Source organism: Thermobia domestica, chromosome 3 (genome assembly GCF_964235325.1).
Source record: "Thermobia domestica chromosome 3, izTheDome1.hap1.1, whole genome shotgun sequence".
Lineage (NCBI taxonomy): Eukaryota > Metazoa > Arthropoda > Insecta > Zygentoma > Lepismatidae > Thermobia > Thermobia domestica.
Window position 1 is genome coordinate 217,423,796 of NC_137456.1, and position 926,861 is coordinate 218,350,656.

The following is a 926,861-nucleotide window of genomic DNA, read 5'->3' on the forward strand; positions in this document are numbered from 1 at the left end:
AGATGATTACGGAGGGGTAGAAACATTTTAAAGTATGGGAAACAAACAATGGAAAAAAAGTCGAACCGCCCTGAACAGGGTTCGAACCATAAAACTCGCGATTACCAAGCAACGACTCTACAAACTCATCCACGGAGCCACACAGAACGAACGGCAGTCATGTCAGACAGAGAACGTTTGTTACTTACAAAACGTATATTTGTAAGCGGGAAAGCTAAGGAAATTCCCCGTCTCTAATTTTTCTTTCCCTGGCACTAACTTAATTACTGTTGTCCCAGCCTGGGAAGAACATTTTCCACCCTCTAGAAACTTTCCTAAAAATTTTCATACATTTATATATAGCAGCACAAAACATTTATCCATGGCTGTTCTGCACAATTATACTTACACAATACAATTACTTTCAATTCCAGTACCAAGTAAACAGAAATACTGGATATGGAATTCTATATCTCGCCAATAGTCTTGCATAAAACATCAAAATTCAGTTTTTCTGTTTGGAGCAGAGGGGACCATACACGCAAGTTGCGCCCATGAGATTTGTTTTGCGGAGGAGGGGACAGAAATTTATATTGAAAATGGCAAAATCGAAATTTAATTATACCATAATTTTATTTTTAAGAACGCCAAATGCGAAAGAGAACGAATGTATTCTCTCTGGCTTGAAAGAATAAAATTATGGCTGAAGGTGAAAGTGAACAGAGACTGATGATGTTTAGGAAGAATGCATGCTACCAAGCAGTTGCGTAGCCACGAGATCTGGAACTTCGGACATTTGCACAAGTTGTTAAAATAAGGCCCAAGGGTAGAAACATACCGAAGAAACCTCGCGATCAAGTTCGAGGTGTTACTCTCGATACTGCCACAAACACATGGATTCAAATGGGTATGCTCATGCGGAATATGTACGCTACATCGCGACCTAGAGGTCGACTGCGAGGGTGAATCAGTTGTCGCGTTGATAACCGACGATTTGTTTTTACATCGATGTTCAGCGGAAACATCGCTATGGCGCATGTTCTGTTTGGTTCTCCTTGAAGCGCTGCAAGGAATAAAGTCTTCATTTGTTTAAAATTTTGTCTGCAGAGGATTCTGTATGTCTATACTCGAGAGGTTTTGCTGCACTGTTAAATTTGATTATAAAAGACATTAATAAAACTAGTGAGGAATGTTCCAGCAATATGAGATAAGGAACACAAAAACATCATATTAGACAGGGACGTAGCCAGAGTTCTGAGTTTGGGGGGCCATATTTACAAATGCAATAACCCATATATATATATATAATATACTGTAGTGTACTCAGGATAATTCTCGGAAAATATCACTTGGAAAACACCAATAGATTGTCCTAACTTAAACTTTAACTACTCTTTCGGGGGTTAAAATGTGAACCTCACTTGCGAAATGCGATAATGAAACAATAATTTAAAAATTACGTATTAATGTTTACTTACGCAAGGACATTATAAAACGCAATACTTCATACAAATACTTTTTGATACATTTATACATACCTTTTGCGTTGTACTTTTATATACTTTGTAGCTTGAGAAAATAGTTAGAAATAATGTAGTAACAGACGTTCACTACCCAAAAAATGCGATGAGTTCTATGAGGCTACCTAAACTGAACACACAGGCTATCGAGACGTATATTTTAGTGTTTTTTTTCAAACATCCTGACTTCCTTTATATATTATACTGTAAACAATTACGGTCACATTTACTGACCGATTACCATCAATTTTGGCTGCCAACCGATTACCCTAAAATTTACAGTATTACTGTAAAATTTATGGTTATAGGCCACAAAAAGGTCGTATGTATGCCCTATTGCTATAACTTTAATACTAATACCGTAAACTTTAGGGCACTCCGTTAACAGCCAGAATTGATGGTAATCGATCAATAAATGTGACCGTAATTGTTTACAGTGTAGTACATTTTATTGTTTACAAAATCGTTAACGTCTTCCGTGCGTCTCAAACATAAATCAATCCGAGGCCTACAATTATTTGAACTTCCGTGAACATAAAAAAATCTAATCAACGAAGTACATATAATAAAATAATAATTGGTAAAATATTGGCCTAACATTACAACACTATTTTCTTTAATGCTGTTCTTGCATCATCTGACTACGTTTTGGCACACTGTATTTACAAATTACTTGCTGAACATAAACTGTGACGCCTATGCAACGACTTTGCGAATATATCAATAATTTTATCTTCTTCATGCTTAGAGGCTATCTCTTCTTCTATTTCAAGTGCGGCTAACGCTGATGTTCTATCCTGACCAGACTTACAACTAAGATATGATTTGAACCTTTTATGCACGCTCAAAGAACACTTACAAGAAGCTGATGACACAGGTAGCGTTAAGGCTATTTCCACCAAATTCGTAGTTGGAGGAAAATTGGCTAGGAAAGAGCAGCACACAGGTCCGAGATATTTGTAATTTCTTTCTCCTTCATAAGAGATTCTACATAATTTTTTTATAACAATGAATTCAAGTTCAGGAAAATCTATTTCGAATTGCGTAGCAGACTCTTCCGTTGCCTCCTTCATCGAGAACAGTTTTGATTTAGGATGACAGGCTTGAATGCCACGAATTACAGATATATATTTTCCTTACAGAATCGTCTGTCAAACTCGTTCGCAATGTTGTCAACCACTGGATATAGGAGTTCTGTACGAAAATTCGCTTCAGTATAACGCTGTGTTCTTTTCTTCGGAATACTACCCGAAACCAGAAAATCTTTTATACTATCATCTCGCTTTTCTCTACCCTTTGGTTGATTAAAACTTTCTATACCATTTTCTTTGACAAACTACTATGTTTCAGTGTAGTGACGCAATGAATTTTCCTCTGTTCTAAGTTCTTTTACCTGTCTCCTTTAGCCTAACAGGCATATCCGTGGGACGTAAAACTCAAAGATTTCAGTTCTTTTATGGCTTCAACAACCGAACAAATAAGTAGCTGGGCGTTTGCTAGGGTATATCTTCTCCTTGTAGAAAACAATTCAGGCTGCTAGTAATTCCCAAGATCTTACTAAAAACAATCAAGCATGAAACAGTTGCAAATGATTTCAGTTTGTTCGCAATACCGTCATCTTCAGTAGTCTTCTTAGCATCCTTTCCCTCTAATGCAAAGATTATAGTTTCATCATTCTTTTTTATAGCATTCAATGAATGAACATGTGAAGCGCAACGAATGTCTAAAAGATCAGATACTGGACTGCTCCGAACCTAACGCTGTCTGAGCCTGCTGTATTCGTCCATGAGCTTTTACGACGTAGAAATAATTATGCAGTCTGCAATAAATAAAAAAAATGTATTTACTTGTTCGAACGAACACATTTCTACAATAAATTTGCATTGCAATCGATATACAGTGCGAGGGGATGAGACTTTCGAAATTACTTTTGCACACCACCGATGTGGTCTCTCATAACGCTCGCCCCATCGTAAGCTTGCAAAGATTTTGAGTCCTTATTAACACCTACCGGTACAGAAGCCAAAGTTTCGGTAATTGTTTTCGATATGTATTCAGCATTTACCTCATGAAGTTTGACAAATTTCAAAAAGTGCTCTATGGGTTTAGAATTTTTTACATATCTCACATAAACACTAAGTTGTTCAGAAACATTAACATCTCGCGTTTCATAGCCATAACGCTGAATTTTCTAGCGGCACTTACAATGACATTGATGATTTCCTCACCGCAGCATAAGATAACTTCATTTTGAATTTCTGGGGATAAATAAGTGATATTCCCTGGCGCTGTATAATTCTTTAAAAAGGAATCTAAACGTCGTAACAACTGAAATGTTTGCAAAAAATTCCCTTTATTTAAACTGCTGTCATCTTCATCGTTGCCTCGGAAAGCCAATCCTTATCGACCCAAATGGATCACAATCACCACTTACGCTCTAAGCACTCTCGACGGGTTCTTATTTCTTCTCCAGATGTGTGGTTTTTGCAGATTCAGGACATCTCCTGTTTCTTTGGACCTCTGAAAGCAGTCATTGACATGAATGTTTTACTGTGAGATGCTAGCACCTTCCTTATCAACACTGTCCGAATGAATATTTTCCTAAGCAACAACACGCACCTTATCCGTTTCACTGAAGGTACTAACCAATTGCTTATCACTGTTTTCGTGTGAAATAAAATATCCAGATTTTATAAATCTCTCCATATTTAACTTAATTTCAATAACACATGCATAGCAAACTTAACAGTGCGTATTCCACATTCAGTAAGAAAATAGACTCCCGCTCAGCCACAGTTGCCAGCGCCAGAGTAAATCTACACTCAATACTTTCTTGTAAAACAATTAAAAGATAATATAAGATACTATGTTGCAAAACGCAGCAATGTGGGAGAAGTATTCTCCTAGCCTTTGAGTCGAATCAACTTCTCATTTTTTTTTCTTAGTCGGTTATACAAAGTGCAGCTTTCGTATAGCTTTTTAGCCTTAGTACTTCAAGGCGTCTATAAGGCTGGAAACGCCCTAAGGGCTGGAAGAACCTCGCAATGTTAACGAAGGTGACAGTGTAAAAGTTATTACCGTTCACTTTTAATGTTTAAGAAATACCTATAAATGGATTTTAAAAATTTTTTAGAAATATGAATAATTTCAGTTTACTATGGATAATTTTTTCATTTATTGTCGAATAAAAACAATCTAATATATAATTCTAAATAAATATTTGGGAAAGGGCAAGCCAACATTTGGGTAGGCCGGTGCCTCCCCGCCCCCCCCCTTAGCTACATACCTGATAATAGATACGTTTTAAATAGAGAATGGAAGAAAATAGCAACTGAAATGTCAATGCCGGGTAAGTTATTCATATTTATTTGATAAGTGCGGAGACGTAACTAAGAAAAACAAGTTTGTTAGCTCGTACGATACACCACAGACCCCTGGAGGAGTTTCATACACATTTATCATACGTATATATTACCAAGGAGAAATTTACTGATGTGGTAAAAGACTAAAAGAATCTTTGGGAGCAGGGGATAACCAGGGGAAGGGTTCGGGGTGTGTGGACCTCAAACTTTGTAAAAATATTTATAAGAATTGAGGTAAGGTTTTGTTGCACTTTCTGTCTTGAGAATAGTTCCGAGACAAATGGATTAAAAATCCACAAGTTCCGAGGGGGAACGTTTATAACAAATACCACAAAGTGCCCCAAATTTGTGTTGAGTTAATATGATAATCAATAGTAAGAATCTGTGAAGGAACAACACTTGAATAGCTTAGGCATGCCTACGGAATTAGCATAAATAGAGGGAAAAGTGGGACCATGGGTTCCCACTGCGGGGGTTGAAGTTGCCTCCATTCTGGATTTGCAAAATAATTTCGGTTCTTTCTAGATACGTGTCAAAACACATTAAATGTACTTAAATACTATAGTATTGAACGTATTCGCTGTAGTTATGCAATGTGCTTAAATAATAGCAGTTGTACATTAAGTATTGCGGGCCGCTATGGCACAATGATAAAGCAATCATCTCTTGTAAGTGGGGGTTTTTAGTTCGATCCCATCTCGCGCCAAGTGGTCTCTGTGGTAGACAAACACGGTGTGGTGGGTTTTCTTCGGGTTCTCCCGTTTCCTCTCACCCTTTTGATTCCATCATTTCATTATTTTCATCATCACTGTCTCTCTTAGCCTACTCGGCATAATCGTGGGACGTAAACCTGCAAGATTTCATTTTACATTAAGTATTATGTGATTCAAGGTCTGTGTATTCGCAACTTAGGTTACGTCACGTTTCTCAAAAAAGCACTTTCAGTGACCGTACTTCCTAATTCATGTCTCCATTGAATTTCATGAGAGAGAAATGTGCATCAGAGGAAAACCAAGTGAAATATCATCACTCAATTGCAAAAAGAATAAAATAATAGAAACTCAAACGTGAGACTGCTGCGTGGAAATCAAGGAGTTTTCCAATACGCCATTACGACACTCCGCGACACATTCAATTTATAATCGTTATAATTTGTTAAAAATATCGTACTACTTTCCCACAAACATAATCACATTACTTGTTGCCTCCAAATTGCATTCACGTGGAAACGTATACTATGTTTTTTCTCACGAACATGAACAATGTCAGAAACGATTAGAAAGAAACACAGGCCCACATCCAGAATCGAACCTAGCACCTTCGGAACTTAAGACAGCAACTCTAACCACACGACTACGAAACAACTACTTCGTAGCGTCCTTATTCAATTATTTCCAGGCACAAAATTATCTATTACACATAAACAGCGAGGGATCATTTTACAATCACCTTGTTAGCTGTTTTGTCATACTATACACGCATTCTGTTAGAATACTCTGAATTCTGCTGCGAGAGAAAAATACGAAACAGTAGTAAAGAAATAGAATTATCATTAATCACAATATACAAGTCACGATGAAGAAGCTTCGTAAGTTCACAATATAGCAACGAAGCTTCTCGCAACATAACACAACATGTATGTAGTGTAGTGATTAAACCACGTGACTCCTGTTCTGCGCACTCGGCTTCGAACTCACAGTAGTGTAGCTTGATTTTTTCCTCAACAAAAAGACATCATTCTTGAAAATAGCTGCAACGCAACGTAATGTAGAAATCCGTCAGTTCCATGCAGAAAAATAATGCAGGATTCAGAAGTGTTCTATTTAACAACGACAGTGAAAATGACATAAAATGACCAGAAGCAAACAGTACTTTCACGTCATTTATTTGTCCATGTTTTCTTTGTAGAAAAATTGTTGGACAGTTGGCTGTATACAATATTACCAACATAGTTTCAAATAATTTGATCAGTCCCTCATTGTAGTAAAGGGCCTAGCGGAATAAGCATGTGAAAACTGCCTCGCAGCATATCTGCACCAAATTTAGAGTATCGATTAACATTTATGAGAAACTCAGTTTTCAAAATTTTGAGCCCCCCAAGAGCTTTTGGAGGGGTGTTAGGAGGGGGGAGGAAAATTGAAATTATTTTTTTTCCTGGACGGCTCAACCGATTTTCATAAACAAATATGTTAGGTGTTCTCAACAAGAGAAAAGTCGGAAAATATTTTTTTTTTGAAATTTTTGGGGTTGAAAATTGAAGTCATTTTTTTTGAAATTTTCAAAAAAAAATAGTGGAAGACTAACTTGGACACCCACATTTTTGTCTTGAGAGGGTCCCTAACAACATATATGGTTTTCATTTTGTTTGCAAGTGTACCTCATAGTGAAAAAAGGTAAATGTATCGTGGCGGACATATCTGTGACCAGGTAATGGCGACTGCTTTGAAACAAATGCAGAGTATGAGAATTAAATCTGTCATATCTGTAGTTTCGTGTGAAGAAGAAACAAACTTGTGAACCAAAGGTTTAAGAACAACTCATATTATTAATATAAACTTTGCCGAAGATTATTAACTTATATCATAAAAGAAATACGAAAAACTTTTTGAAACGAAGAAAAATAACATACAACTTTACAAGCGGAGGCAAAGAAACCTAACGTAACCAGACTAAAGACAAATCATTTACACTGTAGTGATTGTTGTTCAGTGGTCAAGGCGCTTGACCAGTAATCTGGAGGTTTTTGCATCGAATCCACGTCGGGCAATTTTTTATTTACTTAAGGAATTTTGATGGTGATTGATCAGCGATGACACACCTTTTATAATATTCAGATATTTGAATACTCGGATATTTCAATATTTGAAAAATCAAATCTGCAGGAATAATAATAATAATTATCTCGTAAAAGATTAATATATATAACGACATATTAATTAACGATATATGATGGTTTCGTTTTAGGTTAAGGTATTCTGAATCTGCTGTTTCACTTTTGAATGGAATTACGTTTTTTGTGAAAACACGGTAATGAGCAATAGAAAATACAACTTTTTTTCGATTCGTATTGGTTTGGGTTAACAGCTTAAAAATCTTTATGTTTAATGTCCAACAATAATGCCTGTTTGGTTGAGGAATACTATAATTGAAACAAGTGAATTATAATGGACGATTTGGTGGAATGAGAAAGTGGGATTTTCCCGAGAAAACCCACGAGCACGATGTTGTCAGTCTCAAGCTTACTTGCCTTGGGAACGAACCAGGTAATTCACCCATCAGAAAGTTCAGTAGGCGAGGTCTCAGTTTCGATTCCCGGCGAGAGAGGCTTTGAAATATTAAATTTATCTCTGTTCGTCTCGCTGTCGTTCAAGGTTACTGGAAATAACTACACCTGTTCACGAAAAGGTGAAAACTTGTTCAGAAACTAAGTCCGAAAAGGTGAGCCTAGATCCGTCACAATTCCTGGAGATCTATACACAGGAAATTGCACGTTCCCACAGTTCTTTATATAGACTCTAGTTTGAAACCGTACTGTCATCCGAGCGATGTGAAAATATAAAAACAAAATCAAACTACTTATTTCTGAGATTAATATTGATTGCATACATCATGCACAGTTCCAATATGGAAAATCAACCATTATCTTATGTAGAAATTGCTGAAAACGACAGAAAATGGATATTTAAACCTCCAAGTAGGAACCTGTGCTGGAGCGATTCTATTATCAATATTATAACACAATCTCTTGTAAGTTGCGTCTAGTCAAGCGGTGGTTTAGTACTGCTACTGACATTTTTGAAACGAAGGGCGACGGTTCGAGCCTCCATGCGGAAAGTTAGTTTTTCTTCCTTTTTTTTAAATATATGAGAACATTTTATAAATTTCTTCTGTGAAGTGATTGGAAACACATTATCCAAAAACTGTCACTTTTCAAACTCCTGTCACATTTACTAGCCCACCATGTCCATAATTAATATACGAAAAACGCTAAAAATGAGAAATGCAAACACAGTTGAATACCTAAAACCGCACGTCCAAATTGAAAATTATATATTTCGGGGGGCTTTGCTAACTTCATTCTTGGAAATTGAACATTCTACAAGATATTTCATTCACTTTACAATATTTTATTTGAATAAACAAAATTTAGGGGGGATCAAACCCGGAAGTCCTCTAAAATACACCTATATATATGTGCTTGTATTTTTTTTGTATTACAAAAACTTAGGGTACCTCATAACCTGGATTCTTATAAAGCAATTTGAACAATTATTTAGAAAAATATGTACTGCTTGAATCGGATTAAATCTCAATGCCAGTAATCTGTAATATCTTGATATTTATTTATTTACATTGAAGGTGTACTTGTTTTATACTGTATAGTATGAATATTAGCTGCTACATAAACAATTATCTATAATTGAATTTAAGTATGAAATCGATATAGCTGTTATAAGAAGCAGCTTGTGAAAATGAAGTGTATAATAATGGTTGTATCTGAAGTTGATGTTGCGTAATGGAGTAATTGGTTACCCCTCTGGCTTTGGAATACTGGGCTCATCAAACTGTCCATCCTTAGAGATGCGCAGAGTCGAGTCGAGACACTGCTCTTCCAATAGGAAAGTATACATTTTTCGAGTCGAGACATCACTTTTACAGTATATTGTCGAGACGAGGCGGCCTCAAATCTTGTCTCGTGCGCATTCCTATCCATGCTACCTAGACAAAATTTTGGATGCGAATATTCAATTTCTTTTAACGATAATTGTAATCTACGATACAGATTGAAGTAAGATATTGGCTTGAACTGCTTTATTACCCAGTTAACCTTCGTATACTCCAATTATATGTAAGTTTGGCATAAATATTTATTATTAGAATGTAAACACTGAAGAATATATATTAACACACAATGAGGAAGAACTCAATGCTCGTAGTAATTAACAAATTGGTTGGAAGTTTATTTAAAATTAACTCTCTTGAAATCTAAATGATCATTATTAGAAAGAAAGCAAGAGAAACATTTTGTTAATTTGGACATATAAGAGATTGAGGAATGTGTATGTAACCGAACAGAATATATGAAACTAAATGGAATGTCATGAGGAACTGAATTTGAAAGAGGATAGGATGTGTAAATGAAAAATGAAAGAAAATAATGGTTAACAGCATCAGTCACTGCTTACAGCTGATGAGTGAAATCTACCCCCCTAATAAAGTTCAATAATTCTGATTCATAAGGGCGTCACATTTTCTTCGTTTCCTGACAAAATTGAAAAATGGATTTTGCATATTTTTCGTCTATATCCCTTCAATATAGTTAGCTAACAAACCAAGTACGATCGACTGACTAGACGTTACGTGAGTGAAATGTATATAGGAAGTTTCGATACAGCGTTCATCGAAGTGACGCAGACGTGGTTTTGAAGCTTCTGGTAGGTCCTATTTCGTAATGGTTTTTAGGTCAGTGAGATCTCTTTATACGTATGAGAAAGCTCTTTAACTCCATACTAAAGGCGTGTCGTTTGAATTATTCAAATCATCAGGTATTCATACAACCATGAGCCCAATTCGTGTTGCTTCACTGCTCACAAGTTTAACTTGAAATGAATTCTTACTTTTCCACGGAAACACAAGCTGTTTGAATGCTCATTTTATTATGGGTGAAATGTATAATTCTGCAAGTAATAAAAATTTTCATGACCATCTCCGAGATTCGATCCCTCGTTCTTTGGCTCAGTAGTTCGACACGTAGACAACTAGACTAATTGCCGTTGTGTAACAACTTGCAGGAAAATCGATTTGAACTGCACGAAGGAAATTGAGGGCATTGATTATAGCTGGATTGAGGCAATTACCATGTGCTCCCATGTATAATAAATTCGAAATACTTTATCCTTAAGTATTACAATGATGAATTGTTTCTACAGTACAGTTAATAACGGATCAACATATCTTATTACACTTAAAAGAGGAAAATACAGATTTACTGAATGTTTTCGATTGTGAACGTTGGATTGTGGCTTCGAACCTATCATTTTGGTTTACTGTTTCCCGAAGATACTCGAAGTTGAACTTAGGAAATGTTTGCCTCAAAAGACCAATATTACACAGTCCAAGTTCAAAAACTAGTTCTTATAGCAACTATAGTGATTTCCTAATTAAATTTTATTTAGGGTTACCCCGGGCCGTAAGCGTCGGTGGACCATCGATGGGTAACTAGCGATCTCTCGCCAAAAATTGATGGCCCCACTGCAACAATCTGCGGTGGCCCCACTGCAACGATCTGCGGTGGCCCCACTGCAACGATCTGCGGTGGCCCCACTTCCGTTTTAAATATTATACTACCAGTGGGCCACCGGTGGCAGAGATGCGACGAAATGCCAATAAATTACAAATTGATATGTTAAATAGCCTATATGCATGATTCATTTACATTGAGAGCACTTACAAACTATATATAAAGTTCTCCCGGAATGGAGTGAAACAGCAACCTTGTGATGTAGAAGCATGGGTTACTCTTGACCCCGGAGCTCACTTTAGGAACATTCGTCAGGAAAACAAATATATAATTATAAACGCATGTATATGACTGGTGATAAGTCGTTTCGGTCCCTTCGCCGATTCTTTGCGACGAATCGAAAGACGGACCGAAGTAATCACCGCTGCGTGGTGGTAACTGCAACACCCCTACTCTAAATGTCTGTTTCGACTCGACGAAAACCTGCCGCCAGGTACACACTAGTGCCAATCTCAATGCGTCACTATATCGATGATCGACATTTACCGGCAAGTGGGCCACTAGATATTGGCGACGTTAACGGCACGGGGTGAAGTTTCATCTCACAAACGTGAGATATTCTATTTTTGGCATAAATTTTTATTCTCCTCTGTTAGGATACGCATTTTAATAAAAGTGTCGTGACAACAAGCTAGTCCGCGCATGGCACCCTAAAATGTTCTAGAGGGACTGTCTTCATGGTTGCTATATATTATGTTTGGTATTTCTGTTTGTATACATTTCGGGAGTCAGAGGGAGGCCCACCCTGCCTCCTTCGGGTGCTTATGAGTCATAGGTAGGTGAAAGTGTTAACTAATAAAAATAATTTCAAACGGTTAAGCCATCTTTTGTTCTGATAGACGACGTCTTTTTCATTTATATCCTATGTAGATAGATACAGATTAATAGAATTATTACTGTCTTAATATTTATTTCATTTTTACCATATACTTTTCTAAACGTTTAAGTCCTTTAGGCTAAAGATGATTCATGCAAATAAATTCTAGTTCAAGTAAAATTTTAATGGACCCTTATCGGGAATTGAACCAGCGACTATAAGACCCAACGACGAACGCCTTGCAAAGTTGTATGTTATTTTCTTCCTATCAAAAATTCTCTCGTATTTCTTTTATGATGATATAAATTAATAATCTTCGGCAAAGTTTATATTAATAACATGAGTTGTTATTAAACCTTTGGTTCACAAGTTTTTTTCTTCTCCACACGAAACTACAGATATGAAAGATTTAATTCTCATACTCTGCATTTTTTTGCAGAAGTGTCCCTCACTGTACACTGTAGCCTTACAATATAATCGTGGGACATTAAACCTAAATAAAATATAAAATATATAATTAGATAATATTTTTCTCATTATATAAACATGAACTGTTAGTTGTCTCTCATCACAGGAATAAAACATTTAATCAAATATTTCTAACATTTCTTATATGTTTAGACTCCATATAAATAATGCGAACAGTTAATATTATCTATCAAAAGGGACGAAGTGGAACACGATAATAATGAAAATCATGTCTTCCAGTAGAATAAACATGTAGTGTGTAAGAAATCGGTAACAAGAGGCGGAAAAAATTAACCTTAATATTAAGGGTAAAGATGCCTAGGGTGTAATAGCAGAGATGTTTACCCACGCGGGGGCATCCTCACCCTCAAATTCCCTCGCCCAAAATTACGCTAGGGCGATGACAAGCTTCTATAGCGAGGGCGAGGACAAGCTTCTACAGCGAGGGCGAGGAGAAATTCCAAACGCGAGAGAGAGAGGGTACACGAGGGCGAGGGTCAAATGTCACTGCGAGGGCGAGGACAAGTTTCGGCAGCGATGGCGAGAGTGCGCGAGGGCGAGGAGAAATTTCCAACATGAGGACGAGGACCAACTGTCACTGTGAGGGTGGGCGAGGGTCAACTTCCTCTGCAATGGCGAGGGTTCGCAAGGGCGCGGAACAATTTCCTTCGCGAGAACGAGGGCACGCGGGGGAGAAGGACAAGCTTCCTTAACAACTATTTTGAATTTGCTGTTTAACCATTTTTGGAGGATTACGAGACAAGACTAGAATTTTTTCGAGTCTTGCGAATAACACTAGTTCACCCAAGCCTTAGGTGTCAAACACTATTTTAGCGCTCAAATCACAATATATTCCAATAATAAATATGATTTAAGTGTTCTTAGATGTTCTTATGGTGTAAATGTTCTTGCACCTCTCGTGACGCAGAAGGATTCTGAGAACTTCTAGATAAGGGAATATTTTTTGTACGTAAATTTACAGAACGAGACGAGAAGTGAGTCGTCGACAATTAAGACAATAAAGAAGTTTCCGAAAATTGAGACGAGACGAGACTTTTATAAAATTTACGAGACGATATGATAAGCCTTATGTCTCGTCTCGTCTCATGGGCAGCACTAGTTTGCACCGAAAGATGTCAAAGAAACTATTCAAGTTTCATCTGAACATATTCATCGTAATATTAAGCGTGGAGTAGTCAATGATTTGTTCCATTTTAGGATCTGGAGTAAGTTATACGATGATACGTGTAGTTTTCTTTGTTTAGGATGTATGTTAAGGAAAACAATTCAGCAAATAGGCTGGAAAATTGAGGATATGATCCTCGCGAGGGCTTCCTCACCTTCAAATAACCTCGCCCTCAATGATATGAGGGCGAGGGCGATGGGCAACTCCCTTCGCGAGGGTGAGGGTGAACGAGGTCGAGGGCCAATTGGCACTGCCAGGGCGAGGGTTCGCGTGGGCGAGAAGTTTCCAGTACGAGAGCGAGGGCAATGCACAACCATCCTTGCGAGGGCTAACTTCCACTGTGAGGGCGAGGGTGCGCGAGGGTGATGGACAACTCACTTCGCGAGGGCTAATTGTCACTGCGAGGGCGAAGGTGCGCGAGAGCGATGGACAATTTCCTTCGTGAGGGCAAGGGCCAACTGCCACTGTGAGGGGAGGGTGAGTGAGGTCTGAGCAAAATGAACATCTATGTGTAAAAGTCATGACATTTTTTGACTCATAAATAATTCCATGTTCCACCTACTACTTATTGTACTGATTTTTTCTTATTCTAGAGTATATTCCATCTGTTTTAGCGGATCATGATCAAGAGTGTATTTCAGGTCCGTTCACAATAGACGATGTCAAACTGTCAAATGATTATGCAAGCTTGGAAAATCCACAGGCATAGATTCTGTGCCATTTGAATCTTGTGTTATATTTATGGTTATTTTAGCTCCCTTCCTCGCTGTTCTTTTTAATGAATACCGCAGACATCTTGCTTTACGACAGTCTCTCAATACAAGCATTACCGTTCGAGCTCGTCCGTGGCTAAGCGGTTAGCGTACGCGTCTTTGGCGTGGGAGACCCGGGTTCGATTCCCGGCGGGAGCTCATGTGGTTCGGATTCCACGTTAATCAGTAGGTCCACGTCTCATATAGCCTCGCTGCTGAAAGGGACGCTAAACTAAAATCAAATCAAAAAATCAAACAAGCATTACCGTTGTGGTCCTCAAATATTCATTAACAGCTACTGTTACAAGTTTTCGGCCTATAAGTCTTTTGTGCACGGACTTAAAATTATTAACTAGTTGTCTCACGGTCAGAGTGAAAGCATATCTTGAAAAGAAAAGTTCTTACCCATATGATCTTGGACACAATAACCCTATTTATTAGACGTTGTCAAATCTCGGGGCCGCGGTGGCTCAGTAATAGAACGTTCACCTCTGCTGCACGGGGTCCCTAGTTCGATCCCAGCTCGTGCCAAGTGAACTTTTTGATGGATAAACACCGTGTGCGTGAGTTTCCTCGTAGTTCTACCTTTTCCTCCCACTTTTCATTCCATCATTTCATTCATTTCTCATCATCACCGTCTCCTTTAGCCTAGCCGGCATAATCGTGGGATGTAAAACTCAAAGATTTAATTTCATATCAAATCGCAGATATTTTATTTCTTTTCATGAATCTGTAGGAATTTTATCCACGAATTATTCCACGGCCTTTGACAGAATTAATCGCAATTATCTCTTCCAAGTTTTAACTAAATACGGAATGGGTAATATTTTCATTTCTCTTATTAAAGGGGCATATTCGAAACGAATTACAACGTTGAAGCTAAATGTTGGTTTAAGTGCTCCCATCTCAGTTTATAATGGTATTCTACAAGTGGACACAATGTTTAGTATTTTATTCACCTTATCTTTAGTATCAATTTTATATGCAGTTAGTAGCTAAATTATAAATAATAATATTACAACCTGTCATAAATTTAGTCACTATTTTTTGTATTAATTTTGTATTTTTACAGGAAGCGTGAAGGACTATATATATCTTCGCCAAATATAAGAGAAGGGATGAACGGCTCAGGTGATCGTATATTCAAACATAAAGTAAGCATGCGACATGTAGAAGTACAAGTTAATTTGCCTGTATCTGGAAGAAACTCTTTACGGACATTAACAGGAAAATCAACAATGGAAAATAGAGAGATTTGTCGCCAATGTTTTAAAAATCTTAATATTGGCTTAATGAAGAATGTATCCGATGGTATATATGGAAATCCGTATTTCGATTTGAGTGGTTTCTGTGAAGATTATCTTAGGCGTAAGGCTGATATGCAATGTGGAAAATGTTGTACCACACATGAGGATGATGAAATAAGCAAAAGGCTTGCCAGAACCCATTTAAAAGCAGCTCCAGAAGCTTGTGAAGTTAATTTGGGCAATAGTAGTAACGATGAATCTTCTATCATACAGAAACCTGGAGATCGTTTAATGGCTGGCCTTGAAAATGAGTGTAATTCCAGGAGCAACGGAGCGATACAAATTAGTTCCTTTCATTTCGAGTTTTCGAGGAATAAAGACAGCCAAAGCAAACCCTATAAGAAAGAACTTCACAGTGAAAAATCCCAAAGTGGGCATACCGAGAACACTAAAGAACGTGGAGGTTATAGTTCGGAGCACCACATAGTAAGGTAAGAAACTTTATTGAGAAAAAACGTGTTAATTCTATGTTTGGAAGGAAACATATTTCGTTTGATGTATTTGAGAGTAATGAGAATATTATCAGTTTCGTGGCGTGGAAAACCAGCGCCCGGGGCGAGAGTATACGACGGCGGGCCCGTACATAATGAGTGAAGTAGACAAACTAGCCGCGAAGCGCCACCATGGTTGGCGCGAATCGTAAGAAAATTTTCAAAAATAAACCCCCCCTTTTCCTTGAGTTTGAGCACTTTTTTATTACTTTTTTCTTTCCATTTTATATATGTGCACATGCATTTACCTAACATTAGTAACATTATAGGATCACTTCCTAACGCAGGAAGAGGATTTTAAGTACATACTAGTTTGTACTGATGTGTTCACAAAGCTAGTTATATACAAAATATTTTAAGTAATTCTTCCTATCTCTTTTCTTTTTCCCTCTTTCCTTTTCTCTCCCTAATTTTGCGCCTTCTTGCTTTGGTGCCCTGTGCCGTCACCCTGCTCTGCTCTCCGCCCATGGTATGGCACTGAATTCTGTTGTGTGTTAGACGCATTTTTATATTAGTCCTGGGGCTGACAATACTTCTGTATGCAAGTCCGTGTATGGAGGAAATTGTTACTGAAATATATTTTTGTATCCATAAGGAAGTAAAAAAAGTTGGGTGTTTGCCCCTAAACTCCACACTTTTTTACAATGGCGGCTTCAAAGTGGCGGGCATGGAAAATCACCTGTAAGAATTTTAACACTTTTGTAACTTGTTAATAAATAGAAATTGAAACACCGTTTTACGCCTGATGAAGGAAAATTGACATAAAATTATTTTTAACTAAAATTAGTTATGTGTGACCACCATGTTTAATAATGGCGCCCTAAATGGCAAAAAATACTGTTTTGTTAATGTATTTTTTGTGTTCAGCATCAAATAATATAACATGCTACCATGATGTTGAATATTTGTGAAGTATACAAAAGAGTTTACATTAAGAGCTTTCGAACGGTATCAGAATCATTGTTCTATCTTTTAAAATAACGAAAATATTCCACTTTCTATGGAGCAAAGCGCAGAGGCTTATGACCTGTCAATGGCTGTAATTGGCGCAGCACTCGAATGCCTTGAAAATTCCTTATGCATTTTCTTCTCATACGGGTATGTAAGTAAACGAACTTTGTAAGATATGTTTGTTCCTCTACTACTTTTTGTAATATAATAAAAATTATTATTATTATTATTATTATTATTATTATTATTATTATTATTATTATTATTATTATTATTATTATTATTATTATTAATATCATTTATTGATTAGTTTCCTTGCTGTTCATTTAGTCTCGAGCTAAAATATTACAATAGTATTAACTCGAAATAATTTAGGTATATGGATTTTTACAATCTATATGGATTTTCGTCTTTTGCAACACTTCTGCACTTACAGAACAAGCAGCACTCGATTTCTGACTTCCGACACAAACAGGCACACGTTGCACATTTTAGGGAATTACATGGTTAAATTAAATCCAGTGGGAAAACATTGAAGCGTTTTGTGGGCATATAATAACTCCATTGCTCTGTTCAAATCCATACCTTGAAGTGTCTAAATGTACCCAGTGTTCATCCAAACAGTGTATTTACATATGGGTGTGGAAAAAATGCTCTTTTCAAATGCTCAAGAGCGCTGTTGCTTGTAGGAGGGAGGTCCTGAAACGACATATTTTTTTCCCTGTGTACATTGGGCCACAGAAATTCTTGATGTACGAAGTCCGCGAGGTAGGCAACCCAACTAACGCCCGCTCCAAGATTAATTACGCCAGGTATAGTAGCTAGAACAGCAGCATGAAGTATGCCCCACCTGTTAAAAGAACAAATTTTAAAGAGTGTTTTTGTTCAGGAGTGAGGAGAAATGCTGGCTGACGAAATGACAAAAGGGAGTCTTTGGACACTTGTACTCACAGTAAACAGCACAATACCAGAAAAAAAATACAAACACCAGAGGCGCCGACGAGAGATAACATTAAGGGGATTTAAATAATCTTATAGTTAACTCAAATGAGGGATTATAAACAAGTTAACTTACTTCAAATGACTATACATATATGCGTATCAAATAATATACGGATAGATTATGCAGTGTATGTAGTAGGTTATTATTTTTAAGTAAACACAGTCTTGCGCTGAATTTTGAAACTATTGACAATAGTCCTACCTGCAAATCGAAATATAGATCGATCGTTCGGGGTAAGACCCCAGCCTCCAATGAAAATTTTGGGGGTCTAACAGGGCCTGAGCTCCTTGGTTCCGGCGTCACTGATTGATACATAATACGAAAGAACTGGTCCCATTTCATTATTCGTTAAATGACTTTTGAAAATGCTAAATATTGGTACTCATTATTTTATTTGTATATATTAGAAATGCAAAATTCGATAACTCACAAATGAGTTGGAGAACTTATCCGTCTTTAGGTTGCAAATATAACTGAAGGTTTCTAAGTTGTATAATATTTGTGAAAAGTTACACATTGAGACACAAGTAGAAAAGGGGAGAATATATTGTCAATTAACAACAATTTAAAAGTGCACGAAATTAATGGATAAAATCAAATATACAGTGCGCCCCACTAGCTTTCGGACCCGAAAAAAAACATAATTTCCGAACAAATGTACATAAGAAAATGAAATTCACATTACACGTACTTTTGTTTCATGCTAAACACGAGAAAGGGTTGAACAGAAGCGCACACGTCAGAACAAAGATGATAGGTGGCGCCAGGGGAAGTGCTGCTTGGCGTGGTGCGCGTGCTTTAGTGTGACTCGAGTAGCTGCATCGCGAGGATGGTTCTGTACACCGTACAGGAACGCGTGCTCATACTAAAAAATATTGGATATCGGGATTCGTATCAGATCGTTCAACGTGAATTTGGCCGTGAATTTGGATGCCGTAAAGGATCATCGAAATCATCAATACATCATTTGGTGAACAAATTCGTAACAACAGGAACGTTGCTTACGGGACATGGAGGCGCGCATCCATGGATGTTGTGGCGTGTCTTGGTAGCCACAAGAGGTGAAATTAATTGTGGACGAAGTTTGGAGAAGAAATGGTTGTATTCAAGCAGATTTCCTGGAAACCCTGCCAACGCCCATGAACGGGGGTGAAATGTAAAAACATAAAGAGGAAGAAATAGTTCTTTGTTTTGTTAAGAAAGACCTTTAAATAATGATGTTAATTTTCTTCTTCTAAATAATTGTGTAATTTTTTTGTTCTTTTTTTAGAAAAGAAAAGAGGAGAATTGAAATAATGAATATTTAAATGTTTAAAAAGAATAAAATTGAATGCTGTTTGTAATTTGTTCAGAGCGTAAGACAAAGAAAGAAAGAACGATTGTATGTATGACGTCAGCACTCAATGGAGTATCCGTGCGCTTCTGCCTTGTGACTGGAGGTCGTTTCGTTTAGCTTCAGTTGCAAGCCAGAATGGGAAAGAGATAGTTAGTGTGTCAAACGGAACCTGTGATTGATTCAACCGTGAACGTTCGTTGTCACTGTCTGGACTTAGGTTGCTGCCGAGTCGAGCTGAGAAGCGTTGATTTGATAGAGGAGGAATTCAAGGGCGATATCGGAGTTGTTATTATCGTAATCTGTGTGAGCTGTATAAAAGGACGAAACTTTCTTTGCTGCTGAGATGTTGTTAGTCTTCGTTCATGGAAGACTGTCTTTTCGAAGTACCCTTTAGTTGAATGTTACATTTGAAGCCAGAGAAAGGGAAACCATTGGGAGCTGATTACGGTAAGTGTAAAGTAGTAAAACCCGTAGAATATCCCTTTGTCCTTGTCCAATTCACGTTTGTGTGGTCGTCTGTTTGAATTCTCAGTTTGACATAATTTGCAGTCCGAGTTGTTCAGCGGTTTTCTCCTTTGAATGAAGTTTCAGCATATTTAACGCATTGATATTGAATGGCTATTTAGCGTCCCTATTTTGTACATTGATATTGAATGGCTATTTAGCGTCCCTATTTTGTACATTGATATTGAATGGCTATTTAGCGTCCCTATTTTGTACATTGATATTGAATTGCTATTTAACGTCCCTATTTTTTGCATTGAAATTGAATGGCTATTTAACGTCCCTATTTTGTGCATTGATATTGAATGGTTAGAATTTTGATCTCGTTATTCGTTGAATTGAATAATTGACTTAAAACTAGTATTTTAATCATAATAGTTAAAGATTAAAGAATCAATATTGATATTTTTGAAGCTTCTCTGACGTTGAATTTACTAAACGTGATTAAAATAAAAAATTACTTCTTACTTAATTTACTGAGTAATGTTGCATAGAATCTTGATTCTAAAGTAAACTTGGGTAACCATTGATTGCTGACTTTTGGTTGCTTCTGGTTATATTGGTTGATAAATTAAATTTGTGAAAGGGCAATTTGCAATTACTTGATTATTGTGTTTATAGTTGTTGAACTTAATTAATCAGAAGCATTGGGATGGGAAAATATTTAACTTATTGAACTTTTTAAAAAGAAATTTCAAGTTGCTTGTTGAATCTAGGATTTATATTCGTTAATTAAACTCAATATTATTATTGTTGGATTTCTATTTAAAGTTAATGAAAATAAATTTATACAATTGTATGTGTGAGCTTACATTTCTACTTTTTAACCGTAATGTCTGTTCTATGCTTAAATTATTAAGTGTTAATGAAATAGTTTCTGTTACGTTATCAGTTGAATTGATATCAATTGAGATAAAGGTAAGAGGTATAATTGCTATTTCTTTGGTACGTTTGACCCCTCAGAAAGCCGCCCGCTGTGTTGGATCTGAAATTCTTCAGTTTAAATTGTCCCATTTTAGATTGGTAAACAGTCGTAATATTGCGGATTCCAAATAGGTGTGGTAGCGTTGCATCAATGTCCGAGGAGACAGTACATAATGTGCATCAACATCTTTTGCAGTCCCCTAAGGAGAGCCTGCGTCGATTATCACAAGAGGTAGGGATGTCAAAGTCAACGTGTGGAAGGAGCTGCCAAAAGAGCCAAGCTGTTTCCATATCGCGTTACAGTCGTCCAGAAGTTGAAGGCTACAGATTAGGAAAAGCGCGTGATGTATTGTCGTTGGTTGTAAGCTTTTTTGCATGACAATCCAGAAATCCTAGACTATACTTGGTTCACAGATGAAGCTTGGTTCCATCTCTCCGGTTATGGGAACTCGCAGAATACTCTGGTGTGGGCCGCCGAAAATCCGCATATGTACCATGAGATTCCAGTTCATCCCTTGAAGGTGGGAGTTTGGTGTGCAATTTCCCGACGTCGTATCATTGGACCCATCTTCTTTGAAGATACTGTAAACACACAAGTTTACTTACACATCTTCAGTGTATTTGTGAATCAGCTGGACGATCAAGAACTGCGTCGCGGTTATTCCAACAAGACGGAGCAACATGCCATACTTCCCACGTGGCCATGGCAGAAATTGAGTCCTTTTTTGGTGACAGGATAATCTTCAAAGGATTGTGGCCGCCAAGATCCCTGGATTTGGCACCACCTGATTTCTTATGGGGTTTTCTTAAAGGTTGTGTCTACAGAAACAACCCACGATCACTGCAAAAGTTGCAAATCTACATTGAGAATACGATTCATGAGAACACACCGGAAACTCTACATCGGACTTTTCACAATATGGAACGCCGTGAACAAACATGTCTTGACGTCCAGGCAGGAAGGACACTTTCAGCACCTGCTGTGACGGTCACATACTCAGCGTGAAACAAGGTACCTGTATTGTGAATTTAGTTTTCCTTTGTATATTTGTTCGGAAATATAACTTTTTTTTTCGGATTCGATAGCTAGTAGGACGCACTGTAGAAACATTAACAGGATTAACTCTGTAACTCGTTTTCTTCATTTTTCTTCCTTTATTTTCAGCCTTACATAATCATTGAATTTCTCCACTGAAGATTATCTTTGTTTAGCAGCATTCAACTGAAGCACATGGAGTAAATAAAACATTTTAAAAAGTGTAAAGGGACCGGGGCCGAGAATGGAACCCGGACCAGGAATTTGGCAAATCACAACGCTAACCATTCACCTAAAGCGTTAAATACTCTAGGTCCCATAAATAAAGTCTTTTCTGTTCGCTCTAAACAGTAGCTTGTTTATAGTCAAATTGATTGGCAAAACAGGACTATGTACTTGAATACTCGCAGGGCATTATATCATTGTATTCACTAAATTATCTACATTACTTATTTTTTAAAATCAAAATACAGAACTCCTGTATCTTGAATCAACTACGGCGCGTATATAATCCCTTTAATTGCAAAACGTGAACGAGCTTTGTTAAAAATTTCAAATTTGGGTGATTGCATATTTTAGGTACTAAATGTAGAATTTCGAGTGAAAATGAATTTATTGTTTACAATAAATGAAATGATACGTTGCCCACAAGCAACCATGCTAATTTGAGGTATCTTTTATGCCGTATTTCATCACTCACAATTTGTGTATAATTTTTTTGCTGGGTATGATAAATCATGGAATTACAAATTATATATATATATATATATATATATATATATATATATATATATATATATATATATATATACTGTATATAAAGGATGTATCATTATTGCATGGCTAAAACCGACAAGGTGATTGAAAACATCCAAATAAGTGAAAATGTTCCTATAGACATGGGTCTGATGCTTCGTTTCTGATATACAGGGTGTTTTCACGTGTCGAGTCTACAATATTTCACTATGGGAAAGTAAATGAAAATGTTCAATATTACAAGATTAGTACAATCAAGTGGAATTATGCCTGTGCAAATATATTTATGCTAACATAAAGAATGAAACTAATCAACATTTGAGCTTATTAGGTTGACAATGTTAGCAACCTTGTACAAAGTGTTATGTATTCAAATAGCAGTAGACGTCAGTAGATGATTCTCGTTAAACGCGTATGCAAATTAGGGTAGGTTTGACAATAGGTCTATTGTTAAGAGGAATGTCATTAACCTTGACAATATTTGTATACAATAGATTTTTTATTTTATTGTATTATATTTTTTCGATTGTTTGTTTATATTATTTTGTATGTTAACAGGAATTGCGTTAACCTTGACCATATACTTGAACAATAGATGTTTTTGGAATTTCTAAGAAACGCTTATCTTGTTTGGGGGAGAGGTAGAACAGTGTTCTACTAGAACACTATTCTACTGTGTTCTACAGTTCTACAGTGTTCTACTGTATTCTACTAGAACACAGGTGTGCGTTAACATTTTTTCTATTGTATTCACGAATTGCGTTAACTTTGACCATATACTTGAACAATAGATGTTTTTGGAATTTTCTAAGAAAAGCTTATATTGTCTGGGGGAGAGGTAGAACACAGGTGTGCATTAAAATTTTTCTATTGTATTCTGGAATTGCGTCAACCTTGACCATATACTTAAACAATAGATGTTTTTGGAATTTCTATAAAAAGCTTATATTGTTTGGGGAGAGGAAGGACACAGGCGTGCATTAGAATTTTTCTATTGTATTCAGGAATATCTCTTAATCTTGAATAGTCACGTACGCATGAGAAAAAAATCCAAGATTTTTCTTTTAATGATCACGTGATATGGAGACTTGTTTGAACTTGTTGTTAGGACGCCATTTTGTTGTGACGTAAACGCTTAAATACAGAGTTTCAGGAGAGTGTTTTATGTATTACGCTATGTCTCTTGTACGAAAGTTAGTTTTTAGCGAACTTGATGACGAGGAGACGTTATCATCGCCTTTTGCGGGAACAAAGAAGTTAAAGACCGACAACAGGTCGGACTCCATTGAAGTAGTCTACATATCATCTTCGGATGATGAAATTTATTCATCATCGGATGAAGAAGGCGAATTGGAGGAACCAGAGACACCATCTCCAACGGTGTCGCCAACGCCACCTGCATCACCATCGCTGTTAAGCCGATCAAGTTCAAGGTTTTGGAGTTTAAACTTCATGTTCCAGTCAAAAAGTGGATCGTGATTGTGTAATTGATGCAATTCTGAATTGGGACACTGATAGAATATTAATTTGTGGTGGATAAGCAAAAGCACTTTCTAATCGAATGGGACATGACTTTGTTTTTGAGTCCAGAGGAACTAGAAGATCGGGCCTTGAAATCTCTGCTGGACATCGAAGTGGAGGACTTATTTTATGTATATGCAAGAACGCACATTATTGGCATATTTACGTAAGAACTCTTTTATGAAACCTTTTTTGATTTAAATGAAGAAAAGGACCCTAATTTTTTCAGTGAGTTAGTTAAAATTTTTGAAAGCAAAGATAAAAGGAAAGGCTTTGCAAAGTGATTGTGTGTATGTAAATAGCGAAAATACTGTGTGGAAACTGAAGTGACAGTGTTTGAAAAATACGTATTCTCATATCAGTGGTGGTGGTGATTATATTTGTGTATCTTGTAGTGACAATAATATTAGTTAACTCTGTGTTTTAAAAACTATAAATGTATACTTACGTTTAAATATTATTTGCTGTGAACAATGCACGTTGAATCTTCAACACCGGTGTTTGCTTCTTCATGATACTGGAACTTTCGCTGTACAGCATTTATCCAACGAAATAACTCTTATTGATTTATTTGAAGTGTTTGGAGAACATCATAGTGAAATCTCAAGTATAAACTTTATACGAAAATCGCGAGAATGTTTAAATAACATGGAATTTGTAGGACAAATAATTCCGTTTTTGTTGAATCGTAAACATGAAATTTCATCATGTGTTATTATCGACATACAAGGTTTTAAGATTTCAAATAATGAATTTATTATTCGTGAATTTTGTTTAATTGCATGTGGTGATACAGTAAAGTTTCATTGTTTAGTAAAATCTCCGATTAAATACAATCAATTATCTTTAGGATGTCAGCAACAAGGTGATTGGTTAACATCAAACTTACATGGACTAACTTGGAATAATAAAAACGGATATACTGTATCACATACACGTAACCTTGTATATCAATTATGTTTGCAAGATGCAACGTTTTATTGTAAAGGTGCAGAGAAATCCATTTGGATTAAGAAACTATTTTTGTTAATGTTATTGATCTTGAATCAAAGCAATGTCCACTATTAAATGAATTATGTGCAAATGTTATGAATGAATATTGTTCTTTTCATGAATAAAATATACAACTTGAGAAAAAATCAGGTTGTGCATATCGAAATGCACAACTTAATTTTTGGTGGTAGTTTCAACGATCAACAGCATTAGCTATTACGTTTTCAATGATGTAACTTTTCTATTTTCATGTTTGTGAAATGAAAAACATGAAGTAAAATTTGAAACTTTTATTTTAAAAAATCTTTTTTGATTTATATATTTATGTACATAATATATACAAACAATAAACTTGCTTCAGATAAATATTTTGTTTTCTTTTTAAAAATTTATTTACGTGGTTATATACAAATTTATCGTTCTTTTTTAATTTTGACTTATGAAATAAACTTAGTTTTTTCAAATGAATTATTGCGTACTATATGATACATGAAAAATAATACAAAATATCCACACAACACGGATTCTTCGTGTTTGTATGCTTGACTATTTACATAATAAACTTTAATATTTTTACATAAGAATAAATGAATTTCTTTTGGCACAGGCATTCGTAAACTATCGAAATAAAATCCTTTATGATTTTTGTTTATGTATAGTCCAATCGAATGACTTCCTGTGGAATCTGATGTATCAAGATTAATGATTAGTCCAACAGGAGTTTGCACTGTTTGTGGAATTGTATCAATGGAATAAATTCCATTCACATATGAACCAGTTTTTTTATCACTGAGAAGCACTTTTAAAATTTCATCTGTATACATGATTTATTTCTTTAACGGAGTAGGAACATATTTATCACTGGTATTGTTCACAAACAAAACATAGTCATACACATTTACATATTCACTGTATAATAAGGCTTCGTGCACACTGCACTTGTAATGTCCAAAGCGATGATTATAATGTGCACACTTTGACACAAAATCCTAGAGATGTGTACCGTGGACAGTCCAAATCCTCGAGATTAATAATATCACGTTGAAAAATTTCCTGCAGAAAGTTCTGACTAAAGTGTTTTGCCGAAAGTGTCAACAGATGAAATATTTGTACAATATTTGCGAAGAATTTCTTTAAGGTAAGAGTATTCGACATCTCCTTCATGCCATTGGATTCCATAAAAATTATCACACAAGCATTTGTTTTCCTCTATTATTGTTTCACACAGTTCAGTAGTAGCGCACGGAGGTTTAAATATCCAGCTTTGTATGGATGGTATATCTGGATTAGCTATTGCTAACTCTAACAATAAGTTCATCTTCGTCTCCCCCACGGTAAGCGAAGAAGTGAACAACAACCCTCATGCTACTCAACTGATTTAAATGTAAAATGAATTATCCCTATATACATTTCTATCTTTATTTGTATGAGTGAGTCAAATTTGGCATACACAATACAAGTGATTGGTTGTCTTAATGATTCTTTGAATGATACTTTTAAATTAACGGGAGTATCGCGCACATCCCATGTGGTATCATCCAGTGTAGCAGTAGGGAATAGAATAAATACATAAATAGTGTACCCATGTGGATATTCATCATAGGTAACAGTATGACCATCATCTTTATAAAATATTCTTGTACCGTTGAAGTCTGGTAACTTAGAACGTATAATTTATTTGAAAAATCAGGGGCGAGGGGGTTATTAGGAAATTATTTTGAACCAACTTGTAGTTTCAACTTGTTAACGTTAAAGTTCTGGAATTCTAAAGGATTAATTTCTGATTTCCCATTAAAGGCTGCGTTAGAGACAAATCCAATAACGATTGCTTTAGGTACAAAATACCAAGGAACAAATTATCAAAATTGTATGAATTTACTTGTTGAGGTATTGTATATGATCGAGCTTCAACTCTTGTAAGAGGTAATTTGGCCGTTTTATGCACGATACCTGAATTTATTTCCGTACCAACATGTGCACATGTGTCAACACGTCGTGCATACATCGTAACTTCTTGAAGCACTATTTTAGAAGATGTATTTGGAGCGTGCATTAAACAAAACATCTTATGTTCGGTGTAATTTAATGCGAAGACCAACTTTGTTTGGAAGCACACGACCTAAACTTCCAATATCAACATGAATACGTACGTACATTTCAAATGGTGCACTATTCTTAACAGAAGCAGCATGTTTATTAAATCCTGTATTTGTTTCATCTAATGTATTGTTTTGCGGTTTCTTTGTACCATAAAGATGTAAGATGTGTTTGCGAAGCATCGATGGAATAATTTAAGAAGCTTTCAATATATGAGCGATAAGGATAAGATCCAGATGATGAACTAGTTAATTTATCATTTAATGAAATGTCAACTTGACTAAATAATGTATGTAAAAATTTAGTTACTGGTGCAACTACATCGTTTGCATTTAAATTATTACCATTTGATTTTGTAATTTTACAACGTACATAAAGATAAAGATAAGCAGGATGAATAAATTCACCTGTTTCACCAGGAATAACAAATTCAATAGGTCCTTCTGAAGTTAGTGTAGAAATAGGACGATATTCCACATGAGAAGTTGCTTCAATAGCAGTTTGTTTCATTGGAACGGAAAATAAGTCAAATTCTGAAGTACAACACTCATGGCTATTTGAATTAAGTAAAGCCATTATGAAAATATATCTTTAGTCTTCCTTCTTTTTGTTTTACGTTTAACAGTACGAGGACGTTTACGTTTGTTGGTCCAATTCGTATTACAGGAACTTTACGTTTTCGTGGCCGTCTCTTACCGCTACCAGATAGTAACTGACCAACTTTATTAACAGCTTTTGTCCTTAATGTTTCACCAGCCTCTTTTACACGTGCGCGAACGGATTCTTTTATTGGACGATTTTCTAATACATCGCCTGCAACTTGTATACCTGTTTGTAATGCTTGCCGACCTAATGCTTTTGCACCTTGTTTATGAAACGGTAATGCAATACGTGCTAAACCCTTAAAGAAACTCCCGATACCGTGTCCACGTTGATAAACTGGTCCTGAAAAATAATTTATTCCACGACCACGTTGATAACATATTCGTCTAGATTTCATTTTTTTTATTTAGGAGCAGCGCGTTTAAAATGAAGTGTTACCGTCAATGTCCCGGAACGAAATGGCAAATTTTGCCCTGCATGGTCCTGTAGTAGTAATTCGATATTGTTAAAACAAAATTTTGAAACTGGTAAATAATGAATATCTTGAAATGTAATTGCTTGCACTTTTCCGTATTTCACATTGCAAATTGTTGCAATACGTAATAATGGTGCTTTGGTATCACCTAAATATTGATATTGGACAATATCACTATACATAAAAATTTGATGTGGATAACCAATATCAACGTACGATTGTTTAAACCCACGTTTATGTAAAACAACATCTTTATTTTCGGGAAATCCTCATTGTAAAGACAATTTGGTGACAATGTAAGTGATTTAACACGTTGATCACAATCTACGATAACTGTATTTGAGACATTAAATTTTATGAATTAGGAAATTTTATTTAATTCTTCGATTAAATGTTACGCAGTTGGATAATATCCCGGTGTAATTTTACTTTTCTGAGGTTCGCCATCTTTTAATGTAAACCAAACATTTTCACCATCGATAATATTATGACATGTTAGCGGAATGTGTATTTCACTTAAACCAACACATCAGATTCAGATAAGCGAATAGTATTATTTAATTGATTAATAAAATGTGATGGGAGTATTTTTGGATATACATCAGTACCAGCATTTGAAACGAGTGTAATGTAAAAACTATCATCAATACTATCAGAAATCATTTTTGCTTAAAGTGTAGTGTTTGAAGTTCCAAATTAAAATGGTAGTTTTTGCCCGTGTTCATCTTTTAAATTTACTTCTATCGTGTCAAAATACTTTTTCTCCACTTTAACATAGTGTTGTGTGTGAAATAGAAAACATTTGATGTGTTCATGCTCTTCATCATAAACATTAACTTTTCGAAGTAGTTCCAACGTCTTGTTTTACAACACAAACATTTACTTCTTTTGGAATATTATAATCTAAATTGCACGGGAATTTTCCACGTGGCAGTATTCTTTCTTGTGTTTGGTTTTAAATATACAACAGGAGAGAAATGTTCATTAATAAAAACATGTTGAATATTCATTAATAAAACCTAAAATGTGTAGCAATCCTTTTGTTATACGAATCATAGATTGATCGGATGATTTTAAAATATGTGCTATGAATACTTGATTTTTATTTTTATGGTGTCTTGTCATATGTACATTTTCAGGTATCATATCTAAAATACTTTTTACAGAAGAATAATTTCCTGGTATGGTATTAATTTCGTGACGTTCATGTTTACCATCAATTACAGTATTTGTGGTAATTTTTTCGTTTTCACCTACATTATAAAAACTCCACGAAATATTAATTTGTGTTAATGCAACACCCCATTCACCATCCCTTAAATCAATAGGTTGTGCAAGTTTTACTCTATACGATGCTGTTGTATTACCAAAAAGTTTACTACTTGCATTTGAAGGAAGAGTAACGTAAAAGTCATGTTTAAATGTTGAATTCATTTTGAAGACTGAACAGATTTCGCTTTAATCCATGAATTCATACTTGACGGATATCCTAACCACTTCACATAAATCCACCCCTTTTTCGTTTAAGTACTTTTTCAATTAAATAATTTGTATTTGAATTAATTATTACTTTTTGTAATTCTTGTGCATAAAATATTCCCTTAATTTCATCACCATTCCAATCTTTTAATTTATAAGCTACTGGATTTGATTTAATACATCGATCTACAACAAATATTTCTTGTGACAATTTTGGTAAATATCCTTTCTCTAACTTCGGTTTATATTTACTGACAGGTACATAATCACCCGGATGGAATTTACACGTTAATTTCTTTTTCCTGGTTGATGTTCCATATAATGTATTCCATACTTAATTAATGTTTGAATCATTTATTTCTGCGGGTGCCATTTTAATACTTCTGTGATAGGAATGATTATAGTTATGTATAATTTTATCGAGAACATCTATATAACGATAAGTATTTTCATGTAAAGTATCGATACAATCTTTTAATGTTCTTATAAAACGTTCTGCTAATGCACACTTAATTTCCGAATGCACACTATAATGATTAATTTCATTTTCTTGAAATAAACGTTTTACATGTTTATTATAAAACTCTCCACCTAAATCTGTACGTGAAACACGGGTAATTTTAACTGTTTAAAAATTTTTGTGATTGCTTTAACCATTTCAGAACTCTTTTTTGGTTTTAATGGAATGTAATACGCATACTCTGAGAAAATATCAATACAACATAAAATATATTTATAATTATTATACTTTGCAATATTTTGCATATCTGCTAAATCCATTTGTAATGTTTCATTCGGTTTACTAACGTAATATTTCTTTCGCTGGAAAACGTTTTGTGCTGGTGCATGCAATGTATACACATCTTGTGTTGCTAACCATTCTTTTATTTTCTTTTATTATAATTTAGTTTTACGGTGCAATGTTTTAATACTAGATAAAGAAGCAGGATTTGAATAATCATAATATATTTTTGATAACTGTCATTTTTTATTACATTTTATATTCTTTCCAACCTTTTAAAAAATCTGTTGTGAATTTTACTACTATCAACTTTAGGTGTACTCACAGAAGTAGAAATAAATTCTTTAGGAACATTAAGTTCTTCTAACAAAATTTTAAACTCTTAAATTCCTACTGGCTGTCTTGAATATTTTCGCATACGAACATCATTCACTAAATCTATAATATTTGAACCTGGAATTTGTTTTCCATGTATCTTTACTGTTCCTGATTGATCCCAATCTATTTTATTTGAATTTATTAATTGTTTCATTAATAGATCTGTTTTCCTTCGATGTGTTTTCGGTACTGATTGTAAAATGTCCAATACAACAGGTAAAATACAATTTCTTTGTTTCTTCAGATGATGATGATCCTTGATCTTCTTTTTCAACAATAGGTAATGTAACAGGTTTTTGTGTAGATGAATATTGTAAGTATTGATGTAATGCTTGCTGATACATTTTCCATTTTTCTTCAACACTAAGATCACGACGTTGCAAAATACTACTCACTTCATCTAATCGCGATTGATGTGTATCTATAGACTTAGCATTTGATTGAAATTGATGCATTGCATTCTCAGGAACTAAAATCATTTTACGTAAGCCTCACATGATTTTTTATCTTCCAAAAATACTACTTGCTACAGCTCCTAGAATTGGACCCTGTAACATGGGTAAGAACGCACCACCTTTTCGAAGTAATCTCTTCCTTTTCTCGTTTAATGCTGTACCTTGTTGATTAAGAATTCGCAAGATCTTTTTATGTCTACGTATGCTTCTGACGAGAATTTAAAGGAATGTTCCCTTTTATTGTATTTTTAGCAACTTGTGAAATGGTTCGTATTAAATCACCTGAAGCGTTTTTCAGACACAGAGCACGGAGTGTGCTAAAGTGTTGTTTCACCTTCAACATCTTGACACCAATTACACATAAACTATGATTTTCTCGTCTTTTACGTTTATGTACACGTACATTGTCTCATCGGGAAATATGGTTGTACGTATTCGTAATGCGTCATTTGTTTTCTGTGTTAAATAATAAGTATGAGGCGAACATGTTACTTCGTCAAATACATCAACGATGTGTTTACTTTGTCGTGACATGATTTCTCTAGCTAAATATTGAATTTGTAGTTTATCACGGGGATTTTTAAATACTATAATATAATGTGCATTTAAACTAATATCACGTGCATATTTTCCTTTTGGAAATACATTTTGTACTATAAATATTACAGTTAAATTTTTATGATATGCATATTTTGTAAATAAATTTGCAGCATCACCATTGGTTTCAGACATTAAATCATCTAATATTAATAATGAATTTTTTCAATGAAAAAAGTATTCATATCTGGAATTCCCGCTTTGAAACGAATATTTGCATGGAAATCTAAGTGTGGCATTACTGCACCATAACACCATACAATTTCACGAAATGTAGTAAACATGATCACGTTCATTAAGTAAAAGATTTACAAAACAAGTTTTACCAGCCCTTGAAGGACAAGCAATTAAAATGGTAGAGGGATGATTAAACTTAACATCACGTTATCAAATGTATGCATGGAATAGAAAGCTCACCTTTTTATACATTCACACACACACTCACACATTTAACGCGTATGCTATGCATACGATCCAATAAATTAAGAATAAATATTAAAGCTTGAAATGACTAGAATATTAAAATGACTAGAATATATAAATTACTAGAATATTAATATCATGACAGCAAAGCTGTTCTGAGCTTCAATATGAATTTTAACGACGAGTTTGCATAGCAATTATTTAACAACGAGCTTCAATATTAAGCGATCCGTCAAAGATATGCATTTGACATTCGTCGGTCAAACGTTAGGTCTCTTGGTAACCGTATGATATGGTCCTAGTCTTTTGTACGTCATGTAAAAGAATATCGTCTTCGTCATCAATACGTTTACGTTTTTTGTTAACCTTACGGTGTGTTTTGGTTTCAGGTCTTGAAAAGATTTGGAACCCACGTTTCCGGGTAATACTTGTAGGATTTTCTAATACTAAAGATTTAATTTCTTCTCTCACTAACGCATAGAAGCTCTCAAAATTAATTTTTTCAGAGGTTCTATGATTCAGTGTTATCCCCGGAATTTTGTAAATGTTCCGAAATTCCCCTGAGGCATTTCTAAGCCTCATACAATAATTTTTTGGGCCAAGGGCAATCAGAGTTATAAATTCCCACCCTTCATCTTTCATCTGTTAAATCCCCAAGATTATTACCCAACTGTAAAATGGGTTCCTCATCTTTCATTTGCAAAAACATAATACTATCCGTATCACAGTAAAGTACACATTCAGGTTCTACAGCAGTCAGGAGGCCATAAAGTTTAAGTCTGGCCCACGAAGTAATAAATGCGACCAAGACGACATTGGAAAATCCTAACGGGTGTTATCATTTTCCAAGTTCGTGTAGTTCATTAGTAAATGCCTATCACCGACTGAAATCAGGGAATGAACTTCATATCTTGCAAATGAAAGGTACCTAAGAAAATATTCTGAGTTGTTGAGGATTGTACACTTCATCCTGTCCGGGCGCTGACCCCATTTCCAATACAACGAATTAAGGTATAATTTCGCTGTAGTGCGCAATCCCGGGTTCTTCCTCATAATTTAATTTAATGCCTTCATGGGCATAATATTCATCGATGTATTTCTTTTTGTCTTCTTCACTTTTGCAAGAAGCAGTAAAACCTGAGGCTTCCTGCTGTATTTAAAGAAAGGAGTTCACGTAATTCCCGAACAGACCACCTGAATTCCCTTTTTCTGGATCCATGAGTTCGAACTCCCAAATTTCATAAATATCGATAATCTTATAACCTTTTTTAAGAGGAAGGTGTAGGTCTGGAGTACAAAATGTACTTGCGATCCATTCCATCATGTGTACATTCCCCTACATCATTCCCTCTTCTTCCATACATGCCCGACACAGTCCAAAAAGTAAAAGTAAGCGTCCACCTGCCACATATGGGAAATAGGAAAAAACAAATTTTTGGGAGGCATGATGGTACATTTCACTAGCCGATGAGTATTTTCCAGTTGTGGAAAATCCGGCCGTCTATGAATCTTAGGCATTCCCATCGTCATTGGTCTACGTGCCATTACAAAAGGATATAGAGATGTAATATCGAAATAACGAATTATCTCATCATCCTTGCAATTAACGTATGATCTGAAGACTTCAGTACGTCCACATTGATATGCTATTCATGGAAAAATCGGATCCGTTAGATGAGTACAATGTTCTTTAATGAACTTTTGTAAATCTTTATCAGTCTTCACCTTATTGTCCCAAGTACTTTCCCAGATCTCGGGTAACTTTACACCAAACGTTTTAATGTATTCTTGACGTCTCATGTTTTGTTCGTACCGTCTTGCATACGTATCTCAAGGATCCTGAGAACCGTGAATAATTTCATCGCATTTATTAGGAATACATGAAACACACCGGTGGAAATTGCAACCATAAAATTGATACGCTGTATTCGTACTTGGATCATATCCGTCAACCCTATATTTAGCAAAGGGTACGTCCGGACCAGTACCACAGAATCGGATATTTCTACCAAGTTGATGTTCAACATATTTTAACCACAAGAGTGCTTTTTGCACTTTGTCGTTCATTATGTTGAAATCCCTTTGGTGGAATTACAGCAATGGTATTCTCCGGTAAGTACAGGGTACGATACGTTTTCATACTTAACCCTACAACCGTGGAACAAGCAATAAAACATCGGAGACCGTTCATCTTCTCTTGTATGATGTTATTAAATTTGATGATACCTTCTCTAAGAATTCTAACGCCGTTTTCACAGTAAGCCAATATTTCCTTTTGGAGATCATACTCCTCGCCACTTGCGGCACGTTCTTGGTGCTAGGCGATTAGTTGTCTCTCTTCCGTGTTTCGGGAGTCAGGATCAAAATATTCAAGGGCGGGAACCGGAGCTATATATATTTGATTCTCTAAATTGTTAAATTAATATGGGAAATCTCCTTCAAATTTTCTGATAGACATAACGTTTTCGGAAGTTTACTTAGTTTGCATCCAAGGAAAAAATAAGGGTCACGGAAAAATATTTGCAATATTCATACAAAATATTTTTTGACCCTGTACCAGAACATCAGGAATAATATGTTGCTTCTCAATTAGATTTCTTAAGCAAAAGATACAATCAAACCGTCCAGAATTATGCGCTAAAATCACTGTGCGCTGAAACCCTAGACGCGCCATTAAAACATGTTCAATGAAGTCATCCATTGTTTTAAAAGAAAACGATCGATTTCCATTTTTATCACCCAAATTTGCAGGGATCATCCAAAGATTTACTCATACAGTGTGAAGATGTATGTCTGCTACAAAGCATGGCGACTTCATGTTTCCTCTCACCATTCTCATTTTTTGGCATTAACATCGTTTCTATATCATATGCAATGTATTATCTGTCAGGAAAGTAAATGTACATCTATTTTTCGAGTCTGGCATTCCTGCGCTCCATCCGTGGGGAGTATGAGAATTAAATCAATCAAATATTTACTGAGGGGCAAAAAGAAAAGTTTAATCTGAATTAGACATTGCAGAGGAGCACAAGCTGTGAATACGAATAGTGCATAGTGTAAATAAAGGACGACACCGAAAGAGAAAGCCAGAAACAACTGTTAAACTTAGAAAAAAAGAGTAAAAATTGTCGAAGTGGGAACAAAAAACACAAATACAAAAATACGCCGAAAACTAAACGTTCACCATGCCATGATCTTGGTGTAGTAGTTAAGGTGCTGGCTTACAAATGCAAAGTACGCAAGTTCGAATCCTCGGCAAGGACATTTTTAAAAAATTTTGTTAATAATACATACAGCTCATGAGAGATGGAAAAAGAGGTCGTATTTAGTTTTTCGTAGCAATTATTATTGGTAATGTTTAGTACTGATAATACTTTTTGTCTTTGGGTATTGCTTTTCTTCTTGTCTTCATTTCCAAAGAGAAGAATATCCGAACAAATGCCACCAAAATTCCTCTTATTTTGAATGTAAACGCCATTTGCAATTAGTGAAGAATAAAAATTGAACGTTCCGAAGTAGCTGCAAAAAGTAAAAGAAAAAACATGGAATTGGACGATACTCATGGTTACTAAAATACAATTTCAACATGCCTTACACCTCCCGACCACGTTTCTACGTTAGCAAGTAAGAGGCTTGTGTTTAGGTTAGGCTGGTCAATACGTTTTGCAAAGGGGCCCGGTTTAGCTCTGACGCACCATAGGTGCGAGAAAAGAGAAAAAAACTTTTTCTCTCTCCCTCTGTGTGTCTATTTATCTATCTATCTGTATATATATATATATATATATATATATATATATATATATATAACGCTATTTGTGAATGCCATAACCACCCTAATTTTCAGCGGATTGAGACAAAACTTGGCACAAACAATTATTGTTGAAATATCTTGATGAGTTCGTTAACCAGAATAATCAGGTGAAAATGTTCAAAATGGTGGCCCTTCAAACTCTTAAAAAGTTCCAAGGGAACCAAATTTCGCCCATAAATAAGTATTCAAAAGTTTGAATAAATTTTCCTCTTTTAGTGAAATATTTGTGTGCAGGGACTTATTGAAATATTGGGCCCGATTAATCGCCTAAAGAAGGTTCACGCCCTTTCGCTACGGTCAGGCTTTTTTTTGCAGGAGGATGTTATTTTCATATCGGAACAAGATGATTGTTAGTGATGATATGAAATTACACATTGAAAGTGAAGTAACTTGTGTAACGTGTTATTTGAAAGAATAATATAATAAATGTGCTTTCCTATAACACAGAGAACTGTAAATCATGTATTTCGAGTTCGGGAGCCTGAATGGCGAAAAGTGTTATTTGATTTGCTTTTTAGTAACACATTGCATTGTAAATAAAAGTAGGCAACATTAGTGGTAAGTAAAATAATAATAATAATAATAATAATAATAATAATAATAATAATAATAATAGGTGTTTGTGCCAAGGCAATATCTTCCTCAGTTCTACAAACTTAATGATTGTAACGCCATATCTCAATTACAAACAAAATATTAGCAATTTATATCGAGAGAACGTGAAACTGTAGAGCGACGGGACCAACGTTGGACAGTATGCACTCATAGTACCCAGAAAAGTAAGTGATTTCAATGCAAAATGAACGAAGAGTCATTGTCATGGGTAGTCATGGAGCCACGGCAGAGCCCTCTTTAGGCAAAATGTCGATAGCTTATATCGAGAAAACAGGAGGCGATAGCGGGATGGGACCAACGTTGGACACCGTGGACCCATAAAGCGCATCGAAAAAATTAGGGAGGCGGGCGCCAGCCAGCCTTACTTATTTCCACATAATAATATAAAATTATATTGTCGAAATACATACACGAGTTAGCTACTAATATTTTATATTATTATTATTATTATCTACAGCGTCTTTTCATTACGTGAGCATGTTCGACATGAAACAAAAGAGAAAATCCATCCTGTAGCGAAAAAAAACAATACTTTCTCTCAAATGGATAAAAAATCAAGCCGAGATTGATTCGAACTCGCATGGACGGCGCGAAAAGCCAGTGTTTTGTCCACTATTTTTTTAACTGATTCGCCGAACGCGTTTCAGTAACTTACTTATTGCTAATTTTACTTGCTTCACTCGTTTAACTTGCTTTTTCTAATAACTTGTAACGACAGGGATACGAACACAAACATCGAGAACAGTTAAAAATGATAGATGCTCTCCCGCCGAGAATCGAACCCGGGACTCCATACACCCAAGGCTCACGTGCTAGCCTCTAGACCAGCGGGGATGACAACGCTCACTCACTCCCTGTGTCGTTAGGGATTACGACCACTGTATTGCCAGCTATCACTTCTGTGGGTTGTATATTATGATCACATGTTTCTTCTTTGCTGGAAGAGTAAAACCTACATTATATGTAATACATGAGCTATTTAGACCTACATGCTCTTCATATAATGTAATAAAAGGGTCATGCTGTCGGATTTTAATACGGAAACTGCTGTCGGATTTTAATACATGACGTATTGCAGGATACAACATGCTTTGCACTACTTGTTTGTTTGTAGACAGCTACTAGCTTAGTGTTCTGAAAGGTTGTGTATAAACTAGGAATAGCCCGTTCCGGAATTATTAGTTTTCGGACTCCCGAAAGTAAAGCCGGACAAATTCCGGAATTCGGAAAATTCCAAATTTGTAATAATTTCGGAATTCGGAAAAATCCGGAATTTAGAAATTTCTGATTTCGTTAACATTCCGGAATTCGGAAAATCCGGATTTTTTCGAAATTCGGAGTTTTTCTCAAGTCCGGAATTTTCTAAATTCCGGATTCTTTCCGAGTTCCGAAATTCTTCTGAATTACGGAGTTTAACTGAATTCCATAATTTTGCGAAATCCGGAAAGTGAAAGTTCCGCTTCCGAAAAATGAATTTATTTTGGTTAATATGAATCGTGGCGGAAATAAGTCTTTGACCAGGTAATGGCGACTGCTTTGAAAGAAATGGGGAGTATGAGAATTCAATCTGTCATATTTGTAGTTTCGTATGGAGAAAAAACGAATTTGTGAACCAGTGGTTTAAGAAAAACTCAAGTTATTAATGTAAACTTTGCCGACTTCATAAAAGAAATACGAAAGACATTTTGAATCGAAAAATATAACATACAAGTTTGCAAGCGGAGACAAAGAAACCTAACGTAACCAGACTAAAGACGAATCGTTTACCGCGTAGCGATTGTGGTTCAGTGGTCAAGGTGCTTGTGCGAATGCACGTTGCAAATTTTTTTTACTTTAGGATTTTTGATGGCGATTGATCAGCGATAACATACGTTTTATTATATTCAGATATTTGAATACTCGGATGTTTCAATACTTGAACTATCAAATCTTCAGGAATAATAATTCTTATTATTATCTCGTAGAAGATTAAAAGCTAGAAGCTAAATTATCGGTCAGGTCATACCATTACAAGCAGAAACGTGACATTTGGAGAGAATATTTGGGTTTGGTTTAATGTTGCTCACGAGAAGAGGAGTTTCTCATCTCGTTTCTAAAAAATAAAATAACATGAGAATTAACATTTTACATTCGAGACGGGTCAGGGCTAAATTAAAATTTTCGTCTCTTTGGAGATGAGAATCGAGACGAGACGAAAAGTATCGTAAACATTTGCCGTCTTGTCTCGATTCTCGAAATAGTGTATATCCATTCTTTAAGTAACAATTGCTCTGTAGACTGAATCTCATAGGCTATTTCGTTACATTGTATTTCAGAGCTCATTGAATTATGCTCTGTGTAGGTATTTTTGTAGCAAAGCCTTTATATTTACCTCTGCATATTCTAAAAATTAGTTTATTATATGCCTTACTGTCGCGTGATATTCAGTTATATTTATTACAGTTATCTACATGAAACTTCAATGAAAGGTTCTAGTTTAAAATGTTGGTAGTTGCAGAGGTGTGTCTTGAAGGTACGGAACCCTTTCCCCGAAATCTCTACTTTTAAGTAAGTTTTGCCATATTTCAGGGCAAGTTTAAAACTTTTATTATTATTATTATTATTATTATTATTATTATTATTATTATTATTATTATTATTATTATTATTGTTATTATTATATCAACACCATGTATAATCTTTAAAAGATATACGGTTTGTATCTGAATAGTAAAAGCTAATTGACAGTCGATCTCGGTCGTCTGGAAGTCTTCAGGAGGCAAGGACATCGGTCACGTTCTAGGTTTGAGTTCCGAAGGGGCAAGTATTCGGGCTCGAGCGAAAAATTGTTAAAAGTTATAGGCTTCAGCCAAACATATTCAAAACAGCTGGGACCGGGTCTGGGCTTCTCAACGGCTCGAGCGGCTCGGCTTACAGCTCATTCAATATCGAACCGAATCGAGAAGTGAGCCGAGCCAACAGCTTACCGAACCGAGCCGATTAAGCCATCGGCTTAGTTGAGCTGAGTCGAAACGTGCTGATGAACTAGTTTCAACTTAGATGGCTCGAACCGGTTCACATGAGCCGAGTAGGTGACCCATCCCAACCGAGAAAGCTCGAGCCATCGGTTCAATTGAGCTGAGTCGATGGCTTGTTCCAACTAAGCCGGCTCGGGTCATCGGCTCATCCCAACCGAGCCGACTCGAGCTGTTCGCTCAGTTGATACGAGCCGAGCCGGTTAATATCACTACCCGAGTTGGTCTTCTCCTTGGGCTCAAGAATTCGACCGTGCAGGTCTCAGCCTTGATTTTAAGAACTACAGTATATACTTATATTGGTGATTACGACATTTGAGGCTGTCTCGTAATAATAGTAAAATAAATTAACTACGGCATGCACTTTGGTGGAAATATCATTACAATAAGATTATTGTTTCGTTCCAAACATGTTCATGTAATATTTGCACCAAAGTGCATGCCGTAGTTAATTTATTCGTTGATCTGGAGACAATTTAGTGCCCATTAATAAACTAAATAGCATACAATGGAATAAAATTACTGAAATGATATCGTATTATACAGTGATTTCGCCGTGCAAGTTCAATAGTATAATAATAATAATAATAATAATAATAATAATAATAATAATAATAATAATAATAAAACATTTTCATCGGTCGTGCGCGGAAAGTGAGAATTAAATCAATCACATGTGAAGTCAATGTAAGGAGAAAAGCCTAAACTGAATAAGACATTGAAGCGGGTCACAAGCTGGGAATAAGAATAGTGCATGGTGTTAATAAAGGACGACACCGACAGAGAAATCCAGAAACAATAGGTAAACGAAGAAAAAAAGAGTAGAAATTGTTGAAGTGGAAACAAAATACAAATACGAATAGGGATGAACAGGAGTCGAGCCAAAATTCGACTCGACTCGAGTTCAATCCGAGTCGAGTCAAAGGTATTTTTCTTGAGTTGAGTTCCAAGCCAAGGCGCTGTTTTCGAGGTCGAGTTTCGAGTTGAGTTTTATAATGGCTCTCTCGCTCGTTCAGCTCGTTTTAACCCGTTTTGAAATAATGGCCTGATTAGACTGGAAACCGAAAGCCATGAGAAATGTAGGCAGTAATGTGGAATACTTTGTGTTGCTCATGGCAAGGGTGCATCTCCTCTCGTAATTTTGGTGCATCTCGTGGGGCAATTTTAGTGTATCTCGTCTCGTCTAGATAACGAGAAGACAAGAATTTTTTTTACTATTATTACGAGACAGCCTCAAATGTCGTAATCACCAATATAAGTATATACTGTAGTTCTTAAAATCAAGGCTGAGATCTGCACGGTCGAATTCTTGAGCCCAAGCTGAAGACCCAACTCGGGTAGTGATATCAACCGGCTCGGCTCGTATCAACTGAGCGAAGTTGTTGTATTACTATACATCTGCTTCCGCCCCTGTCAAGTCTGGTCGATCTCGTTGACGCGACATATTTGCTTTTTATACCCCTTTCTTCGTTTACTGAACAAAACAGTAACTATTCTGAAATATATACTGCGCATGCCTCGTAGATAAATATATCTGATGCCAATAGTTTCCGTTTTGTCCAAGGAATGTTCTTTTTCTTATTCCCAGCATGACCCTTTTATTACATTATATGAAGAGCATGTAGGTCTAAATACCTCATGTATTACATATAATGTAGGTTTTACTCTTCCAGCAAAGAAACATGTGATCATAGTATACAACCCACAGAAGTGATAGCTGGTAATACAGTGGTCGTAATCCCTAATGACACAGGGAGAGAGCGGTGCCCTTCCCGCTGGTCTAGAGGCTATCACGTGCGCCTTTGGTGTATGGAGTCCCGGGTTCGATTCCCGGCAGGAGAGCATCTGTGATTTTTAACTGTTCTCGATGTTTCTGTGTTCGTGTCCCTGTCGTTATAAGTTATTAGAAAAAGCAAGTTAAACGAGTGAAGCAAGTAAAATTAGCAATAAGTAAGTAATTTAGATTCTAGCTTTTAATCTCCTACGAGATAATAATAATAATTATTATTACTATTATTATTCCTGAAGATTTGATAGTTCAAGTATTGAAACATCCGAGTATTCAAATATCTGAATATAATAAAACGTATGTTATCGCTGATCAATCGCCATCAAAAATCCTAAAGTAAAAAAAAAATTGCAACGTGCATTCGCACAAGCACCTTGACCACCGAACCACAATCGCTACGCGGTAAACGATTCGTCTTTAGTCTGGTTACGTTAGGTTTCTTTGTCTCCGCTTGCAAACTTGTATGTTATATTTTTCGATTCAAAATGTCTTTCGTATTTCTTTTATGAAGTCGGCAAAGTTTACATTAATAACTTGAGTTTTTCTTAAACCACTGGTTCACAAATTCGTTTTTTCTCCATACGAAACTACAAATATGACAGATTGAATTCTCATACTCCCCATTTCTTTCAAAGCAGTCGCCATTACCTGGTCAAAGACTTATTTCCGCCACGATTCATATTAACCAAAATAAATTCATTTTTCGGAAGCGGAACTTTCACTTTCCGGATTTCGCAAAATTATGGAATTCAGTTAAACTCCGTAATTCAGAAGAATTTCGGAACTCGGAAAGAATCCGGAATTTAGAAAATTCCGGACTTGAGAAAAACTCCGAATTTCGAAAAAATCCGGATTTTCCGAATTCCGGAATGTTAACGAAATCAGAAATTTCTAAATTCCGGATTTTTCCGAATTCCGAAATTATTACAAATTTGGAATTTTCCGAATTCCGGAATTTGTCCGGCTTTACTTTCGGGAGTCCGAAAACTAATAATTCCGGAACGGGCTATCTCTAGTTTATACACAACCTTTCAGAACACTAAGCTAGTAGCTGTCTACAAACAAAGAAGTAATGCAAAGCATGTTGTATCCTGCAATACGTCATGTATTAAAATCCGACAGCAGTTTCCGTATTAAAATCCGACAGCATGACCCTTTTATTACATTATATGAAGAGCATGTAGGTCTAAATAGCTCATGTATTACATATAATGTAGGTTTTACTCTTCCAGCAAAGAAGAAACATGTGATCATAGTATACAACTCACAGAAGTGATAGCTGGCAATACAGTGGTCGTAATCCCTAACGACACAGGAAGTGAGCGTTGTCATCCCCGCTGGTCTAGAGGCTAGCACGTGAGCCTTGGGTGTATGGAGTCCCGGGTTCGATTCTCGGCGGGAGAGCATCTCATTTTTAACTGTTCTCGATGTTTCTGTGTTCGTGTCCCTGTCGTTATAAGTTATTAGAAAAAGCAAGTTAAACGAGTGAAGCAAGTAAAATTAGCAATAAGTAAGTTACTGAAACACGTTCGGTGAGTCAGTTAAAAAAAAGTGGACAAAGCACTGGCTTTTCGCGCTGTCCATGCAAGTTCGAATCAATCTCGGCTTGATTTTTTATCCATTTGAGAGAAAATATTGCTTCTTCACGCTACAGGTAGTCCACTCTTTTCGTATTTTTCGCTGTCGTTCACAGTTAAAGTAACTGACTATTATTCTTTCTACTAATGATGGATCTTCTCTTTGGCTTCATGTCAAACACGCACACGTTATGAAAAGACGCTGTCGATAATAATAATAATAATAATAATAATAATAATAATAATAATAATAATAATAATAATAATAATAATATGAAATATTAGTAGCTAACTCGTGTGTGTATTTCGACAATATAATTTTATATTATGTGGAAATAAATAAGGCTGGCTGGCGTTCCCCCCGTAATTTTTTCGATGCGCTTTATGGGTCCACGGTGTCCAAAGTTGGTCCCATCCCAGTATCACCTCTCGATATAAGTTATTGACACTTTGCCTAAAAAGGGCTCTGCCGTGGCCCCATGAGTACCCATGACAATGACTCTTCGTTCATTTTGCATTGAAATCGCTTACTTTTCTGAGTACTATGAGTGCATACTGTCCAACGTTGCTCCCATCGCTCTACAGTTTCCCGTTCTCTCGATATAAATTGCTAATATTTTGTTTGTAAGGGAGATATGGCGTTACAATCATTACGTTTGAAGAAGAATTGATTAAGATATTACCTTGCCACAAACAACACCTATTATTATTATTATTATTATTATTATTATTTATATTATTATTATTATTATTATTATTTTGCTTGTCACTAATGTTGCCTACCTTTATTTGCAATGCAATGTGTTACTAAAAAGCAAATCAAATAACACTCCTCGCCATTCAGGCTCCCGAACTCGAAATACATGATTTACAGTTCTCTGTGTTAGAGGAATGCAGATTTATTATATTATTGTTTCAAATAACACGTTTCACAAGTTACTTCACTTTCAATGTGTAATTTCATATCACTAACAATCATCTTGTTCCGATAGGAAAATAACCCCCTCCTGCAAAAAAAAAAGCCTGACCGTAGCGAAAGGGCGTGAACCTTCTTTAGGCGATTAATTGGGCCCAATATTTCAATAAGTCCCTGCACACAAATATTTCAGTAAAAGAGGAAAATTTATTCAAACTTTCTGAATACCTATTTATGGGCGAAATTTGGTTCCTTTGGAACTTTTTAAGAGTTTGAAGGGCCGCCATTTTGAACATTTTCATCTGATTATTCTGGTTAACGAACTCATCAAGATATTTCAACAATTAATGTTTGTGCCAAGTTTCGTCTCAATCCGCTGAAAATTAGGGTGGTTATGGCATTCACAAATAGCGTTATATATATACAAATAGATAGATAAATAGACACACAGAGGGAGAGAGAAAAAGTGTTTTTCTCCCTTCTCGCACCTATGGTGCGTCAGAGCTAAACCGGGCCCCTTTGCAAAACTTATTGACCAGCCTAACCTAAACACAAACCTCTTACTTGCTAACGTAGAAACGTGATCGGGAGGTGTAAGGCATGTAGAAATTGTATTTTTAATAACCATGAGTATGGTCCACTTCCATGTTTTTCTTTTTACTTTTTGCAGCTACATCGGAACGTTCAATTTTTATTCACTAATTGCAAATGGCGTTTACATTCAAAATAAGAGGAATTTTGGTGGCATTTGTTCGGATATTCTTCTCTTTGGAAATGAAGACAAGAACAAAAGCAATACGCAAAGACAAAAAGTATTATCAGTACTAAACATTACCAATAATAATTGCTACGAAAAACTAAATATGACCTCTTTTACCATCTCTCATGAGCTGCATGTATTATTAAGAAAAAATTTTAAAAATGTCCTCTCTTAAGATTCGAACCGGCGACCTTTGCATTTATAAGCCAGCACCTTAACTACTACACCAAGATCATGGCATGGTGAACATTTAGTTGTCGGCGTATTTGTTGTATTTGTGTTTTATGTTCCCACTTCAACAATTTTTACTCTTTTTACTAAGTTTAACAGTTGTTTCGGGCTTTTTCGGTGTCGTCCTTTATTTACACTATGCACTATTCGTATTCACAGCTTGTGCCCCTCTGCAATGTCTTATTCAGATTAAGCTTTTCTTTCTGCCCCTCAGTAAACATTTGATTGATTTAATTCTCATACTCTCCGGATGGAGCGCAGGAATGCCAGACTCGAAAAATAGGTGTACATTTACTTTCCTGACAGATAATACATAAACCTTTTTATATGTGTAGGCTTCAATTTTTGCACAAAACATTGATGATTAGGTTCTACGTGAACCTTACACGTGGCACAAAAATGTTCACCACTTATGTTCAAATTTGGAAGTCTGCTGTCAGTCACGCGATAAATATCGTTTGAGATATTTGAGATTTTATTTGAGGTATTTAGATATTTGAGATAAAATGTGTTTGAGATAAATATCAAGGACAGCTGTTGGTGTTGCTTTGTTGATGTGAAATAACTGTCAGTGTTGCTAACATCCCATGATTTCTGAAAATATACAGTACCTGTTTTAAAAAAGAAAGCTGTTTCTTTCATCTAGAAATTTAGCTCGATGGACATGTTATTTACTTAGATTTTCTGTCTTCCAGTAAAAAAAGTAAAAAAAAAAGACTTCTCTATAATAAGGGGAGGAGGAAGGAGAGCTATAATTCTTCTTGTTCTTATTATTATTGTTTTTTTTCTTTCTTTTTTAATGGAGAAGGGCAGTTTTTCTTTTTTCAAAAAACCTATTAAAAATAAAATATAGAAAGGACAGAATTTTTTTCTTATTAAAAAACGAAAAGAAATAATAATAATAATCCTTGTTCTTGTTCTTCTTAAAAGTTTTCCTTTTTTCTTTTCTTTTTTTAAAGAAAGTTATATTTTTGCTATTGATATTTAAAAAAATTATCTTCTTAATAATATCTTTTTTCTTTTTTTCTTTCTTTTTTACCTTGAAAAAAAAGAAAAAGATATGAAAATTATTTTAAAAATATATACTAATAAGAAGGAGTTTTTTTCTTTTTTCTTTTTTTCATTTTTTTGGAAGAGGGGAAAAAAAGAATATTTTTCTCTTCTTGAGAGAGAGAAAAGATCCCAAGTTTTTCAACCATATATGATCCATGGCTTTGTGATAAGTAGAACTGACTAGAGGAACAAAGGTAAAGGTTGACGATTTCCATAAATTTCTTGTCTTAAGATGGCGGACAGTTTCCAACATTACGGTTAAAGTTCCCCTTTGGTTTCGTGTCTTATTAGTTATGATGATACCTATTTGACCTTCGCGGCTAAGTGGTAAGCGTACGCGCCTTTGGCGTGGGAGACTCAGGTTAGATTCCACGTTAATCAGTAAGTCCCGTGTCATAATTTCTCGCTTATGAAAGAAGTGTTAAACTCAAAATCTACGATGATGCCTATCGGTGCTTGCTGGTAGCAGTAAAGAAGCACGTGATATAGTTTACGAATATGGACATCGTGTAAGATACAACAGTGTGTGTGACAATCGAGGGTGGTTTCATGTATCTATTAGTGCAAGACTAAGGTTATAAAGAACGAGAAATTCTACATCAAGTATATCAAACTCGTGAAGAACGGGTTATTCTACGTCAGGTATATTAAATTACGTGACCATTCAGTTTACTGTGATTCATTCCAACTTATATCTGAAGCAAAGAATCATTGAACCGTATTCTGCAAATGCTTGCCTACGCCAACTCCGCAAATTTGCATCTAAGTGATTTGCATGTTTGGTAGTACGTAGCAGTGTGAAAATTGTTTTTCACTTTTGATAAAAAAAAAACCACTATCCAGATGCATTTAACCGACAATGATTTGACCTCTATTCTGGAAATTGTAAGTGCAAGTAGATGTCTTCAGATACTGAATGCTGGTTGCAGGTAAAAAAAATAAGTATTGTTGTGCAAAAATAGGTGTCCATCTACCCAAAGTGCAAAATCCTGGGGAATGAGGGATATTGTCCCCACTAAGATTTGTATAAGAAAATTTTCCTCATTAATAACTTGTTGACGGGCAAAAAGTCAAACTTCTGTTAGAAATTTGCAAATTACAGCAATTCATGTTATTAGCATACGTTTAATATGCATGAGTGACCTCGTGATTAACGACATACTTAATCTTACACAGTTTAACAAAAATGTTTTATTAAACTTTTATTGTATTTTTAACGTATCCTCCATAATTTCAAATCTGAAATTTAAGCGAATTCTTACATTCGATTCTTTCTGAATAGCAATGCTATTATAGAAATGGCTCCGTTCAATGCCCGTCATAAGCGGAATTTTTGAGAACGCTAAATCTTGTATACCTTTACATTTAAGAGTTTGTATACGGAATTCACACTTCTAACTTAAAGCGATCATCACATGCACCACTGAATAAAGAAGGGAAATATTGCAAGTATAGAAATGATTCCGTTCCTCCAATCAGGAGCAAAATTTTTGTAAACGCTAGAACACGTGTTTCCTTATTTTTTTAAGGTCTATACACCGCACTTCGTATCTCCATTTTAACAAATCATCACATTTGGCACTATCTGAGCGAAAAAATTGGATTTCGTGTATTATAGAAATTTACCGGTCCCTCCATCTTAAACAATGCCCTCCTCGCTGACTCAGTGGCTATACTGCGCCCATTTGGTGTATCTGGTCCCGGGCTGGATTTCCGATGGGAGATCATTGAACATATTAGGATAGTTTAGATTGCACCATAAACTACTGGTCCACGTCTCATAGCATCTCTAGAAAGAACTCTGAACCTCAACGATCAAACAAACTTGAGAGCAGAATTTTCTGAAACGCTGAAACACACATTTATTTCTAGTAAAGAGTTTATATGCCGAGTACCATCTCTCTCATTTCAGGAGTTCGTGAGATACACAATTCTTCATATAAAATTTATCCTTCTCCATATGTACGTGTTTTTCTTGTAATTCTTTCTCTCCTGTCACAAATATGCTCTGTTCAAATTTCGTTTCCTCGTATAATAGTATAGCATGGACAATGATGCGTTAATTACTTCTACTCTCCTATGTAATACATTAGTGTAATTAATTTCTTACATGTTACTTTGAAATTCAAAATCATTGTCATTGTCATCGTCGCTGATCTCATGTGTGAATTGAAGGTCATTCAAACCGTCCAGTTACCATCCTGATAACGAGCTTATATTTGCCAGAGGACATGACAACCGAGCCGAGGTTCAGTGTTGTAATGAACAGAATAAAGCCTCGTACCGAATATTCTCTCAGGCACGTGCTAGACGAAAACCTCGCAAATGTTATGGCTTAGACACACAATCAGTTCACTTACGCCTCTTCTGGTTCTTCTGCCTCTGCTTGACTTGTCAATATGCGCTTGGCCTGATCGAACGCTACATCGGAGGATGAATTGGTAGTTTTGGTGAAGAATAAATTATTGTAGCCAGGGAGATTATAATAGGCTGCTCCGATTATTATTTAGTTGTCGATAAATTCACACTTTTGGAACAGGTTATAAGCTTACTGTTTGTGTATCTGTGGATATGTCTCAGAAAGTAATATTTGGAGTTTTATTTAACACTGATACAATAAAAAAATGTTTCCATTATTATTTTGTGTGAGTGATGCATTGATCATGTATGTTGTAAAACCGTTATCAACCAGATTCTTCACCCGGGAATATTTCGCTAGAATTGCAAAAATTTACATTTTATGCAGGGTGATTTAGGATGGTATTGTGTTTTAACTCCAGTAAAGGACAAAACAATCCTGCAGATTTTAATTGAAATGAGACACTTTTCTATGACATGTTATAATGAAAATATTATGGACATTACTAAGCATTTTAAATCTCTTGCTTCTTTATCATCTTAATTCTAAATAATTCTTTTTATTAAAATTCCTAGAAAACAAATACATTATTTTTTTGTTATTCTAGTCACAATACGCATACTCGTACTTACGCTGATACCTGTAAAGGCTTTAGTAGCAGTACCAAGTCAGGAACATACGCTGCTCATCATAATTATGGAGGTGGAAGAAGCACTACTTTTACTAGCCAAGATCAAAACCCTTCCATGGATGTAAAAGACGCAGTTTATTCTGCAAGGTAAGTGGATAATAATTTTGTGATTTTCGAGTGTTCTAAACGGAAGTAATACTCCTCTTTGTATCGCTATTTAAAAAAATACGCGAAGTTTTTTGTATCCTGATAAAGTAAAAGAATGTTCTAGTCCGAGACGTCGTTACCTCGGTGTAAGAAGTATTAACTTCTGTTAGATTCATGATTGAAATGTTTAAATAATTGGAAATTTTTGGCAAACTAATCAATTTTCTCTTCGAGGATAAATGAATCACGGTCTCACCTTTAGTGGCATGTAGCACGTCTAGTTAGGGATAAGCAAGAGTGAGTTTTCTTTGAAACCCGTCTCGATTAGAAACAGACATCTTTGAGATCGACTCAAAGACTCGGCTTGAAAAATTTCCTCCAACTCTACTCGAGTTCGAGTCGAGCCAAAACGAACCAAATCCTGTGTGTAGTTTTATGTACTGTCTTCAAATATCCTACATAGAACATAATAATTATTATCAATTATATCTAATTATTATTATCATCCAAGATGGCGCCGACTGGGGACACGTGTGTATTCTGTCTCAAGCTAGTTTTGGTAAGCAGGTAATATTAAAATGCTGTTTATGTAAAAATAGATTTCACGTCAAGAATTGTTTAAAATTTGGACGCATTGATTATGAAATGTATTTGGTGAGTGGTATATCAACGTATAAGTGCCAAAATTGCATAAGGCAGCGTAATGATAATACAGCCATTACTTCCACAGGGACGAAGCATTAGATCTCGGAAAGGAGACCAAACTGTGAATTCTGATGCTGAATTAAGTGAAAATGAAGTCTTACAAGACAAATCAAATTTTTCTCAAGCAATAATGGACAGAATTGCTCTACATGCTGTGAGGAAGTGAAAAATATGTTTTGTCAGGTGCTAATTATGTTAAGTGATATCAGTGAAAAATATGCACTTAAGGTAGAAGTGATATCTTTTAAACAAGAAAGTATTAAGTTCAATGAACTAGTATCAACTAACAACAAAACGAAAACATTTGCTGAACTGATAAACAGCTCAAGACCCGATGTTCAAAACAATGTACAAGGCGATTCTGAAAACGTAAATATCAAGTTCAGAAAGGTGCCTTCTTTCACACTACAGCAGGAAACAAGTGGTAGTGAGTGGACGTTAGTAACCAAACGCCCAAGAAGAAATAACGCTGAAGTACAGACAGGAGTGAAACAAACGAATGAATGAAGCTTCGTTTCCGGAAACCGTAATACTCTTATACAAGAACAACACAGGCAAACTAAAGGTAAACAAAAAGGTTCTCGTACAGCAGCACTGTGTGTAACGAGACTTGACCGTTGTGTTTCTTCTGAGGATCTTATTGCATTTGTGAAGGACAGTGTGTGTTAAGAAATGTGATCAGTTAAGAGCTAAACATAGCAGTTATTCTTCGTTTTATGTTAGTGTAGAAGAAAGTGAATTCAATGCTATTAGTAACCCAAATGTATGGCCTGATGGTGTGCTATTTACTAGATTTGTTGGACGATTGAAAGACGAAGTTGTATGTGATGAGACTGAAACTGAACCGGCTGGAAAGAAGTAAACTATAATAAATTAGTATACAATAAAAATGGCGTACTTACAGCTATTCTATCGAAATGTGAACGGTTTAAATACAAAAGAAAAGGTATTTATAGATGAAATAAACTCATCTAATTATGGTTTCTATTGCGTAACTGAAACATGGTTAAAAGAAACAAACCAACATTTTCTACAGCTCTCAAAAAATTATGTCGTACGAAAAGATGGAAACTTGACATTAGTAAATAAAACAAAGTGTGGAGGCTGTATGGTCATAATAAAATACTCGTATGAAGTAATAAACCCTCCAGATGAAATACTTGATGTTATTATCATTAAAGTTTTAATCCGTGAAAATAAACCATTATTATTGTGCTTGAATTACTTCCCACCAGATTTACCGTTGACAAGTTTTACTAATTATTGTGACTGGCTATGTACGTTTTTACTCACAAAGCTATAATTTTATAATATTGGGTGATCTTAATGTAGGTGGAATAGATTGGGTAACCGGAATATAAATATAAGTAATTATTATATTAAGAAAAACGCTGAATAAATAGTTGAACTAAGTAATGTTCTTCAGTTAAATCAATTGAATAGATATGACCCCTTTAAGAAGGATAGAGTATTAGACCTACCGTTAACCAATATGGAAAATAATTTAATAATATTTGAAATTCCACCATTAACAAAAATTGATCATTTCCATCCACCTTTTCTATTTGAGTGGAAAATAAAAAATGATAATAATGACTTTGGGAACACCTGAAATCAATCCAGAATTTATGATTTTAAAAATGCTGATTTTTAGGTGTATATAATGGAATTAAGGAAATGGCTCGGATAGATACAAAAAGTAGTGATATTAATAAATTGACCAATATATTGTATAACAATATATATGATGTACTAGATAATTGTGTACCTAAGAAACCAATTAGCAATAGGCCTAAATACAAAGACCCCTGAATGAAGAAGCAACTGAAATAATTAATTAATAAGAAAACGAAATATTTCGTAAAAGCAAGACAAAGAATAATACATGGTATCAAATGTACTCCGATTTACGGAAAATTGTCAAAATGAAATACTTAGAGGCGAGAAAATCATATTATATGAGTCTAGAAAATAGTACTGTCAATAACAATATGTTTTTCCGGAAAATATTTAAGAATTCTGATGGGAAGGAAATAGCAACTGAAATGAAACATAATGGCAAATCAGTCATAGAATCAAATGGTGTTGTGGAATTATTTAAAAGATGTTTTAAGTGATATTTTTAATTTAGAATTAGGACATTACGCAGATAGCCAGGTTATGAACTCTGCATCGTTCATTAGCAACGATGATGTTATATATATACCGAATATCACTGAGTCTGATGTAATTCAAACATTTCAAGTGATTAAGGCGAGCACCCTGGTCCTGACAATATACCGTATTATATAATTAAAGCCTGTAGTGTCGAATTGTAATATAAGTTTAATTACATTGAAAACAGTTGCGGCTCGTTATGCAACCGGTGGTGCACGCGGAATAACTAAGTTTGGTTGTATATTCATCAGGATACCAAATGGTCAGTTTGCATTGAGTCTACTTGTAGATACACAACCCAATTTAGTTATGTAGTGTGCCTCACTGATTACATGCCAACGAGCCACCATTGTTGAAAATTAAGTCAGTAGATTCTTCATTGTAAATAGTCATAAAGGGAGTAAAAATTTTTAAAAATATGTATTACACCTACCTTCTGTAATACATGAAAATTTCATGGTCTTCAGAGTCGTCAGGAATTAACATATTTGAACAAATATTTCCCCGACAATTGAAAGAAAGTTTGGAACAAGTCAGTCCTGCCTTTCTATATTCACATTTGCTGTCAGTCTTTCTGCGTTCTGATCTTATATGTTCAAGATACAAGGTTCAGCAGATTGTCAGGAGCAGCTTTTAAGTTTATTGCACTGGAAGCAATTTACCTTCTATTAATTGTTACTGGAAACAATTTACCTTCTATTAATTGCCACCCCCATTTTGTTGGGTTCAAATCATTCCCCAATCATTGGTGTACTTGAAGGTAAACACATACACTGTGTTGAGAGGAAGCAGCACTTGTAAGAGGAAAATTTGCCAAATTGAATTTTGAGGATAGTTTTCTAGTCATTATCCTGTTGTAGGCTTATATCGAAGTTTGTCTAAAGAAATTTGATTGTGTTCTTCATACAATCACGTAACCAATCTTTCTCCTATTTTAATGACTGTTTGGGGATCTAAATTGGGTTGGTGGAAGACTGTGACCGCTTTAGATAGTTCTTGCTACTTCTGAAGAATTTTGATGGCAGCCTTTGTTGAAAATAGATTATGATGTGTTACACCCTGTGATAGCATGAAGACACCTTGTGAAAGATGTCTTTCAGTGACTCTAGTTTCCTTTGGATGTTGCCAATGTGGAAGCATTTCTGTTCAATTTTGTTTGTTTTCGGCCTCACAAAGTACACTGTAGTGTCTGGAATTGTTCGAGCAATAAAAATGGCCAATAAGTAAGTCAGTTCCTACTACTACAGCAACAAAAGTGTTTTATTTACTTAGATTAATAGCTGTGCTGATAATCAGAGTATCTGCATCTCCTTCAGCTTCGTACACTGTAATGCTTGAAGAGTTAAAGTGGGTTTGGAAGAAATCAATCAAACATCTTTTATTTTCAGAGTTCAGTAAAAAGGGTGTTTGCTCAGTAGTTACTTCATCAAATGCGATTGTAGAGACATATTTGACATTGCTCTTCTCTGTCGTTCAACATTTTTGGTGTTATTGCCTGTTGCATAGCTATCAAAAACTGCAGCTCTGCACAGTGAAATGTTTCTGTATATATCGTACATATTTTTCAGAAGTATTTGCATATGTGTTAATATCGGACAAACAACCGCATGAAGTAAGAAACCACCGTCTACAACGTAACTCAATTGTGATAGTTCTATAGATCCTACAATGTCCACAAGAACAGATTTTCTAGTTTTTCTAATTGAAATTTCATCAAACAAGGAGGAAGGATAAGGTGCTAGTTCATATTTTAAAAAAAATCATGCATCTATTCATATGATTGCAATACCGCAGCGATTCGGCTGAACAACTAAAGTGAGTTGATGCTAACAGCTTCCTTCCTAATATTAATTGTATTGCTTGTCGAAGACACACAACCTTCTCTTTTCTTTTTAGAACCACGCTACCAAAGGTTTTACCTACCATTCGAGTTAGTGATTTTGACCCTATCTGTTTCGCCCTATCACAGTTAACTTTCTTACCAGTTACTAAGCCAGTTGCAATGTTCAGAAGTATTTGCATATGTGTTAATATCGGACATATATTACTCTCTTCAAGGTCCCTAACTAAACTGCAAATCTGTTGATGGTGCTACATAAGTCAAAAAGTGCTTAGTGCTCTCAGTGCTCTTGCATATATAGTTCCATTTAACATGTGTACCACAGTATTTTGCGCATACAACAAGCCCCAAAGTTCTTCAATTGAAGTACCAAATAATATGTCCAACGACACCTAAGTGTGACATTAGAAGGTGAAATCCCCCAGTCTGACAATTGCTTTAGCTAAATCAGTATCTTGTTGAACAGATGTTTTATTTCCACTGCCTTCCAATACAGAAGCTGTTCAAAAGTAACGATAGAAGAATCCTATCCCGCTTTCTTGCTTTCGTTACAAGTAAATAGAAAGGAAGTGTAAATTGAAGAGAAATTTGATGATTTCCAGTTGAGAAAACGAACTGCAGTTATGCTGCTCATTTCAAACTGCCGGTGATCATAGTGATAGTGTGCATAAACCATTCCACACTGGCTTAGGTGAATATTTTATGAGATGCATGAGAAGTCAAACTTCATCTGTGAAAATTAGCGTATGGGAAATTTTGTACTATCATATTTTCTGCCGATATCAAACTCTTTGGAATGAAGAAAGTGGGAGGAAATGGGAGAACTTATCAAATATTTTCTTTTAAATTTTTTTTTAAAATTTTGCTAAATGAGCAAAAAAGTTTTATTTTAAAATTATTTTTTTCTTTTAAGTTACTGAACATATATAGGAATTTGCACTTTGTTAAAGAGAGAGAGGAAAAAAGAAAGAAAAGAAAAAGAAATAATAATAATAATAATGAGGAAACAAAATTATAAATTAGAAAACAATATTTTAATCTCTCTCTCTCTCTCTCTCTCATAATGTTCCAGGCTCAATAATAATCATAATAATAATAATAAATTTTTGAAAATTCACGAAAAGGGGAGGAATTGGGAGCATGTTCTTTCTTTCTTTCCTATTTTTAATTAATTTCAATCATTTTATAAAAATTTTTTTTAAATGAATCACTTTCCTTTTTAAGAGTGCGATTAAAAAAATAAGGGGATCAAGTTAATAATAATAATAATATTTCTTCCTTTCTCTCTCTTTTTTTCTTTTTTTGTTATTTTCATTTTTTGAATAATAATAATAATAATTAATAATAATATAATAATAATGTAAAAATAAAATTGTTCATAGACAAAGAAACAATTATTATTATTATTATTATTATTATTAAAAAAAGAAAGAAAACTCTCTCTCTCTCTCTCTCTCTCTTTCTCTCTCTACTTTTTCAAAAAAATAATTTAAAAAAAACTTTTTTAAATTCAAAAAAGATATTGAAATATTTGTTTTCAGAAAATTAAATAATAATAATAATAATAATAATAATAATATTTTTATTATTATTATTATTATTATTATTTTAAAATTTCAATTTTAGTTTTTAATTGAGAGAGAGAGAGGTGGAGAGAGAGAAAATGTTTTCTTTTTTTTTGTAGTCTTTCTTTCTTTTTTTTGTTTCCAGTCACAATTTTTTTATATATTTTATTTTTTTTTATTTTATTTATTTTATTTGATTTAACGGCATTTTCTTTCTTTTCTTTCTTTTTTTTATTTCAATATTTAAAAGTTCATTATTTGTTGGTTTTTTATAAAATTTTATATCCCTTCTGGCAAGAGCGGACACCATAACTGCTGAAGGCAGTGCAGCACAGTCTATACGTAAATCTTGTCTATTTATTTTAGGTGTGCATATTTTAATCCCACCCATACTGTGGAAAGTACCCTGACCGTCTAATGTTCTCGCTGCATTATCAAAAACAAACTGAATCAAATTTTGAGAATGATCGGTTTGGATTGGAATAATAGAACACATTCTAGAATATTCATATCTTCTTACTTCAGCGTAGATGGCTGATATTCTAAAACTATGCAAGTGTATCTATTTATATATTGACGAAATCCATAGTCTCGCAAACAGTAAACTCCAATTGCTAGATGGATTGGTGATATAAACGTACGAGGCCGACACATTGAAATAATTGAATGGAAGATCATGATATGCATCCGAGATAACATATTTTAATCACCTTTCTTACTTCTAGTTACATTTTCAAACAAAAAATTTAATAATTGTGGATCTTCGGGAGTAACTTTTTCCAATGAAGGAATTCCTTCTTTCTGGGCGAGGAGTGAGCGAGCGAGAGAAAGAGACCCAAGGCATCGCCACTTCCACATTACGAATGCATATATCAGGTATTGAATTGAAAATATATGTAAAGACTTTCTGCTGTGGCATGCTTCATAAGGACAGTTCTAGTCTGCTCACGTGACCTTTAGGGTTCAGAATTTCTTGCGAGCGTTCCAACATTGGATTCTCTGTTTATACCCTCTTTTTATGTCTTGGAAAATTTTTCAAAAACAAATGACATGCTGTAATATGAATGTTGAGAAGTAACCTTTATATGACAAATAGCTGCAAATAAATACACTACGTAATTTATTTATAGCTATTAAACGATTTTCTTAATTTATATTTAACGTTCTCATTTATAATACTGACGTGCTGTGAACAATTATCTTAGATGTTATATTTTAACCATAATAACTACTATGTTCTGCAATGACTATTATATATACATATATACAACTGATGTATTTTAATATAATTTTTATATATTTCATGCATTGCGGAAAGTAGAATTTCATGAAAAATCATTGACTCAGATGGGAATCGAACACAACCTTACGATTTGAAATCCAACGGCTTACCAAAAAGCTAACACAAGCACTCTTCGGAACATGCTTCTAGCGATGTATAGCAGCTGTAGATAATTATGACATTCATATCCACTGCAAACGCTGTTTTTGTTCTACTTTGACTTTTATTTTAGTACTCAGGCGAGACTTATGTTCTGTCTTAACTTTCAGCATTCTTTTACATATGGAAAGATTCGTCTACGTATCTAAATGTTCAATTACATATGGAGAGCTAAATGACAAACAAGCATGTGCTGACATTAATACAAAATTTCGAAATATTGTATCATTAAGTATTTCAATCAATGTTACTTTTTTAATACAATGGTAACAAGTCTTATTATACTTAAAAGATGAAAAACACATCTGCAAACTTTTTCCCCATTTGGAGATGGGGAGCTTGGAGGTTCGAAAGGTTCCATTGTACACCTTTTTTCGGAATATGCCCGGAGTTGGACTTAAAATTTTTTGCCTCGAAACAGCAATAAAGAATGCGCTCAACCTTTTTGAAACAAGGTGTACAATGGAGATAGGCCTATTTTTTTAATTTATGAATAAGAAATTCATGCTCTATGGAATGAAAAACTTTTGACTTATCTATATATATAGTGCCTACTTGTAACCTATTCCTAAGTCCTGAATGTGTAAAATCAGTGAAATCTATAAGATTTGTTACAATCGATTTTCCTTTATAAAATTCATGCTGAAATTCACTTAATTTGTTTTTATATTAAAATACAATTGTTTGTGTATAATTGTATGATTGAGTATAATTGTTTGTGTATTATAATTTAAAAAAATCTTGCAAAATGCATTGACTACTGTTATTGGCCTTCATTTCTCAGGGATGCATTAAATATATTTGTTAAAGCAGTTGACAATTCGATACTACAGGCTTTAATTATATAATAGGGTATATTGTCAGGACCAGGGTGCTCGCCTTAATCACTTGAATTGTTTGAATTACATCAGACTCAGTGATATTCGGTATATATATAACATCATCGTTGCTAATGAACGATGCAGAGTTCATAACCTGGCTATCTGCGTAATGTCCTTATTCTAAATTAAAAATATCACTTAAAACATCTTTTAAATAATTCCACAACACCATTTGATTCTATGACTGATTTGCCATTATGTTTCATTTCAGTTGCTATTTCCTTCCCATCAGAATTCTTAAATATTTTCCGGAAAAACATATTGTTATTGACAGTACTATTTTCTAGACTCATATAATATGATTTTCTCGCCTCTAAGTATTTCATTTTGACAATTTTCCGTAAATCGGAGTACATTTGATACCATGTATTATTCTTTGTCTTGCTTTTACGAAATATTTCGTTTTCTTATTAATTAATTATTTCAGTTGCTTCTTCATTCAGGGGTCTTTGTATTTAGGCCTATTGCTAATTGGTTTCTTAGGTACACAATTATCTAGTACATCATATATATTGTTATACAATATATTGGTCAATTTATTAATATCACTACTCTTTGTATCTATCCGAGCCATTTCCTTAAATCCATTATATACACCTAAAAAATCAGCATTTTTAAAATCATAAATTCTGGATTGATTTCAGGTGTTCCCAAAGTCATTATTATCATTTTTTATTTTCCACTCAAATAGAAAAGGTGGATGGAAATGATCAATTTTTGTTAATGGTGGAATTTCAAATATTATTAAATTATTTTCCATATTGGTTAGCGGTAGGTTTAATAATCTATCCTTCTTAAAGGGGTCATATCTATTCAATTGATTTAACTGAAGAACATTACTTAGTTCAACTATTTATTCAGCGTTTTTCTTAATATAATAATTACTTATATTTATATTCCGGTTACCCAATCCATTCCACCTACATTAAGATCACCCAATATTATAAAATTATAGCTTTGTGAGTAAAAACGTACATAGCCAGTCACAATAATTAGTAAAACTTGTCAACGGTAAATCTGGTGAGAAGTAATTCGAGCACAATAATAATGGTTTATTTTCACGGATTAAAACTTTAATGATAATAACATCAAATATTTCATCTGGAGGGTTTATTACTTCATACGAGTATTTTATTATGACCATACAGCCTCCACACTTTGTTTTATTTACTAATGTCAAGTTTTTATCTTTTCGTACGACATAATTTTTTGAGAGCTGTAGAAAATGTTGGTTTGTTTCTTTTAACCATGTTTCAGTTATGCAATAGAAACCATAATTAGATGAGTTTATTTCATCTATAAATAGCTTTTCTTGTGTATTTAAACCGTTCACATTTCGATAGAATAGCTGTAAGTACGCCATTTTTATTATATACTAATTTATTATAGTTTATATTTTATTATAGTTTACTTCTTTCCAGCCGGTTCAGTTTCAGTCTCATCACATACAACTTCGTCTTTCAATCGTCCAACAAATCTAGTAAATAGCACACCATCAGGCCATACATTTGGGTTACTAATAGCACTGAATTCACTTTCTTCTACACTAACATAAAACGAAGAATAACTGCTATGTTTAGCTCTTAACTGATCACATTTCTTAACACACACTGTCCTTCACAAATGCAATAAGATCCTCAGAAGAAACACAACGGTCAAGTCTCGTTACACACAGTGCTGCTGTACGAGAACCTTTTTGTTTACCTTTAGTTTGCCTGTGTTGTTCTTGTATAAGAGTATTACGGTTTTCCGGAAACGAAGCTTCATTCATTCGTTTGTTTCACTCCTGTCTGTACTTCAGCGTTATTTCTTCTTGGGCGTTTGGTTACTAACTTCCACTCACTCACTTCCACTCAGCTTTTGTTCTTTGGTTGTCAACGCTGGAGTCGGAAAGGATTTTTTTTAAACACTTCCGTTTACAGAAGGGGGTTAACGCGGGAGATGGGATACTGATTCTTAGGATTCTGAATCTATTTGAAAAAACACTCCTCTGTATCTATTACCGTTTACGTTCTATGTAAATCGATATTTAAATTGGAAGTATTAGTAAATTCAAAGCATTTCAATTTTGGAGGAGTGGTACGAGTAGAGATAGTATGTTTTCTTGAGACGTTAAATTGATTTTAAAATACCGTCTGTACTTGAACTATATATTACCGTTTCATTTCTATGGTGATAAACGCTGAAACTGGAAACGGTTGATTTCAGCCAAAGTAAACAGAGAAATCGAATGTATTTTTGGACGATAAATCGATTTTGAAAAAACACTTCACTATCTATTACGTTTTTCTCTGTGAAGATCTATTGAAACTGGATGTTCTAGAAAATTTCTATCATTTCTGCAACCAATAGCAGGCTATGGGTGTTGGTGGTATCTTTCCTTGACACTGAGTCCATATACAGAAAACTCCTTGTCAGTATCCATTACCGTTTTCGTTGTATGACGACCAACGTTAAAACCGGAAGTATTTGTAAATTTTTGTTACCACTTTCGGCCTTCGTACAGTAACACAGTTGGAGATGGTGTCTATTCTTCATTCGTCGAATCAGTTTCAATGTAGCTATCAATTATAGCTTTTGTTAAAAAGCTGTCAACGTTTAAACCGGAAAGGGCCCATTTCTACCATATCCATTTTCAGTTCAGGGTTAAGGGAGGAGATGAGACCTATTCTTGGGAGTGCACAATCGATTCGAAAAGAACAGCTTGACGATACCACTTACCGCTTTTACTTTATGTAAATCAATATCAAAACCGGAAAACTAGTAGTTTTCAACCCTTTCTGGTTTTCAAAGAATGTGACGGGTGCTGATAGTATATTCCCTTGAGATGCTGAATTGATTGCAAGAATCAAATTCTCGCTCTCTGTTACTGTTTCTGTTCTATGGCGATCAACATTGAAATTGGAAGTGGTTAATTTCTACAACTTCCAGTTCGAACAGAATGTTAACAAAGATAAAATCTATTCTTAGGACACTGAATCGATTGCAGGAAAATGCTTTTCGATATCTGTTACCATATTCGCTCTAGAGATGGAGTGGGTCAACAGGACGTGGCCCACTGCAACTGATACCCACCGTGACTTACTCTGACTCACCGAGCTACTCTGTTCAGTGCATTGTAGACAGCATCTTCTGAACACTGGTGAATTTGAGTCTGTTTTACTTTCAAGGCCTCCATTTTTCTTCGTTTTTCATTTGTTTCTATTTATTACGTGTCAAAAAAGAATTTCAGGCACTTTTGAATATTGATATTTGTATTTGTAGTAACAGCAATAGGTCAACTACTTGAGTCTCGAGGCACAGCGTGTGCGTTTTTAGAGGAGCTGACTACTGGGAAAAAATATTTTTAAATCTGTGATATATGAGTTATTACATAAAAATTGAATGTAACGATATGTGCGTGATCATCACGGCCAAATGGCAATGCCAAATGAAATTATTTTGGGAATATAGTTATTCCTCAATCTCAATTGGGATGTTATTATAAAACATATCCTAAGAGGGGTTATCTCAAGAACCGTTCAACTTAGGGAGCTAAAATTCAGTATATAACTGTTTATTAAAAATAAACAACGTGTCTCAGCACTTTTTAAATTCTCTTTTAACCCCTTCAGTGCGTAATTTTCAGATGCGAACCGCTGTAAAAAGTGTAGTTTTTTTTTGATAACTTTGGAATTTGTTACCTTTTAATAACTTTTGAACCTCTCAAGCAATGACAACGAAATTTTCGGCATTATGATCTTTGTTGCTTCTAATTAGCTACTATAACTTGTTATAGTCGTATTTATGGTTATCATCACCATCATAAGGTTAGGTTACACAAAATTTGGGAATGCCTCTAACAGATCAAGCTCAATTTTTGTGTGTGGTCTCTTGGGGTTCCTAGGTAAAAATGAATGTTATGAATTTATTACGGTAATAAAAATAAGCGTTATCATCACCATCATCATCATCATCATCATTGACACGCGTCTCCACATATATTCATGAAGTGAAACATCAATATTTTGAATGAATATAAATAGTATTTTCACATTTTGTTCTTTATGTGTTTTCTCTTTTTTTTTCTTGAAAGTACAAAGGTAGAATTGATTAACAACAAGTGTGATCAAAAAGTTCTGGGACTGATTTTTATGTGTCTTTTCTAGAATACACTTTTGTGTGAAAATCTCTGAAACATGGCACAATGCACAGTCCAACACCGCACTCTGTACATTGGTATCGTGACTCTTTTCTGACACCTTTGGAGTGATACACTTTACACTTTCTTGTAGGATGTTTCTTACGAAGTGTTTGCGGCACAAAATCGGGAAAGTGGCGTTCAGTAAGTCTCATCGGATTAGGCTCAGCACGTGGTCTTCCAGATTTCTTGGCTATGTTCTGTGAGGGGTATTTCCCTACAATTTTCTCTACAAGTTGGATCATAAACTGTAAATGTGTTATACGTCCCCCCATTTTTTTGTGAGCACAATGTGCATTGATAATGCCAGTGGCGTATTTACGATTTTGTTTCGGGAGGGGCTTTGCTAACTTTCGAGGGGTGCTTTGCCTGGAAATGTGAAAATTCTGCAAGATATTTCATTTACTTTACTGTACTAAGTAAGATTTCGGGGAGGGCTTAAGCCCGGAAGCCACCCCCCTAAATACGCCACTGGATAATGCATATATGCAATAGATGCAAGAACTGCTTCCTGTAGTATTTTTTCATCCGCTTCCTTTCAATAGGGTAGTTTGTCATAATTTGATCTGCTTTACTCAATCCCACCCATATATTTGTTGTAATATTCAACAACTGATGGAATAATTACTTCCTTATTTCTTCGTGTAGTCAGAGTTTCATCATCGTTGTGGCAAGTACTAAGGAGGCGAACCCCCGCTTGTCCTTCCACTTCATTATCATCATGATCCCATTTTCTTCAAACAATACTGCTCTCTCGCCTTTCTTGAGTTTCTTCTCGATTTTCTTCGGTATTTGCTTCCTTCCCTTTTTCACAGTTCCCACAAGGTCCGTTTTCTTCTCTTTCAAAAGCATTGCTAACTCTGGAGTTGTGTAGAAGTTATCTGTGTATATACAATGTCCTTTGTTCAATAAATTCTTACACAACGTTAGCACTGCTCGGGTAGCATGATAGTAATTACCAGGATCCAATTCGGTATCTTTCCCAGTGTAAATGATAATATTCCAAATATAGCCAGATGATTCACTGACGATGGTGTAACTCTTTAATTCCAAACCTTGCCCTTTTAATTGGAATATATTGTACCCACGAAAGGTGCCCTTTCCACAACAGAAGACTTTCGTCCACACTTAAGTCCTTCTCTGGTGTGTACACTGCCTTCAAACGAGAAACAATAATGTCAAAAACCGGTTTTATTTTCCACAATTTCTATCAATATCAGGTTTCTTAGAATTATCCACAAAATGCAAGAATTTGCTTATTAGAACAAACCTATTGAAACTCATTACATGCGCAAAGCCAGGTGTTTCAAGCAATATTTTCTTGCTATATTAGAGTTTGAGTACAAGCTTCCACACAATCGATTGCAAAATAAGAAACGCAATAAAACGCCATATCTCACTGCCATCCACTTGAGTCCACTCTTGCAATCAACTTCGTTTTTTCAGAGGACCAATATTTGCACTAAAAAACTGATTTGCATATCTATTTGTTTCTTCAACAATAAGATTAGTTAACTCGGGGGGTAAAAAGCATCAAAAAATGTAATGAATCGTCCTTGTTCTTCAGGTTCACATTGAATCCACTATGACCACTGAATACTTCAGGCTGTAATTGTAGTTGCCTTTTAGTCCAGCTAACACCGTGAAACGACGAAGCAATCACGTCATTATCACTAAAATCACCATCATCACTTTTCTCCGACTCCAAACCTGTTGATTCTAAATCGGTTTCAAAATCACTTACATCAGAATCACTAATTAATAACCATTCCTCGATGTCAGCATCGCTGAAATATCGTTTTGGAGCAATTACTGTGCTGTCTGCTCTCAAACAAAACAAAGAATGAAATCTGTATTTCACGAAGCACAAACTCTATTTTAATTTCTTTCGTTTTCCTCCTCTTCTTCTTTTAATTAAGCAACAATTGAAACCAGCTGAGCGCAAACTCGCTAAATATTGTCGGAATAACATTACTCATAGTATGGGCAAGTATATTCGCCATACGCAATACAACATAGCCAAAGCAAAATGAAAGCGTATATATACGCCATCCGCATAGCAGGTGCGTTTTGAAGACACAAGTTAACTCGTCACCCACACTGAAGGGGTTAATGGGGGGGGGGGCATTTCTTTATATATGAGAAATCGGTAGTGGGTTAAGTAACGATAATCGTAAACATCAATATTAGTTGAGAAATAAATTGAGAAACAATTATTAAGAAACAAAAACTACAGTGCTTCGCACTTTATATCCATTGCTTTCCATTATAACAATTGCTGAAGCTTGTGTTTATTGTGTAGTGGGTTCAGAGCACAAGGTAATCAAGCCATAAAGTTGGGAGAAAGTAGATATGAAATTTGTAATGTAAGCCTAATAACGGAAATTTTAAGCTTGTAGGATATGCTTAGTTATATGGAAAAAATTTACGCTGCTTTTTCCCTTTACGTTGGCCTACTTTATCTTGACTTGAGGCTTTCAAATTGCATCTTATTTTCCAGTGAAAAGTATCTGTAATTCAACTAGGAAATAATTATATCCTCCTGACCATTTTACAATTTAATATCGTAAAAATCAGATCCACCGTTATTTTAAGGGGGATCACCACCCGGTAGTCAGTACATATTTCAGCTCATTGCCTTAACTACTGCGCAATGAAACGTTACATATTATAAATATTGTACTATAAGATAGAGTAATGTTTCAGCCACAGCACAAGACACTGATTCATTCGGTTGTTTCTCCTGATATTGAAAAATGAAACAAATAAAAGAAAATATTTGAATCGTTTTACAATGAGCACACAAGGCGGCACTTGCTGTAAGATCTTACTAGAAGTGCGCAGTTTTACGAAATGTTATTTCTATGTGTAAAGTATTTTAAAGTAACAATCTTAATACGAAATAGATATATTGTTTGACCATTTTTCTTGTTATGTTTCATATTTTATTTAAATATTAATTTACATTTAAGGAAATAGAGTTTGAGACGAAACTTGCGCAGAACGCCATAATGCATTGTAGCCATATTTGTACGTTTACTGTAGTAGTCACAATAAGAAAATTCCTGGATTCCAGCGTTGCACTTCGAGAAGCGGAATTGCGGAAAGAGTCGAAAACTAATATCTCTAGTAAGTATCCAAGCAGAATTCCATGATTACTTCCTGTATTATCTGGCATCAGTAAACACTCGACACTATCTGGCAACGTCGCACTATTCAAGCATCGTTTAGCATAGCACTGGGAACACCTAGTGATCCACCTTAACAGAGCGGTGCTTGAATGTTTGGCCGTCGAAATTCAAACTCCGATTAGTCATAATTTCACAACCTTGTTTTATTACAAGTGTAAACTCACTAAAGTCAGTGGAGAGAAGGGCGTAGCTCATGGGTCAGAATTGATGACAATGTGAAACATCGACATTTTCTAAGGATGCAAAACTCAGAGGACACTGATGTTCTTAATTCTTCAAAATGAGTTGGTGGTTCGTAGAAGATACTGGTGTTTTTAATTCTTCAGTACAAATTATTGGCGTTCAAAGTTAAGGGTTATTCATCATTTTGAATTCGGAATTTCTCATTAACTGTCGGGGTTCAAAATGAAATATTGACATTTTGTGAGGGTGAAATCTCTTAGAGGACGCTGGTATACTTAATTCTTTAATACGAATTGGTGTCGTTCCAAGTTAATGATAATTCGACATTTTGAATTCGGAATTTCTCATTAATTGTGAGGGTACAAAATGAATTATCGACATTTTGTAAGAGTGCAAAACTCGTAGAAGACAGTGTTGTTTAATTCTTCAATACAAATAATTGTCCTTCAAAGTTAATGGTAATTCATTTTGAATTGGGAATTTTTCATTAACTGTCAGGGTTCAAAACGAAAAATCGACATTTTCTGAGGTTGCAAAACTCGTAGAAGGCGCTGTTGTTCTTAATTCTTCAGTACGAAATAGTGGCGTTCCAAGTTAATGGTAATTCAGCATTTTGAATTCGGAATTTCTGTTTAACTGTGAGGGTACAAAATGAAATATCAACATTTTCTAAGGGTGCAAAACTCTGAAATACCATTAACTTGGAACACCATTTTGAATTTTGAATTTCTCAGTAATGGTCGGGGTACAAAATGTTTTAATCAAGGCGCAAAACGGTGCAAAATCTGTGCAAAACGATGAGATATAAAGGAATGAATTTTGGGATGTTGGCGTTCCAAGTTAATGAACCTTTATAAATGTAGTTAGCATAAGTCTTTGGCTATGATAACTCTGGTTGTATCAAAATCAGAATTTACGATAGATAAATTTGGTGACAATTTTTCTGTGAATTCCGATTTTCCATGTAAATATTCAACATTTATAGGATTAAGATTATAATACAGATTTCTGTGCCATGCGATAATGGAACATGTTCAGATACCAAAAGGGTGTTATATGCTATCCTTTAACACATTGAGGGAGAGCAGTATAGATAATAACCACACAACGATAGACAATCGTACGTCAGGCACAAAGCGTTCGTTACGACCAGTGATTTATTTGAAAGGGGAAGCTAGGGAAATTCCCCGTCTCTAGTTTTTCTTTCCCTGGCATTAACTTAATTACTGTTGTCCCAGCCTGGAAATAATATATTCCACTTCTAGAAAATTTCCTAACAATTTTCATACATTTTTTAGCAACACAAAACATTTATTCATGGCTGTTCTGCATAATTATAATTACAGGAAACATTTCCAATTCTATGAATTCCCTTAGCAAGGAAACAGAAGTACTGAGTATGAAATTGTATATCTCGCGAATAGTTTTGCAGAAAATACCCAAACCAAATTTTCTATTGGTTTGGAACAGGGGAAACACACACTCGGGAGGGAGCAGCTTGCACCCATAAGATTTGTTTTCGGGATTAGAGGACATAAATTTACATTCAAATGACAAAATCACACGTTTAATTATACCACAATTTTACATTTAAGAGTGCCAAATGCGTAGAACGAATGCGTTCTTTTTGGCTACGAAGAATAAAATCATGGCTGAATGTGGAAGTGAACAGACTGATTATGATCAGGAAAAATGGATGCTACTAAGCAGTGGCGTAGCTAGGTGGTTTGGAACTCCCGACATTTCTAAAACTCCCTACATTTTTAACATAAGTCCTAAGATGGTGGTTTTATTCAAACTTTTTCCCGGGGAGGACCCCCGGGCAACCCCAAATGAACGTTTAACCAGCGACCCCCTGAAATCAAATCCTGGCTACGCCCCTGCTACCAAGCGATGTATTCTCTGTTACATAAGAAAATGCATGTTTTCCGCGGGATACTATCTTTTGCACCCTTACTATGAAAATAAAATCGGTACACATTCCTTGATATCACATCGCGATTTAATTGTTTTAAAATTTTTAAAGCTCAATCCCTAACCAAATCGATAACTGCATGATCTATATCTTTACAGTTCACACAAAACACTGTAGAAATATCGTAAAACTTAATAAAAGGGAAAAAATGTTTTTTCACAGTGAAGCTTATGGTTATTGCCATATATTTATAGCGTAGATGTCTTGTGTATCTTATTCCGTAGGTCAGTGGATCCGTGCAGAATTCCCGCGACCCGTGTTTGAATCTTTGCTCCCGTACTTTTTTATTTTTTCATTGATCAGGTAGGACTCCAGTAAAAACATATGGTTACAGTTTAACGTGATTCGATGTTCTGCAAGTATTTATTTATTTATTGTCAAGCGAAAAAATGAAGTAGAATTTTACAAGCGTAAAACTGTTCTAGATTTGACTGTTAATAAAAACCATGAATAACTTCATAGCTCAAAAATATATTGAATTCTCTTCAATTGTAGTCCATAATTAGCTATGGTCAGGGAAATGTATTTCAGCTGTTGAGTGTGTGATCAGCACATAGACTTCCATCATCCCTATTTTTGGAACTAAATATCACTAATTGTTTTTTCGTATATAAATAAAATTATCATCTTTTAGTTCTTAACAAAACAGATTATAGTTCAAACTGTCACTATGGTATTGCATTTCGTTATATAAAGTAATATATATATATATATATATATATATATATATATATATATACATATATATACTTCAAATGTCGAAGATAATATGACAAATGTTACGAACAATTTTATAGTAGAACTAAGCAATAGTTTATAATAAAATAAATTCCAATGAAATGCAATTTATTTGAAGTTAGCGAAAATATTGCCAGTAGATGCTGAAATACAAGTTTCTTGAACAGATACACTTCACCTTGAAATATACATCTTGAATTTGATTCTCGATAGAATCTTAAATATGTTAAGAACTTTAAAACTTGAAGAACGCAACACAAGTTTGAATCCCATGGTTATAATATTATTGTTACAAACTTACTAGCAATAGTGACTCATTGAGAGAATTCCTGCTTCCCGATCTCTTTATATAAAATCAACTAATCTAAAGCCGGATTTTTGATCAAAAGATATTTTCTCCTTTGGTATATTTCAGGGAGAACATGTAACGTCAACATTTTATTAGCAAATGTAGCAACTGATCAAATTAAATAATGCTAAATATAGCCTACTTTGTTTCCTAGAGGCTATGCTTGGTACAAGTTCATACATGAAATCTTTTTTTTTTTGTTTCTTTTGTTTATTAGGTTTCTGAATACTTCGGAAGATTTTAAGAGAATGCTTGTTTTTTGCTTGTCTTGTTTGTCCTGTTTGAACGAAAAAATGTTTATTTTGAAGTAAGTGGTTTGCAAAGCTCTTTCTAGAATGTCTGTTAGTAGTTGTAGTAGTTGATTTTAGCACCCCATTCAGCAGCGAGGCTATATGGGACATGGACTTACAGCTTAACGTGGGATCCGAAACCATAGGCTTCTATCCAGAATCGAACTCTGTTTTTAGAAAAAAGTATACGACAACAGTCAGTTCTTACCTGTTGGGGTTAGAACAGACTATTAGTATACTGTTATTTGGAAGCAGTGATGAAACTGGTTACGAATTTCATGATCTAGAACCACACTCGTGTCCCGGTATGACCGAAACAGACCTGGAGATGACGAAACAGCGGCATACACACGGTGAATTTGTATGATACTGTTAAACATTAAACATAATACATCATTTTTATATCAATTGTTAACTTAAATAAATTAACAAAAAGACAGTAACAATACTATTAATGTATATTTACATAGTATATAAATGAAACAAATACGTTGTCTATTATAACGAAAAATGGTTGAACCCTTTGAAGTGAATTTTCCCCGGAGAGTACTCCCTTAAGTAGTAACTAAATACACGGTTCTGATTGGTTGGTTTTATCCGTATCTTGCCAAGTAGCCTATGCGTCTGTATATAACAGAAATCAGACGCTTGTTACTGTCGGTCCTTGCAACCGTGCGCGCTAGCCTTGTAGGCTGGTAACAAGGACCGCTTTTGGCGTGGGTTCAAACCCGGCCCAAGGAAATTTATTAATTTTTTAGATTGTTTATAACACTTTTTCAATAAAATATGATGAAAAAAGTACTCTAAAAGGCGATTTACTTTTGTGCAGTCAAGTAGTAGTTGTAGTAGTACAGAAGCGATATTTCCATGAAATCATGAAAGTGAAAAAATTGGCTTCCAACCCTATTCAGAATATTGACACGTGTTAACCGAGTTGTTTGCTGCGCGACGTTATGCCTTCAGGCAAACTACTTTCGAGCGACTCCATGAAGAAAGAAAAAAAGGTATGCTTATTTCAAGGGGAGAACAAAATAAAATCTACCTGCTTTTTGACATTAAGTGTTTGAAACCAACTCTGTTATGAATATCCATTTTCTAATTTCCTTGGAAGGCTAAGGGGAAACGTTAATTCTCCTTTATAAGAAAGAAAAATATGTATCAAACAGATAACGAGAGAAAATTGCATATTTATGCCTTTTCGTTATTTGCTTTAAAATTGTTCAAAATATTTTTCCTAATTCCCATAATAAAATAAAGAAGTAATGGGAGTTGTTAATTTCCATAGAAAAAGAAGAAACATAATTATATTCACTAAACAAAAAGAATAAAATAAAATATATTCCGTCTGTCTTGGCAGTTCCAAATGCTTAGAACGTAAATGTTTGATTTTCTTGTTACTTCTGCATTAACATTTCATATTTTGAAAGTAATATTCATCTTGAACAAAATACTCTTCAGTAAACATAAACATTTTATAATTTTAAACCTAATAGCTTGTTCGCGCACCATTATTATGTATCACCGCATTGATTCGACGAGGCATGGAATCAATTAGTGATGAGCATAAGTCAGTTCTTCTACGGAAGCTTTCCCATACTTCTCGAACATGATTCTTCAGAGCTTCGACAGTTTTTCCCCGTCTCAGTTCCCAATTCTGCACAACTAATGCCCACATATTTTTTCGATGCGGTTAAGGTCCCTGGATTTACACGGTCAATCGTGCAAAGAAATGTCAGGAGGTCTCTGGAACCACTGTTTAGTTATTCTCGAAGTATGAACACTGCTGTTATCTTGGATGTAATTAATGACAGGCATTTCGTCTTCCGCATATATGGCTCTGACAGTTGGTAACATATTTCGTACTAATATTTCCACATATTCTCCCGAATCCATCCTAGGCGATATGTCTGCTAATTATCCAACTCCTGCTACTGATATCCAATCCCAGAAAGCAACGCTAATTCTTCCACTTCTTGCCCTCTTTAGATAGGTTCTGGTCAACAGTGCAATTGGGGCGTCACAGAGACAGTCTTCCGTCTTGGGCGGAGAAGAACACTTTCTCGTCTGCCCAAATCACGGTATCCCAGAACTTTCGTAGCTGGCAGATACTGCAACAAAAACGACATTCTTGAGGCGCGGTGTTTTAGAGTCAATTCTTCTTTTACGGCAGGAATTCAGTGAAAGATTCCCGCTTCATGTAATCATTTCCATAGTGTAATTGCTGATATGTTCAAATGCAGGTCTTGTCCAAGAGTAGAAGCAGGTTGAAAGGGCTTTTTCCGACTAGCAGAGACAAGTGCATTCTCTTCCTCTGCTATAGTTTTTCTACGTCTTCCTGATTTTGGGTGGTATTGTAGTCCTTCGCCCTCCTGTTTATATCGTCGGATCCAGTATTGAAAACACGCTTTGGTTCTGTTAACCGTAATAGCAATATACGAAGCACTACGACCCCATTCCCACGTGCCAACTATACGGCCTTTCGTTACTTTTGAAGTATAAGGTTTGGTATCCTATTAAGCTGTAGCTGACCTCTCTATTAACTCACAAAAATCCAATGCACAGACTAACACCCTTTACGGTAATGTCAGCAATTTGAATCAATTCATGTGACGTTACATTACTCTTATCTGTTCTTAGTGAATGTGTCAAGATTAATAGGATGGGGTTTGGTAGTGCACTAAAAGCTCTCTCGAACAAGTCAACAACATATCTCCAGTGGTCGAACTGGAAATAAATTACTAACTTTTTACTTGCATGCATAGACCTGTGTTAAGTATACTTCAACATAGTAGAGCTTACGTCTTATTGTAATTTCTTCTTACAGCTGGTATGATTTTTGGCCTCTTAATTTACTACTGGTATGCCGTACTGGCCCAACTTGATTATTGTATATCCTTGCTTCTGTAATGACTGCTGCAAAGGGACATCTTAATGTGCGTTGCTTGTTAACCTGTAGGTTCTATGTTTTTAACTGATTTGGAGTTTAGCTCTCCATTCAGAACTGGGTGCATGATATGTGGATCTACAGCTTAACGTGGGATCCGAACCATATAAGCTTTAACCAAGAATCGAACCCGGGTCTCGGGCGAAGGTGCACACCCTAACCTAACCATTTTATTTTATGTTCTCTGCTAACATGGCAAAATTTCAAACCAGTCTCCACTTCAAAATATCTTGTATAAGTTTTATTTATTTTGCTGTTATCACTAGCGTACTTAAGGCCTACAAAGTACTTTTTCTCTCCAGCAAGATGGTGTAGCAGTTAAAATTCCAGCCTAGTGGTAAGGATGTCCACACAGTGGATGATTTTATTTGTTTATACATAATTTGGACATTACTATTACCTGACCAGCGAACGAGTGCGGGTGGCCGGTTTTGGAACTAAAATACAAACAACGGTGTTTCTAACCGGATTACTTGTAATTAATCTAGCACAGTTATTTTTGTCCTGTCCGTACTAAACCACTTCACGCATATGTTCAAGTTAAGACACAAACAGTTTCAAAAGTTATAGAAGTTATTTTCAGAACATTTTAAGCGACTGTAAGAAGTTCATACACCTACCACATTAATTTGGGAATAACTTGCGAATAAACTAACCTCAGTGTTGTACAAAGAAATACTAAAAACTTCGTAGTATTAGAGTGTAATTAATTCCTACTTCTTCTATTAACAAAACCTCGAAGTTCATCTTTGTGAATCGATTATACTTTGGCAACTGCGCTTTCATTGTTTAAAGCAAGTTCTATTGTGTAGTTTTGGGATAAGACGTCTTTGAAATTGCGATCAAGTTGGACCATGTGATCTCCGATCAATTGTTTATGCAGTGTCTTGAATAACAAAATTCTTTTGCATTGAGATCATTTTCGGATGTGGTGCAAACGTCCGGTCAGTGAGAATCTGATAATTAAAGACCGGATGATTGGGCATTAAAAACCTGGGTAATAAGCAGGCAAATAGCACTAAAATAACTCAAAATAATGACGATAATAGCTTAATATAATTAAAAAATAAATCGAAGTCATAGATAATGTTCAAAGAATATAGAAACGTGCCTGTTTGCTAATAACTTTTACTGTATATGGAAAAACGAAGCTTGACATGTATTTCATGTATATTTGGTAAAGACATTCTATACAGCCAAGGGGCAGCTTTAGGATTCTAATTTTGGGTGGGTCCGCTCTGTCGCTTATGGATACATATACATTTGATTGATTAATTACAGTAGGAAATTACTTTTACAATTGTAGTTGATACTATTTGTTAAATAATTATCTACTATTAATATAACTAGTGGGAAATATATTTACTCTTTATTAGCATTTATACATTTTTCAAAACTTTTATATAGACCCCGTGTCTACTCGCCCTACCCGCTAAAGCCCCCTCTGTATACAATACTTTTTACACATAACAGTCCAAATTCTATACACTTTATCAGTACACACAGCAGTCCAAAGTTTTACAGTACTTTATCAGTAACATAGCAGTCGAAAGTTTTGCGACATCTTATTACTACAAACACCACTTACATTTCTCGAAAGTTGCAGAATCCTTTCGTGATGCTAAATTATATATTTCTTCCAATAAAGTCTTATTTCGAAGAAATCGCATAGAATAGGCAACATTAGGCACTAAAGCAATTATTTAGGCAGGAAGGGGTGAAATAGGCAAAATAAAATTAGCTTAATTTGAAACCATAACCCGATATAATCTTTAAAACGTATTTTTGATCATATCTTTAATATTAAAGAATAGGCATTTTGCCTAACATCTGGTCTCTACTGATAATCTTTCGCCGCCACACTAACTGCCTCCGAAGGAGACTTGGATCTGCCCCTGATTGAGATGATAGATAAAGCTAACTCTCTGATGTCTAACCTGCCATTATTTAGCATGGTTTGGTAATTTAAAAAATCCAGTATTTGTGCCATATTTTGAAAACTTTCTTTAAAAGAAATATATCTAGTGTTGCATTGGCAAAATGAGAGCGATTAAAGTTTAAAGTGTGGTGCCTAACAATTGAAGATTCCTTGTCCTTTCAAGAAATTGAACTCCATTAAAATTCAGAAAAAAATGAATTACGTTTTAAAAAAGAAATACAAAATACATTTTCAGGGTAACTCTTACAGACATTATGTTATTATAAAATTAATGCTACTTCTGAAACTGATTAGAGTGAATAGATATGTATTTGAATAACAAAACCACTTGCAAGTTTTTCAAAATATCAAGTTTGAAGAACGAAGTTTATTTTCTACTGTTACCTCATTGCTCAAAGATACCGGTGATGAAACAATTGGCCGGAAATCACGCGGCCGCTTCTTACATCAATTCATGAAGATGAATGCCAATGTTAGGTACCTAAGTTCAGTATTAGAAAAAAAAAAACCACCAACCAACCTCTTGCAACCATACGTAGCACATTTTAATACTTAGACTTGAAATAAAAATACAGCTGTTTAATGATTGCCTTTGTCTTTGAATTTTATATGTGGACAACAATGTTGGGCTTTTCAGATAGAGGGGCAGGATTTGTTAAACAAAACCGAACATTTGATATGTTTGAAATATATGCAACTTGTGCTTACGGGCTAAACTCGGTTCTCTGAAGTCAATCCACAAATGATTATTTATTACAGACACAATGATAACACTAGGCTCCCAAGTTTTAAAATTATACATTGTGTATGAAAACACACAGTAGAATGAATTCTTTGCCACCTGAGACCCAGAGTCTTAAAGAAATTCAGAGGGAGTTAAAGGGAATTTCTGTACTCATAAATAAAAGTTTTGAATTTTTTGTGTGTTGAGGCAATGATACTAACGCTTACATTACCCATATACGCTGATGTTTTATCAATAAATACTTCTATTCCACATTTACCAGAAAGCTGGATTACGGTAATAATCCAAGAAAGATTCAGTGTAATCAATTTCAAAAGTCAGTCCCGAAAGGCAAGCGAACCAATCCCATAGCCCTTTAAAAAATGAAGGAAAAATATCTTCTTCACCTCCTTTCCCCTCCAAAAATAAAATTAAATTTCTTAACGTCCGATGATTATTCATTTATTTATTGAAACAACACAACAGGTATTATACTCAATTACAGTGATCATCTTTCATGAAATAATATATTTACAATTTCCCTTTTAAACCTTGTGAGGCAATCAACATAAGCATCTATGTTATTTGTCATTTTTGTCTGTTGTAGGTTGCACTAATCCTCCATGTTGGCGACTTATTTAAGATATTCATCTTTGCTTTTGCACAATAAAAGGAGTTATAGTTTTCTGGACGTGTTTTTCTACCTGGAACGTTTATTTGAGAGCTTGAAAGCAATTCGTTGCAGTCTAGCTTATTATTAAGTACATAGTATAAATATAACGTTCATGTCGGATAACTAGTGATCTAAATAGAAAAAGACCGTTCGTATTTTTTCAGAAATGTGCGTTTTTTAAGAAAAAACATTGCTTTCCGTTTGTTTTCTAAATTTCGTTTTTTTCTAACAGTCATTTGTAATGTATCTTACGTCTATTTAAGTATGGAATATTTTTATGTACGTGTAAGTACCGTAAAATGCAACATAAATTAAACGCTAGATACTGATACGCTACAAATATTTTACAATTTATATGAATAGCATACCTACTAACAACTCGGGTTTCAGCAGTTTTCATCAATATTAACTAAGAAATAAAAGTAGAAATGAAATTTTGTTTTTTCGTGAAAACAGGCCTTTAATAAGTACGAAAATAATGTGACGAACAGTATAAAATTCAAATAACTTGTCTGAAGGTAAGAACTAATACTAATTTGCCTACTAGTATCTTTCTAACTGTCATATATAATTTGTCGACTAGATATATATGATATGTAGAGCCGGCTCTACCATATGTGCAACGTGTGCATTTGCATGGAGCGGCAAATTTGGAGGGTCCAGCAAAATCTGTCATAAGTATATTATTTAAATTAAATATTTCTTGTTGGAAAGAGATTTCATGATGATGGTAGTTACATTTACTAAGTTGAAATTCTATTTGAATACTACATTCATAAATTATGTTTAGGTCGCATTAGTTTGTCACATGAACAATGCTAAAGCAAATGGTCGAATAAATCAATAAGCACAAATTACTTGATTGTTGTCAAATGCACGAATTCAGTTCTCGAATAGCAGCGAATATCTGTTCCATTTAGTTAGTCATCACAGTTCTGATATGACAATTAGTCTTGTTTTTGTCACAAAGAAGTACCTTATTGAAGATATAAACAAGTTTTTAAAAAATGTTAACAGGTGTAGAAGAAAAATAAAAAATAAACATAAAATACATTTCTTCAGATCTTGTCAGACTGTGGCAACGCTGTTATATACCGTACGCAAGCAAACAAAATCTCAGATTTACGCCATACACTGGGGACAATATCAAAAAATGAAGGGTTTAGATTCAATAGGAATGGAGGGAAAAATTCTGAACACCGAACCTACGTGAATCATCCTGTATTTTTTTCGATAGATTGTGGTATACGCTAACATTGGCAAGTCTGGTGATGCCCCTAATTGTCACAAACATATCAGCTATATCTCGTTGGAAACCTTATGAGACACCCATTTCAACAGGGTAACTTTTGTGTCTCTCGGGCGAAACTGGTAAAAGAAGACGACGACGAAAGTCAAAATTTTTGCGAAACAATCTATTTTTCCAAATTTTGTCAGACTATGGCAACACTGGTATTTGTCGTACGCAAGGAAAAAAATTCTCACATTTACGCCATACATTGGGAACAATGATATAAAAAAATGACGGGTTTAGGTACAATAGGAATGGAGAAAAAAATTGGAACATCCAACCTACGTGAATCATCCTGTATTTTGCTCGAGAGATTGTGGTATACGCTAACATTGGCAGGCTTGGCCACACTCCTAGTTGTCACAAACATATCAGCTATACCTCGTTGGAAAGCGTATGGAACAAGTATTCCAACAAGGTAACTTTCGTGCCTTTCGAGCCAAACTAGTGAAAGAAAAAGAAGACGAAAATGAAAATTTTGGGGGGAAAATAAAGTTTTCCGAAATTTGTTGGACTATGGCAACCTGTGGTTTGTCGTATGTCAGAAAAATAATTCTCGCATTTATCCCCGTTATTGTGAACAATTGTGCAAAAAATAAACCGTGTAAGTGCAGTAGGAATGCAGAAAAATTCTATTTTACTAACGGCAGAGAATAAACTCGCATTGGTTCACCTAACATTGTTCGTCGAAAGATCATTGCTTTTCTTGGCTTTTCCTTCGGCAGGAAGATTTTGGAGTTGAAAGAAATGTATTGCATATTTACGACCCTTAGGTTCAACTGATAACTATAGCTGACCTTGACCAGGCTAAAAATAGAACGGTGCGTTCTGAGGTGATAACTTTTCCTTTCTCTCTCTCTCTCTCTCTCTCTCTCTCTGTGTGTGTGTATGTGTGTGTTTTTGTTCAATAAGTTACCTTGTTGGAATATCTATTCTATAAGCTTTCCAACGAGGTATAGCTGATGTTTTTGACAATTTGGAGCGTGTCCAAGTCTGCCAATGTTAGCTTATACCACAATCTCTCGAAAACATACATAATGATTCACGTAGGGTCGGCGTTCCGAATTTTTTTCTTCACTCCTATTCCGCCTAAACCCTTCATTTTCCTACATAGGTGTTCTCAATGTGTGGCGTAAATGTGAGAATTTTTTTCCTTGCGTACGACAAATACCAGTGTTGCCATAGTCGGACAAATTTGAAAAAAATGGATTTTTTCGCAAAAATGTTGACTTTCGTCTTCTTCTTTTACTAGTTTGGCCCGAGAGACACGAAAGTTACCCTGTTGAAATGGGTGTCTCATAAGGTTTCCAACGAGGTATGGCTGATATGTGTGTGACAATTAGGAGCGTGGCCAAGCCTGTCAGTGTTAGCGTATACTACAATCTCTCGAGCAAAATACAGGATGATTCACGTAGGTTGGATGTTCCGAATTTTTTTCTCCAGTCCTATTGTACCTAAACCCATCGTTTTTATATTATTGTTCCCAATGTCTGGTGTAAATGTGAGAATTTTTTTCCTTGCGTACGACAAATACCAGTGTTGCCATAGTCGGACAAATTTGGAAAAAATAGATTTTCTCGCAAAAATTTTGATTTTCGTCTTCTTTCACTAGTTTAGCCTGAGACACACAAAAGTTACATTGTTGGAATGGCTGGTCTATAAGGTTTTCAACGAGGTGTGATTTGTGAGTCTGTGATAATTAGGAAAGTCGCTAGGGCTGTCAACGTTAGAGTACATTACACTGGATATTGAATAATATACAGGATGTGTCACGTAGGTGTGGGGTTCCGAATTTCTTTTTCCATTCGTATTGAACCAACGGGTTTGATTTTTGTGGATCATTGTCCCAAATACCTGTCGTAAATGTGATTTTTTTTGCGTACGATGAATAACAATGTTGCCAGAGTTCCTCAAATTTGAAATATTTTTTTGTCTTTATAAGAAAATATACAATAAGAAAAAGGGTAAATTCAATACCCTTCCTATTCACCCCTCTCAAGCCCAAAAGTCATGGACTGGGTATGGCTAGTATGTTCATTTGTCTCTATGGATGCCATTTTTTATCCTTGTAGCTCCATCAGGGGGGTACCTCCCCTCAAATTCTGAAGGGAGAGAGGGGAAGCTACAAACACCCAATTTTGCCTCCTTTTCCTTCACAGCGGGACACACTTCATAAATGATATACACAGGATTAAAAAGTTCCATTCTTTCTGAAGAGATACATACCAAAATCATATCTCTAGGTTAATTAGGAGCTGAGCTAGAGAGGTTTGAATTGCTGGCTCAAAGGTTGAGCCGTTCGTCTTGAAAAGGTTAAGATATGTTCTTTCTGGGGAAAGGGGGTGGCGGCAAATTATGCCATTTCACGGGGCGAAAATTGCCTAGGGCCGGCCCTGATATATATATATATATATATATATATATATATATATATATATATATATATATATATATATATACAAGACATGAATATAGAATGACACAGTTTGAAGTAATGCAGGGTGTTTCAAAATTAATATTATGGTTTTGAAACTTTGTTGTGTCTATTACAATTAACTTGCAATCATTACTAGTATATCAAATGAAAGAGCAGCTCAAACAGTTTTGTACGGACGCATGCACATGCATTGTTTGTTTTGTCTGCCGTTAGAAATAGCAAGTAGCAAAGATGGAGACTAGAGAGCAGAAAGCTTTTTGTGTTTTAATAAATACTAAAATGTTGCTAAAATAGCTTCATGAGGTTAAAGATGCTTGCCAATTGTCACACTGTGGTACTAATTTATATTAAAAGGGCAATTAGAAGATAAACGTCTTCCATTTTGTAATATTTATTTGAACCATCACCTAAGATGTTGATATAAAAACAAATGATATATGCAGGATTATAATATATAACACAAGTAATGTAGTGGAAAGTAAAGCACCAAGGGGAAGTCCTTGGTTCCCTCGTGTGTGTCTCTTAATGTTTTGTGGTCCTTCCTTCACTGATATTAAGTCATGTAATATTCAGCTACACAAAGCATACTCACAAACGTCCTTCAATGGATGCCAGTCCTGGTAGCCACATTTTGGATTTTTCTGCGTTCTCAGTTCCTGTACGACGTGAATTCGATACAGCTAACTATACAATTGGCGGGTGTAGGTAGAATGATATTTTTTGCTTAAAACGCTAGTTTTTATATTGTCACAAAACTGTTTTGGAATTTAGAAAGGCACTGTTTGTAATTTTTTTATAATGAGAAAATATGTTTTTTTACTTTCTTCCAGAATAGTCACCTTGAAAGTGCTGTTTTCATTTTCTGTAGATAGATTAAATTGTTATTTTGTTCTTCACAAAGGAGACGTCAATGATTGTATGCACGTCTAATAATTTTTAAAACTTTTCATTGTTTAATGTTTTTGGGAACGTAATAATCCCTTTTTTAATAAGGTACAATGGTCAATTGTTCAAGAAAACCAGTGACATAGAATCCCTTAAAACTTTTCATTGTTTAAGACGTTTATAATCATGGGGCTGGTGCACGAAAGGAAGAAAAAACACTACTGGAAGGAGGCACTAGAAACCACACACACGATAAAAAAAATCACTAAAAACTACTGGGTCCGTGCAGATGTCTAGCGTGTTCCCAATGGCTATATCCGGGAAGGCTGGAACCCAGGAAATCCTGATCGTGGTGGCGCGGCACGTCGAGAGTCAAAGGCTATCTCCTGGAAGGCGTGATCCTTGAAGCAAAATGGTCAGCATCTTGTGGGCTGGAAGTCTCGAGAGCCATCATCCAGAAAAAAAAACTGCGACTTGGTAGGCATCATCCATGGAAACGGGTAGCAAGGTGATGGGTGTCCAAGGTGCGTTTGTGAAAATAGGCCGGGTGCGGAAAAGAAATTACTTGACGGGAGGCAGTGAATTGCTTGTTAAAGACCATTGTGAAAACGTTTAAGAAAGGAACGAAAAGAAAAAAAAGAAAAGGGAGAAGAGAAATTAGGAAGAAGAGTAATTTTATTGCAAAAGGAACGTACAAGGAACAAAAGGGAGTACGTAAAAATATGTATAATGGCGAACTGAAATGAAGAAGGCACCTGATCAATCTTAGGGAGATGCGGAGATTCCTGGGTGTTTGACGTTATTGGTATGAAAAAGAGGAAGATAGGATGGTTGAAGAGCAGCGGGTGGTGTGTAAGATAGGGTGTAAGTGTGGCGGGTAGGCGTTGGGTGGGTGAAGGAGCGACGAAATTTATGAGTTAAAAGAAACTTGTAAAAGAAGCCACCAATGATAAAGAAGACAAAGATGAGGGGAAGTGCAATATATAAAGATATAGGAAGAAAGTCGCCAGCTGCAACACCGGGTATAACCAGAAGATGATGCTAAAAGAAAAGAGAAAAAAATTGTAAGAGACGAGCCCCTTATGTTTTTTCCTTTTAATAATAATAATAATAATAATAATAATAATAATAATAATAATAATAATAATAATATCATTTTTACTACTACTGTATGTGGTGTGGACGGTAGTATGGTCGTTGATAGCGAAAGATTCCATTACAGTAGAGTATAGCAAGGAGAGTGAATTTGCCATTAAGTAGGACAAACAAATTACTAGTGAGACGTAGTTTATTCCTGGCCAAGGTACCGTAAATTGACCTGGAAGACGAATGATCCGGGAGAAACTGCATGAGGTTTGCCAGTTGTGAGCAAAAGGAGCTTGTGTGCCGGAGGTGAGAGAAGAAAATGGAGACGCGAGTGGCAATGGTAATTAATGTGTTCCGTCCGCGAATGTGTGGTGGTGGTTTTGTTTTATTATGATAATGAGAGGGTTTGTTAGTGTGTGGAACGAGGAATGAAAATGACGGAGGACAGAGTACGAGGTATGTACAAAAAATTTGTTTGATTTAGTAATTAGATTGCCCAATTTCTTTTTTTTTTAGGAAGAGATGCGGAAGGAGAGTTAACGTGAGTTAAGGGTAATTAGTTCGGGTGGCTGAGTTGCGGTAGGTGTTAAAGGTAACTGGTGTGTACGACGATGTAAAATATAGATGAAGAGGGTATTCATCATAGAGAGGGAAAACAGGATTAGAGAGAAGGAGATAGAGATTGTGGGATAGTCGTCCGTGGGAAGGCAGGAAAGCCAAGTTGACGGTTGAAAGGAAGAGTTGATTGCTGTGATTGGTGTTATGCGGTGGCTAAAATTAAGGGGAAAATTTTGAAGGGAGTTATAAGGAAGGATCCTATCAGCAGGTAAGAGGAGTAAATCGGAATTAATTATATGGATATGATGGACTAAATGGACAGGAATGATTGTGGTCGGAAGACAGAAATGAGAGCGGGGTATGAGTTCGATAGTTCCCGAATGGAGGCTTGTGTCACAGGATAAAGTAACACGGATATTTAAAGAATTATTAATGTATAACGTCGTGGCAGTGCCATTAAGGAAAAGATAATGAAGGTTGTTGGGTGGTCGGGTTAAAATAAATTGATAATTGTATACTTGGTTGATGGTAAACTGTTGTGTGAGGGTGCAGCTGTAAGAACAGGCGTTTTTTAGTAAGCCCGATATATGTTGATATTTCAAAGTGTGTAAACCAGAAGCTATTGTATGATTATAAATAGTAGAGATTTTGCACAAGAAATGTTTAGATGAAAAAGAACAAGATGTAAGGTCAGCCGGAGAAAAAGGGATTGCTTGCTTATCCATGAAGACAACAAAATTCGAAGGAAGCTGTAAATAGCAATTTTGTTGAGCTGACGCAACCGGATAGGGAACTAATTTAAATAAACGTGGTGGCGTATGAAGGGGAATAGCCGGGAGTTTTACGTGTAAAATGATATGATCGGGAAAGGAATAGCAAGTGGTAAGGGGTAGGGTGTAAATGATCGGTGCCGTCAAAACGGGATTGACGCGTAAATTTTTTGAAGCCAATTTGAGATTAAAATCATGTAAGTCAGAATGTAACTGATGAACTGGTATGATTTGAGGTGATAACCGGTTTTCCTTACATTGGTCAAAAATGTTAAAATTAATTAAGTAAAGTAACTGACGAATCATAAGGAGGATCGCGTTGTCCAATTTTAAATACATCTTAGAGAAAGCAACAAAAGAGGAGTGATCCGTGCGCATGGCTTAAAGTAGGCGTGTCTCATCGGCAATGAGCAGAAGCCGTTGTTTGCACATCTTTGAAGGAAGTAAATGTTTGTTCAGCAAGTGTTGCAACCTGATGAGAAAGATCAGAAAATTTAGAACTGCGAACAGATTCATGGTTTTCAAGCTCTTGTACGTGTATTTTTAGTTCTTCCGAATTAATTTTAGTTGAATGTATTTGGTCTTCAGTAGCAACTCCTGTGAGAAAGTTTAATGCTGATCCGATGAAGTTAGAAAGATCTCTTTAGGGTCTCGGACTCTTTGAAGAATAGGTTTCGTTAAAAAGAAACTTAACCAAGTATGTAGAAGTTTGAATGTCATTAGTCAGAGAATTTATTGAGGATAGATTTGAAAATTTGGTACACAACCGGTATGTATTAGCTTTGCATTCTATGGTTGAATTAATAGACTGAAAGGTAATTGTTGAAATGTTATAAATTAAAGGAAAGGTCTGGGAATAGGGGATCGCTTGGGGAAGGGAAGTATAGTCAATGCCATTAACAAACTGTACGCCTTGTGTCATGAACCTGGCTGAAGCTGGTACAAATAGGATGGAGAGAATAAACCTGAAAGAAGAGAGAAAGTGTGACGTAATTGTGATATAATGACTGGTTTGGTACATTTTTTTTATTATTTTTTTTGGCTCCGGCCCGTCTTTCAGATCCGGTATCTGAAAAATTAAACCAGAACGGGTTTTCATCATTGCCATTTTTTCTTTTCTTTATTCATTATCCATTATATTTGAGGAAAAGAGAAAAGGAAAAAGGGAAAAAGGAAAACAACCACAGCACACAACACAAAAAAACAACAAAAAACAATAATTTCCCTAAATGCTATATTCATTTAGCATGTCCCTTAACTGCCTACCTTAATTCCTAATTGTTTCGTATTCCTATCTTAATAGTTTATCAAAATTTATTAATGTTTATTATTTACTAAACTATCTTACCTAATTAAGCCTAGCCTAACATGACTGTTTATTGTCTAATGGTAAAGTGGGATGAACGCCATAGAGGAGAAAATGAGGAGATAGACCAATGGAGTTTAAGGGTGATTTATTCAGAGCCGCTGTGGCATTCGCAAGGAAGCGAGGCCAAAATTTCTGGTTGTCTTAGCACAGAAATTTGAGACTCGTTTGCAAGGAGCCTAATCTTTGTTTTCGACTGTGTCTAGAGAACGATGTTGATAGGGTAGGCCGTACTTAACTGTTATGTTAAGAGACTTGAAGTTTAACGATACTGTAGACCGGTGTGAACTGTGAAGATCTAAGTAGATTGTGCGAGGAGTATTATATGGAAGAATGATATGGTTTGTGATGAAATTGATGAAGTCGCTGTTTGGAGTTGTAATGGGATGAGTAATGGTGAATCCAGTACAGTGGTCCGCAGCTGCATAAAAGTATTGGAAACCTTCGGGATCGCTGGGTATTAGCTTGCCTGTTAGGTGCAAAAAAAGGTTTCAAATAGGCCTGAGGAAAACGCTGAATTGTTGGGTTATTAGGCATGTAATTGGCGCAGCTTTTACATGATTTAAGTTTCTGAGCTAACCATGATTTTAGGCGCGGAAAGAAGTACTTGTATCGCAACATCCAATACATCTTAGTAAAACCTATATGAGTCATTGAGTCATGATACTCATCGAATAAAGCTGGTTCAAGACTGTCGGGTACGCAGAGCAGTAATCGAGAGTTAAGTACTCGGTACAGTTTTTTGTAAAGTATGCCTTTCTGAATAACGTATTGTTTGATGAGATGTTGGAATGAAGGATCTGTCTCGTCTCGTTTGTTGAGAGTTTCGTTAATTTTGGAGAAGATTTTATCCTCATTCTGTAGGCGGGATAGGTCCAAGTTATCGATAGTTAGAAGTACAGAATCAGGCACAACTTCATTGTCCATGTCTATTGTGTCTTACGTAAGAGGAGCAGGATGCCTACTAAGGTAATCAGCTATGGGGTTCTGATGGCTTTTTGCATGTTTGATTGTAAAGTCAAATGTATTAATGTAGTAAAACCATCTCAAAATTTTTGAGGATGGAACAATTGTTTTCCGAACAGCAAGAAGAGAAATATTGTCAGTAACTAGGGTGAAATGGTAGCCTAACAAATATTTTTCTAATTTCCGGAGAGAAAAGTAGACTGGATATAATTCTTGATGGAATATTGGAAGGAGGGAAACGGTTTTGGGATGTCTTGAAGAGACATAGCAAACAGGTTGCACAACGTTAGTTGTGAGATCTTTCCGTAATAACACCGCCCCGACGCTTTCTCATGCGGCGTCTGTTATGAGAATGTGGTGTGTATTGCGGGTGGAATATAGAGCAAGTACGGGGGTGAGGTTAGAAGTTTTTCCATTGTTTCAAACGCTTGAACGCGCTCAGGAGTCCAGATGAGCTTTTTAGGATTGTTTGACAGCCTAATAAAGGGGTGCAAGAATGATGGAAAAAATTTTGGAAAAACGTCGTAAAAAATTGGCGCTGGCTAGCCAGGTTTTGAGACTTTTGACAGTGGCCGGTCTGGGTGCCTGAGCTAAAGCTGAAATCTTATCAGGGTCAGGTTGGAGAGTATGATTTTCAACGATTTGACCTAGACATTTAATTCTTTTTAAGCCAAAAACTGATTTCTTAATGTTAAAGAGAAGAGAGTGTTTAGCGGCCTGCTGAAAGAAAGCACGAAGCACCATCATTATACGATGAAATGAATCAGCTTGAACATATGTCATCTACGAATGATGTAATATTATTGGGAAATATGTCTATAGATGGTTTGAAGAGCCTGTTGAAGTAAAATGGAGGCATTTTTGAAACCCTGAGGCACAGATGTCAATTGATGGTGATTGAAGGGGAGAGAAAGACCCTTAATGGAGAATGCTGTGGCTGGTCTGTCTTTGGGATCTAGGTTCAACTGATTGAAAGAGGAGTGAAGGTCAAACAAGGTGAACCAAACAGTCAGAAAGACTCTAGAACGTCCTGTACACCTTCTAAAGGAGATGCTATTGTCTTGGAACGGGAATTAAGGCACCTGAGATCAAAAACGGCCCTTAGCTCAGTTTTGGAATTTGGTTTTATAAGAAATAATATGTTATTTCTATACTGAGAATTTGATTGTTCAAAATCCTTGATTAATGAGGCGCAAGACAAGTTCTCTTGCTCTTGGTCTAAGCCGGTGTGGAATCACAAATTGTGGGGACTGAAAAGGGAGGTCAGTTTCTAGGTCTAATGTGGCCGAAAAGGTAGGTATTGTTGTAAAGTCATTATCGTGACATTGAAAAAGAAAGGCATATTCAGAGAGCAGCGCCTTCATTTGAGCGGTTTGATGTTCGTCCATGTCAGGAGAAAAGTGAAATTGGTTAATGTCAATGAATGACCGATTTCTTTAAGGCGTTGTGCTTTCTGTCGTGAAGCGTCCTCGTCCGTGCGAAAATGAACCTGTGTGATGGTGTAAGCGTTAGTGTTTTGTTCCGAAGGTGAAAATATGGAACCAATAACAATGGGAGCATTGGCCTTTATAATCTGGGGACGAGACGAGACGTTTGCAAGTGGCAAAACAAGGTTATCTATGGTAACAACAGCATGCGTCATATAGCAGTTACTTAAGTTTCGTAAGATAAAAGTATGTAGCCGTAAGGATGTATTTGGAAAGTGACCGTTAACCTTGAGAGGAACTGCTTTAGCTGAACGGGGTGGTATGACAAGTCTCCTACGTGCTTGAAAAACAATGTGAGGAATGGGATGTTTTTTGAAGAAGTGAAATGTGTTTGTATTAACGCTGTGTATTAGATTATCGGCTGGAGGCATGCGACCTAGATGACGTAATGATAGGATGCCTTTGTCAAAATCAAGGGTTGCTTGATGGTCTTGAAGAAATATCCTGGAAAGGATAACAGGAAAGTTCTTGAAAGGAACCAAACGAAAAAGTACGGAGTGTTGATGACCATTAAAATTCAATTTGAGAATGGTCTTTCATCATCTCCGGTACATCTTTCCCGTGCTACCATTTAGAACCGTGTGAAGCTTAAAAGTGCGAACCGAAGGGTCCAGCTGGTCGGCTGGAAAGAGGCTGCCTTCGGCACCAGAATTGAGGCAAAAGAAAACATCCTTGTTCATGCAACGGGCTTTTACGTAAAGTAATTTGCCCTTGAAATGCAACGGTAATTGGAGGTAATCTGAGGAAGAGGGAGAGGAAGAAGGGGATGAGGAAGAATTAAGCGCGAGGAGACTGGTGCGCTCTGGCGCTAATTTGTGGCTTTTTTTGGTTTATTGGTACGAGAGTTTGTGGAGACAGGAGAAGGAGAGGGGTGGGAGGGTAGGTGGGTAGGGGTAGGATATTGAGAAAAGGGATGATAGAATGGATATGTGGGATGGGTATGGTTGGCTGTTGTGTAGTATAGACGTTTTGGGGTTGGGAAGATTGCTTAGTATTAAATGCTTATTGTTCTTGCCTTTACGAGAGCTGTTATTGTTATTTCGTGGAGTGTTACGGTTTGGGGGACTGAGGGACAGTTTGACAATGAGAGGAGGCAGTACATTGACAACAATGAGACGGGTGTGTGGAGCAATGAGTACAGGAGTTAGAAGAGGTCGGATTGGTGGAATGAGAATGCTGGAAACAAGAGGACGGCGGATGGGGTGAGAGGAATCGTGGAAAAAGAAGGGATTTATGGTTAGGAGAGGTGTTGTGATTGTGAGGACTAGGAGAACGAGAACGGGTAGGAGCGAAATGAACAGAGTTAGGTTGAGAATTTGAAAGGGTGTTGAGATGAAGCTGTAACTGCGAGACTGGATGAGTCAGTTCTTGAATGGCGCTAGAAGTTGGGACATCTGAAGTTTGGCGTGAAAAGGAAGAGTCCGTTTCTCGCTTTTGGGCCAAGAGCTGAGTGCGTTCTAAGGTTGTAACCTCATCAATAATTGTGGGATTGTCAGATATGATGCGAGTACCCAGTGGCGTATTTACGATTTTGTTTCGGGTGGGGCTTTGCTAACTTTCGGGGGGGGGGGGCTTTGCCTGGAAATGTGAAAATTCTGCAAGATATTTCATTTACTTTATTAAGTAATATTTCGGGGGGCTTAAGCCCGGAAGCCACCCCCCTAAATACGCCACTGCGAGTACCAAACCAACGTATGTTCTCGGGTATCATACTCGACACGCAGCCTGACTGAAAGATGCCTGACTGCGAGTCGTGAGCTTGACAAGAGAATGTGAGAAATGAAATGACCACAATGGAGTGAACAAAGCAAAAAGTGCCTTATGTGTGTGAAAAAAGGAGCACAAACACTAAGAACCACACGAGAGAGATTCATCTAGGGGAGCCATAAAATGTTGCTAAAATAGCTTCATGAGCTTAAAGAGGCTTGTGAATTGTCACGCTATGGTACTAGTTTATATTAAAAGGGCAATTAGAAGATAAATGTCTTCCATTTTGTAATATTTGTACCATCACCTAAGAAGATATTGATATAAAAACAAATGATATATGCAGGATAATAATATATAACACATGTAACATAGTGGAAACTAAAGCACCAAGGGGAAATCCTTGGTTGCCTCGTGTGTGTCTTTTAATGTTTTGTGGTCCTTCCTTCACTGATATTAAGTCATGTAATATTCAGCTACACAAAGCATACTCACAAACGTCCTTCAATGGATGCCAGTCCTGGTAGCCACATTTTGGATTTTTCTGCGTTCTCAGTTCCTGTACGACGGGAATTCGATACACCTAACTACACAATTGGCGAGTGTAGGTAGAATGATAATTTTTGCTTAAAACGCTAGTTTTTATATTGTCACAAAACTGTTTTGGAATTTGGAAAGGCACTGTCTGTGATTTTTTGATAATGAGGAAATATGTGTTTTTTTACTTCCATAATAGTCACCTTGAAAGTGCTGTTTTCATTTTCTGTAGATAGATTAAATTATTTTGTTCTTCACAAAGGAGACGTCACTGATTGTATGCACGTCTAATAATTTTTAAAACTTTTCATTGTTTAATGTTTTTTGGGAATATAATAATACTGAATCTGTACACTGAGAAAAATGTAGGTGGCGTACTTAAAAAGAAGATAGGTTACATGCGTAATTCCTGTAGTTTTTGGACTTAACGTACAGCAGACGTAGGCTATAACTCAAAACGCATGTTTTATAATACTTTGTGTATAAGTGTTCCATCTATACGTACGTTCCGTATGAAACAATGTAGGCGGCCAGGATCTCGCATACAAATGGATGTATATAACATAGCTGACGAAGGTAACATAAGTATATGCATGTGATATACAGAAAACTGTTAGATGCCAGACACCCTGCAACGGCATGAGTAACATCTAAGGGCATACGGATAACGTATGCTCCGTACAAATTTCTATAGTAAGCAAGAGGATACCGTATATTTGTACAACGGATATTTCTCTGTGTAGTTACAGTGCAACCGTCTGTGTGAAGAATATTAAGGAGACGCTTGCAACTACGTCCTTATGTTTGAAGTTGCTACAGTTCTAAGGCCTACAGACTACGGTTTACGTGCCAATTTCGCAAATGTAAAATTGCTGCAAAACAATGAAGATTTGCTGGATAGTGTCGTCTTCAGTGATAAATCGACATTTCACCTAAGAGCTAATGTGAACACTCATAATGTTCTCATCTGGCGGTAAGCAAATCCTCAGGAGATGGTACAGCTGAAACGAGACTACTCCTAAATTGAATGAGTTTTGTGCCATATGGCGGAAAGTTTATGGGCCTTTCTCGCCTATCGAATAGATGTGTGCGGTGTGACGAATGAATCTCACATCGAACACTTGTAGCTAAGACTGTTTGACGTGCTCTTTTACTTGATATATTGTTTATAATTGTACGTAAAATGTAATAAGTACTACGAAGACTTAAAACCCGGATATTCATTTTGAAACACGTTGCATTTGTCCCCAACAGTGGTGGCACTGAGATCTAAAAAGGAGAGAAAATTTTCCTTCTAAAGTTATTGTTTATAACAACGATATTATTATTTGTGGAGACTATAACTACTACAAGAACACGGGTTAGTAGTCAAAAAAATGTAATCAAATGTACACTCGTAACCCTTTCGGACCCAGGTGGCCAAAGTTGCACAACCGGGTGTGTCACTTTTTTTAATCCGCTCCTGGCTGGACACTAATTAAGATATCGGAATATTATTTTTGCCAAATATGATTGGATCATAGTTTAATGTACTAATTTCTTTTTCTGTTGGGTGTCGAAATTCCTTCCCAAATTTCATCCCACTCAAAAATTCGATAATTTTCGAATTTCCTTTACTTTTTTCCCTGTAGCTTCCTTCGCTGTAGAGAGACCTCCTTAAGACTTGCCACACAGATACCTCGGATGGATACCTAATTGACATCAATTGGACGGGCCTGCGCACAATGTTCCCAATTAGAGAAATTAAAAAAAACCTAAATTTGGGTAAAAAAATTCGAAATGTTTATAAATCCGTACCTATACATCCGAGTGCAAGTCAACTTACGCGAGTCGAACATTTGTCCTTACTGAACAAGCCCGGGTACAGATCGTTACAATGAGGTAGTTAGGGGGCGCACGAAAAATTCGTATTTGTTCTAACCCTTGATTTTTCTAGTTTTTCCCTACATTTCTGTTTACCGTGATATATATATTTAGTAATTAAAAGCTTTGTTCCTTAAATTTCCCCATGATACTTGTAGGATATATTAGTGGTGTACCAATGTTTAATTTAAGATTGTTTGCGTCTGTCTGGTGGCAGTGTTCCCAGCTACAAAAATTTTTAATTCCAGATTTTAGGGGGTAATTTTGAAAAAAATCCTTTTTTGTTTCTATTATTTCCCTCTTGTTGGCTACATTCAAACAAACGTACCAGTGTCTAAAAGCCTCATCCTTAGCCTACACAGCGCACCATAAGAAGTTTCACTACAATAATTAGGGGAAGTACAGTTGAGGTTTATAATAAACCATGTTCTGTAAATGGTAAGAAAATAGTGAATTTCTGAGGTAGAATGAGTTATTTTATTTTAATTTAATGCTTTGTTAGATATCGCCATGATACTTATAAGATATATTCTTGGGCTACCAAGGTTTATTTTCAAATAGTTTTCGTCTGTCTAATGGAAGTGTTTCCAGCCAAAACAATTCCCGATTTTAGGAGAAACAATCGGAAAATTTCTCTTTTCCCCTCTATTATTTCCCCTCTTGCTGGCTACATTGAAACAAACGTACCACTACCTGAAAGCTTACTCTTTAGCCTAGAGAACGCACCATAAAAAGTTTCAATAGGATTATTAGAGAAGCTATAGCCGCAGCATATCTGTTGATTTTTGCTTCTGAGGCGTAAAAAGTGTCAAAATTTCATGTGTATGATGATTGAGAATTTTTTCTTTCCCTTTTTGAATGGAAGCCAGCGACTTCAGGATTTCACTGTACCTTGTTAACACACCAAAGATTTTTTTAGGTGACTTGAACCCATATGACAGCAGTGGTGCTAAATACAAAAAAAAAAAAAAAAAAAAAAATTGAAATTGGGTTAGGGTTTTTTTTGTGAATTTTCACCCCTACATTTCCGTCAATAATTTCCCACTCGTTGGTAACACTACAATACAGCTTACACCAAAAAGTAGCCACATCCATTTTCTAAAAAAGCAAGGCCTTTACCATATCAATCGAATAAATGGTTTTTTCAGCAATAAGGCACTAACTGAAAATGTAGGACAACAACAAAAATGACCTGGGTCCGAAAGGAATAACCATACAATTTTGCTCGTATAGTTACAACGAAACGAACAATTTGTAAGTTATGAAGGTTTCGACTCAAGTTCTGTTGATTATTTCAATAATCTGCAACATAAATCAATAACTAATAGTTGCCAGAAAAAACAGATATTTGAGAAAAAGCATGAAAAGGAACGATGTTTTTTATTGAAAAAACTTAAGAGAAAAAAACGTTTTTTTACAACACTACAGATAACGTTCTTCTTTGTGGGTTAGAGTTTCAAAATTCGTATTTAATGAATTAAGAGTTTTCAGTTCTTGGGAAAATGTTTGTTTCCTTATATACAAGCTATCTAAGAAATTTGGACTGGATTGTTTCTATTTTTAGTGAGTTATTTTTTGTATCTGGGTTCCATACAAGCGTCGCGTATTCGAGTTTGGATCGAACGTAAGTTTGATACAATTTATGAAGTGTGGCAGGTTTACGAAACTCCTTACTAATTCTTAGAATAAACCCAAGATTTCTGTTCGCTTCATTTATTATGTTATCAATATGAGGTTCAAATGTAAATTTCGTATCATACATTACTCCTAAATCATTGACAGTACTTACAACGGGTAGTTGAGTCTCATTAATTAAATTGCACTGGTTTTTTACGTTTTGTAATACTCATGATTTTACATTTACTAATATTTACATTCAATAAATTGCTTTGACACCATTGTACCACTGAATTTATATCTCGCTGAAGTTGATTACAGTCATTTATGGAATTTATTCATCTAAAAAGTTTGAAATAATCGGGATACAACAATTTGTGGGAATACGTTATACATCTAGGAAGATCATTTATTATATATTACAAATAATAATGGACCCAAATTTGACTTTTGTGGAACACCAAATAGTTGCAAGTATTCGGTTGACTTGTATCCCTTATATACAACGAACTGCCTTCGGTCTCTCAAATACGACTCGAGCAGCCCAGTTAACTCTGCGGAGAAGTTAAATTGACGAAGTTTCTCTATTTGTACCTTGTTTTTTACTCTATCAAATGCTTTCGCAAAATCGGTGTAGATAATATCTACTTGACCACCTTGATCTAGGGTTCTTTGTTATAAAATTAAGAGTACTGAGATTTGTGACTGTTGATCTACCCTGGACGAAACCATGCTGGTGTTCTGAAATTGATAGTTTTATGCGATTTTCAATCCGTTTATAAAGAATAGATGCAAACACTTTAGCAAAAGTACTCAATATTGATACTAGCCTATAATTTTGAATATCTTTACCATTATTAGACTTACTAATGTGACAGACTTTTGTTATTTTCAGTTTACTGTGGAATTTACAAGTAGAAATAATTAGGTTGAATAAAATATAGAGTGGAACTAGAAAGTGTTCTTCACATCCCTTTATTATAAATCTGGAAAACCATCAGGTTCTATCCCCTATCCTTTCCTCATCAGTTTTCTTATTGCTTTTTTAAATTCAGTCATCTCAATTTTTAGAATCGGTCATTTGTCCAGTGTCTTATATGAGTTGTTACTATTACTGCTGCTATCCATGATATCTTCGGTATTATAGACTGACTGAAAATATGTAGCAAACGAATTTGCAATCTCGTCATTACTAACTAATTCTTGGCTATTGTATGTCAGCGTGTTACAATTAAGGTTTTGGGGCCTAGTTTTAACAAAAGTCCAGAGCCGAGAAGGATCAGTTTGTAACGTGTTTTCTGTATTCGCAACAAAGTTGCTATATGCTGTTCTAATTTCTTTTTTAAGTTCATTTCGTAACTTAATTTCTTGGAAGTTGTAAGCTATATTTGCCCTATTGTGCTTAATTGCCCTGTGGTGATGGGCTATTGTTTTTATTTTCCTAATTATATTCTTAGTAAACCAAAACGGGCACTTTACCTCTTTCTTGAGAGGAATGCATTTATCAAAAATATTACATATTGTATTATAAAATGATTGTGTAGCCGTATCAACCTCAGAATAACAGCTTATCAATGTCCAGTCAATATTTTGAAGTTCAAAATACAGTTGCCTGTAGTTAGCTTTTCTAAAATTATATGTGCTGGCATTTCTTTCTTTTTTTTTTATACCTAATAATTCGCTTAATTTTACTGTTATCGGTAATGCTGGGTGGTACACATCCTCCTTAACTAAAGGAAATATGTCCCTAGTGACTATTATGCTGTCTAAGTTCGAAAGTACTAAATCTAAAGTTTTTCCAAGATTATTCCTAACATTATTAAAAGATGCTATATTGTACAGCGACATAAATTTATTCAAGCATTGATATTTCCTGATGTATTCAGAAAATTAAAATCTGTGCCTGTGATTTCTGGTGAGATAAAGTCACCAATTAAGAGGATAGAGGATTATGCTCTTTATGCTACAGAAGAGACGATTAATGAAAGTGAAAGATTGTAAAATTAATTTTTGAGCTTTCACTTGGATTTCAATACAGAACCACGTAGAACAACCAACGAAGAGGACTTCCACAGTTCTCGGTTGGAAAGGTATCGGTTCTTCCTTGGCTAAAACTGGAGAAAATATTGTTTTCAACCGAGAAACACATTTTAAACAAACACAAGCATCGTGAGCCTTAACTTAATTTCAATTTACAGTTACAAGGTATTGCGCGCTCAATGCCATCAACTCTTAATTAGTCTTTTAGTCATTGGCATCGTTATTTCTGAGTTTTACAGGTTGCTCCTGTCTTATTGTGAAATCAAATAAAATCAAATCAAATAAATTTTTATAAAAAGTTGCTTATTACATGGTAGAAACTCACTTGTATGCTATATTTTTCTTAAATTGTTAATTTCTATGTATATGTCTTATCCACGATACATCTGCATTACGCACGAATAACCATTCCTGCATTCAATATCAACTATATAATTTATGGTGTTCTTTATTAAGCGAAACAGATTAGGCTACTTATAATATTAAACTGCAACTTTTAGAAATCGTTGGATACACTGCAGAGTGACGCTCTCCGCTCCCCTGTCCCACCGCGCTTACCAAGAAACTAATGTAAATACAACAGCAGCGCTCTCCTCGAAAAACTGCATTAATATCCTAGTCAAGTCATAGCGCCTATGGCCTTTAGTCCATGACGATGAGGACTGACGTCTCTCAGAGAGCATACACTTCTGGGGAGGGGGAAGGAAGAACGGAATGGGAAGGAAAGGAAGCGGCCTGGAATATGTATGTCAGATATCATCCCGGCATTTGCCTGGTAAGAATGAGATAAAGAGAAGAAAAGTCTCACTCAGAATGGCTGGCCTGAAGAAGCCGCTATACTTTTTCAACCGAGTTTCCCCATCGAACACATAGTGGATGATATATATCTTCTTTCGCAACGTTTTCAATCAACAGTGTGGTTGTAGCAGTTTATGAGATCTGATTCTTGATTATTTAATGTAAAATGAAGACATCTGGGGCATTCTCCAACCGAATTGTTAAAAAATATCGTTTATTGTGGGCATCATATATTCAACTACGAGATCTCTGTTATCCCTCTCTCTCTCTCTCTCTCTCTCTCTTTTTTTTTTTTTTTTTTTTACTACTACTACCATCGAGATTTAATCTCACTTATCAAGATTTTGTTGTCCAAACTCCCCTTCACAAACGGAAATAATGAAACTTGTTGAATTAACGCTTGAAACAGTATTGCTGAAAATTTCACAAGCAGCAATTACGTAATAGATAATAAGGATATTTAACCTATACACATAGTGATGCGCACGAGTCGAGACATGTCTCGAATCTCGATTCGAATTCGAGTCGAGATTCAAGGCGAGACTACAAAATTCGAGCCAAGTTCAGACTGCTTGCAAAAACCTCGACTCGACTCGAATGTCTCGAAAATCTTTCTGTGATTTTTAATATTATTTTGAAGAAAGTATTCACTTAGAGAGCCTTGAAACCAATTTCAGCATTTATTACATTAGAAAGGTACAGAACCCATAAACTTAATAGTTAATCTTTCTAGATTAAGATTTAATTTTCAGCTATTTATATATTCAGTTATTTAAAATGTTCAACACCATAATATCGGCAACTACGACTGAAATGAACACGTGACCAGCGCGACTGGACCGTGGCGCAGTGGCAGAGTGTAGCATTGTCTGATGAATCCCAATACCTTCTCCATGACGATGGTAGGGTACGAATCCGTCTTGTGCCAAGGCAATGTCTCCTTAACACCTGTACTGCGTGACGGAGACAAGCTGGTGGTGGCTTAATTATGCCCTGGGGAACATTCACGTGAGCATTCATGTGTTTAGTGGAGCTTGAGCAAGGCACCATGAACGCTGAGGCGTATCGCACCCTGCTTGCAGACTACGTACACTCCTTCATGACGACTGTATTTCCCAACATTAGTGGCAGTTTTTGACAAGATAATGCAGCATGTCACAGGACCAGGAGAGTGATGAAGTGGATCGAGGAACACAGGGGCGAGTTCCAAGTGATGTGCTGTCCTCCAGCTCGCCGGATCTGAACCCAGTCGAACACATCTGCGATGTGATTGAACGTGACGTCAGAGCACATAGCCCCCCTCCCCGGAATTAACGGGAATTAGATGACTTGTGTGTGCATATGTGGCGCCAACTATCCAGCGACCTACCAAGGATCATTGCGTCCATGCCAAGACGCATCGCCGTTGTTATCCGTGCCAAAAGTGGATATACTGACAATTAGGTAGGAAGTCATAATGTTTTGGCTGATGTGTACGTATAATTTTAACTCGTACGTTTTGTCTCGACTTGTATTTCAATCGTCTCGAATTCGAATCAAGAAAAACTGTCCAGTCGAGACAGGAGTCAAGACAAACATATTTCCGACTCGAAACATGAGTCGATACAACATTTTCTCGAGACGAGTATAGTCAGGCTTAAATCTTGACTCTACTCGACTTGCGTTCATCTTTATATACACAATTACGATAATAGAGATGCTACAACTATGATCTTTTAATTGAAATGTATGACAAGTAAACAACGCGCCATATTGAACTCGTACACATGCTATTTATCCTTGTGTGTGTGTATGTGTGTGTGTGTGTGTGTGCTATTGTATGCAGAAAGTAGTATTGGCGAGGAAACGAGACAAGGCGACCTCGTCCAGTAGAAATAGGTAAGCCTTTTTGAATACGAAGCTGAATGTTGACGGTTATTCACGAGACGAGAGAGCGAAATCTCATTCACGTGAACAACAGTAGAAATGTCCCGAAGCTTACGTCGTGACCGAGGGGAATTCTCTCGTAACTATATACTTAGCGTACTCATCTTCGGCACGAGAGATCTGGGATCGATTCCTGGTGGAAGCTTCTCTGGTTCGAATTCCACGTTAAGATGTAGGTCCACGTCTTAAACAGCCTCGGCGCTGAGCAAGAGACAACACCAAATCAACCCAGTAACCAACCAATTGAAATCAGACTTTCTCTATAATAATAATAGTGGCTTAATGATAGAGTTTTTACCCCTGATTTTAAAGTCATAGATTCGATTCCAGTCTATGACAAGAAATTTGTGTTGAACAGTATCATGTCCGGGGGTTTCTAAGAGTTCTTTTTTCCTTCCAATTCATTCATCAGTTTATTTCTTAATTCATTTTCTTGACTTTAGCTTTCAGGACATAATCGTGCAATGTTAAAGATTTTCGTTTCTTTTCATAGTATTAGGTCAATAATTGAGCCTTGAATTTCCAAAACCAGTCTTCACTCTTCACACCTAATTACTTGAGAGTAGATCAGGAGTATTTAGATATCTAAATTAATTATAATAAATACCCAGGCACTTGTAAACTACCATGTATAAATTATTTTTCTTGTTTTTGTCAAAAAAATTCAAGTATTGTTTTTCTTTGTCTGAAAGCACTAAGCCTAGTCTCGAAAAGAAGATTGCTTTTCAGCAGACACTACATTTGTTTCACAGGAGTCGCTTGCTCACAGACCTCACGTGAAAGTAGCAAGTCTCTCGGAGAAGTTAATTCACTTGAACAGGGTTGGAAATTTTTTCCCCTTTTACCCGGCTGACTTCTTTCGCGATGGTAGTACCAGTAGTAGTAGTAGTAGCAGCAGCAGCAGCAGCAGGAGGAGGAGGAGGCGGAGAAGGAAAAGTGTTATCAACGATTAAAAACATTAAAAAACTTTCCTCGGACCGGGCTTGAACCCACGTCAAAAGCGATTCTCGTTATCGGCCTGCAGCGCTAGCGCGCACGGCCACGAAGGCCGACGATAACAATCGTCTGATTTCTGTTATGCACCTAGGTATAGGCTGCGTGGCAAGATACGGATAACGCCAACCAATCAGAACCGTGTAATTATTACTTCCGGGAGTAATCTTCCCAGCAAATCCTTAAAAACCCAGTCCAAGGTAACTGTTAACTATATTAATAAAATTCATTTCAAACGGTCCAGCCATTTTTCGTTATGGTAGACAACGTATTTTTCACTTATATACTCTAGATATAGATTAATAATATTGCTACTGTTGTGTTATTTATTTATTTAAGTTATTTATTGATATAAAAATGAGGTGTTATGTTTAATGTTTAACAATACCTACCATTTTCTACGTTATCAAGTCAAGTAGAGAATTTTGTGTGTAATCAGTGGCGGATCTAGGCCAGGTCCGGGGAGCCTAGGCCCCGCAGGTTTTCACTGACAAAATAATTTAAGCTATTATTTATATATTTTTGAAAGTTTATATATATTCATCATAGACTAGATACTGGCTGGCCCCCAGTTTTTGCCTTCTACATCCACCACTATGTGTAACATGTGTATTACATTGAATTTAATGTGTCACGCAAGTAGTAAATTAGTAGTAAAAGCATAAATACTAGTTCCAGTTTTCAAGAGATTTTCTTTCAACTTACAAAACACTTACACCTGACTTTTGCATGTGCAGAATTTAACAAATTTTTCCATACACTTCTTAACATTCAAGTCCTTTTTGCTGAAGGAGACGGATGGTTAATGAAAGTAAATTCTAGTTAAAATAAAATATTAATTAATCCTTAACGGGAATCGAACACGAGACTACAAGAGGCAAAAACGCACGGGCTGGCCACTACACAAGCAGAAACCATATAAATTTTACTAACAGCTTCATACAAATTCGCCGTGTGTATAACGGCGTTTTGTGGTCTCCAGGTCTGTTCCGATCATACCGTTACACGAGTGTGATTGCCTCCAGGTAATCTCTGCTTCCAAATACCAGTATAATAATTGGGTCTGTTGTAACCCCAACGGGTAAGAACTGACTGTGGTCGTATATTTTTTTGTAAAAACGGAGTTCGATTCTGGATAGAAGCCTATGGTCTCGGATCCCACGTTAAGCTGTAAGTCCATGTCCCATATAGCCTCGCTGCTGAATAGGATGCTAAAATCAAATCAACTACTACAACTAATAACAGACATTCTAGAAAGAGCTCTGTAGTCCATTTTCTTCACAATATTTTTTCCTTTCAAACACTACAAATCTTCCGAAGTATTCATAAACCTAAGAAAACAAAGAAAAAAACTATTTGATGTATGAACTTCTACCAAACATAGGTTCTAGTAAGCAAAGTAGGCTACTTTTAGCACTATTCAGTTTGATCAGTTGCTACGTTTGCTAATAAAATGTTGAAGTTACAGGTTCTCCCTGAAATATACGCAAAGGAGAAAATATCTTTTGATCAAAAATCCGGCTTTAGATTGATTTATTTTATATAAAAAGATAGGGAAGCAGGAATTCTTTCAATGAGCCACTATCGCTAGTGAGTTTGTAACGACAATATTATAACCATGGGATTCAAACTTGTGTTGCGTTCTTCAATTTTTAAAGTTCTTAACATATTTCAGATTCTATCGAGAATCAAACTCAAGGTGTATGTTTCAAGGTGAAGTGTATCTGTTCAAGAAACTTGTATTTATCATCTACTGGCAATATTTTTGCTAACTTCAAATACCCTGCATTTCATTGGAGTTTATTTTATTGTAAACTATTGCTTAGTTGTATTATAAAAATGGTCGTAATATTTGTCATTATTTTCGACATTTTTCAGAATATATATTATTTTTTTTTATTTAACGACATGTAATGCCATAGTGACAGTTTGATGTATAATCTCTTTTGTTAAGGGCTAAAAGATGAGAATTTTGTGTATAAACGAAAAAACAATTAGTGATATTTAGTTCCAGAAATCGGGATGGTGGGAGTCAATGTGCTGATCAGATACACAACTGGTGAAATCCATTTCCCTGACCTTAGCTACTACTGAAGACAATTCAATTTATTTTTGAGCTATGAAGTTATTCATGGTTTTTATTAAGTCAAATCTAGAACAGTTTTACGCTTGTAAAATTCTACTTCATTTTTTTGCTTGACAATAAATAAATAAATACTTGCAGAATATCGAATCACACGTTAAACTGCAACCATATGTTTTTTTCTACTGAAGACTTACCTGATCAATGCAAAAATAAAAATAAAAAAGTACGGGGACAAAGATTCGAACACAGGTCGCGGGAATTCTGCAGGGATCCAATGAGCTACGGAATAAGATACGCTTTGAAAGACCATTTTTCCCTTTTATTTATTTTTCTATATTTCTATAGTGTTTTGTGTGAACTACAAAGAGACAGATCATGCAATTATCGATTTGGCTAGGGATTGAGCTTTAAAAACTTTTAAAACATTAAATTAAATCGCGATGTTGTATCAAATAATGTGTATCGATTTCATTCTCATAGTATTGGTTGAGAATATGAGTCAGAAAATCTAACCTTATGAAGATAAGGATTAACGCTTTCGATTATTTCGAAAGGTCCATCTGACGATTGGGAAATAACACAAGTACCTTCTGGCCTTTATAAAAATTAGTCTGCTGAGGTTTCAGATAGTAATATCTTTTCTGTTTGTTACAACTTGCAATTAGATTATCCTGTTGGGTTCCCCGTATCTTATTCAGGTTTTCTTTGTCGACGCATAACATCGGGATTGATGCTAACGGAATATCAGAAATGGTCCTAGGTTCGTAACCGTGCAAAAGGAAAGAACTTGAATATTTAGTTCCAGTCTGTACGAATGTATTGTAAATGTATACGGGATTAGTTTTGACCATTGATTTTGATTTTCTTGTACAAAATATTTAAGAGCGTTCTGCATGATTCTGTGGAGTGTCTCCACTACACCTAAAGTTTTGTGATCATATGCTAGACAAAATTTAACTTCAAAGTTGTAGATCTTTGCTAGGTTCTGCAGCCTCTTAGCATTATGTACAGGGTGTCTGTCCAAATACAAGTACGAAAAAGCTCCGTATTTAAGAATAATGTTATATATAAGAAATTGTTCGATTTCTTCTGCTGTAATGTCTATAATACTGGTCACACAGTATCGCGTGGACGTTTCAATGGCAACTACTGTGTGTTTGAAATTTCCTTGCCCGACTAGGATTTTTCCAATAGAATAATACTGCCAGGCAGTGGCAATATGTTTAGGTGGAAGATGAAGCAATTGGCCCGCCGGCTTAGCCGGTAACTTGTTAAGTCTTTGGCAGAGATTGCATGTCCTTATTCTATTTGCTATGTAGGCCTTCATATTAGGAAAATAATATTTTCTGAGTGACGACAGATATGTCTTAGTATACCCAGTAATCCGCTAAGAATATCTTACAGCGACTGAAGTTCCGGACTTTGTCCGGGTGGATGTCGATTGAAGCCAAACATTTAGCATCTATGAATAATTTAAGTTTTCTATTCAGTAAGAAATATCGAAATTTTTCGAGGAACATACATCAATGCATATATTTCTTCCTGCAATGTTGAGGTCTTTCTCTCGATCTTGGTAAAATGACGACTACTGTAGGAAACAACACGTTCCCGATTAGTTTTAGTGTTATAACATGCCATTATTCCACCTGCTGAGGAATGGAATGCGTCGCTATACGCTCGTATTTCCAATGTTGGATCAAATTAAACCAAGATGGAGCCTGAATAATATCCATCTTAACCTTTACAGGACGGACAGGGATTTGAAGAAAATCGTAGACCTTTACTTTGGCAGTCCTAGCACCCCTCCTAATTCTTCCATGGGTATGAATTATACCTTGTTGGAAAGCTTATGAAACAACGATTCTAGTAAGATAACCTTTGATGCTACCGTACCCAACCCATAGAGGAAGAAGAAGAAGAAAGAGAAAAAGAAAAAAAATATTTTTTTCGAAATTTGTGAGTCTGGCAACACTGTTTCTAGTCGTACGCTAGAAAAAATATTCTGACCTGTTGACCAGACATTGATAATAATTATACCAAAAAATGAAGGGCAAAGGCACAATAGCTAGGTAAAAAAAATCGGAAGATAGAATCTAGGTGAATCATCCTGTTCGTATATTCCCGAGAAATTTTCCTCTATCCTTACGTTGGCAGGCTTGGCGACGCCCCTAAATGTCACACATAAACAAACCATACCTTGTTGGAAACCTTATAGAACAGACATTTCAGCAAAGCAGCTTTCGTGTCTCTCGGACCAATCTAGTAAAAGAAGACGAAATTCATTTAAAAAAATACATTTCTTAAGATTTTGTCACACTGTGGCAACGCTGTTATATAGTGTACGCAAGCAAAAAAAAAATCTCAGATTTACACCAGATACTGGAGACAATGATATAAAAAAAATGAAGGGTTTAGGTTCAATAGGAATGGAGGGAAAATTCTGAACACCGAGCCTACGTGAATCATCCTGTATTTTTTCGATAGATTGTGGTATACGCTAACATTGGCAAGTCTGGTGATGCCCCTAATTGTCACAAGCATATCAGCTATACCTCGTTGGAAACCTTATGAGACACCCATTTCAACAGAGTAACTTTCGTGTCTCTCGGGCCAAACTAGTAAAAGAAGGAGAAGACGAAAGTCAAAATTTTTGCGAAAAAAATCTATTTTTTCCAAATTTGTCCGACTATGGCAACACTGGTATTTGTCGTACGCAAGGAAAAAAATTCTTACATTTACGCCAGACATTGGGAACAATGATATAAAAAATGAAGGGTTTAGGTACAGTAGGAATGGAGGAAAGAATTCGGAACCCCGAACCTACGTGAATCATCCTGTATTTTGTTCGAGAGATTTTGGTATACGCTAACATTGGCAGGCTTGGCCACGCTCCTAATTGTCACAAACATACGAGCTATACTTCGTTGGAATCCGTATAACACACACATTCCAACAAGGCAAGTTTCGTGTCTCGTGCTAAATTAGTAAAAGAAGAAGAAGACGAAAATCAAAATTTTGGTTGGAAAATCTATTTTTTAAAGATTTGTCGTACTATGGCAACGCTGTTATTTCTCGTACGCAAAAAAAAAATCTCACATTTACACCAGACATTGGGGACAATGATATAAAAAAATGAATGGTGTAGGTGCAATAGAAATGGAGAAAAAAAGTCGGGAGCACCGAATCTGCGTGGATCATCCTGTATTTTTTCGATAGATTGTGGTATACGCTAATATCGGCAGGGTTGGCCACGCTCCTAATTGTCACAAACATATCAGCTGTACCTCGTTGGAAAGCTTATGGAACAAACATTCCAACAAGGTAACTTTTGTGTCTGTCGGGCCAAACTAGTAAAAGAAAAAGAAGACAAAAATGAAAATTTTGGGTGGAAAATCAAGTTTTTCGAAATTTGTACGACTATGGCAACACTTTTTTTTGTCGTATGCAAGAAAAATAATTCTCACATTCACCCCCGTTATTGTGATTAATTGTGCAAAAAATAAACCGTGTAAGTGCAGTAGGAATGGACTCTTACTAACGGCAGAGAATAAACTCGCATTGGTTCACCTAACATTGTTCATCGCAAGATCATTGCTTTTCTTTCCTTTTGCTTCGTCAGGAAGATTTTTTTTTTAAAAACTAAATAACTTGTCAAAGGAGGGAGTTGAAAGAAATGCATATTTACGACCCTTAGGTTCAATTGATAGCTACAGCTGACTTTGACCAGGCTAAAAATAGAACGGTGTGTTCTGAGGTGATAACTGTTTTCCTTTCGCTCTCTCTCTCTTACTCTCTCTCTCTCTCTCTCTCTCTGTGTGTGTGTGTGTCTGTTCAATAAGTTATCTTGTTGGAATGTCTGTTCTATAAGCTTTCCAACGAGGTATAGCTGATATGTTTTTGACAATTAGGAGCGTGGCGAAGTCTGCCAATGTTAGCTTATACCACAATCTCTCGAAAACATACAGGATGATTGACGTAGGGTCGGCGTTCCGAATTTTTTCTTCACTTCTATTCCACCTAAACCCCTCATTTTTCTACATCGTTGTTTCCAATGTCTGGCGCAAATGTGAGAATTATTTTTTTTTTTTGCGTACGACAAATAACAGTGTTGCCATAGTCCGACAAATTTCGAAAAATTTAATTTCCCCCACAGATTTTGACTTTCATCTTCTTCTTTCACTGGTTTGGCCCGAGACACACAAAAGTTACCTTGTTGGAATGTTTGTTTCATAAGCTTTCCAACGAGGTATAGCTGATATATTTGTGACAATTAGGAGCGTGGCCAAGCCTGCCGATATTAGCGTATACCACAATCTATCGAAAACAATAGAGGATGATTCACGTAGGTTCGAGGTTCCTACAGAATTGCCGTGGTCCAGCCAATATATAGGTTTCCTTGGGTGGCGGTGGCGCAGCTGCTCCGTGGAAGGGGTTAGAAGCCATCGCCTGCAAGTGATTGTAGATCCATCTGGTGTGAAATCCTCTTGCCAAACAACGAGGTGGTGTTTGTAGAGACTGGCGTGCGGAATTATTTATACACTACATCACGTGGGACATTACAATATTTTCTCCAATACTACACTCACACGACATTTTTTTCAACTCAATAGGATTCTAGTGGAAGGACGGAATAGGATTGGCTATGAGTTATTTTCGACAAAACTGATTGCAAAATCATGTGATTCTGCAGGTGTTGATCGCTGTTCAGCGTGTCGTAGATGAAGAATAGACTAATTAGTATTCTCGTGCCGAAAACAACACACCAGACCATAAACTTTTCGCCGCAAACTATCCCTAACGTATCAGTTCAGAGTGAGTTACTGTTAGTACATACTCCACTAACCAGTGGCGTAGCAGCTGCCCCCGCAACCTTCGCAGTGCGGGGGGCCCCGAGGTATAGAGGGTCCCAAAGTCTTGCCATGAATAAAGATTTAAAGAAGTAGAACTTCAACCTTACTTCCACTAAATAATTCCACTTGGAAACATTTGTGTGTATTTGTGTGTACATCGTGATTTCCAAGCCACAAAGACTTCTCGGTTTCGAAAAAAAAAATCATCAACAAGTACGTTGAACTTTAGTTCAGTTTCGCAGCAGAAGAATGTTCTTTTGGTCCTTCCTCTTCAAGATTTTGGCCTTTGGAGCCCCCAACTGACTGTCGGTTCGCTTTATGTACACATGTATTGCTAGCAGGTTGCTAGGCTGGGAATTCAGATATGAGCAGTAAGTGCCCCCACCCCTTCAACTTAATGGTTGTCATTCGCGGGTCGCTAAGTTATTTTGAGGAGGGTCACCAGTGACAGGCAGAAGAAAACTAAAACCATTCTTCCGTGTCCCGCCTCCTCAGCTAAAACTAGCGAACAATACCTAGGATGAGTCAGAGAGTTTGAAAATGGAATGAAAAGGGGTAAAGGATAATGTTGACCATGTGACTTTTGTTTTAATCATAGGCTGTGATTTTCCCCTGTGTAGTGCCTCCCCCCGCCCAATTACTATGTCCAGTAAACGTGTGTATCCCAGCGGAGCGACAAAAAGGAAAAAAACGAAACAAAGGGATGTTTTTTTGAAAAGCATCCCGAAAATTTTTCAGTGATCAAAGAAAGTGAACAACGTATTTCACCAGAAACTTTGCAAGATGAAAAATCTGAGAGTGTTTCTGAATTTGAGGTGTCTGCAAATATGGAATGTGAACCCGTGGAAAGTGAGCATAGTGTTTCTTGCCCTTCGGATAACAAACATACCGAAATCAACACTAGTTCCCCTTCCCCTCCACTTCTCAAACTAATGTTGACCATACTGCTGAAGCATTAGATTTGTCTCATAAATATCCAACCGATCGAGGTAATTTTAATTTCGAAATCCCAGCAAACTTAAAAAAGTGCATTTTGAGTTATGGCCCCTGCAAACCATCCGGTCCTTTTATTAGAGACGAGAAAAATAGATGTTTCTCTTCCGAATATTATTTTCAAAATACGCAACATGGCAAAATCCCACGACTATGGTTATGTTATTCGGAAAAACTGAACCGCACATATTGTGAGTCCTGCTGGCTCTTTGCTGACAGGAAAGCAACTCACTTTCATTCAGCATGGATTGAAGGAATAAGTGACTGGCAAGGACTAGGGAAAAAAATTAAAGAGCACGAACGAGCTCAATATCATTTGCAAGCTTGTATTACTTACACGACATGGAAAAATAATAGTACTGTGAGAGACAGTTTAGTATCTGAAATGGAAGACGAGATAAATTATTTTCGAGAAATATTGAGGAGAATAATCGACGTCACACTCACTTTGGCAATGTGTAATATTGCCTTTAGGGGACATCGCGAAAAACTGGGTGAACCTAACACTGGTAATTTTCTTGCGCTAGTTGAACTTTTGAGTAAATACGACCCCATTTTGTCTCGATTAATAAATGATAAAACAAAGAGCAAAACTACATACTTAAGTTCCGAAATACAAAATGAAATTATTCAAATGTTGTCAACGCAAATAGAGAAACAAATAATCGCAGAAATACAGGACGCTTGTTTCTTTTCTTTGATTTTGGATACTACTCAAGATATTTCAAAACACGACCAATTAAGCTTCATTTTTCGATACGTCCTAATAAAGAAGGATGTAAACGACAGCCCCGTAGAACTCATTATACATGAAAGTTTCTTGGGATTTTTGAGGGTATTGGACGGAAGTGCACAAGGATTAGTAAATACAATTTTACAATTCATTGAAGAAAAGGGAATTTCAATAAGACAGTGCAGGGGACAGGGCTACGACGGGGCAAAAGTGATGAGCGGAGTGTATTCGGGAGTGCAAGAGCGCATCAAGAGACTTGAGCCCTCAGCCAGTTATGTACATTGTGCTGCTCACAACTTGAATCTAGTGCTAAGAGACGCAGCTAAAATTCCGCAGATAACGTTCTTTTATAATATTCTTGAAAAACTTTATGTATTTTTTAGTTCCAGTATTAAAAGATGGCAACTTCTAGAAACTAATAGTAAAGCCACGACTCTTAAAAGACTATGTCCATCAAGGTGGGGTTCAGCTTACGACGCGTTATTAGCTGTCCGTTTTCGTTATGGAGAAATTCTGAAGGCTTTAAGCAACATAATTGTGACATCAAACAAATCAGTACGAGTTTGTAATTCAAGTGGTAGTACAACATAAAGTTTTAGAAACTACGACCATCGTATCAAAAAAAATGCAGTCACCAAATGAAGATATACAAGCTGTAACAAAATTATTGGGTGAGGCAGTTATTTCACTTAAAGAATTAAGGAATTCTTTTGACGAAGTGAAGAAAGAGTCCAAAGAAATGGCACAAATGTGGGGGATCGAATGTCGTTTCACAAGTAAACGTCCAAGTAGAGCAAAAAAGTTTTTTTGACGAATTATGTGAGGATGAAAGACTAAATAATTCAGAAGAATATTTTAGAATTAATGTTTTCTATGGTTATTTGGATACTGTATTGAGTCAATTACAGACCAGGTTTGAAAGCATGATGAACATCACTGAAAAATTTGAGTGTTTGCAACCCAGTGTTCTCGTGAACAGTAGTGACAAGGAACTCTATTTAAAGGCGGAAAGACTTGTAGTGAGCTATCCGAATGATATTTCTTCAGAATTCCCTCATCAGTTACTTATGCCCCGTAGCGTACTTCGAAATGATATCAAATGCTTAAAAGTGGGAACAGTGAAAGATTTTGCGGAATTGGTCCTTATTAAAAATCATGTGATTATTTCCAGTATTCCTGAGGTCTCTGGGGCGTTGAAATTGTTTTTAACTCTTCCTGTGACAGTGGCTTCAGCAGAACGATCTTTTTCAAAACTAATTAAGAACCATGTGCGCAGTTCGATGATGCAGGAACGTTTGTCATCTCTTAGTATGATAAGCATCGAAGTTGAAAGAGCACGCAAGTTAAATCTGCATTCTTTAGTGGAAGATTTTGCTCGCAAGAATGCTGCACGAAAAAGACGTTTCAAAGTTCAAGATTAATTGTAAGTAGAAAGTGCATGTATTATTATTATTATTATTATTATTATTATTATTATTATTATTATTATTATTATTATTTATATTAAAAAAAAAACATCTAAACCTGTATATTACAGTCGTTTCAACAGTTTAACGTTTCATGGTCCATAGACCTCAAAACCATGGTCAGTTAAAACTGTTACACACTAAATTTGTTATAAATCACTTGAAAGCCGGCCTGATGAAGAGCCCGGATAACGAGCGAAAATCCCTCGAAAAATTACCCAAGTAATTATCCTTTTCATTCGGCAACCACTCTCTCCTTAGTTGTCAAACGGGTTGCATAACATGAGTTACACTCAATAACATCTTTCTCCTGTACAAATTTTACAATCTACCTCCCCTTGTAGGTTTGGCCGAAAGGCATTTTTATTATTGTCATCATAACTATCGGTTTTACAAATAGGGCCCGTGCTCTATACTTTGCGGGGGGGCCCCGCAAGTGTGCTACGCCACTGCCACTAACAATATATATATATATATATATATATATATATATATATAGTATGTAATATGTAAACGCACCCGAATTCGACATGCCTGTGTTTAAATGTGAAATAAGCGTAAGAGGTCATCCCTGCAATCGTGCCAATATTACGGGAGCGTCTTTTCTTGTGTCAAAACCGCGGTTACAGTAGATGAGTGATACGCATGCAGAAGAGAAGTACATTGTTATGTGTATAATACATTCTTCGAGAAAAAACACATAATCTTAAGGAAATCATAAGACGGCAAGTTATTTTCGTAAGACTTTTTATTAAAGTTAGGTTTGCTTCAAGCAAATAGTGGTACTTTAATGTTGTAAAGGAGTTTCAATCAGTGCGTTGTTTTCTTCTATGAACACAAAGGTTGTGATGTAGCATGAACGAGGGATTGTGGAAAGCACGAGCTTTTATTTGTAACGTTAACCAGATTTCCGCAATGGTGTCGAATTCATGCTCAGTGCAAATATAATGTTAACTGAATATCTAAACGTACAATATGTTCAAAGTCCGGTATTGTTGCATAAAGCTATTTGTTGCATAATTCTCCGATACTTGTAACCTCAGTTCGACATGGGATGTCGAAATCAGCTACCAGCATGTCGAATTTAGGATCATCGAAGTAACTACTCAGTTCAGAAAATTTAAGTTGTGTTCTTTTGCCCGTCTGATAATTTCTGAATAATAATAAAACAATATTTGAAGCTGAGAAGTGACTACTAATACTAATAATGCCTACATAATGTTTTACATCGATATAATTGAAGGTGACGAATTCAGGTACAGTAACTGTCGAAACCAGGTGAAGTGTGTCGAATTCGGGTAGCATTGGCGAGTTAGTTTCATAAATTTTAATACTAACATTTGAGCCTTGAGCTTCATTTTAGTATTAGAAGAGACGGTAGAGTTCAAGGAAAAAATAGACCAACACCGACAAATATTATGACCATGATAGGCGATTGATTTTTAAAACAGTCCTTTTTAAAACAGATAACGAAGAAAGCTGTATGGTATGATTCTATGTCGCAATCCGACCAAATATGCGTCAATCAAGTGTTAAGGTCAGAGGTCACGGTTAGGTCAAGGACACAGCTCACCTTGAGAACCCATTTGACATGATGAGGTACGGATATTGCGTTCTTTTCAATGTATTCAAATGAGTTCTCAAGATGATCTGTAACCTTGATCTGACCATGACCTCTGACCTTAACACTTGATTGACGCCTATTTTATCGGTCTGCGACATAGAATCATACCATACAGCTTTTTCTTTGTTATCACTTCGATTTACGTTTTTTTCAGGCTTTTTCAGAATTTGCCATTGCAGTCCCATAAGGAAAAAATAGAAATTTGACCTTTGACCCTATATATATATATCTTCAATCTTTAGTACAAGTGACATGCTTCTATGACGAAACAAAACTTATGTCCTTCGTCTAAAGTACACCAAATTGCTCAGGTTTACCTCATACCACTTTTGCTCAGTGAACAAATGAAATTGACACACGAATTAACCCTCTGTATATACAGGGTGTCTCAATTAACTTTGCAACCTGAAATATTTCCGAAATGACAAAAAACGTGACAGATTTAGTTACGTAAGAATGTGCAAATGTCAGACCCTATATAATTCTGTAAACAAGTGTCCCCATGGGTCATATAGGGCCCGAGGGGCCAATTTTAAAATTTCAAGTGAAAACCCCATATTTTTATTGCAGATTCTCATTCTGCGATAGCAACTAAGCAACCTTTACATGAAGCACTTTTTCGTTATTCTAATAGATGGCACGGTAATCGCAAAGAATAATTATCATCATACATACGTCTCGTAACTATGCGATCTCAGATATTTCCAAAATGACAAAAATGTTACAAATCTATTTAGGTAATAATGTACCCATGTCAGGGGCCTATAAAATGTAAACAAGTGCCTCAGGGGTTCCATCATAGGGCTGCAGGGATCAACTAGAAAATTTCAAACGAAAACTCCCTATTTTTATCGCGTTTTGATTCTGCGATCAAAACTAAGCGACATTTACATGAAACACACTTTCGTTATTCTAATAGATGGCGCTGTAATCGCAAAAAATGAAAACGTACGTATGTCCCGTAACTTTGCGACTTGAAATATTGCCGAAACGACCAAAAATGTGAGAAATCTAGTTACGTATGCATGCACGTACACTTGTCAAGGGCTTATAAAATTCTGTAAACAACAAGTACTCCCTAGGGTTCTAACATAAGGCCCCAGGGACCAACTTGAAAATTTCAAACGGAAACCCTTACTCTTATTGCAGATTCTGATTCTGGGATAAAAACTAAGCAATTTTTACATGAAGCACTGTTTCGTTATTCTAATAGATGGCGCTGTAATCGCAAAAAAATGAATATCGTACGTACGTCCCCTAACTTTGCGACCTGAAACATTTCCCAAATGACAAAAAATATGACAAGTCTAGTTACGTATGCACGTACACATGCTAGGGGCCTATAAAATTCTGTAAAGAAATGTCACCAGGGGCCCCCTCATAGATCCCCACGGACCAACTTGAAACTTTCAAACGGAAACCCCTATTTATATTGCAGATTCTGATTCTGCGGTGAAAACTAAGAAACTTTTTCGTGAAAGACTTTTTCGTTATCCTACTAGATGGTGCTGTAATCTTATATAAATAAATATAATCGTACGTACATCCCTTGTCTGGGACCTAAAATACAGGGTGTGCAATATAGAAGGCAACCCCGGAGTTTGGGATAGTAGAACTTTTGAACCTGATGTGATACACGAATATTGATTGTACCAAAACCACACAGTGTTGCCAGATGTAACCAAAGTTGTAGGTATTTTTTTTTTTTTTTTTGCAAAACATGTAAATTGACTCATAACTCAGGTATGGATGTTGTGTCGTTAATTTTCAGTTTGTTTAGTCTGAGTAGCTTGGAAACCATGGAGCAGAAAAAAACTTCATTTCCACCGATAACTAATCGGATGAGGCCTCTGTAAGGTGGAACGAGGGAAATCATATTTTCACAAATTAACACTCTGAATTGGCAACTTTGCTGATGTTTCAGTGCATTAAAAGGTGTGTTAAGGATCTGTCCACATTCTGCAATTCCTGAAAACAATGAAAAATCTACTTTGAAATTATCGTGATAAACTTTTTACTTACATGCACTCGGCAACACTGCTATTCATTTCTATAGGGTTATTTAAAGCAAGAGGTATACAAGAACAACTCTCGGACTATTCAAGACCTGGAAACGAACATTCGCAGTGCGATTGAGAACATTAACACTTCTAATCTTCGTAAAGTTGCTGCCAACCTTGTGAAACGTGTGAGCCAGTTTGAAACAATAGAGGACAAACCCAGCATCTGCTGGAGAGCTGGTCACCGATTTCTGATAGTAGCAGTGTTGTCCGGGTGCATGTAAATAAACGTTTTATCATGATAATTTCAAAGTTTCTTTTTCATTGTTTTTAAGAACTGCATAATGTAGACAGATCCATAACACACCTTTTGATGCACTGCAACAGCAAAGTTGCCAACTCAGTGTGTTAATTTATTAAAACTTCAGTTTCTTTAGTTCTTTCTTAGAGAGGCCTCATCAAATTCGTTACCGGTGGAAATAAAAAAATATGCTCCATTTTTCTGCTCCATAGTTTCCAAGCTATTCCAAGTAAACAAACTGAAAATTAACGACAGAACATTCATACGTATGAGTTATGAGTCAATTTACATATTCTAAAAAAAATATTTACACTTTCGGTTACATCTGTCAACACAGTATGGTTCCAAGTGTACTTCAATTGTTGCTTCCTAGTTTAAAAAGCTATGCATGAACAAGGGTTCATTTTGGTATAACCATTATTCGTGTATCACTTCAGGTTGAAAAGTTCTACTCTCCCAAACTCCAGGCTGCATTATATATTGGACACCCTGTATTTCCGAAATGACAAAAATGTGGCAAATCTGGAAAAGCATTAAGGTACCTATGTCAGGGGCGTATAAAATTCTGTAAACAACAAGTGCCCCCAGGAATCCCATCATAGGACCCGGGAGCCAACTAGAAAGTTTTAAATGGAAACCCCCTATTTTTATGGCAGATTCTGATTCTGTGATCGAAAGTAAACAACTTTTACTCGAAGCACTTTTTCGTTATTCTACTAGATGGAGCTGTAATAACAAAAAATAAAATGAATATCACGTTACCTAAAGCTGATGATAAACTAAATACCTCGAGAAATACACCTGCAATTTATGTACATGTCCAATCATTTTAAAAGATACATTCAACTAACATAAAATGAAGTTTCCTTCTTGCCAAAATTTCAAATAGAAATGATCAACATTAATGCAGATTCGGATACTGGGACTGAAAATTGACAACTTTTAGTTGATGTATTTTTTCGTTGTCCTAGATAATACATAATCGCAAAATAAAAATATCAATGAACGTCATCTGATAAATGAAAAGCTGGTTCATGAACCGGACATGTTGTGTGATGTTGGTGCTAAGACTTGCAAATAAATAATGTTAGAACACGTTTGTAGTAATATTCTTCAAGAACTGAGACATTTTCTGTGAGCCTGTGGACACTGTGAAAATTGATTAGCCCTATCTCTCGGTTGGGACAAGAAGTTTCAATTAATAATCGGACATAATGTCAAAAGAGAAGTAAGTTATTCAGTTTTGGCGTTTATGTAGATATCTATAATGTCGACTTGATCTGAATATAGACCATGTGATTTTACCTGAGAGGTAAAAGTGAAAGTGAACACATAATTTTGATCGGTGGATCTATTAAAGTTTAGGACATCATCATTTTCTTTTGTATGTTATGTATGTGCATAATTATGATTTGATTTGAAACTACATGTAATTCCATCTGAGAAGTGAAAGTATATATGAACACGTAAAGTTAACCGGTAGATCTAAGTGAGCAAATGTGCGCATAAATTTAGTGGAACAAATAACATTTGACCAGAAGACACATATGTGTCAGCCCTATGTCATGTTCTGTAAATACTTATAGTTGATTGTAAATTACGGTGCAGCAATGTAGAAGCCCCTTAGACATTGGTAGCAGTAAGCATTTTTACAGAGAACCTCTGAACACTCAAGTTGTATTTCAACTTGTTTTTATTCGAGCTCTCAAAGTACTAACACTCTCGATGATACTAGAATGGTTATCTGCTGAAATAAGGGTAATATTTAACGAAAAAATTCGTGTTTCACGCAATCTCATTTCGAGATTGTCGAGAGCATCGTAAGACGCGTCGAGGAAACTGTCACTATAAAGGATTGTAACATTCCACTTCGACCGAAATCGGCGACAAACAGATTGATGTGGCAATCATTTGTTGAAAATACTCAACTTAGCGTTCATAAAGCTGCTGAACAACATGTCTGCGTGAAGAATAAAGAAAATGAAGTTCCACCCGCACAAAGTTCATATGATACACCAGCTGAATGTGAAGATGTCTTTGATGGCCGTGTAGAATTTTGTAAACATATGATGAAATAAATCAACAATGATCCTACTTTTCTTACCAAGAATGTGTTCGCTGATTGAGGCATGTTCCACCTAACTGGTTACATTAACAGACATAATTGTAGGTTTTGATTTGACAGCAATCTCATTGATACTTTCAAACACATTCTACATCCTAAAAAGTTGAATATCTGGGCGGCAGCTTTAAATATACAGTAATTGGTCTCTTCGAAATCAAGTAGTTGCAGCAATAAGAGACAGTGCAGAAGAAAACTTTGCCCATAGGTGGTTTCAGCAACATGTGCAGGGCAGCAGAACGGTGTAAATATACGGCAATTTCTTAGCAAGAAATTCCCTAAATAACTAGTTAGCAGAAGAGGCTAGATTGGGTGGCCCACCTCGTTGTGTTCCCCTGATTTATCGCCACCAGACTACTTTTTCTGGGTTTGTCTAAAAATCTGAGTATACCAAACAATGCCAACCACTTTGGATAATGTTCCTCAAAGGGTTATTGATGAAGTTGTAGTTATTGAACTGGACGTTATCAGGAATTCAGTATTTGTGTTTTACCATCGGATTGCTTACTGTAAGACCTAGAAAGGTTTGCAGTTTGAGCACATAGTGTGAAACATCTGTTACACTTTGTTCATCTGCCAATTTTAGACAACCAAGTCGTGAGAGGCAAGAGGACTCATGATAATCAAGTTCTTTGAAAGAAAAAGAAAACGGGAAGACACTACGTGGCTGTTAAAGCTGATGGGTAGTTACGCAATCCGTAACTTGGGTAACAGTGAATCTAGATAGCAGGATACGAAGACAGGACAACATATTTTTATTCTCTACTTTCATGTAAAAGGGAATTTTCAACGAAGTTAGGGTTATATTAAATCCAAGTGTATCAGTCACCCCTCTCTAACAATTTTAACTGAACTTTGAGAATGCATTTAAGAACCAGATGGATCTCCTGACTCTGAGATGTAAAAAGGAGTGTACCAAGAATTAGACTATCGAACTGATGTTTGTTGAATTACAAACGGCACTCATCTCGAGCAACTTTGACAAGGAACATAACACTCATGTGTTTAGAAACAAAAAATAATTTCGCGCTTTCTCTCATTTAACATAAACAGCACGTCATTATGACTAAACACACGTGAGTTATTAACGTTTGAAATCGGGAAAATCAATTACAATAGCTGTGTATATCAATTAAGTTTCTTTGCGCTTTGTCCAGGTTTCTACATTTGTTCTGTAAAATCTCCTTTGTCATTTGTGCTTTAATGTACTAGTGTGGAATAATGATTTCACTTAATTTGTCCGCGTCACGTCATATTTAATGAACATATTGGTCTACTTCACCCTTACAATTCTAGGGAAGATGTTTCTTGTTGCAAAACAAGAACAATCTTCTTTGGGATTAGAGCACCATCTATAGTGCAGTAAATGAAGCTCAAATTTTAATGAAGAAAGGAACAGATCAGTAACAAGCTGAAAATTGCTACAGATGTTAGGAATGATGTTCTAAACAACATACTAAAAGTCCCCTCATATACGAGTTGACCTGCGCTCCATATTGGAAAATGGCGGCTTTAAGTGTCAAATGATCAATACCCAGATAAAAATAGCAATATCTTCGGTATGGTTGAACATAACAGATAAACTTAGTGTCGTTTTATAGAACAGATAACACAATATTTTTTAAAGAGATACAATTTTTCATAAAAACGCACACTTTTACAAATATTTAGCTCTAAATTCTAAAATTCCGAAAAACACCGTCAAACTGATTTACAATTTTATTGAACTTAGGAAGTAAATATTAACAGGTTACACTTGACAGATGTTGATAAAGATTATTTAAATTACATACTAAAATCCCACAATTTCTTTGTTCGCCATATTGGAAAAGGTAAAAATTTCCGAAGTAATTGAAAGATAATATTTTGTTAAGTGAAATACAAAATATGGACCGGGCTAGATGTTCGAGAAACTGTAAATGCAGTCGATCGGAAGTCAATTTGGATCAATGGTGGTGCAAGGGGGAAGCATTATGGCGTTTTTAAGGTTGTCCTTCGCCATCTTGGAATGAACTTGTTTATTTTAAATGGTAACATGGTCGTGTGACATATTGAACATCCTCATTCGAAGAAAAACCCAATGGTAAGGTTATTTTTCCAAAGCTTGCATCAGTCCTGAAGTTGTGAATAGATTTAGGATATGTTATATGTGAAATGCTGTGAAATGTGCTATGCAAAGTTTTGAATTGAATAAAGTAAAAATCAAGCTTTGTAACATCTCACATTAGAAATTCATTAATAACCAGGAAAAGAGAGCTAACACACAGGAGACAATTACAGTCACATGACATGTTCAACGTGTCCACCGTTCTGTTCTATTCATATCCTTAACTGTGAGACCCAGTGCTTGTGCATTCTGCGAAGCATACTTGGTGATATTTATTCACTGGCCGTAATGATTCTCCTTTTCAGGTAGCCAATGTCGATAATTTTACATTTTTAGACAACAGCTTTAAAGTGCCCCTAAAGATAGAAATCCAAAGGAGGTAGGTCGGTGTACCTTGCTGGCCACTCAACCAGTGCATGCCGACCTAACCAACAACCGGGAAAGTGTTGATTGGACCATCGAATACATTACGACCATAATGTAGCGGTGCAGATCTTGTTGCCCAATATTGACGAAATCACCCTTGCTCTTCCAACAAAAGCGGCATAACAGTGTTTTCAAGCATATTTCCATATTGTGCAGCATCCCAGATGCCATCAATGAAAACAGGTCCAGTAAGTTTTCTCCCCATCTTACACACCACACCATTACCTTACCTGCATCTTGCATCTTTGATGCATCTATCCACTTATGATTTGTATTAGCCCAGTATCGGACATTTAGGTTGTTAATCTAACCTGTTACATAGAGATTGGCATCATTACTAAAAACAATGCTATGAGGAAACAGTGGGTCACGAGCTATCTGGGCCAATGCCTCTCACAAAACTCCATTGGTCTGTCTAAATCATCCTCTGGCAGTTTTTGTTTCACTTTTAATTTTTAAGGGTGCCACTTTTCCCTTTTTAATATTCTTTGAACATTTTTGACACTAACATTATAATCACTTGATAGTCGTCGCACACTCTTCATAGGACTTTTCAACAGTACACCCCAACACAGTTCTGATGTGCTTGGATCAGTTGCATTTCGTGGTCGTCCTGATCGAGGTTAATCATCAAATTTCCCCTTGCCATGAATTTGAGGATTAGTTTTCGTACAGCACTGTTTATGACCGCCTCGCGATTAGGATGTCGCTCTTTGAAGACGGATGCTATTGCTGAACTGCATCATCCAGTCAAAAGGAAAATTTCGATTTTTCCCCTCGAGTTAACATCCTGTCCTACCTACAAGAAAAAGGAAAAAGAGACAGTCTTTTCCCGTCTATGCAATGTTCCACACATAAAATTTAAGTGATAACATTCTAGCTTAAATCAATGTACAACTTCAAAACCGTTGCGGATTTTGAAAAAAAGCTTTACCATAGAATTTCTCGGTATTGGGCAAATGTTCGGTACAGGACCAATACAAATTTTAATTAAATAGATGCATCAAAAATGCAAGATGCAGGTAAGGTAATGGTGTGGTGTGGAATATGGGGCGTAAATTTATTGGACCTGTTTTCATTGATGGCACCTGGGATGCTGCACAATATGAAGATATGCTTGAAAACACTGTTATACCACTTCTGTTGGAAGAGCAAGGGTGATTTCATCAATATTGGCAACAAGATCTGCACCGCCGCATTATGGTGGTAATGTAATCGATGGTCCAATGAACACTTTCCCGGTTGTTAGGTCGGCATGGACTAGTTGAGTGGGTAGCAAGGTCCCCCGACCTACCTCCTTTGGATTTCTATCTTTAGGGGCACTTTAAAGCTGTTGTCTAAAAATGTAAAATTATCGACATTGGCTACCTAAAAAGGAGAATCATTACTGTCTGTGAACAAATATCACCAAGTATGCTTCGCAGAGTGCATAAGCACTGTGTCTCAAAGTTAAGGATATGCATAGAACAGAACAGTGGGCATGCTGAACATGTCATGTGATTGTAATTGTCTCCTGTGTGTTAGCTCTCTTTTCCTGGTTATTAAAGAATATGTAATGTGAAATGTTACAAAGCTTGTTTTTTACTTTATCCTTCAATTCGAAACTTCGCACAGCACATTTTACAGCATTTCACATATAACATGCCCTAAAACTATTGACAACTTCAGAACTGATGCAAGTTTTGGAAATATAACCTTACCATTGGGTTTCTCTTCGAAAGAGAATGTTGTTTATTGTCACATGACCATGTTGTCATTTAAGATAAACAAGTTGATTCCAAGATGGCGGTCACCAAGATGGCGTAGGACAACCTTAAAAACGCCATAATGCTTCCTCCTTGCACCACCATTGATCCCAATTGACATTTAATCGACTGCACTTACAGTTTCTCAAACATTTAGACCGGTCCAAATTTTGTTTCACTTGAAAAAATATTAGCTTTCAATTATTTCGGAAATTTTGACATTTTCCAATATGGCGAACAAAGAAATTGTGGGATTTTAGTATGTTATTTTTATAATGTTTATCAACATGTCACATTTTATCTTCTTAATGTTTACTTCGTAAGTTCAATAAAATTGTAAATCAGTTTGACGGTAGTTTTCGGAAGTTTGGAATTTAGAGCTAAATTTTTGTAAAAGTGTGCGTTTTATAAAAATTATTTTTTAAAAAAATACTGTGTTATCTATGTTCTATAAAACGATACTAAGTTTATCTCTATTCTCAACCATAGTGAAGATATTGCTATTTTTATCTGGGTATTGTTCATTTGACACTTCCAGCCGTCATTTTCCTATTTAGCGGCAAAGGTCACCTGGGATTTCAGGCGAATTTTACTATGTTTAGAACATCATTCCCAACATCGGTACCAATTTTCAGCTTGTTACTAATTTGTTCGTTACTTTTTGCTAATTTGACTGCACTCCTACGCCAGAAACGAAAAGTACTTCAAATAAAATCGACCGCAAAATTCTGAAAAAAAAAAAATGGAATTTCCAATTAAAACTGTTCAGTTGACCCCTGAGGCCCTATGATGGGATCTCTAGGAGACTTGTTTACAGAATTTTATAGGACCCTGACATGTGTACGTGCATACGTAACTAGATTTGTCACATTTTTGTCGTTTGGGAAATATTTGAGGTCGCAAACTTAAGCAACGCACGTACGATGATCTTCTTTTACGATTACAGCGTCATCTATTACAATAACGAAAAAGTGCTTCATTTAAAAGTTGCTTAGTTTTTATCGCAAAATCAGAATCTGCAATATAAATAAGGGGTTTCTTTTTAAATTTTCAATCAGGTGCCTGGGGCCCTATGATGGGACCTCTAGGGGCACTTATTGTTTACAGAATTTTATAGGCGCCTGACATGTGTACATTCTTACGTAACTAGATTTGTTATATTTTATGTGATTTCGGAAATATTTGAGGTCGCAAAGTTAGGGGATTTACATCCACTTACACAAGTACCCGGACCCCTGTTATAATATCCATTACTTGGTGACTAGGTCATTTGCAGTTGTGAGAACGCCTAGGCAGATGCAACCCAACTTACACGTAACTTTTCTTGGCACTGACAGCAGTTCGTAGCCGTGATCCAGGTGTTTATGCAGGTAAATTTCTAAAGTATGTCACTAACGAAACAGTTCTCAATATTAAGATGAATCTCTATGGTTCGGATCGTCTTTTCCAAAGAAAACCATATATTAATCTCAATATTCCTGTGCTTGTAATGTATTATTTCTTCATATACTGTATGTTTAAAGAAATATAATACTGACCACACATTAATGAGGCAATGCTTGGAAGTAGCTGAAAATATCAAATTTAGAACAACTGCTGGACATGTTTGTAAATGATTGCCTCCATTGAGAGACCTTCAATTGTCCTTATTCCAACATCTTTCTAGAGAAGATCTTGCTTGTCACGCGGAGAGTATAGTGAAATTGAAACATTTGAAAAAAATTCAACCTGGCCCGGTTTTGTAACCCGGGTCCGCCGAATAGAAGTTCAATACGCTAATCACTTACTTACCGCGTTACCTCACTTTTTATCTAAACTATTAGCTAGTTAAAATCGTTGCATGTAAGATTATACAAAATACTAATGCTCGTGTAAAAAGACGTTCCTTATGAGTGTCACAATGGCTTACACGAGATTCGAAAACAAGTTATATAGACCATCGTGAATGAGGAAAGTATTACGAAACGTTCTTCAAGGTGAGGCAACTTCATCATTTTTAGCTGCTCCCGATTTACATTACTACTATTCTTCCTCATCCTAACATCTAATTTCCAAAGAAGAATAACCGGCTGTATTGAAGCCGATCCGAACACTTTCAGTATTCGCGCGCTACCCTAGCCAGCTGTTTGAAGTTGGTCATGTAGAATGTACAGAAAAATTTAAGCAAGAGAACAGAACCTAACTAACCCCTTTGGGGCTTCTAACACGTTCCTAGTACTACTGCTGTTATTATTATTATTATTATTATTATTATTATTCCTACAACTTTTATTATGGATCCGTATAGTAAAACTGCAAGCTTATTTTAATGAAAAATTACGAAAATTAAAAAAAAAGTAATCGGTAAATCACTTTTTTCAGTATTATTTTCAATCTTATTTTAATGACAAAACTATTACGAAAACTGAAAAAAGTAAAAAAAAGCATCCTTGGCCAGGGTTTGAATCCACGCCAAAAATGATTTTCATTACTAGGATGTTTTGCTAATCCGCTCGGCTACGAGGGCCGATTTACTTTGCGCTATATATCCTCTTGATATCCTATCTGCATCGGCCAATAAAATCACAGGACATCTGAAGTTCTGGGAATCCGTGAAAATGCAATCCGGCAGACATTTTCGCGAACACGTGTAGAAAAAGAAAGTTCTTATTTTATCCTCCGTAACTATTAGTTTATTGTTTTATCCTTGCATGAGGAATTAGTGGTAGATCGGCAAATTATGAAACTCGGTAGATTGGCAAATTATTAATCTCGAATGGCAGAGACACGGGTTCGAATCCTCTCGTGGGAGTCATTTTTCTTAATTGGAAGGTATTGTTTACGTGATTGATTTTGCAACTGTGTTATTCCTTTATTATTATTATTATTATTATTATTATTATTATTATTATTATTATTATTATTATTATTATTATTATTATTATTATTATAGCAATGTCGGGACTCGGCTACATATTTTATTTTTTGAATTTTCTGATTAGATTTCAACTCTCTTTGTGGAATAATCAACGCACTGCATTGTAGAGCGTTTGAGGGACCTAAACATATTATCCTGTTGCTTTTTATTTGTTTCCTAGCACGCTTTCCCAAGCCTGGATACAGCATTTCACCTTTCTGTATGTACGGGAAGTTCTCTAAACGTTTTGATAATCATAAGAGAGTAGGTGAATAAGTGATAAGATCAATGAACTTTCCGTATTAACATTTAAAGTTTCAGGCTGTCGGAAAAGTCATATTTCGGTAAAATGTGACAACTGATGATTTGTGGATATACTAGTTATTCGGATCATGCAATAGTTGTGTCATGAATAGTTAAGATGTTGAGCGCCTTGTGTATTAATATTGCTCCTTGTTTGATTTGGTTTTACAGATTTCACGAGAGATGGCGTGGGACAATAAAAATATACTCACTACCCACTGACCCACCACCCACCGTGACCCACTGACCCACCAGAAGACATCGTCATCAACTCCGACACATTATCCACGTCCTGTTCTCTCCCGACCAAAGAGTTTATATTTGTAATAAAGCCAGGTTGTCAATTTCTTCCTAACCGGAGTTGGAATTTCTACGGTCAATTGCTCAAGCATCGCACTGTTACAATACAGATAGATCTGACCTTTACGATATAAAATGGTAAAGTGTTTGTCAGTGGCAAAATTACGATGAATTTCAATTTAATTATCATATACTTTTCAGTGAAAAAATGATGAAATTTGAAAGTCCCAAATCAAGGTAAGTTAACCAACATACAGAAGTTTACATTACAAATTTGGCTACTTTTCTCACAAATTTGCTGATTCCCATGTGCTCTAAGCGCTCCATATAATAAACAAGCTTCGGCAATTATTATAAAGCGCATGGTAAGCATATATGGATATATGATGCGAAGCACTATATTTTTAGAGTTCCGATTTTAACGCCCCCTTCAGTAGCGAGGCTACATGAGACGTAGACCTACGGATTAACGTGAATCCGAACCACATGAGCGTTCGCCAGGAATCGGACCAGGCGGTATTTCTTTCTCAATTTATTTCTCAACTAATATCGACCCCTTTCGATTATTTTTACAAACTAACCCACTCTCTATTTACCATATGTAGAAAGTGCACCTCTCACCATAAAGGAGAGTGTTAAAAAATGCTAGGAGACGTATTATTCATTCTTAATAAAGAGTTATACTGGGTTTGAGTTCCGTAAGTTTAACGGCTTGTGAGATGCTCAATTTGTTTCGCAAATATTCAGATCCCCACTCTCCTTTAGGACAGTAGTTCTCAAACTTGTTGTTACTGTGACCCACATTAAATAATAAAACGTACTTTGTGGCTCACCTACTTTTATTCAAATACAATTGAGATTCTTTCTCATCTGTATCATGAAATTGTACGTTTGCCCAAAGACGGTTAAAGTGTTTCCATAGATAGATAACAGAGCTAGCAGTACTCCCGACGCAATACCCTATCTCATGAAAGATTTTGATTCACCCACCCTCTTTGCATCCTTACACACAGTCTCTACTACTGTACAATAGGGCCGAGCTCTGAGTAAATACTTCTTGTTCACATTATTAACAAATGCTTGATAATTTCAATTTTTGGACAGTACTTTACAACATGTTTCTCCATCAAAACACAATATTTATAATTAAAAGGAAATATTTCTCGCCACCCGCCAAAAAATAGTCCACGACCCACACTTCGGGAAATACTGCCGTAGGATATTATAATGAACGCAATATAGCATCACAGTTTGAATTAAGGCCTAACTATATACCAAAAGCCATTTTGTCTTCAATTTGTTCGTGACGATAAGGCATACATACTTATTCAATTTTTATATAATTTATTTATTACAGTGATTCAAAAGTGCATTTTTTCCAGTAGTTAGCTCCTTTAAAACTCACAGGCTGTGTGTCACGAAATCGAAGTAGTATTGTATGTCCTATTTGTATTATTACAATTACAAATATAAATATCCAAATATGTCTCAAGTTCTTTTTCACTTAGAGATACTCATCTGAGGTAAGTAAACAGAAACAAATGAAAAAGTGAAATGGAATCCTTGAAAGTAAAACGTAGACAAATTGACTAGTGTTCAGAAGCATATTTTCAAATCACACTCGACCTTACTCATAGGAGCTAAATACACGGTTATATTATGTTGGAGTTATCCGTTTCTCGCCACGTAACATAAATATACGAAAAATCAAATGTCTGTTACTGGCGGTTTTCGTAGGCGAGCGAACTAGCGCGATGCGCTAGTAATTAAAATATCTTTAGCTGTGGGTTCTAACCCGGGCAAAGGGAAGCTTTTTATATTTATATTTTAATTTTAAAATTTTCAAAAAGTTTTCTTTAAAATAAGATGAAAAAATTAGTCAAAAATGACTACGTTACGTGTGCAGTTTTGCTATACGAATCCACAGTATAAGTAGTAGTAGTAGTAGCAGGAGGAGGAGCGGGTTAGAAGCCCCGCAGGCTCGTTTAGTTCCTTCTTGACTGCAATGAGATAAATTTAAGCTCAACTGCTGCTTCATTTTTTTTCGATTCCAACAAAGTGACAATTTTCTTTTGTTACTACTATAATACACAATACATACACCAGGTATAGACAGTCCCAAGCTGCAATGAATCAGAAATGTGTTTTTAGTTTCTATGACTCGGGTCAAGGGTGAAAAAAATATGCTATTCAGAGGATGCTGTCTATAATGCAGTGAGATTGGGTCGGTTTGTCAGAGTGGGTCATAGTGAGTGGTAGGTTACGGTGGGAGGTGAATCACGGTGGGTCATGCTGTTGACCCACGACCGACTGACCCACTCAAAAAACTCGATCCATTTGACCCACTGATCCACTCCAACTGGATTCGACAACACAGATGGAAGACCAAAAATTGGATATTCACCATGTTTTGTTTTACTTGAGGAAAGGAAAGAACGTGCAAATAGTGTTTCTAATATTTACTGTCCTCAATGTTTCTGTGTTTTGTCCCTGTTCTTAAAGTGTTAGTGGAAAATTGTAAAAGTGAGTAAAACGCGTAAAAATAGGAATCGAGGTACTGAGGAAGGTTCGTGAAATTAGTTGATTGAAAAAAAATAACCCAGTGCCCTGAAACACCATATTCCAATCAATATAAGTATCTGTCCAATGCCGTGCCGTGAAATATCAGGGCCCGAGGCTAGAGCATACGGGCAGCGCCTCCGTACATATGAGTTGTCAATTTAAAGTTGACTTCTCTGGACTATTCTCTCTGCATAATACTTTACTATTTTATCATCACTAAAATCAGAAAGTTTCAGCATTATTACGCTGGAATCGTTAAAGTGTGTAATTACTGGAGCCCGGATGTCCATGCACAAACAAACCCCTAAATATGCATACAGATATGCACCAAAGTATATAAAATATTCATTAAATTATGCATTAAAAATTTAACATATGCACTGAAATATACAGCAAGAAAATAGAATATCAATTTCTTACAAAAGTATCTTATTAGAATGACCTCTGTTGCAATGAACTATGAATGTCTTTTTAGGTTTTCTTCTGTAAACCCTCTGCGTTTACCAGTGATAAACTTTTTGTAGATCGAAAACTTCCATTTTACATCAACAGAAGTCACTAGTGCATGTGAAAAACATCAACTGCCTTTCCCTATTAACGTTTTCATTACGGAGCCTTTTTAAAAAATGAACTCTGGGATAAGGCACCAATTTTGAACAAAATGTAGACTGGATCAGGCCCTAATTGGCTTAAACTCACGAAAGTAAGCATTTCACGGGGAACACATGGAAGTTTCGTAATTTGTGTGGTTGACGCAGATCGAATGTAATATAGGAGGTGGGGAGAAATAGAATATTTACAATTTTTCGAATAAAAATTTTGGGTTCTGCCCCCACTCTGTTATTTTACAAGTTTAAGATGCGCATAGAATGTACATTAAATTGTTCTTTGGAATGTTCTCAATAAAATTTAAATTAGTGGTGCCATAGGATAGACGCAGCGTGATTAGGAAATTCGTCAAAAGTATAATATGTATACGCCACTGATTAGGAATGAAAGGACAAAATGCAGAGCTATTTTCAAATCATCGTAGTAGACTCACTAAACTTGGAGCATTTTAGGGGAATACACGAAAGTTTCATAATTGATGTGGTTTACGCTCATCTAATGTAATGAAGAATTACGGGGCAGAGGTAAATAAAATTTTGATAATTTTTCTACTTAAAATTTTGGGATCCACTCTCTGCCGCTCTAGAAGTTTATGATGAGCATAAAATGTACATTAAAATATTTGATATATTCTCAATAAAATATAACAGCAGTGTTATTATAGGGTACACTAAGAGTAATCAGAAACTCTTCAAATTTATAATGTTACTATGTTACTAATGAGGAAAGAAAAAACGAAATGCAAACTTATTTTCAAATGGCTGTGGATCAGGCCCTAATAGGCGTATACTCACGAAAGTTGAAGCATTTTACGGGAAATATATGAAAATTTCATAATTAGTGTGGTTTACGCTCATCGAATATAAGCAAGGATTAGGGGTGGAAGAAAAGAGAATTTTTATAATTTTTCTAATAAAAAGTTTGGATTCTGCCCTTACTTTGCCATTTTGCAACTTGACGATGCGCATAAAATGTACATCAAAATGTTCTTTGCTACACTCTGAATAAAATATAACAGAGGTGTTAACATAGGATACACTAAGAGTAATTAGAAACTCAAATTTAGAATGTAGCTTCGCCACTGATTAGAAAAGTACAAAATGCAGGGTTATTTTCAAATGATCGTAGCTCAGGCTCTAATAGCAGTAGACTCACGAATGTTGAAGCATTTCACGGATAATATATATAAGTTTCATAATTAGTATGATTTACGTTCGATCACTATAATAACAAATTAGAGGGTGGGTAAAACTTTTTTTTTTGCAATTTTTCTAATAAAAATTTTGGGTTCCGCCTCTGCTGCCCTAAAAGTTGACGATGCGCATAAAATGCATATCATAATGTTCTTTCATACATTTTCAATAAAATACAAGAGCAGTGTTTACATAGGATAGACTAAGCGTAATGATAAACTCTTTAAAATTATAATGTATCTACGCTATTGATTAGAGAGTATGGACAAAATGCAGGTTTATTTTCAAATGATCGTAGCTCAGGCTCTAACAGCAGTAGACTCACGAACGTTGATGCATTTTACGGAGAATATATGAGTTTCATAATCAGTATGATTTTCGCTCGGCCACTGTAATAAAGGATTAGGAGTGGGGGAAATAATTTTTCTAATACATATTTTGAGTGCCGGCTTCCGTGTCCGTACTACTAGTTGTTGGTCAGACAACAGCTGTTGGTCTCAGACACAAGATGCCGGAATATTCCCTCTGAGAAAGTCTATCCTCTCAGAAATCCAGTGAGGTAGAGTTTACTGTGATACATCTATTAGTCAGTCCCGTATGTTTGCAAGATGGCTGTACATTTGGAGCAGCCCGAACTCCAGTGGAAATGCTCCAAGTAACATAGGTGGAAAGAGAAGAGTTGGATTTGAAAGGGGGAAGGGAAAGACGGAGGAGTAGATGAAGGTGAGGGAGGCCTTGGTGAACCTGATCTTTCATCAAAGCCATTAAAATTAACTTCGTATATGTCTAAGGAAGGCAGATCAGTCTGTTCTGCATCCCAGTTCGAAACTGTGTCTATTGCTTCCAACTCCTCTTGAATGTCTTGTGAACCTAAACGATCTCTCGACGTCATATCTAGTCTTGAACACAAGAAACACCAAAGTCTCTAACTAACTAACTCTGTGGCCTATGGAACCCGGAGGTTCATTGCTGCGTTCACAAAACAAGCAAAAACCACGAAAGGAAAGCTTCAAGTGTTACGGTCCGTAAAGATAAATTCTACTGTATATTAAAATGCATACAGGATAGAACGCGCTCACAACGCCCAGTTCAGACTGATGAACACACAAATGAAAAGAGGAACAACGATCTTTGCCTCTTATAAAACAAGGACTGTAGGAGCCCAAAAACTCAAAAACACTCTTCTTATCATTCTATCTACCACGTGCAGAAATAGTGCTTTCTTTGTCAGACAGGCCAACACCTCTCTCCCACCCACCCTCTATTTCTAATGATGCAACTGGCACCAAGATTGAAAGGGAAACGTCCCCTGATTGATTATTTATGTTTTTTTTAATAAGAATTAAATTCCTGTTTTATTAAATTTCTGAGAAGAAAACTACGCACTTTAAAATTTTAAATGGTTTTAAAGAGTGTATGGCAAATACAAATAGTCATGTTCGTACACTTTTAAAGCAAAATAATGCAATTTCTGTATTCAGCAGTTGGCTAGTATGTCTCCACAGTAAAATACATGCAAGTGCATTTATTTGATACCCAGAAAATTAAAGAAAAAACAATTAGGTTTAGTGGGGGGAAACTGCAAGGTATCTATAAATAGTTACTTCGTGTCCCAGCCTTATTTTACGGTATCTGAATATAGGTGCCTTCCATTTCAACTCAGGCAAAAAAATATAAAATTGTACCATCACCATCTCAGATATTGTTGAAACTTTTTTTTATAGCAACTAGACATGTTTTTAAGAGACCCATATTTTTTTGTTTTGTCGAAAAAAATTTTCCCGCCAAGTAATGGGTCATCAAAGACGGGGAGTACAATTTATGAATTGTAGAAGACATGGAAAATGGTCAACTTCGGAGCCTCACCATTCGGCTATGGAGACAGGTAGCGTTATAATTCTTGTTGTGGTATGTACACCTTGTCTCAAAAAGGTTGAGCGCATTCTTTATTGGTGTTTTGAGGCAAAAATTTTCTAAGTCCAGCTTCGGGTATCTTCGGGAAAAAGTAAGCCAGGTTCGAACCTCCAAGCTAGCCTTTGCAATCGGGAAAAAGTTTGCAGATGTGTTTTTCTTCTTTTAAATATAATAAGACTTGTTGCCAAGTGTTTAAAAAAGCAACATTGATTGAAATACTTAATGATACAATATTTCGAAACCTTTTATTAATGTGAGCACATGCTTGTTTGTCATTTAGCTTTCTATACGTAATGGAACATTTAAATACGTTAAAGAATCTTTCCATATGTAAAAGAATGCTCAAAGTTAAGAAATAGAACATAATTATCGCCTGAGTACTAAAATAAAAGTCAAAGTAGAACAGAAACAGCGTTTGTAATGGATGAATGTCATAATTATCTTGAGATCCGTTATACATCGCTAGAAGCTTAGTTCTAGAAGTCCTTGTGTTAGCTCATTGGTAAGCTGTCGGATTTCAAATCATAAGGTTGTGAGTTCGAATCCCATCTGGGTCAATACTTTTTTTAAAATTATATTTTCCGCAATGCATGAAAAATTATATAAAATAATTACATTAAAATACATAAGTTGTTTATATATAACATAATAATTGCAGAACATAGTAATTATTATGTTTAAAATATAACATCTGAGATAATTTTCACAGTAGGTCGGTATTATATATGAGGATGTAAATACAAGTTAAGAAACTCGTTCAATAGCAATAAATAAATCATGTAGTGTATTTATTTGCAGCTATTTGTCATATAGAGAGTAATTCTCAACATTCATAATATAGAATGTCATTTATGTTCTTGAAAAGTTATTCGATGTTATAAACAGAGGGTATAAACAGAGAATCCAAAGTCGGAACGCTCGCAAAAAAATTCATGAACCCCAAAGGTCACGTGAGCAGACTGGAATTGTCCTTATGAAGCATGCCACAGCAGAAAGTCTTTACATAGATTTTCAATTCAATTCCTGATATATGCTTTTGCAATGTGGAAGTGGTGATGCCTTGAGTCGCCCTCTCGCTCGCTCGCTCGCTCACTCTCTCTCTATTTATACAGAATATAAAAGTGGATTTATGTGTGTGTTTCAACATAATTCTGATATATCTAGAGCAATTTTAACTATATTTCTTACAGTCTGGAAAAGGAATACTGTCGGGATACATATCAAAAATGCTAGAAGCGGGACGATATTATTATTGAATCCATAGTTTCGTGGTCGCTTAGGTGAATAGCTCTACTTTCAATTTAAGTCCAATTAAGCTCCCATTAGCACCCAGGGTGGTTACGTAGCGACATAAAGATATCGAAATCAACCGATATTAGAATCGAATCGTAAGTTTTCAGCGGCGCTAACAGTGCAGCATTTCCCATTAGTCCACATTAGTCCCATTGCCTAGAGGGCAACATATTTGCAGAGTGCAAATTTTAAAACTTGAATAATATTTTAATTTTTTCCGTATGAAAAAGTTAAAAATCATGAGCAAATATACTATTTCACGAACAATCCTCTTTTACTATTCTAATATGTTTAATAATAGCGTAAGAAATGTAATAGTAATTCAGAACATGTTTCACAGTTGTTATTTTTTCTTACATAGTTGTAGCTGTAGCATGTAGTGAGTGGAATTTAACTGTAATAAATTCACTAATTAACCATATTCGAATTAAGTTTTATTTTTAAGTTCGGAATGAAGGGGCGGAGAAATATGGAGTTATTGGGGGCACCGAGCTTTTCTACATTTTACTTTCAAGATCTCCATTTTTCTTTTGTCATTTGTTCCTAATAAAAAAGTTCAGTCACTTTTGGATTGTCATAGGATAGTAGGAGTTGGATTTTGGGATGCAGCGTGTGAGATTCTAGAGGAGCTAACTGCTTGAAAATATATTTTTGAATCATCTGTAACATATGAAATAAGGATATGTATCATAAAAAATTGAAAGTAACTATGTCTGCCTAATCATCACGATCAAATTGCAAAGTCAAATGAATTGACGTTTGGTATATAATCAGGCTCCAATCCCAACTGGGAAGTTATCATACGCGTGTCACTTTCATTATAATACATATCCTTAGGGGGAGTAGAAGTCCGAATTTTTGCGAAAAATTTAGTATCTCACAAGCCGTTCAACTGAGAGCTGAAATTCAGCATATAACTCTTTATTAAAAATAGAGAATATGCCCTGGCAGTTTTTAAAATTGTCTTTTATGAGCGGGGGGACGGGGGTGCATTTTCTATATATTGGAAATTGGTAGTGGGTTGATTTGTAAAAATAATCGAAAACGATTGATATTAGTTGAGAAAAAAATTGAGTAATGCAAACTAAAGGTCTTTTTGAATTTTATACCCACTGCTTTCTATTTATAACTGCTGAAGCTGGTGTTTAATATATGGAGCGTTCCGAGCATAAGGCAATCAAGCCATAAAGTTAGAGAAAAATGGCCATAAAATTTGTATTCTAAACTTAATTACATGGGCATTTTCAATTAGTACGGCATGCTTAATTATATAGAAAATTAGTTTCTCTCTCTCTTTTTTTTTTTTTTTTTTTTTTTACGTTGGTCTACTTTTCCTTGATTCGAAACTTTTAAATTTCACCCTATTTTCTACTGAAATGTGTCTGTAAGGCAACAAAGAAATAATTACATATGATAAATTTAAATTCATTTTAATTCGGAAGATGAGAAACACTTTGCCATTATATATCGTAAAGGTCAGACCCACCAGTATTGTAACAAAGAGGTGCTTGAGCCAATGACGGTAGAAATTCAAACTCCGATAAGTGATAATTTCACAGTCTTGTTTTATTACAAGTGTAATCTCTTTAGTCAATGGAGAGGAGGACGTGGGTCATCGGTCAGAGTTGATGTCGATGGGTTTTGGTGGATCGGAGTTGGGTTTTGGTGGATCGGAGTTGGTCGCAATGGTTCAGAGTGGTTCATAGTTGGTGGTGGGTCAGGGTGGATCACGATGGTTGATGGGTCAGAGTGGGCCAATGGGTCATTTGGGTGGTGGGTCATGGGTCGTGGATCAAATTTTCATTGACCCACACCATCTCTGGTTAAAATTGTACTAAAGATAAGAGGCACCGAAGATGCATGTCGGCTATTATGCTCAAATTTTGCGCATGGATAGTACTCCACCAGAAAGCAATAAATCTGAAACGGTTCACGGTATGACCTCCTAGAACTCGAGATGTAGGGGTTTGTCTGATTGGCTAAATTAAGACGTCAATGATTTATCCTTCAACAACCAAGCTTTTTATGATCGTTTCCGTGGGGAAGTCAGAAGAACACGTGCCTAGTAATCGTAATATTGATAGTTCGCGTCCACCCCGGGGTATTTGTTTTGTGTTTTTTTGTTTCACCTAAATATAAACAAATCACACATATAGGCATTTTAACATATTTTGGGAGAGTAATTTTGTGGTTCGTTGGCGTTTCATCGCGTCTCTGCCGCTGGTAGTAAAGTTTTCAAAATGGAACTTGGGCCATCACGGATCGTCGCTGCGGGGCCACCAATTTCTGGCGAGAGGTTAATAGTTGACCATCTGTAGTCCACCGACGCTTACAGCTTAGGGTAATGAACGATGTCCTTGCCTTGTAGAGTTCATGACTACCGACGTCGGCAGGCAACTAGCTTTTAGTATTCCTTTACTAACCATCTATCGTTCATGTTTGTACACGGTGTTGTCATAATAATAATAATAATAATAATAATAATAATTATTATTATTATTATTATTATTTGTAGTAACAGTAGTATAATTGATGATAGAATAATTATTGTCTATGTATTGTCTAGGTAGGACTACACACAGGATTTGGCTCGTTTTGGTTCGACTTGACTCTAATCCGAGTCGAGTTGGAAGATATTTTTCGTGCCGAGTCCAAGAGTAGACCTCAAAGATATCTGTTTCGAGTCGAGTCGAGTTTCAAAGAAAAGTCGTTCGTGCCCATCCCTACTAATGAGAGCTTAATCGGAGTTAAGCGAAATTGAAAGTCTCACTATTTATCTAAGCGACCCCGAAAACTATGAATCTAATATCGATCATTTTCTAGCAATCTTTTATATGTATTCCCCTCCCATTCACCATAGGTAACCCGACAGCACTCTTTTTGAAACTATAAGAAATGTGTTTAAAATTACTTTCAGTCTATGTTCTTCCCTCAGAGTAAGCGACCATGTTTCGCAACCATACAGTACAACAGGCATGATTATCGTTTTGTATATTTTAAGCTTCAAATTTCTCGACAGAATTCGCGACGACAAGAGACTTTGAACCGAATAGTAACACGAATTCTACACCCTTTGAAAATGTTCAGTAGACTTATTTTTTATTGTTCTTTACAGTGTGTATAAAAAATAAAAGTATGCCTATCAGAACAAAATTAAAAATAATATTTAAAAATAATTTCTGGTATTAGATTCTAACTATATTTATCTCTTCCGCCTATCTTCGCGATCCCCTGGGGGCCGCGACTCCCAGGTTGAGAAACCCTGCTCTAGGCATACATGAGTTATATTGGAACATACATACATACACTTTTATATGTATAAATGCAGATAAGAGAGAGTTGAGAGAGAGCGATTAAGGAATTACCGCTCTCAATCTCTTCACTTTACTTTTGCGATTCGTGAATTTCTTACGTGACAGTTTGGGGCTAGCTAGTTTTTTGTCTTGAACCACGATCCGATTTTCGATATGCTCTACCTAAATGCTGTAATGCGAATATTGAGAAGTTATCTGCGATGAAAGTAGCTGCAAATAAATATATTACATAACTTATTTATTGCTATTACACGATTTTTTAAATTTGTATTCAATATTCACACATAACACGCCGACGTTCTGTGAATACCTCAGATGTTATATTTTAAAGATAAGAATTACTTATGTCGTGAAATGATATGAATATATATATTCAACTGATATATACAACTGATGATATGAATATATATATATTCAACTCATATATACAACTGATGATATGAAAATATATATACAACTGATGAATTGTAATGTAACTATTTTACATAATTTTCATGCATTGAGGAAAGTAGAATATCATAAAGGAATCTCACCTGAACGGGTATCGAACTCACGATTTAAACGCTCGGTGGTGTACCACTGAGCTAACATGACCGCTTTTCGGAAGCTGCTTCTGAAATATAACTGAGCTCATACGTAAATGCTCTTTTCCGTATGGAAATCACAATGACGAAACGAGAGTGTGAATACATAGTCTCGAAATATTGTATCATTAAGTATTTCAATCAATGTTACTTTTTTCTACACTTAATACCATTTCAACATGTCTTATTATATTTAACAGAAGGAAAAACATATCTGTACATCTTTTCCCGATTACTAAGGTTGGCTTTGGAGGTTCGAACCAGCAGCTTTATTTTACTGTTTTCGGAAGACACGTTTGGTAATCGCCCAATTCAACTCGAAGAGAATGGGATTTCCTTCCTAATTAGTTTCCCCTAATTAAAGGTTCGCCTAATTTTCAGGGTTTCTAATTTTAACCTACACTTCTAGCTTAAATCTATTTCAATTGCATCATTCATTTTTCCTGTATTTTTTTCATTCTTGCCTTCTTAAATCTACTTTTCCTAAAACAAAACTAATTACAAAATCATTCATATATTCATTTTCTTTTTCTTTTCTCCATAGTCTTCCCTAATTTTAATCTATTCATTACGTCACTAAATTAAACACTATATGTCTTAAAGACATAGTTCATTAACATAAATAGATAGTCAGATTTCTATAAACATTAAAATTATATTCGCTAACTATTCTTATTACCTACTTATTCCTATAGATATTCTAATAATATTACTAATCACCAACTAATAATCGTAATCAAAAATATGCACTATTATTATAACTTATATATATAATCCTCTAAATACTAATGATAATCCTATTTACAATATTCCACATTCTAATTATATTTACTTTAACAACCACGGTGTCCTTTCTTTGAATAATCCTGCAAAAGCGGCTAAATCCAGCAAGGATTTATCGCTTGCAACAACAATCTTAGATTGTTTCTCCAATTGACCCAATGTAGATACAAAATCTGATATCTTGATAGCCTGAGTGCAGTTATACTTAACTCTAAACCTATCCAGCCATCCGTTTACAACGTCTTGGCTCGCACCATTCGAAAATAATGCACATATCTTATATCTGATTTTGTCCTCTTTAACTGCGAAAAACACAGCATTTCTTATAAGAGTATTTGTCTCGGATATTCCTGACAAAATTGATAAATAGTGTCGTAGAAAACCTAACTCTACTAACTCTTCCATATCGAAATTTCTCTGAGTAAACTCAATCAGATAATAATACTTGTATGCATATCCTAGTACGTTACATCGAAATAGTTGTTCTTTCCTTTCATTGTAAGTTGGACAATATTCGGAGAAATGTTTTAATACACCTAAATCTAACCGGTAGTATCTAGATTTAGAAAATATTGAGACTGGTTTCCCATTGTCTCTCATTACCGGGTAGTGTACTCTATGGTTATTACTTAAAGAAAGCATATTGCTCTACCTTAAAAATAATCTAAATTCTACACTATTACTCTTTATTATTATAACTGGAATAACACATGCTCATTCCACTGTGATACTTTTCTGTGTTCGTCGCTGTACGCGTGGCCTTGATCCAGTCTATCCCATGTAAACGACTTCGCTTAGCTTCGTGGCTGCTCGGAACCATTCGGCTTTCAACGCTCTCAGTGGTCCGGCGCTTCTCACACACATCGGCTAAAGCGATGCTTGTCTTGTTCTGTCTATTCTTACACTCTAATTTTCCTTTACTTAATATTCCTTTAATAATAATTTCACTATAACAAATACTCCCTATAACCATGTATGATATTATTCTTACTAAAACTACACTAAAATATATATATATGCAATAAAAACAAACGATATTAAAATCTAAATATTATCGCTTTAAATACGTAATTATTTTCATCACGGATCGAACCTGAGTACCACAGGATCACGTTCTCACTCTTGTTAACGCTTTTACTCATGCTAAACTTTAGAACGGTTTATTCTTATCACTTAGTATCACTTGTTATCACTATTTCGTTACTCTGCGATAATTGATTATTCCATTTTATCTTTGTTAGCATGCTTAAAACGAAAGGGTGGGATTGGTGGGATTTTAATTTTTACTAACGCTTAAAATTACTATTTAAATTTACTATTGTGACATAATTTAGCGTACTTCACCATGAATGGGTGGGTTGGGAGGGAATTAAATTTTCTAAATCCACTGAGACCTTTACAAAGGCGTAAGCCACCAGCGTCTCCAACATGACAACCCAGTCACTCTGTGCCTGATTTGGGGATGCGATTAGAGTGAAACTGAGCGCCTTCCCACTCACCATCTAGAATGAGTGAGAATGATTTAATGTTCATTAGCGAGAGGTTAACTTAATTTCATATACCAACTGGGGATTATTCAGATAATAAAACATTCACTTCAAACAGTTAGCAACAATTATATTTCACATAGATAAAATTTATGACTGCAAGTGTTGTGATGTATTAATTACGGATAATCGGAATATTTGCCAGACGAGTACCGCTCTGATCGAGTATTGAGGCTTTGAGCCCTGAATAGGAGTTACACATACCTGATGGTTTCTGATGATGCTCCAATGATGACCTAGGTGATGGATGTAGTTCCTCCAAGTTGATACTCCCAATTAGTGGTTGATGTAGACGGGCATTGAGTTCGGTAGACTCCCAAATGCTAACGATGACTCGATGTTCTCCGTGGATAGGATAATGTATTCTAAGATGACTGGCCGTTGACTGTCATTTGACTGTCCCGCTGTCTTTGACTAAACACTCAAAGATTGATCATGTAGACTACTAAGGACTGATTCTCGCTGATCCTAAAGACTCTCGTTGACTGATCCACTACTGTCCAAGACTCCTCAAGACTCATCCAGACTCATCCTGAAGACCTCTCGTCTCCCAGTTTTGTTCAACCTGGTCCAACTCCTGTCGTCTGCTGGACGGCACGTGCGACCCCCTTTCACTTGGAAAAACAAATTCTTTCCATGTGTCAAGACTCAAAAACTGCAACTCTCGACACACTCTGATTTCTCGATTCTAAGCAATTTCCTCATATCCGTGAATGTGAAATGTTCACAAAAGCTTACAATCTCTATTTTCTTAATGTACAGTATTTGGCCTATGCAAGAATTGACGCATTGTCTGCATTGTCTTCCTGCATTGGCAGACTCTCGATGAAACATTTTATTTACATCATTATGCTGACTATTGGATAATAATATTCCACAGCTTGCATTATACTTAATTTGTAACAATTAATCACCTTAACCTTAATATTCTATAAAACGCAATCTTTGCAACATAAACATCGATTAAAATAAAATTAAAATTATACATAATTTTCGATTTGAAAAACGAACACTGCCACAACGTGTAAAGTCAGTATAACAATTCATTCTTTAAACAGCTTTTCGTATGTATTAATATTCCTTTATAAAAACTGTTTTTATTATTATTATTACGGCGCACCATTTTCAGATTTCTTTCGCGAGTCGTTGACCAAGTCGTTCGCCACCAGCGTTGCCAGACTCACAGCTCGGAATTATTCCAAAACCTGATCGAACTTATGCTAGATTCAGTCAAATTATGCTAGATCCTCATAATTACTAATTCAGGAGTTAAAAAAAAACGAAGTTGGGATACGATAACGTAACTTAAAATACACAGAGAGCAAGAATGCATGGATAGAACTCAATACTTCACGCACCCAAATTTTAACTCAACTAAATTACTGCAGTCGTTGCCAAACTCAATGGCGTATATATCGTATAAATGAATGCAAAGTTTTTGTTTACATATTTTGAAAGAAAATTACTTCGCAGCATAAGCTGAGTTGGGAATCGTCTGCTGGGGGAGGGGGCAGATTTTTGGTCGGTCTCGGAGCTGTCATTTCAGGAATAAATATGATCATGAAGTCAGAAGTAAAGATGGTGAAGTTGTAAAAAGTTGGGGGGAGAATGGCCCCCATAGCTCCGCCCATGCCTCGGAGTTAAAGGATTAGAAAACCCTGGGTGGAGCCACAAAAAAACAAAAAAAAAAAGCCGTTCCGAACTTACTTAGGAAAATAAGACTGCCTGTATGGTTTACCGAGTGTATGAATCAATGGAAGAGGATACATTTCTGCCGTTCTTTTTCTTCCCACGACCAACTTCTCCAGGTTTTACGGCTTTTTGATAACTTGCTGAAATTGTGCTAGATTTGGACAGGATGCTAAAAGCAAGATGCTAGGAGCTAGAGACATGCAAATTATGCTAGATCTAGCATCATTATGCTAGATCTGGCAACGCTGTTCCCCACAATAGGCGTGTCGTGCAAGTAACCAATCACACGTCAGGTACTAGCTTTTACCTATTGCTTTCTTCTCACAGCTCAGAACATTGGTAACTATGGATAGACGTACAGCAGTAATTACTTTATGGGAGTTGGAAGGTTATTCTGCAACTGCAGCTAGCAGGCGAGTAGATGTCCCGGCCTCTACAGGAAGGCAATGGATTCGGAAATATGGTGCTACAGGTCAGACTGGTAATTTACGATCTCCTGGTCGTCCGCATGTGTCAACCGAAGCCCAAGATGCGAGATTAGTAAACGAAGCCCGGTTAGACCCACTAAGGACGTCTAGACAGATAAGGGAAGCTTCTCTCTTTCCTGGTAGTAAGCATACAGCTTTGCGAAGGCTTCGTCATGCTGGGTTACGTGGCCGTGTTGCTGCCGTGAAGGAAAAACTCTCAGACGACCACAAAATTTACCGTCTCGCGTTTGCACAGGCGAATGTGGGTCTCAATTGGGAAAACGTAGTTTTCTCAGATGAATCCATATTCATAACATCAAAGGAGGGACGCCGTTTTGTGTATCGTCCGAGAGGCACCCGATATGACCATGGATATGTGGCTGCTTGCAATCGCAGTGGCCATGTATCTATTTTATGTTGGGGTTGGATTTCCAGTCGCGGAGCAGGACAGCTTCATAGAATTGAAGGACATCTGGACAATGCTCAGTACTTAGACATTATCAGTAATATCATGGTGCCATCCGTATGAGTATTTCAGCCTGATGGTCTAATTCAGTTCCAGCAATACCAGTCGCCAATACATAATTCCCGTGTGGTTCAGGAATGGTTCGCATGGCACCCTGAGATTGATTTAATCGACTGGCCGCCTCGTGGAGCAGACCTCAATCTCATGGAAAATATGTGAGCAGAAGTGAAGCGTACTCTAAGGGAAAGTTGGCCTGAGGCAGATCCACCAAGAACTCAGGATGACCTGTGGCATCTTGTTTCCGAAGCATGGCTGAAGGTAGGGGAAGGAGATAGATTTGTCACCCATGTAATAGATTCCATGCCCAGAAGAATGGAGCGTGTAATAAATTCAGAAGGGTCTTGGACACAATATTAATGTCCCCGCCTTAACTCCCGAAAACAGCCCTTTTCAGGGCTACCTAAACGCTTCTGAAAATATTTCTAGAAGTAAACCACTCCTTGTATCCGATTTCTGTGTAATCCTACTAACAAAAGAATGATAATTAGCTGTAGGCTTTGAACTCAAGACCTCTTCAGTGGCAAGTCCGTACTCTACCAGTGAGCTAACATGAACACGCAAACCTAACCTGAAGAAACACGACTTTCAATTTCTGGTATTCGATGACAATGATGCTCATATACTTTGCAAATGTTGTATTCAACTTGGGATATTCCGCAACACACACACACACACACATAAACAAAGCGAAAGAGAGAGAGAGAGAGAGAGAGAGAGAGAAAGAGATGAATACACAAAAGCATATTCAACGTATTCGAATGAGACTCTAAGTAACGACATTCCGTTCTAAAGAGAATTTGTGTTTCTTCCCGTGACGTTAAGAGGATCGGGAAAAGTTATGTGTCTTGAAGCAGGATACGACTTTGGATACTCTGTTTATACACTTTCTATATCCGTAGGAATATACTGTATTTCACGAATATAAATAACATACTGTAATGAGAATATTGAGAAGTTAAATCTGTATGACAAATAGCTGCAAATAAATACACTACATAACTTATTTATTGCTATTAAACGATTTTCCTAACTTGTATTTAACATTCTCATATATAATAACGACCTACTGTGAAAATTACCTCAGATGTTATATTTTAAACATAATAATTACTATGTTCTGCAATTATTATGTTATATATAAACAACTTATGTATTTTAATGTAATTATTTTATATAATTTTTCATGCATTGCGGAAAATATAATTTTAAAAAAAGTATTGACCCAGATGGGATTCGAACTCACAACTTTATGATTTGAAATCCGACAGCTTACCAATGAGCTAACACAAGGACTTCTAGAACTAAGCTTCTAGCGATGTATAACGGATCTCAAGATAATTATGACATTCATATCCATTACAAACGCTGTTTCTGTTCTACTTTGACTTTTATTTTAGTACTCAGGCGATAATTATGTTCTATTTCTTAACTTTGAGCATTCTTTTACATATGGAAAGATTCTTTAACGTATTTAAATGTTCCATTACGTATAGAAAGCTAAATGACAAACAAGCATGTTCTCACATTAATAAAAGGTTTCGAAATATTGTATCATTAAGTATTTCAATCAATGTTGCTTTTTTAAACACTTGGCAACAAGTCTTATTATATTTAAAAGAAGAAAAACACATCTGCAAACTTTTTCCCGATTGCAAAGGCTGGCTTGGAGGTTCGAACCTGGCTTACTTTTTCCCGAAGATACCCGAAGCTGAACTTAGAAAATTTTTGCCTCAAAACACCAATAAAGAATGCGCTCAACCTTTTTGAGACAAGGTGTACATAGGGATATAAATAAACTATATTTCATTATAGTTTGGTTTGCGCATGCGTATCTTTTTGTACATAAATTAACAAATGAACATCAATTTATGTGAAAAGTCGAAGTTTGCGAATTTTTTTCGAGCACTTCCGGTTCGAATTTTAAAATTCTCTTTTCGCGGTTGGCAAGACCTAGCTGCCCGCTTTCCGAAAAAAAAATTTGTATCGCTTCTGTGTGCAACCGTTTTGTCGCAAAAAATTCGAGAAATTGTAAAATTTTCAAAAATAGCCATATTTTGGTGCCATTTTCTCGAAAACACCATCTTTTAAAATTCTGATATTTTGTCAGAGTGTTCAACTTTACATGAATAATAAACACACCAAATACCATTCTCGACCAATGCTTCATGAATTAACTACAGCCTTTTAAAGTTAGTGAAGTTTCGTTAACTTTGATATCACAGTTAGCAACACTGGGAACAATAAAAGTGCAATGATTTGATGATGTTTGTGGTTCACATTCATTAAATGAAGAATAAAAGGTTTTCTTGACTGTTTTTTACATTATTTTGATCAAGAAGGCTCTCTGAAATAGTAAAATGAGCCTCTCCCTACTCCTCCGTTTTCTTAAACCGAAATAATCTGAGGTGGAAATTACGATTAAGATACGCACAAATTTCACTTTCACTTACTTAAAATGGTCTTCGGAAACAAAATTTCACTGATTTTATTACTATTATTATTTTAACGTGTATCAATCATTTGCTTGCTTGGTGTCTTCTTCGCTAATAGCATGTAACCGTGCAGGTGCTCCAATAGGTATTGGCTCACTCACAACTCGTCCAGGAGTGGATCTAGGGAGAAGAAACTTGATTTTATATGTAAATAAAACCGATCTCAGAGTTTGGAGCTCTTAAAAGTACCTCTAAGTAGCAGTATTACCCCCGCCCACTTCCAGAAGTCAGTCCTGGATCCGCCCCTGCGTAGCACATTGTCGATAGTCAGAAATGCTGAAGGTCCATGTAGAATCATAAACAACACTTCAACTTCACGTAAATCATGATTTATTCATAATAATTTTGCTACGCACCACTGGTTATCATACATATATATATGTAACAAAAGTTCCTTTTTGCAGATTTCTTAAATCTACACTTTGAATTGCAGAAGTTCGATTTTGGGAGAAGCTTGAAGTTAGTTCATGGTGACCCGTTACTACCATAAAAACTTCGCCATTTTCCGAAGGCCAAAAATGACTTTGTTGAATACCAGTTACCGGTCGCATACTTTCCCTTTTTTTTCTTTCTTCCGGAAGTCGTCGAATTCAGTTCCAGGCAACAAAACGAGAGTTTGTACTTGCACTATACTCACAAGTTCTTCTGCGAATTTAGTTGGGGCGCGGTGGCTCAGTGGTAGAGCGTTCACCTCCGGTTCTTGGGGTCCCTGGTTCGATCCCAGCTCGCGCCGTGTGGGCTTTGTGGTGAACAAACACCGTGCTCGTGGGTTTTCTCGGGGTTATCCCCTTTCCTCCCACTTTCTGCAATTCCACCATTCCATTCATTTCTCATAATCACCGTCTTCTTTAGCCTAACCGGCATATACGTGGGACGTAAAACTTAAAGGTTTCATTTCAATTTTTTTCTTCTGCGGTTTTAATTCTGTATATCTGTTTTTGCTTAAGGTTATGCCCCGTTGCCACATTCTTTACACCTCCCCCCTCAATACCGTCGCACAGACCCTTGCATGGCCAGTTTCACTGCAAAACCACTTCTTTATCGGACCTGTCTGCATCTCGAACATCTGAAAGCGATTTTTAAAGTGGGATGAAGCACCATCAGAAATCAGTGACACGGTTTGGGAAATTGTAGACACTTATTTTCTCGTATTCAAACCTTTTTTTATAAAATATATTTTTGCTTTTGTTCGAGTATTTTTAGAATCTTAGCTATGAGTACATGAGCCGAATCGTGTTTTATCGTCGTTTATTACAACAAAACTTTCAGTTGTTTCATATTCCGGTGATAACTCTGAATTTCACTTTGCAGAATAACAGTCCAGTTTTCAGCAAAGTCCAAATGAAGTAAAATAGAATTTGTATCTTGAAATTTTATACGGTGCTTTTCGGTAGCAATTAATTCTCTTTGGATTTTCTTGATGTAGTCATGAATTACAATTCTTACAGTTAAACCAGCAATGTACGATACGAAAACAGAAAGTGGCACAGTATTTTAACGAGATAATTGTTTTCCCATATGGCATACATAACACTTTCATTTTCATCAGGATCAATAATTAAAGACTCCACACTTATTTCTTCCATTCCAGGACATTCACCACATTCTTGAAGAAGACAGCTGTCATTTTCTACGGATCATACTACTAAAGGAAAAAGGTCACTCATGACAGCTTCAATACAGGCTGCATCTTTGATTTGTTGCAACGCAGTAGCAGCTAACTTAAAATTTGCACAACACACACACACACACACACACACTTTCTCGCAGGTTGCGCACTAACCCACTTTAGTCGAATACTAGAAAATTCCGAGTGACCAATGCTTATGTTGGGATTGTTCTGTTTAAAAAGTCAGTAAATTTCTTTGGAACGCGTAAGAAAACGTTTCGATTTTTTAAACTTTTTATCCTTTTTCGATCACTGTAATGACATCGCACTTAATTGAGACTTTGTCTGGAGTATTCCAAATCATCACTGAGGTAATAGTTCAGGCTTTTTGTAGATCATCAGAATTTATTGGATGGCCATTTCAAGTAAATTTAAAATTTGTGTGTTTCGTAATCGTAATTACCACCTCAGATTATTTCGGTTTAAGAAAACGGAGGAGTAGGGGGAGGCTCATTTTACTATTTCAGAGAGCCTTCTTGATCAAAATAATGAAAAAAAAAAACAGTCAAGAAAACCTTTTATTCTTCATTTAATGAATGTGAACCACAAACATCATCAAATCATTGCACTTTTATTGTTCCCAGTGTTGCTAACTGTGACATCAAAGTTAACGAAACTTCACTAACTTTAAAAGGCTGTAGTTAATTCATGAAGCATTGGTCGAGAATGGTATTTGGTGTGTTTATTATTCATGTAAAGTTGAACCATCTGACAAAATATCAGAATTTTAAAAGATGGTGTTTTCGAGAAAATGGCACCCAAAAATGGCGATTTTTGAAAATTTTACAATTTCTCGAATTTTTTGCGACAAAACGGTTGCACACAGAAGCGATACAAAATTTTTTCCGGAAAGCGGGTAGCTAGGTCTTACCAACCGTGAAAACAGAATTTTAAAATTCGAACCGGAAGTCCTCGAAAAAAATTCGCAAACTTCGACTTTTCAGATAAATTGATGTTCATTTGTTAATTTATGTACAAAAAGATACGCATGCGCAAACCAAACTATAATAAAATATAGTTTATTTATATCCCTATGTACATACCACAACAAGAATTATAACTCTACCTGTCTCCATAGCCGAATGGTGAGGCTCCGAAGTTGACCATTTTCCATGTCTTCTACAATTCATAAATTGTACTCCCCGTCTTTAATGGTTCATTACTTAGCGGGAAAATTTTTTTTGACAAAACAAAAAAATATGGATCTCTTAAAAACATGCCTAGTTGCTATAAAAAAGTTTCAACAATATCTGAGATGGTGATGGTACATGCTCTGCCTGAATTGAAATGGAAGGCACCTATAGTTACTTCGTATCCTAAAGGTTAAGTCCTCTTCCAATTCCATGTCTTAAGCATTAAGTACATTTGCAATTTCACACATTGTTTTGTATCCGGGATTTTTGTCTAATACTTGGTAAAAGTTTGTCTAACGCTATTTTCACAAAATTTTGAGTTTCACTGGGCAAGTGCGATAATTCGCGTAACAAGGAGAGTGAACGCTGCAAAGCATTGTTACGGGATTCCGTCTAGGGCTGTTCCGATAATCGAGTAATCGATAACAATTCGATAAAATTTCAAAACCGTTTCATCGATAAAGAATTTTAATTTTATCGAATTATCGAACTTTTGAGACTCCCGAAATGTTCGAGACTCTCGAAATGTTCGGGACTCTCGAAATGATCGAGACTCTCGAAATGTTCGAGACTCTCGAAATGTTTGAGACTCCCGAAATGTTTGAGACTCTCGAAATGTTCGAGGCACTCGAAATGTAAGAAACATTACACAACTTCGAGACACTCGAACTGTTCGAGAGTCTCGAATTGTTTTAAAGCAGCAAATACAGAAATATATCAATATGATCGCATTTGTCGAGTCGCTTGAATATTTTGAAAAGTTCGGGATTATCGGAGTGTTCGGAAGAAACAATGTATTCGAAGTTATCATAGTTTTATATAATATGTATTACATATATGCAGGGTGTTCATTTTAAAACTTGTCTCTTTAGCAATGAAGTGAAAGAAAAGTTTTTTCCCCACAGATCTGTACGACGTTTAAGCAGTCTGTCAGAAGAGAGAAAAAGGAAGAGAAAACATGCATCACCTAAATGGAATTGGAATCCAAGACACCATTAGTCTACTAATACGACTATTCACTTTGCCGATTGCGTCAATAACGGGACAGGCAGAAAAATAATTTTACATATGATTTCAAAGGGTTTGATTTAAAGTTCTGTATAGAGACAGCTACTGATATAGGTAGAGGTAAGGAAATTCCAGAAGGCTGAAGACTTAAAAAACTCCCGTATCGAAAATTTACTATCCGGCGCTCGGATGCCTTCGAGTATTTGAGATTCTCGTGAAACAATCATTGAGAATTTTGGGTACAAAGCCCTCTATTACAGGCCGTCCTGTCTGTCTGTTTGTATGTGGCATCCGACGATAACTTTGGGTTGCCATATTTTGAAATTAGAAGAGCGAGGGATTCTAAACCGTAAGTACTGATGTGAACTTGTGTATTACAAATACTGACGATCTTTTTGACAATTTTTTTTAGTGGTTTCTTTGTTAAGTGATACTTCCAATGTACTTTTCTAACAAAACTAAAGTAAAGCAAATTTAGTTTTTGCCTTTAATGTTTTATTAAGTACAACAAATGTGAGTCTCGAATTGTAAAGTAAGTATTACAGTAAGATATCTCTAATAAGGATATCTTTAAGACAAGTTTTTTTTTTTTTTTTTTTTTTTAAGCGATATATGGCAGATGCTCATACGGTTTTCTCTCTAAGAAATACAAAATAATTTCTAAACTTTTATCATAAGAAAGGTAAAACATATTTAGGAGTCTTGGTCCATCATAAAATTTCTAATCATTTTCAAAGATTGCTACTTAAAATCATACTAACATACGAAATTACCACAGTTTCACAATATATGAAATACAGTATAAACATTTTAAAAGAAAAAAAAACTAATAATGAATCTAATCTAAACAAAATGCTAGTTCAATTTGCAATCATTTCTGAATATATAAAGACTAGTTGAACATTTAGATTACGTAACAACATAGACTTGTTCAGTTGAACTGGACAGAATGTTATCAAAGAAATACGCACCCATGAGATCATATATTAGTATTCATGGGTTGAAACAAAATGTGTATGATTATGCCAAATGCTTTTATATTTTTCATTCCCTTTAACTTTTTTTTTAAAATCTCGATTGCATAATATCTTATCATAAAATTCTACGCATGATACGTCTTTTATATTGTACAAAACCAGTACCGGTAGTAATAATTTGGCAGTTTCTAAATTCATCTTGTGTCTGTCATCTGTCCATTCGCGATTGAGATTGACAAAGAAATCTAGCGGTTTACGTTGAATATAACAACACTTTATCAACAAAGTCGTCTAAGAATTTTCTCCAATCCAAAAAAGCGGGTGGTTTTACGTGATTAAGAGATGATTAAGCGGGAGACGAATATAAGACCTGAAAATCTGGTAGTATCCGCTAAAATCAGGTAATATGGCAACCCTGTGTCAGGAATCGCCTCCCAAACGTTGGCGGTGTTGTTTTGAAACACTCTGTATAAAATAATGCACCATGTTATTCTGAATTGATGCAAAACTCTTACGTTTTTAAAACCTACATTATTCGTCCTGGAAGCAATCTGCCTCCACCAAACGACGCTTCTGGATCCGTTAGTGTGTGGATTCATCATAATGTATATACAAACCGACTGTACAGATTATATGCTACATTGTATATTCACTGTCGAGGAAATAGATTTATTTCCGTTTTTCATCTTCATTAAACTTAGTGATGATTTTAAGGTTTCTTCCGGGTAGGCTTACCATACGTCTTAGATTCAAGCCTGGTCCGGAAAATTGTCTGGGACTAACTAATGCCCGAAATTTTAGAGAAAAAGGAAGACCGGGAAATTTCGCTGTGTTTGGTCAAGTGCTTGGCTTGCAATTCTGTCTTGTGCTGATATTTATGAAAAAATCAATAACGATGACGTGTTCTTCGCAAGAATACTTTACTCAGGAAAATAATTAAGACAATAATATAAAAATATATTTTAAATATAGAAAATGAGCATAAGCATTTTTGGAACTTAAGATTAAACTTTTCTTAACTTCTTAATAAACACACACCATTCTTAAAAATATCCAGAAATTATGATAATCCTGCTCCGGGGGATTTTGAATACACGGAGGGTGAATGTAGCAAAAATACTGGTAAGGCACGGTGAACATGATCAGAGATATTTGCGGGGGAATATTCCTCCTGAACAACCCCCTGAAATCACCACTGATTTGACTAACATGTATTTTACTGAAAGGCTAAAGGGGGAGTTTGCGCCCAAAGCATCAACATATCTGATTGCGGCAATGTGCGAACTAGTGGCCATTAACCCTTTCAAGTTTTTTGGTCGTTTTCGACCGATATTGTAGTGTTTTAAAGATTCGATTAGAGAATTAAGAATGTTATTTAGTTCCGTTTTTTTTAATAATTATTTTCCAAGAGAGGAGGCATTCAACAAAGCCTTGGAAGGGTCTATACGCTTCCGAACGTCAGAACGTAGGCGGGTATGACGTCATAAATTTACAAATTCCTTTTTTTTTTTTTTACTGAGGTCTAACTTTAACATTTTTTGTTGAGCTTTTCTTTAAACCTAAAATCCTAACATTTTCCATAAACAATCAGTGGACACATTAGTTTTTATGAGAATTTTTTCGGATCTCTTCGTCAACATAGAAGGGGGTTCAGAGGAACAAAAGGGTAAAAAAAGGGATATTTTTGACCAAAAATCCCACTTTCGCGATTTTTGCTACGCTCGGCTACATGATAGGGACATTTGAGTGTACTTTCTGAAAACCTACTCGATTCTGAAGAGAACAACGTATGAATCATCATCCTACGATAATTAGGGACGTGTCAGAAAATTTTTGAAGTTTGTATAGTATCCTTGGGAAATTTCGGAAATATTCGCAGAAGAGGAAAATATTTTCCCCGCCCTTATTATTGAAGATAGGAGATTGGTATTTAGCACAAGTAATTAGTACCATAAGTAATATTTTAAAAGTGATTTCCAGATCTCTATATTAACGCAGAGCCGCGCCAGAGGGCACCAAAACGGGGAAAAAGGGGTTTTTCTGCAGGAATCCCTATTTTCCTCACTTGTAACCTGCTAAGGAACATCCTAGGGACATGCGGGTGATATAATCTAAATGCCTACTCTATTCTAAAGAGAACGACGTATGTATCATGATCCTACGATAATTAGGGACGTGTCAGGAAATTTTTGAAATTTGTATAGTATCCTTGGAAAATTTCGGAAATGTTCGCAGAAGAGGAAAATATTCCCCCCCCCTTAGTATTGAAGATAGGAGATTGGCATTTGGTACAAGTAATTACTACCATAAGTAATATTTTTAAAGTTATTTCCAGATCTCTATGTTAACCTAGGGCCGCGCCAGAGAGCCCCAAAACGGGGAAAAAGGGATTTTTCTGCAAAAAGCACTATTTTCCTTACTTGTAACCTCCTTAGGAACGTCCTAGGGACATGAGGGTAATACAATCTGGACGCCTGCTCTATTCTAAAGAGAATGACGTATGAATCGTGATCCTACAAGAATTAGGGACGGGTCAAGAAATTTTTGAAATTTATATAGTATATTTGGGAAATTCCGGAAATATTCTCAGAAGAGGAAAATATTTTTCTCGTCCTTAGTATTGAAGATAGGAAATTGGTATTTGGCACAAGTAATTAGTACACTACGTAGTATTTTGGAAAGTTATTTCCAGATCTCTATGTTTACCCAGGGCCGCACCAGAGGGCCCCAAAACGGGAAAAAGGGATTTTTCAGCAAAAAATCCCTAATTTACTCAATTTTCCCCCCTTGGGAACGTCCGAGGGACATGAGGGCAATACAATCTGAACGCCCGCTCTATTCTGAAGAAAATGGTGTATGAATCGTGATCCTACGATAATTAAGGACGTGTCAAGAAATTTTTGAAATTCATATAGGGTATTCTGGGACATTCTGGGAATATTCGCGGAAGAGGAAAATATTTTTCCCGTCCTTAGTGTTAAAGATAGGAGATTGGTATTTGGCACAAGCAATTAGTACACTACGTAGTATTTTCGAAAGTGATTTCTGGATCTCTATGTTTACCCAGGGCCGCGCCAGAGGGCTCCGAACCGGGAAAAAGGTATTTTTTCAGCAAAAATCAGTATTTTCCTCAATGTTTCCTTCCTTAGTGATGTCCTAGGGACATTCGGGTGATACTGTCCGAAAGGCTACTCCATTTTGAACAAAAGGATGTATGAACCATAATTTTACGATCATTAGGGACGTGTCAGAATTCTTTTAAAATTTGTAGGGTGCATTTTAGGGAATTTTTGGGAGTTTTTTTATGCTCTCTCAACATGGGTAAAAAAATTTCCCGCCCTTACTATTCAAGACAGGAAATTCGAATTTGTCACAAGTAATTAGTACACAACGTAGTATTTTTCGTAGTTTGTGTGCAGACCCGGTAGAGCCTCAGGGGGCCCCAAACTTGAAGAAGTTTTTTTGGGCAAAAAATCCCGATTTTCCCTCAAATAATTCCCTTCTGGTACATCATAGGGACCTGCAAGTGGTACCGTTTGAAAGGCTGTTCCATTCTGAGACAAACGAGGTATGAACCATGATCCTAGAGTAAATAGGGATGACTGTCGCTGCTTATCTGAGACTCAAGAAAAACGCCGAAAAAGGCAAGAATTTAAAAGGGTTAACAGAAAGCAAACACGACAGAAGATAACACATTTGGCTTAGCTACAACATTTTAGCAACACCGTACGTGATTAATATGGTTGAGGTGTTGGGCGTATACTATATCGTATAAAGAGCAAATTACCCTATTTGTACGTTTAAGACAGTATGTCTGACAGCAAATAACAAACAAGAGATAAAATTCAGGAAAAAATTGAACTTCCTCTGTGTGTGTGTCGGACGAAAAAGGAATCCCTTTCTGTACGCTTTCCTTTCTCCTCACAAATACAACTTTGCAATAACTTATCAGATGAAAAAAAAAAAAGTTGTTTGACTAGTTTGGCTGCAAAGAATCATTGAAGAGGTGAAGAAACCGAATTGCCCATCACTACTTTTGATAATACCCGAAACTTCGATAATATTCGAAATTTCGATACTACCCGAAACTTCGATAATACTCGAAATGTCGATAATACCCGAAACTTCGATAATACTCGAAATGTCGATAATACGCGAAACTTCGATAATACTCGAAATGTCGATAATACCCGAAATTTCGATAATACCCGAAGCTTCGATAATACTCGAAATTTCGATAATACCCGAAACTTTGATAATACTCGAAATTTCGATAATACCCGAAACTTCGATAATTTCAAATACTGGAACGGTTTCGAGTAACCGATGACAATTCGATAAATTTTCACTCTCGAAGTTCGATAGGTCCTCAGCCTTATCGAACACTTCTAATTCCGTCTGTCTGGTAATTTCAGGTATTCTTAAGAAGTGGTTATGTTCTGAATGGCACTTGTTGAGAAACATTTTTGTGACACAACATCGGGAATTTAATGAGTTTACAACTGTCTTCACTTGATTTAAGTTATCTGCATAATACGACATAGTTTTTATAGGAACATTATTCTATACAACAGTTTACTCTACATGTGTGTTTACAAAATGATTCAGTTCAGTTTAAATATAACTTACTTTTTTGTGATATACTCTGAAGTATGCTCATATACAGAAAAAATCGGAAATATGCAGTATGCAGCAGAGTTAACAAAATATGCATGCACATCGAAATTCACTCAAAATATGCACTATATGCGCTACTACATGCTTTTCAAACGAATCCTTACAGGTACGTCGGAAAGAAAATTTATTTTCCATACGTCTCTGCCTGTTACTATAAGTATGCATTTTGCATATAAATCCGGGCTCTAGTAATTTCTGAATTCACTGCACATCTGTTTTTTTCCTTCTCCCATAATAGTGAAGTCTTAGAGTAGTGGCTTAACGTTGATTTCATAATGTTGGGGACGCGGGTTCGATTCCGCTTGTGGCAGTTAAGGAAATTTTTATAATTTGCAATAGGTGCCTTCCATTTCAGGCAAAAAAATATAAAATTGTACCATCATCATCTCAGATATTATTGAAACTTTTTTTAAATATTAACTAGACATGTTTTTAAGAGACCCATATTTTTTTGTTTTGTCGAAAAAAAATTTCCCGCCAAGTAATGGGCCATCAAAGACGGGGAGTACAATTTATGAATTGTAGAAGACATGGAAAATGGTCAAATTCGGGGGCTTACCATTCGGCTATGGAGACAAGTAGAGTTATAATTCTTGTTGTGGTATGTACATAGGGATATAAATAAAGTATATTTTATTATAGTTTGGTTTGCGCATGCGTATCTTTTTGTACATAAATTAACAAATGAGCGTCAATTTATCTGAAAAGTCAAAGTTTGCAAATTTTTTCGAGCACTTCCGGTTCGAATTTTAAAATTCTGTTTTCACGATTGGTAAGACCTGGTTACCCGCTTTGCGAAAAAAAAAATTGTATCGCTTCTGTGTGCAACCGTTTTGTCGCAGAAAATTCGAGAAATTGTAAAATTTTCAAAAATCGCCATTTTTGGGCGCCATTTTCTCGAAAACACCACCTTATAAAATTCTGAAATGTTGTCAGATGGTTCAACCTTACATGAATAATAAACACACCAAATACCATTCTCGACCAATGCTTCATGAATTAACTCCAGCCTTTTGAAGTTAGCGAAGTTTCGTTAACTTTGATGTCAGTTAGCAACACTGGGAACAATAAAAGTGCAATGATTTGATGATGTTTGTGGTTCACCTTCATTGAATGAAGAATAAAAGGTTTTCTTGACTGTTTATTATTATTATTATTATTATTATTATTATTATTATTATTATTATTATTATTATTATGATCAAGAAGGGTCTCTGAAATAGTAAAATGAGCCTCTCCCTACTCCTCTGTTTTCTTAAACCGAAATAATCTGAGGTGGAAATTACGATTACGAAACGCACAAATTTCAAGTTCACTTACTTAAAATGGTCTTCGGAAACAAAATTTCACTGATTTCTTTATTTTTTTTATTTTTTACATGGACCAATCATTTGTTTGTTTGGTGTTTTTTTCGCTAATAGCAAGTAACCGTGCATGTGCTCCAAAAAGTGTTGGGTCACTCATAACTTGTGCAGGAGTGGATCTAGGGGGAAGAAACTTTTTTATTTTATATATAAATAAAGCCGATCTCACAGTTTGGAGCTCTTAAAAGTAGGTCTAAGTAGCAGTAATACCCCCCCCCCTTCCAGAAGTCTCCCGGATCCGCTCCATCGTAGCACATTGTCGATAGTCAAATGCTGAAGGTCCCTGTGGAACCATAAACAGCACTTCAACTTCACGTAATTCATGATTTATTCATAATATTTCTGCTACGCACCACTAGTTATCGTACAATCATGTATGTAACAAAGGTTCCTTTTTGGAGATTTCTTAAATCTACACTTTGAATTGCAGAAGTTCGATTTTGGGGGAAGCATGAAGTTAGTTCATGGTGACCCGTTACTGCCATAACAAAAAAAAAAAAAAAAAAAAAAAAAAAAAACGCCATTTTCCGAAAGTTAAAGATGACTTCGTTGAATACCAGTTACCGGTCGCATACTTTCCCTTTTTTTTCTTTCTTCCGGAAGTCGTCGAATGCAGTTCCAGGGAACAAAACGAGAGTAATACGCGGAGTTTATACTTGCATTATACTCACGAATTCTTCTGCAGTTTTAGTTGAGGCGCGGTGGCTCTGTGGTAGAGCGTTCACCTCCGGTTCTTGGGGTCCCTGGTTCGATACCAGATCGCGCCGTGTGGGCTTTGTGGTGAACAAACACCGTGCTCGTGGGTTTTCTCGGGGTTATGCCCTTTCCTCCCACTTTCGGCATTCCACCATTTCATTCATTTGTCATAATCACTGTCTCCTTTAGCCTAATCGGCATATACATTGGACGTAAACTTAAAGATTTCATTTCATTTTTTCTTCTCCGGTTTTAATACTGTGTATCCGTATTTGCCTAAGGTTATGCCGCGTTGCCACATTCTTTACACCTCCCCCGCTCTCAATACCGTCGCACAGACCCTTGCATGGCCGGTTTCACTGCAAAACCACTGCTTTATCGGACCTGTCTGCATTTCGAACATCTGAAAGCGATTTTTAGAGTGGAGTGCAGAGTGCAGCACCATCAGAAATCACTGACACAGTTTGGGAAATTGCAGACACTTATTTTCTCGTATTCAAACCTTTTTCTATAAAATATATTTTCGCTTTTCTTCGAGTATTTTTAGAATCTTGTCTATGGCTATGAGTACATGAGTCAAATCGTGTGTTTAATCGTCCTTTATTACAACAAAACTGTCAGGTGTTTCATATTCCGGTGATAACACAGAATTTCACTTTGCAGAATAACAGTCCAGTTTTCAGCAAAGTCCGCATGAAGTAAAATAGAATTTATATCTTGAAATTTTATACGATGCTTTTCGGTAGCAATTAATTCTCTTTGGATTTTCTTGATGTAGTCATGAATTACAATTCTTACAGTTAAACCAGCAATGTACGATACGAGAACAGAAAGTGGCACAGTTTTTTAACGAGATTGTTTTCCCATATGGCATACGTAACACTTTCATTTTCATCAGGATCAATAATTAAAGAGTTCACACTTATTCCTTCCACTCCAATACATTGACCACATTCTTGAAGAAGACAGTTGTCATTTTCTACGGATCATACTACTAAAGGAAATAGGTCACTCATGACAGCTTCAATACAGCCTGCACCTTTGATTTGTAGCCACGCAGTAGCAGCTAACTTAAAACTTGCACAATATACACACATATATACACACTTCCCTCGCAGGTTGCGGACTGACCCACTTTAGTCGAATACTGTAAAATTCCAAGTGACTCATTTTTATGTTGGGATTGTTCTGTTTAAAAAGTCAGTAAATTTCTTTGGAACGCGTAAGAAAACGTTTCAATTTTTTTAACTTTTTGTCCTTTTTCGATCACTGTAATGACATCGCACTCAATTGAGACTTTGTCTGGAGCTTTCCAAATCATCACTGAGGTAATAGTTCAAACGTTTTGTAGATCATCAGAATTTATTGGATGGCCATTTCAAGTAAACTTAAAATTTGTGTTTCGTAATCGTAATTTCCACCTCAGATTATTTCGGTTTAAGAAAACGGAGAAGAAGGGGGAGGCGCATTTTACTATTTCAGAGTGCTTTCTTGATAATAATAATAATAATAAGAATAAGAATAAGAATAATAATAATAAACAGTCAAGGAAACCTTTTATTCTTCATTTAATGAATGTGAACCACAAACATCATCAAATCATTGCACTTTTATTGTTCTCAGTGTTGAACGAAACTTCGCTAACTTCAAAAGGCTGGAGTTAATTCATGAAGCATTGGTCGAAAATGGTATTTGGTGTGTTTATTATTCATGTAAAGTTGAACAATCTGACAAAATTTCAGAATTTTATAAGGTGGTGTTTTCGAGAAAATGGCGCCCAAAAATGGCGATTTTTGAAAATTTTACAATTTCTCAAATTTTTTTCGGAAAGCGGGTAATCAGGTCTTACCAACCGTGAAAACAGAATTTTAAAATTCGAACCGGAAGTGCTCGAAAAAAGTCGCAAACTTCGACTTTTCAGATAAATCGACGTTCATTCGTTAATTTATGTACAAAAAGATACGCATGCACAAACCGAACTACAGTAAAATATACTTTATTTATAACGCTATATACATACCACAGCAAGAATTATAACTCTACTTGTCTCCATAGCCGAATGGTGAGGCTCCGAAGTTGACCATTTTCCATGTCTTCTACAATTCGTAAACTGTGCTCCCCATCGTTGATGGCCCATTACTTGGCGGGAAATTTTTTTTCGACAAAACAAAAAATATGGGTCTCTTCAAAACATGTCTAGTTGCTATAAAAAAGTTTCAACAATATCTGAGATGGTGATGGTACATGCTCTGCCTGAATTGAAATGGAAGGCACCAATATTGATATTTCTTGTGTATTAACTTGAAAAATATTTCTGTGGGTCTAAGAATAGAGACTACTTCCTTCACAGGTGAAATGCCAACACAAAATGACGTCGTCCGTGTCAACCTTCATTCCCAACTGTCTGGGAAGTAACGTGTTTGGACAAGAATTGATGAACACATAAGGGCTAAATACGTCCTTAGTGTTGTAGTATGGGCCAAAAACCAGTTCCAAGGAATTGTTCCTAGCTGTGCACAAATGCAAATAGTGATCGAGCTTAAAACGCTAGTCGCGGAATGATCCTATTTAAGATGTCACCTCACCTTTCTACCTAGAAGAAGGGCGAAACAAAATGCATTACTGTTATAAGCTAACAAGTCTTTATATTCCATTTCTTGTTGTAATGAAATGATAACTATCTGTAAATCATAAACGTAATAATATTATTGCGTTCATGTGTAAACCTAAGAAACTTTCGACTTACTGTATATCTCTCCTGTACCTATGAATACCTTCGACTATGTTACTTTTTCTTTCCTTCTGTGGTAATAATAATAATAAAGAACCAACATAATTAAAATACCAATTACATACACATTATCTTCTCATTCAGAAGAATTAATAATTGCCACGACTGGATTTGAACCCAGGTAGGTGCAATGGGCGGTTCCTGCTTACATAATTATTTTTTTAAACGAATGGCTCCAACCGGAGTATTGTGCGCCACTCGCTCCTCATGTCCTTTCGAGGTATTCCTAGCACTACAGGGACACGAACATAGAAATACTGATGACAGCTAAAGTTCCGACCTTGCTCTTCGGAGGAATTCGAACCCCTATTGGATTTCACCTGATGATCAGAAGCCCAATGCCCGAGATCACTCGGCTAGTGCCACCGGCCCAATTTCCCACAAGTTTCTCATATGAATATAAGAAAATAAACTAGTAGTTATGGAACATAAACATAGAACACTGTATTTCTACACGTGCTTATACAATTCAAAGAGTGTGAAAATAATTTATGTCGTCTTTTCTTCTTTAAAAAATTAGAAGTTATGGAAAAGACAAAATGTAATGTAAATCGGGACCATCCCTGCAACCGATGACGTAGCCTCAACTTGAGGAACGTTTCGTGACATTTTCCTCATTGAGGAATATCTATATAACTTGTTTTTGAGTTAAACAAGGAAATCTCGATTAAGTAATAAGATACTCATTACTCACACAAGCATTAGTATCTTCTTTATATTTTTCCATGAAACGATTTTAAGTAGTTATTTGGGTGGAATGTTAAGTGGCGAGGTAGGTGAGTCGTTAGCGCATTGAACTACTATTCGGAAGACCCGGGTTCGAACCTTGACCAGGCTGAAACTTTCTCAAGTCTTTGTTTTAATTTCAACTTCAATGCATACTAAAGCATACTCAGTGTGACAAGCAAGATCTCAAGAAAGAAAAAGATATTGGAATAAAAAGCATTGAAGAGGTTCTGTCAATGGAGGCAGTGACTTACAAACTTATTTCCAGCAATTGTTCTAAGATTTGATATTCTACGTTCAACCATTTTGTTATTCATGTGTGATGACTGTTTATTTCTTTGATATACAGTATATAATGAAGTAATATATTACATACAGAGCAAAAGTGGGAGTAACATATAATGTTCATTGGACAACACGCTCTGAACCAGAGATTGATCTCACAAGGAAGGGTCACTCAGTGTCTCCGCTGAGATCCGAACGAGACAATTGTGTTTCCATTTGATATGTTATAACTAGATGAATTCCCAAGTTATACGTGCCACCGAGTGGAATATCGTGAGTTACAACATATTTTGTAATGTAAGAACTACCTGGCATAATAGTTTGAACCGAGTCATTTCTTCGGAAACGGTTGAGTAATTGGAAAAGTCGGCCAACACGTATCCCATCATTTTCAACGACAAACATTTTTGGGGTAAAAACTTTGTCCCAGGGTCCCAGACGAGGTCCAACTCAAAATTTTCAAATGGCAAGGGGGGTTAAGTGGCACATCATTTGAAAGCTGTTGTAAAATGAAAGAAAATGCAGCAATTCTCGACTCTCTACAACAACCCTGTGCAAAATGGCGATGTGTCAAAGTGTAAACGAAAACTTAATTGAAAAGTCCATGGTCACCCCTATAAATCGGAAACGGTAAGACAAATGTGAAAACAGGAAAGGATGTGTGGCATTATTTTCAAAGTACAACGATTAAAGTGAAAACGTCTTGTCCCAGGGTCCCCACATGGTCCCAGGTGGGGTCCAACTAAAAAGTTTCAAATGGCAAGAGAGGTAGGTCATCGTTTGAAAGCTGTTGTTAAGTGAAAGAAGACGGAGCGCATCTCGACTTTCTACGACAACCCTGTCCAAAATTGCGGTGGGTCAAAATGTAAACAAAAGCTTAATTGAAAATCTATTGCCACCTTGAATCCAAGAAGGCCGCTTCAAACCTATATCGAAAGGATAAGCGTACCAAACTGCTGAAGCTACGAAAACAAATTTGACATTAATGTTGATTAGTAAGTGACTAAAATATGCAAAATGTTCAAAAACGCAACATCCTGAGTTCAAAATGCCGCACTATGTATCGAACGCATATCCAGCTCACACCACTGGTGTTGGAGAAGCGAACGTTTATGGTTAATAGTAGATATCCACAAAATATCAAAGAGTATAATCTGTAATCCAATGTGGCTGCCAGCGTAAAAAATGAGTTTGTATATAAATATGTTATTTCTTGGAATACTGTGACCAGACCAACAAAGTTTGACGCAGCTAGATGTACTGAAATTACTTACACATGTTTGGTACTACTCGCCAATCTTGCAAATGATTTTTTTTTTTTTGTATATTTGGTATTGCTTGAAGTATTGCGATCAAACCAACGAATGACATACAAATGTAACCATCACGAATACGTTACAATAGAGCCCCCGACCTACTGGTGCACCAAGTTTTTTCTGTATGAACTACGTATGACAAAATTAGAAAAATACCCGAAGGTATTCAACTTTTGTTTAGCAGCATGAGTAGGAAATCAGAGTTGCGTGTTCATCGCATATTCGTTATACTCAAGTAAATAATGTCAGAGAACCGTGAGGAACGTGCATTAGGAACAAAATATATATGTGTTGTTACCGAATGAAATAATAGTTGAAGTGAATCGAAATTCAATTGTTCTTTAGTCTTCCTATTATTTCTAAATACATAATAGAGAAAAATAGAGATTTAGATTTCTGCTATGAATAACATAGGTTTGAAGCGGCCCTCTTGGATTCAAGGTGGCAATAGATTTTCAATTACGTTTTTGTTTACATTTTGACCCACCGCAATTTTGGACAGGGTTGTCGTAGAAAGTCGAGATGCGCTCCGTCTTCTTTCACTTAACAACAGCTTTCAAACGATGTCCTACCTCTCTTGCCATTTGAAACTTTTTAGTTGGACCCCACTTGGGAGCATGTGGGGACCCTGGGACAAGACGTTTTCACTTTAATCGTTGTACTTTGAAAATAATGCCACACATCCTTTCCTGTTTTCACATTTGTCTTACCGTTTCCGATTTATAGGGGTGACCATGGACTTTTCAATTGTTTTCGTTTACACTTTGACACATCGCCATTTTGCACAGGGTTGTTGTAGAGAGTCGAGACTTGCTGCATTTTCTTTCATTTTGCAACAGCTTTCAAATGATGTGCCACTTAACCCCCCTTGCCATTTGAAAATTTTGAGTTGGATCCCGTCTGGGACCCTGGGACAAAGTTTTTACCCCAAAAATGTTTGTCGTTGAAAATGATGGGATACGTGTTGGCCGAGTTTTCCACTTACTCAACCGTTTTCGAAGAAATGACTCGGTTCAAACTATTATGCCAGGTAAATTTTTTGTAGTTCTTACATTACCAAATATGTTGTAACTCACGATATTCCACTCGGTGGCACGTATAACTTGGGAATTCATCTAGTTATAACATATCAAATGGAAACACAATTGTCTCGTTCAGATCTCAGCGGAGCCACTGCGTCACCCTTCCTTGTCAGAATTGAGAAATGTTTCGTGCATTATCTACTCACAATTTTACTTGCATAAAGACTTGACTCATTGCTTCAAACTCCTGTCCGTGCCGAGAAACGTTACGTGTAAGCTGAGTTTTATCTGTCTAGGCGTTCTCATTGCAGCATCTGTCCAGGCGTTCTCATAACTGCAATGACCTGGACCCCAAGTAATGGAATTATAACAGGGGTCCAGGTACTTACGTAAGTGGCTTTATGTAGGGTGATATTCATTTTTTGGCGATTAGAGCGCCATCGGTTGGAATAACGAAAAAGTGCTTCAATTAAAAGATGCCTAGCTTTAATCGCAGAATCAGAATGTTTAATAAAAGTAGGGGTTCACGTTTGAAATTTTCAAGTTGGCCCCTGGGCCCTATGATGGTACTCATGGGGCACTTGTTTATTGAATTTTATAACCCTTTCGTGGGTACATTTTTGCGTATCTAGAGTTGTCATTCTCTGTTAGTTCGGAAATATTTGTGGTAGCAAAGTTAGGTGAGACACCCCATATATATATATATATATATATGTTACCGTCAGAACCCGAAATTAGGTAAAACTAGAATTTCCTAGTTAAAACTAGTTTTCTCAAAGCCGTTTCGAAAGAACTAGTATTAACTAGTCAATACTAGAATTTACTATGTTAGTTAGGTAATTCTGGAATTAACGAAAAAGACTATATAATGTGAATCATATACAGTTTTTACTAGTTAAAACTAGTTCTGACCAAAATGGATCAGTTAACAGTGTTTCTGCAAGTGCGGACTTGCTCCTACTGGGAAAGTATTGTTTTGTTTTCTCTCAGTTTGTTCGGAGCCTTTGTAAAGTGTGCAGGTGCGTCTCTCTTGTCGTGGCTACGCGTGTGTTAGTGTTTCGGGAAGTGTGAGGTGATTATTCGTTGTAATGAGTCAGTCCGATAAAGAAACAATTTTGAAGGAAAGATTCTTCAAAGAAATTATTCGTTTGGAAAATCAAAATGACAGTCACTATAATGCAATGACCAAGGACGTTTACAGTAAACTTTTAACTGAAGTTGAAGAGGCAAAATCTGCTGCAAAGAAAACACCTTTACAGTACAGACGTTTGAAACGGTTTAACGTTTTGGAAATTGGGGAAACAAAAAAACTGGTGTCAAATAGTGAGCCTGTGAAGTACTACTTACCTGCCGAGGAGATCTTTGATGTTATTGAAGCATCACATGTTGCTGTGGGACACGGAGGTCGAGATAGAATGAAAGCTGAAACTTCTAGGAAATATGCCAACGTTACGACTCAAATGATAAATATTTTTCTGTCAATGTGTGAAACATGTCAACGGAAGAAAAGTATGAAAAAGGAGGGGTTTTGTTTCTAAGCCAATACTTCACACAGAAATGAACAGTCAATGTCAAGTGGACCTGATAGACATGCAAGCACACCCTGATCGTAAGTGCAAGTTTATCATGGTATACCAGGATCATCTGACGAAGTTTGTCTTACTGCGAGCGCTGCAAACCAAAAGAGCTGAAGAAGTAGCCTACCAACTGACAGACATATTTTTGACATTTGGTGCCCCCTGCATTTTACATTCTGATAATGGCAGAGAGTTTGTTAATTCTGTCATCAAGGAACTAACGACACTCTGGCCTGAGTTAAAGTTAGTCAACGGAAAGCCCAGGCACAGCCAAAGCCAAGGGTCAGTAGAACGGGGAAATCAAGATATAGAAAATATGCTTGTCTCGTGGATGCATGATAATAAAACAACAAACTGGTCAAATGGTCTCCGCTTTGTTCAGTTTATGAAAAATCGAGCTTATCATTCCGGAATAAAACAGTCTCCATACCGTGCGATGTTCGGCATTGAACCAAGAGTAGGACTTACGACTTCAGCACTGTCATCAGATGTTCTCCAAAACATAAACGATGAGGACGACCTCGTGAGTATTATTGAGGACATGAATGAGCGCATCGCATGAATGAACGATGAAGACATGAATAGTGAACATGAAACATTTGATGAAGGAGAAAATGAGGCTGGTCCTAGTACGGTTGATATCACATCATCCAGGAAAGAATCACGTGAAAATTTGTCAAAGAAGGCCAAGGAAATGAAATGTATCTCTGATGCCACCCATCCACCTGTTGAAGTGGGAGATAATGTCATAATACCATTCCCGGATGTGGACAGAGCAAAGGCGGATTTTCGGAATGTCATTGGAGTTGTTCTAGAAAAAAATGAAGATCTGCACAAGATTGGAACCAAGGATGGAAAGCTGGATAAATTATATTGCAGGAAAGTTTACTGTCTTTTATGTGCTCCTTATTGATAGAATTTGTATTAACGTTCTAAACAAGCTAAGGAGCTTCGAACGACGGGACCTACAGGTTAAAGTGGGATCCGAACCATTGCTCGGGTTTGTATCCTAGGCGGAGGGCTCTCAGCGGGATTTAGAGCCCGCGACCACGCCCGCAGAAGGCCTTAAGCATTTTCATTTAAGGCCTTTAAGCATCTCTGGTACACGCCGGGATGGGGTACGAAATAGCATATGGGAAGGAAGTTGGTTAAGGCCTAGTTTTATAGGTACTATCACATTCTTTGATTGGTATGAGAGGGATAAAAGCTGGAAATCCTCAGTCAGGATGGTAGGCCGCTGGACGCGAACTTGCGACCTTCCGAATGCGAAGCCAGCACTTTACCAACTGATCTATGGCAGCTCGGTAATTAAGAGCTATATTGTATATGTTAACGCTGTTGATTAAGCTCCCCACCACTTTCTTTTCTTTCTTTCTCTCTTTTTCTTAAGATTGTGGGAAGTTGTAGGTCACTATCACAATTTTGGATAGCAAGCAAGATAGAATTTAATAAGTCTGTGATCTGAAAGGATTATCCCTCTAAATAACTTATTTTTTTGTTTAGATTTTTGAGTAGTCAGCGTGTGACATCATTATTCACAGCTATTCAAATTTCTATACAGAAAGTAAATTGTTTAAGCGCTGATCCTTTTAGATCATAGAATTACTTAAATTCTGTCTTGCTTGCTTTCCAAAATGGTGATAGTAACCTACAACTTCTCACAATCTTCAAAAAACGGAAAAATTAATGGGGAGGAGCTTGGTCAACACCCTTAACCATAGATGTTAGTGTTTTATACGTATCTGTAATATTATTATTAACCGAAATAATGATGGATTCTTCACATCATTTTATGTCAAAATAATTTTCTGTTATAATGTCCATTATGTTTTTCCGGAACCGATTTAATAATGTGTAATCCATCTGTTGTTGTCTGCTGTATACTCACCAGTAGATTGATAACATGTCACGAACTTGATCCCGGTAAAAGACTGTTGTTTAGCTTGTGAAACCGGTACTCGTGAAATGTGCTTTAGTGCATAGGCGTGCATAGGCGATTAACTACCGGTGTTTCTCTGAAATACTAATTATGACGAGTGTGGTAATTGTGCGTTAAAATACATTATTATTTTGTTTTGAGAAGTCATTATTATTTTTTATATAAGTGATTCAGGATTCCCACACCATGTGATTAAACAAAATGTGTCTGTTGTAGGTCTGAATTCGACATTTGCCACGAGCAGTTCCTAACACCAGTCGAAGTACCAGATACTGAAATTTCGTTGAGAACTGCAGCCAGGAAAGTAGCATTAACCCCACAAGGGTTCACATGTTGTGTGTGCAAGAAAGCATGTATTTCGAAAAGATGCTTGTGCAAGAAGAAAGGTTTTCTCTGCAACTCAAAATGCCATGATAGTTTACCTTGTGGTAAAAATAGAAACATTTAAGATGTTTTAGCAATAACAACGTTTTTCTTTGTATTTCATAATAAATATACAATATTACGTCAGTAGATTGGCTTTGGCACCACCGAATTGAATAAGTAGTAGTGCAATAGTAGTGTGTATTTTACCTTGTGCTAACATACAAAAGCATTTCAGATATTTCTGCAAAACGGAAGTCTTTTCTGTGTATTTCTTAATAAATAAGTGTTTCTATAGAATTGTATTTGAACGACAAGGATTCACATGTTATGCATGCAAGAGGGCTTAAATTTCGCAAGGTACTGCAAAAACAAAGGATTTCAATGATATTGTGAGTGCCATAATACTTTCTAGAAATATATAGAAACATTTATGATGTTTGTGCAAAAGAAAAGTTATTTCTAAGTGTCTTAATAAATACATTTCTTCAGGTTTCACTAGTAATATTGTATTTTAATGAAAATAAATAGTAAACTACGCATTCTTAATAAGCGTTGTCAATTTTACAATTCACTAGTTAATACTGAGTTAATACGAAAGGCTGACGAAACTAGTTTTAACTAGGGTATTCTGGTTTCAACAGATTTCGGGTTTTGACGGTAACACATTTCAGTTAATACTAGTTTTGACTAGTAATAACACGTTTTAACTAGAAGGAAAAATAGCAAAAACTAGAACTACCTAACTAACATCGTAAATTCTAGTATTGACTAGTTAATACTAGTTCTTTCGAAGCGGCTTTGAGAAAACTAGTTTTAACTAGGAAATTCTAGTTTTACCTAATTTCGGGTTCTGACGGTAACATATATATATATATATATATATATATATATATATATATATATATATATATATATATTTTCAGGGTCAGATCGAGGATTTTCTGAGGGGAGTGCACCACAACTGCCAAAATAACCAATCACGCTGAAACTTCAAAGTGGCATACAACAATACTCTTTATCCCTGAAAACGTAGATACATAGAACAGGGAAGGGGGAGTGTTTTAAAGAGGGTCGGAAGTGATATCGAGGAAAAAATGTTCTTCTCTTCTGGCTTCTTTTGTCCTCCGTACTTGAAACATGTTTTGTTGTTTTGCTTTGTGAATTTTTTTTTTTCGTTCAACCTTCAGAAAATCGACTTAAAGTACGGCATTTGGAATGCTCTGCTTTCTCTTAAGCTCCAGATGGAAAAATAATGGCAGGAAGTTTCGGAAAGTTGCTATTTTCACTGTTTCTTATTTTAGATAATTTGTATTTAAATGAAGGAGGTGCACATGGACCGGTGCACCCCTAAATCTGGCCATATATATATATATATATATATATATATATATATATATATATATATATATATATATATATACATACAAATGGTGATCAGAAAAATGGAAACAACTGAACAAAATTGCAACTTACCAGATTAATATGGTGTCGGGCTACCTTTCGCCTTCAGAACACCCTTGATGCGACGTGGGATGGAGGCATAGAGGTCGTGAATGGTAGCAAGTGGAATTTTACACTATTCCTCGTGCAGGGCATCGGCCAGTTCTGTGAGAGAGGATGGAGATGGAAATCCTCGCCGGAGTCGTGTTTCCAAGACGGACCACAGATGTTCAATTATATTAAGATATGGGGATTGGGTGGGCCAGGGGAGGTGTTGAACTTCATCCCGATGTTCCTCAGACCACGCTGCAACAACGCCAGCTTTGTGAATGGGTGCATTATCATCCTGGAAGATGGCGTCATTGTCCGGGAACAACATCCGGACCATAGGATACAAATGTTCTCCTAAAATTGCGACATAATCGTTGGCAGTGATTCGTCCGTTAAGTGTGACACAGGACCCAATGATAACCATGATATGGCGGCCCAGAGCGTCACCGAGCCACCGCCATATTTCACAGTTGGGCGGAGACACTGCAGATCATAAGCTTCTTTGGGCGTTCTCCACACATAAACATGGCCCGTGGTTGGGAATAGGGTGAAAAATGACTCATCCGACCAGATCACACGTTTCCAGTCCTCAATGGTTCAAGTTGCATGGTCGCGGCACCATTTGCGGCGTGCGAAAGCGTTATGGTCCCTGATGAGCGGTTTACGATGCAACACGACCCCGTAAGTTCATGTCATGTAATTTGCGGCGGACTGTGATTGTCGAAACAGGGTGGGGGAGGTGCTGATTGAGTTCCTCCGTCACTTGCTCCGCAGTGGCACGACGGTTCTGCGTGACAATGCGCTTTAATACCCGGCGTGACCTGTCACTCATGATTTTCTTCCGCCCACTGTTCCGCTTCCCCGATGTGGTTTTCCCGTGTGTTGTGTAGGCCGTTATCATCTTTAACACTGTCCCACGCGACACACCTAACACAGTAGCCACTTTCGTCACACTCACTCCAACACCGCGCACCAACAATTTGCCCTCTTTGAAAATCGGAGAGGTCTCCCATTTTACACTAGCTCCGTCTGCTGCAGCCACTGGACACTGCTGTTCCACTGCACCTGACGTAGTATGGAGACCGACCTAAGACACCACCACCAGCGGTCCTGCGCTGCGGGCGCCACACCACTGCCAACCCATACACCTGACGTGTTGCCAACTACAGGTGTTTCCATTTTTCTCATAACCATCTGTAACTTAAAATACTTCTTTGACATAAAATTATGACTTGTCAGAGAACATGTTCAAAAGGTGATTCGGGTTTGTTGGTAGTTCCTCTTTTCCCGATTCGGTAAACTGCATCTAATCGTGTGGATTGTCCTCTGCCAGGTGCAGGTGCATATGAATTTTATGTACATGCTACTTGTTAACGGGAATTATCCTACGTACGGATGTGAAACTTACTTCATATTCTTAATATACACGCAGTGTTTTACGTTGGGAGCTTTTGCTGAACAGTGCGAAGATGGCGACAGTAGTTGTACTTCTGTAGAGATTTTAAACTCCCACTTCGAGAATAATCGGACAGACCTCGCCACTTGAAATCTGTTCATGAGTTTAACACCATTGTGGGAAAGGAGCTTCGTGTGGAGATAATGCACAATGCACACTGCAGCTACTATACACAGACTAGAGTACATACAAATGAGCAACTTTCTATATGGGCTATTGAAATCAGTTTGGATCGTCTACACAGCGACAGAACCAATCAACGCTCTCGGTGAGCTGAATCTATATCGTCGTTTTTGGATGGCAGTGCCAACTTGACGTCATGAGTTGTCATAGTAACCGGCGGATTGTTTTTGTTTGCTTCGCATGTCGGTGTTAGATGTAGTGCAATAAGATCTGATAAGCTGATGTTCACTTTATCTTGCACTGTCTCTGAATTGGATGTCCCTTTCAAGTTTTTTTTATATTACTAGAGTTTCTTCCTTTTAGAAGAGTTCACTTTGAAAATATCTAAGTTCCGCGAAGTAAGTCAACAGAAAAACTGTTCCCGAAATGTAACTAACCGAACGAAAGAGTAATAGTTCGTAATAAAAATATGGATATTCCTTCTTGAAATGTGATCTGACAAATTCTTATCCAAACCTCAAAGAGTATATACGTAATTCTATGTACATTAATTGACTTCATACTTAATTATTAAATGTGTTTTTATAGCAGAAAGATTGTGTACTAAATATCAAAAATATCTCATGATTTTTCTTTCAAATTGCAATTAAAATATTTCGTCTGTGTTTTGTTGAGAATTTTTTTGAGAGGTGAATACTACCAAGGATTTTATAAAATAGAGGACCTGCCCTTACAACAAAATGTTGAAGCCATACGTCACAGTTTCGCCAGCCCTACTCTGCCCGCTCCGCCCAATAGGATCGCAATGTTTTAAGCCAACAATCATGGCGGAAACGAAAGTAGCCAATCTGACGACGGCAAAAACGAGAGTAGCCAACCAGACGTGCCGATGCTCGGTTTTTTGGCTTCATCGATTTAATAGGATGAAGACACATATGGGCAGATCCTCTACTTTTAACATCCTTGAATACTACTATCCAATATTACGCTTGTTTAACAAAATGGAAGAAAAATGAGAAGAAAAAATAACCTAGTATGTGGTTATTTCGAAATTTGCACGTCGGTGACGTCAGATCGAATCTTCCGTTGCGTCGTCGTGTGTTAAAGGCGCTACTGTCGCCAAGATTCCAGTTTTTCGCTGAGTTTGCGGTCTTTATATTCTAGTCTGCTAATATACGCGATTTTTACACATCAGAATATTCTTTACTCGTCTTCAGTCGTCAACGACGTCGTTGTCAGTGACATCTGCAGTCATAAAACTGCATAATTTATGAACGCTTAGTGATCGAACAAAATGGTCAACGGCACTGCATTCCTGTAAACAACCGCATATAAGCTATGTGCCGCATGCTGACCTTCCTATTTAAAACATTAAAGTGGAATTCTTGATGTCAGTCTCCAACATGCAGGCCCTAGTAATTACTAGTGTTTCTGAGATTACCAAGTACTGAAAACACTATGTATGGGAAATGCGTACGCCCAACCCAACAGCCTTTTTTGCTAGAACCCTCATATGACTTAAGCCATACACTACAACCCGCTTTTTATTTGAAGTTGCCGGTGGGAGAGTGGAGGTAATTTTTTTGAAAAGCAGTTTCTAAGCACACAAGGTGTGTTGAAACCCTTCAGCTTTACGGCAGATTACACCTTATAAAATTAAATGCAGCCAAGTTATTACTACAATGTTTTAATCCATATTACTTGTGATTGTAGAAGATAAGTGTTATTTTGTATCCAAGATACCTACCCATGGAAGTTGTAAAACAGGAACTAATAAGTTCTTTAAATACCAGTACCGTATTCTCATTTTGCAGAGGACTTGGAAGGTAGCTCCAATTCAGATTTAGTACGCAAATGCTTGAAATACCAATACATGTTAATTATGAAAATAATGCTTAATTGATTTGTACACATTGGCTACAATGATGGATTATATTACGTCAGCATGACATACAATACTTGATGAGAAAATGATGTTTCTGCGAAAGAAAAACAGAATTAACGTATAACGAAATATCTATTTTTCACAAACTAAGGGGAGAAAATTCAATGCATTGTGTTCGATACAAATATCTTCTTAGAGAATACTATTTTTATAAAAATGTGTAATGCATCATGTGCAACATTTATGTAAAGTATGTGCAGCTTACCATAATTTCTTGATACATATTTTTATTTTTTGACAATATAGACGTTGATTTTCCATCTACATGTAAACGTTGCTGTAGATTACGGTAGCCTTCGGTTCGACTTAAAATAAATCTATAAAGTAAAACTTATGCAAGAAGTACAAAGTAAACTATAAACAATATCCAAATTCTTTGTTTAACATGGAGTTCGATCCCAGGCCCCGCCAAGTGAACTTTGTGGTGGACAAACGCGTGTGTGGTTTTCCTCGGGGTCCTCCCGTTTCCTCCCACTTTCTTCATTCCATCTTTTAATTTATTTCTTATCATCACAGTCTCCTTTAACCTTGCCGGCATAAGCATGGGAAGTAAAACTCGAAAGATTTTGTTTAACATGAAAAGTTTGCGATTAACAGCAACCATCACTAGTCAAATTAACCCGCCGTAGCACTCCGCGGATAGAGAAATTTTAGTTTTCTTAAAACTGTTAAAGGATTTTGTTCTGTAAAATATACGTGGGCAATTGTCAAAAATATTGCAAAAGAAATATTAAACAGTTCAATATCTATTCAAAACAAGACACGCATTAAAATAAGATAAATAAATATTGCGGAGTGAGACCGCGGGCGTGCCTTGATGATACAATTGACCACGCGGGTTATGGAGTGTTAACCAGTGTGTTAATACAAAAGTAAAACGAAAATTATAAATTTAGTTAAACTGCTTTTTTTATTTCAAGTGTATGCCAAACGTATCAAAAAACAAGAATAAATGAATGTGATGCAATTCTGCCAACGCTGCATAAAATTGTTCTGACATGTAAGAATGTATGATGGTGATGTAATTCTTGTGTACAGTGTTGCCTTTTTTTTCTAAACACTTCAGATTCTTTGGAAACTATTTTCTTTTTGTAAATTGTTTTTACGGAACTATAAATTTCAGATATAGCTAATGTTTTTAAACTAGTGTTTTTTCAAACATTAGTTTCAAACTAAACTAATTGAATTCAAACTAATTCAAACTAATGTTTGTAAATAAATATTTTCAGTAAGTGCAAACAATATTCAAAAAAAACATTTAATCAATAATTTTTAAAAACATTTCAATAAGAGCAAACGTTTTCAGAGTTGAAAAGTTGTAAATAATGGTGTTGAAAATTTTTACAAACAATGCTTAAGAAATTTGAAACATTTTCAAAAACTAAAAGATTAAATTTAAATTTAAAAGTAATAAGTAAAAATTTTTCAGAAACGTTTCAATCGAAAAGAAGTTTCAAAACTGAAACATTGAATTAGAAATTTTTGAAAAGTTTTTATGAGTGCAGAATTATCTTTCTTGAAAAGTTTTAAACAACCATATTGAAACAAAAATGTAAGTTTTATTTTAAAAAGTGAGAAAAAAGCTTTTGGAAGTTGGTCTTAAACTTGTCACCAGTGACCTAGGTGTAAGTCGTAGAGTCATATTGTTGAAAAATTCTCAAAGTAAAATTTTAAGAAACCAGCAGAAAAATAAGAATTTTGAAATCTTTAAAGATTTAAAGATTTGAAAGTGATCAACCAGTCAGATTGCATCAAGAATAACTCCTATAATGAAATTATACTATGAATCGTATGTATAATACTGAGAGTAAAATGTTTTCCAATTTAAATTTTACAGAGTACTTTCTTTAACTAAGGCCCGGAATTAATGATGAAGTAAAAGCCCGAAAATGACTGGCAAATATGCAAATTGAACACCCAAAAATGATAGGTAAAATGACAATAAAATAAACAACCGATCACGAACTTTGGGGGAAAATAGATACTAAAATATGTAAAAGCTATAATAGGCTATAATTGGTTTTCCAATCGAATAAAATGTTTCATTTTGCACTTTGTACTTACCACTTAAAATTCTGGAAACTTGCGCAACCCGTGAAGGGACGACATTAACAATTCATTAGCCATTCTTCAGTAGTAACTATGAAGCAATAACTTAAAAACCACTATCACATTTTACTAACACGCGGTTTCATTAGCACAGACATTCAAAGCACAAGAAATACTAAAGTGAAGCCATTTTATACTACACTAGCAGTTTATTTTCACTTACGAAAAGTTTTTCATATTTTTGTCCTCTGAAATTATTAACATCTTTTTAAGATTTTCAAAGGAAAGACTTTGCCTTCTGTCAGGAAGAATTCGTTTTACATGTAAAAATGATCTTTTCATATCTACAAACGTCACTGGAGCATACTTCAAACATGTATTTTGGTAAGGATCCATGTCACTGTCAATTGTTCTATCAGCATCATTTCCATAGTGACATCGCTAGTGTTATGAAAGTGATGCTGATAGAACTATTGCTGATAGAAAAGCTGGAATGAGAAAGTGGGAGGAAACGGGAGGATCCCGAGGAAACGCACGCACGCACGCGTTTGTCCACCACAAAGTTCACTTGGCGGACTTACAACACGATCACACTTACACCGAATGTACTCGCCCTTGTCACCAGGTATAACATCAATCGTTGAGATTATCGTTGAAAAAAAAAGAACAGACTCGCCAGTTTTCTGAAAACTTCAAGTTTGGCAATAGGATCTGCTAACTTTGCAAAATGTGTTGCAATGAAATCTAATTCCTTTTTCAAGGAATCCTTCTTGAAAGCAAATTTGAAGCAACCTTAATTGAAGACTCATCATCCTCATAAAAAATATCAATGATTTTTTTGGTGGGTCCAAAATTGTTAGCGTAATAGAGAACAGCTGTAATCCATGTCCCCATGTCGTTAAGGGAAACGCACTTATTTGCGAGGGAGCTTTCAGAAATACCTTCTTCACATTTGACACAAGGTCAACGTCAGGAAAATGAGAAGGAACTTCCTTTGCAATTCGATGTAGCGCGTGTGCCAGCAGGTGACATGCAGCATACGTGGAAATAGAACCTTAAGGGTTTTTGCTGCACTTTTCATATATCCATCTCCGTCTGTGACAAAAAGGACCTTATAACATATTCTGACCACAGAGTACGCAGCGATTTTGTAAAAACTTGTACAATTGCTGTGCCATTTACTTTTTCCAGAACTTCTGGTGCGATTAAAAGTGTTTGTGTGCCTTCTTCCGCTCCCAAAGTTCCAATTACAACGTTAGCAATGGAACTTCCTAGAATATCGCAAGTTTCATCATTTGAAATCCATATATTTTTGTTAGCAGCAGTTTTACGGATGTCGTCTTTGGTTAGCTGGAACTTTTTGTTTTGTGTGTTTCTCGAGAAATTTTCTAAAGGAAACATTTTCTAACTTCCATAAAGGAATGTCCGCGTTAATTAGAGCTTCACACAGATCATTACCAAAACTGTTAGTACGCGAAGCGGGATTCGTGACTGTTCCAAGAAGATTTTGAACCTTTTCATCAGCTGATTTGCGTGTCCTTGCAGAATTGTTTTGCAGTGCTTATATGATGTTACAAAATAACGCTTTTCAACGGAAACCACAGTTCAACATAACTTACAAAACAGTACAGAACCGTCTGTTGAAAACACAGTACGCCCGAACTCACAAAATTTTCCAACTTCTGTTGCCTCGAAAGACCAACTTTCCGCATCTTGAATTACTGAAACGCACATAAATACCAGTTCTGTATCACACAGGCCTAAGATTCACAATAACTGCCCACCTGGCTACTTGTTGAAAGTAAGCATCTTCGTATGTCATTCCAAGATCCGAACACTGCTTCAAAATTCCAAGAACTGAATACGCACTAGCATTCCCGCCCCTCCACTTGTCACATTCCAACGGGAGTAGACCAGTTATTATCAGACACCGAGATCGCTTGGCCAGACAAGAGCGACTCATATCTGTGGTATGCTGCCATTCATGAGTAAATAAAGAGTAGTGGAAAAGAAAACCTGTGACAATAGCAACAAAGTTGTGAAATTGCACTTTTCCTGAAAATATCATGAAAATTGCAATAATGGTACTTATGGCATTTTGCCATTAATTCCGGGCTTGATTTATAACTTTCGAAAATTTTTAAACAAAGAGTTAAAAATGATCCAATCAGATTGCAACAAGAGTAACTTTGCACCAATGACCTTGCAGTGTAAGTCGTAACTATATTACTAGGGTTTAACAATTTTGAAATCGAAAAGTTAAGCACACGTTTTGAAAATTAAAAGTAAAAGATTTGAAAGTGAACAGCCGTTAGATTGCATCAAGGATAACTTGTTACCTATGACAAGCTATGAGTCCTAAGAAAAATTTAAAGTGTAAAATTGTAGTACTTATCAGATACTACAAATGCTTCAGTTTGCAAAGCTGAGTTACATTCTTTAGGAAAACATCAACAAGGAGAAATACTGTGAAAGAAAAGAATGTTTCATGATCAACCTTATAAAATTTCCAACTATTATATTAAGAAATAAACGATTCTCAATTAGTCATCTAAATTTATTGTCTTAGACTGAGTCATGACTAAAATCCTGAGGTTCTAAGTGTGAAATTGTTACTATATATCAATAAGTTTACATAAATACTTATAAGGTTTCAAATCGTAAAATTTTCCACCAACAATGTTAGAATATCCATCGTAATTACAATACTAAGGTTCAGAAATTTTCAGCTAAAAAACAGATTTGAACACTGATTGAAAAAAAAAATTAAACAAAACTTTTCAAAAAATTAAAGGAAAATGTGAAAGTGATCAGCAAATCATATTCCATCAGGAATAACTTTTCAACCAGTGACTTTGGACTGAGTCGTAAGTAAAGTTCAAAGTGTGAAAATGATGTTTACCATTACTAGGTTACAATAATTACCTTTTGGATTTCAAGCTCAAAATTTCGATCTAGAGGTAGGAATCAACTAATCAGATTTCAAGAAAAGTAACTTCCCCCCAACAACTTTACACCATGTTCTGTACTCATCCACATGATCATATGATATAATAAAATGTCCCATTATAGATTAGGTCAAGATCCTCCAAACTTAAATTTTGGAAATGTTTTACCCATGCAAAGAACAACGTAAATCATTCAACTTTATAAAAATATATAACAAGTCGAAAAAGTACCATTTTTTGGCAATTCCTAAATTTACACAATCAAAACAACGTTTTTAAGTTACTGTTGGAAGATTAGGAAGATTTATTAATTGCATTAATAAGTACGGGCTCATAGCAATATGAAAACTTAAATTAAAAGAAGGAGTGCATTTAGTGTGCATTAGTGTTCGTTTATGACTTGCAGGATTATGTTAAGTATACGTTTATATTGCGTAAATTTTATGAATGCCTTTATATTGATGTCATTTTCATTGGAAATCGTATTTGGAATTAAAGTATATGTCTAGTGGTATATTTTGATAATAATTTGTTTCCAGTATGGACATATAATTACACTAGCCTGCAATGGTTCTGTTTTCCAACATTTCATGATGGATTCCTATGTATCTTGGTGCGCTTAATCCAGAAATGACCTTAGTTTGTTTACCTCACGTCAGAATTGTTTGCAAATGGCAATGTAATAAATACAGTATATGTCAAAAAATATCACAAATATGCGACTTAATGACAAAATCGCTTGGTTATGTAAAACACGTGGAATTGTGGAAGAAAAAGAAGAAAATAGAATATAATATAACATAAAAGGAACTCACGAGTTGTCATTGTGTCCACGTATCTTTATACCAATCACGCTGTGTTTCTGGCTTTTCCGCGCGTGTTCATCTCGATGTGGGAACATCCAGCAACAGTCCGTCATCATTGTTATATTCCATAGTCCTTCGGAATGCTTTTCTATTCTTGGATGTCCTGATGGAATCACTCACCCATCTCTCCACTAACAGCACCCAGGTTCTTCGGGAAGAAGTCCAAGTGGAAATGTAAGAATCTTCAAACTCATGGAACCTAACTTTTCGTCCTTCTACAGCATAGTATGAATGATAGACTTGAAATTCGGATTCTTCTTCTTGCTCAGAAACTTGGTTGCTAACGTCTTTAAAGGCGACCCAGTCTTCTTTTTCAGCAACTCTATGTGTTGCTCAGAATGTCTATCTTTGCATAGTTCTCTAATGTCAAGACTCGTAAAGATATCCTTTTTAGTGTTGCAATTGATAAGGCTGGAATTTTGTTAGACATGTACTGGAAACATGTACACACCTGTTCACAAAAAGTAAAAAATGAGAATGTAAAAACAAAATCAAACTACTTATTTCTGAGATTAATATTGATTGCACACTTTATGCACAGTTCCAATATGCAAAAATCAATATCTTAATTAGAAATTACTGAAAAAGACCGAAAATGACTATTTAAAATTTCAAGTCTCAATCTGCGCTTGGAGCGATACAATTATCAATATTATAACGCATTTCCTTCTAAGTGCTTCCTTAGCCAAGCGGGTTTAGTAATGCTGATTGAAATTTCTGAAGCGAAGGGTGACGGTTCGAGCCTTCGTGCGGAAAGTTCGTTTTTATTACAGTGAAACCTCTACTAACGGATACCTCTATAAAGCGGACACCTCCCTTAACGGACATATTTTGTAATCCCCAAACATTGGAATAGGAAAAAACATTGGCAAACCTCTCTAAAGCGGACACTCTCTAGTACGGACACGGACAGTCTTTTCTGTCTTTTATAGGTATTATTTACCTCCGTATTACGGACACTTTCTCTAGAAATATGTTGAAAAGTGTAGTAAAAATACATTTTTAGTAATTCATACATTTGTCACCAAGGAAGTATTGTGACATTTTGCCCCCTCAACTGTCTGCTCAGCAACCCACACGAAGCGTCTCTGTTTAACAACACTCTTATGCCCTTTGCTTGCATCCCACCCTCACCCAAGCTGTTTTAGACACAAAAGTGATTGACAGTTGCCCGCCGTTAGGGATGACACGTTGCGCTATTGTCCCGTTGGAGTCTCTAACCAACTAGAAGACAAGTTTAGTAATTTTTGCTCTCAGGTATGTATATTGTCTCAGAAAGGACACTTCAGGACTGCAATTACCCCACAAATTAAAGCACCATACTGAAAACGAAGGAAATACTGATAAGTATAAAGTGCAGAGAACTATAACATGTTATTTTCATGTTGTGCCTCGAACATAGAGTATTGGATGACGGAGGATAATGCAGCTAATATTCGTAAATACGTGATTCATGCAAAAATATTTTTTCTAATTGTATATTACCTTCCTCACTAATTTACATAACAAAATACTGAAACCTCTTGAAGGCGGACACCTCTCTATGGCGGACAATTTTTGATTCCCCACGGCTGTCCGCTTTAGAGAGGTTTCACTGTACTTCCTTTTTTTCTTAAATATATGGGAACATTGTTATAAATTTCTACTTTGAAGTGCTTGGAAAAACAATCAGATGAAGTCACTTTTCAAATCTCTTATATTTACTATATATATATATTGTGTGTGTGTGTATGTGGTGTGTACTACAACTCTGTAACACTTTTTTTTCGTGAAAAATGCTGAACTACCAAAACGAGGTATTCCTTATCGCAGAAGATGAGTTTCTCCACTTAAGCCTACGACTAACAAAATCACCTACAGCCAAACAGCTGTAATTGATTCATTAGTCAAGGCTTATCGTGGTCAGAATGTTCGCGGGCAGCTTACTGCTCTTGTTGAATACGGTGGTATGAGTGTGAGACAAGCTACCGAACGTCTTGGTGTTCCCTGTTCTACAGCATGTACTTGGTGGATGAAATACTCAGAAACAGGTAACGTGTCTAGAAAACCTGGCACTGGCCTTCAAAGGATTTCAACCCCACAACAAGATCGAGCCCTAGTTGATGTAAGCCGTCACAATCGTTTCATGTCATCCCTGCAGTTAGTGATAGCGGCTCGTTTTCCTGGCTCCTTTTTCACGCTCGGCGACGCCTTAAAGATTTAGGGCTTCACGCATATCGAGCCGCATCTAAGGAGCAATTGACGGATAGTCATAAAGTTGATCGACTAACATTTGCTGAGGCAAATATTGGTCGTAAGTGTGATCATGTACTCTTCACAGACAAAAAGATATTCTCTTAAGCAAATGGTGGTTCTCGACTTGCGTATAGACCCACAGCAAAACGTTATGATCCACAGTAGATGCACAGAACGCATCGAATGGGGCATGTTACTGTTCACTGCTGGGGATGGCTGTGTAAGGATACAGTTGGTGGATTACACCGTATAGACTGTGAAGGCCGATTGAACAGCCAGAAGTATCTGGATATTGTGCAGTATGGCTTGCTCCCCGCTGCGAGAAATTTGAAGACGTCATTGTAGAAGTTCAACAAGATCATACCTCAATACATGATTCCCATCTAGTTAAAGCCTGGTTTCAAGAGGAACGGAATGTTGAGCCAGTCGATTGGGTTCCAAGAGGATCTGACTTGAACCCAATGGAAAATCTATGGGCTGAGGTTACAAGAACTCTACACGAAAATTTGCCTGATCCCTATTTTCTGACGCGTGGGAAGAAATAGCACAGATACATCAAAATGTCGCTAGCTTGGTTAACTCATTACCACGATTAAGATGCGTCATCGAAGCTAACGGCGATTATACGAGATACTAATACCTGAATAAAGATTTGTCTTCATACCCAGGTGACCTTCGAGCTCTTTCAAAGCTCACTAAGCTTTTCCATTTTTCCTTTAATATTGCTTTCATTGGGACGTTTGCTTTTCATCAGAATGTGCAATGTGTATTTATTTCTGCTCCTTTGTTGACCCTACACAGATAGTCCAGTGGTTAGCACGTGTGCCTTTGGTGTACGGAGTAGCGGGTTCTATTTCCGCTGGGAGAGGCTTGTGTTTTTACCTATTTGTAATAATTCTGTTAAATAATTCGTGCTCCTGTTAAAGAAGTACTGGTAAAATTATAAAACCGAGTAAAACGATTAAAAATAAAAAAAAATAGTTACGGAGGAACGTTCGGTAAGTCAGTTTTGTTTTAATATGTAATGCCTAGCGCGTTCGTTGTTGGGTCTTATAGTCGCAGATTCAATTCCCGTTAAAGGTGCATTAAAATTTTACTTGAACTAGAATTTATTTGCATGAATCACCCGTCTTTTTTAGTCCAAAGCACTTAAACGTTGAGAAAAGTATATGGTAAAAATGAAATAAATAATAAAATGGTAATAATGCTATTAATCTGTATCTATCTACATAGGATATAAATGAAAAAGACGTCGTCTATCATTACAAAATATGGCTTAACCGTTTGAAATGATTTTTATTAGTTAACACTTTCACCTACCTCTGGCTCATGGACATCCGAAGGGGGCAGGGTGGGCCGCCCTCTGACTCACGAAATGTATACAAACAAAAATACGAAACATAATGTATAGCAACATGAAGATTTTAGAACATTTTAGGGTGCCATGTGCGGACTGGCTTGTCACGCCATTTTTATTTAAATGCGTATCCTAACAGAGGAGAGTAGTTAGAATTTATGCCAAAAAATAGAATATCTCACATTTGTGAGATGAAACTTGACCCCGTGCCGTTAACGTCGCCAATATCTAGTGGCCCACTTGCCGGTAAATGTCGATTGTCGATATAGCGACTCATCGAAAGATTGCCGTGTGTCCCTGGCGGCAGGGTTTCGTCGAGTCGAAACAGACATCTAGAGTAGGGGTGTTGCAATTAACACCACGTAGCGGCGATGACTTCTTTTCGGACCGTCTTTCGATTCGTTGCGGAGAATCGGCGAAGGGACCGAGACGACTTATCGCCAGTCATGTGCATGCGTTTATTATTGTATATTTGTTTCTCCTGAGGAATGTTCCTAAAGTGACCTCCGGGGTCAAGAGTAACCCATGCGTCTACATCACAAGGTTGCTGTTTCGCGCCATTCCGGGAGAACTTTATATGTATTTTGTAAGTGCTTTTTAGACTCATCTAATTGTAAATGAATCATGCATATAGGATATTTAACATATTTAGGTGGAGTAATTTTGTAATTCATTGGCATTTCGGCTCATCTCTGCCACCGGTGGCTCACTGGAGGTATAATTTTCAAAACGGAAGTGGGGTCACCGCGGATCGTTGCCGTGGGGCCATCAATTTTTGGCGAGAGGTCGGTAGTTACCCATCGATGGTCCACCGACGCTTACGGCACGGGGTAACTCTAAATTAAATATAATTAGGAAATAACTAGTTTTTGAAGTTGGACTGTGTAATATTGATCTTTTGAGGCAAACATTTCCTAAGTTCAACTTCGAGTATCTTCGGGAAACTGTAAACCAAATATCACAGGTTCGAACCCAGAATCCAACGTTCACAATCGAAAACATTCTGTAAATCTGTATTTTCCTCTTTTGAGTGTAATAAGATACGTTGATCCGTTATTAATTGTACTCTAGAAACAATTCATCATTGTAATACTTAACGATAAAGTATTTCGAAATTATGTATGCATGGGAGCACATGGTAGTTGCCTCAATCCAGCTATAATCAGTGCCCTAAATTTCCTTCGTGCAGTTCAAACCGATTTTACTGCAAGCTATTACACAACGACAATTTTATCTAGTTGTCTACGTGTCGAACTGCTGAGTCAAAGGACGAGGGATCGAATCTCGGAGATGGACATGAACATTTTTATTACTTGTACAATTATATATTTCACCCATAATAAAATGAGCATTAAAATAGTTCGTGTTTCCGTGGAAAAGTAAGAATTTATTTCAAGTTAAACTTGTGAGCAGTGAAGCAAAACGAATTGGGATCATGGTTGTCCGAATACCTGACAATTTGAATAAATCATACGATGCCCCTTTAGTATGGAGTTAGAGCATTATGATACGTATAAAGAAATCTCACTGATCTAAAATCCATTACGAAATAGGGTCTACCAGAAGCTTCAACACCACGTCTGCGTCATTTCGGTGAAGGCTATATCGAAACTTCCTATATTAATTTTACTCACTTGACGTCTAGCCACTCGACCGCACTTGGTTTGTTAGCTAACTATACTGAAGGGGTATAGACGAAAGATATGCAAAATCCATTTTTCAATTTTCTCAGGAAACGAAGAAAATGTGTCGCCCCTATGTTTCAGAATTATTGAACTTTTTTGGGGGGTAGATTTCACTCATCTGCTGTAAGTAGTAACTACTGCTGTTAACCATTAGTTTCTTTAATTTTTCATTTACACCTCCTATCCTCTTTCAAGTTCGGTTCCACATGCCATTCCATTTAGTTTCATATATTCTGTTCGATTAAATACACATTCCTCAATCTCTTATAAAATGTCTAAATTAACAAAACCGTTCTCTTGCTTTCTTTCTAATAATACTGATTTAGATTTGAAGAGAGTTAATTTTAAATAAACTTGCAACCAATATGTTAATTACTACGAGCATTGAGTTCTTCTTCATTGTGTGTTAATATATATTCTTCAGTGTTTACATTCTAATAATAATAAATATTTATGCCACACTTAGATATAATTGCAGTATACGAAGGTTAATTGGGTAATAAAGCAGTTCAAGCCACTATCTTACTTCAATCTGTATCGTAGGTTACAATTATCGTTAAAAGATATTGAATATTCGCATACAAAATTGATTTTATCTAGGTAGGATGGATAGGGATGCGCACGAGACAAGATTTGAGGCTGTCTCGTCTCGACAATATGCTGCAAAAGTGATGTCTCGACACGAAAAATGTATATTTTTCTATTGGAAGAGATGTGTCTCGACTCGAATTTTGTCAGGATAATTCTGTCTCGACTCGACTGCGCATCCCTAAGGATGGACAGTTTGAAGAGCCCTGTATTCCGAAGCTGGAGTGGTAACCAATTACACCCACGCAACATTTATTTAGATACAACCATTATTATACACTTCATTTTCACAAGCTTCTTCTTATAATAATTATAGCGATTTCCTACTTAAATTCAATTATAGATAATTCTTATGTAGCAGCTAATATTCATGCTATACTGTATAAAACAAGTACACATTCAATGTAAATAAATAAAAATGTAAGATATTACAGATTACTAGCATTGCGATTTAATCCGATTTTAAGCAGTACATATTTTCTAAATAATTGTTCAAATTGCTTTGTAAGAATCCAGATTATGAGGTACCCTAAGGTTTTGTAATGCAAAAAAACACAAGTATATATATTCATGCTATACTGTATATATATATAATATACAGAGAGAGAGAGAGAGAGAGAGAGAGAGAGAGGTGTATTTTAGGGGACTTCCGGACTTGATCGCACTCCCCAAAAATTTTATGTTTATTCGAATAAAATATTGTAAAGTGAATGAAATACGGTATCTTGTAGAATGTCCACATTTCCATGAATGAAGTTAGCAAAGCACCCCGAAATATATACTGTATATATGAATAGGGATGGTATCGAGACGAGACGAGACTTTGTACAGTCTCGGTCTCGTCTCGGTTGATAAGTAACGGTCTCGGTCTCGTCTCGAGTAAAAAATCACCGTCTCGGTCTCGTCTCGGTCAACAGATGCTTGTATCGATCTCGGTCTCGGTCTCGAGTACCAAATCTCGGTCTCGTCTCGAAAGTCTCGAAAGTCTCGAAATAAATAGTGTGAAATTAAAATAGTGAAAGTATTATTCTCGTACAGTCTGTCGTTTCCACTTATTTTTTCCTTTCATTTTGACTTAGAATTATGGTATGATGTACCTCTTCATAGCTAATTTGCTAGTGCTAATGCTTTCCATGCGCGTATTCCAGGTTCAATGATCAGTGGGTATATCACCCTAAAACCCTAATAGAACCCATATTTCACTTTCAGCAATAGACTGTCTCATATAGCCTCAGAATTGCCTATACAATAAAACTATGTTAAATTAACTCCAGTACTATACAGTAGTTTATTTCCTTCCTTTGAATCAGAATTGTTCAATACCTCCTAGCGGATAATACAACACATAGCAGCACAAATGTATTTAATCGTACCGAAATTGAAACTTTACAATTTCTCATTATTCAATACATTCTGCTTTGACTGTCATTTTAAAAACAGAATATAACGTTCATTATCTTAACAAATAGGGTAAATTATTACTACAATATACGTATTTTGTTTGAAATTGATGAAATGCTTTATTACCGTTTCACATCGTGTTTAATTGACACGAATGTCCAGAACCTTGTGGTGGGAGCTACTACACTCAATCTTTGCTATGTGAGGTCTCGAGTTGGATCACAAAACAAGTTAGATTCAAAGTCCGATGTTTCGCATAGTTTGCGTCTCATTTTAAGTGCATTCTGTTCTTATACAAGTTCATAAGGTCGTAATGCATTATGTACGCACATATCCAGTGTCGTAACATAGATTAATCTTATTCCTGAGCTCTCAACGGTGCATGCAATCTTTATTCGAGAAAACTAATCTTGCGTTTATTACGTTGAAATTTTATATTGATTGAAAATTACTTGCGAAACATGGACATACATATTATATAAGTATATAGGTAATTCGAGTTATCTGTATCTATTTTTTCTCACTCGCCAGAAACAAGTGATTCTTAACTTTCTAGTTTTCTTTTGTATTAATTTTCGTAGTTTTGCTGCAACATGATGGATTGAATAGTCAAAAATACTTTTTTCGCTCTGTGATTTTCATTAAATTTTGGATCCATTTTTACCCTACCTTACCTAGTAAAAGTTATATATTTAGTCTTAGTTGAGGAACCGGTTTCTCGCTTCTGTAAAATTACGAAATTATGACTTGGTTTAGTTTACCACCGAGGACCAGATATAATAAAATCATCACCATCATCATAATCAACCATTATCAATCCATTGCTGGATGTAGGTCTTTCCAAGTCTTCTCCACAACTATCTAACTTGGGCAATTCTTTTCCAGGTTACTCCTCAGTGGCTCTTGACTTCGTCACACCTTCCTTTTGTTTCGTGGTATCCAGTCTAGAATTGTTTTCGTCCGTCGATCGTAATTTCTTCTTGCAATACGTCCAGCACACTTTCCAGCTCATATTAAATTATTTCATTATCACCATCAGTATTCATTTCTATATATTTGGGCTACAAATAGTTCGAATTCGCTACTTTCGGAGTACAGACACGCTACTTTTTAATCTGACAACACTGACTGAATGATTTAAATCAACACAATGTGAGGGCCCCCATTAGGTCTAGCGGCTAGAACTCTTGATTTCGGTTCAAGTGGTCCATAGTTCGATTTCCGGTAGTTGTAAAGTTGAACGACCGAAGTGGTTCGGATTCTACTATAATCATTAGCTCCACGTCTCCTTTAGCCGCCCTAGCATAACTGTGGGACGTTAAACTAAAACAAAACAAAACAAAACAAAAGTGAACATTGTGTATTACTAACTGTAAGTTCTTGAATAATTGCATATTCAATGATCAGTGGGTATATCACCCTAAAACCCTAATAGAACCCATATTTCACTTTCAGCAATAGACTGTCTCATATAGCCTCAGAATTGCCTATACAATAAAACTATGTTAAATTAACTCCAGTACTATACAGTAGTTTATTTCCTTCCTTTGAATCAGAATTGTTCAATACCTCCTAGCGGATAATACAACACATAGCAGCACAAATGTATTTAATCGTACCGAAATTGAAACTTTACAATTTCTCATTATTCAATACATTCTGCTTTGACTGTCATTTTAAAAACAGAATATAACGTTCATTATCTTAACAAATAGGGTAAATTATTACTACAATATACGTATTTTGTTTGAAATTGATGAAATGCTTTATTACCGTTTCACATCGTGTTTAATTGACACGAATGTCCAGAACCTTGTGGTGGGAGCTACTACACTCAATCTTTGCTATGTGAGGTCTCGAGTTGGATCACAAAACAAGTTAGATTCAAAGTCCGATGTTTCGCATAGTTTGCGTCTCATTTTAAGTGCATTCTGTTCTTATACAAGTTCATAAGGTCGTAATGCATTATGTACGCACATATCCAGTGTCGTAACATAGATTAATCTTATTCCTGAGCTCTCAACGGTGCATGCAATCTTTATTCGAGAAAACTAATCTTGCGTTTATTACGTTGAAATTTTATATTGATTGAAAATTACTTGCGAAACATGGACATACATATTATATAAGTATATAGGTAATTCGAGTTATCTGTATCTATTTTTTCTCACTCGCCAGAAACAAGTGATTCTTAACTTTCTAGTTTTCTTTTGTATTAATTTTCGTAGTTTTGCTGCAACATGATGGATTGAATAGTCAAAAATACTTTTTTCGCTCTGTGATTTTCATTAAATTTTGGATCCATTTTTACCCTACCTTACCTAGTAAAAGTTATATATTTAGTCTTAGTTGAGGAACCGGTTTCTCGCTTCTGTAAAATTACGAAATTATGACTTGGTTTAGTTTACCACCGAGGACCAGATATAATAAAATCATCACCATCATCATAATCAACCATTATCAATCCATTGCTGGATGTAGGTCTTTCCAAGTCTTCTCCACAACTATCTAACTTGGGCAATTCTTTTCCAGGTTACTCCTCAGTGGCTCTTGACTTCGTCACACCTTCCTTTTGTTTCGTGGTATCCAGTCTAGAATTGTTTTCGTCCGTCGATCGTAATTTCTTCTTGCAATACGTCCAGCACACTTTCCAGCTCATATTAAATTATTTCATTATCACCATCAGTATTCATTTCTATATATTTGGGCTACAAATAGTTCGAATTCGCTACTTTCGGAGTACAGACACGCTACTTTTTAATCTGACAACACTGACTGAATGATTTAAATCAACACAATGTGAGGGCCCCCATTAGGTCTAGCGGCTAGAACTCTTGATTTCGGTTCAAGTGGTCCATAGTTCGATTTCCGGTAGTTGTAAAGTTGAACGACCGAAGTGGTTCGGATTCTACTATAATCATTAGCTCCACGTCTCCTTTAGCCGCCCTAGCATAACTGTGGGACGTTAAACTAAAACAAAACAAAACAAAACAAAAGTGAACATTGTGTATTACTAACTGTAAGTTCTTGAATAATTGCATATAGCTATATGGTATGGATCGAGTTTGAGGTGGTCGGTGGTCAAGCTAAAGCAAGTGAAATGTAATTAGCGTGTAATTAGAACTTTTAAATAAGCACGGTCTTAACCTAAAGTGTAAAGGCTTAGGGGGAGCAACTAGTGTTACTGAAAATGTATCAATTACATTTAATTTCAGTTACAATTTGCATTTACATGTATTGCTGGAACGAAGATTTAAACATTAACATTATAAGTAGCCCAAAGACTATGAAAAACATCGTCTCTTGAAAGCATTCTTGTACCATAAAACAAATTACGAATAATTTTAAAATATTTCGCAGTTTATCTACGTTATTTGCACATATTTAGAATAATATTTAGCTATTTATTTAAGTGGGCAACACTGTTTAAAATAATGTAACTGCGACTTGTTGTAATTAAAAACACCAAAAACTGTTGTAATGTTATAGAAGCAAGCGAAAGCAATAATCATTATAAAAATTTAATACAAATACGTCATTTTAAGCAGTATAACAATCACTACCAATGTGTTTGGTATCTCTGAAACGATTTGAAATAACAATTGTTGTAAATGGCGTTATAAGCATTTAAGTCTTTTGGAAGCATCTGCATGATGAGACGTGATATGTCAACGCGTTTTCGAAGTAAAGTCTTTAGAAACATTTAAGTTTTCCGTTTCTGGTAACTTTGTTCCTTCATTCATTCGAAATATACAATATTATACCATAATCACAGTATTGGACGCTAAGGAACAGTTGATGCGCATTGTACCGTCCATGTCATTTGAGTTATTAGAGATTTCCAAGCTACATAAATAATGTATGGGTTATTGTGGTTTTGTTAAATAACTAAATTAGAAATATGTAATACTTTACGTAGCGCAATTTGAGAAAATACAACTTTATTTTGCTTTAGCAACATTGATTGTTTATCCAGTGATATTGCAGAGTATCAAGAAGAATTTCCCAACTTGGTACAAAATTTCAGCATTTTATATATATATATATATATATATATATATATATATATATATATATATATATATATATATATATATATATATATATATATATATATATATATATATATATATACAGGATGGCCCATTTTAATCTTTCCACAGAGATATCTCGAAAACGGTTGAACATAATGAACCGAACAAAAACTCAAATAGAAAATGCCATGGGGCACACCGAATGGTGTTGTCGCGACGCCTCCCGGGCCGCCTTTCATGGGGTACCAGGGCCAAACTTTAAAAATTTAAATGGTAACATGGGGCGAGTAATACCTCGTCCCATAGATCTTTAAAAAGTAAAAAGTGTTGTGGCAAAATATTTTTCACATCGGTCACCGTTTTCAAATTGGCCGCAAAGAATGGTGCCTGTATCAGATAAAACGTCCAGTACCACTAGACCCCAAATATGAAAATAGTTGGAGATAAATGAAGAGAATAAAACTCGTATAGGCAAGCACAGAGGGTACTTATCATTCCACGGCTCGAGTATAATGCAACGGAGAAAAAGATTATTAAAGTATAATTGACATGATGCAAAAGAGGAAATGATAGAAAATGATCTTTCCGATCTCTGTCCGTAAGTAGGTGAAGCGGGAATGAATGGTAAAATCTCATATGAGAACCTCACTTTTATTTCCAATAGATATGGTTTGCCTGAAACACTTGTGTGTACAAATGACTGATACTTTAATGAATAAAAATAAAGTGAAATAAAGTGAAATAAGGTGAATAAAAATAAGGTGAAATTCAAGTTTAACATTTTACCCGCCCCTTTGCCCCTGATAATTTAACGCATTGCGTGCAAGATTTTTGGGACATATCTGCATCAGTATGTACCTTTTCGTTACTAAGGATCACAACTGAAATTACCGTTGAAAATTATTCGGAATGTAACTGTGGACATCTCAGTGAAACTCATATTCCATCATATGCAAGAAGACATAGAAGGAAAAGAAGCGAACCAATATCATGCAGACGACTGTTGAACAAAACCAACGTTTGTAAACATTGTTCTAAAATTGCATTCTTCGACAAATTGGTTTCGCATTTCAGTTGATTCATTTTTGCATCAGACCATTCCCTGCAATCAAAATGGAAGGTACCATTTAACAAGAATTTTACATACTTTATCCCATTACAGAGAAATTTATCTTTTATAAAAACACATTTCAAATAACTTTGTTTCGTAGATATAATTTGCAAAAACTAAGGCTCTCATTTGCAATTTCACCGATCCTTCCCGCTTCACTCACGGAGCGAGGTTGGAGCGATAATTTTCTATTAGTTAGATTTCTTTCTTTCCATTATTACACTTTCACTCTAATAATCTTTTCGACTGTTGCAACATTCCCGAGCTATAGAATGATAAATACCCTCTGTGGTTTCCTACTCGAATATTTGTTCTGGTGTTTTCATATTAGTGATACTGGACGTTTTACCTGATGCAGGTACCATGTCTTGGTGGTCATTTTGAAAACGGTGACCCATATGAACAATCTTTTGCAACAGCACTATTTAGTTTTTAAAGATATGTCGAACGAGGTATCACTCACCCCATGTTTCCATTTACAATTTTGAAGTTGCGCCCTGGGCCCCCATGAAAGGTGGCCCTGGAAGTCTCCGCGACAATATCAATAGATGTGACACGTGACATTTTCTATTTGAGTTTTTGTTCGGTCCACTTATGTTCAACCGTTTTCATATTAGTGTTACTGCACGTTTTACTGTATCTGATAGAGGCAACATGTCTTGGCGGCCATTTTGAATACAGTGCCCGATATGAAAGATCTTTTGCCACAACGCTTTTTAGTTTTCCAAGATCTATCGAACGAGGTACCACTCCCCCATTGCTTCCATTTAAAATTAAAGTTGGGCCCCGGGAACCCATGCAGGGCAGACCTGGGTGGCACCGCGACCATATATATATATATATATATATATATATATATATATATATATATATATATATAGAGAGAGAGAGAGAGAGAGAGAGAGAGAGAGAGAGAGAATTCTATTTGCATCAGCAGTGGATTTTGTTTCGGGAGAGGCTTGAGGAACGAGTAAGAAACATTTGCGTTGTACGTGCAATGCAAAAAATTATCACAAATTTATTTCGGGAGGGGTTTGAGCCCGATAACCACCCCCTAAATACACCACTGTACATCAGTCAACCGTTCTCATATTATCTAACACAGCAACGAAACACATTTTGAGTGAAGGCAATTTTAATATTTATCAGTATCAATATTCGAGACGAGACCGAGACTTTCGAGACTGACCTAAGTCTCGTCTCGGTCTCGTCTCGATTTATAGAGGCCTATCTCGGTCTCGGTCTCGTCTCGGTATTTGAATGTCCGTCTCGGTCTCGGTCTCGTCTCGGTATATAAAAGTCCGTCTCGGTCTCGGTCTCGTCTCGATAATTCGGTCGGAGTCTCGATACCATCCCTATATGAATAATTTTCATTTTGGACGTGTGGTTTTAGGTATTCAACTGTGTTCACATTTATCATTTTAGCGTTTTCGTATATGAATTATGGGCATGGCGGGGTAATAAATGTGACAGGGATTTGAAAAGTGACAATTTGTCGGATAATGTGTTTCCAGTCACTTCACAGTAGAAACTTACATTTATAAAAAGTTCTCATATATTTAAAAAAAAGGAAGAACTTTAACTTTCCGCACGGAGGCTCGAATCATGGCCCTTCGTTTCAGAAATGTCAGTAGCATTACTAACCTGCTTGACCACATACGCATCTTACAAGAGATTGTGTTATAATATTGATTATAGAATCGCTCCAAGCACAGGTTCCTCTTGGAGGTTTGAATATCCTTTTTCTGTCGTTTTGAGCAATTTCTTCGTAAGATAATGGTTGATTTTGCATATTGGAACTGTGCATTAGGTGTGCAATCAATATTAATCTCAGAAATAAGTAGTTTGATTTTGTTTTTACATTTTCACATCGCTCGGATGACAGTACGATTTGCAGCTAGTGTCTATATGAAGAACGGCGGGAACATGCAATTCCCTGTGTCTAGATCTGCGGGAATTTTGACGGATCTAGGCTCACTTTTCCGAACTTTGTGAACGAGTTTCCAGCTTTTTGTGAGGAGATGTGTACCATCATTTGATAAGGATTTCACATATTGCTTCATCAAGCCTAATTTGATATGTAGAGGTGACAAGAAAAGTTTGATCGCCTCGACGAGAAGCTTTTTGAGTATATTTTTAACTTCAGGTTACAGTTACGCTCGTTATGGGTAGTCTTCCCGTTTGTAATGATTGTCCGTGTTAATATTCTCCCACTTACACAAAAAAGAATGACGTGATGGGATCAAACCACGGCCATTTTTGGATTAAGCGCACCAAGTTATATAAGAATCCATCATCCAATGCTGAAAAACATAATACAACCGAAATAATGGAGGCCTATGTTATTTATATACGAAAATGCTTATGTGTAGTTAGGGCTCTACCTACTACAGCACCTAAACAAATTTGATGCATGTAAGAGTTCCCATGTTCATTGAATAAAAATGAGACTCTATATTCATTCATGTAGTCACATATAACACTAAAACAATACGTTACAGAAAAAATTGTCATAAACTTAAGAAATTTTAACTTTTGACAATGTACCCATAGAAGGGAGCATCATGCATGAAACGAATTTATAGAAATATATATCATAGTCGTAGAAACTATTTACATTTTTTGGTTTGATGTTTTTTCAGAACTTAAGAGTGAACCAATGTGCACTTCCCCAAAATTTTAACAGATGTATCATGATATGTATGTCCTATTCAAAAAAAAAAAAAAAAAAAAAAAGTACTCATCCCCCTGTGATTATACATTTCAATAATACCTCATCTTAGTGAACTTCCGGATACCGCATTGAAAGTCTCATGTAATCCTTATTGAAATTTCCCGCCAAAATTTTAAGTGTAACATCTTTCATTTTCAAACCGTAGAATGATACAAGGTGAAACCCAAAAAGTTATATATTCACGTCCTATAGAACTTTTATCGATTTTTTGATATTTTCTACATTTAAGGGATGGATCAACAAATCCGTTCCCAAAAATTACTCGATCATGTAACCATATGTTGCAGTAAAACGTCATCTAATTAGTAAGAAGTTAAATTACCGACCACGTGATAAGGATATGATAATATGAATATTTTGACAGTTTTTTTAACCCACAATAGTGGACAAGCTGGGCCACCCGAATTTACAGACTTAAATATTCGATTCTTAGAAAACATTTATCAAATTATGTTTTTGATTGTTTCCTAAGTGTGGGCCGACACCCTTCCAATTTTAGGAAGGAAGCATCAATTTACGAGTTCCTATGAAAGAGAATTGACACCTGTACTCCACCACGTAGTCACATAACGTGTTGAAAGCTCTTCAAAGAAAATAATTTTTTGTCAGTAACCGACTACGTGGTGAATACATGGTAGTACTAATCTTTGCCAGTTATTTATACACAGAAAGGGATAAAGCAGGAGCACTTAAATTCACTGAGTTATATATTCGAGTTGTAGAAAACATTTTAATTTTTGACAGATCCCAAATTAAAGGGGTTAACTATTGTAACCCTCCCGAATTTTGAGAAGAGTGTGTCAATATATAGATGTTTAGGTGAGTAGATGAACTTTTGCATAGATGTTTATCTCGGACCTAGGAAGGGTATGAAAAGAGACTCTACGAGATTCAGATTATAAGGGGCGACAGATAAGCTTTAGACATTTCCCTTGTTCACCAGATCTCTGGAAGTTCCAGGATAAAATCGTGAAATTGTATGGAAATGTACATCGCTAACCGTTCTTATTGTAAAAACTATGGTGCTAGAGTATTCGGCACGTTTGTATAGAATGTGTTGATAACTTGCACCTTAGAGAAACGTTATGAAATACTTAAAGTATGAATGAGGGTTTAAGGCATAATGTTGTCTCTAGTTACCGTATTCTTACTTTTAACCCTCGGTTAGTAGCAACATTTAGATCCAAGGTTTTTGTCGCAATGTATCAGATTGATACATTCGCTTTTCCCTTAAATTTAATACTAGTAGTTATTTTTTATCATCTTTTTAAAAAAGAACATGAAAGCATTGGCTTATGCTATGGTGATTAATTACGTCGCATTGTGTTTTAAATGTTTTAATTTGAGGAAAAAAATAAATTTTGAAAACATTATGAAATCACAGTAGCTCAAGAAAAAAAATAGTCACGGAATAAGTCGCAAGGTATCAGACTGATACACAAACTTCTGGAAGCTTTCTTCTTTATATGCTTTTGTATCCAAAACACAAACATATTACATATTGCTTTTATTTATTCAAAATCTAAAGCACTAGACAACTAAAGCAAGATTATTATAACAACTCAATCCTCCGTGAATTATATTGCTAAGCACAAACACTGCTTAGGAACGTTGTAGTGCCCTAAACAAAATAAGTATAGGAGAGTATATAGAAAAAATGAACTTATATTAAGTCATTATACCCCTGATATCATGTTAGTTCGAATTCAAAAAAAAAAAAAAAAAAACAGAAATATAAACAATCACAAATCATATACTCGTCACTCGATTCAACTGCTATTGTTTCTAATCGAGGAAAGCAATCGGTGCACACGGGATCCATATGCTGGAGACAGATTGGTCGGCTGCATTTCTTGCATTTAGTTCTGGTCAATGTTTGTTTTTTGTTCTTCCTATATAAATCGCAGCTCGGTCGCTTTTCTGAACGTTTAGTTCCTTCACCAACCGATTCTTCATCTGCTCCATTTGCTGGTTGATACTTTTCCAGACTCGCTTGCAAAGCAGAAGGAATCCCTTGACTTAGAAGACTTCTCTTGCAGAGCTGCTCATACACAAGCTCATGACTTAGTTGTTTCAAGAAACGGCTCCTAGTAATTTTAGCTTGACCATTACCAAGAAAGATTATTTGTTAATTTATACCAGCTATATTCAGCATCGAGAAAAATACAGCACATGACCAGCGCTGTGTATTTCTGACTACATTGAACGAGGCACACATTTTGTCCAAAATGTCAACACCTGATTTCGTCTGATTATAAAAGGTAATCATTTCTGGCTTTGCGATCATCAAAATGCTGACTTGATACTACTAAAACATTTCGGTTTTTCTTCGGTACATAGGAAACGAGAGTAACATCATTCGAAAATGCAAACATGCTTGACTTTTCAGGCCTATACTTTAGATTCAAAAGTTCCAGTGGCAACTGTCTTTTATTTTTCTTTATGGTTCTCACATACGATAATTTCCGTACTTTCAAGTCAGCAGTTAGGTTCAAATCGGTAAACCAATTGTCCGCAGTTATATTTCGTCTTGTTCCAACTATGGGCTGCACTAATCTCTTGACAACATCAGCCGGCTTGTTACTAATGGAATAAGGTCCGTCAGGCATTTTTCCTGCATAAATTTCCATGTTGTAAGTATAATAAATTTTTGCATCAACCAATGCATAGATCTTAATTCCATACTTAGCAGGCTTTGCAGGGATGTACTGTTTGAAGCGGCAACGGCCGAGGAAAGCATCCAGCTTTTCATCTATAGTAACATTAGTGGACAAAGAATAGTTTTTTTTGGCAGTTTTCAACAAAACATGTAAACAGTCCCCGAATAGCAGCAATATTGTCCACGTGTTTTCTTTCGTCTCGTGTAGTACGGTCATCAAACCTGAGGCATCTGATCAGAAATCTAAATCTTCGGAGACTCATAACCTGTCTAAATATTTCCACACCATCCCCATAAGTTCCCCATAAATCATCCAGTTTCAGTCTATTTGCGTGCAAAGTTCCGGCGAAATAAAGAAGACCAATGAACCCCTTTACATCACACAAATCGGTATCACCTGCATCACGTTCCCTTTTGAATCTACCCCGCACGATATTTATGTATTGATTAGTATATCGAACGATGTATTCAAGCATTTCTTCAGTGAAAAAATTTTGCCAGCACTGTAATGGAGTCTTACTTTCTTTAGCAACACCAATCACACCGGGAAGCTTTACAACTATATTTTGGGGAGGCACTCGTCTATTCATTTGTCGCGGAACAATTTGCCACTTTGTAGTATTATCTCTACCAAGGTACACTAATTTCTCATTTGGGTCACGTTCTTCATTTGGTTCACTTTCTTCTTCAGTGCCACTCTCTTCTGTTTCAGAATCTGTTTCACTTATTTCTGGCGCACATTCTTCTGCATCAGTGTCGGCAACGTCACTAAAATCTTCGATTTCAGCTGGATGAATTGATCCATCATCATCAAACAATATTTTCGGAATTTCTTGAACATCAATCGAATCAGTGAGATTAAATACACGTTCACGTTCTGCCATAATATACAGGAGCAACTGTGAGCTTAAAACTTGAAATACTTGTCTAAGAATAAATGAAGAAAAATTGAGCTAACTGAAACATAAAATATCACTCTTATAACACGATTAGTCGCAACCGTTCTATCTGATACACAGCCGTAACTACAGCGCCATGTGTGAATGTCACCGTCAACTCTACTACTCATAGGTTTGTAGAGTGGAGCTTGAGAAATACACAGAATGGGCGCTGCGAGCGACATCGCAGTCAAAATTGTGCGTAGAAAAACGTTCAGCTGTATCAATCAGAACCCCATGCGACTAACCGAGTGTTAATCGTAAAATTCGAATACTTATTGCGCTTTCAGATTTCCTTTTCAAATGTTTCGTGGTGAATGTTACCATTATTGCAATCTTTGATGTATTCTCTCTATATATTTTGTTATTCCTTTAGCGTTTTCACTCCGTTTGAATTTTTTTGTGTGTGTGTGTGTGCATATGTGTGATTTTTACGAATTAATAAACTTAGCTTTTTTCGGTCATTTTATTTTAATTTTCTAGTAAAAACCATGTAGGCTATTAGCCGTATCGTGATTGGGACAACTGGCCTTGATGCTAATGTGTGCACTGAACATCGAATAAATAATAAGAAAACAGTAATTGAGGCAATTCAAATAGTAACATAAAAAGTAATAAACGTAAAACATTAAGCATAACAAAGAATCGAAGCACGTATATCTTTTGTTTTTGTATGCCCAGCATTCTGTTATAAGAAAAATAAGGAAGAAATTAGTGAAAGAAAACTTCAATGATTGTTATGGAAGAAAAAGAAAATAACTAATCATCTATTAGTTTTAGACGGTATTTCCCGAGAATCGAACCAAGAACCATACATTTTCTTTAGGATGCGTACTACCTTGATTTTCTGTGAAAATAAAGAAATATTAAGAGTATCAACTGATAATCTAACTCCTTGCTGTCGGTCCGGGATCTATGAACATCTTAGACTAGTTGCTTTCAGAATATTGCGAGGGAGAGACAAAGCGAAACGAAGAGAATACAAAACATTCTCTTACAATTGAGTTACAAAGAAGTTTCAAGTAAATTAGCAATTTTGACTACCAATATAATGAGTGTCAGGTAGGAGAGAGGGAGTATTAAGAAATTCAGAAAAAACAATATGAAAATATACTTGTTGGTTCTCTGGCAGGTGAAGTAAAACTCGAAGGTGGAGTCATCACTGCGATTTGGTTAATAAGCTAATATCAGGTCTTCACAACTGGAGAGTAGTCAACTGAATTTATTACTGGATCCGACACCTCTCATATGAAACGTGAGAATGCAGTCCGTATACCTTTGCTGTTTCCTTGTCTGGATAGTTTGTGTCTTGTCAGAAGAAAACAAGTTTTAGGCTCGTCTCAAATAATCCGAATTAGATTTTGGAAACAATCGTGAATTAATCCTTTCAGTTATCAGTTTGTTTTGTATTTAAGCTAGTCTAAAAATATTTATTTGAATTTACAAAATATAGACTTTAAATAATCATTAATTGCAATCTTATCGGGGTTTTAACTTATGCATGCTGCACTATATTACTAAAAAAGCAAGGTGAATAATTCAAAAAAGTAATACTCGCTAATGGATTTAGGTCAAACCTCCAATAACAAAAAAATAAAAATAAAATAATAAACAATTCGGGGGTTAACATGAACGGCCAGGAAGAGAGTTGAGAAATGTTATTTTTTTGAGTTAACGTTGAACAATCGTCAGAAAATCAAATTTTTCAGGTGTCTTCGTCGAACGGTTCCCAAAAACAGTTGTGCAGTTTTCTTCTCTCATTTTTCTGCAAAGCGTATATCGCATTATTTTGTATTCTTGACAACTGTGTTCGTATTAGGAATAAATTCAGTTTTATTCAGAAGAGGACAAATAAATAAAATAAATAATGTTGCTAATTGGATGCAATTCTTATTTCTCTATTGCCAAGCATGCGCGAAAATGATCCATAATGGACTGTTGAGAAGAAACACGAATTTGTAAAACAAGACTACCGATATTAATAATTTGGTGATTTAAATAATTTTCTTTGAAAGCATAATGTAGAATTTCAATGAATATGGTAAAATAACAACGAATTTTATATTACTTCATGTTCGTGCTGCTATTTGAACTTTCAGAAAATTAATGAAATCTATTTTTCAGTGATTGCAGTGTCTGTAGATTTTACAGCTTGCACAGTGTCTTGGATTATTCATTCCCAGTTATAGTGTTCTCCAAATTTAACTGTACAATTTTATTCATGTATAAAGTTGAGAATTCGGGAATATGGCTTTTTTCTTTACTTTTTCTTTATTTTCTCTCCTTTTTGAAAAACTCTACCTTGGTTTTATGCCAAATGCAAGTAAGTTCTTTATATATTGTAGATCACGTGACAGTGGACAAAACAGTGGTAGTCTATTATATTTTATTTTTTTTTCTAATTCATAAATGTTCTCCGTTTCAGTCTCGTCATTGTAAGTCGATGTTTGAACCATTATGAGAATTTGAAATATATTAAAATAGCTACCTGAATTTCTAATGCTTCTACAGGATGTCTATCGGTCACGGAAGTAATGAGTCACTAAATCAGAAAACGGTCATGACAGTCAAGGAAAAGTCACGAAATTTAGCTTTTGGGTCACAATTTTTTTATCTGTACAAATATAAGTAGAGACTGGCAAATTATGTTCTATAAAACGTCAAAATTTACCGCCAAAAATATGTATGGTGGGCTTTAGACGGTAGCAAGTCCCAACCAAAGCACGCTTCTGTTGCATGCTTGAAAATTCGGCATAATTCGTACCTAAATTTGCTCTTGAGATAGTCCTCCAGTTGACATCATTGAGCAGTGCCGATGCAAATCGCATATCATCGCCGAAACCACGTGCGCATCCAAACAGTTTATTCAACTGCCGCGAAAGTTGAAGCACTTCAAAAGGAGATTGAAAAAACTCAAGAAAGGATAAAATGATATTAACCAATTTAAAAAGAGAGAGATCCATCAGTACAACCAGTTGGCATCATTGAGCAGTGACGATGCATCGCCGAAACCACGTACGCATCCAAACAGTTTATTCAACTCCCGCAAAAAATTGAAGCACTTCAAAAGGAGATCGAAAAAGCTCAAGAAAGAATTAAATATTAACCAATTTAAAGAGATAGAATCCATCAGTACAACAGTTTACAATCAGTGAGACAGTTTTAAAGAATTGCTAACGATTTGTCAATACATGTACATCATTAGTATTTAGATATGTAATTTTTAAGATTAATAGATTTGTGAGTGTTTGCTAATGATTAGTTATCAAACGAAACACTATATACAGTGAATATATTGAAAGTAATGTGAGAAGACACCAAGTTTTTATTGCTCCTGGAAAAAGCCTTTGAAAGTACAGATAAGATAAAGATAAGTGCTAAATAATATAGGTATTGTTATTAGTACTTGAATGTTTCGAAATTTTATGATTTGATAAAGAAAAAGTCACGAAATTTCATTTTGGAAAAAAATGAAATGAAATCTTTGAGTTTTACGTCCCACGATTATGCCGGTTAGGCTAAAGGAAACGGTGATAATGAGTAATGAATGAAATGGTGGAATGAAGAAAGTGGGAGGAAACGGGAGAACCCCGAGAAAACCCACGCACATGGTGTTTGTCCACCACAAAGTTCACTTGGCGGGGGCTGGGATCGAACCCGGGACCCCAAGCACCAGAGGTGAACGCTCTACCGCTGAGCCACCGCGGCCCCTAATTTCATTTTGGAATTTTAGTAGACACCCTGTTCTATAATTTGCTGTGGATGGAATAAAATTTGTTTTCAATTTTTCATGACGTGTCATTTGTCGTGTTCCAATTTAAAATATGGTTTGATTCTGTGTCATTTTGTAGGTAGTATTCCGTATTTCATAATTAACATGTAATGGTAACTATCCAGATCGTTTGCTTCAAGTTTTCCATATTTTTCTGCCACGTATGTTGTGAATTAAGGACTGTATCGAAAAGTAACTATCAACATGTATGATTAACAGGAATAAAAATGGAAGATGTACAAAAAAAGACAATTTGTTACACTGCAATACTTGTTGAATACAGAGAATAAAGTATACATTTACAATTCCTGTCTGATGAATAAACGAAGCTTTCGTCGAACACCATCCAATAGTTTCTACACAGTATTGGCGGTGCATTTTCTCGTTGCGGCAGACCAATATTTTCTGAATTCAGCCATGTTCCTGGCAGCTTTACCACCATGTTTGACATTTTTCTTCACAAGTGCCCAATACCGTTCAATAGGTCGGAGCTGAGGTCAGTTTGGTGGGTTCACATGTTTTGCAACAAAGTCCACTTTGTGTTTAATGTACCAGTTTAACGTAGATTTAGCGTAGTGGGCCGTCGCCAAATCCGGCAAAAACAATGGGGGAACACTGTGCTTTTTATACAGAGGGAGCAATCTTTTCTGTAGACATTCCTTTTTATATATTTCGGCATTAATAGTTCACTGTATATGGAAAATTCCAGATCGTAAGCCGCACGAACAAATTCCTTCCCACACGAGCACTTTTGGTCCAAATTTGTCCACTGAAACACATTTGACGGAGTCATCCACATCTTCATCTTTGAATTTTGTATAATATTGAGCAGGGTTGATATGTTTAAAACAAAATGTTTAAAACAAGTGTTTAAAACATGTTTAAAACGGGGGCTGTTGTTTTATTCAGTTTGTTTTAAACGTTTTAAACAAATTGTTTTAAACGTGTTTTTTTTCGATGCTGGTTGGACATGTTTAAAACAACTAAAATATCATATTTAAGAAGCTAATTTAATTTTCTAACAAACAACCCATCCTCCGCAGGATTTGTGCATGGAGTAAATTACAAGCAGAGTTATATTCTTATTATAACAGCAATTACTGAACGAAATTCTGCACATCAGTGTGCGTATAACTAAACCAACAGAAATTCAAATGAAGTATTTGAACATTTCTTAATTACCAAGAATAACGGAGGTTAAACACACTATACACTATTCTAAGATCCAAATTCACAAATTCAAAACTTGGGTATTTTTTGATCACTATCATTTCCATAATAATAACAGTTCTCACGTCATAAGCCAGAAGAAATGCTCTGACAAATACAATACAACTCATAGGAAGGAGCAGTGACTAGCCTATAAGGAGCAAATGACATTTTAACTAAACAGTTTTCAAAATACATCTCTATCTGCAACATGGGTAGCTAATAATGATGTGTCTACGGCTTAACAACACAATTAACTCTAGACACCCGCCAGGAATTTTAACAAAATGGTAGACTCTCACGTTCGGGGCTCTGGTGACCCCCCTAATTATCACAGAGTCATGAGTTATACACCATTGGAAAGCTTATAGACCACAAATTCCAACGAAGTAACATTCGTGAAATTCCCGCCGTATTCGTATAAAAAGAACAGACATAAAAAATCATTAAAAATATGAAAATATTGACTTTGCGGGGCCCTGGCAACCCTTGCAGCCACCCTACGCTGACAAAATGATGCTAATGTGTAGGCCACATACTTGTGACAATAATATAAGAAATGGTAGCCATTGCTGCCATTGCGTAATGAATTCATTTTATGTAGGAAATATTTAAAAATATATATATACAGTGGCGAATCCAAGGGGAGGGCTATAGGGGCTATAGCCTCCCCTTGACGCTCAGGTATACACTGGATAAAATGGGCTTCAATCCTGCTTTACAGTGGATAAAACGGCAAAATATGGTTTAGCCCCTCCCTTGATCATATCCTGGATCCGCCCCTGTATATATATATATGCGCAGAAAAACATTCATTGAATTAGACATTCTCTCTCCTCCCCCACTATAGTACCATGTCCATATGCAAATTATTTTTGCTGCACACATCGTGTATACGAACAATAATTATGCTTCTGGACCACTTCAGTGAAATATATCTTGTGTTATATGGGACCGTCCCGAAAATAAATGTAAATTAACCAAATTTGACTCCCTCTTCCTCTATAAACAAATACACATATAGGTTACTATCATGTAGGGGACTTCTTCATTGCTTCACATACCAATTTTTATGCATGTACCACAAAGGGGGGGGGAATACCCGCCAAAACCTGATGAAAAAAATTGATGAAAAAAAACTTCACCCTCCCTCTCTCGGCCGTACATACGTACCCCCTATACATAAAATGCAACTGACGGAAAGCTTTATCCCTCAAAAATACTTTGGTACCAAATCATCTTTCTAGCTTAATTAAGAACTGAGCTATTGATGTTTGTTGTAAAAATAAATGTAATTTACGTCAAAAAACTTAAACTCCAAAAATTGGGTAACTTTGGCCCCTCCCTGCTCCCCCATATAAGCAAGAAGTACAAATACACGATATTACCATGTAGTGGCCTACTTCATTGCTTCACGTAACATTTTTTATGAATCTATCCCCCAAGAGGGGGAATGGCCCCCCAAAAACTGTTGAAAAAAAAAACAAACAAACAAACACGATATTTACCCTCCGCCCACATACATAAAATGCACACCAGCAAAGCTGCATCTTTCAGGAATAAATTGTTACCAAAACCATCTTCCAGGCTTAATTTGAGGTTTAAGACTGAGCCATTGAGGTTTAAAGCCCTGACACAGCAGTTGCGTCAATGCAGACGACCAGTAGAACGTAACACAAAGAAACTGAACTACATATTCTGTGAACGGAGATCGGGAAAATCCCGATTTCTTTCTCCGGAATTGAACATTTGGGCGGATCGAGATTAGGGAAGTTCCCGAAATTTGATCTAGCGGTTGAATATAGATGGCAAGCAGTACCTAATAGTAAACAAAATAAACATTTTAAACATGTTTTTTTTGTTTAAAACAAAGTACTTTGTTTTAAACGTTTAAAACGTTTTAAACAAAAAAACATGTTTTAAACATAAAAAACGTTTTTTTGTTCTTTTTTAAAAAAAACATGTTTTTTTCAACCCTGATATTGAGGGTCAGGAAGTGTTGTAAATTCCTCCTTCACGCAAATTTCATCGTCCATCAAAACACATTGTCCTTCCCTTCTCACAATTCGTTCATATAAGTTGCGAGCTCGTGATTGTGCCCTCAGTTTCTGCTTTGACGATTGTTCGGCTATTTTTTTGCTTTCTGTGGGTTTCCAAATTATTCCTGGTTTTAATTCTTTGAACCATTGCGATTGTAGTATCTGAATCGCGAACAGATAATGATGGATTTTGTTTGATTAACCTCACCACTTTCTGGTCCAGTTTTGGGTTACGTGCACCCTTTTTTCGCCCCGGTCTCGGCAAATCTGTAAAAGTAAAATGATTACCAAATTTTTCAATAATAGCTTTCACACTTGTATGATGCACTTTCACCTGTTTTGCTATCTGATTGTAGGTGACTCCTTTTTGGGAACACGATATGTGCACAATTTTGCACTTTACTTTCCTGGGAATTCGTCCCATAGCCTCTGCAACTCTTCACATGGCATTCAACACGCTACAGCAGCTAAGTATAACTTGCCAACTAACTCGCAGACTACGTGGACTCACTTTCAGCTGCCTGGCCCGTGCTACCAGCGCCACCAATGAGCATATCAGTTTTCTTGCTGGTTGCTGTATCTTGAACTTCTTACTTTTCTTGATGGCAGAGATGAAAGTATGACGCTCGTGAGGAAATAATTGAATTAAAGATTCGAAGATATTTCCACGTTCCATGGCCCCTACATGTTGGAAAACATATTTTTGGATGTCTGTTCGTCAGTCCGTCCGTTTGTCCCTATTCTAATTATGTTCACTCGCGTAAAGCCCGTACCATATATGCATCCGCACCAAATTTTAAAATTAATACTTTCATAAAATTGTCCAGTTTTATTTGGCGAATACGTCTCGAACGATTTTCTTTATATTTCATACATAACATATGTCAATAACAACCTCATACCGTTATATAATACTAATATTTGGTATTTAATGAACTCTTGTTATATTTTATGGTATATTTAACCAGTATTTCCCAATATGCGTATTCTTTTTAATTAGTTGGATTTGTTTTACAGGTGTCGGTTGTTTTACTTCTTAGGCAAGAAAGACGAAGACATGGGTAATTGTACGGTATATATTTCTCCTGAAAGAGTGTATTCTTTGATTGTTTATTCAGTTAATCCATGGAAGAAAATCTTAGAATGTGCTTTTCAAAAATTCGTGACTACTGTTCGTAAAAGAGGAAAGAATTGTATCTGTGTTAAATGCCTTCCAAAGCATCGAAACTTAGGTCTGGTCAGTATCCGCATGGAGATGGGAACGGAAGGAGATGCAGTCATATTAAAAGAAAAGCTACAAAGTTGTTTTATATGGTGAAACTTAATGTTCAAAGTTGTGTAGAGGTGAGAAATGTTACTTGTTACCTACAGTAAACTGAAAAATTATGTCGACTGTTTATGCCAGGAAGTTTGTTTTAACAGCTTCTATGATTCCCAATTTCAACTACAGAAGTTACGTTAGTGAAATGTATTAACGTTGTAGGAAATACCTAAGTTTCTACTCGTTTCATTTGCTTACTTATAGCTGGCATTTCTACCACTATACGGCGTTGTTGAGACTAGGAAGCGTAAATTTCAGAATAAAAGAATTGTAGAGGTTCGAATTTATTTCGTTGTCAATGGGCTAACCAGTAATTTTATATCGTGATATTCATATGTTCTTAGTATTTTCTGATTAATAATTAACGGTGTTGAATACCTGCGCTATCTTTCTTTTAGTAATTGATTTATATAATGAATTATTTTTCTTGTTCTTCGAAATGAAGTGACATTTTAACGGTTTGATTTTACTGATTTCGTCTTCAAATACTTTGAAATGTCGAATGCTTCGTGAAAATTCCTTATGTATATATAATTTTCATTTATACGATAGTTCCGGGTGACATGGCCATACACTGAAAATGGCCAATCGCACTCACTTGTGCAGCAGTAGCCCGATTAGAGTACAACATAGCTCGGTAAGGAAAGTTTTGATACCAGTTAGTTGTTGTACGCAAGCGGTGCTTTGTGCCTAAAAAAAATAGAAGTTTTCAGTGTTTTTTTTTTTTTCAAAGCTGTCAGTTATGTGGACTTGTCAGTTATTTTGTGGCTGGAGAGAGAAATAAGCAGAAGTGCGACGTTTTTGTGAGGGGATTATTTGAAATCTGTTGTTTCAAATAAGATACCCTATTATGTACTAAAACTTTTTCTAACTGTCTTGTACTTTCGTCACATATTATGAGAATTTGATCTCTACACTAAGGAAACAGAGGGCCTATAATTCTCCGGGAGAGCTTTCCAATGTCTTTTCAAAGCATACTTTGGCTACACTTTTGTATTTTCACTACATTTCTTATTATTTGTTTAATAGCGTGCTCTAAATATATTTACCGAAATGGAAAGACAATAATTCCGCAATATATATATATATATAATATGCAGAATGTAATCACATTGTGCTGAGTACTTGTACGAAGTTCGTTTATAATTGTGTTTGAAGGAGTTTCCTTTATAAGGAAATGCTTTGATTTCACTAAATAGAACAAATTGGGTGAAATACTACGATTAAATGACCTGTAACAAAACATTTTAATTTCGAAGGAAACGAAACTTGTAACATTAACTTGTACTCCTTCAGAAAAAGGAGAAACTGTAACACTCACCGTATGCTCCAATGCAGAAGGGACGTTTCTTCCACCAGTTTCCATCATGAATTAGAAAAACAAAAGCAAGAATTCGGGTATGGGGTGCCTCCAGGAGCAGTTGTCTACATGTCTGAGAGTTCAGCATACGTGAATGCAATTCTGTTCTTTGCGTGACTGAAAATGCATTTCACTTTTCGGAATCCAGAAGGGAAAGTAATTATTATATGGGTGTGTATCGTCTGCAACTCAGTAGAGATGCTGGAATTTGCAGAGATAACTGGAATCATATTCATTCGTCTGTCAAGCCAAGCAACACACTATCCTGAGCCTTTGGGCAGGACAGTTTGTGTGATTGAAGAGCTACTTTTATAGTACTGTAGTAATGTGTATGAAGAATCAACCTCGCCACAGAGAAACACGTTTGCAATTTTAGAGAGTTGCGAAATTCTTTTTTGGGGATACCCCTATAATCCCCAGAGCATTTCAAACTTTTTCTGGCTGCAAGTCCAGTTTCAAATGGATCTTGACTTCGGAAACTGTGCTAGATAAGCTCAATCGACCTGAAGACTAGCATGACGATCCCACTGAAAACTCCACTTTTGACGGTCCAATAAGTTATGAACTATAGCCGAATACATCTGGGCTTAAAATACAACAGACTCCTACCGGATTTTCGGAAGCGACTTTACCGGTACCATTTTTATTCAGTCTTCATGCAAGCAAAAGATCAAAACCTCATGCCGCTCTTTTAACTTCTCCAGTTATAAAGAAAGTAAAGATGAAGTCCGTAAGTGCTGCCAGTAAACGTGGACCTAGGTGCTGTCGTATTTCGAATCATCTGATTCTCAGAAAAAGATGTTTTATCCGTGCAGCAGCGCCAGCTCCGAGGAAAGTGTTGAATTCGATGATCAGTATAGTATAGTAATGAGTTTGTGGATCTTGTTCATGAATGTTTTTATTGTGGTAAACGCAGTTAAGAAAGGCTGATTGATTCAATGTCAATGTCAATGTGTTTGCTATAAACAGTGGTTTCAGGAAATCTGCAGCACATGCACTGACGTTCGTTTGTGTTGTGGGAAAGTGTTAAAAAGGAAAAGCTAAACGAATGCTTTGGTGAGAAAAGTATTTTTCTTTAAAACTTCTCTCTACATGATTCATTGTTGTTCATGTAGTCCTGAGCTTCGAGCAAAACTTTCTTCATAATATGATATATCTTTATAAATCTTAAACTTGTAAATATCCTTGTTTGTGGAAGTAGTACACCATATTATTGGTCTTTGTTTGAAAAGTAAATATCCATAAATGCAACTTCACCTATGGCCAACTGTACCGACGTCTTATGGCCATCTTACACGGGCATCCCGGAAGAGATGGCCAATGTGATATTTTTCAGAATTTGATACTTCTCCACGAGGTCGAATTCTTTTCATTACAAGCGCATATCATTATGAAAAGTATATCTTCAGAATTAATTAACTTTTTTGCCACGAAGTTCTTTAAAAATCCTTTATATTTTAACACTCTGAATGAAAAAAGAACTATGGCCATCTCATCCAGAACTACCCTAATAGTGAGATTTGATTTAAATAACTACTAAATGTACATAGAGTCCAAATTCATTTTGGAAAGGCAATAAAAATTTACTAGTGAGGAAACATTCAGGAAAGGAAACACTTGCTTAAAATTTCAGATGATTTCAAAGAAAACAGAAAAATATTCTCCATATAAATGAATAGGCTAAAAAATGAAAATGGCGTGGGTACTCACAAGTAAACCTTACGTTTGGGTGAATCGAGTTGCTGTCTGAGACATATATGAGAAAGTAGTACTAAATGTGGTCAGTATTTCAGTGAAGTTTTAGGTGCGAAGCTCCAGGGGTTTACGAGATATAGCTACCAGAACATCACATGGAAGTACAGAATAGTCTTCATACAGTTGGAGGTAAAAGCTCTGTAAGACCTCTTGTAACGACAAAAGATGAATCACAAATATATGGGTACATATTAGGACTAGGGAGAAGTCATATAGTAAGCGTATACCTGACGGCGGCCATCTTGAAATCCGCCATTTTGAATTAAGGTTAAGTTTTTAAAATAGGAATAGGGTCATGTGATACATGATTTAAGGCGCAAATTTAATCAGAAGAACATTGGTGACGTTAATTTTGATTTACGCGCAATTGGTAAAAAGTTACAGGGGAATTAAATATTGTTGCAGCATATGTATTAGTCCTTTACCCCACCTTGTAAATTTTGTGTTAATGATAATAATTAAATAAAAAGCAGATGGATAAATATTAGGTCTATGGTAAGAGTTGCCTTGATGGCGGCCATGTTCAAATCCGTCATTTTGAATCAGACAAAAGTTTTAAACAAAACGCATAACAGTGACACCTTATTAATAGCAAATTTTACCATAACTCCAACGGTATAACCATTTTTGCTTTATCATTAACTAGCATTTGTTATCGCATAAACAAGTTGCTAATTCAGGGAAAAATGACCAAAGTGGAATTGAGTCATAATTGAACTTGGGTCTTTCTTCCAGAAAAGTCCTCAATTAGTACAATCAATATGTAGTTCAGAAAAGAGTGCATGACTTGCACAAATGCTCTGCTCACAGTGAGCACACCTGACAAAGGCAATCGAGTTACACATGACACATTTGTCGTTAACAATTCCGTCAACGCAGTAGTCGTAAGGAGCGATCCATTTAATTTTGTGCTGGTTAATGATAAAGCAAAAATTGTTATACCGTTGGAGTTATGGTAAAATTTGCTATTAATAAGGTGTCACTGTTATGCGTTTTGTTTAAAACTTTTGTCTGATTCAAAATGACGGATTTGAACATGGCCGCCATCAAGGCAACTCTTACCATAGACCTAATATTTATCCATCTGCTTTTTATTTAATTATTATCATTAACACAAAATTTACAAGGTGGGGTAAAGGACTAATACATATGCTGCAACAATATTTAATTCCCCTGTAACTTTTTACCAATTGCGCGTAAATCAAAATTAACGTCACCATTGTTCTTCTGATTAAATTTGCGCCTTAAATCATGTATCACATGACCCTATTCCTATTTTAAAAACTTAACCTTAATTCAAAATGGCGGATTTCAAGATGGCCGCCGTCAGGTATACGCTTACTATATGACTTCTCCCTAGTCCTAATATGTACCCATATATTTGTGATTCATCTTTTGTCGTTACAAGAGGTCTTACAGAGCTTTTACCTCCAACTGTATGAAGACTATTCTGTACTTCCATGTGATGTTCTGGTAGCTATATCTCGTAAACCCCTGGAGCTTCGCACCTAAAACTTCACTGAAATACTGACCACATTTAGTACTACTTTCTCATATGTGTCCCAGTCAGCAACTCGATTCACCCAAACGTAAGGTTTACTTGTCAGAAAGAATAAATAGTGATAATTTCTTATTACACATTGATTTAATAAGAAATCAGCTAAATTCTAAGCAGCTTTTCATTTTCTGAACTGAAGTACCCTGAGATAACTTATTCAGAAAACTTTAAAAATAGCAAAGGGGACAGTAGAAAACGTACAGGTAGTACGTATGAAGAAATCAACTTTGTAATAAATTTTTACAAGCAAAACAAGAGAATTATCTAATCACCCATTTCTGATTTTTAGATTAGACTAAGATAAGCCATGAGTATTCTTATTAATAAGTCGCATAAGTTTAGTAATATTTTAGCTTGCATATATAATTGTATATTACATAATACTCAAAAAGTGATTTTGTTGAAATGGAAATTATTGGTTCATAGTGCAAGAATTTCAGTAGAGCTAATGATACAAGTTTTTTTTTTTATTTTCTCGTTGGTCTTACGATTCATAGTGTAAACATGAACCTGAAAAGTATGTATTTCCTTTTTCTGATTGTTCAATATGTAAACGTGATGATTTATTTTCTTAGGCACAATGCTATGCATGCAATGTTACGAACCAATTATGAGTTTAAACTTGTTCCGTAATATACAAAGTACTTTTATGTAAACATTTCTGTAACAGTTTGAGAAAAATAAACTGTTCCTGACATGCTGTCTTATTTTTTTCATTGCCCAATATAAATGAACTGTATATTAAAGCTACTTCAGATAACTCACAATGGTCAAGGAAGTCTCAACAGTATACCATTTATATGCTGTAAAAATGAGAAGAAACAATTGCATTCAAGACAATATTCGTCACAAAATACCTTTATGCCGATTGACGAGAGTTTTGAAGACGAATTATCGAACTGCCTTTTAGTAAATGAAATTTAATATGTAGTTCGACATCCCTCCACAGTAATACATGCTTAGCATTCATGTGTTAGGAAGTCGAGTACAATCTAACTTACATTTTGACGAAACCTCCTTGAGGAGCGAACAGTCATCGTTTGGGAGGAAGTGGGGCTGAGAGGGCAGCTTCACATACGATCCGTTCATTTCTCTGTTCTTTGCCTGTCGTTTCACATGCGAATACCGCTGCTGTGATGAGGGTGATTGATGATAGTCTGTGATGAGAATGATCATGGTGCACGTCCATCTCAGTGGGAGGAAGACCATCTTCTGCATGTGCTTTGTGCTTTGAGCTTTTGTTTCTTTCAGCTTTTAAAAAACGGTGAATGTGAAAACAATGTTGAAGCAAGCGTTAGCGAATCTTCTACTTTTCGATTTGATTGGCTTTTTTTCTGGCCATCTGTCAGTCTGTTCCACAACAACTCGTAAAACTTACCGGATCTTCTTGAAACTTGGTATGTTTGATATGTACCCTCATGTCCAAAATTATCGTCGCATGTCTATAAATATGTTTTTGTAGGAAAATAATTTCATAATGAATTCGCTCGTATTTCTTATAATATTAGTATGTGTATAATCGGCAAAAACATACAGTGTATGTGGCAAATTTCATGTCAAAACAGCAGTAAATATGAACAATAAAACGAAAACAAGACTTTCTTGTCATTTAACAACATTTTGTTTTACTCATTCTAATTTTTGTATTTATAATTCTTTTCCTATGGAATTTTCCACAAATATACATTTCCCGAATATACACATAGTATCAGTATTAAAAGTACCCTGGAAAATCATTATCAAATTATATTCTTACATGAAGACAGTTATAGATATGCGACAATCATTTTAGACATGAGTATATCTTGGTGCAGAGATAAGTTTAATGTTTGCAGTTGCAATCCATCAAGTATCAGAAGGTAAAAGGGGGTAAAATCCACTTCATATTGCAAATTAATGTATAGGACAATGATTTGACACACACACACACACACACACACACACACACACATATATATATATATATATATATATATATATATATATATATATATATATAATATGACGTTTCGAATATCCCCACAAATTGAGATTAAAGAATGAAGGTGCGAATTCACTTTCCCATTTCAAAGATACGTTCCAGGGTAAGTTTTGTTAAAAACAGTTTGATTTTGGCGTAATATGGGGCACATTTATTTGAGGCTTCTGAATTATCTCGTCTGCCGGGAGTTAAAGTCTGCAAAGTATAAAAAAGTGTCTATCTTTCGCCTCTTTCTAATTTTAAAGTTCCGCGATAATTTTTTTCTGAAATTCAACCCGCTTTGATACAATTTTATGTATATTTTCTTTGAGATTTCAGTAATCTTCAGTGCATGGGATAAAAATCAGTTGAAGAATAAGTGGTGATTCACACCACGCCATGCGGGATGGATTACTCTTTTCTCAGTTATAAAAAATGTTCCAGGGTAATTTCTGATTTTGGTGTAGTATAGTAAAATATGGAGGTAAAATTAGTAAGGAGTAAAGTACTTATAGTAGCCTCTAACCATGTGTATAGTTAGACGATTACTTTCAAGCGTCTGTTACCATCGTGGCCGAGTGTGTTAGCGCAATGAGCTAGTAATTATAATTGCTTTTGTTGTGGGTTCAAAATCGGGCCAAGGAAAGTTCTTCATTTATATTTTATTTTTAAAATTTCCAAAATTCTTTTTTGATTAAAATGAGATGTAAATAATACTACAAAAAGAGGGTTAGAAGCCCCGCAGTTGTTTTGTTCCACCTTGACTACCATGATATAAATTTAACCTCAACTGCTTCAATTTTGTCCTTCCTCAATTCCAACAAAGAGACAATATTATTTCTACTATAAAACACAATACATACACCAGGTTCGCACAATTCCAAGCTGCCACCACCAAAAACGTGTTTTCAGATTCTATGGCTATGGTCGAGTGTGAAAAAATATGCTGTTGAGAACATGCTGTCTACAATACAGTGAGAAAAGTGGGTCGGTGGGTCAGAGTGGGTCAAAGTGAGTGGTGGATTACGGTGGATATGTGTTGCAGTGGGTAATGGTGGGTGATGGGTCGGAATCGGCCATACTGTTGACACACGACCCACTGACCCACTCAGAAAACGACCCATTTGACCCACTGTCCCTCTCAGAAAACTCGTTCCATTTGACTCACCCCAACTCTGGATTTGACAGCACAGAAGATGGAAGACCAAAAATTGCATATTCACCATGTTTTATTGTTTTACTTCAGGCAAGGGAAGAACGCGCGAATAGAGTTTGTGATTTTGCCTCAATGTTTGTGTTTTTGTCCCTGTTCAGAGTTCGTGCAAAAACAGTAAAAGTGAGTAAAACGCGTAAAAATAGGAAACTGTATTGAGGAAGGTTCGTTAAATTAGTTAACTTTAAAAAAATAATCCAGTGCCGTGAAAGACCAGATTGCAATCAATATGGGTATCTGTCTAATGCCGTGCTGTGAAAAATGCCGTGCCTGAGGCGAGAGCATACGGCAGCGCCTCCATACATATGAGTTGCCAATTTTAAAGTTGGTTTCTCTGGACTATTCTTTCTGCGTAATACTTTACTATTTTATCATCACTAAAATCAGAAAGTTTCAGCATTATTACACTGGAATCGTTAAAGTGTGTAATTACTGGAACCCGGATTTCCATGCACAAACAAACCCCTAAATATGCATACAGATATGCACCAAAAGTATAAAATATTCACTAAAATATGCATTAAAAATTTAACATATGCACTGAAATATACAGCAAGAAAATATAATATCGGTTTCTCTGGGTGTAACAAGTAAAGGTTCTCTCTCAACAATCGGGGATCCGGAAACTGCGCATTAGATAGAGGAGGGCCATGAAGAAATTCTAGTGAAACATGCCGTGTCTACAGCAAAGGATAAATTCAATATGGCCGCCCGAAGATTATGCCAATCGACCTTTATAAGCAACCTCTCATCCACTTTCCATGGGCAGATCGACTTAGTGTTTTGCAGATTGATATATGTATGAACACTACACATATTAATTTGAAATTTCGCGGACGTTGGTGTGTTGAACCCATTATGTCCGATCAAAATGTGAATGTGTCGACTCATGTCTGGAAAACGAATTGTACGATGGAAGTACAGTATCACTAGACGTGTACGAAATCATTAAACGGTTCAAAATATCGCAATCTGAAAACAAATATGGCGGAACAAAATGTCAAACCAAACAGCTCGTACTACAAACACGAATTTCGGTGTAAAGGCCATTACCATTAGTAGATGACGAAAATAATACAAATGGATCACAATTTCTACATCGTGTATCCAATATAGGAGCGAAACACGCATATAAAATATACACTTTGCAGTTGAAATGGTTTCGCATGAAAATCATTAGAACAGATTTTGCAGGTGAAATGCCAGTAAGTTAAAAATGTTGTCAGTGCCTGTGTTATCTGTTTGAAGTGTTACACGCAAATATATGCTGTTCATTTGGGAAGGTCTAGAACGCACTAGCCACAAACGTCCTAGATAGAATACGTGTCATCAAAGTTTGCAAACCATATCATATATAACAGAAATCGTACTTGGCAACACTGGCACCGTGGCTACACAGGAAGCATTTTGGTTTACAATCCAACGGTTCTATGTTCGAACGCGGTGAACCTTTAGACAAAATTTCGTCTTTGCAGTACGCGCTGTTTGGTTTAGGATTTTAGGCGGCCACATTGACTTTACGATTGTGATATTTTGAACGGTTTAATGCTTTTAGTACACGTCTAGTAATACTGTATTTCCATAGTACAATTCGTTTTCCAGACACGAGTCGTTGATACATTCACATTTTGACCGGACATATTGGGTTCAATACGTCACGTCCGCGAAATTTCAAACCAATAGATGTGTAGTGTTCATAGATATATCAATCTGCAAAACATTAAGTCAATCTGCCCATGAGAAGTGGATGAGAGGTTGTTTGCAAAAGTCGATTGGCATGACTTTCGGGCGGCCATACTGAATTTATCCTCTGCTGTCGGCCCGGCATATTTCACCAGTATTCCTTCGTAGCCCTCCTTTATCTAAATATATGCACAGTTTCCGGATCCCCGATTATTGGGAGAGAATCTTTACTTGTAAGAATTGAAACGACTTCCCAGGTGAAATGCGAACACAAAATTACCTCATCCGCATTAACATTCATTCGTAACTGTTTGGAAAGTAAGGTATTTAGCTATAGTATTGATGAAATACATAAAGGCTAAACACGTCCTTACTGCTATAGTATGGGTGAAAAGAATTCCAAGGAATTGTTCCTAGCTGTGCACAAATTACAAATAGTGATCGAGTTTACAACGCTAGTCGCGGGAATGTTAAGATGTCATCTCACCTTTCTACCTAGAAGAAGGGCGAAACAAAATGCATTACTGTTATCAGCTAACAAGTCTTTATATTCCATTTCTTGTTTTAATGAAATGGTAACTCTATCTGTAAATCATAAACGTAATAATATTATTGCGTTCATGTGTAAACCTAACAAACATTTGACTTACTGTATATTTTTTCTGTTCCTATGAATTCCTTTGACTATCTTACTTTTTCCTTCTGTGCTAATAATAATAATAATAAAGGATTAATATAATTACAATACCAATTACATACATATTATCTTCCATAAAAATTAATAATTACCACGACGGGATTTGAACCAAGGTAGCTGCAATGCGAGTCTCCTGCTTTCACAATTTTTTAAAAAAACAAACCGTCCCAACCGGAGTATTGTTTGCCGCTGGCACCTCCTGTCCTTTGGACTTATTCCAAACGGTTTGGGTACAAAATCGCGCGGCCAGAACTTCGCGGCGAAAACCTCGCTGACAAAAATCTCGCCTGGCCAAAACCTCGCCGCCCAAAACCTCGTAGGGCCAAAATCTTGCCTTGCCAGAAGTTCGCGTCCCAAAACCTTGCGGTCCTGATCTTCGGACAAAGAATCTCGCCTGGGAAGAAATATCGTTAGTATAAAACCTCGTCACGGCATTGCTAGATATATTGTGGTGGATACATTAATAATTGGCAGGTCAGATAGTATAAGTGTATAAGGACATCGACTTAAGAATCTCTTGAATTGCTTAAAAACCAGACTTCCGTGTATAAGCACATTACTCTATAACTTCGCAACCAGGAAATATGTAAAACACTTGGTAAAACTTCAGAGTCAGGTATAAGGAAGTCTTGCTACAAGGAAGACAGTTGAATCACCTACGAGGTAATTGTAACGATAGGAATTTAAGGATTGCAAGAAATACGGAAGGTAGTTTTCGACCTGCATGTAGAGCTCGAGGAGAGCAGTCTCGACTAAACTCCCGTTTCGGAAAGATCCCGCGATTCGACATCCAAGTCTATATTCTTAGTGATTATAATCTGGACACTTCCATACCAAGACCAAAGTACTTCAACGGCAATCAGGTTAGTAGTTTCTCTTGAGATGTCTAAATTAAGCAATTAATAACGAAACCGAACGATCTTTAGCTTCAACTAAAGTCAGTTAAATTAACTTAAGTTTAAACTATAAATCCGATACTTTATGAATGAAATAGGAAGATAGATAGTAGCCACACTGCCCATGCAGAGCCCTAAGTTGTTTACTAATCTAATTGTCATGATAATCAAGAATAAATTATTTAATAATATATGTTAAGTGTATTTATTTAGCTGGTGGTCTGGTTCGCTATCATCGAATCCAGATTGACCGAATTACGGAAATATGTGCATCAAACGATTAATCACGATTATAAATCATTAACACCGAACCAGACACCGCATGGTGGCCAGTGAGTGTTTTTCTTTAAACAAGTTTAGGGCCAATGAGGTTCTTTTCTTTGAAGGTGGCAGAATGTGTTTAATTACAGTATAGTGGGTAGTAACCCTGCTTGTTAAGGGAGAGAACGGGGCTCTATTCCCTGTCAGAGACACATAATATAATGGCCAATATAAGTTTTAAAGGATTTTTGTAGTACGAAAAAGAAAAGTAATTTCACAAGTTAAAACTAGATAATCATACAATTTAATTTGGGCAAAAGCTACTTTCTATTTTTTTTTTAATTATAAGCAATTTTATTGACGGAAAGAATATAACTATAATGCTAAGGTACGCGACATTCATCATTATTACTTTACATGAAAGCACAACGTTTTACTCAGGTTAATCTGTGCGACATATTTATAAGTCAGCATTTGGCGTAGTTCAGCTTGTTAACAGGAAATGAAATGACCTTGCAGTTCGAATGCTACATGTTAACGTCCGTTTGTGACATCGCTTTTATTTGAAGAAAAAATGAAGAGAAAAGAATAACGATATATGTATTTTAGAAATTTTTGCGTAATTAAGAGTTAAAGTATAGCCAGGCCAAAATTATTTACACAGTACATTAAAAAAATATTAGTTATAATCTATGAGCAGCCTGAATTTAAGACAATTAGGGAACGAATTAGGTAATTTATTGGACGAAATTGGGCGACGTGCAACACCGGTCCTAGTTCGACAGCAGCGTCAACAACAACACGTGAGGTCACAAACTTCTGATAGAAACCCCTATAATTTAAGATCCAGAGCGCAACGAGGAGAGATGAGTTTTCTGAGTACAGACGATACCGACGATCAGATGAAATGTAGACGCCACCCGTCCGTTAGCAGCGATCAGGGACGTTCGTCATCCGACCAAGACAGTCCAGAGAGAGATTTTGAGCGGCGGCGCAGTATGCGACAACGTGACCCGCAGAATGAGAACAGACGACAGGATGACCCGCAGAATGAAAACAGACGACAGGACCAAGGAGCACAAAATGATGGCGAGAATGATGCAACAGGAGAAAATCAGCAGCGTGGAAGAGATCATAGTCCAAGGAGGGAGAATAGGACGACGGTAATTCACGTACACACCAATAATACACCTAAATTTGACATAAAACACGATTGTATTGAGAAGTTTTTCGTAACATTCGAGGATTTTATACGGGAAAACGATTATTCGGAACGCAAGGCTAAACACATGTTACCTGCCTGTTTTGTAGGTAAAGCGCAAGGTTGGGTAAAGAATTTAATTAAGCGCAATAACTTAAATGCATTACCGTATAAGGATTTTAAGAGAGAAATTATAAAGTTTTTTCTTGATCCTAAGACTAGTGCGGATCCGATTATCAAAATTACTAATAGGACACAGGGGAAACACGAAAGTGCGAAGTTTTACTTATATGACAAATTAGCGTTAATAGATAAATATGCCAGGCATATATCTCCCCAAACGGCAGTGTCAATGTTAGCATGTGGCTTAAGGGCCAAAATAGTAGAAAAGTTAGGGAATAAGAAGTTTAGGTCCCCAGAACAACGTATTGATGAGGTTACAGACATAAAGAACGCGCTTGTAAAGGTGAAGATGGCGAAAAAGATGGAGAAGAAGAGGTCAACTGTAAAGAATGACAAGAAAAACAATAGAAGAAAGATAATGAGGGATTCGTCAACATCAAGTTCGTCAGAGGACAGCTCTGAGGATGATGAAAGTACTAATAGAAACGAATCTACATTCAGTTCCACTACGGATTCTGAGTCGGAGACATCTGAGATTGAAAGGTGGAAACTTAAAATGAAGAAACAGAAGAAGCAAACAGGAAGAGACAAGTCCATGACCAGACCAACGACGAAGCCAGGGAAAGAGGACACCCCTAAGAAAAGGAACAAGAGGGATGAACTTCGTGACCTATCTAAGAAGCTAGAACAACTTACGTTGAGTATGTTACATGGTACTCAGGTGCCGAAAGAGGACATTTCCCGTCAAATTCATCAAGGTAACCAACCAGCATTCAGTGCGAGGGGACAACAGCAAAGATCTACCTTTCGAGGAAGAGGTGGAAATTTCAGAGGTCGTGGTGGTAATGCTAGTAGATTCGATGGCCAACAACAATTTCAGAACTCGACCCCGAGAGGAAGAGGAAATTTCGGTGGACGCAATAACGCTATGAGAAATTTTAACGGAAGAGGAAATTACAATAAGAACTGGAATGGAAGACAACCGTCTAATTGGAACAGAAGACCGAATAATTTTAATGGTAGGCAAGCATATGGTACAGGACAATTACAACAACAGACGCAGCGCATACCAAACTTTTACCCTCAACAACAACAACAGGCGTTACTTAACCCCAATGCTCCTAACTTTGTTCCGAATGTAGGGCAAGTATGTTCAAAATGTTTTATGCCTAATCATGTGGCGGAGAACTGTTTACAGCCAAATTTAAACTGAATAATACTGGATGTCGTGGCGGTGATCTTCCAGGTGGACAATATGTTAACCGCCATACTAATGGGAAACGAACACAGGTTCCTACATGTTCAGAGACAATACCAGAAGCACACAACCAAGTAAATAAGATAGGATTAGTCCAACAAAATAGTTAAAAATAGAATGGCGACAAATAGATATAAATTAAACAAACGAAAATAATTTCAAGTACCTATATATATCACAGGCAATATAGTTAGATTACAAGTTCAGATTGATACCTTAAATACTAATAGTATTTTAGACAGTGCGTCAACATTATCTTTAGTTGATAAGAAAATTTTGCCGAAGAATGTGGTATTAAGGCCTTTGGAAACTCAAATTAAAGGAATTGGAGATACAGTTCTTAACCTATCTAATGCTGTGAATTTAAAATTTAAAATTCGTTCAAATGAGTTTTATCACTGTTTTCGAGTAGTCGAAGGAGTCGGTTTTGACATGTTGGGTGTAGATTTTCTAATGGCGTCAAATGCGAATATAAATTTTCAAGATAAAATAGTACAATTAATGGTACAACCCAGGAGGTCCATCAAATTAGCACAACAAGAACGAACGCTACATTTAGTGTCTACAACGGTAGGAGAACATTTAAACATGAAGTTGGAGCCACAGCTACTAACACCTAGAAGAATTTGGATCCCACCAAGGTCGAAGATTTTAATCCCACTGAAACCAATGTACACCAGGGAAAATCAAGATCTCTTGTTGGAACCCGAAGATGACGTTTTGAAAAAGAAGGGTATAGAGATACCAGTGTGTTTAGTGTCTAGGAAGCACCCATGTGTGGAAATTGTGAATCCAACCCCTGAGAGTGTAAAATTAAAGAAAAATTTCAAGATTGGAGCTGTGCAATCCATTCACCTACAGGAGAAGAAAAAAGAAGAAGACCCCTCGAAGGAGTATTTGGAAGAAGACAGGAAATTATTTGACCCAAAAAGAATTAAAATTGGAAGTGTAGCCAAAAAGGAGATTAGAAAACAAATTTTGGATCTTTGTTATGAATATGCCAATGTTTTTAATTGGAATCCAGACAGAATTGGGACCATACCAAACTATGAACAAAATACCATTGCAGTCAGACGAACCTTTTTGTATACGTCAATACGCTATTCCGGAGGCTGCGAAACAACAAGTAACTGAACAGATTGAACAATTAAGACAGGGAGTACTAGAACCTTCCCAGAGTTTATATAACTCTCCAACGTTATTTTTGACGAAGGACAGTAATCAATGACGACTAGTTACGGATCTTCGTCGATTGAATGAACGCGTTATTTTTTCATCTATAAATCTGCAACCTATTCCTCAGATAGTAGCAACAGCATCCGGTCATAAATTCTATTCACAGTGTGACGTAAAATCTGCATATTTCCACGTGTCTCTTGCTAAAGAGTCTAGACCATGTACAGCATTCCACATTCCACACTTAGGATCATTTCAGTATTGCAAGATACTACAGGACTATCGACTCAGTCCTCAAATATATGCTAGATTGATGTTTGTAACTTTCCAGGGTATGTCAGAAGATGTAATGACTCACTATATGGACGATATATTGGCCTACACCGACGATCAACAAAGAATGGTGGAAGTTCTACGTGAAATTTTCCAGCGTTTACAGTGCATGAGAATTAGATTATCTTTAGACAAGTGTGCCTTCTTGCAGGTTACGCTATTTGTGACAGGATTAAGAAATCAGTGGAAGAATGTGCACCTCCAAACACCATTAAAAAGTTACGCTCATGGTTAGGATTGACTAGCTATTGTAGAAAATATGTAAAAGACTACGCGAAAATTGTGCAACCTTTCCAGCCATTGCTTAAGAGAGGAGCGAAATTTTTTTGGAATGATGAGAGACAACAGGCTTTTGAGACCCTGAAAATGGCAATAGCGAATGCACCAACACTAGCACCATACAACCCTGAAAAGCCATTGTTATTAGTGACCGACGGTTCAATGTCCGGAATAGGAGGAATTCTCTATATTGCAGAAGATGAGACATTGAAGGAGCTTAGTGTATTGTCATATTTTTCAAAAACATTAACAAAAGTAGAACGTAATCTTACTATTTTGGAAATTGAAGCGCTTAGTCTCATCTCTTATCTCAAAGCTTTTCGTTATCATCTTTTGGGTAGACATTTTTATGTAAAATTGGATAGCAGGGCGCTATTTTTCATTAAACAAGCGAAAAATTTAACAGCGAAACTAGCCAGGTGGAATATGTATATTTCAGAATATGAGTGTACTCCTATTGTAAAAAGTCATCAGAATGAAAGCGATTACCTATCCAGGGAAACAAGAACAAAACCCCACAAGGGAGATTTTAATGTAGGGAAAGATGACGATTACGACATGTGTTTATTTTCATTGGAACCAGAATTGGATTTGGCAACATTGCAAAAGGAGGACCCGTGGTGTGGACCCATATATAAGAAGCTTAAGGACCATCAAGACAATCCGGAAGAAGTTGAAATTACGAGGGAGTGCTTAACATATAAACTTGAAAATGGAATTTTGTGTAGGCAAGCGAAGTATGCAAATATCACGAAATTGTTAACATGCATACCAGAGAAACTATATCCAAAAGTTTTTCAATACTACCATGCAAACCCTGAATCTGGCGCGCACTTTTCGTTAACCAAGATCTATCAAAGAGTTGTTGCAAAAATATAATATTTTCCCAAGATGCGGAAGATATTAGCTAAAATGATTGGAAACTGTGAGGAATGTGCATTAAATAAGAAGGTACATAGAAAACCTAAGTTAATTCCAGGCGTTAGAGTATCTACAAATCCTTTTAGTCATATACATCTAGACGAGTTCGGACCACTAAAGACGGACCATAAATTTCGCCATGTGTTAGTTGTAGTAGATGTTGCAACGAGGTTCCTTATTCTTATACCTATTAAAGATATTACGGGTAACGAAATTGCTGAAGCACTTTACCAGCATGTAATTTTAAGATACGGCATATCGGATACGATTAACCTAGACCGCCTTCGTGGCCATACAAGTAAGATTTTAGAAGAATTGTCAAATCGTTTAGGGTTCAAATTGGTATTTGGCCCGACAGCTTACCACGAAAGTCAAAGCTTAGCAGAAAAATTTGCAAAAACTGCTCAGGATATAATGCGATGTTATTTGGATGATTAAGGCTCTAATTGGACTAAAATCCTTCCAACCATCGCCATGGCTATAAATTGTTCAAAATATTCACGAACAAAGTATTCAGCTTTTGAACTTCTTCATGGTTACGAGCCTAAACAGGCGCAGGATATTGAGTTTCACACTCGAATTGAATATCTTGAAAACGAAAGCCGTATTGAGCATATGAAAATAATCAGAGATCTTGTGAAGGGACAATTATTGAAAGATTTTGAAAAACGTAAAGCTAAACACGGGAAAGATCAACATGACCATATTAAAGTTGGGAGTATAGTAAGAATACTCGACGTTCACAGAAAGTTCAATCAACCCGACGTTTTTGCGCACAAGTACAATCAGAAGGCGAGAGTCTTGTCATTTAAGAATCCCAACGTTGTTGAAGTTGAATTTTTGGATGGCCAAAAGAAAGGGAAAACGACGTTCGACGAATCAAAGTAATGCCCAATGCTAATTAATTTTCTAAAAAGCTTGAAATTTTACAATTATTTCTATCCGCTGTTTGAGGCTGTGGACTTGGACTTCGCCAACCAAATGTAGGCTGCTTATGGCAATGGATCCGAAATAATTGCTGGCGACCGTACAAAAGTACGTAAAATTTCAACAATATGAAAAAAACCTCATAACTGGATTAATTATCAGATATTTAAGTATTAATAAATAGATAAGATAGTATACTACAATAGATAAGATTAGCAAATTAACGTACGAATACGAGCTTCGTACACTGATATAGACCTATATTTCGTTTCAGACTATGGCACGATTGATCCACATTATTATGCTAATTTGGATCTCAGCAATATACGCCGAGGATGACATACAAGTTCCTGATCTTATATTTGAAGAACTAGGAATTTCGATGTCGGAATGTGGACTAGTGGCTATGGCTAATGAATATTTGTACCAACCAATGGTAATACATATTGATTACTTTCATTCTAGTCTTCATTCAAATGCATGTGAAGTCCATGCGGACCATTACGCAACTTCAGGACTATATGAACAGGATAGACAACTAAGAACGGAAATAGAAGCGTCAATTCCCTGCCATTTAATAATAAATGCAGAGAATAATTATTGTCCGGCACGAACAAAGAGAAATATACTTTCAGTTATATTTTCAATAGGAGGAATTGCGTGGTCAGCTTATAATTCTTATGAAATTCATAAAATTAATGGTGTACTCGATCACTTAGCCAGTAATCAGAGACATTTAATTAATTTATCGCACGAAATGGTTTTAAAATTCAATCAACAAATTCAAATAACAAAGGGTATCGTTATGAAAGTTTTTTCGGCTTTACACACACTTAAGAACAAATTAACGCTAGACATGTGCAAAATGAAAGCTGAACTAATATCAATGTCAATGGATATAGTGCATAGTGTTCATAACTTACAAGTACGAGAATTGCTACACGCACTATTTAGAAACGAAATCAATAATCACATTTTATCAATAGGAGATGCCGAGAAATTAAAGAACCTGATCAGCTAAAAGAATCAGCATTTAAGCACGATCTTGGGTTACTATTTACAACTACTGAAGCGCATATAATTCAATATAATGCTAAGTTTGATTTATTGGCTGTAATTTTCAAAATTCCAATTCTTTCTGTTGAAAATTTGCATAAGTTATATTTTATTTCAAATTTAGGATTTCTTTCAAATAACAATTCTTAAATATACTATTCCACAACAAGTGTTTAGGTTTAATGACAAAATTTACGAACTAGTGGATTCCAAATGTCAATGGAAGTCAATGCTATTTCTATGTGATAATACTAAGCAAAATGATTATAAATTATCCCGATGTTTATCAGACATAATATCTAACAAAACTACTAATAGCTGCGAAATGTTGATATCTTTAACGAAAAATGAATTTATTTATGAATATACTGAGTCAGGTTTATTATATAGTTCACTCCAAACAGGAACTATTTTATTAAAGGGTGAGAAAAATAAATTACGCAAAACTAAGATTACTCCCGCCATGAATCGTTCACATTTCATCGCTTATCAAGACTTTACGACTATCATTACGGATTCAGTTCTATTACAATCAAGAAAGACGCTTAATATTCATTATAAGTTACTCACCGTTAACTTTACGATATTAAAAGAATCAATGCCAGATAATTTTACCCAGGATTTGGATAAATACGTATCTCAACTAGATGTTTTGAAGCTTAAGGATAGCAACGTATATCATATTTCTTCCCATAAACCATCAGTTATTGCACTAGTGGTACTAGTGTCTATACTACTGATATTAACACTTTTAGTGATATTCGCATGGTATCAAATACGTAAACTTTCTAAGCAAATTGCTCTGATACAAACTACACAAGCGTCTGACGTACAAGATAATTGAAAAAAAAAGCATGGCTTTAGTATATAATTACTATGCCTATTAGAGTTCATATATGTACGTCCTATACTAACAACCTTGTAACCATATAACTTAATTATTGAAATTATTTATTATCCGGATACGGTTAGACAGGCCTTCCACAATGATATACCTATTGGTGAAGGGGTATTTACATAAGGCAGACTTTGAACAGCCGAGTTTACTGCGGCTGTATAATATAACAGTATTAAAACAGGTCGACTTAAAACCCCATCTATTTTTTTTCAAAAGTATGCCTTAGGTAAATGCAGAACTAACATTGGGCTACTTGACTATCTTTCATACTCCTTTAGCTAGGAACGGAATCGACATAATCGGAATACGTCTATAATTAAACAAGAAACTGGTTACTTAAAGTACAACGTACACATATTTAACACGCCTCAATATTACCCAGTGCTACACGTCTTGCAGCATAAATAGATGTCACTTGATGAATCATGTTACTTACCTAGAAGAGAAAAAGAAAAGAATACATTATATTAGTACTTTTGTGGCTTAATAAATGGCTTATGTTAGTATAGAAAGACAGAAACTGTTAGTAAATAAGCTCTATACATTAAGCTATTTCAAAGAATTTATATTTATATATGTATAGGAGACTTCTAATGCCTTGCTTAAAGAACTAAGTATTGTTAAAAAAAAGAAAATTAAAAATGCAAGCAACAATGAATTTTGTACTTCATAGACAAGAAACGAATAGAGATAGAAGATGAATAATTAGAAGAAAATGCAATGTCCTCTGCATTCTGAGATTGAAAGTGAAAATGTTGTAAACAATTTTTCTTTCCTTCAAATCTCAGTTTGGCCTTGGAACCAGCCTTAATAAAATATATATTTAGAATTCAATAGACAACCTGATATAGGTGCGACCTATATTACAGATGTCATATCAAATCCCAAATACATATTCATTAATGGGGTCATTCCATTGCAGACCTACCTGTTGGAAGCCGGTTTTTCTGATGGAATTACGATCCATATACAACACTGAAACTTTACGCACGGGAGTCAAAGACTACCATAAGTGTTTAAGAATTCTTATTTGCATCTTGATCATTTATGAGCAGAGCTTGTAATATTCAGGATACACTTGAATTTTATACGAGATTATGATAAAATAGATGCTAAGACATTTTTATGGCTTTGTAAATTTATTTACATATTTACGTATAAAGCGAAGATATTAAGACACGATTTATTTTTTTCAGATATTATGAACAATTTCGAAACATCAGTGATTAGTTGTATAACTACGTTACTTTTTATTCTTTTTATTACGTCTATTTATATCATTTACAAGGCATGCAAGAAAAGTGAGAAAAACAAGCTCAGTAATAATCAGCGAGTTACAGCCGAAACACCCGAATATGAACTGTCTGCAATAACGACATCAAATAATGGCCAAAAAGTTCACAAAAGTACACAGACTGTTTCCAAAATTAACTCAAATACACAAGTGACAAGATCCTTAGCAACGAATGCGAACATCATTGGCATACGCCAAGATAGTGCAGGGAAGAAACGCGAGTGCGTACCAAAATCCATTAAGCGAGAAAAACATTCATTTGAAGCTCGCACGAATAATACTAAACATTTTCTCGACGATACCAATACATGCGAACAAATATGTCTCGATTTACGTATAGTCTAAATGAAAATAGGTTGTAAAGAGTCATTTAAAACATTTTTATGAAAAAGAAAGTAACTTTTAGTATTTATTGTATGACTAATAATGTTAATTAAACCAGTTAATATCTTTTGTAAATATACTATAATCGACATTTAACTTCTAGTGCAAGGGTGCAAGGGTAAATTATATAATGCACGGCGTATTTAGATACTTTAAATTTGTACGATATTGTTCATATATTTAATAGATTTAGAATGTATATTTAATAAATTTACTGATTATTACTGAATTTACTGAGTTTACTGACTGTTATTTTCCTATGGTATTTTAAATTATTAAAAGTTGAAGCTAATTATCATGGTTTTGTCTATGACATTTCAAGATATGCTACTAATACTGACCGTTAGTGTGTGTGGACGTTCTGTGTTTGTGTCAATGATTTTGAACTAGTTTTATTTCTATAAATGAACTATTATCATATTTATTATTAACCATACTAAGAAACTAAATCAAATAAGTGTATTTGAAGTGCGTATTCTACAGTGATTAATAAACTAAGTTGCATATACGGAATTCGACGCCATCTTGGCATATATACGCAGAGTCTTAACCAACGAACGTCGTCTGTGCTCTACATTACAGTTTTGTTCTTCGTTTTGAACACTATTAATGATGATTAACAATATGAAATTAATAAACTACACCACACTATTGCACAAACACTGTTTAAAAAAAACACAAACAACACGAATAACAACGATTCACGATCACTGTTCACGTCACAGGAACTATCCATCCTGTGTAGGGTTGCCAGTGCCATACAGACGAAAATCATAGTTGCAGAAATACTTTGAACAATGCAAATGTGCAACTTTAAAGAACAATATAAATACGCAATTTATGCCTAATGAATACATTTAAAAATTATCGAACCAGTGACTTTCTAGAAATAATAAAGTAATATTAGTGACATTTATTACCCGATAATATAAACTTATCATCTTAATTTTGGATAATTGTTTTTACGTCGATGGCACAGACCTATTATATCCTTCCAGAAGAAGAAGCCTATTTGAAATTGTGATGCACTTCCATTGATCACTCAAAGTCGCCTAACCATCCTTTTGAACACTTCAACACGGCAATAGGATTTAGACTATCTACCCGGAGTTTTATCAATTATTTCATGATCAATTTATGGAACTTCACTATATCCAAAACAAACTATGTCCATTCTTTTTGTGATTGCATTCAAGGGGGGCTCAACAAGGGAGTACCGCCCCTCATTATTCTTTCCGATACGACGTCCGGAAGCCATCCTTCATCAAACTGTGAGAAATCTTTCAGTGTTACGACTGCTAGTTTGTGTTAGTGCTGATTCAGTGTTTTTCTTTTCTTCTCAAAGTGTTCAATTACGGATGTGTACATCCTTAGTGATTCTCTACATCGAGTTATCGTTACGTAAGCAGTGAAGAGTGAATCTGATGAGGTGCATAAATTTCATTTTGTGTTTTAATAAAGTCGATACATATATATCGTTATCTACTCGCTTCACGAGTTCCCAGTACTTACTAAATATGCAAACGTAAGAAGTTTACAGTTGCGACCGACATCTGATTAAAAAAAAAAGTAATACTGCTTCGTTTAGATTTTTTTTTGTGTTCTTACTGACACACATTTTAGGTAGTCTTCATGGCTTACCTACATCATTATGATTTCAATGTTAACTTTTCCATATATTAAAAAAAAGACATAAAACTAGAAACACTTTAATAAAGAACTGAAAACTTTATTCATGATCAATAATTAACTTTACTATTATGGTTTCGTATACACATTGCATTTGTATTTTTTTGTATATTTTATTATGTTGTGATTAACTATTTCTGTTACAGGGTGATCCATAATTGTAATTCTATGTTTTGTAAATAAACCGGATTACCATCCGATTTATTTTCTAAAGGGCCGGCAGTGTGGTGGATACATAAATAATTGGCAGGTCAGATAGTATAAGTGTATAAGGACATCGACTTAAGAATCTCTTGAATTGCTTAAAAACCAGACTTCCGTGTATAAGCACATTACTCTATAAACTTCGCAACCAGGAAATATGTAAAACACTTGGTAAAACTTCAGAGTCAGGTATAAGGAAGTCTTGCTACAAGGAAGACAGTTGAATCACCTACAAGGTAATTGTAACAATAGGAATTTAAGGATTGCAAGAAATACGGAAGGTAGTTTTCGACCTGCATGTAGAGCTCGAGGAGAGCAGTCTCGACTAAACTCCCGTTTCGGAAAGATCCCGCGATTCGACATCCAAGTCTATATTCTTAGTGATTATAATCTGGACACTTCCATACCAAGACCAAAGTACTTCAACGGCAATCAGGTTAGTAGTTTCTCTTGAGATGTCTAAATTAAGCAATTAATAACGAAACCGAACGATCTTTAGCTTCAACTAAAGTCAGTTAAATTAACTTAAGTTTAAACTATAAATCCGATACTTTATGAATGAAATAGGAAGATAGATAGTAGCCACACTGCCCATGCAGAGCCCTAAGTTGTTTACTAATCTAATTGTCATGATAATCAAGAATAAATTATTTAATAATATATGTTAAGTGTATTTATTTAGCTGGTGGTCTGGTTCGCTATCATCGAATCCAGATTGACCGAATTACGGAAATATGTGCATCAAACGATTAATCACGATTATAAATCATTAACACCGAACCAGCACCACAATATATATATATTTTAATAACAGAATTGTATTAAAATAATGACAAGAAAATATTCTAACGCGTGCTTTGAAATTCAGTATATATAAAAATGAAAATGACAAATGCGTGTGACATCACACCTCTTTAGACACCCGAACGATCTTGATCAAATTTTCAACATAGATGAGGTTCGGGCCTGGGATGTCTTTTGTAATTTCATTTTGACGGCACAACGAAGAGAAGGGAGATATATAAAATTAAGTAAAACTTGGTAACTCTTGAACCACGAGACCAATCTCGATCGAATTTGGCACACAGATCAGATTACCGCCTGGCTGGGATGTTTTATATCTTTTCAGTTTGACGGGAATTCAGGGGGAAACGAGGAGACCAAAAAATTCATAAAAATGAAAGTGGCCGCTTTTGTAACTTAATAACTCTTGAACCACCCGGCCCGTTTCGATGAAATTTTCATCATAAATGGTGTTTGAGCCTAGGGTGGTTTTTATTTCATTTTGACGTAACCTTAAGAAATTCTAACAAAATCGAATAATGTTTATGAAAGTATGCAATAATATCTGAGTTTTTACGTCTCTCTATTATGTCCTATAGATTAAGGACACGTAGAAGATCACAATGAAGGACATGGAATGAAAGTGGGAGAAAATGGGAATACCCAGAGAAAGCCCGCGCACACGATGTTTTGTATATTATTATTATTATTATTATTATTATTTGTAATATGGAATTGCACATTAAAAAACTCATTGGGTAAACTTTAAGGAAAGGTTTCATTCCGCAAGTTTTTCCCAAGTGAGATTTTTGTTCGCGAGGTTTTGCCCACGCGAGATTTTGGCTCACGAGGTTTTGGGCGGCAAGGTTTTGGCCACGCGATATTTTGGGCGGAGAGGTTTTGGCCCAGGATATTTTGGGCGCCGATGTCTCAGCCGCAAGATTTTGTCCGTATCCCATTCCAAATACTACAGGGACACGAACACAGAAATACTGAGGACATTTAAAACTCCGACTTTGCTATTCGTAGGAATTCGAATCCCTAGTGGATTGCGCCTCATGATCAGAAGCCCAACGCCCGAGATCACTCGGCTAGTTCCACCGGCTCAATTTGCCACAAAATTCCTCATATGAATATAAGAAAAGAAACTAGTAGTTATGGAACATAAATATAGAACTGTCTATTTCTACACGTGCAAATGCAATTCAAAGAATGTGAAAATAATTTGTGCCGTCTTTTCTTCTTTGGAAAATATAAGTTATGGTAAAGACGAAATTAATGTAAATCGGGACCATCCCTGCAACCGATGACGTAGCATCAACTTGAAGAACGTTCCGTGATATTTTCCTCTTTGTGGAACGTCTATATAGCTTGCTTTTGAGCTAAACAAGGAAATCTCGGGGAAGTCATTAAGCCACTCACACAAGCATTAGTATCTTATTTTTCCATGAAACGATTTTAACTAGTTATTAGTTTTTGTGGATGGGTAAGTGGCGCGGTAGGTGAGTGGATAGGGGATTGAATTTCTATTCATTAGACCCGGGTTCGAATCCCAGTCAGGCTGAAACTTTTTCAAGTGTTTCTGTTTCAATTTCAATTTTAATGCATTCTCAGTGTGACAAGAAAGATTTCTTCCCTAGAAAGATGATGTTGGAATAAGGAGAATTGGAGGTCTGTCAATGGAGGCAGTGATTTATAAACTTGATTCTAGCAGTTGATCTAGATTTGATATTTAGTTTACTTTCAAGCATTTTCTGATTCATGTGTGATCAGTGTTTTTATTTCTTTGAATATGCAGCATATAATGAGATAATATATTATATACACAGGAAAATTGGGATTAACATATGGTGTTCATTTTACAACACGCTCTGATCCAGAGAGATTGATCTCAGAATGGAGAAATGTTTCTTGCGTCATCTACTCACAATTTTACTTGCATAAAGACTAGATTCAATGCTACCAACTGCTGTCAGTGCCGAGAAAAGTTAGGTGTAGGTTGGTTTGCATCTGTCTAGGCGTTCTTGCAACTTCAATGACCTGGACACGAAGTAATGGAATTATAACAGGGGTCCGGGTACTTATGTACTCGTAAGTGGTTATACCAAGTTCCACTATCATCAGTTTCGTCGATCATATTTTTATGAAATTTCTTCATACCCAAAGAAATTTGATGGGCAATAATTTGGGAACTAAACATCCGCACATATCTAGTACGTATATGTATTAAGCTCGACGAGGTCTACCCCAGACCAAATTTGATTAAGATCGAATGAGTATCATCGATAGCATACTTACCAGTGGCTACTATTGCTCCGTAGAAAGAGGGAACAACCTGTTTCTTTTATGTCTAAGTCAGGTTTACCTAATTTTCAGAATTTGAAAGAAAAGTAAATTTTACTTTCTTGGGAAGAAGTCAATTAGGTGTCTTACTGAAATCAGACATTTTTGTCGTCTGCACTGCAGTACAGACGTCTGAACTGCACTGCAGAAAGTTTCGGAAGATATGTAATGCTTTCGTATTTGGTTACAGTATTATAAATCTTATATTTCACTCTTGAATGGAATTTCGATTTCCCATTTTTTCTTTACATTTTCGTGATAACACATTAATGAGCAATAGAAAATATAACTTTTTGGGTTCGGTTTGGTTTCTGTTAAACATTTGAAAATGAAATGAAATGAAATCTTCGTTTAATGTCCCAGGATTATGCCAGTTAGGACGAGACCATGATTAGAAGCAGGTGAAATATGGTGGACTAACTAGTGGAATGAGGAAGTGGGAGGAAACAGGAGTGTCTCGAGAAAATTCATTAGTACTATGTTCTACACCTCACACTTACTTGCCTTGGGAATGAACCTTGGACCCCACCCAAAATATAATTCAGTGGTCGGGGTCCCGGTTTCGATTCACGGTGGAAGAGCTTTTGAAATTTTAAATGCCCTCGTATCTGCTCTTTCATTGGCCCGTTCAAACAGCCAATCAGAAGGGGGGAAATATATCTGAAAAGACCAATGGGAAAGCATAACATTCTACCAGAAAGAAACAACAAGGAGCAAACGAGCCCATCTCCCTCCTTGAATACATCAATTCACATACTTTTTTTTCTTTATTTATCAATAATATTCTTGTAGTCTATTAATGCTGATACCTTTGGTCCAATTCATTAAGTTTACACCCCCTTCCTTTTCTATCCACCAGGCCTCTTTCCACTTTCTCGGCCACAATATTTTTTTCCCGTTCCAACACAATAACTTCTTCCCAATTCACATCACTTCCTTTTTCTTTTACGTGTTTAAAGATTGCGTTAGTTTCTCTGCCATATTTCACATCACTTTTGTGTTTAATTCTTTCTGTCAATAATTTCCCCGTCTCCCCAATATATTTCATATGACAATCCTTACAATTTATACAATAAATGACACCTTTCTGCTCTTTTTCCCTTATTCCTTCCTTTGCTTTTGACCATGTCCAGCAACGTTCTGCTACCTTTTCTATACACCTTGACCCCTCGCTTTCTTAACATTTTTTTCTAAAATCTCACTATCTTCTTCTAACCCTACAATTCCTTTTCATTACCCCTCATTGTCCTCCCCACTTTTCTCTTTCCCAGAGACCACAGATGCTTTAGCGATATCCTTTTTACTGTAACCATTCTCATACAGCTGTTCTTTAAAGATTTCAACTTTCTATATATTTTTGTTACAAATTTTGGTAATTCTTTCTAACATATTTCTTGTGAAATTAACTTTCGTGCTTCTATCTATATTAATTTTCTTATTACAATAAATACCAGTATTACTTTGTTTTTGATACCATTGAGTCTTAATACTCCTCCTTGCTTACTCATTAAAATGTGAAGATAACATAATACACCTCCGTGCTGTCTCTGGTTCTAATTCTATTTCCTTCTCCTTATCTTCAATACTAGCAACGAACTCTTATAACTCTACTTTTGATCCTTCTCATATCCCAAAACAAGCAACGTATCTACATAAAAATCGAAACTTTTCTTTCCCCTCTTCTACCACCTCCTTCTCCCACACATTCATAATATCAGACAACACCAGACTTATCTTAGATCGTATACTTAAACCATCATTAATCCAATATATGTCATTCTTAACTTTACAGAAACCAAACTCCCCTATTAGATTGAGGACCTTCCTAACTATCTCCCATTTTCAGCCCTCAATACATTCTCCCCCCATAAGTCTCTTAATAGTATCAAGTATAGCACTTCTCTTTAGACTAGGGAACATGGCTTTAACATCTAAACTGAACAAAATACAATCATTGTTATTTTTTAGCATTACTGGTGTAGTTTGTTACTTCTCTATAGTTTTTAACTGCCAAAGTCTCTTGTCTGTCTCTCGCCCACTCTAACACTGGTTTCAATCCACTTTCTAACGTTTCCAAATTATTGTTGCTACAGTCCATAACTGGCCTAAGCTTTACTTCCTTTTTGTGTATTTTTGGAAAACCCTTTTACACCGTCACTCTTCCATCTTCATTCATCTATTTCTTAAGCCCCTTTTTACATTCTTTTAATACTTCTATAATTTCTTCTTTCTTCTTGCCAACTAATTCATTCTGTCCATCCACTAAATACTTCACCTTGTCCTCATACCACGTTTTATTCATTGTCACTATCGCCCCTCCTTTGTCAGCTCTGTCTACCACTATGTCTTTCTTTTTCCTTATGCTATCATATCCTTTCTTTTGTCAGGTTCGAAGATCTGTGGATTTTCTTCTTTACCAAAACCAATTCCTTCCTTCTTAACCTATCTCTGTCCTGTTCTTTAACCTCGTTCAACGCTTCTATAGAATGGACCATGACATTGACCCTCCTTGGTCCGTCTTTCACTTTAAGCTTACAACCCTATGAAAGTAAAGACTTCTCTTCTTCTGACACTTGCACTTTCCCTATCACCAGTACCCTTTCTTTGATCTCGCTTATATCCAACGGTATTAATTTCCTTTTAAGCCTTTGTTCTACTTTTCCACTAAAATTCATTTTGTTCTACTTTGCCACTAAAACACATTTCCCATTGTTTTAAATATTGTACTAACCAGTCTTTCAATAATAGATGCCAAATCTACACATTCTATTTCTAATTTTTGTGTGAAAATCTTACTCACGTTTACTCTCTTCTTCAAACCAGCTGTCAAGGTCTTCGCGTTCTCCATCTCTGTTCTCTTTATAGGTGTCATTAACCTCACTGACTGTCCTTTTATGTTATTCCTTTGGATTCTGAAACTGCTAGGTACTATTTTCTTCATTTTTGCAAAAAAAAACCACTTGCTGCTCCATCTTGATTTCTCCCCTTCTGTTCTTCCACTTCTCAACAGCCCTCTTCAGCTTCGGGTCCATATCAAACTTACACACTATCATAGTCATACGTCTTGCAAATAAAATCAGAAAAATAAAAACACTGCTGAAGAAGACTGCACTTATTTAATAAAAACACATTTACACGTGACGTTTCGATCTTCTAGCAAAAATTTTCATCAGATGTACACTGAGCGATACAAAAAACTACTTCGTCTCCCTATCTGCTCTCTCATTGGCCCGTTCAAACAGCCAATCAGAAGGGGGAAATCTATCTGAACTGACCAATGGGAAAACAGCATTCTACTATAAAGAAACAACAAGGAGCAAACGAGCCCATCTCCTTCCTTGAATACATCAATTCACATACATTTTTCTGTATTTATCAATAATATTCCTCCATTCTTTATTAATGTTGATACCTTTGGTCCAATTCATTAAATTTACACCCCCTTCCTTTTCTATCGACCAGGCTTCTTTTCCATTTTCTCGGCCACAATCTTTTTTCCCGTTCCAGCACAATAACTTCTTCCCAATTCACAACACTTCCTTTTTCTTTTACGTGTTTAAAAATTGCGTTAGTTTCTCTGCCATATTTCACATCACTTTTGTGTTTAATTCTTTCTGTCAATAATTTCCCCGTCTCCCCAATATATTTCATATGACAATCCTTACAATTTATACAATAAATGACACCTTTCTGCTCTTTTTCCCTTATTCCTTCCTTTGCTTTTGACCATGTCCAGCAACGTTCTGCTACCTTTTCTATACACCTTGACCCCTCGCTTTCTTAACATTTTTTTCTAAAATATCTCTATCTTCTTCTAACCCTACAATTCCTTTCCATTACCCCTCATTGTCCTCCCCACTTTTCCCTTTCCCAGAGACCACAGATGCTTTAACAATATCCCTTTTACTATAACCATTCTCATACAGCGGTTCTTTAAAGATTTCAACATTCTCTACATTTTTATTACAAATTGTGGTAATTCTTTGTAACATATTTCTTATGAAATTAACTTGTGCTTCGATCTATATTACTTTTCTTATTACAATAAATACCAGCATTACATTGTTTTTTGATAACATTGAGTCTTAATGCTCTTCCCTTCCTTACTCATTAAAATGTCAAGATAGCATAATACTCCTTCCTGACTTTTTCATCCAAGACGTTATCTTGACATTTTAATGAGTTAGGAGGGGAAAGGCATTAAGACTCAATGGTATCAAAAAGAATGTAATGTTGGTACTCATTAAAATCTCAAAATAACATATCACACCTCCCTGACATTCTTAAATGATCATTTACAATATTGATACTTGTAATGCATGACATGAAAAAAATTAAATTTCTATCGGTCTTAATAGTTGAAGCGACTTCCTTCACAGGGAAATACTAACATGACGTCACTTGTTTTCAACTTTGATTCGTACTGTCTGAGAACGTAACGTGTTTTGCAAACAATACATAAGGCTTATCCTTAAGGGCTAGTATGAGTCATAAATATGCCTAATCAAAAGGAAAAGTTATTGTTTTCTAGCAATTGTGAAATCGTTTCTAACTCTATCCACTATTACTACTACAGTTAGAAATAATATTTTTCGCTACTTCCAACACGTTCCATATATCCGTTCAACCAAAATTTGTAAATAGGAACTATTCTTTTTTATATTTGATTGTATATTTTGTTAAAATATCAATATAACGCATATATAATTCAAATTCTTTTACCCAAGGAAAATATGTCTCATCAAAAGGAAAAGTTATTGTTTTCTAGCAATTGTGAAATCGTTTCTAACTCTATCCACTATTACTACTACAGTTAGAAATAATATTTTTCGCTGCTTCCAACACGTTCCATATATCCGTTCAACCAAAATTTGTAAATAGGAACTATTCTTTTTTATATTTGATTGTATATTTTGTTAAAATATCAATATAACGCATATATAATTCAAATTCTTTTACCCAAGGAAAGGGTGTTGCTATATATCGTGATGAAGGCAAATCCTGATCAGTTTCTGTTAAAGCCTCCGAAGTTTCGATCATCTTATTGTCTTGGAGCTCACAACTTTCCCTCCTTTTTTCCTTCAGACACTAATCCTTCCAAGGTATCTTTTATAACGCAATTCATTCTCAGAAAGTGTCCAAACTAATTTCTTTTTCTTTATACTGTCATTTTCAGTATGCTTATTTGCCTTTATTTCAGTGTAATTTCACCCATCATTTGTCACTGATTTTTCTAATGATTTTAAACCGAGAAGCCTTATGTTTTTGTTTTAAACTAGAAGTAAACAAGCATGAAATATAGGCAGTAAACAGTAATTTTTATATCAAATCATTACATTTGCAAAAAAGATATGTAAGAAGTATTACACTTTTGATTATTTCATCATACCTTCATGTTAAAGAAATAAATAAAACATCTGAGATCGGGTTTCGAACTCTGTCTTCAAGTTTTGGTTTCAGTTGTTAACGAAGACTGAGCGCGCCTCAACACTTTTGGCTACTGGCGGCACATGTACGGATTGCAGCTAGTGTCTAAATAAAGAACGGAGGAAAAATGAAATTTCCTCTTTATATATCTGCGGGAATTGTGACGGATCTAGGCTTACTCGTTTGGACGTAGTCTCTGAAGAAGTTTTCAAGTTTATGTGAAGAGAAGTATTCCACAGACACGCAGCCCAAAAATGCCTTCGATCTTGTTGGAATTTTCTCGGAAGAAGTTTTCAAGTTTATTTGAACAGAAGTGTTCCACTGATACAGTCCGAAAATATTCTCGATCTTGTTGGAATAGGACGTTAATTTCATTACTTACGAGCAAGAATGATAATCACAAATATATCTCAAGGGGTACCGATGTGCTGAAAATCAACTCGCCAAATAATGCCGTGTCGATTGTGATAGAATGCTTACCTTTTGAGGGAAATGTATAAATTTTATCTCATGGAAAATTTTCTGCTCTTTAAAATTGGTCTAGTTTATGTTCTTTCTAAAATTAACCGTTCTTGTGAAATTAGCCGAAAATTTCATTAATATTTGGGATCACCCGCCATTTTACAAGATGGCGGGGTTAGCACAAGGCATGTCATACAGGACTTAGTATGTTGATTAGGACCGCTATTACAACAATCATGTGAAGAGAAAATTCATTACAAATCATGTCTACGAGAGGTACCTAATTCCACTGGTCTATAAATAGTTCATGACCTCCTAATCCTTCCTCGAGTCGAAAACTAAAACAAAAAACGACTTCGTTTGTAATTAGATCTATTAATATTACATCTGTTCAAACTTTGGCGACTAAGTGATTCTTTTCTATTCGAAAATCTGATGAGAAACAGGCACACACACAACTAATTTATATATGAAATAGTAGGGATATTATTATATAGTTTTTGTTCATTTAAAGAGAATCGATTTCCACGCTTCTGTTCGACATTCTCGTGTTTGTTTGAAAGTGTACAAATTCCAATCACATCGATTTTATAAACAATTCACAAGAAAACTTCACAATAAACAATTGACAAGAATCTGTAGTCAGAATCATCTTCCAATAAATATATATATTTTTTTTTGCAACGTTCGCATCACTCTCACTTGCAAATAACTGTTCAGGGTACAGGGAAAATATGTTTTAAAGCAGTTAACATTGAAAAAAAACTGCATTTTAGTATGTTCTTGAGGACTGATTTACTGGTACAATTGTTATGTATCAAGATGTGTATCTCGAATTTTCCTTTTTCCTTCTGTGTCGTGTCGTAATCACTTGGGCGTGGAAGGTCAAGCTATTTTTCAAGTGGTTTTCCCTAGACATGTTCTGCTTGGTCAGAAATGCAAGTAAATGTTCAAGCTAAACATCTTTTGGCTTACTACGCATATTGGTGTCATACTCTACAGTTCAACGACCATACATATTTTTTTTTCAAGATCGAAAGAACATTCTTTACATTTTTATCTTCGAAGGATTTGACAAGATATGAAGGTCCGGTATAACTACATCATAAGCCTTCCAAGTTGTCTACATTATTACTTTAGCAGGAAATTTAGATGTTGTGTCACTTCCACTTAAAGCGTGAAAAGCCAAAATTGCACATCACTTCTCATGTCCAAATGAATGTAACATCGCAGTGGCATTGTTGTAATACTTTTGTGTTCCACAACCGCACACACCCACGAATAATAATGCTACATGATTGACATTCACAGCCAGCAAAACTGTGGCTGTCTACAGTTAAATTTGTACATTTCTGTAGCCTTTTCAGGCGTGTAGGAACGGAATTGTTGATGGGAAGGGGGCGGAGTTAGAACGAGGTCTTCATAAATAATGTGCGTGTGTGTGGCTCATGACCATAAGAGGTTATAAGAGTCAGGCCTCCCATTCCCAAAGTTCTCATTATTGTAAGTAGGATAAATCCACCAACGAATTATTTAAGAACAAGACCTTATGTATATGTAACGAGAAATGTCATGTATAAATATATTGACCTGAGTTGATGGTGAAAGCAAATAATAGGTCTTTAATATATTGTAATGTGTTTAGAAAACCTGTTACCTAACTGTCAAAGTTAAGATTAGATTATCTAAGCAACTTACAGATCAATACTACAACACATTCAAGAAGTTGTACGCCTGTCATTCTTGCATTTTATTACAGAATTCAGAATATATATTATATGTACAGAGGTACGTACACGTTTATGGAAACGAAGTGGATGCTGTAATCTTATGGTAAGAAAACGAAGCAGAGTACTTAGAAGGCAGGCGTATGGAGAAAACGTTAACAGTGAAGTGCTCCGACCCTTAAGTGTCTCCAGAAGCCACTTCATTTTGGCAGAGATGTTTCAGCACTTTCCAACGATATACAGCAATAACGAAATGCGAAATAGTGTTTGGCGAAGGATTTCATCATTTCCAAGAAGGGAACTGCCAATGCAATCAAACGCAACAAACATGCTTGTCCAGAGAAGGTAGATACGCATACAGCGCCAAGGAGAAAACATTTCCGCCCCGAACAGACAATAGATGTTGTTAGACAAATGCAGCAGATCGTCATATAGGAAAATCCGTCGGCATAAAGAGCCATTGGGAGATCATTGTGGAGCTTGAAAACAACTGTGCATATGATATTCGCCCGGGAATTAGGGCTTAGTGTGAAGTTTAAGCTACGTGTTCACACACTCACAGCTATGTGTTCATACATACACATCCGTGATCACAGGGTGTATTGTAGATGGGATTCTAAACTTAATTTATCGAATGACAATGGAAATGTGTGGTAATCTTATACGAGACCTGGATCTATTTGTCAATTTCCTCGAGGGTTCGAGCACTGAACTCTCATCCAAAGCCTGCCATGGACCAGGCAATTTCAGTTCGCACTTCCAGTGAAAATTTCCCCGGAACTTCATAATGGTTGCCGGTTTATACCACAAAAGGAAACTTCCACTGCATCAAGTTGCACATAATGTGAAAATTAATGGATCATACTATCAGCAGCATGTTCTGGAGCCATTACACCGGCGGGATATTCCTTGTTTGAATGGTGTTGAGTTGTCAAAGGTCTCGAGTCGTCAAGGACAAACAGCGTCCAGCCATATGGCTCGAACAGCTGTGGCGTACATGGCCCGCCAAGCGCGTGACACTGGTATCCGTACCGTCCCATATTCCGATATTCTTGTCAAGCCCCTTGATGCTGCACCGATGGATTTTTGTCTCTTTGGGTTATTGAACCGAGCTGTTGTTTGCCGACTTCCGCACAGTGCAAGGATTACGGAAAGTTGACTAGATCAGATGTTTCTCAGTAGAATCCTCCTCCATTAGAAACTTCGGTGTAGGTTTATTGCCTATAAACAGGGTAGGCATATAGATCACAACCGCTGGTGGACACATGCCTTTAGGCACTAGCGTGAGTGTTCCAAAATAGTTTCCATAAACGTAGACCTATCTAAACTTATTTGTACAGCCCTTAATAGTCCTGATAGAGCTATATATTATACGTAAATATTTGTGTAGTTGTACCATTTCTGCTTGTGTATTACAGAGAACTTCATTTGTTTGTGCCCTTTAAACGCATATTAGAATGAGTAATGAAATAAATGATAAATAAATGGAATCCTTTAACTTCATCTCGCACACCTATGCCAGTCGAGCTAAATGAAATTGAATAACTATGGAATATAAGCTGGGATTAGGATATGGAAGGAAACAGGAGAACCCTAAGAAATCCTAGGATATGGAAAGAGATGTCTCGCTCATATCCGGAAAATCACTCACATCGATTTTCAATTTTTCCAAAACGCGCCTTACCGTGGGGAATTCTCGAACCGCATAAAAATCATGCACTTTTCGCCTAATTACCCCTTGCATAAAGTCATCCAATATATATTTTCCTGGCCTATCGGAACTTTTTCTTGGAGAAGAAACCTCCCCACTTTCGCGGTGTTCTTTTGTAACGCGTTTCACAGTTCGCTCACTAACACCAAGACATTCGGCCGTACGCGTCACTGGTTGAAATACACAATTGCTTACACCCTGCTCTCTCTCTGCATCAAAATAAGCTCGGGCTTTAATAATCATTGCATTCTCGGAACTTCGCAAATGATGCATGATAATAACATGTAATAAAACAAAACGAATCACTAACACTAATAGATGAATCAAACGATAGACACTTTTCAGTAACACCTCTCTCGCACTGCCCAGCTACCACGATTAAAACTCAGAGTTCGAATGCTGTGTATATACGTATTCAACGGGTTTGCATCACGTTGAGTCTGATCTTTGTATATATGCATACATATATATGCGACATTTAAAAAATAAAGGGAAAAAGAAATGTAGCCTTAGCAATCATGTGTTCACCCAGGTTCTACAATTAATTCCTCTGCCAAATATAACAGAGAAACAAGGGTCTTTTGTTTTCTTTCAACGACGTGTACGTGACGGGGGCTGGTTTTGCGTCTTATCATCTATTGTAAATCATGTCGCACTGATTACGTTTTCACCACTCTCCCTCGGTTCATAGACGTTTAAAACTTTCATACATCATATATGTTTATTGCAGTGAGACGGGCGAACGAGCGTTTGTATTTTTCCTGAGTAGCCTATTTCTCGTGCTTTTTTATTGAAAAAAATATCGAAATTTCTTCTACGGGCAGTGGTATTACAGAAAGAGAAAGAAGGGGTAAAATTTTGAGCAACAATGAAATTGCAGAACTGATTAATGACTGTCTCAGATGGTTATGAGCTATTATTCTCTGTTCAGTGGCGTATCCGGGAATGAACAAGATAGTAACTCTGTTGCAAGTGAACCTGAGGTTGCGCCGAAAAAAAAAACGCGTCGTTCCTATTCGAAGGCAGATTCTGATGTAGCTTGGAGCGATAAAATTTAAGTTAATGCAAAACAACTGTTAAATGGTGTCCCAGGAATTGATCAAAACGCTTACCTATCTACAGAGTATTTCCCCATATAAAGTGTTTCAGCTGTTTTTACTGATAAAGTTTTATAGTTGCAAAAGAAAAGAATCAATACGCAAAATATTACATTAAGAAAATGAAAAATTACTAAAACAAAAATCTTTGTTTTCTAAGTGAAAGCATATTACTTCAATTGAAAACAAGAAATTTTTTACACTAATTATTCACATGCACCTTGTACGGAAGCCAGCTTTACGCGATTTTTACAAATTAATTACGCAATAGCTATTAATATGTCTGTCAAATGGCGGAAGAAGCTGCTTTTTCTGCTGTTTGACTTATCAGTTGTCAATGTTCATACACTGTACAGGAAGAAAGGAGGAAAACATCACACCTGCTGCACTACGCAGGCATTGAAGTACAGGGACCATCCCAGTTTTCACCTGGTGGAAGGCTGGTAGCAAGGGACCATTACCCGTACAGAGTTCCCTTAATATCCTCAAATCCTAATAGAGCAGGAGAAAGGTGATGTAAAATGGTTAGAATCTTCAAGATAAATTGAAGTTAAAAAAAAAAAATACTAGCGTTTATTGTTTGATATATGAAGTTGGACTTCGCGTGGAAAAGTGCTTCGAAATGTACTGGGACTTTTAGAACTGAAAAGAGATTTTCTAAGAAGTGTAAGCTCAATATTACATGTCAACTAAGATTGTACCATATATAATTAGCTTTGTGAGTGTGTGTGTTTCTGTGTAAGTGTATTTCGTACTGTATGCAGTAAGTGAAAAAACTGACGACAAGTAACAAATTTTCGACGACGATCATATGCAATCCAAGTAAGATAAGCGGTTCGTTTTTTCTAATTTTAAACAATTGGTATGTTTACTGTGTATCCTGTTAATTTCTAAGAAATTGGTTAAAACTCTGTGGAGATATGAAATGTTTAAAAATACCTCTAAAATGTGCCGGACAGTGTGCGTGACAAGTTTAAATACCTGTTGGGCTGAGAGTAACGCGCCAGGAAAATGTGGCAACTATCCTTATAAATTGCGATAGCGAAGGGCGCAAAGCAGAGAAAATCATAATGTCATATCTGTCATTATTTATCTTTTAAAATAAATCAAAACAGTTTGGTTGAAAAAGGTACTTTAAGATCTTTCCATAAGTTTTCTCAGATTGATAATACACCGTAGCAATTCAGAGATAATGAAGTCTCACTTTTTAGTGAATATCAAGAAAATTACAAAGTGTTGTGTAATGAAGTTTTCAGAACTTACAGGTAATAGATGCACCTACATATCGTGCACAGGAAATTATTTCACGTTATCTCATTTCCGAGATATAGTCTTATAAACATTGGTTTACCAAAAAAGTACTATAAACGCACTCTTTCATTAATTTCTATTTTTTTTTTCTCGCTACACAGTACAAAGAAAATTGATGTGTGTGAACCTGGCAGAACCCATTTTCGGAAATTGAAAATAAAACATGTAGATCGTTTGTTCATCGTTTGTTCACGATTGTTCACATAAAATTTTCGTTTGTTCACAATTTATAAACAATTTATACGAAAAACAAAATGGGCGGTGCCAACTTCACGCAGCAGAACCCATTTTCAGAAATCGAAAATAAACCATGCAGATCGTTTGTTCATCGTTTGTTCACGATTGTTCACATAAAATTTTCGTTTGTTCACGATTTACAAACAATTTATACGAAAAACAAAATGGGCGGTGCCAACTTCACGCAGCAGAACCCATTTTCAGAAATCAAAAATAAACCATGCAGATCGTTTGTTCATCGTTTGTTCACGATTGTTCACATACAATTTTCGTTTGTTCACGATTTATAAACAATTTATACGAAAAACAAGATGGGCGGTGCCAACTTCACGTACCTGAAAATTATTGCAAATCGAAAATTAACCATGCAGATCGTTTGTTCATCGTTTGTTCACGATTGTTCACATAAAATTTTCGTTTGTTCACGATTTATAAACAATTTATACGAAAAACAAAATGGGCGGTGCCAACTTCACGCAGCAGAACCCATTTTCAGAAATCGGAAATAAACCATGTAGATCGTTTGTTCATCGTTTGTTCACGATTGTTCACATAAAATTTTCGATTGTTCACGATTTATAAACAATTTATACGAAAAACAAAATGGGCGGTGCCAACTTCACGTACCTGAAAATTAATGGAAATCGAAAATTAACCATGCAGATCGTTTGTTCACGATTATTCACATAAAATTTTCGTTTGTTCACGATTTATAAACAATTTATACGAAAAACAAAATGGGCGGTGCCAACTTCACGTACCTGAAAATTATCGGAAATCGAAAATTAACTATGCAGATCGTTTGTTCATCGTTTGTTCACGATTATTCACATAAAATTTTCGTTTGTTCACGATTTATAAACAATTTATACGAAAAACAAAATGGGCGGTGCCAACTTCACGTACCTGAAAATTATCGGAAATCGAAAATTAACTATGCAGATCGTTTGTTCATCGTTTGTTCACGATTGTTCACATAAAATTTTCGTTTGTTCATGATTTATAAACAATTTATACGAAAAACAAAATGGGCGGTGCCAACTTCACGCAGCAGAAACCATTTTCAGAAATCGAAAATAAACCATGCAGATCGTTTGTTCATCGTTTGTTCACGATTGTTCACATACAATTTTCGTTTGTTCACGATTTATAAACAATTTATACGAAAAACAAAATGGGCGGTGCCAACTTCACGTACCTGAAAATTATCGGAAATCGAAAATTAACTATGCAGATCGTTTGTTCATCGTTTGTTCACGATTGTTCACATAAAATTTTCGTTTGTTCATGATTTATAAACAATTTATACGAAAAACAAACTGGGCGGTGCCAACTTCACGCAGCAGAAACCATTTTCAGAAATCGAAAATAAACCATGCAGATCGTTTGTTCATCGTTTGTTCACGATTGTTCACATACAATTTTCGTTTGTTCACGATTTATAAACAATTTATACGAAAACACAAGATGGGCGGTGCCAACTTCACGTACCTGAAAATTATTGCAAATCGAAAATTAACCATGCAGATCGTTTGTTCATCGTTTGTCCACGATTGTTCACATAAAATTTTCGTTTGTTCACGATTTATAAACAATTTATACGAAAAACAAAATGGGCGGTGCCAACTTCACGCAGCAGAACCCATTTTCAGAAATCGGAAATAAACCATGTAGATCGTTTGTTCATCGTTTGTTCACGATTGTTCACATAAAATTTTCGTTTGTTCACGATTTATAAACAATTTATACGAAAAAAAATGGGCGGTGCCAACTTCACGTACCTGAAAATTAATGGAAATCGAAAATTAACCATGCAGATCGTTTGTTCATCGTTTGTTCACGATTATTCACATAAAATTTTCGTTTGTTCACGATTTATAAACAATTTATACGAAAAACAAAATGGGCGGTGCCAACTTCACGTACCTGAAAATTATCGGAAATCGAAAATTAACTATGCAGATCGTTTGTTCATCGTTTGTTCACGATTGTTCACATAAAATTTTCGTTTGTTCACGATTTATAAACAATTTATACGAAAAACAAAATGGGCTGTGCCAACTTCACGCAGCAGAACCCATTTTCAGAAATCGAAAATAAACCATGCAGATCGTTTGTTCATCGTTTGTTCACGATTGTTCACATAAAATTTTCGTTTGTTCACGATTTATAAACAATTTATACGAAAAACAAAATGGGCTGTGCCAACTTCACGCAGCAGAACCCATTTTCAGAAATCGAAAATAAACCATGCAGATCGTTTGTTCATCGTTTGTTCACGATTGTTCACATAAAATTTTCGTTTGTTCACGATTTATAAACAATTTATACGAAAAACAAACTGGGCGGTGCCAACTTCACGCAGCAGAACCCATTTTCAGAAATCGAAAATAAACCATGCAAATCGTTTGTTCATCGTTTGTTCACGATTGTGCACCTAAAATTTTCGTTTGTTCACGATTTATAAACAATTTATACGAAAAAAAAATGGGCGGTGCCAACTTCACGTACCTGAAAATTAATGGAAATCGAAAATTAACCATGCAGATCGTTTGTTCATCGTTTGTTCACGATTATTCACATAAAATTTTCGTTTGTTCACGATTTATAAACAATTTATACGAAAAACAAAATGGGCGGTGCCAACTTCACGTACCTGAAAATTATCGGAAATCGAAAATTAACTATGCAGATCGTTTGTTCATCGTTTGTTCACGATTGTTCACATAAAATTTTCGTTTGTTCCCGATTTATAAACAATTTATACGAAAAACAAAATGGGCGGTGCCAACTTCACGTACCTGAAAATTATCGGAAATCGAAAATTAACCATGCAGATCGTTTGTTCATCGTTTGTTCACGATTGTTCACATAAAATTTTCGTTTGTTCACGATTTATAAACAATTTATACGAAAAACAAAATGGGCGGTGCCAACTTCACGTACCTGAAAATTATCGGAAATCAAAAATTAACCATGCAGATCGTTTGTTCATCGTTTGTTCACGATTGTTCACATAAAATTTTCGTTTGTTCACGATTTATAAACAATTTATACGAAAAACAAAATGGGCGGTGCCAACTTCACGCAGCAGAACCCATTTTCAGAAATCGAAAATAAACCATGCAGATCGTTTGTTCATCGTTTGTTCACGATTGTTCACATAAAATTTTCGTTTGTTCACGATTTATAAACAATTTATACGAAAAACAAAATGGGCAGTGCCAACTTCACGCAGCAGAACCCATTTTCAGAAATCGAAAATAAACCATGCAGATCGTTTGTTCATCGTTTGTTCACGATTGTTCACATAAAATTTTCGTTTGTTCACGATTTATAAACATCTTATACGAAAAACAAAATGGGCGGTGCCAACTTCACGTACCTGAAAATTATCAGAAATCGAAATTTAACCATGCAGATCGTTTGTTCATTGTTTGTTCATGATTGTTCACAAAAAATTTTCGTTTGTTCACGATTTATAAACAATTTATACGGAAAACAAACTGGGCGGTGCCAACTTCACGCAGCAGAACCCATTTTCAGAAATCGAAAATAAACCATGCAGATCGTTTGTTCATCGTTTGTTCACGATTGTTCACATAAAATTTTCGTTTGTTCACGATTTATAAACAATTTATACGAAAAACAAAATGGGCGGTGCCAACTTCACGCAGCAGAACCCATTTTCAGAAATCGAAAATAAACCATGCAGATCGTTTGTTAATCGTTTGTTCACGATTGTTCACATAAAACTTTCGTTTGTTCACGATTTATAAACAATTTATACGAAAAACAAAATGGGCGGTGCCAACTTCACATACCTGAAAATTATTGGAAATCGAAAATTAATCATGCAGATCGTTTGTTCATCGTTTGTTCACGATTGTTCACATAAAATTTTCGTTTGTTCACGATTTATAAACATCTTATACGAAAAACAAAATGGGCGGTGCCAACTTCACGTACCTGAAAATTATCAGAAATCGAAATTTAACCATGCAGATCGTTTGTTCATCGTTTGTTCACGATTGTTCACATAAAATTTTCGTTTGTTCACGATTTATAAACAATTTATACGAAAATCAAAATGGGCAGTGCCAACTTCACGTACCTGAAAATTATTGGAAATCGAAAATAAACCATGTAGATCGCTTGTTTATCGTTTGTTCACGATTGTTAATTTAAAGTTATTTTGTTTGTAGAGAAATTTTCTATGAGCGAAATTCACTGAGCAAACTTTACGTACGGGGTATAGGCATAGTTGTTTGTTTTCGAAGCAGGTCCGGAACTAGAGGGAGGGCTAGGAGGAGCCTTGCCAAGACCTAAACTTTTCGTCACAAATTCTTAGTTTGCTGAGTGAATTTCGATCATAGAAAACTTCTCTACCAGCAAAAGAACTTTATGTTAACAATCGTGAACAAACGATAAACAAGCGATCTACATGGTTCCGAATTTTGAACATTTTGAATTTCCGAAAATGCGTGTTTCCTGGCTCACGCTTATGTCGTTTTTTGTCTTTTTTATCCCTTTCAGCATCGAGGCTATATGAGACATGGATCTACAGCTTATTGTCGGATCCCAACCACATAAGCTCCCGCCGGCAATCGAACCCGGGTCTCCCAGGCCAAAGTCGCATATACTAACCGAATAGCCACGAGGAGCTCCAGAGAAAGGCGAATGTGTATTGTATTGAATTGTCAATAATACTCAAATATAATCTTGTTCACTTTCTGTTACTGCGGAGCTCCCTCGTGGCTAAGCGGTAAGCGTACGTGCCTTTTGCATGGGAGACCCGTGTTCGATTTCCGGCGATAGCTCATGTAGTTCGGATCCCACGTAAAGCCACAGGTCCAAATCTCACGTAGTCTCGCTGCTGAAAAGGATGCTGAACTCAAATCAAATTAAAATAATTTTTAGGGGATACTCATATATTTTCATTATTGCTATTATTATTTCGAATATAACTTCCAGTAGACGCGCGTAGCGTAGCCACTAATGCTCTCGTCTTCGATGCGTGCGGTCCCGGGTTTGATTCCTGGTGAGGCACTCGGTAGAAAAAGCTTTTCCAGGCCAGCAATCCACAATGAGGGTTTCGTGGGTTTTCCTCATTCACACCAGGCAAACACCGGGGTAGTCCTAACTTACAGATTTATTTCTTCCTTCCCTTTCTCCGGATAGTGTGCTCGTCGAGGGACGTCATCCTTCTTACGTAATGAGCTAAATGGCCAAAGCCCAGAAATCTAAATCCTACATCCCTAAATATAACTTCCCTTTTCCACTTCGAAATTCAATGAGAAGTTAGTTATCTTACAGTGCAATTAGAATTCTAACCGAATTCTTGCACAAAGAACGTAAGAATCTGCACTGGGTAATATTTTCCTTCTTTTTTTGTGTTACATTGTTTTTTTGTATGTATTGTCATCGGTGATTTCAAATTTGAAATCCGTTTTCCTGTAATGCTACAGTTTTCATGCAATTTCAAACTTGTAATCTTTCCGGAGAAACTTTGGCATGTTGCGTAAATGTTTTTACCTCTGTGTCAGTAGTTTATCAATTTGTACTGTAATCTGAAGTAATCCTGTCATTGCTCTCAACAGCCCAAACCAACAACTACTAGTAGTAGTACTATAATAATAATAATAATAATAATAATAATAATAATAATAATAATAATAATAATAATAATAATATCAACAATGGTTAAAGTAATTTATTGACGTTAACTAGGAAGAATAATCTTTTAAGACGTGCCTGAAGTTGGCCCCCTCACTTCTCCCAAATTACACCAAACCTCGGACATCGTTAGTGCATCGTTAGTGCACTAAGAACTAACGTTAGTGCTATCGATTTTACGAGTTATTGAAGATTTTTTGCGAGGCCTAACTTCATATTAAATTATTCTCCCGCCCATCGTTATGAAGACAGATTTTCAACAAACTTATCACACCGTTAGTGCATAATTAGTACACTAAAACGCACTAAGAACTAACGTTAATGTTACCATATTTTGGGATTTATTTGAGATTTTTGATGGAGGTCAACTTCAGAAATATTAAATTCCATACAAATTGATGTAGAAACATGGGGTTAATGGCAACTGTTAGACCATCGTTAGTACACTTAAACGCACTAAACACTGTTAGTGTTACCACATTTTGGATTTTTTGCAAGATTTTTGGTGGGGCACACCTTCAGAATTATCAATTCCATACAAACTGTTAGTGTTTTCTAGAAGCACTAACAGTAAGAATGCACTAACGAATTGCACTAATTTTCTCGTTATCGCTTGAAGTGGGACAAGTTCAAGCTGACCACCAAAAATATTTTACTTGTAGCACCTACACTAATGAAGCACTAACGTTAGGGGTTGGTGCACAAAGAAGCACTAACGATTGCACCAGAAGAGATCATTATTGCCTTGAATTTTGCGAAAATTTGATGGAGTGAAAAATTCTCCATAAATTTCTTATGTGAGTTTCGTGACATGTAATTCGTCATAACTACACTAATAGTGAAGCATTAACGAACTTTAGTGTTTTCTAGGAGCACTATTTCCTTTAGTACTTAAAGTTGGAGCCAAGTTCACGCTGGCCCCCAAAGGTTTTCTAACTGTAGCACTTACACCCATCAAGTACTAGTGTTAGGTGTTGGCGCAGTAAGAAGCACTAAGGATGCACTAACGAATGGCACTAAGTTTTTCGTTAGTGCTTGAAGTAGCTGGGGCAGCGTAAACTTGGCCTCCCAAAAGGTTTCTATTTATAGCACGTACACTAATGAAGAACTAATTTTAGTCGTTGATGCACTAAGAAGCACTAATGATTCACTAACGATTGACATTAAATTATCGTTAGTGCATCATGTGGGGGCCAAGTTCGTGGACGTCGTTAGTGCTTCATTAGTGTAGGTGCTACCAGTGAAAATATTTTGTGGGAACAAGTTCACGCTGGCCCAGCCACTTAAAGCACTAACGAAAAAATTAGTGCCATTCGTTAATGCATCGTTAGTGCTCCTAGATATCACTAGCAGTTTTGATAGTGCTTCACTATTAATGGAGTTATGGCCAATTACATATTATGAAACTCACAAAAGAAATTTATGGAATATTTTTCATTGCGTCAAATTTCCGCCAAATTCAAAAGCACTAATGATCTCTTCTAGTGCAATCGTTAGTGCATCGTTAGTACTTCTTTGTGCACCAACTCCTAACGTTAGTGCTTTATTAGTGTAGGTGCTACAAGGAAAATATCTTTGGTGGTCAGCGTGAACCCGATCCCCACTTCAAGCATTCACGAAAAAATTAATGCTATTAAAGAGTTCTGAGTAGCACTCAAAGAGTTCTAGAGTTCTTGCTAGGTTAGACCAATAGTTCTGGGTAAATAAAGATTTTATAGCGATTTTAAAGTTTCGGAGATAACTTCACGCAACACCAAAAATCTTAAAATGTCTATATTTTTTTAGAGTTCTGAGAAGCACTCAAAGAGTTCTAGAGTTCCTGCTAGGTTAGACCAATAGTTCTGGGTAAATAAAGATTTTATAGCGATTTTAATGTTTCGCTGCTAACTTCACGCAAAACCGAAAATCTTAAAATGTCTATATAAGAGAGTATAATAAGTTAACGGACTGATTTCATTTTGTTAGAATAAAAAATATTTAAATTTTCACTGGGCTTAATTCAACCATTCTTCAGTGTAGTATGTAAACATATTTTTAGATAACACTACTTGCATTTAATATGCGATAATTTTGTATAAAAATAATAATTGTACCTTTTACTAGAATGAGGTAATTTCTAAGGCGGATCTATGTGGACCACTTGATGGTCACCTTAAGCTACTACTTCCGCTACATATACAATTTCAGCTGAAAACAATTTATTTTATTATATTGTCAATGTAAATTTCATTTTTTTTCTATATAAAAGGAATAAACAATAAACGGAAACAATAAATATAGGATTTTTATGGTATTTGCTGCAGAGTTCTTGTTGACATTATAATTTTAAAAAAGTAATTTTGTCGCCCGACTTTTTGTTAACAATGTCAACAACAATCCTTGTGTTTAACAAACAGGTCACAAAATATACGATAATGCCCATTAGTCAATACTTGAAGATTATGCTGTTTTCTATCCGAGAATGGTTAACTTTTTATTTTATAGCAACTTAAATCAACAACTGAGGAGCTTGTTTCTAAAATGTACTATATCACAGTTAGGAATTTTTAAAGGAAATAGAAAAAAACAATTATGATCGTTAAATTTTGCTGTAGAATGGTGATTCAGTTTCATGTAGGTAGAATATTTTACAATTTATTTTTATGATACATAATACGGTGAATACATGTAATTAGTAATTTTTAATAAAATATTTAAAATTTTAGAAATTATGGATATGGTACCTTCTGGTTTTATATGTGGATGTAGTACATTTTGGTACTGTATATTTTGGTGCTGGGTAAGAGTTCCGAGTAGCACTCGTAAAGTTCTACAGGGTTCTGTTGGTAGAATGGTTAAATATTTATTTCTAACAATTTAAATTAACAATTTATGCGCCACTCGCGAACAGACTCTGAACAAGGTGATAGAACTCTTTTAATTCGCAATGAAATAGAGTTCCGATGAGATTTCTGACTAGCACTACTCAAGCTCTATTAAAATATTCTATAAAAATTTAGATTAACAATTTATGGGACGCTCGCAAGATGACTGTGAGCAAGGTGTTAGAACTCTTTTATTTCGTGATGAAATAGAGTTCTGATAAGAGTTTTGAGTAGCACTTGTCGATTCCGATGTTTTGGGTAACATTGTTTAAATTTTATTAGGCATGTGTTATATACTTGTTAATGATTTGCACCGAATGCATGTGTGGTCAGTAGATTATGACGAAACATTTATTTCCCATTTATTCCCTTATTTTGCGAGAATTGTTCTAAATTTTCATGAGAAACTTTAGAACTCTTCAAGTGCTACTGACAATTCTAAATACATAAAGACATTTTAAGATTTTCGGTTTCGAATTAAGTTATCAACGACAATTTAAAATCGCTATACAATCTTTATTTACCCAGAACTATTCGTCTAACCTAGCTAGAACTCTAGAACTCTTTGAGTACTACTCAGAACTCTAAAAAATATAGACATTTTAAGATTTTTGGTGTTACGTGAAGTTAGGAGCGAAATTTTAAAATCGCTATAAAATCTTTATTTACCCAGAACTATTGGTCTAACCTAGCAAGAACTCTAGAATTCTTTGAGTGCTACTCAGAACTCTAAAAAATATATAGACATTTTAAGATTTTTGGTGTTGCGTGAAGTTAGCACCGAAACTTTAAAATCGCTATAAAATCTTTATTTACCCAGAACTATTCGTCTAACCTAGCTAGAACTCTAGAACTCTTTGAGTACTACTCAGAACTCTAAAAAATATAGACATTTTAAGATTTTTGGTGTTACGTGAAGTTAGGAGCGAAATTTTAAAATCGCTATAAAATCTTTATTTGCCCAGAACTATTGGTCTAACCTAGCTAGAACTCTAGAACTCTTTGAGTGCTACTCAGAACTCTAAAAAATATATAGACATTTTAAGATTTTTGGTGTTGCGTGAAGTTAGCACCGAAACTTTAAAATCGCTATAAAATCTTTATTTACCCAGAACTATTGGTCCAACCTAGCAAGAACTCTAGAACTCTTTGAGTGCTACACAGAACTTTAAAAAATGTCGATTTATTAAACTTTTGATCGTTAACTTCACGGAGGTCAACTACCTGCACGTTCTTTTACCTTATCAAATTCATCTCATATTTGCCAGATGGGGATTGTTGTGTCTATTTTCTCAAATAAATTTTAACAGGACTAAATGATGAAATAAAATATATGGATTCACAAAAACTAAGAAAGTTCTTTAATTTTTGCTTCTTAAAGATGATTCGTCTGTATACGTTCTTAACACACTCTTTTTCCAGTATTCCAATTGGATCACGGCTTCTTCAACTAAACTCACATGCATAACTAAGCCCGATGTCTTCTGCTACATATGTGGCTGTACCAAACTTCCCGCCAAACGGGAATATAACATCGTTTGTCAAGGTTTATATATAAAAATAATTTCAAATTATCCTGGAGACTTTATTTGCAACATCCACTATATTTCTAGGTACGTGAAGGTGTTACTATCAATTCTCTTTTTGGTATAAATTGTTTATAAATCGTGAACAAACGAAACTTTTGTGTGAACAATCGTGAACAAACGATGAAAAAACGATCTGCATGGTATATTTTTGATTTCTGAAAATGAGTTCTGCTGCGTGAAGTTGGCACCGCCCATTTTGTTTTCGTATAAATTGTTTATAAATCGTGAACAAACGAAAATTTTATGTGAACAATCGTGAACAAACGATGAACAAACGATCTGCATGGTTTATTTTCGATTTCTGAAAATGGGTTCTGCTGCGTGAAGTTGGCACCGCCCATTTTGTTTTTCGTATAAATTCTTTATAAATAGTAAACAAACGAAAATTTTATGTTAACAATCGTGAACAAACGATGAACAAACGATCTGCATGGTTTATTTTCGATTTCTGAAAATGGGTTCTGCTGCGTGAAGTTGGCACCACCCAGTTTGTTTTTCGTATAAATTGTTTATAAATCGTGAACAAACGAAAATTTTATGTGAACAATCGTGAACAAACGATGAACAAACGATCTGCATGGTTAATTTTCGATTTCCGATAATTTTCAGGTACGTGAAGTTGGCACCGCCCATTTTGTTTTCCGTATAAATTGTTTATAAATCGTGAACAAACGAAAATTTTATGTGAACAATCGTGAACAAACGATCAACAAACGATCTGCATGGTTTATTTTCGATTTCTGAAAATGGGTTCTGCTGCGTGAAGTTGGCACCGCCCATTTTGTTTTTCGTATAAATTGTTTGTAAATCGTGAACAAACGAAAATTTTATGTGAACAATCGTGAACAAACGATCAACAAACGATCTGCATGGTTTATTTTCGATTTCTGAAAATGGGTTCTGCTGCGTGAAGTTGGCACCGCCCATTTTGTTTTTCGTATAAATTGTTTATAAATCGTGAACAAACGAAAATTTTTATGTGAACAATCGTGAACAAACGATGAACAAACGATCTGCATGGTTAATTTTTGATTTCCGATAATTTTCAGGTACGTGAAGTTGGCACCGCCCATTTTGTTTTTCGTATAAATTGTTTATAAATCGTGAACAAACGAAAATTTTATGTGAACAATCGTGAACAAACGATGAACAAATGACCTGCATGGTTTATTTTCGATTTCTGATAATTTTCAGGTACGTGAAGTTAGCACCGCCCATTTTGTTTTTCGTATAAATTGTTTATAAATCGTGAACAAACGAAAATTTTATGTGAACAATCGTGAACAAACGATGAACAAACGATCTGCATGGTTTATTTTCGATTTCTGAAAATGGGTTCTGCTGCGTGAAGTTGGCACCGCCCATTTTGTTTTTCGTATAAATTGTTTATAAATCGTGAACAAACGAAAATTTTATGTGAACAATCGTGAACAAACGATGAACAAACGAACTGTATGGTTAATTTTTGATTTCCGATAATTTTCAGGTACGTGAAGTTGGCACCGCCCATTTTGTTTTTCGTATAAATTGTTTATAAATCGTGAACAAACGAAAATTTTATGTGAACAATCGTGAACAAACGATGAACAAACGATCTGCATGGTTAATTTTCGATTTCCGATAATTTTCAGGTACGTGAAGTTGGCACCGCCCATTTTGTTTTTCGTATACATTGTTTATAAATCGTGAACAAACGAAAATTTTATGTGAACAATCGTGAACAAACGATGAACAAACGATCTGCATGGTTAGTTTTCGATTTCCGATCATTTTCAGGTACGTGAAGTTGGCACCGACCATTTTGTTTTTCGTATAAATTGTTTATAAATCGTGAACAAACGAAAATTTTATGTGAACAATCGTGAACAAACGATGAACAAACGACCTGCATGGTTTATTTTCGATTTCTGATAATTTTCAGGTACGTGAAGTTGGCACCGCCCATTTTGTTTTTCGTGTAAATTGTTTATAAATCGTGAACAAACGAAAATTTTATGTGAACAATCGTGAACAAACGATGAACAAACGATCTGTATGGTTTATTTTCGATTTCTGAAAATGGGTTCTGCTGCGTGAAGTTGGCACCGCCCATTTTGTTTTTCGTATAAATTGTTTATAAATCGTGAACAAACGAAAATTTTATGTGAACAATCGTGAACAAACGATGAACAAACGATCTGCATGGTTAATTTTCGATTTCCGATAATTTTCAGGTACGTGAAGTTGGCACCGCCCATTTTGTTTTTCGTATAAATTGTTTATAAATCGTGAACAAACGAAAATTGTATGTGAACAATCGTGAACAAACGATCAACAAACGATCTGCATGGTTTATTTTCGATTTCTGAAAATGGGTTCTGCTGCGTGAAGTTGGCACCGCCCATTTTGTTTTTCGTATAAATTGTTTATAAATCGTGAACAAACGAAAATTTTATGTGAACAATCGTGAACAAACGATGAACAAACGATCTGCAAGGTTTATTTTCGATTTCTGAAAATGGGTTCTGCTGCGTGAAGTTGGCACCGCCCACTTTGTTTTTCGTATAAATTGTTTATAAATCGTGAACAAACGAACATTTTATGTGAACAATCGTGAACAAACGATGAACAAACGATCTGCATGGTTTATTTTCGATTTCTGAAAATGGGTTCTGCTGCGTGAAGTTGGCACCGCCCATTTTGTTTTTCGTATAAATTGTTTATAAATCGTGAACAAACGAAAATTTTATGTGAACAATCGTGAACAAACGATGAACAAACGATCTGCATGGTTAATTTTCGATTTCCAATAATTTTCAGGTACGTGAAGTTGGCACTGCCCATTTTGATTTTCGTATAAATTGTTTATAAATCGTGAACAAACGAAAATTTTATGTGAACAATCGTGAACAAACGATGAACAAACGATCTGCATGGTTAATTTTCGATTTCTGAAAATGGGTTCTGCTGCGTGAAGTTGGCACCGCCCATTTTGTTTTTCGTATAAATTGTTTGTAAATCGTGAACAAACGAAAATTTTATGTGAACAATCGTGAACAAACGATGAACATACGATCTGCATGGTTAATTTTCGATTTCCGATAATTTTCAGGTACGTGAAGTTGGCACCGCCCATTTTGTTTTTCGTATAAATTGTTTATAAATCGTGAACAAACGAAAATTTTATGTGAACAATCGTGAACAAACGATGAACAAACGATCTGCATGGTTTATTTTCGATTTCTGAAAATGGGTTCTGCTGCGTGAAGTTGGCACCGCCCATTTTGTTTTTCGTATAAATTGTTTGTAAATCGTGAACAAACGAAAATTTTATGTGAACAATCGTGAACAAACGATGAACAAACGATCTGCATGGTTTATTTTCGATTTCTGAAAATGGGTTCTGCTGCGTGAAGTTGGCACCGCCCATTTTGTTTTTCGTATAAATTGTTTATAAATTGTGAACAAACGAAAATTTTATGTGAACAATCGTGAACAAACGATGAACAAACGATCTAGATGTTTTATTTTCAATTTCCGAAAATGGGTTCTGCCAGGTTCACACACATAGAAAATTGTTACGCTTTAAGTGTTGAAAAGATATCCCAACAATTCCAACGAGATACGACAATGCAATATAAGTTTTGAGTGAACGTCAGGGGAGTACCGCGAAGTCAGGGGCCTATCTTTATGAAATGGATATTAGACAAAACAGATTCCTAATTAGTTATATTTCACTTTCTCTTGTGAATGAATATATGAATGAATAAATGTTTATTTCCAGAAAATGGTCAGTATTTGCTTTCATGAGTTACTTAAACTCAAATTTTGGGTAGTCAAAAATTTACAGTAGGCAGTTTATATTATATCTACTTATTTATAAATGTTGCAGTATGTAAATCTATAAGAGTAGTAAAGCTATGAGAAAACCATCTTATTCGTATTAAACTGACGAAATCTAATATTGTAAGATCAAAGGTGGATTCTGAGGGAAGAACGCATTGAAGTTTCTGAAACATTCTTGAAATGAAGAGTCGTTAGATTTTCACGTCTTGAAACTTTTTAAGACAATATTTTTACCAATAAATTTTACGGCTAAATAACGATGTAGGAATAAGTGGAGTATGTTTTTATGAATCGGAAAATATTCATGACTTTTAATAAATTGAAATTTTGAATAATAGAATGGGATATTTATACTCTACGAACTCGATGTATGTTCTCTGCACTTTACACACACACACACACACAGACAGACAGAGAGAGAGAGAGAGAGAGAGAGAGGAGTTAGATTGAGTTGATTTTGAGTTTATCGTCCCTTTCAGCAGCGAGACTATATAAGACGGGACCAACTGATTAACGTGGAATCCGAACTACATGAGCTACCGCTGGAAATCAAAGCCAAGTCTTGCATGCCAAAGGCGTGTATGCTAACCGCTTAGCAACGAAGGAGCTCGCAGAGGAAGAGAGAGAGAGAGAAACACTGTGTAAAATTTTACTTCCCAACTTGAAATATTAGAAAATTTTCCAGTTTCCGAAAGCTAATTGGAAAATGATAATTGTTGCTGACTAACTTTCCTCTACAGAAATTCAATTATGTAGCTCTATGTGCAGTTAAATAGAGTGAAAAATTTTCCACCTAACATCACTATACATAATATCCAAAATTCTCCGGATTATGAAAAGTTTTTTCCAGTTGTTTTTACATCGTGATGAAAATTTTCCGATCTATGAACATTTCTTTCACTTGTTTCTACAGAGCAATAAAACTTTCCTATTCACAAAAAGTTGTGTTCCTTTTTCTTCAAAATGATGGAACTTCTCCGACATAAGAAGTTATTCAATTTTTCCGTATAAGAGAAAATATTTCGATTCATGAAAAATTGTTTCACTTGTTCCTACATAATCCTGAAAATTGACTGAGCCATGAAAGTTTCCAGATTCTTTAAACGATCTTTCACTGATTAACATTTCTATACATGAGTTCAACCAATTTCATGATTGCTGGGGAATTGTTACTTGATTACTGATATCTTTTTAGAACGGAAAATTTTCCGGAAAAATATAGCGGAAAATTTTCCACCTCATTACTAGCCATACCTGAAACGTTGGATCGTCCAGAGTGCAAAAACAGTAAAATCTTCAGTAACATGACAGGCAAGATTCACTAAGAACTTCCATCGTCATTTTAATAGTGGAACAAATAATACGAATGCAGAATTCAGCGCCCATCATGAACAAACAAAACCTTTTGGAATTATGTTGCCTTCTCCGACAAAAGCCTATTTCGTCAGTTCTCTGATAGCGGTGGATAATGTATGTAGAATGAATTAATAGGTGACAAGTCATCCCTTGCCCTCCTAGGAATGGTTTCAGTGTCTTACCCCAGACAGTATATTTTTCAGATGGTGATTTATACGTATACTAAATTCGTTTTGCTGCATCGTACGGTGCACTGTACTTTTCTTGTGAGTAAAAAATTTCTAAACATGTATATTACAATAACAATGAATTTTGATTTACCACCTGATTGCCGTCGTTGTGCAAAACTTCATCATGATATGACATGGGGAAATGGGTTAAATTAAGATTGTAAGATTTAATGTCAAAGTTGTAACATCACAAGTTAAAGAAACGCATATAATAACAAGTATCATATTTGAAAATAATTTCGGCTTTTACGCCCTGCGACTTCATTTAATTCAAAATCTAACTTCTGGAATGCTCAGTATGAACGTAGCTAAAATAAAAAATAAAAATGGTGGGGATTCGAACCGAACGTAGAACCTTCCACGTAGACGTTCTTTACACTTACACTAACTACTCATTTAACACATAATGACTTAAACGCTCAATGTTTTAAAATTATATTTTCGCATCCAAGTGACACACCCCATCAGGATCGTGCCGCCCAATCGGACAATTTGACATGCCGACCAGATGCCGCGGTCGGATTGCCGGCGCCGGACACCGGCGTCTTTCCACGCAACGTTCGACCGCGACGAATAGTTGCCTTGCCGAGCAGTCGGCAAACAGCCGGAAATGAGCATTAAAGGCGTTGGCGCCGCCATCGAAAATAGGCCGGCATAAGGAGTCGGCAGAGGATCGCAGAGACGCTTCTCCGACTGTTTTACCGACTCTGACGGTCGGCAAAGCAGGGGTGGATAACTTAACGTAACTGTAACGTAACGAAAATAGTTCTCTGTAACAAAATTATTGGTTATTTAATGTAGGTAGGTACAAGGTATACCACCAATTTTTGTTACGACACCGTAACGTTATTCGAGCATGTAACGTTATTGTACCGTAACTAATTGAAGGAACAAATCTGTTTCGGGTATTCCTTTCACGCTTGGTGGGAGAAAATCAACAACTGGTACCAGCTGAATGAGATTCTTTCCTCTGCGGGTATCTAATGGAACGAAAATGTGTGGAACAGAAGCTATTTCGTTACAAATACTATTTGCCACATGAGTAACACAGTTGACCAGACAGGTTTGGTAAAGGTATTGTGTTCATCAGTTACAGATCTTATCAGATCTTTGGAGAGTTCCTCGGACATGGTATCTATTGTATTGTTCTTCAGAGGGTCAGATTGAATTTCGTTCTTCAGGTGGTGAAGCAGAATGAATATTTCACTTTCATATGTTGTTATTGCAAATATGAAGTAGAGACAGGGAGAAAAAAGAGATCGATTTCTGTGAATATCATAGGAGGAAGTCAGTCACATACAAGGAAAAAGGCAGGTGGAAGGGGATAGCAGGGTCAGGGGGAAGCACAGAGTGAGACAAAAGTAGCAAAGGGGAGGGAAAATAGACAATCTCTTTCATTCTTCATCTTGCTTTGTTTTCATAGCGCTCTTCGCTGTTCACAACAAGAGTAGGATTAATTTATGTAAGAACTGTTCCATGAATGGTGGGCGCAAGCCTGTGAAAATCATATTATTATTATTATTAAAACAAAGCCCACAAAATAGCTAGGAAATTGTGTGATGCATGGCCACGTCATTGGCTATCAATCTGCATTATTTTTGGAATATTTCACCGTTGTTTGCTGATTCTTAATCCAGGCACATCCCCAATTTGTTCACTATATTGAATCAAACTATATTATTATTATTATTATTATTATTATTATTATTATTATTATTATTATTATTATGTCTAGAGAGCATAGCCTAGTGGCTAGCGTTCTTCTTTCGCAAAAGGGAGATCCTGGGTTCAAAGCATGTGGCCTGCTACCCTGACCGGTTTTACCAGCTTTTTTCGTTGTTCCACAAAGTGAATGTCGGGATGTTATCTTTAAGCATAAATCCTGCCTAATTTTCTCCTTTCCTTTTTTCATTATTGATGTTAAAATATTCTGTTGTAAATTGGCCTTAGAAGCTGCATTTTAAATATTTTACATAAATAAATGAATGTTTAGAGCACGCCAGGCATGCGCCCAGATTTGTTTCTTTTTTTTTTTTGTTTTTTTTGTTTGGAGGGATCCGAAGATTTTTGCAGGTCTAATACGTATATGTAATATTTAACCTGTGTTATTCAACACCCGAAAAGACGACAAGTAATTGTTAATTAGTGCCTCTTATTAAACATGATAGAGCTAAAGATATTAAAATTTTTAGGCTATGTCAATCATTTCGATGACAAAGAAGTATACTTATAGTAAGCAAGTTCACAAATATTCGTCGACTTGCGAAGTTTTGTGGGGAGGAATCTGAATCCTGTGGATCCCCACATAGGCCTTGGTTTCAATTCCCAGTGGGAGCTAAAGTACTTTTCCGGCGTTGGTTCAGTATCTTGAGACAATGGAAAAGCTTACGGTAGACTAGCGGAGTCCGGTTACGTGTTATGTGCCTTCCTTTTACTTAAGGAATAATGCTGTTGTTTGAGGTTGCAATTCATCAAGTATAAAAGGGGGAAGGGAGTTAGTAAAATCAATCTCATGTTGGAAGTTTACACATGCAGGCCACATGGAAGACAATATTTCAATATACACTATGTAAAATATTTATAAGTCAAAACTTGGTGTATATTTTCGGGTCGCGGGCATAAGCTCACCGGCATTAAGCTCACCTATGTTAATGCAAAAGCGGACAAAAGCTCCCCGGACATAAGCTCACCACTAATAATATATTTGTATTATAAGATAATTTACGAAATAAAGAATACAATAATAATAAGTAATTACATTTATAGATTAACTAATTTAATTGCAAAGGAAAATAAACATGAATAAAATAAATAAGCAACGGAAAAATGACAGACGGAAAATATGACAGAAATGAAACTAGACTTTGAATATTAATATGAAGTAGATTTTTAATATTAAAATATAAACTGAAAACAGATCTGGACAAACAAAAGAATACTACTTCCTCTTACTGAAGAAAGCAATCCAACTCCCTCCCCTGTGCTGATACTTTCGTGCAGGAAATTTTGCAGCACACAAATATCGGTAAACGAAACTTTCCACTTTCTTGCCGTTGAACGATCCGCAGTGATAATTCTCCTCGACACAGAAAGACATGATCTATCAACTCCACCATAAAGCATTATAATATCAGCACCTTCTGCAGGTGGGTGGTGGTATTGGAAAATATGTTCCTGAAGTGATCACAATCCAACTACTGTCCTGACCGTTTTCGATTGTTGTCTAAAGTCCTGATTGTTTACAATTGCAGATCTATTTTTCACAATCTAATGCAGGAAAATTTCTCGGTTATTCCATACACACAAAGAATGACATGCGTTTTAACGGCGATATTAGCCGATGTGACTTATGTAGCCATTAATCCAACTTTTTCTACTTGCTGATTGTGTGGAACCTCAAACAATAGTGTCATGATCTGTATCAAATTCGTTTACAATTTTAGGAATGCTTTTCCGAAGATCTGCTTTCACAGTCATCCTAAGGAGCTCATCAGAACATGTTGTTGGTCGGTGGACGCGGGATTTAGTTTTCAATGTTTTCACTGGCACGAAAGTTTACAAACCAATACCATATAGTGTGTTCATTCACCACTTCTGGAGCAAATGCACTTTGTATTCCGCGGCTAGATGTGAAGAATATTTTAACTTGAACTCTTGAACAAAATACCAATCGCATTTATGCGTTCTGCATGATGTATTTTCACACGATCCTGTTCAACGACAAAGGACCGCGTGGCTCAGTGATACAGCATTCACTTTTGGGCGTGGGCGAAGGTAACATGAAGTTATACGAGAATGACAACGCATTTTGGGAGTATTCGGGAACTGTGTCGGACATCTTAGCTCTTGTAGACTGGGCTCCTTTGTTGCTAATCGCCTATTTCAGCGTTCTTTATAACTCGCACACAGTGACACGCTAACGGGGTCCAACAGGTATATTTGTACACTTTCTCAATAAAACTATATTTGTTCAACATGGAAATGATTGATATAGCACAAAAATTTGATTTTACACTTCATCTGTACTCTTTCTCTTATAAGAGGCCGCAGTGGTTCAGTTGCAGAGCGTTCACTTCTGGTGCATGGGGCCCTGGTTCGATTTCCGCTCACGCTAAGTGAACTTTGTGGTGGACAAACACCGTGTACGTGGGTTTTCTCGGGGTTCTCCCGTTTCCTCCCACTTTCTTCATTCCACCATTTCATTCATTTCTCACCATCATCACCGGATCTTTTAGCCTAGCCAGTATGGCCGTGGGAGGTAAAACTGAAAGATTTCATTTCATTTCTTTTTCTTCTTCTTCTTCTTCTTCTTCTTCTTTATTATTATTATTATTATTATTATTATTATTATTATTATTATTATTATTATTATTATTATTATTATTATTATTTGCTTGTTTGTTCGAAAGCAGTGTTCCCAGAGCTACACTGACATCCTTCCGGTGTAGCACCGAGACTACAGGAGATGCAGACCAACAGTCTAAGGTAGGATCTAAACCATCGTAATGCCTTCAACCTCTTCCACCAAAAATCGTCCCGGGACCACGTCCATCAAAGGAGCGGGCTCTAGGTTTTAGACCAGCAGGAAGAGCATAGGCGTTACTAAAGAGGAACTACTCCCAACTAGCAACTGCTCGTTACTCCAAAGAAGAAGAGCTAGTATTATTATTATTATTATTACAAATTGATTACTACTACTACTACTACTACTACTACTACTACTACTACTACTACTACTACTACTACTACTACTACTACTACTACTACTACTACTACTACTACTACTACTACTACTACTACTACTACTACTACTACTACTACTACTACTAATAATAATAATAATAATAATAATAATAATAATAATAATGTACAGGTGTCATAAAGGTTAGTGGTAGCCCAAGCCATCAAACCAGTATACGGCACTGTTATATATTAGTTTTCCTAATTCATAATCCTTTGTTCAGACGCGCTACTCCGCTTGACTTAGTCAAGCTTAGACAGTACTGAATGGGCAGAGTGGTAAATAATCTGTGCTCTACTCGTAAATCATTTCTAAAACTAGTTTACGTATGATGTCCAGTTTGACTTATTTCATTTTTTAAAAGAAAATACAGGTTAGGGCTACTCAACAAAGAAAAAAAGTTCATAAAACAAAGTAGGTTTCTGTAGTGCAATATTTTCACAATTAATATTGAAACCCCAAAAGGTAGTAGATTTCTTTTACTTCCGATTTTAGTAGAGGGATTAGAATACAGACGAAATGTATATTTTTTTGGGACGCTTAACTGATTGCAGAAAACAGCTTCTTGTTATCTATTATAGATTTATTCTATAACTCTCAACGTTAAAACAGGAAGTTTCTGATTTTCGACCCCTTCCGGTTTGAATAGAGGCCCAAGACAGAAGATGGCAGCTATTTTTAGAACGCTGAATAGAATGCACAGACAAAACCGCTTCTTACTGTTACAACTCCTGTTCTATGGATATGACTATCGAAACCGGAAGTGGTTCATTCCTACGACTTCCGGTTTCAATTGAAGATCAATAGAGGACATGAAAGGTATTCTTGCAGTTGCGTAGCGAGAAACTCATCAAGGTGGCGTTCACACATAAGCATTTCATATATATATATATATATATACCGGGACCCCCCCAAAGCTCATGTGGGCCCCCTTATTGTATTTAAGAAGATATACTATTTGGAATAATTTGAATGCAATTTGTTTTAAAATCCTCATATATGCCTTCTTCATCTAAATGAGGCCCCCCATTTTACAGAGAAATCGGCGCCCTTGTATACAGGCGCGGATCCGAGGGAAGGCTATAGGAGCTATAGTCCCCCCTTAACGATCAGGTATATACTGGTTAAAATGGGCTTCAATTCTGCTTTACACTGGATAAAGCTGCAAGCTATGATTTAGCCCCTCCCTTGTTCATATCCTGGAACCGCCACTGTATCTATCTATCTATCTATCTATCTATCTATCTATCTATATATATATATATATATATATATATATATATATATACAGGGCCGGATTTAGGGACTGCAAAGGTGCACTTCCCCCCTTTGTTGTAAATATACACTATCTAAAATGAGAAGGAGCAGTGAAAATAGCAACACATTCCAAAACTTTTTGCCATCATGTATCTGTTTGGGGCTTAAAAGAAAGCAGAGCTTTGCAAAAGCATGATTTTCTGAAGGTTGAAGGAAAAGAATTCACCAAGCAAAATAATATAACTTTTGTCAAGCAAGTAAGAAAACATAAGGCAAGAGGAGAGAAGGACATTTTTGTCCTGCATTCCACTTGCGTCCCTGTTTAAAATATTTTGGCCAGTAGTTACTGAAAAAGACGATACAACGTACAAGACAAGTCGAGTCGAGACTGTCGGCGACCGAGGCCAGACATAATATATAATGATCTTTATTCCTTAAGCGATACTTGGAAACCAAATTTGATTTAAATCTGACCAATAGTTACCGAGAAATAAAGTACAACATACAAACAGAGCCGAACCGAGCCTGTCCTTTGCCGAGTCGGCCACCAAGTATAGAGATGTTTATTCTTTGGATAATGGGCTATCTGCACACCAAATTTCGATTATATTTGGCCAGTAATTACGGAGAAATAAAATAGAACATACAAGGCAAGCCGAGCCGAGCCTATCGCCGACCAAGCTCGGCCATCACATGTAGTGATCTTTATTCCTTAGATGATTGGGTACTTGTACATCTAATTTGGTTTAAATTTAGCTGGTACTTACCGAGGAATAAAGTACTACATACACACATACTTAATTACATCTGGAGTAAAACTACAAGCTCCCTTATGCTTACTAAGGAAACTAAAAAGAAAAGTTCTAACATTACAAATGGAACATACTTCATGTAAGCAGAATCCACTTTCAACATTACAACACTAATGGGGAGAGCTTGAGACGGGTGAGCCCCCCTGACTACGCCACTGCACTTTGGAGACACTTGAAAACTATCCGAATGGAGAAAACTGCTTTCATCTACCGCTCTTGCTCTATGTAGACCAATATTTATTGAAACGAGAAATTATAGTTGAATGAACCACTTCCGGTTTTATTAGAGAGTTAATAATAGAGATTAAATATGTTCTTACGAAACTGAAACCCAGATCTTAATACGTATTACGTTTTTTGATCTATGATGATCAATGATCAAACCGGAAATGGTTTATTTAAACCACTTTCGGTTTGAGAAGACTATTTTAATAACAAACTCACTTCCTAATTCTTGACTCTTTGTATTTTTACCAAATTTGGTGATGATCCATGAAATACTTTATTTATTTATTTATTTTTGTTACACACTAACACACGCGAATATGGTAAATATTTAATGGAGTTTTGATAAACCAAACTCTAGTTATTCAAAAAAAAAAAAAAGAAAAAAACTTACAACGAAAACTTGATTTTTGCCATCCCTGCACACAATTAATCCGTTCTAACCACAGAAACATCGCACTGTGTGCGGTTTTGTGATAAATATTATAAAATGAAAAGAAATCTATCCTTCCAGAAAACAAAAGAAATAGGCAAATATATAAGAAACTTTTAGACTTTTTTTGGTTGTACATTTGTGAGTGGAAGAGATTAAAGCTACTGCTTCGAAGGAGAATCAATCCGTTTCAACCAACAAAAGATGTAGAAAAGCAATTGGAAAGACATTCCATACTGAGGTTTCAAAAATCATTATCTTTGTTCTACGAAGTATTTTGTTGACACGTGAATCATACCAACTTACGCCGAAAAAGCACATTCTGATAGTTGTGTAGTAAAGTTGTGGGAAATCAGTGGGAAGTGGGAGTGGAAAGGGAGACTGCTCAAGGCATAAATGATTATGAAACTGGAGGGGTAGACACGGGTTTCACTTTTCAAATTGTCATAATACATCCCTCCTCAGCATTTGTTCTTCAAAGAATGTCATCCATAGTAATTCATGAGGTTTGCAAGTGGTCTTTTGACTCTTTACCTGCAGTAACTCAATACGGAAGAATGCATTACAATTAATACAAGTAATTAGGTGCAAAATTGTGACAGTCATCTGAATTGTATTACTCTTTGGCAACAAAATTACCAGTTCCTAAATGCAGTATTTTCTAAGATATTTATGAATTAAATTTTACATGTTATCTTATGAAGATTCTGAAGCCTCTGATGATGGGAAGACATCCCCTTAAGCTGTAGGTCATGTCTGACAGTGGCGTAGTCAGGGAGGATCACCCGGCTCAAGCCCCCCCCCCCATTAATATTGCGATGTTGAAAGTGGATTCCGCTTACATATAGCATGCTCTATTTGTGATCCTGATGTTAGGACTTTTCTTTTTAGTTCCCGGCGTAAGCTGACCGGATGTTGTACTTTTACTCCAGATGTACTGTAATTATGTGTGTGTGTATGTAGTACTTTATTCCTCGGTAACTATCAGCTAAATTTAAACCAAACTTGATGCGAAAATACCGAATCATCTAAGGAATAAACATCACTACATGTGATGGCCGAGCTCGGCAGGCGATAGGCTCGGCTCGGCTTGCCTTGTATGTTCTATTTTATTTCTCCGTAACTACTGGCTGAATATAATCGAAATATGGTGCGCAGATAGCCCATTGTCCAAAGAATAAAGATCGCTATACTTTACAAAGCGACAGGGGAAAGGACAGGTTTGCCTTTACAACAACAAAAGAACTACGAATATATTTAGTTTGATGGAAGGTGAAGGGGCTGAAGTATAATCTTGGCTGTGAGAATGTGTTCATTTGGCCCTGTACATTGTCAGTTATTCGCTTCAAACGCCATATTTCTTACCTTTTCATGCCGGCATATGTAATGACTTCTATATATTGATTTGCTATATATTACAGGCACGCCACGAAACCTCAAGTCTGAATCCAGCAACAAGATCATATAGTTTTTTCTTTTTTCTTTTCTTTCTTTCTTTTTCTTTTTTTCTTTTTTTTGCAAGATATAATTTATGCAAATGTCTATCGCCAAACTGAAATATTCAGTCATCATTGGCGATCTGGCGATCGAAAATTCCAACCTGACGACCAATTTGGTACATGGTTTTGTTTTATATTACTTAGGCACCAGACAAGGGTTGGAAAAAATAGTTTTATTTTTAAAAAAAAGAACAAAACATGTGTTTAAAACATAAAAAAAGATGTTCAAAACGTTTTAAACATGTTTTAAAACACAGACGAAAAAAAAAAAAAAAACATGTCAAACATTTTGAACAGTTTAAAACACGATTTTTAACATGTTTCAAAATCATATAATAACTTATTTCTTAGGACTTTTTGCTCTTTACTAGCAACCGACCTTTTCATTTATTTTATCCTGATTAATAACACTGTGCTGGGTACAGAATTCAGTATAGATTAGTAATTCTCAACTTATTTCATATTCCATCCCCTTTTTATTACACCCTCTTGCCAGTGATTCTCATAAGTACTTTGTTTGTTGTAATTAGCTTTTTAGGTAGATTTTAAAATCTACCTACTGTGGAGATTTCACACAATCTATCAACATGCATGGTGAAACAAAAGTCCTCTCCACCCTTGTGCGTTGAGAACGGATTGAGGGAGAATGATGAAACTTTTAAGTGGTCTGACACATCAGATAGTGCTATCAAGCATCATAGCTGCCATCTTTGATTGTAATTCAAAATTTCAAATACAAATGGAGTCATGTTACGTGTTTTAAGGCTAGAACTTTACCAGAAATACGCTTGTGCGGTTACTTTAGCCTTAAAACAAGTCATTTCGGAGTTACTGCTTCCGAAAATTTCCTAATTATGCTCTTAGGGGCTAAGATCGCGTTTCATGGAAGCGGGTGTGATTTTTAATTGTAAAAATTTGATTACTATTTCAGAACACTCATACTAATAAAATTATCTTAAAATAATAAATTTTCGAAAAGTAATGATAGTTTGAAGCACACTTCATGTTGTGCTAACTTTAGAATATTTTCTGCAAGCCTATGTAATTGGTTGTTTTTTAAGTCAATAATTCATTGAAGAAAAGTAATATTTGAGGCGTTCAGAGCACTGTGGATCCAAGTCCATTTTCAATAAGGTTCAGGTTTGCTCAGCAAATGAATTCTATTTCCAAACGTAATATTTTCGCAGTCAAGAGTCCGCAATAAGTATAACTAAAACCACGTTAAAGGCCGTGGGATAGTTTCATATGACAGCCGCTAGATAGGGGCGTCAATGGGGCAGGAGGGCATCCGCCCCCACCCCACCCTGAATTTCAGACTTTGGGGGCAGTAAGGCAGTTTTGAAAACCTTTCGATAAGCAAGATCCAACAAAATAAGTTTGAGGTCCTTACACCGAATAAATAAGGAGGAAATACAGATGATCGAAACTGAAAATGAAATGAAATCTTTGAGTTTTACGTCCCACGGATATGCCGGTGAGGCTAAAGGAGACGGTGATAATGAGAGATGAGTAAAATGGTGGAATGAAGAAAGTGGGAGGAAACGGGAGTACCCCGAGAAAACCCACGAGCACGGTGTTTGTCCACCACAAGGTTCACTTGGCGGGGGCTGGGATCGAACCCGGGACCCCAAGCACCAGAGGTGAACGCTCTACCACTGAGACACCGTGCCCCCCTATGATCGAAACTGGTAAGTTGTTCCAAATGATGTCGTTTTTTTCTTCCCGTAAAACTAATGTTAAGCGATTCCAAGTTGTACGGAGACTGACAAGGTACATTCGCGAAGTGTCCCCTCGGGATTCGTGTAACATTGATTCAAATGCAAAGTTCTCCGTGGCCCAATGTGTATTGTACTAATTTAAGCGGCCCATACCGGTAATTTCCATATTTATGGGCCTTCATATATCCGGAATTCAATCATACACTACTATAACACTCGGACACAAAGTTGCTTTTAGTTTCTTTAGATTTCACTGGACATAAATATGGGCATATGCAGAACAAATTGAATCAAGTACTCCTTCTCTGACATATGTTACCCACCTTGGCTGCCATCTTGGATTTAACTTTCGGTTTTTCAAATGGCAATAGGTTCAAATAATACATCAAATTAATGTAAACTTTTCTCGGAATTTCATTGGTGTACTGAGTTTTATCGTAGCTTGTATATACCATTAAATGTCAAGCACTTCATATTGAACCAAATAGAAAGTTGTGCAGGGCCCCGTCTGTATATGCAATCTTTTATGTGTTATCGTTGATGAAATATTCTCTGAACTTATATACATGCAGACACACAGATGTCAATACGGAAATGGTAGGTCTTCACCCAAATCTGGCCGTATCTGGATCTACATTAGGCATTTTGACAGTAATACAATACTTCCTTATTATAGTATAACATGGAAGTAATAACAATCACTCATGGAAACGTAATAAGATTATGACACCTATGTTGTAAGGAGTTTACCAGTTAGAAATTGTTTTGATTTGTCAACATCAAAAACGTAAGCGTAACTGATATTAACCTGCAATGTCTATTCGCAAAGTGGCTGGAGGGAATGAACATGTAATACCTTCCAAATGGTACAAGCTACGGTAAAATACATTACACCAGTGAATGTAAACGTAAATGTCCGATGTAACACTTGCACCTATTTCCATTTGAAAAACCAAAAGTAAAATCTAATATGGCGAATCTAAGATGGCGGCCGGGATAGGTAACATGTGTCAGAAGCAGTATTTGATCCAATTTGTTTTTCATATGCCCATATTCATGTCCAGTGAGTAACATCTAAAGAAACTAAAATGAATTTTGTGTCCGAGCGTTTAGGTAGTGTATGATAGAATTCCGGATATATGAAGGCTCATAAATATGCCAATTACCGGCATGGGCAGCTAAATTTAATACAATACACATTAGACAGCAGAGAACTTTGTATTTAAATCAATTTTACACGAATCTCGAGGGGACACTTCACGAATGTACCTGGTGAAAACCAACATGTAGGCTACTATATCAACGAATTCCTGCGATATATTAATTTCAGAACCGCAATTTAGAACCGCAAGAACCCTATGTTTGTTTTCTGAATACAACATGAAAAATTTGCTTCCATGATAATTCTTTTATTTACTTTTTAATATCAGTTCTACAAGTAGTACAACCTTCAACTATGACATTTTCTCGCAAGTTAACTTATAAGCATTTAAACAATACAATGAACATTAAAAATCAAAGGGAGAAAATGAGACAAAATAAACTGTAGATTACCATATTGCCACGAGAAGTCAAAACATTCACATGAGAGGAAAATAGTCTTCTGAATGGGTAGCACTTTTTGACAATTTTCTTTCTCTGTAGATTTTTTTTTTTTTTTTTTTTTACAAAAATAAGATAAAATAGAAATATGTTTAAAGGTGCACGTGCATCCCCTTCCTTGTAAATATACACCACCTAAAGTGAGAAGCTAGGAGTGAAAATAGCAACACTTTCCGAAATTTTCCTCTGTCATGTTTCGATTTGGGCTTAAATCAAAGGGAAGTTTTGCAAAATCGATAGTTTAAGTCAATATTCTAAAAGTTCAACAAAAGGATTCACCGAGAACAGATACTTAGGATATCCAGGGCATTTCCTCATTCACACCACAGGTGCCTAAAGGCATTTTAAAAAATCCAATTCAATTCAAATGTAGGCCTACTGGTAGTTATTGGTGCACCCCTCAGAAGATCCTTTCTACCAAATCTTGTGTGTTGGTCCCTCTTGATGAGTTTCTCGCTACGCCACTGATGTCTGATATGTATTTGATTTATAAACTAAATTGCTTGCAAGCAAATGAAATGTCCTTTCTGCTTCCCTGGGGGCCAGTATATGTGTAACTTTGGTGTATGTAGCTCCGGGTTCGATCCTTGTTGGGAAGTGAGCTCGAGTTTCAACTACATTGGTCAGTGTAAGACTGTTGTAAAATAAACATATATGGTGACTACCGGCAGTGAACTCCTTCATGCCTAAGCGCTTAGCGTACGCGCCTTTCGCCTGGAAGACCCGGGTTCGATTCCCGGCGTGAGCACATGTGGTTTCGATTCCATGTTAATCAGTAGGTCCCGTCTCATAAAGCCTCGCTGCCGAAAAGGACGTTAAACTCCAAATCAACTCAACTATCCGCAGTGTCATCACAAGAAGTAAAAATCTTATCAATAAGCTTACATTAAAAACTTTACTCTTTGATAATTTCTCTTTTTCCTCTTTTTAAATACAGAGCAATCAAAGTAATGCTATTCTCAAAGGACATGTGCCTGAGGGCCTAAGGTGTTTACTGAATCTTAAGTATGAGGAAAAAGAAAACAGACTGAAAAACGTGGAATTTATTTACTAGTATAATGGAGATTCTTTTAAAGCCAACCTTAGACTCCCTGTCGCCAAGGATGTTTAAACGTTACTCAAGCGTAACTCCAAGACCATCAGAATTGAAGAAGATGAAATACAGGTACAAAAGGTAACCGATAAAGAAAAGAGAAACATAGAAATGGTACTCATCATAACAAAAATATGTCTACTTACACAAAAATGTTCTGCAGAATTTCAATACGTTTCATATCGCTAAAATCAAGGAACAAAACACTTTGGGTTCGAGAGAGAACTGGTATTCAGTGGAACCAGTTTTATCTTAACAATCTCAAGCAGGTACAACATACGTGGGTATTTCGAGTAACGCTAATCCCTTGGTGACCGTAACTACAATACCAAAATGCAGAATGTTCCATTGAGTAACGTTACTCAGCGTAACATAATTCAGAGTGTACCATTTTAAAAGTTACACTGACCAATAACGTTATTAACTAGGTGCAGAAATGGGTTACAAAATAGTAACCGCAACAGATAACAAATTGTAAATATTGCACATTTCGTTAAGTTATCCACCCTTGCGGCAAAGGGCATTTTATTTTACGATTTTCGATCGCTTGCCGCCTTGTCAAAAGGTCGGCAACTTGGGAAAGTAGATCGTCGGGCCGCCGCGGACGGGTGCTGGCTGCCATTGGGCCTGCCATCGTCGACGGCGGCAATCCCTTTTTCCGACGAGACTTCCTGATGGAGGACTTTTGCGCATTTCCATTGTTTTTAACTTTCTAATTTCTAAAGTTTAACATGTTTACGATGATTTATTTCCTTTTCCCTCAGAGCTTCGCAAAAGATATTTTATGTCTTAGTATTCTGCACTACATTATCACACGCTTCTATCAAATATAACTCAACACAGTAGTAGCAAACTTTTACTGGCTTAAAATGTGTTCGTGAACCAAGAGAATTTGATGTAGCAAAGAGAATTTCATGTAGCTAAAGGAAAAGTATATGAATGTCTGCGTAGAGTTCTCCGTGGTTGAATGGATAGACTCATGGTTCGATAGCTAAGAGTTTTGTGGTGTGAAACCCGTTTCAAAAGCTGATTTTTTTAAATTCTTTATTTCGGAGATCTTAAGATCTTTCTCTCCCTTTGCAATCATCTTATGCTTTACAAAGAGTTCTCCAACTTAATTTGACAATTCTCTGATGTGATCCTTGCAGTTCGGAAACTTTCTTTCTCCTGTTTCACAAGATTATAAGTTTCCTCATAATATGGATATTATCCGATCGTTTTTCTATTCTAAACTTTCATATGTAGATCACCCCTTGGTCTCCATATTTGAATATCTTTCTCTCATTCTCTGTTGTTATGCTCTGCACCGCTCTTTATTTTGGCATATCTGACTTTTTATTTATATTACTACACACTTGCCTTCGTTGTCAACCTATAGGTAACCTCAGACCACTGAATTATATTTAGCCCTAAAATTACTGAGTCGCCACCACGTTTATGCAAAACGTGGAAAAATCCGATTTAGATCCAGATTCTTGATTTCGGAAGTAAGTGAAACCATGAAGATTTATTTGCTCACATTGCACGGTGCGAGATGAAAAAGAAACCGTGACTCACTGAATGAATGTATGAAATCTCTTCAAGCAAATTTCGGATTTTCATAACATAATTTAAATAAATACCAAATAATTTGAAGACAAACAAATAATAATACTGTTCTGAAGTAGTTTGTTTATAGAATATCTGCAAATTAACCAGTACACATAACAATACAGAGATTGACTCCACATTGATATAGTTGTACATAAATTAAGGAATTTACATGTGTATATAAGTGTTTCTATCTTCCGATTCCACTATATTGAATCAGATTGATATGCATGAGATTATATTTATCTTCATAAGGAACAGATTATAAATAGGAGTTCAAGTAGTTAATATTGGGCATGCCACTCATGACAACTTTCTTCATCATGACCACCTTAAAATGGGTTGGTTCCTGTCGCTGAAATTAATGAGCTATAGAATCTTCGCGTAAGCATTACCCATGGTCAGAGTTTATCTTATTACAACACTGAATTTATTCTTTATACAGTCAGCATTATTCAGAACTCATAAATTCAACAAAGGCAAACATACATTAAATATAAATTCTACTATATACTAAACACATTATTTAAAATTTCCGTAAATACATTTATCTTCTTTAATATTCCTTTATAATTATATCTCTTATCTCTTTAAATATAGCCTTTGTATATAGCATAATTGTTTTGGCATTGCTGTAACTATACGAGGTCTAACTTCATGTTTCAATGACTAACTTTATTGAATAACTCTGGTTTTATCCCATGGCATAGACTACGTTTAATGCTGCGCTGATTCATATTACAGGTATCAGTTATATAATTATCTGGTCAGTGACATAGTGGACGTTATGATTACTATAAAATCATGCCAATGCAATAACTCATCTCAAATGCTATTTGTTCCCGAAGATATTCTAGTTTACAAAAGTCTTAAGCCAAATTACTAGAATTTTGATTATATGCTTACTGATTACACAGGAATTTTCATTAGAATATGTTTTAAGGTGAAGTGGCGGTATGGAAGAATAAGGGCCAAAGCCCCAGAAGAAAGTATTTAATTATTCATGTTTATTAGTTTACTACCACCGTTAGAAATATCCTTAATACGTTCAAAACTTATATAATTACGGATTAATATATAACTTTTACCAGATAACGATTCGCACACATTAATAAGTTCTAAAATTATTATTTTCGTTTAATTCGCAGTTGAAAGAATTAACTGATTCACAATTACAATCACAGATCACATAGCCTAACGGCAAGATCGGTAACTACATGGAAAAACAAGTGTATCAAGTTTGTCGCGCTTGCAGCGACATCTACTCTCGCTGGCAGGATAATGTAACTACTCACCAGCAGTGTAACTATCTATCTAAAGAATTCACCAATATGAGCAGTAGATCCATAGGCATATATTAGTTACCAACTTTAGCAGTATATCCATACAGCACCTTGACGGTAGTTTATAAATAATATTTGCCATTAAATTCAAAATGCAAATATGATGTCCTTCTAGTAGTCCTAATTTCCTATCTTTATTCATCCGATTATTTTAGTCGAAGGTCATATTAATAAGAGTTGAAATGTGGTTATTGTGTACCGTATTCGTATAATTTTATCTATTTAGAAATTGGAGACACTCTTTTTTCACTCTACGCTTTAAGTACGAATTCAATAAAATTCAAAGAGAAAAAAATGCTAGACTTGTCTGGCAATCGAACCTTTCCTCTACTCTTATAATGCTGGTGAGCTATCATACAATTCCAGTTCCTCCCCCATTGGCTCTGCGCTGTCCTGAACATTGAATTAGGGTTAATCTGAACAGTACACTGTTACAGTAAGCTATAGATCGGGATACGCCCTCTTGTACTCTCACATTTTCATTGTTCTAATTTTATGGATTTCGTACCTACAAAAGATACAGTGAAAGAAAAATCAAACCTTTTCCCCCAATTTTTTAATAAATAAAGTTATACATATGCGCAATAAACACACTTAAAATATAATACTAACACGCTTTCGATCGGAATCATATAGTAAAGCTAAAAATTTCCAAATTAAGGCTGCTAGAAGGTAATTATAGCTATTTAACTTTAATTAATGTTAGGTAACTATTAATGCTATAGTTCTAAATATACATGTATTAAAATTTCATTTAAAATTATCTTATATCTTGTTTGAGTGCATTGTATTGCTCTTCTTGCGGATAATACAGGTGTCTTTACCAGCGGCGCAAATATGCCTTCAATATTGGGGTGGGTGGGACGGGAAAGGCCGTTCCCATATTTCTTTCTAAGCGATGTTCAAAATATGAAGTTGAAAAACAATGCTGTGGAGGATCAGGGGAGCAGAGCTGTCTTCAACATTGGGAGGCCGGCAGATTTGAGGCTTATTCTGGGGGGACATCAATTTCATTGCACTTTCCTTTGTGGCAAATGGCCACAAATAATCACATTTCTCACCGAAAAACGCATTCAAAACAGACTATTGGGGACAGTCCCCCCTCAGTTCCAAGATTGGAGGGGACAAGTCCCCCTCGCCCCACCGGGTTTTGCGCCAGTGGTCGTTGCATTCCCAGCTAGCAGGACTGTTTATTTACTTTAAATTTCTCTGTTTTCTTAAAAAGTAATCGTTGTAGATTCTTTTTTATCCTCTCTCCCTAAGTGAGAAATCAATAAATTTCCTAACAAAGCTTGGTAAAACATGTTAATTGTGTTGAAAACCTTACCGGGAAGCGTGATGGTAAAGCGTTCACGTCTAGCGCATGGGTCTCTGGTTCGATTCCAGTTCGCGCCAAGTTAACTTTGTGGTGGGCAAACACCGCGTGCATGAATGTTCTCAGGGATCTCCCGTTTCCTCACCATTATCACCCATGTCATCATGATTGCATGCCTTGGCGCACAGTGGATGATTAAAAAAAAAAAAAACTTACCTGAATTTCAGTCACCTAAAACAGTCACTCCCTTCTTGCTGTTCCATAACTAAAAGGTTGACATTTCTGCCAGAATAAATTAAGATAACATTAAACTTGCGAAAATCTACATAGATGTAATAGTTACTTTTGCGTTGCTTTGGAATCCGCAAATTCTGTGAACATTATCACGCAATGAAGCTCCTGAGGCCGTAGTATTTGTATAACGGAAGTAAATCTTGATTAGGAGAAATTGACGATTGTAAATAAGAATCATAATTACTGCAGTTCCTTTTATTTAACATTAGTACTGTGCACTTATTACATAATAACAATGCAACTTAAAAGAGCAGTCTTAATTTTACTATTTCCGCCTTATTCTTTCTTTTATTTTTCATTCTTCAATTTACAGATACAAAAACTTTATAATATTGTCTACGTTTTCCACGACATCCAGTTAAGTACTGATAATTTCAAAGTGGAAATAAGATTCCAATACAAATACAAATCCCATTAAATAGGATACAAATCTGTACATTCCACAAACAAATGTGTATACTCAAATATTTATAAGACGTATAGAGTACAAAATACTATACACTTTTTAACACAGTAAACGATAGAAAATCATGGAAATAAACATGAAGAAGAGCAAATCATCAATTTCCGTTAGAGGCAACTGTTAACAAAAATGTATAAACCAATAATTACTTTTTGTTCTCAATTTTTTGTATAAGGACGAGTCATAAGTCTAGCAATATTCTGGTACACAGTCAGATTAACATTCAAAGTAGGCCTATAGCTCCTCGAGTTAACTATCTGGAGCTACCTTCTTAATAATTCCTGGTTTCCACGTCGATAGCCCGGAACAGCTAAATAAGAATATCATTCATATGAGGTAAAGCCCATTACGCTTAGTTTTGTGAGCAGTAACAAACAGAATACATGCACCTATCCACACAAACTTGTATAATGGTAGAAATAGTCTTGTAATCTAACGATAAATGATTAATATTTGTTATAGATATGAAACATAAAACAAATAATATTAATTTTTGTCAATAATGACCGCTTCTGTCCTACAGACCGTATAGATGCTCACGTTTTCTATTTATGATTAAGGGACTGTGAAGTAGGTGGAGACAACTGATTTCCTTCTATCTCACACATAGCGTAGTTGAATCGGAAACACTGGTTCAAATCCTGAAGAGTGTAGTGACTGCGAGCATTAATACTGACGTTCACATTGTTGTCACTATATGTGATACAAGGACGTGAAGACTTAAAAGCTTCTAGGAGTAACAACAGAACAGTTATGGTTCTTCTTTCCTTCACGTGAGGGAGAACCAAAAAATATTTATGCCTCATCACATTCTCTCAAATGCAGAAATAAGAGCTATGACGTTTATTCCACCCAATTAATGTTCAGGTTTCTGTATAAGCTTAATGTTTCTGTTCACTTCTGATACCTGTCAAAATAAAGAGCTAATAAAAATAAGTGAGATAACAAAGAGATAAAAAAGAGAATGAGATATATATGTATTTAAATTACTTCGTGGGATTCGATTATGGCAACCTGTCTTATTTCTAATATCATTATAATCTTGAAATATAAGATTAGTCAATATTCCCTAGCACACACAAAGTAACTCTATTCGAGATTATGAGGGTGTTCAACCACTTTTGACTTATTCTATTGAACTTAGTATTGACAGAAAGTAATTAAGGACATTCATATCTACTTATGTATGTTATGAGGCGCGTCTCTTAATTATCCATATAGCCCAAACACATCTGTTATAGACTTTAATAACTAGTTCAAAGTGAACATACATCTGGTGTTGGAAGGTTCAAGTATCAGCAATTCTCTCATTATCTCATTCAAATTACACTGGTTGGCATAAAAATCCTCCCACGAGGGTGAAAGGGTGTACCGGATAGATTTCGACGCTGATTACGAATATCTCATCGAGAAAGATCCAGCACGTAAGGTTTTTTTTTTTTTGGCGGGGTGCTGTTTCCATAATTGACAGAAAAATCGTATTTTTCGTATTTAATATGTGTTTTCCGTGTTTGGAGTGCATAATTCTGAATTTTTACGAGGGTGAAAGGGTGTATCGGATAGATTTCGAGAAGCTGATTACGAATATTTCATCGAGAAAGTTTCTGCACGTAAGGTTTTTTTTTGGCGGGGTGCTGTTTCCATAATTGACAGAAAAATCGTATTTTTCGTATTTAATATGTGTTTTCCGTGTTTGGAGTGCATAATTCTGAATTTTTATCTTAATCCAAGAACTGTTACTAAGCTATATCCCAGGAACATTCTTTCTCTAGCTCACGACCCCCCGGAAATGTACCCCCTCCCCTTGGGTTGCAAAGATTTATTGTTCCACACTGCATACACTAAAACCTAGGCGTTATTGACGGAGAAAGGTTTCGTAATCAACTTGCAATCATTCGTCGGCTCCCTTTTGTCTAGACGACAGACAGATTGTTGAAAAAAAAGCGCCAAGACACACCACGTTGTCACGTGAAACAAATATTTCAGTTTCGAGTTGATCTTCGTGTTAGGAGGTGGTGTTACGCTGTGTCTGTGTATACCGTAGGTGAAAAATATTTCTGCGTGAAATATTGTACGTTTGTGTTTAACGAACATGCCGAGAACTTGCAACAATTCGACAGATTCATTCTGCTACATATGTGAGGAAGTGATTTTCAAGGGACAAAATAGGCCCTTGCCACCGTTCCTGAAGGCAGCTTACCATTCAGATTCGGGTGTAAAATCGGCGATCAGGATCGCGTTTGGGCTCCGAAACAAAGTTGTAACTCGTGTGCGCGTACTCTCACAGGATGGTTGAAAGGTACACACAAATCGATGCCGTTCGCCGTACCTATGGTTTGGCGCGAGCCCCGTGATCATGTTTCAGACTGTTACTTCTGCCTGATTAATATAAAAGGTTTCTCGAAAAACATTAAGCATAAAATACAGTATCCTAACTGGGATTCCGTGAGGAGACCTGTGAAACATGATGTTTGTCTGCCTGTACCCGTACCACCAGAGTCATACACCCTGTGCAGTGTTTCATCCGATGAAGAACCTGTTGTTTGTGAGGATGTTGCACAATCTTCGAGTACACAGTCAGATCCCAATTACGCTTCACTGCCTGACACTAATGAACCACATGTGATAAGCCAGTAAGATCAGAATGGTCTGATCAGAGACTTAAACCTTCTCAAGGCTAAGGCTCTGTTGCTTGCATCACGACTTCAACAATGGAATCTACTAAACCAAGGTGTGAATATATCGATGTATAGGAAAAGAGAGGTGAGCCTAGTTCCCAATTTTACAAAGGATGGTGATTTAGTGTTTACATTCCATCGCTTATGGGACTGAAGTTGAACCACAACACTGAATACTGGAGGATATTCGTAGATTCCTCTAGGATAAGTATCAAGGCAGTGTTACTACACAATGGCAATGAAAAATCAGCTATCCCTATTTCTCATGCTGTACATATGAAAGAAACATACGAGAACATGCGAAACCTATTGCAGAAAATAAAGTACGAACAGTTCCAGTGATCTGTATGCTGACCTTAAGGTTATTGCCATCCTCACCGGTTTACAAGGAGGTTGCACAACGCACTGCTGCTTCTTGTGTCATTGGGATAGTCGAGCCAAAGATCAGTACGCCATCACAAAATGGCCGCCAAGGAAGCAACTGGCCCCAAGGGAGATGAACGTGGCTAATGAACGTCTTGTGGATCCGGAGCAAATATTCTTACCACCCCTTCATATCAAATTAGGGCTCATGAAGGTCTTCGTCAAGGCCCTGAACCGGGATGATGAAGCATTTAATCATCTCAGAAAGCTATTCACAAGGCTCAGCGAGGCCAAGGTGAAAGAAGGTGTTTTTACGGGACATCAAATCAGAGACGTTTTTAAGGATACTACATTTTCTTCTAAGCTTAATGAAGTGGAAAGTGAGGCTTGGGAGGCCTTTCGAGAAGTGTGTAGTAACTTTCTAGGGAATCATAAGTCACCTGATTACAAAGACATTGCGGGTGGTTAATTACTTCATTTCGTAACATGGGATGTAATATGTCCCTAAAATTACACTTCCTGCATTGCCACCTGTACTTCTTCCCTGAAATGTACAGCTTAGGGGAGGTCTCTGACGAACACGGGGAAAGGTTTCACCAGCAAATAGCTACCATGGAGAGGCGCTACAATGGTAAATGGAGTGTGAATATGTTTGCAGACTTCTTTTGGAATGTGACATGCGAGACACCCTGTAGTAATTACAAGAGGAGTAGGAAAATAAGTGATATATAAGTGTTAAACTTTAACTTTTTATGCAATTTTATCTGCATAATTTATATTGATATTTAAATTATAACGTGCAAATTATTATGGGTGGAGAATAGCATCTTTGGGCGGATATTAAAACCCCTCTCCTCTCTGAAAACTGGTACGTCCTGGAGAAAAACGGTTACAGATTCGAATTCAGGAGCTCGAAACCTATAGGAATAACCTATTTTCGTTCGTGGGAGCGAAAGAAGTTTCATTTTGCCGACCAGTGTTATCGGACCGATTAACCAGCGGTCAACATATAGTAGCCAAAACGTTGTAAGATATTAGAGTACGTTTGTTTTATCTTTTCACACTTCCCGCCAGTGCATTTGGTTTTCCTTTAAAGTATTTTCTGCTAGCACTCACGTGAACGTTTTAATTGAATAGACGTCTTATTGCTTTTGTCATGTACGTGACGTTAGTTGTAAGTCAGCTCATCAAATGAGGTCATTGTTATTTGGCGGGTATTTGAAGTGTTCAGTTGCCACACGCGAATAGGTGTGTTACAGTGATTTGTAAGTTGTGTCGCGTTTTGCTGTGCTTCCTAGCGTATTGTAACTGTTAACTTAACCGTGGCGTGGAAACAATGCGTTTGCGAACAGATCCATCCGTTAGGCGGGAAGCGTCCCAAGATAAAACAAATGTACTCTAAAGCAATTCCATAGGAGGTGGCCACATCAGTCATACAGACTTAACTTGTCTTCGCCTAACTTCTACATATTTGATCCAATGGAGGAAATCTTATTGGACAGAAGAGCCCTCTACCAACAGGAATAACGGGTAAAAGTCTCGGCTCATCTCGATAATAAGCGTATTTTATTAGAATTCTTCGGAAGAGTTAACTTGAAAATCTAGAATTATAAGGAAATTTCAGGGACTGATAAAGAAAAATCATGTGCTTCCAGAATACAGAAGCTTATAATCAGGTGGCAAATATCTGCTGCCGCAGCAGAAGACTAAATAGAAAATAGCACATTAAACTTCAGTCCATACTCTACAATTATCAAAATTCAATAAGTCACATCAGAACTGAAATAGTGATATATGGGTGTATTGTACCATGTCAAAGACAATGGTAATTATATTCTGTACTTACAGCCAGTAGTGTGTAGTTTGATATATGTTGGAATTATTTATCCTTTTCAGCACCAAAGCTATATGAGGCGTAGACAATACAGTGGAACGTGAAAACCGAACCACCATAATGTGTTAAAGTTTCAAACCTTTTCTATGGGAATAGAACACAGTACTCATCACGTTATCGAATAGACCAACAGGCAAGCCAATTTCAACTCTAGATTTCAACACTTGTTGAAAGAAATGAATTGCGAGTAAGTGAACGAAATCTAGCGACGAAGGTAACAGTGTTTATCGAAATCGTTTTAAATACTAACATTTAATTCCAGACGCAAGAAAAAGGGTAATTGGTAACTTCCCATTGCAAATAATCCAGTTTTCAATATTTAGTTTTGGTGGATAATTATGTGCCAACAAAACAAAACAAAAGGAACATATGGGACGAGGATAGGAACTGAAAATAGTATCCATCTTATCGTGCCGGTGCGATAACTAATTCACTACTCAACTAGTTCTGGATCATAAACACATAAACTTTTAAATATCACTTTCACCGTAACAGTAAATCGCAGACCATAGTCCGAGTCTGGACTTCGTTCCCCTACTTTCGAAATTCCATTCAATTCGCAACAAATAAGGATAATGTAACGAAAATTCTATTGCTCCCTCCTTTCTGATAAATCACAGTACATCCCGTTGGATAATGAACCAAAGACTTCAATGTACTTCACTTAAAACTGATTTGAAGAACGAGATTAAAAACATAATATGTTTCTATCCTCATTGCCAAAAGTGCTTTTACATCGCCGTGGCGAGTATGTGACCGCGCAGTACTCTAAGGGATGCTAGCATAAGAATCTGTGATTAATTTTGAAGAGTTTTTATTTTGACTAAGGAAATAACTTAGGTATAGGGAGTAAAGACACAGATTTGAAGCATCAGTGCACTGTCATCTCTGGAAAGATTTGTATTCTCAGTTTTTCAATTTATTGCCTTATATGTTAAGTTAAACACCACAACATCTGTCACTGATAGCGTAGATCGTCTTACTTTTTAAAATTGCCTCTGTAGCCTATTTGTCCACACATTAGTCTCTAGACATGATGTAGATAGAAGGGAAAGAAAGAGATACATCGTAAGATTTATGTAATTCACTAATAGACTATAGGAACCGACTGAGCTAATTACTGCTACTAGTGCTTTTAACTCTTTAGGAATTTACTACGACATGTTCGCAGGACACTTTTCTAAGTCCCAAATCTGTGCGTGAATTATTTCATTTGCCTCACTGTAATTATTTGAGAAAGGAAACTGATTACGCAGAACGTGAATATGTTTTGCTGTCATTAAACTTTTGGCCGTAATAAATGTAAATAAGGTTCTTATTATTATAAAAAAGGCAGAAGTATTTATTCCGTCTATAGAACAATATAATACAGTAACTAAACTACATCATAATCACTAACGCCAACAGGACTTTTTTCCAACTGGGAGGGGGGGGGCAAAAGACCGATATAGAGTTTTTCTTTTTATTCTCTATATATATTAAGTTGAAAGTCATAACATTTATCATTGATAGCGTATATCGTCTTTCCTCGCTATAGCCTATTAGTCAGAACATTCATTTCCAGATGTCAAGAGAAGAGAAAGAAAGAGATATGAACAGTGGCGTAACTAATTTTACTTCGTCCTGGATCGATCGATCATCGACTTACTCATACCCGCCCCTGCACTGAGCATTTCATCTGCTGCGTTATACATACGGTTCCATGTCAGAAGGGCCATACAAAAGGGCAAAGACAGAAAGCCCCGAGTCAAAACGGACTCAGGACAAAAGGGTCTCCGCAACAAAAGGGCAGGAATCAAAAGGGCCCGAATCGAAACGACCCCTTGGCAATGTATACACTTCTCCCAGTGCTCCTGCCATTGTTAGAATTACTTCCGGAACTCATTTTTTTGGAATGTTGAGCAACCGTGCCGTCGCATTGCGCATGATGCCTTCTTTTGACTCATCAAAAGGGCTGGGTTAATCGGTCCCGCGACAAAATGGCCCGAGTCAGAAGGGACCTGCCACAAACGAGCCCGGGTCAAAACAGGCCCCGCTGCAAAAAGACCCGAGTCAAAAAAGACCGGGTCAAAAGGTCTCCGCAACAAAATGGCCTAAGTCAAAATGGCCCGAATCAAAACGCCTCTCATAAAAAGGGCTCGGGTCAAGAGGATCCCATGACAAAAGAACCTGAGTCAAAAGGCCCTGCGTCAAACGCGTCCGAGTCAGAAAGAAATCCCGCTACAAAAGTGTCCGAATCAAACGGACCTGCGTCAAAAGGTCTCTGCAACAAAAGGGCCCAAGTCAAAAGGCCCGAATCAAAAATCCTCTCATCACAAGGGCTCGGGTCAAAAGATCTCCGCAACAAAAAGGCCCGAGAATCGCTTGTTAACACAACGCAAATATTTGCGATTTAGGTGGCGATAATAAACATAACAATTATATTGACTGTCTGCATTTTTGCGTTACGTTAATATACTCAGAATTTTTGCGAAGTTTGGTACGGAATGACAACCAACGTCAGTAACAGAGGCGACTCTTGAGGGAACTGACGTTGGTAAAAATTAACATTTGTGAATGCAATCCACCAGTAGTTAACTGCGCAAAGGTATGATGTAATTTCATTTACGGTGGAAAACATTAATGATCTCAAAACAAAAGTTGAAACAAAACAGATCAACCACTTTTTATTCATTGTTATGCATATTTTTATGATTATACTTATTATCATATTACTTTTATTATTAGTATCATCATTAATAATAATAATACACAAGGTCAGTGGTAACCCATGCCTTCAAACCAGTATATGCCACTGATTGAAACTATGAACTCTACATTAACATCGGTCGTCTATCGATCATTTTATGTTACTCCCTCCCACTCTCCCAAGGTGTGGAAAGGTGTTCCCCTTACCCCAAAGCATGGAAAGCAAACAATATTTTCGCAAACATAGCCAGGGGCAGAGAGGGAGTGACACAGAACGCACACTGCTCGCTGTATAGCTGCAAGAGATCCATAGGTAATTATAGTTGCCCTCTTGTTACAAGACGTTCAGTCAAGGAGCACCTATCAAGATCAGTTCCGGTAGTAGAACACACGGTTGGCTGTTAGAAAACAAGTGTAGCATGCAACTAGTATCTTCTGTTTATTTTTCACGAATATTTTTCACCTTCATGCGTACAGGTCACGTATTAGATTTAATTGACATGCTGTGTATAGTATATATTCCGTAATAAGATATGAGTACAGAAAAGGAAAAAGCATGTAAATATATTTGTTTTCCTTATCCTATTAGCCAGTGGAAGTTTGTATGGTTGTTTCAACATTCTTCTTGTAGTTTGCTTAGGATTCACTTCCTCTTTTTAGTTGAGCTTTTGGTTATAAATACCACGCGACAAGTCGTGATTCTTATGATAGTGGCGTATTTTCGCCTGGATAAATTACGGAAATAATAAATAATGTAGACTCCAATGCTTTTGAAACGGACGATAAATGTAGTTTGTAGAAAGAATATAGTATCAATTTGTGTGACACGCATACCTCTTTTTATTTAAAAATATTGTGTGGTATACAATATGCTGAATTCAAGATGGCTGCCATGATGTACACTATACCATTTAACGCAGTTTCTACACCAATGCCAAATTGTAACATTTGCTTTTCCTCCGTCTGTTCGTCTCTTTGTTACTGCCCCATATGATACATTTTTTCTATTAGATATATATGTTAAACATAGCACATTCTGTCGCAAACAGACGATGTGTCAAAAATGAGTTCACATTCTCATTTGTGGGAATGTTCAAGCCTAAGCTGAAGTGTAAAATCATAACCTTTTACATTTAAAACAATATTGTGTGATATGCAATATGGCGGAATTCAAGATGCCTTCCATGGTGACTACACTCCAAATTAATGCAGCTTTTGCAATAATACCAATTGTATGTAACATTTATTTTTCCTCCGTCCACACATGGCGTTGTTATTGTTCTGTCCCAATACTTTTCACTAACCCTGTATATAGATCCACATATGTCTTCCCACAGCAAAATTAATCTAATCTTTTGCACAGAATATTTTTATACTATAAATTTGATCCGGGGGTAAAAATGGAATTTTAGAACTAAGTGGAAAGTCAACAATAGATAAAGTTTGATTGGCCTATGTCACGAGAAAACCAACTCCGAAATACGGGAGTGCAAGCAAACTTTTTTGGAGAATTACTTAAGCGCTGGCGATTGTTGCAGAACAATCCACAAGCAAACAAAACTAATATCACCATTTAAATTTCCTATTTGTTACTAGTAATATTTTTTCTTCTTTTTACAAACACTTCAACTTACTAAAAGGACACTATTCCCTTGTTCATGCCTGATCTCCACTCTTGCTTTGATCTCAAGCTTTTTACCCGTGGAACCGTATTTACCGGGCCCTTTTGACCAGGGGCCTTTCTGATGCGGGGCTCTTTTGACTCTGGCCTTTTTGTCGCGGGACCCTTTCGACCAGGGCCCAATTGACGCATGATCGTTCTTACTCGTGCCCTTTGGCAGCGGGGCCCCTTTTGACCCAGGCTCGTTTGACGCAGTTCCGTTTTGACCCGGGCCCTTTCGTCGCAGAGACCTTTTTACCTGGGTCCTTTCGACGCGGGGCTGGTTTCACTCGCACCCTTTTGTAGCAGGTCCCCTTTTGACACGGGCCCTTTTGACGCAGGGCCCTTTTGAATCGGACTCTTTTGTCGTGGAACTCTTTGGACCCGGGTCCTTTTGATGAGGGACGTTTTGATTTGGAAACTTTTGACTCGGCCCTTTTGTTGCGGAGATCTTTTGAAAAGGGCACTAAAGACGCGGGGCCATTTAACTCGGGCCCTTTTGTAGTTGGGCCCCTTTTAACCGGGCCCGTTTAACGCAGTTCCGTTTTCACTAGGGCCCATTTGTCGCGGAACAATTTTGATTCGGGGCCTTTTGATGAGTGGAGCAGTGTAAAGTAAAATATTTTTAAAAAATTGATATTTGCATGATATACCGTTATCACTACAATCGACAATTGGTACTTCAGTACAAAGAGAGTGTTACACAAACGTGCAGTCTTAAGATACTTTTTAACATGTATATGAATTGTCCAACTCGAAATTGATTAGGCCTATCCTGAATTTACTTGTCCCTTTCTCAAACCAAAGTCCGTGGGGGGGACTCTCATAATTTGTACATGAGAGATACTGGCGACCATCATTTTTGGATTGGCGAGAGCGTCTGATTTTGAAATTATGCACCCTGGGTTAGTACATATGTTTTTATATTTGATGAATAATATTTACTATGTTATTTCGTTGGTTGGATCAGAGCATAATGCTCCTTTCAGCATCTTTCAGCATCTATTCAATATGAGATATGCACTTCTGCTTAACATGGAATTAGAACTACATGAGCACACCGGGAATTGAACCCGGGTCTCCCGTCTTGAAGTTGTGTACGCGCTTGACAATAAAAGAATACGGGTATACAGGTACGTATCAATTGAATGGAACACCTGAAAAAGTGACTTACTAGATTACTATAGGGCTGCACTACTTTTCGCCCTTAGAACAGCTTTGATGCGACTTAATGGAGTCATAGATGAGGTGATTAACAGGAGTGGAGTACTGCATCATTCTGCGTGTAGTTCTGTCTATGTCGAATTCGTGTCTGGAAAACAGGTATAAGTCCATTATTCGGCGGGCCAGGGGTAGTGTTCAATTTCATCTACATGTTCCTCAAATCACGATACAACTGCTTTAGCTGTATGAATGAGCGCATTATCGTCCTGGAATATGTCATAATTGACCGGAAACACCATCCCACGCATAGGATACAAACTGTCCCCTAAAATCGGATCATAATTACAGCAAAGGCGAGACCGGTAAGCGTCAACATAGAACCCCATGAAAGCCAAGATATTGCCTCCCATATGGTCACAAAGTGTCCACCATGTTTCATGGTTGGGTGGAGACACTGCATATCATACGCTTCTCTGGGTGTCTGACCACATAAACACGGTCGTGATTTGAAATATAATGAACGAAGACTCATCCAACAATATCACACATTTCCAGACATCAGCAGTAAATGTTGCATATTCGCGTCAACATAGGCGTCGTGCTAAAGCTTTATGGTCCCTTATCAACAGTTTCAGTTGTGCAACCAACACCGTATGTCCCTATCATGCAATTCGGGGCGGAATGATTTCGACATAGGCTGTGAAAACTGGTGCTCACAGCCTTGGGCCACTTTCATCACAGTCGCAGTTCTAAGTTTAATGTTCGGCAGTGCCTGTAACAGGAGGCTTCATTCCAATGTTCTTTTTCGCTAACGTGTTTTTGCCGTGAGTTTTGAAATGAAATGAAATGAAATCTTTAAGTTTTACGTCCCATGGTTATGCCGGTTAGGCTAAAGGAGACGGTGAATGAAATGGTGGAATGAAGAAAGTGGGAGGAAACGGGAGAACCCCGAGAAAACCCACGCAGACGGTGTTTGTCCACCACAAAGTTCACTTGGCAGGAGGAGGGTTTGAACCCGGGACTCCAAGCACTGCCGTGAGTTTTGTTGGTAGTAATAATCTTAGGCACTGACCCGCACAATACACTCAACACACATAGCACTTTCGTCACACCAAAAATTTGGACTCTTTGGAAAAAAGAGGCTACCTATTTTACACTATCAAATGTCTGTTCAGATCGCTGCAGACTACTATTCTATTGCTCTTCATATATAGTTTCCCCTAACACATCACCAGCATCTTGAAGCCTCTTCTATCAGTAAACAGAAAACTGTCTTGCATTTATTTGTTGAAGTTTCAGTTCTTTTTCTAGCACTAAAATTATATCAGACGTGAATTGATAGTTCTTGAATCCGAACAAACAGGAATCTGACCCAGAACTGCTAGCGGTGCAATAAAAATGCGTTTGCTAGCTACTACTCCAGCTCGTGAGCTGAAGATCTATTTTAGTTTAATGTTGCATAATTAACCATCAAGGATAAAAGAGACGGTGGATGATAGTGGAATGACAAAACGGGAAATCACCGAGAAAAGACATAAGCATGATCATGCTTATGTCATGCAAAGTCCACTACAAAGTCCATTTGGCTCGGCTGGATCAAGCCAAATACCCCATGCGCCACAGGTGAGAGATCTACTACTGAACCACCCATGTCCCGAAAAAAGTTATTGTATATGATATTACAGAATCACATTTTAACATTACCGTCGCAAAGAAATTTTCACAAAATGAATTTAAACCAAAAATACCCACACGGACTCATGTGGATTTTGTTTTCCAAAGCCTGATGAATACTGTGTTTTTTAAAAACAAAATTCGTTTCAAATTAATTAAGTAGTAGTTATATTTTTTTCATTAAGTTGCTTGAACGAGTGGATTGTTTCCGTGAACTAGCTAGAAACATGCAAAGCGATCCCTAACGAATAACACGAAGACTTAGGACTCCTAAGTCAGAGGACGTGCGTTATTTACACTAAATTTTGTTTAAAATACATACGTTTATCTAACCTAATTTGTAAGCATGTTCTATCTGTACTTGTTTTTGCACACTTTTTTTTTTCAAATCAACTTTTTGCATTTCACGTAACCTCCAATAGTACCAAGCTAATGAAACAATTCTCTCACTTCTTGACAGTACTGTCATATAACCATTATTGGTACCGGTATTATATTCCATGTGGTCTTTCAGTTCTATGTCACACTTTAAGATAAATAACGCTCAAACAGAGAGAAACAGAACGCATTCTGTCATAGGGAATGACTTTTGATTGCTGAAATTCTTCGGTTCCCTTTTACGCATATGTCATACCTGTAAGGTAAATTATATATAAGGAGTGTTCAAAAAGAAATGAGCCGAAGGCTGTAATGTTCACACCGGTGATAGAATGATAATATTGTTGCGTGTATAAAAAATAGGTGTTCCGACAAGAGAGCGGAAGTTCACAACCCGCGGGTAGAATCACGTGTGCAAGCCATGCAGCGACGGAAATACGCTAGTTGTCGCCCGGGGCAAGAACTCGCCTTAGATCCTCCCTGACCAATCAAACCAAACCACTGCCCCAAATATTTGCCCAATTTGGCGACCTCCCAATCCGACGAACGGGGCATATTATATATTACCTCTAAATAGTATATTACCTCTAACTTCCTCTACCTCTACCTTCTATATGCTAATTTGCAACACTCCAGCAGTACGACTGCTTCTAGACAATATGAGTCATTTTGCCCAGAAAATGTATTTGCAGCAATAGTAATTGTGCTCCTAATTCAAACTTGCCGTTATAAAATGCAACTTCTCAAGGTACTAACAGTACAGTTTAATCAAACGCAGGGTATATATGTAATTACTTTTTATATGCCTTCTTCACTGGACAAATGGCTCACATGCACACCTTTAGTGCACATGTTCCTCGGTTCGACTTGTGGTAAAAGTACATTAAATGAGTTGAGTTGATTTTCTGCTTAACGTCCCTTGCAGCAGCGAGGCTACATGAGACGTTGACATATTGATTAATGTAGATGCATATAGATTAATGTCGATTCAAACCCCATTAGCTCCCGCCGAAAATCTAATCCTAGTCTTCCAGGAAATACATTGAAATATAAACGCATTACGATGGTTCAAATTTCACCTTAAGTTGAAGGTTTGAATCTCATATAGTTTCAGTACTGAAAGGGACACTAAAGTCTAATTCAACTAAACGAAAATTTTAGATTGGTTCACCTATTCTTAATCTGTACATGAAGGTGTAACAGGACTCATTTTGTAGTGCCACAGCTTTTTTGGTTAAATTTACACTTATGTTTCACTCTGCTCTTATACAAACATATTAAGTATTGCTAAATTTATGTATATATAACGAAAAAAAGTTCAGTCAGTCCTATATACGTGTATCTTTGCTACTCAATTACTTTGTTAAACACACAGAACCTAATTTCTATATGCTATATGTCTATATGACAAAATTTGAATTTTAGATAAAAGTTAGTAAAACTATTATTTGTGAATATTGATATTCGAACACTGAAACTTTTAACTATTTACCCTATAATGTTATAATATAATGTAACAAACCTATTTTCTGGAATACTAAAACATGTAGCAGCAATTCTTTCCAATCGGTAATGACACAGCCGCAATGAAGTCATCCATACTGCTTTAAAGAACGTCATACACATATTACAACAACGGCAACATATTATAAAATAAGCGGATATTTAATTATGATTCGAAAGAAATTGTAAACACGTTGAAACAAGACGGCTCAACATATACAAATATAGTTATAAGATTTGTAAATTACTTCTCACCAAAAGTTGTATCTTGGAATCGGTTCTTATCAGAAAAAGATGGACACATTCTTAAACAAGTGAGTATTAGCACGCGAGACGGAGCGACACTATCGACAATCGCTCTCGCTCTCGCAGTGAAAGTTATGAACTAAAACAGTGTACTTCCGGATTCCATTTGACTGACTCGGGACAATTCTTCTTTCTAATAAAAAATTTCTTCTTCCTCTGATATTTAATAAATTAAATTTAGTTTTCAAAGATTAATTTCGGATACCGACCAATAAGTAGGTTGACATATAACAAATAAAATCATTAACATGTATTGACAATGTAATTATATGATATTGTTACATATTACAAATAAAATCTACATAATAGACAAACACGAATAGAAACAAGAAAAGCAAAAGATACAAACAAGAATAATTGTGAGGCATAACACTGTCAATGTCGTCTACTATGAACTCATGCCTTGGGATCAGACTTTCGACTCTTGAAACCATGTAAGCGCTCTAGCAGTATGCTATCATAAATCTATAGATTTGTTGCTGAAAGGAGTGTCATTTTAGATTTTGTTGGGGAGGGGGAATTATCGGCCGACCTAAGAGTTTTACTTTTTATATCACCATTTTACAATGCATTTGATCAAATAATACGAGTTTATCACACTCAAGGGAGGAGAAATTCAACTCTCCTTTTCTGTGCAAATGACGCACCTGGAACATTTGCATGCAATTACTGGGAAACAACATGAAATTAATCATTGAATAAAGTTCATTTCTGTCAGTAGTTTTTAGAGTTCTGTGGCTACGTTACACACTTTGGAAATCACAAAACGTACTCCCATGATAGACGATTTCTATAGATTTCACAATGAGTATCTTCCTAGCTTGATGTGATATGAGGGGAGTAGATGCAAAAGTGGCAATCTCCAATTTTTTGAGAAATTGAGTTAGAGATGGGACTGTATTGTTTTAAGTGTCCCCGACGAAGCGGTTAAGTCTGTTTGGATCAAAACCTACATCCTCCCAGTAAAATCTGAAGGCGAATATCATGTGACGCATCCCTATTAGTCGCAGAAACATAGTTTTTAACTCGTTGGTTTTGTTATGAAGCAGAGTTTCCAAATGTAGCATTCAAATTTCCCTTTTATGTACAAGAAGCGGGAAAATCCCGCCCAAATCGAAAAAGAGTTTTTTTTTTTTTGCAGGAGAAAATTGACCTTTTGTTCTAAATTTCCCACCTCAGGGACATTTATAGACATAGAAATGGTACCGTTGGAAACTTACTCCTATTTGGAACAAAGCGAGATACAAATCATAATCCTAGAGTAAATAGAAATGTGCCAGGAAGTTTTCCAACGTTTGAATTTTTGCTTTATTTACACATTTTTAGTCAATGAGTTTAGTAAAGTATCTACAGTATTATCACTATGTATTCTAAAATCATGCATCGTACCTCGTTCTCTTCGGCATAAATCGGCTTTTCGAATGGTATAACGTTCATGTCCCTATCATGCACCTGAGGTTAACAAAGTCCCCCAAAATGGAAATGTTTGTGAAAGAATCTCCACGTTCATTTCAAAATTTGCTATCTCCAATTTTGGAACAGTAATTACACAAAATGAGGGACTTTCTCTGGAGAAATTTTATGTTCAACTCTCTAATATTGCTACGATTTACTATGCCAAAAAATCTGTACGTTAAAATCTTGTGGGGTTCAGGGGATATCAATTAATCGCTCGTCCTGAAAAATTCGGTCGAATGGAGATTGCCACTTTTGCATCTACACCCGTTATATGTAGTCTTTGAAGAAGGAAAAGCATGCAAATAAAGGCGTTTATGAAGCTATGGGAACATGTTGTGACAATTGTTTTATTCAAACTCTACGAAGGCATTTCAAAACAAACGAATGAAAGAGGCTTTTATAAGTATAAAGCTTGTCAAGAAGGTTCCTGTTTTCTTCGTCTGGATGGAAAGGCTATATTAAGTCATACAGACTACTTGAGGTAAGGAGAGGAGTTGGAGTGGATACCAGAAGTAACTAGTCAATCGAGATGTGTGTTTCTGAATGTATAAGCACATGGCGAATGTTTGTTAGTAATTTGGATTTAAACTTTTTGTAACATATAACTCAAACTATAACGACAACTTTCTATAACTCAAACTGTACAACGAAAAGGCATAAACAACGTTTACTTTCTAGCGTGAGAATGCGTTAACAATATTTTTTAAATTTATTTGTTTAAGGAAAGATTATGCACTGACACATTAGCTAAAAAATCCGTAAAGTTTACGTCTATTCACAATAATCCTGACTAAATCAAAATAAATCTCATGTTCCTCATTGTGGCCAAGCATGTAAAGCGCATGGTCCTGGTTTCGATTCGCCTTTGGAGTTCATGTTACAATGAGGATCCATAAATAGAGTTACATTTCGCCTACTATGTTCAAAAAATGGCGCCTATACTGTAACTCACAATTTCCCGCATTTATTTCATTTTCCTTACATTTATGGATACAATTTTGTTATTAGTAAGTGGAGATAATGATATTAACCGAAATATATAATAAAATAATAAAAATTTAAACAAAAAGTTACGCTCAGTGTTTTGTTTCCTGGCAATCATGCTTTCGTGAGATTTTTGCAGTAGCAAGTCACGATTGCGAAAGGAAATTGACAATTGGGAGTAAAGGAGCTGAAGCAAGGAACTAGAAATTGAGTAAAGTATTGAATTTATTGATTTAAAGCTAGTGTCTAGATTGTCTACCAAATATAGTATGTAATAAATATACTTGAAGTTGTACTCTTGTCTTGAGGTTGGAAGTGACACTCTCCGTGGCCACAAAATACTCCAAAAACCTAAAACAGATTATAAACCTACAAGAGTCTGTTTTTAGGTGAGTAGAGTGGCGAACTAGAAGTTCTTACACTATCTTGACACCAGATGGAATTCCATCCCATCTTTTTTACAAAACCTTAGAAGAAATGTATAATCTTCATGTTAATAAGAAAGAAAAATATAATAACTTCTTCATATTTTCCTTTAATCAAGGTATTTAGTCAGGATTAAAGTACTATTGATAACAGCAGTTGTTTTCAATTTATGGTGTCTTTTTACTCCTCCTCTTCCCGTTCTTGCACAGGAGACCAACTTACTACGGGTTTGTGTGAATCAGGAAGAGAAAAAAAACATACGCAACATACAGCCCTTCCAAACCTTATTGTCATGAAAAAAGGGAAAGCTGATGTTAAATTATTCTTCTGCTTTTTAGAATATTGAAAGTTCTATGGTTTGGTAAGAGTCATACCCACAAGTACAAAAACTGCGATCATACCCGTAAGTCCGTGTAAGGAATAAAGAATTTTTTTTTGAACACAAATAAATTATGCAGATCTTGGTGCGTGAAACACGAGTGCGAACGTGTGTATGAACGATGATCATACCATTGGTCTAAAATATACTGTAGGATGAATAATTGATATTAAAACGATATAGTGTAAGCATCGACTTGACAAAAGTGCTCTCCTTTTCGAGTTTAAGGGCAAATCGTGTAACGATTTGGCATCCGATACTTTTTGAATTTATACCCATGACTGTTCACAAAAATGCCGGATGCCAGAAAAAAATAGTTCACAGGAGGTGACGGAGAGAAAGCCGAAATTTTAGCAGTTTCTATTATTCACTATATTTCCGTAATCATTGGAGCTAGCGCATCCAAACTTTTTCATTTTGTTTGTCTAATTGTCTTCTACAATTTAATTCTGGTGCATTTTGAGCTAAATATAATGGTTTTCTTGTTATTTTTATTTTTACTCAATATTGGTTGTGCGTGATGTCAGTTTTTTAGCCGCAGATTCTATACAAGATCGAAATTGGAAGTGTTTCCTCTAAAACTTTTCGTCATTTTATGATCTTTCAAAAAATGTACACTTATATTACTGTAGGACTAATGACGCCTGAGTTATAAGCGACTTAATTCTGTCGTGTGCGAAATTGATCACGGCGTTGCCCAACATTTACCTTTCCACAAACGGTACATATTAGAGGCTGGTAATGGTTAATATATATATAATATTGTCTGACTGCAAGTACAAAGGGTGTTCAAAAAGTTTTGCACACAGGTCTCTATTTTTTTTATTTGTTACAGGAGGAGAATGAATTTTTTTGTGAACATACTTGGAGCATTAAGCTATACACTGAGCCTACTCAATGTAGCCTCCATCAGCTGTGACGCATCTGGTCGAACGTTCTTTCATGATGTAAATGGACTTTGGTAAAATTCTGGGGATTTTCTTTTACACCATTCCTTGAAACAGGAAATAAGGCCTTTCTCACTATCAAATGTTTTACCGCGCAGGTGGGCCTTCAGCGACCAAAGAGGAAAGATCAGACGGAGCCAAGTCCGGAATGTAGGGAGGATGAGGAACAATTTTCCAACCCATTTTCGTGAGTTTTTCCTGCGTTACAAGGGCTGTATGGGAATTGGCATTGTCATGGTGTAGTCTGATGAGTTTACCCTGAAGCTGTGGTCTGTGGGTCTTGATGGCACGTCCCAGTTTGTCCAATGACAAACAGTAACGGTCCTTGTTAATTATGGAGTTTGTCCTTGGATGATTTGATTAATGGTCTCCTTATTCACATCACTCACTACTGCCGATGCTGTACCGCATCGTGGATTGTCCAGTAGAGAGACATCACCTTTAAACCTTTGCAACCACCGCTGGATACTGCTGCGATCCAATGTGTCCTCCCCATAAACAAGGAGCAACTTTCTGTGAATCGATGTGGCAGAGTCATCGCTGGTCTTGAAGAGGAACTCTATCACCAACCGTTGTCGCAACCTGACATCTACTTTACGGTCCATTATGGATCACCTGTAAATAAAAGAAAATACTTTTATATACCAACTTATAGATAAATGTTCCAAGTATGTTCACAAAAAAAATCATTATCCTGCAACAAATAAAACATTAGAGACCACTGTGCAAACCGCTTTGAACACTCTTTTGTATAGAATCTTGATGATGAAGTCTGTCTATAACCTAATTTAAAATATTCAGTTTAATATCAATTGAGGGTTTTTTCGGAAAATAACTCTTGTGAAAACAAACTTGTTATGAAGAATAAAAAGAGAGCTTTCTCTAGTACACAGTGTGAGAAACTCTCCAAATCTGTTTCTTTATACGTGTCTCTGATACCTTCTAAAACATGCAGCTTTCTATTCATTTCTCTGAAAAAAATCTTGTTTCGACAAGGGGTGTTTTTGGTACAAGCCCCTCGATTTATGTACTACGATGATACTGAGTGAAATAGAGCAGGAGCCAGATTTCAGAATTTCCTTCAAGAGAGAATCATGAACAATTTGCCATCCACTTTATATATATATTACCAACTTTACCGCTTAATACTTACTGTAACTAAGGAAAAGAAATAAGATATGGCTAACACATTTTATAAATGACCAGTTTTTAAACTGTAAAATCTTATTTACAGAAGAAGCACTTGCGTATTAATTGTGCTCAGGTGCTATAATGCAATATATGATAACAAGGGTAATAGAAGGAAATCATATACTTAAGAAATCTCTACACAAGATAACAAATTATTGATTTCTAGAATTAGTTCTCAATAATGTTATGCCACTCTTATATCCTAAAAAAGATAAAGACATTTGTGATATCTTTAATGCATCATTAAATCTTCATCACTGTTCATTAACTGATGTCGAATTTTTATACTCGTTCGGACAACTACACATTTGATTTCACAAGAACCCGCTATTTTTACATTTGCATGTCAAACTTACACACTCAGGTTTCTGACACCTGCATATGGTAATCTCCTTACAAGCCTAGGGAATATATTTAAGTGTTTTCAAAACTGGTGTCAGAATTAGGTCCTCCAAATACCATGCGGAGTCCCCTGGCCTTGGTAGATAGATCTTACACTTACCAGCGTTTCTCAGATTACTGCTTGGTAATGAGATCTCTTTGTATGTTGTTTTAGAGCATCACTAGTTGGAGGTAATTTCTCGAGCCTGCATTTTCTTTAAAGTAGGAGTCTAGCTCCAGAGATCATCACATTAACCTTGAGGAGTTTTGTGAAAAACAGTTCTGCAGAGTCAATAGCGTTTGCTGATAAAGGAATCTGTCGTAGGGAAAATAAGAGGTCACAGTTCTCTGAGTAAATAGACCATAAGTAGATAATGCATTGTGTGAATTCTCACCTTCAGTACTCTTGGTTGTTGTTTCCGATAGTTCTAAAGATCACAAGACTGTTAAGTCAAACTTCAATGTTTAAAATCTTGAAGGGAAGCATGAAGAAGCAGATTCTAGAATGATACTTCATACTGTGAATCACAACTCAGAAAGAGTTGCTGTGATGGGTAGAGACAACAATGTATTCCTGCTGTTGATACACCATTATGACAAAATTTATTGTAAAGAATTTTACATGATGGCGTGATTTCAAAGACAAAAAGGTTTATTCCAGTTCATTACCTTTGCCACCAGTTATCTGAGAATGAGAAGAGAGGTAATGGCTTATCACTAGAGCCCGGATTTCCATGAACAAAACCCAAAATATGCATGCAAATATGCACGAAAAATATCAAAAATATGCACTAAAATATACATTTAGAAATTTTAGCACATACACCGAAGTATACACTAAGAAAATAAAATGTCAGTTCCTCACAAAAATATCTTATTGATCCCTGTTGCAATGAACTATTAACATTTTCCTTACGTTTTCTTCTATCAACCCTCTACGTTTGTCAGTAAGAAACATTTTGTAGATCGAAAAGTTTCTTTCTGCATCAGTAGATGTCCCTGATGCATGTGAAAAACTCCAAATGTCTTCCTGTGTTAACGTTCTCTTCCAATTCCATGTTTTCATCATTAAGTACATTTGCAATTGCACAGATTGTTTTGTACCCGGGATTTTTGCCTAATACTTTGCAAAGTTTATCTGGCGCTATTTTTGCAAGACCGTGAGTTCTTTCACTGAACAAAGCCTGCTATAATTTTCCCATCAAGGAGAGTAAATGTTGCAAAGCATTCTTACGGGATTCCAACTGTCTGTTAATTTGAGGTATTGTCAAGAAATGGTTGTGTATGTACTTAATTTTGTTCTCAATAACACTTGTAGAGAAACATTTTTGAGACACACAAATAGCAGCTGCATCATCGGGACTTTGTGAGTCTACAACTGTCTTCACTTGATTTAAGTTACCTGCAGAATACTGGACAGCTTCTAGCCACGAGCTCCGCTGGTTGAGAAGATACTGGAAAATTTTTCGCAACTTCGCGAAAAATACGTAAGCGCGATGGAACTTTCACAAATATTTTCTTCACATTTGAAACAAGCGCGTCTACTGCTAGATATTAGCATCTGCTTGTTTTTGCTATGCGTTGAAGACCGTGCGCAGGACAAGTCAGATGGACTAATTTAGGATAGGATACAACACTGTTTTTTTTATTATTCTATACATTTTATTCTACATCTGCGTTTACAAAGTGAGTCGGTTCACTTTAAATATAACCTAACCTATTTTCTTGTAATTTACTCTCAAATATGCTAGTATGCAGCAATAAACGGAAATATGCAGTATCCTGCAAAGGTTACGAAATATGCATACACATCGAAATTCACTCAAAATATGCACCTATATGCACCAACAAATGTGTCACAAAGCAATCCTTGCAAGTTCGTCGGAAAAAAGAAACAATTTTCCATACGTTTCTACATGTTGCTATAAACATAAATTTTGCATATAAATCCGGGCTATACTTATCACGCTAAACGTAGATGCGGCATAACCTCATATCCAGTTGGAACATCAAAGATCAACAATTGTTTACTTACTCATATCAGAAAAAACTGACTTTTTATTTTCCTTATTACAGATTTCTTTATCAGCTAGCGCTATTGAATCTAAAAAAAACTTTTTCATAAAACTCATCAAAGGTTAATGTGAATATCTGTGATTAAGGACAGTGACGAAACACTCGAAGACGCACTACTTGCCGAAGGACCAACACATGTACAAAATGAAGATCTTCATTAAGCAATTGAAGCAAAACAGTGGCCAGACATGTGAGGAACTCGGACTACAGGTCAGTGTGAGTGGAGAAACCGTTCGGTACCACCTCAGTCAACTTGGTAAACACTACAAGTTGGGTCGATGGGTCCCACATGATTTGACACCGGGTCAGAAGGCAACGCAAGCAGACACCTGTGTTTCTTTGCTGTTTTGTCTGAGAAATGAGCCATTTCTGGACAGGGTGTTCATATGTGATGAGAAGTGGGTCCTGTACGAAACTTCACGGTGCCATCATCATTGGTTAGCATCCAATGAACCGATTCCAAAACAGCGGAAACCAGAAGTGCATCAGAAGAAGGTCCTCCTGTGTGTTTCGTGGATTGCTCGCGGCATCGTGCGTTAGGAAATGCTACCAGCTGATCAGAGCATCAATGCAACTGTGTACTGTCAGCAGTTGACCGTCTTCAAGCAAAACTCAAAACTCTGGAGTCAGCACTTCTGAATCGCAAAGGGGTCCTCCTGTTAGACGACAAACCCTACGTGGCCAAGATGACCCGCACATCATTCTACGCCTGGGATGGAAAGCACTATTGCATCGGTCATACTCCCCGGACATTGCACCCTCCGATTATCACCTGCTCCATTCCTTGGACAATCAGCTTAGAGGACGACAGTTCAAATCCGTAGTAGAGGTGCAAATGCACTTGGTACCATCTTCACTTCACAGCCCACCTAGTTCTTCAGTGATGCAATCCATGGCCTTCCAAAACGTTGGCAGAAGGTCTTCCAGGTACGTCTTAGATGACATACCGATGTTTGAAAGTGATGGGTGAAAAAGCGACAGAACATTCTTGGTTATCTTTATATAAGAGTGGCATAACATTATTGAGAAGTAATTCTAGAAATGAAATAATTTGTTATCTTGTGTAGAGATTTCTTAAGTACATGGTTTAATTCTGTTACGTTTCTTATTATAGATTTGTTGTATTATAGCAACTGTACGCAATGCTAATAATGGGAAGTGCTTCTTCTATAAATAAGATTTTACAGTTTAAAAACTGGTCATTTAGAAAATGTGTTGGGCACATCTTGTTTTGTTTCTTTCCTTACCGTTATAGTAAGTATTGACAGGTAAGGATGGTAATTTATATATATATATATATATATATAGGATGGCAAATTCTTCATGATTCTCTCTTGAAGGCAATTTTGAAATCTGGCTCCTGCTCTTATTTTACTCAGTATCATTGTAGTACATAAATCGAAGGGCTTGTAACGAAAACGACCCTTGTCGAAACAAGTTTTCTTCAGACAAATGAATAGCAAGTTGCATATTTGTGCATGTTTTAGAAGGTATCAAGAGACACGTATAAAGAAACAGATTTGAAGAGTATCTTATACTGTGTACTAGACAAAGCTCTCTTTTTATTCTTCAGAGGAAGTTCGTCTTTTCACAAGGGTTATTTTCCGAAACGCCACTCAATTAATATAAAAACTGGATATTTTTAATTAGATTATAGACAGACTTAATCATCAGGATTCTATACTTGCAGGCAGACAAGATTATATATATATATTAAACATCAGCTTCTAATATCTATGGTTTGTGGAAAGGTAAGTCTTGAGCCGCGCCGTGATCAATTTCGCACACGACAGATTATATTAGGGGAGCTTGCGAGGAGTGTCCTGCACTTTGTGTTAAAAAGGTGCCACTCGGATATGTTGTTCCCCTGATCCAACTAAGCAGGAATTGAAATGGCCCCACTCCGACAGGTGGCCAGAATCCAATATGGCGGCTATCAGAGATGGCCGCCTCTGCGAATTCTAGTGTTGGTTTTAGAGACCTGTATCTCCGTAACTAATAGTCCAATCTTCACAATTCAAATCTAAACGACGTAGAAGATAACAGGGTCTAATAAATTAGCAAACGTTTTTACCTAACACTGAAACTAACACCTACAAAAATTATTTAATTTAGAACTTTGCATTTCTTATGATGGAGTTTACTCATATTTTTTTTTTAATAACAAGTAAATGGCTGGGATTATCGATAAAGATGTCCTATAACTTTTTAAAGAGTGTTAAATGATCTTTCGTTTGGTGTACAGTTCATTCAGATTGGTTAATAAACAATGAAGTTATGACAATTTAAAGATTCACGTTGAGTCGATTGATTTTATCAAATTTCGAACGAGAGCTCATTTACCGTAATAAAACATCACTGATGGATGCTGCATCGTACGAAACAAATCATTCTCTTGTGATGTGTTCTTCACAAGTCTCATTTTCACCAGAGCACAAGGCAGCCTGACCCAGCCCGGTTATATGAATCCAATATGGCGGACATTAATTATGATCCATAAAGATAACTGTTTTTCGAAATATTGATTGAAGCATCTAGATTTATAAACAAGTACGAGAAAGTAATAACAAACTTTTTTCTCTCCCTCATCCTTTTGCCCCACAGAGTAAGTATGGGAAGGAATGAACTCCAAATTATGTTTCGAAATACATCAAAAGAATCGGATAGAACTGAGTGTTTAAAGAATTCGAGTAATAACAACAGCACTATTCTCGAAGTATTTCTATTGAATGTAACAATGACGTAAATTCCGTGTAACGTTTCGGCAGGAATACAGGGTTTGTATGATAAGTAATGAGACCAGGTCTGGAAACATTGTTTTATTGATCTGATCTGTACAGGGACTTAAAAGCTTTCGAAGTACTCTCCTCTTGCGTCGATGCACTTCTGCAATCGATGTTTCCACGCTGCAAACGCCCCCTGGAAGTCAGCAGCCGGCATGTCCTTTAGAAATGTGGTCACGGCTGCTTGGATGGCTGTGACGTCTGCAAAACGGGTTCCTTTCAAGCGTGGCTTCAGCTTCGGGAAGAGGAAGAAGTCGGCCGGGCTCACATCTGGGCTGTAGGGTGGTTGTGGAAGGACTTCCACCCCAATCCGGGTCAAAAAGGAGGTCACTAAGAAGGCGGTGTGGGCAGGGGCATTGTCGTGATGCAACTTCCACCGGCTAGCGATCGCCGGTCTTTTCCGCTTGACGCTCCTGTGCAGTCTCTCAAGGACTTGTTTGTAGAAGGCGGCGTTGACGGCTTGTCCTTGGGGTACAAACTCCTTGTGGACCACCCCCACATTGTCAAAAAAAACAATCAACATTGTTTTCACCTTTGACTTCGACATTCTGGCCTTCTTGGGGCGCGGGGACGCAGGAGTGTGCCACTCCGCGCTTTGACGTTTCGTTTCAGGGTCGTACTGGAACACCCACGACTCGTCACCTGTTATGACGTCATCTTCAAAGTTAGGGTCACTGTTCATGAGGTTCAACAGTTCCTGACAACAATCAACACGTCGTTGCTTTTGTTCTTCAGTCAACACTCGCGGCACCAGTTTCGCACAGATTTTTCTCATTCCCAATTGTTCCGTCACAATCTTGTGCACTGTTGTGTGGTTCATATCGAGTTCATCAGCAATCAATCTCAACGATAATCGACGGTCTGAGTTCAGGAGATCCCTCACTTTTGCCACAGTTTCGTCCGTAGTCACTGTTGTCGGGCGTCCAGCCCTCTCCAGATCCTCAACGCTTTCCCGGCCGTTCCGGAACGCACTGTGCCAACGAAACACCTGGGCTTTGGATAGGGCTTCCTCTTTGTAGGCCTCCGTGATGAGAGAAAGCGTCTGAGTAGCCGTTTTCCCCAGGCGAACGCAAAATTTGATCGCATAACGCTGTTCGATGGAACCCTCCATGTTTGTTGATTTTCCGCCGTGACAAGAATGTTCACAAGGGCTTTGTCCAAGGCTTGTCCGCGCTCCACTAAGGCTCGGAGCCAACTGACGCGCGGTGCGTTGCTTTGCTCGGACCCCCCCCTACATCCTCCATCACCGACAAACCCGCTCCAGCGAGACGCGCGCCGCGGCGCGGCGAGTCTCATTACTTATCATACAGACCTTGTAGTTCGGAATCTCAGAAAAAGACGAAGTTTGAGGTGCCTACGGAATTCTTGTGTTACCAAGAAGTCGCCGATTAGCCTATTGTTTTGTCTCGATGAGTGGACTAACATCTGCGGCTGGTAATATATTATGCAAAATTAAACGTTGGACATAAAGATTCCTTTTCAGTGCACCAGTCATTGAAAGATTGTCCTGATGAAGAATTTTGATATGCATCACGCAGCAAATGATGTAAAACTGTAATGGTAATCTGATGTGCAAAACGAGCGTTTGTAATCTGAGTTATTTTCATTAAACTGTCAGCGGTTCCTGGTTTTGCTTCATCTGACTTGCATACAATTTCTACCCAATCACTTCCATCTAACCATTTGCCTAAAGACGCAGGAAGGCATATTCGATGTCTAACCCTCCCAGCATCAGAATTTGATGATGTTCTTGATATAACTCTGGCCAATTCCATTGAATTCGTTTTTCCAAGGCAAATAGTGGTTGATCCATTACAAGAACTGGAATTTTATCCTTTTTTTGAGTTAGTAAGTTCTCGTACAACATTCATTCTGTGTCATATCATAGCAACAGATTTAGTCTTCTTTAAACATCGGAAGAAGGCAGCATATACTTGGCATTCCTGCAGAGTTTTCAGTTTTGGAGGCATGATGTACAGACCAAGTACAAGTAGTGTCATTTTTAAGCATGCTTGAAGCCGACACCACTCGTTTTTTCTACGAAAAGTCCATTTCATGGCAGAACTTTCTCTTCAAACTACGGGTTCTGTTTAGGTAAAACTGGTTCCTTATTAGTGATATAAGCAGGAGATACTAGAGGTACTAGGACGATATACAAGTGCCTAGTGAATTCAATTCATTTATGAGAGATTTTTTTTTTACGAGTTTTAGCATAAACGGCCTGTTCAACAGAAAGAGAGAGAGATTGCGTTTATGCCTTGGTGCTTCTGTTTCAATATCGCCTGCTTTCTGATGGAAATTATAAAATATAAGTTGACTAATATTTGAAATTAGTTGACTTGCGTTGCTATGAGGGGTGACAGATGAACTAAAGTAACATATTAACAGCAGCTATTAGTGAAGGAGGAACAGAATCTTCCTGGCAGTGATTCTCAAATTTTTCTGCAATATGACTCTTGTGGTTTGCCATATCCTTTCGAAGCATCTTAACAGCACGACTTAGTGCCATAGCATCTTCATCAATGTCTTTCTTCAGCTTCCTTATCATGTCTGATCCTTCTGAAGGTAAACATATTCTCTGCCAGACATATGAGCTGTTAGGTCTGGCCTGTGACGAAGAATCCTTTCACGAAATCTTGTACTATGAATTTCTATTTCTTCTGATTCAGGCTTCTTCATAATCGTCATTAACGTGTTTTGTACAGTTTAAGAAGATCGCTCATTTTGAAAACAAGTCTTTTGGAATCGCTTTCTCGAATAGATTTGATAATATATGAAAGTACATCGGCAAAAGCTAAACTTTCACATAATGTCCGATCGTTCTCTAGTTCGTCTTATCTGTGTTTTCTTTCTGCATTATTATAAAAGTTAAATAAGCAGTTTGCGTGATACTTTGCCTCTTGAGCAATCAAATCCCCGGCACTACAAATTCCTATAATTCTTTCATCGCCTAACTTTTCAGCGCACTCTGCGACACGAACAGAAGTTCTCTTTGTGGCAACTAAGCACAATTTTCTCACAGGTTTAGCACCATGCTCACAGAAGAAACAGATTTCATCTTTCAGTGATTTATTCTCGGACTTACGAGTTCTTTTCTTTAAGGAAGCTGACTACTCTTTGTTCTCCGTGGATGATAAAATCTTGTGCTCAAGTCTGTCTAATTTGTCCTTACTGAAATGTTTATAACAATTTTTGTGATATTTTGCCTGGAATTTCTCGAAAATGTTTACCACATCATCACAACTTGTGGATTCCGTTATCAGAGGGCGCAAATAAGTTGGTAAGGTAGTTATTTTGAAAAGTTTTCCAGATTCCTACCTAAGGTAGAATATGCTGAGTTTCATCTGCTTGAATACTTATTGTCTTTGGGAACTACAAGAGACTTGGTATCACCTTTTGATAGAGTATGCACTTATTCCAATCTATTACAGAGCTCACCTCCATTGAAGTATCTCCAACAAGTTTGACCTTTCTCGAGGAAGTTACCATTAAACATGATCAATTTAGACCCATTTGATTTGAAACTATTTATCTTACATAGTCAATAAATTAATTTACAGTGCTTTAATTACAATAATTGCGATATTTTATATCTACATAGAAAAGTGCATTTTGGACCAATGCTTAATCTAGTGGCTTGCGCGCTTGCCTTCTGTGGTCGTAATTCCGGGTTCGATTTCTAGTAGGGGTAGAGTTGAACGAAAGTGGTTCAACTATAGTTGGATTCCATTATAATCAGTAGGTACACGTGATCTTTAGCCACCAAGGTGTAAACGTGGGACGTTAAACCCAAGCAAACAAAAAGTGCATTTAGTATTATTAAAATTAATATTAAATCACTAGTTTATCAAAAAATTTGGCACAATACTTACATTAGAAAACTAAACTGAAAGCGTTACTAAAAGTGCATAAAGACTGTCGAAGATTAACAAGTATATAAGGATTACGATAAATATAATGTTTTCATGAATATATAAATAACTTTTCTCATATAACCTAATGTGAGGGACAATTCCGATCGGGAATCGAGCTTGAACCATCTGGTAGCCGGCCAGGTATTGTACCACTTAGACTACCGAGATCGTACACAATTTTTCTGCTGATGTTGATTCCTCTGGCTACCTCTTATAAGAAAATGGTTTCAAATTCCACGATTTGCAGAATAGATTCTACGATTTAAATTTCATTCTTGTAGTGAAGTGCTTTCGCTTTCAATAAATGAGTTGGTTTGGGAAACGCCGGGTTCGATCTCCAGTCAGTCTATGTATTATCCGATGACGTTTTCAATCACCAAGCATCAAGATATCATACAAAGTAAAAGAAATCTTAATTACCGGTACATTAGATAATAACAATGTGTATTATATACAGTGATAAAATTTCCTAAATAACCATTCTCTTAGAACTGGAATAGGTAGGAAGAGCTTTACTTCTTACATCTTTCTACTGATCAAATGCAGTTTCAACACACTCACTATCGTCAAATAAGTTAATTTGACTGCAGCCGTAGATGTGAGTCCACTCATCGGGACAAAACAACAGGCTAATCGGCGACTTCTTGGTAACACAAGAATTATGATAGGCACCTCAAACTTCGTCTTTTTGTGTGATTCCAAACTATTCCTGCCGAAACGTTACACGGAATTTACGTCATTGTTACATTCAATAGAAATACTTCGAGAATAGGCTGTTGTTATTACTCCAATTTTTTAAACACTCAGTTCTATCCGATTCTTTTGATGTATTTCGAAACATAATTTGGAGTTCATTCCTTCCCATACTTACTCTGTGGGGCAAAAGGATGGGGGAGAGAAAAACATTTGTTATTACTTTGTCGTCTTTGTTAATAAATCTAGATGCTTCAATCAATATTTCGAAAAACAGTTATCTTTATGGATCATAATTAATGTCCGCCATATTGGATTCATATAACCGGGCTGGGTCAGGCTGCCTTGTGCTCTGGTGAAAATGAGACTTGTGAAGAACACATCACAAGAGAATGATTTGTTTCGTACGATGCAGCATCCATCAGTGATGTTTTATTACGGTAAATGAGCTCTCGTTCGAAATTTGATAAAATCAATCGACTCAACGTGAATCTTTAAATTGTCATAACTTCATTGTTTATTAACCAATCTGAATGAACTGTACACCAAACAAAAGATCATTTAACACTCTTTAAAAAGTTATAGGACATCTTTATCGATAATCCCAGCCGTTTACTTGTTATTTAAAAAAAAAAAATATATATATGAGTAAACTCTATCATAAGAAATGCAAAGTTCCAAATTAAATAATTTCTGTAGGTGTTAGTTTCAGTGTTAGGTAAAAACGTTTGCTAATTTATTAGACCCTGTTATCTTCTACGTCGTTTAGATTTGAATTGTGAAGATTGGACTATTAGTTAAGGAGATATAGGTCTCTAAAACCAACACTATGAATTCGCAGAGGCGGCCATCTTTGATAGCCGCCATATTGGCTTCTGGCCACCTGTCGAAGTGGGGCCACTTCGATTTCTGCTTAATTGGATCAGGGGAACAACATATCCGAGTGACACCGTTTTACACAAAGTTCAGTGTTTAGCCATTTTTTTGCCTGAAGCTCCCCTACTAATTAAAGTCGCTTATAACTCGGGCATTATTAGTCCTACTGTAATATAAGTAAACATTTTTAGAAATATTATAAAATGACGAAAAACTTTTAGAGGAAACATTTTTCGAATTTCGATCTTGTAAAGAATCTGTGCTAATAGAAACTGACATCACGCACAACCAAAACTGAGTAAAAGTAAAAGTAACAAGAAAACCATTATATTTAGCTCAAAATGCACTAGAATTAAATTGTAGAAGACAGTTACAGAAACAAAATGAAAACAAGTTTAGATGCGCTAGCTCCAATGATTACGGAGATATAGTGAGTAATAGACACGGCTAAAATTTCGGCTTTCTCCTCCTCCCCTTCCCTTCCCGTGAGGTGTTTTTTTCTCGCATTTCTCATTTTTATGATCAGTGATGGGTATATATTCAAAAAATATCGGATGCCAAATTGTTACATGATTTTCCCTTAGAACTCAGTTTTTAAGCCCCGATGCCTAGACTAATACAACAGGCATTTTTTTCTAGCATGACAACACATCGAACATAATTTATTAAATTTTTTGAATGACAGATTATCATGTCACGGGTCGGTGTAGGTCTGTTCATTTTCACATGCGGGGCCGCGGTAGCTCAGTTGTAGAGCGTTCACCTCTAGTGCATGGAGTCCTTGGTTCGATCCCAGATCGTACCTAGTAAAACTGTGGTGGACAAAGACAGTGTACTTGGGTTTCGTCGGAGTTCTCTCGTTTCGTCCCTCTTTCTCTATTCCACTCTTTTCGTTTTTTCTCTTTGTTACCGTCTCCGTAAGCCTAACTGGCATAATCGTGTGACGTAAAACTCAAAGACTTCATTTCATTTTCACATTCGAGCGACAAAAGAAGATACTGCGGTGATAGTGATAAAAATATAATTCTAGATTTCAATAAATTTACTTTCCATGGCCCCAGTGGCGGCGGTTCGACGTTAAAAGTGAGGGGGCAAGACATGATCTGAATATTTGTATATAAATATTACTTTTCCTGGTTGTTTCTAACATTTTGTTTGACGAAAGGTTGTATAACTAATAGGATACTATATTTTCAGTTAAAATACCGTATATCGTATATAATAGTTTATTAAGTAAATTGAGAAGAACAACGCAAGTAGATACTAGCCCTTTGTACTCTTAAACAACGAAAGTGTAAGAAGAGATTTGATTCCTTGCTCATGAACATCTTAAAATTCTGTCTGGAAAATTGTGTGATCAGATTATTTAATAAATTTGCAAAACAAATAAATAGAAAGGATAATATTAATCATAGTAATGAATAATGATGCTTGTTTTGCAAAAGTTATATTGAAACTGAGGATTAATGAAAAACTTAATATTTAATTCCAAACATGATATTAAATGTATGTTATTACTCTTAGAAAATGAAAGACAGTAAATACTACAAGCATATGCTACGACATTTAAAGAAATATTTGCTTTTGCAACTTCTTGAAATATGTTCGTTGCCATTAGGTGCAGATTTCACTTTCTTGGAACACATCAAAACACAACAATACTTACAATCCACACTTCAGTTATACAAAATAAACTTAAAACCTAGAATTATGTTCAATTTACTAAATTTTATTGTATATACACTCGTACATCCTTAAACACAACACTTCACTCGTATATTACACTACAAAACAATGGAAAAGGTAGAAGTTGTTTCTTATCACGCTCTTTTTAATCGATATTCCTTACTTTAAAAAGAAGAAAAGACATTTTAGGAACTGTCAAATTTTGTGCAATTAAAGAATAACTTGTGAAATAGGCCCTACTTTTTTGCATAATGTTCTTTCGATTAGCTTCAAAGCGGCTCACTAACATATCGAGCCCTTGTAAGAAGAAATGAAAGTATGCTGAAATTGTGCTCCAATAGGTTATTTTTTGGGGTTATTTTCTGTGGCGATTAAAACGCAATTACTGTAGCTTTCTTTACTCCACGGGAAGACAACCAATACGTATTCACGCAACAGCAAATATTATATGGCAGCATTTTTTCCTATTAATCAGTAACACATACAAAATCGTTACATTTCCAAATGAAACTATATACATTAATTGGTTACTTAAAAAAAGTGCGGGGGCAACTGCCCCCCTTTGCCCCCCCCTAATCGCCGCCCATGCATGGCCCTATCTGTAAAATGAGTTTTCGATATCTGTCCATCTGTTCGCCACACTTTTACATGCACTCAACTGGAGGCCATGACCGTGAACTTATCTGGACCAATTCTAGACATAATGTGTTTATAATATTCTATCGTTTCAAATATTCCTTCTGCACCTAAAAATAAGGATAGTTTACAGAAAGATGAAAATTTAAAATTTTTCAGTTTTCTCAGAAACAGCTGTAACGATTTAATTAATTTTTTATAAATAAATATTTTATTAACAATCCTACATTGTAGTATGAATCATCGCTCTGGAAAAATACAAAAGGTATAATTTGAAGTGTGTTGAGGCAAGAACATGGTAGCCGACAATTTTGAAATTGCTGTGTTTTGCAGCACCCAATAGAGAGTAATGCATACCGCTTTATTTAACCTTGTCCGTTTAATCCTTCATGTATAGTCCTATGTGAAAAAATCTGCTTTCCGACTTTGAAAATGAATTGTGCATCAGAAAACCTCTAATTTCTTAAAATAGTAAAATTGTGAGTTACCATGTTCTTGCCTCACACCCTTCATTTACGATATGGGAAGTTATGTTTGCACAATTTTCTCAATCAGATTTCGTAAATAAATATTTCAATAATAACTTAAAAATATGGCGTAACTCGTTCGTCACGTAAATATTCAGAAGGGTGAGTGAAGGTAAGGGTTTACCATAGGGTGTTTTCCCTCGATGGTTTTCCCTTTAACACCTCAGAGGATGTTTTTCATATTTAGTAAAGAAATGTTTCATTAATAATCTAACGATACAGTATAATTCGTTCGTCCCGAAAAACTCCAGAAGAAATAGTTTTCTCAAGGGGTGGTGTTTTTTTTTTCCTTTTTGACAAATATCTCACAAATAACTGAGGCGAAGTGTTCGTAATTTATTATAATCATTTTAGTAGTAACCTTACAATATGGCATAAGTCGCTTGTCCCGAAAATAAAAAATAATCCCTAAGAGGTAGTTTACTTTGAGGGAGAAATTTTTCCTGATGCTGGTTAGTGAGATGTCATTGGAATACGAATACGGTGGCTGAAAAGCGGGTTTTATACTGTAGATTATCGGCGGTCTGTTCCGCCCTTTAAGACCTTCAATTGAAATCCGCAATGTAAGTAAACATTAAATTAAAACTTAAAAACATTATGGCTATCGATCATCATTCTTGGTTGCTTGAGGACATGTTTGTATAATAGTGCATTTCATGCTACCATTATTTTATATAACTATTTCGTCTTCAGTAGCACGAATCTTTAATAGTCTATTTGTGTTCCTTATTATCTCAAGGGGAAGATAAGAGACAAAACGGAGGGGGAGAGGCCGGAAAGCTATCTTAATCACAACGCTAGGGAGTTATTTGTCTAGCACGTGCTCAACAACCTGGCTTTCACACTGTTGTCGGTGGCCGTGGAGCTCAGTTTTTAACGTTGTGTTACTTTGAAATTAAATGAAATATCAAGTGAAACGGTTAGTTTTACGTCCTAGGCATATGACCATTAGGCTAAAGGAGATAGATGGTTAATTTAAGTCAATTATTTTTAAATTAGTAATATGGGAAGAAACGAGAGACCTCATGGACACGAAGTTGCTTTCCACAAACTCTTGGCTAGAAATCGATTCAGCAACCTCTCACAGCAGAAGTGAATGATGTGCCACTGGTCACCAGGGTTTGAAAAAACCCGGATATTTTTGAAAAAACCCAACCTACCTGGGTCCATGTGGGTTTTTTCGGGTATTTTCGGGTTTTATTGGTTTTTTCGGGTTTAATTGGGTTTTTCGAAATATTTCAATCTCTTTGGGGTAAAAATGTTAAAATATTATTTACATTTCATGAGTGTCATTGTCACAACTTGCAACAACTTTCTATTCACTGCTGTTTTGAAAAAAATTCCGCCATTTTGAAATTTTATATTGGATCGCCGAAAAAATCTATACAGCAAATTTAGAATGTCTTGTGCTTCTACCCTCAAAATATCAACTTAAAAAGTCCGAAAATTGCATCTTGTAGAATGGATACCCGCTATTTTGAAAAATGGACGCCATTTTGAAATTTTATGCCGCCAAAATATATACAGCTAATTTAGTCTCTCGTGCTTCTACTTTGAAAATTTCAACTTGAAAGACCTAAAATCGCGCTTTGTAGCGTGGATATCAGCAGCGGCGCAAATTTGTCTTCAACATTGGGGGGACGGGTAACGGTATATATATATATATATATATATATATATATATATATATATATATATATATATATATATATATATATATATATATATATACAGACTGTTCCATAATTCGTGTTATTTTCTACAGCGCTGGGAGAAGATGAAGTTTATACACTATTAATGTCAAATTTGGCACTCTGATTGAGAAATATCTGAATTTTTCGAATTTCTAAAGAAAATAAGAGAAAATTGCCGTTTAGCCCCCCTTTTAGGGGTGTAAACACGAAAGTTCATTTTCCTTATGGGAGATTCAATGTTAAATTTTAGAAGCAGTTTTCTCCAATAATTATTCGTGAAGATTTTGGAGCTTATGAGTTGTATTTGTTACAAAATGCAAAAACACTCATTCACAAAGCTAGTAAAGCCGTCTCAAACATTATTTTGCGAAGGTCCCCCTTTTGGGGAGCAAGGGGCGTAAAAAGGTGGTGGGTGATATGTTACCAAAATCCCAAAATTTATTTTCGGAATGCCAGTAAGCGTCAGATTAATCACAAATGTCACATAATTAATGCTCCAATGTCCATACATGTAAGAGTGACTGATAATGGGGCTACAGCCCCCTTTAAAAATAAAAAAAATCACCATAAATATCCTTAGTAGGGACATACGAAAAGAGGGTATTTTTGTTAATTAATGTGAAATTTGGCGTCATTGTATCAAATGAGTATGCGTTTTTCAAATCTGGAATGTTATTTTGATAACGCACCGCCTTATGGAGGCACAGGGGGCGAAGCACTCGATGATGGATCTTTATAAAAATTCAAAATTTTGTTCCGGAAATACCAGTGAGCGTCAGATTTTTCACCACTGTCACAGAATTAATATTCTAATGCTCGTTTGATGTGCCAGTGACTTATATGGGGCTATAGCCCCCTTTCAAAAATAAAAAAAATCGCATAAATATTCTTAATAGGGATATACGAGAAGAAGGTATTTTTTTTAAAATTAATGTAAAATTAGGCGTTATTGTATCAAAAAAGTGTGCGTTTTTCAAATCTGGAATATTATTTTGATAACGTGCCGCCTTAGGGGCGCACAGGGGGCGAAGCATTTTATGATGGATCTTTAAAAATTCAAAATTTTGTTCCGGAAATACCAGTGAGCGTCAGATTTTTCACCACTGTCACAGAATTAATATTCTAATGCTCCTTTGATGTGCCAGTGACTTATATGGGGCTATAGCCCCTTTTCAAAAATAAAAAATCACATAAATATCCTTAGTAGGGACATACGAGAAGAAGGCATTTTTTTTTAAAAAAAAATAATGTAAAATTAGGCGTTATTGTATCAAAAGAGTATGCGTTTTTCAAATCTGGAATGTTATTTTGATAACGCACCGCCTGAGGGGGGCACAGGGGGCGAAGCATTTGATGATGGATCTTTATAAAAATTCAAAATTTTGTTCCGGAAATGCCATTGAGCGTCAGATTTTTCACCACTGTCACAGAATTAATATTCTAATGCTCCTTTGATGTGCCTGTGACTTATATGGGACTATAGCTCCCTTTCAAAAATAAAAAAAATCATAAATATTCTTAGTAGTGACGTACGAGAAAAGGGTATTTTTTTATTTAATGTAAAATTAGGTCTCATTGTATCAAAAGAGTACGCGTATTTCGAATTTGGAATGTTATTTTGATAACGCACCGCCTTAGGGGTGCACAGGGGGCGAAACATAAAATGATGGATGTTTATAAAAATTCCAAATTTTATTCTGGAAGTGTGAGTGAGTATTAGATTAATGACAAATGACAGAATTAATATTCCGATGCTCCTTGCATGTGCCAGTGATTGATGTGCTACAGCCACCTTCCACAAATCACCAAAAATCACGATAAATGTCCTTAACAGGGACATACCAGAAGAAGTTTTTTTTCTATTGGTTGATTAATTTGGCGTTATTGTAATAAAAGTTATGTATTTTCCAAATCTGAAACGTTATTTTGGTAACAGGGGACAAAGGGCGCGGTTGGTAATTTTTGGCTTTGGAGGGCACAAGTGCCGAAGTATAAAAATTCCAAATTTTATTTTGATAGTGCCAATGAGCATGAAATTAATTGCAAGGCGCACAAAATTAATGCTCCTATGCTATTTCCATGTATAATCCGCAGCAAAGAACCTGCAGCATGAGCATGTAAGTTTATTGTGAAACTACGACTAACAGCACAGGGAATCAACATAACGTCTAAGTGGCATGAATCACGCCAGGAGAAACCTCGGCGTCCTCCCCTGCACACTTATTTTGGAGCAGAAGACTTCGTCGTTTCACAATAAACAATATATGCTCATGTTGCAGGTTTTTTGTTGCGGACTGTACCAGTGACTGATATTTGGCTACAATCACCTTTCATAAAACAATAGAAATTCATGATGAATGTCCTTATACACAAGGACCTACTGGCAGAAGGTAAATATTTTTCATTATTAAATTGAAATTTGGCATTATTGTCGAAAAATGTTTGTTTAGAAAAAGAGCTAAAGCGACAATATGATAATGGTCATGTGTTGATCTCTTTTAGCGGCGTTAACTCAAAATTTGATTGTCCTAACTGGAGTTTCAATGTAAAATTCGGAAAGGAGTTTGCTCTATATTTATACAAATTTTGCTGTAAATTAGCAGTTTTAGGTAGAAAATACGATACCATTCCTCTTCTTCCTCATGGTACATGCGTTTCTAGTTTTACTACGCCAAACCCCCAAATTGGGGAAGATAGGCAGTAAGAAAAATTCAAACTTTTCGTTATTTCCCGTGAGCGTCAAAATATTTGGAAATATACCAAAATTAATGCTTAGAAGCTACCTCCATGTGCCAGCGACCACTTTAGTGATTCAATTCCCCCTTCCCGGTCCCAAAATCATTTAAAGAAACACACCACTTTGTTTTATTATCTTCCATGCTTCTCTCTGGCCTATTCAGAATGCATGCTAAGAGATGTGTGTTTAAGAAGCACTGGAACACGTCCGAATCATTTGTTGGCGTCCCACTGTAAGCTGATTTTAACCAATGTCAACAAACTTTTGTTTATAAAACACCCTCTAATTCCTGACTCAACTTCTTGTTCATGTGTGCTGACATCAGTTTCGGACCTTTTCTTATCGCAATACGCCAACGATTTACGAGTTAACGTGTTGACAGTTCAATATGATTTCGTGTCTGTAATCAACACCTGGGTTAGATTGACTTCTTCAGAAATGGACATTACATAGTAGGTGAATCTCGGGGATAGACTGGCTTAATCATTTGATAATTACTTGTCGTTTCCATTATACTTTTAGAGTGCATTCATACTGTAGTGTCCTTCGATCATGCAGTCTTTAACTCTGGATCAGCGTGCTAATGTAATTGAATGGTACATTTTATCAGAAAAATCTGCAAGAGCAACAAGATACCGTATAGTTAAAGAACTCGGATTAAAAGTACACGATATGCAAATTCACCGTTTGTACAAACAGTTCCGCAGCGATTGTTTTCACACTACCCATCTTGCATCTAGAAAAAGTGCAGGAAGATCTCCAAGTACAGAAGAAACAAAAAGACAGGTGTTGTTATCTGTTACTAGTTCACCGCGGAAATCCCTTGCTCGTCGAAGCTTAGGCTTAAATATTAAGAAAACTACGCTAGAAAGAATTTTAAGAAACTTGAAGGTAAAACCATACAAGGTCCGAATGGTTTCTGAATTGTGTGCAAGTGATTATGGTGATCGTGTTTATTTCTGTAACTGGTTTATCGAAAAGTTAAATGAAAACCCTATGTTCTTATTTCAAGTGATGTTTTCTGATGAAGCAAAATTCTTCTTAAATGATTCTGTGTCCTCATCACATGCAAGATATTGGTCATCGATACAGCCGAACGTGAGATCAGAAGTATCAATGGACAAACGAGGAATGGAACGAACGAGGACAAAATTTGGAATTTTTATAAACATCCATCATTTTATGTTTCGTCCCCTGTGCCCCCTAAGGCGGTGCGGCACCAAAATAACATCCCATATTAAAAGACACATACCTGTTTAGCACAATAACACCAAATTTAACTTAATTGATTAAAAAAAATAGTTTCTTCCGGTATGTTCCTGCTAAGGATATTTATGGTGAATTTTTAATATGATTTTTGGAAGGGAGGCTGTAGCCCCATATCAGTCACTGGCACAGGCAAGGAGCATCGCAATATTAATTCTGTAACATTTGTGATTGATCTGACCCTCACTGGCATTTCCGGAACAAAATTTGGAATTTTTATAAAGGTCTGTCACCCGATGCTTCGCCCACTGTGCCCCCCTAAGGCAGTGGTTACCAAAATAACATTTCAGATGTGAAAAACTCATATCTTTGTACTACAACAACGCCAAATAACACATTAATTGACAAAAAGTACCTTCTTTTCGTATGTAACTACTAAGGATATTTTTGGTGATTTTTGAGAGGGGGCTATAGCCCCATATAAGACACTGGCACATCAAAGGAGCATTAAATTATTAATTCTGTGACAGTGGTGAAAAATCTGACGCTCAATGGCATTTCCGGAACAAAATTTGAATTTTTATAAAGATCCATCATCAAATGCTTCGCCCCCTGTGCCCCCCTAAGGCGGTGCGTTATCAAAATAACATTCCAGATTTGAAAAACGCATACTCTTTTGATACAATGACGCTTAATTTTACATTAATTAAAAAAAAACCTTCTTCTCGTATGTCCCTACTAAGGATATTTATGGTGATTTTTTTTTATTTTTGAAAGGGGGCTGTAGCCCCATTATCAGTCACTCTTACATGTATGGACATTGGAGCATTAATTATGTGACATTTGTGATTAATCTGACGCTTACTGGCATTCCGAAAATAAATTTTGGGATTTTGGTAACATATCACCCACCACCTTTTTACGCCCCTTGCCCCCCAAAAGGGGGACCTTCGCAAAATAATGTTTGAGATGGCTTTACTAGCTTTGTGAATGAGTGTTTTTGCATTTTGTAACAAATACAACTCATAAGCTCCAAAATCTTCACGAATAATTATTGGAGAAAACTGCTTCTAAAATTTAACATTGAATCTCCCATAAGGAAAATGAACTTTCGTGTTTACACCCCTAAAAGGGGGGCTAAACGGCAATTTTCTCTTATTTTCTTTAGAAATTCGAAAAATTCAGATATTTCTCAATCAGAGTGCCAAATTTGACATTAATAGTGTATAAACTTCATCTTCTCCCAGCGCTGTAGAAAATAACACGAATTATGGAACAGTCTGTATATATATATATATATATATATATATATATATATATATATATATATATATATATATATATGCGATGTACAAAATATTTATGAAGGCGAAAAACAATGCTGAGGAGGATTACCCATGTTGGTCTCGGCGTCCTCCACAGGGGATATAAAATATGACGACATTATTATTGCTTTATAACTTTAAAATCCGCCCGGTAACATTGAAAACTGTTTACAAGGGATGATCCAAATATGATCATTCCCTGTAAACAGTTTTCAATGTTGCCAGTCTGATTTTAAAGTTGTAAAGCAATAATAATATCGTCATATTTTATGTCCCCTGTGTGGGACTCAGAGACAACATGGGTAGGGGAGCAGAGTTGTCTTCAACATTGGGAGGCGGTCAGATTTGAGGCTTATACTGGGAGGTATCAATTTCATCTCACTTTCCTTTGTGACAGTTGGACACAAATCATCACATTTCTTCCTAAAAGACACATTTCCAATCGGATTATTGAGGGGGGACAGTTCCAAGATTGTAGGGGATATGTCTCCATCATCCCCCCGGGATTTTAGCCAGTGGATATCAGCTTTTGTTTTTTTTTAAAAAAGCGCGCCATTTTGTAATTTTACGTTGGTATGCTGCCAAAATCTAAACAGAAAATTTAGAGTGTCTCTGGTTTGTATCCTGAAAATTTAAAAGACTGAAAGTTGAACACTGTGTGGTAAAGGCAGACAAACTAACAAATGTAGATCGAGTCATCCTAGGAACCTCAGCGACGTTCGCCAAATATGAATACCAAATAGCTGTATTAATTTAAAACAGACATAATTCATCAAAGTGTCTTAAGTATTTTTCAGCGTAAAATAAATGGTCTTATTATTGAAGTTCACTTTCGATGCTTTGTGCATTCAATTACGGGAATTACCCGAGTACTTGTTGCAAGACCGTTCTTTTCCGAAAATTAATTTTAAACAATTAACAAAGATAGGCCTATAATTCATATTTTATAAAGTAAATGTTTCAAAATGTCTAAAATGAAATGAAATATCCTCCAGCGTAAAATAAATAGATTTATTGTTGAAGTATTCACTTTCGATGCTTTGTGGGTTCAATTGCGGGAATTTCCCAAACACTTCTTTCACGACGGGTTTTCCTTGAAAATGCAGCTTGCTTTACTATACATCGAAACTTCCATTAATACTGAAGTATGAATGCAGCACTTGAAATAGTAAGAGTTACGTAGTCATGGAAGCTCCGAGCATTAAGCTTCTTAATTTTGACAAGAATTTTTACGTTATTGCTAGGGTTGACTACAGAATGCTTATTTGAAGGCTAGCAACAAATGACTGAACTTAACTGTTGGAAAACCAAATTTTACTGAATGCTTTTGTTACCATCAAAGGTAAGAAATAATACTAATAATTTTACTAATGTATTTACGTATTTACTGTTAGCACCGGCACCTATGACCTTAAGCCCGTCAACGTATGAGGGATAACGTCCCTCGGCGGCGCCGAGTCAGGAAACACACTAATCACGGAAAGTATTTTCTAAAATATACAATCGCTTACTTTACTTCAAATAAGCTATAAGCATAATCCGCACATTAATTTGTTCTACAATTATCTCAAGCTAAGGTTGTGTTTATTATTTACTTATTTATTTATTTATTTATTCATTCATTCAGTGCATTTAGAGCTTTATAAAGGTCTTATGTTGAATATTGTTGTCTATCTTAACATCTTATCATGAAAGCATATAATTCGCCCAAAGAAAGTTTAAAATCTGATAAAAATAACTTTCAAAGTGATCACCTTAGTTGTACCAATAACACTAGTTAACAAATTTAAACTTTTTGTTTGTTACATGAGAAAAATCACCTGATCTTAAAGGAACTTTTTGCGCTGAATTCGAATATGCACTCGGTTTCTCTCCATCACGTACAGTTTTCCCGTAACAGAGGGATTTTCGGGAAATCCCCTCAAAAATTTCCCTTTTTCAGATATTTTATTCCCCTAGCTCCTGTCCCCTTACATATAGTAACATAGAAATTATACCTAAGTATACCTTGTTTTATATTTAATAAACCCTAAAAGTTTCGTAAAAATCGCTTTGTTCTTTCTAGAGAAATAAATATATTTGTATGTATACTGTGTGCACTGTTTATTGCACCTGATAGTAATGCTTTCAGATCTCCTGAGTTGGGGTAAAAACGATTTGCTTTATTACTACAAACACAGACATAAAAATGAGTATTTACAATCATCGGCGCAAATCTGTCTTCAACATTGGGGGGGACGGATAAAACCGTTCCCATATTATATATATATATATATATATATATATATATATATATATATATATATATATATATATATATATATATATATATATATATATATACAGTGGTCGAAGTGAGATGGTATGCGGTGGTATGCCATACCGCCTCTGGTTTAGTTAACAGATGTAACCTTAAGATTCTGGAGAAAAATATTCCAGCAATTGAATTTTTTTCTTTGCTTACGAAGCATCCTCTCTCAAAAGAAAAATTGGGACACGCGGAAATACGTAGCAACAAACCATGGTTCGAACCAGCAGAAAAGAGAAAACAAGCAAAATTACGTTGACTACAAAATCCGAATGAAATAACCAGACAAAATTTCGTAGACATCAGGCGGGAAACTTTCAAAAATTTTAGAACAAGGAAACGCGATTTTTTGAAAGCTAAAATTTAGGAACTTGAAGATAATAGTAAAAATATAAACATTCTGGACATGTATATAGGGGTCAACGAATTTAAGAAAGGTTATCAACCTCTTGCTTATATTAAAGAAAGCTGATGGAACAGTTCTCACTGATACAGATACCATTTTAAAAAGATGGAAAGATTTCTTTAACGATTTGCTTAACACGCAGCAAAAACTAATGTGCGTGGAGAAAGGGAGATACACACCGCAGAAACGTATATTCCAGAACCCAACCGAATAGAAGTAGAAATCGCTATAAAGAAATTAAAGAAACACAAATATCCGGGTGTAAACGAAATTCCGGCTGAGTTAATTTTAGCTGGAGGCGAAAAATTGTGGAACAAGATACACAAACTCATTCTCCTTATCTACAACAAGGAAGAATTGCCGCACGAGTGGAAAGAATCAAACATTGTTCCAATCCACAAGAAAGGCGACAAAATTGACTTATCGAGACATCTCTCTTCTGTCAACATCCTATAAAATCCTTTCAAACATTCTATTAGCAAGATTGACCCCATACGCAGATGAAATGATTGGAGATTATCAGTGTGGATTTAGCCGAAATCGATCAACTATCGACCAAATATTTACCATTCGACAAATACTCGAAAAGAAGTGGGAATACAATACCCCTGTACATCAACTATTTATTGATTTTAGAAAGGCTTACGGCTTGGTTAGGAGAGAAACATTGTACAATGTTCTTACAGAATCTGGAATACCGAAAAAGCTAATTAGTTCAATTAAGGCATGTTTAAATGAATCCCAAAATAAAGTCCGGGTAGGAAAATTTTTGGCCACGAGCTTTCACGTCGAGAATGGCCAGAAACAAGGAGATGCGTTGTCGCCATTATTATTTAATTTTGTGCTGGAATACGCTATAAGGAAAATCAAAGATAGCAACCATGGCCTAGAATTGAACGGTATTCACCAGGTTGTGGCTTATGCTGATGATGTAAATTTAATAGGGGATATCAGGAGAATAATAGAAAGAAATGCAGAGATCTTATTAAACGCTTGCAGGGACATGGGTTTAGAAGCAAAGGCAGAGAAAACTAAATACATGGAAGTGCGTCGGGACCGTAATACGGCAAATTATGAATGCGTTAAAATATTAAATAATTCTTTTGATAAAGTGGATACTTTCAAATAGCTAGGACCAATACTAACAGACGAAAATCATATTCACGAAGAAATTAAATGTCGACTAAAAGCAGGGAATTCGTGTTACTATTCGGTTCAAATCTCATGTCGTCGCGAACTCTGTCGAGGAATTTGAAGCCTAAAATATATAAACGATAATCATACCTGTTGTTCTGTACGGTTGCGAAACATGGTCGCTTACTCTAAAGGAAGAACATAGACTGAAAGTATTTGAGAACAAGATCGTGAGGCGAATATTCGGACCCAAGAGTAACGGGAATGGACAATGGCGGAACTTCATAACGAGTAACTACGTAATTTATACGGTTTACCAAACATTGTTAGGGTCATCAAGTCTAGGAGGCTTAGGTGGGCACGTCATGTAGCCAGGATGGAAGAAAGTAGGATCGCTTTCAAAGTGTTAGCGGTAAGACCAATCGGAAAACGACCATTAGGAAACGACCTAGGCGCAGATGGGAAGACAATATTAATATGGATCTCGCAAAATAGGAATACAAAGTTGAAACTGGATCCAATTGGCTAAGGATAGAAGTCAGTGAAGAGCTTTTGTGAACGCGGCATTGAACCTCCGGGTTCCATAGGCTATAGAGTTAGTTAGCTTACGAAGCATGAGTAAATGCCTAGGCTGATACTACAAATAGATTAAATTCCCATTTACTGAAAAGATGGGTTCTACTGACATTGGATAGTCTGTATATTCTTCGTGTGCTAGGACCTAGGGGAGAAAAAGAGAGAAGATTTCATATCAGGTTACGTCACGCACAGTCGCACGCCTTCATTTTTATTAAAAATGAAAAAGCCAAGAGAAACAAATTTCATCTCACTTTCCTTTGTGGCAATCGGACACAAATCATCACACTTTTCTGCAAAAAGCACTTTTCAAATCGGATTATTGGGAGAGTCTCCAGTTCCAATGTTGGGGGGGACATGTCTTCCCATTTCCCCGGAATTTGTGCCCGTACTTACAGCTGAGACAACTTTTCAGCATGAGGAGAGGGGTATATCCTCCTCTGGCATCACAGGCGTGCGCAACGTGGGTGCCATGGGTGCCTTGGAACCCCCATTAGACAAACTTTTTTATGTAGAATTATTACAAACTGAGAAGAGATTACGTGTTAATTATTTCCCGTCTGCATGTGTGCCATGCGTTGCCGACGCAGCGTCGGACGCAATGATGCTATCTTTTCTTAGGGGAAAGGGGGGGAGAGGACGACATTAAATATGGTGGTACTTTAGATCTGGCACCCACATTCCCAATGTCCTGCGCACGCTAGTGTCTGGCATTTATTGCAATTTGTGCCCAAGTAGTGGAAGTGGAATTAATACATATTGATGAGACTACTAAACGCACTACAGCACGAAGTTCAGTTTGAAGTACTACAGATTACGATTCTTTTTTAAAAATGGAAAAGTCAAGATAAATCAATTTTATCTTACATTCCTTTGTGGCAGTCGGACACAAATCATCAAGTTTATCCCAAAAAGCACTTTTTAAGTCAGATTATTGGGGGGGACTGTCCCCCCCAGGTCCAACATTGAGGGGGACATGTTCCCCTCGTCCTCCCCGGGATTTGCGCCAGTGTAGTCAACAACACACTTGTATTGCTCTCTGTAAATTAGAAATGCTTATAAAAATAGAATGTACTTCCAACGTATATTTTTTTTAAACGTACAGTATATGTATATCTTAATACATATATATACAATTCTCCAAGTTTTTTCGTTTTGTTCATGAAATTGTTATCAATATTTGTTATCAAATGTAACAGAATGCAAAAGAAAGAAAGAATGGAATACAGACTCATTGTTGACAACAACGAACTAATGCAGTCTGAATTTTCCACTACGGTATCCTTTTCCCCCTTCCCCCGCGCATTTCTTTCTTTCTTGTGTTCTTGACACCTGGTGAGGGAATTTTGTACATTTTTATATTGACGTGTGGTTTAACACTACTTCACTTTCAAAGTTGTCTTTGCTGCTAAGAGTGCTTTCATGTTTGATCTTAACGGCATTATACCCAACTAAGACGAGAAGTTTAGTTTGTGATCAGTACAATGGCGTCAAGAGGACGGCGTTCGTGTGTTAACTCACCAAATAGTTTTTGTTATGTGTGTAGCCAGTTTGTAGTTAAAGGACAGTGTAGATCCATTACGCCATCGGTGAAACTAGCATATTATATATATTTCGGATGTCGTGTGGGAGATCAGGACAAAACTTGGGCACCCAACATAATTTGTGCGTCGTGCTACGTCACTTTACTTGCATGGGCCAAAGGGAAACGGAGGTTCATGAAATTTGCTGTACCAATGGTGTGGAGAGAATCCACCAACCATCTGGATGATTGTTATTTTTGTCTCACAGTAGTTAAGGGACATTCTAAAAAAAGCAAATACACAATAAGTTATCCCAACGTTAAATCCGCAATTAGACCTATTCCGCACGGGGATGAACTTCCACTTCCCGAGCCCCCTACCAACTGGGATGAGATATGGCCAAAAGACTCTGATGATGATCATGACCTTGATGAACCATCGACATCAACATGTACATCCAAGGATCCAACGTTCATCCCTGACTGTGTTCGCGAGCCACATTTCATCCGGCAGTGTGAACTTAATGACCTAGTCCGTGATTTGCACCTGACAAAACAAGAGGCGGAACTTCTGGGATCAACGCTCCAGCAGTGGAACTTATTGGATGCAGAAACGAACATATCAGTGTACAGGAAAAGGCATGTTCAATTTTCAAGCTATTTCTCAATGCAAGATAATGTGTGCGTATGTACGGATATAAATGGGTTGATGGCGGAGCTAGGAATTCCTTACGTTCCAGAAGAATGGAGGTTATTTATCGATGCGTCAAAGGTCAGCCTTAAAGCTGTCCTTTTACATAATGGAAATAAAAAAACCTTCTATACCACTTGCGCACTCAGTGAAGATTAAGGAATCCTATGACACCATGTCAACTTTGCTAAATCTTATAAATTACAAGGACCATTGTTGGCATATATGTTGTGATCTCAAGGTAGTTGGTATTTTATTAGGACTGCAGTGCGGTTACACGAAGTACCAATGTTTTTTATGTTTATGGGATAGCCGAGCTGATGACAAACATTATGAAGTGAAGGAATGGGAACCTAGAGTGAATTACGTACCTGGAGAATGCAACGTCAAATACGCTCCTTTGGTAGATCCTAATAAGATATTACTACCGCCACTTCATATCAAGTTAGGACTTATGAAAAACTTTGTCAAAGCCATGGACACATCTGGTGAAGGTTTCAAGTATTTGCGAGATAAGTTCCCTAACCTGAGTGATGCTAAGATTTCAGCGGGAGTGTTTATTGGTCCCCAAATTAGGAAATTAATGCTTGATGATAGCTTTGACAGCAAGTTAAACAGTGCTGAGCTAGCTGCCTGGACAGCATTTAAGTGTGTTTTGCGCAACTTTCTGGGCAATAACAAAGCTGAGAGTTACACAGAAATCGTACAGGATATGATACAGAAATACAAAGAGTTGGGTTGTAGGATGTCTTTAAAAATCCACTTTTTGCACTCCCACCTCAGCTTCTTTCCTGCTAACCTAGGTGCTCTCAGCGAAGAACAGGGGGAAAGATTCCACCAAGATATAATGGCAATGGAGAAAAGGTACCAGGGACGATGGGATCCTTCAATGATAGGGGACTATTGTTGGGGTCTTGTTAGAGAATACAACATTTCTTACAAAAGAAGGAAGTAGTGTACGTTTTTGTAACCCAATGGAAGTTTCATATATTGTGATAGTTTTGATTGTCTTTTCATGACCTTTTGGTACATTTGTATTATTGTTTATTGTAAATTGTCACACTTGTAAATTATATTGTATTATATTTTATATATGTGCTTGTGGTAATAAAGCAAAACGTTTTACCTCAACTTAAGAGATCTGAAAGCATTACTATAAGGTGCAATAAACAGTACACACAGTATACATACAAACATATTTATTTCTCTAGAAAGAATAAAGCGATTATTACGAAACTTGGAGGGTTTGTTAAATATGAATCAAAGTATACTTAGCTATAATTTCTATGTTAGTATATGCAAGGGGACAAGATCTTGGGGTGTAAAATAAACGAAAAGGGAAATTTTTGAGGGATTTTCCCGAAAATCCCTCTGTTACGGGAAAATCGTACGTGATGGAGAAAAACCGAGTGCATATTCGAATTCAGCGCAAAAAGTTCCTTTAAGAACAGGTATTTCCTTTTATGTAACAAAACCTTTGTTAACTAGTGTAATACACTAACAAAAAAGTCAAAAACCCAGGTGGGTTTAAAGATGTTTTTTTTTCAGGTGGGTCCGGGCCCACTTGGGCAAACCCTGCTGGTCAGCGCTCTTCTCAGAGCCTTATAATTAATTAATTTCCGGTAATTTTTCCGAAACAAATACTACAGCATTCTGCTTACGTAGCCGCAAGAAACCTTTGGAATGGATTTGAACCAGGAGTAGCCGAATGAACACACATATTGTCGGTGCATAAAATTCCGTACGGAGACACAACATTTAAAACTGAGGTCCACGGATAACATTAGCAATACTACGAATGTACAACATACTAGTGATATTCCTCTTAAAATGGATATGTAGCTTATTTATCGCCCCCTCTCTTGCTAATTACCAAAATGTCTAGTGTGGGTCCTATAATGACAAATGTATACACGCTGCATTTTTCCGTTTACTTGCAAGTTTACAACAAAGCTCACATCCATCACTGCGTTCAAAACAAAAACTACTCACATCACTGAACATAATAATATTTCAGCTGCCTTGCCACTGTAGTCTCTCCCGTTATATATCACAGAAATAGAATTCCAGCAAGTCACTCGAATACAAATACTAAAGAAGTTTAGGATAAGAGATTCGAAAATAACTTGCATATGAACCAAGTGTTTAAATTTGGAATACTGCAAATGATATAGAGTGACGAAATGGGAAGATAAATTTGATAAGAATTTTATTTCCCAGTAACATCATTTAATAGTACTATCTAGAAGAGTATCTAAATAGTGTTTGATTGGGAAACATTGATTATAGGAGGTAGAAGGACTAATAATGAAATGTTCGTTACCACAGAACCGGTATGGGGAATTAACATGATGACAGAGAATGTAAGGAAAGGCTCTGAAAATAATGAGATGAAAAATATGAAGAAGATTAAAGCAGTTATGGGTAAATGATTGGGGCTGTGATAGACGTCTGAGTAAGGCAATATATTAGACGCATATTACACAATCTACATCATATTATTAACGTAGTTTTAATATGTAAACTTTAAATAGGAACGGCGGGAAAAATTGTGAAAAATTCTTAAGAAGATTGTGATGAAAAGCATACTGTGTGAGTCACTGAATGAAGTTATGGACATGACAGTAATGAGGAGTATTGCATTGTTAACAGCAGATATTATGCATTACGAAAAGTCAACACAAAATATTGGAGTTCTGGAAATTTGTACTTTGAGTGAACATAAAATTTGAAACAATGAACCAATGAGATACATTCCGAACAATGAGTAAAAAAAATATAAATGGAAGTAATTAAGATATTAAGACATTGTTGGAGAATAGATTATATTCTGAATGACATGTAGAAGGTACGCTAGAAGGAAAACAAGGAAGGTAGGGAAAGAATAAATTAATGGATAGCATTAGGAGTATGATTCCTATGTCAAAGCGAAGGAGTTACGTAAAAACCATATTGTATTTTATTGTATTGTATTCTATTGGCTCTTTATAAAAACTTCAAATTTTATTTTGGAAAATCCAATGTGTGTCAGATCACAAATACAAAATTAATATTCCGATGCTCCTTGCGTCTGCCAGTGACTTATGTAGGGCTACAGTCACCGTTCTAAAAATCACATAATTTACGGTAAATATCCTTAGCAGGGACGTACGGGAAGGAGGTAAATATGCTTTACAATTACATGTGCAATTTGTCATTATTGTAGAAGAATGTTTTGATTTTTAAAAAAATTTCGAATCTAGTGTAAATGAATATCGTCTGTGAGTATGACAGATTGAGGATATACCTTCGTTTTTATGGCATCACTGGAATATAATGAAAGATTTTGCATTTTGAAAAAACAAATTGAACTCTTCTGATAAAATCAATATAAAGTCACCAGCACATTTTCTGCACACTTAAGCAAACCAGCTCGAAATAGAACACAAAATGACAATGGAAAATGCCGGAGGTACCACGAACGGAAAGATCTTTATGAGAAATTATATTTTAAAAATTAAAATATTGTTTTCTTTATTCATAGAAAAAAGCGCATCTTTTCTCTACTTCTTCCACAACAACTGTATGATCCCACTTTCCACGCAGTAGCCTACTCGTGTACTGCACATGTAAGCACGTCAGGAAATCTCATATTATAGACAGATGGTTGTAGTAAAAACAAATGTCTCGCGAGGAATAACTATCTGGTTGAGTAAGGCTATACCCATAAACCCAAGAAAACATATGATACCTTTCTAAAAACAACACCTTTCTTTTGGCTTACTTGTTATTAACTAAATTGCTTAAAGATTTCATTAATCTAAGCGTAAGGCAGATAAAATGAACTCACTTTTGTTCAGCATGCCCTCGTGAACGAGCAAGACATCAATGAATTAATGCGATTTACTAGAGCCACTGTGAACACCTCCAACATATCTGGATGACTACGCTCTGGACAATTCTTTGTTTTATGTTGCCCAATAAGGAGGAATGGCCGTAATAAAATTCCAGACGCATGCACTATCATAGGTATACACAACTCCAAAAGTGCATTACCACCTGCAATTCTCCTTTTCCTGCAATAGCAGGAGTAGTATATGTACGTAACTACGAGCCCACTTTTCCCCCTCAGCCCCTAACTGCCAAAAATTACAAATTCATCACTAGCCATAGTACTTTAATAAAGAAGAATAGCACAAAGTAGATTGAGTATTGTACACTGGGCATTAGCTTTTATGACATTTAAAATCATAAAAACTTACATCTAAAAATCTTACATCTAAAACTACAACTCTTCTAACTTATAATGACCCCATGGTAGGGTATTGATCCCATCCTTTAAAACACATCTCTTATCATCCACGCAACTTAAAGCTAACTTATTTACTTCTATACTGTACAAATCGTGCTTATAACTTCTAATCAAATTCATCTTCTTATAATATTCTTTTTGGCTAATCAAACAGTCCTTATATTCGTTAAATGAAAGTTCTTTATACACGACACTCTTCTTAACACCTTTAGCTTTCTTACAACACTTTTTTTTTTATCGAACTTACCTTTAAAGTCTTTATCTGTTAAATCTATTTGAGGTGCTTTTATACTGTACATCTTACTTCTTAAACCTACAAACTCTTCTATGATTGTACCTTTAATCTCATCCTTCATCTTCCCAAGTATTTTCTTATTGATTCGTGGCATCTTATATTTGTTATCTTTAGGGTAATCACTCGTGTCGAAGTAATCAATGTAGTTTTTCATGTCCTCGTACACATCTTCTGTTTGAATATGGTATATATAGCTATCAGTATCTGTATAAAATACTTCTATTTTGTCTTGGTATTTCGGCTTCATCACATTATAATGGAAGTCGTACATTAAATATTTCGATAAATCTAAGATACTCATTCCAACATATATTGGTTTATTGAAAGTTAATTTTGTTTTATTCATTATGATTGCACATAGATTCTCAGTATAAATAATTCTATCTTTAAAATTTGGTTTAGAAATTAGTTTTTCTACTCTTGTTGGATCACATTCTATTTTTATAGGTTTACATCTCTTTCTAATATTTTCCATAGTCTTTCCAAAAACTGACTTGTTCATTAGCTTATAAAAGTCTTTTTCAAAGTCATTTGTTGCTCTAGTCCTCATCTGCGTGTTTAAATCTATGTAATTCTTTAACCAATCTGATTGCTCAAACTCTATTACACGATGAATTTTCTTAAGTTTTAATCCAAGCGATAAACATTGTTTTAAGTTTCGATAGTGAATTTCATATTTTTCCTTATCGTATAGGGTTGTTAAGAGTTTTGATTGTTTTGAACCAGGTGGACACATGTTTTGAGGTGCTAATGGGTAGTCTTTGTGATAGTCATGTAATTCTTTAGGATATTCAAGATCAACTTCTAATATATAACCAGTATCAGAATCATCAGTTATGCTTGTAAAATCTATTTCTTCAATCTCATCTTCACTTAACCATCTAAATCCCTTATACGGTAGATATTGACTCATCGCCCACCCATACAAGTTATTGGCATCTAGTTACATTAAGAATCTTCTTTATTCTTATCATAATCTTCCATATACTTATTGTTTGCTTTTACATATCTTTTTGAGCATTGACTAATCCCACCTCTTATACCTTTCTCTATCATCAATACCATATCGTAATCAGTTAATAACTCTAGTTTTATAGTTGTCATCTTTAACATTGCATCCCAAGCTAAACCTGGTGCTGTCATATACCAAGCTGGATCGAAACCATAAGCTTTAAGACATGTTTCTCTAAAGTTCTCAAACACATCTGCTAATAACAACACATCGGTTTTTAGATATAAGTCATGGTATTGTCCGAGATTCTTAATTTTAAATGTTTCCCACACTTCCTTTGCATGTTCATAATCCTCATCATTTATATATGTTTTGTTAAGCTTGTTGAAAAATGCTTTCTTTGGAGGTATTTTCTTCTGTTTAAACTTATTCCAATCACTAACATAATCGTACGGATAAACACCTTTTCTTGTTACAAGGTTAAATTGTTCTTCATCAGGATAGAAGTGTTGTGTGTGCACCATTTGTTCTCTCATTAGGTTTGATGATAATTTGTCTAAACTACATGCCATAAATCTAAATGAATCTACGAATTTTAATTTGATAGTTCCAACTTTTTTACTGAATGATATGTAGCGTTGTTCGTTATTAGGTATTAATTCAATTTGTTCTTTATTACATCCTAGTTCTTTTATAAACAAGTGAGAGTCATATCCAGATAAGTTATGTATAATCACTGGTACGAACTTAGGTATTCTAACTTTTAAATTACAGTTGTTACATAATGCAGCTACAAACTCTCCTGTTATATGATCGTGATGTTTAACTTTGTGGTTTTCTGGTGTATATTTTACTTTACAGTAAGAACAGGATTCGGATTGGTTGAACTCTTTTATCTGTTTACGTGTTAATGGTAATTCATTATTTTGACTAATTATGTTTGATATTTGTTTAGCTTCTTTCTTTAACATTCTTATGAACTTTTTTGCTGCATCTTTACCTCTATACACAACAGGATTAGTTTTACTTCCATCACTTTTTACAATATAGTAACAGAATCCAGATGGTTTGTGCTGTTGATATTTTTTGGTATATGGCTCGTTATCCGGATAACATTCTTTACAACCCATAACTTTATGTTGTAAACATTCAAAATCAGCGTAAATCACAAATGGCAACTTCATCGTAAATAGATAGTTTTTAAATTCAACGTATGTATCTTTCGGTGGCATTTCTATCTTAACAGCTTCGTGAGTAGAACAATCTTTTTCGTGTTTATCTAATGCACTTTGTGAGTAAAAATATAACAAGCATCTATCACATAAGTATTTTCGAGCTCTCCATTTAGTTATTTGGCTGCTTACTAATCTACTTAGATCTTTAATCCAACAATAGTGTGTTTTAACTTGGTCTTCATTTTGCTCTTTTATATATAATAAATTCACATGGGTGTCTTTTTTGTTTCTAGTATGATATAAAACGTACACTATATACTTTCCATCACCATTATATGTATAAACGTTTAATGATATATTGAGTCGTCTTTCAATTTTTGGGATGTCACTTAGTTTTACAGGAAAATGAATATCTTTTAATTTTTCTTCTAAGTCTATAACGATATGCTTGTACTTTGGTGGTCGTTGTGGATGTTTTTCAACAGGATGCAATGCAGAGGCAATTGAATACAAGAAATACTTTTCATCTTTGTTCTTTACATTGATAACAGCTTGTTTCCTTTTGATTTCATTTGGTAGTTCTATATATGATGATCCTCTATATGGCGCATATTTATTAAGAGCTAACTCCAAGTAGTTTATATTTGTAAGAGTCCATCCAGAACCTCTAGCTTGGAACTCATCCATTCTTGCTCGTAATATTTGTTTAGCATCACTCATGAATTCTTTTAGATTGGTTGATTGGAATACCTCTTTGTTATTAATGTTGAAGTAAATGTCTTGAATCTCTTTACCTTTCTTATATTGGCAGCTTATTAGTAGATTAGCCTTTAACGATCCATGTTTTTGTAAGCTGGTGTTCAATATATTTATTAAAGCCTTTGATGTTCAATTGATATATTGTTCTAGAGGATCATGTTCTTTATAAGTTGTTATAAATCTCCATGTTTCTAATCTTGATTTGAATGCTGTGCTTTTAAGTTTTACATCGATTGGTTGTGATTCAACTTTGATTCTTGGTTCTTCAAATACTTCTTGTTGAAATGGGTATATATTTCTAATCTGTCTTCTGTTTTGTTCATCGTCATATTGTTTAAGAAGGTCTATCAGTTCTGCTTTTCTTAATCGGGAATATCTTCTGATTCCCCTCTCTTTACATTGTCGTCTTAACTCTACTACAGTAAATTTATTATAATTATTCATCCTATTTATTATCTAGAAAATCTTGCTATAACTCAATTTTTATCTTCGCCGGATTATTTCTATTCATTTTTGTTAACTAATACAACAGCTAATATTCATGTGACCTGGGAAATCTCGATGTTTATTAGCATATGTATTAGAACACGGCTTTTATGGGATTAACCCATCAAAGTTACTTATACACATTTAAAACTAAATCATTTTTGTAAACTTACTCATCATCATCATCATCATCATCATCATAATCATCACTACCATATTTATATTCATCATCACTACTCAAATCAGATGTTTTTTGTTGCATTATTAATAATTCTTTTTCCTTTAACAGTATTTGCTTCTCTAGTAGTGCCGCTAAGAGTTTAAGATCATGATGAATTAGTTTAAGTCTATCATGTAATAAATCAAAATGTTCTTCCATATTTATTATATAGAAACCAACAAAAATGATATAAATTTAAAAAATCTAAGAATAAAAACGAACATGACTAGTGCTAAGGAAATATTATCTTACAAACCTATATTTGATGGTGTATGTAAACATTTAGATATTGGTGGTTATAATGATGAAGACAAAATAAATTTTAGCGTGTCCATAGGTATGTTAGATCATTTGTTCAAGAAAGCCACTAAAGAAAACAACTCATTTCTTATACAAAACATTCTCTATGGGAACGTTATGAATTTTTCTGATGAAATATTAGATTCACTGACTGATGAACAATGGTTATCTATAGGTTATTATAATTATGAGGAGGAATATAACTATGATCACATTACAGAAGATTTCATACGTAAATATCTGCAGAAAGTTAATTTGAGTGAAATATGTTTATGGAAAAAGTTATCGGAAGAGTTTATGAGAGAATTAGCTGATAAAGTTGATTGGGAGATTATTGCAGGAAGCCAAGACTTATCAGAAGACTTTATAAGAGAATTTGCAGATAGAGTTGATTGGAAAGAAGTATCGTATAATCAAAAGCTATCTGAAGAATTTATTAATGAGTTTATAGATAAAGTTGATTTTGATGCTATATCTTATAAAAACGAACTCTCTGAAGCCTTTATACGAGAACATGCAGATAGAGTTAATTGGTGGTACTTATCTGGAACTCATCAATTATCAGAAAACCTTATAAGACATTACGATGACAAAGTAGATTGGGAAATGATTTCAATGTCTCAAAATTTAACAGAAGAATTTATTGCAGAGTTCGAAAGCAGAGTTCATTGGGTTAACATTTCAATTTATCAAAACCTATCTATAGAGTTTATATATGCATATAGACATTACGTAGATTGGAGAGCTATAATAAGAAAATATCATAATAATCCCGATTTAGGTGATATGTTGAATTTAGCATTCGATGTTGCAGCAGATGGTTTTTAATGTTTAACTAATTATCTTTTATGGCTATTATACCATAAAAGTTGTATGTTTGAAAGGGGGCCAGTGCTGGTGGCCCCCAGTTGTAACCAAATCTTCTTCTTATAAGGACGTCCGAAACCCATTATCCTTAACTTTACGAATCTCTTATACTTAAAAACAAATCAATAACAAACTCATCATCTTCTCCATCCGCATTGTTTAACTCTACATGGTTACCATGTGAAATAATACAATCATACTTTTCTTTCGCTTTGTTTAGAAGATTGTTTGAATTTGGATCTTTGGTTTTAGACAATACAGACATGTTAGGATACTTTTGTTTTAAGCATTGTAATCTTGTCTTTATACTACACTCTTGAATTCTTCCAACCCAATATCTGTATTTTTCGTAAGTCTGAGCTTGTTCTCTTTTGTCTGTTTCATACTTGTCTGATATATTTTGTAGTTGAATAGGAGATAGATTCTTTCTAATAATAATTAGTTTGTGTACTTTTCCCGGATCTTCTGTATGTTCTGCAGCTATTGACTTGAGTTTTGATATTTCTTGTGCTTGCTCTTCGTTTTTTATTCTTAATCTTTCCATTACTTGTTCTATCTCTTCTACTCTTGATTGCAATTCTTCTTGGTTTTCTCTATATTGTCTAAAGTCTCTAGTGAAATAGTCTTCTATGATTACAAAACATTTTTCATAAAATTCGTGTGATAACCAAAAAGCAATAGATAGAAAAATTCTTTTGTATACATACGTGCCAGAAATTAAATTTGTCATATCCGATCTTCCACATGGTTCTACATAGTAAAATGGGTTTTGCAGCTTCCCGGAAAACTGGGAAGCTAGGTTTCTCTGATAATCCAATAAATCTTTTGAGTGTTTGTTTTCTAACCAATGATCAAATCTTTTTCCGCATTCTTTACACAACTTGGTAGCATTGAAATATCCTGTACTCTTATCTATAATCAACTTGAAATCACCAAAAATACCATACCAATAATTGTCTTTAATCTGTTCATAACAAATATCGTTTAAACTAAGAGAACTATCCATAGTACTCATATTTATTATATAGAAAAAGTTGATTTTTAACTTCATTTTCTATCTGCTCCACTTAATTTTTATGTAGAGCAACAGAGCAAAAGTGTTCCATTGCTTTTTTTCATTATGTTGTTAATTTCTAATAATTTTTACAGCCGGAATTCCGGGCCTGGAAATATATGTACCAGATATTTCATTATTGGCTTCTGTACCACCAAGTCTAATGTCATATAATGGCTGATGATGGTCACCGGTTTTCCGGGAGCCATGCTTTTTCTCATAATATTCAAGTAGTTTTTTACTTCTTACTAATCTTAGTCATCCTCACGAATTCGGTGCAATGACTTTATATAAGAAATTAACTCTTTAGATTGTTTATTTTCTAGTCATTTATAAAATTTCCCCCTCGTTCTTTCTTTATCTCCTCCTGTTATTAGATATGTAGTAGAGCAGGTGCGTATTTCTTCTCCAGTTCTTTTTTGTTGTATTGCTAATTTTTTAGATAATTTCCACAGCCGGAATTCCGGCTCTGGAAATATATGCTATGAGAATAACGTTTCATTAGTGTGTAAGATGAGTTTTTGAAGTGGCCGGAATCCTGGGAACTTTGAATTTTGTCAAACCAGCTTTTATGGAATAATAACCATAAAAGACAAAACATTTATATTTACATTACAACATTACTTTTATCTACCCAACTATTATGTGAATCATCAAATCCTAACCATTTAACGTATACTTTATCACCTTTCTTTCTCAACACTTTCTCCACCAAGTATTTATCTTTGTGTTTCGTCTTTAATAGTTCTAGTTCGTAAAATCTACCTTGCACATCCTCTTCTTCTAAATCTTTAATTCTATATGTAGGTGGATTGGATGGAATAACTTCACTAATAACAAATACTTCTGTTGACCAATTAGGTGTATATCCTTTCTCAAATAACCCTTTCGATTTACTTATACGAACATGATCACCTAACTTGTATTTGGGCTTAAGACGCTTATATTCTTTTTGATACACTTTCTCCAATATTGTTTGCTCATTCTTCTTATTAACTTCTATAGGCTTTAAACCAATTGTTCTATGAATTTGATGATTATACTCTTTAACTAGTGTTGGTAATATGTCTATCCATTTATAATTCCCTTGTGTTGTGAATCTTTTCCACATGTTTTGCTTAAGTGTTCGATTAACTCTGTCAACAACAGAAGCTTTCTTACCACTATAGGTTGAGTAATGATTAATCTTATTTTCCTCCATTAACTTCTTAAACTCTTTATTGTAAAACTCTTTACCTTGATTTGTTTGTAAGTTACTAGGTTTTCTCGTTCTTAATATGGATTCGAATGCTTCTGTAACATTCTTTCCACTTTTATCTTTAACAGGAACAGCAAACGCATATTTCGAGAACACATCTATAATCGTTAGCAGATACTTATAACCTTTATTTAATTTGGAAACACCTTTTAATACTCCACTATCCATTTCAACAAGATCAGCTTGCCAAAGATCATCGATACCTTTTATAACTGCACTTAATCTGTCAAAGTTTTTTCTAGATGGTTTGTGAATTTCTTCTATAGTGTCTTCTCTAACACCTTTACCTTCTTCTAGTCAATCAGGCTTTTTAACGAATTGAGTTTTAGTAACACCACATACAGAACAAATACCTTTCTTTAGATATCTTCCATTCTTTGTTTGTTCAATTCTAATGGTATCTTTCTCCGTATCTGTCAATTTCTTACACTTAACACAATACATCTTGTTTATTATATAGAAAATCAATAACTATCGCTGTTTAATATTATGCTATCAACATTCTCACCATCATCATCACTACTTCGTCTTCTCTTCTACATGCATAATAAGCAATAATAATTTACCATGTTTCAGATCAGAATCTTTAGATGGTCTAACTGCTAATTTATCATTTATATTAAAGTGTAATGGAAAAGTTTCAATTAGAGAACCATTTAAATATATATCTATAAAATACGTATTATAAGATGATTCTATATGCATTATCCTACCTTTATAAAGAAATTTGTATGCGGTAGATAGATTATGTATTAAAAAGAACGGATTTTCAACATTTTCTGATATCAATCGACTTGGAAGCTCTATAACATAACTCTGTTTGATGAAGTTAAGCTCTTCTTTTAACATAGCAATATCTTTTCTCACAACTGTATTATCTAACTCTGATGTCATTTTAACATTACCAAAGATATCCATATTTATTATATAGCAAACGTCTTTAGGAAAGCTCTCTTTCTATGTACATTACAACAAACAATAATTGTTCTTCTTCCATAGCAGAATTTTTATTTGGTTTAATCGTAATTATATCGTTCTTAAAGTCAAAAGGTATCTCTTTATTCAAAGTATCACCCAAATATATATCTAGAAAGTATTTATCCAAACTTAATTCTATGTGCATTATTTTCCCATTATAGAGAAATTTGTAACCATTAGAGAGATTAAATATTCTAAAGATTGGGTCTTTAACATTCTTAGTTCTCAATCGATATAATAGAGGCATGGTTTCTTTCTGCATAACCAATTTAGTAGTATCCATCCTAATCTTTTCAATATCTTCTTTCTTGACGTATGTGTCTTGTAACGTTTCTAATGCATCTTCAAATCGTTTTCTATCGTTCTCTAATTGAGCTTCTATTGATCTAAGTTGACTTACGCTAACAATATCATTTAAATTCTCCAACAATTTTAATTGTTCTTCACTAATATCAACATCACCTTTTCTATCTTTAATTTACCGAATATATCCGTACTCATTTATTATACAGAAAATGTCCATACTAATTTTTCAAAACATTTAACATCTCTATTTGTCTAGGTGAGTGTTTAAAATCAATATCAACATGAACAACATGCTTTTTCAACAGATAGGACATTACATATTTTAAGTTAATAAAAAATGCTCTTTCCGGATACAGCTCCCTAAAGACCTCGTGTAAGTTTTCGAACTCATTTATAAGTGTTTGTTCCATATGTTGTAAGTTTAATGGTTTTTGATCGGTTAGGTGATAGTGTATTAAATAGACATCATCATAATATTTTGTGTATTTGTTTTTCTTTAGTACTTCTAGAACATCTTTTGTTGATATTAAATGTTTTGATATATCTCTAAATTCATCATTTAACACATTGAACACATCTTTGGGAATAATTCTATCCTGTAAAGCTTGCAAACGAGATAACTGTAACTTAAATCTTTTTATGATATCATACCATGGTTTTCTTACGCAAGCAGCTCTCATTTCTTCATTAGTACTGTAAACCCAACCACTCTTTACAGAACAATCATCACAAATGTATCTACTCATACCTTTTGTTAATGACTTACTACCACAATTACTGCATTCTAATGGTCTAGAGCTATAATTTGACAACAAGTCCTTTAAGGTAATTATTGGACGTAACTTTTCCAACTCTTCTTCCGTGTACAAAAATTTTGGTATTAGCATTTTCCATAAATCAATAACATTATATACGTTGTTTTTATCTTTTAAGTCTATCTCGCTAACATCCTGAAAATAGTGATAAAAATTATATCTATCTAGTGCATCTAGTTCATCCTCATGCTTCTCAAAATAATCTAAAAATCTATTGTGTATAGCTTCCATATTTATCTTAAACAAAACTTTTATGGATACAAACCATAAAAGTACTTAAACCTAATCATTTTAATCATATACAAAGAATACCCTTGATTTAGAAGATTTAAGACCTTAACACAAAGATGACCACATACAAAACTTAACTAATATGGACAAGGGGGAGTTTTACTCCCCCTTACAGAACGTTCATGCTCAAACAGTTTTTATACTTGACATTTTGTACCTCCGAATACAGAGGGGCTAAAAATTTTCTGAAATTTAGTACCATCTAAGAAGCCCCAAGCCAAAACTTTTATGGATGTAAACCATAAAAGCACTTAAACCTACCGGGGGCTACGCTGTAGCCTCCTAATCATTTTTAATCATATACATAACATCACTAAAAGAATACCCTTGATTTAGAAGATTTAAAACCGTAACACAAAGATGACCACATATAACTGAATTAAAGTCTTGTATTCGTTCGTCATTGTAAAATAAGTTTTCGGTACCAAGATATTGTACTAGCTGTATAGGAGGAACCCCACCATAAGAATCGAACACGTACTTTATGTTGTTATCTTTCCAATAGCATATCCAATGAGTACCAATGTTTTCTGATTTATCGAAGTTAACTACACCACACTCATTTACATAAGGTTTTTGTGGAAGTTCATCGCTCATAAATACACCTCTAAATCGTTTTATCTTTAATTCTTTAACCAACCTTTCTATATCGAAGTTGGTTTTAGTTTTTTGACTTCTTTGGTTTACCTGCTCCCTGCTTTTCTTCCGTAGCCATATTGTGTCTTTTCTGTTCTTCAAGTTCTTGTTTATTTTTCTTAGCATCCAGTACAGTTTTAGTAATCGCTGCTGCACCACCTGCTAATGAGCCAACTGCTCCTAAAGCTGCTAAAATGGCTGGAATTGTAAAAATAAAACCACCCATATGCTCTTTCTTAATCTTTTTCATTTGTGCAGTAGTTAAAGTTAAATCCATTCCTTTACCTTCTTTAATTTTCTTAGATTTATCACTGAGTTGTTTCTTTGTTAATACATGATCGATATTTAAATCCTTTAGTTCGTTATAAGGAACACTAAACATACAACCTTTAATAGAACACATCTTCCTATTTATTTAAGAGAAAATCTTGGTTTGTAAAAGTACAGTGGTTGTTGCTCCACCAAAATCAATTAAGGAATCATTCTCATCTGTTATCCTTATCTCAAAATTATCAACGTTGTCTTTGGATATAGGAAAAAATAATGGATAAGTAGGCTCGTAAATAATACTATGTTTGAACTCAGCATCTGTTTTAAATGATGCTATGATCCCTGTTTCTCTATGTGTGTATTCTGTATCTTTAACAAACATACCATCTGCTATATTACAGTGAACATTTATAGTATCGAGTGGGTGAAACTTTGGCAACTTACTTCCAATATGTGTTTTGTTTTTTTCTAAAACTTCAAGAACATTAAACCCGAGGACAGTACCTATACCTCCAATTGTAACATCATTACCATCAGTTTCTATTTTAACTCTATTTCTTAAATGATCTTCTGATAATGTTATGTTGATGGATTGAGATTTTAAATACTCATTAAGACTGTTTAAGCTGTATTGTCCATCTGGTATATGAACAAATTCATCTCCATACTTAAACCACGCATTATGTGTAACGTTTCGTGTCAAATATGTACTGTAAAACCCAACTAGTCCTATACTTAAATTGTTGTTACTGTTGTCTAATTCGTAATGGAGTTTCTTCTTTAAAACAGAAGTATCACTCGTTAACTTAAATACCTTAGCCATTTATTATATAATAAATGAATGAGTTTGATTTACCTAGAGATATTCCAAGAGAGAAAGTAATCAAGTTAATAGAAGATATCATTCAAAAGTTAGAATACAGTTTAAAGAAGAAAAAGAGAAAACTACGAATTGTTAAATATGCATACTACACTTTGATCACGTTGTCAGTTATACTTTCTGCAACAACTGGGTTTATTAATATTTTTATACCTGTAACAATTTACTCGATATTAACAACGTCTCTTGCAACTGGAAGTGCTATAATAACAGGTTTGTCTTCTAATTTGAACATAAGCAAAAGAAAAGATGAATATAAAACCATTGTCACTTGTATTAACTCATTTAAAGAACAGTTAGAGATGATAATAACACTAAATGGTGAAATGGATGGCGAATAGATAAAAGATACGTTGCTTAAGATCAGAGAACAACTTAAAGATATAAGATCATAGGTGAGCGTTTTGCTCACCTTCAGATTTTCTGTATAATAAATGAGTAAGAAAACTATTAATTGGGATGTACAAGAGATGATAAAAGAAACAACAGTTAAGAAAAGAAATGGAGAGCTCATACCTGATGATATTCGATGCCTTATCGTGGGTCCATCTGGGTGTGGTAAGACGTTTTTGTTATTTAACTTCTTATTACAGCCAGGTTGGTTAAACAATAATTACTTCTACATATATTCTAAAAGCATGAATCAGCCAAAGTATGAGCAATTAAAAGATCGATTTGAAAAAGCAGAACTAAAATTCAATAAACAAATAGCAACGTTCTTAAGCGGTAATGATTCTATTGTACCTATTGATGAATGTGAAAAATACTCTGTTGTGCTTGACGATTACATTTTGGAGAATCAAGATACTGTTAGAAATTACTTTACAAGAGGTAGGCATAGACATTTAGACTGTTTCTATCTTGCACAAACGTATTCAAAAGTACCTAAACAGCTTATAAGAGATAATGTCAACTTCCTATGTATATTCAGGCAAGATGATACTAATCTTAAACATGTGTATAATGAGTTTGTTCGGGGAGACATGTTTTATGATAAATTTAAAGAGATGTTCAAAATGTTGGCAAGAAGATTATGGTTTTATAGTAATTGATATGACAAGGAAGGTAAACAATGGTAAGTATAGGAACAAGATAAAACACTCTATAAACGTTTGATGTTTTTTGATGTTTGACGTTTTAACGTTTGACGTTTTTCACGTTTATTGACTTTTTTCACGTTTATTGACGTTTGTTCGTTTTCTATACAATAAATGGATGAGAAAGAAATTGATAAGAATATTAAGTTGAAGGAGTTCTTGATAAAGGGCTTCAAATCTTGGAAGAAAGAAAGAGCAGGTATATACGATAAATTTAAAACACAAGAGCAACTGTAATTGATGCTATTCAAAACTTGGGAAGTGAGATCAAAGAAGTAGCAGAACAAAATAAAAATCTAATAACTGAACTTGTTCCAGTTGCACATAAGACGGCTTCAATAGATCCTAGTCTACTAGAAACACCTAAAAAGATAACTTATGATAGTTCTCCAAGTAGTAGTGATACGCCTATAACGGGAGAAATAAAACAAATGAGAAAACAAATTAAAGACAAAGTGGAAGGAGTAGAACCTTTAACAACAGCACAGTCATTTGGTAAGATTGCAACGAAATATTATAGTAAAAGAAATGATAGTGTGTTTGGAATAAGAACTGTAGAAGAAGATGGAAAAATAATAAATAAGATAGGAAATTCTGAAGTTAAAGTGAATGGTGATGATTTGATAATTAATGGTAAAACTTATAAAGGAACAGAAGGTCTATGGGAATTGTTAACGGCGAACACTAATAAAACCATTGAGGATTACGATGATGATGATTTTGAACAGTACAAGGAAATAATAATAGAATCAGATGCTGCCTTCCAAAAATATAATCGAGATAAAAAGGTAGCATCTAGTAGAGGTTCTAAGTACATTAATATTATCAAGCCTATTTGGGATAATTATATTAAACCAACTTTACCCCAAACTCCTAAAAAGAACACGGCACCTAAAAGGACTGGTGAAGGAATTAAACAATATAAAGAGATACCTAAAGAGTATGTATGGATGGATGATGTGAGAAAGTTAATTGATCGGTTAATAGTTATAGATGGAGAAGAAAAGGCTGGTAATAATAACTTTTACAATGAGAAAGTAGGTATAGTGAGTATGATTATTAATAAGCTTTAACAATTTATTCCTAATGATCCAAAAGGTATATATTATTTGATTAAGATCTTAAATACATTACCACCACGATTCTGGAATGATGAGAAGCTTGGAAAAGGATTAGTAAATGATTTGATTAATTAACTTCCAGTTGAATTACATATTCCAGGATTTAGATTTTGCGGTCCGGGAACTAGGCTTCAAGAAAGATTAGAAAGAGGTGATGAAGGTATTAACCCATTAGATGAGGCTTGTAAGGAGCACGATATATACTACAGAGACAATAAAGATACAGAGTCAAGACATATTGCAGATAAGGAACTAGAAACTAAAGCATGGAAAAGAGCATTTAGTAGTGATGCGTCAATTGGTGAACGACTAGCTGCTTTTGGGGTTGGTACTGCTATGAATGCTAACGTTAAGTTAGGATGGGGATTGTAAGTTTTTAATTGTTATTATGTATGATTCTTTTATGGGTATATCCCATAAAAGCGTTGTTTCAAGATTTTCTTTATAATAAATGGATAGTGTTGAGAGTTACGAGTTACAGAGTTTTAAAGCTAACACAAGAACATTTAGTAATTTGAATGAAGCTAACAAAGATATTGAGTTTGATTTCGATGTGGGGGATGGCTTCATACATCCACACAAAGCAGATTGTCATATGACTTGAAAGTTGTTGGTGCATCAGTTGTAGGAACATTTGGCGCAAATGATACTATAAAACTTGTAGATAACTTCTTACCATTCTTCTTTTCTCAAATTGAGGTTAGAAACCATGGAGTTGTTATAGATAAGATTGAACTACCAGGAATAACATCTACAGCTATTGGAACATTAAAGATTTCCAAACCAGAAGTTGAATATCTAAAACAAGCAGGATTTGAAACAGATGATAAACTTGGTCTAAGAAAGGACTTTAGTGTTTTGTACCCATTAAGATTAATTCCAGGCTTCTTAAGTGATTATAAAGAGGTTATGTGGAAAGGCGGATTGAGAATAACATTTACAAAAGCTAACAACAATAACGATGTCTTGTACAAATGGACTGGATCAGGAGCAGCTCCTCATGATGGAGAAATAACAATAGAAAGTATGGAGATAAGAATGCCTATTGTTGAATACGAATCTAATTATGAAAACAAATTAAAGTTGAATATTCTTAAGGAACCTAAAATCATGTTTTCATTCCATACTTATCAATGTGTTCAAAAGACTGTTGTAGGTTCTTTCTTGGAGTTTGATGATACTACTCAATTTAATTCTAGACAATGCCTGATTTCGTAGTTGTAATGTTCCAAACTGATAGAAGTGGCAAACAAACAGCAGATGCAAGTAAGTTTGATCATTGTGAGGTAAAGAATATCTATCTTAAGAATGGAAGGAATGAGGTATTTCCAAAAGAATCAAGAAACTTAGATATTGCTAACAGGGATTATTTTAAGATGTATGAAGATAATACCGCATTTAAGAGAATAACATGTGGCAATACCGAAATGTACTATGGTCCTAAAGAGTTTATAGATAACAGACCAATGGATGTGATTAATTGTAGTAAGAGGAAGAATGTATCGGCAAATGAGAGAACAAACATAAAGATTGTGGTAGACTTTGCAGAAGCTGTGGCTGCTAATACTATATGTTATGCGATTTTAATTGGACGAAAGAACTTTACATATGATCCTAAGAATGAGAAGGTAGTAGAAGAGTTTTAGATAGTTAAATGTATGTTTGTATTGTTTTATGGAAGTTTTTCCATAAAACGAAATTGATAAAAAATGATGAAGATTGTATGTTGTTGCGGATTAACGTGGGGCGGTGAATTGTCGCTCCTAACTTCTGAAAATTTTTTCTTATCTTCTTCGTCTACATGATCTTGGATGGCGTTTGCGGTCAAGTCAAGTCCTTAAAGATAACGTAAGACCAAAGTTTCAGAGTAGATTTGAAGAACTGGAGACTACAAATGGCGTCCGTAGTCCGGACACCCTTCCAAACCTCACACAACCTTCATCTAGTTGTTGTATTAGTTAGCAAAAATGAATTAAAAATTTTGATGAAGATAAAAATTGAAGAGTGTTCATTGATTTTCTATATAATAAATACGATGTGGAGTCATATTGAGCTTTTAAATAAACTTGGAAGTCTTGAACAAAAACAAGTTGTTGGATTAAGAGAATTAGAATTAAATACAGAATATAAGATTGTGAAAATGGAAAAGATTAAAACTAAGTTTGGAAAGAGCATTTTAGTTGAATGTTAAGAGTTTAAGGTATTTCTTCCACCTAGATTTACAAAACACTTAACAGATAAAATGATTGATGAGATCGTTAAAGATGGAATAAAAATCAAATACACTGGTTTAAAAGATAACTATCCAACTGTTGAGTTCTGTATGTGAATCCAAAGAAGTAAAAATGGAGTGAATAGAATGGATCATCAAAAGAAATTTATACTTACTAATAATTTCAATGTAATTGTGAAAAATGTGCAGACCGAAGTCCAAGTTGTTTTTGATATTAACGGCTGTCTATTCAGCTTGAATTATGATCAGTTGACAGAGTTTAAGAAGTCATTGTTTCCTATTGAGAACGAGGTTAGCAGAAGATTCCATTATCAATATCCGAACTTGTAATTTTAAGTATGTTTTAAGTGTATAAGTGTTTTTATAGTATCAATACTATAAAAACTAAGACCTTTGGATATACAGAACATAATGTCATTTGAATTTTGAAAATCGGTTAATATTTGATGATGTTATAGCAAATTCGAAATTTCGGGAATTTTTTACGGGTTTATTTTTGAGTTTTCGGGGAAATGTTATTCATTAAAAAAGTCTTAGAATTTTATTGTGATTATGGTAGTATTTCTTATTTTTCAAAACTAACAACAATTAGTGAAGTTATTAAAAATTAAAATCATATCCTTACAGTTCGGCAACCAGTTATACATGAATAAAATAGTACTTTTACGTCTCTATTGATTGTCGTCTGAATTTTGAAAATCGGTTAATAAATAAGGATGGTATAAGCATTTTTCGTTTTTGCCCCTGAAATTTCAGAAGTCATGCAATTCCGCAACACTTGACCCTGTAAGTATGCAACCAGCAATACATATATGGGCTATCCAAAAATGCAATCAGATTGCCAAAATATTCAATAGGAACCAAGATATAGATAATCTTATTGTTATATATTTTGAATTTACCGCTTCTATACTCATGCTCTCTCTAAAGGATTGTATGATGTATTCCCCCCGAAGGAGACTACGTCATTGATATACAGCGCCCTCTGTCCACTGCTGGCTAGAAGCTGTGTTGAAGGAAGAGAGTTGCTAATGTGTATATATGTATGTTGGCATGAGGAGAAGGAAAGAGAATCGGATTGGACGGTCCTGTGCTGGTACTGAAATCGTTCAAAATGAATCAGTGACAGATCGCCTGTTCTGGAGTTGTATGTATTCCTTCTAATTGAGTTTTTAAAGCTAATTATTAACGGATTTTCACGATTCAAGTGTCAAATGAAAGCTTATAAACTGGAGATTAAATTGCAATAAATATATTTTGTGTAGGATTCCATTGTTTTTAAATGTAAGAGTTTTTAAATGTAAGAGTTTTATGATTTAAATATCATAAAACAGATGTTTACTCTCAATTTGAATAAGGGATCATCCTTACCCTCCATTTCAAAAATGCATTTATATAATCAATCCACTTCTTATTATTAATATGATTGATAAAGATATGATGGTTCTTAAAACTGAAATAGTAGTCTAAATTCTTATAGGGTAATGCATTATTCCACAGCTCGTGTATTTTATTAAGATGATATTTTGCTCTTTCATCAAGTTGAACTTTTCCATTCTTATAGTCGATGTAAAATTCTAAAAACATTAGTTTGATATCATTCAATTCGTTTTGTAAGTCTCTAAATTCTTTTTCAGATAATTGTTCAGGATTTACAACATAAGCAAACGCATCCATTTTTTCTGTTTCATCATTTTGTTTGCTCATTTTATTCCGACATGCTTTACACTCATCTCGTCTTGTATTTCCATTTCGAGCAAATTCTTGATATTGTTTTAATTCTCCACAAATTACACACTTTTTCATGATTTATTAAAAATAAAATATTCAAAATAGTTAGTTCATTTTTATTTGATTTTAAATGTCATAAAAGCCTATATGCAGTGCAATTACCCAATCTACTTCGTGCTATTCTTTGTTAAAGTCCTATGGCTAGTGGTGCATTTGTAATTTTTTACAGTTAGGGGCTGAGGGAGAAAAGTGGGCTCGTAGTTAGGTACATATACTACTAGCAGGTAACCCAAAAAGCTCGGAGGTTGGATTGGTTGCAAATTCGAAAGGCGTTGGACTAAACCGCAATTTTGTCACAAATATATCAGTGTGGCAAACTGCAAATAAGAGAATAACACAAATTGTTAAAAATGACAATTTTATTATTGTGACGGGGTTCGATGACATCAAAAGTTAAAGATGACTTACTTAAGCAGTTCAAACAAGATGAATGGTAAGAAACAGATATAAGAAAGCATTTCTCTCTTTCCCCCTCCTCATCAAAAAAAGAAACTCATAAAAAGAAAAAGTTATATAAACGTTTCATATAAAAGCCTAACAGCACAAAAACAAATAGCTAAACGAAACGAAAAAGAGACAAACACAGAATTAGGGACACCAGTGGCGTAGCAGACTTGCGGCCCTCCCATGCAAGATAAAGATATGGGACCTTAGTTGTAAACCCCATTGTTATAATAATAATAATAATTTTATTATAAATAATAATAATAATAATATTAAAAAGTTGTTTCCTTTTCAAAATTTCTGAGTCTGCCTAAGAGCATGAATGCATATAGCGATCATATGTGCACGTTTTGTCAATGAGCAGTCCCAAAGGACAAAACGGGTGGAAATCTCCAAGAGAGAGAAATAAAAAATCTTATGGTAAATTCTAGTTCAAAGTTCGAAGCACTTGTTTTTGCACGTGATTTTTTTGTTACTTTTTTCACGGAACAGAAAAGTTCTGGCGCCCAAGAAATTATACCATATAATATTGCAAATTTGCAAGTGGATGTATTTACATTGCAATTTGTAGTAATAAAGATATTATGATTAGAAAACAATATTGTAAAAAGTAAGTTTTCTTCAAGTCTTAGGGGCCCCTTATACCTCGCTCCCCCCACCCCGAATGTCGATATCGAAAATTTAGAATGATATATTCATGTCCGTATATTTGCGATATCGAATGTTAATATATAATAATATAGATATCGATGATAGCGATATATCGACGTATCACTGGCCCAGGTCCGAGAAGTGATGCTTGAAATATACTGGAATTAACAATCAGATTCTAAATAAGTTCTCCATTTCCGTATTCAATGTTGAGGGGGAAGGGTGTGAACCCGAATAGAAATTTTAAAAGAATGTTAAGATAAAAGTAGGTTTTCCGATTCCCCTTGAATACAAAACTAATAAGAGAAACCTATTACTGTAATTTGCCATATACTTCTGTTTCTGATCGTTATTACAAATCAGCGACAATACACATACTTTACATACTACACCAATACACTCTATAACTTTTCACAACCAAGCAAGCCAGAAGATGGATTTCTTGTGATATTAAAGTGGAATGTTCTACAAAATAATCATAATTCATTGGCCATATTTCTATCAGTAATTTGGTACTGACTAAGAGCTACAAGACTAACAGAACTAGAAATTAGAGATTTCATTTCTTTTTTCTCTCAGACTAAAAGACTTCTGCATTTTCCTGAGATTTTTATTTTCTTAATATAAATCCCCTATCCTGAGCTAATTCTGGCTACCGCGGTTTCGAGGTAATCGGTAAACGAGAGAGTAAAGTTTGTCGACTCTCAACCCTCGACAGTTTGTGAAGAGATATTTCACAGTTCATGTTGTTATTTCTTCGTTACAAAAACACTTCTAGTTGACTCTATCCATGGTGAATTACTAAACTTAAACATTTACAATTATTAAAAAATTAATAATTATTTTCAAACATAAAAATTCGTTGTAATTCAGTAGAATGCAGTAGCAGATGGAAGTGAATGAAAATATTGTTTCTTTGTTGAGGTGTGCAAACTGAATGTGAATAATAAGTTTCCCATACTCTTGTCCAGAGGCGGATGAGCGATGGACTTCTGGAGGATCAGTGGTTTGTAATACTCCTACTTAGAGCTACTTTTAAGAGCTCCAAACTCTGGAATGGGTTTTTATTTATATATAAAATAAGAAAGATTCCCTTTCTGGGAGCAATTACCTTGATCGCCACCTGGATCCGCCCGTGCACTTGTGTAGCAGGCTTTGAAGAAATTTAGTTCGTGTCTGCTCCTGACCATGCTGATTAGGGATGGCCACTTGTGAATAACTTTTTTCGGATATCGGATAGAAACTTATCCGGATTAGCAATATCCTAATGACGCATAATAAAACGGATGACGGATAATATCCGGATGACGGATAACGAATAATATCCGGATAACGGGTGACGGATAATATCCCGAGAACGGAAACTATCCGCATGACGATAACGGATAATAAACGTATTACGGATAACTGATGACATGATCCGGATAACTGATGATATCCGAATGGCGGAAAACGGATAATATCCGAATGAAGGATAATATCCGGATAACAGATATATCTGGATGACGGATAATATCCGGATAACGGATATATCCGCATGACGCATAATATCCGGATAACGGATATTATCCGAATAATGGATTTATCCGTTAATTTTATAAAATTAAGATAAAGGATAGAATCCGCATAATAGAACATTCGGATAACTGACTACATTCGGATGGTGAATAAAGGATAATGTCCGGATATCGTATATGGTTTTAAAAAGACCATATAATAGAGGGACATGTCAGTCTATTCTGCTCATGGTGTTATTAAATGACGGATCAGCGGGCAATAGTCTCTACCATTGAAAGACTTTGCTTCTTAAAATGTTTGCTAGTAATTTCAAATTTTCTTGTTCTTGTTGTGGGGCGCAATGGCTCAATGGTAGAGCTGTTTCTCTGGTGCGTGGGATCCTTATCTATCCCCGGGCAGGTAAGTTTATGGTGAACAAGAACGTATCTTTTTGATTTCTCACAGTTGGCCCGTTTCTTCCCAATTTTCATTCCATCAATTCTTCTATTATCATTGACTTACTTCAATGATAATGTGGGTGGCTAATTGGTAGAACGCTTCATCTGGTGCGTGGGGTCCTTATTGTTTCGATTCCCGGACAAGTAAGTTTCTGGTGGACACGATTGTATCTGTGGGTGTTCTCAGGGAACTCCAGCTTCTTCGCATTTCTCATTCCACCAATTCCTCTTATGATTGACTTGCTCTAATCATTCGGCGCGGTGGCTCAGTAGTAGAGTGCTCCCTATGGTTGCGTGAGGTCCTTACCTTTTTGATACCCGGCCTAGAAAGTTTGTGTTGGACAAGATCTTATCCGTGGGTTTTTAAATTTTGTTTAGGTATCATGCCAATAAAAGGTAAGCCTCGCCTCACTCTAACTGAGGTCAATCATAAAAACACGAGAAAAATCATACGAAAAAAATATTTAAAAGTAGTAAAGAGAGAATTACGAGTAAGAGGCAGTAGAATAAGACCATATGAAATGGCAAAGGTTGGGGAAAGTGGAGGCTTAAAAAACGATAAAATAAAATTAAATCGTAAGTTTCCTCATTATACTCCCGCTTCTTCCCACTTTTAATTCCACCAATCTCTGTTATCACTGACTTGCTTTACTCATTGGCCGCGGTGGCTCAGTGGTAGGATGCTTCCTCTAGTGCGTGGGGTCCTTATTCTTTCGATTCCCGGACAAGTATGTTTGTGCTGGACACGACCGTATCCGTGGATTTTCTCAGGGTACTCCCGCTTCTTCCCACTTTCCATTCCAACAATTCCTATATTAGCATTCACTTGCTTTAATCATTGGGCGCGGTGGCTCAATGGTAGAATGCTTCCTCTGGTTGCGTGGGGTACTTATCGTTTTGATCACCGGTCACAATCGTATCCGTGGGTTTTCTGAGTGTACTCCCGCTTCTTCCCACTCTTCATTTCACCAATTCCTCTATTATCATTGACTTGCTTTAATCATTGGGCGTCGTAGCCCAATGGTAGAGCGCTACTTTGGTGCGTGGTGTCCTTAATGTTTGCATCCCCGGTGAAGTAAGCTGTGTGGTAGAAAAGATCTTATACGTGGGTTTTCTCAAGGTACTCCCGCTTCTTCCCACTTTTCACTTCACCAATTACTCTATTATCATTGACTTGCTTTAATCGTTGGGCACGATGGCTCAGTGGTAGAGCTTTTCCTCTATTGGGCCAAGTAACTTTGTGGTGGACAAGATCGTCTCCGTGAGTTTTCTCAGGTTACTCCCGCTTCACACTTTTCATTCCACCAATTCCTCTATTATCGTTGACGCTTGAATCCTTGAGCGCGGTAGCTCAGTGGTAGAGGCCTTCCTCTGGTGCATGGGGTCCTTACTGTTTTGATCTTCGGCCTAGTAAGTCTGTGGTGGACAAGATCGTATCTGCGGGTTTTCTCAAAGTACTGCTGCTTTTTCCCACTTTTCATTCAACCAATTATTCTATTATCATTGACTTCCTTTAATAATTGTGTGCTGTGGCTCAGTGGTAGAGCGCTTCCTATGGTGCGTGGCGTCCATATTCTTTGGATCACTGGCCAAGTAAGTTTGTGGTGAACAAGATCGTGTCCGTGGGCTTTCTCAGGGTACTCCCGCTTCTCTCCACTTTTCATTCCACCAATTCTTCTATTATTGACTTGCTTCAATCATTGGGCGCGGTGGCTCAGTGTTAGAGCGCTTCCTCTGTAGCGCCAAGTAAGTTTGTGGTGGGTTTTCTGAGGGTACCCCAGGTTCTTCCCACTTTTCATTCCACCAATTTCTCTACTATCATTGACTTCCCTTAATCATTGGGCGCGGTTAGAGGTTCAAAATGCGCATGATACTTTCTTCGCTTCACGGCCCAGCAAGTTCTGCCGCGAAGGAATCCATGGCCTTCCAGAACGTTGGCAGAATTTCATTAATGCAGATGGGGACTATTTTAGATTCCAGGTACAATTGTGTTAAAAAGAAAATTTGCTCTTATATTGTAACATATGTTTCCGCAATAACCTTGTTTCGTTATGTATATTTTTTTCTTTGAGTTTTCTTGAGAGATTGAAGTTAATATCTAATAATTCTTTAAAATTTTTATGCAAAAGTAAAGGGAAATGAAGATGAAATAAGCGAAAAATAGAAATCAATAGCAACTTTCAACTCCTACCAACATGGTATTGCAAAGTCCTTATATGGTAATTAACTCAGGATTTTACATCCAAATTAAATGAAATTAAATCTAAGTTTAAAGTCCCACGTATATGCCGGGTAGGCTAAAGGAGACAGTGATGATGAGAAATGAAGAAAATGGTGACAAAGAATGTGGAGGAAAACTGGGTACACCCTAGAAAACCCACGCACACGGTGTTTATCCACCACAAAGTTCACTTGGTGCCATTGGGATCGAACCAAGGACCTCATGCACCAGAAGTGAACACTCTACCACTGAGCCACCGCGGCCCTCTACAAGCAAATTAAGTTGCAATGTAACAATTCTCGTTAAAAAACCCAAATCGGCAATGTAAATTGAAGATTAGCCTATACTTTAGATAGCATGAAAAAAGTTTAAAGAGCATAACCTAAATACATGGCCGAGTGGGTGTCCTCCCCGCTGGTCTAGTGGCTAGCACGTGAGCGTTTGGTATCCCATACTTTTTCAATGAATGATTTTTTACTTATACTAATTTTTCTTTTAAAAAGGTGCAATCAATACGTTTCTTTATTTAATTCTTAGTCATTGTTGAACAAAGTTCTCATTTTTATATCTGGCATTAATATCCCCTCTCTGCTGTCTCTAGACCGAGTCATTGTACTTTTTATAAATGCCATATTACGATTTTTATCAACAAAGAGAAGCTGTTCTACTAACTCCATTAAATAATAATAATAATAATGCAGAATAATAGATATTTTCACCCTTCTTTAAATTTCTGTGGGCTTCTCTTAATCTGGATGTGTTGTTTTATAATGTATAATGCAAAAAGGCTTCAAACAGCAGTCTGACAAAATTATTTGTGTGAAAGACACAAACGTCTTATCAGTTGTTCTACAAGGAACTAAACAACTGACCTTGTTTGTTTCCCTTTAAACACAATGTGACGATTTAAACGCGCAGACAAAAATAGAGAGCAACGTGATATTTCGCCTAAGGGCAGCTTCGTTGCGAACCTGAAGGCTGGCATTCTCTCAATGTATTGCATTGCTATCAATAAGTCAAACTCAGAGGTTCTTTCCAAACGTTTGGTATAAGAGGTTAATCAAACTACGTTGTTGTAGGTAAGGGATGAGACTGAAACACCGATAAGTGTTGGAGCTCAGAGCCGTAGCTAGAAATTTTGTTGCCCGGGGCGAAATAGAATTCAACGTCACCGTCACTCACCAAGCTTTTACTTTCCTTTCTCTGCTTTTATTTTTAACATATAAGAGAAACATCTTTTTGTTATACTACGCTGATTTTTTTACCAAGCTGCTTAGACAGACCATTGCAACAGCCAAAAGCGATCGTTATGTATTCTTAAACAAATAAGAGCCGCACGCAAGAGGCTTATTTTAGACCTGCTATTTAACGTGACAAAACTACCTTGTATACAAATCCATTTGGAGAATAATTAAGAAAAATGCATGGAGTCGATACTCCTACGTCAGCGGGACCATGTTACACATAGAGTTGGTGGACGTGAGTGGTAGCATTCGAAAGGTCCGTGTCTCCTGAGTGCAGTAGTAATGTCAGAAATCAGGCCCATGCCACGACGCTCAAGGAATGGGGTCCTGACGTTATTTGTTCGGGTCCCTTCTATTCACCTATTAAACATGAACTTGTTGGACGGAGTTGGTAGCATTTGAAAGGTTTTGATCCGTTGAGAACAATTGTGATGTCAGAAATGTATCCCTAGCCCTGAACCCCAAGAAACGGGGCCCGAAGTTTTAGAAGCGGGTCCTTTCTATTTCCCTTTTAAACATAGGGTTGTTGGACGCGGATGGTAACATTGGAAAGATCTTAGTCGTTTGAGCACAGGGTAATGTCCGAAATCGGTTTCTGGTTTCCAAGCTCCAGAAATGAGGTCCCGAATTGGCTCAAACTTAATACCTGGTTTCGCAAGATAGAACAATATTTATAGCTGTATGGACGTTTTTATCTCGCGTAATAAAATACTGAGATATAACGCACAGCAAAGGTTTACATCACAAACCAAATGTTTGGGAACTGGATCTGATTTCTGATATCACCGCAATGCTCAAGGGACCGTGACCTCTCGAATGATCAAAGCAAGTCAATTATAAGAGAAGAATTGGTGGAATGAAATGTGGGAGGAAGCGGGAGTACCTTGAGAAAACCCACGAATACGACCTTGTCCACCACAAACTTAACAGGCGTGGGATCGAAACAATAAGGAACCCGTTCAGCAGAGGAATGGGCTCTGCCACTGAGCTACCGGGCCTAAAGATTAAAGCGTCAATGATAATAGTGGAATTGGTGGAATGAAAAGTGAGAAGAAGCAGGAGTACCCTAAAAAAACCACGGACACGATCTTTTCCACCACAAACTTACTTCGCCGGTGATCCAAACAATAGGGACCCCACGCACCAGAGGATGCGCTTTACCACTAAGCTACCGAGCCCAATGATTAAAACAAATCAATTATAAAAAAAGAATTGGTGGAATGAAATTTGGGAAAGTGCAGGAATACCCTGAGAAAACCCATGGACACGATCTTGTCCACCACAAACTTACTTGGTCCACCAGAGGAAGCGAAATACCACTTAGCCACCGACCCCAATGATTGAAGCAAGTCAATCATAATAAAAAAATTGATGGAAAGAAATGTGGGAGGAAGAGGGAGTACCCTGAGAAAACCTACGAATACGATCTTGTGCAGCACACACCCTTTTGTGCGGGGATTGAGACAAAGTCCTCACGCACCAGAGGAAGCGCTCTAACACTCAGCCACCGCGCCCAATGATTAAGGGAAGTCAATGATAATAGAGGAATTAGCGGAATGAAATGTGGGAGGAAGCGGGAGTATTCTGAGAAAACCCACGGATGCGATCTTGTCCATCAGAAACATACTTGGCCACGGATCGAAGCAATAAGGACTCCACGCACGAGAGGAAGCGCTCTAACACTGTGCCACCGCGCCCAATGATTAAGGAAAGTGAGTGATAATAGACGGATTGACGGAATCAAAAATGGGAAGAAGTGGGAGTACCATTAGAAAACCCATGGATACGATCTTGTCCACCACAAACTTAAGTGGACGGGGATCAAAACCATATGGACCCCACGTAACCAGAGGAAGCACTCTACAACTGAGCCACCGCGCCCAATGATTAAAGGAAGTCAGCGATAATAGAAGAATTGGTGGAATGAAAAGTGAGAAGAAGCGGATGTACCCGGAGATAACCCACGGATACAATCTTGTGCACAACAATCTTACTTGGCCCACAAGAGCAAGCCCTCTATCACTGAGCCACTCTGTCCAATGATTGAAGCAAGTCGATAATAGAAGAATTGTTGAAATCAAATGTGGGAGGAAGCGGCGGTTCCCTGAGAAAACCCACGGATACGATCTTGTCTAATATAAAGTTACTTGGTCGGGGATCAAACCAATAAGGACCACCCGCACCAGAACAGTTCTACCATTGAGCCACCGCTCGATATGATTAAAGCAAGTCAATGACAATAGGGGAATTTGTAGAAAGAAAAGTGGGAGGAAGCGGGAGTACACTAAGAAAACCCACTGAGACGATCTTGTCCACCACAAACTTACTAGGCCGGGGATCGAAACAGTAAGGACCACATGCACTAGAGGAAGCGCTCTAGCACTTAGCCACCGTGCCCAATTATTGAAGCAAATCAGTGATAATAGATGAATTGGTGGAATGAAAAGTGGGAAGAAGCGGGAGTACCTTGAGAAAACCCACGGACATGGTCTAGACCTCCACACGACCTCTTGGCCGAGGATCGAAAAATAAAGACCCCACGCACCAGAGGAAGCGCTCCAACACTGAGCGAGTGCGCGCAATGATTAAAGCAAGTCAATGATAATAGGGGAATTGGTGGAATGAAAACTGGGAAGAAGCGGGAGTACTGTGAGAAAGCCCACAGATACAATCTTGTCCACCACAAACTTACTTCATGGAGGATCCAAACAATAAAGACCCCACGCACCACAGGAAGCGCTCTACCACTGTGTCACCGTGCCCAATGATTGAAACAAATCAGTAATAATAGATGAATTGGTTTAATGAAAAGTGGGAATAAGCGGGAGTACCTTGAGAAAACCCACGTATACGATCTTTTCCACCACACAACTTACTTTTCCGGCGATCGAAACAAAAGGACAGCACGCACCAAGGGAAGGACTCTACCACTGAGCCACCAGGCCCAATGATTGAGGCAAGTCAATGAAAATAGGGGAATTGGTGAAATGAAAAGTTTGGAGAAGCGGGAATATCCCCAGAAAACCCACGGATACGATCTCGTCCGCCACAAACTTACTTGGCCCACCAGAGGAAACGCTCTACCACTGAGCCACCCCGCCCAATGATTAAATCAAGTCAATGATAATAGACGAATTGGTTAAATGAAGTGGGAAGAAGCGGAGTACCCTTAGAAAACCCACGGACATGGTCTAGACCGCCACACAACCTCTTGACCGGGGATCGAAAAAATAAAGACCTCACGCACCAGAGGAAGCGCTCCAACAATTGAGCGGCCGCGCGCAATTATTAAAGGAAGTTAATGATAATACGGGAGATGGTGGAATGAATGGTTGGAAGAAGCGGTAGTACTCTGAGAAAACCCACGGATAAGATCTTCTGCACCACAAATTTACTTGGCCCACCAGAGGAAGCGCTCTACCACTCAGCCATCGCGCCCAATGATTGGAGCAAGACAATGATAATAGAAGAATTGCTAGAATGAAATGTGGGAGGAAGTAGAACTACCCTGAGAAAACCCACGGATACGACCTTGTCCACCATAAACTTACTAGGACGGGGATCGAAACAGTAAGGACCACATGCACCAGAGAAAGGGCTCTACTACTTAGCTAATTTGCCCAATGACTAAGGCGTCAATGATAATAGACGAATTTGTACAATGAAGAGTGGGAAGGAGCATGAGTACCTTGAGAAAACCCACGTATACGATCTTTTCCATTACACAAGTTACTTGACCGTGTACCGAGACAAAAAGGACACCACGCATCAGAGGAAGGGCTCCGCCATTGAGACACCGCGCCCAATGATTAAAGCAAGTCAATGATAATAGAGGAATTGATGGAATGAAAAGTGGAAAGAATCGGGAGTACCCTGAGAAAACTCACGGATACGATCTGGTCTGACACAAACTTACTTGGCCCACCAGAGGAAGCTTTCTCCCACTGAGCCACCCCGCCCATAGGTTGAAGAAAGTCAATGATAATAGAAGAATTGGTGGAATGAAATATGGGAGGAAGCAGGAGTACCCTGAGAAAACCTACGGATAAGACTGTCCACCACAAACTTTGTAGGCCGGGGATCAAAACATGCAAGGGCTCTGCTACTTAGCTACCGCGCCCCATGATTAAAGCGTTAATGATAATAGAGGAATTGGTAGATTGAAAAGTGGGAAAAAGCGGGAGTACTCTGAGAAAACGCACGGATACGATGTTGTCCACCACAAACTTACTTGGCCGGGGATCCAAGCAACAAGGACCTCACGCACCAGAGGAAGCGCTCTACCACTGAGCCACCGTGCAAAATGAAGGAAGTCAGTGACAATAGATGAATTAGTGCAAAGAAAAGTGGGAAGAAGCGGGAGTGCCATGAGAAAATCCACGGATATTTTTTTTCACCACACAACTTACTTGACATGGGATCGAAACAATGAGGACCCCACGATCCAGAGGAAGCGCTCTAACACTGAGCCACCGCGCCCAACGATTAAAGCATCAATGATAATAGAGGAATTTGTTTAATGAAGAGTGGGAAGAATCAGGAGTACTCTGAGAAAACCCACGGATGCGATCTTGTCCACCACAAACTTACTTGGCTTACCAGAGGAAGCGCTGCATCGCTGAACCACGCTACCCAATGATTAAAGCAAGTCAATGATAAGAGAAGAATTGGTGGAATGAAATGTGGGAGCTAGTGGGAGTACTCTGAGAAAACCCACGGATACGACCTTGTCCAGCACACATCTTGCTTGACCGGTGATCGAAACAGTAAGGACCCCACGCACAAGAGGAAGCGCTCAACAACTGAGCCACCGCATCCAATCATTAAAGCAAGGCAATGATAATAGATGTATTGGTGGAATGAAAAATGGGAAGAAGCGGGAGTACCCGCAGAAAGCCCACGGATACGATCTTTTCCACCACACAACTTACTTGACCGGGGATCGAAACAATAAGGACCCCACGCACTAGAGGAAGCGCTGTATCGCCGAGCCGCTGCACCCAAATATTAAAGCAAGTCAATGATAATAGAAGAATTGGTTGAATGAAAAGTGGGAGGAAGCGGGTGTACCGCTAGAAAACAGAGTGATACAATCTTGTCTACCACACAACTTACTTGGCCGCGGATCAAAGCAATATGGACCCCACGCACCAGAGGAAGCGCTCAACCACTGAGCCACCGCGCCCACTGATTAATGCAAGTGAATGATAATAGAGCAATTGGTGGAATGAAAAGTGGGAAGAAGCGGGAGTACCCTGAGAAAACCCACGGATACGATCTTGTCCACCACAAACTTACTTGGCCCACCTGAGGAAGCGCTCTACCACTGAACCACCGCGTCCAATGATTAAAGCAAGGTTATGATAATATAGGAATTGGTGGAATGAAGAGTGGGAAGAAGCGGTAGTAGTATTCTGAGAAATACCAATGATACGATCTTGTCCACCACAAACTTACTTGGGCGGGAATCCTAATAATAAGGGCCCCACGCACCAGAGGAAGCTTTCTACCACTGAGCCACAGTGCCCAATGATTAACGAAAGTCAGTAATAATAGTTATTGGTTAAATGAAAAGTGGGAAGAAGAGGGAGTACCTTGAGAACACCCACGGATACGATGTTGACCACCAAACACTCTTGGCCAGGGATCGAAACAATAAGGACTTCACGCACAATAGAAAGCGCTCTACCACTAAGCCACCGCGCCCAATGATTAAGCCAAGTCAATGTTAATAAAGAATTGGTATAATGAAAAGTGGGAAAAAGGGGAAGTACCCTGAGAAAACCCACGGATACGATCTCGTTCACCACAAATTTCCTTCGCTGGGATCGAAACAATAAGGACCACACGCACCAGAGGAAGCGCTCTACCGCTCAGCCGCCTCGTGCAATGAGTAAAGCAAGTCAATGATAATAGATGAATTGGAATGAAAATTTGGTAGAAGCGGGAGTACTCTTGAGAAATCCGACGGATACGTTCTTGTCCACCACAAACAGCCGGGAATCGAAACAATAAGGGCCCTACTCACCAGAAGAAACGCTCTACCACTGAGCCACCGCGCCGAATTATTAAAGCAAGTCAATGATAATAGAAGAATTGGTGGAATGAAAAGTGGGAAAAAACGGGAGTACCCTGAGAATAATCACGGATACGATCTTGTCCACCACAAACTCATTTGGCCGGGGATCGAAACAATAAGGACCCCATTCACCAGAGAAAGCGCTTTACCACTGAACCACCGCGCCCAACGATTAGAGCAAGTCAATGATAATAGAAGAATTGGTGGAATGACAAATGGGAAGAAGCTGGTGCACCCTAAGTAAACTCACGAAATACTATTTTGTCCATCAGGAACTTTCTTTTCCAGGGTTCGAAACAATAAGGACCCCGCGCACCAGAGTATGCGGTTTACCATTCAGCCACCGCACCCCACAACAAGAACAAAAAAATTGGAAGTTACTAGGAGACATTTGAAGATGCAATATCTTTCAAAGGTAAGACCACTGCCTGATGATCGTCTTTTAATAAGTCGATGAACAGAATAGACTGATATCTCCCTCTCCTATAAGGTCTTTTTAAAACCATATACCTTATCCGGATATTATCCGCTTTCCATCATTTGATCTTATCCGTCATCCGCTTTCCGGATATTTTCCGTTATCCATCATCCGGATATTATCAGCTATCCGTCATCCGTTTTGTTATCCGTCGTCCAGATGTTGCTAGTCCGGATAAGTTTCTATCCGATATCCGAATAGAAAATTATCCACAAGTGGCCATCCCTAATCAGCATCGTCAGGATTAGACACGAACTAAATGTTTTCAAAGTCTCCTACACAAGAACACGTGCGGATTTACGTGGCGATCATGGCTGTTGCCCCCAGAAAGGGAATCTTTCTTATTTTATATATAAATAAAAACCCACTGCAGAGTTTGCAGCTCTTTAAAGTAGCTCTGAGTAGGAGTATTACAAACCACCGATCCTCCAGAAGTCCATCGTAGATCCCCCTCTGGACAAGAGTATGGGAAACACTTATTATTCACATGCAGTTTGTACATCTCAACAAATAAACAATATTTTCATTCACTTTCATCAACTACTGCATTCTACTGACATGTGACGACTTTTTGTTTAAAAATAATTATTCGTTTTTCAATAATTGTAAATGTTTAAGTTTAGTAATTCACCATGAATAGATTCAACTAGAAGTGTTTTTGTAACGAAGAAATAACAACGTGAACTGTGAAATATCTCTTCACAAACTGTCGAGGGTTGAGAGTCGACAAACTTTACTCTCTCGTTTACCGATTACCTCGAAACCGCGGTAGCCAGAATTAGTCCAGGATAGGGGAATTATATTGAGAAAATTGAAATCTCAGGAAAATGCAGAAGTCTTTTAGTCTGAGAGAAAAAAGGAATGAAATCTCTGATTTCTAGTTTTGTTAGTCTTGTAGCTCAGTCCGTACCAAAGTACTGATAGAAATATGGCCAATGAATTATAATTATTTTGTAGAAGATTCCACTTTAATATCACAAGAAATCCATCTTATGGCTTGCTTGGTTGTGAAAAGATATAGAGTGTATTGGTATACTATGTAAAGTATGTGTATTGTCGCTGATTTGTGATAACAATCAGAAACAGAAGTAAAAGGTAAATTACAGTAATAGTTTTCTCTTATTAGTTTTGTATTTAGGGTGAAACGGAAAACCTATCTTAACATTTTCTTTCTTAAAATATCTATTCGGGTTCACACCCTTCCCCCTCAACATTGAATACGGAAATGGAGAACTTATTTAGAATCTGATTGTTGATTCCAGTATATTTCAAGCATCACTTCTCGGACCTGGGCCAGTGATACGTCGATATATCGCTATCGTCGATATGTATATTATTATATATTAACATTCGATATGGCAAATATATGGACATGAATATATCATTCTAAATTTTCGATATCGACATTCGGGGTGGGGGGAGCGAGGTATAAGGGGCCCCTGAGACTTGATGAAGAAGTTAAATTTACTTTTTACAATATTGTTTTCTAATCATAATATCTTTATTACTACAAATTGCAATGTAAATACATCCACTGCAAATTTGCAATATTATATAGTATAATTTCTTGGGCGCCAGAACTTTTCCCTTCCCTGAAAAAAGAAACAAAACATCACGTGCATAAGCAAGTGCTTCGAACTTTGAACTAGAATTTACCATAAGAGTTCTTTTTTTTTAATTTCTCTCTCTTGGAGATTTCCACCCGTTTTGTCTTTTGTCCTTTGGTTCTGCTCATTGACAAAACGTACACATATGATCGCTATATGCATTCATGCCCTTAAGCAGACTCAGAAATTTTGAAAAGGAAACGACTTTTTAATATTATTATTATTATTATTATTATTATTATTATTATTATTATTATTATATCAATGGGGTTTACAACTAAGGTGCCATATCTTTATCTTGCATGGGACGGCCGCAAGTGTGCTACGCCACTGGTGTGCCCTATTCTGTTTTTGTCTCTTTTTCGTTTCGTTTAGCTATTTGTTTTTGTGCTGTTAGGCTTTTGTATGAAACCTTTATATTATATAACTTTTTCTTTTTATGAGTTTCTTTTTTGGGCGGGGGGGGAAGAGAAATGCTTTCTTCTTGCAACTCTATCCAGCACGACTCTGGAACTCACTAAAGAAATAATAGACACTTCTGACCAGAGTTTATACACTTGTTTATTAAAAACTAAATTTCAGTGTAACAGTTTCGACAACTTAACGTTGTCTTCATCAGACCCTAACTGCAGGTAAACGCGTAGCTTTTTGATAACTCGATGCCGAATTTACATTAATTGAGAAAAAACATTCATCTCGTATGTTAATACTAATTATTAAGGATATTTACGGTGTTTTTTTTTTAATTTTTGAAAGGAGTAAGACGTAATAAAACATGATTGTATGTCATAGGGCATGTAGTATAGTGTTTGATGCAAAAAGGAATAGGGATTTGGGTAGATTGTGTGGTTAAAACATTTTGGGATGGAGGTTGTTTGTTTTGACTGGAGCGCCACTGTTTTTTTTTTATTTTGTGTAGATGAAGGTTTGTTCGTGAAGTTATGAGAAGAATGGCAAGGGGTTGAAGAAACTTGTTGGCAACATTGATGTTGCTGTGGGTTAGAGTTAGTGCAGGAGGTGTATTGAGATTGGTGGTATGGGAATGTGGGACGGAAGTGGAGTGCAGGGTGCATGGAGTTGAGGTGGAAGCAGTGGAATGGAAATGTAGAGGAGTTGGCGAAGAACAGTGTTGTTAGGAGGTTGGGAGAGGTGGGTTGGGAATGTGAGGGAAGGAAGGGGAAGGTGATTGAGTTTGGTTTATGGAAGAAGGTCGGGGTGGTTTGGAGGAGTAGAAGCAGTTATGAGGACTTGGAGAACGGGAACGGGAAGGCGAAAAATTGACAGATGTGGATTGGGAATTTGAAAGTGTATTAACATGGGGACGGAGTTGAGATATTTGATTTGTTAGTTTGGAAATAGCCTGCGCTGTCCTGTCTGTTGCGGTGGTGGAATGTGTCTTTGTTTCGTTTTCCCGTTTGTGAACAAGGTGGTTTGTTCGTTTCAGCAAGGTGACTTTCTCTAGGAGGGTAGAATAGTCAGGAATTGAGCGTATCCCGAACCAACGAATGTATTCAGGTAACATATTAGAAATGCATTTTATCAAAAATTCCTGAAAATCTAGCTGGGTATAAGCTTGGTCTGCTAAATGTTTTTTTGGAAAAGACATAATGGGAGAGAGGTTCCTTGGAGAGCGGAACGCGTGAACGGTATTGGTGAATACGGGAACAAGGGACCTGATCTTGACCAAACTGACGTAAGAATTTTGATTAGATAGTTGCCCAAGGTTGAGATGAAAGATTCTGGGTGGAAAAGCAGAAATAAGCGTGTCCAGCTAAGGATTTCTCAAAAATTTGCACCCATTTCGAGTCTGACCAATTATTAACTAAGGCGATCTTGAGAAAATTCTTTAAAAATAATTCCGCAGATGGGTGCATACTTTGATCATATACAGAGCCTCACTTTAATATTCGGCCACCACATTGTATTGGCGTTTTATCATATTATGAACTACAGTAAAATAGAGTGATAATATTGTTTATGCTATGTGAAACCTCTATATTTTCTGCAACTTTTTACAAAAATTAAACCATAAAATTTTAACTCTAACGTACAAAAATCAGAATATTTCTTCTCTAACACAAAAATTATAATCACTTTAATATTCGGCCACCACATAATGTGGAACTTTCTTGTCGCCTTATTCGATGCAAGAAAAATGTTTTAATACCTAGTTGGATACCCTTTATTGCGTATCACCTCCTTCAAGTGACTTTACATATTTCCAGTTATTTTTGCGGTATATTCAGGAGCAATATTGGCCCATTCTTCTGTTAATCTTCTCTCAAGTTCCTCTTTGATGTTACCGCCACTTTTCGAACTCTAGCGTCGAGTTAATCCCACAAATTTTCACTGGGATTGATGTCCGGACTTTGTGGTGGAGTTTCGATAACTTTGGGGCAGTTGTACAGAAGTCACTCACGCACAACATACGCCTTACGTTTTGGGTCGTTGTCGTGATAAAATTTAATAGTCTCGCGGATTCCAAATTTGTCCGCACTCTTGTGTAAAGTCTCTTTTAGAATGCTGAGGTATTGTTCTTTTGTCATTTTAGCATTTATAAACCTGAGTTCATCCACACCGACAGCAGATATACACCTCCAAACCATTATGTTACCACCACCATATTTGACTGTTGCTAGTAAATTCAGTTTCCTTAGTTCTTCATTAGCCTTTCGCCACATTATGACCCTGCTATCTGTCTTAAAAAAAATTGAATTTGCTTTCCTCAGCAAAGATAACGTCTTTCCATCATTCTGATTCCTTTTGCACATAGATTTTAGCGAACTGAAGCTGTTTCTTTCTACACACTTTGTCGACAAATGGTTTCTTTCTAGCTACCTTTCCGTGGTATCCTTCGTTTCTCAGTGCTTTCCGAACAATCTCTGGGTGTACATCCTTTCTACACCCTTACAACAATTCCGCTGCAATCTTCGGTGCACTTAATTTTGGGTTTTTCCTAACTTTTCTCACACTCACACGTTTGTCTCGTTCATTTAGCTTGCTAGGGCAACCCTTCTGCTTCACGGATTCTATCCTGTCTTCGTTCTTATAACGTCGCAAGATATCACTGACTGTGCTTCGTGGTATATTCAAGAGACGGGCAATATACATATTGGAATCCCCCTTTTATGACGAAAAATGACCAGCTGGCGCTGCTCAAACGTTGTGTTACAACTTTTTCGCCCCATTGGAAGTGTTATACTGCAAAGCCAATACCCACTCACACTTTCTAACAAGAAGACGAGAAATGAGTTATACATACGACGTTCTTTCCCCCAATCATATTGTTCTGTAAAATGGAGATACAGCAGTAAGATCATCAAGTCACTTTAGTGGCCGAATATTAAAGTGGCATGATATGAAGGCAGTTTGTGGAAACATAGCAGTTAGTTAGGCATAGTTTGCATTTACAACTTTTATACATTACGATATAGTACACGAGACATGATAGTTGTTCCCTGTCATCTATTACAAATTCCTATGTATTTACATTAATGCGTCCTTTGACATAAATGACAACAATATGGGGTGGCCGAATATTAAAGTGAGTCTCTGTATGTCAGGAATGATGGAAACTGTACCAGAAATATTATTGGTATTGTTGTCTGAAGTGGAATTCATGGTGAGGGATATGAAAGATCCTTGTCTACGAGTTATAGGCATATCATAACAAAAAATGAAATATGTAAATAAAAGTCTTGCCTTACAAATATATGAAATGTACACAAGACAGTCTTAACGAGAGCTTAAATTCCTCGGGGGGAGCCATAAGACGTAATAAAAACATGATTGTATGTCATAAAGCAGCTAATATATGTTTGAAAGGAGATAAATATTAAAAAAAAATAATATAACACGTGATTTTATTGCATATGCGTACATAACATATGACTGTTACTAAAATGTTAAAAGAAAAATTAAATAAATGAGAGTATGGAGAAAATAATAAATAATATTTTAATTTACACGGGGTTATATATTTTTGTTTTTATGTAATATGCATAAAACTGTTACATGCATATTTTATTATAATAATAGATAAAGTTTATGGTTGCGTATTATGATCAGGCACAGTTAATTAACAGCTGAGTTTGCACACCACTATCACTAGGATTGTAAAACACTACTGTAAACGATGTTGCGCGAATGCGTTAAGGTTAAGTTATTATAATGTGATGACTTTTGAAAAATTTTTGAAGTATATATATATTTATTTTTATACTTTTATTTTTTATTTTGGATTAAAAAAAATAAAATTGTTTATTTATTTTGTAAAAGTCTTCCATGTTTATAATATTTGTTTTTAACTTTTACTATTTCTACCAGGATGTTTTTAATACTTTATTTAAAATATTTTTCTTTTACTTGTTTATTGTTTGGTTTCCCCAAGAAATTAAAAAAAAACTTTAGTTTTTAATATTACAAAATAAAAGAATTTTTTTGGAATGAGTGGTTTTGCATTTTGTAACAAATACAACTCATTTGCCGTAAAGTCTTTACGAATAATTATTGGAAAAAAATGAACTTTTGTGTTTACACCCTCAAAACGGGTGCAAAACAGCAATTTTCACCTATTTCCTTTAGAAATTCGAAAGATTCAGATATTTCTCAATAAGAGTGCCAAATTTTACATTAATAGTGTGAAAACTTCATCTTATCCTAGTGCTGTAGAAAATTACACGAATTATGGAACAGTCTGTATATATATATATATATATATATATATATATATATATATATATATATATATATATATATATATATATATATATATATGTGTGTGTGTGTGTGTGTGTGTGTGTGTGTGTTTACAATGGTGGAAATTTGAATAACCTACACATCAATTTTTCCTTACGCTTCACACTTCGTGAAATTGTTTGCAGCAGTTTTTGTCTTTGTTTAAACAGATTCACTTTACAATGATCACCAGCAACAAAAGTATATCCTTTGCATGAAGGAAGTTTGCATGTGCTTCTTGTCGCATTCCATAATGGCCAGTGATCCTGTGGATCAAGTCTAACATCCTTCGGTGGAAGAGATGAATACTTGATTTTTTTTCCATGTTCTACAATATTTATGCTTCTTAGCCTACCCCGTTTATTTACCCTAGGGCCAGTTTGACAGAGAGACCGTGCTAATTCCCCCTGAACTTGTTTTTGCGTAGTGTGTTACGTTCTTCCCTGGTGATACGTAACGATAAAGAATCCAGCCATTTTAACGAAAATATCTAGTAAGTGGTAAAAGAAGCGAAAATACCACATGCTTGATTTCATTCTGATTCGAAATATGCCTATGTTATAGTCCACTAAGTCAATATTGCTCATGTGCTTATTACATAGACACTATAGCTGGGCAAGGTATTTGGATAGGTTTCTTCCATTTCCTGTCATATCCTCTTACTTCACTTTTTGGCAGCTCACCTACAAATGTAGACAACAGGGACACACAGGAATTGTCCTTGAAGATAACAGTTGATAAATCTACAGTGGCTCACAAAATTGATCGTACACCCTACTAATTTATAAAAATGAACGCGTAAATTAATTACTTGTCATAAAGTCTACATGATTGCAGTTACTGAGGTGGAACTGATGTTTATGAGACCCATTTGTATGAGTATTGCACCTTCTTGTACTCCGTGTCTATAGTTATAGGTGAATTCTCCAGATCCATGTACAAAAGCCAGTCACAAAATTGATCGTACACTTTACATTTAGCTCGTGGTGAAGGGGAAGAAGTGGAAAGAAACAAAACTGAAGGATTGTGTCACTGTACTAGTAGGTTATCCACGTCCTTCTACACATTTGAGCTGAGTGCAACAAGAAGAAAGTGCAGTACAATGGCACCAGAAACTGAAACTACACATTCTAAACGTAAATTAATTATTAAACTAGCCATGGAGGGCAAATCTTTAAGAACTATAGCAAAAGTAACGGGAAGAACACATTCAACCATCCAGGCAGTTGTCAACAGATTCAAGTACGAGGGCAGGATAAGAAATAAAGATGGTTGAGGAAGAAAATCTATACTGAGTGAAAGAGACGAACGAAGAATCATTTTAAAAATAAAAAGAATCCTCGGAAAGGTGTACCCAAACTGACAACAGAAGTGGTATCATCCATTGGGAGACCCCTTTCCATAGAAACAGTGAGAAGAACTTTAAGAAAAGCTGGATTTAATGGCCGAGTTGCTAGGAAGAAGCCCTATATTAACAAGACGAATCAACGCAAAAGGCTTCAATTTGCTCTGGAACATAAGCAATGCTCCGAAGACTTTTGGAATAGCTTAAGATTTAGTGATGAGAGCAAATTTAACCTGTATGGATTCGATGGACACAAACTTATTTGACGAAACCTAATACAGAATTTAAGAAGGAACACACTAGACCAACAGTAAAACATGGAGGAGGATTAGTCATGTTTGGTGCTGCATGGCAGCTTCTGGCGTAGGAAATCTACACTTTATTAAGGGAACAATGGATAAATTTGCATATCTCAACATATTGAAGACGAACTTGAAGTCTAGTGTAGAAAACGTAAGACTTGGACAGTTCTACAGATTTCAGCAGGACAACGACCCCAAGCATACCGCTCATATTGTGCGCTTATGGCTACTGTACAACACACCAAAGACTCTTGCAACCTCTCCTCAATCACCAGATCTCAATCTCATAGAAAATCTATAGTGGGAATTACAGATGAATGTGCAGCAGCGCCAACCGAATAACCTGACAGAAGTGATGAGTGGCTCAAGATTACACCTAGTATTACAAAGAGGTCGGTACAATCAATGCCAAACAGACTAACCAAGGTAATAAGAAGAAACGGGCTCGCAGCTCGCTACTGAACGTTCCAAATTTGTAAATGGACAAGGTGTACGAATAATTTTGTGACTCTTTATGTATGAAAGTGTTTTGTTTCTACGTTCAAGGTCTGATTTTCTGTAAAGGAATGAAATAAATATGTCTTGTTTATAAAATCCCTTCACATAATATATTTCAGTTTCTTGTAATATAAACTATGTAAAAGAGGTTATTTCTATTCATTTGTCTCAAAGCGCCAAGTGTACGATCGATTTTGTGAGCCACTGTACATTATCAATAGTTGCTGAAAATTCTTTAGAAAAACCACGAGGTTTCTTTCGCAACTCTTTGTCTGTGTGAAACTTACAATTCGGTATCCTATTCCTCTGAATTGTGCCAACACACTGTATTTCTCTTTTCAACAGGTACACTGCTAATTCAGAGATGTATAAAATCGATCAAAGCAGAGTTTATGGTTTTGATTTTCAGGAATATGTCTTGAAAAGTGTGATGACGACATTATCACTGGCTCCAGTGTCAGGTTCGCTATCAAAACGAAACTTGGCATCATTCTCTTGTCCACTATATATTTTAATTTTTTCAGGAAAGCCCATCTCACCAGAGAGAACAAACAATTTATATCCCCGTTTGTGAGGTTTATCTTTCATGTAAACTTTCATGTGGTGTCTATTTTTTTTTAACATACTTGTTCACCTACTGACAACCTTTCACTCATGGGAATAGATAAAAAAATCTCTTAAGATAATCCAAAACAGGCAGCAGTTATATAGCTTAGGTGTATCATAACCTGGGTCCTCAGAACTTGGTTGTTTGGTATTATGATTGAAATGTAAAACACTCCTCAGTCTTTCAAAAGGCTTCTGTGACATAGTTCTTGTAACTAAATCATTTCCAAGAGTTTCATTCCAGGGGTCACGAACACTGCTTGTATGAGAGACAGAATTAATTATGCATATCCCAAGAAATTCTGAATATCAAACACAGATACATTCATCGCTTTGCTTGGGTCTATCTGGGTACTGCATAGATTTTTTTCTGTAACAGTTTTTGACGTAAGTTCATCTGTAAATAAAAATTGTAAAAAGTCTTATGGAGATGTGTTTAGCTTAAATACAAATGATGCACTGTCAAATTAGTAATTCTTCTGGTTCCATTGAATGTTTCTCTTTGTGTGTCATCTTGTGGATCACTGTAATGGCCACTCCAGAGCTCGTTCTGATGCAGTCTTAGAAACACAAACAGACGGCACAGCTGCTTCCAATGAAGTTCCAGGAACAGAAACAATTGATAAAATAGCTACTTGCGATGAAAACCGTGGAACACAAGAAACTGACAGAATAGCTGCTTGGGATGAAGACCCAGGAACATAGGAACTGGGAGTATTTGCTCCTGGTGAAACCTCACATGTCTTAGTTGAAAATATCCCTGCATATTCATCGTTGCCCTCAAGGAGGTGATGATGTGAATCGAGTCTTCTTCAGATTCGGAAAATGCAGCAAAAGGAGAATCGAAATGAACTGTGGAATCTTCGTCAGAATCATTTTCCACTCCATTTTCACTATCTGCGGGACAAATCATAGCCATAATTTCATTTACAGTCATTTTCTTCTGTGATCCATTATCCAAAACAATTACGTGTTCCATTGTGGTGCGCAAAAAGGTCAACAATTTATCTGCTGACGCAAATAATAAAAACAGAAGTTACAAAGGCGGTGCTTAATATATGTGCCTAAATGCGCAGTTTTCACATATGCAAAGTCCATCAATAAACAGATAAAACCAATAAAACATGACGAATTGTCAGCGTACATGCACTTTTGCGCTCATACTTCTAACACACAAAAAATCAGCAGTTCAAAATCTGTCCACCTAAACGAGCAAATAAAGCAAAAAAAAAATAAAAAAATAACAATACAACGTGGCCGCAACTCAACGTGCAACAAGCAAGACAAAACGAGTCCACCGCTGACTTACTATGACATCTAGCGGAAAACTCAGTACTTGATTAGTGAAAGGCCATCTTAGCTAATACGCAAAGCTACTTTTCTATGTCCGAACTTAAAACTACATACTGCAATACGATTTCAAAGTAAAGTTTGCATATATGCTAAGCAGCGCACCAAAGGGTTTTAATCAATCGACTGTGTTAGTAAAGATAGTATGAAGATCCATTAGGTCTTAATTCGAGAAAAATTACCATTCACTTATAATTTTGATGTAAATTCAGTTGGGGTCTTCTAGCGTTCCAGTCGTCCTCATCCCCCAATTTTAACTTGCCACAGACGCCCATACTCATGTTGCGACACTTGTTAATACAAATTAACAAGGGCCATCTGAAACTGTGAAATTCTGTGATTGCGTGTAATAACTAAAAAGGTTTCCTATCTGTATTGCCACTTCTAATGACAATGCATTTGCTAAGACTATCGTAAAAGATTAGGATAGTTTTTGAATCATGATCAAGGTGCAAGATAAATTTCATAGTCATCCTTCAGGCGGAGATTTTTTTTGCTACTATCGTAATCTATGGTAGCATCATGTCTTTCTTGTTCGAAGTGAAACCGTCGCTGCGGATTCTTACATTATTGAAATCCTTGAAATGCACTATAAACTTGTCCGCAAGCAACCAGCAATTATTGTCGACAGACATAGTGTTCTGAGTTTCATTTCAATGCATGGCCTCAAAGAACAGTGCAGATAGTCCATGATCTGCAATAATTAAATCCTGCTTCAACTAACATATTCTCCTGACATCTGTCCCATTACGATTTCTTTCGGTATTTCGATCAGTTTTTGTCAGAGAAGTGCCCTGATGACCAGATGGTGCAACGTGCAATCCACTACTTCTTAGCATCGCAGACTCCAAACTTCTTTCGTCATGGAACTCGTGTTTTTTTGTTGAGACGTAAGAAAAACGTTTAGGTTTTGCTTGATATTTCTGACTAACATGGTGTTTGTTCACTTTTCTTTCAGATTTTAACACAATAAATGTCAATTGGACACTTCAGTCACACCAAGCGCTATTTTGAAAATGTATCTTTGGAACACTGTGTTTTCTTAGTTTTGTTTGTTCGTTTGACACCCTTCTTTTTCGCTGTGTTGACTGAATAAATGAAAATAAATTAGCGTTCGCTGCAAATCGAATTCGAGGCCATGCGCTTTAGCCGCTTTGTCACAATGACGCACATGAGATTTTTTGTTTCAATTTGTTAGAAATATTGTGTTAGGCGTCACCTGTAAAAATGAGTTTAAAGAATGAATACGCATGACACGTAAGTTGATAATCCGTAACCAAATCAATTTAATTAAATCTTCTTAATGAATTTTCACGCTACGAAAGAAAGGTTGCTTATAAGGTTTCATTAATAAATGAAAATTCATTAATAAATGCGTTCTCGTTGTAATATTTTAATATTAAAATTTCGCACTCCTGTATTAGAGAGTTTAATGAGTAGTGGTTCATACCTATTCATTTGGAAATAATTTGTTTTTAAAAGTAGAATCATAATAATAGGCACATTGCTTGGATCCGTTTCGAACTCCGTATTTATCGAAATAGTTATATGAATAACCCCTTTTATATTTTCGAGCCTCGAGAGGAGAGAAGAAAATATAGTGATGGTAAAAAAAAAATGAATTTCAAAGTTTAACGTATTTCCACGTTTCATAACCCATACATAGAAAAGTTACTTTTCGATTTCCGGCCCTCAGTTCGTCCTTTCGGCTTGATATGTGCAATGCGAAGGTCAATAAAAATGTAACGCATAATCCAATGTAGCTCGGTAATACTAAGCATTAGACAAATGAAATTTTATGGGAAGAAGCATTGGTACTTCACTACTTAACCTATACTTAATTTATGTTGCTTTCGTACGGCGATAGGCTAAAGGGAAGTATTAGTAAAATAATATCAAATTCAAGATTACAATGAATTTACACGTTTCATGGTCCCTACATCCCGACAAGAAGACTTTTGGGTATCCGTCTATTCTTCTCGATGTAAATTGTGCATTTGCCTAGAGACCATATTGTTCAAAAGTTCATTTCTTTCTTCCCGCCCATTTCCACTCTCTTCTAACATTTCCGTTTCATATTGTGACAATGTTGTACACGTCATTGGTCCATTTCTGGATGCTCTGCTTTCTTCGCATGGATGCGTTCTTTCTCATTACCTTGCGTTGACTATGGGTAGTATTTCGTGCATTTAATCTTCTCCGATACCTTTTCTTGTTCTCGCTATATTCCACATAATCTCATTTTGACCCCATGTTTATGCCCCTATTTGACTCTTTCATTGCGCTTGTTGGCCGGTATAAAAAATACGTGTTGATTGTTTTTCGATGTTCTCTGTGTTTTTCAATCGTACCACAATCGCGCGTTACACCGGGGTACCCAGCCTTGAAAGAGTAGTTTACTGAAGAATGAAAATCAAAATCTCCAATTTTGTCGTAAGTCTCTCTAACGATTTTCTCGTTCTTCGTAAATCAGTATTCCATTAACAGTCCTATAATATAGTATGTCGTTTTTAAAAGAAAATCCAAAAGGAATGGTTTACTTAGTTTTTTTAATGGAAGATTTTCTCAAAAGCAGCTCAGGCAGTTTTGTTTATATTTCGTAAATAAATATGTCAATAATCACCCTAATATATAGGGTAAGTCTACCGAAAAGATCCACAAGGGTTACTTTATTGGGATGTTTTTTTGGAAACATCTCAAGCTATTTTGTTCGTTTCGTCAATGTATATATAACGTACATTTTTAATAACACTATACTATGGCGTAAGTAGTTTATATTTAAAAACCCGCAAGTGGTAGTTTATCCATGGGGTGGTTTTGTAGGACGATTTTGTAAAACGTAATTTTGTTCATATTCGATAAAGGTTATTTGTAAAAATTCACAATTGGTTAGTTTACTGCTGGGTTGGATTTTTTCTGACTTTTTGTTTTAAATACGGTGCTGGCGATTTTCTTTATGCTTCATTAACAGCCCTATAATGTTGAATATATAATTTCTCCTGAAAACATCAACATGAGGTAGTTTATTTTGGGAGCTAGTTTTTCTTCGGACGATTTTTTCAAACTTCTCGGGCAATTTGTGATTCATACCTCATAAATATTTCAGTAAGAACGCTACAATATTGTAGAAGTCATTTCTCATGGAAACCTGATAGTTTCATTTAGATCCTGACAGCACAAGGCTGTAGGGCTGTGTGATATGTCGATATATCGATATCGATATCAGCTTATATCGATAATCGATATTGCTAAAATGTCCACGTCGATATATCGATATCGTAGATATTTGATATCGATTTCCGATATCGTCGATATTCGATATTGGTGTTTGACACTGCCTCGAAAAAACCGCGGCGGGTTTTGCTTTATATATATATACCCTAACGCTTTTTGGCTCGCGATAGCAGCTGCATTTGCATTTCTTAACTGAATGAAACCAAACTGCACGATACTCGTATGAGGAAAAACGCCCAGTTTCATGAGTTAAATTAATGTAGGGCTTGGAGACTACGCCCCTCCCCAACATTCCATGTTAATATTTAATGTTCTTTGTTGACTTCATTTCTTAACAGAATTAAACCAAATTTACACAGGATTAGTATGGGTTAAAAATTTGGTTGCTTTTGAAGATAGTCCAAATCGGCGGTGGGGTAGGGATGTTTCTACGTCTACTTAATCCACCTAAATATTGTATATTTAACTTACATTACCGGCTGCACTTCTTCACCGAATCAAACCAAACTTGTGCAAAAATTGTATTGGGCAGAAATGATGTTCCTTTCGAAGATAAAGCCAAAACCACTGCAGAGCCGGGGAGCTATGCCCTCCAAAATATTTCTCATCATTAACATCGCTGGATTCCTTAACCGAGTCAACTTGATATGTTCACTACAATTAATGTTTGTGCTGTATTGCCATTGCGAGTGTAGAATCAACTGCCAGTCCTTATATTTGCTTAAATCCAAACAGACAGGGAAGACGGAAACCAGAATTTACTCGTTTTCTGTGCAGAGTAGTAATTTTCCGTTTATTTGTATGTGGTTACTAGATGTAAGGTGAGCCACATAACTCAGCCCACTAAAACAAACAAAAGAGTCCATTCTGTCCTTTCACTACACAGACAGACATATTCTGTTTATGTAGTATCAACACTTTTCTATTTCTTTGGATTTAAGTATTAGAATATGCATTATTAAGTGCACTTTTATTAGGAATGACTTAGAACCTTTCTAAATTGATTTCATAAGCAAAACTGAATAATGGTATAAGACGCAAACTTTAGCCTAAATTTAATGAAAGCATCAACACTTTTAGATACGAGTTTGTACAAAACCAATAACAAGAAATCTCTCCAGTTCATGTGGAAGATGTCACGTCTTTGCGTAAAACTCTTTAATACAAAACATTATCAATTTAATAATAACATGAAAGAGATCTTGATTGATCGCGTGTTTTTTAATTGAATATTAAAATAGAACACTACAAAAGAAAAAGTTCATTTGTTAAATTTGTAAAACCAACGGATCAACTTAGAAGAACACAAAAACATACATCACACACACAGAGAAAAATGAACAATAACTGTCTTGTTTAGAAATATGCCTATTAGCACTGAGTTCCAACTAAAAATGTATGTTGCATTAAAGTTCATGACACTGTTATTTAGGAACGAGCTTTTTATTCATAGAAAGAAAATAAGTTGTTTCGCGTGTTCTGCACTAAGTAAAGTATGAGCATCGGTTACGATATTGCATCTACAACTAAATACTCTTTCCGATAGAACGCTGGTACCTACACAAATACTTACGAGTCAGAAGAGCTAATTTTGGAAAGTCACTGTCATGAGATTTCCTCCAGTGAAGGAGGTTTTCTTCCATATATGTAGGCAGTGGTGCTATTCTAATTTTCTTAACAACTGGTTATATATATGAGAAAGAGATAGGAGATGGATACATAGAAATATGTCTGTCTCCCTCTCTCTTAGGAAGCAAATCATATAAGATAGACAAAAGCAAATTTTTCACTGGATGCCACAAGTGACAAGTAGAGACCTACACAGCAATCTAATATAAGGTGTTGTGACGAAATTAGGTACCATTGCGAATATCTTAGAAACGAATTATCCAAAATAGATGTTTGTCAAGAAGTATTGGAAACACCTTAACTTGGCAATGGATCAAAAATTGTTGGTAATGGTATGTTTGCATTTCAAATGTAAATAATCCTCACCACTGCACTGATGTGATCCCATTTTTCATTCTTGATATCTAACCAGCTCATTTGAAATTAAGAAAAAATCGCTTATACCTTGTTCTGAGAGATCATATATCTAACCCTGTAGCTGTAAGAAGTTGTAAGAACAAAGCTAAACAAACTGAATCTTGCTCGTTCTTTGGTATAATTGGGTAAACTTTACTGTTATATCTGGGTATAACAAACGGTTTAGCAAACTCGAAATATATTAAGAACCGGTTCTAGCGAACCGGTGCGAACGGGCTGAATAGCACCACTGTCTAGATGGCAGTGAAAGATATGCATCGAGTTCCTGTTGCAGTAAGGCATCAAATGATTAACACAAAAGAGAAACGGGGATTTCCCGATTTTGTTTTTGTTGATCCGATACGTCATTCGTCCATCTCTGAAATGAAATGAAATTCTTGAGTTTTACGTCCCACGATTATGCCGGTTACGCTAAAGGAGACGGTGATAATGAGACATGAATGAAAATGGTGGAATGAAGAAAGTGAAAGGAAACGGTAGAACCCCAAGTAAACCCAAGCAACGCTGTTTGTCCACCACAAAGTTCACTTGGCGGGAGCAGGGTTTGAACCCGGGACCTCATGCACCAGAGGTGAATGCTCTACCACTGCCACCGCGGCCCCCTATCGTCCATATCTGGACCAAGTATTGTTTGTGCGTGAGGTTAAAATACAACGCATGCACGTTTATATTATAGAAAGAACTTTTCTCTCTCTCTCTCTCTCTCTCTCTCTCTGAAACGCATACCGCCACACGTGCACATTCACAAATGCACATACATGAAATAAACACCTACACACAAATAAAACACGCATATTCTATGTTATCCTGTTTCACTCCCTTTATTTCCGCAATGATTACCAATATGATAGCTGGGAAAGTAATTAAATGACTATTTTCATTAACTTTTTCTGAGAAAAGAGTTGTGAATTAGAAGGAACACAAGTCTGTTTTCTGTGACTAAAAGTATTCTGAGATATCCGCCATTGAAACGTTTTGAGAGCAGATTGTCTATATCAACATGAATATTCAAGGCCAATCAATATGTTGAATATTCATATTTGATTTTGTCGATATCGATATTCGGTATTGTCGATATTCGATGTCGATATTCGATATCTATTCGATATCGGTATCAGAAAAATACGAATGTCGATATTGAAGTGTCGATACCTCACAGCCCTACAATTCAGCCAATAGAATGAAGGCATTTATTATATCCGCATCGAAAGCAACTGGGACCTGTTAGGTTACAAAAAAAAAAAAAAGAAAGAAAGAAAGAAAAAAGAAAAAAAATTACAGCGACATTTGCTTGGGATCACAGCGGGTGACTAGTAGTTTAACGAACGTGAAACGTCTATTAAAAAGAACGACATTGTTTGTCCTTGAACAAACTGGAACATCTTCGTACGAACAAAGAGGAGAGTTATATACAAGAGACATCAAGTTGGATTATGATAACGTAAGGTAGCTTGTTGCATGAAAGCTCAGAAACTCTTCTAACTGGAAAAATTATGGGTGCCGCAATTCAAATAAAAGTCCCGGCCTAGCGCAATCAGATTGCTATCTCTTTAAAGACCTGTGTGCTCATTTTCGTGAGAAACGATTTTGGAATTATAACGAGAGTGTGCGTCGTTGTGTGTATGGGAAAGTGATGCAAGAACAAACCTGAAGAGATTGAGGAACGGGCATTGGTGTCATGCAATCAAAGATGGTTATAGTACAGTGAAGCAGATTGATTATATAGTGAATGAAATTTCCAAAGGAACAGTACTTCTTTTGTAAATTTATCTGGTGCTTGGCATTGCCGATTACAGTGGGTTTTTCATTACTATTTGACTATCTCTATACACTCACTTAGTTGTGATACAATTCAACGTACGGTCCAAATCTTAAATTTGAAAGTTTTAGAAGATTCTCCTGGGAGTTGGAATTTTTTCCTACCGTCAAAAAATAACGGTAGCTTTACTGAAGCTCAGTTGAGTTTGAGTTTAACGTCCCTTTCAGCAGCGAGGCTATATAAGACGTGGACTTACTGATTAACGTGTAATCCGAACCACATGAGCTCCTGCCGGGAACCTAACTCGGGTCACCCGCGCCAAAGGCTCGTACTCTAACCGCTTAGCCACGGAAGAGTTAGTTTTACTAAAGGTCGAAACTAAAAGAAAAAGTAATATTGTTGAAAACGGCTTTAATGATTTTTATTATTTTTTAAATACCAATATTGCTTACGACCCTATACAACAGTGTAAGTCGTTCTTAGGAAAAATCTAAAGGAGAAAGTTTAATTGTAGGGTGCTTTCACGGACGATTTTGTCGAAAAGAACTTTTAGATAATTTTGTTATTACATAACTAAAAAATGTTCTATCAATTAAGGAGCGTATAGTATGGCACAAATTATTTTTCATGAAGAAGTTCACAAGGGATAGATTACCTTTGGGGTGTGTTCTTTTGGGATGATTTTCTCAAAAGCGACTCAGATCATTTTTTCATATTTCAAAAATAAAGATTTCATTAACTACTTTATAATATGGCTTAATTTATTAACTCTATATGACCTGAATTATGATACCGCTGAGAAGAAAATATTTAAGTAATTTTTCATTGTTCTTGAAGACGAATAAAAACAAATGTTGTCGAACTGGACTTCCGGGAATTTCAGCATCGTAACGCTATAATGACCAGCTATTAACACATTTCAGTTCAAAGAAATGGAAGAAAAATATGAGAAAATACTACTTTTGAATAGACTAGGGATGGCCGGATCCGGATCTGGGCGGATCCGGATCTGATTGGGTCCGGATCCTTTGGATCCGGATTTCGGATCTGGATCCGGATCTCGGGATTTCGGATCTGGATCCGGATCTCAGATCTTGATTCTTATCCAAATCCACATCCCACCCAAATTGTGATAAAATTGAATATCAGAAATTCGCCGAAAGTAATTTCGCGAAGTCCTGACAGTGAAGAAGAAAACAGAAAATTAAGACGAATATTGATAAATCTATTTGTCTCCTTCATTCTACACTAAAGATCAAATGCTTGCCTTACTAAAAAATAATCTGATTTGATCCGGATGAGAGTTCGAATGTCGAATCTAGGTCCACCCAGTTGCAAGACCGAGATGAAATACACACATATTTATATTTGAAACCGGAATACAAAACTCGAATATTTAAAATTCCTCAATACACCTATTTCATTGACAGTTAAGTAAACGTAAACAGTTAAGGCAAGTATTGACTGGTTCTTATGGAAGCTTTCACATCGAACCGAAGATTTCCTCATGTGAGTATCGGATTGCCACAATTCACCTTGCTGAAAGACGTGGTTTATCAGGAGGTCGGCCAAGATTCTTTTGGACTTAGCCTGTAGACTGCTTTTGGTCTCAATTATTCCCATATAACAAGACTAACCATATATAAAGTTGGTTGAAAATGATTTAAAATATCACTAATTGACCTTAAAGGGATAATCGCGATTTAAATATGCGTAAATCAGAAGAGATGTAAAAGTTAAGCGTTAAAATAAATCCGATAATTCCTAATGCAACCTAATGATAGCAATAAAACTCCTTATGTAACATTTTCAAAGCTAAGATTAACAGTTATGTTTATGAAGAGGGTTTATGGCAACATAGAATATTATAAATCCAATTATCATAAGTAGTACCTCTGACAGCCCCGCATTTCACATCACCATCGCCCTTCATCCTGACAAGTGGGCAATTCACTTATCCACAATGACTTTCCAGTCACATCAATATCTCAGTTTGGGTTTGGGATCATGCTTCGGTGAACCTTGACTATCACCATCAGCAGCTATTAGAGAATCAGAACTTATTTCTGTATTAGAAAGTGTGGGTAACTATAGCTTTTCGTCTATAGAAGACAGAGAGCGTGCCTTCGGTGCCCGTGGGCATGAGTTCAATTTCCGGAGAGGCAGTCAACAATTTTGATGTTGACCCAGCATCGTGAAGACAATTGGGGAGTTATCTTAAGTAAGAGGTAGCGGACTCCAGTCTAGAAAGCCGGCACTAGGTACTTCGGGTGTCGATGCGTTGACTACACATCCCCACTTTCAACGTAAACCCGCTGGTAGGAACCAAAGGACTGTCGTGCCAAGAATTTAGTTTGTTTTAATTATCATAAATGCCTTCTTTATTATTACATTTTATCCAATAGTTTCTTTTCAACTAGTTTGCGAAACTCAGAGCTAGCTACTTGTTTTCTTTTTAATTCATGTTCATAGTTAGTACAACTAATCACTAAGTAAAAACAATCTTTTCAATAAAATTCGCCTCGCGTCTTTCGTAAAGTTAAAGGGCGGTTTATCATTTTCCCCTCGCTTCCTCTATTTTTTTCCAGTTTTACCTATGTTTCTTTGCACGGACATTGGCCTATACGCACGTGCTTAGTGTGTTCGTTTAAAAAAGCGGGCCATTTTCCTGCCACTATAGAAAGTAAGAGTGCACTGTATCAGAGAAATATTAATTGACGTATGTAAGTGAGTATATCTGTGACGAAGTCATAATTACTCAGTTTTTGCATCGTACATAGTTTCCTCATCCTCAATAATCTCTTCACCCCCGCTTCCTGAATTCCAGTTCTAGTATTCTTTCTTGATGGGGGACTAATGTCTCATGTAGGTTTATTAACTACAACATCAGTAATAAAGAAAGTATGGTTTAATTTGCACTAATTTTAAAACATTACGTTAATTAAATAATAATAATAATACGGAGCAAGCTCAGCTACTTAAATAATAATAATAATACGGAGCAAGCTCAGCTACTTAAATAATAATAATAATACGGAGCAAGCTCAGGTTACTTGTTAGGATTCTTGCTTCGCAATTGGATAATACCGGGTTCGAATTCGCAGACCAGCCATCCTGACTGAGGATTTTCCAGGGTTGTTCCTCAGTAATACTGGGCAAATGCTAGGTTAGTACCTTGATCTAAGGCTCTGGAGACCTTCCTTCCATTCTTTTTCCAATGTTTTTATCTGTTGATTACTACAGTGCAAAATGGCCTCTGAGGATGTATCTGGTAGCTTATAGTAAATAAACAACAACTACGTAATATATCTTCACGAAACGTGTGGGTCTACAGCCTTACAGTCCCAATAGATAGCTAAAGTTTTAATACCAATTTCCCGACTTTTAAATACTATTTTCATATTGTTTCAGCCTTCAGTTTTCTCATGTATGTTCCCACCGAGAATTGAACCTGAGATCGCATGAACAAATGAGAATATGTTAAATGTTTTTGAACACTTTAATATCCAAAACACAAAACGCTTCAATGATACGATGCATGGATATGTTTTGATTACGTCCTCCAATGTGTGATTAAAGAAAGCTGGAGGGTGAAGAAAAAATAACAGAAATCTTTTTTATATGTACTCCTTCAACAAACTCCCGACCTCAGAAGGGCGAGCCATAAGTTAGGTAATAAAGTCATACAACGAACACAACCATATCGCTCTCCTGAAATTCTCGTGTGTATGTTTAAAAATCTACTGTTGTTCCACGCCAACCAGTCCATATTTTTTGTTGTAAGTTATATAGATACCTTCGAAGTGAAAGATATTCATTATTACATTTGTTGATGGTTGGACTCTAGTGAGTCAGAAACTACTATCAATAAAGAGTTTGTTTTGTCTAGTATTCATGCGATTAGAAGGGCCTTATCTAAAAGATCTTTCATTTGTGTATGAGAAAAGAAGAAAGTTTATTTTCTAAGAATAAAATAAATATTTTCAATGTGAAGCTAACATTAAGTTTCGAAGAGGAGCTAAACAGAAGAATCTGTTACCATTTACACCAGTTTTCAGACAGTTCACTATACTCTGAAATGGGAAGAAATCAAACTTGGAAACATTTTACTAAAGAGACTTCGACAGAAAGTGCAACATGTAAATACTGCAAGGTTAAAATAAAAATAAAAAACAAAGGTAGAACAAACGTGTTATGGAAACATTTAAAAGCACAGCAACCTACTATATCAGTGAATCCGAAAAAGTTTTAACGAATTTTAGATATTCAATTTTATCATCACAATTTCAGATGTAGGTTTGGATACGAATCAAGATCTGAGATCCGGATCCAGACCCGAGATCCGAATTTCGGATCCAGATCCGAGATCCGGCAAGATCCGGGATTTCCGGATCCGAAAATTTTTGGCCATCCCTAGAATAGACCCGAATTGTCACTTCTTTCACGCAGAGGTTTTGAGGCTTTCCGACCATAAAGCATTTTGGGATCCATTTTCAACTCTAGGAAATAAAACTTTTTTTATTTGCAAATACTAAAGAACAAGTATACAATATTCAATAAATGAAAGTTAGAACAAAATCAAGAAACAGGATTAGTAAATGAAAAGTGAACTATATATATTCATTTACATTTTTTGGATTCCACGTTAATCAGTTAGTCCACGTCCCGTATAGCCTCGCCGCTGAAAGGAACTCTAAAAAAATCAAGTCAAATCTCGACAGAAAAGTTGTTCTCACAGTTTTGAAGAAAAGTGTGTTTCTAATAATACCATTGTATCGTAATATTGCTTTGAAGCAACATAGAAAGGTTTGAATGTGTGTGTTTCAGATAGGGAATAAAGTGTCGCCAATGACGGCAAAAACCACTGAGAAACAATAATATAGCTAGTAACGGTGAGTAAATAAAATATTCTTCTAATATGCGCAAATTGATTTGATAATTTTGCCGCTGAGATCGAATGTTAATTTTTAAGAAACATTTTCTGAGAGTATTAAAAAATATTTACAATATACTAACGCAGCTTGGAAGAGTAATTTTAGAAATACATTTAATCATATATCTTTATCTTCCTTAAAAATCAGAGCAGTGAAATATTGGCACTGCAAGAAGGGAAAGTAAATAAATCATCTCCCATATATTTGCTTCCGCGTTTTTTGCTGCTGAGCAGCATCCTATAAGCAAAGCAGCCATCAAAGCCACTGAAACGAAGAAATTTAGTTTTCGTTGAAAGGAAAATTAATGTAGTTGTTGTAACAAAGTTACGCATATAAGCTGATATGTACAGTTTCAAACAGAATGTTACCTTTAGTTAATGTCATATCATAAATAAGGTTTTAAACATGAAAAGTTTAAAATACTAGTAAGTATTGGGGGAGTTGTTTCCGGACGATTTTCACCGATGTGACTCCTTTTTTATATTTGTTTTATAAGTAAATATTCCATGAAAAATCTTGCAAAACGGCATGTCATTTTGCACGGAAAAAGTCCATAGGGAGTAGTTTACTATTGAAGGTTAGTTCGTTCCCGCACAATCTTCTCTAAATTTGATTTTATTTTTATTTCATAAATAAATATTTCACTAACAATGTTAATACGGAATGAGTCATTTTGCATGATATATCCACAAGAAGTAGTTAATTCGGGATTGATTTTTTCGGGTAATTTTCTTAAGTATGACTCAGGCGATTTTGTTATTTATGGAATAAACATGTCATTTAAAACTATTAAACTGTAAACCTGTCATTTGAAAGTGCCGTAGGTCATTCTTTATAATAACATCCTGAAGGGGTAGAGTTTACTCTCGGGACTGAGATTTCTCGAGAAAATCTTCTCAAAAACTGTCAGTTGATTTTGTTTATATTTCATTATTATTTCTGTAATAACGCTTTAATGTAGCATACATAATTTCTCGTGAAAAGAAATGCATAATTGATAGTTTGCTCTTCGAACAGTTTTCTGAAGATGCCTATTATATGTTTGTTCAAATTTCGAAAATGAATATTTCCGTAACTGCAGCATGCTTCCGTAACTGATGAAATTTAAGAATTGGAAGCGAGAAAGCTTAGTACTGTAGTCTGTACTTTTTATTAAATATGCAAATATTACGTTACTCATGCAGAAGTTTATGGATTTATGCACATTTGTTTCAGAATATGTTGAGATTATGGTCAGCTGCTGTTGGTTTTTAATTAATTTTGAATTAGACTGATGTATGAACTTCTTTAAAGCAAATAATTGTTTATCGCTATTCTATTCACACTTATTGGAGGCAATTTTATTTTACAGGGGCCAGTTTGTTTTCGGTGTACCCGAATTTAGAGAAGATATGGGATACGGAACATTATATTTCATACGCATGTCATTTTATAGTGAAGAGATTATACCTTTATATTTTAAATTGGTTTTAGTTTCTGAAGATTCCCCTAAAGAAATTATTTTAGAAACTTTAATTTTTGAGTGGACAGAGATAAGTGAAGACGGCAACAGCATTCACTTCAAGTGTTGTCCTTTGAGAATGTATTCCAGAAAAGAAGTTCTTGTTCAGATTAAAGTGGAAACGAAGAAACAGGCGAATGAACTAGAGTGGATGATCAAACACATGTTTGAAAACAAGCATTTTACTGCTGTTTAATTCAGGATTGTATACGTATATTAAGTTTTTGTTTACCATTATTGATTGTAAGATAAGTGCTTTTACATAAGCTCATATCGATATATATATATATATATATATATATATATATATATATATATATATATATATATATATATATATATATATATATATATATATATATATATATATTAAAGTTTCACATTTTAGTATCAAAGAAACTTAATGGAGCGATATAACTTACATATATGTTTAAGAAATTGGGTACAAATGGATTGTAAAGGTACTTTATTCGAAACGTTTATGAAAATTACAATGTTTTCTATAAGTCATGTAGTTCCTAAAAGTTGTTGAAATATATCCATAAAGTAATAAATTGTCCGTTTTCCTTTTCCAATAGCAACAAAAATTCTTATTGATTATTAATAATTTTAACCTTCTGAATCTTTCTTATCTTTAAATTTGTAATAAAAGACGTGCAGTTGCTTATGCTAACGTTGAAAAGTACAGTATCTGGAAGCACTGAACGATATCAAAACGTGTTACACGTTGGCAAAGCAGTAACGATTTACCACTGAGCTAACATGAGCACTTTAGGCGTGCTCCTTCTAATGAAATGTAACTGGATTTACAAGACAATTACATTCATATCCATAGCAAACGACCTTTTTTATTCTCCTTTGTCTTTTGTTTACACCTGCGAGAATTATGTTCGACGTCTTTCGTTTTATTCTTTTACATATGGAAATGTTTTACATATATAAATAAACTAGCAGCGTTCACCCCGCTTCGCTGCGGTCACCCCGGAACGCAATAAACGTTGTTACTTAGATAATTTTTACTTTTTCGCTTTCAAGTGATATGATAAAAACCATAGAAGATTGCAGTAAATGTTAACATTATATCGCCTGTCATTTATGTTAACCCGCCCCGCTTCGCTGCGGTCACCCCGGAACGCAATAAACTTTGTTACTTAGATAATTTTTACTTTTTCGCTTTCAAGTGATATGATAAAAACCATAGTAGATTACAGTAAATGTTAACATTATATCGCCTGTCATTTATGTTAACCCGCCGAGTGACACGGTCATGCGGGTTGCATATAAATACGTTTATTTTTATACCTATGATGAACTAACAAAGGATTTGTACGTTATGGACACTTGAATGGTCAATTATCTCAAGACACTGGTAATTAAAAATTAAAGTGATATGATAAAAACCATCTAGGGTCCAAATCCTAATAACCCCCCAAAAATGAAAGAAATTGGTTCAGCCGTATTAGCGTGATGAGGGAACAAAGGATTTGTGCGTTCTCTTTTATATATATAGATGTTCTTTTACATATGAAAATCAAAATGACAAAACAAGCATGTGAATACATGGTTTCGAAATATTGTATTATTAAGTATTTCAATCAATGTTACTTTCTTCTACGCTTAATACCATATTCTACATGTCTTATTGTATTTAAAAGAAGAAAAACGCATCTGCACATTTTTTCCGGTTGCTAAGTTTGGCTTGGAGGTTTGAACCAGCATATTTGGTTTACTGTTTTCCAAAGATACCCGAAGTTTGACTTTGAAAGTGTTTGTCTCAAAACATCATGTCGCTCAATCTGTTTGGAATATGGTATATGTTTTTACACGTGTAAAAGAAGTATAACAATTTATTTTTTAAACAGCTTTTCGTATGTGTTAGCACTCATTTATGGAAATTTTTCTTAATATTATTATTTCTTGCATCATTTTAATATTTCGTTCACGAGTCGTTGACCAATTCGTTTCTCACAATATGGTGTCTTTCAAGTAAATAATCACTTGCTTACCTTAACCTATTGCTTCGTGATCACAGCTCGGAGCATTGGTAACTATGAATAGACGTACAACAGTAAGTACTTTATTGGGGTTGGAAGGCTATTCTGCAACTCCAGCCAGTACGCGAGTAGAAATCTCGCCCTCTATAGGAGGACGTGGAATTCGGTAATATGATACTACCGGTCAAATTGGTAATTTATGTCCTGGTCGTTCTCATGTGTGTACTGAGGCGGAAGATGCAAGATTAGAAAACAGCCCGGTTAGACCCACTAAGGACGTCTAGACAGCTAAGGCAAGCATCCCACTTTCCTGGTAGTAAGCAAACAGCACTCCTGAGGGTTCGTCATACTGAGTTCGTAGCCGTGTTGCTACCGCGATGGAAAAACTCACGTTTACACATGCGAATGTGGATTGAAACTAGGAGAACAGTAGTTTTCTCACAAGGAACTGGCATGAACGTATCATCCGGATATCCGAATCAAACCTAGTCCTGCATTTATATTTTTATATGATCTTTCTACAGGTCAGATCGTAAGTTCGGTTTTGTATGTACAGAGCGTATTGGTATTCAACCTTTCCCCTCATATCTATTCCGTCTATCAAAACAAAACTTGGTACACTCATTTCTTATCCCCTATAGTATTTTTCAAGATACACTTGGACTGTGTACACACATACCCGGGGACACTTCTGAGGAGTCTAAAGTTGATGGGAGGGATTTTTGGAGTGAGTTTTCCAGACATTCTACCAATTTTCCCTGTTCAAGCACGTTATAGGCCCCAATACATAGCACCTCTCTAAAGTTAGTTTCATGCTGAAGAGATTGCAGTATAAAGCATGACTTACCAACGAACAGTGTTGATGCGATAGCTATTTCACTGCGAGTCAACGATTTTCTTTATACTAACAGGGTTAATGGTCCTCAAGGACTTACTTCGTTGTCAATGGCACCAGTTTTTTGTGCATGAACATATCTTTGTTACGTTTATCAAATGAAATACATTTGATTCGGATGTTCGGATGATACGATGAATCCATATTCACAACATCGAATGAGGTACGCCGTTTTGAGTATCGTCCGAGAGGCACCCAAAATCACCATGGATATGAGGCTGCTGCAATCTCACTGGCCAGGTATCTATTTCATGTTGGGGTTGGGTTTGTGCAGGACAGCTTCACAGAATTGAAGCACATTGTTCAATATTTAGACATTATGAGCTTAGACATTTTGAGTAACATCATGGTCCCATCCGTACGAATACTTCAACCTGATGGTGTAATTCAGTTCCAGCAAGACCAGTCGCCAATACCTACTTTCCATGTAGTTCAGGAATGATTCGCAGGATATCCTGAGATGGATATAATTGACTGGCCGCCTCGTGAAGCAGACCTCAATTCAATGGAAAATACGTGGGCGGATATGGAGCACACTTTAAGGGACAGTTGACCTGAGGCAGATTCACCAAGTACTCTGGATGACTTTTGTGACCTTGTCTCTGAGACATAGCTGGACGTAGGGGAAATAGAGAGATTTATTACCCATTTAATATATGTCATACCCAGAAGAATGGAACATGTAATAAATTTAGAAGGGTTTGGGCACAATGTTAAGGTTCCCACCTTGACCCCCGAAAATAGCAATTTTCAGGGCTACCTAAATTTTTGAAAATATTTCTAGGAGTAAACCATTCTTTATATCTAATTTTGGTGCAATTGTACTATTTAAAAAAATCTGCAGAACTTGAACTTAAGACCAGACAATTGGTAATCCCGCACTCTACCAGTGAACTAACATGAACACACAAAAACCCAATGTAAAGAAACATGACTGAATTTCCAGTGTTCGATGACAATGGTACTCATATCTGTTCCAAATGTTGTATTAAACTTGGGATATTCCGCAACACTCAAAGATATATATGTGTACGGTGTATATATAGAGAGCGACCAAAGCGTCACCATTTCCATATACAAAAGCGTATTACAGTATTAAACTGAAAACCTATATAAAGAAAATAAGTTTTGCCTTGTAAAAGCACAATTTGTCTCTTCACGTGACCTTTGGGGATCAGCAACGTCTTATGAGTGTATGGGGCTATTGAGTTGTTTGTCCGGAACCACGATCCGACTTGGGATATTCTCTGTTTATATCTTCACTTTACGCCTCGGAATATATTTCAAGTTCTTAAATGATATCATGTAATGAGAATATTGAGAAGTAACCTGTATATGACAAATAGGTGCCGATAAATACACTACACTTTTTATTGCTAGTACACGATTTTCTTACTTTTATTTAACATTCACATATATTATACCGATGTTCTGTCAACACCTATCACATCTCAGATATTATATTTTAATTATAATGATTACTTATTTTCTGAAACGATTATATGAATAAAATTTGTATATACCTGAGGTATTTTAAAGTAGTTATTTTATATAAATTTTCATGCATTGCGGAGAAAAGAATTTCACACCAAAGAGAATTGACCCAAATGGAAATCGAACTCACAACTTTACAATTTGAACTACAACAGTTTAACACTCTCTAGGCGAGCTATTCTAACAAACTATAAATGGATTTCCATCGCAATACATTCATATCCATTGGCAACGCTGTTTTCTTGTTCTCCTTTCTCTTTTATTTTACCACGTATGCGAGAATTATGTTCGTTGTCTTTCCTTTCGTTCTTTTATGTATGGAAATATTCATTTACATATGGAAATCAAAATGACAAAAGGAGCTTGTGATTATATAGTTTCGAAGTATTGTATCATTAAGTATTTCAATCAGTGTTACTCTTTTCTAACTTAATACCATCTCAACATGTCTTATTATACAGTATGCGGCAAAACAAACAGTACTGAAATTATATCGTTGACATTTCTTAATTTGTTGTACAACATAATAAAGCATAAGAAATATTGTTAAATGGATGGATGTCAAATAAATGTTTTGAACACATATTGCAAATTTAAGAAGGAATCGCTCCTGTACAGCGTGTGCTCAAAATGTTGACCACATGATCTTCATAACGATCCTCTAGATGGATGAACCTGTTAGTAAACCGGGTTGCTGGAATGACAAAACAAATGGCCGAATCTTTTCATTTTTTTAGAGGGAGAAGGAGTGAGCCACAGCGGCCGGAATATTGGTGTTCAATTTAACATGGGATCTCAGTCACTTTTTAGGGAAATCATGGTTTCATTTAGTTGTTTCGCAAAAATGTCTCAATAGCTCACTCACTATGATGCTTCTCATTTTAAAGGTGCAATTTGAACTCTGTGCGTGATATTTTCTTATAAATACAGATAATTATAATCCAAATTCCCATAAGAAAATTATCAAAATTAGGGGGAAAAGTCTTCTGTTTTATTACAGTAAGGAAAAGAGCTAAAAACGTCGGACTTTTTTGAGAATGGAGTACTGTCTTTGTATTTGTGCGCTACTGTACTATTTTTTCGCTGTTTCCAAATACATCCATTACACAATCGATGAGAAATTATATCCTTTATCACTGAATCTACAGAAATCAGAAATCAGATTTTTTCGTGTTCACGTACTTGGCCGTCTAACTGGTAGATGGCACTATAGTCATTCCTCATCCCACTTTCCTTCTCAGCGGGAGCCAGTCCTTTCGAAAACCTACTTTGAACTTCTTAACAGGGGCGGGAGGAAGGAAATCATTGTGAAGAACGGGAACATCAAACACGAGGAATGGCAAAATTTATGACCTCTTTAGTTGATGGTTTCTCTTTCAGCAGTACAGTGTATTTCTAGATGGTTTCTATGAGAAGTAATTTAGGAAGTCAACTTTTCGACAAAGATTTCTGAAGGAGAAGCCGAACCAAAGTCTTTGTTTATGTATTCCAAGAAAGAAATGAAAACTTCCTGCAGGACTGAGAATATACATGCAAGAGAAAAGATAAGATACATTATTATAATCTTTAAGGTAGATTAATCCCCGAAATATTCTTTGTTTACCTGTCAAAAAAAATCAAGAATAATATAGAGCTCTTTCATCAGCTTCCGTGGTACAATAAGAGACACACACATATTATATACATCAAGGCCGGCCTTAGGTGGTGCGGGGCCCGATTGGGAACATTTTGTGGAGCACCGGGTTTATAACTAATTTGCACCAAGATATGTAGAGCCTGTATATATATATATATATATATATATATATATATATATATATATATATATATATATATATATATATATATATATATATATATATATATATATAGGGTCTAACTCAAATGTCAATACAGACAGTGAATGAATTTTTAAAATACATGTTTCACCCTTGTGCTTCGCAATTTTTTAAGAAGGTTCTGTACCAGTATTTTATAGTTTTCATCTCTTACAAGTAAACTTATCGATGTCGAAATTTAGTTTCTTGACCAACTTGGCAGAGCAGTGAGCGTAAGCAAAATTTAAAGTGCTTCTGTCCATAAAGATGGCCGCAGTGGCGAAAAACCTGACTGACCAGAACAAGCCATAACAATGCGTTTTAAATTTGAAAATTTCCTTTTATTGTTAAAATGGGTAAACAGATGAAAACCAAAACCACATTAACCGACACCGGGGGAAGTAGACATCTATTTGAGGGTATGCTTATCATGTGTGCCATCTTGTATCTCACTTAACTTCTATTTTCTTTTTAATAGGAAGGCGGTCACATGTAATATATCAAATTGGGGTAGACTTTTACGAGAAAGACAGCTGTATCTTTTTGAAAACAATTGAAGTCAGGGAAACCTAATGTACGCTAGTGAGAACATCGTAGGTAGCTACTTATGAAAGGTATAATCAGCTTGAAATCGTCATCGACTGTAGACAAAATGAAATGTTGATGAGAAGATTACAAACTTCAAGGAACTGATTGCAGATGAATGGCATATTCTTCATTGGATTCTTCTAGTTAGAACATAAATCTTCATAAGCAGCCACCTATTCAGTATGCACTAGTATACATTCGCTTTTCCTGACTTCATTTTTCAAAAGAAAAAGAATCCACGGGATTTTTCGCAGGAGAGGGCAAAGTTTGTCTTATGGTTTTGAATTTTTAATATAAATATAATAAGAGAAACGATATGCAAAGAGCTCGCACTGAGGCTGATTTATTTGATACCATCTCGGTAGTATCACATGACGTAATCAGTAAAAACGCCAGGAACTTTTACTTAGTGGGGTGTTCAAAATAAAAGGGGTGTGCATGTGCACCCAGAATAATGATATACATTTTTACACAAACTCAAAGAAAACAATATTTTTACGCCCAGGGATGCGTGTAAGGAAATTTAGGGGAGTGTTGAGGTGTGCAAGATACTCCCTAGACATAATATCTATTTTTACAACAGAAGTTATAAACATAAAAAAACTAAAGAAACGACTGCAGCATTAAATTCAGAAAATATTTGCTTATGCCCTGAAACTTAATATAAACTATTCATTTACTTGTTAGGGAGATGCAATACCTTCCCTTGTGGAGTCCATGGATATACCTGTATTGTAATATGCTGTTGTGTGTACTTGATAACCGAGAGTAGCAGAATAGATTCACTTGACTGGGGGCCTCGCGAACATAATGACATGTATTAGGAGCAAAATTTAGTCATAGGGACCACAACACACTTGTTTCCTTTGAGCCTAATATACTGTTAAAACGGTACTGGAGAGTAGATTAGACTGGACAGTAGAGTAGACGACTCTAGCGCGGGGCCCGATTGGGAGCAATCGGTCTAAGGCCGGCCTTGATATTATATATATATATATATATATATATACAGTGGCGGATCCAGGATATGATCAAGGGCGGAGCTAAACCATAGTTTGCCTCTTTATCCAGAGTAAACAGAATTGAAGCCCATTTTATCCAGTGTATACCTGAGCGTCAAGTGGAAGGGGGCTATAGCCTCTATAGCCACTCTTGGATCCGCGCCTGTATATGTATACTATTTACAGTGCCGGACAAGCTATAGCTCAGGGCCCCGCTCTCTTGGGGGCTCCAAAATCTAAAGAAAAACTGGATATACATTTCTACAATATAAGAAAATTTAAAAAAATAAAATAAAATTTAAATATATTTAGCAACAATGCTTCCTACTGTGTAGCCTACATTCATGGGGCTCCATGTAATTAATGGGGCTCCTTCTGCTAGTCTGCTTCCTAAATTATCTCTAGTTTCTTTATTTCTGTATGTAGGGTGCCTATGTTCATCTGGACACATAAAGGGCCCCATTACCTTAAACAGCTTGGGGCCCCACTAAACCTAAATCCGACTCTGACTATCTATTTATGCATGTTTTCTCTATCTCTTTTCGAAGCAGTGTTTCTTTGATATTGCTTCTAATTTTGGCAGGTTTTACCAAGGGGGAAGAGTCCTTACTCATTCCAGGCATTCAAATTAGGGACTGGACTACTTGCTTCTAACATTACGTCCCCCATGGATCCCGGTCTGAATCAATTGTCTAAAGTCCATAAAACACTCAAATTCAAATGTAGATATTGCTCATCAGTGTCGACACCTAAATATTTCTCAATCAACGATAGTGGTGTTTGGTACTCTCAATCAGTCTCCCTCTTATTAGCGGAGAAACACTCTATATTCGGTAGTAATTCTTAAAAAAAAAGTGCTCTTTAATGTATGTAGTAACGCATAGGAAACTAAATTTTAATATACCCTAGTAGTATAGAAAAGCATCATACGGTACCTTATCAAAATAAACACCCTATGCCAAGGATGGAAACATTAACAATAATAAAAAAGATAATAAACATTTTAAAGAAATTCTTTCATTAATCAAGTCGCACTTAAAAGTAAAAAACAATTTTGTTTATGCATGACTAAAAAAATGAGATGCACCCTAACATAGGCTTAAAGTTACTTTATAAATTCTTAAAATGACGCGTCCCATTCTTTTTATTTAGTCTTGCATAAACAAAATTATTTGTAACTTTTTAGTGCGAATTGATTAACAAAATAATGTCTTTAAAAGGTGTTTTATCATTTTTTTATTCGTTGGACACATTTTCCAAATCCTAAAGTGATGTGCAACCAGGGAAACCAGGGCTGGTTAAAGACTATTATTTATTTTAGGATAAAGAAGTTGAAAATAAAAACATATTAAAATTTGCTTTTAAAATAAATAGATATATTGCAAAGTTTGAAAGTAACAATGGAATGTTGTATTGTCACCGGACTTACGTCGCTCTGCAACAGTTCTTAGTTCTATGACATTAGGAAATTTATACGAACACTTATTCAATGTTTGAAACAAACACCTGTTACGTCATTGTACACTCATGTCCAAAATGATTGTTGCATATCTCTAACTGTCTTCTTGTAAGAGTATAATGTAATAATGATTTTGCTGGGTACTTTTACTACTGATACTATGTGTACAATTGGGAAATGTATATGTGGTAAATTTCATATAAAAATATTTATAAATACGAAAATTAGAATGAGTAAAACAAAATGTTGCTGAGTGGACACGAAAGTTTTATTTTCGTTTTATTGTTCTTATTTACTGCTCGTTTGACATGAAATTTGCCACATACATGTCTCTGCCGATTGTACACATACTAACATTATAAGAAATACCGGATGAATTCGTTATCAAATTATATTCCTACAACAACATATTTATAGATCTGCGACAATAATTTTGGACATGAGTGTACCTTCCTGAAGAAGGTGACACATCTTTTAATTATATTGTTAATGAAGTGGTCTATTTCCCCAAATAAAAACCAACACCAAGCAGGATATATGCTCCCTCCTGTCCTTCTAAGCCGGTCCCCAAGGCTGAATGTAACATTGCGGCCCTTTCCAGTTGTGATAGGGAAAACTCAGGATTGTCAGCCACTGGTATCGAATATGAAGGTGAGAGGGTAAATCCGGTGGTCATATTTTGAAAAAATAAATAAATAAATAAACAAGGAAATGGATTCCACTAAAAAAGAGTCACATTGTAAATACATTTCAGATCTTTGCCTGGGTTTTCTGCCTTTCAATTCCAAGTTTTTTAAACCACGAAGGCTCTAATAAATTAGAATATCGACTCTCCCTTTTTTTTAAATATTGGTATGGTTCTTCATTTTATATCAGACTATTCCTGCACTATTGTGTTATTTACCATAGGTAGAATCCTTTGAGAAAGAGGCAGGCGACAAGTGCTTTAGTTCTCTATGGTATGTTTGTGATCGTTGTAGATATTTGAGTGGCTCTCTAGACGCGGGGCTGAGGGTTGATATCATGTTGATCCGTCTTTATTTTTTCTTCAGTTCTGTTTCTCTTTTAGCGAAAACAAGGAATTTCATCCTTCTGTCTCATTTGCAGCCGTAACCACCCCCTCCTGCGCTGTCCAACTTTGACCACATGCAGGGGAAAAGAAGGAAGAAGAGGGGTGCCATTTGCTTTGGCGGCATTTCAGCAACAACCCCATTTGTTGCCAAAATAAGGAAACACTTTGTACTGCGAAGATAAACTGTGAAAGGCTGATATCTTCGATTTGTCAAGGTCACTTGAGTCCCGCCGACTCTTAACTACGGTATAATGGTAGGGGATTATCTGTTTGGAAAAGTGCATCCTTCAGCATACTCCATATGTAGGCGTCTGAAGCCGTGAGGTCAGAGAAGTGGGAAAGATATGGAAAATATGTTTCATGAGAAATCATGCAATATCCAAACTCACATAGACAGAAGTGACTCACTTGTAGTGTGGCCAGTAGCTCTGTTTTGCTTCATGTATTTTTATTGTAACGACAGATTTTTGGTACAGCAAAAACCACTCAAATCATGGAAGAATGGATCAACAATCCACTGTCGATTAATGTACCGATCCAGGTGCACATGGTTTCCATTACTGAACCATATGTTGCTAATGAAATCTTCATATTCATATTTCATAGGTCTAGAGCAATACAGTAGAGATACTCTCTTATCTTTTGCAGTGAGATGCTGCTTCACACCGTATGAGTCGAAATAGTGCTCAACAGAAAACACCTCCTCCTCTGTAGTGAGTAACGTTATCTTCGCGTCAACTGCACACTACGCTACTCCACACACAACTAAGCACACATCTGGGGCTGACAGCTCATATCATAATACAACCTCGTGCAATCCGTACGCGAATTTCAGTAGTTTGCACATGCTGTACGTAAGAAAATACATCTGCACATTTTTTTCCCTATTGCTAGATTGGCTTGGATGTTTGAACCAGCAACTTTGGTTTACTTATTTCCGAAGGTACCCGAAGTTGGTCTGAGAAAAATTTTGCCTCAAAATAGTAATATAGAATGCGCTCATCCTTTATGGAACTGTGTGTACATACTACTAGATTTTTAAGATCCAGTGCACTTCACAGAAGTAAATATAAAACGTTACGTTAACGGACCTCAACACAACCTGTTAAGGCGGTTGGTACCTCTTCGCTGAGTCGAGTTTTCCTCTATCTAATAACACAGGAACTTTTTTCGTGTTTTTCTCAGCAAGCAATGAACAAATCCTTACAAAAACTTGCATGGAGTCAGGTCGATAATAAAGGATTCGTTATGTGAGCTTATAATTTTATTCTAAAGCCTCCAATTAAGTTATTCATTCCCCCTTTTTTTCATGTGAAGATTTGCAACAGTGCGATCATTGTTTCTTCCTGTTTGTGTTAGCAGCGTGAGGAAAATTCAAGCTAGCCATCCATATCACATCTGTGGAATAAAATTTTCTAGCCCTTTCGTCTTTTTCGAGGACAGATGTATGGCACTGAGAAGGAGTGGGCACTCTTTACTTTCTTTGCTAAACTTATTGCTTTTAGTATATTCGTCTAGTCTCATTAGAGTTTTTGTGGTTACTTTCAAACGTAGCAAGGTGCCTCTTCTATCTCATGTATTTCTGTCTTACATCTGGTGATTGGTTATACAAATATAAATTAGCAGACGACTGTGATAGCAGATAAATTTCCTGTGTGGGGACCGCGGTGGCTCAGTGGTAGAGCGTTCATCTGTGGTGCATGGGGTCCTTGGTTTGATCCTAGCTCGCGCTAAGTGAACTGGTGTATGACTTTTTAATTTTGTTGGTAAGTGGCCAATGTTACACTTGGAAGTATTGACTTCAATCAATACAAATAAATCAAACAAAACACTAACATTTCATATATATTTATACAATGAGTATGTCATAGCAATTTTCATTTCATGTATAAATTTTAAAAGAAATAATTTTTTCAAATGTTACTTTCACGCAAAAAAAAGATAGATAAATATACTATGGCAAATTAAAGTGAGATTACAGCGTTACAGTACATAAAAACTATTTTTTGTTATATTATACTACGTACATTGTAAGATCAAACCACAAGTTCTCTAAACATACACATTCCATTTTAAAAAGTTCTTCAAATAAGATGATAACAAAATTTTCCGGACAACTCGCGAAACTTATCTAAGAAGCAACTTTAAAAATTGACAAAAGTTATAGATATACTTCATGAGTGAGTAAAGAAAGAATACAAATATAAATTAAAAAGAGATCTTTTTAAAAAAATCTGCAGTTAAGAGGAATATAGTTAAACAGATCTGAGAGATTCTATAAAATAGATTTAAACAAATCTTCAATCAGATCAATTGATTTCCTAAATTTTCTTGGTATCACTTTTTATATAAATATAGAAAATATATAAAAACAAGAATTTTAGGAATAATCCAAACAATGGATCAAAACATAGCGATCTTGGCTAAGAATTTTAAAAATGATCCAAAAAGCGCATAAAAAGATTGCGATCCTGCCAAATAATTAGTTTTTGGATCAGGGGCCACAAAACTTAGCAACTGCTCCTAAATCTACTTTTCGTATTTTTTTACGGAATAAGCACATCATACTGAGTGAATTGTTAGTTTGGGTTTGGCTACACTACCTGCAGTTCTCCAGATATAAGGCGTACAAGAAAATTTTTGATTGTATGAAATATATTGGATTTTACGGATCAGGGCTCACAAAATTTTTAATGGGCCCTAAAACGAGTTTTCGTATTTTTTTACGGAAGAAGCACATCATGCGGAGTAAATTGTTACTTTTGGTTTGACTATACTATATGTAGTTCTCAAAATATGGGGCGTACAAGAAAATGTTTGAATGGATGAAATATATTGAATTTTTGGATCAGAGCCCAAAAATTTTTAAATGACCCCTAAATCGGGTTTTTGTACCTTTTACGGAATAAGCACATCATACTGAATAAATTGTTAGTTTTGGTTTGGCCACACACACTTTGTAATTGTCAAAATATGGGGCGTACAAGAAAATTTTTGATTAAATGAAATATATTGAATTTTGTGGATCAGGGCTCACAAAATTTTTGAACGAACCTTAAACCGAGTTTTTGTATTTTTTACGCAATAAGTACATCATACTGAGTTAAGTCATAGTTTGGGTACGCTATATGTAGTTCTCGAGATACAAGGCCTACAAGAAAATTTTTGTCTGAAATATATTGGATCTTTTGATCCAATAAATGTATACAATATATATTGGTGGTGTTGTCCATTATTAGGTTTGATCGAAATCTAAAGTTGACTGGTAATAGGTACTCTTTTGAGCACTATTCGTTGTTACAAACCATACACTTGGTTTTAAATTGAAATATAATAAATAAAATACAATTAGTTCTTTTAGCAAGATACGTCACTATAAAAGTAGTTTTTCTTTTACTAGTATAGAAGTTTATTATAAATACACCATATATAGATAGAATGAGCACTGGAATCAAGAAAGTATGTCTCTTCATGTTTTGAAAAATGTAATAATAATAATAATAATAATAATAATAATAATAATAATAATAATAATAATAATAATAATAATAATAATAATAAAGTGACATTAGCTGTCGTATACATTAAAGGTATCTTTATTCAATACAGACAGTTCGCTTCTAATTGCTTAAAACTGTCTATACTTGATGGGGGGAAAAGCTAATGTAAAGAAGAATGGATCTGTTGTCGCTGTGTTCATTTTTTCTGCTTTCAGCAAAGAAAACGTACTCAAACGCCTCCTCACTGAAATGCCATAAATATGTCATTATTGAAAAGGGTTCCCTCACAGCTCTGGACAATGTTCAAACGTCAAAATAACCCTCAGCTACTTGCCGCAACCTGCTAGAAGAGAACGCAGTATCGTCATTGCGTTTTTGCAAATATTCACATGAAAAAAAGGGGGAAAGAATAACTTAATTGGAGGCTTTTAGTAAAATTATAAACTCATGCAATGAATCATTTATTATCGACCTGACTCCATGCAAATTTTTCTAAGGATTTGTTCATTGCTTGCTGAGAAAAACATGAAAAAAGTTCCAATGTTATTAGATACGGGAAAACTCGACTCAGCGAACGGGTAACAACCGCCTTAAGCTGTTTCATTGTTCTACTTCAAAGATTACCATCACAGCGTAAAGTTTATTTGAACTACTGGGAAGATGTTCTTAACGAGAAAATAAAAATCGGTGCTATATTCTTAACGAGAAAATAAAAATCGGTGCTCCTAAGTTGCAGTTAGGCGTGAACACACAATGTACTTATATAAATGGATTGAACTGAGAATCTGTTTTGTAGTCTATTAAGAAGTTAAATAAGGATGATCACTTGAACGACACAACATAACGTACCTATCAGTTTAAGGTGAAACACAAAAGCAAGGGTTCATTCTATTTTCGCTATCACCATAATTTGCTGTCGTTGCTAGACCCTATCACATCCCTGAATACCACCACGCGATAATGTTAACATGGTCTTAGAAATACAATAACATGACTCAGATGTATCGTTTACATTTTAGTTCGCCATTAGTGTCCACTTATAATTACACCTTTAATCAGTCTGCATACAATATGAAAACTTGTGGTTCAAAATATGTAAGAAACTGACATGGAACATCCGTAAAGTGTTGCACGCCGATTTCAACGAAATTTTGCAAGTAGATGCTAGACAAAAATAAAGTTACTCGTATTTTTTCGTTTCTGCGAAAAAACTGTTTGAAGGGGCCTAAGCCCTTCCCAATTATTTTCAAAAAAGCTCGACATTTCCTAAAGAATATGAGCAATTTGCAGAAAAAGGCGTATACACATAGTAGATAGAAAATTAAGGAATATGTATTTTTCTTTTGTGGTAAAACGTTTGCGGGGGAAACAACGGCCCCCATTTAAATATCTTCAAAAATAATGACAAAAACCATAATGGACAAAAGGCCACAAGCGATTCCGAGGAAACTATGCATGCAAATACTAACCTTACAAGTAAGAAATACGTATTATTTTCTTTTCTGTGGAAAAGCGGTTTGAAGGGGCCTAAGCCCGTCTTGAAATATTTTCAGAAAAGCTCGAAATCTCCAAACGAACAGGAATATTTTGCAGAAAAGGCGTTTGTACATACTAGATATACAAGTAAAGAATACGTATTTGTTATTTCCAGCGGAAAAAACTGTTCTAAGGGGAGCCACATCCGCAACCAAATTAAACCAGATCGTTTAGAAAGGTCACAATCCACAAATGATCACAAACAATTCGGATGAAAGTATAAATGCATATGTTAGACGTGCAAAGAAGAAATACATATTGCAAGTACTATCCACCACCTTATAACACAGACCAACAGTTTCTTAAGCACAATATCTTACACTATAAATGTGTCACAATAATGATATTCCACATATAAATTTTGTAAACGTAGTGATCTCTTACACCAACCACAAGGAATCACATCAACCTGTCCACAAAGATCACATATCGGGGTGTGATTCGTGGCAAGGGAGAACTCTACTGGGGTCTGAAATTGTTCCAGCTTGTCTGTTGTATAGCCAATGTGATATCACGCGTATTTGATGACATCTTTGTGTCTTGGAGAGGAGAGTTTGCTATGTGTCAGAGATTGTAGTTTATGCTATCCCGTAGATACAAATTAGTATCAGACTGTTGTAAGATAACAGTGTCCGAAAAGTGGCGCCCTAATGTCTTCCACAAGCAAAAAATTTACACATCTAGTAGTTGCAGTTTCCAAGTTAAACCTTGAGGTATTGAAAGTAAGACAGTATTTTTCTGTTCCGGTTCAATGGCGCGTAGGGTATTTTCACAATGTCCACTCCAAGCGTGCAATAGAATAACTGACGTTATGTTGTAGGAAAATACACGTGCTCTAGCCCACGACAGTAGAGTTCCTTTGTGAGTTTTCCTGATTTTGAGGCTGCAAGAAATACGTTATGGGGACGAAACAGTGTTGTGCACGCGTGGGTCGAACTCACCTCTTGGCTCATTCAGAATAATGAGTAATGGTGCCAACAAAGCACCGTCGGCAGAGATGGTCGGTTGTATTGTATTGTTTTTACGCACTCACGGATTGGACAACTGTTTCCACTTTCTTCATTCCCTGAGCAGCCAAGCTTCGACCGCCATGCATTTCTAGTTGGAAACCACTTTGATCAGAGTTTTACACATTATCTGGGCTGAATTGTATAATATGATGCTTTACATTGTCAATAAGGACATTTACGGTTCTCATTATGTCATCTTTATCTTCAGACATATGTGTCGCAGATATAAATTTCGTCACCTTTCGCGATACGATTTTGTGTGTTGTTTTAAATTCCCACAACCAAGTATTTAATGCCTTAAATGATGGAAGATGAAATCTATTGCTGGCCTGCAGAGCCCATCGTCGTAGATCAACATCGTGTACTGGAAAGTGTGCCTTACGAGCGTGTTGGAATTCCCGACAAATGTGTCGGAGCACAAGGTATGTATGGTAGTTTTAAGGGTGGTTTAATATTAGTTCAACGGTTACAAGATATTGAGATACCTGCGATATCTTATCCTTTCGTGTTCCTCCACCATTGTTTTGCTTTTACCAGCGTTCTAGTTGCTGTCTTGAGGTAACCTTTCTAAATTTTGCTTGTACGGATCGAAGGGATAGCGGTCTTTTAATACCACTTCTGAAGTAGTCGGCAGCCTTTTGTTTGTACGCAAAGCTGATGTCTGCTTGACCATGTACGGTTTGTTCCGCCATCGCATTCTTCTGCGTTGTCATCCACAGGACAATATGGGGCGGTATCCTTTTACCTGTCCTTTGCAAATGCTAATGTTAATGTTTCTTCTGTGTCCAACGGAACCGTATCGTCCTTTGCAATATGCGTGCTGCATCCCTTTCCTCTGCTGTTATTGACAACTCTGGTCGATGTATCGCTTCAAAAGCTACAGTAAATGCAGGATGTTAGCTGAATTCATGGTGGATTTCTTTTCTTTAACACGCTGGCGGAACAACGAATTGATATCTTACAAATATGAGTGTGTGATGCAAAGTACTTCTTGATTATATATTGTGTACAAATGGTAGATATTGATATCTAATTTTGCACGTGTGGCTCATTATCTTGAAGTCTTCTTTTGTGTCATTATCACAAGTAAACAAGTTGTTGCACAAGCCAAGGTCCAGATAAATGTAAATGCACATCGTCTTGTCAATTGTCGGTCATGTGTTTTGCACACATAGATAAAATTACTATCGCTCGGACTTATCATATCCAGCGATAAGCATGACCACTTCGTAGGCTCGCTACTGGAAAATAACATATATTTCATAATACAGTTTGATATCTTCTGCTGTCGAATTATATGCACTCAACCTTTCAAACGGTTCTTCAGAATACACATCTCTCGCATTGTTCACTAAATGACACTTTAACAGCTTCCTGTCTGTGAGACGTAAGATATTCGTATGTCGTTTCAGAAGTTGTTTCTTTTACGTATGGTTTCTCCATGAGTGGGTCATATACATTGGCACGTAATAGAAAAATATGCGGACCCCAGAAATATGTGTTGAGTATGTAAAATATATGCTGAAAATTTCTGCAAATTGTTTGTGAGGTTTCAAAGATTTAGAGCGTTTTTGAAAATATTTCGGAATGGACTTAATGCCCTTCAAACAGTTTTTTCCGCAGAAACAAAAATAATACGTATTTCTTACTTCTAAGTCTGTATCTACATTCGTAGTTTCTTCGAAATCGCTTGTGCCCTTTTATCTATTTGGCCCTTTGTCATTAGTTTCAAGATATTTTAATGGGGCCGTTGCTCCTCCTGCAACCATTTTTTCATAAAAAAACCGTATTCCTTAATTTTCTATCTAGTATGTATATACGTACGCCTTTTTCTCCAAATGTTTCATGTCCTGAGATTTCGAGCTTTTTTGAAAATATTTCGATACGAACTTAGGCCCCTTCAAACAGTTTTTCCGCAGAAACGAAAAAATACGAGTAGCTTTATTTTTTGTCTAGTACCTACCTGCAAAATTTCGTTGAAATCGGCGTGCAACACTTTACGGATGTTCCATGTCAGTTTCTTACATATTTTGAACCACAAGTTTTCATATTGTACGCAGACTGATTAAAAGTGTAATTATAAGTGGACACTAATGGCGAACTAAAAAGTAAATGATACATCTGAGTCATGTTATTGTATTTCTAAGACCATGTTAACATTATCGCGTCTTAGTTATGTGGTATTCAGGGATGTGATAGGGTCTAGCAACGACAGCAAATTATGGTGATAGCGAAAATAGAATGAACCCTTGCTTTTGTGTTTCACCTTAAACTGATAGATACGTTATGTTGTGTCGTTCAAGTGATCATCCTTATTTAACTTCTTAATAGACTACAAAACAGATTCTCAGTTCAATCCATTTATATAAATTACATTGTGTGTTCACGCCTAACTGCAACTTAGGAGCACTGATTTTTATTTTCTCGTTAAGAATATCTTCCCAGTAGTTCCAATAAACTTGTTTACGATGTGATGGTAATCTTTGAAGTAGAACCATGAAACAGCTTAACAGGTTCTGTGTTGAGGTCCGTTAACGTAGCATTTTATATTTATGGCGAATCCGGAGTTCTTGCTCAAAGTTTTCTTGTTATTTGGTAATTCACTTCTGTGAAGTGCACTGGATCTTTAAAATGTTTTCTGCGATACGTGCCTCTCATGCTTGCTCATTTTACACGAAACAAATACGTTTGAAATCACCGATCAAAACAGACGATTGTAGTTGCAAGTGAAAGACTTGAGTTCGCTTCGCCGCACAATATGACAGTGTAGTAGTAGTAGTATGTTCACACGGTTCCATAAAAGATGAGCGCATTCTATATTACTATTTTGAGGCAAAAATTTCCTCAGTCCAATTCTTGTACCTTCGGAAATAAGTAAACCAAAGTTGCTGGTGCAAACATCCAACCTAATCTTAGCAATCGGGAAAAAACTGTGCAGATGTATTTTTCTTTTTAATACAGTATCCAACAAAACAAACTACTCAAATTCCCGTACGGATTGCACGAGGTTGTATTGTGATATGAGCTGTCAGCGCCAGATATTGTGCTTAGTTGTGTGTGGAGTAGCGCAGTATGTAGTTGGCGCGAAAATAATGTTACTCACAACAGAGGAGGAGGTGTTTTCTGTTGAGCACTATTTCGACTCATACGGTGTGAAGCAGCATCTCACTCCAAACGATGAGAGAGTACGTCTACTGTATTGCTCTAGACCTATGGAATATGATAATGAAGATTTTATTAGCAACATATGCTTCAGTGATGGAAGACATGAGTACCTTGATCGCTACATTAATCCACAGTTGATTGTTGATCCATTCTTCCATGATTTGAGTGGTTGTTGCTGCACCAAAAGTCTGTCGTTACAATAAAAATACATGAAGCAAAATAGAGCTACTGGGCACACTACAAGTGAGTCACTTCTGTGTATGAGAGTTTGGACATTGTTTGATTTCTCATGAAACATAATTTCCATATCTTTCCCACTTCTCTGACCTCACGGCTTCAAACGCCTACATATAGAGTTTGCTGAAGGATGCACTTTTCCAAACAGATAACCCCCTACCACTATACCGTAGTTAAATGAAAAGATTCGGCCATTTGTTTTGTCATTCCAGCAACCCGGTTTACTAAAAGGTTCATCCATCTAGAGGATCGTTATGAAGATCATGTGGTCAACATTTTGAGCACACGCTGTACAGGAGCGATTCCTTCTTAAATTTACAATATGTGTTCAAAACATTTATTTGACATCCATCCATTTAACAATATTTCTTATGCTTTATTATGTTGTACAACAAATTAAGAAATGTCAACGATATAATTTCAGTACTGTTTGTTTTGCCGCATACTGTATAATAAGACATGTTGAGATGGTATTAAGTGTAGAAAAGAGTAACACTGATTGAAATACTTAATGATACAATATTTCGAAATTATGTAATCACACGCTATTTTAGTCATTTTGATTTCCATATGTAATAAAACATTTCCATACATAAAAGAACGAAAGGAAAGACAACGAACATAATTCTCGCATACGTGTTAAAATAAAAGGGAAAGGAGAAGAAAACAGCGTTTCGAATGGATATGAATGTATTGTATTGTACGATATTGTGCTTAAGAAACTGCTGGTCTGTGTTATAAAGTAATCGGTAGTACTTGCAATATGTATTTCTTCTTTGCACGTCTAACATATGCATTTATACTTTCATCCAAATTGTTTGTGATCATTTGTGGATAGTGATCTTTCTAAACGATTTGGATTAATTTGGTTGGAGTGTGGCTCCCTTTGCAAGTTTTTACGTATACTTTACTTGTATATCTAGTATGTACATACTCCATTTTCTGCAAATTATTTCTGTCCTTTTGGAGATTTCGAGCCTTTTTTGAAAATATTTCGAGAGGGGCTTAGGCCCCTTCAAACCGTTTTTCCACAGAAACGAAAAATTACGTGTTTCTTACTTTTATGTCTAATGTCTACATTCATAGTTTCCTCGGAATCGCTTGTGCCCTTTTTCGAATTTGGTCTTTGTCATTATTTTTGGAGATATTTAAAGTGGGCCGTTGCACCCCTGCAATTGTTTCCTCACACGGAACAAAACACCTGTACTCCTTAATTTTCTATCTAGTATGTGTATACGCCTTTTTCTGGAACTTGCTCATGTTCTTTTGAAACAGTAATTTCAAATTACGGTTTCAAATGCATTTAAGTGGAGCGTTTATTCTATACTTGTACCAGTTTGTGCTTAAACGGTACGTTTCAAAAGTATATTATGCCATTCAGGTAACCATGGTAGTTAGTATTCTCAGTTGTGGTTATAAAATTATATAATGCGTTTATTATATATTTAGGCCAATAATAACTAAATTACCATACTCTACATGAAGCTGCACATTAGCATTATTATGAAAGAGTATATTTAGAATCTAAAAAAAAAGACAGGAGACATTAATAACAGTAATTCATAATAAATTCATAAACATAGGATGAATAATATTCACGGGGCTGCAATCTAAACAGCAGAAAATAGAGACGAAAAGAATGAAGACAACACATTTGTATTTTTTTTTGCTAGCCCAAGGCTAGCCCCACCCAAGGGTTACGCCCTCGACTCGGGAAGAGGTAATCGGGAAAATGGAATATGGACTATTTTTGTTGGGATAAGTGATATTGGTTTATTTATTTATTTATTTATTAACAATTAATTGTCTTTGGATTTTATGATCTTGTGATCATAAACATTAGCATAGGTAGATATGGAATGATTATGTGGTATGAAAGGAATGAGTACGTGCAATACACATCACAACACATAGGTGAGGTTAGAAAAACAAGTGAGGTTATCTTCTCGCCCCGGGGCAACGCGGGGCATTGATGTAAGACAGTTGGTGCCCTGTTAGTACAGTAGGATTACTGTGGATGATGTGATGGGAAGATGAAATGTGAATGAATATCGAGATGAAATGCATCGAGAAGAGGAATGTCGGGATGATTCGGAGGGACAGTGTATCGATAAAGGGTAAAAAGCAGAGATAGAGGGGTGGGGCGTAATGGTGTGAGAGTAACGAAGTCGGCAGCGGTATATACTGTGTCCATGAGTAGAGGGTGGTTCATTGTCAGTCGATCAGTGATATATTTTAAGCGAAGATGTTCTATGTGGGAAAAGTAATGCGACTATAGAGATCGGCAGTGGGGCTAGGTAAGGATATACGGTAAGCGATTCTGAAGGCATGACGTTCTAATATTTGTAGTTTTTTTATAAAAGAAGGGTGCTGCAGGTATCCAGGCTGTGAATCCGTAAGTCAGTACTGGTCGGAGAAAGACTTTATACGTAGTGAGAACTGTAGAGGCTTTCAGACCCCAGTTGGTGCCAGTCAAGCGACGAAGTAGGTTGATTCGATTATAGGTTTTGGACAAAATAGATTTTAAGTGAGGTCTCCAGGTGAGATGTTTGTCCAATAGAAGTCCTAGATATTTGGCTGTGTTGGAAGTGTGAATTCTTGTTCCGTGAACGGAAACATTCAGCAGTGTTGGGTTGCGGTGGACCCTAGTGCGTTTGCCAGGAGGCACAAAAACAATTGCTTGAGTTTTGTCGGCGTTGATCTTAAGTCGCCATTTGGAACACCATGATGTGAATAGATCGATAGCTTCCTGAAGATGTTTGTTGATGTGCTGTATGGTTTTGCCAAGTACCAGAAATGCAGTGTCGTCCGCGTATTGAAAAGTGCTGATAGTTGCTGGAAGTGGTGGAATATCTGCCACATAGAGAAGGTAAAGAAGCGGAGATAAAGCAGATCCCTGTGGAACGCCTGAATGTAAAAAGACTGGATGAGATAATGCATTGTTAATGGAGATGTAGGCTATGCGTCCAGTGATAAAATTAAATATAAGTCGTATGTAGGTGAGAGGCAGATTATATTTAGTAAGTTTGTATACCAGGCCGTGGTGCCAAACAGTATCAAAAGCTTTCTCTAAGTCGAAAAAAAACAGACAAGAAGGTTTCGTGGAGAGAAATTGATTGTAAATATGGTTGACAAGGCGAAGTAGCTGATCATTTATACTGAATTGAGGGCGAAATCCGGCTTGATAAAGAGGTAACAGGCGATGATCGGTGCAGTAAGCGTGGAGGCGATTAACGAGAATTCGTTCGAAGATTTTGCTGAGTGTACTGGTTAACTGAATGGGGCGGTAGGAAGAAACTAGATTGGTAAGTTTGTGCGGTTTCGGAAACATTAAGGTTTTGGACATTTTCCATGTGATAGGAAAGAAACCTGTGCGGAGTATGAATGTGAACAGTATAGCCAGGAAATGAAGGACGCAGTAAGGGGCCTCTTTAATATGCCGGTAAGAGATATTGTCCATGCCAGGTGCACTGTTGCGCTTTCGTTTGGTGACAGTTAGAATGTTATCGACTGTGATCGGTGATGTAAGTTCTTGATTATGACCTAATGTGTGACTGAGTGCGGGCTGGAGACGTGGAGATTGAAAATCTATTCGATCGACGGGATGTCGAGGATAAGGATGTATTAAAGGCGGTGTGAATATATCTTGCAGATAAGTAGCGAAAGCATTTGCCTTGTCAGTATCAGTTTGAAGCGGTTGATTATGAAGAAGAATAGGATATGTGGTGATACTACGTTTGCCGCTGAGTTAATTGAACCTTTTCGAGTACTGCGTTGGATGGGAAGTATCAGCTAGCGTATTACAAGTTTTAACCCACTGCCGATGTTTATAGGTTGTGATGTAATTGCTGACGACGCGTTGCATGTAACGGTGGTGAACTAATGATTCTCGGTTTCCCGTACGCTCGTAGTCTCGATAGAACTGACGAGATCTATGTATGAGCGGAAGGTAGTGCGGAGGTAATTTTGGACTGTATGGATTTGAACTGGATGTAGGAATGAAGTTATTGGAGGATTGATTGATTGTACTGGTTAGGAGATTAAGAGAGTTATACATGTCGTCTTCTGATGTTGGTTCGGGAATGTTAGAAAGTTTTGCAGTTAGGAAATTTCGATATCCGATCCAGTCTGCTTTGTTATAGTTGAGAGCTTTGCGTGTTAAACTTTTGTGGTTGGAGGTATTAGGATGCGAGCGGTTAATGGTAAGCTTGATTGGTAAGTGATCACTGCCTATTGGATCCAGCACTTCTACGGTACAGGAAGCTAGTAAATTTGTAGATGTAATTACAACATCAGGTGTGGTTTGAGATGATGGCCGGGTGTGCTTAGGTAGCTGATAAAAAGTACCAGTGGTGTGAGTTGTGAGGAAGTTGAGAAAAGTCTGTGGCTGTTGAGGTGTTTTGCTATGGATATTGATGTCGGCCATTATGATATAATATGGAAAGTTATTTGAAATATACTGGAAGAAATCTATCGGAATAATATGACCAGGTCGAACGTAAATTGTAGCAAGCGTGAGATACAAGTTTTTGAAGTAGAGAGATGTTATTAGGTACTCTGGAAGATTGCGTTGTGGAAGGTCGTAATGACGACACGGTATAGAAGAGAAAAGCCTATTGCAACTCCGCCGTTAGCACGTCTAGCTGGCATACTACTGTCTTTTCTTGTGACGGAATATCCAGATATTTTGCAGGAGCTTCGAGGTGTAAGGCGAGTATCATTGAGAAGAAAACCTGAAGTGCGGTGTTCTTGCAGTAGATGTGTGAAGAGTGGTTTGTGCTGGATGAGTGAACTGATGTTAACAAATATAAAGGATAATGCCATAATGGTTCGGAAGAAAAGGAAGATGGAATTAGACTTCGGTTTCAAGTGGACTGACATGAAAGTATACTTTGTGCCCGCTGTAGGTAGCATGGAAGTTAATATGAAAGATTGCACGAGTTGAGTATTGGAGTTGTTGTAGGATGTGAGGGCGGTGAAAAGGATGAATATTTTGAAGTGTGAGTGTGATGAAAGCAAGGAGTTGTTCAATAGTTACGGCCTGGTGTTTGTCAGTAGGTAAGGAAGAGGACGGAATGGATTTGGTGTGATGCTGCAAAGGAACAGTCATTTCAGGTTTGGTTGGTTCCGGAGGAGGTAGCTGCTTGCACTTGTAACTGAATGCTGGATGTTGCTCATGGCAGGTTGAACAGGTTGGAGGTTGTGCAAGGTTTTGGCATTGTCTTGTATTATGTGGTCCGGAGCAGTACCCACAGATTGGTTGGTTCGGACATTTATCAGTAGAGTGAGCATTATATCGTTGACATCTTTCACAGCGTAAGGGTAGTGGTGGCTGAGATCTAGAAGGCTCGACTCTATGGTGTTTCCGATATATATATGCCCCATTTGATAGAAGATCGTCGATGGTCTCTTGAGAGTGTGCATTTGTATTGTGTTAAATTTTAGAGAAGTTAAACAATATTAAGTACTCTTTTTGTGAGATATTAACAGGAATAGAACAAAGTGCAGATTAAATATTAATTTCGGAGCAATAACTGATCGATTGTTACAAAATTTTCATTAAATCTAGTGTAAGCATTTAATCATTTATTGATATTCAAATATATGCAGCAAATATCGCGACTATTTTGTTTAAATCGTATGTGTGTCGACATCTGTTGGTTGCTCTAAAATGTAATGCCTAGGTTGAAGCGTCATGAAGTTATTACAGCGTAGGTAAAAATTTGTTTGTATGCATATGAAACAATGAAATTGTTTTGGGCTAATATCTGCGGAAATAGCCCCTGAAGACTGCCCCTGGTTTCCAGCTATTTTTCTCTCGTATGGCAAGCCATACTCGTTAGTAAGAACTATACAAAATGACCCACCTCCTCGTCCTGAATGAATTAAAAAATGAAATTATATTAATGTGAAATATTATTTTTATTCTTTCGTATCTTTCAATACCTCGTAATAATTATTTGAACAGCATGTGAGAAGTTAAAGAATACTCCTTGTTAAAATATAGCCTCTGACCCTTCCCCTACTGTGCAGGGACACACCGGATGGCCCCCAGGACCCATACGAACAATATGTGAGAATTTAGAAACGCTCATAATTATTCGAACAGTGTGTGAGCATATTTTTAATCTCTTTCATGTATAACATGATCGAAAAGTGTATGTGAGAAATTTAAAATAACCCCATATTGGAATCGAACCTGGGAACCCTTCCATTGGTTTGTGACCCCCATGGCCTATACGAACAGCATGTGAGAACTTAGAAAAGCTCAATTATTCAAACAGTGTGTGTGAGCATGTGAAAATGGAAAGGACATATTTTTATTCATGAGGGACTTTTTTTCGCTTGCTAAGCAAGCAAGCTCAGAATAGCAACGCTGCGAACAGTATGTGAGCATACTAAAGACGGAGTTTTGTTCTTGTACATGCATCACCGAAGAACTCAAGACATGAATTGAAGTTTTTTGGACAACTGTGGAAAGACATCCTTACGCATTGACTAAACGAGTTGAGATGATTTTAGAGGAAGAGCTGAACTCACGACATACTGACGTAACACTGTCTTTGTACTGGCGCAGTTGATATCGCATTGATGACGAAGGCTTGATACATAGATGATCACGAGAGGATGAAATTATGTACATATGACTGTTGCCTGACTGATATCACGTATTTACATGTTTTCCTTAGAACTTGGAATCATGATGATTAAACACAGCGATAACCCGATGTATCAGAATCAAGTGTATGATGAAACAAGCTAACGCACGCAGATGACAAATGGTTAATTACAGATAAATCTGTTTTATTGGATAGATACTGAAATTGAAAAATAAGTTCGCTGTCCTCTGGTACACGACAATAGATCACGAACGAAAAACATATAGCAACTTTTGATGACCCACAGTAAACATCTCGCACAGAGATTAATGCACTTAAAAATATTTAATGTTTTTGATTAAAATTCCCTATTAGTATTAGTGAATGCAATAAACTATTTCTCAAACTAGCCAAAGTAGAAATTTGAACAGACTATCTGTATTTAAATGCTCCCCATACGCCGATGATTTAATGTGATATTTTCTAACCAACTCAAGCTGAATAAACTATTTTGAACTTAACCCAAAGTTAAAATTGTCCTATGCAAAGTATATTACACGTATGTACACCGTAACAAAATAAAGTAACGCCCTCCCATTAATCAAATGACTAAATAAAATGCCTATATATAAATCCCACAAGAATAAATGTTCTATTATTATTAGTCTTATTGCATATACTGTGTGAATTTTTTCGTGCATCTTTTCAAGTTTTTCTGGTGTTGAAGCATCATTGACGAAGATTTACCTTAAAAAAGAAAAACGTAAGTTATTTTTTTGTTCCTACCTAAAATGGATACCTTTATTTATTGCATCACATCATCAAAAGTTTGTTATTTAAGTGTTTTGTTTGCCTACGCATACTCGCTGACGCGCATCGTAAATTCATATTGAAAGTTGTTCTTAATATTGATTTTTAAGACACTAACCTACCCACAATCGGTAACGTGACCTGTGGAATTCTGCATAATAAATTGTCGGGACCAACTTGTGTTAGTTGGTTATGTTTTTATTGATTTACTTGCGCACACACACACTTGCTTGGGAATATTGTATACACTAACCTAACTAAACCTAACGTAACTTTACTACGGCACGTTTGTTTGAGAATATAGTATAAATTAATTAGCATTCAATTGCGCTCGGGATACTGTATAAATTACTAACCTAACGTAACGCACCATTATTTCCCTTTGATAATAATGTATAAATTAATTACTATTTCGTTTTAACTTGTTGCTGCGCGTTTGGTAATACTGAATAAATGAATTACTAGCCTTACCTTATTTGTGAACGCTTGTTTGCTTGATTGTGAACAACTTAAATGCACACCCAACATTCGCTGTGCCCCACCCTGAGAACTAACTTACTCTTCTCGCTGGCGCGCCTGCTCTTCTATAGAGGGACCCCCACTGCTACGCATACGCCCTGAATTTAATTTACGCATACCTTTTTCGCGTGTGTTCCACCGTCATCTTACCGCCCTGAATTTAATTCGCGCATACCTTTTCCGCATGTGCTGCACCGTCACCTTACCGCCCTGAATTTAATTTGCGCAAACCTTTTCCGCGTCTGCTGCACCGTCACCTTACCGCCCTGAATTTAATTTGCGCGCACCTTTTTTTCGCGTGTGCTTTACCAAGGCCCTGAATTTAATTTTCACTCAGTGATATACCCTCCTGCATTGCTCTGCTCTGCCTTAAGAACTAATGAATTTAATTTTTCATTGCCAGCTTACTCTAATCGTCGCACGCCTGCTTCGTATAAACGCAAGCACTTTTTTACCGCCTGGACCCCCACTGCTACGCATCTGCCCTGAATTTAATTCGTGCTCACTTTTTTGCGGATAATCCAATGGTGCGCATAGTGCTGAATTTAATTTGCACTTACCCTGCCCTGCCTTGACAATTACGAAATATAATTTTATTTTTTAAAACATCAATTTGCATTTATTTACCGGCTAACATTTGCTCGGCGGAAATACTAGATATAATTTAAATATCTTTAAGCACCGTAGGGAATACTGTTTAACTTAACCTAGCCTCATTTCCGAACATCGCTCAGCCTACGTAGAGAACACGTTTACATTTTAATAATAATAATAATATTAATAATAATAATAAACTGGAACACTTAGCAGAAGATGGTCACGGTTTTCATTGATGTTGACGGTATATTTTTTTTAATTGCTATAAAAAACTTTGAACAAATGTATTTGTGATTTTAAGAATGTTTGCAACGCCAGATTTTAATGTTTTAAGTTGATTAAAAAGTATGAAATCATAGTGGATACATAATTTTAAAAATTCAGTAATTTTAACTATTTCACGATGTACGGGTTATTGGTAATCTTTTAATACACATACAGACTGCGAATGATTTAAGAGATAAGTACCGAAACCATGCAAAAATTTGAACTAGTCACGTAATCAGACGGAATTGATTCGGTTAATTTCAACGGTAGTGAAACACAGATGCGGTTTATTTATTATTGCTAAAAAATATTGTACTCATCCATATTATTTTTTCCATTCCTTTGTGTAAAACAGAAGATTAAAATTAAAAACACTTAATAAATCTCAACACATTATTCACATTGCAAAGTATAACATGTTTCATATTCAACCGCGTGGCTAAAGAAATGAACTTCGGAATTTCACCGATAGAGTGCAGCACTTATGAGTTATGGGCTCAGTATTACCAGATGTAGGAACTTTGCAAGATTTGCGAACATTGCAAGATTAAACTTGCGGGAATCAGAGAATTTGTTAATAGTGTGTGTAATTAAATTATATATATATATATATATATATATATATATATATATATATATATATATATATATATATATATATATATATATTTACATTGCATTGAGTGAGACTTTGATAATTATTCCTTAGTTAGGATTTTAGTATTGTGTTAATCAGATGACTTGGTCCATGAAATGTTAAGTTCATACATTATTTAAGCTTTTTAGTATGGTGTTAATCACAAGATTTGACATGAGGCCCTATGATTTGTAGTTAGGATATGAAACGCAACGTAACGCACAAATTGAGTATACTGAGAAGCAATCACTATGGGGGATGTAACAACAACTTGTGAATAATCTATGTTCACAGATTTGCGTTTAAAGTTGCAAAAAGCATTGTTTCTCTGTGAATTAGCATGGGCGTACGCAAGTTTGCGATATATAAGAAACATTCTTTATAGATCTGAGCAACACAGGTCCTCTGTGAATTTACGTTGGGTGTTCGCAACTTAGTAATATAACATTCTACTTTAGTAAGACACAGTGTGTTAGTCACAGACAAGTTAGTGACATATTAGTACTTTACTAAACAGGATTTATTAATTATGATTAGTCACAGTCAAGTTAGCATGACACAGTGTGTTAGTCATAGACAAGTTAGGGGAATCTTTTGACATATTTTGAATACAATAAATTACTTGATGTAGGGGGCGCATACAGACTACAATTTTAATACCGTTATGCAATGAGAACGCAACGCATAAACCTTTAGTCTGAGAATAAATCATTTGTTGTGGGGCGCATACAGACTACAATATTAAAACTCGTATGGAATGAGGAAATGCAGCGCATAATAGCTAAACTTTTAACTCTATTCATTATGACTCTGGAAATTATCAGAAAATTTAAATAAAAGACTTCTGACCAGAGTAATACACTTTTATTACAAAAAATTAAAACGGGAGCTATAGTATAAAGCGGACTCCAAACTACTACACTCAAAGTACCCTCATTAGGAATTAAACCAGGACCATGCGCACCAAAAATGAGCGCGCTAGCCTCCGATTAAGTGGGGGTTTAGCTTTTGGATCATAAGAAGAATATTGAAAATGCCGTATACTGTGTGCAGAATAATTTTGTTTTTATATCAATTTTTAATGCGTAGGTAAGCGAACTGGTGACATTATTTCGTGTGCGTAGTCCTAGTTATATCCCTATTTAGTTATTATAACAGTTATGTTAAGTGTTAATGGTTTTACATGGTCGATGTGCAGCAGTTTTAAAACCCTGAAATACTTAGTGAAATACTATTTTAGTTGTTAATGAATTAGTCTATTTTGTAAGAAATAGAGAATGGCCCGTTTAGATTGCCTTGCCTGTATATGGCGGCGTCCATGGATTTTTCCAACCGATACATGTGTTATAGGTACGTTATTAGAATCAAATTTTATTTTTGATATCAGTGTCTCGAGATACTTCTTCATGTGTGTATCTTATATTTTATTTTTCATTTTTCAGATGAAGAGAACAATCCTGGCTTATTTTACTCCACGCAAGAAAGGAAATACTGGAGACGAAGCTGGCACTTCTTCAAGATCAGACTTCGCTGTAGATGAAGCTGACCCTTCTTCAAGATCAGACTTCGCTGGAGATGAGGCTGGTCCTTCTTCAAGATCAGACTTAGCTGGAGATGAAGCTGGCACTTCTTCAAGATCAGACTTCGGTGGAGATGAAGCTGGCACTTCTTCAAGATCAGACTTCGGTGGAGATGAAGCTGATCCTTCTTCAAGATCAGACTTCGGTGCAGATGAAACTGGCCCTTCTTCAAGATCAGACTTCGCTGGAGATGAAGCTGGTCCTTCTTCAAGATCAGACTTAGCTGGAGATGAAGCTGGTCCTTCTTCAAGATCAGACTTAGCTGGAGATGAAGCTGGCACTTCTTCAAGATCAGACTTCGGTTGAGATGAAGCTGACCCTTCTTCAAGATCAGACTTCGCTGGAGATGAAGCTGGTCCTTCTTCAAGATCAGACTTAGCTGGAGATGAAGCTGGCACTTCTTCAAGATCAGACTTTGCGTGTTATGAAACCAGTCATTTCTCCAATGTCAGACTTTGCGTGTGATGAACTTGTCACTTCAACAAGTTCGGATTTCGCTGGTGATGATCATGGCACTTCCACAATGGACTTCACTCACGATGAATGCAGCTTCTCCGCAAGATCAGAAGCTACTAGGGTTGGTGGTACACCCATTTATGACGGGCCTTGTTCAATTTCTATCGGAATCAGAGAACACGTTCATTCTTCAGTAAACGATATGTCAAATTTCATTAACGTCGAATTCAACAATATGGAAGAATTGGACAAATTGAAGCATCTTTGGATACCACCTTTGAGCTATCAGTTTCCGACTGGAGATTCTAGGGGTTTCAAGTGTCATTTTCAAAGAAAATGGCTGGACGAGTATAAGTGGCTTGCCTACTCGAAGATAAAAAGTGCATTGTATTGTAAAAGTTGTGTATTTCTTAGATAAAGGAAACGTTGGTAAGGGTTATCATCAAAAAGTTTGCCTCTTCATATCCAAGACCTTTTACAATTTGAAAAAAGCTTTAGAATCATTTAAAAATCATCAATCTCTGCAGTACCATAAAGATGCAGTTCTCACTGAAAGGACTTTTTTAGACTTCGCAGAAAAGAAGAAAGTACCAATCGACCAAGTACTAGATGTAAAAAGGAAAAAGCTTATTGAAGATAATCGGCTGAAGTTGAATGGGATACTGGAGACAGTGAGACGATGCGGCATGCAAAACTTTCCTCTACGAGGACATTCCGATGCAGGACGTATATCCCTCATCACACTTGTCAATAACGATGGAAATTTCCGCAGCCTTTTAAGATATCGGGTTAACGGAGTTGACCTACTACTCAGAGAACAACTCGAGAACAGTGCAAGAAACTCAATGTACACAAGTCCAAGAATACAAAATGCATTGATTGAGTCTTTTGGGAGTCTTATTCGAAAGAAAATTATAGAAGGAGTGTGTCAGAGCCCTTTTTACACAGTGTTAGCTGACAAAACAACATACATTTCTCAAGTTGAACAACTTTCATTGTGCCTCAGATATATTACTGAATCCAAACCCTTTGCTATAAAAGAGGACTTTATTTCTTTTGTTCCTTTTTTCGATGTCACGGGTCAAGGTTTAGCGAGAACATTTCAAGAAAAACTCATAGCACACGGGCTTGATTTAACCTGTATGAGAGGTCAAGGCTATGGTGGAGCATCTAACATGAGAGACGAATTCAGAGGTGTCCAAGCTATTTTAAAGAAATCCTTTCCAAAAGTAATATACACCCATTGGATGAGTCATTGCTTAAATTTATGTATATCTGATACGTTTAAAGTTCTGGCTGTTTGAAATACTATGGGCGTAATATCAGAGACGTGTTCATTTTTTCGAGCCAGTGGAAAGCGTACCTCCATTTTAAAACAAAAAATTAAAGAATTGAAGCCAGACTGTGATAATACAAGAGTGAAAACACTTTGTGAAACGAGATGGTGTGATAGGCATGGTGCTGTGTTGCTTTTTAAAGAAATGCTTATACAAACAGTTTCAGCTCTTGATTGCGTTAACCAACTATCTGATAAACATTCGAAGAAACCATTTTTAATTTTAAAAAGCATTGGAACACCGTCCTTCATTCCAGCTCTGATTGTCACATCAAAATTGTTGGACTGACCTACAATCTTTCAAACTACCTTCAAACGAAAGGCATCGATTTATGTAGTGCATTAGGAAAAGTAAAAACGACAAGAGAAGTTATACATGATTTGGCACAAAATGCTGATTCTGAGTTTCACAAACTGTTCAAAGATTCTCTGGAACTTGCAGCTCATATAAATGTTGAAATAACAATTCCAAGAACAGTTGGCCTCCAAAAGAATCGAGCCAATCCACCTTGTAAAGACCCGGAAACATATAATAGAGTGACACTTTTTATACCATGTTTAGATATGATTTCTTCTCTAGATGAAAGGTTCTTAGGTCACCAGGATACTGTGTCATCTCTTCTGTATCTCATACCAACTAACTGTGATGTGCCATTTGATAAAGTTCGACAAGCATTTGAATTCTATAGAGGCGGCTTGACTAACTTACGGTGAAGTACTTTTGGGAGAGTGGGCTTTATGGAGACAAGTGTGGAAATCAGAAGAAAAACTGGGGAAGTGTTCTCAAGGCATTAGACGAATGTGATGAAAATATTTCCCCAAATATAAGCATACTATTAAAAATACTTGCTGTACTTCCTGCTTCTACAGCTTCAGTTGAACGAAGCTTTTCGAAACTAAAATTAATTAAAACGTATTTGAGGAGCACAACAAGTGAAAATAGATTGAATGGAATTGCGTTACTCTCTATTCATAGAGACTTGGTTTTAGAAATCACAATTGATCATGTCATCTATCATTTTGCTGGATCTGGGGACGCAAAACGTTTGCAACTCGCTTTATAAAACCTGTGTATAAATTACGAGTATTTTATATAAAATGTTAAATTGTTTTCTACAGTCCTCTTCCTACAAGAGCTTACATTATCTATTACGATACTTTGACCAATTGACTTTGTTATATACACTGCTATAGATATAGAAATAAATTATACTAATGGAAAGAGGATTTTGTTTAAATAAAAAAACTTTTGTTTCAGATTAACTCGGTATTGTAATAGAATAATTTAACTTTTAAGTGTACAGTTGTTTTTGGTAGATAAATGTTAAATGGAATTATCACTTTACAAAGTTACTTTTTTGTGAGACATCGATGTTCTCGTTCTGAATGGATGTAGCAAATATGCCGAATATACTAAATATTTTATATTGTTAAGGCAACTTGGTTTCTTTCCTAAATTTAAAAAAAGTTGCACATCAACAGGTAAAAATATTTTCAGGGAGATTCATCCAAGCTGTGGCTAAAATAGGAAATGTAATATTATACTAATTGTCCCTAAAATTATGCTAATTTTGTAAAAAAAAAAAGAGCCCGAAAACATTTCTGTGTATGTCCCTGCGCACCAGGAATATGTGGCATCTCTCCAGCGATTTATTTCAACCTACTGTGTCATGTTATTTGACAAAAGTTTATTTAGCTACTGTATGTACTATATTCTTCACAACTGATTTCAGACTTCCCCCCAAAATAAATCCTACGTACGCTAATGCCGTGAACTTGAGCCCACTGTGTTACCGATTATACCTTCAACACCTGCTTGCAAGAATAGCGCTACATTGGGTGACTTGTCGAAAGATTCCAAGCACTTTTCATCGCATTGTATTTTTTCCTTGTTTCGTTTTTATTGCGGTCACTCTGTGTTTTACGTACAATGCAGGAAAAAACAAATACATTTTTCGCGACAATGCCCAGGAATACTGTTTTAACTGATCATCAAATAGGAAGCTAGTAGCGAAATGATGTGAGGTAATGTGTAGTATTTTGTTTTCATAGCAAGGGGCAAGATACTATCCCTTCGGAAAACATGCATAAACTTATGTGACAGACGATACATAGTCATTACTTGGTTTTCCTACAAAATATTTTACAATCTGTTGGTCTAGCTATTACGTGGCTGTTTGTGTATAATCCATACATTAATTTTGATTCTTTTTCAAAGGTTCCGTAAAAGGCAATGCAAGTAATTTTATCGTTATTCTTGTTCATGTCCATGTACTGACGTGAAAGAAGTTTAGAAATTACGTTCTTAAAAATCAAAATGGAACGAAATACACAGTGAATGCACAGAAGTATCGCTTCAGTAAATTATATGGAATAGGTTGAAAAATGCGGAAAATCTTAAATCAAAGCAGTTTGTTTGTACCTTTTTACGGACAAAGACTAAATGAGAAGTAGTAAATGAAATAAAATTTAGTATGACCCATGGATAAATCCTTTAGGCACTACAGAGTAACGCGTGTCGATAAACATATGCGTCTTGAACAATGTGGATATTCTAACGGACAAGTTCTAATGTCACAAAAGCTCGAAATGTTAGGGAGATGTGCAAGAAAAACATTTGTGGTAGCAAATTAAAAATAAGAACTTGGTTATTTTAGTGTTTGTGGGATAATATTTTCAAATAATGTGGTATAACACAACCAGCGAACGAGTGCGGGCGGCCGGTTTTGGAACTAAAATGCAAGCAGCAGTGTTTCTAACCGTACTACTTGTAATCAATCTATCACAGTTCTGTAATCAATCTATCACAGTTCTGTAATCAATCTATCTCAGTTCTTTCTGTCTTGTTCGTAATAAACCACTTCACGCATATGCTCAAGTCAGGGGCGGAGCGATCGGGGTTTTGAGTAAGAAAATTATTTTGCATTGACATCATATTCGGATGTGCTTCAAAAATTTGGTGAGAGAGAGAACTGATAATCTTTCACCGCCACACTCCTAACCGTCTCGCCAGGCGTCCTTGGTCCACCCCCTGATTGACATGGTACATAAAGATAATTTTGTCTAATCTCTGTCATTATTTAGCATGGTTTAGTAATTAAAAAAAAATATTTCTGCCACATTTTGAACACTTTCAAATAAAGTTTTCAAAATGTGGCAGAAATATCGTTTTTTTTTTTTAAAAAAAATACTAAACCATGCTAAATAATGACAGAGATTAGACAAAGTTATTTTTATGTACCATCTCAATCAGGGGTGGACCCAGGACCCCTGGGGAGACGGTTAGAAGTGTTGCATTGACGGCGGAGGGGGAGCGATTAAAATGGGGTGCCTGATAATTGAAAGTTCCTTATAACTCCAGTAAAATTCAGACAAAATCTTTGAATTACGTAAAAAAGAAAACATACAAAATACATTTTCAGGGTAACTCTTACAGCCATTACTTTATTCTAAGATTAATGTTACTTCTGAAATTGATTAGAGCGAATATGTATTTGAATAACAAAACCACTTTCATAAGTTTTTCAAAGTATCAAGTTTGAAAAGAACGAAGTTTGTCTTCCATTGTTATCTCATTGCTCAAAGATACCGGTGATGAAGTAATTGGCTGGAAATCAATTGGCCATTTCTTACATCAATTTATAAAGAAGATGAGTGCCAATGTTAGATATGTCAGTTCAGTGTTTTAACCCTTATCCGGGCAAGACATTTTTGTAACGTAAACGGGCAACCGGGACCTGTGAGGCCCAGTATATATTTTAAGTGCATAATACACAAAATCAATGCATATTGTCACTTACTGTTCAGACTAGTGTAAAATGTACCGGTATATATTTTTGTCAAGTAGCGAAACTTCGTGTCACGCTTTTGTAAGCCGACCAAGCAGAATAGCAAATCCGGTCCAGACATTTTTGTAACGTAAACGGGCAACCGGGGCCTGTCAGGCCCAGTATATATTTTAAGTGCAGAACACTCAAAATTCAATGTCTTTTGCCGCATATTGTTCCGACTAAAGGTTACAATAGTCACGTGTTCAATATATAATTATGTGACAATTTGATCTAATATTTGACAGGAATTTCACTAAAGTTATACGGGGCCTCCTAGGCCCCGGTTGCCCGGTTACGTCAGGAAAAGATTTTCAAATTCGATATGTTCATGATTTTAACTTCGACGAAAGATAGAAGAATTCAGTATTTTATGTCTTCGAAATATGTATGGTTATTGAGAAATTTTAGAAAAATGCTACTGGGCCTGGGAGGCCCCGGTTGCCCGGATAAGGGTTTAAAAAAAGCCACCCAACCTCTTGCAACCATGCATAGCGCATTTTTATACTTACACTTGAAATAAAAATACAACTGAATAAAGACAATTAACTTTGCCTTTGAATTTCATATGTGAATAACAATATAGGACTTTTCAGATAGAGGACAGGGAGGAGCAGGTTTTATTAAACAAGACCGTACATCTGATATGTTTGAACTATAGGCAACTTGTGTTTACGTGCTAAACTCAGTCCTCTGAAGTCAATCGACAAATACCTTTAAGATGTTCAACAGAATAACGTATCAGCATTATTATATACTACAGACACAAATATAACACTAGACTCCCAAGTTTCAAAATTATATTGTGTGTGAAAACAGTTAGTAGATTTAATTCTTTGTGACCTGATAGCTAAAACCTGAGAGAAATTAGAGTCCAGAGGTAATTTCTTTCCTCATAAATAAAATTTATTGTGCGCTGAAGCAATGATACTTAGTCTTACACTACCCATACGCTGATGTTTTATCAATACTTTTATTCGAACTCTACCAAAGGGCTGGATTTATATAATGATCCTAAAAGAATGGTGCACTGAACCAAATTGTACAAATCAATCCCTAAAGGCAAGCTATCCAATCCCATAAATCTTTAAAAAATGAAGGAAAAATTTCTTCACCTCCTTTTCCCCCAAAGGGTTCACATTTCTCGAACAAAAAAAATGAAATTTCTTTATTTTAACGTGCCATGATTATGTTGTTTATGCTAGAGGAGACAGATGATTAATGAGAGTGAAGGATTGTAAAATTAAATTTTGTTCTCTCAATGGGAATCAAACCCAGAACCACATACAATAAAAGCACATGCGCTGGCCAATAGACCAGCGGAAAGGACTTTCACAGTTCTCAAGAGGAATCGTTTCGAGATTCCTCCCTGGCTAAAACTCGAAAAAATAATTTATTTGTCAATCGATAAACATCAGCATCATCAGCAGCATCATGAGCCTTAACCTTAACTTGATTTAAACTTACAGTTACAAGATATTGCGCAAAACTCTAAGCTATCAATCCAAAATTATTTTTTAGTCACTGACATTGTCATTCCTGCGTTTTACAGGCTGCTACTGTGTTATAATGAAATCGAATAAAACGTAATCAATTTTTATACAATCTGCTTAATACACGGTAGAAGCTCACTGAATTGTCAACTGTGCTATGTTGTTCTTAAATTGGTAATTTCCATTCATAAATCACTATTCGCAATACATCTGCATTACTTCAGGGATGATTCACTTCAATACATACATAAGTTACGGCGTTTTTTATTAAGCGTAAAGAGATTAGACTATGCACAACATCTAAACTGCAACTTTAAAAAACCGTTGGATACACTGCAAAGTGAAACTGTCCGCTCCCCTGTCCCACCGCGCTCGCCAAGAAACTGATGTAAACACAACAGCAGCGCCATCCTCGCAAAACCGCACAGCTATCCTGGTCAGGTTATACAAAATTTTCCAGAAATAAAGAGAAGCGAAAAACCGATTGTAGCTTACAAGCATTGTTAGATTAAAAGATAATTTCTTTCAGATAAATAAAATTAGAAAAGTAAACTTTACGACTAATGTGAAAGGGATTTCTCAAGCTTACGGAATTATTTTGAACATAAGTAATCAGTAGCATCCTAATTATTATCTATTTTTCTTTCAAATATCACTAATTTTAGAAATGTGTAAATTATATCCTTTCAGATAGCAAAACATGAGCAATTTCATATTTCACTCCGGTCCTGACTTTTAGATAGCATTGTTGCATTTTGTTCATTTTGCAAGTTCCAATTTTGATATTCGCAGAGAATTTCAAAGCGTAGTGCGGGAAAAAACATTGTTTCATTTCACGAGTGTGGTGTCAAAATCTGCGTGAACACCTCAGGATTGCTTTAGTAAAATTTCTCGTTTCCAATAGTTCTCGGAAACTGATTTAACTCTTAATTTACTTTTTTTTTCATCCGTAAGATCGTTTCACATACGTCACTTCAAACAATCAACTTGAATTATGTGAATATCAGTTTTTAATAATAAGATCTATTTTTGAATTGTAGAATGGTTTCAAACATGAGTGTTTATTTACTTTACCTACCACTTCCTTAATATGTCGACTGAACACGATATAGTGCCATGCCCACTAATGTCGACCACTCTGTGTCATTGAACGATAATGCCGACCCGAGCATTCACAATTTCACATACTGCTGATCAGTGGTGTTATTCTAATTTTCAACAACCGGTTCTCTCTCTCTCTCTCTCTCTCTCTCTCTCTCTCTCTCTCTCTCTCTCTCTATATATATATATATATATATATATATATATATATATATATATATATATATATATATATTAAAGAGAATATAATAGAGAGAGATACTAGATGGATAGGTAGGTAGATATAATTCTATTAGGAAATAACCATACAAAGTAGTAGATAAAAGCAATTTTTATTGGATACTCCAAGTGGCCAGTCGCGACCTTCACAGTATCTTAACACAAGGTGGTATGACGAAATTATATAGTACTGCAAATATTTTGCAAACGAGCTGTCCAAGATGGATGGCATTCAAATAGTATTGGAAAGACCTTAATCCAGCAATGGATCGACAATTTTTGATAATGCTTTTTCAAATATAAATGATGGTGTTTCACATAGGGTTATTTATATTTAAGCTTCATCTCACCATTTCATTCATATGATCCCAGTTCTCTTTCTTGATATCTCAGACGTGTATGTGTGTGTGTGTTTGGGTCTTGGTATAACAAAACGGTTCTTCGGACTCAAAATATTTTAACAACTGGTTCTAGCGAACCGGTCCATACGGGCTGCATATCACCACTGCTGCTGGTGCACCTATACATAATGATTCAGTGTGTTCCCATTGCAACAAACAGTTACTCAATGCAAGAGGCCTGACAATGCTGTAAGTGCCATCTCACTAGTATTAAAGCCAAACCCTCATCGTCCAATTTCACTCCCATTCTTTCACATTATACACACAGTTCTATCTTGAACAACTGCATTGATAGGCCTAACGAGATGTCTTATCAAATCATTCAACACCCTCGGAAAACGTAAGTCCATAAATCCTATTCTACGTAGAGAATTTCTCGAGGAGCTAGACCGGCGTTGGCTGCAGTGGCGGATCTAGAAGGTAAAAACTACAGGGGCAGCCAAGCCCCAGACCATGATAGATGTCATGACTTTACTAGAAACTTTCAAATATATATAAACAATAGCTTTAATTATTTTTGTCACTGAAAAACTGGGGGCCTAGGCCCCTCCGGCCCCAGGCTAGATCCGCCACTGGTTGGCTGACTCCCTCTGTCACGTTCTACAGAATATTATATCTACTAATAGTTTGCAATCGTGCAAGGAGCTCTTCTTCTTCCCCTACGTAACTCTGTTTACAAACAAGATCGAACAAAGTGTCTAATCTCACTACATGAGTGAAAGAAAGAGTCACAAGTTGGATTAATTCTCGCAGCGATGCTCTTCTTTATCGCCACCAACGAACCTCCGATATTCGCCGAGCAAGAGGGTTATTGGGAACAAACTTTCCTATGGCGATGTCCATGGAGCTGTCAGACTCCACATCTCTCATGACACTGGCACCTCCAGAAGCTACAGTGCTAGTGCTAGCTGCATCACGCAACAAACACCCTACACAAGTCACACTTTCACAACTCCTGCACTCGCTGACAATGCTCCGGCCGTCCCTAGAGTTTCCGTCAAAGAAGTACAGAGACCTCTTCGATCCTTTCCTTCCGGCTCCGCAGGAGATAAGGACAGTTTACGCCCTTCCATCCTCAAGGATCTTTTACTATGCCAGGAGATTGATTCTAGAGACCGTCTGTTGAGCAGTATCAGTGATGTTCTTCACATAATCCTCACTGAAAACGTACCTACAGAAATCAGATCAATATATTTCATAGTGTCGCTTATAGCATTGAGTAAGACATGTGGTGGTATACGCCCCACGCTGTCAGTAACGTTTGGAGACGGCTATGAGCTAAAATAATATATCAAAGAATTTGGGAACCGTTATCTACGTTTTTGTCACAACATCAGTTGGGAGTGTGCGTTCCACATGGCTCAGAGGTTGCAGTCCTTGTCGCCCGACTATATTATTATGATCCCCATACCGAAGAGAAAATTTTCTTAACTATATTTTCGGAATGCATTCAACGAAATCAATAGAGACTCTATGCTTACAGTTGTAAAAACGCACTTTCCTTATATATACACCTTCATACATCAGTGCTATTCACAGCCTAGTTATCTATTTTTGGGTGAAGATATCGTCCTCTCCCAGCGAGGTGTTCAACAAGCTGACCCCCTAGGGCATGCATTATTTGCGTTAACACTTCAATCTATTACAAGGAGGATGTCCTCGAGGCTTTTTTAAAGATTCGTACTCAATCTCGTGAGCCTGGATTACATCTCAATTTCTACAAGTATGAAGTTGGTTTCCTGGGAGTCTCAAATGAAAAGGCTAACACCCTTTACTCCCTTTTCAACGAAGTCTCGCCAGGAACTCAACTTACATTATCCGATAGAGCCTCCCTCTAGGTGAAATGCTACACACTGACACTCGACGCAATTTGTTATTGCACAAGATATCGAAATTAGATCTCTTTTCACTCGCCTATCTACGATATCTGCGCACTCAGCTTGTATCTCTTACAGGCCTCATTACCTATACCAAGCCTGTTATATTTATTTCCTTTGTAGTTCTCCATCCTGGCGTCAGACATCTTCTGCGAACAATATGATGAATCCATCCGACTTGGCGTAGAATCCCTTCTCAACTGCTCTCTTACGGATAACTCATGGCTACAGGCATCTCTCCCAGTGGATCACGGAGGTTTAGGCATTCGTCGAGTCCTTGACTTATCTACTTCATCTTTCCTTTCTTCCAGTTATAGCTCTATGCCTTTGATCACTTCTACGCCAGGATATTCATTAATATTTTGCAGCTTAGATTAATTATTGTATCTCCTAGTGGACATCGTGTGGCGGACTTGATCTACCTGATTTTAACAAGATAAGTTTACAATTTTCTTAGGACGCTCTTCTTATAAACTCCAGTTTATCTTCTCTTCTTCATTCCTCCTCCAATTGTAATGCCCCGAGTTTCGCGAAAATATTACAGGCTTTAAAAATGATTTAGTTTCTGAATTTATTTGTTTATAATTGGTAGATAACTATTTCTTATTGATTTATTGTGAATTGTTCTTATAATTACTAGTTACATTTGTCTCGTTGTTAATTTGTTGTGATAGATTACTACAAGATGATATATTGGCGAACAGAACCTAATTCTACACTATAAAATTTGATATACAAAACAGAAAGAAAATAAATAAATTTTATTTTTTTGTCAAAAAATAAACAGAAAAGGAACAGATTTTAATATAAATATGAAGTTGAAGTACAGGCTGTTTTAAATAATAGCTCGTGGAACTGGAAAAGTTTGGATGATTTATGGAAATATATTGTAATTGAAAGTTGAACGTACAATCACATCTAATTATAATTATATCTAACTTTATTTACATTATTATTCAATCAAGATGGAAATTGAAGTTGTGGAGTGCTAAGAGTTGAACCTCCTCCGGGTTCTCATTGACAAAATCCAATGTTTTCCTATATGAACTGAATCCTATTTGAACTCCCGTCAAAATTTTAAGTAAACATTGACCTGTTATCTGTAGCAAAATAAGCAAATGGCTTTGCATGTACTATCAATTTTTTATCCAACAAGTTTTCACAATGGTAAGGTCAATGATGATTGTAATGTCTGAAATCTATTAGGAAATATTCACATCTATATTTCATTTGTGTTACCTGTTTACTCGTGGGAATTTTATGCTAGAGCTGTCTTCTTTTAATTGCTTGTTTCTAAGATTGAGGTTTGTCAATTTAGTTATAGAATAAAACAACCCAAAGAGAATGGAAAGAAGGAAAATACACTTATGTTGCTAAGGATTACGTCACAAAGTTTAATAAATGTTGTATGCTAATAATAAATAGTAATGATATAAAAATGAAATATGAAATTTTAGAAAGCAATTACAAAAGTTTGAGAGAACAAATAAAAGCAACAACGATATTGTTAACTACAGCTGTATACTAATTAATGCCATTTCCTAATTATTGTCGGCAAATCAGTACTAAACTAACAATCTAATGACCTGTATTTAACTAGGAATACTAGCTAACTAGCTAGAAACAAGGAACTTATCTTACCTTGATGGTCTTGCGATTATAAGTTGTTGGATATGAACGAATCGAAGATAATCAGGGAGCGAAGATATAGTAATATCTACAGATAATGTGATATTATGTTATATATATGCTTGTCTTGTACATTTCCATTTTGTAATAAAAATTTTTATTCCAGGTGCTATCAATACAATAATATATTGAATCCTAATTATCATTCTATAACTTCGATTTCATGTTATGTTTAATTGTGATTTCACTGTTTGATTACTTGGAGTACGGGCTCTCCACATTCAGAACTTGGATGCGTTACTGTTAGAAATTTATTTCCGTTGCTTGTTAACATCATCAGAAGCTTCTCATCTTTGTCTATAACTTTTACGTTGTGGATGAAGAAGGAAGAGCAGGACACAATCCTGAGAATAAGGTAGTTTTCTTGCTTCTTGGTTTGTTTCCTTGTTTACTCACCTTCCAGCCCTATCCCTAGGGCTGCATCTTCCCGACGAAAGTTTTCGAATCGCTTGTACGTTACGTTTGGGAGCAGATGTCTGTGAACAACACCGCTGCGCTGCTTGCGGAAATTTAGTGGGTAAGAAAGGTATACGTGGCCTATCATGTCTTCACAGTGCTGGCAGATACTCTTGCCACTCCACTGTTAACGACGTTACGAGAGCCCTAATCTCCTCTGGAACGCCTTCCGTGTGAGAGCCAATAGGGTGTAGTCACTCTGATGGCAAGAGACGTGACGGAATGTGTAATATGCCATTACAGTCTAATGTGATGATGTTTTAATAGGAGGGTGCCCGAAATTTTTTGCACCGACTGTACTCGATGTTTAACAAAAAATTTCTGGCTGTTCATATAATTCGTAATTTTGTTTGTTATTCTATTTCAAATTAACATGGAAAGCTGTAAAATATTCATTAGGAATTATAGTTTTGGGAATCAATATCTTTATTTATATATTAAATTAGTTATAAGTCTTGTATATGGATATGTAAATGGATTATTACAATTCTTACGGTGTCAGTGCGATCTGAAAATATAGGCCCACCATTGGACGGAACTTTTCGAATAAATAACCAATCTAAAATTCGACAGAATTTTCAGGACCACCCTTCACCTCTCTTTTAGATACCTAGGTCCTTCTGAAATCTAGTTTAATCCAGATTTTACCAAAATTTATTCGTTTCAAAGCCCCACCGCCAAAAATGCTTTGTTTTGATTGGAGGATTCACCCACGCTATAATGTTAGAGCGCGATTATTCCCATTCCTTGCCTCGAATTTGTCTGACGACAGCCGGACCCGGATCTTCCAGCTCAGAGAAGTAGAAACAAGGTCACAAAAGCTGTATTAACAAGGTAAAGTTAGTTGGATAATTGAATAAATACCATCCCGGAAGTTATGGAGCCATAATTTAGTCAATTTCATAGTAAAAAACCGGACTGAAGAGCTGAAATAGGAAGTGCAATTTAGTGACGCCCGACGCCATGATTTCATCTACCTATCGCTATGGACAGGATTCAGAAGTAGTGTGATTTTCGTTTTCCTAAAACCGGTTCTGAAGATTAGTGTTTTCCCTGATATTTTCACTTTCCAATTTTCCTGCTAATTTAGGGTTATAAGACCTGTCAATATATAGATTTGCTTATGTAGGTAGCGAGTGATTCTTTTTTCTTTAAACATATGGCGGTATTCAATTTTGGCGTTGTTAAGATAGGTAGAATAATGCACGTGTAAATTTATAGTAAGGGCTCCTATCTCACTCCTGACTTGGGAGTACGGCTTCCAGCGGGATGAGTTGAACATGTAGTTTGTTTCGGGTTCCTGCCCCTTCAGGGCAGGGGTCCTATTTTTAGTCAATACTTTGATATGTCCCCTCGGGGACATTGATTAAACAGTTTAAAGAATGTGAATTGGTGAATACAAGGGCCAACTGGCCCTGTTTCCGTTCCTTTCCTTATCTTTCATAGAGCCGATTTAAAAAAAAATGGTAAAATCTGAATGTTGTTTGTGTATATTTATTAGTACAACATGTACTAATGTAGGTTGTAGTTATGGATGTGGCATGTATGTGTTTGTAATGTAGTATCAGTAGTAGCAATTGTAGTTAAGTGATGAAAGTGTGTGAAATAATGAAGTATGGACGGTGTATCATTCGTATTTGATCAATAGCTAAACGCAACATATCGATCTATAGTAATATCAGAAAATGAGAGTGTCATAGTATCAAAATTTCCGTGTACAAGGTCACATTCAGTGGTTCAAGGGTAGATCATATCGTCGCTAGCCCCCTAGTGTCAAAAGTCAGTACTAACCGTCATTCTTATGTCGATGCTCTTAGTGATTTAGTTTCCATGGAATTGACCCTTCTTTTCGAAATAAAACCTAGAAAATATAATTCCCAGTCCAAATGCATATACAGTTAGGTTAAGTGATCCAAAATTAATATTTTCTGAAAATTACAACCTTCTGCTTAGTCTAGAAATCGAAATATTTAAGTAAATAAAGAATACGTAATTTCTTAACAGAAGTAGGGCGATATGATGCTAGTTCTTCGTTTTGAAATTATATTAAATGTTCATTTCTTTTTTTTTTTTTTTTTTGTGGCTGCAGAATAATTTCATAAACATTAAATATTATCGCAGATAATTCTATTTTTCAGTGAACATACGTATGATTTTTTTCTTTCTTAATAAAGCTACCAGGTATTACATAGTATTGTGTGTGTGGTGAAAGAGTCTTGAGTTCGAGTGAGGTTGTCGTGCAGTGATCGGAATGGGAAATGTTTGTAGTGACTATAGATTTTAAAGTATTATGATGAAATGTGTATGTGGGCTGGGCGTAGATAGAGGAAACAGGGTGTTTGTAGAATATAGCGTCGTAGTAAATGAAAAAGATGATGATATGAATATTATATGAATATTAATATGAATTATATGAATATTGTAGTAGATGAATATAGAAGATAGGACACCCATATAGTTAAATATATAGTAGCCCAGTGCATACTTCGCCACGTGTTGATATATTTTCGTATACGTATTGAGTAGATACGTGTAGCTACAAACATCTCAGGTTCTGACCCCTGCACCGGAATATCACGCGGACAGGAGGGCGATATATAGTCGGACTATGGTAATACTTTGTAGTTTGATGTGTTATAGTAATGATCAACCATAGTGATACCATCTGATAGCATGGGTAGCATCATATAATTGCTGACTGGACATATTTAATAATCAATTATGCAAAAGACAATAGTAGCTGTAGAACTCGGGGCTGTAGTGAATTATATTTTCTGGTCGGTTTTAAAATAGAATATCCTGCTCCGTGAGATTTTTTTTCCACGTTACCTACTCGGGCTAGCTTACAATATTCATGGAGGCGACAGCTCTGACAGGGTTACAGAATCAAAACAATTAGTTATTAAAAATTTATTTTACCGTACCCGGGCATCGACCCCTCCCCCCTTGAATATTTTCGTTTTCTTTTCTCAGTTTCCAAACTAGATAGTGATGGAAATTAATCGATTCCTTAGAATTTAGCGCATTCTGCGAAGGGGAGCTATCGGTGAAGTTTGGCAATAGAAATCACCGATCCAAAATCCAGTTTATTTAATTTTTTTTTATTTTGGCAAATCACTAATTAGGGATATCTTAACTATTATTTCTCACTAATTTCATTACTATTCTGGATTCTTTTACTTTCCGAGAGGTCGGATGATTTTTTTTCTTTTGAAATTCTAAATTAGCGCCGTCTCTAACCTTCCGGAGGATTCCGGGATCTGCAAGGGTGTTGACCGGATACGGTGAGTGGTGGGATTTCCCTAAAGCCTTTGTCTTTCCTAAAATCCCATCGAGGACACAGACTTGTCTCAACTTTGCAGACATCTTTTTTCGGCTATTTATTTGGTAAGCCGAACCCTTTTTGGCATAAATGAGAATATTTGGTTATAGTATGTTGTATACGTAAATTCGGCCCCTTATCTTTCGTAGTTGTAGTGTTCTGTCTCCTCTCTTTTTACCTATACTTCTTCTACTTCTTCTATAGAGTTTTTTTTTTAATTTCAACCTTCCCCCCCAAATTTTGAACTTGTCGCTTACGATTTATTTAACGTACAACTCTGATCTAAAATTACCAGCTGAGACGTTGCAAGACACGATTCATGGATAAAGTAGATAATGATTGGGTCCTCCATCACATTTTGACCTATTGCCAAAATGAATAACGACTTCATATTTGACGACACTTTAATTACGTTCTTTCACCGTCGTCCCTCTTAAGTTTTTTTTAATCCATTGGTCACTTTCCTTTCTGTTTTGGTTTTCGTTTATCTTGTAGTTAACCTGGGCCCAGAAATTGTATTTTGTTTTATCTATTTATATCTTTAGAAATGTTTTGTGTTACGTGCCTGCCTCACAAAGTTTTTTTTTTTACGATTCATGCACGAATTGACTATATGAAAGTTGAAATTTATAGATACGCGGTATCAGGTAAAAAATCAATTCTTTTTTTCATATGTAATGTCGGAAGTCATTTGTTTTTCTTGTACAATGTTTGCAACCTTTTCTGAAATTATTGTTGGGGTTATTATTTCAAATGTGTGCGCATTTATTAAATATAAATATATATATGTAGAGAGAGATAAATGAATACGTCGAAATGTACATGTGCTTAGTATGTGAATATGATGTTAAAGTAAAGTATGATATTGAATGTATTATATGGATATATGTCAGCCCCCCAAACGTGTATTGGTTGCTATAGTTTACCAGTAAGTTTCCGACGGATATAATAATATAGATTTGGTCAAGAATACCGCCGTGCACTCAAATAATTTTCCTTTTCCTCTGAATAGATGTAAATGATAACCTATGTAATTATTTAATGGCATGTATTAAGAAGTAACGGCAGGTCTAAATGTAACCCACATCATAATGAATATTATCCCTGAACTACCAACCTAAAACCATTGTGGAAAGTGTACCTTTAATCCCTCTCACCTGCATATGTATCCTGTGACTTGACCAGTGTTTTTTTTTATCCTCAATTTAAATCATCATACTCCTTACACCTGTGGAAGATCGTCTTAAATTCGAACCATATATACATATATACAAAAGTGATCGTAAGGAAAGGTTTCATGACGTGTCCCAGTGTTAAACAAGTAACTTGAAATTATCCAATTAATAAGTTTGTTAATGGACTGTCTAAGAGGAGAAACATCCTCTGGCGGAAAGTGATTTTTCGAAATCCCTAGATGGGTATAAACGTTACAGTATGCGAGTGCAGCTATAAACTGCTAATAGTCATAAACTAAATATAGTTGATGAATGGTTTTATAAACCAATAGTTATATATATATATATATATATATATATATATATATATATATATATATATATATATATATATATATATATATATATATATATATAACACAAACTAAGTTAAATGGAGCGAAATGTTTTTGGACACTACGAGTAGTGCGTGATTTGTGATTTGAACGCTCAGAATTATTAATATTTTATTGCTCAATGTGAGGTAGAGACTCATAAGTTCTAGTACACCTAAAAGTTTTTTTCTTTTCTTTCCTCTTTGTCCATTTTTTTTAAAAGGTGAAATAAGTGTCTTCTTTGCGTATGACGCAAATCATAATTTTGCTTTAGCATGCCTAAGATATAATACATGTAATTATTCTTTTTTTCTTCTTTCCATTTGTCAATATGATCAAATGTATAAAGACTTACTAAAGTATAACCCTATGTATTCTATTGATATATAACCAAGAACTTGTGCTTTTAATATTTTTTTATATAATTAATTTCTTTTTTTTCCACTATGAATGTAATAAACTATTTGTATCTCTGTAGTTAGTTGGTTTCCTTTAAACATATATACACTGTCCTGAGTGAGTGAGCGAGTGAATGCATGATAGATTTAATTTAAGTAATTTTAGTAATATCATTTGTCATATTAATGTTTATAATATATGTGTCATGTTTTAATATATGTATTAAGGTAAATAACCTAGGTCATGAAGGACCGCTACTAGCGGTTTAAATCGGCTCTAGGAGTGAGACGAAAATAACAGGATGAGCCTAAATACGACATCTTTCTTCCAGGAAGTTGAAACTCTTATTGAGACGATACAAAAGTTTTATATTGAGTTTATAACTTTGATTTATTTTTTTTATTGGCTAATTCATATGTGTGGTCGATTCTAGAGATACTGGATGGTTATCAAGCATCATTTGGAATAACTTTACAAGAATAATTTCGATTTTCTCCTTTCCTGGTCTAGGTCTGGGCAACCCCACGAACGTGGTGCCTGGAGCTAGGTCTGGGTGGTATGAGGGAACATGTGTCTATTCCGAAGCAATCCAAAATTGAGTAGTCGTTAATAATATTTAAAATGATTCATCTTTCAACAACTTTCTCGACTTCTTACTATATTCCCGGAATTATCCAGTAATCTATTTTCTTATAAAAATACTCTATTTGTTTTCTTTCTTTTTCCTCCCCTTTTCCTACCTCCTTCTTTTACCCTTCTACTTTCTTCTCTTTCTTTTCTATTTCTGAATGAAAGAAAACGGAGTCATGACTGAGAGTAGTCGCTATTGGCGCGGTCAATAAGTTGTTTCGATAAGTTTCTTCGAAGTCCGATATGGGTATGCATTGAGGGACGAACAATAATAAGAAAGTTTATTGAAATTTACTTTATTGGAAAATAATCGGGATTTCAATTAGTAGGCGTTGTTTAGTAATCGCTTTCGTTAAAAAGAATTAAATTTAGCGACTCCTCTACACTGCTCTTCTTCGTTTACTACTACTACTTAACTTTTTTTTACCGTTTTCTTTCAATATTGGCGACCGTTGACTTAGCACAGTTACCATGGAAACAATTGTTTTCCCTGGTAACGGATCTGAAATTATTTATTAAACACTGTTTAGGATCGAGCTCATATTGACTTGGCCACAAAAAGGTGAATAATTAAAAAGGTCACAGTGAGATTAAATAATTATAGTCATTGGCTGTTCTGCTATCTTTGTCTCTCTCTATAGAAAGGGGGAAATGAAGGAATCTGTCAAAGTTTGAATTTTAATATTTGAAAATGCTGGAAGTTGACCCAAGGAGGGAATCAGATAGGATTCCTTTAATCTATGAACAGTATCTGGATAATAAGTTTTGTTAGTCTGTAAGTATATAGTTGCATGTGTGTTTATATTGTGTCCTTTTTGTACGGAAGCTATGGCAACCAATCAAGAAGTTGTCGTATCACACGAGAACGCGGAAGTCTCATGTACACAATGTACGTTAGACAGTAATGCGAAAGGAGCTCGCGTCTCCCGTAGGCTAGTGAGGTGTCACGAGTGTGGGCTGAAATGGATTCATTTCAGTTGTACCAATTTAGAGGATACTGCTGAAAATGCAGAAAAGGTCTGGGCTGGTGAGATAATTAAATACTGTAAAGAATGTGAGGGAAAGCTCCACCAGTCGCGTGAACCCATGAGTCTATCCTCTGAGAAAGAAAATGAACATCCCGATTGAGACGGGGAGCGAGGGTATAGTACCCCGAAGAACCGAGGCCAAATATCTCCAGTGGAGATATCTGACCTCGATGATGATGAAAGAAATGGGGATTCAATTGGTGATAAAACCAAAGAAGAGCAAAGGAAGACTGTGTCAAATGTGTTTGGAAACGAGGGAAGGCTTTAATATGGGATTTAACTTGTGCCGATACCCTAGGCCCCTCTAATCTACCTTCTTCCACAAAAGGGTGGGACGGATGCAACTCGCACAGAATCTAAAAAAAGAAGAAGAAGACGAAGAAACTAACAACCTCTTGGACAAATACCACTTCGTCACCGTCTCCATCGAAACTTCTGGATCCTGGGGTCTTGAAAGTCTAAACTTCATTAAAGAAGTTGGATACCCATAACTCACAACACAGGCGATACACCAGCTTCATCCTATCTCACACAAAGACTGAGTATGGCTGTGCAAAGAGGGAACGTGGCAGCGATGCTAGGAGGAACGCTTCCCCCGGGAAAATTTTGGACGAAATGTTCCTTTTGTAATCGCCCTCCGCCCACTAAACTCATGCTGTTGCTGCTAGACGAAGAATCAATCATTAACATATATTTAAAATATAATTGGTTGTAGGACTGTTGCTTGTGGCACGCTGTACTGGATATGTCTACTGTACATTCACTTTGAAAGTCTCCAATTTGAACAATTTATTTTGTGTTACTTAAATAACTACCAAACCAAGATAACGCTATTCCTCATCTTCCACATTCCTCAAGCTTGTAGAGCAGAATTTGTGTTGACTCAAATGCTTTAGGTAATTCCAAAAAATACTGTATTTACCATTTTGTTATTTTATTATCCATGTTTCTAGATGTGACTATGTTGTTTACTAGTAATACAGTTTTCAATATAATATATGTATGTATTATATATGTATGTATTATATAGGTACATATTGGAAATTGGCAATTCATAACGTACCAACTCTATCTTGATACATTGATTATATAAAATAACTCGACGACTTTATATATTCACAACTCTTTGAGGCGACTTCAGAATTCTATTTCATTAATTAAATCTAAATTCATTTAGAAAGATTCAAAGCTTACGCATTGAAACTTGTGTACAAAATACTTCGAAATTGACAAATGCCCATGTAAATTTGCAGTAAAATACGATTTCCAATATTTTAAATCACACTTGCCTACTTTAATAAATATATAACAATTTCAAAATTTATCTTTACAATGTAAATTCCAGTTTTATAGAGTAATGTTTATTACAATGACAGTATAAACTATACTAAACAGAGAGTATCAATCTTCACACTGTTTTCTGATCAATTGTAAATTATTTTCAGCATATAAATTTAGAAAGTAAAAAAAGACATTCATTTTTAAAACTAAGTTCGTTACATTAAGTTTACTGAGTATGTAACAACAATAAGTTTTTTTAAGTTCCACACACACACACACACACACACACACACACACACACACACACACATATATATATATATATATATATATATATATATATATATATATATATATATATATATATATATATATATATATATAAGCTATTTGAGTTTTGTAATTTTTCTGATCAAAAACAAATAATTCTATGTTGTTTCAGTTCAAGAAGTTCCTCACAGAACCATGAAAAGAATGAAACTTCCGGAGGGAAGGAAGAAACTGCAAAATACGGAAGTGTTAATAAGAAGAATGAAAAGTACCAACAACCACTTTCTTTAAAAACAATGAAAGCTGATGATATAATATCGAAATTAGAGAAAGGGCCTTATTTTCACAGACAGTAAGTAGTTAATGTTTTCTTTCTGCTTTCGAAAAGAATTATGGTTATGTTTTGCGTTTGCAGTTAAATCGAAAAAAATAAAAATGAATCCAATTTTGCCTCAGAAGGAGCTTTCGTGGGAAGAGCCAGCTGCCGAAGAAATGTTTCCCGTCAATTGATAATCCAGTTTTAACATATAAAAAAAACAACCAAGCTTACACACAGAATAGTATCAATACTAAAATAATAAACACCACTTTTTCAAAAATAATATTTATTACAAGTTTACAGAAAATCTTCAGCCAAACACCAAGAACTCCAGTGAACACTAATCTCATTTATTAATCCGGGGCCATTTTCTCAGAAACGATTCAGAGGTAGAGATTTCCGTGCCCGAATAGTACATGAACGATGAGTTAGCAGGAATTTCCTACTTCCAACCGTAATGACTGTTATAATCATTTAATATTCATAGAGTATTTTCTTCAAGCACTTTCAAAAACGTGGTAAAAATTAACTTAATAATTCTCAACAATAATAAACAAATTTTCAATCTGTTCCTATCAGAAATCTCAGAAAGCAGTACAGAAACAAGCGATTAATATTCCTTTAAATATGAAAGCGGTAATAAGACTTCTTTTGTAAAAAAAAATTCTAGATTCAATAGTCAAAGAGCCAATGAGAATCGTAACCTTAATTTCTCTTTCAACTCTCCAATTTAAATTCGAGCAACTAATTCAATCTGATCCGAATTTCTTCAAATCCAAAGAATTTTAAAATATAATCACTTGATAGCAGAGTCTCGCAGAATCAAATAAACTACTCATGTGACCGCGATCTGCAGGTTGACAACCGCAAGTATTCCATATAACCACAGCAAATATCTAATAATTTCAGAATTCCAGGAAAAGAAACATTATTATTCCATGGATTTGAAAGGTTACGTAATTTCATCCCTTCTGTACAATACCAAGAACAGTCAAGGATTGGTACCCACGAACCTTCCGCTTTAACTAAAGGTATAAACGTCTTAAGTAAAATAAATTCAAACTAATGCAGTTTTTAGCCAAAAATTCTTATAAAGTTAACTGTATTACAATAAATCACAGATTCAGTCCGCTAGGTGAGGGTTGTGAACCACAATTTAAAAATTCACAAAAAAATACTATTGAATTTCAATTCAAAGAAAAAATTGAGGTTTTGTATAGCCAATTAATCCTATAAGAAAATACAATGCAAATTATTATCTGTTTCAGTAATTAGGTTCAAGTTCCGGAACCTCTTAACCCTAGGAACTCCAATGGAAGGTCTCGGAGGCCCACAAGTTCTTTGTTACATTTTGTAGCATTTCTAATTAAAAAAAAAAATTGATAGTCAAGCTTGACCCCATTCATCATAAAACGTACTTGCTTAGTTTTTAGTGTTTTGTTTTTCCTATTTATAAATAAATGAAGTGCTGTGGGCCTTACCCCGTTGGTAGTTCTAAGGGGCTATTCAACGCATACGCTAACTTATATTCCAGTGTTTTGGCTATTTATTTTATTTTCCTTTGAATCAGTTTTGGTATTACAACATGCAGGGACACTGTGAGATATTGTCCTGATGCACTATTGCCAACTGCGTATTATAAAAATTTAGTATACACATTTTCTTCTGATTTATTTTTTCGCACCTAAATATTTTGTTTTTATTAGTTTATTCCTTTAAAACTTGCTAACACCTATATATGCCACTTTATATTATAATCACACACACACACACACACACACACATATATATATATATATATATATATATATATATATATATATATATATATATATATATATATATATATATATATATATATAGTATATTAGAAACAGAAAATTGTTTCAATAGTGATTGCAAAGAGCTATGCTGCACCTCTGCTATTAGCAAGTATTTTTAATCAGAATCTACAAGCAGCAGCCTGCAACACTGACTGAAGAAGCATATTTCATTGGAATTTGGCAGTTCGTTATTATGTGACTGTCACTGTATGTGGGAATCTGCAGCAGCATTGGAGCAATAGCAAATCGTGCTCTTTGCCAAAGTTCAATTGAGAAAGAAGTTAAAGAACTTTTAAATGAATCTGACATAGAAGGTAGTGAGCTCGATCATAGCAAGGAGGAAAAAACCCTTTCAGATTTTGATGCAAAAGACAGTGATTTGAACATTTTATTTGATAATGCAAAAGGAACAAATGGAAGCAGTGGTACGTTTCTTGCAATGAATCCCTTGTAATACTCATCATGTTGTAGTCACAAACAAATAAAATAAATAGGTCAGAGTTCCCGACAAAATAAAAAAAATGGTAACAAACAATTAGAATCGTATAGTTGGCAACACTGTAGTTAGAAACTTAGTAATATTGAATAAATATATATGATGTCATAGACATCCCAAGTTCATATCAGACAAGATAAATTATTTTCCGTGAGAAATAATAACCTTTATGCTGTGGACCTCAGAGCCCCACCGTTGGTGTTCCATGTAACCCAAAAATATCTTGGTGTTCCTAGGGTTAAGAACTGGATTATCAATGAAATTTAACCTGGACACAAGCCTGGTAAATAATCCTCTCCAAACCTTAGAAAAGCTGTTGGGCTCAAGAAACACAGCTACACAAAAACGTAACAACACACACAATGGACACACTACTCAAAAATTGAAAAGTAACTTACCTTCAATACTCAGCCTAAATTAACTTTCCAAATTATATTCCAATTTGGATTGCAATCACGTCTCGTCTTGAGCCGTTTAAAACGAGAATAAACATGGGTTTAGCATGAGGTATTTGCAGAAAGAAAAGACGAGAATGGCAACTAATTGGTTCCAAGGGACAATAACTTCGACAAGAAGCACACCCTCGGACTTCGCAAATTGAGAATATTAAGTAAGAAGAAACCTTGCCTGCTGTACATATTTAAGCAAGTACACATTCAGGCAATAAACACCACACCAGGGAGTCAGAGTACATTTTCTTTTCCAAAATTTTACTTGTGCAAACACCACAAGAAATTAAATTAAGCACAAATTTCATTCTTCACAATTTTTTCTCACCACAAATAACTGCAAATTCCGCACAACATTTTTTTATTACTTTCTTCATTACGATTACACATATCACAAACTATGCCAAGAAATCAATTTTGAACACGATGATCCATTAAGCAACTACTCAATCTGAACGAAGACCACATCTGCTGTATGAACGAATCTTTCCTCAGGACAGTCGATTTTTCCTCCTCGACCACAAATCTATAAAGACCCCGAGGCTCAATGCAGCACGAAACAGGTAGCCTATGGTAAGAGGACGAAGGTGAGACCCGCGTGACATATTAACAGATGAAAAAAGAAATTCTCATCTACCTTAACACTCATTTTATTCTTCCCTTTTCTAAAAAGATTAAGAGACAAACAAACCAATATTAACACCAATTGATTTCTTGGTTTACAGATATTTTAATCTTTAATTGTCTTCAATAGCCCATTAACTTTGTACTATTTTTCTTCGTAACGCAGCCGTTACAACCCTCCCTCCCCCCGTTGAGAAAGAAAAATTCTCCAGCGAGGATGTTTTCGTCGACAATCAGCAAATACTGGTATCTGTGGAATATAAAAGTATTATAAACAATTCTTCAACATTTTCAACAACAAATTTATAAGATTAGAAGAACCCAATTTCCAATGAAGAATTATATTTAAAATTCGAATCATCTTAACAAATTTTGAAAATTCTAATATTTATGTATATTACTTACTTCAGTAAGTCTAAATATTTGTCTAATTAAACGAAGAAATTGAGTAATTTGAAAAAGTTAAATATTGAATTTTAAGTAACTTAAAATTTTTCTTCTTATGACCATGGAAAGTTTTATAATAAACAAATAAATTAACTACACAAATATTAAATTCTTCAATATTATAACAAGTACATTTTCTGAACTTTACGTAACTCCGAGATTAGAGGAATATGGAAATAAATTTAATTAACAGCCTTTAATTCAATAATACATAAAATTTGATTGTTAGATATAATTAACTCAAATTTAAGATAAGAGATTTCTAAGCATTGCAAGGATTCATTTACGAATTATGGGATTCTCTCGATTCTGTTGGCTCGTACTCTTGGAAACCTTAACTTTAGGTACATGGGAACGGCGGTAGGATAAAGGAGACATTTTATCAGAAACAAGGATGGTGTTCAGTAGTTAAATACCTTCTAATAATAAAAGGACCGTACCATAAATCAAATAATTTTACAATCTTTTAATTACGACTTGATATGTGATCTCAATAGGACGATATCACCTATGTTTAAAATAACTGGAATTTTTCTATTTGAAATCAACTTACGCCTTTTCTCCCAACTTTTTCAAGTTCTCCATGGTATTTTTCCACAACTCTATTTTAGATTTTCCTCCATAATTTCTTAAATGTTTCTGACACAGAAATGGAAGCATTATCTTTAGATGTGGCTACCGGATAATCTAATCTACTAAATATCTACATTTTGATGGCAGCCGTCGTTGAACTAAGACTTCTTAGGCGTTCTAATACAACAAAGCTGCTGGCCTTGTCTACTACTATGAGAATAAATTTGTATCCATTGGCACTCGGGAGGAACCATATCAAATATTCAGTGCAAGTTGATTCTACTACTGAATTATGATCCCAAATAACCTATCTTTTTTGTTTGATTCTTTGGTCCGTTGACGAATATCACATGTACCAACAAAACTCTTCACATCTTTCATATTGTCCCACTGGAACTTTCTCATTAATTTATTTAGTTATAAACTCTGGCTTGTGTTCCTACCAGATGATCGTCATGATGGTACTCAATCACTACCTTTCGTAACCTCCTCAGGATAACAATCTTGAAGGGATTTATGACTAAATTAGTCGTTTTTAGATAAATAGTCTTATTTAGAACCAGGTACATTCTCGATTTTCTCGAACTTACTGGTAATGGCAGCAACTCAACGTCTTCTCCCTGCACTTTATCAATAGGACTTTCTATTAAACAAAGTTTTCAAAGCTTACTTAATCTCATATTTTTAATATCTGCGAATCTTACTGGCCCATCATATATGTTAAACTTGAAGAGATCACACATTCTAGTAAGAAAGTCTGTCACTACATTATCTCCTTATTTATGTTGAATTTTAAAATTAAATTGACATAATATTTCTACAAAAGATCCGTAGTTTAAAAGTTTGCTATTATTTAGGATCCATGACATAGCCTTGTTATCTGTTAACACACCAAACTCTTTAAGTAAAGCCTATAAAAGAATATTATGAACAATTGATGTAATCTTCATGTGTTTTTAGAGTAGGATGTATGTTCATATAATAGTTGATGTAATCTACATGTGGTTTTTATTTCTACCTATTGGATAATTGAAATGTGCGTTTTTCACAGCATCACCAAATCTCATATTTTTCGCGGTGATTTCCTATATTATTATTAGCATTGGCAAACCTGTCATTATGAAAATTCTCAGAATCTCTATTGTTTTTTAAAGAAGATTCAGCGTAACCCTTAGCCCTCAGACGACTTTCCCGAGTCATTTCAATCCCACCATCCGTAAAATTCTTTTCATGAGGCTGTCTATTATCGAAGCCAAATTACCACTTAGTAACGTTGTAATCTTTGAAGGACACAGCAATCGCACCAGTTCAGATTCTATAATTATTAATTTTCTCTAAGCTATAGTCCATTTTTGAAGTTTAATCACATTTTCCATTCTGAGAATTATCATGAGTTCAAATTCCATTCCAATAGCATGAGTTCAAATTTATTATGTAGTTTCCTCAAAGCACAGTCCATCATCAGGGCCGTGCTGGAATACTAATGAGGGCGGTGGACAAGTCCACTAAAAGGGCGCCCATACAAACGGGAATATACGGTTTATATATATATATATATATATATATATATATATATATATATATATATATATATATATATATATATATATATATAGAGAGAGAGAGAGAGAGAGAGAGAGAGAGAGACTGAAATAAAGTATGGGTGCCATTTTATATCAAAATCACAACGTAAATAGCTAACCTCGAATCGAAATCCTCTTTCCTAGAGAAAAACTTTTTAGTTCCTGTAATAACATTTCTGTCAAATAAAAAGAAGCTAAATGTATCAACAACTAAATATAGCTCTATGACCTATGGACACAGGAGGTTCAGTGCCGCGTTTACAAAAGCTCTCCATTGATTTCTGTCCTTAGCCAACTGGACCCAGTTTCTATTTTTTTGCGAGAACTATTTAATATTGTCCTCCCATCTGCGCCTCGGTCTTCCTAACGGTCGTTTTGCTATTTGGATTTCCAGTTACAACTTTGAAATAGTTTTAAATTGCTTTCATTCTGGCTACATAACCTGCTCATTTGAGTGTCCTAGACTTGATGACCCTAACAATGTTTGGTAAACGATATAAAATTATACAGTTCCTCCTTACAAAGTCCCCATTCCCATTCCTCTTGGAATTCGAATATTGGTTTAAGAATCTTATTTTCAAATACTTTCAGTCTCCGATTTTCCCTCAGAGTCAGTGACCATGTTTCGCAACCATACAGCACAATAGGCATGATTATCGTTTTATATTTTGAGCTACAAATTCCTCAACAGAATTAGCGACAACGAAAGATTTTTAACTGAATAATAACATGAAATCCCCGCTTTCAGTTGACATCAACTTTTTTAGTGATTATGGTTTTGGTCTGCTAATAATGATCCTAGGTATTTGAAAGTATCCACTTTGTCGAAAGAAAATATTATGTGGTATTTTAACGCATCCATAAAATGCAGTATTACGATCTCGAAAAAATTCCATTTATTTAGTTTTCTCTGCATTTACTTTTAAGGCTATATTCCTGCAAGCGTTAATTAAGATTTCTGCATTCCTTTTTATTGTTCTGTCATTCCCTATTAAATTTTCATCATCAGAATACGCCATAACCTGGCAAATACAATTCAGCTCTAGTACCTGATTGCTGTCTTTGATTTTCCTTATAGTGTTCTCCAGAACAAAATTAAATAATAATGGCGACAACGCATCTCCTTGTTTCAGGTCATTCTCAACGTGAAAGCTCGTGAACAAGAATTTCTCTACTCGAACCTTACTTTGGGATTCATTTAAACGTATCTTAATTAATCTACCTTTTTTCGGTATTGCAAATTCAGTAAGCATGTTGTACAATGTTTCCTACTCGAGTCTAAAGTCAATAATTGATGAAAAGACATTAGAATACAATATTATGGCACAAGTATTAGTCGAATGATAAATATCTGGTCGGTAGTCGATCGAGTTTACCTACATCCGTTCTGATAATCTCCAATAATTTCATCTGCGTATGGAGTCAATCTTACTAATAGAATGTTTAAGAGAATTTATTGGACCTTGACAGAAGAGAAATGCTTCAATAATTATTAAATCTGTTTTGTTGTTTTCCTTCTGAACTGGAACAATGATTGATTCTTTTCACTCTTGTGGTAATTCCTCCTTGTTCCAGATAAGGAGAATGAGTTTGTGTATCTTGCTCTATAATTTTTCCCCTCCAGCTAAAATTAAGTCGACCAGAATTTCGTCTACACCCGGAGATGTGTATTTCTTTAATTTTTAATAGCGATTTCCATTTCTGTCTGGTTAGGTTCTCGAATATACGGTTATGCTGTATGGATTTCACTTTCTCCGCGCACATTAGTTTTTGGCTATGTGTTAAGAAAATCGTCAAAGAAATCTTTCCTTCTGTTTAAGATGCTATCCTGATCAGTGAGAACTGTTCCCTTGGCTTTCTTTAATATATAAGCACGAGGTTGATAGCCTTTCTTAAGTTCGTGGATGCATTTATACATGTCCCGAATGTTTTTGTTTTCACTATTATCTTCAAGTTAATTAATTTTAACTTTCAAAATTCGCGTTTCTCTGTTCTAAAAATTTTGGAAGTTTTCTGTCAGATGACAATGGAATTTTATGTAGTTATTTCGTTCGGATTTTGTAGCCAAAGCTGTTTCTTCTGTTTTCTCTTCTCTGCTACTTTAGTGCATTTCTGGTTGAACCCTGGTTTGTTCCTACGTATTTCTGCGTGCCCCAATATTTCTTCTGCTGAAATGTTAATGTTATCTCTAATTTCAACCAAGTATCCTGAATACTAGTACACTCCGAACCTTCTAAAACCGAGAATCTATTCGACACTTCAATCTGGCTCCACTCTCACCTGACTTCTCTATTTTTTAAAAAAATTAAATCGCTCCGTTTTCAGATATTGAATATTTCCTTTATTCAATGATAGTCTCTCTTACTATCTCAATCAACTCCTCTGAATGACCGAACATCAGTTATGCTAGACTGTTATCTTCTGTTTACTAAAACATTATCAGTTTGATTATGTGTTTTTCCATCTGATGAAGTCCAAGTATATTTATGAATGTCGCGATGTTGGAATTTTGTAGCTTCACGATAAGGATTCTGGATGTTGTACAGTTCACGAGTCTACCGCCGTTGTCACAACCTTCCGTACCTTCCGTATGCAAACATTTATTCCCTATAATCGGTTTGAAAATACCCTCTCGTCCTACCTTCGCATTGAAACCGCCTAACAGAATTTTCATATGGTATTGCTGGAGATTATAAATACCCGTTTTATTCTTTCATTAAAACTGTATTATTTTTATCGCCATCCTTATTTTCTGTTGGGGCATATGCATTTAAAACAATAATATTACACTACAGACCCTTAAGAGAAGTAAAAGAAAATCTATCATTAACAAATTCAATCCATGCAATTGCTGATATTACGTATTCGCTTGTGAAAAGCCCTATTCCTAGTTGATAATTTTTAATTAGTTCCCCGTAAAATAACGTAAAATTTCCCGACTTGACTCCTCCATTTCCTTCTCATTTAACTTCATGATATCCCATTAGGTCTATCCTCTATTTCTAAAATAATTCTTCACAAATTTTAATTCGCCTGCCCTATAGACACTTCTTATATTCCATGTTCCAAATCTCATGTCGATTTTACTTTGCTGAGTTCGTGCCAAGTTATCAGTTCTGATCCAAGGATTCTGCGAACTTATCTAAACAATACTTCTTTTTTACAGGATGAGGTTGTTAGCTCCACATCAAATCTCCAAGTTGGAGGATCTCTGTCCTCAACTGCTTATTCAGTATATTCGCAGCTAACCTCTATATCCCAGAGGCCGTCTCCTCGATCCACAATCTGAGGACGCGCCGTGCCGTGGTGACAGGAAGACCACATTTTACGAAAATTAATACAGCTATATTTCAGAAATACAACAGGTACTGATTATCCGAAAACTGCTTTAAAACACACAGAAACAATGAATATGCTCGGATATATGGATGCATATTAAGACTGTGAAAGCTTCGATGCCGTAAAAATCGTAAATTAGAGACTAATGTCAGTGTAGTATTACATAAATGCGTCGTACGTTTGACTATCTGAACTATTCTTGATGTATCACATTGTTTCGTTTTATAGCTATATAACTTTATAATATTTTTGTAAGTGATTATACTGTTTATCTGTTCTCTGCCAATAGCAACTGTATGAATATATAATACAAAACTGAAATACAGAAGAATGAAATAAAAAAAAGAGATATTTTTCAGAGCATCTTATGTAAAGGGCGCCTTGTATTCTTCTCAGGTTCTGTACTACCAGTCAGTATTTGAATTTATTAAACAAAGCTGGTATACAGGATAACTAAAACCACTTATCTATAATGTGATGTTTCGTATCGCGCCTTATGTAAAGGTCGTGCTGTACCTTTCACGGGTTCTTTACCAACAGTAACTGTATGTATTTATTGTACAGAACTGTGCTATACAGAAGAGTAAATAAAATCGTTCATCTTTAATGTGGTCTCGCAAGGGCGCTTAATGTAAAGGGCGCACTGCACCTTTCACGAGTTCTTTACCAATAAAACTGTAAGAATTTATTACTAAAAACTTGTACCTACGTTTATACTGTGAATTTCAGAGGGCGCACCGGGACACGTCCCGGTGGGCCAGCACGGGCCTGTCCATCATTGAAGTTGAATCATCGGATCTCATTTCCTGAGAATAGTTGAAGGACACTATAATGCGCCATCTAAAAGTTCCTTTCCGCGATGTTTAATGGAATCACAGTTCATTCTCAAAACTGAATTACCAGAATTATTTCCTTTCCTGGTATTGTTATAGGAGAGTTCTGTTGCACCAGATGATAAATACTTTCTATTAGAGTCCTGAAACAATTTTTACAAATGTTATCCACCAAAGAATTCTCACGGGGCATTTCTGCTGCACCACCAGTAGTACCACTAACAGGACGTTGCACATCCTTCTCCATCATGGAATCAAACACTTGTTCTAAATTCTGACCATATTAGATTCTGAATCAATCAAGGCTATGATGGCATTGAATTCTAATGGATTAGGCGCGAGGATTTATCAAATTTATGAATCCAACTCGAGATAGTCCAAGTCACACTGCACACTAGCGTCCGTTGATTGAAATTCAAAAGTATCTTCGCGAATAAAGATAGATGAAACAAATCTCATCGTAGGATTCCTAGGATGTTGTTCTAACATTAAGTTATCTGGTCACAAAACCTGCTCCTTATGCTTGGCACGAGATCCTGACCTCAATCTATCAACCTGATCACAGAATTGTATCATCGCTCAATAAAGTAATACACATTTTTCCACTACGTAAAAATTAAGAATTTTGCGAGTAATCAATAACTGAATTCGTAGATCTCAACAACGGAGTGCTAAGGATGATACGGAGTATATGGCAAATGATTCACGATCTTAAAACATTATCCTCTCAAAATGTCCATGAAGAATAAATATCACAACTATTTATTTTTTAAAAGAACATAGTCCAGAGCGGGCGTTCACAAATGTTTCCTGAGTCTTTCGGGTGTGCTCAAACTAAAAAAATTAAGAAAGTGCGAACGTACAATATTAAAGCTGGGTCATACATGTACACAAACATCCACGAAACCATTGCTCGCTCTCCCAAGTATTAATGATGCCACCGTGTTATTCATCTCACACGGAACCAAATCCTTTTTCCAATCCGGACTCTATCTGTAACCATTTGTTTTATCAGAAAACCTAGCTTTTCTACACTCCCGAAAATCAAATTTCAATTGATTCGTTTTCTTTGAAAAATTAACTAACATTTTTTTCCCTAAGGATGGGCATAAGTAAATTCCATTTCTTTCGAGATGTTCCCATTTCTCTTTGATATTCTGATTTCCGCAATATCAAAAACCTCTGTTCTTGTGTTGGGACATAATTGTTCAACATTCTAAATCGTATATTCTGATTCATCCCGTTTAGTATCACTCTAACCATATCTGCTTCATCACCTACAAATCCTAGGACATATATCGTTATAATAATTGATTTTACGTAATGATTGTTGTCTTCTATAAATCCTTTAAGATATCAGCGCATGTAAACTAACTGGAGTTAAGTAATTATTTACCAATTTAGTTTCCAGCTCAGTCTGTCACATGATGGTTTATAGCAAATAATATTTCTTTAAGCAGACCTACTTTTACATTTAATTATGATCACAGTTAGAACCATAGCTGACGAGTAACTAGCGTTCATCAGACTTTCGTCTATTTTATGTAACAATTTAAAGGCTAATAGACGATTGCTGCCATCTGCTTCTTTCACATTTTTGAATTTAACTTCGAGGGATTCACTAGTTCTATTAAAGGTATACTTCAATAACAAATAATGTTCAAAAGATAATATTTCTTAATTACTATTCACAATTGGAAACCCTGCTCCTAGTAGATTTGGAAATTGACCACAAGTCTCAGACGGAATTACTCTAGAGTTCAAATGAGTCCAAGGGGTGGAATTCCTAACTTGTGATACCCTCTGATAATAATCACAAATATTAGGCTATCTAGAACCACACTCATTCGGCGCTCGATTAGTTACAGTATCATCAAAGAAACCTCTAATCTCATTTGGTTCTAAATTTACAACGGGTTTATTAAAGGTAACTTGTCTTTGTTCTTCAAAATATTCATCCAAACTTGCTACATTAGCATATCGACGAAAGTGTAGCATATCGACTAGCTATCTGAATACAAAAGTGAATGATTTCTTAAACCCGTTTTATCATTTTCAATTAAAGAATATCTTGTTTGAAAACTACCTAAGGTTACAGGAGTTAATGACATTTATTTAACCAAAATCAGAACGTGAACTGTTACATAAATACCCCGTTGTAAGATAACTAGCTTAGTATTTTTATTAGACATATTGAAAGTCACATAATAACTTTGTAGACTCATATTTGCTGTCAAAAATAAACCAGAGTACAAAACAATATTATTTAACAACATAAATTCTTATTAAATAGAATAGTACCACAACAATCTAACTACGTTAACTACATAAACCCTTAATAAACAGCAAATGGAAATCGATTCTAGTAATTATGAATCCAAGCCAGATCTATAATTACTAAATTAATAAATTCTCAAATTTTCGAACTTTTTCCAATAGTCACCACGATTAACTTTTAATAACAAGAAAACTTCACTGAAATTATTTTGCATTTAAATAATAAGTTAACAATGATAATCATTAAAAGTTGCACTTACTGTACCAACACTAAATAGTGTGTGTGGATTTACTAGGTTTGCAATTTGTAACGCTCCTATCTGTAGCTAAATCGAAAAAGAAATAGAAAAATAACCCAAGTTTGCCTCAGAGGCAGCTTTCGTCGGAAGAACCAACTATCGAAGAAATGTTTCCCGTTAAATGATATTCCAGCTTTAACGAATAAACAAAATAACCAAGCATACACACAGAAATAGTATGAATATTAAAAATAATTAACTACATCATTATTCTCAAAAATGATCTTTATTACACAGGAGGGGGTATCGATAAGGGCCGATTTTGCCCCCCCTTGCAAAGAGCTGATTCTCAGCCATTTTGTAGTTGAGCATACGTAGTTTATGGAAACCAGCATAACTTGGCCCTTGCACTCTTTTATAGGTATGTAATTACGGCACAAACTTGGGGGTAATGGCCGATTTTCGCGAAAATTGCATGTTTTTCGACACTTGAGGGCTAATTTCATACAGAGCGCATGTGAGTGGCATGATTTCCACCGAATATGTTGTGAAGGGATATAAGAGGCTCATGCGCTCCTAGTAAGAAAAAACGTTTTCTGTAATATCGGGAGTATTTCGCGAATATGGTAAAAGCCGAAGCAAGATGGTGTAAGGTGGGTAATCTGTACCAAACGAGAACAGTTATTTCGTAGGGCAAGAGAAGGTTATTAGGAATCCTTCGACAGCCCATTATGATACATGTTAAACACGGAGAAGGCCCTCTTGAAATGCAAAATCATGAAAACAATGTTTTTGTATTTAGTGTATGGATGAGTGTAGACCGAAGTTGTGTCGGAAAAATGTGGCTGCGACTAGGTTGCTTAGTGAGATTGCAGATAAACACGCTGGTTTGATTTGGTTGTTTCCGTACATTTCTATAGCATGAAACGTAAGAAACAAAGCAAACAAATAGGCTTCTCGATAAGACGAGACTGATTGTGAACCTACTTATCAGCAGAGGGATCCTACTATTTGTCTGAATATCGGATGACTCATATCGCTTGTGCGATACATTGCAGACTGTATTAAATTTTCAGTTGTGCTATTACGTCTTTGGAGCTCCTTTCTCTCTATATCTCTGAAAACAATTCTTTTTAGTGTTTGTAGATGTTGTTTTGTGTTCGTGTGTTTTCTTTGTATATTTCTTCCGTGTGCTGTCACTGCCGTTTTGTTTTGTTACTGCTAGTAGTGCTCGAAAATAACAAGTTTATTTGCTTCGAATACGAACTCTACTGCATTTGGCTTACATTTTTGTGGTGGAATATGCCTAACCAGGTATGCTGTGACGCGTGCGGTGCTCGTGTACGTAAATCGAAATTAATTCGAATTGATCGTGATACAATTTTGCGATGTTTGAAGGGAGAAAAGGCGAGCTTAGTAATAGGTAGCCGGATATGCACCAAATGCCACTTAGAACCATCAAAGAAAGTGCTAACTCGCAAGTGTTCTCGAGTGGTGACCTCTGAGGGAACTATTCTCAGTGATAAAAACGCACAACCTCATTGTGGCGAAGCATTCTCTGGCAAACCTGCCCCTACATGTGACGATTTTGAAACTCAAGCCTGCGGAGAAACTCAAGCTGAACGTTGGACAAGCTTCCCTGTCTCTCAAACAATGTATTGCTTGTAACAAATCTCAGACGTGTCTGGCATTATTACCTGCCAAAGCTAGATGCCAGTTCTATGTTGACAATGGTTTTATTCCCAAAGGCGTTGTTGTAACGATCATTTGGATTCACACTATTTGCAACCTGGGACTGTGTTTGAAAAAACATCAAACGAATGTCTCGTTAATGCTGGAGAAGTACAGGAGTAGCTGGATGGCTTGAGATCAGTTGCATTCCGCAAAAAAATTATTTTGATACGCCCGTTGATTTAACTACTGCAGACTACTGAGATATAACAGGAGTGACAATTGAGCAGTTCGGTGTTATATTAAACAGCGTGGACTGTCATCTGAGAAATACCTCAAATCGGAGTTCTAGGACGTCTCTTGCTGTTTTCCTCATGGAACTTAAAACTGGGATGTCCTACTATGCCTCACTATGCTGTTTGCCCTCCCGAAATGTGTTATTCAAAAGTGTGTGCATTCTGTTTGTAAAGCCCTCATGTTAGCATTTGTTCCACAACATTTAGGACTTCAACATCTTTCAGAGACTACTTAACTAAGTAATATGCCCGGGATGTTGCCAAGACTTTTTATGGACGGAAAAAACAATGCAATTCTCGTTCCAGGTGGGACATATATTTATATTGAAAATAGTTTAAACTATAAGTTCCAAAGAAAAACTTTCTCATTGCACAAAGGTCGGCCGCTGGTCAACCCCTTCCTCATTGTAAGCACAACAGGGCATATGCTTGATGTGTTAGGGCCGTTTTATGCAGATGGTAAAAACAATGAGTCGTCTATTATAACAGGACATATGAAGTCATCTGCCGAGGGTTTGAGATCCTGGTTGAGAACAGGTGACGTTTTGATTGTTGACAGGGGGTTCAGAGATGCTCTGCAATTCTTGGAAGACAGATCTCATTGTTAAAATGCCATATTTTCTACAAAACAAAAGCCAACATACCAGCCATGAAGCCAACGAATCCAGGTTAGTAATGTCCGTTAGATGGGTTGTTGAAGTTGCTAACGGGCTCATAAAAACATTTAAAACATTGTCGAAAGTACTGCCCGACTCACACATACCATTTATTGGGGATTATGTGAAAATAGTGTGCAGCATAATTAATGCCTTCAGACCTCCAAAAACCCTGGAAGATGCAGAAAACGCCAACGTAGTCGCACAGAGAATGTTACGGCTCTCACAATCCCCAAATAAGTTGCAGGAGAGTGCTCTGCGAAAACTGGTCAAGGTGCAGAGCAATTTAGACGGAAATGGAGGCAAGCAATATTGATGATTTTACCATTTTGACTATTGACGAGCTTCCAAATATCAGTTTGGCCTTTTATCAACTGAAGCAAGCTCAATCCTAGGCTGCAGAACACGAGGCGGACGATGGAATATACAAGCTGTACACACACAAGGAGTGCGATGGTGTTCTACGGGTATTACTTCTAAGTCGCCATGTGACATCCAATAAATATTTCCTGTGGATCGAGTACCATTACTGTGGCGTAAGTGGGTGGTACTGTGAGTGCAAGGTTGGAGATTTCGTAGTCGGCCGCTATGCGCATGTTGCCTCCGTGTTGTGATACCTTGGGTTAGTGATGTGAGGTGGAAAATTTTCCATTTTGGAAAATTTTCCGCTATATTTTTCCGGAAAATTTTCCGTTCTAAAAAAATATCAGTAATCAAGTAACAATTCCTGAGCAATCATAAAACTGGTTGAATTCATATACAGATTTTTTTTTTAAAAGATCGTTTAAAGAATGAAAATTTTCATGGCTCAGACAATTTTCAGTACTATGTAGGAACAAGTGAAACAATTTTTCACGAATCGAAATATTTTCTGTCTTATATGGAAAAATTGAAGAACTTTTTATGAGTTGGAAAATTTTCATCATTTTGAAGCAAAAAGTAAAACAACTTTTTGTGAATCGGAAAGTTTTATTGCTCTGTAGAAACAAATGAAAGGAATTTTCATAGATCGGAAAATTTTCATCACGATGTAGAAACAAGTGGAAAAAACCATTCAAAAGCCGGACAATTTTGGATATTATGTATAATGATGTTAGGTGGAAAATTTTCCACTATATTTAACTGCACATTCAGCTACAAAATTGAATTTCTGTAGAGGAAAGTTAGTCAGCAAAAAATTGTAATTTTCCAATTAGCTTTCGGGAACCGGAAAATTTTCCACCAAACATCAGCATATATAATATCCATAATTGTCCGGATTATGAAAAGTTTCTTCACTTGTTTCTACATCGTGATGAAAATTTTCCGATTCATGAAAATTCCTTTCATTTGTTTCTACAGAGCAATAAAACTTTCGGATTCACAAAAAGTTGCTTTACTTTTTGCTTCAAAATGATGAAAATTTTCCAACTCATAAAAAGTTATTCAATTTTTCCATACAAGACAGAAAATATTTCGATTCATGAAAAATTGTTTCACTTGTTCCTACATAGTACTGAAAATTGTCTGAGCCATGAAAATTTTCAGATTCTTTAAACGATCTTTCACTTTTTAATATTTCTATACATCAATCAATTTTATGAATACTGAGGAATTGTTGCTTGATCACTGATATTTGTTAACGGAAAATTTTCCGGAAAAATATAGAAGAAAATTTCCATCTCACATCACGGCTAAACAATGATGTAGGAATAAGTGGAGTATGTTTTTATGCATCGGAAAATTTTCCGGAAAATTTTCATCACTGCCTTGGGTACTACAAGACCATCACCGAGAGGGCAACAATAACACGGTACTCCGACAACTATGAGGCGTTTCTACAGGACTCATCGAAAGTGGTCACGAACAACTGGTCCGATGATGGTAAGGAAGCGGAGGACGACGTCTAATAACAGTACGAATAATGCTTGCAAGTTTGGCGTTGTGTTTAACGCTTTTTCGTTTTAAAGGTTTATTGTTCCTTGTTTAAATCTACGTACAATACAAGCGATGCCATCTTGATTCACATATAACGTAGAAGGGTGAAGGTAGATGGTAGAAAAGGACAATACTCGCGTCCATGGCATTTATAGTCCTACAAAGTAGTAAATATGCTTTCATTTTGTATTCAAACACGTACTTTTTTTCAACCAATCAGCCCAAGTGTGTCTGCGATCTCAATCGGCAACATAATCAAGGGTGATTATTTTCCCGGCACGAGTTCCGCATACAATCACATATCAACTATATACCTTCGTATGTTTCTCAAGGCTATGGACTTTAGAGGGGGGTTTCTCCGTGCTTAACATTTATGAGAATAGGCTGTGAAAGGCTTTCTAATAACCGTCTCTTGCCCTACGAAATAACTGTTCTCGTCTGGTACAGATTACCCGCCTTGCACCATCTTTCTTCGGCTTTTACCATATTCGCGAAATACTCCCGATATTACAGAAAACGTTTTTTTCTTACTATGAGCGCAAGGCAGCAACCTAATCAAACCTAGCCCAACATGAGCGTCTTATATCCCTTCAAAACATATTCAGTGGAAAACGTGCCACTCACATGCACTCTGTATGAAATCATCCATCAAACTCGAAAAACATACAAGTTTCGCGAAAATCGCCATTACCCACAAGTTTGTGCCATAATTACGTACCTAAGAAGAGTGCAAGGGCTAAGTTATGCCGGTTCCATAAACTACATATGGTCAGCTACAAAATACCTGATACGGGAGGGTCCAACAAGTTGTCGCTAAATCGTAATATAATGTACGTATCCTCTAAAATATCCGGTGTCATCAGGGGCATACTTAAAAATATCTCTATATTTAAACAATAAGTCATAAACTGCTTGTTTTGGCTTTCTTTCCAACTTTCCAAGTCGGGTTACGTCAAAAAGATCTTTTTAAAAAGTTTTTTGTGTACTTTAGACGTTCTTCCGTTTCCTCTTTTGTCTTAAATTGATTCACTTTTTTCTAAAAAATCTGGTTCTTCTAAGGCGTTAATAGAAATTTCGTGTCTTTCCACGAGAGCCGCCACTGGTGTATTCCTTTTTATAGTGACGATATTGCCATTGGGATTTGAAATTAAAATTGTCATTTTCTTTGTTTCTGTCTTCTGATCGAGGGCATTTAACCTTTGTTTCTCGCGTATTCCAGAAAGCAGTGATACATACAGAAACTATTTATAAGCTATTTTTTCTTTCCTGCAACTTGTATAAATGTATGAGAACGTAGAGGTAAAGTTATTTGCTTAGTCAGTATAAACAATTCTGGTCTGTCTGCGATACTATTTGAGTCGTAAAAGCTGACAGTGTATCTTCTCTGCTTTCATGTGGTAGCTCCGGCTTCCTTGGACGTTTAAAGAATCAGGTTGTATTCTTGTTTAAGTCTATGGTAAAATGCAAACTTTGGGGAAAGTCAATTCCTGTAATTATTGGCGTGCTCTTGTCAATTACTCTAAGTAATGAGTAAATGTTGTTTGACCTATTTTAAATTTTATGAATGCTATCTGGTTCAAACAAATATTGCCCGGGATTCCTTTTACTATTGTCTGGAACGGAATTAGACTTATCCCAGTGTGTACGGCTTCGGCTGACCAAAGGGTTACCGTACTTGCTGTGTCAATTATGGCATTCTGAGGGCCTGATTTACTTTCAATTATTAAATGCGACCTGTTACTTTCGTCCTTTAATGCAATATTTTACCTTCTTTTTGTCAATTGTCCTGACTGTTCTTTTATTATAGGAATTTCGTGATTTAGGCTCTTGTACCCGTTAGTTTCTTTTTGGTTTCCCTGTTCCGAGTGATACTGACTGTCGGCCCCTTTGTCCAGGGGCTTCCTCACACGTTTTTTGACGCTTGTAAAATAACGGATGTACCATGCCCCTGCTTCTGGCATATGGCGCATACCAAAATTTGATCTTCCGTAGCGTGCTGATTGTTCTTCCTGTTGCCATTGTTACTTCTCCTTCTGTTTCCCTTGTTCCTATTCTTCGGTTAGCTTCTGTAATTTGTCTGGGATATCAGGAGCGACAGTTCTGCCATTTTATTGGCCAAGGTAGAGAGGTCACTTTGTGGTGGATTTTGCTAATGCTGGGGACAGGTCATAGGTTCTTGACGTGGGATTTGAAGTTCTTGAGGATTAGGTTGAGAAATTGCTATGGAAAGATTAATTTGTTGTTGATATGCAGGTACATAGCTGTTCATCGGTTGTGTAACTGGTTGCGTTTGTACAGGTTAGGTATGGTGATATAACTGTTGTCCAGGATATATTGTCTTTGGTTCGGTTGGTAAGTCATAGGATGTATTCTGCGGGTTAGGTATGTGATTCTGGCCGTATATTTTTGTGATAACTCTGCATGCTCTTTTTTCCTCAAAATGTCATTAGCGGCTTCCAAAGTATTTAATTTATTCTGTAGGGCGTCTACTGTCGTAAACCTTTCCAATGCTATCTTATTAAGGAAATCCCTCTGTAGTCCCAAGGATAAATGATGGATTTTTTGCTCTTTTGTTTCCGGTAGTAACCGCCTGATTGCTCAGAGTTTACGTAAAAAGTATGAGTCTATGCACTCTTCCATTCCTTGTTGAACCTCCCTACAATTCCTGTTCTCCTTTTTATGATGGGACCTTTGGCCTACATAATGCAACTAACTTAGATTTTAAATCGTCATAGGTCATCGTACCAAATTGATTTTGGTTTCTAAATTGCGATACGAGATCTAGTGCCGTGTCTTGTAAATATATTGGTAGAATTTCCTTCTTCTTAGCCGGTGACCACGACTGTATGTTTGCCATAGGTCGAATAGCATGAGAAACCTGTCCGGATCCTCGTGCATGTGTCACGCATACTTTGCCAAATGTGGCATGTTAAAGGATGTATTAGATGTACCCTCTGTCATATACGTGTTATTTTCTCATGGTTTGTATGTACGTTTACCTGACATAGTTTCCGGCATAAATCGCACTCAGGGAAGGTAAGAAGAGAGGGCGGGAGATTATCTGAAATTTAGTTGAATTTTGATACTAACCTCGTCAGTGCTTAGATAAAAGTTAAGAAAAAGAGCGCCCCACACAAAACTGCGGTGCCTACACCACGCAAGTCTTTATATGTAGAGTCAAATGATGGACAGAGTGACTTTTTCCCTTCACAATGTTTTATTACGAAATATAATAAAGACAAGTGTCTCTAATTGAATGTCTCTTCCTCAATGACGAAGTGAAGGAATATTAAATGGGGCGCCCCTTCCACTCATGGCAGTTTCCAGAACACTTTGGCAGGTTGTAGATTAGATTTTGATTATAAGTTTAAGATAGGATCCCTAGTCCAGTGCGACATAGGGTAAGAAAGAGGTGCTCCTAGTCCACAGCTACATAGGAAGGCAAAGGTTAAGCGATCAGTTGGTCGACTGATACCGGGTCCCTTGGTAGTCCGGCTTTTATCCATCCTCTTCGGGTCCTTCCGTGAGGTCCGTCTTCTTTCGGCGTTCCTCAGAGTTTTTCGTTGCGGCTTTTCGTCTTCTATGCGGTTTACAAACAATAGCACGTGTTGTGTTGACATGTGCTCTTGTCATGATGTGGGGATCCTTACAATATATATATATATATATATATATATATATATATATATATATATATATATATATATATATTTGGTCTAGGAATTAATTCGTGCGGGTGGACAAGAGATGGCGCAACGAACGGAGCGTCCCACAGTTCCGTGTATCCACACATGTGTTGCAAACCCCTGTCATCGCGTATCGTTCGTAGTATAGGGCAGTGGATTAAAGCGTCAACAACACCAGTTTGTAGTTAAGTGAACATGGCGCAATTTGTGCCTGATAAAGTGTTTTTCCGGGGTGTCCTGCTGCATTACTTTAACATGCAGAAAAGTGCGACTGAAAGTCATCGTATTTTGGTGGAAGTGTATGGTGACCATGCTCTAGCTGAGCGAACGTGTCAGAAGTGGTTTGCACGGTTTAGAAGTGGTGATTTCGGCTTGGCAGACCAAGAGCGAGCTGGACAGCCAAAAAAATTTCAAGACGAAGAATTGACAGCATTGCTCGAGCAGGATTCGTGTCAAACGCAGGAACAACTTGCAGCAGCATTAGGCGTTGATCAAACAACAATCTCCAAACGCTTGAAAGCCATGGGAATGATTCAAAAGATGTCACATTGGGTTCCACATGAATTGAAAGACAGAGACGTTGAAAGACGAAAAACCATTTGCGAATTGCTGCTTCAACGACAGAGCAGAAAGGGGTTTCTGCATCGAATTATTACGGGTGATGAGAAGTGGATCCATTACGAGAACCCTAAACGAAAAAAGGCCTGGGTGAAACCAGGTGAACCAGGTCCATCACAACCAAAACGAGATATTCACTGTGCAAAGGTTATGCTGTTCATATGGTGGGATATGAAAGGTGTGGTGTACTATGAGCTGCTGCAACCGGGTGAAACTATGAATGGAGAACGTTATCGACGACAATTAATGCGTTTGAAGCAAGCTCTGGCCAGAACACGACCAGAATGGGAGAACAGACATGATAAACTTATTGTTCAACATGATAACGCTCGCCACATGTCGCAAAACGGGTCAAAACCTATTTAGAAAATGTCGGATGGGAAGTTTTACCCCACCCGCCATATTCACCAGACGTTGCTCCTTCGGACTACTACTTGTTCGATTGCATGAACAACGATTTGATTGGACAGCGGTTTACTTCTTCAGAAGATATCGAAACATGGGTCTCTGACTGAATCGCTTCCAAGGATGAGGACTTCTTTCGCCACGGAATCCGTACATTGCCTGACAGATGGGCGAAAGTGGTGGCCAGCGATGGACAATATTTTTCTTAAGGTATTTATGTATTTTGTGTTTGTACTACAGCTTCAATGTGTGCGTACCAACCGCACGAATTAATTCCTAGACCAAATATATATATATATATATATATATATATATATATATATATATATATATATATATATATATATATATATATATGTGTGTGTGTGTGTGTGTGGTCTAATTTGTGTTCTTTCATGGGTAAAAAAATACTAAAATATTTCGAAATTTGGACTCAACACATAATCTTAACATTTTTGAAGCTTAAACAAAGTTCATAGTCTAATACGTTTGAAAGTTAAACTCAAAGTCTAAGGTCATTGGTGCATTCTTTTTGGTTGGTCCTGCCTGATTCACAATGTCATACCTTAAATCTTAAAGATTATAATCTAAGGTCATTTCTGGAGATTTATCTTTCGTATAGTTTGATAGATTGATCGCAACCTTGATTAACTTCACATTTTTGGCTTGTAATTAAAATTGATTTATAGAACCGACAAGTAATTATTTAAACAATTGACACACAATAGCATATTTTCACACTCTAAGACTTATATTCTTGATTTACGGTATACATAATCCAAGATCATTATTGGAGTTATTCTTAATACAATTTGATTTGCTCATCACTTTCAAATCTTCGTTTAAAATTTTTGAAATGTATTCCTAATACTGGGAACAAGCTGTGGTACGATGACATGTAGATATTCTGTTCAAAGCTTGGATGGTGGTTTTCAAGGCACAGCTTTTGTTAAGAAAAGTGCAATGTTGAAATTCAAATAGATTGCAGGTAGTACTTCTATTGGATGCTTCATTTGAAGTAAATTTTGCAATAATACTGTTTGGCATTGTTACTACAAGCAGGTTATCAATATTTCTGTATTGTAATGTATCTATCGGGATGGAAAATTATCTCATTTGGACAAATGTTTTTCAAGTATAGACTAACTTTACTATGTGAAAACTTGACACTAAGATTAATGGTGATCTGTTTCTAGTTGTGGCACTCACACCACTTTCATTGTCCGTGAGACGAAAATCAGGTTTTGCAGGGACAAATTTTATACGTTATTACACTCCATGAATTAAATATTTATTCTGGTTAGAAGTGTCACAATGGTATTCAGTCATAATCGAGTTTCATACTTTGTTTTGTCAGTTTATTACGTTGTTGAATTTTTTCTCGCTGTGGTTGTGTTTGCATGACTGGCAATATTTGAAACCACATTACTGTTTGTGTGTATTTTTAGTTGCATCGTAATAATTTAATAGTTTTTATCAGGTACTAGCAAAACAGATAACTGGGACGAAAATGAAATCATTTTGTTGTTGGGGTAGATTTGCATTAACTAAACATGACATTATAAAATCATTTGCAGATCCAATTGGTTTTTCTGTTTCAGTGAAATGAGGAACCAATTGCAATTAACACTTTGATGTATAATAATGTTTCTGACAAGTCAGCTTATTGATCACTGCTACCTCTCACAACATATCCTATTGGTGAATTTTCAGCTATTGAACTAATTGGTCTGTGGTTAGTAATACGATCGTCCAGAACACGTTTTTCCGTGAGTAACGTTGCAGAAATGTCCAATTTACTTATTTACACATTCACATGTTTTATGATGTAGGGAACGCATTGAGTTAATGAAAATCATCTTGGTGATGGTGTTGTCATTTCTTCTAAAGTGATAATTTACGTCTCTTAATAGGATTGGTGTTGTTGATGTTGACTACATTTTTCAACATATTTCTGTCTTTTTCTTGTAAATTTAATATTGCCTCTTGCATACGTTTATAAAACGATTCTTCCATCGGTTCAGTAGACACCATAACAGATTGATCATATTAATTCTTAATTTTAATTATTCTTTTCTTACAATGTACACTAATGGTGACACTGAACAAAGAAAACTATCAATTGCATGTTCTGTTTCGCATGAACTTCCTACGCAGACGTTTCCTATACCAAGCAATGCTTGTTTCAGTAGTATTGCAACTACGGATCAGTCATGACAACGACAATTGAAATGTAGTTTTATACACACTAGTGATCAGCAAATCCAACACCAAGACTCGGGTGGTCTTGGTCTTGGTCTTGCTTGCAAGAGTCTTGCAAGTATTGCTTTTAAGAAATCTCATGCTTTTCATAGGTAAATTTCACTCTGGATATAAGGTATAAAAAATTCTACAATGTGCTGATAGTAATGAAAATACAATGTATGTTTCTAAATGTAACATAGTTTACCTTCGCATAAGTATGATATAGTGTACAGTCAGCGACAGTAGAAACTGGAGGTTGGATACATAAGAAATGATAGCTTTTTCCAGTAGCAGAATAGTTTCATTCGATGTCTGATAGTTGGACAACCAACATGACAGCAAACACGTGCCCGAAAACATAACATGCCAGGATATTCCTCCATTTGGAGGAAAAAGTATTACTATCTGAGAGCATCACTTTGAGAAACAACCACGAGATAAATCTGCAGAAAATCCATTCACTTTAAGATCAAAGAGATAGGAATTAATGCAAAGGAAACGAAAAGAATAATACGCATCATGCAGAGACCGAAATAGTATGGAAAGCTAAACAAAATGAGAAAAGAAGGAAAGAGGGAAAGGAAAGAGCAAAAGACATGGGAATAAATTAAATTTTAACATTTAAGGATAAACAGTGTCCGTCTTTCCTCCTGCCCCCTGTATCCGTCCTGGTTTTTCTCCCTTCATAGGATAAATCTCATTCAGCATCAAATGCGAACATCATTTATAGTGTTTAATTCTTTGAAAAAAAGTAACTCCATCCAGGCCGAGACTCGAACCCCGGACCCTTAGCATAACAGTCAGACGCTGTAACCACTTACCTACACACGCTATAGCAAATGTGTTTATAAACCAGCCATTACCGTCGCTATCAAACGTCTTAAACCAGCCATTGTCGGGAGTTACCCCACTTACACTTGAAGTTTGAATTTTATTTACGGCCTTTAGCTATCTACGGCAACAGGCCCCATGTTTTCATTAAAAGCATTTGTTCTGTAGATTAAACTCAAGAATAACTTAATCTATACTCTTACTTACTGTTGTCAATATATATATATATATATATATATATATATATATATATATATATATATATTTCGTAACTGCGAAATGGGTGATCGCATCACTACTGACATCTGGTAGCGGTGTTACGTAACACACACATTAGAAATAAAGCTTCGAAACGACAAATTGCATGTTGTGCCGTGGATAAGTCGGTAAGGTGTCTGCTTATTGAGTAGGCAACTCGAGTTCGAGTCTTGAGTACACCAATACTTTTTCCTTCAAAATACATTTCTATATTTTTATATATGTTATTAATAATTGCCTTCCTGCATTTTTTGTAAATTATCTTATATTAGTGAAGGTTCAGTAAAATCAAGAATGTTAAAATACGGGTCTATATATGATTGTTTTATCCGTATGTACAGTCCAGAGATGGAGCGGGTCGGGGGACGCGGGTCAACAGAACGTGACCCACTGCAACCCCCCACTGTGACTTAACAATGTATTACGACCCACAGACTCATTCTGCTCAGTGCATTGTAGACAGCTTCTGAACACTGGTGAATTTGTCTTCTTTCAAGGCATCCTTTTTCATTTGTTTCTATTGACAAAAGAACTTCAGGCAATTTTAGATATTGATATTTGCAACTGTAATAATAGCAATAGGACTTATTTGAGACGCAGCCTGTGATTTCTTAGAGGAGCTAACTACTGGGAAAAATGTTTCAATCATGTGTAATATATGAATTATTATATAAAAAATTGAATGTAACTATATGTGCATGATCATCATATCCAAATTGCAAAGTCAAATGAAATGATTTTTGGTATATACTTAGGCCTCAATCTCAACTAGGAAGTTATCATAAATTCGGTATCGATTTCATTATATTACATATTCTAAGAGGGTCCGAATTTTTGCGAAAAATTTAGTATCTCACAAGCCGTTCAAGTTGGAGAGCTGATATTCAGTATATTAATTCTTTATCTAATATAAATAAAATAAAGAGTTTGTTTGTGTGTTTGTCTGTCTGTCTGTCCGTGTGCGGCTTGGGAACCAGACGAGTGGACCGAGAGTTACCAAATTTTGGTCAGGGGTACCTAGCCCAGGCCCCAGATCAAGACGAAGTCGCTTTTTTAAATTTCGAACCAGGGGGTCTCAGGGGGCTTTTACCGGAACCGGCTTGGGAACCAGACAAATAGACCGAGAGTTACCAAATTTTAGTCACAAATACTTTGGTTCACGCTCCAGATCAAAGTTAAACGTTTTTCTCAAAATTCGAACCAGGGGGTCTCAGGGGGGCGTTTATCGGGACATGTAAAAGTAGTAGAAAATTTCCGATATTAGTGTCGAATTAATAGTTCTCGCGGTCGCTGAAATCAATGGTGAAACTCTGATCACATTAACTTCCAAATTCACCTTATTCGAGCCGGGAGTCAGCGGGGAGGGGGGATACCGAAAAATTTAAAAGTAATCTAAAATGACCGATATTAGTGTCCTATCCATAGTTTTCGCGGTCATTGAGATCAATGGTGACACTTCCATTAGCGAAGATTTGCAAATTCAGCTACAATTGTATGCAAGCCGGGAGTCAGCGGGGAATACTGAGAAATGTAAAAATAATCCAAAATGACCGATTTTAGCGTGAGGTTCATAATTTTCGCAGTCGGTGAGATTAATGCTGACACTTTCATTAGCGGTGATTGGCAAATTCAACTACCATTGTATGTGGGCCGGGAGTCAGCGGGGAGGGAGGAGACACGAAATGCCGAGACATGTAAAAATAATCCAAAATGACCGATATTAGAGTGAAATCCATAGTTTTCGCGGCCGCTGAGATCAATGGTGACACTTCCATTAGCGATGATTTGCAAATTCAGCTACATATGTATGCGGGCCGGAAGTCAGAGGGGGAATACTCAGGCATGTAAAAATAATCCAGAATGACCGATATTAGCGTCAATTCCTTAATTTTCGCAGTCGGTGAGATCAATGGTGAGACTTTCATTAGCGATGGCTTGCAAATTCAGCTACAATTGTATGCGGCCGGGAGTCAGCGGGGAGGGGGGATACCGAGACATTTTAAAGTAATCCAAAATGATCGATATTAGTGTCACATCCAAAGTTTTCGCGGTCGCCGAAATGAATAGTAATACTTCCACAAGCGTTGACTTCCAAGTACTGGCCCCATGCGAAAAACGGGTATATTCAGCTGGTATATATATATATATACTTCGTTAGTTCTATAATACCAATTATGTATGTACTTTGCCAGTACATGTCCCATAGCGTTAGTTTTAGTTGGAATATTTTATTCCCCCCACTCAGACTATGTTAACAAAATCGTAGTCGTAATTATTCGTACTAACTAACAAGAAGTAACTATAAAGTTATGTAACTTCCTGTGTATTTATATAAAGTTATCCTTTATATATAACCTTATATATAAACAGAAACCTTATTTATAAAGTTTCCTCTTCTGGGGGGGGCGAACGCCCCGATCCCTCTTGGATCCGCCCCTGATTCTACCTAGGTATTTGTTAAGGAAACCTTTCAAACAGTGATGATTTCAGGGCATTACCTGTTCGAGAATTTGAGACCTTGTCGACATAAATTTCCCCCTTCGTGGCCATATTTTCGATCATGCTCAAAGTGGACTAATAATGTTTTATCAGTTTTCTCTCATTCATATCTTGACCATTACCCGGGGAGAATCTTCTGAAATTATCAATGCTTATAATTAGTTTTTTATTACAAATCAAAGGATAATAATGAAATATTGAACATACTTAATATTTTGTTTTCAGCTTTGGATTTTAGATCTGCAATTCATATAATGTTCCTTTCTAATCGAATTAGAGAAAAGTAGTTGCCAAAGATTTATTCAAAGAAATGTTCTCAGTCCTCTGATGAAAATATGAACACACTTTTAAGAAAGAAAAAAAACAAATTGAATAATACCTACAGGATTTGAACACATACACTTATGATTGATAGACTATTCACCCAAACCGCTCCACCAGTTCGTACGTTCTCACTGAGCTTCTTTAGACTTTTGTGTAAAGTAGTTTCCTGCTCCACATTTTTTTTGTTTATTTCGATACGACTATAAGTTTGTGGTGAATATTTGGGCGTTACAGGTGTTGCAATGCATAAAAATCTTTTTCGTATAAACTACATTCAATTTTACGTCCTAATAACTTATATACAACAGGTTGAATCTGTGAAATGATTGGGGTTGGAGTGATCGTAAATGTTTTCATAGTTAGGAGCCTGGATATGAAAACCCGCTTAACGTGGGGATTTACTTTTGTGAATTTTTGTACATTTATTTATACACATCTATGGAAAATTTGATTTCTATAGTTATTTCAGGATTCTAGTTATTTATATGTTTGTTTATGAATGTATTTAGTACTTGGACTTTTAAGACTATAGATTACGTTTTGACGTTTAGACTTGGGACTTCTTGTTTGTATTTAGGTAGTTTATTTTGGGAATTTTTAGTTTTGGGGATTTTTATTTTGTAGTTAGAATATTATTATTACTTGGGTATAGATAATTAAATTATTAATTTTTGTTTTGACAGATGACTATTGTACTTTTACATTCATAATTAGGGAAAAATATACGTTGCATTTGTTTGTAAATATACTGCTGGATGTGTGTAACGATTTCATTGAAGTTAAAAAGGTGAGGAAATCGGCAGTCAATTTAAAGTATAAATAGCACTACTCATGTGATAGTGGATAGAATTGGAACTCGTGCGCTAGGCTGTGATTTGTCCGTAGCCGTCCGTATGTTCATAATTACGACTACGATAGAGAAGTGGACAGTCAAATTCTCAAGGTTCAGTATCTGACCCTGGGTCTTCATTTTAGTTTTCTACAAGTTATACATAGTCAAAAGTGAAAACATGGAAATGTATACAAATTCATGAGTATTATTTATCAAATATCGACGAAATGTTTTCTGTAACAATTTCATTCCGAAACTGGAAGAGAAACGTGAAAGGCAAGAATCTGTATGTTATTACGGGAAGTTAAGTTTTGCATGAAATTTTGTGATAACAACGCTCAAGTTATTGCTATATGGATAGTAGAGTTATATAGCAATTTCTTCCAATATCTCAAGATTTATTCTATATTCTGTGATTGATCCAAAAATATGTTGAAGTTTATTAGTGGCAAATGCTATTCTGCTTTTCATGAATTTTGTGAATACGGCTATAGTGTATGTATTAGTCAAATTCTTGTGAGTATTGAGTATAAATGAATTGTGTTTAAAGTTGTTTCGAAGGTTCCTTATTAGCTTGTTTTGGAACAAAACCATATATTTATTGTATAAAGTGTAATATTCGCTATGAAAGATGTTGTAGTGATATGCGAAAGATATTGGTAAATGTTAACTTTCCTAATTGAATACTCTTTTATCTCAAAGTTATCCTATTAAGTTGATTGAAGATTATTGAAGTTTATCAAATAAAATAACTTTAATAGAATATTGAATATATTTGTGCTGATAATCAATGAATACACAATTATTAATTTTTTATATTATAGGATCTATCTTGGAGTGATCAAATTGTTTATAAAATTATTTAAGTCAAATTTTATGTCCTGTTTCCTTAATGAAATGTACATATTATATCCGACGAACTTTATGTATTATTTCATTGCATAATTCAAATAGCCTATTGAGCGATTTACTCAGTTGATAGTATTAATGCTTCTGTTTCAGCTTATTTATTACACACACACACACACACACACACACACATATATATATATATATATATATATATATTTATTTATATATATTTATATATATATTTCTTTAGTTATTTAAAACCAATTGTTTATGTACTTTACCAGTACTTGTCCCATAGCGTTAGTTTTTGTGGAAATATTTTATCTTCCACTCAGGCTACGTTACAAATCACAAATTCAGTTTTCCACAAAAACAGTATTGTTTTATTTTAATAATTACGAAAGATGGAAAGATTGGTCATTCATTCTACGTGCACAATTGTGTGGGTCAGGGCTGAATGGGCTATGACTTTTCCTATAGGTGCCGTGAGAATGCTTTCTTCAGGGAAGGTTTTTAAACTAGCTATTTTATAAACTGACAATAGAAATTGAAGTAATACATAATCATCTTGTCCATCACAAATAGGGATTTGTTTATATAAATTACTAAAGCTGTCTCAAGCAATGTCTACACTTACTTTATCTAAATTAGTATTAAAAGACATAAATGAATTCTTTACACGTGAATCACCAGACACCATTCCCGATAAACGCCCCCCTGAGACCCCCTGGTTCGAATTTTGAGAAAAACGTTTAACTCTGATCTGGAGCGTGAACCAAGGTATTTGTGACTAAAATTTGGTAACTCTCGGTCTATTTGTCTGGTTCCCAAGCCGGTTCCGGTAAAAGCCCCCTGAGACCCCCTGGTTCGAAATTTAAAAAAGCGACTTCGTCTTGATCTGGGGCCTGGGCTAGGTACCCCTGACCAAAATTTGGTAACTCTCGGTCCACTCGTCTGGTTCCCAGGCCGCACACGGACAGACAAACACACAAACAAACTCTTTATTTTATTTATATTAGATAAAGAATTAATATACTGAATATCAGCTCTCCAACTTGAACGGCTTGTGAGATACTAAATTTTTCGCAAAAATTCGGACCCTCTTAGAATATGTAATATAATGAAATCGATACCGAATTTATGATAACTTCCTAGTTGAGATTGAGGCCTAAGTATATACCAAAAATCATTTCATTTGACTTTGCAATTTGGATATGATGATCATGCACACATAGTTACATTCAATTTTTTATATAATAATTCATATATTACACATGATTGAAACATTTTTCCCAGTAGTTAGCTCCTCTAAGAAATCACAGGCTGCGTCTCAAATAAGTCCTATTGCTATTATTACAGTTGCAAATATCAATATCTAAAATTGCCTGAAGTTCTTTTGTCAATAGAAACAAATGAAAAAGGATGCCTTGAAAGAAGACAAATTCACCAGTGTTCAGAAGCTGTCTACAATGCACTGAGCAGAATGAGTCTGTGGGTCGTAGTACGTTGTTAAGTCAGAGTGGGGGGTTGCAGTGGGTCACGTTCTGTTGACCCGCGGCCCCCCGACCCGCTCCATCTCTGGACTGTACATACGGATAAAACAATCATATATAGACCCGTATTTTAACCTTCTTGATTTTACTGAACCTTCACTAATTTAAGATAATTTACAAAAAATGCAGGAAAGCATTTATTAATAACATATATAAAAAATATAGAAATGTATTTTGAAGGAAAAGTATTGGTGTACTCAAGACTCGAACTCGAGTTGCCTACTCAATAAGCAGACACCTTACCGACTTATCCACGGCACAACATGCAATTTGTGGTTTCGAAGCTTTATTTCTAATGTGTGTATTACGTAACACCGCTACCAGATGTCAGTAGTGATGCGATCACCCATTTCGCAGTTACGAAATCACTCTTTTAACCCCCATTAATCCGATTTTTATATACGTACAATTCTCTCTCTCTCTCTCTCCCTCTCTCTCTCTCTCTCTCTCTCTCTCTCTCTCTCTATATATATATATATATATATATATATATATATATATATATATATTGACAACAGTAAATAAGAGTATAGATTAAGTTATTCTTGATTTTAATCTACAGAACAAATGCTTTTAATGAAAACATGGGGCCTGTTGCCGTAGATAGTTAAAGGCCGTAAATAAAATTCAAACTTCAAGTGTGAGTGGGGTAACTCCCGACAATGGCTGATTTAAGACGTTTGATAGCGCGGGTAACGGCTGGTTTATAAACACACTTGGTTAGGGATGGGCACGAGCGAGTTCGAGAGAGTTTTTTTTGAAACTTGATTCGACTCGAAACAGACATCTTTTAGCTCGACTCGAAAGCTCGACTCGAAAAATTTCTTCCAACTCGACTCGAATTTGGATCGAGTTTCGAGTCGAGTTGAGCCAAGTCGAGTCAAATCTTGTGTGTAGTTTGAAGTTCGTTTTTCACTTATTCTGCATAAACAATATAATTATTATCAATGTTGCTACTTCCAGTACAACTTATTATTATTATTATTATTATTATTATTATTATTATTATTATTATTATTAAATTCTGTAATTAAGCTTGAAAGATAGGCGGTTTGCGTCTGAATACTAAAAACTAGTTGACTGCCGATTTCGGTAGTCGTGAAATCTAGGAAACAAGGACATCGTTCACGAGGTTCTGGGTTTGAGTTCCAGAGGAGCAAGTGTTCGTGCTTGGGCCAAAATTTGTTAAAAGTTATAGCGTGCCAAGAAAATATGTTTAAAACTGTTCTGCCTGGGTCTACGGTTGTCAACGACTTGTGCGGCTTGGCTCACAGCTTATTCAATATCTAACCGAACCGAGAAGTAGGGATGCGCACGAGTCGAGACACAATTTGTAAAATTCGAGTCGAATCGAGACTGCTCGTAAAAATCTTGATTCGACTCGAATGTCTCAAAACTCTTCACATATTTTTAAAAATAGTTTTGAAAAATCTAATTACTCAGAAAGTGTTATATATATATATATATATATATATATATATATATATATATATATATATATATATATGTATATTATTATTATTATACAGGTGCGGATCCAAGGGGAGCTACAGCCCTCTTGACACTCAGGTATACACTGGATAAAATAAGCTTCAATCCTGCTTTACACTGAATAAAGCGGCAAACTGTGATTTAGTCGCTCCCTTGATCATATCCTAGATCCGGGGCTTTAAGGGTTCATAGCTGTAAAACTATGGGATCTATCGTTAGGGATGCGCACGAGACGGGTCGAGACAGAATTTTCCTGACAAATTTCGAGTCGAGACACAGCTCTTGCAATAAAAAAGAATACATTTTTCGAGTCGAGACAGCACATTTTCGAGACGAGAAAGTCTCAAATCTTCTCTCGTGCGCATCCCTACCTATCGTAGTCGGGTTAAGACCACTTAGAAACTAATATTTGCGCTATCCAAATATACAATGTTTCAGAATCTAAAGTACACATGCGACAATTTTTAGAGAGGAACTTTGGCTATGTGCATATAATTTGAAGTACTCACCAAATACCTGTATAAAAATTGTTGCAGAAGTATGGCAGAATTCTGAAACATGGATATTTGGATAGCTCACGTACTAGTTCCTAAATAAGGTCTTGACCCTACTACGGTAGGTCGCCTAGTTTTGGAGCTATGGACCTTTAAAGTTCATTTCTTCGTATTTTTGGCAGCCTATAACTCCGAAATTAAGCATTTGTGCGCCCAGGTTTGTTATTACCTTTTGTCTTATCTTGGTGTCAGGAACAGTATTTCTTCCAGATATGTTTTTGGGTCACTGCCCCCCTCCCGGAGGTCTGAGAGTGCCCCCCGGAGGAGACCAAAATATTACGTCTATAATACAATAATAAATAGAATAGTACCAGCAGTGCCCCTTCCCTCACCCTGAACATTTGTTTCTGAAAGAACAACTGGTCAGGAATCTCCTTGCATTTTTTAAATGGAGTATCGCATCGCAGTTTGCAGTGCAAATGGGAATGCAATGCAGTGCAAACATGGAAATGCAACATTGCATTTCCATGTTTGCACTGCAAATTGAAAAATGTATTGCAAATTGCGATACATCTTTGTGTCTTAAATTACTACGTAAGATAAAATAAGGAGCAAGTTAAAAATATATTACTATTATTTCAAGAAACTTCCCCCGACTTGAAGGGTCGGTTATTGCAAGAAAAAATGCCTCGACTTTGGATTACAATAGTTTTCCACTTTTGTCTTTCCTTCTCTTTGTCAGTTTATTGTTACTAGGTCATTCTTCAGATCTTCTCAGGTTTTGGGTGATTATCCTTGTTTCTGAGCGTGTAATAATAAAAAAAATGTTCCTTGAAGAAAAGGCGCATTGGCATCAGATTGGACCTAGCCGATATATGGTATATATAGCATGATTGTGGCTTGGTTAGTAAAACGCAGAAGTGCGTACAGTAGATCAGTAAAACAGTAACGGTATTCTTCAATGCCAAAAAGACAGTATAGGAAATTACACTCATCTTTGTCTCTCTTTTCTTTTTGCTTTTCATTTGAAGTACTGATATACCTGATACCCATTTACGTTCCTTGTTAAAAACAACATATGTTTTAGCAAGATTTCTTCTTGGGACACACCGCGAACCTCAAAAAACATCCCGAACAAATGGACTCTGTCTTTCTGTGTGTGTTTGAACCAATGAGTTGTTTTTCCTAAACCTAATTGTTGAATTTGCCGCTGTGGTAAAACTATTTCGCTCAATTTGTCAAATAATATAATAAAATATAATACTTATCCAGCAATGAGCGTGGATTGCAAGGAAAAGCAGTGAACCCTAAAGTACCCCTGTAGCAGGGGCGGATCCAGAACGAACTTCTGGGGGTGGGGGTGGATTGTAATACTACTACTTAGCTAGTTTTAAGAGCTCCAAATTTTGGGATGGGTTTTATTTACATATAAAATAAGAAAGCTTCCTCTTCCGTGGGAGGGGGCGATTGCCCCGATCGCTCCCTGGATCCGTGTCTGCCCTATAGCCTCTCCCCGAAATTAAATACATTGATCTATTTTATCCAATTCGAAGTCATTTTCGCTTCCATGTTATTGGTGACGGAGCTTTTGTTCTTTTTATCTCTGTACTCAAGAAAATAATAATAATAATAATAATAATAATAATAATAATAATAATAATAATAAAGCATCTGAATAATAAAGATATTTTTCACCCTTCTTTAAACTTTCTGTGTATTTCTCTGAATCTGGATATGTTGTTTTATAGTGTATAATGCAAAAAGGCTTTAAACAGCAATCTGGCAAAAAGTATTTGTGTAAAAGACACAAACGTCTTATCAAGTTGTTCTACAAACAACTAAACAGCTGACCTTGTTTCTGTTTGCCTTTAAACACAATGTTACGATTTACAAGGCACAGACAAAAGTAGAGAGCAACATGATATTCGCCTAAGGGCAACTTCGTCGCTAAACTGAAGACTAGCACTCTGTCAATATATTGCATAGCTATCAATAAGTCAGACTCACAGGTTCTTTCCAAACGTTTTGTATAACAGGTTAATCAAACTACGTTGTTGTAGGTAAGGGATGAGACTCTGAAAGGCCGATGTATTGGAGGTCAGAGCCGTAGCTAGAAATTTCGTTGCCCGGGGCAAAGTAGAATTCGGCGTCCCCCGACATTCACCTTACCAAGATTTGACTTTACTTTATGTGCTTTTATTTTTAACATATAAGAGAAACACCTTTTTGTTGTTATGCTACGCTGTTTTTTTTTACCAAGCCGCTTAGACGGCCAAAAGCGATCGTTATGTATTCTTTAACAAATAAGAGTCACTCTCAAGAGGCTTATTTTAGACCTGCTGCTAAACTTGCCAAACTACCTTGTATACAAATCCATTTGGAGAATAATTATGAAAAAAGCATGGAGTCGATTCTCCTACGTCAGGACGACCATGTTAGACATGGAGTTGCTGGACGCGAGTGGTAGCGTTGGAAAGGTCCGGGTCCCCTGAGTCGAGTCGAGTTCTCGAGTCGAGCTAAAAGATGTCTGTTTCGATTCGAATCAAGTTTCAAAAAAAAACTCGCTCGAACTCGCTCGTGCCCATCCCTAACCACTGCCCCTGAGTGCAGTAGTAATGTCAAAAGTCTGGCCCAGGCCACGAAGCTCAAGGAATGGGATCCCGACGTCATGGATTCGGGTCCCTTTTATTCACCTATTAAGGGGATCTTCTACCTCTTCGCTTATGTTTCTAAGTTCCCATTTGAAAACATGTAAATTTTAATATGGTAATTTCTAACAAAGTATTGCAGGTAATGACTTGAAATGTTTAATACAAATACACTAGACCCATATAAATCCAACCACGGTTTCCAATTTACGTTACATGCGTTAGATTAATTGCAATATATTCTTCAGTAAGTTTGGCAACAGAGAATAAAAAGTATGCTGCAGAGGGGAGAGGGCTGACCATCTGTTCTAGCTGCTTTTAATGTGATTCTCACTTCTCAGTGGTTAGAATGGTCTGGACTGGAAGAGCCCAAAACCACTTCTTTCTTCCTTTCACGGTTTGTTTGTTTCTTCCACCCCCTGCCGTCACAAGAAGACAACTTGTTTCGGAAAGCATTTTGAGTTAGTAGCAAAAAGCAAAACTGAATGACACCACGGACGGATTAAAGGGAGGGGCGGTCACTCCCTCCGAGAACATTTGAATACTTTGAGTAATCGGAGTAAGAAACTAGAAATTGCGTAATCTAATAAGAAAAGTTTCTTGAAGTATACAGATCAAGACGCATTTCAAGTGTCACAGCATTGTACTCTCATCCCCTTCCCTCCCAATTCCCTTCTGAAGAAGTTCTCTTTTGTTCCTCTGTTCCATATTAGCCTTTACACTTACACTTTCACTATCCAGTATTGATTTTAACCATACCATCTGCACAGCAAGGCGAGTAAGGTTTACGAGTCCTTCCTGCCCCCTTTTTCTGCCCCTTTTTTAAAAATTGCTAATTATAATAAAATTTATCGAAAACAATTCATCCCAACGATAAAGACTTATACACATTCATTATTGCAATCTTAAAATAAACTCGCCGCCTGTCGCGTATGCTAGCGAACTAATATATACGAAAAGATGAAAAGTTAGTATGTTTTATTGTTTTTCTTATGTATTGTTTTTCTGTAAGTAAGTCCGAATTCATACTTGTTTCTATTGTTGCATCGACAAAAGTGAGAGCCAAATTGATTTAGGCTCGTTGGTCTTTGCGAGGTCCCTAAAGATGCAAGGCCGTGGGCAGTCGCCCACCACTTGAAACGCCTCTGCACTAGAGGACTGCACGTGCTCGGGCCTACAAAGCATGTATCACTTCGGGTCCGGGAGGGGTTCGGGCAGTAGCGTCATTTCAGATTTGGCTTGGGGGCAAGACCCCTTGATATATGTAAAATTTCGCGTTTTTCACTGACTTACTACTATTCTATTGATAAAATCTATATAAATCTCAAACTCAGGAGGGCAAATGCCCCTCCCTGCCCCCCTAAATGACGCCCCTGGGTTCGGGCTGTGAATTTTTAAATATACAACCATATTTCTTGGACTTTTTCGGGCCTAACTTTGCAAATATAGTGTAAAACACAAATTGCACCATTCTTTCTGAAGGACTTTTAAAACACAACTGCAAAATCAAACCTCGAATTGCTGTAAATAAAAATACAATCTTGCATTAATAATTAAGTTTCTGTGATTCGGGCTTATTTCGGGCTCATTTGATTATCACGGAGCTCAGTCCGGGCTCGGGCCTAAATGCTAAGACATATTTCGGACTCGGATCGGGCCTCACATTGTAAATTCACGGGCCGGGCCCAGGCTGAAAATTCCGACCCGTGCAGATCTCTGCTCTGTACCCGCACACATTCCTTCCTAGTCCAGAAAATCTCCTCCCCTCCGCATCGTCAATAATGGTAAATTTGTTCCTCGTATATTTGCTTATTATTGTAAGAGAAGTGCAAACGAGAACTCTAAACTTTGTTCGTTCTCTGGGGTAATGTGAGTAATGCAAATGAAGAAAGATATGCGTAATATACAAATGTCAGAAAAACTTGATATCAATTTGAATAGACCTTTTACGTAATGTTTATTTTAAAAATAATAAACTTACGCAAATATATCGAGGCATCTGAAATTTAATGTTAAATAGTGGCGAGTGAGCCAGAAGGGGCGTGCACTATTCAGTTAGTCAAAGAACTCATATATGTAGCTTGAAAACTACTACTATTTAAACCAATATTGAATTAGACAAATTTGTAAAAAGTAGGATAACTATAGTTGGAAATAGTGTGTGTATTTTTTTAGGAGGAAACCCAGAAGTACATTCTCGATAAAATAATAATAATAATAATAATAATAATAATAATAATAATAATAATAATAATAATAATAATAATCTTCCTTACTTCAATCATAGGTTGAAGCGCAAGAAGGAAATTTTAAAACTTTTCTCTCCCCTGGGAAAGCTGTTTTATAATTTGATAAGGTCTCTTCTTCGTAACTGCATCTATCCTTGGTCGGGCCGCGGTGGCTCAGTGGTAGAGCGTTCACCTCTAATGCATGGCGTCCTTAGTTCGATCTCAGCTCGCACCAAGTGAACTTAGTGGTGGACAAACACCGTGTGCGTGGATTTTCTCGGGGTTCTCCCGTTTCCTCCCACTTTCTTCATTCCACCATTTCATTCATTTCTCATAATCACCGTCTCCTTTAGCCTAACCGGCATAACCGTGGGACGTAAAACTCAAAGATTTCATTTAAATTTTTCATTTACCTTCCATGGTTTTCATACTGCGGGCACTGGAGTTTCCGAACTATATCATGGCGGCCATTTTGAAACTGGTGCTCCATATGAAACATCTTTTAGTACAGCGTTACTTAGTTTTCCAAGACCTTTCGAACGAGGTATTACTCGACCCATGTTCCCATTTGACATTTCAGAGTTACCCTCCGTTACTCCCATTTACGGGCGGCGGAGAGGGGTACTTTTGACGGAATTGGTTTTCCCTTTTAGCAATATATAACGTGTACTTCAAACATTTCTTCTATGTTTTATCATTTTTCAGATATTTCCGTGGATTGATTAAAATGGCCCACCCTGTATATATATATATATATATATATATATATATATATATATATATATATATATAGATATAGATATAGATATAGATATAGATATAGATGTAGATATATATATAGATATATAGATATAGATAGATAGATAGATAGATAGATATGTTGGTGCACCAGTAAGCTCACAAGAGTACAGATTAATTCATTCTTGATTTTAATCTACAGAACAAATGCTTTTTATGAAAGCAAGGGGACTGCTACACATAGATGGCTAAGTGAGGTAAATAAAATTTAAACTTCAAATGGAACTTGGGTGGCTCACCGACAATGGCTCATTTAACACGTTTGATAACAGCGCGGGTAATAGCAGATTTATAAACGTAGTAGATAGAGCCTGTGTAGGTAAATGGGTACCGCGTGAGACTGTCATTCTAAGGGTCTGGGGTTCGAGTCTCGGCCTAAACTGAGTTATTTTTTTTCAAGGAATTCAACACTAAATGATGTTCGCGTTTGATACTGAAAGAGATTTATCCTATGAAGGAAGAAAACCCAAGATGGGGGCAGCGGGAAAGACGGAAACTGTTTATCCTTAAGTGTTAAAATTTAATTTATTCCCATATCTTTTGCTCTTTCCTTTCCCTCTTTCCTTCTTTTCTCATTTTGTTTAGCTATCCGTACTTTTTCGGTTTCTGCATGAAGCGTATTATTGTTTTCGTTTTCTTTACATTAATTCCTATCTCTTTGAACTTAATGTGAATGGAATTTCTGCAGATTTATTTCGTGGTTGTTTCTCTAAATGATGCTCTCAGATAGTACTACTTTTTCCTCCGAGTGGAGGAATATCCTGGCATGTTATGTTTTCGGGCACGTATTTGCTGTCATGTTGGTTGTCCAACTATCAGACATCGAGTGAAACTATTCTGATACTGGAAAAAGCTATCATTTCTTATGTATCCAACCTCCATTTTCTACTGTCGCTGGCTGTACAACATAGGCGAACAGCTTTATTGTTTTAATGAGTGTCCACGCTTCACTACTTATAAAATAAATTACAATGTTTCGTGTTTGTTTTATACTTTTTAACAGATCCAATTCTCCACTGGTTGCCAAACTGGGGGGGGGGCTACCCCTAAAACGCGTGAAAGAAAATCAAGACGGCACAGATTACTGAAATACCATGAATTATAAAATTATTTTTACACTCTAAAGGCGTGAATTTTTTCTTTTCAACCACGATTAGGTAATCTTTATATTGAACAAACTTCCAATTAAATATTGAGATTTTGATTTACTGATTCCAATATGTACTCTAGAAACATGGACATTATGCAAAAGCGATGGAAAATTGGATGCTTTCGAAATGTGGGCATGGAGAAAAAAGGATAGAATTAGCTGGGTTGAACGGGAAATGAATGAGAAAGTGTTAGAAATAGTGGCAGTAGGGAAGAAAAGAAGAATTTTAGATCTTTTAAGAGGAAGAGGGACTGGTTGGGATATTGGCTCAGGACAAATTGTATTATGAGGAACATGCTAGAGAGTATGGTGGAAGGAAAGAGAGGAAGAAGTGAAGGAGACTGTAGTTGGAGAAAGGTATTAAGACAGAAAATTGCTGCCCAAAATTGCTGCAGAAAATTGTTCACCAAAAATGCTTACATGGCGCGAGCTGGAATCAAACCAGGGACCTCATGGACCAAAGGTGTACGCTGTATCACTGATCCTGTACTTGTGCAAGACTTGCGCAAGAGTCTTGGTCTTGCAGGTATGGTCTTGGTCTTGGTCTCGGTTTTGCACGTATTTGTCTTGGTCTTGCATCGGGATTCCTGGTCTTGCTCTTGGTCTTCATCTTGGCTTTGCATGCAAGACTCTTTCGAAAACTGCAAGACCAAGACTCTTGCCCTCATCACTAATACACAGAGTTTCTAAAGTAAATGGCATACGATGATCTGTGCTATTCCTTATATTATTACGTATTTGCTCTAAATCTATATTTTGTACGGGACATAATGTGTGGGATTTCTTCTTCGTGACTTCCAACAGTGTTTCTTTCTGGAAAAAAATCCGGGGGAGGGCACATTTAGTATTCCAGGGACGGACACACTGCTGGTACTGTTCTATTTATTACATTATAGATGTATTATTTTGGTCTTCCCCCTAGGGGGCACTCTCAGAGCTCCAGGGAGACAGTACACTCCCAAAAACACATCCGGAAGAAACACTGCTTTTAAATGTATGAACTACGTGATCCATGTTGATAACACTAGTTAACAAATTTAAACTTTTTGTTTGGTACATAAGAAAAATCACCTGATCTTAAAGGAACTTTTTGCGCTGAATTCGAATATGCACTCGGTTTCTCTCCATCACGTACAGTTTTCCCTAACAGAGGGATTTTCGGGAAATTCCCTCAAAAATTCCCTTTTTCAGATATTTTATTCCCCTAGCTCCTGTCCCCTTACATATAGGCTAGTAACATAGAAATTATACCTAAGTATACCTGGATTTATATTTAATAAACCCTAAAAGTTTCGTAAAAATCGCTTTCTTCTTTCTAGAGAAATAAATATATTTGTATGTATACTGTGTGCACTGTTTATTGCACCTGATAGTAATGCTTTCAGATCTCCTGAGTTGGGGTAAAAACGATTTGCTTTATTACTACAAACACAGACATAAAAATGAATATTTACAATAGTCAACAACACACTTGTATTGCTCTCTGTAAATTAGAAACGTGTATAAAAATAGAATGTACTTCCAACGTATATTTTTTTAAACGTACAGTATATGTATATCTTAATACATATATATACAATTCTCCAAGTTTTTTCGTTTTGTTCATGAAATGGTTATCAATATTTGTTATCAAATGTAACAGAATGCAAAAGAAAGAAAGAATGGAATACAGACTCATTGTTGACAACAATGAACTAATGCAGTCTGAATTTTCCACTACGATATCGTTTCCCCTCTCCCCCCGCGCATTTCTTTCTTTCTTGTGTTCTTGACACCTGGTGAGGGAGTTTTGTACATTTTTATATTGACGTGTGGTTTAACACTACTTCACTTTCAAAGTTGTCTTTGCTGCTAAGAGTGCTTTCATGTTTGATCTTAACGGCATTATACCCAACTAAGACCAGAAGTTTAGTTTGTGATCAGTACAATGGCGTCAAGAGGACGGCGTTCGTGTGTTAACTCACCAAATAGTTTTTGTTATGTATGTGGCCAGTTTGTAGTTAAAGGACAGTGTAGATCCATTACGCCATCGGTGAAACTACCATATTATATGTATTTCGGATGTCGTGTGGGAGATCAGGACAAAACTTGGGCACCCAACATAATTTGTGCGTCGTGCTACGTCACTTTACTTGCATGGGCCAAAGGGAAACGGAGGTTCATGAAATTTGCTGTACCAATGGTGTGGAGAGAACCCACCAACCATCTGGATGATGGTTATTTTTGTCTCACAGTAGTTAAGGGACATTCTAGAAAAAACAAATACACAATAAGTTATCCCAACGTTAAATCCGCAATTACACCTATTCCGCACGGGGATGAACTTCCACTTCCCGAGCCCCCTACCAACTGGGAAGAGATATGGCCAAAAGACTCTGATGATGATCATGACCTTGATGAACCATCGACATCAACATGTACATCCAAGGATCCAACGTTCATCCCTGACTGTGTTCGCGAGCCACATTTCATCCGGCAATGTGAACTTAATGACCTAGTCCGTGATTTGCACCTGACAAAACAAGAGGCGGAACTTCTGGGATCAAGGCTCCAGCAGTGGAACTTATTTGATGCAGAAACGAACATATCAGTGTACAGGAAAAGGCATGTTCAATTTTCAAGCTATTTGTCAATGCAAGATAATGTGTGCGTATGTACGGATATAAATGGGTTGATGGCGGAGCTAGGAATTCCTTACGTTCCAGAAGAATGGAGGTTATTTATCGACGCGTCAAAGGTCAGCCTTAAAGCTGTCCTTTTACATAATGGAAATAAAAAAACCTTCTATACCACTTGCGCACTCAGTGAAGATTAAGGAATCCTATGACACCATGTCAACTTTGCTAAAACTTATAAATTACAAGGACCATTGTTGGCAAATATGTTGTGATCTCAAGGTAGTTGGTATTTTATTAGGACTGCAGTGCGGTTACACGAAGTACCAATGTTTTTTATGTTTATGGGATAGCCGAGCTGATGACAAACATTATGAAGTGAAGGAATGGGAACCTAGAGTGAATTACGTACCTGGAGAATGCAATGTCAAATACGCTCCTTTGGTAGATCCTAATAAGATATTACTACCGCCACTTCATATCAAGTTAGGACTTATGAAAAACTTTGTCAAAGCCATGGACACATCTGGTGAAGGTTTCACGTATTTGGGAGATAAGTTCCCTAACCTGAGTGATGCTAAGATTTCAGCGGGAGTGTTTATTGGTCCCCAAATTAGGAAATTAATGCTTGATGATAGCTTTGACAGCAAGTTAAACAGTGCTGAGCTAGCTGCCTGGACAGCATTTAAGTGTGCTGTGCGCAACTTTCTGGGCAATAACAAAGCTGAGAGTTACACAGAAATCGTACAGGACATGATACAGAAATACAAATAGTTGGGTTGTAGGATGTCTTTAAAAATCCACTTTTTGCACTCCCACCTCAGCTTCTTTCCTGCTAACCTAGGTGCTCTCAGCGACGAACAGGGGGAAAGATTCCACCAAGATATAATGGCAATGGAGAAAAGGTACCAGGGACGATGGGATCCTTCAATGATGGGGGACTATTGTTGGGGTCTTGTTAGAGAATGCAACATTTCTTACAAAAGAAGGAAGTAGTGTACGTTTTTGTAACCCAATGGAAGTTTCATATATTGTGATAGTTTTGATTGTCTTTTCATGACCTTTTGGTACGTTTGTATTATTGTTTATTGTAAATTGTCACACTTGTAAATTATATTGTATTATATTTTATATATGTGTTTGTGGTAATAAAGCAAAACGTTTTACCTCAACTTAAGAGATCTGAAAGCCTTACTATAAAGTGCAATAAACAGTACACACAGTATACATACAAACATATTTATTTCTCTAGAAAGAATAAAGCGATTATTACGAAACTTGGAGGGTTTGTTAAATATGAATCAAAGTATACTTAGGTATAATTTCTATGTTAGTATATGCAAGGGGACAAGATCTTGGGGTGTAAAATAAACGAAAAGGGAAATTTTTGAGGGATTTTCCCGAAAATCCCTCTGTTACAGGAAAATCGTACGTGATGAGAAAAACCGAGTGCATATTCGAATTCAGCGCAAAAAGTTCCTTTAAGAACAGGTATTTCCTTTTATGTAACAAAACCTTTGTTAACTAGTGTAATCCATAGCAATGGTTACATTGTATCTTTAACGACTACGAGTTCAGTGATGTCAAAAGTAGACGTACATTTGTAATACTATATTTACTCGTACTTTAATTGCATATTGTCCCTTTTGCATATCGTAATCTCTTCACGGTTCAAATCCGAGTGTTAACACTCGTTTAGAATAGTAGAGAAGTATGGATTTCCTTCTTGAGATGTCTTATCAGGCATACATTACTGATTACATCATAGGATATCGATAATTAGTTTCTTTATGCACTGTAATCATTACATGAAAAAAATTCCATCCATTGTTACAATATCGTACAGATATCAGAGCAAGCTGGTAGCCAGCCCAAAAATGTAGGAACGGTCAGTAGAAGTAAGGGAGACGATCAAACCATATTATAGTTGATCACCATATTAAAGTTAATTTGTAAGCCTACCGTTAACATTTTAGGGGACCAGCAAAAATTTAGGGAGGCCGACCTCCTTAGGCCCCCGTAGATACGGGCTTGGATCAGAGATCACTCTATTGTTCCATATCACAGAGTGATGGTTCGTAGTATATGTTATTGTTTCCACCGTTAACATTCACCAAAGAATGTAGATAATGAATCTCCACAACTGACACATGCATTTTTAGCGAAAATCTACAATTGTAGTTTCGTAATGGATAAGGTCCAATGTATTTTCTGGAAAACAGTCCATGGAAACATCCAAGTATCCACGAATTAAATGTGTAGAATATCCTTTCCAGTGGACGACATACTCTTTTCTGTAAACCCTATGTTCTTCTGTTCTTGTACACCCAGTCACAAAAATATCTCCCCCGTAAGTGCTCTAATTCCATTACTTGCGGTCCAGGTCTTTTGCAGTTGTGAGAACGCCTAGACAGATGCAACCCAACCTACACGTAACTTTTCTCGGCACTGACAGCAGTTTGTAGCACTGAGGGAGGTCTTTATGCATGTAAAATTGTGAGTAGATGACGCACCAAACTTTTCTCCATTCTGAGATGTATCTATGGTTCTGAAAGTGTTTTCTAATCAACACCATATATGAATCTCAATATTGCTTTGTATTTAACGTATTATTTCATTATATGCTGTGTGTTCAGAGAAACATAAACACTCATTACATATGAATCATAAAATGCTTGAAAGTAGCTGAAAATAGCAAATCTACAGCAACTGCTGGAAATAACGTTGTAACTGATTGGCTCGATTGAGAGACCTTCTCCAATTCTCCTCATTCCAACATCTTTCTTTCTGGAGGAGAGAAGATCTTGTATGTCACACTGAGTATGGATTGAAATTGAAACATAAACATTTCAAAAAGTTTCAGCCTGGCCGGGATTCGAATCAGGACCACCAAATAGAAGCTCAATGCGCTAACAAATCACCTACCGCGGCATTGAAACTTCTACCTAGTTAAAGTCGTTTCATGGAAAAATATATACAAGATACTCAAATATAACAAAACTGACACAATATAAATAAAAATGTAAACAAGAAAATATAAGCAACTTGTGTGAGTGTCTTAATGACTTACTCGAGATTTCCTTGTTTAACTCAAAAACAAGTTATATAGACGTTCCTCAATGAGGAAAATATCACGAAATGTTCTCAAGTTCAGGCTGCGCCATCGGCAGAGCCATAGCTTGGGGGGCAGGGGGCAAATACCCCCCACAGATGCTCCCCGCCGTTCGAGGGGGCCTATTTTGAGACAAAATTTTGTTACTCCATATACGATTGGAACATGAAATTAGAAATGAAACATCAAATAGGGTCGCTGCATTACATAAACGAAACAGTACACGAAAAGTAAATAGAACAAAAATGAGTCGTTGACCCATTTCAGTAAAAAATGTCTACTATTAGGGGCTCTAGAAATAATATCTATTCGTATGGCTTTGAGATTTATCAATATTGTCCCCTTAATAATTTTGTCATGTATGGAATGGGCCCAAGAGGATTACGAGGGAAGACGCCGTACGTGACGGACGTGTATCTTTGAGCTCCAGAAATCAGTCAGGTGTGAAATATAGGTATTGGTGTGGAGTGTTGGAGAGCAAGAATAGGCCTTTCCCAAGGTATCGCTCGTGGGAAGTGTTGCAAACTAGAAACTGGTCCGTGCTATGACGCTGCGTTTGATGTGACAATAAGTGTAACTACGGTAGTAGCGATTCTCCTAATTATTAGCGGCCTTGAGACAAACCCTGGGCCTTATTCAACGGATGACTTATTCAAGAAATTAGAAGAAATGGATAAGAAAATTACAGGACTGTATGGCGTGGTAGGAGATTTCAAGAAGCAGATGGATAATGTAGTGGAGGAAGTAACTAACTTAAGGAAGGACAATGAAATGCTAAGGCAGGAGATCGCAATAAATAGGGAAACTATCGACATACTGGAAAATCAATCGAGACGTTATATTCCGTAACATACGACGAGAACCCAATGAAACGTGGGAAGAATCTGAAAACTTAGTGAGAGCATTCTGCAAGGAACAATTGGGAATTGAACTTATTTCACATGATATTGAAAGGACACATCGTCTAGGGAAGGGTCAAAATTCTCCAATCATTTCTAAACTTTCTTCGTATGAGACCAAAACAATAATTCTAAAAAATGCATTTCGGGCAAAAGATTCTCCTGTTGTTATAACGGAAGACTTATCAAGAACCGTTCGAGAGACTCGAAGAGAACATGTTTTTAAAGGAAGAGAAATCTCGTGGAAAGAACGTTAGGCTTCGGTTTGATAAACTCTATATAGACAACAAACCTTATACACTAAATGAATTAAAGGCTGCGAAGAGTGAAGTGCGTGTGAATAACAGTGAAGTGCGTCTGAATAATGGTGGAGTGTGTCTGAATAATAGTGAAGTGTCTGTGAATACCGCAGTAAGTGTGTGGAGTCCAAAAGCGGATCTGAATCCGGAGATGGCAACAGTGGCAAAGGAATGTCATTCCGAAGCACAGGTGAGTGAACCAGATACCCCCCACAATCAACCCTCTAGTTCTCATCCTTCAAGAAAAACAAGAGCGTCAACTGACCTTGACAGAAGGATGACTCAGTTTGCTGCATTGTTAATCCCCCCAGCAAATCTGATAACAAAAGCAGTGCTCAAAATAAACAATTTTCTGTATATTATCAAAACGCAAACGGACTACGAAGCAAACAATTTGAATTCTATACAAATGTATTAGCAAATAATTACGATTTAATTATAATAACTGAGAGTGGGCTTGGTGATGGTATACATAACGCGGAATTCTTTGATTCAAGATATACCGTATTTCGCCAAGATAGAAATCTTTAACTGACTGGGAGGGCTAAAGAAGGGGGAGTTGTAGCTGGGCTGCACGTGCACTCTGTTTATAATGTTGCTTCATATGATAGGGGATTTGAATGTGTAATAGCAAAGATAGCAATAAGGTCATCAAATGTATACGTATGTGCTGTTTATATACCACCGGATTCAAACATGGCTGTTTATGAAAACTTTTTCCAATTCATTGAGGGCAACATTTCTGTGGGAAGTGTTGTTTTGTGTATTGGAGATTTTAATATTCCAGAAATAATAGGAGTGGCATTTTCTTTTGAGCATTCAACTGGTACTTGTAAAAGTTTGTGTAATTTCATGAGCGTGTTTGGTCTAAGTACATATAACAATGTTGGAAACGAAAATAATCGTACATTAGATTTAGTAATATCTAGCATAAAAGGAGTGGAAGTTGAAAGAGCAGAAATGTCATTAGTGTCTGAAGATCGCCATCATCCAGCACTGGTAATCTTATGTTCATATAAACGACCACCAAAAATGAAATCCCAAAATAACTTCCAGGGTTACAAGTTTACTAGGGCTAACTTCTTAAAAATGTATCATGATTTATCAAATGTGAATTGGGACTGTCTTAAGCTTTCAAATGATGTTGATGTTGTAGTAGATAAATTTCACGAAATACACCATAACGTTTTAAGTGCAAGTGTTCCTCCTAAGAAACTCACTAACCAATGAGCAGGGAAATAAAACTAGAAATATCGCACGCTCTTAACGTTCATATTAGAAGCGGAAAATAAAATAGGCACGGACCCTTGTTATTTCTGGAACTATTTTACATTAAAAGTAAAACTAAACATATTTCAACTGGGTTTCTTGCCTTTAATGGTCAGGAATTAAAAAACAACAACGATATTGCTAGTGCGTTTGCTAATTATTTTCGGTCAGTATACTCAGATGTCCGTGCTAAATACACAAAATTGCACTCCTGACAGGCCTGTATATGATACATTAGATCTGTTAGTACTCAATGAAATAAAAATGGAAGAAGTAGAAGAAGCGATAAGAAAACTGAAGCCAAAATCGTCGTGTGGTTCAGATGGCATACTACCTTATACTAAAAGGTGGTATAGACATTCTTAAATATCCCATACATATTATAGCGAATATCTCAGTAAAGACAAGAATTTTTCCAGAAAAGTGGAAAGAAACCATAATCTGTCCGATAGCAAAGGCCAACGGAACTAGAGATATAGATAAATTTAGACCCATATCAGTATTGTCACCATTTTCAAAGGTATTTGAACAGATTATTTATCAACGTGTTCTAAATCATGTTAAACCCGTGCTATCGACCTATCAACACGGCTTTCTACGAGATAGATTAACATTCACGAACCTGGCCATCATTACTAACTACATCTCAACGGAGGTTGATAAAGGTAATCAGCTGGGTGTAATCTATACTGACTTTTCTAAAGCCTTCGACCTAGTGGATCATGACATTTTACTAGCCAAACTAAACTCTTTGAACTTTTCTCAAGAGTACAAACAGTTAATATCTTCCTACTTAAGTAACCGTAGGCAATCAGTTGTTTATAAAAGGTGCATCTCTGAAAAGTTCAATGCTTTATCAGAAGCTCCCCAGGGCTCAAATCCCGGACCGTTTTTTTCTTAGCAGTGAATGATTTGCCGTCTAGAATTAAACATGCTAACTGTCTTCTATTTGCAGACGACCTCAAAATATATATTAAGGTGGATTCAATTGATCATTACGAGAAAGTACAACAAGACTTAACTAACATTATGGAATGATGTAATGAAAATAAATTTAAAATGAATGTAAATAAATGTAACTTCCTACGTTTTACACGTAAGAGTAGTTATGTAGACTATACTTATTCGAATGATGGGCCAAAATTAAGCTCTCCCAAGCATATCAAAGATCTTGGAATTTTTTTTATCAAAATTTAACATTTAAGCATCATACGGAAAAAGTAACGAGCGAGGCTTATAGAAAACTTGTTTTTATCATGAGGCTAGGTAAAGAGTTTCGTAATGATTTAACTTTAATGAAATTGTATTTCACTTACGTTCGGTCAAAATTAGAATATGCTACTGTTGTGTGGACACCAAATATGCAAAAATACTGTGATATGATTGAGAGAATACAGAAAAAATTCCTAAGACTTCTAACGTACAGGAAAACTGGGCTTTACCCGAAATATGAATCTTACAGAGAGTTACTGGAAATTTATCAACTACCCACTTTATACGAAAGAAGAAGGTATAATGATCTAATATTTTTATATAAATTAATACATAAGATTGACTATTGAGCTGCGTTCGTTGCTTTCTTTCCAAGTCCCATCAACCAGAACGAGGATAGGAAACACATCTACGTTTTATCAAAGAAAGGCAAGAATAAATATCCTTCGGAAATCTCCTTTATGGAGGATAAGCACTTTCAACAATGAGGTTGAAAAAGACTTCAATATTGATATATTTAGCATGTCGGAAAGTGTGTACAAAAGAACAATTAAACAGACATGTTTTGGAAACGGCATATAAAGAGCACATATGCAAAGGCAATATGAATGTGTATTTTTAAATTGTCTATTTTGTAAAGTGTATTTCTTTTAATTTGTATATCTCACTCTTTTGTATTATTATGTATTTCGTTGTCAAAGACAACACAATAATTGGGCCTAGAGCCTGTTGTGTTGTGCTTGAACTAAAATAAAATAAAGAAAAAGAAGAAAGGAATGGAAGGAGGGAATGGAAGAATATTCGGACCCAAGAGAAACGGGAATGGGGAATAGCGGAAACTTCATAACGAGGAACTACATAATTTATACGATTTACCCAACATTGTTAGGATCGTCTAGTCTAGGAGGTTTAGGTGGGCAGGTCATGTAGCATGAATGGTAGAAAGTAGAAACTCTTTCAAAATATTGACTGGAAGACCAATCGGAAAACGACCGTTAGGAAGACCTACGCGCAGATGGGAAGACAATATTAAGATTGATCTCGCAGAGATAGGAATACAAAGTAGAAACAGAATGCCATTAGCTAAGGATAGAAGTCAGTGGAGAGCTTTTGTGAACGCGGCCTTAAACCTCCGGGTTTCATAGGCCTTAGAGTTAGTTAGTTAGTTAGTTATGGAATGGGCCCAGGTAATAACTTACGAAACCACAGACCTTCCCGTGCGGGACAGCGCACAGGCTCCGGAGGGTCCATAAAGATTAAGAGAAAGTTGGAAAGAGGGGACCCAAGAATTAGAACAACAACTTTTTTTAGGGGGTCCAAATAAGCTTATTAATGCTTACCCTCTAGAAAAATCTCAGTTATGGCGCCGGTCATCGGTTGCAGGGATGTCCCGATTTACGTTACATTTCGTCTTTACTGTATCTTTTAATTTCCAAAAAAGAAACGAGGACAAAAATTATTTTCACATTCTTTAAATTGTATCAACACGTGTCGAAATAGACAGTTCTATGTTTATGTTCCATAACTACTAGTTTATTTTCTTATGTTCATATGAGAAATTTGTGGCAAATTGAGGCCACATGATCATAAGGCGCAATCCACTAGGGATTCAAATTCCTCTGAAGGTCAAGGTCGGAATTTTAATTGTCCTCAATATTTCTGTTTTCGTGTCCCTGCAGTGTTTGGAATACGACGGAAGGATGTAAGGTGCTTGTGGCGAACAATACTCCGGTTGGGTTGATTTGTTGAAAAAAGGTTGTCAAAACAGGAAACTCCAATTGCAGCTACCTGGGTTCAAATCCCGTTGTGGCAATTACTAATCTGAATGGGAAGATAATGTTTATATAATTGGTGTTGTAATTATGTCATGACTTTATTATTATTATTATTACACAAAAAAGAAAAAGTAACATAATCGAAGATATTCATAGGAACAGAAACGATATGGAATATGTCAGATGTTTCTTAGGTTTATGCATGAACGCAATAATATTATTAAGTTTATGGATTTACAAATAGATTCATCATTTTATGACAATAAGAAACGGAATATAAATATTTGTTAGCTGATAACTGTAATGTATATTGTTTCGCCCTTATTCTAGGATGTGACATCTTAAGTAGGATTTGCAATTTCCAATTTGTGCACAGCTACGAACAATTCCCTGGAACTGATTTTTGGCCCATACTACAGCAGTAAGGACGTGTTTATCCCTTATGCATTCATCAATTCATCTCCAAACACGTAACTTTTCAGACGCTTACGAATGAAGTTGATACGGATGACGTAATTTTGTGTTGTTGGGATTTCACCTGCGAAGGTCGTCGTCTCAGAGAAATTGAAAAGTTTTCATGTTAGTATATATCAGAAGTATCAGTTTTGTAGATTATAAAAATTTACTGAATTGGCACAGCCGGAATCGAACTCGCGTCCACAATCCGAAACTAACGCCTAAGACACTACTCTAAGACATCACTGTTCTGGGAGAGGGAAAAAGGAGTTGTAGTAAATTTAGCAATTACACACTTAAGATTCTAGTGTAATAATGCTGAAACTTTCTGATTTCAGTCATGAAAAAATAGTAAAGTATTATGCAGTCAACTTAAAATTGACCACTCATATGTACGAAGGCGCTGCCGTATGCTCCCGCCTCGGGCCCTGATTTTTCACGGCACGGCATTGGACACATACTCATATTAATTGGAATATAGTGTTTCATGGCACTGTAGTATTTTTTAAGGTTAACTTATTTAATGAACCTTCATCAGTACCTTGTTTCCTATTTTACGCGTTTTACTCACTTTTACAGTTTTCCCACCAACTCTTAAGAACAGGGACAAAAACACAGAAACATTGAGGACACTAAAAATCATAAACACTATTCACGCATTCTTCCCTTCCCGGAAGTAAAACAATAAAATATTGTGAACATGCAATTTTTGGTCCTCCATCTTCTGTGTAGTCAAATCCAGAGTTGGTGTGGGTGAGAGGTAAAATGGATCGAGTTACGTGACCATCACCCATCATGTGACCCACTGCAACCCACCACTGACTGACTCACCGACCCACTCTGCTCACTGGATTATAGAGAGCATCTTCTTAACTGCATATTTTTCCAACCTCGACCCTAGCGATAAAAAGTAAAAACACGTTTCTGATTGGTTCCAGCGAGCGATTCTCCAAACTTTCTGGTGTCTATATTCTGTATTATAGTAAGAACATGGTTACTTTGTTGGAATTGAAGAAAAAGAAAATCGAAGAAGCAGTTGAGGTTAAATTTATATCGTGCAGTCAAGGTTTAACAAAACGAGTCCTACGTGGCTTCTAACCCGCCCCTCCTCCTCCTCCTCCTTCTCTTCCTCCTACTACTACTGCTACTACTACTACTACTACTACCACTTATACTGTGGATTCATATAACAAAACTGCACATGTAACGTAATCAATCTTTGAGTATTACTTTCATCTTATTTTAATGAAAAAAGTTTTCACATTTGTAAAAGTGAAATATAAAAATAAAAAAAAAACTTTCCTTGACCAGGGCTTGAACCCACACCAGAAGCAATTATAATTACTAGCACATTGCGCTAGTACTTTCGGCCAGGAAGACCGCAAGTAACAGACACTTCATTTTGCTATATTTATGGTACGTGGCGAGAAAAGGATAAATCCAAGTTACCAGAACCGCGTATTTAGCTCCTGTGAGTAGGATCGAGCGTGATTTAAAAGTATGCTTCTGAACACTGGTCAATTTTACTTACGTTTTACTTTCAAGGCCTCCATTTCCCTTTTCCATTTGTTTCTGTTTACTTACCTCAGATCAGTGTCTCTAAGTGAAGAAAGAACTTGAAGCATTTTTGGATATTGATATTTGTAATTGTATAAATAGCAATAGGACGTATACTACTACTTGGCTTCCGAGACACAAAGCCTGTGAGTTTTAAAGGAGCTAACTACTGTAAACAATACATTTTTAATCACTGTAATATATAAATGATTATATAATAATTGAATGTAACTATGTGTGCCTAATCATCACGATCAAATTGCAGTCTAATAAAATGGTGGCACACTAGCGGCAGTCCTTGGACGCACATGAATCCCGAGGGGATACTTCGCGAATGTACCTTGTAAGAGTTGAGACAACTTCCTTTACAGGTGAAATGCCAACAACACAAAATTACGTCATCCGTATCAACCTTCGTAACTGTCTGGCAAGTAACGTGTTTGGACAGGAATTTATGAACACATAAGGGCTAAACATGTCCTTACTGCTGTAGTATGGGCCAAAAATGAGTTCCAGAGAATTGTTCCTAGCTGTGCACAAATTGCAAATAGTGATCGAACTTACAATAGAGATCGCTAGTCACGAGAATGATCCTATTTAAGATGTCACCTCACCGTTCTACTTAGAAGAAGGGAGAAACAAAACGAATTACTGTTATCAGCTAACAAATCTTTATATTCCATTTCTTGTTGTCATAAAATGATAATTGTATCTGTAAATCCATAAATGTAGTAATATTATTGCGTTCATTTGTAAACCTAAGAAACATCTGACATACTCTATATCTTATCTGTTCCTATGAATACATTCGACTATGTTACATTTTCTTTCCATTGTGGTAATAATATTAATAGAAACAATAATAATAATTATAAAGGAATATCACAATTACAATACCAGTTACATAAACATTATCTTACCATTCAGAAAAATTACTAATAACTCGACGGGATTTGAACCCAAGTAGCTGCAATGGGAGTTTCCTGCTTTCACATTTTTTTAAACAAATCGCCCCAACCGGAATATTGTTCTCCACTGGCACCTCATGTCCTTTCGACGTATTCCAAACAGTACAGGAACACGAAAACAGAAATACTGAGGAAATTAAAATTCCGACCTTGCTCTTCAGAATAATTTGAATCCTTAGTGCCACTGGTTCAATTCACTCACTCGGCTAGTGCCACCGGTTCAATTTGCCACGGAACATAAACATAGAAGTGTCTATTTCTACACGTGTTGATACAATGGAAATGAATAATAATTTCTGTCGTCTTCTTTCAAAATTAGAAGTTATAATAAAGACGAAATGCAAATCGGGACCATCCCTGAAACCGATGAGCAGCGCAGTATGTGAGATTTTTTTCAGTGGGAGCAAGCATTAATAAGCTTATTTGGGGCCCATAGAAAAAGTTGCTTTTTAATTATTGGGCCCCCTCTCTCCAACTTTCTCTTAATGTTTATGGGCTCCATGGAGCCTGTGGGCCCTCCCGCACGGTAAGTCCTGCGGTTAATCCCTGGGCGCATTCCATACATGACAAAAATTATTAAGGGGAGAATATTGATAAATCTCAAAGCTATACGAATAAATATTACTGAAATGGTCCACGACTCATTTTTGTTCTATTTACCTTTTGTGTGCTGTTTTGTTTATGTAAGGTAGCGACCCTATTTGATGCTTCATTTCTAATTTCATGTTCGTTCTTATATGGAGTAAGAAATTTTTGTCTCAAAATGAGCCTTCCGAACGGCGGTGAGTTTCTCTGGGGGCAGTTTCGCACCGTCAAGTTACGGCTCTGCCGATGACGTAGTCTCAACTTGAATATTTCGTGATATTTTCCTTATTGAGCAACGTCTATATAAGTCATTTTTGAGTTAAACAAGGAAATTTGGAGTAAAGCATTAAGACACACACAAGTTGCTTATATTTTCTTATTTATATTTTTCTGTATATAATATTTATATTTGTTTGTTTTTGTTAATTTGAGTATCTTGTTTATATTTTTCCATGAAACGATTTTAACTAGATATTAGTTCGGGTTGGAAGTTAAGTGGCGCGGTAGGTGAGAGTTTAGCGCATTGAACTTCTATTCGGTAGACCCGGGTTCGAATCCCGGCCAGGCTGAATTTTTTTCAAGTGTTCTTGTTTCAATTTCAATTTCAATACTCAGTGCGATAAGCAAGATCTCTTCCATAGAAAAAAAGATGTTGAAATCAGGAGAATTGGAGAAGCTCTCTCAGTGGAGGCAATCATTTAAAAAGTTATTTCCAGTAGTTGTTCTAGATTTGATATTTTCAGCTACTTCCAAGCGTTTTCTGATTCATATATGATCAGTGTTTTTATTTCTTTGAATATACAGTAGATAATGAAGAAGTACATTACATACACAGCAATATTGAGTTTAACATACGATATTCATTGCACAAAATGCTCTGAACCAGAGAGATTGATCTCAGAACGGAGAAATGTTTCGTGCGTCATCTACTGACAATTTTACTTGAATACAGTGTTTGCTCAGTGCTGCCAACTGCTGTCTCTGTCGAGAAACGTTACGTGTAAGTTGGGTTGTATCTGTCTAGGCGTTTTCACAACTGCAAAAGACCTGGACCCTAAGTAATGAAATTAGAGCACTTAGAGGGGGAGATACTTTTGTGGCTAGGTGTACCGAATACCTTATCTGTTGAGAAATCAGTGGTGTGTTTAGAGAGCGATAGGTTTCAAGCAGTGTTGGGCAAAATAAATTGAAATCAATTGCAATTTATCAATCAATTGAAAGTAATTGTTCTGAAAATTAATTGCAATTGATTTCAAATAGTAATTGACAATTAATTTCAATTCCAATTGAATTCAATCATAAAATATGCAATAAAATTTTCGCCAATTGTTAATTGGTCACCAGGCAATTGAAACATTTAAATGTTATTTGCAATTGACAATTGAAACTTCTAATTAATTGCAATTGAAATTAGCAATTAAAACTGAAGATAAGAAGATGGATGTATATTGTGTTGTCCACTTGTTACTGTTTTACATATTTCAAATACGGTACTTGTAAGAAATGCTGGATAACTACCATCCCTTCGTCCTCCGGGAAGAAAGCCGTGAAACTAAGTATCTTTTAAATATATTATGTTTATGGTTCTATCCCTCTCGAAAGAACTCTGTATGCCCGTCATGGATACAATAGTGATGGGCACTAGCGATTTCGAGCGAGTTTCTTTTGAAACTCGACTCGACTTGAAGCAGGCATCTTTGAGCTCGACTCGAGAACTCGGCTCGAAAAAGCTCCCCCAACTCGACTCGAATTCGGATCGAGTTTCGACTCGAGTCGAGCCAATTCGATCTAAATCCTTTGTGTAGTTCCAAGTACTACTCTCTTCAAGTATCCTACATAGACAATATAATTATGAATTATACTACTACTACTGTAACTAATTATTATTAGTATAAATATGGAATATGGGGGGTTTGTATCTGAATACTAAACATTACTTGACTGGTGATCTTGGTCATCAAGAAATCTTCAGGAGGCAAGGACATAGGTCACGGGGTTCTAGGTTTGAGTTCAGGAGAAGCAAGTATTCGGGCTCAAACCAAAAATTGTTAAAAGTTATAAGACACCAGCCAAACACGTTCAAATCTGCTCGACCCGGGTTTAGGGTTGTCAATGACTCAATTGGCTCGCTCAGAGCTCATTTACTTATCAAACCGAACCGAGAACTGAGCCGAGCCAACAGGTCACCCAACCGAGCCAGCTCGAGCCGATGGCTCACACGAACCGAACCGAATCGAGCTGATTGCTTACCCCAACCGAGCCGGTTCGAGCCATCGGCTCAGTTGAGCTGACTCGAACCCAGCCTATGGACTCGTTTCAATGGAGCTGGTTTGAGCCATTGGCTCCAATCGAGACTAGTCGATGACTCGTCTCTACCGAGCCGGCTCAATTGATCCCAGCCGATGAGTTATCCAAACCAAGCCAGCTCAAGGTGTTCGCAAAGTTGAACCGAGCCGAGCCGCTTGACATCACTATCCCGGCTGGACTTCTGCTTTAACTAAAAAATTGGACCGTGCAGTTCTCAGCCTTGATGGTAAAGACTACAGTATATACTTATATTGGTGATCACGGCGTCATTAACTTGTTCCACCACCAACGAATTTCGAGGTCGTTTCCTTCACATCGTTTTGTGCGTCTACTTCCACGTTTTGTGTCTCATGGAAAGTGGGTTAAAATGACTCCCCAAAGTGGGACGAAAATGACCCACTGTTCCGCCAACAACGAATTTCGAGGTCGCTTCCTTCGCATCGTTTAGTGCCAGTTTTTTGCCGTTTTGAGCGCGTATTTTCACGTTTTTTTACGTCCCCGGAAGTGGGGCAAATGGGCTTCCAAGATAGGATGAAAATAACCAAGAGTTCCGCTCACTACAGAGTTTCGAAGTCGTTAATTTCATATCGTGTACCTTTTTTTGTGCGCCTATTTCGACGTTTTGTGCGTCATTGGAAGAGGGTCAAAATAGGCCTCGAAGGTGGGACGAAAATGCCCACTGCTCCGCCACTACCGAATTTCGAGGTTCTTCCTTTCGCAACGACTAGTGAATGTTTCGTGCCGTTTGTTGTCCCTACTTCCACGTTTTGTGCGTCACCAGAAGTGTGGCAAAATGGGCCACCAAAATGTGACGAAAATGGCCCTTTGTTCCGCCACTATCATATTTCTAGGTCATTTCTTTCGCATCGTTTATTGCCTATTTTTTAAAAAAGTTTTCTGCACCTACTTCATCTTGTACGCCACCGGAAGTGAGTTAACGGGCTTTCAAAGTGGGAGTTAAATGACTCACTGCTCCGCCACTACCGAATTTCGATGTCCTTGCTTTTGCATTGAGTAGTGCCTGTTTTGTGCCGCCCCTATTTCCACGTTTAAAATGACACAAGCCCCTATATCCACGTTTTGTGCGTGACCAGAAGTGTGTCAAGATGGGCCTCCAGGGTGTGACGAAAATGACCCACTGTCCCGACACTATCGAATTTTTAATCCGTTTCTTTCGCATCGTTTAGTGCCTTTTAAAAAAGTTTTCTGCGCCTATTTCTCGTTTTGTGCATCACCCGAGGTGAGTTAAACGAGCTTTCAAAGTGGGAGTTAAACGACTCACTGTCCCGCCACTATCGAATTTCGAGGTCGTTTCTTTCGCATCGTTTAGTGCCTGTCTTGTACGTTTTGTGCGTCACCGGAAGTGAGTTAAAATGGACCTACGAATATAAGGAAAGATGTTTTCCGCCACCAACGAATTTGGAGGACGTTTCCTTCACATCGTTTAGTTAGTAATTTGTTCCGTTCTGTTCACCTACTTCCACGTTTTGAGCATCGCCAGAAATACGTCAAATTGGTCTATCAAGGTGTGAGGAAAAAGAGCCATTGTTCCGCCATATAGTTAGAATTTGGAGGTCGTTTCTTTCGCATCGTATAGTGCCTGTTTTGTACCGTTTCGTGCGCCTATTTCCAGTTAGTACTACAACGAAAATGAGTCAAAAGGGCCTAGAAATATAGCAGAATAACTTAATGCTGTTCCATCACCATCGGATGTCGAGGTCCTTTCCCTCACATTTTTTGTGCGTGATTTGTGTCGCTTTGTGCATCAATGGAAGTGGGTCAAAATGGGCCTTGAAAGTGGGATAAATATGTCTTTTCCTGACATATTTTAGGTCCTCTTTGACCCACTTTCGTTGGCGCACAAAACGAAAATATGCGCAGAAACGGTACAGAACATGCACTAAACAATGCGAAAGAAGCGACCTCTAAATTAGATACTATTGGGAAAGTGGGTCGTTTTTCTTCCCACATTAAATGCCCACTTTGACCCACTACCATTGATTCACAAAACGTGGAAATAGGCTTACAAAACGGTAGAAAACACACACCAGACGATGTGAAGGAAACGACCTCGAAATCGTTCCTGACGGAACAGCATTAACTTGTTCCGCCATACTTGTAGGATAACATTGACCCACTTCCGGTGACGCACAAAATGTGGAAACAGGCTCACAAAACTGCACAAAACAGGCATTAGCCGATATGAAGCAAACGACCTCGAAATTCGTTGGTGGCGGGAGAGCATTAACTTGTTTCAAAATATTTGTAGGCCCACTTTGACTCATTTCCGGTGACGCACAAAACGCGGGAATTGGCGCACAAAACGGCAGAAAGCACGCACAAAACGATGCGAAAGAATGCATCTCGAAATTCGTTGGTGGCGGAACAGTGGGTCAGTATTGTTTCACCATGATGTCCATTTTTTTCCACTTCCGATGACCCACAAAACATGGAAATAGGCGCACAAAACAGCATAAAACGCACAAAACGAAGTGAAGAAAACAACCTCGAAATTAGCTGGTGACGGAACAGCATTAACTTGTTTCGTTACTTTCGTAGGCCCGTTTTGACCCACTTCCGGTGACGCACAAAACGTACAAAACAGTCACTAAACGATGAGCATGAAACGATCTCGAGATTCAATAGTGGCGGAACAGTGAGTCATTGAACTCCTACTTTGAAGGCCCGGTTAACTCATTTCCGGTGACACACGAGACGAGGAAATAGGCGCAGAAAACAAAAAAGGCACTAAACGATCCGAAAGAAGCGACCTCAAAATTCATTGGTGGCGGAACAGTGGGTCATTTTCGTCCCACCTTGGAGACCCATTTTAACCCACTTCGCATGACGCACAAAACGTGGAAGTAGGCGCACAAAACGATATGAAGGAAGCGATCTCGAAATTCGTTGGTGACGAAACAGCAATAATTTGTTCCGGCGTATTTGTAGACCCATTTTGACCTACTTGCTGTGACGCACTGAAAGTGAGAATAGGCGTACAAAATAGCACAAAACGATGCAAAAGGAAACATCTCGAAATTCGTTGGTGGCGGAAGAAGTTAATGACGCCGGTGCTCACGGCATTTGATGCTGTCTCGTTATAAAAATCTATAGTCGTTCGCTATCGAGACGAGACGAGATCCACTAAAAGTACGAGACAAAATGCAACCCTGTTGTGAGCACCATTAAAAGTATTCCACATTACTGCTTACATTTCTCATGGCTTTCGCTTTCCAGTAAAAACAGATCATTATTTCGAAACGAGGTAAAACGAGCTGAACGAGGGAGCTATTTGTCAAGCTCGGCTCGACACGAAACTCGACATCAATTTATGGAGGTAAAAATAAACAGAACCTGTCCCTGCATTTTTCAAAAATTTCTTTTATGGAAAGGGGACTTTCTACGTATGGGAAATTGGTAGTGGGTTGATTTGTTAAAAAAATAATCGAAAACGATCGATATTAGTTGAGAAACAAAAAATACGGTGCTTCGCATTATATATCCACTGCTTTATATTATAATAATTGCTGAAGCGTGTGTTTAGCGTTCAGAGCTCAAGGAAATCAAGTTGTGAGAAAAAGAGACATAAAATTTGTACTGTAAGCGTAATTACATGGAAATTTTAAGTTTGTACGGTACACGTAATTATATGGAAATTTTATACTTTTTTCCCTTACGTTGGTCTACTTTAACTAGATTTGGGACTTTCAAATTTTATTGTTTTTTCCACTGAAAAGTATCTGTAATTCAACAAGGAAATAATTATCAATGATAATTATAATATTTATCTATATAATTGAATTCATTGTAATTTGGTCCATAACAAATACTTTACCATTTCGTTCTAGCTGTTATACCCGTTCTTCGCACGGATCAGATAAAATATGAATGTAAACAAACTGAACAACAACGGGGGAACAATTAAGAAACATTTCTAAAATTGGACATATTTTGTGTGAATATATATCCAACAACGTAGATGTGTTTTCATTGAGACAGCCGATAGGGGCTGAATTTGAACGTAAACACTATCGGGGGTGTCACTATACATCTGAGCAACCCCGATAAATATGGATTCGACACAAATATTGGTCATTTTCTACTACTTTTACATGTCCAGGTAAACGCTCCCTGAGACCCTTGGTTCGAATTGTAAAAAAAAATCTTCTCTGTCCCCCAGCCGATACCGCGAAAACTATGAACGTGACACTAACATCCGATGGGGGCTGTATTTGGAAGTCAACGTCTGTGGAAGTATCACCATTCATCTCAGCGACATCGAAAAATATGGATTTGACACTAATATCGGTCATTTCCCTTTATTTTTTACATGTCTCGCAATTCTCCACCCCCCGTTAATTCCCGACCCGCATATAATGGTGGCTAAGTTTGAAAATCATCGCTAATGAAAGTATCACCATTGATCTAAGAGACCTCAAAAAGTATGGATTTGACACTAATATCGGTCATTGTGGATTATTTTTACATGTCTCGTGATCCCCTTGATAATGCCCCCGTTCCTTAGCTGATGAGAGCTAAATGTGAAAGTAAACGCGGGCTTGAGTTTGACCATTGAGGTCAGCGACCCCGAAAACTATGGATTTGACATTAATATATATCATTTTCGATTATTTTTACATGTCTCGGAATTCCCCCCTCTGGTGACCCAAGGCCCGCATACAACGGTGGATGAATTTGAAAGTAATCGCTACTCGTAATGCCACCATTGATATTAGCGACCGCGAAAAGTATGGATTTCACAGTAATATAGGTCATTTTGGATTACTTTTACTTTTCGGTATTCCTGCCCCTCCCCCGTTGACCCCCGGCCAGCAGCCGAATAGGGTGAAGTTGAAAGTTAATGCGATCGGAGTTTCACCATTGATCTCAGCGACCGCGAAACCTATGAAATCGACACTAATATTGGTCATTTTCTACTACTTTTACATGTCCGGTAAACGTCCCCCTGAGACCCCCTGGTTTGAATTTTGTCAAAAACGCTTAACCTTGGAGTGGGACTTGGACCAAGGTATCCGTGACCAAAATTTGGTTACTCTCGGCTAACTTGTCTGGTCCCCAGGCCGTACCCGGTAAACGTCCACCTGAGACACATCTAGTTCGAAATTTGAAAAAAGCTCTTCGTCTTGATCTGGGGCCTAGACCAAGCTACCCGTGACCAAATTTTGAAAACTTTCGACCCACTCGTCTGGTACACAGGCCGCACAAAGTTAGACAGAGACACAAACAAACTTTTTACTTAGAAAGGTCAGATCCACCGTTATTTTAATAGAGCGGTGCTTGAGCGATTGATCGTAGAAATTCAAACTAAGAGTGATAATTTCATAGGCTTCGACAAGTTTAAACTCTAGTCAGTAGAGAAGAGGGCGTAAACCATGGGTCAGAGTTGATGACAATGTGTTTTGGTGGATCAGTGGGTCACAGAGGGTGAGAGTGGTTCATGGTGGGTCGCGGGGCAGAGTGGTTCACGGTTTATCGTGGGTCAGGATGGGTGGTGAGTCAATTGGTAGCTAAAGTTTTCATTGCCCCAACCCTGTCTGAACTACAATGTTGAAAATTAATCAGTGAAAATCAATTGCAATTGATCAGCCAATTGAAATAATTGCTGTGGAAATCAATTGCAATTGAATTAATTGCCAATTAATTTCAATTACATTTGAATGACTGAATTCAATTGCAATTACATTCCACTGCAATTACTTTCAATCGATTGATTACTTGAAATTGATTCTCCATTATTAATGGCCAACTGCAATTAACAATTAACCATTACTTCTTTTTTTTGCGTCTAGTTTGTTTATTTTTAACCAGAAAAATTTTCGGTTCAACTGAGAGAACACATGACGTGAAGCGTGTGGGAGAATATGTGAAGTATCATGAAAACAGCACAAAGAGTTAACAGCTGCAAAGCCACAAAGAATGTACGTTGAATTGCTACGATCTCTAAAACGGATTGAAACATATATAATACGCCATTATTCTCATTTATTAGCGACGCATTGCATATAAAATATTTAATATTTTTTTTCTTCTTCCTTACTTCAATTGATAATTGCAATTAACAATTAAATTTACAGATTAATTGTTAATTGTTAATTCAATTGAAATTTGCCCAACACTGGTTTCAAGCACCGCCCCTCCCCCCCGAAATAAATTTTTAGTTTTTCGCATCCCACGTACAATAATAATCTTTCTTGCTATTTGTAACAATTTTGTTAACTTTCCATTTTCTTATGCTCTTTTTTCAGAAATAATATTGTATTTATCAAATTACATTTCATGTAAGAACTGCGTTCTTTTTTCTTTCTTTCGTCTATTCTACTCTTCTGTTTCTTCTTCTTTGTTGTTACTGTCTTTCGTTTCCCCTGTCATACTTTCGACCATTGTTAGTTATGATTCAAGTCGACTGTCGTCACTAACACCAAAACTAACCCGGGATGTACTTGAACCTTAATACACAAAGTAGAAGTAACATAAATTGTCCCAGGGTCCCCCGCGGGGTCCCAGACGCGGTCCAACTCAAATTTTTTAAATGGAAATGGGGGTCAACTTGAATATCGTATGAAAGTTATAGTTAAATACAAGAAGATAAATCAAGTGTCGACTCTCTACGATAAGCATATTTAAAATAGCGGTGGGTGAAAATATCAACACAATCTTCATTGCAAAGTCTGTGACCACTCGTATGCAGTCGTTCTTTGAGAAAAAATGTTCCGGGGGTCACTGTTGGTACTATTGTATTTATTATTACATCACAGACGTATTACTCGGTCTTCTGCGGGAGGGCACTCTTAGAGCTCCGGGGGGCAGTGCTCCCCCAAAAACATGTCTGGAAGAAACACTGCTCGTATAAATCAGAAACGGTGGGATAGGTGTAAAAAAAATATGGATACGTTATTATTTCAAAAGTATAATGATCCCAAATTAAAAAAAACGTTCCAGGGTCCGTAGCGGTGTCCGAGACAGGGTACAACTCAAAATATGAAATGGGAAAGGAGTTCAAGTTTAGCTTTCACGTGCTTATTTGCCCCTCTTGGCATTTGCAACTTTTGAGTTGGAACCCGTCTGGATCCTGAGGGTGACCCTGGGACATTTCTTTTTTAGTTTGATACATTCTATTTTTTTATTTGTTTTGTTTTTACACCTGTCTCACAGTTTCAGATTAATAAGACTGGCCATAGACTTTTCAATGAGGCTTGTGTTGACATTTTGACCTACCGCAATTTTGGACAGGCTTATATTCAAGAGTCTAGACTTGTTTCATCTTCAGGGGGTCGCAGTGGCTCAGTGGTAGAGCGTTCACCTCCGGTTCTTGGATTCCCTGGTTCGATTCCAGCTCGCGCCGTGTGGACATTGTAGTGGACAAACACCGCGCTTGTGGGTTTTTTCGGGGCTCTCCCGTTTCCTCCCACTTTCTTTATTCCACCATTTCGTTCATTTCTCATCATCGTCTCCTTTAGCCTAACCTTTAGCCTAGTCTTTAACATTTTTCCCATATACTTTTGTCAACGTTTAATTCCTTTAGGCTAAAGGAGACGGATGGTTAATGAAAGTAAATTCTAATTAAAGTAAAATTTTAATTGACCCTTCGAACACGAGACTACAAGAACCAAAAACGCTCGTGCTAACCACAAGACCAGCAGAAGGCAGGGCTAGTATCATGAATTCTTAGTGTGTATGACGTTTCGTCGTCTCCAGGTCTGTTTCGGTCATACCGGGACAGGTGTGTGACTACCTCCAGGTCATGAAACTTTTAATCAGTTTCACCACTGCTTCCCAATACTAGTATCGTAATATGGTCTGTTCCAACCGCAACGGGCAAGAACTGAGTGTGGTAAGGTACCTTTATTTAAAAAAGAAAACGGAGTTCGAGTCTCGGCAGGGGCTCATGTATTTCGGATCCCACGTAAAGCTTTTAAGTCCATGTCTCATAAAGTCTTGCCGCTGAATGTGACGCTAAAATCAAATCAACTAGTACAACTAATAACGGACATTCTAGAAAGAACTCTGCAGACCATTTTCTTCATAATAAACTTTTTTTATACCAAACATAACAAACATATATGTATAATAACAAGCATTCTGTAAAACCTTTCGAAGTATTGAAACACTTTAAATACTGGTGATGTAGGAACTTCCACCAAAAATAGATTCTAGCAAGCAAATTAGGCTATTTTTTGCATTATTCAATTTGATCAGTTGCTACATTTGCTAATGAAATGTTGACGTTACATGTTCTACCTGAAATATATGTAAAGGAAAAATATCTTTTGACAAAAAATCCAGCGTTAGATACGTTAATTTATATTTAAAAAACCGGAAAACAGGAGCTGATTTAGTGAGCTGTTCCCTGTATTTATCGCTAGTGTAGTTCGTTTGTAACGACAATATTATAACCATGGGACATGAAACTGGTAAACTTGTGTTACGTTCTTCAAGGATTAAAGTTCTTAACATATTTCAGATTCTATTGGAAGTCAAATTCATGGTGTATATTTGAAGGTGAAGTTTCCCTATCTATTCAAGAAACTTATATTGCAGCTTATAAGGGCAAATATTTTTTTAACTTCAAACACCTTGCATTTCATTGCAGTTTATTATAAACCATTGCTTAATTCTATTATAGAATTGTTCATAATATTTGTCATATTACCTTCGACATTTTTAAGTATAAATATATCATTTTTCAATTCTTTACATAACGAAATGCAATGCCATAGTGACATCTTGCTCTATGCTCTCTGTTTCGTTAAGAACTAAAGGTGAGTATTTTATATCTAAACGAAAAATAAAATTAGTTATATTTAGTTCCATAAATAATGATGATGAAAGCTAATGTGCTGACCACACACAAAACAACTGAAATCCATCTCCTTGACCATAGCTAATTATGGACTACAATTGAGGAGCATTCAATTTATTATTTTAGCATAAGCTTATTCATAGTTTCTATTAATAGTCAAATCTAAACAGTTTTACGCTTGTAAAATTCTACTTAATTTTGTTCACTTGACAATAAATAAATACATAAATACTTGCAGAATATCAAATCACCTTTAACTGTAATCATATGTTTCTTTTTACTGGAGTTCTACCTGATCAATGAAAAAATAAAAATAAAGTTGTAGGACAAAGATTCGAACGCGGGTCGCGAAATTGGAAATTCTGCATGGACCCAATGAGCTACGGAACAAGATACACAAGACCTCTACTCTATAAATATATGACGATAACCCTATGCTTCACGCTGTGAAAGAACGTTTTGTTTTCTTTTTGTTAAGTTTTACGATATTTTTATAGTGTGTTGTATGAACTGCAAAGATTCGATTTCGTTATAGTGAGCTTTGAAAACCTTTGAAACATTTAATTAAATCGCGAGGTAGTGGCAAGGAATGTCTACCCGATTTTATTCTCATAGTAAGGGGCAAAATATACTATCCCGCGGAAAACATGTATTTACGTATGAGACAGACAATACCTTTAAATTTGGTAAAGTATTTCCACATGCGCTGTTTTAAGAATTGATTAAATCTTTCTGTGATACTGGTAGTAATATGTGGATCTTTTGTAATTACATGTTGTACGTATTGTTTCTGGAGATACTTTTGCAGTGTCTAATTGGTAAGTTCACTTCCTTTGTTAGTACGTAAAACAATTTCCGCCTTGGGAAAATTATTTCATCACTACTTTAGTGGTTCAGCCAACCAACCAACCATACCAAATAATTACATCAACTACTGGAGGTATATCACAGTTGTCGTATTTTGAAGCTGTTGAAAATTTTGATGTGATATTTGCATTTATCAGTATTGTTCAGAAGGTAAAAATTTCCAATGAGGCAACGACATTACATAGCTGTTTGTTTACCCATTTTTGTTTTTATTACCACTTCAGATTTTGCAGTTGCCAACTATATTTTTTTCGTAATGAAGAATGAAAGTGGCTAATTTTTGTTGTAGTAATTGTTTTTTAACTTTTATTAATGACATGTATGTTAACCATCAACGAATGATATGTTTTCTTTTTGTTGCATTTATAAACCATCTTCATTTTCCTCACCGAAAGAAAACAGCTCCGAGGTGTTGGTGGCGTTACTGGCTCGGCTGTTCATGTATCAAGATTTAAAATTACGCAAGTCTTCGCGTATTACCAATTAAGTCTCGAGGTCTATTTGATGTAGCGAGATGATGAGAAAACAATTCCCAACCTGGAGGATTTGTATGTGTTTACGGTCAAGTCACATCACGATGGAAACCAATAATGTTGAATCCTTGCAGTTTATGATCATTGGTATACTCTGTTCTTTTACTATCCCATGTCATTACATCATCCTGCGTTATTGTTGAAGTAGTTCTGTTTTGTACGATGCATTTGTGGTATGGCTGTTAATGTTTTTTAAAATACGATTACTCTTAAAAACAATTTTCATCGAAGTAATTGAAAAATAGGTTACTCCTTGTTTACTGGAACATAATCATATTTCGGTAGTATTTAATGAGTATTTCATGTGATTTCTTGATTGATATTAGATTGGCGAATATTTTACAAACTAGCTAGTCTACGTATTCGTTGATGTACTTCCAGAGACAGTAAAACTAGTTTCTTGCTGTGTACCATGATGATTTCTATTTAAATATTAGACTAGATAACGCTCCTCATACAAGGGTTGTGGGAAATAATCCTCCTTGTTGTAGGTCAAATGCTCCTTGTCCAATGACTTTTATATGTCCAAGAGGTAGTGGAGCGTGTTCTTGTGAAGCGTCAATCTTGATTTCTAAGTATTTGCCAATGGATCATTGCTTTTTAAGAAATTATAACATTCACAAATATTTCATAAGAATCGTCCAGATCCAAAACGACTCTTGTCTATTTACAGCAAATTTCAGAAAACTTACAGAAAATATAGGATCTCCACGTTTTGTAAAACTGGGAATACTTCAGTGTGTTCATGTGAAAATCTTGAACATCCTCAAATATCTCCAGTTCTGCAGAACACATCGATCCTACAGTTTTCTCGGTTTTCTGGGGTTTAATATAAATAGACTAGACTCGTTTTGGAACTGGACGACTCATATTAGTGATGCATCTGCATTGGAAGCAATAGTTATACGTAAACGTGTTTATCTTAGTGCAAGGCAGGAAGAAGACCAGGTGTTTCGCTATATGAGATATTGTAATACACGTGGACATTAATTTCAGCGTTTTTTGGTATGTAGACGCAATGATCTGTCATCGGTAAAAATATTCGTATGAGATTTATTTCGTCGAGTTTCTTGTTTGATCTCAATCAACTGTACAAGGATCTTCGTGTTGATGCTGGCGCCCACATTAAAGACTGTTAGTGATTGAACAATAATTGATTGGTTTTGTACATATATTTTTCAGCAAACAATTATGTGGAGCGCCTAATTTTTTCCGTGCTGTTTGGGTTTGTGAGGTTTAGTGTATTTCGGGAAAGGATAGAGACCTTTGCAATATTATTATATGTTTATATTACATTGCAATAAACAAGCAAGATGTGGACTAATGCTCTGAAGAACTAGCGACAGACTGTTCTGTGTTTTGCTGAATCAGCACCTTGTAATTGTGATTAAAGGAAGAAAACATGATAATAGTTATTATATAAAGTTCCGGACTGGTGATGCCAAATTAAGGTCCATTCTTTTGCCATAGATCGTTTGTAAAAGTACTGCCCGCCAGGAAAGGATGGTGAGAAGGACGTGCGGAAGTTAGCTACCTCTTCCCCCACTATGCTAGGGGAAGGTGCCAAGGACCCGGAGTTACCAAATGATCTGGCCCAGTTCCTCATTGAAGAACAGAATCTTTGTGAAGACAACCCTCCAGACTGTATGCTCATTCGGAACATGGTCCCCATGACGGACCTACCAACTTGGGATGACATGGGTCCCCCTACCTCTTCTTTAAAGGACGGTGATCGCCCGAAATTTTCAGTCAACCATGAGATTAAGAAAAAGGTTGCGCTGTATTTTGGAAGCATTACATCGATGTCTGGACATTGCATTATAAATAGTACCAAATTTCACAAAATTAAATCCCCACGTTAAACGGGTTTGCATATCTAGGCTCCTAACTATGAAAACATTTACGCTCAGTCCAACCTCAATCATTTCACGAATTCAACATGTTTTACGTATGTTATTAGGACATAATATCGATTGTGATTTATTCTAAAAACACTTTTATACATTGCAAGAGCTGTAACGTCCAAATATTTACTGAGAACTCATAGTCGTATCGGAATAAACAAAAGCGAGTATGGAACAGTAAACTGCTATAACAAAAGGCAAAAGAAGATGTGCAAAGGCATACAAAACGGTCGAGTGGTTTGGGTCGATACACTATCAATCACATGTTTGTGTGTTCAAACCCGGTAGCAAGTTGTTTCTTTTTTAAGTGTCTTCCTATTTTCATCCGGAGGCTGAAAATATTTCTTTGAGTAACTCATTGAAAACTTCTTTTGTTTCAAATTCGATTAGAACGGAACATTATATGAATTGCGAATCTTAAATCCATAGCTAAAAAAATGAAGTATACTCGCTACTCTATTATCCTCTGATTTGTAACGAAAAACTATTTATAAACAGTGGTGACTTCAGAAAATTATCCTCGGGGGGAATTTCAATATGCGGGTGGAGGGCAAACATTGGTAGTCCACATTGAGCACGATCGAATATATGGTCCTGAAGGCGGAAATTTCTTAGCTCGAGAGGGGTCACAAATTCTCCCTCAGATCACGTCCTGAAAGCATCATTGCTTAAAAGCTTTTCGTAACAAATATAATATTACACTTGTTTCTCGTTCTACATTTAGAATTGGTAAAATCATAACTTATAGAGGATTATAATAAAAGTATAAAAACTACAATACCAATCATGTATAAATTATCTTGTAAGTTACCAACTTTGGGTCAGATTAAAACTCAAATATTTGTTTTCGGATTGCACTTAGAAGTAAGTCCTCTCTATATAATCCTGATTGGAAAGCCATGTTTAACACTAATTAATTAATCAATATTTATACGAATATTTTTTTATTTTGCTATTTTTACTATTCAATATTATATACACTTCATTTCCAAAATCAAAATCTCGAAAATGTATATTGTACGAGTGCAGACTCGCAAATAAATAATTATTTATCATATATATTGGTCTCCATTCGAAATTCTATTTAATCGAATCCGACAAGAACACAGACAGAAACAGGTGAAAAAAGAGAAAAAGGCATTGTACCCGGCGGGGACTCGAAGTAAGTTCGAATGGTGCTTTACAAGCCGAACGCCTTAGACCACTCGGCTGTGGTAACAACTAGTGATTGTAGCAAAGGCTTCGAGTAGTAGTTCTTATTACAGAATAACATTTTCTATTGCCTAAAATTTAAACCTAATTTACTTTGATATAATATATCTATTAATTTGTTACATGAACACGTTTTCGTTACTTTGATGAATGATGTATGTTGTTGATATAGATTCTATTACACGTTCTTTCGTAAATATTATAGAAAATATCAGGGTTATTTATGATCTTTCATGGAAATTGACTGGCGCATGCGCAGTACACAGACAGTTCAATTGGAAGGCGAGGAAGGAAACGCTAACACACTGTTAGAATGTTTCATCGCTGTGAAGTATAAAGAACAGCTAAAATGTATTTTATGCTTGTCATTGCGTAAAGAATCACCAGGTTAATGTTTGTCCAAGTTCTTACTAATCAACTGGACTCATGAAAAATAATTAATATTGTCATTACTGCACAATATGAAGAATAAAGAACGTATATTACACCACATTGTTCTCGAATTCGAACTTAGCTAAGGAAGGGACAATAAACAAAATGTGACTTATTCATTCGAATTGAGATAATTCAATGAAACTAGAAATTACACAATCAAAAGGAAAAATATCGTTAAAAAGACAATAATACTTTTATCCGAGATGTGAAATAAAGTTATTAATTAACTGAAATGAAAGCAATATTGGGCATGATATGGAGTAGGAAAAAAAAGTAAATGTATTCTTAGAAACGTTCAAAGTAAATTAACAAATACTACTCTTCCTTTACGTTTTAACGAACTAATAAGTAAACAAGCAAAGGAAAAGAATAAAAAACGAAAGTATTGCTCTTGAAAAAATATAATAAATAAATGAAACTTAAATAAATCTTTACACAAAAAATAACACACTAGTACTTCGTGTAGTCACCTCCAGAGTCAGTAACTTCTTGAAGTCTGGAGGGGATACTAGATACAAGTCTCGAGCAATACGACGGTGTGTCACGAAAATGTTGCCACAGTTCCATAACATGATTTTGAAGAAACGTTTGGTCTCTGTCTTCACGTCTCTCTTTCCATTCTTGCACCATGTAGGCCCACAGATGTTCAATTGGGTTCAAATCTGGGGATAGAGGGGGCCACTCAATACAAATTAACTCTGGATGTTCACTTAGCCACTCTCGTGTTTGCCGGGAAGTGTGAACAGTACTGTTGTCATGCATAAATATATATTCTTCCTATTCGGGGAGGTTTCTTTCTAAGGACGGTAACAACGTATTTTCGAGGATATTAATGTAAACACTGCTGTTCATTCTCTCAGGCACCGCAACCAAATCTCCAGGACCAGCAGCCGTCATGCATACCCAAAAGTGTGCTGATATTCGTCCTGAACAAGAAGGTCTGATAATATTTTGTTCAGCATACCTGGTTCCGCGCGGTCTATACAATATAACTCTGCCTTGTTGGTTAGACTTGAAAACCTCGTCGGTCCAGATGACTAAGTCCCAATATGACTGAGGTTGGGTTATGTTATTCTGTGCCCATTCCATTCGTCTGGCCTTGTGAGTCAGAAGAGTCTTCCTAGCGGGTCTTGATCAGTGTAGACCAGCCCCCAATAATCTTCTGCTTATTGTTTTGTGAGAACAATTATATTCTCTGGCTTTGTCCAAGAGGATTGACGTGTGGCGTAGAGGTCTGTTGATTACTTCTGTAACTAAAGCTTGTTCTTGAGCTGCAGTTGTCACTTTTGGCCTTCCACTTCTTGACCGAGACCTGAACCATTCACCACCTTCTTCATGTCGCTGAACCCATTTCTTGACCGTTTTCCTGTCATATCCCAGATCTCTAGCAATCTGAGGCACAGTTTGTCCCATTTTTGCTCGGCCTATGATTTCTCCTCTCAGAGCAACAAAGAGTTCTCCATAACCTTTAGAACGAGGCATTTTGAGAACCTGTTAGAAATTTGCGTTCTGGCGTGTATGACAAATGTCGGTAAAGTGCATCTTTCTGTTTCTACTGCGCAGGCACCAGTCAATTATCATGAAAGATCATAAATAATCCTGACAATTGCTGTAATATTTATGAACGAATACGCAATAGAACCTATATTAACAACATCATTCGTCAAAGTAAAGAATACCGTAAACATAAAACAATTTCAACAGACTATTACATCAGGCCAAAATAGGCTTAAACTTCAGAGAATACAAAATAAATTTCATACTGTAACAAAAGATTGAACATGAAACACGCTTACTATATTTTTAACTTGTCACATTAGCCGAGTGGACTAAGGCATTCGGCTAGAGATTCTGAGGCACCATTCAAGAGTAGTTCGAATCCCACCACAGTACAATTTGGTTTTACCTCTTCTTGACGTTTCTGTTTGTGATCCTGCCGGATTATATTAAATATAATTCCGTAATACGCTAAAATATACGTGATATTTGAAGTTCTTAACCTCCCATTTTTACATTTTTCGAGCTCAATTGAGACGAAAGAGGGAAAATGAAAGTACAAAGATTTACAATAATTACTTAGCATTTACTGTCATTGTAATTGTGGATATTTTATTTATGGAAATGTATAATGAAATAAAATATATTTAGTAGGTCACATGTCTCAATTGTTTGGTCCTAACTTGAAAGTTACAGTTTAGGCGGTGACATATCGAAGACCCAGGGGGGTGAAGGGGTTGTAACCCCTCCCATTGAAACTTTTATATTCTATTGAAATAAAAAGTGTTTCAGTTTATAATCTTGGAAAAGCAACAATCACTGTGTGGAGGACGGTTTATTTATACTACAATTTATCACTTCCAAATGTGTAGAAGATGTGACTGGATATTGTGTATAATCATTCAAGAAATATAAGACAACGAAGGGACTTCGTAAACCCTTCACGCCACCCCAGGAGGACGAAGTGCGTCACGCCGTCCTTCGGTTGGGAACTACTGCTTGCGAGGGAAACATTCTAACAGTGTGTTAGCGTTTCCTTCTTCCCCTTCCAATTGAACTGTCTGTGTACTGCGCATGCGCCAGTCAATTTCCATGAAAGATCATAAATAACCCTGATACTTTCTATAATATTTACGAAAGAACGTGTAATAGAATCTATATCAACAACATACATCATTCATCAAAGTAACGAAAACGTGTTCGTGTAGCAAATTAATAGATATATTATATCAAAGTAAATTAGGTTTAAATTTTAGGCAATAGAAAATGTTATTCTGTAATAAGAACTACTACTCGAAGCCTTTGCTACAATCACTAGTTGTTACCATAGCCGAGTGGTCTAAGGCGTTCGGCTTGTAAAGCACCATTCGAACTTACTTCGAGTCCCCGCCGGGTACAACGCCTTTTTCTCTTTTTTCACCTGTTTCTGTCTGTGTTCTTGTCGGATTCGATTAAATAGAATTTCGAATGGAGACCAATATATATGATAAATAATTATTTATTTGCGAGTCTGCACTCGTACAATATACATTTTCGAGATTTTGATTTTGGAAATGAAGTGTATATAATATTGAATAGTAAAAATAGCAAAATAAAAAAATATTCGTATAAATATTGATTAATTAATTAGTGTTAAACATGGCTTTCCAATCAGGATTATATAGAGAGGACTTACTTCTAAGTGCAATCCGAAAACAAATATTTGAGTTTTAATCTGACCCAAAGTTGGTAACTTACAAGATAATTTATACATGATTGGTATTGTAGTTTTTATACTTTTATTATAATCCTCTATAAGTTATGATTTTACCAATTCTAAATGTAGAACGAGAAACAAGTGTAATATTATATTTGTTACGAAAAGCTTTTAAGCAATGATGCTTTCAGGACGTGATCTGAGGGAGAATTTGTGACCCCTCTCGAGCTAAGAAATTTCCGCCTTCAGGACCATATATTCGATCGTGCTCAATGTGGACTACCAATGTTTGCCCTCCACCCGCATATTGAAATTCCCCCCGAGGATAATTTTCTGAAGTCACCACTGTTTATAAATAGTTTTTCGTTACAAATCAGAGGATAATAGAGTAGCGAGTATACTTCATTTTTTTTAGCTATGGATTTAAGATTCGCAATTCATATAATGTTCCGTTCTAATCGAATTTGAAACAAAAGAAGTTTTCAATGAGTTACTCAAAGAAATATTTTCAGCCTCCGGATGAAAATAGGAAGACACTTAAAAAAGAAAACACTTGCTACCGGGTTTGAACACACAAACATGTGATTGATAGTGTATCGACCCAAACCACTCGACCGTTCTGTATGCCTTTGCACATCTTCTTTTGCCTTTTGTTATAGCAGTTTACTGTTCCATACTCGCTTTTGTTTATTCCGATACGACTATGAGTTCTCAGTAAATATTTGGACGTTACAGCTCTTGCAATGTATAAAAGTGTTTTTAGAATAAATCACAATCGATATTATGTCCTAATAACATACGTAAAACAGGTTGAATTCGTGAAATGATTGAGGTTGGACTGAGCGTAAATGTTTTCATAGTTAGGAGCCTAGATATGCAAACCCGCTTAACGTGGGGATTTAATTTTGTGAAATTTGGTACCAATATATCATTGCAGCCACAAGGTGTTGACCTCGCGATTCATCAGGTTGCTGGATCAGAACTACTTCAAAATTGTATAAAGATCGGGCATTTAAAAGTTGGGGATGTTTGCATCAAGGACGCTTACAGTCTCCCCGCATCGTATATAATACACGCCAGTGCTCCGTCCGACAAGAATCCGAAGAAGTCACTGGCCTCTTACGAGAAAACCCTAAGCCTAGCGCTGAAGGATGGGTTTAGATCTATAGCATTCCCGAATATCGCAACAGGCGTTTTCTTCCCTAAGGAAGAAGCGTGTCGTAACGCTTTAGACTGGATACGAAAATTTTTGGAAGAAAATTTAGAGTTAGTGGATGTAACCGTATTTTGTCAATTTGACAGAGAGAACCAGCGAATTTATGAGAGAATGATGCATGTTTATTTCCCGAAGTAGACCTGAAAAAAGAAGACATTTTAGTTATTCTTTGGTTAGATTGTTACTGGCCTAACAGGGGATTACGAGCTATGGTAGTATGTGTATGTTACGAACATGCTGTGTACAGTCTGTGTCCCGCTATAGTGTGTCAGAAGCAAGAAGAGAAAAAAAAAACATGCAATTTACCACCACCGTCCAAGACACCAAGGAATCCCCAGTGAAATTTCCTTTTTTTTCTCTTCCTCTGTTCTTTCCTTATGTTCACCTTCAAGAATTGGAAATGACATACCTGAGAATAGAGAAGTTTAGTCTCATAGTGATGAATGACAATGGATTAACTCTAAATGATAAGTTTAATCTCTACAAAGAGTTGGTGCTGAAACGAGGTTATTTTTCTCTCCTTGCAGATGTTTTGGATATTAATTTTCTTTCTGCTGGAAGTGATATGCATTACGTCTGAATGTGACATAGATCATCGGAAACAAGCTACATTGAAAAAACTAGGTATCGCCATTTCGCATGCGGGACACTCTGTGCATACCACACATACAGTCTATACTACATTACGTATACATTTCAATTTACAACTTACAAATTTAAATACCACCTCCTGTCAGAACAAATCGAACGCTTTCAGTAATATGGTTACGATGGAACGTGAGTTTTACGCTAGATCAGTGTATCTTAAACTATGGGTCGCGACCCACTGGTGGGTCGAGGGTCGTTTTTTGGTGGGTCGCGATAAGTTTTCCTTTAGGGATGACCACAAGCGAGTTTTCATTGAAACTCGACTCGACTCGAAACAGACATCTTTGAGCTCGACTCGAGAACTCGGCTTGAAAAATTTCCTCTAACTCGACTCAAATTTGGCTCGAGTTTCGAGTCGAGTCGAGCCAAAACAAGCCAAATGGAGCCAAATGCTGTGTGTAGATTCAACTACTTTCTTCAACTAACCTACATAGACAATATAATTATCACCAATGATACTACTACTAGTATAACACTATTATTATTATTATTATTATTATTATTATTATTATAACAGCACCGTGTAGAAACAAACATACGTGGTTTGTATCTGAATACTAAAAACTAGTTGACTGCAGACCTCGGTAGTCGTGAAGTCTAGGAGGCAAGGACATCGTTCACGAGGTTCTGGGTTTGACTTCCGGAGGAACAAATATCGGGGCTCGAAAAAATTATTAAATGTTATAGGGCGCTGGCCACACATATTCAAAACTGATTGTTCCGTGTTTAAGGTTCTCAACGGCTCGAGCGACTCGACTTACAGCTCATTCCCTATCGAGCCAAGCCAACAGCTCACCCACCCAAACCGACAAGCCGAAACAAACCGAGCTGATGGCTGACACCAATCGAGCCGGCTCGAGCTGTTCGCCAAGTTGAACCGAGCTAAGCCAGTTAACATCCCTACACGGGTTGGGGTTCTGTTTCGGCTCAAAACTTTCACCGTGCAGGTCTCAGCCTTGGTGGTGAGAACTACAGTATATACTTATTTTAGTGCTCACTACATTTGAGGCTGTCTCGTTATAAAAATCCATTGTCGTCTTGTTAATCGAGGCTGTCTCACCTCGTGAGCAACACTAAAAATATTCTACATTTCTGCTTACATTTCTTATACCTTTCGCTTTCCAGTCTAATCACGCAATGATTTCAGAACGAGCTAAACGAGGGAGCCATTTTTGAAACTCGACTCGACTCGAAACTCGACCTCAAAACATTTACTGGACTCGAGAAAATTCCCTTTGACTCAACTCGAAACTCGACTCGAATTCGCTTCGAGTTTCGAGTCGAGTCGAGTTTTAGCTCGACTCGTGCCCATCCCTATTTTCCTTTTAATTATGAAAATTTTAGTTTTATACAGAAACTTTTGTTGGAGTTTTATTCAGGAAACGAAAATTAGAGGTGTTTGTTAATGTAGTGAAGAGTGCGTTGTTACTCAGAGCCTTCCCTTGTTGTACAGTCAGTAGAGATGCTGAATTAAAGTGGAAAAAGAGTGGTTGGGTCAAAATCTGTCACGGTTGGGTCAAAATCTGTCACGGTTGGGTCAAAATCTGTCACGGTAGTAGGGCATTGCATCGGGTGTAGCATCAACTGTGTCATCTTTCTATGCGCATGTGTACAATTTAACACTTTTTGCACATGTGTACAATTTCATATAACAGATACACATACTGAGAAAGAAATTTACATTACACTTGCTCGATCGTGACCGACTGATATTCTCGTACCGACAGGGCCACTATATTCATAAATTTACATTATAATTTAGTTTTAAAATGAGATATTTACGACAGGCATAAAAGAAACCAACTAAATTTTGATTTATTAAAATTTAAGCATCGAGCTCTACTTTGTAACATTCGTTTTCGCTCGGAGTGTTTACAACATCCGCAGTAAATTACATGTTAATCACTCATACAAACTATTATTGAACTAACTTGAATTAGAGATATGATTTACAAAATTTAAATACACAACCTTTACGTAGAGTGTCAATGTGTATTTGAATAAAAGTAGGTGGGCCACAAAATTCTCTTCATTGTTTAATGGGGGTCGCGACAACAACAAGTTTGAGAACACCTGCGCTAGATTACAATCTGTCATACCTTATGCATTCTACTATTCTGATAGTTCTCTACACTGTATGCACCAACATTGTCCTGCACGTTCAGTAGTTTCATGGCTGTTAGGAATTTCCTATTTTGGATTTTCCTCCTATAATTTTGCTGAGACACAACGTATAAAGCAGTCACTCAATACTCTTCAACAACATGATGACTATTTGAAATCTGAACTACACAATATTAAGAAAGCTTTTAATCATGACGTGAAAATAGTACGAGGTGTGGTCCTGGCAGTTAAGCATGCCGTACTTCAGATTCAGAATGAGAATTCGGAACATTTTGTGATATAATTACGAATGAAAGACGGCTCTGGATTATTCACAATTACTATGAATCTATACGTAAGGTTTCAGAGATGCTAACAGATATTTTACAGAATCAGTTAATCTATCGAATTCTCAATTCAGTTCAGATACTTTCGTCGGTTACGAGCCATGCTGTACTCAAAGATACTCTTTTGCGTCACGATGTTGGTTTATTCTATACGGTTTCCTCAGTTTTTCTCATAAACTTTAATTTTGATTCTTGGAAGATCGACTTAATGTTAGACACCTGTGGTTACACCAGACAAAATTTCTCAACGTTTTATAATTGATAACCTAGGTATTTTAATGACAAATAAAATTCTTGGGTATTCGTTACCTAAAGAGGCCTATTTATCCCATTATCATTTTGTGGAAATAGATAATCAACGGTGTGTTTTAAAAAAATGTCTCTACTTTTGTGAAAAATCAGGTCTGCACACAAACAATATATCAAAATGCCTTACAGATTTATACTTCAGTCGTAATTTAATGCTTTGCAACTTCGAAATTATCCCTAGAGATGCTAAATTTGCTCATTTGTATACGCCTACATGTTTAATTTTTTTCGTCGTTAGTGCCAGGTCACATAACTTCAAGAAAATCTCACAATAAGCTACGAGCTACACCTACTTACGAGCTACGTTAAGTTTGGTAATAATTTGACTCAAATTATAGCTTATGCTGATTTCGAAACTGTTCTCGTTCAAAATATGGTTTTATCTACACGAAAAACAGTTAACATAGTGAATGAAAATGTAAATATTAATTTGAATTTTTCTCTGCCCCACCTAAACTTCTCTACGTCAATTAAAACTCTTACTGAGTTAGACACAGAATTACAAAATTTAAAATTAAAACAGAATTTCTCGTTAAACATTTTGATACTGTGCATACCTCTTACTTAATAGTGATTCCAATTATATTGTCAAATTTGATTATTGTTCTTTGCATTCGATGTTTACAGATACGTAACTTTAAACGTCAAATCCGTTCTGTAAAACCCACGGATCCCTAATCCTACTTTTTATGTATTATTAGATTTGTTGTGTGCATTATTCAACGGTTTTATTTGTTTGGATTTATGACGCATAATTGTTTGTGTGGAATTTGCTCCTGTTGTCAGGATCCTGTTTATTTACTGAAGTATCAAAGATTACCTGGGATGATTCTTTTATTTTGCAGGACAATAGAGTTCGTGTTGAGAAAGATCGATTTTGCCCGATTATTGACGTTTTGTTTTTCTGTCATTTGTGTAGAGAGTTAAATTCCAGTTTTTGTCTGAATGAGTCAAGTTTCGAGGGAAAAAAGTTTTGCGAAGATTATTTTTCTGAGATGGGTCCACTATTTCGGACAAAAAACAGTGATTAGTAGAGTGATTCAGTTGTTTTAGTGTGTCGCAATGTACTTTCTTTTCAAGATTCCCTTATGAGAGGGGCATGATTCGCCCAAAGTTTTTTCGTAGCAGTAACAGGTTTTTGTGTAACTAGGTTGATCGTTTCCTATTAGTTGAGTTTTGAATGATCCATAATATTCCATCCTAAACTTTTTGCTCACAATTTACAAATGTTGGAATTAGCCATTAGTCGATAGAGAATGCACATATCTACTATGCTTACTTTAATATTTTTGTTTTTATTTACGTATGTTTTATGCATTTTCTCTAGATACTTCTGGCTCTTTGTTCCTGTTTCCTCATAGTCAGAGCGCAGGAAACCTTCTCGCTTCGGGATACCGCTTGGGTTATGGTTCACGTTTTGGAAATCTTTCTTTTGTTTATTGACGTTATTTTATTACATAAACTATACAAACGGCATTCTAATGCCCGATTTTGTCGTAATGTTTCTGATCGGAAATGCCTACCTTTGTCTAATGTAACATCTGTCTCTGAGTCTCGCTCTATGGACGATACTACACGAGTGCTTATGGAAACACATTTTCTCCGCGACTATCTGACCTACTTCTAACATTAGTCACAGGTTAGTCGGCTACAAATCAATATGAGACAGGTTGAATATGTTTTTCAATCTAAATTGAGCATTTATTGGGATCATGTTTTGATCACTCTTATTTTGACTTTGGATGTACCTACCCCGTCAGTCGTGAGATTCAGCATTTGTTGATTTCAAGTACATAATTAGTTGATTACCTTGATTTTTTTGTTTCTTTTTGTGCCCCGGCCCCCCGCCAGTGTTGCTAGAATAATCGTAATTATTATTTTTTTTTAAAGCCGAGTGCTAGGCGCCTTATAAACATCCCGTTCCTGCTTTAAGAAGATTCGCTGAAACAGAAAATGGTTTCAGCCCTTATGATTATTCTGGATCCACCCCGGACCCCTTTCCTCCCCTACTAAAAAAGGTTTTTGTTGAGTTGTGTTTTTGTTTTGTTGGTTTTGTGGGCAGCAATTACAGATCATATTAATGCTTGATTTTTCTTCTTTTTATTTTTTCTCTCCCCTTTATTTTTCTTTCCCTGCTCCCTCTCAATTGGCTTCTCTGTTGTATCAACATTAGCCTTGCACTCACATTCCCCATCCACCTTCTTTTGTTTCGTATCGCAGGAATGATTCTGAAAAGTTTTCCCCTTTCCTCCCACATTTCAATTCTACTAATTATCAGTTCTTCTCAGTTTACCTTTATTTTTTATATTTTTTATCATATTCAAGTGAAATCAAACCTCCTTTTTCCTACCTCTCTCACGCCTTCATCTACCAGCGATGACACTGATGGTGTATACACTCAGCGCAGATTTTCAGAGGCCCTCGTCCCTACAAGTCTACATCACTAGAGTTGCTAACTGGCCAGTTTTTCACCGGCGTGGCCGAAAATATTGCTGTTATTTTGATTAAAGCCGGTGACCGGTGCAAATTTCTTACCAGCCCATTTATTACCGTTTTTTTTAAAAAAATTTGTATCTAGTTTGAAGTACAGACTTTAAAACTAACTTTCATTCTGTAAATCCAAAACTGTCATCTTTAACTGTCTATCAACGATTAATATATATTGTCGATCTGTTTACATAATTTTAAAGAGATATCAGTTAATGTATCACGGTAAATTTGAAATTTACTTGTAAGTAATTTTACACGTTTATTGAGAGTAAAAAAGGACTTCTTAAAGCAATTTTCTGTAATTGAAGTAGTTGAAGTTTAAAAAATAAATTTCATTTTCCAAATACAAAATTGTCACGTGAAGATGAATTTGTTCTTTGTTTTGGTAATTTTAAAAAGGTGGTGATAAATACAATAAAATGATCAATGCCGATTTCAGTTTCTCATTTATAGTAGGGATGGCCAATTCCGGAAAATTTTGGCCATCCCTAATTTATAGCACAATGTATCTACTAAGCTTATTAGTGAATGTACTACGGATATGCAGAATACAGGTGCTAATGCACTTTTGTTCACGATAATATTTTTCTTCCCATGGGAGGGGTGTCCGAACAGAGATACTTCACACTTACGAGGGACCCTATCCAAGTGCAACTCTGACTTCGAGTCGAGACTATGATCGTTGGATACCTTGTAGCAAAAGAACTTTACACGAAAAGTGATACATCCTCGATCGCAACCGTTGCGAAGATATAAGCGTGAAAAGTTAGAAATTGAGCTCCATACTATACATTACAAAGTCAGCTTCCGGGTCAGAGTTTTCGGAAACGGTCAGGTAAGGAAACTCAGCGAATACATATCAAATTAGTGTTGGGAGCCCACCACCTTTTGAATGAAAAAAATGTTGCCCCCGGGGCACTCGCAGGGTCCCAGGCGGGGTCCAACTCAAAATTGGCAAATGGAACCGGGGGTCAAATAGCATATTGTATGAAAGCTATTGTTAAATAAAAGAAGATAGAACAAATCTCAACTCTCTATGATGAACCTGTGCAAACGGGCAAACTGGTCAAAATGTCAATACAACCTACATCAGAAAATATATGGCCACTGTGAGAGACTTTGCAACAATTTGTTTAACTTCAATACCTTGCACTTTTAAACGTGTTTTTCTGTTTTGTTATTGTCACAACTTAACGGATTTGGAAGAGTGGCCATATATTTTCTGATGTAGGTTGTATTGACATTTTGACCAGTTGCCCGTTTGCACAGGGTCATCATAGAGAGTTGAGATTTGTTCTATCTTCTTTTATTTAACAATAGCTTTCATACAATATGCTACTTGACCCCCGGTTCCATTTGCCAATTTTGAGTTGGACCCCGACTGGGACCCTGCGAGTGCCCCGGGGGCAACATTTTTTACATTCAAAAGGTGGTGGGCTCCCAACAATAATTTGATATGTGTTCGCTGAGTTTCCTTACCTGACCGTTTCCGAAAAATCTGACCCGGAAGTTGACTTTGTAATGTATAGTATGGAGCTCAATTTCTAACTTTTCACGCTTATATCTCTGCAACGGTTGCGATCGAGGATGTATCACTTTTCGTGTTATGTTCTTTTGAGACAAGGTATCCAACGACCATAGTCTCGACTCGAAGTCAGAGTTGCACTTGGATAGGTTCCCTCGTTAGAAAAACCGGCGCAACCAGGGATTTCATCTTCCAGCAACTTTAACTCAACAGGATTCAGTGTTTTTGTGTTGGAGTGAGCCCTGTTATGGCCGTTATGCTAATGGCGTACTCTGACGCCACCTTGGATTTTAATCTGTGAGTTATCTGCGTTCCTGCTGTTCATCGTCTCTAACCTGCAATTAAACACTTCATTTTTCTCCTTCACTTCTAAAGAGTCAAATCATACTTTTTACATTTCGAAACTTTCCCTTAAGGGGATGTCTACCCACTTGCAAGTGTTTCAGGATCCCTATAAGATAACACGTAGATATTTCTATGTGAATATTTAACAAGATATTGCACTTACCGTCTCCAAATTTTCCATGATATTTTCCAACAGCAATACCTATATGTTCATGGTTTCTGTTTTTGATTTAATGCCCCAGATCAATTTAGATTAATTATAATGTATACTTCCGTTTACACTTGGCAACGTAGAGGATAGAATTTCTCCAGGAATTGAGAGCTCTCTGCTGAACCTCTAGCCCTAATAGTCTTCGTGTCACGTGGTAGTGATTTATGAGCGCTTCTGGCTAAAAACAAATGTTGTCTCTGTTTCTTCCTTTTTTTTTTTGGTCAAAAACTTGTTTTGTGCAGCTTTGTCCTTAGTTTTGTCCACTGCCTCTATAGAAATAGCAGTTATACAATGGAGATCGTTTCCAGATCTCATAGCAGATAATGTAACATTCTTTGAAGAAACTCGAAGACTGACATACGAACCGCGTGACAATTTCGGGAGGGAATCTGGAGCGTTGCAATTTTGTGTTCTGAAGTCCGCCTTATCACACAAGACGAAATGACCATAAACAAGAGACTTGTGAAGGAAGAAGGAAAATGTTCTTAGTAATTGTTGTGTAGTGTTCTTAGTGGTTGTGTAATAATAATAATACTGTATAAGGAAAAGGAATGAAGACGTACTAAAGGAAGCTAATGAAGGACGACAGATCATGAAGATAATAGGAAAAAAAAAGAAACACATGCTTGGACATCTTATTCGGTACTGCGATTGGATCACCGTGTTGATAGGGGAAAAGGCAGAAGGAAAACCAGGAAGTGGAAGACCAAGGATAGAAAAATCTATAAGTTTTACGTCCCACAGTTATGCCTGGTAGGTTAAAGGAGCTAGTGATGTTGAGAAAAGAAGGAAATGCTGGAATGCAGAAAGTGGAAGGAAACAGGAGAACCCCGAGAAACCCCCCACACATGGTGTTTGTCCTCCACAAAGTTCACTTGGTGCGAGCTGAGATCGAACTAAGAACGCCATGCATTAGAGGTGAACGCTCTACCACTGAGCCACCGCGGCCCGACCAGGGATAGATGCAGTTACGAAGAAGAGACCCAGGGGAGAGAAAAGTTTTAAAATTTCCTTCTTGCGCATCAACCTATGATTGAAGTGAGAAAGATGATGATGATGATGATGATTATTATTATTATTATTATTATTATTATTATTATTATTATTATTATATCGAGAATGTACTTCTGGGTTTCCTCCTTAAAAAATACACACACTATTTCCAATTATGGTTATCCTACTTTTTACAAATTTGTCTTTTTTTTCCCTGTCTTTCATTTCCATCATGCGATGGGCGGGCCATAGAAGGTGACGCCTTCTCTGTGACCAGAGTGATCAAATTTGTCTAATTCAATATTCGTTTTAATAGTATTAGTTTTCAAGCTACATATATGAGTTCTTTGACTAACTGAATAGTGCACGTCCCTTCTGGCTCACTCGCCACTATTTAACATTAAATTTCAGATGCCTCGATATACTTGCATAAGTTTATTATTTCTAAAATAAACATCACGTAAAAGGTTATTCAAATTGATATCAAGTTTTTCTGACATTTGTATATTACGCATATCTTTCTTAATTTTCATTACTCACATTACCCCAGAGATCGAACAAATTTTAGAGTTCTGGTTTGAACTTCTCTTACAATAATAAGCAAATATACGAGGAACAAATTTACCATTATTGACGATGCGGAGGGGAGGAGATTTTCTGGTCTAGGAAGGAATGTGTGTGGATGCAGAGCAGAGGTCTGCACGGGCCGGAATTTTCAGCCCGGGCCCGGCCCGTGAATTTACAATGTGAGGCCCAACCCGAGTCCAAAATATGTCTTAGCATTTAGGCCCCGAACCCGGACTGAGCTCTGTAATAATCAAATGAGCCCGAAATAAGTCCGAATTGCAGAAACTTAATTATTAATGCAAAATTGTATTTTTATTTACAGCAATTCGAGGTTTGATTTTGCAGTTGTGTTTTAAAAGTCCTCCAGAAAGAACGGTGCAATTTGTATCGTTTTACACTATATTTACAAAGTTAGGCCCGAAAAAGTCCGAGAAATATGGTTGTATATTTAAAAATTCACAGCCCGAACCCAGGGGCGTCATTTAGGGGGACAGGGAGAGGCATTTGCCCCCCCCCCCTGAGTTTGAGATTTATATAGATTTTATCAATAGAATAGTAGTAAATCAGTAAAAACGCGAAATTTTACATATATCAAGGGGTCTTGGCCCCCCAATCCAAATCTGAAATGACGCTACTGCCCGAACCCCTCCCGGGCCCGGCCCGTGAATTTACAATGTGAGGCCCGACCCGAGTCCAAAATATGTCTTAGCATTTAGGCCCCGAACCCGGACTGAGCTCTGTGATAATCAAATGAGCCCGAAATAAGTCCGAATTGCAGAAACTTAATTATTAATGCAAAATTGTATTTTTATTTACAGCAATTCGAGGCGAGTTTTTTTTCCTACTGCGCATGCGCAAACCCTGGACGCTGATTGGCTGGCGCAGGTCACGTGACCCGGCCTCGCCCCTTGACGCTGATTGGCTGGCCACGCTCCCTTCACGCTGATTGGTTGGCGCAGGCCACGCCCCCGGCCACGCCCCCTTGACGCTGATTGGTCGGTGCCGGCCACGCCCCCGGCCACGCTCTTTTACGACCTCCGATTGGCTGGCGGCGGACCCCGCCCCGTACGCGCCGATTGGCTGGCGCGGGACCCCCGCCGGTTGGCTGGCAGCGGACCACCGCCCCGTTCACGCTGATTGGTCACGCTCTTGTACGACCTCCTATCTACTGCGCCGACTGGCTGGGCGCGGACCCCGCCCCGTACGCGCCGATTGGCTGGCAGCGGACCCCCGCCGATTGGCTGGCAGCGGACCCCCGCCCCGTTCACGCTGATTGGCTGGCGCGGAACCCCCACCGATTGGCTGGCGTCAGACCTCGCCCCCTTGACGTCGATTGGCGGACCACGCGCACGGTCTTTTAGGAGTACCACGCTGATTGGTCGGTGCCGCACACCGCACACGTCACATCGCGGTGGAGAATACAAACACATAGCATAGCCGATAATACATAAGATTCGTTCCCTTTTATGAGCACTTTACGAACACATAACATAGCACATATAGCATAGCAGGGGTGCACTCGTTCCCTTTTATGAGCACTTTTAACATAGCAGAAATTACACAGAGACTACGAACACATAACATAGCACATATATCATAAGACTATCTAACATAGCAGGGGTGCACTCGTTCCCTTTTATGAGCACTTTTTTTCAACATGGCAGAGAATGGAGACCAATTTTTGACCTACTGCGCATATGCGCAGAAACATAAAATAAGACATAACACCCCGTTCCCTTTTACGAGCACTTTATAGCAACATAATAGAGCAGAGAATAAAAAAATAACAACCACGCACGCACACACACACACACACACACTTGATTGCTTATGCGCAGTAAAATTAAATTTCCAATTAAATACACATTGCACTCATGCGCAGAAAAATTACACTAGACTACAACCTGTTCCAGTTGCAGTGCTGGTTCCGGTTCAATAGAGCAGACTACGTGCAACAAGCAGGTCATAAAAGACTATGACCTATTTTTCATCCCCTAAATAACATAGTATACACCCATACTTGGAAATAACACGCATGCGCAGAAACATTTATATTTCCGATTCGACCATGCTGGTAAAGAATACCACACTTATTTCTACCTGGGTCTTATAGTTTATGTGGGATACGCCCTTTCTATGACAATTTTAACTGATTTGGATGAAACTCGGTATATGAGGGTTTTCGAACATGCTGATTACGAATATTATACTTATTTTTACCAGGGTCTTATGGTTCATGTGGGATACGTCCTTTCTATGATAATTTTAACCGATTTGGATGAAACTCGGCATATGGGGGTTTTCGACCATGCTGATTACCAATACCACACCTACTTTTACCTGGACGTCGTTTGTATGACACTTAAAACCTAATAACTCAAAAACGGGTCCACATATTGAGGTCGTGTTTCCACATTTAGTAACTGGTCACCAGCAACCACAAGTTCCAAAATAATGACCATCGAGGTCAAAGGTCAACATACTTAAAACCTAATAACACGAAAACTGAGCCACATATTGAGATGGTATTTCCAAGTCTGGTAATTGGTCATCAGGTACTACAAGATCCAAAACATTGACCATCGAGGTCAAAGGTCAACCTACTTAAAACCTAATAACTCGAAAACGGATCCATATATTGAGATGGTGTTTCCAAATCTAGTAATCGGTCATCAGGTACTACAAGATCCAAAACATTGACTATCGAGGTCAAAGGTCAACCTACTTAAAACCTAATCACTCGAAAACGGATCCATATATTGAGATGGTGTTTCCAAGTCTGGTAATTGGTCATCAGGTACTACAAGATCCAAAACATTGACCATCGAGGTCAAAGGTCAACCTACTTAAAACCTAATAACACGAAAACTGAGCCATATATTGAGATGGTGTTTCCAAATCTAGTAATAGGTCATCAGGTACTACAAGTTCCAAAATAATGACCATCGAGGTCAAAGGTCAACATACTTAAAACCTAATAACTCGAAAACGGAGCCACACATTGAGATGGTGTTTCCAAATCTAGTAATAGGTCATCTGGTACTACAAGTTCCAAAATAATGACCATCGAGGTCAAAGGTCAACATACTTAAAACCTAATAACACGAAAACTGGGCCCCATATTGAGATGGTGTTTCCAAGTCTGGTAATTGGTCATCAGGTACTACAAGATCCAAAACATTGACCATCGAGGTCAAAGGTCAACATACTTAAAACCTAATAACTCGAAAACGGAGCCACACATTGAGATGGTGTTTCCAAATCTAGTAATAGGTCATCAGGTACTACAAGTTCCAAAATAATGACCATCGAGGTCAAAAGGTTAAAGTACTTAAAACCTAATCACTCTTAAATGGATCCACATATTGAGGTGCTGTTTCCAAATCTAGTAATAGGTCATCAACTAGTACATTTTAAAAAACGTACTGACTTTCGAGGTCAAAGGCCAAATATGTAAGCCTTAATAACTCGTAAACGTAGCCAGCAAGAGATTTCTGTGACCTATTCATTTTTTTTGTTCCAAGCAGAAAAAGTGAAGAATGAATAAATTTTAGTGACTTATTTGCAATTGTACTAACGAGAAATCTAATTTGTAACTAGCTCAGAATTTCTGTACATTTTGAGTTATTCAAAATAATTTGGATGGACTAACGAAAAAGAAAGCAAAGATATGCCATTTTAGCTAGCTGAGAATTTAAAGAAACAGAGGGAACCTACTCAATTTTCTATCAACGAGAAATGCCATATTTCAACTACCTCAGAGTTTATGTCTTCTTGTACTAATTAAATAAACGAAGGAATATTGTACCGATGAGAAATACCATTTTTTCTAGACCATGTTCTAATATTTAAACAAACGAAGGGGTGAATTTGATTGAGCTATTCAATTTTGTTCTAATGAGAAATAACGTCCTATTTTAAATAAACAAACAAACGGATAAATTTAACCGGCTCAGAAGTGTACTATTTAAACAAACGAAGGTCTCTTGAGCGAGATTTCTAACTAACTCAGAATTTCATTTCATATTGTAATACTCAAATTTGGATGGAGTGTTTAGTTTTGTTCGAACCAGAAAAATTTGATTGGATTATTTCCTTATGTACCAACTGGAAAAAGTGAAGGAATAAATTTGGGTAGAATATCTAGTTTTGTACCTAACAAAATAAGAAAAAGAAATGAAGAACGAATAAAATTTGGATGGACTATTTTCTTATGTACCAACAAAAAGAATGGAGCACCAGCGACAAAAAAGAAACCGAAGGAGGAATAAATTTGGGTGAGCTAATCAGTTTTGTACTAAGCAGAAAATTTGTTGGCTTTTTTAGAAAGACCATTTTATCTTTTGTATTCAGATTTTCCGGCTACTTTTTATGCTCTACAAATAAACAGAGGAAAAGCAAAGAGAGACCATTTTATGTGCCTTTTGTAACGAAGAAACAAATTTGAAGGAGGTTCATTTTAATTAATCCTGCTGCGAGTAGATCAATTAATACATAGTAAAAAATAAAACAATATGGCATTATTGCGACTTTCATTTTCGAATACATACGAATTAGGCCACTATGGCAAAAAATACTACTCTCTCCTTATGCTTTAGAAACCCGCTAGTAGGGCGTCGATTCAGTAATCCATATTGGAGTATACCTTTTATACAACAAACAAGTCTACGGTCTTCGGCATGCATTTTAGACCAAGGGCAGCAAGACACTATATTAAATAACACTTCTGCTGGATAGAAATTCGATTCTCTCGATCTTCTGCTTTATCCACATCTTAGAATTTATCAGGTTACATCTAGTAAAAGAAAACGAACAGATAATTTTGAGACAGTTCCATATGGGTAAATACAGTATTAGTAGAGATAAGGAGAGAGTGAAAAAAATGGAAAATTAAATTTTAAATCATTATTATTATTATTATTTTAGAGGTCAAAAGGAAGAATAAATGAATTTGAGTGGCATATGTACGGAATTTAGTTTTGTAAAGGGCAAAAAAATTTGAATGGAATATTTTATTTTGTATCAGCTGGGAGTTTAGTGTTGTACCATTGTATCAATTTAAGTATTTTGTACTATTTAGTACCACCGAGAAGGTGTAGAATATTTAGTTTTGTTGGCTTCTTTATTTTGTATTAACGACTAAAACCTTTAACACATACCTGGTTGTGTGCATTATAATGGCCGAAATTTTTCATTTCCCCGTGGTACAACGTAATGGTCGCCCCGCTTATTCTAGGTCTACAGTTAGATATTTTCGATTGGATAATGGTATAAAGCCACGTTTTGTTGAGCACAATGCCCACTATAACGATGTGGTAGACAATTATTTGATGGATAGATATTTGTTTAATAGTCGATATAACAAATGGTATATGATAGAATTTGTTAAGCATTTATCGCATGTAGATATTAAGATAGACTTTTTGTCGTTGGTTACTCGTTTAACCGCACACAGTTCTCTTTTCCAATCAGCTACCTTTTTTGCCATGAAAACTAAGGGTAATAGTTATACTGTGATAGCTTTCTTTCGCTATGGGGGAACGCAGGACACTTTGGATGAGTTATTAAAGTTTTGAAATCATGTGTGCGAGTTCAGGCCAAGTATCCAGATTGCAGATTTACTTGGCTGCTTTACACGATGTGGTAAAACTGGCCTTTTTGCGGTATCTCCTGATACCTATCTGTTGGACCTCGCGGTATTTGGAAACTTGGTGAAAAAGAATAACAAATGGTTTTTCTCACAATAAAGCTATACATACAGAATTATCCATTATGGTAAAAAATACTACTTTCTCCTTATGCTTAGTTGGAGTAGACTTCGATACATTGTGTAAGAATTTCCAAATAATAGCGGTATTGCACTGTACTTATAATAGTCTGTAATAGTGCAGTTTATTGTAGTCTACCAGCAATAATGATCTCTAAGAGAGTTATTAGGTAAAGATAACAATTACACCTCCATTCTGCGAACACATTTATAAGACCATATTCTGCTACTCAAACAAACGAAGGAATAAGCTCAGAATTTCTATACCTTTTCGTGCTATTCAAATAAACGAAGGAATAAACCTATTCACTAATAAATTTATTCATTCTTCACTTTTTCTGCTTGGAACAAAAAAAAATGAATAGGTCAAAGAAATCTCTTGCTGGCTACGTTTACGAGTTATTAAGGCTTACATATTTGGCCTTTGACCTCGAAAGTCAGTACGTTTTTTAAAATGTACTAGTTGATGACCTATTACTAGATTTGGAAACAGCACCTCAATATGTGGATCCATTTAAGAGTGATTAGGTTTTAAGTACTTTAACCTTTTGACCTCGATGGTCATTATTTTGGAACTTGTAGTACCTGATGACCTATTACTAGATTTGGAAACACCATCTCAATGTGTGGCTCCGTTTTCGAGTTATTAGGTTTTAAGTATGTTGACCTTTGACCTCGATGGTCAATGTTTTGGATCTTGTAGTACCTGATGACCAATTACCAGACTTGGAAACACCATCTCAATATGGGGCCCAGTTTTCGTGTTATTAGGTTTTAAGTATGTTGACCTTTGACCGCGATGGTCATTATTTTGGAACTTGTAGTACCTGATGACCTATTACTAGATTTGGAAACACCATCTCAATGTGTGGCTCCGTTTTCGAGTTATTAGGTTTTAAGTATGTTGACCTTTGACCTCGATGGTCATTATTTTGGAACTTGTAGTACCTGATGACCGATTACTAGATTTGGAAACACCATCTCAATATATGGATCCGTTTTCGAGTTATTCAACATCCTATAAAATCCTTTCAAATATTCTGTTAGCAAGATTGACCCCATACGCAGATGAAATTATTGGAGATTATCAGTGCGGATTTAGACGAAATCGATCAACTATCGACCAAATATTTACCATTCGCCAAATACTCGAAAAGAAGTGGGAATACAATACCCCGGTACATCAACTATTTATTGATTTTAGAAAGGCTTACGACTCGGTTAGGAGAGAAACATTATACAACGTTCTTACAGAGCTTGGAATACCGAGAAAGCTAATTAGATTAATTAAGATATGTTTAAGTGAATCCCAAAGTAAAGTCCGGGTAGGAAAATTTTTGTCCACGAGCTTCCACGTCGAAAATAGCCTGAAACAAGGAGATGCGTTGTCGCCATTATTATTTAACTTTGTGCTGGAATACGCCATAAGGAAAATCAAAGATAGCAACCAGGGCCTAGAGTTGAACGGCATTCACCAGGTTATGGCATATGCTGATGATGTAAATTTAATAGGGGATGATAGGAGAACAGTAGAAATAAATGCAGAGATATTATTAAACGCTTGCAGGGACATGGGGTTAGAATTAAATGCAGAGAAAACTAAATACATGGAAGTGCGTCGGGACCGTAATACGGCAAATTGTGGAGGCGTTAAAATATTAAATAATACTTTTGATAAAGTGGATACTTTCAAATATTTAGGATCAATATTAACAGACGAAAATCATATTCACGAAGAAATTAAATGTCGACTAAAAGCAGGGAATTCGTGTTACTATTCGGTTCAAAATCTCTTGTCGTCGCGAATTCTGTCGAGGAATTTGAAGCTTAAAATATATAAAACGATAATCATGCCTGTTGTTCTGTATGGTTGCGAAACATGGTCGCTTACTCTGAGGGAAGAACATAGACTGAAAGTATTTGAAAACAGGATCCTGAGAAGAATATTCGGACCCAAGAGGAACGAGAATGGGGAATGGCGGAAGCTTCATAACGAGGAACTACATAGTTTATACGGTTTACCCAACATTGTTAGGGTCGTCAAGTCTAGGAGGCTTAGGTGGGCAGGTCATGTAGCTAGAATGGAAGAAAGTAGAAACGCTTTCAGTCTTGACTGGTAGACCCATAGGAAAACGACCGTTAGGAAGACCTAGGCGCAGATGGGAGGATAACATTAAGATGGATCTCGCAGAGATAGGAATACAAAGTAAAAACTGGATCCAGTTAGCTAAGGATAGAAGTCAGTGGAGAGCTTTTGTGAACGCGGCACTGAACCTCCGGGTTCCATAGGCCATAGAGTTAGTTAGTTAGTTAGTTTTTTCGAGTTATTAGGTTTTAAGTAGGTTGACCTTTGACCTCGATGGTCAATGTTTTGGATCTTGTAGTACCTGATGACCAATTACCAGACTTGGAAACACCATCTCAATATGTGGCTCAGTTTTCGTGTTATTAGGTTTTAAGTATGTTGACCTTTGACCTCGATGGTCATTATTTTGGAACTTGTGGTTGCTGGTGACCAGTTACTAAATGTGGAAACACGACCTCAATATGTGGACCCGTTTTTGAGTTATTAGGTTTTAAGTGTCATACAAACGACGTCCAGGTAAAAGTAGGTGTGGTATTGGTAATCAGCATGGTCGAAAACCCCCATATGCCGAGTTTCATCCAAATCGGTTAAAATTATCATAGAAAGGACGTATCCCACATGAACCATAAGACCCTGGTAAAAATAAGTATGATATTCGTAATCAGCATGTTCGAAAACCCTCATATACCGAGTTTCATCCAAATCAGTTAAAATTGTCATAGAAAGGGCGTATCCCACATAAACTATAAGACCCAGGTAGAAATAAGTGTGGTATTCTTTACCAGCATGGTCGAATCGGAAATATAAATGTTTCTGCGCATGCGTGTTATTTCCAAGTATGGGTGTATACTATGTTATTTAGGGGATGAAAAATAGGTCATAGTCTTTTATGACCTGCTTGTTGCACGTAGTCTGCTCTATTGAACCGGAACCAGCACTGCAACTGGAACAGGTTGTAGTCTAGTGTAATTTTTCTGCGCATGAGTGCAATGTGTATTTAATTGGAAATTTAATTTTACTGCGCATAAGCAATCAAGTGTGTGTGTGTGTGTGTGTGTGTGTGTGCGTGGTTGTTATTTTTTTATTCTCTGCTCTATTATGTTGCTATAAAGTGCTCGTAAAAGGGAACGGGGTGTTATGTCTTATTTTATGTTTCTGCGCATATGCGCAGTAGGTCAAAAATTGGTCTCCATTCTCTGCCATGTTGAAAAAAAGTGCTCATAAAAGGGAACGAGTGCACCCCTGCTATGTTAGATAGTCTTATGATATATGTGCTATGTTATGTGTTCGTAGTCTCTGTGTAATTTCTGCTATGTTAAAAGTGCTCATAAAAGGGAACGAGTGCACCCCTGCTATGCTATATGTGCTATGTTATGTGTTCGTAAAGTGCTCATAAAAGGGAACGAATCTTATGTATTATCGGCTATGCTATGTGTTCGTATTCTCCACCGCGATGTGACGTGTGCGGTGTGCGGCACCGACCAATCAGCGTGGTACTCCTAAAAGACCGTGCGCGTGGTCCGCCAATCGACGTCAAGGGGGCGAGGTCTGACGCCAGCCAATCGGTGGGGGTTCCGCGCCAGCCAATCAGCGTGAACGGGGCGGGGGTCCGCTGCCAGCCAATCGGCGCGTACGGGGCGGGGTCCGCGCCCAGCCAGTCGGCGCAGTAGATAGGAGGTCGTACAAGAGCGTGACCAATCAGCGTGAACGGGGCGGTGGTCCGCTGCCAGCCAATCGGCGGGGGTCCCGCGCCAGCCAATCGGCGCGTACGGGGCGGGGTCCGCCGCCAGCCAATCGGAGGTCGTAAAAGAGCGTGGCCGGGGGCGTGGCCGGCACCGACCAATCAGCGTCAAGGGGGCGTGGCCGGGGGCGTGGCCTGCGCCGACCAATCAGCGTGAAGGGGGCGTGGCCAGCCAATCAGCGTCAAGGGGCGTGGCCGGGTCACGTGACCTGCGCCAGCCAATCAGCGTCCAGGGTTTGCGCATGCGCAGTAGGAAAAAAAACTCGCCCAAGTGACCCCTATCTACTTAGGCCCAAGCACGTGCAGACCTCTAGTGCAGAGGCGTTTCAAGTGGTGGGCGACTGCCCACGGCCTTGCATCTTGAGGGACCTCGCAAAGACCAACGAGCCTAAATTGATTTGGCACTCACTTTTGTCGATGCAACAATAGAAACAAATATGAATTCGGACTTATTTACAGAAAAACAATACATAAGGCTTCAAACTAACTTTTCATCTATTCGTATATATTAGATCGCTAGCATACGCGACAGGCGGCGAGTTTATTTTAAAATTGCAATAATGAATGTGTATAAATCTCTATCGTTGAGATTAATTGTTTTCGATAAATTTTATTATAATTAGCAATTTTTAAAAAAGGGGACAGGAAGGACTCGTAAACCTTATTCGCCTTCTGTGCAGATGGTATGGTAAAAATCAATACTGGATAATGAAAGTGTAAGTGTAAAGGCTAATATGGAACAGAGAAACAAAAGAGAACTTCTTCAGAAGGGAATTGGGAGGGAAGGGGATGAGAATACAATGCTGTGACACTTAAAATGCGTCTTGATTTGTATACTTCAACAAACTTTTCTTATTAGATTACGCAATTTCTAGTTTCTTACTCCGATTATTCAAAGTATTCAAATGTTCTCGGAGGGAGTGACCGCCCCTCCCTTTAATCCGTCCGTGGTGTCATTCTGTTTGGCTTTTCGCTACTATGCTTTCCGAAACAAGTTGTCTTCTTGTGACAGCAGGGGGTGGAAGAAACAAACAAACCGTGAAAGGAAGAAAGAAGTGGTTTTGGGCTCTTCCAGTGCAGACCATTCTAACCACTGAGAAGTGAGAATCACATTAAAAGCAGGTAGAACAGATGGTCAGCCCTCTCCCCTCTGCAGCATACTTTTTATTCTCTGTTGCCAAACTTACTGAAGAATATATTGCAATTAATCTAACGCATGTAACGTAAATTGGAGAGCGTGGTTGGATTTATATGGGTCTTGTCTATTTGTATTAAAAATTTCAAGTCATTACCTGCAATACTTTGTTAGAAATTACCATATAAAAATTTACATGTTTTCAAATGGGAAGTTAGAAACATAAGCGAAGAGGTAGAAGATCGCCTTAAAGCCTACCCGATTTCGTCAGTCACATGTTTCTTCCCCCACCTCCACAAGCATCTCTCTTTCCCCTCCCCCGTTATAAGCTACATTTATTTACCTCTTACATTATTTATAGACCTATACCTTTTTCCCTCAACTATTATACCTGTCTTTAATAAATGTTTTTAATTCCTTCCAATATCTGGGCCTAGTGTCTCCGACGTCTTGCAGTATATATATCTATATAACCACCATTTCGTGGCACCATTACTTCACTCTGAAGATTCACGGATGATTCTCAGTTGTTCGGACTTCAACGCTGCCCTGGTGGAAGCTTCACGAAATCTCAATAAGCAAGGTCACCTCCAATCTGGATGATACAGTAACTGACATTTTCCAAGAACATATTTTTCGAAGGTCTACATTTATCGTTGTCAATAAATGTATGTGTTTGTGTTTGTATACGTTTCAGTCTTTAAAGAACATTACCTGGATGATGAAAGAACGCCAATTGTGCTTACGTATATATACATATTGTCCCTCTCGAGACAAAGGGGCGTATCTCATTTTCTTAACTTTTCCAGGAGACAAATTTAAACCTTTTATTCATTGTTTACTTTATTGTCTGCTTTTAAAATTTAATTTGATCTCGTAAGTTATATACCTCAACGAAGGATATCAAGAGAAATTTTAAAAGAGGACAATAGAATAATTAATGAGAAAAGGTTTAAAGTTGTCTCCTGGAAAAAATAAGAAAAATGAGATACGCCCCTTTGTCTCGAGAGGGACAATATATATATATACGTAAGCACAATTGGCGTTCTTTCATCGTCCAGGTAACGGTGTGTGTGTGTGTTTTTGTTTTCTTTTTTGAAAATAATAATGTGATATGGAGAAGAATAAAACTTGTAGTTTGAAACACTAATGTCTTAATATTCATGTTTTCAGTGTTATTCTTCGTTTTCTTTTTAAGTTTTTTTCTTTTCATTAGTGAAACGTTGATATACAGATATTTTTCAATTTTATGGTGGACGATAATATCAAATAAACCTAATATATATATCGGGTGTTTCAAAATAAGTGTTACAACTCTTGGGAGGTGACTCCTGCCACTGAGACAAGAAGTAAAGTTCTATCAACTTTCTGCTATCGTACATAGTTTCAGATCTACAAGGTGCCGAAAGTGTGAGAAAATGACTTTCGGACGCCAATAGTTCGGAAAATATCCAACATAAAGAGAGCGGGTAAAAAATTCACTAAAGAAGTCATACCTGCTCTATTGAATTTTGCATGTTTCACAATCCTACTATGCCCGTTGTGTGTGGTTGCATAATCGCCAGGTACGGATGTTGGCCAACAGTGACGTTCTGAGTATTAATTTAAGCGAATTTGTACTCAAATGCACTAGAAAGACATCTGGAGTGCCGGTAGAGTATAACAGATGAAGCAGGGTGATTCACATGTGTGGAAACACTTAACGAAAAATGCCCAGAAATGCACTCATACTCAGTAAACGTGCGTTCAAAGCGTCGAAAATGTAAGGATTAGCGTCAAAATCATGAAGGCCATTGCCAATTCACCAATAATATTCCCTCAAACCGATGCAATATGATGTGCACGGTTGCATACCAATAAGGATGCAACAACTGAGGCAAAGTAGAAATTGTGCAATTGGACTCACTAAGAAACTGGGTAAACTAAAGGAATGTCACTAGTGGGATCGCATGATCGATATTGAAATGTGGCCAATGTGGGTGTTAATATCAACATGTAGCTAATGGACAAATGTCAACACGTCGCACTACTGCTGGGAGATTGTGTCACGTGCGAAAACTAGGAAAATAACGTTGTATATTCTGCTATTACATCTGGTGCACCTTTTTTAGAACGTAACTAGAACACGATTGTATCAATGGCCCTCTTTGTTTGGGACATTGTCCCACAGTCGACACATATGAAAAGAAATCTCTTAATGCATGGTTCAAATTCTGATAGAGCGTGAAAATAACAAACTTTTATCATGTCCCACGTCTTCTGAGACATATGACATACTCGAAATATAGGAAACACCTCCAGAAATTCGTATCTTACACACAGTGTACATGCCAAGACAAAGACGAAAATGAACTGATTTGACACATTTAACACTACAGCTGGAACACCATATATATGGAAAATAAAACGACATGAAAAATAGGAAGAAACATCTTAAAGCTTTGATTGTTTACAACTGTGCAGTAGGAGTAACAAAATGAAACACACAAGTATGTCGGGATTTTGTACAAGAGGGCTTGCCAAACAAAGTGGGTACTCCTCAAAGAAATGAATACAGAGAGATTGAGGCTCCTTCGAACCTCAGGGCTACAGCGCTCGCTTTTGTTCGCGTGGTCGCAGTTTTCAATCCTACTGGGAGTTGACATTTGTTCATTAGCTACATGTTGATATCAACACACACATTGCCCACATTTCAATATCGATCATGCGATCCCACTAGTGACATTCATTTAGTTTACCCAGTTTCTTAGTGAGTCCAATTGCACAATTTCTACTTTGCCTCAGTTGTTGCATCCTTATTGGTATGCAACCGTGCACATCATATTGCATCGGTTTGAGGGAATATTATTGGTGAATTGGCAATGGCTTTCATGATCTTGACGCAAATCCTTACATTTCCGACGCTTTGAACTCACGTTTACTGAGTATGAGTGCATTTCTGGGCATTTTTCGTTAAGTGTTTCCACACATGTGAATCACCCTGCTTCATCTGTTATACTCTACCGGCACTCCAGATGTCTTTCTAGTGCATTTGAGAACAAATTCGCTACAATTAATACTCAGAACGTCACTGTTGGCCAACATCCGTACCTGGCGATTATGGAACCACACACAACAGTCATGAAGGTGTCCGTCATTTTGTATTTGTTCCAGATATCGACTTCAAACAAACGAATTATTGTTACCTGGTAGAAACCCTATCAATTCATATCCATTTAGACCAAGTTTCATTTGGCAGATTATCCAGGACTCCCTACGTTCCTTTAGGGAATCCCTTGCGCGTGCATAGTAGGACTGTGAAACATGCAAAATTTAATAGAGCAGGTATGACTTCTTTAGTGAACTTTTTACCCGCCCTCTTTATGTTGGATAGTTTCCGAACTCTTGGCGTCCGAAAGTCATTTTCTCACACTTTCGGCACCTTGTAGATCTGAAAATATGTTCGACAGCAGAAAGTTGAAGAGAACTTTTTTTCTTGTGTCAGTGGCAGGAGTCACCTCCCAAGAGTTGTAACTCTTATTTTGCAACACACCATATATATATATATATATATATATATATATATATATATATATATATATATATATATATATATATATATATATATATATATGTTTCGTAGGGGGAGTGTAAAGGGATCTGCGTCTTGGTGCTGGCGCCCACATTAAAGACTGTTAGTGATCGAACAATAATTGATTGATTGATTTTGTTCATATATTTTTCAGTGAACAATTATGTGGGGCGCCTATTTTTTGTCCGTGCAATTTGGGTTTGTGAGATTTAGTGTATTTATGGAAAGGACAGAGACCTTTGCAATATTATTATGTGTTTATATTACGGCGCAAGAAACAAGCAAGGTGTGAACTAATGCTCTGAAGAACCAGCACTGCTGTGTTTTGCTGATTCAGCACTTGTAACTGTGATATATGTTTTGAAATAAATATTCGAGAGACCTTTTTCCTAACTCCTCTCACCACACCTCCCGTGACGTCTGGGATTCGCTTCTTGGCTCACATGTAATAGTTGTCGAGCCCTAGGCCGGACCGTAAATAGGACCGAAGAGTTCCGCTTAGGGAGTTGCAGCAAAAGTTGGATTGGGAGTTGGAGGATGACAGTCGGAGTTAGCCAGTGGACGAGAGTCTAATCCACAAGAGGGAACTTCGACAACGGTTCGAGACCAGCTGACGATGAGGGCTCTTGAGAGAGTAAGGAGAAAAACCTTTAGATACAATACTGATCTTCGAGGAGTGACAGCTTTACACCCAGATGTCGTAATGAAGGTATTCCTATCACTCACCTAACCTCCTTCACAAGCTCAGTCTCTCTTTTCTAGAAAATAATCTTGCTAATTCTTTACTGTATAACCATGCTTTTACCTCAGAAGTCAGCCGTCCGTTCGTAGTACTGTCATCTTGAGCTAGATTCCCCACTTATTTCTACTGACGGCTAGTAGAGTAGGAGTATTGCCGATTTTTCCATTCTCTTACACACCCTCATCACAACAAATAGCTGTGTGAATTTATCGTTCCATCGTTGTAACTACCTGCAAAAGTAGTAGATGTTGAGACATGATTTTGTAACTCATATGTTTGATTTACGATTTGTCTTATGGATTTTTAAACAGTACTAAATACAAACAATTCTAGCTCTTACTAGGTGTTTATTTATCTTAATGAAACACATTTTGTGTAACAAAATTACAGTAATATTTCAATGATGCGATCTTTCGGTGAACGAGTCAACGATATCATGATTTCACTCGACGCATATGAACATCAATAATGAAATCACGTGTTGTCCATCTTCAGGTGGAAAATCTTTCATTCAGGTATTCCATCGTGAAATTGCACTGGAACAGCTATTGTTGTGTAAATGTTATGCTTTTCTGCATAATACAAATTATGAAATTCCATATTCACCATATTAAAGGGCTTGGAAAGCATTCGCTGTATAAGATAAATTTTTAACAACCAAGGTACAGCATAAATGCATATAAATGGATATTTCTACTATAAATCCATGGTGAATACTAGCACCTTATTTCATGTTAAATGTGTATTTAAATAGTTTAATGATTAACCTTAAAATTTTCCAGTTCGGTGAACAAATTAAACGATGTAAATTTTTCGTTTGATTTTTTTTCGATTTTCCTTAAAAATTTCTCTAAACACTCTTTTGTTAGACAAAAGTTTAGTTTGAACTTTTCTCTTTGTGAAAAAAAAATTTCCTTCAATATTTTTTCTTGATAAATAGTTTAGTAACAATTTCTGTTGCTGAAGTTTTTATTAGCTAAACTTTTTTTTTTAGATTACAAATATTTGTTTAATTTCTACTTAACAATTTAGTTACTTTTAAAAAAATGAAATTTAACGTTTTTGTTAAACAATTTTTGTTAAAGAATTTAATTTGAAAATCTTTGATAACATTTTAATTTGAAATTATTTTTGTTTTCTACTTCTCGTATTCAAATTCAATGTGGGTTTTAGACAGCAATAAGGTCTGTAATCCACAATACAGATCATATCCACGTGTATGTTGCCATTTTATTTTATCTAACATATAAGCATCAAACTATAATGTATTAGCGAAAAGCAACCATTTTCTTTTCAATCTGAATTTCTACTTCAACCACAATGAGGTTCACTAAACGATGTCATATATGGAACAATAGAAGTGTCACTTCTCATTCGCAACATTTTAACTGCACATCGAAGAATTTCACCACCTTAAATGCATTCCTTCTTAAATTCTGCTGCAAGTGCATGCAAGTTTTATTTCTTGGTCTTTGGCATGCTATATGCTTTTATTGAGAAGAATAAGTTCTGGTTCAGTTTGTTGCAAAACTGATTGGGCAGGCAAAGGCAATGACTTAAAGCTCCAAAGTGCGAATGAAGAGCTCGACTTTTTTTCTGAATATTATTTCTATACGAAACCTGGACGGCATGCGCATCAATGGTGCTAGAGAAAGTAGTGCTTGTCTTCTATCGTGGAGTTTTAAAAGACAAAAGAAAACTGCAGCTCTTTATCGTACATGCAGAACATTATTTCTTGGCAGTTGCGCCGTTGCACTGTGTCGCCTAAGATTGGGTCTAAATTTATAGAATATTATGTGTAAACCAGACTGAAAATAAAACATATTGGGACAATCTAGGTGCTGAAGGTTAAAAGAAGTAAAAAAGAGGACATTTTATTCATTTAGCAAAAAAGGTGTAATGTTAACGAAAAAGGGCAACAATGTTCGTTCATTTCATTTTGTTTTATGTCCGGCAAAACAAATTTTGAACTTTGTTTGTTATAACAACTACATTTTTAGAAAAGGTGCTGCACCTTAAAATCCACTCTCTATTGATAACCGTATTTCTATTTATCATTTTTAATTTTTCTGTCTACCTTCTTTAAATTTTGGGATGGCTGAAAAATATTACAATCAGGAATCGTTTGTATTAAATGTTAGACTTATTGTAAGTAAATACTATATATTGAACTATTATTATTATTATTATTACAGGTGTGAGCTGTTGTCTCTGAAAAAGCCATTTTTAAAAGTATTTTCAAAATCTAAAGAGAAAGGTTCTGGAACCATATATTTGGATCCTGTGGATGAAGAAAACCTTCAGATATGGCTTATATCAAACACATATGAAAAACGAGTTCTTTTCAATGCTTTTGTGAGAAATACAAGTAAAGTGGAATGTTCAGAGAATTTCAGAATTCATGTCGAATGCTATGTGGATAATTGCGAGACTACTTGTGAAGTAGTTCTTAAAATGAAAACCGAGGTAGATGCAAAGGAGATAGCAGTCCTAATCAAAAATTACGTTAAATGTGAATCAGTACGAAAATAGTCTAGAAATTTTTTATCACTTCCATATTGCATATTGCATTCTAGTTAAAACACTGTAGAAATATATGACTTTGCCTTATGGTTCTCCTTTCTAATAAACTCTATTAATTATTTGAAGAGTTTTGTCTATAAGTCAAAACACTGCACTCGTATTAAGAGAGCAATATACACGTAAGATGCAAATGATCATTAATGCACTAATAGAGAAAGAGAACAAACATATTTTAATATTCTCGGTTTCGAGTAAATTTGAGTCAGACTTTGCAATCAAAAATCGAATACATTAGCTACCATATTTTAACTATAATATTAATTGCATTCCTTAAGTAATAATTCTTGAATTGATGTACAATATTGATTAGAAGTAAACTCGAGTCATCCGACACAATAATTTAATCTTTTTTTGTTTTCTAAGCTTGAGTTTACGTTTTGATTCTTAAGAGTTTGTAAAAGAAAACATATCGTTATAAAAATAAATGTATCGCAGTTACCTACTAGTAAATAAAAGAAAGGTGCTTTGTTGTTATTATTCTTTGACTTTACGTATTCGTATTTAAGTCAATCCCGCTATTCGTAACGTACGATTTGCAAAAACTGTTGAAAGCTAGGAAATCGTATCTGCGTTCATTGTAAGTTCCGTGATTATTATTTCCACAACGGTATTTCAGCAACTAAGATTGTTCTGCAGTGACGGTAAGCACTATTAGTACAGTAAATGAAGGTCAAAATTTGAGCGAACCCGGAAAAAATTCATACAAGCAAGAAACTTTACAGAAAGTTTCCTTATGATGTCCTAATCAAAATACTAAAAGTCCCCGAAAATTCATGCTGTGCTCTGGCCGCCATCTTGGAAAATGGCGGATTTTCCTAATATTTACAAAATACGCCGTAACTTCCTTGCTAATTGACGTATTGTCATGAAACTTCCACTAAATTAAAGAGCAATAAATAAGAAATCTGAAAATAGTAGTATTATTGCTATATTTTGGTTTAGTAAGTGAAAAAATTAAATAATTAAGATTTTGAAACGTACAAAAACATATTTTGAGAAATAGCTCTAAAAGTGTGTAAGATACCCGGCTTCAGTACATAAAATAAAAGGTAGATGCTAAATTGTTCTTTCATTTAGCGCAATTTTGGTTACATTATGACAAACCGTAAGGAAGATATGATTATTTTTCTAAACATAAATGAATATTGTTTTACGGGTTGCATAACTACAAACAAAACTTGATTTGTTAAACTTTAGTATAATTGATTTCTTTTAAAAGGAAAAACTTATCCAATCCCATTAGAGTTACATACAAAAAACTAACATTTAAACTTCACTCTTATTTTTTCTTTTTGTCTTATGTAAATAATGTTAATTTCTCAATATTAACCACATCTTGTATAATAGTTCGAAATCCGTATTTAATTTAGTATAGAGGATAAAATATCTCTGGGTAGAGAGTATACTATTACGTACCTTTCCTCAATTATATTTTCTGCAAAATATTGGAGTATAAAAAATAAGTAGTACATGAAAAGATATTAAGATTTGAGATCTTCAAGTCACCAGCACAATAAAAAATACATCGCCTTCATCCTCATACAATTCATTGACATCATGACAGTTTTCACACGACATTCCTTGGCAGTTACTACACAATGCTGAACAATGAAGACCTTTTCTAGCACATTCACATTTTTTCGGCAAGACAACTGAAAGGAATTTTTCTCCAGCATTTGATATTTCTTCTTTGCTTGAGTCTCTACAGTTAAACACTCTTATTTCTCTTCGAAGGGTTTCGTTGTTCCAATAAACGCAAAACGTTTACCTTCCCTTTCCGAAAAAGCGCCGAAGTAGTATCACAACCATTCATTGGATGAGCAAATAATAAAACATCGCAAACGTCTTTGAGATCCGATTTTTGCTTCGAGATGTTAGAAACTACAGTTTCCTTTTTGTTCGCATATTTTGTACCAGGGTTGAGGAACCAAATTTTATTTTCAGGTGTAGATAAAGCAGTCAGTAAAACTAACAAATCACTATCCCAACCTACAACAACAACTTCACTTCCCATAGCAGCTTCTCGTAGTGCGACTGATACAATGAGAACGTCTGCGTCAGCTTCGGCTTCTTCAACTGATACTTTGCTTTTCTCTAACCTGGTTTTGAGAAGATTTATGAAACATCGTTTTTTGTTTTCATTTGCAAGAAACTCCTCTTGAGTAGTAGTAGTAATCATGTGGTCCTGCACTAGAATATCAGCTGGTGTCCTTCTACTTCTCGTCGCTTCTGTTCTTGTGTTTTAGTGGTAGGATTATCTGGGTAACCGTCAAAAACTACGGTGCAGGTTGTACCATAATGAGAAATGATATATGACACATACATACTTGCAATGGCTCCATAAGTTGAAGGCCTAGGCCATTGACATGAATGCAAAATATGTCCAGCATCTATAACAAACTTGCAAATCGATGGTAACGTTTCATGCATTAGTTTGTCTGCTTTAAACAGTTGAATGATTGATTATTTCTTCGTTTTTCGCATTGATACGTCGTCGAATAACGACGGAGGTTTCGGTGCTAATTCAAATTTGAAGTAATGTTTGAGTTCACTTTCTGTTTTTTACGTAGCAAACGATACGATTAAAGATTTGTTGCTGATGGATGAATACAGTAGTATTCTTAATTTTCATTCTTGAGCTAACTGCAGCTAGAGGTATTACTCTGTCTCTTCCAGGTAAGGAAGCAGTAAATACATCCTTGCCTTCAAATGCTTCCATTAATGCTCTTCCCTTCGTGAGTGCCTCATCACAACTTACATCAGATCCTCTGACAAGTCCGCTTGACAGACAAATAAGGGTCCCTGATTTCTGCTTAAAGGGATTGTGTTGTGTTAGCCACAGTATTAAAATACTTGCATCAGACGCATCCTTGCTCTTTCGGCTCTCTCTAAGTTCTACATGATCTGTTGACAAAGGAATAATTCCAGCTAAACTCTCAACAGCATGAGCAATTTTGATACATATTGGTGCACACAGTATCCACTTCATTAAAGTATTCTCAGTAATGCCACGTCCACGTGTTAATCCGCCTGTTGATTTAAGGTTCTTTATTAACGATTGTTCTATAATCATATCGCTCCATGTTCCTGACCAATAGCAGTTATTTCTTCTGATTGTAAAGTATCCTTCCATGGTGAACTTTCGGTAATCTTCAGGAGATAGGCGAGATTTCAATTCAAGCATTTCCTGTGCGTACAAATGTGCTGATTTTGCGTATAAGATGTGTCCTGCCGCATGGAAGTATGGTATCATTTTCATAACTGTTGCCACATGAAGAGGCCAGTTTCCTGTTCTTTCTGCTCGAATGAACTGACATATCAAAGTTACTTGTTCAAAATACTGCAACCAAAGGGAGGTCGTTCGACTCTCGGCTCTCATTCGCTCGCATACAAGTTCAAAATTTCGAACAAACTAATTCAAGAAATCTGTGGAAACTGCTTCATCAGGTGATAGTTCCTTTGCAAGCAGTCTTTGGAATAACCTTGCAAGTTCTAAGACGTCTTCTTCAAGATCTTCACTCTCATTAATGAGAACAGACAGGAGCGCTGTTGCCGTTAAAGTATGAGCACGTACAGCTCAATGAAAGCATGGCCAGATAGCATATGGACAACTGTATTTTTCGCATATATGGTCTCCCACAAACTTTCTAATCCACTGCCCTTCATTACATATCCTATAGCTCCCAGAAAAGACATGAGGAGATGAAACTCTCCTAGTCTTAGTAAGACAGGCGACAAGTAACTCGTGCACTCTTCTCCTGCTAATATTTGAGATGATTTCATATAGAGTGGTTGGTCAAATATAACGATACAAATTTGTTCTCTTTGAATGCATTGTCGTGCAGCAAAATTCAAAGGTGAATACAAGGTGTCCGAATTATTAGGGTCCAAATTAATGAATGGTATTAGAACAATTTTATTTACGCTGAAAGTGCCTGTAGGACGTGAGGTACTTTGCATATATCCATTCCAGCTTGGTTGAGGACTATTACAAACAGGAAATCTAGCCAACCATATTACATCAACCTTAAATGCTTTTCGCATTACTGATACCTGCTCATTATTCACTGCAAAGGTTTTGACCAATTTTGTGCCATTTGAGGAGGTTCGTTTGAATTTAGTAATGTCGATTTTAAAACTTCCACCGTCAAGTTTCTGATCACAATCTCGTAAGACTTTTCCACATTTATTAACAGATGAAGCAGGTGTTACACATTCTATACCTCCAAGCGCATGAAAAGTGTCAAAACCATTCAAAGTGCAAACGTTTACATCTGCGTTATCGAAAATAAACTGTATAAATCCATCTTCATCTATTGCAAGTCTATTTGTGTTATTTGCTGCGCAAATCATGCACGTGTTGGCTTCAGAGTATGATGAGCAAATACCAAGTCGATTAAGTAAATCTACCAAGCGCCTAGAGCCATATTTATGGTGAAGATAAACAGACAGTTCGAGTTGAATAGGAGATGTAAATGATCTTGGTCTGCAAGCACTAATGATTACATGATTGATAACTTTTTCTTTTCTAAGTACGTTAGTACGATCTTTAATTTTGCTTTTAGTTCCTCCTGAAACAACACTATGCGTAAAAACCCGCAATGTTTCAGGTACAAGATCTATACCACCCTCTTCCATTTCGTCGATAGTCGGATAATTTGTAGTATCACAAACTTTTCGTCGAATATCTTCCCCTATTATAAGAGCAGCTGTTTCTACTATTCTCATCCTTGCACTTTCTTCTGCTTTCCATCTCTCTGCATATCACTGATCAGAAATGATTTTGTAAGAAGTATCTAAGAAGCTAAAAATAGGTTTTCCTGGTATCTCAGTACATACAAGTCCTGATTTATAATGATCTTTCAAATACTTCTTCAAAGTTTTCTTGTCACACATTTCTTCGGTAACTCCAGTTATATTCTTTGCAATGTCCATTAACTCTGCTAATGTGTACTGGCATTAATCATTTTCATCAAGGTAATTAATCAATTCTTCAAATGTCTGTCCTAAAACATTGGGTGGCCTCCCTCGGTCTTCTCTCTCTGGCACATTTCTGAAGTCAATGTAACAATCGCGGTGATAACGCGCTTCCGCAGCTACTAAGTCAATTGCATCTGCTATACGAATCGCGACTTCCTTCGCCAATGAATCGTTGCGAAGGGAACATATTTGTAATATAGTATCTTTAATATCCATAGTTTCAACTCTACTTATCCTTCTTCGGCGATTCTTTGGTAATTTTGTGTTAAGAAATTTGCACTCTTCCGTACAAAACAAGCAATTAACTTTGTAATCAAATTTAGACACACTTGAACGAAGAAATATTTCAGAAGTATCTGATAAGTCTTCTTCTCTTTTACGTTTGACTGAAACAATACTGCTTGGTCTTGTATACTCTTTCCTACAATGAATATAATAATACTAAGGCAAGCACAGAAGGCATTTTCACTGTATCGTACTTTTAAGCGTATAGAATGTTATTACTTAAATAATTCAATTAACATACACACTCATAAGTAATTACAGGTCCCACACACTTATACCTTTCAGTCCTATTTTTAGGGTTACATCCTCATAAAGGAATTCATCATATAAAATACAAATGTTTTCTTCGACCATCTTGAAGCTTCTTACTACAATGTTATAAAACTAAGGTTAACACAGAAGGTCTTTTTCACTGTATCACACTTTCAACCAAATGAAGTGTTATTATTTATATAAACCTCAATCCACATACACACAATGGATGACCACAGGTCCCACAGATTTTGTTCACTTTGTTTTTGCAGTAAAGAGAAGAATAAACATAATAAGCAATTTTCTCACAACTGTCTAAGATGATATAGTACATGAAAATAGAACCACATCTTATATAGATTCAATACAAATCAAAAATAACAAAATCAATGCTGTGAAATTTCCAAGGTAATTTAAGGAACGCATTGTACCTCATTTTGATCATTTTATGAAATAAATTTAATACCTATTTCGATCTAATACAACATGTTTTTAATATGGTGAAACTATAATTTTAGGTAATATAAGAAGTATTGAAGATTATATTTAAGTTTCCCTGAGTATTTCGGATGGGGTTAGTGAAACTTTCATTGATACATTTTAATTATTTCGACGTTATTACAAATTTTATGAAGTCAAGTTTATGCACGTAATTATGCAACCCGTAAAACAATATTCATTTATGTTTAGAAAGATAATCATATCTTCCTTACGATTTGTCATAATGTAACCAAAATTGCGCTAAATGAAAGAACAAGTTTGCATCTTCCTTTTATTTTATGTACTGAAGCCGGGTATCTTGCACACTTTTAGAGCTATTTCTCAAAATATGTTTTTATACGTTTCAAAATCTTAATTATTTAATTATTTTTCGCTTCCTGAAACAAATATATCAATAATACTACTATTTTTAGATTTCTTATTTATTGCTCTTTAATTTAGTGGAAGTTTCATGACAATACGTCAATTAGCAAGGAAGTTACGGCGTATTTTGTAAATATTAGGAAAATCCGCCATTTTCCAAGATGGCGGCCAGAGCACAGCATGAATTTTCGGGGACTTTTAGTATATTGATTAGGACATCATAAGGAAACTTCTTGCAAAGTTTCTTGCTTGTATGAATTTTTTCCGGGTTCAGACCTTTATTTACTGTACTATATTGCCACAGTCCTAGCTCTAGAGTGGGCTGAAAAATAGTACCGAATTGAAACAAAAAGGGCTGAATTCATTGTTTTATAAGTGTAATACATGGCTCTATAACACGAAACTAAAAGAGGTAAAGTTCTAGAACACTACCCCTCCCCCTCTCCCAAGAGTCCAAATAAAGAAAATGCTTTTTTTGAAATTACTTTATATTTTTTGAAAAATATCCAAATAGGAGGACCCCAAGCACCCGTGAAAGTACATGAAACTTTTCTCGCACATATGAAGTACAACAGGTGCCGCAAACAGTGTGCTAGGTCCTCAAGTAAAAACTTCCCTCAGGAACGCTCAAAAATTCCCTTTTTAAGATAAAATTTCCGTAATTTTCGTACATATATATCTCATGGGCGCCCGAAGAAAATTTTCTAGAGGTGGCTCAGATCCCTGGTTGCTGCATTACATTTGGTATTTTTTATTTGTATTAAGAAAATCTCAAGAAATTTAAAACATTTTCGTGAGCCTCAGATATATATTATTGCTAATTTATGGATTGTTATACTGTGCTCTGAAACACTCTCATATAATTACATTCAAACACGTCACAAATCACAATTTCAATTTCATTTCAAATATAAACCGTTCTCAAATTTTACTTGAAAATTCAAATTATTTAATTATTTAATATCTCAAATTTAAAAATTCTTTCCAAAATATTTAACTTTAAATCTCTCTAAATTAAAAAAAACATTTAGATCATGATCTATTTTACAAATTAAAATTCATTCCACACATTAAAAATTTATACAAAATTCGTACAAATTATATTAAATTACAACAATTTAATTTTTTTATCTGAACGAAGACATCTTACTCCCTTTACATTTATTCTTACCCTTACTCTCTAAGTTATTTTCCAGAAAGCGACGAGAAAAATTTTCTGATTGAATTTTTGGAAATTGTAATTTAACATTTCTTCTTGGGAAAAACTTCTTAACATCCGACACATGAGTCTCGAGAATCATCAGTATCAGAAATCAAAAGCTTGTTAGGGGTCAAACACCTCCGAATAATAAAAGGTCCTTCCCACTTAAAACTCAATGATTTCGCTACCCTATCGGCAAGAGAGGACTTAACATGTGATTTTACCAACACTTGGTCATTGACAGAAACCACAACTGGACCTCTAATTTTGGATAATAGAGATTTCCTCTTTAACCATGCCTTTTCCATATTCTCAAGAGCATTGTTCCATAAATCAGCATTCTTATGCTTAAACAATTCTTGGTCACAAATCTTCCATTTCAATTCTAATGGGGTGATCAAGGGACGTCCAAAATATAATTCGAATGGAATCGATTTGAGACCAGAATGCTCGCATATATTTAAAGTATATTGTAACACTAGTATAAATTTAGATCACTGTTGCTGTTTTTCAGCACAATAATCTCTTAATGATGATTTCAAATTTTTTATGAATCTTTCCGCTAAGTTAGCCTCAGCATGGTATGGACTGATTCTAATATGCTCTATTCCTAGTCCAAATAGAAAAGATCTAAAGGCAGATATAAAGACTGATGCATTATCAGTAGACAAGGATTCCGGAATTCCTAGCCTACTAAAAACTTCCATTAACCTATTACAGATGACAGTAGAATTGAAATTTCTTAGTTTTTCGAGAAAAATAAATCTCGAAGCATTGTCCACCCCAATTAATATAAATTTGAAAGAATTAGAGGTCTGCAAAGGTCCTATTATGTCAACCATTACATTCTGACCAACTCTTGTTAAGAATTTCGATATTAATGGACCCATTTTCTTTTTGTTATTTTCTTTAACTAGTTGACATGTTTTAAAAGTTCTAACATACTGCTTAACGTCATTTACTACCGAGTCCCACGTGTATCGTCGCATTATTTTCTTTATTGTTCGAAAACTTCCGGTATGACCACCTGCCAATTTATGATCGTGAAAGAACTCAATCACTAATTTGTGCAAATTCTTCGGAATTACAATTTTATATGGAAGGTTTAAGGCTTTACTCTTTTTCATTAATATGCCATTATTTAAAAACATAATTTCGAATGTTTTCACCATTTCCCAACCTTTCCATAATATTTCCCAACTCGGGATGTTCTTTTTGCAACTCCGGCAAGGGCTCTTTCACCATAGGCAATTGCCATGAATTTGCCATTTTTAAATTCTTTTTCATAATGGCCATACCCACAGGTCCGTCCACTTGAACAAATTCAAATGGATCATACATACGTGTCAAAAAATCGGCCACTACATTGTTTTGGAACCTAACATGTTGGATAGTAAATGACAATTGACATAAAGTCTCAACTAAAGGTCCATATTTTAACAATCTCTTTGAATTTCCCAAAATCCAGGATAGCGCCTTATTGTCAGTAAAGACAACAAACCCATTAATGAAATAGTGGCGGAACCTATAAACTGCTTTAACGAGACTGATGAATTCGATCTCATATATGCTTCTGTGTCGGTCAGCTTCCGTCAATTTTTTACTAAAATACGAAACAGGAATAAGGTTATTATTCTCATCCATTTGACTTAAACAAGCTCCAATCGCTTTTCCTCCCCCGTCAACATGGATGAAAAACTTTTTGGACAAATCAGGAGTCTTTAATATAATATTATCTAATAATACTTGCTTTAACTTATTTAAAACTTTCTGATGTTCGATGGTCCATTCGAATTTTCTTTTTGTTGATTTTAATTCGCTTAATGGTCCCATCAACTCCTGAAGACCACTACAAAATCGAGCATAATACGAGAAAAGTCCACAAATTTTTTGTACTCCGCACCTATTCCTAGGTGGTGGGATTTTCTTTATAGCTTCAACCCTTGATGGATGAATTTCGATAGTATCCCCATCAGTTACAACTCCTAAGTACTTAATTTTCTTATAAAAGAAAGCACTCTTATCCGGAGAAACTGTAATTCCATATTTTCTCAATCTTTCGAGAACCTTTCTCAAAACTTCCTTATGCGATTCTAAATCAGAAATACATATTAGAATGTCATCAAAATACGTTTTTACGCCTAGATCCTTCATATCACCAAACATTTTATCAATTACCCTGGCTAAAATGCAACTTCCAGTCTTTATACCTACAGGCACCCTCGTATATTGAAAGCTGCCACGCGATGTAACAATAGTGGTTATTTCGCGTGATCCCTTTTCTAGTTGCAACTGGAAATAAGATTTGGTAAGATCCAGGCTCGTAAAGAATTTATTTCCCGCTAAACTCGTTAAACTCTCCTAAATTAGGCGCAGGAAAACGTCATCCTTAATCAAGGAGTTCGCCTTACAGAAGTTACCTACAATGCGATGTGAACCATTTTTATTACGTACCAAGAAGCAACTACTTCCATAATCCGAATGGTCTACCTCGGTCAAAATACCCTGAGACACAAGGTCATCAATACAATCATAATTTTTTTTCTTTATTTTTTGGTATCGGAAATGGATGCTCCTTAAATGGTTTTTGTTCTTTTAAATAAAGTTTACCTTCAAATCCTTGACAACATCCTATTTTTTCTTTTATAACATGTGAAAATTCACTACGAAGACAATAAATGAATTCCAAAATATGTTTATCTTTATATTGAAAATCCGGACCCGAATCTCTAAAGTTATCCTTATTATTATCTTCCGAAAACGCATCCGATTGCAATTGATCTTCAGTATCTAATAATTGTTTTTATTTTTTTTACTAAATCATAAAATTTATTGGATTGCTCTAAATCCATATCTGACGCTGCTGAATCACTGTCACAGAAGTTCGTATGAACCGCCGCAACACAGTCTTTTTCTTTTTTCTTTCCTCCCACACATCGTTCCACTGATTTCTGTTCAAGTTTAGAAGAGGTAGAATTGTTAATCACAACTCGAGGACGCTTCATTTTTCTCTTCCTTCTCTTCTTTTTCTTCTTCACATCAATCTCCATTGTATCTCCTTTTCCATTATTGAACTCAAGTCCAAACTTCTTATTCATATCTCCCGGATGCAAAGATGTGGAAGGAAACGATTTTGGATTCGCATTACCATCAGATCCTTTTGCCACAAACTGAAGATAATCGGGTCTACGTTGGCTATTTCTCAAATCATGTGAAGAACCAATATTCTGAACTGATGCAGTTAAATTCACACAATTGGAATCCACAGAGTGTCCAATTAAAGTCTCTTTTTGTTCGGGTTGATTCAGTCCGAAAACACGATGAATTTCCTGAAGTTGTACCAAAGTAGGTGCCTCCAACAATTGCCGCTCAATAATTGACAATTCAATATCACATTGGACCCCAACATCCAATGATCCTCTACCACGATGAACTGACGAACTCCTTTCCAAATTCCTTGATTGGCCAACTGAGTATCCCAATCTAAGTTCCTTTCTCAGTGACGTATTATCACGAAAAAACAACGAAGGCAACTTCTTAGGTTTAAGTTCATTCCAACCTACATTTCCTCCATGATGGTCAACACGATCAACTGATATAAATCCTGAAGTCGGATTCCGAAAGGTTAATGTATCGTCTCTAAAATACAGGATAACTGATTTGCGATTATTACGCAAATTCAATCTTCCATGAACAAAGTCCACACTCGAAGAGATACTTTTCAGAAATGGAGTTCCCAGAAAGCAGTCACACGGCAAGTCATTAACAACCAAAAAACTAACTCGCTCGAACCAACCAGAAAAATTTAGAGTTAATTTGATCTCTTTACTGGATCCGTAAAATGATCCCAAAGGTGCACGAATTACAATTGGAGTGTTTTCCTCCAGATAATGCACAATCCCACAACGTTCAACAACCGATAAAGTAAGTAAATTATAAGACGACCCGCTATCTAAAGAAGCGCGAATTAATTCATTATTATCGCGAACATTAACAAAGGTAGCTGCTGTTCCGTCTAATTTAGAAGGTACAATATTCTGTTTTTCCGAACCTGCGTTTGAATTCATTGATCGTCGGAAATTTTTTGTTTGACTTTTACCAAAATCACGTGATTCAACTTTTCCTCTATTAACATTCAATTCTATAGAACGGTACTCTCTATCATTTTTCTTTACCAATGCAATAGAATTACTAGTTGACTTATCTTTTTATTATATTCAACCTGATCTCGAAAGATTTTTGGAAATTCTAACGAAATTCTTGTCAGTTTTTTTTAAATTTCTTGGAATAGAAAGACCAAACATTTTCAATCTCACCGCGGGATTCATGCCATCAAGCATGGTACGTATCAATTGTTCTTTATCACCATAACAATCCAAGATTAAAGCAGTATACTAGATATCATTAATATATTGATCAACAGATTCAATTAATCTTTGCTTCCTAAATGGCCTTTCTGATATTAACGCATGGCTAATTGAATTCGTAATAAATTTCTAAAAAATCAGCTTCTTAAAACGTGGCCAAGAAATATTCAAATAAATAGCACGCTGAATTTCCTCCAGAAATTCTCCTTCGCTTTTAGATAACAAAGTACTATAAATAGCATTGAGAGGAAAACTTGTACTTTCAATGATTTGCTGTAAGTTGACTAACAAATCAAAAATAATATAACTATTTTTACCATCAATCTTCCTAAAATTCTCAAATTTCTGATCCAACAATTCAGCATTTTTTTAAAAAATAAATTGATCACAATAATTTCCAGAAAATAACATTGGAAGCGTTTTAGAATTTAATTCCCCTAAATGCTCTTTACTTTTTGAACAACTCTCACATATCTGTTAACTACTTATATTTATTAAAATAGGATTTCCTCTACATATTAACTGGAGTAGAATTTTTTATTGCGGATACTCTCCTATAATACTGACCTAAACGATGATATTTGTCAAATCCCTTACTCTGGCTCACAGGTTGAGAACTCTCAGATGGTAAGTTAAATTCTATCTGCCTATTAGCTATATTGCTAACGTTCGAACAAACTTTTCCCAAATGATTTAAATTACTACCACATCCTAACGGGGCATTATTATCAAACTGCTCATTTAAGGGGGCTTGTCCAAATTCTGGCTCATTAAAAAACAAATTCCTCCCAGGATGAAAACTATTTCTTTCAAAGGACCTATGAACAGTTGAAGGAGGTTGAACTAAACAACTAAATTCTCTACTAAAACGGTTCTCTAAACTGGAACTATTTGACCTGCAAAACAAATTAGGTTGACTTCTGTCTACTTCTGATCTATTATCACTCGGGCTTTTCAAAATTTCCTTATTTTCTCTTGAACTAACATATAAGAGTTAATCTCTAAGCGGTGGCGTTAAACTCATTGTCAATCTACAAAAGTCACTTTCGTCAAATCCAGTTTGATCAATGGTATTCCAATCGAAACTCGAGTCAACATCAGGCATGTTTATGCTTACGTACTCCGACATTTTATTAGCATATAAATTATAAACTATAACAAGCAAAATACAAAATATATCAAAGAGATTAAACATATACTATTATCAAAACAAACTACCACTAAATCTAAGGAAACTACGAGATACTACCGAAACTATCCCCAGGGTTCTAAATATACACAATTCAATGAGATTTTGTTTCCTCGCTCTGAATTTTTTCTCTCTTTTGAAAGAATAGCATTAATATACCAAACAGTAGTAATTAACCTTATTTTTAACACACAATTCCAAAAATGAAAAAATTGCCTTTCAAGTTTCAGGGAGAGATGCCTCATCAACAAGAGGAGAGTTGCTGCGTCGAACTTGTAACGAACCTTGTGCCGAGGATTGTTTGACACCTATCTTAATACTAGTCAAGACAAATAAACAATGATTAAGTTCAGCCAAACTATCTTTTGACACGGTTCTAATATCTGGCATAAAAAAAAGAATTCCCCCAAATAATGCAGGCTTCAAATCTCCCAATCTAAAATGCAAGGTTAATAAAATTGAATTCAATCGAAAATGTTACAGCTACTAGATATTATTTTAAATGAAAGAAAATATTCAATTTGCTTTTTATTACAAACAAGTAAATATTAAAAAAATATACAAACTAACAACAACAATTTAAATTCAATGAATGAGTTGCTTACTTTGAAAAATTGAAAACGTGATTAAATCAATTTAATAATAAGTGAATGTTGCTTGAAAAATAGTAGTTAAATACACTTTGATTAAATAAGTAATTGCAGACAAGAACAATCCAAACGCTTTAAACAATTTCAAAAGTTAATGAAAATTTAACCGGAATAGAAAGTGTCAAAACTTAGTCAAAAGCGACCACGACTTGACCAGCTATTTAAATCCATTTTAACGCGAAAATTCTAATACTATTAAATACGATAAGCAATAAACAAGAAAAATTAATTCGACGTCGAAAAACCAATATCTCAATAGAAATCTCAAAAGGATTATAATGGGACGCTAAATGCAAAATCTCAAAAAGACTATAATGGGGCGCTAAATGCAACTTTTTTCGAAATTAAATTACGAATGATTTTCATACCAAGTCGTAATTCTAGAAATTAATAATCTAATAACTACTTCTACTTGCGTTAGCAGGAAAAAATTATTAGTCAGAGTATTAGTTAATTTACTAAACCAAGGTTACCAGGGATTTTAGGTTCTAGAAACTATAACTAGGTTTGTACTTACCAATTTCCAAACTGCTCTATTCTGCCATTGGAATCGTCTGTCCTGAATCACCTCTACTCGATTCTACCGTTCCCAATTAGTGCAGTTAATAGAAGAAAACTTGGTAGGAAATCTGATGCTTCTAGAGTACGCCAAACCGATAACTTATAATTACTTCGTATTCTTCCGATCCGATATAATAAGAACGAAGAGAAAAAATCAACTTCAAAACTTTCTATTCCACCATACTCCGTTAACATTCGACCAGATACAACAGAAGAGCACAAACAGCAAGATACTTCCAGATGGTTGTTCGACGCAGCAACTGCTTGGCTCACGGCTTCCGCTCACCAGCGAGGCAGCTGCCCACGCGCAAACCACCAGACACTACGTCATACGATATAACCTTGAGTTTGTTACATAACAAACTCGCTTCTAAACCATTCGCTTTTCTTCTCTTTACCTAAAGATTTTACTTGTTTTTAAAGCAAACACAATAAATTCTCTCAAACGAGGAACAACAAAAATGGTAATAATTTACACAACTAGAGATTATACATTATTCATTCTTTTCGTTCATTTTTCTTGTCATTAGTCCATATTTTCATTTCACATCCAGAGACCAGGATATACAGGGTGTTCCAAAGTACAGGCAGCTCCAACCCAATGTAGCAGAGCATGCTACAGCTCATATCTCCACAACATACATTTGTGTTTTGGTCCTTCTGTTATTACTTTTAGCACTACCCGACATAATTTGAAACCGCTCGAAGGAGCTTTTCTGGTGATGATGTCAATTTTGAACATGCTTTGCTCGAACCTAAAGCTGCAGAATGGCAAATACATTTCATTAACAAAACCTTTTGAACATCTTCTTGAAGCTTGGTGAAAAGATAATTTTTTGTCTCTAACTTTACACTAGCTAAATCACATGTAATTGCCTAATATATTATTCAGAGGAATATCTTTGGATTTTAGGCATTCTTTGAAGGCATTGTCTAAAAGTTCTGTGTTCACGCGTGCATTAAGGGGAGAAACACATCGAAACACACAGATATTTCTCTGAACATACGTTTGTACTCTCGTCGACGAGAGTAGAGAATTTACAGTTTTTAAGAATTTGTACTCTTTTGTTTACTTCTACTTTGACAACAACATTGTTCAATAACACGAAACATTTCTGCCAAAAAACAAGTTTGTCACTTTGTGCGTGGAATTCTTGACAGAATGCCACCGTCTTTCGTCTTACTGCCGCAGTGCTTAAAAGGGAAGAGAGGGAGATTATATATCGAAGTGGAAGATGGTTTATACACCAGTCGATTTCACTAATGACGCCTATTATGAAATTGTAATAACAATTTTCCGAATGCATATGCTGTGCGAGTTATATGAATATACAGGGTGTCTTGAAAGTCCGTTGCCACCCTTAGAAATCGCAAACGGTCAGACAGATGGCAAGACAGGAAAACACGTATTTGATCATTTTAAAAGTACAACGTATCAAAGCAAGAATTGTTGTCCCAGGGCCTAACTCAAAAATTGCATATGGATATTGGTAAAATCTCCCTTTTCCCACCTTAAAAAATAAATCTCCCTAAATCTACGCCTTGGGAAATTTCCCTCAAACTAGCATCACTGGCCCGCAAATTAAAAGGAAAAACATGTTATCATCTTCGGTATGGAGTGTGTTCGATTCCCGGTGGGGTCACTCGGTCGAAAAAGTGTAACAGCTTTTTCAGGCCAGCCAGCCAGGCCATGAGGTTTTCCTGGGTTTTCCTCATTCACACCAGGCAAATGCCGGGGTGGTACCTAACTTATAGGTCCTAGGCCGCTTTCTTCTTTCCCAATCCTTTCTTCCTTCCCTTTCCCCGGATTGTGTGCTCGCCGAGGGACGTCATCCCTCAAATCATGAAGGGCTAAATGGTCTTAGATGCCGAAAGCCCACAAATCTAAATCCTAAATCCCTAAATCGGTATGGACTGTAAGGAAACCAAAAGCGCCTCTATTTCAAAGTGACCAGAATATTCAAAACTTGATTCAACTCGTGTGTGCTTCTTTTTTCTATCTTCTTTTTAAGATTTCAAGCTAAAATTTCCACCTCACCGTTCTCTCTCGTCTCCTTCATGCTCGGCGCAGATGCACATAATTAGCGTCATTTGTTTTCCGGAATAGTTCGAATTACGAATTTTCCATATAAAGTTCGTAGCATTCTGCGGTGCAACGTCAGAGAATGAATGTTCAACAACATTTTCTATAAGTCCAACACACAGTATGAGTAACGTGAGATGTACAAAAGGTCTTACTAACACTTTTGAAAATATGATAAATATTTGTTAAATGGTGCGGAATTGGGTAGAATTGTACGAACTCTTTCACAAAAGGGGGGCGCGGTAGCTCAGTGGTAGAGCGTTTACCTCCGGTTCTTGGGGTCCCTGGTTCGATCCCAGCTCGCGCCGTGTGAACTCTGTGGTGGACAAACTCCGTGCTCGTGGGTTTTCTCGGGGTTCTCTCGTTTCCTCCCACTTTCTTCATTCCATCATTTCATTCATTTCTCATAATCACCGTCTCCTTTAGCCTAACCGGTATAACCGTGGGACGTAAAACTAAAGATTTTATTTCGTTTTTCTTTCACAAAAGGGGCTGAAAATGCCAGCATGGTACCAACGGGCCGAAGAATGACAAAAAGGACTGAATTTGTTACAATTGTACCAAGTGTGGCAACACTGATGGAAAGCAAAAGTGCCTAATTGATAACTTCACATACAATTAATGGTGGGTAGTGCGAGTGTTAAAGCTTCAAAGTTTGACGTCCGACGTGCACATTCCGAAGTTAAGGAAGTTGACGATGATGAAAGTGAGGAGAATGGGAAAACCCCGAGAAAACCAGTGTACACAGTGTTTGTTCTCCACAAAGTCCACTTTGCAAGAACTGGGATCGAGCAAGATACCCCACGCACCAGAGGTGATCTGCCTACCACAGAGCTAACGCGACCTCTTATATTGGTTTTTAAGAGTTCAGAGAGTTAGTCCAAAATAAAATGTGCTGAGCCCTATTTCATTTTTCTCATCTCTTTAGTCAAGAATCTTACTTAGAAGTGTAAACTGTGATTCTTTATTCAATGCAACTACTTATGGCGGGTTTAAGAACATAATCCGTCTATACATTTTACGTTGTTTTGCTACTCAATATGATTCAAACCTAGTTTTTGATATTACCGTGGTACCATAAAAAATAACGGATACAATACCATACTTCAGTATAGAAAGCAACTGTAAAAATTATAAGGGAAATTTCAAAATCTTAAATTGGAAAACGTAAAGGGGGCTCTAAGAGTAGTTGTTTATGATTTGTCAGTAGCGGTTTGTGCCCTGTAAAAATTGCAATTGCACCATCAAGGGCTAGTATGTATACGCGTGCACTGTTCCTGCTGCCGAATGCTCATATATTTCCTTTTAGGGAACGGAACTAAGCGTGAGTATGAGCTGAATTGAGTCAAAAATGAGATTATGAATTTATATACCCTCTCATTCATTCATTATCAACTGGATACTTAATCGTGGGACGTAAAACCCAAAGATTTCATTTCATTTTTTCAACTGGATATTCTATTTCACGGTTTACTCTTGTTTAATTCTCAGTAAACCGTACACAAGTGAACAGATTTAACGTTCGTGGTAAACAATGGTTACTAACAAATTTGTATCGTTCTTGCTTTTAGATTAATTGTTTTAGGCTTCATGAATAACACTATGCTGACTACATTAGTGTTATCTCGTTCCACTTCACTCGCAACCTTTCCTTTTTTTGCACAATCTGTTGACTCTCTTCCGGTTATAATCGTCATATCTCGACAACTTCGAAAAGACCGATCCAGACTTTGCATTTTACGTAATCAACCTTTCCCTACACCTTTACTTTCCTTGATGTCATAAGGTTTCATGTAATTTTAAAGACGTTGGTTGAAGTCTGATTATCAGTGGAACGAAGAAAAAACGACAAAATTTTCCAGCCCACATTAGTATCTAACCCGAGGCAGTGGTCTTACCGACTACGCTATTGCACATCTTTTCAAGATGTAATTTGATGCTGCTTTAATAAAGTTTTGAAAAAGCACATTATTGAAGTCGTGGTCCATCCTCAATTTATATAAACTGAAACTAAGACAGTAATAAATGTTTTGGGACGTTTCTTAAATTTATCTACAGCTCGTTCATACTTTTAGACATTTGTTTTTTGCAATATACGTAAGTTCTCCAGCTATTGCTTTCTTGCTATTCTCAGAATATTTTGCTTTGAATTTTAATATGTTTATCTTCACAGAAGCAACATTTGCCATTCTAACTGTGGTTCACCAAATAATCTTATTAGTATGCCTGATGAAAATGGTAACCAACGGTAGTATCAGGACCCTCCACTATGAACAATACGTAAAGTTTCACCAGAAAACTTAGCATAATGATATTTGGTCACACCGGAATAGTAATGTGCCCATGTTAAAGGAATTTACTAAAGTGAAGATGAAGTGAAGAAGAAGTCCCTCCCCAATGCCTTAAAAGACTATGATAATTTCCCCATTTGTTGCGTGGAACCTAACCTGCTGAAAGCACTTAACGAATAGGTTCCAAGGTTAGGCATTTGTTTATAAATTGATAGACGGCATCGACTTAAACAAAATGTCATGCTTCAAGTATAATTCCAGTTCATAGTTTTCGAGAAAATTGGTTAAAACTAATTTTTACATCGCTAAAAGATATGTCTTTCGTCAGTGGTGCCCACCCCCCCTTATGTCCATGACGCACCCCCCCAATTGTCTACCCGTAGGTGTTCTTCCATGAAAAAACATTTCTTTTCGATTAATTTTTACACTCCCTCAAACATATTTATACAGATTTTTTAACCCCCCAAATATTTCAATTACGCACTTTGCGTCATAGCCCCCCTTGTGGGCACCCCTGCTTTCGTTTCAAATAATAAGAGCATGCTACAAATTGTAACTTCCTGTTTTGCCCAGGAATCAAACTATCTGATATTTAATACTTCAAATCTCTTGATTCTAAATATGAAATCCGAGTTGTTGTATCACGTAGAAGTTGTTTCAGAAATGTTGGTGTTATTACATCACTGTATACTAAGAGCGTATGGCAAGAAATACAGTATATTTCTTTGTATGTATAATATTTAATTTTGAACTTCATGAAGCAAAAACAAACTAATGGAATGTATTACGAAAGAAGATGGAAACCAAGAGATGAAATAGAAGATTCCTTGCGGAAGCAAGGACGATAAAGAAAGAACTTAATATATTTACTCAGAGGCTTTTCCTCCCAATCTTCCTTTTGTTGCTGGATAGTGAAACTTCTTTCAATAAGGTCTAATAGAAATTGTTAGATTGGTGACAACCTACCACGATTTCTTCTTTCCATTGCTACGATATCCCGATGAAACCTCTCACCGTGTTTATCGCTGATATCACCGTAATCTACTGGAAAGAAGGCAAAATGTGACTGCAGAAAATGAATCTTGAATGACGTATCGCACCTCATTGCCTTGATAAGTCAGAAGTATGATGAGTTCCGTGTAATTTGGAGCCTACATATTTCCCTAAAAAGAACTTGCAACTATTCGTGAATGCGAGCCAAAAGTTCTTCACGCCGTCTGTGAGCACTGCCTCGAAAGCACCACGCCACTGCACATCTTTTCAAGATGTAAGTTGATGCTAGTTTAATAAAATTTTAGAAAGCACATTATTGAAGCGGTGGTTCATCGAAGTATTTAGTCACGAATTTCAGAGCCAATGAAAACTTATTTAATATTCTCACTACTCATTCTTTAAGAATTTTTTCGTCAGTTCTGGAAGCCACTGCCCGATTTGTTCATTCCTTTTACAAAGTTTTCTATGAACCCCACCTTTAGATGAAGCGCTGGTAAAAGAACACAGTTTCTGGGAACAAGGGGTAGATAGGAACGGACAATTTAATAGAACAAACACTGTGTTGTTTTCTTGACCTCCTATCCCAGAAACACAGGAAAGGAAACAACAGAATTTTGTGTACCCAGCTTTCATGCCAAGAGAAGCCCCACAATGTTCAGATGTCAACAAATTTTCCATTTGTGTTTTCCAAATCTAATGACCTTCAATAGCATAGCCATATTTAGTCCCGGAAATTTAGAGGAATTATACCCTCAACTTGGGAAAAAATTGCAATAGAGGCTTTTTAAACAGTTTATGATTCAGGAATCATTACTGAATAACATATTCAAAATCCGACATAATCGAACCACGGGAACACACCCAAAAACGGTTTTCAAAATGGCGGACCATGGATAAAAAAACCTTGCGTCTATCTTCCATTTTTCCTGTATCTCGGGTTCCTCTCATCCGATTTTGACGATTTTGGTTTTCAAATGAAAGTCCTTTTACGTACTTTTTTTTAAAAAAAGAAATATGAATATTGATGCCATATTTCGCACAGTTTCTTATGAAAAACGAAGTTAATTTTAAAAATCATAAGTTCTTACACATACTTCTTAAGTAATTGACTGTATCTTGGGTCTCTGCAATCGGATTTACATGAAACATTTTTTGAATAAAAGTTATATATAGTTGCTAATATTTTTAATTATAAAACTTTTCTCCTATCTTACACCATTTTGTGTGCAAAAAGCTATAACAATCAACCCTTACAATCGAAGTAAATTACTACAATCGAAGCTAAATTACAATCCTCTATATCTACAGGAAGTACCCTAAAGGTTTTGATGATCATAAGAGAGTGAGTGAATAAGAATTGATATCAATCAACTTTGCTTATTAACGACATTTAAAGTAGCATGTTGTCGGTAAAGTCGTGAAGTATATTGGTAAAATATGAAAAATGATGATTTGTGAATACAGTAGAGTTATTCGGATCATGCAATAGTTGTCATGAATACCTAAGATGTTGAGTGTTTTGTGCGTTAATATTGCTCTTTGTTTGGTTCGGTTTTACAGATTTGACCAGAGTTGGCGTGGGTCAATGAAAACTAGACCCACGACCCACCGACCCACCACTCACCGTAACCCACTCTGACCCACGACCCATCACCCACTACCCGTCGTGAACCACTCTGACCCTCGAACCACCATGACCCACCACGTACCGTGACCCACTCTGACCCACCACCTAACATGAACCACTGACCCACCGAAACGCATCGTCGTCAACTCTGACACATGTTCCACGGCCTCTTTTCTACCGACTAAAGAGTTTATACTTGTAATAAAACCAGGTTGTGAAATTCTAACTAATGGGAGTTTGAATGTCTACGGTCAATCTCTCAAGCACCGCTCTGTTACAATAACGATGGATCTGACGTTTACAATATAAAATGGTAAAGCGTTCGTCGGGCAAAATTACGATGAATTTTAATTAAATTATCATAGTCTAATGATTTCCTTGTTCAATTAGTGATACTTTTCAGTGGAAAACGGATGAAATTTTTAGTCCCAAATGAAGGTAAGTGGACCAACGTAAGAAATTTATATTACAAATTTTATGTCTATTTTTCTCACAACTTTATGGATTGATTGCCCTGTGCCCTAAGCGCTCCATATAATAAAGAAACTTCAGCAATTATTATAGTAAAAGCGCATGGTAAGCATATATGGATATATGACGCAAAGTATTGTATTTTTTGTTGAGTTGAGTTGATTTTCACTTTAACGTCCCTTTCAGCAGCGAGGCTATATGAGACCTGGACCTACGGATGAACGTGAATACTAACCACATGAACTCCTACCGGGAATGGAACCCGGCTGTATTTCTTCTTTCTCAATTTGTTTCTTAACTAATATCTATTGTTTTCGATTATTTTTACAGGCTAACTTACTATCTATTTACCATATGTAGAAAGTGCAGCCCTCCCCATAAAGGATAATTTTAAAAATACTAGGAGGCGTTCTATTCATTTTGCATAAAGAGCTAATATACTGAATTTCAGCTCCGTAAGTTGAACAGCGTGTGAGGTACTCAATTTTTTTCGCAAATTTTAAGATCCCCACTATCCCTTCAGATATTATTATAATGAACGCAATATGATAACATCACAGTTTGGATTAAGGCCTAGCTATATACCAAAAGCCATTTTATTTGACTGCAATTTGACCGTGATGATTAGGCACACATAGTAGTTTCATTCAATTTTTACATAATTTATATATTACAGTGGTTCAAAAATGTATTTTTTCCAGTAGTTAGTATTCATTGCTTTTGGTGTGGGTTCAAACTCGGGACAAGGAAAGTTTTTTATTTTTACATTTTATTTTTAAACCTTTGAAAACACCTTTTTCATTAAAATAAGACGAAAATAACACTCAAAAAGATTACGTTACGTGTGCAGTTTTGCTCTACAAATCCACAGTATAAGTACTAGTAGTACTGGTAGTAGTAGGAGGAGGTGGAAGAGCGGGTTAGAAGCCTCCCGGGCTCGTCTTGTTCCACCTTGACTGCCATGATATAAATTTAACCTCAACTATTCCTTCAATTTTCTACTTCTTCAGTTCCAACAGAGACAATTTTGTTTTATTACTCGTATAATATACAATACATACACCAGAAGGTTTGGGCAAACGCAAGCTGCAACCAATCAGAAACGTGTTTCTATGGCTAGGGTCGAAGGTGAAAAAATATGCTGTTCAGAAGATACTGTCTACAATGGAGTAAGCAGAGTCGGTCGGTGGGTCACGTGGGTCCCTGTTTGTGGTGAGTTGCAGTGGGTCACGGTGGGTGATGGGTCGCAGTGGGTCACATTCTGTTGACCCACGACCCACTGTCCCATTCAGAAAACGATCCATTTGACCCACTCCAACTCTGGATATGACAACTCATAGAAGATGGAACACTAAAAATTTAATGTTCACCATATTTTACTGTTTTACTTCAGGCGCGAATAATGTTTGTGATTTTTCCTGTCCTCAATGTTTCTGTGTTTTTGTCCCTGTTCTTAAAGAGTTAGTGGAATAACTGTAAAAATTTGTAAAATTTGTAAAAAATAGGAAACAAGGCACTGAGGAAGGTTCGTTAAATTAGATAAATAATCCAGTGCCCTGAAACACCAGATTCCAATCAATATAAGTATCTGTCCAATGCCGTGCCGTGAAAAATCAGGGCCCGAGACGAGAGCATACGGCAGCTCCTCCGTACATATGAGTGGTCAATTTAAAGTTGACTTCTCTGGACTATTCTTTCTGCATAATACTTTACTATTTTATCATGATTGAAATCAGAAAGTTTCAGCATTATTAAACTGGAGTCGTAAAAGTGTGTAATTACTGAATTCAGTGCACATCCATTTTTCTTCTCCCGGAAAAGTGATGTCTTATAGAAGTGGATTAAGCGTTAGTTTCATAATGTTGGAGATGCGGGTTGTCTAATGTACACTACCATAAAAAATATTCAATTTCTGTAGGTATAAGAATTGAGACGGCTTCCATCACAGGTGAAATGTCAACAACACAAAATTACGTCATCCGTATCAACCTTCATTTGTAACTCTCTGGGAAGTAACGTGTTTCGACAAGAATTGATGAATACATAAGGGTTAAACACGTCCTTACTGCCGTAGTATGGGCCAAAATTGAGTTCGAAGGAATTGTTCCCAGTTGTGCACAAATTGCAAATAGTGATCGAACTTACAACGCTAGTCATGGGAATGATCCTATTTAAGATGTCACCTAAACTTTCTACCTAGAAAAAGGGCGAAACAAAATGTACTTCTGCCATCAGCTAACAAATATTTATATTCCATTTCTTGTCATAAAATGATAATTCTATCTGTAAATCGATAAACGTAATAATATTATTACGTTCATGTGTTAACCTAAGAAACATCTGACATGCTGTATGTCCTTTCTGTTCCTATGAATACCTTCGACTATGTTACTTTTTCTTTCCTTCTGTGATAATAATAATAATAATAATAATAATAATAATAATAATAATAATAATAATAATAATAATAATAAAGAAATAACATAATTACAATACCAATTACATAAACATTATCTTCCCTTTCAGACAAATTAATAATTGCCACGACGGTATTTGAACGCAGGTAGCTGCAATGGGAGTATCTTGCTTCCACAATTTTTTTAAACAAATCGCCCTAACCGGAGTTTTTTTTTGCTACGAGCACCTCATGTCCCTTCTTCGTATTCCAAACACTGCAGGGACACGAACAGATCAGGACTGGCCAGGGCAGGAGAGCATGTATCCCTGCCGAAGCTCTCTAAATATTTTATATACTAATGAATATTGAATAACATGGAAAGTAAGATGAAGCATGTCTGCTGTGTTGATGCATAGTTACTCATTGTAGTTCGTCCCGTTCCCCAAGTTTGGTAACTCCCAGCATTGACTGTAGTCTGGGGTCCCATTATTGGAATGAAACTAATAGTATTATAAAGTCCTGTTTGGGGTCATTTGTTTGTGCTCTAGTAAGAATATATTTCAAGAGTATGCCGGGACCCGGGCATCATATTGTTTAAATGTGTATTGCGGTCCATGAATGCCGAAATGAGACTGATTTTTTATATAAAGTCCTGCTGGGAACCTCTGTTAGTCGTTTGACAAGTTATTGTAACACCATAAGGGAACAAAACAGGTCCCCACCCTGGTGCCGCATTATGATGTGTAAATGAAGCTGACAGCTTTATAAAGGAAAGCCACCTCCGCCTCCTTCGCAAAGGTTTTACTAGAGTCTGTAACTTAGCATACTTTGTGAGGCTCCTACATACTACATAGGAAAATGTACCCTCCAATCGGGGCTCCTGCCGGGGCCCTATTACCCCAGTCCGAGACTGGACACGAACACAGAAATACTAAGGACAGTTAAAATTCCGACCTTGCTCTTCAGAAGAATTCGAACCCCTAGTGGATTGCGCCTCATAATCAGACGCCTAGGTCCCGAGATAACTCGGCTAGTGTCACCGCCTCAATTTTCCATAAATTCCTCACACGAATTTAAGAAAATAAACTTGTAGTTATGAAACATAAACATAGAACTATTTCTACACGTGTTGATACAATTCAAAGAAAGTGAAATTAAGTTCTGTCGTCTTTTCTTCTTTCGAAGTTGAAAGTTATGATAAAGACGAAATGTAATGTAAATCGGGACCATCCGTGCAACTGATGACGTAGCCTCAACTTGAGGAACGTTTCGTGATATTTTCCTCATTGAGGAACATCTGTATAACTTGTTTTTGAGTTAAACAAGGAAATATCGAGTAAGTCATTAAGACACATAAGCATTAGTGTCTTGTTCATATTTTTCCATGAAACGATTTTAACTAGATATTAGTTCTAGTTGGAATTTAAGTGGCTCGGTAGGTGAGTGTTTAGTGCATTGAACTTGTATTCGGTTGACTCGGGTTCGAATCCCGGCCAGGCTGAAACTTTTTCAAGTTTTTCTGTTTCAATTTCAGTTTCACTGCATACTCAGTGTGACAATCAAGATCTTCTCTTCCCTAAAGAGAAAAAGATGTTGGAATAAGGAGAATTGGAGAAGGTCTGTCAATGGAGGCACTAATTTCCAAACTTATTTCCAACTATTGTTCTAGATTTGATATTTTCGTCTACTGTCAAGCATTTTCTGATTCATGTGTGATCAGTGTTTTTATTTCTTTGAATATACAGTATATAATGAAATAATACATTACATACACAGCAATATTGAGATTAACATATGATGTTCATTGGATAACACGCTTTGAACCAGAGAGATTGATCTCAGTATGGAGAAATGTTTCGTGCGTCATCTACTCACAATTTTACTTGCATAAAGACTTGACTCGTGCTACCAACTGCTGTCAGTATCAAAAAAGTTACGTGTAAGTTGGGTTGCATCTGTCTAGGCGTTCTCACAACTGTGGATGACCTGGACCCCAAGTAATGGAATTACAACAGTCAGAGGTCCAGGTACTTATGTAAGTGGCTGTATATGTGTGTGTGTGTCCTGCATTTGAATATATATTTATATGTAAATGTTACGTCTTGGACTGCCTTCAATGGAAAAGAAGTCTGTGAAAGTGGAACGGCACTAATTAAAGGAGTTTACTCGGACTCGCATGGATTCAGACTTTCTCTCCTTAAGGGCTTGTGCTTATTATTCTCAATGAGAGTAGTGTACATATGTATGTTCTGCAGGCACTTTCATTTCTTATTATTTTTAATCAGAACAGAATAATAGCACAAAAGCTTTTTACATAAGGGGTCCAACTAACTATACATAACGCAAAGTATTTAGATAACAACAATGCTAAAGTGGGATCGCATAGGCTTTTATGACATTAGAATCAAACAAAAATGAAATGACTATTTTGGATGTATTATATTTAATAAATCATGAAAAAGTAATTTGTGCAGAATTAAAACAATACTAAGATTTTACTCGAAATGGAAATTTAAGACGAGATGAGTGTAAAGCATGCCGGAATAAAATGAACAAACAAAATGATGAAATAGTGAAAATGGACGCGTTTGCTTATAATGTAAAAAATCCTGAACAATTGTCTGAAGAAGAATTTACAGATTTACAAAACGAACTGAATTATATCAAAGTAATGTTTTTAGAATTTTACAGCGACTATAAGAATGGAAAAGTTCAAATTTATGAAAGAGCAAAATATCACCTTCATAAAATATACGAGCTATGTAATAATGCTTTACCCTATATGAATTTAGACTACTATTTCAGTTTTAAGAAACATCATATTTTCATTAGTCATATTAATAATAACAAGTGGAATGATTATATAAATGCATTTTTGAAATGGAGGGTAAGGATGATGCCTTATTCACATTGGGAGTAAAGATAAATAAACCACTGTTTTATGAAATTACTCATAAAATGTCTATATCTATAACTTACAACTTACAGTGCTGTCTTTGATTGAGTTGATTTTAGGTTTAACGTCCCGTTCAGCAGCGAGGCTATATGAGACGTGGGCCTACTGATTACCGTGGAATCCGAACCACATGAGCTCCCGCCGGGAATCGAATCCGGGACTCCCACACCAGAGGCGCGCTCGCTAACCGCTTAGCCACGAAGGAGCTCTGTCCCTGATTGAAAAATAGTTTTTGTTCGATGCAAATCGGTCCAGAAATAGCTGAATTATAAGAACCTAAATTTAGTATATTGCATACAGGCGTTGCATGTTCAATTGCACACACCACACACATGCATTCAGTTTACAAGCAAGGGCACTGTACCAATGAAGTAGTCTCCATGAACGAGATTACGTAATACATAACGTCATTGAATCCATGACGAAATATCTCTTGCGTCTCTTCCTCTCTCCCTTCCCATCAGCTCTGAACGACAGAGAGGTTTGTGCAATAGAAACACAGAGAATGATAACGGCGATGTATTCTTCGCCTCCCATATAGATAACATTCGATTTAACGGCTAAGCATAGCTCGGGACGACGTATTCGTCGCTCAACTTTCCTCTCGTAACGGTCAGCTTTCAAGCGAATGCATGTTCGCCGTTATAATCTTCATCAGCGGAGTTAGCATCTAGATCCAAAACGTGCCACATACATGCGCTAGTGTCTCTCTCTTTCCTTCTCATCAGCACTCAATGATACCAGAAGTTGTGAGAAAATTCTAAAAACAGGGTTGGAAACTAATTATTTTTAACATGTTTTTCCAGAATTGATAAAATTACGAATTAGGCTTTCAAACTATTACCAATGAATTACTACCAAATAAGGTAAACATGATAATTTTTGAACACGATAACCAATCCTGTCATCAGTGGCGTATAGGAGGGTACTTATTTTTAAAATCGTTATATCTCCGTTGTTTATTAACAGATTTTCAAAATTCAAACGACATTTGGTAGAGAAATAAATTTACTATCTTTTGAATGTATTGTAGGCTGGATAACTCTAAGGATATTACAAAAAATTTAAATAACTTTCTTATTTATATATGGATCTTTAAATATCAAATGGCATTGCGTTCTGTATGTCTAAAGATCTCAGCTTTTATAGGTTTGTACCCATAAAAACACTTATACACTTAAAACATACTTAAAATTACAAGTTTGGATACTGATAATGAAATCTTCTCTTAACTTTGTTCTCTATGGGAAACAATGACTTCTTAAACTCAGTTCATTGGTCATAGTTTAAGCTGAATAAACAACCATTAATTTCGAAGACGACTTCTGTGCTTTCTTGAACATTCTTAATGATTACATTGAAATTATTAGTAATAATGAACTTCTTTTGAGGATCCATACCAACTACTCCATTTTTTTACTTTAGATTTTTTTTAAAAATCATTTTTGTTATTTTTTGAATTCATTTCTAAAGTAAAACTGATTTATTTTATAACAATTATCTAAATCTTTCAATCCTTCATACTTAATAAACAGCTTATATTTTTTCATGTCTTTCAACACTTGCTCAGTATCGTCATTATATCTTTGTGGTAATAAAGTCTTATATTTCTCATCTAAATGTACTAAAACTCTTTGACCATAACGTTGTGTTTGAATCAATTTCCATAATATCTCGTACGGTTTACGTTTTTCTAACTCATCTATGCAAAGGAATCTCAATGCTTTAACGTCATTTTTCTTATTCAAATAATTAGCCATAGCTTCTTATTTGTTATAAGGAAAATGTTCGTTTTATGAAAAAAATCATAAAACCGCTTCGCATTTGAAATTTCCATACAGAACTCAATACTTGGATAATTATCTTTTAGGCCAGTGTATTTGATTTTTCATCCATCTTTAATGTTCTCATCAATCATTTTATCTGTTAAGTGTTTTGTAAATCTAGGTGGAAGAAAAACCTTAAACTCTTCGCATTCAACTAAAATACTCTTTCCAAACTTAGTTTTAATCTTTTCCATTTTCACAATCTTATATTCTGTATCTAAATCTAATTCTCTTAATCCAATAACTTCTTTTTGCTCAAGACTTCCAAGTTTATTTAAAAGTTCAATATGACTCGCCATCGTATTTATTATATAGAAAATCAATGATCACTTCAATTTTTATCTTAAACAAAAACTTTTTAATCATTTTTGTTAATTTTAGAATAACGTTTATGGAAAACCTCCATAAACATTACAAAAATACATATAACTATCTAAAACTCTTCTACTACTTTCTCATTCTTAGGGTCATATGTAAAGTTCTATTGTCCAATTAAAATCGCATAACATATAGTATTACCAGGCAGAGCTTATCCAGTCTACTACAATCTTCATGTTTATTTTCTCATTGACCGATACATTTTTCCTCCTACTACAATTAATCACATACATTGGTCTGTTATCTATAAACTCTTTAGGAGCATAGTACATTTCGGTATTACCACATGTTATTCTCTTAAATGCAGTATAATCTTCATACATCTTAAAATAATCCCTGTGAACATAATAAGTTTCTTGATTCTTTTGGAAATACCTCATTCCTTCCATTCTTAAGATAGATATTTTTTACCTTACAATGATCAAACTTACTTGCATCTGCTGTTTGTTTGCCACTTCTATCAGTTTGAAACATTACAACTACGAAATCAGGCATATCAAATTGTCTAGAATTAAATTGAGTAGTAACATCGAACTCCAAGAAAGAACCTACAACAATCTTTTGAACACACTGATAAGTATGGAATGAAAACATGATTTTAGGTTCTTTAAGAATATTCAATTTTAACTTGTTTTCGTAATTAGATTCGTATTCAATAATAGGCATTCTTATCTCCATATTCTTTATTGTTATTTTTCCATCATGAGTTGCTGTCGCGCCTGCTCCTGTTCCAGTCCATTTGTACAAGACATCGTTATTGTTGTTAGCTTTTGTAAATGTTATTCTTAATCCACCTTTTCACATAACCTCTTTATAATCACTTAAAAAGCCTGGAATTAATCTTAATGGGTACAAAACGCTGAAGTCTTTTCGTAGACCAAGTTTATCATCTGTTTCAAATCCTGCTTGTTTTAGATATTCAACTTCTGGTTTGGAAATCTTTAATGTTCCAATAGCTGAAGATGTTATTCCAGGTAGTTGAATTTTATCTATTACAACGCCATGCTTTCTGACCTCAATTTGAGAAAAGAAGAATGGTAAGAAGTTATCTCCAAGTTTTATAGTATGATTTGCAACAAATGTTCCTCCAGCTGATGCACCAACAATTTGAAAATTCATATGACAATCTGCTTTGTGTGGATGTATAAGTCCATCCCCCACATCGAAATCAAACTCAATATCTTTGTTAGCTTCATTCAAATTATTAAATGTTCTTGTGTTAGGTTTAAACCTCTGTAACTCATAACTCTCAATACTATCCATTTATTATAAAGAAAATCTTGAAACAACGCTTTTATGTGATGTACTTTGGATAGCATCAATTACAGGTTGTTCTTGCGTCTTAAATTTATCGTATATACCTGCTCTTTCTTTCTTCCAAGGTTTGAAGCCCTTTATCAAGAACTTTAACTTAATATTCTTATTAATTTCTTTCTCATCCATTTATTATATACTCGTAGAAAACGAACAAACGTCAAAAAACGTCAAACGTTTATAAAGTATTTATCTTGTTTTTATACTTACCATCGTTTACCTTCCTTGTCATATCAATTATTATAAAACCATAATCTTCTTGCCAACCTTTTGAACATATCTCTTTAAATTTATCATAAGGCATATCTTCTCCTATAAACTCGTTATACACATGTTTAAGATTAGTATCGTCTTGTCTAAGTACACATAGGAAGTTAATGTTATCTCTTATAAGCTGTTTAAGTACTTTTGAATATGTCTGTGCAAAATAGAGACTCTAAATGTCTATGTCTACCTCTCGTACAGTAATTTCTAACAGTATCTTGATTTTCCAAAATGTAATCGTCAAACACAACGACAGAGTATTTTTCACATCCATCAATAGAAACAATACAATCATTACTGCTTAAGAACGTTGCTATTTGCTTCTTGAACTTTAGTTCTGCTTTTTCAAATCGTTCTTTTATTTGTTCATACTTTGGCTGATTCATGCTTTTAGAACATATGTAGAAGTAATTATTGTTTAACCAACCTGGCTGTAATAAGAAGTTAAATAACAGAAAAGTCCTACCACAACCAGATGGACCCACAATAAGACATCGTATATCATCAGGTATAAGTTCTCCATTTCTTTTCTTAGCTGTTGTTTCTTTTATCATCTCTTTTACATCCCAATTAATAGTTTTCTTACTCATTTATTATAGAGAAAATTTTGATTCAGTCCCTTTAAATCGTTAGGTCCTTATGTTATAAGTTAAACCCTAGATGTTAGCACCTTTTATGATCTTATATCTTTAAGTTGTTCTCTGACCTTATGTAACGTATTTTTTATATATTTTTCATCCATTTCACCATTTAATGTTATTAGCATCTCTAACTGTTCTTTAAATGAGTCAATACATGTGATAATGGTCTTATATTCATCTTTTCTTTTGCTTATGTTTAACTGAGAAGACAAACCTGTTATAATAGCACTTCCAGTAGCAAGAGATGTTGTTAATATTGACAACCTCCTCAGTTCGTGTCTAAAAACGGGTACGTGTTGTTAATATTGACAAACTCTCGTCCCTCAGTTTTTGTTCGAACTTCCGTACCACGGAATTCGCCACAGTCGCATGACGTCAGAAGCGCGTGTGCTCCTTTCTTGAGGAAAACGAAGGATATTGCGTTCTCCGTATATTGCTTCTCTGTATATATATCACTTATTTCTTCTATAATTCTATATTTCTTCTATTTCTATATATTTCTTCTATTTCTATCTATTATTAATAACATTATTTTCTTCATTCTTTTCTATATCTATATTTATATTTATTTTACTCTCTTTAAGTCTAAGTCAGGTATCTATATCTATTAATCATAATCGTAATCTGATATTTTTCTAGTCACATTCTGTTTTCTTTATTTATATGCTATCATGGCTTATTTTAATTGATCTATTTTTATTTCTACTCTCTTTCTTTCTAATCACATTCCTTCCAAATCCTTCTCTATTTCTTTACTTCCTTCACTCCATGTACAAATTCATGAAAAATTAACGGCTAGATTTACCTACTTACAACTTAAATATTCTATTAAAGATAGAAATCTCTCCTAGCTATCCTAGGATGCTATCTTACTAGATATTATTATAAATATTTTCCTATTCAACACATTAACATTATCCTATAACTACACTCTAGGATACTAATCATCTAAAAAAATCAGTAACTTATATAAATTTAAATCTTACTTCCGTATTCACTAGGTTTTTTTCTAAGTAGGAAAGATTCACCACAAAAAAACGTTCACTGCATTCACGTGGCAAACGAGGCATCTCCTGTGTCTCTTCAAATCTTGCCACTGAACACTTACGTGACTACCTAAATAAAATATTCTCGTCGACGTTTTGGTAATCGCCCATTTTCAACTCGGCGAGAATGGGATTTCCTTCCTAATTAGAAATTACACCTATTGAAAAGTTCGCCAAATTTCTCAATGTTTCACCAATTCTAATTTTCTTTTCTAGCTCATAACTTAACATAAATTTGCACCATTCATTGTCTTCTAGATGATTTGTTCATTCTTGCCTTACTTATTACTTATTTTCCATGATATTATTCTCTGATAGCAAAATCATTCAATTTCATTTCTGTTTCCTACTCCATAGTCACTTTTATTCTTTATCATAAATCTAATAAATCTTTCCCTATATCTTTTAAAACAGAATAATCGATGTCGACTTCTATATTTATACTATATTCCAATTTTCTAAAATCTATATTTATATGCCTTTAAGACATAATCAAAATTTATCTCAGACTTTCTATAGTTAATTCATAACACTAATAATATTTCTAATCACCACACTTACTTATAACTCTATCTGTCCTGCATACTTTAATTCTAAATTACCTTTTAATCCTAATAACTAACTATAATAACGCAAATAATTACACTAATCCTAATACTAATAATTCTAAAATATCACTAACATTTCCTTATCTATTTATAATCTATAAAACTAAACTATTAACCACAATAATTTACACCTAAACATAGTATTCACTAAACTATATACAACGTTATTCTCCTTCATTAACACATTTACTTTGACAACCAAGGTGTCCTCTGTTTAAACAGCGAAGCAAAAGCTACTAAATCTAGAGATTATCTATCACTAGCTATAACAAGCTTCGCTTGTTTCTCAACTTGAGATATCGTCGTAACGAAATCTGCAATTCTTATCGCCTGCGTACAATCAAACTTGTACCTAAATCGCTCCAACCATTGATTGACTGTTTCTTGGCTTGCTCCAGAGGTAAACAATGCACATATCTTATATTTAAGTTGGTCAGATTTTAAACAAAAAAATATCGACTCACGCAGTAGCGTATTAGTTTCGGCAATGCCAGTAACAACTGAAAAGAAATGCCTTCTGAACCCAAGTTCGACTAAGTCCTCTAAACTAAAATTCTTAACGTTAAATTCGATCATGTAATAGCGTTTGTACTTTAGTCCTAAACCGTTATTTCTAAAAACTACTTCCTTGTCTTCATTATAGTTCGGATTAAATTCCACAAAATGCTTCAAAACCCCCAAGTCTAGATCATAAAATCTCGACTTGGAGAACATTGTGGCCGGCTTTCCATTATCCTTCATGACAGGGTAGTGAACCCTGTGGTTGTTTTTCAACGAAAGCATTTTATCTAAAGTAATTATACCACTAGCAATGAAACTTAGAATTAAGAGTGGGATGGTGGGTTTAATTCTATATTCTAGTTCCCATAAAATATCGTTACCAATTAACTAATTTACTTTTTTATAATTCCCACTGCTATGCGCTTGACCTTGAGCCGTCGCTGAGGATGGAATCAGCCAGAGCCGCTCTATCTTTGACTTCGTATACTCTCGGTAACGTTCGGCCGCGCTCGGAGTTGCCAATGATCTCAAAACACAACTCGCTTCCTACAGCTGTCAATGCTTCAAGCAAAGTACTACCTTGCATTCATATAATGTATTCATAAATTATTATTTTACGTTACTTATGTATGTACCTCTTATCTAATCTTAGCAGCAAGGGTAGGTGGGATGGGAATTATAAATATTAATGATAACACAACTACAAAATTAATTAGTTTCATAAATGCTTTAAATTACCATGACATTAATGGGATAGTAACAACTAGAAAGCATGACAATACGCTAACTATATCAACTGGGAATCGAACTCTCAGTAGTCTCTATCATAACAATGGTGTACTAATATGAACTATTATCTTACTCGTGCTGGGATTGATAACTTCTGCACCATGACAGTGAGGGTGGGCGGGCGGGAATTATATTTACGTACTTTATATGCTTTAAACTAAACTCGTACTAAGATCAAACCCAACGTATGTGCACCATGACAATGGGCTAGCTACTACTAAAATCGTGCCAGGGTCGAACCCAAAGCATACTCCAGCATGACCTTGGTGGGTTACATAAAACTAGGAATGTTCTAATTATACTAACTGGGAATCGCAAACTGGAATCGAACTCCAGCACTCCACAAGAAGTGCCGCATACTATGGAGATTTTATAATATAAATTACCACTCAGAAATCAATTAATACTAGACCGGGAACGAACCGCTAGCATCTCCAGCATGACAACCTCCTCAGTTCGTGTCTAAAAACGGGGATGAAACAGTGAACTGAAGAAGTCACCTTCCACTCACCATCTGAAATGAGTGGGAACGTTTTCTACTTTTATGCGAGAGGTTAACTTATCGTTCATAATCTTATGGGGGTTTTATCATAAAATCGCAAATCAGATTTAAATTAATAAAAGATGATTGTATTTCTTATACGGAATGTGCAAGTGTAAAATGTGATGTCTTTAGTTACGGGTATTTAGAAGTTTCGCCAGATTGAGCATCGCAAACCAAGCATTGAGCTGTTGATTACTGACTTTAAAGTAACACATACCTCTGGGATTCAATTCAGCTGGTGCCTCTGTGGTGGTCCTTGGTGGTCTCTCCGTGTGTGGCCTCCGGTTGAGAAATATCGCCTGGGTTGATATCTCCGTACTGTAGTCTCGTGGTTCGTGTCTCTATTGGTAAGACTCTACGCTGTTGTCATCGGCGATTAGGATGTGATTGGACTCCACATCTAATATACGTTATGTGTATAACTCTAACGTTCGTTCGCTAAACGAAGTAGGATCGTGACTAAAGATTAGTCACATCGGAAATAGACTTCTCTCAGATCAACTCCTGAGCTTCTGTCTGAACTTCTGTCAAACTTCTCTGGAACTCTGTCTCGAGACCTCTCGTCCCTCAGTTTTTGTTCGAACTTCCGTACCACGGAATTCGCCACAGTCGCATGACGTCAGATGCGCGTGTGCTCCTTTCTTGAGGAAAACGAGGTTGTTTCCTCATCGCAATCAACAACTGGCATCACTTGGAATGCTTTGTCTCATGATTCCTGGCAATTTCTGCATACCCGTGAATGTGTCTTCTGTTCACAATAATTTTACAAATGCATTACCATAAAATTCTGTTAATTGTTCTCGTTTACACATTTGTAGAATTCGGTTCTTGAATTCTCAGACGGAGAACAATTTGCTAAGATGGTATTCTAAAGAGCTGACAATACAAACTTGTGAATTTACTAAGAATTACATTCATGCGATTTCTTATACTGACATTAATTATTTCCGTGTTTTTATTCTTCTTTAATCCTTAACCAAAACAAAAATAAAATCTTTAATAAAATAAATATTACAAAGTGCATGAAAATTAACCATAAAGTATGGGCTCTACCACAATATTGAGTAAATTGTTACGGGTATAAAAATATTAATAAACCCAGTTGTTGCAGAAAGTATAACCGATAACGTGATCAAAGTGTAGTATGCGTATCTAACAATTCGTAGTTTTCTCTTTTTCTTCTTTAAGTTGTATTCTAACTTTTGAATGATATCTTCTATTAACTTGATTACTTTCTCTCTTGAAATATCTCTAGGTAAATCAAACTCGTTCATTTATTATATAATAAATGGCTAAGGTATTTAAGTTAACGAGTGATACTTCTGTTTTAAAGAAGAAACTCCATTACGAATTAGACAACAGTAACAACTATTTAAGTATAGGACTAGTTGGGTTTTACAGTACATATTTAACTCCAAACATTACAGAAAGAAATAATAAATTAACATTTTGTAGCGATGATAATGTACTTTCAGAGCAACTCAGTTCAACCTGGTCAATATAATTTAAAAGAATTAGAAAAATATATTAGATCAAATCTTCCATACTCAACCGATCCTTCAAAAGATATTAAGTTTACTGAGGACAGAAAGAACAATAGAGTTAAAATATTTAACAGACATTGTGATATAACCTTAGATACCATTAATACTGCATTAGGTTTTAGTGAGAAAAACTTGGCTAGTAACATAGAACATGTTGGAGATAAGGCACCAAAGTTTCACCTATTCGATACAATTAATGTTCACTGTAATATAGCAGATGGTATGTTTGTTAAAGATACGGAGTACACACATAGAGAAACAGGAATTATAGTATCATTTAAAACAAATACCGAGTTTAAACAAAGTATTATTTACGAGCCTACTTATCCATTATTTTTCCCTATATCTAAAGACAAGGTTGATAATTTTGAGATAAGGATAACAGATGAGAATGATTCGTTAATTGATTTTGGTGGAGCTACAACTGTACTTTTACAAACCAAGATTTTCTCTTAAATAAATAGGAAGATGTGTTCTATTAAAGGCTGTATGTTTAGTGTTCCGTACAGTGAACTAAAGGATTTAAATATCGATCATGTATTAACAAAGAAACAATTTAACGATAAATCCATGAAAATTAAAGAAGGTAAAGGGAAGGATTTAACTCTAACTACTGCACAAATGAAGACGATTAAGGAAGAGCACATGGGTGGTTTTATCTTTACAATTCCAGCCATTCTAGCAGGTTCAGGAGCAGTTGGTGGAGCAGCGATTACTAAAACTGTACTTGATGCTAAGAAAAATAAACAAGAACTTGAACAAAAAGGCACAATATGGCTATAGAAGAAAAACAAGGAGCAGGTAAACAAAAGAAGTCAAAAAACTAAAACCATTGACCAACTTCGATATAGAGAGGTTGGTTAAAGAATTAAAGATAAAACGATTTAGATGTGTATTTATGAGTGACGAAGTTCCACAAAAACCCTCTGTAAATGAGTGTGGTATAGTTCGATAAATCAGAAAACATTGGTACTCATTGGATTTGCTATTGGAAAGATAACAACGAAAAGTACGTGTTCGATTCTTATGGCGGTGTACCTCGTAAACAACTAGTACAATATCTTGGTACCGAAAACTTATTTTACAATGACGAACGAATACTAGACTTTAATTCAGTTATATGTGGTCATCTTTGTGTTAAGGTTTTAAATCTTCTAAATCAAGGGTATTCTTTTAGTGACGTTATGTATATGATTAAAAATGATTAAATATTAGTAAGTTTAAATACTTTTATGGCTTGTATCCATAAAAGTTTTGTTTAAGATGGATGCTATACACAATAGATTTTTAGATTATTTTAAGAAGCATGTAGATGAACTAGATGCACTAGATAGATATAATTTTTATCAGTATTTTCAGTATGTTAATGAGATAGACTTAAAAGATAGAAACAACCTATATAAAGTTATTGATTTGCGGAGAACGTTAATACCTAAATTTTTGTACACGGATGACGAGTTAGAAAAGTTACGTCCAATAATTACCTTAACGGAGTTATTGTCAAATTATAGATCTAGACCATTAGAATGCAGTAATTGTGGTAGTAAGTCATTAACAAAAGGTATGAGTAGCTACATTTGTAATGATTGTTCTGTAGAGAGTGGTCGGGTTTACAGTACTAATGAAGAAATGAAAGCTGGTTTTGCAAGAAAACCATGGTATGATACTACAAAAAGATTTAAGTTACAGTTATCTCGTTTACAACCTTTACAGGATAGAATTATTTCCAAAGATGTGTTCAAAGTGTTAAATGATGAATTTAGAGATATGCCAAAAGATTTAATATCAACAAAAGATGTTCTAGAAGTACTAAAGAAAAACAAATACAAAAAATATCATGATGATGTCTATTTAATACACTATCACATTACCGATCAAAAACCATTAAAATTACGACATACGGAAGAAACACTTATAAACGAGTTCGAAAACTTACACGAAGTCTTTAAAGAACTGTATCCGAAAAGAGTATTGTTTATTAACTTAAAATGTGTTATACTATCTGTTGAAAAAGCATGATGTTCAGGTTGATATTGATTTTAAATACTCAGCTAAACAAATAGAGATGTTAAAGAAATGTTTTGAAAAATTAGGATGGACATTTTCTTTATAACAAATGAGCATGGATATATTTGGTAATGTTGTAAATAGAAAAGGTGATGTTGATATTAGTGAAGAAAAATTAAAATTGTTGGAGAATTTAAATGATGTAGTTAACGTGAGTCGACTTAGGTCAATAAAAGCTCAATTAGAGAACGATAGAAAACGATTTGAGGATGTGTTAGAAACGTTACAAGACACATACATAAAGAAAGAAGATTTTCAAAAGATTAGGACTGATACTACTAATTGATTATGCAAAAAGAAACTACTAACTAACTAACTAACTCTATGGCCTATGGAACCCGCAGGTTCAGTGCCGCGTTCACAAAAGCTCTCCAGTGACTTCTATCCTTAGCTAACTGCATCCAGTTTCTACTTTGTATTCCTATCTCTGCGAGATCCATCTTAATATTATCCTCCCATCTGCGCCTAGGTCTTCCTAATGGTCGTTTTCCTATGGGTCTTCCAGTCAAGACTTTGAAAGCGTTTCTACTTTCTTCCATTCTAGCTATATGGCCTGCCCACCTAAGCCTCCTAGACTTGACGACCCTAACAATGTTGGGTAAACCGTATAAACTATGTAGTTCCTCGTTATGAAGTTTCCGCCATTCCCCATTCTCGTTCCTCTTGGGTCCGAATATTCTTCTCAGGATCTTGTTCTCAAATACTTTCAGTCTATGTTCTTCCCTCAGAGTAAGTGACCATGTTTCGCAACCATACAGAACAACAGGCATGATTATCGTTTTATATATTTTAAGCTTCAAATTCTTCGACAGAATTCGCGACGACAAGAGATTTTGAACCGAATAGTAACACGAATTCCCTGCTTTTAGTCGACATTTAATTTCTTCGTGAATATGATTTTCGTCTGTTAATATTGATCCTAAATATCTGAAAGTATCCACTTTATCAAAAGTATTATTTAATATTTTAACGCCTCCACAATTTGCCGTATTACGGTCCCGACGCACTTCCATGTATTTAGTTTTCTCTGCATTTACTTCTAAACCCATGTCCCTGCAAGCATTTAATGAGATCTCTGCATTTATTTCTACTGTTCTCCTATCATCCCCTATTAAATTTACATCATGAGCATATGCCATCACCTGATGAATGCCGTTCAACTCTAGGCCCTGGTTGCTATCTTTGATTTTCCTTATAGCGTATTCCAGCACAAAGTTAAATAATAATGGCGACAACGCATCTCCTTGTTTCAGGCCATTTTCGACGTGAAAGCTCGTGGACAAAAATTTTCCTACCCGGACTTTACTTTGGGATTCACTTAAGCATATCTTAATTAATCCAATTAGCTTTCTCGGTATTCCAAGTTCTGTAAGAACGTTGTACAATGTTTCTCTCCTAACCGAATCGTAAGCCTTTCTAAAATCAATAAATAGTTGATGTACCGGCGTATTGTATTCCCACTTTTTTTCGAGTATTTGGCGAATGGTAAATATTTGGTCAATAGTTGATCGATTTCGTCTAAATCCGCACTGATAATCTCCAATAATTTCATCTGCGTATGGGGTCAGTCTTGCTAATAGAATATTTGAAAGGATTTTATAGGATGTTGACAGAAGAGAAATGCCTCGATAATTATTACAGTCAGTTTTGTCGCCTTTCTTGTGAATTGGAACAATGATTGATTCTTTCCATTCTTGTGGCAATTCTTCCTTGTTCCAGATAAGGAGAATGAGTTTGTGTATCTTGTTCCACAATTTTTCGCCTCCAGGTAAACTTAACTCAGCCGGAATTTCATCCACACCCGGAGATTTGTGTTTCTTTAATTTCTTTATAGCGGCTTCTACTTCTATTCGATTGGGTTCTGGAATATACGGTTCTGCGGTGTGTATCTCCTTTTCTCCACGCTCATTAGTTTTTGGCTGCGTGTTCAGCAAATCGTCAAAGAAATCTTTCCATCTATTTAAGAGGCTATCCGTATCGGTGAGAACTGTTCCGTCAGCTTTCTTTAATATATAAGCACGTGGTTGATAGCCTTTCTTAAATTCGTTAATCCCCTTATACATGTCCCGAATATTTTTATTTTTACTATTATCTTCAAGTTCCTTAATTTTAGCTTTCAAAAAATCGCGTTTCTTTGTTCTAAAAGTTTTGGAAGTTTCCCGCCTGGTATCTGCGAAATTTTGTGTAGTTATTTCATTCGGATTTTGTAGCCACCGCAATTTTGCCTGTTTTCTCTTCTCTGCTAGATTAATGCATTCTTGGTCGAACCATGGTTTGTTTCTACGTATTTCCGCGTGTCCCAATTTTTCTACTGCTGAACTTTTAATGCTATCTCTAATTTCAATCCAAGTATCCTCAACACTAGTGCACTCCGAGTCTTCTAAAACCGAGAATCTATTCGAAACTTCAATCTGGTATTCCTTTCTTACATGGCTCTCTTCTAATTTCTTTAAATTAAATCTCTCCGTTTTCGGACATTGAATATTACCTTTATTGAACGATAATCTCTCCCGTATTATCGCTACTACCAGGTAGTGATCAGTGTCACAATCAGCCCCTCTAAACGACCGGACGTCAATTATGCTAGATTGCCTTCTTCTATCTACTAAAACGTGATCAATTTCATTATGTGTTCTTCCGTCTGGTGATGTCCAAGTGTATTTATGAACGTCGCGATGTGGGAATTTTGTACTCTTTACGATTAGGTTTTTGGATGTTGCAAAGTTCACGAGTCTAACACCGTTGTCATTACTTTCCTTATGCAAACTTTCGTTCCCTATAATCGGTTTGAAAATATCCTCTCGTCCTACCTTCGCATTGAAATCCCCTAATAGAATCTTCATATAGTATCGCGGGAGTTGGTCAAATATCCGTTCCACTTCTTCGTAAAAACTATCTTTTATATCGTCACCCTTATCTTCAGTTGGAGCATGTACAAAAAGAAACTACACCCCTATTATGTCGATTGAGAGCTAAAATCGTTAAGGAGTCAATCTTTAGAATATTTAATCTCTCTAATGGCTACAAATTTATCTATAATGGTACAATAATGTACATGGAATTAAGTTTGGATAAATACTTTCTAGAAATATATGTAGGTGATACTTTGATTGAACAGTTACCTTTTAGCTTTAAGAAGAACGATATAATTACGATTAAACCAAATAAAAATTCTGCTATGGAAGAAGGACAATTATTGTTTATTGTAATGTACATAGAAAGAGAGCTTAAATGATTTTCCATATAATAAACAGGATGCATTGTGTTAAATTAAGAAATCAACAAATACGAAGAAAGATACCATTAAAATTGAACAAACAAAGAATGGAAGATATCTAAAGAAAGGTATATGTAGTATATGTGGAATTAATAAAACTCAATTAGTTAAAAAGAATGATTGACTATATGATGGTAAAGGTGTTAGAGAAGACGTTATAGAAGAAATTCACAAACCATCTAGAAAAAACTTTGACAGACTTAAGTGTGGTTATAAAAGGTATCGATGATCTTTGGCAAGCAGATATTGTAGAAATGGATAGCGGAGTATTAAAAGGTGTTTCCAAATTAAATAAAGGTTATAAGTATTTGCTAACGATTATAATGTGTTTCCGAAATATGCGTTTGCTGTTCCTGTTAAAGATAAGAGTGGTAAGAATGTTACAGAAGCATTTCAATCCATATTAAGAGCGAGAAAACCTGGTAACTTACAAACTGATCAAGGCAAAGAGTTTTACAATAAAGAATTTAAGAAGTTAATGGAGGAAAATAAGATTAATCATTACTCAACCTATAGTGGTAAGAAAGCTTCTATTGTTGAGAGATTTAATAGAACACTTAAACAAAACATGTGGAAGAAATTTACAACACAAGGGAATTATAAATCGATAGAGATATTGCCAACATTGGTTAGTGAATATAATAATCGTATGCATAGAACAATTGATTTAAAGCCTATAGAAGTCAACAAGAAGAATGAACGAACAATATTGAAAAAAGTGTATAAGAAAGAATATAAACGTGTTAAACCCAAATACAAATTAGGCGATCATGTTCGTATAAGTAAATCGAAAGGATTATTTGAGAAAGGATATACACCTAATTGGTCAACAGAAGTATTTGTTATTAGCGAAATTATTCCATCTAATCCACCTACGTGTAGAATTAAAGATTTAGAAGAAGATGTGCAAGGTAGATTTTACGAACCAGAACTATTAAAGACGAAACTTAAAGATGAATATTTGGTGGAAAAGGTGTTGAGAAAGAAAGGTGACAAAATGTACGTTAAGTGGCTAGGATTTAATGATTCACATAATAGCTGGATAGATAAAAGTAATGTTGTAGTGTAAATATAAATGTCTTTTATAGAATAATATCCATAAAAGGCTAGTTTGAATGAGGTAAGGGCAACGACACTTTACTCTTCAAACAACAGAGGATGGTAATGAAACGTTACTGTTCAAATAACAAAGGGTGGTAACGAAATAAAGTTAAAAATAATGATTTCCTATACAATAAATATGAGTACTATGGATAGTTCTCTTAGTTTAAACGATATTTGCTACAAACAGATTAAAGACAATTCTTGGTATGGTGTTTTTGGTGACTTTAAATTGATTATAGATAAGAATACAGGATACTTCAACGCTACTAAGTTGTGTGATAAGAGAGGAAAATCATTTAAAGATTGGCTAAGATTAGTAAGAAGTAAGAAACTACTTGAATATTATGATAAAAAATTAGCTGGAGCAGATATGCTCCGGCAAAAATCATCATATTACATAGAACCAAAAGGTATGAATAAGTCATCATAGGTATTCTGCCTTTATTAGCAGGTCACTTGCCGCAGCTGAGAAGCTTCCATGCTCCACGGTTCTCCGCTAACCTTTTCGTCTTCGCGTATGAGCTTTCTGTTTTAATATCATCCGTTAATTGTAGTCTCTTTCGCCCCCTCCCTCTCTTTCCCGCCACCATACCCTCTAAGACGTCCTCATAATCTATTCTTATACAATCTCTTCTTAGGCAATGTCCCAACCAGTTTCTCTTTCTCTTCGTAATAATATCTAAAAGTGTTCTTTTCTCACCCACCATTTCTAAGACTCTCGCCTTCGTTTTCCGCTCGACCCAACTAATGCTTTCCATTCTTCTCCACACCCACATTTCGAAGGCTTCCAGTCGATTTTCGTCACCTTTACATATGAATAAAAGTAACTTATTAATTTCGGAAACATATATTTACAAAAGAATACTTCTAGAAATAGCTTCATGCTTGTCGTTTGATTTTTATGATAACTGTAGTAACATTATAGAAGACTATTCAGGGTTTTAGGCAATACCAACACAATAACGAAGAACTACAAACAAGGTAGAAGAGATAGAACAATCAATGGAAAGATTAAAAATAGAAAAAACAAAGCTTAAAAAAATAGCAGCAGAACATACTGAAGATCCAGGAAGAATACATAAACTTATTATTATTAAAAAGAATCTTACAACTGAACAATTAGAAAAGATCTTAGAAAAGTATGATTCAGACAAAAGAGAACAAGTAAAGTTCTATGAAAGGTATAGGTATTGGGTTGGGAGAATACAAGAATCCAATATAAAAACAAGATTACAATTTATTAAAGAAAAATATCCAAACATGATCATATTAAACAAATCTAAAGATCCTAACTCAATAAACCTATTATACAAATCAAAAAGATATGATTGTATTGTTTCACATGGTTGTCATGTAGACCTTTAAAATAAAGACGATGAAGAGGAAGATGATGAATATATAGTTGAGTTGCTTTTAAGTATAAGAGACAATTAACAACAAGTTTTGTTTAGATATTCGTAAAGTTTAAAGATAATGAGTTTTGGAGATCCTTATCAGAAGAAGTTTTGGTTAAAGAACTAGATTGTTTATATGATCGGTTAATAGCTGATAATTAAGGCTACGACTTTTATAATAGCCATAAAATGTAATTAGTTAGGCATTAAACAAAATCTGTTGTAGCATCGAATGCCAAATTCAATATAGTACGTAAATCGAAATTATCATGATATCTTCTTATTATAACTCTCCAATCCACGAAATGTCTAAATAAATATATAAACTCTACAGAGAGGTCTTGATAAATTGAAATGTTATGCCAATGAACACTCTTTAAACTCTGCAATAAATTCTTCTGTTAAATTTTGAAACATTGAAATCATTCTCCAATCTACTTTGTCAGCGTAATCTCTCATAAGGTTTTCTGATAATTGTTGTTTCCCACATAAGCGCCACCAAGAAAGTTTATCTGCATATTCTCGTATAAAAACTTCAGAGAGTTTGCTTCCATAAGATATACCATTAAAATCATCTTTGTCTATAAACTCATTAATAAATTCTTCAGATAGGTTTTGATTTAACGATACTTCTTTCCAATCAACTCTATCTGCAAATTCTCTTATAAAGTCTTCTGATAAGTCTTGGCTTACCGAGTTAATTTCCCAATCAACTTTATCAGCCAACTCCCTTAAAAACTCTTTTGATAACTTTTTCCATGAACATATTTCGCTCAAATTAACTTTCTGCTGATATTTACATATGAAGTCTTGTTTAATGTGATCATAGTTATATACCTCCTCTTCATCATCATAACCTATAGATAACCATTGTTCATCAGTCAGTGAATCTAAGATCTCGTAAGGCAAGTTCATAACGTTTGCATAGAGAATGTTTTGTATAAGATACGAGTTCTTTTCTTTAGTAGCTTTTTTGAACAAATAATCTTATATACCTATGGACACGCTAAAATTTATTTTGTTTTCGTCATTATAGCCACCAATATGTAAATGTTTACATACACAATCAAATATAGGTTTGTAAGATAATATTTCCTTAGCACTAGTCATATTCACTTGTTCGTTTTTATTCTTAGATTTTTTTAAAAATTATTTCATTTTTGGTTTTCTATATAATAAATATGGAGAATAATTGTGATTTAATATATGCTCAGCTTAAACTTATTCACGAAAATCTTAAAGTAATAGAAGCACTACTAGAGAAGCAAGCGTTAATATAGAAGCAAATATTATTAAAGGAAAAAGAATTATTAATAACACAACAAAAACAGCTGATTTGGGTAGTGATAAATACGAATATGATAGTGATGATAATGACGATGAGTAAGTTTACAAAAATGATTCAGTTTTAAAATGTGTATATGTAACTTTGATGGGTCTTCCCATGAAAGCTCTATAGTAACACATCGAGGAAACATTTAAGCAATGGCAGGCGCGTGCAGATGTTTAAATGATGTGTTAAAAAATGAACGAAAATGATTAAAAAATTTTGGTGAAGATAAAAAATTGAAGAGTGATCGTTGATTTTCTATATAATAAATAAGATGAGTAATTATAATAGATTTACTGTAGTAGAGTTAAGACGACAATGTAAAGAGAAGGGAATCAAAAGATATTCCCGATTAAGAAAACATGAACTAATAAACCTTCTGAAACAACATGACGATGAACAAAGCAGAAGACAGATTAGAAATATATTCCCATTTCAACAAGAAGTAATTGAAGAACCAAAACCAACACGTATACCAATTAAGATAGAATTAGAAGAAACAGCATTAAAGAAGCGTTTACAAACTATTAAAGTTGAAAATATAGGAGGATATAAAGATCCAATAAAATTTTTAAATAGAAGTGGAAGAGTTGCTATTAACAAAATCAAAGAAGAATTAAAATTTCACCCTGTTAAAATTAACCTTGTTTTCATTTGTGACTATATTAAAGATAAAGAAATACAAAAATGCAATTTCAAAACATCAAACGAAAGAATATTAGAATCAACTGACTTAAATGAATATATATCCCATGCCAAACAAAAGCTTCGTAGAGAAATGGAAGAATTTGAAGGTAGATGTTCAGGATGGACATTGTACCAAATTAAATACTTACAAATCAGATTAAACAAATATGTACCATTAAGAACTTCTTTCTATATTGAACTTCCCAAACCAATTAAAGATAAGAAAGCAGTAGAGTGGGGACACTTGCGGGTGATTTTTTCCTACTGCGCATGCGCAAACACTTGACGCTAATTGGCTGGCGCAGGTCACTTGACCCCGCCCCCTTGACGCTGATTGGCTGGTCACGCCCACGGCCGCGCCCCTTAACGCTGATTGGCTGGTACCGGCCACGCCCCTTGACGCTGATTGGCCGGCGTCGTCCACGCCCCCTAACGCTGATTGGCCACGCTCTTTTATGACTTCCATTTTAGAAGTATCTACTGCGCTGACTGGCTGGCAGCGGACCCCCGCCGATTGGCTGGCGCAGGACCCTCCCCCTTTATGCTGATTGGCTGGCGTCGGACCCGCCCCGGCCACTCCCTCCTTGACGCTGATTGGTCGGCGCCGGACCCCCGCCCGCGCACCTCGGAATATGGGAGTTTGCCACATCCCACATAAGATTCGTTCCCTTTTATGAGCACTTTACGAACACATAGCAGATCGATAACACATTGTCCATCTGCCTATTTAACATAGCACATATTACATAAGACTCGTTCCCTTTTATGAGCACTTTTAACATAGCAGAAATTAGACAGAGACTACGAACACATAACATAGCACATATAACATAAGACTATCTAACATAGCAGGGGTGCACTCGTTCCCTTTTATGAGCGCTTTTTTCAACATAGCAGAGAATTGAGACCAATTTTTGACCTACTGCGCATATGCGCAGAACTGCCGTTCTCTATATCAATGGTACCAGAACACACACACACACTTGATGCACAGTTCCATCCCCCACAGCAGACCGCAGACTGTTCCAGTTTAGGAGCAGATTACGGCTATGCGCAGAAACATAAAATAAGACATAACACCCCCGTTCTCTTTTACGAGCAGTTTATAGCAACATAATAGAGCAGAGAATAAAAAAATAACAACACACACACACATACACACACACACACACACACACTTGATTGCTTATGCGCAGCAAAATTAAATTTCCAATTAATTACACATTGCACGCATGCGCAGAAAAATTACAGTCACATAACAAACTATTCCAGATGCAGTGCTGGTTCCGGTTCAATAGAGCAGACTACGTGCAACGAGCAGGTCATAAAAGACTATGACCTATTTTTCATCCCTTAAATGACATAGTATACACACACACTTGGTTGCGTATGCCAAATCCGATTTAGTACAAATAACACACATGCGCAGAAACATTTACATTTCCGATTTTTATGAAACTCGGAATATGGGAATTTCCGACCATGCTGATTACGAATACCACACTTACTTTTACCTGGGTCTTATAGTTTATGTGGGATACGCCGTTTGTATGACATTGAAAACCTAATAACTCAAAAACGGAGTCACATATTGAGGTCGTGTTTCCACATTTAGTAATGGGTCACCAGCAACTACACGTTCCAAAAGAATGACCATCGAGGTCAAAGGTCAAACACGAAAACGGAGTCCTATATTGAGATGCAGTTTCCAAATCTAGTAATTGGTCATCAGGTACTACATGTTCCAAAACAATGACCATCGAGGTCAAAGGTCAACATACTTAAAACCTAATAACTCGTAAACGGAGCCACATATTGAGATGCTGTCTCCACATTTAGTAATTGGTCATCAGGTACTACAAGCTCCAAAATAATGACCACCGAGGTCAAAGGTCAACATACTTAAAACCTAATAACTCGTAAACAGAGCTACATATTGAGATGCTGTTTCAGAATCTAGTAATTGGTCATCAGGTACTACAAGTTCCAAAATAATGACCATCGAGGTCAAAGGTCAACATACTTAAAACCTAATAACTCGAAAACGGATCCACATATTGAGATGGTGTTTCCAAATCTAGTAATTGGTCATCAGGTACTATATGTTCCAAAATAATGACCATCGAGGTCAAAAGTCAACATACCTAAAACCTAATAACTCGAAAACGGATCCACATATTGAGATGCTGTTTCGAAATCTAGTAATTGGTCATCAACTACTACAAGTTCCAAAATAATGACCATCGAGGTCAAAGGTCAAAATACTTAAAACCTAATAACTCGAAAACGGATCCACAAACTCAGGTTCTGTTTCCACATTTAGTAATTGGTCATTAGGTACCACAAGTTCCAAAAATAATGATCATCGAGGTCAAAGGTCAAAATACCTAAAACCTGATAACTCGAAAACGGAGCCAAATATTGAGGTGCTGTTTCCACATTTAGTAATTGGTCATCAACTGCTACAATTTCGGAAATAATGACCATCGAGGTCAAAGATCAACATACGTAAAACCTAATAACTTCAAAATGGATTCACATATTGAGGTGCGGTTTCCAAATCTAGTAATAGGTCATCAACTAGTCAAATATACAATAGGCTGAATAGGGCAAATATTTAAGCCTTAATAACTCGTAAACGGAGCCAGCAAGAGATTTCTGTGACCTATTCAATTTTTTGTTCCAAGCAGAAAAAGTGAAGAATGAATAAATTTTAGTGACTTATTTGCTATTGTACTAACGAGAAAAAAGTCAAAACAACGCCATTTTTAACTAGCTCAGAATTTCTGTACATTTTTGGGTTATTCAAAATAAACGAAAAAATAATTTGGATGGAGTAACGAAAAAGAAAGCAAAGATATGCCATTTTAGCTAGCTGAGAATTTAAAGAAACAAAGGGAACCTACTCAATTTTCTATCAACGAGAAATGCCATTTCAACTACGTCAGAATTTATGTGCCTTTTTGTGCTAAGGTCTGTTTTAACTCTTCTTGACTAATTAAATAAGCGAAGGAATATTGTACCAGTGAGAAATGCTATTTTTTCTAGACCATGTTCTAATATTTAAACAAACGAAGGGGTGAATTTCAGTGACCTATTCAATTTTGCACCAATGAGAAATAACGGCGTATTTTAAATCATTTTGTACTATTTAAATAAACAAACAATCGCATAAATTTAACCGGCTCAGAAGTGTACTATTTAAACAAACGAAGGTCTCTTGAGTGAGATTTCCACTTTTGTAGCAAGAAGGACTATTTTCTAACTAACTCAGAATTTCATTTCATTTTGTAATACTCAAATTTGGTTGGAGTGTTTAGTTTTGTTCGAACCAGAAAAATTTGATTGGATTATTTCCTTATGTACCAACTGGAAAAAGTGAAGGGCCATTAATCAAATAAATGAAGGAATAAATTTGGGTAGAATATTTAGTTCTGTACCTAGCAAAATAAGAAAAAGAAATGAAGAACGAATAAAATTTGGATGGACTATTTTCTTATGTAGCAACAAAAAAATGGAGCACCAGCGACAAAAAAGAAACCGAAGGAGGAATAAATTTGGGTGACCTATTCGTGCTAAGGTCTGTTTTAACTCTTCTTGACTAATTAAATAAACGAAGGAATATTGTACCAATGAGAAATGCTATTTTTTCTAGACCATGTTCTAATATTTAAACAAACGAAGGGGTGAATTTGAGTGACCTATTCAATTTTGCACCAATGAGAAATAACGGCGTAATTTAAATCATTTTGTACTATTTAAATAAACAAACAATCGCATAAATTTAACCGGCTCAGAAGTGTACTATTTAAACAAACGAAGGTCTCTTGAGTGAGATTTCCACTTTTGTAGCAAGAAGGACTATTTTCTAACTAACTCAGAATTTCATTTCATTTTGTAATACTCAAATTTGGTTGGAGTGTTTAGTTTTGTTCGAACCAGAAAAATTTGATTGGAGTATTTCCTTATGTACCAACTGGAAAAAGTGAAGGGCCATTAATCAAATAAATGAAGGAATAAATTTGGGTAGAATATTTAGTTCTGTACCTAGCAAAATAAGAAAAGGAAGTGAAGAACGAATAAAATTTGTATGGACTATTTTCTTATGTAGCAACAAAAAAAATGGAGCACCAGCGACAAAAAAGAAACCGAAGGAGGAATAAACTTGGGTGACCTATTCAGTTTGTACTAAGCAGAAAAAATGAAGAAGGATCAGCATTCTATACTTTTTTCTGCCATTTATTGGGGGTGTCCTATTTCTTTTTGTGCCAACGAGACCATTTTTAACCGACTTAGAATTTGTACCAAACAGAAAAGAGCTACACAAATAAACAAAGCAATCAATTTTTAACTAGCTCAGAATTTCTAGGCCATGTTGTACTATTTAAACAAACGAAGAGATAAATGTGTGTGACCTATTCACTTTTGTACCAAGCAAAATAAGAAAAAGAAGTGAAGAACGAATAAAATTTGGATGGACTATTTTTTCATGTACCAACAAAAAATGGAGCACCAACGACAAAAAGGAAACCGAAGGAGGAATAAATTTGGGTGACCTAATCAGTTTTGTACTAAGCAGAAAAAAAGCGAAGAAGGTACATAGCTCAGTATTTATGTACATTTTTGTACTACTAAAATAAACGAAGGAATAAATTTGGGTGTTCTACAGAAGAAAACGGGGAAGGGCCATTTTATTTAATTTTGTAGTACTCAAAATATACAAAGATATAAATTTGTGTGACCCATTCAGTTTTGTACTAAGTAGAAAATTTGTTGGCTTTTTTTAGAAAGACCATTTTATCTTTTGTATTCAGATTTTCCGGCTACTTTTTGTGCTCTACAAATAAACGGAGGAAAAGCAAAGAGATACCATTTTTAACTAGCTTAGAATTTATGTGCCTTTTGTAACGAAGAAACAAATTTGAAGGAGGTTCATTTTAACTAATCCTGCTGCGAGCAGAGCCCTGCACGGGCCGGGCGTGCCCGGTTCGGCCCGGCGCCCGGCCTGGCCCGGCCCGACACGTTTCAAGTAATATGAAACTGAACCGGGCCCTAACCGGGCCGGGCACATTCCGGGCCGAGCCACGCCGAACCGAGCCGGGCACATTTCGGGCCGAACCGGGCCGGGCACATTTCGGGTCGAATCGGGCCGGGCACATTTCGGGCCGAACCGGGCCGGGCACAATTCAAGCCGAACCCGGCTCAGCCCGGATATTCTGAATTACAGTTCGGAAACTAATGTTGTCAGCCTATTTGTTTTGTTAATGTCCTTCACTACCTCTATTTTTGCCGTGTTTGTACGGTCTTACTGTCAGAATATGTTAATCGTAATGTGTTTGGGAAACTGACTCTTTATTCAAGACTGCGATGTACTGGTAATACTATTTAGAGATGCAAGGGCTCGGAAAAAAACCGGCTTTTTTGCAAAAAAAATCGGTTTTTTCTGCTTTGCTTTTTTGCTTGGGAAATTTTGGGCTTTTTTCAAAATTCTGCTTTAAATCGATAAAGCAGACTTTGTTTCGCTTCTCTATAACACAGAAAGTCATTTAATTAGTGGTTGATGCCGATAATAATATAAAACCTCGAAAGTAAACCATGAATTTCGAAAAGATATTTTAAACAATTTTACTTCAACATTTTTACATTATGAATTCCAAAGGATTAACCAATGTATATAATAAGATTATTTTTAACCTCCTATATACAAAAGTAAGCAGAGTTGGCAAGAACCATGGTTGTTTCTGAAAATGCCAAAAACCCGTTTTGGGGGGGAAGTTTAAACCAGGCTTTTTTGGGGTTTAAACCAGTTTTTTTTTTTGATTTAGATATTTTGCTTTATGTATTTGTATTACATATTCACAGAAATAAGTTTGTTTCTCCTTGGTGTTATTCAACAACGGGGTTATGCTGGAAGAGGTCTCATAAGCTTAAAGAAGTCCGGTCAGTAAATTTCTTAAATTGAGAAACTCCCGCCCTAGCCATCGGGAAAATCCCGTCATTCTTTTAAATGTAAAACAATAACGGGAAAATCCTGTAAAATTTAATTTGCATGTAAAATTTAAAGGTCAACGTATTATAATCAGTACGCTAAAACTGAGTGACACACAATCATAGTCAACGTCTTGCGAATAAAATCAGAAAAATAAACACACTGCTGAACAAGACTGCACTTATTTAATATAAAAACACATTTACACCTGACGTTTCGATCTTCTATCCAAGATCCTCATCAGACGTGAGTGTACGTCTGATGAGGATCTTGGATAGAAGATCGAAACGTCACGTGTAAATGTGTTTTTATATTAAATAAGTGCAGTCTTGTTCAGCAGTGTGTTTATTTTTCTAAAACTGAGGTATTAAATTACAAATTTAGTATGTAGGTATCATTGAAAGTCCAATCCAAGCTAATGTTGGAAGCTAAGTAGGCAATCGATAAATTTTACCAATTTTAATCAATATATTTAAGCAACCTTCGCTCTTTATAAAACAACAGGCATGCAGAAATATATAATTTGGTTTCGTTTTGTATGTTTAGGCTTAACATCCTTACGTAATACCGAGGTTATCAAGGAGAAGACTTTCGCTTAAAGTGACATCCGAAAGAGTACTTGGTTTACACATGAAAGAAGGGTTGTGGTTCGACCGAGAATTGAACATGGGACACCTTGATTAAAAGGTGAAAAGGAAATAAGACTAATGCAGATGGTTTGACATGTGAAACGTCACTATGAAGTTCACACGATTCGCATTTTTGTTCTTTTAATTTTTTTAGTTTAAACCAGTTATTTAAAAAAAAAAAAAACAGCTGGTGTAAACGAGCCAACCCTAAGAGTAAAAACTTCTTTCAAAAAATACACAAATAACTAGCAAAATTGTATGTAGTATTTTTACTTCAAAATATTCCATACCCTCTTTTTGAAACAAAATAAAATTAAAATAAAATATAAGAGAAATACTTAGATTTGTATGATACAATTAAAGGCTGCACATGGTTCTGTATATTCTTTAAATTCTACAGTCAAGTTTTTTATAACCACCATCGAGGGCGCCCATCAGGGGGGTTAAGGGGGCGCTTCCCCCCCCCTATAGGAAAATGTACTTCAGAATATTGAAAATCCAATAGGATTTTTACATTAGTTACAGCAAAATTTGAAACTATTTTTGAAACGTCGCTTATACTTCCCCTCCTTGGAAACCACAACATGGGCGCCCTTGACCACCATCACGGTTTACCCAGTCCTCAAGTTTTCTGAATTTTTAACAAGAGGGATTCAACATATCATTACGGAACAAAAAAAAAAAAAGACTACGGAATATATTTAAGTTAAGCTAAATACAACTGCACAACAAACGTGACTGAGTGGTTGGCTTTTGCGCTTCTATCGGGAAGTCCGGGATTCAACCCAGCATTCGACCATTCTGACAAAGCCTTCCTTCATTCCATCTGAGAATGTAGAAATAGTGCGTGTACTGGCCGACTAGGAGTGTAGGAGTTGGCCGACTTCCTTTCTTATTGTTTTTAAATCGTTATTATTACTAATTACCAGCAGTGACGGTTTTGCGAAGATTAGAGGATCGGTCTTTCGGACTGAAGCCTGTTCTCCAAAGTTGTGGAATGTCTAAAACGAACGAAATATCTATTAGTTATGCCTTTACTCATAAACTTTAAGCTCCCGTCAAATAAAAATTACGAATATTTAGAAAAACTAAACATTAGTAGTAAGAAAACCCCTCCCAAAACACTTTTTTAAATTCGCCACTGATTCTCAGTATAAAATGATCTTCAAGGTTGTATCCGGAAGATTATTGCTAAACATATATACCTAAACGAAACAAAATATTAGTTATGCCTGTACTCATAAACTTCAAGCACCTCCCAAATAAAATTAGGGCTTTTTAGAAAACGAAACAATCAGAGAAACCCCTCCCAAAGTACTTTTCTAAATCCGCTATTGATTATTAGTATAAATTGGTATTCAAGGTTGTATCTGGAAAATTATTGCTAAATCATTGCACAACTACAGTATAACAGAAATGTGGAAATACGGTTTGACGGACATATTGAAAAACGTATGCTTTGACGGATATATAGAAAAACGTAAGTTTAACTTTCGTGCTAGAAGCTGGAGTACTAAGCTCTTAGAAATGAAACACGGATGACAAATTAAATGATCTAGAGAAGGAAAAAAATGTCGATAACTCAAAAGTTAAAATAAAGTTAAATAACCTGTAAAATTGCCCTCAAATACTACATTCTTCATGTTAGCTTTAATTCGTAAAATATGTGCTCCATCCATCTTGATGGTGAATTACAGAGCTAAATATGGCATTCAGGTCGTGGAAATCTTATCTAACTATAGAATATACTATAAAAAAGCTATTTGGACAGAAAAAACATGAAAATGAAAAAAGCCAAAATTTCCAAAATTCTCGGTTTTTTTCCAAAAAAGCCGGCTTTTTATGTGAAAAAAACCATCGATTCAAAAAAGCCGGCTTTTTTGCATCTCTAATACTATTACTATTACTACTTCTACTACTACTATTACTACTTCTACTATTACTACTACGACCACTGCTAATAGTACTACAAGTGCTACAACTTCGCGTCAGAGTTGACATGTGTGGTGGTACCGAATTTACCTTCTAAGTATAGAATAAAATGAAGAAATGCTAGTTATTATGGCCGGTCTGCGTAGAATGTGAACCGATGCTTGATCTACGAGGGACAACAGTGGCTCAGTAGAAAAAACACTCACATCTGGTGCTAGAGGTCGTTAGATCAATCCATGCTCATGCTATGTGAGCTTTGTGGTGGACATACACCGTGTGCATGGGAGTTTCTGGGGTGGTCCCGCTTCCTCCCACTATTTTCTTTCCACCAATTCATCCCATCATTATCCGTACAGCCTGAGCCGTAGTTACCTAAAGAACGTATGATAAAGTCAAGTACTTGACCTAGTAAGTAGAATTTGGTACGCTACCATTAGACCACGGATGCCAAAACCATGAACTGGCGTGGTCATAAGATCAGTTCAATTTGTAGTAATGTTCAATTAGGAAGGCAAATATCGAATGGTGTTACATGTTCATGTATTGTTTACATATAGTATGATGCTACAAATATAACAAAATATCATGATCAAATAAATCACCAAGTCGCCAGAGTCGATTAGGTGTTCCTGGGACGGTGGCTCAGTGGTTGAGCGTTCACCTCTGGTGTATGGGGTCCCTGGTTCGATCCGAGTTCTCGCCAAGTGAACTTTGTGGTGTACAAACACCGTGTGGGGGGTTCGCGGCGTTCTCCTGTTTCCTTCCACTTTATTCATTCCACTATTTCATTTATTTCTCATCATCACCGTCTCCTTTAGGCTAGTCGGCATAACTATGAGACGTAAAAAAAGCTCAAAGATTTCATTTTCATATTTTTGTTTTCGTATTACTAGTAATAGCAGTAGTGGTATTCGCTGTCGTATTAGTATAGTAACGAAAACAATAAAATCGAGCCGGGCGGAGTACGGGCCGGACCGGGCCGGGCACAAACGGGCCAAGCGTAACCCGGCCTGAGAACAACCAATTGTGATAAGTCAATCGTTCACTATTCAATGGAAAATGAGAAATGTGTCGTCATAACGTTGCACTGTATATTTGCCCTTCTCAAATGGAAAAATTGTGTAAAAGGTTACCCAAGGTTTGCTTTCTATATCCCTGTTCCGTCTGTCTATTTGTTATCTATGCTTGCTCTGTAAAGCCATGTTTAATATATAATACAGCTCATGGACGTAAAAGTCTTATACTACGCTCACTAATGCATTACGAGTAACAGAGAAGATAGGTGAAACTGCTACACCGTATGTAGTACTAATATTACAACGACTACTGCTAATACTACTATTACTATTACTACTCATATTACTATAGAAATACGATAGCAAATACTACTACTGCTATTACTAGTAATACGATAAGAGAACGACAACTAATAATAACACCACTACGTCTCCTATTAATATTACTACTACTACTATTACTGCTACGACTACTATCGCTACTCCTATTAACATAACTACTAATGGCAGCGAAGCAATGGAGCACAGTGTTCTTGAGCATTGGGAGGCGGACAGATTTGAGGCTTATTCTGGGGGGCATCAATTTCATCTCACTTCCCATTGTGGCAATCGGACACATATCATCACATTTCTCCCCAAGAAACACATTTCAAATCGAATTATTGGGGAGGACAGTCCCCCCAGTTCAAAGAAGGGGATTTGTCCCCCTCATCCACCCAGGATTTGCGCCAGTGACCACTGGTATAACACTACTACTACTAATACTACCGCTGATACTATTTCTAGTATTACTCTAGTATTACTGCTACTAATTGTAAGGCGGATACTACTACTACTGCTGCTGCTAATACTACCACTACAACTACTGTTTCTGCTTACACTATTACTACTATTACTAATTTCGTATTTGAATTTAACAAATCTTCTACGTCGTGTTTTCAGTTTGTAACGTTAAGGAACTCTCTAATATAAGCGGAGTGCGCCGAAGCAGCGTATCGTGGTTGGCAGAACAAGGCCACTTCGAGTCTAGTTCCAGACGTCCAGTATCAGTCTTTCACATTGTGTTGTCTGTTGGCAATCAAGTCAACATGGACCGTCTGAAGGAAGTAAAAGAAAAGCTTGCAAATAAACAATTCAAGTTAACTGAAAAGCTACAAGGACGAAGTAAAGCATTTTTCTGGACAAAGTTTTTAGTTGTAGTTGACTCGGAAAGTGGTAGTGAACAAGGGTTCGTGTCCTGTAAAGAGTGTGAAAAGATTTTAGTGTACAACAGTACAAAGTCAGGAACAACTCACCCAAATCGACATGCAAGAACGTACTGTTCATCATTAAGTGCATCATTGACTGAAAACGAAGATAATGAGAGGAAATCATCTGCGAATTCTTGTGTATCCAATATCAAATATTCAGGTTATAAGAAACTGAGCTGTGAAACTGTGAAAAGTGACTTGATAGATAAGTGTGTTGACTTTTGTGCACGCGATTTGCGACCATTCGAAACTGTAGCGGGGAAAGGTTTTACTTCCCTAGCACAAACACTGATAAACCTAGGTGCGACATACGGTAATGTCGATGCGACAGACGTGTTGCCGCATCCAACGACGATATCGCGAAAAACACAGGAACGAGCACGTGCATTTCGCGAAGCGTATATGCCAGAAGTACGTGATGCTCTGCAACGCGGTGAATTATCATTCCAAACGGACTTGTGGACCGATAATTATCGCAAACACTCATATATCGGACTGACAGTACAATATTTAAAAGAGTGGAACTTAAAAAGTCATGTGTTATTCACTAGTGCATTTCCAACCACACGAAAGACTGCAGAGAATATTAAAAAAGAATTAGTTAAACAACTATCTAAGATTGGAATCTCACAACAAGATTGGAGAAATGCTCCGTTCGTTACTGACCAAGGAAGTAATATTGTGAAGGCTTTAGAAGATAATAAACGCTACAACTGTTCAAATCATCTACTAAATACAGTTTTGCGTAACGCTTTTCAATACAACTTCCTCCAAGATGAGCTGCCATCAGTAAAAAACCTTTTCGATTGAGTTAGTAAATTAGTTACATATCTCAAAAGGTCTGGGTTGGTAACCCGGCTTGCACACACTGTTAACCAAGACACTGAGGTAAGATGGAACACTAAACTCATCATGTTAAGATCTGTGGAATCGCAGGTCGTCGACATCTGGCGACTACTAGAAGAGCACAAAGAAGATCAGCGTTTAGATGGCCTAGATGAATCCTTAATGAAAGAAATTACTACATTTTTAGAAGATTTCTACGATGCCACCAAAGCATTGGAGGCAGAGAAAACAGTAACAAAGCATTTGATACTGCCTTGGTTTGACAGACTAAAAAAACTTTGCAGAGTTAACAGTGAAGTGGATTCGAAAGATATGTCACAGATTAAGGTTCGAGTGGAAAAGTTTCTCAATGAGAAGGTCGACATTAGTATGGATCATAAAGTGGCGACCTTCTTGAGCCCCAATTACCGTCATCTGCGAGCAATGTCTGTAGATGAGAGATTATCTGTCTACACAGAAGTACGTCGCCTTATTTCGTCAGAGTCATCTACTGCAGTTGGCTTCTTTGATTCCCGTGCTATGGATAATAACTTAAGCAGACAAGATTTGGAACCACCTACCAAGAAGAATAAACTAATTGATTGGGAAGATAGACACCCAGTCCCTGGTGAATTTGATGATGAAGTAGACATCTACCTCAACATGTCATCATGTGTAAGAGAACTAGATATACTGCAATGGTGGAAGCAACAAGAGCAAACATTACCAAAATTGTGTAAATTAGCGCGTCAGTATCTCGTCATCCCTGCTTCTAGTGCGTCTACTGAAAGAGCTTTTAGTACTACAGGCTATATAGTTCAGGAACGGAGAAATGCTCTAAAGCCTGAGACTGTTGACTCTGTTTCCGTGCTATTCGTTGCGTAAAGCGATGTTCATTTTGCACTATTGGTTTCTTAGAAAAACTTATATTTTCATTTTCTTAATATCAACTATCCCTTCTATTATATGTGATGTTAAGAGGCATTTTTGATAGCTGATATCAATACATTTTTCATTCAGGGGACTTTTGAGGTATTTTTCGTTCAACATTGATATGTGTGGATTTTGTTTTGATTTACTACCTCGCATTCCGTCATATAGCTCTGTTATTTTCTTGTTACGAACCGTTCCTGGAACACTTAATCGACCCTGGGGTCTGGGTAATTTATTTGATCATTGTTTTTGTTATTATTATTGTAGCATCGAATTATAAAGAATACAGGAACAATTTGTAATTGTTGTGTTTTGTTTGTTTGGTGTATGTATGTATGTTATACTATGTTATACTTATGTACTAAATTTTTCTTATCTTACAGCAATAAAGATGCTCCAAGTAGAAGCAGAGACCCGAGATTAAATTTAGGACTCGGGTTAATAAGAAAGCCCCATTCCCAATCATGGGTAATGAAAAAAACGAAAGAGAGAGAGAGAAAAAAGAAATAATAAGTAGAGAGATTAGAAAGAATTAGGGGCAATTGCGACTGCCAATAAGTCCAAAGTAATTGGCAATGGCAGGGATAGTGGTGGATATGATAAAAAAAAATACAGGTACACGTAACATGATTTGGAAACTGCCTTGCTAATTGAACATTACTACAAATTGCGCTAATCTTATAAACACACCAGTTCGTGGTTTCGGCCTCCGTGGTCTGATGGTAGCGGACCAAATTCTAATTAGTAGGTCAAGGACTTGACTTTCTCATATGTTCTTTAGGCAATTACGGCTCAAGACGTATGGATGATGATGGATGAATTGGTGGAATGAAGACAGTGGACGAAAACGGGCTAATCCGAAAACTCCCACGCTCACGTTTGTTTGTCCACCACAAAGCTCACATAACACGAGGAGGGATCGATCCGATGACCTCTAGCACCAGATGTGAGTGCTTTACCTACTGAGCCACCGTTGTCCCTCGTCAAGCATCGGTTCGCATTCTACACAGACCGGCCATAATAACTAATATTTATTCGATTTTTTTCTGTACTTAGATTGTAAAGTATGTACCACTAGACATCAGGGGTGGATCCAGGGGGGGCGATCGGGGCAATCGCCCCCCCAGAAGAGGAAACTTTCTTATTTTATATATATAAATAAAACTCATCCCAAAGTATGGAGCCCTTAAAAGTAGCAGTATGACAACCCACCGCCCCCTCCCCAAAGTCGGTCCTGGATCCGCCCCGGCGGGTCAACTCTGACGCGAAGTCGTAGCAGTTGTAGTAGTAGAAGTAATAGTAGTAGTAACAATAGTAATAGCAGTAATAGTATTAGTAATAATAATAATAATAATAGCAGTAGCAGTAGTAGTAATAATAAGAGTAGTAGAAGTACAGTACTTTACAGTCTTGAATAAAGAGTTAATTTCCCAAACACATTACGATTAACACAGGCTGCCAATATTAGTTTCCGATCCATCTTTCACAGTGTTCGGGCCGAGCCGGTTCGGCCCGGCTCGGCCCGAAATGTGCCCGGCCCGGTTCGGCCCGGCTCGGCCCGAAATGTGCCCGGCCTGGTTCGGCCCGGGTCGAGCCGGGCACAGAATTCAGATCCATCCGGGCCGGGCCGGGCCGTCTTCGGGCCTGGGTTTGCAGGGCTCTGGCTGCGAGTAGATCAATTAGCACATAGTAAAAAGAAATAAAACAATATGGCATTATTGCGACTTTCATTTTCTAATACATACGGATTAAGCCACTATGGCAAAAAAAAATACTACTCTTTCCTTATGCTTATTTGGAGCAGACTTAAGAGGACCAAGCATTATATACCCGCTAGTAGGGCGTCGATTCAGTAAACTCGTTATGCTTTAGAAAACAAAATCCATATTGGAGTATACCTTTTATACAACAAATAAGCTTCTTAGCCCCACTCCAGAAATTAGAAAACAAATTCTTTCTTCTACGGTCTTCGGCATGCATTTTAGACCAAGGGCAGCAAGATTAATATTAAATGACACTTCTGCTGGATAGAAATTCGATTCTCTCGATCTTCTGCTTTATCCGGCAACTCCAATAAGCATCTGTAAATATTCTTTGATATGTAAAATTAGTTCTAAACAGTCTTGTATTGGATCCACTCATCAGTATAGTAGTTAAAGATAATTGCTTCCCATCTCGTAATACTCTGTAAACGCTTGCCTGAACAATGAAGAAAATCAATTAGATAGTTGTAAATTTTAATGAAAGAATTACCTGTATTCTATCTAAGACAACCTACACCTACGGAATCATCGTTATTACAAATAGTGTTAATAGGCTTGTTTTTCCACCCCAAAATTAAAATAGAAGTTCTGAAATTTTTCTATTGGCACATCCTAGTACTTCTTAGTTATATCTCCCAAATACTGTACACCTCTTGCCCATTTAATTTAGCCTTAAATCTGAGAAATTGGATCGTATAAATGTGTTCGCAGAATGGCGGTGTAATTGGTTCGCCACTAGCAAATTGTTATCTTTACCTAATTACTCTCTTAGAGATCATTATTGCTGGTAGACTACAATACACCTTTAAAACCTACTCTCATTCGAAAAATAAACTGCACTATTACAGACTATTATAAGTACAGTGCAATACCGCTATTAATTGGAAATTCTTACACAATGTATCGTTCTTGTTATCGAAGTCTACTCCAATTAAGCATAAGGAGAAAGTAGTATTTTTTTGCCATAATGGATTATTCTGTATGTATAGCTTTATTGTGAGAAATACCATTTGTTATTCTTTTTCACCAAGTTTCCAAATACCGCGAGGTCCAACAGATAGGTATCAGGAGATACCGCAAAAAGGCCAGTTTTACCACATCGTGTAAAGCAACCAAGTAAATCTGCAATCTGGATACTTGGCCTGAACTCGCACACATGATTCCAAAACTTTAATAACTCATCCAAAGTGTCCTGCGTTCCCCCATAGCGAAAGAAAGCTGTCACAGTATAACTATTACCCTTAGTTTTCATGGCAAAATAGGTAGCTGATTGGAAAAGAGAACTGTGTGCGGTTATACGAGTAACCAACGACAAAAAGTCTATCTTAATATCTACCTGCGATAAATGCTTAACAAATTCTACCATATACCATTTGTTATAGCGACTATTAAACAAATATCTATCCATCAAATAATTGTCTACCACATCGTTATAGTGGGCATTGTGCTCAACAAAACATGGCTGTATACCATTATCCAACCGAAAATATCTAACTGTAGACCTAGAATAAGCGGGGCGACCATTACGTTGTACCACAGGGAAATGAAAAACTTCGGCCATTGTAATGCACACAACCAAGTATGTGTTAAAGGTTTTAGTCGTTAATACAAAATAAAGAAGCCAACAAATTTCTGCTTGGTACAAAACTAAATATTCTACACCTTCTCGGTGGTACTAAATAGTACAAAATACTTAAATTGATACAATGGTACAACACTAAATTCCCAGCTGGTACAAAATAAAATATTCCATTCAAATTTTATTAATTCTTCACTTCTTTTTTTTGCCCGGTACAAAACTCAATTCCGTACACATGCCACTCAAATTCATTTATTCTTCCTTTTGACCTCTAAAATAATAATAATAATGATTTAAAATTTAATTTTCCATTTTTTTCACTCTCTCCTTATATCTACTTAATTAAAAACTATCGTTTCTACTAATACTGTATTTACCCATATGGAACTGTCTCAAAATTATCTATTCGTTTTCTTTTACTAGATGTAACCTGATAAGTTCTAAGATGTGGATAATTTCCAAGTAAACTTGCCGGATAAAGACGAAGATCGAGAGAATCGAATTTCTATCCAGCAGAAGTGTCATTTAATATTAATCTTGCTGCCCTTGGTCTAAAATGCATTCCGAAGACCGTAGAAGAAAGAATTTGTTTTCTAATTTCTGGAGTGAGGCTAAGAAGCTTGTTTGTTGTATAAAAGGTATACTCCAATATGGATTTTGTTTTCCAAAGCATAACGAGTTTACTGAATCGACGCCCTACTAGCGGGTTTCTAATGCTTGGTCCTCTTAAGTCTGCCCCAAATAAGCATAAGGAAAGAGTAGTATTTTTCTTTTGCCATAGTGGCTTAATCCGTATGTATTCGAAAATGAAAGTCGCAATAATGCCATATTGTTTTATTTCTTTTTACTATGTACTAATTGATCTACTCGCAGCAGGATTAGTTAAAATGAACTCCTTCAAATTTGTTTCTTCGTTACAAAAGGCACATAAATTCTAAGCTAGTTAAAAATGGTCTCTCTCTGCTTTTCCTCCGTTTATTTGTAGAGCACAAAAAGTAGCCGGAAAATCTGAATACAAAAGATAAAATGGTCTTACTAAAAAAGCCAACAAATTTTCTGCTTAGTACAAAACTGAATGGGTCACACAAATTTATATCTTTGTATATTTTGAGTACTACAAAATTAAATAAAATGGCCCTTCCCCGTTTTCTTCTGTAGAACACCCAAATTTATTCCTTCGTTTATTTTAGTAGTACAAAAATGTACATAAATACTGAGCTATGTACCTTCTTCGCTTTTTTTCTGCTTAGTACAAAACTGATTAGGTTACCCAAATTTATTCCTCCTTCAGTTTCCTTTTTGTCGTTGGTGCTCCATTTTTTGTTGGTACATGAAAAAATAGTCCATCCAAATTTTATTCGTTCTTCACTTCTTTTTCTTATTTTGCTTGGTACAAAAGTGAATAGGTCACACACATTTATCTCTTCGTTTGTTTAAATCGTACAACATGGTCTAGAAATTCTGAGCTAGTTAAAATTTGATTGCTTTGTTTATTTGTGTAGCTCTTTTCTGTTTGGTACAAATTCTAAGTCGGTTAAAAATGGTCTCGTTGGCACAAAAAGAAATAGGACACCCCCAATAAATGGCAGAAAAAAGTATAGAATGCTGATCCTTCTTCATTTTTTCTGCTTAGTACAAACTGAATAGGTCACCCAAATTTATTCCTCCTTCGGTTTCTTTTTTGTCGCTGGTGCTCCATTTTGTTTGTTGCTACATAAGAAAATAGTCCATCCAAATTTTATTCGTTCTTCACTTCTTTTTCTTATTTTGCTAGGTACAAAACTAAATATTCTACCCAAATTTATTCCTTCATTTATTTGATTAATGGCCCTTCACTTTTTCCAGTTGGTACATAAGGAAATAATCCAATCAAATTTTTCTGGTTCGAACAAAACTAAACACTCCAACCAAATTTGAGTATTACAAAATGAAATGAAATTCTGAGTTAGTTAGAAAATAGTCCTTCTTGCTACAAAAGTGGAAATCTCACTCAAGAGACCTTCGTTTGTTTAAATAGTACACTTCTGAGCCGGTTAAATTTATGCGATTGTTTGTTTATTCAAATAGTACAAAATGATTTAAAATACGCCGTTATTTGTCATTGGTGCAAAATTGAATAGGTCACTCAAATTCACCCCTTCGTTTGTTTAAATATTAGAACATGGTCTAGAAAAAATAGCATTTCTCATTGGTACAATATTCCTTCGTTTATTTAATTAGTCAAGAAGAGTTAAAACAGACCTTAGCACAAATAGGTCACCCAAATTTATTCCTCCTTCGGTTTCTTTTTTGTCGCTGGTGCTCCATTTTTTTGTTGCTACATAAGAAAATAGTCCATCCAAATTTTATTCGTTCTTCACTTCTTTTTCTTATTTTGCTAGGTACAGAACTAAATATTCTACCCAAATTTATTCCTTCATTTATTTGATTAATGGCCCTTCACTTTTTCCAGTTGGTACATAAGGAAATACTCCAATCAAATTTTTCTGGTTCGAACAAAACTAAACACTCCAACCAAATTTGAGTATTACAAAATGAAATGAAATTCTGAGTTAGTTAGAAAATAGTCCTTCTTGCTACAAAAGTGGAAATCTCACTCAAGAGACCTTCGTTTGTTTAAATAGTACACTTCTGAGCCGGTTAAATTTATGCGATTGTTTGTTTATTTAAATAGTACAAAATGATTTAAAATACGCCGTTATTTGTCATTGGTGCAAAATTGAATAGGTCACTGAAATTCACCCCTTCGTTTGTTTAAATATTAGAACATGGTCTAGAAAAAATAGCATTTCTCATTGGTACAATATTTCTTCGTTTATTTAATTAGTCAAGAAGAGTTAAAACAGACCTTAGCACAAAAAGGCACATAAATTCTGAGGTAGTTGAAATGGCATTTCTCGTTGATAGAAAATTGAGTAGATTCCGTTTGTTTCTTTAAATTCTCATCTAGCTAAAATGGAATATCTTTTCTTTCTTTTTCGTTAATCCATCCAAATTATTTTTTTCGTTTATTTTGAATAACCCAAAAATGTACAGAAATTCTGAGCTAGTTAAAAATGGCGTTCTTTTGACTTTTTTCTCGTTAGTACAATAGCAAATAAGTCACTAAAATTTATTCATTCTTCACTTTTTCTGCTTGGAACAAAAAATTGAATAGGTCACAGAAATCTCTTGCTGGCTCCGTTTACGAGTTATTAAGGCTTAAATATTTGCCCTATTCAGCCTATTGTATATTTGACTAGTTGATGACCTATTACTAAATTTGGAAACCGCACCTCAATGTGTGAATCCATTTTGAAGTTATTAGGTTTTACGTATGTTGACCTTTGACCTCGATGGTTATTATTTTGGAACTTGTAGCAGTTGATGACCAATTACTAAATGTGGAAACACCACCTCAATATTTGGCTCCGTTTTCGAGTTATTAGGTTTTAGGTATTTTGACCTTTGACCTCGATGGTCATTATTTTTGGAACTTGTAGTAGTTGATGACCAATTTCTAGACGTGGCAACAGCATCTCAATATGTGACTCCGTTTTCGAGTTATTAGGTTTTAAGTATTTTGACCTTTGACCTCGATGGTCATTATTTTCGAACTTGTGGTACCTAATGATCAATTACTAAATGTGGAAACAGCACCTGAGTTTGTGGATCCGTTTTCGAGTTATTAGGTTTTAAGTATTTTGACCTTTGACCTCGGTGGTCATTATTTTGGAACTTGTAGAATCTGATGAGCAATTACTAGATTTGGAAACACCATCTCAATATGTGGATCCGTTTTCGAGTTATTAGGTTTTAAGTATGTTGACCTTTGACCTCGATGGTCATTATTTTGGAACTTGTAGTAGTTGATGACCAATTACTAAATGTGGAAACAGCTCCTCAATACGTTGCTCCGTTTAAGAGTTATTCGGGTTTAAATATTTGACCTTTGACCTCGATGGTCAGTACTTTTTTAACATGTAGTAGTAGATGGCCTATTACTAAATGTGGAAAAACATCTCAATACGTTGCTCCGTTTCCGAGTTATTAGGTTTTAAGTATTTTGACCTTTGACCTCGATGGTCATTATTTTGGAACTTGTAGTAGTTGATGATCTATTACTAAATGTGGAAACACCACCTCAATGCGTTGCTCCGTTTCTGAGTTATTAGGTTTTAAGTATTTTGACCTTTAACCTTGATTGTCATTATTTTGGAACTTGTAGTAGTTGATGACCAATTACTAAATGTGGAAACACCACCTCAATATGTGGCTCCGTTTCCGAGTTATTAGGTTTTAAGTATTTTGACCTTTGACCTCCATGGTCATTATTTTGGAACTTGTAGTAGTTGATGACCAACTACTAAATGTGGAAACACCATCTCAATATATGGCTCCGTTTCCGAGTTATTAGGTTTTTAGTATGTTGACCTTTGACGTCGATGGTCATTATTTTGGAACTTGTAGTACCTGATGACCAATTACTAAATGTGGAAACACCACCTCAATATATGGCTCCGTTTCCGAGTTATTAGGTTATAAGTATTTTGACCTTTGACCTCGGTGGTCATTATTTTGGAACTTGTAGTAGTTGATGACCAATTACTAAATGTGGAGACACCATCTCAATATGTGGCTCCGTTTCCGAGTTATTAGTTTTTAAGTATTTTGATCTTTGACCTCGATGGTCATTATTTTTGGAACTTGTAGTAGTTGGTAACCAATTACTAAATGTGGCTCCATTTTTGAGTTTGACCTTTGACCTCGATGGTCATTATTTTGGAACGTGTAGTTGCTGGTGACCCATTACTAAATGTAGAAACACGACCTCAATATGTGACTCCGTTTTTGAGTTATTAGGTTTTCAATGTCATACAAACGGCGTATCCCACATAAACTATAAGACCCAGGTAAAAGTAAGTGTGGTATTCGTAATCAGCATGGTCGGAAACCCCCATATTCCGAGTTTCATAAAAATCGGAAATGTAAATGTTTCTGCGCATGTGTGTTATTTGTACTAAATCCGAATTGGCATACGCAACCAAGTGTGTGTGTATACTATGTTATTTAGGGGATGAAAAATAGGTCATAGTCTTTTAAACCTGCTCGTTGCACGTAGTCTGCTCTATTGAACCGGAACCAGCACTGCAGCTGGAACAGTTTGTTATGTGACTGTAATTTTTCTGCGCATGCGTGCAATGTGTAATTAATTGGAAATTTAATTTTGCTGCGCATAAGCAATCAAGTGTGTGTGTGTGTGTGTGTGTGTGTGTTGTTATTTTTTTATTCTCTGCTCTATTATGTTGCTATAAAGTGCTCGTAAAAGAGAACGGGGTGTTATGTCTTATTTTATGTTTCTGCACATAGCCGTAATCTGCTCCTGAACTGGAACAGTCTGCGGTCTGCTGTGGGGGATGGAACTGTGCATCAAGTGTGTGTGTGTCTGTGTGTGTGTGAGTGTGTGTGTTCTGGTACCATTGATATAGAGAACGGCAGCTCTGCGCATATGCGCAATAGGTCAAAAATTGGTCTCCATTCTCTGCTATGTTGAAAAAAAGTGCTCATAAAAGGGAACGAGTGCACCCCTGCTATGTTAGATAGCCTTATGTTATATGTGCTATGTTATGTGTTCCTAGTCTCTGTCTAATTTCTGCTATGTTAAAAGTGCTCATAAAAGGGAACGAGTCTTATGTAATATGTGCTATGTTAAATAGGCGGATGGAGAATGTGTTATCGATCTGCTATGTGTTCGTAAAGTGCTCATAAAAGGGAACGAATCTTATGTGGGATGTGGCAAACTCCCATATTCTAAGGTGCGCGGGCGGGGGTCCGGCGCCGACCAATCAGCGTCAAGGGTCACGTCCTTTTGACCCACGATCCACTGATCCACTCACAAATATTGACCCATTTCACCCTCTTACCAACCGACCCACTGACCCACTCCATCTTTGATTTTAACATGTCTTGTTTCATTTAAAAGACGAAACATACATCCACATAATTTTTTCATCGATTGCGAAGGTTGGCTTAATATCATAATTGTAATGGTAATTTCTTCTTAAGGTGAGAAATTGATATGATTAAAAAGCCCATATTGACGTGGGTACAAATTACCTTCCAAAGTTATTAGAAACGCTTTCTCACCCCGAAAACTATGAATTCGACAAATATTTAAGTAATTTTTGAGATTTTATTTTTAGCTCTCCCAGGCCATCATCCTGTGAAGATGGGGATGAATTTGGATGTAACCTCCATTGGGAGCATCACTATCCATCTCAAGGACCGAGAAATTATAGATAAAACACTAAGATCACTCGTTTTACATTATTTTTACATGTCACACCTCCCAACCTCTATAACTTCATACTACTACAATATTTTCTTCTTAGATTGAAAGCAATATGTCCCCCAAGTTTGGTAAAGGTTGTCCCAGACATTCCAGAACTACGCTCTCCTTATTAGATGTGCTGGGGGATCTTACTCTTACTGTAAGTTGAACTTAAACTTAAAGGTCATCAGAACTGCTCCCAATGAACTTGGCGACCACGAAAGATATGGGTTGTATACTAACATTGGTTATTTTCAATTATTTCTACATGTCAAATTTCACAAACGCTTGTGTTAATGAGGGCTTAACTTACATGGCATCTGAAGTTCCAATCTTTACCTAAGAGACCCCCAAAATTATAGATTCGACACTAATGTAGGTCTTTTTTTATAATTTTGATGTCAGTCCCTTTCATTCCTCCTAGGACAGGAAACGGATACTGCCACTGCTAGGACTAAATTTGGTCTTAAATGGCATTAAAATTTCTACCAATTAATTTAGCGAACAGTGCTGCATTTAGAAGCTCGGTGTCCCTACGCACTTTTGCTCTCGGCGCGCCCAATAACTACACATTTCTCCGTCCCTTGATCCCTAACTTACAAATAAAACTTAATTCGAATATGCTTAATTAGTGAATTTATTGCAGTTAAATACCACTCACTAGATGCTACAGCTACAATTACGTAACAAAAAATAAATGGGAAACATGTTCTGAATTATTTTCAGATTTCTTACGCTATCATTAAATATATTAGAACAGTAAAAGAGAACTGCTCATGAAATAGTATATTTGCTCTCGATTTTTTAACTTTTTCATACGAAAAAAATTAAAATTTTAAACTTTGCGCTCTTCAAATATTTTGCTCTCTAGGCACGGGCCTAGTTGGACTAATGGGAAATGCGGCACTGAAAACTTACGCTTCGACTCTAATATTGGTTGATTTCGATATTTTTTTGTCGCTACGTAACCATCCTGGGTGCCAATGGGAGCTTAATTGGACTTGAATTGAAAGTAGAACTGTTTACCTAAGCGACCACGAAACTATGGATTCGATACTAATATCGATCCTTTTCTAGCATTTTTGATATATATCCCGACAGTATTCTTTTCCAGATTGTAAGAAATATGGTTAAAATTGCTCTAGACACATCAGAATTATGTCGAAACACACACATACATCCACTTTCATATATATAAATACAGAGTGAGCGAACGAGAAAGTGAGAGAAAGCGACCAAAGGCATCACCACTTCCACATTGCAAAAGCATATATCAGGTATTGAATTGAAAATCTATGTAAAGACCTTCTGCTGTGGCATGCTTCATAAGGACAATTCCAGTCTGCTCACGTGACCTTTGGGGTTCATGAATTTCTTGCGAGCGTTCCGACTTTGGATTCTCTGTTTATACCCTCTTTTTATGCCTCGGATAATTTTTCAAGAATATCAATGACATGCTGTAATACGAATGTTCAGAAATAGCACCTATATGACAAATAGCTGCAAATAAATACACTACATAATTTACTTATTGCGATGATATTATTTTCTTAATTTGTATTTAACATTCACATATATCATAGAATACCAACGTACTGTGAACACCTGTTATATTTTAAACATAATAATCACTATGTTTTGCAATGATTATATGTTATATATATACAACTGACGTATTTTAATGTAATTATTTTATATATTTTTTCATGCATTGCGGAAAATAGAATTTCATAAAAAAAACATTGACTCAGATGGGAATCGAACACTCGACCTTACGATTTGAAATCCAACGGCGTACCACTGAGCTAACACAATCGCTCCTCAAATAATACTTCTAGCGATATATAGCGGTATTTAAGATAATAATTACATTCATATCCACTGCAAACGCTGTTTTTGTTCTACTTTGACTTTTATTTTAGTACCCAGGAGAGAATAATGTTCCATGTCTTAACTTTCACCATTCTTTTACATATGGAAAGATTCGTTTACGTATCTCAATATTCCATTAAGTATGGAGAGCAAAATGACAAACAAGCATGTGCTGGCATTAATACAGTTTCGAAATATTGTATCATTAAGTATTTCAATCAATGTTGCATTTTTATATATAATTGGTAACAAGTCTTATTATATTTAAAAGAAGAAAAACACATCTGCAAGATTTTTCCCGATTGCAAAGGTTGGCTTCGAGGTTCGAACCTGGTTTACTTTTTCCCGAAGATACCCGAAGTTGGACATAGAAAATTTTTGCCTTGAAACAGCAATAAAGAATGCGCTCAACCTTTTTGAGTCAAGGTGTACATAATATATGAAAAATATATAAAAGCAGGACCAAAAGATGGAATAAATTTAAGATTTGTTGATTCATTTAGATTTATGTCAAAGAATTTAGCAGAGTTAACTAGTAATTTAAAACCAGAACAATTTCGAGAAACATTAAAGTTTTTCCCGATTGAGAAACTTGATCTAGTTATTATTAAAGGTGATTATCCATTTGAGTTTGTTGATTCATTTGGGAAATTGAAAGAACCTGTTCCATTATCTCTAGACAAATTTACAAAGAGATTAACAGGAGAAAAAATGAGTCCTGAACGCCATAAGCTTCATGTACGAGTTTGTAAAGAATTCGATCTGAAGTTAACGGAGGACTTAACTGAACATTATAACAAAGCAGATGTCCTTCAATTAGCAGATATATTTGAAAACTTTAGAGATGTGTGTTTAAAGGCATATGGATTAGATCCTGTATGGTATTATACAGCACCTGGCTTATCGTGGGATGCAATGTTAAAGATGACGAAAATTAAGCTAGAAATGTTAACTGATTATGATAAAATACTAATGTTAGAAAAGGGTATACGAGGAGGAATCTCACAATGTAGTAAAAGATATATAAAAGCTAACAACAAATAGATACAAGATTATAATAAAGAGGAGTGTTCAAGATATTTAGCGTATCTAGACGCAAACAACTTATATGGATGGGCGATGAGTCAATACATGTCCTATAAAGATTTTAAGTGGGTGAAACCTTACATAGATATAATGAACATTCCAGATGATTCGGAAACAGGTTACATATTAGAAGTAGATTTAGAATATCCGAGTTGTTTACACAACAAACATTCTGATTTGCCATTAGCTCCAGAAAACATGTGTCCACCAGAATGTAAACAATCAAAACTACTAACAACACTTTATAATAAGGAAAGATATGTAATTCACTATAGGAACTTAAAACTATATATGTCGCTTGGAATGAAATTAAAGAAAGTGCATAGAGTATTAGAATTCAAACAATCAGACTGGTTAAAGAAATACATCGATTAAAATACAAATATGAGAAAGCAAGCTAAAAATGAGTTTGAAAAAGATTTTTATAAGCTCATGAATAACTCAGTATTCGGAAAAATAATGGAAAATATTCGAAAGACACAGCCCATACAATTAGAATATGATCCTGAAAGAGTAGAAAAATGAATTGCAAAACCAAATTTTGATTACAGAACAATATTTACAGAGAATTTGTGTGCTATACATATGAAAAAAGAGCGATTGACATTTAATAAGCCAATATATATTGGTATGAGTGTATTAGAACTATGAAAACTATTAATGTATGATTTTCACTATAACACTATGAAACCTAAATATGGAGATAATATAGATTTATGTTATATGGATACTGATAGCTTTATATATGAGATTGAGACTGAAGACTTTTACAAAGATATGGTAGAAATAATTGACCAATTTGACACGAGTGAATACGAGGAAAATAACATATATGGACTACCACTAATAAACAAGAAAGTAATAGGTAAGATGAAAGATGAGAATAAAGGTAAGATAATGACAGAGTTTATTGGATTAAGATCAAAGATGTATGCTTATAGAGTAGAAAATAAAGAAAAGAGAAAAGCTAAAGGAGTAACTAAATGTGTGGTTAACAAGGAGTTGAGATTTAATGATTATAAAGAAAGTTCATTTAAAAATGCAAAACATATAAAGACATTAACCTCATTAGAAGTTATAAGCATGATATATATAGGATAACCGTTCATAAGCTAGCATTAGATTCTTCAGATGATAAAAGACATGTATTACGAGATGGTGTAAATACATTAGCTTGGGGCCATTATAACATAAAGTAAAAATGTAATTACGTATATAGTATAGTGTAGTTTTAGATGTAAGTTTTTTAGATGTAAGTTTTTATGATTTTAAATGTCATAAAAGCCTATGCGATCCCACTTTAGCATTGTTGTTATCTAAATACTTTGCACTATGTATAGTTAGTTGGACCCCTTATGTAAAATGCTTTTGTGCTATTCTTCTGTTCTGATTAAAAATATTGAGAAATGAAAAAGTGTCTGCAGAACATACATATGTACACTACTAATGAAGCTGACAGTAATTCATACTCGCTCGAGCTCGGCCTTGCTATCCTAAATAAGACTTACGATAGGAAGATATACCATTATTTATCTCATGGAACTCGCGTTCGCCAGATGCTCTAGCTCGCTATCAATATGAATCATAATCGCTCATGCTCTCGCTCACTGTCGCCGTGGCGACTAATGTTTGCTTGGTCGTTCTTGACGTGCAATCGACTTACAGGTCTGATGACAATGATTGAGCTCAAGGCCAATTAATTGGGCCCCCAAGAGCCTAGCTCTCGAGTTTGGACATCTTCGCTCCTGTGCGTTGCCATTTGCAAACTCATTATATACTACGATTTTATCATTATATATAAAGGCCAAAATGTTAATCCTAGAGTTTTTCCAACTTTGTCTAACATACGAGTATTTCTAGAAAGATTAACGTAACTTGTTTCCAATGTTCGACTTTGTTTTCAAAGTGTTCTACATGGATAGGTCTTATAAATACGTCTTACTGGAATAGTGGTTAGAAAATTAGCGCTTTGTGGATAAGCGCAAACTACTTTTAGAACACTTTTTGTTAATTATCTTCCCAAAATCTGTTCCAAAATTGTTTAAGTCATATTTTGAGTTTTTTACTCTGTGATTTCAGAAATTAACATTTAATAATCCTATAGTGTGATGTAGGTATCCCATAGTGTGATTGTGATAATTCGTCATTTAAAAATACTGAACGTTAGTTTACTCTCCGAAAGAATGTTATTTCCAAACAGTTTTCTCAAAAACGGTTTAGTTGTTTCCCTTCATACAAAAACAATTCATAAATAAAAAATAACAAATTCTATGATGTAGCATAAACACTTTATTATGATAAACAAGAAGATATAGTTTGCTCTTGGTTGTAAGATTCCTCCGGAAAAGTTTCCCTGAAATGTTAATTTTTGTTCACATTTCCCAAATAAATGTTTTCGTAATAACTGTTCCATGACATGATTCAGCTTTAAAAAATATGAAAGATAAAATTTAGTGTAAAATAAAATTTAGTAATAGGTTTAAATATCCATCCTAGTTCTTCTGCCGTTATTGAGAGTTTACTTGATGCAAACCAAGAATTTCTATGCAGCATGGTGCTCATCTAACCTCTTCGTTATCACATATGATCTTTATGGTTTAATACCGTCAATAAACTATAGACTTCTCGTTTCTTCCCTTTTCTCTTTCTTTTTACCGCGTTCTGCATTACAGTTTCTCCTCAGCCAATGCAGCAGCCATATCTTCTTCCTCTTTCTAATTACATCTGTAATCGTTCTTGTCTTACGTACTATTTATGATATTCCCTAATTCGTTTTCCGTTTGATCCAGCTAATTCTCTCCTTTCTTTTCTAAATAATTATTTCCAAAGCCTTCAGTCTTTTTTCATCACTTTTGTGTAATGTCTATTTTTATTCATGTTCCCATAAAATAGATTTCTTCCGAAATGATCCTTTAACTATTCATATATTTGCTTGTATTTCACGTACGGACTTCGTATCCTCATTAATCTTACTACCAAGGTGCCACAAAGTAGTCAGCTATTCTATTTTCTGTCCACCTACTTGTATATTTGGTATCGATTACTTCATCCCAATCACCAGTGCATTTGGCTAAAGTTTTCTAACATGTTTTTAGATTTCTTTCAGTTTTCGCAACAACTTCTATATCATCTGGAAATCGTTTACACATAATCATTTTACCTGCAATCGAAATATTGTCTTTATTATGCCAGGCCTTCTTCACTATATTTTCTAAATGTTAATTGACATTGGTGAGAGACAACATCCCTGTGGAACTCCCCGTCCAGATGCATTTTCCTCTGTTATTTCATGGTTTATATATAAGTTTATGAGATTTCGATCCTTACTCCGAACTCAACTTCCTTTAGAACTACTATTGACAAATCCCAGATTACCCAGTCCAAATCTCATAAATGGTTGAATCCTAAATACAATTCTCTGCCGTTACTGCCTACTAAGAGTTACATAGTGTATGGTCGAGATTTAGTTACTTGAAGTTGGTTTGTTTATTAGAGCTATTTGATCTGTGGTCAGCGTAGTTTCCACTGTCTTTATTTTTTGAACTAAATATAATTAAAAATATAACCAATTTTTGTCTGATATTTTTTTTGTATATAAAGTATTAACCTATTTCAAAAGAGCGCCAGAAAGCAAAAGTTTTTTTAAAAGCTCTTAAAAGTGGAAACTAATTTAGGAAGGAGCTTAACCATTACTATCGTCCACACAAAATTTGAAAGTCTTTGCCAAGATAAACAAGTAAATGCTTAATATAAAATTATGTTTTCAACATAATTTTATTAGTTATTAGTTTGTATGTCGCGGAACAGGTTTCACATTTTTATATAGATAATAGGAACGTTTTAGCACCTTTTAAAATTATTTTATGTTAGCTCGTTTTTGAAGTAATTATTAATTTTAAGTAAGATTTTTTATTCTAGCGGTTTTTTAAAAGTCGGTATGTAATTTTAAAGATATTTTATTTTTTTAATTTTTCGCTAACCCAGTAGTGTAGGAATTAACTGTCATAAACACTTTTTTGCGGGTTACAATCCACTTTTTCTTGTAGCAATGGAAAGTATGAAAGAAATCAGTTTATACAATGTAAATTCATTTCGTCACCTTATTTACCTTATTAAAACTTTTTAAACTGGTAAATCTCGGTAAATAATGAAATATATATTACCTTTATTGATGCAGCGTATGCTATATATGAGCAAAGGGAATGAAAACAGTAAAACTGTTATATGCTAACAGTTCAATACAACAGAAATGTAAAACAATTAAAATTTTATGACAGGAGTGGATTAGGTGGATGTGTTAGCTTGAAATTATCACTCTTACTTCCTAATCACGTTGTTGGGCATTCGAATGAATGAGTGGGGGGGAAAGGGGTTTATGTGGATGTCAGCAAGTGTTGCGCATTCGAGTCTTTACTAAGGTTAAGATCTTTCCTTTTCTTTTTTCGTCGAAGCAATAACCGTCAAAAGAAGTACGTATTATTATTTCAGATTTTTTGCAAGGATAATTAGGAAAGAAAGCAAAACTAATACAACCGAAAGTGTAGATTTTTCTTCCATTAATACAATATTTAATTGAGCTTACAACAAAAACTACATTTAGTTGAATGAACTTCTTCCGTTTGCCTCGAACCGGCATATCCTGTGACTTTGTCGGTTTGTCTGTCTGCCTGTTCCGCAACTAGTATCTTGAAAGTTTTCGATTTTAATAAAATTACAGTATGCATATTTTTTTTTCGAAATAATCCAATTCTTTGAGGTTGCACGCAATTTTTGCAGAAATACTCGAATCTGAGACAGAGTTGGATAAGACTAGAATTAACATTTTGACCTTTAGTTATAAAATCATATATAATGAGCTTGCAAATGATAATTCACTGATACGGAGATCTCCGAACTTGCGAGTCAGGCTATTGCGGGCTCAATTAATTGGCCTTGAGCTCAAATATTCTCATCAGAACTGTAAGTCGATAGTGAGTGAAGAAAGCCCGAGCAATCGTTAGTCTCAATGAGGACAGTGAGTGAGAGCATGAGCGAATATGATTCCCATTGATAGCGAGCGAGATCCCTTGGCGAACGCGAGTTCAATGAAGTAAATAATAATACATCTTCCTATCAAAAGTCTTATTGTTATTGAGGTTAGCAAGGCAGAGCAAGGATAGTGAACCTGTGTCCATGCGAGTCCGAGTAAACTCGTCTTATCAGCGCCATCGCAATTTCACAGTCCTCTTTTTCACTGAAGACTGTCGAGAACGTAAAATTTATATACTTGCTAAAATATTAAAATGTTATAATTCTAAAAATATATTAAAATGCAAGGTAAATGTATATTCATTGTTATTAAGTGTCACAATGAATGCATTATATAGGATGGTCCGGAAGTGGGCGTACCCCCCCCCCCTTTAGTTTCAACATTATAGTGTTAGTTATAGTAGAATGTCTATGCGCAATCTTTATGACTTACGACTTCAAGGAAACTGTGTAGAATTCAGCTGTGTTCAGGGAGATGGTGATCATACCGAAGTTCTCGCAGATGTTTTGCGGAGATACTCCGGAATCACGAGGGTGAAGGCGCGATCCACAGCTGCTCGTAATTCCTGCGTTGTGTGATATCGAGTGTTTCCTACTTGCTGCTTTATGAAACCCCAAAAAGCATTATCTTGTGGAGTCAGATCGGGACTTCTTGGAGGCCAGGCAAAGAGAGCTGGTGAAGATGCACAACCTCCAATCCAACGGGCAGGAAAGGTCTGATTCAGTAATTGCGCACGTGAATCGTGAAGTGCGTTGGTGCTCCATCCTGCAGTATCACAACACTGCCAAGCAATGTTACCAAACAAATGTGGGTAAAACCAAAAACCGTCAGAAAACACCAACTAGGGGTACACTCACTTCCAGACCACGCTGTATATGTACTGTACCTGTGACGCCCAGCGGACGTTTAATGGCTTGTATATACGTGGTTCCGCGTTGAATTCCCGGTGGGAGAGCCTTTGGAATACTAACCGAAATCGATATTTTTGTATTACTGTCGTGTTCAGTAGCCCTGAACAATTGACAAAGAATAAAATATGAGTCAGGAAGATTTTTAAAAGGGAGTTAGAGCGCGTATGTACAGTGCGTGAGGTTGATAGTTCGACACGAACTCTCGTTTTATCATATGTATAATTCATAACATTAACACAAATATAAAAATAGGAGAAATAATTTAAGGAATGAAAAACTTTATTTCATGTCTGGCCAAGTGTCTAAAATACTTTAAAAATGAATAAGTACCATATGATATACTTCAAATACTGTCGGCAATGTGTGATTATAGTAACGATGTTCAGAAGTCGTTTCTAAATATGCACTCATTAGAAACAGGTTAGGACATTTACGGCATTATGAGCAATATCAAATCTAGTTTCTAAAAATGTCCAAGCACTGATTTCTTTCCTGCAGTGATCATTTGCGAAAATCATTCCTAAAGAACTTACCCCAATATTAAGTTAACTCTTATGAATATTTTTATGCAAAATGATTTATACCGTAGTGTAGCATAGTCAATCATAAGCACTGATGCGAAGAAAAATGAGGAATTCAAGGTTGTCCAAGAGATGAGGCGAGACTGAGATTTTCCAATAGAAACAGTTGCTTTCAAGAGAAATAAATCACATTCATGGCATTTCCTCGAGACGAGATAGCCTCGATTCCCGTGGGTGTGGAGGGAATAAAACAATTTGTGAAAATGTTTTTTATATATATAATTGCGCTTTCAGTTGTTGTAGAAGAGATTTTTTAAATTCAGAAGAACTAGTAAAGAAATTCATGTGGTAAATATACTAATAACTAGGTATTTTGGTATTTTAACTTCGCAGATTGTCCACCGAGGATAATGGAAGCTCAGATGATGAGATGGAATAATTAAACTGTAAGAAAACGGAACAAACCCGAGGAAACCCATTCACATGGTATTTATTTACCACAAAGTCCACTTCGCGGGAGCTATGATCAAATCGGAAGCCCATGCGCCAGAAGTGAGCGCTCTACAATTGTGACATCTCAGTCCATGAGTAATAATAACCTAGTAAATCGAAATGATAAGTAATTCTTTTCTTACACAAGTTAATACATTATTGAATTCTAATAAGATCATCTCGATTAGAGTAAAATAAATTGCTGCAACTTTGAGCAGTGACTAGTTTTTACGTCGTTCGAAAAATTCGTAACTGACAATGTGTAAATTGATTGTGCCCCGTAAAACCACACTTGGACCACTTCAAATATGAATTCACATTTCCACATATCCAGAAATGAGGAAGATGGCTTTGTTCTCTTCACTAGAAATTTTCAATATTGAAGTTGGTAAAATTTAGTCGTATTTGCAATGTTCCCAACAAACGTGCTTACCAATGATCTTGCCATAACATTGAATAGTGGAAAATTTTGTGTCGGTGATATAACTAAATATCAAGAAAATTTAAACCATTTGTGTGCAGTAGATATGACCTATGAGAAGAAATTCGAACAGATGTAGGAGTTGATCTTTGTCCAATTTGGTGTGATTACAAAGGTGTTTGTGGAAAGATTCCGCCTCTAAAACATTAAAGACGAAACACCACATCGTGATACAGTTTCGCTAATACCGAGGAAGAAACCATCATAATTCAGTCAATATATTTCCTTGGAAAATGTCTTCTGAAAATAACTGAATAAAAGTGGGAAAGCAACAGATGTAAATGTAATAAACACAGAGAGCATCAAGCTCTTTTTCTCGAGCTTCATTACAGTCTAGTTCCGGTAATTGTAAACCGGTACTACCCAGTTGGACAAGCATGATATATAGAAAGTTCACCTAGAAGGGTAGGTGTGCCGCGCGTGGTGCAAACGATGTTTCAGCCGTTCAGCAAAAAATTGTTTTGCTTAAGTATGTAACGTTAAACAAGGTCTTCAGCACATCAAACATACATAAAGGCAACCAAGAAAGCTCTGTCGCTTTTTCACCTACCACCTTCGCACTTTGATATGTCACCTAAGACGTAGGTGGAAGATCAAAAGTAGTCCCCATCAGCATCGACGATCTGATGGCAACGTTTTGGAAGGCCATGGATTCCATCGCGGTAGAACTTGGTGGGCCGTGAAGCGAAGAAGGTATCAAGTGCATTTTGCATCTCTACTAGGGATTTGAACTGGCGTTCTCGAAGGTGTTTGTCCAAGGAATGGAATAAGTGATAATCGGACGGTGCAACGTCTGGGGAGTATGGCGGATGCAATAGTGTTTCCCATCCAAGGCTTAGAAGAGTGTCCAGGGTCATCCTAGCCACGTGGAGCTTAGCTTTGTCCTGTAACAGGAGAATCCTTTGCAATTCAGAAGTGCTGGTTCCAGAGTATTGAGATTTTCTTGGTCACAGCTCAACATCTGACAGTACACATTTGTATTGATGCCCTGACGAGCTGGTAGCAGTTGCCGATGCATGTGGACCTTCTTTTGGTTCAGTGCTGGTTTCGGCTGTTTTGGAACAGGTTCTTGGGATGCTAACCAATGATGATGACGCCGTAGAGCTTCGTACAGCACCTACTTCTCATCACATGTCAACAACCTGTCCAGGAATGGCTCCTTTCTCAGACAAGTCAGCAAAGAAGCACAGGTGTCTGCTCGCGTTGCCTTCTGATCTGGAGTCAAATCATGTGGGATCCATCGACCTAACTTGGAGTCGTTCCCAAGTTGATGGAGGTGTTGCCGAATGGTTTCTTCACTCACACTGAATTGTAGTCCCAGTTCCTCACATGTCTGGCCACTGTTCGCCTCAATTGCTGCCCGAAGATCTTCAATTTGTACCTGTGTTCGTTTTCCGGCACGTGGTGCGTCTTCAAGTGTTTTGTCACCGTCCGTATACTTGTTAAACCACCGCTGCACTGTGCGTATCCACAATACAACTTGAATTCTACAGTACAAAAAATTGGCACTTCGTGACATTTTACACCTTATTGAAAACTGGGAAATAAATTAAACATTTCTGACATTTACATGTAATTTACATGAATTAACAAATAAAGCTGATGATAATAATAATACTGAGCAATATAATAGTAATCTCTACGCTATGTTAAATTTATAACATAAATGAAATTGCAGAGACATAAAATGTATTTTTGTTTTATAAATTACCTCACTGGTACATATAAAAGAAAAAGTAATGGTGGCAAATGTATGTGACAATTGTAGTGACACTTAAGCCTTTCAAATTTTGGGGTTTTGGAGGTATTTTGTATACTTTCACTCAATCAGCTATTGCGTCAAGACTATTTATCGGGGGATCATGGTTTATACCTCTTCTTTACCGGAAAGAAGCAAGGTTTCCAACTACACCAATCAAATTTCCCTATTATGTACCTACGTTGCAAAAATCCCGTCCAAAATGGGGAAAAAGAGATTTTTAAAAAGATTCCCCGTTTCGCGGAAATTTCTCCCTTCAGGTACACGACACGGACCTGCAAATGCTACCAAAAGTACTGTGCTTCATTTTTAAGTAAACGACGTATGAACCATGATCGTGGGGTTAATAGTCTTGGTGCTAAAATTCATTTACTATTTTTTCCCGACCCATTTTTTCCTAATAACTACTAATCTATTGTTATTCAATACGCTGTAGTGTCAAGACTCTTTATCCAACCATACCACTCAAATTTTCCTATTGTGTACCAAAAGCTTAAAAGTGCCGCTCAAATTGGGGAAGGAGATTTTTTTAGGAAAAAATTGTTTTTTCGGGAATTTGTTTCCTCATGTACACGCTAGCGCCACGTCAATGGTACAGTTTGAAACGTTGCGTCATTACGAACAAAATGAGGTACGAGCCATGATCCTATGACAAATAGGTCTGACACTGTAGCTACTTTACTAAACACCATGTAATACTCGTACGGGATTTTTTTTTTAAAAATCCCTACTTACCGTAGGATCATGGTTCGTATCTCGTTTTCTTCGCAATGATGCCAGGTTTTAAGTGGTGCCACTCACATGTCCCTATCATGTATCTGAGGAGAAATTTCAGAAAAAGAATAATTCCTGAAAAATCCCTTTTCACACTTCGGGCGAAATTTTATCGCGTCTGGTACGTAATATAGAAATTTAACTGGTACATTTGGAAACATTGCTTCATTACGAACATAACAAAGTACGGATCATGATCCTAGGATAAATAGGGACGTGTCAGGATTTTTTAAAGAAACAAGCTCTAATTTTTACCCTTTTCTTTTTTCCTCTGTCCATGTTTGTGACGTCACTGCCCTCAGGCATCGCATACGTGACTGTAAGATGCCCATGCAACATATTGTTTGATGCTTCCCCATTTGAATGAATGAATGAATGAATGCAATGAAAACCCCGGTGTTAAAAGCTTTAATAGACATTTATAAAGCAAATTCAGAAGGTCGATGCCATGGTCGATATAAAAGCCATAAAGTGTAAACGGGTTAAAGAATCTACCCTTTTACCTACCCTAAAGAAGAAAGAAATAATGTAAATGTAACACCTAACAATCTGTTTCAGATAGGGAACAGTAACAAAATCACGAAGAAAGAGTAATATTACAGTTTATGATAATTGTGTGTAACACTCACATCAACTTAAAAAAACCTACACGTATTACTGCATATTACAGAATTTACACAGTGATGGGAAAGTTGCTATTAATATTCTATTTAAGCTGATAGATGCAAATATGGAAAGCTACTTATTTTCGTAGAAAGAGTCACACTTGCAGTAGGATACACAGGATATTGCTGATTTCTGGTATCGACACCTTGTATTGCACTGTTTACAACCACACATTATTGTCAAATCGTCAGGTATATTTTGGTTTCAGTCGGGTAATAGTTGTCTTTCATCTGAAATTTTCCGGATTCAATCGTACAGATGACCATACAGTGAATGCGCACGTATACACTTGGTAAAACGAACGATTGATGTGGCCATGCGATGCAGGTAAAGTAGGTGGTAGTGTCAACAGATTAACAGTCTTAATGGTTCGATATGTATAGACACGTAATTCATCACAGTATTTGCACTGTGCCTGATTTCATTGGACCAAGTACTCCGCGAGCTTATAATCCTCGTCTGTAGGTGGTATACGGAATATAAAGTTTCTCAAAAATTTCTCAGGATGAGCCCTCAGAGCGGCTACTTTTCTTCCTATCTTACCTGTCACATCACAAACTAGTAGTATATGTGTTGCTGTGAAACTATTAGTATATGAAAGAATATGTCCTATTGACAGATCTCTTTCTCTCTAGTAATGGAAATAGATCTTTCTAGGCGAATTACCTCCCTAACAAGGTTTTTTGGTTCCTGAGCTACTGTTGTAGGCAGTACCCGAGTTCTTGAAAATGTTGGAATGCTCTGCTTATTTAATCACAGCTGAGATCGTCTTCTTTCTATTGATGAATCTTTTTTCCCTGAATTTTAAGTACTCTGCGTTTGCATCAGTGACATAATTGAGTAGCTTCTCTGCGCATTTCTCAGGCAAGCACTCATTAGCCAAGATGGTGTTAAACATTGTTTCTAAACTATCACTGTATGGATTTTCCCTGCTGTTAATAAAGTGGTATATGTGTTGAACATTTTGCCAAACTTCCCTTGCATGGGAACCACGTAAATCATGATGTACTTAAAGCTCATAATCTTCATTCGGTACTTCTAGCAGTTCCTTGAATGTGTTGGAAACGTAACAGTTTTTGGTGGGACGCCGGATTACGATCTGGTGAATCCATTGTTCTTACTCATATACACACAAATTCACGTAACAGTATTTGGTGGAGGTCGCTTTTGGTATAACAACCTAGTTCTTGAAAACTTCAAACGGCTCTCTAAAGCTATAGTGTCATCGCCAAAAAGGAAAAGCTCAGTTCTTGCATCTGGGCAAGTGGTAAGTTAAAATTTTCTAAGTTCTCGAACACCTAGTGTTGATTTTGTGCAAAGCCAAAGTGAATAAAACACACAAAGTTTTCTTTCTCATTAGTTAGTGAACACAATAGTATGTAAAGTCACTTGCTTTTAGTGGTGTACATCTTCCTCTGGCAATGTCCGACTTATGAACTCTGATATATGAATAGTGTTGCATTAAGTAAAGTTCCGCACATACTTATTGTGTGGTTATAACAATATTAACCTCAATTTTCCTCGATTTATGTTATACTTCTTGTTGTACTTTCGTAAAAAAGAGCTGGATCTTCTCTTGCTTTCATGTGGACCGTGACAAATCTTTCTGCTACCATGAACCTAATCATTCGGTTACAGATCGTCCCAAACTGTATGGAGACCCACGTGAAAATCCCGACTTTCATATACGTTGTGGTCTGTAAACTTCCTCAAACTCTATTACATTCAGATTTTACTCATGGCTCCACATCAGAGGGGACGCGATCTACCTCACGTCTTATAAGACATTTGAAGTACAGTAAAGTAAATGTAGAGCGAGTCGCAAGTGCTACAATAAATTCAAAATGTCTCATATACATGCACATCCTAGAACCTCTTTTTTCGGTCGGATAATTCGCCACACCTGAGCAGAAAGTGTTAGACGAAAGAACCAGTGTGATACACCTGTTGGAACTTTTTTCTGGTTCCTGAGTTATCTGTAGTTAAGTTTTCAGTGAAGTAAATTCTATTGTTAATGAAGTTCAATTGTTCTTATTTTGCATTCTGAGTTTCAGCAAATGTCAACGATCATTTTCGTACAAAGCAGAAAAGAGTTGAAGTGTTTTGTATACACGACTCCAAAAGTGCATTACCACCTGCAATTCTCCTTTTCCTGCAATCGCAGGTAACCCAAAAAGACTCGGCGGTTGGGTTGGTTGCGAATTCGAAAGGCGTTCGGCCAAACCCCATTTTTGTAACAAATATATCACTGTGGCAAACTGCAAATAAGAGAATAAAACAAATTGTTAAGAATGACAATTTTATTATTGTGACGGAGTTGGATGACATCAAAAGTTACAAAATGATTTTACTTAAGCAGTTCAAACAAGATGAATGGAAAGAAACAGATATCAGAGAAAAGCATTTCTCTCTTTCCACCCCGAAAAAAAGAATCTCAGAAAACAAAATAAGTTACATAATGTAATGTTTTAATATAAAAGCCAATCCCAAAAAGTTGACACTCGAAAGGCAAGAACAACCGAACCCAAGTGAATGAAATTGTGCACAGATATTGCAGACGTAAAATGAGTGAATACGGGTTTCGTATTTTAATGAATAAAACGGCTGCATGGGACACGGGCCCCTCCAAACATTTGATCACGAAATATCATAAGTGCTAGTAACACTATGTCAGATATGTGTAAAGGACACGAAGAATTGCAAGGAAACTTTACGTATGGACAAAACGCAAAAAATAAACGAATAAGGATTTTTATTTTCTGCGGAAAGAACTGTTTTAGGAGGCAAAAGACCCACCCAAAATTTTGAAAATTGACGCCCGAAAGGCAAGAAAAAGTAAACCGAAGTGAATTAAATTGTTCACAGATATTGTAGACGTAAATCGAAAGAACACGTGTCTCGTAGTTTCCTGGACAAAAGAGTAGGGTGGGACATGGACCTCTCGAAACCTTTGATCATGAAATAAAAAAAATCTAGTAACAGTATGTCAGATGCGTATAAGGACATGAAGATTGCAACTTAACTTTGTGTATGGAGAAAACGCCAAAAATAAACGAATACGCGTTTTTTATATTCTGCGGAAAAAGATTTTGGGGGGCAAAAGCCGCAACCAAAAATTTTGAAAGTTGACGCTCGAAACGCAAGAAGTGAACCGAAGTGAACCGAATTGAATGAAATTGTGCACAGATATTGTAGACGTAGAATGAGGATACGGGTTTCCTATTTTCGTGGAAAAAAGGGTTGGGTGCGGCACGAACCCCTCCAAACCTTTGATCGAGAAATATCAAAAGTGCTAGTAACAGTATGTCAGATGTGTGTAAAGGACATAAAGAATTGCAACAAAACTTTGTGTATGGACGATACGCAAAAATAAACGAATACTGGTTTCTTATGTCCTGCGGAAAACGGTTTTACTGGGCAAAAGCTCTCACCCAAAATTTTGAAAATTGACGCCCTAAAGGCAAAAAGAAATGAACCGAAGTGAATGAAATCGCGCACAGATACTGTAGACTAAAAAAGAGGGAATGTGGGTTTCGTATTTTCCTAGAAAAAGGGTTGGGTGGGCACGAACCCTTCCAAAGCTTTGATCACGAAGTATCAAAACTGCTAGTAACAATATGTCAGATGTGCGTAAAGGGTAAGAAGAATTGCAATGTAACTTTGCGTATGAAGAATACGCAAAAAAAAAAAAAAACGAATACAGGTTTTTATGTTCTGCGTAAAAACAATTTTAGGTTTCAAAAGCCCCCACCCAAAATTTTGAAAGCTGACGCCCGGAAACAAGAAAACTGAACCAAAGTGAATGAAGTTGTACACAGATATTATAGACATAAAAGGAGGGAATACGGGTTTCGTGTTTTCCTGGAAAGACGGTTGGGTGAAGCCCAGATCCCTCCATACCTTTGATCATGAAATATCAGTAAGTGCTAGTAACAGTATGTCAGATGTGTGTAAAGCACATGAAGAATTGCAACGAAACATTGTGTATGGACAACACGCAAAAATAAACGAATACAGTTTTTTATTTTCTGCCGAAAAACGGTTTTAGGGGGCAAAAGCCCTCGCCCAGAATTTTTAAAGTTGACGCCCGAAATGGAAAAAGAAGTGAACCGAAGTGGATGAAATTGTCCACTGATACTGCAGACGTAAAATGAGGATAAGGGTTGGTATTTTCCTGGAGAAAACGGTTGGGTGGGGCCCCAACTTCTCCAAACGTTTGACCACAAAAAATCAAAGTGTTAGTAACAGTATGTCAGATGTGTATAAAGGACATGTAGAATTGCAACATAACTTTGTGTATGAACAATGGGGAAAATTAAACGAATGTTTTTTGTATTTTCGAGGGAAAACGCTTTTTAGTGGTAGAGTCCCCCGTCCAAAATTTTGGAATATGACCCCGAATGGCAAGAAGAAGTGGACCGAAGTGAATGAAATGTACACAAATATTGTAGAGGTAAAAAGGGGCTAGAGAGGTGAAATACGTGTTTCGTATTTTCCTGAAAGAAGGAAAACTGTTGAGTGGACCGAGGCGTGAAATGGCCGGAGGAGCACACGAAAGTAAATTAAATTGTATGTAGACATTGGATATGCAAAATATGGCCTTTCGTGTTTCAAAAGTGTCGTGTCTCCATCCGATTTCTTCAAATTTGGCAGATCAACTACACGCACAAACAGTATATCGTATTTTATAGTATATCAGGAGGCACCTTTAACACTTACAATGTTTTTCCGCATAAACAAAAACACGTCTCGATTTATTTCCAGTTTGTTCATGATTTGCCAAATTTGAAGCACAACGCATAGGGACACTTGAAGAACACGAAAGGGCTTATTTTACATAGTTTATTTAATATCTACGGTGGAGGATTACCAAACAGGCCCACTAGGGGCGGCAAATCTTTTCTCCAGACTATAAAAATGGTCTTACGTACAAAGTAATAATTTAGACATTTGTTAAATACGATCCAATGTTTCAAACCAAACACACAACAATGATCCAATGTTTCAAATCAATGGTTTGTAACACTTTTGTTTCACACGAAAGAAACCTTTGTGTATCGTATTCATGTGTTATCGAGAAATGTTTCGTCTACTCTGCCTCCTTCAGATTCAGATTGAGGCTTCAGTCACTTTGTTTTGTAACCCATGCTGACTTTTATCGCTTACAATGACAATAATGCAAGCTGCCCACCCAACCTTGCTGATTGTTTTTTGTAAATAAACCGTCGATCTCTTACCACCCTTGCGAAACCAATGGCACGCGACAAAGAAGACATTGTTTGAAACTCGCATAGTCGCAATGCCTGTACAATGTCAGTCCTTTTTAAAAGAAAAACAGAAAAAGATAGAGGAAAGAAAATACAGTCGGTCATTTTTGAGACTGCTGTTAAGTGAGTCAGTGCATCTTTCGCATAGCCCTCAAAAGTGGTTGTTTTTGAACCGTGTTATTAATCTACTCGGAGCTGCTTCTGTTATACGAAAACGAGTATTTGTGTTTTGCAATAAGTAATTGCGCAGATATCTAATTCGATGCAACTAGTTTTTGTCTTACTGTATTTTCTGGTGCATTTAGTTGGTAGCTAGTGCGTTTGTGATTTGGTATTTTTTATCCACCAGCAAGAAGCGATCAAAATTAAGTGGGGCGGCTTATCGTAAACTTGCAAACGAAAAGCGTGAAACAACCTTACAGAAAAAGCTTGGTACAGTTACAGTGGATCATTTTTTAGGTGAAAGGAACAAGTGATTTCCGAAAGCAGTTCACTAACTGAAGTGGAAGCAGTTACATCGGCTGAACTCTGTGAAACGGAAAACACTTGACAATATGTTGACAATATTGTGGGTTTCGTGGAGGAAGAAAGTGCACTTAAAGTAGTGTCTCCTCAGTTCTTAGGAGTTAGTGATTGTGACAGTGAGAGTGGAAATTTCTTTAGTGACGATCCTGCCGAGTGGTGTCTGAATGAGTCTACAATTGACATTCTTCTAAGACGTGGAATTAATCAGAATACTGAAAACGATTTTTCTAAATCGCAAAGATTCAAATCAGGTAAGACAAGATTTTAAATAAAAGTTCTTTTTCTCGTAAACTTGTAAATGGCGATTGATTTTGCGGAATTATTTGGTATATTTGTGTAGTACTGGCACCGTTTATTGTGCATCATGTAGGTTGTTCAAAGGCAAGACAAAGATCGCAACTCACGGCATTTCAGACTGGAAACATTTCAAATATTCTAGCATCACACGAAATTCTGAAGAACACAATAACTGCGCGTTGGCACTCGTAACAAGTCACGTGCTTCCCTTACGTGGTTCGGGACGAAAAATTCAATTCTCTGCACAACAGGCAATACATGATGTCTTTAGACTTTATTGTCGAGTTTGATCCATTTCTTGCGGAACATTGCGGAACGGTATGGAAATCCGGGGAAAGGTCATACAAGCTACTTGTCTTCTACTATTTGTGATGAAGTTATTGAACTGCTTGCTGATAGAGTGAGAAAATAAATTATTAGTGACATAAACCAAAGCAAATATTTCTTCATAATAGTTAATTGATATTTCGCATACTGATCAGTTAGTTTTTGCGTTAAGATATGTGAATGAAGAGGGTAAACCTGTTGAAAGCTTTCTTTCGTTTCTGTCAAATCCAGGTCACAAGTCTGAAAATCTAGCCGAAGCTGTAATAGATTCTACATATTTTGACCAGACATTCTATTGAGTTTACTAATTGCAGAGATCAGTCGTACGTAAATGCCAGCAATATGTCAAGGGCATATATTGGTTTACAGGCTCGAATTAAAGGAATAAATTCTAAAGCGTATTATGTGCCCTGTGCAGCTTATTCTTTGAATTTGGTCGGAAGTAGTGCAGCAAGCAGTTATAGCGACTTAGCAAGCTAAGTTTGTTACTTAATAATTCCTGAACCGATTTCAATCAAATTTTTAACATAGATGAGGTTCAGACTTGGGGTGGTTTTTATCAAATCACTTTGACGGTTGAACTTAAGCTTAGGAGGGGGAGATGATATATATAATAAAATAAATAAAACTTTATAACTTTTGAAACACCCGACCGATCTTAATCAAATTTTCAACATAGAAAAAGTTCAAGACTTGAGCGATATTTATCATTTTACTTTGACGGTGCAACGTAGGAGAAGGGGGGAGGTATATGTCAAAAAAATTTAAAAATGACTGTCTGTGACTTCATCACTCTTCAACCACCCGACCGAACTCAATCTCATTTTCAACATAGATGAGGATCGGACCTGAGATTGTTTCTGTTATATCACGTTTTACGTGAGGGAAGAGGGAGGGGTAAGATACTTAAAAATGATCGAAAGTGACCGATATTAAAATGGAATCTATAGTTTTGGGGGTCGCTGAGATAACAGTGACACTTCCGGTGCTGTTTAAATCCATATTCAGACTCGTAGCTTGGCGGAGAGAAGCGAAGAAATAAATAAAAATTATCGAAAATGATGAATATTATTGTGGAATCCATAATTTTTGAGATGGCTGAGTTGAATACTGACACTTCCGATACCGTTTACGACCAAATTCAGCCTCGTAACTTGGGGGAGATACATAATAATGATCAAATATGACCAATTATTAGTGTCGAATCCATAGTTTTCGGCGCCGCAAAGGTGAACAGTGATACTTCCCATCCCGTTTAAACGCAAATTCAGCATTGCAACCTGGGGGAGGAACGAGATATATAAAACATTATCGAAAATGACCATTATCAATGTCGAACGAATGGTTTTCGAGGTCATTGAAATGAACAATAACACTTCCGATGCCGTGCCTCGCAACATGAGGGAGGAGAAGATATATAAGTTTATTAAAAATGAGCTATATTAGTGCCGAATACATAATTTTCCGGGTATCTGAGACGAACAGTCACACTTCTGATGCCGTTTAAATCCAAATTCAGCCCCGCAAGTTGGGAGGAGGAGGGGAGAGAAATATAAAAATAATCGAAAATGACCGATATCAGAGAACGCGTTACTAATAGTAAAAAGTGAGTGACTAACGAAATATAGTATTATTTGCTTTTAGTTTAACTCAGCAAGTGAGACTTCAAATAACTTGGAGATTGATCCCGTTATTTTGTATTTCTAAAAGAGATCAAAAGTATTTTTATAAATTTAGTTTACGCAAAAGACATAGACAGTTGAGTCGTTTTCAGTTTTTACTCAAATTATTCTAAAATATTAAGAGGTTGATTATAATAATTATTATTTTAATTCTCTCCCTATTTTTGCTCAATATTGCTAAACATATCATCATCATCATCATTGCTATTCTGCCATTATTGGCAGGTTACTTGCTGCAACTGAGAAGGTTCGACGCTCGGTGGTCCTCACCTAGTCTCTTCTTCTTGACGTTGCAATTTTCTGTTTTAATACCTTTCTTCAACTAGTTTCCTTCCCTCCCTCCCTCTCATTCCTTTCACATTACCCTCTAGCATGTCCCCTATAATACAGTTCCCCCTTAGCCAGTATTCTAACCAGTTTCTCTTCCTCCTTTTAACAATATCTAAAATTCTTCTTTTTTCCCGTACTGCTAATATTTCTAACACCTTTTCATTCGTTTTCCGTTCAACACAGCTAATTCTCGCCCTTTTTTCCATGTCCATGTTTCGAAAGCCTTCAATTTTTTCACCACTTTTGCGTAATGTCAATGAAATGAAATGAAATGAAATCTTTAAGTTTTACGTCCCACGTTTATGCCGGTTAGGCTAAAGGAGACGGTGATGATGAGAAATGAATTAAATGATGGAATGAAGAATATGCGAGGAAACGGGAGAACCTCAAGAAAACCCACGAGCACGGTGTTTGTCTATTACAAAGTCTACACGGCGCGAGCTGAGATCGAACCAGGGACCCCAAGCACCGGAGGTGAACGCTTTAGAGTGTAAAAATAGTTTTGCAATTCATGATATTTCAATAATCTGTGCCGTCTTGATTTTCTTTCATGCGTCTCAGCGGTATCCTCCCCAGTTTGGGAAGCAGTGGAGTGTTGGATCTGTTAACAAAATATAAACAAATTAAAAAATGTTGTGATTTATACACATCTTATAAGTAGTGAAGCGTGGACACCCATTTAAAAAATAAAGGGTCATCACCTATGTGGTACCCTATCGTCATACTTACACGGACTTAAACTATATTACATTTAGAAACATACATTGTATATCCGTTACTATTGGTGCATTGTAGAGTTTATTATCCCTTATATCGAGAGTAAAATTTACCTATGAAAAGCTTGAGATTTTGTTTAATGCAAAACGTGCAAGACTCTTGCATGCAAGACCAAGACCAAGACCAAGACTGGGTGTGCAAGACCAAGACCAAGACTGGATGTGCAAGACCAAGACCAGCCCGGTCTTGCATTTGCTCATCACTAGTGTCAACATAGATTTATCAATAGTACATGATTTATTTTAATCGCTCGTGAACTTTATAACTTCTCTTCGTGACATGTTCAACTCTTATGAGCAAAAATCCATGGAGAAAACTGATATGTATTACGAGCGTAGTTATAAAAGGTTTAGAAAACGTAACTTTCAAGCCGATAAATAAGAGACAATGAAGTTGTTCTAACAGGAAGGGAAAAAATTGAAGTTGAGGTGTTTCTTCCTATTTTTGATAAATTGCACGTTGAATTAATTAGAAGAAAGGAAAGCTATAAAACAAAGTCTGACAACTTCATGGTTTTTAGTAAGTTTCTTCAAAGTTCTTCTTGTGTCATTTCTGAACGCGCAGCCAACCGTTAGGCTGCATATGAAACTATTTCAAATGAACATTTCCAAATGAATATGTGCATTTTCCGGGACTTCTGAAAACCAGAGAAATCTGTAACTCACCAGCAGAAATGTTAGCAATTATACGGATAGAAAAGTTGCAGTCTGTGTTTCCAAATGTGGAGATTGCATTAAGAATATTTTTGCGTACTGCTGTAACAAACCGTTCAACTGAACGTTCGTTGAGTTGAGTTGATTTTAGTTTAGCGTTCCTTTCAGCAGCGAGGCTATATGAGACGTGTACCTACTGATTAACGTGGAATCCTAACCGCATGAGCTCCCGCCGGGAATCGAACCGGGTCTCGCACGCCAAAGGCGCGTACGCTAACAGCTTAGCCATGCGGGAGCTCAGCTGAACGTTCGTTTTCGGCTCTAAAAGACTGATGACTTATCTCCGTTCAACCATGTTTAATCAAAGACTGAACGAGTTTTCTATTCTACACATCGAAGCAGACATTTTGACTGGTAGACACATCAACTTTGAAGAACTTATACAAGAGTTCGCAGGAACCAAAGTCAGGTGGAAGCTGCTTCATTTATGACTGGTGGGTGGTGAGGGTCTACATAAAATGAATTGTTTGTACTAGGCCTATTAGTTTTATTATTGATTTTTATCCTTCACTTTTTATTTCAGTATGTTCACTAATATATTAGCCTTAAAATACTGCAAATATTTTTCTTTTGAGAAGGGCGCACATTAAGTTTGTACCTAGGGTGCCGACGAAGCTTAATCCGCCACTGAATATCTACACACAATTTCATTTGCTTCGATCTACGTCTTCTTTCGCTATTATGGTATTATTTACTGTTTTTTCGGTGGGGACTAAGCCCCAACACTGCTTTTCCGCAAAAATTAAAACACGTTTCATTTATTATTTTGCAAATTGTTCCAATACGGAGTTTCGTTGCAATTCTCCATATTCTTTAGGGACTTCTCACGTATGCTGATTTGTATCCTCGTCGCCAAAAGTGCCTTTACGTCGCCCTGACGGGTATGTGACTGTGTGGTACTCCAAGGCAGATATGATTCTATAAGAATTTATGATTAATTTTGAAGAGTTTTTATTTTGACTAGAGAATTAACATAGGTATAGGAAGCAAAGACACAGATTTGAAGCATCAGTGCACTGTCATCTCTGTAAAGATTCGTATTCTCAGCTTTTCTATTTATTGTTTTATATGTTAAGTTAAACACCACAACATGTATTACTGATATCGTAGATCGTATTATTTTTTAAAAATCGTGTCTAACGTGTTGTCAAAACATATATCTCCAGACATGATGTAGAGAGAAGAGAAAGATACACATCTGTAATAGATGTATATGTGATTTATGAAGTGTAGGAATTACGTAGTTAAAGGACACGTAAGAGAGCGAAAAGGAGATATAGAAGTCTGAACTTTCAGAAACGTCATATATAGGTGAAAATATAGTTAAAAATTGCAAAAGGTATCACGTAATTTATGTTTCTTATATTCTAGTATACTTTTTGTCACATCGAAACATCTCTATCCATAATTACGAGATAAAAGTCAATAGAGAAACATTTCCATCTGAAGGATTAAATCAGAAAAAATTCTTTTGACTCGGACTAGTTTCGAACTCACAAGCCTTGAATGCATGAGTCAGTGCTCTACCGATTGAGCTAATAACTGATGTTGCAAAAGATTCATTTCTACAACTACCGGTTGATGAATGGTGTGTATTAACGAAATTGGCCGAGATAATGGCATCATATAGCTATTGCTATAATAATAATAATAATAATAATAATAATAATAATAATAATAATAATAATAATAATAAGAGAATTTAACAAATCGCATTTTTTAAAATTTTGTCTTTCGGAGTAAGTCCTAATATGAGATTTTAATAAATATAAATGTAAGCTTAGTTTATCCGTGCGTGCTGCTCAAACTCCGCAATTCACTACCATAATCCCATAGGGGTTGTACGCGTATGGTACAGTAGCCTTGTATCCTCCAACCATAAATTAAGTTTCGGTTTGAACCTATGCGTGTCCTAAGAGGGAGGAGAGGATTCAAAGAGAGAAAAGTAGTTTAGAAATTTTAGAAAAGTAGAATATCTCACGAGATGAGGTGATATAGAGTTTAGCGTCCCTTTCAGCTGCGAGTCTATATAAGACATGGTTCTACAACTTAACCTGGAACTGGAACTACACGACTCCCGCCGGGAATGGAAACCCGACTGTCATGGGGAACCCAGGTACATGTAAAAATAATCGAAAATTAACGATATTAATGCCAAATCATTAGCGTTTGAAGTCAGTGACATGAATTATGATATTCCCGATATCGTTCACATCAAAGTTTAGCATTATCCTCATAGAGGTTTAATGGGAATTGTGAAAATTAAAAAATTCCTAGTTGAAAGATATGAGTGTCTATTCAATAGTTTTCGGGGTCGCTGAAGTGAATAATGACATTTCCGATACCATTAAAACCCAAGGTTTTATTCTTCGTTAGTGGCAAGTTTATTCATTTGCTCCTGTTGGAAATGGATGCGTACTATTCATTCTGATTCAAATACGTATTCTACTGGGAAAAACTAATCTCAAATATATATTTGAAATATAAACCCATTCTCCCCGTGGAACACCGGGTATTTCAATCAGTAAACAAATAATTTAAGAAAGGATGAGTATATTTAATGGAAATATACATACGTATTTTGAATGTTGTATATGAATTGCTAATCCATGCTTTATCTAGTAGAAGATGGTGCACCCAGGACATATTCTGAAGTAATAGGGAGAACTATGGGAGGAATATTTTATTCAACTACTGTCAAATTTAGTATGAAATAATTTCACACAATTTATTTCGAGACTATCGAGATGAGAGTGAGACCGCTATTTGTCGATCTAAAGGAGACTAATACTTTAAGTAATCTCGTTTTGATACCAGTCCTACTTCGGGGTTTGTTCTCTAGTAACTGTTTGCGTGGTGCACCTGCATAAGACGTCGTATATTTAAATGTTTGAGAACTTACCCCACCTCCACTTGACTTATCGTTCTAACTAAAACTACCAGCCCGTTTATGTAATTTTGCGTTCAAGCACAGGTCCTATCCTTATGCCAATTATTTTCTTGCAACAGAGAATGAAAAATGTAACAATTATAATGTTTATCGCGCATAATCCTGTACAGTTAAAAGGCACTAGAGTGTCGAACTCCGTGGCGTAAATAGTTACTGCCTTGGTAAATTCATCAGCGAACGCGTTTCCGTCTTACTTGCGAAATGACGTCACCTTCGACACACGTTTGGGACAGGACCACAAGAGTAACGCTGTTGTCTGCTTGCTCGCTTGCTCTTGTGTATTCTCCTTGGAACCTAATGCAAAATTACTGTTTTCTCTTTACTTTCAGCTGCCTTTGCTATTTTTAATTTAGATGTCTATTATATTAGTGGAATTTTTTTCCGTCATGGAAATATATGTTATTTCTTTTTAAATGCAAACAAAAAAGTTTATTTGGACAAATTTCCCCACACTCTAGACGTATTGTCCGTGGTGCGTTTTTTCCTTAAATGGTATCCCCATTAGGCCTAATCCACTTGCGTTTGTCAATCAGAATTTCTTTCCTGAACTTTCAATTCTCTCACGTCACCACTTTCTTCATTTTCTTTTAAAACGTTCTTTTCGAGGAATATTCTTTTGGTTGCTTGTTTAGTTCATTTATTCTTATGTATGTTCTAAATCGGATAAAATATTAAAACTTCCGGTTAACACTTGCTAACAAATTCATTTTTTTATGATATCTGTTAAGTTTCTAATGATATTCTTTCCTTCGCGAATAAATTCTCCATTCCATGCAAGAAAATATTCGTTAGCTATTTTGATTGTGTGTAGAAGTTCCTTTGATGAAAATGTTAGTCCTCGTTTTGAGATGATTTTTGTCCAGTTGCACTGTAGTCCCTGAAGAGTTATTATTATTTTTTTTTTTTTTTACATAGATCTGTGGATATTTGACTTTAAATTAGAAAGCTAGCTTCTCAGCTATAGATTCAAGATTTTGTTCTTCAAGATCATGCGTATTAAATAAATACATTTGATCTTCATTTTAATTTCATCTTCTGGTACAATATGCGTCAACAGCTATACTGTTTAGTGATGTCAGCCGGCTTGGCTCGGCTCTGTTCAACTGAGCCATCGGATCGAGCCGGCTCTGTGATGAGCGATCTAGTTATAACAATTAGACTAATAATGACTTAGGGCCTTGCATGGGCAATGTGGCTATTAGCTATTTTTTTTATTTTTTCATAAAGTCTTAAATTTACAGTTTGAACATGAATTAGTTTAATTGACTTTAGTTGAAGCTAATGATCGTTTGGATTTGTCAATAATCGCTTAACTTAGACATTTTAAGAGAAATTACTAACCTGGTTGCTGTTGATATACTCAAGTACTGGTGTGGAAGTGTTGAAATTACAATCACTAGAGATATAGATACTTAGATGCTGAATTGCGGGATTTTTCCGGAGCGAGAACTTAATTAAGACTGCTCTTCTTCAGTTTTACAAGAAGGTTGAAAATTATTTTTTGTGTTTTTTGCAATACTTTACATTTTACTGTTACAATTACCTCGTAGGTGACTCAATTGTCTTCCTTGTAGCTAGACTTCCTTATACCTGACTTTGGATTTTTACAATTTTTTTTTACATATTTCCTGATTGTGAAGTCTATGGAGTAATGTGTATTTACAAAATTTTTTACACGGAAGTTGGGCTTTAAACAATGCAAGAGATTCTTAAGTTAATTTTCGTATACTTTTATAGTGTCTGACCTGCCAATTATTAATGTATCCACCACATTATTATTATTATTATTATTATTATTATTATTATTATTATTATTATTATTATTATATTTTTATTTGTATTATGGAAACCAGCACCAAGACTGTGTGTTCCTTTCGCCTCCACTTGGAATCAACCCTGAGGACTTCTGCGTCAAACATAGGTGTCTTATACATTCAACCATAGAGGGCTCACGTAACAAGTAAAAGATTGATATAAAATGTATTTTGGACATAAGTCTTCAAATTCATCTGGTTATTTTGTCATAATCTTTGCAATTATAATATTAATACTTTATGCAGTTTATTAATATAATTAGTTGTTTTGCAATGAAATAAATTTGTGTTTACAGTTTCTAACTACTTGCTACGAAATGTTAAAACAAAAGCCCAATTTTCGAAGTTGGATTACGTGAAAAACAAAATGTTTTATATTTGAGCTTGTCGTAATTGAGTTTGTAGTTTGTTAACTAATCTCTTAAATCAGTGGGCACTAGTTTGATATCTATTGTAAATATCATTCATTAAACTAATGAAATAGAAGTACAAATATGTAAACGTTCGAGTACACCTAAAACTATTATTGTTAAGGTCGTGTAACAGCATGTATGTAGTTTTCTGATGGCATCCTTTGTGTTTATCTAGAGACTTGTTTTGTTTTATTACTTCCATCTATTTATCAATAATTGAAAAAATATTTCTAAGCGAACTTATATTTTTTCTTTGTTGTTAATCAGGACGATGTTGCGCCCAACCGGCTCGGTTAACCTGAGTTATCGGCTCCAGCCGGCTCGGTTCGGCTTGACTCAGGTGAGAAATCTGCTCGAGCCGGCTCCGTTTAGTGAGCTGCTGGCTCGGCACACTTTTCGGCTCGGCTCGGTGGTGACTGAGCCGTGATCTGAGCCGCTCGAGCCGTTGATTAAACAGTAGTACTGTTGTAAATAATTCATCATGCAGTGCGGAGTTTCTCAAGTATATATTTCAATTAATGCAGATATTACTGTTTCCTGCTGCGTAAAAGGTTGTTCAATGGCTTCAACATTTTCACCGTAGAATGCTTTTCCATTATATACGCTCTTATCTGTACTTAAATTCTAGAGAATTCGGATGATCATTGCTTGAACGCATTTATTTTTTAGGTATCAGGATATTTACGGTACAAGTAGAAAACCAGATTTTCTGAAAGCAATGAAAGAAAAAAATATAAGTATTTCTAGAAGTTCCCTTTAAGTATTATGGAAAGGCTTTTGACCAATGAGAGGTAAGAATTTCCAGTTTTGGCCAATCACAGAAAAGCATTTGTTTACATCTTTCGGATGTGTCTACCATGTATCCTAGTAAATGTTATTTTGTCAATTTTCTGTATAATTTATCCTTATATTTGCGTTTACATATTTTTAGTGTTCTGAGAAAAGTTTGTATGTATACATGTCGAGTTAATAATGGTCTCATATTCTGAAAGAAGATTTGTATGCAAAATATTCCCCGAGTCCCCTAAAAAGTCATGTTCCCCTAGAACAATGTGCTAGCTACACCAATGTTATAAAATTTGGTCTTTGTGTAGCAGTTGATACTGAGTGCTTATCCTCTAACTGAACACTCGAAAATATTCTCTCTCAGCAAGGAGAATAAGAAGTTATTTCGAATAGTACCGCAGATATCGCAGTACCACAAATACCAATACTCAAAGTACCGCAAATGTTGCAGTATCGGAAATGTCGATACCGCAAGTGTTGCCCTTTCAATTTTCTAAACAATCTTCATTTAATTCCCTTGTCAAAAGCAATTTTTCCTGTACAATTCTGTACTTTGATTCTTCGTCAAAACGAAAAGAACAAATAACAGCTGAAATACAAACGCAAAAGGGCGAACTTTACTTCTTTCTTTTCCTTGCTTGATCTAGATAAATAATTTTAGAAATAATAGGATTATTAAAAAAAAATGAAACATATGACATATTAAAGGAGGCGCTTAAGATTGAAACTATTGCATAACAAAAGCCTCAGCTATGAAAATATCCTAATAAATTATCTTCTATCTTCCTGATAAAGAAAATAAAATTGATGTAAATTAAGAGAAAAGTATATGAATTTAAATGTAAAATTTGATTCAAAAATACCCTCTTATAAACCAGTACTGAATTTTAGACGATAAACACAGGTAATTTGAAGATATGTGATTAACTTGAAGCTTCAAAAACCAACACCCAGAAACCGCCGTGTGAAGTCTAACTGATGCAGATTTTTCAATTGCATAACTAGCTTTCGGCTAGGCGGGGAGTCTGCCCCCAGACGCTTGCTTTTGCTCTTTCTCCGGCCTTTCACTTCTCATATTCCTAAGATCTCTGATATTAAGTGGTTTCGAGATATGGCTATCTTATTGTAACAATTTCAACCCCCAAATTTGTCTTCCTGCTCTTTTCCTTCTAACCGTAATATCAAAAAGCTCTGAAATACATCTTTAATCAAGATGTTTCTACTCTTAAGGGATTTCGGAATATGGCCATTCTATTTTACCAATTACAATTTAAACCTTTTCTTTAAGAAAACATTTAGAAAACAACGCAGAAACATGTCTTAATTGTTTTACATGAAACACCTAAACACCAATTTTCATTCCCGGAGGGAGCTCTTGTTGTTTGGATTTCACGTTAATCAGTAGGTTCACGTTTCATAAGCTTCGCTGCTGAACGGGACGTTAAACTCAAAATCAACTCAATTCAATCAATTTTCATGTCAATAACCTTAACGATTTTCGAGATGTGACCAACTAATTATAACAATTGTAGCTTTACCCTATTTTCTCTTATTCTGGGTCAAATATAATAAAAACGCTTACATAGATATCTAATTGTTTTAAATGAGAAATCCATATACCAAATTTTATGTCTCTAACACTCAGAGATTCCAAAGTATGGACATTTTAAGATAATAATTGCCGCTCCTCTTTCTCCGCTTTTCCTTCAGATTTCGAAAAAATCTTTCAGTGGGACCTTACATTACAAATCATATGCCCTTTTTAAATTTCAAGTTTATAGCTTAAACGGTTTGGCCTAGGCGTTGATCAACTAACCACTCAGAACTTGTTCTTTTATATAGAAAGATACATAATAAGCAAATTAATGACAAAAGTATTCTTACAAAAGCAGTATGGCAATGAACTCATATACTGTGTTAAAATATGTAAATATTCATTCGTGTGGTAAAATTCATAAAACTAAGGGCATGAGCTAAGCGCACGCGCGTTTAGCGTGGGAGACCCGTATTTGATTCCAGGTGTGAACTCATGTGGTTCGGATTCCACATTAATCAGTAGGCCTACGTCTCATATAGCCTCGCTGCTGAACCGGACGTTAAAATCAGCTTAGCACAGCTAACGACTTAAGCAGGGTGCACCTACGGCTTTTTGGGTCCAACCACAGATGACAACGTTACACCCCCCCATTGTTTTACAATTGCTGTAAGTCTTCCTGCTTTGGAAATGAACGGAACTTAACATTCTCTTCACCAACTTTTCTATTTCGTGTGTTTATTTTAAAGCCGTACACACTACATGAGGGCATTGTTAAAGTTTTCAAAGTTAATGTAGCAAATACAGATGAGTTCTATTTACACAATATATATATATATATATATATATATATATATATATATATATATATATATATATATATATATACAGTACAAAATACACAATAATATTCCACATAGAAAATGTCATACACAACAGTATATAGCAAATTTATCAAATGTTTAAAAAAAACAAGGAAAATGTATATTATCAACGCAAATGCAACTAACAACCTGTAACTGACAAGGCGCGACAATTTTATCTTCTTCGAAGGATCAGTGATTTTGTGTCGAAGGTGACGTCAGGCGTAGGTTTACTTTGTCTTATTTCTACCTGGGTGTTAATAGTTTGATATTTTCCATCGCGAAATACGTTTGGCAAGATTGCTCTTGGTCAAGGGCCCTATTGCTTGTGCCTTTAGGTATTTGCCCTAAATCTATACAGCGAGCTGTGTGCGTTCTGTGTCACTCCCTCTCAGCCTCTAGCTGTGCTTGCTAAAATATTATTGGCTTTTTATGAATTGGGATAAGCGGTAAGACACCTTGCATACCTTGGGAGAGTGGAAGGGAGTAGTAACATAAAATGATCGAAAAATACGACCGATGTTAATGCAGAGTTCACAGTTTCGAGGTCGCTGAAATGATTAGGCGTAATACGATCAGGCATTTTCTGTTAGTAGTTTCTTCATATACGTCTACCAAGTTAACGAACCTTGACTTACCTGCGTACAGTGGTTGGTTAGTGTATCCTCGATTGCTATTTTTGCTTTTCCCAGATCATCGCATAGCCTACAGTATTTTTTGTTTTGGAAAAGCTTGATTCTATCAATTCGTTAAACAACAATGTTTTTTAAATCATGTTAATTAGTATTATTCTCTTCATTCTAATTAATTTAAATATTTCCAATATTTCAGAATTTTAACTTTAAAAAATGCAAGTGGGGCGATTCACCCCCCAGAAGAGGAAACTTTCTTATTTTATAAAAATAAATAAAACCCATCCCAGAGTTTGGAGCTCATAAAAGTAGCACTAAGTAGTAGTATTACAACCCACCGCCCCCAGAACTCCGTTCTGGATCCGCCCCTGAAAAAATGTTACAATGGTCAAGAATTGAATAACAAGAGAAGGCGTTATTTCTAATCATTGTCATAACCCGAAGGGAAAGCTTATAGTAAATTGAAATATTAGACTTAAAAAACGACAGAAATAATGAATTAAACTATTAGTTGACTCTTAGAAGTATAGTAGATATAGTTCTCAATCCAAGTAGAAGATGTGCTCTTTGCTTCATGAAAATAATAAACGTTTTACAAAAACGATTACAGGAAAGTAATTTGATGCCATTTACAGACGTGAACAAATTATTAGCAATTTTAGAAATTTTCATATGAAAATTGAAGAAAATTTCAAATTAAAATAAGAATATCTGTGTTATGGTTTTAATATATGAATATTTTTATCCCACTACATTCTACGTATTGTTACAGCATTTCAGTGCTTTGTAAGGAAACCCTTGACTTGACATTGTGCCTTGATTCGTTTTGGTATACGGTTTATTAACGTACAGCAGAAGTTCTTTATTTCTGGATCACCGTGCCATACACTAATCATTACTTCTATCAGCTGTTTTCTTGAAGTTGGATGCTGATTCGTAACTTTTTTCTTCAGGAAGGGCCCACAGAAACTCTATGGGTTCATATCTGGCCTGTTTCCTGGCCACGGAAGGTCTCAGACTCCTTTCTTCTCCAAAGATTTTGGAAATATCCTTAGGCCTGTGGCATGACGAACCATCATGCATGAAAATCGGGTCCCCAAATGGAAACCATTCACGTAACTGTGGCAAAAGATGTTCTGTGATCACTTTTTGCTATTGCTCTGTGTTCATATTTCCTTGTGCTACATAGAGACGTCCAGTTCGTTCCGCACTGTACTGCCTGATACTTTAACACCGCGTGTATCCAGATCCTTTGCCAATTGCACAGCACTACTTTCGGAACTTTTTTCTTTCCCTAATAATGTAACGTTTATCTTGTTCACTCAACACTCTTGGTCTTCCAGTTCTTTTTTTTTTTGCACAGTGATAGAAACATTATACAAGGTAAATGAAATGGTATAATGAGATGAAGCGGAAGTACCCCATGAGAATCAACGGACACGATGTTGTCCACCACAAACTTGTTTAATGTCCTACGATTATGCCCATTATGCTAAGGGCACTATGAGCTAATATACTCGGGAGTCGAACTAGGGACCCCATACGCCAAATGTAAGCGCTCTGCCGCTGTACCATCTGACCCCCTTTTTGTTACTAAGTTATTTTAGCATCCCCAGCTGGTTTAATAGCTAACACGGACATATGGTGAACGTGGTCCTGAGTTCGATTTCCGGAGGGAGAGCATTGAAGTTTAACGCCCCAGAAAAATGTCCTTTTTTACTAAGAGGTTACATGATTTAAACTGAAAGATTTCATCTTAAATAGCGTTGTAATGTCGTTATGAATAAGCCATGTTCGGTTCAATTGCACGAGAAATGCACACCAAGCTGAACTAGATGATCATTATTAGTTAGTATTCTTTATGAACCACATAAGGATATCGACTGGGGTATATAAAAAGGTGCTCAGCGAAAATACGATATCTCACAAACGAACAAAAAAATTCATAAATCCCATGTATACATTAAAAGTAAACGCAATCGCGAAGCAATACGATCACTTATATCTGAAGTCAAACATCAAGCGAGCTTATTATGATGAAGGTTCTCAAGAAGCATATGAGCTTTTCCAAGTGAATACAACCTCCCCACCTTTCCCCTGCTACATTTCAAATTTTTATTCAGTTCCACATCTGAAACTAAGTTTCATTTCCTTATTCACACACATTATTCGGTAGGTGTATCATAATAGCATCTTCAGTAAATCTTATCTATAAACAAACTTATTTTTCTTTACACATAACTCAGCGTTTTCGCGTTCAGATTACACTATCTTCAGTTGCACGTGAGTATATGTTCGTATGTGAAGTCGACAACAAACATACATATAATCTCAAATGCTGTATACGTTTGAAAAAATCATGCAATGCGATATTCACCTTAGCAACTAAGGTCTATTCGATCGAAGAACGCTCTGCAAACAAATCCTGTTCCCATTAATGCTTACAAGTGAATTCGTGAGAATCCCAAGACCAAATTAAATAAAGCAAATAGCTTCAATGAAACACTATATTCTTCTCAGCAACTAATCAGAAAAAAAGATGGAGTCTTTAAGATTCCCAGCCTATGACTTCAAACCATTATGAATTGCTATGGGAAGCATACAGTATTCAAGTCTCAGCATGCACCCCAAGTGGTCATTGTCATGAGCAAACATGTGATTCTTTATATAACACTTTCATCGGTCGTTAAGTACCGGTCTTGCGTTTGATTCCGGTGAGAAAGCTTTCAAAATGAAAGCATATTTAGGGTCCGGGTTCAAATCTCGGTGAGAAAGCATTGAATATTTTAAGACATTAAGTTAATTCGTTCCTTTCTGACGTGAAACGAAAATCAATGCGAAGTGCTATATACGCAAAATTCATCTTTTTTTTCATGCAAGGACTAATTCAACTCTAAAGCGTGAAGTAGCAAATTCGATCCCAGCTCCCCACCAAAGTGGATTTTTGTACACATAATCTTTATATCGTAAGTTAACGAAGCTACAATCAAGGTTAGTTGTCTGCTTCACTTTCACTCCTCCAAAATAATAATGTGATTATGTATTTTTTAAATTTACTTTTGTTTGTTATTTACGTTCAATACCACTTTGGTCCGGGTTCGATTCTCGATGAAAGAGATAGAGAAAATTGAACACTTGAAGGCATTATAGTGCCTCGAAATGAAGAGCTTCGAACGATATATATCATATGCTACGCTACACAGGGCCTAACGCCAATCAATATATATATAAGTATACTCTTTGCCAGAGGGCTAAGGGGGTCCAAAATAGCTATTCAATACAAGACGAAAAGACGAAGACCAATCAATTGGGATGCTTCGATCACTGAATATCAAAGGATTGGGGTGAAGGTCTAAAATAGCTACCCAATGCTATGCAAAATAGCTATTCAATACAAAACGAAAAGACGAAGACTGATCAATTGGGAAGATTCGATCAATTAATATCAAATGATTTGGGATGGGGATCTAAAATAGCTACCCAATTATATGCTATACTTCAGGGGGGCTAACGCAAATCAATATAAGTATACTCTTTGCCAGAGACCTAAGGGAGTCCAAAATAGTTATTCAATACAAGACGGAAAGACGAAGACCAATGAATTGGGATGTTTTGATCACTGAATATCAAAGGATTGGGGTAAGGATCTAAAATAGCTAAACAATGCTATGCAAAATAGCTATTCAATACAAAACGAAAAGACGAAGACCGATCAATTGGGAAGATTCGATCAATGAATATCAAATGATTTGGGATGGGGATCTAAAATAGCTACCCAATTATATGCTATACTTCAGGGGGGCTAACGCAAATCAATATAAGTATACTCTTTGCCAGAGGTCTAAGGGAGTCCAAAATAGTTATTCAATACAAGACGAAAAGACGAAGACCAATGAATTGGGATGTTTTGATCACTGAATATCAAAGGATTGGGGTAAGGATCTAAAATAGCTACCCAATGCTATGCAAAATAGCTATTCAATACAAAACGAAAAGACGAAGACCAATCAATTGGGAAGCTTCGATCACTGAATATCAAAGCATTTGGGATGGGGGTCTAAAATTGCTACCCAATCATATGGTATACTATGGAGGGCGTAACGCCAATCAATATATATATATATATATATAAATATATATATATATATATATATATATATATATATATATATATATATATATATATATATATATATTCGGGATGGCCAACATTTTCCGGAATCCGGATTAAGGAAATTTTTTTTTCCGGAATCGGAAAATTTACTCATACACCAGTGAACCCCAGTTGTGGTATATTTGTTTCGTATTCGTACGTCAAGTGTACGATCACTTTTGCGTCTACTCTATACACTTTCTACGAAATTTATTTACTTTCTGACCATTAAACTTGTCTTTGTGGTTCTTTATTGATATATTCATAAAGCGTAGTTTTCATTATTCATATTGTGTTATTACACTTCTAAAATTTTCTTCATTTTCGCAGGCATTCTCTTTTCAATAGCATAGATGTACGAACACTTTCTGCGCTCACTGTATGTACAGTAAATACAAATTTATAATTTTTGACTTTACGAAGTATACAATGTAATTGATCAATAATTAACATAAGTAGGCATTCATTAATTTATATTAATATAATAATAAATAAAACTAATAAGCGGGTGATTGATGACTCAGTGGTAGAGTTTTCATCTGTGGTGTTCTAACCCAGGACATGTGGGTTTTCAATGGCTAATTTAGTGTTCGAAAATTTTCTCGGTGGTAGGCCTACTCATGGTTCCCTTTCTTATATTTGTTCCATCATCACTCATTAACGAATTTAGTTTATCAAAACTCTATAGCCATATATTCATTCTGCCCGTCAGTGAAACAAACAGTCTCAAGAACTATCTGATGGATTACCATCAATTTTGGCCATGATGTACAGAGTCAATAGTTTAGAATCAAGTTCCGTGATGAATGTAATATTCAAACCGGAAGCGGAACAAATCAACCATTTCCGGTTTTAACATTAATCATTATATAGTAAATATGGTAATAGATAGCGAGAAGTGGTTTCCAGTAATCGACATATATAACATTCATGTAGATAGAATGTTACCCAATTTGTGCATCTGCTGAAAATAATGAGCTTAGGTATTTAGAGAGCATTTTCCGCTTTAGAAAATATGTACTTGGTAAAGAATGTAGAGATTTAGCTGAGTCAGGCACGTAGCTAGAATATGGTAATAGGAAGGGGGGCCTGTCACGAAATACTGTGGTTATTTACCAGGGGCTCAATCATTCTAAACTATTTTATTGGCAACATATATTGGTTCGTTTAGCCAAGATTTCTAATGGGGGGGATGATATGAAATACTGTGGTTACACACCAGAGGCTCGATCAATCTAAATATTTTACTAACAACATACGCATATTGATTTGGTAGGCCAATAAAATGAGGATATATTAGTATTTTAATAAGAAGCTATGAAGAAATCTCGAGTAAAAGAATATAAAAAAGTATTGAAAAAGATATAGTCTTCCGAGGTCATTCGAACGGTGTCGAAAATTTTGCGTCTGGGAAATTTGCGCCCTACCTCAAGAACAGGGAAAATTGCGCCTGCGATGTACCTCCACCGGGAAGTTTGAGCCCTGCGAAATAAAAGAACCTATTGGAGCTTACGCATTTGCTCGGAGGGGCTGACATTACAGCATAAACAATCCTTCCCCCACAACCATGCCATTTGTGATTTATTTTCATTGTGGCTATATAAGGGGAGAATAAACTTCAATATAAGCCAAAAGAACGCAACGGATCAACGCAATCACTGCTTCTTCCAGAGATGATTTTGGGGGAACACGGGCCTCCCCAGAGCTCTTAGAGTGCCCTCTTGGAGGAGACCAAAATAATACGTCTATAGTATAATAATAAATAGAATAGTACCAGCAGTGACGCCCCTCCGAAATACTAAGTGTGCCCCCCGGAACATTTTTTCTGAAAGAACGACTGAACGCAATTGTGTGTTTGAAGTGTAATTCGAGCAAGTAAACACACTGTACATAGTTTCCTTGATAATATTACTGAACTGATTTTACGTTCAATTTACATTTTCTTTTCTATATTTTGTGTCCTGAAAAGCCAAACAACTCGCAAGGATTGTGAACAGAGATATCTGGGTAGAGCCAAACAGCCTTTTGTAGATTAAATTATACTCTTTGATTATATTAATAAATAATTATATATCAGTGATTTATACTTTTATTGTAATTTTGTAGTATAATGAAAAATTGTATTTGTATGGATTGCCCTTTAGTGAACTAAAATTGTATTTTCTTCATTTGTTCGGAATATTATAACGGATGGAGTAACTCACTGAGACGATGAGAGGCAAGCCTAGTTCAAGTGTGATTGGAAGTTAGTTTACACAATACAAAAATAAGTTGAATTGTAGGGCGCTAACATCCCAGTGCAAATATATAGCCGGCGCATTTTCCCCTCTTTTTGGGGTAGGGCGCAAACATCCCAGTGCAAATATATTGCGAGCGCATTTTTTCCTATTTTTGTGGTAGGGCGCAAATTTCTCGCATTCAAGGAAAATATAATGTCCATGAAGTTGACAAGCCACTTATGTCAGACTCCAATTTCGACTTTAAACGTCGCTAGTGCTACGTTACTGTTCGATAGTGACGCAAATTGTTAGTACTCCACAGATAACGTGTGCTTTTTAAATAATGGATATAAGTCTTCTAACTGCAAGCCAACACGCCCACTTCTAAGAATCATCACAAAAATGAGGTTAACCGTTAGAGCAAGTAAGTGTTCATTAGTGCCATTAACGTTAATGCCTTCATCGTACGGCCCTTTGAGTAATAATAACACTACGCTCTTTGCTAGAGTCTCAATGCGTCCCTATATTCTCGCGAACATTCTGACGTGCCCAAGTTAGTTACTTTTTTTTGCAACTATTGTTTATCTGTTATTGTTTATTGTTTGTTGCTAGTCTGGAGAGTAGTCCTTACATTAATATGCCATTGTCCATGATAATCATTGCGTATTTACAAGCAGTTTGTTATTACTGTTAGAAGATATCAAAACACAACAGATAAAATCAACTACTTAACGGTTCATATTTTACTTTTACAGTACATAAACAATTAATAATAATAATAATAATAATAATAATAATAATAATAATAATAATAATAATAATAGTAATACTATTCCAGCATAAAAGTTATCAATTGCATCACACTGGCAAGAAGCGACGTATATTTTAACTTCATAAAAATTCGTTTCTCACGATTTTCTGGAAAACTACGTATGATAACATCTTCATTATGTCAAGTTGTTTATCTCAATGTGATATATGTCTTACCTCTGGACAATATCACAGTAAAACAAAAATTAAATATTAGGAGTACATCGTACTTTTGGACTACATCTCAGTAACCATGGGAAGATTGAGTAGTGTGTACTTTAGGATGTAAGTTTCAGCTTAACTTGTATCATACATTCTTAGGATTACAGAAAGGAAATTTGTTCGTTTGCATTTGAACAAAATTCTTAGGATTACAAAAAAAAAATGATAATAATTTTTCCGAATTCCGGAATTTTTCTGAATTCCGGATTTTTTCCGAAATCCGGATTTTTCCGAATTCCGGAATTTTTCTGAATTCCGGATTTTTTCCGAAATCCGGATTTTTCCGAATTCCGATTTTTTTCTGAATTCCGGAATTTTTCCAAAATCCGGAATTTTTCTGAATTCCGGAAATTTTTCGAAAGCCGGAATTTTTCTGAATTCCAGATTTTTCCGAAATCCGGAATTTTTCCGAATTCCGGATTTTTTCTGAATTCCGGAATTATTCCGAAATCCGGAATTTTCTCAATTCCGGAATTATTCCGAAATCCGGAATTTTTTCCGAATTCCGGAATTTTCCGATTTTACTTTCCGGATTCCGGAAAGTGAAAATTCCGGAATTGGACATCCCTAATATATATATATATATATGAATATATATATATAAGAATACTCTTTGTCAGAGGGCTAAGAGTCCAAAAATAGCTATTCAATGCAAGACGAAAAGACGAAGACCAATCAATTGGGAAGCTTCGATCGTGATAACTGAAATTACTGGAAAACTACGTATGATAACATCTTCATTATGTCAAGTTGTTTATCTCAATGTGATATATGTCTTACCTCTGGACAATATCACAGTAAAACAAAAATTAAATATTAGGAGTACATCGTACTTTTGGACTACATCTCATTAACCATGGGAAGATTGAGTAGTGTGTACTTTAGGATGTAAGTTTCAGCTTAACTTGCATCATACATTCTTAGGATTACAGAAAGGAAATTTGTTCGTTTGCATTTGAACAAAATTCTTAGGATTAGAAAAAAAATGATAATAATTTTTCCGAATTCCGGAATTTTTCTGAATTCCGGAATTTTTCCGAAATCCAGATTTTTTCCGAATTCCGGAATTTTTCTGAAATCCGGAATTTTTCCGAATTCCGGAATTTTCCGATTTTACTTTCTGGATTCCGGAAAGTGAAAATTCCGGAATTGGACATCCCTAATATATATATATATATATATAAGAATACTCTTTGTCAGAGGGCTAAGGGTCCAAAAATAGCTATTCAATGCAAGACGAAAAGACGAAGACCAATCAATTGGGAAGCTTCGATCGTGATAACTGAAATTACTGTGATGAAGATCCGGCAGCCGTTCAAGAGTATGAGCATAGCAACAACGGGTTTCCACGACCAAAATTTTCCCATGTGCTCTTTGCGGGAGGGGCGGAGGCGCGGGAGGAAATTTGCTTAAGACAAGAACATGTACTGAAAGAGTTGTGTTGTTGTTGTCAATTCTTGCTCGACTACTCTATTTACGGATTTTAAAGCAACTTTATTCTGAATGGCTTGTAAAGCATTATCCACCTGAGAGGAAAAGTTTCTACCTATGTTCCTAAATAAAAAGAATGTCACGATGATCGAGATATACCTCTTCCATCAACTGATTCAGTAGTTCGCCTCTTCTTCTTTGTCTCGTGACGTAGTTTTGAAACGTACATTTTGACACAGTGTTACAATATCAGGATAGAAACTTGACAATGGAATCTTGACCACGCTTTGTTTTGGCTGCTTGGAAAGCAGCAAGGTGAAGATATTCCTGCCTATAGATGCAAGGGCTCGGAAAGAAACGGCTTTTTTGGGAAAAAATCGGTTTTTTCTGCTTCGCTTTTTTGCTTGGGAAATTTTGGGGTTTTTTGAAAATTCTGCTTTAAATTGATAAACCAGATTTTGTTTCGCTTTTCTACAACACAAAAAGTCATTTAATTAGTGGTTGATGCCGATAATAATATAAAACTTCAAAAATAAACCATGAATTTCGAAAAGATATTTCAAACAAATTTACTTCTCAACATATTTACATTATGAATTCCAAAGGATTAACAAATGTATATAATAAGATTTTCTTAACCTCCTACATACAAAAGTAAGCAGGGTTGGCAAGAGCCATGGTTGTTTTTGAAAATGCCAGAAACCCGTTTTTTGGGGGGAGTTTAAACTAGGCCTTTTTGGTTTAAACCAGGTTTTTTTATGTATAGATATTTTGCTTTATGTATTATATTTATATTACATATTGACAGAAATAAGTTTGTTTCGCCTTGGTGTTATATTTGCAACAACGGGGTTATGCTGGAAGAGGTCACATAAGCTTAAAGAAGTCCGGTCAGTAAATTTCTTAAATTGAGAAACTCCCGCCCTAGCCATCGGGAAATCCCGTCGTTACTCTAAATGTAAAACAATAACGGAACAAATCCTGTTATTGCTTTGCATGTAAAATTTAAAGGTCAACGTATCATAAGCAGTACGCTAAAACTGAGGTATTAAATTACAAATTTAGTGCGTACATATCATTGAAAGTACAATCCAAGCTAATGTTGGAAGCTACGTAGGCAATCGATAAATTTTGTCAATTTATGTCAGTATATTTAAGCAACCTTGGCTTCTTTATAAAACAACAGGTATTCAGGCATGCAGAAATATACAATTTAGTTTCGTTTCGTATATTCAGGCTTAACATCCTTACGTAATACCGAGGTTATCAAGGAGAAGACTTTCGCTTAAAGTGACATCCGAACCGCTACTTTGTTTACGCATGAAAGAAGGATTGTGGTTCGACCGAGAATTGAACATGGGACACCTTGATTAAAAGGTGAAAAGGAAATAAAACTAATGCAGATGGTTTGATGTATGGAAACGTCACCATGAAGTTCACACGATTCGCATTTTTCGTACCTTTTATTTCTTTTCGGTTTAAACCAGTTGTTTATTTAAAAAAAAAGAAGAAAAACAGCTGGTGTATACCAGCCAACCCTAAAAGTAAATACTTCTTTTAAAAAAATACTCAAATAAGTAGCAAAATTCTATGTAGTATTTTTACTTCAAAATATTCCATACCCTCTTTTTGGAACAAAATAAAATTAAAATAAAACATAAGAAAAATACTTAGATTTATATGATACACTTAAAGGCTGCACACCTAGAGCTTTTGGTTTTGTATATTCTTGAAATTCTACAGTTTTATATAAGCACCATCACGGTTTATTCCGTCCTCAAGTTTTCTGTATTTTTAACAAGAGGGATTGAACATGAAGGATGTGAGATAAGAACATGGTAACCCAAAATTTTACTACTTTAAGAAATTAGAAATTTTCTGCTGCACAATCCATTTTGAAAATCGGAAAGCTGATTTTTCACATAAGTCTATACATGAGGGATTAAACGAAGCGGTATGCGTTGCTGCCTCTCTGATGCTGCGTAACTCAGCAATTGAAAATTTGTTAGTTACCATGTTCTTGGCTCACACCCTTCATATCATTATGGAACTCTCCCCACCCCACCAACACACACACACAAAAAAAGGACTACGGAATATATTTAAGTTAAGATAAATACAACTGCACAACAAACATGATTGACTGGAGCTTTTGCGCTTCTATCGAGAAGTCCGGAATTCAACTCAGCATTCGACCATTCTGACAAAATTTTTCTTCATTCCATCTATGAAGTAGAAATAGTGCGCGTACTGTGAGTTGGCTGACTTCATTTCTTATTGTTTTTAAATCGTTATTATTATTAATTACCAGCAGTGACGGTTTTGCGAGGGTTAGGGGGGGCGGTCTTTCGGACTGAAGCCTGTTCCCCAAAATTACGGAATGTCTAAAACAAACGAAATATCTATTAGTTATGCCTTTACTCATAAACTTTAAGCTGCCGTCAAATAAAAATTACGAATGTTTAGAAAAACTAAACATTAGTAAGAAAAAAAACCCTCCGAAAATACTTTTCTAAATCCGCCACTGATTCTCAGTATAAAATGATCTTCAAGGTTGTATCCGGAAGATTATCGCTAAATATATAAACGAAACGAAATACAGTATTAGTTATGCCTGTACTCATAAACTTCAAGCTCCTCCCAAATAAAATTAGGAGATTTTAGAAAATGAAACAATCAGAGAAACCCGTCCCAAACTACGTTTCTAAATCCGCTACTGATTATTTGTATAAATTAGTATTCAAGGCTGTATCCTGAAAATTATTGCTAAATCGTTGCACAGCTACAGTATAACAGAAATGTGGAAGTACGGTTAGACGGATATATTGAAAAACGTACGCTTTGACAGATATATAGAAAAACGTAAGTTTTACTTCTGCGTTAGAAGCTAGAATACTAAGCTCTTAGAAATGAAACAGACGACAAACTGAAATGATATCGAGAAGAAAAAATATCGATAACTCAAAAGTTAAAATAAAGTTAAATAGCCTCTAAAATTGCCCTCAAATACTGCATTCTTCATGTTAGCTTTAATTCGTAAAACATGTTCTCCATCCATCTTGATGGTGAATTTTAGAGCGAAATATGGCATTTAGGTCATGGAATTCTTATCTAAGTGTAGAATATACTATAAGAAAGCTATTTAGATAGAAAAATCATGAAAATGAAAAAAACCAAAATTTCCAAAATTCTCATTTTTTTCCCAAAAAAGCCGGCTTTTTATGTAAAAAAAAAAACATCGATTCAAAAAGCCGGCTTTTTTGCATCTCTATTCCTGTCACAATTGTAACTCCGTGATTTTCTGGATTTCGATGATAGACTTTAATATTTGGCAAGAATGTTCAAAAGCGTTTCGGCTTTGGTCACAGTAACCTGAGGCAAACGCTTGCTGAAGAGTTTGAAGTTCATCATGAAGCTGAGGTAAGTCATAAATAGGTATAGTGAAAGCTAGTAGTGTTAGCTTGTAGTAGAGTACCTATGAGGTGAGTTGTTCCAGTATAACAGAGTACTAGTGAGTACGGAAACACTATTTTCATGGTGATCGTAGTATAAATAAAATTCCGATGCTCGATATAGCAAAAATATAACGTCGAATCAGCACTGTTTCGGTAAGAAAGAAAATGGAATGCAGTATAACTTTACATGCAGCAATCACGGCACGGGTATTTGTATTTAAGTAGTATACTTATTCTTAGTAGTTATCCTACAGTGTAGGAATAGATAAAGTCGGTCGCCGTTTATTACTATTACTAGAAATAGATAGTATGTCGTTTAACTACATTATAATAGCATCAATTCGGTTTGATCAAACGAAACATAAAGTAGGCGTCAGCTTAATCTAGATAACTTCAAAATTAAAATCAACATGTATATTACAGAATTCAGTCACAAGTACGTTAAAAATAAACAATAGAAAATTCCATGGAAACACAATAGACGGTTATTCGCAGAAATGTCATAATGTACCTTGGGATAAAACCTCGAAATTTTCTAGTTTTGTTTTTAAAAATAATAGAATTCGTTTATGAATAGCAAGGTTATTCACTAGTATTTGATTCTTATTCAGCTTGATTTTTGCATTAACAAGTATTGGTTATCATCAACATTGTACTAGAAGAAATGAACCTCATATGATTTATTTTCCTCATATAATACATATTACACAGGGCGCGTGCGTACCAAAATGCAGGGTTGATCCGAACAGAAAGGTGAGTTTGTTACATTGGGAAACTTATTTTAACTTGAATATTTTCGAAATAAAAGTTAGACAATGATAATTCCTAATTTCGCGAATGTGACCATCGACCCACACGTTCGATGTCCGACTTTTGCAAGGTCTATAATGGTGGATTTTAAATGAATGATTGCTTATTACATTTTCCTAGCTCTTTGAGTACAAATTGAAAAAGATGTTAAAACTTTAAACTTTATAGTGTGGGGATGTAGTAGTTGTCTATACTATACCCAGAAATAGCTGTAAAAATTCACTCATAAGAGGAAAATTTAACTAGAATACTCTTCCTGGGTTTTGTTTTCTTTGTTTAACTTTGGCCGTTTATTTCCAAATATTCCTTAATTTCACAAGTATCCGTGAAAAACGAGGGTGAACGTCCGGACGCTTTTCCAATTAACCGTAAATACAAAATGTTGAAGATTTCCAAATTCAGTTATAATGCAGAACTTCAGTAGTCAGGAAATCCGCACATGGCTAATTTTGACAATTCATTGTGGTTGTGGATTATAAGTGAGGGATTAACAATTACATTGGCAACTAAAATTTAAAATTCCTGGAGAAAACACTACCATCGATTATACTAATAGGATAGAATGCGGTCCCTGTGAGAAATGTACTGAAGGAGTGGACCATTTGGGTCCGGGAACAGATCATTCAATGTGTACTACAGTGGACTTCTTTCGTTCCGACTCGTAAATGGAAAAATTCAAGCACTGTTTGACTTTCTACAATAGGTAATTTATTATGATGAATCTCGACCTTATTATTCGAAATCAACCTATACAAGAAAGCTTATTGTATGGCTTTACAGGGAGACGCATTCTCCCTCTAATACTTCATTCCAGGTTACGGGTCTAAAGGCAACCCTTAATTCAAGTGTCATTTGTATGCATTACAGGTATGTACGGAACGCGATTCCAAAGGTGGCATATACACGTCTAATAAATTGTGTGGTTCGATCACCGACGAATTTAACCATTCCTTCAAGAGAAGAAAACTACCTATCTGATGATAGCGAAATGCAAGACAGACTCGTAAATAATAATAAAAGAAAGATGGGAGCGTCCTTAACGCTTGTTGCGATGGAATAAAAGCAAAGTTTATTTCAGAGTCTTCTTTCCCATAAACTAATATAAGTCCACACTCGTACGGGTATGACGGTACCTCTTTTAATGGTGATATGGTAATTCCGATTTCCAGAACTGAAACTGATGGAAGTGTCCGTTTCCTCATAGGGATAGCAAGAACAGAATTTCTGTATCCACCGAACGACGCTGGACATACTGGAGATATATAGGGGCAGGAGTTTTTCGCAAGTTGCAAAATCGCGAAAGTTCTCCGACAAAGCCGAGAGTTGGTTTTCCAACAAACTACGTCAGATTGAGTAAGGAAATTGGTATTTTGAAGTCGAGACAAAATGCGATAACTGACATTTTGAGCGAAGTATACTGCAAAACCCGACAAATTGCGATTTTTTAAAAACGTCAATTTCAGTTTTTAAAATACAGAAATAAAAGTACAATTTTCCAAACAACGTTTTCCGTTTGCAATTGGTAACGCTGATTACTACTAACTTCCGTTTCAGGTTCATAGCTGGTGGTTGCGTGGAATGTGGAACCAGGCTCGTATCCAGTCCCAAAATGTAGGAAGTGTCCGGTACAAGTTTGGGAGGCCGATCAACCATACATCCGTCCGGACGTTCACCCTCGTTTTTTACGGATACTTGTGAAATTAAGGAATATTTGGAAATAAACGGCCAAAGTTAAACAAAGAAAACAAAACCCAAGAAGAGTATTCTAGTTAAATTTTCCTCTTATGAGTGAATTTTACAGCTATTTCTGGGTATAATATAGACAATTACTACATCCCCACACTATAAGGTTCAATTTGTACTCAAAGAGCTAGGAAAATGTAATAAGCAATCATTCATTTAAAATCCACCATTATAGACCTTGCAAAAGTCGGACATCGAACGTGTAGGTCGATGGTCACATTTGCGGAATCAGGAATTATCATTGTCTAACTTTTATTTCGAAAATATTCAAGGTAAAATAAGTTTCCCAATGTAACAAACTCACCTTTCTGTTCGGATCAACCCTGCATTTTGGTACCCACGCGCCCTGTGTAATATGTATTATATGAGGAAAATAAATGATATGAGGTTCATTTCTTCTAGTACAATGTTGATGATACCCAATACTTGTTATTGCAAAAATCAAGCTGAATAAGAATCAAATACTAGGAAATAACCTTGCTATTCATAAACGAGTTCTATTATTTTTTAAAAAAAACTAGAAAATTTCGAGGTTTTATCCCAAGGTACATTATTGTGACATTTCTGCGAATAACCGTCTATTGTGTTTCCATGGAATTTTCTATTGTTTATTTTTAACGTACTTGTGACTGAATTCTGTAATATACATGTTGATTTTAATTTTGAAGTTATCTAGATTAAGCTGACGGCTACTTTATGTTTCGTTTGATCGAACCGAATTGATGCTATTATAATGTAGTTAAACGACATACTATCTATTTCTAGTAATAGTAATAAACGGCGACCGACTTTATCTATTCCTACACTGTAGGATAACTACTAAGAATAAGTATACTACTTAAATACAAATACCCGTGCCGTGATTGCTGCATGTAAAGTTATACTGCATTCCATTTTCTTTCTTACCGAAACAGTGCTGATTCGACGTTATATTTTTGCTATATCGAGCATCGGAATTTTATTTATACTACGATCACCATGAAAATAGTGTTTCCGTACTCACTAGTACTCTGTTATACTGGAACAACTCACCTCATAGGTACTCTAGTATTCTAGCTTAGTACTCTAGCTTCTAACGCAGAAGTAAAACTTACGTTTTTCTATACATCCGTCAAAGCGTACGTTTTTCAATATATCCGTCTAACCGTACTTCCACATTTCTGTTATACTGTAGCTGTGCAACGATTTAGCAATAATTTTCCGGAAACAGCCTTGAATACTAATTTATACAAATAATCAGTAGCGGATTTAGAAACGTAGTTTGGGACGGGTTTCTCTGATTGTTTCATTTTCTAAAATCTCCTAATTTTATTTGGGAGGAGCTTGAAGTTTATGAGTACAGGCATAACTAATACTGTATTTCGTTTCGTTTATATATTTAGCGATAATCTTCCGGATACAACCTTGAAGATTATTTTATACTGAGAATCAGTGGCGGATTTAGAAAAGTATTTTCGGAGGGTTTTTTTTCTTACTAATGTTTAGTTTTTCTAAACATTCGTAATTTTTATTTGACGGCAGCTTAAAGTTTATGAGTAAAGACATAACTAATAGATATTTCGTTTGTTTTAGACATTCCGTAATTTTGGGGAACAGGCTTCAGTCCGAAAGACCGCCCCCCCTAACCCTCGCAAAACCGTCACTGCTGGTAATTAATAATAATAACGATTTAAAAACAATAAGAAATGAAGTCAGCCAACTCACAGTACGCGCACTATTTCTACTTCATAGATGGAATGAAGAAAAATTTTGTCAGAATGGTCGAATGCTGAGTTGAATTCCGGACTTCTCGATAGAAGCGCAAAAGCTCCAGTCAATCATGTTTGTTGTGCAGTTGTATTTATCTTAACTTAAATATATTCCGTAGTCCTTTTTTTGTGTGTGTGTGTTGGTGGGGTGGGGAGAGTTCCATAATGATATGAAGGGTGTGAGCCAAGAACATGGTAACTAACAAATTTTCAATTGCTGAGTTACGCAGCATCAGAGAGGCAGCAACGCATACCGCTTCGTTTAATCCCTCATGTATAGACTTATGTGAAAAATCAGCTTTCCGATTTTCAAAATGGATTGTGCAGCAGAAAATTTCTAATTTCTTAAAGTAGTAAAATTTTGGGTTACCATGTTCTTATCTCACACCCTTCATGTTCAATCCCTCTTGTTAAAAATACAGAAAACTTGAGGACGGAATAAACCGTGATGGTGCTTATATAAAACTGTAGAATTTCAAGAATATACAAAACCAAAAGCTCTAGGTGTGCAGCCTTTAAGTGTATCATATAAATCTAAGTATTTTTCTTATGTTTTATTTTAATTTTATTTTGTTCCAAAAAGAGGGTATGGAATATTTTGAAGTAAAAATACTACATAGAATTTTGCTACTTATTTGAGTATTTTTTTAAAAGAAGTATTTACTTTTAGGGTTGGCTGGTTTACACCAGCTGTTTTTCTTCTTTTTTTAAAATAAACAACTGGTTTAAACCGAAAAAAAATAAAAGGTACGAAAAATGCGAATCGTGTGAACTTCATGGTGACGTTTCCATACATCAAACCATCTGCATTAGTTTTATTTCCTTTTCACCTTTTAATCAAGGTGTCCCATGTTCAATTCCCGGTCGAACCACAACCCCTCTTTCATGCGTAAACAAAGGAGCGGTCCGGATGTCACTTTAAGCGAAAGTCTTCTCCTTGATAACCTCGGTATTACGTAAGAATGTTAAGCCTGAACATACAAAACGAAACTAAATTGTATATTTCTGCATGCCTGAATGCCTGTTGTTTTATAAAGAAGCCAAGGTTGCTTAAATATACTGATATAAATTGACAAAATTTATCGATTGCCTACGTAGCTTCCAACATTAGCTTGAATTGTACTTTCAATGATATGTACGCACTAAATTTGTAATTTAATACCTCAGTTTTAGCGTACTGATTATGATACGTTGACCTTTAAATTTTACATGCAAAGCAATAACAGGATTTTTTCCGTTATTTTTTTACATTTAGAGTACTGACGGGATTTTCCCGATGGCTAGGGCGGGAGTTTCTCAATTTAAGAAATTTACTGACCGGACTTCTTTAAGCTTATGTGACCTCTTCCAGCATAACCCCGTTGTTGCATAATAACACCAAGGCGAAACAAACTTATTTCTGTCAATATGTAATATAAATATAATACATAAAGCAAAATATCTATTCCCAAAAAAAAACTGGTTTAAATCAAAAAGGCCTAGTTTAAACTCCCCCCAAAAAACGGGTTTCTGGCATTTTCAAAAACAACCATGGCTCTTGCCAACCCTGCTTACTTTTGTATGTAGGAGGTTAAAAAAAATCTTATTATATACATTTGTTAATCCTTTGGAATTCATAATGTAAATATGTTGAGAAGTAAATTTGTTTGAAATATCTTTTCGAAATTCATGGTTTATTTTCGAGGTTTTATATTATTATCGACATCAACCACTAATTAAATGACTTTTTGTGTTGTAGAGAAGCGAAACAAAATCTGGTTTATCAATTTAAAGCAGAATTTTCGAAAAAGCCCAAAATTTCCCAAGCAAAAAAGCGAAGCAGAAAAAACCGATTTTTTTTCAAAAAAGCCAGTTCTTTTCGAGCCCTTGCATCTATAGGCAGGAATATCTTCACCTTGCTGCTTTCCAAGCAGCCAAAACAAAGCGTGGTCAAGATTCCATTGTCAAGTTTCTATCCTGATATTGTAACACTGTGTCAAAATGTACGTTTCAAAACTACGTCACGAGACAAAGAAGAAGAGGCGAACTACTGAATCAGTTGATGGAAGAGGTATATCTCGATCATCGTGACATTCTTTTTATTTAGGAACATAGGTAGAAACTTTTCCTCTCAGGTGGATAATGCTTTACAAGCCATTCAGAATAAAGTTGCTTTAAAATCCGTAAATAGAGTAGTCGAGCAAGAATTGACAACAACAACACAACTCTTTCAGTACATGTTCTTGTCTTAAGCAAATTTCCTCCCGCGCCTCCGCCCCTCCCGCAAAGAGCACATGGGAAAATTTTGGTCGTGGAAACCCGTTGTTGCTATGCTCATACTCTTGAACGGCTGCCGGATCTTCATCACAGTAATTTCAGTTATCACGATCGAAGCTTCCCAATTGATTGGTCTTCGTCTTTTCGTCTTGCATTGAATAGCTATTTTTGGACCCTTAGCCCTCTGACAAAGAGTATTCTTATATATATATATATATATACATATATATATATATATTAGGGATGTCCAATTCCGGAATTTTCACTTTCCGGAATCCAGAAAGTAAAATCGGAAAATTCCGGAATTCGGAAAAATTCCGGATTTCAGAAAAATTCCGGAATTCGGAAAAAATCTGGATTTCGGAAAAATTCCGGAATTCAGAAAAATTCCGGAATTCGGAAAAATTATTATCATTTTTTTTCTAATCCTAAGAATTTTGTTCAAATGCAAACGAACAAATTTCCTTTCTGTAATCCTAAGAATGTATGATGCAAGTTAAGCTGAAACTTACATCCTAAAGTACACACTACTCAATCTTCCCATGGTTAATGAGATGTAGTCCAAAAGTACGATGTACTCCTAATATTTAATTTTTGTTTTACTGTGATATTGTCCAGAGGTAAGACATATATCACATTGAGATAAACAACTTGATATAATGAAGATGTTATCATACGTAGTTTTCCAGAAAATCGTGAGAAACGAATTTTTATGAAGTTAAAATATACGTCGCTTCTTGCCAGTGTGATGCAATTGATAACTTTTATGCTGGAATATTATTATTATTATTATTATTATTATTATTATTATTAATTGTTTATGTACTGTAAAAGAAAAATATGAACCGTTAAGTAGTTGATTTTTTCTGTTGTTTTCTGATATCTTCTAACAGTAATAACAAACTGCTTGTAAATACGCAATGATTATCAAGGACAATGGCATATTAATGTAAGGACTACTCTGCAGACTAGCAATAAAGAATAAACAATAACAGATAAACAATAGTTGCAAAAAAAAAGTAACTAACTTGGGCACGTCAGAATGTTCGCGAGAATATAGGGACGCATTGAGACTCTAGCAAAGAGCGTAGTGTTATTATTACTCAAAGGGCCGTATGATGGAGGCATTAACGTTAATGGCACTAATGAACACTTACTTGCTCTAACGGTTAACCTCATTTTTGTGATGATTCTTAGAAGTGGGTGTGTTGGCATGCAGTTAGAAGACTTATATCCATTATTTAAAAAGCACACGTTATCTGTGGAGTACTAACGATTTGCGTCACTATCGAACAGTAACGTAGCACTAGCGACGTTTAAAGTCGAAATTGGAGTCTGACATAAGTGGCTTGTCAACTTCATGGACATTATATTTTCCTTGAATGCGAGAAATTTGCGCCCTACCACAAAAATAGGAAAAAATGCGCTCGCAATATATTTGCACTGGGATGTTTGCGCCCTACCCCAAAAAGAGGGGAAAATGCGCCGGCTATATATTTGCACTGGGATGTTAGCGCCCTACAATTCAACTTATTTTTGTATTGTGTAAACTAACTTCCAATCACACTTGAACTAGGATTGCCTCTCATCGTCTCAGTGAGTTACTCCATCCGTTATAATATTCCGAACAAATGAAAAAAATACAATTTTAGTTCACTAAAGGGCAATCCATACAAATACAATTTTTCATTGTACTACAGAATTTACAATAAAAGTATAAATGACTGATATATAATTATTTATTAATATAATCAAAGAGTATAATTTAATCTACAAAAGGCTGTTTGGCTCTACCCAGATATCTCTGTTCACAATCCTTGCGAGTTGTTTGGCTTTTCAGGACACAAAATATGGAAAAGAAAATGTAAAGTGAATGTAAAATCAGTTCAGTAATATTATCAAGAAAACTATGTACAGTGTGTTTACTTGCTCGAATTACACTTCAAACACACAATTGCGTTCAGTCGTTCTTTCAGAAAAAATGTTCCGGGGGGCACACTTAGTATTTCGGAGGGGGGTCACTGCTGGTACTATTCTATTTATTATTATACTATAGACATATTATTTTGGTCTCCTCCAAGAGGGCACTCTAAGAGCTCTGGGGAGGCCCGTGTTCCCCCAAAATCATCTCTGGAAGAAGCAGTGATTGCGTTGATCCGTTGCGTTCTTTTGGCTTATATTGAAGTTTATTCTCCCCTTATATAGCCACAATGAAAATAAATCACAAATGGCATGGTTGTGGGGGAAGGATTGTTTATGCTGTAATGTCAGCCCCTCCGAGCAAATGCGTAAGCTCCAATAGGTTCTTTTATTTCGCAGGGCTCAAACTTCCCGGTGGAGGTATATCGCAGGCGCAATTTTCCCTGTTCTTGAGGTAGGGCGCAAATTTCCCAGACGCAAAATTCTCGACACCGTTCGAATGACCTCGGAAGACTATATCTTTTTCAATACTTTTTTATATTCTTTTATTCGAGATTTCTTCATAGCTTCTTATTAAAATACTAATATATCCTCATATTATTATCCTACCCAATCAATATGGGTATGTTGTCAGTAAAATATTTAGATTGATCGAGCCTCTGGTGTGTAACCACAGTATTTCATATCATCCCCCCATTAGAAATCTTGGCTAAACGAACCAATATATGTTGCCAATAAAATAGTTTAGAAAGATTGAGCCCCTGGTAAATAACCACAGTATTTCGTGACAGGCCCCCCTTCCTATTACCATATTCTAGCTACGTGCCTGACTCAGCTAAATCTCTACATTCTTTACCAAGTACATAGTTTCTAAAGCGGAAAATGCTCTCTAAATACCTAAGCTCATTATTTTCAGCAGATGCACAAATTGGGTAACATTCTATCTACATGAATGTTATATATGTCGATTACTGGAAACCACTTCTCGCTATCTATTACCATATTTACTATATAATGATTAACGTTAAAACCGGAAATGGTTGATTTGTACCGCTTCCGGTTTGAATATTACATTCATCAGGTAACTCGATTCTAAACTATCGACTCTGTACATCATGGCCAAAATTGATGGTAATCCATCAGATAGTTCTTGAGACTGTTTGTTTCACTGACGGGCAGAATGAATATATGGCTATAGAGTTTTGATAAACTAAATTCGTTAATGAGTGATGATGGAACAAATATAAGAAAGGGAACCATGAGTAGGCCTACCACCGAGAAAATTTTCGAACACTAAATTAGCCATTGAAAACCCACATGTCCTGGGTTAGAATACCATAGATGAAAACTCTACCACTGAGTCATCAATCACCCGCTTATTAGTTTTATTTATTATTATATTAATATAAATTAATGAATGCCTGCTTATGTTAATTATTGATCAATTACATTGTATACTTCGTAAAGTCAAAAATTATAAATTTGTATTTACTGTACATACAGTGAGCGCAGAAAGTGTTCGTACACCTATGCTATTGAAAAGAGAATGCCTGCGAAAATGAAAAAAAATTTAGAAGTGTAATAACACACAATATGAATAATGAAAACTAAGCTTTATGAATATATCAATAAAGAACCACAAAGACAAGTTTAATGGTCAGAAAGTAAATAAATTTCTTAGAAAGTGTATAGAGTAGACGCAAAAAGTGATCGTACACCTGACGTACGAATACGAAACAAAGATCAACAACAACTGGGGTTCACTAGTATTCACCTGAGTATACACCTCTGTATAGCATGACGAGTAACAGAATGAGTTTAGTTGTGAATAGGAGTGAAAAAACTGCACGGTGGGCTGTCAAAATGGGAAGCAATCGAAAGAAACAAATGAGGAGACGAGAAAAGTAATTATTAAATTGCATAAGAAGGGTAAGTCTTTGAGAAAGATATCAAACCCTGCAGACAGGCCTCGTTCAACAGTACAAACAATAATTGCGATGTATAATGTTTCTATCACTGTGCGAAAAAAAAAGAACTGGAAGACCAAGAGTGTTGAGTGAACAAGATAAACGTTACATTATTAGGGAAAGAAAAAAAGTTCCGAAAGTAGTGCTGTGCAATTGGCAACGGATCTGGAAACACGCGGTGTTAAAGTATCAGCCAGTACAGTGCGGAATATTTGCAGGGTATCATGGTCGGATAGCCAGTAAAATGTTCCGGGTGAACAAGACAAATCGTATAAAGAGACTAAAGTTTGAAAAAGAGTATAAAGATAAGGGATCAGGCTTCTTTCTGGAATAGGGTCATATTTTCGGACGAAAGTAAATTTAATCTTATCGAGTCCAATGGGAGGCGTATAGTATGGCGCAAGGTGAATACAGAGATGAATCCTCAAAATCTCGTCCCTAAAGTAAGACACGGAGGAGGGTCCGTGCTCCTCTGGGGTTGTATGAGTGCCTCAGGAGTGGGTCGGCTCCACCTTATCGATGGAGTGATGATTCACAAAGTGTATATTAACATATTAAAGGAAAATCTCCATACTAGTGCGCAGAAGATGGTTCTTGAAAACAATTTATTGTTCAGCAAGACAACGACTCCAAACATACAGCGGAAAATACTCGATTGTGGCTAATATATAATACCTTGAAACAGCTTCGCACACCTCCCCAATCCCCAGACATGAACCCCATAGAACATCTATGGTCTGTTCTGGAGACAAGAATCAAAAGACACAACTTCTCTACTAAAGAAGGCCTGAGAAAAGCTATTCAAGAAGAATGGGACATAATCAGTCCCGAAGCTACGAACTACTACAGGTGAAATCAATGCCACGAAGACTACAGACAATCATTAACGCACAGGGTATTCCCACAAAATGTTAAATAACGTAATATACTTTATAAGCATTAATTCAAACATAAGTGTACGGTGACATTTTGCGTTTACAAAAAAGGAATTCTATCTTTTCTTCTGAACAAAACAGTGATTGTTTGTTTGGCCTTTCTCTTGTATATAGAAATAAAATGTATGAATGTGTAGTCTTAATTCTGGTTATATATATATTTTCCACCTCCCGTTCTCATACTAGCTGTTTTCAATATAAAGTATGCACGGTGTACGAACACTTTCTGCGCTCACTGTAGGTAGGCCTATGTTGACAGTAAGCGAATGTTATTAGAATATTTGTTGAGATTTCTTTTCCTTCATTGCCTTTCGCCTGGTTTAAAAGTAGTTTGCAGTGCTTTGGAGCAGCTGCAGGTAGGAACGCGATAAGGTTTGAGACATACCGGCGATTGTTTTTGTGTGTGAAAAAAAGACCTTCCTCATAAAGCAGTAAATAACTGCAGTAGCAATTGTATACGTAAGTGATAAAGACATATCCAACTACAAGAAACTAATACAGTATATATATTCATTATTGTGTTTCTCTTTTAACAGCTACTAGCTATGGATGGCCAATTCCCGAATTTTTACTTTCTGGAATCCGGAAAGTAAAATCGGAAAAAATCCGGATTTCGAAAAAATTCCGAATTTTTTCTTAATTTCGGATTTTTTCCGAATGTCGGAATTTTTCCGAAATCCGGAATGTTTCCGAATTCCGGATTTTTTCTTAATTCCGGAATTTTTCCGAATTTCGGAATTTTTCTGAATTCCGGATTTTTTCTGAATTCCGGAATTTTCCGAATTCCGGAAAGTAAATTTTCCGATTCCGGAAAATTTTGGCCATCCCTAATATATATATATTGATTGGCGTTAGGACCTCCATAGTATAGCATATGATTGGGTAGCAATTTTAGACCCCCATCCCAAATGCTTTGATATTCAGTGTTCGAAGCTTCCCAATTGATTGGTCTTCGTCTTTTCGTTTTGTATTGAATACCTATTTTGCATAGCATTGGGTAGCTATTTTAGATCCTTACCCCAATCCTTTGATATTCAGTGATCGAAGCATCCCAATTGATTGGTCTTCGTCTTTTCGTCTTGTATTGAACAACTATTTTGGACCCCCTTAGCCCTCTTGCAAAGAGTATACTTATATATATATTGATTGGCGTTAGGCCCTGTGTAGCGTAGCATATGATATATATCGTTCGATACACCTACCGAATAATGTGTGTGAATAAGGAAATGAAACTTAGTTTCAGATGTGGAACTGAATAAAAATTTGAAATGTAGCAGGGGAAAGGTGGGGAGGTTGTATTCACTTGGAAAAGCTCATATGCTTCTTGAGAACCTTCATCATAATAAGCTCGCTTGATGTTTGACTTCAGATATAAGTGATCGTATTGCTTCGCGATTGCGTTTACTTTTAATGTATACATGGGATTTATGAATTTTTTTGTTCGTTTGTGAGATATCGTATTTTCGCTGAGCACCTTTTTATATACCCCAGTCGATATCCTTATGTGGTTCATAAAGAATACTAACTAATAATGATCATCTAGTTCAGCTTGGTGTGCATTTCTCGTGCAATTGAACCGAACATGGCTTATTCATAACGACATTACAACGCTATTTAAGATGAAATCTTTCAGTTTAAATCATGTAACCTCTTAGTAAAAAAGGACATTTTTCTGGGGCGTTAAACTTCAATGCTCTCCCTCCGGAAATCGAACTCAGGACCACGTTCACCATATGTCCGTGTTAGCTATTAAACCAGCTGGGGATGCTAAAATAACTTAGTAACAAAAAGGGGGTCAGATGGTACAGCGGCAGAGCGCTTATATTTGGTGTATGGGGTCCCTAGTTCGACTCCCGAATATATTAGCTCATGGTGCCCTTAGCATAATGAGCATAATCGTAGGACATTAAACAAGTTTGTGGTGGACAACATCGTGTCCGTTGATTCTCATGGGGTACTTCCGCTTCATCTCATTATACCATTTCATTTACCTTAATCATCGTTTCATCTTAGCCTAAAAGATATTTCGTGGGTCGTTAAACTGAAAGATTTCATCTTTATCGTTGCACACAATTGTTTACCCGTTCAGCGTTAGTAACATTGTACAATTTAGTCGTGTTTCTGTTCCTATGGTTAGCTTTAGAAATTTACATTTTAATAAAAATAAAAGAAACGAAAAATCGTCTTACAAGGAGGGTGTCCGAAGTGTGAATCTCAGATTTAAAAAATGTTTGTGCAGATCGTTAGGGAGGCTCATGGAATAAAGATCGGCACAACAAATTTCGGCGGAACCCCATATTTGGGTGGGGCAGTGCCCCTTTTCGATTTTCGGCTTTCGTAGTAAAAATCGGCCTTTTGATTTGAAAATTGACTTATTGTTGTCGACAATCGTTATCATTCGTCTTCATTTGCGTAAAGATACTTCAATTGTGGGTCGAGGATCCCTGTGTGTGTGGGGGGGTGTCCCCAGTGGCGAATCTAGAAGGTAAAAACTGGTGGAGGCCTACCCCAGGCTATGATACTATATCATGAGTTTACTTTCAAGAAGATATAAATAATAGCTTCAATTATTTTTGTCACTAAAAAAATGGGGGCTTCCCCCCGGCCCCGGGCTAGATCCGCCACTTGAGCCCCCCTCATAAGTGTGATACAGGTTGCTTCTTCATTTTGACGAGCTGAATTCAAATATGTCAATTCAAAGTTTTTTGAGGAGCACATGTGCGGCATAGGTCTCTACCTAGTTTCCGAGATACCGAATCACAAGTTGAAAGACAACTGAAGGGCTTGAAATAGAACTGAAGGGTTGATGTTTGGCAGAATTCGTGCTTACTTTATGTATTGTATGTTTTATAGAAATGAAACTGCTCGAAAAAGTGTTCCGCGGAAAGACTTTTGCAGCACCAACTACATTTCAGGAGTGTTATATCTTCGCACTCATCACATATGATAGTGTCGTTTAAGGAAAATGAGAAACTCACAGGATTAACAAATTCTGGCGGCCTCGCATCCACATATCCAGATTTATACCGACTATATTTGAACACATCATGGTACCTTGGCGATGATAGTTGTTCATAAACTAGCGATTGCAATTTTATAATGTTATTACGTTGTGAAGTTGTATATCAATTTGGTGTAAAATTACGAAATCTCTCATTTTCCGTACAAAATTCTTCCATATTCTAAAGCCCCAAATATCCAGTGGTTGTGCAGCCCAAGTTGCTCCCGGTGGAATCTGTTTACATAGCATTTTTTCGTCCGGAATGTGTTGTTGCGTCTCTTTCTCGTTAAAAGATGATCATGAATCTACGAGCAAGACACTTTTGTCCCCTATGTTAGGAACGAAAACGTCACGGATCCACTACTCCAAATGTAGCTTACCCATCTTTCCAGATTTTGATGCAGAAGCCTTAACATTTGGGGGCTGGAATAAAGTTTTCTTGACCTGTGCTCCAAATTTCCTGTCGGTCCTGGGAATACAGTCTATAATGGCCCAACAAATTTTCCATTGGCAGACATAAGGGGTATTATTGTATAGCTATGAGATAAAGCATTTTTGGATTGTGCAGAAGCTTCTATTTTTTTCCGACTTTGTATGCCTAACATGCGATTATAGTGCAGTTCCATTGCAAAAACACTTTGATCGGAATTTTAAGTATTGTCTATATCGAATTCCGGTAACGTATCCCTGACTTCTAGCTGGAAAGATATGGCCGAAATTTCTATTTGTTCTGAAGTGTCAACGTCTGCTCCCTACACGAATTTTGTTATTTCTCGATACACAACATTATGTTTCCGTTTAAAACGGGTGCATCAACTTTTGGGACCCTTAAAGTTTTCAAGATTAATTTCTTTCGCTTTTTCAGTTGCCCATTTCCGAACATCCATGTCATCTACAGGCGTGAAATCTCTTTTGGCTTCAACAGTAAGCACTGATTCTGCTAAACTTTTAATTCACGCCCTTCAGTTCTCTTTCAACTTGTGATTCAGCATCCCAGAAACTAGGTAGAGACCTGTGCCGCACATGGGCTCCACAAAGAACTTTTAATGACATATTTGAATTCAGCTCATCAAAATGAAGCGGGAACATGTATCACATTTGTGAGGCGGACCCCCCACACACATAGGGATCCCTGACCCACAATTGTACTATTTTTATGCAAATGAAGACGAATGATAACGATTGTCCACAACAATAAGTCAATTTTCAAACCAAAGGCCGAGTTTTATTACAAAAGCCGAAAATCGAAAAGGGGCACTGCCCCATCCAAATATGGGGTTCCGCCGAAATTTGTTGTGCTGATCTTTATTCTATGAGCCCCCTAACGATCTGCACAAACATTTTTGAAATCTGAGATTTACACTTCGGACACCCTCCTTGTTAGACCTTCCTTTAATAGAATTACTTCGAACAGGAAATCTTAATTCTGTGGCGAGGCACGTCCCTCTTGATATAGTTCAATCTCCAGACGAGATAGATTACTTCGAGAGGCAAGATCAGACGAGACTTTTACAAAAATTTATGAGATCCAATGTCGGACAGAACCCCTTATAAAAGTCATAGAAGAAAAGGATTCATTCTGTTTGCACTGTTGTAAATTAAGACTTTAATGTTCATTAAAAATCGGAAGGTACCCGTTAAATCATGTTATATGGCAATCCAAGTTAGAAGCACAGTACATCACATACAAATTTTGCCTTCCATTGTACATTTCTATACTTCTCTCCGTATAGCTACATATACTTTCTAGATAATAAAACATGAAGTTCGTAGCCTCGATGAATCGTTACTTCACTAACTACGATCTTATTACGAACCTTCATATAGTTCTACATTTGATCTTGTTTTCCTCAATAATTACTTATCACTCCATCTCGGAAATCGATCCCAGGATCAAGAGAATGACACTTCTAAACTAGTTGTTATTTGCGATAGGAGGTCGATTTTCTATGGAATACGTTACGTTCCCTGTATGAAAGTAGATTAATTCAAAGTATTGATTTTTTGTGCATATTCGTGGGACGTTAATCTGAAAGATTTCATTTTAATTTCGAATCAGATAAGCAACCATTGAGAATTATACTTTTATCTCTCATATCAAAGGTAGGAATGCTAACTATATATATATATATACTTAGGAACATCAACAGCCTTACTTCGAGTGGTATTAAATCACGGACCTCACGTGTCACTAAAATTTATGATTAGGATTAGGATTTAGATTTCTGAGCTTTTCGAATCGTACATTAAGTTGTACAGCGGGGGACACTTCTAAATGGTACACCTTAGCCGTAAATCTCCATATGGCTGTACCATTTAGAAGTGTCCTCCGCTGTACATCCATGTACTACTAGTCTAGGTGCTCAGTATAATAATAAGGTCGCCAACGCATCTCTCTTTGTTTTAGGCCATTCTAATAGTTCGTGAAGAAAAATTTATTACTTTTAGATTCATTTAAACATATGATAATTATGATAAAGTTCTTCTCGGACAATCAGCCAGGTGAAAACTGGTGGATAGGCCAACGTTTCGAGAACTGTCATCGTTCTCATCATTAGGGCAATTATGTAGAGATCAGCGGATGTAAGTAATATATACTCTGGACTGGCGAAAATGCTGGTTCTTGATTGGCTGATTCCATCTGAAGACTGGAGCTGTGGTTGGCTGGCTATGTTCCGTAGTCCGTGGTACTGATTGGCTGAGGGTTATCTGGATGTTTGTGTGTCGTTTTCTTTGCTGTGCTACTGATGACCGGGTTCCACAGGGGGCTGAGTTGAAATCCAGTGTCTCTATTAACGTTGTTCGGTTCATGAACTATGGCAAGAGATTCGGTTACTATCCTGGTCCAGTAATTGGTGCTCTTGGTAATGATGGATGTGTCCTTAAATAAAACTATGTCCTTCAGTTAAACTGTGTTCAGCTAAACCTGATTTTTCTGGATGGAATAATCTAATGTAATTTTCATGTTCTCTACAACGTTGTTCAATGGTGCGTCCTGTTTGTCCTATATAAAACCTTTCCGCATTCACAGGGTATACGATACACGCCGGGTGTCTTTAAGCCCAAGTCATCTTTGATCGGGCGAAGTAAGTTTCTGATTTTTGGTGGCGGTTTATGTAGGTCTTGATGTGTTTTTTTTTAGAATCCGGGAGATCTTTCCAGAAAGTTGTCCAGTGTATGGTAAAACTGCTATACTCAATGGTTCTTCAGTTTCTTCTTTGGATTTTCTCTGTTCAGAAAAGGTCCTTTTCAGGGCCAAACTGCTATCACGCTTCTTGTAATTATCCTGGAGTAGCGTCTTCTTGAGATGATCCAGTTCCCGAGGGAGGGATTCATCGTCTGAGATGTCTTTCCCTCTATATGCTAGTGTGCTGATGACGGTGTTTCGCTGTGACTTATGATGAAAACTTTTGCCATTGAGATAGAGGTCAGTGTGAGAAGGTTTCCTGTAGACGCTATGGCCGAGACTATTATCGTGCTTCCGGCGGATGAGGATGTCCAGGAATGGCAAGCATCCGTCCTTTTCAATCTCCATTGTGAACTTGATGTTACTATGTTGTTTATTAAGAAATTCTAGGAACAAATGCAGTGTCTTCTTCCCATGAGGCCAGATGACAAACGTATCATCTACGAATCTATAAAAACATGACGGCTTGAAAGGTGTCAGTTCTAATGCTTTTTGTTCAAAATCTTCCATAAAGAAATTCGCAACTGCTGGTGAAAGTGGTAATCCCATGGTGACTCCATCCGTCTGTTCATAGTACTGTCCATCATATAGAAAGTATGTTGAAGTTAGGGTGATTCTGAATAATTCCACAATTTCCGGTGTGAAGTGTTCACTAAGTAGGAGTAACGTATCATGATCTGGAACCTTGGTGAACAATGAAACCATACCGAAGCTGACTAGTGTCTCCTGGAGTTGTACGTATTGTTTTTAGTATATTCACGAAGTCGGATGAATTTTTCACATGATGCTCACACTGTCCTACTAATGGCTAATTGATTCTGAAAAAAAAAAAAACACAACATCAAGACCATACACAAGCCGCCACCAAAAATCAGAAACTTACTTCGCCCGATCAAAGATGACTTGGGCTTAAAGACACCCGGCGTGTATCGTATACCCTGTGAATGCGGAAAGGCTTATATAGGACAAACAGGACGCACCATTGAACAACGTTGTAGAGAACATGAAAATTACATTAGATTATTCCATCCAGAAAAATCAGGTTTAGCTGAACACAGTTTAACTGAAGGACATAAAGTTTTATTTAAGGACACATCCATCATTACCAAGAGCACCAATTACTGGACCAGGATAGTAACCGAATCTCTTGCCATAGTTCATGAACCGAACAACGTTAATAGAGACACTGGATTTCAACTCAGCCCCCTGTGGAACCCGGTCATCAGTAGCACAGCAAAGAAAACGACACACAAACATCCAGATAACCCTCAGCCAATCAGTACCACGGACTACGGAACATAGCCAGCCAACCACAGCTCCAGTCTTCAGATGGAATCAGCCAATCAGGAACCGGCATTTTCAGCCAATCAGGAACCAGCATTTTCGCCAGTCCAGAGTATATATTACTTACATCCGCTGATCTCTACATAATTGCCCTAATGATGAGAACGATGACAGTTCTCGAAACGTTGGCCTATCCACCAGTTTTCACCTGGCTGATTGCCCGAGAAGAACTTTATCATATACGCCGCCAGGAAAGCTTCAAGTGTTACTTCATATGATAATTAGTTTAAAAAACTTTTCTCGGTATTTCAAATTTTGTTAGAATGTTTTAAATTCACACTGGCATTCTACGTAATGGTGGTGTATTTCAAAGCAATTAAATTTTGTAAATCATGTCTCTAGTTCCTGTCCCATTCTCCTTATCTGGAACAAGGAAGAATTGCCACAAGAGTGGAAAGAATTAATCATTGTTCCAATTCACAAGAAAGTCGACAAAACTGACTGTAATAATTATCGAGACATTTCTCTTCTGTCAATATCCTATAAAATCCTTTCAAATATTCTATTAGCAAGATTGACCCCAAACGAAGATGAAATTATTTGAGATTATAAGTGCGGATTTAGACGAAATCGATCAACTATCGATCAAATATTTACCATTTGCCAATACTCGAAAAAAAGTGGAAATACAATACCCCGGTACATCAACTGTTTATTAATTTTAGAAACGTGTACGACTCGGTTAGGGGAGAAACATTATACAACGTTCTTACAGAACTTGGAATACCGAGAAAGCTAATTAGATTAATTAAGATATGTTTAAATGAATTCCAAAGTAAAGTCCGGGTAGGAAAATTTTTGTCCACGAGCTTTCACGTCGAAAATGGCCTGAAACAAGGAGATGCCTTGTCGTCATTATTATTTAACTTTGTTCTGGAATACCCTATATGGAAAATCGAAGATAGCAACCAGGGCCTAGAGTTGAACGGTATTCACCAGATTATGGCATATGCTGATGATGTAAATTTAATAGGGAATGATAGAACAATAGAAAGGAATGCAGAGATCTTATTAAACGCTTGCAGGGACATTAGTTTAGAAGCCAATGTAAAGAAAACTAAATACATGGAAGTGCGTCGGGACCATATTACGGCAAATTATGGATGCGTCAAAATATTAATACTTTTGATAAAGTGGATAATTTCAAATATGTAGGATCTGTATTAACAGAGGAAAATCATATTCACGAAGAAATTAAATGTCGACTAAAAGCAGGGAATTCGTGTTACTATTCGGTTCAAAATCTTTTGTCGTCGCGAATTCTATCGAGGAATCTGAAGCTTAAAATATACAAAAGGATGATCATGTATGTTGTTCTATATGGTTGCGAAACATGGTCGCTTACTCTGACGGAAGAACATAGACTGAAAGTTTTTGTGAACAAGATCCTAAGACGAATATTTGGACCCAAGAGGAACGGGTATGGGGAATGGCGGATACTTCATAACGAGGAAATACATAATTTATACGGTTTATCCAACATTGTTAGGGTCGTCAAGCCTAGGAGCCTTAGATGGGCGGGTCATGTAGCTAGAATGGAAGAAAGTAGAAACGCTTTCAAAGTCTTGACTGGAAAACCAATCGGAAAACGACCATTAAGAAGACCTAGGCGCAGATGGTAGGACAATATTAAGATGGATCTCGCAGAGATAGGAATACAAAGTAGTAACTGGATGCAATTAGCTAACGATAGAAGTCAGTGGAGAGCTTTTGTGAACGCGGCATTGAACCTCGGGGTTTCTTAGACCATATTGTTTGTTAGTTAGTTAGTCTCTAGTTCCAGTTCTTTTAATAACAGTCCGTGTAAGTGTCGGTGAATCCCTAAATGACGTATGGAGAATCTCTGGCGCATTTATGTTTCACGACTTTGTCAAGCCGATAGCTCCAAGGACCACCGAAATCCAACACTTGCAGTGGGCTTCATCCTACCTACAGTTATCGTTGTAAAGCCAAACCAGCACCAACGTATGAGCATCCATCGTTATCTGTCCAATCTTTTAATCCCTCAGCACAATATAAGCATTGCTTATTACATACTGCATGCAAGAAGAAAGAAAACACTGGTAATGCATGAATTAGAAACTTCAACCGGAAGTAGGCTCAAATCTTGCAAGCGGTGCGAGATCTTGAGAAAAAGTGATAGCTAAAATATCCCCTTTATGATACGCCTTATTGGTCGTCGTCTTCTCGTCTTGTATTGGATAACTATTTTGGACTCCTTAGTCCATCGAACCCGGGACCCTAAGCACAAGAGGGGAACGCTCTACCACTGAGCCACCGCGGCCCAGGGTTCTGAGTTAGTATCTTTTACAAAATTACAAGTCTTAGAAATTAATAAAACCTATCGTTTTGTTGAATTGAATTGAATTGATTTGAGTTTAACGTCCCGTTCAGCAGCGATTCTATATGAGACGTGGACCTACTGATTAACGTGGAATCCGAACCACATGAGCTCCCGCCGGGTATCGTTTTGTAGATTGCAAATTAATTACAACCGTATATGGAAAGAAGATTTATGTAACATTTGAAGCAGGACAAAAAAGTGATTCTATCAGGACGATTTACTGAAAAAGTAGAAGCAGATCATGGTGCATTATTATCATATTTGCAAAGTGGAGACGTATGTTTAATATAGAATGGAAAAAAAGATTAATTTATCGGGCCATAGCATGCACGATATTGAATTCACTGAGTTGCCCACATCGTAAGTGTATGGACATGTACATGATGAGCGACTTCTTCCCCCGACTTGCACGTGTGCTCAAACATGTGTGTATAATGACATTATTCTGTACTGTTCAGCTATTGGAGTAGCATGTCCATGAGTATTTGTACATCGACTATGGTAACTAAGAAAGAGTTTGTTGTTAAATGTTCAATATGGACTTAGTTCAATGAAAACAAAATTAATTTCTATTGGTGTGGATAGTGATACATTTGGGCCAGTGATTCGTATTGGTAAAGGAATTATGTTTAGAATGAAGTTAAATTTGTTGGAGTAGGAAAACTTGTACATTTGATCCCATTTGGTGGTGGTACGTTACGTTCCTGACTGGTTTAATTCAAAGTATTGATTTTTCTTTCTCCTATGATCATCTCAGAAATTGTTTCAAATATTAACTCTTCAAGTCTATATCTCCTATAGCCTTAGCAAAATAAATAAATAAAAATATTTTTATTGTATCTCGATCCCAGGCCATTTACTCCGTCACATCCTTTGTTGACCGTCACGCCCATTGAGGGATGACGTTCTTTGTTGAACACATTATCCGGGGAAATGGACGGAAGAAATTATTATTGAAGGAAGGAAGAAAACGGCCTGGGACCTGTAAGTTAGGTACCACACCAGGCATTTGCCTGGTGTGTATGAGGAAGACTCAGAAAACTCTCATTTAAGGTGACTGGCCTAAAAAAGAGTGTTACACTTTTTCGACCGAGTGCCACATCCGGGAATCGAACCCGGAACCGTTCGCACTGAAGACATATCGTGCTTAAGTTGTTACAGGAAATTGTTATTTATTATGGATGCTCTTTCAGTGTTGCCCAGGCCCACAGTAAATGAAGAATGTTTGTAATATAAAAATGAAGTATTTTTAAATGAACAACGCAAATACGTTAAAATAAGTTAAAATGAAATTAATTGTTCACTGCGACACTCTGCAGTGCATCGTTTCGAATTTATTGCTATATTATGTTGAAGACAATCAACGAAAGGGGAACGAAATGTGTCATTCTCAAGCTCAAGTAACGATAAGCAAAAGAAACACGGACCTTTCCTATGTATCCTCGTCGCCATAAGTGCCTTTACATCGCAGTGACGGGTATGTGACCGCGCAGTACTCCAAGGAAGGGATGGTTGTATAAGAATGTTTGATTAATTTTGAAGAGTTTTTATTTTGACTAGGGAATTAACATAGGTATAGGGAGTAAAGACACAGATTTGAAGCATCAGTGCACGAAAAGATTCGTATTCTCAGTTTTTCTATTTATTGTTTTATATGTTAAGTTAAACACCACAATATGTATCACTGATATCGCAGATCATATTATTTTGTAAAATCGTGTCTGTAACCTATTGTCAAAACATTCATCTCAAGACATGATGTAGAGAAAAGAGAAAGAGATAAGACATCTGTAATATATGTATAATTACTCAATAAGTAATTATAAGTAAATTAGACTCAATAAGTAATTGTAGAAATTAGTTAAACGACACGTAAGAGAGCGAAAAGGAGGTCTAGAAGTCTGAACTTTTTAGAAACGTCCTAGATAGGTGAAAATATAGTTAAAAATTGCAAAAGGTATCATGTAATTTATCTTTCTTTTCTTATATCCTAGTATACTTTTTTCTTTCACATCCAAACATCTCTATTCAGAATTACGAGATGTTTGTGAAGAGAGGTGAAGAGAGAAACATTTCCATCTCAAGAATTATATCAGAAAAAAATCTTTTGACTTAGCCTAGATTCGAACTCGTAACCCTTGAATCCATGTCTGCGCTCTACCGATTGAGCTAACAATTGCTGTTGCAAAAGTCTGAATTCTACAACTATCGGTTGCTGAATGGTGTGTATTAACGAAATTGGCCGAGATAATTGCTTCATATAGCTATTGCAATAATAATAATAATAATAATAATAATAATAATAATAATAATAATAATAATAATAATAATAAAGATGATGAACAGAATTTAAAAAGTCGCATTGTTAAAAGTTTGGTGTGCGAAGTTAGTCCTAATATGAGATTTTATTAATTATATATAATAAATGTGAGCGTGGTTTATTCGTGCGTGCTACTCAAACTGCGCAACTCATAAGGGTTGTACGCGTATGGTACAGTAGCCTTGCGTCCTCCAACCTATGCGTGTCCTAAGAGGAAGGAGGAGATTCAAAGAAAGAGAAGTGGTTTAGAAATTATGCAAAAATAGAATATCTCACGAGGTGAGGTGATATAGAGTTCAGCGTGTCTTTCAGCTGTGACTCTATACAAGATATGCATCTACGACGTAACGTGGAACCCGAACCACACGACTCCTGCCGGGAATCGAAACCCATATCACCTCTAGCTCTATCATGGGAGACACAGGGACATGTAAAAATAATCGAAAATAAACGATATTAATGTTAAATCTATAGCTTTCGAGGTCCTAAAAAATCCTAATTGAAAGATATGAGTGTCTATTCAATAGTTTTCGGGGTCGCTGAAGTGAATAATGACACTCCAGATACCATAAAAGCCCAAGTTTTTATTCTTCGTTAGCGGCAAGTTAATTCATTTGCTCCTGCTGGAAATGGATTCGTACTATTTCATTCCGATTCAAATATGTATTCTACTGGGAAAACTAATCTCAAATATATCTTTGAAATATAAACCTATTCTTCCCGTGCAACGCCGGGTATTTCAATTAGTAAATAAATAATTTAAGAAACAATGAGTACATTTAATGGAAACAGACATATGTATTTTTGAATGTTGTATATGAATTGCTAATTCATACTTTATCTAGTAGCAAATGGTGCATCCATTATATATTCTGAAGCAATAGAGAGAACTATTGGAGGTGTATTTTATTTATCTACTGTCGAATTTAGTGTGGAATAATTTCAAATAATTTATTTCGAAACTATCGAGACGAGACTGAGACCGCTATTTGTCGGTTGAAAGGAGACTAATACTGTAAATAGTCTCGTGTTGCCTCGTTTTGATACCAGTCCTACTTCGGGGTTTGTTCTCTAGTAACTGCTTGCGTAGTGCACCTACAGTATATAAGACGTCGTATATTTAAATGTTTGAGAACTTACCCCACCTCCACTTGACGGATCGTTGTAACTAAAACTACCAGACCGTTTATGTAATTTTGCGTTTAAGTACAGGTCCTATCCTTATGTCAATTATTTTCTTGCAACACAGAATGAAAAATGTAACAGTTATAATGTTGACCGCGCATAATCCTGTATAGATAAAAGGCACTTTATAGATTGTCGGACTCCGTGGTGTAAATACAGTAGTTACTGGCTTGGTAAGTTCATCACTGAACGCGTTTCCGCCATATCGTGCAATGACGTCACCTTTGACACATGCTCGGAACAGGACCACAGGAGGAGTAACGCTGTTGTTTGCTTACTCGGTGCTGTTTATTCTCTTTGGAACCTGATGTGAAATTACTGCTTTCTCCTTAGTTTCAGCTGTTTTTGCTGTTTCTAATTTAGATGTCTATTATATTAGTGGAATTTTATTCCATCATGGAAATATATTTTATTTCTTTTTAAATGTAAATAAAAAGAAAAGTCTATTTGGACAAGTTTCCCCACACCTCTAGAGGTATTGTCTTGGGTACGCTTTTCTTTTCTTTTCCTTTAGGGCCGCGGTGGCGCAGTGGCAGAGCTTTCACCTCTAGTGCTTGGGACCTCGGGTTCGATCCCAGCCCCCGCTAATTGAACTTTGTGGCGGACGAACACCGTGTGCGTCGGTTTCCTCGGGGTTCTCCTATTTCCTCCCACTCCCTTCATTTCATTCATTACTCATCATCACCGTCTCCTTTAGCCTAACCGGCACAACTGTGGGACGTAAAACTTAAAGATTTCATTTCATTTCTTCAACACAAATGCAATTAAAACCTGACTCTGAGAGCGCAACAATGTTATCTTGTTCGAAGGGTCAGTGATTTTGTGTCGAAGGTAATGTCACGCGAAGAGACAGGCATCCTGACTAGTGATTTTGCAGTACCACTGGGCGAATACCAGGATACCTTTAATACATAAGCTTTGGCAAATTTTCTTGAAATCTTTGTTCTTATGTTGTTAATGTTTCAGTGTGAAATGGCATTTTGCTGCATGGAAAATATTTTTAGTAAACAAAATATAGTAGATGAATGGTTAGTGTAAGGAACTCCTACTTGTGTTGCTTAGGTTCAAATCCTGACTGTTCTTATTGATTTTTTTCTTGTAGCTACGCTCATATGTTGCACTCCAGAAGTTCAATTTTGAATTTAATGTAATCGCAGCTAGTTTAAACTGAAATTATTTTCAAAACTATTTGCTATTACATGTTTTTGTTTTACTTGCGATGTTTCAACTTTGATATTAGATCTTAGAACCCTAATGTAACTCATTTCCCTACATCATATCATGATGAATGTTTTCACAACAACGATAGTCGGGCGGTAATACAGAATTTCATTGTTACTGCAGGGCCGGATTTTGAAGCCTGCGAACTACGCGTTCGCAGGAGGCGCCAGGTGAACAGGGAGCCAAATTAGAAAAATGAATTTTGTTTTAAATGTAAATATTTATTTTAAAAAATGTTATGATGAAAAATTTTCCTCATATAGCTTCAAATAAATATTGTACAGACTGAGATACAGATAAAATACACGAAAAGGACAATAAAGTCGAATCTTTGCGTGGTGGGCTGTAAAACACCCTTTACAAATGAAATGGACTCGTACATCAATTGATGCCAATACCACACGCACAAGTGATGCTAGTTTGAGGAAAATTTCCACGGCACAGGATAGACCTTTTTAAAGAGGGAAAAGGGATATTTTACGAATATGAGATAAAATGAAGGTAAATTTAGCTTTCCAATAGATGTTGTATTAAGCACTATGACCGTAGAGCTAAAGACAGTGGTATTCTTTCCACAATCCCACCATATGCACAAAATACAAATATAACAGACTCTTCATTCCTTCCTCAACAATCCTTCCGACATCATGTTAGAGAATATCATTGCCAAATATGTCTTTAAAATCCGAATGGATCAACAAACGAAAGGAATTCAACCGCAAGTATTGTTTATGGATTGGGTGGCATTATCACAGTAGAAAGAAATGTCTCCAAGGGTGCTCCTCCATCTTGTCTTAAACAGTGTCTTCGCATAGTACTTTGGTTCAATGACCTCAGTTAAGGGTTGAGAAAGATCACCGTAAATGAAATTCACATTATGAAAGTTGAAGCAAGCATGGGCGCCCAAAAGGGGACGAGGGGGCCGGGCCCCACCTGGCTTACGACAAGTATAATATATATGTATAATTTCTTAAGATTTTCTTACTACAAATAAAAATACCAAACGTAATATACCAACCAGGAAGATGACCCCTCTAAAAAATTCTTCGGGCCCCCATGCAAGCAAGTAGGCTTTTCTTGTCCATTCGCCCAGGGAGTGGAGCGAATACTAAGAAAAGACGGGCGGTACAAATTGATTTTTTAAAAATCATTTCTGAGGGAAATTTTAAATTAAGTTCCTAATGGCTCAAATCGCTGTCCACTGCTTAATCCTCACTTTGTTTAATATCTATTAGTTCATTTGTCGTTCGTCAAGATTTTCATTTCTATCCTAAGTCATTTCGTTTTTGTTTTATTTTTTAAATTTATAATGATGTGTGCTTTCACTTTTTAATAATACTTTGTTTTTCATGTAATAATAATGAGCAACGATATAAAACCAAGTGAGAATTTTATCGGAAAAGAAAGCTACAAAACATAAAAGAAGATAAGAGGCAACCGAAGGCTCTAAAAGGTTTCTTTCGCGTTCTGGACAAAATCATACAAATGTTGAGGTGGGGAGTTGTCAATACCAGTCACTGTTAACGAAGCATTTGCAGGTCGACATTCTTTTGAAACTGTAAGGTTATTTTACCTGATTGCAGTAATTTAATTGTTGAATTAAGATGGGACGATACGGTCATTTCTGTTACGGGTCTGAATTAAATTTCATGTATTTCAAAATATGTTTGAATACAATTAGTTTTCACGCGGCATATAAGTATATAACTTGAAAGGATATAATCGAAAGCTATGAAAGGTCATTTGGATGAGAAGTAGTTTTTTTTCAGTACTCTCACTTTCAATCACAGCAGCATATACAGATGCTTGTTTTATTATAACAGTATAACAATAATTATTAATCCATTCTCTGTTATTAAATTTAGATGGAGAGATATTTTAAATTAGTAATAATTCTAATGCAAAGTAGAGTTTTGATTATTAGTCACTTGTGTTCAGGGATGCACCGAAATAGGTGCTAGGGATGCGCACGAGACGAATCGAGACAGGATTTTCCAGACAAAATTCGAGTCGAGACACGGTTCTTCCAATAGAGAAATATACATTTTTCGAGTCGAGACATCACTTTTACAACACATTTTCGAGACGAGACAGCTACACATCTTGTCTCGTGGGCATCCCTAATAGGTGCAGTGTTCCTTTCAGAAAAAACCTTCCGGGAAGGTACACTTACTATTCAGAGGGCCACTGCTGCTATTCTTTTATTTATTATTATATTACAGACGTATTATTTTGATCTCCCCCCGGGGGAAAGTGGCCCTCTAAAAATAAAAAAAATAACCTGATTTTAAAGTGCTGCCACTGGCTCGAGGACAAATTAAATATCAATTAAGACACACACTTTTGTCATTTGTTGTGTATTAAACTAGTTTAACTAAAATTAATAAAGAATTATTTGAAATCAAGTATATCTCAAGAACGATTAAATGGACTAGCTTTGATGGCCATTGAAAATTACATTCTGAATGAAATTGATATTGATGCAATAATAAGAGATTTTGCCAAATTGAAAGCCAGAAAAGTGTCTTTATAACATGAACTTTACAGTAACAAAGAAAACGAGAAATTAAGCTAACTACCATATTTGTATCACTGGAAAACACTATTTAAATATGCTTTTAGTGAAGTGTAAGAGCATATCTCTTTGTCAAAATGAAACCTTTGATAATGTTAAACTTAGAGCTCATTAGTTTTATTCTATTCCGACTTTTATGTTTCAACTGTATTTGTCAAAATACATCTTAGGTATACATTTTAGTTGTTTCCTGTACTTATTTAATAAAAAAATATATAAATTATTAAAACTGGAACTTTGGTCATGATTCATCCACAGTTAATTAGGTTTAATTTCGCCATTTTCCTTTAATACTCACAGGAAGACTGAATTATTATATATTGAAGAAATTTGTAATTGTAACAATTATCTGAAGAATTTTTGTCCATTACTGCATTTTATTCTTTTATTATCATTTAGGCGGGGGCGACTAAACATTGTTTATTTACACTTACAAAATGTCTACAACCGATCCTGTTACTGTTTTATAGAGATGCAAGGGCTCGGATAAAACCCGGCTTTTTTGGAAAAAACTCGTTTTTTTCTGCTTCGCTTTTTTGCTTGGAAAATTTTGACTTTTTCAAAATTATGCTTTAAATTGATAAAGCAGACTTTGTTTCGCTTCTCTATAACACAAAAAGTTATTTAATTATTGGTTGATGCCGATAATAATATAAAACTTCAAAAATAAGCCATGAATTTCGAAAAGATATTTTAAACAATTTTACTTCAACGTTTTTACATTATGAATTCCAAAGGATTAACCAATGTATATAATAAAAAAAATTAACCTCCTATATACAAAAGTAAGCAGAGTTGGCAAGAACCATGGTTGTTTCTCAAAATGCCATAAACCCGTTTTTGGGGGGCAGTTTAAACCAGGCTTTTTTTGGGGTTTAAACCAGGTTTTTTGATTTAGATATTTTGCTTTATGTATTTATATTACATATTCACAGAAATAGGTTTGTTTCGCGTTGGTGTTATTATGCAACAACGGGGTTATGCTGGAAGAGGTTCCATGAGCTTAAAGAAGTCCGGTCAGTAAATTTCTTAAATTGAGAACTCCCGCCCTAGCCATCGGGAAAATCCCGTCATTCTTTTAAATGTAAAACAATAACGGGAAAATCCTGTTATTGCTTTCCATGTAAAACTTTAAGGTCAACGTACGTATTATAATCACTACGCTAAAACTGAGGTATTAAAATTACAAATTTAGTATGTAGATATCATTGAAAATCCAATCCAAGCTAATGTTGGAAGCTACGTAGGCAATCGATAAATTTTACCAATTTCAATCAAAATATTTAAGCAACCTTGTCTTCTTTATAAAACAACAGGCATGCAGAAATATATAATTTGGTTTCGTTTCGTATGTTTAGGCTTAACATCCTTACGTAATACCGAGGTTATCAAGGAGAAGACTATCGCTTAAAGTGACATCGGAACCGCTACTTGGCTTACACATGGAAGAAGGGTTGTGGTTCGACCGAGAATGGGATACCTTGATTAAAAGGTGAAAAGGAAATAAGACTAATGCAGATGGTTTGACATGTGGAAACGTCACCATGAAGTTCACACGATTCGCATATTTGTTCTTTTTATTTTTTAGTTTAAACCAGTTATTTAAAAAAAACAGCTGGTGTAAACGAGCCAACCCTAAAAGTAAAAACTTCTTTTAAAAAAATATACAAATAACTAGCAAAATTGTATGTAGTATTTTTACTGCAAACTATTCCATACCCTCTTTTTGAAAGAAAATAAAATTAAAATAAAACATAAGAGAAATAGGCTACTTAGATTCATAAGATACAATTAAAGGCTGCACATCTGGAACTTTTGGTTGTGTATATACTTGAAATTCTACAGTCAAGTTTTTTATAACCAACATCAAGGGCACCCATCAGGAAGGGGGCAAGGGGGCGCTTGCTCCCCTAGAGGAAAATGTACTTCAGAATATTGAAAATCCAATAGAATTTTTACATTAGTTACAGCAAAATTTGAAACTATTTTTGAAACGTCGCTTATAATTGCTCCCCCTTGGAAACCACAACATGGGTGCCCTTGACCACATCACGGTTTACCCAGTCCTCAAGTTTTTTGATTTTTTAACAAGAGGGATTCAGCATATCATTAGGGAACTCCCCCCTCAACAAAAAAAGGACTACGGAATATATTTAAGTTAAGCTAAATACAAGTGCACAACAAACATGACTGAGTGGTTGGCTTTTGCGCTTATATCGGGAAGTCCGGGATTCAACCCAGCATTCGACCATTCTGACAAAACCTTCCTTCATTCCATCTGTGAATGTAGAAATAGTGCGTGTACTGGCCGATTAGGAGTGTAGGAGTTGGCCGACTTCCTTTCTTATTGTTTATAAATCGTTATTATTACTAATTACCAGCAGTGACGGTTTTGCGAAGGTTAGGGGATCGGTCTTTCGGACTGAAGCCTGTTCACAAAGTTGCGGAATGTCTAAAACGAACGAAATATCTATTAGTTATGCCTTTACTCATAAACTTTAAGCTGCCGCCAAATAAAAATTACGAATGTTTAGAAAAACTAAACATTAGTAGTAAGAAAGCCCCTCCCAAAACACTTTTTTAAATTCGCCACTGATTCTCAGTATAAAATGATCTTCAAGGTTGTATCCGGAAGATTATTGCTAAACATTTAAACGAAACGAAATATTAGTTATGCCTTTACTCATAAACTTCAAGCACCTCCCAAATAAAATTATGACTTTTTAGAAAACGAAACAATCAGAGAAACCCCTCCCAAAGTACTTTTCTAAATCCGCTACTGATTATTTGTATAAATTGGTATTCAAGGTTGTATCTGGAAAAATATTGCTAAATCATTGCACAACTACAGTATAACAGAAATGTGGAAGTACGGTTTGACGGACATATTTAAAAACGTATACTTTGACGGATATATAGGAAAACGTAAGTTAACTTTTGTGCTAGAAGCTAGAATACTAAGCTCTTAGAAATGAAACACGGATGACAAACTAAAATGATCTAGAGAGGAAAAAAATGTCGATAACTCAAAAGTTAAAATAAAGATAAATAGTCTCTAAAATTGTCCTCAAATACTACATTCTTTATGTTAGCTTTAACTCGTAAAATATGTGCTTCATCCATCTTGATGGTGAATTACACAGCTAAATATGGCATTCAGGTTGTGGAATTCTTATCTAACTATATAATATACTATAAGAAAGCTATTTGGATAGAAAAATCATGAAAATGAAAAAAGCCAAAATTTCCAAAATTCTCGTTTTTTCCGAAAAAAACCGGCTTTTAATGTGAAAAAACCATCGATTCAATAAAGCCGGCTTTTTTGAATCTCTACTGTTTATATATATATATATATATATATATATATATATATATATATATATAGAGAGAGAGAGAGAGAGAGAGAGAGAGAGGGAGAGAGAGAGAGGGAGGGAGAGAGAGAGAGAAAGTTTTGATTCAGAAAAAGTACAGTTGAACGTACGATGCAACATGGGCTCCTGGAGGGATTTCAAACGAATTTAGTATACGTATACATTACCATCTGAACAATTTAACCCTAAAAATGCTTTCGATCACTGAAATAAATTCCTGCCTACGCTCCTGTAAAGCAGTAAGAATTTTAGGGACTGATCATGGGGTAATGCCTCCCTGGAGCAACGACAGTTCCCCAGAAATCCTATCTGTGATAGGTCCGGATGTGACACCAGTATTTGTGTATTACCACTCCTCACTCTAAGTGTATTGAAACTTAAGTCAAAGGAACTGTTCTGAAATCTTCACCGGTTCTCTCTCAAACCGCATGCGAATGGGGCCAACCTTGGTCATATACCACATCTGGAATATTAACGTTTATGTCAGAGATCCCGAAAAATATATATTCGACACAAATAAAGGATGTTTTCGATTTTATTTTATTTTATTTATTTATTTATTTGCCTGTCACCCTCCCACTCCGACCTCCATGCCAACCAAGGCTTAACTTGGACTTAAGCAACATCGACAGGGTCACTATTCATCTGCGACCACGAAAACTAATACCATAACGATTTCGATATTAATATTGTTCATATTGAGTACTTTTACATGCCACTTGCCCCCTTATTACGGATGACTTCAGTGTCTCGCCCCACAACTATGGAGCAATTTCAACAAACTTACGTATAGCTATAACCACCATCTGTAAAATAAATGTGCGGGTGACCTTTTTCGGGGAGGAATTCATTAGCTACTTTTCCAATATCAATGTGGTGGCTTTTTTCTCTTTCCATGCTAAAGATTGCCGAAGAGCTCAACTGCATTTGCACCACTGTCCTATGAATATAGATTTTAATGGCATTTACTTTACTAAGTGCTTCCTTAGGTGTTACAGGAAAAGTGAGATTCTGTTATAAATGAGTAGGGGTCTACACAAATACGGAAAACTATTAGCAATGACACTACTCGAAATGAGTTTTCGCAATATAATGGAACAGTATTTTATTCGAATGCGAAGGAAATCATTGCATAAATTGGCCCTTCCCCTCCTTAGAAGTCTAAACTACAATACGTATCTAATAATTTTGAATTAGAAATATATGCATCGAGTTTCTTATCCTTAACTTTAAGGTCTCCTGAGTTAAGTAAATGAATAACCTTCCTGCTAACGAAAGAGTAAAGCTTTGGGCTTTAATGGTATCTGGAGTGTAATTATTAATTTCAGCAACCCCGAAAACTATTGAATAGACACTCATATCTTTCAATTAAGAATTATTAAATTTTCACCCCTCCCATTAAACCTCCATGCCGATAATGCTAAACTTTGATGTGAACGATATAGAAGGTTTCATAATTCATGTACTCAAAAGCTATGGATTTAACATTAATATCGTTTATTTTCGATTATTTTTGCATGTCCCTGTGTCTCCAGGGGCGCCCATTAAGGGAGTAAGAGGGGGCGATTGCCCCCTCTAGAGGAAATTATACTTTGCAAGATCGAAAACCCAAAAATTGTTTGAATATTTACCCCAAAATTTGGAACTATATTTGAAATGTCTCTTATACTTGCCCCTTAGAAAACCACAATATGGGCGCCCTTGTGTGTCCCATGATAGAGCTAGAGATGATACGGGTTTCTATTCCCGGCAGGAGTCGTGTGGTTCGGGTTCCACGTTAAGTCGTAGATGCACATCTTGTATAGAGTCATAGCTGAAAGACACGCTGAACTCTATATCACCTCACCTCGTGAGATATTCTATTTTTGCATAATTTCTAAACCACTTCTCTTTCTTTGAATCTCCTCCTTCCTCTTAGGACACGCATAGGTTCAAACCGAATCTTTCTTCACGGTTGGAGGACGCAAGGCTACTGAACCATACGCGTACAACCCTTATGAGTTGCGCAGTTTGAGTACCACGCACGAATAAACCACGCTTACATTTATTATATATAATTAATAAAATCTCATATTAGGACTAACTTCGCACACCAAACTTTTAACAATGCGACTGTTCATCATCTTCTTTATTATTATTATTATTATTATTATTATTATTGCAATAGCTATATGAAGCAATTATCTCGGCCAATTTCGTTAATACACACCATTCAGCAACCGGTAGTTGTAGAATTCAGACTTTTGCAACAGCAATTGTTAGCTCAATCGGTAGAGCGCAGACTTATGGATTCAAGGGTTACGAGTTCGAATCTAGCCTAAGTCAAAAGATTTTTTTCTGATATAATTCTTGAGGTGGAAATGTTTCTCTCTTCACCTCTCTTCACAAACATCTCGTAATTCTGAATAGAGATGTTTGGATGTGAAAGAAAAAAGTATACTAGGATATAAGAAAAGAAAGATAAATTACATGATACCTTTTGCAATTTTTAACTATATTTTCACCTATCTAGGACGTTTCTAAAAAGTTCAGACTTCTAGACCTCCTTTTCGCTCTCTTACGTGTCGTTTAACTAATTTCTACAATTACTTATTGAGTCTAATTTACTTATAATTACTTATTGAGTAATTATACATATATTACAGATGTCTTATCTCTTTCTCTCTTCTCTACATCATGTCTTGAGATGAATGTTTTGACAATAGGTTACAGACACGATTTTAGAAAATAATTCGATCTGCGATATCAGTGATACATATTGTGGTGTTTAACATATAAAACAATAAATAGAAAAACTGAGAATACGAATCTTTTCGTGCACTGATGCTTCAAATCTGTGTCTTTACTCCCTATACCTATGTTAATTCCCTAGTCAAAATAAAAACTCTTCAAAATTAATCAAACATTCTTATACAACCATCCCTTCCTTGGAGTACTGCGCGGTCACATACCCGTCACTGCGATGTAAAGGCACTTATGGCGACGAGGATACAAAACAATCATATCTAAGAGTTTTGTTCTCGAAAAGATGTTAAAGTTATCACTATAAGTCTCCACCCACCGATGATTTGTTTCTTGTACAGAAAGTTATTTTGTTCAAGTGTCTAGTTATTTACATGTATACTGATATTAGCAGCGTATAGAATTAAAAGATTCTTATTTGATCACGATGGGATCAAAACATGAATTTCGCAATAAGCTGTAGGTCTTTTCATCACAGTTCACCGCAGTTAATTGTTTTCAAATTGAAATGATAGAAATTATTTCTAGTTTAACACTGATTATCATAGAACAAAATGGTAAGATCGAGAACTGGTTCCTTTGAAAACAATTCATCGTTCCAAGAATAGCCTATGTAGCATCACCTCTCTTAAACCTCTTTTCAAATTGCTAATGATTGAAATCATTTTTGGTTTTAACGTTAATCGCCATAAAGAAAAATCGATAATAGATAACAAGGTTTCAGTTCTGCAAGAATATATGTAATCCGATCTGATCTTTATTTTCCGCTGGTCTTTCCATAATGTACAAACCTATTACATTTTAGGTTTGAGGAGTGTGGTGGTTTAGTGGTAGATGGTTTACATCCAGTACTTTGGGTCCCTGATTTGATTACAGTTCGTATTGTGTAGACTTTCTGATGAATTCAAAAAATCTACAAACACATTGTTGTTCACCGTAAACGTACGTTGTACTTTGATCGAATTAAAGACCGCCGCAATAGAGATAAGTGTACAGCGTTTCCTTAGAAAAAAAAGACGTCCGTACGGTTTCTTTTCAGATCAACCATTCTAAATGAAGTTTCTTAATTCCTAAAAGACAAGTATCGGAATAATATCAGCATTAGTATACTAATTTAAAAATGTTATCATATTTAAACGTATTAAACGATCACAAAATACAAATTTTATGTGAAAATAATAAAAGATTTCAATTTCACTATATTATTATTATTATTAAATGCACTAGATTTAGTACCACACTGTTCAGTATAAATGAAAAAAATATTTTCTTCTTTATGAACAGAAGTCTGCTTCATTGATACCCTTCAACGGAAGAGTATTGCTTTCCGTCAAACTTGACTGTGTTTGTACACTATCAAATAAATCAGCCATAATTGAATCTATGAGTTTTTTGTTTGTAGTCCGAAACAAGTGGAATCTAATGTACAAGTTTTTCCCATTCTGTTAAATTTCACTTCACTCCAAACACAAGACCTTTACCGACACGAATCACTTGTTCCAATGTGTCACTATACAGTCCAATACAAATTAATTTGGTTTTCATTGAATTAAGACCTTATTCAACATATAATATGACAAGGAGGAGGAACAATCATGTTTCATCTTGTTTATACATGTCCTATACACTTACGAATATGATATCAATTCAGTAATTTCAAGATCGTGCATGTTACGTCCAGATAAGTTAATCTTCATTCCTTTATATGTTAAACATATATTTCCATTTTTCAAAATACGATGCTAATGCATCATTATCAATAAAAAACCTGAAGGATATACATAATAGCAAAAACGTAAATTATTTGTATAAATACATATTGTTTTGATAACTTTAGAATATGTACATGTACTTTTTTACAGTTATATACAAAGAAAAAGTATGTAATGGAACTTTATTAAAATTTCACTTCAAATTGTATTATATTGAAAGGTAAGTTCTTTATTGCAACTCTTACTAACATTTTTATGTATATCATCATTCGGAGCACTACGAAATATTTGCATATCAGAGTACTTTTCCTGTATTCGTTTAATAAATGCATATCCCTTTTTAAAGTGAAGAAATGGATAATTAGGAAACCAATTCGCATGTTCTATCTATGGAACATCGTTATCAGTCCAATCTTTTAATCCCCCAGCACAATAGAAACATATAGTTTGGTCTCTTTTGTTCGTGTAAAAAAATCCAGCATCACTTAATTGTTCCGGACATTGTTTTCTTGAAACAGGCCAATGTTCGAATGTTCTTAAACGTAACTCCTTTGTACAATCCGCGGCAAAAAACCTGCAACATGAGCATATAAGTTTATTGTGAAATGACGAAGTCTTTTGCTCCAAAGTAAGTGTGCACGAGAAAAGGCCGAGGTTTATCCTGGTGTGATTCGTTCCACTTAGACATTATGTTCATTCCCTGTGCTGTTAAGTGTAGTTTCACAATAAACTTACATCCGCATGTTGCAGGTTTTTTGCCGCGGATTGTACAATACTGATTATATTGAGGGGCAAAACGTTTATATGCACTAAAATATGGAAAATCTGGTACTTGTTCGAATGGTATCCTTTCAGATACAGAATTCGTTCGCAGTTCCATTGTTAATCCCCACAATTCGTATTTTTCTAATCGTCTACTTAAATGAAATCTTGCTTACGTTTCTATGTTCAATTATGTTCGAAATCTATGAAACCATATTTTCCAGTTAATAAGAGTTTGCCAATATTATAAAGTAACTTACGATTTAAATAGTCATGTTACTTCAGTAGGTGATCAATAGAGACTAATGACACTATCCATACAGATATCTGCACGCATGCACGATGGAGGAAGGGGATGACGAAGAGGAAATCATGTTTCATCTTGTTTATACATGTACCATACACTTACGAAGGACCACGATCCTTAGGGGTCCGGGTTCGATTCTCGATGAGAAAGCATTAAATATTTTAAGGCATTAAGTTAATTCGATCCTTTCTGTCATGAAAACGAAAGTCAATGCGAAGTGTTGTATACGTGAAATTCTTTTTTCAGGCAAGGACATTTGCTGCAGAAATTCAAATTTTCATTCAACAATATCACCTTTTTTTATTTTCATCATCATTACAGTATTCAATCATCGGCATGCACACAATGGCATATGGCAAACAACATATGTGCGGCACAGAAAACGACACTAAGACAAACTTAATTCAACTCTAGATTGTGAAGCATCAAATTTGATCTCAATTCCTACCAAATACTAAGAGGCAGGGGATCCAAAATAGATAGCCAATGCAATGAGAAGCTTGCGTTCTTAGTTTCAATAGCTACCTAATGCTATATCTGTCAAAGTACAGTAAGAAAGTTAAGGGAATATGTTGCATATTTTATTTTATAATAATGATTATATCTTCATGATCTTTTTAGATAGCCAGCTGAGGTTTTTATCAGAGTGGAGACCTAGGGGAGATCGGTTCCGCTTATGTGCAAGTCAGTCGAAAATGTTTATACATGTCCCATACACTTACGAAGAACCACGACCCTTCGGGGGAGTCGGGGTCGATTCTCGGTGAGAAAGCATTGAATACTTTAAGACATTGTTACTTCGTTCCTTTCTGTCGTGAAACGAAAATCAATGCGAAGTGCTATATACGTGAAATTATTTTTTTCCATGCAAGGACTAGTTCAACTCGAAAATCGTGAAGTACCAAATTCGATCCCAGCTCCCCACCAAAATGGATTTTTGTGTACAGAACCTTTATATCGTAAGTTAGCGAAGCTACAATCAAGGTTAGTTGTCTGCTTCACGTTCACTTACCCAAAATAATAATAATAATAATGTAATGCTGTATTTTTAAATTTATTTTTATGTTTGTTATTTAGGTTTCAATACCACTTTGATCCGGATTTGATTCTCGATGAAAGAGACAGAGAGCATTGAACACTTGAATGCATTAAAGTGCTTCGAAATGAAGAGCTTCGAACGATATATATCATATGCTACGCTACAGGGGACCTAACGCCAATCAATATATATATAAGTATACTCTTTGCCAGAGGGCTAAGGGGGTCCAAAATAGCTATTCAATACAAGACGAAAAGACGAAGACCAATCAATTGGGAAGCTTCGATCACTGAATATCAAAGGATTTGGGATGGGGGTCTAAAATAGCTACCCAATCATATGCTATACTACATGGGGCCTAGCACCAATCATTATTACTATTATTATCCCTGAAGATTTGATAGTTCAAGTATTAGAACATCCGAGTATTCAAATATCTGAATATAATAAAAGGTGTGTCATCGTCGATCAATCGCCATCAATAATCCTAAAGTAAAAAAGTGCCCGGCGCGGATTCGAACAACGAACCTCTAGATTACGGATCCAGTGCCTTGACCACTCAACCATGATCACTACGCCGTATATAAGTCGTCTTTAGTCTTGTTACGTCAGGTTTCTTTGCCTCCGCTTGCAAAGTTGTATGTTGTATTTCTTCGTTTCAGAATGTCTTTCGTATTTCTTTTATGATAATATAAGTGAACAATCTTCGGCAAAGTTTATATTAATAACTTGAGTTATTCTTAAACATTTGGTTTACAAGTTTGTTTCTTCTCCACACGAAACTACAGATATGACATTTAATTCTCATATTTTGCACTTGTTTTCAGAGCAGTCATTAACTGGTAAAGCAATTTTTCCGTCAGGATTCATGAATTTTGTAACCAAACATGTCAAGAAATGAGTTAAATGAAGGATGGAAGAGTTGATATCAAAGTTGAGTACTGTAAGCTAATGAAAAGCATGTAATAACGTCTCGTATTTGAAAATAATATCAGCTACTTTTAATGCACTAACTGGTATTAGATTTGGTTCAAGCTTGATGATCTGGAATGCACAAACTCAGTATAGCTAAAAGAAAAACACAACAAGAATTAACGAGATTCGAAGGTAGGACCACCAGCAGAAGAATCCCGGTTACTACCCCCTCATCTAACAAGCCAACACGTTTTATAAGTTATAAATTTGCATGCAAATGATACCATTATACGTTTGTGCAATCAATGTTTTGCTCTTTTTCTCTTCAAAAACGTAACATGTATACGACGATTCGTTTCGTTTTCCATTAGAGCTTTGAAAGACATGATTTGTGTTTGAGTATAGGATCTTTCGTCTTCTTTAAAAAACAGTTCTAACAAACTCAATTCACACAGCACTAAAAAAACTCGTACTGCCTTAGAAAATATTCCTAAAAGGGCGAAACTGTATCATGCACCCGGCGTAACTAACGGGAGTGTGGTGAAGGAGTCCTACAGCGAAAAGGGGCCCACTGAAGTATCGTAATTCCACTTTGGAGGTTTTTATACAATTTGACACTTTTTCCTCAATGTCTAAAATGCAACTACTTTAGCCTAAGATGAAAAAGAAGTTGTGAAGGAGGTATAGACTGTGAAGTCTACTGAAAAGATTTATTACGTCCTTGCAGCAACAACTTTAAGTTTTCGAACAGTAATAAAGAACAAGATTGATTGAAAGTTTACCTCAGAATGAAGTACCTAAAGATCTAATCTGATGAAATTGTGCAGATGAAATTAAGCTCTTTGGCAATTTTTACCATGGAAAGCAAAAAAGGCAATACATTGATATCTAAAAAGTAGTTAACGGATTCCTCTCCGAAAAAGATCACCTGTACAATTATTTTTCAAATGTTAATTTATAATTATACTTACGTTGGTTGAAATTTCTCCATAGTTATGGGGGCGAGACACTGAAACCACCCCTACCAAGAGGTGAAGATGACATGTAAAAGACGTCAAATACGAACGATATTAGTGTCGAATTCATGTGCAATGATAAATAGTGACACTGTGGATGCTGCGTAAGTCCAAATCAAGCCTTGGTTGGCATAGACACTTTTCACATAAGGGAAATAGAATTAGAGGAGATTGAGCAGGCTATTAAAGCGCTGAAATCTAAAACATCTTGTAGTATAGATGGCATTCCACCGTATGTTGTGAAGGGCTGTTTACATATATTCCAGCATCCACTCCATATTATCTTTAATATGTCCATTAAAACCAATATATTTCCGAGTAAATGGAAAGAAGGTCTCATTTGCCCTATTCCTAAATCTGGAAGCAGGAATGAGATAGAGACCCGTAGCCATCCTATCTCCCCTTGGCAATGTTCTTGAAACCATATTATACAACATAATTTTAAACCGTGTAAAGCCTGTCATATCTGAACATCAACACGGAGTTTTAAGAAATAAATCCACTACAACCAATCTAGAAATAGTAACTGATTACATAGCAAGAGAATTAGACAAAGGCGGTCAAGTGGGCGTCATTTATACGGATTTCAGTGAGGCTTTCGACAGTTGACCATGACGTGCTACTACAGAAATTGGTATCTTTCAATGTTTCTAAACGAGCAATAGAGTATTTCGCTTCCTACTTGTGCAATCGGGAGCAAGCTGTCTCTTACAAGGGATATATTACCACGAAATTTACCACATTATCAGGTGTCCCTCAAGGATCTCATTTAGGTCCGCTATTATTTCTTCTTGTAATTAATGATATTTCAACTTATGTTAAAAACTCTCACATTCTGTTGTTTGCTGATGATCTCAAATTATATTCTAAAATAAGCACAATAGATGACTGCACACAACTCGAGCAGGATTTACAGGGTGTTGGGCAATGGTGTGACAAAAACAAACTTTTATTGAATATCTCTAAATGCAACTCTTTATTCTTCTCAAGGAAAGAAACTCCCATCAATTATCCATATATAATTAATGGCATATCTCTGTGTAAACCAAATTCAGTTAAAGATTTAAGAGTAATTTTTGATTCAAAATTGACCTTCTCTCATCACATCGTTGCAATCTCTAACGCTGCATTCAGAAACCTGGGTTATATCTATAGAATGGGTAAAGAGTTTAGAAACGAGTCAACATTCATTAAACTTTATAATTTGTACGTAAGGTCCCGATTAGAGTATGCGTGCGTTATTTGGACACCGAATGTAAATAAATACTTAAGCAATAGAAAACATACAATTTAAATTTCTAAAAGTGCTTACATACAAGTAAACAGCTTTCTATCTCAAACAAATTCCCTACATGGACTTAGTAAGGAGTTTGAATTTCCTAGCGTTGACGAATCGACGAAAGATGTTTGATTTACTATTTTTATATAAAGTATTAAATAATAAAATTGACTGTCCAGAGCTACTCACGAAAATATATCTGAGCGTTCCAACAGGCAAAACAAGACCAGGGAATACTGGTACATTTTTCTGTGAAAGGGCACGAACAAATATTCTCAGTAAATCTCCGCTGTGGAGAATGTGTGACTCGTACAATGAATTAAGTCATAAAGCTGATGTATTAGATATATTCATTATGTCAGAATATGTATTTAGAAACAGGATTATTACCGAGTACCTGACACTCGAAGTGAATTGATTAATTGTACGGGTAAATGTATATATGTCTATGTATGTATTATACGACACTATAATTAGGCATTAAGCCTGTTATGTTGTTTTTTAAATAAATAAATAGAGTTGACAATGGGAGAGTGACAGGCAAAAAGAATCGAAAAAATCCTATATTTGTGTCGAATAGATAGTTTTCGGAATCACTGAGATAAAAGGTGATATTTCAGATGTGGATATGTCCAAGGTTGACCCTATTGACATGAGGTCATAGGGGGAACCAGTGAAGGCTTCAGAACAGTTCCTTTTTAGTGCGTTTCAATACACTGCGGGTGAAAAATGATAATGCATAAATACTGATATCACACTCGGAATTATCGGAGATATAACTTCTGGGGAACATTACTAACTGCTCGCACTCTAAAATTTTCACCGCTTTGCAGGGGTGTAGACAAGGCTTCTTGAGGGAATGTTTTAATAAAATGTCTATCATCATCTCTAAAATTAGATATAATTTACAGAAAAGAAGTGATTTCGTAGGGCAGCTCTGGATTAGCAAGGCCTGCATTCTGTGTATGTCCTTGCTGCTCTGAATTGTCATAAGCTCCTCTTCAAATGTAAGATGTAAAATGTAAATAAGAAACGTATAACATAGAATACAATATATATAGAAAATATGTTATTATAAATAAGAAATACAGTAGAAAATAATTTTAAAATGTAATGTTGAAGGACAAGCTTTTTATTTAACAACCATACTTGAATGTAAAATATACTTTTAAAACAATTTTCCATTTATACAAGGCTACAAGCAAGTCAGGAGTGCCATCTAGTAGCCACTTTCATCTCTTCGAACCAGAAAACTATGAATTTGACAATATTTTTCGTATTCTTTTACTTTTTTTAAACTTATAACCCCTTTTCCTCCCTGGAATGGTTTCACTGTCTTAGTCCCCACAGTAGATTGTTGAGGTGGTAATTTATACGTATAGTAAATTCGTTTGAAATTCCTCCAAGAGTCAATGTTGCACTGTACGTTTTTTCTGAGTCAGACTTTCAAAATATATATACATACATTACAGTAAGAACTGAATTTTGTATTAACGCCTGACTGTCGTCGTTGTGCAAACATACATGATGATATGCCGTAGGGAAATGAGTTACATTAAGGTTGTAATATTTAATATCAAGTTTGAAACATTGCAAGTTAAAGAAACGCATATATTAACAAATATCATATTTGAAAATAATTTCGAATTAAACTAGCTGTGACTACATTACTTCAAAATTGAACTTGCGGAATGCACAGTATGAGCGTAGCTCAAAGAAAATAATAAGAATAGTCTTGATTCGAAGCTCGGACCATACACGTAGGAGTAACTTACATTAAGTATTCATCTAACAGACAATGACACACAGGGTTTGGCACTACTTTATCAGATGGTTGTATCAAATGTAACCTAATTAACACAATAGTAACAAATTTTACTGCCCTAAAAAGTGTTCTGAACAAGGAGAAGTTCATTATGCACATTGTAACTAAGTTACAATTGGTTTATATCCTATCAGAACGGCGTATCCACGAAGTCAAATTTTGAAATATCCCATTAAGTTAGCTTTCAACGTAGCTAAAGGAAACGTATGTGCATGAGTACACAGTTCTCGGTAGCAGAATGGATAAAGTCATGGTTCGATAACTACAAGGTTCGCGGTTCGAAACCCGTCTCGGAAGCTTCAGATTTTTTTAGATTCTTAATTCCTCAGTTCTCAATATCTTTCTCTCCATTCGTAATCATCTGATGCTCTCAAAAGGGTTCTCCACCTTAATTCGACAACTGCCTAATGTGATCCTCGCAGTTCGAAACCTTCCCTTCTTCTGTTTCACAAAATCACAATTTTCGTCATATTACAAATGCTGTCCGATGATTTTCTCCAGTTCTAAATCTGTATATATAAATCATTCTTTTCTGTCTCCATATTTAATCTCTCTCTCTCTCTCTCTCTCTCTGTCTTTCTCAATGTCACCCAGGATCTCATATGGCTTGAGATCAAACCTTCGACCCTTGAAAGCAAATGTAAGCTCTCTAGCAATGTGCTATCGCTGTTGCTAAAAGCAGTGTCATTTTAGATTTTATTGGGGGGAAGGAGAGTCTCCACCGACAAAAAAATTTCACTTTTTATTAGTGTATTACTATACATTTGCTCAAACAATATGTATTTCTGAAGCTCAAGGGAGGGGAAATTACGCCCTCCTGCCCTGCCTAAATGACGCTCCTGGAACATTTGCTTGCAGTTACTGAAAAGAAATGAAATGAATCATTGAATAACACTCATTTCTGTCAGTAGATATTCTCAAGCTCTGTGCGTGCATTACAGACTTTAGGAAGCACAAAACTTACTGCCGTTATTGGCAATTTCCATAGACTTCTTAGGGAGCATCTTACTAGCTTGCTGTCTTTAAAGAAGGGAAAGAATGAAATTAAAGGTATTAATAAAGCTATGGGAAGATTGTGTGACTTTTTTAAATAGGCTCTTAAAAGATATTTCAGAACAAACGAATGAAAAAGACTATTTTAGAGCTATAACATTGTAAACTTGATTCCTGTTTTTTTCGTTTGAATGGAAAGAGTGTACTACGTCACACACAGTGTTTTAGGCAAGGAGAGGTGGAGGAGGAGAGGAGTTGAAGTTGGATCGTACTAGAAGCAACTAATTCATCGAGACATGTATTTCTGGATGCATAATAAAACGGGGTTAGAGTTTGTTATTAATTTGGACTTAGAATTTTTGTAACAATTTCTATGTCGCGAACTGTACAAAGCTCAAACGGTTTAGGAAATACAGCCACCAGAACGTCACGTGGAAGTACATATTATATTCTATTTCTGATCTTATGATCACTGGTGACATTCCAGCTGCCAGTGTCTTCAATGCGGATCAAAGTCGCTTCGAAAAGGAATTGAATTCGTATGGGACGTTGAGGGAGAAAGGATTAAATCTCGAGGAGCTCTACAATGTAGGAAAAATAATGACATCTATATCGTGATCCTGTTAGTGACATCACGAGTCATGACCTAAATATAGCACAAAGTAAACGCCATGTTTTGTTGGCTTTCGTAGCCGAGTGAGCTAGAGCAACATGCTAGTCAGGAGAATTGTTTTTGGCGTGGGTTCAAACCCTGCCTAGGGAGTTACTTTTATTATTTTTAAAAATTTTTATAACACTTCTTTTGTTGAAATAAGGTTTAAAATAATATTCAAAAAGTCATTTAACGACTATTTTTTAAAATTTTCATTAAAATAAGTTGGACTTTGTACTATACAGATCCATAGCAAAAGTAGCAGTAGTAGGAACGGGTTAGAATGCAATTCAGCATTCACTTGTTTCCGTGCGATGTTGCAAAATGTAACTCGCTTACAATGCCTTCTGGCTAGGGCTGAGTATATTTCGAAAATATGCTTGCTGTTCGGGGTGAAGTTGCAACATTCAGCATTGACTAGGAGTTTTTGCTATCAATATCCCTTCTAACAATATTGGCAGTGGACAAAAGTTACCCGTGTTGAAGGTTTTTGCTCCTAATTTAGTTATTTTACTTTATTTTTTAACAAATATATTGAAAATATATTTGTCAGCAAGCACGTATGCAGGAATTTATGTCGGGAGCTGTCCAAAGCTATTTGGGGGGTCCGACTTCAATATTAGAATAAATTTTAATATTTTTTTAAAAAATAACCCCCAAAATTAGGTTAAATTTACAGAAAAGTTGGGATTTCAGAAGGGGTCCGGACTCCCTGAACCCACCCCTAAATGCGTCCTTGTTTGTCAGTAATGTTTCCTCATTTTGAAACCCTCAGAAACTTCGAATATATATATATATATATATATATATATATATATATATATATATATATATATATATAACGATTTATTTTCGATAAAGTATTACTTCAAGGAGACGCAACTCTTTTATTGGACATGGTGGTACCCCACCTTATCAATGGCAAGAATTCCTTCCCTTTGGTTCTCTGCCATTGCGAATATCGAAAGGTTAGGTTTGTAAAATATTACTCCTAAGAAAAACGTAATTAGCAGATAGCGAATCACTGAACTCCACATAAATGCATTCTGAACTTTCGTTTATAGCTACCCTTTTATGATTTGTCCTCAAGGTAAATCGAGTGATAACTCAGTTCAGTCCCTGTTCTTAAGCCGTGTTCGTATTACTTCGAACAGTTTTGACTTTTTTCCAACATCCTTAGGAACAGACAATCAGGGCCAATCATAGCATACATTTAAGCAAGTATATTTGTCGTGAAATTATTACACACATTACCGAACGACTCTTAATATATGAATCTATACACTTATTTATATAGATAAAGGAAACAGTGCAAATTACCTATCGAAAGAATAAATTAACAGCACGATTATAATGAAAAGCATGCCTCGTAATATAACAGACTTCTTTCGCGTAAGAAATCGAAACTCAGTTGGTCATAACAACCAGTCTGTACGAGTTAGGTTGTTAGTTCGAGCCCAGTACGAGTAAGGGTTTTATTACTATTCTTTCCTCTTTTTTATGTGAGGAAAAATCAAATTGTGACGTCGCGATATCAAATTATTTGGTTAGGTAACGTTGTCTTAGCTAAACTTTAAATATCAGAAACCGTCGAAATTATTTCACTAACCGATCAGTCACTGAACATTTCAAACACGTCAAACCAGTGGCATAACATGAAGGTTAGCCTCTCCTTCGCAGCCCTTAGTTATGCGTCCGTACTTTCAAGGGCGGACGAAGGGCCGGGTAACCCTGGCGACTGGCCGGGGCGCCAGAGTCAGAGGGACGCCTAAACGAGCCTCAAAAAGTAAATTTTATAATGTGTTTTCTACTGACTTCTTTGGTTTATATTCTTGTAAAGTAGAGGCAATTACATAATCTTTTTCCATTTCACCATAGAAAAAGAGAATTTCGTAGTACTAAGAGGGCTGTATCGACAAACGGAGAGATGGCATGCAGAATAAAGAGTGGAGGGGGAGTAAGTATTGCTTGTTTGTTTGCTTGAGTTTAACGTTCCAAGGTTAGGCCTTAATGGCGGAAGGAAATGTGGATACTGATTATAGTGGAATCCGAACACCTTTTTTCGTTCAACAGTAACCCCCGGGAATTGCACCCGAAACCACAGAAGTAGTGATGGGCAGTGGGAATATTCCCGGTGGGAAGGAATTTAAAAATGGGAATATTCCCAGGTTTTTTCCCTGGCCTATAAATTCCCGGAAAGGAATTTATTTCCATTTCTTTACTTTATCTTCCAAATTATAAGAACCATATGACCAATTACTTTATTTTAACATATTATGATTTACTTCTAGGTTTTAAAGAATTTGGAAGTTAAAAAATTTAAAATTATTTGACGGTAGTTTATATAACTAATAATATGATTTTTTAAGTTCCATTTCCATTTGCATTAAAAAGTAGGATAATTGTTTAGTATTGAAGGTCAAAACTAGCAAAAAAAAAATAGGATGATTTACGGAAGAAATGAGTTGATAGTGATGTTCAAGTAGTCAAGAAAGTATCGAACACATTTTTTAAGGCAGTAGGGGATTTATACAAAACGGAAAGGTAAGTGCAAGTGATTTATGTGAGAAAAGAAAGTGAATTGTTGGTAACGAGGATAGAAAACAACGTGCCATGCGGGGTTCTAACTTGCCTTCATTCGCTAACGCTCGCTCTACAATGTTGTCTGAATTTAATGTTGGTAACGTAATTTAATGTGTGAAACCATAAAAGAACCGCAATGGAATAGAATATCGCAAAAAAGTACGTGCAAAAGCTGCCCCCAATGCTAAAGAACAGCCAAAATTAGCAAAGTACTAATTTGCAAATGATGAAAAGGAACCATTTTGTAAAGTAATTTAGAATTATGTAGGAATAGAGATGAAGTACTATTAATAAACCCTGAACCACCATTAGTAATAGACGTCGGTCTGTCTCCTCCCTCTGACTCGAATTTCTGAAGAGGTACTTGGACTTCTTTTACATGTGTATGCGCAAATGTTGATAAATTGGTGAGACATGTATCTTCTAGCATTTACCCAATCTAATTGGTTTATAACATTTAAAAATTTAATGTGTTCATAATATCAGTAATAGAGTCAACCTGAGGAAATCCACTTACATATAAATTTAAACTGTTACTATATAATTTTTTCACACATATTTAATTGATAGAACATATTGTAAATAAGTATACATTTATGCGTACTCTCTAAATATAATAAAGTGTTAATAAAGTAACATAGTACCGTTCAGAATATATAGATTTTAAAGAATCCTATGTGAACAACAGTAATAATATGCTGTGATTTAAAAATTAATTCAACTTTGAAATTATAATATAGTAATAGAATACAATTTTCTTTCTGATTGTACATAACTTCCCGGATAAATTCCCATTTTAGGAATCTTCCCGGGAATTTACCCATCACTACACAGAAGGCAGGCGTGCTAGCCACTAGACCAAGCGGGGCAGGGGGGCGGAGTTGGTATTGTTTATAGCAGGCCATATTCTTTGTGAAGTTTTCCTACGTAATGAATGTCTTTTTGAAAAATAGGTTTAAAATATTAAAAACACTATGATAAAATGTAAAATATAGGCTAGTACTAGTGGGGAGGGCGCCAAAATGTCACTATGCCCGGGGAAAATTTGGCCTGGTCCGCTCCCTGCGTACTTTCTATATTTTTTGCCCTTGCAGCTTGTGTGATCCCCACACCACAGTGTTCCTGGGGCGCTATTTACCCCTATGCTTCGAACGTAATTCAATAACTGTTTCAAAAATTCTACCATCAGCGTGGAAACAGAAATATATATTTTTCTATTAGTCCCATAGAACTTTCACCCAGAACGCCAAATGCAATTTTTCAGAATGGGCTCTGGTTAAGTATAAGGAGGATCTGATGTGTTCTAAGTAAGTTCCTTTCAGAAAGTTTTCCATTTCTTTAACAGTGATGTAAATAAACATACTCATCGTTATTAGCCCGACACCGAACCATCCTGGACAAATTCCTCTAGAGCAACGATCGACAAAAGTTGTAATCTGAGCGATGACGCCCTCTCGCAACTTAGCACATTCGGCATGCATTTAATTATATAATTGTTTCCCCTTCCTTTTCAACTCAACGTTGCCGATCCCGATATAAATTCTTAGTCTGGTATTAAAGATTAATATTTGTATTATGTTTTAAGATAGTGTAACTATACGCCTTAAATTAAAACAATACTACTAATTTGCAAAAATTCTTTACAACAACAGGTAGAAAATATGTAGTTTGATTGTTTATTTTGTTTAGTAGTAATTCGTGGAGGAATGCACTGTTTAATCAACTCACCTAACATTGTTAGGGTCATTAAAGCTAGGAGGCTCAGGTGGGCAGGCCATGTAGCCAAAATGGAAGAAAGTAGGAATACTTTCAAAATTTTAACTGGAACCCCAATTGGAAAAAGGCCATTAGGAAGACGGAAAGACAACATTAAGATGGATCTTGCAGAAATAGGAATACAGTGTAGAAACTGAATCCGGTTGGATAAGGATAAAAGTCAGTGGAGATATCTTGTGAACGCCGCATTGAAGCTTCGGGTTCCATAGGCCATAGAGCTAGTTAGTTAGTTAACCTTATGACGCCAACCTGGGGTCCGCACGGCTTTATTATGTTAATATATTTTCTCTGTTTCATATTCTTATCCGCGACTCAGTACATATCTTATTATGCTGTTTTAAATTCACTCATAACAATGTACTTGTACGCTTTTGTATTTAGAAATTATATGAATATTTAAGAAGCAAGACGTATTTAGCACACCTGGGGTCCGTGCGGACACCACGGTTTTCCATGCTCCCATATGCGCAAAGAGGGAAGTAAAGCTTGCTAATTTGTAGTTCCTAACAATGACAACCTAAATAAAAATAAATATATATTCCTCTGACAAGTGCGTTGTGTTGTCAGAGGGGGCGCGAGTGGCTCAGTGATAGAGCGTTCACCTCCGGTTCTTGGGTCCGTGGGTCGATCCCAGCTCGCGCCGTGTGGATTTTATGGTGAACAAACACCGTGCTCGTGGGTTTTCTCGGAGTTCCTCCGTTTCCTTTCACTTTCTTCATTTGCACCATTTTTCAGTCATTTCTTATTATCACCGTCTCCTTTAGCCTAACCGGCATAATCGTGGAAAGTAAAACTTAAAGATTTCATTTCAAAGACTACAGAATTTACAGCTCAATGTGGAAGAAAATCAAATGCACAAGACCTGTCAGAACAGTAGATGTTGGCAGCAGATGTGGTCAAGGAATGAACGGGCTTCGAACCAGTAGAATTAAGTGTTCAGATGAACGACGTGCCTTCAAAGTTGTCAAACCCAAAATTAGCAAATCTAATTGTGCAGGAAACAGAACCTTAAATCTATGTTCAGAAAGTAACGGAGTACAACTCAGAAAGCGACGAAACTGAAATATATGCTTTCACAGACTTCATTATTTTGGCCCTAGTGCAAAAATCGGCAGGAGATGGCTTGAATGAATTGTGGCTAAGTGAAAATGGACGTCCAATATTCCAAGCAACGACGTAACTGAATCGTTTCAACAGTCTCCTTAGCTTTTGTTGATTTTATAACATTCAAACTCGTCAAAAGAAACTGAAAACAGACAATATATCAGCATTCCGTGAAATCTGGGAAATTATCGTTCTGAATTTCCATGACTGGTACAGATCTGGAAATTTCTGTACCTGATACCTACATGTGGATGATATTTGTGTTTACATTCCAAGTATGCCCAAAAAATACGATATAAATATTTACTGACTCTGCAGTAGTGAAACATCATATTCATTTAGGGACAAAATAAATGTTTGTTAGCACGTAGGACTTCAAGGAGCCAATGAAAAAGATATGGCAAAGTAACTTGTAAAGAAATGGTTAAATAAGGGAGTAAATATAACTATTTAGATTTATTTCACAAACACCGGGCTCGCCGAGAGTTGCGTCTTCAGATAACAACATTTGTTGGTACAGCGAGGGACACTTCTGGATGGTACAGCCATATGGAGATTTACGGCTAAGGTGCTCCACCAACTGAGTCCGAAGCATTTGCCGGGGAGTATGCAACCAAATTAGCTGTAAAGGATGGGGGGTGGCATAGTCGCCAGGAGCTGAAAATTCCCGTACACTTGGGCGAAATTCCCACTACTGTCTACAGCATCATTACTCCAAAATGAAATAAATCTTAGACGTGTAGTTCTTATGGCAAACATATTACTTGATATTTGTCCTATTTGAGACGATAAATTGAAACAAAAAAATAAACTCCAATCCTGTTGCTGTACACTCTTTTAGTTTGATCTGAAATTACTTTGCAGAGTCTGAATAAATAATCTGTCACTTCCAGGGGGGTGCAGGTAGAGCGAATGCTCCCCTTCTTCAGTATGAAAACATATACTTTTAACCCCTTCGGGATCCTACGGTACAATTTGTACCATATGCACTTTTCATGGTACATTGCGTTATTTCTCTTCTATTTGAGCTTTTTCGTCCGGTTTTCTTTTTTTTGTTGTTTTTCAAGTCCAAAGACATTGTAAAAGATATTACATATCGTTTCAGACCGTCCTGCGTCCAGACATAGGAGGTGATGACGTCATAAGTCAAAAATTTCTTTTCTCATTTTCTAAGCCTATATTCAATATTTTTTGGTGGGCTTATTTTTCTACGTAGAAGATTGAAATTTTGCACAATCATTCAGCCCACCGAGTAGTATTTACCAGATTTTTTGTTCCGATACAAGTGCTAAAACAGGGGGAACCAGAGGGGAAAAGGGGTAAAAAAGGGATTTTTTACCCCAAAAATCCCGTTTTTCGTCCGTTTCCCGCCTTACATACATGAGAGGACCACGTGAGTCATACCGTCTGAAAGGCCGTTCCATTCTGAAGAGAACTACGGTTGAATTATTATCCTAGGGTAATTAGGTATGTCTCAGGGAATTTTTAAAAAATATACTTCTATATAGGGAAAAGTGGAGCATTGTCGGTATATATATATTTTTGGCGGGCTTATTTTTGAACGTAGAAGATTGAAATTTTGCACAAACATTCAGTCCACCGAGTAGTATTTACCAGATTTTTTGTTCCGATGTCAGTGTTAAAACAAGGGGGGAACCAGAGGGGCAAATGGTTAAAAAAGGGATATTTTTACCCCAAAAATCCCGTTTTTCGTCATTTTTCCGCCTCACATACGTGATAGACCCACGTCGGTCATACGCTCTGAAAGGCCGTTCCATTCTGAAGAGAACGACGGTCGAATTATTATTCTAGGGTAATTAGGGCCACCTCAAAGAATTTTTATCCAAATATACTTCTGTATAGGGTAAAAGTGGGGCAAAGTAGGGAATTTTTTTCTGGCGGGCCTATTTTTTCACGTAGAAGATTGAAATTTTGCACAAACATTCAGTCGACGGAGTAGTATTTACCAGAAGTTTTCTTCCGATTTCTGCGTAAAAACAGGGGGGTCCAGAGGGGCAAAAGTTCAAAAAAGGGATTTTTAGACCAAAAGAATCCCTTTTTTGGGAATTTTCCCCCGTTACATACATGATAGAGACACGTGAGTCATACCGTCTGAAAGGCAGTTCTGTTCTTAAGAGAATGATGGGCGAAACATGACCCTAAGGTAATTAGGGATGTCTCAGGAAATTTTTCCCCTGAGATCATGGTGTTTTGCGGACGTTTTGGGCATGGTGGGAATTCCTGATAAAATTTCTCCCGCCCTTACTATTCAAGATAGAAACTTGAAATTTGGTACACACATTTAGTTTACCAAGTACTATTCATCAGATTTTTTGGAGGTCTCTACGTTGACATAGGGGGGTGGGCAGGGGGCCCAAAGTTGGATAAAAAAATTTCCCATCAAAGTTTTTCCTTTGACATCAATTTTCCCTCTCCTGGTATATGGTATGGGCATGGAAGTAATACCCTTTGAAAGCCTGCTCTATTCTGAAGAGAATGAGGTATGAACCATGCTCCTAGGATAAATAGTGACGATGCAGTAGCTGCTTGACTGAAATTCTAAAAAATAGCCCAAAATGCCAGGATCCGGAAAGGGTTAATCAAATGCTTAGCGAGAGTGAGCCGATTGGTATAGCGCTTTTATGATTTGAAATCTTTCTCCCAAGCCATCTTATGAGACAACTGACAACATAAAAGAACGGTAGATGCAAATATGATCAAGGAGAAATCCATTCACATGTGCAAATTCAGAATTGGAGACAAAATGAACGGATAGCATCCATATTTTGTCGCAAATTTTGATTTTGTAAGTAGACATGTAAAAGCTCACCCGAACCTGAGAGAATCCCATTACCAATTGTTGAATTCAAGCGGAGAACTCAGTTGAGAGCATCAGATGATTAGGGAGGGAGAGAAACATCTTAAGATATGGGGAAAGAACAAAAAAAATACCAACTTCCCCCGACCGGACTCGATCCCTAAACCCCATGATTACCAACCCACGCCCTAGCTCACTCATCCGCGAAGCCACACAGAATGACAGACAGTCATACATCACGAAAACCGTTCGTTACGACCAGTGATTTGTTTGTAGGGGGAAGCTAGGGAAATTCCCCGTCTCTAGTTTTTCTTTCCTTGGCACTAACTTAATTACTGTTGTCCCAGCCTGAGAATGATATTTTCCACCTCTAGAAAATTTCCTAACAATTTGCATACATTTTAAGCAACACAAAATATTTATTCATCGCTGTTCTGCATAATTATACTTACACAAACGAATTATTTCCAATTCTATGAAGTCCCGTACCAAGTAAACAGAAGTACTGAGTATGAAATTCTATATCTCGTGAATAGTTTTGCAGAAAATACCTAAACTAAATTTTCTATTGGGAACAGGGAGAAGCACACACGCGGGGCTTAGGAAGTAGATTGCGCCCATAAGATTTGTTTTGGTCAGTAAGGGACATAAATTTACATTCCAATGGCAAATTCACACGTTTAATTATACCATAATTTTACTTTTAAGAGCGCCAAATGCGTGGAAGGAATGCATTCTTCTTGGCTTGGAAGAATAAAATTATGGCTGAAGGTGGAAGTGAACAGACTGATTATGATCAGAAACAATGGATGCTACCACGCAGTGGCGTAGCCAGGAGGTCTGGAACGCCCGACATTTGTAGAAATTGTTAATATAAGGCCTAAGATTGCGGTTTTATTTAAACTTTTTCCCGGGGTGAACCCCGGAGACATCCCAAATGAACATTTAGCCAACGGTCCTCCTGAAATCAAATTCTGGCTACGCCCCTGCTACCAAATGATGTATTCTTTGTCACATAAGAAAATGCTTGTTTTCCGTGGGGTACTACCTTTTTCCCCTTACTATTAGAATGAAATCGCTACACATTCTTTGCTACCATATCGCGATTTAATTAAATGTTTTAAAAGTTTTTAAAGCTCAATCCCTAACCAAATCGATAACTGCATGATCTATCTCTTTGCAGTTCACCCAGGACACTATAGAAATATCGTAAAACTTAATAAAAGGAAAAAAAGTTCTTTCACAGCGTGAAGCTTACGATTATTGCCATATATTTATAGCGTAGATGTTTATGGGCCTTATTCCGTAGCTCATTGGATCCGTGCAGAATTCCCATTCCTGCGACCCATGTTCCAATCTTCGTGTCGCTATTTTTTATTTCCATTTTATTATTGATCAGGTAGGACTCTAGTAGAAAGAAACACATGGTTACAGTTCAAGATGTGATTCGATATTCTGCAAGTATGTATTTATTTTTTTCTTGTCAAGCGAAAAAATGAAGTAGAACTTTACAAGCATAAAACTTCTAGATTTGACTGTTAATAAAAACTATGAATAAAATTACAGCTCAAAATAAATTGAATTCTCTTCAATTGTAAACCATAATTACCTATGGTCAAGGAAATGGATTTCAGCTGTTTTGTATGTGATCAGCACATTGACTTCCATCATTCTTATTTCTGGAACTAAATATCACTAATTTTGTTTTTTTCGTTTATATATAAAATCCTCATCCTTTTACATATATACATAAAATATGGAAAATAATATGACAAATGTTATGAAAAATTTTATAATAGAACTATCCAATGTTTTATAATTCAATAAACTGAATAAAATGGAGGGTATTTGAAGTTAGCGATAATATTGCCAGTAGACTCTGAACTACAAGTTTCTTGAACAGATATGGACATATCCGTTTCTTGAACAGATATGGACAAAATATACACCTTGAATTTGATTCTCGATAGAATCTGAAATATCTTAAGAACTTTAAACCTTGAATAACACAACACAAGTTTGAATCCCATGGTTGTAATAGTGTCGTTACTAACTCACTCTTTTTATACAAATCAACCAAACTAAAGCCGGATCTTTAATCAAAAAGTATTTTCTCCTTTGCGTATATTTCAGGGAAGTTTATACATCAAATCTTTTTTTGTTTGTTTGTTCCTTGTTTTCTTTGTTTTTTGTTTTCTTAGTTTTCTGAATACTTCGGAAGATTTTAACAGAATGCTTGTAATTATACATTTAAGTTTACTCTGTTTGATATGAAAAAAATATTTCTTATGAAGAAAATGGTCTGCAGAGCTCTTTGTAGAATATCCGTTATTAGTTGTAGTAGTTGATTTTACTTTAGCGTCCCATTCAGCAGCGATGCTATATGAGACATGGACTTACAGCTTAACGTGGGATCCGAAACCATGGGCTTCTACTGAGAATTAATCTCCGTTTTTAAGGAATAAATCTAACCACAGTCAGTTCCTACCCGTTGGGTTTAGAACATACCCTATTATTATACTGGTATTTGGAAGCAGTGATAATTGGTTACGAATTTCGTGACCTGGAAGCAATCAGACTTGTGTCCCGGCATGATCGAAACAGACCTGGAGACGACGACACGTTGTCATACGCACGATGAATTTGTATGATACTGTTAAATATTAAAGTTAATACATCATTTTTATATCAATAAATAAATAAAAAAGACAGTAACAATACTATTAACGTATATCTACATAGTATATAAATGTAAAATACGTTGTCTATCATAAGGAAAAATGGCTGAACCGTTTGAAATGAATTTTATTGACATAGTTAACCTCTAGCTTGGACTAGGTTGTTGAGATCTTGCTCGAGAGAGTAGTCCCGGAAGCAGTAACTAAATACACGATTCTGATTGGTTGGCGTTATCAGTATCTTGCTACGTAGCCTATACCTATGTATATAACCTAAATCATACGCTTGTTGCTATCGGTCCTCGTGGTCGTGCGCGGTAGCGTTGTATGCTGGTAACAAGAATTGCTTTTGGCGTGAGTTCAAACCCGGCCGAAGGAAATTTTTTCTATTTTTTTATATCGTTCATAACAATTTTTTTCAATAAAATATGATGAAAAAGTACTCAAAAAGGCGATTTGCTTACTTTGGGGATATAAGTAGCAGTAGTAGTAGTAATAGCGGAAGTAGTACAGAAGCGAAGATATATATATATATAACTTTCCATGAAATCATGAAAATAAAAAAAAATGACTTCCAACTGTATTCAGAAGGTGGGTATATTGGCACGTGTCGAACCGAGTTGTTTGCTACGCGACGTTATGCCTTCAGGCAAACTTCTGGCTATCGACTAGGTAAGTCTTAAGGGCCACCAAGAAGAAAGAAAGAAAGAAAGAAAAAGTTATGCTTATTTCATGGGGAGAAGAAAATAGAAATAGCACCTCATATATCACACAGGTAATGAAGAAATAGCATATTTATTTACGCCTTGGCGTTAAGTGCTTTAAAATTGTTCATAATATTTTTCCTTATTCCCATAATAAACATAAAAGATGAGAATTGTTAATTCCCATTGAAGAAGAAAGAAAAATATAATTATATCTATTAAACAAAAAGAATAAAACAAAATATATTTAAAATATATTAAAATAAAATATGACTAAACTAAGCAAAACATTTACTCCGAATAGTCTCTGCAAGTAATTTGTAGAAAATTGTCAGAAATAATGAGCATAAACTATTAATTGTCAATTAAAAGTGTTGCAAGTAATAGTTCTAAGCCCAAGTAGAATATTCACTCTGCTTCATTTAAATAATAGACATTTTACAAAAATAAAGGTCTTTTGGCTGTATCGTAAATATTTTAGTAAATAAATAAATAAAATACATATGTATAATTTAATCATCGCAACTGGATAGCTGATTCCGTGGTGAAGATAATGAAAATTACTACAAACTGTTACAAAGGTGGGGGCCGCAGTGGCCCAGTGGAAGCTGGTGGGTGTAGCTAAGCAGCCTGAGGTGTCAGCCTGTAGTGTTGTCAACGGCTCGAGCGGCTCGGCTCACGACTCAGTCACCACCGAGCTGAACCATGAAGTGAGCCGACTCTACACCTCAACATACCGAGCCGGTTCGAGATTCATAAAAGTGATTAGATGCTAATACCATATGAAATATATGTTCTATAAGCCTTTCCCACAATTCTACTGCTTGCGGCTGAAATCAGTCAATACCGAGGAAGTTAATTATTCGTCCGTGACTGAAAACTGTTCCGCGAAGACATCTGTAAGCAAATCCTATATTTATGGAACATAGTGAAATTTTTCAAAGATAATCGCTTCAATTCGACTCAACTGAATTTGTGTGTATGTGCGGCCGTTTGCCTGTTCCACAACTATCTTTTATTGTTTTGGTTTCATTTTAATGAAAATTGGCTTATAGTTGCAACTAATAATCCTATTGTTTGGGATTTAACTCTATCAAGAATAAGGGGTGGAAGCTAAGCCTATTTTTAGCCTATATTTACTTTAGGCTATCTGCACCATTCTAGTTGGTTGCGGGTGAAATTGGCAATGGATAAGCGCGTAAAAGAGACCAAGTTCCTCTGAACTTCGAAACTTCGTTATTTAAATATTATAATAAAATATTTTTAAAAATAACTTTTACCATATTGAGTCAATTTCGATTCAATATGGCGTATATTCTCTTTGGGGCTTCTCGATCATCCCTATTAAACGAAATCAATTGGGGTCAAGAGAAAAATGAAATTAACTTTTTCAGTTTTACGTCCAAAGATTATGCCCTGTAGACTAAGGAGGACGGTGATTAAGGGATGTGAATTATGATGGTAGACTTGGTGGAATGATAATGTCGGAGAAGACGGAAGTACACTGACTGTCAAGGATTAAAGGTTGAATCATTTTACCGTGCCGTTTTAAAAAGATCCAGTATAACTTCTGTAAAAAGTATTTAATTTTTACTAGCGATAAATCCCGGGAGTGGCTCACTAAATCAGCTACTGTTAGCCTAAAGGACTTTATCGTGGAACGTGAAACTAATTTTTCATTAATGTTCATTTCATTTCTAAATTGAATTATAACAAAAAGATTCTGCTTTCTCTTCTTACTACATTTATATTTGCCTTTCTTGTTTGATGTGTGCGTCTGTGTGTGTCAAAACATTGCACCGAAAGATAACGGCAAGGTCTGTCAGAGTATAAGCGCTTGAGAATAACAGAAAAGATAAGTTATTTGATTTTAAGGGATTGTCAAAATTCAATCAAGCGAGCCAGTAAAATTTGTCGTGTAGAATGTACGGGGTGGGGAACGGCGGTAATTGCTACAGGATCGTAATTAAATGGTCAAAGCAAGGAAGTAATTTAGCTGTATACAATGAATTTTAAACATACGTAGTTAACACGTGGATTGACTAGGATATCTTTTATCATTCGCTGTTTTTCTGGGGGGAGGAAAGGGGCTTAAATACTTCCCAAATAACATTTTCGTACACTTCTCGTGTGGAGAATGGAAATTATAATTAGTTGGTAGATAATTTTTAAACTGATGTGAACAGTGAAAACGTGCTTTGAAAATCCAGACGAATGCAACTATGTGTATAATTATTTTTACATATTTCTTTTTAAACCCTGGGTTTACAGTTATACTCAGTCAATAATTTTAAATTAATTGTTGATTCTATTTCATGAGTTTTAGAATATATTTAACTATTTTGCCAAGCTTATATTAGGGACCCATAGGCCCAGTTTTTAGAAGCTAAAAATCTGTAATTTAATTATAAGTCACGATGCTTCAGCGAGAGATCAACTTTTATATCCAGCATTTTCATTCGCATTGTGGCATTTTTAATTGCAACGCATCACGGATCACACCAATCACTTTCTCATAATTCTACGAGCTCTTTGTTTTTACAGACAGGCCAATATTTCATTGACATAATGTGTCAGAACTTAGTAGAAGAAGTAACGTGCCTTCACTTCACAGGTAAAACAAAAACACGCATTTCAAAGAACCTTCAGGCGATATTGCTTTGCCTTTCTTTGCCTATAGCGTTTAGTGATGACTTATTGAAGGAAATTGCATTGGGTCAACAGCAGGGTGGATTGATATAATCAGTCTGATTTAAATCACGATTTTAACCAAGATTTAAATCACTTAATATTTTGAATAAAAATCGTTGGTTTAAATCAAAATCCGAAATAAATTAATTTAAAGTGAAAATAAGTAAAATCCCGTTTCTGTTCTGTTATTTCGATTATGGAAGATAATAATAAAATACAATGAGACTCAAATGTATGTAAGCACAATATGAAAACGAGTATCATGCAGAGAATGATTAGAGAAAATCCCGTTTTGAACGGGTAACGGGTGAATCCTGCTTTCTTCTCTTTGTAACGTAGGGTTTTTAAATCGTTAAAACTATTCCAACGGAGAAATCATCGTGAAAATTTAAGACGAAAGTTCTTTTCTGTCCACGTCTATTTGTTTGTTTTCAGGTAATAGGGTCGTATTTAGAGGAGCTCGATTCCCTCTCCGAAAAAAAGAAAATAATATTTTTTTGAACTTCAGGCGAAATTTATGTAGTAAATACACAGAAGTTATTCGGGATCGTAATACGGCAAATTTTGGATGCGTTAAAATACCGAATAATACTTTGGATAAAGTGGATACTTCCAAATATCTAGGATCAATAGTAACAGACGAAAACGAGATTCACGAAGAAATTAAATGTCGAATAAAAGCAGCGAGTTCGTGTTATTATTTAGTTCAAAATCTCTTGTCGTCGCAAATTCTGTCGAGAAATTTGAAGCTTAAAATATATAAAACGATAATCATGCCTGTTGTTCTGTATGGTTGCGAAACGTGGTCGCTTGCTATGAGGGAAGAGCACAGACTGAAAGTTTTTGAGAACAAGATCCTCAGACGAATATTCGGACCCAAAACGAACGGGAATGGGGAATGGCGGAAACTTCATAACAAGGAACTATATAATTTATACTGTTTACCAAACATTGTTAGGGTCATCAAGTCTAGGAAACTCAGGTGGGCAGGTGATGTAGCCAGGATGGAGAAAAAGTAGGAACGTTTTCAAAGTCTTAACTGGAAGACCAATCGGAAGACCGTTAGGAAGACCTAGGAGCAGATGGGAGAGCATTATTTAGATCGATTTCGTAGATATAGGAATACAAAGTAGAAACTGAATCCACTTGGCTAACGATAGAACTCAGTGGAAGGCCTTTGAGAACATGGAATTGATCCTCCGGGTTCCATAGTCCATAGAGTTAGTTAAGTTTAGGCGATATTTATGTACTTTATATGTATTTCGTGCCGCTAGCTAGTTTCGATTTTTCAAAAAAAAATATGCCCCTGCCAAATATCAGTAACTTTCGCGAAAAGAAAAGTTTCATATTGATAAACGTTGTTGTAAATTTTTTCTTAATGCTTGAGACACATTGTTTGGGATTGAAATAGGTTAACGATTAGAGATTAATTCAAAATTAAATCCCAACACCTCCACCTAAATGACATAATTAACATTTAATACTAATTCCTAATGTCTTTTTTGCAGTTCGCGACTTGTATTATACGAGGAAAAAGTTTTGATTTAAATTTAAAATATCGATTTAAATAAAAAATCAACAAAAATGATATATTTTTTAAAACATCATGATTTTTCACCCTGGTCAACAGTCTCACACCCAAAAACAAATAAAAAGATCGACACTCGTCATATTATTCTGTCAAAAATAGAAAAAGAATGTAGTTAGAATTATATTTATATTTGCGGGTAGTAACTTGCTTCTTTACAAAAATAAAATTAATAATACCCCCAGTGAACATGCATTAATAAATAAATCAACACATAATATTACTCTGATCCTTAACACACGCCTCCTCATTAATATATAAATCAACACATAATATTACTCTGATCCTTAACACACGCCTTCACATTCATACATCCTGTGGAGTATTTCGTTTGTGATTCTAATGTCAGCAAAAATGCCTAGAACTAAAGGCGCTTTGGAGTTAACTGCCGCTCAAAAAGGCGAGATTATTGGCCGTGCTGCTAATGGTGAGAAATTGTCTCTCATTGCTGAAGATTTTGGGTGTGATCCTAGAACCGTGAGGAAGTGGCTGGATCGTCATGGGGATCAGGGAAACAGAGAATGGACTAAGTCAAGACCCAGAAGTGGAAGACCGCGGGCAACATCAAAGACCCAAGATTAAGCTCTCGTTGAAGAAGTACGGAACCATGCTTTGCGTCATCGGTCTGTGTTGAGAGACAAAGCTGTTGAACTAGGATGTTCACACAAGACAGGCAACGGCTTACTGCGGCTGGACTCCATCACGCACGACCAGCTATGAGAACTATTTTGACAGATTACCACAAGGAAAGGCGTTTAGAATGGGCTAAGAAGAACGTGAGGCTTCCACAAGCCTATTGGGATCGCGTCATCTGGTCTGATGAGCTGTTCCTATCTGATCAGCAAGGGAGAATGATATTATACAGGCCACGCGGGACACGATGTCTTCCACAACATTCATTCACACCGAACATTCAAGACGAGTTTCAGCTCATTTTTGGGGCTATATGACAGCTGAAGGTCCGGGCGAGATCGTTCCTGTTCCTGGACGAATGACTAGTGTGACTTATATCCAAGTACTGGAGAATACTCTGCTTGCGTCTCTACACGAAAAGTTTCAAGAACAAGAGAATTCGTGTTTATGCAAGACAACAGTGGTGTTCATACCTCGAGGCAAACTCAAGCATGGTTGGAAGATTATCCAGCGCTAATATGTATAGACTGGCCTCCTCGATCGCCACACCTTAACCCCATAGAACATATTTGGGCGTTAATGGTTCAAGAATGGGAAGAACGTCGACAAGACCGTAACAAAGAAATTCTTGGGGCACATGCAATAGAACTAAGGAATAATTTCCAACAACATCCAACTATATTCTCGAATCTTGTAGCTAGTATACCTAATCGTTTAGGACTAGCTCAGGTAAGTAATGCTCCGGGAAGTAGGAACGAAAAACACAGTTCTGATTGGTTGGCGTTATCTATGTATTGGCACGTTGCATTCAAATAGCAGAATTCAGACGATTGTTGTTGTCGGTCCTCGTCTCCGAGTGGGCTAGCGCTGTATGCTAGTAAAGAAAATCTCTTGCCGTGAGATCAAACCCGGCCCGATGAGTTTTTAAAACATTTTTTACATATTTATAACACTTTTTAAATTAAAATAATACGAAAATAATATTCAAAAATGTGATTTACTTACTTTTGTGCAGATAAGTAGTAGTATTAGTAGGAATGGGTTAGAAGCCCCGCAGGGCTCGTTTTGTTGCCCTTGTACTCAATGATATAAGGCTCGTTTTGTTCCCCTTGTACTAAATGATATAGATTTTGTGACCAACTTAAATCAACTGATTAGGATAGCGCGTAAAACAGCTGGCTAGAGTAGCGCGCGAAAAAACGTACTTTCGCGAGTATTACTCTCCCGAGAGGGTCGTAATTGTTTGGGTGACGTTATAGAAGCAGAAGGTGGCTACACAAAATACTAGAATCCTTTCACTTCCAAATATTTGCTTTTTATTGATCTTTTTTTCTTTTGTTCAATGGTAAAGAACTTATACATTTAATTTTTGTTCTCAATTAACCTAAAAGACATTTGAAGCTGGATTAAATGTCTTACGTTTTCTTCATCAAATTCAACTTTGATTTTATTTTCATCCCAATTAATGTCCAAGAGACCTTTGAAGCTAAAGTTAAATATTTTATTTCGTTTTTAGAAAAATTGGTTTTAATTTTATTTTTTTCCTAATTAATGCCCAAAAGACATATGGGACTAGAATTATGTATTTTATTTCTTCTTTACAAACTGGTGCTGTGTATTAAAGAAGCGAGAGGATTTCTTTTCAACTTTTACATTTACATTATCTTTCTCTTAATCAGTTTCAGTCCCTATCAACAATAATAGCTCTTACTCTTACGTCCGTGAAGCTGGCCCGCACAAATTTCATATTCAAACTAAAACAGTACCAAAAATTTGTACTCAATATGTACCAATTTGTACCAATAAAATTAGAATTTGTACCCCCACCAATTTCGAAAAAAACGAAATTTTCATGGCGGGCCACTTTGACGTCAAGCTGGTCCGCACAGTTTATTTTTCTTTCCAATTCGAACAAAAACTGTACCAAAAATTTTTACCCAATATGTACCAATTTGTACAACTAAAATTAGAATTTGTATCCCCACCAATTTCGAAAAAAAAATGAATTTTTGATGGCGGGCCAGCTTGACGTCAAGTTGACACGCACAATTTATTTTTCTTTCCAATTCGAACAAAAACGGTACCAAAAATTTGTACCCAATATCTACCAATTTGTACAACTAAAATTAGAATTTGTACCCCCACCAATTTCGAAAAAAAATGAATTTTTGATGGCGGGCCAGCTTGACGTCAAGTTGACACGCACAATTTATTTTTCTTTCCAATTCGAACAAAAACGGCACCAAAAATTTGTACCCAATATGTACCAATTTGTACCACTAAAATTAGAATTTGTACCCCCACCAATTTTGAAAAAAATGAATTTCTGATGGCGGGTCAGCTTGACGTCAAGCTGGCCCGCACAATTTATTTTCTTTCCAATTCGAACAAAAACAGTACCAAAAATTTGTACCCAATATGTACCAATTTGTACAACTAAAATTAGAATTTGTACCCCCACCAATTTCGAAAAAAAATGAATTTTTGATGGTGGGCCAGCTTGACGTCAAGTTGACACGCACAATTTATTTTTCTTTCCAATTCGAACAAAAACGGTACCAAAAATTTGTATCCAACATGTACCAATTTGTACCACGAAAGGTAGAATTTGTTTCTCCACCGATTTCGAGAAATTTGAATTTATGTAATTTTTAAAACTATACCTTATCTTGGTCAAACCAGGAGGTAGTGAACAGTACCAAATAGACAATATTCCAATCCGAAACAGATTCAGAAACCAAGTAAAGCTCTCTACAAGTTACTCAGGTGCAGATGTGGGCACAGATGACTTTCTCGTTTTGGTTATCGATCTCTATAAGATGACGCGAATATTATAACCGTGCATCAAGTGGAATTCACTCAAACTAAGAAAGATGTCAAGACTCATAAAGAATTCTGGAGAGCGACAGATAGATGAGTTACCACAACAGATACTGCGAAAAATATTATGTAAGAGGGGCTTAATGGCAGGAATATTCGAAAGCTGTGATGATTACATGGTGAAACAGGAAAAAAGAACTACAAGGCATGGATAATTGAAGAAATATTGAAATTAGTGGAAAAGCGAAGAAGTTGCAAACTAAACAAGGACGACTAAGTATACAAGCAATACAGAAACCTGATAAACAAGAAAGGCAAGAAAAGAGTGGTTAGCAAATGCTAGGAAATTGATGAAAATATGAAGACTAGAGACATAGAACAAGCTTACAAGAACATGAAAAATTAAGTTTATCACATCAGAACCACTGCAAATGTAATAAAGGACAAAGACGGAAACGTTCAGGTATAGGAGGAAGATAGAACACATCGATGGAAGTTGCGCAGAAGTTCACAAAGAAACTGAACCGGGAAGAAACGGTGGTATATGAAGAAGTACATGAATTTTAAATTTTAAAAGTGGAATTTGAAGAAGCAGTGCAAACACTGAAGTCAGATGTAGCAACCGGACCAAATGAAATACCAGCAGAAATTATAAAGAATTTAGGATAAAGAGTGAAAGGAGTTTTGTATAAACTAATAAACAAAATGTACGTAACAGGTAAAGTACCAAAAGATTTTGAGAGTTAAATGTGAAAACAATAGTGTTTTATATTACTTGTGTCAAAAATACTTATAAGAATACTTCGAAGACGTGTGGAAAAAAGAATAGAGGAGAACCTGTCCAAAGACTTATTTGGTGTCAGTTAAAGGAACAGGATAGACTATACGACTGATAATCGAACAGTTTCTAAGAGTAAACTTTAGTGGTTGTAACAGCGTTCATCGATGTAGAAAAGGCATTTGATAACGCGAAATGCAACACACTGTTTTATGTTCTGAAGAAGAAAGGAATAGACTAGAGAGATAGACGAGTAGTACATGGACTAGAAAACCAAACAGGTCTTATAGGAAGACAAAGAGAAGAGAATAAAGAAAGTTATAAGACAAGAATGCGGCATTCACCATGGATATTTCGAATATGATCAAATATGATCAAAATGATCGAATATAAAACGAATAACCTACTGTATTCTCAAATACTGTGTCTGCTTTCTTGTAAGCGACCATGTTTCGCAACCATATAGTTCAACAGGCATGGTTATCGTTTTATAAATATTTTAAGCTTCAAGTTTCTCATCATAATTCATGAAGATCAAAGATTTTGAACTGAATAATAACACGAATTCCCGGCTTTCAGTCAAGATGTAATTTCTTCTTACATATAGTTTTGGTCTGCTCATGTTGATGCTACATTTTTGAAAGTATCCACTTTGTCGAAAATATTATTTCATATTTTGACATATCCATATGCAGTATTATAATCCCAGCGAATTTCCATGTATTTAGATTTCTCTCTATTTACTTCTAAACCCATGTCCCTACAAGCGTCCAATAAAACCTCATTATTATATTTTCATTTCTTTTCGAGTATTAATCGAATGGTAAATTGATTAATAATTAAATTGATCAATTGAACCTAAATCTACAATGTTAACGTCCAGCAATTTCATCCGCGTATGGCGTCAGTCTTGCTATGTTTGAGAGAATTTTATAGCATGTTGACAGAAGGCAGATGCCTTGATCAGTGACGTATTTAAGGGGGGAGCTTCCGGGCTTAAGCCCCTCCCGATATCTTACTTACTATAGTAAAGTAAATGAAATATCTTGCAGAATTTTCACATTTCCAGGCAAAGCTCCCCCGAAAGTTAGCAAAGCCCCCCGAAACAAAATCGAAAATACCCAGTGGCCTTGATAATTATTACAGTCGATCTTGTCGCCTTTCTTGGAATCGGAACAATGATTGATTCGTGGTGGACGAAATCGTATCTTGGGTTTTCTCGGGATTCTCTCGTTTTTTCCCTGTTTCTCATTCCACCATTTCTTCCATCACACAATTTCATCCGTCTTCTTTAGCACTTAGCTTGCATAAAAGTGGAACTTTAAGCTAAAGAGTTCATTTCATTTTTTCGATGATTGATCACTTCTAATCTTGTGGCAATTCCTCCCTTTTTTCAGATGAGGAAAATGAGTTTCTGTAACTCGTTTCACAATCCCCCCCCCCAGCTAAAATTTCGTCTACACCCAGAGATTTGTATTCCTTCCATTCTTTAATCAATCTGTTTAGTAGTTTAGACGTGGTAGATGTATTTTCTTTCTTTTTTTCCTGATTGGCTTTATATTAGAGCGAAATTATTATTTTTAACTTAGTTATTTTCCAAGTTAAATGATACGTTCAATAGAACACGCGAAGTTATGCACAGAATACATAATTATTAGTAGTACAGACACCAGTCTATGTAAGAAAATTCGGACAAACTAACAGACACTGAGCAGTGTTTATTTCAGAAAATAATGTTCCAGGGGGAGGCTCAACGGTATTCGGAAGAGCACTTATTATTTTCACATGGTACCGGTACTGTTCTATTTATTATTATATTATAGACGTATTATTCTGGTCTTCTCCAGAGGCACTCACAGAGCTCCGGGGGGCACTAGCCCCTAAAAACATGTCTGGAAAACATGTCAGCCCCGAAAAACATAGCAGAGTTCCGGGGGCACTAAGTATCTAGTTAAAATTATTACAACTATTGTAGATACACTTTAGGTTTTAGTTACGGTTAAAAGCAGTCGGGCCCCTGACAAAATCCGGCCCTCGAAACCATTTCGTCAGGCCCGTTGATCGGTTATAAATTTTTTTGTGATATATTATACTAAATTGAAATTTTTCCAACTCTCAATTCTATAGTGTTAAACTACGTCAATCAACTTCCCTCCTGCAACTTGACCATGATGATAAGACTTAGATAATGGGAGTTGTTAGCGGGGGTGATGGGAACGCGTCCCCCCAAATTTTTAGGTAAAATACCAAAAAAGATAACACAGTAATATGAAATTTAGTGAAAAAATGAAATGAAATCTTTGAGTTTTACGTCCCACGGTTATGCCGGTTAGGCTAAAGGAGACGGTGATTATGAGAAATGAATGAAATGGTGGAATGAAGAAAGTGGGAGGAAACGGGAGAACTTCGAGAAAACCCACGCGAAATTTAGTGAACTCCGTGCATCTCCCCCAGAATTGAAAAGCTAACAAAGAGTATGCTCAGAGGCCAACGTTATCTTCTCTTCACTTCAACTCCTTCCCATTGCACTGGAAAATGCCCTCGACGTTGGTTATCCAACCTGTGACGCCAGCACGATCCATATAACTGGTTCGCTCCCTCTTTTAACTTGCTTATGCTAATTCAGAGACCTTTCTGTGTTTCATTTACTGGGCGGAGCTATGGGGCACGGGAGGCATTCCCCTCCAACTTTTTGACAAAAAGTAAAAATGCCACTTATTAGATGGCCATTTACCAAGATCTGTCAAAATTTGCGAGACTGTACTGTAGGTCTTTCCCCCCGCAGCAGACGATTCCTAACTCCGCTTCTACATGTTTTTACGTTTTCATATGTGTATCTACTCAAATCTATAAAATATATTTGATAAGTAATAGAATTTTCTTCATTATTACAGTATTGTATACATGTATTTTTATTTAAATGTCTTTTAAGTTGACAGAAACAATTCACGATGCGAGTTGTCAAAACACAACTCTTTTTGTAAGTAAGTTGGTGTTTTTATTAATTAAGAGAATACGTACTATCTTGAACTACTTCCTCCTTATACTTCGTGATTTCCTTTTCGATATAACGCTTCTCAATAGAGGGTGGTTTGCCTCGTTTTGGTTGCATGATGAATTCTTGGTCGACCTATTTCTATTCCTCTAAACAGAAATAAGAACTGGATACAAGATTTTTTTTTAAAAGCAAGAGGGAGGAGGATGAAGTATGCACTTGCTAAGGCATATGATGTATAGAAGCAATCAAAAGCTTTAACATTATCTCTAAACTAACAATGGAAGACTAAACTAAAGATTACACTATAAGACGAATTATATTCAGATTGTGAAATCTCACAATAAACCTCAGTTCCATAAAATTGTTCCTCAAGACGGATGAGGAATTAAATCCAGGATGGGAAAATTAAACAAGTAATTGACAAAAAAGAATAAATAATGCTTTGTTTTTAAACCAAATATATACACACTGAAGAGAAAAATTCAAATTTGTCAAAATTGGTGGGGGTACAAATTCTAATTTTGGTGGTAAAAATTGGTACATATTGGGTACAAATTTATGGTACCATTTTTGCTCGAATTGGAAAGAAAAATAAATTGTGCGGGCCAGCTTGACGTCAAGCTGGCCCACCATCAAAACTAAAATTTTTCGACATTGGTGGGGATACAAATTCTAATTTTAGTGGTACAAATTGGTACATATTGGGTACAAATTTTTGGTACCGTTTTTGCTCGAATTGGAAAGAAAAATAAATTGTGCGGCCGCCATCAAAAATTCAATTTTTTCGAAATTGGTGGGGGTACAAATTCTAATGTTAGTGGTACAAATTGGTACATATTGGGTACAAATTTTTGGCACTGTTTTAGTTTGAATATGAAATTTGTGCGGGCCAGCTTGACGGACGTTTACTCTTTCAAGAAAAAGTTGCTTCATGAAATCAGTTTTGACAAAGCACAGAAGTTATCGAAAATGTAACCTAGAAGTTGGCTTAATTTTTCCCAACTCTCATGCGTAACAGCATAAACAATAGGCCTAACTACAGCCTGAAAGAAAACATACCTACTATTTCATGAAAATTGGGATCTTTGGAGAAAAAATATTGTTAACAGTTTCACGAAATGAAATTAATTCACCTTTTTTTCCTCCAACTTCAACTCCAAACAATAACCTTATGCCTGTGATTTCAAACAAAACACATTATGTTTCACAAAACTAATTTGCATGAAATATTTCTTGTTACATGACAAGAGGAATGAAATTTACTCCTTTATTATTGGCCAATTATAATTCCAAACAGCGGAGATAATTGTGGACCTACAAAATAATATTTGGAATTTTGTAAACAAACATGAATGGGAGGGGGCGATTGGTTATTCTTGACTGATTTTACCCCTAAAAGTGTGGCTTGTTCATAAACTGCAAATTACATTCGCAACATATTCTTTAAAAATTAAATATTTTTTACAGAATTATACTGGATCTTTTTAAAACGGCAGGGTAAAGTAATTCAACCTCTAATTCTTGATAGCCGTCGTACTTCCGTCTCCTCCCACATTATCATTCCACCAAATATACCATCATAATTCACATCCGTCAATCATCCTCCCCCTTAGTCTACAGGGCATAATCTGTGGACGTAAAACTGAAAAAGTTAATTTCATTTTTCTCTTGACCCCAATTGACTTCGTTTAATAGGGATGATCGAGAAACCCCCAAAAAATATACGCCATACTGAATCGAAATTGACTCAATATGGGGAAAGTTATTTTTAAAAATATTTTATTATAATATTTAAATAACGAAGTTGCGATGTTCAGAGGAACTTGGTCCCTTTTACGCGCTTATCCATTGCCAATTTCACCCGCAACCAATTCGAATGATGCGGATGGAGTAAAAATAGGCTATGTTTTGTCTAATCAAATGATCTTCACGTTGTTTTGTCTATAACACAAAATTGTTTTTTTGTATAAATATAAAGGGCGAGTGTTTTAGCTTTCACCCCTTATTCTTGATAGAGTTAAATCCCAAACAATAAGATTATTAGTTGAAACCATAACCCAATTTTCATTAAAATGAAACCAAAACAATAAAAGATAGTTGTGGAACAGGCAAACGGCCGCACATACACACAAATGTCGGTTCAGTCGAATTGTAGCACTTGTCTTTGATCAATTGCACTATGTTTCATAAAAATGGGATTTGTTTAAAGATGTCTTCGCGGAACAGTTTTCAAATCAGGGACGGATAATTAACTTCCTCGGTATTGACTGATTTCAGCCCCAAGCAATAGAATTGTGAGAAAGGCTTATAGAACATATACTTCATATTGTATTAGCATCTATCACTTTTATGGATCTCGAACCGGCTCGGTAGGTTTAGGTGTGGGCTCGGTTAGGCTTGGTGGTGATTGAGTCGTGAGCCGAGCCGCTCGAGTCGTTGACAACACTACAGGCTGACACCTCACGCTGCTTAGCTACACCCACCGGCTTCCACTGGACCACTGCTGCCCCACCTTTGTAACAGTTTGTAGTAAGATTCATTATCTTCACCCATGCAATCAGCTATCCAGGTGCGGTGATTAAATTATACATATGTATCTTATTTATTTATTTACTAAAATATTTACGATACAGCCAAAAAAGATCGTTATTTTTTTAATTCATGAAGCAGAGTGAATATTATACTTGGGTTTAGAACTATCACTTGCTGCACTTTTAATTGACAACTAATAGTTTATGTTCATTATTTCTGTGCATTTTCTACAAATTACTTGCAGAGACTATTCGGGGTAAATGTTTTACTTAGGTAGTGTTTCATTAAAGTTTGGTCATATTTTATTTTAATATATTTTAAATATATTTTATTTTATTCTTTTTGTTTGATAAGTATAATTATATTTTTCTTTCTTTTTCTATGGGAATTAACAATTCTCATTTTTTCTTTTTATTATGGGAATAAGGAAAAATATTCTGAACAATTTTAAAGCACTTATCGCCAAGGCGTAGATAAATATGCTATTTTATTTCGTCATCTGTGTCATATATGAGATATATTTTTCTTTCTCATATATAGGAGAATTAACGTTTCCCTTTAGTCTCCTAAGGAAATTAGAAAAATGGATGTTCATAACAGCATTGGTTTCAAACAATTAATGTCAAGAAGCAGATAGACTATTTTATTTTGTTATCCCCATGAAATAAGCATTCCTTTTTCTTTCTTTCTTTCTTCATGATGGCCCTTAAGACTTACTAAGTCGATAGCTAGTAGTTTGCCTCAAGGCATAACGTCGCGTAGCAAACAACTCAGTTCGACACTTGCCAATATACCCACCTTCTGAATAGGGTCGGAAGTCATTTTTTTTTTATTTTCATGATTTCATGGAAAGATATATATATCTTCGCTTCTGTACTACTACTACCATTACAACTTATCTCCTCTAAAGTAAACAAATCGCTTTTTTGAGTACTTTTTTCATCATATTTTATTGAAAAAAGTGTTAAGAACGATTTAAAAAATAGATAAATTTCCTTAGGCCGGGTTTGAACCCACGCCAAAAGCAATTCTTGTTACCATCCTACAACGCTAGCGCGCACGACCACGAGAACAGATAGCAACAACAGTATGATTTCTGTTATATACAGAGGTGTAGGCTACGTAGCAAGATACGGATAACGCCAACCAATCAGAATCGTGTATTTAGTTACTACTTCCGGGAGTACTCTCCCGTGCTAAACCTCAACCACTTAGTCCAAGCTAGAGGATAACTATGTCAATAAAATACATTTCAAACGGTTCAGCATTATGATAGACAATGTATTTTTCATTTATATACTATGTAGATATACGTTAATGGTATTGTTACTGTCTTTTTATTTATTTATTTAAGTTATTTATTGATATAAAAATGATATATTAACTTTAGTGTTTAAGAGTATCATATAAATTCACCGTGTGTATGACGAAGTTTTGTCGTCTCCAGATCTGTTCCGGTCATGCCGGGACACGAGTGTGATTGCTTCCAGGTCACGAAATTCATAACCAATTATCACTGCTCTCAAATACCAGTATAATAAAAGGGTCTGTTCTAACCCCAACGGGTAAGAACTGACTGTGGTCAGATTCCTTTTCCTGAAAATGGAGCTCGATTCTCAGTAGAAGCCTATGGTTTCCGATCCTACGTTAAGCTGTAGGTCCATGTCTCATATATCCTCGCTGCTGAATGGGACGCTAAAATCAAATCAACTACTACAACTAATAACATACATTCTAGAAAGAGCTCTGCAGACCATTTTCTTCATAATAAATATTTTTTTCATTTCAAACAGAACAAACATAAATGTGTAATTACAAGCATTCTGTTAAAATCTTCCGAAAGCCCGTCTCACACGGATCTCAACTAAGGCCTCAACCCAGGCTACAACTTAACAGTGTTGCTTAACTCAAACTTCCATACAATTTCTTTTATCCTGAGGTGATGTAGGGGTCACAGATGATCCTTAAAACTATGTAGATTATACCAGCAGAGCCTCTCGTGGTCGCTGTAATAAAACAAACGAAAAACGTGTTACGCAAATCGTAAATATTATTGTTTTTCTATTTTACAATATGAGTTCATCTGAAGAGGATGAAATAGCCATAGCAGCGATATCTGATCTGTTGCTGACACAAAATCCGCCCTCCCCTCCCCCAGAAAACGAGGGAGAGAGAAAGAAAGAGTAAAGAGGAGCTGGTAGACTAGGGAGTGAATTCTTCGTCGCAATAATGCACAGGAAAGCACCGTATTTTCAATGGTGAATAATGAACTACTTACAAATTTTCGTTTCTACAAAAAAACCTACAGAATGGATTATTCAGTTCCATACCCTATTGAAATTAGTAACTCCGAAAATTCAGCAGCGAAATACGAACATCAGGGAGTCTGTATCAGGTCAAAAATGGTCCGTAGAGCCTTGGATCCACCAGACTGTAAGACTGAAAATCAAATGACTTGTCCAAATATGTTAATGAGGGCAGTTATCAAGCGCGGAAAGCTAAAATAAAGAAGAATGAGCAATTTTATAGTATAGGTACTGAGTGCATCCTCTCAGCTCAGTACCCACAAAAATGCCCACATAGGCCATAAAGTTAACTTAAACCCACCGGGAACCCATCTTATGCACTACACCTGGAATTTTTGTATTGTGTCAGCATTGTAGAACTGTTCCCTAAAATTTCACAAAAGCCACATATCACTGATGACAATTAACTCTCATTGTTTCTGTTTTTGGCGCATCACATCTGAATGTTGTTTCCAAGTGTAGGATTACTAGTCTGAAATTATTACAAGTGCTTTACGACGGATAAAATAAATGATTTGATAAGAAAGGTGTCTGTATAGAAACTATTTTCCACCGGCGATGAATTTCTGCAGTTTACAAAAGTTGTATTTTGTTTACAAGTGAAAAGCTACTAGTATGAAACCATGACAAATGCTATTGAAACTTGTGTATCATTGTCAAAACCCACTCGTTTTCACTACCCTCGCTATGCGGATATCCACCTTCGCTGACGCGCTTGTTCCTATCAGACGCACCACCTCGCTAACTCTCGGGTCCTAGAGCTTCGCTCAGCTATGACTCTGTTAGATAACATTCGTGCTTTTTAGTGGCGACCTGGCGCAGGCTGTTTGTGTCTTTGGGCTGTAGTTTTTATGCATTCATCCGGACACTACATTTATACGCAAATCGTAAAAGAATTATAATTTTTCAACAATAGCTTATGATATCCCCTTGAATTTTAACTATGCCATGTGGATATTTTCATGTCGCCTAGCATAAATCATTTAGAAAACAATAAGAAGGTAATTAGTGAAAAATTCTAATTTTTGAACAATTATTTCGAGTGGTGCGCCAAAAGTAAACCTGCACGCTTTTTTTAACATGGTACATTTTTTGGTATACAAATTGCACGATAATCATCTATTTTTATTCTTTTAAACGATGTAATTACATTTCTTCACAGCTGTAGTGTTCGGGCGGATACCTTCACTGCATACCTCCTCTAAAGTCTTTATTCTTGCATTTTTAAATAATATAAATCGTGCTACCAAAAATCGTATTTTTCGTATAACTCCATTAATATTGTTAATGCTTCTCTTGTCCAGGCAGCATTGTTTTGAAATTACAGCGAGAAATAAAGTTGAATGTCGTCAGGCGCTACTCTTTTCTGATTGGTAGTTGTATGCAAGTCCAGATGAAAATAGAAACTGCTTCTATTTCTTCCAAGTCAGGATCCAAATAAGGACAGCAGAAAATTTCAACCTGAACTAGGGGCAAGTTACTTCTCACACGATCGTTAAGTAAGGTCGTGGATTTTAGATCGTGAATCTCTGCCTTACTTCAGTCCCGTCTGAGACAGGCTGAAGTATTCAGAAACCTAAGAAAACGAAAAAAAAAACAAGAAACAAACAAAAAAAAAAAACGATTTGATCTATGAACTTCTACCAAACATAAGTTCTAGCAAGCAAAGTAGGCTATTTTTAGCATTATTATTGAATTTGATCAGTTGCTACATTTGCTAATAAAAAGTTGACGTTACAAGTTCTCCCTGAAATATACGAAAAGGAGAAAATACCTTTTGATCAAAGATACGGCTTTAGATTGGTTGATTTATATAAAAAGATCAGGAAGCAGGAATTCTTTCAATGAGCCACTATCGCCAGTGAGTTTGTAACGACACTATTATAACCATGGAATTCAAACTTGAGTTGCGTTATTCAAGGTTTAAAGTTCTTAACATATTTCACATTCTATCGAGAATCAAATTCAAGGTGTATATTTCAAGGTGAAGTGTTCCTATCTGCTCAAGAAACTTGTATTTCAGCATCTACTGGCAATATTATCGCTAACTTCAAATACCCTACATTTTATTGCAGTATATTTTATTATAAATCATTGCTTAGTTCTATTGTAAAATTGTTCATAATTTTTTTCATATTATTTTCAATATTTTTAGGTATATATATATATATATATATATATATATATATATATATATATATATATATATATATATATATATATATATATAGTTTCATTTCATTATATAATGAAATGTAATCCCATAGTGACAGATTGAGCAATAATCTCTGTTTTGTTAAGGACTAAAACATGAGAATTTTATATATAAACGAAAAAAACAAAGTAGGTGATATTTAATTCCAGAAATAGGGATGATGGAAGTCAATGTGCTGATCACGCACAAAACAGCTGAAATCCATTTCCTTGACCATAGCTAATTATGGACTATAATTGAAGAGAATTCAATTTATTTTGAGCTGTAATCTTATTCATAGTTTTTATTAACAGTCAAATCTAGAAGTTTTTTTACGCTTGTAAAATTCTAATTCATTTTTTCGCTTGACAATAAATAACTAAATAAATACTTGCAGAATATCGAATCACACCTTGAACTGTAACCATGTGTTTCTTTCTACTAGAGTCCTACCTGATCAATAATAAAATGGAAATAAAAAATAGCGACACGAAGATTCGAACATGGGTCGCAGGAATGGGAATTCTGCACGGATCCAACGACCTACGGAATAAGGTCCATAAACATCTACGCTATAAATATATGGCAATAATCGTAAGCTTCACGCTGTGAAAGAACTTTTTTTTTCCTTTTAAGTTTTACGATATTTCTATAGTGTCCTGGGTGAACTGCAAAGAGATAGATCATGCAGTTATCGATTTGGTTAGGGATTGAGCTTTAAAAACTTTTAAAACATTTAATTAAATTGCGATGTGGTAGCAAGGAATGTGTAGTGATTTCATTCTAATAGTAAGGGGAAAAGATAGTATCCCATGGAAAACAAGCATTTTCTTATGTGACAGAGAACATATCAGTTGGTAGCAGGGGCGTAGCCAGGATTTGATTTCGGGAGGGCCGCTGGCTAAATATTAATTTTGGGTGTGTCCGGGGTTCACCCCGGGAAAAAGTTTAAATAAAACCATAATCTTAGGCCTTATATTAACAACTGTTACAAATTTCGGGGATTCCAGACCTCCTGGTTACGCCACTGCGTGGTAGCATCCATTGTTCCTGATTATAATCAGTCTGTTCACTTCCACCTTCAGCCATAATTTTATTCTTGCAAGCCAAAAAGAATGCATCCGTTCTACGCATTTGGCGCTCTTAAAATTAAAATTATGATATAATTAAACGTGTGATTTTGCCATTTGAATGTAATTTTATGTTCCTTACTGACCAAAACAAATCTTATGGGCGCAATCTGCTTCCTAAGCCCCGCGTGTGTGCTTCCCCCTGTTCCAAATAGAAAATTTATTTTAAGTATTTTCTGCAAAACCATTCGCGAGATATAGAATTTCATACTCAGTACTTCTGTTTACTTGGTACGGGAATTCATAGAATTGGAAATAATTCGTTTGTGTAAGTATAATTATGCAGAACAGCGATGAATAAATATTTTGTGTTGCTTAAAATGTATGCAAATTGTTAGGAAATTTTCTAGAGGTGGAAAATGTTATTCTCAGGCTGGGACAACAGTAATTAAGTTAGTGCCAAGGAAAGAAAAACTAGAGACGGTGAATTTCCCTAGCTTCCCCCTACAAACAAATCACTGGTCGTAACGAAGGTGTTTTTCCTGACGTATGACTGTCTGTCATTCTGTGTGGCTCCGTGGATAAGTGAGCAAAGGCGTGGCTTGGTAATCATGGAGTTTAGGTTTCGACTCCGGTCGAGGGAAGTTGGTACTTTTTTTTCATTGTTCGTTCCCCATACCTTAAGATGTTTCTCTCCCTCCCTAATCCTCTGATGCTCTCAACTGAGTTCTCCACTTGAATTGAACAATTGGTAATGGGATGCTCTCAGGTTCGGGTGAGCTTTTCCATGTCTACTTACAAAATCAAAATTTGCGACAAAATATGGATGCTATCCGATCATTTTGTCTCCAATTCTGAATTTGCACATGTGAATGTATTTCTGCTTCATCATATTTGCATCTTCCGTTCTCCTATGCTGTTAGTTATCCCATAAGGTGGCTTGGGAGCAAGATTTAAAATCATAAAAGCGCTATACCGATGGGGTCACTCTCGCCAAGCATATGATTAAAAGTATATGTTTTCATACTGTAGGAGGGGAGCATTCGCTCTTTCTACACCCCCCGTGAAGTGACATAATATTTATTTAGGTTCTGCAAAGTCATTTCAGATCAAACGACTGAAAGGGTGTTCATTCCAACAGCAACATGATTGGACTTTCATTCTTTGTTGCACTTTATCTTCGCGAATAGGACGAATATCAAGTAATATGTTTGCCCTAAGAACTAAACGTCTAAGATTCATCTCATTTTGGAGAAATGATGCTTTAGACGGCAGTGGGAATTTCACCCAAGTGTTCGGGAATTTTTCAGTGCCGGGCGATTATGCATCCCGCCTACTTTTAAAGTTAATTCGGCTGCAATACTTCCCGGCAAATACTTTGGACTCAACTGGTGGAGCACTCTTGCCGTAAATCTCCATATGGCTGTACCATCTAGAAGTGTCCCTTACTGTACAATGAGATGGTGAACAGGAATATCCATATCTATATATATATATATATCTGTCTGTCTATATATATATATATATATATATATATATATAGATAGATAGATAGATAGATAGATAGATAGATAGATAGATAGATAGATAGATAGATAGATAGATACAGTGGGTGAAAAAGTATTTGGACAGCGCTGTGATCGCCAAAATATCACGCAAAAATAGAAGCTGAAAAGTTGCTTCAGTGCATCTGGGTAGTCTACAAAGTAGAGAGAGCCAATTCATGACAGTTGAAGACGAAACTACTATCGTGAGGAGAAAACAGAGAGAGACAACCTTAGAGGAAAAAAAGTTAATTGTGAAATTGTATGGGGAAGGTAAAAGTTACCGAGAAATTGGCCGTATAGTGAACAAGTTACCTTGCACTGTTGGTTATATTATAAGGAAACACAAAACAAGAAGTACTTCAAAATAAACCGCGAACAGGCTTACCAAGGAAGATAAATCCTCGTCAAGAAAAGTACATCATTAAAACTATGAAGAAAAATCCACGAACAAGTGCAAGACAGGTGGCTACATCACTCAGCTAAGACATGGAAGTCAATGTTACGCCTCAAACAGTAAGAAATACGCTTAAAACAGCAGTTTTTTGGGAATGTGCAGCTAGGAAAGAACATATATTTCTCAAACAAATAGAAAGAAAATACTAGAACTTGCAAAGAAATACCAAAATGAACCTGTAGACTTTTGGCACAACGTGATTTTCACAGGTCAAACTAAAATCAACGCATTTGAAAGTGACGGCTATCAACATATGTGGCGAACGATGAATAATGAATTCAAAAAAGCAGAATATTGTTCCAAGAGTTACATATAGCAGCTGTTCAGTGATGGTGTGTAAATGCTAAGGGAGTGGGGAATATCCATGTGATTGATGGTATTATCACTGCGAGAGTATATTTGGAGATCTTAAAATCAAACTTAAAAGATAGCGCGCAAAAACTTCGCTTGGGTGATAAGTGGATGTTCCAACAAGATAACGACCCCAAAAACCGAGCTTACGATGTTCGCCAATGAATTCTTTACAATGCATTCCATTATCTGAAAAGTCCGGCGCAATCAGCAGATTTGAAATGAAATGAAATGAAATTTTTGAGTTTTACGTCCCACGGTATGCCGGTTAGGCTAAAGGAGACGGTGATAATGAGAGATGAGTGAAATGGTGGAATGAAGAAAGTGGGAGGAAACGGGAGAACCCCGAGAAAACCCACGCACACGGTGTTTGTCCACCACAAAGTTCACTTGGCGGGAGCAGGGTTTGAACCCGGGACCCCAAGCACCAGAGGTGAACTCAGCAGATTTGAATCAACTAGAGAACTTATGGTTTGAACTAAAGAAAAAATATCCGTAAACGCAACCCTACCAGCAGAGAACAGTTGGCTCAGTATGTTCGACAGGAATGGGCCCAATTTGATTCCACAATTTGTCGTAAATACATCAATTCAATGTCGAAATGTCTTGAAGCAGTCGTCGCAGCTAAAGGGTAGCAGATGAAGTACTGAGAGGTCCTTTTGTTTTCATTTCGTAGCTTTTTAATGTTCACTTTTCGTTGTGTCCAAATACTTTTTTCTTGTTGTACTGTCAACAGTTGTTATCTTTCGTTCGATATTATAATGTATAATTTTCATATTTTTTAATATGTATACATGCAAATAAAAGACCGTATTTGCCACTTTTTTCCAACATACAATCCAATCTGTTATCTTGTTATGTATGCTGCGAAGTATCGGCTCTTTTGTTTTTGTACGAGGTGTCCAAATACTTTTTTTTTACCCACAGTATATATGTTCGGGTTTGTGTGTGTGTGGTAGGAAACCAAGGATCTCTAAGCAAGAGAATAGAAATTGTTTGTGGTTTGTATACTCTTTTACTATACACACACACACACACACACACACACACACACACATATATATATATATATATATATATATATATATATATATATATATATATATATATATATAGTGTTTATTTTTACTATATTATAGTAAATAAAATTAAGCAACAATATAAAAACAAAACCTAATAAAAAGTGCCTACTTACAATATTTTTAGTTGGGGTCCCCACGGACCCCAGGTTGACATTAATGTAATCTTTGAAATGTTGGCGTCATAAAGTTAATCGTGGAGAATCCCATTTACATTAATGTTTCTTTACTGTTTTCCTACAACATTTAGTTAGCTTAATCCTGTAGACTTAACAACATAATGGTTGTCGTATTGTAATGATGATATTTGTAAATTTACAAAATTAACCATGTTATCTTATCAGCAGTAGAATTGCCGAATGAACAGTACTATCGATGTCCATTCTCAAACTCACTCACTCAAACTGTCAATGAGTGACATGTCGCTGTCGTACAAATGATGTAATTACGTCATAATATTACTAAGTGTAAAAGATGGAAAGATAAACAGAGATTGGAATGTTCTTCTCTCTCCCGTCGATATTAATTTTTTGAGATAACTCACCTTAGAATTACTAAAGAAATCTAAACTTTAGATAATTTATAAAATACATAATTGCTTTCGTCCAATAATGAGAAAACGTCTAAAAGGCCATGAAATCTCAAACGCTCCCAATTGCTCTTTTTTGTTCTAGTGTATCCTTTTTAAATGCGAACGCACCCTCTGATGCTTTAATACTCACTTTGAGAAGTACTGTTTTAAATTACTAAGAATAAAGTTAAAATAATAATGACTATGTCAAAGGGATAAAGCAATTTTTACTGCTTATAATGTAACTACAAGCCGAAACCACCACAGTAGTACATGTCGGTGGGCTGTTGATGGGTAAATGGAAAACTGCGACATCGATCCATATGGATCTCGGGGTTGATCCTCCTAGAACGGTTAACAAGTCGTCCCATTACAGATGGCACGATGTCAAACTACTAAGAATGATACAGGCTAGGTAAAACGACATTGGACGACATTGCCCCATATCGACTGCTACATTGGCTTAAATCGTCTTATAGTTACGTTAACACAAATTCCGGAAGAAATTAGTAATTTACGTTCCAATTCGGCAGAATCTGCACAAATCAATAAATATGAGTTATATTGTTTATCGACTTATGAGCTATATTGTTCCCAGTCTGTAAGGGGATCCATTTGGGCTCTGCTGGGCACACTTAAATTCTACATGATCGATATGAAAATTACTAGGACCTCATGAGTGACCCGGAAATTTTTGCTATTGGTGCATTTTACACTCAATTAGTTACCCCATGCCGTAAACGTCACCAACACTTAGTAGCCCACTTGCCGGTAAATGGCGATCGTCGATATAGCGACACGTCGAAGGATTGCCGCTAGTGTGCCATTAGGGTCTGGGATTCGTCGAGTCGAAGCAGATATCTAGAGTCGGGGGTATTAAAGTTACCACCGCGTAACAGCGAGGACTTAATTTTGGTCCGCGCTCCTTCGATTTGTCGGGGAGAATCGCGAAGGGACCAACACGAACTATCGCCAGTCATGTGCATGCGGTTATCATTATATATTATTTTGCCTGACGAATTATTATTATAAGGACAATACTTCAGCTCCGGGGGTCAAGAGTAACTCCAGCCTTTACATCATGAAGTGAAAAATCTTGAGATGGGTGCGTATAATTGTATGAATTTAGATGGCAACTGTCGCCGATCACTAGCAAGTAAATATGGCAGAACTATGAAAAAAGTAAATAGACGCTTGCCATTTGTTATAAAATTAAATGGCAAGTGCATTTGATCTGATTCCAAACAGTTATCGTCAAATATACACAGTTAAAAGAGCACGCTGATTAGAAATATTAAAAAGACTTCCACGATTTATCACTCTACAAGGTGTATTGGTTTCATCGCCACAGTGGCGAATTCGGAAGAACACGCAATCAGTAATCCTAAGGTTGGTGCTCGGGGCACTATTTTTGTACTTTTTCAAAAATGTTTTTAGACTCACTTTAATGCAAACAAATTACGCATATAGGCGATTTAACGTATTTTGCGGAGATAATTTTGTGGTTCGTTGGCGTTCCGTCGCTTCTCTGCTGTTGCTGGTATAATTCTCTAAACGGAAGTGGGGTCACCGCCGATCGTCGCTGCATGGCCGCCAATTGTTGGCGACATGTCGCTAATTGCCTACCGGTGGTCCACTGACGCTCACGGCATGGCGTACTCTCATACGACATCTTTCTCTTTCAAAGAAATTGACAAAAGGGTAAAGGAGGCATATACTGTATTAAATCGTTTTCTGTTAAAAGGGCGTATGTGCAATAAACAAAAGTTTCGTTAAATGACAAAAAACTGATTTCTCACGAATTGGTTTGGCTTATGAAAAAAAAAAAGAAAAGTATATGTAAAGGGTGCATATTGGCATTGAAAGTTTATTAGTTGTTAGAATCTAACTATAAATTATTGTTAACCTACAAGAAAAATAAAAAACTTTGGACATATACGCCCTTTTCACAGAAAACGATTATATATAAAACATATCATGATGAAGTTAAGCATAATCATTCCAAAATGAGTTCCTTTTGGGTAGAATACGTTTTACTAAAGGTTTGCTCTGTGGCGATGAACAATCCTCATTCTTCTTTTTTTTAAAAAAACAGTTGAAATGTATTTGGATAGAGAAAGGAAATAAAAATAGAAAAGAAAGAAACATTAATTAAAACACGAAAGCATCTATGGACACACTACACGTTTACTCGAAGAGTTAACGGAAACTACAGTAAATTATACACTATAAAACGCTTTGCCTAGACAAGGAAAAAGGAAGACTATTTTCAATAGTTCACGGTTTATGCGAACTGTTGGTAGACCAACAAAATAGCGCAAGCATTTAAGGCATTATGCTTGTAATCTAAAGGACGTAGATTCAAGTCCCCGTTTTCTTTTTCTTTATAATGCTGCAATTGGCTACGACTTGCGAAATAGGTCATTCATAGATACACATAAATCAGTAAAAGTATAGAAAGTGATAGAATGCGTACGTTAAAACAAAATACATCGTTGGACGCGACGTTTTGAACCAAGAGTCCATGAAAACAGTCTTTGGTGTAAACAGCAGCCAATGAATACAAGTCTTTCTATTGGTGTGAACATATATAATACATTTGACTCAGACAAGCCAGCGGTGCAAATCTGTCTTCAACATTGGGGGGGAGTAAGAAAGTTTCTTTTTTTCTTTTCTCTTTTTTGTTTTTTGTTAAGCGATGCTCAAAATATTTGTGAAGTTGAAAAACAATCCAGTGGAGGATCAGGGAGCAGAGTTGTCTTTAACATTGGGAGGCGGGCAGATTTGAGGCTTATTCTGGGAGGACATCAATTTCATCTCACTTTTCTTTGTGCCCATTGGACACAAATCATCACATTTTTTTTCAAAAAAACACATTTCAAATCGAATTATTGGGGGAACAGTCCCCCCAGGATAACAAAACAGAGATAAATATCTATTTAATAGGGAAATCTGTTACCAAACTGTCCAAACAAATAGCTTGAGGACAATTTAATGATTAGCGCTGTGAAGACTATTATAAAATTTTCAAAATTAGAATTACAATTTACTGGAAAGCATTTATTATTTACCAGTGAACAAATAAAAATGAACATCTCACTTTTACAGGACTCGAACCCACTTTCCACTGCCTCCAGCTTACAGACTCGCTGCTCTAACAAACTTTTTAAAGCTATTTATTTGGAAATCAATTATACAGAGATAGAATATCTCAAGATAGGACGTGCATAAAAAAACAGCAAAGAAGACAAATATACATTTGAGATAGTCGGACAAACATTATACACTTAAGGTAATATACCAGGTAGTTAAAAAGTTTGCAAAATAGTTTCGTTTATGAGGATGAGAAATGTCGTGAGCAGAATGAGTGAGGTAACAAAAGTAAACATCAGACTAATATGGACCTGGTGTAGTTAACACATACGTCGTTATTTCGTTAAAAGTTCTGTTTGTAGATTTAATCTACATTTATCTCAATGAAATAAATTAGGCGGTTACTGATATTTAAAGTTTAGCTAAGACAACGTTACCTAACCAAATACATTTGATATCACGATGTCACAATTTGATTTTTCCTGATATAAAAAATTAAAACCAATGATAATAAAAACCTTCAATTTTACTGGGCTCAAACCAAGGACCTCCTTCGTACAGACTAGTTGCTCTGACCAATTGAGTTCCGATTTCTAACGCGAAAGAAATCTGCTATATTACGAGGCATTCTTTTCATTATGATCGTGCTGTAAATTTATTATTTTTGAAACAAATACGTCAAAACTGTTCGAAGCAATACGAGCACGGCTTAAGAACACGCACGGAACTGAATTACCACTCGATTGACCTTGAGGGCATCACAAAAAGATAGCTATAAACGTAAATTCAGCATGCATTTCTGTGGAGTTCTGTTCAGTAGTTCAGTATTCTGTTCAGTGATTGGCTATCTGCCAATCACGTTTGTCGTTAAGAGTAATATTTTACAAATCCAATCTGAAGGTGTAATCATTCGATAGAGCGCAATGGCAGAGAACGGAGTGGATGGCAATCTTGCCCTTGTTAACGTGGGGTACAGTATCTCGCAAGCAGTAATAAGTGTTGGGGATAACCCAAGAAGAGCTCAACGGTGGGTGAAACGATACCGAGGAATTGGGGAAGCTTGTAGACGCCCCGGTTGCGGGAGGAAACGTGTGACAACAGAAGAGCAAGACCATCAGCTCATTGATGTTGCACAGCAACAACCTCACACGACCTCTCGACAGCTGATGCAAATAGCAGATTTCCCAGCTTCTAGGTTCACTGATAGAAAACGGCTTAGGGAAGCTGGCCTTTTCGCCCGTCGCGCGGCTCAAAAGGAAGTCCTCTCTGAAGACCACATTCGACTGCGACTTGAATTTGCAGAAGCGAACAGTTATCGCAACTGGAACGATGTTGTTTTCACCGACGAGTGCGTGTTCGTCTCTGAAAATTCAGGACCAGTCGTTGTGTATCGTCCGCGTGGAACCAGGTATAACTATCGATACATCCATCACAGACGACACTGTGGTCGTGTGTCGGTGTCGGCCTGGGGATTCTTAACATCAAAGGGCCTAGGACTACTCCATCGGATAGAGGGAAGTTTGACGGGTGCGCAGTATTTGCACATTCTTCAGAATGTCATGCTGCCATCTGTTAGAGAACTTTATCCTGATGGCGTAGTCAACTTTCAGCACGACAGATCTCCCGTCCACACATGTCGGGTAGTTGAGAATTGGCTAGCAGTACAGGCTGACCTAGGTGTTCTTGATTGGCCTCCGCGTGGGGCTGACATGAACCCGATCGGAAATGTTTGGGCTGAAGTGAAAAGAGTGATTAAGGAACGCTTTCCTAATCCGCCACCCACGACACAAGCTGCTCTCTGGAACTTAGTAGAAGACGCATGGAAAGAGGTTGCGCAAAGCGAACGCTACCTCCGTCGTCTCATTGATGGGATGCCGCGAAGAATACAAGCGGTTATTGATGCAGATGGCCATTGAACGTCTTATTAATTTAGAGACGAGTTCACATAAAAAAGCCCTTTTGAGGGCTACATTAATAAATTCCAAAAAAAAAAAAAAAATAGAAATAGAAATTGCAACTTTTAACAAGAAGCGAAACTTGTAGAAATCTTAAATTTAACAAAAGAATAATCATAATACTCACCCATTGAGAATCAAACCCGCGACCTTTCTTTCAAGAGCCCCACGCACTAGCAACTAGACCAAAGGAGTACACTATGAAGTAATACCTTCACACTGTCTTACAGAGTGAGAACCCTTTCGTAATTTAGTGACATGTTATTCAAGTATATTCTAAAGTTAAGTCTAGGGAAATGAACTGATAATAAATATTACGGAAGACAACATATAGGAACAACAGATACGAGTGAAGTGAAATCTTTATTGCAAAGTCGGTATAATTCCTCACTTACACTCTCGTTGTTGTTTCACTGTAATTTAGTAAGGAGGGTTTTGTTTATTTTTATTTACTAAAGAATTGCTGATACAACCTGTATATCCGAATTGCATTGTTATATTTGGCAATGAGTGAACAATAGTGATACCAATAACAATGGAAAAGGGATACCGGATTCAATTCCTGCCCGAAGCTCATGTGGTTAAGATTTCACATTAAGGTATAGGTGCACGTCTCATATAGCCTCGGTGCTGAACAGAACGCTACACTGAAATCAAACCAAATAACAATGGAAAAGGAAGAGGAAGCAAAAAACGCAGAGAATCTATATTAATAGTGCTTGTCCAGCATTTTCCTAGTGGAAAAGAGGAAAAGATTCGAAAACTCTTACTTGTTAGTTAAGACTGTTGGCCACCGAACGTAAACGTGGCTTGTGAAACAAAAACGTCCCTATGCTCGTTAGCATTTCTCCGTAATGTATGCAAATTAAAACAAAAAGTCTAAATTGCCTCTTCTAATTAATATCGTGATCGCTTTGCAATAGGTAGATTAAAACCCCCACATAAACACTTCTTAAGAACAGAAACTTAGATATAACAGTCGCTGGCAACAAGATGTTATAAAGAGAGAGAATTATAGGAAATAGGTTGAGAATCACTGATATAAATTAATAACGAGAACCTAATGAAAAGTAAATAATAAAGGCTAATATCATAAAATTGAAGAATATTTAAAACAAACATAATTGTTTTGTTTTATATAATCAAAAATGTTAATATATAAGAAATGAGCAATTTGTCCACCGAAATGGGTGTGCCTGATTGGATTAGACAGTATGACACAGTGCACCGAGGTGTCCCTGTTAGGATTTACATCCTAGTAGTAGACCAAGGTCGAGGCGTTGGCCATTCCTCATGAAAGTAAAACACATTGACAATGTCATATTAAGCATCCTGCACCATTTATTTCATTCTCCAGCATTTTTAAAATAATTTTTATCACATCTAAGTATGCAAAATTAATCGCTTAACTTTCACGACATTTCCATTTCTTACTTTACTAAAAGGTTTACGAAATTAAAAGCAGTTATTCAAGCAAGCATTTTGATCTCAGACCATAGATCTATATTAACATCATGCGCACATTACCTTTCCTATATTTCTCTACATAATGAAAAAGATGAAAAGGCACACGATTCAGTTTTCATTAATTTAAAATATATAAAATATATTTTGTTCGCACTTTTAGGTCTAATACATTCCTTCCAAATAAAAGAAATTAAAAATGTTATTCACAAACTAATACCTACTTTCAGTTAAAAATAATCTAAATTACTCAGGCCAGAGATTCTACAACACTCTGTTATCTTGTTCCTATAGGTAACAATACCCAAATGCTGTACGACATTTCCTGTTGAAATTTGACAGGTGACGGTACTAGAGATCAAATAAGTAAACCTCTGCTTTTCTGTATCTGTCTCTGTGAAACCAGAAGTTCCTAAAATCTTGTGATACACTTGTGAATAGGCAAGAGGGAGAGACCTGAAATTTTCCTTGTAAACATGAAATACAGAACAAAGACAGTGATATTTTCCAGTTTGTTAATTGAGGTTATTGTTTACTATACCACTTGAATTCACCCTTATATTACTGAAGATAGTTTCGACGTAATTATAGGGCTACAATGGATATTTTGTTTTATTTAAAACGTTTACTTCTAATTTAGTACAGAGCTAATTTAGTACAGAATCTAAACATTACATTCTCTGGCTTTAATATAGCAGGATTAAATACCTCAACACATTGTCCCCATACGTATCATTGTTACATTCAGATACTAAAAGTTTCTCTATACACTTAAAACAATTTTTACACCAGTAATATTGTATTTAGAAATTTATAGTGAAAGGAAAACTGATTATAGGTTATTATTATTATTATTATTATTATTATTATTATTATTATTATTATTATTATTATTATTATTATTATTATTCGTTGTTATTCTTATTGATGTGATAATGTAATATGTTAAAATTAATTTAATTGAAGCGACTGTAAAGTAGTTTATATTAAAGTGTTATCATTATGTTTGAATTGGAAATACAACATCGTTTTAGTAGTCATTCCTTTCATAAACAGGTTGCTTTTGATACTTGAAACACTGGAAATTTGTTGGAAATTTCCAAGTCAACTCCTGCAGACCCTGTTAACTTTCGTTACTATTATTTACGATCCGCTAGATTTAATTTTAGTGGCGTTACAAGACGAGAGTTAAGGGGCTTTGCGTCCTTCCTTAAATTCTGGTAGAAGATATCGGGGACTCCGAAGGAGCGTAAAGTTTATTTTGCCTAATTTTATAAGCGACTCAAGGGTGAAACACTTGTTAACGAAAGCAATGCTGTGTATACACTGCCTTGCCTGTGACAAAAAATGAAGTGCTTGTAATCTTTAGAAACTTTTCTTATTCTTTTTGTCACCCTTGGTAGTGTAGGGCGTCTTCGAACAAATAAAGAAGAGGTAATATTACAGTCAAGGGGCGCTATAAATATTATAGGTATTTCTTTTGTTACCTAACCATAACCGCCTAGGGTCATCTGTAGAATAAAAAATGCTGCGTGATATTCCATTCACGAAGGATGAAAGGATGCTCTAAATATATTTCTTATTAATTTTGTCTGACCCGCTTCGCAGAAATTATATACTTTCTGTTGGGAGGGTGCTGAAAAGAGAGGGGCAAATTAAACGTCGTACCCCCTCCTACATTTTAAATTTTGTTACGTGGTTGCTCAAATTATTATTAAATAAAGCACATTAAACTAAGATGTCTAAGGTTACTACATTATGTAAGGGTGGCATATTCAGGAATAATAATAATAATATAAATATTATTAAATATGAACTTCTTTGGAACGCCAAAATTATGTGACACGAATCATTACATGTAGAGGTTTAAGATGAGTGGTCATAGGGGAGGAAAAAACAGGATTTTTCTGTCTGACTCTCTAAGGTAAAGATTATGTGCTGAAGGTAAGAAGCATCATCATTCTACAATAGGTTGCTGTTACGTAGAACATCAGTTACTTGAGTTCTCCTCCTTCGGGCTACTTACCTCATGTGGTAAATTCAAAACAATTTCCATTAAGACAACTACATTGTAAAATTTTTTCCTTATTAAATATATATAGGGAAAAATAAACATTTAATAGGGAAATCTGTTATGAAAGTGTCCAAAGAAGTAGATAGAAGACTCTTTAGTGGTAAACATTGTGAAACTTTATAAAATTCTCCACATTAGAATTAACATTTACTGGAAAACATTCGTTATGCACCAGTGAGCATGTAGTGAGCAGTGAGCACAGGGTAAATTATTACGAAACTGTTTGCAAACAAAATTAGGGACACTAATTCAAGTGCGACAACGACATTTTTTTTTGTATCGTTATGAGTTTTACACATATGTTACAATTTGATCCTTTTCCAAATAAAAAAAGTAAAATAACCATAGTAACAAAAATGAAAATTGCACTTCTATGGGGCTCGAACCAACTACCTCCGGCATATAGACTCTTCGCTTTAACTAACTGAGCTATTCACTTTCTTACGTGAAATGAACCAGCTCTACGGTAAACAGGATTTTCATTATGATCGTGCTACCAATTCGTCCTTTTCGATAGGCAATTTAACCTTTTATCTATATCTGTTCGTTAATTCTTACATACATTCATAAATTTTGAGTTCGAAGATAATGCACGTAATAAGACATACTAGAAATGTTTCGTTAAAATTTTCGTTTGTAGATTTAATCCACATTTCTCTCAATGGCATAGATGTCGCTGCTTCGTGTTGAACTTCAGAATTCCCTCGCGTCCTTGAAAATTTCCCAGTTTAGCAGAGTTGGTAATTTTAGTAATTTCGGTCGATTTAACGTTTTTTGCTTCTAATTTATTTATTTTAAGCTAAACTCTAACACAAATATAAAAACAAATATTAACCTTTCCTGCTGGGGAAACCTTCCGAAATTTCGAAATAAAGAAAACGGAGATATTTTCAAAAAACTTCAGAATAAAGAGACGCGTCATTTATTTTGCTCATAGTAGTACCGCAAAGTGATGTTCTAGTGACTGTATCTCCTAAACCCTTTGAGCTTTGCACCTACAATTTCCCTGTTATATTGAGCACATTTAGTACCACTCTTTCACATATGTCTCGGGCAGCAACTCGATTCACCCAAATCTGACCTTTACTTGTGAGATGAACAGCGACAGTACTAGTGAAATGTGACTAACTAACGGAATATATTACTATTTGTTTATTTTAACCCAGCAAACGGGTAATTGATGTTAGTCTATATATATAAAAATGACAGTAACTGTGTTCTAACGTCATAACTCTTGCACCACCCGACCAATCTCAATCACATTTTCAACATAGATAAGGTTCGGACCTGGAATGTTTTTATCATTTCACTCTGATGATGCAACGTAGAGCAGGGGGGAGGAAATGGTATATATATATAGTGTCACGTCAGAAGGGCCCGGACAAAAGGCGAGGACAAAAAGGCCCGAGTCGAAACGGCCCCGCGTCAAAAGAGCCCCGGTGGTAAGGGCCAGAGTCAAAACGGCCCCACGTCAAAAGGGCCCCGGTCATAAGGGCCCGAGTCAAAAGAGCCCCCGGCAAAAGGGCGCGAGTGAGAAAGGCCCTGCGCCAAAGGGGCCCGAGTCCAAAGGACCCGTGATAAAAGGGCCCCACGTCAAAATAGCCTGAGATATAGCCTGTAAAGCATGAGAAATAAACAAAATGCTTATTAGATTAAAAGTATTCAGTAGACACCACCTGATTTGTGTTCAAAGAACGTACATGTGGATCTGTATACAGTGTTAGTCAAAGTTATTACGACAGCCCAGTTACAACGATTCATGTGAACAGAGAAAAGTGTTGCAGTTAGGTATTGATCAGTGCCGTTTCGTGGTGCGGGTGAGCGGGGCAACGGACCTGGCTGACGAAGTAAGGTGGCGCAAAATTCGGGGAGGAAAAATTATTTGGAATATTTTAGATCAACCGCAGATAGTGTTACTCATGTTAGGAAAATCTATATAGACCCAACCACAAACGTATCTCCCTCCTAAGTGTTCTAATTCCATTACTTGGGGTCCATTTGCAGTTGTGAGAACGCCTAGACAGATGCAACCCAATTTACACGTCAATTTTCTCGGCACTGACAGCAATTGGTAGCTCTGATCCAGGTGTTTACGCGGGTAAAATTGTAAAGTAGGTGACTAACGAAACAGTTATCCATTCTAAGATCAATATCTCTGGTTCAGAGCGTGTTGTCCAATAAACATCATATGTTAATCTCAATATTGTTGTGTATGTAATGTATTATTTCATTATATACTGTATATTCAAAGAAATAAAAACAGTTATCACACATGAATCAGAAAATGCTTGAAAGTAAACGAAAATATCTAATCTAGAACAACTGCTGGAAATAAGTTAGTAAATAATGGCCTTTATTGAGAGACCTTCTCCAATTCTCCTCATTCCAACATCTTTCTCTTTCTGGAGGAGAGAAAATCTTGCTTGTCACACTGAGTATGTATTGAAATTGAAATTGAAACATTTGAAAAAGTTAGAACCTGACCGGGATTTGAACGCGGGTCCGCTGAATATAAGTTCAATGCGCTAAACACTTACCTACCTCGTCACTTAATCTACCGCCTAAACTATTAGCTAGTTAAAAGCATTGCATATAAGCCTATACACAAAATACTCGTACTAATACTCGTATAAGGAGAAGTTCCTATGAGTGTCACAATGACTTACTCGAGGTTTCCTTCTTTAGCTCAAAAACAAGTGATATAGACCTTCGTCAATGAGGAAAATATCGCGAAGCGTTCTTCAAGATGAGGCTGCCTCATCGTTTTTAACTAGTCCCGATTTACATTACTGCAATTCTTCCTCATGGTAACTTCTAATTTCTAAAGAAGAAAAGCCGGCAGACATTATTTTCGCATTCTTTGAATTGCATCAACACGTGCAGAAATAGTGTGTGCTATGTTTATCTAACATAGCTACTAGTTTATTTTTGTATCTTTGTATCAAGTGTGAAAGCAGAGAACTGCCATTTCAGTGGCCCGAGTTCGAATCCCAGCGTGACATTTATTTTTCTTTATTTCAAGGTATTGTTTACGTAATTGATATTGTAATTCTGTTATTATTATTATTATTATTATTATTATTATTATTATTATTATTATTATTATTATTATTATTATAGTATAATTGTATGAATATCGATGGCAACTGTTGCGGAATATTAGAAAGTGAATATGGGAGAACTATGAAATAAAGTAAAGAGATGCGCGTAATTTTATCATAAATTATATGGCGAACGCATTTTATCTTATCGCAAACGGTTATCGTCGAATATACACGGTTAAAGGAGCACTCTGTCAAATTAGAAGAAGTTGCTAGACAAGTGTTGGCCACCGGCAGAAAAAAAATACAAAGTAACTGCAAGTCGAGTACGTACTATTATACAGGAGTATGCTCAAAGACTTAGAGAACTATTTTCGTGGCTTGGCTCACAATTTTAATTTGCAATCCACGTATGCACTTTGAGACAAATGTCAATCGTATTTGTCATTTGGAAAGTTAAGCAAAAATGATAATAATCTTATGTCCAATATAAGTTGGAAGAATTTCAAAACAGATGAAAGTAGCCAGAATTTTTCAATGAAAGATCACATAACGTATATATCTGCGACTTGGGACTAAAAGGGCTAATGTCAACACAAAGTAGTTTGGAGTATATATACTATTCATATTAACTATTGCTTTTCTTGCAAAAAAAATCCGCTTATAGGCGTTAAAATTTTAGGAATATCTCATTTTTTGCTAAAAAGGGACATTGGCCCTTTTAGACCCAATTACACACACACACACATACATATATATATATATAATTTAATCGACAAGATATGAAGATTTTTCTTTGTAAGGCTTCGTGTTAAATAAGTACCTTTCAAATATAATAAATTTAATATGTTTGTCTCAAAAATACTTTTTGATAGTAATGTTTGCCTTTTGTTTTTCACTCTTTTTATCTTATTGTAAGGCTTTATGTAACATTGATACTTCTAAAATATAATGATCATAATGTGATGTTAATCAAAGTTGTTCAAAAAATATACTCTAATGTAAAATAATTATATATATATATATATATATATATATATATATATATATATATATATATATATATATATATATATATATATATATAATCTGATCAGATTCAACAGAAAATATAAACAAATGCTATTTTTTTGTAATGTTTGCTTTTTTCACCCGTTTTTAAAACTTTATCATAAGGCTTCGCCTTAGGTTAGCACCGTTAATATATAATAAGAATAATGTAATGTTCACCGAAGTCAAGTTGTTAATTTTATATATATATATATATTGGGAAAATATATATAATAGTTTTTAGTAAGGATTTTTTGTTTATAATATACTTCATTTTTCATTATTTTTTATTTGATTCCATGTCAATAACGACCAGACAGAACGACGTGTACAGGAGTCGTCCTCAATGCAATATCGTATGTCAGTGGCTCCCAATAGTGTTTACCTGGCACCCTCTTCGCAAGCCCTTAAGGCTGTTGCTACCTCTTCGCTGAGTCGAGTTTTCCCCTATCTAATAACATTGGAACTTTTTTCGTGTTTTTCTCGGTAAGCAATGAACAAATCCTTATAAAAATTTGCATGGAGTCAGGTCGATAATAAAGGATTCCTTATATGAGCTTATAATTTTACTAAAAGCCTCCAATTAAGTTATTCATTCCCCCCTTTTTTTCATGTGAAGATTTGCAACAGTGCGATCTCTGCTTCTCCCTGTTTGTGTTAGCAGCGTGAGGGAAATTCGGGCTAGCCATTTAAAACAGGTTTTTAAACTCTGTCCATATCACATCTGTGGAATGAAATTTTCTAGCCCTCTCGTCTTTTTCGAGGACAGATTTATGGCACTGAGAAGGAGGGGCGCTCTTTATTTTCTTTGCTAAACCTATTAACGTGTGCTGTGCCTCAACCAGCACAACCCCTTTTTGGGATTTAGGTGCTTTTTGGTTGTGGCGAAGAGCTTAGCTTAGGTTTTTTTTTGTAATTTTTTACTTCCTTATTTCCGTATAGGAAAACTTTTTATAATTGTGGTGTGATGCCGACGTTATTTGTTTTTATTTTTTTTTAAGCAGTATGATTATAACTTTTTTTGTTTTATAATAAACAACATAAATTAAATAAACACATGTAAGAATTTTGGGTACTTTACACTATTGCTTTTAGTATATTCGTCCAGTCTCATTCGGAGTATTTGTGGTTACTTTCAAACGTAGCAAGGTGCCTCTTGCATCTCATGTATTTCAGTCTTACACCTGGTGATTGGTTTTACAAATATAAACTAGCAGACGATTGTGATAGCAGATAAATTTCCTGTGTAGGGGCCGCGGTGGCTCAGTGGTAGAGTGTTCATCTCAGGTGCATGGGGTCCTTCGTTTGATCCCAGCTCGCGCTAAGTGAACTTTGTGGTGGACAAACACCGTGTGCATGGGTTTTCTCGGGGTTCTCCTGTTTTCTCCCACTTTCTTCATTCCACCATTTCATTCATTACTTATCATCACCGTCTCCTTTAGCCTAACCGGCATAATTGTGGGACGTAAAACTTACAGATTTCATTTCATTTTCAAATTTTCCTGTGTGAAATAATAATAATAATAATAATAATAATAATAATAATAATAATAATAATAATAATAATAATGAATAGGAAATTCTTGGCACAAGAGATTGTAACGAGCAAGAAATATCAGTACGGCTTGGCACTTGTAATTTAGTTAAAATTTGTGGTCACCACATCGATTCCTCCTTGCCGGTGTTTCCCTGACCAGAGACTGGCCGCGCTGCCGACACCAGTGGGGTTTTCACATTGAAAACACCAGCGCTCTTTGACTTTTGTAACCTCACGGAAACAGGTAAACCAGTGGAGATAGCATTTTGGAATAATTATATATATGTATATGCAGGCCCGTATCCAGGAGGGTCTAGGGGTTTGCCCCCCTAAATTTTCGTTGGCCCCCCTAAACTTTTCATGGTAGGCTTGCAAATGAACTATAATATGGTGATAAACTATGATATGGTTGGGTCGGGCCCCCTAAATTCAGCCGTCCCCCTACATTTTTGGGCTGGCTACCGGCCGGTGTATATATATTTGAAACTGTGAATAGTAGTATAGAATGTTTATGCTAAATAATAATAATTTCATTTTTACCACATACGAAGGAAACTTAGAAATAAACTTTTTTTGTTACACAAAGGTGTTCTTAGCGTGAATGCTGTCGAATTCTATACCTAATGATGACAGATTTTTCGGTGTTGTTTCGGTATCGTGAGGCAACTGGGAAACTGAAGAACTGACCACACATTACCCTTCTAACAGAGCACATTTGTAGGAGAAAGTGAAGTGTAATATCAGTGATTCTTTTACTACATAAGAAAACATTTATACATAATGAAATATGTAGTGTTAATGTAGATCCAAACGTCATTTTCTTGGTAACGTCTTTTCTTGGTTATTAGTTTTCGAAATATGAATAGGGACTAGTGCTGTCGAAATCGGTTTTTGAAAAAACCGAAAACCGGTTTTTGAAAAAAGTGAAATTTCATAAAACCGAAATGTCGGTTTTGAAAACCGCATTTGCGGTTTCGGTTTTGAAAACCGCATTTGCGGTTTCGGTTTTAAAAAACCGTTTTTGCGGTTTCGGTTTTCAAAAACCGAAAACTGCAAAAGTCACAAAAATTCGACAGTACTAATATCAAGTAACGACGAGAAAACAGCAAAGAATCTTTCCCATCTTCGACTCACAGTTGTCAGATGGAGGGGGAAAATGCTCAAAATTTGCAGAGGGGAAAGATGATATTTTTTCTTAAAATGTCTTAATGTGTACGGAAATTCTTGTTTAGTATACTTTTACAATTGGCAGAATAAAAAAAATAAGTTGCAGTTTCTCACAAAGAGGCACGGCTATCGTTATTGGGAAGTAAAAAGATATAGAATAAAATATGATCGGTGTTCCCTTTACGTATGAACTATTGCAGGTGTCTGGGACTTGTAATAAGAAAACAGTCAACACATGTAAAACCACAACATTCACATTTATCGGAGTGGCAACAAATCAACAATAAAATTGTGTATTGCGATCTATTTTTTTTCTTTTTTTTTTAAAAGAAAGGGAGAGTGTTTTTTGTTAACAAAAGAAAGAGTGGCAGTACTATTTCAAAACAAGGTGAAAGAGTAATGATAATATAAAAGATCTCAGTTTAATTGGATGAGATTTCAAGTTGGATTTCATAAGTTGCAGGTGTAGTGATCTTAAATAGGGATATACCTTATTTTCTATTTAGCTTAGTGTTGTCATATTACTCGATTTTTGCGGGTACCACCCGATTTTCAGGTTCTATATTCGTCCCTCGCTTAAACATATCTTAATCACGAAAAACCACCCGCTTTTTGGGATTGAAGAAAAATCTAAGACGACTTAATGGATAAAGTCTTGGCATATTCAACGTAAACCGCTACAACTCTGACAATCTTAACCGCTACACCTCTGATTTTTATATATTTCGTAAACAAGATAACAAGGAACACGAATCTGAAGGATTTTTGACATTCTGACTTCCGGAACTCGAGATATTACAACTTTAAGTTTAATACAGATATATTCTCTATACGAAAAATATTATGTCCTGTGAGATATATAAAGGTAACCAAGAAAGTTCTGTAGCTTTTTGTGGAGGTCTGTGTTCCATTGATCCTCACACCATGAGTTGAATGCGAATGGAGAAAAGGCGAAGGTCAGATGTTGGTGTGGGTATATCCAACATTCTACCTGCTTGTGGCAGTTCAGTTACAACGTGAACTTGTGTAAGGACAGAGTGAATATGGAACCTCCACAGAGCGTCATAAGGGCGTGTATGCTGTATGAGTTTAAACTTGGGTCAAACGCCACTGCAGCGGGGCGGAAGATATCTCAGGCATTTCGTGAGGGTGTCGTGATTACGCAGACAGTGCAAGGGTGATTTAGAAAGTTTAAGGACGGTGATAAAACACTCACGAAAGACGCACCACGTGCCGGAAGACCAACACATGTACAAAATGAAAATCTTCAGGTAGCAATTGAGGCGAACAGTGGAGGGACCTGTGAGGAACTGGGGCTAACATTCAATGTGAGTAGAGAAACCATCCGGCAGCACCTCCATCAACTTGGGAAGCACTACAATTTGAGTCTATTGGTCCCACATGAATTAACTCCGAGCCAGAAGGCTACGCGAGCAGACACATGTGTTTCTTTGCTGTCTCGTCTGAGAAAGGAGCCATTTCTGGACAGGATGTTGACATGTGATGAGAAGCTCCATGGCGTCGTCACCATTGGTTAAAATCCCATGAACTGGTTCCAAAACAGCTGAAACCAGTAATGCAGCAGAAAGTCCTGCTGTGTGTTTGGTGGACTGCTCGCGACATCGTGCATCGGGAACTGTTACCGGCTGGTCAGAGCAGAACATTAATGCAACTGTTTACTGTCAGCAGTTGAGTCGTGTTCAAGAAAAACTGAAAACACTGGAGCCAGCACTTCTCAATCGCTAAGGGGTTCTCCCGTTACGGGACAACGCTAAGCCCCACATGGCTAGATTGACCCGGGACACCATCCTACGCCTTGGATGGGAAACACTATTGCAACCGCCATAATCCCCAGACATTGAACCGTCCGAATATCACCTGTTCCATTCCTTGGATACTCACCTTAGAGAACTCCAGTTCAACTCCGTAGTAGAAGTTCAAAATACACTTGATACCTTCCTCTTCGCTTCACGGCAAACCAAATTCTACCGCGAAGGAATCCATGCCCACCCCGAACGTTGGGAGAAGGTTGTTGATACTGATGGGTACTATTTTTGATCTTCCTCCAGGTACGTCTTAGGCAGGGATGTAGCCACGGGGGCGCCAATCGGGGCCAGCCCCCCAAATGATTTCCTGGCCCTCCTAATGGCCAGATGTTAAAACATCATCGTGAGATTACTTCGCTTCAATCATTTAAAAATAACAAAGTTTACATATAATTAATAATTTACGGTAAAATAGTATTTTACCATACCGATCACAAAATAGTATGGTATTTCTTTCTTATAGCCATCCGAAAATAGTATGGTATACTTTTTGTGACAGCAGATTACACAATTTACGGCGATTTGTATTTGACAGTTTGAAGACAAACGTTTTGACAAGGTACTATAAATTCTATCATAAAACAATGGTACTAAATCGTAAGTACATTATATTATTTATATGCTGTAATTAGTGTTTTAAGAAAACTTTTCATCAGATGGAAAATTTGGTGAAAAGCAACGTTTTTATTCAGTTTTTCAGTTTGGAATTCATTCGCTTTTTTAAATGCTATTTCGTGTAAAACAGTGAGATATAGCTGTTAATAAAATAATTATGTCTTTTTCGTCACGAATAATAAATAAACATTTTGGTCAAAAAATCTTAAATAAATTAAGTGCAATTTCAAAGAAAATCAGTCTTATGTGTAAAAGTAACCAAGAAAGTTTTGTCGCTTTTTGTGGAGGTCTGCGATAATTGGCCCTCACTGGCGGCAGGGTTTCGTCGAGTCGAAACATATATCTCGTGTCGGGGTGTTGAAGTTACCACCGCGTAGCAGCGACCAGCGAGAACTTTATTTTGCTCCGCACTTCTTAGATTCTTTGCGGAGAATCGTGAAGGGACCAACATGAACTATCGCCAGTCATGTGCATGCGGTTATTATTATATATTATTTTTTCCTGGAGAATTGTTCCTAAAGTGAGCTCCGGGGGTCAAGAAATAACTCTGCCTCAACATCATGAAGTGAAAAATCTTGAGATAAGCGCGATAATTGCATGAATTTAGATGTCAACTGTCGTCGATCATTAGAAAGTGAGTACGGGAGAACTATGAAATAAAGTAAATAGACACGCGTCATTTTGTTACAAAATTACACACATTTTATCTAATTCCAAACAGTTATCGTCGAATATATACGGTTAAAGGAGCACTCTGATTGACCCAATTAAAAAGATCTTCGTCGATTTATCCCTTTACAAGCGACGTTTCCTTCATCCCTTCGTAGCGAAGTAGGAAGAACACTTGCATAGTAATCATAAGGTTGGTGGTTTGAGTCCCCTGCGGGGTAATTTTTTGATACTTTTTAAAGTGTTTTTTAGACTCACTTTAATGTAACTAAATCACACATATAGCCGATTTAACATTTTGGGGGAGTAATTTTGTGGTTCGTTGGCGCTTTGTCGCGTCTCTGCCGCTGGTGGTATAATTTTCAAAACGGTAGAGGGGCCACCGGGAATCGTCGCTGCGGCGCCGCCAATGTTTGGCGAGATGTCGCTAATTGCCCATTTGTGGTCCACCGACGCTTACGGCATGGGGACAATTCAGTGTGAGTGGCGAAACCATTCAGCAGCACCTTCATCAACTGAGAAAACACTAGAAGTTGGGTCGATGGGTCCCACATAACTTGATTCCGGGTCAAAAGGCAACGCAAGCAGACACCTGTGTTTCTTTGCTGTCTCGTCTGAGGAAGGAGCCATTTCTGGACAAGGTGTTGCCATGTGATGAGAAATGGGTCCTGTACGAAGTTCCACGGCGCCGTCATAATTGGTTAGAATCCCATGAACAGTTCCAAGACAACCGAAACCAGCACTACACCAGAAGAAAGTCCTCCTGTGTGTTTATGAACTGCTCGCGGCATCGTGCATCGGGAACTGCTACCAGCTGATCATCGCATCAATCAACTGTGTACTGTCAGCAGTTGAGCCGTGTTCAAGAGAAACTCAAAACTCTGGAGCCAGCACTTCTGAATCCCAAAGGGGTCCTTATGTTACAGGACAACGCTAAGCCTCTCGTGGCTAGGATGACCCGGGACACCATTTTACGCCTTGGATAGGAAACACTATTGTATACGCCATACTCACTGGACATTGCACCGTCCGATTATCATCTGTTCCCTTCCTTGGACAATCACCTTTAAAGGATGCCAGCTCAAATCCCAAGTAGAAGTGCAAAATGCACTTGATACCTCCTTCGCTTCACGGAACACCAACCTCTACCGCGATGGAATAAATGGCCTTCCAGAACGTTTATAGAAGGTTGTCGATGTATTCTTAATCTTCCAGATACGTACCTTTATAGATCGGTTCTGTGTATTGAAATAGTTATGAACAAAGGTATAATGTTTGGTCGGGGGCAGTAGTTCTTGGTTAAACATAATACAAACTATCTGTAAAATAATTTTTGAAATTATTATTATTATTATTATTAATAATAATAATAATAATAAGAAGAAGAAGAAGAAGAAGAAGAAGAAGCTAAAACAGTATTTTTAGTTTTCTGGAAGGAAACCAAAATTTTCCAGTTTGTTTCAGGCTTCAAAAACACTAGCTGCAACACATCTTTTTTTTTTTTAGATTGTAGCTGGCCCCCCTTCAGAAACGACGAACCCCTCCTACAGAAACCAGCTGTCTACACCCCTGGTCTTAGGTGACATATCGATGCTCTAAGGTGATAGGTCAAAAAGTGACAGAACTTTCTTCGTTAATTTTATACATACTATGTAAAACTACTGTATAAGTTCTAGTATCTCGAGTTCGGGAAGTCGGAATGTCAAAATTTATCAGATTCGTGTTCCTCGTGGTCTAGTTTACAAAATATATAAAAATTAGTTTTGGTCCAGTTTGCTTCGGTGGTCACTTTATGTTCTAATATCTCGAGTTCCGAAATTCGGAATTTCAAAATTCCTTCAGATTCGTGTTCCTCGTGGTCTAATTTACAAAATATATGAAAATCAGGTGGGGTCCAGTTTGCTTCCCTGCAGCCGAAAAGTACATTGGAAGTGTCATCAAAGAAGTAACTTAAAAAAAAAAAAGTGCGAAGGATCCAATGTAACACACAAGTTCACATCAGTACTTACGGTTTAGAACTCCCCACTTTTCTGACTAAAATATTGCAACCCTAATTTAGCTGTGACTTGTACAACCATCGAACTATCCCTTTTGCACAGTGATGCATATATTACCATAATAGTCTTGGAGCAAATAAAAAAGTTAAAACACAGACATAAATCAATACAATGGTCTCGATCGATAAATGCTTTCACAATTGTTAAAAGGTGTAATTAAAAACATCAAACATTGTTTCTACTTTGAAAAGGACAAACAAGGTTTCGTTTATAAAACCGCAAACACGGTGTCGGGCGGCTTTCGTTTTCGAAAAGAGCTTCTGCAGTTTCGGTTTTAAAAACCGCTTTTGCGGTTTCGGTTTTGAAAACCGCTCTTGCGGTTTCGGTTTTCAAAACCGCTTTTGCGGTTTCGATTTTGAAAACCGCTTTTGCGGTTTCGGTTTTCAAAACCGCTCTTGCGGTTTCGGTTTTCAAAACCGCTTTTGCGGTTTCGGTTTTGAAAACCGCATTTGCGGTTTCGGTTTTGAAAACCGCTTTTGCGGTTTCGGTTTTGAAAACCGCTTTTGCGGTTTCGGTTTTGAAAACCGCATTTGCGGTTTTCGGTTTTTAGAAAACCGGTTTCCTCAAAAACCGAAAACCGCAAATGTCACAAAAATTCAACAGCACTAATAGGGACTTATTTCTTGGTAACAGGAAATAGGGACTTATTAGTGTTACCTGCTAATAATAACCTTGTAACTTACGCATTCTAAATAAGAAATATTTATTTTCCAGATGGTGAACGCGAAATTTCATCTATAGCTACAACATATATATAAATAGTACAACACATAAGCTTATTAACAGAGTAATTTTAATTTTATGCATTATTTTTTCATGCTTCATTTTAAAATATAGGGCTTTTTTGTTGAGGTACACCAATTTGTCAATGTCATACATATTAAACTAAAGCATTACCGTATGAGTATAAAAGTATGTGATGGAATACTTTGTTGCATCAAGCCACAACATTATGTAAATGAAGTTATTAGAAAAATAATAAACAAGCAGTATAATCAAAATGCTAAATATCACCGAAGCACTATTCACAATTTAAATATCTATGAGCATACTCCAAAATCCCTAGGTAAGTTTCTACATTGGAAAAAAAGCAAACAAAATTCACAAGGCCACGCTAAACATAAATACAGGAAAAGTTAAATAAAAAAATGTTATTAGTAAAATTTATACTCTTCCCCTCCAAAATTATGTCTCAAATCAAGTAAGTAACTTGCTTAAATTATACTGGTCTACGACTTTTTAATTTTGTTGATAAGTGGCCAAAGTTACACTCGAAGTATTGACTTCAATCAATACAAATAAATCAAACAAAACACTATCATTTCACATTTATTTATACAATGAGTATGTCATAGTTTTTTTAAGAAAACAATTTTCATTTCATGTATAAATTTTAAAAGAAATAATTCGGTTTCAAATGTTACTTTCACGCAAAAAAAGAAAGAAAAATATACTATGGTAAATTAAAGTGAGATTACAGCGTTACAGTACATAAAAACTATTTTTTGTTATATTATACTATGTACATTGTAAGATCAAACCACAAGTTCTCTAAATGTACACATTCCATTTTAAAGAGTAGTTCAAATAAGATGCTAACGAAATTTTGCGGACAACTCTCGAAACTTATCTAAGAAACAACTTTAAAAAATTGACAAAAGTTATAGATATACTTCATGAGTGAGTAAAGAAAGAATACAAATATAGATTAAAAAGAGATCTTTTTAAAAAATCTGCAGTTAACAGGAATATAGTTAAGCAAATCTAAATCAGATCAATTGATTTCCTAAATTTTCTTTGTATCGCCTTATATATAAATATAAAAAATACATAAGAACTAGAATTTTAGGAATAATCCAAAAAATGGATCAAAAGATAGCGATCTTGGCTAAGAATTTTAAAAATGATCCAAAAAGTGCATAAAAAGATTGCGATCTTGCCAAATAATTAGTTTTTGGATCAGGGGCCACAAAAGTTAGCAACGGCTTCAAAATCGAGTTTTCGTATTTTTTGCGGAATAAGCACATCATGCGGACTAAATTGTTACTTTTGGTTTGGCTATACTATATGTAGTTCTCAAAATATGGGACGTACAAGAAAATATTTGAATGGATGAAATATATTGAATTTTTTTGGTTCAGGGCCCACAAATTTTTTGAATGGCAGCTCATTTTTTTTTTTTTTTTTTTACGGAATAAGCACATTATACTGAGTAAATTGTTAGTTTTTGTTTGGCCACACACTTTGTAATTGTCAAAATATGGGGCGTACAAGAAAATTTTTGATTGAATGTAATATTTTGAATTTTGTGAATCAGGGCCCACAAAATTTTTGAACGGTCCTTAAATCGAGTTTTTGTATTTTTTACGCAATAAACACATCATACTAAGTTAAGTTTGGGTACGCTATATGTAGTTCTCGAGATATAAGGCGTACAAGAAAAATATATTTTTGTCTGAAATATATTGGATCTTTTGATCCAATAGGGTCTAAATGTATCCAATATATATTGGTGTTGTTGTCCATTATTATGTTTGATCTAAATCTATAGTTGACTGGTAATAGGTACTATTTTGAGCACTATTCGTTGTTACAAACGATACACTTTATTTTAAATTGAAATATAATAAATAAAATACAAATAATTCTCTTAGCAAGATACGTCACTATAAAAGTAGCTTTTCTTTTACCAGTATAGAAGTTTATTATAAATATCTCATATGTAGATAAAATGAGCACTGGAGTCAAGAAAGGTATGTCTCTCTATGTTTTTAAAAATGTAATAATAATAATAATAATAATAATAATAATAATAATAATAATAATAATAATAATAATAAAGTGACATTCGCTTTCGTATACATTAACAGTATCTTTATTCAATACAGACAGTTCGCTTCTAATTGCTTATAACTGTCTATACTTGACGGGGGGAAAGCTAATGTAAAGAAGAATGGATCTGTTCTCGCTGTGTTTATTTTTTTCTACTTTCAGCAAAGAAAACGTACTCCAACGCCTCTTCACTGAAATGCCATAAATATGTCATTGTTGAAATGGTCCCCTCACAGCTGTGGACAATGTTGAAACTTCAAAGTAACCCTCAGTTACTCGCCGCAACCTGCTAGAAGAGAGAACGCAGTGTCGTCAATGCGTTGTTGCAAATCTTCACATGAAAAAAAGGGGGGAATGAATAACTTAATTGGAGGCTTTTAGTAAAATTATAAGCTCATATAAGGAATCCTTTATTATCGACCTGACTCCATGCAAATTTTTATAAGGATTTGTTCATTGCTTACCGAGAAAAACACGAAAAAAGTTCCAATGTTATTAGATAGGGGGAAAACTCGACTCAGCGAAGAGGTAGCAACAGCCTTAATACTTCACACATTTCTTACCGTTTCTTGGCTATACGTACTTTTTCCTGATCTTTTACCTGATTTCAGATGCACCATTGAATTTTCAACTCGATAATAATAATAATAATAATAATAATAATAATGATAATAATAATAATAATAATCTCAATATATTTATATTTCCTCCATCAAGACTTCTGAATACGTTTGTAGTCCAATATTATTTACCAGCTGTATTCCTAATTAAACCACAGTTCGTATTCAAGAAATTATTTTTTTTTTTGTACTTTTAATTTAATATCTCTGTTATATCATTCGTAATATTTCTAATTAAGAATGTAGTTTATTTCTGTCAGTAGCTTCTGCACTTCTGTTTTTGGAAATAACATCCCATCAATGTGGGTTTTTATCGCTCCAATGGTGATAATTGTTTTGGTTTACTAGACCATATAAGGTAAATATCGCTTCCTCAAAGAATACCGGAGGAAGGGGCACGGTGGTTCAGTGGTAGAATACTTAGCTCTGGTGTGTAGAACTACTGGTGCGATTCCCGGCCAAGTAAGTTTGTGGTGAACAATATTGTATCCATAAATATAAATATTCAGATCACATAAATATTCAGATATTATTAAACAAACTACTATAAAATGTCCTCTAAAATAATTTTATCCCTCCAAGTTAATACAGTCAGTATTTAATAGCAAACACACAACGATTTATAACTTCCTTTAAGTATTTCGGCATTGTTGTTACAATTCTCCTGGTGTAGTGTGGGAAAATATTGTTCCACGCTGTACGTAATGCTTTTCTTAAACCTTCTTTCACCGTAACGCGTATATATTGACATTACGTTTCAATTCGTTCCAAAGATTCTCAATGGGATTAAAGCCGGTACTGTGGGGTGGGGTTTCGTGCACTTTTGGGCAGTTTTAAAGCAATCTTTTCTTTACAACATATACTTTGTTTGGGATCAATATCTTGATAAAATTAGAATTCCTTGTTAGAATTAAAGAAGAAAAAATAACAGTCATTCAACTAAATGCAAAGGGAAGCAAAACAGTAATGGATGAAATCAAAGATTTGGCAGAAAAAGTGGAAGCAGATTTGATTATCCTTCAAGAACCATATACAAGAAACAAAAAATTATCAAACATGGGAACATGGGAAACAATTGTATCTAAAAGTCACACAGGAGGAGACCATAATTTATACAACACAGGTGAAAAACCACAGGCAGCAGTTATAAATAGGAACAAAAATATAAAGATATTAAATATTACGCAATTCGGAGATAATTGGACTGTGTGTTTAGAGTTAAGGTCTACTTTAGGAAATTTCAAACTAGTAAACTGTTACTGCCAATATAGCATGGATATAGAACCCTTTTTAAACAATATTGATGACTTCTGTCAGATCTACCAGGGAGACAGTATTTTAATATGCATGGACTCGAATGCAAAATCAAATTTATGGCATAGTAATAGAACAGATAAAAGAGGAGAAAGAGTGGAAGATCTAATAATGAACAATAATTTAACAATAATCAACGAAGAAGGAAATCCTCCCACTTATAGAAGCAGTCAAGGAGAGTCAAATATTGATCTAACAATAGCATCAACGAAGATGCACAGCCTAATAAAAAATTGGAAAGTTTTAGATGCGTCCACTGAAAGTGACCACAATATAATAATCTTCGACATAATAAAAACAAAAACTCAAGAAATAGTCACAAACAAGGGAGAGGAGAGATTTCTATATAACCCAGATAAAATAAATTGGGAAAAATTTTGGAACGAAATAAAATTACCAAAAATAGAAGATGGGAGCAACCTAGATCAACTTGGCCAACAGATAGAGGAAGCAACAAAAAGTGCAATAAAAAAATCAACTAAAACTAAAACAACAACTACATTAGAAATAAATAATAATACATTTTGGACAAACGAATTACAAAATTTAAAGAGGAAGACAAGAAAAGCGAGAAAATTATACCAAAATACTATAGATAATAATCTAAGAGAAAGAAGGTTAAACAAGTACAGAAATTTAAAACAAAACTATCAAAATAAAATAACAGAAAGTAAGAAAAGAAGCTGGCAATCTTATATCGAAAAAAATCTGAATATAAATCCGTGGGGAGAGCCTTATAAAATAATAAGCAAAAAAGTAAAAACACCTACCACTCTTTCAACCTTCAGAAAACAGGACGGGACGTACACAAAAAACTGGAAAGAAACAGTGGAATACCTGATGAACATCTTGCTGCCAAAAGACGATCAGCGGGAAGACAATGAAACACAGACACAACTACGAAATTTAATGACGGTGACTCCAATAAAAGATAAAAATGAAGAAGTTGAGAATGAAGAAATAATAAATCACATTAAAAGATTAAAAAATAAAAAGGCACCAGGTCCAGACTGCATAAAACCAGAAATTTATAAGAAAAACGCGGATAAATGGGCACCATACTTGTCAAAGCTGTTTAATCTATGTTTTAAAAAAGGACAAATACCCAGAAGATGGAAACAGGCTAACTTAGTAATTTTTAAGAAATCTGACGATAAAAAAGATGACGATCCGAAATCCTATAGACCTATATGTTTACTAAATATTATAAGCAAACTGTTTGAAAGAACAATAACAGAAAGGATTAATCGCACGAGAGTTTTAGAAAATGACTTATTACAATATGGTTTTAGGAAAGGAAAAAACACAGAAACAGCTATTAAAAGAATGATAGACCTGATAGAAGAGGGAAAAGTAGAAAAATATCAAGTAGTGATTTACGCTGACATAAGTGGAGCATTTGATAATTTATGGTGGCAAGCTTTCTTCAACGAATTAAAGAAAATGAACATCAGTAAAACACTGTATAATATAATGTTAGATTACTGTAGCGGAAGACAAATACAAATACAAACACCGGGAGAAACCATTAAAACAATAAGCACAAAAGGCTGCTCACAAGGCTCGATACTCGGACCCTTAATGTGGGATGTTACACTACAGCCATGTTTAAATCACTTAAATAATATGCAAGAAACAATCGGTGTTGTGGGTTATGCTGATGATCTGGCAGTTGTATTTTCAGCATCATCAAGAAATGAAATAGAAACAAAAGGGAAAATAGTATTAACAGAATTAGATAATTGGTGCAAAGAAAATAAGTTAAATTTATCAGCAAGTAAAACTAAATACATGGTCTTTGGTCAAATCTTAAAGAGGGATCCAATAATAAAAATTAATGATAAAAAAATTGAACACGTAAATGAATTCAAATATCTTGGAGTATGGATCGATTAAAAAATTAAACTTTCATAAACATATAACAGAAATAACAGAAAAAGCAAAAAAGGTAGCCAACAAATTACTAACAGTTGCAACAAAGGACTTTAGATTGGACAAGAAGATTTTCAAATTATATAACAAGACAATTTTAATGGCAATCTTACAGTACTGCGTGGGCATATGGGGACACCGAATTTTTATGAACATTAAACTAAAAGAAACATTGACAAGAGTACAGAGACTTATTTTAATAAGGGTAAACAACATAATGAAGACAATCCCAGCCGAGGTACTGCAATTACTTACATATGAAGAACCGATACATCTCCAAATATTAAGAAAATGTATCAAGACTTGGATCCAAAATAAAGAAATGACGAAGATATTAGAAATCACAGGAGAAATACCAAGCTGCGATGACGATATTGAAAGAATCATTCGAACAAAATGGGAAGAAGAATGGAAAAATTCCAGGAAAGGTGCCAGGACTAGAAATATTATACCAGATTTAAAAACAAGAGAAAGGATGGGAAATATAAGTAAAGATGTGATAGAATATATATCAGGACATGGACCATTTAAAACACATTTTAAAAGACTAAACTTACAAAACGATGATAAATGCTTTTGTGGCGATCTTCACACTCCGGAACATATTTTCTGGTCTTGCGACAGATATATAACAAACAATACAATAAAAGAAATAAGGAATGAACTGAAAGAAAATAGCATAAAAACGATCATAGAAGAAGAACATAAAATAGAAAAATTTAGTACTCTGGCAAGGCATGTTTTGGAAAACCTTTGGAAAGAAAGACGAGAAGAAAGAAGAAGAAGATAAATTTTGTGTGATACACTAAAAATAAAAATAAAATTAAATAGATTTGATATCAAATAAAACAATCAGCTCTGAGGAAGCCAAGAGCTAAAACTTTATCTGCTTAGTGTTTTAGTGTTAGTGTAGTGTTGTAGTGTAGAATGTGTAGTGTTTGTGTTCTGTCAAGAGGCAAAATTCAAATCTAGATAAGAAGTAAATAAACAATAAAGATAAGTTAATATGAAAAAATTTTTGGGAAATCTGGAGTACCGATTTCCTAACAAACAAGAAGAAAAACTTTTAGGAAGTTTGGAGTACCGATTTCCTAACAAACGAGAAGGAAATTTTTGTGTTTTTACTATCATAACTATCACTTTTATATATTATATTAATCATTTTTTATTTTTAGTATCTTTTCAGTTCTGTCTCTTTTCAGGTTTTACACAGGTGTATGTCTGTGATCGTCAGTGTATGTACTTTTGTAAAAAAAAATAATAATAATTGAAATAAATATAAATAGTAATTTTAAAAAAAAGAAGAAAATAAGGCATGGTTTATATAATTAGGTACCATGCCATAAAACAGAGCCTCACCTCAAATCTGTCGAGGACGAAAGCCGAATAGCAGAGAGAGAAAAAACTGAAATAAAAGAGTATATGAGAGAGAAAAAAAGGCAGAGGCAAGTTGCGACTGCCCTATAATAAGACCGTAAGAAATCGGCCAAGGCAGGGGGAAGTGGAGGCTTATAAAAAAAGATTCCTTCTAAGAACATTAAGATATATTTCTTTTATCAGAATCCCATCAATACACACTAACTCTCCAACGTTTGGTGAATATATATAACCAAAACCATTACACTTGCTCCTCTGTATATTACAGTAGGCTAGAAGTTCTTGACATTTATTTCTGTATTTACTTGTGGAAAAACTATTATTCTACCATCATATTAATGCAGGTTTAACTTAAATTCGTCGATAATAAAACACATTCCCACCAGTTTTTCGGTTTATTTCAAAAGCTCTAGAAAATTTAAGTATCTTATATTTCCTTATCTGGGTAATACATGGTTTCTTTCTAGCAATGCTACCATTATATCCGTCCCGTATTAACTCTACATGGTACAATACACTGACCATAAGAAACATCGTTATCACCCAGTACTATTTGAGCGAAGTTGTTGAGCTCTACCAAATATCGCTGCACATTAAAAGCATTCTATTGCTTTATAGTCGTAAAGTAACAATTAGTCACAAATATACTTACTCTTAAAATATCTTTTACTTACTATTAACATAAGTGGTAACTTTACAATATTTTACAAACGCAAGGAAACGAACAGAAACGTTAAGAACACAATGAAGTACTATTTATTAGTTACTGTCTAAATACTTTCTTCTACTAGAAACAAATGTCAAACTTAGCACACACTACCACGTAAATGGAGGTCGGTCAAAAGTCGACTCAGTTAGGAATGCGCACGAGACGAGTCGAGACAGAATTTTACTGAGAAAATTCGAGTCGAGACACAGCTCTTCCAATAGAAAAATGCACAGTTTTCGAGTCGAAACATCACATTTACAGTACATTTTCGAGTCGAGACAGTCTCAAATCTTGTCTCGTGCGCATTCAGATTATCGTTTGTAGCAAGATTCTAGCCTAAATTTGTGTGGCACAAATACCGCTGTCTATTTGAAAATATTTTATGGTATATAATATGCGGAATTCAAGCTGGGTGCCATGATTATTTAACGCAGTTTTAACACCAATACCACCCTGTAACATTTACTTTTCCTTTGTCCGTTTGTCTCTTTGTTACCGCCCTGTCATGATACTTATTTCTATTAGATACATATGTCAAACACCCTGTCTCATAAAGAAATGGTAACGTGTTAAAAAAAGAGTTCAAATTCTCATTTGTGGAAATATAAAGCCTAAACTGAAGTTTAAAATCATAGCCTTTTCCATTTAGAAAAGTGCGATCCGCAATATAGTGTAATTCAAAATGGATTCCACTGTGACCACACTCCAAGCCAATGCAGTTTTTGCAATAATGCCAATTGCAACATTTGATTTTCCTCAGTCCACGCGTGTCGTTATTATTGTTCTGTCCCAATACTTTTGACTAACCTTGTATGGAGATCCACATGTATGTTCTTACACCAAAATTAAAGAAACGTTTTCAAAATAATATTATTCATATAATACGTGTTTTTGTCTGAGGCCTTTTTGACGCGGAGACGTTTTGACGCGGGGCCGTTTTGACTGGGGCCGTTTTGACCGGGGCCCTTTTCACGCGGGGCCGTTTTGACTCGGGCCTTTCTGTCCTCGCCCTTTTGTCCGGGCCCTTCTGACATGGAATTATATATATATATAAAGTCTGTAAAGTCGCGCAACTCAGTTTGATTGCGTGTATCTTTTGACCTAGGAATGATAAAGACCTGAAACTTAAAACAAATGTAAGCATCTTCTAAGAAGATATTTCCGAGATCATGACCAATGCTGGAACTCGTAACGTTTTTGTGTAGTAACGAAAGAAAATAGCGTAAGTGTAAAATAAAAAATGTGCAAAATGAAGAAAATTAATATTCAGTTGCATAAAACTGATTTTCTGCTAGTGAATTCCTGTGTATATGTACAGTACGCAGCAACATTTATCCATTGGTGCGAAAATGTGACAAGGTTGATGCAGTGTTGCCGTTTCAAAACACTATTATTGCAAATCCGTAAAATGGGTGGTTTTTTTTACAGAAACGAATCCCCTGACAACACTGTTGTCGTAAAAGTACTGCAACATGAGTGCTTTACGTTAATTAATGATAAGCAATGAGAATTTGCACATAATTGATAAAAATTATTCAAGAATTTGCGATACCGTAAATTTTTGAATAAAAATTCATTTTATCAATTATGTGAAAATGCTCATTGATATAGGCCTATCTTCAAACGTTGGTAACATTGTACACGAAGACTTTGCATGTATTGTTCTACTCATAATTAGATTTGCTAGATGTTATAATTTGTGTTCCGGGCCAGTTAACAAACCTTCATTTTGTGCTCAGTGGGCAACACTGCATTACATATGATGTTATTGAGCATACCTGTGGGTACAATGTTTGTTTACTATACTGTTGTGCAAATGCCATTTTGATTAATTTAATCATTTTCAAGTTCTTTCTGTGTCAGTGTGTCTTTTGTATTGCTATCTTCACATGATTCTAGATCCTTGTTTCCTCTGTATCTCCTGTGTTTCTGGGTGTCGGCCCGTAAAACTTTGGATTTCTCACTTTTCTTCACTCCTCTATCGATTGCATATTGTATGATTGGGCAACGCTACTATCAATATAAGATGTTTCTTGTGAGCATTGTCTGTTTTCTTCATTTCTATAGTTAAACAAACTTGTTCTTTAGACAACCTAGAAACGTAGAGTCTATACTACATGATGTTGTTAGGGCATTTTATGTAGCTAAACATTCACACTTTGATATTTTCTCAGTATATTGAACGCAACATGGTTTAAGTATTTCTACACTTACATGAAAAGGAAACCAATTCTTATTAATCCCTGGAATTGTGCCAACGCACAAAACTCAGAGAGTTGGTAATCTATTATTATTATTATTATTATTATTATTATTATTATTATTATTATTATTATTATTGTCGACATTGGTTGCATTAAATTCAAAACATGAAATACTAAGAAGGGTGACAATGTCTTACGATACAACATATGTTAAGAGTAATATCAGAGCATTTCTTACAAACATTAAACTGTTTTAACTTTATGACGAAGGTTCTAGCTACCACTCTTTATTTTACTGTTATTGTGTATTTTCAGTGTATTTTTACGTTATAATCTTTTATTCGGAGAACCAATCTTTTGTGTTAAAATATGACAATAAGAGACCAAGATTTTTGCATGTTGGATGTGTAATTTTAAGCAAGGTTGATTCATTCTTTTAAGGCTAGTTAAATGAGACTTTAATTTACACAGATCTGTAAATAGTATATTATGAAATTGACTGTTTTTTTTTTTAATTTGTACGTTTTATACCTTAATTTGAACCTTATAATTTTAATATATTAACCTCCTGACAAAGGCCTTAACCTGCTCTAATAGTCATTCTATATTATAAATTTTCTGGTCTGTTTAAAATGATAATATAATGGTTTTAACATAGTGTTGTTTTTGTGCTTATGAGCTGTTCATAGCACTTAAAATAAAGTTTTATTATTATTATTATTATTATTATTATTATTATTATTATTATTATTATTATTATTATTATTATTATTATTTTATTTCTTAAATTTAACCAAGTAGAGATTTAATTAAGCATGATTTTAACTTCGCCTACATGCGCACTTCAATATTCGCCCTCAAATAACAATGAAGACCAGCCATGATTTGCAATATTATTCTCTCACTAACTGTATTCTTCTGACATGTCTCTCAGCGATTGGTTTGGTATCTCAATCACTTCTTAGTAGAGTAGCTTACCCAGAGATCACTAATTAACATGGTATTTTAATTTTCATTATCTAACCTTTGGAATTGACAAACATCTGTTGGATATCTCAGTTCCACCAATCCAAAATTAATAACGTATATTCGATATTTTCGTAACATGGTATTAGTTGTTTGTATGGGTGATTAGCTTGGTTAGACTTATTTAAACACATTTTGTTTACACCGACTATTCCTTAACGTCGGACAGAAATACACTAGGTCTCATCGGGAATCAAATCCAGGACCGCTTGGCACGTGAATCACTTGGCACTAGAAGGCACATTAAAAAAAAAGAAGGTTCGGGTTTGTGAAGAAAATTGAGATTAGGTGTAACATTTAAAAATATATTTAAGAAAGGATACGGGCTAACGCACTAACCTTTCTCGCTCAAATTTCTTGCACTGAATCGTGCTAGGGTGCATCTATTACTGAAATATTTATTTGAGAAATACGAATAAACTAATGTATTTTGGAAACTCTTGTTCGAAGAAACTTTACGCCCAAAAGTAAAGTACCCATTGAGCATTGTCGTTAGAAATAGCTTATGCTATATATTAGAATTATTAAGAAACAAGTATTTTTGAACTATCAACAAAAGTGTATGAATAATTTCTTAGGCAATCGGCGAGAAAAGTCACCCTGAAGAATAAACTAACACTTGTGGATCTTTTCAGGACAAACGAGTTATGCCATGTTGTTAGTGTTTTCTTAAAACATTTATTTATGAAATACGAACGAAATCGTTTGCGTCGTTCTTACGCCTAAAAAGTGATATACCCGTTCTGGAGAGTTTCAGGAAGAAGGAATTATAGGTTAGGTTGTTTATGCAACGTTTATTTATGAAGTATGAAGAACATCTCCTTAGTTGTTTGTGAGGAGGCCATCACGAGAAACTTTTACCAAAAGTAAACTACACCATCTGTAATTTTAAGGATAAATAATTGATGGCATATTGTAAATTATTTATGAAATATTTCGGTATAAAGCATGAACCGAGTAGCTCGAGTCATTTTTAAACAAATCGTAGGGAGAAATTTCACCCTCAAACTAAATTACCTCTTACGGAGTTTATTTATTTTTTATTTTTTGAAATAAGCGAATTATTGAATTACTGAAACTACTGAAATGTTTATTAATAAAATATGAACACATTTGTCTCATTTATGTCTGAGAAAATTGACAAAAAATACCCCCTTGAGAAAACCACTCCTTTTTGGATTTTTCGGGACGAGTTATTTACATTGTTAGACTATTAATGAATACTATTTTTTTTTTTGCGAAATATGAATAACATTGCATTAGGTGGTAGTGTGGAAAATCATGTGGGAGAAAAGCTCACCATATGTATAAACTACCTCTTCTGAATGTTTACATAACAAGTGAGTTATTCCATATTGTTAGATTATTAGTGATACATTTATTAATGGAATCTGGTAAGAAAAATTGTGCGAAAAAGCGCATCCCGTATATTAAATTACACCTTTTATGTTTTTCAGAGCAATGATTCATACTACTGTGTAGTGTTCTTAAAATATTTATATAAAATCAACAAACTCGTTCCAGCTGTTTTTGAGAAAATTAAATCATTTTAAATTTTCATCCTTCAGTAAAAACTCATACTTCTATGTGTCGGAAGAACGTTCGAAACGATAAATATTATAAAAACCTTAGGTGTAGAATTTGATCCAGTGACATTGAACGGTTTGGCCTGTAGTTGAGTACATGTAAAAGCGTGACTAAGAGAGAGAGAGAGACAGATATCGAAAACCCACTTTTTCGATATACAGGCTCCATGAAACTTAAATACATTGAAATCTTACATCCGATTTTTTATCACTACCGCAATTCCTTCTTTCGTCGCTAGAATGGGAAAATGAATAGGCCTACAGTGGTACGTAAGGTGATAACCTGTCATCCCAAAAAATTTATTGACGTGATTAATATGTTGTCATCCTAGAAAAAATCTTATCCCTGTTCGTTGTATCTTTTTAATATCAGTTTTTCACGCTACTGTATACGATAGACGATTAGTATGATAATCGTTCATATCGATGCTATCCTTTGGAAGTATTCGTGTTCCACGCACCTGGACCTATATAATTTATTTGTGTGTGTGCTACCTTTACCTATAGACCACGAATTAACGTGGTATGTTATTATTCATTTTCTAACCTTTGGACTTGACAAGCATTCTTTATTCCTTACACTGACTAATGAATATGGTTGCACTTCTTGCACTTGTGCGGATGATTCATAACCAAATAAAAAGCATTCAATGATCCAAAAAGCAGAATAACCACATGATCAATAATTTAAGATTTGCTTTTTTTCTTTCGTGACAAGCTCTTTTATTTCTTTCATTGTAGCGGAACATGTTTTGTGCTCAGATTGGAAAGACTGCGTGTCGCGTATGTTTTTCCTGTTCCTAACTCACACAAACCCGAAGAGAGTTGAAGTAGATCTGCTGTGCGAAATCGGGAAGGAAGAAGTAAGCCAACTGAACAGACCATAAACTGAAAACAATCTAGGTTATCAATAGTACTCTAATCCTGACTAAATACGTCAATTAAAGGAAAATATCAATAAATTATTTCTTTGTTGTATTATTTCGAGTCTTATTAACATGAAAATAATATACTTTCAATAATGTTAAAAAAAAAAGAATGGGAAGGGATGGTATTCGATCTGGTATTTAAAAAGTATACGAACGCCTGGTCCGCCACTCTACTCAACATTTTTTTTTAAATTTGCCCCAACCGTGGTATTGTTCGCCAGTGGCACCTCATGTCCTTTCAGCGTATTCCATACACGACAGGAACACGAAGACAGAAATATCAAGGACGGTATAAATTACGAATTTGCTCTTCAGAGGGACTAGAACCTCCAGTGGATTGTGTCTCATGACCTGAAGCCTAACGACTGAGACCAGTCGTCACTCCACCTAACCACGTTGTATGTCCACATCTTTCTATTCTGTTCCAATTCTCAGGATTCGAGTTTCGATCCCTGTCACTCGTATACGACGCGGAATTCGACAACATGCAAGAGAACTTTTTGTCTTCGTTTGATGGTACAAACCACGTCTCGAAGTATGTGTACTTCTTTCTGTTCCATTGCAATTGTCACGATTTGATTGTCGATTTCAACTTAGCTCCCTGTCACTATGTGTGTTCCAGCATAACCCTGCAACGTCTGGAGCAATTGTATTCAAACTTGCTACTCATAACTTACTGCCTGGAAAAGAGTAGTGTCGGGATAAGACTCCCTAACATCCCAATTGCGAGTGAGAGGGAAAAACATAAAATGATTGAAAAGGATCGATATTAGTCTTGAATGCATAGTTTTCAGGGTCCCTTAAATAAATAGGGACACCCTAGATGCTATTCCATTCCGATTTAAGCTTTCATTTGCACCCGAGGGTGTAGTTTGACGTAGTGATATCAAAATAGCATAGACCGAGAATAGTTTGGAAACAGTTTCCAGCGTCGCTAAGTTAGTTGCTTGCAGTTCTGATGTCTTGAATGTCCAAGTTCAGTCCTCAGTGCTGGCAAGCCCTGCTAAGTCGAGGAGAATGAGGCGACATAACAATGTTAAGAAAGCGATCCATAGGAGTGTGAAATCCATAGTTTTCGATGTCGTTTAATTATAGGGTGACACTGCAGGTGGCATTTAAATTCATCATCCATAAGCACCCTGAAAGGGGTGTGAAATTATAAAATGTAAAACTAACTGAAAATGAGCGATTATACTGTCGAATCTATAGCTTCCGGTGTTCCTAAGTTTATTGATAGCAATTCCGTTTGATTTTAAATTTAACCTTCAGTAATGGTAAGACCCCTAGCACTTTGGGAGAGTGGAAGGGAGTAACATATAAAATAACCGATAGTAGTGTCAAGTCCACAGTTGTCGATGTTGCTGAGATTAATAATTGAATCTTGATAGCGTTGAAAACCAAATTCTCTCCCTTTCAATATGGGAGAAAGAAAAGGTGAAAAATAAAATATGTCAAATGATATGACAAACTCAATGCAATGAAAAGCAAAGAATAGTTTCGGGAACACGGGCAGGGGCACAGATTGCACGCAGCTGTTGTATGGCTGGAAGGTAAATACTTAAAGCCACAAGCAATATGCCACCTATCTTGTAGTGTGAATATTCTTACTCTTGACTGAGATCAATATTGCCAAACATATTTTTCGATGGAAAATATCAACTATATACGAGCGTATTAACATCAACGCACGGAATCCGACACTCTACTTCCTTTTATATGTACAGGATTATACGCTATCAATGTTATAACTTATATGTTTCATTCTCTGTGGTAAGAAAATAACTGTGATAAGGACCCCGGTCTGATGATGTTAGTTAGAACGATCTGTCATCTGGAGGTGGGATACGTTCTCAAATATTTAAATATTTAAATATAGGACGTGTTATGTAGGTGCACTACGCAACCAGTTACAAGAGAACAAGCTCCGCAGTAGGAATGGCATACGGGCATATACTTTTAAGTACTCACCAAGTCCCTCTATAAATATTGTTGCGTAAATACCGCAGCATTCTGAAACATATATATTTGGATAGGGCATATAGTAGTTCCTAAGTGAAATCTTGACCCGACTACGGTAGGTCCCATGGTATTGGAGGTTCATTCTTTTATGGTTTCAGCAAGCTATAGCTCCGAGAGGAAGCAATTGTGCACCCAAGTTGGTGTGTGCTTTTTGTCTTACTTTGGTATCAGGGATCACCTCCCAAACGTTGTCGGTGTTGTTTAGAAACAAACTTTGTATATTCTTGTCTATAATTTGCTACTGAAAACATTTGTTATTTTTTTTTGGGGGGGGGGGTTGTGCATCAATATCTTGTTTATCAATATTTCATTAAGAACATTTATATGTAATATTGTGCATATTGTGCATCACGTACTGTACATGTCGTTATGTATTTTTTAACGTTTGGAGCTTGTGATTCATATATTCATTGTGATTTGTTAGTAATTAATTCATCATATTAAACTGAAAAATCGGAAAAATGTCACAATAATTGAAAAAAGTTTTATTCATTTAAATATTTTATGTATTGGTGTAAATAAGACTTTGAATCTTGTAACAGCTGGAACAATAATTATACACTGACTTACTTGTATCTATTATTATCTTTAAAGGTGTGATCTGTCCCTGAAGAAGCTGTTTGCTAGAGAACTACGTTCATCTTACAATAAAATTGGCCCTGGAACCATATATTTTGTTCCTGATGGAGATAGGCTTCAGTTGTGGTACATCTCAGTTACGGAAGTGAAGACAATTCTCTTCAATGCATCTATCGAAAAGTTAAGTAAAGTGTTAACTTTAGACGACTGTTATGTGTGGTTTCAATGCTATATGGATAATTGCATTATTTCTCGTGACGTATACCTTAAAATGGGCACTAAATCAGATGCAAATGAGACAGAAAACTTTCTTAGCAATTACATCAAACCTTAGTTTTTAACTTCATCCTGATGCTTCATTTCTTGTTCTGTAAATATTTCTTAAATTCGGGGAGATATTTTGCACTGTTATAAATTAGTTTTTCTTCAAAAACGCCTGTAGTATTTATTTGATAAAACTTTTGAATGTCAATTACATTTATTTCATACTCATACTGTATGAGATGAATAGGATAGAGGTTGATTCATCTGTATTGAGCCGAATTTGAATGTACCACTTACTTGGAAAATGTGTTTCCAACACCAGTTGTGTTCGATCTGTAGGCCATCTCTGCTGACTGTTGCCTTCCGTTAGATTTTTCATTCCTGTAGATTGTGTTGTAATTGAGCTATATATTTCATCCCCCTCCTCTTTACACACTTTCTAAATGCCAGAAGCTGTGAGAATTCGACGATGTGATAAGTGCCGCTTGAAGACTCCGAAAGTACAATGATCCTAGCATCTGAACTCCTGACAGGAGTGTCAAAGACAGTTGCCGAAATTCCAGTTTCCTGTTTCATACGGCGATAGAATTCCAGCGATCTTTTCGCCATATAACTGGATGCCTTCTCTTGGTGCAGTTTAATCAGGTTCAATCCATACAATGCTGGTGTACCATGCTGGTACATTTCAGTCAGGGCATGAGCCTGGTAGTACGCAGCATTGATTTGCAGGTACACTCAACCTTTCGAAAATGCAGTGTGTCCCTGTACGTGAAACTGACCCCAATCATGAATCCTTTTGGAAAACTCTCTGTACACTGACGGAAGAACGTGCTTCCGCCCTTCGCGTCAACGGGCCTGATTGTAATGGCACGAACTTTACGACAGTCTTTGAGCACTCATCAAGGGTAACAAACTTCCATCGATCACCCACGAGATGACGTTCATTCAGCATCCTGCAATTCATTTTTTGCTTAGGCACATGACACGGTTTCAGGCATGCAGATTTCTCTTAAAAACGAGCTGCTCGCCAAGGACTCTGAGCCGTATATTTATGTATAATACATTCCAAGTGGCACGAAAATTACGCCTTAGACATATTTCTACGATGTGTGATGCCGTCGGAAAGGCCAGAATGAATCCCTACCAGAAATTTTAGTTTCGGCGGCTTCAGACTACACTCAACCACGCTGCTCTAGTGTGACTAACGAGATACTGTTGCTTGCCTGTGGCAATCTCACGCCGATGAGTGGCAATGCGCGATACAGTTGCACATTGACTTCGACTCAATATAGATGGAGCAACTTCTGTCTGATTATTTATTCCGAAGTACGTTTATACGAATTAAGAGTAATTTCAAAACTTCGTTCTGTGTAACTTAATTCCCAATTTGTAAGAATATTGGTTAGAATATGCCAATTCTTGTATTAATTACTTTATTTCAGAATGAAAGCTCTACTTTCTTTCTGAGTGTATACACAAGATTGATAATAAAAGCTATGCGAATTATCTTCCAAAGGATAATTGTTTCTTTTATGTATATGTTCCATTTTGTGTGTTGATTTCGTTCTTTTTTTTTTAAAAAAAAAATAGTTATAATTAAAAAATATATAGCTGGAAAACTAGTATATCTGAAACAATTTAACTAAATAAAGGAACGATTATATACACATTGCACATTATGATTTTTTGGTTTTCCCCAATGTTTTCTCATTTTATATCTTCAAGAATTTCAACAACTTTACTCATAATTTTGTGCATTGAAAATTTACGAAAAACTGTTTACGGAAACTTCAGAATTCTTGGAACTTTCCAGGATATGTCATAATATGCCCTCCAATCAACAAAATTATAGAGAATAGGCAGTATATAAATAAGACAATATGAGAGAGCCCTTACTCTCGATTTGTTATCAAACTACGCATAGAGCAATATTTCTTTCATTTCGAACACTTGCCATTTCATTGGGTTTATAAGAATTATTAACAGAGCTTTCGTCATCTAGGGCATTGTTATTGTATACTTGTGGGTACTTATTATGGGAGTGAGGCACCCGCTGGTAGTAGAAATCTGATATAATACCTTAAGGTGACATTTGTGCCAGAGGTCATTTTGTAAACCATCGCCGTTTATGTCGTAAAAAGTTTTTGTTATATCATGTAATGTTACTAACATCTGTCTCAACCACCGGCGCACGACCAACCTCATAGGACCATAACATTTTACTTTAAATTTTTTGGTTTTGTCACGTGACCTAACAGGGATAGCATACTGGTAAAATAGTTTAGAAAGACTTAGTGCTGAGTTTACCCTTAGAGTAGTTTAACGTATACTTTGAAAGGAATGGAATAAAGAACTGTGCTTCTAAAATTTGACTTCTGTATTAGAATTAATTGTATTCTAAATTAAATATTTGAAGTACATATTGGAAAGGTACGTATTTAATACGCTATCTTTAAATATTTAGATCTCGAGTGGGGCGAATGTGTGATCATATTTTTGAAATTGTATGGGTGCAAGGAACCCCTATGGTGGATTTTTACGGAACTCACGATAATGATGCACGTTTCATATAGCTTTGATATGGAAAAAGACCACTAGAATTAGTACATGTGGGCGAAAGAGACACTGGTGTGATTGCCAGTGGTAGTCTATGGTTCGGATCGTATTAAGTACTAGGTGCACGTCTTATTTAATCTTGATGTAAAACGGACGTCAAGGTAAACACTGAATATATGTGTGTGGAAAACCCTCCTGATCGTGTAGTTCTGATCATATGTTCAGTTTTAAGTACTTCTTTCATAGAGTATTGTTGTTGAAAAGGGTATTAAGGTGAAAGATGAAATATGTGTGTGTATGTAGTACGCGGGAGAACCTAGGTTCGATTTCCAGTGAGAACATATATGGATCGGATTTCACGTTCTTGTAGGTGCACGCGTCATATAGTCTTGTTACTGAGAAGAGACACTAAATTTAACTTACTTTTATGCCCCCAGGATTGGTTGATAGATGCATGTAGGAGAGATAGGCCAGTAATTATATTATCTTGTATTGTTGATGTATTCACGATGTAGAAAAAATGTTGACTCGTTGATTGCGTTTTAGTTCCTCCACAACTAAAGTAAAACAACAACGAGAAAAGAGATTGAATACGAGTCTTGTTGGCGTGCCAATTGTTGCTGAGTGTGATTACACTAATCTTGTGGCAAATCTAAATTTGTAGTGACGTAAGCACTGGCCCACTCACAATAAGAAGGAAAGAATTGTATCCATGCGCGCGTAGAGCTAAGAGCCAGTGTGTGAAGCGATGCGTAGGAGTAGACGCAGAGCTTCCGATTGACGATCACATAGCAGCCAGTCACGTTTAAGGATCAGTTAATAAACAGTAGAACAGAAACAGCAGAACTAAACAACAGCAAACAGAAGGAAAAATATTTTAGAAGTCAAACACACATGTATCGTGACGGACATAAATCATTGATCAGATAATGGGTGATATCAATAAAAATAAGTAACTACTCCTGAGAAGTCCTGCTCGAGAATCGGAGTAACTACACCTGGAGTAATCTCCTCCCTCAATTTTGTATCAATAAAACAAGCCACTACTCAGGTCTAGTCTGCTCCAGATTTATGAACGTTTTCTCGCGCTTCCTCTGCACGTAGCACTGAGTCGTATCAATAAAAGAAGTAGTTATTCATTTCTCCCTTCCGTCGCGTGGTCATTTCGTTGTTTTTAACTTATGGCGTAATATCCTAAACGCCATGGAAGGGACAAGTAGCAACGACAGTTTCAATTAAAATGCATTTGTGGATATTATAAAAGTTCCAGTGGTACTTTCAAAGTCACAGTTACCAGAAAGTAAACGAAGGAAAGCCGAAGCTTTGAAGGCAATTACAGTGAAATGCAACGAAATATCAAATACATCTACAAATGAGACACAAATCCAAAAGAGAATCTTATCCGAGCGAGCATTAAGAAAAAAAAAAAAACTAATTTGAAAAAGAAAACGGGAAATAAGAAAGTAATACTGAAACCACGGGAATGAACTTCTTGGAACTGATGGATGTTGATTGGAATCCAGCAATATCAAGATTAGCACGACAAGTGCATATCACGTGTTGTCCAAGGTCTTTGTAGATTGTTTGGCTTTAAGAACGAAATCAGACACTTGGTCCTTTTGTTTCCTTTTTTAAATAGTCCAGCCAGTCACGTCATAAAGCACATCCATCTGATTGCGTTTTCCACACCATACATGTCCCCTTTCACCTTGGCATAAAAAAATATATATTCTCATGTATACACCCTTCCTATCAGCGTTGAGTTGAGTTGGTTTTGAGTTTAATGTCCTTTTCAGTAGCGAGGCTATATAAGACGAGACCCACTGAGTAACTTGGAATCCGAAGCATATGAACTCCAGCCGGGAATCGAACGCGGGTCTCTCATACCAAAGGCATGTACGCTATCCGCTTAGCCACGAAGGAGCTCTTCCTATTAGCGTATTCGTCTCCAAAATACTAGGTTTCTTTATTGCCACGTGTTTCTAGTCAAGTGTTCCGATAGCACCCGGAAATGTATATTGTTCTTGCCACTCTGCCTTTGCTGTTTGAATATTACGCACACCTCCGGAAACAATCAATTTTCAGATTTCGCAATAATCGCATCCATTACACTTGTAGTAGTCATAGACACAGTACTTTGAGCTACAACAGAATCCCCTGACATTCAATTCAGACCTGGAATCCCGGATCACTCACGTAAAGCAAGAAAACCCGCATCTTTTCGTCATTACGTAGTGCACCACCCCAAATTTCCGTTGATTCTCCTAAAAAAATGTTGTGCTAACTACTTTACATTTTCTTTCATGAACCTATGTTTTTTGTAATCTCCATTTGCAACATTTCTATGCAATTTATAAGTTTTACTACATAGCAAAACAATCATATACTCTGCCATATTTCGCACGGAGTCACCTATTTAGCTTGCTCCACAAATTTGGAGAAGTTACTAGCATCACAGAAGAGTCTTGATTTTTATTGATATCAAACGCGGAGTAGTTATTCGGCTCGAGAATAGAGGTGTGGTTACTTCAAAAGGGCGGGGCTTCTCCGAGGTCAGCCGAGACGACTAGTGCTCAGTTCTCTTTTTATTGATACCAATGCGAGTAACTACTTCAAAATTGGGCGTAATGAGTAACTTCTCCGTTTTATTGATATCACCCAATGACAACTGCTTTGAAACAAATGCAGAGTATGAAAATTAAATATATAATATCTGTAGTTTCGTGTGGAGAAGCAAACTTCTGAACTAAAGGTTTAAGAACAATTCAAATTAATAATATAAACTTTGCCCAAGATTATTCACATATATCATAAAAGAAATACGAAAGACGTTTTAAAACGAATAAATATAACATACAACTTTGAAAGCGGAGGCATAGAAACCTAACATAACCAAACTAAAGACAAATCATCGTGGTTCGTGGACGTAGTGATCGTGGTTCAGTGGTCAAGGCGCCTGACCAGTAATCTGTAGGTTCTTGGATCGAATCCACATCGGGCAGTTGTTTTTTACTTTAGGACTTCTGATAGCAATTGATCGGCGATGATACAGGTTTTATTATATTCAGATTTTTGAGTACTCGGATGTTTCAATACTTAAACTATCAAATCTTCAGCAATAGTAATAATAATAATAAGAAGAAGAAGAAAAAGAATAATAATTATTATCTCGTTACGAAACGAATGTTCAAGCCGCTATCCTAAGACTACTCTGTTAACTAAGAGTCAAGAAACACTCGTGTATGTAGCAAATTGCGCACGTTTACGATTCCAATATTTTATTAACGATGAAACACTGATCCCGGTCATGATAAAATACTAGAGTCCAGAGAATTCAAATTTATTTTTTTAAACAAAGAGATAGAAGCACGCAAGAACATGAAGGAGAAAGTGGTCTTAAGAGTATTTCGAATCCTCAACTGGAATGTGGTATCTCAGACCACTTTTTCTGATTCACCGAACTTATCTCTATTATACTCGGTTATTCTCGTTTTACAATTATTTCAAGTAACATTGAACGGCAGGGACACAAACATAGATACACTGAGGATATTTAATAATCCAAAGGTTCTCCCAGCGGGAATCGAAACTGACACCCCGCCGACTGAACTATGTGATAGGTGGGGTACCTGATTGGTTCCAAAGGCAAGTAAGCTTGAGACCGACAACATCGTGCTCGTTTGGTTCCTCGGGACACCCCACTTTCTCATTCCACCATTTCGTCCATCATAATGCACTTGTTTCAATCATAGTCTTCCTCAAGCTAACAGGCATAATCGTGGGACATTAAACGCAAACTTTTCATTTTCAAGCTGTTAACCCAAACCAATGCGAACCGAAAAACAGTTGTATTTTCTATTTCTCATTAAAGTACTTTCACAAAAAAAAATATATGGAGAAAAAATATGGGGAATCGTAATTCCAATCAAAAGTGAAACAGCAGACTCATTATACTTTAACCTAAAACGAAACAATTACATATCGTTTGGAACTTTTCTAAAATATTTACGAATATTCTGAAAAGTTTCAATATTGTGTCTGTTTTCAAACAAAACTTAACCAAATTACGGTTCGTTTTCTGAAATAAACGGACACATTCTCTTTCAAGCTTCAACAGAACCCCACACAGTTAACTGATAGTTGGAACACGTCTAGTACCTAGATTGTAGTAGATGTTACCATTGTCTCGGGAAATCAACTGCCATTATGTAGTTCAAATTTGGATATAAAACCCTATAGTCCGCTCTTTCCGCCCCCATATATATATATATATATATATATATATATATATATATATATATATATATATATATATATATATATATATATATATATATATATATATACAAAGTGAGTCAATTTAAGTGTTACAAGTCAATATCTCGCGAACTATACATCAAATAACAAAAATGTTATGAGTCAATATATAATACAGAGAGGCCTAAAAATGAGTCAGACACGAGGTTTTCCCGCCCCCCATTTTGGGGAGAAAGGGTGTACGTAAAATTTTCAAATGGGAACATAGGTCGAGTGATACCTTGTTCGAATGAGTTTTAAATTGAACAATTTTTGTAGGAAACAATTTTTGGAATGGGGCACGTTTTCAAGGCGACCACAAAATTGTTCTGTGTTAGATAAAGTTTCCAGTACTTATAAATCAGAAACTTCTTAGTAGAAAAAGATGAAACAGAAAACGAGATGAGAACCCCATAGGCAACGTGAATAGTGTTGACGCGGTGTCCCCAGGGAGACCCATCATGGGGCTCCGGGACCAACTTAAAAGTTTCAAATGGGAATATAGGTCGAGTGATACCTTGTTTGATAGATTGTGGAAAACCAAACAACTTAGTACAAAATTTGGTTTGATTACGGGCAATCCTGTTTTGAAATGGCTGCTGTAAATGGTTCCTGATTCAGATACAAAGCACAGTATTCAAACTGAGTGTTACAAACCAATATCCAGCGAACTATACATCAAATAAGAAATATGTTAAGAGTCAATGTACAATACAGACAGGCATAAAATGGGTCAAACACGAGGACCTAATTTTGTACTAAGCTGATTGATATTTCACGATCTATCAAACAAGGTTTCACTGTTTAAAAATTACACGTACACCCCTCTTTCCAAAATTGAGGGGGAGGAATCTTCTGTTTAACCCATCTTTTAGGCCTGTCTCTCGTGTACATTGACTCTTAACATATTTCTTATTTGATGCATAGTTTGCTGGATATTGGCTTGTAACACTCAGTTTGAACACGGCGCTTTGTATCCGAATGGGGAACAATTTTCAGCGGCCATTTTGAAACAGGATTGCCCGAAATCAAACCAAATTTTGTACTAAGTTGTTTGGTTTTCCACCATCTATCAAACAAGGTATCATTCGACCTATATTCCATTTAACACTTTCAAGTTGGTCCCGGGGCCCCATGGTGGTGTCCCTGGGGACACCGCGACAACACTATACCACGTTGCCTATGGGGTTCCAAACTTCGTTTTTTGTTTTTCTGTTTCTATTCAGAAGTTTCTGATTTATAAGTACTGGAAATTTTATCTGATACAGGACCATTTTGGGCGCCATCTTGAAAACGGTGCACCATATCAAAAATTGTTTTCTACAAAAATTGTTCAATTTTCCAAGTTCTTTCGAACGAGGATTCACTCGACCATTGTTCCCATTTGAAAATTTCACGTACAACCCTCCCCCAAAATGGGTGGAGGGTTGTACCTCGTGTTTGACTCATTTTTTTGGCCTTTCTGTATTGTGTATTGTAAGGTTCCGCATGTATACACGCCATGTAAAACACGTGTGAACTACACGTGGTAATAGTAAATAAAAACAAGCAGACGACGGTCCCGAAGAAGAGTCGCCCACCATCGCCAACAGTCGAAAGGACAAGGACCACCGAAGGAAGCCGACACTACAAGATAAAAGGGAGCTGCACACCTCGACCAGCATCAATCTCCACAAGTTGATCAAACCACCTAAAGCCCTAAGGTGCCCGGCCATTCGGTTACCCTACCCTCTCACGACGCTTGGTCAATTGAGACACCTAATCCTAAAACCCTAAGACGCACGGTCATTGAGTTACTTCTCTCTCTCACGACGCCCTGTCACCGAGGGAGACACCTAAACGCACAAGACTTAACTCCTCACAAGACGCCTGGTCAAAGAGAGTTACCTAATCACAAAGCCCTGGTCATTGGGTTCCTTCCATACTCTAACCTAGAAGCATTTAAAGGAAACTACTATTGTATCATACTTCTGTTTTAGAGGAACTTTTTATAATAAAAAGGTGATGGGAAAGTCCAAATTCCGAGTACTATTATTGCTCTACCCGAGAAATTTTACATGGTAGATGCGTCGGCGTCTATTAACAGACATTAAAAGGACTTTCCTACGGGACGCTGTTTTTATTAGCGAAAAAACAGACTTAGAACTTTTATTATTAATATTACTAAAGCAGGATTATATAAAGACTGTATCCGTATTGTCATTACTCTTAACGGTAGATTGACTCGTTTTAGGCTGGCAGGTATTTATGCCGACAACTAGATCTGGGAAAAATACATATAAAGAAGGTGATAATAATATGGCAGAACAAGGCTCCCGTATACCTATTAATATTCCTAATTTAACTAGATATTCTGGACACAGTACAGACGACCCGGATCGATTTTTTATGTTGTTCGTTGGCTTTACTCCAGGCATGGACCCCCGAAAAGAAGAAATAAATTCTTCCAATGTATCTGCAGGACGTAGCTCTCAACTTTGTTTTACAATTACAAAATCTGAACCAATTTGACACCCTAATTTACGATCAACTTAAAATCAATTTCTCTGTCCCGCCCAAATTTACCATCATATAAGGCGGGCTTAGAAATTTTCCAAATACAACAAAACCTAAACAAGTCGGTCGATTCATATTTCTTAAGGAAATTAAGGGCCATCAGACAGCTAATGCCAAAGGCTTCAGAGGAACAGAAAATCCATTTTCTTTCATTAGGATTACAAAGAAATTTACTGCAAACTCAGTACAGAATAAACTTTCGGAAGAAGAATTCGAATAAAACGAAGTCTTTAACGTATCACAGTTATATCTTCTAGACTAATAGTGACGGATGATAAATGAACGACTTCCTATCAAAGTTACGAGTGTGTGAAAATGGAAAATACATCGATGAAAATTAGGTTTATAACGACTGTGCATAGGACAGTCAGGCGGCATGTAAAGAAACATAACATGTAGTATCCAAAAATGGAAAGACCATATGTGATGAAAGAATGTACAAGGGATTCTCCACATGGCACAGGGATTCCCAAATATAGAGCGAATACATATTGGGCAAAAGTAAGGTGATTAAAGGGTTTCCTCCTTGTAATATGTAATTCCGTGAAATATGACAATTCTGTGCACACGTTGGGATACAAAGTAATGCGCTGGGACAGTATGCTTGATTTATTGGTTAGGTGAATCTTCTTCCAGGGATATACATACGAGTGCCATTATGTGTATTAAGACCGAAAAAAAATGTTTTCTAACGTGAAAACGTGCTAAACTGTGAAAACGTCTTACTAGAGAAACGCTTTTTAGCTCTTGTTTATATATACATTACCAAAACAAATGAAGCTAAATATATACCAATAAATCAATATAACCATAGTTTAGAAATATAGTAGGCACTGATCATTCGATCAATGTTCTAAAACACACAGCAACAATCAAATTTGTAAATGAAGAGATTAAAAAAGCGTGAACTGTTTAAACTGCGCTATATCGATTGTGCTTAGCTTCTGAAAGTTTTCCCTTCTCCTTTTTTCGTTTTTTCTTTTCCTTTTTTTTTGTGCAATAAATGAGTAGCAGCACGAAAAACTCCTATATTATCTTATCAAATCGACCAACATGTTAATTGCTTTATACATTTTTTTTTAAAAAAAATGTGATTCTACTCTTTACCTGTTCTCTGCCAATAGCAACTGTATCAATGTATAATATAAAACTGGCATACAGAAGAATTTTAAAACATATTTATAACGTGATATTTCACAGGCCGCGTTTTATAAGGGTGCACTGTGCATTTCACAGGTACTTTACTAACAACCACTATATGAATTTACTTTACAGAACTGGTATGCGAAGAACAACTACAACCACTTATCTGTTATGTGATGTTTCACAGGGCGCACTATACCCTTCACGGGTACTTTATCAAGAGTAACAGTATATTTATTTTAGAGAACTTTGCTACACAGAAAAACCGTTTATCTTTAATGTGGTTTCGCAAGAGGGCCTTACGTGAAGGGTGCATTGTATCCTTCACAGGTTCTTTACCAACAGTGACAGTGTGTATTCATTGTATACAGAACTGTGCTATGCAGAATAATACATAAAACCGTTTATTTTCCATGTGGTTTCTCAAGGGCGCCTTATGTGAGGAGCGCACTGTACTTATCACGAATTCTTTATCAAAAACAACTGTAAGAATTTATTATATAAAAAATGTACCTTTATTTATAATGTGATATTGAGGAGGGCGCACCGGGACATGTCCCGGTGGGCCAGCATGGCCTTGAGAGAGACACACATAGAGACGTCAAGCCAGATATGGTTTTCATTTGCGTTTCAGAAGTAGTAGAGCCGAAATCAAGCTTTATCTCGATTTCAGAATTTTGACAGTAATTCAATACGTGTATGTTATTCTATAATATGGAAGAAAAAGATTGATAGAACTGTAAACAACATGACATTAAACAAACAACGTAACAATAAAAGTTAAAAAAAAACATAAAGTTCCACACGGAGTTAGGTGGCACACTTGCCAACCAGCCCCAAGTACTATATGCCAACTAACCCCAAGCACATGTTGTGCCACAACTACTTTTCTCTCAAATTCCATTAAAAGGGATAATTATATGAATTGCAAATCTAAAATCCACAGCTGAGAAAAAAACATTATGTTCAATATTTCATTATTATCCTTTGATTTGTAATGAAAAACTAATTATAAGCATTGACGATTTCACAAGATTCTCTCCCGGTAATTGTCAATATATGAATGACAGAAAACTGATAAAACATTATTAGTCCACTTTGAGCATGATCGAAGATAACTTATGGCTACGAAGGGGAAAATTTATGTCGACAGAGTCTCAAATTCTCCCACAGGTCATGCCCTGAAATCATCAGTTTGAAAGGTTTCCTTAACAAATAGAACATTACATTTATTTCTCGTTCTACGTTTTGAAATGGAAAAATCATAATTTTAAAGTGAATTATAATACGATAAGCATAAAGATTTATAGAACTAATGAAGTAAATATTCTTGTGTAAGTTATCGATTTCTAATCAGATTAAAACTCGAATATTCGTTTGCATCGCACTTTAAAGTAAATCCTCTCTATATATAATTCTTACTGGAAAGTATCTTTAACTCTAATTACTTAATCAATATTTTTAATAATATATTTTTATTGTAATACTTTTACTATTCAATGTTGTATACACTACATTTCCCAAAGCAAAACCTCGCAAATGTATAGTGGACTAGTGAATGCTATCAAATAAATTATCATTTTGTTTACTTAAATACTGCATCGCCTCATTTGAAATTTCGTACTTTAAATAATAATAATAATAATAATAATAATAATAATAATAATAATAATAATAATAATAATAATAATAATAATAATAATAATAAAATCATAGCCATACCATTATCAGCATTTCAGGCTTAGTCAATAAATAAATTCAACGTCGTCTCTATTCCAAGTTCTATTTAATCGAATCCGATAGAAATAAAAAGAGAAACTTCGAAAACAGGTAAAAGAAAAATTTTACCTTGGTGTGACTGGAACTAACCTTTAAGAGTTCCTTTCAATTTACAGACAAATGTCTTAGGCACTTTGTTTCTTTTCTTTAAGTTAACTGATTCACCAAACGTATCTGAGTAACTTGTCTCTATTTTCTACGCGATTATATACGTTCTACAATCATTTCCGTTAATCTTGAACGACAGGAACACGAATAGAAAAACATCTAAGAGAATTAAAATTCCAAACTCTCCCACCGGGAATTGAAGCCGGGACCCCATACATCTTAGGCACACGTGCTAGCCACTAGACCAGCGGGGAAAGCAAGTGAAATGCATTTTGTACTATCTGAGTTTACACTTATTTCATCCTGCTGTAATAATGTTTACCGTATTCGTTACTTTGAGGAATGATATATGTTATTCATATAGGCTCTATTACATATTCGTTCATAAATATTATATAAATTATCAGAATTATTCATGATCTTCCATGGAAATTCACTGGCGCACACACAGTAGACAGACAGTGTAATTGAAAGGTGAGTTCAACAGATATTATATATTTCGCCGACATTATCTAATAGCTATGTAGAAGAGATACCAAAAATGAGTTTTCATAATGAAGATGGAATCTCGGTAGTAGATAGAATGATGAGTTGTATACGGTTTGAGGTTGATATGATTGTTGTTGCAGAATCTAAAAAGAAAATTAATAAGATGTAGAAAACTTGAGAAAGGCTTCTGAAGAATATGGGATGAAAATAAATGTTAGAAAGACAAAATCCATGGTGATTGAAACGAAGTGATCGGTGTCAAATATAGAAGTAGGAGCGGGAAAAAAACAGGTGACTAGTTTTTGATGTCTGAGTAGTGTTATTAGTGATGATACGACATGCGAACGTGAAATAAAAGCAAGGATAGAAATGGCGAAAGAAGCCTTTAGGATGAAGAAAATACTATTTTGTGGGGCCTTAGAGTTGAAAAAAAAAAGACTCATAAAATGCTTCGTGTACTGTATTTTACTGTATTTATAGGACAGAAACATGGACATTACGCAGAAATGATGAGAAACAATTGGAGGCTTTCGCAATATGTGCGTGGAGAAGAATGGGGAGAAATAGCTGGGTCAAGAGGAAAACGAATGAGAGGGTTGGAAATGGAAGGAGAAAAATATTATTAAGAAGAGGAAGAGAAACTGGTTGGAATATTGGTTAAGAAGGAACTGTATCATGAGGGATGTGCTAGAGGGTATGGTGGCAGGAAAGAGAGGGAGGGGACGAATTAGACTATATAGAAACAGAATTAGGCTATTGGCGATATCAAAACAGAAAAATCTATGTGAAGATGGAGAGGTTAACAGAAGATTGTGGAGCATGGCAGCTTCTCAGCTGCGGTAAGTGACCCGCTGGTAATGGCGGAATACTTCTGATATAATGATGCTGATGATGAACAGTAGAAACAGAAAGACTCACTTTACTGTCATTGCTAATACGAATCACAATGCAAATTTCTACAAGTTGTCAAAATGCCTAGCTCTAAAGGCTGTAGAGAACTATCTGTTAGTCTGCGAGGAAAAATTATAGTCGAGTAAAAGTGGAACAAACTCTCATTCAGATCGCTTGGGTTTTGGACTGTGACGAGAAAGCAGTGAAGAAATTGATTTAGCGGTATGACAATAATAATAATAATAATAATAATAATAATAATAATAATAATAATAATAATTTATTTCACAATTCATATCTGCCAGTAGCTTTTACCCCCTTACTCCCACTTCATGCTTACTCAGGTGCAAGCTGCGTGTCCCCAGGTTGGGAACCACTACTTTCCATTAATAAATTCAAAGAGCCTGTTAGAAATTTGCATTCTGACTAATATCAGTAAACTGCATTCTTCTGTTTCTACTGCGCATGCACCAGTGAATTTCCATGGAAGATCATGAATAATTCTGATAATTTATATAATATTTATGAACGAATATGTAATAGAACCTATATGAATAACATATATCATTCCTCAAAGTAACGAATACGGTAAACATTATTACAGCAAGATGAAATAAGTGTAAACTTCAGATACTACAAAATGCGTTGCCTTTGCTTTCCCCGTTGGCTTAGTGGCTAGCACGTGTGCCTAAGGTGTATGGGGTCCCGGGTTCGATTCCCGGTGGGGCAGTTTGGAATTTTAATTCTCTTAGATGTTTTTCTATTCGTTTTCCTGTCGTTCAAGATTAACGGAAATGATTGTAAAACGTATATAACCGAGTAGAAAATAGAGACAAGTTACTCAGATACGTTCGGTGAATAAGTTAACATAAAGAAAAGAAAAAACTGTCTAAGGCATTTGTTTGTAAATTGGAAAGAACTCCTAAAAGTTACTTCCAATCCCACCAAATTAACATTTTTCTTTTACTTGTTCTCGAAGTTTCTCTTTGTATTTCTATCGGATTCGATTAAATAGAACTTCGAATAGAGACGACGTTGAATTCATTTATTGACTAAGCCTGAAATGCTGATAATGGTATGGCTATGATTTTATTATTATTATTATTATTATTTAAAGTACGAAATTTCAAATGAGGCGATGCAGTATTTAAGTAAACAAAATGATAATTTATTTGATAGTATTCACTAGTCCACTATACATTTGCGAGGTTTTGCTTTGGGAAATGTAGTGTATACAACATTGAATAGTAAAAGTATTACAATAAAAATATATTATTAAAAATATTGATTAAGTAATTAGAGTTAAAGATACTTTCCAGTAAGAATTATATATAGAGAGGATTTACTTTAAAGTGCGATGCAAACGAATATTCGAGTTTTAATCTGATTAGAAATCGATAACTTACACAAGAATATTTACTTCATTTGTTCTATAAATCTTTATGCTTATCGTATTATAATTCACTTTAAAATTATGATTTTTCCATTTCAAAACGTAGAACGAGAAATAAATGTAATGTTCTATTTGTTAAGGAAACCTTTCAAACTGATGATTTCAGGGCATGACCTGTGGGAGAATTTGAGACTCTGTCGACAAAAATGTCCCCCTTCGTGGCCATAAGTTATCTTCGATCATGCTCAAAGTGGACTAATAATGTTTTATCAGTTTTCTGTCATTCATATATTGACAATTACCGGGAGAGAATCTTGTGAAATCGTCAATGCTTATAATTAGTTTTTCATTACAAATCAAAGGATAATAATGAAATATTGAACATAATATTTTCTTCTCAGCTGTGGATTTTAGATTTGCAATTCATATAATGTTCCCTTCTAATGGAATTTGAGAGAAAAGTAGTTGCCAAAGATTTATTTAAAGAAATGTTCTCAGTCCTCTGATGAAAATAGGAACACACTTTAAAAAAACGAATACTCCCTTAAGGTTTGAACACATAAACTTCTAATTGATAGACTAGTGACCCAAACCGCTCGACCAGTTCGTATGTCTTCAGTGCGTCTCTTTTGACTTTTGGGTAAGTTAGTTTCCTGCTCCACACTTGTTTTTGTTTATGTCGATACGACTATAAGTTTGTGGCAAATATTTGGCAGTTACAGGTCTTGCAATGCATAAAAGTCTTTTTCGTATAAATTATATTCAATTTTACGTCCTAATAACTTATATACAACAGGTTGAATCTGTGAAATGATTGGGGTTAGAGTAATCGTAAATGTTTTCATAGATATGAGCCTGGATATGCAAACCCGCTTAACGTGGGGATTTACTTTTGAGAAATTTGGTACTTATTCGTTTTTGTTCCATTGATACCTTAATACTGTAAAATTTGAAAAATGAAGAGAGAGATCCCGGTGGTGATCGTTTGTAGCGCCAGATTTTGTAATAATAATAAAAAAATGAGATGGCGGGTTTCGGGTTCACATTCCGTCTGTCACTATTTATCCCCTTGCACCGCCGTTAAAGTCTCCGTTTCCCGAACTAAAATGGTTTGTGACTCGATATGGACTGGTTTCACGGTTTGGAAATCCTATCTCCCCGCGGTGTCCCAGGGCTTTAGGGAAATAAGATCCCTCTAAAACCGTGTAAGCAAATGAAAATTGATATTATTCGCATACGTATCCTGTGTTCACATGCTGCAACGCTGAAAGAGAATTTTGTTCTAATGTTTGGTTTGTGTGGATGAACTAGACTGACTTTCACTTTCCAAGTGGACTGAAAGATAATAATAATAATACCAGAAAATAAACGAATACCTAGAATTTAAAATTTTAGTTGAAAGTTTTGAAAATCAGTCTAATCCCCACTAGAATCGAGAAATGCTTATATTGCCTAATTAGCCTAACAGATCCTTTGGAAACTAAAGTTATGCTTAAGGTAAGGGATACAACTTGTTTATGAAAGAAAAAGCTTACGAATTTGGGGTTAACAATGTAATAAAAGTTTTAATGAGCAAACGAAAACAACAAAAAAAAATAAAAAAAAGTTAAGTAGGCCGAAAATTAATATTGAAATTTGGGTTTTATGTCAACAAATATTAAGAATAAGGCATAAGGCCTTAATACAAAAAGAAATCAATTTAGGTAAATTACATCTTGGTTTTCTTTCTTGACCTATGTAATGAATGTATTGTTATCATTAACCTGACACACATAAACAAAATATAGAATTATATATATATATATATATATCATACCAAACTGGTTAAATTACAATCTTGCATTCGAAAATACCTATTCATTTGACATCGTATGACAAGCACATAGTTTACGTTGATCAGCTGATATGTTCTGACTATGATCCTTCCAAGATTACGAAATTAGGATATTATATTACTTGACGGAATTTGAATATAACTACCTACATCTTAGTTGGGTGAAAAGTAAATATTGGGATGATTTAAAATAAGTTGAAACGAGTTGAAGTAAGTGGAAATAAGTTGAAGTAAATTGAAATAAATCGAAACTAAGTTGAAAAACAAGTCATGACTTTGATTTGAGATTCGTGAGAAGTATGAAAAACACATAGAATGATGTAAAGGAGTTAAATAAACCTACTGCCTGACTGCTAACCATTTCTAATTTTTGAAATTATTGACTGAGAATAGGGTATAAGTACACTAGATATGCAATTTGACATTGGCCTAACTAACAAGAATACACCATTATATACATAAAATCAATGAGCGTAGCATTACTATTTGATTATGCATAAAAGCCATATACATACACATATTGGCACAAGTAGAAAATCAACAGACACAAACACACACACACACACACACACACACACATATATATATATATATATATATATATATATATATATATATATATATATATATATATATAAATCACAAATAAAGACATGCATACATACATAAAAATTGTTTAGAGGATCAGAATGACGTAATATTTGCGGCTTTACTTAGCCTACTTCGTGTTTTTCCATCTGTATTCTACCTGACTGAAATAATATCGGTTCCGCTTTATTTACGGATTCCGTATTTTAACCAAAAAAAATATTGTGAGACTAGTCACATATATTATAATCACTAATTAATCTTTTAGCTCTCTTGCTTAACATACTTTTGTTGAGGCATTACGGTATTATTAATTAACATATGGATCGAAATATATTCATTTAATCCGTTAACTTCTATGCAAAATGACCTTACAAACACAATAATCTTTAGACAATTAGAGCAATACCTTGAATATATTTTCTAGGAATACATATCACGCCTTGTTCTAAATTATCTTACATTTCGAATATTGCATATCCATAGCGCAGATGATGCACTTTCGCTTCCTACCAACTCCAATATGGTAAGATAAATATTCCTTTCATGACAAATTTTACAGTTCGAGTCGTTAAAGGTCTACAACCTGTTATTTGATCTATATTTAATATAACTTTCTTTGTAGATTATTTGACAAATAGAATAATTACAAAAACTACTATCTCTTTTATCAAAACAACGACATGGTCACTGATGTCACAGAATATATAAAATATGTAAGTCCCATTGTAAAAGTGTCTCTCTATCTTCAATAAGCCGTGCTCAAAAATATAATAAAAAAAGAAAGAAAAAAAAAGAATTCTAATGTTTAGTAATTATGGTTCGAATCGGAAAATCTATTCTCCATGCGATGAAAATACGTTTAAAGTTTTCAAATAGTTCCGACTTTAACTTTTTTACTGCAAACGTCTTGAATTTTATTCAATGCCAAAAATTTCCCTTTTTGCATCAACAAAAAATAATTTGGATGGGTCCTACCTTTTGCCGTCCACACTGCTCTCACCACTTTCGTAGTCACCACTGAGCTGACCACACACACACAGATGTCCCTGCGTTTCTTGGCTTCCTTCTTCCGCGAGAAGTGTCCTGGATCCGGAGTTCCTTTCTTCGACTCCTGCTGCATCCTCCTCTTAAACTGCAAGGGGCGTCGCTCTTGAGCGTCTCCTGCTCCATCAGTTGGTCCATTTCTGATATGATGCACTTTTAATCTTAACAGCAGTTTTAAACGTCACACTGCACCATCATCACTCTTTGTGTCAGAAGTGTAGTGTTACACGGAATAATTGTATTGATTATTTTTAGTAGTGTTTATAGCACTTCAAAACTTATGATGTATTATTGAAGCTAGTCTAAGTGCTTTCGGTGAGTGTGTAGGCCATCCGTTATCGCTAATTGTCTGTTATTGCTTGTAAATATGTTTATATGTCACTCCAAAAAATGTATGTAAGCGTTTCGCGATATATATATATTAGCAGCGTTAAAAGTTTATATATATATTTGAAGAAGATCAATGTGTAAGTTCCTATGCCTTAGCAAAGTTGCAAGTTCGCACACAAGGCTTCGATGAGTTTAGCCGCACATTATTCTCGGTTGATTAACTTTTGATTATCAATACAGTTTCTGTGTAAGTTCCGGGTGTGTTTTTGTGTTGTGGTGATATGATGGTTCACGGTGATGAACTTTATTCCGACTGACTTGGAGTTTTGAATTTTTAACCTCTCGATCTATTTGGATACGACTCTAACGGTGTCTTCGATTTCGTCTTTGTTCTCTTATTCGTTGAATTATTTTGTGTCCTAAATTTGATGTTATTTATCTCCGCCCATATACGGTGTTTGAGCGTCTTCTCTCCATCGTACGTGATATTTTCAAATTTCACATGTTATATAGAAATTTTTTATAGGGATTGACCTAGTCGTCTGGTGCGTGGTTTTGGACCATTTTACAGTTCTATGTTAAAATTTTATCTTGGTTCTACGTGGCGACACTCGGTCTAGGGTGTGATTTTGACAAATTCACTGAGATTGTTTTCTACTAGGATTCTTTTCAATTTTTGTAGACTGTGAAGGAAAATAAAAAATCTCCTTTGCTTATTTGAACACACGAAAATGAAAATGAAAATGATATTCACTAACGTTGTTCATAATTATATGCAAAATTGAATTTAAAAGATTTATTTAAAAATTAAATAAATATGGTGATGATGGAACTGTCACAATTATCCCCCTCCTAGGATGGAGCAGATGATGCAACTTAGTTGAAGCAGATCTCCATTCTAAGAGAAAGTATGTGATTGACATTGCATCATGAACTTTAAGTACAAATTGAATATTACACATAAATCCTAACCCTAAACGGAAATTTTGAAGTTCACAAAAGTATTATAAAGTACATGAAAATCCTATCCCTAATTTTGACGTTCATAAGAAAGTTGAAGTACATAAAAATCCGAACTCTAATTGTTTTTAATGAGGGTTCTCTGATCTTCAATCTGGATGAGGGGTCTCAGGTATCGAGTTTGTGGTCAGTTCAAGCTGCTGGACACAAGCTTATGAGTAGTGCTCTCAACGGGTCGGGTCGGGTCGGGTTGAAGACCGACCCGACGCGACCCCTGACCCGAATTGACTGACCCGACCCGACCCAACTGACCCGAACCGTGATCCGACCTGATTGACCTGATCCGACAAACTGACCCGAGCTGACCCGGTTGACCCAACTCGACCCGACAACCCGACCCGAGCTGACCCGATTGACCCGACCCGACCACCCGACCCGAGCTGACCCGACTGACCCGACCCGACAACCCGACCCGAGCTGACCCGATCTGAGTCGGGTCGGGTCGGGTCAACCCGATCCGTTTGAGAGCACTATGGTCACGACACTGGGTGAACGCCAAAATGCACTCCCATTGGGAATTAAACCCGGACCTCGTGTACCTAAGTCTTACACGTTAACCACTAGCTAGATCAAGCGGTTGATTTGTATATGCATCTTAATGAACATTTGGCACTTTTGAGGTTTGGTTATTTCTTTTTATAACTGATACCAATGTCCGACGTGGGAGAAATTTATTTATTTTTCCTTTAGTTCTATGTGACAAAACTTTTATTCATGGTCAGTGTTCTCACCTGCTCGGACGGCAGGGGGTCTTCTCGGAAGGCAGTAGCAAGAGTCTTGGCGGAGACAAAAGGAAATCGTTTAACTACAATGATAAGGGTTGAGGAAACAGGAGAACACCTGTGATTTTCTCCAACCCTTCAACTTTCATTCCAAAATAGGTTCTTATGATTCCGGGACCCGTACCACTTTGATTTTTCTTTCTCGTCAATTAAAACATATTTTACAGTATATATAGTTGCACGTAAGAAGATACATAATATGAATTTTGTAATTTAAAATTTAAATACACAGTATTATAATTAATTATAAAGTACTAATTTTATTTCATCACTTTCAGCCCAACAAATGAAATTCAAACAATTCGCTCCCTGGGTCTTGGTCATCAATACTGCGTCTTATTCTTTGTCTTGCAGTCAAGTCTTGGTCCTGCATTTCGTAGTCTTGGTGATCTTTACAAGAGGCAAGAATGCTCACCTCATCGCTACAAATGAAGACTAAGTGTGATTTTGATTATGGTCTTTCATACTATACGGAAAGCTAGAAAATACGCTCATCGCTACTTGGTGATCACCAAAACAAGGCCAAGAGCAAGATTACTATGCAATTCGTCTTGCATATCCAATCTTTATCTTGTTCTTGTATCGATGTCCTTGGACTTGGTGAAATAAAATGAAATTTTCACTTTAAGCAAGGGTGTAGCCAGCAGGTTCGTGTAGGAGGGGCCGTCGTTTTTGAGGGGGAGCAGCTACAATGTACAAAGCAAAAAAAAAAAAAATGTGTTGCTGCTAGTGTTTTTGAGGCCTGAAAGAAAGGAAAATTTTGGTTTCCTTCTGGAAAACTAAAAACACTATTTTAGCTTGTTTATTATTATTATTATTATTATTATTATTATTATTATTATTATTATTATTATTATTATTATTATTATTATTATTATTATCCATAAATTATATTCAAGATAGTTTTTATTATGCTTAATCAAGAACTACTGCCCGGGACCAAACGCTATACTTTTATGCATAACTATAAAGGTAACCAAGATAGTTCTGTCCCTTTTCGTGGAGGTCTGTGTTCAATTGGACCTCACACCGTGAGTTGAATGCGAGTGGAGATAAGGCGAACGTCAGTTGTTGGTGTGGGTATATCAAACATACTACCCTACTACCCGGTTGTGGCAATTCAGATACAATGAACTTGCGTAAAGACAGAGGGAACATGGGACATCCACAGAGCGTCATAAGAGCATTTATGCTGAACGAGTTCAAATGGAGGTCAAACGTCGCTGTAGCGGGACAGAAAATATGCCTTTGTTGAGGGTGTCGTGACGACGCGGACAGTGCAGCGATGGTTTGACAAGTTTAAGGACGATGACGAAACATCCGAAAACATCACATGCCAGAAGACCAACAATGTACGTAGAAAGAGAAACTGGGACTACAATTCAGTGTGTGGAGAAACCATTCGGCAGCACATCCATCAAGTTGGGAAGCACTACAAGTTGGGTCTCACATGTTTTGACTTCGGGCCAGAAGGCAACGCGGCAGTCGCATGGGTTTATTTACTGTTTCGGAGCCATTTCTGGACAGGACGTTGACATGTGATAAAAAAATGGGTCCTATACGAAGCTCCACGGCGCCGTCATCATTGGTTAGCATCCCATGAACCTATTTGTAACAAAATTGAGGTTTGGTCCAACGCCTTTCGAATTCGCAACCAACCCAATCGCCGAGCTTTCTCGGTTGCCTGCTATTGCAGGAAAGGGAGAATTGCAGGTGGTAATGCACTTTTGGAGTTGTGTAGACAATTCCAACCTGACATAATTTCGTTGGGCTGGCATCAAATTATAGATCACTATCGGCGTGATGAGATTGAAATCGAGACTCATCGCACTAGGGTTTGCTGGTTTAAACCAGCTGTTAAAGAGAAAAAACTGGTTTAAACCAAAAAACGAAAAATGTTCGTAAAAGTGTAAGTGTTCGTAAAATCTTGATGAACACACATTTATGGGTTATCACGTTTCACTCCCGTATATTATTCGTATTATATTCAGACCTAAATTTCCCATTCTTTACTCAAAAAGATTATACTACAAAAGCAACTTTTGTATTTTTTATAAGTTTATGAATGCTTCTTTTGTGATTTTTTTTATAGTTTGTTATTATTGTTATGCAATTTCAATCAAAGAAAAATTCTAAATATTGTTTCGTTTTAGTAATGTTTACTATTGATAAAATACATCGAAATGCTGTAGTTTTTTGGGGAGAGGAGGGTTCATACAAATCTCACGAGAGGCATTTGTTGAAATCAGAAGTATCTTTGGTATTTATTTATGTATAAATGGGTCAGAGCCAAAGTGGACTCAAATAATTCGTATCTTTATTCACTTTTCGTACAGATATGCAAATTAAGTCTATTTCTTCTTCTTCTCGTTGTATTTCATTATCTTGGACTAATAAAAGTCGTAATGAACTAACTTGGACTAAATTAGTTCTTCTGTACTCTGCAGCATTTAGAAATTGTCCATATGTAATTCTGTATAATGGTTTCACTTGTGCAACTGGTTATCTTTTTGTCCTTCTGAAATTACTCTTGACAGTTACATTAACAAGTACCTAAAGATCAGCACAACGTATTTTTACCAGGAGTCCTTCATGAGTGAGTCGGCAGACATATCGCATTTGCGGTCAATCAGTCCCGGTTTCGAGTTCAAATTGAGGACAATTTCTCTCGGATGTAAGCCGAGAAGTGGTTTGATTCCGCTTTAAGCTTATGTGACCTCTTCCAGCATAACCCGGTTGTTGCATAATAACACCATGATGAAACAAACTTATTTCTCTCCATATGTGATATAAATACATACAGCAAATTATTTAAACAAAAAACCTGGTTTAAACTCGGGTTTATTGTTTTTCTAAACATGGTTTTTGCCAACCGTGCATCGCACCATGCTACTCGTTTTTGTGGTCCAGTCACGGCATTCTGTTGCCAGTGTAAAACATTAACGGTAATGACATATAATGACAAGTAGTAACCTTGTGGGTTATCGGCTTCTGAAGTCCATACGATGAAGCGAACGTTGTCTACTAACTATCCGCCTGAACCCCTTATTCAGTTGGGTGTCCGTCTTGGCTAAAGTTTACTGGTGTTCGGTGCAGTAAGCAAAGTTATGAAAACATGTATACCTTGTTCTCTTACATGTGAGTTTCTCTTTACATTCTTAAATTACTGTAGATTTCAAAATTATGCAGATTCAATATTAAAACCGGAAATATATCTATAACTTACGGCAGGAATAGAGTGATAATGTGAGACATGCCACCTGTTTATCGGAAACTGAATTCTCATCAAAAACGATTTCTCATTATCTCTTACGATTTTTAATATTTAGGAATCAATATTGAACCCGAAAGTTGTACTAGTTCCTACTTTAATAGAAGACTCAAGCTGAGATGAAATCTATTCTTAAGATTTGGAATCCATACCATAAATCGTTCGGATCGTTAGAGAACGTGTCGATATATATATATATATATATATATATATATATATATATATATATATATATATATATATATATATATATATATATATATATATATATATACGATATATGAGTAGGCCAATGGCAAAACCCGTTAAATTCACTTTTTTTTTTTTTTTTTTAATGAGATAGTGGTTGCTCTGGAAACCTTAGTTGGAAAGCTATTATTTCCAAATATTATTCAGTAGAAAAAGCCATTTTAACTAGTTGAAAATTGAGATTGAAATATGTGCCAATTATCAAAACTTGTTAAATCCATCACGGCAACAGATGCAAAACCAGTTAAATCCCTCTTTCATATTCAGTTTCATGAATTGTTAAATCCCACACCTGCAGATAGCCTCATGAGAAAAGAAGAATCAAACCCGGTTAATTCCATATTTCAAACAATTTGGGGTTTCGTACTGTATAGGATTAGTTTAGTAATCTGAATATTTATTGCAACCCTTCGTAAATCATTCGGAATTTTATTTGGCAGAATTTGAAGTGTATGCTTTCATTTTTTATTTTTGGACTGAAAATTTTTTTAAAAAAAGAAAATGAAATCTTTAGTTTTACGTCCCACGGTTATGCTGGTTAGGCTAAAGGAGACGGTGATGATGAGAAATGAATGAAATGGTGGAATGAGGAAAGTGGGAGGAAACGGGAGAACCCCGAGAAAACCCACGAGCACGGTGTTTGTCCACCACAAAGTCCACATGGCGCAAGCTGGGATCGAACCAGAGACCCCGCGCACCGGAGGTGAACGCTCTACTACTGAGCCACCGCGCACCCTGGACTGAAAATGTAGACACTATACGTCTTAACATAACTGCTCGTGAAACTTTTCTGTGCTTATTTGTTTTTCTTTAATAATTAATAGACAAATGCACGCAAAATCGAAAGAAAACGTTACTCTAAGCAGCGATGATCATAATTTTGTTATCAGACAACACCAAAATTGTCTAGAAAACGTACAAGACACATGAAAACCTGGAAACGAAATGTAGCCAAAAAGACAAGGTGATGGATTATCTATGGTTAAAAGTCGTTTGTTTTGTATTTCAGGGTAACTCTACTTTGAACAGAACATTGTTGGACTAGGCTCTGCTCTAAACGGTCTCTTCAGCTTCAGCAAAACTTCTTTCTTAAAATGTCTCGTGTCAATTATCATTCAAAATTATAACATGCTTCTGGTAAAACATGTTAAAAAATTTTGCCACTTATTTACCATTTCTGATACTCTTTCTGCCACTGTTTAGCTCAAACTCAACACTTGCACATTTTGTTTTGCTATATTTCAAATTCATATATTGGGTTAATTGGCAAATTAATATTCACCCTATGTTAGTCCATTAAAGGTTACAAACTCTTCCAAAATATAGTCATTCAGTTTAGAAATGTATAAGGATAGGTACAATTACTCCGCTTGTAGTTGCGAAGGGTTTTACGATTGAAAGCAGCTCAAAGCTCATGTTTTACAAACAGGCTTTTGAGGAATAGAAAACCGAGAAAATGGTGATGCACCAGAGGACGACGACGATATGGATTTCCATTTAGTAGATGATGATGGAGAGGAAGTTACATAATTCAATTTTTTGCACATTTGGATCCATTGTTTTCAATTTAGAACAAAATTAATGTAGCATTGATGTATCCATATTCATTTGTGCCAATCTTGTGCAATGTATAGTTGATAATACATCCCCCCAATATTTTAGTAGGCGTAATACTGATTTCTGACTCTGACTCACTTTCTTTTTGATAGGTTTTGTATCTTGAGCATCAACAAAAATGGCCGCTCGTCCAGATGCAAAAGCTGTTATTTCCATTTCCATACGCAAAACCTGTTAAATCCAAACTATTATCTTTAATAACGCAATTCACAGACTAGTGTGATTATACAGCTTTCGACAGACCAACACTCACATTATTCTTAATTTTTTAATGTTCTCTAGTTTCTAATGTTATTTTACAATTATGACGTGTTCAAACAGTTTTTCTCGATTTGTCACAAATTTTAAAATGTGAATTTAACGGGTTTTGCTATTCGCCTACTCATATATATTCGTATATATCCATTATCCTAGTAAATTCATAAAGGAGTTTTGGTAATCCTAACTCCTCGAAAATAGTTAATATAATATTAATCTATATAATTTGCATTTCTTAATTCTTTATATACTATGGAATTTTCTCGAATATAATTTCCCTCTAGTTGAATTTCCACGACTTTTTTTATTGTCCGCCATTTTAGGCGTAACGAGGATTAGGCTAAACGAGGATCCTTTTTTCGCCTAAAATGGCGGACACAAATGTTATCATTTATCTGTCATAAAAGTGTCAGATAATTGGTTAGGCGAAACGAGGATTAGGCCAAACGTGGCGACACCCATTCGAAAATACCTATTCATTTGACATCGTATGCCACGCATATAGCCTACGTTGATCAGCTGATATGTTCTGACTATGATCCTTCCAAGATTACGAAATTAGGATATTATATTACTTGACGGAATTTGAATATAACTACCTACATCTTAGTTGGGTGAAAAGTAAATATTGGGATGATTTAAAATAAGTTGAAACGAGTTTAAGTAAGTGGAAATAAGTTGAAGTAAATTGAAATAAATCGAAAATAAGTTGAAAAACAAGTCGTGACTTTGATTTTAGATTCGTGAGAAGTATGAAAGACACATAGAATGATCTAAAGGAGTTAAGTAAACCTACTGCCTGACTGCTAACCATTTCTAATTTTTGAAATTATTGACTGAGAATAAGGTATAAGTACACTAGATATGCAATTTGACATTGACCTAACTAACAAGAATACACCATTATATACATAAAATCAATGAGCGTAGCATTACTATTTGATTATGCATAAAAGCCATATACATACACATATTGGCACAAGTAGAAAATCAACAGACACAAACATATATATACATAAATCACAAATAAAGACATGCACACATACATAAAAATCAAATAATATATGAATATTAATAGTAAATGCAAAGACGTCTCTTAAGATTTTAACATAGTAAATGTATCGAGTTTTCGTGATTTTCTCTCTGTATCATCAATAAGATCCGTATATGGCCGTATACTTCCGTTTATTTGCATAGTCTATGCGCATAGACTTCTGATCGCTCTGTTGTTTAGAGGATCAGAATGACGTAATATTTGCGGCTTTACTTAGCCTACTTCGTGTTTTTCCATCTGTATTCTACCTGACTGAAATAATATCGGTTCCGCTTTATTTACGGATTCCGTATTTCTAACCAAAAAAATTATTGTGAGACTAGTCGCATATATTATAATCACTAATTAATCTTTTAGATCTCTTGCTTAACATACTTTTGTTGAGACATTACGGTATTATTAATTAGCATATAGATCGAAATATATTCATTTAATCCGTTAACTTCTATGCAAAATGACCTTACAAACACAATAATCTTTGGACAATTAGAGCAATACCTTGAATATATTTTCTAGGAATACATATCACGCCTTGTTCTAAATTATCTTACATTTCGAATATTGCATATCCATAGCGCAGATGATGCACTTTCGCTTCCTACCAACTTCAATATGGTAAGATAAATATTCCTTTCATGACAAATTTCACAGTTCGAGTCGTTAAAGGTCTACAACCTGTTATTTGATCTACATTTAATATAACTTTCTTTGTAGATTATTTGACAAATAGAATAATTACAAAAACTACTATCTCTTTTATAAAAACAACGACATGGTCACTGATGTCACAGAATATATATATATATATATATATATATATATATATATATATATATATAAGTCCCATTGTAAAAGTGTCTATCTTCAATAAGCCGTGCTCAAAAAAATAATAGAAAAAGAAAGAAAAAAGAATTCTAATGTTTAGTAATTATGGTTCGAATTGGAAAATCTATTCTCCATGCGATGAAAATCGTTTAAAGTTTTCAAATAGTTCCGACTTTAACTTTTTTTCCTGCGAACGTCTTGCATTTTATTCAATGCCAAAAATTTCCCTTTTAGCATCAACAAAAAATAATTTGGATGGGTCCTATATTTTGCCATCCACACTGCTCTCGCCACTTTCGTAGTCACCACTGAGCTGACCACACACACACAGATGTCCCTGCGTTTCTTGGCTTCCTTCTTCCGCGAGAAGTGTCCTGGATCCAGAGTTTCTTTCTTCGATTCCAGCTGCGTCCTCCTCTTAAACTGCAAGGGGCGTCGCTCTTGAGCGTCTCCTGCTCCATCAAAGTAGGGCTTCTGTTGGTCCTTTTCTGATATGATGCACTTTTAATGTTAACAGCAGTTTTAAACGTCACACTGCACCAACATCACTCTTTGTGTCAGAAGTGTAGTGTTACACGGAATAATTGTATTGATTATTTATAAGTAGTGTTTATAGCACTTCAAAACTGATGATGTATTATTAAAGCTAGTCTAAGTGCTTTCGGTGAGTGTGTAGGCCATCCGTTATCGCTAATTGTCTGTTATTGCTTGTAAATATGTTTATATGTCACTCCAAAAAATGTATGTAAGCGTTTCGCGATATATATATATATATATATATATATATATATATATATATATATATATATTAGCAGCGTTAAAAGTTTATATATATATTTGAAGAAGATCAATGTGTAAGTTCCTATGCCTTAGCAAAGTTGCAAGTTCGCACACAAGGCTTCGGTGAGTTTAGCCGCAGATTATTCTCGGTTGATTAACTTTTGATTATCAATGTAGTTTCTGTGTAAGTTCCGGGTGTGTTTTTGTGTTGTGGTGATATTATGGTTCCCGGTGATGAACTTTATTCCGACTGACTTGGAGTTTTGAATTTTTAACCTGTCGGTCTTTTTGGATACGCCTCTAACGGTGTCTTCGATTTCGTCTCTGTTCTCTTATTCATTGAATTATTTTTGTGTCCTAAATTTGATGTTATTTATCTCCGCCCATATACGGTGTTTGAGCGTCTTCTCTCCATCGTACGTGATATTTTCAAATTTCACATGTTATATAGAAAATTTTTATAGGGGTTGACCTAGTCGTCTGGTGCGTGGTTTTGGACCATTTTACAGTTCTATGTTAAAATTTTATCTTGGTTCTACGTGGCGACACTCGGTCTAGGGTGTGATTTTGACAAATTCACAGAGATTATTTTCCACTTGGATTCTATTCAATTTTTGTAGACTTTATTATATTTTTCCAATTTCACAAAAAGATGCTAAAAGCTGTTTTGTTTTCCTTCCTTGGGCTCACTGAGGGTCCTCTGTATATGTGGTCCGCTACTCGTGGCTTAGACAGCGAAGGTATTAAGAGACAAAGGAAGGGTCGTATAATGTTTTCGCCGCAACAACAGGTATACAGAATAAATAAAGAAATCTTACTCTCGGACAGTGAAGGAAAATAAAGAATCTCCTTTGCTTATTTGAACACACGAAAATGAAAATGAAAATGATATTCACTAACGTTGTTCATAATCATATGCAAAATTGAATTAAAAAGATTTATTTAAAAATTAAATAAAAATGGTGATAATGCAACTGTCACAATATCTACAATTTTCTTTTCAGTTACATGATTTTTCGTACCTCTATCCAGAGAAGAAAAACTGTTTCTTCAATACTAATAGAATCATTAATATCGCTGAAGAACATATAAAGACTTCCAGGGAATACTGAAATAATGAATGAATTATCATACGGACGTATCAGTGGCCACCGATGTTTCCATTGAAGTAATTAAGCTTCGTGTGTGTTTATGTGGCGATAATTTAGCCTTAAATGGCATATTGGGTTTTGTGGAGAATTTTGTGGTAAATTATTATTGTAGAATCTGTACTCATAGCGAACAGCAGATGCAAAGTATGTTGTATTAAGATAAAACGTCATTGAGGAACATGAAAATTATGAGCAGCACTTGTTAAATGATACGTCGAGAACAGATATAAAGGAGATATATGTTCCCTTAACTTAAATGGATTTAAGCTTTTTGAGCACGTAAGAGTAGATATTTTACATGACTGCTTAGAAGGTTGTTGTTGTTACGTAATGAATTTTGTTACTACTTATTTAGTTCAAGAAGCAAAACTATTGTATAGAATATTGCACGAGCTCAGTTATTTAATTTTGATTACGGTTCGGATTCTTCGTCCAAACCTGTAAATGTATTAACAGTGGAAGGATCCAACTTGAAACTTTGAACATCTGCTTCTGAAATGGTTACTTTAATTAGGTATTTTGGTTTACTTTTTGGCTATTGTTCCAAGAAAAAATGAGGTGTGGAATTTGTATTTAGCATTACGAAGAATTTAGGATAGGTTGTTGAGCAAGAAGGTTTATAATGACACATCTGAGCAACTGACATATTTAATAGCAGACATATTGCAACCTGAATAAAGATTCGCTAAAACCAAAATTCCAATTTTCTCTTGTAGTATCATAATATGCTTCTTAAGTTTGGACCTTTGACCCGAGTGTGGACAATGAGGTTTGAGGCCAAACAAAATTTCCAAAATTGCTGCCAGGGCGTCTTCGAGTCGTCTGAACATATATAAAACAATTGCAATGAGAAACCAACTAATGAACATGATTTTAAAAAATAAACCAGTGTGCTCTTTCATTTGTGGAAAAAGCAAAAAGCGGAAACTATCATCACTAGTTGCTGAAACAGAAGTTTTTCTGACTTCGAATCCTGTGATACATTCTGTAGCTTTGGTAAGAATTAAAGCATGGGCGGAGTTATAGGGGGCTTGGGGGCGTTGCCTTCCAACCTTTTTTTTTAAAAAATAAAAATGCCGCCTATAAAATGGCCACCTACCAAGACCTCCGAGACCTACCAAAAGGTCTGCTCCCCACTGCCCCTCCACCAGACAATTTCTAAATCCGCCTATGAATTAAAAGTGTTAAATTAGACGGTTCTTCTGTTGTTACTGTTGATCTGTGCACTGAAAACTGTTTACCTATATTTGTCCAAATAATGGACATATGGATATTTTTATTGTGCTCTTTGTTCGAAACTAATGATTTTGACCTACACTTCTTTGCATATAAAGTTTCAAAGAATGAATCTGTTTGCCTTCGTTATAGTGATCTTATGACGTACATACGAAACACATTCACAGTTATGTCCGATCATAATTTCTATATAACTGTTAGAACGTCTATAAACTAGTTTACATAATGTAATTAGCAAAAAGAGTGACTCTCTTTTTAAGTAACTAAAGCAAACGCCAAAAATATAGGCGGGTTGCGCGCGCAACAAAAAGTGGGTGGAGAGAGCAACAGCCAACTAGCAACCTACGCACTTGCCACATTTACATTTGTCTTGCTCAGTCACTGTCAAGGTTTCATGTTTCGCGCGCGTGTTGAAGATTGGTTACGGCAGAACGCAGGCTTTGAGCTGTGGCTAGGTAAACGGCTGTCGTCTGCTTACTCCTGCAACAGGAGGGGAAGGAGGTGGCACATGACAAGGGAGAGTTGGCAACAGCGAGCTGTAAGGTGCGCGCGCAACCCGCCTCTATTTTTGGCGTTTGCTTTAATAGAAAAGATGGTACTTCGAATAGACCGCACTTAAGAAGGAATCCAAAACGTACAATACAGGGTTTTCATAAAGTATGGACGGATTTAATTCGCTTATAATTTACATAAAAATGCTCATATTGAAAGCAAATACAGTGCAAAGGGTAGCGGAAGGATTAAATTTTTTACCTGTAATCTGCACCAGCTCAGTTCATTCACCGCCACACCTCCAACTGGGCGCCACTAGGAATCGACTTCTGTGGGCTGTTTATGATGCTCCTTTCCCTTACCCTGCTCACTGTTGCAGGCGATGTTGGCGGCCTCCCACTTCGAGGACGCTCCAGGACGCTTCCTGTCTCCAAGAACTTAGCATGCCACTTTCGGATTGCGCTCTCAGTCGGTGCCGGCTTTTTGAACTCTTTGGTGAACTTTCGACACACCAGAATTGGTGATTTTAGCTCTGCGTACCACAGAACGCATTGCGCTTTCTCTTTCACCGACGCCATCTTTGATACGGTAACAGTGTTGCCAACTAAAAATTCAATCCTTCCGCTACCGTTTGCACTTTATTTGATTTCATTATGAGCATTTTTATGAAAATTATAAGCAAATTAAATCCGTCCAGACTTTATGAAAATCCTGTAGTAAGAAAACTATTGAAAAAAGAAATAATGACAGTTAAAACATTGTAACATATCTACTTGCAGAAGTTATAGATCACATATTTAAGAAAAGCGGCTTACCTTGTGTCTCCATATTATTTATTTTAGTTGAATATTTTCTTCCTCCCTGGGAATGTCATCAGCACCATGTTTATTATTTTTACCGAATTCTTACTTTAACATGTATTGTAAGTTTTGCTTTATTTAAAGAAAAATTAGTGCAAATTGTCCAGTGATTTTAGATCCCCTCTAATCATTGTCCCTGTATTTGCCGTCTACTTCTTTTTTTAAAAAATGTTCACATTACTAATTTTTGTGAAATTAAATAATTTCTTTAATTTGTTCTTTACTTGGTTATCTTTTTTGGAAACACTAATTCTACTGGAGGTTTAACACTTGAATTTTAGGACAAGGATATTTGAAAATGTATTTTGGCTTGTGTACTTTGTCAATGTCTGAAATTTATTTCTACTTTTTGTTGTTACCATATGTGAATTATTTTCGAACGAAAATTCGATTCCAAGTAGGGGCAATGTGCCCAGATCCAATTTTTCAAGTAATGTAGATGTCCTCAGGAAATAATTGTTGAGATTTTATAAGATTTTTTGTAAGATTGGTAATCATCTTAACGGTAAAGTTGTGTAAACTGGAACGATTTGGAACAAAATATAAATATACAATAAAATAAATAATCCAGAATTATCCTTTGGTTTCTGAACAAAGCAACATCCAGAATTAGCCTTTATCCAAGTCATGAGAAAGGAGTACTTTGCACATCGCTGTACTTCGTATGAATTGTTCCGTATTCGTTGCATACTTTGTAACTTTTCTAGTGCTGTCATTATTGCATGTCAGTCGGAGACTTTAAGGGTTTCACTCATGTAGCCTGATGACTAACGTACGTTCTGTAATGGGTGGTACTTAGCATTAAACAATTGCGGACAACGACACGAAATGAGATATAATTGTCTCTGAGTCATAGGCGATACCCAACAATGAACGATGCTGAGTGTGCATGAGTTTTCTATTTATCATTTGGCTGAATTCAATGTTGCATTTCCTGCTAAAATCTGTACTTTATTTCGTGCTTTAAAGACGAAGTTTGATGTCTTGCCTGTATATGTTGTACACTTGCATCTTACTCGTAACCTTAAGAATCATTACTATTTTTAAGAGATGTATGAGAACGTTACACTGTTCTTCATTAAAAGACCTCGTTGGAAGTCCAAACTTACAGTGTGCGGAGCATGGATGGTTAAACAGTTCATTACCATAAGTGCCATGAAGAAGCACCAGTTATAGCTCTAGTGACAGCAAGCGAAGGCCAGTTAGTCATTTAAATGGTAGGCAAAAGTTGGTGTGGCGTGAGTGATTACACAGCGTAGGTATGGGATACTAGAATGGAGTCGATTACGAAGAGATAGGATACTTTGTTCCCAAACGAATCCTGCTTCTGTATGCAGCATCACAATGGCCGCATTCACATCTCTCGCTCGTGGCACTAGGCTGGATGGCGCCTGCATTTTGCTTCGCCATGTTGGACAGGCACACTGTGCTATGGTGTGGGGTGTCATTATGTGCCTGTTCATGCCTCCAACGCATTGACGGACATTTGGCCACTCAGCGGTACATTAACGAAGTGTTGGATTCTATTGTGGTCCCTTTATTTCAGGTCCTTCCGGATATATCAATTCTGCAGGATAACGCCCTACACTGCCTCGCTGGATACACTACAATACACTACACTTTCTCTGCTTCCTTGTCCGGCGATATCCTTCCATCTCTCGCCGCTTAAACATATCAGATCGATGATTCCACAATGCTTCTCATACCTGCGAACTTCCCTAGTTACAGTTGATGAGTTGTGGCAACGGATCGAAGACGCATGGCTTACCATACCCAAAAAGAAACTATTCTGGATGCCTTGCCGTGTTGCGGCCGTTCTGGCTGTCAATGTTGGGCTCCAGGCAACTGACCATCGCCAGTTCGGCTCCGCTGTCACACGGCAAATGCAGCGGTAAATTTAAGCATATTCTATAATTACTATTAAGTATAGGCCTAGGAGCTTTGATGCAGCTATCCTGTTTCCTTCTTGGCGTTGCATTTTTAATGGCGAGCACTGTGTAGGAATCATTTTGTGAGCGAACACGTTTTCAGCTGACACCAGATTTTTAATTATATCAACATTTAAAAAATAACTTATCTGTTAATTAAAATGTACAGAGTTGTTGTTTCTGGAAAATCCTATTCAGGCCTCTTGTGGTAACAAGTGCATTTTGGAAGAGGGTACTATTAAGGAAAGAATGAGGTAAAGTAGTCTTTATATAGTACAAGCAATGGATGATAACAGCTTAATAAATGATTGTACGTAAATTTTGTTTGAGGAGTTTGAATATAAGATTGTGCATGGTTGTGCATTTTGCATTATTATTGAAGTGCTGCAACTAACTTACTGCAAAACGTATGATAAATTCTTACAGTAATATTGTCACATACTGATTTACTCTGTATGAAAACGAAAATAGTTTAACACATGGTTAACCTCCTTCGTGCCAATAATTCTAAAACTAATGCTTGTCACTTTTCAACACTTATCTTCGCAGTAGCTTTCCAACCAATTAGCTGGAAGTCCATACTTATGGGACACGCTGTAGGTAAATACATTTCTCTGGATAGTTTGACTGCTCCGAACTAAGTTTTGAAAAGTGTAGTATTGTTAATTTTTTTAATTATTATTGGCACAAAGGATTTGAACCACATTTTAAACTATTTTGCTTTCATACAGAGTGAAACAGTATGTGACAACATTACAGTTAGAATGTATCATGCATTTTGCAGCCTGTTACAGCACTTCAGTAATGGTGCACTATACGTACAATCTAGATCCTGCATATGTAAACTCCATATATTAAAACAGGGTAATACGTATGCGATATAGGTAAAATCCGTATATTTCATATGGACAACCTGTAAGCTACATACATCCAATCCATACAGTACATATGGCCAACCTGTACGCGACATGCATATAATCTATATGCTGCATGCAGACAGTCTGTAAGCTACGTATGTGCACTCTGTATGGTGCATACAGATATTCTGTATGCTGATCTGGACAAGCTGCGTGCGACATAAGGGAAATCTATAATACATAGATACGATACGTATACTGTATCTAGTCGTACGTACGGGACATAAGTACAATATAGATGCTGTCTCGGGGTTGAACGCAAGAAACATACGTATAATCTATATAATGCATAGTCCAATCCGTATAGTACAAAAGGCAATACGTATGCGACATGCGTAAAATCTGTATACTTCATACAGACAACCTATAAGCTCCATACATCCAATTCATATATTACATATGGCCAACCTGTACACGACATACGTATAATCTACCTAGGCATATATTGCATGCGGACAGTCTGTAAGCTACATATAGGGATGCGCACGAGTCGAGACATGTATCGAATCTCGACTCGACTCGACTCGAATTCGAGTCGAGATTCGAGTCGAGACACACTTTGTAAAATTCGAGACGAGTCGAGACGAACGTATTTCTCGACTCGAATGTTAGAGCCGAGACACGAGTCGAGTCGAGACAGCTCGTAAAAATCTCGACTCGACTCGAATGTGTCGAAAATCTTTCTATAATTTTTAATAATATTTTGAAGAAAGTACTCATTCAGAAACACTCGGCACGAGAATTTCGGAAACTGCAGGACTTGTCAGGTGTTCGAGGAGTGCTGTGGTGAGTGTCTTCAACAAGTGGCGAACCAAGGGGGAAACGACATCCAAACGTCGAGATGTTGGGCGCCTCCCATATCATTACATATGTCGGACGTTGAAGGCTGAGGAGACCGGTAAAACAGGACAGGCTGAGAACTGCGTCGGAACTAACATCAGAGTTCAATACTGGGCTAAGTACAAGTGTGTCTGAACTAGTGTTGTAAAATTTCCGGAAATTTTGAACCTGTTGGTAAAAAACCGTTTTTTTCGATTTCTTTCCGAAAAAATTGAAACATTGAAAAAATAAAAATGTTTGTATTTGGTTAATTTTACTACTAATGATATCATTTTTTTCAAACACGTGAAAAATATAAGTTCAAAAATTTCAATATTGCGAATATTAAAATATAGCACTCGAAAATAAAACTATTCCAATTATCTGTATTAAAATACTAGATTTACGCGTATATGTTTGTCCCCACAGAAAAGTTTATATGTTTGCCTCCAGTCCTTTCGACAATGAGATATTGAACCCACAAGTGCTAGAAATGTGCTGTTTTATTGGTCGATTCCAAATTTTGTGAAAATTGTCCAGTTCTAATGAATATTAAAAAAAAACATGGCAATTAGTTCTTTATTAAACTTTTAGGGGTACACTGGAAGTACTGAATTTTTTTAAAAGTAAAGCTTCATACCCTACTAGTTGTATATTCCAACATCACATAGTTGTATATAGGGGTTGTATATCTCTTAGGTGTTTGTTTCATGATAATGGCCAAATGATAAGAAAACGAAGGATAACCATTTCTGAAGTCTAAGATGAATCTTCATTGTTTCAGGCACGTAGCCAAGGGGGGCCCGGGGCTCCGGACCCCCCCTCTTCGAGACCAAAAAAAAATTAAGGAAGAATGGAACAAAATTAAATGAGAAAAAGAAGGATCAGAGTTAAAAATTAAAGACTGCAGAAAGCTTTTGGTTACTCTTTCTTATGAGGAGATTTGTATTGCTTACAATACATGGTGGCGAAGTAAGCGAGATATCCTGGAAGAGTCAGGGAATTTGAAATTTCTAACAAAGTTACCGATTTTTCAGAGTTTCTAGTCAGGGAGATTTCAAGCTTCGGAAAGCATAGTGCCGTTCTATAACAGTATAAAAATTTTTTATCATAATTTTTCGTCATCGCATCCTTGCAGTATCAAACATGTTATTTCAAATACAATTTTCTACTGCTCCTTTAACCTGTCATTTGGAACAGACAGTAGTTGACGGAATAATAAAAACAAAAATTTATGTGCAAAGAAAGTTCTGTTAACATTTGATTCAACAGAGAAAGGAACGCAGATATTGTAAAATATTTTACAAGACATTATTGAGTATGTACTTTTTATAATAGTGAATATGTACTTTTTATAATAGTTGAGGTCATAATGAAACGAAAATTGTTATATTTGAATAAACGGAGGAAGGACGTAAATATCGTATAATATTTTTAAACATATTTTTTTATCATCATTTTACTCGAGATTTCTTCATAGTTTGTTATTGAAATACTTACCAACATATCCTCATTTTATTGTCCTAACAAACCAATATATGTTGATAGTAAAGTCGTTTAGATTAATCGAGCTCCTGGGCCTTCAGACTTTCATGTCTGCCCCCACCCCGTTACGAAATCCTGGCTAAACGAACCAATATATATTTCAGTAAAATAGTTTAGAATGATCGAGCCCCTGGTATGATGACCGCAGTATTTCATATCACGGACCTCCCCTTCACGAAATCCTGGCTACGTGCCTGATTGTTTGGAGAGTTTTTTTAATGAACTCCGTATATAACTGACATAATTAATTGTGTGTGTAATTTATTTACTTATTACATAATGCATGCAAAAAGAAAGAAAACACTCGTCATATATGAATTAGAAATTCCAAGCACAAGTCGGCTCAAATCTTGCAAACGGTGCGAGATATTGAAAAAAAATAGTCGAAAAAATTTCCCCTTTATGATACCCCTTGCCGATTTTTATGAAAGCGTTCTTCAGGGACATGCACAGATATGAGGAATGATAACGAAATTCATGCTCATATGTGAATGATGCGCTGTGTAGAGAGCGCTGGTTCTGCTAGTTGAAAATTAATAGCCTGCACTTATTTCTTATATGTCCTTTTATTCGTGGATGTGCATTAATTACAGAAGTTACAGTTATAGTTACATACAGTTACATGCATTAATTGCAGTTACACACAAGCCTACCAACATGAAGTGTTCTGCTGCAACAAATAGGTCTCTTGAATAAAACTGAGTTCTCAATATGGTCTTTGGTCTGGTGGTTTTGTTAATTTAAACCAAATTACTTCTTAAGAGAAAGAGCAGTAGGCAAATTTCACTAATACTCATGCACTAAAACATATAATTACTATTATTTCATATTTTAATATAGACACATATAAACTTTATGTACACTCCGCATCAAAAAAATTGCGACACCTAACGCCGTGCAGTTAGACCACCTAATATACACCTTCTTATCCCATAATCGTGTCTGGTGAAGAGACTCCTCTCTCTCCTCCTTTCTTCTCTCCATAACTAAAATTAGCTAACAACATGAATTTTTTCGTATAAAATAATGGCTGCAAATAGAGATTTATTTTCTGTTAGAGAACTTATAAAGCATCATTGGCGAGAATTCGAATAAACAGTGTGTGTGTTCTTCATCATACACTGTAATGATAAGTATGTTTCATTTTTATATTCGTTTCTCTCTCTCTTTCTTGACGTTCCCCTATCCTGTCTTTACATCTTTCACTTCTCTCCCCTCTCTCTCACGTACTTACGCACTTCATGTGCGTGTGCATGTTCCAAAGTTAAAACGGAGCAAGAGACCGATATACCTGGTCTGGAAAATATCATTAACTGCCAACTTCATCGTCGAGTTTTTGTTCTCTGGGGTAAACATCTCCAGTCCTGGTCATCTCTGAAAGAAATACTGTTTAAACGCAAAGGAATAAGCAAAATATCTTTTTTATCATCTGGGTCACCGAGTCTCAGTCGAATTACTGGGTCACTACGGTTTTGAATCCTCGACCAAGTGCTTTTCCGTAAGCTAACCAACATCATCCGACTGACACTATGATCCGTTTGAGCTTTAGCGTGTTCATTCTATCTGTGCAAATTACAACGTTATATCCGCAAGAGATGAAAGTGATGCTGGATGTCCGGAACAGATAAATCTTCGGAAAAGATTAGAAAATGGCAACATCTTTGGTTATTTGAAAACAAAATTTTATTTATACTAGTTCGATACAAATATGTTTCCATCCTATAATTCAATGTGATTTATTCATGTTGACATTTGAAACATGCAAGGTTTGCTACATCTATAAGGAACATCCAATTTTCCATTTGAACATTTCAAACTTTTCATAATGATACGGTTTGGACTTTTAATATATTATATTTCTGATAAAAATTTACCAGTAAAATAGCACTCATTCAATTTTATCTTTCTTTCTTTCTTCCATTTTCTTTTCGTTTTTTTTTCTTCACTTTGCATTAGTAGTCTGGAATGGAAGATATGACCTACGCTACCTACTGGGTGTATTAGAATGTGGTTTGCATCGGTACGGCCAATGAACACTACCGAATTTACAACCAAACTACGTGGAAACAAAGCATGTGTTAAGCTGTTGACATTATCTTAGACGTGTCTGTGAGATCTACAGTTCTACTGGAAATTGAGTATGCTATTCTTTTTGAAAGTGACTTAATGGATGTTTCAAGCATTTTCTATATATTCGAATAGTCCTGAAAAAAATAAAAGCAAACGTTATTTATATATTACAGTTGGATTCTGGTAACGGAACTTTATAATGTTAGGTGTTTTTCTTAGTAAGTTTAAAATTCCACATTTTTATCTGTTCTTCCTTTTCTTTTTCTTCTTCTCTCGCCTTCTCTCTCTCTCTCTCTGCCTCTCTCTCTTTCTGGCTCATTTCTGAAACTGTGTGTAATATACATCTATTCGTTTCAATTTTTCATTGTGTGTGTTTCAGTTTCTCCCTAAATCAACTTATGAATCTTGTTTCGTCTTGGTTCTGTTATTTCATTTTATCGATACTGATGCATGCGTATTTTGAAATTAGAATTGTGTTCATGTTGTTAGCTAATTTTAGTTATGGAGAGAAGAAAGGAGGAGAGAGAGAGGTCTCTTTACCAGACACGATTATGGGATAAGAAGGTGTATATTGGGTGGCCTAACTGCACGGCGTTAGGTGTCGCAATTTTTTTGATGCGGAATGTACAAAATCATGTATGTAAACAAATACATGTTTTTTATTGCGACAGATTATCTAATAAAATCAAAATTAAAGTGACAATGCTTCTAACGTAATAACTCTTGAATCATCAGACCGACTCGATAAAACTCTCAACATAAATGAGGTTCGGAATGTTTTTTTTTCATTTTACTTTGAAGGTGTAACTTGAGGGAAGGGGAGAAGGAAAAATGACATATTAGTGTCGAATTCACAATTTTCGGGGTCGCTGAAATGAACAATGATACTTTCGATGCCATTTAAATCAAAATTCAGCCCTACAACTTGGAGGAGATATATAAAAATTATTGAAAATGACCGATATTAGTGTCGAATCGATAGTTTTTGGGGTCGCTGAGATGAACAGTTACACTTCTGGCCGTTTAAATAAAAATTCAGTCCGATTAGTTCTCTAAGGGGGAATGGTGACATGTAAAGATAATTGAAAATTAAGGATATTAATGTCGAATTCATAGTTTTGGGGCTCCATAAGTTTATTGGTATCAGTTTTAGTGTCCTTTGTGTCCAAAATGAAACGTATTTTCCCCATGCGAAAGGTATTCTGCTATTCTGTAATAATAACGAACGGAAGTTTCACATACTCATACCCTTAATATATTTCTCGCTGCTCAAATTTACTCACTTGTGCGGTATATGAGTGTATGTAAATAAGGTCATTTTTCTTTTTGAGTTATTCGAAAAATATACAAAGAATAAAGAGGGATTTTACCAGAAATCAGAAAACTAAAAAGTAGAATTAAATCTTGTTGCTTTAAGTATTTTTCCGTTAGCGAAATACATTGTATATACAGTAGGACGTCGATAATCCGAACGTCAAAAATCCGAACGCGGTCCCTAGAAGCTTTTTACATTTTGTCTTAATATAACGCTAGCGATAAACAAACAATAGTGTGTCCGTCGATGTTGTGTGAAGTCAGTGTTTTTACAAAAGTTCATTCATACATAATTGTTTGTCATACATATTTTTATATTTTATTTTCTCTTGAGCCTATAAGTTTTAAGTGTGACTTACAAGATCAGTGTAATTTAGTGTACGAGCAAGTTCTTCAGAAACATTAAATGTAAGTAGCCTTTCGTACAGTATTGTAATTATTGTATGTACTGAATAACCACTGTATGGATAGAAGAACATACTGTACAGTATATGTATTTTCTTGGTCATGGCATTTTCTTGGTCATTTTCAAAAATCCGAGGTCCCAATGAGTTCGGATTTTCGACTTCCTACTGTATATGCTGCAGACATGTTACACCAAGTAAGATGACTAGCATCAGGCCAAGAAAAAGTTTTTAAATTATATTTTCCTGTTTTTGCCAATATTTCCGGACAAATTATTTTTCTAATGGATTCAAAATTCCCGAAAATTTTACATAGAACAAGGAAGACACCTCTATAAAATATACGTTTGATTTAACATATTAACTAAAATGATTCTGGCCCTGTTATTTTAACACTTTCCTGCCATCAAGGGGGAACTTCATAAGGTTGCTCAAGATAATTTTAATGCGTCTATACTAATCAAGCTAACTAGGATTATATTTTAGTTTCTTTTGTAGCCATAACTCCGTTCTATCACGGTGCTAACTTTGAAGTGTTTGGATGAGTTGTGCACAAAATTTCCCTATTATAATACAAGAAACATAAGTACTCAATTATCTTAACTCTAAACTAGTAAATACAAAATAGATTTAATTTTGAAAGCATAATATAATAAAATATTCGAAAATATCAATTTTGCCCAAATTTTCCGGTTTTTTCAAGTTCGGGAAAACCGTAAAAAACTGTTTTTTTAACCCAAAATTTCCGTTTTTTCCCAGGCCTTCACAACATTAGTCTGAACACACATTACACCTAACACTACTAACGATGGACCTCCGCAGTCGATGACCCATTCATGTGCGAATGTTAACACCACGATATCGGCAACTACGACTGAAATGAATACGTGACCATCACCACTGGACCTGGGTATAATGGCAGAGCGTTGCATTGTCTGATGAATCCCGATAACTTCTTCATCATGACGATGGGAGAGTGCGAATTCGTTGTATTCCAAGGGAACAGCTCCTTGACACCTGTACTACGTGACTTAGAGAAGCTGGCTGCGGCTTAATTATTATCTAGGGAACATTCACGTGAGCATCCATGTGTCTAGTGGAGCTCGAGCAAGGCACCATGACGGCCGAGGCGTATCGCACACTGCTTGTAGACTACGTACACCCCTTCATGACGACCATGTTTCCCAACGGTAATAGCATTTTTCGACAAGATAATGCACCATGTCACAAGGCCAGGAGTGAGATGGGGTGCTTCGAGGAGCGCAGAAGCGAGTTCCAAGTGATGTTCTGGCCTCCCAACTCTCCGGATCTGAACCCAATCGAACACATCTGGGATGTGATTGAACGTGACATTAGGGCGCATTGTCCCTTCCCCGTAATTTACGGAAATTAGGTGACCTGTGTGTGCATATGCGGTGTCAACTCTCTCCAGCGACCTACCAAGGATCATTGCGTGCATGCCAAGACTTGTCGCCTTTGTTATCCGTGCCAAAGGTCGACATACTGACAATTAGGTAGGTAGTCATAATGGTCTGGCTGATGTGTGCCTATATCTCGTATATTTTGTTTCGACTCGAATTTCGAGACTTCTAGTCTCGAATTCGAGCCTAGTCGAGACAGAAACATATTTTCGAGTCGAGACAACATTTTCTCGAGACGAGTCGAGACAGGCTTAAATCTCGACTCGATTCGACTCGTGCGCATCCCTAGCGACATATGTGCACTCTGTATGGTGTAATCTGATATTCTGTAGGCTGTACTTGGACACGCTGTATGCGATGTAAGGAAAATCTGTATAATACATACGTACAATACGTATAGATATACTGTATCTAGTCATTTGTATGGGGCATAAGTACAATATAGATGCTGTGTCGAGGTTGAACGCAAGAAACATACGTACTGAACTTATATTGCATACTTCTTGAAATTATACTCCGTCCTGATAGTCAGTGTGTGCCGTCATTATTAACCCATATGCTAGTCCTGACATCAGAGAGCTAGATGTTACCTCCGTATATACTTGTCATTGCAGATGACGCCACATGACTGACGTCATTACACTTTTCAGCTATACGTTTGCTGCAGGATACGGTTGTACGTTAAGTCCAAAAACTACAGGAATTACGAATGTAACCTACGTTTTTAAGTACGCCACCTACATTTTTTCTCAGAGCATCCCTGGCGCTAACCTGATCTCTGTGGCAAATTCGATCGAAATTGGTCTCGTAGTTCAAGAGTTATGAAGCTTTATTTATTTTTCAATATCTCCCCCTCCTCTTCGTTGCGCCGTCAAAGTGAAATTACAAAAGACATCCCAGGCCCGAACCTCATCTATGATGAAAATTTGATCGAGATCGGTCGGGTGGCTTAAGAGGTATGATGTCACAAGCATAGTCATCTTCATATTTACATATACAGATTTTCAAAGCACGCGCTAGAATATTTTCTTGTCACTATTTTAATGCAATTATGTGTTATTACAAAATATATACAAATAGGAATACATAGAGCATTTTCCATCGAAGAAATCGTCGTGACGGAGTATTATACTGACATTTCTTCCCAGGGAAGATTACGTCCAGCGTAATTTAGACCCAGCGAGATTCTGCGTCCCGATATTAGGACAGCGAGGTTTTGGCCTGGCGAGATTTTGGCCCGCGAGGTTTTGGGCGGCGAGATTTTGGGCCGCGAGGTTTTGTACCCAAACCGAGTTCTGGGCCATTTTATGAAAAAAAAAAAAAGAACGTTGAGAAATGAGTGAAGAGTTACAAAATCATTATGAAAATAAAATGTATAAAATCGCTCACATTAACGCATTGTTAACAAACATGATCTCACACAACAATAATAAAGTACTTAGACGCTGTAGAAATAAAAAAAAAGTAATCTGTACCTAGGTATATTTCTTGCGTAAATGTAAATTCTTGGTGTTTTATCATTTTTTTTAAACTTTGGGCAGTTTGCGCGAACTGAAGATACAAAGTCTGAACTTTTTCGATGATTAGCACGTGAATACGCAACTTTTGACCCCTATTACAATTCGATATTCTAAAATTTGATCTTTTCGCTGCACTCTAATATATATATATATATATATATATATATATATATATATATATATATATATATATATAATATACAGGGGTGGATCCATGATATGATCAAGGGAGGGGATAAACCATATTTTGCCGTTTTATGGAGTGTAAAGCAGGATTGAAGTCCATTTTATCCAGTGAATACCTCAGCGTCAAGGGGGGCCTACAGCCCCTATAGCCCCTCCCTTGGATCCGCCACTGTATATATATAAATTTATTGACCGTTTTCAGAAAACTTTCGCTCGTGGTTCCTGGATAGGATGGAACTGGAATTTTTTCTGGAAATTTTACTTAATTTTATAGACGGTTTTACCAATTTTAATACAATTTGTTCTCATATTGAATTTGGTCTCCCCAGAAAAACTTACGATTCCCCCTTAAATAAATTCCTGCTTTCGTCCCTGGATAGGATGAATCACATATTACCAGGAAAGAGCAGAATCTTTTCTAATATTATTGCTTTTGTCCTGCTGATTTCGATAGATTTTTAATAAATTGTGGCTTAGTTTGGTTTCAATGAAACTAACTGGACAAGGGCATGCTTTAGGACAGTGGTCGCCAAACTTATAAAGGTTCTGAGGTACGTACCTAATTTTTTAAATGCTACTGTGAGCTACCAACCAAAAGAACTACCAACTCTTTTTTTTTTAATCTTATTCCTATAAACTCTCATTATGCGGGAACCGAAAATATCCCCGCGAGCTACTGGTAGCTCGCGATTGACAGTATGTCGGTAACTGCTTTAGGGAAACTTTAATTGACAGTGAAATAACGAATAAATTGCGTGAAATAGATTGTTAATCATTGTAGTCTATTTGTAATTATGATGTTGCATCTATTTCTATGTCGGTCGTTTTAATAGTTCCAGATTAAAAATATAAATCACATATTACATTTGCGACTTAAAATTACCTTCTTTTCCTGCATGGTAGATATTTTTTATCTACACGTACAGGAAACAAAGTTACATTATGCGTTCAGTAATATTTTCCACCCCTGTCCAAGAAGGAATTTGTAAGGATTTAGAGTCATTTTTTGACTTTGTTTTTTTACGGACCGTCTAGGTTTCCATGGCCAGGAGTGTAAACCACCACTGTTGCACAAAGGAAAGAATTACAGTACATATGTATGGTAGAAATAGTACAGTTGGCAATCTTGGGAGCAATAACAACACACTAACTCATGTATGAAAACATTTTTTCCGATACCAGCATATGATTAGTTTCTCTCCTTTGACATAAAGGAAGTTGAAACGTTTGCAGATAGGTGGTAGCATGCTCCAGATAATGATTACTTACACGCAACGAGATGAATCAAAACGTACTTGGTATTGATCATAATGATCATTATCAGCTTTATTATCAAGGCTGTTGCCTAGTGGATTGATTTACACAGCTGCGTAGTATGTATACGAAGATACAGTAGTCGAAACGGAAAATGGGAAGTGCTGCTAAATATTTGTATTCAATATTCAGGTATACCGTCCAATAAAATGAGTATTACTAATCGTCCCAACGTTTCACGCTCTTATAATAATAATAATAATAATAATAATAATAATAATAATAATAATAATAATAATAATAATAATAATAATAATAAGGGCCGCGGTGGTTCAGTGGTAGAGAGTTCACCTCTGGTGCATTTGCTATTTCTAATCCCAGCTTCCGAAATGCCATGTGGACCCATTTCACTATTTGCTGGTCTCATTAAGTAAGTTCGCTTTTAGAAACAGACAACATCTTGTTATTTGCTGCTCTTTTTCTTTCTTTATTAATCGTCTGAAAGTGTCTTAAAAAACACTAAAAATAAAACGTTCTACTTGAATACAACAATGAAAGATATTTCGATTGTTATTTTATTTTCGGAGCATTTTTATCCATAGCAAGTCAAGCAATCAGCGACAAATGAATTTGTAGTCGTTGTCTTTCTTTTTTGTGAATCTCGATGAAAAATGGGGTAATAGTTGTTTCATTCTAGAGTTTTCAATCCATATGAGCAGAATTCATATACCGGTATAAAATATTGCGTCTAAAAGTGGTGGTATGAAAATTAGTGAAATCAAGAAGTGCCGGTATGACATACCGATGTTTACTGGCCCATTTCGAGCGCTGAAAGAAAGGTACATTTTTGCTTATGTTTAAGCAAGAGAAATGAAACAGATTTTATACACGCTATGTTATAGAGTTGATGTATACACGACTCCAAAAATGCATTACCATCTGCTATTCTCCTTTTCCTGCAATAGCAGGCAACCCAAAAAGCTCGGCGGTTTGGTTGGTTGTGAATTCGAAAGGCGTTGGACCAAACCTCAATTTTGTAACAAATACATCAGTGTGGCAAACTGCCAATAAAAGAATAAAACAAATTGTTAAGAATGACAATTTTATTATCGTGACGGAATTAAATGACATCAAAAGTTACAAAATTATCTTACTTAAGCAGTTCAAACAAGATGAATGGCAAGAAAGAGATACCAGAGGAAAGCATTACTCTACTCCCCCCAAACAAGAATCTCATAAAAAAGAAAAAGTTACATAATGCAAACGTTCAAGATAAAAGCCCCACGCAAAATTTATAAAGTTGACACCCGAAAGCCAAGAACAACTGAACCGAAGTAAATGAAATTCTGCACAGATATTGCAGACGTAAAATGAGGAAATACGGTTTCGTATTTTCCTAAAAAAACGGTTCGAGGGGCACGGACCCCTCCAAACATTTGATCACGAAATATCAAAATTGCTAGTAACAGTATGTCAGGTTATGTAAAGGACATGAAGAATTGCAACATAACTTTGCGTATGGACAATACACAAAAATTAACAAATACGTTTTTTAAAATTTTCTGCAGAAAAACGGTTTTAGGGGGCAAAACCTCCCACTCAAAATTTTGAAACTTAACGCCCGAGAGGCAAAAAGAAATGAACCGATGGGTATGAAATTTTGCACAGATATTTTAGACGTAAAATGAGGGAATACCTGTTTCGTAATTTCCTGGAAAAAACGGCTGGGTGAGGCACGGACCCCTGCAAACCTTTGATCATGAAATATCAAAAGTGCTAGTAACAGAATGTCAGATGTATGTAAATGACATCAAGAATTGCAATATAACTTTGTGTATGGACAATACGAAAAAATAAACGAATACGGTTTTTTTATGTTCTGCAGAAAAAGGGTTTTAGGGGGCAAAAGCCCTCACCCAAAATTTTGAATGTTGTTGATCGAAAGGCAAGAAGAAGTGAACCGAAATGAATGAAATTGTGCACAGATATTGTAGATGTAAAATGAGGGAATACGGGTTTCGTATTTTCCTGAAAAAAAAAGGCTGGGTGGGACACGGACCCTTCCAAACTTTTCGTCATGAAATATCAAAAGTGCTAGTAACAATGTGTCAGATGTGTGTAAAGGACACGAAGAATTGCGACATATCTTGGTGTACGGACAATACACAAAAAATAAAGGAATACTTTTTTCTATTTTCTGCGAAAAAACGGCTTTAGGGAGCAATAGAACCCACACAAAATTTTCAAAGTTCGCGCCGGAAAGGTAAGAAGATGTGAACCGAAGAGAATGAAATTTTGCACAGATATTGTAAACATAAAATGAGGAAATACAGGGTTCGTATTTCCCTGAAAAAAAGGGTTGAGTGGGGCACTGACCTCTCCAAACCTTTGATCACGAAATATCAAAAGTGCTAGTAAGAGTATGTTAGATGTGTCTAGAGGACATGAAAAATTGAAACGAAACTTTGTCTATAAATAAAAGTATAAAAATAAACGAATACGTTTTGTAATTTTCGGGGGAAAATGGTTTTTGTGGGCAAGAGCCCCCGTCCAAAATTTTGGATTTTGACCCAAAAGGCAAGAAGAAGTGGACCGAAGTGAATGAAATGTGCACAAATATTATAGAGGTAAGACGAGAGAATACGTGTTTCGTATTTCCTTGAAAGAATAAAAAACTGTTGAATGGACCATGGCGTTGAGTAGCGAGAGGAGTGGACCGAAGCGAACAAAATTGTATGTAGATATTGGATATGTAATATATGGCTTTCGTGTTTCACAAGTGTCTTGTCTCCATCCGATTTTTTCAATTTGGCAGATCGAGTACAAGCAAAAACATTATAGTGTATTTTATAGTATTTCAGGAAGCAGCTTTAACGCTTACAAAGTTTTTGCGCATAAACAAGAACACGTATTGATTTATGTTTTGTTTGCTGTTGATCAGCCAAATTTGAAGCAAAACGGATAGAGGCTCTTGAGAAACACGAAATGCTCTATTTTACATAGGGACTATATAATATCTACACACAATTTCACTTGCTTCAGTCCACTCCTTCCTGCGCTATTACGGTAATATTTACTTTTTTCGGATGGGGAATAGGCCCCAACATTGTTTCTCCGCAAATATTAAAACACATTTAACTTATTGGTTTGCAAATTGTCCATATACGAAGCTTCGTTGCTATTCTCCATATTCTTTACGAACTTCTGATGTATGCTTATTTGCACTTTTAATATTTCGCAATCAACGGTTCGAAAGGTTCGTGACTCACTCAACGGTTTTTAATAGGAAAATACGAAACCTAATTGTCTCATTTTACGTCTACAATATCTGTGCACAATTTCATTCACTTCTTCTTGCCTTTTGGGCCCCAAATTTCAAAAATTTTTGGAGGGGCTTTTGCCCCCTAAAACAGCTTTTCCGCATAAAATAAAAAACATATTCGTTTATTTTTTGCGTATTGTCCCTACAAAATATATCGTCCAAATTCTTCATGTCCTTTAAGTACTCTGACATACTGTTATTAGCACTTTTGATATTTCACGATCTAAGTTTGGAAGGGGTCTGGGACCCACCTATGCGTTTTTTCTTCTTCAGGAAAATAAGAAACTCGTATTCCCTCATTTTATGTGTACAATATCTTTGCACAATTTCATTCACTTCGGATTACTTCCTCTGGCCTTTCGGGCCTCAACTTCAAAAATTTTGGGTGGTTTCGTTTGCCCCCTAAAACCGTATTTCCGCAGAAAATAAAAAACTTGTTTCGCCATATTTGTAGGCTCACTTTGATCCACTTGCGGTGACGCACAAAAAGTGAAAATAGGCGTACAAAATGGCACAAAACTATGCAAAAAACCATCCCGAAATTCGTTGGTTGCGGAACAAGTTAATGACGCCGGTGCTCACGGCTGTCTCGTTATAAAAATCTATAGTCATTTCGCTATCGAGACGAGACAAGATGCACTAAAAGTACCCCTCGAGATGCACTAAAAGTACGAGACAAAATGCAACCCTGTCATGAGCACCACTAAAAGTATTCCACATTACTGTTTACAATTTTCATGGTTGTTCTTTCCAGTATAATCAGATCATGATTTCAAAACGAGTTAAAACGAGCTGAACGAGGGAGCTATTTGTCAAACTCGGCTCGACACGAAACTCGACATCAATTTATGGAGCTAAAAATAAACAGAACGTGTCCTTGCATTTTTTAAATCTCTTTTATGGAAGGAAGGACTGTCTACATATGGGAAATTGGTAGTGGGTTGATTTGTAAAAAATAATCGAAAACGATCGATGTTAGTTGAGAAACAAATTGAGAAACAAAATACAGTGCTTCGCATTATATATCCACTGCTTTCTATTATAATAGTTGCTGAAGCTTGTGTTTAGCGTTCAGAGCACAAGGAAATTAAATTGTGGGAAAAAGAGATATACAATTTGTACAGTAAGCTTAATTACATGGAAATTTTAAGTTTCGGTACGCTTAATAATATGAAAAATTTTATACTTTTTTCATTTACGTTGATCTTCTTTACCTTGATTTTGGATTTCAAATTTTAATCCTTTTTCCACTGAAAAGTATCTATAATTCAACAAGGTAATAATTATCAATTATAATTACAATAATTATCTATGTAATTGAATTCATTGTAATTTGGTTCATGAGAAACACTTTACCATTTCGTACTAGCTGTTATGCCCGTTCTTCGCACTGATCAGATAAAGTATCAATGTAAACAAACTGAACAACGGAAGAACGATTAAGAAATATTTCTAAAATTGGATATATTTTGTGTGAATATATACCCAACAACGTACATGTGTTTTCATTGGGAAGGCCTATGGTGGCTGAATTTGAACGTAAACACTATCGGGGATGTCGCTATACATCTGAGAAATCCCGATAAATATGGATTCGACACAAATATTGGTCATTTTCTACTACTTTTACATGTCCCGGTAAACGCCCCCTGAGACCCCCTTGGTCCCACTTGTGAAAAAATCCCCTCTGGCCTCCAGCCGATACCGCGAAAACTATGAATGTAACACTAACATCTGCCATTTTCTACTACTTCTACATATTCCGGTAAAAGCCCCTATGATCCTCTGGTTCCAATTTTGAAAAAACAACGCCTCTTGCCCGCAGCCGATGGCGGCTGTATTTGAAAGTCAACGCCTGTTGGAGTATCATCATTCATCTCAGCGACAGTGAAAACTATGGATTTGACACTAATATCGGTCATTTTCCATAATTTTGCATGTCTCGCAATTCACCCCCGGTGACTCCCGGCCCGCAATTAGAAAATAATCGCTAATGACAGTATCGCCATTTATCTCAGCGACCGCGAAAACTATGATTGTGACACTAACATCTGCCATTTTCTACTACTTTTACATATCCCGGTAAAAGCCACTATGATCCTCTGGTTCCAATTTTGAAAAAACAACGCCTCTGGCCCGCAGCCGATGGCGGCTGTATTTGGAAGTCAACGCCTGTGGGAGTATCGCCATTTATCTCAGCGACCGCGAAAACTATGGATTTTACACTAATATCGGTCATTTTAGATTACTTTTACGTTTCGGTATCCCTTCCCCTCAATTGACCCCCGGCCCGCAGCCGAATAGGGTGAATTTGGAAGTTAATGCGATCGGAGTTTCACCATTGATCTCAGCGAACGCGAAAACTATCAAATCGACACTAATTTCGGTCATTTTCTACTACTTTTACTTGTCCCGGTAAACGCCCCCTGAGACCCCCTGGTTCGAATTTAGTCAAAAACGCTTCGCCTTGGTCTGGGTCCTGAACCAAGGTATTCCTGGCCAAAATGTGGTTACTCTCGGCCAACTTTTCTGGTCCCCAGGCCGGTCCCGGTTTAAAAAAACACTCTTCGTCTTGATCTGGGGCCTAGACCAAGCTACCCGTGACCAAATTTATAAAACTTTCGTCCACTCGTCTGGTTCACAGGCCGCGCACAGATAGACAGAGAGACACTCAAACAAACTCTATTTTATTTATATTAGAAAGGTCAGATTCACCGTTATTGTAATAGAGCGGTGCTTGAGTGATTGATCGTAGAAATTCAAACTCCAATGAGTGATAATTTCATAGCGTTGTTTTATTACAAGTTTAAACCCTTTAGTCAGTGAGCTCCTCCGTGGCTAAGCGGTTAGCGTATGCGCCTTTTGCGTGGGAGGCCCGGGTTCGATTCCCCGCGGGAGCTAGTGGTTCGGATTCCACGTTAATCAGTAGGTCCACGTCTCATATAGCCTCGCTGCTGAACGGGACGTTAAACTCAAAATCAACTCAACTCTTTAGTCAGTAGAGAAGAGGGCATGTATTATGATGGGTCAGAGTTGATGATAATGGGTTTCTACGGGTCACAGTGGGTGAGAGTTGTTCATGGTGGGTGGTGGGTCAGAGTGGATCACGGTGGGTCGTGGGTCAAGATGGGTGGTAGGTCAACTGGTCGTGGCTAAAGTTTTCATTGCCCCACACCCAACTGAACTACAGTGTTGAAAATTAATCAGTGAAAATCAATTGCAATTGATCAATCAATTGAAAGTAATGGCTGTGGAAATCAATTGCAATTGAATTAATTGCCAATTAATTTCAATTGCAATTGAATGACTGAATTCAATTGCAATTACTTTCCACTGCAATTACTTTCAATCGATTGATTAATTGCAATTGATTCTCCTTTATTAATGGCCAACTGCAATTAACAATTAACCATTACTTACTTCAGATGTTAATTGCAATTAACAATTAAATTTACAGATTAATTGTTAATTCAATTGAAATTTGCATAACACTGTGAATCTTCTCTTCCCCTACCCCGATCCGGCCCTTCAAACTCTTTTTTTCCTTCTATCGAAGCCAGTACTGCCTATTTGGGAAAAGTTTCAATGTAGAGGATTGGTAGTGGTAAAAGCGATGCATCCGCCGTTCTATTGGAAAGGGGGGAGGGGCTGGTGGAAAGTGCCGTAAAATTTTACCTTGCCCCCATAGGAAAATATTCAGATTCGACACTACTAATATATGTATATTTCAGCGACTGCGAAAACTATGGATTTTACACTAATATCGAAAACTATGGATTTTACACTAATTTCAATATATATAAAATTGAAAAACACTATGTTTTTAACTCTAAATCTCCCGAACCCCATAACAGATCTTGATCAAATTTGTAACATGGAGGAGTTTCACGGCTGGCCTGGTTAGGCTATTCACTTTGATGGTAGAACTGAGAGGGAGGAATGTAAAAATAAATAAAACTTAATAACTCCTGAACCACTCGACCGATCTTGATCAAATTTTCCACATAGATGAGCCTCAGCCCTGGGATCGTTTTTGTAATTTAAGTTTGACGGAGCAACGTGGGGGCGGAAAAGGAGGGGAGATATAGAAATACCAATTTATATAAGACTGAAAGTGACTATTTTTGTATCTTAATAACTATTAAACTATCTGACCGATAAAATCAAATTTTCAAGATTTATGAGGTTCGGATCTGGAAACGTTTTCCTAATTTCACTTTAACAGTACATCCTAGGAGGAGGGGAGGGGGACGTATAAATAAAAACTAGTAAAACCTAATAACTTTTGAACCACTCAACCAATCTCGATCTAATTTTTTATATACATGAAAATCGGGCCTTGAGTGTTTTTTTACCGTTTCACATTGACGAGCCAACGTAGGGGAGGGGGAGGGGAAATATATGTAAAAAAATAAAATATAAATGACTGCCTTTGTGACTTCAATCTTGAACCACCTGACCGATCTAAATCAAATTTTCATTATACATGAGTTTAGGGGCAGGGATTACTTTAGGCTATTCACTTTGACGAAGCAACGTAGGGGAGGAGGACGGAGAGAAATTTAAAAATGATCAAAAATGACCGATATTATTGTTGAATCTCCATAGTTTTCGGGGTCAATGAGACAAACAGTGACACTTCTGATGCTGTTTCAATCTACGTTCAGCCCTAATAATTGGGGAGGGGGAGGGTGCAATGGAGGAGAGAGGATAAACATTTAAAAATGATCGAAAATGACTAATATTAGTGTCGAATCAATAGTTTTAGGAGTAGCAGAGATTAACAATGAATATTCTGATGCCGTGTGCCGCAGCACGGGAGTTGAGGAGCTATATATAATAATAATCAAAAATGACCAATATTAGTATCTAATTCATAGTTTTCGGGATCATTCTGATGAACTGTGACATTTTCGATCCGGTTTAAATGCAAGATCAGCTCCGCCACTTGCGGAAAGGCGAGAAAGTGATATATATAAAATGATCGATAATGGCCGCTATCAGTGTCGAATTTATAGTTTTCTGGATCGCTTAGATGAACAGTGGTACTTTCGATCTCGTTTAAATTCAAATTCAACCCCACAATTTAGGGGAGAGGGAGACAGAGATATTTAAAAATGATGGAAAATGACCGAGTGCTGAATCCACGTTTGTGGGGGGTCGCTGAGATAAACAGTGACACTTTCGATGCCATGGCCCGCAACATGGGGGAGGAGGAAATATACATATAAATGACCGAAAATGACCATTATTGGTGTCGAATCCATGATTTTTGGGGTCGCCGAGATGATCAATGATCTTTCCGATGCTGTTTAAATCGATGCCATTAAAAACGAAAACAGCATATTTACGGGTACTAAACACATGAAATACGGAGTTGTGCATTTAAATTTTCATTTCAACTCAGCAAAGCGGGTAATATATGCTAGTAATATTAATAAAGCTCAGGCACTGTCCTTTCTCTATTTCAAAACCAGCTACAAATCTCTTTCCTAGAATATCTATTACTGGAACTATCGTTATATTTTTGATTTTCGTCCTTATACAACACCAAGGTTATAAGGGAAGGTCTTTTTGATGTGGGTTCGCAGCTTGAATCTGATCGACCGTTTCCAACCATACTATCTCGCCTCCAGAAAAACTGGATTACAGGGCAGAGTCTAAAGCAAGAAATGTATATCTCTTTTGCTAAAAACAAACTTTAGCTCGCATACTAGTCACAGCACATGTTTAGAGATTTTTGAACGAATCTGTATGAGACGAGACCTGCAAATGACACTGGACTGAAAGTTGAGCTTACACCAGAAGTCGAATCTGGTATCATTCTAAGACAAAAAAAATCCTAATGGCTGACTACTTTAATGCTCATATTTCATTCTCATGTAAAAATTTAGGGTAAGCCCGGCCCCCTAGACTCCCCGTGGATTCGGGCTTGTGTGACCCCCCACCCTCGAACACAATTTTCTGGAAGAAAGCCTCTATTCTTCCTTTTCTCTGTCTAGTTTACTGAAAATATGAAACCAAACTAGGTCACAGAGCATAGAGGTGGAAATGATTGACATGTTGCATTGCAGACATATTTCGTACCATTGATGATTTTGGGAGGTGTTCCAGGGACAAAATTCCCCTCGGAGTTATAACTACTATGGTGCTCAATATGCGTTGAGTTGATTTTATCGTCCCTTTCAGCAGCGAGGCTATATGAGACGGGACCTACTGATTAATCGTGAATTCCGAACTACATGAGCTCTCGTCGGTATCGAACGCGGGTTTCTCACGCCAAAGGCGCGTACGCTAACCACTTAGCCACGAAGAAGCTCGGTGCTCATATTAGAAAAGAAGAAAGCACATTATGGGAATTTCAGTGCAGACAACTAAGGTCCATAAACCATGAGAGTTTAATTTTGATGAAAATTTGTGACAAGATTCAGTTCGAGTTGCTAAGTAACGTAGTAATAGTCACTCGATGCGCAAATGCTTCGTTGAGCTGCTACACCGACGCCATCTTGAAATCCTGTAGGCAATGTCCAAGAACACCCTTTTAGCACAAAAATGAAGAAGCTTTTCATATATCTGACTTCAGTATTGTAAACCAAGGTAAATCATCTATGTGCGAGAGTACTTCCTGTGCATGACCGCCATTTTGAAAGGCGCCATATTGAATCGTCGTCAAATATGATAAATGGCAAGGGGGTCATGTGGGGTATCAAATAGAACTGGAATTTACTCCTGAATTCATTTCCGTAAAGAAGGTTTAGATGTGTGTTTTCTCTTCAGAGTTAAAAGCTCTCTCGCTCACAGGAACATACAAAAACTGAGCAAGTAAAATTTGTGATATGAAATGCGGTCGTGCAAACACTTGCATGATTTTAACTAATGCAATAGTAGTTATTTGACCTACAATAGCCACTACACCAATCAGATCTTGAGACTAGTGAGAGATATCGTTAATTAAATTGAAATGCCTGTAGTGAAAAATGGAATAACAGCACTGTAACAAATTATACCTATTTCAAAATCGCTATATATATGAGTCTGTGTGTGTTGCGATTATGCATAGCATTTAAATGCTGTAATATAAGTTAGGTGGAACTGCACATATGGTTTTAAAGAATCTGTCTTGAAGTTATTAGAAAATTAATAGAAAAAATATTAGAAAAATAATATAAACTATTGCACATAAGCAAATATTAACTTACTAACCCTTTGCTCTTCAATTGTGATGATGGAGATCCAAAACGTAGTGATTAGCACACAGCATCATGGAGCAGTGCAAACACTTAACAAATGCACTTTCGTCACAATCTTCATGACCACAGACACTATTTTCTACTACTCTTTAGAACATTTGTAAATGAACCAACTATTGCTCCTGTTACGTACTCACATTTCTGCCATGCATATGCAAGCATGTCCTTTGGGACTGGCACACAAATGATGATACACAACAGAATGCATTTTCTTTATGAAAATTCTGCCATATAACTTATACACCGAACAAGTGAACACCTGCTACAATCAGTTATTTATCACAGTTTTGATATGAAAACTAGTCTTGCCCTTATTATAAGCAAGTGTTTTATCGTTAAAGGTGGAAAGATGCAGATATTTAATTATTTTATATTGAAGGGAAAAGGAAGAAAGAGGCTTGTTTTATGGATTGCAACTTGGAATTGAATCTTGTAATAATCTTTACTGCCACATATTCTTAGCAGTTGTGCATGCATTCTCTTATCACTAATAGCAGAACAGACACAAGAAAAGTGAATTGTAAGTTTCCAGGTGTATTTTCTAAGAATTGGCTGTGAACTGATAATTTAAATCTCCTTCATTCAATGTGGCAGCAATAAGTCGATTGTATTTAGAGAAACTGTCAATAAATACATTAAAGTATTTTAACTTCGTAATATGCACGGTAAATTATAGATCGTCAAATATGAGTATTGGAAAGGAACGCAATATTCTGCAACAATGATGGTCTTTGCGTAAGGTTTCTAGATTGGAGAATAAAACTTAACACACTACAATGGACCACGTAAAATTGCCTAAAAGAGATTTTTGGTTTGATACAATTCAACGTCCCACACGCCTGCTACGCTAAAGGAGACGTGGACCTACTAATTATAGTGGAATCCGAACCATGTTGGTCGTTCAACTAATATGTACCAGTTTATATAATTTTTCTAATATATATCCGAACAATCCCTTTGGTATTCTCTGCTTGTCAGTACTATTAGGCATGTGTTTCATCGACCAACAGTCTATTCCATCGCACTTTGAAGTAGGTATAACTTGTAGCATACTGATATTCCATTTTTCACTACAGAAATTTCAATTAACGATATCTCTCACTAGTCTCAAGATCTGATTGATATAGTGGCTATTGTAGATCATGCAAGTGTTTGCACGACCGCATTTCATATCACAAATTTTACTTGCTCAGTTTTTGTATGTTCCTGTGAGCGAGAGAGCTCTTAACTCTGAAGAGAAAACAGATATCTAAACTTTCTTTACGGAAATGAATTCAGGAGTAAATTCCAGTTCTATTTGATACCCCACATGACCGCCTTGCCATTTATCATATTTGACGGCGATTCAATATGGCGCCTTTCAAGATGGCGGTCATGCACTGGAAGTACTCTCGCACATAGATGATCTACCTTGGTTTACAATACTGAAGTCAGATATATCAAAAGCTTTTTCTTTTTTGTGCTAAAAGGGTATTCTTGGACATTGCCTACAGGATTTCGAGATGGCGTTGGTGTAGCAGCTCAACGAAGCATTTGCGCATCGAGTGACTATTACTACGTTACTTAGCAACTCGAACTGAATCTTGTCACAAATTTTCATCAAAATTCAACTCTCACGGTTTATGGACCTTCCTCGTAAGTATGACGACTGTTAAATGAATATTTTTCATCTTGAATATATTGTGATAATGGTCAATCTTATTCGATAATGTCATTCTCTCTTTAAAAAGAGCTTCTCTTTTCTGTACCTTACTACAGTATACAAGTTAAATTTCACACAGTGTGCAAAAGAGGGGAAGTGATTACAACGTATGATGGACTTCGCTTCCTATCCGATGAACAAAACCTTTCTTGTAAAATTCAGCGTTGCAAAGAACCTGTGTGATTGACTGATAGCTACACATAAATTGACAGAATGAAAGTCTTAATTTTAGTACTGAATCTGCCCTCAGGGAAAAAGCAAGCTGCTCGCTTCTGTCTTGTAACATTGTGTTTAAAAAAACAGACACAAGGTCAGTTGTGAAACAACTGATAAGGCTTTTTTTTCTTTTATACAAATCATATTTGTTGTTTGAAGTATCTTTATTCCTTATAAAAGCAATATAACCAGATTCACGGAAACCCACAGGAATTATAAAGAAATTTAAAAAAAATACCTTTATCATTCAGATCCTTTATTATTATTATTATTATTATTATTATTATTATGAATATTTTTCGTTAGTCCTCACAGCAATTAATACTTACCAGCAGGGGTAAAAGTGCGTGGGAACGCGGGGGACCCCATCCTCACCTCCAAAAAACTGTGTATGGCGTCCCCCCAGTTCCTAAGCAATTACAATGGGCAAAGATAGGCGTGGGAGACATCGTGACTCATGCCGCTACCTACCGTCCCCCTACCTTTTCAGATGATTCCATCCCATCTAGCCTAATCCCACTTCGTCTAACGATTTATCAGCCACTTACATCTCCAAGATAAGAATGTCCACCATTTTCGGATCTCACGTTAATCCGTAGCTCCATATCTCATGTAATTTTGCTACCAAAGGGATGCTAAACTGAAATCCGATCCAATAATAAAGAGAGATAATAGATGGAAGCTAATTTTTGGGAAATAATTCGTGAAAGGAGAATGTAGGAAAAAACAGGATAATCCCGAGAAATCTCACGGGTACGATGGTATCCACTACAAACTTTTATAGTCTGGAATCGAACGAGGTCCATCCCGCACCAGAAGTAAGCGCTCTATCTTTAAGTCACCCTGCCCCTAGTTTGGAGGAAACAGTATGATTCTGACAGATGTATCGATATACTAAATATTGCGTATGGTAAACCAACCTACAAGAAGTACAAACGATCAGAATGTGGGATTCGTGGAGTTTCCTTCGTGCGAAAATGGTAAGCACGTTTTTCTGTCAGTTATTCTTAACTGGATGCCCGCGTCTCTTAGGGATTGGGGAGGACACGGTGACTCAGTGGTAAACAGCTTGTCTCTGCTACGTGGGGCCTGTGGTTCGATCCTAAGCCAAGAAACTTTGTGGTGAACACCATCGTATCGTGTGTCGGTTTTCTCGGGATACTCCAATTTTCTTCCACAGTCTCATTCCATCATATCTTCCATCAATATTTACTTGCCTTAATCATTGTCCCCCTTAGTCTAAAAAGCATAATCGTGTTCGTTAAAATGAAATACTTCATTTAATTTTCAGGGGTTGCTTACAGTTTATCAGTGGGTTACCGTTAAGATACTAATACTTGATACTAATATTTGTAAGAAAGAAGGAGTCTATGAGGCTCATAATTATCGAAAGGCTGATAACTACAATTGTACGTTGATTGTAAGAAATGCTAAAGGTACGAACTAAATTTGATTTGTGAGTTTTTAGCGTTAGTAGTCGTATTATGGACAAGAAATAATTCACATATCTAAACCAAGAAAACTAACACTGAAATTTGATATTCGACAGTGAAATATAATAATATACAACTTGGATATCAAATATCGAGGATAGTTTTCTTGGCTTTGAACATGTTCAACTTACATGTGTTTTCGTGATAGTCCAAACTTTCAACGTACGAGTATCAGTCTCCTAAATTTTCGTAAATAACTATGAAGATTATCCTAAATCTAACAAATAAGTACAGATAACGATCAATAAAGTTCATAATTGACTTATGAGAACATGCTGGCCCTAACTGATATATCACATCACTACTTTTCCATTTCCAAAATTATCACAGATTTCAAAATTGCGGATTTCAAGGTGCAGCCGGCAGTTCGTGATTTACTCTGCCCATTGTAGATCACATTTTGTCAATATGTGAAACTACCACCGTTTGCATTGTCTATCTTTCACTATTTTCACGATTCAACAGTTTGTTTGATGTATTTCAATAACATAGCATAGCCCTTCTCCCATCAATTTTGACCCCCTCCGTTTCTTATGACGTTTAGCCCTTATAATTTTGCACATTTACATATTTCCACATCCTCTATCAGTCACACTACGTCTCATTCCGCAACTCGATTCATCCATTTAGACCCTTTACTTGTCAGACAATTTCTTCTTGGCGGAAAAACAGGGAAAATAATTCTACAATGACTGACAATTAACAATTCCCCAATGTAACACTCCGATTTTGATAAAATTTGATAGGTAGATACTACACATAAAATAAACGAATACCGGTACGTGTATTTTTATTTTCTCCGTTAAAGCTGTTTCAGGGGTCAAAAACCCACACCCAAAATTTTGAAAGTTGACGCCCGAAAGGCAAAAACAAGTGGACCGACGTGAACGAAATTGTGCACAGATATTGTAGACATAAAATGAGGGAATACGGGTTTCGTATTTTACTGGAGAAAACGGTTAGGTGGGGCACGGACCCCTCCAAATCTTTGATCACGAAATATCAAAAGCGCTAATAACAGTATGCCAGAAGTCCTAAAGAACATGAAGAATTACGACGAAATTTTGCGTAGCGGCAATATAAAAAAAAATACGTTTTATTTTCTGCGAAAAAACGTTAAAGGGGCAAAGGACCCCACCGAAAATTTTGAAAATTGACGCCCAAAAGGCAAAAACAAGTGGACCGTAGTGAATGAAATTGTGCACAAATATTGTAGAGGTAAGATGGAGGAATACGTGTTTCGTAATTTCCTTAAAAGAAAAAAAACTTTAGCGTGGATCGAGGCGTCTGATGCGGAAGGAGTGGACAGAAGCGATGAAATTTTGTGTAGATATTGGATATCTAAAATAAGACCTTTCGTGTTTCACAAGTGTATCCATCTGGTTTTTCAAATTTGGAAGATCAACAGTGAGCTCAAACAGTATATATATATTATTTTATAGTATTTCAGGAGGCACCTTTAACATTTCAATGTTTTCGTGATCACATGTTTGGAGGGGTCCGTGCCCCACCCAACCGTTTTTTCCAGGAAAATACGAAACCCGTATTCCCTAATTTTATGTCTACAATATCTGTGTACAATTTCATTCACTTCGGATCACTTCTTTTTGCCTTTCGGGCCTCAAATTTCAAAACTTTCGGTGGGGGCTTTTGCCCCCTTAAACTGTTTTTCCGCAGAAAATAAATAAAACGTATACCTTCCTTTTTTTGCACATCGTCCATGCGCATAGTTTCGTTGCAATTTGTCATGTCGTTTACACACATCTGACATACTGTTACTAGCACTTTTGATATTTCGTGATCAAATGTTTGGAGGGGTCCGTGCCCCACCTAACCGTCTTTTCCAGGTAAATACGAAACCCGTATACCCACATTTTATGTCTACAATATGTGTGCAAAATTTCATTCACTTCGGTTCAATTCTTATTTTTGGGGTGTAAACTTTCAAAAGTTTGGGGTGGAAGGTTTTGGCCCCTAAAACCATTTTTCCGCAGAAAATTAAAAAAAAACGTATACCTTTGTTTTTTGTGTATTGTATATACGTAAAGTTTCGTTGCAACTCTTCATGTCCTATGCACACATTTGACATAGTGTTACAACAACTTTTCATATCCTGTTAACTTATCCTTTTTTCTCCTACATTCTCCTTTCACGAATTATTTCCCAAAAAAATAGCTTCCATCTATTATCTCTCTCTATTATTGCATCGGATTTCAGTTTAACATCCCTTCGGTTGCAAAATTACATGAGACATGGAGCTACGGATTAACGTGAGATCCGAACTGCTTGTGCTCCCGCTGATAATTGGAGCCGGGTCTCCTATGCGAAAGTCGCACACGCTACCCCATAGCCATGCGTGATCTCTCTGTCTTCCTTAGCCTAGAAGGCATAACATGTAAACTTTATGGACTTCAAATAACTTCAGTTCTTTCTCGATAGTCAATTCTATACTGAGACAAAGTAGATCAATCAAATATGTGCATCTTCCATTTTTATAATTTTAACGATGTTCTTGTAACTTCGACCGTGTTCTAAGATTCCTGTTATTTGAAATATCGTATTTAATTGTAGTTAACTTGCCTCAGTCAACATTTCATAAAATATCCCAATAATTCTTCAATTTCTTTGGGGTGATCTTTGTGCTGCCGCTGTACCATATCGAGTTGTGCATTAATGGAAGCTATGGCTAAAAATAATATACATTTCCTTTACCCCGACTTCGATCCGACATTCTGTTCTCGAGTTACATTTTGGGCATTTTCCCGACAGGTTTTTGGCTGGTCATAGCGCCAAAAGGAAGTATTTGTGCACCCAGGTTCTTATCTTTGTATCAGGAATCAGCTCCCAAAGGTTCTCGGTGTTGCTTTGAAACACCCTGTATATTTCTATCCTGTTTCTGATTAGCTCCTCTTTGCCAATCAATTTCCAGTATTCCCAAAACAAATCAAAAGTGAACTAAATTAACTAAATCGCCTTCCCCTATGCTTTCTTCTTGTATAGTAATTATTATATATTTATATTGTAGTTTACAGAGATTGCGAATATTGATTGAAATATCTGGTTATAATGCTAGTAGAGGAATTCCCTCTTTAGTACAGAAATTTCCTCCTTGCATCCTACCGCGATATTAGGCGAAATGGGATTAGGCAAGATGAGAATTCCCATTTCGCCTAAAATGGTGGACATTCTTCTCTTGGAGATATAAGTGGCTGATAAATCGTTAGACGAGGTGGGATTAGGCGACATGGGATGGAATCATCTGGACGGTAGGTAGTGGCATGACGTCACGCCGTCCCCCATGCCTATGTTTGCCCATTGTAATTACTTAGGAACTCGGGGGACGCCGTACACATTTTTTGGAGGTGGGGGGCCGGGTTCCCCCGCGTTCCCACGCACTTTTACCCCTGCTGCTAAATATTAATTGCTGTGAGGACTAGCGAAAAATATTATGCAGTAATAATAATAATAATAATAATAATAATAATAATAATAATAATAATAATACCAATTCTACTACTACTACTACTACTACTACTACTACTACTACTAATAATAATAATAATAATAATAATAATAATAATAATAATAATAATAATAATAAAGGACCTGAATGAAACATATATTTTCATGATAAATATAAATCTGGATATGTTGTTTTTTATAAGGAATAAAGAGGCTTCAAACAACAAATTGGGAAATATAATTTTGTATAACAGAAAACTAGCTTTATCAGTTGTTTTATCTTGTGTCTGTGTCTGTTTTTTAAACACAATGTTACAAGGCACAAAACAACGCCTGAGGGCAAGTTGCTTTTAGCCTGAGGCAGCTTCAGTACTCAAATTAAGACTTTCGTTCTGTCAGTTTATGTGTAGCTATCAGTCAACCACACAGGTTCTTTGCCACGCTGAATTTTACAAGAAAGGTTTTGTTCATCGGTTTACAAGAATGGTTTACAAGAAGGTCCATCGTACATTGTAGTCACTTCCCCTCTTTTGCACACTGTCTGAAATTTAACTTGTATACTGTAGTGAGTTACAGAAAAGAGAATGCTATTTTTTTAAAAATGACATTATCAAATAAGATTGCAAATTATCACAATATATTCAAGATGAAAAATATTCATTTAACAGCTGTCGTACTTAGTTATCTGCACTGAAAGTCCTATAATGTGCTTTCTTCTTTACTAATATGAGCACCGAGCTTCTTCGTGTCTAAGTGGTTAGCGTACGCGCCTTTGGCTGAGAGACCCGGGTTCGATTCCCGCCGAGAGCTCATGTGGTTCGGATTTCACGATTAATCAGTAGGTCCCGTCTCATATAGCCTCGCTGCTGAAAGGGACGATAAAATCAACTCAACGCATATTGAGCACCATAGGAGATATAACTCCGAGGGGAATTTTGTCCCTGGAAATCCTCCCAAAATCATCAATGGTACGAAATATGTCTGCAATGCAACATGTCAATCATTTCCAAGTCTATGCTCTGTGACCTAGTTTGCTTTTCATGTTTTCAGTAAACTAGACAGAGAAAAGGAAGAATAGAGGCTTTCTTCCAGAAAATTGTGTTCGAGGGTGGGGGGTCACACAGGCCCGAATCCACGGGGAGTCTAAGGGGCCGGGCTTACCCTAAATTTTTACATGAGAATGAAATATGAGCATTAAAGTAGTCAGCCATTAGGATTTTTTTGTCTTAGAATGATACCAGATTCGACTTCTGGTGTAAGCTCAACTTTCAGTCCTGTGTCATTTGCAGGTCTCGTCTCATACAGATTCGTTGAAAAACCTCTAAACATGTGCTGTGACTAGTATGCGAGCTAAAGTTTTCTTTTTTTAGCAAAAGAGATATACATTTCTTACTTAAGACTCTGCCCTGTAATCCAGTTTTTCTGGAGGCGAGATAGTATGGTTGGGAACGGTCGATCAGATTCAAGCTGCGAACCCACATCAAAAAGACCTTCCTTTATAACCTTGGTGTTGTATAACGACGAGAAACAAAAATATTACGATAGTTCCAGTCAGTGGCGGCGATTGGACGTTAAAAGTGGACGTTAAAAGACATGATCTGAATATTTGTATATCAATCTTAGTTTATCTGGTTGTTTCTAACACTTTGTTTGACGAAGGTTGTATAACTAATAGGATACTATCTTTTTCGGTTAAAATACCGTATGTCGTATTTCATATTTTATTAAATAAATTGACAAGAGCAACGAAAGTAGGTACTAGCCCTTTGTACTCTTAAACAACGAAGGTGTAAGAAGAGATTTGATTCCTTACTCATGAACATCTTAAAATTCTGTCTGGAAAATTGTGTGATCAGATTATTTAATAAAAAAATTTACAAAGTGTCCCCTCGGGATTCGTGTAAAATTGATTCAAATACAAAGTTTTCCTCGTCACAATGTGTATTGTACTAATTTTAGCGACCCATTCTAGTAATTTGCGTATTTATGACCCTTCATATATCCGGAATTCAATCATACACTAGTATAACGCTCGGACACAAAATTGCTTTTAGTTTCTTTATATGTACCTGGACATGAATGTGGGCATGTGCAAAACAAATTTGATCCAATCACTGCTTCTCTGACACATGTTACTAACCCCAGCTGCTATATTGGATTCAACTTTCGGTTTTTCAAAAAGGAATAGGTGCAAGTGATACATCAAATTCATGTACTATTTCTCGGAAATTCACTTATGTAGTGAGTTTTACCGTAGCTATTGCATGTTAAATGTCAGGCACTTCATGAATATTGAATCAAATAGGAAGTTGTGCAGGGCCCGCTGTGTATATGTAATGTTTTACGTGATTTATCGTTGATGAAATATTCTCTCAACAGACACACAGACATCAATACGGAAATGGTTTTCACCTAAATATTTTTCGTATCTGAATTTACATTAAGCATTTCGACCGTTATACAATACTTCTTTGTTGCAGTATATCATGGAAGTAATACAATCACTCACAGAAATATAATAAGATTATGACACCAATGTTGTAAGGAGTTTATTAATACCTACAGTATTTTTCCCAGTTAGAAATTGTTTTGATTTGTCAACTTCAAAAATATGTGTGTAACTGATATTACTGTGCAATGTCTATTCGCGAAGTGCTTGGGAGGATTTAACATGCAATACCTTGCAAATGGTACAAGCTATACTAAAATCCCTCTACATCAGTGATTTTCCGAGAAAATTGTACATGAATTTGATGTCTCACTTGAACCTATTCCTTTTTGAAAAATCGAAAGTTGAATCCAATATAGCAGCTGGGGTTAGTAACATGTGTCAGAGAAACAGTACTTGATCAAATTTGTTTTGCACATGCCCACATTCATGTCCAGTTACATCTAAAGAATGAATTCTGGATATATGAAGGTACATAAATGCCAGTATGGGTCGCTAAAATTTGTACAATACACATTGTGACGAGGAGAACTTTACATTTGAATCAATTTTACACGAATCCCGAGGGTACACTTCGCGAATGTACCTTGTTAGAAAATGAAAGACAGTAAATACTACAAGCATATGCTACGAAATTTAAAGAAATACGCAATTGCAATATTAATTGTTTTGAAATTGCAATTAAAATGCAATTTTTGTAGCTTGCTTAACTCCACGAGAAGACAACCAATACGTATTCACGCAACGGGAAATATTATATGGCACCATTTTTTATAAACCAGTAATACATACATAAACCTTACGTTTTCAAATGAATCTATATACATTAATGGGTTACTTCAAAAAAGTGGGGGGGGGCAACTGCCCCCTTTTCCCCCCTAATCGCCGCCCATGGTTCCAGTAATAGATATTCTAGGAAAGAGATTTGTAGCTGGTTTTGAAATAGAGAAAGGACAGTGCCTGAGCTTTATTAATATTTCTAGCATATATTACCCGCTTTGCTGAGTTGAAATGAAAATTTAAATGCACAACTCCGTATTTCATGTGTTTAGTACCCGTGAAATATGCTGTTTTCGTTTTTAATTGCATCGATTTAAACAGCATTGGAAAGATCATTGATCATCTCGGCGACCCAAAAAATCATGGATTCGACACCAATAATGGTCATTTTCGGTCATTTATATGTATATTTCCTCCTCCCCCATGTTGCAGGCCATGGCATCGAAAGTGTCACTGTTTATCTCAGTGACCCCAAAAATGTGGATTCAGCACTAATATTGGTCATTTTCGATCATTTTTCAATATCTCTTTTTCCACCTCCCCCAAGTTGTGTGATTGAATTTGAAATTAAACGATATCGAAAGTACCACTGTTCATCTAAGCGACCCAGAAAACTTTAAATTCGACACTGATAGTGGCCATTATCGACCATTTAATATATCTCTTTCTCCTCTTCCCGCAAGTGGCGGGGCTGATCTTTCATTTAAACCGGATCGAAAATGTCACAGTTCATCAGAATGATCCCGAAAATTGTGGACTAGACACTAATATTGGTCATTTTCGATTATTATTATTATTATTATTATTATTATTATTATTATTATTATTATTATTATTATTATTATTATATATAGCTCCCCTACCCCTCCTCCGTGCTGCGGCACACGGCATCAGAATTGTTACTGTTAATCTCTGTTACTCTTAAAACTATTGATTCGACACTAATATTAGTCATTTTCGATCATTTTTAAATGTTTATCCTCTCTTCTCCATTGCACCCTCCCCCTCCCCAATTATTAGGGCTGAACTTGGATTGAAACAAAAGCAGAAGTGTCACTGTTTCTCTCATCGACCCCGTAAACTATGGATTCAACTCTAATATCGGTCATGTTTGATCATTTTCAAATCTTTCTCCTCCTCCCTCTCCCTACTTTGCATCGTCAAAGTGAATAACCTAAAGCAATCCCTGTCCCTAAACTCATGTATGTTGGAAATTTGATTTAGATCGGTCACGTGGTTCAAGAGTGATGAAGTCACAAAGGTAGTCATTTTTATTTTTATTTTTTACATATATTTTTCCCTCCACCTCTCCTACGTTGGCTCGTCAAAATGAAACGATAAAACCACCCAAGGCCCGACCCTCATATATGTTGAAAATTTGATCGAGATTGATTGAGTGGTTCAAAAGATATTAGGTTTTATTAGTTTTTACTTATTCGTCCCCCTCCCCCTCCCCTAGGATCTACCGTTAAAGTGAAATTTGAAAAATGTTTCCAGATCCAAACCTCATATATCTTGAAAATTTGATTGAGATCGGTCAGATAGTTCAATAGGTATTAAGTTACAAAATAGTCGCTTTCAGTCTTACATAAATTGATTTTTATATGTCTCCCACTTCTTCTCCTCCCTCACGATGCTGCGTCAAATTTAAATCATAAAAGTGATCCCAGGCTTGAACCTCATCTATGTTGAAAATTTGATCGAGATCGGTCGAGTGGTTCAGGAGTTATTAAGTTTTATTTATTTTTTACACCCCCTCCTCCGCCCCTCAGTTCTACCATCAAAGTGAATAGCCTAAAACCAGCCCAGCCTTGAAGCTAATCCATGTTAAGAATTTGATCGATATCGATTGGGCGGTTCAGGAGATTTATCACAAACAGTTATTTTCAATTTTATATATATAGATTGGTAGTGTAGAATCTAGATATTTTCCCATTGGGCAACGTAGAATTTTGCGGGACTTTCCACACCCCGCCACCCTTTCCAACAGAACGGCGATGCATCGCTTTTATAACTAGCAATCGTCAACATTGAGACTTTTCCCAAATAGGCAGTCCTGGCTTCGATAGAAGAAAAAATGTTTGAAGGGCCGGATCAGGGCAGTGGAGAAGAGTCATCTTTTATTAGCTACACAACACGACTAGCCGACGTGACGGCCACCATGGCCTCGCATCATGTAGTCCATTTTTTTAAATTTTCAATGGAGACCTGCCTACGTATTTTGAATTGCAGAGGAAGGTACGTTGTATGCATTAACATTACAAATATATGAGCATACTGGTATTGAAATTTGAAAGACGTTTAGGCCAAATTGAATTCAATAGGTGATTGTATTTCCTTTGTAGGAGCTTTTACTTTTTACTTTTGCAGCTTGTCGTCCCCTAAATTGCCGCTCGGAGCGTTTGTCCCTTTTTCCCAGATCTGGCACTGATTATTGGAGATGACTGTGATCTGCAGAGATCATGGCTTAGTTATAAACAATAATATAGTAAGAAACTAAAACGTAAATATAGTGAGAATAATAACAACTCGCTGATTGTGCGAGCTGTTTTTCTCTCTTTTTTTCCTCAGCTGATCTAATAGTGACTGTGCCGCACTCAGAACACGTACAGGAGAATTGACAACACCACACGCGAGCCCGCCTGAAACAAATTCGAGCTGAAATTTCTGAACGATTCTTCCAACCTACATTCAAGGTTTCTTTATAATGTCAAAAATTATATTGTATATTTTATGTTGAACTTCGCTTACAAAAGTTTGCTCTTCTCTCCAAGGTTTTAAGTTCAATCCCCTTTTTTCTCTTCGTTGATAAAACCTAATGACCTTTTTACTTATTCGTGGCATGATTTTTTTCCACACAAGTATTAAACTTTGAATTTAGCGCTTGAGAGTAGCAGAAACATACGAGCTTGATATTCCTCCGCGAAACCAATATCCACTCATCACTGAGTTCTGTTGCTTGCCACTAGATGGCAATATAAGATGCAGTTACGAAAAAAGAGCAATTAATGATTTGAATCAATACAATCATAACCTTGAAATTCAGTCTCATTTCGGCTCAAAAAGTGGAATAGTTTCCCGTATGAATCAATGGGGATCATTTTTAAAATTCCGGCGGTATTCAGTCCTCTTAAATGGAAATTGTCGCCGATCAATAGAAAGTTAATATGAGAGAACTATGAAATAAAACAAACACACACGCGTCATTTTGTAATAAAATTACATGGCGAGTGCATTTTATCTGATTCAAAGCTGTTATCGTCGAATATACACAATTAACGGTGCCCTGATTGGCCAAATTAAAAAAACCTCAGCAAATTATCCCTCTACAGGCGAATTTTTTTTCGTCACCACCGGTGGGAATACGGGTTTCTTATTATCCTAAAAAAACCTCACTTTGGCTAACTTTTTTTTGCCTTTCGGGCCACAAATTTCAAAACTTTCGGTGGGGGCTTTTGCCCCGTAAAAATATTTTCTCCTAGAAAATAAAAATGACCGTATTGGTTTATTTTTTGCGTGTTGCTCACACGTAAAGTTTCGTTGCAATTCTTCCTGTCCTTTACACACATCTGACGTACTGTTACTAGCACTATTGATATTTCGTGATCAAGTGTTTGGAGGGGTCCGTGCCCCTCCAACCGTTTTTTTCTAAGAAAATACGAAACCCGTGTCCCTCATTTTATGTTTTAAATATCTGTGCACAATTTCATTCACTGCGGTTCAGTTGTTCTTGCCTTTCGGGTGTCAACTTTTTAAATTTTTGTGTGGGTTTTATATTAAAACTTTACATTATGTAACTTTTTCTTTTTTATGAGATTATTTTTTGGGGGAAAGAGAAATGCTTTCCTCTGGTATCTGTTTGTTGTCATTCATTTTGTTTGAACTGCTTAAGTAAGATCATTTTGTAACTTTTGATGTCGTCCAACTCCGTCACGATAATAAAATTGTCATTCTTAACAATTTGTTTTATTCTCTTATTTGGAGTTTGTCACACTAATATATTTGTTACAAAATTCAGGTTTGGTCCAACGCCTTTCGAATTCGCAACTAACCTGACCGCCGAGCTTTCTGGGTTGCCTGCTATTGCAGGAAAAGGAGGAGAGCAAGTGGTAATGCACTTTTGGAGTCGTGTATACATTCCAGATTCTCCAGTATTGTACTGGAATTGATATCTGCGTACCGGGGACGCGAAAATAAGTTTCGAGATGCATAAATGTTCCAGTTTTCGTTGAACAAAAGGAAAAGCATTTTCTCAACAGTTTTAAAAATTCTCTTCAGTAGCCTATAGGGAGCTTAAAGCACAAGGGAGTTAATCATAAACTGACAAACCCAAAAGAACATGTACTGTTATATTGCCGTTATTTCTCTTTGCATCCACCTAGAGATCAAATGTTGATAAGGTCTATTTAGTTTGTTTGTATTACAATATTGCCTTCCGCTGATTTCCATATTTAAAAAGTGAGTCTCAAAAAGTCGTATTGAAGATCTTACATCGCTTTCTTGACTTCGTTTGACCTCAAAAGACGTTCGGGTTTGACCTCATGGGCTGCAGCTAAATCATCGTTAGCAGTTGTTTTAAACAATTTGGTCATTCATATATTAGATGATGGCCAGTATTTCGAACAGTATAAACTCGTCGAAAAAGTAAAAGAATCCAAAAAGCCAACATGGAATTCCAGTTCAAATGATTTGTCTGTAGAAGATAAATAGGTAACTTATAAATTTTAAAGACATTTCAAGAGGAATGAGCATTTTCGTATGTGGTAGAATTCGTTCTTGCTCGTCCCGAGATCAACGCCTGCGTAGAGCGTATGTTTTCAATTACAAATTATAATTATGGACAAACGAAAACCATAAACTGGACATCTATATACAATTGAAATATATGTGACAGTGAAGACCCTCTTATCGATTTGTCATATGTACATTTTCACCAAACGATACCTAAATAAAGACAAGAAACTACTTCAGAATTTGCATAATTCAAGCAGGTACTCTACACATCCACCCAGAGCGATGAAAATGGAGCAGGAGCTGAAACATCTCAATAATGTGAAATTTTATTTAATACTTCTTTATATCTATATATTTATATCTATATTTATTTATATTTTTTAAATATTTTGATTTAGGTTTTTATTTACTACACCAGTGCAAGGAAGTGAATGAACGTTGCCCCTTTTGTTTCGTGCATTTTAAAGACAAAAGCATAGTGTCCTGGATTTTTTAGTATTTAGTACTCTGCCCTCTTAATACCACAAAAAGAAAAAAAAAATTTTCTTTGCTTTTAAAATCGCTTTTTACAGCCACCTTGATTTCGTCCTCGTCCTCAATTTTCCGACCTCGTACCTCCTCTTTCAGATTGAAGAAAAGAAAATAGTCGCTCGGGGACAGGTCTGGGCTTTAGGGTGGGTGGTATATCTTTATAAAACCTATATCTTTTAACCCTTTCGAGACAGGGTGTGCCACTTTCTCAATTCTCTGCTGTGTGCACACTAATTAAGATATCGGAATGTTTCTTTTTCTATGCCAAATATGGTTGAACTACAGTTTATCCTGATGGTATTTTTTCCTGAGTGTCAAATTTCCCCCTCAAATTTAAGCGCAAGGTCAAAAATTTGACGATTTTCGAATTTTCACCTTTCTTTTTTCCTTTTTCCCTATGGCTTCATTCATTTTAAGGAGATCTACTTAGGACTTGTCAGGTACATACCCCATATGGATACCTAATTGCTCAGACCAATTGGACCATCCTACGATCAGTACTGCCAACGAAAGAAATTAAATGTTCTCTATTTTTGGATAAAAAAATTAGAAATTTTCGAAATTTATGTTTATAAATCCGTACCTATACGTACGAACACAAGTCAACTTACGCCAGTCGAACATCAGTTCTTGCTAAACAAAAGCAAATACAGGCTGTTACAATTAGGTAATTACGCGGAGGACGAAAAATTCGAATTTAGGTTCTAAACCTTGATTGTTTTTTTAATTTTCTGTTTACCATAATCTATTTTTTTAATTACAAGCTTCGTTATCTTAGATATCGACATGATACTTGTAGAATATATTACTAGTGTACGAAAGTGTATTTTAAGATCGTCTACGTCTGTGTGGTAGCAGTGTTTCCAGCCACAAAAATTTTAATTCTCTATTTTAGGGAGAAAATTCGGAAAATATCCCTTTTTCCCTCTTGTTGGCTACATTGGAAGAAACGTACCAGTATCTGAAAGCCTCGTATTTTGTCAAAAAAACGCACCATAGAAAGTTTCAATAGAATAATTAGGGAAGCTCCAGCACCTGCATAACTGTTGATTTTTGCTTCTGAGACGGAAAGTGTCAAGAAATGAAATGAAATTAAATTTTTTAGTTTAACGTCCCACGGTTATGCCAGTTAGGTTAAAGGTGACGGTGATAATGAGAAATGAGTGAAATGGTGGAATAAAGGAAGTGGGGGGAAACAGGGAAACCCCGAGAAAACCCACGAGCAAGGTGTTTGTCCACTATAAGGTCCACACGGCGCTAGCTGGGATCGAACCAGGGACCCCAAGCACCGAAGGTGAACGCTCTACCACTAAGGCACCGCGCCCCCCGGAAAGTGTCCAAATTTCTTGTGTACGATGAGGGAGATTTTTTTCCTTCTGTCTTTGTATGACAGCCAACGACTTCACGTTTTCACTGTGCGTTGTCGACACACCAAAGAATTTTTGAGGTGACTTGGATCCAAGAGGCAACAGTGATTGAATTTTTACTTTTAATTTTTCCTCCATAATTTCCGGCCCGTTGGCAACACTGCAATCAAACTTTTGTTATAAAATTGCCACATTCTTCTGCTAAAACAACAAGGTATTAATCGTATCAATCGAATAAATAGTGTTTGAGTTATAATTCATTAACTAAAAGTCTATGAAACGAAAAGAAATGACCTGTCTCGAAAGGATAAGGCCTGCCTTGAAAATCGCGCCGTGTGAACCGGTGTGTTGTCCTTCAAAAACAGCGGTCCACGACTAAGTTTCCACGTCGCTTTGTAAGACTGCCTCACGAACCTGAGCCAATAAATTTGCAAATATTGACCATTCATTATTTTCTTCTTTGGCAGATTGATAGGCAAAACACTTTTGCTGTCCTAAAAAATAGTCGCTAGAAGCTTCGCAGATGAGTTTTCCACCTTTAATTTCTTGGCGGTCTTTCTCCTTTTGTGAATCTAGCATAGACTCCTGTTTCGACTCCGGATCATACTGGGGAACACAAGTCTCATCTACAGTTATGATTCGGACGCTAATTTCGTCGAGATTGTCTCTATTTCAAAAAATTTTTTACAACTGTTTCTAGAGCAGCTTGAACATTTTTGGTACCCAGCGCAGGCTATATATATATATATATATATATATATATATATATATATATATATATATATATATATATGTTTAACGTTTGTGTAAGATTTCTCCGACTCGTTCTTTACTAATCTGCTCTGCCACAATCTTATTCTTCGGTTGGCCAGAACTAATTTTCTGACTTGTGATGTTTTCTTCAGGACCACCGCTATTGGACGCCCTGGGCGGAGGTCTTCTTTAGAGTTCTCTCGCCTATGTTGAAATAGACGGCCTCATTTTTTGACCATGGCATACCAAGATCCAGAATCCTTTAGAGTTAACGACATTTCTTTAAGCGGTTTTCCTTTCTTCTTATATCTTTTTTCTTTTTACTTTGCAGTACTCAAAATTGAAAGAAGCCGTGCACGTGGATTTTCTCGGGGTTCTCCCGCTTCCTCCCACTCTATTCATTCCACCATTTCATTCATTTTTCATCATCACCGTCTCCTATAGCCTAACCGGCATAAACGTGGAACGTAAAACTCAAATATTTCATTTCATTTTCAAAATTGAAAGAATTTTTGGATTTGACTGACATGGTGATGTTTGTTCTTCCACAGATAATGGCGTAATGAGATTATTATTGAAATGATGTGATATTATACTACCAATGAGGACCGAAATTAGTACTATCATTAACGAGTACTAGAATCATTGTTAAGTACCTCAGGCTTTGAATTTATCATTCACCCCTCTTAAGTCTCTGATGGGGTTTTTCCTCAATAATTTTGGTTGGAGCATATTATTATTATTTTAACCTGGTATCTAAACTTTAACCTAGGTCATTTATTTTATTTACTTAGGTTGTACCACAAAATACATAAACCTTGCTTTGATTTTAGTTTTCGGGGTTCTTTCCACTATTAGTGGATAAAAGGTGGTTTATGAGGCAAGAGTTAAAGCTGTCTCGTCTCGGAAAGTTAATATTGTAAGAGCTCTGTCTCGTCACGAAAATTCTAACTTGTCTTGTCTCGTGGCCAACCATAATGAGTGTAAGGCTGAAGATAAACAAGAGATGTACGCGAGACCCGTCTACCCCTCTGGCCTCAAATTAATACGTTTTGTTAATACCTGTAATATTTCTTCCACGCACTTTTGCGGAAATTTGTTTCCTCTCCAGAAGTTGGTCAAACCTTTTCCAAAGCTAAGATAATTTGAGATTACATTTCGCGCTTTCACTCTTACGCTGAGCATGTCCTTCACCAAATAATGTTCCAATGTAGCCTCCTCACACTTTGATTTTGCCTCCCTCCAGAAAAAAACTGAGAGATCTTCATAGTGTGAAGTACCCATGTGATTGAAGTAATTGTAATCTGAGCTATTAACTGATGCCCTGTCTACGGCACAATAGGATCACTTTGACTTCTTTCCTTCAGTTCCTAAATTCAAGCACAGAATACCTACAATAGAAGTAAAAACAGACTGGAATCGAAACTGGAATCGAGTTTCCACTGTCACTTTGACTTCTTTCCTTGAGTTCCTAAATTAAAGCAGAGACTAACTGTGCTAACTGTGCAGCGACTGTGCTAACCATATATCCATGTGAAAGCTATTTAAAGTATGTTTTTAATTAGATTTAAAATCGAACTTTTCCCACTAAAGCGAAGTGTTATCGTATTGAAATGTAAAGACATGATCTTTGATCTATTCCAGATAAAACCAGAAATCTTCATAACTTAGTATAGCTGATCCCCATGTTGCAAGATCTCACCAAAAAATGAGATGCTGTGGTTGGTTCTAAACCCGTTTCACTTTCACTAATCAGAATCATCAGTGTATGCGCTTACCAGTTAATCGAGCTGTTCATAAGAGATGTGTTATGGTTGCTTGCATGTTTGAATGTGAGGTCTGACAACAAGAGGAACAAGACGCTTAGAGGGGAAAGAACAGTGGCGAACCTTGTAGATTCTGAGGTTTCGTAGGTTACTTTGGGATATAATCGATTTACGCCATATTTAGTTTTCTTGTCTATTGCAATAGAGTATTTTATTACCGAATTATCCTGTTTCGAAGCCATATAAAAATAGTCCAGGCCTGTAAAATAGGGTGGTCCGAATTTTTTTTTTATTTTTTTCTAAGTCACTATAGCGCGGAAAATTTGCCTTTGGTACTGATTAGAAAAATTTTAAAAAATTGAAATCGGTTAACATCTTCCTTTCGCGAATCTCAGTTAAAGTTTACCAAAAATGACGAAAATCTTGTGATTTTTAATTTCTTTTGTCTTATAAATAAATAATATTTAATCGATTCATGATTTATTTTCGTTAATATAAATTGTAGTAAAGTATAAAAATAGTTACAGTGTGTTGTTTTTTTATGTTTTCCAATTGCACAACTTTACTGAAAACTTTTTTTTTACAAAAAAAAAAAAGACTTTTCCATACTTTATGTCTGGGGTAATTTTGCACATATGAGTTAAATGATTGGTTTAAAAAACAAGCAGATTGACAGGGAAATATTTCGCTGCAGTCCGACAATTAACTGGATTTAGTCCCACTTCACTCCTCTTCTGCAAGATAGCTTGACTTTGAGAGTGTCCGAGCATTGTTGCTGAATGCTGAACGCTGCAAGTTTTGACACGCATTCCGTGTCCGTCACGTCCTTGTCCGTGTCCGCAGCTTTGAAAATGATTACGAGGCAAAACTTTGAGTGTCCTCTTTTTGGTCATCTTAGAGATTTGCCACCAACTAAACTGCCTACATATAAAGATGTACTTCGGTGTTGTTTTCACGAAAGACTACAATTGTATCCATGGGCCTCGATTCGGGGGGGGCAAAGGGGGGCAGTTGCCCCCCCCCACTTTTTCGAAGTGACCAATTAATGTATATAGTTTCATTTGGAAACGTAAAGTTTTTGTATCTTATAACTGGTTCATAGAAAAAATGGTGCTATACAATATTTGCCTTGGGTGAGCACCTATTGGCTCTTTTCCTGTGAAGTTAAGAAAGCTATAAGATTTGGGTTTTAATTGCGCGCAAAATTGCCCCAAAATTAACCGATTGGAGTGCAACAATTCCAGCGTAATTTCATGTCTTCTTACAAGGGCGGCTCGATATATTTGTCAACCGCTTTGAAACTAATTGAGAGAACATTTCGAAGAAAGAAAAAAAGAAGCTTTCACAAGTTATTCTTTAATTGCACAGAAGTCGACGGTTGCTAAAGTATTTTTTCTTCTTTTTAATAATAAGGAATATTGATTAAAAAGAGAGTAATAAGAGACAACCTCTACCTTTTCCATTGTTTTGCAGTGTAATATACGAGTAAGTGGTGTGTTTATGAATTTACGAGTATATATACAATTAAATTTAATGAATTCAACATAATTCTAGGTTTTAGGATTATTTTGTATAACTGGAGTGTGGAGTGATTCTAAATATTGTTGTGTTTTGATGTGTTCCAAGAAAGTGAAAACTGTACCTAATGACAACGAACATGTTTCGGGAAGCTGCAAAAGTAAATATTTCTTTAAATGTCGTAGCATATGCTTGTAGTATTTACTATCCTTCTAAGAGTAATAACGTACATTTAATGGCATGTGTGGAATTAAAAATGTAAGTTTTCCATTAATCTCCAGTTTCAATATAACTTTTGCAAAACAAGTCTCATTATTCATTACTATGATTAATATTATCCTTTCTATTTATCTGTTTTACAAATTTGTTATTAAATAATGTGATCATACAATTTTCCAAACATAATTTTAAGATGTTCTTGAGCAAGGAATAAAATCTCTTCTTACACTTTCGTAGAGCTAGTAACTACTTACGTTGCTCTTATCAATTTACTTAATAAAATATGAAATACGATGTACGCTATTTTAACTGAAAAAGATAGTATCCTATTAATTATACAACATTTCGTCAAACAAAGTGTTAGAAACAACCAGGGAAACTAACATTGATATACAAATATTGAGATCATGTCTTGCCCCTCCACTTTTAACGTCCAATCGCCGCCACTGATTTTATCCACAAACAAACAATGCAGAAGTGAGCTTTTCAAAAGTTGCTGGGATAGCAAGAAAAAAAATAATAATAATAAAAACATTTATGATAGAACGTCCATTTCTACCGTTACTGAGTACAGGATCGTGCAACTTGTTGTTGCGTATCATGACAGTTACTAGGCCCTATAAACTGAGAAAGTCGTACGGTCGTGATTTGAACAAGCCAACATTTGCACAGAAGATTGCAGACTTCAAGCAAAGATCATTGTCGTTATTTGATGTGGCAGCATGCAAATGTCCTATCATTTTGAACTGTACGTGTGATAAGACAGAAGATTTGTGTGAATGTTTAATTTCTATCAAGTGCAAGTGTGAAAAGTCTAAGAAGATACCTGCCCTTGAGTTACGATTCATCTATTTTCAAAGCAAGTGTGGTTTGAACAAAATTGGATCAATTGATCTTCAAGAAACGAAAAGGCTAACTTCAAGACTGAGAAGAAGGAACTACAAACATAAACGTGTTTTCAATGATACGCTTCGAGTTCATCAACCATTTTTGAAAACGACCCTACAGATTGTTTCAGTTCAAGACTTCAACAAGACGGTTCGGGCTCTTCCGAGTTCTGTGAAAATGATTAGTTTGTCCCAGATATCCCCACCAAAACTCCGTCAGAATGGCAAATGAGAATGAAACTGAAGACAACGGCACTAAACAGTGATAGGTTTGGTGTATCTGACCGTGCTACTGCTGCAATTGCTTCCAGCATTCTACAAGATATTGGAATGGTGACAGACACAGACTATTCTTACGTGGTCGATAAAAATAAAATACGGAGAGAGAAAAGTCATATCGGGAGATCTTTGCAGTGTAAACCTGATACTTTGTTTGCTTCGTGGTCTATAATTTGATGGGCACAAAGATGATACCTTGGTAGTTGAAGAACGTGATTCTAAGTTATTTCGTAGACTTCAAAAAGAGGAGCACCACACTATCATTCAAGAACCTGGGTCGACATATATTGGCCACGTTTCTCCATCATCGGGTTTTCTATTGATATCGCTTCCAGCATAATTTTCTACTTGACTGAAATTGACATTTCTTTGGATGAATTAGATGTTGTTGGCTGTGATGGTACTGTTACCAATACAGGATGGAGGAATGGTGTAATTCGGCAAATTTAACTTCATATAGGTAGACCGTTGCAGTGGGCTGTATGTCTTCTCCATTTTAATGACTTGCCTCTCCGCCACTTATTTCAACACGTTGATGGAGAAACAACAGGTCCTAAAACCTTTAGTGGGCCGATGGGTCAACTGCTTAATGGCTGTGAAAGATTACCTGTAGTTGAATTTGAAAGAGTTGATTGCATAATCCATGAAGTAGACCGTCAAATTCTCAGCAAAGACAATCAGTACCTTTATTATATTTCAAGATCAGTAAAATCAGGGGAATGTCTAAAAGACTTGTTCTATTGAGACCCTGGCCCTATGTCGCACTCAAGATGGCTGACAACCGCAAACAGAATTCTTAGGTTGTGCATCAGTACTGAAAATCCCTCAGAAGGTCTTAAAGAATTGGTACTTTTTATATTGCGTTCGTACGTGCCTTTGTGGTTTAAAATCAAAACAAGCCATTCTTTTCCAGATGGTTCGAAACATCTTTTTGAAACAATTGCTACAAGATACCTCCCTGAAACTCTTCGACAAGTGATAGAGAGTGTAATTGAGAGAAACGCATTTTTTCCCATCCAGAAAACTTGCTCTTGGCTATGATAACGAACGAAAGGAAATATATTAGAGAACTTGCTCTTAGACGAATAATAAAGGCAATACAGGCAAAAACTAAAGGAAAGACAATCAGGAACTTCATACCACCTAAACTAAATTTTGGTGCTAAAGATTATACTAAAATGATTGACTGGTCGACCTGCAAAGTATCTTCTCCTCCATTGTTGCGTCGAATCAATGATGATTAAATCAGCCTCCTTATACAGAGTGGCATGGTACCCGATTGGAAAGTTGTAAGAGGATTTCCTTGCCACACACAATCTGTCGAGAGACATGTAAAACTGGAAACAGAAGCAGCTGGCAAAGTATGTGGTGCTCAGTCAAGAGATGGATATATTAGGGCAACTCTGCAATCAAAAGCTATTATGCCACAATTCAGCCAAAAATCTCATTTCAAAGTGAATCCTCATTGCTAAAACAAGTGAAAAAATCCGCAAAAATCAAGGATTAACTAAAAATATGTAAAACACACCTGCACTGGATGGTTGGTTGGGAAGGGTGTGGGTGGAACTCGAACTGCAGCCACCTCCTCGTTGTGAGTTCTAGGTCATTCCTGTTTACGAATGGGCGAAGAGCTGCAGATTAAATTATTTAAATTTTAAGTACAATTTAAAAAAAAATAAAAAAAAGTTGCATGAACGGTTTTACAATGTTCATTTTGCTTTTTAAACCAGTCATTTAACTGAAATAATCCAAATTATGTTATACAAATGAAAAGTGTTATTTTTTGGAAAATAATTTTCAGTAATGTTGTGAATTTAAAAAATACAATAACTATTTTTTTTACAGTTTAATACAATTTATATTACAGAAAATAAATAATGGAATCGATTAACTATTATTTATTTATAAGACAAAAGAAATTAAAAATCACAAGATATTCGTCATTTTCGGTAAACTTTAACTGCGATGCGCGAACGGAAGATGCTAACCGATTTCAATTTTTTTCTTAATTTTTCTAATCAGTACCAAAGGAACTTTTCCGCGTTATAGCGACTTAAAAAAAAATAAAAAGTTTTTTCGGCCCACCCTACTGTAAAACTAAGCCAGTTCTCAAAAAAACCTGTTCAAGAAAGTTAAGAACGTAACAAATAGGCCAATTTTCAACCTCTCTGCTGAACAGTTAAGGCAGAGTTGTCACACTCTGATTGGTTATTTTATATACTTTGAGTTAAGATTATATTCCACCAGAAATGTTACGCCATTGCAGTGCCGTTCAAGACAACTTTCCCTCTCTTGACAATAAAAATTGTAATTGGTTATAACTAGAAAGAAAATAAAGATAGGATTATGAGATTCGATCTACTACTTCTTCAAATTATTTTTAACAATGCAGAAACAATTATTGCTCTAAATGTAAAAGTTATATCAGTCAGAATATCGTAAAAGACGATATCGCAAATATACTTCACCTCTCTGTCGGTAGTATGCATTGGCTAGGGCCGGTTGGGTTTGGAATTACTCTCGAGACTATTCCATGACCCGTGTGTTCCTGTTTCGCAGAAAGGGGTTCAAGCTGGTTTTTCACGCTCAGCGTTGTCATGTTTCGAAGAACAGAAAAATAATTCAATGCGTATATTCCTGTTTCGCAGAATGAGAGATTTGGTTTTTAAAAATAAGTTTGTGGAAAGCCTGTACTGCACCAGAACTACTCCGATATTCGTATTACATGTTGAAAAATTGATTTAATTGTAATATTGCAATCATATATACAAATGATAAGTAACAAACAAGTTATTTCATAAATTATTGAGAAAGTCAAGATTGTTGGTATATCAACACACCATAAAGTGAAAGGGGATTTCTGTAAAGTGAAAGGAACGAAAAGATAGTGATGGATGGAACATTTAAAAATTTACACGTCTATTTTCATAGTTATATTCATTGCACGGTAAGTATTTTGGACATATTTTCCTTTCCTATTCTCCATTGTATACACCCATACTTCAGCAAATCAAGAAAAAAGCAGAAGATTGTTGCTTCTAGTTTTGTGTGCTAGAATTTATGACTGACTTTGAACAAGCGTAAATAAACGCCACAAGTGAAACATTCCAGCAAACGACATTACGCATTTGTTCCTTCCATTTTACACAATCTATATGAAAAAAGGTACAAGATATTGAGTTGGCTCCACTTTACAAGGCTGATAATGATATGAGGAAATAGGTTAGAGGAGCAGACGCACTTCTACTCGTTCCTCTTGAAGACATTTTTTATGCATTTCCATATACAAAAGACGATGCATCCGACATTCTGGAGGCACAGGTTTTCCTAGACTACTTGACGGACACCTATGCTGACGAACTGAATGCAACCTTCCACCCGTAAACACACAATATTTGAAAGTTTACTTTTTTATTGGATTGTTATTTGACTCCTTACGTCGCACTAATTATATTTTTATTAATGTTTCAGAGCAATAAAAAACAAATTTAGTAACAACAGCGAAGGAAGCACGAACAAGACGTGCCTAATACAAATTCAAGTTTAGTAGAAGTAGACATAAATCTTCCCTACATATACAGATTCGTTCTACTTTTAAAACAAAAACAGTCTGAGAATGCGGCTACTGGAAGCAGGCAATTTAGACAGTCGTGCTCGTGTTCTTAAGGGTAAGCTTAGATGTGGCGAGGTTGGCCTTATTCCGTACTTTAATGCAGTATCTCATTGCATTCATTTGGACAGTTGAAATCCAATGAAGACAAGGTCATATTAAGAGTCGCACCTGTATACTAACTTTATTAAGGTTCATGCCATTATTGTTCAATGCAAATATTTTTTATTTATTTGTTTGTGTGTTTGTACTAAATAATTTGTTCTTGTTGCAGTAAATCATGATTGCACTTGTGCGGCAAACTCTTTAGATTTATGTTTGTGTTTTGTTCCTTTCGCCAAATATTTGTAGTAATTGAGGTGCTACCGATCATGCGATCCTGCGAAACAGGAATGAGTAAACTGGGCAACGTTGCATACTGATAATACATTCTGTGAAACACGAAGTAACCCCATGAGGCGTGCCTTGAACTACTTGCCTTTCGGTAAAAGTCCGATTTCTATTGAAAGCTTATAAAATGCCTCGTTTTCCGTACTTTCTGTGCTCAAACTGGTTTTAGCTAGATTTGTTTCCCTTGTGTGTGTGCGAGAGAGAGAGGTGTGTAGTACCGAAGGCACGACCGGTATCACAGCAAAGGCATGGTCTATATGCTCTAGTTCAGCCTTTAGAATTCTTGTCAAAGCGTAGGCAGGCCAACTTGAGATTTCTACGGAATCACTTTCGGAACATTGCCACTTCACCCAACAGGAAGTCCCCAAGATAAGTCAATGGCTATGTACTGGAGTATTACATTTACTATATACAACACACGTGCATACATCATCGAAATGAATGTTTGAAGCTATTGTAAAGTTAAGCTGAAACCACTGTTACGCACTTGTCTTTCTGCTTCGGTCATTGGCCAATTCCAAATATGTTCCACTATACGATCGAGGTCGATACAAGTGCCATACACGATATTCACGGTATTCCCACGTCTCTTCTTTAGAATATTATGCCAGCAACCATATAGTTCCATCACAGGTAACAAAGTGTTTCAACTCATAGTCTTATAAAGGGAGTCAAAATGACTATTGGGCACGTAAGGCAAATCAGTAAAAATCGAGTCATAATATTTAATCGAGCGTTTAAACTTTTTCCACCATATTTGGAAGTGAAAATGGTGGAAAGTTTTTATCGTCACTCGCATAGAAAGTTTACCAAGAAGGAGTCAAAATGATTTTACCTGGTATTCTACTCTTAATATGCAGGAGTTTATTTCGGGAGAGAATGGTCAAATTCAATATGAGGATAAAATTTAAATTTTTGAAAAGTACCTCTAAAATTATACTAAATAACCTATCTGGTTTTCCATAAGCACCAGAATGTGTCACGTGAAAAGGTCTAAAGTCACGTTGCATGCTAAATCAAGTCTGGAGATACCATATCAAGATGTGAGATATTTGAAGCACTTAACATTAGGGGTGTTCGATAAGGCTGAGGACCTATCGAACTTCGAGAGTGAAAACTTATCAAGTTGTCATCGGTTACTCAAAACCGTTCGAGTATTTGAAATTATCGATTTCGAGTATTATCGAAGTTTCGGGTATTATCGAAATTTCGAGTATTATCGAAGTTTCGGGTATTATCGAAATTTCGAGTATTATCGAAGTTTCGGGTATTACCGAAAGTACGAATATTATCGAAGTTTCAGGCATTGTCAAAAGTAGTGATGGGCATTTGAGTTCTTTCACCTCTCCATTGATTCCTTCTTACAACCAAACTAGTGAACATCTTTTATCATCTGATAAGTTATTGCCAGATTGTATTTGTGAGGAAAGAGGAAAGCATGCAGAAATGGATTGCTTCTTCGACACACACACACACACAGAGAAAGTTTAATTTCTTCCTGAATTCTAGCTCTTGTTTGTTATTTGCTGACCACTTATTGTATCAGTGTTGCCAGACATACGGTCTTAAACGTACAAATCGGGTAATTTGCTCTTCGTACGATATAGTATACGGCCTAAGATCTAAACTATATTAATCATGTACGGTGTTGCTAAAATTTTGTAGGAAAATTTTATTTTTAAGCTAAATGTATTATCTTCTTTCAAATTTTCTCTCTCTCAATGGCCACTAGTTCACACATTGCCGCAATCAGATATGATGATGCTTTGGGCGCACTCCCCCCTTCGCCTATCAGTGAAATAAATGTTAATCAAATTAGTGGCGATTTCACGGGGTTGCTCAGGAGGGATATTACCCCACAAACATATCTCTGATCCTGTTCACCGTGGCTTATCGGTATTTTTGTTACTTCCACCCTCCATGTATTCAAAATCGCCCGGGGTAGGATTATCATTATTTTTGGATTTTTTTTTAAATGGTATGTGTTTATTGGGAAGCTAAAAAAAAGTCTAACATTAAGTTACAAAAATGCTCATTTTCTATACTTAAAATATATTTTTATATTATTGTCTTAATTATTTTTCTGAGTAAAGTATTTTTCCGAAGAACACCCGATCGCTATTGATTTCTTTTATAAATGTCAGCACAAGACAGAATTGCAAGCCAATCACTTCACCAAACAAGCGAAGTTTCCCGGTCTTCCACTTTCCCTAAAATTTCGTCCATTAGTTAATCCCAGACAATTTTCTGGGCGCAGGCTTGAATCCCGGACGTATGGTAAGCCTACCCAGAAGAAACCTTGAAATCATCACTGAGTTTAATGAAGAAGAAAAACGGAAATAAATCTATTACCTCGACCGTGAATATGTACAGTGTATGTTCTAAACATTGTGATGAATTCACATACTAGCGGATCCAGAAGCATCGTTTGGTGGGAGCAGATTGCTTCCTGGACGAATAATGTAGACTTAAAATACGTAAGAGTTTTACATACATTCAGAATAACGTGGTGCATTATTTTATAAATGATGTTTCAAAACAACACCTACAACGTTTGGGAGGTGATTCCTGACACCAAGATAGAGCAAAAGGTATAGATCAACCTGGGTGCACAAATGCTTCCTTTTGGAGTTATAGGCTGCCGAAAACATAAATAAATTAAATTTAAAGGTCAATAGCTTCAATCCTATGAGATCTATTGTAGTCGGGTTAAGACTTTATTTAGGAACTAATATGTGCGCTATCCAAATATCCAAGTTTGAGAATCGTGTGGTACTTCTGCAATATTTTTTATAGAGGTAGTTGGTGAGCACTTCAAAAATATATGCTCATAGGTATCTGTGGGGTTATTTGAAATCAATTGTGTGTGAGGTAAAAATCAACAACGTAGCCAATCTCTGCCGGCGTACTAAGAAAGCATGTGCCTCTTGTCACCCATAGGCCCTGCAACGTGTGCAGTAAAACTGGCAAAAAAACACTCCGATTGTGTATGCAGTAGGGTGGGCCGAAATTTTTTTTCAGATATTCAGGATTGAGTAGTTATCAAAAGTTGTGCATTGGTACGAAATGAAGCCATGTCAAATATGTTGATTTTAAAACAATATTTAACCGGGCCCCCGTGGCCCTAAAGTTCCCAATTTTTTGTTCAAATAAAATGGTTTTAGATAATAATAACATTTTACCAGACAATACTATTAATACATAAAACATGAAATACATGGTTTCAATATACACAAATAACTATTAAGAGCTTAACTAACTTTAATAACTACCATATTAACACACGAAAAACCTTTGTGTTGAGCCCACCTCAGAACTCCCAAACTTTAAGAGAATATCACTTTTTCGCATCTGGATGCAAAATACATAACACTGGCTTTCCGAAGGCGGCGCTTACATTGCTGAATTCAAATAAACTAGAAACAATATGGCTGCGAGCCCCTATTCCTGTATTGCCTTGACTTCGAATTAAGCATATGATTTTGAATTACAACTCAAAATGCAAAACGATCATTAACCCCATTAAGAAATGAGATATACCCCATTAAGAGCCAAATTAAAGAAATTTAAGAACGGTACTCAGAAGTTATGTGATATTATCTCTTGCAAATGCTGCGATAGATTAACCTGTAAGTGTGGTAAATCAAATTATATACCGCTTTTGGAGTGGGAGCTCATACTAGATCAGAGAAATCAGAGACAAATGACGAGTTGCAATGTAGATGAAGCAGAAACCCATAGGCGCAGAAGAAAGCATGAGACACAGATCGATTATGATGCTACGGTACCAATTACAAGAGGGTTACAATCGTTAGCCTCAATCCCGTACTTGGAACATACATTAACCCTTTCCGGATCCTGGCATTTTGGGCTATTTTTTAGACTTTCAGTCAAGCAGCTACTGCATCGTCACTATTTATCCTAGGATCATGGTTCATACCTCGTTCTCTTCAGAATAGAGCAGGCTTTCAAATGGTATCACTTCCATACCCATACCATATACCAGGAGAGGGAAAATTGATGTCAAAGGGAAAATTTTGATGGGAAATTTTTTTGTCCAACTTTGGGCCCGCCTGCCCTCCCTGTGTGAACGTAGAGACCTCCAAAAAATCTGATGAATAGTACTTGGTAAACTAAATGTGTGTACCAAATTTTCAAGTTTCTATCTTGAATAGTAAGGGCGGGAGAAATTTTATCAGGAATTCCCACGATGTCCAAAACGACCGCAAAACACCATGATCTCAGGGGAAAAATTTCCTGAGACATCCCTAATTACCCTAGGGTCATTTTTCGCCCATCATTCTCTTTGGAACAGAACTGCCTTTCAGACGGTATGACTCACGTGTCTCTATCATGTATGTAAAGGGGGAAAATTCCCAAAAAAGGGATTTTTTGGTCTAAATATCCCTTTTTTCAAATTTTGCCCCTCTGGACCCCTCCTGTTTTTACGCAGAAATCGGAAAAAACTTCTGGGAAATACTACTCGGTGGACTGAATGTTTGTACAAAATTTCAATTTTCTACGTGAAAAAATAGGCCAGCCAGAAAAAATTTCCCTACTTTGCCCCACTTTTACCCTATACAGAAGTATATTTGGATAAAAATTTACTGAGACGGTCCTAATTACCATAGAATAATAATTCGACCGTCGTTCTCTTCAGAATGGAACGGCCTTTCAGAGGGTATGACTCACGTGGTCCTATCATGTATGTAAGGCGGGAAACTGACGAAAAACGGGATTTTTGGGGTAAAAAATCCCCTTTTCTACCCTTTGTCCCTCTGGTTCTCCCCTGTTTTAGCACTGAGATCGGAACAAAAAATCTGGTAAATACTACTCGGTGAACTGAATGTTTGTGCAAAATTTCAATCTGCTACGTTCAAAAATAAGCCCGCCAAAATATATATATACCGACAATGCCCCATTTTTCCCTATATAGAAGTATATTTTTTTAAAATTCCCTGAGACATCCCTAATTACCCTAGGATAATAATTCGACCGTCGTTCTCTTCAAAATGGAACGGCCTTTCAGACGCTATGACTCACGTGGTCCTCTCATGTATGTAAGGCGGGAAACTGACGAAAAACGGGATTTTTGGGGTAAAAAATCCCTTTTTTTTACCCCTTTGCCCCTCTGGTTCCCCCCCCCTGTTTTAGCACTGACATCGGAACAAAAAATCTGGTAAATACTACTCGGTGGACTGAATGTTGGTGCAAAATTTCAATCTACTACGTAGAAAAATAAGCCCGCCAAAAAATATTGAACATAGGCTTAGAAAATGACAAAAGAAATTTTTGACTTATGACGTCATCACCTCCTATGTCTAGACGCAGGACGGTCTAAAACCATATGTAATGTCTTCTACAATGTCTCTGGACTTGAAAAACAAAACAAAAAAAAAAAAAAAAAAACCGGACGAAAAAGCTCAAATAGAAGAGAAATAACGCAATGTACCATGAAAAGTGCATATGGTACAAATTGTACCATAGGATCCCGAAAAGGTTAAGCGCTTCCCCCCCGAATTCAGACGATGAAGAGTTCGCATGGAGCTATCGTTTAGAGAATAAAATCTAAAGTAAACCTAAATAAACAATAGTGAGCCCTAAACAAATGAGTACCGCAAAAGATTTAACAGGTATATCGAATAGGTTGGCTGCTAAAATTGTATCCGCTGTTTTAGAAGATATGAATTTACTGAACAAAACTAAGACAAGGTAGTAGATAAAAACAAAATCCATACGAAACTAGCAAAATAGAAAAAGAAAAAGATAAAAGAAACCGTCTACAGTGTAAAGCTACTAATTTTAAGGGTCTCTATTTTGATGGCCGAAAATACCAAACTATAGTTCTAATTGACAATTGCAATAGGCAAATCACTGAAGAATATGCGGATTATATCAATTTGACCGATTGGTCAGAAATAATAGTAACGAAACCTCCAATTTCGGCTAACGTATCAATAGAAGAACCAACCGAAATGATTGTGGAAAAAAGGAGGTTTCAGTTTGTCACGTTCTCCTTCCACACGCAGGCTTTGGAGAAGTGTCTAAGGGTAGTAACAGAATCTTCTTCAGAAGTATGCGGTAGTGTTGCACGAGACGGTTATATTCGCGCAAAACTGGAAGCACGAAAGTATCTACCAAGCTTCGGACATAAATCTCAATATTTTGTTCCAAGATTCCGCTAAGGAGCTTTAAGTAGGAGGGGGGTGGGTAGGAGGAACTCGCTGTGTAGCTATCTCCACGTGGTGAGTTCTGCGCTGGTTTGGTGTTTGTTGGTCAATTTTTCAACCTTACCTTATGTATTTGTGTCCGTACTATTATATTTACAAACCACCAATCAGGCGAAGAGCTGCACATCAGATGAGAACATTTAAAATCCTGGGGTCAAGTTAAAGTATTAGGAATCTTAACCAATTTTCTATACATACTTAAAATAATGGTATATACATTAAAAAAATAATAACAACACTTTTCGGACCCGCAGGCCTGGTGAAATATTTTTATCTGCCTCTGTTTTGGGGAAGAAACATATCATTATACAACTTTTGCACGGTACTCAAACTTAATTTTCTGAAAACAAATATTTCAATAATATTTTCACTACTCACAACCATATTTTTTCAGCATTAACATTCTTTTGGGCTCCCGGGGCGGGGTTAAATATCTTTTTATCCGGCTCTGTTTTGGTGAGGAAACATGACATTATAAATTTTGCACGGTACTCAAACTTAACTTTCTAAAAAAATATATTTCAATAATATTTTCACTATTCACAACTAATTTTTTTTCAAAATTAACGTTCTTTGGGGCCCCCGGGGCCCGGTTAAATATCTTTTAATCCGGCTGTTTTGGTGAAGAAACATAATATTATACAACTTTTGCACGGTACTGAAACTTAACACACTAAAAATATATTTTAATAATATTTTCATTGCTGGCTACTTTTTCTTTCAAAATTACCGTTCTTTCGGGCCCCCGGGGCCCGATTAAATATCTTTTTATTCGGCTCTATTTTAGTGAAGAAACATAATATTATACAACTTTTGCATGGTACTCAAACTTAACTTTCTAAAAAAATATTTCAATATTTTCACTACTCGCAACTATTTTTTTTCAAAATTAACGTTCTTTGGGGCCCCCGGGGCCCGGTTAAATATCTTTTAATCCGACTCTGTTTTGGTGAGGAAACATAATATAACATTATACAACTTTTGCACGGTACTGAAACATAACTTTCTAAAAATAGATTTTAACAATATTTTCATTGCTGGCTACTTTTTGTTTTCAAAATTACCGTTCTTTCGGGCCCCCGGGGCCCGGTTAAATATCTTTTTATCCGGCTCTATTTTGGTGAAGAAACATAACGTAATATTATACAACTTTTACATGGTACTCAAACTTAACTTTCTAAAAAATATATTTTAATCATGTTTTCACTGCTGGCTACTTTTTTTTAAAAAAAATTAACTTTCTTTGGGGCCCCCGGGGCCCGGTTAAATATCTTTTAATCCGAGTCTGTTTTGGTGAGGAAACATAATATAACATTATACAACTTTTGCACGGTACTCAATCTTAATTTTCTAAAAAAAAAAAAAAAAAAAAAATCGGCCGTTTTCGGCCCACCCTAGTATGCAGCGCAGTGAAGATCATATTGAGCATACGCTGCAATGCCAACTCTGACAAGTGTTCCAAAATTTAACATGTCAGAATCCTACATAAATAAAGATATCGCAAAACGGATTGCACAGGTGTTTTCTTCAGAAATAGGCTGTGTCAAATGATATGCAACATGATCCCCTTTCCACTTGAAAAATGTAACCCAAATCAAAGATGGCGGATTTTAGGATGACTGACGCCGTTGTCATAGCTCCTATAAGTTGCGCCTCCACCTATAGACACCCCATACCAAACGACATTATGATTCCTCATACCGTTCGACTTTTATAGAGGTGTAACCAGACTTTGCCTCACCCTGTATATTAATTTCTTCAATTCTTACCTGTTTTAATCTGAAGAGAAAGGACGTGTTTCGATATCTTGATTAGCTGTTCCATCTGTAGATAATACTTCAATTTTGTGCGGATCATCTACACTTCTCTCACGTTTCTCAGATCCAGACTCATTTTTAAATTCATAATAGTTCAGTGGATGCTTTGTTTTCATATGGTTGATCATACCAGAAGTGTTTCCAGATTTTGAAGAAATGACAGCTTTACAGTAATGTTACCAATATTGCACTTGTCTTTGTCATCGCACGTAATGTAATAATGCCACACAGATGATCTTTTCGCTGACATTTTCACTATACAGTAGCTTAAACACACTTTGCAGCACCGTTTCAGATTGAATTAGTACAGGGTGTTCAATATACAATGAAACCCGGAGTTTGGGATAGTAGAACTTTTGGACCTGAAGCGATACACAGTTATACCAAAATAAAGCTTTGTTCATTCATATATGTTTAAACTAGGAAGCAACGATTGAAGTACACTAGGAACCACACAGTGTTGCCAGATGTAGCCGAAGATGTAAATCTTTTTTTTTTTTTTTTTGCAAAACGTAAATTGACTCATAACTCATACGTATGGATATTCTGTCGTCAATTTTCAGTTTGTTTAGTTGGAGTAGCTTGGAAACTATGGAGCAGAAAAAAGAATTTTTCATTTCCACCGATAACTAATCGGGTGAGGTTTCTGTACGGAGGTACTAGGGAAATCGTAGTTTTCATAAATTAACACTCTGAATTGGCAACATTCCTGATGTTTCAGTGCATCAAAAGGTGTGTTAAGGATCTCTCTACGTTATGCAATTCCTGAAAACAATGAAAGAGAAACTTTGAAATTACCATGATAAAACTTTTATTTACATGCACCCTGCAACACTGCTATTAATTTCTATGGAGCTACTTAAAGCAAAAGGCATACAAAAACAATTCTCGAACTACACAAGACCTGGAAACGAACATTCGCAGTGCCATTGAGAATATTAACACTTCCACTCTTCGTAAAGTTGCTGTCAACATGAAACGTGTGAACCAGTGTTTGAATCAAAACAGGGGACACTTTCAGCATCTGCTGTAGAGCTGATAACTCATTGCGTGGTAGTAGTAGTGTTGCCGGATAACCTTGTTTTCCACAGAAAAATCTGACTACAAATGAAATCCGTGTAATCGCAATCGATTTGAAAGACATTGATTGGCTTTTTTGTTTCGGAAAAGAAAGAAACAGTGATAAGTATTTTACCCAGGACACGACAGGAGAGAGAATATTTTTTTCAACTGCAAAGCAAATAACTGCACGACTTTCTTTCTTTGAAAGTCTGCAACTTAATACTAAGCAGCTGAGAGAACTCTTGAGGAAATAGTTTTCTTTTGTTTTTTCCTTAAGAAGTGATCGGAAGATATTTTAATTTGATATGGAAATTGAATCAGAGCCATTGAAATGTAAGTCAGAGCATGTATGTTTTTCTCCCTTTCCCCTTAATCCCTTTTGTCCATTCCTGGTTCGATCCCCGAAAAAGTAAGTTTGTGATGGACAACATCGTGTCTGTGGGTTTTCTCTGTGTACTCCCTTCCATCCCACATTCTCATTCCACCAAATATTACATCATCATTCACTTGCCTTAATCATCCTTCTCCCTTAGCCTACAGGGCATATTCGTGGGACGTTAGACTGGAAGATTTCATTGCATTTAATTGTCCTTTAGTCTCCGTTTTGTCATATGTAAAGTTCTCCCTTGTGCATAGCACCATGCCATGAGGGCATATAGGGAGTGCGGAGTTAATTCTCTAAACTTTATTGATCTCTGTCGTTCGGCCGCATCCTCCCCTCCAAGGTACCCATTGAATCTGAGGTTGGTAATGTCCCAGAGCCGCTCGGCATCGTGTGTACAAAATCAAATGTTGTACGGTAACCAAGAGCAACATATACTGTACTATGTATTTAGACCAATCCCCTTTAAAGTCGGGCAACTCATTCGAAACTTATCGTAGCTGTCACTCGACTACGCTCAAAGTAAGAACAAATACTCGGATTCGGAAAAATTCCTCTTGTCGTATGGCAACCAAAACAATAAGTGTCTGGCGAAAACAAAGGAAAACATTTTAAAGTTAAGTTGAATCAAAATCGGACAATCCGTTCGAAAGTTATCGTCAGTTGTCACATACATACAGACAGGACGACCTATAATAGAAAGCTTCGCATCCACATTCTCAAGATCTGTTTCATTGATACTCGAAGGTTAGATATTACACGAAATTTCGACAATCTCAAATACTCGAAGAGCTTCGAGTGCCAGATAAATTTTTCAAACGGAAGTTCGATAAGTTTTCAGCCTTATCGCATTTGCTTACTTCCACCTATATCAGTTGCTGTCTCTATCCAGAACTTTAAATTAAACCCTCGAAATCATATATAAACTTCTTTCTCTGCCTGCTATTGGCGCAATCGGCAAAGTGACTGTTAGTAGACAAATGGTGTCCTGGACTCCAATAGTGATGAGCAAATGCAAGACCAAGACCAAGGCCCGGGTGGTCTTGGTATTGGTATTGGTTTTTGCACATCCAGTCTTGGTCTTGCACAGGAATCCTTGGTCTTGGTCTTGGTCTTGCACACCCAGTCTTGGTCTTGGTCTTGCTTTCAAGAGTCTTGCAAGACTTGCTTTTAAGAAATTTATACTTTTCATAGGTAAATTTTACTCTGGATATAAGGGATAATAAATTCTACAATAGTAACGGAAATTCAATGTATGTTTCTAAATTAATATAGTTTACCTTCGTGTAAGTATGATGATAATGTATACACGACTCCAAAAGTGCATTACCACCTGCAATTCTCGTTTTCCTGCAATAGCAGGCAACCCAAAAACCTCGGCGGTTGGGTTGGTTGTGAATTCGAAAGGCGCTGGACCAAACCTCAATTTTGTAATAAATATATCAGTGTGACAGACTGCAAATAAGGGAATAAAACAAATTGTTAAAAACGACAATAATATTATCATGACGGAGATGGATGACATCAAAAGTTACAAAATGATCTTACTTAAGCAGTTCAAAAAAGATGAATGGCAAAAGACACATATCAGAGGAAAACATTTCTCTCCTCACCTCCCAAAAAAAAGAATCTCATAAAAAAGAAAAAGTTACATAAAGTTACGTAAGTTTTAATATAAAAGCCCCACTCTATATTGTGAAAGTTGACACCCGAAAGGCAAGAACAACTGAACCAAAGTCAATGAAATTGTGCACAGATATTGTAGACGTAAAAGGAGGGAATACGAGTTTCGTATTTTCCTGGAAAAAACGGTTGGGTGGGGCACGGACCCCTCCAAACCTTTTATCACGAAATATCAAAACCGCTAGTAACAGTATGTCAGAAGTGTGTAAAAGACATGAATAATTGCAACGGAACATTTTGTATTGAAAATACGCAAAAACTAAAGGAATACGGCCTTTTTAAATTTTCTGTGGAAAAACGGATTTAGGGGCAAAAGCCCCCACCCAAAATTTTGAAACTTGATGTCCGAAAGGCAAGAAGAAGTGTACCGAAGTGAACGAAATTAAGCGCAGATATTGCAAACGTAACATGAGGATACGAGTTTCGTATTTTCCTCGAAAAAACGGTTAGGTGGGGCACGGAACGTGGCACGGAAAATCAAATGTGCTGGTAACAGCATGTCAGATGTGTGTAAAGGACATGAAGAATTTAATCAAACTGCGTCTATGGACAATACGCAAAAAATAAAGGAAAACATTTATTTAAATTTTCTGTGAAAAAAATAGTTTTAAGGGGAAAAAGCTCAAACCCAAAATTTTGAAAGTTGATGCCCGAAAGGCAACAAGAAGTGAACCGAAGTGAATGAAATTGTGCACAGATATTGTAGATATAAAATGGGGGAATACGGTTTTAGTATTTTTCTGGAAGTAACGGTTCGGTGGGGCACTAACCCCTCCAAACCTTTGATCACGAAATATCAAAAGTGCTATTAACCGTATCTGAGATGTGTGTAAAGGACATGAAGAATTGCAACGAAACTTTGTCTGGACAAAAAAATAAATGAATATTGTTTTTTTTATTTTCCGCAGAAGAACGGTTTTAGAGGGAAAAATTCCCACACAAAATTTTGGAAGTTGACGCCCGAAAGGCAGAAGTAAAAAAGGAAATCTTTGAGCTTTACGTCTCACGGTTATGCCGGTTAGGCTAAAGGAGACAGACGCTGAAGATGAGTAATGAATGAAATGGTGGAATGAAGAAAGTGGGAGGAAACGGAGAACCCCTAGAAAACCCACGCACACGGTGTTTGTCCACAACAAAGTTCACTTGGCGGGGGCTGGGATCGAACCCGGGACCCCAAGCACCAGAAGTGAATGCTCTACCATTGAGCCACGGCGGCCCCTGAAAACCAGAAGTAAACCGAAGTGAATAAAAATTTTCACAGATATTGAATACGTAAAATGAGGATACGAATGTCGTATTTCCCTGGAAAAAACGGCCGCGTGGGGTACGGACCCCTGCAAACATTTGACCACGAAAAATAAAAGTTCTTGTAACAATATGTCAAATGTGTGTATAGGACATGAAGAATTGCAACGAAACTTTGTGTATGAACAATACGCAAAAAATGAAAGAATACGTTTTCTTAATGTTCTGCAGGAAAACGGTTTTAGGGGGCAAATGAACCCACCCCAAAAGTTTGAAATTTGACGCCGAAAAAGCAAGAAGAAGTGAACCGAAGTGAATGAAATTTTGCACACATATTGTGAAAATAAAATGTGGGAATTCTAGTTCCGTATTTCCTGAAAAAACTGTTAGGTGGGGCATGGACCACTACAAGCATTTGCTAAGGAAATATCAAAAGTGCTAGTAACAGTATATCAGATTTGTGTAAAGGACATGAAGAATTCCAATGAAACTTTATGTACGGGCAATAAGCAAAAAAAAAAAAAAAAAAAAAAATGGAGAAGGGTTTTTCTGCGGAAAAACGGTTTTAGGGGCAAAAGCTCTCACACAAAATTATGAAAGTTGACACCTGGAAGGCAAAAAGAAGTGAACCGAAGTGAATCAAATTGTGCACGGACATTGTAGACATAAAATGAGGGAATATGGGTTTGCTATTTTCCTGGAAAAAAGGAGTGGGTGCGGCACGGACCCTCCCTAACGTTTGATCACAAAATATCAAAAGTGCTAGTATGTCAGATGTGTGTCAAGGACATGAAAAATTGCAACATAACTTTGTGTATGGACAATACGAAAAAAGTGAACGAATACGGGTTTTTCTAAGTTCTGCGGGAAAACGGTTTTAGGGGGCAAAAGCTCCCACCCTAAATTTTGAAAGTTGAACTCGAAAGGCAAACAGAAGTGAATCGAAATGAGTGCAAATGTGAACATATATTGTAGACATAAAATAAGGATACGGGTTTCTAATTTTCCTGGAGAAAATAGTCGTGTGGGGCACGGACCCCTCCAAACCTTTGATCACAAAAAATTAAAATTCTAATAACAGTATGTAGAAAGTGTATAAGGGACATGAAGAATTGCAATGAAACTTTTTGTATGGATAATACGCCAGAAATAAAGCAATGCGGGTTCTTTTATGTACTGTTGAAAAATGGTATTAGGGGGCAAAAGCCCCCACACAAAATTTTGAAAATTGACGCCCGAAAGGCAATGAATTAAACCGAAGTGAATGAATTTCTACACAGATATTGTAGACGTAAAATGAGGGAATACGGTTTTCTATTTTCCTGGAAAACAGGGTTGGGTGCTGCATGGACCCCTCCAAACCTGTGATCACGAAATATTAAAAGTGCTACCAACAGTATGTCAGATGTGTGCAAACAACATGAAGAATTCCAACATAACTTTGTGTATTAACAATGCGCAGAAAAATGAATAGTTTTTTTTTGGTCTGCGGAAAAACGGTTTCAGGGGCAAAAGCCACCACCCGAAATTTTGAAAGTTGACGTCCGAAAGGCAAGAAGAAGTGAGCCGAAGTGAATGAAATTGTGCACAGATATTGCAGACGTGAAATGAGGATACGAGTCTCGTACTTTCCTGGGAAAAACAGTAGGGTGGTGCACAGACCCCTCCAAACCTTTGATCCCGAAAAATCAAAAGTAATAATAACAGTATGTCAGATGTGTGTAAAGGAAATAAAGAATTGCAACATAACTTTGTGTATGGACAATACGCAGAAACTAAATGAATACGGGATTTTTTATGTTCTGCGGGAAAACGGTTTTTGGGGGCAAAACCTCCCAAACAAAATTTTGAATGTTGACTCCCGAAAGGCAAAAAGAAGTGAACCGAAGAGAGTGAATTTGTGCACAGATATTGTAGACATAAAGTGAGTGAATACGGGTTTCGTATTTTCCTTTAGAAATCGGTTAAGTGGGGCACCGACAGCTTCAAACTTTGATCACAAAAAATGAAAAATGCTAGTAACAATATGTTAGATGTGTGTAAAAGACATGAAGAATTGCAACAAAATTTTCTGTGTGGACAAAAAATAAAGAATATGTTTTTCTTTTTTGCTTAAAGACGGTTTTAGGGGCAAAAGAACCCAAAACCAAAATTTTGAAAGTTGACGCGCGAAAGGTAAGAAGAAGTGAACTGAAGTGAATGAAATTTGGACAGATATTGTAGACACAAAATTAGCGAATAAGTTTCCTTATTTTCCTGGAAAAAACGGCCAGGTGGAGCACGGACCCTCCAAAACCTTCATCACGAAATATCAAAATATCTAGTAACAGTATATCAGATGTGTGTAACGGACATGAAGAATTGCATCAAACTGCGTGTATGGTATGAGTTGAGCTGATTTTAGTTTAGTGTCCCTTTCATCAGCGAGGCTATATGAGACGTGGACCTACTGATTAACGTGGAATCCGAACCACATGAGCTCCCGCCGGGAATCGAACCCGAGTCTTCCATACCAAAGGCGCGTACGCTAACCGCTTAGCCACGGAGGAGCTCTGCGTGTATGGGCAATACGCAAAAAATAAACGAATACATTTTTTAATTTTGGTTAAAAACGGTTTTGGTTGGCAAAAGCCTCCGTCTACAATTTTGGAATTTGACCCCAAAAGACAAGAAGAAGTGGACCGAAGTGAATGAAATGTCCACTAATATTGTAGAGGTAAGGTGAGGGAATACGTGTTTCGTATTTTCCTGAAAGAAAAAAAATTGTGAGTGAACCGAGGCGTTGAGTTGCGGGAGAAGTGGACCGAAGCGAAAGTAATTGTATGTAGATATTGGATATGTAAAATATGGCCTCTCGTGTTTCACAAGTGTCGTGTCCCCATCCGATTTCTTCAAATTTGGCAGATCAAGTAACAGCAAACACAAACAGTATAACGTATTTTATAGTATTTCAGGAGGCACCTTTAACCCTAGCAATGTTTTTTTCAGCATAAAGAAAAACACGTGTCGATTTATTTCCAGTTTGCTATTGGTATGCCAAATTTGAAGCAAAACGGATAGGAACACTTGAGAAACACGAGAGCCCTTATTTTACATATAATATCTACACACAATTTGATTTGCTTGGGTCCACTCCTTTCTGAGCTATTACGGTAATATTTCCTTTTTTTTTGGATAGGACCTAGGCCCCAACACTGTTTTTCCGCAAAAATTAAAACACGTTTCATATACTGTTTTGCAAATAGTCCCTTTACGAAGTTTCCAATTCTCCATATTCTTTAGGAACTTTTGCGTATGCTTATTTGCACTTTTGATATTCCGTAATCAACGGTTTAGAAGGTCCGTGCCTCATTCAACCGCTTTTCCCAGAAAAATACGAAACCCAATTATCTCGTTTTTCGTCTACAATATCTGCGCACAATTTCATTTAATTCGGTGCACTTCTTCTTGCATTTTGAGCCTCAAATTTCAAAATTTGGGATGGGGCTTTTGCCGCCTAAAACCGTTTTTCCGCAGAAAATAAAAGAAAAACCGTATTCGTATATTTTTTGCGTATTGTCCCTACACAATGTGTCGTTCCAATTCGTCATGTCCTTCAAACACTTCTGTTATTAGCAGTTTTGATAATTCATGATCAAAGTTCTGGAGGTGTGTGTCCCACCTAAACGGTTTTCTTTTTTTCTCAGGAAAATGAGAAAAACGTATTCCCTCATTTTATGTCGACAATATCTGTGCACAATTTCATTCGGTTCGGTTCACTTCCTCTGGCCTTCCGGGCCTTAACTTTCGAAATTTTGGGTGATAGCTTTTGCCCCCTGAAATCGTTTCTCAGCACAAAATTAAAAAAAAACGTCTACCTTTATTTTTTGGTATGTTGTTCATACACAAAGTTTCGTTGCAATTCTTTGTGTCCTTTACACACATATGTCATATTGCTACTATCACTTTCGATATTTCGTGATGAAAGTTTAGGAGGGATCCGGTCACCACCTAACCGTTTTTTCCAGGAAAATACGAAACACGTGTTCCCTCATTTTATATCTGCAATATGTGTGTAAAATTTCGTTTACTTCGGTTTTCTTGGTTTTTGCCTTTGGGGCGTCAACTTTCAAAATTGTGGGTGGGGTCTCTTGCCCCTTAAAACCGTTTTCTCCACAGAAAATAAGAAACACGTGTTCGTTTATTTCATGTATAGTATCTACCTTCCAAATTTTATCAAGATCGGAGTGTTACAATTCAGAAGTGTTGCTTGTTAATAATAATATTTCTCTAAAATTTTATGAACAAATAGAGGGAATTAAAGCGAAAAATTGGGATCAATTGGAACTTCGGCTCCTAGCAACATTGAAAGAAATGACAGCACAAGTATTTAGATGCAAGGTAGACATAAAATTTAGAACTGAGATTTAACTATATTTCTGTCATGATTTTAATGCAGACTTCGAAGTTCCTAAATGCTAATTAAGTCAGGATTTCACATCCAAATTAAGTTGCAACATAATAATTCTTGTTAGAAAACCCGAATCGGCAATGCGAATTTAAGATTAGCCGATACTTTAGATAGCATGGGAAAAAGGTGAAGAGTGTAACCTAAGTGTGCTGCCAAGTGAGTTGCGAGGCGGTTTAATAAATTGGATGTCTTCTACTCGGCAGAGTCCACTTCAACCGTTTAATTTTGTTTTAAAACAAAACATTTTTGTCATGAGTTACATTTAGGGATGCGCACGAGACGAATCGAGACAGGATTTTCCTGACAAAATTCGAGTCGAGACATGGCACTTCCAATAGAGAAATATACATTTTTCGAGTCGAGACATCACTTTTACAGCACATTTTCGAGACGAGACAGCCACAAATCTTGTCTCGTGCGCATCCCTAGTTATATTAGCACACACTACATGAGTGACAATTTATATTATGATAGAATATACTATGAGCTTTAATAGAAAAAGTGTAGACACTCGATAATTATTTTATGTAGTAAGATTTCAATAGATTCAGTGCTTGATCGTGCCGTGTATGAAGTTATGAAATATGAATTGGTTTCAACAGGCGCGGATCCAAGAGGAATTTTATAGGGGATAGGGATACAGAGTCCCCCCATGACGCTCAGGTGTACACTGGATAGAGTGGGTTTCAATCCTACTTTATTTACACTGGGTAAAGTTGGAAACTATGGTTTAGTCCAGCGTTTCCCAACCTTTTTCAACTTGCGGCACACTTCAAGGTAACTTGAATTCTCGCGACACACATATTATTATTATTATTATTATTATTATTATTATTATTATTATTATTATTATTATTATTATTATTATTATTATTATTATTGTTATTTGAAAATATAAAATACTGTAGTATTTTTTTCTGATTACTGACATCCTTCTCACAGAGAAGAAAGCTAGACCACTGTTTTTTCCGCGTGGTAAATCATTACGCTTATTTTTCATTTTAATTTAAAAATAGAAAACAATTACAATCAGATATAGGGCTCAAGTTGTTAAAAATACACTTTTTTTCGAAAACTGTATCCAACCTTTCATTAAGAAGGAGGATCACTAAATAACGAACGAACAAACGAATCTCTTTTACTTTTAAAACAGAAATATAGGTAATTCGTATGCATGTTTACTTTGCCGGAAGGATTGAATAATATTTTAAAATTTCAAGTTACAAAATAGTCTGCAACAATAAAGAAGCAATATTGGTCATAACAATGATAACAAATACTTTTTTTTTCAAAATTAGAAATGTACAGAAAAATGTTCTACAGAAAAGTAACACAGTATGAAAGTAGTAGAAAATGGATCGATCTGGGCCAACCTAGCTCAACCTAGCTCATATTAGAACAACTCACAAGCCACTGGGAAAATGACCACCGTGCACCGTGAGCCCACGGTCTTTTACGACCTCCATTTTAGGGGTGAATTTAGGGGGTGTATTCGTTCTCTTTTACGACCTCCATTTTTAGGGGGTGAACTCGTTCCCTTTTATGAGCATATTTTTCAACCCCTATGTTAATTACGAACAGATAGAAGAGCACATAAAACTCGTTTCCTTTTACGACCTCCATTTTAAGGGGTGAACTCGTTCCCTTTTATGAGCATATTTTAAGGGTGAACTCGTTCGCACTTTTTCAACCCCTATTTTAATTATGAACACATAGAAGAGCAGATAACACATAAGAGTACGTAACACACAGCAGAACAGATAATACATAGCACAGCTAATAAAAGAACATGGCTTATTTTTCAACCCTTATTTTAACATAGCAGAAATTACACTGAGACTATGAACATACAGCAGAACAGATAATACATAAAACTCGTTCCCTTTTATGAGCATATTTTCCAACCCCTATTTTAACATAGCAGAAATATAGCGAAGATTAAACATAGTCCATTTTAAAGGGTGAACTCGTTCTCTTTTATGAGCACATTTTCCAACCCTTATTTTAACATAGCAGAGAATAGGGGTGTATTCGTTTTGGATGCCACCCCTATTTGAACATAGCAGAGAATAGAAGTGTACTCGTTTCCAACCTCTATTTTAATGTAACATTATTTTCTTTTACGGGGGTAGCAACACCCCAACCCTCCTCCTTTCTCATCCAGGGCTTGGGACCGGCAATGGCGGAGTTTAAAAAAATAACATCATCATACTCTCATAAATGAATAAAGCATAATATCATTAGCATCAATAGTAGTGAGTGAGAATTTGTTTAAAAAATCGTGCAACGAATAACCAGATGCACGACATGCTAAATATAGGAAACAGTAATGTTCACAAAATTGAGATCAATCACCTTGAATACGTCTATTATTCCATGTATAATACAGACAGTTTCGTTTTAAAAACCTTATATGATGTTGTATATAGGGAGGTATACCATAGCTATCGAAATACTCTCCCACACACATATTAGATATATAAACAGCAACCCAATGTTCACCAGGCTTATCACTAGAATCAGTGTTTATAATTATGGCTGCTGGAAATGTATGAATAAACAAAGGTAACTCATCAGCAGCATACACACCAATAAAATGATCTTTAGGCAAATTTTGTTGTAATGCTTCATAAAGCTCAATTGTATTTAACATTTTCTTTAATTAATATATATTTTTCTCTGGAAATCAATTTCTAATTCTGAAGAGAATTCACCATAAATAATTGTTGTTACAGGAGATGGCAGTGCTTCTTTAAAATGAACCTCTAAACGTACACTTCCTTGCCGTTGTGGACTAGTATGAAATGCAGCACTTGCGCTTGAATCAGGAGTTAAATCAAACACCAGTAGAGTATAACCATTAGGATATTCCGCGAGTGAAATATTATTACCTTGATTAGAATAATAAATACCTGAACCTGTAAATAACGTAGAATATGCTTGTACATATAGCTTATTATCAAAATCTGGCTGTAAAGGTTTGAAGGGCATTGGATTTCCATCAACATACAATGTAAAAAATGACATACTAAAATGTTGAAAATTGAATGGATTTGTTTGATAAGTACCATTGAAAGCAGTATTAGTAACAAAACCAATAACAATACGTTTATGCAATATGCCTGAAAACAGATCTGGAAGTGTACTATCCATAATTCCTTGTGGCAGAGTTTCTGTCTTCACCTGCACTTTTGTTATAGGATATTTTATTCTAAATTTAGGATTTTGTAATACTTTATTTTGTGCTATTTTAACTGCTGGTGATACATCAACCTTTTTCACAAGCAATGTTGCATCTGTAATTACAACTTTTCCATCAGCATCTGCGTCACCCATTAGACAAAATGTAGGTTTAGCTGGAATTAGTTTAATACGCAATTGTACACCATTCAGTAAAAATTTCTCCTGATTGAAAATATCAGCATGAATATAACCCAATAATTCAAATGACTGACTTAAAGCAGTGAGAAGAAAACGTTGTTTAAATCCTACATTAGCATCGGCCACACTGTCCATATGCCCTGCAGTATCTTTAAACCACATTGATGTTTGAAGATGCGTTGTTTTAGCTTCAGCATTATAATTTAGTAGTTTTTCAATATACGATCGATATGGATATGTATGTGAAGAGTAGGAAATAATTTGATTATTTAAATATAATTGCACTTCACTGAACATTGCATTGAGAAAATCATTTACAGGGCCGATTTTCTTATCGGCAGAAGTTAAATTAGAACCATCTGATTTAGTAATTTTACCTTTAACATATAACATTGTGTGCGGTAAGTCAATATAGTCATCCCCATGACCGGGGACTACAAATTCTATTGGTGCATTATCAGCTATTGAAGCCACAGGCTTATATGGAACTATTTTATTACCTATAATACTGGTTTGAGTGGGTAAACCAGCAAATAAATTAATTCTGATTTCATACACTCACACTGCATTTTTCTCTTTTCTTACTATTAATATTCACACATGGTAAAATTTACAATACCATATTATGTCTACGAAAATGTAATTTTACACATACACTGCCATATTGGAAAGGAAGTGGATTACCTGTACTATCTCTTAAATCAATAATAATTTGATCAAATTGTTTACGTTGCACAGTGACATAATGAGGATTATCAAAAATATGTACATTATTAATACCATGCTCTGTAATATTTGTATTTATAATACGTAACAATGGAGCTACGGTGTCACCCACCATTTGTGGTTTCTACAATATCACTGTAAACATACATAAGTGTAGGTAGCGCTTTTTGTAAATCAGGTGGATAACGAGCATGATGAACAACTGCAATATCTTCTTGTTGAATATGATCAAAACCTAGTATTCTGGCTAGTTCAGGAGATAGGCGTACTTGTATATGCTTCTCTTGATCATTTATTACTCTATTAACCTCAATTCGTTTCACTGATGCTTTGACTTTTAATTGTAAATTTAATATATCACTTGTATGATTAATTTGAGATAGAATATTATCAACATGATAATAGTGGCCTGGTAAGATTTGAGTTATGTTCCAGTTTTTTGTATTCATGAGACGATAATAAATATTATTTGTATATTTGGAAACATTCTGAAATGAACTTGTATAATGCACTTCAACAACAGCTGTTTCCCACACTCCCTTCTCCAGTACAATAGGTTGATATAATTTAGTAGTATAACAAGCAAGAGTATTTTGAGGAAAATATTCCATAGAACCATTGCTAGGAAGTGTGAGATAAAAACTATCACTTTGCTCCATAATTAATCAAAAATATCTTTGGATCTTTTTATCCGTTTCACACCACCACCAGCACCACTAAAATGAACTTTCTTTCTTTTTCTTCTTCCAGATCCTTCCAACACCTGATTTAATTTATTTTGGGCTTTATTTTTTAAATTTGTTTTAGCTTCCTGCCATCGATCATGCAAAGACTCTTCAATAGGTCTATTATTATCTAGTACATCTCCTGCTACATTAATTCCTGTACGTATCAATTCTTTACCAACAGTTTTTGCACCTTGTTTTAATAAAGGAAATACAGTACGAAATAAACCTCCTAGAAAACTACCAATGCCATAACCTTCTTGATATGCTGTACCTCTATACACGTTATAATTACCTCCTGCTTGATGTATGTAATAATTAAGGTAGGGCTCATTCATCTTTCTTTCTTTCTATATACTTAAAAATATCAATAGATTACAATAGAATATTATTATTATTGCTTATAAGTACACCATTTGCGTTTACGGGGTGGAGGACCATCCTCTTCGTCTTCTTCGTCTTCTGTTAATTTTCTAATATAATCTATTCGTTGAGGATTACCAATGTACTCTAAAGGTATATTGGCTTTTGCTAATAATGTAGCAAAAGGTTTCCAGCCGGCAACTGAAATATTTTTCTTACGACATCTAACAAAATCGGATATCAAATCCACTATATTTGCACCTGGAATTAATTTATTATTAATATTCACATTTCCATTATCGTCCCATTGAATATTTGGATTTTGTTTCAATTTACGTAATAAAGGTCTCGCTTTACGTTTACAAATTTCAGGGAGAGTAGATATTATTTTATCATCCTCCTCTTCCTCCTCCTCATCCTCTTCCTCCGTAGTAGTAGTAGTAGTAGTAGTAGTAGTAGTAGTAGCTGTTGTTGTAACTGCTGCCGCTTTTTGAATTATATTTAAATATTTTTGTAAGACTTCTCTATATTTTGTCCATTTTTCTTCTGCATTTAAACTTTTATTATTTAAAATTTCTTTCATTTCATCATCAAGATTAGATATCGTTTGATAATGATGTAATTTTTCTGGTGAGATTAAAATAAGTTTTTGTGCGTTTTGCATAATTATTTAATTAAACTAGATAGTATACCTCCAATAATAGGTGCAAGCAAAGCAGTAAGAAAAACACCTTTTTGTATAATTATTCGTTTTTTCTTTTGTTTTAATGACGGACCTTTTTTCACCAAATATCTCAGTTCCTTTTTATATTTTTTTAGCTTATTTATCTCTGTTTTATTTAATGGAACATTTCCCTGTAATACGTTATAGGAACATTCACAAATAGAGCGAATTAGATCAGGATCTGCATTTTGTAAAATTGCCTTACGTGCTTTCGGTTTTGACTTTGCTAAAAGTTTTAACATATGTGCATTTTCCTTACTAATCATTTTTTACGGCTATTAAAGCACAAATAGTTGTTAGAATATAAACCATATTACAATTATTATTTTTTACAGGTACATAAACATAATTAAAAGAATCTGTTGGAAAGATATTTGTTCGAACTCGCTGCTCATCAGGAGTATTTTGTTTTAAATCAAAGAGTAAATAACCATGTGCAATTCGAGTTGCATGTTGATATGCTTCTTGAATAAATTTTGTATTACCTGGATACAATTGTCGTGCGAGATAATTAATTTGAGCTTGGTCTCTAGGATTTTTAAAACAAACAATATAATGACAATTTAACGAAATATCCCGCATTCCTTTTTGTTGATGAAAAATATTCTGTGTGATAAATATTACACTTATATTTCTATGATGGCTACCCTTAGTAAAAATATCTACAATCCGATGGTCACACTCACGCATTAAATCATCAATAATGACAAGATGTGGACCTTCGTGCGCTTGAAATTCATTATTTTGAGGTAAACCTTCTTTAAACGTACAGTTTGAAAGAGTATCATACAACGGTTGCCATTCACCATAACACCATACAATATTTTTAAATAACTTACTATAATGGTCAAGAAATGTTTTAACAAAATATGATTTTCCACATCCTGTAGGACCTGCTACCATACATGTAAAAGGAATTTTCCATTCCATCTCTATTACAGATATATTGCATTTATTTTAAATAGCGTTTTTAAATATTTTGCTTTCTTTTCTCCTTTTGAAACGAATTCTTCCGCTGGGTGGTGAATTTACGGAGTCACCCAAATGCAGAAGCGTCACGAACCCAGGCCCTCTCTCGTAAGGGCCTGTTCGGAGTAGTTTCTTCTAAGCTTCAATTACCTCGGGGGAAATAAGCTCCGACTGTTAGAATCATACTATGAGACATGTGTTAGATATGATAAAGTTTATTACATGAATGTAATAAACATATACAGTATAACAAAAAAAATACAGTATAATAACATGAGAACTGTGTAACAAGTAGAGAAAACACTATACAAGAAAAATATTGGATATTACCATATAAAGAGATTTAGTTCCTTTTTTTTTAGTTTAGTACAAAGATTTGCAAACAATGTTTGAATTCGAAATAACACTTGAAAGCAATTGTCTATGCAATCTATGCAACACATTTATGTATATTTATTTAACTTTAAGTGTGCACGCATTTCCCAAGCGAGTTTGTATCGAGAGATTTTGTAGTACATTTTTCAAAAAAAGAAAAAAAACAGTATTCTTTACTCAAGATCTTAAAGTTTAACGTCTAGGGGAATTGAATTTTAAGTCTCATAGCAACGATAATGATTTAAAGGAAAATCATAGTTACCTCCTGCAGTAGAGCACTTCGGAGTCTAAAAGGACGCCTGGGCCCTCTTCTGAAATGTTTTTATGTCCAATAACAAGGCGTTGGCCGGAACACATAGTCACACAATGTTAATTGACGCAAATTATAAGAAAGGGGGGGATCGAATAGTATGATTAGGCGGAGTTGATGGTGATCCCTTGACGTGTTTATTCGTGATTGGTTATGAACTTGAGTATCAGGACTTGAGTAGGATGGCTCAGCAACGTAGAGATATGAAGAATATCCGTTTTCCGGATTTCATTATTTTCTTACTACCTGTGATGACAAAACTTCTGTGGTCGATACAACCACATTTTCCGTACAATATGTTTCCCGTAGGAAACCACAATCATCACTATTTAGAATGACAAAACCGTTGTGGTTTGTCTTAGTGGAAACCTGTTTCCCGTAGAAACCCACAACCATCCTGTTATTCTTGGAGCGTGAACAAACATTAAGTCCAAAACCAATCAAGAATAATACAAGTCAATGACTTAAAAAATACTTATAATGTCTTTATATTTATAATCATATAACTAATAATTTTGTTTTGAGCTTGTTAATTTATTAGGTCCATTTTGGAAATTAAACGGCACAGAGAGGCAACCCTTTCAGTCTCCCGGACTTTAATGGTGGGAGTCCCATCCCACCGAAGACAATCAATTTTTGAACGAAAAATGAGGCAAACGAAAAAAAATAATAAACTAAAATACAATTGGTAAAATAAAATCAAATAAAATATACTAGAGCAAAGTCGCTTGGGAAAAGAAGGTCGTGCAGTACCATTTGATCGCACCCTATATATGTTACATTATTTCAAAACAACATTAAATCGTAAGGGCATATGACTGATGTGCGATCCGGTAGTATTGCTTGGCAAACATACAATTAATTAAACAACAACAAGGATGATTCATTAACTATTAGGATGATTCATATCATTTTCAATTGAGTACATCTATTAAGTATAGTAAATATTACAAGTGAATAATTATATCCTTGATAAGAACAGTCTAGTGATATAATGCAAAAAATGATATAATGAAAAAAAAAACTGTGTGCACACATGGCCGGCAATCTCTCTCTCTTTCTGATTTTTTTTACAAGTCTTAATATTATTAAATATACCAAGTGGTTATTTACTTGTCTATGATCGATTATATGTACTAAAATTATGATTCGATTATGATCCCATTGATTATGATTCGACAATAATATACTTACAACTATATATTAAATTGCATAATTACATATAAATGGCTCATTGCTTAGCACAGATTTCCCGATTATATAATATATATATATATATCATGATAAATATTTAATTCTGACATTACACTTAGGAGGTGATTACATTTAGAAGGTCAATGCCTTTTTATTACAAATCAAATTATTGATCTGAGAATATAGATATATATATTTTGCAAAGACTCCAATAGCTCGTGGATAGGCGTAGAGCGTTGAAGAGTTGTATCATATGCATTTCGTGGTCTGCGAAGCAGAGAGAAAGAAAAAGATTAATACACAATCATAAGCAACTCAAGGCTGTTTTGGTTCACTTCATTATAATCGCATGGTAATTTTTCCTTCTTGCCTTTGCCAAACTGGTTATCGTTTTGGGAGCTGAACGCCCTCCAGTTACTTCCGGTTTTCTTTGTCTCCTTCCTGGGGAGACGACTCGTATCAGAGACAAACGGAATCTGTTGTCTCCGTAAGAGACGGAAGTAGGTTCGTTTATCATTAGTGCAGTGGGTGTAACAAGGCGATGAGATTGTACATTGTGCAATTAAAATATTTATAGTAACATTAATTAATGCAAAATTAAAACTACGCCTTTCTTGTGCAGCTTCATTTAAGTCCCCACTGCAATTATTCAGTATTCACGACACAATCGAGGTGTACGGGTTCGTGTGCGTGTGTTTTGTAAACTTAGTGACTGTTCCAGTTTGGAGCAAAGGGATTAAGGTAAGTCCATGCGGAGTGTCATAGGTTTATTATTGTTGTTATGTTTTATTGATTACTAAAAGAATTTAATTGGCAATTTTCAATAAAAAGTAAAACACTTTCTAAATTAACTGCTTATTATCTGTATTGTTTTAAGTGCAATTCTTATGAAATTTTTATTTACAAACAACTAAAATATCGCAAATTTCAATTTACATTAAAACAAAAACTATTGATTAAAAGAAAAATAGAACGTTTATATTCAGTGCAAACTCATTTAATCTTATTTGCTAAAACTAAAATATCGAAATACATATACAAACTACATACCTATGACACTACGTTAAATAATTGTATCTTAATGTTGTGGGGGGAGGAGGACATATCGATGCGTATTAATTAGGCTTCGATACGCCCTTCTTCGAGACGGAAATATAACAACATGGGCATCTCCAAGGCGAACGATTTGGAGCATCTTATAAATACTCGTGCAAGAAGGCTCCTTTCAATACCATACCTTATTGTTGTACTCGCATATTGTATTTTTTTTTTGACCTCGATGGAGAAGAAGTTCCTTCATCTCTCACCTACATTGCTCTCATTTTAGTTGTATCCTTGGCTCTGGAAGATAGTTATTGATTAGAATACATAAACATAATATAGATATGACACTATACCAGAAATCGTATCAATCGGGATAGCGTAACTCAACGAAACTAATCACTCATTTGGTGGATGAGGAAGGGGTTTAGTATATTTCTTACTTTACTAAAGTTAAACCAACATTGCTTACTTTTATGCTCAGTTTTCTTTTGGTTCCCTTTATTTTTGTGCAGAGTGTGTGTGGCTGTGTGTGTTTTGTTTTTGTTTTTTTACATTCATTTTAATATCTGATAAATGATAATTGTAGAATGTACGTGAGCTTCGTCCGGGGCTCCCCGTAATGTTTAGGAGTATGACTGCATGATGGCCTTGTACTACTTAAAGGATTGTTTGGTGCATGTTGTTATTAATATAGATACATATCTCTAGTAATTGCATGACAGTTGGTCTTGAATTAATATGAGGATACTTGCTTAAGGTTAACTCGGTAGGAAGAATAGCAAAAATACATGATAAAAGAATAGCTTTATCGATACTAGACCTAAGCTAAGAAATCCTCTTCAGTATCGACGCTTTTGGTGGTTTGTGGACTTTTGGCCCTGGCCCTCTTTTCACAAGGGGACCTTATGTGAGTGTATTAGAAATCTCACATTTGGCCTCTTGCGTTTATAGTAGCCTGGGGCATGCAGCATGGATTTTGTGAATGCAGTTTCAATCACGCCCACAAGGGCGAAACACGAGGAGTGTTGGCGTTTCTGTATCCTTTTTAATGGTGTTATTTACTTTATTATTATTACTGTATTATTTTCGTGTTAATTTCTTTAATCTATTGGAGACACTAGTGTTATGAACCTTTTTTTTTGTAGTGGATCAAGGGAAAACTGAGCATATTGCAACAGCATTTATATATATAATTTGCTATCAATCTATCAATACAAGCAAAAGACACAAAATAAAAATTAAAATAAAATTTAATTAATACACACATTAATATAACTATAATGGAACTGACATAGAAATAAACTAGAATAAAAAGAAAAAAAACAAGCAAAAACAAAAACAGAGATACAAGTCAACAGTAACTAGCAAGCTACATATTGAACTGAAATTCGTGACCACGACTAGCAGTACACTCAACTACAGCTATATCGCGCTGTTTAAGTTAGTTTTTTTTTTTTTTTTTTTTGATTAAATGGAATTGTACACGTAAGCTTAACAACACTACGTAAGCTAACAACGTAAGCTGAAAGAAAGAAAAAAAAAGGGTGAAGATTGTCAACACAATATTTTCTGTTATGTTATCTTTCTTGTTTTTATATCACGTCACAGTAAATAGGATCAGGTTGCCTAGGAGAACGTAACTCTCTTTTTCTCTTAGTTATATACAGTATGCTTGTTATTGACAAGATGATAATACAATTAAGAACTCCAACTAACAGGCTTATTATAGCTAATATATTATTCTGTATAATCGAAGACTCTTGTCTTGCTGTTTGTAATTGGTATTTTGAGATTTCTCCTGGGACTTTCAAGGGGTAGCTATCTAACCAGCTGACTGGTATCATATGATAGACACTAGCGTGTTTGGTTGTGATACTGAGACAGGGGAATTTTGGCTTCAAACTTACATTGCGGAACATAACTTCGCAAGCGCAAGACATATCGACGTATAACAGTCCCACCGAAGGGGCAGAAAGGAGGGGAAGATTAACGGGCATGTCACTCGCAAATAATCGCTATGATCAGTTAATAAGGTTACTGCTGTAAAATTTACATACTGGTAAGGCAATACATCTTCTAAAGGCAAACAAGTCCATTTGCAGTGTCTTATGATATCAATGCTTTTTCCTGAAAGTTGTGCACGGATGCAATGTAACTGATCTACATCTTCCAGTTGAATTCTTTGTATTAAGCAAAAATAGTCCTTTAATATGTCACAGTTACTGGTAAATAGTCGCGTACCGTTTGTTTGTTTGATAATTAATTGTGGCCGACTCAAAATATAGCAAGCATTACTTTCCCGTCGAAACAATAGTGGAGAAAGCATTATTGTTTGATAAGAGACTGTCTGTGAAACTACAGGAATTTTAAGGCCTACGAGAGAAAAATTTCTACCTATTAAACATTCCATAAGAGGAAAGTTATATATGGCCGCTGGGTCAGAGAGACCGAGCGCAATACGTTTTTCTAGACCCCTCAACTGCGTGTTCAATTTGTAGGTAATATTATCTATTTCTCCGAATCCAATTAATTCATTATATAAGGTTTTTGTCTGACAGGCCTGAATAAAATTTTGAAACTCGAATTGGGTTTGTAACCATCTATCAGTAGCCCTCAACATCCATGGTTCATTAATGAAATAAAATACTCTTTGTACAATATGTTCCAAATTGCTTACAAATAGGCGTTTGGTATGCTGGCGTTCTATGATGTGAAAATAGGACCCGGTAAGTAGGGAGTCAGCTGTAATTGTATTTTCCTTATTATGTTTTGGCAAATTTCCCCAATCAATGTGCCTGGTATGGTTCGGATCGTAATGTACTAAAAATAAAATTGGTACAGCCGTCTCATAAAGTAATGAACTATGGTGAGGAGTTACTATCAAACCTGGATGTGCTATTGTCTGTACGTCTAGGGATTGGGCTATTACTGCGTTGCTCAAGAGGGTGATCACAGCGCATAGTCATAATTGGGTGGATTCATTTGTTTGACTAACTGCTAAGTTACGTCGAGTCGGCATAGGCGTAGGCGGGGGAGACGATAAGTTGACTGTTTGGGCTTCATCTGGATTGCTCATGCTTACATTAAGCATATTTTGAAAAAAACGGTTGCATCTCTTACAGCATAATATATAGAGAAAGTAAAGTAAAAGTCCTGTAAGACATAAACTGAGTGCAATGTAGCTTGCGAATTCTGTCTCTTCGTGAAGGAATTGTGCTCTCGCCGGTGGAATCATACATAACGGAACACATATTATAGTTTGCAGTTTACACAACATCCAGATTAAAAGGACTGATATTATGGTGTTCCATATATAAAGAATAGATATATAGGGGCGTTTTGGATTAGTGATACCTGGCATGAAAAAGGGTTGTACGGGTTCATTTTTCTGCGTCTGTCTATCTATTTTCAAATAAGGGGTTTTAAAGGTCCATGTTTCGTCTAAGCACTGATTTAAATGTTGAAATTCTGTATTTTCCGAAAAACTATTTGCAATTGTTAAACTAGGAATAAGGGTCCAGGAAGCCGGTATTATCCGTTTTATGATAACGTTTGTCTCAGCTACTGCTGGGCAGGGAAACAATGACGGAATTTCATGATACTTGGTTAAAATAGCCCTGCATTCGCAAGGAAGATATAACTGGACTGCGCCCGGTGAGTTCGAATTTAATTTTATTACTTTCTCGAATTTTGGACATTTCACTCGGATGACTTCGGGGGGATTGGTTATAGCATAAAGGTTTGCTTGAAGCTGGGTTATGAGAAGACCATTTCCTTCTTCACATTTGAAGATGCAATACTGGCTAATTCGTTCTACCGTAGCCCCTTCGAATAAAATACGGGGACAACCCGGTGAGGCCACGGAGTCACCTAAAAAGGGGGGCAGATAGCAAAGCGGTGGATTCTTCCTCGGGTCACATGCTCGCATTTCATTATTTCCCAATATTGAAATAGTTTTATCCCTCTTAATTAACATGGTAGCTTGATGAGAAATGAGACAAGTATGGTTTTGGAATTTAAACGGGATAGTAATTAGCTCGTAGGCATCTGCGGATGGCAAGGTTCTCTGTATAGGGATCTTAAATACAACTTGTACTTTATGTCCTGAATAGTGAGCTTATAGTAGGAATAGTATAATATTTTAACAAATCTGCAATAGGAATGGCAAGCTGATAGTTAAACCGTTTAATCTTTCTTGTCAATGATGCCAGATCGTCCCGTAACAACTCGACCGGTCGTATTAGTGGAGTTAACCGTTTTACAGCACATGCTAACGTAAGCTCTCTTTCAATCTGATTTTTAGTCAATGAAAGTAATGACGTTAAGATTCGTACCGTATACAACAATTGATGCGTGGATTTTTCTGACAAATGCTCGAAAGTTATTGAATTTACGAATTTTTGTGTTAGTTTCACTTGATCTTCCACTGTCTTAAGAGCTGCGTTAAGACGAACATTGAATTCATGAGTACCGTCCGAAATAGTAATTAATTTCTGATGGTCCTCATGGATTTCATGTTGTAGTTCGGTAATAAATTTCGCCAATTCGTCCTGTCGTAAGCTGACTTTATCGACTAAATCTTGGGTTGCCAAATTGCAGCACCATCGTCCTGCCAAGCCTAGAAACGCCAGCCCCCTTTTGTTACGTGACCAGGAGCTTATCTGAGTGTCAGGGGTATCATAATGTAATCCAGTATGCCTATGAGAAGAAAGGATAGTTATTAGTTCATCGGCATGGTTTATGAGGGAACAAAAAAATCCTTGCTGTTATTTCCATTGCATTCAGTACCTCTGAGCACATTACTGATATTTTTATATACCTCGTCTGTTGTTGTGGCGGGCTTCAGGTCAATTTCATAAAGAACAGGAATGGAAGCATCATACGTAATCAGGTCCGGTAACTTTGCCCAATAAACTCCGGGTGTGACCAATACGGAGAGGTTGTATGCCAATGAAAAACTGCAAACTCCAATTAATACTGCCAATGTTGCCACTATCACTGGGAGAGACGCCATCTCTGCAAGAGGAGAAGGGAATACAGTTAAGGGTTGTTCCGCGATAAATTCTCTCCAGGTGACATCACGTGCTAAAACATAAACGCGAAATTTGTTAGTGTCTTCGTTGTAACGAATACACAACCGGAAGGCAAATCCGTACCTTGCCATTGCCCTTCTTATTAATTTTCTCAATTCTTTCTTTTTTTTCCTTAGCCAATAGGGAAAAAAGATTTTAAAAGACATTGTCATATATTTTAATTGTGCTTCCTGAATTAGAAAAAGGTCAAATCCTTGTGGCAACATATCTGGTAAGAAGCTAGGAGGGATGTAGCGAAAACAATCAATCCATAAATCATTTTGCCAATTGTAAATTTGCCTGATAATGTGTGGTCGGGGTAATGCTTGAAAATCTAAGGGAGGAGGACTTCTAGGGGAGGACATTCCACTTGGACAAGAGGATTGACCGACCTTTTCGAGGACAACGGTGTATAAAAAAAGTGCATTCAATGCCTACCACTAAGACAGATATCCTATGTATAATTTCTTCTGCTGCTGAGGCGATGATGGCCGTGTTGACCGCGATATTCAACGCTTCTTGGACTCTATCTTTAAAATATTCATATGGATCTCTATCATATGACGTGATATGTAATATATAGAGAGCTCTAGCAATAGCAAAAGTAGTTCCACTGGCTAAATATGTATGTAAATGTTCTTTGGGAAGTCGGGATTGTATGTTAGCAACTATCGAGCAAGCTTCACAAAAATAAGATACAGTTTTACTCATACTTACTTACGAAATCCAGAGATGGGGCAAGTTGTTCCTCAGAACCCCTATTAACCTAGAAAAAGATGTTGAATACTATATTCCTATTTAGTGATCAAATTATTGTATCTCTATTCCTCATATCCGCTATCACATTCGGAATCATTATACTGAATCCCTGCTGTCATTCGTCGTTTTATTCCGCTAAAAATATATGCTAAAGTTGGCACAGGACAAAGTTGAATAATGCCGCGATGATAGGGGCATTCCCACTGGATGTCTGGGAGAAGTTCCAAATTAATCCCGGGAATCTGTTGCACATTTATTACTACAGATTGTGGAAAATATTCCTGAACTAATGGAACTGTTTGTTCACCTAACACATAAATGATATTTCCGAAGGCTAAACGTTGTTGTAAATGTGCCATAACTTCTTGTTCAGTCCTGATCCCCATTTCCCAAGTAATGTTTGATAAATTTTCGTACATGGAATTGGGAACTACCCATCTTGGGTTCAATTCTCTCCGAGGGTATGGTGTTCGTATAATCTGATGGAATAAACTGATACTGGGTTGTAACAATACCTGTTCTGGTGAGACGGAGATCACGGCAATCTCTCTCATGAGGAAAACTCCATCATTTCCATATATCCCGGTAAAATCCATGGCGTAATACATGGGTTTAGCGTGACCTATAATAAAGTGGAGAGAATTGATAGTTCTGTTAACTGTAATACTGTATGTGACAATCTTCTTCCCTATCTTATTTACTCTTTGGGTTATTTGTTACAAGAAAAAATACGATGATATCTTAGAATGTAAATTAACATGACTGTACAATAATACTTAGTCATATTATGTTCCATTGTTTTGTTAATTTGCCTGTTTCTCGCCATCTTGTTTAGACACTTGGGGAGAGGTTTTATGGTGTGGTTTCGTAGACCTTTGTTTTCGTAAGGGAGGTGTTTTCGCATCGTTATGCCACCATCCCTCACCCTGATTACTTCTTTGTTTATTGCCTTTACTATTAACTGGTGGTATCTGTGTTAAGCACATACGGGCAATGTGGCCAAAACGGCCACAATGATAGCATTGGATCGCCTCTTTTATCTGTAGGTTTTGTATTTTTGGGTATTGATAATTACGAGGCCCCCTGTAACTGTTTTGTTTAGGTTTGCTGTTAGTGGGATTCGATCGAACCCGTATATCGGGGGAAGGATGAAAACTACCTATTGCCCGTAATCCAGCTTGGGTCTTTGCAGCTTCATACAATTTCAATTGTGATTCCAATGCATCTAATGTTCTGCATTCTTTCGTAATAATATATTCTAATGCATCTGGGGGGAGACCCTTTGTAATGTGTCTCATTTTCTCTGTGTCTGTCATGTCCTCAGATACCTTCTTACAAAGACGCAATACGGCATACAAATATTCCACGTAACTTTCTGAAGGAATTTTCTTACGCTGGGCAAGCAAAGAATATGGGTCCCCTACTTCTGCTGATGACTTGAAGGCAGTTCGTAATCTCTCAGCAATCGCGTTGAAGTCAGGCAAGGCATTTAATTCATTCATATGCAATTCATACCAATCCCTTGCAGAAGCCTGCAAATAGGCTATAATATAACGTTTCTTTTCCTCAGTCGTCCATCCAAAAATATCTCCAGCCATTTTATAATTTTCTAAAAATGCATTTACATCTTCATGTGGGCGCCCACCAAAACACGCGAGTGCCAACGATGGAATTTTGTTTTGAACGTGCACGATTTGTGATGTTGAATGATCATTGACAAAAGGTTCCATCGTTGAACTTGCACTTTCGTTTCTCTCTTCAGTTTTAAAAATATCCCTAGGGTTTGCGGTATTTTCACAAGTTTTAAAATGACACTTACTTCTGGTAAAAATTGGACTGCTTCGGACGAACTGTTGTCCCTTTTTGGACATCTGGTTAATCCTAGATCGGAATCTAAAGCCGCTGACCAATGTTAGCCTGAAATAAACGGTAATTATTGGTCAGGGTTGGGTGAAATTCCATGACTTCGAAGCATAGCTGAGGATCACTTCATTAATATTAACACAATATTAAAATCACCTTTACTTATTTCATTAACACTAATTCGTTATGCCCATTGCGTCTTCCCCAGTTACTTCTAAGATCTAGAATATGATGTTACGTAAACAGTGAGTGTATTGCTAGGGTAGCCAACAATTTTCTCTATTTTTTTTACAAACTTAATATTTATATCTATTTCTATTTCCTTACATACACATTATGACCTTAACGTAATGAAAAGCCTTAGCGTTCTTGGGTTAAGAGGCAGAACAGCGCTGTACTTAACTTAAGCTGAGCTGTGCTCTTGTTCCTTTTTCAAGCGCTCACTGGCCAAGGTAGCAAAAGCGGACATAGTTAGGTATAATGATTTAGTAGCTATAGTAGCTGCTGCCTTCATTTGATAAAATTCCATTGCTTGCAAGACGTCCGATACCCGCACTAGATGTTCTACCTTGAAAAGATTCCGGAAGGTGTCGAGTTTAGCCCTCACATATTCTGTATTTCTTCCTGTTATGAGCAGTATTACAAATTTGAGGTTGTTTTCTGGTGTTATGATCGCATACAGGATACAATGTTTGAACAAGTCGCTACGGTTTGTGAGAACGGTTGCATAGTGCAGAATTAAAGTCTGCATTCCATGATATATAACGTCTGCCAGATTTTCATTCCATTTGGCCAACTCGATCATGTACCAATGGATTTTTCTATTTAGTTCCCGATTTATTTCATTCATTATTATCGCATTAAAGGCAGGGTGCTCAATTTCAAAACAAGGCTTTCCGTCTAATTTTATCATCAGGTACTTCAAACGCTTTGGATACTTTACTAATTTTTTGTGATCATAAACGGGGTAGAAATTTCGTTCATGCAAAGCCTTGGACATTCTAAAAAGCAGTTTTAGGGGAAAAATAAATACTGAATACCTTGTTCTCTTATTCCGGCTATAGTTTTCTTTTTCTTTTTTTTTTACAAAACAATCTTCTCTATTGATTCTAGCCAGAAGGTATCGCCTGTAACAAAAACAGTATTATTGCCAATCATGTGAATCTACTACTCAGAGGAGGAAGAGTCATTCCGGCTTGGATACGGGGGCACAGGGTCAAGAGCACGCGTTCGATGATAATCAAACAGTTTCAATACAGTAGTGGTACTACATCCAATTGTGCCTGCCCCGTGCTCCTTATAGCTACATGCTATCCGTGGGTCTCGGATACTGTTAATATGAGGCATCTGAAACTGTCTCATATCCATTACATACATTTTTGGGAAAGCCTTCGAAAACATTTGCGTCTGGATATCTCCTATAGTAAAGATGGTAGCACCGTACGGAATCAGGGGACGCACTTTTTCAATCGCGTCCTCATACGTTAATTCTCCCTCTGAGTACTTAGTTTTTGTCATCCTTTCAAACATCCATGCGGATATTTGGTCATTACCGGACAAGTGTTCGTAGGAGATTGGCGGACGCAATACGTAAGACAAAATTGCAGGGGACCGGACAGGATATATATATTCTTCCCTCATGATCGCTAGTGATAATTCTTTAGCTATAAAAAGATCCTGATTAATAAAAAAGCCTTCTAATGCCAAGAAATATGTTTCTGCAAATCTGCTATAGCCTGTAAGAAGCAATTTTCCTGCGACCTTTTCCGCTTCCGGTATTTCCTGGGTACTCATGGGGGCGTCTTGACTGGCTCGATAATCAATGGGTTTGCTCACAGCTTCCATTGAGATGGGCAATACCTACCAACAAGTAATCTGAGTTAATATTAACAATGAGCTCTCTTTTCATTTTATTCTAGATTTTTTTACAACCTACCGGGAAAACTAGCGGGATCTATATATGGCTTGCAGCGTTCTACATTTACCTTCACTATACCATGTTTACCATGTATTCTTTGTGCTTCCACAACATTCTTTGATGGAATACGCAAGATACGGTATGGGCCTACATATCTTTCCCGAACTAACTTCGGGGATAATCCTGACAGGGTCACCGGATTATGAATTAATATCAAATCGCCTACCTTGTATGAGGACTCTACACGTTTCCTATCAGCACGCTCCTTGTTGCGTTGTTGTTGTTTTATGAGTTCCTTTTTTGCTATTTCCCTTATTTTCCTCAATTTTTTCTTAACCACCTGAGAAGTTGGATTGTGACATGGAATATCGAGTTGGTTAAAAAATATAGGCTTCCTACCATACAATAATTCATAAGGACTGTACCTATGATTCTCATGTCTGCTCACATTATACGCATAGGCAGCTAGTTTTACATAATCACTCCAGTCTTTTTGATCGGCTCTCACATATTTAGCAAGATATTTTGCTAGGGTTTTATTGTATTCTTCAATTTTCCCATTCGTTCTCGGATGGTAGCTAGTAGTAAAAAGCTGTTTTATTCCCAACAGTGCCGTGATTTCCTTCATTAAGGTGGAGGTAAAATTAGAGCCCAAGTCCGTAAGTACAACCCTTGGCGACCCATGCACGCTGATTATATCCTGCAGTAGAAACTTTGCTACATTTCTTGATGTGATTGTTCGTAATGGTCTAGCCATCACAAAGTGAGTAAAGTAATCACAAGCGGTAATGATGTACTTGTAGCTATTAGAAGATGGCAGCGGCCCATAAATATCCATTGCAATTGTATGAAAGGGAGCCTTTATTGGAAGAGGTTGGATTAACCCTTGCTTTTTGGTGTTTCTGTTTCGCTGTTGGCACTCCAAGCATGACTTTAAATACTGTTTTAAATCTCTACCACAACCTGGCCAATAAAATCGATCGTTTAACTTCCCAAATGATTTATTAAATGCAAAGTGTCCCCCATGAAGGGCGCTATCGTGAATCTCATACAACACCTGCGGTACCATCTCTCGTGGTACACAAAGTTTCAACTCGTCTCCCATACGGCGGTAGAGTATACCGTCCTTTAACTTGTATGGTCGCGTCACCCTAGAAGTAGGATCTGATTTTATTTGTTCCAAAATTGTTGACCAGTATGGGTCCTTTGCTTGTGACTGTGCCACATCGTTAGTAGTTATTTCTATTACATTAACCATTGGCCCATCCTCCCTCAGATCGCGTTCTTCGTCTTTTAGCTCCATAATGGGATACCTACTCAAACAGTCTGGGACTTTATTCATTGTTCCCTTTAAATGTTTTACTACAAAATGGTAATTCTGTAGCCGAATCATCCATCGTAAGAACTTGCCCTTAAGATTAGTCATCTGTCTTAGGTAACATAGAGCACAGCTATAAGTATACACAGTGAAGTGAATATCGGTCAAGTACTCGTGAAAGTGTAAAACACTTTGGACCAGTGCAAGGCATTCCTTTTCTGGGATAGAATAAGAACGTTCGGGTCCTGATAACATTCGACTGTAATAGGCTATTGGTTTCTTCTGGCCATCTTTCAATTGCAGAATTAAACTCCCGATTCCGTATTCAGAGGCATCACAATGTAATTCAGTGGGAGCTTCAGGGTCATAAAATGATAAAACCGGAGCTTCGACTAATTTTTGTTTTAATGTATTGAAAGCTTCTTTCTCTCTCTCTCCGAATACAAATGGTACATCTGGTCTAGTTAGCCTGGTTAGTGGTTTCGAAATGGTAGCGAATTGCTTAACAAATTTCCGAAAGTAGGAGCAGCAGCCTAAAAATGAACGTACATCTTTTACAGTTTTCGGTTCGGGAAGATCGGCTATTGCCTTCACCTTTTCTGGCACAGGTCTTATTCCATCTTTCCCTACGAGAAACCCGAGAATTTCTAGTTGAGGGTAACAAAAATAACATTTCTTAGGGTGCAGTTTCAATTTCGATTCTCTCAGCCTATCAAAGACTAAACGTAACCGAACAAGCATTTCCTGAAAATTTTCCGAATAAATTATCAAATCATCTAAATACAGAATCATAATTTTGAATTTTAACGATACAAAGACCTTGTCCATAACGCGGGAAAAATATGAAGGGGCATTGTACAGCCCCATTGGCAAAGAGTTAAATGCGAATAAACCTGCGCTACATATGAAAGCAGTTTTCTCTCTATCCTCTTCTCTAACCCGAAGCTGCCAAAATCCGCTGCGGAGGTCACACGAAGATAGCATTTGTGCGTTCCCTAAATATGAAAGTAAGTCGTCAATTAAGGGAAGTCTGTATCTATCGGGTTTGCTATATTGATTTATCTGGCGATAATCAATCACTAGTCTCGCGGATCCATCTTTCTTTTTAACCACTAGACAAGGTGAAGCGTATGAACTACGTATCGGGGAAATGATTCCTTGTGCGAGGAGTTTGTCAACTTCCTCCTGTAGTAATTTTCTTTGCGCTGGTGTCTCGCGGTACGGAGGTGAAGAGATAGGTACATTGGTTGTCATTTCTATAGGGGGTACGCATTCATCCGTGACCGTAAGGTCAGAAAATTTAAATGCCATTATATCCCTATATTCTGCCAACAACTGTAATAATTTTGATCTTTGCTCCTCTGTCAAATCTAAAGAAATATTGAATTCCTTCTCTAAGTCTTTTTCGTCCACCGACTCCACGATCTTTTCAACCTTATTAATCTGGGTCTTCAATTCGGAGGATGCACAGGACTTTTCCGGAGTTCCTACATCATATTGTTCTAATTTCCCCACCATTGTACCTCCTGGCAATTGAACCTCTCTTTTACTAAAATTTATAATAGGAATTTGAGATGCTTCCTCTGTTTCCATGTATAATGTCCTAGGAGCTAGACAACGAAAATGATAGTGAATACCATCGCTTGGTTCAACGTAATAATTTGAAGATACCTTATCGCGCGCCTTCACTAACACTAATCTCATTCCACGAGCGGGTATCTTAACATCAACTACGGTACAGACAGGTATTTTAATCCTAGATGGTGTGACTTCCTCTATTCTGTTGAGCCAGTCGTCAATTTCGATTTCATTCGTTTGAACCGATGTAACCTCGTTCTTCCTATCCTTTGCACTATCGTTTTCCCGTATTTCTGCTACCTCCATCTGTTTAACTGCTCGCGCCTGGTTTTGAATTATGGAAGACTGCAAGTGCCTACCTCTACTCATTACCTCTGGAGTGTTAACGCTTCTGTGCGTCATCTGCTTACCTACTACAGTATTTTTAACTTGTTCGCGCTGTTCTGAATGACAATTACGTCCCTTTCTAGGTTTTACTCTATTCGACTGAACAAAAGGAGGGGATCTTTTCCTAATTCCTCTTTTATTGTAATATTCTACTTGAGACAGGTTCAATGCAGGATGAGATGCGGCATTCCTCTTTATTTGAGTAGTACTCAAATAAAATTTCATGGACGGCCTCCTGGAGTTTCCTTTAATAATGATGTAGTTCAGATCCACCCCATAAGTAAATTTTGATATGAAATCCATGCCCAAAATTATCTCATGCGAATGATTCGGTCCTTTAACTAAAGCCATATTAAGCCATAATCTATGTGAATGTCTGCTTGAGGTGCCAACATGAAAACAGAGCCTAATGACCGGCAAGGTTTCCGTGAGTGCTCCCCCTAATGTTTGTATTCTAACTTTTGAACGAAGTCTCTTTGCAATGGAAAAGGTCGTGGGGATTAGATCCTCATGAATAATGCTAATTTGGGCCCCCGTATCCAATAACCCAAAAGTTTTACGATTAAAAATGCGAATAGGTACTTCAGGGAGCGCATTCCCTTTTTCATATGGTACTTTCTTTATTGAAGGTGGTTGTCTATCATAAAATATATCTCGGTAGGCATTACAACGCGGGTTATGTGTTCGTAGTTGGAGTCCGTACTTCGATTCCCTTGTTCTTAATCCGGTTTCCTCATTATTAGGATGCGATGTTCTGTAATTCTCCGCCTGGCGTAATAAGCGTAATTTGTGAATAGCATCCTCTATGGTTTGAACCTCATTCATTATCAGTGTCTCTACATATTTGGATGGCAGGGATTGATATAACTTCGTTATTAACTCTCTGTCTGATATCTCGGCATGCACTAATTTCCAATCCCGCACTAGCGAATAAATAAAGGAGTCAACTGGAGTACTCGCTTCTAATTTCCTATTATTTAGTTCGTTTTCCAATTTGGCCCGATACAAGTTGTCTTGAAAGGTTCTATACAATATTTGTTTAAATTCAGAAAAATTTGTTATTCCCAATAAGGCATCCCGCTTACACCAATACCAATGAGCTGCAACACCACTAAAACAGGCGACAATGCGATCCAATTTTTCTTGTTCTGTCCAACAATAGCTAAGAGCCAAAACTTCATATTCGTTAATGAACTTAGTCACCGACTCTCCCGCAGAGCCCGAAAAAGGCGGGAATTTTAATTTTGGTACGTAACATTCTGAGATCTGAATGTCACTAGAGCTCTTATGTACAGCTGAATCACTATGTTGACTCAATTGTTCTTCCACTACGCTATCCGTCGTTTGAATACCTGGATTCGAAATTTCATTATCTGACCTACCCTGAACTACACTTCCGGATTCAGTGACCAATTCCCGACTATTAGTATGAGGAGATTCTTTATTTATAGTTTCCTTGTCTCCTTGCTCATTACTATCTTTCTCATCTTCTAATTCTGTATCCACTTGAGTTGAGGTTTCGCAACGTTCTAAGGGAAAAGGTGTGGGACGAACCCACGTATAATCATCCGGAGGTGACCAACTTTTGTATTTCACTCTTGAAACATCAAGTGGTTCTGCTTGCGATACAGTGGGTAGCTCTTCTGATTTTAAAGGAGTAGATGTTGCAGTAGGTTTATCCCACTCAGGAGTATTTGATGACTCTAGTTCATCTTTTCCGAAATACTGCGTTCGTGGGGCTAAATGTGGCCTCTCGCGAGAATGAGTGGGTAATTCCTTGTATTCTGTAGTATTTAGGCTACTAGAGTTAGAAGTTTTTAACTTTGTCTTCCCTGAGGACAAAACTTTCTTAACGAAGGACATCGTTACACACTCTAATACAAGGTCTCTAATAATCTAATATAAATAAATAAATAAATAATCAATTTTACGGAATACAGAGCACATAAAAACATCAACAAAAGTAAATGTGGAACAGAACAATCTTAATCTAACATGCATATAGTAAATAAATGAATATAAGATATATCGCTGCTATGAGTTTTGCCTGCCATTGTGCCACACGTAAAGTGAAGAGTAATGGAATTCTAACAGTCCAATCAGTTGTTTTGTTCTTTATATAATCCCGGACCAAGAGCCCCCACATGAAACGAATTCTTCCGCTGGGTGGTGAATTTACGGAGTCACCCAAATGCAGAAGCGTCACGAACCCAGGCCCTCTCTCGTAAGGGCCTGTTCGGAGTAGTTTCTTCTAAGCTTCAATTACCTCGGGGGAAATAAGCTCCGACTGTTAGAATCATACTATGAGACATGTGTTAGATATGATAAAGTTTATTACATGAATGTAATAAACATATACAGTATAACAAAAAAAATACAGTATAATAACATGAGAACTGTGTAACAAGTAGAGAAAACACTATACAAGAAAAATATTGGATATTACCATATAAAGAGATTTAGTTCCTTTTTTTTTAGTTTAGTACAAAGATTTGCAAACAATGTTTGAAATCGAAATAACACTTGAAAGCAATTGTCTATGCAATCTATGCAACACATTTATGTATATTTATTTAACTTTAAGTGTGCACGCATTTCCCAAGCGAGTTTGTATCGAGAGATTTTGTAGTACATTTTTCAAAAAAAGAAAAAAAACAGTATTCTTTACTCAAGATCTTAAAGTTTAACGTCTAGGGGAATTGAATTTTAAGTCTCATAGCAACGATAATGATTTAAAGGAAAATCATAGTTACCTCCTGCAGTAGAGCACTTCGGAGTCTAAAAGGATGCCTGGGCCCTCTTCTGAAATGTTTTTATGTCCAATAACAAGGCATTGGCCGGAACACATAGTCACACAATGTTAATTGACGCAAATTATAAGAAAGGGGGGGATCGAATAGTATGATTAGGCGGAGTTGATGGTGATCCCTTGACGTGTTTATTCGTGATTGGTTATGAACTTGAGTATCAGGACTTGAGTAGGATGGCTCAGCAACGTAGAGATATGAAGAATATCCGTTTTCCGGATTTCATTATTTTCTTACTACCTGTGATGACAAAACTTCTGTGGTCGATACAACCACATTTTCCGTACAATATGTTTCCCGTAGGAAACCACAATCATCACTATTTAGAATGACAAAACCGTTGTGGTTTGTCTTAGTGGAAACCTGTTTCCCGTAGAAACCCACAACCATCCTGTTATTCTTGGAGCGTGAACAAACATTAAGTCCAAAACCAATCAAGAATAATACAAGTCAATGACTTAAAAATACTTATAATGTCTTTATATTTATAATCATATAACTAATAATTTTGTTTTGAGCTTGTTAATTTATTAGGTCCATTTTGGAAATTAAACGGCACAGAGAGGCAACCCTTTCACTTTACATAAAAAAACAGCGTTTGTGGAAGAACAAATTTGATTTAATATACTTTTTACTTGTGATACTGATAGACCTCGTGATGATGATGATGATGACAATTTAACTAAGCAACGAAAATTTACAGTGTTGCTAGAATTTAAAATATAAAATTCACCTTTTAAATTATAAAATCTACAAGAAATACTTGTGACGACATGCTTCACCTATAAATTCTTGACTTCTCTTTTTTTACAATATAGTATGTTTTAAATCAATCCAAGAATTTTCACTTTTGGCAGACCTAACCATTTCACATAGGCCTTATTATTTTTCTTTCGCAAAACTTTTTCAATTAAATATGTTTTTGAAAATTTCGTTAATTCTAATTCGTGTCCGTAAAATCTTCTTTCAATAGGTTTATTATTTGAGTGTACTAAGTGATATGTCGGAGGATTAGTGAAAAAAACTTTAGCAATTCGAAAAATTTCTGTACTCCAATTGCGTGTAAAACCTCTATCAAAACCAGGACGCTTAAGTTTACTAATTCCTACATAATCACCTATCTTAAATTTACTTTTTCTTTTTATCACAGAAAACTTTTTGCAATAGATGTTTGTCAATAGATGTTTTTCATTTTCTTTTTTAATAGCGTCGATAGGTTTCATTTTAATAGTGGAATGAATAGTATTATTATATTTATGTAGTAATTCCGACAGAATGCCAATCCATTTATAATTTCCCTGCAGTGTAAATTTTCTCCACATTAAATTACGTAATGATCTATTAAATCTTTCAATAATACTTGCTTTCACATCACTGTACGCGGAATAATGTTTAATGTTATTTTGGTTCATCGCCTTCTGAAACTCTGAATTATAAAATTCTCGACCCCTGTCAGTTTGTAAAAATTTAGGGCTTTTGTTTGCTTTTCTCAGTACTGTTATAAATGCTTGTGTAATTTCTTTCCCAGTTTTATTTTTCACAGGAATAGCCCAAGCATATTTAGAGAATGTATCTATCACAGTTAATGAATATTTGAAATTTCGATTAATTTTTGCTAGACCTTTCAATTTTCCACTATTAATTTCAACTAAATCAGCTTGCCATAAATCATGAATCCCTTTCGTTATAACGGGTATTCGAGGATAGTTTCGTCTTGCACTTTTATGTAATTCTGCAACTATTTGTTCTCGAACTGATTGTGACATTTTTTTAAATACTAATATATCCAAAAAAATTATATCGTATTTACAATATACAAATCGTACATGTTAAATCTTTATTATGATACCCCCAAGGAACAGTGTGTATATTACAATGTAAAATTTTTCTTTTGTCATCATACGGATCTAACGCTAATTTTGTCACGTGATTTGTTGTTAAATTATGGTATTTGCTTTTAATTTCAAATTGTGTTTTATGGATCGTTTCGTTTTCAAATAGACATAATTTATAATCGTTAAACGTAATTTGTTCTTTAACTACATTTTTCTTAATCCCTTTACATTTTTTCAATTCTTTATTTTCACCAGTTTATTGCATAATTTTTTGCTCGTAACCCAACATATTCAATCATAGGAACTCCACCTAATTCGTCTTTCATTTTACCCAAAACGTGTTTATTTTTTGTGCTATATAAAGAATTATTTTCAGGATAATTTGAGGTATCAAAATAGTCATTCATATTTTTTATATCGTTATAAATATTGTTAGTTTTAATATAGTAAATGAAAGAGTCAGTATCCATATACGCAATTCTAATTTTATCTCCATATCGCGGTTTCATTATATTATAATGGAAGTTATATATTGCTAATTTGGATAATTCTAAAACTGTCGCTCCTACGTAAATTCGTTTATTAAGGGTTACCGATTTTTTACCATATGAAATAATGCCAAATTATCATCCAATTTTACCCAATTTTGAAACTGATTTTGCGCTACTAATTTTTTACACTTTTTTCATTGTTAATTAATTTTATATCAATTCGTTTTCGTACATTCTCCATTGTCTTTCCGTATACAGAATTATTTAATAACTTATAGAAATCTTTTTCAAATTCAATTGTAGCATTTGCACGGCGTTGAGTATTTTCTTGAATATAAGATGCAAGCCATTTAGATTGACGAAACCATAATATTTTATGTACCTTTACCAATATTAAACCTTGTTTTAGATAAAATTGTAATACTCTATAATGCAAGATATAATTCGATTTCGATTTAAGTGTCAATAGTAATTTTGAGTATTTACCATTCGGTGGAACTTCATTAGTTGGATCACACGGAAAATCAGAATGGTATTCGTGTAAATAATTTGGATACTCTAAGTCCACTTCTAGAAAAAAAACATTCACTATCCGTGGGCCAATTGATAATTTTATGTTTGTCTTGCCAATTGTCAATTTTATCCTCCCACCGAAAACCACCATATGGTAAATAGTCAATCATTGATAGTCCGTACAGATTGTTCATGTCAATATACAGTAAATAAGATTTTTCTTTTTCCGCATCAAAATCATGTACGTAAGGATTATTAGCTTTGGCATACCTTAACACAGCTTGAGTAATACCTCCGCGAATCGATTTTTCTACAAACATATACATATTGATATCTGATAAAAGTTCAAGTTCAATTTTTGTTCTATATAACATGGCTTGCCATGCCAACCCAGGTGCAGTAAAACAATTAATCGGATCAATACAAAAAGCATTTAAACATTTCTTTCTAAAATTCTCCAACACATCTGCTGTGAGAAGTACATCACATTTTAAATATAGATCGTGGTAGTCCCCAAAATTTTCACATTTAAACACACGCCAAATCAGTTTTGCATATTGATAATCAGTCTCGGAAATTTGTGTTCCATTCAATTTGCTACTAAACGCCTCTCTTCCAGGAAATTCAGTTTCTTTAAATGTATCTAAATTTGTTATGTATTCATAAAAATAAATTTCCTTACGGAGAATTAAAGGAAACTTTTCATCAGAAAAATATTGCTTTGTATAGACAAATTGCTCAGGTTTTAATTTTGACACCAAATTTTCGAGACTATACGGCAGGAATTTAAATAAGTCTACAAAACGTAACTCGATAGGTCTACCATTAAAATTAAAGTGCTTAGAGAATGTTATGTATTTCTCAGTGCTTTCAGCAATTACCGAAATATTTCCAGGGGTGCAACCTAATTCTTTCACAAATAAATGTGCATCATACCCAGACAAATTATGGAAGAAGACAGGGATAAAATTACTTTGACGTTTAATTTGTAAATTGCAATTGTTGCACACCGTGGCAATAAATTGACCAGTTAAATGGTTATGATGTTTAACTTTTCTATTGTTACTCGTATATTTACTATCGCAAACCTAGCATTCAGTGGATAGGTTAAACTCCTGTAACTGAGAACCATTTAATGGTATTAATGGTTTTTGTTGATCTAATATGTTTATGATTTTTCTTAATTCATTCTCCATAGCAGACATAAACTTCATCGATACATTTTCTCCCCGATAAATAACTAAATCTGATTTCATATAGTTGTTACTCCAACATACAATATAACCAAAACTGCATGGTATATGTTGGTGAATTTGTATTGTATGAGATCCACTTTGTTTATTTATAAGTTTTAATAAACTTTCCATATCTGCAATTATTATCACATCATTCTGTAATAACAATTTCAAATTTCGAAATTTTAAAACTTCTTGTTTCGGCATGTTAATTTTGGTTGGAGTGTGTTCTTTACATAGTTTGTCATGTTCATCTAATTTTGATTTGTTATAAAAAGATATTAAACATCGTCTACAAATAAATGTTTGATGACTCCCTAACTGATGTCTGACTAAACCATTTAAATTTGTAATTAAACAATAATGAGAGTTTAAATATAATAAATCTATATGTTTAAATACATCTGTGTTTTCGCTTATACGTAACGGAAAAATAGTTTCATGATCATAATTAATGCCATATATATTAATGGAAATTTGTTCCTTAGTAAATACGGAATTATATATATGTTCAAATTTGCTTATTTTTTCTATTTCAACGGGAAATTTTATATTCGTTTTTTTCAAATAACGGTAATAAAGTATTAATATATTGTATGTAATTATTCACACGATGTGGATGTTCTTTTGCGGGATGCAACGCAGCTAGAATACTATACATAAAACTTCTATTATCGTTATTTTGAATATTTAAAACACATTTTGTGGATAAAATCCATTGAGGCAATTTTACATAAGTTTTCTCTTTATGACTCTTCAATAACGCATTGATATTTTTTTAAGACAATAATGACTGTTGCAATTTTCTTCACAATACAGTAAATCTATACGTTTATCTACACATGTGTTTTCGCTTATACGTAACGGGAAAATAGTTTCATGATCATAATCAATGCCATATATATTAACGGAAATTTGTTCCTTAGTAAATACAGAATTATACATATGTTCAAATTTGCTTATGTGTTCTATTTCAACGGGAAATTTTATATTCGTTTTTTCAAATAATGGTAATAAAGTATTACTATATTGTATGTAATTATTCACACGATATGGATTATCTTTTGCGGGATGCAACGCAGCTAGAATACTATACATAAAACTTCTATTATCGTTATTTTGAATATTTAAAACACATTTTGTCGATAAAATCCATAGAGGCAATTTTACATAAGTTTTCTCTTTATGACTCTTCAATAACGCATTGATATTTTTTATAAGACAATAATGACTGTTGAATTTTCTTCACAATACAGTAAATCTATACGTTTATCTACACATGTGTTTTCGCTTATACGTAACGGGAAAATAGTTTCATGATCATAATCAATGCCATATATATTAACGGAAATTTGTTCCTTAGTAAATACAGAATTATACATATGTTCAAATTTGCTTATGTGTTCTATTTCAACGGGAAATTTTATATTCGTTTTTTCAAATAATGGTAATAAAGTATTAATATATTGTATGTAATTATTTACACGATGTGTATTATCTTTTGCGGGATGCAACGCAGCTAGAATACTATACATTAAACATCTATTATCATTATTTTGAATATTTAAAACACATTTCTTTTTGGATAAAATTCATTGAGGTAATTTTATAAAAGAAGAAGCGGAAAGAGGATCATATTTACTGATTTTAATTTCTAAGTGATGGTTTGGTTGAGAACATAAAGACCACCCTGATTTCTTAATTGCTCTATTTTCTTGTTCAACTAAAATTTTAATAAATAATTTTTCTATTATAAAATTCACATCTGTACTCGGTAAAATAATTTCGTTACCACTATTTACAAAGAATCGACATGTTTCTAAATCTACTGGTATTACAAAAGTTGTAGCCAAAGAAAAATTTACTTTAAAAGATGAATTATCTTGTTCCTGTTTTAATATATCTAAACAGTCTTTTCTTTTATTCTTTAAAAACATCCAATATCCTCATTTAAATCAGTATCACATTTTAAAATAATTTTTTTAAAATTATTATTAAATAGAGTATCAGAATTGATAGTATTTGATTTAAGCTTTTTTGTTGCCACTTTGTTTTAAAAACTAACTCAAAGTTACTATAATAATTTTGAACTGAGTTTTTATAATATATTATTATTATTATTATTATAAAATGTCTTACTTACAAAAGAAAACAAAACCACACTATTAATAAACCACACTAATAATAAACCACACACACACAAAAAATATCTGAACTTTACGCTTCAAATAGCAAACAGGAAGTGATTACAAAAAAACATGTCGGTCAGTCTTTTATACCTGTGTGATTGCATTGCGCAATATTACGCAATAGGTATGAGTCATGCTCGGGGATTCCCCTCTTTTTTTATACCTTTGTAATTGATTGCATTACGTTCAGGGATTCCTATCGTTAATGACAAGTTATTGTCTGTTAAAGAGAAAACTAGCTCAATGTTTTTAAAATCCGGATGAATGACGTAATGAGAATTATCTGCATATGGCGGAAGTTATTATGTAACTGATTACAAAACACGGAAGTTTCGCATTCCTCTACAATCTTTAAATAATCTCTGCTATGTTCAAATATAGGTTAGAACAAGTTCACTCCTTAAAAGAATCTTTGCTATAGGCTTCGAATGTATTATCTGTTATCTTCAAATAAGGGTTGAAAAATGAGAACGAGTACACCCCCAACCTCCGTAGTCTTATGTCTGCTATGTGTTGTTGGAAAATAAGCCATGTTCTTTTATTAGCTGTGCTATGTATTATCTGTTCTGCTCTATGTTCATAGTCTCAGAAAGTAGGGGTTGGAGAACGAGATCACCCTTTAAAATGGACTATGTTTAATCTTCCATGGAACGAATACAACCTCATTATTGTCTTAGTTTTATGTAATTTCTAAGTTCACCCCCTAAAATGGAGGTCATAAAAGACCATGGGTTGGAAAATATACCATACTCTAAATAAGGGTGGAACAAGTGTTATGTATCTGGAGGAGGGTTGGGGTGTTGCTGCCCCCGTAAAAGAAAATAATGTTACATTAAAATAGAGGTTGGAAACGAGTACACTTCTATTCTCTGCTATGTTCAAATAGGGATGGAATCCAAAACGAATACACCCCTATTCTCTGCTATGTTAAAATAAGGGTTGGAAAATGTGCTCATAAAAGAGAACGAGTTCACCCATTAAAATGGACTATGTTTAATCTTCGCTATATTTCTGCTATGTTAAAATAGGGGTTGGAAAATATGCTCATAAAAGGGAACGAGTTTTATGTATTATCTGTTCTGCTGTATGTTCATAGTCTCAGTGTAATTTCTGCTATGTTAAAATAAGAGTTGAAAAATAAGCCATGTTCTTTTATTAGCTGTGCTATGTATTATCTGTTCTGCTGTGTGTTACGTACTCTTATGTGTTATCTGCTCTTCTATGTGTTCATAATTAAAATAGGGGTTGAAAAAGTGCTAACGAGTTCACCCTTTAAAATGGAGGTCGTAAAAGGAAACGAGTTTTATGTGCTCTTCTATCTGTTCGTAATTAACATAGGGGTTGAAAAATATGCTCATAAAAGGGAACGAGTTCACCCCCTAAAAATGGAGGTCGTAAAAGAGAACGAATACACCCCCTAAATTCACCCCTAAAATGGAGGTCGTAAAAGACCGTGGGCTCACGGTGCACGGTGGTCATTTTCCCAGTGGCTTGTGAGTTGTTCTAATATGAGCTAGGTTGAGCTAGGTTGGCCCAGATCGATCCATTTTCTACTAGTTATGAAACTTTAAATTTTAGATTCATAGTAGTAATTTGAAATACAAATATACCTTTTTCTGTATGTATTGCAATTTGATTGCTATAGAATTAATAATTTTGTTCCGGTTTCCTCGCGGCACACCAGCGACCCATTCGCGGCACACCACTGTGCCGCGGCATGGTGTGCCGCGGCACACCAGTTGGGAAACGCTGGTTTAGTCCATCCCTTGATCATATTCTGGTTCTGCGGTGTTAATATCTGGTCAGAACTTGCTGTTCTTGAAGCCTTAAGTTCATACGCGATAAAATAGTATTTCCGCATTATGCACCTTTTTAAACTATTTTCAATATTTGTATGTATCTTCAGATAAACCCTCCGTGAAAAGTTTTATTTATTGGATACTGTATTTCTGACGATGCTTCCATTATCAAGTAGTGTATGTAGTTTTATTTAACATAGAGTTGCATACGACAAAACAGTAGAAAACATTCTCATTGTTTTAACTTATGGAAGCTTTCACACTGATCCGAAGATTTCTTCATGTGTGTATCGGATTGCCACAATTTACCTTTCTGAAAGACGTGGTTTATCAGGAGGTCGGCCAAGATTCTTTTGGACTTAGCGTGTAGACTGCTTCTGGTCTCAATTATTCAAATATAGTAAGACTAACCGTATATAAAGTTGGTTCGAAATGATTTAAAATTAAGGGTGCGGTGGCTCCGTGGTAGAGCGTTCACCTCCGGTGATTGGGGTCCCTGGTTCGATCACAGCACGCGCCGTGTGGACTTTGTGGTGGACAAACATCGTGCTCGTGGGTATTCTCGGGGTTCTCCCGTTTCCTCCCACTTCCTTCATTCCACCATTTCACTCATTTCTCATTATCACCATCTCCTTTAGCCTAACCGGCATATCCGGCGGGACATTAAACTTAAAGATTTCATTTCATTTCATGATTTAAAATATCACTAATTGACCTTAAGGGTATAATCGCGATTTAAATATTCGTAAATTAGAAGAGATGTAAAAATTAAGCGTTAAAATAAATCCGATAATTCCTAATGCAACCTAATAATAGCAATAAAACTCCTTATGTAACATTTTCAAAGCTAAGATTAACAGTTATGTTCTTGAAGAGGGTTTATGGCCACATAGATTATAAATCCAATTATCATAAGTAGTACCTCTGACAGCCCCGCATTTCACATCACCATCGCCCTTCATCCTGACAATTCCGGACATCCGGGGCAATTCACTTACCCACAATGACTTTTCAGGCGTTCCAGTGACATCAATATCTCAGTTTGGGTTTGGGTTCATGCTTCGGTGAACCTTGACTATCACCATCAGCAGCTATTAGAGAATCAGATCTTATTTCTGTATTAGATAATGTGGGTAACTATAGCTTTTCGTCTATAGAAGACTGAAAGCCTGCCTTCGGTGCCCGTGGTCATGGGTTCAATTTCCGGAGAGGCACTCAACAATTTCGATGTTGACCCAGCATCGTGGGGGAGTTATCTTAAGTAAGAGGTAGCGGACTCCAGTCTAGAAAGCCGGCATAAGGACTTCGGGTGTCGATGCGTTGACTACACATCCCCACTTTGAACGTAAGGCCGCTGGTAGGAACCAAAGGACTGTCGTGCCAAGAATTTAGTTTGTTTTAATTATCATAAATGCCTTCTTTATTATTAAATTTTATCCAATATTTTCTTTTCAACTAGTTTGCGAAACTCGGAGCTAGCTACTTGTTTTCTTTTTAATTCATGTTCGTAGTTAGAAGAACTAATCACTAAGAAAAAACAATCTTTTCAATAAAATTCGTCTCGCGTCTTTCGTAGCTCTAAGTTCAGTTATTTTTAGTTTTTTTTAAAGTTGAAGGGCGGTTTATCATTTCCCCTCGCTTTCCCTATTTTTTTCTAGTTTTTTCTATTTCTTTGCAGGGACATTGCGCCTATACCCACGTCCTTAGTGTGTTCGTTTACAAAAGCGGGCCATTTTCCTGCCACTATAGAAAGTAAGAGTGCACTGTATCAGGGAAATATTAATTGACGTATGTAAGTGAATATATCTGTGACGAAGTCATAATTACTCAGTTTTTGCATCGTACATAGTTTCCTCATCCTCATTAATCTCTTTACCCCCGCTTCCTGAATTCCAGTTCTAGTATTCTTTCTTGATAGCGGACTTATGTCTCATGTAGACTTATTAACTATAACATCAGCAATAAATAAAGTACGGTTTAATTTGCACTAATTTTAAAACATTACATTAATTAAATAATAATAACAATAATACGGAGCGAGCTCAGGCTACTTGTTATGATTCTTGCTTCGCAATTGGATAATACCGGATTCGAATTCGGAGACCAGCCATCCTGACAGGATTTTCCAGGGTTGTTTCTCAGTTATACTGGGCAAATGCTAGGTTAGTACCTTGATCTAAGGCTCTGGAGACCTTCCTTCCATTCCTTTTCCAATGTTTTCATCTGTTGATTACTACAGTGTAAAATAGCCTCTGAGGATGTATCTGGTAGCTTATAGTGAAAAAACAATAACGACGTAATATATCTTCAGGAAACGTGTGGGTTAATTTAACTACAGCCTTACAGTCCCAATATATACCTAAAGTTTCAATATCAATTTCCTGACTTTTAAATACTATTTTCATATTGTTTCAGCTTTCAATTTTCTCATGTATGTTCCCACCGAGAATTGAACCTGAGATCACATGAACAAATGCGAATATGTTAAATATTTTTGAACACTTTAATATACAAAACACAAAACGCTTCAATGATACGACGCATGGATATGTTTTGGTTACCTCCTGCAATGTATGTTTAAAGAAACATGGAGGGTGAAGAAAAAATAATAGAAATCTCTTTTATAATAACTCTTTCAACAAACGACCGAACTCAGAAGGGCAAGCCATAAGTTAGGTAATAAAGTCATACAACGAACACAACCATATCGCTCTCCTGAAATTCTCACGCCAACCAGTCTATATTTTCTGTTGTATATACCTTCGAAGTGAAAGATATTCATTATTACATTTGTTGATGGTTGGACTCTAGTGAGTCAGAAACTACTATTAATAAAGAGTTTGTTTTGTCTAGTATTCCTGCGATTAAAAGGGCCTTATCTAAAAGAAATTTCATTTGTATATGAGAAAAGGAGAAAGTTTATTTTCTAAGAATAAAATAAATATTATCAATGTGAAGCTAACATTAAGTTTCGAAGAGGAGCTAAACAGAAGAATTTGTTACCATTTACATCAGTTTTCAGACAGTTCACTATACTCTGAAATGGGAAGAAATCAAACTTGGAAACATTTTACTAAAGCGACTTCGACAGAAAGTGCAACATGTAAATATTGCAAGTTTAAAATAAAATAAAGAACAAAGGTAGCACAAACGTGTTACGGAAACATTTAAAAGCACAGCAATCTACTATATCAGTGAATCCGAAAAAAGTTTTAACGAATTTTAGATATTCAATTTTACAAGATCACAATTTCAGATGTAGGTTTGGATACGAATCAAGATCTGAGATTCGAATTTCGGATCCAGATCCGAGATCCGGACCCAGGTCCGAGATCCGGATCTGAGATTCGGATCCGAGATCCGGATCTAGGTCCGGATCCGGCAAGATCCGGATCCGGATCTCACTGGATCCGGGATATCCGGATCCGAAAAATTTTTGGCCATCCCTAATATATATAATAACATAGCATATTTCTTTCCAAAATTTTATAAAAATTATTTATTTTATAGAGTTCAAAATTCGGCCAAATGTTTATTAGTATTAATATTGCATGCTCACTTTTACTTTTTCTTGCTAAGATAATATTATAGCGCGCTAATTAAAAATTAATTTTCTTCCATTTAAAAGCTGTTTAAGATATTGGCTGCATGTAATATGCCATTACAGTCTAATGAAATTATGTTTTTAATAGGAGGGTGCCCGAAATTTTTTGCACCGACTGTACCTGACGTATAACAAAAAAAAATTTCTGGCTGTTCATATAATTCGTAATATTGTTCATTATTCTATTTCAAATTAACATGGAAAAACTGTAAAAAATTTTATTAGGAATTATAGTTTTGGGAATCAATACCTTTATTCATATTTTAAATTAGTTATAAGTCTTGTATATGGATGTGTATATGGATTATTACAATTCTTACGGTGTCAGTGCTATTTGAAAACATAGGTCCACTATTGGACGGAACATTCCAGATCAAATAACCAATCTAAAATTCGACAGAATTTTCAGGACCACCCTTCACCTCTCTTTTAGATACCTAGGTCCCTCTAAAAACCAGTTTAATCCAGATTTTACCAAATTTTATTCGTTTCAAAGTCCCACCGCCAAAATGCTTTGTTTTGATTGGATGATAAACCCACGCTATGATATTAGGGCGCAATTATTCCATTCCATGCCTGAAATTGTGGTCGACGACATTAGTTTTTTTTGCTTCGTAAATGGACTGATTCCTGCAGTGGTAAACATCAAAATTCAGGTAATATTTGGATTTTATTAACATGAAAAATCACTGGAAGTCTCAAGGAGCCATAAACTATTAAATTTTTCGAACGAAACTGGACAAAAAAAAGCTGAAATAGGAAGTGCAATATATTGACGCCATGATTTCATCCACCGATCGCTATGGACAGGATTCAGAAGTAGTGTAATTTCCGTTTTTTTTTTCTTTTCTTAAAAACCGGTTCTGAAGATCAGTGTTTCCCCTAATATTTTCACCTTTCAATTTTCCTGCTAATTGAGGGTTACAAGACCAGTTCATCTATAGATTTGTTTATGTAGGTAGCGAGTGATTTTTTTTTATTATATACATGGCGGTATTTAATTTCTTTGTAGTTAAGATAGGTAGAATAATGCACGTGTAAATTTACAGTAGGGGCTCCTATCTGACTCCCAAATTGGGAGTGCGGCTTCCAGCGGAATGAGTTGAACATGTAGTTTGTTCCGGGTTCCTGCCCCTTCAGGGCAGGGGTCCTATTGTTAGCTAATACTTCGATACGTCCCCTCGGGGGCATTGATTAAACACTTAAGAATGTGATTCAGTGAATACAAGGGCCAGTTGGCCCTGTCCCTTTCTTTCCTTTTCCTTTCGAGCCGATTTAAAATGGTAAAATATGAATGTTTTCTGTGTATATTTATTAGTATAACATGTATTAATGATAGTGATGATTGGTGTGTATTGGCATGATGTGTCTTGTAGTTTGAGTAGTATGTGTATATTCGTAATGTAGTATCAGTGGTAGTGGTAGTTAAGTGATGAAAGAGTGTGTGAGATAATTAAATATGGACAGTGTAGTATTTACTATGCGATAAATTCTTTATTATTCCGTCATTAAGTGAACTCATACACAATATTTAATAGTGAACGTAATATAGTATAATAATTCCGTGTACAAGGTCACATTCAGTTGTTCAAGGGTTGATTACATCGTCGCTAGCCCCTAGTGTCAAAAGTCAGTACTAACTGCCATTCGCATGTCAATGTTCTTAGTGATTTAGTTTTCGTGAAATTGACCTTTCTTTTCAAAATAAAACCTGGAAGGTATAATTCACAGCCCATATGAATGTACAGTTAGGTCAAGTGACCCAAAATTAATATATCCTAAAAATTTCAACATTCTGCTTAGTCTAGAACCTGAAATATTTAAGTAAATAAACAATACGTAAATTTTTAACAGAAGTCGGGCGATATGATGCTAGTTCTTCGCTTTGAAAATATATTAAATGTCCATTTTTCTTCGTGGATGTAGAATTTCATTGTTGATGCAGAATTTTATAAACATTAAACATTATTGCAGATAATTCTATTTTCAGTGAACATACATAGGATTTTTTTCTTTCGTTCTTAATAAAGCTACCAGGTATTACATAGTATTGTGTGTGTGGTGAAGAGTCTTGAGTTCGAGTGAGGTTGTCGTGCGGTGATCGGAATGGGAAATGTTTGTAGTGATTATAGATTTTAAAGTGTTATGATGAAATGTGTATATAGGCTGGGCGTAGATAGAGGAAACACGGTGTTCGTAAAATATAGCGTCGTAGTGAATGAAAAGAATGATGATATGAATATAATATGATATGAAGAATATGAATATTGTAGTAAATGAATATAGAAGATAGAACACCCATATAGTTAAATATATAGTAGCCCAGTGAATACTTCGTCGCGTGTTGATATATAGATATTGAATAGATACGTGTAGCTACAAACATCTCAGGTTCTGACCCCTGCACCATGATATCACGCGGACAGGAGGGCGATATATATTCGGACTATGGTAATGCTTTGTAGTTTTATGTGTTATAATAATAATCAACCATAGTAATACCATCTGATAGAATGGGTAGCATCATATAATCGCTGACTAGACATATTGAATGATAAATTATGAAAAGACAGTAGTAGTTATACAACAAGGCTGTAGTGAATTATATTTTCTGGTCGGTCTTTTAAAAATAGAATGTACCACTCCGTGAGATTTTTTTTTCTTCACGTTACCTACTCGGGCTAGCTTATAATGTTCATGGAGGCGACGGTTCTGATAGGGTTACAGAATCAAAACAATTAATTACTGAAATTTATTATACCGTACCCGGGCATCGACACCTCCCCCCTTGAATATTTTCGTTTTCTTTTCTTAGTTTCCAAACTAGATAGTGACGGAAATTAAACGATGCCTCAGAATTTAGCGCATTCTGCGAAGGGGAGCTATCGGTGAAGTTTGGCAATAGGAATCACCGATCCAAAATTCAGTTTATTTATTTAATTTTTATTATTTTGGCAAATCATTAGTTAGGGATATCTTAGCTATTACTTTTACTCTAGTTTCTTTACTGTCCTCGAACCTTCTTAGTTTTTCTAAGGGGTCGAATATTTTTTTTTACTTAGAGATTTCAAAATTGGGGACGCAGTTACCTGGTCCCTTCCCCCTCTCCTTTTTATCCTGCTGGTCTGGACCGGATACGGGGATCGGATTTCAATCTTACAAGCAAATTCTTGTGGGATTGGGATCTGATGGACACAGAACTTGCATCCTTGGCAGCAGGGCGCCCCTTGAGTCTACGTATTTGAGTAGACCACCCTTTTGGCATATTAAGGATATTTTTGGCTATGAGTTGTTATATATTTAAATTCGATCACTCTTCTGTGTAGTGAGTAGTACTTCAATCTTTCTCCTTTCGTTGGCGCCGCTTTCTCTCCCTTGTCTCTTCCTTCTTACTTTGAGATTTTTTTTTAATTTTCAACCTTCCCCCCCCCCCGATTTTAAACTTGTTGCTTACGATTTAGTTAACGTACAACTCTGATCTGAAATTACCAGCTGAGACGTTGCAAGACACGATTCATGAATGGAGTAGATAATGATTGGGTCCTCCATCACATTTTGACCTATCGCCGAAATGAACAAAGACTTCATATTTGACGACACTTCGATTACGTTCTTTCACCGTCGTCCCTCCTAAGTTTTTTTTTTAATTCTTTGGTCACTTTCCTTTCTGTTTTGGTTTTCGATTACCTTGTAGTTGATCTGGGCCCAGAAATTGTATTTTGGTTTATTTAATTATATCTTTAGAAATGCTCTGTGTCACGTGCCTGCCTCACAAAGTTTTCTTTTTCTTTCATTATTTAAACACGAATTGATTATATAAAAGTTAAAAATTTATAGATGCGCGGTATCAGATAAAATTTAATTTGTTTCCAAATGTAATGTTGGAAGTCATTTGTTTTCTTGGACAATGTTGCAACCTTCTTAGAATTTATTGTAGGGGTGATTAATTTAAATGTGTGCGCATTTATTATAAATATATATATATAGAGAGAGAAATAAATACTTCGAAATGTATGTGTAATTAGTATGTGAATATGATTTTAAAGTAAAAGTATGATATTAAATGTATTATGAATATATGTAAGAGCGCTCGTGTCTGTCCCCCTAGACGTGTATTGGTTGCTATAGTTTACCAGAAGTCTTCCGACGAATTTAAGAATGTAGATTTTGTTAAGAATACCGCCGTGCACTTAAGTAATTTTCCTTTTCTTCTGAATCAATGTAAGTGTTAACCTCTGTAATTATATAATGGCATGCATTGAAAAAATAACGGCAGGTTTAAACGTAACCCACATCATAACAAATATTATCCCTGAACAATTAACCTAAAACCATTGTGGAAAGTGCACCTTGAATCCTTCTCACCTACATGTGTATCCTATGACTTGACCAATTTTTTTTCTTCTATCCTCAATTTGAACCATCATACTCCGTACACCTGTGGAAGATTTTTTTTTCTTAAATCCGAACCATGCATATAAACATATACGAAAGTGATCCTAATGAAAGGTCTCGTGAAGTGTCCCAGTGTTGGATAAATAACTTGAAATTATTCGATTAATAAGTTTGGAAATAGACCGTCTAAGAGGAGAAACATCCTCTAGTGAAAGTGATTTTCTCGAAATCCCTAGATGGGTATAAACGTAGCAGTGTGCGATTGCAGATACAATCTGTTAAGAGTTATAAACCAAATATAGTCGATGAATGGTTTTTTTTTGTAAACCACTAGATATATATATATATAGATATATATATGTATAAACACAAATTAAGTTAAATGGAGCGAAACGTTTTGGACACTACGACTAGTGCGTGAGTTGTGATTTGAACGCTCAAAATTATTAATATTTTAATATCTCGACGTGAGGTAGAGACTCATATAAGTTTTAATACACCTAAAAGTTTTTTTTCTTTCCTCTTTGTTCATAATTTTTTTTCAAGTGAAATAAGTGTCTGCTTTGCGTATGTCGCAAATCCTAATTTTGCTGTAGCATGCCTAAAATATGTTACATGTAATTATTTTTTTTTTATTTCTTGCCATTTGTCAAGATGATTGAATATATAAAAATTTTACTAAAATATAACACTATGTACTCTATTAATATATAACCAAGAACTTGTATTTTCAAGATTTTTGTTGTAATTAATTTTTTCTCTTTTTCACTATGAATGTAATAAACTATTTGTATCTTTGTAGTTAGTTGGTTTCCTTTAAACATATATACACTGTCCTGAGTGAGTGAGCGTGTGAATGCATGATAGATTTAATTTAAGTAATTTGTGTGATATCATTTGTCATATTAACATCTGCAATATATGTGTCATGTTTTAACATATGTGTTAAGGTAAATAACCTAGGTCATGAAGGACCGTCACTAACGGTTTAAATCGGCTCGAGGAGTGAAGCAAAAATAGCAGGATGAGCCTAAATACGACATCTTTCTTCCAGGAAGTTGAGACTTTTATTGATACGATACATAAATTTATATTGAGTTTATAAGTTTGATTTTTTTTCTTCTTTCTTGGCTAATTCATATGTGTGGTCGATCCTAGAGAACAGAGTTCGGATGCTGGATGGTTATCAATCACCGGTTGGAATAACATTACAAAGAATTAAATTTAACTTTTCTCATTTCCAGGTCTAGGTCTGGGCAACCCCATGATCGTGGTGCCTGGAGCTAGGTCTGGGTGGTATGAGGGAACATGTGTCTATTCTGAAGCATTCCAAAATTGATTAGTCGTTAATAACATTTAGAATGATTCATCTTTCAAGGACTTTCCCAACCTTTTGCTATATTTCCGGAATTATCCAGTAATCTGTTTCTTACTAAAATACCCTATTTCTTTTCTTTCTTCTTTTCCTACCTCCTTCTTCTACTTTCTTCTCTTTCTTTCCTATTTCTGAATGAAAGAAAACGGAGTCATGGCGGAGAAGTCGCTATTGGCACGGTCAATAAGTTGTTTAGATGAGTTTCTTCGCTAGTCCGATATGAAGTAATTAACAATAACAAGAAAGTTTGTTGGAATTTAATTTATTAGAAAATAATCTGGATTTCAATCAGTAGGTGATGTTTCGTAATCGTCCTCATTAAAGAGAATCAATTTTAGCGACTACTCCTCTACGTTGCGTATTATCTTCTTCGTTTATTACATTTTTTTTAACGTTTTCTTTCATGCATTTTGCAACAGTGCAGAACAGCAGATAGGAATCTAAACAGGTAGATTTCTTTCTCTCTCTTCCCTCGCTAGGTCACGTGCGTGAACTTAGGATTGTCCGCGGAGAAAAAGAAACCGATGGAATGCAGATTGACAGCAAATAAGAACAAAGTCTGTTTTCTTTCTCTTCATAGATCGTAAAGATTTCCTTGATTCTATGTAAACATCTCCGCGAATAATTACCTGTACAGGAATATTGCAGCTAACAACGTACGAAAGTTTCAGAAAATCTGTCTATGTTGTTTTCAAGTGTGGGGAGTCTGTTCATCTTATAAAATCAGTTTCGAACTGTAGAGCGTAGAACAAACTCACTTATTTTTTGCATCAACTGACAAAAGTTTACATACAGATCAAAGAGAATTCTTAGTGCGTTTGCACACGGCAACGATAATATCGGTGGAAGCATCGATAATGCCAGCGGTGAAATCGACTTCAATGTACTCAAATCGTAGCTTACACACGCCACCGATATTACCGACCGATCCTCCAACACGCAGATGCTGTCGGCCAAGCCCCAGATAATGTCGGCGGTATCGCCGACACCGATTTTGTCGGTGGCAATGTTTTCTTATGATTGGATGCACATGTGGCCGATAATGTCGCCCGGCCAGTGGGTTAGATGAAGAGAGTGAGTGACAAGGCGCTGTATATTTTTGTTTCGTTTCTTGTCTTTGAAATTTTGTTGTTTCCATTTTTTTCTATTATAATTGTATAATAATATTATTATTATCTTGTCCTATAAACAACTTCGGAACAGCTTATTATTTTTTTACAGTCTCTGTTTTGGAGTAGCTAATTTCCTTTATTAAATAAGTATAAAATGTGGGAAGTTTGAAGAGTACTGGTTTCCCTCTAAATAGCTATTACCAAATAGAATATAGAAAATTTAGATAACCAAGTTCTTGATTATTTTCCACTAATTTTTAATTTTTGTTCTTTCTGTCTCTGTCTCTCTCTCTCTCTCTCACACACACACTCTTTGATGGTATATTTTTTAATCTATTAATGCATTTAAATTTCAATACATTCTGGAAATTAATTTAAACGTAATTTTCAAATTTTGATACACTGTGAACATAAGCATATGGAAAAAAATCCTGGTTATTATTACTTCCTTTTATTTTCATTAGAATTGTGTGCAGATCACTTTTCCCGGTTCCACTCGATAAGCAGTGATTGAATACAATATTTTTTGACAAGTCAAAGTAGAATTATTATTTTGAAACGAAACCAACACAATCAAACACTCTTTCCCAAGCTCCAAGGACAAGTTACTCACTTGGCATTTTCTTGATTGTGATCTCAACAATAGGGATGTGACTTCATGCTTCACTTGTTACAGATTTTTTCTCTCACTTCCAAAACTATCCCAAATCTCCCATTTTAAAAAATAATGTGTAGAATGGCAATTGAAAGCAAAGACCAAAGCTATGTATCCAAGTTTTCCCTCTCCCCTTTGTACCGGGATCGACCCCCTGATAGAGTTCTGCATTTTAGCTACAGTGACTGGATCAAAAGGTTGTGTATTATTGCATTCTTACCTTTCTAGTTTTCCTTAGATTTTTAGAGATGGCAGGAATTTTTCCATTCGATATTTTAACCGTTATTGAACTTGTGGAATGTAGACTTTGCATATGGGATAAGATAATAGACTCTTTCAAGAACAGGATTGAAAAGCAAAACGCACGGCGAGGAATTTATGCAAGCCTTATCCTGGATATCGAGTCCATGGACAAAAAGAAACGAGAAACGACAGTTATGTATGCAACAGCGCAAATCTGTCTTCAACATTAGGGGGGGGCGGGTAAGATCGTTCCCATATTATATATATACATATATAGCGATGTTCAAAATATTTCTGTAGCCGAGAAACAATGCTGTAGAGGATCAGGGGAGCAGAATTGTCTTTAACATTGGGAGGCGGGCAGATTTGAGGCTTATTCTGAGTGGACATTAATTTCATCTCACTTTCCTTTCTAGCGATCGGACACAAATAATCAAATTTCTCTCCCAAAAAACACATTTCAAATCGGATTATTGGGGAGGACAATCTCCCCAGTTCCAAGATTGGAGGGGACATGTCCCCTTCATCCCCCCGGGATTTGTTTCAGTGTATGTATGGAGCAACGTAAAACAGAATTACTAATTCGAATTTTATCATTTAATCTACTATGACATTAATGTTAACTACATGGAAAACAAAATAATATATATACATGTGTTTTCATTGGAAAGGCCGATGGGGGCTGAATTTGAACGTAAACACTATCGGGGTTGTCACTATACATCTGAGCAATCCCGATAAATATGGATTCGACACAAATATTGGTCATTTTCTACTACTTTTACATGTCCCGGTAAACGCCCCCTGAGACCCCCTTGGTTCGAATTGTGAAAAAAATCGCCTCTGGCCTCCAGCCGATACCGCGAAAACTATGAATGTGACACTAAAATCTTCCATTTTCTACTACTTTTACATATTCCGATAAAAGCCCTTATGATCCTGTGGTTCCAATTTTGAAAAAAAAAACCATGCCTCTGGCCAGCAGCCGATGGGGGCAGTATTTGGAAGTCAACGCCTGTGTGAGTATCACCATTCATCTCAGCGACAGTGAAAACTATTGATTTGAGACTAATATCGGTCATTTTCCATTATTTTTACATGTCTCGCAATTCTCCACCCCGGTGACTCCCGGCCCACATACAATGGTGGCTGAATTAGAAAATCATCGCTAATGAAAGTATCACAATTGATCTCAGCGACCGCGAAAACTATGAAATCGACACTAATATCGGTCATTTTCTACTACTTCTACATGTCTGGGTTAACGCCCTCCTGAGACCCCCCTGGTTCGAATTTAGTCAAAAACGCTTCACCTTGGTCTGGGACCTGAACCAAGGTATCCGTGTCCAAAATTTGGTAACTCTCGGCCAACTTGTCTGGTTCCCAGGCCGGTCCCGGTTGAAAAAAAAACTCTTCGTCTTGATCTGTGGCCTAGACCAAGCTACCCGCGACCAAATTTTGAAAACTTTCGTCCACTCGTCTGGTCCACGGGCCGCACACAGATAGAGAGACAGACACTCAAGCAAATTCTATTTTATTTATATTAGAAAGGTCAGATCCACCGTTATTGTAATAGAGCGGTGCTTGAGTGATTGATCGTGGAAATTCAAAATCCAATGAGTGATAATTTCATAGCCTTGTTTTATTACAAGTTTAAACTCTTTAGTCAGTAGAGAAGAGGGCATGATTCATGGGTCAGAGTTGATGACAATGGGTTTCGGTGGGTCTTGGGTCACAGTGTGTGACAGTGGTTCATGGTGGGTGGCGGGACAGAGTGGGTCACGGTGGGTCATGGGTCACGATGGGTGGTGGGTCAGTTGGTCGTGGCTAAAGTTTTCATTGCCTCACACTGTCTCTGAACTACAGTGTTGAAAATTAATCAGTGAAAATCAATTGCTATTGATCAATCAATAGAAAGTAATTGCTGTGGAAATCAAAAATTGCAATTGAATTAATTGCTAATTAATTTCAATTGCAATTGAATGACTGAATTCAATTGCAATTACTTTCCACTGCAATTACTTTCAATCGATTGATTAATTGCAATTGATTCTCCTTTATTAATGAGCAACTGCAATTAACAATTAACCATTACTTACTTCCGTTGTCAATTGCAATTAACAATTAAATTTACAGATTAATTGTTAATTGTCAATTCAATTGAAATTTGCCCAACACTGCCACTCTTCTCTTCACTGTCCCGATCCGGCCCTTCAAACTTTTTTTCCTTCTATCGAAGCCAGTACTGCCTATTTGGGAAAAGTCTCAATGTAGAGGATTGCTAGAGGTAAAAACTATGCATATTCGCCGTTCTGTTGGAAGGGGGGCTGGTGGAATGTGCCGTAAAATTTACGTTGCCCCCCAAAGGAAAAATCTAGATTCGACACTACTAATATATATATATAATTGAGAAACACTATGTTTGTGACTATAAATCTCCCAAACCGCCCCACTGATCTTAATCAAATTTGAAACATGGATAAGTTTTACGGCTGGGCTGGTTTTTTGGCTATTCACTTTGATGGTACAACTTAGGGGGTGTGTGTAAAAATAAATAAAATTTAATAATTCCTGAACCACTCGACCAATCTTGATCAAATTTTCAACATAGATGAGGGTCAGGCCTGGGATCGTGTTATTTAAATTTGACGAAGTAACGTGGGGGCGAAGAAGGAGGAGATATATATATATATAAATCAATTTATATAAGACTGAAAGCCACTATTTTTGTAACTTAATAACTCTTGAACTATATCTTGAATATCCGACCGATCGCAATCAAATTTTCAAGATATATGAGGTTTGGATCTGGAAACATTTTTGTAATTTTACTTTAACGGTACATCCTAGGGGGGAGGGGGAACGTATAAATAGAAACTAATAAAACCTAATAACTTTTGAACCACCCAACCAATCTCGATCTAATTTTCAACAAATATGAGGGTCGGGCCTTGGGTGTTTTTTTTATCATTTCACTTTGACGAGCCAACGTAGGGGAGGGAGAGGGGGCAGATATATGTAAAAAAAATAAAAATAAAAATGTCTGTCTCTGTGACTTCATCACTCTTGAACCACCCGACCGATCTAAATCAAATTTTCAATATACATGAGTATAGGGACAGGGATTACTTTAGGCTATTTACTTTGACGAAACAACGTAGGGGAGGGCGAGAGGGAGAGAAATTTAAAAATGATCAAAAATGACCGATATTAATGTTGAATCCATAGTTTTCGGGCCCGATGAGACAAACAGTAACACTTCTGATGCTGTTTCAATCCAAGTTCAGCCCTAATAGTTGGGAAGGGGGAGGGTACAAGGGAGGAGAGGGGGATAAACGATTAAAAATGATCAAAACTGAGTAATATTAGTATCGAATCAATAGTTTTAGGAGTAGCTGAGATTAACAGTGACAATTCTGATTTCGTGAGCCGCAGCACGGGGGAGGGGGAGCTATATATAATAATAATAATCGAAAATAACCAATATTAGTGCCTAATCCATAGTTTTCGGGATCATTCTGATGAACTGTGACATCTTCGATCCGGTTTAAATGCAAAATCAGCTCCGCCACTTGCGGGAGAAGGAGAAAGTGATATATAAAATGATCGATAATGGCCACTATCAGTGTCAAATTTATAGTTTTCTGGGTCGCTTAGATGAGCAGTGGTACTTTCGATCATGTTTAAATTCAAATTCAACCCCACAACTTGGGGGAAAGGGAGGAAGAGATATTTAAAGATAATGGAAAATGACCGTTAATTAGTGCTGAATCCACATTTGTGGGGGGTCGCTGAGATGAACAGTGACACTTTCGTTGCCATGGCCCGCAACATAGGGGAGGAGGAAATATATATATAAATGACCGAAAATGACCATTATTGGTGTCGAATCCATGATTTTTGGGGTCGCCGAGATGATCAATGATCTTCCCGATGCTGTTTAAATCGATGCCATTAAAAACGAAAACAGCATATTTCACGGGTACTAAACACATGAAATACGGAGTTGTGCTTTAAAATTTTCATTCTAACTTAGCAAAGCGGGTAATATATGCTAGTAATACTAATAAAGCTCAGGTACTGTCCTTTCTCTATTTCAAAACCACCTATTTTTTTAAATCTCTTTGCTATAATATCTATTACTGGAGCTATCAGTATATTTTTGTTTTTCGTCTTTATACAACACCAAGGTTATAAAGGAAGGTCTTTTATATGTGGGTTCGGAACTTGAATCTGATAGGTCGTTCCCAACCATACTATCTCGCCTCCAGAAAAACTGGATTACAGGGCAGAGTCTAAAGCAAGAAATTTCTCTCTTCTGCTAAAAAACTTTAGTTCGCATACTAGTCATAGCACATGTTTAGAGGTTTTTCAACGAATCTGTATGAGACGAGACCTGCAAATGACACAATGCTGAAAGTTGAGCTTACACCAGGAGTCGAATCCCTAGACTCCCCGTGGATACAAGCCTGTGTGACCCCCCACCCTCGAACGCAATTTTCTGGAAGAAAGCCTCTATTCTTCCTTTTGTCTGTCTAGTTTACTGAAAACATGAAAAGCAAACTAGATCACAGAGCATAGTTGGAAATGATGGACATGTTGCATTGCAGACATATTTCGTACCGTTGATGATTTTGGGAGGTTTTCCAGGGACAAAATTCACCTCGGAGTTATATCTCCTATGGTGCTCAATATGAGTTGAGTTGATTTTGTCGTCCCTTTCGGCAGCGAGGCTATATAAGACGGGACCTACTGATTAATTGACAAACCCGAACTACATGAGCTCTCACCGGAATCGAACCCGGGTCTCTCACGCCAAAGGCACGTACGCTAACCACTTAGCCACGAAGAAGCTCGGAGCTCATATTAGAAAAGAAGAAAGCACATTATGGGAATTTCAGTGCAGACAACTAAGTACGACGACTGTTAAAAGAATATTTTTCATCTTGAATATATTGTAATAATTGTCAATCTTATTCGATAATGTCATTTTTAAAAAAATAGCATTCTCTTTTCTGTAACTTACTACAGTATACAAGTTAAATTTCACACAGTGTGCAAAAGAGGGGAAGGGATTACAACGTACGATGGGCTTCGTTCGCTTCCTATCCGATGGACAAAACCTTTCTTGTAAAATTCAGCGTTTCAAAGAACCTGTGTGGTTGCTGATAGCTACACATAAATTGACAGAATTTTAGTACTGTCTGCCTGAAGCAAAATCTTAATTTTAGTACTGAAGCTGCCTGAGGCAAAAAAGCAAGCACACCGCAGGCGTGGTGGCTTCCGTGCCTCGTAACATTGTGTTTAAAAAAACAGACACAAGGCCACTTGTCATTTCTTGCAACTGATAAGGCTTTTTTTCTTTTATACAAATCATATTGTTGTTTGAAGCCTCTTTATTCCTTACAAAAATAATATAACCAGATTCACGGGAACCCACAGCAATTGTAATAAAAGTTGAAAAAATATCTGTATCATTCAGATACTTTATTATTATTATTATTATTATTATTATTATTATTATTATTATTATTATTATTATTATTATTATTATTATTATTACATAATATTTTTCGTTAGTCCTCACAGTAATTAATACTTAGCAGCAGGGGTGCGTGGGAACGCGGGGGACCCTATCCCCACCTCCAAAAAACTGTGTACGGCGACCTCCCACTTCGTAGGCAATTACAATGGGCAAAGATAGGCATGGGGGACGGCGTGACGTCATGCCGCTACCTACCGTACCCCTACCTTTTCAGATGATTCCATCCCATCTAGCCTAATCCCACCTCGCCTAACGATTTATCAGCCACTGATATCTCCAAAATAATAATGTCTACCATTTTAGGCGAGATGGGAATTTCCATCTTACTTAATCCTATCTCGCCTAAAATGGCGGTAGGATGCAAGGAGGGAATTTCTGTACTGAAGAGAAAGTTCCTCTAATAGAATTTTAACCAGATATTTCAATCAATATTGGCAATCTCTGTCAATTACAATATAAATATATAATAAGTACTATACAAGAAGAAAGCATAGGGGGAAGGCGATTTAGTAAATTTAGTTCACTTTTGGTTTATTTTGGGAATACTGGAAATTGATTGGCAAAGAGAAGCTAATCAGAAACAGGATAGAAATATAGAGGGTGTTTCAAAACAACACTTACAACGTTTGAGAGCTCATTCCTGACACCATGATAAGACAAGCTGGGTGCACAATGCTTCCTTTTGGCGCTATGACCAGCCAAAAACCAGTCGGAAAAATGTGCAAAACAGCTATAACTCGAGAACAAAATGTCGGATCGAAGACGGGGGAAAGGAAATGTATATTATTTTTAGCCATGGCTTCCATTAATGCACAACCCGATATGGTACAGAGGCAGCACAAAGGTCACCTCAAATAAATTGAAGAATTATGGGGATATTTTATGAAAGGGGGTCATAGCCCCACATAAGTTACTGGCACATGCAAGGAGCATTGGAATATTAATTCTGTGACATTTGTGAAAAATCTGACCCTCACTGGCATTTCCGGAACAAAATTTTGAATTTTTATAAAGGTACATCATCTAATGCTTCGTCCCCTGTGCCCCTCTAAGGCGGTGCATTACCAAAATAGCATTCCAGATTTCAAAAATATATACTCTTTTGCTACAATGACGCCAAATTTCACACTAATTAACAAAAACACCTTCTTCTCGTATGTCCCTACTAAGGATATTTCTGGTGATTTTCTTACTTTTGAAAGGGGGCTGTAGCCCCATTATCAGTCACTCTTACATGTAAGGAGCATTGGAGCATTAATTATGTGACATTCGTGATTAATCTGACGTTTACTGGCACTCCTAAAATAAATTTTGGAATTTGGTAACACATCACCCACCAGCTTTTTACGGCCCTTGCTCCCCGAAGGGGAGCATTCCAAAAATAATGTTTTTGAGACGGCTTTACTAGCTTTGTGAATGAGTGTTTTTGCATTTCGTAACAAATACAACTCATTTGCCCCAAAATCTTTACGAATAATTATTGGAGAAAACTGCTTCCAAAATTTAACATTGAACCTCCCATAAGGAAATGAACTTCTGTGTTTACACTTCCAAAAGGGGGGCTAAACATTAATTTTCTTCTATTTCCTTTAGAAATTCGAAAAATTCAGATATTTCTCAATAAGAGTGCCAAATTTTATATTAATGGTGTGAAAACTTCATCTTCACCTAGTGTTGTTGAAAATTACACGAATTGTATAACAGTCTGTATATATATATATATATATATATATATATATATATATATATATATATATATATATAGTAATTCAAAATCACGTTTTCAGTCAAAAGAAAAAAAACATTTCATTTGTTTACCTTTGGAATATCAATATCTAATCTAAATGATCTAGACCCTCAAAAGTATTGTAATATTTATTTATTTATTTTGTATATTACTGTTACGCACACGCCTAAAATGCCATAATTGTTCTTTCATTTTAGTAGATATTTCTTTTAAAGTTATGTTTTTTAAGTAACATTCCGTATTTTGGAATGCAAAATATTGATGATAATGCTTCTACAATAACCTTGTTTTCCTCCTGTCGTATCTTCCTTTCTCACCTCGCAAAAGTTGATTTATGGTCAAAAATGGTCGGAAAATGAAAATAGGGATATTTCACCCTGTTTGACAAGTCTTATTATAAAATACTGTACTTAGAAGGTAAATTCTGTACCACCAGACATGTCAACTCTGACGCGAAATCGTAGCAGTTATAGTAGTATTAACTGTGGTCGTAGTAGTAATAATAGAAGTAGTAGTAATAGAAGTAGTATTACAGTACTTTGCAGTCTTGAATAAAGAGTCAGTTTCCCAAACACACTAAGATTAACATAGACTGACAGTAAGACCGTACGAACACGGCAAACGCAGGGGTAGTGGAGGACATTTAAGGGAAAAAATGACAACATTAGTTTCCAATCCGTCCTTGAGTGCCCGGTTCCAACCCGGAAATACGTGCACCTGGTTCGGCCGTATAGCATTTGTGTCCGGGCCGAACAGGACACGCCCAGCCCGTGCAGGGCTCTGATTCATATCCACTGAAAACGCTGTTTTTGTTCCATTTTGACTTTTATTTTAGTACTCAGACGAGAATTGTGTTCTATGTCTTAATTTTCTGCATTCTTTCACATATGGAAAGATTCGTTTACGTATCTAAATGTTTCATTACGTATGGAGAGCTAAATGGCAAACAAGCATGTGCTGATATTAATACAAAGTTTCGAAATATTAAATTATTAAGTATTTCAATCAATGTTGGTTTTTTATACAATTAATAACAAGTCTTATTATATTTAAAAGAAGAAAAACACATCTGCAAAATTTCTCCCGATTGCAAAGGTTGACTTCGAGGTTCGAACCTGGTTTACTTTTTCCCGAAGATACCCGAAGCTGGACTTAGAAATTTTTTTCCTTAAAATAGCAATAAAGAATGCCCTCGACCTTTGAGACAACATGTACCTTTCGGGAGTCAACTTTCAAAAGTTTGGTGTGGGTTCTTTTGCCCCATAAAACTGTTTTTCTGCAGAAAATAAAAAAGCATTCCTTTATTTTTTTGCGTATTTGTCCATACAAAAAGTTTCGTTGGAATTCTTCGTGGCCTTTACACACATATGACATACTGTTACCAGCATTTTCTATATTTCGTGATCAAAGGTTTGGAGGGGTCCGAGCCCCCTAACCGTTTTTCTCAGGAAAATACGAAACCCGTTTGCCCTCAATTTAAACCTACAATATCTGTGCAATATTTGATTCTATTTGGTTCACTTCTTCGCGTCTTTCGGGCGTCAACTTTTAAAATTTTGGGTGGCTCTCTTGCCGCCTAAAACCGTTTTCCCGCAGATCATAAAAAACCCGTATTCCTTTATTTTTTGCGTATTGTCCATACAAAAGGTTGTGTTGCAATTCTTCATGTCCTTTATACACATCTGACATACTAGCACTTTTCATATTTCGTGATCAAAGGTTTGGAGGGGTCGGTGCCCCACGCTTCCGTTTTCCCCAGGAAAATACGAAACTCGTATTCCCTCATTTTATGTCTACAATATCTGTGCACAATTTAATTCACTTCGCCTCACTTCTTCTTGCCTTTCGGGCATCAACTTTCAAAACCTTGGGTGGGTTCTTTTGCCCCCTACAACTGTTTCTCCGCACAAAATAAAAAAACGTATTCCTTTATTTTTTGCGTATTTTCCATACAGAAAGTTTCTTTGGAATTCTTGGTGCGCTTCACACACACCTGACAATCTGTTACTAGCACTCTTGATATTTCGTGATCAAAGGTTCAGAAGAGTCCGGGACCTAATCGTTTTTTTTAGGTAAATTCGAAACTCGTATTCCCTCGTTTTATGTCTACAATATTTGTGCAAAATTTATCTTCAGCAAAATACGAAACTCATATCCTCATTTTACGTCTGTAATATCTGTGCAGAATTTCATTTACCTCGGCTAATGTCTTTTTACCTTTCGGGAGTCAACTTTTAAAATTTTGGATGGGGTCTTTTGCCCCCTAAAACCGTTTTTAGCAGAACATTAGAAACTCATATTCCTTTATTTTTTGCGTATTGTCCATACAAAAATTTATGTTGCAATTCTTCGTGTCCTTTACACATATCTCAAATACTGTTACTAGTACTTTTGATATTTCGTGATCAAAAAGTTTGAAGGAGTCCGTGCCTCACCCAACCCCTTTTTCCTGGAAAATACCAAACCCGTATTCCCTCGTTTTAAGCCTTCAATATCTGTGCAATATTTCACTCCTTTCGGTTCACTTGTTCTGACCTTTCCAGCTTCAAATTTAAAATTTTGGGGTGGGTTGTTTTGCCCCATAAAACAGTCTTTCCGCAGAAAATAATAAACCCGTATTCCTTTATTTTTTGCGTATTGTCCATACAAAAAGATATGTTGCAATTCTTCATGTCCTTTACACACATCTCAGATACTGTTACTAGTACTTTTGATATTTGGTGATCAAAGGTTTGGAGGGGTTGGCGCACTACGGAACCGTTTTCCCCAGGACAATACGAAACCCGTATCCTCATTTTACGTCTGCAGTATCTGTGCACAATTTAATTCACTTCGGCTCACTTCTTCTTGCCTTTCGGGCTTCAACTTTCAAAAATTTGGGTGGGGCTATAGCCTTTAAAACCGTTTTCCCGCAGAACATAAAAAACCCGTATTCCTTTATTTTTTGCGTATTGTCGATACGAAATGTTTCTTTGGAATTCTTCATGTCCTTTACACACATCTGACATACTATTAATAGTACTTTCGATATTTCGTGATCAAAGGTTTGGAGGGGTCGGCACCCCACGCTTCCGTTTTCTCAAGGAAAATACGAAACCCATACTCCGCCATTTTATGTCTACAGTATCTGTGCACAATTTCGTTCACTTCGGCTCAATTCTTCTTACCTTTCGGGCATCAACTTTCAAAATTTTGGGGTGGGTTCTTTTGCCCACAAAATAATTTTTCCGCATAAAATAAGAAACAAGTATTCATTTTCTTTTTGCGTATTCTCCATACACAATGTTTCGTTGCAATTCTTCATGTCCTTTACAGACATCTGACATACTGTTACTAGCGCTTTTGAAATTTCATGATCAAAGATTCGGAGGAGTCCGTGCCACACTTAACCGGTTTCTTTTTTTAGGTAAATGCGAAACCCGTATACCCTCATTTTATGTCTACAATATCTGCGCAAAATATTATTCACTTCGGTTCACTCTTTCTTCCCTTTCGGTGCCAAATTTCAAAATTTTGGGGTGGGGCCTTTAAAATCATTTTTCCGCAAAAATGAAAAACCCGTATTTTTTGTTTTCAGCGCATTTCCCATACAAAAAGTTTCGTTGAAAGTCTTCATTTCCTTTACACACATCTCACATACTATTAATAGTATTTTTGATTTTTTGTTATCAAACGTTTGGGAGGGTCGGCGCCCCACCTAACTGTTTCCTCTAAGAAAATATGAAACACTTATCCTCATTTTAAGTCTGCAGTACTTGTGCAAATTTCATTCACTTCGGCTCATTTCTTCTTGTCTTTCGGGTGTCAACTTTCAAAATTTTGGGTGGGAGCCTTTGACCCCTAAAACAGTTTTCCGCAGGAAATAAGAAATTCGTATTGATTTATTTTATGGTTATTTTCCATACAAAATGTTTCCTTGCAATTCTACATTTCCTTTACAGACACCTCACATACTGTTACTAGTACTTTTGATATTTCGTGATCAAAACTTTGGAAGGGTTCGTGCCCTTTCCAACAGTTTTTTCCAGGAAAATACGAAACCCGTATTCACTCATTTTACGTCTACAATATGTGTGCACAAGTTCATTCATTTCGATTCACTTGTCCTTGTTTTTCGTTCGTCAACTTTCAAAATTTTGGGTGGGTGCTTTTCCCCGTAAAACCATTTTTACGCAGAAAATTAAAAAAAACAGTATTCGTATGTTTTTCGCATATTATCCATACATTAAGTTTCGTTGCAATTCTTCATGTCCTTTAGACACATCTCACATACTGTTACTAGCACTTTTGATATTTCCTGATCAAATGTTTGAAGGGGTCCGTGCCTCACCAAACCTTTTTTGGCAGGAAAATACGAAACCCGTATTTCCTCATTTTAAACCTACGACATCTGTGCAATATTTCACTCAATCGGTTCACTTCTTCTTGTCTTTCTCGCGTCAACTTTAAAATTTTGGGGTGGGTTCTTTTACTCTATAAAACTGTCTTTCCGCAGAAAATAAAAAAAAAACGTTTTCCTTTATTTTCTGCGTGTTGTCCATACACAAAGTTTCGTTGTAATTCTTCATGTTCTTTACACCCATCTGACATTTGTTACTAGTACTTTTGATATTTCATGATCAAATGTTTGGAGGAGTCCGTGCCCTACCCAGCCGTTTTATGTTTATAATATCTGTGCAGAATTTCATTCAGTTCGGTTTACTTCTTCTTACCTTTCGGACGTCAAATTCAAAATTTTTCGTGGGGGCTTTTGCCCCCTAAAACTGTTTTCCACAGAACATTAAAACCTCGCATTCCTTTATTTTTTGCGTGTTGTCCATAGAAAAAGTTTCGTTACAATTCTTCATGTCCTTTACACACATCTGACATACCGTTACAAGCATTTTTGATATCTCGTGATCAAGGGTTTGGAGGGGTCCGTGCCCCACCCTACCGTTTTTTTTCAGGAAAATATGAAGCCTGTATTCCCGCATTTTACGTCTGCAATATCTGTGCACAATTTTATTCACTTCGGTTCAGTTATTCTTGCCTTTCGCGTTTCAATTTTCAAAATTTTGGGTGAGTCTTTTATATTAAACCTTTACTTTATGTAACTTTTTCTTTTTTAAAATTCTTTTTTTTTGGGGGGGGAGAGAAGGAGAGAAATGTTTTTTCTGATTTGTGTCTTTTGCCATTCATTTTTTTGAACTGCTTAAGTAAGATCATTTTGTAACTTTTGATGTCATCCAACTCCGTCACGATAATAAAATTGTCATTCTTAACAATTTGTTTTATTTCCTTATTTTTCAGTTTGCCACACTGATACATTTTTAACAAAATTGAGGTTTAGTCCAACACCTTTCGAATTCGGATCCAACCCAACCGCCGAGCTTTTTGGGTTGCCTGCTATTGCAGGAAAACGAGAATTGCAGGTGCTAATGCACTTTTGGAGTCGTGTATACATAGGCGATGACCTTTATTATTATATTTTCAGTGGGTGCCCACGCTTCACTACTTATAAGATAAATCACAACGTTTCGTAATATTTTTTAAATATTTTTTAACAGATCCAATACTCCACTGGTTCCCAAAGTGGGGAGGCTACCCCTGAGACACATGAAAGAAAATCAAGACTTCACAGATTACTGAAATACCATGAATAGCAAAATTATTGTTACAATCTAAAGGTGTCAGACTTCTTTCATTGTAAACCACTATTAGCTAATCTCTGTATTGAAGAAACTTCCAATTAAATATTGAGATTTTCTTTTGCTGATTCCAATATGTACTCTGCGGAACAGAAACATGGACATTACGCAAAAGCAATGGAAAAGAAAATTGGAGGCTTTCGGAACGTGGACATGGAGAAAAAAAGGAGAGAATTAGCTGGGTTGAACAGAAAACGAATGAGAAGGTGTTAGAAATAGTAGCAGTATGATAGAGAAGAAGAATTTTAGATGTAATTAAGAGGAGGAAGAGGAACTGGTTTTGACATTGACTAAGGAGGAACTCAATTATGAGGGACGTGCTAGAGGGTATGGTGGAAGGAAAGAGATGGAGGGGACGAAGGCGACTGCAGTTGAAAGAAGATATTAAAACAGAAAATTGCTGCGTCAAGGCGAAGAGACTAGCTGAGGACCACCGTACATCGAAGCTTCTCAATTGTAGCAAATGACCTGCCAATAATGGCGGAATAGCTATGATGATGATGATGATATGTTTAGCAATATTGGCCAAAAAAGAGAGAGCGAAAAGTATTCAAAACTCTTAATATTTTAGAATAACTTGAGTAAAAACTAAAAACGACTCAAGTGTCTATGTCTTTTATGTAAACTCAATTTTTATAAATACTTTTGACCTATATTAGAAATACAAAATAACGGCATCAAACTCCGAGTTATTTGAAATAACAGTACAAAATCACTCTCATTTGTGAATAAGGATTATTTATTGTTGTATAATGGTATATCGTTCAATCCTCGATGTGCCGTATACCTAAGAAGACTAAAAGTTATATTGATAAACCATTATTCAACGTATAAGCATCGGGCCATGAAATTAAGCTTGCGGTCGCATGCATTAAGTTTCTGTCAATGCCATGAAAATGTTATTTCAATATTAACTTTATGAGCGCACATTAAAAATTTCCAACGAATGGTTGACCCCATGTAGTCGGCACCTATGGTGTACGTAATTACCGATGTTCAAAACTATATTTCTCTTTAGTTTTTGAAATGTAATGAAATGTCTAGTTTAACGTCCCACGAATATGCACTGAGGCTAAGGGAGACGGTGTGATGAGAAATGAATGAAACGATGGACTGAAAAAAGTAGAAGTAAACAGGAAAACCCCGAGAAAACCCACGCAGACGGTGTTTGTCCACGAAAATAGCTCACATGGCGCAAGCTGGAATGTAACTAGGGACACCATGCACCACATTTGAAGGCTCTGCCACTTAGCCGGCACTAGCGCAAGACTCTTGCGCAAGGGTCTTGGTCTTGGTCTTGCATGCAAGACTCTTGCAGAAACTGCAAGACCAAGACTCTTGCGCTCATCACTAGACACCAATCCCGTTCGGGTGTTGCATGTTTTCTCTTCCTCTCTCTCTTTTCTGACAAACTGCTTAAGTCTTGTACAGATCTTTTCTTTCAATTCATTTATAAGGAGACAACTTTTAAAATGAACACCCTCCATATATGTAGTACATATTATGTATCATACAACTATGGTAACCGCAAATACATTGTTTCTTCCGAATACTCCGACAATCCCAAACTTTTCAAAATAGACAAGCGACTCGACAAACGCGATCATATTGAGATATTTCTGTATTTGCTGCTTTCAAACAATCTGAGACTCCCGAACAGTTCGAGAGTCTCGAACTGGTCGAATGTTTCTTACATTTCGAGTGTTTCGAACATTTCGGGAGTCTCGAACATTTCGAGAGTCTCGAACATTTCGGGAGTCCCGATCATTTCGAGAGTCTCGAAAGTTCGATAATTCGATAAAATTAAAATTGTTTATCGGAACAGCCCTAACATTCGCGAGGGGTGCCCTGGGTAATTCGAAGAAGATTCATATACTTTATCATTATTATTGATTGTACTCAAACAACTTGACATTTGACTATGTTCTATTCAGATTTACCTTACATCGCTTTCAAGCTCTTCATTATATGTGTGCCATAAGCTTTCAACTAGCCATCTCCTTATTATAGTTTTTGAGATATGTGGACGACTTCATTATTCTCCCTGATTTTCTATTAACTTTAATGTTCATATTTTGTGATTTTTCTGACTATGTTCCATCCATTTTACGACAATTTATTTTCTGTATATAGAATCTATGTAGTCTGTTCTACACTTAAGCTGATTTTTCAGCCATTTCCCTCTTTAGTTTTTTTTTAAGATAAGTGGCGGAATTATTTTTCATTGATTTTCCATTGGCATTAATGTAAAGTAGCAAATCCGCACGTCCTGCGCAAGCGCAGGACACTATTGTTGTCTGAATGATTGAAAATGATACAAAATTAAAAATATTTATGGCTAGCAAAGTAGTTTCAATAACACGTTAATAATATCTTTAATTAAGAATTTCTCGATAATTACTCGAATTTAAGACGTCCTCGGATCTAAGACGCACCCCTATTTCGCTGGATTAAATTAAGGAAAAATAGTAATATGTTCCATTTTTAATTTTACAAAAGTGTTATTTGATATTGGTCATTTTCGGTGATTTTTATATATCCTTCTCCCTCTCCATGTTGCGGGGCTTGGCATCGGAAGTATGATTGTTCATCTCAGCTATCCCAAAAACAGAAGTGTCACTGTTCATCTCAGCGACCCCAAAAACTATAGATTCGATACTAATATTGGTCATTTTCGATCATTTTCAAATGTCTCTACCACTCTTTTTAAATGTCTCTCCCCCTCCCTTACGTTACACGTCAAAGTGATATGACAAGAACCATCTCAGATTCGAACTTCATCTAGGTTGATGAAAATTTGATGGACATCGGTCAGGTGGTTGAAAATTTGATCATCTGCTCCTCCTCTTCCCCTGCGTTGCATCGTCAAATTTAAATGATAAAAATTACTCCAGGCCCGAATGTCATGTATGTTGAAAATTTGCTTTATTTTTTACATGTGTGTCCACTCTCCCCTTCATTGTGCCGTCAAAGTAAAATGATGAAGACATCCCAGGTCCGAATCTTATCTATGTTGAAAGTTTGTTCGATATTGGTCGGGCGGTTCAAGAGTTTTTAATTTTTATATATCTAACCTAATCCCCTCCACCATAATTCTACCATCAAAATGAAATAATAAAAAACTTCCTAGGTTCGAACTTCATCAATGTTGAAAATTTGATTGAGATCGATCGGGTGGTTCAAGAGTTATTAACTCACGAACATGATCACTTTTATTTTTATATTTATTGATTTTTGTATCTCCCCCTCCTCTCCGTCCCTACGTTGTTCCGTCAAAGTGAATAGCTAAAAACACTCCCAGGCACGAACATCATCTATGTTGAAAATTTGATCGAGATTGGTCATTTGGTTCAAGAGTTATTAATTTCTCTATAATTGCCGCTCCTGCCCTCCCCTAAGTTCTACCGTCAAAGTGAATAGAAAAAAAACACTCCCAGGACAGAGCTGCATCTACGTGAAAAATTTGATCGAGATCGGTTGGGTGGTTCAAGAGATTAAGAGTCACAAACATAGTCACTTTCAATTTCGATCTAAAGTTTTTTGTTCACAGACACCGTTGTTAATATATAGATATTAATGTAAAGATATTTCGTGCATTTTTGATTATGTTCCATCCATTTTAGGACAATTTGCTTTTAGAATATACAATCTACATAGTCTCTTTTATATTTAAGCTGAATTTCAGCCATCTCCCCCAAAGTCTGTTTACATCATTGCAACCAGAGAGGCTCTTTACAGGAAAGTTAGGCCTTCGAGAGATCTGGACCAATCCCGTGCGTACATTCTTGCTTATAGCCTATCTTTAATCTGAAATTCCACACGATTATGCTTTTTTTACATTAGAAAAGGAGGATGGTTAATGAAAGTGAATTATTGCAGTACGTCCATGGTTATAAGTTCCGTGTGTTGGTGTTCTTTGAATGTATTTCTGTCTAAAATAATAAGAAAAGCTAGACAGGTTATTTCCAGAAATTTACAAAATGTCATTAAATTAATCTAAATCTGAAGGTCTGAGTTTAAGGTTCAGATGATTAAACAAACCTTGCCGTGATTTTGATTTACATGTTTCCATATCATGAAGATATGATGACAAGCAATGGCGTACGCAGAATTTTATCAGAAGGGAAGGGCTTTAAGTTTTAAGGTTAATGTTGTCTTAGGTGTTTACATTCATAGCTCAATATGGCAAATATTTATTTTAGCATATTTTGCTCCAAGGGGGATTAAAACTAATAGTGGACACAAAAACTGGTTTTCCGGTATTAAGGAAAACCGAAACCTGTTCTTAATTATTTCCAAGGAAACAGCCTATCGAACTAGTTCGGTTTCTTATCAAACCGGTCTATGAAAACAGTTTCTTTCTCTATCAAACTGTTTCGGATTTAGAACTGGTTTGTTTTTCTATCATTTTTTTTTTTTTTTGTTTCTTCGTTGCGTTTACGCAAAATGGTGTTGTTCCTAGTCCGTCAGAAAGGTGTGCGATATTTTCGACTTGCTAAATTGAAATATCTTCTATGCATACTG

General features: G+C 36.1%; 1 protein-coding gene across 4 annotated transcripts; it reads left to right on the top strand.

The window, feature by feature from the left end:
• The first annotated feature begins 15,461 nt into the window (after window positions 1-15,461).
• LOC145680967 (uncharacterized) lies at window positions 15,462-766,340 on the top strand. Of its 4 annotated transcripts, none has more exons than XM_081752183.1 (4): window positions 15,462-16,123; window positions 49,189-49,359; window positions 430,259-430,438; window positions 764,571-766,340. In XM_081752183.1, exons 1-4 carry the CDS (start codon window positions 15,504-15,506, stop codon window positions 764,887-764,889), a joined length of 1,290 nt encoding a protein of 429 aa, XP_081608309.1. In that variant the 5' UTR covers window positions 15,462-15,503; the 3' UTR covers window positions 764,890-766,340. The 4 variants fall into 4 exon arrangements, with proteins under 4 accessions (XP_081608309.1, XP_081608308.1, XP_081608310.1 ...); XM_081752182.1 differs by lacking the exon at window positions 764,571-766,340 and adding an exon at window positions 532,550-533,414; XM_081752184.1 differs by lacking the exons at window positions 430,259-430,438; window positions 764,571-766,340 and adding an exon at window positions 377,826-378,265.
• Window positions 766,341-926,861: the final 160,521 nt, after the last annotated feature.

Bases quoted from the DNA above. Each gene is read 5' to 3' on its own strand.
- LOC145680967 (XM_081752182.1), top strand. From the start codon at position 15,504: ATGAACGGCTCAGGTGATCGTATATTCAAACATAAAGTAAGCATGCGA. The intron at 16,124-49,188 runs GTAAGAAACTTT...TTGTTATTCTAG, and splicing joins TCGGAGCACCACATAGTAAG to TCACAATACGCATACTCGTA. The intron at 49,360-430,258 runs GTAAGTGGATAA...ATGTTGTTTCAG, and splicing joins GACGCAGTTTATTCTGCAAG to TTCAAGAAGTTCCTCACAGA.